General features: G+C 42.6%; 4 protein-coding genes, 1 long non-coding RNA gene and 1 pseudogene across 22 annotated transcripts; 4 read left to right on the top strand and 2 right to left on the bottom strand.

Moving 5' to 3' along the window:
* Positions 1-56,225: 56,225 nt before the first annotated feature.
* On the top strand, positions 56,226-153,301 carry LOC103349546 (uncharacterized). Of its 14 annotated transcripts, none has more exons than XR_016220493.1 (6): positions 56,226-56,359; positions 59,334-59,458; positions 66,022-66,072; positions 73,380-73,448; positions 128,701-128,746; positions 152,785-153,301. It is a non-coding gene; the product is annotated as an uncharacterized LOC103349546 (long non-coding RNA). The 14 variants fall into 14 exon arrangements; XR_016220486.1 differs by lacking the exon at positions 56,226-56,359 and adding an exon at positions 56,646-56,800; XR_517713.5 differs by lacking the exon at positions 56,226-56,359 and adding an exon at positions 56,978-57,182.
* Positions 153,302-237,355: 84,054 nt separating this feature from the next.
* ADGRV1 (adhesion G protein-coupled receptor V1) lies at positions 237,356-841,000 on the bottom strand. 2 transcript variants are annotated; one of them, XM_089313009.1, is made up of 91 exons: positions 840,065-841,000; positions 788,710-788,894; positions 786,854-787,003; positions 785,727-785,822; positions 783,856-783,960; positions 782,091-782,204; positions 774,922-775,484; positions 774,042-774,312; positions 773,382-773,711; positions 767,537-767,710; positions 765,041-765,264; positions 762,345-762,377; positions 759,969-760,095; positions 759,684-759,869; positions 758,815-758,995; positions 757,342-757,505; positions 755,790-755,913; positions 753,959-754,225; positions 749,634-749,760; positions 748,282-748,499; positions 746,434-747,177; positions 744,255-744,628; positions 739,316-739,492; positions 731,744-731,924; positions 728,676-728,878; positions 725,705-725,834; positions 722,309-722,389; positions 720,946-721,085; positions 716,372-716,981; positions 715,052-715,267; positions 712,640-712,855; positions 711,840-712,084; positions 710,148-710,329; positions 708,621-709,432; positions 706,724-706,933; positions 701,062-701,192; positions 700,384-700,483; positions 699,409-699,588; positions 698,637-698,800; positions 695,665-695,758; positions 692,755-692,833; positions 692,512-692,650; positions 689,378-689,519; positions 686,341-686,603; positions 683,678-683,853; positions 681,742-681,866; positions 680,154-680,311; positions 679,920-680,066; positions 679,514-679,621; positions 677,002-677,266; positions 676,240-676,362; positions 658,180-658,402; positions 657,688-657,892; positions 653,434-653,580; positions 651,481-651,736; positions 649,387-649,589; positions 648,333-648,509; positions 647,671-647,853; positions 645,073-645,255; positions 641,035-641,199; positions 634,815-634,932; positions 630,294-630,417; positions 629,221-629,359; positions 628,882-629,067; positions 628,422-628,654; positions 618,213-618,361; positions 615,316-615,517; positions 614,605-614,824; positions 611,857-612,096; positions 609,625-609,774; positions 607,163-607,636; positions 602,366-602,509; positions 587,644-587,818; positions 584,893-585,028; positions 582,027-583,129; positions 577,501-577,618; positions 576,176-576,347; positions 558,865-559,107; positions 558,108-558,515; positions 556,263-556,447; positions 551,960-552,209; positions 550,583-550,722; positions 548,047-548,207; positions 537,442-537,542; positions 430,382-430,498; positions 419,464-419,642; positions 336,607-336,764; positions 300,925-301,046; positions 252,008-252,199; positions 248,132-248,309; positions 237,356-237,774 (listed from the first exon to the last, which is right to left on the bottom strand). In XM_089313009.1, the coding sequence occupies exons 1-91, from the start codon at positions 840,471-840,473 to the stop codon at positions 237,656-237,658; spliced, it is 19,341 nt and encodes a 6,446-aa protein (XP_089169135.1). In that variant the 5' UTR covers positions 840,474-841,000; the 3' UTR covers positions 237,356-237,655. The 2 variants fall into 2 exon arrangements, with proteins under 2 accessions (XP_089169135.1, XP_089169134.1); XM_089313008.1 differs by lacking the exons at positions 715,052-715,267; positions 716,372-716,981; positions 720,946-721,085; ... (25 more) ...; positions 788,710-788,894; positions 840,065-841,000 and having other exon boundaries at positions 711,923-712,084; positions 712,640-712,774.
* On the top strand, positions 403,003-403,868 carry LOC149122242 (ubiquitin-conjugating enzyme E2 variant 1-like; annotated as a pseudogene).
* A 23,074-nt stretch (positions 841,001-864,074) lies between the features above and the next one.
* On the top strand, positions 864,075-877,971 carry LYSMD3 (LysM domain containing 3). The gene is made up of 3 exons (XM_008261933.5): positions 864,075-864,215; positions 868,229-868,494; positions 874,035-877,971. The coding sequence occupies exons 2-3, from the start codon at positions 868,240-868,242 to the stop codon at positions 874,698-874,700; spliced, it is 921 nt and encodes a 306-aa protein (XP_008260155.1). The 5' UTR covers positions 864,075-864,215; positions 868,229-868,239; the 3' UTR covers positions 874,701-877,971.
* A 1,534-nt stretch (positions 877,972-879,505) lies between these two features.
* On the bottom strand, positions 879,506-919,124 carry POLR3G (RNA polymerase III subunit G). 4 transcript variants are annotated; one of them, XR_016220485.1, is made up of 9 exons: positions 918,944-919,124; positions 908,551-908,736; positions 905,215-905,344; positions 898,061-898,117; positions 895,970-896,020; positions 890,541-890,623; positions 889,064-889,207; positions 880,147-881,714; positions 879,506-879,681 (listed from the first exon to the last, which is right to left on the bottom strand). XR_016220485.1 is itself a non-coding variant. In XM_008261927.5 (8 exons), the coding sequence occupies exons 2-8, from the start codon at positions 908,665-908,667 to the stop codon at positions 881,628-881,630; spliced, it is 669 nt and encodes a 222-aa protein (XP_008260149.2). In that variant the 5' UTR covers positions 908,668-908,736; positions 918,944-919,124; the 3' UTR covers positions 879,506-881,627. The 4 variants fall into 4 exon arrangements, 3 of the variants coding, with proteins under 3 accessions (XP_008260149.2, XP_008260153.2, XP_089169133.1); XM_008261927.5 differs by having other exon boundaries at positions 879,506-881,714; XM_008261931.5 differs by having other exon boundaries at positions 879,506-881,714; positions 890,541-890,620.
* Positions 919,125-919,352: 228 nt separating this feature from the next.
* Positions 919,353-938,383, top strand: MBLAC2 (metallo-beta-lactamase domain containing 2). The gene is made up of 2 exons (XM_017344591.4): positions 919,353-920,024; positions 935,125-938,383. The coding sequence occupies exons 1-2, from the start codon at positions 919,559-919,561 to the stop codon at positions 935,508-935,510; spliced, it is 852 nt and encodes a 283-aa protein (XP_017200080.2). The 5' UTR covers positions 919,353-919,558; the 3' UTR covers positions 935,511-938,383.
* The last annotated feature ends 210 nt before the right edge of the window (positions 938,384-938,593 follow it).

Below are 938,593 nucleotides of genomic sequence, written 5' to 3'. Positions count from 1 at the left end.
GCTAATTTTATTAAACAGAACGTCTCGTGATTTTTAAAACTCTATTCTGCTGCTTTATCTTATCCTATTGTGTTATATTTTATTTATACATATTTATACACATACATTGGACTTGTGGTTGTTATTATTATTGGAGAGCTAGATAAACAGACAAAGAGAGCTCTTATCTGCTGGTTCATTCTCCAAATGTCTACAGTGGGCACGACTGGGTTGGGCTGCAGTCAGGAATCAAGAATTCCATCTGGATGTCCCAGGTGGGTGGCACTACTTGAGTGATCATCTGCTGCCTCCCAGAGTCTGCATTTGCAGGAAGCTGGAGTTGGGGATCGAACCAGGGACTCTGCTGTGGGACATGGACGTCCTAACCACCATCTTAACTGCTAGGTCCAAAGTCCACTCTTCGGGGCCAGTGCTGTGGTGCCGTAGGTTAATCCTCTGCCTGCAGTGCTGGCATCCCATATGGGTGCTGGTTCTAGTCCCGGCTGCTCCTCTTCCAACCCAGCTCTCTGCTATGGCTAGGGAAAGCAGTAGAAGGTGGCCCAAATGCTTGGGCCCCTGCACCCACATGGGAGACCAGGAAGAAGCTCCTGGCTCCTGGTTTCGGATTGGCATAGCTCCAGCCATTGTGGCCATATGGGAGTGAACCAGCGATGGAAGACCTCTCTTTCTGTCTCTCCCTCTCACTGTCTGTAACTCTACCTCTCAAATAAATAAATCTTAAAAAATAAAAAAGTTCACTTTTCTACTAAATTTTAAAGTTTTTTTTTTTATTTTTCATTGTATTTGAAAGGCAGGGAGACAAGGAAGGTAAGAAAGATAGTGAGAGAGAGAGATGGAGCAGCATCATTCCCCAAATGCCCATAACAGAGCTGGGCCAGGTAAAGGCAGAAGCTTGGAACTCAGTGTGAGTCTCCCACCTTAGTGACAGGGACCCAAGCCAAGCCATCCCCTCTGCCTCCCAGAGTATGCATTAGCAGCAAGCTGGGTGGGAAGTGGAGCCACGGCTCAAACCCAGGTACTCCAATATGGGATGTGGGCATCCTCACTGCTGTACCAAACACCTGTCCCTATTGCACTTTTTAAAAATGTGAATGTCTTTCTGTCCCTCCAGAGGAAGAACCAGAAGCGAGGGTGTGCAAACGTCTCTCGCTGAAGGTAGGCCAGCAGGGACGACAGTAACTAACGGCTTGGGTGCTTACTATTTTGCAGAGTGTTTTTGTTCATTGGTGCTGCCTCAGCAGATAAGAGATTTATTTCCGCACAGTTCTGGAGGCTGGGACGACTGGGCTAAAGGTGCTGGCAGGTGCTGCTTTGTGGTGAGGGCTGCTCTGAAGCTGCAGCCTGCGGAGCAGAGGAAGGCTGTCCTCACATTGTGGAAGGCACAAGGGCAAGAGAGCCAAATGCTGTCCAGGGCCTCCTTTTTTTTTTTTTTTTTTTAAAGATTTACAGAGTTACACACACACACACACAGAGATGTCTTCCATCCGTTGGTTCACTACCCAGATGGCTGCAACAGGAAGCCAGGAGCCAGGAGCTTCTTCCCGGTCTCCCATGTGGGTGCAGGGGCCCAAGGACTTGGGGCATCTTCTACTGCTTTCCCAGGCCATAGCAGAGAGCTGGATTAGAAGTGGAGCAGCTGGGACTCGAACCGGCGCCCATATGGGATGCTGGCACTGCAGGTTGTGGCTTTCGCTGTGCCACAGTACTGGCACCTGGAGTCTCCTTTATCAGGAGGCTCTCAGGGCCTCAGTACCTCTTACAGGCCTCACCTCTTAATACTATCAGATTGCCATTAGGTTTCAACACCTGAGGTGTGTTTTTTTTTTTTTTTTCGTTTTTTTTTTTTTTGAAACTGAAGGAGAGAAATTGAGATAAGAGATTTGTATCTTCTGGCTCGTGCCTCAAATGTCTGCAACAGTTTGGGTTGGGCAAATCTGAAGCCAGGACCTTGGATTTCTTTCTTTCTTTCTTTCTTTTTTTTTTTTTAGATTTATTTTATTTATTTGAAAGACAGAGTTAGAGAGGTAGAGACAAAAAGAGAGGTCTTCCATCCGCTGGTTCACTCCCCAGATGGCCGCAACGGCCGGAGCTGCGCCAATCTGAAGCCAGGAGCCAGGTGTTTCTTCCTGGTCTCCCATGTGGGTGCAGGGGCCCAAGGACCTGGGCCACCTTCTACTGCTTTCCCAGGCCATAGCAGAGAGCTGGATTGGAAGTGGAGCAGCTGGGACTGGAACCAGCACCTATTTGGGATGCCGGTGCTTCAGGCCAGGGCGTTAACCCACTGCGCCACAGCACCGGCCCCAGGATCCTGGATTTCTTTTTTTTTTTTTTTTTTTTTTTTTTTTTTATTTATTTTATTTTGACAGGCAGAGTGGACAGTGAGAGAGAGAGACAGAGAGAAAGGTCTTCCTTTGCCGTTGGTTCACCCTCCAATGGCCGCCGCGGCCGGCGCGCTGCGGCCGGCGCAGGGCGCTGATCCGATGGCAGGAGCCAGGAGCCAGGTGCTTTTCCTGGTCTCCCATGGGGTGCAGGGCCCAAGCACCTGGGCCATCCTCCACTGCACTCCCTGGCCACAGCAGAGGGCTGGCCTGGAAGAGGGGCAACCGGGACAGAATCCGGCGCCCCGACCGGGACTAGAACCTGGTGTGCCGGCGCCGCTAGGCGGAGGATTAGCCTAGTGAGCCGCAGCGCCGGCCTAAGGATCCTGGATTTCAATCCAGGTCTCCCACATGGGTGGCAGAGACTCAAGTACTTGAACCATCTCGTGCTGCTTCCCAGGGTGCTCATTTGCAGGAACCTGGAATCCAGAGGGAGAGTGGAACTCAAATATGATGTGGGATGTGGGCATTTGAAGCAGCCTCTGGACTATTACACCAAAACCCCTCCTCCAAAACCTGTATTTTTCTCAAAGATTATTTATTTATTTGAGAAGCACAGTGAGAAAGACATGGAGAGAGAGAGGGAGAGAGAGAGAGATTGATCATCAATCTTCCATCCATTGCTTCACTTCCCAAATGCATGCAACAGTTTGGGCTGGACCAGGCTGAAGCCAGGAACCTGGGATTATTTGGGTCTCACTTGGTCCATCTTCGGCTACTTTCCCAGGTGCATTAGCAAGGGACTGTATTGAAAGCAGAGCAGGCGGGACTCAAACCACAGTCTGATATGGGATGCTAGGGTCGCAAGTGGCAGCTTAACCCTCTGAGCCACAAACTCACCCATAGCTTTCTAGTAGTGCCACAAAATAGTATCACACAATCATTGGGTGCTTCTTTGCTGGCAAAAATCTTATTTTATTTGAGGCAATCACCCCTCACAAGTGACTCCAGGGTGAATCCTGGCTTATAATGGGATCACAGCAAATCCTCTCTCCTTGCTAGCGACTGCTTAAAGAAGGACCCACAAATTGCTTTCGGCCAATGAACCATGGGCATCTGAGAAATGTGTCCTCTGCCTTGTGTGAAGGAAGGGGAAGCAACATCCTGACTGCTTGCTCTGTGTACTGCTCTGTCTCCATGTGACATGGAAACTGCAGCCTGCATTTGGCACAAGGGAGATGGGTGGAGAAGGAATCTCCAGGCTTGCTCGCAGATACAGCCTGTGTGTTTATCATCCCTACTGCAGATGGGTAGGTGAGGCCTACTGGGTATGGGAAACTTCCTGATGTCATACTTAGGGAGTTGCCTATTGTTTATCCTATTTTTAATGGACATATGTCATTTCTCCTTTTTTTAGTAAAAAATTTATTTTTATTTGACTGGCAGAGTTACAGAAAAATGTTTACAATGGCTAGGGCTGGGCCAGGCCAAGCCCAGGATACTGGAACTCCATCTGGTTGTCCCAAAAAGATGGCAGAGGCCTAAGCACTTAGATCATATTCTACTGCTTTCCCAGGCACATTAGCAGGGCGTTGGACCAGAAGTGGAGCAGCTGGGACTCAGACTGGTACCTATATAGATGCCAGTGTTGCAGGCGGTGGACCAACTCACTGCACCACAATGCTGGCCTCATGATCATTTCTTCCTTCCTTCCTTTCTTTTTTTTTTTACTTTATTGATTTGAAAGACAGAGTTACAGAGAGAGGTAGAGACAGAGAGGGAGAGGTCTTCCATCCACTGGTTCACTCTCCAGATGGCCACAACGGCCAGAGCTGCGACGATCTGAAGGCAGGAACCAGGAGCTTCTTCCAGGTCTCCCATGTGGGTGCAGGGGCCCAAGGATTTGGGCCATCTTCTACTGCTTTCCCAGGCCATAGCAGAGAGCTGGATCAGAAGAGGAGCAGCCGAGACTAGAACCAGCGCCCATAAGGGATGCCAGCACCTCAGGCCAAGGCTTTAACCCGCTGTGCCACAGTGCCAGCCCCTATGATCATTTCTTAAAATGTCCTCAAAACATGAAAACATTCCAGAAGCATTTGTCTGTCTAAAGAATTTTAAGGAGAATTAAGAGGGTGATTTACTGGGTGGATAGGCTGTGGTCCTCTTATTATGTACAACATTTACATAGCCATGCTCTGCAATATGTTGATGCTGGTCCCAGAAGATAACGATGGTGTTGAAAATTTCTGTGGCCCACTGATGTAGTAGTACAATGCATTACTTGTGTGTCCGCAGACACACAGTGTGGGTAGACACACCTGTTATACTGCAGCCATGCAAAGCACAGTACACACAGTTAAGTACAGCACATAACACTAATACAAATAAATGACTGTTGTTGGTTGATGCATTTACTATACCCTACGTTGCATTATTATAGAGTGTCGCCTCACCTCCTATTACTTGAAAGTCTATTGTGAAATGGTGTGCTATGTTCTGCCAGCAGCAGCTTCATGTATCCAGGGCTTACTGCGTGCCTTGATTGCATCATTTTCTCTTGTGCTTGATACGATCTTGTGTTGTTTTGTTTATCATGGCCCCAGGAGTAGCAGGATTTTCCACATATACAAATACCATATAGCCTAGATGTGTACTAGCCTATAGCATCTAAGTAAATACACTCTGTGATGTTTGCACAAGAATGAAATCACCTAATGACGCATTTCTCAGAACATACCCCTTATATTAAGGGAACATATGACTTTAATTTGTTCCATACTCTGCCACTTACACCTCTTATCATTGCAATTATTTTGTTCTTATTTTTGTGTATGAATTAGTTTCTCTCTATAAGGCTGTGGATTCCTTAATTATTATGATAAACATCTTTAACCAATGGTGTTATTGACTAGTCAAGATTAGAGCATTACTCTTGTCAGACTGATTTTTAGTTTTGTTTATATTTGAGAGAGAGAGAGAGAGAACACTTCTATCCTCTGATTTACTTCCCAAATGCTTGCAACTACCATGGCTTAGTCAAGGCTGAAGCTGGAATCTGGGAATGTAGCATGTGTGGCAAGAACCCCATTGCTTGACCCCATCAGTGCTGCCTCCCAGGTGACTTTAGCAGGAAACCAGAGTCCAGAACCAGACCCAGAAATCAAACTCAGGCACTCCAATATGGGGCACGAGCATTGTAACCACTGGGCTGACCACCTGCTCTGATCTGTTTTCAACATATATCTTGCCTAAAAGACTCTAAATACTATGGAATTCATGGGCCCTGCTAGGAATATAAGAGATGTTTAGGGGCAAGGTGGCCACTTTTGATACCCCTAAAAATAACACACCTCTTCAGGAGCTGTCTCTGACTCTGGGCTGACACCCTTCTTCTCTAGCATGGTAGGCACAATCTTCTCCATGGCAACCTCTCTTATTATTCCAGTGCACACAGGAATACCTAAATTAAAAGTAGTGCACAGCCATGATATTTAAAATTAACCAAGTTATTTTAAAAGCTAACAACACCATCACTTGGTTTTTTAAATAAATCAATATTTTGATTCTAAGAAACACATTCTTGTTCCACATGTTTGCATGTTTCAAATCAGGTAGCAACTTGCCATCATGTAGTTCTCACTGACTGCACACACACAAAGTTCTAGTTGTTTCTGGCGGCAAGTCGTTTTAGGGCCCTCCACATTGTGCTTGTTGTCTGAAAGCCTTTCTTGACACATCCTGATGAACTGAAGACAGTCATAGCATCCACATTGGTGAGTGGGTGTCAGCAGCCGGGGGGAAATGCCACCGCCACAGCAAAGCCGTCTTCTGAAGATGGTGCAACAGCATCCAGAGGCGTCGATAAATCTGACTCAGAAAGCACAACGAAAAACTCAGGCTCCCAGAGTCTTTAGGAACACCTCGACTAATATTCATGCTGCTTTTTTCCTGTATGAAAGAGAACAATATGGAAAAAAAAAAAATCTGTGTGCTCAACCTAAGAGAACTGTTCCAATTAGTGAGAGAGAGAGACGGAGACAGAGAAAAAAGAGTGCAGGTGCTGGTGTAGCAGTTCAGATGCCTTCTTGGCATCCAGATCAGGGTGCTTTGGTTTGAGTTACATCTGTTTTCCCTGCTAATGCACACCCTGGGAGGCAGCAGATGATGGCTCAAGCACTTGTGTTCCTGCCACCTACTTGGGAAACCCTGATAGAGTTCCAGGCTCCTGGTTCCTTCTTGATCTAGCCCTGGTTGTGGTAGATCTCAAGCAAAAGCTGAAAATATAAATAAGAATTTAAAAAAAAAAAAAGAAAAGAAGTGGCCAGCATTGTGACACAAGAGGTTGAGGTACTACGGGGACACTGGCATCCCATATTGGAGCACCGATTTGAGTCTAGAAGCTCTGTTTCCTGTACAGCTTCCTGGTAGTGTGCCTGGGAAGGCAGCAGATGCTGATCTAAGTACTTTGGCCCCTGGCACCCATGTGGGAGACCAGAACAGAGTTCCTAGTTCCTGGCTTCAGCCTAGCCCAGCCTTGGCTGACAGTTGCGGCCATTTGGGGAGCAAACCAGCAATGGAAGATCTCTCTCTCTCTCTTTCTGTCTGTTGCTCTGCCTTCCAAGTCAGTAAATAAATAAATCTTTTTTTAAAAAAAGGCATTGATTCTAAGTGATAAAAGAAGCATGTGTCAGTCTATTTGTGTTTATTTCTTTTTTAATAACACCTAAAATAATGATGCACCTTCTAGTCAATGATATCTTGAAATCTATCAAATATAATGTTATTTGTAGAAGAGAGAAGTGGACAAGAAATTCTAAATGACCACCTTTTACACATACACAGGCTAAATAACTTACACACAGGCTAAGTGACTTGCACATGCACACACCCTCATCCCCCACACTCATGTTTCCCATATGACGAGAAAATAGTCTTTCCTTAGCATTGCACTCTTTTGCTTCTTTTGGAATCTGCTGAACCAATTTCCAAGGGGCCTCCCTATCCTAGGATTCAACTGGGACAGCATTTGCCATCTAAGGAAAGTAATATATTTTTTTTAAGATTTATTTATTTATCTGAAAAGCAGAGTTGCAGAGAGGCAGAGGCAGAGAGAGAGAGAGATCTTCCATTTGCTGGTTTACTTCCTAAATGGCCCCAGTGGCTGAGCTGGGCCCATCTGAAGCCAGAAGCCTGGAGCTTCTTCTGGGCCTCCCATGTGGGTATAGGGGCCAAGCACTTTGCCAAGCCATAGCAGAGAACTGGATCAGAAGTGGAGCATCCAGGACACAAACATGCGCCCATATGGGATGCTGGCCCTGTAGGCAGTGGCTTTACCTACTACGCCACAGCACCAGCCCCTGTATGTATTTTTCCCGCCTTAAAAACACAAAGCATATGAGATGTGAAATGACAAGGCAAGGCTAGTGCTTTCCTTCAGTGTAGCCTGCTGTGAAGGGACAGAGGGGCTGTCCAGATGCTAGGCAGTGGTGCAGGCACACGCTGTCCATGCGAGAGGGACAGCTACGCTGAGCACACCTGTGCCCTGTGTCAGGACAAGTGTGCATAACCAGCACCTGGCCAGCCCTGAGAGGAGGCCACCAGGTTTGCCAGGCGGACATACAAAACATGAGGAGCACAATGTTCCCATCTCTAGATTACGAGAGCATAAAGAAGCGATGAAAATCGCCCATGTTTTTGAGATCTGTGAGTGCCTGAAGGGAGTGCTAATGCTGTAGCGCCACATTTTCCTGCTTCACCGCATGTAAACATTTCTTTATAAAATAACAATGTGTCCTGAACGCTTAGGGCTTAGGAGAGGCGGCTGTCAAGGGCTGGACTTTGGAGTCTACACTCTGAACGTGCTGTTTTACATGAAAAACAACAGATCGTTTTACCTTCCGTTACCTGGCAATAAACATTTGGAACTGAATCACAGATCATTCAGATGAGCAGGTCCGTGGAGGAAAAGGACAAAGCACAGCACCGCTTGCCCTGAGAGTCATGGGTGTCCTGGCAGGGGGCAGGACCACGACACAACTTAGGTGCTCTGAAAACATTATCAGATGCTCTTTCAATCAGACCCAAGAATGGTAAAATGTTTAAGCCGATTTAATTCTGCCTTCTTAAAAACACAAAGAGCCAGATTGTTTTTTCCCCAATGTTATCTCAAGGTGGTCAGATTTTTAGATAATAACTTATCCATTTATTTTAGATAGTGATTTTCTTGCCAGGCTCACATAATAGTGTCAAGAGAAGTCTCTAGTAGCCTTAACTCTGCATTTTTGGGGGTGTGTGAACCTGAAATATCCAGACCTCACATTCAAGAAGAAGGAGAAACAATCAGCAAAATTCTTCCCGGTTACCCTGTCTGCATTTGCACCGTGCTTGCTTCCTCCCAGGGAAATGTTATGTAAATAACCAGGAGCACATCTCAGTCATTCTGGAGATTGTGCTGGAGCTACAAGAAAACCTTGAAAAACAGCTTCTTATAAATGTTCAGGCCAAAAACTAGTGCATGTGTATTTTTTTCTTTTTGTAAAATATTGCTCTTAGAAAACCTAGTTTGAAATAGTTAAGCATAAAGTTTGACTAATGAACAAAATTCCCTTTACAATTCAGTTTCCTTTTATCCTTATTTCCCATACAAATTAAAGCTTTTATAGAATGTTTCCGAAAACATTCCTTTATTTATTGAAAAGTTGGGCATGGGCTGGGGGAGGGGAAGAGAGCACACTTTCATCTATTAATTCACTCCCAAAATGCTGGTAACAGCCAGGGCTGGGCCAGCCCAAAGCCATGAACCTGCAACTCCATCCAGGTCTCCCAGGTGAATAGTAGGGATCAAATTATCTGAGCTATCACCCGCTGCCTCCCACGGGGTGTGCATTAGCAGGAAGCTGGATAGGAAGCAGAGCAGAGTCTTGAACCCAGGGATTCTGCAATGAGTTGTGGGCGTTAACTGCTGGGCCAAACATCCACCCCAAGGCATCTCTTTTTGTTTTAATTTTCTAAGAAGTCAGTCTGGAACTTTTTAACATTTCTCTGACAATCTCAAGAAGTGTCTGTATAGACCAACTATTCTTGAGAGAGGTGATTTTTGCTCTCCCCTGCACCTCCAGGCTGTTTGTCTGGATACACATTAGGTTGCCATACTGCAGGACAGTGCAGGGCCGGAGGTGGGGGGATGCTACTGGCTGCTCATGGTTAAGAGAGATCAGGAAAGCAGCTAAAGATCTTACAGTGTGCAACACAGTCCTTACACAAAGAATCACCCTGTCCAAGATGTCAATAGTGCTGAGATTGAGAAATCTTGATACAGAAGTATCTTTGTTTTTCTTCCCTTGAAACACGCAGTGTGCCGCAAGCCCCTTGGGACATCATGTAGCACACAGGGAGAGAAAACAAGCTGACACAAGCTCTTGTGTCACGGGACCCTGCACTGGGCCTCCCTAGATTCTTGCCTGGACACATCCAGGAACTGCTTCACAGGTCACTCTATTTCTTTTCTTGTTTTCTTTAAGATTTACTTTATTTATTTGAAAAAGTTACAGAGAGAGAGAGAGACAGAGAGAGAGAGACACAAAAGAGATCTTTCATCTGTTGGTTCACTCCCCAAATGACTACAGTGGTCAAGGCTGCGCTGGGACAAAGCCAGAAGCTGGGAACTCCATCAAGGTCTCCCACATGGGTGCAGAGGTCAAGCACGTGGGCCATCTTCCACTGCTTTCCCAGGCGCATTAGAGGAGGGCTGGATCGGAAGGGGAGCAGCTGGGGCTTGAATAGGTGCCTACATGGGACGTCAGGGTTGCAGAAGGTGGCTTAAGCCGCTGTGCCACAGTGCTAGCCCCTAGGCACCCTACTTCTACTCCTGCCCCTCACCTTTATTCTTCCTGAGGCAGCCAGAGTTGAGTTTTCCCACTGCTTTAGAGCATCCGAAGGTCACTGTTTTCATCTGTTTACCATTGCTGTAACCAAATACTTGAGATTGGCAATTTATAAAGAATAGTTCTGTAGAAGTCCAAGAGCATGGCACCTGCCTCTGCGCGGCACCTGCTGAGGGCCTTCTTGCTGCATCGGCACATGATGGAGACCATCACATGACCAGACAGCAGGTGTGGAAGCTCTGTTCTCTCTTCTTCTTCCTAGAAATCCTATTCTGCCACCATGGGGGCCTCCCTCATGATCTCATCTAGTCCTAATCACCTCCCAAAGACTGCTGACCTATGACTTGGAGGATTAAATTTCCACAAGAAGGTGATGCATGGGCTAATGGAACACTACTCAGTTGGAAAAGGATTAAACCTCGTCCTTTGCGACAGCACGCATGGAACAGGAGGTCACCCTGTTAAACGACGCAGGTCAGACACAGGAACGAGCACCACACAACCTCCCTTGTGTGCGGAATACGGCCAGAGCTGATGTCCCAGAAGCACAGCGGTCGCCAGAGGTGGGGAGGCCTGAGCCGTGTGTGGAAATTGAGCTTTGGGGGACTCAGTGCGACCACAGCAGTTCCTATCTCCTGATACCTCCAGGACTCACCTCCTGTCTCCCTCTGCAGCCTCATACCAAACTGCTCTCTGCCCTCAAGTCACTTTTCTTTCTTTTCTTTATTTTTTTTTTATTTTTATTTTTTGACAGGCAGAGTTAGACAGTGAGAGAGAGAGAGAGAGAGAGAGACAGAGAGAAAGGTCTTCCTTTTTCCGTTGGTTCACCCCCCAAATGGCCGCTACGGCCGGTGCGCTGCGGCCGGCATGCTGCACCGATCTGAAGCCAGGAGCCAGGTGCTTCTCCTGGTCTCCCATGTGGTTGCAGGGCCCAAGGACCTGGGCCATCCTCCACTGCACTCCCGGGCCACAGCAGAGAGCTGGCCTGGAAGAGGGGCAACCGGGACAGAATCTGGCACCCCGACTGGGACTAGAACCCGGGGTTCCGGCGCTGCAGGCAGAGGATTAGCCCATTGAGCTGCGGCGCCGTCTCAAGTCACTTTTCTTAAAAAATATGTATTTGTTGGTTGATTTATTTGAAAGGTAGAGTGGCAGAAAAAGAGAGGGTGAGGGAGAGATCGTCCATCCATTGGTTCACCCTCCAATGCCAACATCAGCCAAGGCTGGGCCAGGCGGAGATCAGGAGCCAGGAACTCCATCCATGTCTCCCACATGGGTTGCAGGGACCCACATGCTAGAGTCATCATCTACTGCATTGTGAGGTGCATTGGCAGGAAGGTGAACTGGAAGCAGGGTAGCCATATGGGATGCAGGTGTCCCAAATGGGGGCTTAACTCACTGTACCATGATACCTGCCCCAAGTCACTTTTAGTTACTCCGTGGCCCCAACTTCTTCCACCTCAGGGCTTCCAGCTTGGCCACACCCCTCTTCATCTCTTATCTTTCCCATCTAAATGTTTGATTTATAACTTATCTCACTCCAGGAAGCCTTCCTTAACACATCTTCATTAGATGAGATCAACCTGCTTTAAACTCTCACAGTCCTGGACTTTTCCCTAAATACGCTTTGCAGTTTGTATTATACACTTGAATGAGTTTTAAATAACATCTGTCTTTTCCAGTTCACTGTAACTTTTGCAAGGGCAGGGTCACTCCCTAATCTGTTGTACCTTCATGACCCTGCATGGTACCTGGTGTGAAAGGATCCATATTTTATCTTCTAGGATGTCTAACACATGGACAGGATGATAATGCACGAATACAAATGTATTTGACATTTATCAATGCACCTCAATACATTTACATGCTATGGAAAGGGAAACAGTGGACACACAGTTTAGATGCGAAGAGTGTGAATTATTAAACCACTTTACTTAATAAAATCAGCTTGGGAATGAGGGGCAAGAGATGTGGGACCACAAAAGTGTAATCAGAAGTGACATGCTAAGGAGACACAGAAATTCTCTATGGCAGGGACTAATCATTAGGTTCTAGGAGAGACACAGTAACAATTTTGAAGTTGTTTCCATATCATGTGGCTTTGTAATCCATTTTTTAAAATTATTTGAAATACAGAGCAGTAAAGAGAGAGAGAGAGAGAGAGACTACCCAAATGTCCACACCAGCCAGGTCTCCTACATGAGCAGCAGGTGTCCAGAACTGGGTCATCATCTGCTGTCCTCTCAGGAGCTTAGCAGGAAGCTGGCTCAGAAGTGGAGCAGCTGAGACTAGAACCGGCGCTCCAAAATGCGATGCTGGCACTGGTAGAGATGGCTTTACCTACTGAACCACAACATCAGCCCTGTACCCTTACTGTTAGCATAAGCTCTGGCCAAACTTTTGCACACTTGACTTGGTGCTTTGTGAGGTGGGAGTAATCCATCTGTGCCCAATGCTGGGATCAGGATGGAAATAAACATGTCAGGGAGGGGGCAGAGCCTGAGATCTGAAGAGGAAGCAGGTGTAGCAGGTGTAGCAGGACAAGCAATAAGTGGAAGCCCTTGTGTAGGATTGCAGGGACGGAGGCTGAGCTTTCACTGCATTTATAGAAAGGACTTGAGTCAATCTTCTGTAAATGTTGAAGGTCCAGCTGCTCCCGAGCCAGTGACAGGCGCAGATTACACAACACTGTGAAATGAATCCAGGGAGAGTTCAGCTAGTTGTTATCTAAGGTTGCTTTCCAAAATTCCCCCTCTTTCTTCAACCTCATGTAATTAAAGGCTAAAGCATGAATCTGGGAATCGTTGTTTTTAGGTTTTTAATATTTGAATGTATATACATTTCCTCTGGTTTGTCCAGGTCTTTTTTCTCTTTTGTTTCTTTAGCAGTTTTCTAACAAATTGACAAAAGGAAGTCTTTCTTACCCTTTATTCTGAAGTTCCCAGAAAGGTCTACAATATCCCAACTAAAAGTTACCAAGTGACTCATTACAAAAAAAAAAAAAAAAAGGAAAACTCAACTCTAATTGGGTATGCAAAAAAGAGTTACAAATCTTTAAACCTACTCTAATCTGTGCCCTTAGCTGGTGGATGTATGCCACGTTGTGTTTTTTAGTGCGTTCATTCATTGGTTCCCTAAATTGTACAAACTGGATGAGCTGGAGAATATCATTATCCCTGTTTTGCAGAAAAGGAATTTGAAACAAAAGGAATTTGAAAGGTTAAGCAACTTGCTCAATTCAAGGTCACATAATAATACGTAGAGAGTCAGGCAATTTCCTGCAGGCTACACACTTAACCAATGCATGCAAGTCTCAGTTTGATTAAGTTGGTACTGCATATGGAACAGTGCTGGATGCAATACTAGATAACATCTTAAGAAATGCCACCTCTGTACGGCACTTGCTCAATCCAGAGAAACATCTCCAAAGTCTTTGTCTTCCATCCTGCACCCAACTTGTCAAGAGACTTCCATCATTCTGTTCTGTGTTTCAGAACCCACTCAGACTCCACCATTCCTCAGCATGCTCACCCCTCATCCCTGCCCAAGTCACTGCACTGGCCCCTGGGTTGCTGCACTGACTTCCCAGCATTATCTCTGCTTCCACCCTTGTTCCCTTACTGATCTCAGCTCGTATGAGCACCGGTTTGAGACCTGGTTGTTCCACGTCTGAGCCAGCTCCCTGCAGAAGATGGCCCAAGTACTTGGGACTCTGCCACCCACATGGGAGACTCAGATGGAATTACAGGCTCCTGGCTTCTGCCTGGCACAGCCCCCGTTGCTACCCGTTGCCATTTGGGGAGTGAATCAGTAGATGAAAGATCTCTCTCTCTGTCTCTCCCTGTCTCTCTGTCAATCTGCCTTTCAAATACAATCAACAAATCTTTTTAAAAATTGCAGTGAAATATATCATTATTGGACGCATCCAGTTTTGGCATGCAGATAGAAGTGTTTGGAATTCTGAGGATTTCACTTTTCTTCCCCATCAGTCTCCAACTTTAAAATATAAACTTAGAAGCCACAAGAGTTATCCCTTTAACTGCAGAATGTTCCATGCCAGCACCATAGCCACAGCTCTCTTTCTATTTGCCTCGTAAGCCCCAAAAGGAGAAGGAACAGTTGTGGGAAAAATTAGACATGGGAAGGTGTGGTTTACAGGAGCTCTCAGCCTTCCAGCCTGCTCAGCACCTCCTGGTCAGAGTCCTCCTCCTGGAGAGTCACTCCATCTATTCCATTTCCCCTGGGGATGATGCACAGCGGGTGGCAGGGGGAGTGGGGAGGAAGGACCCCATCAACAGGTGCTCAGCACATCCCTGAATGCATGGCCTGGACCATCTGTGCCACGGATACTGAGGCACGTGTGAAAATGCAGATACCTGGACTTTATCTATTGCCGCGGGGAGAGAATCTGGAGGGGGGCTGGGGAGTCTGCATGCGAGCTGATTCTGCGGTTGTGAAGTCCTACTGGCGTTCAGAGCCACTGTTCTCGTTTAGAATTCCCCCTGACGATGTACCCAGGTCCAGATTCACCCAATTATCACTTCTTTGTACCCAGTGCTCTGCCGAGCTGATCTTCTGAGAAAGGTGCAAGCAACAGTTTTGGATAACATCTTCATGTGCTTCCTCTCAACATTCAGTCCCTTCCTACAAACTTGTAGCCAGCGCTGGGCACTGTCCCTCTCCTCTCAGGCTCCTGGGCAGGGGATTAGTGACAAACTGTCTCCCTTTATCATCCAGGCCTGGGTGTGAGTTTGGGGGGCAAGGATGCTTCTCTTTTTACTGATTAACATTTCTTCTTTCCAAAATATCTTCTCTTTGAAGTCATATATTTGGAAATCAAAACTGTGTCTGTGTACACCATGTCCTTGTTTTATTTCAACCACTCCCAGGCCGCCTCTGCTGCTTCCCTGCTCACAGACGTGCCCCTCCTCCAGGCAGCAGTTTCCCTTTTTGCTTTGTGTTGCGACACAGCCCCAGGACCGCGCCAGAATGCTGACACCACGCTGTTTGCACCTCCAGCCACTGGAATCAAGAGCCAAAGAAACCTGCTTTGTGTATAAAGTCCATAGTTGCAGGTATTTTACTGGGGCAACACAATACAGACTAAGGAATTTCTCACTGTGATATGAGTGCCTCTAGGGCTGGGTTCCTAACTTACCTATGGATGTTCAGGACAAGTGATGTTAATTTTTGAATGAATAGATAGATGGCTGGCTGTCTGGCTGGCTGTGTAGACTAATGAGTGACTGAAGAGACTTGCCCATCATGCTCATATTTGAAGGCTTCAGGAGTAAGGGCGGGTTATGTATTTTTGTTTTGCTTTTTAGAGATTTATTTATTTATTTGAAAGGCAGAGTTACAGTGAGAGAGAAGAATAGGGAGAGAGAGAGAGAAAGAGAGAGAGAGAGGTCTTCCATTCAATGGTTCACTCCCAGTTGGTTGCAGTGGCCAGAGCTGTGCCAATCCAAAGCCAGGAGCCAGGAGCTTCTGCCAGGACTCCCACATAGGTGCAGGGGCCCAAAGACGAACCATCTTCTACTGCTTCCCCAGGCCATAGCAGAGAGCTGGATCGGAAGTAGAGCAGCCGGGACTTGAACCTGTGCCCATATGGGATGCCAGTACTGCAGGCGGCAGCTTTACCATGTGTGTTTAATTTCCATTTAGTCCATGCATTTAACCCAGATTTCTAGATTAACCTTAAAGTTAAAGCATAGCAAAAGATTTTAAAAGGTTATTGTGTTATGAAACTTAGTATTTTTAATAGAGGAGAGGACCATATATAAATGGTCCACACACATAAATGATTTCAAAAAGTAAAAAGTGGGATAAAGGGGGGAAACTCAGGATCATGTGGGCAGAGTGGGTTATAGATAAGGGGCTTCCCCGAAGCAGTGACAGCTGAAGCAAGTGACAATGTGAAGCAAGATCCACATGGCCAGGATTCAGCCCAGAAGTGGCACATCTGACCTATGCTTACACTTCATTGGCTGGCACTGGTCACATGGCCTTGACTAACTACAGGTGGGCCAGGAAATAGAGTCTCCTCTATGCCCAAGCCAGTGGAGAAGACAGATCCTGATGAAACATGATGAATAAGGGAGTAAGGGAGTGACAGGGGCTGATGCTGTGGTGTAGTAGGTAAAGCCACTGTCTGTGACACCAGCATCCCATATGGGGGTCAGTTCGAGTCCTGTTTGTTCCACTTTCAATCCAGCTCCCTGCTAATGGCTTGGGAAAAGCAGCAGAAGATGGCCCAAATGCTTTGGGCCCCTGCTACCCACATGGGAGACCCAGAAGAAGATCCTGGCTACTGGCTCCTGGCTCCCAACTTCATCCTGGCCCAATCCCAGTGGATACAGCCAACCAGGGAGTGTGGGAAGTGGACCAGAATATAGAAGACCTCCCTCTCTCTGGCTCTCCTTGTCTCTCTGTAACTCTGCCTTTCAAATAAGTAAATCAAAAAAAAAAAAAAAAAAAGAAGAGGAAAAGAAAAGGAAGTGGCAAAAGCAGTAAATTTGCTGTTTGAAAATACTGTTTTTGAATATTAATAAATTTAGTGTGAAACAAAAGTAAAAATCAAAGGGAAATTGCACCAGTCAGAGGGGGTGGCAAGTGTTTGGCAAAGCAAAGAAATAGGAAAATGACCAATGGGTGGCTGGGATACAGTGAAAGAAAACCAGTATGGTGGGACACAGAATGCTAGAGAGAACAGCGTGGTGTGGGCCATGCCATGGGTCATGGATTCCATGCTCAGTGCAGTGGACTGCCTTTGTGAGGCTTCAAGAAGGGGAGTCCAGAGGTGAGAGCTGTGGTGCAGCAGGATGAGCTGAGAGTTAGGACTCTGGTCTACACCAGAGCGTCTGGGGTCACATTCCACCTCTGCTGCTGACCCAGTGCACTGCTGATGTACATCCTGGGAGGAGCAAATGATGGCTCAGGTACTCGGATCTCTGTCCCCCACATGGGGGCCCTGGATGGAGTTCCAAGCTTCTGGTTCCTGGTTGGTCCAGCCCTGGCTGTTATGGGCATTTGGGGGCGTGAACCAATAGATGGAAGATCTACCTCTCTTTCTCCTACCACTCTCCCCCGACCCCATGCCTTTCAAGTAAATACAAATAGATAAATAAACTTTAAAAAGGAAAGGAAATCAGAGGCAAACATTTGGAGCAGCAGTGAGGACTCTGCTCGGGATCCCCTCATCCCGTATTGGAGTGCCCGGGTTCAAGTCTTGGCTCAATTCCCGATTCCAGCTTCCTGCTAACGCACACCTTGGGAGGCAGCAAGCGATGTCTTGAGTGCTTGGTCCTCTACCACCATGTGGGAGACTTTAACTGAGTTCCTGGCTCCTGTTTTTACCTTGGCCCAGCCCTGGTTGTTATGGGCATTTGGGGTGTAAACTAATGAGTGAATGGATGAGCTCTCTCTCTCTCTCTGTCTCTCTCTCTCTCTCACTCTCTGTCTCTCTCTGTCTCTCCTTGCCTTTCAAGTAAATAAAATTAACAAATTTTGAAAATGAGTTATAAAATGGGACAAAAGATGAGTCATGTCTTGGTGAGACTGGGCACCAGTAAGAGACAGCTGTCTCGTGTGTATGCTTTTGTTATTTTATCTATTGATTCGATTTTCAGTAGGAAACCCCCAGCTCCAGCTCTGTCTATACACTTCTGAAGCACGTTAGACACAGCTTTCTTATCAGTCCTGGAAACCAGATAGACAGAGCAGGGCCTAGACTGATGCAGGGATCTGATAACCTGTCTTTCACTGCTTGCTTGTGAGAGCCTGGCTGCAAGCATGGATCACTGCTACTGGGACAGATTATTACCCCGGCTGCCCGGCTGCCATGGGCAAGACCAGACTGGTCTCGAGAGCACAGCCTAAGGGAGAAACTGCTGTCTGTGTGTGTGTGTGTGTGTGCTTAAATCTAAGAGGAGGGTTTTTTTTTTTTTTCTTTTTTTTTCAGGCAGAATTAGACAGTGAGAGAGAGAGAGAGAGAGAGAGAGACAGAGAGGAAGGTCTTCCTTTTCCTTTGGTTCACCCCCCAAGTGGCTGCTACAGCCCGGTGCGCTGCGCTGATCCGAAGCCAGGAGCCGGGTGCTTCCTCCTGGTCTCCCATGTGGGTGCAGGGCCCAAGGACCTGGGCCATCCTCCACTGCACTCCCGGGCCACAGCAGAGAGCTGGACTGGAAGAGGAGCAACCAGGACAGAACCGGCGCTCCGACAGGGACTAGAACCCAGGGTGCTGGCGCCGCAGGTGGAGGATTAGCCTAGTGAGCCGCAGCGCCAGCCTATCTAAAAGGATTTATCAAGATGAAAGACAGTGGAGAGGCATGGAGCACCAATGGGGAAAAGGAAAGGAAAGCTAGGAAAAGGGGCCATCCCAATTTAGGGTTTTTGTTTTGTTTTGTTTTTCGAGAAGTGATTTTGTAACTTTGGGGGGCACAGTTTTAAATCTTCCTCTTTTTTAGATGTGGAATGCGTCTTTCCATGAGGAAGAAGCAGTTACTGTCAATGCTTAAGTGTATTTCTCCTTTTCTGTGCTGAGCAAATTGACGCTAAGCATGCTGCCACCGCTCTCTGATTTTGCACCAAGTGAATGTTTAAAGATTTAAAATAAACATGGTTCAGCTGACTGCTGGATGAGATTCATTACGCCAGGAGGAACTCAGTGGAACTGTTCAGGGCGATCTGGTTAATATCCCCAAGATTTATGCTTGCGGTAGAAATCGCACCGCTATTTACACAAAGGGTGTGGTTTGGGAGCAATGGCGAAGCCCCACTGAAGGGAGAATTTGCACAGTCAACGCCACTAATGAAAATAGCCACAGTTCAGCACTCTTTCCAGAAGTGTCAGTAGGCTCTTTTACGTGACACGTTATTTTCACATTTATATTCTTAGGCTGCCATCCCATGCCTGCATTGAGACTATTACTCTGCAAGATAATTAAACAGGATAATACCAGCCTCCTGGATAACTTTGGGCTTTTCTTTTCCTAATGTTATTTATTTAGTTGGCAGGCAGAGAGAGAGAGAGAGAGAGAGAGAGAGAGAAGCTCCTATCAGCTGATTTCACTTGCAATGCTCGCAAAGGTCAGGACCGGGTTGGGGCAGAGCTGGGAGTCAGGAAACACAGCAGGATAACTCCTAAATGGTTACGTTAGCTTTTCTTTTACAGCTTTACCAGTTAAAAGCAAAAAAAAAAATCAATAAAAATTTAAAATTTAAAAATTCATGATTTTCCTGATGGTTAGTTTCTTTGTAGCTTTTTAAGAAAGATTTATTTTATTAATTTGAAAGAGAGAGAGAGGGAGAGGCAGAGACAAAGAAAGGCCTTCCATTCTCTAATTCACTGCCCAAATGACTGCAACAAGCAGGGTTAGGCATGTCCAAAACTTCATCCAGATCTCCCATGTGAGTGGCAGGGGCTCATGCACTTGGGCCATCTTCTCTGCTTTCCCAAGCACATTAGTAGGGTGCAGGATCGGAAGTGGAGCACCCGGAACTCGAACTGGTGCTCATATGCAATGCTGGGCTTACCGGTGGCAGCTGAACCCATTGCACCACAATGCTGGCCCCTGATGGTCACATTTTAAAAAAATAATGATCCGTGAGTTATGTTTTAGCATCTGAGTAACATTGTGGAACTGCCAACAGTTGAATAAGTTCCTCTTGGTTGAGCAGCAGCTTGGGACCAAGCGTCACCCAGCAAGCACTGTCCTGCTGATGTCCTCATAAATTTCCTCACTGGAGTGATGAGGCAGCCACTGGAAGATCTCTGACACCAAGTGCTCACTGTTTTTTTTTTTTTTTTTTTTTAACTTCTGCTTTCCTCATTCAGTGCTTCTCCAACTTGTTCCAAAGCAGAACATTCTAGAATTAGTAGTGCCTGTGCCACACCATAAATATGCATCAGTTTTAATCCAAAAGAGTCTGATTTAGTGCAAAAAGACCTCTCTGTATCTACATCTGGATGCAAATATCTAGCTAGGTGTACAAATATTTGTGTCTTTATTGTATTTGTTTTTCAAGGATATTGAGTGTTGATGTTGTAAATCACATACCCTTGACCTTATATTTATAAACAAAGCATGGCTGGCTGCTGATTTCTTATCAGGCCTGTTGCCATTATTCCCCATTGGCATTTGCTCCTTGTTTACTCACTTTTGTACTCAGAAAATAGGATGCACTCTGATGTTTCAAGAAAAACTCATGGGCAAAATCCCTACAATTTAAAAAATTCCATTTTTTAGATTTTTTTTTTTAGTGAGGAAAAATTCTATGATTTGATTTTTAGCACTGATGACATTAGTTCTGCTCCAGCATAGGTGATTTTGTAGATTTGGGCACTGATTCTTCTCTTTTCCAGCTGAAAATTCCCAATGTTTAATTGCTGGCTGGAAGATAAAGTAAGAGGAGATTGATACAGCCCAAGGTTAACTGGAGGGCAGCTGTGGGCAGGTTCTTGCTCCTGTTTTAACCTTTATTTAGCTCTGCCTGTGTGCAGGCATTGACTTAAACCCAACAAGTCTGAGAAGCAGATAATATTCTTTCATTTATTAAATCTATTTTTACTGGGTGCCAGACAATAATCTGCATCCTGAGGTGTCGCTCCCCCTCTTCGTGGAGGAACGACACAGGACCCTGCGCTGTTCTTCTGTCTGCTCGGCCCTCCCCGGGTTTGCTGCTGGTTCTTCCCGGGTTGGCTACTATCCCTTCCACCTCCGTGGAAGGGCAATTCCCCCTGGCCACATTCCCCACTTCCGCAGGGGAGCGGCACACAGCCGGCCGGCTCTCTCGGGGGCTGCACGGGTGTTCCTTCAGCTAGATGTTCCCCTTAGATGTTCCTGGTGCATGTTGTCTCTCTCCTCCTTTATAGTCCTCCTCTGCCAATCCCAACTCGGCTGCCCACACGCCGAGTACGCTGCTCTCCTCCAGTCAGGAGCAAGTCCTACAGTTTATTGGTTGAACTGGAGGCAGCTGTGCAGAAGCTGTTTACTTCTCTCCCAGCGCCATATTGTGGGAGAGCAGATGCATAGAATAAGTCTTAATTCCAGTAACTCAGTCTAGTCCGGGTTGCTCCCCACACTGAGGGTAGAACATGAACAAAACAAAACCCATGCTCTGGCAGTTTCTAATTCTGACCAGGGTTAGGGTTCTGTCTCTGTGTCTTGATCTCTACCCCAGCCCCGACTGGTTCTGTGACCTTGGGCAGGTTGCAGAATGTCCCTTGCTTCAGTGTCTTTATCTGTAAATCATGGGTCCCTATCTCTGAAGGTTTATATGAAGTGATATGCCGTGACCACAGTGAGTTCCTTCTTGTAAAACTTACAACAGTGCCCACAGAAGGCAAGCATGACACAAGGGTACACACGGGAACACGGATGTTGTCAGCAAAGCAAGCATGCAGAGTGCCTTCCCTGTGTTAGATGTGGAAAAATACAAGGCACATAGAGCAAGCGGTGGTGCCGGGGGATCTGAAGAAAAGCAAGGGACTGGTGCTACGGTGTGGAAGGTAAAGATGCCAGCATCCCCTGTGGGCACCAGTTTGAATGCAGGCTTGCTCCACTTCCAATCCAGCTTTCTGCTAATGGCCTGGGAAAGGCAGTGGAGGATGGTTCAAGTGCCTCCCATGTGGGTGACCTGGATGAAGCTCCTGGCTCCTGACTTCAGCCTGGTCCAGCCCTGGCTGTTTTGGCCATCTGGGGAGTGAACCAGAGGAGAGAAGATCTATCTCTGCTTCTCTCTGTAACTCTGACTTTCAAATAAATAAATAGATAAATATATTTTTTTATTTTATTTTATTTAATGAACATAAATTTCCAAAGTACAGCTTATGGATTACAATAGCTCCCCCCCCATAACTTCCCTCCCACCCACAACACTCCCCTCTCCCGCTCCCTCTCCCTCTCCATTCACATCAAGATTAATTTTCAATTCTCTTTATATACAGAAGATCAATTTAGCATATATTAAGTAAAGATTTCAACAGTTTGCACCCACACAGAAACACAGTGTAAAATACTATTTGAGTACTAGTTATAGCATTAATTAAACACCTAAGAGTAATTGTGTATTAATTACAGAGTTCAACCAATAGTTTTAAGTAGAACATAAAAAATACTAAAAGGGTAAAGTATTAAGTTCTTTTTTTTCTTTTTTTGTTTGTTATATAGTTTTTTTATTTAATAAATGTGAATTTACAAATTGCTGTGGCTCCCCCCCCCAACCTCCCTCCCTCCCGTGGCCCTCCCCTCTCCTACTCCCTCTCCCATCCCGCCCTTCATTGAGTTTCATTTTCAATTACCTTCATATACTGAAGATCAACTTAGTATATACTAAGCAAGGATTTCAACAGGCTGCACTCACACAACCGCACAAGGTATAGGGTATTGTTCGACTAGTAGTGTTGCTTTTAAGTTTCATAGTAGAACACATGAAGGACAGAGATCCTACGTGGGGAGCATGTACCCAGTGACTCCCATTGTTGATTTAACAATTGGCACTCTTATTTATGATGTCAGCAATCACCTGAGACTCTTGCTATGAGCTGTCTAGGCTATGGAAGCCTTTAGTCAAGGCCATATCACAGTGGAGGTTCCTTCCTCCCTTCAGAGAAAGGCACCTCTCTCCTTGATGGCCTGTTCCTTCTGCTGGGGTCTTGTTCACCAGGATCTTTCATTTAGATTTTTTTTTGCCACCGTGTCATGGCTTTCCATGCCTGTGAAACTCTCATGGACCTTTTAGCCAGATCCGAATGTCCCAAGGGTTGATTTTGAGGCAGGAGTGCTGCCATTCTATGAGTCTGCTGTGTGTCCTATTTCCCCCACAGGATCATTCTCTCCCTTTTAATTTTATCCTTCATTATTTGCTTACACTGGTCTTATTTGTGAAATCTCATCGACACATACCCTATCTTTTTGATCGGTTGTGTATTTATTCTTATCACTTTACCAATTGCGCTGGCATTGGTACCTGCCTCCTTGGTAAGATTGAGTTGAAATCCCCTGGCACATTTCTAGTTCCACCATTGGAGGTAAGTCCGAGTGGGCGTGTGCCAACCTATATATCTCCTCCCTCTCTTATTCCCACTCCTATGTTTAACAGAGATCACTTTTCTGTTAATTTTAAACACCTAAGAATGATTGTGCATTGATTACAGAGTTCAACCAGTGGTCTTATGTAGAACAAACAGAGCAACAACAACAACAACAAAAATACTAAAAGGAATAAAATAGTAAGTTGTTCCTCAACAGTATAGACAAGGGCTGATCATGTCATTGTCTCTCATAGTGTCCATTTCACTTCAATGGGTATCATTTTAGATGCTCGTTTAGTTGCCATCGATCAGGGAGAACATATGATATTTGTCCCTTTTGGACTGGCTTATTTCACTCAGCATGATGTTTTCCAGCTTCCTCCATTTTGTTGTAAATGCCCGGATTTCATTGTTTTTTTACTGCTGTATAGTGTTCCATAGAGTACATATCCCATAGTTTCTTTATCCAGTCATCCGTTGATGGACATTTAGGTTGATTCCATGTCTTAGCTATTGTGAATTGAGCTGCAACAAATATTGAGGTGCAAATGGCTCTTTTTTCCTCCCCTTTAATTCCATTTGGGTAAATTCCAAGGAGTGGGATGGCTGGGTCCTGTGGTAGTGCTATATTTAGGTTTCTGAGGACTCTCCAAACTGTCTTCCATAGTGGCTTTACCAGTTTGCATTCCCACCAACAGTGGATTAGTGTCCCTTTTTCCCCACATCCTCGCCAGCATCTGTTGTTGGTTGATTTCTGTATGTGAGCCAATCTAACCGGAGTGAGGTGGTATCTCATTGTGGTTTTGATCTGCATTTCCCTGATGGCTAGGGATCCTGAGCATTTTTTCATGTGTCTGTTGGCCATTTGGATTTCCTCTTTTGAAAAATGTCTGTTAAGGTCCTTGGCCCATTTTTTTATTGGGTTGTTTGTTTTGATTTTGTGGTGTTTTTTGACCATTTTATAGATTCTAGTTGTTAATCCTTTATCTGTTGTGTAGTTTGTGAATAACATCTCCCATTCTGTTGGTTGCCTCTTCACTTTCCTGACTGTTTCCTTTGCTGTAAAGAAACTCTTCAATTTGAGGTAATCCCATTTGTTTATTTTATCTTTGATTACCCGTGCCTCTGGGGTCTTCTCCAGGAATTCTTCGCCTGTTCCAATATCTTGAAGGGTTTCCCTTATGCTCTCAATTAGTTTCATGGTGTCGTGGCGCATCTCTAGTTCTTTGATCCATGTTGAGTGGATTTTTGGATAAGGTGTAAGATAGGGGTCTTGCTCCATACTTTGACATGTGGACATCCAGTTTTCCCAGCACCATTTGTTGAAGAGGCTGTCCTTGTTCCAGGGGTTGGTTTTAGGTCCTTTGTCGAATATGAGTTGGTTATAGATGTTTGGATTGATCTCCAGTGTTTCTATTCTGTTCCATTGGTCTATCCATCTGTTTTTGTACCAGTACCAGGCTGTTTTGATTATAATTGCCCTGTAGTATGTCTTGAAGTCTGGAATTGTGATGCCTCTGGCCTTGTAAATAAATCTATTTTTTTAAAAAAAGAAAAGTAAAACTGGGCAAGGGAACATCAGAAAGTCCAGAGATGAGCTTGGGGGATCCCCTTTACTCATGTGGGTGGGAAAAGCCCCACTGTGAATGTGATGCCTGAACCGAAATCTGCCAGAAGCGAGATGCCCGCTCATGGTGCTGGGCAGAGGATGAGCCATCCAGGCACAGGGAAAAGCAGAAGCAACGATACGGGCAAAGCACACAGAAGGCAGTAAGCTGGCATGTTCCAAGAACAGCCAGGAAGTTCACGTGACAGAGAAAGGGGGAGTGGTTGGAGCTGAGGACAGAGGGGCCGGGATCATAACGAAAGAGCCTCAGGGGCTAGAACTTTCTATGTTAGTCAGATCATGACTCTGCATCAAGTTGATGGCCTCAGGAGAGAACCCCTATTAAACTGGGCCCTCTTCCTCACCTAGGTTTTCGATGTTTGGTGAAATAAAGCAACGGATTTGCATCTGTTTTCTTCTTTTCCACCCTCTGTGATATGCCCTGGCAGCAGAATAGCACCTGACACCCAGTAGGCTTTCAAAATGTAGTTGAGGAGGGAGTGAGAGGTGTTCTGTCCTAAGGTAAAGGTTTGTTTCTGGTACTGGGGTCCCACTGCCAGAGGCTGTTGTGGGTTCAGGAGCCAAGTGGACAGGCTGGTATCGAACCCTCAGCATCAAAGAAAAGTGCCACTGCTGAGTGGGTCACTGGCAGCCCGAGGAAGCTGAGGTGCTGGCTGAGCAGAGGAAGGCAGCTGCTGGCTGGGGCTGGCTGCCTCCCAACAGGGTGGGAAGCCATGCTGGGTTTTCCACCCACAGTGATCCAGCAGATGCCAGTCCATCTTCGCAGGAGCAAAGAGTGTCCAGAGACAGATTAGTGCTTAGGGGATACTCACTCCCTAGGAAAACCTCAAGAAAGGAAAACCTCTATCCTGCCAACAACCAACCATGAAGGAAAAAGAATTCTCCAGTTCCCTCCTGATGCTGCCTGGATGGCAGCCGACGATGGCCCAAGTACTCTGACCCCTGCCACCCAAGTAGGAGACCAGGATGGAGTGCTTGGCTTTGGCCCGGCCCGGCCTGTGCTGCTGCAGCCACTTGAGGAGTGTTTTAGCGGACAGAAGATTCTCTCGCTCTCAAATACATACATGCATACATGATCTTTTGGTAAGAATTCTCTGGTTGACAGTCGGAAAGGGTTTCTTGTATTATTCTCACCAGACCTGCCACACGCTTCCTGATACACACCTGTAGTTGCTCCTGGCGTTTTGGTGAAGAAAGATGTGGCCAGGGATAGGGCTGCTGGAGGAGCGGGCAGTGATAAAAGCCAGCCAGTGAGAGCCTGTTGGAATCATCCTGGTGAAAAACGATGGTGTCATGCCCCTGGCTGGTAGCCACAGTGGCGGGGAAAGACGCTCGGAGTCGGGCTTTAATTTGAAGGTGCAGCCAACAGGAGTTGCTGATGCACTGGAGCTAGGGGTTAAAAGACTCCTCGTTTTGCGTTGTGAAGCACAAAGGTGCTATTTGGAGGTCTGACAGAGACAGGATTGAATGTGGGGTTTCTTTCCCCAGAGGTATCAGGAGATTCTCCAGGAATCTGCAAGATTGTTTTTTCCTGACGGGGAGTGTGCGTCTCGGCACTGTAATTCCAAGCGCCTGCCCTGTGGTCTTCGGTGGTTTCTCCAATGATCTCTTGAGTTTTGCAAGTCTTTCCACCCAAGCGAACGACTTCAATTAAAAAAAAAAAAAAAAAGCAAAGCTGTAGATATGCTACACAGCCTTTTTAGGAGAGAAAGGGAACATTTTAAACCCAATTATGGAAGGACGGTGCAATGGCCAAGCTTTGGGTAACCAGTAGCCCACAGAGTAAACCCCCAACCGTCTGAGCATGAAGCCGCTCCTTGGATCCACTGGCCTCACAAACCGCCGCCTCCTGACTGCACAGAAAATCCAGCGTGTTTGTGCTCGGTGCTGCTCTGATAAGACGCAGCGTAAAGTAAAACCTGAATAGAGCAAAAGATAATAGACAAAGGAAACCAGATTGCTAGGATTATGAACAACTTTCATTTCTCTTTATACCCATAATGGTTTTCTGAGCTAACTAAACAGCGATTCATTTTAGAAAAGTTTCCATTCTGAGAGTGCCTCTTCATACAGGGCTTACCTGATCAGTCACAGAAAGAGTGATGTCCCCCCCGCCACCGCCACCAGCACCCCCACGAGCACACAAGCGCACAACACACACACACACACACGCCGCTTTGTTCTTCACGGCGTGTGCTGCAGCCTGAAATTAGAGAGTTTATTTCTCAATCCCATCAGTAAGACTCAAGACCTCTGAGGCAGTGTCCTGGCCGACTCTTCCGCTCTGCCAGTGCCTGGAACAGCACCAGGGATTTAAGAGGTGGTCACTAAATGAGCTTAAATGAAATAGTTGATGTTTGCTAATGGAGTTAATATACACACAGAACGGTGCCTGGCACGTAGGCAGTGATCAATAAACAATTCAGCACCTCTCTCCCATGGGGGAGGCAGGACCCATGCACTCAAGGACTCAAACCCAGGTGCTCCAAGAGTGTATGTGGATATCACAAGTGTTGTCTTAACATCTGGGCCAAATTCTCACTGCAAACTGATAAAAATTTTCTAAGGAAAAACTTTACCATTTACTAAAACCAATCATTTTACCGTGTATTAAAGCATAAGAAAATCTTCAAAAGACTCATGGCCTTGGAATCAGAAAGTCAACTTATAAGGGCTGAACAAGAGATTCTTACAAATATTTATTAACAAAAGTGTTTTTGTAGCATTATGTAACAGTGAAAAATTCAGTTTGATTAAATATGTTATGAGGACACCATAAAGTAATAAATCCTATAGCAATTAAATTGCTGTAGAAGGAGGTATGTCAAGTATTATGAAATTTAAACATAGTTAACAGAGTGGTATGTTCAGTCTAATTCCTTAAATGAGAAGAAGCTCTGGACAGTGTGTCCTACAAAATATTAACCACAGTTATTTCTGGGCTGTGAGACTGTAGGTGTTTCAGAGTTTCATCTATGTGCTTATCTACAAGTTTTCAAATGTTTACAGTAAACTAAGGAAACTAGGTGTTGTTTTGTTTCTTTAAAAATAATAATGTGAGGGACTTCCGTGCAGCCAGCAAGACTCCACTTAGGACTCACACATGCTCTGGTGAAGTGCCTGGTTCAACTCCTGGCTGTTCTGCTTCCAACCCAGCTGCCTGCTCCTGCTGACGCTCACCCTGCGAGGCAGCACCCTGCCTCTGGCCCGGCCCCGTCCTGAGGTTAAGGCCATCTGGGAACTGAACCAGCAGATGGAAGATCTTCGTCTTGTTCTGAGTCTCTCTCCCTTTCAGATAAAAATGAAAATAAGATTTTAAAATGTTTTTTAAAATAAGGTTAGAAATTGCTATAAATAATCCAAAGCGGATTTCCTAAAGGACTCAAAGCTACTGTTCGTCCTGGCTCCTGGCTTCGGATCAGCGCAGTGCTGGCCATAGCGGCTATTTGGGGAGTGAACCAATGGAAGAAAGACCTTTCTCTCTGTCTCTCTCACTGTCTATAACTCTACCTGTCAAATAAATTAAAAAAAAAAAATACTGCTTGTCTCATGGCAAAAAAAAAAAAAGTAAAATTTGCAATTGCATTAAAATCACAAAGAAGGTCTGAATCTTTCCTGTTTTCTGTTGCCCAAACATTTATCTCCAGTGGAATTAACATTTCTCTCTGGTGTCCAGAGAGATTTCTAGAATTTCCATGGTCTGCCAAAAAAATTAATATTACAAATAATAATTAGGTTACAATGAAAACTCCGGAGAGGGCAGGGGTTAAGTAAAAAAGCCACAATTCACCGTCAGCCTTGAGTGAATCTGCACACTGGAAGCAAGCGGCGAGCTCCCCTTTCCGATGGGTGTATGCTAAGCACCACTGTGTGCCCAGGACTCACCGGACTGCAGGCAGAGTGTATGACCCAGGGTGGTTGCTGTCCAGGGACTACTCTGGTGTAGATGAGGAAAACCAGGGTCAGTAGCAAGGCTGGTTACCAGCTGCGAGGACTGGGGTGGGGGTGGGGGGTGTGGACCAACAGCAAGGGGCAGTTCCTTCCTCTGAGCCTGGGGTTGTATGCAAATTGTCTGAAAGTCTATCAGCTCCACAGTTGTGTTACAGCTCTTACAGCGTTGGAAAGAATGAAGTCTTGCAGCCCTGAGCAGCTAGTCTGGTTGGCAAGTTTAAGTCCTCTGCTCCTGCACGCATGGCCTTTGACCCTTGGGCCTAAGCTATCCTTGGATCCCTACTTGACCGTCACCAGCACTTGTCAAACAGAAAATCTGGAGATATTTGCCCGTTGATGGCCAATACGAAAGTGTTGCATTGCGATGTTTTAATGGTGGTAACTTCTGCAATTGTCAGGAAATAGCTACCAGAGACGGTTTCCTCCCAGGCTTCTTTGTTTAAAGACTGATCTTGCTACGGTTTATCTGGCAGGGACAAAGAAGCCGTAGTGAGTCAGAATTAAGGGCCACAAAAAGAACCAAAGCAAGTTTCAGGCTATTACGCCGGCAATGTAGGCACGTGTCTGTCCTTGGTGGCCAGGATGTCCAGTCTGACTTAATCCTGAAGATAATCAGGAGTGCTTGACAGGGAGATAGACTAGAAATTTAAAATCGGCCTCCCAGTTTCAGAAACCGGCCTCACTGATAAGAGCTCATTCTGAGGATGGATCTCCACCTGGGGTATGAGATCATGCCTGCCAAGCAGTTCCTGTCCATCTCAGACGCGCTGCTGGGCTGGCACCGAAAGGAGCCTGTGTCACATCAGGGGCCAGCGCAGGCACCCGGGGCGACGTGATTTGTCACTTACAGAGGGAGGAGAGAGATGCTGAGTCACCCTCTCTGGGAGCTATTTAAACAGAGGCTTCCAGGAGACACACAATCAACACCACCCCGCTCAGACAGTGCCCAGACCTCTAGCAATCACATGTCTAGTGTGCATGGTCCAGGACACCCGCAGTTTTAACACCATCGCCAGCCACTACCATGGCTTCTGATTTCTGGCTCCCTTCCTTCCCAGACTGTACGTCTATGGATCCACAGAGGCAGAGCCACCAATACCTCTTTTACGTTTTCTTGTGGCAATGATGGTCTTTCTCTTTCTTTCTTTCTTTCTTCCTTCCTTCCTTCCTTCCTTCCTTCCTTCCTTCCTTCCTTCCTTCTCTTTTCTTTTCTTTTCTTTTCTTTTCTTTTCTTTTCTTTTCTTTTCTTTTCTTTTCTTTTCTTTTCTTTTCTTTTCTTTGTTTAAGATTTATTTATTTATTTTGAAAGTCCAAATAAATTAGAGAGAGGGCGAGGTAGAGAGAGAGCTTCCATCTGCAGGTTTACTCTGCAGATGGTCACTACGGCCAGCGCTGGGCCAGGCCAGAGCCAAGAGTCGGGAGCTACACTCAGTGTCCCACGTGGGTGGCAGGGGCCCAAACACTCTTCTGCTTCCACTGCTTTTCCTAGGCCATTAGCAAGGAGCTGGATCAGAAGTGGAGCAGACAGGGCATGAACTGGCATCCTGATGGGAAGCTAGCATTGCAGGAGGTGGCTTCACCCCCTGCACCACAACGCTGACTCTCTAATGACAGTCTTTCTCACTTGACTTTCTTACATTTCTTTTTCATCAGCAAGCAATGGTTGCACAGCTCCTATGGGCTGTGCATTGAGCTAAGGTAAGTGTTGGTTAAGGGGTGAGTAAGGTGAACTCCTTGTCTATAGGAGCTCACAATCTAGTGGAAGAGGTACCAGGTATTGGGACAAACAATGGGAGAAGCTATGGCTCTCAGACAGGTAAGGATCAGACAATGCTCTGAGCCCTCACTGGGGAGGGGGTGGGGGACACCAGGCCCATTGTGTGGAAACCAAAACCCTCTGTGTCTGCCATCTGGGAGAAACTGGAGCAGAGTGGGAGACATTCGAGGGACGGGGAGGTTGCATGTTTGAGAAGGGCTTTTCACGCTAGGGGTTTATTCGCGTGTCTGCCTGTCTGCCAACCCTTACCCTGTTTGACCTGGGCTTGTTCTGCTGCCCTGTCAGCTGTGAGCGCTGGCCATGGCTGTCTTCCTGCCCATCCTCTAGGGGCACCGTGTGATGTGTCAGATGAGGACTCCCTGCACATGTGGCTGCCATCCCTCAGCCACAACCGTCCTGCCCAGAAGAGCTGCCCTCGGCTGGAAAGCCTGCTTCCTGGCCAGCCTTCTCCACCACTGTGTTAAGGAACCCGACTTGCCGTTTGGGGTCACATGCACGGCAGGTGCTGTTGACGAAACTGCTAGAGGAGCTGAATGCGACTGACGTCTTTGGGAGGGATGAGACTTGGCGAGCCCATGCTGTTGTGTCCAAATGCAGTTCCTGTCTCCGGACGGAAAGTTATTGCAGATAACGAGAGAGGACAGCAACTTGTTTCAAATACCAGACACGGCTGGGAGCTGTCCGAGACACCGTGCAAAAGCTTTTAGTTCTCACAGCAATATCATCCCTATATCAGAAATCCACTTATACAATGGGTTTATAAAACCACATTTATAAAAGCCCATCCTAGAAAGGAGAATATTATGACCCAGAGAAGAGACTTATCCAAGGCCGCTCAGCTTGACAACCTTTAGCTTGGACCTGAACACAGGTCTATGCGACTTGGAATCTTGCGTTCTTAAAACCTTGGGAATATTTCGCAGAAGGGGTCATGGAATATTGAGCAAGGCAGTCAGAATTCTCGGTCAAGTCTGATTATAGCTCTCCCCAGGAGTGATACAAATACAGGAGGTGCAGCCTGCATGTCTGAAGCTTTGTTCTCAAGTATGCTACTAATCTGAACAAACTGGCATGGAGGGAAGCAGCAAGCGTGCACTAAAATCTAGTTCACTCAGTGGAAACCGGGTTCAGGACATGCACATCCCCAGCTCTGTTAATAGTGAAGGAGAACACATTGGGAAGAGCATGCCGGTTTTTATGACTTGTTGATATCTGCAGGCTTTTTCCTTAAGTGTCAAAACAATTTACAGCATTGCCAGCAGCATTCAGTACATTCAGAACAGGATCATTTCGCCCGCAGCTGGACCAGGGCCGTGCTTGGGACAGCACCGAGCACAGCCTTCCAGCAGACGGGCCAGGGAGTGAGCCAAGTTCAGTGCGTGAAGAGCTGGGCAGAGCCATTTAAAGCAGCAGGGTTTATGTAAGTGTGACCTCACTGCTCCCACTGGAAATGGGTCAGACTGCAGCCGGGACATCCAGGGGCCTTCGTGACTCCAGTGAAATCAGACTGTGGCTTTTCCTCCAAGCTCCTCTGTGCACAGGAACCCATGACACTGTTGTGCTGTCGGGATGCGTTTCAGCCGGAGTGGTCCCACCCTCTTCTTGCTTCCTTGTAGTTAACTGCTATTACATATATATTTACATGTGCATTTGTTTCTTTTTGGCGAAACATGCTAAACTAAACAGGAGACATCACACAAGACTGTCATAGAATTTCCTATAGGGAATGGGGGAAAAAGTTTGGGAACAAGAAATAGTTTTTTTTTTTTTTTTTTTGCCTCTCCCAGCTGTGATTCAGTTCTGACTCAAAAGGAAGTGTGCCACCTACTGAGTCACCGGAGCCACTTCCTGTGGCAGTTTGGTTTATTCTGAGGGGCATCAGGCCAAGCACTGCCCTGCCCTGACCCTGACTGGCTCAGCAAGAGCCAAGGCGCTCACAGCTTGAGGTGGTTTAGCCTGGGACTCTTGAGAACATCACATATTAAGTTACAAGGGCTCCGTTTCCTAGCAGGGAGTCTGTAGCAACGCAAAAAACGAACATGGTTTATTTACAAACTGAGTACATCGTGACTCAACCTGAAAATCCTTGCTTTTTCAGAAGGACTGTATTCCACATGGCCACTTGCAGGCTCTGAAGTTCCACCGGCTCTGTTTTTCCTGAGGGCAGTGTGGGCAAGCCCGGAGGGTGGCACTAACCAGAGGAGGCTTAGGGGGACCCTTTCATCAGGGAAGAAAGGCTGGCCTGCTATTTGTCCATTTTGCATCCTTGTGAGTGTGTGCTTGCTGCAGTGTGCACGGGGTCAGGCAGGGGTGGGAGAGACGGTGGCAAAGCAGGTGTGCAGCTCCTAACCTTATGGCATTTCTGCCTCCCACCCCAGATGGGAAAAATGTACTCCCCACAAAGCAGGTGCCCCTGCCTGGCGAGCCCCAGCATGTAGCCCCGGCCATGCTCCCAGGATCTCTGAGATACTTGTTTGTCGAAAAGCCACATGAGAGAAAAAGCAAGAAGAAGGAAGGAGGGGAAGGAAGCAGGAAAGGAAAGAGCTGAGAGGAGTGCAAGCAGTTGCCTTGGGGCCGGCTCTGTGGTATAGTAGGTTAAGAATCCACCTGTGGTGCCAGTATCCCATCTAGCTGCCAGTTCGAGTCAAAGCTACTCCACTTCTGATCCAGCTCCCTGCTGATGGCCTTGGAAAGCAACAGAAGATAGCCCAAGTGCTTGGGCCCCTGTACCCACGTGGGAGACCCAGAAGAAGCTCCTGGCTCCTGACCCAGCTCCGGCCTTTGAGGCCAGAGTGAAGCAGTGGATGGAAGACCTCTCTCTCTGTCTCTGCCTCTCTGTCTGTAACTCTGCCTCTCAAGTAAATAAATAAATCTTAAAAAAAAAAGTTGCCTCAACACCATTTTTTTGTTCTCCTTGTACTTGCAAATGAACATGAAAGCATCAAGGTATTTGTTTTCTTCTGTAAGATTTCCAAAAGGACTAAAGGCTTTGGCTCTTGGGTGGATTTGAAGAGTCAGCAGTGCCTCACAACACTTAGTCTCTTAACAGAGAGGTACAGCAGCAGGCGAGCTCTTCCTGACACTAGGTCAACTCTAGAAGTCCTGAGAATCACTTCTGAGAGTAAGCGGAACCGTGTTCTGATTCCTCTGGTGGGCCATGCCCAACAGGTGCTTCAAAGAACGGCTTGCAAATCCGTGTGACCTTGAACAAGTAATTGTAGATGAGTTGGAAGGATTCGATGAATGATGCCTGGCACACAGTTGGCATCTTGTAGGTAGAAGCCATCACCACCACTGCTTCTTTTATTATCATTACCATTACTACCTCTACTGCCATAGCTTAGGTCACACCTAAGGCCAGCAGCTAATGCAAGGTGTGACCCTTGGCCTCTGTTGAATGACGGAATACTGTAATTCAGGATGTCTCAGCCTTTCTAGACACGTGCTCATCTTCTGATAAACATACGAGTCTTAAGTTGATCTCCAGCTGAAAGCTCTGTAAAGAGATATTATATAGGTAACAGGCCACGTGTTTACAAAGCGCTTAACATGTGTAATTTGTGGAAGCGATATTTTCCAAACATAAAATTCAGAGGCCGGCGCCGTGGCTCACTAGGCTAATCCTCCGCCTTGTGGCGCCAGCACACCAGGTTCTAGTCCTGGTCGGGGCGCCGGATTCTGTCCTGGTTGCCCCTCTTCCAGGCCAGCTCTCTGCTGTGGCCAGCGAGTGCAGTGGAGGATGGCCCAAGTGCTTGGGCCCTGCACCCCATGGGAGACCAGGAGAGGCACCTGGCTCCTGCCATCGGATCAGCGCAGTGCGCCGGCCACGGCGGCCATTGGAGGGTGAACCAACAGCAAAAGGAAGACCTTTCTCTCTGTCTCTCTCTCTCACTGTCCACTCTGCCTGTCAAAAAAAAAAAAATTCAGTAACACTGGATGTTTTAAAAGATTAGGTATAACCCAAACATGACAAGGATCTCCTGACCTGCCCCATTCTGTATGCCTGTGACTGAAGGAGGAAAAGAAAGAGGAGGAGGAGGAACAAATGGAGGGGAAAGAGGAAGAAAAAAATCCACATCAAAATTACTGCAGTTTATTGGGGATTTAATTGACATTTTTTTTTTTTTGATAGGCAGAGTGGACAGTGAGAGAGAGAGACAGAGAGAGAAAGGTCTTCCTTTGCCGTTGGTTCACCCTCCAATGGCCGCCGCTGCAGCCGGCGCACCGCGCTGATCCGATGGCAGGAGCCAGGAGCCAGGTGCTTTTCCTGGTCTCCCATGGGGTGCAGGGCCCAAGCACCTGGGCCATCCTCCACTGCACTCCCTGGCCATAGCAGAGAGCTGGCCTGGAAGAGGGGCAACCAGGACAGAATCCGGCGCCCCGACCGGGACTAGAACCCGGTGTGCCGGCGCCGCAAGGTGGAGGATTAGCCTATTGAGCCACGGCGCCGGCTCTTAATTGACATTTTTTAAAGTACTAGTGAGATATTTATTCTGCATCTCACTGCACAAAGACAGCTACAGAGCTGGCTCAAACCTTGATCACGTTCCTGCAGATTGTCAGCACTCTTAGAAATTCCAGTATGTCCCATCACATAGATTCTTCTTCTGTTGAATGACACCTTTCTTTCCCTGTGCCCTCCAGGTTGTCCCACAGGCAGCGTCTGTTCTCACAGCAGTCAACTTGAGAACCTCGATTCTTCTCACCTGTCACATCATTTGGCTTCACAAAGGACTGAAACCTGGATCCACACTGGTGTTTTCAAAATCAAAGCGTGAAAACAGCTGTTTAGCCAAGAAGGGTGATAGCAATAACAGCAAGAAAAATTGATTCACAAAAGAGTCACAGAAACCCAACAGTACTTTAAGTCCTCACCCACAAGCACAGTTTTGTGACTGTTTTTGTTTTGTCCGTTGGTGTAGCCAAAGCTTCTAAGCCTAGCATATGGAAGTTGCTTATGTATATTAAGATGCTTGATATATATATTGAATGACTAAGTGAATGAGTTTGCGAGTCAACATTCCAAGTAAAACAAAACACCATTGGATTTCTTTTTTCTGCTTTTTTCTTTTAAATAAGCTGTGTGAGACCAACAGTCATATATATGTCGGCAGAAGAGCAAGGCAGTTTTCTGTCATTAATTTTTTATTATGTTACTTTAGGTCAAATGTCACAGAAAATTATGTTGAACTCTTGACCAATCTATCTATTTTTTTCCATTGGAATATTGGCGCAAATAAGAAACAACATCAAGGAAAAATTATTTTTTGGCAGGAACAATATCCTCTCTAAATTCTTGTGTGTTTTGTTTTGATTTTTCCTTAGTGACTGGAGGCCAGTTTCTATCCTCTGAAGCATGGATTCCAAATTTCCAATCTGGTTTTCTTGAGGACTGACTGGGCGCCAAGAATTAGGCAATGACACAACATCACCACTGACACACACACACACACACACACACACACATATGTGTACAGGCAGGCCTACACACACATGGACACATATACACACATGCAAACACACACACACACACACACACACACACCCAAGAGTCCAGGCCATAGTCGAGTGACTTGCAAGCTCCTCACTCAAATTATTTGTTTTTTCAAAATGATTTTTTCTTTTTAATTTCAACTGGATCTCTTCCCTACATCCTTAGCCAATTCTCATGAAATTTTTGTCTAAAACACTACTCAGTATATTCTGGATCCTAAACGATGTTGTAATGGAAATAATGGAACTACCTGTCCCCTGAGGATGACCATTGTCTTCCACTTCTTTGTTTCTTCTGTTTAAAACTTTCATCTTGGCATACTTTGGAGTGAAGCAATGACCAGAAATGTAATTGCTGTTAAAACAATAATTCTGTTAGCCTAATAAAAAATCTAGGAACTAAATAATTTTTGGCAGTCTGCAGGAAATCAAGGGTGGGCAATGTCAAGGGTGCCTGCGGGTGTGAAAGAACAGGTGTCCACCGCGGGAACCACGAGCAGTGGGCCTGGACCAGGTTCGGCTCTGTTGGGAGACTTGGAACAGCTCGCTTCACCTGAGCCTTTGTTTCTTCAGCTGTGGCCTAGCAATGTCCACAAGAGCTACTTATTCTGTGAACCTCCTTTCTACACTTCGCCTGTTGTTACATGAATCCATAAACACCGGAATAACCTTTTCCTGTTCCTGTCAAGTTCTCCATGACAGACACAAATATTCATTCACCTGGTAGCTTTGGCTTCTTAGATTTTGATGGTGAGACTATCTCCAAGGGGACTTTCCATCAGGAGCTGGCAACAGCATGTGAGGTCATTTGCGTTCTTGGCAGAGATAGAATGGGTAGAGAGGAAACCAGGGTGTCAAGAGCATATATTTTAGTTGGGCCTAATAACTTCCCAGATAGCAATTTTAGTTCATATTTGGTAAGTCCGTATTACATGCCACAGCCTTGTAATGAATTACCTCATTTAGTTCTTACACCTGTCCTTCATGATAGCGTATCAGGATGTTTGACTAGAAAGTACTGAAAAAACTCCAAAGGACTAGAAACAATAGAAGCAATTTTTTGGCTGGAGTCACTGAGGTTGGTCCAACAATGCGGTCTCCACATTGTCGGGGGAGCCCCAGGCTCTGTCCCGGTCCTGCCAGCCAGTGCTGGATTTCTGCTGTCATTGATACCCCCTTGTAGCATGGTCGGCAGCAGGAACGCTGCTTCCCTTCCCATAGTTAGCCAGGGGGAGAGAGCAACATCACAAACAAGGAAAAAACCGAAAAGCTTCCTTCTTCCCTGTGTAACTGCAGTCAGTGCTTATCTCAGAAGCAGTAGCCACAGGCGAGGGGGAAGAATGCTACCAAGTAATTAACCAAGGTTCCACTTCCTGGATTCAAAGGGTTAGTCTTATTCTAGGTGACTTGGATGAATTAGAATTTGCTTCTAGAACTGGAGCATTCCCTGAGTCATATTGCTGGCTATGCCATGAGAGAAAGGGATTGAACTTCAGGGAGTCAACTACAGTGTGGATTATAGAAAAATATGCAAAAAGCTTATGAGAAAATAGAATTAAAAGATCCATTTTGGGCCAGCACTTTGGTGCAATGGGTTGAGCTGCACCAGCATCCCATATGGGAGATGGCTTGTGTCCTGGCTGCTCTACTTCTGATCCAACTCCCTACTATTGTGCCTGGGAAGGCAGTGGAAGATGGTCCAAGTGTTTGGGTCCCTGCACCCACAAGGGAGACCTGGAAGAAGCTCCTGTTTCCTGGCTCCAGCCTGACACAGCTCTGGCTGTTGCAGCCATTTGGGGAGTGAACTAGCAGATGGAAAACCTCTCTCTCTCTCTAACTCTGACGTTCAGTAAATGAATAAATCTTTTTAAAAAAGATCAATGTTAGTGCAAAAACATTTTGAAATCTATGCATCGTCTTTTCATAATTTGCATTTTCCATACATTCTTTGAAGACCCCTTCTATAGATTTCAATGTTTCTTTACACCAAAATAAATGGTCTTTTAATTTCATTTTTCATGCCTGTGAAATTGACGTGCCTGTCAATTTCTGCTTTACAGATGAGAAAAAAGTGAGGTAAGGGCTGGTTTGATGGAGAAGTTAAATAACTTGTCAAGATCTCAGCTAAGCCAGGGCCCAGCTGTGTGTGCTTCTGGAAGCCCTCCAGGTGATTTTTTTTTTTTTTTTGACAGGCAGAGTGGACAGTGAGAGAGAGAGACTGAGAGAAAGGTCTTCCTTTGCCGTTGGTTCACCCTCCAATGGCCGCCGCGGCCGGCGCACCGCGCTGATCCGATGGCAGGAGCCAGGTGCTTCTCCTGGTCTCCCATGGAGTGCAGGGCCCAAGCACTTGGGCCATCCTCCACTGCACTCCCTGGCCACAGCAGAGGGCTGGCCTGGAAGAGGGGCAACCGTGACAGAATCTGGCTCCCCGACCGGGACTAGAACCCGGTGTGCCGATGCAGCAAGGTGGAGGATTAGCCTAGTGAGCCGCGGCGCCGGCCTGCAGGTGATTCTAATGCTGGCTACAGCGTGAAAAACAATGGTCTAAGACCATTGGTTCGGTACCTGGTATATGTACTTTTATTTCTTTATATTGTTCCAAAGTCAATGAGTATGCTGACTTCTATCTCCAGGAATTCACATTCAGGAGAATTAGAGAAAGGAGGATGAAATGTCTTTAACCCAGGACCATACTGATTGATAAATGCCCTAATACAAGTTGAATGTGCTTTTAAAACTGATGGAGGATTCAATTTATTTCAAGGCTTTTTAAATTAGATAATAAAGAGAAAGGGAGAAATGTTTAGAAATTATTGAATAGTACAGAGAAAATTCTAGTGGTTACTGCTATTTCTATATATAGAAAAAATTATTAAAAATGCATCAATATAAGCTAATAGAGGCCTCATATCATGCAGGAACAAAAATCTATCAGTAGATGTCAGAAGACAGGATTTGAGTCCTGATGCTACATCCTCAAAGTCCTATTTTACATATAAAGAAAGATATTTGTCACCTTTCTTGGTTCTTAAGCAGGGGAAAATCATGTGAGCCCGGGCATGTGTATGTTTAAAGATTCCACAGGGGAATATGGGCACACACAGCTTAAGTAACACTGGACCAGGGCAGCATTGTGGCTCAGTGGGTTAAGCCATCACCTGTGATGCCAGCATCCCATATTAGCACTAATTGGAGTCCAGGGTACCCCACTTCTGATCCAGCTCCCTGCTAATGTGCCTGGGAAAGCAGCAGAGAATGGCCCAAGTGTTTGGGGTCCTGCACCCATGTGGGAGACCTGGATGGAGTTCCTGCCTCCTGGCTTCCCTTCTACTGGTTCAGCTCTGGCTGTTGCCACCATCTGAGAAGTGACCAGCAGATGGAAGATTCTCTATGTCTCTTTCTCTCTCTCTCTCATCTCTCCCTCTCTTTCTCTGTACCACTGCCTTTCAAATAAATAAAATAAATCTTAAAAAAAAAAAAAAGAAAAGAAACACTGGACCAAATGGTCTCTAATCCATGACTGTAGATTAGAAAATAACCATATGTAAGCTTCACACATCAGGGCACACATCACTATTGTTAAAATCTATGAGCCTATCTCTGGGATATTTTTGTTGTTGTTTTGTTTTTGCTTTTGCTCAACATCTGTGAAAATATACCAGTATCTGAACATCTAACTCATCAAGGGGAAACATCTGCATAATGTGACAAAGTCCTTGGCAGTCTCTTCCAGACCAGGCTCCTGAGAATTGTCACCCTCCTTTTCCAGACGGATAAACAGAGACAACCCAGGATAAAGGCCTTCCTTGGCGCCACAGATTTGAGTCACTAAATGAGAACTAATGAAGCCAATCTTCTCACCAGTTCAAGAACAGAGTGTTCAAGCTCTTGCAATCAACAAGGACTTTGGGGAAGAAGATACTTGCTGAAAAGGTGCACAAGTGACTCCTATAGTGGGTTCCGTGTCTGTGGGTTCGACATGCTCAGACATTTTTTTCTTATCATTTGTCTGAAACAATAACGTATAACAATGATTGATATAAATTTTACTCTGCTTTAGGAATTGTAAGTCATCCAGAGATAATTTAAAGTATAAGGGAGAATGTGCTATGTAGATTACATGCAAATACTACACCACTTTATTTCTTTATTTTAAGGATTTATTTATTTATTTATTTCAAAGGCAGAGCGACAGAGAGAGAGATATCGATCTTCTGTTGGTTGCTTCACTCTCCAAATGGCTGCAATGTCTGGGGCTTTCCAAGAGAAAGCCAGGAGCCCGGAACTCGATCCTGGTCTCCCACATGGGTGGTAGGGAGCCAAGTACTCAGGCATTTTCTGTTGCTTTCCCAGGCACATTAGCAAGGAGCTGGATCAGAGGCACAGCTGCCAGGGCTCTGAGTGGGTCTCTGCTATTGGATGCCAGTTTTGCAAGCAGGGGCTTAACTTGCTATGTTACAATGCTGACCCCGTTATGCCATTTTGTATAATGGACTAAACACTTGTGGATTTTGGTATTTATGGGGAGGTGGAGATTCTAGACCCAACCCTCATGTATATTGAGGCACCACTGCATACGTAGGTGATGTGTACAGGCAAAGGAAAATCAACCCCTCTAACTATAAGCAGTAGAGGCAGAAGGAAAATAAAGTTATAGCCAACAAGCATCTGGGGAAAAAGTATAGCTGTTTATCAAGTGCTGTTTTTACACAGTAAAATAGAGGCAAAATTACTCTTCTTTCAGCAGTAATCTTACCCTTTGAGTAATTGATTGACTCATACATTCGTTCAATAGACATTATTGATAATCTTTGATGTGTTGAGCATTCAGCTCCATACTGGAAATACCATAATGACCAAAGCTGAAAGAAGTAATAATAGCAACAATAGCTGAATTAGCGGGTACTGATATTTTGAGTAAAATATCAAAACTCCATGTGAACTGGCATCTCTTTGGGCTCCATCCTTTGGACACAACGCAGCTGATCCAGCCTGAACTTCCCAGCTGCGGGACTGTCCACCAGAAGCTGTTGTTGAGCCTGCCTGTGGCTGGTGACGCACACTCCAGAGAGTATGGATTTGTAATTATTGTCCTAGAGAGGGCCACGAGAATGACCGCATCCTTTTTTATGGTGGTAATTTTCAGTTGCTGAAGCCAACTCTGCTAGCTCTGCTTCCTTGTTTACCGCTTACCTCAATCCTGGGAGCAATATGTCAAGTAAAAGCAATGCCATCTGCCTGTTGTTTTAGTGACCCAGCAGGGCTTCTTTGCATCATGCTTGCGGTAGAAGAAGACACAAACATGTCTGAGATCAACTTTCTCTGCTAAATCTATTCCATATTTTATTTCTAAGAGTAAATGTTTAGGTGTTTTAAAGAATATTTCCCAGGTGGACATTTGGTATTTAGGCTAAGATTCCACTAGAGACTCATGTATTGCATATCAAAGTGCTGGAGTTTGAGTCTGAGGAGGGACTGGGAGGCTGTAGGTGACTGCTCAGGTAGGTGGGTCTTTTCTACCCACATGGGAGATTTTAACTGGGTTCCCAGTTTTGGTGTTAGCCTGGCCTAGCCTCAGCTGTTGTAAGTCTTTGGGGAGTAAACTGCAGAAGGGAAGTCTCTGTCTGTCTCTTTCTCTGTGTGTGTCTCTCTGCCTTTCAAATAAATAAAATAAATAGATTAAATACTTAAAAATAAAAAAATTAAACTGATTTTTTTAAAGTGTCAATTTATTCTGATGATGTAGTCTGATATTAGGAAACTTTTTGAGACAGAAGGTGGGAGGTGGGTAGAGGCAGAGTGAGTGATGCAATGTTCCATAGTATTGTGAGATTTCACAATTTGTTTTTCAAGCTGTTTTGACTTCCAAAGAGGAAGACTATCATATGTCAACATGCACATGAACTGAAGGTTAGACTCAGGACTATAGGGTTTCAAGTACATCACGTGTATTTGAGAAATACATGACAAAAGCAAATTCCCTGCCAACAGATGTACTTGCTTCATGTGAACGCATGAGCAGGAACAATGCCTAACGAGAAAGCACTCTGTCTTCTCCAAAGCCAGCGTTGGTACAAGTGAAGAGAAACTCTCCATTTTCCTTACTCAACAGCAGCTACCGTTCTTGCAGTGGATGTGCTTATGAAATGCAAACTTCTTAGAGTTAGTACAAAGGTGCAGCAAGTTTTCAGAACCAAAAAATAAAAGATTAATTTGGAAGGATGTAAAATAACGATGATTAACTTTGTATAGTTCTAGATATAAAGTTTATACTCTATGAGTTCATGTTGTGAAATATCAGTATAATTATGCGTATAAAAACAGATTATTTAAAAAATGTATTTACCTATTCTCATTTTATTTGAGAGAGAGAGAGGAGAGACAGAGAGAGAAGGAGAGAGGAGAAACAGAGAGAGAGAGAGGAGAGACAGAGAGAGAGAGTGAGAGAGTGAAATCTTCCTTAAACTGACTCACTGTGTAGCAAAAGAACACCACCACATTAGAATTGTGACGATGGGATGATGAATTGCATGTCAGCAGCAATTTATTATATGAAGGTTTCCGCATGTGAGAGTGGATTTGGTACTAACATTGAAATCCCAGCTCCTTTAAAGCTCTTCTCTTCCCTAAGTCCCCCATTTTTAAATCAATCCTGCATCCCTTTCTTCTGTACCTTGTTAGTCTAAAACTATTATTACACTTTGCAAAGTGTGCAACTCATTACCAGGTAGTAACTCAAGCAAAGAAGAAATCTGGCTGCATTATTGGCTTGTCAGCAGGGTCTGAATCACAGGAGTTTGGTCTCTGGTGTCTCCTCCCCATCTAGCGTAGGAAACGGTGGTCCCATGAGCCAGGAATTGCCTGGCAGCATTGACATCTGGCTGTGGCTCAGGATAGGTTGCATTTTTTGGCTTTTGCTCTTGAACTGAAAGTTCAAGTGTGAAAAGCAGGACGGAGGCGTCTCCTCTGCTGGAGCCAGGACACCCCCAGTTCAGCCAGGAGTGAGTTTGAGGGTGGAGTGGCCCAGCATTCCAGGAGTGGCACATGTCACCAGGAGGTATGCCAGGGCTGTGTCCCAGCTGCAGACCTGGGCTTGCCACACACCCTTCACTTCATGAATATGCTGGATTTCTGGGCTACTGGGCAGAGACACTGTGGAGACAGAATCAAGATGTGACTTACTGAGCCTATTTGCTCAGTTCTAGGAGGCACGGATTGGCTCAGATTCTACCTGAGGCCTGTAGATGTTTTAAAAATATATTTACTTTACTTATTTGAAAGGCAGAGTGACAGAGAGAGGGGGAGAGACAGACAGAGAGAGCTCTTCCATCTACTGGTTCACTCCTCAAATGGCTATAATAGTTGGGACTGAACCAGGCCAACACCAGGAGTCATGAACTCCATCCAGGTTTCCCATGCGGGCATCAGGGGCCCAAGTCCTTAGGCTATCTTCCACTGCCTTCCTAGATGCATTAACAGGGAGTTGGATTGGAAGCAGAGCAGCTGGGACTCCCTCCTCTGCCTCCCCTCCCCTTCCCTTCCCTCCCCTCCTCTCCCTCCCCTTCCCTCCCCTCCCTTCCCTTCCCCTCCTTTCCCTTCCCCTCCCTCCCCTCTCCCTTCTCCCCTCCTCTCCCTCCCCTTCCCTCCCCTCCCCTTCCCTCCCCTCTCCTTCCTTCCCCTCCCCTCCCCTTCCTTCCCCTCTCCTCCCTCCCCTCCCCTCCCCTCCCTTCCCTTCTCTCTCTCTCTCTCTCAATATTAAAGAGATTATCATTCCCCTTTGTTTCTTTTGCTCTAGCAGAGGTTTCTGCAGGGATGGTTCCCACATCTGACTATACCAGGACACAGACACCCCTGGACCTATCCTTCTGACATAGTCATTGCCTTATAATGCCAATAAATATACAGAATAAAAAATAGATAATAAAAACAATGATGGAGCAACAGCTGTTTCGTTTAGGGGTTGCATGCTATACTGATGTACCTGGGTTCCATTCCCACTTCCGGCTCCTGACTTGAGCTTCCTGCTGATGCAAACCCTGAGAGGCAATAGGTGATGGCTCAAGATTGACTTCCTGCCAGCCACATGGGAAACCTGGATTGAGTTTCCAGCTCTGGAGTTCCGGCTCCAACTCCAGCCCAGCCCCAGGCTTTGTGTGGGCATTTGAAAAGTGAACACTCAGATGGGAGCTTTTTCTCCATCTTTCTCTTTGTTTGCTGCCTATCAAAAAAAAAAAAAAAAAAAAAAAAAAAAAGGAAAACCAAACAAAGGGGAAAAAAAAACCCTACAATGGTGGATATGAAAGGAAAAAGTAAAAGAAGCTGTATTTTCTCTGTACTTTCACATTCAACACAGATGTTTCTAACCAGATGTTTGGGGCTTTCCCCACAGAGTATACAGTTCATCTCACACCCACTGACCATCATGTAATTCCATCCCATTCTTATACTATCTGCCTGGAAATAGTATCAGACCTTATGGATTGAGGCTCAGCCTCACCAGACTGCTCCTACTTCAGACACCAATCACAAGTCAGTGTTGCAGCTTGTGTTTCTGACCCGCTGGGTATAAATCAGGGTTTCCACTGTCAGCCTAAAATAAGAACAGCTCTCCAAGTCAAACCTTCCATTTGGGAATGATAGGGGCTTGCTACTTGGCGGTCCATTGGCCTGCCCAGGGAGGCAAAGGAAAACAAGATTTTTTTTTAAAAAAAGATTCACTTATTTGAAAGGCCGAGTTACAGAGAGAGAGAGAGAGAGAGAGAGAGAGAAGACAGATCCTCTAATTGCTGGTTCACTCCCCAAATGGCTACAAGGCCAGGGCTGGGCCACACTAAAGCCAGGAGCCAGGAGCTTCATCTGGGTCTCCCACATTGGTGGCAGGGGCCCAAGCACTTGGGCCATTTTCTGAAGCTTTCCCAGGTGCATTAGGAGGGAGTTGGATTAGAAGTGGAGAGGCCAGGACTCGACCTGGCATCCATATGGGATGCTGGCACTACAGGAGGCAGCTTAACCTGCTGTGCCACAACACAGGCCCCAGTGCAAGATTTTTAAATATATACATTTATATATTTATTTATTTGAAAGGCAGAGTGACAGGGTACCAGAAGGAGAGTGGAGAGAGAGAGAGAGAGGGAGGGAGGGAGAGAGAGCGAGAGAGAGAGAGATCTTCCATTTGCTGGTTTACTCCTCAAATGCCCATAATAACTGGAGCTGGGCTAGGGTCTCCCATATGGATAACAGGGACCTAAGTAATTGGGCCATCATCCACTGCAGTTTCTGGCACATTAACAGGAAGCTGAATTGGAAGGAATCAGGACTTGAACCTGCACTCTAACATGGGATGCTAGCATCCCAAGTGGCAGTTTATTCTACTGTGCCACACATCTACCCCAAGAAGACGAGATTTTTAAAAGTAAAATGAAGAGGGGCCGGCGCTGTGGAGTAGTAAGCTAAGCTTCTGCCTGCATTGCCAGCATCCCATATGTGCATCGGTTTGAATCCCCGCTGCTCCTCATCTGATCTGGGTCTCTGCTATGGCCTGGAAAAGCAGTGGAAGATGGTCCAAGTCCTTGGGCCCCTGCACCCATGTGGGAGACCTGGAAGAAACTCCTGGTTCTTGCCTTCAGATCAGCGCAGCTCTGGCTGTTGAGGCCTTTGGGGAGTGAACTAACAGATGGAAGACCTCTTTCTGTCTCTCCCTCTCTCTGCCTGTAACTCTACCTCTCAAATAAATAAATAAAATCTTAAAGAAAAAAGCAAGGTGAGGAAAGTTACTTAAGTTGTTTTGAATTGATTATCCTTGGCTATAAGAACTAATAACAAGTGTGACATCAGTCCAGGATTGAACATGAAGGGTAGCGTCCTTTTAGGATCATTTTATGTGCAAGATCACGGATTTGACAGGATCTATTGGGACAGTCCCTGTTGTCAGGCAAATCTGCAGAAGAAACCTGCTGTCATGTCTCCCAACTCCATTTTATTAGGACTCCATTCTGATTCTGACAACTTTTATATCATAGCCGCACTCTTGGGAGTCAATAATTTGCTAGGACAGCTCACAGAATGCAGGGAAATGTTTCTGTGCACTCACAAGCTTGTTATAAAGTCTGATAAAGGATGCGGGAGAATAGACAGATGATGACGTGGATCCGGTGACATATGGGTAGGACAAGACCTGCGGGGTGTGGAGCTTCCATGCACCGCCCGCGCAGGACTTTCACCAGCTCAGCAACCTAGAAAGTCACCAAATCTTGTTGCTCAAGAGATTCTTAGCCTTTTTGAGAGGCAGAGAGCTATAGAGGGATAGACAGAGAGAGAGCTCCCACCTGCTGGTGCATTCACTAAATGCCCACAGCAGCCAGGACTGGGCCAGGCTGAAGCCGAGAATTAGAAGAAACTCAGGCCACTCCAGTGTGGGACAGGGACCTAGCTACTTGAGCTATCACTGTTGTTTCCCAAGATGTTCATCGCAGGAAGCTGGAATCTGGAGTGAAACTGGACCTTGAACCCAGGCACTCTACTATGGGACGTAGGCATCACGAGAGACATCTTAAGCACTGAGCCAAAAGCCCCATCCCAACAACATGTATAAAGCTTTTTCTCTGGTCTGTCTCCCCAGTCCCTGGAGTTTGGTAGGTTGGGCTAAAGTTCCAAACTTCCAGTGCCCAGTCACCTGGTCTTTCTGGTGACTAGCCTCAGCCTGAGGCCCCACCCCAACTCACCTCAGTAGCATAAAGTCAGGTGTTTTCAGAGGAGCTCATTTTGAATAACAAAAGACACCCCTAACACTCAAGAAATTCCAGGCATATTAGGAGTTCTGACATGGGAACTGTGGCCAAAGACCAAATATATTTCATATTATGCCACAGTGGGCAATGCCTATGAGGAAAAACATCAGAACAGCCCCAAGCTATACAAATGGAAAGCAAAGTCTGCCTCACCAGCTGCCTCCAGTCTTGGTCTCTGGGGGTGACTATTGGGAACATTCTGATGAGTGTTTTTCTTAACTTTTTCTAAACACGTGCAAAAAGTATGAATGTAGGTTTGTCTTCTATGAGTTTGGTGTTAAATTCTATGTGTATAAGAATGATATCTCCATGCTGTCTTTATATGTCAAAATGTGTGTGTAGACAGCAGATGGAGGAGGTACCAGATGTATGTTGCTTTCCTCTGAGGCTGGTCCCACACTCTGGCACTGGGTGCTCTCCTGAACTACCTAAGCTTCCTGGTGAGGCCTGCAGCACTCAGGACATGCAGCAGGGGTGTGGCCACAGAGGCAGAGACTGCCTGGTTTGCAGATACAAGGCCAGCAGCCAAGAGACAAGTACTTGAGCTTCAGGGCCTAGCATCAAGTCCAGCAGCCTATGAATTTGATGCAACTAGAGGAGAACATGACAATGAATTTGTGTTACATGATTCAGCTGAAGATTTCACGGCAAAGAAATTGGAATGAGACTTCCCAGTGGCTAGGAACTTAGGGTTCACATTTGCACTGCTATTAGCACAAGAGGCAATTAGGATGGGTGGGAAAAAAAGGTAGTCTGATGACTTGCTACCACACATGGAGTGCTTTTCACACATCTTAATTGCTCTCCTGCTAAACAATGTGTAACTGCAAAGCTTACAAGTGTGGCATCCCCCTCCACGCCAATTCCATTGCACTAGCAGACAATGTCTCCTGCATGTTGGTGGAAGATGACTAAAAGGCTCATATTTATGGGAGAAACTTGAAGTTAAGATACTGCTCTCACAGAAGACAATTATAAACATTCACAGTCACACTCATGAGTACATGTATACAGAAATTCTATGAACTATTGTTTTGAGATAAAGTCTGAAGTTTTTCTCATCTACATTTCTCTTTGTTTACCCACATCAAGCAAAAGTTCAGTGAAAAATATTGCCTCAGAAAGCAGGAAGAAACAGCCTAAAGAAGGAAATTAAGGCCTCACTAGGCGTTCTGAAGGTTCAGGTACACAGAATTGTCTTGAAAACTGACGCTGACAGGCAAAGACGGGGTTTTGTGCTGATTATTTTTAAAGTTTACCCGAGAGGTGGTGAGGGCGGGGTGGATGATTCACAGACACATGGATCTCTGCCATCCACTGGTTCACTTCCTGAACACCTGCAAAAGCCCGGCCTGGGCCAGGCTGAGATCTAGGAATTCTATCTGGGTCTTCCATGTGGGTGGCAGGAGCCCAGCCACTTGAGCCATCACCTGCTGCCTCCCGGGGTCTGCCTTAGCAGGACTATTGGAGTCAGGGTCCCGAATCGCCTATCAAACCCAGGCCCTAGGATGGTTCACACTAGGCCAAAGGCCACTCCAAGAAAGGGTTTTTCAGGGCCGAGGACCAACAGGATGAAGAACTTAGGGCACCGAGTTTCTATCATCTGCAGGAGAGTGACTGAGATGACTTGGTGTTCCCACTGCCATGAAAGGAGTTGGGATTGTCCAGTGTCAGGGAGGGAGAGCCTCCAGGGAGCCGTGTTGAGAGCCTCATGCTGCCTGGGTTCCCAAGAGGGCTGCATTGGAAATCTCAGCCTGCTGTAAGAGACTGGAGATGGTGACTGTAGGGAGTTTTGCTTTTCTTCTTGGAGCACAGTTAGGGGGGCTCTAAGTCTTTCAGAGAATTGCCCTGTCCCATGAGGCCTTGGAGCACAGCGGCTGAATGAGGGTCTGAGTGGGGAAAGCTGGGGGAGCATCACCCACACACAGGGCAGGTGGGTACCCCTCAGGGCCCCCAGTTCTCAGAAGGGGAGTGGGGGAGGCTGAGAGCGGCTGAGGCAGGAGGAGGAAGATGCAGGGTGGCTGACACTTGTGCCTACGCTGATGCACAGAGCATCGGTGGCAGAGACCATCAGGACCATGTGAGTTTGGTTCTGCTTCACCAGGGCCTGGCGGGGGTGGAGAAGGATGGACAACCCCAGGCCTCCTTCCACCTCCTGAGTCAGACACAGTGCAGCTACAGAACAAGCTACATGCCAGCAGGCCCCAGTCTGTGTCTGAGATGTTCATGCTACAATGCGTGTACACATGGCTACACACACAACTAATCCAGTGCTGTGCTCATGTCATTTTTCACAAAATCACGGGCCTGGAGGCAAACAACTTTGAGCTGGAATCTTGGCTCATCTGCTTAACAGATGGATGCTCAAAAGCTGGATGACTTTGGGCAATGTCTTGATCTAAGAATCTGCTTTTGCAAACTGAGGGCAATAGTGCCTTGTGAGATTGTTGTAAGTACTAGAGGAGATACAGAGCTTACCCTGAGACCTGGTACGTGATAAGCCCTTAATAAGTGTTATTTACATGAAGACAATCATCTTTACCCTCTTTATTATTATTATGCAATAATAATAAATCATAACTCTTACTAATACTGTCACTGTATGTTTGCTCATTCTGACCGAGAGTCTGAACTTGTGATTGACAGGGTATAATTGCCTGTAATGCACACAGCAGGGCACATCCAGGCACCAACACTGTAAATGCTTAGACTAAGGAACATTTTTGAGTAGAATTTTAAGGCTACTATTTAAAGTTCTGTGTTTTTATTTGTGTGTTTATTTATTTTTGAAAGCTTGCTCTCAGGAATGGATATATGTCTCTAGATTTGGTGTAATTTAACACAGGACAGAAATATAAATAATAATTGAGGCAGATCTGACCCCCAGTCCCATCCCTCACTTAGGTGGATGTATGGTGGGTGGTCCTCAAGTTCCTGGAGTTTTCTTTTTCTGTCAAATTCTTGGGAGGTGCAGTGTACCCAAGCCTTGGCCGAGCACTTGCTGAAGAGCATTGTTTCACGCATGGCGGTGCCAATCATGAGGTGGGTTTATTCATGCCACAGTCCTGGAATTTATTCTTCAGCATTTCTGATGTGGTAGCAACATCGGCAGCGCAGCCCCTGGGGCTGCCTTGTGATCTGGGAGTTCCCTAGACAAAGCTCCCAAGGTGCTTCTGCACTGAGCATCCCACACCTCCTCTCCGGGGGTTGCTGGGCAATCTGTGCTACCCCTCTCCTATCAACTTCTAAAGGATTTCCTGCCCCCAAGTGATAAAACGCAGTCATAGGCTGGATCTGCCATAAGAGGCATAAGGGCCCTGCCTCCTCTCTGATGGTCTCAAAGAACGCACCTAATCTTGACTCTTACTTTATCTCTAGACGTGGGATAACGATATGATGCCACGTTGTGTTAAGGGAGTGCTGTGTAAAGCTCAGGGCTGCATTGCAGGGCAGAGCCAATGTAATGCTGTGCCTGTCATTCATCAGCACTGCTTTTATTCATATAATGGATCCACTTATTGTAAAACTACAGCCATTTCCTCCATATTAATGCAAAGTGTGGATAACAGCACTTCAACAGCAGACTTCTAGATTTTATTCATAGGTCTAATTTATTTGGGTCTCTCAGTCTTTCATTCCTAGATCCTGAAAAAAAGACCTTCCATTCTCATTAGAAAGGAAGTTCTTTCCTACAAAGTATGCAGTGTTAAGTAAGGTACAGGCTTAGGCCAGACAAAAAAGGACAGATATCAGCTGAACTAGGACCTGCTCTAATTTATATAGATCTGCTACCTGATCAAATTTTATTTATTTATTTTGAAAATTAGAGTGATGGAGAGCAGAAGGGGGAGAGAGAGAGAGAGAATCTTCTGTCTACTGGTTTACTCCCCAGACCTCTGCAATGTCAGCGCTAAGCCAGGCTGAAGCCTGGAGCCACGAGCTTCTTGCAGGTCTCCTACGTGGGTGGCAAAGGCCCACCCAAGCATTGTGGCCATTTTCTGCTGCTTTTCCCAGGTGCATTAGCAGAGAGCTGGCTAGAAAGTGGAGTAGCGGGCACGTGAACCGGAGCCTATATTGGATAACAGCACTGCAGGTGGCAGCATTATCCACCGAGCCACAATGCCAGCCCCCATCAGCTTACCTTATCGAAAAGAAAAGTTGTATATAGATCAACATTTGGCAAGAGTTTGGTTTCTAACTTAAAGAACATAGTCAAAGAAATTCTAGGGTTGAGGGGCAAACTCTGTCTTTGAAGAAATGACTTTGCTGGGTGCCTGGTGGTGCTAGCAGGTGATGGTCTACTAAAGTGAGGACAACCTCCCAGAGAGCCTTCTGTGGGCAGGGAACAGTATCAAAGAGGGAATCTCCACTGTAAGGATGATGCGGACAATGATGTCATCACTGTCGTCAACCAAGATATTCCTAGATGTACTCTGGGATTTCCTGCAGCCAGACAAAACTATTAGCAGAGCTGTGCTTTCTTACAATTTTTAATAACAATAAAAGCTCCTTGGCACATTCATATGGTATTATAATCTCCAAAATTTCCTGTCTTCTTCAAAACTCATTGAGAAACACCAGTGACTTATTCTCCAGTCACATCTACAGAAGCATACATGGAATAAACCCAAATGAGGATGTAAACAACCGCTTTTCGCTTGAAAGGTAACTCAGTGACATTGAGGCCATGGGAAAGAGCCTGTTTTTTGCTGTTACCCTTAATTTCTTCGGGGCCTGGCATGGAGAAGAGACTTAGAACAAGTCCTCATCCGTTGGGCTGGATGCCAGCTTATACTTTGGTCTGGTGGTAGAAAGTCCCAGGGTAGATCCAGGAATGTTTTGGTTGGTGATGAGTGATGATGTCATCCTTCTGGGGACATCCCTCCCTTTGATATTGTTTCTTTCACTTTGGGGATCCTGCAGGGGGGGCATCATTACCTGAACAGGGCACAGCCTGCCTGGCTTCACAAGGCGCCCCTTAAGGATACTTCCTGGGGCTTATTCAGGAACAGAGCTTAGTCAAACAGTGTCCCACTGGGCCCTAGAATTTCTCTCTTGACTTTGTTCCTTGGACTAGAAAACAAACTCTTGCAGGCAGGAGTCCATGGCTGTTCCTTCCTGTAGTTCAAGAGCTGGGCTTTCAGAGGTTCTTTCTCCTAAGGACAAGTACACTCTGAGACGACCCAAACCAAAATTAGAACTCAGGGCATGAAACTGTATTTATTCCTGCACAGAAACACCGATAATGCAAAACCTGTTATTACTCCTTTCTGAGCTGATTAAGAGGGGATATATATATATATAAAAATTTGTGTAAACTGCAAAATAAACTTGCCTATTCCACAAACACAGCTGATTATATTCATTATTAATTATATTCCATATCAATAAGCTTATCAAAATAGGCTAAATCAACTAACTCCATTCTAAATATTCATCAATAACGTATTTACCTAAAGCTTATGGAGAGTTACTCGTGGAATCAATTATACCTCTGGCGATTCCTAGGTGTGAAAGCTTAGATGAAATAGTTAGCTTCTCCCAGTCACGGGACATGCATAGAGACGAGGAGAGCAGAGGGGAGGCGGAAGGGCACTGTGATTAAGATCTCGGGCTCTGCGGTTGGACAGACCTGGATTCCAATCCAACTCTGTTCCACGGCTTATGAGTGGAGTACCCTTGGGCAACTGACTTCAACTTCCTATTTGCTTCCTTATCAGTGAAAATAAGAATTACACCACCTCACATCACAAAGATGTTTTTACAAAGATTACATCAAAGAACATCTATAAAGTGTTTATTTAGTTCAGTGTCTGGCTCATAATAATGTAACAATGTTCTGTAAACTATGGTTTAAAAAAAAAAAAAAACAAAAGAAATCCTGAAAGAACTTTTGGGATCACAAAGTATAAATCCTTTCATTTTTCAAATAGAACATAGAGGCCCACACATCAGATGTCTCGTTTTATGAGTTTATGATCTGGGAAGAGTATGATCTCTTTGTGACCTAATTTCTTTTTTTTAATCAAGTGTTTGGAATATTAAGCTAGTGACAAGATTGCTCTTTACTGAGGGCTTTCTCTGTTCACAATGTGTTGTTGCATATTATGGGTGCTAGAATGGGCACATGAGACTCTCTGGTCTTTTTTTTTTTTTTTTTTTTCCGACAGGCAGAGTTAGACAGTGAGAGAGAGAGACAGATAGAAAGGTCTTCCTTTTCTGTTGGTTCACCCCTCAGCTGGCCACTACGGCTGGCGCACTGCGCTGATCTGAAGCCAGGAGCCAGGTGCTCCCTCCTGGTCTCCCATGCGGGTGCACGGCCCAAGGACTTGGGCCATCCTCCACTGCCTTCCCAGGCCACAGCAGAGAGCTGGACTGGAAGAGGAGCAACCGGGACTAGTACCTGGCGCCGCAACCGGGACTAGAACCCAGAGTACTGGCGCTGCAGGCGGAGGATTAGCCAAGTGAGCTGCAGTGCCGGCCTTGAGGTGATTTTGAAAGAAACCTCTATTGCCTGAATCAGCATCCCTTGTTGAGTAAAATGTATAGGAAACTGTTGCTTGGGTCTGAGTCCCATATTAAGCTCCAACAGACCACACCAAAATGGAGTCATTCATGCTAAATGCTACATAATCAAACTGAAAATTTAAGGAAACAGTTAAGTTCCCAAATAGATCAGTTTTTCCTGAAAATAGGAGATTCCCAGTCACTATTTGGAAAAGGCACAGCCAACCTGAGTCACTGTAGTAAGGTAGTCCCCGCTGCTTAAACTGTTACCACAGAAAAAGAAAAAAATAACTTGGAGTAACCTGGTGTTAACCAGTTCGCTTCTCTCTATTATTCTGTTTCCTCCTCGCCCTGCTATGGGCAGTGAAGCACTCCCTGTGTCTCACAGAAGGAAACATCGCCTGACTCTAGAATCCCACATAAAAACCGGTTTGATCCTTAGCTAAATCTGTCACACTTTTGTCTTCTAGCAAATTAATGGGTTGAAGTCATAAACCTCACCCTTACTCCACCTTCCTCTCTGCCCTGCACACACACAAAGAAGAGTCACAGGAACACACAGCCAAGGACAGAGACCACTGAAGGAAGTCTCCTTGCCAGCACCTTGAACTTTGACTTCCCGGTTTCCCCAGCTGCAAAAAATAAAGTTCTGTTTTTCAAACCAACCAGCTGACTATGCTACAGCACCTGAGCTAACTAAGACAAACACTTATGTTATTGTTTCAAGAGAATGTGTACTACTTACACGCTGCTTAGAGAAGATGCTGTGAGATAGGTCACCTACCTCCATCAATAGCAATGCTTATCAGACTTCCAAGCAGGAAAGAACCAAATGTCTGTGTCAGGACAATCCTGAGTCACTTTATGTCAAAGGAGTTGATCTGTACTTTAAAGGGCAAGGCTCTGTCTTCTGCCCCATGGCTGCTATGCTACCCTGTCAAGGAACTTTCGCTGTGATCAGGGGAAAAGGCTCTTACTTGGTGGTTTTGCCTCATCACATTAATAAATATATGTGTTAATTTTATTTGAAAGGCAGAGTTACAGAAAGAGTGGTAAAGAAAGATAGCAATCTTTTATTTACTGGATAACCCCAAAAGGCTGAAACATCTGGGATTGGGCCAGATGGAAGCCAAGAGCCTGGAATTCCATCTCCATTTCCCACCTGAGTAGCAGGGACCCGTACTTGGGCCATCCTCTGATGCTTTCCCAGGTGCATTAGCAAGGAGCTGGATCAGAAGTGGAGTAGCAGGGACTGTAACTGGAATTGACTTGGGATGCTGGTATCACAGATGGCGGCTTAGCTCACAACATTGGCCCCTGCTTATCACTGTTTTGGTCAACTGATGGTTGTAGGCATTCTTTTGATTTAGGTTTCCTTATGTCTTTCCGCAGTCTTCACATGTTCAAGAAACATTAAATAATACTCCAGATGCTTTAGGATCTAGTAGAATCCTAGAATCTAGGATCTGACCCCAAATCAATGAAATCACTGAACCACTGTGTTTGTGATGATTCCTAAAACGTTTTAGTTGTAAGTAGCACTTCTTTGGGACCTGATCAACAGTTCAGTCAAGTTCAATAATAATGACAATATGAAACAAGTTTTTTGTTTTGTTTTTTAAGGATTTATTTTATTGTTTTGAAAGTCAGAGTTGCATAGAGAAAGGAAGAGACAGAGAGAAAGAGATATTCTGTCCACTGGAGCACTCCCCAGACGGCCACAACAGCCAGCCCTGGGCCAGGACAAAGCCAGGAGCCTGAAACTCCATCCAGGTCTCCCATATGGTGGAAAGAGAAAAAGAGCTAGAGTGAGTGAGATAGTGATAGGGATAGATAGAAATAGAAATCAAGATCAGATGGAAATTGAGATCAAGATAGAGGGATCTCCCACCTGCTGATTCACTTTCCAAATGGGTACAACAGTCAGGGCTAGGCCAGGCCAAAGCCAGAAATGAGGCACTCCATCTGGGCGGCAGGAACTCAAGTCCTTGGACCACCCTCTGTGGCTTCCCAGGTGCATAGTAGGGAGCTGGATTAGGACTAGAGTAGCTGGGACTCAAACCAGCGCTCAGAAACGGGATGTGCCTTAGCCTTCTGCGCCAAAGCATCCAGCCTGGGCTTCACTTTTTTTTATAAGTCACCGTGTCATGTAATACTGCTTCTACCAACTGGTGAATGGTAATTATGATTCCCTTTTTACAGAGGAGATGACAGGCTTAGGGAAGCTAAGAAACTAGCCCAAGTTCACACTGCTATGGAGAATGTGGGTTTCAAACTGAAGACAGCCACTCCATGTGCCAAGGTAGCATCAGCGAGGATGAGCTAAAAATAATGAATCAGAATCAGGCGCAGTTTTTTAAACCTCAAATGATGTGTATGTTTAAATCTGCAGTTACCTTACACAAGAATAAACTGATTTTTTAAAAAGGCTAGCCATTTAGTGGATCTGTTCGAATGGCTCATGTCTATCAGAGTCCACTCTGGTTCCCACAATTCAATTTGCTCTTGGGGCTTTTACTATGCATCCCGCGCCTTTTCATCTTTTCTTATTTTAGTTCAGCTTGGTGGCTTTTTTCCTTCTTTCAAAGCTTGGGAAGTCAGGCCTTTGTGCAACCTTGGTGAGTCAGTTCAACCTCTAATTATTTCAGTCTCCTTCCCTGTAAGAGGAGCAGTCAAAATACAAGCAGACACTGGTGTTTTGCATCAACTCACACGCACTTGGTGGGGTAAGGGGGAATCCAAGCTGGCCCAGGACGCAGAACAATTGGCAGCAGCTGAGACACAACAAAGGCCAAAGCCTCAGGCTGGCTCTGTCTTGAACGCCACCCCACAAACTGACCCTTCATCAGAGCGACCCCACCAGGAGGACCAGGGCTGTCCCACTGAGGGGCTGCACTTCACGGCCCAGCACCTGCTGTTGACCGGGAGCCGTCGTGTTTTCTAAGACCAACAAAGCGTCCTCTGACAATCAGGACAAGAGGAGGTTAGCTAAGGCACCCCACACATCGGATCCTTATCAAATATGTCTCCAGCCCTCGGACAAGCGACAAAGCAGCCCATCAGAGTGGCCGTCCTGAGCCCCTCCACCCACCCGCTTCCCTGACAATTGAGCCCCCGCGATGGTAACCCGAGGCCCCCAGGCAGCGGGATGGTCGCAGGCCTGATTTTCAACACATGTTTTATTAATTCCTTCTTCCCGGGCCTCGTTAAGAAACTATAAAAAGAGCTGCGTGTCCCTCCCCTGCCAGGAAAAAACTGGGACGTGTGTGTGGGGAGGGGAGCGGCGTGAAAACCAGAGCGACGGGAATCTCAGCTTTGAGGAAACACACGCGATGAAAGCCTCCGCCCCAGCTCTGTCAACATCTGTCACTTCGCTCTCCCCGGGGCGGGGAGTCCTGGACGTCACCAGGCTGCAGGAGAGGCAGTGCGTGCCGGCGAGCGTGGGACTGCGAGGCCCGGCACGGCGGCGCGCGGGGGAGGGTCTTCCCGGAAGCCGCGGGCCGCGCTCGGGCCGCACGTAGCGCCGGGCGTGACTCAGCGCTGACTCACCGCCCTCGCGGCCCCGCGGAGTTCCCTGCCGTCAGCTGCGTGCGCAGCGCCTGTGGCCGGGGCGCGCACGCGGCCTGGCGTCCATGGCTGCCGCGTCGCGGCCGCAGGGCCGCGGCTTTTCGACAGAGCCGCGTGCTTTGGCGCGGAGTCCCGACCCAGAGCCGTGAGCGGCCTCCGCGCGCCATCTCGCTTACCCATCTCTTTCTTCTGTCAGAAGCCTGTTGCAACAGCAGCCCTGACGTCGCCGTCGCGCGGTGGTCAGCGATGACCTCCGGGGTGGGGGTGGGGGGCAGTGCTTCTGTGGAACCGAGCTCATCTCGTCCCGCGTTTTTGGCTTGAGGTTATCTCTGCACCGGGCCCCGCAATGGTGGTGACGCAGGTCACGTTGGCACTTGACGTCTCGTGTGTGCGGGCTTCCAGTGGCTTTTTGCGAAAGGGCGGAGGCCGAGACGTGCTTATCTGCACCTCAGGCGGCTCTTGGTTTCTGTCCTGGGACAGGGGTGGCGACGCTGCTAAAGCAGAGAGGAACGGGGAGAGTGGCAGGCGGGGCCTCAGCTGCAGCCCTTGACCACCTGCCTCTGACCCTTGGGCCGGCACGACTGGCGGTGGGCGAAGCCCCGGCCTGTGCCGCCAGCATCCCAAGAGGATGCCCTTCAGAGCCCTGGCTGCTCCACTTTCCATAAAGCTCCCTGCAAATGAGCCTGGGAAGGTGGCCCAAGTGCCCTGCACCCACTTAGGAGACCCGGGAAGAAGCTCCTGGCGTTGGCCAGGGCTGGTGGAGGCCATTTAGGGAGTGAACCAGTGGATGGAAGAGCTCTTTAACCCTTTCAAAAAAATTTTTTTTTAAAATAGTTTCTCAGGTCTGGGTCCATACTGTGGACTCAGACTGGCCTAGGCTGAGAGCCTAGAATTTTTATTGACCAGCCTATCAGTGTTGCTTATGCACACCTGGGATTTAAATCCACTATTGATGGAGCCCCTGAGAGTGTGGACCTTCTGTTGTAGACCTGGGAAGAATCCCTACCATCGGCAACACTCACCTCCAAAACTGATTTTGAAGTGCTGACGACAGGCAGTGATCATGTTTCTAAATTTGCCCTTATGTATGATGTTATGTTTGCTTTAACTGTGTATGAATATAGACAAATTTCTTTTTAATAAAATTGAGTACCTATAAATTCTGTTTTCAAAAATGATTTATTCTTTGTTTATTTGCAAGGCGGAGTGAGAACAAGAGAGAATCTTCCATCTACTCTTGAATGTCTACAACAACCAGAGTTGGGCCAGGCCAAACCCACAAGCTAGGAACTCCATTCCGGTCATTCACGAAGCTGTTAGGAACCCAAGTACTTGTGTCATTACCTGCTACGTCTCAGGTGTATCGGCAGGAAACTGGATTGAAAGTGTGGATTAGCCAGAACTTAACCCAGGCACTCCAGTGTGGGATGCATCCCACTCAACACCTTAACCTTGCACCACAAGGCCCAGCCTGGAGCAAATTTTCTTTGTTTCAGTGTAGTATTTCCCAAGTCTGAATCTGTATCAGAATTACCACCAGTACATTTTGAAAACACTAATTCCTAGGCCAGGCCCTAGGCCTAAAGAAATACTATCTCTGAAGGTAAAGCCCCAGAGTAGGTATTTTGCTGTGCTTTTCATAATTGGTTGATGAAGTTTGCAAAATTCCGCTGTTCCCAGTAAAAAGCACAGTAGAAAACTCCCTAACCCTGGGATGGTTGGCCTACATTGCTCCATATGGAGTTTGCTCTTCTCTGTCTGCAGTGTTTCCATTGTAGTCATTTGCAATCGCTGTTTTAAAGTATGTGTGTTCACATAAAATATCAACTCACTATTGTATTGAGAAATTCTCTTCTTAAAAAATTTTATTTTATTTGAAAGAGAGGGAGAGACAGATCTCCCATTTGCTGGTTCACTCCCAGAGATGGCTGCAATGACCAGAGCAGGGCCAGGCTGGAGCCAGGAGATTCTTCCAGGTCTCCCACAGGGATGGCAGGGGTTCAAGTACCTGAGCCATCTTCCACTACTTTTCCCAGGCCATTAATAGGGAGCTGGCTTGGAAGTGGAGCAGCCAGGACACAAACCAGAGCCCATACGGGATGCTGATATTGCAGGGGGCAGTTTTATCCATAATGCTGGCTCTAAGAAATTCACTTCTTTAGAAATCAAGTGTGAGTTCTTTGTATTCTAAATTTTTTCAGAGGATGATGGTGACTGGTGGATAATCTGGGAGCCTATTTTGAGATTTTTCTATTTTTGGATATTTTACTTGTTTCCTCATTTCATTTTCATCTTTCTCCATAAGTTTTTCTTTATCATCTTTGTTAGCATAGTGGCAAAAAACCTAGATATGATATGTGTCTGACAAAGATATCCTCTCCGTCTCGTAGCCTAGCTTCTCCTAGACTGGTCCTTGGTCCAGCAGCCTGGGCAGCACCGGCAGCTTGTATGACCTGTATTCTGAGACCTATCCATAACTGCTGAATCTGAATTTTCACCTTTGCAAAGTCCACAGGTAAGATGTGTGTATAATAAAACTTGGGAAGCATCATAATAATGGAGAGTTACATGCTGGGACTGGTGGAAGGGAGAGACAAACAGGATGTCATGCGGGAGGGAGCATGCATTAGTGTCCTAGGGGTGCTGTCGTAAAATACCGTGACCTGGGTGACTTGAAAATAGAAATCCATTCTGTTAGAGTTCTGGAGGCCAGAAGTCTGCAGTCAAGCTGTCAGCAGGGCCATGCTCCCTCTGAGATGCTGGGTAGAATATTTGCTGGCCTCTTGGCTGGGTTCCAGTGGAGGTCCTGGATCTTTGGAGGGTCTTGGCTTCTAACTGTTATTCTAGTCATTGCTGCTGGGGTTGCATGGCAGGCTGCCTCTGTCTTTGTCTCCATATCATCTTCTTATAAGAACATAGTTAAGGGGTCGGCGCCCTGGCTCACTATGCTAATCCTCTGCCTGCGGCGCCGGTACTCTGGGTTCTAGTCCTGGTTGGGACGCCAGATTCTGTCCGGTTGCCCCTCTTCCAGTCCAGCTCTCTGCTGTGGCCCTGGAAGGCAGTGGAGGATGGCCCAGGTCCTTGGGCCCTGCACCCGCATGGGAGACCAGAGGAAGCACCTGGCTCCTGGCTTTGGATCGGCGCAGCATGCCGGCCGTAGCGGCCGTTTTGGGGGTGAACTCTCTGTCTCTCTCTCACTGTCAAACTCTGCCTGTAAATAAATAAATAAATAAATAAATAAATAAAAGAACATAGTTATATAATAATCTGAAAAGACCCTATTTCTAGATCAGATCACATCCATAGTTACCGCGGGTTAGGACTTCAATAAAGCTCTTTGAGGGAACACAATTCAATCCACATATAACAGGGAGATCTGAAAATTTTAGTTTCAGTAAATGTAAATGCCTTATGTAAAAGATGATATTAAAATAAGCATCATTTAACAATAACTTGGAGGACTGACATTGTGGTGGAGAGGATTAAGCTGCGACATGTAACATCAGCATTCCATATGGGCACTGGTTTGAGTCCCAGCTGCTCCATTTCTGATCCAGCTCCCTGTTATGCGCCTGGGAAAGCAGCAGAAGGTGACCCAAGTACGTGGGCCCCTGCTACCTATGTGGGGAACCGAGTGAAGCTCCTGGCTCATGGATTTGGCCTGGCCCAGCCTCGGCTGTTGAAGCCATTTGGGGAGTGAACCAGTGGATGGAAGATTCTATCTTTCTGGCTCTTGCTCTCTCCCACCCCCACCCCCTCCATCTGGGCTTCTGGCTTTGGCCTTACCCAACCTGGAGCATTTGGAAGTGAAGAGCAGATGGGAGTTATCTGTTGACTCTGTCTTAAATAAATTATATATATAATTTATATATAATATACAAAATTCATATATATAAATTATATATCTTTATATATGTAAATATATAATTTAAATATATATAATTTACATATAACTTTATATAAAATTATATAAATATATATAATATATAAATATATAATTTATACATATATAATTTATATATATAAATATATAATTTATATATAATTTATATATAATATAAAATATATAAAATTGAATAGTATGGTTGAGACTGAGTCATCTGAATGACTGATCATCTGAATCAAAAGATACCAGCCAAGCATGTGCCTGTTTGTTGGTTGTTTTGTTTTACCACCGGGAATAACAGAGCAGCCCCAGTTGCTGTCCTCTCCTAACTCAATTGTTTTAACTCTTCTTTTGTTCTAAAACCTATTCACTGTCTTTCCACTTTTTTCTAGTTATTTTTGATGGGGCCAAGCACTAGCTTCCATTGGTTTCTATTGCTTACAATAAAAGAAGGTCAATTGCAACAAAAAATATTAATACAGCAAACACACATTGCTTGTAGCCATCCTACTAAGACAGCCTCAAATAGTAGTCTGCATTCATATTGAATAAAATATGTGCTCTTGAAGGGGCAGGCATTTGGTACTGCAGTTAAGATGCTGGAAGTGATGTCTGCATCCCACGTCAGCGTGCCTGAGTTTGAGTCCTCCATCCACTTCTGATTCTGGCTTCCTGTTAATGCACATCCTGGGAGGCAGCAGGTGATGGTTCAAGTACCTGGTCCCTGCCACCCACGTGGGAGGCTGAGTTCCTGACCTCTAGCTTCACCCTGGCCCAGCTCTGGCTGTTGTGGGCATTTGAGGAGTGAAGTAGCAGATGGAAGATCTCTCTCTCTCCACCTTTCAAATAAGTAAATATAAAAAATTTCAAAATTTTTTGTAAATGTACTCTTAAAACATATCAATTGTCATTTTGTTTCAACTGGTTTGAGCAGGTGTCATTATTGCTCTATATTTCAAACTGAGCCAGTCAAACCACCAAACATGCAAATTACCAGGAGTTATGAAGAAAGGAATCTCTCTTATGTGCCTTGTAGACACCCATGATCCAGCTCCTCACTGTGGTTTTCGTGATATTTGCAATATTAAAGAGATTAAAGAAAAGTGTTGCGAAGTTTCTTGTTAGAGCTGTTTTACCAAGGGGCTATTGGCGTAATAGAAACACAGGCCCTGTAACTCAAGGGTCATAGGATCTTCCCTCTGCAAGCAAAGAAATATTACCCACAGCTTTCATATTGCCAGCACTACATGTGTGTCTTGAGTTCTCATAAAATTTCATATGACCGAGGTTTATCAACTTCTCAAAAGTCTTAGTCCTTCCTTTCAAAAGTCTCCTTCCTTTTACAGGCACGTGCTGTTATGGTTTGAACAGCATTTGGCTCCCCAAACTTGGGAAGATATTTAAGCCCCAAAGTGTCATGTTAACGGTTGCTGGATTAGGAGGCGGGCCCAGTGGGAGGTCTTTATGTTGTATGACATGCCCTCAGAAGGAAGTTCTTGTAAGAGGGTCGTTTTGTAAGCTGAGTTTGGCCTAGCTCCTATCTCTGCTTTTGGTTCACGGTGTGATCATTCCTCTGCATACGCACACCAGGGCCAGCCCCTCACCCAGCTAGAAGCCAGACTAGCAGGGCCAACTGAACCTGAAATGTTAGCCTCCACCTGTAAGTCAAAGTAGACATTTTCCTTCCCAAGAGGCTCTTCTCAGGTGTTTTAGCTGTAGCAATAGAAGGCTGAGGACTGAGCATGCCGGCGGCTGCATGTGCTTGTAGTTTCCTGTGGCTGGAATGCAGGGGGCATATACGAAAACCAAATGCAAAAACTGTAACTTTTTAGAAATTCTAGTGAATTATGAATACCACGGTGAGGACTTGGTATACTTAGACATAATTCTTCAATGGATTTTTTTTTTTATTTATATATTTTTTTTTGACAGGCAGAGTGGACAGTGAGAGAGAGACAGAGAGAAAGGTCTTCCTTTGCCGTTGGTTCACCCTCCAATGGCCGCCGCGGCCAGCGCGCTGCGGCCGGCGCACCGTGCTGATCCGATGGCAGGAGCCAGGAGCCAGGTGCTTTTCCTGGTCTCCCATGGGGTGCAGGGCCCAAGCACCTGGGCCATCCTCCACTGCACTCCCTGGCCACAGCAGAGAGCTGGCCTGGAAGAGGGGCAACCGGGACAGAATCCGGCGCCCCGACTGGGACTAGAACCCGGTGTGCCGGCGCCGCTAGGCGGAGGATTAGCCTAGTGAGCCGCGGCGCCGGCCTCTTCAATGGATTTTGATCAAGGTAAAGGAAATGACTTAATGGAGTGCACACAAGTGTTAGAGGCTTGGAGCTACAATGTCCGTTGATTTCCTGTTCATGATAAGTGAGGATTTCTCTTTCTTATACCACTTAGGACTTTCAGTAAAATATTTAAACATCAATAGATATTTTAAATCACTGATAGACAATATAAATACATATTTTGTTAAAAGTACATATGCCTCATCTTTATCTTCAGCTTTCTTTTCTCTTTGTGCTTGTTGGATTCTGTCATCTATATGTCATTTTAGCTTTATTAACATTTACATAATTAAGTGTTCTGGAGTGTGTCTGTTAGATTAACCCTGAAAGTCAGAAAGTCTTAAAAAATATTTGTGTTATTGAGACTGTATGAGTATTCTTTAAATTTTATTTATTTGTTTGAAAGGCAGAGGGAGAGAGAGAGAGATCTCCCACCCACTGTTCACTCCTCAAATGCTCACAATAGCCAGCCAGTTTGTGTCAGGCCAAAGCCAGGAACTCAGGAACTCAGTCTTCCGTACCGGTGGCAAGGACCCAACTATTTGAACCATTACCTGCTGCCTCCCAGAGTCTGCATTAGCAGGAAGCTGAAATTGGAAGCAGAGGTGGGACTTGAACCCAGGAATTCAATATGGGCTGTGGCACCCCCAACTAGCATCTTAAGCACTAGGCCAAACACCTGTGCCAGTATTCTTCAGAGCAGAGAAAATGGTATAGTATAATTAGATGTCCTTTTTTGTAGTCTGTTGTTTTTCTTAGAGTTTCTAATTTACAAAAATTTTTGTCTTTGCATTATCTGCCATAATTTCTTCCAAAATTTTCCAATATACTCTGTGGTGATAGGAGACCTCTAGTGTCTGGTTTTTCTTGAGCCTTTTTGGACTGATTGCATTCCAGGCCTGTTGCACAGCTGTAGGAATGAGGCCTTACAGTACAAGGAGCCAGTGTTTTCTAGATCCTTTAAATTTTCTTCTTTACTTACTCCCTCTACTCTCAAGTACCTTTAAAGAGGTGATGCCTGGGAGATCAATTTACTGTTTTTTTTTTTTTTTTTTTTGCATATGTCAAATCTAAGCTGTATAAAATTCTAGGTTGAAAATCATTTTCCTTCAGAAACTTTGATAGCGGTTTTTTTTTTTTTTTTTTAACCAGCATTGGAGGTGAGAAATCAAATGAAATTACAGCTCTAATCAAGAGCAGAGAAAGACTGGGGTCCACAGTCCCTATGAAGGCATACCTTCAAAGGCCTGGGGACATCCCACCAGGTCCCGCCTCCCAGTGGTTTCATAGCACTTCCCAGTACTGCTGCCCTGGGACCAAAACGCCCTTTACAGCACACTCTTGTGTTACACTCAGCCTGCACCCAAACCATAGCAGAGTCCTAAAACAAAGGAGGTTCGGTTACAGAAGAAGGATGAATAAACAGATATGTATTTGCACTCTCAGTCTTGAAAACGGAGTTAGTCACGAACTAAATAACCACTTGTAGCCATTTATGAAGATAAAGACATGCATAGAGTATTCTAAAACCAAATGTAGCAATCAACAAACAATTTCTGGTTTTCTTTCAATCAACTATCCTAGTTTTCTAAAGGGAAAAGAACAAAATTTCCAATGCACAGTGCCTCTCATCCTTCCCCACTACTCTGAACACAGATGCAGAGACAGACAATGGCACCAACAACCCTTCTTAAGGCTTATGTCCTTACTAAAATACTGTGGTTCACAGAGTTCACTTTCTATTCTTAGAACAGTCTGATGACTCATTTTATACACTTAGAATCTAGTGAGGATTTTCAGATCTGTGATACCTGGCCTGACCATTGATGTGTTTTCCACGTTAAAGCACATGTTTTGGTGGAGAGCTGTGAAAATGCTTATCTTTTAAAATTAAGCATAATTTATGTACAGTGGATTTTTACCCTTGGCAATGCATAGCTCTATGAGTTTTAGCAGGTGTGTGTGGCCCTGTAACCACCACCACAGTCAAAACACAGAACAGTCCTTTCAGTGCTTAAAGTCTGCCTCCAGAGCACCACCCCCACACAGTACCCTTTTAAGGTCACATCCTTCCGGTATCCTCTGGTCCCTGAAAATCACTTATCTGTGTTCTCTCTGTAGTTGCCCCTTCCAGAAGCTATGCAAGAGTTATCAAGCTGTGGTGTAGTCGTTTGAATTTGGCTTCCCTCCTGTATCACAGTGCATTTGAGATCTATCCATTTTCCTGCATGCACTAGTAATTTCTTCTGTTTGCTGATAATCCACTGTATGATTATGTCACAGTTTATCCAATGTTGGCATTTAACCATTTACCATTGACTTTATTTTGTCAAGGTTAGTTTTATGTCTGTGGAATTACGTATCTACTGAGAAGGGAAAAATAAATACCCCTTATTTATTTGTAATTCTTCAGTTACTTTAGATTTACTTTACAATATATTAGGTATAACTATTAAAAATAATTTTAAAATAATTTAGAAAACAGTGTTCACCACTGTAATTGTGAGTGTACATTGAAATGAATGTTGTGCTTTAAAAGGCCTCCCCTACCTCGGAGGGTAGTATAACATGGGAGATTGTTGTTGTTGACAACAGCCATCATGTTGTGCTTAAACTTCTGAAGGTAGATGCCCCAGGAAGACCCCATTGGAGCCAAACCTTTGACATGGCTCACTTCCCATTTAAACCCCATTAATCTGTCACCCCATGGAGGCAACAGGTGCTTTAGAAAATAGCCAATAGAAAGATAATTCTTGCCCTTCAGGATCAGTGCCAATGGAAAAAAGTGACCTGAAATACAGATCTCAGGCCTGACATGATGAAAATCGAATGCCACAGCTGTTGTCTCTCGGAGCTGTCACTCAGCATGTTTTAATTTCACAGTTTTGATTTAATCTTTTCTAAATACAGCACCAGACAAATGCAGAACAAGATAACAAGAGTTCCCGGCAAAGGAGCCAGGTTGGTATTAGCACCACCACCTCTCCTCTCCTCCCCAGCCCTTTGGGGTAGGTTTTCTATGCTGATTGTATCTCCAGGATGCCATTTTTTATGTGCCCTAGGGCCAGGGCTGCTTAACTGGCTCATGAGCCCAACAAGAGTCTTTGAGTTTTGATTTCAGGGTGACTTATTTACCTTTCTCCCCATGCCAGCTGGGATGCTTCTGCCACCCATTTTAACTTGGAATAAACAGTGGAGTTGGATTTGAAAACAAAAATCAAAATTTTCAGTGATGAGTGCACTCTAAAATTCTTTTTTTTTCAGGTCTAGAATTAAAAATAGTATTTTCAGCCATGTGTTATGTTCTTTTTCTTATGAAGTCATTTTTAAGTATGTATTTTTTAAATTGAATTTTTGATTATTTGAAAGGCAAGACACACGCACACGCGTGTACACACACACACACACACATACACTGTAGAGATAGCTTTCATCAGTAGTTTAAATCCTAATGCTAGGCTAAAGCTAGGAGCCAGGAACTCAATCCAGGTCTCTCATGTGGATGGTGGGAATTCAATTACTTGAGCCATCACTGCTGCCTTGAAGGTTCTGCCTCAGCAGCAAGTTGGATCAGGGACTGGAGCTGGAAATAAAACCCAGAGACTATGACACGAGATGGGGGCATTTTAATAGTTAAGCCATTATACCTGCCCTCTAAAAAATCTGTGACGTAACTTCTATACAATGAAATGTACCTGTTTGACATGCACCACCATTTTGAAAAATGTGTATCACTGAGAAAACCACCACTTCAGGATATGGAACATCAATCTCTGGCCCCCGTAAGCCTCCCTACATCTGTTTTTGGTCAATCTTGCATTCGCCCTTCACCATAGGAAACTGTATTGCTTTTAATAAGGTTCGTTTTGCCTTTTTCAGAATTTCCTGTAAAATATGTACTCTTTTGAGGCTGGCTTTTCGGATTCATCAACATTATTGCATGTGCAAGGGCACTTCAAAAAGTTTGTAGAGAAGTGAGATTAAAAGAAGTTCATTTTTTTGAAACCCATGCAGTTTTTTTTTTTTTTTTTTTTTTTTTTTTAATAATACACATTTTCTGGGGCCAGCGCTGTGGCGTAGCGGGTTAACGCCCTGGCCTAAAGCGCCAGCATCCCATATGGGCGCCTGTTCGAGACCTGGCTGTTCCACTTCCAATCCAGCTCTCTGCTATGGCCTGGGAAAGCAGTAGAAGATGGCCCAAGTCCTTGGGCCCCTGCACCCATGGGGGAGACCTGGAAGAAGCTCCTGGTACTGGCTTCGGATCGGCATAGCTCTGGCCATTGTGGCCAATTGGGGAGTGAACGATTGGATGGAAGACCTCTCTGTCTCTCTCTGTCTCTCCTCTCTCTGAGTAACTCTGACTTTCAAATAAATACAATAAATCTTAAAAAAAATACACATTTTCTGTAAGCTTTTTGAAGTACCCTTGTGTCTGTAAGTCATTTTTCCTTAGTTTTCTCCATTTTTTATTCCATTTCCTCCCCCAGAAATCTTTAATTGAAACAATAAAAATTTCATGTATTTCATAAGTACTTCAGGAACATAGTGATTCTTCCCTCCATACCAGCCCTCCCACCCGTACTCCTATCCCCCTTCCACCTCCCTCTCCTATTTCCATTCTTACTTTTTACCAAGACCTATTTTCAGTTAATTTTAGGTTGTATTCCGTTTTATGGATATATAGTCATATGTTGCATAGTGATATTTTGGTCAGTGACAGATGACATATAACAGTGGTTCCATAAAATTATATCACCTAGTGACCTTGCAGTCATCTGTGTTATTCAGCTGTTCACCACTATGATGAAATACCTATGGCAACTAACTGAAAAGAGAAAAAGGTTATTTAGCTCATAGTTATTTAGAGGTGTGAGTACAAGATAAGGTGGTTTGGTGCCCAGCAGATGGAAATTGTATGGGTGGAGAGAGACAAATCAGGAAGCAGAGAGAGCATCTGGGCCCAACTCAGGCCCTTGGAACCAAACCTCTTGCAAGCACTACCTTCTAATGGCATGGACCCAGTGACCTACATACCTACCAGGAAGCCTACCTCTCAAACACTGTCACTGGGTTAAGTTTCCACCCTCTTGATGCCTTTAACTTAAGACTTTGGGGTTGAAATAACTGCTTGGGTTTAGGGGCCGAATCATACTCAAACCATAGCACCTGATGTTTACACAGTGACAAAATTACCTAACATCTCTCACAATGTAGATACATTGTAGTTAGGCCATGCATGACTATACCATACTCTGTTTATCCACTTACCTGTTGACAGACATTTGGATTGAGTCCACATTAAGGCCATTCTAAGTAAAGCTGATATGGATATTTGCATGTGAGTCGTTAGGTAGTAGCCATTTCTCATGAGAAGAAAGGAGGAAATGGCTGAGTTGTACGATTACATGTATATTTAGCCTTTTAAGAAACTGCCAGGGTATTTTCCAGAGTATTTCTGTTATTTTAAATGACTACCAGTAATATATGAGCATTTAAGTATTTCCATGTCTTCAACAACATTTACATTTGTCAGGTTATAAGAATAATTTTAACTATTCTAATGGGTTTATAGAGGTATATCATTGTGGTTTTAATTTACAGCCTTCTGAAGACTAAGATAATTGAATATTTTCTTATTGGCTATATGAACAGCCTTTTATGGTAGGATTTCTATTTGATGCTTTTGTCAATATGGTTTTTGATTATTACTTTAATATTACTGAGTTGTAAAAGTTTTTAAAAAGTATGTATATATTTGGAATACCAGACCTTTATCAGATAAATGTGTTACAAATATTTTCTCCCACCTTGTGGTTTTGATTTTTCTTTCTTAATGATATCTATCTTCTTGTTAAGGATTTATTTATTTATTTGCATAGCAGAGTTAGAGAGGAGAGAGAGGTTGATCTCCCATCAGCTGATTCATTTCCCAAATGGCTGCAACAGCCGCAGCTGTTCCAGCAGAAGCCAGAAGCCTGAAACTCCGTCCAAGTCTTTCATGCTGGTGGCAGGGACCTCAGTACTTGAACCATCTTCCTTCCCAAGAGCATTAGCAGAGAGCTGGATTGGAAGTGGAGCAGCCAGTACTTGAACCTGTGCTCATATGGATGTCAGTGCCACAAGCTGCAGGTTAACCTGCTGTGCCACAATGCTGGCCAGTGATGTCTTTCAAAGAGCAAAAGTTTTTAATTTTTCAGAAAGTCTAATTTGTGAGTTTCTGTCTTTTATACTATTTGCATTTTGTGCTCTAAGAAATCATTGCTATCTCAAGGTTGCAATGATTTTCTTTTTTGTTTTCTTTTGGAGGTTTCATGGCTTTAGCTCTTGGAGATTCAGGTCTGCTATCAATATTCAGTTACCTGGGGCAGGCATTTGCCCTAATAGTTAAGGCATCCACATTCCATATCAGTACTGGGGTTCCATCCCCAGCTCTGGCTTCTGGTTACAGCTTCCTGCTACTGGGAGGCAGCAGCGATGGCTCAGCTGATTGGGTTCCTGGCTTCCAGCTTCTATCTCAGCTCAGCCTTTGCTGTTGCAGACATTTGGCAAGTGAACCAGCATATGGCTGCTGTCTCTATCTCTCTGTATCAAATAAATATTTTTAATCTAGTTATATTTGTATATAGTACAGAATATGTATTGATGTCCATTTTTTTCATTTGTCCCAGCAGCATTTGGTTAAGTGACAAACATTTTTGGAAATCAATTAAAGGCATACATTTGACTTATTTTTAAAAGTGTTTTATTGATCATGTATACATTCATGTCAATAACAGACTATCTGAATCACGTTGGCCTTATACTTTAAATCAGTCAATATAAGTCTTCCAAATTTGTTTCTTTTACAAAAGTGTTTTCTAGCTCATTTGCAATGTCATATAAATCTTACTATTGACTTGTAAGTTTCTACAAAAAGTCTGCTAAGTTATTGATGAAAATTACATTAAATCAAGTTGGAGAGAATTTCCATCTTAATATTTAGACTGCCAATCTGTGCACCTGGTGTATCCCTCCATTTATTTCAGCTTTTTGCCATTAGTATTTTGAAATTTTTAGTGTACAGACATTCTATATATTTTTATGAAATTTATCCCTAAGTATTTCACGTTTTTGATGTTGTCATGTGTATAATTGTTTAATTTTATTTCTAGTGGATCTTGCTTTACAGAAATAAAATTGATTTTTAAATATTTACCTAGTATTCTATAGTTTGCTAAATTCACTTATTTTGTGGTTTATTTTGTGGATTCATAGTATTTTCTAAATGCACATTTATGCTGTTAGTTAATACAGTTTTTCTTATTTCTTTCCAGTCTTGCTTTTTATTTCTTTTTCTTGCCTTATTGCAGTGTCCCGGGCTTCCAGTACAATGCTGAATAGATGTGAAAAAAGCAAGGCTTTCAATGTCAGTGTTGATGTTGCAGCTTTGCTTTCAGATTCCCTGTTTCGGTTTTAGGATGCTCCTTCCTATACTGTTTGCTGAGAGTTTTTTCATGAATAGATGTTGAGTTTTACCAAAAACCTTTTCTGTATCTATTGAGGTGACCACATGGTTATTCTCATTTATTCTTTTTTTTTTTTTTTTTTTTTTTGACAGGCAGAGTGGACAGTGAGAGAGAGAGCGAAAGGTCTTCCTTTGCCGTTGGTTTACCCTCCAATGGCCGCTGCGGCTGATCCGATGGCAGGAGCCAGGTACTTGTCCTGGTCTCCCATGGGGTGCAGGGCCCAAGCACTTGGGCCATCCTCCACTGCACGCCCTGGCCACAGCAGAGAGCTGGCCTGGAAGAGGGGCAACCGGAACAGAATCCGGCGCCCCGACCAGGACTAGAACCCGGTGTGCCGGCGCCGCAAGGCGGAGGATTAGCCTATTGAGCCACAGTGCCGGCCTCTCATTTATTCTTATAATAAAGTGAATCATACATTGAATTTGAATTCTAAATCAACTTTGAAGTTTTAGGATTAGCGATACATAACTATGGTCATGACATACTATATATTATATGTGTTGCAGGATTGATTTAAGCTCTCCCCAACCTTTTGTCTATATTTAGGAGAGATTAAGCTACACTTTTGTTTCTCAATGCCTTTTTTCTTTTTAAGATTTTATTTATTTATTTGAAAGGCAGAGTTATAGACAGAGGGAGAGATGGAGAAAAAGACCTTCTATCCGCTGATTCACTCCCCAAATGGCCACAAGAGCCTGAGCTGGGTCAGATGAGAGCCAGGAGACTCTTCTGGGTCTCCAGTGTGGGTGCAGGGGCCCAAGCACTTGGGCCATTCTCAGTTGCTGACTCAGGCCATAGCAGAGACCTGGATGGAAATAGGAGCAGCCGGAACTCGAACCAGCATCTATATGGGATGCCAGCGCCACAGTTGCATGCTGGCCTCTCTTGATGTCTTTATCCAGCTTTTGCACTGACGTATACTGATCTTATAAAATTAGTTAAAAATTGTATAGAACTGATACTATTTATGAAGGTAATTGAAAATGAAACTCGATGAAGGGCGGGATGGGAGAGGGAGTGGAAGAGGGGAGGGTCATGGGAGGGAGGGAGGTTGGGGGTGGGGAGCCACAATAATATAAAAGTTGCACTTTGTAAATTCACATTTATTAAATAAAAAAAACTATATAACAAAAAAACCTTAATACTTTACCCTTTTAGTATTTTTTATGTTCTACTTAAAACTATTGGTTGAACTCTGTAATTAATACACAATTACTCTTAGGTGTTTAATTAATGCTATAACTAGTACTCAAGTAGTATTTTACACTTTGTGTTTCTGTGTGGGTGCAAACTGTGGAAATCTTAATATATGCTAAATTGATCTTCTGTATATAAAGAGAATTGAAAATGAATCGATGTGAATGGAAGGGGAGAGGGAGTGGGAGAGGGGAGTGTTGTGGGTGGGAGGGAAGTTATGGGGGGGGGGCTATTGTAATCCATAAGCTGTACTTTGGAAATTTATGTTCATTAAATAAAATAAAAAAGAACTGATACTATTTGTTGAACATTTTTTTAGATTGTATTTATTTGAGAGGTAGAGTTAGAGAGAGAGGGTGAGACAGAGAGAAAGGTCTTGCATCCGCTGGCTCATTCCCCAATTGGCTGCAATGGCTGGAGCTGTGCCGATCTGAAGCCAGGAGCCAGGAGCTTCTTCCCGGTCTCCCATGTGGCTGCAGGAGCCCAAGGACTTGGGCCACCTTTTACTGCTTTCCTAGGCCATAGCAGAGAGCCGGATCAGAGGAGGAGCAGCCGGGACATGAATGAGTACATGTATGGGATTCCAGCGTCACAGGTGGAGGCTTAGCCCACTAAGCCACAGCACCAGCCCACATTTATTAAACGTTTAACACAATTCATTAGTAGAGCCATTTGGGCCTGGATTCATATGTGTGTGTTAAAGATTTTAAGTATTATTTTAATTTTTCCTGTACATACTTGACTATTTAGATTTTAAATTTTCTCCTATCAGAATAAATAGTATCTTTCAAGGAATTTGCTTATTTCATCAAACTATTCAATTTATTGGCATAAAGATATGTAAATATTCCTTTATTATTTTAATGTTTGGAGTATCTATATTGCTACTGTTTCTTCCTCATATTGGTAACCAAAGTGTTATGATAGTTGCTTTAAAGAATTATGTATCTTTTAGAGCCGGCGCCGTGGCTCAATAGGCTAATCCTCCGCCTTGCGGTGCCGGCACACCGGGTTCTAGTCCCGGTCAGGGCGCCGGATTCTGTCCCGGTTGCCCCTCTTCCAGGCCAGCTCTCTGCTATGGCCAGGGAGTGCAGTGGAGGATGGCCCAGGTGCTTGGGCCCTGCACCCCATGGGAGACCAGGAAAAGCACCTGGCTCCTGGCTCCTGCCATCGGATCAGCGCCGTGCGCTGGCTGCAGCGGCGGCCATTGGAGGGTGAACCAACGGCAAAGGAAGACCTTTCTCTCTCTGTCTCTCTCTCTCACTGTCCACTCTGCCTATCAAAAAAAAAAAAAAAAAAAAAGAATTATGTATCTTTTAAATAAACTAAGTGAAGAAATGAATGTGTGTATAACATCTAGTTACCATGTCCAACATTTTTCCTTCCTTACTGTACATTACAGTTATGGTCTGTTTAGTTTCATAGTTAGGCAAGGGTATGGGTCTTACACTCAGTAATTCCACTGATTTCAGATTTATCCCCTCTCAGCCCTCCCCAAATTGCCAAATATTCCTGGCAAGTCGTGTCAGTAAACTTTCAGCTTTCTGCCTCTTGCCTTGTATTCAGGTTGGGAAGGCCCTCAGTCAAGGAGCAGCCTGCCACACATCTTGCCTGAAGTTATTCTGCCTGTGAAAGGTGAGTTTTTTCCCTTTCCTGCTCACATTTTGTTGTCTTCGCTCGGTCTTTCTGGCTTACTATGGTTTTGCAGACAAGAAAGGATTTGGGTGGAGTTTATATTCAGAAGTTGGACGCTACTCTTTTATAGTTCTCTTGCTTCCAAGATTTTCTCCTGAAATTCCAGCTACTCTGATAGCTTTGTACTCTACCTTCTGTCACCAGCAAGACTGCAGTTTTATGTCGCTGGAGTTTTGGGCATTGTAAACTTCTTGGGCAGAAAAGTCACGAATTGAATTTCTTTCCTGCCATTGTTGCAATCTTTCAAGAGTAAACTGTGTGTGGTTTGTGGTCTCTTTCCAGAGTCTTTACCCGTTGGTGTTTTATTTTGTGCAGTTTTTATCATTATAGTTTACACAATAGTTCACCTGAACAATTCATAATACCATAAAACCCGGCCCTTGGCCTTTCACCATTGGCTTTACAGTCACGTAATGAAATTGTGTCTCATCTGTGTTTTCCACAGATAGGCCATTTTCTGTATTTTTTCTTTGCAAGTGCCTCAAATGCTTTATTTAATTCCATATGCATTTATTGAGTATTTCTTTGATTTGAATACAAAGGTAAATAAAAGCATGGCCTTTAGGACTTGTCTGTAAGGAAAAATGATAAATAATGGAGCAAGAATAATAGATTGTTAGTGGTTTCATTTTACAACGAGTCACAGTCCACTGTGGACCACAGTAGATGCAGGGTAGAAATTCTTTTTTTTTTTTTTTTTTTTTTTGACAGGCAGAGTGGACAGTGAGAGAGAGAGACAGAGAGAGAAAGGTCTTCCTTTTGCCGTTGGTTCACCCTCCAATGGCCGCCGCTGCAGCCGGCGCACCGCGCTGATCCGATGGCAGGAGCCAGGATGGGGTGCAGGGCCCAAGCACCTGGGCCATCCTCCACTGCACTCCCTGGCCATAGCAGAGAGCTGGCCTGGAAGAGGGGCAACCGGGACAGAATCCGGCGCCCTGACCGGGACTAGAACCCGGTGTGCCGGCGCCGCAAGGTGGAGGATTAGCCTAGTGAGCCGCGGCGCCGGCCTTGCAGGGTAGAAATTCTCAGGGGGATCAAAGTCCTCACAAGAATCTCTCAGATTGAACTGAGTTTTGGAAAATAATTAAATGTTGCTCCACCTTTATGAAGTTTTGGATAAATTCCTTTTACTGTCAAATATCTTTCCACAAATATAGTCTGAGTTTTATGACCATTTTCAGAGTTATTGTCTTGCAGAATAAATCCTGGTGATTTCAGAGGAAATACTTTTTTTATTGAAAAATATAACATGCCAGGTATTGTGCTATTTCTTTCTGTAACTGAGTTATTTGCTATTAGCCCCAGTGTAGAGGTAAAAGTAATCTGGTTAGTGTCAAACAGTGGGTTAGTAAGTTTTCTTTACCACATATATTCTGGGCACTTACTATGCACCAGGCAGGCACTGTTTTAGGTGCTGGGTGTACAAAGAAAAAAAGAAGTCCTTGTTCATGGAGGCTTGCATTCTAATGGGAAAAACCATGTAATAAGCCAACAAACAAAGAAATGCCTCATATATTGATAGTGAACAAGAGATACAGATAATAATGAAAAAGGCACAGAGCTAACATGTTCCTGTTTTTCGGGGACAATCAGAAAAGGAGAGACTTGAATGAGGACCTGGAGGAAGCACAGGAGAGTACTATGGGAGTATCTGGGTCACAGCATTCACAAGGCAAAGAGAACAGCACTTGCAGGTGTGTTGTGTCGGTGCACTTGAGGATTATCAAAGAGGCCGGTGGGACTGCAGTGGAGGTGGAGGTGGAGAATGGTCAGAAAGGTAGGGGAGGTCCCGCTCAAGGGGCTCTGTAGGCTGACAAACATTGGAATGGATGAAATGAATGGAGGATTTTGAACATTAGACATCCTAGGTAGTACAGGGCTCTCTGGTATGGGAAATAGACTATCGAGAACAAGGTGGGAGCAGGTCAGCCCGGAGGAGCTTATTCCTAGAGCTCGGGGGAGCTTGGACCAGTGTGGTGGCAGTGAAGCTGGAGGACATGTTCTGAGGGCAGAGCTGAAACCACTCCCTGTGGATTGGAAGTGTCCTGGGAAAGAGGGGGTCAAACCCAGGTCAGTCTAATTCCAGACCCACACTTCCTTAAGGACAAAGGAAAGATCTATTTAAAGAAGAGAAGCAGAGGAAGAATGCACAGTTTGTGTGATTAAACTCTTAAGAAACTAAGTTGAAACATGGGTACTGATAAATCCAAACCATTCAAATCATCCAAAATGTCTTCAAACTACATAGCTCACGGTCTCTGCATGAAGTAAGGTCAGTGTGAAGAAAACAAGTAATAAAAGGATTTTAGGCCAATTTGTGAAATCCAGAATTCTGAAAATATAAAAATATTTCTAATTCTGGAAAATTGCTAATAAAGTAAAATGAGAATCATAGCTATCTTTTGAAATGAGATGAACTGTCAGTCCCAGTATTACATAGGTTATTAATTTAAAGTCCAGATAAATACATGGCCCCTTTGATCAAATCCAGTGAATAAGGATTAGGGTCTACTGGTTTCAGTTCTATCTATTGGATACATTCTTTCATCAATTGATGACTTGTTCAAGGTTGCCACTTTTTTTTGGCCTATTTTGTTTTTAAAACATTTATTTAATTATTTATTAGAGAGAGTGATTAATTGATTGATTTTTCTATCTACTGGTCCACTTCCCAAAAGCCAGACAGGGCTGGACCAGGCAGAAGCCAGGAGCCCAGGACCTGACATCATAGTGAACAGCTGAAATTGGAAGTGGGAGTTGGGTCTTTTTTTTTTAAAAAAAAAGATATATTTATGTATGTATCCATTCACTTGAAAGGCAAATGGAGGGAGGGAGGAATGGGAGGGAAGAGAGAGAATGCTTCCATCCACTAGGCAACTCCCCAAATGCCTGTAATATCCAGGGCTGGGCCAGACCAAAGCTAGGGGCCCAGGACTTCACTCGAGTCTCATGCCTGGGTGACAGAGACCCAAGTACTTGGGCCATCATCCACTGCCTTTACAGGCTCATTAACAGGAAGGTGGATTAGAAGTGGAGCAACTGAGATTTGAACCAGCATTTTGTGTTATAGGGTCATGTTGCAAGTGGCAGTTACTGGCCTCCAAAACCAAGTCTTGAACCCAGGCATTATGATACAAGATGTAGGCATCCCATGGCCGGCACTGTGGTGTAGTAGGTAAAGATGCCACCTGCAGTGCCAGCATCCCACATGGGTACCAGTTCAAGTCCCAGCTTCTCCACTTCTAATCCAGCTCTCTCCTATGGTCTGGGAAAGCAGTAGAAGATGGCCCAAGTGCTTGGGCCCCTACACCCGCCTGGGAGACCCAGAAGAAGCTGCTGTCTCCTGGCTTCAGATCAGTATAGCTCTAGCCATTGTGGCCATCTGGAGAGTGAACCAGCAGATGGATGTCCCCCCTCTCCCCCCCGGCTTTGCCTCTGCCTCTCTGTAACTGCCTTTCAAATAAATAAATAAATCTTTTTTAAAAAAATGATGTAGGCATCCCAAGTGGAACCATAACTGCCAGTGCCTGTCTCTGACCTATTTTAAATAAAATGATCAAATAGTGATCCTTTAATACCCATGAGAAACATCCTGAAATAAATACCAACAGGTGACTTTAAGAAGGTCCTACATAATGTTAGCAGATTTAGTAATGTCCCTGGAAGTTCAATGAAGTGCTAAGAAATTGGAAGAACCAGTTTCTAAGAAGTCTTTATGATCTGTATCAGTTACCCTGTGTTTTGAAATTTCCTTCACACTTATTTTGCAATGGCAAAAATTGTGTGTGTGTGTGTGTTGTAGGGAGTTGGGGTAGTGGTTTAAAAAATCAAAGAACATTTGCAGATACGTTTAAACAAAACTGACTTGGGAACTGTAATTATTCTTTCTGTGATGTTGAGCGTAGTACATGACAATTACATTTCCCCTGAACAAAAAAAGAACTATAAAATAGCAGGGGTTGGAGTAGCTATAGAATTTATCTGTACCAAAGCAATTGGGTTGTGTGGATTCTTTCATTTTATTGTAAATATTTTGCATATATCTAGAGTAAGCATCAGTGATTAGGCTGTAATGGTAACTTGTCAGTCTTAAACACAACAGCTGTGTGTATTTGGAAAGATTAATAACTAGATTGTTCAGTAATTGTGGGAGTATTTACTCATTTGACTAGCAAGACTCTTACTGCTTATTTTGCATGATTTAAATATATTGTTTCATAAATATTTAGGACTACATAGCTTAAAATCTTGTAAGGAATGCATTTTTCCACCAATTATTAAGGAGAATTAAAGGAGAATTATTTCTTTGCAAAACTGATTTTACCTTTGAGAGTGCCTAATGATGTATCATTATACAATTTGATGCTTATTATTTTGTACTCAGTCATGCCTGTATATATCTATACACACATGTAGTTTAGTATTAATATCTATTTTATTTATTTTTTTAAAGCTATTGAGAAGGTAGTAAGCAATTATGCTTCAGTTTTACAGACAACGGTGTAAATCCACTTATGTCGTGCATCAGGATATATCCTGGGAGAAGGAGAACCAGAACAATACTCATTAGTTTTGTATTCTGAGATCAGTGAGCCCCAAAACTTCTCTGTTTCTGGATTGCTCTTTTGACGGAATGGATTAAGCTACATCTGGATTTGCTGTAGAAGAGTCCAAAAGTACATTTGATACTAGTAAAAGTTGAGAGTGGAATAAAATGTTGGTGGAGAAGGCTACCTTTTTTTTTTTTTTTTAAAGGTAGGATTATAGACAGCGAGAGAGAGAGAGAGAAAGGTCTTCCTTCCATTGGTTCACTCCCCAAATGGCTGCTACAGCCGGCACTGCGCTGATCCAAAGCCAGGAGCCAGGTGCAGGGCCCAAGCACTTGGGCCATCCTCCACTGCCCTCCTGGGCCACAGCAGAGAGTTGGACTGGAAGAGGAGCAACCGGGACTAGAACCCGGCGCCCATATGGGATGCCAGTGCCGCAGGCGGAGGATTAACCAAGTGAGCCATGGAGCCAGCCCCAAAGGCTACCTTTTCTAATTAAAATCTAGGCTTTCAAAAGCAAGCATAGTCTGGATTCATATAATTCTGGAACAGCAGACTAAGTGGAATAAATAAAACAATAAATGATGAGCAAAACTAGATTTCTTAATGATTTTGCTCAATATTTTTGTGACAGTTTGCATATCATATTCATCCTGGTAAACTCTGGAAAGCATACTATCATAAATGAGAATTATTACTGAAGGCAGTAAATAAGTTGACATATTACCTAGGCAGCAAATTAAAATCTATTTAAAATTGGAGAAGATAATTTCATTTGGAAACTCTTGTCAATTTTTCAACCAGCCAGTACATTGAGCATCTGTTTTTCTTCAAAAGGCTTGTTTAAGGATTTTTTTATTGAAAGGCAGAGTGACAGAGACAGAGGAGACAGAGAGAAAGAGGAATGTTCCATCAATTGGTTCACTCTCCAAATTCCTGCAACAGTTGAGCCTGGGTCAGGCTAAAACCAGGAGCCGTGAACTCCATGTTGGTCTTCCACATGGATGGCAAGGGCCCAAGTACTTGGGCCATCTTCTGCTGCCTTCCCAGGTAGATCAGCAGGGAGTTGGATTGGAAGTACAGCAGCTACTTGAACCAGTGCTCAGATATGGGATACTGGTGTTGCAGGCAGTGGCCTAACTCACTGAGCTGCAACACCATCCTTGCAGTGAGTGTCTTGGCTCTTCTTGCTCTTGATTGGTTTGGAGCTGGGTGGACAGAGCAGCTTGTGATCAGAGATGGATTCATGGTTGGGTAAGGAAGGGCTTGATTCCGTGAGTTCTGTGTCTATCCTGTCTTGTTAGCAGCTTAGAATCCTCTTTCTGAACAGCTCCAGGAGAGTGCCCCTCTCTTATCCAGCAGCCCTTGCTACTTGTTCTCCTGAGCTGCCAATTTAGCAGGGGTGGGGTCAGTTTTATCTTAGCCTCTGTGCTCAAGAGAAAGGGAAGGAGTATGGGGGAAGAAAAAAGTCTTAGAAAAAGTTTTAACACATTTTACATTTGAATCTGCAACTGTAGGATAGCTCAGATTCAAACATGTCCTAGAATTGTGCAGGCTAGAAAGGACAAGAGTTCATGTATTTCATTTCTGTGATTTAATCATAGCCATAAAACCAAATATTTCAGATTTAAGATCCAAAATTCCCTGAGGTTGAGATCTACAAATGACTCCTTTGGGTTGAAGAAACACTATATTATTCAAGTTTTCAAGTTTAAAATGGTCCAGGGGATGACAGCATGAGCTGATTCAAGAATTTTGTGTTAAAGTTCAAAAGGCAGAAATTTTTATATGCATCAAAATTGAAAGAATATGAATTTTTGAAATATTTAATATTACAAATATGTTTTTTGCAGTTCATTCCATCTTGTAAATGTTAGGTTTAATGTTATTTTTGTTGAATTCTGTGACCTATGAAATCTGTTAAATGAGGCAACCGTTGACTTGATGAAATTTAGTATTTAATATTCTCTATTGTGAGTCTTCTCTGTGGGGCTTTAGCCAAACAATTTCTGTTTGGTAGAAATAACTATAATTTTGGTTTCCAAGGAGGCGAGGCCATCAGCATGTTTTCCTCTTTTTGGTAATGGATCTTTTTTAGCAAACTAAAAGTCCTTCTCTGTATTCCTTCAAATGCCTTCTTGCACTTCCACTAAGAACTAATTCAGTTCTTCCACATGATTGAATAAAAACTTCCTAACAAAATTTCAAAAAACAATGCACAGACTCATAGTTGAGACCCTCAAGATTTATTTATTTACTTGAAAGGCAAAGTTAGAGACAGAGAGACAGAGATCTTCCCTCTGCTGGTTCACTCTGCAGTGACTTCAGTGGCTGGAGCTGGGCTGATCGGAAGCCAGGAGCCAGGAGCTTCTTTGGGTCTCCCATGTGGGTGCAGGGGCCCAAGTACTCAGGCCATTTCCTCTCTTTTCCCAGGTGCATTAACAGGGAGCTGGATCAGAAGTGGAGCAGCAAGTCTCTCTTTTTTTTATTTTATTTTATTTTATTTTATTTTATTTTATTTTATTTTATTTAATGAACATAAATTTTCAAAGTACAGCTTATGGATTACAATAGCTTCCCCCCCCCCCATAACTTCCCTCCCACCCACAATACTCCCCTCTCCCACTCCCTCTCCCCTTCCATTCACATCAAGATTCATTTTCAATTCTCTTTATATACAGAAGATCAATTTAGCATATATTAAGTAAAGATTTCCACAGTGTGCACCCACACAGAAACACAAAGTGTAAAATACTATTTGAGTACTAGTTATAGCATTAATTAAACACCTAAGAGTAATTGTGTATTAATTACAGAGTTCAACCAATAGTTTTAAGTAGAACATAAAAAATACTAAAAGGGTAAAGTATTAAGTTCTTTTTTTGTTTTCTTTTTTTGTTTGTTATATAGTTTTTTTTTAATTTATTTAATAAATGTGAATTTATAAAGTGCAATTTTTGTATTGTTGCGGCTTCCCCCCCCCCCCAACCTCCCTCCCTCCCGTGGCCCTCCCCTCTCCCATTCCCTCTCCCATCCCGCCCTTCATTGAGTTTCATTTTCAATTACCTTCATATACTGAAGATCAACTTAGTATATACTAAGCAAGGATTTCAACAGGCTGCACTCACACAACCGCACAAGGTATAGGGTATTGTTCGACTAGTAGTGTTGTTTTTAAGTTTCATAGTAAAACACATTAAGGACAGAGATCCTACGTGGGGAGCATGTACCCAGTGACTCCCGTTGTTGATTTAACAATTAGCAGCCAGTCTCAAACCAGAACTCTTATGGGATGCCAGTGCCACAGGTGACAGCTTTACCTGCTATGCCACAGTGCTGGCCCCTCAGAGGTTCTTGTCACTGCCGTGTACTAGTTCTTAGTGTTATCATATTTGTATTTGGGGATTATTTTATTTCTCTTCAGTGTGGCTGTGTGTCTATCTCACCTTACAAGTAAAACTGCTCATCATGCATTTATTTACTAGTGTTCTAGGACTGTGATGACCACTTTTTGTTTATAACAGTACATAACCTGTTATGACAGTACAAAAACCCTGCTATTTGTAAATAGTGATAGTAAAAAAATTTCATTCATCCTCAAAAAAACAAAACAAAACAAAACCCTGTGAGTTTGGCACTGTAGTTATTTCCAGTAATTGGTGAGAAAACTTAAGAAGGACCTCGTAACTTGCCCAAGGCAATACTAAATGCTTACAGCCTAGCTGGTGGGAACCAAAAGTCTACTCAAGGTGACAAACTGGAAGCACTTAGTGACAACATTGGGCTCATGACAACTTGCCTCTTCATTGTGTAGAAGACCTGAAGAAGAAAAACAACAACATACAATTTGACATGTATAGCTAGACAATAGGTCTAATTTGTCAGAAATCTCTTGCCTGGCTTTAAGGGGGGTGGATCATTCATTAAGTCCAGCCACTCATGACTAGGCTTACAAAAACAAGAGAAAAGTTGGTCAGGGTTAGAGACCACTCTGAACAGTCTTCTTACAATTTTTTTTTAAAGATTTATTTATTTATTTGCAAGTCAGAGTTAAACAGAGAGAGGGGAAGAGAGAGAGAGGTCTTCCATCCGCTGGTTCACTCCACAAATGGCCTCAATGGCCAGAGCTGTGTCGATCCGAAGTCAGGAGCCAGGAGCTTCTTCCAGGTCTCCCACGCGGGTGCAGGGGCCCAATGACTTGGGCCATATTCTACTGCTTTCCCAGGCCATGGTAGAGAGCTGGATTGGAAATGGAGCAGCCGGGACTAGAACTGGTGCCCATATGGGATGCTGGCTATTCAGGCAAGGTTGTTAACCTGCTGCGCCACAGCACCGGCCCCATAATTTTGGAAACAGAAGATGTTCTTTTAATGAGTTGTCACTCTGATATAACCTTCATTGTTTAAAAAAATTTTTTTGGAAATTATTATGACATGTATTAAGCATACAAAATAGATAACATGTGGGATACTGGTGCTGCAGGCGGAGGATTAACCTACTGCACCATGGTGCCAGTCTAAGATCTGTTTTCAGTTAATGTTATCCTCATAAGATTAACCATATACTAAGTAAATGGTTCAACAAATAGTATGAAGATAAAAAAGAATTACAGTTTAGTCAAGGACTGTTCAAAATCATCACATCTCAAAGTGTCAATTTCGCTTCTATAGATAACCTCTTAGGCACTCTATTAGTTACTACAAATAAGGGAGAAATATGGTATTTGTCTTTTTGGGATTGGCTTATTTCACTAATATAATGGCTGGCTTCCAGTTGCATCCATTTTGTTGCAAACACTGGGATTTCATTTCTTTTTTACTGTTGTGTAGTATTCCATAGTGTTTGTATACCTAATTTCTTTATCCAGTCATTAGTTGATGGACATCTGGGTTGGTGCTATATCATAGGTATTATGAATTGAGATGTGATAAAAATGGTATACAAATCACTCTATCTTATGCTGGTTTCTTTGGGTAAATTCTCAAGAGTGGGATGGTTGGATTATTAGGTAGGTCTACATTTGAGGTTCCTGAGGTATCTGCATACTGTCTTCCACTGTGGAAGTATCCTGAGGTGTCTCCATACTGTCTTCCACTGGATTAGGGGACTCTTTACCCGCATCCTTGCCAACATTTGTTGTTTGTTGAGTTTTGTATGCAAGTCATTCTAATTGTGGTGAAGTGAAACCTCATTGTGGTTTTGATTTGCATTTCCCTGATGGCTAGTGATTCTGAGAATTTTTTCATGTGTTTGTTGCCCATTTGATTTCCTCTTTTGAAAAATGCCTGTTTAAGTCCTTTCCCATTTCTTAACTGGATTGTTTTGTTGTTGTTGAGTTTCTTGAGCTCCTTATAGATTATGCATATTAATCCTTTATTGTTTGCATAGTTTGCAAATATTTTCTCCCATTCTATCGGTTGCCTCTTCACTTTGTTGAGTGTTTCTTTTGCAGCACAGAAGCTTCTCAGTGTGAGGTAATCCTATTTGTCAATTTTGGCTTTGATTGTATGTGCTTCTGGGGTCTTTTCCAAGAAGTCTTTGCCTATGCCACAGTCTTGCAGGGTTTCCCCAATGTTCTCTAGTAGATGGTATCAGGTTGTAGATTTAGGTCCTCAATCCAATTTGAATGGTTTTTTGTGTAAGGTTTAAGATGGGGGTCTTGTTTCATACCTCTCTACACAGAGATCCAGTTTTCACAGGACTATTTGTTGAAGAGAATGTCCTTTCTCCAGGGATTGATTATAGATCCTTTGTTGAATATAAGTTGGTGGTAGATGTGTGGATTGATTTCTGGAGTTTCTATTCTGTTCCATTAGTGTACACATCTGTTATTTTGGCAGTACTAGACTGTTTTAGTTATAACTGCCCTGTAGAATATTTTGAGATCTGGTGTATGATGCCTCCAGCTTTGTATTTGTTGATTAAGATCACTTTAGCTATTTGGAGTCTCTTGTGTTTCCATATGAATTTTTGCATCTTTTTTTCTAGATCTGAGAAGAATGTTGATATTTTGATTGGTATCATGTTGAATCTGTAAATTGCTTTTGGTAGTATGGAAATTTTGATAATATTGATTATTCCAATCCATGAACATGGAAGATTTTTCCATTTTTTGGTTTTCTTTCTCTCTTTCTCTTTCTCTTTCTCTCTCTCTCTCTCTTTTTTCTTTCTTTTTTGTAAATTTCATCGTGAAGATCTTTGGCATCCTTGATTAAACTTATTCTAAGGTAGTTAATGTTTTTGTAGCTGTTGTGAATAGGATTGATCTTAGAAGTCCTTTCTCAGCTATGTAATTGTATGTGTATACAAAGGTTTTTTTGTGTGTTAATTTTATATTCTGCCATTTTACCAAACTCTTTTATGATTTCCAATAATCTCTTAGTGGAGTCTTTTGGATCCTCTATATATAGAATCACGTCATTGGTCATATGCTTTTCTTTTTCTTCAGTTAATGTTATACATCACATTTATTGATTTGTGAATGTTGAGCCATTCCTGCATAGCAGGATAAATCTCACTTGGTTCCAGTGACTGATCATTCTGATGTGTTGTTGGATTTGATTAGGTAGTATTTTCTTGAGTATTTTTGCAGCTATGTTCATCAGGAATATTGGTCTGTAGTTCTCTTTCTCTGCTGTATCTTTTTCTGATTTTAAGTGATACTTTCTTCTTAGGAGAGTTTGGGAGGATTCCTTCCCTTTCGTTTGTTTTGAATAGCTTGAGAAGAATTGGAATTATTTATTTAGTGTCTAGCAGAATTCATCAGTGAAGCCATTTGGTCCTGGGCTTTTCTTTGTGGAGAGGGCCTTTATAACTGATTCAATCTTTGTCATGGTTTTTGGTCTGTTCAGGAGTTCTATGTCTTCATGACTCAATGTTGGTAAATTGTATGTGTCCAGGAATCTATCCATTTCTTCTAGATTCTGATTTGTTCGCATATAGCTCTTCATAGTTATTCCTGATGATTCTTTTTATTTCTATGGTATCTGTTGTTACTTTTCATTTTTCATCTGTGATTTTATTGATTTGGGTCTTCTCCCTCTTTATTTTGGTTAGTTGGGCCAATGGTGTGTCAATTTTGTGTATTTTTTCAAATAACCATCTTTTCATTTCACCAATCTTTTGTATGTTTTTTTGGGGGTTTTAATTTTGTTTATTCTCTAATTTTAATTATTTATTTTCTCCTTCTAATTTTGGGTTTGGTTTGTTGCTGTTTTTTTAGGTCCTTGGAATGTATTGGTATTTCATTTATTTGGTGCCATTCCAATTTCTTGATGTAGGCACCAATTGCTATACACTTCCTACATGACACTGCTTTTGCTGTATCCCATAAGCTTTTATATGTTGTATTGTGGTCTTCCTTCATTTCCAGAATGTTTTTGATTTATCTTTTGATTTTTCTTTGTCCCAGTGTTCACTCAGGAGCATGTTCTTAAGTCTCCATGTGTTTGCATATGTTCTAGAGATTCTTGAGTTGTTGATTCCCAGCTTTATTGCATTACAGTCAGGTAAGATGCATGGTAGGAATTCAATTTTTTTTTTAATTTGCTGAGACTTATGGCTTTATGGCCTAGCATATGGTCTATCCTAAAGAAAGTTTCATGCCAGCATGAGAAAAATGTGTATTCTGCAACTTTGGGATGAAAAGTTCTGTATATGGCAGGCGCTGTGCTCACTTAGCTAATCCTTCACCTGTAGCGTTGGCACCCTGGGTTCTAGTCCCAGGTGGGGCACCAGATTCTGTCCCGGTTGCTCCTCTTCCATTCCAGCTCTCTCCTGTGGCCCAGGAAGGCAGTGGAGGATGGCCCAAGTGCTTGGGCCCTGCTCCCACATGGGAGACCAGGAGGAAGCACCTGGCTCCAGGCTTCAAATCGGCACAGCACTGGCTGTAGCGGCCATTTGGGGGATGAACCAACAGAAGGAAGACCTTTCTCTCTGTCTCTCTCTCTCTCACTGTCTAACTGTGCCTGTCAAAAAAATAAAATCTAAAAAAAGTAGAAAAGTTTTGTATATATCAGGTCCATTTGGTCCATAGTGTCAATTGATATTTCATTTATTTGTTTGTTTCTTTGCTGATTTTCATCTGGTTGAACTGTCTGTTGATGAAAGGGAGGGTGTTGAAGTCCCCTGTTACTATTGTATTAAAGTCTATGTCTTCCTTTAGATCTGTTAACATTTATTTTAAATAACCAAGTGCCCTGTAATTGGGTGTGTATAAATTTATTATAGTCACTTCTTCCTGTTGAATTGATCCCTTACTCATTATATAGTGCCTTTCTCTGTCTCTTTAACAGTTTTTTTTTTTTTGTTAAAGTCTATTTTCTCTGATTAGGATGGCTACATCAGCTCTTTTTTACTTTCTATTAAATATCTTATTCCATCCTTTTACTTTCAATTTTTGTGTATCTTTGTTGAAGTGTTTCTTATAGACAATAAATAGATAGGTATTATTTTTTAATCCATTCTGCCAGTTTGTATCTTTAACTGGAGAGTTTAGGCCATTTACATGCAATGTTACTATTTCTAAGTAATGACTTGGGCCTGATTTTTTTCCATAAATATTCCTATTGTTTATTTTGGATTTCCTTTGTACTTCTACTGGGAGATTTTCTGCCTTCAATTTCTTTCATAGTGGTGACAGTCTACCTTGTTTCTGTGTGTAGCACAACCTTAAGCATCTTCTGTAAAACTGGATGACTGTTGACAAATTCTTTCAGTTTGTTTGTTATGGAAGTTCTTTATTTCATCTTCATTCATAAATAAGAGCTTTACAGGGTACAGTATTCTGGGCTGACAGATTTTTTCTTTTAAGGCTCGGACTTTTTCTCTGTATTCTCTCCTAGCCTGTAGAATCTCTGATGAGAAGTCTATTGGAGATCCTTTGAAAGTAATTTGACGTTTCTCTCATGCACATTTTAGAATCTTTTCTTTGTTTTATGTTGAAAGTTTGACTACAGTGTGTTGTGGTGAAGATGTTTTCTGGTCATGTCTATTTCTCTGTCCAGATTGGGAAAGTTTTCTGTAATTATTTCACTGAATAAGCCTTCTAATCCATTCTCTGTTTCCACACCTTCAGGAAATCCTAAGACCCATATGTTTTGGTCATTGATATTATCCCTTAAATCTCCAAAAGTGTTTTCTTTTCCTTTTTTTTTTGGTCTTGCTGAAAAATTTCCAAAGATTTGTGTTCTAGCTTGGATATTCTTTCTTCTGCCTCACTAAATCTGTTGTTAAGGCTTTCCATCACATTTTTTTTATTCAATCTATTCTTCATTTCTATTATTTAATTTTGATTTCTTTTTTTTTTTAAAGATTTATTTACTTACTTGAAAGTCGGAGTTACACAGAGAGAGAAGGAGAGGCAGAGAGAGAGAAAGAGAGACAGAGAGAGAGAGAGAGGCCCTCCTTCCACTGGTTTACTCCCCAGATGGTTATAATGGCCAGAGCTGTGCCAATCCAAAGCCAGGAGCCAGGAATTCCTCCTGGGTCTCCACATGGGCACAGGGGCCCAAGGACTTGGCCCATCTTCTACTGCCTTTCTAGGCCATAGCAGAAAGTTGTATTGGAAGTGGAGCAGCTGAGACTTGAACTGGCGCCCATATGGGATGCAGGCACTGTAGGTGGCGGCCCCACCCACTATGCCACAGCACTGGCCCCTTGATTCCTCTTGAAAATAGTATTTTTTCTTTGTTTTGTTCTAGTACTATTGGTTGAAGTCTGTAATTAACACACAATTATTCTTAGATGTTTAAATTTTAACTGAAAAGTGATCCCTGTTAAATATAAGAGTGGGAATAAGAGAGGGAGGAGATGTACAATTTGGGACATGCTTAATCAGACTTGCCCCAAATGGTGGAGTTAGAAACGTGCCAGGGCATTCCAATACAATCCCATCAAGGTGGCATGTACCAATGCCATCTCACTAGTCCAAGTGATCAACTTCAGAACACAATTGATCACACTGATAGGTCTAAGAGTCAAAGGGATCACACAAACAAGACTAATGTCTTCTAATACTAACTGATAGAATCAAAAAGAGAGAGAACGATCCATTATGGGAAGCAGGATACACAGCAGACTCATAGAATGGCAGATGTCCTAAATAGCACTTTGGCCTCAGAATCAGCCCTTAAGGCATTCGGATCTGGCTGAAGAGCCCATGAGAGTATTTTAGGCATGGAAAGCCAAGACACTCTGGGAAAAAAAAAAAAAACCTAAATGAAAGATCTCTGCGAGTGAGCTCCCAGTGGAAAGAATGGGCCATCAAAGAAGGAGGTACCTTTCTCTGAAGGGAGGAGAGAACTTCCACTTTGACTATGACCCTGTCAGAATAAGATCGAAGTCGGCAAACTCAAAAGGCTTCCATAGCCTTGGCAACTCATAACTAGAGCCTAGGGAGATTACTGACGCCATAAACAAGAGTGTCAAATTGTTAAGTCAACAACAGGAGTCACTGTGTACTTACTCCTCATGTGGGATCTGTCCTTAATGTGTTGTCCAATGTGAAGTAATGCTATAACTAGTACTGAAACAGTATTTTACACTTTGTGTTTCTGTGTGGGTGCAAACTGATGAAATCTTTACTTAATACATACTGAATCAATCTTCTGTATATAAAGAGAATCAAAAATGAATCTTGATGTGAATGGAATGGGAGAGGGAGCGGGAGATGGGAGGGGTGCGAGTGGGAGGGAAATTATTGGGGGGGATGCCATTGTAATCCATAAACTGTACTTTGGAAATTTATATTTACTAAATAAAAAATAAATAAAAATAAAACAAAAATGGAGAGAACAATCCAACATGGGAAGTGAGATACGCAGCAGACTCATAGAATGGCAGATGTCCTGAACAGTGCTCTGGCCTCAGGATCAGCCCTTAACACATTCGGATCTAGCTGAAGAGCCCATGAGAGTATTTTAGGCATGGAAAGCCAAGACACACTGGCAAAAAAAAAAACAAAAAAACAAAAAAACCTAAATGAAAGATCCCTGCGAGTGAGATCCCAGTGGAAAGAACGGGCCATCAAAGAAGGAGGTACCTTTCTCTGAAGGGAGGAGAGAACTTCCACTTTGACTATGACTTTGTCTGAATAAGATCGGAGTCAGCGAACTCAAAAGGCTTCCATAGCTTTGGCAACTCATGACAAGAGCCTAGGGTGATTACTGACGCCATAAACAAAAGTGTCAATTTGTTAAGTCAACAACAGGAGTCACTGTGCGCTTACTCCTCATGTAGGATCTCTGTCCTTAATGTGTTGTACAATGTGAATTAACTAATAGTATAACTAGTACTCAAACAATACTTTACACTTTGTGTTTCTGTGTGGGTGCAAACTGTTGAAATCTTTACTTAATATATACTAAATCAATCTTCTGTATATAAAAATAATTGAAAATGAATCTTGATGTGAATGTAATAGGAGAGGGAGCGGGTGATGGGAGGGTTGTAGGTGGTAGGGAAGTTATGGAGGGGAAAAAGCCACTGTAATCCATAAGCTGTACTTTGGAAATTTATATTTGTTAAATAAAAATTAAAAAAATCTAATTTCATGGGAAAAATTTTCATTCTTGTAATGTATGGCTTTTCTTTCATGTGTAGATTTGCTTCTCTTGCTTCTGAGTAATCCTATGATTAATCTTTTGAAATTTTTTTCAGGCATTTTATCAATCTCTTCATCTTTACATTCTAATATTGAAGTGTTTTGTTCCTTTGTGGGTAGGGTCATGTTGTCTTCCTTAATGTTGTTTCTTGAGTTTCTGTGGTTTTATTTTTCAGGAATTTGTGGAGATACTTGTTGGATTTTTCCCTCTGATGGCTTTTATCTTTGAACTGTTTCTCTATGGCTTACTGTTGTGTCTGCTCTTTCAGTGAATACCCAGAGGTGTGTGCTTACTGTGGCCAAGGAGCTCTGGTCAGTGCTCCAGGGTGGGGCAAGTATCTATAGAAGGTACCACCCAAGTTGGGTGTGGTCAGCTTCTTCTTTATGAAGTGGGGTATAGTCACCTCTGTTGACTTAATCACACCCTCACCTCCTCTCTTCCAAGCTGATTAATGACTGGATGTTGGCCCTCAGTGGGAATAATATTCATCCATGCCTCCACATGGGCTGTACAAAGGATCTGTTGTCCTCAGTGTGATTCCTGATCCTGCTGCATTGACCCACCCCAGGTAATCGGTGAGCTCTGAGCATGTGGAGCCACTGACAGTGATTGACCAGATTCCCAGCCACACCCTGCCCTGTCTAATGCACTCAGTTTTATCACAGTCTCAGTACTCAGGGCTCCCATAGTCATGGGGTGCAAAGGATCCATTCTTGCCCCCCTTGCCTGTCCCATCCACAGAGAGGCTGAGGGGTTCCTGGAGTCCACTGCCTTAGGTGTTCCACCTAGGCAACTGAGCCCTGGAGCCCCAGTGCCTATGATTTGTTGAGACTTTAGGGTACCTCACAGTCATGTGGGTGTCCAGCCCCATATCAATCTCCTAGCGAGACTCGAAGTCAATGGTGAACCTGGATTTTCTTTCTGGTAACATCTCTGGATCACACGTGTTCACAACACCCACTGGCTGCGGCCCTACCCATTTCACAATCGTGCTGGGAGCATACAAGAGTCTCTGCAGGTGCTACTAGTGCTGGAATGGTTCCTTCTCCCTGCAGTTGGCTCTGCTGACAAAATGCAGACTGTTCCCCCCAGTTGCTGGGTGTGCATACAAGTCCTGCAGTAGCCGCTAACTACCTAGGTCCAAAATGGCACCCACCCTCTCATAGCAATTTGCCGGGCACTGTTGTGGTGGGGAATGGGGGAGAGAGAGACATGCCCCTTTTCTTTTTCTCTGTGTGAGCAGGTACCCTGTTCCTCTTGGGGCTCTATGTGGGGCTTAGAGACAGTGTAGTCAGCTAGGCTCTTCCTCCAGCTTTATCAGCAGTGGCACAGGAGGCTGCAGTCTGATCTCACCTTGCTTTTCAAAGCTGGTGCTTTCTCTGGCTCAGGGCTGCTGGGATCTTTGTTGTGTCCGGTCTTGTTGCTACATCTGCATCTTCCACACAGATCCATGGTGTCTCTCTTGATTCTGCAGAATCTCCACTGCAGTTTTCCCTGCAATTTTCCCCTGATAATGCACTTTTTCCACTTTTTTTTTTTTAACCTAGCCTAGAGCAAACTGCCCTGTGCCTGTTCCGCCATATTGGAGTATGACCTGGGGCCTTTTTTCTTTTTTAAGAGGAATTTCTCTAAATCATTGCGTTGAGGAACTCCTGACATCTGTGTCTATAGCGAATCATTGGAGTGCTGGAAGATTTCACAGAAGAGACTCTTTCATTTTCTGGCCCAGCAGATGCTGGGTTTCAGAGGATGGCAGAAGAATGATGGTATCCGAATACTGAATGTTTTGACGCTTCCTTGAATCCTTTTATTTGCAGTGTGATAGCCTTGCCGACAGCTGTGCCCTGAGCCCTGCAGTTGAGAAATGCTCTGTTTGGCCATTTCAGGGGATGACCCTTAGTGTTCTGCTTGGGTTGGAACATATTGCTCGCTGCATGGCACTGAGAGAATCTAACTGACTCTTAAACATTAGCTCACCTCTTTTATGTAGAACCAACTTACTCCCAATTCCAAATGTATATGATGCTACCACAGCCAAGCTGTTCATGGGTAAATCCTGAGCTGCTTCTTTTCTTTTTAACTGTCCCTATGTCCTTACAGAGTAGAAAGTAGAAAGCTGCCTGAATCTGCCAATTGCATTTGACTTTTAGACTCCTATTCAAATTTCCCATTATCTTTGTCCTTATGGTCAAAATTTTTATTTCTTTTTTTTCTTGTTCTGCAGTTTAACTGTGAGTTTAAGTATGAATTTCACATACTTTGCTTGGGGTATTCTGTGTTACTGAATATGAAAATGTGTATTTTGATCAGTTCCAAAATATTCTCATCCACATTTTCATTTGTAAAGATTTGTTTATTTGAAATGCAGGATGACACAGAGGGAGAGTCAAAGAGCAAAAGATCTTCAATATCTTTGGTTCATTCCCCAAAAGGCTACAATAAATAGCCATGTCAAAACCAGGAGCCAGGAACTCCATGCAAGTCTCCCACATGGTTGGTAGAGACTCAGGTGCTTGAACCACAATCTGATACCTTCCCAGGTGCATTAGTGGGAAGCTAGAGCAGAAGCAGAGCAGCTAGAACTTGACCTGGCACTCCGAAATGTAATGCCACTGTTGCAGGCAGCACCTTTGGCTGCAACACAATATTGGCTCTGTACCTTTTCATTTCTTTAAATTATCTTTCAGTAAAAGTTTAAGGTACATATTCCTCTGCAGAATTTTTAATAAATTTCTGCAGACTAATCATTTAGCTTGCTAATTCATTAATTTTTTTTGCCTAGAAATATTTTTAAGGTATACAAACTTTATGTGTTTCATATATAAAAATTTAGGAACATGCTGATTTTTTCTATCCTGCCCTCCCTCCCACTTGCACTCCTACCCTTCTTCCTCTTTTTTGTTTTAAGTTTTCATTTATTTATTTGAGAGGTAGAGTTATAGACAGAGAGAGGGAGAGACAGAGAGAGAGAGAGGTCTTCCATCTGCTGGTTCACTCCCCAAATGGCTGTAATGGCTGGAGCTGGGCTGATCTGAAGCCAGGAGCTGCTTCCAGGTCCCCCACACAGGGCCCAAGAACTTGGGCATCTTCCATTGCTTTCCCAGGCTATAGCAGAGAGCTGGATCAGAAGATGAGTACCCAGGGCAGGAACTGGCGCCCATATGGGATGCCAGCACTGCAGGTGGAGGTTTAGTCTAATACACCACAGTGCTGGCCCCACTATTTCTTTGGCTGTATCTATAAACTGCTTTGAAAGTATATGCAGAGCTTCTGGTTTTAATTGCTATATATTACACTTCTATAATTTCTATTTAATCATTTACAAAATAGTATCTTTAAACATGTTAAGCATACTTACTATGTCATATTTTGTACTTGTGATTTCAGAATCTTCCATTTTTGCAGATTCATTTCTCTTGTGGTGATGCCATTTTGTTTGCTTTCTGTTTTTTTCTATTGTTCATAGCGGCTGTTTTGTTATGTATTTTGAAGCTTTCTATTCTGAACACTAGTTCCTTGCAAATTTATCCAAGAATTTTTGAGATCTGGACTTAAACTATCATCTACATTTTTTTCTGTCAGTGCTGAGAACAACACCAATCTAGGACTAATTTAATGAAGTGAAAGTCATATAAACAGTATAAATTCAAGTTGAAATCTCATTTTATGTCTAGCTTGAGGTTATATTTTACCAAGGAAGACTTCTTGTGAGAACCAACTTTATCCCCAATTCCAAATTTATCAGATTCTACTATGGCCAAGTAGTTTGTGGGTTTAGGGGTATGTACTGGGTTGCTTTTTTACCTTCTGTACTTTCATTAAGTTAAGGCTAAGAGAGGCAAGCTTCTTAATAATCTCCCCTTTTCTTAATTGTCCCATTGAAGGGAACAAATTTGGTTTTTTTAGGGGATGATTTCAAATTATATTGTATTAAATATTGCTATACTTAATGGGACATCAAGTTTACCTTTTATCACTTGTATTAATCCATTAAATTTGAAGTTTCAGATCCTCCAGAATTCAATAGATCCAAGTCTACCTCAGTCCTCCCTGACTCCAGGGAGTATGGTATGCTAAGCTATCTCAGCAATTTATACAATAAAGAGTTAATCTCTGTTCATATCACAATCTATGGAATAGGAATGATTTTTCAGTGACCTTTCCTCCAAGTTGTGGCTTGGAATTCTGGGCTCCTATTTTGTAGAGCTCCACTACTTGACTTCAAGAGCATTATAGAAGTACCTACAGCAAGGATTATAAGCTCAAAGGGGATGCTTTAAAGGGCCCCACTTCTGCTCATGTCTCATTGCCAAATTCATAGGAGGCCAAGAAATACAGTCTTTCTGTGTGTTGAGGAGAAGTTTGTGAACACATCACATTATCTGTGTCAGTGAGGAACACCCTGGGAAATCTACTAGATATAAAAACATAAGTTTGTGAAATGCAATGCAATGAAAAAAAGTTAACAAGAAATCAGTGAAATAATTCATACCCACAAGTCTATTTTATTTATTTATAATCTTTTTTCAAATAATTTATTTAAGCTATATAGATTTCTTGCATTTCATATATACAGATTTAGGAACATAGTGATACCTCCCACCCTATCCAAACCCATGGCCATGCTCCCAAACTTCTTCCTCATCTTTCTCCTATTCCCACTCTTAATTTTTTACAAAGATCTATTTTCAGTTATTTTACACTCATATTATTAACACTACATTAGGTAAATAGTTCAGTGATTCAACAAATAGTATTAAAAAAATTGTTCCTAACGGTAGAGATGAGGGCTGTAAATAATCGTCAATTTTCAAAATGTCAATTTCACTCCAATATATCACATTAGGTACTGTATTAGTTACCAAATATCAGGGAAAACATATGGTATCTTTCTGTGATAAGCTTATTTTACTAAATTTAATTGTTCCCAGCTGCATCCACTTTGTTACAAATGACAGCATTTCAATTTTTTGTTACTGCTGAAGAGTATTCCATAGTGTATATATACCATAATTTTATTATCCAGGCATCAGTTGATGGACACTTGGTTGATTCCTTATCTTAGCTATGGTGAACTGAGCTGAAGTAATCATGGGGGTACAGATCACTCTTTCATATGCTGATTTCATTTTGTTTGGGTAAATTCCCAGGAGTGGGATTGGTGGGTCATATGGTAGATCTGTTTTCAGATTTCTGAGGTATCCCCTTACTGTCTTCTACAGTGTCAACATTAGTTTACATTCCCACCAATAGTGGGTTAAGGTACCATTTTCCCCACATCCTTGCCATCATGTATTGTTTGCTGATTTCTGTAAGAGAGCCATTCTAACTAGGACGAGGTGAAACCTCATTCCTCATTGTGATTTTGATTTGTATTTCCCTGATGTCTAGTGATCTGGAGCATTTTTTCATTTGTCTGTTGGACATTTGGATTTCCTCTTTGGAAAAATGCCTGTTTAAGTCCTTTGCTCATTTCTTAACTGGACTGTTTTTTTTTTGTGTGGTTGTTGAGTTTCTCGAACTCTTTATAGATTCTGGATATTAATCCTTTATCAGTTTCATAGTTTGCAAGTATTTTCTCCCATTCTGTCAGCTGTCTCTTCACTTTGTTGAGTGTTTTATTTGCAGTGCAGAAATTTTGCAATTTAATATAATCTCATTTGGCTTTGATTACCTATGTTTATAGGGTCTTTTCCAAGAAATCTTTGCTTATGCCACTGTCTTGCAGGGTTTCCCCAATGTTCTCTAGTAATTTGATGGTAAAGGTCTAAATTTAGGTCCTTGATCCATTTTGAATGGAGTTTTGTGCAAGGTGTAAGATGGGGATTTTGTTTCATACCTCTCCATGCAGAGATCCAGTTTTCATAGCAATTATCTGTTGAAGAGACTGTCCTTTCTCCAGGGATTGATTATAGCTCCTTTGTCAAAGATAAGTTGGGTTATAGATGCGTGGATTGATTTCTCGAGTTTCTATTCTGTTCCATTGGTCTACAATTCTGTTTTTGTGCCAGTACCAGGGTGTTTTGATTAAAACTGTCCTGTATTATATCTTGACATCTGGTATTGTGATGCCTATGGCTTTGTTTTTGTTGTATAAAATTTCTTTAGCTATTGGGATCTCCTGTGTTTCCATATAAATGTTAGGATTGTTTTTTCTAGATCTGTGAACAGTGTCATTGGTATTTTGATTGGGATTGCATTGAAAGTGTAAATTGCTTTTAGTAATATGCACATTTTGATTATATTAATTCTTCTAATCCATGAACCAGAAGATTTTTCCTCTTTTTTGTGTCTTCTTTTGTTCTTTCTTTAATGTTTTGTTATTTTCATCCTAGAGATCTTTGACATCCTTGGCTAAATTTATACCAAGGTATTTACATTTTTGTAGCTATTATGAATAGTGTTGATCTTAGAAGTTCTTTCTCAGTCATGCCATTGTCTAAGGATATAAAAGCTATTGATTTTTGTGTGTTAATTTTATATCACAGGGCAGCGGGTTAATGCCCTTCCCTGAAGCGCCAGCATCCCATATGGGTGGTTCTAGTCCTGGCTGCTCTTCTCCCAATACAGCTCTCTGCTATGGCCTGGGAAAGCAGTAGAAGATGGCCCAAGTCATTGGACCCCTGCACCCATGTGGGAGACCTGGAAGAATCTCCTGGCTCCTGATCGATTGGCACAGCTCCGGCCATTGCGGCCAATAGGGGAGTGAACCATTGGACAGAAGACCTCTCTATCTACCTCTCCTCTCTCTGTTTAACTCTTTTAAATAAATAAATAAATCTTTAAAAAATTGTATATCATGCAATTTTACCAAATTCTTTTATGAGTTCCAGTGGTCTCTCTCTCTCTTTTTTCTTTTTTTTTTTCTGGACAGGTAGAATTATAGACAGAGAGAGTCAGAGAGAAAGGTCTTCCCTCCGTTGGTTCACTCCCCAAATGGCCGCCACAGCTGGAGCTGTGCCGATCCGAAGCCAGGAGCCAGGTGCCCCTTCCTGGTCTCCCATGCAGGTGCAGGGGCCCAAGCACTTGGGCCATCCTCCACTGCCTTCCAGGGCCACAGCAGACAGCTGGACTGGAAGAGGAGCAACCGGGACTAGAACCTGCCACCCATATGGGATGCTGGCACCGCAGGCGGAGGATTAACCAAGTGAGCCACAGTGCCGGCCCTCCAGTGGTCTCTTAAGTGGAGTCTTTTGGTTCCCCTGTATATAGAATCATGTCCTTTGCAAATAAGTATAGTTTGATTTCCTCCTTCTCAATTTGCATCCTTTTGATTTCTTTTTCTTGCTCAATGGCTCTGGCTAAAACTTCCAGGACTATATTGAATAGCTGTGGTGAGAGGGGCATCCTTGTCTTGTTATGGATCATGGTGGGAATGCCTCCAACTTTTTTCCATTCAATAGGATGCTGGCTGTGGGTTTGTCATAAATTGTCTTGATTATGTTGAGCAATTAGCTTCCTATATTCAGTTTGCTTAGGTTTTCATCATAAAATGACATTGTGTTTTATCAAATGTTCTCTCTGCATCTGTTGAAATAATAATATGGTTTTTGTTCTTCAGTTTGTTAATGTGATGAATCACATTTATGGATTTGGAAATGTTGAACCATCTCTACATACCAGGGTAAATCTCACTTATTCCAATTGAATGATCTTTCTGATGTGTTGTTGGATTTGACTAACTAGTATTTTGCGTAAGAGTTTCTTATCTGTGTTCATCAGGGATATTGGTCTCTCTCTGTTGCTTCTTTTTTTGGTTTAGGAATTAAGATGATGCTGGCTTCATAGAAGAAGTGTGGGAGGATTGCCTCCTTTTCAGTTGTTTAAAATGGCTTGAGAAGAATTGGAATTATTTTTTCTTTTAATGTCTGGTAGAATTCAGCAGCGAAGCCATCTGATCCTGGGCTTTTCTTTGTTGGGAGGGCCTTTATTACTGATTCAATCTCCATGTTGGTTATTGGTCTGTTTAGATTTTCTGTGTCTTCATGTCTCATATTTGGTAGGTTGTGTATGTCTAGGAATCTATTTCTTTTAGTTTTCCCTATTTGTTGGGATACAGCTCTTTGTAGTAATTCTTGATGATTCTTTTTATTTCTGTGATATCTGTTGTTACATTTCCTTCTTCATGACTGATTTTGTTGATTTGGCTCTTCTCCCCCACCTCCCCTTTTTTTTGGTTGGTTGGGCTAATAGTGTATCAGTGTTTTTTAAAATTTTTTCTAAAATACAGCTCTTCATTTCACTGATCTTTCATATTTTTTGTTTCAATTTTGTCTTTTTCTTCTCTAGTTTTAATTACTTCTTTCCTCCTACTATTTTTTTTTTTCTGGGTCCTTGAGATGCACTGACAGCTCAAATTTTTGGTGACTTTCTAATTTTTTGATGTACGCACCAATTGCTATAAACTTCCTTCTTAACACTGTTTTCTCTATCCCATTAAATTTTTTATTTTATTTTATTTTTTGACAGGCAGAGTGGACAGTGAGAGAGAGAGAGAGAAAGGTCTTCCTTTGCCGTTGGTTCACCCTCCAATGGCTGCCACGGCTGGCGTGCTGCGGCCAGCGCACCACGCTGATTGGAAGGCAGGAGCCAGGTGCTTCTCCTGGTCTCCCATGGGGTGCAGGGCCCAAGCACTTGGGTCATCCTCCACTGCACTCCCTGGCCACATCAGAGAGCTGGCCTGGAAGAGGGGCAACCGGGACAGAACCTGGTGCCCCGCCAGCACTAGAACCTGGTGTGCTGGCGCTGCAGGTGGAGGATTAGCCTGTTGAGCCGCGGTGCCGGCCTATCCCATTAGTTTTGATACGTTGTATTGTCATCTTAATTCATTTTCAGAATTTTTTTTTTATTTCTGCTATGACACACTGTATATTCAGGAGCATGTTGTTCAGTTTCTCTGTGTTTGCCTATGGTCTTCAGATTCTTGAGTTGTTAATTTCTAGCTTCATTCCATGTTTTTTGAGAAGATGCATGGTATGATTTCAATTTTTTTTTTTTGAATTTGCTGAGACTTGCTTTATGGCTTATATGGTCTGTCCTAGAGAAAGTTCTATGCACTGATAAGAATGTGTATTCTGCAACTGTGGGATGAAAGGTTCTGTAGATATCAGTGAGGTCCTTTTGGTCCACAGAATAGATTAGCTCTATTGTTTCTTATTTTCTGTTTAGTTGATCTGTCTGTCTGTTGATGTCAGTGGGATGTTGAAGTCCTCCATTACTATTGTATTAGAACCTATGTCTCCCTTTAGATCAATTAATATTTCTTTAAAATAGCCAAGCACTTTGGTTTTGGGAAAATAATTGCAAACTATTCAACTGACAAGAATTAATATCCAGAATATATAACCAACAAAATTCAACAATAAAAAATCCTACTTAAAAATGAGTAAATGCTATGAATAGATCTTTCCCAAAAGAAGATATACAAGTAGTCAACAAACATATGAAAAACTTCCAAACATCATTCTTTTTTTTTTTTAAATTCAAGTGGTTACTTTTTTTTTTTTTTGGAAGATTTACTTATTTGAAAGAGTTACACAGAGAGAGGAGAGGCAGAGAGAGAGAGAGAGAGAGTGAGAGAGAGAGAAGTCTTCCATCTGATCACTCTCTCCCCAGTTGGCCGCATTGGCCGGAGCTGTGCCGATCCAAAGCCAGGAACCAGGAGCTTCTTCAGGTCTCCCACACTGGTGCAGGGGCCCTAGGACTTGGGACATCTTTTGCTGCTTTCCCAGGCCATAGCAGAGAGCTGGATCAGAAGTGGAGCAGCCAGGTCTCAAAGAGGTGCCCATATGGGATGCTGGTGCTTCAGGCCAGGGCGTTAACCTGCTGCGCCTTGGTACCAACCGCACGTCATTCAATTTTAACTAAATGCAAAACAAACCACCATAAGATACCATCTCATCCCAGGTAGAATGGCTATCATCAAAAAATAAAAACTGGGGCCGGCACCATGGCTCAGTAGGTTAATCCTCTGCCTGCAGTGCCGGCCTCCCATATGGCTGTTGGTTCTAGTCCTGGCTCCTTCTCTTCCAATCCAGCTCTGTGCTGTGGCCTGGGAAAGCAGTAGAAGATGGCACAAGTCCTTGGGCTCCTGCACCAGCGTGGGAGACCTGGAAGAAGCTCGTGGCTCCTGGCTTCAGATCCACGTAGCTCCAGCTGTTGCGGCCATTTGGGGAGTGAACCAGTGGATGGAAGACCTCTCTCTCTGTTGCTCCCTCTCTCTGTCCATAACTCTACCTTTCAAATAAATAAAATATTTAAAAAAAAAAAACAAAAACTAACATGCTGGCGTGGATTTGAAGAAAGGGGAAGAACTTTATGCACTCTTCATGGGAATGCAAATGAGTACAGCCACTTTGGAAGACCAAATGGAGGTTCCTCAAACAACTAAAATTGAACTACCATATGATCTAGCAATCAGTCTACTTGGTATATATCTAGAGGAGAGGAGATCTGTAGGTTGAATAAATGTCTGCAGTAGTATGCTTGTTGCATTTCTGTTCTTCATGGACAATATAAAGTATACACCTGTTTGTCCATCGGCAGATGAATTGATCAGGAAAATATGGTGTTTACGCAATGGAATATTGTTTGGCCATAAAAAATGAAATTTTGTCATTTGCAGCAACATGGATGAGACTGGAGGACATTATGTTAAATTAAATAAGCCAGGCACAGAAAAATAAATACCACATGTTCTCACTCATATGTAAAGCTAAAAAAAGTTGATCTCATAGTAGTCGAGAATAGGATAATGGTTACCAGAGGCTAGGAAGGGTAACAGGGAAGGATGGATAAGGAGAGGTTGGTTAATAGGTAGAAAATTACAGCAAGGAGGAGCAAAATCTAGTGTTCTGTAGTGCAGTATGATGGTAGTAGTTAGCAATCATTTACCATGTATTTCAAAATTAACCCAAAGAGAGGATTTTTGAACATTCTTTACATGAAGAAATGATAAATATTTGAGGTGATAGAAATGTTATGCGTTTGATTTTTCATTGTAGTCTGTATGGATATATTGAAATATTGTGCTGTACCCCATAAATATGAAAAGTTATTATATCAATTTAAAAATCTGAGCAAAGAAGGTTGATGTCCAGATCTTTGAATATCCCTGCCCTGAGGCTATGTTACACAGAAGACATTCTGTGAGCTACTTTGGAATCAGTATGGTGATACTTAGGAAATTATAAATAAGTAAAATGAATTTTCTGGATTTATGTACTGGGAGATGTCACCAGATTTGATTTAAGCATTAAAATTGTGACCTCTACTATTTCTCCTACACTTTCTCATGGAGCCTGTAATTAGCATAACATCTGAACATCTGGTGTTTTCTCTCCCACATTTTAATCTGTACATTTCTTATTTTTCATCCTTATACTTCCTTATTACAGTTTGCCCTCCTGATAAGCATATAATCACCAAAAGTTCAAATGTTATCTTTGCTCAAAAGTCATCCTGGAGTTCTTAAAAGAACTGATTATGTTTTCTCTGTAATTTCAGACATCTTTGCTCATGTTTCTTATTTATGTGGTTGTGTTCCTTATCATATTCCTTTAGTCCATAGAACACAGATACAATTAACATGTGAATATATTAGAAGTAAAGATTATTGTCTTGTGCACACTTTTTTAGATCCGCCTCAGACACAGAGGTTGCCCAATAGATTGTTTGACTTAGTGACAGCTCAAGCTTAACAGAGTTCTCTACCCACGTGACAAAATGATTCCATTCAGTCCAGCTGAGAAGATTAACCAACTCCTAGCTCTGTTTCTTTACTCTGTTCTGTGGTCTACCGTGTTGGGAGTTAGATCATTTTAGTTATAAGGGAAGAATACAATCCCTATACATATTAAGCTTTATCTCTAAAAAGAGATATAAAACACATATAAGTCTACAGACAGTTTAAAAATAAGTTATAATTAAATTTATTTTTTATTTTTTTATTTAGTAAATATAAATTTCCAAAGTACAGTTTATGGATTACATTGGCTTTCCCTCCCAATAATTTCCCTCCCACTCGCACCCCTCCCATTTCCCAATTCCTCTCCCATTCCATTCACATCAAGATTTATTTTCAATTATATTTATATACAGAAGATCGATTCAGTATGTATTAAATAAAGATTTCATCAGTTTGCACCCACACAGAAACACAAAGTGTAAAATACTGTTTCAGTACTAGTTATAGCATTACTTCACATTGGACAACACATTAAGGACAGATCCCACATGAGGAGTAAGTACACAGTGACTCCTGTTGTTGACTTAACAATTTGACACTCTTGTTTATGGCGTCAGTAATCTCCCTAGGCTCTAGTCATGAGTTGCCAAGGCTATGGAAGCCTTTTGAGTTCGCCAACTTTGATCTTATTCCGACAGGGTCATAGTCAAAGTGGAAGTTCTCTCCTCCCTTCAGAGAAAAAAGGTACCTCCTTCTTTGATGGCCCCATTCTTTCAACTGGGATCTCACTCGCAGAGATCTTTCATTTAGGTCTTTTTTTTTTTTTCCCCAGGGTGTCTTGGCTTTCCATGCCTAAAATACTCTCATGGGCTCTTCAGCCAGATCCGAATGCCTTAAGGGCTGATTCTGAGGCCAGAGTGCTGTTTAGGACATCTGCCATTCTATGAATCTGCTGTGTATTCTGCTTCCCATAATGGATTGTTCTCTCTCTTTTTGATTCTATCAGTTAGTATTAGCAGACATTAGTCTTGTTTGTGTGATCCCTTTGACTCTTAGACCTATCAGTGTGATCCATTGTGTTCTGAAATTGATCACTTGGACTAGTGAGATGGCATTGGTACATGCCACCTTGATGGGATTGAATTGGAATCCCCTGGCATGTTTCCAACTCCACCATTTGGGGCAAGTCCAATTGAGCATGTCCCAAATTTAAATCTCCTCCCTCTCTTATTCCCACTCTTACATATAACAGGGATCACTTTTCAGTTAAAATTTAAACACCTAAGAATAATTGTGTGTTAATTACAGAGTTCAACCAATAGTACTAGGACAAAAACTTTACTAAAATTGATAAAGTATTACATTGTACATCAACAGTCAGGACAAGAGCTGATCAAGTCACTGTTTCTCATAGTGTCCATTTCACTTCAACAGGTTTCCCCTTTGGTGCTCAGTTAGTTGTCACCTATCAGGGAGAACATATGATATTTGTCCCTTTGGGACTGGCTTAATTCACTCAGCATAATGTTTTCCAAATTCCTCCATCTTGTTGCAAATGACCGGGTTTCATTGTTTTTGACTGCTGTATAGTATTCTATAGAATACATATCCCATAATTTCTTTATCCAGTCTATTGTTGATGGGCATTTAGGTTGGTTCCAGGTCTTAGCTATTGTGAATTGAGCTGCAATAAACATTAAGGTGCAGACAGCTTTTTTGTTGCCAATTTAATTTCCTTTGGGTAAATTCCAAGGAGTGGTATGGCTGGGTCGTATGGCAGGGTTATCTTCAGGTTTCTGAGGAATCTCCAGACTGACTTCCATAGTGGCTTGACCAGTTTGCATTCCCACCAACAGTGGGTTAGTGTCCCTTTTTCCCCACATCCTCTCCAGCATCTATTGTTGGTAGATTTCTGAATGTAAGCCATTCTAACCGGGGTAAGGTGAAACCTCATTGTGCTTTTGATTTGCATTTCCCTGATGGCTAGTGATCTTGAACATTTTTTCATGTGCCTGTTGGCCATTTGGATTTCCTCTTTTGAAAAATGTCTATTGAGGTCCTTGGCCCATCTCTTAAGTGGGTTGTTTGTTTTGATGTTGTGGAGTTCCTTGATTTCTTTGTAGATTCTGGTTATTAACCCTTTATCTGTTGCATAGTTTGCAAATATTTTTTTCCCATTCTGTCGTTTGCCTCTTCACTTTCCTGACTGTATCTTTTGCAGTACAGAAACTTCTCAATTTGATGTGATCCAAATGAAAATAATTTATAATTAAATTTAAACATATGATCATGAAGCAAAAGGCAGGTAAAGATGAAGCTGATTGCAGAAAAGGAAACCAACAACATGTACACAGGCAACTGGGAGTGTCTCCAGCCTGACTGTCCTCATTCACCCTTCAACTGCATGCTGACCAAATATGCACTCCTTCTGTTTGGCAGCTATAACATTTTTAGCAGCCTCCAGGTCAAGATGTACACAGATTTAGTTTCTCTATGCTGCCAGTCGTTGACAATCCCAAAAATGGAAATCTTTGAAAATTTGGTCATGTATGAATTTAAGATCTCATCAGAAAGAATTAAAAAGCTAAATCCATTGGTTCTTTCCAGTCAATGTTTTCAACTACAGTGCTCTATCATGCAGCCTTGAAATTACATTGTGCTAAGCATGGATTTTTCCACTGAAGGAGGAAATCCTCTTTTTCAATGACCTCAAGTGACAGGGAATAGCATCATCAGTTTTGGAGCCATTCCAATGCTGTCAGTCTTAATCAACTCTCCTGTTGCCATTCTCTGGACCCTATCTCTGAATGCTTTAACTAGGATCCTAGAGTGATCACACCAGTTGTTAGCATAGTGGTAGTGGTAGTGGTATGGCATGTGCCATGTGGCCTGGGTGAGGAGGCAAGTAATGTTATGTGCACAGGTTGTCTCCACTTAATGTTCCTCAGTTATGACTAAACATCCGAACTTTGTATCTGGAGATGAAAGCAACAACAGTAAAGCTTTTACATTGGAATTCCTTTTCCACAGTGTCAAACTAGTAATTGAGGCCAGACTTCCTACTGAATTTAAATAGAAAAAATGGAGGATGGGGTGGAAATCTACTCAAAGGTATTGTGACACTAAAGAAGTAGGGAAGAATTTCTCCTAGACTTTGGAGACAATGGAAGTCCGGAGACTTGTACCCTATGCTTGGAACTTCTTTTCTCTTAGAGGCATTAAAATTACAGAAAAGGTAGCTAGAAAACTAAAAACATGTTCTGCATTTCTGATGTGTATTGAAGCCAAGGATATAATAGTTAAGTTCTTCTCAAGTGGGGGTTTAGTAAACTCTTTGCACAAAAAGTTGGAACTCCAAAGAGTTATGACCAGGAATAAGGTGAAAAAGGAGCCAACTGGCTCTCTCAAGGACTGTAACCTAGTTCCAAATTACTTTTATCTTTGAATTTGTATTAGACATTTCCAGATTGCTAGAGATCCCAAATTCCCTCAAATGCAAACTTTTTCTGGGGAAAGTTAACACTGTCCAAGCCTCAAATTATATCAACTGTTCTAAAAACATGGGGGCTGATGCACAATAGAAAATAATTGGGACTCTGAGAAGATAAAACTTCATGAACAATCAGTTAAAATAGTTAAAACAATTTCATAAGGGTACAAGAAATTGGGATCACCAAACAGTGATTTTAAAATTCATGCTTGCTCCTTTCAAAAAGAAAAAAAGACAAGATTTAACATCATAGATGGGGGCTAAAAACTTTTAAATGAAGTATTGTATATTGAAAAATGATCAAATAGAAAAGCTAGAACTAGGAAATACAGTAGTTGTATTTACAAACTTAATAGATTTTATACTAAGCACAATTCAAGACAATTTGTGATCTGCATGGTAGGACAGAAATTATGCAGAGCAAATAATGGATCATAATAAGTACAATGAAAAGGAAGATGAGAAATGAAGAGAATGCATTGAGAAAGTATAATAGACATGGGGTATCCAAGAAGCAAAGGATTATGAATCAGGCAGAAACAATATTTGAAGAAACAGTGGCTGGGAATTTTCCAAAATTGACAAAGAACTATAAGCCTAGGTTTAATCCCTAAAGATACCAAAAAAAAAAGAAATTCATGCTAAAGCTCATCTTATTCCAATAGAACTGATGGTGGTGGTGGTGGTGGTAGTGGTGGTGGTGATGATGATGATGTAAATATTAAAGCAGAGGACAAAAGGCAGATTACTTTCAGGGAACAACAATTATATTGATTTATTACTTTTTTCCACCAGAACTATTATTTTTTAATACACAGAATGTAAGATGGGATTTTGTCAAATAAAAATACAAAAATGCAAATGAGCTCCTAAGCCAGGAAAAGCCACTGGGAGTTCCAGCTTCAGAAGGACCAAAGCAGAGGCCTGATTGGATTTATTAGTTTCCAAAGAAATTATGAAATGCATTAAACACACATACACACTATATATATACACACACACACACACACACATTCTCTCTTTCTCTCATATATATATGAACCTGCTGGTTCACTTCCCAAATGCCCAGAACATTCAGGACTGTGGCAGAACAAAGCCAGGAGCACAGAAGTTCACTCAGGTCTCTCATGTGAGTCTCACATGAGCCATTATCTGTGGCATCCCAGGATGCATTAGCAGGGAGCTGGATCAGAAGCAGAATAGCTGGAATTTGAACTTGAACCAGAACTCTAATGTGGGATGTAGGCACCACAAGCTGTGGCTTAACATAAAATACCATAATGCCCACCCCAGATAATTTACATCCAATGAAAATTAACCAGAGTAAAGAGGAAACAATGACATTTGGTTTTCAATCAAAGACTGATAGAATGATCTTCAACAGATCTACAATAAATAGATCCCTTAGGTAGAAAAATAAAATCATTTTGTTTGGGTAGTCAAATATCAAGGACAATGAGAAAGGCAAATATATGGGTGTAGCTAAATGTTGCCTACATAAAATCATTTTGATCACATGTTGTGGACTTTTTAAATTGTTGAGAGGTGATTTTTCATGGGCTTAATAATTTTGCACATTTTGTCAGCAGAAGCACAAACAGTTTTGTTTCAGAATATTTTTAATGTGTGTTTGTGTAGTGAGGAGGTCTGGAAGATGGAGATAGTTTCCCTCTAAAGAAGAGACAGATGTTATATTATCAAGTAAAATAAAGGTAATGATTCCCTCTAGGACAAAGTCCAGGAACATTTGTGTGTTCAGGGTTTCTCAGTTCTGAGGTTAACCCATTTTGTGATCTGTGCTACCTGGGCCACTCCCTTTCACTTTAGGGTTAAAGATGAATTGATGTGAACATAAAGTTTATGCTTCTTTCTGTACTGTGAGAATAATGTTTCTGTTTCAGGAATGTTGCATTTCTGCTTACATCCCTGAAACTATGGCACTAACGTGTTAGTTTGCAAGTAGAGAAAATCTCAGATCTTTCATATGTTTTTTAAAAATTTTATTAATATGAGAGGGAGAGTTACAGACAGGGAGATACAGAGAGAAAGGTCTTCCATTCACTGGTTAACTCCCCAAATGGCTGCAATGGCTGGTGTTGAGCTGATCCAAAGCCAGGAGCTAGGAACTTCATCCAGATTTCCCATGTGGGTGCAAGGGCCCAAGCACTTGGGCTATCTTCTACTGCCTGCCTCGGCCAGAAGCAAAGAAATTGGATTGGAACAGGAACAGCTGGGACGTGAACTGGCACGCATATTGGATGCTGGCACCACAGAAGCTTAGCCTTCTAAGCCACAGTGCCAGCCCCATACTTCTTGACAAATATTTAATGTAGCAATAGTATGTAAGCGTGTATATTAAATTCAAGTAAAGTTTAGTAAAGAAATGAAAGTTGGCTTAACTTTTGAAATTCAACCAATGTAATTAATCACATTTGCAGAAGAAGGGAAAAATGATATAACCAGCTCAAAAGATGTAGAAATATCGTTTAGTAATTTCAACATCCATCCATATTTTAAATGCAACTTTTAGCAAATTAGAAATAGATAGGACCTTCTATATTTTGAAAAAGATAAACACCCAATAAAACATCAGTTGTATTTATATATCAGCAACAATTAGTTTTAAAATACACAGTTTATGATGATATAATAAGATGGTGCAGTAGTTAAGATGTTGTTTGGGACTTCTGCATCCTCTATCAGGTGTTCCAGATCTGCTCTTGATTCCAGCTTCCTGCTAATGCACATACGTGGAGGCAAATGGTGATGGCTTTAGTAGTTGGGTCCCTTTCACCCTTGTGGGAGACTTAAATTGAGTTCCTGGCCCCCAGGTTCAGCCTCATGCATGCCTGGCTGTTGCAAATATTTGGAGAATAAAACCAGAGATGGAGGATATTTGTCTCTGTCTCTCTGCCTGTCAAATAAAATAAAAAATAATTTTTAAAATATAAAATGCCCAGAAACAAGTAAGATGTGGATTACCCTATAAGGAGAGATGTTTTTATAGATATAAGTTAATAGATATACCATGTTCATGAAGTGGGAGACTTGATAATATAAAAATGTCATTTCCAACAAAATGACCTATAGATTTCATGAAATCCTAGACAAATTCTCAAAACAGCTTGTGTGTGTATGTGTGTATTCATATGTATGCATGTAGTTTATCAAATTATGTGTAGTCAAAGGCCACTATCAATTCTCTATTCTGTCCCAGGCCTGTACAAGGACTACAATAAGAAACTCATGAACAACATATTTGTTCAATGGAAAAAATTGTTTCTTTGTGTGATTTCATGTGTGATTTATAAGGATGAGATGGAATTTAATATATTGAATAATAATTAAGAGATTTAAAACATTGCTATTTCTAAACTTAGTTTGCCAGAATTATGGAAATAACTTTTGGACATTTAGTGTAAAATTTCAAAATACTTCATTTTCAGTTCTTCAAGAAAACACAATTTTCTTCTAAACAATAATTCAGAGTACAATAGTTAAATGCTGCTATGTTTATAATACATTTATATTAATCATATGGTGTCCAGCTGGTCACAAACTGGCTGGTAGTTCTCTCTAGGAATGTTAAAAATAACATTTCAGAAGAGGGTGTTTGGCACTGTGGTTAAGAGTTCACTTGAGATGCCTTCATAGCATATCAGAGTACCTGAATTCCAGTCCCAGCTCCATTTCCAACTCCAGCTTCCTGCTAAAGACCTGGAGGCAACTGGTGATGGTCCAAGTACTTGGTTCCTTGCTGCCCAAATGGGAGACTTGTATAGAGGTACAGGTTTCAGGCTTTGGCATGGTCCAGCCCTGGCTGTTGGGGGCATTTGGAGAATGACCCAGTAGCTGGAAGATCTTTTTTGTTTGTCTCTGTGTCTGTTTGTCTTTGTCTGACTTTCAAATAAATAAATATGTTTAAAAAATAAAATTTCATAAGAACTTTACTTCTCAACTTCTCAATGAAAATAATAATTTATTTTCAAATTAGACTACCCTTTGGGAGATTTACTCATTAGACATTTGTAATTAAAATAAATATTCAGTTTTTTCTTTGATATATAAAGTTATCACTGATAATTAACACTAAAGAAGACAGTACCTTAGCATCTGTCTTGTTTATAAACTAGATTTATATCTAAACACCTAATGTCCAATTTTGTTAATTACACCCCAACAAGCTGCCTTAAATAGTCAAACAAAAGTTTTTCACAGGTCCAATTTTGTGTGCCTTACTGTGGTTTTTAAAGTGTACTGTATTGGGGCTGGCGTTGTGGCACAGTAGGTTAATCCTCCGCCTGCAGCACCGGCATCCCATATGGGTGCCAGTTCTAGTCCCAGCTGCTCAATTTCCAATCCAGCTCTTTGCTATGGCCTGGGAAAGCAGTGGAAGATGGCTCAAGTCCTTGGGCCCCTGGACCCACTGGGAGACCTGGAAGAAGCACCTAGCTCCTGGCTTCGGATTGATGCAGCTCCAGCTATTGCAGCCATCTGGGGAGTGAACCAATGGAGGGAAGACCTTTTTCTCTGTCTCTCCCTCTCACTGTCTGTAACTCTACTTCTCAAATAAATAAAATCTTTAAAAAAATAAAAAAATAAAGTGTACTGTATCAATGATATGTGAGAACTGGTGTGAACTAACTCATGGAGGATGATTTTCCACTTCCAAATTCAGTGATGTCATCTTGATAATATGAAATCAGCCATTGCAGGAATAGTTACACCTCAGAAATAGAAAAGCGCCACAAATTGGATCTTGGGCATTGAAGAGCCTTGCTAGCACAAGTGTGGAAAAGTGAAAGGAAACTTGGATTTGATTTGAGTTATAAGAAGGCTATGGGATTTGAAGATGGAGTTTTATGTGACTTGTTTGATCTAGAATTGGAAAATATTATTCAAAATTTAATATATTTAAAAAATATTTTACTTTTTTTTTGTAAAATCAACTAGCATTGGAGAGTTTGAGAACATCCTACTAAGAATTTTAAGCTATAGAAAGTGCTGAGGAATCCAGTCTGTTTTTCAAAGGGATAGGCAATATGATGAAAGGAGTATCTAACTTAAGTATCCAGGTATTTTGTTATAGTCTCGTCCAGGTTATCCTATTATGAAACAAGAACACCCTTTAGAGCTTCCGTGAAACTTAGGATCAAGAACCAAAAGATCTTCAAATGTAGATACAGGCAGTATACTCTAGGAGGATAATGCACACACATAGGCAGAGATCAGCTTATTATATTTTCTACTTTATAGAACCAACAAAGGCCAGTTTTTACTTTACATCAAAGAAACAGACAAGCTCCCAAGATACAGTTTCACCTCAGTTGAGTTCTACAATGGAATTTTACAAAGAAAAACTCATTATAGCTTGTCTTCAATATGTAATTTGAACATAGTATTACCCTATTATAAATATTTGTAAGAAATAAACACGATGTGTATTTAGATATGTAAGATCCCCATGGGATTTAGGTGAGAAGTGGGTCTGTTCTTGTAGTTACTATTTTTTTATGAGTCGATACTCCACACCCACATCCATGCTATTTTTCTTGCATGCACTTGTCACCATACATCACACTATATATGTTTTCTGACTGTTCTTATAGCATCTCTTTCCATCCACTGGAATGTGCACATCTCTGTCCTCAGGCCTTTTTTCTGTTTAATCACTCATTTATCCCCACTGCTGTGTCCTTTCCACCCACTGGAACGTGATAGACAAATGAATATTTGCTGAGTGAGTGAATATGAGCACTGATGGAGAAATTACAGGGCTCTGCTTTGAGCTTTCATAGCAACCATTCAAAATGAGAAACAAGGAAGATGCACAAATATAGCAAAAAAGGTCCAATTCACTAGTACTTAGTTTACTTAGAACTGTTGTTAGTTAATGTATTGAAAATGTGATTCAGATATCATGCCTCAGCTTTGTATGAATAATTAAGAAAGTATCTTGTTAGCATTTGAGCTAATAAAAAATGGTAACTTTCCACCCAGTTGGGGAAGCTGCCGTTAACCTGATTTCCAAGAGCTAATTCAGTCTTCCCTAAAAGTCCATCACAGAGGACACTTTTCGACAATGAAATGAAATAGTTTTCTTTGCCTTTTTTGGAGAATCATGTTCTTATTGAGTTTCTTTATAAATATTTAGAGAAATTCTTGAGAAATATACATTCTGATGTAGATATGCTTTTATTTTGAAAGATTTTCCACATGTACTTCTTACAGTTCTTATTTCAAAATGAACTCCCCCTCCCTCAAATCATTTCAGCTCTACAATAGTAAAGGGTTAAGGGAAAATTTATAATTAATTTGCATGTATGAGTTGGATAGAAAGAATGTAACCAAACCAGATAAACTCATATTGTTTGGTTTTCTTATATATAATACTGAAATCCTTTTGAAAAGTTTTAAATTGGGCCTTTATTGTATGGAACTGGTAGTAAACAAAGCTTTTATGATATAATATTTTAAAAATTATGTGCTATAGGATTTAAATCATTGAGTTATTAACAAAACAACTCCATCTGATAGACTAAGTTCCTTGGAGAGTAATGACTTTGTCATTCATGACATCTAACATGGGACTAAACCATAATGAATTCTTAATAAATTATTATGCAATGATAGGACTAAAGGGATCACATAAACAAGAATAGTGTCTGCAAATACTAGCTGATAGAATAAAAAAGGGAGAGAACGATCCAACATGGGAAGTGAGATACACAGCAGACCCATAGAATGGCAGATGTCCTAAATAGCACTCTGGCCTCATAATCAGCCCTTAAGGCATGCAGATCCGGCTGAAAAGCCCATGAGAGTATTTCAGGCATGGAAAGCCAAGACACTCTGGGGGAAAAAAAAAAAACCTAAATGAAAGATCTCCGCTAGTGAGATCCCAGTGGAAAGAACAGGTTATCAAAGAAGGAGGTACCTTTCTCTGAAGGGAGGAGAGAACTTTCACTTTGACCATGGCCTTGTCTAAATATGATCAGAGTCAGTGAACTCAGGGGGCTTCCATAGCCTTGGCAGCTCATGACAAGAGCCTAGGGTGATTACTGATGCCATAAACAAGAGTGTCAATTTGTTAAGTCAACAACAGGAGTCACTGTGCACTTACTCCTCATGTAGGATCTTTGTCCTTAGTGTGCTGTACATTGAGATTTAATGCTATAACTAGTACTCAAACAGTATTTTTCACTTTGTTTCTGTGTGGGAGCAAACTGTTGAAATCTTTACTTAATGTATGCTGAACTGATCTTCTGTATATAAAGATAATTGAAATGAATCTTGATGTGAATGGAAGGGGAGAGGGAGTGGGAAAGGGGAGGGTTGTGGGTGGGAGGGACATTATGGGGGAGAAGCCATTGTAATCCATATTCTGTACTTTGGAAATTTATATTCATTAAATAAATGTTAAAAAAAATAAATTATTATGTAATGAACATTGCATATCTGATTTTAAGACTAAGTAACCTTGCAAAAAGCTTTGAGTTGAGAGCTAAACTGGGTAGTTTGGTCCTTAATACCCATTGTTTTGTTTTGTTTTTCTGTTGGCTTATTTGACACATAATCAAAACATTACTAAAGAGTACCTATATATTTTCTCATATTTTATAACATCTCACAAAAGCTACAATTCAGAAAAATTACTTGGTCCAAATGATTGGACTGGTCTATCCATACCTGATTTTCCTATTCCAACCCTCCTGGGTTTTCTTCCTTTTGCTCTTTCTGTGGGTAAGAACGTCAACACTGAAGTCAGAAAAGTGAACAATTGAATCACTTAATAAGCAGTTCAGTTTCAAAAGAAACAAGTCAAATGTGCTCAGTAGTCATTTGGTGGGCCTAAATCTCTCAACTTCAATTCCAGATTCCTTTTTCTGTTTTTCTGTAGACCTGGAGGCAATGTGGGTAACTCCTGGATGTTTACTTCTGATATTCCTGTTACTATGATAGGCATTTTGATTTCATGGACATTTCCTGTATGTGAGGCTTATTTGCTAGCTGTTATGTTTGGTGTATGGACACTATCTCCATCCCAGGATCTTTAGTCATTTTTATTTTTTCACGGATAGAATCCTTTCTAGAAATTTATTTACAGTAATTTCTCCATTTCTCTTCTTCATTGATCTTGTTACTCTTTGTATGCTCTATGAGCCAACAAAGGAAATAGAAATGCACAAATAGTATTTACAATACAGGAGTCCATGTGACCTTTAAGAAAAGTCCAAGCTTAATTGGCTGAAAGGTTTTCTGTGGGCAAATAATTTTTCCGAGGTCAGGATAGTTCAAAGAACACAGCAAACTTTGTGGAGCATGCCAGTGCATTTTGTAAAAGTTGTTTGTGTGTGTGCATAAAGACCCAGAGCTTGGCTGGTCATTCTGGTCTCCAGATGGTCACAGGATGCAGCCAGTAATGACCATGGAACATTCTGAAATAGATTATTAGTGTAATCAACCAACATAGTTCACTTGTTTGCTTCTAACAGAAACCATCCAGAATTTTCACTTTGTTCTCTGTCACCCATACTACCAGCCCAGGATAAGTGACTCAGTTATTTTAATGACTTCCTAACTAGTTGCCTGCTTAACAATTTTGCTTCCTCAAAGTCTATTCACACTGAAGCTGAAAAGGTCCTTCTAAACCCTAACGTGGATTTTGTCACCCCTTGTCCTTAAAATTCTCTAAGCTTCCCTTTGTAGTTAGAATAGAACACAAATATCTTTACCACTGCCTACAATGATGTGCTTGATTGGGCCCCCACATAGCCTTCCCCAGGTGCTTCTTACTCTCTTTGACCCAGTGCCCACCACCCTGAGCTTCTTGTGCTCCCCGGAGAGCCCCCCGACTCCTTCAGAGGATTTCCCACATACTTAGCCCTCTCCCTGGAGCACACTCCTCCTCCTCCATGGTTTAGTGCTACACATACTGTCCTAGATATCTCTCTGAGGGAGTTAGCAGGTAGCCAGCAGTGGTGGGTTTTACCTGACCTGGCTGGAAACAATTCATGAAAGGGATGATCTATCATGCAGATAAGTTAAACATCCATAAGCAAGTAAGATTATACAGGAGTATAATCTCAACAAGAGGGACAGAATTGATGAAAATACGGATGGCAAGAAACCATTCGGTAAAAAGCAGTGTTGACAGTAGTGAAAGATAATGTAAATATACTGAGCAGGAGGTTCTGAGAGAGATGAGCTGAGGACCAGTTGAGACTGACTTGTCTGGGACCGCACCTGGATACACGGGGAAAGATGCGGGCTGGTTTCATGAATGGTGGGGAAGGGTGCATAGATCTAGGCACGCTCCTCACACTTTCCTAGGAAAGCATCGTTGAGGAACCAAATAGCGGCACCAGCACTTTCACTGGCACCAGTACGGAAGGCAAAGGGGTGGCCAGAGAAACCGTGTCTCGGGAAATACGAAGGGCGAGACTTTCCAGACGGAAGTGCTCTGCAGTGGGAATGCAGTCGATAACTTAGTGGAGAATGAAAAGGACCTTACAGGATTCGGCAGTTGGAAAGTCTTGGATAAGTTTTGCCGGGGGTGTGTGAGAAACAGATAAAAGGGATGTAGCTGGAGATTGAGGAGAAAGTGGGATATAAGGGGAGACAGCTGGAGGACAAAGACCATTTTTCTTGTGGAGCTGCAAGAAGAGAGGACAGAGGAATGGGGTGGTCAGCAAAGAAGTGAGTGTGAGGTTGAGGAAGAGGAGAATGTGTCTTTTTCATCTCAGTTTCTGTTATTTTTCCTTTTTTTTTTCTCTAACATTTTGTCTTTGCCTGTGTTATCCTGCTGAGCTAGTTTTCTGGGCACAAAGCACTGGATAAATACCTGCTGATTGAGTGACCCAAATCCCCAAACTGGATGCTCCAGTCACAGGGTCAAATCAGGAAAATGATCTTGCCAGTTCCATCCTGTCTTCAGGGTTCCTTCACACACTCCCCACCCCCAACCCCTTTCTTGGCTGAACAGTGCACCTGGGCAACTGCTTGCCGTAGTGCTCGTGGTGGCCCCGCTATTGCAATTTGGAGTGTGGGAGGGAGAATTTACTAAAGTATAGAATTCTCCAGCTTACACTTACTTTTTCTCCAGCTGCTAATCTTAGACTGTCAACCTAAAAGATCACAGGAACTTGTAATATATTTTAATTATAGCTCATCATCTGTAACAAAAATTTTTGGGACAGGGCCAGTGGGTTAAAGCTTTAACATAAGAAGGGAAATTGTTCAAGGTAACTATATTTGAACATCTATTTTTTTATAGCCCATTAAAAATAATTGTGTGGGTGTTTCTATTAGACATATTAAGCTGAGGTCTTTCTCTTACTATACATTTCTGGCAAAGCCTTGGCTCCCCTTGACTCTACAGTATTGTATTTTTAGCACATTGTTTGACTTACAATGTTATTGATTTCTCCTAGAAAGTTTTTATTCTGTTTAACATGCAATTTTAAAACCTTTACCTGCTATTTCATGTCCAGAGATTTTCTGGAACACATATGCTCTTTTAAAACGATGTCTGAAAGACCCAAATTTCCCAGAGGAGTGAGTTTACAAGATAACGTCACATATGAGATGAGACCCTTGTCCTCATGAGGTTTATCTTCCAGTTAGTGAAAATAATAAAAATAACTAAAATTATAATTAGGTAATACGATTTTCAGTTTGAGAATAAGCATTGTGAAGAAGAAACTGAATGAAAGGCCAGAGTGATGGGGCAAAGGTAGGGGATAGGAGTTACTCTTTATTTATATTTTATTTTTTTAAATATGTATTTATTTATTTGAAAGTTGGTGTTACACAGAGAGAGAAGGAGAGGCGGGTGGGGGTCTTCTATCTGTTGGTTCACTTCCCAATTGGTTGCAATGGCCAGAGCTGCACCGATCCGAAGCCAGGAGCCAGGAGCCTCTTCTGGGTCTCCCACATGGGTGCACGGGCCCAAGGACTTGGGCCATCTTCTACTGCTTTCCTACATCATAGTAGAGAGCTGGGTCAGAAATAGAGCAGCTGGGAGTTGAACTGGTGCCCCTATGAGATGCTGGCACTGCAGGTGGCAGCTTTACCCACTACGCCACAGCACTGGCCCCCAGAGTTACTCTTTTAGACAACAACATTAAAACTGATGTTTTAGAAAAGGATTTTATGCAGAGATGAGAATGAAGTGAAGGACTGAGACATGAGAAGGCCTGGGAAGTAGATCCAGCAGAGAGGAAAGCAAGGGCACCATCTTTGAGATAGGAATGAGTAGAGTATAATGTGTTTAAGGAAATCAAGAGAGCAGTGTGCCTGGTGCCAAGTGAGTGAGAGAAGTGATGTTCATGGCCAGGTTAGGATCATGTTGGGTCCTTTAGGTAGTAGTAAGAATCCTGTACTTCATTGTAAGTGTGAAAATGGAACATTATGTTAATTATCAAAGGCTGCTGTCACAAAATATCACAGACTGGGCTAAAAAAAAAAAAAACAGAAATCCATTTTTTCACAGTTCTGGGTACTGGAGGTTCAAGTTTAGGGTGGCAATATGGTTGGTTTCTGGTGGGGACTCTTCCTGTCTTGCAGACAGCCACATTCTTGTGATGTTCGAAAATGGCCTTTTCTCAGTGCACATGCAATGAAAGAGAGCAAGCTCTTTGATTGGACTGACAGTGCCTTCTTACAGGGATGCCAGTCCTATAGGATTAACACTCCCCTCATTTTATAACCTCATTTAGCCTTACTCATTTCCTTGGACGTCCAGTCTTCAGATATATCCACACTTAGATTAGAGTTGCTGCAAATGAATTTTGGGAGACACAAATATTAGTCCCTAACATTAGTGATATGACCGGACATATATTTTTAAGATTATTTTGGCTACCGTGTGCTGAATAGACCGCCTGGGACAAAGACTGAAGCAAAGACAACTCATGATGAATTTAAGGTAATGACCCAGGTGAGAGATGACAAAGGCTCTAACAGTGGTGAAAATAGGGATGATATGTGGATCTGGGTCAAATTTTGAAAGCAAGGCTGCAAGGATTTGCTAAATGTGGTTGGAGTTGGGTCTGAGCCACAGAATGCATGGTGGTGTCATAAACTAAGAGGGAGGACTGGGAAGGAGTGAGGTCTGGTGGAAACATCAAGAGTTGCATGTTGGAAACCGGCATTGTGTCACTGGGGATAAAGCCACTACTTGCAATGTCAGCATCCTACATGGGCACGGGTTCGTGTCCTAGCTGCTCCTCTTCCAATCCAACTCCCTGGTGATGAGCCTGGGAAAAACAGCAGAAGATGGCCCAAGTGTTTGTGCCCCTGCCATCCATGTGGGAGACCCAGATAAAGCCCATGGTTCCTGGATTCAGCCTGTCCCAGCCCTGGCTGTTGCAATCATTTGGGGATTGAACCAGCAGATGGAAGATCTCTGTGTCTCTTCCTCTTTCTCTATAACTCTAACTTTCAAAGAAATAAATGAATCTTTTTTTAAAAAAGTTGTAATGGAGATATTAAGATTTATATGCCTACTAGATTGTCATGTGATCAATTGGGATAAGTGGTTGGGGGAATATTCAATTTGTGGAAGGTTGATTCACAAAAACTTTCATGAAAGCATGTATTTCAGAAAGGATGTACTTTAGAAAGTTTACTTATTCCTTAGCTAGAGGTACCTGGAATTAACTCTAGTTGAATTAGGCAGTTCAGTAGCACATTGAGTTGCCCACAGAATCATTGTGAGAGCTGAAGAACCAGAATTTGGTCTAAGTAATCAAGGAAATTTCACCCAGAACATCCCAAACCAGAATTGAGTCTGACAATAAAATTGCCAAGTGCATTTTGGGGATGATATTGTCCCCAGCATCACTTCAACTATAAACATTTCAGCTTCCATCTTGTCTGGAATGGAGCCAGCCTTCTGGTAACCTGTTAATTATATTGAATTCTTTCCTTAATGGGCAGTGCAATTATTTGAGAATAGGTGATTGTTTTAGTTCTGGTTCTCTAGGTAGAACAAATAAGAGAGAGAGACAAAGGGATGGATGGATGGATGGATATAATGGATTTGTTAGAATCGCTTGAGTATGAAGGCTAAGACATCCCACAATAAGCCTTCTGCAAGCTGGAGAATGGGGGACACTGGCAGCATGGCTCAGTCTAAGTCCAAAGGCTTACAACCATGGATACTGATGGTGTGGCACTTCATCCAAGGCTGAAGGCCTGAGAACTAGGGGGCTATGAGCGCAAATCCCAGAGCTCAAAAGATGAACAGTCTTCAGTTCTGACGTCCAAGGACAGGAGGAGGGTGACAGAGCTCCAGAGGAGAGCCTTGTTCCCATTTCCTCCACCATTCTGTTTCTTCCAGGCCCCTGGATGATTGGACAATGCTCACTACCATTGAGGGGGGATCTTCCCCACTCACCACCAGTTCAAATACCAATTTTCTCTTTAAGCACCCTCACAGATACATATGGGGAAGCTCCATTTTCTAATCAAATGCCAAGCCATCTGGGTTTCTGTTTCAACAGAAGGGATAAATTTATAACTACTGAAGTATTGAGAATAATCAGTGCTTTACCGGCTCTCTGGGCATCCATTAAGATAGTCAGGTTGTGGCCCCAAATCATTCATCACAGTGATTAGATGATTCTGTATTTGGTTTTGCGTTTTCTGCTTGTCATATTTTCTTCAGCATCACCACTCACAGAGATGCCAAATATATTCTCCATCAAGAAGTACTGCATTATGGAGAAAGCTTACTTTATGGTGATAGAAGTAAGAAAATGGACTAGTGTTCCTGGAATTTAACCATGTATCCAGTTGCAGACTGTCTGATGGAGTTTTAAAAATGGCACACCAAATATTTTGTTACGATGTCTTCCAGGGAACAATACTTGGTGACTGGGTCTATAAGATGCTGTGGTCTGAATCGGTGACAAGTTTGTGGAACTGATCCTTCTTCCATCCAATTACATTCATCTGGCAGAACTGGAGTGACACCTCTTTTGAGTTTATGAGATGGCTCACTCACAAAAACTTTGCATCATACTTTGGTCCCTTTGATCTCTGCTGATTAAGGGATCTTAGTAGTCAAGTGAAGGCTGCTTCCACAAGTCAAAATTGGGTTCATTGAATTGGAAGCTGATATTGCCACTCCTCCATTTCCTATTCTGAAACTCAGGAATGAATAGTCAAAAGGAGGATTGTGCAGTAACAGGGATGTTTGATCCTAGCTACAGTGGGAAAGCAGAACTGCACACAAAGGAGTCAAGAAGGGTGATCTTCTATGGAGCCTCTTAATACTGCATTCCAGCATCGGAAGTTAAAGGAAATTCACAGCAATGCAATACAGAAAGGATAGTCAAAGAGGCAGTTTTCTTAGCATGAAAGTCTGGGTACATCCTTGGCTGAGGACAAAGCAAACTTGAGGTTGATAGCAGAAGTGGAAAGTCATTGATCCAAATACAGCACCAAGGGGAATTGTAGAAATGACTGTAGCATCTACCCACATTTTCTTTAATGCCTATATTTATATATTTTAACAGGTTTTCCTAAATTTTCTCCCCATGTCTCTTGTTATTTAGACAGTGTGCTTGAGTAGCAGATAACTTTACATATTAGTCTATAGAATATTGAAGCAAGACCATGGCACAATTCCAGAAGAATTGGACATCTTCCAGGAAGCCTGAATCTCAATTTGTATAAAGCTTGAGCGTGTTCCCTTTATATGGGGAAGAAGAGTTACTTTAGGCTAAGCAGGAAGCATTTTATTTCTGGAACTTTAAGTATGGGGAAAAGTTCTGTAAATTGATACTCGGCTGCTGAAGGTTTGGCTTATTGTGGACATTGGTGATTCATTTTGACTACACTGCAACCAAGCCCCTTTCTATATTTGGGAAATTCTCCACTTAGGAGTCTTGGTGTGGGGTAAAGAGAGTTTAATACTGTGGAGGCTGAGTTTGTTAGACATTTAGCAGGTTCCCTTGAAGATACAACATTCTCCTGAGACAGGTTCAGAGCTGGACCAGAGTGATGCAATGAAACTATGTACAGCAGTCTTTTTCCTCGTGGCAATGAAAGCAGTTATTCCGTTAGGGAAAATATGGCCAGGACTTAATTTGAACTTTTTCTTTGGATTTTTATCCTGAAATTGGGCTGTGTAGCCCTCCCATTGAATCTATAAACTGTTCAATATCCTTTTTAATAAAGTCCATTTCTGCTTAACTGTGGCTAGAGTTGCTGGAAACTGAATTCCAACTAATATAGCATTTATTGAGGTAGTTGCCAATGTTTTATAAGGTCCTTTAAAATTTGGTTGTAAAAGTCAAACAGGGAATTTCAGGCATGTTTATATTTTAAAATATTTTCAACATTTTTTCTGAATAGTTCTAAATTTATAAAACAAAAGTTGTCAAGTAGTAATACAGAGTTCCCATATCCTTGTCACTCCAGTTCCCCAATTAACATTAGATATTAGTATCTTTGTCATTAATGGTCCATACACAGTTTCCTCTATTTTTTTTTATTTATTTGACAGGTAGAGTTACAGACAGTGAGAGAGACAGAGAGAAAGGTCTTCCTTCCATTGGTTCACTCCCCAAATGGCCGGCACTGCTGGAGCTACGCCAGTCTGAAGCCAGGAGCCAAGTGCTTCCTCCTGGTCTCCCATATGGGTGCAGAGGCCCAAGCACTTGGGCCATCCTCCACTGCCTTCCCAGGCCATAGCAGAGAGCTGGGCTGGAAGAGGAGCAACCGGGAGTAGAACCTGGCGCCCATATGGGATGCCAGCACCTCAGGTGGAGGATTAACCTAATGCGCCACAGTGCCAGTCCTGTGTTTCCTCTATTTTTTTATACGATTTTGTTTATTTGAGAGGTAGAGTTAGAAAGAGAGAGAGAGTGAAAGGTCTTCCATCTGCTAGTTCACTCCCCAAAATAGCTACAGTGTCCAGAGCTGGTCTGATCTGAAGCCAGGATTTCTTCCATGTCTCCCATGCCAGTGCAGGGGCACAAGCATTTAGGCCATCTTCCACTGCTTTTCCAGGCCATAAGGAGAGAGCTGGAGTGGAAGAAAAGCAGCTGAGACACAAACTAGTGCCCATATGGAATGCCAGCACCACGGGTGGAGGCTTAGCTCCTTTATGCCACAGTGCCAGCCCCTCCTGTGTTTTTTTTTTTCCTACAAATCCCTTTATCCACCCCTCCCCCCCAATTCTCAGCTTCAATTAATGAACATTCTGTGTTGAAGTAGAGTTTTTTTTTTTTTTTAATTTTAGCTCCTGCGTATAAGCAATATATGGTATTTGTCTTTCTGTGGCTTGCTTACTCACTTGCTTTAAGATAGATAGATAGATAGATTTATTTGAAAGTCAGAGTTGCAGAGAGAGAGAAAGCGGCAGAGAGGGGGTGGGGGAGAGATCTTTCATCCGCCAGTCCAAAGCCAGGAGCTTCTTCTGGGTCTCCCATGAGGCTGCAGGGGTCCAAGCACGTGGGCCATGTAGAGAGCTGCATTGGAAGAAGAGCAGCCAAGACTCAAAACTGGCACCTATATAGGATACTGGCACTGCAGGTGGCTGCTTTACCTGCTATGCCACAGCATCAGCCCCTGGCTTATTTCACTCAACATCATGTCCCATTCATTTTTTTGCAAATGACAGAATTTCATTCTTTTTTAAATGGCTGGATAATATTCCATTTGTGTGTGTGTGCATGCATATACATACCACAGTTTCTTCATTCATCTGGTGATGGACACATTGGTTAATTCCGTATTTTGGTGATTGTGAACAGTGTTTCTGTAAACCTAGTGGAGCAGGTATCTCTGATTCAAGGAGTTCATATATTTTGGGCATATACCTAGTAGGATTGTTGGATTATATGGCAATTCCATTTTCAGTTTAAAAAAAAAATCTCCATAATATTAAGCAAAGTACATTCATTAGCATGACTACTTCTAGGAGTTGCAGGTTGAGGATCATCAGGATGATATAAAGGAAATACAAACTATGCAGGAACACTTCATTAATTCAAATGAAATGGGAGAAAAATTTGTCCATATCACCATAAAAATGCCAATTTTAAAAGCAGTGGAATTTTGTTACTTTTTTTTTTTTTGACAGGCAGAGTGGACAGTGAGAGAGAGAGTCAGAGAGAAAGGTCTTCCTTTGCCGTTGGTTCACCCTCCAATGGCCGCCGCGGCCGGCGCACTGCAGCTGGCGCGCCGCGCTGATCCGATGGCAGGAGCCAGGTGCTTCTCCTGGTCTCCCATGGGGTGCAGGGCCCAAGCACTTGGGCCATCCTCCACTGCCCTCCCTGGCCACAGCAGAGAGCTGGCCTGGAAGAGGGGCAACCGGGACAGAATCCGGCGCCCCAACCGGGACAGAATCCTGTGTGCCGGCGCCACAAGGCGGAGGATTAGACTAGTGAGCCGCGGTGCTGGCTGGAAGTTTGTTACTTCTATCAGAGCAAGTTCTGCATCTAAATACCATCAAAGCATTTCTAGAAATGCTTGATATCTGTCAGAAATTACTAGAAGACTGCTAACCTAGACCATATTGTTTCTATTGTTGTTGGAAGGGACCTGTATTATTTAGTGTTCTTTCTGTTTCAAGCAACAAAAACTCAGGTCATATTGGTTTAAATGTAATATGGGAATGTATTGACAAACTGAGTTTTTCTGGCTTCAGCGATTGCTACAGCCCAAACTCAGTCTACCTCTCTATTGCTTAGATCAGGCTTTCTGCCATTGGTTCCATTCATGGTAAAGCCCTCCCCTACTACGGGAAAGCTGACTGCAAGAGTTCTGGGCTGACGTCATATCCTCTCATCAATATTACAAAGAAAATAATTTCTCTTTCCCAACAGTTTCTTTAAAAAGTATTAGGTCTGATTCAGATTTTTGCAACATGGGCCATGTACTGATTTTCTTAGCCACTGAATTCCTGTACCAGGGTCACATGCCCATGGCTGCTCTCTGAATGATTTCAGCTCTGCCAAACCTCATAGAAGTGGGGTGAGGTGGATCATCAAAGAACAGTGGCAAGCTATTAAAAGAAGAAAGATGCATGGGTTGCTGGTATGTGGGAAATAACAGCTATTTCACTAAAAGACCTTAATTTCCCAGCATTCCCTTGTGCATCAGAATACCTCTATGACAGTACTTACTGATCACTTCTGAGCTTCTCTTACTAGGTAGCCTGTTTTGTTGATGTGTGTTCAAGTTCTTTCTTATGTTGAATTAAAATTTACCTCCTTGCATTTTAGAAACATATCCAGCTGTGTGCTCTGTTTGGAGTTGGCTTTCCGTCCCTTCCCACTTAAAATTGATGCTTCTTCAAGTATTTGGGGTCAGATACCATGCAAATCATGTTTTCCACCTAGAATTTGTGTTTTTCCAGTCATTTCTCAAATGAAATATTTTCCAGAACCACCTTTTCTCAAGGCATTTTCTTGTCTATTTGCTTTTACTAGAGAACCATAAAATATATTTGTATAAAAGAATATCATTGAAAAATAAATAGAACCACAAAGCAGCAAGATTATACCATGGGATATACACAGTCTTTTTTTTTTTTTTTTTATTAACTGTGATTCGTCTTCCTACAAACAGTTCAGTTTGTTTCTAACACCAAACTTTTGCTTCGGAGGTAAAAAAGATGCAATAGCTGCTTTATATTTTCTCATAAATAAGTGATCATAGAATGATTTTCCTAGGCTGACTCAAATTATGCCTCTTGGGCTACTGAAATTACTAATGCTGCCTCCTTACATTTTAAAAACCTTACTTTGCTCACGCTAGAATTGAACTACTATCCACGTGAATGTGTTCATGGCTTGAAATAAATTAACGCAAGTCTTGGATTTGTGTACATCACATGCAGCAAAGCCTATAATCTGTTTGGTGTTTGGATGTCACTCAGGTGAAATATGTTGACTGAGCTGGGGAGTTTCCATGTTGGACAAGTATGTATTTTTGGCTGGTTGATGCTATGTAATAATACTTCAGACCCTTATCTATATATTCCATTTATTCTGAGTACAGAATGATATTTGTGACATTACCAATTGGGATGAGTCCCAGGGGAAGGAAGATTATAAAGCCGCAATAAATACACACAAACATCTTGTGCCGGAAGGGATTGTTTTATTAACACATTGTTACTCTTTTGATCATATCATTGCTTTTGGTTCATTTACATTTTGCATAGTTACTGAGATTTTGGTTTATGTCTGCTAGTTTACTATTTGCTTTCTATCTATGCTTTTCTGTGTTTATCTTTCCTTTCTGTTTTCTTTTAGATTGACATTCTGTGGTTTTCAATCTTCTAGTAGCTGTGATCTACATTCTTTTACTACTCTTTTGGTAGAGTCATTAAAATTGCAACATATGCATCCTTGACTTTAACATCAGTGAGCACTGCTGTCACTTCCTGGATGATACAAAGAACTTAAGGCTGCATTTAATGCTTTCTAATTTATAGTTTATGTTATGTAATAATTATTACATAAACTCACTATTGAATATGGTCAAGCCATTGCAGCGATCAATTTGGATTTGATCTAATATATATCATCTCTGATACTCTGCATTTCTTTCTGTATCTTTTAAGCTCCACCTGGCAACATTTTCCTTGAAGGGTTGGTTTGAATTAGCTGGTCCATCATTTCTGGAAGCAGAAGTCTCTGCACAATGGCTTAGCTTCATAAATCCCTTTGCTTACTTGTACTCATGGTTCTGCTGCCCTCCTACAGTTCTGACATACACACATACAGAGAAATGTACAAAGGCCAAAATATTCAAATGGAACTTTTGTCACTTTCTGAAGATGATAATTAGTCTAAGTGAAATGAAATGTGCAGTATAAAGTACAGATAATGTTTCCCAGATGCCCAAATGTTTCCTAACCACACTGATGGGTTACTCAACTTTCACATTGAAATCTTAGGGTAGAATCTAGAACTGAGCACAGTACTTCTTCCTACAATTAAGTGAGATATCTGGGTTCTTAGTCTCATTTCTGAACATGTCTTTATTCAGCATTCCAAAATATTATTTTACCTTTTCATTTTTTTTAATTTTTATTTTTATTTTTTGACAGGCAGAGTGGACAGTGAGAGAGAGAGACAGAGAGAAAGGTCTTCCTTTTGCCGTTGGTTCACCCTCCAATGGCCGCCGCGGCCAGCGCGCTGCAGCCGGCGCACCGCGCTGATCCGATGGCAGGAGCCAGGAGCCAGGAGCCAGGTGCTTTTCCTGGTCTCCCATGGGGTGCAGGGCCCAAGCACCTGGGCCATCCTCCACTGCACTCCCTGGCCACAACAGAGCTGGCCTGGAAGAGGGGCAACCGGGACAGAATCCGGCGCCCCAACCGGGACTAGAACCCGGTGTGCTGGCGCCACTAGGTGGAGGATTAGCCTAGTGAGCCGCGGCGCCGGCTACCTTTTCATTTATTATATTCATGTTTGACTGCTGTCAACCTGACAGCTAACTAAATTCCTCAGGTCTTTTTCACAAATCTTCTGACATTTGATGTATCCCACAGGTATACAGGGGCACTGGGTTATGACTACTTGAGAGAGTACATTGCGATTAACTTTGTATTCCTAGAGCTTTTAGCAGTTCTAAGTACACAATAGACATTTAATTATGTTTATTGATTAAGAGGGAAAGTACATTCAATTATTTTGCTTTAAGGTTAAACACAAAACAATTTGTTCTCTAAGAGTATTAGTATAATTGGTAGATTCATGCTTACTCATGATATGTTTCAGTGCTTTCCAGCAGCTCTTTAAATATTTTCAAAAATAGCCCTAATATTTTGTGGACAGTGTAATTGATAGTAGAAAATGGCTAATTGAGTGAAATTTAACGGCAAAAAGTCACAGAACAGAACATTTACATGCCCAGAAAACACTAGTATAGATACTATTTTTAAAAATTGGAAGAATCATATCTTCAAAAATAAGTCCTACATATAAAGATGATTTTGATAAAGTAGATAATGAATAGCATGAATTAAACCAATTGGGCCTTAGATATCTCTGGATGCCATTTAATGAATGTTGTGCCTAAGTGTAAAATAAGCAAAACATTTTGTAACTATGTAAAATACTTAGAGAAAGTAGCAATCTAGACCCACAGAATTTTAACTCAAAAAGGTGAGCGAGACAACTTAGTTCAAACCATTCCTTTGACATAGGAGAAAAGTTGGACCAAAAAGGATAAACTTCTTGCCCAGGGTCACATAGTTGTTAGCAGACACAGATAATGAACACAGGTTTTAGTTAGGAAGTACATGGTTTCTTACTTTTGGTTAATGAGTTATTGTTTTTGTTTATCTTGATAGAGCTCATCAGAAAACTTTTTAAAATCTTTTTTATTTTGTTTTTAAAGAAGAAATCTTTATCAATTGATTTCCAATAATCTTATTTTCCTGGTTAGCTACAGGAGTTTACTAAACATAAAGGGGCCATATTCCAAGCGAGGTATTTCGTTATGCTAGTTGTAGAAGAAAGGCAGATTGAGTGAGCTCTTCATAGGGTTACCAGATAATTTATCATCCAAACTGAAATATTTTTGAGAGTGAGAGGGTGCTATCAATAATTATGCTGGCAGGACAGATGTAAACCAGGACTGCTCCAGGAAAACAAGGATGTATAGTCACCCTAGACAAATGTATCCTTGTTTTGTAGTTGTTTTCTGTTAGGGAGCTGGGGGCAAGAATTCTGACAATGCAAGTTGGGGGAGGGGAACTTGTTTTTGCTGTATGAAGTATGCACCTTAAATAATAAACAAGTTTCATGATTTGGATTTAGCCCAAGCAAGTTAAGCATCTAGAAATTACACATTCAGAAATTATATGTCTACTATATCATTTGGGGGCATCAAGAGTAGTGACTATAACATGAATCAGATCTCAAATGGCTTGGAGAAAGTACAGGTTGTTTTGGACACCTCAACCTTTCTCTAGTCCCATTACTAATCATGAAAGCAATGCAAATGTTTTTGTTTTCTTTTTGACTTGAGTCACATTCCTTTGTGGGGTGATGCAAGGGTTTTTACCCAAGCATGGAATAGTAATGAGCAATTTGAAAGATTCAGTTCTAAAACTTTGCCTTTGGTCACACACAGCCAGAACTTAGGATCTGAGAACACTGGACCATTTTATGTGTAGGGTTTAATTGTACACCTGTTTACTTTTGGCATATTTTCTGAGAGGTTAAACTGGAATAACAAAGAATAGGCTATGGTCCACTTGTCCAAGAAAAAAAAGTTAAGGCACATAAAACTTGTAGTATTTTTCCTATCACACTGGGGGATACGTGCTTGGGCACCAGAGCTCTACTAACAGCTGAGGCCTCCTGACTTGTGCTTGGAGCCAGTAGTCCCCATCTTGGATGCATATTAGAATCATCTGGGAGGACTTTCAGAAATCCTGATGCTCAGGCCAAGCCTCAGATTAATTAAACTATCAACTCTGGAGAGGGAGGGTTTGGGGAAGAAATCCAGACTCTGGTGTTTCAGAACACTGTAGATAATTCTAACAAACAGGCATGGCTGAGATCTATTATTGTAGGCTCAACTTCATTCTCATCTATGGATTCATTTAAGGGTTGATTTGAGGAGTTCTAGTCTAGTATTCAGGATGTCTGAAATAGTCAAAATACAGTTACAAAGCTAGTAACTGAGTTTAAGAGTTGCAGGCTAACATAAGATAACAAGGGATAATTAGATTTAGATTTAGGTAGGCTTTTTAAACCAGGATCAAGAATTTAAATTTTTTTAACTTTTATTTAATAAATATAAATTTCCAAAGTACAGCTTTTGGATTACAGTGGCTTTTCCCCCCTATAACTTCCCTCTAACCCGCAACCCTCCCGTCTCCCACTCCCTCTCCCATCCCAAAGAATTTAAATTAACTATATTGTCTTAGACAAGCTACATATATGCCCAGAGCTTCAGCTTCCTGATCTGTTAAGTGGACCAACAGTCCTTGTTGCTAGACTGTACTGTTGCTTGTTGCTTGCCTTGTAAATGAAACTAAATGCCCTTTCCCATTTTACTGGTTTTGGAATGTTCTATTTCTAGAAGTATTGGAATCCCTATCCTGATGATTTTATATTCTAGGACTTGGCCTTTGTCTCATTCTTGTGAATCTTTCTCCATGACTATAATCTCCCTTGACACCTGTCCCATGGTTGAGATCCTGCTGCCTAATGACAGATTTCCCTTGTTTTATCTTTCCATGAACATGTGCATTTTGTTGCCATCCCTTCTGGATTCTTTGTTGCTGGACTCCTGCACATGGCTACTGGTGTGCTCCATAACACTTTTCTGGATATCACTGACACTTGTTTCCTTAAGCACGAAGATTGTTCACCAAGTTAGATTAGCCTAACTGGAGTTTTCCCTCTATTATCTCTAGTTGGTCTAACACCCAAATTTTGTGTCAACCCTAGGGAAAGTATTCAGTTTATCCATTCAACCAGAGATCATTGAGTATTTACCAAACTCAAGCCCATTGGCTCTGCATACAGAAAATTCACAGTAGAGGAAAATGGAGAACAATGTAGGTGATAAATGCAGTTGACAGAGACTTTTCCAGCCCTTGACCATCTCTGTACCTCCTTTTCTTGTCAAAGTTTATACTTCTGTATTTATTTGTTAGAACATGGGATCCTTGTTAAAGAAAAATAATTTCAATGTTGGATACTTGTATTTTGCTCATTGGTAATTAATATTGTTTTGATAATTTCTCAAGGTTCATTTCCTATTCTTTAGCATACAGCAGGCATACTCTGAAGTCTGTTTTGGGATCATTTGTTGTCTACAGAGTGAATTCTCTGCTTTTCCTCAGGAATGATTTGTGGTATCCTCTGACTCTCTACAGGTGAACCGATGTAGCTCCATCTGTCAATTCCTGTAAAGCTGCAGAGGTATGTGGGCCAACCCCTCTCAGGGGAAAAGAGAGTTTGGTGGCCATCCCAGCTATCTACATCAAGGAGCACCCAGCAAGAATATTATCCCCATAGCCTTCTTCCTGCCCCAGAGACTGTGCTTATCATTCCTGGCTCCCCTTACTGCCTTTCTAATGATCTTTCCCTGTTTTCTGTGACTGCAGCTCCTTTTTATTACCTACCAAAGGGAGGGACTAGGCTCCCACAGGCAATTGAGAAGTTGTATATGGCCCTGGGGGTGGTGGCGATGATGATGATGATGATGGTGAAGGTGATGGTGATGGTGATGAATATAATGGTGGCTTTAGCACTTTACACAATTCAGAAGTAATTTGCTGACTCCTGGACACTCTACTTCTAGTCAATTAAAGTTGTCTGATTTGCTTTGTGGTGGTCAGGGCTGGTTTAAGAAAAATTACAAAGAAGGAAAAGGCATGATTTAGTTGATCTCTCTCTAGAGTCATGCATCTGGGCTCCCTGTATTGGTTTCCTAGGGTGCCCTCTGCTGGGCCCCAACCAGGTCATCTGATTCTTCGTAATAGCCTATGATGTTTCAACTCTTGTAATGAAAACTTACCATTTTTGACCATACCACCAAAAGCCTAGTATTTGCTTTCCAGTCTGAAAACTATTCCATGTCAATGTGATTTTGCACAAATGGAAAAACCCAACACCTCTTCCCCAAGTCATCTAAGTGTACATTTCCACAGTGACTTTTTGGGGATAGTACTTCTACTTAATGTTTAACTCATAGGTGACTGATGGTGGGAATAGAGGTCAGGAGTACAGAGAAGGCTATTCTGAGAAATCAAAAGGGAAAATATTTTCCACAAGGCAGGACCTATGGCTCCCTTCAAATTACAGTGTGTGGGCAGCTGTCTACTCTAGGTATCTGTCTATATGGCCAACCCCATGGAGGTAATTTTCACCCTGCCAGCCAGAAAAGAATGAACATCATTGTTTACTTTTAAGTTTAATGAAGAATGCCTTGAGCTCTTTGGATGGTATGACTATTATCTAAATTCTAATAACAAGCAACTGTGTGCCATTGTTTTATAGATTAGTTTATCCATAAAGATGTGGATGGATGTACAATCATTGGCATGACTTCCACTGCCCTATGTACTTTCTTGTCTACCAGAATCAATTGGGCAATCCCTGTCTGTGAGCACATTTCCCAAGAACTGGCTAGAGCCAGTCTTCTTAAGAGGAACATATTATGAAACCAGCTCCAGAGGATATTTACTTTGTTGAAGATCTACTGAAAGATATACCTACTTGAAAATGAGATTGCTTTCTGTGGGATCCCACCTGGCCCCTTAAAAATCAGAGACTGTTGGGGCTCCATTAGAATTAGAAGGGGTTGGCCTGCTGGGTCTGACCTGCATTTTTGTGTAATCTTTTCTCATTGTTAAATCTGGTATCTGCATAGCTGTTGAAAGTGTGTTTTTCAAGATTAGCTGAACTGATAACCTATTATCAAGTTAACAGTGTGCCCAACATTGGGCACTTGAAAGACATAGCTCAAGTTTTTTGAAAGTTTCCCTTCTTTCTTAAAATTGATTATGAATTTTGTATTCTTCGTATACATATTTGAGTTAAGATAAAAATAAGTATTTAAGTTGCTTTCCAGTTATTACATCTCTCCTATCCAAATCTTCAGTTAAATAAATGCTCTGTTGACAAACATAATCTTTATCTTATAGTTCTTGTGCATGCACAGGGATATGTGCTTCCAAACTGGAGAAGCACAAGTGATTCAGTCAGAGAAACGTCTGTCTTAATGATACATCCATAGGTAAGGAGATCTTGAGTGAACTTTGTTGTAGATGACTATCACAGGAGAGCAGTGGCATTTGATGAAATCTGCTGTGTAGTTGTAATGAGATAGTGATGCTAGGATTATCTAGATAGAGCTAGAAACAAAGGGAAAATAAGATCAAAACATGGAGTACTCAAAATAGATGTGGAAGAGGAAGAAATGTGGATGGAGATAATGAAGATTTATTGATTTTCTATATATAAACCTATAGTAATCACGAATACAAAAAGTAAATGGTTAGCATACAAAGAGAGAAAATCTGTATATGAATTTTCGCGCCATATCATCTTTTTGTTCCTTTCCGGAATTTAAAGTGGATATCCTTTTGATCTTGAAAATATTAATTACTTTTTAATCACAGGTGTTTTATATTATATAGAATATACTTATTTCAGAAATTATTAAAAGATCATTTGAAACTCAGTAAGTTTTCCAATAGAAAGTCTTATCCCGGCGCCACGGCTCACTAGGCTAATCCTCCGCCTGTTGCGCCGGCACCCCAGGTTCTAGTCCTGGTTGGGGTGCCAGATTCTGTCCCGGTTGCTCCTCTTCCAATCCAGCTCCCTGCTGTGGCCTGGGAAGGCAGTGGAGGATGGCCTAGGTCCTTGGGCCCTGCACCTGCATGGGAGACCAGGAGGAAGTACCTGGCTCCTGGCTTTGGATCAGCGCAGCACGCTGGCCATAGCAGCCATTTTGGGGGTGAACCAAGGGAAGGAAGACCTTTAAGAAAAAAAAAGAACAAAAGAAAAAAAAAAGAAAAGAAAGTCTTCTTAACACTGAGTTTTCAAACTAGTCAAAAAGTCTATTTAACATATAAGATATCTCCTGAGTGGGATACACAGCAGACTCATAGAATGGCAGATGCCCTAAAAAGCACTCAGGCCTCAGAACCAGCCCTTAAGGCATTCGGATCTGGCTAAAAAGCCCATGAGAGTTTCAAAGGCATGGAAATACTGTGGCAAGAAAAAAAAATGACCTAAATGAAAGGTCTCTGTGAGTGAGATGCCAGTGGAAAGAATGGGCCATCAAAGAAGGAGGTACCTTTCTCTGAAGGGAGGAAAGAACTTCCACTTTGACCATGGCCTTGTTTAAATAAGATCGGAGTTTGTGAACTCAAGAGGCTTCTATGGCCTTGGCAGCTCATGACAAGAGTCTTGGGTGATGACTAACGTCATAAATAAGAGTGTCAATTGTTAAATCAACAATGGGAGTCACTGTGCACCTACTCCCCATGTAGGATCTCTGTCATTAATGTGTTGTACTATGCGAATTAACGGTAAAACTAGTACTCAAACAATATACTTTGTGTGTCTCTGTGGGTGCAGTCTGTTGCAATCTTCACTTAGTATTACCAAGTAGATCTTCTGTATATAAAGATAATTGAAAATGAATCTTGATGAAGAATGGGATGGGAGAGGGAGTGGGAGATGGGATGGTTGCAGGTGGGAGGGAGGTTATGGGGGGGAAAGCCTGTATAATCCAAAAGTTGTACTTTCAAAATTTATATTTATTAAATGAAAGTTTTTTTTTTAAAAAGGTATCTCTTGGAAGTGTTCTGGGTTAAGAGCCTAGGTGTCTGTGTTTTTTCATAAAACATACTTGGATGCAAGTGATCTGAACAACTATGAACAACACTACATATTTTAAGAAGTTTAAGACTCTTATGTTAAGGGCTAGAGACCAAGGGCACTGCTAAGAGGTTAGGACTGGTTTTCCAAGGGATGTAGAAATACATTAGGTTGCTTTTTAGCTCATAGTTCCCCTGTCTGCTCCATGGTACCTCTCCCCAATAAGAGTAGCTACCTTGGCAATGAGATAAAACTCACCAGAATCAGTGGAGCTGTAGGTAGACTGCTGACCTAAACTAGGTTAAGCAAATATTTTAACTTGACAGTTTGCAACTGGGGATAGGTACACCAGTTAACCACTGCTCATTGTTCTAAACAAAGAACTTCCCCTTAGCTACAGGAAGCCAGGCCTGTTGGGTGAGTGGACAAGCAGAGGGCAGCATGCACAGAAAAAGAGTGAACAGCACACAGAAGAAATGAGGAATCCTGGGTTTTGGGTGGGGAGAGAGAAATGGAGAAAGACAATGAGAAAAGCAGAGAGAGAATTTCCCTGGAGCTGTGAGTCTGCTGCTGCAGAGGTCAGCCCCTCCTGTGGTCTGCATGTGCTTTCTGTGAGCTGTTTTTACAGCCATCCAATAAATTCTTCTTTCTCACTCAAGCTACTTGGAATGTTGTTCCTGGGTGAGCGAACTTCCAAGAGTTTAGGAAAAGCAAAGACATAATGGATGCATCCTATTCTGTCTGCTGTCTCTGCCCTCAGTCTTTCTCCTTTCCCCTTTCTCGTTCCTCCCACTTGAGCTACCCCAACCCATCATTGGTGGGGAAATGAGAATGAGGTTTTATTTATCTTCAACTACCTGATTGTCCTCCTTTTTCCATTTTCAACTCCTTCCTCACTGCCATCCAGAGAGGAAGAGAATGCTTTCCTTTCTCATCCCTGCTGTCCTGGCCAGGACCATCTCTGCCCAAACAAAGGGGAGTGGCCAAGACCCAGAGGAGAGGAGGGAAGGACAGCCCCAGGGCCACGTGGGCACAAAGAAGAAAGTGCGTGCTTACCTTGAAATTTCACATGAGGAGTAAAATAACCCACTTGTGAGTACACTGAATGTTGAAAAGCAGCTCAGGTTGGCTTGACAGCATTTATTTGTAGCAAATAGAAAGGGTTATTACTCCCTTTGACACTTCACTGTAATGTTTCATTTGTGAAGTCTTCTCTGGTTAGATCAGCTTCAGTTGTGCTAACTGGACCTGTAAAAATGAGATACTTGGGTGAGTGGTGTGTGACTCAGCAGGTTAAGCCCCTGCTTAGGCAGCCCGCAACTTCTGAGAGTCTTGGATCAAGTCCTGCCTCTGCCTCTGCTTTGAATCCAGCTTCCTGCTAACAAGCTCAGGAAACAGTGGATGACTGCTCAAGTTCTTAAGTCTCTATCATCCATGTGAGAGACTCAGATGGAGTTCTTGGCTCCTGGCTTCAGTCTTTCCCAGCTCTGGCTCTTGAGGGCATTTTGAGAGGGAACCAGCAATGGGAGATCTGTCTTTCTCCCTTTCACAAAATTTTTAAAAGATGAAAAATATTTTAAAAATGAAATACTTAGGGTAGGTGGTTAGCCTAGAAGTTAAGACTCTGTTTAGGATACCTGCATCCCACATCAGATTACATGGGTTTCATACATTGCTCTAGCTCCTGACTCCAGTTTTATGTTAACCCACAACCTGGGAGGCAGCAGTGATGGCACAAGTGCTTGGGTTCCAGTCACCTTGTTGAGAGCCTGCATTGTGTTGGGAGAGTGGATTGAGTTTTCTGTCTCTCTGTATCAAATAAATTAATCAATAAGGTGCTTTTCACTGAATTGAAAGAATTGCAGGTGTGGAATAAAGAGCTAGATTAGTTGTTAACTTGAACGATAGTAGGCCAACCATCAGAGTCACATCTTTGTATCATTGTATCATGGAAATCTCTGCCATGTCAAGTGAGGTGAGCTAAAACTGCTCTGAGATTTGTGTTATTTTTACAAACATGTAGACTGAGCCATGCTAAATGTACCTGATCAAGGCCAGGCTGACACTGCATTTGCTTTCAAGGATCTTTGGTGGGTTTCCCTTCTTGTGTTTGTGCAAAGATGGGAGAGATGTGACTGAAGATGAATTAGCAGAAGAAAACTTCCCCCAGTCCAGCTGCTCATTTGATTAGTAAGAAGGGTTTTAATAACTCTGGCTCTAAATTTCTTATCTTCTATAGAATGTAAAATCTTTCCTTTTTATTTATTTGAAAGGCAGAGCGACAGAGATCGAGGGAGACAGAGAACATCCATTTACTAGTTTATCTCCCATAGGCCCCCAACTGTTGAGGCTGTATCAGGCTGAAGACAGGAGCCCAGAACTCAATCTGAGTCTGTTTTCTGGGTGGCAGGGACCCAAGTTCTTGAGCCATCATCTGCTGCCTCACAAGGTGTGCATTAGCAGGAAGCTGGAATTGGGGGCAGAGCTAGGACTTGAACCCAGGCACTCTAGTCAGGGATACAGGTATCCCAAGCAGCATCCTACCCACTGTGCCAGACACCTGCATCATGTGAAATCCTTTCTGCAAACAGAGCTGTACCTTAGACTTAGATGAAAGTGGAGTGTCCAGATGGGGTTGGACTTGGGGTTTGCTGATGGCACCTGAATACCTTTCCTCTAGCTCCCCTTCCTGATGCCCCTACCCACATGTGCCACCTCTAGAATCTCCCATGAAGTCTTGCTGAGATCTCTTGGAAATGCCTGCCTGGACTGACTAATCTGCATGGTCACATCAAGTTCATCAATACCATAATTCTGTAAAGTTTTTCATGAAAACTCCGCAGGAGAAACTATATCATATGCTCCAGTTAGTGTTTCTGAAGGTTCTCTGATAACTGAGACATTTGTGATCCAAGGGACAGTTGGTGTGGAAATCAGCTGTGAATTGTTGGCATCACTTTGAGTATGTGTCTGTGTGTCACGAGAAGGCCCCTTGGGTACTGCAGGTCTCTTTGTACTTTGATGGAACTTCAGGAAAAGTGAATGGATCAAAAACTGTTAAAACCTTTTTTTTTTTTTTTTGGTCAAAGCAAAGTACTCTAACTTGCTGCACAAATATGGCACTTCCAAGAGCTCAGGATCAGTCTAGTCCATTCTTGGTCCTGCTGCTGCTGTTAAGTGGGGCCTTGTACATGGTGTCCTCCATCACATCACTCCACTTCAAACAGCACAGGGTTTGGGGCAGAACTCTGCCCTGTAACAGAAAAATCTCATCTGGATAGGGAGACTCTGTTAAAGCTTTATTCAAAGTATGGAGGAATAGAGAGGCTAATGCACTTGAACCTCGTAAATCCTGTTGTAGCTTGAATTGTGTCCCTCAAAAAATCATTTGTTGGGCAGCTGGTGTTGTAGAAGAGTGGATTAAACTGCTGGCTATAGCACCAACATGCCATATCAAAGACCCGGTTCCAGTCTTTTCTTTTCCACTTCTGATATAGCACCTTGTTAATGCTCCTGGGAAAAAGCTGGGTAAGATGGCATGAGTGCTTGGACCCCTGCACCCATATGGGAGACCTGAATGGAGTTTCAGGCTTCTGGCTTCAGCTTGGCCTCACTCTAGCCATTGCAGCCATTTGGGAAGTGAACTAGTGGATGGAAGATCTTTCTTTCTCTGTCTTTCCCTTTACTCTGCCTTTCAAATAAAGAAATAAATCACTTTAAAAATTCATATGTTGCAGATAGGTGTTTGGCCTAGTGGTTACCATGCTTGTTAGGATGTCTGTTTTCCATATCGGAGTATCTGGGTTCAGGTCCTGGCTCCTGACTCCAGCTTCATGCTCAAGCAGACATTGGGAGGCGGTGGGGCTATGGTCCAATAATTGGGTCTCTGCTGCCCATGTGAGAGACCCAGATTGAGTTCCCAGCTCCTGGTTTCAGCCTCCATCCAGTCCTAGCTGTTGGGGGCATGTGGGACAATAAATTAACAGATGGACACTCTCTTTCTGTCTCTCTGCATCTCAAAAAAGAAAAACCTGTTTAAATACTAATCTATAGTAGCTCAGGACATAACCTTGTTTAGAAATAGAGTTGTTGCAGGTACAGTTAGGGTGAGGTCATTCTGGAGCAGGGTGGCCCTGGTCCAGTGTGACAGAAGTCCTCATACAAGGGTCTGGACAGATATGCATGGAGGGAAGGTACTGTGGGAACATGAAGCCAGGGTGCTGGGGGTGCTGCAGAAGCCACAGCAAGATGGCCAGCATCCTTTCAGGAGCTGGGAGAGGGACATGGAACTAGCCTCTCCCTCACAGCCCTGTGGACATCTTAGCCCTGGACTTCTGCATCCAGATCTGTGGTCCAATAACTTCTTGTTTAAGGTACCACTTTATGGTCCTTCATTACAGTAGCCCTAGCAAACAGATACAACCACCATCATTAATTTTCTAGAGGAGTGATTCTTATGTGTCAGTCAGTTGAGCAGTATTTTCTGATTTCACTTATGGTATTACGTGTTGATAGTTACTACTGATTTTACATTTTCTCTTTAAGCAAATTTTTAAAAAGTTAATTGGGTATATAAAAAAGAGAGGACTTTTCCTTTAAGTGGACTTTCAATCTAAATGCTCTCAAAAACCCAAGGATAGGCATTTGGTCTAGTGGTTAAAATACTGGTCAGGACACCTATGTCCCATATTTGGTCTAGTGGTTAAAATCCTGGCCAGGACACCTGTGTCCCATATTGGAGTATCTGGATTCATCCCTGTTGTAGCTCCTGACTCCAGCCTTCTAGTAGAGTCCTTTGGTGGTAGTGTTGACGGCTCAAGTAATTGGGTTCCTGCCACCCACGTGGGAGACATGGATTGAGTTCCCAGCCAGGAGCCTAGTCCCATCTATTGCAGGTCTTTCGTGAATAAACTATCAGATAGGAGTTCTCTTTGTGTATCTTTCTCTACCTCTCAAATTAATTGTTTAAAAAACCACAGGGGGTCAGCTCTGTGGCTTAGCGAGTAAGGCTCCCTCATGCTGTGCTGGTATCCCATGTGGTCCCGGTTCATGACCTGGCTGCTCTACTTCTGATCTAGCTTTCTACCCATGAGAGTTTCGAAGGCATGGAAAGCCAAAGCACTGTGGTAAAAAAAAAATGACCTAAATGAAATATCTCTGTGAGTGAGATGCCAGTGGAAAGAACGGGCCATCAAAGAAGGAGGTACCTTTCTCTGAAGGGAGGAAAGAACTTCCACTTTGACCATGGCCTTGTTTAAATAAGATCGGAGTTTGTGAACTCAAGAGGCTTCTATGGCCTTGGCAGCTCATGACAAGAGTCTTGGGTGATTACTAACGTCATAAATAAGAGTGTCAATTGTTAAATCAACAATGGGAGTCACTGTGCACCTACTCCCCATGTAGGATCTCTGTCATTAATGTGTTGTACTATGCGAATTAACGGTAAAACTAGTACTCAAACAATATACTTTGTGTGTCTCTGTGGGTACAGTCTGTTGCAATCTTCACTTAGTATTACCAAGTAGATCTTCTGTATATAAAGATAATTGAAAATGAATCTTGATGAAGAATGGGATGGGAGAGGGAGTGGGAGATGGGATGGTTGCAGGTGGGAGGGAGGTTATGGGGGGGAAGCCTGTATAATCCAAAAGTTGTACTTTCAAAATTTATATTTATTAAATAAAAATTGAAAAACTGTCTGCTATCCTAGGAAAATAGGAGACATTTCCAGGGTTCCAAAGAGCCTCTGTGCCATCCACTTCTTCCTATCTTCCCTGCAGTTCATTATCTTTCACTGGAAAGTCTCATGTCCCCTGCACAGCTCTTTCTTCCTCTGAAGCATTCACCTAGTTGCAGCCAGAGTGGGTTTTTAAAGCAAACCTGATGATTAATTTCCTTTCTTCAATGCCTTCTATGATCTGCCATTGCATTAGAATAATGGCCAGTGTCTCATTGTGGCTCCTGCCTGTTCCTCTCTTGCAGCACAACTCCAGCTATGCTGGCTTTCTCTCTGGTTCTCCGCAGAGATTCCCTGGCCTGACTCCACACTGCTCTGCCTGCCCCAACTTTCAGTTAATTCCACTCATCTCTCAGAACTCTGCTCAATGCCACTTTACTTAGAGCCTTTCTTGAGTCCCCCAGGCCAGTGCTGTCTCCCTTGATTATGTTCTGTCATAGCTTTCTGCACTGATTCTTCCTTGCATTTGTCACAATGCCAACTCAGCAAATAATGCAGTGTTGGCTATTTCATATGTGCTTCTCTGTCTAAGTTTAAGCTCTAGGAAGGGAGGGACTGTTTTTGCCATGTTTTCTGCCTTGATTCCTGGACCAAGCATGGTACGAGTCACAGGTAACTAAAAATATGTAGAATGAAATATGTACATGTAATTTCTTTTTTATTTTCTTAACTTTTATTTAGTAAATATAAATTTCCAAAGTACAGTTAATGGATTACAATGGCTTCCCCCCATAACTTCCCTCCCACTCCCACCCCTCCCATCTCCCACACCCTCTCCCATTCCATTCACATTAAGATTCATTTTCAATTATCTTTATATACAGAAGATCAATTTTAGTATATATTAAGTAAAAATTTCATCAGTTTGCACCCACAGAGAACATAAAGAGTAAAATACTGTTTCAGTACTAGTTATAGCATTACATCTCAATGTACAGCACACTAAGGACAAAGATCCTACATGAGGAGTAAGTGCACAGTGACTCCTGTTGTTGACTTAACAATTTGACACTCTTGTTTGTGGCGTCAGTAATCCCTCTAGGCTCTAGTCATGAGTTGCCAAGCCTAGGGAAGCCTTTTGAGTTCACCAACTCCGATCTTATTCTGACAGGGTCATAGTCAAAGTAGAAGTTCTCTCCTCCCTTCAGAGAAAGATACCTCCTTCTTTGATGGCCCCATTCTTTCCACTGGGATCTCACTTGCAGAGATCTTTCATTTAGGTTTTTTTTTTTTTTTTTTTTTTTTTGCCAGTGTGTCTTGGCTTTCCATGCCTAAAATACTCTCATGGACTCTTCAGCCGGATCCGAATGCCTTAAGGGCTGATTCTGAGGCCAGAGAGCTGTTTAGGACATCTGCCATTCTATGGGTCTGCTGTGTATCCCACTTCCCATGTTGGATCGTTCTCTCCTTAATTCTATCAGTTAGTATTAGCAGACACTAGTCTTGTTTGTGTGATCCCTTTGACTCTTAGACCCATCAGTGTGATCAGTTGTGAACTGAAGTTGATCACTTGGACTAGTGAGATGGCATTGGTACATGCCACCTTGATGGGATTGTATTGGAATCCCCTGGCATGTTTCCAACTCCACCATTTGGGGCAAGTCTGATTGAGCATGTGCCGAACTGCACATCTCCTCCCTCTCTTATTCCCACTCTTATATTTAACAGGGATCACTTTTCAGTTAAATTTAAACACCTAAGAATAATTGTGTGTTAATTTAAAGAGTTCAACCAATTGTATTAACTAGAACAATAGCTACAAAAACAATCAAATACCTTGGAATAAACTTAACCAAGGACGTTAAAGATCTCTACAATGAAGATTACAAAATCTTAAAGAAAGAAATAGAAGAGGATACCAAAAAATGGAAAAATCTTCCATGCTCATGTATTGGAAGAATCAATATCATCAAAATGTCCATTCTCCCAAAAGCAATGTATAGATTCAGTGCAATGCCAATCAAAATACCAAAGACATTCTGAGATCTGGAAAAAATGATGCTGAAATTCATATAGAGACACAGGAGACCTCAAATAGCTAAAGCAATCTTGTACAACAAATACAAACTCGGAGGCATCACAATACCATATTTCAGGACATGCTACAGGGCAGTTGTTATCAAAACAGCATGGTACTGGTACAGAAACAGATGGATAGACCAATGGAACAGAATAAAAAAACCAGAAATCAATCCAAACATCTACAGTCAAATTACGCTTGATCAAGGAACTTTTTTTTTTTTTTTTGACAGGCAGAGTGGAGAGTGAGAGAGAGAGACAGAGAGAAAGGTCTTCCTTTTGGAGTTGGTTCACCCTCCAATGGCCGCCGCAGCCGGCGCACCACGCTGATCCGAAGGCAGGAGCCAGGTGCTTCTCCTGGTCTCCAGTGGGGTCCAGGGCCCAAGCACTTGGGCCATCCTCCACTTCACTCCCAGGCCATAGCAGAGAGCTGGCCTGGGAGGGGGGCAACTGAGACAGAATCCGGTGCCCCGACCGGGACTAGAACCCAGTGTGCCAGCGCCACTAGGTGGAGGATTAGCCTATTGAGCCATGGCACCAACTTATCAAGGATCTAAAACCAATCCCTGGATCAAGGACAGTCTGTTCAATAAATGGTGCTGGGAAAACTGGATTTCCATGTGTGGAAGCATAAAGCAAGACCCCTACCTTTCACCTTACACAAAAATCCACTGAACATGGATTAAAGACTTAAATCTATGACCCAACACCATCAAATTATTAGAGAACATCAGAGAAACCCTGCAAGATATAGGTACTGGCAAAGACTTCTTTGAAAAGACCCTGGAAGCTCAGACAGTCAAAGCCAAAATTAACAATTGGGATTGCATCAAATTGAGAAGTTTCTGAACTGCAAAAGAAACAGTCAGGAAAGTGAAGAGGCTACCGACAGAATGGGAGAAAATATTTGCAAATTATGCAACAGATAAAGGGTTAATAACCAGAATCTACAAAGAGATCAAGAAATTCCACAACATCAAAACAAACAACCCACTTAAGAGATGGGCCAAGGACCTCAATAGACATTTTTCAAAAGAGGAAATCCAAATGGCCAACAGGCACATGAAAAAATGTTCAAGATCACTAGCCATCAGGGAAATGCAAATCAAAACCACAATGAGGTTTCAACTCACCCCAGTTAGAATGGCTCAGATGCAGAAATCTAACAACAACAGATGCTGGCAGGATTTGGGGAAAAAGGGACACTAACCCATTGTTGGTGGGAATGCAAACTGGTAAAGCCACTATGGAAGTTAGTCTGGAGATTCCTCAGAAACCTGAAGATAACCCTACCATTCAACCCAGCCATCCCACTCCTTGGAATTTACCCAAAGGAAATTAAATTGCCAAACAAAAAAGCTGTGTGCCCCTTATTGTTTATTGTAGCTCAATTCTCAATAGCTAAGACCTGGAATCAACCTAAATGCCCATCAACAGTAGACCGGATAAAGAAATTGTGGGATATGTACTCTATAGAATACTATACAGCAGTCAAAAACAATGAAATATGGTCATTTGCAACAAAATGGAGGAATCTGGAAAACACCAGGCTGAGTGAATTAAGCCAGTCCCAAAGGGACAAATATCGTATGTTCTCCCTGATTGGTGACAACTAACCAAGCACCAAAAAGGAAACCTGCTGAAGTGAAGTGGACACTATGAGAAACAGTGACTTGATCAGCCCTTGTCCTGACTGTTGATGTACTATTTAATACATGTAATTTCTTAAGTAGATTGTTTGTTTTGTTGTTGTTTAGTTTCTTGAGTTCTTTATGGATTCTGGATATTAATCCTTTAGCAGTTGCATAGTTTGCACATATTTTCTCCCATTCTGTTGGTTGTCTCCACATGTTGCTGAGTGTTTCTTATGCAGTACAGAAGCTTCTCAGTTTGATCTCCTCCCATTTGTTAATTTTGGCTTTGATTGCCTGTACTTCTGGGCTCTTTTCCAAGAAGTCTTTGCCTATGCCAATATCTTGGAGGGTTTACCCAATGTTCTGTAGTAATTTGATGCTATCAGGTCATATATTTAGGTCTTTGATCCATTTTGAATGGGTTTTCATGTCAGGTGTAAAGTAGGGATCTTGTTTCGTACTTGAAATGCAGAGATCCAATTTTCCCAGCATCATTTGTTGAAGAGACCTTCCTTGCTTCAGGGATTGATTTTAGCTTGTTTGTTAAAGATAAGTTGGTTGTAGATGTGTGGATTGATTTCTGGAGCTTCTATTCTGTTCCATTGGTCTACACATCTATTGTTTTGCCAGTATCAGGCCATTTTGATTATAACTACCTTGTAGTATGTCTTGAAATTTGGCATTGTAATACCTCTAGATTTGTTTTTTTATTGTATGATTTTTTTTTAGCTATCCAGGGTCTCTTGTGTTTACCTATAAATTTTAGCATTTTTTTTCTAGATTTGAGAAGAATGTTAGTGGAATTTTGGTTAGGATTGCATTGAATCTGTAAATTGCTTTTGGTAGTATGGACATTTTGATGATATTGATTCTTCCAATCCATGAACATGAAAGATTTTTTCTTTTTCTGTGTCTTCTTCTATTTCTCTCTTTAATGTTTTATGAATTTCTTCATAGAGTTCTTTGATATATTTGGATAAATTTATTCCAAGGTCTTTCATTTTCTGGTAGTTATTATGAATGGGATTGATTTTAGAAGTTCTTTCTTAGCCATGGCATTGTCTGTGTATACAAAGGCTATTTATTTTTGTGTGTTACTGTTTTTGAGTTAAGATAGTCTTTCAGTGGAGTCATTTGGTTCCCTTATATACAAAATCATGTCTTCTGCAAATAGGAATAGTTTGACTTCCTCTTTTCTAATTTGTATCCCTTTAATTTCTTTTCCTTTCCTAATGACTCTGGCTAAACTTTCAGGAATATTTTGAATAGCAGTGGTGAGTGGAAATCCTTTTCTAGTTCCAAATCTTAGTGGGAATGCTTTCAACTTTCCCAGATTCAATAGAATGCTGGCTATGGGCTTGTCATAAATTGATTTGATTGTGTTGAGGAATATTCCTTCTATACCCAAGGTGCTTAAGATTTTTTCCTTGAAAGGTTGTAATTTTATCAGATGCTTTCTCTGTATCTATTGAAATAACATGGTTTTTCTTCTTCAGTTTGTTAATGTGTTATATCACATTTATTGATTGGCAAATGTTGAACCATCCCCGCATAGCAGAGATAAATCCAATGTGGTTGAAGTGAATGATCATTTTAATTGTTGTTGAATTTGATTAGCTTGTATTTTGTTGATGATTTTTGCATCTATGTTCATCAGGGATTTTGTGCTACAGTTCTTTTTCTATGTTATTTCTTTTTCTGGTTTAGGAAGTAAGGTGATGCTGGCTTCATAGGAGTTAGGGAGTAATCCCTCCATTTGAATTGTTTTGAATAGCTTGAGAAGAATTGGAAATATTTCTTCTTTTAAAGTCTGGTAGAATTCAGCAATGAATCCATCCAGTCCTGGGCTTTTCTTTGGTGAAGTGCCTTTGCTACTGATTCAATCTCCATCCTGGTTATTGGTCTATTTAGGTTCTCTATGTCTTTATGGCTCAGCTTTGGTAGATTTTATGTGTCTAGGAATCTATCCATTTCTTCTAGATTTTCTGATTCTTTGGCAAATGGATGTTTGTAGTAACTCCTACTGTTTCTTTTTATTTCTGTGGTATCTGTTGTTGCATGTCCATTTTTGTTAATTCTATTGATTTGGGTCTTCACCCTCTTTTTTGGGTTAGTTGGGCCAGTGGTGTATCAATTTTGTTTATTTTTCCAAAACACCAGCTCTTCATTGCTTTTCATTTCCATGATCTTTTTATTTTTTTGTTTCAATTTTGTTTATTCTCTTATTTTAATTATACCTTTCTTCTTACTAATTTTGGGTTTGGTTCGTTGTTTTCCTAGGTCCTTGACGTGCATTGTTTGCTCATTTATTTGGTGCCTCTCCCATTTCCTGATGTAGGCACTGATTGTTACAAACTTTCCTCTTTTTAAAATCTTATTTAAGATATGCAAGTTTCGTGTATTTCATATATACAGATTTTTAGGAACATAGTGATTCTTCCTCTTCCTCCTCCTCTTTCTCACATGTAAACTTCCCTCTTAACGCTTCTTTGGCTGTATCCCATAAGTTTTGTTATGTTGTATTGTTATCTTCATTTGTTTTCAGAAATATTTTGATTTCTATTTTCATTTCTCTATGATCCGCTGTTCATTCAGGAACATGTTGTTCAGTCTCCATGTGCTTGGATGTGTTTTTGAGATTCTTGTTGTTAATTTCCAATTTAATTCCATTGTGGTCAGAAAAGAAGCATGTTAAGATTTTGATTTTTTAATTTGGTGAGACTTGTTTGTGGCCTAGCACATGGTCTATCCTAGAGAAAGTTCCATGCACTGATGAAAAGAACATGTATTCTGCAACAGTGGGATGAGAGGTTCTGTAGATTTCAGTTAGGTCCATGTGTTCCACAGTGTCGATTATCTCTGTTTCCTTGTTGATATTCTGTCTGGTTGATATGTCCAATGATGTCAGTGGGGTATTAAAGTCCCCCATTCCTATTGCATTGGAGTCTGTGTCTCCCTTTAGATGTTTTAAATATCCAGGCACCCTGACATTAGGTACATATAAAATTATTATGGTCACATCCTCCTGTTAAATTGATCCTTTAATCATTACATAGTGTCCTTCTTTGTCTCTTTTAACAGTCTTTTTTGTTAAAGTCTATTTTGTCTGTTATTAGAATGGCTACATTTGCTAGTTTCTGCTTTCTGTTAGCATGGAATATCTTTTTCCATACTTTCACTTTCAGTCTGTGTGTATCTTTGTTGGTGTGGTATGTTTCTTGTCAGCAGCAAATAGATGGGTATTGTTTTTAAATTTGTTCAGCCTGCCTGTATCTTTTTTAGTATATGTGCTGCCAAATGAGTTCCCACCTGTGTCTTTTAATTGGAGAGTTTAGGCCATTTACATTCAAGGTCACTATTGATAAGGAATGACTTGACCATGCTATTTTTCCATAAATATTCCAATTATTTAATTTGGGTTTCCTTTGTACTTTCATTGGAAGATTTTTTTGGCTTCACATTCTTTTATAATGATGATTCTCTCTTTTTCTGTGCATAGCTCATCCTTAAGCATCTTTTGTAAGCCTGGACAGGTGTTAACAAATTCTTTTAATTTCTATTTGTTATGTAAGGTCTTTGTTTCATCTTCATTCATAACTAAGAACTTTGCTTGGTACAGTTTTCTGGGTTGATGGTTGTTTTCTCTTAAGACTTGAACTATGTCTCTCTACTCTCTACTAGCCTATAGGGTTTCTTATGAGAAGTCTATCATTTTTTTTTTTTTTGACAGGCAGAGTGGACAGTGAGAGAGAGAGACAGAGAGAAAGGTCTTCCTTTGCCGTTGGTTCACCCTCCAATGGCCGGCGCGGCCGGCGCACCACGCTGATCTGATGGCAGGAGCCAGGTACTTCTCCTGGTCCCCAATGGGGTGCAGGGCCCAAGGACTTGGGCCATCCTCCACTGCACTCTGAGAAGTCTATCATTAAGTCTAACTGGAGATCTTCTGAATGTAATATGGTGCTTCTTGCATGCACATTTTAGAATCTTTTCTTTTGCTTTACTATTGAAATTTTGACCACAATGTGAAGATCTCATGTAATCATGTCTATAAGGAATTCTATGTGCTTTGTGTGTTGGGCATCTTTTTCTTTATTGAAATTAGGGAATTTTTCTGTAATTATTTAACTGAATAGGCCTTCTAATCCCCCCCCCCTCTCTTTTTAAAACTGGGAATTTATTTTTATAGAAAACTTTTATTTAATAAATATAAATTTCATAAATGATGATGAATTTTTTTTTTTTTTGACAGGCAGAGTGGACAGTGAGAGAGAAAGAGACAGAGAGAAAGGTCTTCCTTTGCGGTTGTTTCACCCTCCAATGTCCGCTGCGGCCGGCGCACTGCGCTGATCCGATGGCAGGAGCCAGGTACTTATCCTGGTCTCCCATGGGGTGCAGGGCCCAAGCACTTGGGCCATCCTCCACTGCACTCCCTGGCCACAGCAGAGAGCTGGCCTGGAAGAGGGGCTACCGGGACAGAATCCGGCGCCCCGACCGGGACTAGAACCTGGTGTGCTGGCACCGCACGGCGGAGGACTAGCCTAGTGAGCCGCAGCACCGGCCAAGATTCATTTTCAATTATCTTTGTATACAGAAGATCAACTAAGTAAAAATTTTAATAGTTTTCGCCCACACAGACACACAAAGTATAAAGTACTGTTTGAAGACTAGTTTTATTGTTAATTTTCATAGTACAACACATTGAGGACAGAGATCCTACATGGGGAGCAAGTGCACAGTGACTCCTGTTGTTGCTGAACCATTCTCTTTACACACCTTCAGGAAGTGCTAAGATCCATATGCTGGGTCATTTGATAGTATCTCATAAAATTGCCACTTGGTTTTTAATTTTTCTCATTGCTTCCTCTTTTTTTTCTGACCAAAATATTTCCAAGATTTGTCTTTTAGCTCAATATTCTTTCTCTTGCCTCACCAAGTCTGTTGTTAAGGGTTTCCTCTGTATTTTTTATTTGACATATTGAATTCTTCATGTCTAATATTTCATTTTGATTTCTCTTCAAAATATCAATTTCTTAGGATTTTTCTTTCTTGTCATGTATGGATTTCTTTAATTTGCTTGTCATTGCTTCTGAGTGATCATGAGATTAATCTCTTGAGTTCTGTTTCAGGCATTTCATCAATCTCTTCATCTTCACATTCCAATACAAAGTGTTGTATTCTTTTGGGCATGGGTCATGGTGTCTTTCTTATTGTTTATTGAATTTCTCCATTTATTTTTAGGCATTTTTGGAGATACTTGTTGGTATTTTCCTCTGATGGCTTTTATCTTTGAATTATACCTCTGTGCTGTTACAGTGAATACCCAGAGGTGTGTTGTTTGAGGCCAGGGAACTCTGGTAAGTGCTCTAGGGTAGGGCAAGTATCTAGGGGGTGACACTTGAGTTGGGTATAGTAGCTCTTCTCTTTAACAGAAAGAACAGTATGATCACCTCTGTTGGTGTAATCACATCCTCACCTCCTTTCTTCCAAGTTGAGCAATACCCAGGTGTTAGCACAGAGCGGGTGCAATACTCATCCCCACTGTGATATGAGCCACACAAAGGATCTGTGCAGTCTTCAGCACGAGCACAGATCTTATTGGCAGTGACCCACTCCAGGCAATCAGAGATCTCTGAACATGTAGAGTCCCTTGCATAGATTGCCCAGAGACCCAGCTACACCCGGTACCCTCTTGTACACTCACAGAGATTCCCACAATCTCAGGGCACAAGACTCCCACCATCATGGGGTGCATGTGATCCCCTCTGCCCCACCTTCCTGTCCCAAGCACAGAATGGCAGAGATGTTCCCAGAGCCAGCTTGCTGTGGGCACTCCACCTAGGCAGTTTGAGCTTAGGTGATATGTTGAGATGCTGGCAGTACCTCACAGTCCTACATGGGTGCCTGCCCCATGTCATGCCTCTCAGTCAGCATCAGTCAGTGGGGAATGTGGATTTTTCCCTCTACTAGAATCTCTGGGTCTCACACGCATGCACAAGAGCATGTGTTCCCCTAGAATTTACTGCATTTGGTAATGTCACAAATATCATACTGTACTCAGAATAACTGGAATACATAGATAAGAGTTTGAAGTATTATTGCATAGCTTTGGTTTGTTAGACCCTCGGAGTGAGGATGCTAACACGTCGAGAAGCACACCCCAAAGACTCAGAGTCCAGACCAGCTGATGCAAAAGCAAGAGGATTTATTTGGCGTCTGCGCAGACGAGCCTCCTGAACTCGGGAGTCCAGAGAGTGCCCCCAGCACAAAGCCACACAGTTTATATACCCGCAGCGACCAATCAAAAGCACTATAGAGTCCATGCACACAGCAGTCCAATCCGTGAGCTGATCATGTGAAGTGCATGCGTCTTCTGTCCAATCAGCTATGGGAGGCATGCACACAGCAGTCCAATCCGTGAGCTGATCATGTGAAGGGCATGCGTCTTCTATCCAATCAGCTACGGGATCACATGGGAGGCATGCACCTCGTCACCATTTTGTTGTTTACTTCTTTAGTAGTTCCTTTCCCTGCCAGCGCCATCTTGTTCACCCTGAGGGGGACGACGTCTCGCTCCCTTTGTTCCCCTGGTGGGAGAGCGGCGTCCTGCTTCCCACACTGTTATTTGAGTATTAGGGGGCATACAAACTGGGTTAGGTCTTAGCACAGCCAGGCACAAGTGTCACAGCTAACTAAGCATAGGGTCCCTTACTTTTATAGCTGCACCTAATTTTAGCTTTGGGGGAAAAAGTTTAGGGCTATAATTTTTAAACTTTAATTTTATTTGGGGCAAAGGTAACTTCTTGTTTTTAATGGTATTGGCTTAGGTCACTCCATCTTGGTTTGATTTTTAAGGTTCTTCAGGTTGAACGAAATTACGTCCTTGTCCAACATGGAAACTCCCCGCCTTTACTGCTGACAAGATGGCGTCTTGTCCCAGCCCGTTGCTGGATACATGCACAAGAGGTTCTGCAGCTGCTGCTCTTATCTTAAATGGCACTGCCCTTTCTCAGCTGGTTGCCAGGCACCATTGTGGGTGGGGGAGAGAAGAGTACCCTTTTCTTTTTTTTTTCTACTGGGTTAGAAAACCCTCAGGGCTGTAGGCTGGATTCATGCCATGCTCTCCCTCCAGCTGTATCACCAGTGGCACAGGCTGCTGCAATCTGATCTCACCTCATTCTACAAAGCTTGCGTTTTCTCCTGCTGTCTCAGCTGCTGGGGTTGTGTGTTGTGTCTGTGTTTGTGCTGCACATCTGCACCTTCCACACCAATCCATGGCATTCCTCTTCCTTCCATAGAATTTCTGTTGTGGTTTTCTCTCCAACTCTCCCCTGAGAATATACATTGTATACTTTTTTTCCACTATTCACCCCTAGTCTAGACCAGTATGCTCTTCCCTATTCCACCATCTTAGAATCTCAGCACTTTTATCAATCAAAGTACTTAACCTCTGAAAATACTTTAACTTCACCTCACTCTCCAAATGGCTACAACAAGTGGGGCTGGATCAGGCTGAAGCCAGGATATCAGAACTCTATCCATATTTCTCTCATGGGTACAGGGCCCCAAACACTTGGTCCATCTTCTGCTGCTTTCTCAGAGACATTAGCAGAAAGTTGGTGGAAAAGTGGAGCAGCTAGGGATTGAACCAGTGGTCATTTGGGATGCTGGCATCATTGGTGGTGGCTTAACAGGCTGTGCCACAATGCCAGCCACTCATTTTACTCTTAAACTGATCTTTTCAGTGCAGTGGGTCAGTACACATGAAATCATTTTATTGTACCTTCATTATCTTCCTTTCATGGAGGTCAGAATGATGAAGCAACTTCCCCAGTGTCACACATTTATAATGTTAGGATCAACAAGGAAACTCAAGTTTGATTCTGAAGCACCATATTAAAATTTATTTATTTGAAAGGGAAAGCAACAGTGAAGGGAGGGAGGGAGAGAGAGAGAAGAATGGGAAGAAGAATGAGGATGAGAGAGAATGAATATTAATATTCCATCTGCTGGTTCACTCCCCAGATAGCTCCAGTAGTCTTTTCTGGGTCAAGCCAAAGTCGAGGCTGGAACTCTATCCAGGTCTCCCACATGGCTGGCAAGGGTCCAAGTACTTTGGCCATCTTCTACCTTTCCAGGTGAATTAGCAGGAAGCTGGATCAGAACCAGAGCAACCGAGACTCAAACTGGGGATCGTATGGGATATGAACATCTCAAGTGCCTTAACCCGCTGAGCCACAATGCTGGCTCCCAAAAGCACCATTTTTAACCATGATGTTGTAATGCTAATATATATTACTGTTTTCCCTGTTATTCAGGATCTATAGCCATATATAATGTTATATATATATATTACAAATATTATATAATTTTATATATATTTAATCTTTAATAACCAATAGGAAAGTTGGGTGGTATAATATCTTAAGTGCTTTCATTAAACTGTGGCAAATTTATAGTGTATGATTTTTTTCTCATATATTTTATTCCATGAATAACAATCTAAACTCTTAGCCATTGCTTGGAGAACTAATTTCCAATTTGTTAGGAATCCCTTCTGGGTCTCCTCTGAGTCTTTGCTAGGTTCTCCATGGACTTCTGCTTTGTGGGTGATTGTACAGTCTCTGCAGTGTTAGCAGTTACAAGAGCTGTTACTTCTCATTCACACATTTATTCAACGGTTATGGGTCAGGTCCATGGTTTAATACAGAGATTTAAAGGCAGAGCCCCGCTCTAGCAGAGACCACATGGCTGTCTACAAAAACATTTCCCCTTCTACCTAGCTGTACCACTGTACTACTTTTACCTGTCCCTGTTGAAACAGGTGATGGCCAGTGGCTTGTGGGTAGAGGCCATGGGTGGCACCCTCAGACATGGCCCATCAAATTTCCTTCCCTTTTTTCCAGATGGACATGCACTGAACTAGCTGAGCCACAGATGGAATTTGAGACCCTGACTCATGCTTGGAGTAGAGCCACTTGATAATTAGGAACATCTGTTTTGAACTTCTTATGGGAAAGAAATAGGAGGGGATTTCAAAAAGCTTGTGGAAAACAATTTAGAGACAAGTTTATTTTGGTGAAAAACTTTTTTTTTTGAAATTCATAGATCTTTTTATGAACTTTTTGTAGACCTCCTGCAACTCTGTGTTGTAGGAAGTTATCCTTACGTGGAAGTTTTTCTCCTACAGCACATAGTATTGGTCAAATTATTACACTGTACTCAAAACTAAATAGGAAAATGGATTTTAAAAACCACTGTGTAGCACTGACAATGCACCTGGAGAAGCAACAGAAAATGACCCAAGTACTTGGGCCCCTGCTACCCACATGGGAGATCTTGTATGAAGTTTCTGGTTCCTAAGTTCAGCCTGGCCCAAATCTCACTCTTGTAGCTATTTGGGGAGTGAACCAGCAGACAGAAGATCTCTCTGCCTCTCTCAGTCTCTCTCTCTCTCTCTGACACTTTGCCTTTTAAATAAATAAATAAATAAAATCTTAAAAAAAAAAAAAACAGTGGAGACTCGCCTGCTCCACTTCCGACCCAGCTCCCTGCTGTGTCCTGGGAAGGTAGTAGAAGATGGCCAAGTCCTTGGGCCCCTGCACCTGCATGGGAAGACCCCAAGTAAGCTCTTGGCTCCTGGTTTCAGAACCACGCTGCCCGGCCGTTGCAGCCAACTGGGGAGTGAACCAACGGATGGAAGACCTCTCTCTATCTGCCTCTCCTTCTCGCTCTGTGTAACTCTGACTTTCAAATAAATAAATAAATCTTAAAAAAAAAAAGAGATGGCATTCAATTGTGAGTTAAATGTCCCCCAGGTAGAAAGAGCTATCTTAAAATCTCTGAAGACATCTTTATAAGACAGGAACTAGGAGTATTTTTACTTCTTTGTTTTGTGAATTAGTAGTGAAGAAAATAAGCCAATCACATAGGAAACAGTTCTTTGTAGACTATCTTTGGATGCATGTTGCTTCATTCCCATTACTGAACTGGTTCACTGACAAGTTTTTGCTTTTAAAATTAAAAATTTAAAGAAAATGAAATATCTGGTGCTGTGGAATGTGCTTCCCTGAAATTTATGTGTTGGAAATGTCACTCAAATCCATATGTGAAGGGAACTTGGAGGGGAGCCATTGTGAGATGATTAGGGTTAGATGAGGCTCCCGTGGCGGCATTTGTGACTTCATAAGTAGAGAAAGGGAGACTGGGGCTGGCATGGCTGCTCTCTTTCGACATGCAATATCCTCAGCCATGTGATGATAGCATGAGGCCCCCACTGGTGGCTGAGCAGATGCCAGCATTGTGCTGTTGGGTTTGCAGATTCTAGAACCATGAGCCAGATAAATGTCTATTCTTTCCAAACTAGTCAGTCTCAGATATTTTGTTAGAGCAACAGCAAATGGATTAAGACACTTGCCTTTTACCACCACTGATTTTCTGTTATTTTAGTCATCCATAAAACTATTTTTTTTCTATTTTGTCTCTACCACTGTGTGTTTAAACTAGATTGTCTGGGGTGGGTGTTACGTGCAACAGGTTCAGCCGCAACTTGAGACACCTGATCCCCTATCAGCGTCCCCGGGAACTGAGTACCACCTTTGCTTCCTACTAATGAGCTTCCTGGAAGGCAGCAGTTAAAAGCTCTTTTTGTTTTAAGTCTTTGCTAGAGTCATTTTAAAGTGGACCCATTGATCAACTGAAACTAAGTACCTTTTTGGATTGGCTTTTTAAATTTTTAGATGAATGTTTTTACATAAATGATCATTTGAGTCTGCTTTCTAAGTTTACTTATTATTTATCTTTCATTTATTTGAAATAAAAATAAAATAAATAGTGAAATAAAAAAGAGAAACAGAATGAGAGTTTCCATCCACTGGTTTACTCCAAAATGCCTGTAACAGCTGTGTCTGGCAGGAACCAAGAACATCTTCTGGGTCTCCATGCAGGTAGGCAGGACCCAAGTACTTGTGCCATACATTAGCAGAAAGCTGGAGTTGGGAGCAGAGCCAGGATTTGGACTCCGGCATTCATGGGATGTGGGTGTCCCATGCATGTCTTAGCTGCTGTGCCAAACACTTGCCCTGTTTTTATTCCTGAGACTGCTTTTATTCCTTATTTTATCTGCATATGAATCTAACAACAGCTGCCCTAGAATTCACTTGGACTTAAATGTTTAACCAGTGTATATGTTTAATCTCACCTATTTATTTCCCATTAATTTTTTTTATTTATTTTTACAGGCAGAGTTATAGAGAGAGAACGGTCTTCCTTTTCCATTGGTTCACCCCCAAAATGGCCACTGCGTCTGGCGCCCTGCGCCGATCCAAAGCCAGGAGCCAGGTGCTTCCTCCTGGTCTCCCACGCAGGTGCAGGGCCCAAGGACCTGGGCCATCCTCCACTGCACTCCCAGGCCATAGCAGAGAGCTGGACTGGAAGAGGAGCAACTGGGACAGAATCCGGCGCCCAACCAGGACTAGAACCCGGGGTGCCAGTGCTGCAGGCAGAGGATTAGCCAAGTGAGCCGTGGCGCCGGCCTACTTCCCATTTATTATCTATGTATTCTTTCTCTGCCTGTTGTCTGTGTTTTTATTTTTTTTAAGTCAAAGCAACATCTGTGTCCTACTCGGTGTGATTTGTATTGTAGAGATTTAATAAATAGCTTATGATCAATTTTATTTGCTCTGTTAAAAAGTTTACATTTACTACTAAGTTAAATTATGTTTCTGATTATTGCAATAAAGATTCGAGCTCAGGGTATCCTTCAGATTTCTATGTTTATACGATAGAAGGATTTCCTATTGCTGTTTATATTTTGCAAAAACTAGCTACCTATTCCAAAGCTTATGTTTTCCAGGAATATATTGGATTTTTATTGGAGCAATAATTAGTGCACTTCACATTTTCCAACTCGGGCAGTAATTTTTTCCTTCAGTATCTAGTTTTTTTTTTCCTCCTTTCCTGGAGTATTTTATGATAGATATATCATAAATCTCACTGTTTCAGCCTCTGCAAGTTTGCCGGCCTGTGGTGTTCAGTTCCATTCACCTTCTGTGCAGCAATCACCACCCTTCCTCTCCAGAACCTTTTCATCTTTCCCAGCTGAAATTCCGTGTCTGTTCGTCACTAACTCCCCATTAATCCCTCCCCACTCTCCCTGACAACCAGTGTTATTCTTTCCGACTCTGAATTTAACTACTCTAGCCTCCTCATCTAAGTGGAATCATGGAGTATTTGTTCTTTTGTGAGCAACTTATTTCCCTTAGTACATCTTCAAGCTTGATCCATATTGTTGCACATGTCAGATTTTTCCTCTTTTTTAAAGGCAGAATACTGTTCCATTGTATGTGTACACAACATTCTGCATGTGGGTACTTGGGTTTCTTCAAGCTTTTGATGATTATGGATTTTCCTTTCCTTTTCAAGATACATCTTTCCCCTATGTCGTAGATTTGAAAATGAACATTTATTTTGCATTGTAATATCTCCAAAAATCAGGATCTTTCAAAAACGATTAGAGAAGTAGAGAGACACAGAGAATGCTTCTTTTTCCCCCCCAGAAACCTTTTATTTAAGGTAAACAAACTTCATGAATTTTGTAACTACAACTTTAGGAACATAGTGACAGTGATTCTTCTCACTGTATCCCCACTCCCTACATTGTTCCTCTTCCCTCTCCTGTTCCCATTCTTATTTTTTTTTTACCAAGATCTATTTTCAATTAAGTTTATACATAGAAGATTAACTCTATACTAAGTAAAGAGTTCAATAAATAGTGTAAAAAAGTATTCCTCAACAGTTTTTTGATTTTTCTTTTGATTTCTTCTATGACCCACTGTACATTCAGGAGCATGTTGTTCAGTCTCCATGTGTTTGCATATGTTCTAGAGATTCCTGAGTGTTGATTTCCAGAGTAATTCCATTGCGGTCAGAGATGATGCATGGTATGATTTTGATTTTTTTGAATTTGCTGAGACTTGCTTTATGGCCTGGCCTGTGGTCTATCCTAGCAAAAGTTCCATGCACTGGTGAGAAGAATGTATATTCTGCAACCTTAGGATAGGAACTTCTATACATATTCATTAGGTCCATTTGGTCTGTAGTATCAATTAACTATTGTTTCCTTGCTGATTTTCTGTCTGGTTGATCTGTCCATTGTTGAAAGTGGGATATTGAAGACCCCATTAGTATCGTATGGAAGCCTATGTTGCCCTTTAGATCCTTTAACATTTCTTTTAAATATCCAGATGCCCTGCAATTAGGTGCATACACATTTATTATAATCACATCTTCATGTTGAATTGATACCTTAATCATTGCATAATGCCCTTCCTTATCTCTTTTAACAGTTTTCTTTTTGTTAAAGTCTATTTTGTCTGATATTAAGATGGCTACACCAGCACGTTTTTGGTTTCTGTTAGTATGGAATATCTTTTTCCATCCTTTCACTTTCAGTCTGCATGTAACTTTGTTGGTGAGATGTGGTTCTTGCAGCAGCAAACAGATGGGTCTTTTTTTAATAGAAAGCTTTTATTTAATAAACATAAATTTCACAAGTACAACTTTTGGATTATAGTGGTTCTTCCCCCATACCCACCTTGCTGCCCCCAAACCCTCCCACCTCCTATTCCCTCTCCCATCCCATTCTTCATTAAGATTCATTTTCAATTATCTTTATATACAGAAGATCAACTCTAAGTAAAGATTGCAAAAGATTGCACAGACACACAAAGTATAAAGTACTGTTTGAAAACTAGTTTTACTGTTAATTCTCATAGTACAACACATTAAGGACAGAGGTCCTACATGGGGAGCAAGTGCACAGTGACTCCTCTTGTTGATTTAACAATTGACACTCATATGATGTCAGTGATTACCCGAGGCTCTTGTCATGAGCTGCCAAGACTATGGAAGCTTCTTGAGTCCACAAACTTCGACATTATTTAGACAGGGCCATAATCAAAGTGCAGGTTCTCTACTCCCTAAGAGAAAGGTACCTCCTCCTTTGGCCCCTTCTTTCCACCGGGATCTCACTCACAGATATCTTTGATTTAGGTTATTTTTTGCCACAGTGTCTTGGCTTTCCATGCCTGTGAAACTCTCATGGGCTTTTTGGATAGATCTGAATGCCTTACGGGCTTATTCTAAGGCCAGAGTGCTGTTTAGGGCATTTGTCATTCTATGAGTCTGCTATATGGCCTGATTTCCATGTTAGATTGTTCTCTCCTTTTTTAATTCTATCAATTATTATTAGCAGATACTAGTCTTGTTTATGTGATCCCTTTGACACTTAATCATATCTTTATGATCAGTTATGAACTTAAACTGATCACTTTAACTAGTAATATGGCATTGGTACCTGCCAACTTAATGGGATTTGGAGTCCCATGGCAAGTTTTAGCTTTACCCTTTGTGGTAAGACTGAGGGAACATGTGCCAAACTGTATATCTCCTCCCTCTTTTATTCCCACTCTTATTTTTAACAGGAATCAATTTTCAATTGGATTTAAACACCAAAGAATAATTCTCTGTTAAGTAAAGTGTTCAACAAGTTGTATTAAGTAGAAAAAGAAAATACTAAAAAGAATAAAATAGTAAGCTGTTCCTCTACATGACAAGGGATGGTCAAGTCATTGCTTCTCATAATGTCAGTTTCACTTTTAAAGGTTTCATTTTAGGTGCTCGGATAACAGTCACAGATTGGGGGAACATATGATATTTGTCCCTTTGGGACTGGCTTAGTTCATTCAGTATGATGTTTTCCAGATTCCTTCATTTTATTGAAAATGACCTGGTTTCATTTTTTTTACTGCTGTTTAGTATTCCATAGAGTACATATCCCATAATTTCTTTATCCAGTCTTCCATTGACAGGCATTTAGGTAGATTCCACATCTTAGCTATTGTGAATTGAGCTGCAGTAAACATTGAGGTGCAGATATCTCTTTTATTTACCAATTAAATTTCACTTGGGTAAATTCCAAGGAGAGGAATGGCTGGGACCTATGATAGGGCTATATTCAGATTTCTGAGGTTTCTCCAAACTGTTTTCCATAGTGGCTTTCCCAGTTTACATTCCCACCAACAATGGGTTAGTGTCCCTTTTGCCCCACATCCTCGCCAGCATCTGTTGTTAGTTGATTTCTGCATGTGAGCCATTCTAACCAGGATGAGTTGAAACCTCATTGTGGTTTTGATTTGCATTTCCCTGATTGCTAGTGATCCTGAACATTTTTTTCATGTGCCTGTTCGCCCTTTGGATTTCCTCTTTTGAAAAATGTCTATTGAGGTCCTTGGCCCATCTCTTAAGTGGGTTATTTGTTTTGTTGTTGTGGAGCTTCTTGATCTGTTTGTAGATTCTGGTTATTAACCCTTTATCTGTTGCATAATTTGCAAATATTTTTCCCATTCTGTCAGTTGCCTCTTCACTTTCCTGACTGTTTCTTTTGCAGTACAGAAACTTCTCAATTTGATGCAATCCCAAATGTTAATTTTGGCTTTGACTGCCTGAGCTTCCGGGGTCTTTACCAAGAAGTCTTTGCCTGTGCCAATATCTTGAAGGGTTTCTCCAATGTTCTCTAATAATTTGATGGTGTCGTGTCGTAGATTTAGATCTTTAATTCATGTTGAGTAGATTTTTGTGTAAGGTGTAAGGTAGGGGTCTTGCTCCCAGCACCATTTATTGAATAGACTATCCTTGCTCCAGGGATTGATTTTAGATCCTTGATCAAATATAAGTTGGCTGTAGATGTTTGGATTGATTTCTGGTGTTTCAATTCTGTTCCATTGGTCTATCCATCTCTTTCTGTACCAGTACCATGCTGTTTTGATTATAATTTCCCTGTGGTATGTCTTGAAATCTGTTGTTGTGAAGCCTCCAACTCTGTTTTTTATTGTACAGGATTGCTTTAGCTATTCGAGGTTTCCTGTGCCTCCATGAGAATTTCAGCATCATTTTTTTCAGATCTGAGAGGATGTCTTTGGTATTTTGATGTTTATTACATTGAATCTGTAAATTACTTTTGGAAGGATTGACATTTTGATGATATTGAATCTTCCAATCCTTGAACATGGAAGATTTTTCCACTTTTTTGTATCTTCTTATATTTCCTTCTTTAAAGTTTTGTAATTCTTATCATAGAGAGCTTTGACATCCTTGGTTAAGTTTATTCCAAGGTATTTGATTGTTTTTGTAGCTATTGTGAATGGGATTGATCATAGAAGTTCTTTCTCAGCCATGGCATTGTCTGTGTATACAAAGGCTGTTGATTTTTGTGCATTGATTTTATATTCTGCTACTTTACCAAACTCTTCTATGAGTTCCAATAGTCTCTTAGTGGAGTTCTTTGGATTCCCTACATAAAGAACCATGTCATCTGCAAATAGAGATAGTTTGAGTTCTTCCTTCCCAATTTGTATCCCTTTGGTTTCTTATTCTTGCCTAATGGCTCTGGCTAAAACTTCCAGTACTATACTGAATAGCAATGATTGGAGTGGGCATCCCTTTCTGGTATCAGATCTCAGTGGGAATGCTTCCAACTTTTCCCCATTAAATAGATTGCTAGCCTTGGGTTTTATAAATTGCCTTTGTGGGGAGCAACTCGGACTAGACTAAGTTACTGGAATTAAGACTTATTCTATGCATCTGCTCTCCCACAATATGGCGCTGGGAGAGGAGAAAACAGCTTCTACGCAGCTGCCTCTTGCCAACTTGAGTGATGACCTCCAGGAGTTGATCCTGCTCCTGATTGGAGGAGAGCAGCATACTCGGCGTGTGGGCAGCCGAGTTGGGATTGGCGGAGGAGGACTATAAAGGAGGAGAGAGACAACATGCACCAGGAACATCTAAGGGGAACATCTGAAGGAACACCTGTGCAGCCCCCGAGAGAGCCGGCCGGCGGTGTGCCACTCCCCTGCGGAAGTGCGGAAAGTGGCCAGGGGGAACCGCCCTTCCACGGAGGTGGAAGGGACAGTAGCCAACCCGGGAAGAACCAGCAGCAAACCCGGGGAGGGCCGAGCAGACAAAAGAACAGCGCAGGGTCCTGTGTCGTTCCTCCATGAAGAGGGGGAGCAACAGCCTTGATTGTGTTGAGGAATGTTCCTTCTATAACCAAGTTGCTTAGAGTTTTCATCATGAAAGGGTGTTGTATTTTATCAAATGCTTTTTCTGCATCTATTGAAAGAATCATATTTTTTTCAGCAGTTTGTTACTGTGGTGTTTCACATTGATTCATTTATGAATGCTGAACCATCGCTGAATACCAAGGATAATTTCCACTTGGTCTGGAGGGATTATATTTCTGATGTGTTGTGGGATTCTATTGCCTAGAATTTTGTTGAGGACTTTTGTGTCTATGTTCATCAGAGAAATTGGTGTGTAATTCTTTTTATCTGCTGCATCTTTTTCAGGTTTAGGAATTAAGGTGATGCTGGCTTTATAGAAAGAATTTGGGAATATCCCCTCTCTCTCAATTTTTTTGCATAGTTTGAGAAGAATTGGAGTTCTTCTTTAAATGTCTGGTAGAATTCAGCAGTGAATCCATCCAGTCCTGGGCTTTCCTTTGTTGGGAGGGCCTTTATTACTGATTTAATTTCTGTCTTTGTTATAGGTCTGTTTAGGTTTTCTATGTATTCATGGCTCAATTTATGTAGGTTGTATGAGTCCAGTAATCTATCCGTTTCTGCTAGATTTCCCAGTTTGTTGGCATACAACTCTTTGTAGTGATTTCTGATGATTCTTTTTATATTGTGGTGTCTGTTATTACATTTCCTTTTTCATCTCTAATTTTATTGATTTTGGTCTTCTCTCTCCTCTTTTTGGTTAGTTGGGCTAATGGTATGTCAATTTTGTTTATTTTTTCAAAAAGCTAGCTCTTCGCTTTGCTTTTTTGGTATTATTTTTTGGACTCAATTTTGTTGATTTATTCTCTAATTTTAATTATTTCTTTTCTCCTAGTTTTGGGTTTGGTTTGTTGTTGTTTTTCTAGATCCTTGAGATGTATTGATAGCTCATTTATTTGGTGCCTTTCCAATTTCATGATGTAGGTGCCTATTGCTATAAACTTTCCTCTTTACACTGCTTTTTCTGTATCCCATAAGTTTTGATATGTTGTTTTATTATCTTCATTTGTTTCCAGAAAGTTTTTGATTTCTCTTTTGATTTCTTCCATGACCCACTTTTCATTCAGTAGCTTGTTGTTCAGTCTCCATGTGTTTACATATGCTCTAAAGATTCCTGAGTTGCTGATTTACAGCTTTATCCCACTATGGTCTGAGAAGATGCATGGTATGATTTCCATTTTTTTTAATATGCTGAGACTTGCTCTATGGCCTAGTATGTGGTCAATCCTAGAGAAGGTTCCATGCACTGCTGAGAAGAATGTGTAGTCTTCAAGTGTACGATGAAAAGTTCTGTAGATATCAGATCCATTTGGTATATTGTGTCGATTAAATCTGCTATTTTCTTGATTTTTTGTGGTGGATCTGTCCATTGCTGAAAGCGGAATATTGAAGTCCCCAAATACTATTGAATTGGAGTCTAAGTCTCCCTTTAAGTCCCTTTACATTTGTTTTAAATAGACAGGTGCCCTGTAGTTATTTGCATATACATTTGTAATAGTTACATCTTCCTGTTGAATTGATCTGTTAATCACTATATAGTGCCCTTCTTTGTCTCTTTTAACAGTTTTTGTGTTAATGTCTATTTTGTCTGATATTAAGATGGCTACGCCAGCTCCTTTTTAGTTTTTTGTTGGCATGGAATATCTTTTTCCAACCTTTCACTTTCAGTCTGTGTGCATCTTTGTTGGTAAGATGTGTTTCTTGTAGGCAGCAAATAGATGGGTTTTGTTTTTTAATCCATTTAGCCAGTCTATGTCTTTTAACTGGGGATTTGAGGCTATTTACATTCAATGTGAGTATTGATAAGTGATGACTTTGCCCTGCCATTTTTCCAAAAATATTCCCAATTTATACTTTGAACTTCCTTTGATCTTTTACTGAGAGATTTTCTTCCTTTACCTTCTTTTGTATTGATGACTATGTTTCTGTGTATAACACATCCTTAAGCACCTTTTGCAGGGCTGGACAAGTGATGACAAATTCTTTGAATTTCTGTTTGTTATGAAAATTCTTTATTTCATTTTAATTCACAAATGAGAGCTTTGTAGGGTATAATATTCTGAGATTACAGTTTTTTTTTTTCTCTTAGGACTTGGGCTATATCTCACCATTCTCTCCTAGCCTGCGGGGTTTCTTATGAGAAGTCTGCTGTGAGTCTATTTGGAGATCCTCTGAAAGTAATCTGATGTTTCTCTCTTACACATTTTAGAATCTTTTCTTTATGTTTCACTGTGGTGAGTTTGATTACAATGTGTCATGGTGAGGATCTTTTCTGGTCATGTCTATTGGGAGTTCTGTGTGTTTCCTATACTTGGATGTCCCTTTCTTTCTCCAAACCCGGGAAGTTTTCTGCTAGTTTTCACCTTAAGGCCTTCTAAACCTTTCTCTCTCTCTATGACTTCAGGAACTCCTAGAACCCATATGTTGGTTTTATTTTTTTATAGTATCCTGTACATTCCCAACAGTGTTTTTTAGATTTCTAATTTCTTCTTCTTGTCTTTGGTTTGACTGTATACTTTCCTGTGATCTGTCTTCTAAGTCTGATAATTCTCCCTTCTGCCTCACTTATTCTGTTTTTAAGGCTCTCCACTGCATTTTTTATTTGTTCTATTGCATTCCTCACTTCATTTTGATTTCTCTTTAAGATCTCTATTTCATGTTCTATTGAATTCTTCATATCTTTTTGATTCCTCCTTAAGATTCTAATTTCATGGGAGAAATTTTTTCTTGTCTTGCATGGATTTCAGTAGTTCATGTGTTGGCTTTCGTTTACTTCTATGTTATCAATTTTTGAGTCCCGTTTCTTGCATTTCTTCTGTCTCATTGTCTTCATAATCTAGTATTGAAGTGTTGTGTTCTTTTGGGAGCATCATGTTGTCTTCCTTATTCTTGTTCCTTGGATTGTTGTATTTGTTGTTCACGTTTGTGGAGATACTGGTTGGTTTCTTCTTTTTTTTACCCCACTATCATGGCCTTTATGGTTGTACTATGACTCTGTAGATAAAGTGGATTGTCTGCTTTCATAATCTCTAGAGGATTTTAATGAGTGTTGCCAGAGAGCTTTGTTCAGTTCTCCAGGGTTAAAGGCGTGCCTAAGGTGACACACCCAGGTTTGGTGTGGTAAATCTCATCTTTTTTTTTTTTTTTTTTTAACCAGAGTGGAAGTATATTGTGCTTAGCTGAAGTCTTGTCTTCAGTGGAGACCAGTGCCTGAGCGCTAGCCCCTGTGGGTATAATCATCCACTCTGTTCCAAGGACCACACAAAGGATCTGTGCAATCCTCAGTGTAAGCTCAGATTCCCCAATAATGTCCCTTACCAGGTAACCAGGAATCTCTGAGCTTGTGGAGTCTCCTACTGTGACTGCCCTAAGTCCCAGCCACTCCATGAGTTCTCACACACCCTCAGGTTTTTTTTTTCTCACAGTCCCAGTTCAGAAGCTTCACACAGTCACAAGCTCCTAGTCCCCTGTTACTTCTCCCCACCAGAGACAGGAGTCTCCGCCCGGCTGATTGGGTGCAGACACCAGCTTTTGCAGCTTTATGTGTGTCCAAAATGGCACCCACTTTTTGGCTTGTCAGAGTACACCTTTGTTAAGTGATTAGAGAGAGAGAAACATGGTCCCATTTTTTTTTCTCCTCTAGTTTGCTGATGCACTTTCCAGCACAGGGCTTTAAGCCTCATTCCCTCTAGGCTCTTGCTGCCACTTTTTTGCCAGTGGTTTGGGCTACTGTGATCTGATCTCACCTCACTTTCCAGCACTGGTGGGTTGGCTCTCGGCTGTTGGAGTCCTGAGCCATGGGCATGCACACCCTCCATGCAGGCCCACCATCTCCCTCTAATTTCAGTAGAGTTTCCTCTGCCGTTTTTCCCTAACCCTTCCTCGAGACTACGTTATCTCCACTTTTTAAAAAGTATCTTCTGGGCTAGAGCAGTAAGCTCCCTCTCTATTCCGCCATCTTCTGAATACCAGGTCTTGTTTTTAATCCATTCAGCCAGCCTGTACCTTTTAACTGTAGAGTTGAGGCCATTTACATTCAAGGTGTCTACTGATAAGTGACAACTTGGCCCTGCCATTTTTCCATAAATATTCCTATTGTTTACTTTGATTTCCTTTGTACTTTTACTGGGAGATTTTCTGCCTTTACTTTCTTTCATAGTGATGACCATGTTTCTGCGTGCAGCACATCCTTAAGTATCTTCTGTAAGGCTGGACGAGGATTGACAAATTCTTTCAATTTCTATTTGTTATGGAAGGCCTTTATTTCACCTTCATTCATAAATGAAAGTTTTCCAGGGTATAGTATCCTGGATTGACAGGTTTTTTTTTTTTCCTCTTAAGATTTGGACTGTATCTTGCCATTCTCTCCTAGCCTGTAGGGTTTCTGATTAGGAAAAGTCAGCTGGGAGTCTAATTGGAGATCATCTGAAAGTAAGCTGGCACATTTTAGCATCTCTTCTTTATGTTTTATTGTGGAGAGTTTGACTACAATGTGTGGTGGTGAAGATCTTTTCTGGTCATGTCTATTGGGAGTTCTTTGTGCTTCCTGTACTTGGATGTCCTTATCTCTTCAATTTAGGGAAGTTTTCTGCTAGTGTTTCACCAAAAAGGCCTTCTAATCCCTTCTGTCTTTCTACACCTTCTGGAACTCCTATGTTTGGTCTGACTATAAAATTTCTAGGGATTTGTTTTCTAACGCCTGTGTTCTTTCTGCTGCCTTACCAAGTCTGTTATTAAGGCTTTCCATTGCATTTTTTGTTTGATCTATTGAGTTCTTAATTTCCAATGTTTTGTTTTGATTTCTCTTTAAAATCTCAATTTCATGAGAAAAATTTTCTTTCATGTCATGTATGGATTTTTTTAGTTCATGGATTTGCTTCTGATTATTTCTAAATAACCCTACAATCAATTTTTAAAATCTGTTTCTGAATTTCTCATCTTAATATTCTAATATTGAAGTGTTGTGATCATTTGGGGGCATCATGTTGTCTTCTTTATTCTTGTTTCTTGAATTGCTGTGTGTATTTCTAGGCATTTATGGAGATTCTTGTTGGTTTATTTTTTTCCCCTGTGATGGCTTCTATCTTTGGACTACTTCTCTGTGGATTAGTGGAGTGTCTGTTCTTGCAGTGCATACCCAGAGGCATGTGCTTGGTATGGCCAGGGAGCTCTGTTCAGTGCTCCAGGGTGAGGGAGTGTCTAAGGTGACTCCCAATTTGGCCATGGTAAATATCCTTTTATTTTTTATTTAGTTATTTTTAATCAGAGGGGAGGTTTGTTCAGCTGTTTTGGTGTAGTCTTACACTTACCTCCTTTCCTCCAAGGAGACCAGTGCCTGGGTGCTAGCCCTGGTGGGTACAGTATTCATTCGCACTGCCACAAGAACCACACAAAGGATCCCTGCAGTCCTCAGTGTGAGTGCATATCCCACAGCAATGGCCCTTTCCAGGGAATCAGAGATCCCTGAGCATGTGGAGCCACCCAGAGTGACTGCCCAAAGACCCAGCCACATCCTGCACCCTCACACACAGCCACAGTGTTTTCACAGTCCCAGCACACAAGGCTTCCACAGTCATGAGCATGCAGCCCCATGTCAGTTCTGCCAGCTGGACTCAGATGTCCCCTTCAGCTTGTTGCTGGACACACAGACATGAGCTGGTGCAGGTGTTACATATGTGCAAAATGGCACCCGCCCACTCTCGGCTAGTTATAGGACACGGGTGCCAGGTGCTCAGGGAGAGAGAAATGTGCTCCCTTTTTTCTACCTCTAGGTTGGCAGATATACTGCCCCCCACAGGGCCCCAAGCCAGACTCACACCAGGCTCTTCCTGCAGCTTTATTGCCAGTGGCTTTGGCTGCAATCTGACCTCACTTCACTCTCCATAGCTGGTACTGAGGCTCTCGACTGCTGGGGTCCTCAGTTATGCATGTCCATACCCTCCACATAGGTCCCCAGTGTTCCTCTAATTTGCATGGAGTTTCTGCTGCCATTTTCTTCCTAAGTCTTCCCTAACATTGCACTCTCTCCACATGTTTTTGACTATCTTCCTCTAGACTAGAGCAGTAAGCTGCCTCCATATTCTGCCATCTTTGATAGTGCTTCTACCACCAGTTCACTCATCAAATGTCTGGTTGAAGCTGAAGTCTCCATTATGGGTGGCAGGGACCCAAATACTTGAACCATTACATGGCCTCCCTGAGTCTGTATTAACAAGAAACTGGAATTGGGAGCAGAGCTGGGATGTTAACCCAGATACTCTAAAATTGGACTTGGGCATCTTATGCCAAATACCCTTCCTAAAATACTATGCTATTTTCAATTGAGGCATAATTTACATACATAGTGGGTTGTAGACGTTCTGTAGTATTCTGGATACAAATCCTGTGTTGTTGTGTAACAGATATTTTCTCCAAATCTGTAACTTTTTTTAATACAATACTTCTGAATGAGCAAGGATATTTAACTTTGACTCCTAGAATCTCATTGATATAATAAAATAAGGGATATATTTCCCCCTCAAATTCTGGTCTGATGCAGATCTGATGGCCTCTACTATTGTGGAGTGACACAATTATTCTGCTTATCCAAGTAGGAAGACAGAGGAAGAACTGATGGAGGGAGTCTTAAGGGGCCACACCTGGAAGTGACAATGTAGCTCATCCTATTGGCAGAATTAGTCACATGACCCAGATCCAACCATAAGGGAGCAAGGCTGGGGGATGTGGAGAGCATGTGGATATATGTTGAGTAACTAGAGTCTGTCCTCTAATCCAAACTCATCTGTCTAAACAGTAGTTGGAAAAACCTTAGCAACTCTCTCGCTGTAGCTCCTTTAGGAGTGAGCAGCGTTAGGAAAGGCCACACTCCATCTGCTTGAGTACCCTCAGTGAAGGCACAGGAAAGGGCAGCAGTGGGCTGGCCTAGGGTACAGTCAGGGGCTCAGCCCTGTATGGGTCCCACCTGGAGTTTCATTGCATAATTCTCAGGTTTTGTAGAGCGTGTGCTGGGACTGCAAAGGCAAGGGTAGAATGCTAGATTTGGGGGTTTCTTTTTGGTTTCTCAGCTATTCCAAAGTTGGGGTCAGTTGGCCAGTGGCTCTGAGCTGCTGGTTTGGCAGCCTCCCCCTTTTGAGGTCGAAGGGGACACTTGGATTCAGCTCTGGGAATGCTATTAGAAATTAGGGTCATTCACTTACTCTGGCTACGGACACACATTTTCTTCACTGATCTGGATTGAGAAATAAGACTGGACAGATATGGGCATGCAGACAAAGATGAGATTTTTTTCCAGACTTTTTTACTGTGCAGAAGGAAAAAATAGAGACTGAAAGTTCTGCTGTCAAACAGATCCCAGGAGTAGTCTAGAATATTAAGATATCCATGCTTCATCTCCACGAGTGAGATCCCAGTGGAAAGAATGGGTCATCAAAGAAGGAGGTACCTTTCTCTGAAGGGAGGAGAGAACTTCCACTTTGACCATGGCCTTGTCTAAATATTATCAGAGTTGGTGAACTCAAGGGGCTTCCATAGCCTTGGCAGCTCATGACAAGAGCCTAGGGTGATTACTGATGCCATAAACAAGAGTGTCAATTTGTTAAGTGAACAACAGGAATCACTGTGCACTTACTCCTCATGTAGGATCTCTGTCCTTAATGTGCTGTACATTGAGATTTAATGCTATAACTAGTACTCAAACAGTATTTTTCACTTTATGTTTTTGTGTGGGAGCAAACTGTTGAAATCTTTACTTAATGTATGCTGAACTGATCTTCTGTATATAAAGAGAATTGAAAATGAATCTTGATGTGAATGGAAGGGGAGAGGGAGTGGATAAGGGGAGGGTTGCGGGTTGGAGGGATGTTATAGGGGGAAGCCAATGTAGTCCATAAGCTGTACTTTGGAAATCTATATTCATTAAATAAAAGTTAAAAAAAAAAAGATATCCATGCTTCAGGGCTGGTGTTGTGATGCAGTAGGTTAAGCTGCTGCCTGTGATGCATATGGGTACCAGTTTGAGTCCTGGCTGCTCCACTTATGATCCAGCTCCCTACTAATGCATGAGGGGAAGCAGCAGAAGATGGCTCAAGTATATGGGCTCCCGATACCCATATGGGAGACCTGTATGGATTTCCATACAGGCTTCAGCCTGGCCCAGCCCTGGGCAATGAGCCCACTGAGGAAGTGATCCAGCAGATGGAAGACTTCTCTTTCTGTGTCTCTCCCTCCCTCTCAGTAACTCTGACTTAAATGGACATAAATTAGGTAGGTAGGTAGATATAGATGTAGATATATAGATATAGATATCCATGCCTTACTGTAACTTCTTCCCCTAGGTATAGAGGCAGAATTAAACAGGGTAAGTTATTTCACTTGCAGTAGTGCTTGCTTGTGATTTTAAAATAATTCAGTATTTTAGGTTTGCTTTAGACGCACTCAGTTACCTAGTCCAGCACAGGGACAGGCAGCTGGCTCATGTCAAGGCAGTCACTGTCTGAGCAATGATATTCATTGTAGTATTACCTCCCACTTACAGCAGGTGTCTCTGGGGAGCTCCAGCCAGGACATTCTGCTTGGCCAGTGGGACACAGCCAGTTCAGGCACCTGGTACACTGGGGAACAACAGAAACACAATCGTGGTGGGGGGTGGCCACTTCATGACATGGCTGTTGCGCTATCTGTGTTGCTGTATGGGCTACCCCTTATCAGTGGGATTTTAGAGCTCACAGTGATCGAATAAATAGCAGCAGATGGAGTTTGTGTCCTTGGAGAACTGGCCAACCCTCCAACTTGTGGTCAGTTCTCCCCACACTTTTGCCGTGGCTATCTCCAGAGGCAGTGACTGTATATGATAAGGAAGCTGACAGAAGGAAAGCAAGCTGCCAGAGAGTAGAAGCTGCTGTTTTTGCCTGTACTGTTCAGGAGCTGAATTTTATTCAAAACTGTAGTCATGGGGCCGGCACCGTGGCTCACTTGGTTAATCCTCCGCCAATGGCACCGGCATCCCATATGGGCACTGGGTTCTAGTCCCAGTTGCTCCTCTTCCAGTCCAGCTCTCTGCTGTGGCCCAGGAGGGCAGTGGAGGATGGCCCAAGTGCTTGGGAGACCAGGAGGAAGCACCTGGCTCCTGGCTTCAGATTGGTGCAGCGGCCATTTGGGGTGTGAACCAATGGAAGGATGACCTTTCTCTCTGTCCCTCTCTCTCACTGTCTATAACTCTACCTGTCAAATAAAAAAAAAAAAACTGTAGTCATTTCTTTCCCATTCTAAGCAAACTCACTGTTTTTGTGCACATGGGCAATTAGAACACTGCACAGCACTCAGACCAGATGTTATAACAAGGGGGTGTTTCTGGTCATTCCCAGGTCCCATAGATATTTTTTCTTTCTAATTGTATTAGTCTATTTAGGCTGCCATAACAAAATCACGAGGGCTGAGTGGCTTAAACAGAAGGAATTTATTGTCTTGTTTTGGAGGTGTGAAGGTTGGAAATCCAAGATCAGGGTATCAGCATGGCAAAGCTCTGATGAAGACTTTTTTTCTGGTTTGTAGGAAGCTGCCCCCTGGGTGTGTCCTTCCGAGAGAAGGAGAACAGGAGAAGGGGAAAGAAGGAGGAGGGAAGGTGGGGGGAGAGGGAGAAAGTTCTCTGATGTCTCCTCTTCTAAGGGAATGAATCCCATCATGAGGCCCCATCCTCAAGATTTCCATCTAAATCTAGTTACCTCCTAAAGGTCCCCTCTGCAAGTAACATTAGATGGGGAGGGGGAGGGTTAGGGCTTTGATAGAGAGAGAGAGAGAGAGAGAGGGATCTTCCATCCACTGGTTCACTCCCCAGCTGGCTTACAATGGCCAGAGCTGTGCTGATCCAAAGCCATGGGCCTCAAGCTTCTTCTAGCAGGTGCAGGGGTCCAAGGACTTGGGCCATCTTCTGCTTTCCCAGGCCATAGCAGAGAGCTAGATCAGAAGTGGAACAGGCAGGATTCGAACCGGCACCCATATGGGAATGCCAGTACTGCAGGTGGTGGCTTTACCCTCTTTGCCACAGCGCTGGCCCCTGCGTAATTATTTTAATAGCTGTAGTGAAGATTATTGAGGTCAACCATGGGCCAGTCGCATTCTGTTGTCATTTGAAGTGAACAAGTCAACTCTGAGCTTGAGTCCACTTGAATATTAAAATTACAGATCTGTTCAGGTAACTATCCTATGTAAAATCCTCAGAAGTAAAGTCTGAACTCCTTTACCTGGCTGCCTGGCCACCAGTCCCCGGGGGTGTGACCATGCCTGCTTCTTTAGTCTCAGCCTTTGTTGCTTTCTGCTGGCCTTTCTTGGCTGCAATGGCCTTGCAGCCCTTTGCAACTTCCCTGTCTGGGAGGGATTTAATCCATGCTGATTCTGAGGAATCCCTGCTTGACATGATGCCTCCGAGATGCTGCTGGTAAAACCTCTAGCTGTGCTCACAGCACTGGGCTTTGTCAGTTTCCAATCGTGTAGGCCCTGTAAGTTCATAAGTGAAGGCTTGGGGTTTAAACTGCCATGTCTTCAAGGGCTGAGCCAAGGACAGGCACACCGTGTATATTGAGCAAATATTTATTATTGTAGCCAAAATAAGGGGAGCAGTATGCCCCACCCCCACAAATTACCCAGCAGTCTTTTAACTCTGTCTCTTTGAACAGCTCAAAATCCTCCATAGATTGATTTGCCAACTAACAGAAAAGACCAATGTTTTAACCAGAGCTTTCACTGAAATAATTAGTTTCCTATTCAAAAATAAAAATGTCTGTAAGAGTAAGAAACAATCAGGTTGGCTTGTAAGGAACTTACTTTCATTGATAATCATGTTGTCAATTGTTTTTGCGAGGCACACCTTATCCTTAACGATAAATTGCCAATTTCTTGGTGAGTGCCAGGATTTCATTATCAAAGCAAAATGCTGCCGCGCAAGGTGGTGTGAAGACTCACGTGTCCTGTGCAGTGAGTCGAGTTGTTTCTTGACAGGAGCACTTTGCCGTATTTAACTCAGGACTTGACAGAGACTTTTAAGCTCAGAGCGCTATTTTTGTTTTAACAACAACTGTTATTACTAACAACCACAAAAGGCTTGGTCTCTAAATCCAGGTGTTTTTAATCAAAATACAAAGCAGACTATTTTGAGACCAAGCCTGAAGCAGTTGGTTATTACTTATCAAATCAGGGTGAGGGTCTAAACAAAGATGAAAATCTCAGCGCAGGTCAGGGGTCAACAATGTTTACAGGATCCACAATCAGACTGCTGTTTTGTTAAGAGTACATGAAATAAGAATTTTTTTTTTATTTGAGAGGCAGAGAGACAGATGTATGCGTATACACACACACACGTTGGTGGGGGTGGTGGAGAGAGAGAGAGAGAGCGAGAGCGAGCTTCCATCTGCTGGTTCACTCCCCAAATGCTTGAATAGACAGAGCAGGCCTGATCGAAGCCAAGAACGTGGTCCAGGCCTCCCATAAGGGTGGCAGGGACCCAGCTATTTGGGTCATCGCTGCTGTCCCCCAGGGTCTGCATTAGCAGGAAGCTGGAGTTGAGAATGGGACTGGGGCTGAATACAGGAACTCCAACCTGGGGTGCTGGCAGCTTATCAAGCTTCTTAACTGCTGAGCCAAACACCTGCCCCCCTGGTTTTACATTTTAAATGGTTGAAAGGCAACCATTTTGTGATGTGTAAAAATCATACAACATAAAAAGTGCACACCACCATGCTCATTCATTTACATGTTGTCTACATTTACTTTTGCACTTTTAAGTCATTGCAAAAGACTTGCAGAGTTGTTTGCCTGTAGTCCCCAATAATATTTTCTACATTTAGGGTTTTACATCCATCCAGATACATAGCTGAAAAGTTTCACGGAACAGTACTAACACGATCATGATGTGCTTTGCTGTGTTCTGCTCTATTTCATTTACATATTTTCAGTGTTATTTATGATTCTGTCCCACTAATGATTGCAGTTCACAGTTTGAAAACATTCATTTGGACTGTTTCTCAGTCCTAGTTGCATGATGAATCTTCTAGAAAACTTTTAATACTAGACTCCCTTCCAGAACACTGAAATCAAAATCTGTGAACTCCTGGGTGTCAATCTACAAAAAACAATAAAGAACAAAGCAAACAGTCTCCAGAGCAATCTTATTGAGCAACCAACGTTGAAAACGAATCCTCTGCTCTTCACAGCCTGTTCCACAGAGCAGCATCAGCATCTCTTGGGAGGTGTTGGTGGTGCGGAATCTCAGGCCATAGTGCAAGCTGACAGTGGGATCTGCTTGTGAGCAAGACCCCTGATCATTTCTGTGCACTGCCCTGAAGGGGGAGGAAGCATTGCTTAAACCAAGGCCAAGTTTGATAGGCACTGAGGCCATAGGCACTCTTCTTTGTGGAGGGGAGGGGGGAGACGAGATTCATATCTTTGCCTCTGGTTTTTATTAGATTTGGCAAGGGATAAAACACACCCAGAGCTAAGAGCCATGTCTTTTAGGGGACAGAGGTGGTCCAGCTCTAAAACAGGAGGTCTGACTTGGGTTCCAGGAACAAACAGGGACTTGGAAGTGCCTGGCTTACCTGACATTTGAGCTGGGTCTGGGGGCATCTGTCTGTCTCTCTCCCTTTCTCTCTCTCAGTCTCTCTCCAGCTTCTCCCAGGGGACCTATCGTCACATTCCATAACTTCACCCTTTCTACCTGGGTCAGAACCAGACTGACTTCTAGGAATGCGAGGACAGGCCCTACTACTGCTGCTTGATCAGGAACTTCCTGGTTTTACAAACTGACGCCCTCTGAGGCACTGCAGCCCAGTAGATCAAAGGCAGTTCCCGGGTTTTCTCTGGTTGCTGAGTCCACGACTTCCCAGGGACACAGTGAGTCACAGTGGAGCCACAGAGGGGTGAGGTCCCCAGCAACCTACACAAACTCCCTGGCAACTGGAGCCTCGGGTGGAAAGTTTTCCCTCTGTAATTTCCTCAGGCCTCTTGCCCGGTTTAAACTGTTTGCGTTCTCACAGCATTCCCAAATGCTGGCTTCACCTTCCCCTGACCGGAGCAATCCTATATGGTGCTGTTGTCCACTGTTCCAAGGCTGCTAAGAGACCACAGCATTCCCATTAGGCTTCTGTTTTTGCTTTGCTTTGTTTTTATTATTGGTAGAGGGAGAAGACGTGTGCGTAGAGGTAGTGGTGTTAGAAGCAGGCATTGACAGACTCTTAACCTGATAACACTAGATCTAGACAAGAGTATTGGAAGACATTTCTTTGTTTTTTTTTTTTTCCTGCATATCTCCTTTTCAAACAAATAAATAAACAGTAAGAAAATGAAGACACAGCAAACTTCAGGTCTAATTTTAAATGACCATCTCTTGACCTGTCTAGAAGTTTCCACAGCTTCCCTGGGATATTATTCTCTCAGTCCCACTGGTGAGAGAATGTCCAACCCCTTGAGTGGCGATTTCCAAAGGGCTGTACCTGGACCCAGGAACTTGCTAGGAAGGCAGATGCTGGGGTAGGTGTTGTGGCACAGTGGGTTAAGTTGCCATTTGGGGTGCCTGCATCCCATAATAGAGAGCCTGGTTTGAGTTCCAGCTCCTTAGCTTCCAGTCCAGCTTCCTGCTAATGTACTTCAGTCCCTCCTACCCAGACAGAGTTCCTGGATCCTGGCTTTGGCCTGGTCCAGGCCCAGCTGTTACGGTCATCTGGGGAGTATACCAGTGAATGGGAGACATCTTTTTATCTCTCTCTCTCTCAAAAAAAAAAAAAAAATCTTAAGACATGCGTGTTCTCAGGCCCCACTCCAGACGTACTGAATCCGAAGCTCTGGGCAGGGGTCCAGCCCTCCAGGTGACTCTGAGTTGTGCTGAAATTTGAGGGCCTCTGTTCTGGTCATACCAGGTGTCCCTAATCTCAGAGATGGGCTCTCCTGCTTAGGAAGACATCTGGTTACTACCCCACAGTATCTTTGAAAAAGGAGTGGGGTCTTTGAAAGCAGGTTCTTGGCCTGAGCATAGAGAGAGACCAACATTTTATGGTCACCACAGCACTTTTCCAATCAGAGCTTTCAATGTTGCTTTAACATGACCAAGTCTCATTAATCCTTGTAATTACCTAATGGGTTGGTCCCCTCTTGTTGGAGATTATGTAATCCAATGAACATGAATCTGTCAGAAGGAAAAGAACACGGTGCTCTCATTTGCAGTTCAGTAAACTAGATAAATTAATGTCTATCTGGAGAGAATTGAAGTGTGTCCAAACAAGGTGAAGCCCGCCTGTCCAGATTTGATCAGCTGTTCCCACAATTAATGCTGAAAAATCTATGGGGCAATTCACAATACAAAGACATATAAAGGAACATTTGCCTATTGGACCATAAAATATAGTCTAGCAGGGATTTCTGACTAAAGCGAGGACTGAAAATTGCTGCCCAATTTGATGGAACAGCTCCGATTCTTGAGAGTCTGAGTCCAACACCAATGTAGGCATTTAGTAGAAATATCTTGAGATTACATTAATATCTGTAAAAAGCCAAAAAGAAACCTGCATGGTTTAATGGAAACACAGGAAAAGTAAATTCAAGGTAGAGAGAATTCATTGTTAACATTCCTGTCATTCATTTGTTCTGTCACTTGTTCAGTTATTGTCTGTACCTCTTCATACTTTGAGCTCTCTTTGCCTAAGTGATAGAAAATCATCATTAATGGTGAGTATTCTGATATATAATTATTAATCATCAAATAATCACCAAAGGAGCTGGCATTGTGGCATAGTGGGTTAAACTGCTGCCTGCAGTGCCAGCATCCCATATGGACGTTGGTTCAAGTCCCTGCTGCTCTTCTCTGATCCAGCTCCATGCTCATGTGCCTGAGAAAGCAGTGGAAGTGGCCCAAGTTCTTGGGACCTTGCACCTAGGTGGGAGAACTGGATGAAGCTTCTGACTCCTGGCTTTAACCTGGCCCAGCCCCAGCTGTTGAGGCTATTTGGGGAGTGAACCCACCTCTCTCACTCTCTCTCTCTGCCTTCCAAATAAATAAATAAATAAAACACACCAAAGGTTTGGCTGTTAAACTGTGTGATCTTGAACAACTTATGTAAGTTTTCTAGATCTCTTTATTTTTATTTCTACAACAAAATAATACTTTTTTTTATCATTCTGGGTAGTAGTCATCCTATATTTCCACCAATATAATTTCCTCTCAGTGAAGTAGAACAGAACAAGGAAAACTCGGTGAAGATTTATTTTATTTTTTTAAAAAAATATTTATTTATTTGAAAAGCAGAGTTACAGAGAGGGAGAGGCAGAGAAGGAGACAGAGAGAGAGAGAAGTCTTAAATCTACTGCTTCACTTCCCAGATGGCCACAACAGCAGGGCTGGGCCAGACCAAAGCCTGGAGCTTGGAACTTTATCTGGGTCTTCCACATGGGTGACAAGGGACCAAGCTCTTAGGTCATCCTCTGGTGCTTTCCTAGGTACATTAGCAGAGAGCTGGATCAGAAGTGGAGCACCCAGGACTCAAATGGGTATAAATATGGGATGCTGGTGTTATAGACTGCAAAGATTTATGTTAATGGTATCTGTATACCAAATTTCTTTATTTCTGTTATCCTTTAAATTCAAAAATGTCAAGAAAAAAAAGTTGTTCTCCTAAATAACAGTCTCTCTTTTTATCAGTGTTGACCAGTCACATTCATGCTACTAATCAAGCTGACAATAACAAATGTCACTATCCAACTAGTTCTTCGTTTAATATCTCACCCTTAGCTTCTTTCTCCTCTTGCCTCATCCTCGTATCTGGACAGTTGCAACTACCCTTTACAGTTCTCTTGCTTTCTGTGTATCCTTCCTGTCAATCTAGTCTCGATGGGGTAGTGGATCGTTAGACAAACTTTAGAACAATATTGCATTGGTTTGACTCTTTAGCTCCACCCTTATGGTTACATGAACTTTGGCAAGTTATTTCAACTCAAATCTGAGTATCCATAGATTTCTAAGTTTTTGTACAAAGATACACTTAGCTTTTTATTCTCTTTTTCATGAGCCTTTTGATGTTCCCTGGAGGCTCCTCCCCTGCCTTTATTTTCCTGTGTAATAGTTTTTCCAATGCCAAGATCCACAGCCAATATCCCTATAAAAATACTAACACAAATATAATAAATTTATTGAAAGGATCAGTGGCAAATGGATATCCCCAAACCAAATTTACACATGACACATAACCCCACTTTTTCCCTTCTAACCTGAATTAGGAAAGGAAGAATGAAAAAAAAAAAAAACCACACACACATTCACCTTTCACTCTCTACCAACTGAGTATTGAATAGAGACTGGGAGAAATTGACTTTGGTTAAAAAAAATTCTCCCCAGGCTGGGCACTGGACATAGCAGTTAAGGCACTGCTTGGGATACCTGCATTCCACCTGGGAGTGCCCGGGTTTGATTCCCAGCTCTACTGTCCATTCCAGCCTCCTGCTAAAGCAGGCCTGGGGACTGAAAGGCACCAGGTGATGGGTCAGGTAATTGGGTCTCTGCCACTCAAGACTCAGCATGAGTTCCTTCCTCCAGTTTCCTACATTTGGCCTGGGCCAGCCCCACTGTTGTGGCCTTTGGGGAATGAATCACAAGATAGGAGCTTACTTTTTCTACCCTTGCCCACAGACCCCACCTCTATCTCCCAAAGAAATTCAATTTTAAGGAAAAATGTGAAGTTCTTCCTTTTCACCTGCTTTTGATCAGTTATTGCATGATTTCATCTGCAGGCTCTGGAATGAGTCAGGTGTCTCAGACTTGCCTTTTAGTCACCCATCATAAGGATTATGGCTGAGTCTCCACCAACAATAGACAGGTTAGCAAGAGAAAAGTGTGTATGGTCTAATGGTAATAAATGGGGGGCACTTTCAAGACTTGTTTAGATTCTTGTCTCTTCTCTTGTAGAATTCCTTCCTCTGGGTATAGCACAAGACACCTGTCACATGAGAGTCTCCAGGGGAGAAGAGAGAAGGCAGAGAGTGACATATCTGGGTTTTATGAATGATTTGGGGGAAAGTTCTGTTTCTATGATCTGCTTGTGTGGGAAATGGGGAAAAGAGAAAGCAGGATGGTAGAAGATCAGAGAAAACGTCTTGGCTCTGAGACCCTTCCGATCTCCTTCAGTTTGAGGTACCCAGCGTGCCAAAGTGCCTGATTTGGAGTATGAGGTTCTGAGCCTCAAAACTGCATCTTTCTCTCTATTTCCACATCTGCATCTGCATATAACTTAGGCCACTGACTCATGAGGTGGGGGCTAGAGAACAAGGGAGCTTATGACCTCTGATAATGAACAGTAAATTGTTGATATATTTGGATACTGTGAGTTCTTCTGAAAGGTGAATCCTTTGTTCTACTAAAATTGGGAGCACTTGGGAGAAAAACTGACACTCCTAAAATAAACTCTAGAGTTGTTCAAAATAAAACCAAATATCTTTGATTAAATGTTGAAATAGTGGGAAGGACTGTAGACACTTTAAAATCATCTGGAGGATTCACAGAAATTTACATATGTGGAAAACATACATCTTAGCTTCATAGACATAATATACATGATATTTAAAACAGATTAGCTGAGTCTCAGAATGTGGGGCTATGTTTTAAGAAAGTGAAACAAATATATTTCTCTATGAAAAAGTCAACAATATCCTTATTACATTGATATAATACAATAAATTATGAGAAATAGAAAAAATTGCTTCAAATATTCACATGGATGGGTTGGCCACATGTCCTATATCACTCTCAGCAACCCGTGTTTCTGCATTTTATCCTGGTGTGAGTGTTTATAGCAAACCCTATTGCTCTTAAAATTGCTTTGGCTTGTACCTGATAAACAAATTCACCATGTCATAAGTCACATGAGAAATCATTTAAGAAACTAAGGTTGCTTCTCCTAAAATAGGAAAGAATCTAACTCTGCCTTAAATTATGGACCAGGAACTGAAATCATCAACAGGTAATTATTGAGTGATTGTGTATAAAGAGGACTGTCACCTGGAAGAGGTATGACTTTGTCCCTTGAGGTCCCCAGAGATCTGATAGTAAAATTAGAGAACAAAAGGATTCCTTGTGTTGACCTGAAATCTCAGCAAGATTAACTATACTCTTCTACAAAGCCAACAAAGTCCACACCCTTGGAGAAGTATCTGGAATATCTGACCTATTGAATTTAATCCCATATGTGTTTGCCGTGTTAGCATTGTGAATAAGAATTTGTCTATTTAGTATTCAAAAATCTGTGAGGCTGCTATGGTAAGCCATTGTTCCAGATGTGGAAATAAAATGATAAGCAAAATGGAATAAGAAGTAGAAAATAATAGGGGAAGGAGACATAGGGAGATGTTGGCCATGGGGTACAAAATTTCACTTCTGCAAGATGAACAAGTTCTAGAGATCCCATGTGCAGTAATATGAATACAATCAACAATATATTGTACTGTGTACTTGGGGATTACCTAAGAAGGCAGATCTTGTTTTTTCACCAAAGGGGGAAAAAGAAAGAAAATGATAGCTATGTGAGGTGGTGGAAAGGTTAATTACCTTGATTGTGACTATTTCACAATGTAATACAGCAGATCATCCAGTTGTATATGTTAAATATAAAAAATATATTGGTGGCTTAGAAGAATGATCATATATGAGGTTGCTTCAAAATTTCATGGAAAGATAAAATTAAAAGATCAATTTGGATCAGGCATTTTTTTCCCAAAGAAACATTTTATTTATGAGTACAAATTTCATAAATACAACATCAGGGATATAGTGATTCTTCTCACCATACCCACCCCCCCACCCCAATCCCACCCCACCTTCGCCTCCCTCTCCCATTCCCAGTCCCATTGTCCACTAAGAAAAAGAAATCTCTTCTGTGACAGTCAAGACAAGGGCTGTTCAACTCATTGCTTCTCAAAGTGTCAATTTCATTTCTACAGATTTCCTTTTAGGTGCTCTATTAGTTATCACAGATCAGGGAGAACATATGGTATTTGTCCCCTTGGGACTGGCTTATTTCACTAAGTATGATGTTTTCCAGATTCATCCATTTTGTTACAAATGACTGGACTTCATTTATTTTTAAGGATTTTTTTTAATTTGAAAGTCAGTTACACAGAAAGAGGAGAGGTAGGGGTAGGGGTAGGGGTAGGAGTAGGGGTAGGGGTAGGTCTTCCATCTGATGGTTCACTTTCCAGTTGGCCACAACAGCCGGAGCTGGGACAATCCAAAGTCAGGAGCCAGGAACTTCTTCTGGGTCTCCCACACGGATGCAGGGGCCCAAAGACTTGGGCCAACTTCTGCTGCTTTCCCAGGCCATAGCAAAGAGCTGGATCAGAAGTGGAGCAGCCAGGTCTCAAACCGGCGCCCATATGAGATGCCAGTGCTTCAGGCCAGGGCATTAACAGTGCCAGCCCCATGGCTTCATTTTGTTTTAACACTGTATAGTATTTTTTTCTTTCTTTTTTTTTTCACAGGCAGAGTTAGAAAGAGAGAGAGAAAGCTTTACTTAATGTATACTAAACTGATCCTCTGTAAAAAAAAAAAAAAAAGAAATTATCAACTCCCAACTTGACTCTCACTGGGATTAAACATGACAATAGATCTGATCTGATTTCATCATCATTTAAAAAAATCATCTATTATTTTTCACTTTATGTTTCTGTGTGAGAGCAAACTGTTGAAATCCTTACTTAATGTATACTAAGCTGATCTTCTGTATATTAAGATAATCGAAAATGAATCTTGATGTGAATGGAAGGGGAGAGGGAGTGGGAAAGGGGAGGGTAGTGGGTGGGAGGGACGGTATGTGGGGGAAGCCATTGTAATCCATAAATCGTACTTTGGAAATTTATATTCATTAAATAAAAGTTAAAAAAAAAGAAAGAGAGAGAGAAAGAGAGAGAGAGAAAGGTCTTCCTTCCGTTGGTTCACCTCCTAAATGGCCGCTACGGCTGGCGCCCTGTGGCCGGAGTGCTGTGCCGAGCCGAAGCCAGGAGCCAGGTGCTTCCTCTTGGTCTCTCATGCAGGTGTGGGACCCAAGCACTTGGGCCATCCTCCACTGCCTTCCCGGGCCACAGAAGAGAGCTGGACTGGAAGAGGAACAACCAGGACAGAATCTGGCGCCCCAACCAGGACTAGAACCTGGGGTGCCGGTGCTGCAGTCAGAGGATTAGCCAAATGAGCCACGGCGCCAGCCAACACTGTATAGTATTCCATAGAGAACATATCCCATAATTTTTTTATTTGGTCTTTGGTTGATAGGCATTTAGGCTGATTAGATGTCTTAGCTATTATGGATTGATCTGCAATAAACAGGGGGGTGCAGATAACTTTTATTTGATGATTTCATTTCTCTTGGGTAAATTCCTAGGAGTGGAATGGCTAGGTCATATGGTAGGTCTATTTTCAGACCTCTGAGGAATCTTCAAACTGACTTCCATAGTGGTTTTGACAGTTCACACCCACCAACAGTGGATTAGTGCACCTTTCTCCCTACATCCTAGCCAACATTTGTTGTTTGTTTATTTCTGTATGAAATCCATTCTAATTGGGATGAGATAGAACCTCATTGTAGTTTTGATATGCATTTCCCTTACAGCTAGTGATCCTGAGAATTTCTGTTTGTGTCTGTTGGCCATTTGGATTTCCTCTTTTGAAAAATGTCTAAATCCTTGGTCTATTTCTTCACTGGATTGTTTTGTTGTTGTGAAGTTTCTTGATCTCTTTATATATCCTGATTATTAATCTTTTATCAGTTGCATTGTTTGCAAATAATTTCTCCCATTCTGTCGATTGCCTCTTGACTTGGCTGAGTGTTTCTTTTGCAATACAGATGCTTCTCAATTTGATGTAATCCCATTTGTTAACTTTGGCTTTGATGAGCCTGTGCCTCTGGGGTCTTTTCCAAGAAGTCTTTGCCTATGCCAATGTCTTGCAGGGTGTCCCCAATTTTCTCTAATCATTTGATGGTATCAGGTCAATAACCAATTTGCTTAGAGTTTTCATCTTGAAAGGGTGTTATATTTTATCAAATGCATTCTCTGCATCTATTGAGCTAATCATATGGTTTTTGTTCTTCAGTTTGTTAATATGATGTATCACATTGATTGATTTGTGAATATTGAAACATCATTTCATACCAGGGATAAATCCCACTTGGTCCAGGTGAATGATCTTTCTGATGTGTTGTTGGATTCGATTGGCTAGAATTTTTTGAGGATTTTTGCGTCTGTGTTCATCAAGGAAAGTGGTATGTAGTTCTCTTTTTCTGTTGCATTTTCTCCAAGTTTAGGAATTCAGGTGATGTTGGCTTCATAGATAGAATTTGGGAGGATTCCCTCCCTTTCAATTGTTTTGAATAACTTGAGAAGAAGTGGAGTTAGTTCTTTAAATGTCTGGTAGAATTCAACATTAAGCCATCCAGTCCTGGGCTTTTCTTTGTTGGAAGAGTCTTTCTTACTGATTCAATTTCCATCTTGGTTATGGGCCTGTTTAGGTTTTCTATGTCTTCATGGCTCAGTTTAGGTAGATTGGATGTGTTCAGGAACCTATCCATATGTTCTAAGTTTCCCAGTTTGTTGGTACACAGCTCTTTGTAGTAATTTCTGATGATTCTTTTTATTTCTGTGGTGTCTGGTGTCTGTTGTTACATTTCCTTTTTCATCTCTAATTTTATTGATTTGGGTCTTCTCCTTTTTTTAGTTAGTTGGGCCAGTGGTGTGTCAATTTTATTTATTCCCTCAAAAAACCACCTCTTCATTTTATTTATATTTTGTATTGGTTTTTTGGTTACAATTTTTAAAATTTCTTCTGTAATTTTAATTATTTCTTTTTCTTCTACTAGATTTGGGTTTGGTTCCTTGAGATGCATTGAAAGCTCATTTATTTGGTGCCTTTCCAGTTTCTTGATGTAGGCACTTGTTGCTATAAACTTTCCTCTTACTGCTTTTGCTGTATCCCATAAGTTTTAATATGTTGTATTGTCTTAATTTCTTTCAATATTTTTTTAATTTCTCTTTTGATTTCTCCTATGACCCACTGTTCATTCAGGAGCATGTTGTTCAGTCTCCATGTGTTTGTATATGTTTCAGAGATTCCTGAGTTGCTGAATTCCAGGTTCATTGCATTGTGGTCTGAGAAGATGCATGATATGATTTTGATTTTTTTGAATTTGCTGAGTTGTGCTTTATGGCCTAGCATGTGGTCTATCCTAGAGAAAGTTCCATGCACTGATGAAAAGAATGTGAATTCTGCAACAGTGGGATGAAAAGTTCTGTAGATATCTGTTAGGTCCATTTGGTCTAAAGTGTCGATTAACTCTGCTTTTTCCTTGCTAATTTTCTGTCTGGTTGATCTGTCCATTGCTGAAAGTGGGGTATTGAAGTCCCCCATTACTATTGTATTTGAGTCTTGTCTCCCTTCAGATCCTTTAACGTTTCTTTTAAAAAGCCCGGTGCCCTGTAATTAGGTACATATATGTTTATAATAGTTATATCTTCCTGTTGTATTGATCCCTTAATCATTACATAGTGTAATTCTTTGTCTCTTTTAACAACTTTGTGTTAAGGTCTATTTTTTTTCCTGATATTAAAATGGCTCCACCAGCTCTTTTTCAGTTTCTGCTAGCATGGGATATCTTTTTCCATCCTTTTACCTTTGGTGTGCATGCATCTTTGTTAGTGAGATGTGTTTCTTGTTGGCAGCAAATAGATGGGTTTTATTTTTTAATCCATTCAACCAGTCTAACTGGAGAGTTAAGGCCATTTATAGTCAAGATGAGTATTGATAAGTAACGACTTTGCCCTGCCATTTTTCCATAAATATTCCTATTTTTTACTTTGGATTTCTTTTGTACTTTTACTGGGAGATTTCCTTCCTTTACCTTCTTCCATAGTGATGATCATATTTCTGTGTTTCTGCATGCAGCACATTCTTAAGCATCTTTTGCAGGGCTGGATGGCTGCTGACAAATTCTTTCAGTTTCTGTTTGTTATGGAAGATCTTTATTTCACCTTCATTCATAAATGATAGCTTTGCAGGTATAGTGTTCTGGTTTGACAGTTTATTTTTTTCTCTTGACTTGGACTGTATCTCCCCATTCTCTCATAGTCTGTAAGGTTTCTAATTAGAAGTTCGCTATGAGTCTCATTGGAGATCCTCTGTAAGTAATCTGGTGTTTCACTCATGCACATTTTAGAGTCTTTATGTTTTACTGTGGAGAGTTTGATTTACAATGTGTTGTGGTGAAGATCTTTTCTGATCATGTCTATTGGGAGTTCTATGTGCTTCCAGTACTTGGATGTCCCTTTCTTTCTCCAAATTGGAGAAATTTTCTGTTTTTATTTCACTCAAAATGTCTGCTAATCCGTCTTGTCGTTCCATGCCTTCAGGAACTCCTGGAACCCATATTTTGAGTCATTTGATAGTATTCTGTAGTTTCCCAACAGTTTTTTCTAATTTCTTCTCATGTTTGGTCTAACTGTATATTTTTCCTGTGCTTTGTCTTCTAAGTCGTATATTCTTTCTTCCCACTTTGCCAATTCTGTTGTTAAGGCTTTCCACTGTATTTTTTATTTGTTATATTGAATCCTTCATTTCCAAGATTTCATTTTGATTTTTCCGTAAGATCTTAATTTCGTGGGAGATGCATGTATGGATTTCTTTCTTTCTTTTTTTTTTTTTTTTGACATGCAGAGTGGATAGTGAGAGAGACAGAGAGAAAGGTCTTCCTTTGCCGTTGGTTCACCCTCCAATGGCCACCGCGGCCGGCGCACCACGCTGATCCGATGGCAGGAGCCAGGTGCTTTTCCTGGTCTCCCATGGGGTGCAGGGCCCAAGCACTTGGGCCATCCTCCACTGCACTCCCTGGCCACAGCAGAGAGCTGGCCTGGAAGAGGGGCAACCAGGACAGAATCCGGCGCCCCGACCGGGACTAGAACCCAGTGTGCCAGCGCCACAAGGCGGAGGATTAGCCTAGTGAGCCGTGGCGCCGGCCACATGTATGGATTTCAATAGGTCATGCATTTGCTTCTGCTTACTTCTAAGTAATTCTATAATCAGTGCTTTGAATTCCATTTCTGGCATTTTTTAGTCTCATCATCTTCACAATCTAGTACTGAAGAGTTGTGTTCTTTTGTGGATGTCATGTTGTCTTCCTTATTCTTGTTTCTTGAATTGGTGCTTTGTTATTTGTCATTTGTGGAGCTATTCATTGGTTTCTTCTTTGTTTTTTTTTGTTGTTGTTTTTTGTTTTTGTTTTTTTTTTGTTTGTTTTTTTCTGTGGCTGCTTTTGTCTTTGGACAATAACTGAGTGGATTAGTGGAGTGTCTGCTTTCAGAGAATAACTAGAAGTGTGTGGTGGGTGTGGCCAGGGAGCTCTGTTCCATGCTCCGGAGTGGAGGGTATGTCTGAGGTTACCAGGTTTGTCATGGTAAATCTCCTTTTTTTTTTCTTTTAATCAGAGGGGTATTCTTGTCTGTTGGTGTAGACTCAGCTGAGCTCCTCTCCTCAAAGGAGACCAATGCCTGGGTGCTAGCTCCAGTGAATATATTATTCGTCTGCTCTGCCACAAGACTAAACAAAGGTCCTGTGCAGTCCTCAGTGTAAGCTCAGATTCCCTAGCAATGTCCTTCACCAGGTAACCAGGAAGCCCTGATTGTGTGGAGCCTCCCACAGTGACTGCCCAAAGTCCCAGCCACTCCCCAAGTCCTCCCACGCAGCCTCAGTGTTTTCACGGCCCTTACACATGCGCTTCTTGCAGTCCTGAGCACCCACCAGATTCTGTTCTCCCCACCAGATTCAGGAGTCTGTTTAGTTCATTGCTGAGTCAAGCTGGCGCAGCTGTTATGTATGTCCAAAATGGTGCCTGCTCTATGTCAGCTTGTTACAGTGTGCCTTTGCAGGATGAGTAGGGAGAGAGAAAACATGCCCCCTTCTTTGTTTTTTCTCATCTGGTTTGGTGGGTGCACTATCCCCCATGGGGCTCCAAGCCTGATTCCCTCTAGGCTCTTTCTGCAGCTTTTTTGCCACTGGCTTGTGCTGTTGCAGTCTGGTCTCACGTCACTTTCCAATGCTGGTGGGGAGGCTTTTGGCTGCTGGGGTCCTATGTCCTCGCCCTCCACGTAGGTCAACTGTGTTCCTCCAATTTGTGTAGAGTTTCCTCTGTTCCTCTGTTTTCTCCCTAACTCTTCCCTGAAACTGCACTCTTTCCACTTTTTAAAAATTATTTTCTCCTAGTCTTTTTTTTTTTTTTTTTTTGACAGGCAGAGTGGACAGTGAAAGAGAGAGACAGAGAGAAAGGTCTTCCTTTGCCGTTGGTTCACCCTCCAATGGCCGCCGCTGCAGCCGGCGCACCGCGCTGATCCGATGGCAGGAGCCAGGAGCCAGGTGCTTTTCCTGGTCTCCCATGGGGTGCAGGGCCCAAGCACCTGGGCCATCCTCCACTGCACTCCCTGGCCATAGCAGAGAGCTGGCCTGGAAGAGGGGCAACCGGGACAGAATCCGGCGCCCCAACCGGGACTAGAACCCGGTATGCCGGCGCCGCAAGGTGGAGGATTAGCCTATTGAGCCACGGCGCCGGCTTCTCCTAGTCTTAAGCAGCAAACTCCCTCCCTACTCTTCCATCTTAATTCAATCTTCCCTCCCAGGCATTTTGCTAAGTGGTTAGGACAATGGAACGGCCTTGTGCCATATTGGAGTTACTATGTTCAAGTCCTGGCTCCTCTCCTGATTCTAGCTTCCCATCAAAGCACATCCCTGGGAGGCAGCAGTGATGGCTCAAATGACCGAATGCCTGCCATCTACTTGGGAGTCCTGAATAGTTCCTGACTCCCTTCTTCAGCCTGGTCCAGCTCCAGATGCTAGAGGTATTTGAGGAGAAAACCAGAGGATGGGGATGTTACCCCACCCCTACCCCATCTTTCTCTTATTCACAGACACACACACAAACATACACAAATCAAATAATAAATGTTTATTACATTATAAAACATTTAGAAATTGATGCATAGTTTTTTCATAATACACATTTTCCATGAACTGATTGAAGACCTGTTGCACAAGTTCATGATTCTATGACTTCACATTTTATGTTGGCTCAGATGAAATTTACTCACTGTGGTATTGGCTAGGGTCATTTATGTATTCATAATCACTGTGGAGGTTACCTGTTGGCTGACTGGTCCTGAGTAGCCTGAGTAGCCTGATTCACATGTCTGTTGGCTGGTGTTTCCTCCGCGCGGCCTCTTATCCTCTGATAAGCTAGACCATACTTCCTATACACAATGGCAAAAGTATTCAAAGAGGGAAAAGGTAGAGGCTGTGAATTCTCTAAAGGCCTCTCCTCAGTAACGGTAATGTTCCTTTTTCTGCATTCTACTGACCAAAGAAAGTCACAGGCAAGCCTAGATTCAAGGAAAGGATGGGCACCCAGTCATTAGAGGAGGCATGGTGCAGGAACACTAAATTGGTGGACATGGGATAGGCATGATGCCTGAGGCAAGGGGTGTCAGCTCCCTTAACGTAACAACCTACTGCAGTCATTTGTCTCTGCTATGGGTTGGGTGCCCCACAAGGTGCTGTCGTGGCTGGAGAGTTGGTATTCAGGGTTGCAATATTGCGAAGTACAGTGGAGCTCTTAAGTGATGGGGCCTGGTAGTAAGGCCTTGAGTCAATAAGAGCATTTCTCAGAAGGGACTGTGGGACCCTGTCACCCTCTCTACTCCTGGTTCAAGATGTAATCACTTGCTCTGGAGTATACTGCTGTCATTCTTTCCATGCCATGAAGTAACACAACCAAAAAGCAGCCCTCGTCTACTTCAGGCCCTGTGGACTTCAGACCTGCAGACCAATGAATTAAATAAAATTCTTCTGCATAGCTTAAAAAAAGTCTTAGTTCACTCAACTCATCTTACACGTGTAAAATCAGATGAATGGCGTTTTATGTGTTTACTGATTAAAACTGCCTGCTTTGCAGAAGCAGAGTTCCAACTGAAACAAACGATTTATCTTAACAAATAAATGCTGCTTCTTGGAGTTGTGGGGGCTTTCCAACATTGTTTTACATGTAATGGCAAAAATCCTGCCTGGATTTGGAAATTCCAGTGTTTGATAGGAATTACCATTTCGTTATTTTCTTTTGATAAATGACCTCCACATGACCTCTGGGAAGGCCTAGAACTGCTGGGAACAATATAGGATGGCTGAGAATATGCAGTTAAAACTCCACTGTGGGGCTGGTGCTGTGCATAGAAGATAAAGCCATCGCCTACAGTGCCGGCATCCCATATGGGCACCAGTTCAAGTCCCAGCTGCTCTACTTCCAATCCAGCTCTCTGATATGGCCTGGGAAAGCAGTGGAAGATGGCCCAAGTCCTTGGGCCCCTGCATGGGCCTAGGAGACCTGGAAGAAGCTCCTGGCTTTGGATCGGCAGAGCCTGCGGCGCTGGCATCCCGGGTTCTAATCCCGGTTGGGGCGCTGGATTCTGTTATGGTTGCTCCTCTTCCAGTCCAGTTCTCTGTTGTGGCCCGGGAAGGCAGTGGAGGATGGCCCAGGTGCTTGGGCCCTGCACCCGCATGGGAGACCAGGAGGAAGCACCTGGCTCCTAGCTTCAGATTGGCTGTAGCGACCATTTGGGGGGGTGAACCAACTGAAAAAGGAAGACCTTTCTCTCTGTGTCCTCAGAGTTGCTTGGCCCCAAGAGAATACAATGTTGACAGCTGAGTTTCAGCTAGAGCATCTGACATCTGAGAGGCAAAGTTTACTGACCTTTGCTACAGTAAGTGGGGGGAAGGAGAGGCTGGTGTTGTTACAAGGCTGATGCACAGCACTTAAGATGCCACCGAGACACCTGCCTCCTGTATCAGAGCCCCTGTGTTCGAGTCCTGGCTCCTCTCCTGATTACAGCTTCTTGCTAATGTGCACCAGGATTGAGTTCTCAGCACTTAGCTTTAGCTGGACCCAGTCCTGGTTGTTGAGGGTATTGGAGGTGGTAGACCAATGAATGGAAGATCTTTCTCTTTTTCTCTCTTTTCCTGTCTCTCTGCCTTTCAAATAAAAAAGAGTGAAAATTAAATAAGTTTAAAAACCTGAGGTATTCCTTCCTCCCTCCTTCTCAGACGTTTCTGGCAGTCGGTTGAGCCAGCCAACATCTTCTGAGGAGTGTAAGGATGCCTGAGAGGTGGGTCAGGAGTAAATCCCTGTTCTGGCTGCTCCCCCATCTCTTTGGAAAGCAATTTCAAGTTGACTTAGGTTGAACTTGTCTTAAGTACATTTATTCTTCCAAGAGTAAAATTCTTGTTCCTGAAGCTCAAAGATACAAATAAAAGGGAAAGAAAAATTAAGAAAAACAAATAGAGAAAAAAAGCTTGAAAAGCAGCAAGAACAGGGAAAGACTGAAGTGGAAACTACTGTTGGGCAAAGATCTTATGGTGGGGGATGTCAGTTTCCTGTGTTGTAACACAGGGATAATGACAGTAGATTTTAGGAAAGTGGGATTCTTTTTTTTTTGAAAAAGATTTACTTATTTATTTGAAAGGCAGAGTTACAGAGAGGCAGAGGTGGAGAGAGGATCTTCCATCCACTGGTTCACTCCCCAAATAGCTGCAATGATCAGAGCTGGGCTGATCCAAAGCCAGGAGCCGGGAGCTTCCTCCAAGTCTTCCACACAGGTGCAGGAGCCCAAAGACTTGGGCCATCTTCTGCTGCTTTCCCAGGCCATAGCAGAGAGCTGGTCAGAAGTGGAGCAGCTGGGATTCAAACTGGTGCCCATGTGGGATTCCAGTGCTGCATGTGGTGGCTTTACTCACTATGCCACAGCGTCAGCCCCAAGTTAATAGGATTCTATAAAATATATATAGGACCTGAAACTGTTGATTGAGAGTTATACTTTGTTATTTTTCTTATACTACATTATAATAAGAGACCCAAGAGGGCAATATGATTATAGGAATGATTTTATAAAGCCAAATTTGCATCATTCTACCTTTGGCCAAAGATAGCTTAAATTTGTAGATATTTTAATGAGAAACAAATGCTCCTCCTGCCCTTGTACAAACCTGTGCTTGAAGGTGATCTGGTCCTTGCCTCTGTTCACCATCCTTGGTGTCTGTGGCTCAGGTGTACAGTGATGATGTCAGTCTTGCTTCCTCCAGACCCCTTCTGTAACTCCTGTATGTGAGGCATAGATCTATTCTTATCCTTGGCTTTACTTCGCAGTAAAATCTACATGATTTATGGAACAGCTCAGGCCCTGTTGCAGTGGAAGTAACTAGAAGGTGGCCAGTGACACCTCATGGGTTATGATTTTTTTTAACTTTTATTTAATGAATATAGATTTCCAAAGTACAGCTTATGGACTACATTGGCTTCCCCCCACCCACTGATGACTCCCCTCCCACCCACAACCCTCCTCTTTCCTGCTCTCTCTCCCCTTCCATTCATATCAAGATTCATTTTCAATTTTCTATATATACAGAAGATCAGTTTAGTATACATTAAGTAAAGATTTCAATCGTTTGCACCCCCATAGAAACACAAAGTGAAATATACTGTTTGAGTACTCGTTATAGCATTAAGCCTCAGTGTACAGCACGTTAAGGACAGAGATCCTACATGAGGAGTAAGTGCACAGTGACTCCTGTTGTTGACTTTACAAATTGACACTCCTGTTTATGGCATCAGTAACCTCCCTATGCTCCAGTCATGAGTTTCCAAGGCTATGGAAGCCTTTTGAGTTCTCCAACTCTTTTCTTATTTGGACAAGGTCATAGTCAAAGTGGAAGTTCTCTCCTCCCTTCAGAGAAAGGTACCTCCTTCTTTGAAGACCTGTTCTTTCCACTGGGATCTCACTCACAGAGATCTTTCATTTAGGTGGTTTTTTTTTTTTTTTTCCCCCAGAGTGTCTTGGCTTTCCATGCCTGAAATACTCTCATGGGCTTTTCAGCCAGATCGGAATGCCTTTAAGGCTGATTCTGAGGCCAGAGTGCTGTTTAGGACATCTGCCATTCTATGAGTCTGCTGTGTATCTCGCTTCACATGTTGGATCGCTCTCCCCTTTATTTATATTATCGGTTACTATTAGCAGGCACTAGACTTGTTTATGTGATCCCTTTGACTCTTAGTCCTTTCATTATGATCAGTTGTGAACTGAAATTGATCACTTGGAATAGTGAGATGGCATTGGTACATGCCACCTTGATGGGATTGAATTGGAATCCCCTTGGTATGTTTCTAACTCTACCATTTGGGGCAAGTCAGTTTGAGCATGTCCCAAATTGTACATCTCTTCCCTCTCTTATTCCCACTCTTATATTTAACAGGGATCACATTTCAGTTAAATTTTAACACTTAAGAATAACTGTGTATTAATTACAGAATTAAACCAGTAGTATTACGTAGAACAGACAAAAAAAATACTAGGAGGGATAATGTATTAAGTTGTTCATTAACAGGGCTATGCTGATCAAGTCACCTTTTCTCATAGTGTCCATTTCACTTCAACAGGTTTCCTTTTTGGTGTTCAGTCAGTTGTCACCGATCAGGGAGAACATATGATATTTGTCCTTTGGGACTGGCTTATTTCACTCAGCATGATGTGTTCCAGATTCCTCCATTTTGTTGCAAATGACTGGATTTCATTGTTTTTTACTGCGGTATAGTATTCTAAAGAGTACATATCCCATAATTTCTTTATCCAGTCTATTGTTGATGGGCATTTAGGTTGGTTCCAGGTCTTGGCTATTGTTTATTGTGCTGCAATAAACATTAGGGTGCAGACAGCTTTTTTGTTTGCCAATTTAAATTCCTTTGGGTAAATTCCAGGGAGTGGGATGGCTGGGTCGAACGGTAGGGTTATCTTCAGGTTTCTGAGGAATCTCCAGACTGACTTCCATAGTGGCTTGACCAGTTTGCATTCCCACCAACAGTGGGTTAGTGTGCATGGGTTATGATTGATCTCAGCATAGAGTCACACCCGTGTTAAAGCTCCACAAGTGGAAAGAGAGAAACACAGGCACCCTAGCTTATGGCCCCGTCTTTACTGTGAGGCGCATGTGGAGCCAGCAACCATCTGGCTGTGAGAAGCTTGTCCCTCAGGCATTCAGACCCTCTCTTTTGCCGAATCTTCTAGGGTATCCTCTCTGATCTCTTAAATTCTTGTTCCTGCCCCAGCTGTGAGAAATTCTGTGCCCCGTTTATTTACAATCTGAGCTCAACCTAGCAACAGAAGCAGTTGCAAGTGGCATCCAGAGCACTCTGTCAGTCATCAGAAAGAGCTAGCAATTGGGAATGTACGTTTTGTATACTCAAATATCTAGAGACACAGCAGGTGTCAGGGAGTGGATAAATGTGTTGTTTTCCTGGACTTTGTTCTGGACCCCTTTGGGTACAAAATATATCACTCTTTCTATAGGCCTTACATAGGAAGGCTGCTATAATGTTAGAAGACCATTATGGAAGAGGAACACTTCATGGAAAAGACATCCAAAGTTATCTAGCTCAGTGGCTCTTGTCCTTTATTGCATTTTAGAATCTGGGGGAATTATACAAAATAATAATAACAAGATTTCTCTCCTAGAGAGTCTAATTTAATTGTACTTAGTTGGGGTTGGGCAAAATTATTTATTTTTAATTTAATCCAGGTGATCCCAATATAGTAAGGGCAGAGACTGTAACAATTTATTTGTATCTATACAATTTGATAGTGTCTACACACATAAAAGGTCAATAATATTTTTAAAGGAAAGGATAACTAAATTGGTTGATCAGCATGTAAATTAAACTATTTTCTAGCATACTGGAAATGCAAACAAGTGTTTTGAGGTATGAGTGTGATTTGCTTCCATATGTATACATCACGTTGCTGAATTTTTCTGAGTATTATATAATAAAAAATAAAAACATTAAAATTCAGTGGTATAATGACTCTAAGGTAGACTTTGAAATTTTCATTGAAAAGGTATTGTAATGGTTTTAAAAATACATCCTTAAATCCTATGATATTCCTACCTTTGAGAAATGGAGTCTAATTTCCTTTTTTTTTTTTTTTTGAAAGTAGGTTTTACTTAGTGACTTGCTTTTTTTAAAATTTTAATCGTTTAACTTATGGCAAACAATTTTGTGTAATTCATATATTTCTCCTCCTCCCTCTCTTATTTCCTCTGTAATTTTTACCATGATCTATATTCAGTTTACTTTATATTCATAATATTAACTATACACTAAGTAAATAGTTAAGGAAATAGTAAGAAGAAGAAAAAAAACACTGTTCTGCAACAATCAAGATGAGCTATAAGCAATCATCAAATCACAAAATGTCAATTTTACTCCTACACATTACATTTTTGGTACTCTATTAACACAGATGAGGGAAAACATATGGTCTTTGTCTTTTTGGAACTTGCATATTTCAGTAAATATAATGGTCTCCAATTGCATCCAAAAGACAGGATTTCATTCTTTTTTATGACTATGTAGAATTCCACACTAAATATAGATATCACAGTGTCCTTATCTGTTCATCAGTTGATGGACATCTGGGTTGATTACATATCTTAGCTATTGTAAATTGAGCTGCAGTAAACATGGTGTACAGATCACACTTTCATATGCTGATTTCATTTCCTTCAGGTATATTTCAAGTAGTAGGATTGCTGCCATTATATGGTATATCTATTTTCAGCTTTCTGAGGTACCTCCATACTTTCTTCCAAAATGGCTGTGCTAGTTTACATTCCCACCAACAGTGGATTAGGGTACCTTTTCCCCACATTCTCACTAGCATTTATTGTTTGTTGATGTCTGCATGAGAGCCATTCTAACTGGGGTGAGGTGAAACCTCATTGTGGTTTTGATTTGCATTTCCCTGAAGGCTAGTGATCCTGAGCATTTTTTCATGTGTCTGTTGGCCATTTGGACTTCCTCTTTTGAAAAATGTCTGTTCAGGTTGTTTGCCCATTTGTTAACTGGATTGTTTGTATCCTTTTCTCTTTTCAAATGAAGGTGATACTGGTCTCAGAGATGGAATTTGGGAGGATTCCCTCCCTTTGAATTGTTTTGAATAGCTTGGGAAGGATTGGAATTATCTTTATTTAAAATTCTGGTGTATTTAAGCAGTGAAGCCATCCAGTTCTGGAATTTTCTTTTTCTTTTCTTTCTTTCTTTCTTTCTTTTTTTTTAAACTTTTATTTAATGAATATAGATTTCCAAAGTACAGCTTATGGATTACAATGGCTTCCCCCCCATAACGTCCCTCCCACCCACAACCCTCCCCTTTCCCACTCCCTCTCCCCTTCCATTCACATCCAGTTCTGGGATTTTCTTTGTTGGGAGGGTCTTTACTACTGATTCAGTCTCCATCTTGGTTATTTGTTTAGGCGTTCTATGTCTTCATGACTCAGGTAGATTTTATGTTTCTGGGAATCTAACCATTTCTTCTAGATTTCCCAATTTGTTAGCATACTGCTCTTTGTAGTAATTCCTCATGATTCTTTTTATTTCTGTAGTATTTGGTCTTAGATTCTCTTTTTCAACTCTTATTCTATTGATTTGGATCTTCTTCCACTTTTTTTTGGTTATTTAGAGCTTTTGTTTATTTTTTTCTTTTTTTTTCAAAAAGCCAGCTCTTTCCTTTCACTGATCTTTGGGATTTTTTTGTTTCAATTGTTCTTTATTTCTTCTCTAATTTTAATTATTTCCTCCTAATTTTGGGATTGGTTTGTTGTTATTTTCTCAGTCCTTGAGATGCATTAATAGCTCATTTATTTGATGCCTTTTCAATTTCTTGATGTGGGCTCCAATTGCTGTAAACTTTTGTCTCAACACTTCTTTCACTGTGAGTTTTGAAGTGTTATACTGTCATCTTCATTTTTTTTTCCAAAATTTTTTGATTTCTGCTATGACCCACTGTACATTCAGAGGCATATTTTTCAGTCTCCGTGTGTTTGCATATATTTTCAAAATTTAATTTCCAGATTCATTCTGTTGTGGTCAGAAAACACGTACAGTCTTTGAATTTTTGAATTTGGCAAGACTTGCTTTATGGCCTAGCATATGATCTATCCTAGAGAAAGTTCCATACACTGATGAGAAGAATGTGTATTCTAAAACTGTGGGATGAAAGGGTCTGTAGATATCATTGAGGTCCATTTGTTCCATATGTTTAGTTCATCAGTCCATTGACCAAAATGGGTGTTGAAGTCCCCCTTTACAACTGTTATCATAGTCTATGTTTCCCTTTAGAACTATTAGCATTTGTTTTAAATAGCCAGATGCTCTGGCATTTCGAGCATATACATTTATTATAGTCACATATTCTGCTTTCATTGATCATAATCATTGCATAGTGCCCTTCTTTGTCTCTTTTAACAGTTTATGAGTTAAAACAGGTGATGAGTTTTTTTCCCCAAAGAACCCTTTATTTAAGGAATACAAACTTCATGCATTTCATAAGTACAACTTTAAGAATACAGTGATTCTTCCCACCATACCCACCCTCCCACACCCTCCTCCCTCTCCCATTCTCAGTCCCATTCTCCACTAAGAACCATTTTCAGTTAACTTTATACACAGAAGACCAGCTCAAACTAAGTAGAGTTCAAAAATTTGCAGACACACACAAACACGTGCACACAAAACTGTTCCTTAACAGTAAGACAAGGACTGTTCAAAGTCATTGCATCTTGAAGTTAATTTCACTTCTTTTTTTTTTTGAAACTTAAATAACTTTACTTTTTTTTTTAACATTTATTTAATAAATATAAATTTCAAAAGTACAGCTTTTGGATTACAGTGGCTTCCCCCCCGCCCCCATAACTTCCCTCCCACCAACAACCCTCCCATCTCCCGCTCCCTCCTCCCATTCCATTCACATCAAGACTCTTTTTCAATTATCTTTATATACAGAAGATCGATTTAGTATATATTAAGTAAGATTTCAACAGTTTGCACCCACACAGAAACACAAAAGGTAAAGTACTGTTTGAGTACTAGTTATAGCATTAATTCACATTGTACAACATAAAGGACAGAGATCCTACATGGGGAGTAAGTACACAGTGACTCCTGTTGTTGACTTAACAATTCACACTCTTGTTTATGGCGTCAGTAATCACCCTAGGCTCTTGTCATGAGTTGCCAAGGCTACAGAAGCCTTTTGAGTTTGCTGACTTTGATCTTATTTAAACAAAGTCATAGTCAAAGTGGAAGATCTCTCCTCTCTTCAGAGAAAGGTACCTCCTTCTTTGATGGCCCATTCTTTCCACTGGGATCTCACTCACAGAGATCTTTCATTTAGGTCCTTTTTTTTGCCAGAGTGTCTTGGCTTTCCATGCCTAAAATACTCTCATGAGCTCTTCAGCCAGATCCGAGTGCCTTAAGGGCTGATTCTGAGGCCAGTGCTGCTTAGGACATCTGCCATTCTATGAGTCTGCTGTGTATTCCACTTCCCACGTTGGATCGTTCTATCCTTCTTAATTGTATCAGTCAGTATTAGCAGACACTAGTCTTGTTTATGTGATCCCTTTGACTCTTACTCCTATCATTATGATCCATTGTGAACTGAAACTGATCACTTGGACTAGTGGGATGGCATTGGTACATGCCACCTTGATGGGATTGAATTGGAATCCCCTGGCACGTTTCTAACTCCACCATTTGGGGCAAGTCCGATTGAGCATGTGCCGAACTGTACATCTCCTCCCTCTCTTATTCCCACTCTTATATTTAACAGGGATCACTTTTCAGTTAAATATCAATACCTAAGATTAATTGTGTGTTAATTACAGAGTTCAACCAATAGTATTAAGTAGAACAAAAAAAATACTAAAAGGGATAAAGTATTAATTTTTTCCTTGACAGTCAGGACAAGGGCTGATCAAGTCACTGTTTCTCATAGTGTCCATTTCACTTCAACAGGTTTCCTTTTTGGTGCTCGGTTAGTTGTCACCAATCAGGGAGAACATATGATGTTTGTCCCTTTGGGACTGGCTTAGTTCATTCAGCATGATGTGTTCCAGATTCCTCCATTTTGTTGCAAATGACCGGATTTCATTGTTTTTGACTGCTGTTTAGTGTTCTATAGAGTACATATCCCATAATTTCTTTTTTTTTTTTTTTGACAGGCAGAGTGGACAGTGAGAGAGAGAGAGAGAGACAGAGAGAAAGGTCTTCCTTTGCCGTTGGTTCACCCTCCAATGGCCGCCGCGGCCAGCGCGCGGCGGCCAGCGCACCGCACTGATCCGATGGCAGGAGCCAGGAGCCAGGTGCTTTTCCTGGTCTCCCATGGGGTGCAGGGCCCAAGCACCTGGGCCATCCTCCACTGCACTCCCGGGCCACAGCAGAGGGCTGGCCTGGAAGAGGGGCAACCGGGACAGAATCCGGCGCCCCGACCGGGACTAGAACCTGGTGTGCCGGCGCCGCTAGGCGGAGGATTAGCCTAGTGAGCCGCGGCGCCGGCCTCCCATAATTTCTTTATCCAGTCTTCCGTTGACAGGCATTTAGGTAGATTCCAGGTCTTAGCTATTGTGAATTGAGCTGCAATAAATATTAAGGTGCAGACAGCTTTTTTGTTTGCCAATTTCATTTCTTTTGGGTAAATTCCAAAGAGTGGGATGGCTGGGTCCTATGGTAGAGTTATCTTCAGGTTTCTGAGGAATCTCCAGACTGACTTCCATAGTGGCTTGACCAGTTTGCATTCCCACCAACAGTGGGTTAGTGTCCCTTTTTCCCCACATCCTCTCCAGCATCTGTTGTTGGTAGATTTCTGTATGTGAGCCATTGTAACCAGGGAGAGGTGAAACCTCATTGTGGTTTTGATTTGCATTTCCCTGATGGCTAGTGATGCTGAACATTTTTTCATGTGTCTGTTGGCCATTTGGATTTCCTCTTTTGAAAAATATCTACTGAGGTCCTTGGCCCATCTCTTAAGTGGGTTGCTTGTTTTCTGGTTGTGGAGCTTCTTGATCTCTTTGTAGATTCTGGTTATCAACCCTTTATCAGTTGCATAGTTTGCAAATATTTTCTCCCATTCTGTTGGTAGCCTTTTCACTTTCCTGACTTTTTCTTTTGCAGTACAGAAACTTCTCAATTTGATGCAATCCCAATTGTTAATTTTGGCTTTGACTGCCTGTGCCTCCCGGGTCTTTTCCAGAAACTCTTTGCCTGTGCCAATATCTTGAAGGGTTTCTCTGATGTTCTCTAATAATTTGATGGTGTTGGGTCATAGATTAAAATTTTTAATCCATGTTGAATGGATTTTTGTGTAAGGTGTAAGGTAGGGGTCTTGCGTCATGCTTCTGCACGTGGAAATTCAGTTTTCCCAGCACCATTTATTGAATAGACTGTCCTTGCTCCAGGGATTGGTTTTAGATCCTTGATCAAATATAAGTTGGCTGTAGATGTTCGGATTGATTTCTGGTGTTTCTATTCTGTTCCATTGGTCTATCCATCTGTTTCTGTACCAGTACCATGCTGTTTTGATAACAACTGCCTTGTAGTATGTCCTGAAATCTGGTATTGTGATGCCTCTGGCTTTGTTTTTGTTGTACAAGATTGCTTTAGCTATTCGAGGTCTCCTGTGTTTCCATATGAATTTCAGCATCATTTTTTCCAGATCTGAGAAGAATGTCTTTGGTATTTTGATTGGTACCACATTGAATCTATAAATTACTTTTGGGAGAATGGGTATTTTGATGATATTGATTCTTTCCATTTGATGATTCATTTCCATTTTGATGATATTGATTCTCTATCCTCTTCTATTTCTTTCTTTAAGACTTTGTAATTCTCATCATAGAGATCTTTAACATCCTTGGTTAAATTTATTCCAAGGTATTTGATTGTTTTTGTGGCTATCGTGAATGGGATTGATCTTAACAGTTCTTTCTCAGCCATGTCATTGTCTATGTATACAAAGTCTGTTGATTTTTGTGCATTGATTTTATATCCTGCTCCTTTGCCAAACTCTTTGAGTTCCAATAGTCTCTTAGTGGAGTTCTTTGGATCCCCTAAATAAAGAATCATATCATCTGCAAAGAGGGGTAGTTTGAGTTTTTCCTTCCCAATGTGTATCCCTTTAATTTCTTTTTCTTGCCTAATGGCTCTGGCTAAAACTTCCAGAACTATATTGAATAGCAGTGGTGAGTGGGCATCCCTGTGGTATACCAGATCTCAGTGGAAATGCTTCCAACTTTTCCCCATTCAATAGGATGCTGGCTGTGGGTTTTTCATAGATTGCTTTGATTGTATTGAGGAATGTTCCTTCTATACCCAATGTACTTAGAGTTTTCATCATGAACGGGTGTTGTATTTTATCAAATGCTTTCTCGGCATCTATTGAGATAATCATATGGTTTTTCTTCTGCAGTTTGTTAATGTGGTATATCGCATTGATTGATTTGCAGAAATTGAACCATCCCTGTATACCAGGGATAAATCCCACTTGGTCTGGTGGATGATCTTTCTGATGTGTTGTTGCATTCTATTGGCCAGAATTTTATTGAGGACTTTTGTGTCTATGTTCATCAAGGATATTGGTCTGTAATTCTCTTTCTCTGCTGCAACTTTTTCAGGTTTAGGGATTAAGGTGATGCTGGCTTCATAGAAAGAATTTGGGAAGATTCCATCTCTTTCGATTGTTCTGAATAGTTTGAGAAGAATGGAGTTAGTTCTTCTTTAAATGTCTGGTAGAATTCAGCAGTGAATCCATCTGGACCTGGGCTTTCCTTTGTTGAGAGGGACTTTATTACACATTCAGTTTCTGTCTCAGTTATGAATCTGTTTAGGTTTTCTATGTCTTCCTGGTTCAATTTAGGTAGATTGCATGTGTCCAGGAATCTATCCATTTCTGATAGATTTCCCTGTTTGCGGGCATACAACTCTTTGTAGTAATTTCTGATGATTCTTTTTATTTCTGTGGTGTCTGTTGTTACATTTACTTTTTCATCTCTGACTCTATTGATTTGGGTCTTTTTTTTAGTTAGTTGGGCCAATGGGTGTCAATTTTGTTTATATTAAAAAAAAACAGCTCTCTGTTTGGCTGTTTTGTAATTTTTTTTTTGATTCAATTCTGTTGATTTCTTCTCTTATTTTAATTATTTCTTTTGTCCTACTAGTTTTGGGTGTGGTTTGCTGCAGTTTTTCTAGATCCTTGAGATGCATTAAAAGCTCATTTATTTGGTACCTTTCTAATTTCTTGATATAGGCACCTATTGCTATAAACTTTCCTCTTAACACTGTTTTTGCTATATCGCATCAGTTTTGATATGTTGTGTTGTTATCCTCATTTACTTCCAGAAAGTTTTTGATTTCTCTTTCGATTTCTTCTATGACCCTGTGTTCATTCAGGAGCATGTTGTTCAGTCTCCATGTGTTTGCATATGCTCTAGGGATTCCTGAGTTGCTAATTTCCAGCTTCATTCCACTGTGGTCTGTGAAGCTGGATGGTATGATTCTAATTCTTTTGAATTTGCTGACACTTTTTTTATGGCCTAGTATGTGGTTAATCCTAGAGTAGGTTCCATGTACTGCTGAAAAGAATGTAAATTCGTTAAGTGTAAGATTAAAAGTTCTGTAGATATCTGTTAGATCCATTTGGGCTATAGTGTCGATTAAATCTGCTGTTTCCTTGTTGATCTTCTCTCCTGTTGATCTGTCTGTTTCTGAAAGTGGAGTATTGAAATCCCCCAATACTATTGTATTGGAGTCTAAGTCTCCCTTTAAGTCCCTTAACAAATCTTTTAAATAAACCAGTGCCCTGTAATTAGGTGCATATACATTTATAATAGTTATATCTTCCTGTTGAATTGATCCCTTAATCATTATATAGTGCCCCTTTTTGTGTCTCTTAACAGTTTTTGTGTTAAAGTTTATTTTGTCTGAAATTAAGATGGCTATGCCAGCTCTTTTTTGGTTTCTGTTGGCATGGAATATCTTTTTCCAGCCTTTCACTTTCAGTCTGCATGCATCTTTGTTGGAGGTATGTGTTTCTTGTAAGCAGCAAATAGATGTGTTTTGTTCCTTAATCCATTCAGCCAGTCTGTGTCATTTAACAGGAAAATTGAGGCCATTAACATTCAATGTGACTATTGATAAGTAGTAATTTTGCCTTGCCATTTTCCCAAAGATATTTCTAACATATGCTTTGAACTTCCTGTGATCGTTTACTGGGAGGTTTCCTTCCTTTACCTTCTTTCATATTGATGACCGTGTTTCTGTGTGTAATACATCTTTAAGCATCTTTTGCAGGGCTGGACGAGTGGCAACAAATTCTTTTAATTTCTGTTTGCTATGAAAGGTCTTTATTCCATTTTCATTCACAAATGAGAGCTTTGTAGGTTATAATATTCTGGGCTGCCAGTTTTTCTCTTTTAGTACCTGGGCTATATCTCGCCATTCCCTCCTAGCTTGTAGGGTTTCTGATGAGAAGTCAGCTGTGAGTCTAATTGGAGATACTCTGAGAGTAATCTGACGTTTCTCTCTTGCACATTTTAGAATCTTTTCTTTATGTTTCACTGTGGTGAGTTTTATTAAAACGTGTCGTGGTGAGGATCTCTTTTGGTCATGTTTACTAGGGGTTCTATGAGCTTCCTGTACTTGGATGTCTCTGTCCTTCTCCAAACCTGGGAAGTTTTCTGCTTCTAATCCTTTCCATCTCTCCAGGCCTTCAGGAACTCCTAGAACCAGAATGTTGGGTTTTTTAATAGTATCCTGTAGATTTCCAACAATATTTTTTAGATTTATAATTTCCTCTTCTTTTCTTTGGTTTGACTGTATACTTTCCTGTGCTCTGTCTTCTAAGTCTGATATTCTCTCTTCTGCTTCACTGATTCTGTTTTTAAGGCTCTCAAATGCATTTGTAATTTTATCTATTGTATTCTTCATTTCATTTTGATTTCACTATCACAATTTCATGTTCTACTAGATTCTTCATTTCATTTTGATTCCTCCTCAAGATTTCATTTGCATGAGAGAAATTTTATGTCCTGTCCATTAAGGATTTCTGTAGTTCAAGAATTTGTTTTTGAGAACTTCTAAATGTTCTTATCATAAATTTTTTGAAATCCGCATCTTGCGTTTTTTCTATCTCATCATCTTCATAATCTTGAATTGGAGTGTCATGTTCATTTGGGGGTGTCATAATGTCTTCCTTGTTCTTGTTTCCTCAGTTTCTGCATTTGTTGCTTGGCATTGTGGAGATATTCTTTGATTTCTTCTTTTTTTTCCTCACTGTGGTGGCTTTTCTTGTTATACTATGACTCTAGATTAAGTGGACCGTCTGCTTTTGGTGGATCTTTAGAGGTTTGTGATGGGTGTGGCCAGAGAGCTCTGTTCAGTTCTTCAGGGTTAAGGGTGTGCCAAAGGTGACACACCCAGGTTTGGTGTTGTAAATCTTTCTCTCTCTTTTTTTCAGAAGGGAAGTAATTCCACACAGCTGAGCTAGTCTCCTTGAAGGCAATCAGTGAGCACTAGCCCCTGTGGGTATAATATTCGTCTGCTCTGTCCCAAGGACCACACAAAGTATCTGTGCAGTCCTCATTGTAAGCTCAGATTCCCTTGCAATCTCCCCCCGGGTTGCCAAGGTTACCGAGTTTGTGGCTTCTCCCACTGAGTACTCACATCTCAGGCACTCTGTGAGTTCTTTCACCCTCAGTTTTTTTTTTTTCAGTCTCAGTTCATAAACTCCACACATTCACTTGCTCTTAACCTTCTGTTATTTCTCCCCACCAGAGTCATGTTTTTCTGCTTGGTTGAGGGCAGGCGCAGCCCTGAGGTGGCACAGCTTTTATGTATGTCCAAAATGGTGGCTGCTCTTTGTCTTGCTCACCTTTGTAAGGTGAGTGGAGAGTGAGAATAGTGTCTGTACCAGTCCCTTTTATTTTATTATTTTTTTCTCTCCTCTAGTTAGCATGGTGAACTTTCCCCCACAGGGCTTTAAGCCTCATTCCCTCTAGGCTCTTCCTGCCACTTTCCTGCCAGTGTCTCGGGCTACTGTGGTTTTGCCTCACCTCCCTTTCCAGCGCTGGTGTGTAGATTTGGCAGCTGGGGTCCCGAGCCATGGGCACCCTTGCCCTCCATGTAGGTCCACTGTGTCCCACTAGTTCTGGAAGAGTTTCCTCTGCAGTTTTTTCTCCAACTCTTCCCTGAAACTACAGTATCTCCACTTTTATTAAACTATTTTTTCCCGGACTATCATTGTGCTCCCTCCCTATTCCACCATCTTAGTGGACCAGGTGATGAGTTTTTGAGATAAACAGGTGGATGGCTACACCTGCTCTTTTCTGCTTTCTGTTAGCATGGACTATCTTTTTCTGTCATTTCATGTTCAGTCTGTATGTATCTTTGTTGGTGAGTTGTGCCAATTGTAGGCAGCACATAGATGGCACTTGTTTTTTAATCCACTCATCCGGCCTGTATCTTTTAATTGAAGAATTTAGGCCATTTACATTCAAGGTTATTATGGATAAGTAACAATTTGGCCCTGCAATGTTTCCATAAATATTCCTATTGTTTGATTTAGATTTCCTTTGTCCTTTTACTGAGAAATTTTTCTGCCTTCACATTCTTTCATAATGATTATCTATTTTTCTGTGTGGAGCACATCCTTAAGCATATTTTGCAAGCCTTGAAGAGTGATGACAAATTTGTTCAATTTCTGTTTGTTATGGAAGGTCTTTATTTTACCTTCATTCATAAGTGAGAGCTTTGCATGTTATAATTTTCTAGGTTTATAGTTTTTTTCTCTTAAGACTTGACCCATGTCTCTCCATTCTCTCCTAGCCTGTAGGGTTTCTGATGAGAAGTCAGCTGTGAATCTAATCCTCTGAAAATAATCAAGCATTTCTCTGGTGCACTTTTTATTATCTTTTCCTTATATTTTACTGTAGAAAGTTTGACTACAATGTGTCATAGTGTAAATCTTTTCTGGTCATGCCTGTTAGGGGTTTAATGTGCTTCCTCTATGTGGATGTCCCTTTCTTTCTCCAAATTAGGGAAGTTTTCTGTAATTATTTCACTGAATAGGCCTTCTAATCCATTTTCTCTTTCCATACCTTCAGGAGCTCCTAAGACCTGTATGTTGGGTTGTTTGATAGTATTCCCTAAATTTCTAACAAGGTGTTTAATTTTTCTGATTTCTTCTTCTCTCCCTAACTCCTCCCTCCTTCCTCCTCTTCTCTCCTCCCTCTCCCTCCTCCTCCTCCTCCTCCTTCAACTGAGGTATTTCCAAGATTTGTCTTTTAGCTCAGATATTCTTTCTTCTGCCTCACCAAGTCTATTGTTACGGCTTTCCACTGTATTTTTTATTTGACACATTGGATTCTTCATTTCTAATATTGCATTTTGATTTCTCTTCAAAATCTCAATTTCATGTGAAAATTTTTCCTCTGTCATGTATGGATTTCTTTATCTCATGAATTTCCTTCTCATTGCTTCTGAGTAATCCTACTATTAATCTTTTGAATTCCTTTTGAAGCATTCCATCAATCCCTTCATCTTCACATTCTAATACTGAAGTGCTATTGTGTTCCTTTGGGGGAATCATGTTATTTTCTTTATAGTTGTTTCTTGAATTTCTGCATTCATTTTTAGGCATTTATTGAAATATTTCTATTTATTTCTATCATTATTTATATGTCTATATATACCCCCCACAAATAGCACTGTATACTTTGTGAATAATAATTTAAAGAAAGGAATTCAAGTTTTTAGAGCTTGAATAACTAATAGGATAGGCAGGTAGAAACAGTGAGAAGACAATACATGTCACAAAGTATGTCCATGGGGAATTTTCTAATGGTTACATGATATCTAGGGAAACTAATCAGAACTGTAGTATGTTAACCTGCTTTGCATCTATACTAGCAGTGGGTCTTTGAGCACTATTTGTATGAGATGATCCTGTGCTCTTGAAGTTGATTGAAGTACAGGTTGAAAATCTGATTCACACTGCAACTACCTGAGGTCATTTGTAGGAATTTAAGTGGAAGATATGTTGGTAAATGTTGTCAATCAATTGGGAAGCACAGAGATTTAACAGAGACAAAGAGACACAGGAGAGAAAATTCCACAGCTTCCATGAAATACCCTTGAAATTTTAGGATCAATTTTCAATTTTCCCTTATCACTGAAGCTGCTTTCAAGTGGACCCACCGCCCTTTTTTAAAATTTTTTGAGAGTTACAGAGGGAGGGAGTAAAAGAGAAAGAGAGGTCTTCCATCTGCTGGTTCACTCCCCAGATGGCCACAGTGGCTACAGCTGGGCTGATCAGAAGCCAGGAGCCAGGAGCTTTCTCTGGGTCTACCATTTGGATGCAGGGGCCCAAGCACTTGGGCCATCTCCCACTACTTTCCTGGGCCATAAGCAGAGAGCTGGATCAGAAGAGGAGCAACTAAGACCCAAATTGCTGCCCATATGGGATGCCAGTGCCACAGGTAGAGGCTTAGCCTACTATGCCACAGGGCCGGCCCACAAGTAGATCAGTTTTACAAACAAAAGACTCCAACTATGTCACCATTCATGATTTTATCAGCATTAAAAATGATTTGAACTTGGTCTACTGCATATTATAAGGCCCCAGTGGCAAAACATCTATTCTTTTGCACTTTAAGTGCTTTTGTTTTCCCAAATTGAATGATTTTCCCAAGAAATGCACAAGTAAAAGAATTTATAAACAACATCTGTCTAGCTAATGTTATTGGTTATTTGTGTGAAAAATTTGTCTTATTACTCACACAGAATTTTTTTTTACCCTTTGGAAAAGAATATGATTTCCTGTAAGTAAAAACTCCAGGGGAAATTTTTTATTCTGATCTAAGTTCTTCATTTTCAATTATGACACGTACTATTTCCCATCCAGACAGAAATCTCTGACCTGCTGTAAAATTTAGAATAATTTTGATTTAAAGAAGTTTCTTTAGGAACAATATGGTAATTTAAAGCAGAGGACTATCCATATGAATTTTGGGATTTTTTTCTATTTTTTAAAGATTTAATTTATTTATATGAAAGGCAGGGTGACACAGAGAAGGAAAGCCAGAGAAAGAGAGATGGAAGTCTTCCATTTATTGGTTCACTGGCCACAACAGTCAAGTCCAGGCCAGGCTGAAGCCAAGAACCCAGTACTCCATCCAGGTCTGCCACGTGGGTGGCAGGGGCCCAAGTCCTTGGGCCATTTTCTTGTACTTTGCCAGGCACATTTGAAGGGACCTAAGGGATCAGAAGTAGAATAGCCAGGACTCAAACCAGTGCTCTGATACGGATGTCAGCATCTCAAGCAGTGGCTACAGTGCCAGCCCTTGCTTCATCTAATTCTGTGAAGAATGTTATTGATATTTTGATAGGGAGTGTATTGGCATTGTATTGGTATTTTGGTAGGACTGTGATAGTCCCACAAGAGAGATGGATAATATATATTAATATCTAATATCTATTAAAATATATATCTTAATATATATTAGCTAATTAGACAAATCTAAAAATATTTGAAAAGCAGTAACATGCTCTATAAACATAATTTACTCTTTTTAATACATTATAGTTAAGTCACACAGGAATATTTTACTTAGTGTATATGATTAGTTGGATGGATATATGCCAAGATTATGAAACCCAGCAATACCTCACCCAATTGCATACACCCTGCCCCCACCCCAGCAATGATTTGGTTAATTCTGGATTCCAGAAGAAGCAGTGAAGTGTTTCCAGTGTGACTTTTTTCTTTTTCTTCCAAGGGAAGTAAATATCTGGCTTGGTGATGTCTAGTGTAAGAGATTTGTTTATCAGAATATTTTCCCTCATCTGTTGGGCCACTGACCTCAGGTCTGAAAACTGCAAGATGTTTCCTCATGCAGCTGGTCCTTCCGAGCCCTTCTCTCCCATCTCTCTGGGTCTTGCCCTGGGCTGCCTGTCCTAGCACAGGGGATTGATCACTTTTTCCCCTCAGGGAATTTAAAGGATTTTAAACACATGTCAGTGTAGCAATAATTATTGCATTGATCTTTTTTTTCTTGCAAATATGTAAGTTTTCATAACTGCTTTGAGCTCTTCTATAATTTGTCGCAGACATTCATACTGTTTTGTGTGCTCAGTGTGAGGAGCAGCCGGCGAGGATTCCATCAGCTTGTCTCCCCCTCCTTTTTTATTTCTCAGAATGATGGAAGGAATTAAAACAGCCAGGGGCAAGGATATTAGCTTTGAGAGCATTTGGTTCCTACCTGCCCTTGAGGTAGTGTTGAGCATTAGCAGGAGGTATTCTACCAAGGTGTGTTGGAGTGGTGCTGGGCCAGGGATAAAATGGTAATGATGGAGAAGGCAGGCAGAGGTGGCAGGGTAACCAGGACAGGAAGAGGAGGGTGTGCATGAAGCACATACTGCACGTGAGTTGTTCATCTGAGATGGGGGCACTCCCTGTGGATGTTCACCTACAGGAGTACCTGCTCCTTCCTGACACAGAGCCAGTACATGTCTGAGCCCTCTAGGGTCAAGTGACTGAGTGCTGGCCAATGGATTTCTAGTGCTGATCACAGGCATCCCATGAAAGCTTCCACTTCTCTCTCCCAGTCCACCTGCTAAAAATGAAGAACTCTGAAGACCAAAAGGATTGTGCCATTACAGTATGGATGGGGTTAGGATTCCTGGGTCATCGCCAGGAGAAGAGGGATGTCGGACTTTGCGCAAGCAAGGAACAACCTGATTCTAGGTTAAGCTGCCAAAAGTTGGGCTTTGTTTATTACAATAGCTGGTACTAATTATCCTGATTGTTAGGGTAATCACTTGGGCTCTCCTGTCATCTATAAGAGGATAAAGAAGGGAGTAAAGAAGCAGGAAAATATTACCAGGGAGAAGATACTGGTGGGGGCAGGGGAAGGAAAAAGCAGATAACATTAGGCATAAAAGGCCTCATGAGAGAGCAAACATTTTGTGGATGTACTGACCTAATTTTAGAACTTGAGCAGGATGCTTCTACATGTGCCTTGAATTATGTAAAAGTAAATTGACCTATTTTGACAACCATAATTAAATGATATGCCAGGGGCAGATGTTTGGTGCTATGGTTAGGATGCCACTTGGGATGCCTACCATTTGGGAGTACCTGTGTTCAAGTCCTGGCTCTGCTTCCAATTCTAAATTACTCCTAATGCACACCCTGGCAGGCCTCAGGTGATGGTTTAAATAGTGGGGTCCTTGCCACACACATGGCAGACCTGGATTGAATTCTTGGCTTTGTCACTAGAGAGAGGTCTTGGGGTTCCTGTCTTCATGCAAGAAAGAATTCAGGCGTGATTCAGAGAGCAAAGTAACAAGGCTTTATTGGGGATAGGGCATAGCACGGAAGGGACAGAGTGTGCCCAGTCACTGGGACTGGGGAAAAGCAGGGTTACATGGTTGAATGGAGACAATACGCCTGGCCGGCTGGGCGGGAGGTCCGGCAGAGAGCTGAGCACACAGTCTGTTTAGACTGGAGCTTTTAAAGGAAAAGGGGTCCAGGTTTTTCCTTCCCCTCCTCCTCCTCCTTCAGGACAATGAGTGTCAATTAGGAAATTCCTCCCCAGGTTTGTTATCAGACAGGGGTAGTCTTGCTGGGCTGCTGGGCCCAGGGGCTTCTCTAGGTGCCTCGGTTTTATTGCTCAGTGTTAGCTCTCCAGTGGGGGAAGGGCCGGGACCACCTGGAAGGTTATCAGGGTCTGGGCAGGACTTTGAAATGTACAATGCTGGGCTTCTGCAGGGGTGCTGGTTTCTTCAGGCCCTTCTCACACACACAGGCTAATTTCTAACTTCCTACCTAACAGCTCCCTTCTAGCCCAACCCCAGCAGGAGCAGCCATTTGGGGAGTGAACCAGTGGATGGGAGATCTCTGCCTTTCAAAGAAACTTTAAAAACACATCTTCACAAGCTAGAAAAAAGGATATATGGGCATCTATTTCATGCAAGTATAAATGAAGTACAATAAACCAAGTTTACTGGGGAATTTAGAAGAGTAAGATAGCAACTATCCAGTTCTGAAATCTAGGCCTGAGACCCTGAGCTTGCTGAGGGGAGGAGCTCTGTGGGAATGGGCACTGCGTATGGAGACCTTTGGATTGTGTGCAATTAGATGTGGGCATACTGGGCCTGGGAGCCCACAGAAAGTGGCAGGGTGCCTTTCCCTTTTAATACTTAAATAGTAGCTTCCAGGTCAGTCTCTGTTCAACCAAAGGAACATTTAGCTGTTAATTTTGGAATAGTTGTTGGGAATTACAGAACATTTCAAGAGTAAAAAAAAATTTACTGCAAAATGGAGTAAATCACAGCCTGAAGTAATATCCTAAGCACTCTTCCATGTATGATTCCTTTGTGATCATCAAATATATGTCGCTAACATTGTGGCACCTGATTAATATGAACACAGTCCTTTGTCCCTTCCACAAACCAAGAGTGACAGACATTATCTTTGACTTAGGAACTCTCTTGTATTTGCCCTCCTCTTAAACTCAGATTAGAGATTTTTCTGACTGAAAAGTAGGTGTGAGACAGGATAGGTGTCCTCTCTTTAGGAATGGAGGTTCCGTAGGCCCTACAGCCCCGGAGGTCCTGAAGCTTAGGGCGTACTAATTGTTGAGGTCACCTAATATCTTCTGGTGTGAAGCAGATGACAGAAATGTGTCATTTATACAAGAAACAGATTGAAATATTTCATCAGCTCAGATTGTCTCACTAGAGTTTGAGCAAGAAGAATGTAGCTTGTAACCCCACATGTGCTAACCCCACTGCTCAAATAATTTTCAACAAAGTATATGTCTTTATTCTGATTTCAGAGGTAGCATATATTCTTTATAGAAAACCTAGGAAACACAGAAAAAGCAATGGAGAAATTGAAAATTTCTGTAATTATACTATTAAGGACTCCTTATATTGAATGCATGTTTAGGTGCATTTGTGAAAATATACAATTAAGTAGTAAATGTATAAATGTCTTTAAGTATATTTTATAAATGGATATGTACACATGCCTACATTTAGTTTTACTATATATATTAACTATAAACTGTTATTTCATAAAAATATCTCACTTCAATTGTTGTTTTTAAAAGCCTCAAATATTTTCAAGTGATTTAATTAACCTTGATTCATTTCATATTTGTTTCATTCACCTTTATTTTATTCTCCAAAAAATTTGTATCACAAGAAGCATTTCCACAGAATAATCATATCATAGTACTGCTAGGTTTTTCTTTAAAACTCCTGTTTCTCACTTTTTTGAAATGTGTCAGTTGTTGGAGAGAACTGTGAGCTACAGTGCATCAACACCATCAGAACAGGCTTCAGAGCTCTTTTATTGTGTGTACAGCTATGCATACTGGTACATATGTCTGCCACCGGTGGTAACTGTAGAAGGTGTATTTTCAAATGTCTACCGGATTTAGTAAGAAATTGAATAGACCATTGTGTATGATTCTTATACAGTCCTCAAGGGTTAGTTATTGCCTGAAGTAAGTCAGGTACCTGTCCCATGATGAAAATGATAAATAATGAACCATTTCGATGGTTTCCTATTTAATTGGAAACTTGGCCACTTTCAAACTCTGTGTTTTAGAAAGGTTCCCATTAGCCACATGCGAGCATGTGATGACAGGCTGAGCTTTGTTTCTGTTGCGCCTTCAAGTAGGCAGGGTACGGACACTTCCTCCCTCTGCTTCATGTTCTACACTTTGGACTTCAACCAGAAAGTGTCTATTATTTATTCTAAAGCTGTTCCAAGAGGCACTGGGTTCTTCATGTTTTACCATGACACCCGGAACCAAGTGGTGAAAGGCCTGAAATGTGTTATATTTCTAGTTGGCATCTGTCCACTCTGAAGGTCTAAATACTCAGTAGTCATGCTTCGGAGGAGGTATGGATGTCAAGAGAAATACAAACCACTGAGGTTTAAAGGCTTGTCATCAGAGTTTCTAAATGGTTGTCACAGTTTTATTTATTATGATCTAAATCCTGTGAAGAATGATTATTTTTCAAGGAGAAGAAAATTGGTCAAATAATTTAAATGCTGCAAAATGAAAGGAATTAAAATCCCAAATGGACAACAGTATATTCTAGACATAGTATCTGAGTAAAATATAAAATCCACTGAACTTTGCCTACCAATTTCTATAGACTGGGTGAGATAGGAACATCTAACTATAGGTATAGCACCCAGAACCCGAAACATAGCAGTATGCATTCTGTGGATAGGAAATACGAGGCATTTTCTTTGTAACAGGGAAGCAGTGTCTGAGTTTACCTTTCACATGCCATGATCCTTGAAAGCAATGTCATTTTCTACAAAATGATGGGTGCCTGAAAAGGAAAGTTTCCATAATAATCATTGAGTAGTTCTCTCTCTTGATGAAGTTACCTTTCTGTAAACCAGGCCATGCGTTAATGTAGAATTGTACTACAATTTTCAAATCCCTTGGTAACATTTTTTAAAAAGCACATAACAGAGAGAGAGAGCTTTCATCTGCTGGTTTACTCCCTGAATGCCTGCAAGAGGTGGGACTGGGCCACGCCAAAGCCAGGAGCCAGGGACTTACGCCAGGTCTTCCACGTGGGTGGCAGGGGCCCAACTACTTGAGCCATCATCACTATCTCCCCAGGTTGCATTAGAAGGAATTCAGAGTTAGGAGTTGAGAGGGGGCTTGAACCCGCTTAGTTATGAGATGTGGATATCTTAAATGCTAGGCCAAATACCCACCCTCCTGGGTGACTGTTTTGTGTTCCAAAGTATTTTATAACCACTGTGTTTTTGACTCCTTGATTTAAATATCTGCATTGTTTAAGATGTACAATTTATACTCTATTCATAAGAGTATTCATGTATCAATTTATACTCTATTCATAAGGCTTAATTACTATTTTCTAATAACTTCATGGACCTGTAGCACTTCAAAAAAGTAATTTCTCAATCTGAATACAGTTCTTTTCTTAGTTACTCTTAATATTGGACACATTCTGAAAATCCATGTGTTCCTTACACTTTTCATGAGTTGTAGAGTCCAGAATTGTTCATATTTATTTGTATAAGTTTCACTGTTTCATATCCAAGAAAGTGATTTCCTTTATAGGATTTCCCAGCTCTCAGCAGGCACGAGTGTACTAGTCTGAATTTCAAAGGACACTGATTGCCACCAATTAGAATTATTATTGCCCACTAAGGATAATTGTTTGGACTTGTTAACCCCTAAAAACTACTTCAGGTTCCTGGTAGTTTTTGAGACACACACACACTCACTTACATGATTCTCCTGATGGAAAAGCATGAAGGTACATCCTTTTTCTGCCAGTGCCTGTCTTATATCAAAATAATTCACTATGTAGAGAAAAAACTTCCTGCCTTTACCATAAATTTGTATTGAGTATATTTAGCATTTGAGTATCTTTCTACATCATCTATGCTGAAAATATGTTTGCTAAAATCATCAAAGTCAGAAAATACCAGATGCAGGAACATAACTAGTATTTACTAAACTTTTCTAAAATTTCAGAGTTGGGTAAATAATCCACACTTCAACACCCAGTAGGCAGGGTTTAGGGGAGAACTGTATGTGACACAATAATCAGGTCTTTGCAGCTCAAAAGTGGAAGAGATATGTGCAGTTAGCATCTCTGGGAGCTGAGAATAATCAGTCAAGAGCTTTGGTTCCATACTGATGTTCCTACTAGGATCGGCACTCAGCAATGGGACTTCCTGCTCCTATCTTCAAGCTCAGGGTGCACAGATGCAGAGGCTGGCATGGGGGCGGGGCTGGAGCAAGAAGGAGATAGCTTCTCCTATACAGCGCCATGGATCTGTAAACTCAAGTCCTCTGGGGACAGAGAACCATGCCTCCCTTGCATACCTCAGTGGCTGGTCCAATCTCAGTGTCAACCTCTCTAGGTTAAAGAATAACTAGAACGTTTTAGAACTGCTATCAGTCTTAAGCAAACCATGGCAATCAGATAAAAACAGAAGGAGAAACAACTTTTTTCATCACTCTGCTTCTCCTCCTGCCTCCACTAATCCAGGCCTGGGCACTTGCCTTTACATATTACTTCCAGCAGCTGAATCATTACAGATGGTGACTTAGGCCTTGAGGAGAACTGGCTAAGTAAACACCACCCATCTTAATTTTTAGTATATTTTTTCCCTCTAATGAGCAGAGAGGTACACTTCATTTTTTTTTTTTGTAAACATCATCACTTCTCAAAATAAAATGCTATTATTTTACCACTTAGAGACTGTGTCTTTTTATTTGACAGATAGAGTTAGACAGAGAGAGAAAGGTCTTCCTTCCATTGGTTCACCCTGCAAATGGCCGCTACTGCTGGTGCTGCACCGATCCGAAGCCAGGAACCAGGCACTTCTTCCTGGTCTCCCATGCAGGTACAGGGGCCCAAGCACTTGGGCAATCTTCCACTGCCCTCCCGGGCCACAGCAGAGAGCTGGACTGGAAGAGGAGTAACTGGGACTAGAACCTGGTGCCCATATGGGATGCCGGTGCTGCAGGCAGAGGATTACCAAGTGAGCCACAGCGCCGGCCCCCAACACTTTATGCTAATACAGGGGTCCTCCAAAACATTCATTAAAAATGGAATTAAAATATTTTGGTGCAAAAATTTTGAAATTGCAAATACTCATAAATTAACCTTTTGTTAGGATCTTCCTGACTTAATCCTGGCCTAGTCCCAGCTGTTGGGTGCATTTGGAGAGTAAACCAGTAGATGGACATCCTCTCTTTATCTCTCTCTCTCACTCTGTTTCTTTCAAATATAAATAAATATTTAAAAATTACTTTTTTCAAACTTATTTGTCCTTTGCCAGAGAGAAGTTCTGCTTTCCACATTTCAACCTGCATCTTGGGGACTGGCAAGAAGCAATGCCTTCTGATGTGTAATCCTTTGGGTTGCCTTGAGAAGTGACAGCGTGGCTGGATATGGGGAGGTCTTGCCTCTTGTCACCAACTAGCTCCTAACTGCGTGTAGTAGAGGCACTGTCAGGAAGATGGGAGTGTGCTCCTCTGAACAATGGGCACTAACAATCTGGTGGGCCTCACTTTCTTACCTTGAGAGTACAATTAATCTTGCAACCTAGGCCCACTTGTTCTGTGATTAGAAATTATATGCTATCCAGGGCTGTGTGTTTCAGGGCAGGTTATTTCTTGAAGTATTTTGGCACAGGAATTATGGATCAACTGTGACATGACAAACAGCATTTGATTGTCACAGATGATAGGAAACAGGGTTAGTCTCCATATACTTTCTCTCCTGAAACCATGAAATTTGCTTTAGTAAAAGACATTAATCATGTCAGTGAAACTAAAGATTAATAACTGCATAGGTTTTTAAAAAATCTTTGCTAAACCCTCTTAGGTCTAATGTAGTAAGATCCTAATCAAAGTAGTTGTCTAACATAGCAAGGTGATTTGAATAGTTACATAGCTCAATGAAAGCAATTTTTCCTTTGGAATATTTTGCATATATTCACTGTATGTGCTGCCTAGTATGTGGTATAGTTTACTAAACTATCTGGAGTTTTCTAAATGCTTATACAGGTGAGTTTGTATTTATACTATATTACTGAAATTATGGAATAAAAGTTTGGGTGATGAGAAATACTGAATAATAAGAAAATCAATGGGCAATGACATTTCATGAATAAGGATACCGCTCATCTTTTCACTGGAAAGCCAAAAAGACTAGAAGAAGTCCAAGACTGTGGAAGAATTCTGTAGCCCCATTATTTAGTTTGATGTTTAAAAGGTACTCACAGACAATGTGGTCCTTTGACTTCCATTCTACTAGAGAAATGCTGGGAGACTGGGTCCAGTCATTAACAATAAGAAAAGGTCATTAGGAACATAGCAATGTCCTTCCCACTTTCCTTGCTCCCACCAGGCTGCCTAAGGGAGACCCAATCTGTGTCTACCCTGAGAAGCTCAAAACCACTTACTTACCTGATTGAGACCTACCCTCAAACAGATGGGCCCAGAGACCCTGACACAAAACTGAAGGAGAATCTCAAGTCCTGCTACACACAGGTGAAGTTGTATGGGACTTGATTTCCTTTTCCCAATCACTGCCTGATTACATTTTTACACCTCTCTGATCTGATTTGGGAGACAGGGAAAATATTAATCTTAAAACACCTTAGGGGGAGGCCAGTGTTGTGACATAACAAATTAATCCCACTTCTGATCCAGTTCCCTTCTAATGCACCTGGGAGGGCAGTGGAGAATGGCTGCAGTGCTTGGGCCCATCCCACCCACAGAACAGACCCAGTTGGAGTTCCAGGCCCTTGGATTTGGCCTGGCCCAGCCCATTTGTGGGGTCATTTGAGGAATGAACCAGTGGATGGAAGATCTCCCTCTTCTTTCTGCCTCTTCCTCTCTCTCTCCATCTCTGCCTTTTAAAAAAATAATTTTTTTAAAACAGCCTTAGGAGTTTGAAAACCCACTGAAAGCAAAATTTTTTGTTGTTTAATAATTCAATTATTTAATAAGTAGCAGTAGCAGGCACCATGCATATAGTGCTATTAGCTTAGTCCAAAGAGATGCTATAAATAAAAGTGATAAGCAAAGGCAATAACATTAAAATTTTGTTTGGTACACAGATCAGGGACAATATATATATTATTTAGAGTGCATTAAAAGTACAGATTTTCTAATAAACTTTCTTGTTAAAAGTCTGTATTCATCTTATAGTTAGTACTGTTTGCATGTTTTCTTATTTAAAGAAGTATTTAGCAATTATTATTGGTTTGTGTGCTATAGGTAAATATAGAATGAAATATTAGGTTTATTTATTTTTATTACACTATTTTTATTTAGTTTATGTAATTTACAAAGCCATGGCATTCATTAGTTTCAAATAACTTGAAAAAAAAAGGCTTTATTTGTATTAATTCAACTATAATTCTATGAAAATAAAAATATAAAGCAGATAGCATTTTCTATTTGCATTTCAAGTTGTGGTAATTGAAAACACAGTAAAGTACTGCTTATAAATGAGGCAACAGTTTTGATCTAGTGCATAATTTAAAGTAAAATTAACATGATTAAAGTTTTAAAAGAAAAAACAAGGTACTGCAAAACTACTTAAAAGTTTCAAAAAATAAATTACCTTAGAACTCCAGGACTATTACCAGAGTCAAATTTCTTATGACATGAACTTTGATGCTTCGGAATTGTAAAAACAGATTTGAATATACCAAACTTTGACTTTTTTCAAAGCCTTGTAGGAGCAAAACAGAGACAGTTTGTACCTCATGTGTATTCTTAAGGTTTTATGTATTTTCCTCTGCAGCCATTGATGATAGTTTTCACAAATCAAGTCAGTATCCCATCTCAAGAACATTGTTTCTCTTTTCTTTTTTAAAACTTTCTTTAAGGTATATAAATATCATGTATTTCTTACATACATATTCAGGAACACAGTGATACTTTCTACCCTAATCCTGCCCACCCATGCTCTAACCCTTCTTATTCCTTCTCCTATTCCCACTCTTGCTTTTTACAAAGATCTATTTTCAGTTTACTTTATACTCATAAGATTAACACTACTATAAGTAGAGAGTTAAACAAATAGTATGATAAAAGACTGTTCCTCAACAGTTGAGGCAAGGACTGTAAACAGTCATAGAATCTCGAAATGTCGATTTCATGCCTATAGATTACCTTTTGGTACTCTATTCGTTACTACAAGTCAGGGAAAACATGGTCTTTGTCTATTTGGAGCTGGCTTATTTCTTTTTTTTAATTTTTTTTTTGACAGGCAGTTAGTGAGAGAGGGAGACAGAGAGAAAAAGGTCTTCCTTCCATTGGTTCACCTCCAAAATGGCTGCTACGGCCAGTGCACTGTGCTGATCCGAAGCCAGGAGCCAGGTGCTTCCTCCTGGTCCAAGCACTTGGGCCATCCTCCATTGTACTCCTGGGCCACAGCAGAGAGCTGGACTGGAAGAGGAGCAACCGGGACTAGAACCTGGGATACCGTTGCTACAGGCAGAGGATTAGCCTAGTGAGCCACAGTGCTGGCCAGAACTGGCTTATTTCACTAAGTATAGTGTTGTTCAGGTGTATCCATTTTGTTGAATTTCTTTTTTTACTACTGTGTAGTATTCCATAGTGTATATATACCATAATTTCTTTATCCAGTCGTCAGTTAGACATCTGGGTTGATTCCATATCTTAGCTGTTGTAAACTGAGCTTTAATAAACATGGGGATATATATCACTTTTTAAAAAAAAAGATATTTATTTGAAAGAGCTAAAGAGAGAAGTAGATATTAATCCTTATCAGTTTCATAGCTTGCATATATTTTCTACCATTATGTTGGTTGCCACTTAGCACTGCTGAGTGTTTCCTTTGCAGTACAAAAGCTTTACAGCTTGATGTAATCCCATGTATCAATTTTAGCTTTGATTGCCAGTGCTTCTGGGGTCTTTTCAAAGAAGATTTTGCCTGTGCCAATGTCGTGCAGAGTTTCATCAATGTTCTTGAGTAATTTAATGGTATCAGGTTGTAGATTTAAGTCCCCTTGATCCATTTTGAGTTGATTTTTGTGTAAGGTATAAGGTAGGAATCTTATTTCATTCTTCTGTGTGTGGAGATCCAGTTTTCCCAGCACAGTTTGTTGACGAGACTGTCCTTGCTTCAGGGATTGACTTTAGCTCATTTGTCAAAGATTAGTTTGTTGTAGATGCATGGATTGATTTCTGAAGTTTTGATTCTGTTCCATTAGTCTATACGTCAATAGTATAGAAATTGGGCTTTGTGATTCCTCTGGCTTTATCTTTGTTGTATAGGATTGCTTCAGCTATTCAGGGTCCCTTGTGTTTCCAAATGAATTTTAGCATCATTTTGTCAAGATCTGTGAAGAATGTCAATGGTATTTTGATTGAGATTGCATTGCATCTGTAAATTGCTTTCAGAAGTATGGACATTTTGATAATAATTCTTCCAACCGACGAACAATGAAAAGTTTTCCATTTTTTTTGTGTCTTCTTCTTTAATGTTTTGTCATTTTCCTTGTAGAGATTTTTGAATTTCTTTGCTAAATTGATTCCAAGGTAGTTAATTTTTTGTATCTATTATGAAAGGAATTGATCTTAGAAGTTCTTTCTCAGCCATGGCAATGTCTGTGTAGACAACGGCTATTGATTTTTTGTGTGTTAAATTTTATATCCTGCCACTTTACCAAACACTTTTATAGATTCCAATAGTCTCTTAGTGGAGTCTTTTGGTTCCCCTATATATAGAATTAAGTCATCTGCAAATAGGGATAGCTTGAATTCCTCCTTTCCAATTTGTATCCCTTAGATTTCTTTTTCATGCCTAATGGCCTTTGCTAAATCTTCCCAGATTATATTGAATAGCAATGGTGAGAGTTGGCATTCTTGTCTGGTTCTGGATCTTAGTGAGAATGGCTCTAACTTTTCTGGTTTCAAGATGCTGGCTGTAGGGTGACATAGATTGCCTTTATTATGTTGAGGAATGTTCCTTCTATACCCAGTTTGCTTAAGGTTTTTCATCAGGAAAGGATGTTATATTTTATCAAATGCTTTCTTTGCATCCGTTGAGGTAATCATATGGTTTTTGTTCATTTTGTTAATGTGATGATTTGCAAGTGTTAAACCAACCCTGAACACATGGATAAATCTCATTGGTTCTGGTGAATGAACTTTCTGATGTGTGTTTGATTAGATTAGCTAGTATTTTGTGGAGGATTTTCACATCTGTGTTCATCAAGGATATTGTGCTATTCTCTTTCTCTGTTATTGTTTTCTGGTTTAGGAATTAGGGTGATGTTGGCTTCATAGAAGAAGTTTCAGAGGATCACCTCTCTTTCAGTTGTTTGGAAAACCTGAGAAGAACTGAAATTAGTTCTTCTTTAAATGTCTGGCAGAATTTAGCAATGAAGCCATCTTTTCTTTGTTGGGAGGGTCTTTATTGCTGATTCAATCTCTATCTTGGTTATCGTTCTGTTGAGGTTTTCTGTGTCTTCATGACTCAACTTTGGCAGATGATATGTATCCAGGAATCCATCCATTTCTTCCAAATGTTCTGAGTTGTTGGGATTCAGCTCTTTGTAGAAATTCCTGATGATTCATTTTATTTCTGTAGAATATATTGCTACATTTCCTTTTTCATCTCTAATTTTATTGATTTGGATTTTCTTTTTTTTAGCTTAGGTGGGCCAATGGTATATCAATTTTTTTTTTAAAAAAAAGCTGTTTATTTCACTAATCTTATTTTTTCTATTTGTTTTATTCTCAAATTTTCAATATTTGTTTCCTCTTAGTAATTTTAGGTTTGGTTTGTTATTTTTCTTGCTTCTTGAAGTGCACTGATAGCTCATTTATTTGGCTTCTTTGCAATATCTTCAGGTAGGCACCAATTGCTATAAACTTCCCTCTCAACACTGCTTTTGCTGCATCCCATAAGTTTTGATATATTGTACTGTCATCTACATTCATTTCCAGAATTTATTTTATTTCTCTTTTGATTTCTTCTAGGACCTACTGTTCATTCAGGAGCATGCTGTTCAGTCTCCAGTTGTTTGCAGATGTTCTCAAGAATCTTGAGTTATTGATTTCCAGTTTCATTCCATTGTGGTCAGAGAAGATGCATGGCATGATTTTGATTTTTTTAAATTTGCTGAGACTTGCTTTATGGGTTAGCGTATGGCCTATCCTAGAGAAAGTGCCATGCACTGTTGAGTAGGATGTGTATTCTGCAACTGTGGGGTGAAATGTTCTGTAGATATCAGTTAGGTCCATTTGATCCATAGTGCCGATTAGTTCCATTGGTTCTTTCTATCCAGTTACTCTGCCCACTGATGAAAATGGGGTGAAGTCCCTGTTACTATTATATTGGAGTCAATATCTCCCCTTCAGATCTATTAACAGTTCTTTCAAATAGCCAGGCACCCTGTCATTGGGTGCATATACATTTATTACAATCACATCTTGCTGTTCAATTGATCCCTTTATCATTACATAGGGCCATTCTTTATCTCTTGTAACAGTTTTTGTGGCTACACCTGTCCTTTTTGATTTCCATTAGTGTCGCTCCCCGTCTTCGTGGAGGAACGACACAGGACCCTGCGCTGTTCTTTTGTCTGCTCGGCCCTCCCCGGGTTTTGCTGCTGGTTCTTCCCGGGTTGGCTACCGTCCCTTCCACCTCCGTGGAAGGGGCGGTTCCCCCTAGCCACTTTCCCCACTTCCGCAGGAGAGTGGCACACCACCGGCCGGCTCTCTCGGGGGCTGCACAGGTGTTCCTTCAGATAGATGTTCCCCTTAGATGTTCCTGGTGCATATTGTCTCTCTCCTCCTTTATAGTCCTCTTCCACCAATCCCAACTCGGCTGCCCACACGCCGAGTACACTGCTCTCCTCCAATCAGGAGCAGGTCCTGCAGCTTGTCAAGTTGGTGAGAGGCAGCTGGGTAGAAGCTGTTTCCTCCTCTCCCAGCGCCATATTGTGGGAGAGCAGATGCATAGAATAAGTCTTAATTCCAGTAACTTAGTCTAGTCCGAGTTGCTCCCAGTTGCTCCCCACACATTAGCATGGACTTTTTCCATACTTTCACTTTTAATTTGTGTGTATCTTTGTTGGAGGCATGTGCTTCTTTTAGGCATTAAATAGATGGGTCTTGTTTTGTTTTATAATCTGTTCAGCCTGAATTTTTTATTGGAGAATTTAGGCCATTAGATTCAAGGTTACTATTGATAAGTAATGAGTTGGCCTTGCTGTTTTTCCATAAATATTTCTAATGTTTGCTTTGGATATCCTTTGTACTTTTTCTGAACAGATTTTCTGCCTTCACATTCATTAATAATGATGACTGTGTCTGTATTGGCTTGTGTAGCACAAATTTAAACATCATTTGTAAGGGTAGATGGGAACAAATTATTATAATTTATGTTATGGAAGTCTTTATTTCACTTTCATTCATAAATGAAAGCTTTGAAGGGTATGGTATTCTGGGTTGACTTTTTTTAAAAACTTAGGGTATGTCCCTCCATTCTCTTCTGAGAAGTCAGCTATGAATCTAATTGCAGATCCTCTGAAAGTAATATGGCATGTCTCTTGTACATATTTTAGAATCTTCTCTTTATGTTTACTGTGGAGAGTTTGATTACAGTGTGTTGTGTTAAAAACCTTTTCTAGTCATGTCTATAAGAAGTTCTGTGTGCCTTGTGTATGTAGATGTCCCTTTTTTCTCATTATGATAGTTTTCTGTAATCATTTTCACTAAATAGGACTTCTATTCCATTCTCTTTCACACCTTCAGGAACTCCTAATATCCATATGTTGGGTCATTTGATAGTAACCCATACATTTCCAACTGTATTTTTCATTTTTCTAATTTCTTCTGCTTATTTTTTTTTGGTCTGACTGAATAATTTCCAAAGATTTGTCTTCTGGCTCATATATTCTTTCTTCTGCCTCACTAAATCTATTGTTAACACTTTTCACTGTATTTTTACTCAACTTACAGAATTCTTAATTTCTAATTTCATTTTGATTTCTGTTCAAACTGTTTCATGGGAAAATTTTTCACTCATTCAATTATTGATTTCTTTGACTCTTGAATTTGCTTCTCATTGCTTCTGAGTAATCCTATCAGGAACCTTTTGGATTCTGTTTTAGGCATTTCATCAATCTCTTCAGCTTCACATCCTAATATTGAAGTGCTGTTGGGGAAGAGTCATGTTGTCTTCCTTGTTCTTGTTCCTTGAATTTCTGTGTTTTTGCCTAGGCATTTGTGGAGACAGTTGTTGTTATTTATTTATTTATTTATTTTGACAGGCAGAGTGGACAGTGAGAGAGAGAGAGACAGAGAGAAAGGTCTTCCTTTTTGCCGTTGGCTCACCCTCCAATGGCCGCTGCGGCCGGCACACCGCACTGATCCGATGGCAGGAGCCAGGTACTTATCCTGGTCTCCCATGGGGTGCAGGGCCCAAGCACTTGGGCCATCCTCCACTGTACTCCCGGGCCACAGCAGAGAGCTGGCCTGGAAGAGGGGCAACCAGGACAGAATCCAGTGCCCCGACTGGCACTAGAACCTGGTGTGCCGGCGCCGCAAGGCAGAGGATTAGCCTAGTGAGCCGCGGCACCGGCTGAGTTGTTGGTGTTTTTCCTCCGTGGCTTAGTGGAGTGTCTGCTCTTTGAGTGACTACACTGAGGTGTATGTTGCATGTGGGCTGGTGGCTCTGGCCATTGCTCCAGGGTGGAGTGAGTATCCAGGGCGACAATCAAGGTGGGTGTGGTAGATCTCTTCTTGTTAATAGAAGGGAGAGCATGATCACCTCTGTTGGTGCAATGATACCCTCACCTCCTCTCTCCATGGCGATCAATGCAGAGTGTTAGCCCACAGTGCAATACCCATCTGTACTGTTGCATATACCACATGAAGGATCTGTGCAATCCTCAGTGTCAGCACAAATCTCACTGCAGTGACCCACCCCAGGCAATCAGGGAGGTCTGAGCATCTGGAGCTGCACACATAGATTCTCCAGAGACCCAACTACACCCTGTGCCATGTTGTGCAGTCACAGGGTTCCCACAGTCTCAGCACATGGAGCTCTCACAGTCATGGGGTGCTGAGGATCCACTTTGCCCTGCTAGCCTCTCCCATCTACCACGGCTGATAACTTCGCAGAGAGTTTGATCCCAGCAGCCTGGGAAATTTTGAGAGGCTGGGAGCACCTCAGAGTCCTAAGTAGGTTCTCAGTCCCAGTCAATCCTCCTGTCATGACTGTGGGAGCCTTGTGTGCTGGGAGAGACTGAAAACACCATGGCTGCATGAGAGGGCACAGGGTATGGCATGGTCTCTGAGCAGTCACTGGGGGAGACTCTACATGCTCAGGGCTCCCTGATTGCCTGGTGAGAGTCATGGCTATGGGATCTGCATTCACAATGAGGACTGCATGGACCCTTTTTGTGGTTCTTTTATAGGTGTGGAGGAATATTGCACATACTTGGGCCAGCACCCAGGCATTGGTCTCCTTGGAGGAGAGGAGGTGAGTGTGAAACTATACCAACAGATCAGATCAAACCTCCCATCTGATTAAAAAAAAAAAAGGAGATTTAACACGCCTAATTTGGGTGCCACCTTGGACACACCCCTCACATGTGTCAGAGTATTCACTGAAAGAGCAGACACTCCACTAAGCCACAGAGGCATAGTCTAAACATAAAAGCTATCACAGGGAAAAAAATAAAACCAAAAAGATTCTCCACAAATGCCTAAAAATAAATGCAGGAATTCAAGAAACAAGAATAAGGAATACAACATGATACACCCAAAGGAACACACAATACTTTAATACTAAAGTGTGAAGAGACAGAGACTGAAGAAATGCCAGAGAGATTTCAAAAAATCGATTGTAGGAATACTTTAGAAGTAATCAGAAGCAAGTCCATGAATTAAAGAAATCCATACATGACATGACTGAAAATATTCCCATGTTTGTGATTTTAAAGAGAAATCAAAGTGAAATATTGAAAATGAAGAACTCAATAGATCAAATAAAAAATGCAGTGGAAAGCCTTAACAACAAACTCAGTGAAGCAGCCAGAAGAACAAATATCTGGAAATTTTACAGTCAGACCAAACATAAACAACTTACGAGTTCCTGAAGGTGGAAAGAGAGGGATTAGAAGACATTTTTAGTGAAATACTTACAGAAAACTTCCCTAATTTGGAGAAAGAAAGACAGGTATGTCCAAGTGCAAGAAGCACGTAAAACTCTTAGTTGGCATGACCAGAAAAGATCTTCACCACAACACATTGTAGTCAAACTCTCCACAATAAAACAAAGATTGTAAAATGTAAACAAGAGAAATGCTAGATTACTTCTAGAGAATCTGCAATTATACTCACAGTTGACTTCTCATCAGAAACCCTACAGGCCAGGCCAGAATGGCAAGATCTAGTCTAAGTCTTAAGAGGAAAAAAAATGTCAACCCAGCATACTGTACCCTGCAAAGCTTTCATTTATGAATGAAGGTGAAATAAAGACCTTCCATAACACACAGAAAATGAAAGAATTTTCACCACACATCCAGCCCTGCAAAAGATGCTTAAGGATGTGCTATACATGGAAACACAGAAACATGGTCATGGCTATGAAAGAAACTACAAAGGAAATCTAAAGTAAACAATAGGAATATTTATAGAAAAATGGCAAGGCCAATTCATTATTTATTAATAGACACCTTGAATGTAAATGGCCTCAACTCTCCAGTTAAAAGATAAAGACTGCCTGAATGGATTGAAAAACAAGCACATTTTTTTGCTTCCTATAAAAAACACACCTCCCCAACAAAGACACACACAGAATGAAAGTGAAAAGATGGAAAAAAATATCCCATGTGAACAGAAATCAAAAGCAATCAGGTTTTCCATCCTAATATCTTCAAAGTAGGTTTTAAAACAAAAACTATGTTTCTATGTGGGTGCAAACTGTTGAAATCTTTACTTAACATATGCTAAACTGATCTTCTGTATATAAAGAGAATTGAAAATGAATCTTGATGTGAATGGAAGGGGGGAGGGAGAGGGAAAGGGGAGGGTTGCGGGTGGGAGGGAAGTTATGGGGTGGGAAGCCATTGTAATCCATAAGCTGTACTTTGGAAATTTATATTCATTAAATAAAAGTTAAAAAAAAAAGACATATTACTTTACAAAGCAAAAAAAAACTGTTAAAAGAAACAAAGATGGGCATTACATAATAATTAAAGAATCAATTCAACAGGAAGATGTGACTATAATAAATGTATATGCATCCAAAGCCAGGGCACCTGGCTATTCAAAAGAAATGTTAGCGGATCTAAAGGGAGACATAGACTCAAATACAATAGTAATGGGGGACTTCAATACCCCACTTACATCAATGGAGACAACAGAGTTAAATGACACTTTGACCAAGTAGACCTAACTGATATCTACAGAACTTTCAATCCTACAGTTGCAGAACACACATCCTACTCAACAGCGCATGGAACTTTCTCTAGGATAGGCCATATGCTAATCCAGAAATCAAGTCTTAGCAAATTCAAAAAAATCAAAATCATGCCATGCATCTTCTCTGACCACAATGGAATGAAACTGGAAATCAATAACTCAAGATTATTGAGAACATCTGCAAACAACTGGAGACTGAACAGCATGCTGGGAGGGTCTTGAATGAACAGTAGGTCCTAGAAGAAATCAAAGAGAAATAAAAAAAATTCTGGAAATGAATGTAGATGACAGTACAATATATCAAAACTTATGGGATGCAGCAAAAGCAGTGTTGAGAGGGAAGTTTATAGTAATTGGTGCCTACCTGAAGATATTACAAAGAAACCAAATAAATGAGCTATCAAGGCATCTTAGGACCTAGAACAACAACAGCAAACCAGACCCAAAGTTAGTAAGAAAAAATAAATAATCAAAATTAGGGAAGAAATAAAATTGTAACCCAAAAAATACAAAATAGCAGCAAAATGAAGAGCGAAGAGCTTTTTTTGAAAAAATAAACAAAATTGACACACCATTGCCCCAACTAATCAAAAAAAGAGGATTAAAACCAAATCAATAAAATTAGAAATGAAAAAGCAAACAACTGATACTGCAAAAATAAAAATAATCACCAGAAATTACTACAAAGAGCCACTTGCCAACAAATCAGGAAACCTAGAAGATATGGATAGATTCCTGGACACATACAACCCACTTAAATTGGGCCATGCAGACAGAGAAAACCTAAACAGACCAATAACCATGACAGAATTTGAATCAATAATAAAGACCCTTCCAACAAAGAAAAGCCCAGGACCAGATGGCTTCACCGCTTAATTTTACCTGACACTTAACGAAAAACTCCAATTCTTCTCAAACTATTCAAAAAAACTGAAAGTAAGAGAATCCTCCCAAACTCCTTCTATGAAGCCAGCATCACCCTAATTCCTAAATCTAAAAAAGAAGCAACAGAGAAAGAGAACTGCAGACCAATTTCCCTGATGAACATAGATATAAAAATTCTCAAGAAAATACTAGCTAATCGAATCTAACAAAACATCACAAGGATCATTCACCTTGAGGAAGTGGGATTTATCCCTGGTATGCAGGGATGGTTCAAAATTTGCAAATCAATTTGAAATATCACAGTAATAATCTGAAGAACAAAAACCATGTGATTATCTCAATAGATACAGAAAAAGCAGTTGATAAAATTCAATACCCTTTCATGATGAAAACTTTAAGCAAACTGGGTAAAGAAGGAACATTTCTCAGCACAATCAAGACAATTTATGACAAACCCACAGCCAGTGTGCTATTGAATGGGAAAAGTTGGAAACATTCCACTAAGATCTGGAACAAGAGAAGGATACTCACTCTCACCACTCATACTTAATGTAGTCCTGGAAGTTTTAGCCAGAGCCATTAGGCAAGAAAAAGAAATGAAAGGATATAAATTGGATAGGAGGAAGTCAAGCCATCTCTGCTTGAAGATGACATGTTTATACACATACACACATACACACATATACACACATATATATGGGATCCAAATGACTCCACCCACCAAGAGGCTATTGGAACTCATAAAAGAGTTTGGTAAAATGGCAGTATATAAAATCAACACAGAAAAATAAATAGCCTTTGTATATACAAACAATGCCATGACTGAGAAAGAACTTCTAAGATCAATTCCATTCAAATAGCTGCAAAAAATTTAAATACCTTGGAATAAACTTAACCACAACATCTAAGATCTCTACAATAAGAATTATAAAACATTAAATAGAAGTATACACAAAAAAATGGAAAAACCATCCATGTTCATGGATTAGAAGAATCAAAATCATCAAAATGTCCATACTACCAAAAGCAATTTATAGATTCAATGCAATACCAATCAAAATACCAAGGACATTTTTAGATATAGAAAAAATGATGCTGAAATTCATTTGGAAACACAAGAGACCCTGAATAGTTAAAGCAACATTAATATACAAATACAAAGCCTGAGGCATCACAGTAGCAGATTTCAAGATATACTACAAAGCCGTTATAATCAAAACAGCCTGGTACTGGCACAAAAACAGATGAATAGACCAATGGAACAGAATAGAAACACCAGAAATCAACCCATGCATCTATAAACAAATCTTTGACAAAGAAGCTAAAATCAATCCCTGTAACAAGGACAGTCTCTTCAACAAATGGTGCTGGGAAAACTGCATCTGCGCATACAGAAGTATGAAGCAAGACCCCTACCAGGGAAGCCAAGTCGCGGGACCGAGCCGCAGAAGCCCCAGGGTCTGCGCGCCAGTGCTCCAAGGGGAGTGCATGCCACACAGACAACAGCGGGGAGACTTGGGACGCTCAGGGCTCCGAGTCCACACATCGGCGCTGGAAGGGGAGGTGAGCTCAATAACCCGAGACATTGGTGGGGAAACGGGGGTCAGAATCTAGAGGGGGGCCGGAAAGTGCAGCAAACTCACTACCGGAAAGAAGGAAAAAAAAAGCTTCGGGGTTTCTCTTCCCCCTAACCTTGCAAAGGTTACAAGGCTGCAAGGCTTGAAGAATTCCCAAGAGACAAAGAGCAGGCCTCCTCTCTGGATTTACATATCAATGGGGGAGAGCTAAGGAACTGAGTCACTACAATTCAGTAGCCTAGGCAACCCAGTGGGAGTCCAGAGGAGCCAAAGACTGGAAGCTAAATACCATCAATTCTGCACAGCCCTGCCCTGCGGTGTTACTTACCCCCTGAATAAATAAAATAAATAAAATAAATAAATAAATAAAAAGAGAGAGATTTACCACGCATAACCTGAGGGTGTCACCTTTGCACACCCTTAACCAGGAAGAACCAGGCAGAGCTCTCAGGCCGCACCCATCTCAAGCCTCCAAGGCTCCTCCAACGGCAGGCAGTCCATTTAACACGGACACAGTATAAAAAAAAAAAAAAGAAAAAAAAACGCACAGTGACACAAGAAGAATTAACTATGCCGAGTAACAAACACAGAAATAGAGGGAGCAAGATCAACGATGACACTATGATGCCTCCAAATAAGCAAAACACCCGAAGCTAAGAGTATGAAGATGATGAGATAGAAGAAATGCAAGATACGGATTTCAAAAAATTTATGATAAGAACATTTAGAAGTTTTCAAAAGCAAATCCTTGAACTACAGAAATCCTTAATGGACAAGATTGAAAATCTCTCTCGTGAAAACGAAATTTTAAGGAAGAGTCAAAATGAAACTCAGAAACTAGTAGAACAGGAAAGTGTAATAGTGAAGAGAAATCAAAATGAAATGAAGAGCTCAATAGATCAAATGACAAACACATTAGAAAGCCTTAAAAACAGAATGGGTGAAGCAGAAGAGAGAATATCGGACTTAGAAGATAGAGCACAGGAAAACATACAGTCAAACCAAAGAAAAGACGAGGAAATTAGAAACCTAAAAAATATTGTTGGGAATCTACAGGATACTATTAAAAAAACCAACATTCGAGTTCTAGGAGTTCCTGAAGGCATGGAGAGAGAGAAAGGATTGGAAGGCCTTTTTAGTGAGATACTAGCAGAGAACTTTCCAGGTTTGGAGAAGGACAGAGATATCCTAGTACAGGAAGCTCATAGAACCCCCAATAAACATGACCAAAAGAGATCCTCACCACGACACGTGGTAATTAAACTTACCACAGTGAAACATAAAGAAAAGATCCTAAAATGTGCAAGAGAGAAACGTCAGATTACTCTCAGAGGATTTCCAATCAGACTCACAGCTGACTTCTCATCAGAAACCCTACAAGCTAGGAGGGAATGGCGAGACATAGCACAGGTGCTAAGAGAGAAAAATTGCCAGCCCAGAATATTATATCCTGCCAAGCTCTCATTTGTGAATGAAGGTGAAATAAAGACCTTTCATAGCAAACAGAAATTGAAAGACTTTGTGGCCACTCGTCCGGCCCTGCAAAAGATACTTAAAGATGTGCTACACTCAGAAACACAGAAACACGGCCATCAATATGAAAGAAGGGAAAGGAAGAACACCTACCAGTAAAAGAGCATGGGAAGCTCAAAGCATATACTAGAAAATATTTCCGGGAAAATGGCAGGGCAAAGTCACTACGTATCAATAGTCACATTGAACATTAATGGTCTGAATTCTTCAGTTAAAAGACACCGTTTGGCTAACTGGCTCACAGAACACAACCCAACTATTTGTTGCCTACAAGAAACACATCTCTCTAACAAAGAGGCATGCAGACTGAAAGTGAAAGGTTGGAAAAAGATATTCCATGCCAACAGAAACCAAAAAAAAGCAGGTGTAGCCATATTAATATCAGACAAAATAAACTTTAATACAAAAACTGTTAAGAGAGACTAAGAGGGACACTATATAATGATTAAGGGTTCAATTCAACAGGAAGATGTAACTATTATAAATGTATATGCACCTAATTACAGGGCACTGGTCTATTTAAAAGATATGTTAAGGGACTTAAAGGGAGATTTAGATTCCAATACAATAGTACTGGGGGACTTCAATACTCCACTCTCAGAAATAGACAGATCATCCGGACAGAAGATCAACAAGGAAACAGCAGATTTAATTGACACTATTGCCCAAATGGATCTAACAGATATCTACAGAACTTTCAACCCTACATCTACAGACTTCACATTCTTCTCAGCAGCGCATGGAACCTTCTCTAGGATTGATCACATACTAGGCCATAAAGCAAGTCTCAGCAAATTTAAAAGAATTAGAATCATACCATGCAGCTTCTCAGACCACAGCGGGATGAAGCTGGAAATTAGCAACTCAGGAAACCCCAGAAAGTATGCAAACACATGGAGACTGAACAACATGCTCCTGAATGAACACTGGGTCATTCAAGAAATCAAAAGAGAAATCAAAAACTTTCTGGAAGTAAATGAAGACAACAACACAACATATCAAAACTTATGGGATACAGCAAAAGCAGTATTGAGAGGCAAATTTATAGCAATAGGTGCCTATACCAAGAAATTGGAAAGGTACCAAATAAATGAGCTTTCAGCGCACCTCAAGGACCTAGAAAAACTGCAGCAAACCAAACCCAAATCTAGTAGGAGAAGAGAAATAATTAAAACCAGAGAAGAAATTAACAGGATTGAATCCAAAAAAACATTACAAAAAATCAGCCAAGCGAGAAGCTGGTTTTTTGAAAAAATAAACAAAATTGACACCCCATTGGCCCAACTAACTAAAAAAAGAAGAGAAAAGACCCAAATCAATAAAATCAGAGATGAAAAAGGAAACGTAACAACAGACACCACAGAAATAAAAAGAATCATCAGAAATTACTACAAGGACCTGTATGCCAGCAAACAGGAAAACCTATAAGAAATGGATAGATTCCTGGACACATGCAATCTACCAAAATTGAACCATGAAGACATCGAAAACCTAAATAGACCCATAACTGAAACAGAAATTGAAACAGTAATAAAGGCCCTCCCAACAAAGAAAAGCCCAGGACCAGATGGATTCACTGCTGAATTCTACCAGACATTTAAAGAAGAACTAATCCCATTTCTTCTCAAACTATTCAGAACAATCGAAAAAGAGGGAATCCTCCCAAATTCTTTCTATGAAGCCAGCATCACCTTAATCCCTAAGCCAGAGAAAGATGCAGCACTGAAAGAAAATTACAGACCAATATCCCTGATGAACATAGACGCAAAAATCCTCAATAAAATTCTGGCCAATAGAATACAACAACACATCAGGAAAATCATCCACCCAGACCAAGTGGGATTCATCCCTGGTATGCAGGGATGGTTCAACATTTGCAAATCAATCAATGTGATTCACCATATTAACAGACTGCAGAAGAAAAACCATATGATTATCTCAATAGATGCAGAGAAAGCATTTGATAAAATTCAACACCCTTTCATGATGAAAACTCTAAGCAAATTGGGTATAGAAGGAACATTCCTCAATATAATCAAAGCAATTTATAAAAAACCCACAGCCAGCATCCTATTGAATGGGGAAAAGTTGGAAGCATTTCCACTGAAATCTGGCACCAGGCAGGGATGCCCACTCTCACCACTGCTATTTAACATAGTTCTGGAAGTTTTAGCCAGAGCCATCAGACAAGAAAAAGAAATCAAAGGAATACAAATCAAGAAGGAAGAAGTCAAACTATCCCTCTTTGCAGACGATATGATTCTGTACTTAGAGGATCCAAAGAACTCTACTAAGAGACTATTGGAACTCATAGAGGAGTTTGGCAAAGTGGCAGGATATAAAATCAATGCACAAAAATCAACAGCCTTTGTCTACACAAGCAATGCCATGACTGAGAAAGAACTGCTAAGATCAATCCCATTCACAATAGCTACAAAAACAATCAAATACCTTGGAATAAACTTAACCAAGGACGTTAAAGATCTCTACGATGAAAATTACAAAACCTTAAAGAAAGAAATAGAAGAGGATACCAAAAAATGGAAAAATCTTCCATGCTCATGGATTGGAAGAATCAACATCATCAAAATGTCCATTCTCCCAAAAGCAATTTATAGATTCAATGCAATACCAATCAAGATACCAAAGACATTCTTCGCAGATCTAGAAAAAATGATGCTGAAATTCATATGGAGGCACAAGAGACCTCGAATAGCTAAAGCAATCTTGTACAACAAAAACAAAGCCGGAGGCATCACAATACCAGACCTCAGGACATACTACAGGGCAGTTGTTATCAAAACAGCATGGTACTGGTACAGAAACAGGTGGATAGACCAATGGAACAGAATTGAAACACCAGAAATCAATCCAAACATCTACAGCCAACTTATATTTGATCAAGGATCTAAAACTAATTCCTGGAGCAAGGACAGTCTATTCAATAAATGGTGCTGGGAAAACTGGATTTCCATGTGCAGAAGCATGAAGCAAGACCCCTACCTTACACCTTACACAAAAATCCACTCAACGTGGATTAAAGACCTAAATCTACGTCCTGACACCATGAAGTTATTAGAGAACATTGGAGAAACCCTTCAAGACATTGGCACAGGCAAAGAATTTCTGGAAAAGACCCGGGAGGCACAGGCAGTCAAAGCCAAAATCAACTATTGGGATTGCATCAAATTGAGAAGTTCCTGTACTGCAAAAGAAACAGTCAGGAGAGTGAAGAGACAACCGACAGAATGGGAAAAAATATTTGCAAACTATGCAACAGATAAAGGGTTAATAACCAGAATCTACAAAGAGATCAAGAAACTCCACAAAAACAAAACCAACAACCCACTTAAGAGATGGGCCAAGGACTTCAATAGACATTTTTCAAAAGAGGAAATCCAAATGGCCAACAGGCACATGAAAAAATGTTCAAGGTCACTAGCAATCAGGGAAATGCAAATCAAAACCACAATGAGGTTTCACCTCACCCCGGTTAGAATGGCTCACATACAGAAATCTACCAACAACAGATGCTGGCGAGGATGTGGGGAAAAAGGGACACTAACCCACTGTTGGTGGGAATGCAAACTGGTCAAGCCACTATGGAAATCAGTCTGGAGATTCCTCAGAAACCTGAATATAATCCTACGGTTCGACCCAGCCATCCCACTCCTTGGAATTTACCCAAAGGAGTTTAAATTGATAAACAAAAAAGCGGTCTGCACCCTAATGTTTATTGCAGCACAATTCACAATAGCCAAGACCTGGAACCAACCTAAATGCCCATCAACGGTAGACTGGATAAAGAAATTATGGGATATGTATTCTTTAGAGTACTATACCGCAGTAAGAAACAATGAAATCCAGTCATTTGCAACAAATTGGAGGAATCTGGAACACATCATGCTGAGTGAAGTAAGCCAGCCCAAAGGGACAAATACCATATGTTCTCCCTGATCGGTGACAACTGACTGAACACCAAAAAGGAAACCTCCTGAAGTGAAATGGACACTATGAGAAATGGTGACTTGATCAGCATAGCCCTAACTGCTAATGGACAACTTAATACATTATCCCTCATAGTATTTTTTTTTGTCTGTTCTACTTAATATGACTGGTTTAATTCTGTAATTATCACACAGTTATTCTTAAGTGTTGAAAATTAACTGAAATGTGATCCCTGTTAAACATAAGAGTGGGAATAAGAGAGGGAAGAGATGTATAATTTGGGGCATGCTCGGGCTGACTTGCCCCAATTGGTAGAGTTGGAAACATACCAGGGGATTCCAATTCAATCCCATCAAGGTGGCATGTACCAATGCCATCTCACTAGTCCAAGTGATCAATTTCAGTTCACAATTGATCATAATGAAAGGACTAAGAGTCAAAGGGAGCACATAAGCAAGTCTAGTACCTGCTAACACTAACCGATAGAATAAATAAAGGGGAGAGTGATCCAACATGGGAAGTGAGATACTCAGCAGACTCATAGAATGGCGGATGTCCTAAATAGCACTCTGGCCTCAGAATCAGCCCTAAAGGCACTAGGATCTGGCTGAAAAGCCCATGAGAGTATTTCAGGCATGGAAAGCCAAGGCACTCTGGCAAAAAGATCTCTGTGAGTGAGATCCCAGTGGAAGAACAGGTCTTCAAAGAGGGAGGTGCCTTTCTCTGAAGGGAGGAGAGAACCTCCACTTTGACTATGACCGTGTCTAAACAAGATAAGAGTCGGAGAACTCAAGAGGCTTCCATAGCCTTGGAAACTCATAACTGGTGCATAGGGAGATTACTGATGCCATAAACAGGAGTGTCAATTTGTAAAGTCAACAACAAGAGTCACTGTGCACTTACTCCTCATGTAGGATCTCTGTCCTTAACGTGCTGTACATTAAGATTTAATGCTATAATGAGTACTCAAACAGTATATTTCACTTTGTGTTTCTATGGGGGTGCAAACGATTGAAATCTTTACTTAATGTACACTAAACTGATCTTCTGTAAAAAAAAAAAAAAAAAAAAGAAATTATCAATTCCCAACTTGACTCTCACTGGGATTAAACTTGACAATAGGTCTGATCTGATTTCATCATCATTTAAAAAAAATCATCTATTATTTTTCACTTTATGTTTCTGTGTGGGAGCAAACTGTTGAAATACTTACTTAAGGTATACTAAGCTGATCTTCTGTATATTAAGATAATCGAAAATGAATCTTGATGTGAATGGAAGGGGAGAGGGAGTGGGAAAGGGGAGGGTTGTGGGTGGGAGGGACGGTATGGGGGGGAAGCCATTGTAACACATGAGTCGTACTTTGGAAATTTATATTCATTAAATAAAAGATAAAAAAAAAAGACCCCTACCATACACCTTACAAAAAATCCACTCAAAATCATCAGAGACCTAAATCTATGACCCAGTACCATCAAATCATTAGAAAACATCAGGAAAACCCTGCAAGATATTGGCATAGGCAAGGAATTCTTGGAAAAGACCCCAGAAGCACAAGGAATCAAAGACAAAATTGACAAACGGGATTACATCAAATTGAGAAGTTTCTGCACTTGCAAAAGAAACCTCAGCAAAGAGGCAACCAACAGAATGGGAGGAATTAAGTGCAAACTATGCAGCTGATAAAGGATTAATATCCAGAATATATAAGGAGCTCAAAAAACCCCACAACAGAACAAACAACCCAGTTAAGAAATGGGCAAAGGATTTAAGCAGGAATTTTTCAAAGAGGAAATCCAGATGGCTAACAGACACGTAAAAAAATGCTCAGGATCACTAGCCATCAGGGAAATGAAAATCAAAACCACAATGAGGTTTCACCTCACCCCTGCTAGAATGGCTTTCATACAGAAATCAAACAACAAGGGGCCGGAACAGTGGCTCACTTGGTTAATCCTCCACCTGCAGCTCCGGCATCCCATATGGGCACCAGGTTCTAGTCCCAGTTGCTCTTCTTCCAGTCCAGCTCTCTGCTGTGGCCCGGAGGGCAGTGGAGGATGGCCCAAGTGCTTGGGCCCCTGCACCCGCATGGGAGACCAGGAAGAAGCACCTGGCTCCTGGCTTCGGATCGGCACAGCGCTGGCCGTAGCAGCCATTTGGGGAGTGAACCAACAGAAGGAAGACTACTCTCTGTCTCTCTCTCTCACTGTCTATAACTCTGTCAAATAAAAAAAAAAAAAAGAAATCAAACAACAAATGCTAGCAAGGATTTGAGTAGAAAGGTATCTTAATCCACTGTTGGTGGGAATGTAAACTGGTGCAGCCACTGTGGAATACAGTATGGAGATTCCTCAGAAATCTGAATATAGACCTACCATATGATCCAGCCATACCACTCCTGGGAATTTACCCAAGGGAAATGAAATAAACATATGAAAGTGTTATCTGTATCCACATGTTCATTGCAGCTCAATTCACAATGTGTAAGATATGGAATAAACCCCAATGTCCATCAACTGAATAAAGAAATTATGGGATATGTATAACATGCGCTACATAGTGGTAAGAAAAAAATGAAATCCTGTCATTTGCAACAAAATGTATGCAACTGGAAACCATTATACTTAGTGAAATCATCAGTCACAAAAGAACAAATACCATGTTCTCACTGATGTGTGGTAACTTATAGACTACCAAAAATGTAATCAATAGAAGTGAAATTGACACTTTTGAGTTGTGGTAACTTTGAACAGCCCTTGTCTCGACTGTGGAGGAAAAGTTTTTTTACCCCTATACCATGTGTTGAACTCTTTACTTAATATAGAGTTACTCTTATGTGTATAAAGTTAATGGAAATAGATCTTAGTAAAAAAAAAATGAGAATGAGAATAGGAGAGGGAAGAGGAAGAAGGGTAGGAGGGTAGGTAGGTTAGGAAGAATCCTTGTGTTCCTGAAGTTGTATTTATTAAATACCTTAAATAAAAGGTTTCTAGGGAAAAAGAATCTTCCCAGCCAGATCAAAGTCAGTGGGGAACATGATCTTTCCCTCTGGTAAATCCCTGGATTACATACCTGAACAAGAGCTGCTGGCCCCGCCTCTGCTGGTTTCACAGCAATGCCTTTTCCCCGCAGGCTGCAGGATACGCACAAGAGCCTCTGCAGCCATTACTGATGTCAGAGTGGCTCCTTCTCCCTCTCCACTGCCCAGGGCACACATCGGAGCTGCTGTCAAGGTGGCATTCTGTCCTGCTGGTTGCTGGGTGCACACACAAGGACCACAGCTGCTGCTTATGTCCTAGATGGCACCTGCACCCTCTCAATCAGTTAGAGTGCCCTACTGTGGGGGAGATGAGGAGAGAGAAACATGTCCCCCCCTCCCCCTTTTGCCTGGTTAGCAGGCATTCTGTCCTCAGGACTCCAGGCTGGACTCAAAGACAGTGTAGTCCTCCAGGATCCCCCTCTGGCTAGGTCACCAGTGCCACCGGCTGCTGCAGTCTGATCTCACCTTGCCCTTGAAAGCCGGCACCCTCTCCAGCTCTCGGCTCCTGGGTTCGAGCTTGTGTCCATGCTCCTTGCTGTGCGCCTGCACCCTCCACACAGATCCACGGTGTCCCTCTTCCTTCGTAGAATCTCCACCAGTTTTCTCTCCAACTCACCTCCAGTTATGCACTTCCTCTACTTTTCTTTTTCACTATTTTCTCCTACCCTGGAACAACACGCCCCCTCCCTATTCCGCCATCTTTACTCCAATATTATTTCCAAAGCAAAAGTTCTAAAACATAATGCTCTCGTTGCTTTTCTTCCAAAGACTGTCCTTTGCCTTTTACCTCCTGAGTGGTCAGTAGGAATTCCACTGGTTCCATAATTGTCACATTCCCTAATTTGCATAGGTCTCTGCATTTGCATCCAAACTAGGCAAATGTCGCTCCCCCTCTTCGCGGAGGAACGACACAAGACCCTGCGCTGTTCTTTTGTCTGCTAGGCCCTCCCCGGGTTTGCTGCTGGTTCTTCCCGGGTTGGCTGCCATCCCTCCACCTCTGTGGAGGGGCAGGCCCCCCTGCCACTTTCTCCACTTCCGGGGGGAGCGGCACACCGCCGGCCGGCTCTCTCGGGGGCTGCTCAGATGTTATCCGGATGTTCCCCTTAGATGTTCCTGGTGCATGTTGTCTCTCTCCTCCTTTATAGTCCTCTTCCACCAATCCCAACTCTGCTACCCACACGCCGAGTACGCTGCTCTCCTCCAATCAGGAGCAGGATCAGCTCCTGCAGGTTACTGGTCGAACTGGAGGCAGCTGTGTAAAAGTTGTTTACTCCTCTCCCAGTGCCATATTGTGGGAGAGCAGATGCATAGAATAAGTCTTAATTCCAGTAACTTAGTCTAGTCCGAGTTGCTCCCCACAGGCAAACTCTTTAAAATTTTTTGACATTTTAAAGTATAAATTTTTTTAAAAAAAACATTAAAACAAAAGACAGCCAAATACAAAAAAGGGAACATAAAAATACAGAAAGGGCTGGCATTGTGGCACAGTGTGTTAAACTGCTACCTGTGACAGTAGCATCCCATATGGGCATTGGTTAGAGTCCACTTCTGATCCAGCTCCCTGCTAATGTGCCTGGGAAAGCAGTGGAACATGGCCCAAGTTCTTGGGCCTCTGCCATCCATGAGGGAGACCCAGATGAAGCACCAGGTTCCTGGCTTCAGCCTAGCCCAGCCATGGCAATTGTAGCCACTTGGGGGGGAGTGAACCAGTACATGCAAGATCTCTCTTTAAGTCTGCCTTTCAATACAGAAACAGAGACATTGTCAAGAAAATATATCTTTTGATAGAGGAAAGAAAATGTGATAGAGATGGAAACTACATAATATGAGGAGAAAGTTTTGGAAATAGGTAGAAGTGATGGATGCACACACAAGGGACATTGTAAATGTAATCAGTGCCACTGAATTATATGTTTTATGTTATGTAGATATTTTACAACAATTTTAAATATGCCAGTAATATCATATGCCAAATATCACTGCATTGTACATTTAACCTGGATTTGTTTTATGGAATGTGCATTCCATCCCAATAAAACTGTCAAAGAAATGTCATGGAGAAAAACAGGGTCAGCTTGTTGAAAGAGAAAGCCCACAGGCACTGTGCTAGAGTCCCACAGCCTTCCAGTTTCCAGAGAACTGGATTTGATTTACTGCTTTCTTCAGTGCTGTACTTCCCTGGCAGGTGACTCATTTTCATCTACACTGGGAGGAAACAGTGCAGCAAACTGTTGCTGCTGTTGGCATAGGAAGCTCATTTTTCTTAGAGCTGTGGCTTATGCAAACCATGGTTTTCCCTTCCAGCATCTAAAAACTGGCAGGCAGTCCTTTTGATTTCTGATCAAGGTGGCAATTTGGACAGCAATAGAAATCCAGTAACTTGAAGTCAAGAAAGGTGCCCCCAGATGTTCATGCTTTTTTGCCAGATTTTCTCAAATTCTGACAACATGCATAAGTGAAAATCGCCAACTAACAGTGCGAGGAAGGAGGGACAGGAATCACAGCGAGAGAAGAGGGGAGCTGTTTGATAATTTATCAGAGAGACAGACAGCACTCCCACTCGCTGACTCACTCTCCAGATTCCTACAGTGGCCAGGACTGGGAACTCAACCCAGGTCACCCACATGGGTAGAAGGAGCTCAATTACTTGAGCCATCACTGTTGCCTCCTGTGTGCTGCATAAGCAGGAAGATGGAATTAGGAGCCAGAGGCAAGCATTAAATCCAGACTCTGACACTGGATGCAGGAGTCTTCACCGGAGTCCTAGCTGCCAGGCCAAATGCTTCCCTTCAACTCAGGTTTTATAAAAAATAAAGCCACCGTTAATCATCATGATAGAGTATGTGGGTGTCTTAATTGTGACTCCAAGGGAAATTTATTCACAGAATAGAATTCCCTTAGAAATTTCTTTTAACTTCTCTTGAGATAATACTGATTTTCACAACAATACTTAAGAACTCCAAAATAAAAGGTCAGAAAGCCTTCCCCAGGACAGGCTTGTCCTGTTCCTAATGATTCTGCTGGAATCAGAGTCAATGAAATCATCAGGAACACAACCATGTTTGTTCTGGGAGAGACTTTATGGTTTCTCATTCCAAGACAAAGACTGAAAACTGCAAACCAAGAGAATTTTCTCCAAAACATTCTTTGCCCTTTTTGAATGATCCTCCTCTTAGCTGTGCAAAATCGCTTGTTGGAACTATTTTTAGCTGGGGACAGAACATTCATTCTGGAAAAAATGTTCAGATTCCTAATTTTATAATGAACAGAAACACATAGTGTTGATGAGAGACTCTGCCAGTGGCAGAGCAATGGCATGAGCACTTAGGTGCAGTCACCTGCAGATAATAAACCCTACAGCTTTCAGGAATTAAAGTCTTCTCGATAAAGTGAGGTTGTGAATGCGGGAACCTCTCAGGGAAGGGAAACGGCTGGCCTGTGGGCCGTATGAGGCCTGCAAAATCATCTGTCTGGCCCTCCCAAGGCAACCACAGGCAAGACTCAAAATTCAATGTATCTACAGCAGGCTGATTTTGAAGTTGATAATTCTATATGGCCTGTGAATGATACTATCAATATCCAAATGGCCCTTTGTAGAAGAAAGGTTCCCCTCCCGAGTCCTGTATGAAAGCTGGACAGTACAGAGTGCTTGATATCATCTAGATACAGGGTTCATGTTTTTGGCCCATGCATATTTCTTCAGCAATAACAAGCCTGGGTGACACCAAGTGGATTCTACTGCTTTTATTATGACTTTCATTAAACAGTATTAGTTATGTAGGATGATTAAAAAAAAAAACTACTAACACTCTTGCAATATATACATCCTATTAACTGCCGTAAATGGACCCAGTCTTTCACCATAGTAATGAATTTTCTGGTTGCACAAAGTAAGATACAGCAGCACTTCTATGTTAACCACCAGCAGAGTTCGTAGGTTCCTCGCTCATGGCTGTGTGTAACTGAGAGGGTTTTAGCACAAAAGGCAATAGCATTGCCAAACTCTTCTTTCTGGAGGTCACCGAGGAGTCAGAGGTGGGTGTCGGCAATGGGGATCCTTCGGAGCTCCACGATCTGGGAGTCCGTCAAGGTGCCTCCCTCTTGGCTGCCTTGGCCAGATTCGTTATCACTGACACTGAGGCCAGCACCTGCAACAGAAAGAGAAGAAACAAAAATCCCAACTCGTTTATGCAGTAAAGTCTTAAGGATGAAGTTACAGTAAGTCAAAAATATTTACTTACATTGGTAAAAAAAATGAACTGTATATTTAGAGTAGGTATTATTAATGCCCAACAATTTTAGAACTGCATTTTAAATCTCCTTTGGTAGTTTTTAAAAGCAGAAATTAATTTCTAAAAACACAAATTCAGGCTCTCACTCTTTTCTGTTTTCACGTGGTGGACAAATGTCATCTAGAAAACCAGGCAGGTCATCTGTGGTTTTCAGCGATGGGCAGGATTTGTTAGAACACAGGCAACCTCCCACACACACGGAATCCTGTACGTCCGGCCATTGAGACTGAACACTTGAGTCCTACCAGTGCCCTGGAGATGCTGGCTCTGGCCGGTCAGATGTGCTCAGTGCCCAGAGTCACACAGGATCCCAAGAAGCTCACTGCTATTCACTAGAGGCAGTGCCTAGAATCTCTGTTTGAAGGAAGCTCCACTATTCACTTTTTTTTTCACAACTCAGAATAATTCAGAATACTTAAAACTATGTTAGCACAATGGTTTTGTCTTTTTATTTTTTCCTGTAACGCAGAGAGGAACGTACCAACTCTGTGTGTGTGTGTGTGTGTGTGTGTGTGTGTGTGTGAGAGAGAGAGAGAGAGAGAGACAGACAGACAGAAGTGCACATGGGGATGTGGTTACAGGGCGTGCCACTGTGAATCCCAGAGGTTACAGCACCCCGCCCCTCCTTCAACTCTGCCGGGCACCAAATTCTGCAAACAAGAACGAGAGTGAAGCCAGTCAGTGGCCTGGGCAGCTGAGACTTCCTTTTCTGTCTGAGCAGAGGGAAGGCAGTTCTGCAGACCTGACCACTATGGGAAGATGGTGTGTTAGCTTCCTGTTCAGAGATGTGGAGACAGGAGCAGGGCCCTGCCAGTGGCGTGCATGCAGTCCCACCCTCCCCTCTCTGCGTCCCTGTCTGCTAGAGGCTGCTGTTGCAACTCACTTCCTTCCTTCACTCTGGTGACACAGAACTTGGCCATGTCATCCTTGTCTGCTGACTCCTTCCAGGCCATTCTCTTTCTTGCATGTCCGTCTGCTGTCTCAGCACTGGAGGCCTCAGCCTTGTTAAAGGGCCTCCGGGCTCTGTCTGACTCTTGTCTGCCCTCTAGCCTCAGGTCTCCCAGAATTTCTGGGCTCCAGACACACAGCGGCTGGCCTCTCCCTTTGCACACATGTCCCTGCGGGCTTCCTCTGCCTGGCCTGCCCTTGCCATTCCCACCAGTCATCTGGCTGCTTCAGTCATCCTGCACATGCTGATTCGGTGTCCTCTCTGCTACCTATGGAAATGTGAAGATTCCTTTTTAAAATTTCTGCTTCCTGCACTGGGGGATTATGGACTTTGTCTTTCCAGCTCCTTTTTCCCAGGGCAGTGCCCAGTACACTGCAGATATTCAATAAATATTTGTAGCACTCGTTGGTAAACTATTGCCTGTCCTGTTCCTCTGGGCCATCCTGCATTCTGTTGACCTCTCCTTTTTAAAAACAAGTATCAGCCCCTATCCTAGTTTTGTCAATCCTGGGACCCCCTGGCTTTCAAGAAACTCTGCAATCTGGTTCTGCCTGATCAAATGGATGCATCCCAACCTTTCCCCACTAGGAGCTGTCTCAGAAAGTGACTGGTCTCTTGCCAGGTCCTGAATGCCCCTGGTTACTTCCAGCCTGGAGGGTTCTTGCCCATCCATCAAGGCTATCTCCATAGCCTCTTACAAAGAATGATTGTATTGCTCCTTCAAGACAGGGAGCTGGAGGAGGTAATATTCGAAAAGCCCTTCTACCTGACAAAATGATTTCATCCCCTTACTCTCCTGAATCACTTTTGTTTGGATGGCAGACTTTATGGTACCCCTATCTGAAATGTGTATGTTAAGTCACATAAAACATTTAACAAACACTCATAACTGTTTCCTCGAGTTCAGAACCACAATATCACCCATGACAATGTATTATTAAAGAATTAAAACAAGTCACTAAAATTTAAGTCAAGTTTCCTTGGGGTGGGTGTTTGGCGCCGCAGTTAAAGATGCTGCTTGGGAAGCCTGCATCAAACGGGAAGGCCTGGGTTCAACTCCTAGCTTTGCTTCTGCTTTCAGCTTCCTGTACACCCTGCAAGGCAGCAGGTGATGGATTAAGTACCTGGGATCCTGCTACCCATGTGGGAGACCTCGATGGAGTTCCTGGCTTCTGGTTGCACCCTAGCCCAGCCCCAGATGTCACAGGCATTTGAGGAGTGAATTAGTAGATAGAAGATCTCTTTTGTCTCTCTCTCCTCTCAAATGAATAAAAATTTTAAAAGTACAATTAATTAGATTTCTGATTTCTCTTAAAAAAAAAAAAGCCAGGCCACACTGGACCTGCATTTCTGCAAAAAAAGAAAACAAAACACATGGACTGGACCACGTGACCCTGCTGCAGTTCACCACTGATTTCACCAAGACCTCTTGAATCCTGCAGGGTCTTTACTGGGCCTCACAGGTACCTCCAGGCATGAAAAGGACAAAGGACCCCTGCTTCTCAGTCGGGGGACCTGCTTCCCACCCCCACCCCCCGTAAGGACCCCAGGGAACTCATACGACAGCGGCCACTCTACAAGCAGAGGGGTCTGAGGCCCTGAGATTTGCAGCAGCTTGATGCTTGGCTAGGGGAGGGCAGGACTTAGCAACAGAGTTGCCCACAGAGGGATCCACTGGGAGCAACAGAGAGGACCCCACGATTAGCATCAAGGGAGAGGGGAAGTGCATGATGTAATTCATGCCAATTCCCAATGATTCTAGTGATGTCTCTGCTTTAACTCCAGCACTGCCATGAGAAGGCCTCTGCTGACCTCCAGGACAAAGCCCACGGGGAGGTGCTGAGAGAAAGCGAGCTGACCTTGGTGAGCAGCCCAGGGTCCTGGAAGCAGCACAGTTCTAGACCCAGCCTCACCTGGAGTCACCACATTTGCCTGCTCTACTTGTCTTCCTGCCCAGTTTCTTTCTGGTTTTGATATAAACGCTCAACACCCAAGCACCAGTCCCTCAGTGAGGCTCAGGAAGGACCCACATTACACACAGGAAGACGTGGTAGAACTGGAGCACAAATCTGGTCTTGCAGCTCTTTGCCATGCATTAACAGATCAGAGAGGGTTCTTTGTACTAAGATTCTTCATTTGCTAAAATGCATTTTTCTGCTTACAACTGAAGCCTAAAATTCAATGAATAGAATAGTGATAATGTTGGAAGACAGAACAAGCCATCTCTCAGGAACTAAGTAGTGGTTCCTATTTCTCTAGAGTCTCCCCTTTTCCCAACATTTTCACATGCTTCACATGGGAAAAGTGCGGTTGTCAGTCTGGTTTACAGACATGGGGACTCAGGATCAGAGGTGTTCACGGGGTTGCCCACATGGCACAGCAGAAAAGTCACAGAATGAAGATGTGGACCCTCTGACCCTGGATGTGGGGCATTTTCTTCAATGTTACCCTGCCTCTCACGAGGACTGTGCTAATTGTGCTACTTCCTTGTCCTCTGAATAAATTTCAAACTCCTTGTCCCACGTCCAAGCCCTCTCCTCCCATCCTACACTCTTAATATTCATAGTGCAGTGAATACCCAGGTGTGACAAAATATAGGAAGAACATTTAAAATGGTTTTCAAGCATAACCGTACATGGAACCCCAAAAATAATCCATACCATGGACTGAATTTAAACTCTGCCAGACACTGTGATAGATGTTTTACATAGACAAACTCCAAGGCCCATAAAAACTTACAAGCTCATCATAATAATCCTTTGCTATGGTGTAAACAAGACTTGGCTCCTGAACTCACACAGACTTTTAATCCCTAAAGTCAAAAGTTAATGGTACTAAGAGGGTAGAGACTTAATCTAATTGTGATGTCTAAGAGGTGGGTCTAATGGGAGGTCCTCAGGTCACCAAAGGTGTTACCAAGGGTCTCCTCAGGTTACCAAGGGTGTTGTTCTCCTGAGAGAGTTGGGTGTAAAGACTCAGTAAGGGCCAACTTTTTGTTCTTTCTGTTCCTCCACACACACTTTGCCATTGCTACCCTTCAGCCTCTCCAGATAGCAGAACCAGCAGTGCTTGCCTGATCTTGGACTGTGAACCTCCAAAATCATGAGCCAAAATAAATCTCCCTTCTTTAAAAGTAGCTTGTCTTAGGTATTTGGTTGTAGTAACCAAAAATGGGCTAATACATCCTTATTTGTTAACTGAAGAAAGCCAGAGGCTACATCCTCTGAAGACACACAGCTAGTAGACTGCAGGACTTGGATGATTCCAGTGCTGGGCTCTCTGACCTTGTAGCCTGTTCTTCATCTATATGGGATTTCACATTGGGATAATGATATGAAGAATATAAATCTTCCATCTTTTACTGTGGAAAAAATCTTTTAAAATTCTTTTTTCCACTTTGAATTTCATCCGAGTTCAGCAGTTGTTGAAGTTTATTAAGTTACTGTGGTTTGATGTAATATTTCTGAAAGACAAATCAATGAGTTCGTTGAGGAGTATCTGGAGTCTTGATTTTGCTTCTTTTCATTTGTGCTTAAGGACTTGTCATTTCTTTTCTTCTAACTGAAAAAGAAATCATTTTTAGATTTCCAGTAGGGAAATGTTTACCATATTACCTTGCCTTTGGGTAAAACCAGGAAGCTAAGGGACTGGAGATGGTAGACAGTCATAGTCACTTACTCAGGGAGAAATCCCCTGTGGAGAAAGACCCTGTGACTATGCAAAAAATGCTGCAAGCATGACATTTACAGGAGCTTGTCAGCTTTGGAAAGCCATGAACATGCCGGTCCTCAATACACCTCGTGTTAGGTTTGCACACGAGGGGTCTTTCCTTCTATCCTACCTTCACCTCTGCTCCAGGCTGAGTCTCTGTTCCACCAAGCTCTGTACCTTCCTCTCCTCTGAAGTGGAAGCTGTCCCAGGGTGACTGTTCCTACTCTTCTAAAATCCTGGCTGGGGACACTGATGATACATTACAGTTCAAAAAAAAAAAAAAAAAAAAAAAAAAAACCTGATAGTAACAGGGAGGGACATCGCTGGTCTAGAACTGAGTGCTTTCCTTGCCTGTGGAAAGGCTGATGCATTCCAAGAACAACTGAAGGATGGGATGTCCTCCTTAAGAGTAAAATGTGATTTCTCCTAGAAAACCAAACACCTTATCAAATATAATTATAAGTGTCAAAAGAATTTTATGTTAAAAACATTTAATATGGGGAGGGGCCTGGTGCTGTGGTGCAGTGGGTTAAAGCCCTAGTCTGAAGCGCCGGCATCCCATATGGGCGCCGGTTCGAGACCTGGCTGCTCCACTTCTAATCCCGCTCTGTGCTATGGCCTGGGAAAGGGGCGGAAGATGGCCCAAGTCCTTGGGCCCCTGCACCCGCATGGGAGACCTGGAAGAAGCTCCTGGCTCCTGGCTTCGGATTGGTGCAGCTCCGGCTGTTGGAGAGTGAACCATCAGATGGAAGACCTCTCTTTCTCTGCCTCTCCTCTCTCTCTGTAACTCTGACTTTAAAATAAATGAATCTTAAAAAAATTTAATATGGTAAAAAAAATCTGATGGAAAAAGTAGTACATGACTAGCTTTGGGACCAGGACTTCTTTTTTAAATCAAACTATTTTAATATACTTGCCTTATTATTTTAAAATATGCAAAAAAGTGTGCACTAACACACTGGCCTCAAAAACAACTTCTTGCTCATTTCACAACTGAAGATGACTGATATGTGTGTAAAAGCTTGGAAAGAAGTGACGGTGTTTTCCAACTTGGACACTGGCCCCTGCGCTATCCCTCTTAGAGGTCTAGTCTTTCTCACAGTCAGTGCAATCAGAAAGAGAACATCTTAGTCAAAAACAGCATCAGGTCTCCTGCTTGCCCTTTAGGACAATGACATTTTGACATTAAATTCTCTCTATTATGCCCAGTAAAGGCATTCTATCTGCTGAGTGAATCTAGATATTTTAGTATGTGCTTGAGTGGTTTAAAATTATTCTTGATCAAAAAATGATGAGTTCTGTGAGAGGTTAAAAAGGAACAGAAAATGTTTATCAAGGACTACGGAAGGCCTATTAGGTCAGTTTCCCTTCTTTAAACCTACTGTCCATCCTCAATGGAACATCACCTGGGACATGCAAGTCTAGAGCCACTAAGACAAACCTCAGTCTTACAGATCATAAATTCCAGCCGGGGCTAGTCCTCATTCCTATTTCAGCATGATAATCTGGCCACCCTTCCTGTTCCTAGGTAGAATTTGTTCAGGGATGGCTCATACGTCCTACTCTTACAGCCCAGCTAATTACTGGTGACTTATTCACCTCTGTCTTGCTGAGTAGGTACACTGTGACACATTTTAGTGTAGGGATTAGGGGAGGTGAAGAACATTGGATAAACCTGATGAACAGATGGTACAATTGGAGGTACAAACACATCTCTTCCCACATGGTCCTATCTAGAGGATTTATTTTTTGTCACCTAGAAAACTCTTAAGGATCAAAATCTTCTATCAAAATATAAAAAACAAAGAAAAAGCATTTATATCTTCCACCTGTGTTTACAGAATACTTTGTTATGAATAGTCCTAAAGCTAAGAAAGAAGAGTTACAAATAATGGGTGGTGAATGCCAGGACTTATTTTTGTCTTAAATTTCCAGTGTACTCTAAGGTCAGTTGAAAATGGAAGGATGACAGGAGGCCTGCCAGGAAGCCTGGGATACAGGGAGAAATTGGTGATTGTTACATACAGTTCCACATGGAAAGTTCTCACATACACTGAACAAGGTGCTGCTGAGAATAAGACAATCTTAACAGTATAGGATATTTTTTTTTTAGGTAGAGGGGAAAATAGGAGTTGGCTAGCTCAGTTATTATAGATGGGAAGATGTGGCTAAGTGCTTTGGCTACTAGTAAGTATAGGAGCTGGCTGCCCCACCTCCTCACTCACTCACACATGCTCCGGTGGGTGCCTCACCTGCTCAGGCAGAGACTTCCACTTGGGATCCCTTTTCAATGTGGGACTTCAGGTTTTTCTCAGGTTGGGTGGTGTGGATATGTGAATATTTCAAAAGGTTCAGAGAAAAATGGTAAGCTTATCGTGAGGCAAAAAAATTGAAATCCATGCAGTTTCTCACCATATATATTTTTCATGGACCTTTTGAAGATCCCTCATATGCATGAATTTCAAATTATTTTGTACTTTCTCAGATCTTTAACTTCCATATACATTCTTCTGGTAAGGGCTTTTTTGTGTGTTGATAGTCATTTAACAAAACACAATGTTTTGTTATTTATGCCGATTTATTGAGCAGTAGACTAATAATAACTCTAATGATAACTCAGTATATAAGAAACTCTGGATGCTTTAAAGTTCAATGGATCATACACAAAACTAAGTTTCAATTTATGTACTTGTTTTGTTGAGAAGTATGTGTGTGTGAAGATTAAACAAATTTCAAGCATAACATATATTACAGTAGGGTGTAGTTCCATGAGGAAATGAAATGGAAATACAAATTCAGAACAGATACAAGGGAATGATGTAAAATTTCCAACTGTCAAAGGAAAAGCCTGTTTATAGATTTTTAAAATGAATAGCAGTGATATCAAATTGCTGTGTTACTGAAGATGCCTTTGGATTAGTCTAACAAGAATAATGTGAGGTTTTTTTTTACAATATCAAAATTTGTACTAAAGTGGGAATGACATTGTTTTATATTATTTATAATTATGATGAAAAACTAGAATGCTTATTGGAAGAGCCACAATTCTCAGTATTTGCTTTGGAGGGGCCCATAGTCAAGATGGCCCTGAGACAGACCACAGTGTGAAGACTCAAATGTCACACACAGAGGCCAGGGAGACCAGCAACAGCCACTGACATGAGTCTCACGAGCACTGGATAAATGAGGGCAGCCATTATGCAGCTCCACTCAAGCAGTGCTATCTAGAATTCAAGTAACTCTCTTGCTAGATTTTTCTAAAAATTCTGGGGTTTTATGGGATAGTTCTAAATTTTTAATCTTAGCTCAATAAGGTTCAAACCTTATTTGGGTCAGACAAAAGAGACTGTTGGGATGAGTGAGGCCGATGTGTCAACTGTGTTCTGCATGGGTGGAATGGCATGTGGGCTGTCCTTTACTTGACTGTATCCTATCATGGAATCTGTCCAAGGGTGGTGCCTGATTATTTTAGGGCCTTTTCAAAAAATACAGGGAACCTATGTTGGGGATTATTATTTTGGTCTTTTAAAGTCTTCATTTCCTAATGAGTTTAGGGAACTCTAAGGAATGCTAAGCTAAATCTGTAAGCAAGTGATTCCATACATTCCTGAACCAAATGCATGTAATACTTGTTACATATATAGCACTCAGTTCTAATTTAATTATGCTCCAAAAATTCATTTTATGTTTCCAATATTAGAACCTCAACAACTGACAACACTGGAGGACCAAGACACAGTCTGCGCTAAGGATTATCTGGAACGTGGGAGCTCCTTCCCGGTCTCATTGCTAATGAACACTAATGCAGCTGATCATTCTCTTCTTTCTCAAACTGCTCTGCTCTTGCTATGGTTTCTTTGTGTTTAAGTAGGGATTCCCGGGAGGACCTCCCTCCCTTCTTCTCCATTTCCCACGCCCTGCTGTGCCTCTTCCTTCCTCTTCCTTTCCTATCCCTTCCTCATCTCTTTCCCCTTCTCTCTCTCAGACCAAACCTGTTTACTTCCATAGCTTAAAGTATAATCTCTGCACTGAAGTATTTCAGATCCTTGTCTGTCCCCCTGGTCCCCTGCCCAAGATCCACACCTGAATATTTAGGAAACCCCAGGCCTAACGTTAGCCTGAGTTCATTCATTTCCCCCTTGCAAACAAACAAAAAAATCCAAATGCTCTGTGGATCATGCTTCAGCCATCCAGGTGAGAAGAGCAAGTTGTGAAACATAAAATATGAACATATGATGTTATTTTTATGAAATCTGGAGCAGTCTTTAAGATATAACATAAAATTTTTACATCCTAATGATACAGAAAAATGTCTTAGCAAAGGTGATGTACTTTATGGCAGACAACAAGCTATACTTTAGTATTTCAGCACACTCATCTGCACATGTGTGGACATCTGGAAACTGAAAGTCTATTGGAGGGGCCAGCATTGTGGTGCAGCGGGTTAATCTGCTGCTTTCAATGCTAGCATTCCCTACCACAGTAGTCAAGTCCCAGCTGCTCTGCTTCTGATCCAGCTCTCTGCTAATGTGCCTGGGAAAGCGGACAATGGCCCAAGTTCCTGGGCCCCTGCCACACATGTGGGGGACCTGCCTGGCTCCTGGTTTCAGCATGGCCCAGCCTGATCATTGAAGCCATTGGGGGAGCAAACCAGCAGATGGGAGCTTTCTCTCTCTCTCTTTCTCACTCACACACACACACCCCCCTCCGTCTCCACCTCTTTCTGTACCACTCATCCCTTGAAATAAATAAATATATCTTTAAAAAAGTTTCACTGGAATTTTTATAATGGACAGTTCAATGTTTTATGAGGAAAAAAATTCAAGTCTGCATATTAGATTTGAAAACAATGAAAATTACCTTAGGGTTATTTTTAATGTTCAAAATAGCATTTCTGACATATGAGCTGTCACTATATCTATATTTTCAATTTTTTTGTAGAAATCAGAGGGAGCAGAAAGAATGCTATCCAGGGACTACCTCACTGGAAGCACCGTGGCCTTCACCCAGGTGATGGTGTAGTTTTTACCTGCTTTAGTGCATCCCCAGCATCACGTGCTGCTGACCTGAGACCGTTAGTGCTGTATTCCCCCTCTCCTGTAAGAACTATCCACTAGGGTCACAGTCTGAGTGGGACTGAACGTACAGCAAGGCCAGTAAAGCACTGTTGGTGTGGCACTTTGAACACACATCACGCTGTCTTTGAAAGTTTCCGTCTCCAAGAGGCTCCACAGGAAGCAAGTCCAAGGCAAGTGTCCCTCAGGGAGACTCCTACTGCTGTGTCTACTGAGCTTGGGTCAGTCGTGTACTGGTGTTCTAGCAAGATTCCAGGAAAGAGACAATTACACTTAAAGAGTGCCTTTTTCTTAAAAGCAAATGAAAAATGACTTTGTAATTGTGTTATATTCAATGCCAAGAACAAAAGATGTGAGAATTAGGCTGGGATTAGGAATGGGGCATGAGCATGAGATGGGGGTACTTTTGCAGCCTTACAGGGAAAAGCTGTAAACTGTACCCATACAGGATGCCTACTTCTCATGAGTTTGTACGTACCAGTTTTTAATGCAAATATCAAATCATCAAACTCCTGAGACTCCTCGTCGGCCATCAGAGATCCCTGGCTGTAGCCTCCAGAGGACGGAAACGTGGCGCCGTTTTGTGGACTTTGCTTTAACTCAGGGCTGGCCTGACTGGCTTGTTGGAAGGATGCTCTCTCCCAGTCAGGTGGTACCTTTTTGGGTTGAAATAGGGGGAGAAAGGAAACTGTAATATAAATGCACACCCATTCACTTTAAAACCCACAGTTCATCACCCCTCTCACTTCAAAGGCCTTGTCAAAGAGTAACTGAATTGTTTTTAAATTAAGACCTTCAATTTCATCTTTGCTCGTTAGAAAACTGTGTATCCCTCTGTGCCCAATATTTCTATCCAATACTCCTTGGTTTCGCTATGCACTACTGTGTGGGGAATGAAAAATATTCTTTTAAACCCAATAAACACTTTTTTGGGTCAGAGTGTGCAAAAAAATTAATCTCTAAAATATAAGAACTAGTGAAGAACCTTCCTAATCCTTCACTTAAAGTACTGCGTAGGATTTTAAATGAAATATGTCCTGGGGTACTTCAAAAAATTCCCAGAACAGAACAACACTGAAAAGTAAGCTTATTCTGGTGTACAGTATTGTGAAATTCATGCCCTTTTATTTTCATAATGCACATTATCATGAACTTGTTGAGTTTCCTCGTATCTATAAGAACATACTAAATTGAAAAAGAAAGCTCCTTCACATTCTTCTAGCTTTTGATGTAAAAAATAGCTGTGTCCTGGAATGATTAAGTGAGTTCACTTCCCCTAGGTTACTGGTAAACAACCCTGTAATCCTTCCCTTCCTATGTTTCTGCTGCTTCTCCGCATGGCTTTTTAGCATGTCTTTGACAATCCCTCGTTGACAGCTGGATCAAGGCCAATTCTAAGCTTCTGGGGAATGCAGAGCACACTCTAAACTTTGCTGTTGTGCAACATCCCAGATGTCTGCTCCAGTGGTGGCTCAGGCCCAGGAATTGGATGGTTGCATCTGTTGCCTCCCAATACAAAGTTCTCTGAGCGATTGCACGGACACCTCATACTGAGCAAAGTGACCTGAGGGCCTTAGAATTAAGCAAGAGGAGAAAATGAAACGTTAGGAAACCTCACTAAGAAGCTAACCACCTACCCAGCACTGAATAATAAAGCCTTCTGTGTTGACACATTTTTCACAAGGGTGCTTGAAAAAGTTCAAGCAAAAATGGAAATGCAATTAAAAGATGCTTGTTTTGGCACACCATTTAAAAGGTGGTAAAAATGTGTATTGTGAAAGAGCTCTTCAAGAATTTCAGTTTTCATTTCATGTTCCATGAACGTTTTGGAGTACTGCTATATCTGTATTCTTCAATTCAGTAGTTACTGGACACACACACACTTAAAATGTGGCCAGAGTGAATGATAAACTGGAGCTTTAAAGTATTTCACTTTAGTTAGTTTAAATTTAAATAGCCACAACCAACTAATGACTGCTGTATCTGACAGCTCAAATCTAGACAAGTGCTAAATTGGGTAACCATTCAAAAATAATAAAATATTTTAAGGATTCATTTCTGAATTGTTGATCCTAAAAATATTCCTGTTTCTACTTGTAATGCTTGTGATAAAATTATTCAATTTCAAGAACTTTTAGGATAGAAAAATGATACTAGATTTCCAAACATTCAAAGGTAATAAAGGCATATCTCAATTTTTAAGTAGTTTATTTAAACTCACTCATTTTGCAGTTCAAATTGTGTACCCCTTGGGGCCGGTGCTGTGGCACAGTGGATTAAGGCCCTGGCCTGAAGCGCCGGCATCCCATATGGATGCTGGTTTTAATCCCAGCTGCTCCTCTTTTGATCCAGCCCTCTGCTGTGGCCTGGGATAGCAGTAGAATATGGCCCGAATCCTTGGGCCCCTGCACCCACGTGGGAGACCTAGAGGAAGCTCCTGGCTTTGGATCGGCTCAGCTCCAGCCGTTGCAGCCATCTGGGGAGTGAACCAGCAGATGGAAGACCTCTCTGTCTCTACCTCTCTCTGTAACTCTTTCAAATAAATAAAATAATTCTTAAAAAAATTATGTACCCCTTGACTCAAATCCCCTCATTTCTCTCACGCCAGCCTCTGGCAACCACCTTTCTACTTTTTCCCTGTTACTAGTTCATAGTAAATTTTCTATTCAAACCAAAAAAATAGAATACTTGATTTGTAGTGAGTTACCTTAATTTTAACCTGAGATGAATAAAATTAAAATTAATTTCTACATTGCCACAGAGGACAAAAGAAAATCTCTGGGGAGACATTATCTACTTATCAAGAAAATTTCATTTTCAGGGAGATTTACCTTGATTTCTTACTACTTTTTAAAAAAATTTTATTTATTTATTTATTTTTTTATTTTTGGACAGGCAGAGTGGACAGTGAGAGAGAGAGACAGAGAGAAAGGTCTTCCTTTGCCGTTGGTTCACCCTCCAATGGCTGCTGCGGACGGTGCGCTGCGGCCAGCGTACCGCGCTGATCCGATGGCAGGAGCCAGGAGCCAGGTGCTTCTCCTGGTCTCCCAGGGGGTGCAGGGCCCAAGCACCTGGGCCATCCTCCACTGCACTCCCGGGCCACAGCAGAGAGCTGGCCTGGAAGAGGGGCAACTGGGACAGAATCCGGCGCCCCGACCGGGACTAGAACCCGGTGTGCCGGCGCTGCAAGGCGGAGGATTAGCCTAGTGAGCTGTGGCGCTGGCCTCCTTACTACTTTTTTTTTGAGATGCAAACACATCCTCCCTGGCTCTTACAGCAAAGACGGCAGTTAAAGAATAGGAGCCATGCTCATCTCAGGCCCTGGAGAAATGGTTTGGGACCCAGGTTACCATCTCTTCCTGGCAAAGCGTCTTCAGCTGTGTTTTAAAACCTGAGCAGTGGCCTCCAGCTCTGGGCAGCATTCCTGCTGGGTTGGTGGCAGTGTGATTTCAGACACAGGAAATGGAAACGCTGCAGAGAGCGTGCAGAGAGCAGCGGGCGGCGGATTTCACAGAGGAGAGCCTGGCTAGTTTTCCAGTGGTGCTGCAGAAGCACTTCTGAGCCCCTGATCTGAGAGTCCCAGGTAGCGCTATGGAAGCTCTGGCATGTGTCCTTTCTGTGGAGTGTTTGTTGGGATGAAGCAGCGAGTTTGGATGGGCAAAGGAGCAGAGCTGTGAAAGTACTTTTAGGAGGAAGAGTATTTCAAAGACCATTTCTTAGGCAGACCGAGTCTTTGCTGAGTCAAATTGGGAAGATTTCTAAGAAAAAGAAGTCGGCCGGAGCCGTGGCTCACTAGGCTAATCCTCCGCCTTGCGGCGCCGGCACACGGGGTTCTAGTCCCGGTGGGGGCGCCGGATTCTTTCCGGTTGCCCCTCTTCCAGGCCAGCTCTCTGCTGTGGCCAGGGAGTGCAGTGGAGGATGGCCCAAGTGCTTGGGCCCTGCACCCACATGGGAGACCAGGAGAAGCACCTGGCTCCTGCCATCGGATCAGCGCGGTGCGCCGGTGGCAGTGTGCCGGCCGCGGCGGCCATTGGAGGGTGAACCAATGGCAAAGGAAGACCTTTCTCTCTGTCTCTCTCTCACTGTCCACTCTGCCTGTCAAAAAAAAAAAAAAAAAAAAAAAGGTATGTTGTGATGTCCTGTTAGAACAGCTCACAGGGCAGGGGAGAAATGAGTTAGATAACAACAGTGAAGAAATCAAGTACCACAGGCCAGAGGGTTCAGGAGATACAAGATTAAAAGTTGCCTCTCATCATTCATTTTGTACTCTGTATGAGATGGGGGGGGGGGGTGTCTGTGAATAAGAGTGAGAGCAGGAGAGCAAGACAGAGAGGGCAAGGAAGCAGGCAGGCACCTCCTCCAGGGCACTGATAAGGTTCTGGGTGGACTTGTTGATCTCCCCTCCAGCGGGAGGCATTCCACTCCCCGGCGTGAAGAAGGCTGTGCTGGGTCCTGGATGCCCATTCATCTCCACTGTGTAGCTGGCCTTCATAGGACAACACATTTGGTTGTGCAAAATGAAATAAACCACAAACACGTAGAGTCCCTGCAAGAGAAAGCACACCAGCATGTCAAAGGACATTCTGATAACACGGCTGCACAAGGATCACAGGTGTAAGAGGAGTGGACTTTCTACTAGAATTTCCCAGATTCTACCCAAACCTGGGAGTTACAGGATGTGTTAGGAGTCTAGCACGAGGCCCCTGTAATAGTCAAAAGCCATAAAAAAAAAGTTAGCCAGTGTCATTTAGGAAATCTGACCTCTTACCAACAAATTGTGTTTTTTTCGTGGTTAAAACGTGCTACTGTGATACTTAACCTTTCAAATATATGAAAGCAGAGTTACAGAGGTATATCTGATTAGCTGTAGATGTTTTGTTTTAGAAAACAAACCTCTTGTCTCCCAAAAAGTCACCATCCTTTCCCATCTACCTCTGTCTCATTTTTTCTCTCTCTCAGCAGAATGGCTGAAGTGCACCACTGATGCTTTGTTCACATTGCAGATTCTGGGAGGGCAGCACTGACTGCAGCTCCTGATTTCATTTCTAGGTGTCACCTCTTTCTTCCATCTGGAAACCGAATCGCCAGGTCAGGGCTCAGAGGAATTCCATGGATTATTTAACAGCCAGCACGCTTTGCTGCTCAGTACATGTTACATAACAAGACAGTGATCTTGTGCACGCCTCAAGAGCTGCTGGGCCTTTAAATTCTTCTGCAACCCGGTCAAACGCTTGATAATTACTCTGCTTCCGTCACAGATAGCCGCTCGCGTTTTGTGCTTGTATTCCGGACATTGCCTACCCTGGCTGTCCTTCATCATCTCCACAAGGGATCTACTGTGTATTTCTAATGGTGCTTCTGTAACGCTTGGTAATTTTGACCTTTATGCGTAGCCAACAAGATATGTTAAATGGTGCCTTTTGTATCTGCTCCTCCTGGTGTTTTAAGTTTTGGACTCAAACGAGAATGTTTGTAGTTACTAAAATTTTTAATCCACAAAAATAAAAGTAATTCAGTTTATTAGGGAAGAAAAGGAGATAACATGAAGGGTTCTCAGAAAATAAGAATAAGTCTCTTCATTTTGTGACTGCACTCTCCCAGGTCCCTAACATTCCCAGAAGTGTAGAAGCATTAATGTACTTGTAGGCCTGAAACGTGCATCTGCTGGTATAATCAGTAGAGTCAATGAAAAACCACCCAGTGCCCGAGACTTAGGAACAACTTTTATATAAAATGGAATTAGACGACAGTCCTCAAGTATGCCAGCATTTGATCTTTGCTGCCATTTCTGGAACAATATATATATATATATATTTTGACAGGCAGAGTGGACAGTGAGAGAGAGAGAGAGAAAGGTCTTCCTTTGCCGTTGGCTCACCCCAAATGGCCGGCGCACCGCGCTGATCCAAAGCCAGGAGCCAGGTGCTTCTCCTGGTCTCCCATGTGGGTGCAGGACCCAAGCACCTGGGCCATCCTCCACTACACTCCCAGGCTACAGCGGAGAGCTGGGCTGGAAGAGGAGCAACCGGGACAGAATCCGGCGCCCTGACCTGGACTAGAACCCGGTGTGCCGGTGCTACAGGCAGAGGATTAGCCTATTGAGCCGCAGCGCCGGCCATGGAACAATATTATAAGCCTTTCTCCCTCCTCCTCAGGTTGGTAGCTACTCTGTATAATTAAAACAATGTTTTAGAATTAGTGGTTTATCTGCTAAGAGTATTTTTAAATGGAATTGCTGTAAGTATGGTATAAAATTAAACAGAAATGGTTTATTACCCTTTGAACTAGGGTTGTTGGGTTTTTGGGAAACAACGTTAATATTGTAAATTATGTAGGGTAAGTGAGTTAGTTTCATGTGACAGTGATACTGCAAACTTTAGCAGAAAGAAATCTTCCTGAAAACACTCATGCACATCCAAAATTTTTCTTGTACAAATAACTTTTCACATGGTTATGACCTAATTACATTGGCCGCAGAGATAGACAAAACAGGAAAAAAATTAAACTGTCAGCCCTAAAAATGGAGCAAATGTTACTGATTTATTTCAGGATTGTCTAAATGTTGTGAAGTGATAGGGTAAAGCTGGATCAGGAAACAAAACCCATGCTTTAAAATTCATCTCTAAGGACCCATTTGTTAAAACAGCACATTCTCTCTCTTGTTTGTTTTTATTTCTAGTCTTCTGTGCTTCAGGAAAGGAACTGCCTAATGAAAATAACTTGCATGTGAAAATCACACTTTTTTTTCTTCAAAGTACAGAAATACACAGGCAATATTTTGCATCCTTTAGAAGTGTCCCAGGAAACACACACATGATCGAAATGGAAAGGAAAGAATGTTTAAGTGCAGATTGTGTGGCATTTGTCTGTGTCCTGCCCAGGCTGGGCAAATATAGAAATGGGGCCTTGATTATCCAAAGTACTCAGCTGCGGAGCTTTCTGACCTCAGAGTAAAAACAAGTTCCCAGTTCCAGACGCTGCTTCTGAAGTCCCAGGCCCTCTTCTGTATGTTGAGCTGCAAAACAACTTTAAGAGAGCATCTAGAATCTCAGCTATTCCATCCAGTATTTGCTGATTGCCCACTCGGTGCAGTGTTGGGTGCTGAGTTGCAAGCATAAGCATTTCTCTCCTATTCTCAAGGTGCTTAAGGGGAAAGTGATTGCCAAAATGATTCAGATGCTGCTCGGTACACTCACATCCCAAGTCCTACCCCAGCTGCCTGCTCACACGCACCCTGGGAAGCAAGTGATGGCTTAAGTACTTGGGTCTCTGCCACCCACATGTGAGACCCGGATTGAGATCCAGCTCCTGCCTCTGACTTAACCCCACCATGCTGTTGGAGACTGAACCAGCAGATGGAAGATCTCGATCTCTAGATTGCCGTCTCTTTACATTTCAAATATTCTTTTTATTTAAAAAATACAATAGTCTACAAAATAACAGGTTCTTCAGAAAAAGAACATATGAAGAGTTCCTCAAACAGATCATGGAAGTAAAAAACGTGTTGCAGGAAAAAACTATGCATGCATTTCAAGGTGTTTTTGCACCCAAATGAACTCAATTTCATTTTGCCATGAACTCTTTGAAGGATCCACCTGTGTTTCCCAGTCTTTACCACGTGAAGGCATACAAGGGAAGGGGATTCTTTCAATTATTTGCTGAATCTCCTACTACAATCATGAAAAAATGCTTCGCAAAGTTTTCAGTTGGAGCCTATCTAGATTGGCCATACCCACAACCACTGATTCTGTATTTCTTTTGGTTTGGAAACACAAACATAGTCACCAACATTCTGTGAGACACAAATGTAATCTCAGTGGTCTAGAGGAGCTAAGAAAGGCTCTTAGCCTCGTCATGGAGTAAAATAAGTACAGGAGATTTGAGTTGCAATCTCAATCACTTCTATCCGTTCCATACAAGAAGACTTAATATCACTTCACAAATTAGACTATGTTATCATGGTAGGGAGAAGTGGTTAAAACAGGAAGCTAAGTTAGGCTTCACACTCTCCCGAGACCTTCTTTTAAGTTCCCTAAGGCTTAAACTCCTCCCTACCCCTCTCCCCCAATTGCCATTACTGCCTTAGTTTCATTGAGTTCTTAAGAGATAGCAGGAGAAGGGAATGCAAACTTCATTAGAATGAAGTTTTCTTCCACTCAAAAAATACAAATGCAAGACTAGGAGAGGAGAGAAAAATTTCTATTAAGTTGCAACCTCCAAGAAAATAAAGAGACCATGCTGTATTTTTTTCATTTACAGTATGGCCTCTGGTGTGCATGGGGAACTTAGGAAATAATCTCTGTTAAATAGGGGACCATGGGTTTTCAGGTTCAGCAGTGGGAGAGAGTAGGAAGGGGTAGGGCAGGCTGGGGTCTGAGGAATGTGGAGGTTTTACACCTTGAAGTCTCACATGGCTGGCACTGATCATTCAGCAGATGGTCAGTACACATTTTGCTTCAGCTAAATCCTCTGTCTCAAGTGGTACAGGTGCCAAGATTCTGCATGGGAGAAAGACACATCCACTCCGGGCTGGGTCTCTCCTCTGCTGTGTTGGATTTTCCGCTGACGGCTTAGTGCTGAGCCTCCCGTGACTTTCCTGTGTCTCTGGCTTTCCTCACTGCAGCTGTCCCTGATGGCGGCTACTTATTTTTTAAAGGCTTGCTGGTTTTGCTCTCCCCTTGGCAGACACACTCCTGGGAAGTCTCCTGGGTCTCTTGTCTCTATCTGCTCTCGGGCAGCTGACCCACTGCTGTTTTGCTTCACTGGTGTCTCAGCAGAGAGACAATGGCTTTAACATCAGTGACGGAACCAATGCCCCGTTTCTGCATTTGTGCCCCCACCCCCAGCTGTGAGAAAGGTAACAGTTTTATCTGTAAGGCTTTAATTTTTGTTATTTTTTACATCTAAAGTATCTCCTGTTAATCATTTCATTTATAAGACTCCACAATCTAGCTCGTGCATTCAATACAAAGAGAAAGCAAACCCTGAACTCACCTTGACAGTAAAGGAGAAGTCTGTACAACAGGAATAGTCAGAAATCTGTGGGAGCAATTATTACTCCAACGCTTCATAAAATATTTGGATGGGATGGGTAACTCCCACGTATTCACTATGATGTATGTTTTGTTCTTCTACAATTCTTGGCATAGTATCAATTCAAACTAGTACTCAGTGAAAGAAGCTACTGGTTTCGCACATGTCCATGCCAAAGTTTGCGGGTAGCGAGCCTTTATTTTTCAAGTCTAGATAGATGTCTCTTCTTCATTTTGTAATTCCTAGGTTTTATCATAAACACCCAGTGTACAGACATGATACTCTTCATTTTATAAACCCAGGCTTCTATCGGCAATGTAAGAACATATATCTCTCTGTCTCTCATGGACTTGAGAAATATTTGGTCGGAGTTCTCTTTGTGATAAATACTCATGAGTCAAAGATAATTATTAGGTCACACCATCATAATATCATCTCCAGATGACATTTACAAGCCCTGTTCTTTAGCTTTTCCTTTGGAGACAATTTTACAGTGCTTCATCTAGGACCCTTAATGTTCTTCAAGTTCCTGTGAAATGTCAAAGCAGGGAGCACTCATCAGTCATGAGACCACTTATCAGGAGCCAGACTACTTCTGACAAGATAGTAGGAACAGCAAATCACGTTTCTTAAAGTTACAGGACTACAAATCCCTGATCCCATTAACCTCCTTGCTTTGAGAGTTCCTAGATTAGAACATTTTCTAAAGTACCAATCAACTTGGGTGGTAGGACTGAGTAGAGAAGACTGGAGGTGGTCAAAAAGTACAGTATAGCAGAGGTTTGGAACCTGTGAATTTTTTAAAGACTTTAATTAAGCATGGAGGAAAGCATTGAGCTGGAGTGAACTTTGAATGATATTTTTTATTTAAAATATCACATTGTATACTTAAATATTGCTATATGTAGTTTTTGTTTTTTTAGATTTTGTTTCTTTGAAAGGCAGAGAGAGAGACAGATCTTCCATTGCTGCTTCACTTCCCCAAATGACCAATAACGTTCATTTCTGGAATAAGCAAGGAATTCCATCCTGATCTCACACGGGTGGCAGAGGCCTAAGAACGTGGGTCATCTTCCACTGTCTTTGCAGTACTAGGAAGTTGAATGGGAAGTAGAATAGCCAGGACTCAAACCAGCACTTGCTTATGGGAGTCAGGTTATCACAAACAGAGGTTAAACCTGGTGCACCACAATGCTGGCTCCTACAAGTAGTTTTAAAGATAATTTTCATCAGCAGCCTTTAAATTGCCTTTTTGAAAATGAGGCCTTAAAAATTTAGTGTCTAGACATCCTTCCCAATCATCCTATGAATTAAGCTTAATTGTTCAGACAGTAATCAGTGACCAAAGAATAGTGTTGATCATGGTGAGGAAAACAGAAAATGGGATGACCCAGTGCCAATAAAACTGAGAAAAGAAGGAATCACTTAGTTGTGGAAGCTAAATTAAATTTCACACATGTTTGAGACAAAAATACGTAAGATATTTTAAGACCATATTTAAGATGAGGAGAGAAGGCAAGGTTAGAGACAGAAGTGTGGTGAATAGCTAATGTAATGTGGAAAGCTGAGACCATGTGGGTATGTGATTTTTTTTTTTTCAAAAGGAAGACATTGTACACAGCAAAAAGCAGAGTGCCCAGGATTGCACACAGCTCAAGGCCACTAAGAGGGAGGAGGAGGACCAGTGAAGTAAACAAGAAACAACTGGCCAGCCACACCCGATAAAAAGGGCAGTGACAGCCATATCAGGGAAGCCAAGAGAAGATCCTGTCCTAGAAAAAATGGTGGGGTCTACGTTATCAAAATCAGTCATCAGGAAGAAAGAGAACGAGAGTTTTGTTCACTTCAGGTGTAACTGGTATCTTTGGGAAAGGCAAAACCACAATAGAGAGATGGTGAGAGTCGATGAAATACATCCTCCACAGCCGTGTGAAGAAATACGTGCTCGACAGTAGTGTCAAGGAGAGCGCCTCTTCAGAGTAGATGACTAACCTAACTCAATACATTAGATCAGCCAGTTCGACAACGTGATGGGAGTGATTTACTCCTTCTACACCACTCACCGCCATCATTATTTTTCTTATTCAGAGCAAAAGACTGAACAGCACAGATAATCCTTTGGAAATCACACCCTGAACCAGGTGTTCCATCTGCAGAGAGATGCTGAAGGCACAATGCACATTTGTTATTCTCTGTGATGCAGGACTAATGTGGGTGTGCTTTCCTGTCTCTGACTTCAGAATCCCTTCTGGAGATGCCTGATGTGAATTCCTGACTTATTCCTGCCCCACAACTTGTGCAAGGCAGTCAGTCAGCCACAGACATTGTGTACACACACACAAATATACATATATACATTTATATAGCTTCTAGATTCTTTTATACTGCTTTTAAGTGGGAAAAGTAAGTCAACTTTGAAGAGTTTACTGATTTCATAATAATGTGGTTAATTAAATATCAAAGATGATCTAACCAGCCTTATTTTAGAAATATTCTCATATGAATCTATTCCAGAACAATGACATAATCCTTACTAAATTCTGAAGAAATGTAGAACTCCACATACTATGCGTCACGGTACTGAGACACAGCTGTAAATTATGTCCTGATGAAAAGAGAAATTTATTGATACAATTGGCAAAATGAGTAGATTCCTGGAAGTCTCACCAGCAGATAAATACTCCTTTAGTTATCAAGCTTCTGGGAATTTTTTTCATTTATAGATTTGAGATAATATTAAGAACCAGAATATATACATATATATATAAAAAAATAAAAAAATGTTGTTTTTTTTTTTCAACTATTCCTTTCTGATGATACAGAATTGTTGAACAGGGTCAAGTTATTTAGTATCTTTCTGTTGTATTTTTAAGATTTTATTTATTTGAAAGGCAGAGTGACAGAGACAGAGAGACAGAATGGGGGGTGGAGAAGAATGGGGGAGAGAGGGGAAGAGAGAAGGGGGAAAGAGAGAGAGTGAGAATGAATGAATGAATGAATCTTTCAATCCCTGGTTCACTTCTCAAATGCCTGAACAGCTGGGGTTGGGTCAGATTGAAGCCAGGAGCCTAGAACTCCTTCTAGGTCTCCCACATGGGTGCCAGGGACTCAAGCATTTAAGCTATTGTCTGCTCCTTCCCAAGGAGTAGATCAGTGGGAAGCTGGATTGGAAGCAGCAGTGGGACTTGATTCCAAGGACTCCTGCATGAATGCGTGTGCCCGAAGAAGTGGCATAGCCTACTATGTCACAACACTTGCCCCCTGCAATTTTCTTATCACTGAAACAAGGACAGAAGGATTACTCCGGTGATTTCTGCAGAATAATTGATTTATCAGCAAAACTAAAAGTCTATGTATACTTTAATTTTCAAAACAAAAATTTAAAAGCAAATTAAATTCATATAGAAATGGGGGAAAAATAAAATATAAGTCGTCAACAAAATTTTTATACCCAATCTTAAAACTCAGAAATAACCAATCTCGGACATAGACTTTCTGAAAGCTACATTTCTAGAGAAGGTTTTTTCCCTAACCATTAATTATGTAAGGACATGTTTTCATATGTAAGCACTTTTTTGGAATAAGAGCTGAAAGTTGTATCTATAGTTGGGCAATCACTGGGGTAACCTCAGATTCTAGTTTGCCTGTGACAGTCTATGTTTGCTTGGGATTCTTGGTTTAGCCTGTTGACTCAGCATTTTTATTAACATCACACTCTTTCACTCAACTGGCCATGACAGTGAATTACACAGCAAACTAGCACTTGCTCACCAAGGGCCCAGCACTGTGGAAACTATACTCTTTGATACAGTAGAGCTATCAACATTATAAAAATCCCGGTCTCAGCCGGCCTTCTTGAGTAAGGATGATCTGCAATTAAAACTCTCTGAACCATCTTTGCCCCATGCACTGAGTTAACACCTAACAGCTGAGTGTCCACCTGGTCGTGCACTGCAGGCTCAGTCCTGCCCCCCAAGGATCTCATGCTCACTCACGAGGTCTGACACTCCCAGGTGTAACAGGAGGTCCTCTGCTGTCTGACCCTCAGACCACAGCTTGATGGGGAAATCAGTCAAGAAGGTGGGTCCAGTGAAGGCCTTACCTAAATTGAGAGATGCCATTCCCAGTATTTCTTTTTTCAAGACAAAATGTTTTTTCAAAATAACAATAAATAATCTTTTTAAAAGTGTTTCATTTACTTAGAGAGAGAGACACAGGAGAGCGAGCGAGCACACTAGCTAGCTCTAAGTTCCCTCTCCAAATGTTTGCAGCTGCCAGTGAGGATGGAAGCTGGGAGCCGGGAACTCCACCAGGTCTTCTGTGTAGTTGCGTGGACCTAACTATCTGTTCCATCACTGCTCCTACCCAGCGTTTAGCATTAGCAGGAAGCTGGAATCAGGAGTAGAGCTGGGATTTGAAGCCAGGGATTCTAGTAAGGTACATGGGCAGCCTAACCTGTGTCTTAACCACTAGGCAAACACCTGCCTCTTTCATACTATTCGTCAAAGATTTTTGCATGTCCACTGTATGGGAAATTCTGTGATCGATAAAGTGCTGTAAATACTTGCTACCTGCTTCAGAGAATACCCTAGAGCTAAAAAGATAGGACAAGTGTACACAGTCAAGTCCGGTGGCATAGACTGTTTGCTGCTATGTGTGGGTCCACACCTTGGATTTCTTCCTCAACAGAAAAGTACAGTTTTATCAAGGGTGGGTCCGTTTCACATGTCACCTGCTTGGGATGAAAGTCAAAGGGAAATCAAGATTTAACTTCATATATCTAGAGATATCTCTATATCTATCGATCAATCGATCGATCTATCTAGATATTCATACATCTACTCCATAGCTTCTCAGCACTTAATTTCTCTATAAGTTACACAGGTAGCAAATGATAAAATTTCTAGTAGGATTTCTCTTAATGACCAGGATCTCAAGTCAATCAACTGTTTTCCTTTTGTAAAGAAACTGTAATTTATATAAAAGTTTCTCTTGCCAAAACAGACATAAGAATTCCTCCTCATGTGGGATCTCTGTCCTTAATGTGTTGTCCAATGTGAATTAATGCTATAACTAGTACTCAAACAGTATTTTACACTTTATGTTCTGTGTGGGTGCAAACTGATGAAATCGTTACTTAATATATACTAAATCTATCTTCTGTATATAAAGATAATTGAAAACGAATCTTGATGTGAATGGAATGGGGGAGGGAGCGGGAGATGGGAGGGGTGTGGGTGGGAGGGAAGTTGGAAGTTATGGGGGGGAAAGCCATTGTAATCCATAAACTGTACTTTGGAAAATTATATTTACTAAATAAAAGTGTTTATAATAATAAAAAATTGCAATATCGATATTGATTGCCTAAATGAATATTAATGAGACTCAAATAAAATGAAGGTAGGATGCATATTTGTAAGCTGTAGATATTTTCTAAAGAGGAGGTGATATTGTTTTTACTGCTAAAAGAATTTGTACAGTGTTAACCTCATCCTTAACCTGTTGATTTGCTTCTTTGTTCAGCACATTCCTACGCATTGAGGTGGTCTCCCACAAGGTTGCCTTCTGAGAAATAACTTGGCATTGTAAGGCTCTGCAGGATCTTGGTGGCTGAACGCTTCCTATGGCCCCAGCCCTGTCTTTCCTGGAACTAGCAGAGAATACACACCAAGGTGTCTGTCTTCTGCGAGGCACTGGTAGCTCATGTGTTTCACCAGAGGACTTGCTCTTTATTGAATCATTTCACAAGAAGGCAGGGAGTGGGAGGGAGGCGGGAAACCTTGAAGGGTTCCCCAGAGCCTTCACCTTTGCAGTAGAGAATACAATGCAATCTTGTAATCTGGCTAATAAGCTCTTCAGTGGCTTGGTCCTCATCTGTCACCACTGCCTGCGTCACGATCCACACTCCAGGCATCCTGAACCATCTGGGGCTTTCAGTTCCTCAAAACGTGCTGTGTTCTTTTTCAAGCTTATCCTGTGGTCTTGCTGTGCCCTCTGCCGCTCTTCCTCCCCTAATCCAGCGAGCCCTACTTGTTCCCTGGCAGGTTCCTCCAGGATGTGGGATGCTTCGTTGGCCACCCCCCCCTTCCCATATGGGACCAGGTAACCCAAAGTGCTGTCCCAAACCCAGCACTTTCCTCAGGCATACTTGCTGGATGAGTGAATACATGAAGTCAAAAACAGCCTATATTACCAGGAGCCTAGGACAAAGAGGGCAAAGCAGACCAACTGCCCCACGTGAAGAGCTTCTGTGTCTACGGGCTCACTCTTAAGGAAGAAATGGGTCTGGTCATATCATCAGTGCTACCTCCTCAATACATCTCCCCAGATGTTTTGGAAGCCTTAAACTTTGACGGCTGCTCCTATACCCATGACTCAGCCCCCATGGCAATATGAGTTTGAAGATGTGTAATCAGAAATTTTTATAGACTTGGGACAAAGGCCAGCTATAGTTGTAGGGGATGTGAAAAGCAATAAAGCTAAATCGTGTGTGTGTGTGTGTGTGTGTGCCCACATATACATTTAAAACTCCTGAGAGTAGATAAAAATGTTTCCACATTTTGCTACTTCATTGGCTTAAAAATAATTTTAGATCTATCAGGCATCAGCTATGTCTAAAGAGAATTTTTTTTTCTAAAATTAAGGAACTAAACCCCAAACCCTGTATTTTTTGTTTCCTTTATGTAGTTTTGCAACTCTTTCATGCAGGGAGTGGTTTATAAGTTGAATTTAAATGTCACCACTTTAATAGGGAATGAAATGATTCTAACACAGGTTGTAATTTTAGAATGAATAAAAATGTGGAATTGATAAAACACAGAAAATATCCCTACAGTTCTCTGAAAGAACAACCTTAAAATATAAGCAAATATTCTAGGTTTGTATGAAGAAATGTTTGTACAGTTAATAAAGGTAATATATTCACATTTATTTACACATCCTCAGTGAAAAAAATGGCAAATCTATGTTTTCTACCCCATAGCAAAAGAATGATTGTGATCTTTTATAGGAAGTGTCAGTAACAGCAAAGTCTGCATATAAGGAAACAGTAAGTCACCCCTGTAAGATATGTGACATGGGACAAAACAGATTTCTCTGCGCTTACCTACTTTTATTTTCTCTTTAGTTTACATACTGTCGCCTGTTTCCTACAGATTTTACACATGTGTGAAATGACGAGGCTTCAGATGTTAGTAAGTTGGGTCTCTGCATTTTCCTTTAATTATGAAGCTGATGTCAGTGGCAAAGGGAATATCTAATTTTGAAAAAAACTTTACTGAGAGGCAGACAACACTCCCATCCACTGGTTCACTTCCTAAGCACCTGCAGTGATTGGGACTGGGACTGAAAGAGGGAGCCAGAAGCCCCACATGGGTGTCAGGAACCCCATTACATGAGCCATAACATCTGTCTCTCAGGGTCTGCGTTAGCAGAAAGCTCAAATCAGGAGCCAGAGCTGGGAACTGAACCCAGGTACTCCAGTGTGGGACACAGGCATCTTAACTGCTAGCTAACTGCCTAATTCCCATTTTGTTTTTTTTTAGGGCAGTTACACTTTAGGAAAGGGAGAACTTCTTAGCACCACTGGCAGAATAATTGCCTAATTGACAGCAGGTGCATACCTTTAATATGCTGTGTGATTGTGAGACCTCTGTACAAACACCTACAAAATTAGTGGTGAATTAAAAACATACTTATTATAGTAGCAAATCAAAGTCAGAGAATCCTAGAAGTGTAAGATACAATAAGCAATATGCACAAGTAGTAGTCATTTCTACACCACTGAAATTCTACGAGCCTCACACTGTATTGGGAACTTTGCCAACATTGCCATTCAAGTATTCCAACAATTCTACAAAGCAGGTGCTACAAGCCTTCATCCTATGGACCTCTGAGAGCTTCAGTAACTTCCTCAAGCACATGGAGGCTTGGAAACCTGGGTGTGAAGTGACTGCAAGCACAGAGGTTTGTGCTGCCTTCAGGTTTGAGAAGTGAAGGAATTCAGGACAATGGCAAAATCCAGGCAGTACTAGGAGTACGCAGTGGAGGTGGCATTCACACAGGTTGGGGCATCTGCAAGTGTTGAAGCCACCAGATGGCCCAGGACACATGGAGTGACCCCTGCTCTCTCCTTCCTCAGTCCCAAACCCATTCTCCATTAAATCCATTATACCTCCAAAATATCTCTTGCAGCAGGTTATGGCTCAAGTAGTTGGGTTCCTGCCACCCACTGATGAGACTTGGGTTAACTTCCGTTTTTAGCTTTAGCCCTTGTCAGACACTGTGGGCATTTGAGGACTAAAGTAGTGGACATGATTCATATTCTCTCTCTCTCTCTCTCTGCCTCCCTCTAAAAAAATAATAAAATCCTGAGAAATTAAAAACATTTATCATTTCACCCCCTAATCACCCCACCAAGCCCCTGTGGTAGTTTTCTATAAGAGAAGATGACACTTCACTTACTTATAACCTTTTAAAGATTATCACTCACTTTCAGATAAAGGCCTACAAATGAGCATGTCTTGGCATCATCTGGATTCTATCCCCTGTTCCGTGGTCATCACAGTCATCCCTCTTCGTCCACATCCAGTTGCACATGTCTAATGCCAAGTCTTCCACCTTAAGGCCTTTGCATGTTCAGTGTCTCTTACATGGACAGGATGGCCAAGCACAATCATGCCCCAAGGGTCCCTTACATGGATAGGATGGACTACACAATCCCAGGTGCTGGCATACCCTCCAGGAATGGATAACCTATCTTGGGCCAGGTACTTCTTGTTCACCCTTCTAATCTCTCTTCCTCAGGGATTCTCCAAATTAGATACCTTTCTTCTGTTTATGCTTCCAACATGCCCTGCACTGTTCTCTCATAGAATACATCACGGTTTCTGGCAGTATTTGTGTAATTATTTTATCAGACTCTGCCTTCCACAAAATACAGCCTCTGTGACCTCATGCATTTGATGTGGGGCCATTCCTGTTTGGTTCTCCAAACCTAATGCAGTCACCTCCTTAATGAACACCTTTGAGTAAAGGAGGAGAGAAGCTACCTGTTGAAGTCTTTTCAGAAATAACCTAAAACGTGATCTGTAAATGTATCCATGATGAAAGCAACAAAAAACAACTTTATCAGAAACTCTGAAGGGTCTTCTAATTAAAGACACATTGATTTAAATGTAAATGGTTAAAGTAAGTCCAACCATTGGTTCTCTGAAGAGAAAAACACTCAGCAACCGAGTGACCAGTGATGACTGAAGCAGCCAGGGAGCATCATCAATTGGCCAGGGATGATTCTTCACTACCAGTGACCCAGATTTACTTCTTGAGGGTCTATTCTGTTTGTTTTCTTAAACTCAGAAATATAACTTTCTTTCCCCAAAGCAGAGAGAAATGAACTATCAAATGAGTTCAATTCAATTCCTTTCAGTGTTTTTTCCTTGTTTAATTTTGTAGTTGCTAAAGAATTTGGACCATCTCTGGCTCTAATTTGTGACCACCAATCCCACTCCAAAATCAGGAGGCCACAGGGATTGCGAAGAGCTCAGTGCCTATCTAGGGCATGTGCTTTCCAGTCTTGGTTCTGCTGCTCAGGAGTGCTCAAAACTCAGTCCACAAAATCAAGGTGGGCTGTGCCCCGAGTCTTTCTAGAATTAACTTTTTTTTAATATTTGAAGAGGATAGCATAGTTGTAGAATTTGTATTTTGCCTCTTCTTGGAGTTTATCATAAAGCAGGTTAAATCTGCAAATTAATTTTTTGTAAACAACTGGTCCATGTCTTGCCCAAATCCCATGGTAAATTATTTCTTCATAATACTTGAATAGTGAATCAGCTTTCTGGAACCTTGTCAAAATAGAGTTGTTTTTGAGCCTGCAAAGCTAAGGATCAACTTTAGATCTGTGATGTTCCCAAAGAATATATATATATATATATACTTGATAGAAAACAAACAACACTGTCATATCCTACCCCCCATTAGGGTAGGGGTGAAGAAAATAATGTCATTATAGAACTCCTAGGCAGAGAAGAACTCTACCATCTTTCCTAAGTGCTTTCTCCTTTTGTTTTTCTTGCTGTATCTCTCAAAATCATATGTGGTAGAGAAGAAAGAGCACTTCTATTAAGTGCCAACCATATAGAGCAAAGAAATGAATTTCAGATAGTTTTAACCAATAAGTATAACAGCAAAACCTTTCCATTTGATAAAGCACCCAGAACAGTATACAATTTCCTAATCCAAAAATGATCAATGATATTCATGTGCTACACAACAGTGACACAGACCCCACATAAGATGGTGGTCCCCTAAGATCCGTGAGCTGATGACACTGTAGCCATCTTCACTCTGTGCTGTCTGTACAGAGAGACAGTCGCCTAACGACGCAGTTCTCAGAACACATCCTGTTGTTAAGAAAAACATGACTGTATTTAAGGCCAGGCCTTTCCTATTTTAAGCTGATTATTGTTTTCCTTCATCTATACTATGAGGCTTATGGTTTTAATTACAGATATCTTGTTTTGTTTTTCCAACACTAAAGAATCCTCGCTTCATTGTTTTTATAATAATTTATCAGGAACTTACAGGGAATATTTATGAGTATTTCCCAATGAATTATCACCTTTCCAATTTGTCTAAGACTGAATAATGCTGATAATTCCAGTGCTAAGAACTGGAAATCCAGGATAGACTATTGTAGAATTAGTGTGACTATTATCAGCTTGCTCCAAGAAGAACAGAATGAGCTTCATCTTTTCATTAAATTTTCCTGTGTGTGTGTGTATGTGTGTGTATGTGTGTGTATGTGTGTGTGAGGGGGAGGGTTGATAAGGATGGTGATGGTAGAGAAGAAGCATCTGAATTCAGGATATGCCAACATAAGTCAACAAGTTGGAAAGGTACAACAAGCCTTCCATTATTCTTAGCATTCATTCAACTATTTATTCAGGCATTCAGCATTACTGAGAACAGCCATTGTTCGGGTTTGGAACCCAGAGGTAAAACACACAGCACCTGTCTTCCAACAGCTGGCAGATCAGTCAAAGACAAAAATTGTTACATAAATATTATTTCTATAACTGCCTTAATAAGAACCATAAAGTATAAAGCAGGAACTGAGAAAATGCACTTAGGGTGGTTGGGATCCAATGAGAAGACCTCTGTGAAAAGAAGTGACCTCTAAGCTGTCAGGGAACAAGTAGACAGCCAAGCAAGGAGGAGGAGGGAAGGGCAGACAAGTCCAAAGGCTTGTTTTCTTTTGCTTTGTTTTTGAGGACAAAGGAAGTGGTTCAGTATGGCTGGACCTGGGGTGTAGCCAGGGGCCAGCCAGAGAGCACAGAGGAAAGCAGGGTGAGTTCAAGTGACGTAGGAGTAAAGCTGAGGAGGGGTGAGGTTCTAGTCATTCTAAGGACAGGGAGCCTGTAGGGTTAGTGACCATGTGGTGTGGGCAGGAGGACAGAAGGAGTTCAGGAAGAAATCAGGTTTTCTACTTTTCTGAGAAGATTCTTGGAGACGTGTACTGAGATACAGGGCTCAGAGGCCAAGAGGCAGAGAAGATTTAAAGGATACAGAACAGCTCTATTCTGTGATTAAGGAATGTAAGCTCTTTGTAGTATAAATATAAAAGTATTTGGCCCTAAGGATTTGGGGCTCTAGAGAAAAATGTGGACTGGAGATTCAGATTTCAGGAATCATGAACTTGTCTGTGGTGGTCTGATTTATGACTCAGACAAAATATTGTTAGAAGATAAAGTCACTAAACCTAAACCCATTAAAATTAATATCCATCAAATCCTGATAGAGAAATGATGTAAAAATCTTAGAAAGGGCTCAGAGAAGAGCCAAAAACATTGTAAGATGTAAAGCAATATAATTTCTAATTGAATAAACTATAATTCTACTACAAAGAGAAGAGATAAGAGATGGTTTGACCATGATTTTAGAATCATCTTCAAATGCACTCGGAAATAACATAGAAGAATTTGTGGTTCCCCTTCTCAGATGACTTTGGTATAAACCTTGCCTAAAAGAACAGATCAAAATACAATTAAGGCTTTTGATCTCACTTGCAAATCAAAGGTTTATATTTACTTAATTATATTCTGAGTATTAAATATCTTTATGTTTTAGATTGATAGATAACATTTCTTACTGTACACAACATGCTTATATATAAATTTGTGTCTTATACAAACACACACACCTGCCATACATACTGTGTGGAACTGTTAAATCTAGCCTGTTAACAAATGGATTCATATATCACATAACAGTCTCCTTATATTTTTTAGAAATATATCATCACCAATTGTAGTCACCATGCTGTACAAGAGATGGCTTGAAATCTACTTCTCTTATATGATTGTAATCATGTATACCCTGACCAGTATCTCCTTACCTTTCTCACTACCACAGCCACCTTAGTCTCTGCTAACCACCATTCTACTCTCTACTTCCATGAGCTCAACTCTTTGAGATTCTACATGAGATTGTGTGTTATTTGTCTTTCTGTGCCTGACTTCTTTCACTTATCACAGTGCAGTCCAAGTTCATCCACGTTGTTGCAAATGCAGGATTTCATCCTTTTTTGGCTAAATAGTATTCCAATGTGTGTCTACAGCACCTTCTATGTACCCATTCATCATTGCATACCTACGTTGGTTCTGTACATCAGCTATTGTGAATAGTATTGTGATAAATGTAGGCGTGCAGATATTTCCTCTCCTTTGGATACATTCCCAGAAGTGGGATTGCTGAATCATATGATGCTTCCATTTTTAATTCTTTGAGCTACTTCCATACTCTTTACATGTCCACCAAGAAGGTAAAAGGGTCCCCTTTCTCTGCTGTGGGGAGCAACTGGGAGCAATTCGGACTAGACTAAGTTACTGGAATTAAGACTTATTCTATGCATCTGCTCTCCCACAATATGGCGCTGGGAGAGGAGGGAACAGCTTCTACACATCTGCCTCCAGTTCAACCAATAAACAGCAGGACCTGCTCCTGATTGGAGGAGAGCAGCGTACTCGGCGTGTGGGTAGCAGAGTTGGGATTGGCGGAAGAGGACTATAAAGGAGGAGAGAGACAACATGCACCAGGAACATCTATCTGAAGGAACACCTGTGCAGCCCCCGGTGGTGTGCCACTCCCCCGCGGAAGTGGGGAAAGTGGCTAGGGGGAACCGCCCTTCCACGGAGGTGGAAGGGACGGTAGCCAACCCGGGAAGAACCAGCAGCAAACCCGGGAAGGGCCGAGCAGACAAAAGAACAGCGCAGGGTCCTGTGTCGTTCCTCCACGAAGAGGGGGAGCAACACTCTGCATTCTCACCAACATGTCATCTTTTGCCTTTCTGATGATGGCCATTCTATCAAGGGTAAGGTGGTAGCTCATTTTGGTTGACTGGCATTTCCCTGATAATTGGTGATGGTGAGCGTTTTTTCATGTATATATTGGTCATTCACAGGTCTTCTTTTGAGAACTGTCTGTTCGTATGTTTTATTCATTTTTTAAAGATTTATTTATTTGAAAGGCAGAGTCAAAAAAAGAGATCTTCTGCTGGCGCTGTGGCACAGTGGGTTAAAGCCGCAGCCTGCAGTGCCGGCTGCTCCACCCCTGATACAGCTCCCTGCTATGGCTTGGGAGAGCAGTAGGAGATGGCTCAAGTCTTTGGGCCTCTGCACCTGCATGGGAAACCAGAAGCAGCTCCTGGTTCCTGGCTTTGGATCAGCTCAGCTCTGGCCATTGTGGTAATTTGAGAGTGAACCAGCAGAATGGAAGACTTCTCTGTCTCTCTGGCTCTACCTCTCTATAACTGTTTTTCAAATAAATAATATAATTCTTAAAAAAAAGAAAAAAGAGATCTTTCATCTTCCGGTTCACTCCCCAAATGGCCACAATGGCCAGAGCTGGGCAAGGCCAATGCTGAGAGCCAGGAGCTTTTTCTAGGCCTCCCACGTGGGTGGCAGGAGCTCAAGCAGTTGGGGCATCCTCTGCTGCTTTCCTAGTCACATTAGCAGGGAGTTGAATCAGAAATGGAATGGTCAGCCTATGGATTGGCACCCATATAGAATGCCAGCACGCAGGTAGCAGCTTAACAGACTGTGCCACAACACCAGTCCCGTCTTTTGCCCATTTTTAAATCTAGTTATCTTTTTTGCTATTGGGTCATCTGAAATTCCTTGTACGTTTTGGCTCTTAACACCTTGTCAGATGTATAGCGGCCCCTTCTGTAAGCCGTCTTCTCATCCTGTTGTCTGCTGCCTGTGCTGTGCACAAGCTTTTTATAGAAATTATTTAAGGACTTGATGTGCAGTACTTCTAGCATTCTTGGATAAGGAAAGGCTGTATGTCCCTAATTTCATCACGGCTTTCTCAATGTTGAAATGTTTCTGTTGAACTTTTTATGAGGAAACTACAAAGACTTTCACAAACAGTAACACTGTAGAATTCTAGACATCTGAAAAATATTGTGGAGAAGATTCACTGTGGTGTTTCTACATTTTAGCTTCTCACTTAATATCTTGATGACTACAATATTCATATACTTGCCAGTGCTGTTTCCTTTTTTAAATGTTTTTTCATTATATTTGAAAGGAGGAGTTACAGAGAAAGGAAGAGATAGAGATAGAAATTGATTGATTCCATCTGCTGGTTCACTCCACACATGGCTGCAATGGTTGGGGCTGGGCCACACCAAAGCCAGGAGTCTATAACTCCATGCAGGTTTCCCACATGGGTACAGGAGCCCCAAAGACTTGGACCATCCTCCACCAATTTTCCAGGCACATTAGCAGGGAGCTAGATTGGAAATAGAGCAGCCAGGACACAAACTGATGCCTACTGCAGTGCCAGCTTAACCTCCATGCCACAGTGCTGACCTCTGCACAATGATTTGCTTAACAGTTTTTCAAATCTTTCCCGTTTTTCAGTATTTTAAAAAGAAATAACATACTTGTACCAATACCATAAATGTGAATGTAGCATCACTTACAATTCTCTACTTATCATCATTGTTCTACACTTCTACCATGTCTTGGGTACCAGGTAAATAATTTGCATTAAAGAAACAGTTTTTTCATATTTAACAACGGTTCTGAAAATTGGGTGTTATTATTATAGCCATTTCACAGGTGAGGTATTATTATTATTATGGGTATTATTATTATTATAGCCATTTCACAGCTGAGGCTCAAAGTAGTCTACCAACTTCCGAAGCCCACAGAGCCAAGCTTAGCATCCAAGACAGGATGACTCACGAGCCCGTGCTCTGTTTACTGAAGTCCTAGGAAAAGGCCACTGAGGACCACTGAGATATGCTCGTATCTCAAAGTATTAATAGCAGATTTACCAAAACTACCAACACAAGGAACTCTTTCCCCATCTCTCCCGCAGAAAAAACACCCCCAAAACTATGACCAACTTCAAGGCCTTGAGTGGCTCAATTTTTTAAAATTTACTACAAAATTTCCCAACCCCAAAAGAGGCTGAGAGTGAACATACAAGGAGCAGGGGATTGAGGTTCCTCCAGAATCCGCTAAACTGGCCAGTGGAAAGCAGCAGGAAGTGTCTGATCCACACCGACTCTTCACATAGCCCTGCGTTTTCTGGGTACAACCAACGGGGACCACAGGTGCTATTTAAACAGGCCACATGCTCCCCAGTGAATATACTATACAGCTCAAATGATATCTGCCGAGTATTCAGAATTACAGCACTAGGCAACATGATTAGATTCTAAATACTGTTGTCCCAGGAAGCCAGCCTCCTAAAGATTTCAGTACTTGCCTACTTCTAGCAAGTTTAAGCACTGGAGTGAGTTCACTCCACAAAGGGTTAACAAAGATGTTGAGGTTGTGAATCAGCAGCGCCATGGCCTGTTGATTTTGAAAGCAACCAAAAGTGTATTATGAAAACAGCAAAGAATTGAAACGGGGCAGGGCGAGTCCTGGTGTGGCCTGTGAAGTCAGTTTCCTACTTTCTTACCCCGGATTCAGGCTGTCAGTAAGATCTTGCTTTTGCTTTGTCTACCATGGAACTATCTGGACTGTTTTTCCAGCTAAGGAGAGATTTTTCTAATGCATAAACTATTTAACGGGTCCCTTGGTAGTAACTCAGATCCCTAATAAGATTACTGTAATTGATCAAATACGAAGTCTCCACTGCTTCATGGGATGCCTGCAGAGTAAATTCAAGGCATCATAACAAACAGCCCCCACCGGGACGGCCCTCTCCTCTGTGACTTGAGGGAGTTTGCAAAGGTGCTGCTGGCCCAGCTTGGCACGAAGTGCAGTCAGGTGACCCCGCGTATGATCTGGTTACTGTCACTCTGGAAACAGGCAGCCCTAATCTACAGAGCAGACCCCCAGCTGTCCAGCCAAGCCGAATGCCTGCATTTGGAGTGAGAACATCAAAGCTGTTCACCTATGGGTGTGCTGCTTACTGCCCCCAAGACAGGCACATGCAGGCAAACACCAGGCACCTCTTCTGTTGCTTCCACTCTTTCTACACCTCCCCACAGAAGCAGTCCAGAAACGACAGAGCCAAGACACAGAACAAATCCTGTTTCTAGTTCAATTCTGCAAACATTGATTAAGTCATATCTTGGAATGCTTCCACCGAGAAAACTTACAAGAGGCAAAGCAACTTTTCAAAGCATAGCAAAATAAACATTTGCTCCATGACTTACTGACTTTGGCACATCTAAAATATGCACTTCCAGTAAACTTGGTGAGTTAAGGGAGGCACCGACTTCACCTTCCTGGTTGCTCAAGGCCACCAGACTGCCGGGGAGGGGGGTGCTGGACTCATTTCCACTCTCACCCTACCGCCATGGCTATTATTTGAGGCAAAGCATGTAACCTTTAGCTATTTTCGCTCCTCTAAGTGAGACAATACTGCTGGCTATCATCACAGTTCTTGGGAAAAATGCTGGACAACTGAATCTGTTCTTTTAATATAAACACTGTTTTGGTAGTACACACTGGAAAATTCACGCAGCATGTAAACAATTTGAAAATGTCAGTCTGGGATGAGGTGCTAAAACCTGTTAGTCATTTCAAGAGATTTCCTTAATTCAAGGGGATTCGTGAGAGGGGAATGGAGGCATTGGAAATCTCACATCAGAGACTTAATTCAACAGGAATTTACGGAGGACCTCGAGCCAGCCCTGCAACTAAGCTTTACGGGCAGCACAAAAGGAAGTGGGAGAGCAGGTCTTCAGGGAACTGTTTCGGGAACAGCCGCAGGGAACTGCAAGGTGCCAACACAGTGGACGCACAGAGTCCAGGGATGTACGGACTGCCTGGGAAGAGATTACTGTAAGCTAACGAGGACACCGAGGGCACATGGAAAGCAGGAGTCTAAAGAAAGGTAGGGTCTGGGAACACTTTTAGAAGGGGAAGAGAAACTTCAGACAGTGGTGGAAAGGAAAAGGAGATGAAAGCCAAGCCCCTGTGCCACCAGTGTGCAGGGCCATCCACCTGCTGGTCCCAGGCCTTGATGGTTTGGTCACTACACAAACTCCAGGGCAAAAGGCATTGCTTTGGAGAATTACTTAAGACCATGCAACTGTTCTCTGCCCTCTGCCTTTTCCCTTAAAAAATACTTAAACCAAAGCTATCCTTTTTGAGTGTTTACTGTGCTCCCAACTGTTATTTTGTTTCCTAGGACTTTAGGATAGTGCTGCATTTGGAATTTAAACTTGGGTCTGTTTCTGAATCCGTAAATCTATGCTCTAATATACTAAGACCAGTGCAACCTGGATTCTCTCTGGACATTGTGGTTTGCAGTGCACTCTCATGGATCAGGTAATCTGTTCTAACACAGAACTCTATGAGACGATGCTCCGCTTGCAGTTTGCACTGTGCCTTCTTTTTATTAATTGTTGAAAAAAGATTTCTGTATTTATTTGAAAGGCAGAGATACAGAGAGGAAGAGAGAGAGAGAAAGGAAAGGGAGGGAGAAAGAGAAGGAGAGGGAAGGAGGGAGGGAGAGAAGGAGAGAAGGGAGGGAGGTAGAGAGAACACAGAGAGGGAGAGACAGACGGAGAGAGAGGGGAGAGAAAGGAGAGGGAGGGAGGAGTGGGAGGGGAAGAGGGAGAGACAGAGAGAAAGATAAAGGAGAGGGAGAGACAGAGAGATCTTCCATCCACTGGTTCACTCCCAAAATGGCCTCAACAACCTGAGCTGGCCAGGCCAAAGCCAGGAACTTCTTCTAGGTCTCTCATATGGGTGCAGGGGTCCAAGCACTTGGGCCACCTTCTGTTCCTTTCTCAGGCACACTAGCAGAAAGCTGGTTTGGAAGTGGAGCAGCTGAGATTTGAACCAGGGCCTACATGGGATGCCAACATTGCAGGCAGAGGCTTAACCTATTCCACAATGCCAGCCACATGCCTTCTTTTAAAAAAATTATTTAACTTTGAAAAGCAGAGAGACAGGCAGATAACCAGATAGGACAGAGCTTCCACCTGCTGGCTTACTCCCTAAATGCCTGAAACAGCTAGAGCTGGGCTTGGCTGAGGCCAAGAACCAGGAACTCAATCCAGGTTCCCCATGTGGGTGGCAGGAACCCAAAATACCTGAGCTGCCATCACCTGCTGCTGTCCAAGGTGTGCATTAGCAGGCAGCTGGAACTGGAAGCAGAGCCGAGACTCAAACTGAGTATTCAGAATTACACGGGCACTTCAAGGAAGGGTATGAATGGCTGACTAGGGGCCATGGTATCACAATGTGTCATTCGCCCAAAGTGATTGGCTGTTGGTGTTAAAGCCCTGTGTTAGCATGCCCTGTCAACCCCGCCCATTGTTTAGAAGACACAAGTTTCCAGGGAACATCAAGGGCTGTGTGTCTCTATCACACTGACTGTGGGGAGGGGAGCCCAGGTGTTAAGAATGCTTGCAACAAAAGTAGAAAGAAACCAGTATGATGCCCCCTCTGGCCATGCTGCTGGCTCTGCTCTGGGCGGGCTGGCAGAGCCTGGCCTGCACCTGCACCTGCACCTGCACTCAGTGGTGCAGCCCTAGTCTTTGCGTGGCCATCTCTGGCTCCCCCTTCTCCCTTGTCCTCTCTCACTGATACGGACTGGGGAGCTCCAGGGATTTCAACCTCACTGTGGAAAGATCAGTCCATCCTACTACTGGATAGACTCAGCAAATAAGGAGGTGATGGTCCACGACGGCCCAGGCTGACCGCAATGGTCACAGATGCTCCGGTGCCCCAGTGACATCTTGGTTTTGTAAGAGCCCTTTGCCCACACGATGGGGAATTTGTCTGAGGACGCTTTCCTCAGGATGAGTCTGCTGCCAAGTGCTGTGTGACTGCAGAAAAACTCCACAAACTCAAAAACAAGAGCACACCATGGAAAATTCTGCAGTCACATATTTCACATAATTTCTCAGACCTAAGTGAATCAATCTAAATGTTTCCTTCCTGACCCCGTAATGGAAGTGCCTAAGCTGATGAACAGAGTTTTTGAGGAAAATGTTTATATTTTTGCTCTTCTCCCATCTGTCCCTTTGTTCCATGAACCTCAGGGGTCTTTGCAGGAGGTTAAAAGGTGTTTTGCTGGACTGCCACTGTGGCACAGCAGGTAAAAATCACCACACGTGGCGATGCCGGCATCCCATACGGTGCTATTTTGAGTCCAGGCTGCTCCTCTTCCGATCCAGCTCTCTGCTCTAGCCTGGGAAAGCAGTGGAAGATGGCCCAAGAGCTTGGGCCCCTGCACCCACGTGGGATACCTGGATGAAGTTCCTGGCTCCTAGCTTCAGCCATTGAGGTCATCTGGGGAGGGAACCAGCAGATGGAAGATCTCTGTCTCTCCCTCTAACTATATCTTTCAAATAAATAAATCTTAAAAAACATTTAATTAAAAAAAGGGTTACTGCATGGCTATGTAGAGTCACCGCTGGGATCCCTCAGTTCTCAGATTAGGTGTTTTTATCCTGTGTTTGCTCACCGAACACCTACTTTGGTCCATGATATTGAGCAAAGACATTTTACCTTCACTTTGATCCCGCAACTTTATACCGGCCCGAAGTTAAAATGAAACTTTACATACTCTAACAGTAACTCCATTTAACTATGAGAGGAAAACAAGACAAACATTCTTAAAGAGTAACTTAACGGTGCTTTTGGCAAAATAAACTCAAAATATCCTGAGGGGTAAATGCAACAAAAAAAATGTGAGGATAAAAGCCAAAATTACACAATAAGATTGAGTTTAAAAGGCATTCACTTTGTGTACCAGGAATATAACAGAACTTCACTGATACACACAAAATATTCAATTCAGAAAGCAAATTTCACAAGAAACATGGAAATCAAGCAACAAAATGAAAGCAACGGAAGATGGGTGCTGAACCTCTTGCTTCCTTCCAGATGGGTGCCCTGGCTGCCTTCTCCATGAACTGGGAAACCCAACCTGCCTACCTGCCTTGGAGTTTGTCATTCCTGCCAGAAACATAGGCTACTTAGGTTTATTTCTAGGCTCTGTTCCCTCCAACACCCCCTTCCTTTGGCCCCTACCAGAACACAAGCTTCTTCAGGGCAGGGATTTTTATCTGTTTTGAGACCAGACAGATCTTCTGTCCCCTTAGTGACATACCCAAAGCCCATAAAAACATTTCCCAGAATGAAGTAGATAAATAAATAAAAATTAAGTGTCTTCTGGCTTGAATGACAGTGAAGAGCATAGCTTAGGGAATGGAGGAGTGGTTGCCAGCCACTTCAGAGGCTGAGGCTTGTAAAACATGGATTGTGCTGTGCGGAAGTGCTATGTTCTGAATGCTTGTTCACCTCCCAAACTCATGGTGAAATCCTCTCCCCACTGGGCTGTATTTAGAGGTTGGGGCATCTAGGAGATGAAGACACAGGGGACCCACCCTCAGGAGGGGGACAGTGCCTTCCACAAGAGCTCAGGGGGAGCCCATTAACCCCTTTGTCTCCTGCCAGCTGAGCACACACAGGAGGCACCACCTGTGGCCTGCAGGCCCTCAACAGACACCAAACCTGCTCGTGCTGGGATCTTGGACTTCCTGGACTCCAGAACTGTGAGCAATAGTTTTCTGCAGTTTCTAAACAACCCAAAAGTGTTTTTATTGCAGGAGCAGAAATAGACCAAGGCAGGAATAACAGCAGTCATGTACTAATAATGAACATCCGTTGAGTGCTCACTACTTGTGGCCATGTTTTCAGCTCACAACCTGCGAGACAGGTATGGGTACCTTTCTCACTCTATATGGCAGAGCTGGAATTTGAGCCCTGAATGGTGGTAGAGAGCACCAGCTTGCTGGTCGCACAGCTGGGAAGGAGGATGATGAAGGAATATGGGTTCTGCCATGTTCCCCTTCTCACTAGGAGGTCCAGGAGTCCCTCTTTCAGAGGTCAACATCCTGGCCAAAGGCATAGCGACAATGAACACTGAAACCTTCAGTGGGGATTAACTGACAATGAGCCACACTCAGCCAAAGAACACAACTCAGGGCGTAGTGGGGAGGGGGTAGGAGAAGGAAAGAGACGTGGGTACCTGGAGAAGTACCAAAGATAAACTTTCCCAGATTCTGTTTTGAAAATGTTATCAGTATGTTCCACCAGTGACAATAGCCATTTCCTGGCTCATCTATTCTTGAGCTTTGCAACAGGAGGCTTAGAAGATGCAATCCAATAGAACTTTATGGATCCACACTGTTACATAATGCTATTATTATTTTCACTTTTCCTCTCGAAAAGATGAGGTAGTAATGAATTATGACTAGAGCAAGTGATATTAACAATGGCCATTAGAAAATAAGCTCCAGTAAATTTTTAATAGCATGTGAATGTGTATGTATGTTTATGTGCACCTGCTGCATGTTCATTGTCAGCTGTAAAAAAGAGCAGGTCCCTGTTGTCATTTGCTAAATGCCACCATGAAATGTATCCATTAAAATAATATTTCCAGGGCAGTGTTGTGGCGCAGCGGGGTAAGCCACTGTTTGAGATGCCAGCATCCCACATCTGAGCCCTGGTTTGAGTTCCAGCTACTCCGTCTGCACTTCCTATCCAACTTCCTACTAATGTGCCTGTGAAGTAGTACATGAAGTGCTTGGGTTCCTGCCACCCATGCCGGAGACCTGGATGGAGTTCCTGGCTTTGGAATGGCCCAGCCCTATCTCTTGTCTTTGGTGAGTGAACTAGCAGATGGAAGATCTCTCTGTGTGTATGTGTATGTCCCTCACCCTCTGTCACTCTGCCTTTCAAATAAATAAGTAAATACTAAAAAATTGTATTTCCATAGCTATATTCTGTCCCAGAACATCCAAGGGCAGGAAAGTATAAGGGAAAATTATGACATCTCCCCAGTCCAGTGTGCTGGTTTATAATCTCCATATATGGAAGGATATAGAATAACAATATAGAATAACAATAAATAACTTCTGCTAGCAAACTGCTGGTGTTCTCTCCGCTTGTTTTTCACCAAAAGGCCCAGAAAGAAGAGGAAAAACAGAAAGTCACTAACTGTATCTACTTTTTCTTGTTTCAGAGCCACCAAAACATTGTTTAGATTAATTTTATTGGTAAATAAAACACTTCTGAAGTTCAATAACAAGCTAATGGTCCAAGTTTGGGCAATTTTTCCCTCCTTTTAAACCATACTGACCTTTATAGAAGCAAAAGAACAACATCTGACATTTCGCAGAAAATAAAGAAACACAATTTAGCAATTTTTATCCAATTGCCTCACACTGCAGTGTTAAGAGTTGCTCAACTCTTTCCAGACACAAATGCCTCCCAAGCAAGTTTCGTATTCTTTTTAAAATCACAAGTAAATAAACAGAAATTTTAATTAGATGATCTTGCATCTCATACTTGGCTAATGTCATCTTCTCTTCCCTGGGAAAACAAAAAGTCATGCAGAGAAAGAAACCCAAGACACACAGCACAGTGGACAATGCAGGACTTCTGTCCCAACGCTGTGCACCCTTCTGAACGGCAGCTCGAAGCAAACCCGGCCCGCAGGCCCCGACTTTCACACCATAAGAGAAGCACCTGTGAGTGCGGGGTGCTGATCGTTCTTTGGATTTGCCCCGTGGTTTTACGTGTACCCTTGGCCTCTTCTTCCACTTGGAACAGAAAGTCTGTTGGGTCCATCCCAACCACTGACCACTGGCACCGCTTCTAATGTGGGTGAAGACGGCCAACAGCCTGGTAGGAAGGAGCACTGGAGCGTGTCGTCTTGTCTGATAACTCAGCTCCTCTAATTTTCACTTCCACGGCCTACTCACAGTGTCCCCTCTGTCTCCCAGGCAGCTCACTCCCTACTGCACAGTCTTTCTACTCCTTGTCAAGCACAGCTGAGGCGGCCCGGGCCCGACACGGGCGATGCGGTTCCTTTCCCCATCTAGCACGGGTAACTGGATTTGTGTCTGCTCTGGGGCTGTGCTTCTGAGTGAGGTGGGGCCCAGTGTTTTGCACTAGCCCAGAACAAGTCCAGGACGTCTGGCCTCTCCTGCCGCCCCTCTGGGATCAGCTATGGACTTGAGGTCACTTGAGGGGACAGATCATCCGCAGGCCACCATGGGAGCTGGGGTTTGTTCCAGGCTTTTCAGACAAGGGGTCCAAGAGCATTAAAAACAATGGATTTTTTTTTAATGTTCAGCGTAGAAAATATGTCACAGACAGGCAAAGCCGGAAAGTGCCTTTTCCCTGATCCACACGGACTATGAAGGAGTTGCCTCCCAGGGAAGCCAGAGGTCGTGCCCGGCAGTGCGCAGACTGCCTGCCAACAGGTTTAGATTGGCTCACGCAGCGTTTAGAGGTTGTCTTTAAATACGTGCCAACATTAACAAATTAAGAACTTTCACATAAAAATCTGGTTACTGGCTTCTCTAGAAAAATCAGAAGATCTGGCTTAATGCTGGATCTGCTTCCTGTCTAGCAAATACATAACGGGAGCCAAAGAGTGGCTGTCCCCGTTAGACACGGCACCCTTGCCCTTCGTTGCAGGCCTGAGACCAGCCTGCTTCCAGCCCCTGGAGACACTGTGCTTGCAACCTGTGGCGTAAGCACTCAAGAACCAAGTGAGGGCCTGGTGTAAGTGACGTGACCTTGTCTACGCCTGTTTGGCAGGGTTTGGCTCCTACTCTTCTGTTTCTGCCATTCTTCTGCTGGCCTCTGAACTCTCCTGTGGCTGTACAGCCACTTAGTACTAAGAACCACTTTCCTTTGCCAAAAGGGTCAGAGAAGCCAGGCCTGGCCAAAGTGCCTCCACCCTCTGCTGTCAGTGCGCCCGTGAGTCCCATCGCTGCTATAGCCGCAGCAGACTTATTAGTGAGGAGGAGTCATAACTCAGATAATTCAGTCAAGAGTTTGCCAATGCAAAGACAAAACGTCATGCCCATGGAGAGAGTCCTGAGGACCAAAGGAGAAGTGGCTGTGGATGCTTTTGTTTTTAATGCTGGCCTACAGCTAGGCTGCAAAGCCGACACATACAAAGCATGGTGCCCAAAGTCACATAAACAAGGACTCTGCACTGTTTCCTTTGCTCTCACCTAAAACTATGGAGATCGCATTTAGACTTTATCTTGGGGACAGCTGCCAGGTCTCTCCTTACGGAGGAGCAGGAGCTAGCTTTGGGTGACACTCAGCACCATAGCTAGGTGATAAGTTGATAGCAGGGAGGACAAAGACAATGGGGGAGGGGCACCTTTCCAAGTGCTCCCAGGCCTGCAGCTCAGTGCACAGCAGTGGTGTGCCTGCATTTCTTGTCCTTACAAAGCTCTGAAAACATAAGCAATCGCTCTTGGCTGGCTTCAGGATTCCCCTCTGCTATCTAGGATCCCACACAGCACCTGCCATTATGAACTACTACTAGGAAAAGGCACTGACATGAAATAGCACAGATCTGGATATGTTATTATTTCTTTTCACCCTGAAGTGGAAACTACACCAAGCCTTTATTTTGTTTTGTTTTTGTTTGTTTTTTTGACAGGCAGAGTGGACAGTGAGAGAGAGACAGAGAGAAAGGTCTTCCTTTTGCCATTGGTTCACCCTCCAATGACCGCTGCGGCTGGCAAGCTGTGGCCAGCACTGCGCTGATCCGAAGGCAGGAGCCAGGTGCTTCTCCTGGTCTCCCATGCAGGTGCAGGGCCCAAGCACTTGGGCCATCCTCCACTGTACTCCCGGGCCACAGCAGAGAGCTGGCCTGGAAGAGGGGCAACCAGGACAGAATCTGGCGCCCCGACCGGGACTAGAACCCGGTGTGCTGGCGCCGCAGGCGGAGGATTAGCCTAGTGAGCTGCGGCGCCGGCACCAAGCCTTTTTTTTAAAAAATCACATTGAACACTATTAGGTGGAATTTTTGGTTTTGCTTGATTTTTACTGCAGACTTGAATCCTTGTGTGCTGAAGGCTGGCTCCCTTTGAGGACAAGTCCTTCATAGTTATCACTGGGATTAATAACAGAGCTGCAAATGTGAGAGGGTGATCAAAATAGATAAAAATGAGAACAGGGTGAAATAGAAAACAGATGTTGAGAAGAAGGAGAAGAGAAATTCCAGCTGATGAAACATAGATGAAAATAGGAAAAGAAAGAACTGTATGCTATTTTATTAAGTATTTATTTTAAAGGTAGAGTGAGAGAGAAGGAAAGATGGGGGAAGGAGAGAGAAGGGGAGAGAGAAGGGGAGGGGGAGGGAGAGGGAGAGGGAGAGGGAGACAGAGATAAAATGAATCTTCCATCCACTGGTTCATTCCCTAAATGGCCACGCAACAGCCATGTCTGAGCCAGGCTGAAGCCAACAGCCAGGAACTCCATCTTGGTCTCTCACATGGGTGGCAGTTGCCCAAGCAATAGGGGCACCTTCTGCTGCCTTCCCAGGTGCATTAGCAGGGAGCTGGATTGGAAGCTGAGCAGCAGAGACTGCAGCAGACACTCCGTTGGATACTGGCTTCACAAGCAGCAGCTTAACGCTCTGTGCTCGGCCCCTTTATTTGACTTCAGATAGACACAAACAGTACAAATTCAGAGAGACCCTCACTGATACCATTCTCTGTGTTTGAAGGATGGCACAGGGTCTTTCACTTCCACTGGCCCACAATACATGCGATTCAGTGAGTTCCCAGCACTGTACAGTATGCAACGAGTGGGGAGTGCATGGAAGATTCCTAAGCCACACTGCTGATCACAATTGTTTCTTATGCATTTAAGGCGAATCCCATCTGCTGCTCTGAGCTAACTCCTTCAGAGTCAGTAGCATGGGAGGAGCAAGAGCACCCAAGACCATATTCTGTGGACACTCTCAGTGGTTGTCTTTGAATTTGCCCTTACAGACTGAACGCAAGTATTTGCAGTGGTTAAGGTAGTTACAAAAGAATGCTATTTTAAGAGATTTTTTTTCAAAGTTCCTTGATTTCTTTTAGTAAATCCTGTAATGATGTGGCACAAAGCTTTGCTCCTGTCACCTCTCTCTACCCCAGGACCCTGTCAATGCTATTTCCTCTCACTCTCCTATGTAAATTTCACTCCAGCCACACAAAAGTAACTGTGCTCTCCTTTCTTCTACCTGGAGCACCCATATTCTGTACCCTTTGCAGTCCAGAGCTGCAACTTTCCTTGGACAGATATTCTTGTGAACTCCTTCAACTATTGTTACTAAGCATAATTACAAATAACACCAGATGGAACCACCAACCTCACAACAAACAGTTTCACACACTTGGCCATGTTTCCCAAGCACAAATGGTCTCTGACTTTATGATGATGTGGAAGCAGTTCCCATTCAGGGGAAACTACACTTTGAATTTCAGCCTTTTTTCTGGGCTATAGATATGTAGTATGGTCCTCTCTCCCTTTTCTAAAATTTTTGTTTGCTTATTTTTTTCTGCCTCAAAGGCAGAGAACCAGACAAACCAAAAGTTACCACGTATCTGCTGGTTCACTCCCCAAATGCTACAATGGCCAGAACTGGGTCAGGCTGAAGCCAGGAGCCAGGAACTCCATCCAAGTCTCCCCCGTGGGTGGCAGGAACCCAATCACTTGAGTCATCATCACTGCCTCCCAGGGCCTGTATTAGCCAGAAGCTGGAAACATGAGCCAGACTTGGAGCTGAACCTAGGCATTGCTATATGGGATGCGGGAGTCTTGACTGGAAATCTTAACTGCTAAATGCTTGTCCTGACATATTTTCAATGTAGCATGTGGGTAAGCTGTTACATTAAAAAGAAAATTGAGATGCTGGAATTGTGGCATAGTGGGTTATTTGCAAAGCTGGCATCCATACCAGAATGCTGGTTCAAATGTCAGCTGTTTCGATTCCAATCCAGCTTCCTGCTAATAACAGAGGAAGTAGCAGAAGATGGGTCAAGTGCTTGGGCCCCAGTCATCCAAGTGAGATACGTCGACAGAATTCCTGTCTCTTGGCTGTGTCCTGGTTGAGCCCTGGCTATTGTAGTCATTTGGAGAGCAGACCAGTAGATGGAAGAGTTTGTTCTTTCTCTGCCTCTCCCTTTGTCACTCTGCATTTCAAAAAGCCCTAATACATATTTTAAATAAAAAACAAAAAGCAAAGTTGAGGTTCGAAACACAAAGGCACTCTCCTGTCAATCCCGTGTCTGATGCGTTGGTGTTCAGGGAGACACATGTGAGGCATCTGAGGGAGGGGAGGGAAGGGGAGGGGAAGGGAAGGGGGGGGAGGAAAGGGGAGGGAAGGGGAGGGGAAGGGAAGGGGGGAGGAAAGGGGAGGGAGGGGAAGGAAGGGAAGGAGAAGGGAGGGAAGGGAAGGGAAGGAGAAGGGAGGGAAAGGGAAGGGAGGGGAGGGGAGGAGAGGGGAGGGAAGGGGAGGGAGAGGGAGGGGAGGGAAGGAGAAGGAGAGGGAGAGGGAGGGGAGGGAGAGGGAGGGGAGGGAGTTGCTTACAGAGCAACTATGGAAGAAGAAAGGAGCGGAACCTCCCAGTGGCTCCTTGCTCGGGACCAGGGTTTGCTCTCACACACAGCCCCCTTCGTGGCCTGCTGTTCTGGATGTTTCTTTCACTCTCCAAGGCCCACTACTCCAATTTGAAAGACAACTGTAGCAGAGAACATGTGCACTTAACAAAGTCTACAAGAAGAATGGATGACAAAAGTAATGTTTTGATTTTATTTCCTCACACAGAGCACTGTTTGTTTTTGGAAAGTTTTGGCATAGAACCATCAAGTCCCAGCACTGGGTTGGAGACTTTCTGACTGTGTTCATTTTATAGTTGGAGAAAATGTAGTCTCCCAACAGGGTCAAAGTCACACCATCACAAGCAGGGAGCGACAGATCCACGCTTCCTGCTTCTCAGTTCAAAACTTTGCTCAGGGGTCATCATGACCCTGAAGTACAATCCATTCCCCACAAGAGATTCCATACACATCTGTTTATATTTGGGCAATATGTAATATAATTTTTTCCATTTTTTATGAGGTTCATAAAAGACTATTTTGGCTTCAAATGAAAAGAAATGGGAAAAGTACAGATTTTAAAAATAAAAGTGAGTCGGTGACCTGGCAAGTCAGTATCTCCAGCCTTGGTTCATCTGCCTGTACAATGAGGTCACTGATGCAAGATCACTAAGCCAGAGAGAATCCAGTAGAATGATAAAAAGGGGCTGTGGTGCTTTTATCTGAATCAAGAGTGGTCCGAGCTGTTTGTAGGGAAAGGAGCAAAAAGGCCATAAATGTGATGGGAGACAAAGCCGAATAGGAGCAGAAAACAAACCAGGTTAGGCAAGAACTGGAGGCGGCCATGTGTGAAGGAAGGAATACGAGAAGTGCAGGTACCAGGAGGGAAATCTCGGGCTCCTTCGGAATTCAGGTGATCAAGAGAAAGGAGAGGCATTTGGAAGAGAGAGAGGTCTAAGGGAAAGAGCAGGACCGCAATGAGATCTACAGCCACCAGGGGCAGCGGTGGCAGCCCGAAAGGATCACTGGGAACCTCCTCTGGCAGACAGAAGGGCAGAACCAGCCTCTCCCCCTCCAGACTAGGAGGGGAGGTAGGAGGCAGGAGCAGTGCTAGTGAGCTTCAAGCTCAGGAAGGCACGTGAGTTCACCAGTCCACGCGGATTCCCACACTGCTAGATCTCAGTCCAAAGTCGTACGCAATTCCTATTAACAGTGTGCGTTCTGTGCTTGAGAGAGACGAGCACATGACGAAATCAAGCACCAAGCACTAGCGCAATGTGGTTTTGTTTTGGTAGAGATGGCCTTTCTGTTTTTCTGACTCTACTTTTCCTAATAACAATGCGTAATTTATATGTTTTTGAGACATTAAAAAAACAAACACTGTGGACTCTGTCCAAAGAATAAAGTGAGAAATTACAGCACACTGAGAAAAGCCTACTGGTTGCAAAACACTGTGGCTTTTATCATTTGTACATGAATAACATACTGCAGTATGCACAAAGAAGATGGAACGAGGGTTTCCTAAGCACACTTTGGTAGAGCTAGGAGGACTTGGGTGATAGAGCCTGCAAGTCCCGAAAACTTGCAGCTGTGATTCAGAGACACATGTTCTTGAGCATCACAGCTCTTGCACTTGAAGATGGAGTTTGTGTGACATGCTCATCTAATACTTTTCTGATAATCTTGAAGTGACACTCAACTATAAGGACCAGGACTGAGACGGGGTTCAAGTTCTAATGCCACCAGGAAGCTGTCAATCCTCACTGTTAGGGTCATCCTGGTAATGTTGAATGATATCCAAACATGTTTTCTTGGGTCAGGGTACATTTGGAAATATTATTTTCTTGGCTATTTCCTCAAAAGATTAAAGTAGGCTTGGATTCAACAAATGTAAAAATAGAAAAAATTCTCATAAACATGAAAAGCTTTTTGCAGATTTTTCTCCCTGCAATTGCTACTACTTAGGCTTCTTACGAAGACGACAGCAAACCTTTAACTGTGATGAATGAGATTCTCTAAATGCAAGAGCAGCAAAAGGCTATTACAGAAAGTTAAGTTTCTCTAAAGTATCTCATAGGAATAAACATGACATTGAAAAGCCTCCACAGGATGGCTTCCTTCCTTACATTTGGTTCAAGCATGGACACTTCTAAGAGACTCTAAGAAATGTAAATGCATTATGAATAATATAAATGTTCTGTTGAATAAACATTACTGACACAAGTACAGACAGTCCTCAACTTAACCATTACTCAACCTGGAGTTTTTCAACTTTATGATGGCACCGATTTTCACTTTCAGTACATACAGTATCCAATAAATTACAGGAGATACTCAGTACTTTATTAAAAATAGACTTTGTGGGGTTGGGCGCTCTGGTGCTGCAGGTTAAGTCACTGCCTGCAGTGCTGGCAACCCATTTCAGAGTGGCTGGTTTAGGTCCCAGCTCCCTGCTAATGGACCTTGAAAGCTTGGCCCCTGCCAACACATGGGAGAGCTGAAAAGAGTTACAGGCTCCTGGTTTCAGCCTGGCCCAGCCCTGGAGGATGTGGGCATTTGGGAGTGAAGCAGGAGACGGAGATCTCTCTGTTTCTGTTTCTTCCTCTTTCTATCTGTGACTGTGCCTTTCAAATAAAATGAACCTTATAAAAAATAACATGAACTTTGAGTTAGATGGTTCTGCACAACTGTAGGTTAATGTAAGTGCTGTGAAAACAGTTAAGTTCAGCTAGGCTAAGCTATGATATTTGATAGGTTAGGTGCATTAAATGCAGTTTGGCCCTGATATTTTCTGCTTTCCATGGGTTTACTGGAGATGTAACCTCTTCATAAGTGGGGGAGCACTTGCATTACCATAATAAAATAACAAGGAAGCAGACTCCCTGCAGAATCAGAAACAAACTGGCCAAATTTTCCAACTGGACTGAGGAGTGCAAAAAGCAACAGCCCTGTACAACTTCCCCCCTTTCTTCTTTTTGTAGCAATTCTGCATGAAACAAGGACAACCTTAAAGTATATCATCTGTAAGTAGATAATCCTATAATTTACAACCACTGTAAAATTCATTTAGTAAGCCTCGTCCCTCCCCAGTTCCCTGCAGTACCTAAGGTTACCCTGCAGACTCTCATCCTGGTAGGATTTAAAGGGGGCAAGTACTTGAGGGTTTTTTAATGAATAAATCATGCCTGAACATTTTAAATTTGTTTATCAATCTTCATTGAACATTGCCAAGTTGAGAAAAAAATCCTTTTAAAAATTTCCTCTAGCAGACAATCAGGTCACTGAACCAGTTCTAAAAATCAGTACATTTCTAATTCTGCACCATTCCACCTGAGATTCCCCAACTCTTGCTCGTGCTGGGGATGGAGGTGGGGACTCCGGATAAAATAACAGTAAAAGATAAATCTTCAATACAGAATTCTGCAATCACATCAAGCAACAAGTGGCTGGAAAAACACACAAACAGGAGAGAAGCAAGAGAATAAAGAAGTATAAAGAGTATTAAGAAGTAAAAAGAAAGACTTCCCAAGTACCAGCCTCCTTACTGAATTTTAGGGGACCAGGCACGCTTGGGACAACCATTCCCTGCATTGAACATGGCCAGTGAATCCAGTTTCCATTCTCTTTCTGTAATTCCAACATTTCGGATGGCTTGTCCGGCCCCAGCTGGTGCAACCACACCAAGTCTTTATCTTCTTCTATGAGTCTTTATCTTCTTCCTGGAATGAACCATTAACTGGAGAATAAAGCCAGAGACTGCTGGTGCTTTCTGAGAAATGGCAACAGCACAGTTGCTCTGCTGCTATGTCACTCTCCACCGACACCTGCTGAAAAGCAGTCTGTCCCAGGGAGGTCATGGGTGAGAATGTTCCAGAGGTTTGGAGCTCCCTTGGCCTGGCCTTGTTGAACTCAATGCATGTGGCTTTCAATTATTTATTTATTCTTTATTTGAGAGGCAGAGATACAGAGAGGGAGGCAGACACAGAGACAGAAAGAGAGATCCTGCATCCACTGGTTCACTCCTCAAGTACCTTCAGTGGCTGGGGTTGGGCCAGGCTAAAGCCAGGGGCCTGGAATTCAATCTGGTCTCCCAGATGGGAGGAAGGGCCGCAACTATGTGAGCCACGGAACATACTCACTGTGGATTCCCCAGCTAATCTGGGACCTACAGGGTATTACTGCTGCTTACCAGCTCCTCCAATCAGGAGCTTCAATTTAGCCAAACAGAGAGTGCTTTTTGCAGGGATTGGACTTTTAAAAGTTATCAATATTAACGTAAATCGGCGTTTGTTGAAAGGTACTAAGTTTTACAAATGAAAGATAAATGAGCGGTGATTAATATGCTACTTGTGCTTATTTATGCATTTTAATTAATTTTCCTTTTTGACACATTTTAATTTGGCAAGCTTTAAAAAAAATTTATTTGAAAGAGTTACAAAGACAAGGAAAGACAGAAAAAGATCTTCCAGGACTCCCATGTGGGTGCAGGGGTCCAAGCACTTCGGCCATCTTCCACTGCTTTCCCAGGTGCATTAGCAGGGAGCTGGTTGGAAGTGAGGCAGCCAGGACTTGAACTGGCACTTAATCATACAGGATGCAGGCATCACAGGCAGTGGCTTAACCTGCGCCCCACAACACTGGCATCTCGGCAAACGTTTTTAATCAACAAGGATATACTGAATAGCTACTATAATCACCATCTCTGCTAAGGCACTGTGGTAGATATAAATAATAAGTCTCCAGCATTTCAGCCTTTCGTAGCCTAATAGAAGAGGCAATCATAATTTACAGAATCCTCGGCTCCTGTGTCACTGGGTATGTGACCTTGCCTAAGTCATTTACCTTCTCTAAGATCGCTTTTCCATGTGTATGATGGCAAGAACAAGTCCCTACCTTGCAAGTTTCTGCAGGATGAAGTAAGTACAATTCCACATAATGACCAGTAAAATGTTAGTGATATTGTTGTGATTTTTATCACAATATATATTGATGTAGAATGTACAATATATATTGATGTGTATATATATATATATATATTTTTTTTTTTTTGACAGGCAGAGTGGATAGTGAGAGAGAGAGAGAGAGAGAGAGAGAGAGAGAAAGGTCTTCCTTTGCTGTTGGTTCACCCTCCAATGGCCACCGCAGTTGGCACGCTGCGGCTGGCGCACCGCGCGGATCCAAAGGCAGGAGCCAGGTGCTTTTCCTGGTCTCCCATGGGGTGCAGGGCCCAAGCACTTGGGCCATCCTCCACTGCATTCCCGGGCCAGAGCAGAGAGCTGGCCTGGAAGAGGGGCAACTGGGACAGAATCCGGCGCCCCAACCGGGACTAGAACCCGGTGTGCAGGCGCCACAAGGCGGAGGATTAGCCTAGTGAGCCACGGCGCCAACCTTGATGTATATATTGATGCATGGTCTAACATATATGTACATAAACACATTCTGCATGGATTATGTTCTGGAATGATTCAATCAATGCATGTAAGAATTATGTTGTTATAATATTAGCTCAAATAATAAAGTAAGCTATGTATAATCTATTTAGTGTTTTTTGATATTGCAAATTTTCAAGATGAAAATTTTATTAGAGTTTAACAGTTTTTTTTTTTTTTTTTTTTTTTGGACAGGCAGAGTTAGAGAGAGAGACAGAGAAAGGTCTTCCTCTCCATTGGCTCATCCCCCAAATGGCTGCTACGGCCAGCACGCTGTGGCCAGCGCGCCGCGCCAACCCGAAGCCAGGAGCCAGGTGCTTCCTCCTGGTCTCCTATGCGGGTGCAGGGCCCAAGCACTTGGGCCATCCTCCACTGCCTTCCTGGGCCACAGCAGAGAGTTGGACTGGAAGAGGAGCAACCAGGACAGAATCCGGCACCCCAACCGGGACTAGAACCCGGGGTGCCAGTGCCGCAGGTGGAGGATTAGCCTAGTGAGCTGCAGTGCCGGCCAACAATCAGTTTTTACAATGAATACTCTGGTGAACTCAAATTCTTTTCTTTCTTAATTTCTGAATATGAGATTTTCTTGTAAATCTTTTCAAATGACTACCTTCCTATTCTGTACCCTTTATGCCAGTTAATTTTTTAGAATTTTGAAGGTTGATTTGCTTCCCAGGACAAATGCCACCATGCAGTGTTCTCCCCCTCTCAGCGAATGTCCTATCCTACCAATCAACATGGAAACACAAGTCTCCTGAAAAAAATCTTCAAGAAGGAAATTAATGGATGGCAATTTCATTAATTTTCTTAACTATCACATGCTGACTCAGATACAATCTACATAGGGCAGTGACCCTGTTTCTGCAATGCTTTTCTACATTGCCAGTTCATAGAATTTCCAAGACTGACACTCTGGTGTTGCCCCGAAATGTTCCACAACATTTTATATGGGATAAACAACAAGTGGTAACCAACAGACTTTATGTCTACATCAAACTTACACAGGATCAACACATAGACGATAAGGTCACTAGCTCAATGAATGTGACCTGTGACATCATCAGGCTTCCAAAGGAACTGAATCATTAGCAGTTAGCGAAGCACCGCTAACTGATTTCAGTGACATGCTAGAAAGATCGGAAGCTCAGATTATTTGTGTGAAATAACCTTAAATGCACACACAGTTATGTCATCATATTAATGTCACCAAATATTGAGTGCAGGAAATGTTAATCCAATTTTTTATGGCTGATCTGCACATACATCTTGAAAAGTAAGCCATACTCAGGCCAGCATTGTGGCGTGGTAGGTTAAGCTGCCACTTGTGGCACCGGCAGCCCATATCTAAGTGTTTGAGTCCGGGCTGCTCTGCTCCTGTTCCAGTTTCCTGCTGATGCACCTGCAAAGGCAGTGGATGGTGACCCATGTACTTGGGCACCTGTCACCCATGTGAGGGACCAGGATGAAGTTCCTGGCTCCTGGCATAAGCCTGTCCCAGAACTGGCAGCTGTGACCATTTGGGGAGATAGTCAGTGGATGGAAGATCTCTTTGTCAATCTGCCTTTGAAATAAACAAGTAAATCTTAAGAGTGAGTAATACTATCCCCAGTTCAAAGAAATTAAATGACTTTTCTATCATAAAGCTAAAAATTAGGAGGACAGAATTTGCATTCCACGCTTATTTTTGACTCACTGTTTTAGACTATTTCAAAAATTAACTTTACGGGGCTGGCACTGTGGTACAGTTGTTAAAGTTGCTGCCTGCAATGTGTCCCATATGGCCATAGCTTTGAGTCCTGGCTGCTCCACTTCCAATCCAGCTCCCTGTTAATGTGCCTGGGAAAGCAGTGGAAGGTGGCCCAAGTCCTTGTGCCCTGCCATTCAAGTGGGAGACCTGGAAGAAAAGCTCCTGGCTTCAGCCTGGCACAGCCCCGGCCACTATGGTCACTTGGGGAGTGAACCCAGCAGATGGAAGATCTGTCTCTCCTCCTCTCTAGCTCTGCCTTTCAAATAATAAACCTTCAGAAACCCTAAGTTTACAATCTCATCTATTTGGCTTCTTATTTTTCTTTCTATAAACACTGAGGCAATCATTTCTTTTTGTTCATTTATTCCTTTGTAATATTTTACATTGGTAAAACATCATGTACTTTCCCAATTATGTTCATAAACATGTATTTCTACAAGATCCTTAGAACAAAGCATAGGGCCAAAATCAGCACCAATGTTTTGGAAAATAAATATCTAAGTCTCCCAGATGCAAGGCACATGGTAGAACAGAGGGTTCCTGACATTTTTTAAAAATTTATTTGACAGATAGAGTTAGACAGTGAGAGAGAGAGAGACAGAGAGAAAGGTCTTCTTTCCATTGGTTCACCCCCCAAATGGCCGCCACAGCTGGAGCTACGCCGATCCAAAGCCAGGAGCCAGGTGCTTCCTCCTGGTCTCCCATGTGGGTGCAGGGGCCCAAGCACTTGGGCCATCCTCCACTGCCTTCCCAGTCCACAGCAGAGAGCTGGACTGGAAGAGGAGCCACTGGGATTAGAACTCTGGTGCCCATATGGGATGCTGGCGCCACAGGCAGAGGATTAACCAAATGAGCCATGGTGCTGGCCCCTGGGTTCCTGACATTTAAATTCATGCTCATTTTACTGAATCTGACAGAAGAGAATTAAATAATGTTACTAGTAAATTATGCATAGAAAAGTCCTTATAGAAATGTGCTCTCTCCAGCCCAATATTTCAGCAATACAAGAGATAACAGCAAAATTTTAGATTTTAAAAAGCCATAAATAGTAAGGCAAAGAATCTAAATGACCAGGTAAAAACCAGTCCCAAACATTACAGTTTACTCTCTCAAAATTGTTTTACACAGTGCGTATGCACCATACTTACTCAAAAGCTTGTAGGCTTGTCATTTGAAATATCAGAATTTGCTGATCTTTTCACAGGTAGAGTAGAGGTACATGGAACCCAGGAAAGCATGTTATATGGTTAAATCAACAAATATGATCCAAGAAGGTCCAGAAAGGAAATATGAAATAGAAAAAGCGTGGAGATAGAAACTGAAAGGTGGGATGGATGAAAGCAGAAGAAACAGAGGCACTTGTTTTGTAAGAATGGAGCCAGGTTTCAATAAGTACATTTGGTTGGGTCCAGCACTGTGGCAGAGTGGATTAAGCCACCACTTGTGACTCCAGGCATCCCAGATTGGAGCGCCACTTCGAGTCCTGGCTGCTCTGCTTCCCATTCAGTTCCCTGCTAACACATCTGGGAAAGCAGTGGAAAATAACCCAGGTGCTTGGGTCCCTGCCACTCACGTGGGAGACCTGGATGAAGCTTCTGGCTTTCATCTGGCCCAGCCCTAGCCATTGCAGTCATCTGGAGAGTGAACCAGTGGGTGGATGGATGGATGGATGGATGATCTCCCTCCCTCCCTCTCTCTCTCTCTCTGCCTTTAATAAATCTTTTTTTAAAAAAGTCAGTTCAAGTCCCTCATCACTCAAACTGAATTTGTGGAAAATGTTCAGATCAGATCCTGACACTTTTCAGGCAACAGTAAAAACATTGCAGTCTGAAGAACTCTGCCTGGCCAACGAATGGACAGGCTAATGAGGGGGCCAAATAAACCTCTTCATCCTCTAAGGAAGCAAGTTAGCTGCAAACAAACATGCTTCCCCACCTCCTGTGCTACTGAACACCAGACGTGGTGGCACAGCCTGATCGGGGGATTTAGATGCACCTCCTCACGCTAGCTGCTGTGATGTGTTGTTTGTGAAATTATAGAAATGCCCAGGGATATTCTGAAGAGTACATAAGGCATTCATTACTCTCCTTGGATCTTGTTTTACAAAGCAAACATAGTGATTTTCTTGGCTTCACCGATCTGGACATGGCTCTGGGACAAATCAGTGATAGAGTCCCAACCTTTCCTGGCTCCTGCATGTTTATTCCAGGGTTTCTGGGAAGAGCCTTTTCCAACTTTGGTGAATGCTTCATGTGTTGATCTCCAATGGAAACAAAGTGACACTTTCCCATTCCTGTTGGCTTTTGGGAAGCAATTGCTCAGGCAGTGTCTTGAAACAATTAGTCCTCTGCAACTGATTATTTAACAATGTGTATTTCCCAAGAGCTGTTTGCCTTCCCAAGGAAGCAGCCAGGGCTAAGTTATGTCCCCTATCTAAGCAGCCACCTGCACCGGAGCCCATTGGATGCTAACTGGGAATTCTCACAGAATAAAACTAAAGGAGGACTACTAATTTCCCTCTATCATTCCTTTGGGATGGAATCTGTACTTTTTCAAGAGCAAAACAATACACTCTATGTCTCATGATACCTCAAGGATTGTTTTCGGTTGGAATAACCTCACAAAAGATGGCTTTAGTTTTAAAACTTAAATTCAACATATATCAGCAAGAAATGCATGTAAGGCAAGGAAAGAAGGAAGAGAAAGTGAGCTAAGAAAATGAACATTATTTTGCTGTGTAAGAAAACCATTATATGTGTTCAAGGCACCCTAGTGGTCACCAACTAATAATAATAATAATAATAATAACAACAACAACACTTGATCTTAGCCAACAGGCTGAGAATAATAGTAATAGTAATAATAATAAAAAGTAGAAGCAGCTGTTCACAACTTTGAGTCCCATGTTTCCCAGCCATTTAGTGGTTTCATACGCAAGAGCTTGGAATGAAAATGGTTTCAACCAACTGGTCTTTAAATCTGAATATGACCTATATTTTTAGCTTCAAATTCTATGTTATAACTCCCTCCTCTGACACAGGGAATGGTTCAAAAACTTCCAGGGAACATCTCCAGACCAGATGCTTCTAGAAACCAGCATAAACAAATCAGTGTGGTAGCGCGGATGTGTGAGGGCTCTGGAGACCACAGACGTGTACCTGCCCTGCCCAGAGGTGTCCGAGCCCATCTACGCTCCTTTGTCTGCTCATGCATCCCAGGAAGAAAGCCTTGCAGCCTGTACTCTGGATCTGAACCTTTCCAAAGAGCAAGTTTCTAGCATCTCCAGGAAGCTCATGCCTGTTACTGCTGGCTGCTCTCCTGATCTTCCATGGGATTTCCTACATTTCAGAAAACTGTATTTCAGTGAAATCTTGACATAGTACATGCAAGAGACTTCTAGGAGAAAACCTGAAATAAATGCTGAACCAGCTGAATGTCAGAAACAGAAAATACCTTTGAGCATAATTACAGCTAGGAGTGATACGTGAAATATTTCATAATGAGTGGGGCAGAGGCAATGTAAGCCTAGTGCCTGAGGGCATCCTGGGTGCTCTCCGTCTGACCAAGCGTTAGCTTTTTACTTTTAAAAACAATTTTATGGGTCCAGCACCGTGGTGCAGTAGGTTAATCCTCTGCCTGTGGCACCAGCATCCCATATGGGCGTTGGTTCTAGTCTCGGCAGCTCCTCTTCCAGTCCAGCTCTCTGCTATGGCCTGGGAAGGCAGTGGAGGATGGCCCAAGTGCTTGGGCCCCTGCACCCACATGGGAGACCAAGAAGAGGCACCTGGCTCCTGGCTTTGGATTGGCACAGCTCCGGCCAGTGCGGCCACCTGAGGAGTGAACCAATGGACGGAAGACCTTTCTCTGTCTCTCCCTCTCACTGTCTGTAACTCTCCCTCTCAAATAAATAAATAAAAATCATAAAAAAATTTTTATTCATCTATTTTCATTTTATTTGAAAGGCAGAGAGAAAGAGACAGAGGTACAGAGATTTTTCCATCTGCTGATTTACTCCTCAAACGCCTGCAACAACAAGGGCTGTGCCAGGCTGAAGCCAGGAGCCTGGAACTCCAACTAGATCTCCCACTTGGGTGGCAAGGACCCAGCCACTTGAGGCATCACTGCTGCCTCCCAGGGTCTGCCTTAGCAGGAAGCTGGAGTTGGGAGTGGAGTTGGAACTCAGCCCTCTAATATGGCATGCAGGCATCCCATGTGGCCACTAACCATTGTGCCAAATGCCCAGCCCCAAGAGTTAGCCTCTTAACTGCTGCAAGACTGGGGAATGCTTCCAGCTTGAATGGCTGGCGCCTGGAACACATGGAGGCAGTCTGGACAGTATAAAATATTTGAACAACTCGCAGGGTCTTACCAGTGTCTGGGTATCAGCCTATGGATTATTCCATGCAAATTTGAAAATGCCATGTGCACACTCAATTCTTTTCTTTTCTTTCTTTTTTTTTTTTTAATAGAGGTAACTGGATTAATAGAACAGGAAACTTTTTAAAAAATTTAAACACAGTAATTTATTAACTTCTTGTGGCCAACGTGGAGACATTTGGTTATATGATAGATGGCAAGTATAAACCTAATAAACTGATGCCACCCTGATGAAATTTCCTGGTAGTTTCATAATGGCTCTCTGTGGGTTTGTGCAAACTTGTGTCAGTGAGGAAGACTTAGAACGCACATGGACATCTGTGCCTTTGGCCTGCCTGGCCCTGTTGCCTGCTCCCATTGTTAAGAGAATCCTTTCTTCTGGTGAGGGTTCTACTCCAGGTGAGTGCTAGGAGATCCACTTGATCCTTCCACCATTGGAGTCTGAACCTGACCCTGGCCTGGGCTTGTCTGTCACCATAGGCTTGGTTCTTGGGTGGAATGCAGCCCAAAATGTGGCAATTCAATCCCTGTTTAGGGACTTTCTTGCTGAGGAATAAGCTTTTTGTCCGCTGGGGCTGCTAAGCTGGTAGGAGATGAGTCTTGCGCTGGTATAGCCCCCATGCTTGGGAGACTCCACTCACTCAGGAGAAAGAGCCCTGTGGTGCCTGGAATTTGAGATTAATAGTCAACTAAGTGTGCAACTGCCCTTTTGCTTTTTCACGTTCCATTCCATCTCTCTTGATATGGAACACAGCACAATAAAGATGGGGATGTGTTCACCTCACGCCAAGTGCAACATGGGGAAGTTGCAAAGAAACAGTTGTCAGGAGCATGCTGACAAGCTCTCTAGGAGCTCCTGGAATCAGGAAAAATTTCCCAAGAATCAACTGCAAAGTCATTGTCTACCCTTCTGCTCACCCCTGCTACATAATAGTTTAATTATTTTTAAACAATTGTTAAGATATAAATAGAAAGGACAGACCAATAAGAAATCAAGTAGAATTTCAATTCTTGGGGAAAGAACATTTTAAGAGTTCAAGGAAGACTAATAAACAAAAATGCATATTTAGAATTATTTTTAAGTTTGCTTTTGCACCTGTGTCCACCATGTTTTATAAAATACTACATATACATTTTCTTAAATGTTCAAATATATTATAAATTTGGTAGTTCAACCTTTATCTTTCACGAAGTGATTAGTAAGTTACTGATAATAGTTCAACTGAGATTTATTTTTGTAAAATGCATCAAGTACTAAATATCCCAAAAGTAGAAATATTATCCGTAAGTGTCAGGGAACCTGTGACATATGATAGTCTTAATAAAAAATAAGGGAGTAATTGCCTCTTAGCAAAATAAAAGAGGCAAGCATTAAATACATAATACACTTTCTTGCTTACAGAAGTTGGGAAAAGCCAATAAAGAAATACAAAGACCATTTAAAAACTCAAAAACAAAAAACATTAAGTCTTCATCGAACATACCTGGAAGATCCTACTACTATATAGCCATATTCCAAAAAATGCCTAACTTGAAGACATGGACAGTCTGTAAATTAAATGAGCAACCCCAGTAAACCATGAAGAAATGATATTTTCCACGTTTCTTAATAAGCATGATTTTTAGGACTGATTCATTGAACACGTGGTATGAGGAATGTGCAAGTGTGCCAGGTACCACACAGCGTGATATAAATTGCTGCTGCTTCAGTAATGTGCCATCGACCACAGTAAGCTCCTTAAACGTGAGTTTGAAATATTTTTCACTTATGCTTGGCTTCTAAGTTCCTCTAGGAAAGAGTCCATAATTTCTTGTACGTCTCCCAGCTAAGTATCCTATAATGCTCAGCAGTCCTCATTTATTTACAAACTTCCATGAGAGCTCAATGAATGTTTCCTGTGTGTGTGGTTTCATAGGTTACAGCAACTCCCATTATAATCCCAAGGTTTACATTTATTTAATTACTGCTGACTGACTCAATTACAGATTCGAGCTGTCCAGCTTCCAGTGGATCTCACTGTTTTCTCTTTCAGTAATCCATTTCTTGATCATCTTCCAACCTAGTGTTACGTTACTCACTTTCTTCTCTCAAACTGCCGCATATCTTTTATTACTTCACCTCAAGCCGTCCGCCCATTCTCCAAAAGAAATGGCCCGGCTTCCTGCAGAGCGAGGACATCAGATCCACATGCCAACTCTCCACACTCTCCGCTCTAGAGCAGTTTTCACATTCACCAACCAGCGGCCTCTTGCTGGCCTCAGAGCAGGTCATATGTCTCCTCCAGCCTCTCACAGGCCCCGACTTTCTCTCCCCTTCCCTGTCTTTCCCACTACCTTGCCACTACACTGAGTCTCTCCTCCACTTGTCAGCTTCTCCTTTGTAAGTAAGGGAAACAAACAACAAAAAACTTCCTTTGAATCAACCAAGTTCCCTTTCTAAACTGCTGAGTCAGCATCACCAGGAGACTTGGTAGAAATGCAAATGATGCGTTCCTACCTAGACCTACTGCATCTGACACTGTGGGTATGACCCTTCCCCCACAGAATTCTGGTGCACAATACAGGTTGGGGTCCAGTGCATGGACCACCCTGCTCCTTTGTCCTTATTCTAGCTGACATCCCTGCTACCCTCGACAGGGCCAGGTCTTTCTAAAGAGTAGGCAATGACATTTTATTTCCATTCAAAATAAAAATTATTGACAAAATTAAAAACAAATCAGACCAGTGGGCAGGCATCTAGCCTAGCACTTAAGATGCCTAAGACACCTTTGTACCATAATGGAGTGCCTGGATTCAATATCCAGCTCTTGCCTCTGATTCCGGCTCCTGCAAATACACCCTATGAGGCAGCAGTGATGGCTCAGTTCGTTGAGCCCCTGCTACTTATGGGCAAGACCTGATTAAACTCCTGGATCCTAGTTTGGACTAAGGCTGGACATTATAGGTATTTGGGGAAGTGAATCAGCAGATGGGAGCTCCCTTTCTCGGTCTATGTCGGCGTGTTTCTCTGCCTGACAAACTACCCAAATCAGAACAAAGTAAGCACAACTCTGATGGTGTCCCATTGCTTAAAGGTAGAAGTGGAACCTTCTGTGCAAGGTGAACTGGCATTTGAGATGACCTGACCCTGGTTCCTTTCCCATTGCTTCTGTTCTAGTCGCCAAACCTTTCTTCTTCTCTCAAACCTTTGCTTACTCTAGACAAGGTTAATCACTTTATCTTTTTGCAGCTTTGGCTTAACATTGTATTCTCTGCTGGAAAAGCCCATCTCCAACCATACGCTCCTCATTTATTGAATGAATACTTAAGGTGTCACAAACTCAAGGGCAGGTAAGATGAACCAACTCAGTACATCAGGAGCCGCTCCAAGTCCCACATCTCCTCGAGAGGGAGCAGCATCCGTGCGAGACCTTAAATTTGCTGCCAGCCAGGTGTTGCCTTGAAAGAAAAGCTAGGCATTCAGGTTTCTGATGTGGCACTGCTCCATTTTCAAAGCTTGAAGCAAATATTGTAAAATCTAAACACCTTCCTGTGCAGAATTATGCGCCTGCTAATACACTCCATCTGCAGGCTGTAGTGTGGACCTTAATGGTAGTCAGTCCCACGAGGCCCCAGAGATGCAAGAGTGACCAGGACTGGATCTCTGACCTGATGGCTCACATTTGGGTTCAGCTCACTGCTGGCCCAGGCAGGAGTAAACTGTCCCATGCTCAGCTCTCACAACTCTGCTCACGTGGCACCTGCCGCAGCATATTCTAATGGCTGTCTATACCCTTGACTCACCAGACCCTAGAAGGACAGGGCTGACTTCTAAATCCTGATATTGGCAGCCCTTGCACACTGTTGGGTACCAACTGCTCGGTTCTAACTACAGATGGACAGAGATGTCTGCATATTAACTTGATTCCAAACCATTAAGTTCTTTTGGATTTTTTCCTTTCTCAGTTGACATTAATCTTTGATCAGGCATCATTATGTGCTCTGGCTAAAGAACTGCTCTGAAGAGCAAGCCTGAAAATGCTCTGTGTCATATTTCTGTTGTGTGCTGCAATCCCCAGTGTAGCTGTGGATGTCCACACTGACGATCTTTGCAAGGTGGTGACCAACAGAGAGATGATGTAAAGATGCTTTTGGTAAACTTGAGAAATTCTTTTAGCCCAGGATACACTGTTGGCACTTAGGAAAATAAAGAAAATCTGTTCATCTGTTACATTTGTTAATTTCAGGGAGTGACTTTTTTTCTACCTAACAAAAGCACCAAAAAGGCCAGCTTTAATTTTTGTTACCATTACACAATATCTGGTTATGCTATTGAAGCATGCTTACAAAACTAATTAAGCTGGGCATTGCTGGGCTTGGGGAATGTGAGTTCATATCTCAGTGAACCAAAATACCCAATTTTACCCAAGCATCAGACTTAAAGGGGTTGCTGAACATCACTATCTAGTTCTCTCCTCGGTGGATCTGATTTTCAAACACCGGCAGCTTCCAAATATTTGCACAAGTCATACACAGCTACCTTTGAGAGCTCCTGCTGAGAAAGTTATTTGGATGTTGTCAAGAATGGAGAGAAAATATTTCAGGTCTTCCCTATGCAGATGGTGAGCAAATTAGAATTCCAGCCATATTTCATCTGTGAAAGATTTAGCCCCCATCATCCTATTCTACAATGCTACCTGATGTGCACAGATTCACCTAAGTGTGGACACTTAACTATTTCACACTGACGCTCCATGCCTCATGTTCATTTTGGGTAATTGTGTGTCATCAGCAACCAAACTGAAAGGCTTACCTGTAGACTGTTGAAAATTACAAAGAGAACCAACATCCAGAAATGGCGGTAGGCCATGTGCAATCCTCCCCAGAGCCACGTCATAGAAATCAGGGCAAAGAGGTATAAAATCAGCGGGATTTCTAGAAATCATAAAAAAAAAAAAGAAAAAGAAAAAAGAATCAGAGAACTTTGGAAGACCATGTAGTCACACATACACCCAACATTATCTGTGGCTCCTTTCTTGTAATACTTTCTGTGCCTTGATACCCATTTTTGAGAAACAACCTTGGGAACCCCATTCTAAGGCCACATTATAGAGTCCACATTCTATCTGTTTTGCAAATGAGTACGCCTGGGGATGAGGAAGGGTGAGAACGGTTCCTCTCCTAGACTACCACCTGCTGGGCTGTTCAGGAAGTACCAGGAACCACAGCCCTGTAAATCTTTAAAGAGTGTACCATCAGAAAATGGGAGGCAGCAGTGTGCTCTAGAAATTAGCATTCCAAACAGGCATTTAAAAATAGAAAGGCTATACAAATTTTGCACATGTGCTGGAAAAACAGGAATTCATTTTTCTGACTAATGGCACCAAAAATCTATTGCTAAGTTTAGAGCAAAGATAAAATGATCCATCTACTACCATGAACACTGAGCTTACTCTATCCATTGTGTTCTTGTGTGACTGCTTCAATACTTTTCAGCTCAGACTTCTCAAAGGCCCAGAAATTCATTGCCCATTTCACTTGTCTATTTTGATTTTTCTTTGATATTTTGATTTCAGAAACAATAATCTTAGAGAAAGGCTTATAACTGGAAATGGACAAGTTACATAAGATGAAGGAAGTAAATCAGTTGTCAGCTGTCACAGATTTCACAGCACAGTTTCAAGCTGCTGAAAGACAAATTGAGGATACCACAGGATTGGACCTCTGACCTGATGGCTCACAACAGAGCCTAGAGTCCTGAGTTACCCAACAGCAAGACCCTTATGCACCATGGACAGGAACAGTTCAATACAATGGTAGAACAATTTTAAGTTGTATTTTATTTTGAAATGTTTTCAAATGTATAGAAGAGTTGCAAACGCAGTACAAAGGTTTTTTATTAAAGCGTTTGAAGGTTGTTGGCCCAATCACCCACCACCCTCTGCATACTTCAACACAGATATTCTGTAAAGACATTTTTCTGTTTTTTTTTTTTGTTGTTGTTGTTGTTTTTTTTTTTTTGGCGGGGGAAGGGGCGGGGGTGGGAAGGAAATCAGTAAGAGGAAGAAGTGAGCTCCCTTTGGCTAGTTCACTCCCTAAACACTCTTGATGGCTTCACTAGACTTGGCTGATGCTGGGAGATAGGAATCAATCTAGGCATTTCAATGTGGGCTGAAGGCATTTTAATAACTAGGTCAAATGCTTGCCCCTATAAAGACATTTTCCTACATAAACACAACAAGAAATTAATGCTGTTACATTACTACTACCCTTGGATCTCATGCAATGATTCTAATAATTTCATCTGTAGAAAATCCAGATTTGCACAGCTGATGTCCCTGTAGTCTCCTTAATCCCAGATGGTTCTTTTGTGTCCTTCATGATCCTGATCCTTTTTCATAAATGTATTTACTTTTATTTATTTGAAAGATAGAGTAACACAGACAGACATACAGATCTTTCATCCTCTGTCTCACTCCCCAAATGTTGGAACAGCTAGGACAGGAGTATGGAACTCAGTTTAGATCTCCAACAGAGGTGGCAGGGACCAAGTACTTGGGCATTACCTGCTACCTCCTGGTGTGTAACACCAGGAAGCTGGAATCAGGAACTCAGCTGGGAGTCCAAGCCATGCACTCTGATAAGGGATGCAGACTTCTCACACAGCACCATAGCCAATGTGCCGAAAGCCTGCTCCTCATCCTGACACTTGTCATGATTACCAGCCAGGTTCTCGTAGCAAGTACTTAAATTTGAATCTCTTACGATGCTAAGTCTCATGCTAAGATTTAGATTACAAACTTTGGCAGAAATCACACTAGTAGTTGTGGGTTCTTCTTGTAAATTCTCTTGAGTGGCTTAAGAGAACACCCCCTTGACCAAAGGGAGTCATTTCAGTCACTAGATTAAGGCAGTGGCTGTAGATTCCCCACTGTACAGCTGGCCTTTGCAAAGGGAGCACCTTGGTCATTGCTAAGGATCTTGCATGGCATGGCTTTGAACCTGCAGATCCTTTTTCCTTGTCAAATGTTTGATGTATCCCTTTACTTATTTTTTATAAGAGGAACTCATGGGTTGCTACTTTATTTAGAGGACTATTCTCCATTACTATCATTACTTCTTTTGATAGCAAATTGCCTTTAATCTATGCCCCTTCAAAGTGCCCTCTATGCCTTTTCTTATGTCTGTACCCCTGCAGCTAGCACTTAATTAGTGGTCCAAGATGTTTCAAACTTACCCTGGGCTATCCTGCTTTCTGGGGAGCGGTATTTATTTATCTATTAATTAATTATTTGAGAGACAGCTCCATACACTGATTCTATTTGCTTGCTTGCTTGCTTATTATTTGAGAGACAGACAGAGAACTCCTATCCACTGATTCATTCCCCCAATCCCCGCAGCATCTGGGACTGGGCTGGGCTAAAAGTAGGAGCTGGGAATGCAATTCATCTCTCCCACGTAATGTGGGCAGGAACGAATTACTTGAGGCTTCACCTGAGCGGGGTGATGCATCAGAAGGAAGTTGGGATCAGGGCCAGAGCCGGGACATGAAGCCAGGTCCCCTGATGGGCACGTGGGCATCCCAACCATTAGGCAAATCGCCTTGAGGACAGTATTTATGAAGCAGGGTCTGGGGCCCACTACGATCATCGCTGTTGCTGCCCTAAGCTCTCTCAGTAGCCAGAGCTACAGAATGTACACACGTATTCTCATTCCCCAGCCCTTCACTCTCTGGATCTAAGACCCCAGCGGATGCGGAAAACCACAGATAGTGCTGAACCTTATGCACGCCATGTTTTATCCATTCGTACACTCTACACACCCATGATAAAGTCAGTAACTTGTACTTCTCACTAAAAATCACTTTGGGGCGTCTGAATCGCTGATGTACTACCCTGTGCTTTAAGCCTAGTATTAAGTAAAATAAGGGCGACTTGAACACAAGCCCTCCGGTTCCACAGCAGTTGATTTGATGACCCAAGTGACTATTTAAGGGACTGTAATAGGTAGGTAGCACAGACAGTGTGGATATGCTGGACAAAGGGATGATTCACATCCTGGGAATGGGCAGAGCCTGATGGCACAAGATGTCATCACCCCACTCAGAACGGTGTGCAATTTAAAACTTACGAACTGTTTGTTTCAGATCAAGGTTTGTCCAGAGATTGTGGAAACCACAGGAAGTGACACTGGGATGAGTGGATCTGTATATAGTTTTTTTTTTTTTTTTTTTTACAGGCAGAGTGGACAGTGAGAGAGAGAGAGAGAGACAGAGAGAAAGGTCTTCCTTTGCCGTTGGTTCACCCTCCAATGGCCGCTTCGGCCGGAGTGCCGCGCTGATCGGAAGCTAGGAGCCAGGTGCTTCTCCTGGTCTCCCATGCGGGTGCAGGGCCCAAGCACTTGGGCCATTCGCCACTGCACTCCTGGGCCACAGCAGAGAGCTGGCCTGGAAGAGGGGCAACTACGACAGAATCCGGCACCCCAACCGGGACTAGAACCTGGTGTGCCGGCACCACAGGCGGAGGATTAGCCTATTGAGCCGTGGCACCGGCTAGAACTCCATATAGTTTTGTGTTAATCTCTACATATCGTGAAATTCATTAGATCACATCAATACTTCCAATTCTGACCCAATTGTTAATCCTAGTCCCTCCCATCATCGATCCTTTCTATATTTGTAACTACTTCTCTACTGGTAAGAAATCTATTTCTTATGATTCTCAATATATTTGTGTTTATCTATTTGGTGGACTCCTGTGTGTGTGGCCCATCTCCCACTGCCGCCATCCCTTCCCTTGTACAGTGGCTCCATTCTCCATCCTAGGTCTGATGCTTCATGCTGGCTGCACCCATCCCCATACAGGGATGCCCTCACAGCTGGGTTCTGATACTCACGCTGGGATGCCTTCCTGTGCATGTATATCTTGGAACTGTTTGATAGAGGAAAAGAAAGAATAAGAAAGCAAAGAATGAGAAAGGAAAAGAGGAAGAGGAAGAAGGAATTTGAGCATTTTTTCAAGAAAAGAACTTCCAACGGAGATTGTCCTTATCTTGCTTAGATATATCTTTCATTGAAGCACAACTTTATCCGAGTTACTACAACTGCATGGAGAGAAAATAATAAGTAAAAGTTGATATTGATGAGCAATTATTTAATCATTAATGCCTTTCAGAAGAGGAGGGCATATATTAAGATTTAATTTTTATAAAAATTCATTTTTGTTCAATGAAATTATATAATCGGAAAGAAGGCCAGAAGGCTCATTTTTACCTCTGACAAGAATAGGGAACTGGCTAAGCTGTGCTCACAAAATTTTTCAAAGATTAGGTATCAAGTCTGGCAATTGCATTCTTTGCTTCCACTGTGTAAGCACAAAATTCTATTTATGGCTCAGTGCAAAGTACAAAAGGACATGCACATTTTGCATGAACTGGGCACCAAATTTTCAAAATTTGGCCTGCACACTCCCCTAAGTGCCTAGAGCAAAGCCAGCACTGTGTGCTGACAGAGCTCAGTGCAAAAGCCAACAAAGCATACCAGGGTTGGCTAGAAACACCCATGGCCCATGCTTTTCTGGATCTCTGCAGAAAAGTGTGGTAGCTTGGCACCCCAGACCAGAAACTCGGCAAGGAAGAAAGCCAGTTGTAAATAACTCATTGCGTTTAACAGTAGACTCCAGGCTGGCTTTCCAGCCATGTGACAATGACTAAGACATGATTTCAGATGGGAGAAACGTGTTCAGAGACAATTCTGGATTTTGTGGGCCTGAAGCTTATAAAACTTGGTGGGAGGGAGGCGCTTCTTTAAAAACAAAAAATCACAAAACTGTAATTAGGGACAGGATCCCAGAAGGGGTCCATGCAAGGTGCGTTGAAACTTCCACAGTACTAGCACTCTGGCTGATCTGTCTCTGGGGAGGCACCATTCACCTCCCGGGGGGCCCCAGCAAAAGGAGCAGTGGTGTTGGGAGGGAGAGAGGGTGATGAAAGTTGGGTGGGGGGCATGATGTTGCTAAAGAGCTACCATGAATTGCATTTGATAGATGGAAAATTACTGCTTCATTTAATGAAAATTATTTTAGTTTCACAATTTCTAAGCTGTCATTTTACATTTGGTGAGCTGCTCATAACTTCTCTGTTTTCTCTAAATGTTTACTCGAGAAGGCATTTAGCACACTGGGAACAATTTATAATGCGGATTAATTAGCTAACATAAAGCAGAATTATTTCAGTGTTCTTAATAAAAAAGGAGGCTTCTAAAACGCCTTATTTGATACAGGAATAAGGGTACCTCTATAAAAACCATGTTGTCCAGAACATATAAAGAACTCCTACAGCTCAACAACATCAATAAACCTAAATAACCCAACTCAAAAATGGGCAATGAGGAACAGATGTTTAGCCCAGCAGTTAAGACACCAGTTATGCACCCACATCCCATATCAGAGTCCCTGGATTCAATATCCAGCTCTGGCTCCCAGCTCCAGCTTCCTGTCAATGCAGACTCTGAGAGGCAGTGGTCAGGCTCAAGTAGTGGGTTCCTGCCACCCATGGGGGAGACCTGGACTGAGTTACTGGCTCCCAGTTTTGGCCCATACTGGTCCTTGCCATTGTAGGCATTTGGGGGATACTTGGGTACAAGTGCATGCTCAGTCTCTCCAAAATGCAAGATAAAAAATGGGCAAAGGACTTATGCAAATGGACAAGAGGCACATAGAAAGATGTTCACCATCACTAGCTGTCAGGGATACAAAAATCAAAATCACAATGAGATAACTACTTCATAACTATTAAGATGGCTATTATTTAAAAAAAATTAAAAAAACTCACAGAAGATTGTGAGCGTTGGTGAGGATGTGGAAAAATTAGCACCTTTGCACATTACTGATGAGGATGCAGAATGGAGTAGTCCCTGTGGTGAACAAATTGGCGGCACCTTGAACAGTTGAACCCAGAATTACCATTTGAGCCAAAATTCTTCCAGGTATACATCCATAAAACTGAAATCATGGGCCCAAACAGATATCTGTAACACTAATGTTCATAACAGCATCATTCTCATTGGCCAAAAGATGGAGACAACTGGTATGTCCACCAACAGACAAATGGAAGAGCAAAATATGGCATTCACATACAATGGAATATTACCTAGTGCCACAGTCAGAAAGTGTCTCCCCCAACTTCATATGGTGAGACCTGATCACCAGGGATCGCAGTTAGGGAGTCAGGCATTGGGAGGTGGTTAGGTCATGGAGGTAGAATCCTTGGGAATGGGATTGGTGGTGTCGTATAAGAGGCCCCCAAAAGATGCCTTGCTCCTCCTGCCACATGAGGATACAGGAGGAACTGGGGCCTTCACCACACACTGAACCTCTGGCACTGTGATGCTGGACTCTGCAGCTACCAGAATTGTGGGAAATTGTTCCTCTTGTTTGTAAGCCATCCAGCCTATGGCATTGTGATGGCAGCCAAAGCAGGGTAAGAGACTCCAGCTTAAGAAAGAATGGAGGGGCAGGCGTTGTGGTGTAGCAGGCAAAGCTGCCGCCTGCAACGCCAGCATCCCACATGGGTGCCAGTTTGACTTGTGGTTGCTCCACTTCCAATCTAGCTCTCTCCTAATTAGCCTGGGAAAGCAGCAGAGCATAGCCCAGGGGCGTGGGCCCTTACACCCATGTGGGAGTCCTGGAGAAAGCTCCTGGCTTCAGTCTGGCCCAGGCCTGGCCATTGCAGCCATTTGGAGAGTGAACCAGGAATGGAAGATTTTTCTCTGTCTCTCCTCCTCTGTAACTCTGCCTTTCAAATAAATCAAGTAAATATTTTTAAAAAAGAATGGAATTCTGAAATATATTACAACATGGGTTATGTTAAATAAAATAAGTCAGACACAAAAGGACAAATACGTAATTCCACTTAGATGAGTTATGTAGAGCAGGCAAATTTATAGTTAGGACTTATTTTTTAATTCCATCTGTCCACAAACTTTTTGAAGTACCCTTGTATATGTGTGTACATAAATGCACAAATACATTTACATGTGTGTGTTTATATGTGGTCATACCATGTAAAAGCTAAAAGGAAAATATTGAGTTACTATTTAATAGACAGAGATTCTGTTTGAGATATGAAAAAGTTCTCGAAACAGCAGTGGTGAGGGTTGCACAGCATGGTGAGTGTTCTTACTGATACTGAGCTGAACACTTAAAGTGTAAAATTTTATGTTACGTGTATGTTGCTATTTTACATAGATTTATGTCCTGTATATTAAGGAAAGAGAAAGAAGCGTATGCTACATCAGGCTTGTGTCAAGATGAAGTTAAACCACAGGGAGAGAAAAAGAATAAAAGTGGGAAGTATTTAACTTAAATACTTAAATTAACAAGGACTCATTCGTGTAGAAAACAACGTGGTTTGAAATGGTTTTAGTTATTTCAGAAATCACTTGTTCAAAGGAAAAAAGTAACAAATAGATGTGTCAGTATTAAGGAAATCTGCTCTTGGAGTTAGCAGATCCTATCCACAATATCCCACACCTCTTTATTTTTAAATGGGAAACATCATTTCAGTGAATTTAATTGCCATTTTTTAAAGACAGTGTGGAGCTGCATTATCTGTTTTCTTCATAATTGCAGCCTTCAAGCTATGCACCAGTGACAACAATAAAGGCTCACGGTGGAAATCACCCGCCCCTTACATGAGGCTGAAATGTACTCTGTGTTTACAAACTTCTTAAGTACTGGCTTTAATTTTGCCTCAGTGACCTTCTGAGTCTAACAATGTGGGATGTGCTACCTAAACAAGCTCTCATCAACCAAAACAAGGCACACAACTGTGAAATAACGTGGAGCTAAGATATTTATGGCTCTGTTTCCAATAATACAAATGCATTATTTTTAAGTTAGCAAACAAAAAGGGATCAGAGGCCTTATTTCTAAACTCTAAGCCTTCACTCTGAAATTAACATGTTAAAGCAAAGACGATTCAGAATTCTGATCCACTTCTTGGTGAGAAAATATTGTGTATCTGAGCTTTTGAAGCAAGTGTTAATACAGGCTTACCCACAAGTGTCCTCAGCATACAACTTTATAGTCAACAGGAAGACAAAAAGACACCATATTTCATACAGTTGCCAGGTCACCACTAGGGAACTGTGGTTGGAACAGGTAGCAAGAAAGCTATGGACTGAGTTTACAAATTATCTGAAGCGGCACCTTATACCTCATTTGGGTACTGTGCATCCTAAGCTTTGTCCATGCGTACTATCCGTGGTTCCAATCTTATTTCCTTTTTGCTTCAGTATCCCTCCCACAGACTCCCCAAAGAGCTCTTGAAAGCCCATTTAGGTAACTGGGAACTCACTCTAAGTCTAGTGGCTCCTGTCTCCAGACAGAGTTGCAAATCTTCACTGCAACAGGTTAGACATGTGTATCCCAACACTTGCCTATGTGCCAGGGTCGTCACTGTTTTAGACAGCCTTGCTAAACTTGTTATCTCTAGCCTCACCCTCTTTCCAGCACTTCTGAGCCAACAATTTCCAAACTTGCATCTCCATGCCTCTGAGCTCCTGGCTTGCAGATACTCAGAGAATCTCAACGGCAGTTCTTCCACAGCTGAGTTGAGCAGCCTTCCTCCCATACTTCCACCACCACCAGCACCTTCCACACAGATGTATCCTGAGGTTCACCTGCCACACCAAACGTGCCAACAAGTCCTGTTTATTGCACCCTCTCAAATTTGACTTCTACAGTGCTTTCCAAGATGTTGCCTTTGTTGAGGAGTCTACTTGGAAGGCTTCCTGAGCAGAACTCTCTGTTCCAATTCAGCCTCCGCAGAGGCCAGCAACATCCTTGCAAAAATCTAAAAGGACTACAGAAAGTTCATGGAAAATGGAAATAAAAGATAATTTTATTCTGTATTAAAGTTGGAAATACATACCTATGAGAGCTCATGGAGAGGCCAGCATTGCAGTATAGATGCTTAAGCTGCTGCATGTGACACTGGCAGCCCATATGGGCACTGGTTCAAGTCCTGGCTGCCCCACTTCAATTCAGCTCCTTGCTAATGCCCCTGGGAAACTAGCAGAAGATGGCCCAAGTGCTTGGGACCCCTCACACATGTGGGAGTCCCAGATGAAGATCCTGGCTCCTGATTGGCCCAGTTCTGGCTGTTGCAGCCATTTGGGGAGTGAGCCAACAGATGGAAGTGCTCTCTCGCTCTCTCTCACTCTCTTCCCCTCCCCTCTGTTTCTTTGTAACTCTGCCTTTCAAATAAACAAATCTATTTTTTAGAAAAGTTTGTAGGAAAATGCCTTTCACAAACTGCCACTTGTAACACTGGCATCCCATATGGGTGCTAGTTTGTATCCTGGCTGCTCCACTTTCAATCTGGCTCCTTGCTAATGTGCCTAGGAAAGGAGCAGAAAATGGCCAAAATGCTTGGGTCTTGGTACTAATCTGGGAGACCCGGATGGAATTCCAGGCTCCTGATTTTAGCCTGGCCAGTCATAGCTGTTGCAGCCATCTGGGGAGTGAACCAATAGATAAAAGATATCTATCTCACTCTTCTCTTCCACCTCCTCTCTTTCTCTCAGTAACTCTTTCATATAAATAAATCAATATTTGGAAAAAAATAAGATTAAAAATCCTCCAACTGGCTCCGGTATCATCACAGGCAAACCTTACCACCTGCCCTCTGCCTACGTCTCCACTAATGCTCATTATTCTTTCCAGGCATTCTGAGCACACTGGGCCCCTCCCTCGGTCTTTTTTCCTACAGTCCCTGTTACATGTTTGTCTCCTTCAGTAGAGCCTATTAAGTGCACTGGCTTTATCTTATTTATATCTCCAGTCCTAGCCCATGCTCTGGCATAGGAAAGGCACCTAATTAATGTTTGTTCAATAGAAGAGTTGTTGATGGGACTTGTAATCCTCTGCGTCTACTGCTGCTTTTTTGTCTGAAGACTGAGACTTCTCTTTAAAGGAGCCCTGGAAATTGCGGGTCCAAAGATGAGGAGAAGGCGTCTCAGGGAAGATTACTCTGCAGCACTAAGTCCCAGGAAGACCGGTCCTTTATGATGGCCCCGAAGGACTGCCATCTTCCTAATAAGGCAGGGCTTCAGAGTTAAATGGATCTGCACCCACCTTCCAGAGCCTGGTGGGTGACCTCAGCCAAACTCCTTACCATTTCTGTGCCACAACTCTGGTAAATACAATGCATAACTGGGAAAATGTAGAAAGATAATTCATGCATCAATTTAACAAGTGTTGGGTGATGCTGATGGGATGAATGCGAGGTTCCCACTCCACTGTGCTGAGAGCTGGAAGCAAAGAGGGGCCAAAGCAGAGGCAGCCTCTGCCCGTGTCAATCTGCACTCCAGCGAGAGGAGCCACACACACAGGGCTCTTAGCACTGAGCCTGGCACTAGCTCAGCAAGCATTTCCACCCTGAGTCTCAGTCCTATTGTGGGAAGGGCACACGGCTCTCCACAGCCCGCTTGCATATTTGAAGTCTTGCAAAACTGCACAGTAAGGCAAGGGTGGGGAATGGGTAAGATCCACAAAATCATTTGGTCTGGCTCTGCCAAGTGAACTGCAGGCAGGACTTGAAATTCAACATGTCAATAGCAGGCTCATTTTTAAGTTGATAATTTTGTATGGCCCACAAGTAATGTTATAAATATCCAAATAGCCCTTGGCAGAAAAAAGATGCCCCACGCCTGCCAGTAAGGGAACTTGTTTAAGGTTTGTTTTACAGCTGCCATCTCCCTAACTTATGTGGTTGTAGAACTCATCCATTTACTGCGACATAATCTGAAGATCACACTTTGGGGAGGACGACTTTCAGCATCAGAATCAAGGTCCCAGCCTATTAAACTGTCATGGGAAATGTCCCAGCCAACCTCGTGCAAACGGACACTGTCCCCTGTGCTCCCAGCTCTCCCCTGACTCATTTCATTCCCAGACTCATGAACATCTCACTTACTATTCCTGTGATGGTTAACCCTGGACATTGGCTAAGAGGTGTCCAGGTATCTGATTAACCATGGCTGCTGGGGCCAGCATTGTGGTGCACTGGGTTAAGCTACCACCTGTGATGTGGCATCCCATACAGGTGCCGGTTCCAGTCCGGGCTGTTCCAGTTCTGATCCAGCTCCCTACTAATGTACCTGGGAAAGCAGCAGAAGGTAGCCCAAATGACTGGGCCCCTGTATCCATACTGGAGATCTGGATGGAGATCTAGGCCCCTGGTTTTGGCCTGGTCCAGTCCTGGCCATTGTGGATACTGTAGAATGAAAATAAATAAACCAATCATTGTGTGTGTGTGTGGGGGGGGCAACCATGGCTGCTGGGTGTGTCTGTGAGGGTATTCCCAGAGGAGAGCAGCACTTGAACTTGTGACCTGCGCAGAGGGCCCACCCTGCTGTGGGTTGGCAGCACAGGTCAACTGAAGACTCAAAGAACATAAAAGGTGGAAGAAGGCTGGCTCCTGCTTGTCCCTGCCTGCCTGAGCTGGGACGCTACTCTCTGCCCTCTGTGCCCTTGGTGCTCAGCCTGAAGACTGACTACCATCCGTGCCATCACCCTCAGCCCTCAGGCCCTTGACCTCCACCACCAGCCTTCCTGGGCCTCCAGTCTCTAGTGGCAGGCCATGGGCCATTCCCTCCAGTAGATTCATAATTTGAGGGTGTTTCAAAAAGTGCATGGGAGATGCACATTCTATTTTAATTGTGCTTTCCCATGAGCCTTTTGAAGACCCTCTTCACTGCGTATGGGTGTGTCTGCATGCACACATGCACACATCGTATTGGTTCGGTTTCCCTAGAGAACTGTAGTCTGATGGACCCCCCCCACTTTTTTTTTTTTAGACAGTGAGAGAGAGAGACAGAGAGAAAGGTCTTCCTTCTTTCCGCTGGTTCATCCCCCAAATAGCCGCTATGGCTGGCACGCTGCACCGATCTGAAGCACTTGGGCCATCCTCCACTGCCCTCCTGGGTCACAGCAGAGAGCTGGACTGGAAGAGAAGCAACCGGGACTAGAACCTAGTGCCGATATGGGATGCCGGTGCCTCAGGCAGAGGATTAACCAAGTGAGCTACAGTGCTGGCCCCATGACGGACACATTTGTCTCCTGCTCCATCCCGTATTATAGTGTAAGCCCACAAAACTACACTGTGCTCATCGTTGTAGGGCCTTGATAAGTCATCGGAGGGGTTGATGCTTGGTTAACATATCTCTTACAATGCCTACATCCCATCTCAGAGTGCCTGGGTTGAGTCCTGACTCCACTCCTGAACCAGCTTCCTGCTAATGTGCATTCTAGGAAGATGGCAGATGATGGCTCAAGTGCTTGGCTCTGCTACTCAAGTTGGAGACCTGGATAGAGTTTTGGTTCCTGGCTTTGGCCTGGCCCAGCCATGGATGTTGTGGGAATTTGAGAAGTGAAGCAGCAGACTTCTCTCCCTTTGAAATAAAATGAAAAAAACCTTAAAAAAAAAAAAGATGTTGCTTCAGACACCTGTATCCCATACAGGAGTGTCTAGGTGAGAGTCCTGGCTCTGCTCCTGAGTCCAGCTTTTTGCTAATGCATACCCTTGCAAGGCAGCAGATAATGACTCAAGAACTTGAGCGACCTGGGTTTGGTTCTGGGCTCCTGGCTTCAGCCTGGCCCAGCACTGGCTATTGCAGACATTTGGGGATGGGAGCTCTGTCTCCATTCATTCTCCCTCACTCCCTCTCTCTCCCTCCCCCTCTCCTCTTGTCCCCTTCAAATAAAATGAAAATAAAAATAAATAAATTAGTTGAATGAACAACTAAACCTCCCTCCCTCCTTTTCTCCCCTTCAAATAAAATGAAAATAAAAATAAATTAGTTGAATGAATTAACTAAACCCAAATTTTGGTTCAAGTCCTCATGGACTGGCTGAGAATAAGCTTTAGTTAAAGCCAGGCTCACAGCCGAACTGCATCCCCTGTAACTCCTTCCATCTCTATTTAAAGAGGAGGGGAGGTGGAAGGAGCTCTGTGGACCTCCCAGCAGGCAGAGAACAGCTTCTGGGTTGCAGAGGCTCGATAAAAAATTTAGGTCTGCAAGCTGTAGGCAAAGTTGCCTGTGAGTACCCTTCCCACAATGAGACTTCCCTGAGATTGTTTTCTAACGGGAAGGAAAAGAAAGCAAGGAAGACAACGTGAGGGGGAAGCACTTACCCCTTTCCAGAACTGACCCTGTTTATCTAAGACTGCATTGATCTCTGTCAATCCCAGGGCCGCTGGGGAGGGAAAGCAGCTCTCAACTACTGACTGTCAAGCTCTCTGACCATGAACCGCAGTAAGAAATGCATTCAATGGAATGGGCTACACAATCATAAAGGCAACTTTGAGGAAACCTGAGTTAATGTGTGACACACTTGGATCTACCCTAGTCTTCATATTCTATCCCACTCCATGCCATCCCTCCCCATCCCACTTAACATATGTTGGCAATAGAACTCATTCATTGCTGGTGGCTCAGGTCAACCTCTGCTGTAGGAGAGAATTTTGTGTAGATGGGCAGATATCTCACATGTAAAGGTAGGCACAGAAGCCTTGGGACAATGGAGGCCTCTTCCTAGCACCATGGACACGGACCTACCCTGACCCCTGCTGACACAAGTGCAGGTGAGATACTGGCTCTGCAGGTAGGGAAGGAGCCAATGCCAGCCTATGGTGCATTTCATAAGGATAAAGGGGAAGGATGTGGTCTGCCCAGGACCTGGCTGACTTAGGGCTTTCCTGGATGCTAACAGGCAGTCCGGTGTCAGTCTACTTGGAGTGATTTATTAGGGTTCCACAAAAAGGGTGAAAACCTAGAATTATGGTCTCACCCTGCAAAAGCTATGTATAATTTTCAATTTTCAGGCTATAATTTTGAATCTAAGGAGAATAATCGAGTTAGATGAGACATACCCACACGGGCCTCACAAGAACTGTTATTAGGGTAATTCTATTTGAACCACATACTTCGAAGTTGCTAGATAATATTCTACAGGGCAGGGGTGGGCAAGGATCAGCTACATCTGTGATTCTTAAGGAAAAGGTTAAATGGTCTGTTGTCTTCTGGTGAGGAGAAAATGTCTATGGGAAGGCAAATTATCATTTAGCTTCACAGCCAACACGGTGATTTTCTAGACACTGCACAAATGCTTCATAGTGAACGTTTTTAAAAGATCATAGTTCTCAAACAAACATGAAGTCAGCCATCTAACAACAGACAACTGGCTTAACCTAGTTTTGGAACTACATTACCAGTTACTCAGCCTTGAAAGAGCTCAGGACACTCATCTGCAAACATGCCCAGGCACCTAACAGCAGTTTCCAACACACTCAGCTTTTGTAATACAATGAAAGTATACAATGCATCATTAAACCTGCCTACATCTATATTTTGAATCTTGTTAGATGGCCTCATAATTTTTGGAAACTGGGTTACTTTGTATTTGGCCATGAATAGCTAGTTATATTTTATAGATAGTTTGATAGGACATCACAGAACACTCATTAAGATTTAATAGGTTCAAGTTCAACACTGAAGTCTTGAGTCAAATCTGACACAATGTCTCAGAAAAAGTAACACTACAGATAACTCTTTGTGTGCAGGAAGATATTTTTATGGGGTAGCAAATATGTCAGTTCCCACAGCTGTTTTCTGGTAGATCCTCAACCTGAATGAATGCCAGCTTACCTTGAAGCTTACTTCTATTCTTTAATATGGTTCTCTAACCATGACAATACAAATTCGTAACACAAATTTAAAATATTGATTCTTTTCACTTCTTTTGGCATGCCACTATTCTGAAAGTCTACACAAGTTTAATCCTTTGGTTCTCTGTCAATATAATTAGTTGCACCTTTTCTCTCAACAGCAATCGGATTATCAGGGCATTGTCTGGTCTTAAAAATGATGTATTTCCCAAAAGCTTTGGGTAGATGACTTACTCTCTGTTGTTAAATAACTATATTTGTGAGTTGAGAAAAGAACGTGAAACCCATGCACAGAGCTGTGTGCAGGAATTAACAGCAGTAACTGACCACAAATCAACCTAAGATCTGTATTATATAAAGGTGTGTCATCATCCATTAAACAATGGCATGGTAGCCACAGGTGCGGCAGGGATTTTTATGCATATGGGAGGGAACTAATATCTTAGAGCTCATTCTTACTAACAACCTTAGACCAAGCCCTTACAAAGAAAGAAAGGGAAACAATTGTGTTAGGAAAGAAAGGAAACTCCCAATTGAATACCATGCATATGACTCAGGGAGATGGACTCTGTCTACAACAAATAAGACCTATTTCATCAAATTTTTGTACCACTGATCAAAACAATTTGATCAAAATGATATGTACCCAATGACAGACCGTTACATTTTTTCCTATTTTTATCAATGTTCTATTCAGACTTTAATTTTTGTGAGATTTTACTTACAAGTTTGTTACTCCTTTATAGAATTCAAATCATTAATAGTTACACTGATAGTTGATATTATTTGCAAATGAAACATAGAAGTTCATTTTTGCCCTATGCACAAAACGATATATTCCCAATTTTTACAGAAAGAGGGAGAGAGAGTTACACAGATCTTCTATCTGCTGGTTCATTTCCCAAATGGTTGCAATGGCTGGGGTTAGGGCAGGCTAAAGCCAGGAGCCAGGAATTCCATTTGAGTCTCCCACTTGGGTGGCAGGGACTGAAGCTTGGGACATCTCCCACTGTTCTCCCAGGCTAGCAGGGAGCTGGATTGGAACCAGAGTAGCTGGGATTTGAACTGTCTGATATGGGTTGCTGGTGTCACAGGCAGTGGTTTAACTTGCTGTACCACATTGTCATCCCTATTTCCTCTTTTCAATTATTTGAAGAATGAGAACAGTGCACTTTCATTTAACTCTAGGTGCCATAAGTTTGACATTGACAGCTAAGAGCAGTCATATAGTTTTTTTTTTTTTTTTGATCACTGCTTTTCAATTCCCCTAAAAGGAAATACTTTGCTATTTAATTCCATCTTAAATAAGTGAGACAGATGTGCTGTATTCATTTGTTTCTGTCCTCTCATTGTTTTCTTTAAACCTGGTGGAGTTTAATCCAGTTACAAAGTTTGTGAAACACACTGTGAAAAACAAGTTTTTTCTCATGGTGGCAAAGCAGCTTTAATGTATCAAATAACCACGGATTAAGTATTTATTTGCAAACATTCTGGCACTAAGGAGAAAAAGATGGGAACAGGGAAAACACTATGCTCCGTGGTGACTAATTAAATATTAATTTAAGGGGGTGGGCCTTTGGCCTACCTGTTGAGATGCTCATTATGATGCTTGTCTCCCATATCCTAGTGCCCTGGGTTCGACGCCTGACTCTGGCTCCTGAGTCTAGGTTCCTGCTAAAGCAGACTTTTGGAGGCAGCAGGTGATGGCCCAGGCATATGGCTTTCTACCACCTGCGTGGAAGAACTGGACTGAGCTCCCAGCTGCTGGCTTCAGTCTCCCAGACATGATGGGCATTTGGAGGGTGAGCCAATGGATGGGAATGCTCGCTCTCTCTACCCCTCCCTACCTCTCAAATGAATAAATACTCACTTAGGGATCAAATACTGTTCATTTTAATTACTTATTAACTTACAACCACAATGATTTATAATCTTTACAAAACTGTAGAACAGTTTTAAATAACTCAGCAACACCTTAAATCTTTGCTATGAACCAGTTTCTACTTTTTTCTTGAAATTGACACATTCTGATAACAAATCATTATTTGCTTTCCTATGTTTTGTTAAACTAAAATAAAAGAAAAAGGTAACTTTTAAATATGAGCTGTCAGCCAGGCAAATAAAAAATGCATTAAAGTTGAAACAAATAAGATTGGGTGGGATTTATTCATTAAAAAGACAGAACAGTAGAATGGTTACAAACACAGGTCCTGGGGTGGACTGAGGGACATTTACTACCTGTGTGGACTCAGGTAAATGACTTATCTGCTCTGAGCCTCAAGTTCTCGATTTGTAGACTGAATATAATAGTAGCACCTCCCAAAGAGGTCCTGTGGATTCAGTGAGGACTTCATGGTTGAAATACAGAACAGTTTCATACCAACCTTAGCTACAGTTTGTTATTTAAGAAGTGTATTTCTGGGGTGGGTGTCTGATCTAGTAGTGAGATTACAAGATGGCAGAATAGGGATGGAGCTTACTGCTCCAGTCTAGGGGAAGATAGTTTAAAAAGAAAAAAGTGGAAAGAGTGTAATCTCGGGGTAGAGTTAGGGAGAAAGCTGAATAGAAAACTCTACGCAAATTAGAGGAACATGGTGGATCTATGAGGAGGGTGTGGATGTGCACAGTTCAGGACCCCAGCAGCTGAGAGTCTCAACACAGGCTTTGGAGAGTGAGGTGAGACCAGACTGCAGCAGCCCAAGCCACTGGCAATAGAACTGCTGAAGAGCCTGGCACATTTCTCTCTCCCCAACCACCTGGCACCGGTGTCCCCTAACTGAGAGAAGGCAGGCGCAATTTTGGACATACCAAACAGCTGTGCCAGTTTGTGTCTGCATGCCCAGTAACCAGCTGAGAGGAGATGGCCAAGTTTGGCTGGGAGACAGGGGACAGGGTGCTCATGACTGTGGGAGTCTTGTGTGTGGCACTGGGAAGACACTGTGGCTATGTGGGAGGGCTCAGGTTGTGTCTAGGTCTCTGGACAGTCTCTGTAGGTGCTCCACATGCTTGGGAATCCATGACTGACTGGTGAGAGTCATCGCTGTGGGATGCTCACATGGAGGACTGCAGGGATCCTATGTGTGGGTCTTATGGCCGGGCGGATGAATACTGCACCCACTGGGGCTAGCACCTGGGCATTGGTCTCCTTGAACAGGAGGAGGTGAGTGTGAGACTAGGCTAACAGAGCTGATCAAACCCTCACCTCTGATAAAAACAAAAGAAAAGGAGACTAACCATGCCCAACTTGGGTGTCACCTTGGACTCTCCCCTCACCCCCTCACTCTAGAGCACTGAACAGAGCTCCCTGGCCATACCCAGCACAGGCCTCTGGGTATTCACTGGAAGAGCAGATACTCCATTAATCCACAGAGAAGTAGTCCAAAGATAAAAGCCATCACAGGGAAAAAAAAAAGTATCTCTACAAATGCCTAAAAATAAATGCAGCATTCAAGAAACAAGAATAAGGAAGACAACGTAATACCCTCAAAGGAACACAACAACACTTCAACTAGAATGAGAAGATGAAGAGACTGAGCAGGAGATGGGAGGGGTGGGAGTGGGAGGGAAATTATGGGGAGGAAAGCCATTGTAATCCATAAACTGTACATTGGAAATTTATATTTACTAAATAAAAGTTAAAAAAATAAAAATAAAAAATTTTTAAAAAAAGAGACTGAAGAAATGCTGGAAATGGAATTCAAAAAATTGATCATAGGATTACTTAGAAGTAATCAGAAGCAAATCCAAGAGTTAAAGAAATCTATACATGACATGAATGAAAATTTGTCCCATGAAATTGAGATTTTTTTTTTTTTTTTGACAGGCAGAGTTAGACAGTGAGAGAGAGAGAGGCAGAGAGAAAGGTATTCCTTTTTTCCATTGGTTCACCCCCCAAGTGGCTGCTACGGCCGGTGCCTTGCAGCTGGCGTGCTGTGCTTATCCAAAGCCAGGAGCCAGGTGCTTCTCCTGGTCTCCCATGCGGGTACAGGGCCCAGTGACCTGGGCCATCATCCACTGCACTCCTGGGCCACAGCAGAGAGCTGGCCTGGGCCACAGGAGCAACTGGGACAGAATCTGGCACCCCAACCAGGACTAGGACCCAGAGTGCCGGCACCACAGGTAGAGGATTAGCCTAGTGAGCTGCGGCGCCGGCAGAAATTGAGATTTTTAAAGAGAATTCAAAGAAATATTAGAAATGAAGAATTCAATAGGTCAAAAAAATGTGGTAGAAAGCCTTAAGAACAGACTTGGTGAGGCAGAAAAGATATCCTAATTAGAAGACAAATGTCTAGAAATTTTATAATTATACCAAAAAAAAAAAAGAGAAGAAATTAGAAAACTAAAAAACAGTGTTGTAGACTTATAGGATACTATCAAAAGACTTAACATACATTCCTAGGAGTGCCTTGGAAAGAGAGAATGGATTAGAAGACCTTTTTAATGAAATAAATATAGAAAACTTCCCCAATTTGGAGAAACAAAGAACTCCTAATATACATGACCAGAAAAGATCTTCACCACGACATATTATAGTCAAAATATCTACAGTAAAACATGAAGAAAAGATTCTAAAATGTGCAAGAGCAAAATGCCAGATTACTTTCAGAGGATCTCCAGTTAGACTCACAGCTGACTTCTCATCAGAAACCTTACAGGCTAAGAGAGAATGGTGAGATGTATTTCAAGTCTTAAGAGGAAAAAACTGTCAACGCAGAATACTGTACCCTGCAAAGCTTTCATTTAGGAATGAAGGTGAAATAAAGATCTTTCATAACAAAGAGAAATTGAAAGAATTTGTTGCCACTGATCTAGTCATACAGAAGATGCTTAAGGATGTGCTACACACAGAAACATAGTCATCAGGGAGTAATAGTAATCAGGGAGTTCAATACCCCACTTTCAGCAAGGGACAGATCAGCCAGACAGAAAATCAGCAAGGAAACAAGTTAATCGATAGACCAAATGGACCTAAAGGATATCTACAGAACTTCTCATCCTATATTTGCAGAATACACATTCTTCTCAGGAGTGCAGGGAACTTTCCTAGGATGATCTAGTAGTTAAGCTACCACCTGGGTCACTAGCATGCCACACTGGAGTGCCTGGGTTCAAGTCCTGGCTCTGCTCCCAGGTCCAGCGTCCTGCTCTTGTGAACTTTGGGAGGCAGCAGGTGATGGCTCAAGTGCTTGAGACACTGCCATTCAAGTAGGAGACCTGGATTGATCTCCTGGCTCCCAGCTCTGGCCTAGTCAAGGCTTGGCTGTTATAGACATTTGGAGAGCAAACCAGTAGATGAGAATTTTCATATATCCCTCATTTTGGCTTTCTTGCAAACAAATAATAAAAGAAACATTTTTTTAACCCTAAGGATATATTATATAAAATGTGATAAAGGATAAATTATATATGGGTCTTTTCAAAGAGAGAAGAGAGTGAAAGAAAGACAGCAAGAGTGCTACCATGTATTGGTTCACTTCCCAAATATCAGGTGGTCAGGGCTGGACCACGGCCAGAGCCAGAAACTTAATCTAGGTTTCCTGCTTCAATCTAGGAACCCAATTACTTGAGCCATCACCATTGCCTTCCAGGGTCTGCATTGGTAGGAAGCAGGAGTCAGAAGCTGGAGCTGGGAACTGAACCCAGGTACTTGAATATGGGACATGAGCATCTTAGCCACTAGGCTGAATGCCCACTCAATTATGTGCACTGATATATGCTTGCCTTTTTTTTTTTTTTTTGACAGGCAGAGTGGACAGTGAGAGAGAGAGACAAAAGGTCTTCCTTTGCCGTTGGTTCACCCTCCAATGGCCACCGCAGCCGGCGCACTGCGGCCGGCGCACCGCACCTATCCGAAGGCAGGAGCCAGGTGCTTCTCCTGGTCTCCCATGGGGTGCAGGGCCCAAGCACTTGGGCCATCCTCCACTGCACTCCCGGGCCACAGCAGAGAGCTGGCCTGGAAGAGGGGCAACCAGGACAGAATCCAGTGCCCCGACTGGGACTAGAACCCTGTGTGCCAGCGCCGCAAGGCGAAGGATTAGCCTATTGAGCCGCAGCGCCGGCCTGATATATGCTTTTTTTATTTTTATTTTTATTTTTTATTTTTTATATTTTTGACAGGCAGAGTGGACAGTGAGAGAGAGAGAGAGAGAGAGAAAGGTCTTCCTTTGCCGTTGGTTCACCCTCCAATGGCCGCTGCAGCCGGCGCACCACGCCGATCCGAAGGCAGGAGCCAGGTGCTTCTTTTGGTCTCCCATGGGGTGCAGGGCCCAAGCACTCGGGCCATCCTCCACTGCACTCCCTGGCCACAGCAGAGAGCTGGACTGGAAGAGGGGCAACCGGGACAGAATCCGGCACCCCGACCGGGACTAGAACCTGGTGTGCTGGCGCCGCAAGGCGGAGGATTAGCCTAGTGAGCCACGGCGCCGGCCTGATATATGCTTTTTCATATGCGCACACACACACACACACAAGATAAGAAAAGGAAGGAGATAACTATTATAAAAGACAAACTAGGTTACAAAGAAGTTCAGGGACAGGAGTTCCTACCCATGGGTATTATCAGGGAAGCCTTTGTAAAGAAGGTATTTAGTGGGCCTTAAATAGAAGCCATCTTTGAACATGCAAATATTGAGGTTAAGGTACTGGGAATAGCACAGACAGAAGCCAAAAGGAAAATGCACAAATTAGTGTTAATCATTGGTTTTGGCTCGAGTTAGAGATCTTGAGTAGGTCATAAAGAGTCTTGAGGGCCAGGTTAAGCAACACAGAATTTTCTTACAGGAAGTGGAGAGCCACTGGAAAATGCTAAGAGGCATGGCACGATCCATACAGAGCCTCATCTCATAGAAACGTGAAGAAGCCGGATGACAGCGTGCAGGGGGGCAGCCTCATGAAGGAACTCCTGCAGGAGCCCAGGTGTGATAACTCAGGCTTGGAGCAACAGAGAGTACACAATGGCTTCTGTAATGTCAAGAGGAGACAGACACAGAAACTAGGTAAAGACAGATCTACACTCACGGCCCAGTCAGAAACCATGGGAAACTGTGCTAGAAATCCTACTTTGGTACATCTGCAGTGAGCCTCATCTCCTAGTTTTAAAAGGCATGAGTAATTTTGATGACTGGTCAGATCTGACAACCAGCAATCTGAAAGTGTATATTGGTTGCATGAAAGAAATCTCATTGGTATCTAGATTAGGAGAATAAGAAAAGATTAGAATGACAAACGAAAGGAGGGAAAAGAACTACACTGAGATCAGCCCAAGAGGGACAAAGCAGAGGCGTGAAGCCAATGGAAAATTTGTATTTCTTGAGGGTATCATGTCAGGGAGAAACCCATGTGGATGTGTCCTGGAACATTTGAAAAAGTGAGCATATGAGGGGATAAAGAAGCTGGGCTTAAATTGATAGATTTGAAAATTCTCTACCATGACATGGAAAAGGCCAGAGAAACCTCTATAGCACAAACGGTCATTTTCTGTGTCCACGGAGTCTGTGTACATGGATTCAACACATCTCAGATACAAAACACTTGAAAAATAAAACCTGCATCTGTGCTGAACATGCAGAGACTTTTTATCATTATTCCCTGAACAATATGGTACAAAAATATTTACATAGCATTTACATTATATTACATTATATTCAGTATTATAAGTAACTAGAGATGATTTAATAGGTGCTGGAAGATGTGTACTAGTTATATGCAAATCCTATGCCATTTTACCTAGGGGACTCCAGCATGCTTGGATTTTGGTATCTGATGGGGTTCTTGAAACCAATTCCCCTCGGCTACTGAGGGGTGATTGTATTTCAGGGTTATGTTGTAGGAAAAAAATGACTGACCTGGGAGTTAGCAGAAGATAAGAACAGAGTACCATGAAAACCAAGAGAGATGGACTTTTCCATGCTGTCCTTTGCAGAAGAGTGAAAGGGTAAGTACCTGGGAGAACGGACCTGTGTGTGTGGCTCCCGAAGTTACAGGTACCACAGGAAAGAGACTAAGCAAGGCACTCCCAAGGTAGGCAGGAAGTAGAAGGTGATGAGAAAAGGAAGTCTTATTAACTGCTCTTCAAGAAGTCCGTTGACGCAAAGGAGAGGGGTGGTTAGTAACTCATATAGCAACAGGATGCTGAGCAAGCTCTTTTAGGCAGCGTAAAGTGATACATGTTTTTAGATGGACAGGAAAGACCCAGAGGAGAGGCAGACATTGACGATGTCAGGCCCTTGTAGAAAAACTCAAAGAAACAAGATCCAAGACAAGGGAAAACAGAGGAAAGACTCACATGGGAGGGTTAGCTTTCCTGAAAATGAACTGTTGACCTCCTTGTCCATGATGGGAGGAAAAGTAGCAAACACTGGGAAGAACAAAGAGAAACGATGAGATGAAAATCAGACAAAGCAAGTGAGACAGCATCATGTTGTTCTTACCTCTTGTAGGGAGAGGGAGGCTGGGAGGCATTAAACACAGGACTTAAGGGCAGTGGGATCTGTTTCAAAGATTACTGAAGAATTGATTAAAGATAATCCAAGGGTTTCTGAGAAGCATTGATGACTCAGCTGAAGCTGCTCAGAATAATTTAGCATCCAGTACAGGGCATCACTAATTGGCTGATGAAAGAAAAGAACCATGTGGCACAGACTGGACCTGTGGTTGGCACAGCTGCTTGAGGAGGAAGCCAACTTGGTGAGATCAAGGCTGCCTGTGAAAGCATCTTACAAATCTCCAGTCATGGGTTCCGGTGCGGATTCTGCAAGAACAGTGACGGGTGGAGGGAAGGGAGGTCACAAGGAGGATGAACAAGTGGGAGTTGAGAGAGGAGAGAGAAGGTTGTGTTCAAGGAAGACAGTGACCCAGGAGAGCAGGGCACCAAGGAAGTGGCAACCACATAGCACGCATAGGAAGGTGGTAGGAGCAAAATGCACCGTGATGAAAGTAGGAGAAAGGATTAGGCAGGGGCATAGTGGCTTTGCAGTGCGAGAAGAAACAATTAGTTTTCACATTCTAATAGTTGACAGCTGCGATCTCTTGCAGTCATTTGCAAGGAAAATGATACTTTATGAAGCAGGCTATTTGTTATGATAAAGCAATTGCAAGAGAACTTGGCCCTGTGAAGTTCAAACTTCACCTTTGATGTGGTGTACTTGTTTTCTGAAAGATGACAATGTATCATAAAAGTGTCATTTTACCCAACTTTCTGAGTTTCACATTAGGTAAACTTAAGTATCGTCCTGCGAACCACACATATGTAAGGAAATTTAGATTAAACCACCAATTCCCTAGATTACCTGTCTCTACACTTTTTGAGAACTAGCAATCTTATTTTCCTTTATTTATGGATCTATTATTTAATGTTGTGCTAGTTAATTATCAAAGTATGATACAAACTATTATTTTGTGGACTCTATATCTTTAAAGAACTTTATAGACACATAAATTAGAAGTAACTTCAGATAATGGGAATGCAATAAGTAATAATGGGAAAAAGGCACAAACCAAGAATGCAATTCACACCTAACAACGTGCAGTGGACCAATAAAGAGCTGTGGCATATGAGGTGACTTCAGAAAGTTTGTTGGGGTGGAGGCAATGTTGTGGCATAGTGGGTAAAAGCTGCTGTCTATGATGCCAGCATCCCATTTGGGTGTTGGTTCAAGTCCTGGCTGCTCCACTTCTGATCCAGCTCCTTACTAATGTGCCTGGGAAAGCAGCAGAAGATGGCCCAAGCCCTTGGGCTCCTGTACCCATGTGAGAGACCCAGAAGAAGCTCCTGGCTCCTGGCTCAGGACTGGCCCAGCTTTTGCTGTTGCAGCCATTTGGGGAGTGAAGCAGATGATGGAAGACCTCTTCTGTCTCTCCCTCTCTTTCTTTGTGAACTCTGCCTTTCAAATAAATAAATCTTTTACAAAATAGTTTGTGGGAAAATGAAATCACATGATAAATTAATTTTGGTGTAAAAACTTTTTTGAAATCACACACAGGGTTTTCACAAAAGGTTAAGGGGAAAGTAGAGTATGTTCAATTCCATAAATGTTTCAAGATAAAACAGTCTTAAAATGACTTTTCTATTCTCTAGTCAAGTTTTACGTACATTCCTTGGCAATGGTCTAAACATAAATTCTAGAAAGACACTTGAAAAGCAGTCAGAAATTACTTTTCATTACCCAAGAGCTGAACAGAATACTTCAGTCATTCATTTTAAAAGTGCTCTTAAATCAAACATACATAATTATTTTATGTAGTGTTCAGAGAAGTAGAAAGTAATGACTCATTGGTAATCTTTTCAGGATATATAAAGAAGGATTTGAAGAGGAATAAGCACTTTCAAAAAAGTATATGCCAGGAAAATTTAAAATCAACTTGAGAAAATACACGGGAAACCCACCTACTCCAGAAATTCATAATAATTCATGATTCTCTGGATTAAACATGGCATTCCCTCTCTTCTTCTTCTGTCCCCCATGATGGACTGAGCAACTGAGAGTGCACTCAGTTGTGTCGAGTCTCCCACATGGGCTGGAGGAGCCAAGCACTTCAGCCATCAACTGCTACCTCCCGGGATGCGTTAGCAGGACACTCAATCAGAAGCAGAGTAGCCAGGACTTGAACATGGGATGCAGGTGTCCCCAGTAGCAATTAAATCCACTGTGCCATAATGCCTGCCCCTACTACTATAATTGATGCAAGTTTTGACAATGAGGTGATATGGGGTGAGGTACTATTGCCTGCATCTGTGACACCTTTTGAGATGTTGTAAGTCATCTGTGATTCTAATCATGATTCCACCATTTAACAGCTCTGCAGACATGGACGCCATTCTAAACCTGATTTCCCCGATTTTCTTGTTTGACTACAGGACTAAGAATACTTGTTTTATATAAAAAGGTAATAGTTGAATATGCAAATTTCTCAGTACAGTGTATGGCATAGGGTGAATCTTAGATGGTGATGAAGATGGTGATAATAACGATGACAATGACCATGATGTGGGCCACCAGGACCCTGGAAACTCGCACCAGCCACTCATGCAGTTCTATCCTTTAGTCTATCAACCCTCCCATACCTGTGTCCTGTCATAACCTAGGGAACCAATGTAAATTCAACTTAACAGTTTGGTATTAAAGTAACCTCTGTAGGGATCTAGATTTGCCTTCTGTATTAAGCTGAGACTGGGTAAAAAGCAGCTCACTGAGGTAAAGGGATTCAGGAAACAACAGGTCTAGATAGATCTGAGTCTGCTACAAATTATCATTACTTCTTGTTTAGCTCCATGTGTAAATCCAGGGTTTCCACAGAAATTTAAGCTTTCTCCGAACTCTATGATTTTGTTTTTTACTTTTCATGTGGATGTGCAAAGCATTAGGGAACTCCTTATTTTATTGTTCTAGGAGTTTTCATGAACAATACCCAATCCCAAATGTTGTTAAAAATAAAATTGAAGACGACAAACACTGAATGACTACATGTTGTCTTTCAGGCTCAAGGGTTTGATTGTAATCACTGATGACTGAGGCCACTGACATAAAGCTAAGCAGAGTTGGCATCCACACTGTTCCCTAACTATGTGGGAGGTGGGAGCACCCACCCCAACCACCACTACTGGCACAATGTATGAAAACTGAGCTTTGCTCATAAAGATGTCAAGTGACAGAGGCTGCTCACTGTATACCTGAGGGCTCTGGGGTTCTCCTTACGTCCCCAGGAGTTCGGTCTTTATTTTCCCTTTAGCAGTGGAACTGGGAGAAGACTGCAGACAAGCAACTCCCTGCCAAGAACATGTGAAACCTGTTCTGTCTGTCATTATGGATCCTATTACTAGGAAGATCACTGTAGCAGAAGCCCCAATTTTACTTCAAGGAGAAAAATCTGTTTCCCATTTTTATTTATAAATCACGAATGTTTCTGTAAGTAGTAGCACGTACGAGACAAGGACACATTTCTAATTTTGATATACGGGACTAACGAGCATTTTAGAATCTGGGGCGTTTTAGCTATTCATTGTACAAAATAAACAAGCATAAAACTTGTGGCTTGTAGTAATTTAGTATTTCTCACAATCCTGCAGCGTGGCCTCAGGACGGTGCTCCTCTGTGTGGTGTTATTCAGGGCATTTGCACTCCCACGTCTGGCATCAGAGCTGGGATGCCTGAAATGGCTGGAGGCAGACTGAGCGTGGCTCCCCACAGGTGTGCCCCACTTGACCAGCATGAGGGTTCTACCACCATGGTGTCCTCAGGGTAACTGGACATACAGCGTGGCTACTGGCTTCCCAGAGAAAGGAACCTGACACTGCAAGGCCTTTAAAGGACTTTTATGGGACGATATCACTTCTATTACTTCATATTGGTCTAAGCCAGCTCACGGCTCACTCAGATTTTAAGGAGGGGAAACAGACTGCACCCCTTGACACGAGAACAGCACTCAGCTAACAGAAGGGACATGACTGATGGCAGCCGCCTTTGGAGAAGACAACACACACGCATTTCATCCTCAGGAAATGCTCCCAGGTGAGAACACGGCCCTTCCAAACACCTCAGATTCCCAGTTACCTGGCTCGAGTCACCTTCCCAATTTTACTCATTTTGGAGCTTAGGTATGCAGTTTTTAAAACAAAGGGATTTGTAATCACTTACTTCCTCTTTTTATTCAAATTAATTTTCTTCTGCTCCATGAATCATTCCTCACATTAGAACTGGCTGATGAATCAGAAAAGAGTCAGTGCATTCTAACGAGTCTAAAAGAAGAGATGAGCTTATCATTGCCAGAGATCAAAACCAAACTCGAAAATTACAGGCTTTGTTTAAAACTCTGGCTGAGACACTGAAATCCGGTTCAGGGAGCAGAACCTCACTATGACTCATTCTCACTCCGCATCTACCCACCAAAGAGGGGGAGGCAGCTGGTCAAGGTCATTGGGAGTCAATGACCTTAAGAATTTGGTTCATGGCAATCAGTCAGCCAAAGGGCTGCTGGTGTCTCAAAGGTACTGATGTCTCAGACCACCCTCAGGAGAGAACAGGGTGATGGTAGCCATCTATATCACGGGGAATATTTCATTTCCTTGCCCTTTTCTTTGTTAATGGAAGGCAGAGAGAGAGACAGACAGACAGACAGACAGACATTCATCTTTCATCCATTGCTTCACGGTTCACTCCCCAAATGCTTTCCAACAGTTAGGGCCAGGCCAGGTCAAAGTCAGGAACCAGAAGCTCCAACTATGTCTCCCACAAGGGTGGCAGGAATGCGAGCTAGCGTCCACTGTTTCCCAGGTGCAGTAACAGGAAGCTGGATCAGAAGCAGAGGAGCTGGCACTCCAGCAGTACTTGGATATGAAATATGGGTACCCCAAGTGGTGACTTAATGTGCTGTCCCTTGAACTCTCTTTTTGCTCTTCCTTTTTCTTTGGATTCCACTGAGTTCATTTGAACTCTGAAATTAAGGATGTCAGAAGCAAAAAGCCAAGGGATTGACTGATTGTTAGCTAGATTATGACCAACAAATGTTGTTGTAAAGTTGCTCCTGTTGCCGGTTTTCTTTTTTTTTTTTTTTTTGAGATTTATTTATTTGAAAGAGTTAATAGAGGGAGGGAGAGACAGAGACACAGAGAGATCTTCCATCTGTTGGTTCATTCCTCAGATGGCTGTAATGGCCAGGCATGGGCCAGATCAAAGCTAGGCGGTGGGAGCTTTATCCAGGTCTCCCACATGGGTGGCAGGGGCCCAACCACTTGGGCCACCCTCGACTACTTTTTCCAGGCCAGTAGCAGGGAGCTGGATCAGAAATAGAGCAGCCAGGACATGAACCAGCACTCATAGGGAATGATGGTGTTGCACATGCTGGCTTTACCCACTACACCACAATGATGATCCTGTCAGGTGTATTTAATCCGCAAAGGGAGTGATTGGTTTGGAGAACAGTTCTATAGAACTTATAGAAGATTCTGGACTAATAAAATGATTGATGTGAGCTTGTCCATCACCCAAGTATGTCTGGAGCATGTGATAACTAATTGCATCTGTTCACCAAGCCTAATACTCCAAGGCAAAGAGATAATCATTCTGATTATTTTTTTAAAACTGGCATGGCTATAAAGAGACTATAAATTGAACTTTAAGTATCATATTCATTGCTAAAAATGTTTCAAACAAAAACCATTGACAATGTTTGACTAAAATTTGTCATAATGTATAACTAGAGATTTGAATTTTTGTAAGAAAAAGGGATCTATTTTATACTCGATTTAATTTGTTACTTGGGAACATATTTCTCACAATACTACTTAATACTATGTATTCTAAAAAATGTTTATCCAGTTAACAGATGCAGGAAAAATATAATTAAAGTGAAAACCATCAAATGTCCCTTTGGAGAAAGAGCTTCTTTTGAATGCATGGAACAATGGAGAATAAAGCCAAGTAAGCTTTAGACTAACGAGAACTACACTCCTCCTCGTGTGCTCAGTGTACGTGGAGTGGGGTGGAAAGGATGGGTGTCTCAGGAAAGGGAAGAGGCTGGGTACCCATCTGTGTATTGCCTTTCAAGGTTGGGTTTTCAGAGAACTTAGGTGCATCTGTTTGTACCATGGACCTGAGTGGGGCTTGTGCCACTTGTATTAAAGACATGGAATATTGGAAGAGAAGAGAGGCGGGGGGCTGGCTAGCAGTTGATTTACCTGTGCCCCATACTGGAGTGTCTGGCTCTGGCTCCTGACTCCAGTTTCCTGATAATGCAGACCCTCGGAGTTGGTGGTAAAGGCTCAAGTGGTTGGGTTCCTGCCACCCACGTAGGAGACCTGGATTGAATTCCTGGCCTGTGAGGGCTATTGTGGGCATTTGGGGAGCTCTATTTCTGTTGTCTGTCTCAAACAAATAAATATAAAAAAAAGTAGCAAAGAAAAGTAACTATTAAGTTTCTCAAAAAATACAGACGTGGGAACTTTCAAAATGTATTTAATATTTTGTTGATATACTAAATTTTTCAGCAAACCCCTGTTTTTAAAAGTGTAAATATTTATTTCATGTGTAGCTGCATGAAGTACTCAACTATTTCCTCTTTAAAAAAATGCCTTTACTCGATTCTCTTTTCTGGCAATCAATCTATTTCTGTACCTTGTAGGGTTGTTTTCATGTTTCCTCTTTTTTATTTTTTTAAAGACTTATTTATTTATTTATTTATTTAAAAGGCAGAATTATAGAGAGAAGGAGGGAGTGAGAAAGAGATCTTCCATCTGCTGGTTCACTCCCCAAATGGCCACAACAGCTGGGGCTGGCCAGGTCAAAGCCAGGAATCCAGAACTCCATATGGATCTCCCACAGAGGCGGCGGGGGTCCAGATACTTGGGCCGTCTTTCACTGCCCTCCCAGGTGCATTAGCAGGGAGTTGGATGGGAAGCAGAGCAGCTGGGACTTAAACAGGTGCTCATACAGAATGCCAGTGTTAGATCCTTCCTCCGCTTTGTACGTTTCCTTTGTGAATTTCTGATTCTACATTCAGAGTCTAATTCCTTCATCTCTGTCTCACCCAGAGTTTATCTCAGACATTAAAATATTTTGAAAAATCGCTAAGTATCTTTTCTGAAATTATTTCACATTCATATTGATGAGTCTGTATTTTGTTTTTGCTTTTTATGTTGAAGTGTTTCCCATGGATACATCATCTTTCACATCAGGGGTCAGTTGTCAAAGTTTTTCTGTAGAGCTCCTAAAAGCTGGAAATCTTGGGCTTTGCAGGCTACACAGTATCAGAACCACAGGTACTCAACTCTCTGTTGTGAAAGCAGTCACAGGTAACACGTTATCAAATAAGTGTGGCTGGTTCTTAAAAAGTCCAAGAAACTGTAGCAACTTTGGAAAACACTTTGGCTATTCCTCAAAAATCTAAGCATAGGATCACCACACAGCCTGCAACTCCACTCCTAGGTATACAACCAACAGAAAGGAAAACCTGTTCATTACCAAACCTTGTACGTGAATGCCGCTGGCAGCATTATGCATTACAGCCCAAATTTGAAAACAACCTAAATTTCCATCCAGCGATCAATGGATGGATGAAGCATAGTGCATCCACACAGGGGACTATTACTTGGTGGGAAAATGAACTTGATCGTCATATAACATAGATGAACTGTGATTACGTGCACACAGTGAAAGAAGCCAGTCACTGCAGACCAGAAGTTTATGATCCTATTATATGAAATGTGCAGAAGGGAACAATCTATAGATACAGAGAGTTGATTCATGGTTGCCTAGGGCTCTGAGGAGTGAAGGAGGGGGAATGACTGCCACTGGGTATGAGGTTACTTTGGGGATGATTATAGGGATAGTTACACAACTATATGAATGTACTAAAATCCATTGAATTGTACCATTTAAACAGACAGACTTTATGGTATATAAGTTACATCTGGGGGCTGGCGCTGTGGCATAGCGAGTAAAGCTGCCGCCTGCTGTGCTGGCATCCCATATGGGGACCGGTTTGAGTCCCGGCTACTCCTCTTTGATGCAGCTCTCTGCTTTTCCTGGGAAAGCAGTAGAAGATGGCCCAAGTGCTTGGGCCCCTGCACCCACACGGGAGACCTTGAAAGGGCTCCTGGCTTCTGATCAGCTCAGTTCTGGCTGTCACGGTCATTTGGGGAGCGAACCAGCAGAATGGAAGACCTCTCTCTCTGTCTCTGGCTCTACCTCTCTCTGTAACTCTGCCTTTCAAATAAATAAAAATAAATCTTTAAAAAATAAACTACACCTGCATGAAGCTGTTAAAGGAGATGAAAGGGAAAACAGACTGGAGAGAGTCCTGTAAGGCAGCCGTTCCCGATCCCAACACACTCGGTCTAAGTCATTTACGGGTCATTCTATGTTCTGGCTTAAATTCCTGTCACTGATTGCTGGCTTTCATGTCTGTCTTTGCTGGTTTTCTGTCTGGCTTAGATCTTTTAATACTGCAATTGATTTTGAGTATAAAGCATCTGTGCCTCTGCATTTTCTCCTCCCCCCTTTCTCTTTCTCTAGCTACCTTTTGTTTCAAAACGCTTTTATCATTGCAGCACTCAGGTACCCTGTGCTGTTGCTCTCAGTCCGAAAGAGAACGACTTTGATGCTGAGGGCCTTCTGTCTGCACGGTGCTGTGTGGATGTGGTAGACACAGTCTGTGAACCCTAAAGAGCTTGGTCCAGGTACTGACTGAGATGCATTCTCTGCCTTCTCTGTGGGTTCCCAGGTAATCCTTTCTCTGGAGGAACCAATACTGTATTAAGGAAATCAACCACCACACACAAAAAAAAGTCACCAACCCATTCTCAGACAAGTATTACAACGACAGGAGGAAAAGTGCTTTACAGGCAGGGGTTGGGGGGTCAGTAATGCTTATTCAGTGTGGCTCTGTAAAGAGGTGATTCCGAAGGCTTCACACAAGAAATAGGGCAGTTCTGGAGTTTTTGAAGAAGAGTGAAAGGGAAACCCGAGGAATTAACTTGTGTCTGTCGAATAGGATAATGTAGCTTAGATTTTGGGTTATGTTGGCCAGCTTTGGGAAGCTGATGAGACCCTTCTACTTCCTCACTCATCTACACATTCCCACTTAGTGAACACACGGGTTTTATCAACTAAGGATGAGGAGCTGAAGTAGAGGTTTCCTTATGTGAATGAAGATCAGGCGATTTTACGAAAAGTAATTAGAATCACACAGTAAGAATGCAAGATAAATAATAACATGAAAATGAAAAGCCAGCCAGGGCTCAGCTGTGGGGATTCTGGAAGTCCAAAGAGACTGGACTTTTCTTTTGGGCAATGTGAGAGACCTTGAACGGTATAAATGCTAAATACGGAAGAATCCACTAATGCAATGGAGAAGAAAAAGACTAGAACCACAGAGACCAAGGAAGCAGATGCTGCAAGAGTCTGTATGGAATAATGACTATTACCTGAGTTGTTGTGGGAATAGGGGAATAAGAAATATAAATATTCTTTATTTGAAAAGCTACACAACAGTCAGGCTTCCACTAATATCTCACTGCAACAGAGGGTTCCCGAGCTGAGGCACAACCATGCTGGAAGTTTTAGCACCCTGGCCAGTGCTTGAGGGCCATGTTTTCCAGATTACTGTGGTACTGTTTTGTCAACTTGATCAATGACAGATCACATTCAAGGCATAAGGGGCCATTTAGGCCTTCAAAGGATTAACCTACTATGTTGGGTACTTATGTTATCACCACTGAAAATAGGAAAACATTGGTTTGTTCTGTTTTATACATAAACCTAAACAAATCTTTTCATTTAAAGAAAGAAACCTTTCTCTACAAAGCAGAATATGCATTTTAACAAAATGAGTCCCAAGTTTAATAAAAGCATAGTTTCTATATACATTCTATGTTCCATGAAAAAGGAGGATTTCTATATTATGTAAGCATTAAATTAAAATTAATCATAACCTAGTGTAGTATTCTGCCTACACAGAGATGGCCCAGTAATGAGAGAATTGAAAAAAGATGGATAATTCTATCCTACAAACTAGCCTACAAATCAATACAAAAAAGAATAGCTTCTCTTCATATTATAATGAAATTCTTCCCTGCCTCAGTTACGTTAGAGTGATATCCTATAAATGGAAATGCATATTAAGTCCCTAGTCATACATTAGAGACTCTTATAGGGACTTTCTATATGTGCAGTCTTCAGAAAGCTCAGGGAAACACATGTTCTGAAAAAAATATGGCTGGCTTTCAAAAATTTTGCACCCAAATGAACTTGCACTAATCTGTTGTAACATATACAAACAGGAGCTGGTTTGAGGCATGAAGAAGGATAAGACATGAGCTTAAAAATGGCCTTAAAAAGAACATGAATTCTGGTAAAACTGAAGTAACAATAAACATTGAATTTATAGTAAATCTCAGGTGGAAAACAGGTGAAATCACTGACGCTTTACAAAAACCCACAGGGGCAGCACTCCAAAGAAATCAGCAGTTTGCAAGCAGATAATTCATTACAAGGAAGGATGAGAAGATACTGAAGAGGAAGTCCACCATGGCAGACCATCTACGTCATTTGCAAGAAAAAAAAAAACAAAAACAAATATTGCTCATGCCCTAACTTAAGAGAGCCAATGGTTAACAGCAAAACAATAGCCATATCATAGACATCTCAACTGGTTCAGCTAACACAATCCTGGCTGAACAATCAAAGTGGAGCAAACTTTCTGCTTGATGGAGGCCAAGACAATTACACCCAGGTCGGCTGCAGACAAAAGCAGAGCTTTCAGTGTACACTTGAAACAAGTGGGATCCAGACCTGAAGCATTTCCCTGAAGAACTGCAGTGAAAGACGGAACATGCTTTCCGAGTTAGAACTTGGAGACAAAGCACAATCAACACAGTGGCTACCAATAGGAGGAAGTGGCACAGTCACAGCAAGAGCGGATTGGTCCACAGGAAAGGTCGTGGCGACAGAGTTTTAGGATGCCCAAAGCATTCTGCTTGTTGACCATTTGGAGAACCAAAGATGATAACATCTGCTCTTTGGCAGTGTTTTAAGAAAGTTGACAAAAGTTTTAGTGGAAAAGCACCCAAGAAAGTTTCACTAGAGGGTCCCTTTCCACTACAGCAATGCTCCTGCTCATTCCTCAGGGAAGGGCAATGCTGGGAGAGCTTTGGTGGGAAATCCTTAGGCATCCCCCAACAGTCCTGACTTAGCTCACTCTGACTTAAAACTTCTGTCTCATAATCTCAAAACTTCTTTAAAGTGTTCCAATTCTCCTCTTAAAAAAATGGTTAAATGCCTAGGAGCTTCATGTCTTTAGGAACAGAGTAAATGGCTGGTACCATGCTTATAAAAGTGTGTTGAACTCAATGGAGCTTATGTTGAGAAACCACGTTTGTATTTTAAATCATTATCTTTCAATTCCATTTTTGCCTCCTATGGTTTTCTGCTTGACTTCTGAGAAACAGTTAAAATGTGCAGAGTTTGTCCAAGACTGCCATTCACTTGACTTTGGATTTAGAAAAGCTTAGAAAACAGAAACCTTCTCTCTATTGGTTCATGAGAGATCTGCTTACATGCAACTGCTAAGATTCCCTCTAACCAACCAGTCACAACACTTAAAGAGTTTTCTGTAGGGAGGTGTGTAGTTGCTGCTCCTAGTTAAGAAAATTCTCAAGAGACTCTAATTGAACAACAACCAAAAAAGAATCAGCTCATAAAAACCTGTGCTAAGTATGATTCAAAGGGAAAAAATGAGCTGTGGTAGAAGCCAATTTGAGCTGGAAAGACTTACGTTCTTCAATAACCAGACATATGCAGCCACTTCTGAGGCCGCCCGATTACAGATGTTTTTAGACATCTGTCAGCACGGTCAGAGAGCCCCATGCAACATATAGTACTCACGAGTGTGGCAAGGATTTGTTCGACTGTGAAGCAGAGAGACAAATCGATTTCACAGGTCGAATGCAGGTTGTTACTGCTTGAGTTAAAGAAAGCTTGGGAAGCAGCTCCCCAAGGTTGTGACTCATTTACTTGGAAATTAGTATAGTAAGGAAAAAACTGGAGCCAGCAATAGAACCTACAGAGCCCTGAAGAAAGGTGTCAGGAAGTCCCAAGAAGTAGGAGAAGCTGGAGAGCTGTAGTTTGATTTTGGGCTTCAGAGCAGAGAGCAGAGCTTAAGTTCACTCTCTGTTGTTTTTTTTTTTTTTTTTTTGTTTTTTTTTTTTTTTGTTTTTTTTTTTTTTTAAACATTTTCTCATCATTAACAAGTCCCCAATGTCCCAAGTGCAAACCTGCAGCGTTTGTTCTTCCTCTGAAGACATCGTCGTATGCCTTCCACTGGGGCGTCACCTGGTAGGCATGGATGAATACCACGAAAACCACCACAAGGCACATCGACGGAACAAGAGCTGCGGTGAACAGAGCCGCGTAGATGTTGGGGATGAAACATCTGAAAAGAGAGGAGAGCGCTAAATCAGACGACTTCAGTATGGACACACCAGAATTCAGTTACCACAGCACCACTGCAGAGTAGCTCCTTGTGTCTGGATATTAGCAAAAGCCAATTTTTGGTTTGCCCAATTGAAGCTGCGTTTGATTGGAAGCTATGTGATTAAATACAGCCCCATGCTTCACAATGTGGGTTCCTTAGAACATTCATTTTTGGGGAAGCTCAGAAAAATTCTATATAGGTTCAGTACAAATAAATGTGAGAAATGCATACCATGGCCATCTATAGGAGATTCAGTGTACATACATATATCATTTTAAAAGGCTAAAGAAAGTCATGGGGTCAATATATCAGGACTCTAGACTCAAACTGGCATTGAATCCCAGGATGACATGTTACAGTATGACTTACATTGCTTAACTTCTTCACAATTTCCCTTAGCTTCAAAATAAACATTCTAATAGTATCCTTTGCAAAAGTTAGCTAAGATCAATTGCAATTCTTCACATAAAGCACTTAGTAACTTCTGTTTAACTCACCATTTCTAGTGTTAAATGGTAATTGGACCCCTTTCCTTTTTCATATACATGTGGGGTACTGTGGTACTTTTTCATACATACATGTGGGAGCACATGTATGTACACACACACACACACGCACGCGGTCATGCTATACAACTTCCATTCCATGGAATACATTTTGGGAATCATTGATCTAATCATGTTCAGTTTGTGCTGCAAATTTCTTGTTGCACTGCAAGGTTGGGGGTGTCCAAGACTCCTTTCTGTCCTCCCTAAATTCAGAAGCAGCAGTTGCCAACAGGGTGAGGGCAGGTCATGCATCTTGTCAAAGGCTGGGCAGGTCTGCGTGGACCTCTGTTGGCCTCTGATGCTGCTCCTACACGTGCAAGGCAGATGACACAGAGGTGGGGAGAGACAGAGCTCTTCCATCCGCGATCCTCTCCCCCAGATGGCTGCAACAGCTGGGGTTGGGCCAGGCCAAAGCAGGAGCTGGACTGGAAACCAGAGCTCTTACATGGGATGTAGGCACCCCCATGCAGCAGCTTAATCAGCTGTGTCCCCATGAAAACCAGCATTCTGAGGGGCTCTATCCATACAAAGCCCGTACGACCTGAAAGTTTTAAGACCAGTATGAGAGACCTTCAAAAAGTTCATGGAAAATTAAGATGTTTATTTTCATGCAAAAATGTTAAAATGCATGTATACAAAGATTTTTCAAAAAGTTCATGAACATTCATATTATGAAAAGAGTTGATTTCAAATTTTTGTGCCAAAATATATTTATCTTTTTATTCCATTTTCCAGAACTTTTTGAAGAGTTGTCATATATTACAAGAAATCCTCATAGTAAGGATTGTTTCTTTTCAAATATTTCCCCCAATGTCCCCATTTAATAAATATCCATAAACCTATACTATAATATAGCCATAAATACTGGACTTTGCATAAAATTGAAGATAATCAATCACATAACCTGTTTGAAAGGAAACCTCAAAATCCAAAATATAGGTAAACAGGGGAAACATTCACCCTTTCAGTTCAGGACCACAGTATCTCCATTTTACATTTGTCATTTAAGTCCTCACCCTGATACCATTTCTAATTAACACGGCCTGCTAACGTATTCCTCCTGTAAACAAGACACATTTCAAGAGCCATTTCAAAGTACATTCTCCATCTGCAAAGGGGTGTCAGAATGATGAATTTCCTGGCTTTCTGAATTTAATTTGGATGGCACGGAGCCTGGGTCTTTCCCTGTCCAGTCATTTGTAAGCAGTCACACCTGCTACTTGCAGGATTAACTAAGACAGGCAAACATTCACAGACGAGGTAGTCCATATACCCCTGCACCAAAACAGTGTCATGGTGGTGACTCAGTCTTAGACCACCGGCTTCAAATGATCACTTATGGCGGTCATCTGCATTATGGATCCACTGACACAGAGCAGCCCATGGGGGTTGAGAGACAAGTAATCAGGAAAGAACACACACTCGGTTTAATAGCTTTATCTTCACCTTGAAAAACGCTATCACAACCCAAACAGGGGATGTAAGTTAGGGACAATTACTGACCCTCCTGCGAGTGGTTCTGGGAGTAGCAAGCCTTGGCAGAGCGCCCTGGGGTGGGTGTGACCCTCTGGCATCACACCGTCCTGTGGCACCCAATAGAGAGAATGTACCTCTGCACAGAACTTTCCTGTAAGGTTCTTCCACCTCAGAGGACAAGCTCTGAGAGCTGGCCCCTAGATCAAGGCGCCCCTCCTGGCTAACGAAGGACACAGGCAAAGCGGCTCTCTGGGAGGTTAGACACCCCAGGCAAGTCCTCGGGGGGTAACATGGAGAGAAGGGAATTCTCAGAGGTGTGGCTGCTTGCCCTCAGTACATCTCCCTGGCCATTCTCCTTCAGCCTTGATGACTTGGCCACGTTGACTCACCCTTTCAGACAAAGGGCAGGGAAATGACCCGATCCTGAAGCAGTCCTTTTTACTCCTGTCTGCAGAGCTCAGCAAGTCACGACACCTCCCAGGTACCGGGCCTTTGGGAGGCCTGTGCGTGGCCACCATGGGGCCAGATCACTGAGGAGAGGGTTTGGTCTGCAAGATGCCCGATCCCCTTGGCTGCCTCTCCTGCTGTCCTCTGCACCCAGGGCTTGGCGGGACTTACTGACGGGCCCTCTTCCTTACCCACTGCTGCGACTCCATCCCAATCTCTCCTTCCAACATAAACGACCCACCTTGTGTACTGCCGGTGAGGCACAGGGACTGTGACCACACCTGTGAAACACTAACCTTGGCAAAGGCCACAGGGCTCTAAGGGGGACCCAGCAGAGCAGGAACCAGACAGGGCCTCCTGCTCACGACACATGATTCAGACCACGAAGGTGGGTGGAATAGGGCCTGTCAGTCCACTTTCCAGGTTATACCCGAGATGCTTAACTCTTGGTTTTAAATTCTAGCTCTAAGAGCTGGTGTTTAGCCTAGCAGTTAAGGAGCCTGCATCCCACAGCAGAGTGCCTGGGTTTGACTTCTGCCTCTGGCTCCCAACTCCTGCCAGCGCACACCTTGGGGAGCAGTGGTGATGCTTGAAGTACCTGGGTTCCTGCCACTTATGTGCTAGACTTGGACTGAATTTCTGGCTTCTGGCTTTGGTCCCAGCCCAGTCCTACCTGTTGTAGCCATTTGGGGATTAAACCAGTGAGTGGAATTCTCTCTCAAATACATAACATTTTTTTTAAAAAAAAAACTCCTTTAGCTTTTCCTTTATAACAGTAGGTATTATTCTAATTTTCTGGGTGATATTATCTGTGGGGAGCAGCCCGGACTGGACTGAGTTACTGGAATTAAGACTTATTCTATGCATCTGCTCTCCCACAATATGGCGCTGGGAGAGAAGTAAACAGCTTCCGCACAGCTGCCTCCAGTTCAACTAATAAACTGTAGGACTTGCTCCTGATTGGAGGAGAGCAGCGTACTCGGCGTGTGGGCAGCTGAGTTGGGATTGGTGGAGGAGGACTATAAAGGAGGAGAGAGACGGCATGCACCAGGAACATCTATGAGGAACATCTATGGGGAACATCTAGCTGAAGGAACACCTGTGCAGCCCCCGAGAGAGCCGGCCGGCGGTGTGCCGCTCCCCTGCGGAAGTGGGGAATGCGGCCAGGGGGAACTGCCCTTCCACGGAGGTGGAAGGGATAGTAGCCAACCCGGGAAGAACCAGCAGCAAACCCGGGGAGGGCCGAGCAGACGAAAGAACAGCGCAGGGTCCTGTGTCGTTCCTCCACGAAGAGGGGGAGCGACATTATCTAAATGGGACGTCTGCTGGTGTATCATAAAACTTCCCATAGATATTTAAAAGCACTTCAGATAAATGAACTACAGCCTACCTTTGAACGAAATAAAAAAAAAGCCTCATTAATTATAATTTCCCACCAAATAAGAGCTACATTCAGGTAGTTTGAAGACCAGATCCCAAAAACCTCATGTGGAGCATCTGGAAACTGTGAGTATCATTTTAGAATAGTTTCTGAAGAAGACTGGGAACAAATCCTTGGAAAAACTGAATGTAAGAAATGAGCAGACCGAATGCTATGCACACAGCGGGGCTGAGGAGCAGTTGATGAACCTGCTAGCAGATGTCAGAAAAAGGAGATAAAGGCCATGCGGACTTGATTTCTTTTTTTTCTTCACAGGCAGAGTTAGAGAGAGAGAGAGAGAGAGAGAGAGAGAGAGAAAGGTCTTCCTTTCCGTTGGTTCACCCCCCAAATGGCCACTACGGCTGGCATGCTGCAGCCGGTGTACTGTGCCGATGCAAAGCCAGGAACCAGGTGCTTCCTCCTGGTCTCCTATGCGGGTGCAGGGCCCAAGAACCTGGGCCACCCTCCACTGCACCCCCGGGCCACAGCAGAGAGCTGGACTGGAAGAGGAGCAACCAGGACAGAATCCAGCGCCCTGACTGGGACTAGAACCTGGGGTGCCGGTGCCGCAGGCGGAGGATTAGCCTAGTGAGCCGTGGCACCAGCCTTGATTTCTTGAAAAAGGAAATCATGTTCTTTATAATTACCAGCTCACCAAGCATCAACATACTCTGGTTATCCTTCTCTCAATGGGTGTTGAATACCCTTTTGGGTTCTTGCAATCAAGTGAGTAACTTTTGCTGTTCCCTGTTTAACATTCACAGGTGAATTTTCCTACTTACTGTAACACATAGACAATACCAATTTGTTTCAAAATCTTGGGAGGACTCTGTTTTTGCCTCTATTTTTGCAGCCCACATGAAACAAACAGATGCTGGTTCACCACCTTTAGTTTTTCCTCTTCCAAGTCTACCTGTGGACTGTGCCTTCCGTCACATTCTGACTTTGTAAGACTATTACCTCCCAGTGACAGCAGCACTATATACTGAAATGTTTTCACTCACACCAACTCGATTTAAAAAATATTTATATGGGTGGCATGGGGTATTCCAGTTTCTTGAATCCTGTATGAAATCAGCTCCAAAAGGAGCCAAGCAACGGGCATCCAGCCGACACTTGAACTCCAGTTCCAGCCACAGGAGGTACTGGGGTGAATGATGGGAACTCCCTGTACGTGACATTGTGATTAGAGTCCATTTAAATTATATTCTAAGGAACAAGTTGATCCTGACAACCTGGAAGACTTGAAGAAATCCAGGCAGCTGACATCTGGGTTACATCTGGGCTACATAGGTAATGAAAAAGGACGTAGGGAATGAAAGAGGAATAAATGTTTGTTTCCAAGGCTGCCCTTGTAAGTCCTTCTCAGTTAGACAGCCATGATAGAACTATGTGCCAACATCTACCAGGGAGGTCTTCCTAATTTTTTTTTGTTTATTGATTATTTATTTGAAAGGCAGAGGTAGAGAAAGAGAGAGAGACAGACAGACAGGCAGAGGAAGAGAATCTTCCATCCTCTGGTTCACTCCCCAAATGGCCACAATGGCCAGCCAGGAGCTTCCTCTGGGTCCCCCCACCTGGTTGGAGGGGTCCAAGCAGTTGGGCCATCCTCTGCTGTTTTCCCAGGAGCATGAGAAGGGAGCTGGATTGGAAGTGGAGCAGCCAGGACTCTAACTGGCACCCATATGGGATGCCAGCATTGCAAGCAGCAGCCTGACCCTCTATGCCACAGGGCTGGCCTCCTAGTGTGTCTAAAGCCACATTTCTTGCTTCACTGAACTTTTCCTTCTCCACATGGAAACTCATAGTGATGTCCTACTTGATCCAGGTTATGTCAGTTTTATTACATAAATTTACTTAATGCATGATCTATCCAGAATCATACATTACTGGGGCTGCTATTATGGCTCTGTAGGTTAAGTTGCCACCCAGGACACCCACATCCCATATCAGAGTGCCAGTTTGAGTCCCACATACTGCTAATGGGTGTTGGGAGGCAGTGGATGATGGCTCAAGTATTGTGGTCCAAGGCTGCTGGCTTCCGCCTGGGCCAACCCTAACTGTTGTGGGCACTTGGGAACTGAAGCAGCAAATGGAAGATTTCTTTCTCTCTCTCTCTTTCACTCTGCCTAAATCTTACAAATTGAAACAAAATGGTAATCACTTATTGCTACTGGTTTCCACTACGTGTGGGACACAAAGTATACGTTCATTGGCTTTGAGTTAAAGAACTCAGATGCTATTTACTGTGTAGATACTCAGCCTATACAAATGTCATCAAAGCCAATATTTATGATTTCTGTCTTCCTTTTCTAAGTGATCCAATTCACACTCTTTCCAAAGTCTATAATCTTATTGAATACATTTTATTTACTTGTGAATCTAAGTATGTATGCATACACAGCATGTATGAGGACACTTCCAAAGCTCTGTGGAAAAATGGCATCAAAAGCTAAGTTTATTTTGGTACAAAAAATTTTGAAACCCATGCATTGTTTTTTCATAATATATACTTTCCAGTAACTTTTTGAAGTATTTTCTTTTTTTGCTTGCCTATCCAAACAGCTGGACAGATTCACAGAAAATCTTTTAGTATGCTACTTCTTTTTTAAAGGAATAAATTTACAAAGATTGCAAAACATGGGGAAATAAGAGTTTGGGTTTAATCAACTTCAAGACAGGAAAATCTATTCCTCTTTCTATCTTTTTGTTGTAAAACACACAGCAGTTTTCAGACCAAGGCAACCAACTAATTTCTAAAATATTTTCCTTTAAACAAGAGTAATATTAGAATTAAATGGTAGGTAAGCCCTAATTATGAAATGGGAAATTATGAAAATATGTAAATAGTATAAGAAAAGAGGAAGGAACAAAGTATTTTCTTAAACTGAATTAGCTGGATAATTAAGACTATTTTAAATATTACTATTGCTATTGTATAAGCAATCACTTACTGTGTGTAGGGCATGAAAATCGATCCTTAAATGCATCATCATACAGGAACCTAACAATGATATATTAGCTTTAATGCAAATATTAGGAACATTACACTTAAATTAGAAAAGGTCAAATTGTTATTAACATAAACATGCTCATTTGTTTCCTCTGCAAACTCTCTAATTCTGCAATTATTTCCACAATTTCAGGACGAGTTACTGGTAAGGATGCCTGTGTTCTCCTTGTGGGCAAGAACTGGAACATCTGCTTTGTATTTCTCCTACAGTTTTACACAATCAGACCTTTAAGAAATCTTTACTGATTTAACAAATTTTTTTTACAAACCACTTTGCAAGACACTTGCTTAAAAACAAAATAGACACACATTTTCAGACTTGGAGAAAATAACCCTAAAATTCGTATGGAATCGCAAGAGACTGCGAATAGCTAAAGCAATCCTAAACAATAGAAATAAAGCTGGAAGCATCATAATACGTGATTTCAAGAGACAATCGGCATTTATAATGAAAATTGCTTGGTACTGGAGAAAGAATAGTTATGTTGACCATTGAAACAGACCAGAGGCCCCAGAAATTAATCCCCACATCTACAACCAGCTAATCTCTGACAAACTGGCTAAAATCAGTCCCTTGAGAAAGGACAGTCTTTTCAACAAATGATATTAGGAAAATTGGATCTCTGTATGCACAAATATGAAACAAAACCTCTACTTTACAACCTACACAAAAATCAAGTCACAATGGATCAGGGATATAAATCTAAGACCTGTAACCAGCAAATTGCTAGAGGAAAACATAGTGAAACACTTCAAGACATTGGCATAGGCAAAGACTTCTTGGATAAGACTCCAGCAGCACAGGCAGTAAAGGCAAAAATAGACAAATGAGAGTACAACAAGCTAAGAAGCTTCTGCACAGCAAAGGAAGCACTCAACAAAGTAAAGAGACAACTGGTAGAATGGGATAATATATTTGCAAACTATACAGTTGATAAAGGATTAAGATCCAGAATATACAAGGAGCTCAAGGAACTCAACAAAAAAAAAGTAATGCAGGTAAGAAATGGGCTAATGATATGAACAGGTAGTATTCAAAGGATACAATATAAATGGCCAACAGACACATGAAAAGATGCTCAGGAGCATTAACCATCAGGGAAAAGCAAATAAAAACCACAATGAGGTTTCACCTCACCACAGTTATAATGACTATCATCCAAAAAAAAATGACAAATGCTGATGAGGATGTGGGAGTAAGGTACCCTAAAACACTGTTGGTGGAATGTAAATTAGTACAACCATTAGGAAGACAGTATGGAGATTCCTGATATATGAAAATAGATCTACCATGTGACTGAGCCATTCTACTTCTGGGAATTTACCCAAAGGAAATGAAATCAGCATTATGAAAGAGTTATCTATACTTTCATGTTTATAACAACTTAACTCACAATAGCTGATATGGAATCAACCCAGATGTCCATCAACCAATGAGACTGGATAAAGAACTTGTGGCATATATACACAAGGGACTACTACTCAGTCATAAAAAAGAATGAAATCCCATATTTTGCAACAGAATGGATACAACTGGAAACCATTATGCTTAATAAAATTAGCCAGTTCCCAAAAGACAAATATCATGTTTTCCATGAGTTGTGAAAACTAATATACAGAGTACAAAAAAGGTAATACCTATGAGCAAAATTGACATTTTGAGATTTAATTATTGTATATAGCCCTTGTCTATACCCCTGAGCAACAGTGGTTTTTCTGCTTACTACTTGTTGAATTCTTTATTTAGTCAAGGGTTAAGCTTGTGATTACAAAAAAAATTAAAAGCATGTCATGGTGAAAAATAAGGAGGGAATGTAGAGTGGGGAATATCATTATGTTTTTAAAACTGTATATATGAAATACATGAAATTTGTTCTCTTTTATAAGTAAAAAGTTTTAAAGGCATAGAAACTTGTATCTCATCTGTACTGAGTTCAATCAAAATCCACTGCACATTTGACTATCAGTCACATCTTGGGTATGGTGCAGGATGTCAAGGGCATAGGAAGATACCTAACGTGCACTCCCTTCTACTCCCAACAAGCAGTCTGTGTCTGCAACAAATGTACAACACTGCCCGATCCATGCTTCTACCCATGCTGTTCTTCCATGCATCATCAGGACCACCTTGGAGCTCCTTAAAGCCTCAGGCAGTCCCTCCCCACCACACAGCTCCTGAACTTGCCTTTTACCAAGACTCCCATGTGTTTCAAATGCACATTAAAATTTGAGATGCACTTTGCCAGCACTCCTCTGGGACTACAATAGTTTCATGTAATTAACAAGTCATTAGTCTTTACATTCCTTTGACAGTGAAGCCAGGGGACTATGTAACCCCACAGAGAATCACCCAGAGATTTCACAGCTTCCTGAAGAACCAGTGAGAGACACAAACTGCAGGAAGCAAAAGGGCTAGACAGGTCGTGAGCAGAGCTGTTTGGAAGCCCGGAATCTGCTCTCTGAACATTCCCCTGCAGGAAAGAAGAGCAGGGGAGAGGGCACCATAGCTTAAATAACCTGATCACCGGTAGGAAAAGTTGGGGAGCACTGGGGTGTGTGGGTATAGACAGGAGGGAAACAACCCTAGAAGGAATACAGTTTCTGGGAGTGTGGGTGCAACAGATGTAACACTGTACTTACCTGCCTGGCCTAAGGTGTCTGGGAAGGGTGATCCTGTGCCACATACCTCTGTCCCCACACTCCCCAGCCATGGATGATGTGCTCAAGAGCTGTACCTGATACAAAGACAAACCTTTCTTCTGGCTAGCCTCCGAATGCAACTTGGGGGCCTTGCTCTAGAACTGGAGCTAAGCCAGTCTGCTTATTACTCTTGAGAATATGGTATGGATATTTCTGGTGAGTTGTGGGTTAGAGCTGAGGTTAGAGGTTGGATCAAAGGACCCTACTCAGGTAGACACACAATGAATGGACAAGAGAAACAGAAGGGACAGGGTGGTTCAGATGCTCACAGCAACTGGGAGGTGACACTGTCTCTGGTCCCAGAGAGATGGAAGGTTGGCTGTGGTTTACCACATGGTAAGTCCAGGACCTCAGCGATCCCTCTGTATCCATTTCCTGCTTTTGTATCTATGGGAATGCCTGCAGCATTGTTCTAAAACCTGCACCCCTTGACTTGAAGTAACTTTAGTAGATTTTTACACTGAAGCGTCAAGGTCATGGTTGAGCCAGAGGTTGAGAATGAAGGCGTGAACACAGTGATGGTCTTCAGACAACACAGCAGGACATCAAGAGCTCATTCCACACTGTGGTAAGTGCTAACTCCACGCCTCAGAAAGAAGCCAACATGAGATGGAGCAGGCAAGGACTTGGGTATGGAATAACATAGTTGGAGGATTTCCTGCAGCTTCTGTCTCTATCCCGGTACCCTAACTCCACCCTCTTGTTTGGTAATCCAACACACCCACTTTCCCATGATGCACCTGAGTCTCTTCCAGCAAAGACAATGACACCATGACAAGTGCTGAGCCAGGAAAGCCTGGAGACGCCAGGAAAACCTTCCCAGGGACTTCATGGAACAGAACCCCACCCAAACTGCATCAAAAGGCCTACCCAATAAAGGGGTCCACTAAACTGCAGGGTTCTCTCTTTCCTCACAGAGGCAGATTCTGCCCATGGCTAGCATCTCACTTCGTGGGGCTGCCTGTATCCACATCTGAATGTGCACTCTCTCTAAATAAACCCTGCTCTCATTCTCACTCTTATGTCCTGCTTTGAATGCTTATCTCACACAGGAGCAAGAGGCAGAGAGCCAGTAAACATATTCCTACAGCATAAAGACCAGAAAATAAGAATCAGGGCATTTTAAAATACTTCAAGTCTACTTACATGCTTATATTATTTGGGAAGACTGAGGGAAGAAAACATGGCCATATCAGAGTAATATTGTTTCACCTAATTGAAAAAGAGCAGACGAAGAAAACTGAGAGGCAGACAGGCAGACACAGAGCTCCCACCTGCTGGTTCATTCCCCAGACGTCTGCAACAGCTCACACTGGGTTGAGCCGGAGACAGGAGTTGGGAACTCAACCCAGGTCTTCCACCCGGTTGGCAGGAACTCAATTACTTGAGCCACTGCCATTGCTTCCCAGGGCCTGCATTAGCAGGAAGCTGGAGTTGGGAGACATAGCCAGGAACTAAACTCAGGTACTCCAATATGGGCCTCTTCAGTAACATCATAACTATAATTAGGCCAAATGCCTGTTCCAGGGGATCTTTTAATACATTGAGTATTAAGCTGTCTAAAATTTTTAGAAAGTCAAATATATATTATATACATTAAAATACCACCTTACCTTGTTTAAATTAGCTCTTGGTGAATAAGGAGGAGTTGATCACATCTCCATCTCATTTAAAAGGTAAAATATGTTTACGGACAATTCCAAAGATGTATAACAGACTTGAAGTATTACAAGTTAGAGAGAGTTGATGAAAAACAATCTGAAAACCGTGACACTTCAAATGGCTTTCTTTTCCCATTTTCAAAGAAATCCAAGTCTGAACAGTCTGCTGTCTGAACGTGATGCTGTGAAGTTAGGCTGCTGGACAAGGTGTGCTCTCTCTGCTCTGGGCAGTTTCCTACGAATCAAGCCCCTTCAGAATTTCATCAGCATAAGGTCAGGCTGCCTTGTGACTTTCTTTTGCCTGATACCATGTTCTCTGTTTGCTCATAAAATTCTGAGTACTAGAAAATGTCCTTGTTCTGGAACCTTCTAAGTGTCCTATCGTCACATTTCACCTTTCCTCTCCAAGTCTCTAATGGATGGTCATAGAATTTCTTCTGGCTAATTGGGGTAGTAAGTAATGTATGTGAGGGAAGTAGCATTATATATCTTTATAGCATCTAGAAGGAAAGACGTACAGAGGTAACCGAGAGAGAACAAGATGAATGTTCAAAAACATACTGTGTCCAATGAATACTCTTATCTTTCTGCAATCACCCCTCCACTCATCTGACTTCATCGGCTACAGCCACGGACAGTGCACCTGCACAGCTGACCATAACAGGCAGGGAAAGCTTCAAATGAGGCTAAGGCCTCCTCACACAGCCAAGTCCCAATTTCAAGTTAACGTGAGAGAAACAAGTTGTCTTCTTTATGTTTTGCATCTGGGATTTCAAGAAAATAAAATCATTTAGTAATCGCTTAGAAGAAATTGGGGACCACCCAGCAAGTTAGTATAAACGTCATTTCCTTCTCCTAATGAAAGTGTGTAGGCTTGGAAGGATTCCTTTTGAAATACTCTTACAACATCCTTGCATATGCTTCATTTCTAGACCGTGAGAAATAACAGAAAGGAAGTGAGGAGGTCTGCGTGGAAGCAGTGTCACTGTGGATCGCTCTACTACTGATGTGGATGTTTGGGTGGGAAAAAATCCTCCTTGTAATAGTGGAAATTTCTTAAAAGGGCAAAAAGCCATTTCATGGAAGGAAAATCCAGCTTTTAATGATCAATCACACTTTATAGAACAGAGTCCATAATACATTGCCTTGAAAATTAGGTCCATGGATTGCTCTAACTTGATGTGGAAGTCGTGGATGCTCCAAGAAAAGTCTTCTAGGGCATCCTCTGCAGGGTGAACACTGAGTGCCTCCATGTGTTGTGCCTCCTACAGTCATATAAAAATCTACAGCACATTGCAACAACTCCTGTTCCTAGACGATGACGTAAAACCATGAAGAAATTGTTCACTGAAGTTAGTCACACTGTTTAAAATACACTACATGCTTCCTTGCAGCATTAGTAACATTTTAATTATAAAATTCTGGAAATAGCAGGGTAACTGAGCTATTGAGAAACCAGACAGTGTCAATCATCTGAAGGTCATTATCCTAAATGCTCCATAATATGGCTGTGTCTCAGCTTCAGGTCTCAGCTCTTTGGTGGAGCTCTTTTTGTAGGGCCCATTTCAATCCTCATATCCTGAATTATCCTTTAAACAAATATTTAAGCATGTTGGCCTTTGCTGAATAATCGGTTAGCATATCAAAAACATGTTCTTGCTCTGAGATCCCCAAAACACTTTTAATATGCTTCCACTCCAATTAGGTGGTTGGTCTGTGAAGTTTCAGTTAATCTGAATTTATTTATCATTTTTAGGAACCTGCAATGCTGCAATTAGCCGAAAACTTAAGTGTAAAGGCACAACTCCTTCCCTGAAGGCTCTCAGATCAGGAACAACTATACTAGTAAGCAGGCATTATATAATTTATATTTGTTATATAATTCACAATTACATAATGCACTGCCCACATGGGAGGAATCTATGCATCAGATCACCTTGGGGAAACCCGAGACAGATGTGATGGATTAATTTCAGAAAGGGAAAGTAAAACTGGAGGTATAGGAGAGATGAGCCAAAATTCAGTCCCTTTCTGGGGAATTCCTCATCCCGAAGGGGGCAGGGACACCTTTCTTTGTCCTTGAAGCTTTGAAATCTCGAGGTTTGGGTCACACAGAGAAGCAGCATTTTCTTTCTTTTCTTTTCTTTTTGTTGGACAGGCAGAGTGGACAGTGAGAGAGAGAGAGACAGAGAGAAAGGTCTTCCTTTGCCATTGGTTCACCCTCCAATGGCTGCCACAGCTGGCGCGCTGCAGCTGGTGCACTGTGCCGATCCGAAGGCAGGAGCCAGGTGCTTCTCCTGGTCTCCCATGGGGATGCAGGGCCCAAGCACTTGAGCCATCCTCCACTGCACTCCCGGGCCACAGCAGAGAGCTGGCCTGGTCCAAGTACTTCAGAGTTCCTGCCACCTATGTGGGAGACTGGGACAGAATCCGGCGCCCCGGATTCTAGAACCTGGTGTGCCAGTGCCTCAAGGCGGAGGATTAGCCTATTGAGCCACGGCACCAGCCTGCAACATTTTCAAAGTCCAAAGTTGGACAGTCCTTAAGTACACACTACATAGACAGGGATAGACACCCAGTGATTTCCTTTATGATATACATATAAAGTGTCTCAGAAACTTAATGATCTTGGTTTTGAGATAATAACATGGGGGAAAGGACAGGGTATGAAGAAAGTAGACTTTTATAGATCAGGATAACAATTTTACACACACACACACACACATACACACGACCCTGTTAAGCATGAAGGCTCAGGGGCCAGACTATGTGAACCAATCCTGGGTACATCTCATTGACTTTGGGACTTAGGCCAGTATCTAGCTTCTCCGTTATGTCCATTTTTCAAAAGGTGAAACAAGGATCACACAGCATCTACCTCATAGTGCAGTGAGGACCACAGGAATCAGCGCAGGTCAGGTCTTGGATGAGAGCCCACCATAAAGCAGGTACTCAAAAAGTGGGGGTTGGGGGGACTGGCAATTATGACTGCTCTTGCCGTGGATGGCTAACTAGGCCCGATTCCTCTTATGTATGTACCGGACTCAATCCGCATTCGAAGCAAAGGAGGACATCAAACAGGGAAGTGGGAACACCTACTGCCACCTTTGTGTGTCAGAGAAAGGTGCTAAAAAGCACAAATTCAACGTGAGAAAATATCTTATAATCGGGGTTGTGAGGGAGGACTTCATGGAGGAGGTGTGTCAACCCAGCTCTTCCACTCCTGAAAGCCTTCCCAGTGAGCAGTCAGGCAGGGAGGACCGTCTGCCCACCCGTGCTCCCATCACCTCTGCAGGAGGGGAGCGGGGAGAACGTTCCCCTTGCTGTAGGACTCATGTGTGTTTCTGCAAGACCAGTGCAGGAACCCGGTTCCGATATAAAAAGTCAAGGTGATTCTGGGTCACTCAAAAAGAGGCAGGTGTCCCAGAGGTCACGATCCCAGCACCGCGGGCCCGACCCGAAGTGCCAGCAGCAGCAGACTCTGCTATTACTCCCGAGTTTCTCTAGGACTTGAGGCTCATGGTTCTTACCTCCCAAACTCTGTCCCTTTTGGCTCCACTGCCTTCTCCCAGGCCTCCAAAGACAGGACAGAAGGCAGCGAGGGGGAGGAGCCAATTACCTGAAGATTTTCTAGGAGAGGGAGAGTTTCTAGCTGCTCAGACCCTGCATTTGCATGGAGCACTTGCAGGAGGAACCCCCATGCCAACGGTTAGAAAGCAAGACGCCTGGCATGTCCCGACTCCCTGAGCTGCCCACTAGCAGGATGAGAGCACTCCCCCACTTTCAAGGAACAAGATAAAAAGTTCTTCTTGAGATCTTAGAAGCAGAAGGGATACTGGAGGTCATCTCATTGACCCTCTAGCTTGATGGGTAAAGAACCAAAGATGCAGGGATGCATGAGTCTTGCACCAGCCCCTAGCTTCAGAGATAAGTCAGACACAGCAGAAAAGCAACCAAAAACGTTGCTGGGGACCCTGTTCTGCTGATCAGCTAAAATCCCTTCTTCAGGAGGTGTCTCAAGTGTTTTCTTTTACTTAGCATATGCATTCCAGGGACTAGTGGACTCCTGAAGAAATCACAAAATAAAACACTAAGCATGCACATTTCTAAGTATAGCATTCACTAGTCATGTCTTGGGCAGCTTAGATCATACTTATTTCTCCTATGAAGCAGTTTTAAAGATTTTATTTACATGAAAGGCAGAGCACTAGTCCCAAGGAATGCAGGAAAGAGAAAGAGAGAGAGAGAGAGAAAGAGAGAGAGAGAGAAAGAGAGAGAGAGAGAAAGAGAGAAAAAGAGAAAAAGAGAAAGAGAGAAAAAGAGAAAGAGAGGAGAAAAAGAGAGATCAATCTGCTGGTTCACTCCCCAAATGGCCGTAATGGCTGGATCTGGGTCAGGCTGAAGCCAGAAGCTTCTTCCAGGTCTTCCATGTGGGTACAGGGGCCCTAGCACTTGGGCCATCTTCTGCCTGACTTCTCAGGTGCATTAGCAGGGAGCTGGATCAGAAGTGGAGCAGCTAGGAATCAAACTGGCACCTATATTGGATGGCGGGGCAGCAGGCAGCAGCTTATCTCACCACACCACAGCACTGGCCCCACGCAGCAGTTTTTAATCATGCCATATACTAAACACATTTGTAAGACATGAACATTCCTGCAAAGGAATAACTTTCCTTCAGTGAGCGCTATGGCAAAGGTCCGAGGAAAGAGCACTACATGGAAGCTGAAGTTCGATCCATCACAAGCCTCGTTCCCAACGATGCCCTTTCCCCTCCAAAAAATCTTGGCTTCGGTTAGACAGTATTTTATCATAAGGAATTTATTTTTGTCAGCCGGATGTTCCTGTTATTTTCAAGTCCTGTAGTTTCAACAACAGGATTTCAGGGCCATGAAATGAAATGGGAACAGCAGTCATGTTAATTTCTGGGCATACTCCTGAATGCATGAGAAAAAACCAAACAGTCCAGAAGTTCACTTTACAACACATCTAAGGCTGCCTCCGTCTGAACCCTCTGAATCTTTTCTAATCAAAAAACAAAGTCACGACTTGATCCCTGCAAATATTTTTGGCTGAAGTTCTTCTCAGTTGTTGTCCAACTTCTCCACTGCAGGGCTGGGCCAGCTCATGTCTTCCAAAACTTCCCTGTATGATAGGATGTCAGTATGTTCTTCCTTTCTTTTTCTTTCTTAAAAGTTTCATGTGTTACAAAATTTAAACTATTTTTACAACATGCTGACAATTCAAGAGTGTGATGCCGGGCCCTTGTTGTGGCGCAGTGAGCTAAGCTGCCATCCGCAACACCAGTGTCCCATATGATGGAACGTGGGTTCCAGACTCAGCTGCCCGGCTTCCTGATCCAGCTCTGTGATAACACACCCAGGGAGGCTGCAGGGCTTGGCCTAAGTGCTTAGGCCCCTGTCACCCAAGTGGGAGACCCAGATGGAGTTCCTGGCTACTGGGTTTGGTTGGTACAGCCCTGGTTGCTGTGGCCATTTGGGGAATGAACGAGTGGATGGAAGATTTCTACCTCCCTTTCAAATAAATAAATCTTTAAAAAAGAGAGAGAATGATTTCGTGCCATGCTGGAGGATTTCAGCACTTTTAAATTATAAAATCTCTCCCAGCCCCAGAGCTGTTTTTCGTGACTCATGGGTGGAGAGGAGTCAGGAGTTATCAACTTCTCCAAATGAAACTCTTGCTTGAAGATTCCACTGCCCGCTCTCATCAAGAACAGAGTCTACTCTAATCGGGTTTGGTTTGGGTGGAAAAATACCAAAACCCATTGTATCCAGGGATGGGACATTCTGAAGTGAGGACAGGAAGAGCACGATGATTTCACAAACAGCAGAGTGTGAGTTGCTTACAGATGTGGACTGGGAAGCACACCAGCCTGGTCTGGATCCTGGACCGCCATGGGTAGTGGCGTGGCCATGGGGAGCAGAGCCAGCTCTCTGAGCCACAGCAGCCTTCTTTGTAAAATGTCAGCTTTCTCTTCCTCAAATTTTTTTGGGAGAAATAAATGAGCTAAAGTGCTTAGCACTCTGCCTGGCGTGTGATGGAGACTCTGAACAAAGGACAGTTATTATGATAACCTTTACCATGTGGATTGGCCTCATTACATTGCCGAAGCACTGTGAAGGCTACCTGTGAGCAGAAATCATACACGACACTTAAATGTATTCCTATTCTGCATCCTTTGATACCCAAGTGTTTGATTATCATTGTTTTGGCAGCAGCAAGCTTATCAGAGGTCTTAATCCACAGTCAGCATGAGCTCTAACCTGGTGTGTTGTGCCATTTGTCAGAAGAGCAAGCATTCCCTTCTGAGCACCCGCAGCAATGACTTCAATGTAGTGCTCTGGTTTAGTTGTTTGAATATGTGAAAGACATACAGTCTTTTTGAAATTTATGTTTAGCGGCAGGCATTTGGCTCAGAAGTTAAGTCACTGCTTGGGATGCTCACACCCCATACCAGAGTGCTGGGTTTGAGTCCCGGCTCCTCCATTTCTGATCCAGCTTCCTGCTGACACGCATCCCGGAGGCAGCATTGACGGCTCATGTGCTTGTGTTACTGCCGCTCACATGGGAGACTTGGATGGAGTTCTGAGCACCTGGCTTCAGCCTAGCCCAGCTCTGACTACTGCAGGAGTTTTGGGAGGGAACCAGGGGATGGAAGATCTCTCCTCTGCCTCTCTGGTTTTCTGTTTTTCAAATAAAATGAAAATAAATTTTAAAATTAAAATCTCTATTTGGTTCTGCCAGGGTAATCCAAAATCATGTATAGTAAATTCTAAACTTAGGATCACAGAAAGGTGAGAAGGGGAACTAGCAGCTGCTGTTCCGTAGGGCAATGGGACACCTGCAAGCGCATGGTCTCCTCTCCTGTGATGAAGCTGTTATTTTCACAGTGATGTCACAGCACTTGGAATTCCCAAGACTTTTTTTGTTGACAGGTAGAGTTATAGACAGTGAGAGAGAGAGACAGAGAGAAAGGTCTTCCTTCTGTTGGTTCACTCCCCAAATGGCCACCACGGCTGGCGCTCTGCTGAACCAAAGCCAGGAGCCTCCTCCTGGCCTCCCACGTGGGTGCAGGGCCCAAGCACTTGGGCCATCCTCCACTGCACTCCTGGGCCACAGCAGAGAGCTGGCCTGGAAGAAGAGCAACTGGGACTAAATCCCAGAGCCCATATGGGATGCCAGCGCCGCAGGTGGAGGATTAACCAAGTGAGCCATGGCGCCAGTCCTTTATTTTTTAATCAAGCAGCTGTGTTAAAGGTTTTGCCATGACCTGAGTGTTTCTATCTTCCCCAACAAACTCCTCCAAGGTGCTGGTATTAGGAGGTGGGCCTTGGAGGGGGAATTAGATCAAGGAGGTAGAGTCCCCAGGAGTGGAATTAGTGCCCTTATAAAGGAGCCCCCAGAGAGACCCTCACTCCTACCAGCTGAGGTTAGAACGGCATGATGCTGTGTACTAACACAGAAGGGGACCTCACTAGACACTTGGCTTCCAGTGACTTGATCTGAAATTGCTGGGCCTCCAGGCTGCGCCATGTGTTTCCGTGGTATTCTGCAACAGCAGCCAGGGCTGACTAAGGCAGGCTCCTACCACATCACTGCAGCATCTGGGCAGCGATCCGGAGCCTCCTGCTGAGTTCTCGCCTTCTTTCTCCTCTTCAACAGAGAAGTACCAGGTCCTTCTGATGCTTATTCCTGTAAAATGCCCATTTAACTGATGTTCCTACACAAAGGTTGTAAGCAGCATATGAAGTCATGTACTAGTTTGAGTGTGGGTTAAGTGTGTCCCAGAGAGATTGGCTGCTGGGTTCCCAGGGTAACAGCAATGGATTTTTACCAGGTAGAACCAGGAGGAGGTCATGAGGTCACTGGGGGTACTGTACTCAGAAGGGGAATTCTTGGGGAGCCCTGAGCAGTTCTGAGTTGTGAAGGAGCCATGACAGGGCCCCTCCCTGTAATCTGGCCTCTGGTCTTATCGCTTGATCTCTCCCATTCCTGTCTTGACACAATTACCACGGGACACAGTCAGGGCCCCAAGCCCTCACCACCACCATGCAAGTGGTTGTACCATGCCCTGGAACCGTGAGTGAAGCAAACCTTATGCAGTACTCAGCCTCAGGGATTTTGCTATGGCAACAGAAAATGGACCAATGCATATATTCAATATAAAAATGAATTAAAAATGAGAGAACATCAAGAAAATCTAAGATTGGATAGGGAGCAGTGGAGTAAAAATTACTGTTTGATAAACATTGGGATATATAGTTATCCTGGACTCTTTTAAAGCTGTTTTGAGAGTCCTGTCTCTGTCTCTCTCACATGGAATAGTTCAAGAGAGGCACGGCTTTTTCCAGTATGAGGGTGGTGTGCTTACTATGTCATATAATTGACAATGTTCTTGATCTTACATTAACAGAAAACTCAGTTCTGACTTCCACATGACTGCTACTCATTCACTTAGCATGCATTTAGTAACCCACAGCCATGTGCATGCTTTTGCTCTGCTCTGGACATAAGGTTGGGAATAAAACACCCCTCCCGACCAGAGCATAAGTGTCTTAGTGCAGCCTGCTAAGTGTGACAGCAAAACCACCTGGAGCATGGTGGGTGCGCAAAGGAAGAAGTGAGTGGCTGTGTGCAGAGAACTTAGCTGGTGAAATCACAGTTGCCAAGAACTCGGTGAGATTAGAATCGAGAATGGAAATTTGTTACCGTAAGAACCTGACATGGAAATGAATTGGACAGCCTTGGGAAAACCGTGGTCCCTTTCCTGGACAATGGCAAAGAAAGGGCAATGCTAACACATTTCTCAACTTCGTTTCCTGTTGGTTCAGGAATCATCTGTGCTCTTGAGAAGGGAAGTAGGCCTGAGATTTTCAGGAAGATAACCTAATTATGATTAATCCTTGTTCCTCTGGGACTATAAGACTTTCAAGGCCAAGCATCTGTGTGTGTTTGCCCTGATCGGGGGAAGCAGAGTCCAGAATTAGTAAATGCACAGAATGTAAATGTGGGTTCAACTGGTCCAAAGATACAAGGGCTGTGTATTTTACTAATTTTAGAAAAAAGGTCCTACATAAGAAAAAAAGACACATTATAACCTTTCCAATACAGTATATGTGAAGGATAATTCTGGATGAAAGCCCAAGAGAGTGACCACATAGGAATTTTCAAAAGAACCCCAGACAACGTAGGCATCACAGCTCTATCAGGAAGGAAGCAGTTGATAGAGCCAACATCCCTCCCCTTAAGACCCTTCAACTCGATGAAAATGACAAGACGAGAGCCCAGAGATCAAAGCTAAGAAGAGGGGCCTTGGGAAGGGGTCGCAGAGGTGAAATCATTTGCTGCCACCTAAGAAAACAACTCTGCTTTCCTTTGTTGAATCAAAACTCAGCAACCTAAGAACCCGCTTGTACTGGGTAGAAGTAGCAAACTGAAGAAGCGATATTCCTGGGGCCTCTGATGCTGTTTCCTCTGTATCTTTTCGATCTGAATTTGTTCTTTATTGATAAACAAAAAAAATTTCTTCTAATCTGTAAGTGGAGTCTGACATGGACATCTTTAACCAGACACAGACTTAAATTGCTGTCTAAAACCTAGACTCTCTCAATAGACCCGTGGTCACATGGCCATCAACAATTGATAACCCGTAAAGAAATAGGGCTAAGTTTATTTTCAATGCTATCAACAAAACAGCACAAAACACTACAATAAACTCGATAAGTGCAACTACAATGCAATTTTATAAGGTTAGATCCTAAAATGCATCTTATCAAGAAAATACAGACGTTATCACACAAGCCAAAATTAGACGTATTATTCTCTGTAACTCCCTTTCTGTGATCCTCACAAAAATCACTGCAGAGCCGCTGGTATTCATGTTTGCATTTGCTTTGATTTCCAAGTGGAATGCTGCCTCTAGCTAGCCTTGAGATTAATTTTAAGAAAAAAAAAGAAAACTTGAGTGCATTCTGTGGTTTAGGTATAATTGTTACATAAACAGTGCCGAGATACTGGGCGAGTAGGAGTCAGTCTTTTAATTGTCCTCAGCTTATGGTTTCAGAACATGTTCAGAATATTTTTCCACTTCTTATGTGAAAAAAGTTTTTAAGAATCAAATACAAGGCCAACTGCTAATGTAATCATAATGAAGTTTTTAATATTATAAAAAGCAAGCCACTTATGAAAACAAGAAAGCTGAAAATAATTTTCAGAACTCTAATATCTTTAAAACATTGATATAATCAATTTCTCCTAGTTAAAGGCTTAAGTTCAGATATTTAAAAGCCAAGTTTGGCATCTCTGGGTACCACACGGGGCCTCTCAGGGTTTGTGGTTTATTTCATGCTAGGTGTTGTGTGAAGTACTTTGTATGCAATCTTTAAATTCTCATGACAAACCATAAGACAAGCAGTATTATCTCCATTCGTTCCTTTAATGAATGTTCACTGAGCACCTATGACAGGCAAGAGACTGTTCAAGGCTCCATGGTTACAGCAGGGAGCAGCCACAGCAATAAGAAGTCTTGCCAGGTCCAGTGCTTGGCCTAGTGGTTTCGATGTCTGCATCCCATACTGCAGTGCTTGGGTTTGACACCCGCCTCTGGCTCCAGATTTCAGCTTTCTGGTAACACAAATCCTGGAGTCAGCAGGGATGGTTCAAGTAATTGGAATTCTGCCACACTACTTGGGGGACCTGGATTGCTGTCCTGGCTCCTGGCTTCTGCCTAGCCTTGCTTTAGCCATTTTGGTTGTTCGGGGAGTGAACCAGCAGTTGGAACTCTATCTGTTCATCTATCAGTCTCTGTCTCTGTCTCTGTGTGTGTCCCTCTGCCTCTCAAAAGGCGGAGGACAAGGAGCAGCAGCAGTAGGAGTCCTTGCCCTCTTAGAGCTCACATTTTAGTGAATATTACCTTTTCTTAATTCTTTTAATCTAACCTGCCTTCAGCTAAGTTATTAGAAATATTTTAAAAACAAAAATATTCCTCTTAGATCCCAGCTGGAATCCAGCAGACACCCCTGAGAGGCAGAAAATATAAGGAAGCATAAAAATCAATAAATACACACTATACCTGAGAGTGATGATGCCATGACAGAAATGAAAATAGGATAAGGCCATGATGTAGTGCTGCGAGTTGCTAACTTTATCTGAGGGGGTCACAGATGTATGGAGTCCCCCAAACTGAGATCTGAAATTTTCTATGCCCAAACAAAATGTCTCTTTGAGAATAACAGAAAAAGATACACCAAATTAACATTCTAGTGTTCTTACTGACACGCTGTTGGCCCAAACAAATTACCGCTACTGCTGATAAGGCAGGATGTCACCCAAGAAATACCTCACCCAATGGTATCTACTTCTGAGACACAAAGACTCTCGTTTTCACCATATGGGCCCTGAGTGGCATGGTTAATTGTTTTCCCCATTATTTATCAGTAGGATCTGGAGGACATCTGGAATTCTCCCTGGCAGGCCAGCACATGACTCATGGCAAAGCAGTTGTGTTGGGTAACTGATGACTCTGTGGATTTTTACGAGGTGCTTCTGAACCTCACGCACTGTATTGTTATTCTCACTTTCCCCTAAAGCACACTCCCTTCAAAATAATCAAGAGACATCGGGAATTCAAACTTTTCCATGAAGTTGCTATTTTATTTCCATTAGAATCCATTTCATTGGATTACAGTCACCATTAAATCCCAGTGTTTGACGAATCACAAGTTACCCAACAATTGCACTGAAGGGTATTTATTGTAATTATGAATACGAAGGGTGACAAGTGTCCATATATGGCCATTTACTGTGATATGTTTAAAATATTACTTTAACATTTAATTTTAGAAATATTTATTTGGAAGGCAGAGTGATAGAAATGAGGGAGGGAGAGGGAGGAGGGAGAAAGTGAGAGAGAGACGGAGAGAAAGAGAGAGAGTGGAGGATAGATCGATCTTGTTTTCTATGGTTCACTTTCCCAATAGCCACACAACCAGAGCTAGGTCACTCCGAAGCCAAGATCTCCAACCGGGTGTCCCACGTGGGTGGTAGGAACCCAAGTACCAGGGCCACCATCCACTGTGTCCCAGGAGCATTAGCAGGAAGCTGGATGGGAAGTACGGAGTAGCCAGAACTCAAACCCAGGTGCCCTGATACAGAGTACAATTCTAAAGCAGCAGCTTAACCTGCTGTGCCACAAAGCCCACCCCTGGATATGTAATTAATTTATCCCAACTGGGTACCTATTCCAGTGGGTCACCATACAGAAAGTTTAAAAATAAGAAGTTTAAAAAATGATGAAATAACTTGCTGTTATCCTAAGTGTGAGCAGCCCATTCATTCTAGACTTCATAATGTCTTCCAAAAATGAAGAAACATCCTGGATCATCAGACAAGGCATTTAAATAGGGAGTTGGCCTGACAAATCCAGAAACAAACACATGAGTTTTGAGCCACACTCAGGAAATGCTGAACATGTGGAACTACGTGAGTTGGAAGGAAATTGAGAGCCCCAAGTACTCCTCTTCCTAGAAAAGATCCAACTTCCATCTCCACTGCCATTATAAGCAAAGTGTCATCGCCATTTCCAAAAGTCATCCAGGGAGAAATAACACACACTGATCATACATTACTCATTATTATTAATTTTGAATGCCAAAGAAATCATTAATGTTTCCTTTATTTAGTATGCAACCTCAATTATTTTATAAACATTTAAAAAAACTAGAAGGGCTTTTAAAGATCAGTTTATGGTTTCCTCCAACCCATCTGCCTCCTCCATTCTTCAGGGCTTCATGAGCAATCACTACTCATTTGGTAAACAGAATTGCAGTATTACCTTGTGTTTTCAAGTGTAAGGCTTATGTGTTGTGCCAATGTCAACAATAAAAGGGGCAGAGGTTTAATATTTTATCTAGAAATTTTTAAATCTGGAAATCCTAATATTCTTTAAACTGTACTTTGCCAACAAGGATAATGATCAATTCAGTCAGTTCAGTGGTCTTCATCTAGTACTATTTTTTAAATAGAAAATTAGAATAGACTACAATTGGAAACCTATGCCAATAAGTCTAGATTTTTGCGTAACTTGGTTCTAATCCACTTAATATCACCCATCCACAGATGGTTTAATGGAACCATAGGCAATGTAACTAAAGGATGAAACTAAAACCTTCATGTGTCAAGAGTATTAATGGGAAAAAAATGAAGTTTAGAAAGGGGAAGGTTTTTCTTCATTTATGCAAATTTGTGGGTGCAAATGAAAGAGAGAGAATGAGGACACAGGAGAAAGTCACAACAGCACCATGTAGAGCTAAATATGTGCCCCTGGTGTTGAAGGGAAGGGATGAGCATTCTGGTGCTGATTCCCCCTAGAAAATCTAAAAAGAGAGAGGCTGTCTCGCTAGGCCAGTGGCAGGCCAGAGGAGGAGGGGTGGGTTGGCTAAACCTTCACATCAAAAGTCTATGGGTCAAAGCATACAAATGCTTCTAGAGCACTGCAATGGAGATGATTCTACTCCTTATCCAGTGGAACCTCACAGAAGGCAAGCAGGCCTCTGCAGAGAGAGGCTGAAGCTAATATTGAGCTCCTGGAGATTGCATAAATAATGAGCTCTCCAGAGGTCAGCGGCTAACTTCAGACAGCACCAATCAAAGTAAATAACCAGTATTTCCCTATCTCCTTCCAGGCTCTCTGTGCTCCCACGGTAAGGACGAGCTGATGGAGGGGAAGGGGGCAGGGAAGAGAAGTGGACCACAGCTCCTTCCCCGTCTGCAAGCTTGAGCCTTTGTAAGCCCTTGCTGTTGGAAGGATGGTAGTTCTGAATAAAATTAGCAACTTGGACAATCCCGCAGGACTGGATGTTTAAATAATTGAACCAAAACTGTCTTTGTGATTTATAGTAACCTCAGGACTTTCTATTTTCTAAGAGTCAGTAGACATTTCAAGAGGCTTGCCAAAATTTTATCCAGGGTTGGAAGACTTCTTATATTGAACAAACTATAAAGAGAGAGGGGTGAATAGTACCGCCTTATGATTAGATTTCAAGAATTGGAACACATTACATGCAAGAGCAAAACAGATCTCTTTGTTCCTTGGTTTTCTGTTTCCTAACTTGTTCAGGTCACAAGGAGAGTGAGGAAAAAACGATCTTGATTGAGGTAGTTATTGGTCAAAATAAATTGTCTTCTTCCTCAGATCACTGTACTCTAGAGACTATCATTTGGTTTCATGCAAGGTTCTTAAAAAAGGCTAAATGTTTTAAGTGGTTTTATTTATTTTTTAAAAGCAATCCTACTCTTTTTTAAAAAAATATTTATATGAAAGGTGAGTTAGAGAGAAAGACAAATACAGAGATCTTCTGTCTGCTGGTTCATTCCCCAGATGACTGTAACGGGAGACAGGAGCTTCATCCGGGTTTCCGATGTGGGTGCAGGGGCCCAAATACTTGGGCCATTTTCTGCTTTCCCAGGCCATAGCAGAGAGCTGGATCGGAAGTGGAGCAGCCAGTGCCCATATGGGATGCTGGCATCACAGGCAGTAGATTAAAGTGCTATGGCACAATGACTGCCCTTAGGTGATTTTATCTTAAAACCAAATTTCTGCAGAGTGTCTTATGGTCTACAAAACACTTCCTTGCCTTTGATCTATCTTTAAGACAGTCAGGGCAGATGTTGTTATTCCTTCTATAATGACCAGGGAACTGTCTGCGAAGCTATGTGTTCACAGTTATTAGATACGGAAACCAGAGCTTAAATCCAGATCTTTGAACTCCCAGATCTGCACAATTTTACCGTATCAAGGTCGCAAATTCTGACTGATTAGGTTAATGATTAGCCTTTCTGAAACGGAACTTTTCCACAGACTCCATGTGCGTTGCTTCTTTACCTCTGCTTTCCATGGATCTTTGTGGGATCCTTACAGGAGCGCTTGCTTTAAAGATTTAGCTTGGATGGACGTCTTCAATTTCTGACCAAAAGACTTCTAACTAAATATGAGTAGGAATATATAGCATTCAAAAATTTAAATATTTGCCAATTTTCCAAAATGCAGGCCTGTGTTCATTGGCAAACTTGGGTTGAGCAGTGCTGGCATCCAGTCAAGCGAGATTCACGTTTGTAAGGTATCTGGGCCATGATGTGGTACAGTGGGCTAACTGACACCTGCAATATCGCCATCCCATATCCCAGCACAGGTTCAAGTCCCAGCTGCTGCACTTCTTGTCCACACCCCTCCCTCCTTTGGGAAAGCAACAGCAAATGTCTCAAGTGCTTGGGTACTTGCCACCCATGTGGGAGACCTAGATGGAGTTCCGGGTTCCCCGTGTGTTCCTAGAGACGTCGCAGCTGTTGTAGCCATCTGAGGAGTGATCCCGTGAATGGAAACAGACTCGCGCTCCCTGTCTCTCCCACTCTTTCTCTGTCACTCTGCCTTGCCAATAAATAAAACAATTTATATGGTATCCATACACTGGCAACATATGCTCTGGGCCCTGACTTAAGCTGCCTGCTCTGGCCTTTGGGTCCTGTTAATTTGCCCATTTTACCTTGGCTCAGCCACACTTCCTGAGTGGAAGTTCTCTCCTCCTCTATAATGAAATGTTTTTCACTGTTTAATGCGCGGCCAAGGTATCACTCTCTCCTCAAGTCTTCCTCGAATCCAGGCCTCCCACAATGACCTTTCTCTTACCTGAATTTTTGTATAAATTGATCATTTACTTATAGCTTATGGCTTTGGTATCTTACTGCTTCAAACACACTACAAACTTTTCTAAAACAGACTTCCAATGCTAAACATATTGGTATACATGATAAAGGCTCAAGAAATAAGTGAGATTTGTTCTTTTATCTTCAAGATACTGCCAATCTGAATTTAAATGAAATTTCAATGGGAAAAGTCAATTTAGTTTTATTTGAAAAATGCCGAAAGAGCGACATCAAAGCAAATGTAATATTGGTGTGGTCTGGAGCTTCTCCATTGTTCTGATCTTTTCATTTTTACTTCACGTGCTTACAGAGCCTTTGGCTATTTAACCCCATGCTAGATTCCAAAGCAAGCAACAGCTTTTACAATTCACTGTTGAATGCTTCAAAATGAAAAAGGAGAAAACACTTTTAATAGTGATACTGGCCGGTGCCGTGGCTCACTTGGTTAATCTTCCACCTGCGGCACCGGCACCCCAGGTTCTAGTCCCAGTTGGTGTGCTAGATACTAGTCCCAGTTGCTCCTCTTCCAGTCCAGCTCTCTGCTGTGGCCCGGGAGGGCAGTGGAGGATGGCCCAAGTGCTTGGGCCCTGCACCTGCATGGGAGACCAGGAAGGGGCACCTGGCTCCTGGCTTCGGATCAGTGCAGTGCCGGTCGTAGTGGCCATTTGGGGAATGAACCAATGGAAGGAAGACCTTTCTGTCTGTCTCTCTGTCTATAACTCTCTCTGTCTCTCTCTCTCTCTCTCTCACTGTCTAACTCTGCCTGGCAAAAAAATAAAAAAAAAAAAAATAGTGATACTAGCAAAAGATGAGAAAGCATTTTTAACAGTACTATTAATGATTCATTGTCAAGTACTTCAAAACTGAAAACCAGAAAGTATTTTTAATAGCAGTACTAACAGAAAATGCATACTTGTTGCTACTTAACTGCCCTCTTCTCTACCAGTGGTAGAAAGTCATTACCGGCCGGCGCCGCGGCTCACTAGGCTAATCCTCCGCCTAGCGGCGCCGGCACACCGGGTTCTAGTCCCGGTTGGGGCGCCAGATTCTGTCCCGGTTGCCCCTCTTCCAGGCCAGCTCTCTGCTGTGGCCAGGGAGTGCAGTGGAGGATGGCCCAGGTGCTTGGGCCCTGCACCCCATGGGAGACCAGGAAAAGCACCTGGCTCCTGGCTCCTGCCATCGGATCAGCGCGGTGCGCCGGCCGCAGCGCACCGGCCGCGGCGGCCATTGGAGGGTGAACCAATGGCAAAAGGAAGACCTTTCTCTCTGTCTCTCTCTCTCACTGTCCACTCTGCCTGTCAAAAAAAAAAAAAAAAAAAAAAAAGAAAGTCATTACCATCTCTGAAGAATCATCTTAGATCTGCAACCAGGACACAATTCACTTTGGAGCAGTCATGATTACTTTGTGCTTCAGAGAGCTCTGACACAGAAATTTGTGCACCCATAGAAACACATTCTAATGCAAAATGTTTCATAATAATTTCTTCATTCATTCACCAAATATTTGATGCGCATCTACTATGTAGACATTATACCCTGTTCTGGACTCCAGGGACCTGGTCCTATCCACACAAAAGACCTCCCTGAAGCGCAGTGGGTTAAAGCCCTGGCCTGCAGCACCACTTCTGATCCAGCTCCCTGCTAATGTGCCTGGGAAAGCAGTAGAAGATGGCCCAAGTCTTTGGGCCCCTGCACCTGTGTAGGAGACCCAGAAGGAGCTCCTGGCTTTGGATTTACTCAGCTTTGACAGTTACACTCATCTGGGGAGTGAAGATGGAAGACCTCTGTCACTCTTTCAAATAAATAAAGATCTCACTGAAATTACATTCTTTTTGAAGAAACAGAGTTAGAAATATAAAATATAAAATAATGTAAAACATAATATTGGATGGTGCCCAAGACTATAAAAATAAATAGCAAATAAAGATAGAGACTGATAAAGATGTCAGGAAAGGCCTGTGTGAGGTGGATAGAAAGTGTGCACCATGGGAATGTCTGAAAGAACATTCCAGATGCAAGGGACAGCAAGTGCAAAAGCTTTGAGTCAGGATCACCTTCAAACACCTGCTGGTATTGCCTATGGGGTGGCTAAGTGCTCCTCTGAGTAGTCACTTAGAATCACTCCTGTAATCCCCACAACAGTCCCGAGAAGTAATTACTACTAGCACGCATTATCACCCACATTTTACAAATGAAGGGTCCATGGCACAGAGAAATTAATGACTCATTCAATCCTAGGAGGAGGCAGAACCATAGCATGAACCAAAACAGTTGGTCCATCTCAAGGAGGAGGGCCTGAGTCCCTTCTCTAACCACTAAGCGACACTGCCTCTCCAAACAAGAGCCCCTGGCTGCAAGGGCTGGGTACTGAGCAATGTCTCTTTACAGAAGTCATAGCAAGACCTCCTAGGAATCAAATAGTATTAGCAACAAGACATAAAGATATTGGCTTTTAAAAAACATTAATCAGCTTGACTTAATGTAATACTTAATAATACTATCTGGAATAGAGATTTTTCTAGAAGAAATTGAAGACGAACGGATTTGTGTTCAGGCCAAGGACGACTCTACTGTATTGCAGCCAAGAGCACACCATAGACTTACTTCTCTGACTGCATCTGAAACCGACAAGTAGAGATAGGCCTTTGCTGCCTCTTCTTGTAAGAGTTACATCTGGATTTCCCAGATGGCAAACAGGAAATTGCAGATACACAGTGAACTGTGGACAAAGCCACCATACAAGCTTAGACTGTTGCTGAGCAAACATTAATAAAAATGCCTGGGGTTACTATTGCCTCAAACTATAGTTTATTTGTTCTCTTGGGAAGGGAAAAAATCCAGAAATTAGGTTTGAAGGATCTCCATAAAGAGTTGGAGCCACACAGTGAACCCTTTCAGCACTGTGACTCACATGTAAAACTGTCATGCGGGGTGCTTTCTAGGGAGTCTCCCATTTATGGGTCCACAAGCACAAGACTGTGAGAGCCTTGACATACATAATTTTACAACTGCACAAAGAAAACAGGACAGAGATTGTTTCCTAATGTGTGGGGTATTATGTTTTAAAGACGGCTGTGTATTTGAATGCTGAAATTTTCTCAGATTAAATTATCCAGATTTAATGTTTAAAGATTGCTCTCTGCAAAGTGATTGGCTAAAATCCAGAAAATCTCTTGCTTAGGTCCAAATGGATAGCCCAGGCCCAGCTGTGAATGATATAAAACAGTCTGCTTTGTAGCTATTAAGAAATGTTATTTTTTTTTAAAAAATATATCAACTGTGCTGTGATACTTAATGTAATTCATTCTGATTTATGTTAACTCCCAACTGTAGGTCTTCCAGATTTTTTAAAAATTTAAAATAAGATTTTCTGTAGCAAAACCAAAGCTTTCCTAACGTGCAGCTTTGCTCAGCTGATTCCAGAGGAGTTCAGCCAAGGCCTGGGCAGACAGCTGACCGAATGAGCAGCTGCGTGGATTCGAGTAATTAGGTCACAGGTCAATCAGTAAAACTGACTAAAAGCATCACTCTTAAAACACTGTGGGAAACAAAACATCTGTGAAGTGGTTAAACAGCTTCCAAATTTCCTCATTCTTAAGAAGATTTCCTAAGAGAAAGCTAATTTTAGCCGCATCACCTGAATCTCCTTCAAATAAAATATGTCCTTTATATGTAACGAGAAAGGAAAACAAACACGCCTAGCATGTGTCCCATGTCATGCGTCATATTTTCTCAGCATCATGGAAAAGAAAAAGGCTGATCAACTAAGCCTCATGGTGGCAGGATGTACAGATAAACTGACCAATCACTAAGCATCACGGTGGCAGGATGTACAGATAAACTGACGAATCACTAAGCCTCATGGTGGCAGGATGTACAGATAAACTGACCAATCACTAAGCCTCACGGTGGCAGGATGTACAGATAAACTGACCAATCACTAAGCCTCACGGTGGCAGGACGTACAGATAAACTGACCAGTCACTATCAGCGGTCACAAGTACATCAAGATGTCACCTCTGGGAGCCTGCACTGTAGCCCACGTAGTAGGGTAAGCCTCCGCCTGCAGTGCCAGCATCCCATGTGGGAGCCAGTTGAGTCCTGGCGCTTCTCTTCCGATCCAGCTCTGCTATGGCCTGGGAAAGCAGTGGAAGAGGGCCCAAGTGCTTGAGCCCCTGCACCTGCATGGGAGACCAGAAGAAGCTCCTGGCTGCTGGCTCCAGATTGGCCCAGCTCTGGCCATTGCGGCCATTTGACGAGTGAACCAGCAGATGGAAAACCTCTGTATGTCTCCTTCTCTTTGTAACTTTACTTCTCAAATGAATAAAATCTTAAAAAAAAAAAAAATACCTCTCAAAAAAATAAAGTCTTAAAAAAAAAGTCACCTCTGAAAACTTCTCCTGGCTTCAAGAAACCTTTCTCTTTCAAGTACATTCCTGTCCGGTTTCTTCTAGAAAGACGGTATTTTACACTGGGGCAAGTCACTGATCATAGCTGGGCCTCAATCTTCATTATCAGTTAAATGAGGAGCTGACTAGGAAAGAAGGGAAGGCTGGGTAGATAGTGGTCCTCGAGTTTCTCTGCTGAACTCAAATTCCATCACTCAACTCCATTTTAGCCCACATTCAGTACTGAGTCTCGGACTGGCCTTGTGGCACACCAGGTTAAGCCACTGCCCGCAAAGCTGGCATCCCCAGCCAGTGCAACAGTCTGAATCCTGGCTGCTCTGCATCCGATTTGGCTCTCTGCTAATGCACCTGGGAAAGCAACAGAAGATGGCCCAAGTGCTTGGGTCTCTGCCATGCATGGGGGATACCTGGCTGGAGTTCCTGACTCCTGGCTTTGACCTGGCCCAGCTCTGAGTGTTGTGGCCATTTAGGGAGTGAACCAGCAGGTAGATTTCTTTCTCTCTCTCCCCAACTCTTTCAAACAAATAATAAAGTCTTTAAAGAACATAGAGTCCACTCATAAAGGTGCTGTGTTTACATGCTTTTTGCTTAATACAATGCATAATATCAATAAGCCCCATCTTTCTAGTTATTGCTAAAAATGAATGCTTAGTATATGATAATAGGTGGAAATGATGGGCCTTGTGACCAAAGTTACAGATAGATATAAATTATATTACTATCACATTGTCATTCTCTCTCGTTCTCCCTCTCTCTCTCTCTCACGCGCACACACACACACACAAAATTCTGCCTTATTTTCATCAAGTAGATGAAAATAAACAAACATTTTAAAAGTTCATGGAAAATACGTATTTTGAAAACACCATGCATGGGGGCCGGAGCTGTGGCATAGTGGGTAAAGCTGCCCTTGCAGTGTCAGCATCCCATATGGGTGCCAGTTCAAGTCTTGACTCCTCCACTTCTGATCCAGCTCTTTGTCACGGCCTGGGAAAGCAGTAGAAGATGGCCCAAGTCCTTGGGCCCCTGCACCCATGTGGGAGACCTGGAAGAAGCTCCTGGCTCCTGGCTTTGGACTGGCCCAACCTCAGCCACTGGGACCATTTGGGGAGTGAACCAGTAGATGGAAGACCTCTCTTCCTCTCTGTCTCTGCCTCTGTAACTCTGCTTTTCAAATAAATAGATAAATCTTTTAAAAAATGCATGAATTTTAAAATCGTTTAGTTCCTTTTTACACAAGGTTTTCAAGTACCCTGGTATATTCAGAAGGTCAGCAGGAAAAGGACAACATAAGAAAAGGACATAAGCCTCATTAGAAATGACACTGGAGACATTGATGATGCACTGTACCCTAATTTAAGTTACACAGCTTGAACTGAATCATACTGTACGGACAATCCAAGTTTCAGCTGATAGCACAATGATATTCCTTTTCTGTGAATTCAAACACAAAGAGCTGTATATTGAGGTTAGAAGTTATACTTGACATCTCAATTCCCTGCAGCTCATCTTTCATCTGCTCCAAAGCTGGTTCTTAGCGCTCTGGAGAGAATAGGTTTCCCTATGTGTATATATCTGAAACGCTGGCTGTCACTGAAATAGAAGTGAATTTATGAAATAAATCCCGAGAGGCTAGTTAATTCTTTCTAGGCACTTTGCCTCTGCAGTTGCTCATGCCAGAAATCTGAGCGTCATCCATGACTTTCTTTTACTCTAAATCAAATCAATCACCACAACCTGACAACTACACTTTATAAATGCTTGCTAAAACCATTCATTTCTCTTCATCTTCATTACCACTGTCTACAGCCAGATCACTATCACTTCTCGCCTGGCTTGGAGTAAGAAGCTCCTAACTTCATGTCTGCATTCACCCATTTCCTTGCAATCTGTTCCCTATACAACAATGCATGGGGGTTTAAAATTGCATACATAGGGGTGAGTGAGCGAGCTAGCCGTTAAGACACCCGTTAGGACATCTGTGGCCACATCCGCATCCCACAGCTGAGGGTCTGGGTTTGCTTTCCAGCCTTGCCTACTGATTCCAGCTTCCTATTAATATGTACCATAGGCGACAGCAGGATGTGCTCTATTGGTTGGGTTGCTGCCACCTACATGGCAGATCTGGATTGAGTCCCCAGCTCCTGACTTCAACTCAAACCCTACCATTGTGGGGATGGGAGTTCTCTGTGTCGCTTGAGCTCACAAATAAAAAAAAAGGCAAAAATAATAAGATCATTCTCTTTCTTACCCTTCAGTGCCTCTGCATTGGCTGATCTTGTCCCACTTACCTTAGTCTGCCCTAGGAATCCTGCTCCTCTAGCTCATCCAATATACAAGGTCTTTCATGTCTAACAATAGGTATGTGAGGTAGGATTTACTACTGTTACTATCAGTGTTGGAAGATCCAGAAGAGGAAACTGAAGATAACTTATCCAAAGTTCCACAGTGAGTGAGTGACAGAGGAAGACCTGAAACTAGGCCAGACAGAAATATGAGCTAATTTGTGAAACTGATGTCAGCTTACATGGGCTTCTCAATCTGATTAAAAATCCAAGATATTTTTAGATATTTTCTTTGTGCTGTTACGTGTCAATCTGGGTGTGTTACTTGATTTGCTGTAAGTAAACTGGGCTAGTAAAAATACCAATATAAAATAATAAGAGCTTACCAAGAATTACCATCATTACAAAATTTATTATTTAATAAAACCAAAGTCAGTAAAATCAAAACATCTCAGAAAATCAAGGTTATGTAAAAAGTTGTAAAAGTCTTATAAAATATATTTTGGGAAGGAAAAATATAGATATTTTAAAATCTCCTAGACAGAATTCTCAGGGACATAATTTGTTCAGCAAAACTCCTTAATAGGCCACTGGGAAATAAATGCATGGGTCTCAAAAGAAGAAAAGGAGGAGAAAAGGAAAATAGATTTGCTCTGTAACTGAAAACGAGACACATTTGATTGCTTTCCAGGGGCAGTGAAGAGGTAGCGGTGCGAGCCGAGGACATCAAAGGCAGAGTGCACACATGTTCTGTGACAGGCTGCGTGGAGGAAGAAGTCCCCACGCTGCAAGTGACAGGGGGGTTTCAGAAGTGCCGAAGTCAACACTCACCACCCTGTTCTGTCTGCTCCTCGGCCAGCCTCGTGTTTGCAGAATACAGCAGGACACGGAAAAGCCAAAGGAGCCCGTGTGCCACTGCTGTGTGAGTAAGAGATGGAGAGAAAACTCCTAAGGAACAAGATGCTGAGCAGAGCTGAACCGCGCGTAGACACCGGGAATTCAGAGCACACATTTCCAGGGACAGCGCAGTGAGGAATGTCCCAGGACCTTTCCCCCGCCTCTCCTGTGACGGAATCAGGCAAACTCTCAAAACCTATTCACAGAAGGGAACCTTCTGAGGACTGGGCACTCAGCAGAAGTCCTAGAAAGCATTCTTTTCTGAAACAAAACAGACTAATGTCGTCAATTATCTACCATGACCTGTCACCCTTCTTGAATCTCTCTTCAGATGTCCCCAGTACCTGGTCTGTCGCCTATCAAGGCAGATTCTTCCATGAATTCTGTGTTGTGCAGACTTTAACTTGCTTAAAAGTTCTGAAATAGTCTTGTTGGACTGAAATATAAATGTTTGTACATAGGCTGACCTTGACTGGTTTTCACAAGCCTCGGCAGATCTTGGTGAACTCCCAGCCAACCCTAGACTTGGCCTTTCAGCTCCATTTTGGAAGACTTAGAGGATAGAAAGCAATCAACGTTCCCATGCTATTAGAAGTAATCCCCTAAATATTGAATACAAACTTTAAAAATTTGCAATCTAAATTCAAGTTATCAAAAATCTAACAGTTGGTTAGGAATTTCTACACACTAAACTTTATTCCTCTTATATGAAGGAATTGAAATATTTGTGAGTCAAAATAAGAGAAAAAATTTAAAAGAACAAAAATTTCAAATAATTCAGCAATACAATCTCACAGGTATTTGAAGTATTAAAGTAAAACTATGCGCGAAATTAAGTCAAAATGTGCAAGAGTCCTCTGCTCCAAGCAAATAAACAAAAAGTGCAGGACAACAAGAAATGTAAACCTATAGTTTAACCCAAAATTTTGAACTATAAATCTTCATGTTCCAAAAATAAAGCCCCAGGAAAAGGTCAGACTGGCCAACAGAGGCTGAAGTCCTAGGCTCTCTGAGCAGTCAGCAGCAGGGAGGGCGGGGGTTGAGACTGTTTCGAGGTGGCAGGGCCCCGCGAGCCGGCTGCCAGGACTGAGTTACAGGCAGCAATCTAGGATTCATGAATGGCTGCCAAGACCATGAAAGAGGAACCAGAAAAGCTTTGCTCTGCGCCCTGGGAAAGCGGTAAGATGTTACCAGTGAGAAATCTGAACTGCAGACCTCGTCTCATGGAGATGTGGCACCCAACGTGACACTATTCACACAGAGCAGGAACATAAAGCCGAGCCAGTAAGATGAAACTGGTCTACAAATCACGTAGAAGCCCATCAGAGCTTACAGTAACATGTACAGAGGTAAAGGTCCTCTCACCGCTCAACAGGAGGTTAGCGGCATTACCTTTAACAATTCTAAGTAGATATATTTTTAAAGCCATAGCACGTAGTAAACAGAAAAGTGCAGTGCACACCGATGGAAGGGAAGAAAACGGAAGCTAAAAAACCGTGTGATTCATAGAAAACACAAAGTGAGGTTTGTCGCCAAGCATGACAAATGAAGCCGCACCATGAGGCTTCAAAATGTTTACGGAAGAGCAGGTGCCGTTCTCCTACACTTTACCATGTGGAAACCTGCATGTCTGGAAGGGGTGACTTCTCCGCCCTGTCAGTCTGGGATGGGCACAAGTTATGGTCACAGCCCTATCTCTGTTTTCAGAATGCTTTCTTCCACATGTGTTTATCCAGTTTGTCTAGAAAATGACCAGAAAATGACAACCCGTGGTGACATGGTTTGTCCAGAGGCACTCGCTCCAGTGTTGCTTCAGCCATGCCCTTGTCACTTGGCTCTCTAGGCTAATGCTGCTGCCGCCCTACACCCGATGTAGCAGGCCAGCCCGGTCAAATGCAGATCAGAGTTCAACCTGAAGTCGCAAGGCAGTGGTTTCTGGAAGAGAGGCGCTTCTCTACTCCGACTGTAATGCGAATAAGAGCCACAGTGGGGCAAAGCTGGAACAGGCTAACTTTCTCTTGGGTGTCTGCCGTAGCTAAACAGAAGTGGGGAAGCTGTTCGACTAAGCGAGCTTCAACCAGGCACATGTTCAGCTCCAACGAGACTCAAGCTGGGGCCACTCAGCCCCTTACCTGCGGCTGGCCATGACCGTAAGGCTTCCACCCAAACACAAGATTGCTCCTCTAACAGGGTGATGCTCTGCAGCTTCTCTGAGCTTATCAGTGGGCTTAGCTGTGGCCTGGTTTCCAGGCCCACAGTAAGTGTTCTTGCAATTCCAGCCTCTTACATTTTCTTTTTTAATCCAAAGAATAACATCTGTCCCCCCTAATCACCTCTCTCTGCATTCTTGAATGACATTTTACCCTTTGGAGAGAACAAGATTGAGATGTTATAGACTGTTGCCTGTGCCCTGTCTGTTCTTGAAGCAGATGTATTTGGGGATATTGGATACACGCATTTTCTCTAATACTTTTTTCCAATCAAAGCTCCCCTCCTCCCAGAAATGCTCATGGAAAATGCACTCGATCTTTTATTTCCATTTGCCTCACATTTTTGGAAACCCCTTTGCTTTAAACCCACTAGTTAATCAGGTCCCAGATGTGATTAAAACAAATTGAGGCTGGCGCGCTGCGGCCATTTCGGGGGTGAACCAATGGAAAAGGAAGACCTTTCTCTCAATCTCTCTCTCTCACTGTCCATTCTGCCTGTCAAAAATAAAAATAAAAAAAAGATAACAGAGGAAAAATGTCTAGCATTTTCACTCTTGGCCTTTGACTCAGTCTCACTGGTGACACAGTTGGCCTGGAACAGGTTGTGTTTAACATGGCTGGTCCTTGATGGTGGAGGTGTCTTAACCTGGAGGATAATCACCAGGTGATCTGGCTAGATCCAGTGTGTTAGGTAAGTCTGATCAAGTATAAATGCAAGTCAACACTGGGAGAATGAGCAAAGGGGAAGGGTGTGGACTGGGTCAACAGACATAGGGCAGAAGGACAGAATAGCAAATCAGACTTTATGGACATCAAAGCTGGCTTAAAGTCTTTTGGAAGTAGAGCCACAAGTAAATAAGCCATCAATCAAGAAGGAACCATGAAGCAGATTTTGGTAAATATAATTTTCTTGTACAAACCAGAAGTATAATCCAGGCCAGTCTTGTTTTTATGGGGTCAGACACTCTAGCAAGGTTTATAGGGATAGCTAGGCAAGAGGGAGAGAAGGATATGATGGAATTGGTTCTTACTTTCAAGGATTTGGTAGGGAAGGGGATTCTTCTCTAAACCATAACCCAGATGGCCTCCTAGGAGCTTCAGAAACAGGAATTTCTAAGATGATTTTTTTGGTAAGATTTATTTATTTTTATTTTAAAGGTAGAGTTAGACAGAGATCTTTCACCTGCTGATACACTCCCCAGATGACCACATCGGGTGGGAATGGGCCATGCCGAATTCAGGACTTTCATCAGGGTCTCCCACATGGGTGCAGGAGCCCAAGGACTTAGACCACCTTCCACTGCTTTTCCCAGGCCATTAGCAGTGAGCTGAATTGGAAGTGGAGCAGCCAGGACACAAACCAGTGCCCATGAGGGATGCCGGTGCTGCAGCCACTGGCTTAACCCATTGCGCCACAGTGCTGGCCGCATGACTATTCTTCACCCATAAATCTACCATTTCTACTTCTCTTACACGGTGCAAGAGTAAAGTTGAAATTGGGCATTCACTGGTTTCATGAATCAGAGCAAAACAAAACTGTGGACCAGAGTAGTAAGTGGGTCGCTTGTGTCTTCCTGTATACAAATCCTGCTATTTAAGAAATCCCGATTTAGAAAACAAATCCCACCAGCTACAAAGTCTGCTGACTTGGTAAAAGTTGAGAACTCACCAGGTCCTTTCAAAGTTCATCGTAAGTTTCAGTATTTACACCAACAGTACTGTCAATAAATTACACACACTATTGTACAGGACAGGAAAAAGCAATGTTCCTTGTTTATCTTTGGCGCTGTTTACTTCTAGCTCTGCTGTGGGAAAGAGAATGAAACAATGCTAAGCTTTTCCTTCATGAGATCCTGATCAGGCTGGCTGGACCAACGCATAAAGCACGGCACACTAAAGCAGAGGAGCAAAAGTAAGCTTCCCATCACTTGCTGACCCTGCAGAGGGGGGAAGCTGTTCACGGCTTCCAGCGCGGCCTCAGCATGGAGCAGAGTCATCTCATCACTAATCTCCTGTCCCCACATATTTCTATGTTCTGGGCTGGCCTTGCCATGCTCAAAAGATATATATCCACAAATCTCCACTTCTCAGCATTACAAGTTCACCAAACCAGCTAAGGCGGCATTGCAAAAAAAGGGGGGGTGGGGTGGGGGTGGGGGGATTTAAACAACAGGATTTTAATCTCCGTTTTAGGAATCCAATAACTTCCATCAATTTACGCCTGCATATTTCTCAAAATAGAGAGTTTGGGGGGAGTGGGTAATTTTGGCACAGCACGTTAACTTACCACTTGGGATGCCGTATCAGAGTGCCTGGGTTGGAGGCCTGGCTCCACTCCTACGAATCCATGTGCAACCTGGAGGCAGCATGTGATGGCTCAAGTACTTGGGTCCCTGCTACCCATGTGGGAAACCTGGATTGAGTTCTAGGCCCCTGTCTTCAGCCTGGCCCAGTCAGTGATGACTTTTGTAGGCATTTGGGGAATATATCAGCAGATGTAAGATCCCTCCCACCCCACCCCTCTCTTTCTGTAACTCTGCTTTCAAGTAAATAGATCATTTTTAAGAAGAAAGAGTTCTGAACTTTTATTAGAATACAAAAAGGTTAGCAATCACTATTAGTTAATACAAGGTAATACGTACTTGTCTCCCTCTATTCCTCAGTATCAAAAAGGTTAATCTTGGAATTTCCCCCCTTTCGGCACCTGTATTGGAATGAGGAAAGGAAATTGTACTAATAAAGAAAGAGAGCTATTCTTTCCTAATGAAATGGCATAATTTTAAGATAGTGTAATAAAGTCAAATGATCTTTGCTTTATTCCTAAGATGGTATTTTTTTTTAATGTTCTGCTCAAGTGAAACATCTCATATTCCACTAGCTGGCATCACACTATTTTGCCTTTAAACTATTTGCAAATGTTTAATCTTGTTTGTGGGGTGCAGAAGTTATACAAAGGTTAACATACCACAAAATATTGACCTTGGAGCACACTGAAATCCCGTCGAAAACACTTGCTGGCTGTGTGACTTTGCACAAGGTTTAGGTGATGACTCTTCCTCACTTCTCTCATTTCTAAAAAGGGGATAGTGATAATAAAAGTATCTACTTCACAGCTGTACTTTGCAGTAAACATGTAAGTGTTGTTATTGGAAAGCATTTTCTGGATAATTATCTCATTAATAGTATGCTTAACTCTTCGGATCTATCACTTCTGCCTTGTTGAGAATGGCAGTGGCACATGTGTTGATGCCCGTCAGCCAGGCTTTTTTATGTACAATGCTTAATTCTTAATAGTAAATCCTCATTTTCTGTACCAATCACAGAGCAATAATCAGCTCTGTTTCAACTCCCTATTTGAGTTATCAGCTGAGGTAATGAGAATAAATGCAACAGAAATGAAAATGTATGGGTGCTACAGTCACTCTTCAATGTGTTTGAGTGTTAATAACCCTGGTTCCCAGGCTGCCATTGCAAATGGAAAGCAGAGGATGCAGGATAAAATACACTGGGGGCTTTGTCTATTGCCCATGGCCATCTCTGGAGAGATCAGTGAAAACAAAACTTCTTATCTGAAAACTCACTTTTCCTCAATATCTCTTGCAACAGAAAGAAGATCCTCCATGTTCAAAAGTAATTATGTACGTTGCTTCAATTCTATGTCCTCAAAGGTTGATGATTTTTACACTAAACCCCACTTAATTTCTGGGTATTTATGCACTCTTTTTGGAGAATTTGCATTAAAGGGCTTAAGTATCTGGCTTAGGTAAAACATGACCTCAAAACTTTCCTTCCACCCATAGGCAACAGTATTGCTTCCACAATACGCCAGCTCCTGCTTTTGTGTGACATTTTGTGTAAGTTATTTTCTGCATGGGAGAGGAGGTGGGGAATGAGAGAAGACATAAATGGAAAAACAGAAGAATAGCAAGGGACCATTAAAGAGAAGGAGAACAGCGTAGAAAGGGAGTTACCCTGTAATTAATGTGTAGTAGATCTTGTGTTTTGATGCATCAAGCATGGTCACAAGGTTGCCAGCACTGGATGTCTTGCTACAGGCCATCAACTATCCTTGTCTAAGGAGAGCTTAAAAAATCTGCCATTTCTAACCAAGAAGCAGCAATGGAAATGCTGACGCCTTTTATCTTGGCACAATTCCCAGGGAAGTCAATGGGGAGACCCACTGGCAATGAACACCATTCTGTGCAGTTTGATGCTTTTCATTTGGTAGAATTTTGTTGCCAAGGCTATTGCATCAAGTTACTGAAATCTTAGTGGATGTAAATTGTCTCAACTGCCACTTAGCCTGGCAAGAAATTTAAAGGGCATGCCTTCTACTGAAAGGAAAGACTTAGCCTCTTGAGCCCATTATGCAATAAGCAGCATTCGAAACCCTACAGCAAATGCTCATTCTCTAGCTTACAGCTAGGAGATCAAACTCATTTTAGCAAAAAAGGAAGTCCCCCTTATTATGAAATTGTACACATTCAGAGGAATTTTCTAGAGATTAGGAATTTTACTTAATGTATTTTAATAATTTTGTCTAGTTCATTTTTTTTAAACATGTGTGCAACTGAGCACTGCTTTTAGCTAAATCCCAGGAGGGAAACAAATCAATGCTGATTTATAGAGGATGTAAACAAGGGTTTAATGTTTTCAAATCCTAAATGCTGGCAGAGTAAGGAGGATAGTTAACAGAGAACTACCATAGTATTTTTAATCTACTAAAATAATTCAGTAATATAAAGGTTACTCCCCTTTCCAAAAGTGGGTAACGTGTACTTCCTTTCTTTTTTTTAAAGATATATTTTATTTATTTGGAAAACAGAGTTACAGAGAGGGAGGGGGAGGGGGGGAGGGAGGGAGGGAGGGGGGGAGAGAGAGAGAGAGAGAGAGAGAGAGAGAGAGAGAGAGGTCTCCCATCCGCTGGTTCACTCCCCAAATGGCCACAACGGCTGGAGCGGTGCCAATCTGAGGCCAGGAGCCAGAAGCTTCCTCCAGGTCTCCCATGTGGGTATAGGGGCCCAAGAACTTGGGCCATCTTCTACTGCTTTCCCAAGCCATAGTAGAGAGCTGGGACAAGAACCAGCACCCATATGGGATGCCGGCGCTTCAGGCCAGGGCTTTAACCCACTGTGCCACAGCACCAGCCTCAATGTGTACTTCCTTTCTTCATTTAGGATAGGAGTGCTCAAACCTTCAATTTCATTGCTATTCTTCTCTGTCTCAAAATCATCAAACACTGGACAAGGGCGGCTATACAACGGACGCAGCAGTAAGACGAGTGAGAGAATCCATCAGCTGAGACAAGGAGATGCTACCAGCCTGACTATCCACAGAAGAGCAAGGGAACCTTATCAAGGACACACGTTACAGTATTCTCAATCACAGCAGGTTTTTACTATTTCAACTCTGTCTTCATTACCTGTAAAACTTCAACGCACAAGTTTGTTGATAAAGGGAAGTTTCTGTTCAAACATCAACTCTCCTTTAAAGTCATTCTAAGATTTTCAAGAGGGCAAAAATCATTCATTCCTATTTAAATTCTGAGACAAGTGGGGACTCAAAAATTAGAGAAATAGCCATAGGTTTTCGAATTTCCCTTTCCTAAGTCCCTGACTTCTCACTGTTCTTGTTAGCTCTTTTGTCTCTTTTAAATGTGACATCTGAAAAACAGCAACACAAAAAGCTGCAGGCTAAAACTATAACTAGTAAACCTGTTGGAACAAATTCCCCCCTCACATTAAGGAAAACGAAATGACTGTATTCATCTCCCCAAAATTGCTTGCCCACAAGTAATCAGGCTTATCTGTGACCCAGTTTTAGTTGCTCATAAGTGGGGGTGGGGTTCCACAAACCCACATAGTGGAAACACTTGAAGGATTTATGAGCCGGTAAATGGGTGTTAGCTGTTTCAAGTACATACAGGCCAAGCCAAACCCAGAGCTGTCTGTATTTAGCTATGATTACAGGGGTTACACAAATAAGAACACAAGTGTACCCAGGACTTAGAAAATTGTTCAGGAGATTTTTGTTCCATAAATCTTAAGGCACAGAGGGTACCCTAGACTGAGCCTCTCAATGAAATCTTTTAGGCAAATGTATTTTCCTGGCAGCAAAAAGCATGTTTTTCAGGAGCTATAGACAATTGCTGTAGCTCAACTGTTCAACTCTCCCTGATGGTAAATTTAGTGGCTCTTCCCACCTGAGTCCCCCAGCCCCGGCAGTTTTTTTTTTTTTTTTCATCATAATATTCACTTTCTGTGCACATTATGAAGACCCCTGATATGCATGGATTTTAAAACACTTGGCACCCAAATAAACTTAATTCCACTCTTCCAACAACTTTTCAAAGACCCTTGTATGCACCTAAGACTAGATCTAGTCTAGGACAGATAATATATTTTTTGATTATAAACTCTACTCTTAAACATTGTTTTCTTATTATTGCCTGTTACATTCTTCACTCAGTGGAGGGTTAAGCTTATGATTATAAATTACACTGAAAGTTTGTCATTATAAAACTTGAAAGAATAAGGGGAGGGGAGGTTGGGAAGCATCACTATGCTTCTAAATCTGTATATGTGAAATGCATGAAATTTGTTCACCTCATATAAATAAAAAATTGGAACAAAAGATGTGTCATCATAGCACCTGGACTGCATGGATTCACACAGTGGATAGCACCTGCTACGAGTGAACCAGCCCGATGGGCCAGGAGAAGGCCGATGATTGTGCAGTTCAAGGTGGAACTGTCTTTAGGACTGTGACTACCAAATCTCCCACTGGTCTCTCAAAGTTTTCTCACTGTGAATTGTCTCAGTTGAATGCATAATTTTAGAATCCCTGTCACTATATTCATATCCTTAATTCCCATCTTTGTTGACTGAAGAGCACAATGATGAGCAAGGTAAGCCATTTTCACAGGTAGGCATACTTTTTCAAAACAAAATTATTTTCTTTGAAAGGCAGAGGGATAGAGAGAAACAGTGATATACACATACAAAGAGACAAAGACAGATCTCCCATCTGTTAGTTAATTCCTCAAATGTCTGCAATAGCATCAGGAAATAGCATCAGGCTTCATCAGGAAGCCAAATGCTTGAACCATCACCTGCTGCCTCCCAGAGTGGGCATTAGTAGGAAGCTGGAATTCAGAGTGGAGCTGGGATTTGAACCCAGGTACTCTGATTTGGAACGTAAGTGTCCCAGGCAGTGTCTTAATTGTTATGCCAAACACCTGCCACCAGGCAACCATTTTTAGAAACTGACTTGCACTCTCTCCTACCTGGACACATGAAACCTTTTCTCACTCACACGAAGAAGCTAAGATCTGAACACCAAATGTCTTAGCTGTTCCAAATGCATATACCAATGCACTTTCTACATACATGCTACTGTTCTTTTAAAACAAAACTAGGGGGCTGGTGCTGTGGCGTAGTGGGTAAAGCCACCACCTGCAATGCTGGCATCCCATATGGGTGCCAGTTCAAGTCCCAGCTGCTCCACTTCGGATCCAGCTCTTTGCTATGGCCTGGGAAAGCAGTAGAAGATGGCCCAAATCCTTGGGCCCCTATACCCACATGGGAGACCCAGAAGAAGCTCCTGGCTCCCGGCTTTGGGTGGGTGCAGCTCTGGCCATTATGGCCATCTGGGGAGTGAACTAGTGGATGGAAGACTGACTGACTTCTCTCTTTCTCTCTCCCTCTCTGTAACTCTACCTTTCAAATAATTTTTTTTTTTTTAATTCGGTATTTTCTGACAAGCCGGAAAAAAGATGACCTGTGTCTGTGTCACATCGCATGTGATGATTTGGATGTGGGGTACCACATTACAGGAGGATCTACCAGCTGCCATTCTTTCAGGAGAGCCAATGCAATTTACCTCTATTGTGAATTTGCTTGGTACAGATTCACATGAATGTGCATGAAATGGGACAGAGCCATTTATACAAGAAAGATGGAAGATAAGCCATCTCTAACCTGCTTCTGTGTGGGCTTAATTAGGTCTTTCATGCTTTTTACGGGCAGAGAAAATTATTAGTCTCAGCTTTGATTTCCCCATCTAATATAAATAGAGTTGAGTTCATTAAATCATTTGATCTGATTCCAGCCACTCAAATTGGATTTTCTGTACTTGCAGCATCACAAAGAAATTGAGAAAAATAATGCCACCAAGGAAAGACAGTGGATCTCAGAATTCAAGTCGTATCTTACTTGCTGAGAAGTGAAATCACCAGTTTTATGCCATTTTACATTATATCCCTCCAAAAATCAGTGGTGACAGCTGTTGATATTCTTAAAATGACACCAAAATGAAATTAGATAAAATATTTTCCTTTTGCAATTCAAAGTCTCAACACTACTTAACAGAGTTAGAATAATTACTTATAGGGGTTCAAACTACTGATTTACATCTGTTTCTGATATGGAAATGTTAGCTTTAAATTTACCTTTAAATTTGAAAAAAATACATAAAAATAATTTTTAAAAAGGTAGATTTTCATTTCCATAGTAAACTGGGAATAGTAAAGCTTGAAACTATGCAGAGTTAAACGTATTTCAAATTAGGTCATACTCAATGAAATTTTTTTTAAGATTTATTTATTTGAAAGTCAGAGTTCGAGAGAAGGACAGGAAGAGGCAGAAAGAGATACAGAGGGACTTCCATTTGCTGTTTCACTCCTCAAATGGCTGCAACAGCCAGGGCTGGGTCGGGCCAAAGCCAGGAGCTTCATCCAGGTCCTCCCACGTGGTACAGTGGCCCAAGAACTTGAGCCATCCTCCACTGCTTTCCTAGGTATATTAGCAGGGAGCTGGATCGGAAGTGGAGCAGCCAGGACTTGAAACTGCGCCCATATGGGATACTGGCCCTGCAGGCAAAGGCTTTACCTGCTACGCCATAGCACCAGTCTGGAAAATATTTCTTTTATTCAAATTAAGATACAAGCTGCAAAAGAACTAACTTGTTTTGTCAATACCTCTTAAACATATCTCAGAGATTTAGATGTCAAGGCAGTGGTATTCACTGGGTGCCAAAGCCTCTATGATGACTCCTACTGGTTGATTCAGTGTCTGGGATCCCAGTGTGACAGTTTCTGTCAAGCTCCTCTGCCTTCCAACCGAGATGCCTGCACATTTCTTGGCCTCATAGCCTTACTGATGGACATGCACAATAGCAATGGGTCTTTCACACATGCTCAGCTCTGTCTCACAGTCTGCAAATGCCTGGGTGGATTCCAGGAAATGGCGTGATGGAAAGAACACAGATTCAGTCCAGAGTCAAAAACCTGACTCTGTCATTTCTTAGTTATATAACCTGGCACAAGTTACCCATGGCCCCTAATCTCTATTCTTTACCTGCAAATGTAGGATAATAAGACCTCATTTACTTGAGAATCAAGTGGAATAATAGAAATGAAAGTACCTTCTGAAATGGAAAGTCACATACAAAGGGAGGCTGTCTGGCTAGTTCTTTCTTCATGATCTGCCGATTAAATAATGCAAACCAGAGGATATGCCAGTACTCAGAAAGCCGCCTGGTTTAGAGGGCTGAGAAATGGAATTGGCCCCATGCTGGATTCCTAGTCCCACTCCTTAGGATCCAGGCCAGCTTACAAATGCATTCACCAGTAGCAGCCTGCCAAGAATGATGACTGGGACTTGCCCAGAATAATGTAAGCCAGATAACTTTACACCGATAGTAGCATCATTCGCAATCTATGGGGAAGACACCACCATCCTCCTGCCAGAACTGAAAGCCACGAGAAGCTATAGATAGAAACGTTATCATATTTCCACTAAAGCTTTCTTAAACATGAGATACTTTGATCACCAACGCCTAGACAGGCCCAATTATCTGGTGAGAATCTGAAGGTCTCAGTTACTCTGATGAGAGCAACACACAGGGAGAGCATGAGCTATCCGAGGGGGGGAGAGGGACAGAATGAAGGAAATAAATGAGGAAATGCCTGTGAGAGAAGCATCAGATTTATCTCTCTATAAATTTAAATAGCTATAGCGTGATTCTGAAGAGTAAGGTGAAGAAAAAATTGTTTATTTTTAAAGAGGATGTGCTTGGATGACAGTACTCATATTTTCACCAGCCACCAAACTGACTGACATCTATCACTAGGAATTTTATAATTAAAAACAAGGAAGCCATTTCATAATCATCAGACTCCAGTGAAAAAGGGAGGCACTAAGTGGCATCCTATCCAATTTTCCCTCCCAGAAGAGAAACAACCTAGGCAAATTAATGGCACAGCAATGCTCAAGCTATGACATCTATTACTGCAAGCCAGGGGCAAAGAAGAGCTGTCTTGATGCTGGTCTCATTTTAATCTAAAGTGTAACAATCAGTTTAAAGCAAGAAGCGATGGCTGAAAGCATTCTAGCTACCAATGGTCATCCACACAAGATCAAAGTAGACACTAATCAGTGGTGTGAGTGCCAGAGGCTCTCCACTACTTTCCTTACTATTGTTACAGTCTATCTGTGTACACAGTAGACGCTAGCTACCTGCCCAGCATTGACTCCCTCCCCTTTTGTAATAATACTTCAGAATTTCCTTTGAGAGTCATTTGACCACACAAGGATATTCCCGAAAGTTCATGGACAATGGAATTAAAAGATAAGTTTATCTCGATGCAATTTTTTTTTTAAATCCACGCACCATTTTGTCATAGTCCACATTTTCCATGAGCTTTCTGAATCCTGCTCACTGTTGACCATGCTGTTCCTTGCTCTTGCCATAGGGACAGGCACTTGACCTGGACAGCCAATGCCATCTGCTTTCATTATAAAAGATATGCATGCCAGGAAGTCAGAGAGACTCCTCCTATTCAGGACTTTTGTTGGAATTCTGAACTGGTTGAGGAGAGGATGAGAGCCTGAAGCTGCCACCCATCATGGCACCCCCTGAGGACAGCACCTTGCTGTGATGAAATGCCAGCTCAACACCTACATGTGAGAGTCAGAATGCTGTGACATCATGAACCTCTGAACTCAACACTGATTGAAGCCAATCAATCAGAGCCAATTAACTTACGTAAGCTTGGAGGGTTAAGCCAATGCCAGTTTGCACTGTGTTTCTGTGACTTGCATAAGCATGAATTCTGAATAACAATTTTGATTCACAAAATATGAAGATACTTATTGAATATGTATAAATGTGCTCTGGGTGACTGTCTTTTAAGGGAATCTCAATGTGACTATTTAAAAAATGAGCTAAAATTAACTTCTTAATTCATGTGTATGAGTGTACAATTGCATTTCCCCTTTTGCTAACTTAGAGCAAACGCAACATGCAAGACTCCTGAGTTTCTTCTTACAAGGGCAAAAGTTGCCTTTCACACCTAAGAATCCAAAGCAAACACTATTCAAGGTTAAGACATTGAGTAACATAAATCTTAGCTCTTCTATCAACACCTCTCTGGAACAGGCTCCACCAAAACCTCTAACCTACACAGCTATGAAAATCTTCCCTATCCAGTTCACGGATAGCATCTCTCTCAGGCTTAAAAGCCAGGTCTGGGACAGGATAGTTCTCTGTTCCAGAAACTCAGCTGGCTACCAGAACTTTCTGGGGCTTCTATTAACCCCAAATACTGAAGGGCAGGGAGAACTGCACTCCCGGAAGCCCACCTGGGACCTCCTGCTGGGCAGAAGGAACCTGGGGCCAGTCGGGGAAGGAGATGCTCAGAGGCGTGCACCAAAGGTTTTCCTCTCGCTTGTAAGAGCAGGTGCTTATTGGGTTTCTGCCTATCATTCTCATTTCCTAAGTGAATTCAGAGGATGCAGCATGTCCATAGAAACCTGTTAGGGCATATTACGAAGACTGAATGCAGTCCCTTCATTTTACATCACCTTCCAGTACGTCAGACATATTCTGTTCTTTTGAACAAGTAATAACTGCAGTTGCATGACTATCATCAATTTAGTTACATTGACGGATTGTGTTCCTTCTAGATCCATAGCCTTCAAACTTCAATTTCATTGGAATCCTCTAAGGACCTGTTCAACATGCAGACACCCAGAGGCTACCTCCGATCCCAAGTGTCAGAATCTCTTGAGGAGGGGCCTGGAAATCAGAATTCTCTGGCAGTATAAGTCACCGGAAAGGTACATTCTGAGACACATGCTGGAGATAAATTCACATCTAAGGGCATACACGCATTTATACTCTGTAAATCTGATTACCAATCCACATCACTAGGGCCACCTCTACGTCTCCATGTGCTCATAAAATCCTACTTATCAGGAGCCACAGTTAAAATTAATGTGTAATAATTGCTCTGACTGGTTGTTGTGTCTGCCATCACCCCTGTATTTATACTACAGGAGGGTAATGTGTTCATGACTCACTGTCGCATGGCAACACAGTATAAACAAACAGCTTCAGTTCTCCTTCAGATAGCAAAGCAAAGCAAGAGATGTTGCATGTGGACGCCCATGGATCCACTGAAGCATTTTAATTTGGAAACTTAACCATGCTTTTTTCTGGGGTGGGGTGGGGGGATTCTCAGTTTTTACTCTAATTGTTAAAACTAGAACACGTTTTGCTAATTATGGTCTACCCGCAGTCCACATGGTTTGGTTCCAATCAGCACTGCAAGAGACAAAAACACCTCCTAATAAAAAACAAAATCGTGACAAAAGTGAAAGTGTAGCAACTTCAGACAGAACAAGGGAGACACATCTGTCCATTTTGGAAGCCATGCCTGCAAGAAGTCATCTTTGAAACGTGCATTGATTCTTGCAGAAGCCTAGTGACTACTAAGAGCAATGCAACAATAGTTTCATAAATGGTTCTCCCACAGGAACATCTCAACTTATATCCTAAATTTCCCCATGATTTAGAATCATACGAGTCTTGATTAACCTTGCAGTCTTCTCTGTGCCTCTGTCCTTTCACTGGTTTCCCTGTTTCATCTGTGTACTTTTTAGTACCACCAGGATTATTAACATCAGGGGCTACTTTTATCTCCAGTGTGCTGTGTTACCCTCACACTAGGACATGTTCTAGATGCAGTTCACATGGTTGGGTTCCTAAATCATCAGTACTGCAAGAGACAGAAATGCATTTTTATGAAAAACACGTCTACAAGACCGCTTGGCACATCAGAAGGTACTTCAAAGAGCTTGTGAAAAATTGATCATTTAAAAGATAGTTTTATTTTGGTACAAAAATGTTTCCAAGGCATGCCTTTGAAGGGTCTTCAAAAAGTTTGTGGAAATGCCTATTATGAACAACTATGCTTGGATGTCAAATCTTTTTCCATCCAAATAATCATTCAATTTCATTTTTGATCTTTGTGAAAATTATTTAATAAATACTGAGTAAATGAACAAGCAAATTAATAAAAGAACTAAACAGCTTTCTTTTCTTTGGTCACATTATCTTTTGTTCTACCTTAGCTTAGTTTATCTACTCAAGCTGGAAAGGGGAGATTGACAGTACTCTCTCATTTTCACTATTTGTCACAGGATACCTAAAATTCATTGGCCTGGCTCTTACCAGGTTTATAGGGTTACAATATCTGCTTCTTCTAATGGTCTACAGGGTAGAGAATGGTTTTTATGGAATACTGGCCATATTTCCCTGCCTCCGGGGTCCAGATGTTTTGTTTTCTTTAATCAGTGATCATTTGAAGGAAATTCGGATGGAACAAGAAGTTAAGAGGCAGAGCTGGGCCACAGGTCTAGGAATTTGTCTCTGTACTTCTACTTTGTGACCTGTGTGTGCAGCTTCCAGAGGCTAGCGGGTGGGATAAGATATGGAATTTGGAAGAGGAAGAGCCCTCCAGGCTGTTAAGAATTACACACACACAGGCATTTAGAACTGCCATGGATATACAAGCACTTTACCAGGGATCCTGTCTCAGGCTGAAGCCAGCTGCTTCTCGCTTTCCATTATTACCTCATTGTCAAGCACACTACTTCATGCATACAACGTGATAAACACAGTAAGGAGAGAAAAGCTACATAAAAGATAGGGGCCATTGTGGCGCAGTGGGTTAAGCTGCCTCCTGCCACATCAACATCACATATTGTAGCACAGGGTTGAGTCCCAGATGCTCTGCTTCTGATCCAACTCCCTGATAACGTGCTTGGGAAAACAGTGGAATTTGGTTCCAGTGTTTGGGACTCTGTCATTATTATTATTATTATTTTTGGACAGGCAGAGTTAGACAGTGAGAGAGAGAAAGAGAGAAAGGTCTTCCTTCCATTGGTTCACCCCACCCCCCAAATGGCCACTATGGCCAGTACTGCACCCATCCGAAGCCAGGAGCCAGGTGCTTCTCCTGGTCTCCCATGCGGGTGCAGGGCCCAAGCACTTGGGCCATCCTCCACTGCCCTCCCGGGCCACAGCAGAGAGCTGGCCTGGAAGAGGAGCAACCGGAACAGAACCGGTGCCCCAACCTGGACTAGAACCCGGGGTGCCGGCGCCACAGGCAGAAGATTAGCTTAGAGAGCCACTGCGCTGGCCCCTGTCACTCTTGTGGGCAGCCCTGACTGAGTTCCAGGCTCCTGCTTTCGGCCTGGCTCAGACCTGGCTATTGGGGCCATTTGGGAGGTGATCCACCAGAAGGAAAATCTCTTTTTCTCTGCACTCTGTTTTTTAAATCAAGCAATCAATCTTAAAAAGAAAACGTGTGGTAAGTGCCATAATACTGTTAAATAAATGGAAAACCATTGACAAGGGAGATTCTACCTGTAATGAAAATGAAGCAAAGTTTCCAGAAGCATATGAGATTTTTCTGTGGGGGATTTATTAAACACCAATGCCATAAGCAAATGTAGAGAAAAGAAAATTAAATTGTTCAAACGGGGAATCATAGCACGTATTTCAACTAGACTGGAACAAATGGAATGTCTAATAGTCATACAACAAGTTGAAAAGGTCTCTGGAGACCTTGAAAGTTAGTCTAAGGAAAATCAAATTTTATTTAGGGATAAGTAGGAAACCCGTTACCAGGTAACTGGCAACAGATGACGGTAAACCAACCTAGGCCCTGTGTGAAGGGAAAAACGAAAGGGGGTATTGAAGTACTGTGTGTTTGAATACTACAGGCAATGGATTGAGTAGCAGTAGTGGGCATGGGAAGAAAAGAATCAAAAGGAAAGGGGAGTTTGAGTAGATGTGAAGAGGGGGGCAGGGAATGGAGTAAAGAAGTTCAGACACTTGGAGCGTTCTCAGTATGAGGGAGAGCGTGGCTCATTTCCCAGGGGACAAAGTGTTTTTCGCATAAATGGATAAATCAGCTAATTGCTACTATTCTCAGTGGAATGCAATTCCAAACTAATAAAGTGGCTTTATTAAGTGTGAAACCATTTCTGTTAGCACCGCTTTTTCCCCCCCTTGCAAAATCTAAACAGGAAAAGCCTTAGTGAATTGAAAGCATAAACATGTATTCATGCACAGATAAACTGAAATGATTGGGTTGGTGGGAGAGAAAATTAAAATTCACCATTGTCCAGTTTTATAGATGGGGGATGCTGGCTATACTAATGCCTACAAAGGGTCTACAAAGGTATCATGAACACTGTAGTGTTGTAAATGGATGGATAAAATACAGAGTGAAATGGGAGTAGCTTTATAACCACCTAAGGTGATGACAACTAAATGAGGAAATCAATAACTAGCAGGAAAGTAAACAGAGGAATGTGAAGAGGAGTTGAGTCCAGGATATTAGAAAAGAACTAGAAATGACACGTTCTCAGTTATAAAAGTGTTCCAATCTTTTCTCTTCTTTGAAAAAACAAAAAGACAATCTAGTGAAGATTTCATGATAAGCATAACAAAAACTTCAATGTTTGCTAGGTATTCCCATTGACAAAAGGTGCCATGTTTTTTGGCTTTAACCTTTGGTTAGGAGAGCAATAAAGTTTGATAAACACAATCATAATCTAGAGCAAAAAATAAAGGTGCTCCATCTCTCTTTCTCATCTCAATCCCTAGAGGAAAATATTGCCAGCAGTTTGCTGTATATGGTTCTATATTTTTCTATGCTTATTAACAGTCATAATACAAATTGGATTCAATAAAACATTCTGCCATCTCTAAGAAATCATTCATTCATCAGATAGTGCGTAAATATGTACTGCGTTGAAATTCAAAGCCAAGGGACTGGTGCTGTGGCCTAGCAGGTAAAACCACTGCCTGCAGTACTGGCCTCCCATATGGGCACAGGTTCGGGTCCTGGCTGCTACACTGCCAATCGAGCTCCCTGCTAATGTGCCTGGGAAAGCAGCAGAGGATGGCCCAAGTGCTTGGGCCCCTGCTACCCCTATGGGGGACCAGGAGGAAGCTCCAGGCTTCTGCTTTGTATTGGCCCAACTCCAGCCTTTGTGGCCATCCGGGGGGTGAACCTGCAGATGGAGGATTTCTGTCTTTCTAACTCTTTCAAATAAATAAATCTTTATAATATCTGGATCTTATTTTCAGAGAAATAATCGGAAGAGAGGAGTATATCAATGATTATAAGACAGTTTATAGCACTGTGAGATTATTTTTCTAATGACTATTAAAAAGTTTTAGAACATTTCCACAAATTCAATGAATACAGTCTAATAGAATGAATAATAGGTCCTAGGATGCAAATTTTGGTAGACTTATAAAAGACTAATAGAAAGTTTCCAATCGACAGATAAGTAAGAAGTTTCTTTGTGTTGTGTGGTGACCACCATTGAAATATTATTTCAGGGCTGCTGTTGGGGTGCAGAGGGTTAAACCATCACCAGTGACGCTGGCATCCCATATCAGAATGCCAGTTCAGACCTGGCTGCTCCAGCCACGGCTATCTGGGGAGTGAACTTGTGAATGGGATATCTTGGTCTCTCCCTCTGTCACTCTGCCTTTCAAATAAATCTTTTCCATTTTATTTTAAAAGAAAATATTCATTTCCTAGTGGTTTTAATATCTAGATATGTTTTTGGCTTAAAATCCTTCATTTTTGGCCTGACAAAGTTCCAACTGAGCAAATACCAAACTGATTTCCCTATTTCCAAATAGTTGTGGACTCAGAAAACGAGCCTCCTTAATGCTTCATAAAAATGCCTGCACAGGCAAAGGAGTGTGAATAAGCATCTCCAGAATCAGACCTTCATGGTCAAGGCTGCTGTTGTGACACAGGCTGTGTGTCCATTCAAGAATTCCCCCTTTCTGCAGAAGTTATAGATGTGTGCTCATATTTACATAACTCTTTTGATCCACCCTAAAAACTATGTTTGAAATCAAGGTTTCTCAGAAACGGTGAATGAGATTATTCATTGCCCAGGAAGCCTGTGTGTCATGTTGCATTTAGTTTTTATGCATCCCAATTAGTTGTGTTGTTCTACTAACATTGGTTTCTTAACTGAATTTTTTTAGTAACTCACATTTAGACACTATTTTTGTTTGTGACCTATCACTGGCTCATTTTGAATTGATGAATGAGATGTTGAAATTATGACAGTATTGAAAGGAAAACACTGATCTAGTCAATGTTCTTTTCTTTCTATAATGACTTACGAGGACTCAAACTAAAGCAACTGTGGTGTTTTAAAAATATAAGAAATATGTACTAATAATTCATATAACTATCCTTAACTTAATGAAACTTATTTAAAACATTTGCTCTCTGGGCTGGCGCCATGTCTCACTAGGCTAATCCTCTGCCTGTGGCGCCGGCACTCCGGGTTCTAGTCCCGGTTGGGGCGCCAGATTATGTCCCGGTTGCTCCTCTTCCAGTCCAGCTCTCTGCTGTGGCCCGGGAAGGCAGTGGAGGATGGCCCAAGTACTTGGACCCTGCACCCACATGGGAGACCAGGAGGAAGCACCTGGCTCCTGGCTTTGGATAGACACAGCACGCCGGCTGCAACAGCCATTTGGGGTGGTGAACCAACGGAAGGAAGACCTTTCTCTCTCTCTCTCTCTCACTGTCTAACTCTGCCTGTCAAAATATTTGCTCTTAATTTTTTTAATGTTTTTATTCTCTCTTCTTCATTTCAAATACCTGGAAGGCTGTGATAGAGGGTTTTGAAGCTCACACAATTTTGTGCAGTAGTCACTGCAGAATTTTATAAACATATCACATAATTTTAGTTTAATTAAATGAGTGATAAACCTCTTATCTGCCACTGAAAAATGAAAAACTCACTTAAATGGATTTTTTAAATTAAAATAATACTCAAAAGTTATAGCTTTAACAAAAGAAAATTCTCATTATTTTTCATTATTTGGTTCTAATTGTGTGTCACAGACTGATATTTATTATATGACAGGGCAAACGTTAGAGGTGTGGACATTTACAACAGGGGTGGGGAACATTTAGCTCACGGGCCATATAAGGCCTGCAAAATCATTTGGTCTGGCATTGCTAAGGCAATCACAGGTCAGATTAAAAATTCAATAAATGGTGGCAGGCTGATTTTAAAAAAAAATTTTTTTAAAGCAGGCTAGTTTTGAAGTTGATAATTTTGTATGGCCCTCAAATGATGTTTTAAATAACCAAATCACCCTTGGCAGAAAAAAATTTTCCCTCTCCTGATTTAGAAGAATAAAATTCACTCCAAAATCTCCCAGGAATATATCTTCTTTCATGTCATGGGCAGGTGTGCAGTGGGGCACACCTTTATGGGGCAAGCCACACACTTCATGGGGCAAGCCAGAACTGTGCGACTGGCCTGGTCTTGTTGCAGTTCTAACAGGACCAGGAAGCACAGAGAACTTTTGGCTGCATTGCCCTGCTGGGCTAGTGAAAAGTCTCAGAGGAAATTCCGACAGCAGTGGATGTATCTTTTGCCTTCCTCATGTCCTTGATGGAGGATGATTCTTCAGAAACTGAGAGAGGACAATCAGCATTGCTGCCTTTCACCTCGTATTTGTACAAGGGAAAAAGACACACTTGGAGGGAACTCCGGGAATGGTCAACAGCCTTCATAATGCTCTGTTCAGTTTTCTCCATGGGATGACCACACATTGAGGATTTTTATGAATTGAAGACATAAAGCTAGACACAGATGTAGCAGATCATCTAATGATAAAATATGCATCAATGTGAAGGTTAGTTTGAGTGTCCTTACCTCACTACAAATACTTCTCTCCCCTAGAATCCTATGAACATGATTTGTGATTTGTAAACACTCACAAAGCTGTGCATACGTGTGTATAAGCACACAAAAACTCAGGGCTAACTTTTCAACAATTTGGTAAACTAGCTGTTAAGCACAGCCATTATTAAAACTGAGATTACAGATATAATTATATTAAAAGCAGAGGTAACAAATACGCAAAACCTACCACTTCCTAGTTATTTTGCTACCTCATTATTATTCACACATCTACTGCATCTGTCGGGCAAGATTGCTCTAGAATGAAATGATATTGTGCATCCCTTGCACTAAGTGAATTGCCTACTGCAGATAAAAATTTGGATTTTCTTTTTCTGAAATTCTTAAATCCCTGAAGAGTTTTCAAGCAGGTTTATATTTTAGAATGAACTTTAGTGAGGATACAGGGAAAGGATTAAAATAGGGGGTAAACGATAGGATAGCTAACTTGGAGGCTATTGCAATAGAATTGGTGTAAGACCAGGAAAACCTTAACTCAGCCTGTGAAGTATGAATGGGTAGGAGAGGACAGATCTTACACATTATCAGCAGGATCAGTCGCCCTGGGACTACCAGGATGTAGACATCAGGAGAGAGTGAGTTGCCAAGGATGACTCCAACTGACCTACTTCAGCGCTCAGCGGGTAAGACTGCTGGTAGTTATGGTAGAGGGTGCAGCTAAGCACATCTCACACGACACCAGTAAGGACAGCAAACACAGTGGAATTGTGGCCTTAAAAAAGGTTTTCATACAATTTAAAAATATATATTCAAATTTCTGTTAAATTTCTTCTCTATGCTAGTATTCTGGGTTGTCTTTTTCTGTTAGAAGGCGGCAATTTTGGATTCTCAGTCCCTTAGGTGGTATTTCAGCAATCGGAAAAGCAAACTGGTCAACCCAATAGTTTGAGCACTTAGTCTAAAAGCAGCACAGAAAAACTGTGAAGTTTCAATTGAATTCTGAGGGGCCGGTGCTGTGGCCAAGTGGGTTAAAGCTTCAGCCTGCAGCACTGGCATCCCACATGGGCTTCGACTTGAGCCCCGGTGCTCCACTTTCGATCCAGCTCCCTGATAATGCACCCGGAAAAACAGTAGAAGATGGCTGAAGTATTTGGGCCCCTGCATCCACGCAGGCAACCTGCAAGAAGCTCCTTGCTCCTGGCTTTGGGCGAACTCAGTCCTAGCTGCTGCAGCTATCTGGGGAGTGAACCAGCAGATGGAAGCGTTCTCTCTCGTGCTCTTTCTCTCTCTCATTCTCTCTCTCTCTCTAACTCTGCCTTTTAGATAGATAAATCTTTACAAAAATTAAAATGAATTCCGAGAAAAAGTACAAAACAGTCATGATTAGTTAGGATTGAATGTAGTATGTCTAAGAGTAATTTAAAAAAATATGCATCTGTGTTTCAGGCTTATTAAAGTGATAAAGGATGGAGAGATCGACTTCAGAACTTCCACTCAACGTTCAGCTCTCCCAGGCCTCCCTTTCTGTTCATGGGTTCTCCACGTGCAGCGGCCCTGGTGTTGCCGCCAGGACTTCTCTGTTAACAGAAGCGCATCTCCTGTCGCTTCTATCCATGACTTTCCACGTGATTTCCTGTGGCATTATTGTTCCTTTTGGAGCCTTTGTTCAAGAAATACTATCCTATTTTTGTCCGAGTGTTTGAAAAATCTCCCTCCATTGTAGCGTGCCACCTAAGGAATTCCCCTCCCTGTTAATCAGGGGCTCTGTGAAGGAAGTGCAGTTTCTTCCTGGGACCTCATCTTCTCTGTTTCTAGAACTGAACATAATTACGTCAAACCTCACTGTTTGCTCTACCTTCTGAGAAACTGTCAAATATTCAAATACAAAACCATCAGATTCTCGATTCTCCAATTTAAGCAGAATAGAATTTCCAATGTGTGTCTGAAAGCCGCTTTGGATTTTGTGGGTAAGCCAGACACACTGGGATTAATTCCAGTTGTGCTATCTGTAATTATTCAGATACTGAGCTTCTTTACTCCTTAATTTTCATGAATAAATGAGTTACTGATGATTACATGCCATTCATTCTATTAAACAGGCCAGGATCTCTATCAAACAGAAAGCTGCACAGCTCCCAAGATTTCTTTGGAACACAGCCAGAGATCTTTTCCTTCTGCCAGGAGTTCATCCCTTCACTCAATACTAATTACACTTATACCTTGTTTTTAAAGTTGCACTCACCAAATCTACAAGAGTGGCAGGTGTAAAGGAGACTATATTAGGATACCATCTTATGGGAGCTACATTTTCAAGGAAAAATATATCACACAGGCACAGGGATAGGTAATACCCTGTATAGTGTCCTTTGGGGGCTGACATTTTTTCATGTATTCCATTTGTTTAGAGTGTGGAACAACTGAGCTATGCAGGTAATGGTAGGTAAATGCCACTTGCATCTTACAGACCTAAAGTAGATTATTATTTACTAATTCTTGTTAATTAGGCTATTATGATGTACATATACCTAAAATCAAGCTTTCTGTTTGCAAAAGGAGATTCTAACTAAAAATAGGGAGCAGAGCTCAAACTCATACCTTCCTGTATTGTATAACAATGAACTTCATGAAGACATCATTCTAGAAGAGGAAAAAATTTAATAAACAACCAAGATGGGCACCTGAGAAGAAAAACTGAATTCCCTTAAACCCAGAAAAAAATAAGATGATTCTAAACATTTATTACTGAGGCCAGAAAACAATTAAGACAATGGCTTGGAGATCTTATACGATATAAGAAGATAAGAGCTATGAAAAGAAACAAAAGATCTAGAGAAAAACTGATCCTATTAAATGAGGAAAAGCTGGAAGCATTCCCCCTAAGATCCAGAACCAAACAAGAATGCTCACTCTCACCACTGCTATTCAAAATAAACTGGGAAGTTTTAGCCAAGGCCATTAGGCATGGAAAAGAAATCGAAGGGAGGCCGGCGCCGCGGCTCACTAGGCTAATCCTCCGCCTAGCGGCGCCGGCACACCGGGTTCTAGTCCCGGTTGGGGCGCCGGATTCTGTCCCGGTTGCCCCTCTTCCAGGCCAGCTCTCTGCTGTGGCCAGGGAGTGCAGTGGAGGATGGCCCAGGTGCTTGGGCCCTGCACCCCATGGGAGACCAGGAAAAGCACCTGGCTCCTGGCTCCTGCCATCGGATCAGCGCGGTGCGCCGGCCGCAGCGCGCCGGCCGCGGCGGCCATTGGAGGGTGAACCAACGGCAAAGGAAGACCTTTCTCTCTGTCTCTTTCTCTCACTGTCCACTCTGCCTGTCAAAAAAAAATAAAAAAAAAAAAATAAAAAAATAAAAAAAAAAAAGAAATCGAAGGGATACAAATTAGAAAGGAGGAAATCAAGCTATCCCTATTTGGAGATGACATGATTCTATATACAAGGGATCCTAAAGACTCCACGAATAGACTATTGGAACTCTTTGTAAAAGAGTTCAGTAAAGTGGCAGGATATAAAATCACTACACAAAAATCACCAGCTTTTGTATACACAATGTCATGGCTGAGAAAGAACTTTTAAGAAGAGTCCCATTCACAATAGCTCCAAGAAAAATTAAATACCTGGGAATAAATTTAACCAAAGACATCAAAGTTCTCTACAATGAAAATTACAAAACACTAGAGAAAGAAAAAGACGACAACGTAAAAAATGGGAAAATCTCCCATGTTCATGGATTGGAAGAATCAAAATCATCAAAATGTCCATACTAACAGAAGCAATTTACAGATTCAGTGTGATTCCAATCAAAATACCAATGGCATTCTTCACAGATCTAGAAAAAATGATGCTAAAATTCATGTGGAAACACAAGAGACCCTGAATAGCCAAAGCAATCTTATACAACAAAAACAAAGCTGGAGGCATCATAATACGTGATTTAAAGACATACTACAGGGGCAGTTATAATCAAAGCAGCCTGGTAGTGGTACAAAAATAGACTTGAAAGCTAATGGAACAGAACAGAAACTCCTGGAATCAATCTACACCAACTCATCTTTACAAAGGAGCAAAAATCAGTCCCTGGAGGAAGGACAGTCTCTTTAACAAATGGTGCTGGGGAAACTGGATCTCCATGTGCACAAATATGAAACTAGACCCCTCCTTATACCTTACACAAAAATCCACTCAAAATGGATCAAAGACCTAAATCTATGACCTGATACCATCAAATTACTAGAGAACATTGGGGAAATTATGCAATGCATCAGCATAGGCAAAGACTTATTGGAAAAGATCCCAGAAGCACAAGCCATCAAAGTCAAAAATGACAAATGGGATCACATCAAACTGAGAAGCTTCTGTACTGCAAAAAACACTCAGCAAAGTGAAGAGGCAATCAACAAAATGGGAGAAAATAATTGCAAACTATGCAACTGACAAAGGGTTACCATCCAGAATCTGTAAAGAGCTCAAGAAATTCAAAACAAAATAAATAATCCAGTTAAGAAATGGGCAAAGGACTTGAACAGGCATTTTTCAAGAAAGGAAATTCAAATGGCCCACAGACACTTGCAAAAATACTCAGGATCACTAGCCATCAGGAAATGCAAATCAAAACCACAATGAGGTTTCATCTCACTCCAGTTAGAATGGCTCTCATACAGATATCAACAAACGACAAATGCTGGTGAGGATGTGGAGGAAAAGGTCCCCTGGTATGCTGCTGGTGGGAATATAAACTGGTGCAGCCACTGTGGGAAGACAGTGTGGAGATACCTCATAAATCTGACTATGGACCTACCATATGATCCATGCAACCCACTCCTGGGAATTTACTCAAACAAAAGAAATCAGCACACCAAAGAGTTATCTGTACCTCCATGTTCATTGCAGCACAATTCACAATAATAGCTAAGAATGGAATCAACCCAGATGTCTATCAGTTGTTGACTGGATAAAGAAAACTATGGAGTATTAGGCAACTATAATAAATAAATATCCCATCTTTTGCAACTGAATCCATTATACTAGTGAAATAAGCCAATCCCCAAAACACAGATACCGTATGTTTTCCCTGATCTAAGGTAACTGATAGAGTATCTGAAATGTAATGTATTGGAGTGAAAGACATTTTAAGATTGGATGATTATTTAGGGCCCTTGTCTCTTCCATTGAGGAACACTGTTGTTGTTGTTTTTTCTTTTTCTCTTCATACTACTTGTTGAACTCCTTTACTTGGAGTAGCGTTAACTATATGATCATTAAGTATACTGAAAATTGGTCTTTGAAAAATTAAGAATGAGAATGCAAGTGGGGGGAGGGTTTGTGCATGGGTGGGAGGGAGGGTAGGAGGGGGAAGTGTTAGCATGTTCCTAAATCTGTATAAACGAAATGTGTTAAACTTGTATGACTTAAATACACTGACTGAGGGATCTATCAGAGCACAACAAAAGCAGGGGGGAAATGCACTGGTAACTGATTCTGCTGAGGAGGCGTAAGGAGAATGCAGGGCAGAAGCCCAAGTACTGACATGGCTGATGACCCAGAGACGCTTGACAGGAGGCATGGGGAAGATCATTAAAGAAAAAAAATCTAATTATTGTTAACTGGAAGGCAAAGTATGGCACTATTAGAATACTTTGGTATCTCTGACCCCAGAAGATGTCCTCAAGCAAGAAAGAATTCTTCCTGCCTGATGCTCTTTGAAGATTTATTTATTTATTTGAAAGGCGGAGAGAGAGAGAGGGAGAGTGGGAGAGTGGGAGGGGGGGGAGGGGCGTGGAGGAGGGGGAGAGGGAGAGGGAGAAGGAGCTTGTGATCACGAAAGATCTATCCTATCTATCATCTGACTCACTCCCTGAATAGGTGCAACACCTGGGGTTGGTGGGCTTGGTCAAAGGTGGAAAACAAAAACCCCATCTGATCTCCTAGGTGAGTGGCAGAGGCCCAAGCACTTGAACCGTAAGCTACTGCCTTATTGGGTGCGTTAGCAGGAAGCTGAATCAGAAGCAGAGTGCAGGACTCAAACTGGCACTCTGATATGGGACGCAGATGTCCCAGGCTGGGGCTTAACCATCTGTACCACAATGCCTTGCCTTGCCCAAAGCTCTCTGAACTGGGACATTATTTTTTCCTGCCTTTGGAGTCAACTGAAACATAGGGTCTCCATAACTGTATGAACCAATCCCTTATAAGAAATCGCTACACACACACACACACACACACACACACACAAACTCTCTTCTCATGGTTTGTTTCTCTGAAGAACTCTAAATCACTACATTTACATAACACCAATAAAACTCACAATCAAGACTGGGTCTGCTGCTGGGAGTCAGGTACTTTTAAGAAATACTGCTGAGATTAAGTTTTCAAATTTGGGGGGGGTGATTTCAATATTGCTTAAAACATCATATTTTTAACCCAATCATTTCATTTCAAGGATTCTGTGGTATGGGAATACAACATAGCACATTAGTCTTTTTAAATATTAGAAATGGAGATGGGAAGAATAAAAATGTCTACTGCTGGGGAAAGGTAGTCAGGGTTGAGAAATTCTGTCATGAGACAGATACTGTGCACCCATTAGAAATGTGGAGGCTGCTCAAAGGCGTGTGAAACTCTACATAACATCAAGTGAAATAAGCAGGAGACAACTTTAGCATCAATTTTGCATTACAAAACAAAAATACATAAATCTAGACACAAACAAACACAGCAAGGACTAGAAGTGTTTGATAAAGTGGTGTCTCATTCATTTTTAAAATTCTCTTTTCTATGCTTTTCAGAATCTCTAAAACAAATATTGATTAATTTTCAAAGGAAGAAAAAATATTATTGTAAGAAAAAGGAATAGCTGGCAAGTCACTGCTCTGGAAAAGCTACCAGGAAGACAATCCCAACCCCAAATCCCTCAGAGCCAGGAATGGTTTTCTTAAGTGGTACCAGGTGTCCTGTCTGACCAGCTGTTCATGTTGTGGACAGTTCCTTGTTCACTGCACATGTCTACTGCAGAACTTCCTAACTGACATGTTTTCCAAATAACGCACCTATCTACTTAACAGATTTTCCCATTTTTCAGATGAGATTCTTTGAGGGACACAGCGAGAAGGACGAAAGGTAATGTTTTTCATTTTATCTCTCACAATTTTTAAGAAGAAAGATGAAACCTAACATCATGAACACCCTTTTAGTACAACTCGACCTTCTGCAGTTTTTTTAGTGATATATTTCCTAATGTGTTATTCTGCTTGATATTTTAAATGCCAAAGTTTTGAGCACTGGCATTAAAAAGTGCTCATTAGTCTTCCTGAGTCTGTCTCTGGTTAATAAATTAGGAGGGAGGCAGAATGAGGTTCTTGGGGCGATGCATGTTTTCACCACTTTGACCCCGAGTAAATCATTCTAAATGTGCTCAACATGTTCACGGTGCCATTACTGCAGTTGGAAGATTTAACTGGCACACAAAACATTTAAAATCACACTCACACACAAGCTCATTCATACATTACAATGTAAATTTCCTTGAAAAATGGACAAGAGAAAGATGAGTTAATAGACAAATAAAAATTCAAGAGAAACAAAGTTAATAGCCTTAATTTATCTCATGTTGCTTCCAAAAAAGGAAAAAAAGAAGAAATATGGAACAAATTACTGAAAAAGTAAGCAAATAAGCAGAAAAATTAATGCAGGGAGATGAACAAGCAATTCCAAGACGAAATCAAGAAGTTAAATAAATCTATGCAAAAATATTCAAACTTATGGAGTTGTATAAAAATAAATTTGAGTACACATTTACTATAATGTCTGTCACACAACAAATGAAACTATGAAAGCACAGGTAATAGCCAAATAAATGCAAATTTAAATAAATGTATGTACCTCACATTGGCAAACATTAAAAAAATATTTTGAAGTCCACAGTTGGCAAGGATGTGGAGAAACAGTCTGACATTTTTGTAGGAAAATGCTTTGACAATATCTTTTAGAGTAGTAGTAGGCATTAAATAAAATATATATTTCTACAGTTGCATATTTGAGCCATTCCAGTGCCCAAAATTTATCCTGTGGAATATATTAGAACAAGTGTACAGAAATAGCCATATAAGAATATTCTTTACAAAAGTGGCATAAAGAAAATTATAAGTAATGCAAAAGTCTACCAACAGAGAGTCGGTTACCTTAACACAATGGAATATTACAAATAAAATGGGATGGATAGCCAGTGTCCAATAAATAAAAAGCAACTTGCAAATATAATACATACAGCATCACACTTCTGTTTTGTGTGTATAAAACAATACATGTGTTTTATCCATCCAATGTACAGTATCATGTTACAGCAGCTGCAACTGACTGAGATAAGACCATGGAAGATTGCAAGCAGAGGCAATTTTTTTTGTCTCATTTATGACAAAACAGAACAATTTTCTAACCTGATAAATATTCCAGTATACTGTTTGTAATCCTAATGTGAAAGATGAGTGTAAACAAAAGATAGGAATAATTTCAGTAACAATTTCCGAATGACTGGAGTTACTAACATGGCCACCAACTTTAAAAAAAAAAAATGGGTAAGCAACTGTTTAGGAATTTTTATGATAAACAGTGTTCAACCGGGTCTGTCTGAAAGGCTGCATGAAATTGCTCTTGCAAATGAGACACACGTTCACCGGGCTCTCACTGTCCCATTCTCTGAGCCAGGCACAGCTCATGCACTTCCTCTCCATGCAGCATCTCCCTTAATCCACACTACAGGTTCTATCAGGTCTGGTTCACAGATGGGCAACTCCAGCGTCTCAGAGGGTAAGCACACTGCTCAGAGTCACAGAGCTAGAACAAGGCAGAGGCAACGATTGGTCTTTCTGCTGCACTCTTACATGGAGAATTTTACAGCTACATCTCAAGGTGTATTTGGTATAATGCGTTTACCAAAGGACACTTCTAGGTAACTGCATTTTGATACCTGTAAATTGTGCCAATTTACTGATGTCAACTGGCAAGAGGCAGTGCATAAATATTCTTTTTATTATATGATGCTATCTCCTTTATGTGGAAAGATCTTTGAGGTGGAGTTTGAATGAGTGTTGAAATGAAACATAATTTTCACCCAAATACAGGACACCGATTTATCTGATATCCCACACATACACAGTGTTCAATGAATGCTTTATGTAGTGAACAAATGAGGAAGGAAACATATGTATGAATTTCTCTGGCAATTATGACAGGTAAAATGATCCCAAATGGTCTTAACCCAGGATGGTAAATGGGCAATAGGAGATTCTCATCTTTGTCTTCAATCGCAACTCTTCCTAACTTGAAAGTTTTAAGTCTTCTACTTCAGGAGACAAAGCTATGAATACAAAGAATTCTGAAGACATTATAGGTCTTCCCTTCATTCCAACAGCTTCAAGTAGGTACCAAGGAACTTTGTTGTGCTGTTCTGACATTTGTCAAACCAGGTAATACAGGGAGGAGCACTATGTTGTAAGGAAATGATGAAGATTTTATTCCCCTGCCATGATGAATGTGAAACCTATATGATAGGTAGATTCCTAGATAAATACAGGTTAACAAAATTGTTCCTATTTGATTTAGAAAGCCACGACAGATCAATTCTCATGGAATAACTAGAAAGAGTTCACTCTACAAAAAAGGCAGCAGGCCCAGATGCTTTCACAGGGAAAACTCTATCAAACCTTCAAAGACCCCAGCCTAAGCTCTAGCAAAGGTAGTAAAAATGTCCTAAGTTCTTTACTGAAGTAAAATATTGCTATTTAAACTAAATAGGTAGGAAAACAAAAAATACAGATCATTATCAATCGTAAATAATGATTCAGTGATTACAAACGAGGAGTAGGAATTTGGCTTCACAGTTAAGATGTTGGTTAAGAAAACTGTGTTCCACATCAGAACCCCTGAGTTTGGTACCTGGCTCTAGCTACGGACCCTGGTTTCCTGCCAATACTAATAACCTTGAGAGGCAGCAGTGATGGCTCAAGTGGTTAATAAAAATATTTATATTGATATCACTGATAAAGCATCATACCTCTAACTACTCTTAAATAACTGAGGGACAGGGGTAACAGTTGGAAGTAGCAGAAGGCCTGTAAAAATTCTCTGTCCCACATATATGCAACGAGAAGGCTGGCAAAACTGTTCAGACTCAACTTTTTTGGAACTCAGTTTGCAGCATCCTGAAACATGCATTAATTTTTTAAAGGAAGAAAAAAGGAAAGGAAAGCTAAATCTTTATAAGAATGGCAAAGTTTGACCTGCACAACAGGGCCTGGGGGGGGGGTGGAGGGTGGAGGGAGAGTGGGCTAAAGGAGGGGCTGGCCCCTTTGAGCTCCAGCAACACAAGATGGCAGCCACCCCAGGCTCAGGAGTTAAAGTTCTTAGCAATTTCTGATGGTTGGAAGAGTTTGAAGAAGGCTGAAAAGGAGTAGGAAATGGAAGTGTTGGCTGGGGTCTAGAAGATGATGAAGACATGACACTTACAAGATGGCAGGGCCTCCAGGAACAATTTACAAAAACCAATACACAGTCTTTTTTTTTTTTTTTATTATTATTTGGTGGTGATGTTTCCCTGATTCTTCATGGTCCTTGTAGTGTCAGGTTGGTGTCTGCGCATTTTTTTTTTTTTTTTTGACAAGCCAAGTGGACAGTAAGAGAGAGCTACAGAGAGAAAGGTCTTCCTTTTCCGTTGGTTTACTCCCCAATGGCGGCTGCAGCCGGCGCGCTGTGGCCGGTGCACCGTGCTGATCCGAAAACAGGAGCCAGGTGCTTCTCCTGGTCTCCCATGGGGTGCAGGGCCCAAGCACTTGGGCCATCCTCCACTGCCCTCCCGGGCCATAGCAGAGAGCTGGCCTGGAAGAGGAGCAACCGGGACAGAATCCAGCACCCAGACTGGGACTAGAACCTGGTGTGCCGGCGCCGCAAGGTGGGGGATTAGCCCATTGAGCGGCAGCACCAGCCCAAATACACAGTCTTAAAATAGAATGTGGACCTAATACCCAGAAACACCCCCTTTATATGCTTTGTAACAAAAATATGAACAGGGTTAATGGTCTGACAGAGCAGTGGACCCAAGAGCTGTATCAGTGCTAGCAAAATGGCAGAAGTCATAACAGCATCGGAGTCGTGCTGCAAGAGCTGTGTGGCCTGATGATGTCTACAGAGAACAAGAAGCCCCCTTGGCCGCCCAAAGGACAGTGCTACAGCAACTAGGCAAAGAGGACGGCCACAGGCCCTGACTGCCACCTCGCCACACGATGTACACAGTCTTCCTTTCCCACAGTAGTATCCATTCTAGACTCATCTCGTAGGCCTCACAGTACTGGAAAGGAAGCTCCCATTCAAAGGCAATTTACCTAATGAGACTGTAAATGATACTATTCTGTCCATTTGAAATACAGAAGTTGTTCTAAAACAACACAAGAGCAAGGTTTGTGGAGGTAAACTTGTCCTAGTCTCATAACCTGCTCTCCAGATTCTACGGCTTTGACAAACCGCAGCCCCTTATCCTGGTCTACTCTGGCCCCACTGGGAAAGGGACTTTGAGGGAAGCAAAATGAAGAACGCTTTCAAGACTTTATACCAGGGAAAGCACCAACTCACAAGGCTCTCTTCACCTGATGAGCCTCAGAGCTCGGCCAGGGTGAAAGTCTATTCTTTGTGTAGTGGGTAAGGAGAGAGGGACTGGAATTCTGAGAGAGAGAGAGAGAGAGAGAGAGAGAGAGAGAGAGAGAGAAAGGGGCCATCCAAAAGGCTGAGGTAACTGCTCAGCAAGATAAGGCAGGGATTCCGGGTCAGGGAACAAGCTGAGTATTAGCAGAATGTGTTGCATAACAAGCAGTCATAAAAATTCAAGTAAGTGGGTATGTTAGAACAAGAAGTTCAAGACAGGAACAAATCTTTGAACAGGGATTTGAAACACGATATGGTTTGAAGAACACGCCTGGAACTGTTAAGACAACCTAGACCTTTTCCAATCCTTAGATCCTATGAGTTTAAGATCTTCTGGGGAGAGTGTGCATTCGGCCTAGTGCTGAAGACATCCACGCCCCACACTGCCGTGCCTGAGTTCACTTCCTGGCTGGGGCTCCTGACTCCAGCTTCCTCCTAACGTAGATCCTGGGCTGCAGCAGTGATGACTCAAGTAACTGAGTTTTTGCCACCCAAATGGGGGACCTGGATTGAGTTCTTGGCTCCTGGCTCCAGCTCTGGCCCAGACATGGCCACTCTGAGCATCTGGGGCGTGAACGAGAGGAAGGGAGTCGTGTATACTCAAAAAAATAATTTTAAAAAGACCTTGTGAGGACACATGCTTTCAAGATATTTTCATTTTAATGTGTAAGTAAATGAAAAATGCCAGTCTAAAATTTGATTTCATGTGTACACATATGTATGTGTACATATACTCACAGGCAATAATAGATCCTCTACTGAACAAATCCATGAAGAGATCCTGATGACACTACTCCTCCATGTACATGAGGCAACTTTCTTTAATCTTGGGGTAACAAATGAGATCCCTACATTTCAAAGCCTTTTTCATGACCTCTGTCAATGAAAGTAAAGTTCTAATGTGGTCTTAGACTTCAGATACAGAACAGTTCCTTCCATTGAGCCCCAATTTAGAATACAGATGTTTGTCCTCTACATTAATAACATTTGTTCTAATACAGCTAGCAAAATTAGATTGTTTTCAAAGGATTGGGCAATTCATAAAATGGGTAATTCAGTTTAGATGCAGGATACTCAGAACAGGTTATAATTAAGATTTGTTAAAATAAAACATGATGCTGAAGTGCTAAGAGACTTACAAACAAAAACTAACTTTAAAACTAAAGTATGAACATATACTTTTTTATTATCAAATTCTAAAGTTTTCATAGAGGAGAATTCACTTAGATCCCTGCATATAATCATTATTCAGTAAGTATGTGTTGATTTTTGTTAAATTTGAATTAGTATGAATTAGCAAGAAAGAAAAGCATTTTGGAAGTACAAAGTAACTCAGTCATTCTTATGTCCGTTTTCTTGATATTGACGCCTATCAGTGTGCTGGGTTCTTGTTTCTCAGAGGTAGACATATTGAGACTGACATGAGCAATGTCGTCACTCTGTGGCATGACTGACTCACGCTCAACCATTCCATCTTCCGACGTTCACGACACTTAGGGTCTCAGATTAACAGCATGCATCCACTTAGGGAAAATCCTCAGCCCGTATTCTCTCTGCTCCCGGCTTGGCTCTCGACGCCCACGCCCCTTTTCCTCTGTGCTTTGCATGCTATGCTCTCTCGGTTTACTTCCTCTACCACGAGAGCCAAGAAAGCCAACCAAGAAAAACGCTCAACTCCTTCCAAAGACACTCAGAATAAACTCAGTGGAGCCTGCCTCCAGGTGCTTGCAACAGAGTTCCTTCTGCACCCAAGGGAAGATTTCATTTACTTTGCCTTTATGTTAGGTAAGCACTGTTCAACCCTAGGAGGTAGGAGCCCGATTTTCATGACTGTGAGTAGGGTATGATTCCTTAGGGATCCATAGGGCCATTCAGCTCAGAGGCAAAGAAGTGAGGATAAATCTATACTAGGCTTTCTACTGTACAGAAAAAATCTACATTTTATACTTAGGGCTTTTCTCCAAGTCAGGTTGTGTGGTTAAGTCTAGATTCAAAAATCCAGCTAAAAATAAAAATGTGAACACAATGTTGACTGTTGATTACTAGAGGCTTTGAGGCATGGCATGGAGAGAGGGAGCTTGGATTAAAACATAGGGGAAGCTGGGTGTGGTTCATTAACCAGAACAACTATTTCATAATAAAAGATGCTTTCAGGGGAAGCTGGATGTGGCATATGTGAGAACTCTACTATGTACAATTTTTGTTCTGTAAATTACTATTCTACAAAAAAAGAAGTCAAACAATTAGATAGTGGTGTGAAAGGACACAAGATGAAAATGACTTAATGGAAAAGAAAAAGTAGAAGAGTTTGTTTTGTGACAAGGGATTCAATGGAAGAGGCTAGAGACATGTCTCAACACAAAGAATGTTTCCTGAATGGCCTTAGAGTTTCAGTGAGAGGAAAGGGGCCACTTCTCTTCTGAGGGGAAGCTAGGGCTGGGATTGCACAAGGTGGAAAGAATCATGAGGAGCCATCCTCCTTGAGTGGGCCATGGAAGTCCCCAAGGCCACCCCACGGATCACGAAAGGCTTCCTGCATTAGAAGCAGAGTAGCCAGGACTCAAACCAGCACTTAGGGAAGGAGTCAAACCGATTCCCCAGCTCCACCCTCAGAAACGCCTAGGGCAGGCTCAGGATGGAACTAGCTTCCCAGGGGATCACCAAAATACAAACAGAGGAATTCCATCTAGCATTAAGGGCATTAGGAGGCTGAAATGTCGATGTTTATAATGGGGCATATCTAGTAAGCTTTGTTATTTTCACCAACAATGGGAGGGGAGAAAAACAGAACAGTGCGGACTAAACCTCACAGTAACTAGGACTTACAGTGGCACTGAATTACTGTCCAAATCTCGCCTTCTGGGTCCATGGTAAAATACACAAAACATAAAATCTCATTTCACATTCTTTTTAAAATTCTGTCTTTTTAATCAAAAGTAGCTCATTTCATTGATTAAAATCATGTCTTCTGTTTACATGAGCATTTATGTCCTAGGTCAATCCTGAGTTTGAATAAAAGGAAAACATGTAAAAAAGAAAAGAAAATTTCTTTCTTATAAGATTTAACAGGTTTCATGTAGTACATTAAAATGTTGAGACGGTATTATCTGGTGAGCTCCAGGCACATTAGATACTGTTCATTATTCATGTTATTGTGTGTGTGATCATACCTTGGGAGTATGTGTGTGTATGATCATACAGAGAAAGCATATAAGTTTCTTTAAACTCTCATTTGTGTAAATTTATCTCAGGTTCTTAAGACCCGCCTGTTTTCTTGCTCTGACACTTCCATGGAGGAATAAATGAAGTCCCACATTCTTCAGAAACTTATTTAACTCTCACTATATGCCCCGTAACTAATCATAAATCTTTAGGCTGAATTTCAAGCTACATGGCTGACATACACATTTTCAATATAGTGTACTTAGCACAATCATGGGATTTATGGAAGGTTCTGAGTCTAACTAGGCAATATGTAAGAGGCAGTGTTTTTGTCTGAAAATAGATCCTTTAAAAGTTGATATTTAAGTTAATGTTTAGCGAAAAATAGGAAAAAAAGAAAATCACCCGAGACATAAAAGATACCAGGTATAGGGATAAGAGATCCCACAATGCAGTTACAAAGGGTAAGGAGTGAGGGTGGGTGGAAGAAAAGATAAGAAGCTGGTTCAGCAGGTTAGTGTCAAACCACAGATTGAGGTCATCAGCCATGACCTTGAAGGTAATGAAAATCAACTGTTGGGCTTTAATTATCAGAGTGATATGATCATGTCTATGCCTCAGAATCCAGTGACAGATTATAAAGAAGTTAGAGATGGGGGCCCAAGTCAGGAGGCAAACTAGCTGAACAGAGAAGAGAAAGGTTCAGCTGAAGAGATGGTAATGAAACAAGACATGAAGATTAAAATGAGAAAGGAATTTAGGAGTTAAAGTAGAAAATAATTTGTGATTACTGGATGTGGAATGAAATGGAAAATTGATAGAAAATAACTCAACCTCAAAGTAACCCGAAGGTATTAGTGGACTTTTTTTTTTAATAAAGAATATGGGCAAAAGCATTTCAGGAGATCAATTCTGTACATGCTCAGTTTGAGATGACTATGTGTTACTCTGGTAAGGGTGTTTATTAGATATCTGAATATAAAATATATGTTTGGAGTTCAGAAAAAGATTATAGCTTAGAGACAAAAATTTAGAAGGTTGTCATGTCAAAAGCAATAGTAAGCCAAGTTAAGAACTTATTGAAAGAGAAGTAGAGCCTGGCTTGAATCTAGACAACATCAATATCTAAACTGTTTTCACTGCTACTCACCATTATTATTGTCCATAAAGATTTAATCCTAGGTTACTAATATTATTTGGTAAAATATTTTGTTATATTTGATCAGCAGATATATGTAATATATTAAACAGATGTGCACATTATCTATAAAATCCATCTTTTTAGAAAAGATTTATTTATTTGTTAGAGAGAGATTGTTTGATTGATTGATTCATTCATTCATTCCCCATCTGCTGGTTTACTCCCTGAATGGCCACCAACAAAGCTTGGGCTGGGCCAGTCTGAAGCCAGGAGCTGGGAACTCCTTCCAGAACTCCCATGTAGGTAGAAGGGACCCAAGCACTTGGGCGATCATGAACTGCCTTTTGAGTGGATTAACAGGAAGTTGAGTAGCTTCCCGCATTAGAAGCAGAGTAGTCAGGACTCAAACCAGCACTCAAGTATGACCCAAGTGTTGGCTTAACCTGCTGTACCATGATGCCTGCCACCAAAATATGTCTTAAAATACTGAACTTTTCTAATAAATAATGTGTGATAGATTTATGTTCCTATCTAGAGAAACTAGAAAAGACAAAAATAAAATAAAAACAAAGAAATGAAACCACTGTTTGAAGGGACTGGGAAACTGTTGAGGGAGTCAGGACTTCAGATCCGAGATCTTTATAAAGAAGAGATGCTCATTGAAATGAGGTCTACATCCTGGCTACCACGATTCCCTCAAGGGCATTTGACAATTCTTGGGTAAGGAGAGACTGGGATTCTAGAAGAAGGAGTATGCCAAGAGTGAGCCAGCAGAGCACAGTGGCAATCTCAAAGGGCCAAGGACACAAAACTCAGGCTCCAGGGCTGACAGAGAAGATTACACAACCCTAGATAAAGGTGGGTGCTCAGAAGTAAGATACTTAGAGATTTTCCCCTTGAGGCATTTTCTGATTCTTAGCTTCACAGGAGAAGAGCCTAAGAAGACATGCAAAACAATTCCAGAAAGAAGTATCATTCCAGGTTCAAACAGGACAGGTCTTACTAAACAACCTGCTTCTCATTTTGGGTCCAAAGTAAGCTAAACCTTGCTAATCATGGTTACACAGAAGTAGACAAAACTGTATTACAAAACAATCCAGCCACATCAAGGAAATTTATTGATTCTCTCTGCTAGGGGGAAATTCTCTAGATTTTAAACATATAATGCCTAAATTTACAATCTCAATAAATTGATTTAATAGGACACATGACAAAGCTAAAGAAGAGATTAGTATATTGGAAAAATGTCAGTAGAAAAAGATTTAGATTTGTGGGGAGCAACTCGGACTAGACTAAGTTACTGGAATTAAGACTTATTCTATGCATCTGCTGTCCCACAATATGGCGCTGAGAAGGGAGAAACAACTTTTACGCAGCTGCCTCTCGCCAATTTGATTGACTGAGCTGCAGGAGCTGATCTTACTCCTGATTGGAGGAGAGCAGCGTACTCAGCGTGTGGGTAGCAGAGTTGGGATTGGTGGAAGAGGACTATAAAGGAGAGAGACAACATGCACCGGGAACATCTAAGAGGAACATCTATCTGAAGGAACACCTGTGCAGCCCCCGAGAGAGCCGGCCGCCGGTGTGCCGCTCCCCTGCGGAAGTGGGGAATGTGGCAGGGGGAACCGCCCTTCCACGGAGGTGGAAGGGTTGGTAGCCAACCCGGGAAGAGCCAGCAGCAAACCCGGGGAGGGCCGAGCAGACAAAAGAACAGCGCAGGGTCCTGTGTTGTTCCTCCACGAAGAGGGGGAGCGACATAATGGTGCCGTGACTCGGATAGAAAACCCAGGAGGGAAGAAGCGGGAAGAAGTGGGAAAATACCGGAGAGAGAGACTAGCAAAGAGCCTAGGGAAAAGCCGGACAGAAAAGGTGCCAGAAGAAGCTATTGAAAGCCTAGGCATAGACTCGGATACGGACTGTGGGAAAGAAGTTAGGATTTAAAGTGAAAGCAAGAAGAAACTTAGACTCAGATACGGACTGCAGGTTGAAAGCGAAAGTGAAACCTAGAAGGAACACCACGGACTGTGGGGAGAGGCCAGGAGAAATGAGAGGGGAATATTGTTGGAAGAAAAGTTAGGAAACATACCGGGTAGAGAAAAATGTTAGGGAAATTGAAGCCGCCGCGGGGCGAGGTGCCGGGAAGCCGTGGAGATAAGAGAAATAGAAGTTTAGAAGTAAAATGAGAGAAATAGGAATGCTGGCAGATAGAAGTAAAATAGGAGAAATAGGAATGCCCGGAGATAGAGAAATAAGAGAAAAATAAGGCCTCCCCACAACACGGCAATGAGAGAGCTTGGATTCGGTCTGCCTGATTAGGCGATAAGCACCAGCAGGCAGCTCGACCAGAGTATGAGCTGCAGGTCACCGAAGATAGGCACGAATCAACATCAATAAGTCTCCCCACAATACGGCAATGAGAAGGCTTGGATTCGGTTTGCTTGATTGATAGGGCTTGTAAGCACCTGCAGGCAGTTCTAGCAGACCAGAGCATGCGCTGCAGGGCACCGAACACAGGCATGCATCAGTGCCTAAAAACCTCCTCACAACATGGCGAAGAGAGGACCCGGACTCGGTTTGCCTGATTGGTAGGGCTTGTAAGAACCTGTGGGCAACTCTAGCAAGCAGAGCAGAGTGTGTGCCGCGGGGCACCGAAGACAGGCGCGTATCAACGCCAAAAATAAAAAGAAAGGGGGATCTGTGGGGAGCAACTCGGACTAGACTAAGTTACTGGAATTAAGACTTATTCTATGCATCTGCTCTCCCACAATATGGCGCTGAGAAGGGAGTAAGAACTTTTACGCAGCTGCCTCTCGCCAATTTGATTGACTGAGCTGCAGGAGCTGATCTTACTCCTGATTGGAGGAGAGCAGCGTACTCAGCGTGTGGGTAGCAGAGTTGGGATTGGTGGAAGAGGACTATAAAGGAGGAGAGAGACAACATGCACCAGGAACATCTATCTGAAGGAACACCTGTGCAGCCCCCGAGAGAGCCGGCTGGCGGTGTGCCGCTCCCCCGCAGAAGTGGGGAATGTGGCAGGGGGAACCGCCCTTCCACGGAGGTGGAAGGGATGGTAGCCAACCCGGGAAGAACCAGCAGCAAACCTGGGGAGGGCCGAGCAGACAAAAGAACAGCGCAGGGTCCTGTGTCGTTCCTCCACGAAGAGGGGGAGCGACAAGATTTTAAAATGGAGATGACAATATGTTGGAGAGTACTGAAAAACTGAGACATGTGTGAGTATAAAATTGTGACATGATAAATTGTTTAATTAGGATTTAAAAAGAAAGAATTTAGAAGTAATATTCACATATAATCACCAAGAATTTTCTAAAAGTAGTGAATGACATTAAACCACAAATTCATGAGGTACTACAAATCTTTGGCATGACAGACAAGCAAGAACTCACATCATATGGACTGAAGGAAATAAGACAAAGAAAGTAACTTGAAGACAGCCAGAGGGGAAAACATACATTAATTTCAAAGCAATACCAAGAATGACTGTCAACGTCTTTCCATTAGCTGAAAAAGTTTTCATATGTGGTTTTATTTCTTCCTTGGTTTTTTTGAAGATCGCATTCATGAACCCAGGTGTGGTTAAGGTTTTCTTTTTCAGGGAGGCTTTTAATTAAAGGAATCTATTTCTTTAACAGTGGAAGGCATTTGGCCCAGCAGTTAAGTGACTGCTTCAGACACCCACATCCCATATTGGAGTGCCTGGTTTGAGTGTCGTTCCTTCCCTTCCAATTCAGCTTCCTGCCGATAATGTGCACCCTAACAGCAGATGATGGCTCAAGTACTTGTGTTCCTGAACACCCACTTGAGTTCCAGGCTCCCAACTTAGGTCAGGCCCAGGCATTTGTGGAGTGAATAGGTGGATGGGATATCTCTGTCTCTCTGCCATTCAAATTTAATGAAAATAACTGAAAGAAATTCCCAAGAAACGAACAATGGAGGCCAACGCTGTAGTGCAGTAGGTTAAGATGTTGCTTGCAAGCAGGCATCCCATATCAGAATGCTGGTTCAAGTTTGAGTTGCTCTGCTTCCAATTCAGTTCCCTGCTAATGCACCTAGGAAAGCAGCAAAAGATGGACCAGGTACTTGGGGCTCTGCCACCCATGTGGGAGACTCCTAATGGAATTCCTAACTCCTGGCTTCAGCCTGACCTGGTCTATGCTGTGGCAGATTTGGGGAGTGAACCAACAGATAGAAGTTGGCTTTCTTTCTCTCCCTGCCACTCTGCCTTTCAAAGAAGTATTTTTTTAAATATTTATTTATTTATTTGAAAGACAAAATAGAGTAAGAGACAAAGATCTTCCATCTGCTGATGCACTTCCCAATGGCTGCAATGGCTGGAGCTCAGCCGATCTGAAGCCAGGAGCTTCTCCTAGGTCTCCCATAAGGGTGCAGGGGCCCAAGCATTTGGGCCATCTTCCACTGCTTTCACAGGCACATTAACAGGGAGCTGGATTGAAAGTGTGGCAGCTAGGACCAGAACCAGCACCCATATGGGATGCTGTCACCGCAGGGAGCAGCTTTACCTACTACACCACAGCACTGGCCTCCAAAGAAATCTTTTTCAAAAGAACAATCGAAGCCAGAAGAAAAGAAAGTTTTCTTGAAACAGAAATACACTGCCAAACAGAATTCTATACCCAGCAATAGTATCGTTTAAAAGTGAAAACAAAATAAAGACATTTCCAGGTGGTCAAAATTTAAAGAATCTCTCACAAGAAATTTTCCATTAAAAGAGAATATCGGAGAAAGGAAACATTGTGTCACTTGAAAACAGGAACATGCTGAATGAAATAAAGAATATTAAAATTAAAATGAATATTTATGGTACAAAAACATAATAGAAATGTTTTGTGGTATTTAAAATACCTATAGAACAAATGAGTGACAATTAATAAAAGGAGAAAAGATAAAGCACTTTAATTTAATTTGCTTGGGAGGTAAAAAAAAGCACTAACAGATAAGTTATAAATATAGTGAAATGAAGGAATAAAGGAAATATAAACTCAAATATGTTAGCAATGTAGTAATTTCAATACTCCAATTAAAGCTAGGATTATCAGACAGAAATAAAAAAACTCGTACAGTGGTCAACATACCCATGTCCTATACTGGAGTGTCTGGGTTTAATTCCCAGCCATGGCTTCTGACTCTGGCTTTCTACCAATGTAGACCTTTGGAGACAGCAATGAAGGCTCAGTAATTGAGTCCCCGTCACCCATGCTGGAGACCTGGAATGATTCCTCACTTCTGCCTTGGCCTATCCCTAGCTATTGCAAGCATTTGGGGAGTCAATCAGTGGATGGAAGATCTCTGTTGGCCTCTCAAATAAATAAATATTTAAAAAGCTACAATTATATGCTGTTTACATGAATCTACATCTTAGATGTACAGAAAGTTTGGAAACTCAGGGATGACAAGCACAAGGCTACTTCAAACTATGGGAAAATGAAAATAAGATAACGTGCATTTTCCATGAAGTACTTTTGTATACCACACACAAATTAGCCAGAGGAAAGTTGGAGTAGTTATCTTAATAACAGACAAAATAAACTTCAAGGCAAGAAGAATTATGAGAAATTACATTTGATTTTAGCTAAAACATCAATAAGTGACAGAATTATGATTTTAAAAAACCTTTCATAAGTCAATCCATAAGGAAAATATACCATTCTAAATTTGTACATCCTAAAAAAGACAACTTCAAAATACAAGTATAAAATGCAAAATGAAGTCAAAGATAAATTCACAAGCAAAGTAACAAACCTTCTTAAGTGGCCGATGGAACAAGTATATATAAATCAGGGAAAAACAAAAGCTCAGAACACCAGTCAATAAAATTGACCAGTCAACATGTACAGACAACTGAACTTGACAAGCACAGATGTTTTCTAATGAATACGGAACATTCACCAAATTAACCATATGCTGGACTAAAGCTGGAGTCAATAACTTTAACAAATTTAAATCATACAGAATATGTGCTCTGACCAAAGCACATTAAGCAAAATTAATTACAAAAGCTAAATTAAAAAGGCAAAAATGTTTGGAAATTAAACAATGCACTTCTAAATAACCAGTAAGCCAAAGAAATCACAATGAAACTTAGAAGATACTTTTCGCTGAATAATCATGATATACTGCATTCCAAAACCTACAAGATTTAGCAAAAGCAATGAATTCAGTCTGCTGCATTTTAGAAAAGAATAAAAAGCAATTATCTAAGTAACTATTTCAAAAAATTTTAAAAATAAACCAAAATTGGGCCAGCACTGCAGCGTAGCGGGTGGAGCTGTCACCTGCAGTGCTGGCATCCCATATGGGCACAGGTTCGAGTCCTGGCTGCTTCACTTCCTATCCAGCTCTCTGCTATGGCCTGGGAAAGCAGAGATGGCCATTGCACCCAGGTGGAAGACCTGGAAGAAGCTCTTGGCTTCGGATCAGCACAACTCTGGCCATTGTGGCTGTTTTTGGAGAGAGAACCAACGGATTGAAGATCGATCTCTCTCTCTCTGCCTCTCCTCCTCTCTTTGTGAAACTCTTTCAAATAAATAATCAAATCTTTTTATTTATTTTTTATTTGATAGGTAGAGATATAGATAGTGAGAGAGAGACAGACAGACAGAGAGAAAGGTCTTCCTTCCATTGGTTCACCCCACAAATGGCCGCTATGGCCAGTGCTACGCCGATCTGAAGCCAGGAGCCAGGTGCTTCTTCCTGGTCTCCCATGCAGGTGCAAGGGCCCAAGCACTTGGGCCATCCTCCACTGCACTCCCGAGCCACAGCAGAAAGATGGACTGGAAGAGGAGCAACCGGGACTAGAACCTGGCACCCATATGAGATGCCGGCACCACAAGCAGAGGATTAACCAAGTGAGCCATGGCGCCAGCCAATAAATAAATCAAAAAAAAAAAAAAAAACACTAGGATGGTAAAATAATAGTATTAAAAAGATAAGTTGAGAAACTGATGAAAATGCAAAGAAATGCACAGAAGAATATCAAGAAGAAAGAATAATAATATTGATGAACCCTCAGAGACTGATCAAAACAAATATTAAAAAACCAAACAGGCAGGTGAAATGGAAGAAATTTATAGAAAAAGGTAACTTGCAAAATTAAGAGAGAAAGAACAGAAAATGTGAATACCTTTATATGAGCATATTTTAATAAAAAATCTTCTGAAAATTTATTTTCATTTTATTTGAAAGACAGAATGAAAAAGACAGACTTATCCCACATGCTAGCTCACTCCCCAAGTGCATCCAACAGCAGAGTCTGGGCCAGGCTGAAGGTGGGAGCTGGGAGCCTGAAACTCAATCCAGGCCTCCCGTGTGGGTGGCAGAGAGTCAAGTACTAGTTCCATCACCTGCTGCCTCCCAGGGTGTGCACAGGCAGGAAGCTGGAGCTCGAATGCAGTACTCGGACATGGTATGCAGGTAGGCTGAGCTGCATCTTACCCGCTACATCAAGAAAATGAAACTAAAGTCAAAGCCTCCCTGCAAAGAAAATCTTAGGCCTACCTGGTTTCATGTATGTAGGCTTCTGAAATACACGGGGAGAAAAAAAGCCAAACAAGCAAACTTTTTCAGCTAATAGGAAGAGGAGTATCACTTCTTGTGGGGAGCAACCCGGACTGGACTGAGTTACTGGAATTAAGACTTATTCTATGCATCTGCTCTCCCACAATGTGGCGCTGGGAGAGGAGCGTACAGCTTCTACCCAGCTGCCTCTCACCAACTTGACAAGCTGCAAGAGCCGCTCCTGATTGGAGGAGAGCAGCGTACTCGGCATGTGGGCAGCCGAGTTAGGATTGGCGGAGGAGGACTATAAAGGAGGAGAGAGACGGCATGCACCAGGAACATCTAAGGGGAACATCTAAGAGGAACACCTGTGCAGCCCCCGAGAGAGCCGGCCGGCAGTGTGCCTCTCCCCCGCGGAAATGGGGAAAGTGGCAGGGGGAACCGCCCTTCCATGGAGGTGGAAGGGTCAGTAGCCAACCCGGGAAGAACCAGCAGCAAACCCGGGGAGGGCCGAGCAGACAAAAGAACAGCACAGGGTCCTGTGTCGTTCCTCCATGAAGAGGGGGAGCGACAACTTCTGTTTCTTTTTATAAAATCAGCATAATACTGCTAACAACATCTAACCAAAATTTAAAAAAAAAATTTTCTTGCACTAATGCATGAGAGAGAAAAGTCTTCGTGGAAAGAAAGCCTAATTTTAAACACAAAGCAAACACTGCATAAACAATGAGCTATTACTTCCCATAGCCATAAACCCCGCCTTGACCTCTAGGGAAATGGTAGGTTTCAAAATGATGATATAGCTACATAATATTTTAATAAACACAATTTGCCCATTCATTGCCTTATACAGAGATTAATATGATAGTGAAAAATGTAGAATTTTTAAAAAACTGGAGTAAATTTGCATGGGGATGATTTAGGAATACTCTAAGTGAATTAAGGACAAAAGTAATGTATAGTGCTTGGAAAGATTAGTCACTTTTGGTCTAATACTTTTATAATAGTAAAATCAGGTAGAGTGAATATATTTTATATTTCACTTTTTATAATTTAACTGGTCAGAGAATAATTTGAAAGAGCTTAAAAAGGCAAATATTTTGAGAGTGAGTTCATTTGGATAGTCTCACATACTTGTGCACTTTTTCCTTTAAAACTCCTTTTAGAAGCATCAAGAAAGTCTCTCCTCGTTAACATCATTTTCATCAGGGCCTACCTATCAAGGTTCCAAGGTTCAGTGGGTACACAGGAATGCGAACACCGCCCCAGGGAAGTCCTGTCCTGCCAGGGAACTCAGGAAACAAAGGATCAGAGGCTGCCATCAGGGCTTGCCTCCTGGTTCCTTTCTACTTAACCAAGAATGACGCAGAAATGTCTGAAATTAATCCTGCAAGCCCAAGGTTGAAATTCAAGCCAGGGGTAGTAAGAGCTACAAAGCAGTAACATCAGTCCTTTGGAGAAGATTGCAGACTTTTATAACTTAATATGGATAAAGCAAGTACCTTATAACTCTACAGTCTTTAGTATAAAGGAACCTTCTTGAACGTTAATAAAGAGAAGACACAACTACATACCGTGTGTGTGTGTGTGTGTGTGTTGCAGTCTTCAGCCCACTGTGGTATGGAGTATGTGTCTGCATTTGCTCATGTGTGAGACACAATTTCATGTCCACGTGAGAATTTGTTAAGTATATAATTGATCAGAAGCTCTAATGTGACTGACAGCAAAGGAGGCAGGGAGGTAGCTAATGAGGAGGGGCTGAGGTTGCCTGCTCCTCCCTGCAGCTCCAGCTGCACTGACACAGCCACTGGCCACCTTCTATGAAGCCCAAAAAAAAAAAAAAAAAAAAAAACAAAAAAAAAAACCTGCCTCTATTTCCTCATCTTTAACTGCCATGGGCAAAAAATAACCAACATGACACACCCAAGATTTCCAGAAGAGAGCAAGGAAATGAGAAGCACTCAGGCCCTGCCCCAAACTCTGCCCCTTTGAATACTCAAGTAAGCCCTACTCCAGACACCATGCCCTATGCTTCCAGATCCTAGCAGGAGTGGGGAACGTCTGCCCATGAGTCTTGTAAGGTGTCTGAAATCATTTGGTCTGGCACTACAAAGTCAATGGTAGGCAGAACTCAAAATCTAATGAGTCTACAGCAAGCCAGTTTTTAAGCGGATCATTTTTTATGACCTGCGAATGCTGGTCATCCAAATGGCCCATGGTAGAAAAAGCTCCCCATCCCTGCAAGCGACAGATGCAAACCTTGTGAGTGCAACTCTTTGAGTGTGCCTGCGCTGCCTTCCTAAGTGTGCACGTTCGATTTGCATAAAAATAAATCTTGCTTCTCTGTTGCCCTTTACCAGTATTTCTTCCTTTAATTTTTCCTCCTGTAGGAGACAAGAGCCTGGACCCAGCCCATCTCACCAAAGGACATCTGCTTCTATAGTACTTGAACTTCAAAGATGTTTCACATTTATTTACTAATTTTTATCTTCACAGTGACCTGTGTGTTAATTTCATACTGTCGTCTTCAAAAGATGATAAGCAGGCCTTTATTAGAATTTTATTTTGTGGCCTATCTTCATTATACCATGGAGCAAGCTTTATTATTATTTACTATTATTATTAGTGTGTTTTCCCATGTGGAGTCCATAAAAGTAGTTGAGCAGTCCTCAAAGTTATGAGACACTAGATTCTGTTGTGTGTGTGTGTATGTGTGTGTCTGTCTATGGATAAAAGGGTTAGTTTTCAAGATTACTAGAGTACTTTAGCAAGAATGTCTAAGAAGAACGGAGTTGACCTTGTCTGGTTCCCATGTACATTTGTAGACACACTGTTCACCCTGGTACATTCTCCTGGTACTAAGGATGCTATGAGCGCTGACGTCTGCCATTCCCACCTCTTCTCCCTCCACTCGACACATATCCCTTAGATAAGGAATTCATCAAAACTTTTTCACTAATTCTTTATCAGAATTGTTATGGTGGCCCAATTTCACTAGATATTATTGCTTGCCAAATCTAATAAAGTAAATTATGCTAAGGTACAAATTACTATGCACTGTTTGATGCACCAGCTCACCTGAGAAGGAGGCTTCCATCAAAGGAACTCGAGACGTGATAGCTTCTTATTAAGAGGAATAATTAGAGCAAACAGAGCTTCAGAGAGCTTGGCAGGAGAGCAAAGATCTTCCTGGCACTCCTTCCAGCCTACCTCTTAGGCAACAGCTTCCACTGACTACTAACAAAGCAGTGCAAGCCCAAGAAAGCCGAGAAGGCAGTGCGCTGCCCTGAAGGTACTCACAGGTCTCCATGAACGAGTCCGTAGATCTGCGTCATGTCCTGATGGTAGATTCCTCTCAAAACCACTATGAGGAGGATCACCACGAAGCCCGGCAGTCCCCAGCTCAGAAGGAAAAACAGCAGATGGCGCCTCTCCGTGTGCTCGTCGTTCATCACCAGCACGTACCAGAAATTCACCGACTGAGGAAGGCAACCAGAGAGAAGGGCATCGGGTTAATGGCGCAGGACACAAGCTCACCTGCTGTGGGCTGCAAGAGTGAGGCCTGCCCATAGAGGGTCACCAACTCCTTCTAGTCACAGTTTTGATTGCATTGTTAGTCGATTTGTACATTCACTCCTTCATACATTTAAGGAGGCCAGGATACTTCAAATTTCTGGAAACACAGGAAACAGTGTATTGATTGTATTTTGTTCTGATTTGATCATGGACATAATCTTGGGTGAGTACTCTATAAATGGGACTTTAAAGAAATGTATCAGAGCACAGCAATTTTAATGGATGATTGTTTGTTTTTGAAATTTTTAATCTCAAATCCTAAAAGTTACCCAACAAAATGTTTTAATATACTAGTAATTAGAATTTTCTTGCTTAAAAGTTTAATTTCTAGTTCTATTCCATTTGACAAGGCAATGTGGCCTATGTAACTTCTATGTTTTTAAAGCTTTATTTATTTTAAAGGCAGAAGGACTGTGAAAGTGAGAGAGAAAGAGAGAGACTTCTATCTCCTGGTTTACTCCCCAGGTGGTAGCACTGGCTGATCTGGGCCAAGCCAAAGCCACTCCACTGTGGTCTCCCACATGCACATGGGAGGCAGGAACCCATAGACTTGGGCTGTCTTCCTTTGCTTTCTCCAGGAACATTAGCAAGAAGCTGGTTGGGAAATGGAACAGCCAGGACTCGAACCGGTGCTCCAATGTGTGATGACAGTATCCCAGGTGGTGGGTGGTGGCTTGACCTGGTGTGTCACAAATGCTGGCTGCCTTTTTTTTTTCTTTAAGCTATAACAACAGTTTCTTTTATGGCCTAAAAGTATGATAGATTTTTGTAAAAGTTCCAAACACATGGAAAAAGGATGCATATTTTCTATAGAATAAAAATTAGTAGTTGTTGACCTTTTTCATTATATCTTGAACCTTGATTGTTTGCTTCTTGTCTTTATAAAGATTGAGAACTTAAGATTTAAAAAAAAGTAGGCTGATATCAAACCTACTTGAATGTGAACAAGTGCCAGGTGATAGGGAAACACTTAAAAATTGTCAAAAAGTATGAAAATGTATTTATTGAGCGCTCATCCTGAGGCATGAGCAGACACTATTCCAGTGAGCATGAGGACAGCTCCGGGCTCCGTGGGGTGACGATGGCTGCATGGAGTTTTAGCAAAGTACAACCAGGGGCTAGGTGGGGGCTGTTTTCCTTTCTTGGGTTATATTTCTCTCGTTTTATCCTCTGGACAAGTATCTACTGATACTTGTACAAGTATCACTATGTACGGGGTATATCAGTGAAAGAGACAGGGTAGGCATTTATGCTCTCAAAGTTCAGTTTCCAAGCAAGTGGGAGGTAAACAAGGGCAATGTTTTATCACACTTAGACCATCTACCTGGTATTTCTAAGCAAAAAAAAAAAAAAAAAAAAAAAAAAAAAAATTGAAGGGAAAAGTCGACAGGGCGGGGATGGGGGAATCAGGAATGAAGCCTGTAACTGTCAATTATTGTCCTCCAATCCAAACCCTAGTTTGTGTCCAAGCCAAATCTAGAGCTCTCATGTTTTGTCTAGCATTCTGTTTCCTGTGTCCATGAGCAATGCCAATACTGTGATTCAGTACAGTAACCACTGGACATCACATCTACAAATTTCACAGCGATTGCTATACCCTGGACTAATCTTTCTCAACTTCCTATATTGGAAAGAGTAAAAGTACAGGTGAATTATACACATATATTGATAAAACATACATATGTATCTATACATAGAAATACATATTTATACACATATATTACACCCTAGGGGGTAAACCTGCACAAGTAGCAACAGTCTCTGAGCCTCCACATCCTGGGTACCAAGGCTTATTATAAAGATTAAAAAGGGTTTTAAATGTGGAGTGCTAGGCACCGCCGCTCACTAGGCTAATCCTCCACCTGTGGCACCAGCACTCCAGGTTCTAGTCCCGGTTGGGGCGCCTGTTCTGTCCCAGTTGCTCCTCTTCCAGGCCAGCTCTCTGCTGTGGCCCGGGAGTGCAGTGGAGGATGGCCCAAGTGTTTGGGTCCTGCACCCACATGGGAGACCAGAAGGAAGCACCTGGCTCCTGGCTTCGGATGGGTGCAGCGTACCGGCCGCAGCACGCCGGCCGTAGCAGCCATTTGGGGGGTGAACCAACGGAAGGAAGACTTTTCTGTCTCTAACTCTGCCTGTCAAAAAAAAAAAAAAATGTGGAGTGCTGAGCACATGGGCTGTCACCCCCTGGGAAAGAACCCCCTTCTTCAAATCTCCTGTTAGGATGCGAGACGATGTAAAAGACAGAAGACAAAGCGCTGACACCACAAGTCAGCAGTGACACAGTAGAAAGCCCTTCCATGTGAACAAACAGGCCCGGCTCGTGGGAAGTCTTTCACACACTGTTTACCGAGGCTTCCCAACGACCAGATCAGCCCGGAGGGATTAGTGGGAGGCTGAACCAGGGAAGGATAAAAGTGTTTGGTTCCTTGGAGATTTTTGTCTCTGAATTTTATTTCCTGCCAGCACTCCCTATCTTTATGTACATCTGCTTAAATCTGTAATTATGAAGCATGTTTTGAGTTGTTGCTTATGTAAATTTGTTCTAACTCCTTTGGAAAAATTATTGGGTCCAAGAGTTTCCCTCTTCCCTCCCCCCTTCGATAATTAGCATTGGAGACATGGACTCCAATAGACTTCAATGGAGTTAAGTCAAGTGCCCGATGCCGAGGTCATCAATACTGCCTATGGAAGAATGGAAACAAGTCTCCCAGTACAAGCACTAACTGACATTATGCAGATGCTGGTGCACTTCCCTGATGCAGGGTAGCTCAGTGGTGCTGTAAGGAAGGGACAAGTGGGTCAGTGACTTCTACAGTGACTCCCCAAGATCAAGGTGGGACGATCTCGGAGCATCTGCTTCTATGCAGACAGACATGAGTTCCGTCAGTGAGACTCCCTGGGCCTCTCAGTAGCTGTCTGACCTTCACCACAGCCCAGAGGGAGCCCAAGACAAGCGTCATCGTTTGCGAGGGTTTTACGTCCAACGCTTCTGCTCCAAAGAGCTCAAGGCACAGTGTGGCTGCACTCTTGAATACTTGGTTAAGCAAAACAAGCTCCAAATGTCATGAGCTTTAGTCAATTTGGGAAAAAAAAAAAAAAAGGATTAAATTCCTTCTTAAAAGAATCCAGTTGCCGGAGACAGTACCTCCCATTGTACATCCTTGTTATAAAAAGCTGTGGAATGGAAGTAGTGTGCAATGAGACAACATTTAATTATTCTAGAAACACCATCTGGCCCCACATAAGATTGTTACACTTGACTTATTTCAAGTTCTGAGTTTTATTGTAACATAGCATGGTAGGTACATTGTGAGATCTGCATCTGGCTCAGGAGCGCCACCCCATAAGCCCTCCCACCCCCAGCACACTGGGAGCAGCAGGGCCCTAGGCTCCTTTGGCTACCACTGACTTGCTCTCAGGAGAAGCCTGCCCAAGGCTGGGCCAAGCATCTGCCACAGAGTCCATGACAGCCTGAGCCAGCCCACTGAATCCAGAGAAGACACAAACTGTAATGGGTGGTGTGGCCAAGAGGGTGGCCACAGCACACTGTAGAAGAGCGATTTCTGAGCAGATTGGGTGGACCTGCGGTCTGTTCTAGCTCACGTCCTTGGTGAGGTTAGAGAGCCCACACAGTTCATGGGTTCTATTCATTGTCCTACATGCATATTATTCCTTTCATGATTTCAAAGTTTGTTTAAATGAACATAACCACGTTTCTCTTTCTCTTTCCAAGAAAATCTGACTGAGGTTGACTACCCTAAAGCAGTGGAGTGAAAACCTGCAGGCGCTCCCACAGTTTAAACAAAACAATGACAGAGCGTTGACTGTATTCCTTTTCCCAAAATCACAGATCCTCCTTTGTAACCTAGTTTATGAGTATGAGGGTACTTCAACAGGTTTCAAGAAAACCTGAATTAAAGCATGTTTTTTTTTTCAAGAAAATTTTGAAGTCTGTGCATATTATTTTCATAATATACATTTTCCATGAACTTTTTGAAGATCCTTCAGATTACGGGACTATAGTCTGCACACTAATTTTATGTTGAAAAATACACAGCATAGGCAATTTGTGAGCCGTAGTGTCTTGCTGCACAGAGAATATAAAGACTGGATAGGCTTAATTTATTTCATTAAACTTCTAATGAAAATGGACAAGAGTTAACTGGGAGAAACTTAAAAATGCTAAATTCAATAGCTTAACAGAGGAAGAAACCAATATCTATTAATTGGATAATACACGAATACCTCATGTTAAGCTGTATTACTTAGCGAAGAAAGCTCTCTCTCCTAAGTTTAATGATGCTTTTTACACAGGACGAAACAGAGGAAGAAGTATGCTACCATAAACAGTAAGGGAAGCTGCTAGAATCTAAATGGATTCCGTTTCAGATGCAAGCCATCAACTACAATACCCAGATGGGGCAGGCAGTGTGTGCATCAGATAGAGCGACTGCTTGTGACACTCATGTCCCATATCAGAATGTTCGCTGAAGTCCTGGCTACTCCATGCTTCCGATCAAGCTTCCTGCTCCTGGATACTCGAGAAGCAGCAGATGATGGCTCAAGTGCTTGGGTCCCTGCCACACACATGGGAGTCTTGAACTGAATTCTTGGCTCCTGGCTTTGGCCTGGCTCAGCCCTGGCTGTTGCAGACATTTAGAGAATGAACCAGTGGGTGGAAGATCAGATCCCATCTCTCCCCTCCCTGTCTCTTCATCTCTCCTGTTGTTTTCTCTCCATTACTCTGCTTTTCAAAGAAAGAGACCTTTAAAAATAAAACATCCAATTAATTTAGCTCAAATACAAAAGAATAAACATACAATAACATAAACATAAATAAACATACAATAAAAACAAAGAATAAACTCAAAGATTTTAAGTCTGTAAATACATTTACTTATTGTACTGTATAGACATCTATTTTCATAGTAACATTTTCAGTGCCTATCATTTTTCAAAGGTTTACACACATAAGTCAAAGACATACCTTGTACATGTTTTTATTATCCTAGGTCATAATTATGCTTTCTTATGTTCCATAAACACAAATTCATTACCCACATTTTCATATAATGCACATCAGTATATTAATAATATGTAAAGGAGAAATGCATTTAAGTTAAAAATAGACTATTTGAAGTCTGTAAATTTTTGTGGTGAGTGGGATTAAGATTGGTATCCAGGCTGTTGTTTAATATTTAGTTCCTAATTACTTCACCAGAATCCTTGCACTGATTTATAGCATCCAGAGCAGTGAGAGATCATGGGTGCTATTAATTCCACCCATTACCATATGTTCTTAATCATTCATTTCAGATGAGACTCTCTGAAATGTTACCACATGTCCTTGCCCCAGTTCTCCTCCCTCTTTCTTAACATTAAATTGCAAGGCTTTGTGAGGACTGGAGAATTCAGTATTTCCTGGCATGTCATTTTTATCTTGATAATTGCCATTTTGTTGTCCTTAGGACTTTTGATGTCTCCCCAAATTAAATCAATGACAAAGGAAAAACAGGGCTAATTTTAGCCTCTCCCTTCCTGCTGCTGCACTCTGGCACTAAATTGCTTTTCTATCAAGGAGTAAATAACCTATGCATTTGGTGCTTTAATAACCTGGCTATACAGAGAAATTAAGGCACAAGAGTAAACGTTCATATCCAACTATGAAATGAATCCTAAACTTCGGTTACTATATTAAAAATATGTTCAAGGAAACTTCCACTTGAAATAAAATATTATATTTTGGATTAAGCTATCTCTTTAGGTACAAGATGAGCAGACTGCAAAGACAAAACAAGGTTTGGATATTTTTCTTAATTAAAACAGATCTTGTACAACGATTAAACTTGGTGACAGGAAGAAATCATAAAATTGGCCAAATAAATATGTAAGCCAAATTATGTTTCTATTTACCTATACTGCAGGCCAGTATCACAAATAATCTATTTAGGACTTATTTTCCTTGTTGGATTAACTCTCGATCTGGCAATCCAACTGGGAACATGTTTCACGTAAGCACTAAAAGTCATCATTTCTAAGAATTTATCCTATGGCTCCTCCCTGAGTAAATAAATATCCACAGTTCAAGAATGTTCAAGGAAACATTGTTTACAACAGCAAAAGATAACTGGCAAGAACAAACATTTCATGAATCAGAGGCAAGAAAATAAATTACAGAATAACCATATTTAGTGTAGAAAACTGATTATAACTATGTATTATGAATTTCGAGATAGCCAAACACTTATACATGCCCACACATATATACAAAAATATTCACTATATATAAATATATTCACTATACTTCTATATACACGCAAAGACATTCATGTGTTTGTTCATATATTTATAAATATTTGCCTATTCACAGAATATTCTGGAGGGACACACAGGAAACTATTAGCGATGTTTACTTTTTAGACTGGCACTGAGGACAGAACAGAAAATGAAGCATGTGGGGAATAGATGCATTGTTTAGTTCATACATTTCTGTAGTGTTTGATTTTGTTTTATACCATTAACATACACTAGCTCTATAATGAAAACAAATCAAAACAGAAAAAGGAAATCAAAGTAGAATTTCTAGCTACATAAAGATGCTACAAGATTCTATGTTCTCATTGTCACTCATTCTTGGAGCAGACATGAGCCACAGTCTCCAAGAACTGACTCCACTGAACAGTACTAGCACGGGGAGCAACCAGAAGGGTAACTCAAAATCCACGGCCAAAAAGGAAATCCATGCATTGTTTTAACCCTGAAGTAAAACAAGCAAGACAGTAGGACTATTTTCCCACCATATATTGGGTGACTTATTTGTCAACAAGAAGGGGAACCCAAAGGACTAGGCTCCCTCAGGCGTGGAGCTGCCATGAGCAGTGCACACGCTTTGAACATAAGATCACTGGCTACCCAGCTTGCTAAGACTGTGTAGGTCATCAGGGCCTGCCCCACTCAAGCCTTCTCTTGCCATCATCTCCAGCTGCTTCTCTTCCCTAATAAAAATGTCAATTCTATTATGAAAGTTGAATACCAATGCAGTCTTAGCCACTCTTCTTAAGTCAACCAAGAAAGTGGGTAGATATGAGTGAATTCTGCCATCTCTTCCAGACACCATTATGAGTTCCTTTCAAGTATTAATTCATTTTATCTTTTCTTAGTCTTAAAGAAAAGATACAGTTATTTGATTTTTCAGATAAGGAAATCTAGGCTCAAGAAGTTATATAACTTGATTACCAATAAAATTTTTCTATAACTATTCTACAATATTATTAGGATTAAATTGTATGATATAATAGCAAAATAACTTTTCATCTTAGTCATTTAAATGTATTCTAAGATTGAAGATATGATGCAGTTCAAAATAAATTCAGACATAGTGAGATCAATGATTAGAAGTTGTTATTTTCTACTTTAAAATTTATATGAGTGAAATCGAACATTTCATTTGGTTATTGTTTATAACCCTTGTCTTTTGCCTGCTGGACTATGGCCTTTTATTTTTATTTGTTGAACTCTATTTAGTAGAGCCATTAAGTCTTTGACTATAAAGTAAATTAAATATGTTACCTGAAAAATAAAAAAAAATGAAAAATATTTAACTTTATTGTTGTTATAAACTATATATACATACTTAGTATCCTCTTATACTGCTAAGAAATATGAAGTCGAATCATTAAAGGTTTATATTTTTCCAACTCTGTTTAACTATCAGTATTGGCTAACAGTAGTCCAATCATCTACGTAAAATTTTAAAAATGGATTCTAGTGGAAAAAAAGAAAAAAGGATTTTAGCAGTCAGTATTTTATAAATAGTAAAATGTACTTGGGTGAAGTGACAACCTCTGACCACAAAGTAACATATTAGAAGTAACCTACCTAGGACTCAGAAGTTATTGAATCTTTCCCCTGTGGTCACACCACAAACCATGGAAAATGTGTGGTGTACCATCTGAAAGACATTAAAACTTCACTGGCACTTTAAATAGTTTCCTAAACCATCAGCCATACACAAACATAATTAGTTTACTAAGTGTGCATCAGCCACACTTGAGTTAAGACCATAAGAAGAGATGTAAAATATACCACCCCACTAAATTGGGCAAAATCTCATATCCATCCTGTGCGTGCCTCCCACTGCCACCCCAAAAGCAAGAAGTTCATCTAAAAATGTTTTAAAGTTGGTGATTTCTTTCTTCGAATATTTTCCAGTGATTGGATTCATTCTACTTTTTGAAGCAGTCTCTTAAACTTTCAGTTTCATTGACTATAAAAGTTCTTAAACTGAACCAAAAGCTGCTTCCTTAAATTTTGGTTCTGCCAAATGCAGTGACATAGTCCACCCTTCCCTGGAGCAGCCCTCCTGGTGTCTGTAGGCAGCCTCTCACCTCCCTAAATTCTTTCCAGGTGAATTATCTCCAGCTGCCTCAGCATTTCATCTGCGGCTGCTTTCCCACTTTCCATCGGATGGGGACTGTTCCTGCTGGTACCTGCTCTGTGACAGTGACAGTCGTTACACTGTCCCGAGGTAGCTTGACCACTGTAAGTCAGAGCTGCCCCTGTACCACCATCAACACAACCTGGCTCTGTGATATTTTGCGCTTACAGTAGTTACCATTTTTAAGCATTTTGGTCACACATTTGATTACTACCGAGTTGATGTTAAACTAGAATTTCAATCCTCCACATTAACTCTCATCAGCTTATGTCTCTTTCACTCTAGTTTTCAATCTGTCACAGTACACTCTCTCCCTGTTGGTTCTGCCTGTGGCTTAACTCCTTGTCCTTGTAGATCTCCTTTCAGCTCAGTGTCATCTGCATATCTGATAAGCTGTTTCCTGTGTTTCCATCCCAGTCATTAATCAAAAAGTCAGAATAGGTCAGGGACATGGACAAAGACCTTCCGCACACCACTGGGACCGTAATGCAGGCAGATAAATAACATACATAGCACACATATTAAAAGGTTCAGTTTAGATCAACCCCTAAAGAATTTTGCAACCAGAAAAATCTCAAGAATAGATTTGATTTCAGCAAACATTTAAGCTTCATGGTTTAGATTTACATTTTTCTTAATTGTTCTTTGTGTATGTGCTTTGGGTGGGGGTGGGGGAGAGACTGGACACCACCACACACATTCCAAGATTAAAGCTGCTCAAGGAGACATCAATTAATGGTTCTATGAGCTAGGAGTTACTGTTTCCATTTGCAGATTTGAAACCTTAAAGAGAGTTAAGGATTTGATTAAGCTTACAGACAGTGGCAAAGCTAGAGTTTAGACCCAGGGCTCCTGTTCCTACTGGTTCTATTAATAAAACAGATCAGTTCTTTTTTTCCTTCAGCCCCCACAATCTCCATTTCACACCTGAGAAAATATGCCTTCCTTTGAGCGTGTGTGGTATTCTGTAAGAATACTGCTCTCGCTTTCTTTGGGCTTTGTCATTAGCTCAATATTGCTACACAGTCCAGTCTTACATCCCCCACGAGGAAAGAATAGCCAAGTATCCAAATGCACCTAGTATATAAAACAGTTCACACAGGTACCGACAAACACAAGATTATCTCTATCCCATGAAAGATTTGGCAACACCATTATGTAGAGAACATTATCAAGGTTTGCTTTTAGTGGAATCATCTGATCAATACAGTTGATCATGCAAACTGTCACACTAGCCATTTCGTCAAGCAAATCTACACAGCATACTAGACAGACTCTCGGATGTCAGTCAAGAGAGGAGAGTTCAGTGCTTCAAGTCCCTTAGGAGACGATGCTAAGACTCTCCTGGTCCCCCTCTAGCTTCCATCTCCAAGTGATCTCTCCCAAAGCAATGGCTCCCTTTTCCAACTCTGAGTAATTTCCTGGGGCATTTTTATACCGTAGGTCAGCTTTCTGAGTTTCAATGCTGCGCATTCCACCTGCCCCAAACCTCCCACTGGAGGTCTCTCTCACAAGCACTTCACAATCAACATGTCCCAAAATAAGCTCTCAATCTTTGCTCCGTTTTCCAGGGATTATAGGTTCAGTCCCCAGCACCACAATTCACCAAATACTTATGCCAGAAACCAGGGAAACACCCAGGGATCCATCTTCTGCATTTTTTCACAACCTTTCTACCTCCTGTAGTTCTATACTAACAGAAATAATTGTGAGAGCTGTCTCCTCCCTTTGCTTCTGCTGCTACCTCCCTAGATCACACTACATGTTTCTGTTCCCCTGGATACAGCCAGAGGTACTTCACTGGCTTCCCCATCCACTATTGCCTATCTCCAATGCACTACAGAGAGACCCTCTAACATCCACATCTCTTCATGTCCCTCTCTTGCTTAAGATCATTCTATTTCTGTCCCTAGAAAAATTTCCCACTTCTTACCGTGCCTTATAGGGTTCCCCTTGCAAGCTTCCTCTCCTGCCACTCCCTTGTTTCCAACCTGCTAGATTCCACTCATTTCTTTAAACTTATCATCCTCTCTAATGTTGTACAGATTACTGGGTTTTCCTTTCACTTATCTCCTGGAAATACAGGGACAGCTATATGGAATCACTTCTCTCACAGTATAAAGCATATCAGATACTAACAAAACTCCACCCTGACTCACTGGAAGGATGCAGGGAGCAGGGGAGGGGCCGGAACAAGGTACCAACCTGAATGAGCATCCAGCTAAACTGGCAAAGGTACAGGTAATGAGTGATAGCAGCCAGGGCCGAACAGCTCTCCTCAGCCAGCTGGGGACTTGCATATGCGGACGCCAGAAACACAATCTGCAAGAAACAGACAACTTCTATTTTTAAATCATGCTAAAACTGATGAAGAGTATTAAGAAAACAAACTGCTTTCTTATCTGGATCATTCAATGATTCAACAGGAAAAATAAGTTTATTTATTATCCAAACTGATGGACTAAGAATGGCCGATATGTGAATTTTTAAATTTCTAAGAAACAATGAATGATAGGAAACTATGTAACATATTGCTCTAGGCTCTCAAGAGGAAATTCTCAAAGTTATCCTTGTTTCTATTACTGATACACAAAACTCCCAGGAAATAATTTGTTTCAACACTTAGAAAAAGGTACTGATCACCTTCAACATGCTGTGTTTTCCGCTTGGCTGTTATACTCATTGATGTATCCCAGGCACCTGGCTCAGTTCAGGCATATGTTAGGTGCTTCAGTAAATACTGCTTGAAGGGGCTGGTGCTGTGGCACAGTAGGCTGAGGCTCTGACTGCAGTGCTGGCATCCCACAGGGGTGCCAGTTCACGTCCCTGCTGCTCCTCCTCTGATCCAGCTCTCAGCATGCAGTCTGGGAAAGCAGTGGAAGGTGGCCCAAGTGCTTGGGCCCCTGCACTGACGTGAGACCTGGAAGAAGCTCCTGGCTTCAGGTCTTCTCAGCTCCAGCAATGCTACCCACTTGTGGAGTGAAATAGAGGATCGGTGACCTCTCTGTCTCTTCCTCTCTGTAACTTCCTGTCAAATAAATAAATCTTGCCGCAGCACGCCGGCCGCGGCGGCCATTGGAGGGTGAACCAACGGCAAAGGAAGACCTTTCTCTCTCTCTCTCACTGTCCACTCTGCCTGTCAAAAAAATAAATAAATAAAATACTGGTTTAATAAACAAAAAAATGAAATCGAATGCTCTTTGTGACTTCTGTTTTATATTTTCTCCAATTACCATGTCAAGTGCTCTAATGAAGGGTATAGATAGCAAAGGAAAATTTAGAGCATTAATATTGCCCTGTATCGTCTCAAGAAATAAACTCCCCCTTAAAGGCAGGGCTCAACTTCTTGATCTTTTGGATTTTCAGAGGCTACTGTTATGACTACACTGCAGAGGTGATAATAAATGTTAAAGAAAGAATGATGGATTCTAAAAAGACAGAGGCAGTGTTGCAAGGAGAAAACTAGCTGCCTTACGCTTCAAAGTTTTCATAGTAAACACAAATGCTTATAATGCTGCCTCTATGCCCTTTAAAAATGACTAGCATGCTAAAATAAAATAAAATGTCAGAGCAATGTGACAAAACGCTGTTTTAATTCTTTGATTTATGTATTTGAAAGGCGGAGTTACAGAGAGGGAGAGGGAAAGAGTGATCTTTTGTCTGCTCATTCACTCCCCAAATGGTTGCAATGACCAGAGATGAGCTGATAGGGAGTCAGAAGCTTCTTCCAGGTCTCCCACATGGGTGCAGGGGCCCAAGGTTTGGAAAATCTGCTGCTGCTTTCCCAGGCACATTAGCAGGAAGCTGAATTGGAAGTGGAGGAGCTGGGACTTGAATCTGAGCCGATATGGGATACCGGTACTGCAGGTGGCAACTTAGCTTGCTACACCACAGTGCTGGCCCCACTGTTTTAATTGTCAAATGAAGTACACCCCTCCCAACCCTCTTCTCTCAAGAGGTATAAATTGGTTACCCTTGAAAATTCTGCCCAAGGGAGTTGCCAGGGTAGTGCAACCATGGTCCTATGAAATCTCTATTTCACCTGACTTCCTTAGTCAACTGCATAAGACACAACATGCTAAATGGGTAATGACTTACTGACTAATTAATAACTATTAATTGTATTAATGAATGTACATGACTGTCTCACACCTTGCTGAAATGACTCTTCCCTCTTGGGAATTACTTATTTGAGTACCTCCTGTCTGAACCAGATATCAACAAAAATCTTTTTTTTTTTTTGCTTTTTTATTTTTATAGCTATCTTTATTAGATGGATATGACAAGTAGTTTTTTTTTTATTTTTTTTTTAACTTTTATTTAATGAATATACATTTCCAAAGTACGAATAATGGATTACTATGGCTTCCCCCCCATACCGTCCCTCCCACCCACAACCCTCCCCTTTCCCACTCCCTCTCCCCTTCCATTCACATCAAGATTCATTTTCGATTATCTTAATATACAGAAGATCAGCTTAGTATACATTAAGTAAGGATTTCAACAGTTTGCTCCCACACAGAAACATAAAGTGAAAAATAATAGATGATTTTTTTAATGATGATGAAATCAGATCAGACCTATTGTCATGTTTAATCCCAGTGAGAGTCAAGTTGGGAGTTGATAGTTTCTTTTTTTTTTTTCTTTTTTTTTCTTTTTTTTTTTTTTTTACAGAGGATCAGTTTAGTATGCATTAAGTAAAGATTTCAACAGTTTGCACCCCCATGAAAACACAAAGTGAAATATATTATTTGAGTACTCGTTATAGCATTAAATCTCAATGCACAGCACATTAAGGACAGAGATCCTACATGAGGAGTAAGTGCACAGTGACTCCTGTTGTTGACTTTACCAATTGACACTCCTGTCTATGGCATCAGTAATCTCCCTATGCTCCAGTCATGAGTTTCCAAGGCTATGGAAGCCCTCTGAGTTCTCCGACTCTTATCTTGTTTAGACAAGGTCATAGTCAAAGTGGAGGTTCTCTCCTCCCTTCAGAGAAAGGTACCTCCTTCTTTGAAGACCTGTTCTTTCCACTGAGATCTCACTCACAGAGATCTTTTGCCAGAGTGTCTTGGCTTTCCATGCCTGAAATACTCTCATGGGCTTTTCAGCCAGATCTGAATGCCTTTAGGGCTGATTCTGAGGCCAGAGTGCTATTTAGGACATCTGCCATTCTATGAGTCTGCTGAGTATCTCACTTCCCATGTTGGATCACTCTCCCCTTTATTTATTCTATCGGTTAGTGTTAGCAGGTACTAGACTTGCTTATGTGCTCCCTTTGACTCTTAGTCCTTTCATTATGATCAATTGTGAACTGAAATTGATCACTTGGACTAGTGAGATGGCATTGGTACATGCCACCTTGATGGGATTGAATTGGAATCCCCTGGTATGTTTCTAACTCTACCATTTGGGGCAAGTCAGCTTGAGCATGTCCCAAATTGTACATCTCTTCCCTCTCTTATTCCCACACTTATATTTAACAGCAATCACTTTTCAGTTAAGTTTCAACACTTAAGAATAACTGTGTATTAATTACAGAATTAAACCAGTCATATTAAGTAGAACAGACAAAAAAACTACTAAGAGGGATAATGTATTAAGTTGTTCATTAACAGTCAGGGCTATGCTGATCAAGTCACCGTTTCCCATAGTGTCCCTTTCACTTCAACAGGTTTCCTTTTTGGTGTTCAGTCAGTTGTCACCGATCAGGGAGAACATATGGTATTTGTCCCTTTGGGACTGGCTTATTTCACTCAGCATGATGTGTTCCAGATTCCTCCATTTTGTTGCAAATGACTGGATTTCGTTGTTTCTTACTGCGGTATAGTATTCTAAAGAGTACATATCCCATAATTTCTTTATCCAGTCTACCGTTGATGGGCATTTAGGTTGGTTCCAGGTCTTAGCTATTGTGAATTGAGCTGCAATAAACATTAGGCTGCAGACCGCTTTTTTGTTTGCCAATTTAAATTCCTTTGGGTAAATTCCAAGGAGTGGGATGGCTGGGTCGAACGGTAGGGTTATCTTCAGGTTTCTGAGGAATCTCCAGACTGACTTCCATAGTGGCTTGACCAGTTTGCATTCCCACCAACAGTGGGTTAGTGTCCCTTTTTCCCCACATCCTCGCCAACATCTGTTGTTGGTAGATTTCTGTATGTGAGCCATTCTAACCGGGGTGAGGTGAAACCTCATTGTGGTTTTGATTTGCATTTCCCTGATTGCTAGTGACCTTGAACATTTTTTCATGTGCCTGTTGGCCATTTGGATTTCCTCTTTTGAAAAATGTCTATTGAGGTCCTTGGCCCATCTCTTAAGTGGGTTGTTGGTTTTGTTTTTGTGGAGTTTCTTGATCTCTTTGTAGATTCTGGTTATTAACCCTTTATCTGTTGCATAGTTTGCAAATATTTTTTCCCATTCTGTTGGTTGTCTCTTCACTCTCCTGACTGTTTCTTTTGCAGTACAGAAACTTCTCAATTTGATGCAATCCCAATAGTTGATTTTGGCTTTGACTGCCTGTGCCTCCCGGGTCTTTTCCAGAAATTCTTTGCCTGTGTCAATATCTTGAAGGGTTTCGCCAATGTTCTCTAATAACTTGATGGTGTCAGGTCGTCGATTTAGGTCTTTAATCCATGTTGAGTGGATTTTTGTGTAAGGTGTAAGGTAGGGGTCTTGCTTCACACCTTGCTGAAATGACTCTTCCCTCTTGGGAATTACTTATTTGAGTACCTCCTGTCTGAACCAGATATCAACAAAAATCTTTTTCTTTAATTAAAGCCATGGACACTGAACAAGGCACTTTTCCCTTCTGGGCCTAACTCATCCATCAATAACCACAGGAAGTTGGAAAAATATGAACTTTAGAGTTCCTTTCTGCTCCACGATTCCAGGATTATTTTTAAAATGAGAAGCATTCTTGATTCAACCATTGATCTAGCCCTAGATTTGTAATATACACCATTAATAAAAGATGAGCACCAGCATTTATAGCAGAAACTAGAAATTTGTGTTACATTATTTCCTAACAAGTGGGTACAAACTGGGGTTCCAGAGAGAACTAAAGTCAACAAATTCACCTTTCTGGAACATATCACAAAATAACTTGCATTATTAGAACATATTTTTAAAACATGGTTAGATTTTAACTACTGTTCAACTTGTGAACTGAAACATGTTATAGGTCAAAAATAAATGCCACAAATATTCACTGAACACCTTCTGTGTATTAAGCACCCAAACTATGCCTTAAAGATCTTAAAAGCAATACTTCTATATCTTATGTTCTGCATCAAGTGGCATTTATGAGTATTTCCATAAGTCTTTATAAATGAACCTACCATAAATTCCAGCTTCTCTCAGATTATGACATGTGCTGTGTTGAAGTTGGTAGTTTTGTTCTAACCAACCTAAACAGTTTGCTATGTAAAATAAGAATGTAATCCAAATTTTAATTGAAGGTTTTAAAGCATTCCATGAAACTATAAATGATATGCTAATTTAAATAGCTTCCAATATCTCTGACACTAGTAAATCAGTATGGGTTATTGTCTAAAACTATGTTTACTTTCAGAATAGTTTTAACACTCAGAATTCCATTGTTAAGGGATAACTTCATTATTTTATCACATCCTAATCTTTTCCAAATTATAAGACTCATTACAAATGTAAACCATAAACACTGTCCAACATTGTGCTCTGAATTATGAAGATTACTTCTGTGTTGAAGACGAGTCAGCAAGAGGAAGCTGAGCAGTCAGTGTACCTGGCAATAGCACAGGTGAGCTAAGAATACCTGCAGAACTAGGTGTTGTGTGGACCCGGACTACCCAAAGCCAAATTAATTTAAATCAAAATCATAAAATGAAATAAAGTAAAATAAAATCTCCTAGCATGCTCAGTCCACACATCTTTAAGCCTCTATAACCAGGAATAGGTGGAGTTTCACCAGTGTTTTTTTTACTGAAAGGCATTGAAATCACCAGGAAAATTGTTATTTTCATAGTGAGTTCTCTAAAAATGCAAGGTGAACATTGTAGCAGAAAAAAAAAGCAATCTCCGAGGTTCTCAGTCATTCATTCACTGATTAATTACGTTTGAGTATTCATTATCTTTACAGGATCCTGCCAGGCAAGAGGAAGAACAGGGAACTACAGCGTCTCAGCACCAGGCTATGTGCTTTCTCACGTGTGCACCTGTGTAATTCACACACTGATGGTGTGAAGTCATTATTCTTATTATTTCAGCCTAGTAAATGTGAATGAAATTCTGATATGGAAATCAGCACACTTAAAGGTCACAAGTTTTAAAGTTAAGTTTGGACGCAAATTCCGGCGTTCTGATTTGCAAGACCAGAGTTCCTTCTGGAATATCATTCGTTGTTTACAAAGCTGGATGAAGCACGAGTCCCATTCTGAAGTGCAGAAATGCTAGTTCACTCTTTCTGAAACAAGCTACTAAACGGCAATACAAGACAATATCGGGAGAACACACATTATCCTTATTTCCACATTGATACAACATAATACATCTTGATTGGAGAGAAAAGAAAAATAAACTTCTGAAAAAGTACATGACATATTCTATGGTTTTAATAACATAAAATTCTCTACTTCCTGTGCTTCATTAGAGATCCACAGTGTCAGCCAAGGGAGAAATGTAAATACTTTGCATTCCTACTTAAATATACAGTATGTATCTACTGCTAAATAATATCTAATAACAAACACTGGTTTTCTTCTAAACCTAAATTCTTGGTCCTCAATATATACTGCCTCTTCTGTTACTGTGAACACTTTCACTTTTCTGGCCATGAACTTTTTTTTAAAGATTTATTTATTTGAAAGATTTACACAGAGAGAGGAGAGGCATAGAGAGAGAAAGGTCTTCCATCTGATGGTCGCAACGGCCAGAACTGCACAGATCTGAAGCCAGGAGCTTCTTCAGGGTCTCCCACACAGGTGCAGAGGCCTAAGGACTTGGGCCATCTTCCACTGCTTTCCCAGGCCATAGCAGAGAGCTGGATCAGAAGTAGAGCAGCTGGGTCTCAAACCAGCACCCATATGGTTTTAACCCACTGTGCCACAGCAGTGGCCCTGAACTTATTCTTGAAAGGAACTTCCCTCTACTCCCCATCTCATCAAAAACCTGCTCAAGTTTTACAGGCTCAAACTCCGCCTGCCTGCTCTGATCATAGTAGATACCTAGAGTTTTCTATTTTGTAAGTGGGACATCACTTGTTATTGAGCATTTCTCATGACCAAATGGTGTCCTACCTATAGAAGGGTGCCTAAGGGTGAACCCAGAAATACATATGATGCAACAAAATGTGGCAAGTGTTATAACAGAGTTCAGAATAAAATATCGTGGGAAGTCAGAGTTTATTGATTGGATTTACTTAGAGCGTTCAGAGAAGAAACCCAAGTTTGTTTTCTGTTTTTTAAAGATTTGAGAGTCTCAGTTACAGAAGTAGAGGAAGAGAGAGGATTGTTCATCTGCTGCTTCACTCCCCAGAAGGCCACACAGCCAGCCCTAGACCAGGCCAGAGTCAGGAGCCAGAAGCTTCATCTGGGTCTCCCAACTTGGGCCATCTTCCATTGCTTTTCTCAGGCACATTAACAGGGAGCTACACCAGAAGTGGAGAAGCTGGAACACAAACCAGTGCCCATATGGGATGCTGGCACTGCAGGTGGCAGCTTTACCTGCTATGCTGCAATGTTGGCCCCAAAGTGCAAGTTCTACCTACTCCACCTCCTTTCTACACAGTTCTACCTTAAGACCCTTCCTAAACAAACATCCTACTGCAACTACAGTTATTTCTATTTCCTAAACACGTTTCATCCTCTCTCCTTTCTTGACTCTTATTTTAACAGGCAGAACTAGACAGTGAGAGAGAGAGAGAGAGAGACAGAGAAAGGTCTTCCTTCCGTTGGTTCACCCCCAAAATGGCTGCTATGGCCGGCGTGCTGCGCTGATCCGAAGCCAGGAGCCAGGTGCGTCCTCCTGGTCTCCCATGCAGATGCAGGGCCCAAGCACTTGGGCCATCCTACACTGCCTTCCCGTGCCACAGCAGAGAGCTGGACTGGAAGAGGAGCAGCTGGGACAGAATCCGGTGCCCCAACCAGGACTGGAACCCAGGGTGCCAGAGCCGCAGACAGAGGATTAGCCTAGTGAGCCAAGGCACTGACCAGACTCTATTCTTTTTTTATGCAGTTTGTCTTCATCTTCCTAGGCTGAAAACATGCCCACCTTTCAAGACACAGGTGGAACATCAACTCTGTGATGGATATAGGGCTATGTCCTTGAATCATATGCATTTTTTCCTCTCTGATTTTTTGTTTTTTTGACAGGCAGAGTGGACAGTGAGAGAGAGAGACAGAGAGAAAGGTCTTCCTTTGCCGTTGGTTCACCCTCAAATGGCTGCCGCGGCCAGCACACTGCGGCCGGCGCACCACACTGATCCGAAGGCAGGAGCCAGGTGCTTCTCCTGGTCTCCCATGGGGTGCAGGGCCCAAGCACTTGGGCCATCCTCCACTGCACTCCCGGGCCACAGCAGAGAGCTGGCCTGGAAGAGGGGCAACCAGAACAGAATCCGGCGCCCCGACCGGGACTAGTACCCGGTGTGCCGGTGCTGCAGGTGGAGGATTAGCCTATTGAGCCATGGTACTGGCCCCTCTTCTGAATTTTTAAAATAGGAGTTAACTAAGATAAGGATGCATTTTCCTATAAACCTCAAGTCTTTCAATCCTTCAACAGAGTTTAAGAATTTTTTTTAATGTATTTTCAAAGTAGAGACAGGGGGAGAGAGAGCAGAGAGGGGGGAGAGAGAAGGGAGAGAGGGGAAAAAGATCTTCCATCAACAGGTTCACTCCCCAAATGGCCAAGGCTGTACCAGGCTGAGGTCAGGAACCTGGAACTCCAGGGGTCCAAACACTTGATCCATTTTCTGCCTTCTCAGGTACATTATCTAGGAACTGGATCAGAAGTAGAGCAGCTGGAACTTGAACCAGCAGTCACATGGGATGTCAGTGTGGCAGGCTGCAGCTTAACCCTCTGTGCCACAACACCAGCCCCAGATAAACACAATTTTAGTGTCTTAAAAAACTATCCTTTTAGGAGGAGGACATTTTGGGCAAACACATGCATAAAGGAAAGACCACAGAAACAAAGAGAGCTGGTGGCCATCCAATGGTCAGAGAGAAGCCGTGAGTGAGTTCAGCCCTGTGGACACCCTGGACCCAGATGCTAGCCGCCAGACTCATGATGCAATCAACTGCTGTTATGGACACCATCTAGTTTGATATTTTCTTACGGCAGCCCTAGCAAACACACACAAGTATGATGTTAACCATACTTGCACAGCTTTTGTAGATGTCCTGTATCAGGTTGAAAAAATTCTCCCCTAGTCCTACTTTGCTCAGTTTTCACTGAGAATGCTTATTGAATTTCATTAAGTGCTATTTTTCTATTGAGATTATATTTTTCTATTTTAGATTGTTGAAATGGGAAATTACATTGATTTTTGAATTTTAAGTCAGCCTTGGATGACCAGGATAGCTATTACTTGTGCTATGTGTTGCCCTTCTAATTGCTTGAAACTGTTTTAAGAATGTTTGCATCTTGGGGTGGGCACTGTGGCATAGTGGATAAAGCTGCTGCCTGCAGTGCTGGCACCCCATACAGGCACCGATTCGAGTCCCAGCTGCCCCACTTCTGATCCAGCTCTCTGCTATGGCCTGGAAAAGCAGAAGATGTCCCAAGTCCTTGGGACCCTGCACCCACATGGGAGACCTGGAGGGGCCTCCTGGCTCCTGATCGGCTCAGCTCTGGCTATTGCGGCCATTTGAGTGGTAAACCAGTGGATGGAAGACCTCTCTGCCTCTCCTTCTCTGCGCAACTCTTTCAAATGAACAAATCTCAAAAAAATTTAAAAAAAGAATGTTAGTGTCTGTTGATGAGGGACAACTGGTTGGTAGCAAACCACTTCATAACCAGCATAAGAACTTGAAAACAGTATGCTTTAATATTTTTCCTCATGCCTCTTATGTTTTGGCATACATTTTACTTTTACATATGTTAACACTTAATTATATTGTATTGCTATTATATTTGTTTCAGTAGCCAGCTATCTTTTAAAGATTTATCTATTTATTTGAAAAGCAGAGCGACAGAGGGGGGGAGATCTTTTGTCCACTGGTTCATTCCCCAGGTAACCTCAATGGCTGGGGCTAGGCCAAGTTGAAATCAGACACCAGGAACTACACCTGGGTCTCCCACATGGGATGAAAGCCAAGTATCTGAGCCATCATCTTCCAGGCACATTAGCAGGAAGTTGGATCAGAACAAAGTAGCCAGGACTTGATCCAGGCACTCTGATATCAGATGTCGGCATCCCAAGGACCGGCTTAACCCAGTCAACTATTTTAAAAGTTGATTTAGGGAGTTAGTGCTTAACCTAGTGACTAAGATACCTGTATCCTACTTTGGAGTGCCTGGATTCATACATGGACTGTGGTTCCTGTCTGCAATTTCCTGTTAATGTATACCTTGGGAAGCATCAATAATTACATGAGTAATTGGCTTCCCGCCACCCATCTGGAAGACCTGGGTTGAGTTCCTAGATCTCAACTCAGCCTCCAGCTCAGCTCTGGCCATCGTGAGCATTTAGGGAGAAAACCAGAAATGGGAATTCTAGCTGTGTCTTTCTCTTTCACCTTCTTAAATTTAGATAAGAAAAAAAAATTTGTATTTATCCACTAATCTATCTTTCCTGGTACTCTATGTTTTGTGTAAATTTGTATGACCATCTGGTATCATTTTCTCTACCTCAAACATTTAACATTTCTTGCAGTGCAGGTCTGCTGGTAGTAACTCCTTTCAGCTCTTGTGTATTTGAAAATATCTTAACCTTTATTTTGAAAGATACTTTGGTTGACAAGTTTTTTCCTCTTTCAGAACTTAAACATGTTGCTACACTGGCTCCTCATTTGCATTGTTTCTGACAGGAAATCTTAAGATAATTCTTATCTTCTTCCTCTTATTATAAAATATTTTTTGCCTTTAAGATTCTCTCTCATTTGTTTTGAGCAACTTGATCATGATGTGTCTTGGTTTCTTCTTGCTGCTTGTGCTTCTGGTTGCTAGGGGCTCATCAAGCTACTTGGACCAGCAGGTGCAAGTTTATAGTTGTAAGAAATAGTTGTAAGAAATCTGGAAATTTTTATTTTATTTGAAATGGTGGTGGTTGTATTTGTGGGGAAGGTAAGACTATCTTACATTGAGTGGCTCACTGTCCAAATGCCCCAGAACAGTCAGGGCTGGACCAGAAGCTGGGAACTCCATCCAGGCCTCCCACATTGACGGCAGGGACTCAACTACTGGAGATATCACCTGCTGCTTCCCAGGTGCACATTAGCAGAAAGCTGGAATTGAAGGCAGACCCCGCGTCTGAACCTGGCACTCCAACATGCAATGCAGGCATCCCAAGCAGTGTATTAACCACTGTGCAACACTTCTACCCTTGGAAATTGTTAAATAAATGTTTTCAAACACTTTTATTTCATCCCTACTTTCTTCTACCAGTCGTTCTGGGACCTCAATTACACATATGTTAAACATTCAAATTTTTCCTCACAGTTCACTGGTGATCTGTTGATTTTGATTTATAATCTTTTTGATTTTCCTGATAGTTTAAGCTCATTAACCTGTACATATTCAAGTTCACTTACATTTTCTTCTATTCTAATTTTACAAATGTATTCATGTAAGAGGGAGAGAGGGAGGGAGAAAAGAGAGGAAGAGACACAGAGACAGTTTCCACGCACTGGACCATTTCCCAGATGTCTGCAGTGACGAGGTGGGCTGGGCTGGGCAGAGGCCAGGAGCTGGGGATTCAACCCTGGTCTTCTACATGGGTGGCAGAGACCCGATCACCGCTGCCTCCCAGGGTCCACACCACAGGAATCTGGGGTCAGACTGAACATCTGCTCCTCCTGCTATTTCCAACCTACTGTCAATTTCATTCCATATAGTTCCCATCTCACACACTGTAGTTTTCATTTATTAAAGTATGATTACGTTCATTTTAAATATCTTCATGTCTCTAACTTTTCAACATATGGGATTCAGCAGCAGTTAACTGTTTCAATTCTTCCTTGTCTGACCACTGGGTGGGTACTCAGTATCAGCTGCTGACCTGTCTCCTGCACGTGGATTCCCCTTTCCTGCCATTTCTCAGAATGTCTGGCTGAGTGTCAGTGTTGTGTTAAGATTGTCAGGCAGGACCATATTGCTCCATCGAAGGTAATACTCCTCATGACACTTCTGCATACTCTACCCACCTGCTTGTGAACCTCCAGGGTTTTCAGCTCAACAAGTCTGAATAAGCACCACTCCTGGCCCTATAGAAGCACTGAATGTCTTTGTCCAACTGGGCTGTTTCCACAAACATGGGCTGATGTGCACTCAGCTGGAATAAGCGGACCTCTCAGACGACCTCCAGAGTTCTCTGTGAGACTCTTCCCGAACTCTAGCCACTGCAGCTTCCTCAGACTCTCACCCTTTTTCCTCAATTCTGTGAGTCTTCCAGAACTCACCTGGGTTTTTTTCTTCCTACACCATGGCCCAGAGAATCTCAGAAGCCAGTGTATCAGGGAAATCTTTAAGCTCACCTTGTTAATTTCCCAAAGCTGGGGTGTAACTAGCTTCCAGTACTTGATCTCCAGGATCACATTTTCTTACTGTTTGTTTCAAGTTAGAAGGTAAAGCTGGTCTTTTGTATTCCATTTGGTCTTGAAGTAAGAATCTACTAGGGATTTAATATGCTTCGGTCCAATTATCAATCCAATTTCTTTTTTTTTGAATTTTATTTTTTTATTTTTATTTTTTTGACAGGCAGAGTGGACAGTGAGAGAGAGAGAGAGAGAAAGGTCTTCCTTTGCCGTTGGTTCACCCTCCAATGGCCGCCGCGGCCGGCGCACCGCGCTGGTCCGATGGCAGGAGCCAGGTGCTTATCCTGGTCTCCCATGGGGTGCAGGGCCCAAGCACCTGGGCCATCCTCCACTGCACTCCCTGGCCACAGCAGAGAGCTGGCCTGGAAGAGGGGCAACTGGGACAGAATCCGGCGCCCCGACCAGGACTAGAACCTGGTGTGCCGGCGCCGCAAGGCGGAGGATTAGCCTAGTGAACCGCGGCGCTGACACCAATTTTTTTTAATTAAAATACTTACCACTGCCATCTCTTCTGTTTTGAGCAAAAAACATTTAAATCTAAATTATCTACATTCTTATTATTGTGTGAATTTTTGTAGCTTACATTTTCTCAACCTCTTCACTTATTTTGACTGCAAAATCTTTCCAAGTTAGCTGATGAGAATAGTATGTTATGTATCCGTTTCAATAACAGGCAGGACAGTGTAAGTTAACAAGAATCACAAAATGCAGACCTCCAAATTATCTTTGGTACTTGTAAATCCTTTCGCTTTGCATTCTCCCTTTCAGCAGCAAATTGTGCTCAACTGTATTCTGATGCTAAAAACAAAGAGCCCTTTGCTTGCTGAGGATTCACAGGCCAACACCACATTACCAGCGGCCAGGCCATGGCATTCACAAGTGCAATGACATTTCCGCGACACTAATACATTCTGTGCTGACAGATTCCCTTTTGTTTAACCTTTTCTCAGCATTTTATCTGGGCATCTTTTAGAACTATTTGAAGAAGCATCCAAAACTATCTGAAGACCTTTACAAAAAATTAAACATAAAACATCAATGAATTTAGTGCTAATCTTTAATTCCCTATGCAACATGGAATGGAATGGAACTCTAAGGGAATAGAAAAGTAACTCTAAGTAAAAGCTACCAATTTTTCTTTTCTGCTTAACTCTGTATGCAGTGGAAGGTGGAAATTGCCTAGAGCATATTTTACTTGTAAACAATGCACTTGGAATAATGCCATGCTTTTTTTCTTGTATCTTTACTTCATTACTATTTACTCTGTGTGTGTGTGTGTGTGTGTGTGTGTGTGTGTGTGGTGCCTTTCTCAGTCCTTTATCTAACAGAATGTTCAAGTTTAAGGTATATTCTTTTTTGTTGTTGTTGTTGTTGATTGTAGTCATCTACAATTTTTTTTAACTTTTATTTAATGAATATAAATTTCCAAAGTACAGCTTATGGATTACAATGGCTTCCCCCCCATAACGTCCCTCCCACCCGCAACCCTCCCCTTTCCTTCTCCCTCTCCCCTTCCATTCACATCATATTCTATCAAATATTAAATATTAACTTTAATTATTATTGACATCTTACTTTTCATTATAGTTATTTCCACTGCTTTCACACAACCGTTTATTTTTTTCCCATAGTGGCTAGAAAACTTTAAATATTCTTGGCTAGCCCTCCTATGGTCTTCATGTCAGAGAAAGGAAACATCTACTGAGCTTACTTTCATGGCTCAGTGTCTGTCTTTCCCAGACAAATCCCAATTTCCTGTATTTTATACTTGGGCTGTTATACAAATGTGTGTCTGTAATCAAAGGGAAAGACCCTTGGATGCTAAAGATACCTTTGAACATCTTAGGTGTGCCAGGAAAGTATTTTATGCAATGCCATTTTTGGCAGCTACTAAACGGCAGAAACTCGTCTGAGCAGGTTTTTATAATTTTTTATAGTTGTCATGGTGAAAATACAGTATGAAAGCCAGTCAACATATTTATGGCTTTCAAATGCCACCTTCTGTACATGTCCTGTCCTCATGTAGCTTTGTCCCAGCTGCTGTCATTAAGCAAGGTATTTTTTCTCAACACATCAACAACTAAAATGTACAAACACACCCCATAAGGTAAGTCTAGAACTACAGTTCAGAGATATAGACAGTGGGATTGGGGGCATTCCATGACAGAATGGTCAGATTAAGGTGTGTGTTTCATTGTATGGTTTAGCATAAGTCAGTCTATTGAATGCTGTCATTTATCATTAAAAACAACACTTACAGTTTGTCTATATACATGTCGATTTTCTTCATAGGTCATTTGTGGTAGGCTGAGATACCTGCTACCCAAAGATAATTTGAAGGCCATTTTGTAAAAGTCAACAGCTGAATTTACTGAAAATAAACCTATTTTAGAACTTTCATTTAAATATTTTAAATATTTTAAATATTTTAAATATTTTAAATATTTTATCATCAATTTATTTCTTCTTTTTTAAAACTTCATTTTCTCTGAGTAACCAAGAACATTCTTATTTATCTGGCACATAATCAAGAAATACTAGGTTTTATTAGCAATGATGACACTAATCACCATCTGATGAATGGTCTTGATGTGCCAGCTGTTGTGCAAAGCGCCCCATGGACATTGCTTTGACAGACCATAACCTGTGCAAATAGAGATCACTGACCACATTTACAGGAGCAAACTGAGCCTTAATGAAAGGGAAGATATTTACCAAAGTCACAGACCCAGGACTTGAGCTAAATCCACAGACTCAAAGACTGTGCTCCTAACCACTTAGAATACTTGGACATAAGCACCGCAGATGAGGCTAGCAGAGAACCTAAAAATCACCAGGGCCACCACTGCCTGTTGTATAGGAATTCCTCTAGAAGTGTATTCAATGCTTTCATTGCAGGAAGAACAGTATGAAGGTCGGCTGAAATATCAAGATTATTTGACTATTACAAAGCCTGAGATAAATGTTGAAATGTAGTCTTAGATTCTCAATGTCACATTTATGATTTCTTTGATGATGAAGTTTAAGAATTATGTGCAGCAGCCAGTTCTGTGGCGCAGTGGGTTAACGCCCTGACCTGAAGCGCCAGCATCCCATATGGGCACCGGTTCTAGTCCCAGCTGCTCCTCTTCCGATCCAGCTCTCTGCTATAGCCTGGGAAAGCAGAAGATGGCCCAAGTCCTTGGGTCCCTGCACCCATGTGGGAGACCTGGAAGAAGCTCCTAGCTTCTGGCTTTGGATGGGTGCACATCCAGCCATTGCAGCCATCTGGGGAATGAACCAGTGGATTGAAGATCTCTCCCTGTCTCTACCTTTCTAACTCTGTCTTTCAAATAAATAAATCTTAAAAAAATTATGCGGAAACAATCAAAAATCCTGCATCTCTATCATGTATATAATCAAATCCTTCAGAGTACACTGAGGTTTGTATTCCAACACAAAGTCACACCTAAGTCATTACTCAGAAAACTCAGATTATAGATGATTTCATTGTTGTTGAATGAACGACTTGGAAGATCATTTCCACTTCATTTTGGTAGTAGATATCTGACCAGAATCTGGTGTATAAACAAGACAATCCAGGCTGCCAAATCATTCCAAAACTGTGTGATATTTATTTGAAATATGTAGTAAGAAATTTTTGTTTGGCCTTCATAAGTTATTGGTTGAAAATACTTTGATTCAACTTCTCATGGAATTCATTGGATTTAAAATAATCATGAATACAAATGGAAAGGAAATCTTCAGGTGGTATTTAAGAGAAACTGGGCAGGTGGCTCTGTCGTGCAATGGATAGCGCATTGGACTTCTAGTGACGAAAGAGAAACTGGGCAATTTTAATAAAATTGTACATAAATCTAACTATAGTGTTCATTAACTTGAAGGCCATAAACTAAACTTCCTGTGCAAACTACAAAGTTTATACTTTCTCCTCCTAAAAATATAAAAGAAATCATCATATTTTCATTGAGGGGAGGGAGGGAGAGGGGAGACAGAGTGAGAGAGAGCGAGCGAGAGCTCTTCCATCTCCTTGTTCAATTCCCAAATGGCCAAATGCCTGGGGGTGGGCCAGGCCTGAGCCAGGATCTCCACTGGGCTCTCCCACATGGTGGCAGGGCTTAAGTACTTGGGTTGTAATCTGCTGTCTTCACAGGCATATTAGTAGGAAATGGAACAGCCAGGACTTGAACTAGTGCACATATGGGCTGACAGGGCACCACAATGCAGGAGGGGAGCCATTTTATATGTTTCTTATAAATAATAATAATTAAAAAAATCTTTACATTTTCTATAGAAAATATGATCATCTGAGATTTTTCATTTCCTTTTGACATATGCCTCTTATTTTTAATTATAGGACCAAATTCACAACTATTGTATCCAATGTAACATTGACAAGAGAAGGTAACATGAAAAATCTGAGGTGGGTACTGTGGTGTAGTGGGCTAAGCCTCATATCCCATATCAGAGTGCCTGAGATGGAGTCTCATCTCTGCTTCTGATCCAGTTTCCCAATAATACTCCCAGGAGGCAGCAGACCATGATGCAAGTACTGAAATTCCTCACACCGACATGGGAGACCCAGATCAAGTTCCTGGCTCCTAGCTTTAGCCTGGCTCAGCTGTAGCAGCTACAGGCATTTGGGGGAGTGACCCAGTGGATGGAAGACAGCTCCCTTTCTCTTTCTCCACCTTTCAAATAAATGAATTAAAAGTCTTTTTTACAAACTAATTCATCATGAAATTTGTTAGAATGCTTTGACAAGCATAAAAGTATTGCAGTAGTCTATGAGAAATACAAGAGTAGTTGAATGTAAGAGCATGTTGTCTCAGAATCACCTTCTCAATCCTTCATTTACACATTCATCAGTCAATCAACAAATATTTTGTATTTACCACATGCCTGATTTCAAAATCATGTTTCTGCTACCTTAAGTCACATTCTGGTTCAGAGATATTTTGAGAAGGCCTACAAGTATGAATAAACAATGTGAGACAGACCAAGTACATGTCTCTCAGCTTTGGGGTAGCAGGCAAGATGTTCAGACAATAAAACACGCAGGTCTTTGAAACCTCCAAAAGGAGAGACATTGTTTGCAAAGGGAAAACAGCATTGTTCTGGTTTGCTTTTTTTTTTTTTTTTTGACAGGCAGAATGGACAGTGAGAGAGACAGAGAGAAAGGTCTTCCTTTGCCGTTGGTTCACCCTCCAATGGCCGCCGCGGCCAGTGCGCTGCGGCCAGTGCACCGCGCTGATCCAATGGCAGGAGCCAGGTACTTATCCTGGTCTGCCATGGGGTGCAGGGCCCAAGCACTTGGGTCATCCTCCACTGCACTCCCTGGCCACAGCAGAGAGCTGGCCTGGAAGAGGGGCAACTGCGACAGAATCCGGCGCCCCGACCGGGACTAGTACCTGGTGTGCCGGTGCCGCAGGTGGAGGATTAGCCTAGTGAGCTGCGGCGCTGGCCCTATTTGCTTTTGAGTTGCGAGAAATGTGTCTGAGTCTCTCTGGGCCTCACTACCAAATACAACCATTTACTCCTCAAGGTCTGGAGCCTGAGAAGTCCAAGATCAAAGTGCTGGCAGACCTGGCGTCTGGTGAGGGCCCATCTCCTGTTCCCAGACAGCCATCTCATGGTATCCTCACGTGGGCAACAGCAGAGAGAAAGTAGGCTCCCTGGGTCTTACCGCACAGGGGAACACAGCTCAGTCACGAGGGGTCGCCCTTCTTGATCTCATTACCTCCCCAAAAAGGGCCCCACCCCTGAGTGCCATCGCACTGGGAATTATGTTCCAACACATGAATTTTGAGGAACACAAACACTCAGTTCATCCAGAAGGAAGGAACGCAGGCATTGTGAAGCCTCGGTTAACTCTATGCTACTTCCTGTGCCACAGAAGTCACGGCAGGAAATGTCACAGTAGGCAGAGGATTACTGTGTATCACACAAATCACTTGTTGATCTACGAAAATATAAAACACACTAAACTTGACACTTCGGGCTAAGTTGAAGTTTACTAAGCATTAAAGTGATCAATGAAAACAGAACATATAAAGGCCTATAACGTAGACATTTAAATGTTTATAAGGATGTGCATATTTATGATTTCACAAAGTATGAGAAATGGGGTAGAAATGTTGAAAAGCAGTTTAGTTCTCTCACACGGACTTCTTTTACATCAGTCTTTTAGCTGCCGTTCACATGAGTGAATGTGGATGCTCTGCTCGTGTTTTTCCTGTTTTGGTCTGGTAACAGCACACCTAGAAAGAAGCAACTGCTAACTCAGAATCCTGTCTTTTCTAAATCATATTTACTTGGAAGGCAGACACACACATGTACACACAAACAGAGGGAAAAAGAGTGATCACCCACCTACTGATTCACTCTCAATACCCACACACCCAGGCCAAAGTCAGGAATCCAGCAACTCAGTCTCTCCCATGCGTGGCAGGGATTCAAGACCTTGGGCCATCACCCACTATCCAAAGGTGCTAGAAAGCTAGATGGGAAGTGGAACTAGGACACGAACGCACGGACTACGAAATAACGTGTGGACACCCCAAGCAGTGACTTAACTTCTGTGCAAATATCCACCCCAGTTCTGTCATTTCCTGTCTCTTCCAGCTACTGAGAAACACGGTGTTAGTCTCTGGCATTTCTGCATCTATGACAGGAGTTAATTCTTCTGATGCACACAGATCCGACATTAATTGAGCATATACATAACAAGTCAAGGGATTAGATAAGACCCTTTCGAAGACACTAGGTTTTTATTCCCCCTTCCTCTACCCACAGGCTTTTTATCTTTACAAATGGGATGTTAAAAAAAAAAAAAATGGGGGGGGGGACACAATGCTGTGGCTTAGAAGGGAAAGGTGCAGCCTGCAGTGCCGGCATTCTATGCAGGCGCCAGTTCGAGACCAGGCTACTCCACTTCCAATCCAGCTCCCTGCTATGGCCTGGTAAAGCAGTAGATGATGGTCCAAGTGCTTGGGCCTCTGCACCCGCATGGGAGACTGAGAAGCAGCTCCTGGCTTTGGATCAGCCGAGCTCTGGCCTTTGCAGCCATTTGAGGCGTGAACCAGCAGATGGAAGACTCCCTCTCTCGCTCTCGCTCTCTGCCTCTCTGTAACTCTTCCTTTCAAATAAATGCATAAATCTTTAAAGAAAAAAAAAAGATAGGAAAAGAAGCCCTATGTTTTACATAATATCTGGATATCCAACACATTGTTATTAAAAAGTTACATTATTATTTGTTTAAATGTGAAGGAACTTCAAAAAAGGTTGTAGAAAAATGGAATTAAAAGATGCTTATTTGGCCGGTGCTGCGGCTCACTAGGATAATCCTCCACCTGGTTCTAGTCCTGGTTGGGGCTCTTCCAGTCCAGCTCTCTGCTGTGCGGGAAGGCAGTGGAGGATGGCCCAAGTCCTTGGGCCCTGCACCCCATGGGAGACTAGGAGGAAGCACCTGGCTCCTGGTTTTGGATCATAGCGGTCATTTGGGGGGTGAACAAACAGAAAAGGAAGACCTTTCTCTCTGTCTCTCTTACTAACTCTGCCTGTCAAAAAAAAAAAAAAAAAAAAAAGATGTTTACTTGCAATGCAAAAATTTTGAAATCTGTGCATAGCTTTTTTATAATATGCATTTTCTATGAACTTTTGAAGACCCCTTATATACATGAATTGCAAAATTTTTTGTACCAATAAACATTTTAATTTTCCCTGAACTTTTGATATACTTTCATATAGAAAATACCTTTTAATTACTGTTGATTATTTTATCAAACCATCGACATTGTTAAAACTAAATGAAAATAGCATAAATATGATTCATGATTATAAAAATGAAACACATGTCCTTAGGTCTTTGAACAAAGCAGCTTTGATGTAGATTTTAAGGAATAGAAGAGGAAATATATGTCTCGTGTTACCATGTTCTCTCCAATGCTATTCTTTGTCCCATTTGCCCTTTAAGAATAATGCAAGAAAATCATAATAAATTGAAAAGCAACTGAATACATTTAGTTTCATGGTCATTTTCAATTCTTTTTTTTTTTTTTTACTTCAAGTTAAATCAAACAGTACAAACTTTTATACAACTCTTTAAACTTTTCATTTGAACTAGTTTTCTCCAACAGCCAGGCAAGCTACACAGAGAAAAACTCCCAGGGATCATAAGGTTTATTGGTAGCAAAAGAGATGCATCTGGAGGTTGAGAGCAACAGAAATGTATCTGGAAAATGACATCACGTAGTCATTTCTGGTGAGGGGTCTGCACCGTTTAGAAAAGGCAATGAAAATAATATGCACTGCAAAGCAAACTCTCAGCAAAGTGAAGAAGCAACTGACTGAATCGAAGAAAATATTTGCAAACTATGAAACTGCTAAAGGGTTAATACCCAGAATCTATAAAGAGCTCAAACTCAACAACAAAACAAACCAGTCAAGTAATGGAGGCCGGCGCCGCGGCTCACTAGGCTAATCCTCCGCCTAGCGGCGCCGGCACACCGGGTTCTAGTCCCGGTCGGGGCGCCGGATTCTGTCCCGGTTGCCCCTCTTCCAGGCCAGCCCTCTGCTGTGGCCAGGGAGTGCAGTGGAGGATGGCCCAGGTGCTTGGGCCCTGCACCCCATGGGAGACCAGGAAAAGCACCTGGCTCCTGGCTCCTGCCATCGGATCAGCGCGGTGCACCGGCCGCAGCGCACCGGCCGCGGCGGCCATTGGAGGGTGAACCAATGGCAAAAGGAAGACCTTTCTCTCTGTCTCTCTCTCTCACTGTCCACTCTGCCTGTCAAAAAAAAAAATAAATTAAAAAAAAAAAAAAAAAAAAAAAAAAACCAGTTAAGTAATGGGCCAAAGACTTCAACAGGCATTTTTCGAGAGAGGAAATTCAACTGGCCAACAGACCTGTAAAAAATGCTCAGGACCACTAGAGAAATGCAAATCAAAACCACAATGAGATCTCACCTCACCCCAGTTAGAGGGGCTTCCATACTGAAATCAACAAACAGCCAATGCTAGAGAGGGTGTATGACAAAAAGCTACCTAATACGCTGTTGTGGGAATACTAACTGGTGTAGCCACTGTGGAAGGCAATATAGCGACCTCAGAAAGCTGAATCTAGGCCTACCGTATGACCCAGCCACCCCACGCCTGGGAATCTACCCAAAAATCAGCAGATGAGTGATCTGTATCCCCATGATTATTGCAGCTCAACTGACAATAGCTAAGATATGGAATCAATCTGAATGTCCACCAACTGACGACTGGATAAAGAAATCACAGTATGTATACACTAAGGAATACTACTTGGCAGTAAAAAAAAAAAAATGAAATCCTGTAGTTTACAACAAAATGGATCAACTGGAAATCTTAATACTTAGCGAAATAAGCCAGTCCCAAAAAGACAAATATCATATGTTTTCCTTGATCTGTGGTAACTAATAGAGTATCTAAAAGGTAATCTACAGAAAAGAAATTGACATTCAGAGATTCACGGAGCATTCAGAGTCTTGTTTTTACTATTGAGGAACATTGTGGGTTTTTTTTTTTCATACTATTTGTTGAACTCTTAGTGTAGGGTTAATCTTATGAGGATAAAGTAAACTGAAAATTAAACTTTGTAAAAATTAAGAAGGGGAATAGGAGAGGGAGGAGGAAGAAGGGTGGGAACACAGGCAGGAGGGAGTGTTGGGTGGGAAGTATCACTATGTTTCTGGATCTGTATATAAGAAATATATTAAATTTGTATACCTTAAATTTTTTTAAGATGTGTGAATGACGTAGGTCATGCACATGGAAGCACCCAGCCGATGGCCATCTAGATGACCGTGGGCACATACGATCCTGCACCAGGAGCATTTTCAGTGTTTATAACCTAATTAGCTGGCCCACAGCACTAAAGAACCCAGTCACCAGTCCATCAGGAATTCGAACAGTTTAGTATAATACGAACAAACCTGAATGGTTTTCTCAGACAGTATAAGTCTTTGATGAAAGTAAAAACTAAGATTAGATATTTCATTTACATTAAAAGAGTAAGCGGATGGACCTAGATTTCCTTCTGCCACTTATGTGCTTTGGACACTTCAAAAGCAAAGCTCATTGTGTGATGGAATGAAGGAAAGGGTCATGGACGTAGAATTAGGCTGAGATATTTTATCATTTCTTGTTGATGAGATCCTTGGAAGACACTAAAGCCACAAGTGCAGGTTCCATCTCAGTGTTGTCCAGAGACCCAGATCATGAAAAGCTGCTACAGACCTTTGTTACTGGAAATCAAAGAGCCGTGAGAATCTCTTCTCAAATCCCAGTCATTTCACTCCAAAAAAACCACCAATACAGTGATACGGTGATCACGATAATGGGCTCCGAAGCCAGAATGCTTCCTTTTGACTCCATTACTTTTCAATCATATCAGTGTCAGAAAATTGCTTACCATCCCTGTACCTGTTTCTCCTCATTTGTAAAATGGAGATGACGACGACAGTATCTATCCCAAGGGGCTGTGGTGAACAATCGAAGTATTACTAAGAACAGATTTGTGGGCCACTGTCTGCCATAAGGAAGCAGGAGACATTTCTGTAAACCATACAGGAGTCTGCCCCAGTGAGTTAGCAGCCAACCGCTGAAGACTGCACTAATTTCCTACTTGGAGGTCAGTAAAATCTCATTTGATAGGATTAGAGGATTCCATGTTATCAATGAAGTAACACCTTCTTCTCTCAATTTCTGATCAGTGTTTTGTTTTTGTGTATCTGTCCTTGGAGAAGACACATCAGGATATATATGAATTATTGAGTTTTCACTATCTGAGTAAAGCAGTTAAAAAAAAATAACAGTTGTGCTAAAAACAAGGTCCTTTAAGAAAACCCAGTGCATTCTGGAAATGAGCATATGAATTCTAGAACTGTTAAATAATGGTGAATATTGTGGGCACACCGGGCAATGTTTTGGCTCAAAGAAATGGGAAAGTAGTTTTCAGCCATTTTTGGAATCTAGTATGTGGTAGTCATTCTGTGGTTTCTATAGATGTTAATTCTCATAATCCCATGAGATTATCCTCTCTCTGTCATTGCTAAGGAAACAAACTCAAAGGTCTCCCAGCTAACCAATGACAATGCTTGGGTTGGGCCTACCTCACCCCAACTTGATTCTCTTTTTGCTATTCTCTGCTGCACTTCTTAATCCTGTCTCATTAAAACGGCTAAAGCTCAGGCAAGGGATGGCACCAGGTCTTTAATGCGGAGATGGAACTGATTTGCCACATGGCTTCTAAGGGTATCTCTGTTATACAAGTGTTCTCACATACATGGTTACAGCTGACTGATGACCCCACACACACACACTAGTGATTAAAACTGTGATCTATTTAAAATAAATTGTATTAAACTGCTTTTCAATTTTATGTGAATACTAAAATTTATATTTTTGAGCTTATAAAATAGGTGACACAATTCTCAACAGAAAATCAAGGGCTCTATTTAAACAATTAATGAAAATTTTCTGCTGCAGACAATTCAGCAGCATGGAAGAAATAAAGAGGGCTAGGAATAAGAACACAAGCCAAACCAGCATAAGCAAGTCAAGACACACATACCAGTTCACTCATGAATCTAAATGGTAGACACCTGAGCAAAGACTGGGGCACTTTCCACTTGTTACAGAGAACGCTCACTTGAGTTAAGGCCCCAAAGGAAAAATTCTGATTCTCTAAAATCACAGAAACACTATTTGGAGCCAGACAAGGTCCTGCAGATGCTTAACTATACTCAGATCATATTATGTACCTTGGACATTGAAGGCCAGTCTCCCAGCTCATCCTATTTATTGACATAACGCTAACACTAAGCACCTTGGCTAAGGTCTAGTGAGAATAAGCATTTGGTACACATAGGGTACCAACTCACTTGGCAATGTTTACAGATCTATGATTTAAAGTCTGAATTGGAAAAATATCCATTTTGTTAGTAGCACCATTATAATGATTCACTTTAAAATATGTTAACAATATTAACATGAATTAATATTAGCATCACCCATAGCTCTGGCTTCTAATAAAACAAAAATAGTGAAATGGTAGTTTTTATGAGTCCATAGTGACAAGTAAAAACTCAGTCCCTAGGCTCTATTTTAGATAAACAAGGATCGTATGTTATGAAATTTAAAGCTAAATAATTAAAATCATGTTGTCTATTTACAAGGACGCACAATTATGGAAACCTTATACTTTCATCAGTAAAGCAACAGGCACAAATGTCTTTGAAACTTTGTGTCACTTTGAAAATATAGAATTCTGACAAGTCCCCAGTTCAGTGCTGGACAACCAGCATTCTCATTACCTGGACAGTCCAATTAAACTGTTTCTCACCCAGCAGTCACAGGCCATCTCTGGCTGAGGAGAGCTCCATGGGAGTCATTATGGAATAGAAGGGATTTTCTTGCTTGGGAAGGGTATAGCATCTTGACACAAAGGTGAGCAGATGTCACGTGAAGACCTGGGTCACACATCCGCTCCCCTCTCACCTATTGTTCTTATGTTTTATCCATACACCTCATGTGACGATGGTTAATTTATGTGTGATTACAAAGTGGGAATGAGGAGGTAAAGGAAGAGTGAGCTGTATTTCTGTTGATGTCAGTATATAAACATTAGTTGTTTTTCCAATTATCCATGAGGAAAAAAAACTATGCAGGCAGCAAGAACATTATTTATAAACAGATTATTTATGCTTATGTGAATTGATCACAGATACATACTGAAGTTTTCTCATTCCCTACAAGGCTTCAATCAAGATTTCTGTTCCTTTCCATCTAAAGCACACCCTCTGTCCCAGTATTCTGTATATAGCTCAGTGTCTCAAGTTATTTAAGCCATTGAAGTCCATTTTCTATTTCCTCCCGTGCAATTATTTCTAATTTTAATAATTTTTAAAATATTTGCTTTGAAAGTCAGAGCCCTAGAAAAAGACAGAAAGAGATCTTCCATGTACTGGTTCACTCCCCCGATAGCAATGACCAGTGCTGGGCCAGGCCAAAGGCAGGAGCTTCATTTGGGTCTCCCACAGGTGGCAGAACCCAACCACTTGGGCCATCTTCCACTGCTTTTCCCAGGCCAATGGCAGGAAGCTGAATTGGAAGTGGAGCAGCCAGGACACAAACTGGTGCCCACATGGGATGTCAGCATCACAGGCAGCAGTTTTAGCCACTAAGCCGCAATGCCAGCCCCTCAACCAAAATTGTTAACTAACTCTTGACGTGTCTATTGCTCTCTCCTTTGCACCATTTCTCACCTGCATTACTTCCTTTCCACAATGAACAGTGAGATAATTACCTTCCTATCACTTTATATACACCCTGATATCTTAAAGCAGAACTGTTATGATGTTCATTTTGATCCAGGAGATGTACAGCTTACAATGTGTCAAGAAACTTTGAAATCACTACTTTAACTTTTTAAAAGTAATTGAAAGGACTACTACACTTCAACAAGCACATCACCAGTTCTTCTAATGGCTAATGTTTCTGACATTGGAAACATTCAATTGTTAATATGCTGATAGAGATCATAGACCAACCATTGTACAAAGTTCATGTTTAACAATGCATTATTCTGGAAATGATTAATGAAATTTCAGTGAAGGCATCCCTCCTTTGTCAAAGAAACTCCTGAGTGTACTGTACTGAGTCATGTCCAAAGAGTCAATGGAACTTCAATATCTATGTTTTAAAATCCAGCCGATTCTGGGGGGCCAGCATTGTGGAGTAATGGATTACGCCACTGCCTACAATGCTGGCATCCCATACGGGCACTGGTTCAAGTCCCACTGCTCCACTCCCAAGGCTTCTTCTTGCTAATGTGCCTGGGAAAGCAGCGAAAGATGACTCAAGTCCTTGGGCACCTGCATCCATGTGGGGACCCGGATGAAGCTCCCAGCTTTGGCCTGACCTAGCCCCAGCCCTTTGCAGTCATGTGGGGAGTGAGCCAGCACATGGAATTGCACTCCCTTTCTCTAAATCTACCTTTCAAATAAATAAAAATTTAAAAAAATTTCAGTTGATTCTATCTGCCTTGCGGGATAGGTGTGAAGAAGTAGTCCTACCGCACTTAGCACATCTTTAACTTTTCTACTTAAGCTCTTCTAGAGCAAAGAATATCAGTGTCTGACTCCCTCCTGGGAAGCCTGCTGGGGTATCCTTGCCAAGGACTCTGTAGGAAAGGGCATTGTGGTGCAGCAGGTTACACTGCCACTTGGGAGGCTTGCACCCCATTTCAGAGGGCCTGAGGTTAAGTGCCAATCAGCTTCCAAAACAGCTTCCTGTTAAAGTGCCTGGAAGGCAACAGATGATAGTTTAAGGACTTGGGTTGCTGCCATGCACATGGGAGATCTGGATGGAGTTCCTGGCTCCCGGATTCCGTCCTGCCCAGCCCTGGAGGTTGCAGACATTTGTGGAGTAAACCAACTGATGCAAGATTTCTGTCACCCTGATAAATAAATCTTAAAAAAGACTTCTGTTTTTAAATCTTTAAAAATTTATGCGAATTTTACTTGTTGCACAATATATTTATTTAAATTGAAGTACATATGACTTTTATTATGTTGTAAAATAACATCAGAGATTGATGATGGGGGAAGAAAGGACTTACGGGTTCTCATTCATCCTGGACTAAACCTACCTCTGATAAGAACATGAACTTGTAGGCAGAGAGCCTATACACATGACCTTCCTCACCCCAATTCTCTTCCTCCCACTTCTCTTTAATACTGGTGTTCTAGTCCTACTTCTATGTGTTTTTTATATGTCCATTCATTCACCGACAGGGTGACATCTCCTAAATCTGTATCTTAGCGCCAACATCTCTCTTGAAGGTCATGCTGGCATTTAAAATAATCTACTCAATAGGTTTAACTACACAGACACTTCAACATGGTGTTGTCCAAAGCCCATTATGTTCCCCTCTACCTAAGCTCTACCTCTCCATCTCTGCTAATGAAGTGACTCTTGGAGCGTAATCACAGAGCCATACCATGATCTTCCAATGCCCTATCTGACCTTTGCCATATGCACTCTAACCTCATGCTCCACACCACCATGCCCATTACTCTCTTGACTGAAACACTTCAATTCCTTAAAGAAACTAAGCCCTTCCTTGCTTTGGGTCCTTTGCAGATTATTCCTCTTTTCTAGAATATTCTCTCTCTAGCTGGCCCTTGTGTATCTTCAGTGTCTCAGTTCCAATGTTGTATCCTTAGAGAGATTATATCTCTGATCATACTGCTGGTGTTTCTCTTTATTGTACCAGTCTACTAATTTCCCTTTTAGTTCTAGATTGTGGTAAAGACTATCATTTTTGCTTACGGTAAACTCAGCACATCGTCTAGTGTCAGAATTAGAGAGGAGCTCGGTTATTACCTGTGTGGCAAAAAATGAAGCGCCATTCATTGTCCCTTCCTCATCCAGCACCCTCCCTTGAGAGGGTTCAAATTTAATCGGTGGGTGAGTCATGGGCTGGCCACAGCCATCCCATTGAAGATGCTTACTTTTGTTTCAGTGTGTGTTAAGTCCCTGGGATCAATCATTTGCCTGCTAGCTTAAAGCTCTGGCTTGAACCACAACTCACTTGATTAGGACGACAGGAAGTCCAGTTCTAGACTTGGCCTCTTCTAGCCACTGGGGCCACAAACATCCTCCCTCCCTCCTGGAGTTATCAGTTTAGAACACTAAGGGGGGAAAAATGGGAAAATGTAAAATCTGCCTTTGGAATAGAAAGAAATCCAGTTAGTGGTGAGAAAGTAACTTGTACTGCTTTGCTTTTTACTTAGATAGGAACTGGATCTAAAAATATGTGTTGAATTGAAGACATTTGATTTTTCATTAAACTATAGCTGTGACTGTGTTGATATTAGTAGAAGGTTAAAAAAGGTTTATGAATAAGTGTCTATGCTTAGCAACAGCAATAGTCTTAAAAGTAGTAACACTGTCAGTTGTGACTATACCTATTTTTCCTTTTTCATTATAAGTGCCTAGGAGTTTGGGGATTTTAATGAGAAAAACATTTTTTCAGGTTGATGCAAAAAAATGTTTTAATCAAAAGGATTGCCTATTTTCTCAATAGAATTAAATGTTTCATTTTGTTTGTTCTTGGCAGCATAAAAAAGCCCCAAAGAGGATGCATCACAAACACTGGGTTGTTACAAATGTCAAAATTGATGACAAATTGCTAATGGTTTGTCAGTTAAATAATTTGAGATGATAAATTAACTTCCATGAAAAGTAATTGTCCTACATTTTCTTCAATTACAGAGAAATGAGTTACATTATACATCCATGAAAAAATTTATTTGAAACAAAGATCTTTCGGGGCATCAGTCACTCTTAACACAAAAGCTAAAACTGCTTGAAGTACACTCAGACTTGAGGTCCAGTTTTCCTAACACTGAGTGTATTTACTGTACACCCCAATGTAAGTGCTTACTGCCCCTACAACCATCAGAATAGCTAAACTTGGGTATCTCTTTTATAATTTTTCTCTTCAACACCGGCAAACTAAGTGCTATTTTAATGGCATGACTATTTGTTTTATTTTTCTCCAACAGAACTGAAATGAAAGATATGGCATAATCATAATTTTAGAAAATACATCTTGCACATGCAAATGCCTGCTGCTCTGATTCACAGACCAACTTGGGGTCACCAGCATTTAGAGAAAGGATAAAAATCATATACTACCAGAAATGCAGAATACTTTAATGGTCAGCAATTCCAACTCCAACATTCCACCAATGAAGAAAATTAGCCCAGAGGGGAGAAAAGATTATTTAATTCACCAAATAAATACTTTTCAATTAGCTTCTATAAATCAAAAATTAGCCTGGCAAAGGATATAGAAATGAATAAAACAGATGTGAAACATCCCCTCTTAGGATTTCTATGTTAAGAAGATAAACAATTTCATGCATAACTAAAATTACTGCAAACACAATGAGAGAGAATTAAATAGAAGACTTGCACTAAATTGCAGTTTCCCTTCAAACTTTGTATCACATAGAGACTTAGCTAAGGACTTTACTTGGAAATGGCCTTTGCAGATATCAGTAGTTAATGTGTCATTCAGGATCAGGGCCCTAAATGGCTGATGTCCTTCTAGGAAGGCCATGTGAAGAGACACAAACTCACAGGGGGAAAGCCATGTGACAGCAGCACCAGAGACTGGAACTTTGCAGCTGCAAGCGAAAGAACCTACAGACTGCCTGCAACCAGCAGAGGCCAGGAAGGATGGCTCTGGGAACCCCTTGAACTTGGACATCTCACCATCGGGTTTGTGTTCATTTGTACAGCAACCCTGGGAAACTGACCGAGGCTCCCCTGCAGGGGGAAAGTGGAGCCTCTCTGAGGAAGGGACATTAAGAATGAGAAAGTGAGGATCGCACTGTTCAGACTAGGGGAACCCTAGTTCTCCTTCTCACTAGTCTCAAACTCAGAATACACTGTTACTCCTGGGAAACTCCTAATCTTCCATAACTATTTCGTATTATTCCTTTCCATCTCTCCTTTTAGCCAGTCTTATCCCTTCCAAAGACCAACTCATGTCTTAGCCCTTTACCCAAATATACCTTGCCCATGATATTTTTTTCCAGAGGTAACTCCTCATTCTTCCTACTGAGAGCTTCCTTAAGTGAATACTGTCTGACATTTTCAGTTGTCCAGCTTGTACATTTAGCCAGAGATTTCAGGACAGGATAGTACTGAACTGCTAAGCGCTTAGAACCTACAACGCATGTGGTTCACTTTCATAAAATATTTGGCCAATGAATGGTGTCGACTCATCTCCAAGGAAAAGCTGGCTAGTAATTTTTTTTTTTTTTTTGGACAGGTAGAGTGGACAGTGAGAGAGAGAGACAGAGAGAAAGGTCTTCCTTTGCCATTGGTTCACCCTCCAATGGCCGCCACAGCTGGCGCGCTGCGGCCAGCGCGCCACGCTGATCCGATGGCAGGAGCCAGGTACTTATCCTGGTCTCCCATGGGGTGCAGGGCCCAAGCACTTGAGCCATCCTCCACTGCCTTCCTGGGCCACAGCAGAGAGCTGGTCTGGAAGAGGGGCAACCAGGACAGAATCCGGTGTGCTGGCGCCGCAAGGCGGAGGATTAGCCTAGTGAGCTGAGGTGCCGGCTGCTAGTAATTCTAATTAGTCACTTAGGAATTAGATTAGCTAGACTTCTTGTTTCATCTTTTATCTGGACAATTTCTCACATGATGGGTATCTATCAAAGAATGGAGAACAAAGAAGTGTATGGTTTTCTATTATTAGACTATGAACTATTCTAACGTAAACCATCGTAAGAAGAAAGATTGACATATTTATGGCTAAAATAAGATTATTGGGTTATCCAGGCTTTCAGTGATCACAATAACCATGGAAAACTTAAATCAATTGCATCATCACATTTTGATTTCCAAGGTCATCACCATATTATTAGTTAATCCTGGATAGCTTCTACTAAATGAAATGTCAAGGGTCAGGACTAACTTGGCCATGGTTTTTATGACTACTCTTGTTCTGGCTAACAATCTTTCCAAAAATTGCTGAATCCTTAAATTCCTAAGGATGTTTGTACAGCTGAGTGTGGGTCAGAGGTTCTCCAAGTTGTTTTGTCTCTAACTCCTCTATCTTCAGCTGGGTACTGGGTTGGCAATGACTCCTCGAGAATAAACCATCCAGTAGGTTTAAATGGCTTTGGATTATTTCCTAGTAGCAAAACCCCAAATTAATGGCACAGAATTGAGTTGAGGATGGTAAGTTTGAAACACCAGTAACAAAAGCCCTATAATCCTGTTGTTCAATTTAATTCATTTCTGAAGGCCTTCTTATGTTTATTTTTCAATAATGATTTATTTGTTTGAAAGGCAGTGTTACAAAGAGAAATCAGAGAGAAAGAGAGAGAGAGAGAAATGGAATATATCTTCAAAATGCTGGTTCACTCCCAAAATGACTGTAATGGCCCTGGATAGGCCAAGTGGAATACAAAAGCTAGGAACTCCATCCAGGTCTCCCACATGGGTGAAAAAGACTCAAATACTTGGGCCATTTTCTGCTGCTTTCCCAGGGTGCACCTGAGAGCTCGATCAGCAGTGGAGCAGCTGGGACTTGACCTTGCACTCTGATATGGAATGCTGGCATTACAAGCAACCATTTAACCTGCTGTGCCACGATGCTAGACCTGCACCCCGCAATCCAATCCCTTCTCATTTTTTAAATAGCTATTTCTATTGTAAATTTTCATCAAACTGACCATATAGCATCAATCAATTTCATTTCTTTTGCCCAAGAAAACCCTTGGTGACTTTATCCTCACAGAGTATAAGAGATGCCCTGTTGAGAATTTACAGCAAGTGCAGTCCCTTATACACACTGTACCATGCTGCGGCTCAACACAAGTTGGAGTTCACGCTGCATTTGCTTTTGAGGGTGCTATCTGCTTAGAATATTTTAAAGAAATATTTGTGCTTGGCATGATCTTATAAGGAATTGTCTGGAAGCAGGTTTTGTGTTTATTTCTTTCATAGAACATTATCCCCAACTACCAATGCCAAAGTATCAGCATTCACATTCTGTTCTAAGAGGGAGAGAGAACAGGCAAATCCCAGGCAGAAAAAAATGCAGGCAGCTCTGCGGAGGCACCGACAGCAACTTCGATGTCTCTCTTGTAGAATAGGAAGTTTGTGAGAACACGAAGCCATAACCAATGCATGCCAATGAGCACCCCTCAACGGCCTTCCCCGGGAAGCCTGGCTAATCCCTTCCCAGCCGAGAGCTCCTCCTTTCGGCTGGTCCCACCTCCTCTTTCCCTGTCATTACTAACCAGCGCCAGCTCAAACTGGCTGGCTCCAGTCCTCGCAGCATCCTTCCCCCTCTCTCTCTCTCTGGTCTTTTGTCTGAGTCAGAACAGAGCAAGGCTTTTTGCTTTCGTGCAGCTCATGCAATGAATCCACAAACTGAAAAGCACACATTCATCACTCGGTAACCTGCAAACGACCTAGTTATCAGGAAATACAGTGCTCATCTAAAGCAAATCTAACAATGTTTGGTATTTATTGCCAAATATATTTGTATTCCATCTTCTCTCCTAGTTCTGCTAGTTCAATAGCCTTTATCCTTTGGCTAATTGTGAGTCGTGCTATGTAACTGTTCTGTTTGCTGTTTATGAAGTCCTACAGAAAGATTTATGTAAAGAATCTGGAAACAATCCAGGAACAGCTCTTTCAAAAGTCCTGACTTTGTTTCCCACTGGACAGACAGGAGGACTAACAAGACAGCCTTGAGGCACCCAACAAAGGGAAGACTAGAAAGTGTCCCTGATACAGCGGGATTCTTTTAAGCAGTATGCTGGCTTTAGGACTATTGTAAGCAGTCAGTATGTCCTTCTGTCATAGTACCTGTGGGAAGGAGACAATTCCAAGAGACAACTATTTTCTTTTTGGAATAAGCAAGTGCTATTACCAAAATCCAAAGGGAATAAAAGCTATATAAAACCTACAACCATGTTATTCTGCTGAAGTAAAAATTAAGATGACTTAACCATACCTCAGAGCTGCCATCTCGTAGTAACTGCAGTCCCGTCTCCCATCGGGAGGAGTGAGATTTTTGGCTTCTGGTTTCTGTATTTTTAGGCCTCAGAAATGAGTGTGTAAGAGGATGTGCGTCGCTGTGTGGCTGAGTAAGAGTGTGAGAAGATGTGTGTCTGAGCGTGAGACTTCATGTGTATGTTTGGGAGAGTGTGTGCCTGTGTGAGTGTATGTGTGTGGGAGACTGTGAGTGTGTGTACGCTCTGTGTATGAATGTGACAGTGTATGTGTATGCAGCTGCAAGAAACCATGTATCCATGAGTATAAGACTACATGTATGCTTGTGAGAATGTGTGTGTTTCTTTTTAAAGATTTTATTTATTTATTTGACAGGTAGAGTTATAGACAGTGAGAGAGACAGAGGGAAAGGTCTTCCTTCCATTGGTTCACTTCCCAAGTGGCCACAATGGCCAGAGATGCACTGATCTGAAGCCAGGAGCCAGGAGCTTCCTCTGGGTCTCCCATGTGGGTGCAGGGGCCCAAGCACTTGGGCCATCCTCCACTGCACTCCCAGGCCACCTCAGAGAGCTGGAGAGGAAGAGGAACAGCTGGGACTAGAACCGGTGCCCATATGGGATGCTGGCGCCACAGGCAGAGGATTAACCTAGTGTGCCCCAGCACTGGCCCCTGTGTGTTTCTATGTGTGAGTTTGTAGGTCTGTGTAAGTGTGTGTATGAGTGTATGTGTGTAGCAGATTGTGTATGAGTGTAAGTGTGTGTGTATTGGGGAGAGTATGGAAGGCAGAAGAGGAGCAGAGAAGACATGAAGGCAATATGATAGCATCCATGACTTTCAAATAAGGCTTTAGAACCCCCTATAGGAGGGTACATTAAAAAGCTAGTGGGAACTGGAATTAGAAGATAAAAAAAATTGTGCCAAAATAAACTTTTGTAATCCATATAAACAAGGGGTCAAAAACAAGGTCATGAAAATGCGTAATATGAGAAAGACTTGCATGGATTTCAAAGTTATTTTTGGACCAAAATAACCTTATCTCTTCATTTCATTTACCATAAACTTTGTAAAGCACCCTTCCACGCTCACATATACTTGACAGGTCTAATGGGAGCTACCAAAACAAGCCAGCTGAGAAAACTGAACTTGGCTTAGCAGCAGGTGTCACACACTGCAAAGTGAACTTCTGCCTGCACATGTATTTTGTTTGGCTGGCATCGTGTGTCTATAATTATTATTTTATTTGAGAGACACACAGAGCAAGAGGGTGAGACAGATAAACACACACACGGGGAGAAAACAGAGAGCTCCCATCTATCATTCACTCTCCAAATGCCTGCAAAAACTGGGGCCAGCCTGGGCCAGCGCCAAGAACTCAATCTTAAGTCATTCCACAGGAGTGGAAGTACCCGGTTACTTGAGCCATCAGGACTGCCTTCCAGGCAGGAAGTTGGAATCAGGAGGTGGGGTTGGGCATTGCACCCAGGCACTCTGATGCGCGATGTCAGTATCCTGGCCATTTAACCACAAGAACTTTCCAAAGTTGATTTTTTTAAAATAATTTGACTAAATATCCCTCATCAGGGCAGGTACTCTTCACGTCCCCACTGTCCATTGCCTCGCTCCTGCCTTCATTTGTGCCCTCACAGTTCACGGTGTGCTGACCCCTGAAAACCTTCTAGATCATCACTGTCACATCTGAGCCCAAGACCAGTCTTGTGACCTCACCCCTCTACTGGCTACACCCTAATGCCTGCTTCCACGCTCTGGACATCTTCCCCTTTCTGTTTTAGGGACTCTGTCTTCTGAGCCCATTCGCTGTGGTCATGGCCACAGCAGCGTGAACAAAATGCCAGCCAATCCACATGCAGTCTGCATGTTTACAATTAAACAGAGCTCACTGCAGACACTCAGCCAGCTCACCTGTGTGTTCACCCTTTGCCAGTAACAGACAAGGGGATGGGAACTTGCTCTGTCTCTCAAATTAATAAAGACGTTTGAAAAGACAGTGCAGGTGGTAGAGCGTAGCCTTTTTACCTTCTATTCCTGCAATAACAGCAGATGTTTGGCTATTCTGCTAGTCTTCAACCAATACTACCTACAGGAGCAGATCTTTAGGAGCAAACGGGTGACACTGGCATGTTGAATGCCTAAGGAATTAAGAACAGCAAAATGTATGTCGGGAAACATGTTCTTTCTGAACTGCATGAAGAGGTGAGGTGAGAATGATGACATCTCTTGCTTCTATGGAGAATTCTAAAATGGCATCGACTTTGAAGGATAAGACAAATTTATCCAATCTTTCTTAAGCTCTCTGGGCAAAGATAATTATCTGCTTTTCATAAGGCCACACAGAAATGGAGTAAGTCAGGAGACTTTTATAAGGATCACATGAGATTAGAATGGGAACTTGTTGAAAAACCTGAATATCACTCTTCAAGTGTCAGGTGTTATTATTTTGAACTCAAGTGAACAGAAATACAATTCATCCACCTGTAGAGGACAGCGTCTAAATTTCCACTGAAAAGTTATTTGAATTCTAAATATTATTCCTAAGCGAACAGATTCTCTATATTATCATTTTTCATATTTACATCCACAGTACTACATATCCTTATTGTTTAGAACATTTCATTCACAATCGTTAAGCCACAGCCTCTCTACAAAGCAGGAAGAAACGCAAATGGCATGCAAAGGAAGCAGGGAGTCTAAACGCAATCCAGGTTTCCTGACCTTCAACTTCTTGTCCCATCTGTTAGGCCCCGGTGCTTGATTAATGGACTCAAACTAACCTAATTGTCATTGCTCAAAAATTCATTTATCACCGCAGATCAAACAAAAATGAGTAAGTCCATGAAAATGAAGTCCCTAACACTGCTTTGAAGAGTCATCCTCCCCCAGCTCACTGATTAGTAAGAGAACCTCAAATCCACATCTTGCACCTGACTGAAAACGTGTCCCTTCTTTCACTACTATGTTTTAAATGTAATTCTGTGACCTAAAGTGACCCTGTGTCTTTCTTGCACTGCCTTGCTTAAACTTTGTTTTCTTAAGCTGGAAACATTGGACAGATTTCAAAAACTAGTGCGAAGTAGATTGTCCACCTTTTTCTGGATATATTCTGGTATAAGTCCATATAGCGTCAGACTGATGGTCTTCTGTAGTCTTTCTATAGATTTACTACAGAATATAAAGAGATGCAAACTCATACACTTCATATTCTTGTTGCAGTTTTCCAGACATGTGACGAAAAGAGCAGAAGTCAATTCCTCTGCATAGACCATCTTTCCTGGATTGCAAGATAACAGAAGTAGACCTTGGAGCCACCACTGTACTTCTGTCACAGATACGTATGTGATGAAAATTCCCAGAATTATAATTTGCTTTAATGTTCCAGTGATTAATATAAACCCCAATTAATCAAAGTTATTATTAATAATAAATGGAAATACAGACCCCAAAAGGGTAGAGATTTTATATGATTTCTATGTTATCTCCTCAGCACACAGAACAGTGCCTGGCATATAGTAACAGGGGAAGAGTAACATTTGTAGACTGAAAGAGTGGGGAAGCAAGCGGGGGCTGTGGCTGAGGGAACAGAAGCAGATCAGATTAAATCACAGCAGGCTTTTGTAGAAGCATCCAGTGGGGAAATGTTTAATAGACCTGTCTTTTTAAACAGAATTTATTTATCTATTCATACTTTTATCTGAAAGTCTGAGATAGAGAAACTAGAGAAAGAGAGAGACAGAGGGAGAACAGAGAGAGAGAACAGAGATAGAACAGAGAGAGAGAACAGAGAGACCTTTCATTTGGTGGTTCACTCCCCAAATGCCCAGAACAGCCAGGGACGGGCCAGGTTGAAGCCAGGGACTTAGAACTCAATCCAGGTCTCCCATGTGTGTGGCAGGGACAACAACCTATTGTCCTCCTTGCATTAGCTGGAAGCTGGATCAAAAGCAGAGGAGCTGAGTCTTGAACCAAGTGTTCCAATATAGGATGCAGGTCCTCTAAGCAGCTTCTTAACCGCTGCACTAAACGCCCGTGAGTAAACACCTTTTAACAATTAAACATTACCAGCCTCACTGTTGTCCTTTCCTTCCAAAAAGTATACTTGTTAACATTAATGACAGTGTATCGTATCAGGAAATAAACTGTAAGATCAAAGCCAGGGTTCCAAAATCAAGGCAATCTGAACAAGAATAGCTTCAAGTTAACCAAAGAGAATTTTTCAGAGCCATAGTTACTGCAACTGGAATGAACTTAAGGAAAGAAAAAAATATTTGCTGTAGAAAGTATCGAATGGCAAATGCAATAATTTTTATTTCTTCCTTTTGCTCAACTGGGCTACATGGGACTTCTAGGTCAAAATGCACATGAGTTCACACAAAAAGGTTCACTCTAAAATCTGATAGATTTTAAAATATATATATGGTTGGAGAGGAAGATTAAAACCAAGGTGAAATTAATTCAAATATTTTTGTGAACTATAAATGGAATAGAAATTAAAATCCTATACAGGAACAAATAAAAGGCAATCAATAAAATCGATAATTTAAACATATGCATCCTTGATGAAATTTACTTCATGTAAGATTCTGACAAAAAAAATCTGCTAACACTGGCCAGAGAGTAACATAGACAAATTAGCAACGAAAAGAACAAGAGTCTGTAAAACATACACAGACAGAAATGAAAACAGGAAACATGAAATAACACAACTTTGCAACTTAAAATTATTACTGAAATTAAGATATAATAAATAGAATAACCTAGGCCCGTGTTCAGATGCAGGATGCAGATATTGAAGAACCAACCCAGAATGCAGCACAGAAAGATAACAGTTATCAATAACTGTAATAGAATATGTAGAATGTAAGATAGTACCTCCACAACAAATCCTACAAAAAGAAGAAATGATAAAGTACAGGAAGGGTAATGGCTAAGAACTTTCCAGAATTAAAGACAGGCATAAGTTATGAGGTTGAAATCTACTCTCAAAGTACGAAGCAGAATGGATAACGATAGACTATATATAAGGACAAATCTAGACTTAGATCCATAGGAGTGAAACTAGAAAGCCTTAAAATCCATCAGAGAGAGGCAAAGTACAAATTATCTATGTTATAAAGATAGGATGACAACAAACTTCACTGGCTTCCTCAGACGGCCATGAAACAGTGGAGTGGTATATTGAAGGCACTGAAGGAAACACAACAATTAACTTAGAATTTTATACCCAAGCTATCCTACAAGATTGAGAGTGAAATAAAGATACTTTTAACACCCAAAAGCTAAAGCAGGTGACACCAGCACACACACCACAACACGCATGAAGGTAGATTTTTCTGGGCAAGGAAAACTCAACAGGAAGTAATATTTAATAAGAAGAAACAGCAATACTGAAGTATGTACATCAATACCTTCATCTATTTACTGGAAAAATGGCAATACATTTTGTTGAAAAAATTCATAAACAAAAATGATAAATAAGAACTGTAGACTTTTCAAAGAAATTAACTATATGTGTTAAAATTTACAAGCCAATAATACAATCTATAATTTCCAAGTTAGCATAGAAAAATAAGAGGTTAAAGAAAACACTGAAAATTCAACAGAACACCAAATATTAAGTAGAAAAATGAAGAACAGTTAGAATAAAGGAAAATATGAAATAATATAAAAGCCCATTCAAAAACATCAATTTGCAGGGCCGATATTCTGGCACTGCAGGTGAAGCTGCTGCCTATAACACCAGTATCTCATATGAGCACCAGTTCAAGTCTCAGCTGCTCCACTTCTGATACAGCTCCCTGATAATGTGGCCTGGCAAAGCAGCCAAAGATGGTTCAAGTACGTGGGCCCCTGCCAGACATATGGAAGACCCAGTCAGAGTTCCAGGCTCCTGGCCCAGCCCTGGCCGTGGTGGCCATCTGAGCTCTGAACCAGCAAGTGGAAGATCTCTGCCTCTCCCTCTCTGTGACTCTGCCTTTCAAATAAATGAAAATTTATAAAAAGATGCATTTTCACAATATCCAATTTCTGTACTTACTATATATATATATCATAAAACGTTAAAAACAATGAACAATCATGCTAACAAAACACATGTCCTGTATTTTTTCACTGTACAAAAAATCTGAAATACAAAACTGTGGACACATGAAATTAATAATTTTTAATTTGACAAGAATTCGGACTGAACATCTAATCTGGTTGGAGACCCTCAAAACTCTTGACCAGAATAGGAACGCTTTCTCATCTAAGCAGATGCACTTAACGTTTTCACTCACTCAGCAGGTATTGCTCTGCGATATAATTGGCACCACCGTAGACCCTTACAGATGGCACAGATTAAATGTTAATCTTCCTCCAAAATTCTTCTGTTGAGGTTCCAACTCCCAGTGTGTTGATGTTTGCAGATGGAGCCTTGTGAAGTAATTCCTCAAGAGAGGATTAGTGTGCTTCTAAAAAGATGCACTGGAGAGCGCTCCCATTCTCTCTATGCTTGTGCACAGAAAGAGGCCAAGAGAAGATGTCTCAGGACAAAACCTGCCTTGTTAGCACCCTCGTCTTTGACTTCCCAGTCTCCAGAACTGTTTAAACCCCGGACACCTGTATCTGTTAAGGTAGCCGAAGCAGATGATGACAACATCACAACACAAAAATCCCCAAAGTAGTAGCGGTTCTTGTGATCTCACACAGCTGAACATCTGGAGAACAAGGCTTTCAGAAATCAGCACTTTGGGTTCAAGGTGATCAGATCTTGGGTGACAACAGAGGGAGCAGAGGATAAGTTTGGGAGACTCAGCAGTGTTGCAGAGGACCACGTATTCTCTAGCAGGAACCAGGTGCTACAGGAAGATTGCTAACAGGGAGTTGCCAGAGACATATGCAGCATCATCATGCCCCGCAGTTACCCAGGTTCTCTCTCCTCTGAATTTCCTTGTCATGTCTAAGCACCCCCACCCTCTCAAACAGCAAACGGAGCAGCTCTAGTCCGTGGAGGGAGGCAATCCATGGTAAGGCTGCCTGGTGCAGAAGACATCAGAGCAAGGGTAGCTTCCCACTCTGCACTGGAACCGAGTAGACTGGGAAGAGGAGAGACACACAGAGGAAGCAGGGATAGTCAGCAACCCTTGGGGAGAAAAATATTCAGACACCCCAAGGTAGATTTGGAGATCTGAGGTCACAGAGAACCTAGGACTACTTTTCTGGGTCTAGTTCCTGGAGTAGAGAAGACTGCTACCTTTTCTAGATAAGCCCCTGGCTGTCCCCCCCACCCCCCGCCCCATGACACAATTCCATCAGTGCCCAAGAACCTCAGCACAGCCACAGGAAGCAGAAGTGGCCCGGGATGAGCAGGTTGCTCCCCAGGAGCAGGATGGGGCTGGTTTCCCAAGACCAGCTCAGGGTTCTGGTCTCACACATCAGGGTGTGTGTGGCCTGAGATCCACACCCTGCCCCAAGTAACGGCACAGTTTCCGCAGAAGGGACCTAAGCCAAGGGCAAGACTGAGGGTAGCGTGTTTCCAGGGAGTGGGACACATGCAGGCATCTGAAGGACCGATTCAAAAGTTTGACTCGAAGCCAAAGGTGCAGGGAACCATCACAGGTGTGCACACGGGGCTGGAGGCACAGCAAGCAGGCTGACTCCCGCGCCATCCAAAGCCATGAATTTGCCTGGGAGGAGCGTATGTTTTACATACTTCTACCTAGATGTATCTGAAGATGATCTGAGTGAATCAGTTGCACAAAGCTTTGGCCAGATGGACCCAGCATGTTCTGTCATTTACTCCTCGAACAAGTTGATACACAGGTCTCGTTAGGCCCACAGAAGATGAGGAAACAGCCTTGACAACGTGAAGACGCTTCAAGTTCATGCAGAACCGTCATTGCATGCAAGGCTGCCGGTTGCAAAACTACTTGAACTAGTCTTCCTGCTTTCATCCCCGCCCCACACATTCTAGATCCAACGCAGAAGGCGGAGGGATTCCCCTGGAAGGTGAGGTCTCATCAGCCTGCACACAAAGCCGCCGGTGGTTTCCCAACTCCTTTACGAAACACCCTACGAGGCCCTCTTACTGCCTTCTACCATCGTTCATCCTCCTGGCTCAACCTAGGCTCTCTGTTCCCAGGATGCACCTCAGGGAAACCCTAGCTTTCCCCTTCATCTGAAATGTTCTCCCTCATTGCTTGCAGATCCCTGCTCTAATAACACTGCCTGCTTGGAGACACTTTGGGCAGCCTCCACACATAAGTTAGCTCTGAGTCTACCACTCTCAATCCTTTCTCATCTCTTTTGCATGCACTAAGTCCTCACCCGGTGTGGCACCCTCGCCCTGCCACCACCATCACCAAATATCAATGCCATCCATACAGAGATTCCATCTGCATGCTCACTGCTAACAAAATGCAGGATACAGCCCCACACGTAGAGGATACTCATTAAGGGACTGAATTGTTGGAACCAGTCTCAAACTCCAACACAACAAATTGGAAAAGTTATGCTTTTTAAGCAAATGAACCGATTTCAACATTCAGTGCATTTTAACTGTTCAGAGTGATGTCGTCTCTTTTTGTAGGTCTAATTCCATCCACGGGGCCCACATGTCAGAGTGCAAGAAGCAATGATGAAACTGACTTTTCTCAGGTGCTACTGAGACAACGTCCCCTTCATGGCGTTGTGTCTGCCATTTCTGTGTGTGCTTACTCATATGCATGTGAGTGTACATTTACACACACACACACAGCAATCCTGCAGTCTCTGTGTTCATCTGAAAGCCTTCCCTGACAGCAATCCCAGTTTGCTTTTTCTAATGCTGGGTTTTACTATGACTCAATAGTCTCAAGTCTCTACCATTGAGATACACTTTGGGATCTCTATGTTGCAACACATGAGAAAAAATACTGTGGAGAGAACTACTATTTTAAATGCAATTAGAGAACTTTTGGCTTATATTGATATCGAATAGATTGTTTTTCTAACCAAGTAAGCTCCTTGCTGCAAACAGGACTTAGAAAATAAGTACCAATTGAAATATTTAGAAGACATTTTTGCTTGTTTTTAATAAACAAAAGAGCCCATTTCCACTAGCAAACAGAGGCTGGGTGCAAAAAATCTTTAGCTTTGCGACAAACCCAGAAAAGCTGAAGAAACAAACACGGAAGATTTGCTGGTCAAAGTCTGGTGGTGGCTCACGGAAGCGCTTGTGAAGAGCGACCCCTGGTGGGCAAATGTACTCAGAGCAGACGGGAAGAGATGGAAAAGTACCCTTGATACGAAAATGAAATGGGATATTTGGGAAATCATACTGCTAGCGAAAAACAATTCACAGCCTTGCAAACTCATTTCCTAGCAAGTCACCACTTCCTTGAATTCTCTCACCTGCTGAAATGAATACATACGGATATATCCACGAGGAAAATAAACTCTACGGTCCTGCAAAGTTTGAGAAATCCCTTCTAGCAAGTGGAAAATTTATACCAGTGGGTGCAGGAAAAGAAAAGAAAACTAAGTAATGTCACAACCTTAAGCTAGAGCCCTTCTTAGATCTCCAGTTTCAATTTGGTGCCTCCACGGGTTGAGACCATGCAGAGCACGTGTTAAGAAGCTCATGGGAGATAGAGGTTAAAAATTAAGTTTATTCTCATGCAAGAAGTATTTGGTCTCTATGCATATTCTTTTCATAATACATACTCCCATGAACTTTTGGAAGACCACTGTTTAATTAAACTTTACAATTTCAGGTGCCCAGATTTGTAGAAGCAAAATTAACATTCATTAATTTGCAACGAGATGTCTGTCAGGAGACTGATTTCATTTCTGTCCATCAGCTAGGAAACTTGACTAATTATGCAATACTAGTGAAGCAGGGATGGACAGTTATTAAAATATTTCTCCTAAGATATTGTGCTGTCAATTTTAATTGCCTGTTTGTTGACTCAGACTCTGCTTTCCACACTTCAATTTAATCATTTATATAGAGTTTGCCTCATTAGCACAAAGTTATTTTTCTTACAATTTGTGATTTTAAAAGATTTACTGATTTCTAAGCAGAATTATTTTCCTTTGAGAAAAGAAAACATTTTACCTAATGAAATTTATCAGGTGAGGCATCAACAGGAGAACTGAACTAAGAGAAATTGGATGTACAGAAACTGTTTGAATGTACCCAGTTCCATTAAGGGAGCTAGATACAGCCTTGGGTAAGTGACTAACTTTGCGGTAACTGAAGCTTCCATCTCACCCCTCTGGTCTAAGTCTTCACCTCCCCCATCAGTGGTAGAAGTGCCGCTGCTTTGATACCTGCCACTTGGCCACTTAGCCCTTGCTTCCCAGTCCAGCCCACACCCCTCCCAGCCATCCGTTTGATCTTTTTTCCATTCACATACGACAGTTCTGTAGGAGCTGCCTGCCTTCTCTGGTGCTACCTGCTCTGTCTGGACACTCTTCCAGTAAGCATCCCAGTCCCCATCCTCTCTCCACCTATTTAAATTCAAGGCATGTGTTTAGCCTAGTGGTCAAGACACCGGTTCTGACTGCTACATTGCACACTGGAATACCTGGGTTCAATACCTGGTTCTACATCTAATTCCAAATCCCTGCTAAGGCAGACCCAGGGAGACAGCAGTGACGGCTCTAGTTGGGTCCTTGCCATCACACAGGAGATCTTGATCAAGTTCCCGGCTCCTGGCTTCATCCTGGCCCAGTTCTAACAAGTACAGGCATTTGAGGAGTGGACCAGCCTGTTTCTCTGCCTGTCAAAGAAAAGAGTCTATATATCCTTCAGTCCCTAGCTCACGTGTCATTTAGTCCAAGTCACCTTTGAAATGAACGTCTCCTATGGGATGAGTGAGGTGGCCCCTTCCTGGGCTCTCATGGCACAAGTTCATGAGTTTTATCTTAGAATTGCTCCTGTGCTAGAATGTTCTGTGTTAATGGCACCCTGTCAAAATCAGGCACTACTCATCCCTGGCTCCCCGCACAGTGTACAGCTCACAGGGGTTCTCTGCAAGTGTATGTGGTGTTGCATATTCTACACTATACAGGTTCTCACATTGCGAGAGAGATTTCACTAAAGCCCAGGTAAAACTATGCTCACTGTGCTGGAAACCACAATTCTTCTTCATTGCCATTGAACAGAGTCAGTTATAGCCGTGCACAATCAAGTTGATGAGGACAATAAAAATTACTCTGTAATCACAAGATAATTATGGCTTCTACTCAGAAATTTAGACTCATGCAAATTTAAAAATAAATCTCTAATACTTAAAAATATTAAAATTTTGGCTAACACGAACATTTGGTTCCTTTTTTATTTGATTAAAAAAAACTTAAGCACCCACACAGAAAACAGACTATTTCACTGGCATGTATCCATACACAGAATATGGAGTTATGAAAATCCACACATAAAATCCCCAGGACAAGGAGATAGCATCACCATTGGGTCATTAGGACTTTTAGAAGACCGGAGGAACGTTCCTGGGCCAATTAAGCCCATAATGAAAACATTGTTTTTAAATTGGCATCTTCCTCACTCTATCTGTGTGTTTTTATTCAGAGTTTGCCAAAAGGACCCATCACATGCTTCTGGCATCACGTCCCTGCTGTCAGACCAGCAGGCAAAGTCAACACTGGCCTGGGCGCTGCTAGTGACAGAGCCGAACCACCTGACCCTAAAGCTCCGGAAGCTGCCCCAGCAAGACATCTCACCGGCACCTGCCCCCAGAGCCATACTGTTAAGAAATGGGTTTCTTCCCCAATGATTTCCTAGACAAAGCCCATCACAGAAAAAGGAAATGGACAACAAATTAGATCCTCACAGGTCAGGCCATTCAAACCGAAGCCAGCACCTTTGGCAGAAGTTAATGTACACTTTAAATATAGATTCGTCTCTAAGTTTAGCTATTAGACAGCAGTGTGAGAAGAAAGAAATAAAGTGTGAACAGGAAAACAAACCTTCCTTAAAAATGATTTCTTGGAGATTTTGTAGTTCACAGTTATCAATATACTTTCCTTATTATTGTACAAAAAATACATAACAGGTATACTTATATATCAGTCATAACTTAAATGTATTCAATGCAGGAGAATCCATATTAGACCAAGTAATACTCAAAAGCTACTTAGAAAAGATTGGCTGCATTATAAATAGCTTTAAAAAAGAATGGTACTGATAATATCTTTTAACTTCCAAGATGTATATACTTGGGTACATATTTCAGATTTATATTCCCATATAAATTTAGATTTTATATATTTAAATCTATGTATTTCAAAAAAATCTTCAACTGATTTCATGGAAAATTCCTAATTAGTGATGCTATTTTATGATATATGTTAAAATTTAGAAGCAGTTTCTATCATTTAAAAGATACATTATCCTTTATAACAGATCATATTATGTAATTTGTTTATAAAAATATCCTCTTAGCCAATGGCTCTTTTACAGGCATAGCAAAGAACTGGGATATTTTTTAAATGCACTGAATTCACACCAATTTACAGGACACACACATGTAACGCTCACATGTTTAAAAGGACCGAGTCCCGGTGGGCACAAATGCTTCTATTTCTCATGCAGATACATGGTTTGGTTGGTTCATTGCTGAAAATATCCATATTCCAGGAGCGATTTCTTCCACAACTAAATCAGGCTATCAACATCAACATACTGGGAGCCACCGTGCAGCACCAGGGGAGGTCTTGAGGACACCAGATTGCACAAGGTGCAGTTCCTGCACGAAGAACGTACAGCTCGCGACAGACAACACGTCAGTAACCCACGACTGTCAACTTGAGAAACGCAACCTCTGAAGCCCAAGCACCTGCAGAGTCCGACCACGTGGGGATTCACTCCAAATGCATCCCAAGCCATTAGCAGAGAGCTGGATCAGAAGAGCAGCAGCCAGGACGGAACCGGCGCCCCCTCTTTCCATTTTTTTAAACTTCCCCTAATTGTCATGGTACTTACTGAAACCCCTCTTATAAACGTCATTAATAAGCAGATGCCCACCACATCCAGTTGTCATTCATTTCTCATCTTTTCTATGTTGCTTCCCACATTCTGCTTTGTGAAACTCTTGCTACCATTTTATTGTAAAAATCATATCAATGCTATCATGTAAATGATTTAAAGGTTAAAGGTGAGAATTCCTGTGCCTTCTCCCCTTTTAAGAACTCCTCAGGGGGCTGGCTCAGCTAAAGCTACCACCTACAGTGCTGGCATCCCATGTGGCAAGTGGTTTGAGACCCGGCTGCTCCTCTTCCAATCCAGCTTTCTGCTATGGCCTGGGAAATCAGTAGAAGATGGCCCAAATCCTTGGGCCCCTGCACCTGCATGGGAGACCTGGAAGAAGCTGTTGTGGCCATGTGGGGAGTGAACCAGCAGATGGATGACCTTTCTCTCTCTCTCCTCTCTCTCTCTGCCTTTACTTCTATAACTCTCCCTTTCAAAAAGAAAAAAAAAAAAAACAGAACTCACTAGAGTTCAAGTTCTCAAGTGCCCTGTGTATTCCTCCACGACTGTGCACTGCTTCCTGCCTTGCTGGAGGTGCCACGTGTCCAAATGCAAACGGTGAGTCAGAGGCCAGGCCAGACCCAGGGTTCCGCATCTCTAACAAGCTTCGCAGGGATGCCCGTGCTGCTGGACTGCACACCACCTTCTGAGGAACAGAGGCGTATGCCCGGCCAACGGGGAAAGCAGCCATGAACTCTGCTTTCGTGCAAGGTTAGCCAGGAGAGCTGCTGATAGGAGGCAACACTTGGCTAGGAAAAAGGGAGTTAGAACTAAGGTGACCACACTTCAGAAACACAGACATACAGCTGTGGCAATGCACGGCATGGTAAAGCGACAAGGAGCCAGCAAATGCATTCGCAGTATAGAACGTGTGGAGCAAGAGACAGGAAAAAGGCCATGGAAATAATCCAAGTTTGGATGATGACAGTTCCAGACACCTGTCACGCATGATGGAGTTGATCCCATCAGCATTTCAAGGGCCCCAGAGAGATACTGCACTTCTCCATTTCCCTGAAAGGAAGTAACAGAGTGTTGATATTCAGAAAGGTAACTGTGGCACTAGACGGGGAAGGAACTGGAAGAAGTAAATGCAACCAGGCAAAAGCTTCCTTGAAATACTTTTAGTGAGATGTCCAAGACTTATACTGCAGCAGTGCATTTGAAAGGGGCCAAAACGCAGCTCCCTAGGCACAGCACGGGATGTGTGCTTTGGTGGTACAGAGTGATGGCTTGGGGGCGGCAATCCACTTAGACCCGTTACAGCTGGCAGAATGTGAACAGAAGTCATCTAGTAACTTAGTCCTCAAGTAAGAATACATTTTTGACCCTGGACTTGCAAGATGCTCCCTCCTCCAGGCTGCAGGGCGACCCCAGACATGGAAGAGGTGCTGTGGTGTGAGGCATGAACCTGCCACTCGGAGTCCAGATGCGGCCTGACCTGAGGCTCTCACCGCAGACACGTGGAGGAGGGCAAACAAACAGGAGAGACCTCACTGAGGACGCACGTGTGTTATTACATGCCTTGTTCCAGCGGCACAGTCTTTGCTTTCAGCCTCCTGGCCCATAGAGTGATTTAAAGAGCTGTGAAAGGGAAAGGTGGCTAGGGAGTGCAGAAGGACGGAACTCAAGGGCACAGCCCAGAGTCGACAGCCCGTTGTCGTCACTGGAAGTTCATGAAAAGAAGTGAGTGCGGGCCTGAGGAGAAGATAATAAACTCACATTTTGCAAGATGAAGTTTATGGAGCTTACAGGATATCCTGCTGGAGTTGTTTAGTAGGTTTTTACATAAACAGCCTGGACTCATGAGAACACGGAAGCTTTGTGGCAGCCACGGGAGGCTGGGAGCACAGTCAGGTTGTGCAGTGACAAGAGAAGGCCGCCAAGACACAAGCGACCAATGCAAGCAGGAAGCTGCTCATTTGACAACATCAAATGAGAAAGACAAAATAAGAGCTAAAGAACACACTTGTACTGAGACAGCACTTTTATGAAGGTTAAAAACACACAAAGGCATGGATGTGACCTAGGAGCATGCATGCACACAGTTGAGGGATTCTCACAAAGTTCATGGAAGATGTGTACTATGACAAACTAGATGTGGATGTCAAAATATTTTCCCCACCCAAATGACCTTTTTTTTTTTTTTTTTGACAGGCAGAGTGGGCCGTGAGAGAGAGAGACAGACAGAAAGGTCTTCCTTTGCCGTTGGTTGACCCTCCAATGGCCGCCGTGGCCGGCGTGCTGCGGCTGGCGCACTGTGCTGATCCGAAGCCAGGAGCCAGGTACTTATCCTGGTCTCCCATGGGGTGCAGGGCCCAAGCACTTGGGCCATCCTCCACTGCACTCCCTGGCCACAGCAGAGAGCTGGCCTGGAAGAGGGGCAACCGGGACAGAATCCGGCGCCCCGACCAGGACTAGAACCCGGTGTGCCTGTGCCGCAAGGCGGAGGATTAGCCTAGTGAACCGTGGCGCCGGCCTCAAATAACCTTTCTTAATTCTATTTTCCACAAATTTCTGGAAGTACCTCTGCATCATAAGAACATCTTCAAAATGCATGTGAACAGTAAATACCCCATTTTAGGTCACAGTGACACATCCAGCAGAGCAGAGAGGAGCCCACAGTCATGCAGGAATATACAGGGCCCTTGAGAACTTGAACTCTGAGGGGCTCTTAAAGGGGGAGAAGGCACAGGAATTCTCACCTCTAACTCATTTACATAATAGCATGATACAATCTTGAAAATAAAATGGTAACAGTTTCTTCTTTATATTTATTTTATTTATTTGAAAAAGTTACAGAGAGAGGTAGAGACAGAGAGAGTGGTCTTCCATCCGTAGGTTCACTCCCCAAATGGACACAAAGGTCAGAGCTGTACCGATCCAAAGCCAAGCCAAGAACCAGGAGCTTCTTCCAGGTCTGCCCCAGTGGTGCAGGGGCCCAAGAACTTGAGCCATCCTCTACTGCTTTCCCAGGCCATAGCAGAGAGCTGGATTGGAAGAAGAGCAGCCAGGACTAGAACCAGTGCCCATATAGGATGCCAGCGCTTCAGGCCAGGGCTTTAATCCGTTGTGCCACAGCACCAGCCCCATGGTAACAGTTTTACAAAGCAGAATGTGGGAAGCAACACAGAAAAGATGAGAAATGAATGACAACTGGATGTGGTGGGCATCTGCTTATTAATGACGTTTATAAGAGGAGTTTCAATAATTACAGAAACACTTAGGGGAAATTTAAAAAAATGGATAGAAGGGGCTGGTGCTGTGGCATAGTAGGCTAAGCCTCCACCTGCATCCATATGGATGCCAGTTTTTGTCCCAGCTGCTCCTCTTCTGATCCAGCTCTCTGCTATGGCCTGGGAAAGCAGAACACGGCCTAAGTGCTTGGGCCCCCACACCCATGAGGGAGACCTGGAAGAAGCTCCTGGCTCCTGGCTTTGGGCCAGCCCAGCTCCAGCTGTTAAGACCATTTGAGGAATGAACCAGTGGGTAGAAGACCTTTCTTTCCATCTTTCCAACTAATTCTACCTCTCAAATAAATAATCTTTTTTTTTAAATGGAAAGAGCAAAGCTCCACATCTACATTCTAAACATTACACTATTTTTGTCAAGCTACTCACTTTCTAGGAAATTATATAATTACTTTATAATGAGGGAAAATAAATTCTATATCCAGTGGTAATTACAGGAAAACATACTCAATGAGCTTTAACTGCCCTAATTTATCTAGTAAGATATATATGCCTTGATCAGCTTAATTTTCCAAAGGAATAAACTATAAAATGATGTTCATCACTACCATGTTAAAAATAACCCTTTGGTGCCAGCACTGTGGCACAGCAGGTTAAAGCCCTGGCCTGAAGCACCAAATTCCCATATGGGTGCCGGTTCAAGTCCCAGCTGCTCCTCTTCCAATACAACTCTCTGCTATGACCTGGGAAAGCAGTAGAGGATGACCCAAGTCCTTGGGCCCCTGCACCTATGTGGGAGACCCAGAGGAGGCTCCTGGCTTCGGATCAGCTCAGCTCCAGCTGTTGCGGCCATCTGGGGAGTGAATCAGTAGATGGAAGATCTCCCTCTCTGTAACTCTGTCTTTCAAATAAATAAATCTTTTAAAAATAACCCTTAAACATGATAAATCTATATAAATTCTAGAGGACATTTTTTGTAGAATAATGAAAAATAAAAAGTGAAGGGAAAAGGTATGATTTTTACTTAAGAAGTTAACAGGATATTTTTCTTCTTTTTAAGGATTTATTTGAAAAGCATAGTTGCAGAAAGACAAGACACACAGAGATCTTTCACCTGCTGTTTCACTTCCCAAATTGCCTCAGTGGCTAAAGCTGGGCTGGGCCAAAGGCAAGAACCAGGAACTCCACCCAGATCTGCCATGTGGGTGGCAGGGGCCCAAGTACTTGAGCCATCCTCTACTGCCTTCAGTGCATTAGCAAGGAGCTAGATTGAAAGTGGAGCAGCTGGGACTCAAATCAGCACACACATGGTGGCAGCTTAAACCATTGTGCCACAGCACCAACCCCAATGAACCATTTTCAAAAGAGTATTTGCAGTGGTCTCAATGCTGTGTCCCCTGCAAAGTTACTATGTTGAAGCCCCATGCAAGGTAATGATATTTTGGGGACAGAGCCACTGGAAGGCGATTTGGTAACAGGTGTCTCCCTCATGAATGGGGTTAGTGTCCTTATTAAAGAGGCCAGAGGATACTTCCTCGCCTATTCAGCCTTGCAGGACTCAGGGTAAAGCTGTTTATATACCAGGAAAGCGAATTCTCACTGGACATCAAATCTGCTGACAATTTAATGGACTTCCCAGGCTTCAGAACTGGGAGACAGAAATGTTTTCGGTTTACAAGCTCCATAGTCTATGGTATCTCATTACAGCAGCCTGTACACTCGAAGTATTGCAAAGCATTCCTCCTCCAAAATCTATTTCCCACTCATCCTAGCACTGAAAATCTTCAGTGAAATCTCAAGCTATTGTCTGTATTTCCATTAGTGGACATGAACTCAAAGCTTCAACTCAATCTCATCAGAATCAGATACAGTAAATAACTATAGTCTATCTTAGCATGAGATTATTTTGAAGAAGAACTAATTTTCCAAACTCCAATTATTTTTCCTCTCATTTAATATAATTATACAAGACTGAAGGATACATAACATGAATTTGAAGAAACAGATTTTTATGTATATCAATTACATCTAACATCATCTCTTATCAACTTCACTTTCAAATCTGCAATTTCATCTAAATACCACTGCGCTTGTCATCAGAATAAATCGCTGTTCTAACTGGGGAAGACGCTCTCTTTGACCTACTGTTTAAGAACACAGAGATGATAAGGATGAGATAAGAGCAAAGTGCAGATCTGGGCAAAAGGGAACGACACACCTCAACAGAGGCGACAGGAAAGATGATAGAAGTAGCCAGAAAATCTTGATAAGGAGATTCAGAATTGATATGTGAGGTCGCAGGTAGTTTGCAATGCTTTATAAATAGCCAGAAAACCAGATGACGATTTTCAAAAATTTTCTAATTGACATATATCACTTGTAGGTATTTGTGGAAGACAGTGTGACAGTCTGACATCTATGTGTGTTTATAATATGTCAGAAAACAGTATGATTAGCATTTCCATCTCCTCAGTTATCATTTCTACACACTTGTAGATTTCAAATTCTCTTCTGTTTTTTTTTGAATAAATTTATTTTATATAATGAATTGTTGTAGACTAAAGTTACCACACTGGGTAGAAATTCAAAGGAAATAAAATCACAAAGAGATATCCATACTCCCAGTTTTTTGCATTATTCACAACAGTGAAGTCATGAAGTCAACCTAGATGTCCATCGATGGATGAATAAAGAAAGGGTGGTCTAGACACAGAATGGGTTATTCAGTCACAAAAAGGAAGGCAATCCTGCAATTGCAGCAACATGAACGGAACTGGGGAACGTGATGTTAAGTGAAATAAGTGAACACAGAAAGCCAAATCCTGCATGTTCTCACTCACGTGCAAGGCAAAAGTCAATCTCTCAGAAGGAGAAAGTAGCACAGTGTTCGTTGGAAGCTATGAAGGGGAGGGGACATGGCCACAGAGAGATTCAAATACTGGCACCAAAACAGTCGCCCTGGAGGAACTGGCTCCAGCACTCTGTAGCACAGCAGGGGATAACTTTAAGTAGGCAAATTACAGTAAGAGATCATTTACGGAAACATATCCCAAAGGCTAGGTATGAGACACGAGCTTTAAGCTAGCTTCGAAAGGCAAATATGAAATTGTGGGGGCCCTGCAGTCTGCTTCTGTAGTCCCTACCTGGCAGTCAGGCCTCATGGTTCAAGAGGGGAAGGCTGAGAGGAGACAGGATCAAAGTCTGTAAAACCACAAACGTGGCCAGGACAAGCAAACAGAAACCGAGGGCCAGAGGGCATCTGTGGAGACTTAAGGATCCACTCCAAAATAAATATTTTTAAAAAATAAAAAATGAGAAGCTTTTGCAGAAGCTTATGTTATGGCATAGAAAAGTATTCATGGAACAAAACTAAGCTGGGTCTACAGAAATGGATGGGGGGGAGCAATGAGGAGCAGTAATGACGTGCGGAAGTGGGTCTTGTTTCTGACAAACTGGCTTGGGATTAGTAGGTGTAGGCCAAATGTATAGGTACAGGCCCAGTGAAGGGTGTGATATGCCCATCAGAGAAAGACACACCAGGCGGAGCAGCACAGGTGTGTGCGTGAGGGCCAGAATGATTTGGTTAGTGAGCATTAGGAACATGGTGAAGACAGACATAATTACAGGGGCATTTGAGAAAGGTGCCAGTGTGTTCACAGATTCTTCTAAAAACTAGGACGTGAAGAAGTAAAGGCCTTGACTATGTAATATTAGCAGAATGGTTTAACCAATCATTGTAGAGTGAAAAACACCATGGATAGAAGCCTACCATTTACCAGGCACTTATAAAATCTTTATATGCAGATCTCAGTTAATCTCAATAAAAACCTGTACTATATTATTATTATTATATACATACATTCCAAAGAGAAGAAAATCAAGGCAGAGACATCAAGTAACTTGATGTCCAAAGTTATAAAAACAGTAACCAATGGGGCAGAATTTCAATCTCAGGTTTTCTACACCAAAAATCTGCAATCTTTCTGCTAAGCTTTGCTAGCTACCTCTCATACCAAAAGTGATTTATGGAAAGGGAGGACACAAGAGATAAAATAATTGCTAGTAAAACAGAACTGGCCTCTAGGAAATATGTGATCAAATCATTTCTCCTTACATCTGGGCTTTGCTGTAGTCTAGTAGTTGGCTTATTTTAAAAAATATATATTTTTATTTATTTGAAAGAGTTACAGAGAGAGGCAGAGACAGAGAGAGAGAGATCTTCCATTGCTGATTCACTCCAGCCAGAGCTTCGCTGATCCAAAGCCAGGAGCTTCATCCGGGTCTCCCACGTGGGTGCAGGGGCCCAAGGACTTGGGCCATCTTCCACTGCTTTCCCAGGCCATAGCAGAGAGCTGGATCATAAGAGGAGCAGCTGGGACTAGAACCGGCACCCATATGGGATGCCAGCACCTCAGGCCAGGGCATTAACCCGCTGTGCCACAGAACTGGCCACAAGGTGGCTTATTTTAAGACCACTGCGGGCTGCTTCAAAGACAGGTCTGGTCTAGACTCAGACTACTTGCTGAAAGAATTAGCAACTCCCATGGCCACCAGACTGGACCGATCCAGCACTCTGCACTGATCTTCACTTGAAGAAATGGAATGAAGTAGAGCTCCCTAAGAGTTATTATGCTAACCCACGCAGTATAATAAGCTCCTCACAAATGCTTTTACAAAAGTGATGAGGATGAAGATGAGGATGAAATGAGCAACAGGAGGAAGAAGCAGAATGGAGAGCGCAAATCAGAAGCTCAGAGATGCTCCGGACACGGAAGTGTCTGTTAGCCAGTGGCTGCTTACTGCTTGGCAGGATGCTGTCTATAACCCAGGGACACCACCACCACCACCACCACCACCACCACCACCACCACACCGGATCAGACTTTCGAAGGGGTTATGGTTTCCAGAAGCTGGTTCTTACCATGACAGAGCTTACCTCTCAATTACAGAGGAAACTTACTTCCTTAGAAGTCTGTCAGGTTCAGAGTTTTATATAAACTTTAAGAAAGTGAAGCAGGTCACACATATTGATTTTGCTTTGATTCACCCACGTCCTATCTGCTTACTTTTGAGTATTCCAAATGCTATCATATGGTTGACATAATCACAGTCATTAATTTCCATCCATTCTTGGTTGCTGCATGTGACTACACTTTGAAAGTCTTTGTTGCCGGCCCCATGGTTCACTGGGCTAATCCTCCGCCTGCAGCACCAGCACCCCGGGTTCTAGTCCTGGTTGGGGTGCCAGATTCTGTCCTGGTTGCTCCTCTTCCAGTCCAGCTCTCTGCTGTGGCCCGGGAAGGCAGTGGAGGATGGCCCAAGTGCTTGGACTCTGTACCTGCATGGGAGACCAGGAGGAAGCACCTGGCTCCTGGCTTCGGATCGGCACAGCACGCTGGCCATAGCGGCCATTTCGGGGGTGAACCAACGGAAGGAAGGAAGGAAGACCTTTCTCTGTCTTTCTCTCTCATTGTCTAACTCTGCCTGTAAAAAAAAAAAAAAAAAAAAGAAAAAAAGAAAGTCTTTGTTGACCATTTTTTTAATTAATTAATTTATTTGGCAGGTAGAGTTGTAGACAGTGAGAGAGAGAGAAAGACAGAGAGAGAGGTCTTCCTTCCATTGGTTCACTCCCCCAAATGGCTGCTACGGCTGGCACTATGCCGATCTGAAGCCAGGAGCCGGGTGCTTCTTCCTGGTCTCCCTTGTGGGTGCAGGGGCCCAAGCACTTGGGCCATGCTCCACTGCCTTCCCGGGCCATAGCAGAGAGCTGGACTGGAAGAGGAGCAACCAGGACTAGAACCCAACACCCATATGGGATGCCGGCACCACAGGTGGAGGATTAACCAAGGGAGCCACAATACTGGCCCCTTGGTAACCATTTAGAAGGCACTTGGAATCATCTACTTTGATTTGATTATAGGCCCCACACCGTGCACACTCCTACTTCAGGGAATCGCTTATGTTTCCATTTATAAATGTGGTTACAGCACCTTCACTCCTCTCATTGTTGGCATCCTGAAGATTTAAAATGCATCTAGTAAATAAGTCCCAATTCCAGGAAAGTAGTGGGGAAACAAACACTCGTTGCTGATGATTTTGATTGCCACATCCCCTGTGTGGCAACCTAGGATAGTAAGGTTTGTTCATTCCTTTGGATTTGATCTGGAAACAACCCAACAGAAATCAAATTAGACTGCAACCACCCTTTCCCATGACTTGCAAGTGGAATATTCAACATTACATGGAGGATTTAATACATTATGATACACAAATACACACATGTTCTAATGAAAAATCTGTAGATTATATAGAAGCATTGAAAATAGTTGCTATAAAATAAAGTAAAATTGGGGTAGGCATTTAACCCAGCAGTTAAGAAGCTACTTAAGATGCCTAAATCCTTATTTGAATTCCTGGATCTGATCCTGGATGCCAGTTTCTGATGGCAGCCCCCTGCCAATGCAGACCCTGGGAGGCGGCAATGATGATTCAGGCGGTTGGATTCCTGCCACCCACGTGGAGGCCTGGTTTCAGCTCCCAGCTGCAGCCCAAACCCAGCCTCCTTTGTAGCAGACATTTGGGAAGTGAACCAGCCAATGGGAGGTTTCTGTCTCTCTGCCTCTCCATTTTTTTTTTTTTTTAACAAAAGTGAGCAAAACAGAATATAAAATAACACACTGAGTACTTCAAAATTGTGGAAAAACAGAATTCCAAGCTGTTGATTTTCATGCAAAATTTTTTGAAATCCAAGTAGTATTTTAAATAAGAGACATTGTTAAGCATTTTTGAAGACCCTTCACATGCATGATGTCAAACATTTTTGGTACTAAAATAGTCACTTAATTACAGTTTCCATGACCTTTTTGGGTACTTTTCCGTGTACCCTGTAGATGTAAAGCTTTGGTTTTGCACCCAGGGTGCACAGCACATGAGATCACCAGAACTAATTCAAGAGCCAGAGTGTCCAGGCCTTCATTGAAGGCCTTCATCGACCGACCTTGAACTGTCCCCTGGTGTGTACTGGTTTGTGGAGAGATCACCGAAAATCTTCATTTCCTTCAGACTTTACTTGGTGTAATGAGTCAGTTTCAAAACATCTTCTTTTTTTAGTAAAGCAGTTACTAAAATGCCATTAGAAGTAAAAATTACGTTAAATTCACATTTGAAAAGAATGACAATGCCTTATTAATTATAATGCTGGCATTCAATTAGCCTCACTGGAATGGGATTGTAGAAGGAATCCTAGGAAAATATACTAAGGAAGGGATGTCAGCAGCACTAACTACTCAGGGAAGGCCAGTCCAGGTGTGCATCTGTGCATCCCCTCCATCTCTCTCCAAGTCTGCAAGGCCCAGCGCTGGGCCACACCCAGAGAAACCTCCTCCTGGAAATATAGGAGAGAGGCTGAGACTCCCTTGGTCTCAACTCAGTCAGAAGGTGTCCCACCAAACCGAAGAGGATCAAAGACTCTCTAGGGATTGAAAGCATGAGCAGCCGATTCTGATTGGCATGGCCGGAGGCCATGCACTAGAGTCTAGGTGCTTACACCTGTGCACCATAGTGGATGAAAAACAACCTGGCTGCTCATGTGAAGTTCCCAATCTCTGTGCTTAGTCTCAGGATGAAGCATGCCCACACGGTATCCTGTACCAGGGCAAAGCCTGTTTACCAGACACTGGACACCTCCTCCCCAGAGTGTCCCCATGGGGTTGGGGGAGGTCCTCCCCACACAGGCCGGCTCCCAACAGCCCCACTTGGCAGCACATTGTTCACACTGGCTAATTTTAGAACTTGATGTGTATTTTTATTTTATTTAGTTCCCACGCCCCCTTTTACCAGCCTCAAACTCAGTGTTAATTTTTGCACAATGCTTATGCCCTTCTAAAAAGGAGTTAGCCTTGAGACACAATGGAAAAATAAACAAGTTCAAGGACCTCACCATGCTTAGTTCATGTGGCTCTTCCCCATACCTCTGAGCAAAGGGCATGGAGATTAATAAGTAATACCAAATCAGGGAGATTAAACAGCCCCTGGATTCTTAAGTCAAAATCTATGTTCTCTCCATGAAATAAATTTCAAAATTATTTTAATCTCAAGGTCTTCTAAAGTAGACTATTAATTATTGCTAATTTTTTACTTGCTGTCTTAAATCATAAGAGCCTACAACAAATGCTAAATGAAGAGTTATCCTAAATGACATATGCACATCACTTTGTCTTCACTTTCTAAGTAATCATTCCCATAAATTAATAATCATGACTTGAAAAATTCAATGATGTCTGCAATGTTTTCTTAGTAAGACAATGGAAAAAATGTAACAATTTATTCTGGAAACATTTGCTATATTCTTTGTAACTTTCTGTAACTGTTAATATCTAAGTTAGAAAAGGAAAATGAGGAAAAGAAAAATTTGCCAGCAGCATAACCCATTCAGTTTTGAAGGGAGTATATAGACAAAGACCACAAAATAATTTTTGTTCATAAGTGTTCCATTATCTAGAGAATGTCTCTTAAAGAGATTTCAAAGGCAATTAAGACATATTCCACTGTGATCATATGACAACTATTAATTAGAAAAGGTTTTCTGAAAAACAAGTTTTTTGTTGTCGTTAATAAATAAACTTGGCTGGTAGACTGAAAGGTCTGTCTAAAGATTATTAACCACTTGACCTATAAACTTAATGAAAAAGATCCAGCAGCTGCTGGCAAAGTGAAAATCAATGAGAAATGGGGGAATCTCTCTTTTGCTGAAGGTCAGTTATTAGATAAAATAGCCGTATTTATAAAATTTTGACTTCTACAACTTCTGGTGGTACAGTTGCTGTGCAGTTAGATCACACTAAGTCTGACCTTCAAACTCTCGGCATGGAGTTCAGACCCAAGCTGTTTATCTCCACTTCACAGCTGTATGATGTCAGAGAAGTTAAACACCCCATTTTTCTTAAATTCAATCTCATCATTCAAAATCAAAGACAATGAGAATCCTTCATTCACGCATTTGTTGTGTGGCGGAAATGACACGGTCTCCACACAGGGCGAGCACAGCTGCGGACACAAAACAGCCTCAGTTCAGGTTGGGGTCACTGCTGGGCTGAAGCTGGGCCCATTAGGATACACCACATCAAACCAAGGATTCGACTTGCCATTTCCAAGTCACCATGTGAAGAAGGTCTTAGGAAATCTTTAAAATTCCCTGGTGACAAAGTGATAGCATGGTCTTTGCTTGCAAAAATGTATGATACCAAGTAAGACATGGACAATGAGCCATGAATTATAAATATTTTCAAATAAAAGGAACCCAAGCAGCTTAAAAGCACCTTTTGGTTAGCTTGGTTTTGCCTGTGGACATGCACAGGGGTCTGACTCATCATTAGATTTCTAGAAAAGAAGCTCATCCACTGTGATTCTAAGGCATCGGGAAGGCAGGTAAGAGAGGTGGGGCGTCTAACTCAGCACAACGAGGCATAGTTTCCTCCACAAATGTAAATGCAGTGCAGCCCAGGAAAGACAGGAGCCCAAGAAGTTTCTTAAATTTTCAGTTTTTAATTTTCTTACAGTCTTGTTACAATTGCAAAGGCATTTTACATTTCCATGCTACCAATCATTCTGTCTACAACTATTTTTATGCTACTCTTTGAAAAGTGAAACTTCTACCAGAACTAGATAGAATTACTAGAACTAGAATGAGATAACCAGAGGGAGAAGTATTCGGCTGACAATTGGGGTAAAAAGTCTAGACATTTAGATTTAAGCTTTGGACCAGAGTGAGATTCAGTGCGGATTCCGACTGGTAGTAGAACAGTGACTTCTGTGGGAGACGGCACTTCCTTCCATACCTGGACCGGGCTACATGCACAACGGGCTTCCACCCTGCCTCGGCAGTAACTGAGCCCTGAGAAGGCAATGCCATTCACTTCCAGTGTATAATGCACATCATTTGTCCAGGGCTCCAAGTCACCCCTGGGAAAACACAAACTCTGTCTAAACACAGCACAACCATTCGTCCACTAAGCCTTTTAACTGTCAGAAACACACGGGATGCAGGCATTCGGTCTGGTGGTTAAGACACCCATTTCAAACTTCAGAGTAACTGGGTTCTATCCCTGCCTCCAGCTCTTGCTAAGGGACAACCTGGGAAGGGTTCCTACACCTTCCACACAGGAGATATAGATTAGGGCCGTGGCCCAGCCAAGCCCTGGTCACTGCTGCCATTTAATGAATAAACCAGTGGATGGAAGCTCTCTTCATCTATCTGACACATATGTTTAGAGAAACATGCTCAGCATTGGTGCTGTGGCATGGAAGGTTAAAGCACCATATGGATGCTGGGTTGAGTCCTGACTGCTCCACTTCTAATCCAGCTCCCTGCTAATGCACCTGGCAAAGCAATGGAAGATGGCCCAAGAACTTGGGCCCCTGCACCCACACTGGAGACTCAGAAGAAGCTCCTGGCTCCAGGCTTCAGCCTGGCCTAGCCCTGGCTGTTAGAGCCATTAGGGAATGAATCAGCAGATGGAAGATCTCTCTTCTCTTTCCTTCTACCCCTGTATTTCTGCTTTTCAATAAATAAATCTTTAGAAAAAGAAATATACTGATTTTATGAACACACAGGTTAGCATTAAGAGATAGCGGCCCAGGTGTGGTCAAGTCCCAAAGCAGAACTATCTGCTTAGCAGCGAGCTGATCAGACATTTGACTTCAATAGGGTGAATTTCATACATTCCTAAAATCCCAATAGTGACTACCACTCACAGGATAGCTGTGAGGATTAAATATTTAATAAGTCAGTCACATAAGTAAATACAGAAAACTTTGAATAGTGCCTAACATACCATTAATACGCATGCCCAATAATATATGTGAATGCCGCACTGCTCCTTAGCAAATGTAGGAATACCACCTGTCCAGACTTCAGGGTGTGCTTCTGAGCGTGTTTCTCAGTTAATGCAGTCCAAGCAAATAGTTTGTCACAATCTGCGGTGTTTGTCTAGTTTTCATTTTCATGTGGTGGAATGTAGAGGAGAAAGAAAAGATGTCCCAACCCCCAGCTTTCAAGTCCCAGATTCCCACTGCAGAGTAACCTGAATGCATGTGGCCAGCACAGGTTTGAGTGGCGGACTTCACTCCGAGCAAAGGGGGTCATGGGAAATGCCTGGCGCTGTCACTGATGATGTCTCGGGTCCCCCCAAACCGCTGCTGCTGCTCTGCCTGTCCCTTCCTGCTCCCTTCCTTATAACAGGCTTGGTATCCACCCTGCAATAGGATTTCTGCCTTTGCCACTGGCTTTCGAGAAGTCGCTCAGTTCCTTACACACCAGCGGTAAGGAAGCTCTCTCTTCCACGTACTGTGGAACAGCTCCTGGTTACAAAGTGCTAGCCACGTGCCAGGGGTCTTCAGAAAGCTCACAGACAATGCATGTTGTGAAAAAAGTAGGCATGGGTTCAAAAACATTTGGACCAAATAAACATATTTTAACTCACTTTTTCCATGCATTTTTTGAAGTGCCCTCATATTGGGCACACAACTAGGAAGCTTAGATGTTTTTTCGCATTTTATGTTCATAACAAGTCCGTGACATTACATCAATGGCTCACTGCATACAGCATAGAATTGGCAGAACACAGTATTCAGGAAGAAACTGGACCAGGAAAGCTCCCATTTTAATCAACTTCCTGGGAGGACAAGGGAAAAATAACCTGTGACATTGTTTCTAATTCCAAAATTTCAGTCTTTTGGAGACGCAGGAAGACAGAAGAGTGCAAAAATTCGGGCAAGGGAGAGAGGTATAAATTGAAAATAGAATTAAAATGTTAAAGTTTAAATATTTCTTAAATATTTATTTACTTGAAAGGCAGAGTTGCAGAGAGATAAACAGAGGTAGAGAAAGATGTCTTCCATCTGCTGGTTCACTCCCCAAATAGGAATGGCCCAGGATAGGCCAGGTGGAATCCAGAAGCCAGGAATTCCATCTGGGTCTCCCATATGGGTGTCAGGGGCCAGGGAAGCAGGCGGGGCATCTTCCACTACCTGTCGCTCCCCCTCTTCGTGGAGGAACGACACAGGACCCTGCGCTGTTCTTTCGTCTGCTCGGCCCTCCCCGGGTTTGCTGCTGGTTCTTCCCGGGTTGGCTACCGTCCCTTCCACCTCCGTGGAAGGGCGGTTCCCCCTGCCACATTCCCCACTTCCGTGGGGGAGCGGCACACCGCCGGCCGGCTCTCTCGGGGGCTGCACAGGTGTTCCTTCAGATAGATGTTCCCCTTAGATGTTCCTGGTGCATGCCGTCTCTCTCCTCCCTTATAGTCCTCTTCTGCCAATCCCAACTCGGCTGCCCACACGCCGAGTACGCTGCTCTCCTCCAATCAGGAGCAGGATCAGCTCCTGGAGGTCATCACTCAAGTTGGCAAGAGGCAGCTGCGTAGAAGCTGTTTTCTCCTCTCCCAGCGCCATATTGTGGGAGAGCAGATGCATAGAATAAATCTTAATTCCAGTAACTCAGTCCAGTCCGGGTTGCTCCCCACAACTACCTTCCCAGGTGCATTAGCAAGGATCTGGATCAGAAATAGAGCAGCCAGGACTAGAACTGGCACCCATAGCATTGCAAACTGCTGAGCCATACATCAATCTCTAAAATATCTTATTGCAAATTAAAATGCAGTAGTATTAAAACCACTATTATAAATAAATAAAAAAAGTCAAGGTCAGCTTTCATGTGACTCGTTTTGTGTTTTTACGTTAACAAAAAATTACTCTAAGCTAAAATAAACCTATTTTTCCTTCCAGGTAAACTAGTACATATAAAAGTATTAGTTTTTTTTCTTCATTTCCTTGGACATATTAACAGAACAAATCCACCCGGCACCTTTTAATGAACTTGGAATAAGCAAAAGTCGGTGATCATGCAATCAGCCCATGAGGGCTGATGAGACAATGTTTGGAGCAAGAGACACACTGGTGCTTCCTGATGTTTACAGACTGTAAAACAGTTCAAAAGCTAGCTGCCTGGTTGTCAGTACATGAAAGAACGGACCCATGCTAAAAATAGAATTCTCATTATGCTGCCTACTGCCTTTTCCTGCAGGACTCATTTGAAAACAGGACCTTACTGATTTTACGATTTCTTTGGGAAGCCCATCAAATGTACTAAAGATTCTACAGCTCTTTGTTAACACTCCTTTATCAGGTTTATTTGCAGAATAGAGAGAAGACACATAAACTGGAAGTCTATTTTTTAATATTGAATAAGATAGAACCACTACTTAATGGTTCTTAATGTAAGAATCATCTCGGATTAAGTAAATGCTTACCCTTTGTTCTTTACAACAAAAATTCAAACACACATGAACAGCAGCTTCCATCTGGAGGCACTCGGTAGGCACTTTTTCCAGGCATTTGACCATTTTGTGTTACTTTGGGGGCAGCTGGAAACATGATCCGCACATATAAACTACGCCAACAGAATGATCAAGGTCCCACTGTCCACCCTTCCCAGACATAGAATTCACGGTGTCCCTCCAGAAACCTAACATCAGACTCAGTGTGTGACCAGCTGCCATACAGACTGAATCGCAATGTAAATATTCGTATTTTAATTTTTTGTACTTAAAAACAAATATAAAAGAAATGAAAAACTATTTATTTCATTTACTTGAATGACAGAGATAGAGAAACACAAAAAATACAAAGAGAGCTCCCATGTACTGGTTCACCTCCACAATGCCCAGAACAGGTGCAGCTGGGCCTAGGCTGAAGCTTCTTAGCTTCAGGTATTCAATCCAGGTCTCCCACGTCAGTGGCAGGAATCCAATCACTTGAGCCATTACCTGCTTCCTCCAGGGTCCACTTAATCATGAAGCTGAATCAGGCACTGGAGCCAAGAACAGAATCCGACACTCTGCTTTGAGATGCAGGGGTTCTACCTCTAGACTGAACATCTTCCCTTGTATTTCTTCAACAAATATTTTAAGAGAGAAACACACGGAACCAGCCATTATGGTTTCTTTCCACACCCCTATGGATCACTGTTTTCAATGTGCAAATTCTCCACTTTGAAGATGACTGGCCTAGAGAATAAAATGCAAAGTGCATTTTCTTTCTTGCAACTCCTTTCACGGCCCAGCTTTATCTCATTTTTTAGTAGGTCCACAAATATTTTGCAGGATTCCCACAAATGAATCCCTTATAGCAAGCCAGCCAGTTGTAAGATGCAACAAGAAGCTAGGTAAGAGACAGAAACTACAACATGAGAAAACTTCCAAAAGCTTATGAAAAATGGAACTAAAAGATCAATTTATTTGGTGTCAAATTTCTTGAAATGTATGCTTATAAGTGGTCCTCCAAGAGTTCACAGATAATTTTGAAAAAAAAAAAAAACACGTGTGGATTAAAATTCCATTTTTGCACAAAATAAACACCTTCTATCCAGAGAATATAAGAGTGCTCATATGTGCAAGGCATATATACTGGAAAGGCATCGATACAGTAGGTAGGTAGTCAGCCCAGCCACTCCCAGCCACGTGTGTAATGGACAACAGCAAGTCGGGAACTTCAGTGAGGCAGGAATTAAAACCTGCAGGTCACGGGAGTTCAGACACCAAAGGAGCAAAGCAAGCAGGCAGGCAGAGGAGAACCCCAAGGCATACTGGCAAGCCTTCAGGAATGGTCAGAAGGTCACGGAGCCAGCAATCAGGAGATCCACTTTAGCCAGCACAGGGGTTGCTGGAAGGACAAGGAAACAGATGTGAGGGCCAGCAACAAAGCAATGTGACACGGCAGCGATTTTCTGTCATGGCCAGGAAGTTCCTGACACGTTTCCTACTGGATCCTTTCCCAGGACTTGGCTCCTGTGCCTTGTGCAGTAAGCAGGCAAATGGGAGTGCAGGGAGAAAAGGTGGCGTGCAGAGAAGGGACCAGGGAAACACGGAAGAACAAGGCTCTCCTAGCCTGAACACCCCGTGATGCTCCCATGCAAGGCAACCTCCTCCTGAGTCCAGGCATCCTTATACTCACACTCAACTGCCCCCTTCTCCCTGGTCCTTTTCTAACCACCTCGACTCCCCACCCCACCCGGCCTCCATAGCAACTATTCTATCCCTGAATCCTGAACACAACCCCTACAGCCTTGCACTTCACCTGGTATCCCGAGTTAACTGCTCTAAAGACATTTCGAACACTGGAGAGTAATGAATTCATTCATAATCCATGTCTCTGTGGATCATGACTCCACCAGTTCTGTCCTTTCTTATGTCAAAACAATGGAAAATCTTGAGAGCAGAGGAGGGAAGAAAAAAAACCCTCAACTACTGTCTAAGGTAGGTTCTAATGCACTTACAAAGTTTATCTGATAAATGACACTATGACCCAAACAAAACATCAGTAATCCAGATACAATACTGAAAGCTACTCAAGTCAAAGAAAACACGGCTGCTTTTTATGCTTGCTAAGAACTAGTATAAAACTGTACCATTTTAAAGAAAGAAACATTGTTCAATTTTGAAAAAAAAAAACTTTGGTATATGTGATAAAACATAAGAAATTCATCTCCATCTGAAATCACGTATAATTTCATGAAGATATTTTAGAGTAATGACTTTCAAATGAATACAGAGAACATTCTAGAAATAACAAAGATTAGGAAATCTACTGTAGCACATACCCCTGCAGTCGGGAAGGGAACAGTCCCTTCTGATCTACTAGGATTTTTCCATTCATAACTTGGTTAATCTTAGACACAGAGCAAATAAATCATTCTTGGCTTCTGAAAGTCCATGGTGATACTCAAAGGAAATTAATTCCCTTTGCTAAACATGGTTTGTAAAAACACATTCTTGACATCAACTCAATGAAACTTGTAGATTAATACAAAAGGATATCAATTTTTCTTAAGGGATGTTCTATCACTTTGGAAATAAGGGGTGTGTTTGGGAGTATGGCAAAAGTATGGCATTGCCATAAGGGGTAGTTTGGTAAAGAAGACAGCACAGGAAACCAGAAAACAGAGTGCTTCTGCCTGAATACCATGTGCTGAGATGACACTACATTGTCTGTCACTTTAAATGTGGGAGCCTAAAATCAGGAAGAGAGTCTGATTACTGGCAAAAATGTGATTAAAATTCAATTCTCATCAAATGCAGCTACTACATTGAAATCAAAATGTTATCATTTAAAAAATATTTATTTAGAACCTAATTACAGAAGTAATGCCGTAATTGCCCTCTAGATGCTAAAACATCAGACAGGCACTTACATGGATGCACTTATTTCAAAACATGGAAATTAAAATTCATAGAATAAATCCAAGAATGGAAACAGAGGCATTAGTGTTGCTCCTATAAGAAGTAAATGCACCGTAGCCAGGAAAGGAGGCAACGTGTGTAACTGGGCTGCAGACAGAGTAACAGTGGAAACTCTTCTTTCCAACCAACTAAACTATGTGGAAACTGGTCTTTGGTCAACCAAAAGAGTTTGATGTAAGAGCCAGGATTTCAAAATCTGTTAGAAAGTTCACAAAACAGGTATACTCTGTAAGCGCCCAAGGTGGGTGGTGACAGAGAAGAGAACAATGAGAAGCAACCCTCCCTGAAGGTGCCCTGTCTCCTCTGAGCTTAGAAGCTAAGCAAGGTTGGGCCTGGTTAGTACTTGGATGGGAGAAGCAACCCAGTAATGGAGAATGGCTCCAAGCTGGTTTCTTAAGGGCAGAAATAACATTGATGTATTATGGGAACAGTAACAACTGAATGACAAACCAGGAGTCTTCAAGGAATCCGCTTTCACTTACAACATCCAATCCAGTAGCAAATCTCATCAGCTTTATCTCCAAAATAAAGTGAAAACTTGAAACCTCTTATCCCTACTATCACCCTCTACCCAGATACTGCAAAGGCCTCTCCACTGTTCTCTCTGCTTCCACCATCCCAGCGTCCAGGAGGCACTGCTGTCTGTCCTCCACCCAGCAGCCAATGGTTTATAATGATTTATCACACTGAGAATACAAGACAAAAAGAAATACAAGTCATTATCTGTCCCCCCTGCTTCTCTACCTAAATTAATCTCCTTCCATTCTCTGTCCTGCTTTCTCCAGTTGTTTTACTGGGTTTCCTGCTGGTTCTCAAAACAAAAATCCAAGCTGTTACTTCATACAATACTAACACTTGATCATATATAGACACTGTCTAATCATGTGTCTTCTCTGAGCTAGGAAAGTTTGCTATAAAACTGAGTTACAGAAATTCAGGTATAACAGCAGCAAAGATTTACCTGATAACACAAACAGTAAAATTTAGGTATGTTTTACTTCATCTTTAAGAAAATATGCACTTGCCACTCTATGGATAGTTAGGGGGTAGCTGCCAGCTGCAAGTACTTTCCTTCTGAACAATGAGCTACCTCCCCCCGCACTGTGTGTAGAGGAAAAATGGGAGAGACATGGTAAGAAGAGAGAAACAGGGAGATAGGTGTGTTAGAAGGGCCAAAATGTGCCAAAGGTAGCAAATCGGGTTGTGTGAGTGGATGGGAAAGCCAGAATCCAGAGGTATGAACAAAGATCCTTGAGTCAAATGGCATCCCACAAGCAGAAATGATTTACACATGTGCTCTCAGTACTATGCCCAAGAAATGTGGTTGAGCAAGAAAGATCCGGACTCTCAGACTCCCAGCATCTTTGCCTTTTTTTTTTTTTTTTAACCAATACGTGTATCATAGAATGCACTTTCCAAGGAATGGGTATGAATTCAGATAAAGCTTTCAGAGTACTCATAGACCACACAATCCTACTTAATCCATGGTATCACTGCATATTTGAAACAAAGCAGAAGATCACATCAATTGGACATCAACTATATTCCAAAGTGTGCAGATATATGTTTCTCTCACTGAAATTTATCTATACACCTACATGTGTGTATACATGTCACAGCCATACTACGATTTAAATTCTCATTTGGGAGCAAAAGACTATAAATACTTTTATAAATTACTTGCCACCTACACAGCTGAGTATGGCTGAACTGATAAATGCACAATTACAAATCGAGGTTGATGATTATGTAAAGTGGTAGGAGCAAAAGTCAAGAGGATTCACACTCATTCCTGAAGGGAGGGCTCTTAGGTGCAAAGGTCTGGAGGCAATGAAGGTGATGTGAGACTGGGATGTCGTAACACACAGGAAGGGCATCTGCACGCCCCAGCTGTTGTCCAGGTGACTACTTGATTGCATTCACTTCTCACTTCCATTGCTTTGAAGTTGGCCTCAGATACCCCCTAACCAACTCAGTTTGGTTAGGGATGCCGTGAACCTTCCGTGTTTACAAATACTTATAAAGCAACCTGCTAAAGGTCTCAGAACTGGGTCTTTATCCCGTGTAAACCACTAGAAGGTCATCTGATAAGCATGTTTTTGACAGGCCTAGAGGCCAGAGAGAAAACGACTAAGAGCAACGAATGTCTCTGATTTAGAGAGAGTAACTCCTCAGTCACTGAACAACCAGACTTCACAAACCTGAGGACAAAGGTACTGAAATCGGTAAGATTGGGGAAGACTTGCAGAGGAAGAATCCAACCCCTGCTTAAAGGAATAAATTCTACAGGATAAAACATTCTACAGGAGAAAGAAAACTCTGAAAACAAATATGCCAAAAATTTAACAGTGACTTATTCTGGGTGGTAGTCATATAGACAATGATGATTTCAATCCTTGTATATTTTTGGCATGTTTTAATGTGCTTAAAAAGAAAAATAGGCTGGTGGGTGGCAATCAATGCATTTTTCTTTAGCCACAAGTAACATTCTCCTTTTAGGAGGAGAATCTCGAACTCAAAGACCTGCAAAGTCCAGGCAGTTAATGTGAGTGCAGAATTTGTCAAGCCAGGAAGCACACTCTCCCCTGTTAAGAGGCACAAGAATGGAGCAACTCCAGAGAGATGTGAGTAGCAGTGTAGTCCAACGTTAAAATATTTTCACACTGGAAACATGAATTTGTGTTGAAATTTGATATGCAACAACATAATGCACATTAATGTTATAGATCAAAGAAATGAAAAATAGTCTATAAGCACAAGTCTATAATACAAACAATGCCTTTTAACATCTAAATGAAGGATGGGTAGAAAATTTTAAACACTTTGTTACAAAATTTATTTCACTCTTTTTTAAATATTATTTATTTGAAAGAGTTACAGAGAGAGCCAGCGCCAGCGCGAGAGGTCTTCTATCTGCTGGTTCACTCCCCAAATGGCCGCAGTAGTCAGAACTGAGCTGATCCAAAGCCAGGAGCTTCTTCCAGGTCTCCCACGCAGATGCAGGGGCCCAACGACTTGGGCCATCTTCCACTGCTTTCTTTCCCAAGTCATAGCAGAGAGCTGGATGGGAAGTGGAGCAGCCGGGACTAGAACCGGTGCCCATATGGGTTGCCAGCACTGCAGGCCATGGCTTTAATCTGCTAGGCCACAGCGCTGGTCCCTCACTCTGCTTTGTAAGTCTGTATTATATGTTAACCAAATCAACAAGACAGTGGAGTGACAATTAAAACAGGATCTAAGTGGTATAACTTCACTAAAATAGCAAATCAACTAAGTATTTTTTTTTTAAAGATTTGAAAGGCAGAGTTAGAGAGAGAGACAGAGAGATGTTCCGTCCATGGGTTCATTCTCCAGTGGCTACAACTACCAGACTGGGCTAGGCTCAAGTCAGGAACTTCTTCCCGGACTCCCATGTGGGTGCGGGGGCCCAAGGTCTTGGGCCATCCTCTGCACATTGGATCTGAAGTGTAGCAGCCAGGACTCGAACTGGCACCAATATGGGATGACAGAGCTGTAGGCCATGGCTTATCCCACCATGCCTCAGCACTGGCCCCCTGTGTTTTTATCTTACACCCACACATACGAACAATCCTCAGAACTTTCATGATGAATGAGTATTATGATAAAACTACGCATGGATTTCAAAATGTTTGCACCAAAGTAAACATCTGTTAATTTCATTTCCAAGAACTTTCGAAGTACCCTCCTATTGTGTATTCAACATGAGATTGATGGTGGGGAAAAAAAACATAAAGGCTGGATGAATCAGAGAAAGGAAAACTAAGGAATCAGGAGAAATCCACAGTCAGCATTCTCTTTTCTCAAGAGCTGGGGGCAAGGGGCTTCATCTGGGTGGACAAGAGACCCATTAGATGGGGGAGAAAGGACAGCTGCCAAACCCCATTAGGCTCAGATGGAAGAAGCTGCTCTTGTTATTGTGGGATCAGTGGAGCCGGAACACACTGGGGTGGCAGGAGTGGGGAGCGTGCAGAGGAGGAGTCTGGAGGATGAAGACAAGGGGAAGGGTGGTGTGAGGCAGAGGGGAGAAAGCCAGATCTGCTTAGAAGACTTTGCTAAGGTCAAGGCCAACAAAAAATGGTGGGCCTGAGTCAGAGCCTGGGCAGCAAGCTGGCACCCAGTACAGGAAGAGACGGACTAACACGTTTCCAGATCTTGCCAAATTTGTCCGACTTTGTTGCTTTTGGCCAGGTAGGGGATGTTTACCTGTTAAGGGTCAGATATGGTCAAGAATATACCCCCAGAGAAGGACACAGGGTGATCTGCTCCATATGCAAACTGGAGGCAAAAGAATGCCGTCCCAAAGGCCAAGGGCAAATCTGAGGCCGAGCCACGTGTCTTCATGAACAGGTGTGCAAAGCCTCGATTCATCCACCAGGCCGTTTGCTATCTATTTCTGCTAAAACCACACATCTGCCAAGTGCAATTGATCCATTTACTTGGAAAACAAGATATGATCATGAAATCATTTTGAAAAATAGTTTTAAAAACAAAGTTTTGCAGAAGGTCAGTGATTTTTCCTCTGTGGTGTGTGGCCCTTGGACTTTAGACTTGCATAAAATCACAGGCAGCCGCAGAGTCCACTTTAATCTTTAACCATAACTGATTTCCAAGAATCGGTAATACCACCCTCAGGTCTTCTAACTTCCTTCTAACCGGTTTTTAGCATTTACACTCATTCAAGCATCCTTGAAAATCAAACATGTTGAGAATGCTAACCTGCATTAAGTTGTAAAACCTGTTATTCAGAAGGATCTAACAAATCCCAATGGACACATGTGCTATGAAAGTGAGAAATGAGCCATGACTAAAGAGTGATGAAGACAATGAAGCCTTGAACCTCACCTGCTTATCAAGCTTGAAAAACTAACTTCTTGCACCAGTTTGGAACACAGGAGCTAAACTAACATATATTAGCTACTTCTGGCGATGGTGGGACCACTGAAGACGAAAAAGAAGTGATTTGCTTGCTGGGAGCTGCTGCTTGGCCTAGCGTGGTTATCAAGGGCACTGAAGACCCCTGTTCTTTTGAGAGTCGTCCATTGTTTTCTCCTCATGTGCAAAGATCTTGAGCACCACAGAGTCAAACACAACAGAAGGGGGAAAGAACTGAAATTCAGATGCACTTGACAGTGTTTTCAGGAATGAAGAAAAGCTCACTGTCCCTGAGCAAAAAAAAAAAAACTTTAAACACACTCAGAAGTAATTTTATTCTTATTCACACTTAGACCAAAGAAGATGAATTCTTAGGGACAGTTCAAAGAATTCTGTTCACCAGAAAATCTGTTTTAGGATCCTGCTGGGCTGACAAAAACAGGATCAAGGCAAAGGCATTCAAATCTGGGAAAGTTGGGTTAAGATCAGTAGGGTCTGGGTACACAGGGATTAACACCCTCTAACCTCTTCCACCTGCTACTGTGGGGCCTGGTGAGTGAAGGGAGCCAATGAATCTGCAAGTCCCTTTGCCAAGGTGTCAGGTCACATATGCACGTTCCCATCCACACGTACTATATGGTATGGCAAGAGCAAAACACTTCATTGCGATCCCTCTTTAAGCAGACAGAAGCCATAGAAAGCTTCATAGGCAGAACAATGGCCATCAAAGAAAAGGAAGCCCTGGATGCACAGGTGTAAAAGTTTGTTTGCAAGTTGATTTAGTCTTGGCATGAAAATAGAATGCAAAATGAGCACAAGTTTTTGGAGCCAACAAAAAAGACCCAGTTATGAGGGATATTAATGTTTATCAACTGCTAATATTAATTTGGCACTGTACTAAAACTTTAGTCTTTCATGGACTCCTCATATCATGAATTTAATTATTATATATATATGGATTACATACATATACACAAAGACTTCAAAAAGTTGATTTTGGTGTAAAAATTTTTGAAATGCATGCATAATTTTTTCATGATGTGCACTGCCCATGAATTTTCTCAATTACTGCTCTATCCACATCCACAATCTAGTGGTACAGATGCTCAACACTCTATTATTTCGATTTTACACCTGGCAAAAGCAGCACAAAATGAACAAGTGGAGAGCAAAGGTATAAAATCCGCAACTCCTGAACTCCATTATTAGCCCCATCAATCATGTTTATATCCTGCCTTTTCTTCTAGGGTTAATTTTTGTCTAATTCATAAAATTAAAATTTGTTCCTATTTGTGTACAAATATATACGCAAGGTGTTAAACTTTGTACAAGCTCTGTGACGTTGTTCTCAAGTCTACTTCTCTAAGTAGAATTTTTCTCTTTAATACATGTGCATAAACAACAAAGCAGTAAGGAGTCTTGATAAGAAGTAGCTATATCAGAAGCAGATACGTATGAGTAAGAGAAATTTTTAAAGATCTCAGATTTCAAAACATGCCCTGCCCCCACCTCATTCACGAGGTTCCAGCTACACTGTCCACTCTGCCGCCCAAGCCTATCAAGCTTTTTCCGGCCACTGGACCTTTGCACTGGCTGTTTTCTCTACCCAGATTGTTCTTACCCCACAGCTTTGCATTTCTTCTCCCTTGTCACCTGTACATGTCTGCTCTGACAGCATCCCTCCAATTACTCTGTTGATTTTCATTATTACGTAGTCCCATCTGCGGTATATTCACTCATCCCTTGATGTCTGTCTCACATGCTAAGGTGTTTACTCACGTCCATGTATTACCACTGTAAACACGGTGGCTTGGTCAAATTAGAAAACCTAGTGAGTGATTAAAGCTGACCTAACATTTGGATGTAAGGACCAGAGTTAGAACAAGAGACATGGCTCCTTCTAGGAGCCTTGTCTCATTACACCTTCTAGGTAAATCCAAGTTTACTTGGAAAAATAGGCAGTTTCCACAATTATTCTTAGAAACAGTTCTCCAGTGCCCTGTGCTCTTCTGTCATGCCCACACTGGGATGAATCTGTACCAGTCAAGCGTGAGGAGTCTGCTGGAAGTGGTAGAGCCCCTGTGCTGCCTTAAAGAGTCAGTGCACTTAACAGGGTTATGAAATATCGGCTAAATAGCGAGCTAGGTGGGAGCAGAAAAGCTTATTAATCCGTTCAGTATCGTCAACCAACAAACAAATACAACCCCTTGCTCCAACTCAACCACTCTCCACGAGTCACCTAGCAAAGACAAGCAATTCACCAATTCATTTTAAATGCTGCTTTGGTTTCGATATACTTGACATTATGTCAAATTACATATAGTCCCATTATTTTACAGTAATCAGTTTTAGAAGATGAAAAAGTAAGATATGGGTGTGAAAATAGTGAAATTGAATCCTGGCCCGGGGGTTTGAAGGTGGTTTGAGAATGATGGAAAATTTTGTGAAATCTTAGACTTTAGAACTTGGGGCTCTACCTCAGGAACAGAGTGTGCTATGGGTGGGCACGATGATTTTACTGCCAGATTTCTTGATGCTGTGCTCAATTTATGTTTTCATTGTTTGTATCTGCTGGCTTATTTTGAGTCACATACCCTATTACTCTGTGTGAGAACATCTATTAATACTTCGAGTCTTTATTAGAGTTAGCTCTACACTGTAATTTAGCTTTAGATGATCTTTTAACAGCATGATCAATGTCAAAGTACTTTTTTATACTAAATTCTCTATGTTCCCCAAGGTTGTTTTTAAGACAACATTAATTTTAAGGAGTATTTACACCTAAAACATTGAAATACATCAAACAGTGTGAACCACGCAATAGCAATCTTCAAAATGAGCAACTTTTTTGACACTGTGGGGCTTGGGAAAAACACTGAACTAGCTAATCTTGCCTCATTTAATGTTTATTATTAATCCATGAGTAAATAATAGATTTAGATTCTTTTATAGCATGCTAAAGGCTTACCCCCTAAAGATGGTTCTGAAAATCTAAGTGCTTAAGTAAAAATAAAAGGCAGAGAAATCACTTCTACCAGGTTTAACGAAAGTGTTCTTGAAATAATGGAGTATATTTAAAGGAAATACAACAGTTATTTTCAACTGCTGGTAGACAAGTACTAAATATGCATTTAAAATTATTACGGAGAAGCTGAAATTGAGGCAGGTTAAACCAGGGCTTGCAACACCTGCATCCCGTATCAGAGTGCCGATTCAAGTCTCTGTTGCTCCACTCCTGTCCAGCTCCCTGCTTATGTGCCTGGGAAGGCAGCGAAGATGGTCCAAGTACTCAGGTTCCTGCACCCACCGGGGACACCAGAATGGAGTGCTAGACTCCTGGTTTGGGCCTACCCTAGGCCTGGCCTTTGCAGCCATTTGAGGAGAGAACCAGCAGAAGGAAGATCTGTATCCCTGTCACCCTGCCTTTAAACTAAATTTAAAAATAAATCTTTTTAAAAATTACTGTTCCGATAATCTGTAACACTGTATGCAATCAGCCCATAAATTACAGGCAAATGAGCACTGCTACAGCAGGTTGTACGTGCATATTACAACAGAGTCAACCTTTGATGAACAGTTTGACTACTGTGGCCAAACAAAGGGTGGTGGTTTTCACCGTAAGCCCAGTGATCCCCATCCTCTGGTGCATCTTGTGCAGCTCCCTCCCACAACAGACCACGCCTGGTCTGTGTGACTGTAGATTACGGGAGAAGTCACACTATGTGGCTTCCAAGACCAGGTTAGCAAAGAAAATGGGACTTTCATTTTTGTCGCGCTCCTTCTGTCTCTTGTGGCATCCACTTTGGGGAAAGTCTGATACTAGGATGACCGGTCTTAGAAAGAGGACAGAGGGCAAAAACGTGAGGCTTCGGACAGTAGGGCCAGCAAAAAGCCAGGACGTGTGGCCAAGGAGCACGTGAGCAGGCATGGCATAAACAGAATTTCAAGCCTCAGTCAAGCATTCGGGTTCATTCAGCCCTCACTGATACAGGAAGTGCAGTCTCACGAGACAGTCAAGGTCCAAACCATTCAACTTGAGCCACCCACCCCTAGATTCCTGACCCAAAGAAATGCTGTCAGGTGATAAATGCTTGGTGGTTAAGCTGCCAGGTTTTGGTGTAACCTGTTATGCTGCACTTGATAACTAATGCACACATCTGCTGGCACACACCTGCTCTTGTGACCCCCATTTTGGCCACAGCTAAAGTCAACTGGGCAAATTTTAACTAAAGATTATGGTTAAAAGTAAGCTGCACTTTAGACGTTTCTCAAGGACATGAATGGGTACAAAAGAATCACTTAGAATTAATATGTCAGGGGCCAGTGCTGCGGCGCAGTGGGTTAAAGCCCTGGCTTGAAACACCAGCATCCCATATGGGCGCCAGTTCTAGTCCTGGCTGTTCTTCTTCCAATCCAGCTCTCTGCTATGGCCTGGGAAAGCAGTAGAAGATGGCCCAAATCCTTGGGCCCTGCACCCATGTGGGAGACCCAGAGGAGGCTCTTGGCTCCGGATCAGTGCAGCTCCGGCCATTGCGGCCAATCTGGGGAGTGAACCAGCGGATAGAAGGCCTCTCTGTCTCTACCTCTCTAACTCTTTCAAATAAAAATAAATCTTTAAAAAAAAAAGAATTAATATATCAGTGTTTTATGCACTGGGTTGGAATTAGACATTGAAGTATTAATAAATATACTTAATAAGCAAAAGTATGTGCATAAATTCTAGAGTATGGGGGCCGGCACTGTTTTGTAGCAGGTAAAGCTGCTGCTTGCAATGCCACACGGACACCAGTTCGAGTCCTGGATGCTCCCCTTTCTATACAGCTCCCTACTAATGGCTTAGGAAAAGCAGAAGATGGTCCAAGTGCTTGGACACCTGCCCTCCACATGGGAGACCCAGAAGAAGCTCCTGGCTTCAGCCTGGCCTAGCCTCAGCTGTTGTGGCCATCTGGGGGAGTGAACCAGCAGGTGGAAGATCTCTCTCTCTCTCTGTCCTTCTCTGTATCACTCTTTCAAATAAATATTTTTTTAAAATTCCAGAAAATGCGAACTTTTTTTGGTGACAGAAAGCAGATCATTGGTTGACACAGATAAGAGACTGAGGGTGAAGAATTATAAAACAAGAAGATGACATTTGAAGGTGGTATGTCCTTTAGCTTGACAGTGGTGACTGTTTCTCTAGGTTAACACCTATGTCAAAACTTAACAAATTGTACTCTCCAAACATGTATAGTTTGTGTTTTCCATTATACTTAAATAAGAGTGTTTTTAAACTTTGATTTGATTACTGCATCCACAATTTACGTTGTCCAAATTGATATGGTTTTCATATCGCCAGATCTGAATAATATTAGACCTTGTACTTTGGTATCTTGGACGTGAAAAGATCAATACTTCTATCATATGCTGTTTTATACCATTAAAAGTGTCTCATAAGCTAACATAACACTGTGTTGGTAAATTTGAATCTATGAGTACTAGAAAGTCAAACAGAAAGTCTTTTCAACACAATGAAAGTTCATTATATGAATATCCTTTCTCCAACATCTGGTATGATTACTTTGGTCAAATATAAGTTGGCTGGACATGGATTAATTTCCGGGTTCTCTATTCTGTTCCACTGATCTAAGTGGTTTTTTAATGCCAGTATTATACTGTTGTAATTACTATACCTGTGTACGAGGCTTTGAAATCAGGTATTCGGATGCCTCCAGGCTGATTTCTTTCACAGGAATTGCTTTGGCCATTCTGGGTTCTTTGTGATTTCATATGAATTTTAATATATTTTGCTTTTTGGTTTAGATTGTTTTTTCAATTCAGATCCTTACCTCTCACCATAAACAAAAATCAACCCAAGACGGACCAAAGATCTCAACGTAAGATCTTAGACTTGAAATTGCTTAAAGGAGACGTAGGGGAAACACTTCAAGACATTGGCTTAGGTGATGACTTCTTGGGTAAGACCCCCAAAGCACAGGCAACAAAAGCAAAACTAGATAAATGGGATTATATCGACTCAAAAGCTTGGCACACCACAGGAATCAATCAACAGAATGAAGAAACAGCCCAAAGAATGGGAAAATATATTTGCAAACTACTCATCTGACAAAAGATTAATACCTAGAATATATCAGCAACTCAAAAAAAAAAAAAAAAAAAAAACCAACAATCCAGTACAGAATTGAGCAAAGGACCTCAAAAGACAGTTTTCAAAAATAGATACAAAATGGCCACCAAATCTATGAAAAAAATGCTCAACATCACTAGCCCTTGAGGAAACTGAAATCAAAACCACTCCTGTAAGAATGACTAAATTCCAAAAGACAGAATAACAGACGTTGGAGAGGATATGGAGAAATGTAACTTGGTGGGAATGCCAATTAGCGCAGCCACTGTGGAAAATAGTACAGAGATTTTTTTAAAAAAATAAGACTTGCCACATGATCCAGCAATCCCACTACTGGGTATTTCCCCAAAAGACATGAACATGTTGTACCAAAGAGGTATTTGCACCACCAAGTTTATAGCAGTACTGTTTATGACAGCAAAAATAGAGAATCAACCAAGATGTCCATCATCAGATGAATGGATAAAGAAACTCTGAAATGTGTATACACATACACACAGTGGAATATTATTCAGCTATTTAAAAAGAATGAAACTCTATCATTTAAATCCAAATGATTGCAACTGGAAGACATCATGCTGAGTGAAAAAAGATACAGAAAAATATCACATGTTCTCCCTTGTATGTAGGAGCTAAAATTTTAAAAAAAGCAAAAAAATTATGAAACACCTGTGCATATGAGTTTTGCTGCAAATACAGTTTCACCAAACTTTGTTTTATATCTTTTTCAAATTGTTAAGAATGATAGACTATAGTTCTAATCATCTGTGATTATTTTAAAATTTATTGTGTATGAGTGAAATTGACATCTCTTTGTTCGAGTATTGTTTATAGTCCTTGCCTATATTCCTGCTAACCTATGTTCTTTTTACTTGAATTCTGTTTAGTGGAGCATTAGCACTTGACTAAAATGCAAATTAAAAATGTTACATTAAAATATGCAGAAAAGGTTATTTTACATTCACATGGAATCTTGTTATAGTGAGAGAAATGCATAGTTAAAACAAAAGAAGTGGGACAAATCTAAGACTAAGGAGTTCTAAAGTTCATGAAAGATCCTAGGACACTCTTACTCAACGCTAGAAAGTACAGTCAACCTTCTCAGAAAAATGCATCCATTAGCCTTTAAATGCTAATGGATAAATGTTAGCAGTAATTTCTACTCTAAATGTATAACTTCAGTACAGACTGAAGAAAAATGACCTATATGCCTATGACATATAAAATTTGTCCATGCCAGGATCTAGGTTTCTATATTAATTACCACAAATATATTAGTGATTGCACAAATTAAACATTGCATAGTTAAGAAATAATAGCAGGTAAATTTATGATATTTGCTTCTCTACCTTGCCAATAAAGTTAATCTATTTTATTGGCATTATCTAAACATCAATTTAGAGGCAAAAATGAGAGGCAAAGTACTTTCATACAATATCTAGGTAACATTTCATTGAGATACAGATGCTCAACTTAGCTGGGGTTACATTCCAATAAATCCATCATTAGTCAAAAATATCATAAATCAAAAATACATTCAATACACATAACTTGCCAGACAACATAGCACACCTACCTCAAATATGCTTAGAACAGTTACGTTAGCCTACAGTCGGGTAAAATAATCTTACGCAAAGCCTATTTTATAAGGAAATGAATATCTCCTGTGACTTACTGAATACAGTACATACAGAGTAGCAGTTGTTTACCTTGTGATTACACAGCTGACTGGCAGCTGTAGGGGTCACCGCTGCTGCCCAGCATTACAGGAGAACACAAGGGTACTTCAAAAAGATGTAGAAAATGGAATTACAGGGGCCAGCATTGGAGGGTAGCAGGTAAAGTCACCGACTGCGACACCAGTGTCCCATGTGAGTGCCGGTTCTTGTCCCGGCTGCTCCACTTCCAATGCAGCTCCCTGCTTGCTAATGGCATGGGAAAATCAGCAGAAGATGGCCCAACTTCTTGGGCCCCTGCTACTCATGTGGGAGACCTCGAAGAAGCTCCTGGCTTCAGCCTGACCCAGCCCCAGTCACTGCTGCCATCTAGGGAGTGAACCAGCAGATGGAAGATCTCTCTCTCTCCTTCTAACCCTGACTCTCAAATAAATAAAGTTTAAAAAAAAAAAAAGGAATTAAAAGATTAGGTGCAAAAAATTTGTTTCATACTATGCATTACCATGAACCCTCATATGTATGGGTTTCAAAATTTTGTACCAGTTACATTATTTTTTAATTTCACTTTTCCATGAACATTTTGAAGTACTATCATACTTAACACATCACTAGCCCAGAAAAAGATCAAAATTTAAGGTATGGTTTCCACTAAATGGGTATGTCTTCTGCAGCCTAGTAAAAAAAAAAAAAAAAAAGTAAGCCAAACAAACCACCATAAATCAGGTTTAAAACATTAAAGTTCAATATTCCATAGGATATTTTATTGTTTTATTATCACACCATACCATCCTTTATTTTTAGGAAACTCTCTAAATGCGTTTTATTCATATAAATTGGATTATTTTAATCTTACTATTTATACTTTTATAATTAAAGTCTTACTATAACTGATTTGTTGCGTTATAGTAACACACATATACTGAATTTCTTAGTATTTAAAATATTGCTATCACTTGTCACTTATCTACAGGATGATAATTTGATATAAAAGGCTAACTTGGGGCCAGCACTGTGGCGCAGTGGGTTAAAGCCTTGGCTTGCAGTGCCGGCATCCCATATGGGTGCTGGTTCACAACCTGCCTGCCACACTTCTGATCCAGCTCTCTGCTATGGCCTGGAAAAGCAGGGAAAGGTGGCCCAAGTCTATGGGCCCCTGCACCCACGTGGGAGACCCCAAAGAAGCTCCTGGCTCCTGCCCTCAGATCAACTCAGCTCTGGCCGTTGCAGTAATTTAGGGGGTGAACCAGCAGATGGGAGACCTCTCTGTTTAGCTCTACCTCTCTCTGAAACTATGCCTTTCAAATAAATAAATTTTTTAAAAAGGCTATCTTGGGATCTTATATTTCACTTTGTGTTACATGACAGAATATGACTACCCCCACATATGTGCCTATTGCTAACTATTCTTGAGATGCTAAGAAGACTAATGCAAAAAAAAAAAAATTTTTCAGAGAAAAATAAAAATATGCCTAATCAAAATGAAGTGTGAATTCTGGCTTGAAAACAAAACAAATTTCTTTTAAAAACTATGAAATAGTGAACAACCTATGAAAAAGAATATAACTTTATCCAATGAAAAATTCCCATATTTTCTTCAAGTTTTTGTGATCGAAAGAAATAAAATCTTCCATATACAGCTAAGCCCTATACTTCTATTCAGGCCTGCCTCTTCCTCCCAGAAATAAATGTTTACTCAAATCTTAATTACTTTTTGTTTTTTTGCCTTTCAAATCTTAATTTCATGTCTTTTCCCCAGCATTATCCATTCTGTTTTGAACAAAGTACATTAATTGGCAATTCCAGTTAAAAATATGCTTTGAGGCTGGCACTATGGCACAGCGGATAGAATCACCGCCTGTGCTGCCAGCATCCCATATGGGCACTGGTTTGAGTCCCACCTATTCCTCTTCCAATCCAGCTCTCTGCTATGGCCTGGGCAAACAGTACAAGATGGCCCACACGCTTGGGTTCCTGCACTCGGATGGGAGACCCAAAAGAAGCTCCTGGCTTCAGATTGGCTCAGCTCCAGCCATTGCAGCCATTTAGGAGGTGAACCAGTGGATGGAAGATCTTTCCCTTTCTATAACTATAGCTCTCAAATCTAAAACAAGCAAACAACTTAAATTTCACTGTTTATCAGGGATTTTAACTTAAAATAACGGAGATACTCTATTACTCATCAAACAAATGAAAGGAAAAGTCTGATAACAGAAAGTATTGATGAAAATGAGGAAAAACAAATTTATGTATTGCTGGTAGGAGAGTATAATATCTTTAATGAACAATAATTTCTTAATAAAACTGAAGATCTATGCCATATCCTACAAATTACCCTTCTAGATATTTACCTATGAAAAAGCTGTCACGTTTATACGGGAGGAGGAATTTAAGAGGGCCATGCTACTAAACTGATTAAGAATAGTGCCTCTCATGCAACACATACTGTCCTAAGACCTTCACAAGTTTTAGTCCTCCTCAGAACATGCCTGCATCCTAAGAAACATCCCTCCTTTTACAAGCTGCTAAATTGAGGCAGGGGGTTTAAGCTCTGCAAAAGCCACAGGACTGGTAGTTGTGGATGCACAAACCCAAGCAATCCTGCTCTGGAGTCTGTGCTGTGAACCACTAGGCTGCACGGTTTCACCATAGCATTGCATGCAAGAGCAAACTGGTCAAGGCCATCCACGGGTCTATGAACAGAGACAGGAACCAACGCACAGCACATGGTTCACCCAGGACAGGACAGCAGTCTTGCAAATGCATAAAACAGACCTGCACACAGCAGCTTATACACATTTCAGCAACATCACACAGAGGGAGAAGGCCAGGTACAAATCTTTTGTACTGCATGATCGCTAAACTTAACTTTCTGATGTGCTTCTACACTGAAAAAAGCTAATGTGATCTTAGAGTACATGAATAAAAAATATAGAATTGGGGGCCAGCGCTGTGGCGCAGTGAGTTAAGGCCCTGGCCTGAAGTGCCAGCATCCCATATGGGTGCCGGTTCAAGTCCTGGCTGCTCCACTTCTGATCCAGCTCTCCACTATGGCCTGGGAAAGCAGAAGATGGCCCAAGTCCTTGGGTCCCTGCACCCATGTGGGTGACCTGGATGAAGCTCCTGGCTCTGGATTGGCACAGCTTTGGCCATTGCAGCCAATTGGGGAGTGAACCATAGGATGGAAGACCTCTCTCTTTCAAATAAACAAATAAATCTTTAAATATATAACTATATTTTCCCCTGAAGGATCAATAGCACCTAAAAATAGCATGCCAACACTTGTAAACTACAAGACTGATCAAGCACACTGTTCTAAGGAGTGAGCAGCTGAATGGCAAAGGGTTTTGTACTTGTATGAATATGTGTGCAAAAAAGGGAAAATGGTCTCCCCATCGTCATGTTCTCCATAGGCTCCACCAAATGTGTTGGCACACACAGTGGAGCTTACCTTTTTGACTTCTGACAATTTTTCTCAAACACAACATTAATAAGGAGTATTACAACTAACTCAGCTTTATATTCACTAGATACTTACATGGTTTTCCCAAGTACACAGAAGGGTATTCAAAATTCTGCACCAAAAATGTTCACATAAAAGTAATACCTTGGAAAGCTATTTTTTATCTCCAAAAATGTGAAAAAAATGGGAAAAAAAGCCTCAGTGAATAGTTTTTATGTCATATTGTCTTCGATGATATGCCAAGCAATTTCCCTGCTACTGAAGTAGACCATCAGCAAAAAAGGACTTTAAGGATACATATTGAATGGGGACACCTTAATTCCCCCAAACAGTGGTCTGCACAAAGCAATGGCACTGAGCTCCTCCTGACTCCCCAAATGAGCGTTCTCTGGGGAATGAATGGGGAGGCCTGTCCAGGACCATGGCGCTGACGTCATTCATCTAGAATCAGCCACCAGAACAGGATTACTCTACTGAGAAGTGGTTAACATTAAAGAGAGATTTCTGGTGAGAACAGCCAAGTCTAATAGAGACAGATCTTTGAAAGACCAAGAGGTTTATCTGAACATTGACATACATGGCTAAAATGTTTTTATGGAAACTTAATGAATAAATAGAGTATATTAAATGTTAATTACTCTTAATCTAAGTTGCTGAAAAAAATGCTTTAGGTTTGGGTATGGCAAGGCCTCTGACTATCCTATTGGCATTCCAGTGGAGACCTTGCTAGGATTTCCTTCCAACACCAGACACACCTTGTTCAAAGAGAAATGATTCAGAAAAGGCCACAGCCCAATATGCAATAACCCAGCTTTTAACTTGCTAATGGTATCACAGATGTGGCCACAGCTTCCACTATGAGAAAAACAGTAGACAGAGGATCAAACATCATGGCTTCTATATTTCACCAAAATCGGTTTTATAAGAACAGTAAAAATACAGTGAAAGGACTATCAGAAAAGGCAATGAGCAGAAAGGTCACGGGGGGTTGTGAACAAGGTGCCAACATCAATACATGTTGCTCAATATTTGTACCACTCAACCAAAGTGAGCCAAGCGTAGGTGGTGAAAATGGCTAGATAAGAAAGAAGGAAACGAAGGCAACTCGTGTTCTGCCAAGCTGCAGAACAATGATAAAAACACCAAGTGATACATGAGCGCCAACATCAAATACCTTTCTCATGTGCAATGAGCAAAGGCCAGTTAGAGTCAATTCTTTCTCCCAAGTCCATAAGCACATGAATGTGGTTTAATGTATTGTCCTGATTTCTGCCAAGAAAAATAGTATTTTTAAAACTCTTTTACCATCTGTAAGATTGCTATTTCATAAGTTTACTCATTTTATTAAAATTCTATGAATATCTGCTTTTAAGTCCTAACGATACAAGTGTTAAGAGGCAGCCATCTACACAAATATTTCTCTTGAACAATGGAATTGTGTTATCATAATTGTTTGGGGGTCAGTTTTCATTGGAAGTTCACTCTTCCTTCTAGGGTGGAAAATGATTTAGTGCTACGTAGTCTCACTAGTCAACACAGTAGTTTGGCACAGGAGAATTTGACCACATAATGGCACCTTGATGCACAGATAACACAACCTCAGGAAGCAGTGAACCTTGGGCACACACATCAAGGGTTAAAGAATACTTTTTTTGGTTTTATTTGCTTTTATAACCTCCCCCGAATAGGAGTATGTAGGGAAATGCCTATTGTATCTCCACATCTAAGACCAACTCTAACTTGCTCTGTTTCCACATTTAAAAAAAAATTATCTAGTTGCTATGTCTGGAATGCCGATTTTGCTTTTAATTTGTGGTACAAAATTCCTACTGTGAATTATATAACAATTCTATGACTAAAGCATTGGCAAGCTAATATTAAAGATTTACACATATTCTATGTAAAAAGGGTGATTGAAGGATACTAAAGTGTTAGGATTATAATTTCTATATCAAATTATTTTTAAAAATCTCATCCCAGTTATATCCCCCATACAACACTCCTTGACTCCTCTTTAAACACAAACAAGTAGGGGCCAGCACAGTGGTTAGGGGGTAAAACTGCCACCTGCAGTGCCAGCATCCCTTATGGGCCCTGGATTGAGTCCTCACTGCACCTCCTCTGATCCTGGTCCATGTTAATGTGCCTGGGAGAGCAGTGGAAGATGGCCCAAGTGCTGGGGCCCCTGAACCCACATGGGAGACCCAGAAGAAGCTCCTGGCTTCAGATCAGCTCAAACGCTGTGGCCATTTGGGGAGTGAACAGTGGATAGAAGCTCACTCTGCCTTTCAAATAAATAAATTTTTAAAAAGAGACAAAAAAGTGAAAACTTAACCTTAATTCCTTTATTAAATCTGCATTCAGCGGTTACCAACAGTCAGGCACTGTGGCAGTAATGAGTGCACAGCCTGGTTCCCGCCCTCATGGGCTACACAACTTCACACAGGGAATGGAAATGAATGAATAACACGCTGGGTCTATGGAGGACAGGGCTCAGAGACTACTGTATGCTGGAGAGGCAGGAGATGGAGTGCTGAGGCAGGCCTCCCTGGATTGTCACATTTGACCTGGCTCTTGCAGCGAGACTAAGGAAGCTGTAACCTGAAAAGCCACGCATCAGTGAGAAGAGCAAGGCATGGAGAGGCCATAGTATTCACAAGGGTTCCCAGGCAGGAGACTTTTTGGGAGCCAGGGAGAGGCCAGTGTGGCTGATCAATGGGGCAGAGTGGGCGAGAGCAGACGTAGGTTGCAGACACCAAGTAGAGCTGGCACAATCGTAACGACCACACTTAGATGAACTGAAGAATTGTGGGAAGATATGAAAGGGCTCAACAGAGGATGCACATGGCATTTTTAAAAGATGACAATGGCTCATACCCAGAGAACAAATCAGCAGACGAGATGAGGGGGGCAGACCAATTAGAAGCCTTGCTCAGCAGTCACATAAGACACGATGTAGGTCAAACGATAGGAAGTGGATTTGGAAAAACGGCAAGTGCGGTCACATCATAATTTAGAGGTATGAGAGGTCTCAGGAAGTTCATGGAAAGTGTATTATGAAAAAAAATTTATGCATGGGTTTCAATTTTTTTTTTTTTTTGCATTGAAATATTTATCTGGGGCCAGCACTGTGGTGTTATAGGCTAAGCCTCCACCAATATCCCACAAGGGCGCCTATTAGTGTTCCAGCTGCTCCTCTTGTAATCCAGCTCTCTGCTTGTGGCCTGGGAAAGCAGTGGAGAATGGCCCAAGTGCTTGGGCCCCTGTACCATGTGGGAGACTTGGAAGAAGCTCCTGGCTTCGGTCTGGCTCCAACCCTGGCAGTTGTGGCCATTCAGGGCGTGAACCAGCGGATCAAAGGGTGCTCTCTCTTCCTCCCTCTAACTCTGCTTTTCAACTAAATAAATCTTTTTTAAAAATGAGATTTAAGAAAAATGAGCTGTCCAGAAACTGAGGACCATAAATTCATGCATTCAGTATCAAATATCTAAAAGATGCTAAGACAGACGTGGTAAGAACAGAATATAAAAACCTGTAACACTCTTAACCACTTCTAAGAATCTTACACATTAGGAGAAGTGAGCTGTAATCTCTGCAGTTAAATAAATGCTTTAATACTTTATGAAAACTACACCCCTAATTTTAAAAAGTTCAACTACTTAACCAGTATGCACTTCACGTAAGACCCCTTAATTTAGGCAATCTAGACTGATGCATCAAGACCAAAAGAAACAAGAATATATTCCTAAAGCACAGAACTTGGAGGAGTAGTTAGGTCCCCACATGAGACTTCTGCATCCCCTCTCAGGGCACCTGGGTTCGGGCTCCTGCTCATCTGGTTATGATTCAGCTTCCTGCTCATGCATCCCTGGAAAGTGCCAGGGGATAGCCCAAGTACTTGGGTACCAGCCATCCTTGAGAGAGAACCAGATTATTTCCAGGTTCCTGGCTTTGGCCTGGCCAAGCCCTAGCTACTGCAGGAATTTGGAGAACGAACCAATAGATGGAAGATCTCTCTCTCTCTGCATTTCAAATAAAATGAAAAATAGGCAAAAAAATTTTAATAACATAATGAGAGGCTGGTGCAGTGACATAGTATGTTAAGCCAGCATCTCACATGGGAACCAGTTTGAGTCTCAGCTGCTCCACTTCCAATCCCATTCCCTGCTAATGGACTGGGAAAGCGGTGGAAGATGGCCCAGTGCCTGGGCCCCTGCACTCACGTGGGAAACCTGGAAGAAGCTCCTAGCTTCATCCTGTCTCAACTTTGGCTACCGCAGCCATTTGGGGAGTGCACCAATAGATAGCAGACTTCTGTCTCTCTCTGTAACTCTGCCTTTCAAATAAATAAAACCTTTAAAAAATGCACTTACATTTTAGTTGCATTTTTCCAAGAGTGTTTGGAGTCAACAGAACTTACTAGTACATTAGATCAGGTTCTTAGTAGACTGGGTATACCCAGAGGAAGAAGCAAATAATACTTGGAGAACCCTGTGAATGATGACCCTCATTATGGAAATATGGAAGATTGAGAATAGAATGGGTTTCCAGGAGATATTAAATATTTCTGCCTGGAAAAGCTAAGTTTGAGATACTTGTGAGACCTCCAAGGACAAAGATCAAGTGGCCAGAAAACATAAGACCAGAGCTTTAAACAGTGGTGTGCAGTCAAGATATAAGTTTGTGACTCATGAAACAATTAAAGCTCAATGCTATGGCTAATGAGGATATCACTTAAGGAGAGACTGAAGACTAACATTTCCACAGTCTCAGGTTGCAGAAATATTTACTAGGGAGATTTTGCTTCAGTGAGTTTGGGGTGGAGACTCTGACTCTGCATTTCTATTAAACTCTCCAGGTAGGTCTCATCCCATTACCATATCATTAAACACAGCTGCAGAGATGGAAATTAAGTGATCCCATTAATGAGCTGAGAAATTTTAGAAGATAACTGGCCAGATTAAGAGAACTTTGGGAAATGGAAGCCAGAAACCAACCAGAAATGAGTAAGAATCTGATCAGAGTTTTATTGAGCAAGCTTCCAGGTAACAGCATCATGAGGACGACTCCAGAACAATAGATTAGTGCAAGTGGCCCATGCTTTTCAGCAAATGTGTGCTGAGACAACAAGCAAAATTATGGATAATATTTAAGAAGTTGAATACACTTTGATCTAAAAATATGGATATCAGCAATAGGATTATTACTGCCTTCTACATACAACTACAGTGTAACATGATTAGCTCTGGCTACATGTAGAGTGATCTCGACCAACACATTTCAACATCAGTGAGGGTGGGAATAAGCAACACCATCACCTTTTCTCCTCCCCCTATTATAGTACACAGCTAGCCTCAGGATCTTGGTGTATAGAAACTCCTTAGAATAATAGGCTAGAAAATGAGATCATGGGGCAGAGCAGCTCTATCTTTCTCCAAGCTTGTGCCCTGTCACTGACCCCTTCCCCAGCGTTCTCTAGCTCCACACTGTTATAAACTGTTTAGAACTGTCACTGCAGTCCTCCCCTTGTGTTGGACAAATCAAGCTTCAGAACTCTGCCTTCTCTCAAACCTTGTCACAATGCACCTAGGCTTTTGTAACCCTCTGACCCACAAAATTATGTGCTGAATGGTTTAGTATCTCTTACAGATTTGCATTTTAACGACAGCTTCTGTAGAGAGAAATGTTGGTGTGAAGAAGGTAAGCCAACTTGGAGCATTCCCAGATCACCTTGGAGAAGACACACTAAGCATGGACAAAGTAATTTTGATGATGGTTAAGATAATTTCCATACCCCACAGGTTGCTATCTTACGTGCACAGTACAGGTGGACTATGTAAGAAGTCTTTCAGTTAATCACCTGTGAGCAAGTCAGCCTTTTAAAAAAAGGCCACGAGATAATAAGCTGCTTCATGGACCTCATTTTGCATAACATGATAGTTCAAAGAAATCCTGAACACTAAGGACGTCTACATGGAACCCGAGATAATCCCTAGTGAGCAAAGCTGCAGCCAGTTCTCAAATGAAGGGTTGCAAAGCAAAGACCATCAGGTCATTAACATGAATGTGTGAGAGAGCACACGTAAAGAACACATAAGAGCACACATAAGAGTACACCACAGGATTAGGAGGTCTTCAGCAAACATCCAAATTCAAATTTGGGGAAATTGCAGGAGACCATACAGACCACAACTGTGGGCCAAACTTTACCCACAGGATCTCTCTGCCTTACAATAAATTCCTTCCATCTGGTGGTTCACTCCTGCAATAGCCAGAGCTGGGTCTGGCCAAAACCAGGAGCTTCTTCTGGGTCTCCCATGTGGGTGCAGGGGCTGAAAGACTTGGACCATCTTCTGCTGCTTTCCAGGCACATTAGCAGAGAGTTGGATCAGAAGAGGAGCAGCCGGGACTTGAACCAGTGCCCACATGGGATGCCAGCACTGCAGATGTAGGCTTAACCTTCCACGCCACATAGCTGGCCCCAACGTTTTTAGTTTTCACAACTAGGAGAAAGTATGCAACCAGCATTTAAGGGCAGAGGCACAGCATACTGCTAAACACCCTTCAATGTGCAGGACAGCTGTCCCACAACAAATTATCTGGCCAAAAATTCCCATTGCACTCGGACTAAGAAACCTAGGACTAGGTCTGTAAAACCTTTACAAAAAGTATTGGGCTAATGCCAGAGAGTTTAAGGTATATGACAGCAATTTAGTTCCATGTTGACATGGAAAAAAAAAAGGAAAAGGGGGATAATTGGAGCAGGATGCTAAAGACGACCCACAAGGGCAATAGATAACGAAGTCCCCTTCTCTTCCCTACCACACTCTCAGCTCATTACAACCCATCCTGCATCAACACCTGCACAAGCTGTGCCTGCTTCACTCAGGAATGTGGGGTTCAGCTCCAGGGCTCACCTCCCAGTGCCACAGTGAGGGAAAGGAGGAAGGAAGCATACCCAAACCTACAGACACCAAATGTGGGGTAAGGCGATGGCCTTCGGTGGGGAGCTAGGAAATGGGGTGCGAGAAGGTGAAATGCTGAAGGAAGAGGGAAAAAAAGAGCAGCAGGGGTGGGTGTTGTGGCACTGTGGGTTGGGCTGACACCTGGGACACCTGGATCCCATATCACAGCGCTGGTTTCAGTCCAGGCCACTGTGCTTTGGATCAAGCTTTCTGTCACTGCACCTAAGCAGCAGCCTACAGTGGCCCACGCATACGGGCACCTGCTGCTCTTGGGGAGTCCAGGATGGAGTTTCTGGCTCCTGGTATCAGCCTGGACTGGAACCATACAGGGGTGGGAACCAGTCGCTGCCTCTCACATGTCCTTCTCCCTCTCCATCAACTCTACATTTAATTAACATAAATCAATCTTTAGAAACACTAACTGGAGATAATTGTGGCTGATGAGTTTACAAATATACTCACTCAATTACATTCAAAACTTAAATTTTTAGGAGATTCAATTTTTTTCTTACTGCACAGTCATTTGAATGAAGTATTGCTACCAAAAAAAATTCTTAAATTTTAAGATCTTTAGTGATTAACAGAATAGACAACATGGCCATGGACATTTTTGTAAGAATGGGTTTCTAATTCAGCATATTTTTCAGACACTGATGTAACTTTTGAAATTTTGAAATCACAACAAAATGTATTCAGATCATTTAGTTGTCATGTAATATTTATTTTGGGGTGTTGTCTCTCATCTTTATGACCTTAATTCACATATCCCAGTCCTTTTAGAAAAACTAAAGGCACTGATTTTCTAGATATGCAATGCAAGCACAGTGGACGCATTACCATGTTTAAGCAGGTAAGTAGTGAGCACACTCAAAGGCTTGTACTCACTCAAAGGGCACGGGTGCAATTTCCCCAACCAGAGTGGTTGCTTTGTTCGGATTTGTAAGCAGGAACTTTCTCTGCGAACATTATTTAAAAGTCAATAATGAAAAAGCATGTAGATGCATATGTCACAGAAAAAACAGGCTTTGACCTGACCTGGGTCTAGGCTACATTTACAACTCCATATGTTACTAGGCAAGACACAGAGCAAATTTGTCTCCACATCTGTACAGTGAAGACTCAAAAGATAAAATACATGTACTCAGTAGACTATGCAGTAAGAGTTCCTTTCGTCCTCTCCAAGGTAAAGGAGAAAGATACACAAAGTACTGAAAAGTTTTGTGAAACTAATTTCAGAAATCAGAAAACTTGTAAGGAATTATCAGTAAAAATCTACAAATAACTTCCCGCTTGAAGGTGAGGACATTAATGTAACGGTAATCTCTTTAGACCTGTTAGGAAATCTGCAATTTCCTATCAATTATGAAATGTATAGGTTTTTCCACTGGCATAGTCCTTAGCATAAATGTTGGTTTATTTTTAAAAGTTAAAGACAACACCCCCTGCCCCGTTATACTTGATCCTTCTTTTCCAATTTCTAATCACGTTCCCGTATTTATTTTCCAAAATTTACATGCCTACTGCAGGCTGTTGTAAACTCTGAATGTTCTCCGCACACAGCACCAATCTTCGTGCTTTGCTGGCCCAAATTCACCTCTCTTGGGGCTTTCCATAGAGTAGGTTTTATGGAAAATTACAAGATTTCAAGAACCCAACAACAACTAGCTTTCCAGGACTTTTAATGAAGGTCTGCGATCAGACAAGCTTATTAAATGGTAGCACATTTAATGAGTACTTAAATGACATTAACAGCCCACTAATTAGACCCCTTTATCACACACAAAAAATGTCATACTAACAGGGTCATAATTTCCGGCAACAGTGGACACAGGTGCTCTGCCGTTAGCTATTTTTCTTTCTTCCCCCTTAACTTGATTAAGCCAGAAATAATGAGCCAATGTGAACCCTTCCTGGAACGCATCAGTTAATTTCTTTTCAAAAATGGCACAGGTGCAATCCAGCAGGTTCTTGGCAATGCACTGGGGCAGGATCTAAGAAACACAAAATATTCCATCAATTATCAACTAAGGATGAGATGCGCAATGAAGCTCTTCACTTCAGTGTTTACCCTCGCGGTCTGGTTTTGTTAAACAGCAGCCCGGAGTGTTATGCAGTTAGGAAGAAAATGATGCATCAGTGAGCAGAAAGGAACTTTCCTAACAGAGTGAAAGCGAGGACATCGCAATATGAATCATACCTGCCAGAAAGAGTGTCGAGCCCGTGGGGCAGGCATTGATCACAGATGGGCTGAACAGGAAAGGCCTTTGTTAAAATCTCCCCGTGTTCAGAGACAGCTTACTTACAAGGACAAGGGATTGCCAAGACATGAGAGTTTTAAGATTACCAATGTATCTAGACATACTAAAAATATGCTCCAGAAAACTGACATACTGGGATGGTGGCTGCGGCTGTCATGAGTGGACAAACTCTCTGGGAAGTTAGGAATCCCATACTGCTCAGTGAGGCTGAGCCTGAGAGGCGGTCCAAGACGAACCCTTGTATGCTACTCTTCAGATAGAAACCTTATAAATCTAGAAATTAAAACCCCAAGTTCTACACTAAGCTCTCATGATCTCCTGTTACCTGATCAGGGTCTGTCTTCCCAATCTTTCCCTCCAACACACGTTCAAATACGATGCACATCAAGATAGAGCCCCCTACTCTGGGTATTCTGAGAGATGTCCTGTACTCTCCAACACTTAAGGCCTATCACTGATGATGCTTCCTTTGCTCAGCATGGTTTCCCTGGCTGTGACAACCTCCCCTCCACCTCCGACCACTGACATGCTATCTGACCATTGCCTTCTGTAGCTCCAGAAAAAACAAATAGGTACTTCATATGACACACATTCATGTACACAGGAGGCATGTATGCATACATACCTCCATACACATGTATGATCATGGTTGAAAGAAATGGGGCCACAATGAGTTGCTGTGGGTTAAGCTACTCTCTACAAAGCCATAATCTCATACAAGTGCTGGTTCAAGTCCAGGCTGCTCCACTTCCAATCCACCTCCCTGCTAATGCTCTTGAGAAAGCAGTAAAAGATGGCTCAAGTACTTGAGCCCCTCACACCCAAGTGGGAAATCAGGATTAAGTTCCTGGTGCTGGCTTTGGCCTGGCCCAGCCCTGGCTATTGTGGACATTCAGGGAGTGAACCAGCAGATGGAAAATCTTACTTTCTCTATTTCTGCCTAACTCCACCTTTCAAATAAATTAATAAATATTTTTTTTAAAAAAGGAAAAATCAGATCCACATGGGCTTACATCTTAGTCCTGCTTCAACAGTTAGAGGATCTTGGGCAGATTGAATTGTATTCTGCAAGACTCAGCTGAGTTATGTATAAGATGAAGAAGATAACGCACACAGCAGTGTTTCAAGAATAAAATGAGAGGCTGGCTCTGTGGCATAGGTTAAGCCTCCGCCTGCAGCACTGGCATCCCATGTGGGCACTGGTTCGTGTCCCAGCTGCTCCTCTTCTGATCCAGCTCTCTGCTAATGACCTGGGAAAGTGGCAAAAGATGGCCCAAGTGCTTGGGCCCCTGTACCCATGTAGGAGAACCAGAAGAAGCTCCTGGTTTTGGATCGGTCCAGCTCCTGCTGTTGTGGCCATTTGGGGAGTTAACTAGGGGATGGAAAACCTCTGCCTCTCAAATAAAAAAATCAATCTTTAAAACAATAATAAGATGGAGGGCACTTAAAGTCTCTGGAATATAACAGGAGTAAAAAAATATCAGCAATACCATTACCCATCTAGAATTATATAAATGAAATGGAAAAAAAAAACTTCCTAAAATATTTAATTCAACCAAAAATTTCAGTATATGCCACTTCACCATTTGAGAAAATCAAAGGATAAATTCAAAGAATTAAGAAGAAAATTGAAATTCTGGGAAACTCAGAAAGAAATGAGAGGAAAGTCATTCTTCCTTTGATGAGGATGACCAGTGCTTCCTGTAATCAAAGTGACTTTAAATTACATATTTTGAAAGAAAACAAGGGCAGCCATTTGGGACAGCAGTTAGAACACTGCTTGGGATGCCTGCATCCCATATTACACAGCGTTTGGGTTACAGTCCTGCCTCTGCTTCGGATTCCAGCCTCCTGTTGATGGGTACCCTGGGAGGCAGGAGGCGATGCCGCGAGTACTCAGGGTCCTGCCACCCACCTGAGAGAACTAGGTTGAAGTCCTGCCTCCTGGCTTCAGTGTGGTCCAACTCCTACTGTTACAGTGTTTTGGGGGGAGTGACCTAGCAGAAGATCTGTCTCTGCCTTTCAAAAAAAAAAAAAAAAAAAAAGTAAAAAATGTTTAAAACCTAAACACAGTATCTCAACTGTTCTGTCCCATAACCTCATACCATCTCTGTTTTTGTGGATGAATACTGCCTGTCCTTTCAAATCTCCTTTTAAGTCTTTGTCTTACCTTGTTTACCAATGCACTTCTCTTGTTTTCAGAATGGGCACAGATTGCTTTTCAACTGTGCATCAGTGAGTATTCTTGCGAGTTTAAGACCCTTTCCCCTTTCAGAGCGATGGTGCTGGTGGGAGCCGGGGACTCTGTTCCTCCGTGGATAAGCATCACAGTGCGGCTGAAGTCCTCACCCAGCTTGTGCTAATGGATGCCCTCCTGCCTTCCCTCTGCATACGGACTAGAGACCTGAATCAAAGCCTCGTCTCAGGAAAGTCAGTCTGACGCCTTATCCCACAGCGCCTTCCCCAAAAGCAACTTCCACTTAAAAGCTGCAGTGGGCAAAGCCTAGAGGAAGGATTACTATTCTCATTTTGTCTTTCCATGCAAAGGGGGTTAACTAACAAACATGGTCAGAGTTCTTCCCACAGTAAATTTTGATTTGCCAGTGGGAACAGTGTAAACGTAGGACAACAAAGAGCGTACGACGACCACACCATGCTGTGCAGGCCACGTTCACGAATCCCTCGCTTGCTCTAATTTCCTATCTGTACAAGAACACTTCAGAAAAGTTCATGGAAAATGGAATTAAAAGGAAGTTTTGGTGCAATTTTAAGAAGTGCATATGAGGAGTCTTAAAAAGCTAATGAAAAAGGAGTTTTGAGGACAAACAAAACAAGACATGGATTTCAAATACTTTGGGCACCAGAACAAATCTATCTTTAATTCCATTTTCTAGGAATTTTTGGCAGCTCTTCTTAGATGGCAGTCTTCTTGGAGATGCTGTGATGGGTACATTGGGGTTTGCTAGTCATTTATTTATTTACTCTTACATGGAATCTATAAACACCTGTGAACGTAAGGGAGTTTTTGACCTTTTGAAACTGCCCCCACAGAAGCGCTAAGGCGGCAGCGCTGGAACCAGATCCTAATGAACATGTAGGACTGGAGGCTCGGTAACCTGCCGGGAATCATGAATTCACAGAAGACAGCATCCCGAAGCTCTTCCAAACCACTTCTTTCGCCCTCTAACAGCAGTTACACTGGGAGGTAAACAACCTTTTCCGCCGCCCGCTTCCTCTCCCAGGGTCTCCGCTGACGCAGACGTCAGCTGGGAGGGAGGCCTGCGAAGGTTAGGCAGAGCGCCTTCCACGTCACTTGGCAGCCACTTGTAAACTCCAAAGAGTAAACCCAGCTTCAGCGACCGACGTGAAGCCAAATTGTTTCCTCTTTTCCAGTTTCTCACAAAACGGCTGGAACTGAGCCTCCCCTCACCCTACCAGCAGCCAATTCTGACGGAAGTCTGTTCTCCCAGACTGGCTTCTATTTAGGTGCAATTGCTTATATTGTTTTCCTTGGGCCTATTAATAACTTAGAAAAGAGCAGCCCACGCTGAATTTTAAAAAACAACAAGGCAAGTATTTTCCTGTGGTATTTTCGCTGTATTTTTCTATGGTCTTGTTCCGTCTTTAAGAATATGAATTCGATAGTAAATTCACTTAGGGTAATAACATGGAAAATATACACAGGATATATTTCCTACAGTTATACTGCTGGAATTTTCAATTTCATTGTATTTTTTTTGGGTTTTCCCCCTAAGGTGTATATAAAGGGCCCATAAACAGTTGTATGGAACTAATATTTTTATGCAAATTTAAGCACATACTGCAACAGATAAAGTTATACTGACTTATGGACTTAGGCCTTGTGAGGTCTTTGGCATATAACTACAGTGGACTGTGCTTGAAGCAACACTAAAAAAAATGCACTTTATATCCGATTTCTTCACTTGAACCAATGACAGGACTCACTGGGGCTGTTGTGAGAGGTTTAGTCTTTAAGATATGAATAGCTTTTAACTTCAGTGTATAATAAATGGTTCAGTTGACAGCAGGCATTACTTTAGTGTCAACAGAAGATCAAGAATAAAATCCCCCCAAAATCCGAAACCCCACTGACTCCTTACGGAACAAGCAATAGTACAGAACTGATACTTCAGCCTTCCCAGATCTGAGCAGTAACTGCATTTCCAAGAAAAACGCTTCAGGGACACAGCACTGTACCTGCGGAGCCCTGATTTACATCTTGGGAAAGCCTCCAAGAAATTCTCATTTCCTGTTGCTTCTCCCCAGATCAGCTCTGCTCAGCTCTGGCACTCCAGGGTTGCTCCTTCTCTTCCCGCTATGCACTGGAACCTGGGTCAGCCTCATGGTCCACCCTTGGTAGCTGCACCGTCCCTGATGCCGTGCAAACCACAGAGAACACAATCCTTCCTGTACCACTAATCCCGCCAGACACAGCCCATTCCTCTGCCTTTACTAATGTCTGTATTTTAATTAGATGTAGATTTTACTTGGTAAAGGCTTCTCATCTTTCAAGAGAGCTTAAGCATTCTCATCTTTTCAGAGGTTTCCCTGTTCCTATCCTTCATCCTGAACTAATAAGTCTCTCTTCTGGTCCTGCTGCATGCTGTACAAATTGCTATCATATGCTTACATCACTGTTATTTTAATCTATTTTCCTGTTAATACCTTCCTTCATAGACTATGAATTGCTTGAGGGTCTAAAATGTATCTTAGGTCTTTATGCCTGCAGTTCCTATCATAGAGTCTGATATCTATGATTCTAAATAACTGGAGAATGAGAACAAGGAATGACTGCTAAATACTGAGACAAATTGTGTAGGCACAAAAACATCAGAAAAGAGGTTTTTTTTTTTTTTTTAAACCCACAGAATAAACAGTTTTCTGCCATGATTAAGACTCAGGAGGGAGACAGACTTCCTTGCCCTCATCTGACTTTGTTGTATCCACACAAGAGTCCGTGATAATTAACCTTCACAAAGGTTGTCCAAAGAGCAACTCCTGATCCTTAGAGTGGAAGACTGCTCAAGTGTGGAGTGTTTGTATGACACAGTTTTCAAATGAGGTCTCATGAGTATCTAGTGAGTTAACAGGAATGAATGACCATAAGCAAAGCTAAAACTCTGGCTATCTAGCCATTCTACCTTAGACTCCACAGCCTTTGCACCCATATGGAGAGAAGAACCCGTATTAGCAGTGCCTACACACCTATGTGTATATACGTGCAAATGTTTGCATTGGCCTTCTAAAATAAATATTTATAGAGTACTTCTCTAGGCAGACTCAAAGCACCAGAAAGATAAAAAAAAAAACAAAAAACAAAAAACAATGCTTTCACTTTGCATCTAAAGATTACTAACAGAGTACCTGAAAGGCAAGATACAGGAGTGAAACTGACATTTTTGAGATTCAATGACTGTTTAACAGCTCTTATTCTTGACTCTTGAGAAACAGTGGTTTTTCCTTAATATATGTTGAACTCTTTACATAGTGTAGGGTTAATCTTATGAATATAAACTAAAAGTAGACCATTGTAAAAATTGAGAGGGAAATTAGAGAGGAAGAAGGGAAGGGTAGGAGCATGAGCAGGAGGGAGGGCAGGGTAGCAAGTAACACTATGCTCCTGAATCTGTATATTTGAAATGTATATTTGTATACCTTGAATAAATTTTTCAAAAACATTTTCAAGGTACAAAATCATGCTAATTGCAAAATATTTTAATTTAAAAATATTTCTGGGAAGGTAATGGAGATTTGTGATTGTTAGATCTTATTAACCAACTTGTTTTCAAAACTCCAGGCACTGTAACGAATGCTTTCAGCTACTCATGGACTTCTGGAGTCTGGTATCAGATGCAACCAACTCAGAAACCAAGAGTGGACTCATCACAAATACAAACAGGACCTAAACCTGACAAGATTGCTCATTATGTCTAGACATAGTGTAGCAGGTTGGGGTATTTCATCTCAGCCCCAACTCCAACATACTGCCAACATGACAACCTTGCTTCTTGTAGTCTTATTGTAATGGCTCATATGAATTACACTGGAACAATAGACATTTATAGTTACTAGAGTTAGGTATTACAGTTAGTTGTTATCTATTGTGAGTATCTACACCCAACACAAAATTTCATTCCTACAGAATACAGGAAGGTCTTATACTTAAGGAAAACCTTCCCACATACTCACTTCTCTGTTCTTTAATTTTGCTGCTGCTTTTCCTTTTATTTGAAAGGCAGAGACAGACAGACAGACAGACAACAGACAGACACTAAGACTATCTTCCCCACTGGTTCATTCCCCAGGAGAGCCAGGACTGGGCCAGGCCAAAGGTGGTAGGCAAAACTCAATCCAGGTCTGCCATGAGGAAGACAGGGACCTAACTAAGCACATGAGCCATCACCTGCTACCTCCCAGGATGTGCTTTAGCAAGAAGCTGGAGTCAGAAACGGTGCAGTGGGCTTAAGCCTGTCCTCAAAATACCGGCATCCTGTATAGGAATGCCAGTTGGAGTGCCCAGCTGCTCTCCTTCCGATCTAGTTCTCTACTAATATGACCGGGAAGGCACAAGATGTCGACCTAAGCACTTGGGCACCTGACACCTACCTAGGAAACCCAGATAGAGTTTCTGGCTTTAGCCTGGTCTACACCAAGCAATTGCAGCCAATTGGATAATGAACTGAAGATCTCTAATAAATCAATCTTTAAAAAAGCAAATATCTAACTCAAGCCCAATCACTCTGATATAGAATTTAAGAAAGCCTGTTCCATTTTTATGACCATTGATATTTTAGTCTACCTTTGGGCATGGTATATGAAATACAGAACAGTCTCTTCCCTCAGGGACTAAAAGCTTAGCCAGGCTGATAAGCACTAAATATAAGACAATCTTGGTGGAGCCAGTAGCTCAAGCCCAGGGACAGAAGTTCCTGGGACTTTTACACTTGGAAATCTAAAAACCAATTTTGCAAGGGCTACCTATTGAAAAGCTTCACAAAATGAAGATTTTACGAAGCAGACATTCAGCCTAGTGGTTAACACACCGCATCCCACTTTAGAGTGCTTGGGTTCAGTTTCCTACCAGGGCTCCCGACTCCAGCATCCCACTCAAAGACCTGAGTGGGGATGATGGTGATGGTTCAGATGTCTGGGTACCTGCCATGCACATAGGAGAACTGGATTGAATTTCCGGCTCCCAGCTTCAGCCTGGCTCAACCTCAGCCATTGCAGACATCTGGGGAGTAAACTAGTGGATGGGAGTTCTGTCTTTGTCTTTCTGTGTGTCTAACTCTCAATAAAAAGAAATTTAAAAATAAAAGGAAGCAATATTTCAGAGAGTTGCAAATGAGACTGATGAGAAGGTACCAGCGTGATCAGGGGAGTAAATGTCAAATCTGTCTGCAAGGAGAACTAGCTGGCTGGACAGCCCCACGGGAACAAATGAGAAGCACCCTTGAGGGCTCTCGCATCTCCTTGAGGAGCAACCGTGGACATGGCCTTGGAGGGGACACAGCCACTTGTCATGGGATGTGAGGCTCCAGCACCATTTAGTGGCTGATGTTTCTCATGTGCAGTGCACAGGCAATAATAACACCACCTACTACCTCACAGAGTGATGGAAACATTACGTGCAGTGATGCAAATCAAGTGCTCATTGCTGAGACGTTAAAAGTCTCTATTTTTAAAATAAATCTGTATCTCACATGTCAAATAGATAGATAGAATCCACACATGCGTGTACCTATCTATCAATCAATCAATCAATGATGAAAGGCACAGGGAGAGGAGGAGAGGTCGATCTTTTATCCACTGGTTCATTCCCTAAACAGCTGCAACAGCCAGGACTGGCCCAGGCCAAAACCAGAAGCCCAGAACTCCATCCAGGTCTCCCACTTGGGAGGCGGAGGCCCAAGCACTTTGCCATCTTTCCCGGGCACATTAGCAAGGAAGCTGATAGGAAGTGGAGCAGCTGGGACGCGAACTGCTACTGGTATGGGCATCACAAGCGGCAGCTTAACCCCATATGCCACAATGCTGCCTGATGCATAGATTCTTAAAGAAGGTGTCTGTACCACCCACAACTCAACCCGAGCAATGAGGACACTTCAGTTCTCACAAAGGGAAACCTCGAAGCAGATGCCTGATCCTGTCTACTACAGCTTGTGGAGAACAGAGTGCCTCAGTGGGAGAGCCCAGGGAAGGGCTTGATGGAGCCAAGCAAAGAAGATGGCCCTTAAAAGTCACCACACCCTTGAACTGGTTTAAGAAAACCTCAAGAACAGAAAAGCAGGCGTTGGTTTTCCAGAGGGCATCGAGAGGGTCCCACTCAGAGCTGAACCCAGAGGACCTCTGCACAGTGGACAGCGGCAGTGGTCACGCCCTTTCCCCGCAGCCCTGAGCCCCCTCGCTGGGGCCTTGTGGTCATGCTTTCTAAACAAGATCTACTCTCTTGTCTTCACAACTCTGCAAGGCAGGCATTCTTTTATTTTTCCAATGCAGCTCAGAGATGTTACCCTATTTGTCCTTCTCATCCCAGCGCCAGGACACCCCCGCCCCTCCATATTTGTTACTTAAAGTCCTTTAGAGCTATAATTAAATATTCATACAAACAATTCTCCTATGATAATTTCTCCTAGTTACAGACATCAAAAGAAGTCTTTTAAAAGCCAAGGACAGTGTATGTTTCAGAGGCTGTAATAGAAGATTCCAAACTGGTATTTTCTGGTGAAATCTGGATTTGCCTCATAAATTTTCCTAGGCACAAAAGCCATGCTGCAAACATGGTAATGTCACTGTAGCCCCATCCAGAGGCTTACTCACTCTTTCTGTTGCTTTGCTATTTCAGCATTCGGGAAAGTTTGAATTTCCCAGTAATGTGACCATGATACTATTCTTGTACCTTCATTGTCCACCAACTTTCAGTTTGCTGAGAAGTTTATTTAAGCTAAATTTTCCAAGTTTGCTGAGAAAATCAGACGAATTTTATTATTAAAAGACTTTAAGAAAGACACACTTGATATAGAAAGCAAAATCTATACTCAAGCAAAAGAAAGCAAAAACAACACACTTTTTTTCCTGGAATTGGACACTGATCAATATTCAAATTGTGCTCCATTTTGAATATCAAAACCAGCTTACCTCTTCCAAAGCACATACTTGTGAATAGCACAGTATTACTATTTTGGGTTGCAGAAGGAGCTATAAGCTATTTTGCTAACCCACAAGTTACTAATCTGCTTCATGATCCACAGCAAGTTCACATGAAGTTCAATAATGACAACAGCAATGCAAGGCCATCATAGAAATTGGGATTCCAGAAATGGGAAAGGGAGGGAACTTCAAACTCAAGCTTTAATTTTGCCTAGGGAAAAAAATATGATTCAGTTACACACACTAGCAGGCACCAATATCTTTAGATATATAATATGTCAAAGCAATCAAGATGTGTAACTATAAACATGGAATAGAGAAAAATTTACGAATTCCTTTTATCTTTCCATGGGAGGTTCTCAAAATAAGAAACACTAAGAAGGAAGCAGACCCTTCTCTGAGCCAGGTTCTGTGATCGGAGCCACCAGACTTGTCCCTCTTCCTGGGCCCCCCACTGCCTTTCACAGCTGGACCAGAGACCCTAGCTCTCACTCAATTTGAGGATTCACCTTCCACTGATGATTGCTCCTTCCACTTGAAATTGTTTTTCTTCCTTTGGCTTCAAAGAAAATTTTATGCTTTAATTTCTCTCCCAGAGATCCCTCTCATTCCACGTATCTGTGTTTCACTACATGGGCTTTGGAGCCACAGACTTGGCTACGAATCATCCCTCCCTCTGGGATGTACGCTGGAGAACCAAGGAAGGTAACTGAATCTCCTCAGTATCATCTTCTCCATTTCTCAAAACAGTGACAACAGGACCCACCTTGTCTTCTTGCTTAAGAAATCAATAAGGCAAAGCCTATAAGCTACTACGTCCAATCCCTTAAAGACAAAGGCAGCCTTGACGACATTGGCCAGGTGCATTCTGTATTCACAAGTTCTCCCCAAGCCCTGTGTGGGAGAGCCAGGACTTCTGCACTTACGTAGAAAAGGTGCCAGTCAGCAGCTTGGATGTGCCAAGGAAACTCTAAAACATCCAATGCCCCATCTCTGTCCTGTTGTTAAGCTTTTCCTATTTAACTCAAATGGAACCACCAGTTTAAGTCACCATAAAGGTCTTTACCTCCTTTGGAGACAGAGTAAATGTCATTAATTCCTCATTTGTGCGGCAGCACAGCTTGGCGTTTAAGAAGTCTACTGCTGTCTTCAAACACCAGCTGTGTCACTCACCACCACAAGACCCAGGGCAAGCAACTCCACCCCATCACACAATCTCCTCATGTGTAAAACAGGAGCAACATGAGCACCTGCCTCATAACCCCCAGCTCCTATGACATCTTTAAAGTATTTTGTTAATATTTATTAAGTAAAACTTGTAATGTGCCCATTTTCTTGATTTAAGGAGAGGAACATGGGGGTGTGGCATTGTGGGTAAAGCCTCCACCTGCAGTGCCAGCTGGCATCCTCTATGGGCACTGATTCAAGTCCCAGCTGCTCCACTTCCAATCCAGCTCTCTGCTATGGCCTAGGAAAGCAGTGGAGGATGGCCCAAGTCCTTGGGCCTCTGTACCCATGTGGGAGACCCAGAAGAAGCTCCTGGCTTTGGATCGGTACAGCTCCTGCCATTGTGGCCATTTGGGGAGTGAACCAGCAGATGGAAGACCTCTCTCTCTATTCCTTTGCCTTTCAAATAAAATACATCTTTTTAAAAAAAGAGGAACATGGAACTGAAATACTCTTAACACAAAAACTGTCATTCCTTCCTTCGATTTTTCATTGCCATCACCTTTGTCCAAGCTCACATCCATTTTACCCAGACAAGAACAGAAGCTGCCCACTCTACCTTTATAAATTCCCTCTTTTTTTTAAAAAAAAAAAAAGACTTTTTTATTTCAAAGTAAATAAGAGAAGGGTCTTCCATCCACTGGTTCACTCCCCAAATGGCTGCAATGACCAGGACTGGGCCAGGCCGAAGCCAGGATCTTCCTCCAGGTCTTCCACATGGATGGCAGGAGCCCAAGCACCTGTGCCGTCTGCTGATGCTTTTTCCAGGGCATTAGCAGGACTCCCTCTACTTCTAGTCTCTCATCTACTCTAATCCAATCCTCACTTAACCCCTTATCACCAGGTTAACACTTAAATCCTCCTTTCTCCTCCAGAGTTCCTAGATTTGGTAAGTCGCAGGGTTCTCAGACAACGTGGAGCCACCTCTCCTGCAGCCCAGTTTAATTAATTTCTCTGCAGGCATCTGCAAGCCCCACCCAGGTGGGACTCCCCAGGTTCACTACGACCTCATGCCCTTATTCCTGTTCTTTTTCCTAGCCAGAATTTGCTACAATTTGTCTTCCAGTCTTATCCATCCTTCAAGAACCAGGCCACTCTGCGATCCCTCACAGGACCTTGTCAAGCGGACACTGTGTCTTCAACCTACGGGATCTTCCTCTCTGGATGCACTTGGTTCTCAACACGCAGTTGCTGTTTTAGGTTGTTATTTACATGCCTTAACATGTGGGTGTCTCGCTTGGTATTTCGCACTGTAAAATCTCAATACTGACCACGTGTAGATGAGATAGAAATGGCCCAGGTGAAGGAGGAATAAAGATATTGTCGTAATACTGATCCAAGAGAAGGGTCTACAGGTTTTTTAAATTTTAATTTCATGACTGGGTGACTGAATGACATTCACAATCATGAACATGATGTTTTGCCATACTGATGAGCATACCTAAATTATTATGTACAGAAAAGAAAAGGCTTACATATGTAATAGCATTAAAAATGGAGATGCTCACAAGCATTTTAAGGGGAAGAAAGAATTTGGGGGGAGGTAGTGGTTATATCCTCTTTCTGGTGACTTATTTTACACCTGATTCAACACTGAGAAGTTCTGCAGAGAATGAAATGGTACGGGAAATACCAAAGTAAGAGCCTCGACTGCACTCCGAATCAGACATCAGTTTGCTTGTCTGGACCTTTTTCTCAAGCACCTCCCCCCACACACAAAAAAATAGGAAAACCAGAAGAATTCAGAAGCATACGTCCCTCTTTAGAAAGGCAATGATAAATGGCCACAATTTTAAGGCAATGACATTTTAAAGTTAAAGAAATAGTGTGTTTCTAAAAAATATGTATAGTATGGGAAACAGGTGGATAGCATGGATTTATACTAAGAAGAATACAGCATCAAGAGTAATTCTTATGCCATACGTAGCTAATCTAATCTTTCACCAAGCAGGTGCAGATCACACAATGACTTTCAGGAGGCAGCAGTCTTGGGACAACAGTGTGAGGTGTTGGGAAGGGGACTGAGCCCTGTGCTGTCTAGAGGAGCTGGCACTTGGGAGGTCGCACATGGCTCCTGGCCTCTGTCATGCTCAGAGATTTTCAAAGCTGCGAGATGACATGAACCCCTAAAGCAGACTCCTTTTGCTGGACCTTTCCTGGGATGCCAGACGTCCCAAAATGAGATCCCGAAATGATGCAGAATGAGAAACTGGACAAAAAAACACTGATCACCTGGCTTTCACCTACCTCCAGTCTTCTGAAATTTAAGGTAATTCCTTTCTGTCTTAAGGAAAGTGTCTATGCAGCTAAAATGCAAACACACCCACTGGCTACTAAAACTTAAATTCAGGTATTTCAGATTCCCAGATATTCACATGGTCACCAGAGCTGAAAATGTATAGGATTTCTAGCATATGTAGTCATATTTAAAAAAATTATTTTGACAGAGTTAGAGAGAGAATCTTCCATCTCCATCTGCTGGTTCATTCCCCAGATGGCCACAACAGCCAGGGCTGGGCCAAACCAAAGCCAGGAGCTTCATCTTGGTCTCCCACATGGGCAGCAGGGGCCTAAACACTTGGGCCTTCTTCTACTTTTCCCAGGCCATCAGCAGGGGAGCTGAATCAGAAGTAGAGCAGCCAGGACACAAACTGGTGCCTATGTGACATGCCAGCATCAGAGGCTGTAGCTTTACCCACTATGCTCCGATGCCGAAATGTAGTCATGCTTGTACACACTTTTTCCTGAACAAATTTGTTTTCCAGTTTTAGAAAATGTTTAATCCATACAAACGAAACACAGAAAAACAAATGTTTTCTCCTTGCTCAGCATTATTCAGAATAAACACTATTTTATCTTATCATTTTTCTATTAGGAAACCTCTGTTCTTTTTTTAGATTTGGAGAACTGCTTTTCCTGACAGAACCCCAAGAACTGAGAAACCCTGAACTGCAAACTTGGCCTTTGTCCCAGTTGTTTACAGATGTATCATGGCACACACAGGTTGGCACTGTGATCCTAAGATTAAAGAAAAAAAAAATCCCAAAGAGAGCATTAGATTTTTTCCCCCACCAAGTTAATCCACTGCCATGAAAACTTGTTTACTGTTTTGCACACCATACTTGAAGTGAATGGTCCCACGTTTTCTTGCCATTTAATCTTCTTTTGTAGATAAGTGAGAAAAAATAACTTGGCATTGAAGAAGAATACATTCTTTTTGATAAACTACTGAAAATACAAACCTTAAGACTTCTAAATATGAAATTCTAGTGATCACATTTTTCAACATCAACAGCCACACTTCTGACAGCTTATCACAGCACAAATATACTGAGGAAGATAGTTTTCTGCCCCCATATTTAAATATAAATGATAGAAAGTACATCCAAAGTGGGGGATGGACAAGCTTGCGTAAGGGCACCTTAGTAACTAAGTATCTAGTTCAACTCTGATTAAAGAGGCTAAAGGACAAAAGTAGGAATCCACAAATGTGTATTTGTTGCAATTACTTTTCTACTTTAATCAAAGAAGCCCAATGAAAACGTCATTTTTTTTTTCAAACTAGGCTCCACATTGCTAGACTGACAGTAAGACTTGAACAACAACAGCCAATCATCTGCCGCCACCTGCTGGTGTTTTACAGTTACTGACTCTAAAAAGTGCCAGAACGGCAAACTAGATTGAAGCTGACTCATTTGACATTTAAAGCAGGAATAATCTTTAGATTCTCACATATCGTTGTCTTGTGCATATACACATTATATAATAAATCATGGACATAATGTCCTACAACTTCTAGAAATAGAGTAGAGTCAAATTTGAGCTCATTTTTCCAACTGCTTGATTCATGTACGTATTAATACCACATTGCTCCAAAAGGAAGTCAGAGCTATCACATTTAACTTGTCTCCTTCCCCAACAAAAGCCATTTTACTTAGTCCTACATCAGCAATAAAGACTGGAAAAGGAATGGTGTTGGCAGGCCTGTCTACAGTATTCACAACACCCAAGGGGAGGTCAATGCTTGAAGCTTTATTCTCTTCGGCAACAACCCACAGGCCCAGCCTGTATTTTTGAGGACTTCCTTGAAGTCAGCTAAAGTTCTAAACATGTCCACACACCATGGATGCAGGACTCTGAACGAAAGATCAGAGGCTGGGAACCTAACATCCCAGCTGGTAAGTCTCTAACTGGAGCTATAAACAGGACTTTAACATTTAGAAAATGGGGACCTTTAAAAAAACAGTGTGTTATCTAAGATCAGACTGCTAAGACAGAGTATCAAGGCAATGTAAGTGGTCCTGTCAAGTTCAGTGCAAGTCCCCTTTAGTAATAACAGTTACCTCCACCAATCATAGTGCTTTCAAAACACAATGTGGGATACTTCTGAAATCCAGCACTCCATTATTCACTGAAACACGCAGGTATGAAATTTACAGCTCATTTTTACTCAAACAGGACACAAAAAGGCAAGAGAATTCAATGTTCCAGATATTTCTCCACCAACAGCATTTTTTTTTTAAAGTTCTGTTCAGAATTCAGTAAGATGCACTTCGGCTTTCTAAAGCGCAGGGTGCAGGGTGAAAACACAGAGTGCAATTTATACAAAGTGAATTTATGCAAAAACCAGCAGCCAATCAGGAACCAGCATTGTCTGCCCGCCAAAAGAGCAGAAAACACGGATGGCTATACTTTACAAAATGATATTGAAAAGTTTCCACTATGTAGCACATTCTTACAGCCTGGATCTACAACTTCAGCCTCCTGTAGAAGCGAGCATTCTTTCCCGACTTGCCTACATCAATGTCTGTGCCATGACTTCCCTTCAACAACAAACTGTGTGAACTTTTGCTCACTTGAGTCCCAGCTCAAAGAACTTTTCTTCAATGAAGACTTCCTTGAAACTAAACAGAAAATTGAGGTCCTCATGCACATTAACAGAGCAGTCTGTCAGAAGTCTATGTTGACACATCACACCCAATTGCTGTTTTTAAATATGTTCTAGGAATCTTTGAAAAGTTCAAGGAAAATAAAAAGTTTTCCTGCACCAAAATAAACTTCCCTTTGAATTCCATTTTGCTATGAACTTTCCAAAGTGGCCTAAGTGCATGTACTTTTAGAGTCTGAGTAACTGATGGACAGAAATCACATTTAATTTTATATTTTATTTACTTTCCTTCTGAGTCTTGAACTGCATTAAGTTCTGTTTTAAATTGCATGCTAATGAGTAATTGTCTTCCACATTTTTCTTCTACCATAGACAGTTTTTCCATAAACCAATAGTCTACTCTATTAAATAAGCCAATCTATATTATCTTTATTTTTTAAAGTGTATATGCTCTTAATGCCCTCCATATAAAGGAATCTGTAACACAGCCTGCTTTGTTTGAATGGATTAATATATACATGTCAGCAATATATTAGACATGTATTAGATTACAGTTGGAGGCTTTCTGATTATTTGTCTCTAAGTGCTATTAAGGTGCTTCTCTGTAGACAGAAGCTCACAAAACACACATTTTAAACCCAGTTCAGATGTTCCCTGCACCCCTCTCCTTTCCCATCCACAGCAAAACCAAAACAAGCTCATTTCAACTAAGTTTAAGATTAAACATTACTTATGCGTTCACAGAAGACGGAACACGAACATCTTACAATCAAGCAGAAATGCCACTCCTACCTGTGTTCCCAAGCTGGCCACCATCATGTGAGTCAGAAGTTTAGCTGCAAACATGGAGTACCTGGCACAGAAGATGTGAGAAAGGACAGCCAAGCAAAGACCTGCAGAAACAACAAGTCCGTGTATGCTTTTAGACTCCCTAAACAGACAAACAATGTCACAGCCCAATTCTCCAGGTCAGCTAAGCCCAAACGTAAGGCCTGTCACCTGCCCATTCTACCTGCTCAGTTTCATCTACTCTTTTTGACATGATATGCAGAATCTCCATACTTTTGAATGAGGCTCACAGGGTAACTTTGGTTTCCAAATACCTACAGGTTCACTTCCTTGGTACAAAGAAAACACAAATCAAGTAGGTTAACAATTTTATTAAATATTTGGTTTTCTATATTTATGATAGTCAACTTTTCCTGTTTAAGGAAAAAAATTCTCATTTTCTAAGAACAAGTAGCTTGACTAAACAGATATTTACAGAGGTAAAAAGGATTTCTCAGGCATAAAATTATGAATGGCACTACCAAAACCCCAGTTTGGTAATTACCCCTTTTTATCTTCTATGAATAGTTACGTAATTATAACAGAGGCATTTATGAATTTTACAGGGAACTACTGTAAAACACCACTGGTGCCAAAAACCAGGAACACAATGTGTTCTTCCCGCCAAAATGACTTTGAACCTAAGCATCTAAATTGCTAAGTGGTATGAAGAAAATGTTTTGTCATTTATTTATTTATTTGAAAGGCAGAGAGGAAGAGACAAAGAGACATAGAGATCTTCCATCCACTGGTTCAATCGCCAAATGGCTGCCATAGGCAGGCGTGGGTCGGGATGAATCCAGGAGCCGGGAACTCCATCCAGGTCTCCCACTAGGGTGGCAGTGGTACAATAACTTGTGCCACCTTCTGCTACCTTCCCAAGTGCATTAGCAGGAAGCAGAGAAGCCAAGACCAGAACTGGCACTCAACCCACTGCACCACAACACTGACTCCCTGTTATTACCTTTACGCCTACTTGAATTCACCTATTTAGCAGGTTTCTGGGGATGGTTAGAACCTCAGCACTAATCCACAGATGTTTTATCTTGCAGCACATATAAATTCCTTGTAATGCCATATTTTAAAAATATACATTTATTTGAAATATATTTCCTGGCTTTTAAAATGTACCTGTGTTGCAAATGGTGGCCCACTTTCTTTTTCCCGAAGTCTCATCCTCAATGGCACTATTTTGTTTAGGGACTACTGAAACAGAGCGACAACTGGCTTGTAATATTCTGCCTGGCCATGTAGTTGGCATGCATAACCTCATTTCAGTACATCAACGCCTCCTTGACAAACAGGACACACTGCACTCCTGTAATACTTGGTTTTCTTCCATTAGCTTCTCTGAACCAATGGACAGACTTGTACGGTTTACCACACGTTGGCATGAATGCACTGGGCCTGGACAAAATATCCACACAGGGTTTTCTGACTCATTTTCTGCTAAGAAATGCCTCTCAGTACTCCTTTCGGGAAAAGATTTCAATTGTCTTTTCACATTTTATTAAGGTAGACTAAGCTCTCCACCAGAGGGAAGCCTTTGAATTGCTCTAGGTTTTGGGCTTAGAAATCTGGTCGAGTAGTCTGAGCAATCCTTTTTTAGGAAGGCTGCCATGAGACCATGGGACTGCTGTGCAGGGCCTGGAGCTGCCTCCAAAATCCATCCCTCAAGGTGCAGTTTCATCAGAACCTGCAGTCATACCTGGTGTTGACCCTCACGAGGGGGGACTATGTACTACGGGAGCTGATGCTCAGACTCGCTAAAATACACTTTGAGTTCCCTGGAAGGATTAGACCCAGCTTAAATTCAGGGTTTCAGCTGTGTGTGTGTGTGTGTGTGTGTGTGTGTGTGTGTAATACACTGACATAAGTGCAGGGCCTGCCAATTTTCTTCATTGTAAGCCACATGATCAGAAATGTGTGCTTTACTGTAAATTTACTGAGTTAGATAACAATGTGAAGCAAAGGGATTAGGGTTGAGCAAGAGAGAAATACAGGAGCCAACTCCTTTTCCTAGTTCATGAGAACTTAAAGTCCTTTTCCTTCACTTGCTAATCCTCCAGTATACTCCTGTTTCATGACATGAATTTAGTGCTGTTAAAGCAACCCGACTCAGAAATTCCGAGTGAAGCATATTAAGCTCCAGTTAACATGCTGGCATGCCACCTGGTGGCAATCCGGGGTTCAGAGCCAGTGGCAGGGAAACGGGCCAGATTCTATTGGCATATAATTGGTCATGGCTATCAAGGCTCATTTTTTATTTAGAGAGAATGTTGCTAACTCCCTCACGTGGGCTGTACCCTGGCCTGGGAACTCATCTGGCTTAGGGTGGTTATGGAATATCTTAAAGAAATAAATGCTTCTGGGACCAGGTTTATAAAATATTATATATTGTTTCTAAAATGCTATATGCTAATGTAGGAAAATAGCAGGCATATTTTCTGATTACCTGTATTTAGCATATATACTTCAGATTTACAAGTCAATTTTCAAAAACAAGTATTCGTTTAAATTACTTAACATAAATATGCATATCACAAAGCATATTTAAAAGGAAAAGGATATTTAATTCATTCACTCACACAAATGACTTTTTTACATATGCATATTAACATGCTTGTGTATAAAAACATACACCCAAATTCCTCTGTTGTTTGGCATAGTTTGAGAATGGGGCACATTTTTCCAAATAACTAGGGTTTCCTCTACAAGAAAAATCTTAGTACAGTTTCCCATGAAATTTTCTTTAAAAATTTATAAGTTGCATATCTATCATTCATCCATCTCTCTAGATCTGCCTCTTCCATTGACAAGTCCAAATAAAAATCAAATTTCCATTACTTCATTGCTAAATCAGCTATTAGCTTTTAGCTTGGTTTCTTGTGTTTTCCCACTCAATGCTCACTGGGCACGGCTACATTTTCCACTTGGTGCTGCTCATCCATACTGATCTCCACATTCCTGAAATTCTCTCAACACAATGTCTTTTGGCTTCTGCCACTTGTAAGCTAAGGGCAGGGAAAGAAAATATCTAAGCCTGGAAATATTTCTACTGAAGAAAAAAGTCAATATGAAGCATCTGGGAGCACACAGGCTCTGTGTATTATGGGAAAGGATTGGTTCCAAAGGGGCAAGGTTGCCAGGAGACTGGACTCCAGATCAGCAGGTGGTGAGACCTGCGCTGCTCCACACTATTTTCCCCAGTCACCAGTCTCATTGATCAAAACGGGACCGAAGTAAAAACTCAGTTTCTTGGTTCCACCAGTCACATTCCCAAAGTTGAGAACTACCTGTGCCAAACGCTTCTATCATCAAAAAGGCTCCTACTGCACAGTACTATGTTAAAAGTACCCTGAAGAAAAATGTCAAGAAAAAGTCATATTCCAAAGAATTTTTATCAGAAATGGTTAAATATAGGGTTTGGCACATGCAAGTATGAATGAGACACAGAGCCAAAACTGCCTTATTATCAGAGGACGTCAGAGCAACACTGCTCATGCATTGACTTATTCTTTTAGCCAATCACTATTTGAACTACTTCATGCCAGGGACAGCATTGGACGACACTCTAAAAGATAGACCCTCTGGCCTCTTGGTGCTTGTCTGTCTCTCTGTATCTTCTCCCAGTCGGAGACTGGTTTGTGCAAAGTCACAGAACCCATTCTGGTCAAAGAGATGAGGTGTTCAGGAAGGTTCTTCATTGATTTTACAGGATGCAAACATGCGCTTCTCCCTGGGCAAGCCTGGACATCGTTAGTATGACGCCTATGGCTGCTGCAGCCAGCTACAGAGCAGGCAGGGATGCAGCCAGGAGTAACGTGAGGGGAATCTGACAGCAGAAAGTTGGGAGGAGGCTAGGGTCCTGAGGACAACACAAAAGTGCTGAGTCAATCCAGGAATGACATCCATTTACGATGTCTCTTAATTGTCACGTTACTTACAGTCAAACTCATCCTAAACAACACCACATCCTACATATGTACATATTCAGCAGAATCCAACATTTTGGGAATGCTGATTGGGATGCTCACATCCCATATCTGGTCCAAGTGCAAGTTCCACTCTCAATGGAGCTTCCTGTTAATGTACCACTTGGAGGCAGCAGGTGATAGCCCAGGCAGTTAGGTCCTTGCCACCAATGTGAGAGACCTGGATTGAGTTCTGGGCTCCTGACTTCAGTTCAGCCCAGTTCCAGTTGTTGAGTGAATCAGGAAAGGGAAGATCTTTTTCCCCCCCCACATAATTTTTTAATAAGATTTATTTATCTGAAAGGCAGAGTTAGAGAAAGGGAGGGAGATCTTCCATCCGCTGGTTCACTCCTCAAATAGCCACAATGGCTTGAGCGAGGCCAATCCAAAGCTAGGTGCCAGAGCTTTTTCCGAGTCCCCCATGTGAGTGCAGGAGCCCAAGCACTTAGGTCTGCTGCTGCTTTTCCAGGCACACTAGCAAGGAGCAGGATCAGAAGTGGAGCAGTTGGGATTCAAACCATGCCAGCACTGCAGATGCCAGCTTAACCTGCCACGCTAGCACACAGGCCCTCACAGATATCTTTTAAACGAATTAAAGCTAACTGATTTATCTATCAACTGCAGTTATCCCTTCCAACTGCTCCATTTTTAGTTCTAAGCATTTTGTTTTCTGTTCTTGGGAATATCTCCCCGTTTGATAGTTAGAATGAAGCTGTTTTGATGTACTCTCTCCCTTAAGTCATGATGGCTATTTTAGGCAATGATTACAGCAAATGTGAATTTTGTGTTTTGGGAAGAATTTGACACAAAATTGTCAAAAATATCTCTAATTAGAAAAAAAAATGGAAAATGAATGTGTAGCATCTGGCAATATTTTTTTCTGGAAAAGCTATCAAAATTTCATATTATAAGATACGAAAAGTGCAACTTAAATATTCTTATAGGTTAGTATACAGAAGGCATAATCATCTTCAAAGTATTTTGGATCCTGTTAATAAACCTGTAAGCTGTATTAGTCAGCAATTTATAAATAATTATTCACTGCATAACTGACATTGTATTGACATTAATCATTTAGTAATCTGTAAAATGTCAATAAAAAGACCAACCCTTTAAAGGTGAGAGCTTTACTTTGACTAATATAAGGATTTCTCCACTAAAAGAGAACAAAAATAATGACACTGGAGCATGTGTTTTGCCCCTAGTAGTTAAGGTGCCAGTTGTGTTGGCCATGTCCCATAGTGAAGGCCCTGAGCTCAAGACACAGCACTGCTCCCCACTCAGGCTCCTGCTAACGCGCACAGTGCAAGTCAGAAGGTGTTGCTCAAGTGCTAGGTCCCTGACACACACATGGAAGGCCAGGATGAGGTCCCAGCTCCTGGCTTCCCAGTTGTGGGCATCTTGAGAGTCAACCAGTGGCTGGGAGCTCTCTCTCTCTCTGCCCCTCAGATAAGCAAACATGTAACTAAGTATTTTTAAGCCAATGTGAGGTCCCTGGCCCAGCACTAACCCCGGCTCAAGACCACTCCAGAGGCCAATGTTGTGGCACAGAGGGTTAAGCTGTGGCCTGGGATGCCAACATCCCATACGGGAGCTCTGGTTCAAGTCCCAGCTGCTCAGATTCTGATCTAGCTCTCTGCCAATGCACTTGAGAAAGCAGTGGAAGACAGCCTAAGCACTGGGTTCTTGCCACCCACATGACAGACCCAGATGTTGTGCCTGGCTCCTGGCTTTAGCCTCTCCCAGCCTTGGCTGTTAAAGCCACCTGGGGAATGAACCAGCAGATAGAAGATCTGTGTCTTTCAAATAAATAAAATAAAAATATAAAAAAAGACAAGCCCAAACATAAGAGACTCACCTACAAGTACACCAAACATGACCTACTTCATTCATTGATGCTAAAACTAAAATGGAATATGGTAGGTTATAGAGTATCTCATGAAGATTATGAGAATGTAGACAGGACTTCTATTCAGATTCAAAAATCAGAATAATCCAATTCAATACTCTATATCTGATAATAACATATCAAAAGAATTATGGGACGGCAGAGTAGATTTCAACATTATATTGCAAAGGGTAATGCATACCTCAAAGCAAGCCGAATTTCCTTAATAACTGTACTACAAAACTGGCATTTTCACCTAAAACTATTTTAAGTTCTATTTCTCCCAAGTCATCTTTGTGATGAGTTCCATAACATTACAAGCCAACACAGCAAATATTTTACTTTTCTTTATGGTAAAGAATGACTTTAGTTTCATTTTCTGGAATTTGATAAACTGATTTACAATTTAACATCACAGGAACTTATTTTTTTAAAACTGAAGATCGCCAAACGTTTTGACCACTCTTCCGTTCTAGTATAGTAATTCCAACTGCAAACTGCTACACACACACTATGATCTCCTCTGATTAGAAGAAGCAAAACATTAAATTTCTATCAAATTGTACGTTACTATATTTCATGAAAAGAACCAGTAAATTGTCATTAAACTCAAATGCACATTCAGTGTGGCCTGACCTAAATTATAGAATATGCATAGTAAGAAACGTAAGATCTCTTTTCTGGGGGCAGGTATTTGGTCTATCAGTTAAGAAGCTGTTTAGGATGCCCACATCCCACATCAAAGTGCCTGGGTTTGATGCCCAGCTATGGTTCCAACTCTACCTTCCTGCTAATGTAGACCTAGAGAGGCAGCAGTACCAGCTCAAGTAATTGGGCCCTGCCACCCTCGTGGGAGATCTGGGTTGTATTGTTGGCTCCTAACTTTAATCTGGCATTAGTCATTGTAGGCATTTTGAGAATGAACCAGCCAATTTGCCTCTCAGATACATTTTCTTGTTTTTAAATTCTCCTTTTGGTGCAGTGGTTTACATACCACATGGGACACCCACATCCCATCCCAAAGTCTTGGCTCCACTTCCACACCCAGCTTCCTGCTAGTGTGTACCCTGAGATACCACAGAATTCTTGGGCTCCCACCATCCATGTGAAAGACCCAAGGCCAGTCCCAGCTGTTGTGGGCATTTGGGAAGTGAACCAGTGAAGGGAAACTATATCTATTTGAAAGGCAAATACAGAAACAGATTAAGTTTATGTGTGCAACAATCTCTTTTCTCTCATCTCCAGGCTGATGACATTCATATTTTCCTGAAGCTGAAACTGGACCCAAAGACAGGGCTTTACAACTCTTCCTGGACACAATATGTAATTACACTGCAGTGCTATCGACACAGCGGTTACTGAAGGTGACCCCACGCCAAAGGCAATGAAAGCAGATATTGACATTTAGGGACTGAATACACTAACAAATCCACGAGGCTTTTCCAGAACAAGTTGCAGAAAAGATAAACTTACTAATGATTCCCTAGGAAACATGAAATAGCCCCGCTTGTTTTTGTATAAACTGAAGATAACATTCTCACTTTAGCTTTTAAGACCGTTTTGATGATCAGGATTTACAACAAGCCAGGGATTTCTGTGGGTCACAGCAGCTCTGTGAGTTAAGTATCTACGAGAACAGGTAAAATGACATCTGGCTCTGACTTCAGTGTTGTACTTTTTATACCTTTTCATTTCATAATTCTATGAAAATCCTTTGCTCTCTGCATTATATATGATATAAAATATGTTATAGTATTCGCATTAAAGTGAAATCAGATGTCCCCATCTGCATTGAGGACTATATCTATTTACAAGACCATGAAGTAAAAAAATGTCATCCTTTATGAAAGATACTATTAAGAATAAGGGGCTGAGGCATCTCATTTCAAGAGCCTCGGGTGATCGCTGATGTTGTAAGAGTGTTCACTGTTAACGACAACAGTCACTGTGCACTAACTCCCCACATAGAACCTCTGTACTCAATGAGTTGTAGTGAAAGTTAACTGTAAAACCAGTTCTCAAACAGTTTTGTGTGTGTGTGTACAACTTGTTGAAATCTTTACTTGTATAGAGCTGGTCTTCTGTGTACAAAACTGAAAATGAATCTTAATGGAGAATGGGACTGGGAAGGGGAGAAAGAGGAGGAGGAGTAGGAGGGCTGATATGATGGGGAAATAACTATATTCCTAAAGTTGTACATATGAAATTTATATTCCTTACAAAATAAATTAAAAAAAGAAAATGCAGAAGCATCTACTATTAAAAAAAAAAAAAGAATAAGGGGCTTGCACTGTGGTGCAGTGGGTTAAGGCCCCAGCCTGCATTGCCCGCATCCCATGTGGGTGCTGGTTCGAGTTCTAGTTGCTCCACTTCTGATCTAGCTCCCTGCTGGTGTGCCTGGGAAAGCAGTGGAAGATGGCGCAAGTCCTAGGGCTCCAGCACTCAGATGGGAGACCCGGAGGAAACTCCTGGCTCCTGGTTTCACTTCAGCTCAGCTCTTGCCGTTTGGCCATTTGGGAAGTGAACCAGTGGATGAAAGACCTCTCTCCATGTCTCTACCTCTCTCTAATTCTGTCTTTCAAATAAATATTTTTTTAAAAAAATCGTTAACTTTTGCTACTGAATCTAACAGAATCAGAATTAAGACAGAATAAGTAAAATGTATTAACTATATAAAATGCAATTATGTTGGAAATATTTTATCAACCAAAACAAAGAACAATCATTAGTTACTTGATCCTGTCTCCAGAAAAGCTTAACAGATAAAGACTGCACAAATAAAACACACGCATTCAATGATCATCACACTTACAACATGTCAACAGAATATTAGAGTGTCCAAGTTAGTGTAGCTACCTCCTTTAACATTGATCAATTTACAGTCATATTATGGGTAGAGAAATTGAAATTTGGAGAAACTAAATAATTCATTAAAGTATTAATTCATTCAAAACAGTTACATAGACAGGTAGAGACAGAGATCTCTCCATATGCTGGTTCACTCTCCCGATGGCTGCAATGGCCAGCACTGAGCCAGGCGGAAGCTAGGAGTTTCATGCAGGTCTCCTACACAGGTGGCAGGGGCCCAAACAATTTGGTCATCTTCTGCTGCTTTTCCCAGGCCATTAACAGGGAACTGGATGAGAAATTACAGCAGCTGGGACAGGAACTGGCACCCATATGCAATGCCAGTGCCACAGGTGCTGTAAACCCACTATGCCACAACACTGGTCCCAAGAAACTAAAGAATTTGATCCAGGTCCTACAACCAGCTAATGCCAGAACCAGTGTTTGAACCCAGGCAGTCTGGTTTAATGGTTTGTGTTTTCAGTCATTACCATCAACTCAGTTCTTTGAATAGTGCATTTGTCACAGAAATCATTATGGGATATAGAAAGTGGATCAGGGTGTGGAACAGGTAGAGGTGGAGGATAGAAATACAAGTACAGTTTAAGAAATTCTCAGACTCCCAACCATAACATTAATACAGCCAAAGAGAATAATTATATAGTTAAGTGGTAGGTAACTAGTTTGACAAACATTCATGTAATTCAAGTGACCATGACTGCAGAAATGGGGCGTTGATTTGGTATGTGAAAGATGATTTGTTTGAAAAACAGTCTGACATAGGGGAATATCAACAGAGGGAATGATAGAAAGACAGAGATCTTCCAACTGCTGGGTCATCCCCCACATGGTCTCAAAAGCCAGAGCTGAACCAAGCCAAAGCCTGGAGCCAGGAATTCTACACGGGTGGCAGGGGCCCAAGCATTTGGGACATCATGCACTGCTTTCCCCAGGCACGTTGTCAAAGGAGCTGGGCGGGAAGCCGAACAGCCGGGACTCCAACTGGTGCTCCAATATGGTATGCCAGGGTAGCAAGCAGAGGTTTAATCTGATGCACCACAACGTTGGCCCCCGATTTATGTATTTATTATTTATTTATTTATTTTTTACAGGCAGAGTGGACAGAGAGAGAGACAGAGAGAAGGTCTTCCTTTTGCCGTTGGTTCACCCTCCAATGGCCGCCACGGCCGGCTCACCGGGCTGATCCAATGGCAGGAGCCAGGTGCTTCTCCTGGTCTCCCATGGGGTGCAGGGCCCAAGCACTTGGGCCATCCTCCACTCACTCCCAGGCCACAGCAGAGAGCTTACCTGGAAGAGGGGTAACCGGGTAACAGGACTAGAACCCGGTGTGCCGGCGCCGCTAGGAGGAGGATTAGCCTAGTGAGCCGCGGTGCCGGCCTATTTATTATTTACTCTAATCACAGTAGTAAACCTGTTAGAGCTTCTAAGTTGTAGAATGCAAATCAGCCCAAGAGGCAGGTGCTTTGACCTGAATGAAAACACAAAATTCTTGGTGTGTATGTATTTCACATCACACGGACACTCTCCAGGCCAAGGGATCCCTCACAGGCAGGACACCATAAGCCTCAGCCTTTCCTACCCTGTTATCTGCCTCCCATCCGTGCTGTGTGACACACTCCTGATGAGCTGTTTACTGTGTCCCTGGTACAGATGGGTGTTCCATAAATACCCACTGCATGAATTAATAAGACAAGGAGGAAGTTTATTTTCTCTCCATGCTTAGGAATTAGAGTTTTTGAACCTTGCATATACAAAAGGATTCTGGGAAAACAGGCTTTTATTCTCACAAATCCTTATAATTATTGACTCAAAAAAAAAAAAAAAAAACCTGTCACTGACCTGAGATACATATAAATCCAGAAGAGAAAAAGGCCTCATTGTATGAAGACAGGTTGTCGGTCTGGGCGTAGACGGCGTACACAGACATGTGTGAGCAGGCACATTCCACGTAGTCGGCAGTGTTGTCCACCACTCTGCAGAACTGACTGTCGGACAACCAGCTAGGGCAGAAACACAGCAGTCACTGTGGCTCTCTCATCAATACTGAAGGTGTTGAGATGACTCTTGCAGAAAAAATAACCAGCTGAACTTAAGTGTTCTTTCCTTAGGACTTAAGCAGACCACATTTTCAAAAGAAACACTGGAGAGAACATCTGATCCGGGACATGACACAACAGGCTCCCCAAGACACCTTAAGAAGCAGTCTACATACCAAGCAAGCCTGCCCCAGCATTCCCAGTGCCAAAGCAGCAGGCCATCCCAACAGAGTGGCACCAGTTCCACCCTCAGAGCTAACCCATGCACTATTCTGTCATTCACGGGCATAAAATCTTCCTATTTTGAGTACCATAAATCACTTGCATGCTATTTTAGGAGCCCTTCCTCTTCTTTTTCATTTTTTGGAGCCACTTGTATTACACATATGTTTTCCAAGATTCTTTCAAGGGGTTTCATCTATAAAGTCTGGCTAATTTAGAACAAGAACTTGGACATGATTGTAGGACAAGCGCATCACTGCCAAGCCCTCTGAGCTTTCCAGTGACTAGTGGTTGAGTCTCTTTCTTTTTAGGGCCTCTGGATTTCTTCTCTAAGGGCATCAAACTTCCCAAACCAAACTGAAGATTTAAGGTCAAAACCTCCACTACTAATCTTAAACTGAGGACCACACAGAGTATCTCTGCACACGTATGGTAGGGTTACATTCCAATAAAGGCACACAAGTTCACAGTCCACTGAACCCACCAGCCATTATCATGGCTGGCCAGCAGAGTACACTGTAGATGCTACAGGCCACAGGCTGACTGGGAGCTGTGCTCAAGGATGTTGTCCAGCATGGAGAGAGAGGGTCGCATCACACTTCACGGTAACCCAGGAGAAGATCCAAATCCAATATGTGAAGTATGGTTTTCTATTGGCCGTCTGCTACCTTCACACCAGCATGAAGCTCAAACATCCAAGTTCAACCACTTTAAGTCAGGGGCCATTTGTATGAGGTTTAAAATCTATCTTCAGACATTAGGAATTTCAGTTGAATACTTTAATGGAAAGATTCACCAGAAGTTTGGTGTTTGGAGGACAGCTGTTGGCCCACCTGAACTACTAGGCCTGTCCAGAATTACAGTGTGCAGGGCTGAAATTCAGTAACAGAATCCGTGACTGCCACGGACCCTAGGTCCCCCACCAGCACTGTCTGACCTGGCAGTCACAGTAACTGCTCAGAGACCTCACACCTTCAGCCACAGGGATTCAGAGAGAAATCACTCTCTTCTTCCCTTTCCTATGCACGGCTTTAATCTCCAAAATACTGCATGCCATGTGTGGGCTAGAACTGCAAATCCCTGCTGATCCCCCAAGCACAGAGCCTCAGCTCCTGCGCCACAGGCCCACATGGAGCAGGCAGAGGAGGAATTTTCTTTCCCACCTGACAAATTAACCAATAACTCCAGGAAGGTTATCTGAACCGATTAGAAGTCAGGTCACATTCCGAGAATAAGGTAGTGATAAAGAAGAAAATAATGCACCACACACATCCTCAAACTGCTGAGCTGTATTCCCCATCACAGCAGTGCTGTAATACTTCCTCAGTGGCAACCTTAGAGCATGATCAGAGTATCAGAAGGTGATTAGAGTAGTAGAACAGAGTATTAGGAAATGATCAAGCATTAGAACACTATCACAGCACGAGTACAGGGTCACAGTATTAGATCCTGATTAGAGCATAGGAAGTATTAGATCATCATCAGAATATTAGACCACACCATATCATACAACAATCAGAGTACGGGAACACAGAGTACTAGATCACAGAGTATGAGACTGTGACTAGAGTATTAGAACATGAAGAACATTAGAACAATCAGAGCATTAGACCATGCCCAGAGTTACAACCAGAGTATTAGAATGTGAAAAAAAATGAGCAAACCATTAGAATGTGATCAAACTATTAGAACATGAAGAGTATGATCAGAGTATCAGACCATGACTAGAGTATTAGATCATGGTCAGAGCATTACAGCAGAGTACTACACTGTATTAGAGCACAGAGTATTAGACTGTGATCAGAAGATAACATACAATCAGAGTCCTAGACTGAGTATTAGTATTAGAACATGCTCAGAGTATTAAGGCACAGAGTACTACACTGCATTAGAACACCATCAGAGTATTAGACTGTGATCAGAAGATAACATACAGAGTCTTAGACTGAGTATTAGTATTAGAACATGCTCAGAGCATTAGGATGTCTTCCTGCAGAGATTCTTCTCCAGTCTGACACCCACCTGGGGCCACCGTCTATGCTCAGTATAGAACTTAGGCTCAGCGGCACTGGGACAGGGAAAGACCAAACTGTTCCTGTAAAATGGTTAATAAGTACCTGGCAGCAGCCTGATTCCAGAGAAGACAGAGAGACGTCTGTGGGACAATCCTGGGCTCCGCAGCGTAGATCCTATAGAGAACCTCATTGCTGTTACTCAGGAGTTGTGAACTCTGACCTTTCACACTCAACGATAATACCTATAAATGGCAAGAGGGACAGGGTTGAAGGGTGTTTTCAACTTAGTATTGTGACTGAGGCTCTGCCTCTGGATCTGATTTCCTTTCCCTGGGCACTGTAGTCACTTGCTTTCTCCCACTGTGGAGACTTAGGAATGCAGGCACCAGACTGGTCTTCCACTACCCACTTCCTGCCCCCACCTCAGCAGCTCCCCCGATGAGGGATGACCACACACCCTGACTCACTGCAGTTGCCTTCCACCAAGAGCATGGTGTATAATAGGACATTATGTTAGCGAACTCTGTACTGTTTTTTCACTTTCTATCTATTATACACATAAAAATATGAAGGGACTATTCCAACTAGATTTGAAACAAAACATTCTACAAAAGGCCCATGAAGAAGCGAGATACACAGCAGACTCATAGAATGGCAGATGTCCTAAATAGCACTCTGGCCCCAGAATCAGCCCTAAAGGCATTCGGATCCGGCTGAAAAGCCCATGAGAGTATTTCAGGCATGGAAAGCCAAGACACTCGGGGAAAAAAAAATTATGACCTAAATGAAAGATCCCAGTGGAAAGAACAGATCTTCAAAGAAGGAGGTACCTTTTCTCTGAAGGGAGGAGAGAACGTCCACTTTGACTATGACCTTGTCTTAATATAAGAGTCGGTGAACTCAAAAGGCTTCCATAGCCTTGGAAACTCATGACTGGAGCATAGGGAGAATACTGGTGCCATAAACAGGAGTGTCAATTTGTAAAGTCAACAACAGGAGTCACTGTGCACTTACTCCTCATGTAGGATCTCTGTCCTTAATGTGCTGTACATTGTGATTTAATGCTATAACAAGTACTCAAACAGTATATTTCACTTTGTGTTTCTATGTGGGTGCAAACTGTTGAAACCTTTACTTAATGTATACTAAACTGATCTTCTGTATATAAAGAGAAACGAAAATGAATCTTGATGTGAATGGAAGGGGAGAGGGAGTGGGAAAGGGGAGGGTTGCGGGTAGGAGGGACGTTATGGGGGGGAAAGCCATTGTAATCCATAAGCTGTACTTTGGAAATTTATATTCACTAAATAAAAGTTAAAAAAAAAAAAAAAAAAGGCCCATGAAGACAGAACTAGTTTCATTCGGATTCCCCATGTGTGGCTCTTAACAAAAACATCTGATCAAGCTAATGCACGTTTCTATTGTCTACTAAGGAAACATCAGTGTCCAACCACATAATTCTTTCAAATGATAAATTACCTTATTTTTCAGAGCAGGAAGGCTGTTTTCAGTTACAAACCACTGCTGGCTGCTATACTCTGTGAACTGGACTAATTTACATGTATTTTGTCCAGACATTATTTCTGTATCCGGGACGTCCAATAACCTCTCCGGAATTCGAATATAATCACCTTCCTTTCCTTCAAACTTGTGCCCATTGATTTGCTGTGGGTACCAGTGAAGAGCCAGTATTGAGAAATACGGGCAACTGTCAAGGATGGTTTTGCTTCTGCAACAGAAAAACGGAGAGTGTGCTGAACTGGCAGGTGCTCACACATGTGCGACCTCTTGCATTTGCTAAAAAGCATCACCAGGGACTCTGTTCTCCATGTACAGTACGGGCACTCCCGACGCAGGAACCGCAGACGGTACCTGTTCTCAGCTGTTTTCTGGTTAACTTCCAGGACTTTTGGCTCAAAACTTTCTGCATCTTCTTGTTTGATCCTACTTATAACCTACATCACTGTATTTTTGAAGGCTATTTTATGGTTATAGTGACACAACCTACAACTATAAAATGCACACTTCTGAGTTGCCTTTCATGGAGCAGGTTGAGGAGAGGGTGTTTCCACTAAATGGTTTTACTGAAGAACACCGTACCTTCGGAACTGTGTGGTCATATTTCATCAAGAGTCTCCCTCACTCTCTCAAACCCATGGGAAAACTGCTAATCTAACCATTCAACATGTAAGAAAAAAAGCACTGAATTGTGGCTTTTCCTTAATTTTTATTTATTTAAGAGGCATAGAGACAGAACAGAGACAGAGAAATGGAGCGCTCCAGTCTGCTAGTTTAACCTCCAAATGCCTGTAAAAGCCAGGGCTGGACCACAGCTGAAGTCAAGAACTGAAACTCAATCCAGGTCACCCACATTGGTAGCAGCAATTCAATTAATCAAGCTATTGCAACTGCCTCCCAGGGTCCATGTCAGCAGGAAGCTGGAGCTGAAAGCTGGAGTCATATGTTTAATCTAGGTATTCAATAGCAGAGCTGTCTTGACCAATATCTTAACCACTAGGCCAACTGCCCACCCTTGAAATTCTGTTTTGAAAATCTCCTAGGTATAATCAAATTCTATGCTTGGGCCGGTGCCGCGGCTCAATAGGCTAATCCTCCGCCTTGCAGCGCCGGCACACCAGGTTCTAGTCCCGGTCGGGGCGCCGGATTCTGTCCCGGTTGCCCCTCTTCCAGTCCAGCTCTCTGCTGTGGCCTGGGAGTGCAGTGGAGGATGGCCCAAGTGCTTGGGCCCTGCACCCCATGGGAGACCAGGAGAAGCACCTGGCTCCTGCCTTCAGATCAGCACAGTGCGCCAGCCTCAGCACGCTGGCCGCGGTGGTCATTGGAGGGTGAACCAATGGCAAAGGAAGACCTTTCTCTGTCTCTCTCTCTCACTGCCCACTCTGCCTGTCAAAAAAAAAAAAAAATTCTATGCTTGATGAAATTGTTTGTCTTAAAATACAGATTTCTAGATTATACTACAGGATTTAGGAAACTGGAATCCTTTTTGTAACTAGTCTCTCAAGAGGATCTCATGCAATCAGGCCTGAACCCATCACATTTGCAAACACTGAGGGGATATGAAGACAAGTGATGTCTGAAACCCTCCAGGAAAAGCTTAGAGAATCTTAGGATAAATTTTATGCATTGACTGATTAAAGTTACACAGGCCACAACAGACATAGAGTATGTACTATTAGATCTTGGATCTAAATCGTGCCTAGTTAAGATGTCTCTAACCTAGGAAACGAGGTAAAGAATTTTAAATGGGAGATTTGAGAAAGGAGAGGAAGAAGTGAGAGCTAACCTTTTCCTCTCCCTATACACCCTCTCTAAAAACTCTCCTGCATTATTTCAACTACCACATTCAAATCATTGCCTTCTCATATCTACCTTCATCCACCCACTCACCCGTGGCTCCAGGTGCCTGTTTCTAAGAATCCTGTTAAAACACTACATTTGGGGGTAGGCATTTGGTGCAGTGGTTAAGACACACTTGGGATACTGTATCCCAGATCAGAGTGCCTGGTTTGAGTGTTGATTCCAGCTTGTTCGTCGATATGTACCCTAGGAGGCAACATGTGATCATTCAAGTAGCTGGGCTCCTGCCCCAGACGTGGGAGACCTGCTTGCATTCTGGTTCCCAGCTTGAGCCTGGCCCAGCCTTGTCATCTTCAAAACATTTCTGAATTTAAATGTAACTTACCAACACTGATGACAGCTTTTACTGAAAGAAAACATATCAAGGTTTACACAAACCTCTTCAGCAGACATATCCCATTAAATAGCCAGTTTTTAAAATAACATCCTATATTTTAAATGAGAAATAAAACATTTTGAGGCCTTAATACTGCAGTGATCCAATTTACCTTATGAATATGACTTATTGCACCATGGCATCTGGAGAATAATGGTAGAAAATGGTAAAAATTAATTATGTAGTCAATGATGAACATGAGCCATGTTTCACGTTTTCATTTCTTCTCACTGGCTTCTTCCATGAAATTCTAATCAGGAAATAACCAACCTGGTAACTTTCTGAGAGGTACATTCATATGGGCACAGCAACCCTAACTCTAGGGAAGCATGAGCTACAGCACCTCCAACACTATCAGAGGTTGGCAGCACCTGCCTTTGACTGTATTCAGAGTGCATCTTGTACTCTTCAAATACAAGTGAGAAGAATTTTTCTTACTTTAAAAAAATTCTTCAAAATAGTGTCCAGCATTGTAATGCCACAGGTGAAGCTGCCAGGATCCCATATCACAGTGCTAGTTCAAGTCCTGGAAACTCTACCTTGGATCCAGGTCCCTGCTAATGCACAGAAGACATAGGGACTTTTGGGCTAGCAGTTAAGACACACACGTCACACTGGAGTGCCCGGGTTCAAGATTCCTTCTGGCTTCAGATTCCAGCTTCTTTTCTGTGCAGACTCTAAGACAGTGGTTATGCCTCAAGTGCTTGGGGCCCTGCTACCTTGTAGAAGACTCAGCCCGGTGCCTCAGCTCACTAGGCTAATCCTCCACCTTGCGGCACACCGGGTTCTAGTCCCAGTCGGGGCACCGGATTCTGTCCCGGTTGCCCCTCTTCCAGACCAGCTCTCTGCTGTGGCCAGAGAGTGCAGTGGAGGATGGCCCAGGTGCTTGGGCCCTGCACCTCATGGGAGACCAGGAGAAGTACCTGGCTCATGCCATCGGATCAGCGCGGCGCGCCGGCTGTGGCGGCCATTGGAGGGTGAACCAATGGCAAAGGAAGACCTTTCTCTCTGTCTCTCACTGTCCACTCTGCCTGTCAAAAAAAAAAAAAAAAAAAAAAAAAAAGACGACGACTCAGACTGAGTTTCCAGCTCCTACTCTAGACCAAGCCCAGTCCCTGCTATTTGCAGACATTTGGGGATTAAACCAGCAGGTGGGAGGGCTCTGTTTTTGTGTCTCTACCTCTTAAACTTAGAAAAAAAAGGAGGGGAGGTTAGATAGAAGGAATATATTGCTGATAATATCATTTTTTGATATAGGATTTTCTTCAAATAATTAATTTGCTCAATAAATGAACGCATTGAAGGACCGGCATTTCAGTACAGTGAGTTAAACCATTGCCTACAATGCCAGCATCTCATATGGGTACCTGTCTAGTCTCTACTGCTCCACTTCTGATTCAGCTTCCTGCTAACATGTCTGGGGAAGCAGTGGAAGATGGTCCGAGTGCTTGGGCCCCTGCATCCATGTAGGAGACCTGGATGGACCCAGGCTCCTGGCTTTGGCTTGGCCCAACCCTGGCCATTCTGGCCACTTGGGGAATGAACCAGTAGATAGAAAATCTGTCTCTCCCTATCTTTCAAATAAATAGTTTTTAAAAAAACCAATGCATTGATAATATAATTCTTAGTTACATCAAGTAAATGTCCATTTATGTCACATATTTATTACTAAACATTGATGAAATACAAGTGAGGAAGCTAATGTATTAAAAGATACTTTATTATTATTATTAATTTCAAAGGAAGAGATGTATGAAGAGGAGAGACAGAGATCTTCCATCTGCTGGTTCACTCCCTGGATGGGCACAATGGCCAAGGGGGCTGGGCCAGGCACCTTCTCCAGGTCTCTCACATGTGTGTAGGGGTCCAAGTACTTGGGACATCTGCTATTGCTTTCCTGGGCACACTAACAGAGAGTTGGATCAGAGTGAAGCATCCGGGACTCGAACCAGTACCCATATGGGATGCCAGCACTGCAGGTGGAGGCTTAGCCTTCTACACCACAGCACCAGCCCCAAAGATACATACTTTTCACCAGGAGAGCCACAGGTGACATCAGTCAGCAAAGAAAAGGCAAAATCCTCAGTCACTTCGGCAAAATGGACGAATCCCCTGGTATCCTTGCGCTTCGGGTTGATGAGAGAACAGAGAATCTCGTACAGAAGAGCTCGGCTTTCAACACTGAAAGCTTGAGTTCTCGCTTCAACAGTTATCTGGAAAGAATCCCAAGGAAACTGAAGTTATCCGCTGGTATATATATTATGTTCTATATTAACAATGAGGAATGCTCAAAAAGGACAAATCTATGAAGAACTTATGCGAAATTGGTATCAAAATTATATTTCAAATGTGTCCATTTGTACTTTAAGAGACGTAAATAATATTTATAAGGAAAAGTCAGTCACTATTGCTTTCTATTTAATCATTACATAAAACCAAAAATGGCTGCATGGGTCACTTAATTTTAATCACAATAACTGGTACCATGAGTTAACATTGATCCCACTTCTAGATATACCCTAAGGATTCTCTTGATCAACAGATAAGGAAATAAATGCATCAGGAATATCTGTTTATGACAGAAGGGAGATTATTTCTAATTATCTATTCTTCAGTGGACAGAAGCCACCACCTCTCAGTCTCTGTAACACCACATCAGAAAGTCCTTCTGACCAAGAGAATCAGAGCTCCTGGCACTCCTGACCCCCTGCTTGAAAGATGCAGTTATTTGTTTTGAGGGGTAAAGAGAAGGAGAGACTGCCTTTGTGATTCTCCTTTGCCAGAATGTCGAGACACATTACTTGGTTGTCTGAGCACAGGTGTGAAGTCACTGACCTAATGTTCTATCTCCTCCTCCTTTTATACCTGGCAAGTCCTTAAGATTCCCAGAGTCTCCCCTGCCCCACCCACTGACACACATTACTGTCTCGATAGTATGACGTAACCTTTACAAAGGAACCCAGGACAACCTTGAAATGATTAGTCTGTTTCGCCCACTGGATGAACTCACTGAGGAAGTAGCTCATGTTCTCTCCATTTTTTTCAGTAACTTTATAAGCCAGTTTCATTCCAAGTTTTTAGTAGAACTCAACATCTGAATTCCTAAGAGTAGCCACCCCAGCGCTATTAATAATGGAAAGTAATCCACAGGAGAAAACGACAAAAGGAATAGAGTAAAACTTTGAGAATGTAAAATCCACAAATACAGAGACCTGTTCCTAGATCCTGGTAAGCTACATCTTTCCCTCCCTCCCTCCTTCCCTCTCTCGTTGCTTTTTGAATATAAATGAAAATGAATAGGGGCTGGCACTGTGGCACAGCAGGTTAAGCTTCTGCCTGTGATGCTAGAATCCCACATGGGCACCAATTTGAGTCCCAGCTGCTCCACTTCTGATGCAGCTCCCTACTAATGCACCTGGGAAAGCAGGGGAAGATGACCCAGGTACTTGGACCTCCACCATGCACATGAAAGACCCAAATGAAGTTGGTGGCTCCTGGCTTCAGCATGGTCCAGTCCCAGTCATTGGGGCCACTTAGGAAGTAAAGCAGTAGATGGAAAATAATCCTTTCCCTATCTCTGCCCCTCCCTAACTCATTCAAATAAATAAAACAAATCTCAGGGAAAAAAATAAACTACTGAGTAGATGATTCCTCCTGCTCCAAGGTTAACATGGACAGTTCTGAACAGGTATCAGTCACAGCCTTGAACAAGTTCGGTGTCAGAGGATGAACTGTATGTTAGGTGCAGGAATTTTACTGTACCATAATTTCACAATAACTGACATTTCACCTGAATGTGATTTTTTTATTAGCAAATTTACAAACCAAACCAAAGTGTCTAAACCAAGCACTTGGCTTGCCAGCCTTTCTCACCTGTCCTAGTAAATGCATCACGGCACCGAGTTGTTCATCCGTGTTCTCCGTGGCCACTCTCAGGCTGAGGGTATGGAGCACTCTGCTGAGGATGTCGGCATCCAGGGGCTGGTGCAACTGCTCCGCAAGCCCCCACACGGCCTGTGAGTCGGCGTCAGAGACGAGAGTGACATTGGCAACCCCGTACACTTCGTCAATTCTGGCACCACCTTGTGGATCGGAAAGCACAACTTGGAATCGCTTAGGGAATGGATTTAAAGATCCTGTCTCCGGCGTCAGGATGACATCCAATACAGCGTTTCTCTGGCCAGGCTCAAAGACCAACGTGCCTTCGGTTCTCACGAAGTCCTTCCCAGACAGCGCGGGAGACAGGACCGTGCGCCCGATGGTTTCCGCACTCCTCAGCTCCTGGGAGTGAAATGACTCTATTTCAGCGACACTGGTGCACCTCAGGTATCCCGATACCCCCATCAAAAGCTTACTTCTCACACAAATGCCATTTCCCTTAACCAGATGGGAAACAACAATACATGAATTGATATGTCAGAGAGATGAACACATGTCCCACAAGGGTGAGCTGAGGAAAGATGTATACCTAAGAGTGGTGAGAATAAGACAGAGCTGCTTCAGGATGAAACTCAACACGACAAGCACAGCGTGAATTCTGGCGGCATCCTCAGAGAACAGCCAGCAGATTCTGCTTACTACAGTTCTAGGAGAAAATCTTAATGTGTATGTATAGATAGCCCATGCTTACCTGGGTGCTGAAACTGACGGACATTCTGAGTCCTGTCCCAGAGTCTCTGGCCACCTGCAGGCTGATCAAGGTGGCCTTCCTAGGAGCCACTGCCAGCCGGGAGCCCACGGAGAAGTACACGAGGCCCTGTGGCTCAGCCCTCGGAGAAACTTTTATTTGTGCAAATCTGGCACTGCTGTTTATTTGTGCTCCGGCACTTACTTCATACAGTTCCACAAAAAAGTGCATTTCAGCTTGAGGCATCTGACAATGACAAAAAGAAAAGGACTACTGCTGATATATTTCTAGTTATGGACAGTTCCAATATTAAGAAATAGATAATTCATATGTATCATTACTGAAATAAACACATGGAGAGATGTATCTTCGATAACACAATATGAAACTCATGCTAGATTACCATGGGATCTATTTTGTTTTCTTCTTTCTTAAACATACATTTATTTTCTATGGTTGAGCTTTCTACTGGAAACATGTCAGGAAACAACTTCAACATGTGAATAATAAAATGCATTGATCCAATGAAATACCACAGAGTAGCAAAAATTGACTTGTACAAGATTTTTCAACAGAGAAGGGTTTTGAGACAAGTTACACAATGAAATGTATTACGTCCTACATAAAGTGTAAAATCACACAAAGTTTACCACATGTTCTTGATGCTTAGGTAAAAATTTAAAAGCACCACTACTGCCATCTATGCTAACAGTCACTTCCATAAGGGTGTAGGGTGGAGAACAGGGCAGAGGGTACAGTAGGAGAATAACACTGGTGATAGGGAAGAAAATGTTTTCATTTTCTAAGGTATTATTCTAATAACTTTTATTTTTAAAGGGTTTTAAATAAATATGACCAAATATTGATAATAGTCAATTTTCTAAATTTCACAAATTTTTTTCAAAATCTCTCAAAATTCAGCTTAACTTTAGCCTGCCAGTTATAGTACAGTCCTTTACCATCTCAGTTCTTTCTCAACAATCTCAAACAATTTATTTTCTAAAGCCTGAATTCCATTTTACAGCATATTGTCAATCATTTATTTCAACTAGCAATTCACTCCCACACAATAGTCTAGAAATCTTGGTGGTATTGTTTGCTTCCTGAAATACCCCAAAGCTGCTAAGCTGGTGCATTTTTCAACTGTATGTGCCTAATTGGATATGATACATCATTTTTTATCTATCATCCAGGGCCTTATTCATCACTTGTTTTGTGATCATGTTAATGATGATCATTATGTCATGAAACAATACAATAAACCTCTCAGTGTTTCCAAGAATAAGTTATATATCTTAGTCACACAATACTCTAACTTGATCTTTTGTTGCCTAAAGAAATGTGTTCAGCTTCACTATGGCAACACATCATTCTTCACTTTTGATGATCAACTGTCAGAAAACACTGAAATACAGAAATAACTACTCTTCTCACTTTCAAGAAACTCAATTTGGCAAATACAATGAACTCAAGCACGAGGAAAATGTGGGTAACTATATTCAAGAGCCATTATTTCCTAACGGCCAAGTGCGATTGAGTTCACATCAGCTTCTCTAAGTATTTAAGCATATTACATTCCAAGAGACTCTTGTCTTTATTTTCCAGTAAAATATTCCTTTTCATTCTGATGATCACAACATTACTTATGACCACTTGCAGTAAAATGAATATGTTATAACCTAAGGGAAGAATCATCTAAAACTGAGCAATACAGATAGGAAGCTATACATAACTAGCCCAAAGACCAAAGGAATTTTCCAGTCTTATAAAAAATGTTCTATCCAAAGAATTTTCCTGAAGTCCATTGGGAAATGAAGGCTCTCAGATCATATCTGATCCTCTCTGGACTCCGAAACATGTCTGGAGATCACGTAGCAGCCCATTCCATGTGTAAATGCCAGCAGATTCTTTTCCTAATTAGGTCAGAAGCACTTTAGGAAGCTCTTTTGCCCCAATTGATATAAAATGACTTTTCCTGTGTGCAGAAGCAGGTTTCAGAAGCAGGAAAACAAAGGATACTCATAGTGGAACAATATCTTCCTTTAATACTTCAATATATGCAGGACCAGCATTGTGGCATAGTTAAAACCATGACCTACAATGCCGGCATCTCATAGCGGGCCAAGTTCATATTCTGGCTGCTCCACTTCTGATCCAGCTCTCTGCCAGTGGTCTGCGAAAAGCAGAAGATGGTTCAAGTGCTTGGGCACCTGCCATTCATGTGGGAGATCTGGAAGAAGCTAGTGTTTTTGGTCTGGCTCAGCCCTGGCTGTTGTCTGTCTGTCCATCTATAACTTTAGCAGATAAATTTTTTAAAAAAGGCAACAGGGGCAGCAGAGAGGAGAGGAAAAGTTGGCAGATTAAAGACAGGCATGTTTTGTGGGGCTAGGGATAAACAGTGAGGCAAAGAGTGGTGGAAGTATACTCTCTGCATAGAATTGGAGAGAAAACAGCCCGGGAAGCCCCACACTAGGAGGCAAAATGAAATGAACCCGAGTGGAGAGTGCAGACACGCAGCACAAGTTCAGCTGCAGAGAGTGGGTGTCAGCAGCAGTTTAGAGACGGAGGCGAGAACAGACTCCAGCAACCTGTGGTGATGGAGCTGGAGAGAGAGCATGGCTGGTGTCTGGATTGGAGACCTGGGGGCTTGCCAGTAGCTGATGGTTGCCCCTGGACCCAGTGTAAGAGAAAGAAGACATTTGATTCCCCTCTAAAGTCTCCAAAACAGAGCACACTGTCCAGCTGGGAGAGGATGGGTGCCATTTTAGAATTGGGCCACAGCGAAGCAACCCCTGGGGTGTACACCTAACAACTGAGGAAGGACACCTCAACAGCAGGGCCAGCAGCAGTGGTGGGTTGGCATTTGGCCAATGGCGCTGGTGTATGCTCATGAGCCAGAGAACAGTCTGTAGTCCCCACTGACTTTAAGCCCGGCTGGGAGGTGGCTGGGCAGCTACGTGGGACAGAGGGGTGCCCACCTCCACAGCCTCCCAGAGTCAAAATGCCTAGGCAGAGCAGTCTGGGGAACATCCACCTCTCTGTTGAAGGACAGACTGGCATGGCAGAGGGAAACCTCTGAACCTGGTGACTGTGGGAGCCTTATATGCTGAGACCATGGGGACTCCATGGTTACATGAGAAGTTGCAAGGTATAGCTGGGTATTGAGTTCTACCAAGCCCAATTTGGGTGTTACCCTGGAAATTCACCCCACCCTACAGTATCTACTAGGCCTCCCAGGCCACACCCAACACACCTCTTGGTACTCTCTGAAAGTGCAGACATTCCATTAAGCCACAGAAGCATAGGCAAAAGACAAAAGCCATCAGAAGAAAAAAATAAAAATCAATTCTACAAATTCCTAAAAGTGCAGAAATTCAAGCAACAAGTCACCATACTCCCCTCAAAAGAAAACAATATTTCAATATTAGAATGCGAAGATGAACACGTTAAGGAAATGCCAGAAATGGAATCCAAAAAAATTAATCATAGAATTATTCAAAAGTGATCAGAAGCAAATCCACAAACTAAAGAAAACCATATATGAATGAAAATTTTCCCATGAAATTGAGATTTTAAAGAGAAATCAAAATGAAATTTTAGAAATGAAGAATTCAGTAGATCAAATTAAAAAATGTAATGGAAAACCTCAACAGCAGACTTGGTGAGGCAGAAGAATATCCAAACTAGAAGAAAAATCTTTGAAAATTTCACAGTCAAAAGAAAAAAAAAAAAAACAAGAAGATAATAGAAAACTTAAACAGTGTTGAAATCTATGGAATACTATCAAATGACCCAACATCAGTCTTAGGAGTTTCTAAAGGAGTAGAAAGAGAATGGTCTAGAGAACCTACTTGTGAAGTAATTACAGAAATTTCCCCAATTTCAAGAGACATCCAAATAGCAGAAGCACATAGAACACCTAACAGATATGACCAGAAAACACCTTCACCATGACACATTGTAGTCAAGCTTTTCCCAGTAAAAGATGGAGATACTAAAATGTTCATGAGAGAAATGTGATGTTACTTACAGGGGATCTCCAATTAGACTCATAGATGCCTTCTTATCAGAAACCCTACAGAACAGAAGGGAATGGTGAAACATAGTCCAAGTCTTAAAAACAAACAAACAAACAAACAAAAAAAAAAAACTGTCAATTCAGAATGCTGTACCCTGCAAGCTAGCATTTATGAATGAAGGTGAAATAAAGACCTTCCATAACAGAAATTGAAAGAATTTGTCAACACTTGTCAAGCCTGACAAGAGATGCTTACAAATGTGCTACGCACAGAAACACAGAAAGATAGTCAGCATTATTAAAGAAGGTAGAAAACTCCCCAGTGAAAGTACAAAAGAAACCCAAAGTAAACAATACAAATATTTACGGGAAAATGGCACGGCCAAGTCATTACTTATCAATAGTCACCTTGAATGTAAATGCCCTCAATTCTCCAGTTAAAGTAAACAGACTGGCTGAATGGATGAAAAAAACAAAAGCCATCTATTTGCTGTTTACAAGAAACACATCTCACCAACGAAAATACAGACTGCAAGTGAAAGGATGGGAAAATACATTCCATGCTAACAAACCAAAAAAGAGCTGATGTTGCCATCCTAATATCAGACAAAAACTGAACAATAACCAAGACAAATTGAATCAGTAGTAAAGATCCATCCACCAAAGAAAAGCCCAAGATCAGATGGCATCACTGCTAAATTCTACCAGACATTTTAAGATCTAATTCCAATTCTTCTATTCAAAAGACTTGAAAAGCAGAGAATCCTCCCAAACTGTGGGGAGCAATCCGGACTAGACTAAGTTGCTCGAATTAGGACTTATTCTATGCATCTGCTCTCCCACAATATGGCGCTGGGAGAGAAGTAAACAGCTTCCGCACAGCTGCCTCCAGTTCAACCAATTAACTGTAGGACTTGCTCCTGATTGGAGAGCAGCGTACTCAGCCGAGTTGGGATTGGCGGAGGAGGACTATAAAGGAGGAGAGAGACGGCATGCACCAGAAACATCTATGGGGAACATCTAGCTGAAGGAACACCTGTGCAGCCCCCCAGAAAGCCGGCCGGCGGTGTGCCGCTCCCCTGCGGAAGTGGGGAATGCGGCCAGGGGGAACTGCCCTTCCACGGAGGTGGAAGGGATAGTAGCCAACCCGGGAAGAACCAGCAGCAAACCCGGGGAGGGCCGAGCAGATGAAAGAACAGCGCAGGGTCCTGTGTCGTTCCTCCACGAAGAGGGGGAGCGACATAATGGTGCCGTGACTCGGATAGGAAACCTGACTCGGATAGAAAACACAGGACGGATAGGAAACCTAGAACGGATAGGAAACTTAGGACGGATATGAAACTTAGGAGGGAAGAAACGGGAAGAAACGGGAAGAATTGGGAAAATACCGGAGAGAGAGACTAGCAAACAGCCTAGGGAAAAGCCGGACGAAAAGGGTGCCGGAAGAAGCTATTGAAAGCCTAGGCATAGACTCGGATACGGACTACGGGGGGAAGCTGGGAGAAATCTCTAAGGTCGAAAGCGAAAGTGAAAGCTAGAACAAACAGGCTCAGTCGCGGACTGTGGGGAGAGGCCAGGAGAAATGAGGGAGGAATATCGTTGGAGGAAAACTTAGGGAAACATACCGGGTAGAGAAAAATGTTAGGGAAATTGAAGCCGCGGGGGGCAGGCCGAGGCGGAAACGAAAGCCACTTTGGGGTTCTCAAGTTAGCCCGGGAATAGGGGGCGAAAAGTTGAAACCAGAAGCTGAGACGTAAGCCAGATTGGGATCCGTCTGATTAGCCCGGGGAGCAAAGGACGGGAAGCCAGATCGTGGGGCGGAGACGTACGCTGGGTTGAATTCGCCAGGCTAGCCCGGGGAACTTAGATTGAATCCTAGTGGCGGACACGTGAGCTACGCTGTGTTACTCGCGGAAGCCGCCGCGTGCAGAGAGAGCACGGGGCGTGAATAGATAGGGAACGCTGGCGTAGGCCGTGGTTCAGACGCGAAAGGGTTAAGCGTGGAGGCCGCGGAGCGCGCCAAGCCGAGCCGCGCAAAGCCGGGAAGTTGCGCAGATGAGAGAGGCGTGCGGGCTGAAGCGGCGCAGAGCCGGGAACCCGCCGGCGGGGCGAGGTGCCGGAAAGCTGCGGGGATAAGAGAAACAGAAGTTTTAGAAGTAAAGTGAGAGAAATAGGAATGCTGGAAGATAGAAGTAAAATGGGAGAAATAGGAATGCCCGGAGATAGAGAAATAGAGAGAAATAAGGCCTCCCCTCAACATGCCAATTAGAAGGCTTGGATTCGGTCTGCCCGATTAGTGAGGCGATGAGCACCTGGGCGGCTAGCCGCAGGTCACCGAAGATAGGCACAAACCAACACTAATAAGTCTCCCCCACAATACGGCAATGAGAAGGCTTGGATTCGGTTTGCCTGATAGGTTTTGTAAACACCTGCAGGCAGTTCTAGCAGAGCAGAGCATGCGCTGCAGGGCACCGAACACAGGCACGCATCAGCGCCTAAAAACCTCCTCACAATGGCGAAGAGAGGACCCGGATTCGGTTTTCCTGATTGATAGGACTTGTAAGAGCCTGTGGCAACTCTAGCAAGTACAGCAGAGTGTGTGCTGCGGGACACCGAAGACAGGCGCGTATCAACGCCAAAAAATAAAAAGAAAGGGGGATCTGTGGGGAGCAATCCGGACTAGACTAAGTTGCTCGAATTAGGACTTATTCTATGCATCTGCTCTCCCACAATATGGCGCTGGGAGAGAAGTAAACAGCTTCCGCACAGCTGCCTCCAGTTCAACCAATTAACTGTAGGACTTGCTCCTGATTGGAGAGCAGCGTACTCAGCCGAGTTGGGATTGGCGGAGGAGGACTATAAAGGAGGAGAGAGACGGCATGCACCAGAAACATCTATGGGGAACATCTAGCTGAAGGAACACCTGTGCAGCCCCCCAGAAAGCCGGCCGGCGGTGTGCCGCTCCCCTGCGGAAGTGGGGAATGCGGCCAGGGGGAACTGCCCTTCCACGGAGGTGGAAGGGATAGTAGCCAACCCGGGAAGAACCAGCAGCAAACCCGGGGAGGGCCGAGCAGATGAAAGAACAGCGCAGGGTCCTGTGTCGTTCCTCCACGAAGAGGGGGAGCGACACCAAACTCCTTCTATGAAGCCTGCATCACCTTAATACCTAAACCTAAACCTGAAAAAGGTACAGAGAAACACAGCTACAGACCACTCTCTCTGATGAACATAGATGGAAAAATCCACAACAAAATTCTAGCTAATCAAATCCAACAACATATCAGAGATTTTTCACCGAGACCAAGTGGGATTTACCCCCAGTATGCAGTGATGGTTCAACATTTGCAAATCACTTAATGTGATATAGCACATTAACAAACTGAAGAACAAAAATCATATGATTATCTCAACAGATGCAGGGAAAGTGTTTGATAAAATATAACATCCTTTCATGATGAAAACCTTAAGCAAATTGGATATAGGAGGAACATTCCTCAACATAATCAAGGCAATATATGATAAACCTACGGCCAGCATCCTGTTGAATGAGGGATAGCTGGAAGCATCCCCCCCCCATCCAGAACCAGACAAGGATGCCCATTCTCACTATTGCTATTTACATAGTCCTGCAAGTTTCAGCCAGAGCCATTAGGCAAGAAAAAGAAATCAAACGGATACAAATTGGAGAGGAGGAAATCAAACTATCCCTATTTGCAGATGACATGATTCTATATGTAGAATCTATATGTAGAGGATCCAAAAGACTCCACTGACAGACTACTGGAACTCATAAAAGTGCTTGCTAAAGTGGCAGGATATAATACAAAACATAGAAATCAATAGCCCTTGTATACATAATGTCATGGCTGAGAAAGAACTTCTAAGATCAATTCCATCATCAGGGAGGAGCATGAAACGTGGCAGATGCTCCAATTCCCACCACAAAGGTGGGCAATAGACTCTGCCCCAAGATGGGGCTCCCATGGCCTGCCACTGCCCAGTAACTTTTTATGATTTTTTTTTAAATTATAGGCTGTTTTGGCTTCATGATGGTTTTGGTTTTGTTTTGGCTTCTATGCTGGTCCTTTTTTTGTTTTGGCTTCAGGCTGGTCTTTAATTATTTGTTTTGCTTTACTAAGCAGCATTAAAAAAATAAGAAAACAATTTTTTAAACCCCCACATTGGGCTTGGTAGAATAATGGATCCCTGGCCAGCGTCGCGGCTCACGAGGCTAATCCTCCACATAGCGGCGCTGGCACACCAGGTTCTAGTCCCGGTCGGGGCGCCGGATTCTGTCCCGGTTGCCCCTCTTCCAGGCCAGCTCTCTGCTGTGGCCCGGGAGTGCAGTGAAGGATGGTCCAAGTGCTTGGGCCCTGCACCCCATGAGAGACCAGGAGAAGCACCTGGCTCCTGCCATCAGATCAGCACAGCGTGCCGGCCGTGGCGGCCATTGGAGGGTGAACCAACGGCAAAGGAAGACCTTTCTCTCTCTCTCTCTCTCTCTCACTGTCCACTCTGCCTGTCAAAAAAAAAAAAAAAAAGAAAAGAAAAGAATAATGGATCCCATTTGGTATACAAATAAAGACTCTAAGGTGTCAGAATTGTAACTAAATCAATACATCCAAGTCATAGGCTTAAGGAATTACAGCTAATGCAATGTATCCATGTCAAATGCTTAAGGAAAATTAGGCTCCTGAAGAGCTGTGTCTGTTTTTATCTTCTCAGGTCCTACAAAGGAACTGTAAAGTCCTTCATGAATCCCTATGGACTTACACCTTAGGGTATAGTTTTAAAAGTTGCCATGGGATCCTAAATCCCTTTGGGCTGGATGGGGAAAGTAACATCTGAAGTTTTAAAGCGATCATATATAGATAGAATGAAGTTTTAAAGTGATCATATAGGTGGAATTGTTAAAGTGATCATATTAGTAGGGCTGTTTACTGATAATAAATAGAATTATAGAGTAGTAAATGCTCCAAAATGGGAAGCAGTCCATACAGCAGACTCCTAGAATGGGAATTGCTCCAAGTAGCAGTCAGTGACCTCAGAGTCAGCCCTAAAGGCATTCTGGTCTGACTGAACAGCTCAGGAGAGCATTTCAGGAGCGGAAAGCCAGGACACTCCTGCAAAAAGTGTCCCTACATGGAGGACCTCCCTGGGTGAGACCCCAGTGGAAAGAAGTGGTCATCAAAGAAGGATGTACTTTTCTCCAAAGGGAGGAGAAAACTTCCACTTTGCTTATGGCCTTGTCCAAATACTGACGGAGTTTGTGGACTCAGAAGGCGTCCGGAGTCTAGGCAGCTGGTATCAAGAGCCTCGGGTGATCACTGAGGTCATGCCTTAGAGTGTTAATTGTTAAATTAACAACAGGAGTCACTGTGAACTTACTCCCCATGTGGGACCTCTGTCCTCAAAGAGCTACAGTATTAGCCTTAGTGGTAAAACTTGTTCCCAAAGATTCACCTTGTCCTAGCATGTTGTATTCTTATGTGTCGTAAGTTCTAGTTATGCCTAAATGTCGAACTCCACTGCCTGTATTCTTAGGTGTTTCTTTAAAGTTTATTAAATATCTCAAACGTGAATGGATCCATGTCGCTCTGTGATACTCCTATCTCGTATGTTTTAGCATAAGGTCAGGTACAGATGGTTAAAGGCCTCCGGACTGCTAATGAGGCAGTTACCTCGATGCATCTTACTGTGTTTTAAACCTTCGCCTAAGGGATAATTTCTTCTGCATCTCAGTAAAGCTGGAATCGAGGATAGTGAGAATACAGAACTTCCCAAATACAGCTGAGGTTTCTAAACTAAAGGTAGATTACCTGGGATATGTTCTAACTCCAGAAAAGTGTGTTCTTTCAGTCAAAAGGTGGAAAGCTTTTTGATATTTAAAAGGCAACTAATGATATTCCTGGGAATGGCGAGATTCTGTGGAATTTGGATTCCAAGCTTTTCTATATGCTTTAAAAAGGCCCCAATGCAGACACTGCTGGACAGGGTAGCAACAAGAGTTGCTCCGGGAACAGCGCTGTGGTGCAGTGGGTTAAAACCCTGGCCTGAAGCACAGGCATCCCATATGGGTGCCAGTTCTAGTCCCAGCTGCTCCACTTCTGATCCAGCTCTCTGTTATGGCCTGGGAAAGCAGAAGATGGCCCAAGGCCTTGGGCCCCTGCACCCATGTGGGAGACCTGGAAAAAGCTTCTGGCTCCTGGCTTTGGATCAGCATAGCTTCGGCCGTTGTGGCCATCTGGGGAGTGAACCAGCAGACGGAAGACCACTCTCTCTGTCTCTACCTCTCTTTGTAACTCTGTCTTGAAAATAAATAAAAATAAATCTTAAAAAAAAAAAGAGTTGCCCCAGGGGCCGGCGCTGTAGCATAGTAAAAAGCTGCTGCCTGCAGTGCCAGCAACCCATATGGGCACCAGTTCAAGTCCTGGCTGCTCCACTTCCAGTTCAGCTCTCCGCTATGGCCTGGGAAAGCAGTAGAAGATGGCCCCAGGCCTTGGGCCCCTGCACCCACATGGGAGACCGGGAAGAAGCTTCTGGCTCCTGGCTTTGGATGGGCATAGCTCTGGCCATTGTGGCCAACTGGGGAGTGAACCAATGGATGGAAGACCTCTCTCTCTGGCTCTCTCTGCACCTCTCCTCTCTAACTCCAACTTTCAAGTAAATAAATTTTAAAAAAAATTGCTCCAAAGAATTAAGGAGCTTCTAATAGAAGCCATAACATTGGGAATTGCTGATGACAGGATCCTATGGACTATGGATTCCAGGATCTGGATTCTAAGCCTTTGTATTTGCTTTAAAAAGCCCCCACCCCCAACACACACACACACACAGTGCTGGACAGGGAAGCTACAGAAGTTGTTCCAACAAACTCAGGAGCTTTTGATGCAAACTCCAACATTGGGAATTCCTGAGCAAGCCACTCACAGAAAGATCAGTTGCAGCTTAAATGGCAGGGACCTTCCCAGGTGCTACTGAGCACGACCACCTCAGTGAGATTAGGATTAAACCTCTACCTCTTAAGTCTTTACAAGTGAACTAAAAGACATGTCTGACTCCTTAAGTACTTCTTCAAAGCAAAAAGGATAAGTAAAGCCTTTGCCTTCCTCACATCAAGGCTTCTGTACCTTAAGGCAGACATGATGTACCTGCCTCTTGATTCTCTATGGGAACTGTTACTGACAATAAAACTCATAATGGATTCTTCTACTATAATTCTCTATGCTCAAGCTAAATGGATTTTATAATCTACATAAGGGTTGCCAATCACCACCCACTATCTAGGAGTCTGTAAAATACATTCTTTTTAAACTTTTATTAAGTAAATATAATTTTCCAAAGTACAGTTTATGGATTACAATGGCTTTTTTACTCCCATACTTCCCTCCCACCCGCACCCCTCCCATCTCCCGCTCCCTCTCCCATTCCATTCACTTCAAGATTCATTTTCAATTCTCTTTATATACAGAAGATCGATTTAGTATATATTAAGTAAAGATTTCATCAGTTTGCACCCACACAGAACATAAAGTGTAAAATACTGTTTCAGTACTAGTTGTAGCATCACTTCACATTGGACAACCCATTAAGGACAGAGAATCCCATATGAGGAGTAAGTACACAGTGACTCCTGTTGTTGACTTAACAATTTGACACTCTTGTTTATGGCGTCAGTAATCTCCCTAGGCTCTAGTCATGAGTTGCCAAGGCTATGGAAGCCACTTGAGTTCACTGACTTCGATCTTGTTTAGACAAGGTCATAGTCAAAGTGGAAGTTCTCTCCTCCCTTCAGAGAAAGGTACCTCCTTCTTTGATGGCCCATTCTTTCTACTGGGATCTCACTCGCAGAGACCTTTCATTTAGGTTGTTTTTTTTTTTTTTTAATTTTTTTTTGCCAGAGTGTCTTGGCTTTCCATGCCTAAAATACTCTCATGGGCTCTTCAGCCAGATCCAAATACCTTAATGGCTGATTCTGAGGCCAGAGTGCTGTTTAGTACATCTGCCATTCTATGAGTCTGCTGTGTATCCCACTTCCCAAAATACATTCTTTCCAACATAAGGGGCACTCCACTTACAACTGGTCTTGTTCCAGTTTTCACTTATGCTAATTAACAGACTTACATGTTTCAGATCGACTTCTGGCAATCACTGACTGTGCAGGAGACATAGACATTGGCAGTGACTGAGACTGCTCCAGCTCACAAAGCAAATTTGTTAGGTGAGATAGGCAGAGACTTCCAGACCCAGGACAGGCAGGGCCTGTATTATGCTCCTCCTAAGCAGGAAGCAGCTATAGAAGATGCCATGATTCTATACCCTTCAAGATCCCTTAGGATTAAGGGAATGGAGTCTCTGAGTGGGGAATGTTGTAGGCAGGCATATAGGATAAAATTGATCAGGTTTATATGCTCGAAGACCACGCCTTCACCTCATCCCCTGTATGACCTCATGCCCCTACCTGACCACACACACCTGTGTGCACACCTGCCAATCAGACTAATTAACCACTCCCCCTTGGAAGTAGATTAAAGGCCTGGGACATGGTGGGTCCAGCCCTTTTTCCCTGGACCCACTTGCTGCCCCTGCACCTTTGGGCACTTGGCCTTCAGGCCACCCACCCCATGCTTCCTGCCAGCATGCTCATCCACAGGCTGCCTTCCAGTGCTTGGTAAGAATCCAGATTTCTTAGACAGGGCCCTCACTCTCCTATGCATGTCTCTCACTAAATAAAAAGCTTAAAAAGTTAAAATAAAAATCAGTCACATTCACAATAGCTCCAAAAGGGAACAAATATTTTGAGATAAATTTAACCAAGGATGTCAGGATCTCAATAATGAGAATTACAAAACACTAAAGAAGCAAACAGAAGATATTTTAAAAATGGAAAAATCTTCCGTGTTCATGGATTGGAAGAATCAGCATCATCAAAATTTCCATACTACCAAAAGAAATTTACAGATTCAATGTGATTCTAATAAAAATAACAACATTCTTCACAGATTTAAAGAAAATTATGCTGAAACTCACATGGAGACACAAAGGACTCTGAATACCTAAAGCAATCTTATATGACAAAAACAAAATTGGAGGTATCACAATACCTGCTTTCAAGATATATTACAAGGTAGTTGGCCAGCGCTGCGGCTCACTAGACTAATCCTCTGCCTGCTGCGCCGGCACCCCGGGGTTCTAGTCCCAGCTGGGGCGCCGGATTCTATCCCGGTTGTTCCTCTTCCAGTCCAGCTCTCTGCTGTGACCCTGGAAAGCAGTGGAGGATGGCCCAAGTGCTTGGGCCCTGCACCTGCATGGGAGACCAGGAGGAAGCACCTGGCTCCTGGCTTCAGATTGGCGCAGTGCGCCAGCCGTGGTGACCATTTGGGGGATGAACCAACGGAAAAGGAAGACCTTTCTGTCTCTCTCTCTCACTGTCTAACTTTACCTGTCAAAAAGAAGATATTACAGGGTAGTTATAATCAAAACAGCCTAATGCTGCCACAAAAACAGACTTGTATACCAATGGAACAGAATAGAAACTCCAGAAATCAAACCATTCATCTACAGCCAACTTATCTTTGATAAAAGAGCTAAAATCATTCCATAGAGCAAGGACAGTCTCTTTAACAAATGGTGCTGGGGAAACTGGATCTCCACTTGCAGAAGTATGAAACTAGACCCTTACCTCACACAAAAACCTTCTCAAAACGGATCAAAGACCTAAATCTAGAACCTGATACCATCAAATCAGTAAAGAACATGGAGGAAACTCTACAAGACATTGGTATAGGCAAGGATTTCTTGGGAAAAAAACCAGAAGCACAGGCAATCAAAACCAAAATTGACAAAATGGGATTACTTCAAGCTGAGAAACTTCCACACTACAATACAAATACTCAGCAAAGTGAAGAGGCAACGGACAGAATGGGAGAAAATATTTGCAAACTACACAAGTGAACAAGCATTAATATCCATAATCTACATAAAGCTCAAGAAACTCAGCAAAATCAACAATCTAATAAAAAAATGAGCAAAGTACTTGAACAGGCATTTTTCAAGAGAGGACATTCAAATGGCCAGCAGATGCTTGTGAAAATTCTCAGGATCACTAGCCATCAGGGAAATGCAGATCAAAACCGCAAGGTTTCACCTCACTCCAGTTAGAGTAGCTTGCATACAGAAATCAACAAACAATAAATGTTGGCTAGGATGTGAGGAAAAAGGTACCTTGATGGTGGGAACATAAACTGGTGCAATTACTGTAGAAGACAGTAGGGAGAGATCTCAGAAATCTGAATATAGACCTACCATATAATCCAACCATCCCACTCCTGGGAATTTACTCAAACCAAAAGAAACCAGTATATGAAAGAATTATCTATACTCCCATGTCCATAGCAGCACAATTTACAATAGCTAAGATATGGAATCAACCCAGATGTCCACCAACTGTTGACTGCATTAAGAAACTATGGTATACATACATTATGGAGTACTACTCAGCTGTTAAAAAAAAAAAGAAATCCTCTCTTTTACAACAAAATGGTTGCAACTAGAAACCATAATACTTAGTGAAATAAACCCAGCACCAAAAGACAGATGATAATATGTTTTCCCCAATCCAATATAACTCATAGAATACCTGAAATGTAATGAATTGGGGTGAAATACACATTTTGAGAATTAAAAAAATAGGAGCTCGTGCAGTTGCACAGCAGGTTAAAGCCCCAGCCTACAGTGCTGGCATCCCATATGGGCACTGGTCGAGTTCCAGTTGCTCCTCTTCTTATCCCATTCTCTGCTATGGCCTGGGAAAGCAGAAGATGGTCCAAGTCCTTGGGTCCCTGCACCAGCGTAGGAGACCTGGAAGAAGCTCCTGGCTTCGGATCAGCTCAACTCTGGCCATTGCAGTCATTTGGGGAGTAAACCAGAGGAATGGAAGACCTCCCTCTATCTCTCTCTGCCTCTCCTTCTCTCTGTAACTCTAACTTTCAAATAAATAATTCTTCAAAATAATAAGTAAATAAATAGAAGCAACAGGGGGCTGGCACTGTGGTGTAGCAGGCTAAGCCTCCACCTGCAGCGCTGGCATCCTGTGTGGGCACCATTGTGTCCCAGCTGCTCCTCTGCTGATCCAGCTCTCTGCTTGTGGTCTGGGAAAGCAGTGGAGGATGGCCTGAATGCTTGAGCCCCTGCACCCGTGTGGGAGACCCAGAAGAAACTTCTGGCTCCTGGCTTTGGGTGGGCTCAGCTATGGCCATTGCAGGGAGTCAACCAGTGGTAGAAGGCCTTTCTCTGTGATTCTACCTCTCAAATAAGTGGGTAAATCTTTAAGAAATAAAAGCAATGAATGTGCTTATACACTACTTAAGCAGATTTTCTGAGTGGAGAGCCTGATTCCTAAGTTGATTGTCACCTTAAACTTTTTACTAATAGAGAACCATAAGTTATCAGGGAAAGAAAAAATGGACTAAAACTCAACAGATGGATTCTATTTGTGGCTCAGTCATTGTCTGGGTCTATTAAATTCTTCATACTTTTGAAAACTGAATGAATAAATGTGCAATGATTATATATAAGATTAAAAAACTGTTGAGGATTAAGAGACCAGATCAAGATGAGGAGATAATTAGTGGTATAATAATTCTGTTCATGCATTTGTTGTGTTACACCATCTGTAAGCCCCCCACGACTAGCGCTGGTCTAGCTATAACTCAAATCACTGAATTTCCGCAGGCTCCATTCCACATAATAGCAATGCCAGGTTCTCTCATGAAAAGCCACTTCCTCCCACGAACTGTGCTAGGAACCTCTCAATCATCAACTCATTTAATTGGCCCAGTGGTCCTACTACCACCCTTATAAGCCTGGGAGGCTCAGGAACACCAAGCAACTTGTCCATCATCACCTGGCTAATGAGTAGAAGACCTAATAGGATTTGAACCACAGTCTTCTATGATCAGAGCCCAAACTCCTAACCACTACAATGCCTTCCCAAGTACATTCAGTATAACTGAGTTACTCTTTTAATAAAATATAAAGATGGTCGTTCTTAGGACAAAAGTCTAGGGATAACTGTGCTGCTTTGCAGTACCTCCACACAATTTCTCAAAGTCCATGACAGAACATGGTTTCAGAACCTGGTTCATTTATACCACTAGGTGTCAGTTTATCAGATATAAAAGAATTTCAAGGAGATGTGCAATAGATCTGTTTCCAGTCTTCTCAGAATGCAGAAAACTCAGCACTATGACTTGAACATTATGAGAAATAAGAGGTGAGACTAAATGGACTAAATGTAAGATGTTAAAACACACATCAAAACATTAAAGTATAACTATAAATGTATTTCATTTTTATTAAGAATATGTCTTAGGGCCACCACTGTGGTGTAGTGGGTAAAGCTGCCATCTGCAGTGCCAGCATCCCATATGGGTGCTGGTTCAAGTCCTGACTGCTCTTCTTCCAATCCAGCTCTCTGCTATGGCCTGGGAAAGCAGTGGAAAATGGCCCAACTCTTGGGCCACTGCACCCATGTGGGAGACTCAGAAGCTTCTGGCTCCTGGCTTCATATAGGGCCAGCTCCAGCCATTGTGGTCATTTGGGGAGTGAACCAGCTGATGGAAGATTCTCTCTCTGCTATCGAGGGATGTTTCTCGTGATGAACAGATTGCCAGGAATAAGCTTGGGAAGGGGAAGAAACAAAAATGAAGGAAACAGGAGCCAGTGCCATAGAAGGTTCAACCTCCATCTGCAATGATGGCATCCCATATGGGCCCCGGCTCATGTCCTGGCTGCTCCACTTCCAATCCAGCTCCCTGCTAATGCATTGGGAGAGCAAGTGCTTGGACCCCTCCACCAAAGTGAGACCCAGAAGCTGCTCCTGGTTTCTTTGGATGGGCCCAACTCCAGCTGTTGCAGCTATTTAGGGAGTGATCCAGCAGGTAGAAGTGCTCTTGCACACACGCTTTTTTTTTTTCTTTCCTTCTCTCTCTCTCTCTTGCCCCCCCCCATAAATAAATAAATATTTAAAAAATAAAAAAGGAGGAAACTGACCAGCTTATTTGTAAAGCTTCATAATGTAGCCAATTCTTAGTCTAAAGTCTATTGTCCAGCAAAGACGTTTAGACCCCATGGCCAGGCAGACAGTCTAAAGTCTATTGTCCAGCCAAGACGTTTAGACCCCATGGCCAGGCAGACACAGAGAAGTCCCACAGAAACAACACGTAAGTTTCAATAATTTTGATTCTAAAGAAATACAGTTAGACACCATCGCTATTGTACCTCATTGCTGCTTACCTTCTCTGGTTTGTGTTCGATGGTGATAGAGCATTGTGTTTGGCCCATTGTACAGGTCGTGGTCCCGGAAACAGATACGAGTTCGTCCGTCAGGTTTACCCCATCCTTCTGGAGCACCACAGCTGTTCTGTTCAGCGAGACTCGCCAGGAGACCCTGACATCTTCAAAGGCCCTGTGAACAAAGCCAACCACGCAGGTGCACTCACGCAGTGTCGTCTGCTCAACAGTGCACTCGCTGTGCCTCACTGTACCTTGTCATCCAAGATCCAGCACTGAGCACTGACTCTACAACCGATCATGCTCAGAGGGACAACTGTCCTCACTGCAGATAGGAAAAGCAGGGCTCGGGTTTGCCCAGGGTCTTCTCCATGTTCAATAAAAGTTATTTCTTGAACTGCCCTATCAGAAATGTGAAAACAGAGTCCCTGCATTCAAGTAAACGCTCATTACACTTTAAATGAGTTTTTCTAAAAGAGAAATGTTACTGCTCAAAATAGCTGTTATTATGAAGGGTGAACAGTGGCTTAAATTTTCCAATATTTGGACTCAAAAATGGAAATTAAATATGCAGGTACATGTGTGCAGTGAGTACATGTATGTGATCAGCATTCAGAACATGTTAACATCCAATTTTGAGTTGCAGCATGTTGGTATTCCACATGTTCCCTATAATACAGTGGCTGTGTACAGGGTGTGGTCAGAGAGTAGTAAATATGATGAACCAATGGCCTACAACACAGGGCGTCTGTGTCATAGTTTATATTATATAATAGCATTCATGATAACCCCAGGTGATGATCATAAACCACGTGTATTAAATTGCAAATATGAGCCGGCGCCGCGGCTCACTAGGCTAATCCTCCGCCTAGCGGCGCCGGCACACCGGGTTCTAGTCCCGGTCGGGGCGCCGGATTCTGTCCCGGTTGCCCCTCTTCCAGGCCAGCCCTCTGCTGTGGCCCAGGAGTGCAGTGGAGGATGGTCCAGGTGCTTGGGCCCTGCACCCCATGGGAGACCAGGAAAAGCACCTGGCTCCTGGCTCCTGCCATCGGATCAGCGCGGTGCGCCGGCGGCAGCGCGCCGGCCGCGGCGGCAATTGGAGGGTGAACCAACGGCAAAGGAAGACCTTTCTCTCTGTCTCTCTCTCTCACTGTCCACTCTGCCTGTCCAAAAAAAAAAAAAATTGCAAATATGACAGATTAACAAGGAAAGCATCTGAAAAGGACACATTCAATTTCTTGCCTATATTCCCCCTTGTATGACTTACTAGATGCCATACACACAGGATGTTGCACCTTACACACACACACACACACACACACACGTACCTGTCAGGCTGCCTGGAGACAGTGAGATGCAATCTTTTCCCATCAGCTCCTTCCCCCAGTTTTAGTCCACTCTGAGAGTCCTCACTGAATCCTATGATGCCGTTGTGCAGATCACTCCCTGTAGAGAGAAACAGAGGGTCCTAGTATACTTAACAACAGAAAAAAATCTCCAACACTGTGAATCTTGCCAGTAAGAAAGTGAGAAATTCACGAGTGGGAGGACCAACATTTTGGAAAGATCTTCACTAAATATAGACGAAAAATGACAGCATTAGGATGGCTCGTATTTTGAGAACAGAAGGCCAGGAGAAACATCAGCTCCTACGCCTCGCCCAGCACACCCCTCTCTGACAGGACTCTGTTACAGTCAACCGCACCAGACACATCCTGCCTCTATCTATTCAAAGTCTGCAGAGTCCCACAGAACACACTCTGTATCAGGGCAGCAACTGTTTTATTTACTGCTATGTCCTCGCATCAAGAACAGTGCCCAGCAAACGGCAAGGGTTTCCCAAATTATCTGTTGAAATGAACTCCATTCTACAGATTGACCTTCCTATAACTCAGTTTACATAAAAGCCATTTATGTTACAGATACAGCAATTGGCACAAAACCAAAATAGAACCATGAAGAAACTCCTGAACTTCTGTGATGATCAGACCAACTTGAGGTGCTAAGATCCAATGCACAATTGATAACACAAAGTTGTGTAAATGGGAACTTACTTGGGGCCCTGAGGAGTTGCTTCAAAGCTTGGCCAGCACACTAGTTAGCTTCTCAGCCTAAAGAAATACCAGTTCTTGCGGCTTTCTGCTTCTCAGTGTCCCCTGTTGGCAAAGTGATCCTAGAGGCCAGCACTGTGGTGCAGTGGGTTAAAGCCTTGGCCTAAAGGGCCAGCATCCCATATGGGTGCAAGTTTGAGTCCAAGCTGCTCCACTTCTGATTCAACTCCCTTCTAATGCACCTAGGAAAGCAGTGGAGGAGGGTCCATATACTTGGTCCCTTGCACCTACATGGGAAACCCGAAAGAAACTCCTGGCTCCTGACTTTGGATTGGCTCAGCTCCAGCCATTGCAGCCATTTGGGGAGTAGATCAATGGTTAGAAGACCTTCTCTCTCTACCTAACTCTTTCAAATAAATAAAATATTTTAAAAAGTTATCCTAGAAGCAATGTCATTAAAGCAATCAGCCCCCAAACCCATTTGTGTTGATCACCCTGAACCATGATTCCTTAAGTTTCAGGGAGAGAGAACTTCAGATGTTAGAGACTAGGTCAGGTTCAGGAACCAGAAAAACCACCTCACAGCTCTGATGAGGAAGAACTAGCAGTGACCAGCCCCTGGTCTATTTTCCAGATGTGAAATGTAAGCGAATGTCAAACTCCTTTATTAGGATCACGTGTGTGATGGACAACAGTTGTCCCAGAGTCTCCTGCGTGTTTTGTCTCCGCCAGTCCGCCAATCCTCATCCTCACTGCTTACCCACTGCTGTCACTTCTCGATCTGGATCAGAACCTGATATACAATTTCTCTCATTGGCAGAGCTTGCTTTCTTGTCACACTGGGTGGAGTTCAGTCTCTCCAAGCAGTTTACAAGCTCCTCATTAACAGAACATTTGTTTTCTTTTCCAAGCAATAGCAGCTATCACGGTTCTAATCAAAACACTTGCTTTGCCACAGCTATGGTAACTTCTACCAGACCATTCCAGACTTCTCGTGAACCCATGATCAAAAACAAAACTAAATAAACTATCTCTTCCCTGATTTATTGTGCAAGTTTGTCCTGCAATGTAAATGTGAAAAAAGTTGTGAAAATTAAAGATAAAAAGAAATCAACAAAATACCTTTTGAAAATCCAGATTGGGTAAAAGCAAGGGAAGCATTTGCAGGTAGATTCACGCAACCTAGAGAGTTATAATCACGTGGATGGGCCTGGTAGTACTGTCAGGTAAAGTATATCATGTGATGCTAACAGGTAAGATGGTGAGGAGCCAACCATGTGACATGTGTGTCTGTAACAAGTGCACCATAAGGAGCTTCCAGAAGTCATTGTGAATGGTCTGCACTGGGCCAAAAGAAATGTTAAATATTATGAACTGTCTTCATCCTTTCTAATGCTTTTTGCTTTATTTTTGTCTGGGTTACTTCAGAATGAGAAATTATCCTCCAGATGAGAAATTATTTCTTGCACTTTGTCTATTTTGTTCTTGAAGTTCTCTATTTTTTTAATTTCATCGATTAAAGTTTTCACCTCCAAAATTTTTATTTATTTATTTGACAGAGTTAGTGAGAGAGAGAGAGAGACAGACAGAGAGAAAGGTCTTCCTTCCGTTGGTTCACCCTCCAAATTGCCACTATGGCTGGAGCTATGTATGCCGATCCGAAGCCAGGAGCCAGGTGCTTCCTCCTGGTCTCCCATGCGGGTGTAGGGGCCCAAGCACTTGGGCCATCCTCCACTGCCTTCCCAGGCCACAGCAGAGAGCTGGACTGGAAGAGGATTAACTGGGACTAGAACCCGGCGCCCATATGGGATGCCGGTGCCGCAGGCAGAGGATTAACCAAGTGAGCCACCACACTGGCCCCAGAATTTGTTTTCTAATGATTTCTATCTCCTTAGTGAATTTCTCATTCTTGTTATCCACTATTTTCCTCGTTTCTTTCAACTATCTGTATTCTCTTGTTGCACACATAGTTTCCTTAGGATTATTCTGAATTCCATTTCAGGCATTTCCCCTATGTCGTTCAGATCAGAATTTGTTTCTGGAGAACTATTATGTTCTTCTGGACTGACATGCTTCCTTGCTTCTTCACTGCTGAAATCTTTATTTAGTAGAGCTATCACAAATTTGACTATAATTAAGAATATATTATCTCAAAAAAGCTTAAGGAATGTTTTGACCTGAAGTCCTGGTCGCACTGAAATAACTAAATATTTATATCACAGTTGGGAGGAGGATGCCGACTACTCAACCAACTTTAATAGAAATTCGTAGATGGAATTAAGCCAATGCAAATGAAATTCAGTAAACAACTTATAAAATACAATTAGAATTTATAGTACTCAAACTGTAGGAATAGGAGTAAGTGCTATTAATTTTAACTGGTACAAATCTGTACAGTAACAAATCAGATGATGCTGAATATGAAAGGAATTGCAAAGTTATGACTGGGTTATAACCAAATGGCTAAAATAAAAACTGTAGAAGCATCAACTCCTAAAAGTAGGTAAGAACCATGAAATGGCCTTCTCATTACCCTTATTAAACTTTGACAAGCTGGTCTATTCTACTTAAAACATGTAGCATGGGACAGGCTTTGTAGTAGAACAGGTTAAGTCACTGATTAACCTGTTCATACTCCAGCTACTTCACTTCTGATCCAGCTTCCTGCTATCATATCTGTGAGGCAGCAGATGATGGCCCAAGAACTTGGGTTCTTGACACACATGTGGGAGCCCTGGCAGGATTTCCTGAATCCTAGCTTTGTCCTGGCCCAGCCATGACTGTTGCAGACATTTGGAGAGTGAACCAGTAGATAGAAAATGTCTCTTTCTCAGCCTGTCCTCTCACCTTGTCACTCTGCCTTTCAAATAAATAAGTCTTAAAAATACAAGGAATATGAATTCTGAGGTAGTCAGCAAAAAACTCAAAGATTAGAAAAAATAGTTAAAATTGGAATTTCAAGCTATTATAAAACATATGCTCAATAATACAATCATTATATCAACTGTATTGAGTCAAAGCCGAACAAAGGAAAAGAGTTCTAATCTGTTTCACAAAAATATAAAGTATTTCTGACCAATGGAATCCTTGACTTTAGGATGGATTATTCAAAGGGATTGGTTAAATTTATAATTAGGGTTTCAGAACAGGTTAAGTAATAAGGTATTTGGATGATTAAATACTTTCTGGAGGGAGAATATGGACTTGAATATTTTCCTTACATTTTTAAAATAGAGATTTGATGACTATAACTTGCTCTAAGTGACAGCTGCTGTCCGTTAAACTGTATCATGGCCCCTTAGACCATCACCATGAATTCATGTCATGGGGCTAAGCTCTAGGACACAATGTTTAGTCAATTACTATGAGTGACTCGGGAAATTCACTCTTAAGTTTAAGATACGGTGATCTTATTAGAAATTCTGCACCTCAAAAGTACTTTGTTGACCCAGCATCGTGGGATAGCAGGTTAAGTCACTGCCTGTAATGCCAGCATCCCATATGGGAGCTGGTTTGAGTCCTAGTACACCACTCCTGATCTGGCTCCCTGCTAAACATCTGGGAAAAGCACTGGAAGATGGTCCAAGTAGGTGGGCCCCTGCCATTCCTGTGGGGGATCTGGGTGAGTTACAGGCTCCTGGCTTTGACCTGGCCCAGCCCTGGCCTTCGTGGTCATTTGGGGAAAGAACTAGTGGACAGATCTTTCTCTCTGGCTCTCCATCTCTAACTGTGCCTTCCAAATACATACATAAATCTTTAGAAAACAAAAGTGCTTTGTCACCTCTATCACTCCAAATACATACCTGTGATAATGACCATGGCAACTGCTGCAAATCCAGACTCATCTTCTCCCTTCACAATCTGCGCTCCCCCTTGAGGGTCCGTGAGAAACACAAAGAAGAATTCCTGCCCCTCCGGCTCATCGTCATCCACAATTTGAACTGATACCTTACGTTCTTGCTCTCCTTCTAGAAACACAAGGACGAGAGTTTGTTCCGCAAAGTCTTGTTCTTCCACTGCCCACGTCAGGTTGGAAACTGTGTGGATATGCGAGGGCAATGCACGTGGTTCCTCCTGAGCACATCTTCCGCCGTAGGTTCTAACAGTCACGCTGACGTTACCAGAAAACCCACCAGCCCTTCGGATCACAATTTCTACGGTGTTCAACGTGCCATTTTTCATCTCCTCTTCAACATAAACAATGGGTGGTCCAAGACTAAACGTTCCCTGCATGGAAACATCAGCAGTTATGGTGGCCACATCAGGCCTCTCGGACATGGCAGGTGTACCGTGAAGGGTGACAAGCTTCTCTGGAATGGCAGGTACACCTGTTGCCCCAGTCACGGTGGTGAACGTTTCAGTTGTCTGTGGATCGGTAGTCATCTCGCTTGTGTAAGGATGTGCAGTGGAAGCCATTTCCACAGGAATGAGAGCTGTGTCTATTGCCGTGGCCACAGTTGTCATGGAGACAGGAAGATCCATTCCTGTCAGGTCATCATCATCCACGATTGTGATCACTGCCACACTGAAATCTCGATTCAGGCGTGGTCTCCAGTGAGCATCAGACTTTTGCAATCCCCTAATTTCTACTGCAGTAAGATTAACATAAAAACTTTCTTCTACCTCAAGAAGCTGGTCATTAACAATATTTACGTCAAAATCCACCTCAGTTTGGAATTGTTGAAAAAGCAGTTCCCCATTCTGAATGGGCTGAAAGTCTTCCAGCGGCTTGGCACTTCCTGCAGTAGTCTGATAGGAAACTTGAATGAGATCGCTGTGGAACCCAAACAGTCTTTGTACACGTAATCTGATGGTCTGTGCATCCTCTGACACCACGATATTTCTGGAACTGTGAGAAAACTGGAAGACTCCCATTGGTTCAACTTCTGCCATGGTGAAACTTGATCTGGAAAGAAAAACATGAGGATTGATGGAGAAACAAGAATAACACTATCGAGAGTCTTCATGTGTTTAAGATGCTGCTCTTGAGGGCACCATCTGAAATATGCCATGTTCTTTCGCTTTCCATCAAACTCTACCTATTTGTGGGTAAGTAAGAGCACAGGAGATCTAAGAACAGCAGCAGCAACTGCAAAGACAGGGCCCAGTGAGTCTGAGCTGAGTGAAGAGCCCAGGGGTCTCTGGCCTGTTTCTGCATCATCACGGAGCAGCACCCGAGAGAGTTGAAAGAAACATGACATGAGTTGAAAGAAACATCCATGGCCAAACAATTTATTCTTGGCTCTTTTCCGAAGGATTCTGGTAGTAAAGTAGTAATCATATACAAAGTTACAATCAGTGGCCTAATTTGGCCACAGACACATTTTCTTTGACTAGCACGTTATTTTTTACATGCATTTGAACGCCTTTAGAATGGACACTCCAGTTCCTATTATACTCTACTGTCAAGCAGCTATCACTAAGCACCAAAATAGCTAAGAGCTCACACAGTAGCCAGGCAGGCAGTCTGGCTTCAACTCACGGTCCTAATCATCATTAATGAGATGCTGGGTTTATTATATAATTGATGACTTGCTCTGTTCATCTATAAAATGCAACAAATCCTAGTATCTAACCTACTATGCTACATAGGCTAGGTTAAGAAGGCTAAAGAGTGTGTGTGTGTGTGTGTGTGTATATATATAGAGAGAGAGAGAGAATGTGTGTGTGTGTGTGTGTGTGTGTGTGTACCAGGGGACTTCAAAATGTTTTGGACATAATGGAATTACAGACAACTTTCTTTTGATATAAAACATTTGAAATCCATGCATATTTACATACTATGCATCTCCATGAACTTTTTTAGGGTCTCTCTCCTTACAGGTTATCTTGAACCAGTGCCTGCCCCAGAGTAAGCACCATGAAACTTTGAGCTATTGCTGTTCTTGCCAAAGGCATTTGCATTTGAGATCCAGATGTATGTTCTCTGGACAAGTGTTTTTAAATGGCTTCTGTAACCTACAGCCACATTTCACCAATGGATGCTTCCCTATATGCACACAGACACACCCACATACACACCACGTACAAGGAAACACGCTGGTTTGTACACACTTTGTCCTCATTTGACAAGGCAGCAAACTGAAGAACAGAAAGAACTCTGCCAAAGCCACACAGCCAAGAAGTGGCAGAGCTGGGACCAAATCCCTAAGTCTGGCTCTGAGATCTGCCCTCTGCTGCTTTAGTCAAGGTATGAGCAAAGTTAATGCTTTTTGCCTGTAAATATTTATCTGCAAATATTCTGGTTTCCACATAAAGAGTCATTACAGATAAATAGCAAAATTCAATAAAGTTGAATGAAACTCAATGAGCCCCCTGGTTTCAACATTAGCATACTGTGACATCTTTTACTCCTATCACTTGGGGAAATCAACCATCAGAAACAGAAGACAGCTCGTTTACAAAGAGAGGCCTTTGTCAGGGTTCTAGCTGAAGCTGCTGCACCACGTTACAGCTCCGCATGAGCTCTCTTCCAGGCAACAGTGAGTGGTGACTCCACTGAACACCAGCCTCCTGGTGGTATCACAGACACATAGGCCCCTCTGTCACCCTATGCTACAGTGGTTTTGGTTCTGATTCAAGGATTTTGATTCTTATGACTTTTTCTGTTTCGACTGAAAATTCGAGATTCTTCCTCAAAGACTTCTGTGGGTGAGCATCTGGTCTTACCGAAGTTGGGCTCCACCAGGAGCGTTGCTCCGCACGCCCGACAGGTGAACCACGAAGGCCTCTGGCCGACCCGGGCTGGGAAAGGTCCTCAGAGAGACCCCTTTCCTCTGCTCACCGTGGGCAAAAGACACACTGCCTGCAAGGACACAGGACAAGGACGGCAGGGACGGTTACCCAGTTCTGAAAAAGGAATTCAACTCTTCCAAAGTTCAACCACAGCTCACAAAAGAAAGAAAACAGTAAAAGGAAAAGAGGGAAGGAGAAATAAACTTACAGGAAGCTCCCAAGACCACACAAACCTTGTTGGTTGGAGGTGTGGAGACACAGAGAGCTTCCACCTGCTGGTTCATTCTCACGATGGCCACAGCAGGACTGGGCCGAAGCCGGGAGCCAGAACTCAATCTGAGTCTCCCCCATGAGTGAGAAGGACCCAACTACTCAGCTCATCACTACTGCCTCTGAGAAAGTGCATTTAGCAGGAAGCTGGAGTCAGGAGCTGGAGACGGGAATCACACCCAGGCCCTGTGTTGTGGGATGAGCAGTTCAACTATAAATCTAAATGCCCGTCCACACACCCTGCTTTTGAACCCTATAAACCCTACTCATTTATGTCTGTTCCTTCACTGGCTCAATTACAAAATCCAGTAGTGAAAACAGAATGATGTTAGCAAAGTTTTAATGTGGATTTATTATCAGGCTTTTGTTTGAACTCTAGCCCTAGCATATTTTTAAAGGTACATATTGAAGTCATTTGGGGTGAAATATTGTATGTATGTATTTTACTTTCAATTACTTCAACATAAAATGTTATAAATGTGAATGGAACAACCATTGAATGCAGTCAGTGATCTGGATGTTTTTTATATCTAACTTGTATAGAAACTCAAAATTAATCAAACATCTTTGAAGATACAGATCAATTTTTGGGGGAGAACTCTGGTTATTTTAATCAAGTTATTACAAAATAAATAAATTTTTTAAAGATTAATTCTGCACATAAACAGAAGTCATAGACATCCACATAAAGAACAGTATTTTTACACATAAATCTTTCCATACCAAGTTAAGTGCTTACTGACCCAAAAGAAAAAACTCTATATGGAATGGTACATATCAAAGTGGCAGAAGGGGCAGGGAGTAAAAGATAAGTTTTATGCAGAAAAATAGGCTAGAAAATAGACGAGAGGGGCGGGTGCTGTGGTGCGGTAGGTTAAGTTCCTGCTGTGCCTGAGAACGAGTCCTGCCTGAGTCTGATGCAGCTCCCTGTTAATGTGCCTGGGAGGCAACACTGATGGCCCGAGTATTTGGGGCCCTGCTACCCATGTGTGAAGCCCAGATGGAGTTCCCAGTTCCTGGCTTTTGCCTGGCACAGACCCATTTGGGACATGAACCAGCAGGTGGAAGAGTTATCTCTACCCACTGCCTCCCACCCAACCCCGTCACTCTGCATTTCAAATAAATCAATCTTACAACACACACACAATATATAATTATCTTTAGTTTAAGGAACATGCCAAAAAGAAAACAAAGAGGAGTCACTGTTTGAACCATTCGATCCGGGAACCTATCCAGGGCTAAAACCTCGAGTACCCAAGGCAGGCGTGGTGCTGTGGTCTCTCAGTCCAGCATCTGAATTCACTCTTGGATTCCCACAGGGACGGAAGCTGCAAGCATGCCACGGAGATTCCCCGTCCCCAGCTCTCAGCCCCGCCTTCCAAAGGACTTCTGTTCTCAGGCCTTCTTAACTCTGATGCTAAGATAATGACAAAATAAAATCCCTCCCACGCTTATTACGAGCTTGAGGGTCCAGTCCATGTGCAGGACTCACTTGCTGGGTGACCAGGAGGACGCTGAGAAGGAAGGAAAGGCGCCTGCAGAGAGCCCGCTCTCAAGGGTCACTACATGAACTTGGCAAGACAGTGCCACAACAGCAGAGCTCACACCGTCTGACAGTCACATCTCACTGATCTCCAAGAGCTCACGGGAAGATCTGACAAGGACTGTGGTGATCACTGCCCTGCTCTGAGCAATATTTAGGCAAACACCTGAACTGACACAACGTCTGTCAGTTGTACAGACCAAGTCAGGTTTTTAGCAGTATGGTTAACAGACTCCTAATGCATACACATGGTGCTCTGCTTCCTGAACCACTGCTCTGAGGGAAGGCACAAAGCTGTGCATTAGGGAAGTTCTGTTCCTTTTCATCAAATCAGCCTGCACAGCATAATCACATCGGCACGGGAGTGACTGCACGAAGGGTCATGCAAAGTTCACAGAAGATGCATTGTGTGAAAATACTCTCACGGGCCCGGCACCGTGGTGCAGTGCCGGCCGTTCCACTTCTGATCCAGCTCCCTGCTAACAGCCTAGGAAGGCAGTAGAAGAAGGCCCAAGTGTCTGGGCCCGGGCACCCGAGTGGCAGACTAGGATGAAACTCCTGGCTGTGGCCTGGCCCAGCCCCAGCCGTTGAAGCTATTTGGAGAATGAGCCCGCAGATGCGAATTCTAACTCTGCCTTTCAAATACATGCATACCTCAAAAAATAAGAAAAAGGAAAAAATTCTGCAGAGACTTCACAATTGTTTGCAGCAAAATAAATTTACCTTTGAATTCCATTTTTTACAACCTTTTTGAATTCCGTCATATTAGAAAACTAGCATTTTAGTGCCCAGAGAAAGGATGACACTGGAAAATTAGTGACTAGTTACCTATTTCCGCATTCTGTGAGGCCAATTTTAGAAAAACAACTCACCCAGTGTTGGGGTCATGTTGCCAATGGCAATGAATTCGGGGATCGCGACCCCAGCGGCATATCCCATGGTCCAGACAACCGAGAGGGAGCCATAAGTGCCTCTTCTTGAAACTACAACTCGGCAGGTGCCTGTTGCAATGTCTGTGAGTCGAAAAGCCGTGGATTCAAATCCAACCTGTGGAAGATAAGCATGGAGAATCTCTTTCCTCTCTAAAAGTTCCTGTTTTCTGAAGAACAAGTGAAATGTCAGCGTTTGCTTTGTTTGTCCAATGTGTTTCCTTCACTAACAATAAATTCAGTTAAAGAGAAATGCTTAAGAAATGCTATGAGATTTAAAAGTAAGTTTTAAACATTTATTTTAAAATTTTACTTCATGATTCATAATTTCTCTCAAGGAAAATGCAATTCTTTGAATGAAAAAATATCAAAGAAGATAAATGGAATTATGGTTAAATGAAAGTAAAAGACTTAACGTGGCATTTTCAACATCACTTTTTGATGGGTCTTTCAGAACCTAAAATTGAAAATTGACTTCTAACATACAATATACTTCTTCATTTATAAAAACAAGCACCGTGAATCAGATCTTCTATTAAAGTCATTAACACTTTTTTGATTCACATTGTTTTTTTGAGGATCAGAAAGTTCCAAGGGTTTTTTTTTAATTAAGCTTTTTTTTAAACCAGGTATTGAGTTAGCTCTTGTTTGAAAGGCAGCCTCCTGAGGTGCTGAGATGGCAGAATAGGGAGGGAGCTTACTGCTCTAGTCTAAGAGAAGATAGTTAAAAAAAAAATGGAGAGAGTGCAATCTCAGGGAAGAGTTAGGAAGAAAACTGAAGTGGAAACTCCACACAAGTTAGAGGAGAGCTGTGCATCTCCATGGAGAGTTTGGACATGCAGCATGAACAGGGACACAACCCAGGACCCCAGCAGCCTAGAATGAGAGAATGGACTGCATGGCTTTTTTAGTGAAATAATGAGAAAATTTTTCCAATTTGGAAAAATAAAGGGACATCCAAGTACAAGAAACATAATAGCACTCCTTATAGACATGGCCAGAAAAGATTTTCACCACGACACATTGTAGTCAAACTCTCCACAGTAAAACATAAAGAAAAGATGCTGTTTTAGAAAAAGATTTATGGGCTGGCACCGTGGCTCACTTGGTTAATCCTCCGCCTGTGGCGCTGGCATCCCATATGGGCAATGGGTTCTAGTCCCGGTTGCTCTTCTTCCAATCGAGCTCTCTGCTATGGCCTGGGAAGGCGGTGGAGGATGGCCCAAGTGCTTGGGCCCCTACACCTGCATGGGAGACCAGGAGGAAGCGCCTGGCTCCTGGCTTTGGATCGGCATAGCTCTGGTTGTAGTGGCCATTTCGGGGGTGAACCAAAGGAAGACCTTTCTCTCTAACTCTGTCAAATAAAAAATAAATAAATAAATAAAAAGATTTATTTGAAAATCGTAGTTACGTTACACAGAGATAGAAGGAGAGGCAGAGAGAAAGAGAGGGAGAGAGATAGATCTTCCACCAGTTGGCTCATTCTCCAACCGGCCACAACAGCTGGAGCTGTGCCGATCCAAAACCAGGAGCCAGGAGCTTCCTCCTGGTCTCCCACATGGGTGCAGGGGCCCAAGGACTTGGGTCACCTTCTACTACTTTTCCAGGCCACAGCAGAGAGTTGGATCAGAAGTTGAGCAGCCAGGACTCAAACCAGCACCCACATGGGATGCTGGCACTGCAGGTGGCTCTGCCCAGTACGCCACAGTGCCAGCCCCAAGAAAAAAAGATTCTAAAATGTGCATGAGAGAAATGTCAGGTTACTTTCAGAGGATCTCCAATTAGATTCACAGATGACTTCTCATCAGAAACCCTACAGCCTAGAAAAGAATGGTGAGATATAGTCCAAGTCTTAAGAGAAGTAAACTGTCAGCCCAGAATACTGTATCCTACAAAGCTGGCATTTATGAATGAAGGTGAAATAAAGACCTTCCATAACAAACAGAAATTGAAAGAATTTGTCACCACTCCTCCAGCCTTAGAAAAGATGCTTAAGGATGTGCTACACTCAGAAATATGGCATCACTATGAAAGAAGGTAAAGGCAGAAAATCTCTCCATGAAAGTACAAAGAAAATCCAATATTTATGGAAAAATAGCAAGCCCAAGTCATTATTATCAATAGAAACCTTAAATGTAAAAGGCTTCAAATATCCAATTAAAAGATATAGACTGGCTGAATGTATTAAAAATAAGACCTATCTATTTGCTGCCAGAAGAAACAAATCTCACCAACAAAGATATACACAGACTGCAAGTGAAAGGACAGAAAAAGATATTCCAAACTCAGAGATCAAAAAAGAGCTGGTGTGGCCATCTTAATATCAGACAAAATATACTTTAACACAAAAACTGTTAAAAGAGACAAAGAAGGGCACTGTGTGATGATTAATGGATCAATTCAACAGGAAATTCTGACTATTATAAATGCATATGCACCTAATTACAGGGCACATGGCTATTTAAAATAAATATTAATGGATATAAAGGGAGATGTGGACTTCAATGCAGTAGTATTGGAGGACTTTAACACCTCACTTTCAGCAATGGACAGATCAACCAATCAGAAGGAGAGAGTTAATTTACACTATAGATCAAATGGACCTAACTGACATCTACAGAACCTTTCATCACACAGTGGCAGAATACACATTATTCTCATCAGTGCATGAAATTTTCTCTAGGACAGACTACATGGATAGGTCATAAAGCAAGTCCCAGCAAATTCAAAAAAATAGAAATCATACCATGCATCTTCTCTGGCCACAATGGAATGAAGCTGGAAATCAACTCAAGAATCTCCAGAACATATGCAAACACATGAAGACTGAAAACAAGCTCCTGAATGAACAGTGGTTGATTGAAGAAATTGAAAGAGAAATAAACAAATTTCTGGAAATGAATAAAGATGACAGTACAACATATCCAAACATGGGATACAGCAAAAGCCGTGTTAAGTTAATAGCAATTGGTGCCTACATCAAGAAATTGGAAAGGTGACAATTAAATGAGTTATCCTGCATCTCAAAGACCTAGAAAGACAGCAAACCAAACCCAAAACTAGGAGACAGTTAAAATTAGAGAATAAATACAATTGAAACAAAAGAAAACAGTACAAAGTATCAGCAAAATGAAGAACGGGTTTTTGAAAAAATAAATTTGATACACCACTGGCCCAACTAACAAAAAAAAAAAAGAGACCCAAATCAATAAACTTAGAGATGAAAAAGGAAATATAACAATGGATACCATAGAAATAAAAGGAATCATCAAGAATTACTACAAAACCTGTATGCCAAAAAATTAGGAAACCTAGAAGAAATAGATTCCTGGACACATACAACCTACCAAAATTGAGCCATGAAGACACAGAAAACCTAAACAGACTGACAACCAATAAGGAAACTGAATTAGTATAAAGATCCTCCCAACAAAGAAAAGCCCAGGACCGGACAGCTTCACTGCTGAATTCTACCCTACATTTGAAGACCAATTCCAATTTTCTCAAGCTATTCTAAACAACTCAAAGGGAATGAATTCTTCCCAAACTCCTTTTATGAAGCCAGCATTATATTAATCCTTTTACTTGAGAAAGATACAACAAACAGAAATACAGACAAATTTTCTTGATGAACATAGACACAGAAATTCTCAGCAGAATACTAGCCAGTTGAATCCAACAACATATCAGAAAGATCATTCACCTGGACCAAGAAGGATTTATCCTTGGTATGCAGGAATGGTTCAACATTTGCAAATCAATGTGATACATCACATTAACAAACTGAAGAACAAAAATTATGATTATCTAAATAGATGCCAAGAAAACAATTGATAAAATACAGCATCCTGACATCGGCGCTGGAAGGGGAGCAGACCTGCGTGGAGAGCGTGGGAGCCCACAGTTCGGGACATCAGCGGCAGACTCAACACACCAGCGCTGGAACGCGAGGTGAGCCGAACCTCAATAACCCGAGACACCGGCAGGCAAGCGGAGAGAGGAGACTAGAGGGAACGACCCCCGGGGCGGGGGGGACTACACCAAGCTAACTGGAAGAGAGAGAGAGGGAAAAAAAAAAAGGTGACTGGCACGGACACGGGTTTCTCTCTCTCCGCTCACCTCTCAAGGGCGAGAAAGACAAAGAGCAGGCGCCATCTTGGACATACGTCATAAGCAGAGCGACCTCAGGTCTGCACCGGCCCTGAGCCTAGCAGTAAAACCTGACTCTGGGTGGGGCGAATTAACAGGAGATTAGGACTTAGTAAATTTATGGTGCTACTGAACTGAGACTGTGAAAAAAGAGACGGTGGGGGAGAGAACTCACGGAATTCACGTGAGCACTCTCCAGAGACGCTACAATTCCGTAACTTTGGCAACCCAGTGGGAGACTGAAGGAGAATTTGAGCCCACTCTAAGGGCCGAACAGATTCCCTGTGTGGTCCTTGGGAAAGAGCTTCTGATCTCTGGCTCCTGTGGGTATATCATTTGCCTGCTAACTACCTCCAACTTTGTTCAGCTGTGCAGAATAACTTCCCTGTTGAATCAAAAAAAAGAGAGAGAGAGAGAGAGAGAGAGAGAGAGAGAGGTTTACCACGCCTAACCTGGGAGTGTCACCTTTGGCACACCAAACAGAGCTCTCAGGCCACACCCATCTCAAGCCCTAAGGCTCCATCAAAAACAGATAGTCCACTTAATCTAGAGTCATAGTATAACAAGAAAAAGCACCACAGTGAAGAAACCAAATATCTCCAATATGACAAATAACAAACGCAAAAACCAAGGTAATAAAAACAAGGAAGTCACCATGAAGCCCTCAAATGAAAAAGACACCCCAATTCAAGATTATGAGGATGATGACATAGAAGAAATGCAAGAAGCAGATCTCAAAAAATTGATAAGAACATTAAGAAGTTCTCAAAAACAAATTCTTGAACTACAGAAATCCTTAATGGACAAGATAGAAAATCTCTCTCGTGAAAATGAAATATTAAGGAGGAATCAAAATGAAACGAAACAACTAGTACAACAGGAAACTGGGATAGTGACTGAAGTGAAGAATTCAATAGATCAAATGAAAAACACAATAGAGAGCCTTACAAACAGAATGGGAGAAGCAGAAGAGAGAATATCGGACTTAGAAGACAGAGAACAGGAAAGGATACAGTCAGACCAAAGAAAAGAAGAGGAAATTAGGAATCTAAAACATATTGTCGGGAATCTTCAGGATACTATTAAAAAACCCAACATTCGGGTTCTAGGAGTTCCTGAAGGCATGGAGAGGGAGAAAGGATTAGAAGGCCTTTTTAGTGAGATATTAGCAGAAAATTTCCCAGGTTTGGAGAAGGACAGAGAAATCCTAGTACAGGAAGCTCACAGAACCCCTAATAAACACGACCAAAAGAGACCCTCACCACGGCACGTTGTAATTAAACTCTCCACAGTGAAACATAAGAAAAGATCCTAAAATGTGCAAGAGAGAAACGTCAGATTACTCTCAGAGGATCTCCAATCAGACTCACAGCTGACTTCTCATCAGAAACTCTACAAGCTAGGAGGGAATGGCAAGATATAGCCCAGGTACTAAGAGAGAACAACTGCCAGCCCAGAATATTATATCCTGCAAAGCTATCATTTGTGAATGAAGGTGAAATAAAGACTTTTCATAACAAACAGAAATTGAAAGAATTTGTTGCCACTCGTCCAGCCCTGCAAAAGATGCTTAAAGATGTGTTACACACAGAAACAAAGAAACACGGTCATCAATATGAAAGAAGGTAAATGAAGGAAACCAAGGAAGGAAAGCTCACAGCAAAAGATCACAGGGAATTCAAAGCATATATTAGAACTTATCTTTGGCAAATGGCAGGGCAAAGTTACCACTTATCATTAGTCACATTGAACGTGAATGGCCTGAACTGTCCAGTTAAAAGACACCGATTGGCTGATTGGGTTAAGGAACAAAACCCATCTATTTGCTGCTTACAAGAAACACATCTTTCCAACAAAGATCCATACAGACTGAAAGTGAAAGGCTGGAAAAAGATATACCATGCCAACAGAAATGAAAAAAGAGCAGGCGTAGCCATCTTAATTTCAGACACCATAAACTTTACCACAAAAACCATTAAGAGAGACAAAGAGGGACACTACATAATGATTAAGGGATCAATTCAACAGGAAGATATAACAATTATCAATGTATATGCACCTAACTACAGGGCACCGGTTTATCTAAAAGATTTGTTAACGGACTTAAAGGGAGACTTAGACCCCAATACAATAGTACTGGGGGACTTCAATACTCCACTCTCAGAAATAGACAGATCAATAGGACAGAAGATCAACAAGGATACAGTAGATTTAAACGACACTATAGCCCAAATGGATCTAACAGATATATACAGAACTTTCAATCCTACAGCTAAAGATTATACATTCTTCTCAGCAGTACATGGAACCTTCTCTAGGATTGACTTGCCATAAAGCAAGTCTCAGCAAATTCAAAAGAATTAGAATCATACCATGCAGCTTCTCAGACCATAAAGGAATGAAGTTGGAAATGAACAACTCAGGAATCCCTAGAGCATACGCAAACACATGGAGATTGAACAACATGCTCCTGAATGAACAATGGGTCATAGAAGAAATCAAAAGAGAAATCAAAAACGTTCTGGAAGTAAATGAGGATAACAGCACAACATACCAAAACTTATGGGACGCAGCAAAAGCAGTGTTAAGAGGAAAGTTTATATCAATAGGTGCCTACATCAAGAAATTGGAAAGGCACCAAATAGATGAGCTTTCTATTCACCTCAAGGATCTAGAAAACCTACAGCAAACCAGACCCAAATCTAGTAGGAGAAGAGAAATAATTAAAATCAGAGAAGAAATCAACAGGATTGAATCAAGAAAAACATTACAAAAAATCAGCCAAACGAGGAGCTGGTTTTTTGAAAAAATAAACAAAATTGACACCCCATTGGCCCAACTAACTAAAAAAAGAAGAGAAAAGGCCCAAATCAATAAAATCAGAGATGAAAAAGGAAATGTAACAACAGACACCACAGAAATAAAAAGAATCATCAGAAATTACTACAAGGACTTGTATGCCAGCAAACAGGGAAACCTATCAGAAATGGATAGATTCCTGGACACATGCAACCTACCTAAATTGAACCAGGAAGACATCGAAAACCTAAACAGACCCATAACTGAGACAGAAATTGAAACAGTAATAAAGGCCCTCCCAACAAAGAAAAGCCCAGGACCAGATGGATTCACTGCTGAATTCTACCAGACATTTAAAGAAGAACTAACTCCAATTCTTCTCAAACTATTCAGAACAATCGAAGAAGAGGGAATCCTCCCAAATTCTTTCTATGAAGCCAGCATCACCTTAATTCCTAAGCCGGGAAAAGATGCAGCACTGAAAGAGAATTACAGACCAATATCCCTGATGAACATAGATGCAAAAATCCTCAATAAAATTCTCGCCAATAGAATGCAACAACACATCAGAAAGATCATCCACCCAGACCAAGTGGGATTTATCCCTGGTATGCAGGGATGGTTTAATGTGCGCAAGACAATCAATGTGATACACCACATTAACAGACTGCAGAAGAAACACCATATGATTCTCTCAATAGATGCCGAGAAAGCATTTGATAAAATACAACACCCGTTCATGATGAAAACTCTAAGCAAACTGGGTTTGGAAGGAACATTCCTCAATACAATCAAAGCAATCTATGAAAAACCCACAGCCAACATCCTATTGAATGGGGAAAAGTTGGAAGCATTTCCACTGAGATCTGGGACCAGACAGGGATGTCCACTCACACCACTGCTATTCAATATAGTTCTGGAGGTTCTAGCCAGAGCTATTAGGCAAGAAAAAGAAATTAAAGGGATACAAATTGGGAAGGAAGAAGTCAAACTATCCCTCTTTGCAGATGACATGATTCTTTATTTAGGGGACCCAAAGAACTCTACCAAGAAACTATTGGAACTCATAGAAGAGTTTGGCAAAGTAGCAGGGTATAAAATCAATGCACAAAAATCAACAGCCTTTGTATACACAGACAATGCCATGGCTGAGGAAGAACTTCTAAGATCAATCCCATTCACAATAGCTACAAAAACAATCAAATACCTTGGAATAAACTTAACCAAGGACGTTAAAGATCTCTACGATGAAAATTACAAAACCTTAAAGAAAGAAATAGAAGAGGATACCAAGAAATGGAAAAATCTGCCATGCTCATGGATTGCAAGAATCAATATCATCAAAATGTCCATTCTCCCAAAAGCAATTTATAGATTCAATGCAATACCAATCAAGATACCAAAGACCTTCTTCTCAGATCTGGAAAAATTGGTGCTGAAATTTATATGGAGGCACAAGAGACCTCGAATAGCTAAAGCAATCTTGTACAACAAAAACAAAGCCGGAGGCATCACAATACCAGATTTCAGGACATACTACAGGGCAGTTGTAATCAAAACAGCATGGTACTGGTACAGAAACAGAAGGATAGACCAATGGAACAGAATTGAAATACCAGAAATCAACCCAAACATCTACAGCCAACTTATATTTGATCAAGGATCTAAAACTAATTCCTTGAGCAAGGACAGTCTATTCAATAAATGGTGCTGGGAAAATTGGATTTCCACGTGCAGAATCATGAAGCAAGACCCCTACCTTACACCTTACACAAAAATCCACTCAACATGGATTAAAGACCTAAATCTACGACCTGACACCATCAAGTTACTAGAGAACATTGGAGAAACCCTTCAAGATATTGGCACAGGCAAAGAGTTTCTGGAAAAGACCCGGGAGGCACAGGCAGTCAAAGCCAAAATTAACTATTGGGATTGCATCAAATTGAGAAGTTTCTGTACTGCAAAAGAAACAGTCAGGAGAGTGAAGAGACAACCGTCAGAATGGGAAAAAATATTTGCAAACTATGCAACAGATAAAGGGTTAATAACCAGAATCTACAAAGAGATCAAGAAACTCCACAAAAACAAAACCAACAACCCAATTAAGAGATGGGCCAAGGACCTCAATAGACATTTTTCAAAAGAGGAAATCCAAATGGCCAACAGGCACATGAAAAAATGTTCAAGGTCATTAGCAATCAGAGAAATGCAAATCAAAACCACAATGAGGTTCCACCTCACCCCGGTTAGAATGGCTCACATTCAGAAATCTACCAACAACAGAGGCTGGCGAGGATGTGGGGAAAAAGGGACACTAACCCACTGTTGGTGGGAATGCAAACTGGTCAAGCCACTATGGAAATCAGTCTGGAGATTCCTCAGAAACCTGAAGATAACCCTACCGTTCGACCCAGCCATCCCACTCCTTGGAATTTACCCAATGGAATTTAAATTGGCAAACAAAAAAGCGGTCTGCAGCCTAATGTTTATTGCAGCACAATTCACAATAGCTAAGACCTGGAACCAACCTAAATGCCCATCAACGGTAGACTGGATAAAGAAATTATGGGATATGTACTCTTTAGAATACTATACTGCAGTAAGAAACAACGAAATCCAGTCATTTGCAACAAAATGGAGGAATCTGGAACACATCATGCTGAGTGAAATAAGCCAGTCCCAAAGGGACAAACACCATATGTTCTCCCTGATCGGTGACAACTGACTGAACACCAAAAAGGAAACTTGTTGAAGTGAAAGGGACACTATGGGAAACGGTGACTTGATCAGCATAGCCCTGACTGTTAATGAACAACTTAATACATTATCCCTCTTAGTAGTTTTTTTGTCTGTTCTACTTAATATGACTGATTTAATTCTGTAATTAATACACAGTTATTCTTAAGTGTTGAAATTTAACTGAAATGTGATCCCTGTTAAACATAAGAGTAGGAATAAGAGAGGGAAGAGATATATAATTTGGGGCATGCTCAAGCTGACTTGCCCCAAATAGTAGAGTTAGAAACATACCAGGGGACTCCAATTTAATCCCATCAAGGTGGCATGTACCAATGCCATCTCACTAGTCCAAGTGATCAATTTCAGTTCGCAATTGATCATAATGAAAGGACTAAGAGTCAAAGGGAGCACATAAGCAAGTCTAGTACCTGCTAACACTAACCGATAGAATAAATAAAGGGGAGAGTGATCCAACATGGGAAGTAAGATACTCAGCAGACTCATAGAATGGCAGATGCCCTAAATAGCACTCTGGCCTCAGAATCAGCCCTAAAGGCATTCAGATCTGGCTGAAAAGCCCATGAGAGTATTTCAGGCATGGAAAGCCAAGACACTCTGGCAAAAGATCTCTGTGAGTGAGATCTCAGTGGAAAGAACAGGTCTTCAAAGAAGGAGGTACCTTTCTCTGAAGGGAGGAGAGAACCTCCACTTTGACTATGACCTTGTCTAAACAAGATAAGAGTCGGAGAACTCAAGGGGCTTCCATAGCCTTGGAAACTCATGACTGGAGCATAGGGAGATTACTGATGCCATAGACAGGAGTGTCAATTGGTAAAGTCAACAACAGGAGTCACTGTGCACTTACTCCTCATGTAGGATCTCTGTCCTTAATGTGCTGTGCATTGAGATTTAATGCTATAACGAGTACTCAAATAATATATTTCACTTTGTGTTTCTATGGGGGTGCAAACTGTTGAAATCTTTACTTAATGCATACTAAACTGATCCTCTGTAAAAAAAAAAAAAAAAAAAAAAAAAAAGTAAAGAAAAGAAACTATCAACTCCCAACTTGACTCTCACTGGGATTAAACATGACAATAGGTCTGATCTGATTTCATCATCATTAAAAAAAATCATCTATTATTTTTCACTTTATGTTTCTGTGTGGGAGCAAACTGTTGAAATCCTTACTTAATGTATACTAAGCTGATCTTCTGTATATTAAGATAATCGAAAATGAATCTTGATGTGAATGGAAGGGGAGAGGGAGTGGGAAAGGGGAGGGTTGTGGGTGGGAGGGACGGTATGGGGGGGAAGCCATAGTAATCCATTATTCGTACTTTGGAAACGTATATTCATTAAATAAAAGTAAAAAAAAAATACAGCATCCTTTCATAATGAAAACCTTATGCAAATTGAGTATAAAAGGAATATTCCTCAATACAATTAAGGCAATTTATGGCAAACCCATGGCCAGCATCTTATTGAATGGGAAAAAGCTGGAAGCATTCCCAATAATATCCAGAACCAGACAAAAGAGCCCACTCTTACTACTGCTATTTAATATAGTCCTAGAAGTTTTAGCCAAAGCCGTTAGGCAAGAAAAAGAAATAAAAGGGATACAATTTGGGAAGGAGGAAGTCAAACTATCCCTATTTGCAGGTGGCATGATGCTATATATAGGGGATCCAAAACAATCCACTAAGAAACTATTAAAACTCATAAAGGAGTTTGGTAAAATGGCAGGATATAAAATCAACACAGAAAAATCAATAGCCTTTATATATATAGACAACTCCACAGCTGAAAAAGAGCTTCCAAGATCAATCCAATTCACAATAACTCAAAAAATTTTAAATATTCTGGAATAAATTTAACCAGGGACAAACATATCTATGATGAAAATCGTAGAACATTAAGGAAAGAAATAGACAACACAAGAAAATGGAAAAATCTTCCATGCTTATGGATTGGAAGAACCAATATTATCAAAATATCCATACTACCAAAAGCAATTTACAGATTCAATGCGATACCAATCAAAATAGAAAAAGACATTCTTCTCATAGGGAAAAAACGATGCTGAAATTCATATGGCAACAGAGAAGACCCTGAATAGCTAAAGCAATCTTATACAACAGAAACAAAGCCAGAGGCATCACAATACAAGATTTCAAGACTTACTACAGGGCAGTTATAATCAGAACAGCCTAGTACTAGCACAGAACAGATGGATAGAACAATGGAACAGAATAGAAACTCCAGAAATAAGTTGGTTGTAGATGTAGAGATTTATCTTTGACAAAGGAGCTAAAATCAATCCTGGAGCAAGGACAGTCTCTTCATCAAATGCTGTTGGGAAAACTGGATCTCCACATGCAGAAGTATGAAACAAGGCCCCTATCTCATACCTTACACAAGAAAACACACTCAAAATGAATCATAGACCTAAATCCATGATCCAGCACCAAATTATTAGAGAACATTTGGGAAACTCCACAAGACACTGGCATAGGCAAGTACTTCTTGGAAAAGACCCCACACAGGAAATCAAAGCCAAAATAGACAAAGGGGACTACATCAAATTGAGACACTTCTACACTACAAAAGAAACACTCAGTAAACTCAATAGACAACTGACAGAATGGGACATATTATTTGAGAACTATGCAACTGACAAAGGATTAATATCAAGAATCTATAAGGAGCTCAGTAAACTCAACAACAAAACAATCCAGTTAGGAAATGGGCCAAGGACTTGAACAGGCACTATTCAAAAAAGGAAATTCAAATTGTCACTGGACACACAAAAAGATGCACAGGATCAGTACCCATCAGGGAAATGCAAATCAAAACCACAATTAGCTTTCACCTCACCCCCATTAGAATGGTTTTCATACACAAAACAACCAACAACAAAGGCTGGTGAGACTATGGGAAAAAAGGTACCCTAATCCACCATTGGCGGGAATGTAAACTGGTCCAGCCACTGCAGAAGACAGTATGGAGATATTTCAGAAATCTGATTATAGACCTATCATATGACCCAGCCATCCCACTACTGAGAATTTATCCAGAGGAAATGATATCAGCATATTAAAGAGTTAGCTGTACTCCCATGTTTACTGCAGCTCAATTCACAGTAGCTAAGATATGGACTCAATCCACAAGCCTGTCAACTAAAGACTGGATAAAGAAATTATAGGAAATATACACCAGGGAATACTACGTAGTGGTAAAAAAAAATTAAATCCTGTCATTTGTAACAAAATGGACGCAACTGGAAAATATTATGTTTAGTGAAATAAGCCAGTCCCAAAAAGATTAATGGTATATTTTCTCCCTTATCTGTAACTGATAGAGTACCTAAAAGGTAATCTATTGTAGCGAAATTGACACTTTGAAATGCAATGACTTTGAACAGCCCTTGTCAACTGCTGAACAGTTTTATTTTTTTTTTCATACTATTTGTTGAACTCTGTACTTAGTGTGGGATTTATCTTACGTGTATGAAGTTAATTGAGAACAGATTTTAGTAGAGAATAAGAATGGGAATAGCAGATGGAGGAGGAAGAAGGGTGGGAATGTGGGTAGGGTGGGAAGAATCACTATTTTCTAAATTTGCATTTATGAAGTGCATGATGTCTATATGCCTTAAATAAAAGGTTTCTTTGAAAAAAAATCCTTATTAGATTTCTTATAAAAATATATTAAAAAAAAAAAAAAACATCCTCCTAAGGGTATGTGAAAACTCCAGTCAATTAGCTAGAAAGCCAGATTCACCTTGTAATTTGGACCATGAGTTTATCTTTTTAGGCCTCAGTACACATCTGGGATAACATTTGATCAACAGTGATCTATGAACACCCATTCTCCCCTCTTTAAATCACAGTGGAGCAGATGTGACCTGATGTCGTAAGATGGATTCTCCAGCCACAGAGAAGGCAGCAACCTGAACTTGACACTAGCATGGACTCTGACAGTGGGGCTTCTGCTTATCTACTGCCACTCTGCATGGGATCATCCTTGTTCCATGGCTGGATGGCTGCCAGAACTTGTCCTCCCCACAAACATGTGCACATACATCATGCAACTCGTGGAAAACAGAGGACACGCCCAAGACATGAATGTACCTTCATGGCCCTTGACCTTGACCTGTGGGATGCCATGGAGTGAGGAAATACATGGAGTAGGAGCAGGAAAACCTTGACTGCTCCCAGTGAATGGCTTGCATTGGAAGAAACCTGTTATAGCAACGACTGAGCAAAGAGAAGATGGCAAATCTTCAAAGCATTGATAATGTCTAGTCCTTCATTTCTTCTTGGACAAGAAGCAGTGAAGAAAGAAAACCATTCCTGTTGGTTATCTTTAGCACTGGTAGACTTCTCTTTGAGGAACAAAGTGATTTCATTCCCCATTGAGATGACGGTCAGGGCTAGGTGAAGGGCATCCCTAATGGCCAGAGATGGTGAAAGCTTGGGTTCCTGTCCCTTCATAAGACCCACTTGCGGGTCTATATCTGGGGCCAGGCTGCCTTCCTCACTTGCATTAAGGAGTGGGACAGAATTTATTTCTCAACATGGGCTTCAAACACACACATTGCCATTGCCACAGAAAATAGCCCTTCTGACGATGCTGACAGCCCTCAAATTGGATATAGGTGCAACTACATCACAGGATCGGACCACCAGCATTTACACCCACACAGAGCAGCCACAGGAAACCACAGCCTGATTTCTATAAACATTCTCAACGCTAATAAATAAGTCTGAAATATTAACCAGTTGTTCACCATTTTAATTAGTTATCAGAAAATACAGTAATATTAAATATTAAACATCAACAGAAGTCCTGAAAAATTTGACTTTAGGTGATGGTTATTTTAAAAATTCTATATCTTACATTCAAATTCTACAAGTTTTCTTTAAGCTGCCCTCTAGTGGCTGGCTGAGAGAACACACCCAGAGCCAACTACCTGAGAATTGGCAGCCTTCTCAGGGACAGCAAGGATCGCGGATCTGGCTTCCGGAAGAATTGTGGGCATCCCATAGAAACGGCCACCAACGAGCATCACGGTCACCAGCTGCAGGGTGAAATTGGAGCCCAGCGGCAGGAAGACCTGCAAGCAAACAGCGCCAGTGAGAAATAGCTTCCCAAGGAAAACACTGACATTTGTCCTGCGCCATTCATTAGCACCTGGCCTCAGGTTGTTTAGTAGCGTTTTCACCAACATGTGCACTTTCCTCCTTGTCATAAACCAAGCCATCTTATTCAGCGTGTAGGGTGAGGAATGGTGACATAGGGTATAAAAATGCAAATGTTCCAATGATAGCACTGGGGATGGCACCGTGGCCCAGCAGAATGGGAGCAGCCCCCTTGCAGATGGCGCCAGCCCCAAAAATCCAGCAGAGTTCAATTTCCCCTTCTTCACTAATACCTATTAAGTCTAATATTTGCTCAAAATGGATTTTGATTTCATTGTCCTGGTTATTTAAATATTTTAGGTGAGTAAAAATTACTAACAATGTATTAGATGATCAACTTCAAAAAATTTTTTTAAAGATTTGAAAGTCAGTTACAGAGGGAGAGACAGAGAGAAAGAGATCTTCCATCTGCTGGTTCACCCCAGGCTGAAGCCAGGAACTTCATTGGGGTCTCTTACAGGGCAGCAGGGGCCCAAGCACCTAAGTTATCCCTCTACTGCTTTTCTCAGGCCATTAGCAAGGAACTGGATTGGAAGTGGGGCAGCCAGGAACTAGTGCCCATATGGGGATGCTGCCATCACAGGTGGAGGCTTAATCTACAATACCACAATGCTGGCCCCCATCTTCAAAACTTTACAATCCAATGAGATGGGGAAAATCCTAAATTTACAAATCAGTGTTATACAAGAGGTTATTTTTGAAGCCCATGACACATTCCCATTGAAAAGGTTTTATTTGTTAATTGTAGCTTACAAGTTATTCCATAAACCTAGAATACTCCTAAGGATGTAGAGTTCTTACTGAATATAAAAGCATCCATTTCTATGGGTCCACTCAATCCTTTAAATGCAACAAATGGAAACACTGTCCCACGCCAGACCCGTTGGAAATGTCAGTGTGAGGGTTAACAGTGTTTCATTCATTCAAAATGATGCTCACTGAACTGAATCACAGGTCAAATGCTAAGGAAACAAATGAATCATAGTATCCTGACTTCAAGCCTAGCTCACCTCTCCTGTTACAGTGTGCCTCTCCCCCGTGTAGGTCACTGGCTGGGCAGCTAATGACTCTGTTCCTATTTGCTAAAGAAAGCAGGTGTCATGGCAGCACTCTGGCATAGCAGGTAAAGCCACCGTCTGCAGTGCCAGCATCGTATGTGAGCACGGCTGCTCCACTTCTGATCCAGCTCCCTGGTATGGCCTAGGAAATTGGTAGAAGACAACCAAGTCCTTGGACCCCTGAACCCATGTGGGAGACCCAGAAGCAGCTCCCGGCTTTGAATAAGCCATGCTCTGGCCTTTGTGGCCATTTGAGAATTAATCAGTGGATAGAAAATCTCTCTCTGCCTCTCTGTAACTCTGCTTTTTAAATAAATGAGGAAATATTTTTTAAAAATGCAGGTGTCAGCTTGAAGCACTCATTCCTCTGCTTCAGTGCCTACCCAGCTCACATGCTTGGGTGACAGGGCAGGTCCCCAGGGGTGCAAAAAAAGTGAACATTAACACTGGACCTGAGTACTTGTGGTTATGAGGAAATGCTGGTTGTCTACAGAAGGGGTTAGATTAACTTGAGAGTTTTGAAGGTTTCCAGCTACGCTTCCACTTCCCTCTTCCAGGGCCGCCTCACCAATTCTAGCTTACATATTTTACATCATTCCTGACAGTATTGGGCCATGAACAGAATCTGCAGTCCCATAACATTCGTGGACATCTCCAACTCTTTCCACATGCTTTGACAACTGGCTGTCAAGTTTTCTTCTCCACTAGACAGGCAGCAACAAGATAAGGAGAATTTAGTCTCAGTCAGCTCCACACTGGCCAAGCTTCCCACCAAGACCAGCATCTAGCAAGTGCTCAATACCTGCCCCTACCACACAGGTGGTTGACCTGGGGCCCTCTTCCTGTGCTGTGCCAATGACGATTGCTGTCAGGGTGTGCTTCATTGAAGAACCCAACTGATAACCAGGCATGGTGATGGTTTACACTCCACGCCAATGCCCTGATGTTAAACCTGCATAAGAGTCTTAGCTTTCTCAGCCTAACGGAAACTAACCTTGCTCAAAGACATGCTTGAAGCTGGTTACACACATCATGACCTTGGTGTTCTCTGTGGCACAGCTGTCTGAAGTCCTGACTTCTACACAGGAGAACTGAGCTGGGAGAACTATATGTAATCTCTTGCAAGTAATACTCCAACTTCAAAGAGCAATGTGTTATATCCACAGCGTGAGGAAAGAGAACACTGAAAAACTCCCTTTGGTTTGTGTGCCTGTCATGCCTGAAGACCTTGCCCAACCAGTTACCTTGGAAGATCAACTGATGATCTGTGTGCAGTCACACACCCCACAGCCTATACTAAGAGTGAAGGAAGCCATGCAATTTGAGGTAGGTTAATAAAAAGCAGCACAGTAAGCAAAACAGAGGAATATACATATGAATAAGACAGTAAACCTCTGTTACTCATTATAGAAAACAGAAACCAGAAAAGTCATTAAAATAGTCTCAAAGAAAATAAGTGATTCATAGATGATAATTCAAATATGGTATTAGGAAAGCAAAGCTTCTTTATAAACTATACCACTAAGCTTTCCAAGTCATATGAAATAAGGGCTATTATCCTTTATGTGTTTCATGTACCATGGGAAACAATTTGAGAGCTAAGCAGACCGAGAGTCTTGGACCATGTATTAAGTATCACATATTTTGGCTTTCCTCTATATAGTCTGAGAGAAATTTTGTACTATATACACTGCTTAGTAAACTGATGGAATCATCTTACCCTCTCTGTGGCAATTACTAGGGCCAAGTAAAACCTTAGCATAAAAAAATACAAATCTATTCATGGAAAAGTTAGAGGAATGCTCCCTAGATTACATTAGCAACTCACAACACAAATATGTTCTGAATGGAATGTAGGGGTATATGGGAAAAAGTTTCAAGTTACATAATTTAAGTGCATTGTATTTTTAAAAATTGTATCTGCTCTATAACTGAGACTTAATATGATGGCATTCTGGTTCATTGAATCTACCTCTCATCTCTTCTGGTTTGCACTCTTCAGTCTTCAGAAGTTTTGAAGACAGAAAAGGGAGTTGAGAAAAGATCAAGCAGAGTTATGATCTCCTGTCAGTTTCCCAGAGACACAGGAATGCAGGAATAACTCAAATACAGGTTCTATTAAGAGGCCTCCATTTTTCTCCATTTTTAAGCAACAAAAATAAGTGGGTGCACAAAAGCTATAAGGCTGCATAGCATCTGTGAATTAATGTAGCAGGTTTGTTGCTTAATCGCGGTGACAGGCCATTTTTCCATCGATCAAAAGTGTGTATGAAACTTACTGGAAACTCCTCCACTTGTCTCCTGTTAAAGTTTTGTGGGATTTCTTACCACTCCCCACCAACAATACTGTGGGTAGATCTGCAAGCTTCCTATCACTTTCAGGCATGTAAGAGATCAGGCTTCTGAAAATTCAAACTTCAGTTGCACATTCAGTGAAATTTCCCCTGCTTATCCCCAAGATCCACAGTGGGAGAGGGGCCATGCTCTCAAATGCTCAAATGCCACCTTGGACCCTTGCCCACCATTCTCCAGGCAGTACTACATTTGCGGGGTAGACAGGCTGCTTTGCAAGAGGAGGACAAAGCCCTGGCCCCCTGCACTGGTCCTTTCATGGCTCTCACTGGCGACCGCCATGTCTCTGTGAATGCAGCACCCAGGCCCTGCTTTCTTGAGTCAATCCCAGCATCCTTGACGCCTGGGGGACCTCACTCTTTGCCTTTCCATGACAGGTGACACACTCTCCTGATGACCTTTCCGATGCACAACGCACCCTGCACAGTTGTCAGATTTCCCCCCTCCCTGGCTATTTTCTTTCATAATCCCCAGTGCCATAATTCACTCGCATATGAACTAAATGCATTGCTCTCCCACCACAGAAAATGATAACGTATGTGCCAATTCTTGGCAGCACTGAGAAACAGCCACTCACATCGCTTTCTCTGTTCTGTCTGGGAAAGACCCTGAGGTGCCTACTTGCCACTCAGGAACTCCCATGCCTGCAGATCATTCTCATCACAGATATTGGGAGAGTGGTGAGCTACCCCTCTCCTCAGTGAAATTCAGTCAATTTCCATGCTCCAAATCTCCAAGGTGAGAGGCAGGCACAAGTCTATGTATTCACATGGCCCCTCCCGACCCCAAGAGCACACAGCAGGCACTTTCCTGACAAGCTTTTGGATGGAGCACAGGAAGCCTACACCCAGTAGCTAAGTGTAGGGATGCGGGGTGTGAGGAGTGTATGTGGCACCTTAAACAGTTCCTAGAACCTTGTAAGGACTAAATCATCATCCACCACTATCTCTACAAAAATACATTGTCTCCAAATAGGAATATTGATTCATTTATAACCTGCAAGCACAGTATCTAACAATGGCCATGCATTTCCTATGGCACTTTGTGTGGTTACATACACAGCCCTGAGTAAGACCTGACAGTGACCGTGAGGGAAGCAAGGGCTCCCTGCAAGGAGCTCTGTTGGAATGAGGAAGATATGGAAGAAAAGCCACAAACCTGATTCCTTATAGGCACGGTGTCCACTTTGTACCTGGCACCATCTTTGACCACCAGCTGCCTCTCTCTGCCATCAGCGGCAATGGGGTGTTCTTCACGATCCGACAATATCCGAAACCCCACAGCCACATCTCCGAATGTCCCGGCAAGCCGGGTTATGTTAACTTGGATGGCTCTGGCAAGGCTCTGCCCAACAAGCAGCGACTGGCGGTCCGCATACAGAGCGAACACGCCGTGTGGGTCATCGTTGGCAGAAACCGAGAACCAGGCCATGCGTTTCTCCATGTCCAGTTCTGCTCCACCTTCCACGGAAGTGAGCTGGACCACGCAGTCTTCCTGGATCTCAGGAATATCGTCTGGCAGCAGATGAACATCGAAGCTTGCTTCACCCTCGCCGTCGGCCATGGTGAAATACCCGCTTGTAGGAATGAAGTCTCCGGTCACATCAAACTCACTCTGTAGCTCCCAGTAAACCTAAAATGAAAGGAAAGTCATCCAACAAAGAAACAACTCAGTGTATTAACAAATCCTTTAAATTATGCTTTCTTCTGCTATACACAAGGAAACACTCTAGTTGGGCATCATTAAGTTCAAAGCCAACTTCCCCAAGCATATGTCTGTTTGCAAAGTATATTAACTCTTCCAGATCACTTATGTATGCAACCCACTGGGTAATACTGTAAAATCTCATTATAACAGCACAATCAGAAGAGATAGAGAAGGTAACCTTACAACACAAGTTCCACAAATACATTAGTAAATTCTACACAACACCTGAAGGCTAAAAGTCAATAATTTCAGGACTCATATCAGAATTTGTGTTTTAAATAAAAAAGGAGTACCTCTAGGTTATCAAGAGTTAGTCATTATTTTCCAAGAATTGTTGGCTTCCAAGCCATGAATTTACAATGGAAGAGGTGTTAATTAATCTTTAGTACAGGGAGAGGTAAGTGTATAGAGAAATTTCACAAAATACCATTTCCTAGCAAATTACTTGATCTGTTAGCTATATGCCCTCAAAAGTTACAAGGACATCCATAAACTTCCTATCAATGCACACATAAATGCAATCTCCTTTAAAAAAAAGTTGCTAAGTGGAAAAATTCTATTGATAAATACGCCCAGTGGAACATATTAAGCAACTTACAGAAACCACTGAGAAACTTACGTAGGAAAGGTTTCCCATCAGAGCGAACAGCACATGCAGAACAGTCCAGTCCTTCATGGTTCAGCGAGAGGAACACCTCTCTGACCAGGGAACACATTCAACTGACACACACAGGAAGAGGCTGGAGCTGGCCGCACAGCCCAAACGGGCTTCCACGAAGCCTCTCTGCTTCTGACTGAAAACTCAAACTCCAGTTTGTCAAAAATTCTAATTAGGGGACCCCAGCATTGTGGTGTAGCAGGTCAAGCCACTGCTTATGACACCAGCATCACAGATTGTAGGGCCATTTCAAATCCCAGTTTGTCCCAGCTGATCCATTTCCAATTCAGCTTCCTGCAAAAACACCTGGGAAAGCAGCAGAGTATGGCCCAAGTACTTGAGCCCCTGCCCTCCATGTGGGAGACCTGGATGGAGTTCTGGGCTCCTGGCTTCATCCTGGCCCAGCTCTGGCCATTACAGCCATTTTGGAAGCAGCAGTTGGAAGATTTCTCTCCCCCACTGCCCTTAAAATAGATAAATCATTAAAAACACCACAAACAACAAAACCCCTCTAATTAGCCACAACACATGGACTCTCTGAACTTCTCAACCAGATTTGAAAGCAAAATGGCAGTCTCCTTAAAAAATCAAGTAGGGGGCAGGGCCAGCACTGTGGCATAGTACGCTAAGCCTCCCCCTGCAGCACGCCATCCCATATGGGCACTGGTTTGAGTCCCGGCTGCTCCACTTCCTATCCAGCTCTCTGCTATGGCTTGGGAAAGCAGTGGAGGCAGGTCCAAGTGCTTGGGCCTCTGCACCTATGTGAGAGACTAGGAAGAAGCTCCTGGCTCTGGGTCAGCTCAGCTTCAGCCACTGCAGCCATTTGGGGAGTGATCCAGTGGATCGAAGACTTCTCTCTCTGCCTCTGCATCTCTGTAACTCTGCCTTTCAAATAAGTAAATGAATAAATCTTAGAAAAATCAAGCTGGGGGGCCAGCATTGTGATGTGGCAGGTAAAGCTGCTAACTGCGATGCAGACATCCCATTCGGGCCCTAGGTCAAGTCCTGGCTGCTCCACTTCCCAGCTATTTCCTGCTTAATAGCCTGGGAAAGAAGCAGAGGATGGGCCCAAGGACTTGGGCCCCTGCCACCCCCTTGAGACCCCAGGTTGAAGCTCCTGGCTCCACCCTGGCCATTGCAGCCATCTAGGGAGTGAACCAGTGTATGGAAGATCTCTCCGTATGTTCTTCTCTCTGTGCAACTCTTTCAAAATAATAAGTAAATCTTTTTTAAAAAATCCAGAGGGAAATCATACCGTAATATTTCCAAACATGCCCCTGACTCTTTCAACAAAGAAAGTAATGATAAGGGGTCCCTCCAAAGCAGGTGGCTCCTCATAGGTGTTCCTAGATAAGGATGTAGGGGCAAACTGAACAACTCCATTCGGATCACCAAACTTCTGTATCTAAAAAACAGAAAAATCAGAGTAAATAACATACAGGACGTCTACAGATGCAATTATAGTATCTAACAGGTCAACACACAGACAAGCTGAGGAAAAAGCAAAAACACCTGAATATAATCTACCGCCCGAGTTTTCAAAACCACCTTCACTACACTGACTCTTATTGAAAAGTAGAGTTTTTAAATTATTTCTCAAAGGTAGTAGGAATAAGTGTGCAGAAAATTGCAATTTGTAGAATCCAAAGAAGATAGTACTTTGATACCTGAAATTATTTTTCCATCTCATATTTGCTACATTTAACCAGGTAATCTTACCTAACTTCCTCCTATCAGCTATAATAGAACATGGCGGGGCCAAAGATGATATGATGGTTCACTTTCCGAGTCAGCTTGGCCAGGCCAGTTGTTGGTCAAACACTAGTTACATGTTGCCATGAGGAACCTGTAGAGTGACTGATGTCTCAATCAGTGACTGTGTAAACAGCAATCACCCTCATCAGTGCGTGCAGGCCTTATTCCACCTGTAGAAGGCCAACAAAGCAAAAACTGAGGTTTCCTGAAGAAAGCGTTCAGCCCCAGGACTGTAACTTGGGAATCCTTTGTGAGCTTCCGGCCTGGGACCTGCCTGCCCCACACCATTCAAACCCAACACAGCTCATTCTCTGAGCATCCTGTCTGCCAGCAGCCTGCTCCATAGATCCTGAGCTTGCCCATATTCACAGTCTGTCCCTTAAAATCACTTTCTTGTTCTCTTTCTGCCTGTGCACATACCCTACTGGTTTTGTTTCTCTGGATAACTGACAGACCCCAAACAAGAGTGTTTCCAAACTTCAAAAGAAAGCATGGGACAGGCATTTGGTATAGCCATTAGGAACCCACATTCTGCATGGGCATGACTGGGCCCAAGTCTCAACTCTGCTTCCAACTCCAGCTTCCTGCATATGGGAACCCTGGGAGACAGCAGCTGATGGCTCCAGTACTGGAGAACCGATCACCCATGGAAGTGAGCCAGGTGGAATTCCAGGATCCTGGCTTTGGCCTAGCCTACCCTGGCTGTTCCAAGCATTTGGAAAGTGAACCAGTGATAGAAGATCTTGTTTCTCTCTCTCTCTCTCTCTTTCAAATAAAATGAAAATAAAATTGTGATCCTTTACATTCTCAGTAGGCCTGGTTCCCTGCACTTTCTGTCCCAGAAGGACTGACAAGGTGGTTAGGGTCTGACCCAACACTACATCACAGTGCTCATGGAGCCAACACCATTCTCCCCTCAAGTAATCTGAGTCACAGCTGATTAATCATGTTCATGTATTCCAATGAAAAAGATACCCGATGTTTAGGAACATAGAAAAAATACTTCCCCTATGTGCCATTGACCAACTAACAAAATTTCCTGAAGCGTTGTAACTTAAGCATGCATCACCATATTAAAACATTTTAAAAGTTATGATCAGAGTTGGTGAACTCAAAAGGCTTCCATAGCCTTGACAGCTCATGACAAGAGCCTAGGGTGATTACTGACACCATAAACAAGAGTGTCAATTTGTTAAGTCAACAACAGGAGTCACTGTGCACTTACTCCTCATGTAGGATCTCTGTCCTTAATGTGCTGTACATTGTGATTTAATGCTATAACTAGTACTCAAACAGTATTTTTCACTTTGTGTTTCTATGTGGGTGCAAACTGTTGAAATCTTTACTTAATATATGCTAAACTGATCTTCTGTGTATAAAGAGAATTGAAAATGAATCTTGATGTGAATGGAAGGGGAGAGGGAGTGGGAAAGGGGAGGGTTGCGGGTGGAAGTTATGGGCGGGGAAGCCATTGTAATCTATAAGCTGTACTTTGGAAATTTATATTCATTAAATAAAAGTAAAAAAAAATTTTTTTAAGTTACTTATTATAAGGCTATGTAATGAACTAACATAAAACCCAGGAAGTTTGATCAGAATCATGATGACTTCACTTGGTTTTGTGATTCGAGTAGTCATAAAAAACAAACATGTAGAGTTTCAACAAATGCACATGATTTTCTGATAAATCCATTAAATGCAAAATTCTGTTGGAAGATCAAGTCAGACTTACTGTTAATGTGACTTCCTTAGCCCTGGAGTCTAGTTGTGCGTCTCCTTTCACAAGTTTAAGTTTAACGGCGAAAGTCTTTTCAACTTCAGTTTCTTCGTGAGGATAGATGGTCAGGGCAATGGCTCTCAATCCGCCTTCCCCTTCTCCAAAAGAGAAGACGCCGCTCACCGGGCCCGCGATGTCTCTGTTCTGTGCTGCTAGGGCTTCCTCAGAGTTGGGTCCCACCACCTCCCAGCTCACCTGAAAGACATTATTGTTTGTGGTTTTTTTAACAAGCATGATCAGTTTGAAACAGATTTATTGCTGCCTGCCCAGCATTAGAGAATGAGGCAGATGTATGCAAACTATCCTAGGATATCTGCATTTATGAATAACTTTTGCAAATAATATTTGCAAATATAATCTACATACCTATAGAATATCAGTTTTCATGGATAAAACTGCCTAGAAAAATATTTATACTAGCCATTTGTCATCACCTCAGGATATCAAAATTTATAATCAGAAAATCAAAGGTACTTCAAAAAACCTGGGAAAAATGGGATGAGAAGACAGGTTTGTGTTGGTGTAGAAGATTTCAAAAATTACAAATACAAGGAGTCTTCAAAAATTTCATGGAAATGGAACATTATGAAAAAACTACTCATGGATTTCAATTTTTATTTTATACAAATATATGCTTAAGTTTTCCCATAAATGTTGTGAAGTTCCCTTATACATACATCTGAAAAATATAAACATTTAAGGTACAGGAATACATACATTGTCCAGGTGTGGGCACAGCTCTGCCAATCAAAATCTATCTGATTAAGACAACAAAGGCATGTGAAAAGCCTGCTGGGTGTTCAGGCTTCCAAACATGCTTAAATTTCTCATGTAAAATCAGCATTAATCTTCATAAGCTGCTATGGAACAAGTTTTATGCTACAGCAAATATGTTTTTAAGTTTCTATAATTTAAAGCTGTAAACTCTTCAAGCCAGCTTTGAAGAAAGAAAACTACTTAATCTTTCTGCAGTACTGGACAGATATGATCCCTTCCTTCTTCTATGAACACTAAGATCTTTTTTGTCTTACATGACAAACACAAAACTCGTATGACACATACATGACATATGACACACATGTGATGCACTGCACAAACAGGGCACCTTTGTGGGACCTGCATGATGCTCCTAAGGTATCTGCCTTCCTAGTTTCTTCCTCCTTTGCTTTTCTACCTTTCCTGCTGGGCCTCCCTGAACTGATCCCTACATGCTGGGAGCCCTGGGAACAGATCTGAATCCTTCTCATCTACCTACACTCCTCAGTTTATGTGGTTTCAGGCACCTCCCTACACGTCAGCACCTCCCAGATCTGTGTCTGCATCCCCGGGTCCCCCACGACACACACTGGAATGCTCCTCCACCAGCCTGACTCCCTGGTAGGTCTCATGGGATCTCTTATCAGCACGGAATGAGCAGGGCTCCACGAGAACCTTGGATTTCCCCCATGCTCCTGCATCATGGGAGCAGCATGGACAGGTCTCTAACTGCTCCAACTAAAAGTTGAGGTGTTCTTCTGGATTCCTCTTTCCCTCAGGCTCCACTTCCAGCCCAGGGAATTCTTCCTCCAAAACATGCTATCTGCTTGTCCTCCTCCTCATCTCCACCACTCTTATCTGAGCCACCAGCCTCCACCAGGACACCAGTGGCTCTCTGCTTCTCTGCTTCCCCAAGGGCTTCTTCAGAGCAGGCAGAGCAAGATGCTTTCAACAATCAAGTGGCGTTATTCCTCTGCTTAAAACTCTGCAGGCAGGGCCAAAACTGTGGCACAGGAGGCTAAGCTTCTGCCTGTGGTGCCAGCATCCCATAGGGGTGCCAGTTCGTGTCCTGGCTGCTTCTCTCCTGATCCAGCTCTCTGCTTATGGCCTGGGAAAGCAGTGGAAAATGACCTAAGTAGCCTTTGTAGCCAACTGGGAAGCAAACCAGCAGATTGTAGAGCTTTCTCTCCATTTTTCCTCTGTCTGCAGCACTGCCTCTCAAAGAAACAAAATCTTAAAACACTGTGGGCACCCTAGTGGCACACAGTCGTTCACTGGGCTGAGAAGTTTCTAGGTGATCCAAAACATACAGAGCCCTCAGAGCCATCACCCTGCCTGCAGGGACCTCTGCGAACCTCAAACCACAGTTCCTGCACAGCTATGATTGCCTGGGCCCGAATGCTCACCCCTCTAACAATTCTGTGTCCCTCTCATCCTCCCAAAGAACTTCCAGCTTAAATGTCACTCTCTCTTCACTCCATCAAGACTAACCAGCAAATCACCTGCAATCTTGTCTCCCAATTGCACAGGCAGGGCACATTGGTATCAGACCATGTTTTCACTCATTTAATTGCTTTTTGTTTCACTCTGCCCACTGAAATGAAAACCACGTAAGAACAGAGATGAAGCCTGTGCAGTTCACCAGCATGTTCTCAGTCCCTAGGACAGGGTCCAGCACCAAGAAAGCACTCAACACGTACTTGCTGAATTGATGGATTGTACCAGAATCACTCAATTTCTAACGTGTTCTCAGGAGTTCCTTGGGGATAGATGTCTACCTCATTCTACTTGATGTTCTTCAGACTCAAAAACTACTTACACTTTCAAGTAATTAATAAACACATTGATTGTAATTAGCTAAACACATCTTGGCAATAAGAAAATTCAACACCATATTTAGGCTACTGAAATTTATTTTTAAAATCATTTAAAAAAAAACAACTCTACCTGAATCTCTCCCAAGAGTCCTCCAGTTCGCTCCAGCACCAAGGACAGAACCATGGTGGAATTGGGGTTAGGAATAGAAATGTTGCTTTCATTGAGAAATCTTACAACACCAAAAGGAGAGTCACTCTTGGCAATGGTGATTCTGCTCACTAGGTGGCGCCCAAGGACTGCTCCGCCAGTAGCGCCAGTGAGCAGAATTTCAATGGACTCCTCAAATTCACTGCAAGAAGGAGCAATTCTGTGAGTCTAAACATATAGAAATGCTGGTAAAACCCAAATAACTAGTCAATTTCCAAATTGGTCATACATATTGAAGGCACAGTAGTCACATGCCAAGTGGTAGGAGGAAGGTGCTCACAAATACATGGTTGATCAACGTCAATATTACAAAACCCAGGACAGTGAGGGGGCTTCTGCCCCTTTTCATTGCTTAGTGCACTGAGGAAGTGGACTGATTAGTTCAAATTCTCATTATATCTAAGACTACAGGAACAGAAGTCATCATTCTGTCTACTGGAAGTAAAGTGACATATGCAGTCACTAATGTCCCCAGGCCTCCAGTACTCCACCCCCAACACCCCCAGATGTCTGCCAATGGGCACACAAATGATCTCAAATTCCATTATCAGTGTAAACCCTTTTAAGGATCAGAACACAATATCCATGCTCTATTCCCGGGTCGGCCCACAGTATCTCCGTGTCACCACCAACCTTTCATTGTCATCAATGATGGAGACATTGATGAAACTTAAGTTCTGCCCGTGCTGAAAGGTGACTGAACTGCCATGCAGCAGGTAATCGACCCCTCCAGGGATGGCAGAGGAGCTCTGAGAGATGAAGTCAGCAGTCACCTGGCCGAACGTGCCACGCAGCCTCATCACCGGGATCGTGACCATCCCAACTTCCTCTTCCACTGTAACGGGAATCAGAGCTCACCAGCACACCAAAAACTCATCTTCGTAATATTTGGTCAGATTAAACTTGGCCATGAGGCACTTAGTTTTTGTATAGTGCATGATCACTTTTAGTGAGAATTTCACTTTTTCTTTTTTTTTGGAGGGATATAGTTTATCAGATGCAGGAAAGTTATCAGCAGTAACTTGAAGTTTAGCGCAGTAAAGGTTAGAACTTAAATACTGTTTGCTCATTAGCATAAGCATTCTTCCTCCCTGTGTAACAATGAATGACGCTGTCTTTAAATATATATTTATTTGAAAGTCAGAGCTGCAGAGAGATGGGCAGAGACAGAGATCTCCTGTCTGCTGCTGCAGTTCCCAGATGGCCACAACAGTTAGGGCTGGGCCAGGCTGCAGCCTGAACTGCATCTGGGTCTCCCATGTGGGTGGCAAGGGCCCAAACACTTAGACCATTTGCAGCTGCTTTTCTCAGGCCATTAGCAGCAAGTCGGATTGGAAGTCAAGCAGCTGCTACACAAACCAGTGCCCAGATGGGATGCCAGTGTCATAGGCAGTGGCTTTACCCACTATGCCCCAACACCAGCCACAAACCCCTACTTTAATTTTTATTTATTTGCATGCATTTCATAAATACTTTAGGAACATAATAATTCTCCCCACCATAACTGCCCTCCTACCTACACTGCTACCTCTCCTTCCTCTTCCATCTCCTGTTGCAAGTCTTTTTTTTTTACTAAGATCTATTTTCATCTAACTTTATAAACAGAAGATTAATTCTATCCTAAGTAAAGAGTTCAGCACTTTGTATGAGGGGGCAGAAAACAGAAAAGAAAAATATAACCAAAGCAAATAACAAAACCTAAAAACAGAAAAACTAACCAACGAACAACAACAAAGAACAAAAGCTATTCATCAACAGTCCAGACAAGGGCTGTTCAAAGTCATTGAATCTATTCAGTGTTTCAGTTTTTTTTTTTTTTTTTTTGAAACTTACTTATCTTTAAAGAGGAACCCAAGAATGATACATCTTTGGTGAGCACTTAGCTTTAATTTGTGTGACATAAGCATGTCCTCCACCAAATACACTAAAATGAAGTAAATATTTGAGAACAAGTTTTACTATTAACTCTCAGAACACAACTCTTAGAGGACAGAGGTACCGCATGGGAAGTTAGCACACAGTGACTCCTGTTAATTTAATAATTAACACTCGGATATATGACATCAGTGATCACCCAAGGCTCTTGACATGAGCTGCTCAGGCTATGGAATCCTTTTGTGACCACAAACTCTGTCAGTATTTAGACAAAGCCATAAGCAAAGTGGAAGTTCTCTCCTCCCTTCAGTGAAAAATACATCCTTCTTTGATGGCCCCTTCTTTCCACTGGGGTCTCACAGAGGTCCTTCATGTAGAACATTTTTGCCACACTGTCTTGGCTTTCCATGCCCGAAATGCTCTCATGAGCTTTTTAGCCAAACCAGAATGTCTTAATGCTGATTCTGAGGTCAGAATGCTACTTAAGGTGACTGTCATTCTATGTGTCTGCTGTATGGACTGCTTCCCATATTGGAGCATTCACTCCTTTTTAATTCTATTGTTATTACCAAATATTAGTCCTATATATGTTAGTCCTATATATATGATCACTTTAACATTTGATCCTATCCATATGATCTCTATTAACACTTAGAATGCTATTTATAACCACCCAGCTTAAGGCCGACCCCTGCTTTCTAAGACAAGGCTAGATGGCATGAAAACCACTGAAAATACATGAACTGACAGGAAACCATTCTGTTTGAAACATAAATAATATAGATAGATGAGGCTTATGTTATTTATATCAATGTTCAAAAGTACAGCTGTAAGTACAATTCTATTACATTTTTAGTTCCTATGAAATCTTTGCATGAATCTGAAAATGTAGCCTCCATGTTTGATTTCAACTTAGAAATTCTTCCCAAAATATATTTCTTAGGCTCTGCTAACCTCTTATGCTTTATTAAAACTTCACTTACTGGAGTTCATATTAGCTATGCCTCATCAATACTGAACATGCAGGGCTGGTGCTGTGGCATCATCAGTTAATGCTGACATCCTATAAGGATGCTGGTTCGAGTCCCAGCTGTTCCACTTCCAATTCAGCTCCCTACTAATGCACCTGAGAAAGGAGTGGAAAACGGTCCAAGTGCTTGGGCCCCTGTCCTCAAGTGGCAGACCTGGAAGGAGCTCTGGGCTCCTGGCTTCGGCCTAGCCCAGCCACAGGTGGGCTAATAATAACCCTTACACAGCCTATACCTGCAGTCCAGCAAAGTATGAATTTCAAAAGTGATTACTCACAAGAAGGACAATACTCGCTGATTTCTAATCATATAGGAAACTGTTCATATAAATTAGAAAAATTCTCAGAAAATATTTAAAACAAAAATTTTAATAACCCTAAAAGCAATTTCTTCTAGATTATCTCATTCCTGGCCATTTATCTTGGTCATACACAGAAAGGTTCAAGACTACCCAAAGGTAACTGAAAATATATTTTTAAAGTAATACATGAATAAAGGGGATATATGTGTGTACACACCCTCAATGATGAAAATTTACATATGGGAATTCAAATTACATGTTGTGCTCAGATACTATGTAACTCAAAGTGGTGCTAAACATCCTCACGAGTAAGTGAATGAACCCACCTTCAAAAGCAGTATACTTCGGGTCAAATTCAATGATGCCTTCTGCGTGATCGTTTTTCATGATTGTGACTCGAACACTGGAGACGTTTCCTATTTCTGGAGGTTGATCTATCTGAAGTCCATTATCTCGAATAGTGAAATCATACCCACTTGCAAAATCAGAAGAAATACAACGTAATCATAAATTCACAATTGTTTAGCATGAATAGAGTCTTGGCACTTATAATTAAGTACTGTAACATTGTTGTAGAGTCTATTATACGCTAGCTCTTCTGAAATTTCTGTACTACCCTTAATTGTTGGTACCTGCATGAGACCCAGGGTAAAGGAAAAATCCTAAAGTTGGGCAACATGAAGATCATACAACTGTCAAAAGATTGGGAAGGGGCTGTGGAAAAATGCACCTGTGGGCCACCAGGGAATATTGCTGCAGTACGGGGCACAGTGCCATCATAGACAGGGACCAGCTGAGCCTCAGGGTACAGCATTGGGCTGAGAGGAGGACCATAAACAGTAGTTAGTGTCACATCACTTATCAAATTTCAAGCTAAGCCACCAAGATTCAAGACAACATTTTTAAGTGGCTGGCATTGTGCCATAGAGAGTTAAGCAGCTGGTGCAATGTCAGCATCCTGTATTAGTGCTGGTGTGAGTACCAGCTGCTCCACTTCTGATCCAGCTCCCTACTAATGTACCTGGGAAAGCAGCAGAGAATAGTACAAGTACTTGGGCCCCGGCCACCCATGTGGGAGACCCGTTATGAAGCTACTGGATTTGGTCTGGCCCAGCCCTGATCATTGTGGCCTTTTGGGGAGTAAACCAATGGATGCAAGATATCTCTATTTAAAAATAAATGAATCTAGCCGGCGCCGCGGCTCACTAGGCTAATCCTCCGCCTTGCAGTGCCGGCATACCGGGTTCTAGTCCCGGTCGGGGTGCCAGATTCTGTCCCGGTTGCCCCTCTTCCAGGCCAGCTCTCTGCTGTGGCCAGGGAGTGCAGTGGAGGATGGCCCAAGTGCTTGGGCCCTGCACCCCATGGGAGACCAGGATAAATACCTGGCTCCTGCCTTCGGATCAGCGCGGTGCACCAGTCGCAGCGCGCCGGCCGCGGTAGCCATTGGAGGGTGAACCAACAGCAAAGGAAGACCTTTCTCTCTGTCTCTCTCTCACTGTCCACTCTGTCAAAAATAAATAAATAAATCTATAAAAAATAAAAAGATGGAAAATTCCTAGATCATTTAACGTGAAAGAAAACATCTTAAGTTCTGTAGAAACCAATTATAATCAATACCTCTGTTCTTTAATATGAACATTAGCTCACCTGTATAAGGACATTTATGTAAAAGACTTGGTTTAGTGTGCTGTTATTCCCATTAAATTAAGTGTTGAGGGGGAGGGGAAGAGGGGGAGAGGACAGGGGGAACAGGGGAAAGGAGAGGTCTTCCATCTCATGGTTCATTCTCCAGATGGTTGTAATAGTGGGAGCTGGGCTGATCTGAAGCCAGGAGCTTCTTCCAGGTCTCCCACAAGGGTGCAGCAGCCCAAGGACTTGGGTTATCTTCCACTGCTTTCCCAGGCCATAGCAGAGAGCTGGATCAGAAGAGCAGCAGCCGGGACATGAACCAGCACCCATATGGGATGCTGGCAATGAAGGCGGCAGCTTTACCCACCACACCATAGCGCCAGCCCCATTTGTAGGAATTTTAGCATTTGAAGAATGTGTGAGACTTCAATATGCTTTTCTCAGATGGGATGATACAGCATCTCCCCTAGTGACTGAGTGAAGTGTTTTAGTTTTTAAAAGTATTACTTATATAATACATGCAACAGTATTTCCCTGCACCAGAAAAAATGTCATTCACCCTGAGGCTCTTCAACCTTGGGGCTCAAGAAGCGTGCAGAAAAATAGTATCTTCCGGAGGAGGCAAGATGGCGGAATAGGAAGGGAGCACACTGATAGTCCGGGGAGAGACAGTTTAATAAAAGTGGAGATACTGCAGGTTCAAGGAAGAGTAGGGGAGGAAACAGCAGAAGAAACTCTTCCGGAACGCGTGATTCACAGTGGACCTGCGTGGAGAGCGTGAGAACCCACAGTTCTGGACATCAGCGGCAGACTCAACACACCAGCGCTGGAACGCGAGGTGAGCCGAACCTCAATAGCCCGAGACACCGGCAGGCAAGCAGAGAGAGGAGACTAGAGGGAACGACCCCCCCGGGGGGGGGGGAGTTCACCAGGCTAACTGGGAGAGAGAGAGAGAGAAAAAAAAAGGTGACTGGTACGGACACGGGTTTCTCTCTCTCCGCTCACCTCTCAAGGGCGAGCAAGACAAAGAGCAGGCGCCATCTTGGACATACGTCATAAGCAGAGCGACCTCAGGTCTGCACCAGCCCTGAGCCTAGCAGAAAAACCTGACTCTGGGCGGGGCGAATTAACAGGAGATTAGGACCTGAGACTGTGAAAAAAGAGACGGTGGGGGAGAGAACTCACGGAATTCACGTGAGTACTCTCCAGAGACGCTACAATTCCATAACTTTGGCAATCCAGTGGGAGTCTGAAGGAGAATTTGAGGCCACTCTGAGGGCAGAACAGATTCCCTGTGTGGTCCTTGGGAAAGAGCTTCTGATCTCTGGCTCCTGTGGGTATATCATTTGCCTGCTAACTACCTCCAACTTCGTTCAGCTGTGCGGAATTACTTCCCTTTTGAATCAAAAAAAGAAAGAGAGAGAGAGAGAGAGATCTATCACGCCTAACCTGGGAGTGTCACCTTTGGCACACCAGAGCTCTCAGGCCACACCCATCTCAAGCCTCTAAGGCTCCATCAAAAACAGACAGTCCACTTAATCTAGAGTCATAGTATAACAAGAGAAAGCACCACAGTGAAGAAACCAAATATCTCCAATATGCCAAATAACAAACGCAAAAACTGAGGTAATAAAAACAAGGAAGTCACCATGATGCCCCCAAATGAAAAAGACACCCCAATTCAAGATTATGAAGATGATGACATAGAAGAAATGCAAGAAGCAGATCTCAAAAAATTGATAAGAACATTAAGAAGTTCTCAAAAACAAATTCTTGAACTACAGAAATCCTTAATGGACAAGGTAGAAAATCTCTCTCATGAAAATGAAATATTAAGGAGGAATCAAAATGAAACAAAACAACTAGTACAACAGGAAACTGTGATAGTGACAAGAAATCATAATGAAGTGAAGAATTCAATAGATCAAATGAAAAACACAATAGAGAGCCTTACAAACAGAATGGGTGAAGCAGAAGAGAGAATATCGGACTTAGAAGACAGAGAACAGGAAAGGATACAGTCAGACCAAAGAAAAGAATTAGAAATCTAAAACATATTGTCGGGAATCTTCAGGATACTATTAAAAAACCCAACATTCGGGTTCTAGGAGTTCCTGAAGGCATGGAGAGGGAGAAAGGATTAGAAGGCCTTTTTAGTGAGATGTTAGCAGAAAATTTCCCAGGTTTGGAGAAGGACAGAGAAATCCTAGTACAGGAAGCTCACAGAACCCCTAATAAACACGACCAAAAGAGATCCTCACCACGACACATTGTAATTAAACTCTCCACAGTGAAACATAAAGAAAAGATCCTAAAATGTGCAAGAAAGAAACGTCAAATTACTCTCAGAGGATCTCCAATCAGACTCACAGCTGACTTCTCATCAGAAACCCTACAAGCTAGGAGGGAATGGCGAGATATAGCCCAGGTACTAAGAGAGAACAACTGCCAGCCCAGAATATTATATCCTGCAAAGCTATCATTTGTGAATGAAGGTGAAATAAAGACTTTTCATAGCAAACAGAAATTGAAAGAATTTGTTGCCACTCATCCAGCCCTGCAAAAGATGCTTAAAGATGTGTTACACACAGAAACAAAGAAACACGGTCATCAATATGAAAGAAGGTAAAGGAAGGAAACCTCACAGCAAAAGATCACAGGGAATTCAAAGCATATATTAGAACTTATCTTTGGCAAATGGCAGGGCAAAGTTACCACTTATCATTAGTCACATTGAACGTGAATGGCCTGAACTGTCCAGTTAAAAGACACCGATTGGCTGATTGGGTTAAGGAACAAAACCCATCGATTTGCTGCTTACAAGAAACGCATCTTTCCAACAAAGATCCATACAGACTGAAAGTGAAAGGCTGGAAAAAGATATACCATGCCAACAGAAATGAAAAAGAGCGGGCGTAGCCATCTTAATATTGGACAACATAAACTTTACCACAAAAACTGTTAAGAGTGACAAAGAGGGACACTATATAATGATTAAGGGATCAATACAACAAGAAGATATAACAATTATCAATGTATATGCACCTAACTACAGGGTACCGGTTTATCTAAAAGATTTGTTAACAGACTTAAAGGGAGACTTAGACCCCAATACAATAGTACTGGGGGACTTCAATACTCCACTCTCAGAAATAGACAGATCAACAGGACAGAAGATCAACAAGGATACAGTAGATTTAAACGACACTATAGCCAAAATGGATCTAACAGATATATACAGAACTTTCAATCCTACAGCTAAAGATTTTACATTCTTCTCAGCAGTACATGGAACCTTCTCTAGGATTGACCACATACTAGGCCATAAAGCAAGTCTCAGCAAATTCAAAAGAATTAGAATCATACCATGCAGCTTCTCAGACCATAAAGGAATGAAGTTGGAAATTAGCAACTCAGGAATCCCTAGAGCATACGCAAACACATGGAGATTGAACAACATGCTCCTGAATGAACAATGGGTCATAGAAGAAATTAAAAGAGAAATCAAAAATTTTCTGGAAGTAAATGAGGATAACAGCACAACATACCAAAACTTATGGGACGCAGCAAAAGCAGTGTTAAGAGGAAAGTTTATATCAATAGGTGCCTACATCAAGAAATTGGAAAGGCACCAAATAGATGAGCTTTCAATTCACCTCAAGGATCTAGAAAACCTACAGCATATCAGACCCAAATCTAGTAGGAGAAGAGAAATAATTAAAATCAGAGAAGAAATCAACAGGATTGAATCAAAAAAAAAAAAAAACATTACAAAATATCAGCCAAATGAGGAGCTGGTTTTTTGAAAAAATAAACAAAATTGACACCCCATTGGCCCAACTAACTAAAAAAAAGAAGAGAAAAGACCCAAATCAATAAAATCAGAGATGAAAAAGGAAATGTAACAACAGACACCACAGAAATAAAAAGAATCATCAGAAATTACTACAAGGACTTGTATGCCAGCAAACAGGGAAACCTATCAGAAATGGATAGATTCCTGGACACATGCAACCTACCTAAATTGAACCAGGAAGACATCGAAAACCTAAACAGACCCATAACTGAGACAGAAATTGAAACAGTAATAAAGGCCCTCCCAACAAAGAAAAGCCCAGGACCAGATGGATTCACCGCTGAATTCTACCAGACATTTAAAGAAGAACTGACTCCAATTCTTCTCAAACTATTCAGAACAATCGAAAAAGAGGGAGTCCTCCCAAATTCTTTCTATGAAGCCAGCATCACCTTAATTCCTAACCCGGAAAGAGATGCAGCATTGAAAGAGAATTATAGACCAATATCCCTGATGAACATAGATGCAAAAATCCTCAATAAAATTCTCGCCAATAGAATGCAACAACACATCAGAAAGATCATCCACCCAGACCAAGTGGGATTTATCCCTGGTATGCAGGGATGGTTTAATGTGCGCAAAACAATCAATGTGATACACCACATTAACAGACTGCAGAAGAAAAACCATATGATTATCTCAATAGATGCCGAGAAAGCATTTGATAAAATACAACACCTGTTCATGATGAAAACTCTAAGCAAACTGGGTTTGGAAGGAATATTCCTCGATACAATCAAAGCAATCTATGAAAAACCCACAGCCAACATCCTATTGAATGGGGAAAAGTTGGAAGCATTTCCACTGAGATCTGGTACCAGACAGGGATGCTCACTCTCACCACTGCTATTCAATATAGTTCTGGAAGTTCTAGCCAGAGCTATTAGGCAAGAAAAAGAAATTAAAGGGATACAAATTGGGAAGGAAGAACTCAAACTATCCCTCTTTGCAGATGACATGATTCTTTATTTAGGGGACCCAAAGAACTCTACTAAGAGACTATTGGAACTCATAGAAGATTTTGGCAAAGCAGCAGGGTATAAAATCAATGCACAAAAATCAACAGCCTTTGTATACACAGACAATGCCATGGCTGAGGAAGAACTTCTAAGATCAATCCCATTCACAATAGCTACAAAAACAATCAAATACCTTGGAATAAACTTAACCAAGGACGTTAAAGATCTCTACGATGAAAATTACAAAACCTTAAAGAAAGAAATAGAAGAGGATACCAAGAAATGGAAAAATCTGCCATGCTCATGGATTGCAAGAATCAATATCATCAAAATGTCCATTCTCCCAAAAGCAATTTATAGATTCAATGCAATACCAATCAAGATACCGAAGACCTTCTTCTCAGATCTGGAAAAAATGGTGCTGAAATTTATATGGAGGCACAAGAGACCTCGAATAGCTAAAGCAATCTTGTACAACAAAAACAAAGCTGGAGGCATCACAATACCAGATTTTAGGACATACTACAGGGCAGTTGTTATCAAAACAGCATGGTACTGGTACAGAAACAGATGGATAGACCAATGGAACAGAATTGAAATACCAGAAATCAACCCAAACATCTACAGCCAACTTATATTTGATCAAGGATCTAAAACCAATTCCTGGAGCAAGGACAGTCTATTCAATAAATGGTGCTGGGAAAACTGGATTTCCACGTGCAGAAGCATGAAGCAAGACCCCTACCTTACACCTTACACAAAAATCCACTCAACATGGATTAAAGACCTAAATCGACGACCTGACACCATCAAGTTATTAGAGAACATTGGAGAAACCCTTCAAGATATTGACACAGGCAAAGAATTTCTGGAAAAGATCCGGGAGGCACAGGCAGTCAAAGCCAAAATCAACTATTGGGATTGCATCAAATTGAGAAGTTTCTGTACTGCAAAAGAAACAGTCAGGAGAGTGAAGAGACAACCGACAGAATGGGAAAAAATATTTGCAAACTATGCAACAGATAAAGGGTTAATAACCAGAATCTACAAAGAGATCAAGAAACTCCACAAAAACAAAACCAACAACCCACTTAAGAGATGGGCCAAGGACCTCAATAGACATTTTTCAAAAGAGGAAATCCAAATGGCCAACAGGCACATGAAAAAATGTTCAAGGTCACTAGCAATCAGGGAAATGCAAATCAAAACCACAATGAGGTTTCACCTCACCCCGGTTAGAATGGCTCACATATAGAAATCTACCAACAACAGATGCTGGCGAGGATGTGGGGAAAAAGGGACACTAACCCACTGTTGGTGGGAATGCAAACTGGTCAAGCCACTATGGAAGTCAGTCTGGAGATTCCTCAGAAACCTGAATATAACCCTACCATTCGACCCAGCCATCCCACTCCTTGGAATTTACCCAAAGGAAATGAAATTGGCAAACAAAAAAAGCGGTCTACAGCCTAATGTTTATTGCAGCTCAATTCACAATAGCCAAGACCTGGAACCAACCTAAATGCCCATCAACGGTAGACTGGATAAAGAAATTATGGGATATGTACTCTTTAGAATACTATACCACAGTAAGAAACAACGAAATCCAGTCATTTGCAACAAAATGGAGGAATCTGGAATACATCATGCTGAGTGAAATAAGCCAGTCCCAAAGGGACAAATACCATATGTTCTCCCTGATTGGTGACAACTGACTGAACACCAAAAAGGAAACCTGTTGAAGTGAAATGGACACTATGAGAAACAGTGACTTGATCAGCATAGCCCTGACTGTTAATGAACAACTTAATACATTATCCCTCTTAGTAGTTTTTGTTGTCTGCTCTACTTAATATGACTGGTTTAATTCTGTAATTAATACACAGTTATTCTTAAGTGTTGAAATTTAACTGAAATGTGATCCCTGCTAAAGATAAGAGTGGGAATAAGAGAGGGAGGAGATGTACAATTTGGGACATGCTCAGGCTGACTTGCCCCAAATGGTAGAGTTAGAAACATACCAGGGGACTCCAATTCAATCCCATCAAGGTGGCATGTACCAATGCCATCTCACTAGTCCAAGTGATCAATTTCAGTTCACAATTGATCATAATGAAAGGACTAAGAGTCAAAGGGAGCACATAAACAAGTCTAGTACCTGCTAATACTAACCGATAGAATAAATAAAGGGGAGAGTGATCCAACATGGGAAGCGAGATACTCAGCAGACTCATAGAATGGCGGATGTCCTAAACAGCACTCTGGCCTCAGAATCAGCCCTAAAGGCATTCGGATCTGGCTGAAAAGCCCATGAGAGTATTTCAGGCATGGAAAGCCAAGACACTCTGGAGAAAAAAAAAAAAAAAAAAAAAAAACCCTAAATGAAAGATCTCTGTGAGTGAGATCCCAGTGGAAAGAACAGGTCTTCAAAGAAGGAGGTACCTTTCTCTGAAGGGAGGAGAGAACCTCCACTTTGACTATGACCTTGTCTAAACAAGATAAGAGTCGGAGAACTCAGAGGGCTTCCATAGCCTTGGGAACTCATGACTGGAGCATAGGGAGATTACTGATGCCATAGACAGGAGTGTCAATTTGTAAAGTCAACAACAGGAGTCACTGTGCACTTACTCCTCATGTAGGATCTCTGTCCTTAATGTGCTGTACATTGAGTACTCGTTATAGCATTAAGCCTCAAACACTTTATTTCACTTTGTGTTTCTATGGGGGTGCAAACTGTTGAAATCTTTACTTAATGTATACTAAACTGATCTTCTGTTAAAAAAAAAAGAAGAAGAAATTATCAATTCCCAACTTGACTCTCGCTGGGATTAAACATGACAATAGATCTGATCTGATTTCATCATCATTTAAAAAATCATCTATTATTTTTCACTTTATGTTTCTGTGTGGGAGCAAACTGTTGAAATCTTTACTTAATGTATGCTAAACTGATCTTCTGTATATAAAGATAATTGAAAATGAATCCTCATGTGAATGGAAGGGGAGAGGGAATGGGAAAGGGGAGGGTTGCGGGTGGGAGGGACGTTATGGGGGGGAAGCCATTGTAATCCATAAGCCGTACTTTGGAAATTTATATTCATTAAATAAAAGTTAAAAAAAAAAAAGAAGTGTGCAAAGGTGTTCTCCACCCTTGTCAATCAAGTGTGCCCCAACAAATCAGAGGAAGAAAGGTACTCATGAGGCAGAATTTGTGATCTGCCCAGAAAACATGGTGCACTTGCATGGCCACCTATATGACAAATTTTTTTCCCACTTTTAAAAAAAAGTGAAGATTAATCTGAAAGGCAGAATTGAGAGACAGAGAGAGAGAAAGAACGAGAAAGAATGAGAAAGAACAAAAAAAGAAAGAAAGGAAAAAAAGAAAAAGGAAGGAAGGAAACATAGAAAAAAAAAGAAAGAAGGAAAGAAAGAAAGAAGAAACATAGATATCTTCCTTAACTGATTTATTCCCTAGATGGCCAAAGCCAAGAGCCTAAACTCTGAGTCTCCCAGTTTGAGTGGCAGGGGCCCAAGCACTGGGGACATCTTCCAGTCTTCCCTGCAATAGCAGGGAGCTGGATCAGAGCCGCTGGGACTCCAACAGGCACTCATGTGGGAGGCCGACATCTCAGGGAGTGGCTTAATTCACTGTGCTGCAATGCCAGCCCTCTTTCCAATTGCTACTGGGCAAGCATCTACTTCATTAACCCAGAGATAAGACATCAGCTTTCAGGGATACCAGAGAAAGAAACCCCTAACTCCAGCCACCTCACAGGGAGAGAAACTGGGACTAGCCCCTCCTCCCACACGTGCTGAGCACCAGGCTGGGTAATGCGGGACTCTTTCTCAGCCAGTTTCCGGGCACCCACACACTATGCTTACCCTGTCTGGAATGAATTCACAACGCTGCCACCTACTGCCACCTTTCAAGGAAAGACATTATGCTGAAGAAAACTGGAAGAAAGAATTTCCCTTCTATATCCTGCTCTCATGTCGCCCAGATGTGAGAAAGAGCAGAGACAGAACTGTTTATGTGGCTCTCACTCCCCCTCTCTCCCCTCTCTTCTCCCAAAATTCTTTTTCTCCTGTACCTTCCTTGGAGCTCCACCTTCGTAATTGCCAAAGAAAATTCTTCAGGGCCCTCTGGTCGGTCATCGTCGAGGATTTCAACCTGCAGACTCTGCACCACTTCTCTGGCCTCAAACAGGAGCCCTCCTGCCGCAGGAATGAAGTCCGAGCCTGCTTCTGCAGTCCCGCTCCTGGTCTCATACCACAGTCTCACCAGGCCGAAAGAGCCAGCTGATCGGACGATGGTGGCATTCACCTAGATGAAAAGCACCGTCTTACTCTGCAGGCTTAACCTATCAGACCATGTTGTTTCCAATTGAAGGGTTTCTTGTTAAAATGGTATGCAAGTTTATAAGGTATCTAACTTATACATTAAAATAATGTTCTCCGTTTGGAGCAATTATTCATTTGTGAAAAACCGACAATTTCAAGATCGCTCATATTCAAAGAGATGACAGAAGGGCTGGGCCTTTCACACTCTACCCTCAGCATCTCCTCGGTCACTCGCAGCTGCTCCTGTGAAAAGGCAAAGCGGCCATAGGGGGCGTCACTGGCAACCATGGTGATGTTGGCTGTGCTGCTGGAGTCGCTCAGAGCCCCTCCCTCACTGACATCCGTGAGCTGAAACTCGTAGAAGCACTTTTCCTCAGGAATGTCATCATCCAAAGCCTAGCCAAGGACAAAGCAGGTCATTACCGTAGAGTCGAAAGTGTAGAGAAAAATATCTAATCATGCCAACAACAAACTCTGTCGTGTTACCTCCCCATCCCAGCCATGCACACACCCAGAGCAAGCATGCATCAGAAAGCAGCAACCCGCTACCTGTATCAGTATGACAGCTGCAGACTGTCCGTCCCGCATGGTCAGCTTTCCTGATGTTTCTGCAAATTCCCCCGAGGAAGGCGGGAATATTTTCCAAAACACTGTGACCTCCCCCCAGATCCCTGGGCCACGAACAAGGCTACGACAATAACACAGACGTACGTTCAGTTCATTCTTACGGAAGGCTCTTTTCTCTCACATTTGCTACATCACTCAACAGTAACCAGTTTTAATTTCAAGCATTTGTATTTTTAAATAAACTCATGTATCAACTATAAAGCAAAAGAAAGTCATATCATTCCAAGATGTCAACACCTTGAAGTGCTGAGTTAGTGCAAGTCTACCTTGACAAGAATACCGCCAAAAATTAAACACTAATATGGGAAACGTAAAGGGATCCAAATCAATCCTTATAGACTTCTCATTGGAGACTCAAGGTACAAAGCAGGAAAGGCCTAACAAAGTTACTTAAAAGGACAGTAAACACTTCCTACCTGGCATGCAAATGGAAACGGAGAAAGTATCACCTCTGGATAACCACCCAGAAGAACGATATTAAGTGAGATCTAGATGCTTCACTGACAGTCCCTGCTCCATTCCTCTTGAGAAAATGTGGGAAAAACAAACCTGCCTGGGCTCATACTCACTTAATCATATGCTCAGCCCTGATTCAGAACACTTAGAATCCAAATGTCTGACCCTGACGGATTTCAAAGCAATGGCTCTGTAGCTTACAACATCACAGTAGTGCTCTTACCTCATGTGCAATGACAAGACGGGGCTGGACTTAAGGACGGTGTGATCTCACTCCATGGGCTTCATCCATGGCCCACACTGCAAACCACCACCTGAGTCAGGCACCTCACGATCTGACCCTCAACACAGCTTAGGATGGACTCTTATTTTCAATTTGTGCCCAAAGACTGCTCTACTCTCCCCAGGATGTCAGCAACACAAAAAATGATAATGTCTGAGAACTACATATGTACTAGAGTATGCAATGTTTCAATCTAATTGTTTAAATAAAACTCCCTAACTCATACATACGCAAGGAAAAATCAAGCAGCGCTTACCTGATGATGGCAGTACCGTTGTATCTCGCAGAGGGTTCCCCGATGAGCACATGCCTTGATGATGCAGCTATCCCCACTTCTCCAGGCGCTCCCTTATCTCCACGGATGATTATTGAGGCACTCCCTAAGTCACGGATTACATACAGGGCTTTGTAGTAAGCATACCTATGCACTTCCTATATAGCTGGCCACAGTCAAACAGTTTCACATTTACCAACCAAGTTAATCCTCATGACCGTGATAAATCAGGCGCTGTCCTCCTCACTTTACCTTTGAGAACACTGAAGTAACTGCAAGTGTGGAAGACACTGATGCAAATAACTTGCCCAAGAGCACACTGTCATGAAAAGGGGCAGGAGAAAGTGGGCAATGATGCCACCATCACTCCGATAAAAGCAAATGCTTCTCTACTGTTGGCATTACTTCCCTTCCACAGTTAGCATTGGAGTTCACTAAAATTAGCTATGTGGACATGTCGAACAACTATTTGGCAAAAACAGGAATCCTCTGAACTCCACCACTTATAAAAGCTATGCCAAATATTTCTACTGACATAATCCTACATACAGGGAAATGAAAGACTCCACTAAGAGGCAATTAGAACTCATGAGAGTTTGATGAAGTTTCAGGATATAAAATCAACACATGAAAATCAATAGCCTTCTTATACATAGACAATGCCATGGCTGAGAAAGATCTAAGATCAGTACCATTCAAATATCTACAAAAAATTTTACGAAATTTAAATACCTTAGAATAAATTTAACTAAGGATATGAAAGATCTCTACAGTGAAGATTACAAAAACATTAAGGACATACAAGACAACACAAACAATGGAAAAATCTTCCATGTCCATTGCTTAGAAGGATTAATGTCATCAAAACGTCCATACCATCCAAAGCAATTTACAGATTCAATGAGATCCCAAATGACCACCAACATTCTTCTCAGATCTAGAAAAAACAATGCTAAATTTCATATGAAAACACAAGAGACCCTGAACAGCTAAAGCAATCTTACACAACAAAAACAAAGCCAGAGGCATCACTATACAAGGTTTTAAGACACACTACAAGGCAGTTATAATCAAAACAGTCTGGTAACAACACAAAGACATGTAGAGCAATGGAACAAAATAGAAACCTCAGAAATTAATCCACTTATGCACAATCAACTAATCTTTGGCAAACAAACTAAAATCAATCCTTGGAGAGAGGACAGTCTCAAACAGTTCTGGGAAAATTGGATCTACACATACAGAACTACGAAACAAGATCCCTACCTTTCACCTTATACAAAAATCACATCACAATGAATTTAGATCCTTAATCTATGAGCTGATACCATCAAATTACTAGAGGAAAACATTGAGGAAACTCTGGAAGACATGGACTTAGGCAAAGAATTCTTGGAAAGGACCCCAGAAGCACAGGCTATCAAAGCCAAAATAGACAAATGGGATAACAGCAGGCTAAGAAGTTTCTGCACTGCAAACGAAACACTCAACACAGTGAAGAGGCAACCAACAGAATGGGAGAAAATATCTGCAAACTATGCAACTGATAAAAGATTAAAATACAGAATCTATGAAGAATCCACAAACTCAAAAAAATAAAACAATCCAGTTAAGAAATGGCAAAGGACATGAATAGGCATTTTTCCAAGGAAGAAATTCAAATGGCCAACAGACACATGAAAAAACCTTCAGGATCATTAGCCATCAGGGAAATGCAAATGAAAACCACAATAAAGTTTTATCTCACTCCAGTTAGAAAGGCTATCATCCAATAAATAAATAAATAAATGTCGGCAACGATGTGGAAAAAAAAGGTGCCCTGATACACTGTTGGTAGGAATGTAAACTAGCACAATCATTATGGAAAACATATGGAAATTCCTCAGAAATCTAGAAACAGACCTACAATATAAGCTAACCATTCCACTCCTGGGAATTTACCCAGATGAAATGAAATCAGCATATCAGAGAGTTATCCGTCACCTACTGTATATTGCAGCTCAGTTCACAATAACCCATATGTGGAATCAACCCAAATGCCTGTAGGCTGGTTACTGAACAAAGAAATTGTGGCATACATACACTGTAAAATAGTTCTCAGCCACAAAAAAGAATGAAATCCTATCTTTGCAACAAAATGTATGCAACTGGAAACATCATGCTTCATGAAATAAGCCATTCCCCAAAAGACAAATATTGTAAGTTTTCCCTGATTTGTGGTAACTAATACATAGACTAAAAAATGCAATGTACATGAGTAAAATTGCCATTTTCAGGTGGATTATTGTTTACAACCCTTGTCTATACTCTTGAGGGACACTGGTTTTTCTACCTAATACTTGTGGAATTCCTTTCTTTAATGGAAGATTAAGCTTGTAATTATAAAATACATTGAAAGTATGCCATTGTAAAAATTAAAAGAAAAATAAGGAAGGAAGAGCGAAGGAGTGCATGGATGGGAGAGAGGTTAGGATGCGAAGTATTATGCTCTTAAATCAGTATATATGAAATACATGAAATTTGATCACCTTATATAAATTTCAAAAAATTCTACTTAAGTGGAAATAAAAACATCAAACAGATCAAGTATCCATATTATAATTTAGCAGTATCTTGAAGAAAACTGTTTCCAGAAGTACATTTTAAGGTTTTATGAAACCGTGAGCTGGATTACTGTATGTGCACAATGGAGTGGATTGATGAAATCAAGTAGTTTGTCATTCTCAAGAATCTCAGTTAGAAACACATTAAGAATATTTTTATATTGGTAAAAAATTTATCTTAATCACCCATATGCTCTTCTTCATATGTCCAGTTAGCCTACATGCTATCAACGCTGTTATTTTAACAAGATGTAGATGACTGAGCTAACTAAGAATTAGGGAACACTACGGTTTAATGAGATGATTCTCTGGCAGGTTTGTTGGAAAGGATTATAGGTAAAACTGCAGAAAGAACAACTCTTTCAAGTATGTACAATGATACTCTCTACAAGTTGATAATCTTCTTGGTCATGAAATCCACTTTCAACTGCAAACCCTTGCAGAAAATGGAATTCTTGATGGTAAAAAAAAAAAAAAAAAAAAAAAAAAAAAAAAAAAAAAAAAAAAGGATACACAACAGTAACTCAGCTTTCAAGTAAGTTTCTGGGAAAGCCATTTTAGAACCATTACTCATTCCTTTAAAAACCCAAGAAATAAATCATTGAGACCATAAGCAAATGAGAATTATGATGCCTGTTTCAGAAATATCAAAATATCTCAGGAATATTCTCACATGAAAATAGATATAATCGACTCTAATACCATAAGATGCTAAGTTGTAAAACAGTATTTTCTTACAAAGAAGTATGTAATTATTGTGAAAACGTTTCAAAAATAAAGTACTATTACTGGGGCTGATGTTGTGGTGTAGTGAGTGAGACCACCGCCTGCAGTGCCGGCATCCCAAAAGGGTGCCCGTTAGAGTCCTGGCTGCTCCACTTCTGATCCATCTCTCTGCTATGGCCTGGAAAAGCAGTGGGGGATGGCCTGAATATTTGGGCCCCTGTGCCCATGTGGGAGACATGGAGGAAGCTCCTGGACCCCGGCTTTGGATTAGCACAGCTCAGGCCATTGCGGTCATCTGGAGAGTGAACCAGCAGATGGAAGACCTCTGCCTCAGCCTCTCTGTAATTCTGCCTTTCAAATAAATAATCTTTAAGAAAAAAAAAATACTATTCCTATTTCAAGTAAACAATTTCAAACTCAAAAAATAGACTCATGACAAAAAAGTGAGATTACATCGAACATATTGCTGTGAAGCCTATTTAAACAACATGAAAGTTATCCATGTAGCTATGTGTTATTTTTTTTTTAAGCAATCCAAGGTTTTGTTTCCATATCATTTTAAATGGTTGTAGTATTCTGTTGCATTTAACCAGTTTTCTACTGTTGGACCATTAAGAAAGCTTTCACATTTTAAACACTGCTACAATGGAATTGGAGAGGCGGAGAGAGATGGAAAGAGAGAGAACAAGAGGGCAGCCTCCTACCTGCTGATTCATTCCCTGCAATGACCACGGCAACCGGGGCTGAGGCTGAAGCTAGAAACTGGGCATCAGTCCAGTTCTCCCATGAAGAAGACAGGGAGCCAAGTACTTAAGCCACCACTGCTGCCTCCCAGGGTCTCCATTAGCAGGAAACTGGAGTCAGGAGCCAGGGCTGGGAATTGAAGCCCGGTGCTCCAATGTGAGACACAGACATCTCAAAAAATAGGTTAAACGTTCACCTTAACATGTTTATTTTAAAAAAAAATACATGAAATCTTTGACCTATAACCTTACTAACATGGGATATTATAATTTTAGTTTAAAATTTCTTAGCAGATGGAAAATAGTGTATTTTAGCAAACATTTTAGAAATTATAAGAAAAGCTACCACTGTCTATGTTTTCACTGTAGAGTCTGATTGCATTTTGCTGAGAATCTCCTTTCTAATTTCCAAAAATGTGCATGTCTCTTACCTTTCACTGGAGATATTTCTACTTCATCGACTGCCGTCAGCTGAATGGTAAAACGTCTGTCCTCCTCTAATGCAGTGTCTTGAAGAGCATGCAGGATGATGGTCTTCTGGGACTCGGTCTGCACAAAATGAGAGGACAATGTGTTTCTCACGTGGGCCAAAGTCACTCTGGGTGTTCCTAGTAGCAGCATTATGTTACATTTTTAAGTGTGTTCTTCCTGTCACTTAGAACTATGAGTTGCATCCAGGAGAAATAATCTAAGCCTTATCTCTGATTGTAGGTCTCATTTAGGTTTTTAATAACAAAAATCTTTAAATTTTAACATAGTCTTTTAACTTAACTGAAAATTTTCAGCATTTTGTTCAGTCTTTTAAAGGGAGCCAAATGGTCACCCCATAATGCTCATAAAAGACAGTGAGCTCACTCAGAGAAGGAAAGTAGGGGTGACCTGAGATTGCAGGCATAGGTGCAATCAGCAGTCCTGGAGGCCTGTGTTGTTGAACATCTCTGGACATCCAAGTCAAGAATCCTTCCCTTGCCAACTTAGCAACAGCACCTTCCTACTTAACCAAGGTATCCGAAGGCAGCAATAAAGGATCCCAAGTCATAGAAAAGTCAGCTTTTCCATCCAGGAACCCGGTATTTTATATGGACATTTTGGTTTTCTTTTACCTTCACACTTAAGATTCTGCTTTTCTTGTTTTTATACAGGTAACACTTGTTTCTTGCTAACTATGTGCCCTAGTTATTTTATACTTTTTCCCACATTGTACATTGTTTCTCATTGCTGCTATACTGTAGGAAGAATGCTGATTTAATTGTGACTTTTCCCCTTGGATCACAGGTCCTCTGTTTGAAGTGAGCCTACTCCTATCCGTAGTGCTATCTTTCACTGGACAGACAATAGATGGCCTTTACATTTGTTCACTCTTTGTCTCCTCTTCCAGCCCATTTCAAGTCATTTTGTCAAAGTTCTTTCCATCCACTGCACACTCCTTAAAAGTACTTATTTATTTTATTTGAAAGATAAAGACACACACGGGGGCAGGGGGAGAGAAAGAGAGAATTCCCATCTGCTGATTCAGTCCTCAAATACCAACAATGGCCAGAGCTGAGCCAGGCCATAAACATGAGCCAGGCACTCAGTCGAGGTCTCCTTTATGAGTTACAGGGAGTATGGCAGAGGTGATGTCACCAATGTTGCATGACAAAGCCACAGCTGGAGGAGAGGGAACTCCATAAAGCAGGAAGCCCCTGACTGACTGAAGCCATCTTCTCTGGTTTTATTAAGCTTACTAGTGATACAGTCATTGGGTTTGGGTGTGGGAATCACAGGTATCAATGTAAGCAAAATTGTTGTTTCTTATAAAAAAAAAAATTCAGTTACAGAAGGTGACTGGAGAAATAAGAGGGGAATTGTGGGGAGCAACTCGGACTAGACTGTTACTGGAATTAAGACTTGTTCTATGCATCTGCTCTCCCACAATATGGCGCTGGGAGAGGAGAGAACAGCTTCTACACAGCTGCCTCCAGTTCAACCAATAAACAGCAGGACCTGCTCCTGATTGCAGGAGAGCAGCGTACTCGGCGTGTGGGTAGCAGAGTTGGGATTGGAGGAAGAGGACTATAAAGGAGGAGAGAGACAACATGCACCAGGAACATCTAAGAGGAACACCTGAGGAACATCTGAGCAGCCCCCGAGAGAGCCGGCCGGCGGTGTGCCGCTCCCCCGCGGAAGTGGGGAAAGTGGCAGGGGGCACCACCCTTCCACAGAGGTGGAAGGGTCGGTAGCCAACCTGGGAAGAACCAGCAGCAAACCCAGGAAGGGCCGAGCAGACAAAAGAACAGCGCAGGGTCCTGTGTCGTTCCTCCGCAAAGAGGGGGAGCGACAGGGAATCTCCTAAAATTTGTCTAGAGCAATATATTAGGAACACTGAAGTAGGCAGGCATATAGGTTAAAATCGATTAGGTTTGTGAGCTGGAAGACTGCGCCTTCACCACGCCCTACCCGATACCTTCACCATGCCCCTGTGTGACCTCATGCCCCTTTCCTGGTCATACCTGGGTGCCCACCAGCCAATCAGGTTAATTAACCACTCCCCTTTGGAAGTGGGTTAAAAGCCTGGGACAAGGTGTGTCCTGCCCTTCTATTCTTCCCTGGCCTCTTGCCAGGAGGGGGCTTGCTGTAGCCCTGAGCCTCCAGGGCAAGTGGCCTTCGGGCCACCCACCCTAGGCTTCCTGGCCTAGATGCTCCTCCATGTGGCTGGTTCCTGGTGCTCAGTATGAACCCAGATTTACCTCTCTCATATAAAGCTCTCACTCTCCCATGCACCTTTCGCACTAAATAAAAGCCTAAAATGTACCATGCTGCCTTGTTTATCTGTGCCGGTATTTAGAATTCTTCTCTAAACATTAGACAAGAATCCTCTCATGCTTATTAATACTGAAGATTTATTAATAAGCATATAGTGAAATAGTATGGCACCCCCAATTCCGGTAGCATATGTGGCACCCCAAAAGGCGCTTCTGGGGAACTTTAAGGGGCCACATTTTCATATAGATTTTAGGAGGTCACCCCCGATATCAACATGAGTAATTAGGAGTTTTATGAGAAGATAGAACAGAAAGAGCATGCAGGTGCTTGTTCCCACGGACCCCCCCCCCCCAACTTTGTCTCACACAGGAGTGTATGATAATACTGGTAGGTATGTAGATAACATTACAGCAAGTGGATTGTGAACAAGCACTACCATTCTTACAAAGGTTAGGACGTTATGCCCCTGCTTGGAAATGTAGAACCAAGGAACTCTTACATCAGGCAATGGAATAGGCTTCATAAAGAACAGTTGTTAGGGGTGTGATTTACCTTTAGAAAAATAGGATATAATCATTAGAACTTTCTCTATACAGTTTTAACCTTTTTTATAGTTTTAACCTTTTAAAATAAATTGATTAATCTATAAAATCTTGGAATTTCTGTCTCACACCTTTAGATAAGTTAAGCAAGTCTCATATAACTGACATAGCTCCACTATGAGTAGAGAAACATTAGTGGGAAGATTACAATGAAGCCATGAAAGGAAAATCAAACAAAACAAGATTAATAGAGAAAAGTTGTGCATAGATAATCACTTGTGATATGTTCTTTCCCAGAAGTAATAGAGGCTTAGCAGAAGGAAGGCTTAATAAAAAGTATGTGTAGGGGCCAGTGCTGTGGTGCAGCGGGTTAAAGCCCTGGTCTGAAGTGCTGGCATCCCATATGGGCACTGCTTCTAGTCCCAGCTGCTCCACTTCCGATCCAGCTCTCTGCTATGGCCTGGGATAGCAGTAGAAGATGACCCAAGTCCTTGGGCCCCTGCACCCATGTGGGAGACCCGGAGGAAGCTTCTGGCTCCTGGCCTCAGATGAGCACAGCTCAGGCCATTGTGGTGATCTGGGGAGTGAACCAGCAGGTAGAAGACCCCTCTCTGTCTCTACCTTCTCTACCTCTCTAACTCTTTCAAATAAATAAAATAAATTTTTGAAAAAGTATGTGTAAAAAGAATATAAAATAAATCTATGAGGATTGGCAAAATGATGCCTTCTGCTACTACCTAAAGCCCATCTCCTCATCTCCTTTCTTAGCTGATGCCTCCCCTCTTTCGGGACACCTTGGACCTGCCGAGGCTGGACAGCGGCAGGACTGAACTACTTGAACCATTACCTGCTGCATTCCAGGGTGTGCTTTAGCAGGAAGCTGCAACGGGGAGCAGAGCCAGGACTTGAACCCAGGCACTCTGATATAGGATGCAAGCATCCCAAGTGGTGTCTTAATCACTATGCCAAAAACTGTCCCCTATTGCTATTAACTGCAATGCATCTGCATCTTAATCTTTCCTATAATACACACTGCTGAGGTTATTCATGTTCCCATGGGTAGATTTGTTCTTTTCAGTGCTGCATGGATTCCACTGTTCACATTTATACTATCTGCAATATTTGCCTAACCATGGTTATCCACTAGCACAAATGATATTGCCAAGAACACTCACTCTTATACATAAGCCTTTCAATGTACAATAATTTCTCTAAAGTGCTCTTGATGTTATATATCATTGATTCTCATTATTTCCAGAATCTTTATTTATACATTTGTCAGCTTGCTAAATTCATTTGAAACCTTACAATCAATATCTTGGCACTTGATGTATTATTTTCTATGGGTATTTTGTTTTAATTATTCATTAGTTCTATTATTTGCTTCTTTTTTTAAAACAGATTATCTTCTGCTTTCATCTTTATTAGTTTGAGAAAAATGTTTAAAAGCAAACATGATTCTAACTGCAAAAACCAAGGAGGACAATAAATCTAGACTCTGCAGTTTCTTCTCCATCCATTTTTCCCTCTGACAGACAACACTGCTCTGTCTTGCACACATCAGCTGCGTATCGCCTGACCTCCAGTTAAGTAAGGCGCCCTTCCATGTTCTTTGGAACTTGTAGCTACCCTTGGCCTTTTGCCTAGAATCAGTTCATCAGTTCTCTTCCACCTCCTCATCCCACCTCCCAGAAAATGAGCCTGAGAGTATGACTGGTAAATAACACAGGACTCTGGATAGGCTGGGCTTATTTATAATGAAACTGTGCTCTGCTTCACTGGGTGCTGTATACGACAGGCCACAACTTATTTAGTTATTAAAGCTACTTATGAGGGAGAAGGGGACACAGGCAATCAGCAAAATCCCATTCTGGCCAGCGCCACAGCTCACTAGGCTAATCGTCCACCTTGTGGCGTTGGCACACCAGGTTTTAGTCCCAGTCAGGGCGCCGGATTCTGTCCCGGTTGCCCCTCTTCCAGGCCAGCTCTCTGCTGTGGCCCAGGAGTGCAGTGGAGGATGGCCCAAGTGCTTGGGCCCTGCACCCCATGGGAGACCAGGAGAAGCACCTGGCTCCTGCCATTGGATCAGCGCGGTGCGCCGGCCACAGTGCGCCGGCCGCGGCGGCCATTGGAGGGTGAACCAATGGCAAAGGAAGACCTTTCTCTCTGTCTCTCTCTCACTGTCCACTCTGCCTGTCAAAAAAAAAAAAAAATCCCATTCTGGAAGGTAACTAGTACTCCAGACAAGGTCTGCATGGCTGGTGTGATAAGGACATGAACACATGAAGCACCTACGAATGCTTTACAGGACGCTGGAAAGAGCACTCTCTCTCAGGGGCTGCAGACACCAAAGGCCAGCCACAGAGATCCCAGTCCTGCCATGGAGCAGAAGACCTGTCAGCTTCGCTTGTTATCCATGTGGGAAACGGGGGCACACACAGATGAGTTGAAATGTGCTTTCCATTTCTAAATTGATTTTGGTTCAGTTTTTAATCGGCCGCAATATCTCTTTTTTCTTTTTCTTTTTTTTTTTTTTTTTTTTTTTGACAGGCAGAGTGGACAGTGAGAGACAGACAGAAAGGTCTTCCTTTGCCGTTGGTTCACCCTCCAATGGCCGCAGCGCCTATCCGAAGGCAGGAGCCAGGTGCTTCTCCTGGTCTCCCATGGGGTGCAGGGCCCAAGCACTTGGGCCATCCTCCACTGCACTCCCTGGCCACAGCAGAGAGCTGGCCTGGAAGAGGAGCAACTGGGACAGAATCCGGTGCCCTGACAGGAACTAGAACCCGGTGTGCCGGCGCCGCAAGGCAGAGGATTAGCCTAGTGAGCAGCGGCGCCGGCCCGCAATATCTCTTTTTCAAACTGCATGTAAGTGCTAAAAATTCTAAGTCTGATATTATCTTTCTGCTATGATGCTAAACAACCCATATTTTGACTCAGAACAGAAGTTCTGCACAGACTAAATAGTCACAAACCACATCTAACATGGCAAATTGACCAGAATCAGTGTTTAGACATAGGCAAGGGTTACAGAAAGCGTGGAGCTAGGGATTAAACGCGGACATCTGGCTTGGTGACTGGTTTTGATCTCAGTCAGGAGAGGAAATGTTAAGGAGGGCAGTTTTGAGGGTGGGGGAGAAGATGAATCTGAATTTAAAAATATCATTTCAGATGGTGCAAGTAAAAATATCATTTCAGAAAGCCAGGGTTTTCTGTGGGCGTGGTATGGGCTTTGATTTTTTTTCTCTATAATGCATATAGATTTCAAAAAAAATTCTAGACCTATTGAATATCATATGAACTCATTAGTAATACTATGCAAAAGAAAATTGGAGGAAAAGTCTAGGAGTCCTAATGGTGAATATACCTCATTAAAATGCAGGGTTCCAGTCAAAGGGCTAAGATCTCCTTTAGCCTTCTCTTCTACAGTCCACTGAAGTCTGACAGCTCCTTTTCCTCCTGGAGACCGGACAACTGTCAATGTCACGTATGAGTCGGGGTCATCAGACAAAAAAGATTCATCAACCATCACCTGAAACAAAGAAAATCCAGTAAAAAAAAAAAAAAGACAAAGAGGAAGAGGAAGAGGAACAAACAGTATCTTCCTTTGTTTACAGTGACTGCAGTTTTTCAATTAAGAACTCTGTGCACTGCAAGTTACAGTCATGGGGCAAAAAAACCAATGTTCCAACAAAACCCATTTCTCTCTTTCCTGGACACCCTAATTACCTGTCACTCTCCAGCAATCAGGAAGAACATGTGACTGAATGCTGACCAATCGAGTACAAGCAGTGGTGCTGCTGCACCTCATGTATCCACACAGTCCTCCCCATCCTCTCTTCTACTGTTAATCCACTGGAGAGAGGAGGCCCAGGATGTGTGGGAGATCAGTACCTCCTGAGAGGTGCAGTCTGGTGCCTGGGTTGCTGGTTGGGAAAGAGGCTTACAGAAGATTCAGCTGCCTAGGAACCCCGGCATACAACTCTTGTACAAAGATGAAATAAACACTTATTGTATGAGGGAATTGTGTTCAAGGAAGGGGTTCTTGGTCATAGCAATCAGGCTCCCCCACAATATAACCTGAACTGCCCCCAGGATTATCTGCAGTCGAACAACTTTAGTGTCTTCTAGGTTCAAAGAGATTTTGTAAACTGATAAACAGAGTGAGATTCAATATGCTAGTTCACCAGTCCTTATTAAAAGACCTGGTCCATGTGAATTAAATATGCTGACTCTATAAAGAAAAGTCCAAATTGAACCCAAAGATTCTCCCAGTTAAGGAAGTACAAATTATAGCACAAGGCTTTCCAAAGCTTTTGTTTTCTCATGGGATTTTGCACTGGGAGCAACAGGATGTATTTGAAGTCCATTATTGTGTATTCAGCTAGTACGTCAGTTGTTATACCCACTTTACCTTATTTAAGCCTCACGGGAGGTCTTAGAAATCTGAGAAATCTTCAATAGTTTACAGAAAATGTATGCTATGAAAAAACCATGCATATAGTTCAAAATGTTTAGTACAAAAATAAACTTATCCTCACTCTACAAACTTTCTGAACATTATATAGATACATGTGCACATATTCTCCCCACCTAACACAGGCATACATATTTAGAGACAAGGAACCTAGAACCCAATTCAGAGCCCAGTGCTCCTTCTACTTCTCCACAGAGACCAAACATATTTCATAAGAAACTCATTATAAATAAACCACATGTGTTAAATCTATGGAATCAGAAAAGACTTAACATTTTATGTTTCTCAATTAGATTTCCATGAATTACTGCTGTCCTCAAATGTTTAGTTGTGGCACTTGATCAGCTTACTAACAGGTTTATATTAATATCTTTTCTCAGTGTTCCTCAGTTTTGAATCTAATCTCAATGCTAAGAGAACATCCACTGTGTGCACAGCATTGTACATCTTAGATACCTGAAGTGCTAAAGGTAACCTCATGTTGTCAAGAAACTTGTGGTCAGAAAGACAGGACACAAGAAAATCAGGGGGCTGGTGCTATGGAGTAGCAGGTAAAGCCGCCCACAGTGCTGGCATCCCATAAGGATGCCATTTTGAATCCTGGCTGCTCCGCTTCCAATCCAGCTCTCCGCTGTGGCCTGGGAAAGCAGTGGAAGATGGCCCAAGTCCCTGGGCCCCTGCACCCATGTGGGAGGCCCGGGGGAGGCTTCTGGCTCCCGGCTTCAAATTGGCACAGCTCCAGCCATTGTGGCCAATTGGGGAGTGAACCAGCCGATGGAGGACCTCTCTCTGTGTGTAATTTTCACTCTGACTTTCAAAAAAAAAATTCTTTTAAAAAAAAATCAGGCACGGGAGGCTGGGCAAAACACTACTGCTAATGCTACTGATAGTCCAGAACAATTGACATGTAGGTAGTGTGCAGCCTGGATGACTTTTCACACATCAACTCATCTGTGTCTCATGATAACAAGAGTTGTAAGAATTTATACTGCAGGGCTCTGTTAGACTCCAAGACACACCAGAAATTTCAATCTATTACAAGAAGATTTTATATCTTAGACCAAGAGTTCATAAACTAGATTTATAGCCCTAACATTTATGGAGACAGCTAGAGAAAGTGAATACTATTTATTTTTCCCTAACAGTAAGATAAGTTTGAAAAGACATTTTTCACTGCTCAAGTCGAAAAGTGCAATGAAGTTAAAAGCAAAGCCATTATTGTAAGATTTCAGAAATTCAAGATATGAACACTAAAGCCTGAATATCTTCTCTAAACTCGGAAGCTAAACTCATTTTCACAACAATTAAGTTGCACATTCACATGTACTAAAATATTTATTTGCATTTATGTAAAGAAAGGAAGCCTGGTTGGATGTAGAACAAAATATGAGATGCACAGCATCTCCGCATTATAAATACTTACTGTCCTTTTCATATTTCCCAGACATTTTATGCTGCTTGGGAGACATCTACTCTGTCCATCTACCACTCCTAACACTTAGGTCTGTCTCTTTCCCAGAGAACAAAATGAGATTTGCTGGCCGACAACAGAAGTCGGCTCTGTCCCTCTTAGTATTCCCATTTTATATGAATGTCATTTCAATGAAATATTGTCATTGAATATGTCATTTCAATATTTCAATGAAATATTGTGCCCTTCCTGGGTTCTGTTTTTAAGTTGTGGAGTATCTGGGGAGCCCCGCTCTGATGCAGGTCTAGTCTTGTAGACACAGAATGGTAAAGACAATGGGCATGAGAGCAACTGGTTTATTATAAAATAGGATGGGTGCTGAACTGTTACCTATAACTGATTAAACAAATACTACAGTGGCATAGGAGTTAGAAAAGTTTCTGACTATGCAGGAATTATCTAAATATGTTTGTGATAATTTACCTTGGAATTTCTTTTAAAGGTAAAACCATACAAATCCTGATACAATCATAATAAACATTATAAGAGTTCACAGTGCTTTATATTTAAGGTATAATTTATTACTAGCTACCAAAACCAGCCGCACAAACATTAATTCTCCTGACTGATCAAGCTGTTTTATTTGTGCCTTGGTGGTTGAAGCAATAATAATTGGGCTTAGAAGTAAACAACCAATGAAAACCAAAGAGGAGGAAGCACACAAGGGCTGACAATGGTGTTGTGTTCAATGTCAGCCCTGCCAGAGTAAAGAACAGTGGGTACACCTGCAACAGTTAACCCATGCTGGGGTGCAACACCCAGACCCTCTGCAGCACCCTGCCCTGGGACCAGGGTGGTGGTCTGGCAGGAGGGCAGGTGGAGGAGCTGTGGACAAAGGATCCTTCTTACTCTTCCTCACCCAGTAAGCGTGAATCTCTTCCCCTTTGTAACCACCTGGCATTAAGAGCTCATCACAGCCGGCGCCGCGGCTCACTAGGCTAATCCTCCGCCTTGCGGCGCTGGCACACCAGGTTCTAGTCCCGGTCAGGGCGCCGGATTCTGTCCCGGTTGCACCTCTTCCAGGCCAGCTCTCTGCTGTGGCCTGGGAGTGCAGTGGAGGTTGGCCCAAGTGCTTGGGCCCTGCACCCCATAGGAGACCAGGAGAAGAACCTGGCTCCTGGCTTCGGATCAGCGCGATGCGCCGGCCATGGCACGCAGGCCGTGGCGGCCGTTGCAGGGTGAACCAACGGCAAAGGAAGACCTTTCTCTCTGTCTGTCTCTCTCACTGTCCACTCTGTCTGTCAAAAAAAAAAAAAAAAGAGCTCATCACACTCTCACACTCTGATGTGGGCACAGGCAGGAGGACTTGCCTTGCCATCAACAGCCAACCTCAGAAGAGACTCCTAAGAGAAGGAGATGAAGAATGGCAAAACGAAAAATCAAAGACTTTTTTTTCACTAAAAATTACATGAAAAATTAGTTGGTGGCCAGGCACTCCCCTGATATCTTTGACTTACTGTTTTTTCTTCAAATCCAAATATTCCAAACGGAGAGTCATTTTGCGGAATAACAACAGTTAACACAAGGTCATCATCGCCAAGCCTGCCACCTCCAGTCACCTTGACTAAGGAAATACTGAAGGTCTCTGTGAGCTCAAACTCGTCATCATCTATGATGGTGAGTTCCATCATTGCAGTCACCTAGGAAGGAAGAAAGGGAGGGAAGGAGAGTTGAGGACAGAGGGCACAGTGGGAGGAGACAATGACATCACAAGTTTGACTCTCATAATTTCCTAGTTGAGATTGAGAAATAATCCACAAGAAAAAAAAAAGCCCTTTTTTGGCTATTATACTCATAAAACTTTAAAAGTCATGTGTGTTTATTTTAAAATTAGAAAATTATAAGCCTATTTTCAAAATAAAAAAATTACATATGTAATGAGATGTAGTATCATTTAAAGGTACAAAGAGAATGGATTCTTATTCTTGGGGAAAAAATGTTAAATGCCATGCAGGTTCCAACATTCATTGCACAAATATAAAATGCAGTATACTTGCATTATTATTACACGATATGAAATGGAATCATAAAACTGATCACTGCTTTCTTCAATTAAAATAAATTTCAGTGTTTTCAAATACTCTTCTCGTAATATAGGGAGTAAAAGTCAGAAACAAAATCCAAATTTGCTGTTCTTAGATATCTATGTTGAGGGCCGGGGCCGTGGCTCACTAGGCTAATTCCCCACCCGCAGCGCCAGGACCCCGGGTTCTAGTCCCGGTTGGGGTGCTGGTTCTGTCCTGGTTGCTCCTCTTCCTGTCCAGCTCTCTGCTGTGGCCCGGGAGTGCAGTGGAAGATGGCCCAAGTGCTAGGGCCCTGCACCCGCATGGGAGACCAAGAGAAGCACCTGGCTCCTGGCTTCGGAGGATTGGCACAGCGCGCCGGCCATAGCGGCCTTTTGGGGGGTGAACCAACGGAAGGAAGACCTTTCTCTCTCTCACTAACTCTGCCTGTCAAAAAAAAAAAAGTGTTGATAAACTTGTAAATAAAGTTGAGTGCAGCTTCTGATTTCACTACTGGACATAGAAATATCCCAGCTGCGTTGCTGCAATTAAAATATTTTTCTGTATCCCAGCTGGAAATCCTGGGGCTCTGACATTTTCCAGAAGCTGAAGTTTTCTACCTACACCTTAAATTTAACAATGGAGACCCGTGAAAAATCTGGATGCCACATGCAAGCGAAAACCTGCTAAAATGGGAGCCTATTAAAATGTCTGCACCCCAAACTCCACCATAAAATAAAGAAAAAATTCATATCCCACAGAGAAGGTTAAGAACCATCCTGGTTCTAAGGAGACTCGTTGAGTGATGGGACTTGGTGCAGATAACAAATAAAAGCTGCTTCAGTGAAAATCAACTTATTTCTTTCTTTAATGTAAAAATCTCATTTACGTGCATTCCTCTTTTAGCAGGAAATGTTTCAGTCCTAAATAAGTTAACAAAATTCATGATCTCCAGAACCCTATGGAGCTGGCATTGTGGTACAGCAGGTAAAGCCATGTCCTGGGACGTCGGCATTCCATACAGGCACTAGTTCCAGTCCTCACCGCTGCACTTCTGACCCAGCTCCCCCACTAACACGCCTGGGAAAGCAGCGTAAGATGGTCTTAAGTACTGGGCCCCCTGCAAGCCACGTGGGAGATCCAGGTGGAGTTCAGATGCAGCCCAGTCCAGGCTGCTGTGGCCATCTGGGGAATGGACCAGTGGATGGAAGACCTCTCTCTCACACTCCAACTTTTTTAACAAATAAATCCTTTCAAAACATTAACAGGCTGTCATGTGTAGGAAAATCTAGATCTGTATTCTTAGCATATAGCAGTATTTACTCACCCTAAGAGGCAACTAAAGTTCACCCACATTATACAAATTGGCCTAAGCAAAATCAGACTCCCCATAGATAGATACCATGACTTAAAGATACTTACATTCTCATGGCTGTTCACCTGCTTTTTCTCATTTACTGGGATTAAAAATTTTATAAAAATCTTATTTTTAAAAATAGCTAGATTATGTAACTTATAACACTTAGATAATATTCTATAATTTTTAGGAAGGTTGGCCTAAATCTAGAATATTGGTTTTATTATTTTCCCCAAGTTTTAAGTAGTGTATTCCTTTTCTGTCATTTTGGTCTTTTTTTTAACTACAAAAGAAGCTTTAAATATTAATCTTTCAGTGAAAATTCTAAATGTATACCTCTGTTTATGACTACTGAGAAATACTGAGAATGAAAGAAATGTAATATTCACAGAAACAGTCTAGTTCACCAGGCAGTTTCTTCTACATCATTAGGTAGCTCGAAATCAAAATTGTCTTTAGAACTTATGTCAAATAGAATCGGGTAAGAAAGCTCAGAAGAGGGTGAGATTCTTGCCTTTTAAGCTCTCTTCCCAGGCCAACTTACAAATTATACATGAATTAGTATTTCTCCTTGACCCAACACAGAAACACCTAGAATATACTACCTATGTTACTAATGCACATTAATTTGGGAAATGCCTGTAAAACGTCTGAAGCACAACCTGAAAATGCTAACATGTTCATGACTATTGTACCTGTCCATCTGCAAATTCAAGAATTCCATGAGGTGGCTTAAAGTCTTCCAGGCCAGCACTATCTGGTGTTGCTGTCCAGTGAACGCCGACTGCCCCAAAGCTTCCAGCCATCCGTACTACAGGAACGTGAAGAACACTCAAGGGTGGTGGCACCTCGTAGGCGGTAATAATTCCACCAACATCCTTTAGTAAAGATCGTAAGTTGAAAGGCAAGGCATAAGGGACAACTCTTCTAAGTCAACAACGTCTATTGTTTCTACTTACTTTGCTTTACTGATTTGGATTTCAAAAAGTTCATGGAAAATGCAATTAGAAAATACACTCACTTAGGTGCAAAAAACTTTGAAATCCATTCAGCATTTTTTCATGGTATGCATTTTCTGTGAACTTTTTGAAGACCTTCTCATAGCCTTCAAAGTTGGAATTAATACCTGGATGGTATGCATGACAGGTCTTCAGAACTCTTACATTTAAGTTTAATGAAAATAAATTTGCTTAATCTTTTGGTCTAGCTCAAAGAGAACTAAACATTAGTGTTTAAGACAAATTTGGTTGTTTATCCAATTATAAATATTATACAAGCAGAGCCTCATTTTATAAAATAGCAAAATCAGCAAAGACAAGCTTCCTTATTGCTCTAAGTGAATGGAAGTTCATCTCACTCTGGCCACAGGAAACTTGAAAATTCCCCTGGGGTCATCATTTTCCTCGATCACTATCTCAGCTGCTTCCAGCCCTGGCCTCTGCATTTTGGGATGTCCAGCAGAGAAGTCAGAGTGCACCAGGGTCACCTCGGTGATTGTGACAATGAACCTTTCTTCCAACTCGGGAATATCGTCCTGGGGAGACAGGGAAAGAGCATGTTTTATGTTAGGAAGATGCTTAACTTGCATTGGAAACTTGCTATTTTCAGAAAGAACTGACTTTATCTATAGGAACCAGCAACTATCACACATGAAGGCGACCCCTTGTCAGACTTGAATGTGTTCCCACTGATCACTTTAGGGTCTATGGGTTATTCAAGGTTAATGGTGATGTTTAAATGGAATGCTCAAGCTCATCAGCCAGTAAGATCATTTTTTAAAAATCTAACCCAAAATTTTAATGATAGTGTATTGCGTATGTTTTACATATGTAATCTACTCATTCCCCACAGTTTATGGGAAATTGGCCAATGCTGCACTATATTTTAAAGCTGAAGCTTCTAGAGTTGTACATTTAAATGCAACCCTATATCATACTTATTTTAAATATTTTACATTACTTTTCGATAATAAAAAAATTCAAAAGATGAAAATGATATGCATTAAAAAGCAAAGGAAATCTTCCATTCCTTATGTCTTTTCCAGACTGTCCTTCCCAGAAGGCATCATTATCTAGCACCTCTGATACCATTACTAATTAAAGTTACAATAGAATATTATGTTTATTTAGTAATGTCTGTTATATGACATATAAATATATTAGCATGTATTATTGGTAATACTAATCCCATATAATTGTCAATTTCTTCTGCATCAATATAGATACATCCACATATTTTCTCCCTTTCTCTATACATGTACATATGGTTACACATTAATAGTCAGATACAAATGAAAGTAAATCTAAGCCATCTGAAGACAAATCTTGATCCAGGTAATTGCATAATGAGATGAAATGATCCTTTCAAACCAAGCATTTCCCTATATATCACATTCAACAAGCTACACTCACCGGCAAAATAGCAACTTTGACTTGAGTTTCTTCCTCGTTTTCTCTGATTATCACCATGGTATCTTGCAGCACATAATCTTCACGCTCCATAGCTTGATTATTGATGTGCAGTAAGGAGTTGGGTTTAGTTGACAAGTGAATGGCAATGTCCCCAAACAGTCCTTGGTCTCGAACAACTTTTAACTGAAGAAGGCTGTTGTTCTCTGCGACATAAACATGTCTCAAGTAAATAAGCTTTCCTCTTGGTTGTAAGGTAGAATTTCTGCATGCTCCCTTTTAGAAAGTTAGGGAAAGAGAGGCTAAACAAAGATAATGCACACTCCCAAGAAGACTTCTGTCCTCAGGAGCTGTGCTAAAAAACAAACAAACAAAAAAAAAAAAAAACAGCCTCCCCTCCGGGCTTCTATCCCACTGCTAACCTGATTCTCCAAGGCCACCTCCTAGATGGCACATCATATTCTTCTGCTGAGACGCTTTGAATTTCACAGAAGTGCATATATGCAGGTTGAGCAGAAGTAATAATTACAAATTCTCAGAAGATGGCTCAAAAATGAAAAATTGGGGCCATGATGGTGGTATAGTGGGTTAAGCCACCGCCTGCAGTGCCAGCATCAAGTCCCAGCTTCTCCACTTCAAATCCACCTCCCTGCTAATGTGCCTAGGAAAGCAACAGCAATGACTCAAGTACTTGGGCCCCTGTACCCACATAGGGGACTTGGAAGAAGTTACTGGCTCCTATTATCAGCCTGGCCCACCCAGCAGCCATCTGGAGAGTGAATCAGATGATGGAAGACCTCTCTATCTCTGCCCCTCCCTCTCCCTAACTCTGCCTTTCAAATAAAAATCTTTTAAAAAAATAAAAATAGTCATCATTTAATGACCAATTATTAGAAAACTGTTCTTAGATTAAGACTTTAATTATTAGAAGACATGTTCTTAGAGGTGCCTATACAGGGTCAAAGTATTTCAGTGTATTTGTAGTGTATCATACATATTTATCATAATACTGTTGCTAACACTAAACATTACCACTTTCAGTTTCTTGTGTATCATTACAGATACACTCATTTTCCACTTTCTATATACAAAGGTATACATATGGTTTTATATATATATATATGTATATATAATCATAGCCATTTGAAGATGAATGTACTTCCTTTCTTAGATTTTTTATTTTCCACATAGAATAGAAGAAAAAAAAAAAAAAAACAATGGCTGTCGATCTCCCGCTCTGGTCTGGTGAGTTTTGTTGTCCCAATATGTCTAACACATACAGCACCACTCCTGGCATTCACTAGCTTCTTCAAAAATGTTCAATGAAAAAAATGAACAGATAATGTTAGTGTAATTCTTCTGTTCTCACACATATGGATTTATAAAGGCCCCAGAGAATATCTATACATCATTTTTTTGCCATCAACTACTTAAATGAGACATAACCTGAAAGCTGGATCCCCAGTTATTATCTGAAACATTTAGAACCTCCATATAGTACACTATATATACACACAGATTAAATATAGCTTTGCATTGGCGTAAGTCAAAAGACCATTACCCACAAGAATCTATTTATCCAACAGTTCATATGAATACCATGTAGACTGCATCCCTCAAAGGAGACAGTAACTGATCACTGTACCTCACAGGCTAAGATGATTCTAATCTGTGTGGGGCTGAGCACTTGCTACATTTTTGAGCCATTTTCTGAGAATTTGTAATTATTACTTCCGCTCAACCTGCATAAGCATCTGGGTTGCCCACTGCTCCCTGTAACTATATGAAAGTCTGTAAACAGGCAATCTGAGTGAGGAAAGAGAACAAAGAAAGGATGGAAAGGAAAGCAAAAATGAGAGTTGTCACCTCTACTACAATGACAATATTAATATGCTGATGTTAATGTTATGGTAGTTATGTCTTTAATGAGTGTTTCTATTGATATTTTTAATCAATTATGATAAATTTAATAAAAACCAGAAAAGATCTTTGAACTAAAAAAGCACATGAAAATAAAAATTTACATTTTCTGTAAGTATTAGGATTTAATTACCCAGTGAAACTTCTAATACCTGAGAAACGGGTAAGAGGACTTACCTTTAGGCTCTGCCACCCTCACGAAGAGGGACTCGGGATGCCAGCCCACCAGGCCATGGGGTGAGTCGCTGGGCAGTATGGTTATCACACACTTGTTTCTTTTCTGATCAATGGTGGCAAATTTTGATGGGTCCTCCATTCCTTCTGTGGTAATGCGGGTGAGTGTTACACTCACAACCTCCGACAGCTCTGGGACATCATCAGCAAGAATGGTCACCGTGATTGTACACAGTGCCTGTCCTTCAGCAAATGAAATCTACAATTTTAAAGAAAGATGATTTCATCTATTTTGGTAAAAACACCAAAAGGCTATTTTCTTTTAATATGACCACCCCTGAAATAACAAGAGATGCTAAACAAGCATAACAGGATTCTACAAGAAAATCAACCATGTTTCATATTTAAAGTTCAAAATGTTAGGAAAAAAAAGTAAATTATATAATCAAACCGTCACAGCCTACTTGTTATTACAATACAGAGTGCATAGTCTCTCTGGGACTGTAAGTGCTAGATTCCATATATAAAGATCTATATATAAAAAATAGCAGAAGGTGGCATACCGAACATTTTTCCCAGGAAGACTTTTGTCAGGATCACTATTTCCTCTGGCTAAACTCTGAATAGATGTATCACCTAACAGCGAATCAACCAAACTAGAGGTAGAGAGAAAAAGGGGGAGATGCAACCATACCATCTGTCCCTTCCTTTCCTGCCTCCTTTGTCTAAAAAGGCCAATCCAAGTTTGCCCAAAGGCATCTGAGGGCCTTGATGATGGAGCTTCCGTTTGCTCCATGAATGTCATTTCCCATCATGCACCAGCTCCTGGTCTACTGTTTTGCCAGCTATTTACAGTTATTTGGGCCAGCACAGCAGGTCGGTGCCTCTACCTTTGCTGTCACTCATCTGTTCCCCAGAGAAGGCCCTGTAGAACAGTAGCTCAAGAGCTTTATTAACAAAATCAGGGGTCAGGACACAGGCCTGTTGTCCAAATCGTTTTTCCAAACAAGTTTTACAGGAACAGAGTAAGCACACTGCCTCTCAGAGCCGCTCACTCAGTTTGCTTATATTTCAGAGCTCAGTTACATTTCAGTGCCACAGAAACAAAGGACTTGTCAGAGAGACAAGGTTCACAAAGCATAAGGTATTTACCACCCAGCCCTTTACAGAAAACATGTATTCACCCCTGAATAAAGTCAATACTTCAAAATACAGTCTGTTCCTAACGTACTATTAGGCATTTAAGTTAGAAATTATTTCAACCATGTGTATGTAAGTCTTGATTGGGGAAATATAAAACAGAACATACAGAACCTGAGAAATAGAACCTATGGTTTTAGAAGCTGGTGTACAGTAGCTATTAAATGCAATAGAGGGGCTGGCGCTGTGGCTTACGTAGTAGGCCAAGCCACAGCCTGTAGCACTGGCCTCCCAAATAGGTGCCAATTCATGTCCCGGCTGCTTCCCTTCTGATCCAGCTCTCTGCTGTGGCCTGGGAAAGCAGTGTAAGATGGCCTAAGAGACAGCAGTGGCTCAGCCCTAAACTGGGAGCAAGTCCACAGCACCAGCTCAGTTGCAACTGTCCATGCACTAACTTCCACCTCTGCACGTTCTCGCCCTGCTCACTCCCTTACAGAGCCATCTCCCTCGTAAACCTCTGTCCGCAGCTCTCAACCATGTTGCCATGCCCAGTTCGATTGGCTTTATCTTCCTGACAAGGTCAAGACACTTCTACAACATTTTGAACATCAAAAGGGATGACTTTTTACAGTTACTTGTTTTCCAGAAAGAACAGACTACGATACAACTAACCTGAAACCGTATCTCTATGGCGATTATTAGGAATCCAGTATTGACACGGTCAGACTCAAAACACTTCAACATAAGAAAGTTTGATTACATAGTAACCATAACTGAAAATTTTTCTGTAACTCTATAATTTTATAGTCTACATACCACTCCTGAGGTAGGAAATATATCACTCGTACTTCCATCCGCCTCCCATGCCACAGTTACACGTCCATATGTTCCTTTTAAGCGTTCAACATTCAAGGTCACTAGGCTATCCTGTTCCATTTCTTCCACTTGTTTGTATAATGAATTCTAAAATAGAGAAAGGTACCTTGAAATTACCAAAAGACTCCTCTTTGTGTTATTATACATTTGCAAGCTTCATAGTACTAAGCAACATGATATAGTAAGTGAAAAACAGTAGTTAAGAAAAAGCCATGTAGAGTATGTTTTTATTTTAAAATACACATGCCTAAATAAGAAAAATATCAAATTAAAAGGAAATGTTAATTTTTATAGGATTTTTTTATCTCCCGGTTTTTACATTTTTCACATTATCCTCAATGAGCATAAACTTACATCATTCTTTTACATTTGGGTTTTTTTTCAGGTTTTTTTCTAACTAAAGATTATTTTTAACTTGTTTGAGTAACAAGAAGAGAGTGAGAGAGTAGAGAGCAAGATCTTCCAATCACTGGTTCATTCCTCAAATGGCCCCAATGGTCAGAAGTGGCCCAGGCTTAAGCCAGCAGGCAAGAACTCCACCCAGGTCTCCCATGTGGGTAGCAGGGGCCCAAGCACTTGGACCATCTTCTGCTGCCCTTCCAGGAGCTGGATCAAAAGCAGAGCAATGGGTCTTGAACCTGTGCTGACATGAGATGCCAGTATTCCAAGCAGTAGCTTAATCCACTGTACCACAACACTGGCTCCTTCATCACCCTTACACTCAGAAAGCAAATGCCACTTCAATAGAATTCATATCATTTAACAAGTCTGTAGGGGCATAAGGAACAGGTGAGTGTGGACATCTCTCCCCGCAGGTCTTTGTGTAGTGACATCAGGACAACGAAGGTGCTCTTCTGTCCACTTGTAAATGTCTCTCCTTAAATCCAAGTCCTCTGAAATGTCCCTGCTTCCACTGGTGTTGCTTCATTCCCACCTCCAAGTGTTTACAACTTTTTCCTTCCAGACACATCCCTGTTACTTACATAAGAATTCCTTGCTTTCTTCTTGTCACCAATGCTTCCAAGCTTTCCTTCATTGCAAACTATTTCTACCTTTGTGTGACTACAGCACTCTTCAGACACAGTCAACAGCTGTTGCCAGCTATTTCATGAATTTTCCTCCAAATGAATACTTCAAAGACCCCCTTGTTATAATACCCCTGGCTTCACCAAAGACAATAAGGAGCAGGAATATTGAGATTTTTTATCTTTCCAGTCTTCCTCTTCTTTTTACTAAGATAATCTACAAAGAGACTACTAATTTCTTAAAGCATCGGATAGCTTCTATTTAGAATGCTAATTTGGGTACAGATGCTATCACAATTATTTTACACAGTATTTTAATACATTGTTATAGATGCTATATTGTAATAAAATCTCACTCAAGGCAATCATTCTTGGAAAAATATGCCTTAATTTCAAAATATGCATGTAATTTATTCACAAAAGACAATGCCTTTTTCAAAAACTTCCCTTCAGCTTCATGAGGGTCTAATGCCGTCAGAAAATATTCCAGCAATGCTCATTACCTCTAACCCTCATCTTGGAATTAGGCTGTCCAGAAACAAGGGATTGGATTGAGGAATTCTTCTGAATGGACTGAAGGACCTGGGATACTACCTACTGGCAAGGATCAAACGATAGTTACAGCATGTCTTGAGGAATTTAGGAACACGCTTCAGGAAGAGATCAGCCACACTCAAAATAGCTGAGGAATCAAATGCGTGCTCTACCTGCAGCATGGAGTCAAGGTTGGCAGGTGGAAAGGGGTTGGGGGGCAGAGCGCAGTGGTCTCAGCCCCAGACCCCAGCTGTCTGCATACTTTATGAGGTCTCCTGCAGGCTACCTGGGTGGTCTTTCCTCCTCTGCACAAGGGCAGATTCATGCTATAACACTCAGTGTGTCAGTCTCTTTTCTAGCACAGAGATGAAGCTGAGAGCAAAGCTTTTTTTCCCCTAACCAAAGGCTCCCATTTCCCTGAAGGCCAGATGCATTGAGGTGCAAAGGAGCTGGTGCAGGAAAGTGTTTCCAAAGTGGCCCGCCTGCTACCCCTGCACAGGCCTGTGCCCAAGCTTAGCCCCAGCTGGTGTGGGGAAGTTGAATTTCAGACAGGTTCCCACTGCTCCCAGAACTGAAAACCATCTCCCTGTGCCTAAATCATTTGTCCAGTGCGACTTACGTCGAACATCTGTTTTCCTTCTGGGACTCCACTGTCTGGGTATGTGCCAGGCAGGGGTGCCCATGTGACCAGCCTTCCATTAAAACCCTGGGCACACAGCCTGAACACAGATTCCTAGGCTGGTAACAAACACTTCCCCACATTGTGACAGCTTGCTGCTTGGGGGATTGTGTCCCTTGTCACCGCTCTGGGAGAGGTCTCCTGGGAGCTTCTCTTTGGTACCCTCTGGACATCATTAGCTCCGCCCTCAGATGATCTGTCCTGGGACATTTGCTACAATAAATGGCTACCTTGGGCATGACTAAAACGCTCTCAGTCCTGTTAGTATTCCACTCAACCTTTAAAACTTTAGGTTATCATGGGGGCTTCCTCAACACAGGTCCCTGGCCTTTAACCACTTGGGCTTCTGCCCCCTGTCCCCACCCACCACCACCTCCAATACTGACCTCAAGTCCAGTGGCTCTTTGTTGCTCCAGATGGGCCTCTGTCCTCCTGATGGGTCCCCCTCTGCTTTGAGGGCTCCTAACCCACACAGACACATCACTCATGCCCTCAGGCCCCACAGCCCAGTCCTCCATCCTTACTGCACATAGCCCCCTGATCACCCTGGTGAATGAATGAGGGAGACTGTTAGCCAGGTCAGGCCAATGAGGCATCAGGAGCTTTCTGGAGGCACTCGGGACATTTCTTCCTCACTATGATCATATAAAGAAAGCCTCGGTCCCTAACTGGACAAGAATAAGGAAGATGCAGCCCTAACTCTAACACCAGCTTCCCAAAAACCAAGAGAAGGATAAGCTTTGTGCTGGCAAAGTATGGAGATGGAAAGAACCTGAGCCCTGGTGACTCAGGAGAGCCTCAACCAGCCCCCTTGTCTGTGGACGTGCATTCAGTGTTGAAGCCAGCGTGAGCTAGGTTTCCCTTATATGTAGAATGTTTTGGAGACAGATAACAGGTATAAACCTGGTTAAGAAGGCAGAATGCCCTTTGCAAAGAGGACCAAACAGTGCAATGCGAGTGGGTGTGCTTTAGCTTGTGGGTAAAAAAATATGAAGTCTGAAGGGGAATGGCCTGGGAAGATCAGCCTGGGTCTCTTAACTCAGGGAAAAGGTGCCTGTGAAGCTCAGGTGGTTAGAACCCCCCCCCACACACACACACAGAACCAAAGGTATAATCGGACAGTACTCTATCTGTGTGCATGCAATACAACAGTGTGTGAGGGATGCTCAACAGGTTCACAGAAAAGGACTATTAAAAAAAAAAAGGTTTCAAAGCTTTTGGCTGCAAAATAAACTCCTCTTTTAATTTCATTTTCCATTAGCTTTTAGAAGGGCCTTTGTATGATGTTTAGAATCTGTTTTAGCATTGCCCTCTGTGACAAGGCCAACAATACCAACTCCTAGATCATGACCAAGTTAGTAGAGGTGGGCAGCACGGCCCAGCACATGTTAAGCCACCACCTGCAATACTGGCATCCCAGCTCACAGGCCCAGGTTGTGTCCTGGTTGCTCTACTTCCAATCCAGCTTCTGCTAATGCTTTCTGAGAAAGCAGTGGATGGCAGCACAGGACTGCAGTCCCTGCTACCCAAGTTGGAGACCTGGATGGAGCTCTGGGCTCCTGGGTTTCTCCTGGCCCAGCCCAAGTCATTGTAGCCATTCGGGGAACGAACCAGCAGATGGAAGATCTGTCTCTCCCCCTTCTCTCAGTCGCTCTGCCTTTCAAATAAATCTTTAAGTTAGTAAAATTTAAAATTCAACCCTGTAAAGTGAATATGTACAAAATAATTGATATTAGGACTATTAGGACAAGTTGACCAAAAGAGTCCAGCATATCAAATTGTAAATTCCAAGGTGCCGGTAGAATTCACATTAAAATGAGAGTAGCAAAGAAAGAAGGGGAAAGTATCGTTTCCAACTGACAATACTCAAAGTATGACTCAGTGCATGCTGATGGCAACTAACACATAAATCAAATACGTTATTTTGACTTTTGAGTTCCCTGAGTGTGTGGGTACCTGAGCGAATGCGACAACTCCATAGGCATCATCATTAGACAGAATAGTTATTTTCACGTAACCATTGATACCAATCTCTGCTCCTCCCCTGGGATTTTTAAGTTGAACTCTGAAGGATTCTTTTTCCTCTGGAACCACATCATCAAGGATATTTACTGCTATCGTAGCTTCTCTGTCACCAGGTTCAAATTTAAGTTCACCTGAACTAGCGTAAGAAACATTTATAGAGTGAGTCAAGTAAAACAAACTAAGAAATACACATAGATTACTATAAAACCCCGACAATTATTAAAGGTTTGGAAAAACCACAATTTATAGATAGCATTTTAATATGAAATATCATTAACTTGATAGCATAAACAGCCATGCTTCTGGGTTATAAATACCTCTTACATTTAGTCAATTTTTCATTCTCTAAATAAAGACTTAGAAATTAGCTGCTAAGCAAAATTACAGTGAACACACAGACACAGCACAAATTGCTGAGCCTACCTAGGAATAAAGTCAGACTGGCTGGAGACATAGGCCAGCTCGCACAGGTGTGCATGCGCAGTGCCCACAACAGCAATTAAATTCTTGCTCAAATTAAGGGACTTTACTGTGACAGAAGCTGCGTCCTGGGCCGAAGGCGCCTCCAGAGTGAAAGAGAACTGATTCAGCTCCGAATTCCAGCCGTAAAGAGCAGACACATCTTGGCCAAGGAGAAGAATGTGGACTGCAGGAGAGAGAGAATGCATCCGGAATGAGAAGGAACAGTCAGCTCACCCACTTCCTGAACAGTGCCGAAGCCAGACATTTCCAACTCTCAAAGTTCCATGTGGATTTCTGAGGTAACCATATATGATTTAATTTTGGAAATGATGTAAATAGTAAATGATCGAGCCAGCTTGGCAGTGTACTCAAACCCATTTAACAGAAGACATCACTGACGGGTAAAAACCCAAATAGACCCTGGAACTTCTTTGGATTAATCTTAGTATTTATTTATTGTATTAATCTCAATATCGACTTATATTTATGTTCTGACACTGAAAGTTTTATTTTTGCATTTTGCTTTTTAATGTCTATATGAATTAACAGTTGACATAGCTATATATAGTATACATAAAATTTCTTCCTAACAATCTTATGCTATGAGATACATGATTTTATACTTCATATGTTGCTATATAGTTCTCAAGTTTCTAATTTTAGTGCATAGATAATAAACCATAGAACTGAACTTCAACATGTCTCATCATCTCCCTACACTCGGTACTATTCAATTTTAATTAAGCAGAGACAGAATTCTTTATATTAATTACTTTCACTTGCTAAATTATTCAAGGTATTTAGTTAGGCCATGAACAAATTTATGGTGATTGGAGTTTATTGTACCAATACTTTTGCTATAAGGGACTCATGCTTACAAAGTTCAAAGCAATACAACAGATTTGTATCTACAGAAGTTGTGACGCAAAGAGGACTATGTGATATACAATACTAAACTATATTTAGGACAGGGGATAAAAGAAACCATAGAAAACCATGCACAAATGCCAGGACTTAGAGGAACACATTGCAACATAAAGATTAGGTATTAAAATGGCACAGGGAGAGCCGGCGCCGTGGCTCAATAGGCTAATCCTCCACCTTGCGGCGCCGGCACACCGGGTTCTAGTCCCGGTTGGGGCGCCGGATTCTGTCCCGGTTGCCCCTCTTCCAGGCCAGCTCTCTGCTATGGCCAGGGAGTGCAGTGGAGGATGGCCCAGGTGCTTGGGCCCTGCACCCCATGGGAGACCAGGAAAAGCACCTGGCTCCTGGCTCCTGCCAGGATCAGCGCGGTGCGCCGGCTGCAGCGGCGGCCATTGGAGGGTGAACCAACGGCAAAGGAAGACCTTTCTCTCTCTGTCTCTCTCTCTCACTGTCCACTCCGCCTGTCAAAAAAAAAAAAAAAAAAAAAAAAAAAAAAAAAAAATGGCACAGGGATCCTTGTAATAGCATGGGTCTCTTCTAAAATTCTAGTCTACATGTTATAATGGGAAACCACATACCCTTACTATTTTTTTAAAAAAATGTTATTTTTATTTAGCTAAACAGATTTCAAGTCTTTCATATATACTATTTTAAGCTCATAATGATACTTCATACCATCCTTCTCTCCCTCCTAATTTGTGCCATAATATACTTTCAATTTATACCCACATGCTTATTCTTCCACTAAATAAAGAAATCAACAAGTAGTACAAAGACCACTGTTCCATAAGGCCCTAGTGCTTATATAAAAAACTAGTGACCATGTTTATTTATAGTAATCAGTTGAAGTACTGTACCATTTAATAAAGGCTGCCTAAAAGATCAAGGAAATTATAAACACACTTCCATTTTTAGTGGTCATGTCTTATAAAGCTTTGCAAAAGCAAAAACTTTTGAAAGGAAGAACAAACTTGGAAGGCAACATTGTTCAAGCTTATCTGATCTGACACCTCAGTGAGGAACATCACGTGTCCTGAACACCTCTGATTAAGTGGCTTAGCCTTCAGAGATACACCCCTGTATACTACTTCCCAATCTGATTTGTAGGAGTAGAAACCAAAAGATACTTGACAGTCACAGCAGGAAACACAAGTTTCAAATCTTCACACAGACATTTCCTGACTTACAATGAGGTGACATCCCAGTAGACGCAGTCAATGTTGAAAATACCTGAAGTCAGTCTTAAAAATCTTTCAGGGAACTCCAAGATGGCAGAGTAGGGAGGAAACTTACTGCTCTAGTCCAGGAAAAGAGTTTAAATAAAGTGGCGAGTGCGCACTCTCAGGGAAGAGTTAGGGAGAAAACAGCAGAGGAAATGCTATGCAAATTAGAGGGACACAGTGGACCTACATGGAAGGTGTGGATGCCCACAACTCAGGACTCGAGCAGCCAAGGGTTTATGCACCAGCATTGGAAAGTGAGTTGAGACCAGACCACAACAGCCAAAGCAACTGGAGCTAAAGCTGCAGGAAGAGCCTAGAGGCAACCCAGCTTGGAGCCCTGTGGGGGATAGTGAACCTGCCAAACTAGAGAGAAAAAAAGAAAGAAAGAAACACACACAGAAAGAGAGACAGACAGAAAGACAGACAGAAAGAAAAAGAGGGATACATTTCTCTCTCCCTGATCACTTTACAACAGCATCCTGTAACAAACTGATAGGTTAGGTGCCATTTTGGACATACATAACCGCTATGCCAGCTTGTGTCTGCACCCAGTGACCAGCCAAGTGGAGACTCCTGATTCTACTGGGGAGAAGTAACACAGGGCTAGGAGCTCATGACTGTGAGAGGCTTCTGTGCCGGAACTGTAGAAAAAAAAAAAAAACCTGAGGCTGTGTGGCAGGGCTCAGGGTGTGGCTGGGACTTGGGGCAGTCCCAGTGGGAGACTCCACATGCTCAGGGCTTCTTGGTTACCTGGTAAGGGACATTGCTGGGGAAACTGAACTTACACTGAGCACTACACAGATCCTTTGTGTGGTCCTTGGGGCAGAGCAGATGAATATTTTTCCCACTGGGGCTAGTGCTCAGGCATTGGTCTCTTTTGAGGAGAGGAGCTCAGCTGAGCAGAATAAACTTACCTTCTGATCTAAAAAAAAAAAAAAAATTACCACCTCAAACCTGGGTGTGTCACCTTAGACATGCCCTTCACCCTGGAGAACTGAACAGAGCTCCCTGGCCACACCCACTACAAGCCTCTAGATATTCACTTAAAGCATATACCACTGATCTACAGAGTCACAGTACAAAGATAAAAGCTGATACAGGAAGAAAAAAAAAATGAGTATCTCCACAAATACTGAACAAATGCACCAACTCAACAAACAAGAATAAGGAAGACAACCTGATGCCCCCAAAAGGACACAACACTTCAATACTAGATTGTGAAGATGATGAGATGGAAGAAACTCAAGAAATGGATTTCAAAAAATTGACGATAAGATTACAGAGAAGTAATCAAAGAAAATGCACAAATTACTGAAATCTGTACAGGAAATGAAAGAAAATTTCTCCCATTAAACAGATCTTAAAGAGAACTCAAAAGGAAATGAAGATTTGAAAGAAAAAAAAAAGCAGTGGAAAGCCTTAACAACAGAAGGTAAAGGAAGAAAATCTCAGTAAAAGTTCAAAGGAAACTCAAAGCAAAAAATAGGAATATTTTTGTAAAAATGGCAGGGCAAAGTCATTACTTAACAATAGTCACCTTGAATGTAAATGGTCTCAACTCTGCAGTTAAAAGAAACATACTAGCTGAACGGATTAAAAAAAGAGAACCCAGTGCCAGTGCTGTGGCGTAGCAGGTAAAACTGCCGCCTGCAGGGCCAGCATCCCATATAGGCACCAGTTTGACTCCCAGCTGCTCCAGTCCCAGCTGTGGCCAGGGAAAGCAGTAGAGAATGGCCCAAGTCTTTAGGCCCCTGCACCCATGTGGGAGACCCAGAAGAAACTCCTGGCTCCAGGCTCCAGATCAGCTCCAGCCATTATAGCCATCTGGGGAGTAAACCAGCAGATGGAAGACCTCTCATTCTACCTCCCCCTCTCCGTAACTCTTTCAAATAAAGTAAACAAATCCTAAAAAAATCTATTTAATGCCTACAAGAAATCCATCTCAACAACAAAGATTCATGCACACTGAAAGTGAAAGGATGGAAAAAGATTCCATGCCAACAGAAACTAAAAAGAGTTGTGCAGCCATCCTAAAATCAGACAAAATAGACTTTAACACAAAAACTGTTAAGAGAGACAAAGAAGAGCACTAATTAATGATTAAGGGATCAATTCAACGGGATAATATAACTATTATCTCAATAGATGCAGACAAAGTGTTTGATAAAATGCAACACTTTTCATGATGAAAACTTAAGCAAATTGGGTATAGAAGAAGCATTCCTCACCACAATCAAGTCAATTTAAGACAAACCCATGGCCAGCATCCTATTGAATGGGGAAAAGTTGGAAGCATTTCCATTGAGATCTGATACCAGACAGGGATGCCCACTCTCACCATTGCTATTCAATACAGTCCTGGAAGTTTCAGCCTGAGTTGTTAGCCAAGAAAAAGAAGATACAAATTCAGAAGGATTCAGAAGGAGGAAGTCAAACTATCCCTATTTGCAGATGACATGATTCTATATACAGGGATTCTAAAACATTAAACTAAGAGACTATTCCAACTCATAGAAGAGTTTGGTAAAGTAGCAGGATGCAAAGTCAATACGCAGAAATCAACAGCCTTGGTATACACAGACAATGCCATGGCTGAGACTGAGCTTCTTAGATCAATCCCATTCACAATAGCTACAAAAAATAAAATTAAGTATCTTGGAATAAATTTAACCACAGAAATCAAAGATCTCTGATGAGAATTACAAAACATTAAAGAAATAGAGAATACAAAAATGGAAAAGCCTTCCATGTTCATGGATTGGAAGAATATAAAAATGTCCATTCTTCCAATAGTAATTTACAGATTCAATGTGATACCAATCAAAATACCAAAGACATTCTTCTCAGATCTAGAAAAAATGATGCCGAAATTCAAATGAAGGCACAGGAGACCTCGAATAGCTAAAGCAATCTTACACAACAAAAACAAAGCTGGAGACATTATAATACCAGACTTTAAGACATACTACAAGGCAGTTATAATCAAAACAGCCTAATACTGGTACAAAAAAACAGATGGACAGACCAATCTAAATAACTACAACCAACTTATATTTGACCGAGGAGCTAAAACTAATCCTTGGAGAAAGGATGGTCTCTTCAACAAATGGTGCTGGAAAAACTGGATTTCTGCATGTAGAAGCATGAAGCAAGACCCCTGCCTTACACCTTACACAAAAATCCACTACATATGCATTAAAGATCTACATCTATGACCTGACCCATCAAATTATCAGAGAACATTGGGGAAACCCTGCAAAACATTGGCACAGGCAAAGAGTTCTTGGAAAAGACTCCAGAGGCACAGATAATCAAAGCTAAAATTAACAAATGGGATTACATCAAATTGAGAATCTTCTGTGCTGCAAAAGAAACACTCAGGAAAGTGAAAAAGCAACCGACAGAATAGGAGAAATTATTTGCAAACTATACAACTGATAAAGGATTTATAGCCAGAAAATACAAAGATCAAGAAATTCCACAACACGACCGGTGCCACAGCTCACTAGGCTAATCCTTCGCCTTGCGGCACCAGCACACCGGGTTCTAGTCCCGGTCGGGGCGCCGGATTCTGTCCCGGTTGCCCCTCTTCCAGGCCAGCTCTCTGCTGTGGCCAGGGAGTGCAGTGGAGGATGGCCCAAGTCCTGGGGCCCTGCACCCCATGGGAGACCAGGATAAGTACCTGGCTCCTGGCTTCAGATTGGCACGGTGCACCGGCCTCAGCGTGCCGGCTGCGGCGGCCATTGGAGGGTGAACCAACGGCAAAAAGACCTTTCTCTCTGTCTCTCTCTCTCACTGTCCACTCTGCCTGTCAAAAAAAAAAAAAAAAAAGAAAAAAGAAAAAGAAAAAAAGAAATTCCACAACAAAACAACTCAGTGAACAAATGGGCAAAGGATTTAAACATTTTTTAGAACAGGAAATCCAAATGGCCAACAGACACATGAAAAAATGTTCAGGATCACTAGCTGTCAGGGAAATGCAAATCAAAACCACAATGAGGTTTCACCTCACCCCAGTTAGAATGGCTTTCATATATAAATCAACAAACAACAAATGCTGGTGAGGATGTTGGGGAAAAGGTACCCTAGTCCACTGTTGGTGGAAATGTAAACTGGTAAAACCACTATGAAAGTCAGTTTGGAGATACCTCAGAAATCTGAATATAGCTCTACCATATGACCCAGACATCCCACTCCTGGGAATTTACCCAAGGGAAATGAAATCAGCAAATAAAAGAGTTATCTGTACCCACATTTTATTGCAGCTCAATTCACAATAGCTAAGACATGAAATCAACCTAAATGCCCATCAACTGAAGAATGAAGAAATTATGGGATATGTACTCTATGGAATACTACACAGCAGCAAAAAAAATAAAAATAAAAATGGATGAATCTGGAAAAATCATACTTGGTGAAATAAGCCAGTCCCAAAAGGACAAATACCATATGTTCTCCCTGATCTGTGATAATAGAGCACCTAAAAGGAAATTTATAAAGTGAAATTGACACTTTGAGGAGCAATAACTTCAACAGCCCTAGTCTTGGCTGGTGAACAGTTTTTTTTTTTCATCATACTATTTGTTGAACTCTTTATTTAACCTAGTTAATTATGTGTATAAAGTCATTCAAAATAGATCAATAAAAAATAAGAGTGGGAATAAGAGAGGGAGGAGAAAGTAACTGTAAAGCTGTATACTTCTGCATACATTCCTATGGACTTGTTTCTAAGGGTACAGTTTAAAAACTTGCCAGAGGACCTCAAATCCCATTAAACTGGGTGGTAAAAATGCAAAGAAAAAGGTGATGAGATGGGGACCGGGTGAGTGTGTGTGTGTGTGTGTGTGTGCACGCGCGCGCACAGGTCTTTGATTTAAAAAGTGAGCTCTTGCTCTCATGGTCAAAAAAACCTAGAGAAGATGTCTGAAAACAAGCTGGTCATACTTGAGACTAGAGACATTGGATGGTAGCGAGCCTGAGAAATCAGCACTAGATTCGGAAGACAGTTAACAAGTAAAATCCATGGGAGTTGGTGGTAGAAGAGATGTGGGGAAAAGAGAGGATGTCAAGAATGAGTCCTAATTTCTGAAGTTAGTGGATGAGTGGTGGTCCTATAACTCTTGTGGTGATCACCTGGGAGCAGACCTAGTTTGTGAGGACAGATGATGAGTTTGATTGGGTATGTTAGATTTGAGTTTTTGGGTGTCACTGGTTGTTACTCAGTAATTGATGGCAAATACACATGGGAAGTCCCTTGGTGCCAAGAGCCATTTTTACTACAGACAGAACTGAAAGGTCTAGAAAGAGGTGAAGTAGTGTATAGAAGGTGGGCTCCAACCAACCCTGACTAAACTCTACTCTTGGAAGGGCATGTGAAGTAATACGTATGGACAAGAAGGTCAGAAAATAGAGCTGACACTTGCTAAGTGATGACTATGTCCTAGATGCTATAATGTAGTTTCTTATCTCATTTAAACCTCAAAGCTACTAAAAGGACAGTTATCCTTCCCTCCACATTCTGCCAAACTTCTTCCATGTTTTCCCAAACTTCATGAAAGTGATTAGACATGAGCATAATTTTTGGAAATCATTTGGATTACACCATTGCTCTGTCCATCCCTGTTCAATCACCTAAAAAAGAAATCCAAGACAGGTTCATCCCATCTGCTCTGTTCTCCATCTGCACCATATGGGGTCCAGATCAGCTGCTCAGCTCTAACTTCTTCCAACTCCCAAAACCCCTCCACAAAGCCCTATTGAACAGATTGGGAGGGATGGATGGATGGGTGTGTGTGTGTGTGTGTGTGTATATGTGTGTGTGTGTGTGTGTGTGTGTGTATATATATATATATATATATATATATATATATATATATATCTCCCGATCTTTTTCCTGAACCTTCCCTTCATTTCTTTGCCCTGGAACTCAGTTCTCTCCTGAGGACACTGCTTGTTGTGCAGTGCTGCGTGGCCACTTCAGCTCTTGCCAGTTAATTCTTATATTTCCAGATCTGTAAGTGGCCCAGGGGCTCTATCACTTCATCATGGGACTTCTCAATATGTACACCCACTCCTTAAGGATTTCAAAGGAAGGCAACTTGAGTTTTCATAGTTTTGCTAGCAAAAAGACAATTATATAGCCAGTGCTACTTAAAATTCTGTTCTTTGGAGCAGAGATAATTTTTTCTTTATAAACTGTTTGGTCCAGCAGTAAAAACATCTATTTGGTTTTGAGCAGTAAAAATGTATTTTCAGGGAAAACACTTTCTGCACACACATGCGGATGGTCCCCGACTTTCATTGGTTTTACTAAGAATTTTTGGATATTGCGTTGGTGTTAATTTGGATCTTGAATTTGGATCTTTTCCTGTGTTAGCAGTTTGTGGTATGGTGTTCTTATGATGCTGGTCACTGACAGTGATCCACTTGGTCACAAGAATAAATGATATGTACAGTGTATTGCAATTAACAAATTACAGGAGGTATTCAACACAAGTTTAAAATAAGCTGTGTGTTAGATGATTTTACCCAGCTGTAGGCTAATGTAAGTGTCCTGAGGTAGGCTAAGCTACCATGTTCAGTAAGTTCCATGTTTTAAATGCATTTTTGAATTTAGGTATTTTTCTCTTTCAGTTTTTGTTAAGGAATACAAATTTCTAAAGTACAACTTTAGTGCATGAGGAGTTAGTACAACTTTAGAAATTTGCAGTCCTTAACAAAAACTGAAAGAGAAAAATACCTAAATTCAAAAATGCATTTAAAACATGGAACTTACTGAACATCGTAGCTTAGCCTACCTCAAAAGTACAACTTTAAGGCCAACGCCGCAGCTCACTAAGCTAATCCTCCACCTGCAGCGCTGGCACTCCGGGTTCTAGTCCCGGTCGGGGCGCCAGTTCTGTCCCAGTTGCTCCTCTTCCAGTCCAGCTCTCTGCTGTGGCCCAGGAGGGCAGTGGAAGATGCCCAAGTGCTTGGGCCCTGCACCCACATGGGAGACTAGGAAGAAGCACCTGGCTCCTGGCTTTGAATTGGCACAGCGCACTGGCTGTAGCAGCCATTTGGGGGGTGAACCAACAGAAGGAAGACCTTTCACTCTGTCTCTAACTCTGCCTGTCAAAAAAAAAAAAGTACAACTTTAAGATTATATTTTTTCTTCCGACTAGACCCACACTCCCACCCCTTCTCCTCCTCCCTCTCCCCTTGCCATTCTCATTCTCCATTAAGATTCATTTTCAATTGACTTTGTACACAGAAGACCAAGTCTATACTAAGATTTCAACAGTTTGCGTGTAAGCACGCACGCACACACACACAAACTAGTTTTATAATTAACATATAATACAAGCTGGCGCTGCGGCTCACTAGACTAATCCTCTGCCTTGCAGCACCGGCACACCAGGTTCTAGTCCCAGTTGGGGCACCAGATTCTGTCCCGGTTACCCCTCTTCCAGACCAGCTCTCTGCTGTGGCCAGGGAAGGCAGTGGAGGATGGCCCAAGTACATGAGCCCTGCACCCCATGGAAGACCAGGAGAAGCACCTGGCTCCTGGCATCGGATCAGCGTGGTGCACCGGCTGCGGCGGCCATTGGAGGGTGAACCAACAGCAAAGGAAGACCTTTCTCTCTCTCTCACTGTCCACTCTGTCAAAAAAAAAAAAAAAAAAAAAAAAACAAAAAAAAAAAAACCATAATACAACTCATTGAGGACAGAGGTCCTACATGGGGGGTTAGCAGTGACTCCTGCTGTTAATTTAACAATTAACACTCTTATGTATGATGTCAGTGACTACCTGAGGTTCTTGACATTAGCTGCCTAGGCTATGCAATCCTTTTGAGTCCACAAACTATCAGTATTTGGACAAGGCCATAAGCAAAGTGGAAGTTCTCTCCTCCCTTTAGAGAACAGTACATCCTTCTTTGGCCACTTCTTTCCGCTGGGGTCTCACACAGATCCTTCATGTAGAACATGTTTTATCACAGTGTCTTGGTTTTCCATGCCGTAAATGCGCACATGGGCTTTTCAACCAGACCAGGAAGCCTTAAGGGCTGATTCTGAGGTTAGAGTGCTAACTTAAAGCGATTGTTATTCTAGGAGTCTGCTGTATGGACTGCTTTCCATGTTGGAACATCTTTTTAATTCTATTATTATTACAAGGCACTTGATCCTATATTTATGATAATTTCAACAATTAATCCTATCTATGTTCAATTTAACACTTAATATAATCACTTTTAACAAATAAGACGGCATTTTTACCACACAGATTAGTGGGATTTTGAGTCCCATGGCAAGTTTTTAAACTGTACCCTTAGAAGTAAGTCCTTAGGAATGTATGTGGAACTACGCAGCTTTACAAACTTCCTCCTCCCTCTATTCCCATTTATTGTTTACAGATATCTGTTTTCAACTGACTTTACAACACATATGATTAACTGTTAAATGGAGTTCAACAAATAGTATGAAAAAAATGAAAACAAAAAATCAAACTGTCCCTCAACAGTCAAGGGCAGCTCAAGTCATCCCTTCTCGAAGTGTCAATTTCACTTCTATAGATTACCTCTTAGGTGCTCTATTAGTCCTCACAGATCAGGGAGAACATTTGTGATTTGTCCCTTTGGGACTGGCTTATTTCACTAAGTATGATGCTTTGGCTTTGGTTATTTGTGCCTCTGGGGTCTTTCCCAAGAACTCTTTGCCTGTACCAGTGTCTTGGAGGATTTGATGGTATCAGGTCATAGATTTAGGTCTTTGATCCATTTTGAGTGGATTTTTGTGTAAGATGTAAGTTAGGGGTCCTGCTCCATACTTCTGCATGTGGAAATCCAGTTTTCTCAGCACCATTTGTTTTCTCAGGACCATTTGTCCTTGCTTCAGAGCTCATCACCTTCTAATAAAGGGATCCCCAATATTTAAGATAAAAACAATAGTCCTTTAAGTGTGTATCTGGTTTATCCGATTGCACTTTTGGTTATACTCCGTACTCTCACTGCCTGTGGTTGACCACACTTGCCCTTTCTTGACCCTTACCCTAAAAGCTCCTGCTCGTGGTCACAACCTGACCTCTCTGCACATGCTGTTCTATTTACCTAGAACCTACCTGTGCTCAGCTCCTTGTCTCATTAACTCCTACTCACAGTATGGTTCTCAACTAAATGATTCTTAAGGGAGTTTAGATCATGTCAAGTCCTCTCCATATTGTGTTTCTTTCATAGAAATTATTTCCATTGATTATTATATATAAAATTATTTGTATGATAATGTATAAACTGTTCTCTTCCCTACTGCATGTTAAAATTCTGCAGGGGGACTGGCATTGTGGTGTGGCTGGTGAGGCTACCACCTGCAATGCTGGTATCCCATATGGGTGCCAGTTCCTATCCCAGCTGCTCCACTTCTGATCCAGCTCTCCTTGCTCATGGTCTGGGAAAAACAGTGGAAGACGGCTCAGGTGCTTGAGCTCCTGCCACCCACATGGGAGATCTGGATGGTTTCATCCTGGCTTCAGGTTGGCCCAGCTCAAGCCATTGGAGCCATGTGGGGACAAAGCCAGGGAATTGGAAAATCTCTTTGTCTCTTCCTTTCTGTAACTTTACAAAAAATCAAAAAAAAAAACTTCTCCAGGGAAAAGACTATGTCTAATTTTCAATTAGCCCATTTTCCCTAGGGATGACTACTATGCTTCACATTCGAAAAAATAAAATTTAGTAAGTAAAAGGGAGAGAAGGGAGATGGAGAATATAAATCTGTCCTTGCACTCACTGTCACATCCATTTGTCCTCTTTTACTCATTCAGCCACCACCCAATAATCTGTCAAGTCATTAATGAGAATAAGTGAGCTTCACAGTCATGGCTTCAATATAATACTTTTAATAAAAGATTTGCTGCATAAGAAAGTCCTTGACAATTGCTTAATGCATAATATGAACTTTCACGAGATCTACAATAAGCCATTCTAAATAATTAGCTACAATCTTTTCATCTTTCTGCAATTCCAAGTCACAGAAACAAAAGAAATAAAGATCTCATAATGAGTCCCATAACAAGCCTCTGGCAGAAATTCTCACAATTTCTTCTGGAAAAGATTCCCATTATATACTTTTTAAAACTTTAAAGGGTCTTCTATAATGTTAATTAATGACCCACTCAAACATCATTAATGCAACTATTTTGAATAAATGACTTAAATAGAGCCAGTCTACTTGAAAACCTGAGGTATACAAGAAGTAGTCAAAACAAACACATGATAAAAGACATAATTTATTCAATCAATTGGTGAGTGAATAAGAAAGTTACTCAAGCTGTATTTCATAAGATAACACCACAACTTTATGATCCACCACAATGTTTACCTGAGGTTTTTTAATAAGAAGTTGAGCACAATGAGAATACAAGTGCACAAAGTGGAACTAGTGTGGAGGCCAGGAGGCAATGTACTAGCCCAGAAGGGAAGTGGCCAGTGGCTGCAAGAATGTGGTATGGACACAGAGAGAGCTCAGAGGAGGAGTAGAAAACGTGGAAAGCAAGACAAGGAGATAAATGGTCTACAATTAATGTGAGGCAAACAGTCTCCAATTCCTGGTCTGTGGCTGTGGTGGTTTAGGATGATGTTGCCTAAAGGTTACAGTGGCTGATAGAGAAAGCAGCAGTCAAGGCAACTGCGAGGAAAATTACAGACACACTCCTCTGCTTATGCCAAGTTCTCATCTTTGAGCTTTATCTACTTTGTACATCTCAGCCCTTGTGAGTTCAACCTTCTAGACATCCAAGTGTCTGAAATCTAAGCTTGTAACTCTGATTTCCTCCTGACTTCAGTCCCACATCTTCCCTCCCCATAGGTGCCCCTGCACCTTCAAGACATCTGGAAACAAGCTCCTTCCAGTTCCCACCAGAGGTGTTGCTTCTGTATCTTTTCCTAATTTCTATGCTAATCCCCTCCCACCTGCCAAGATGTGACAAGTTGGCTCCCACAGTTGACATCGACTCCTATTCAATATGCATTTCTAATCTCTCACTCCAGCTCAGAGCTTTCTTCGACTCTTGCCTGGGTAGTTGCAAGGTATTTCTTCCAAAATATTTAATACACTAAAGATGAGTGGGGTTGAAAAGCTGGGTTTTCATCATCACTTGCCTTTGAAATGCCTTCAAGGATTTCTCTGCCTTAATAGTGCTCAGAGTGTGGTCTACAGATCTGTAAGAGTCCTTGACACTCCATTTGAGGATGTGTGAGGTCAAAACTTTTTTATAATATTAAGATGCTACAGTCTACTTCTCTCTCATTCTCCCATGAATGGACAACAGGATTTTCCATACAGCAGATTGAACTCAGATACCAACACAAGATTCTACACACAGAAAGACAAATACTGCACAAGCTCACTTACATAGATTAATTATCCCTATCCAAGATGCTTGGGCACAGAGTGGTTCAGGGTTTGAAATTTTTCAGATTTTGTGAATTTTTCCATATATATGCATGTACACATACACATATAAGGGACAGAGACAAAGAGAGACAGACATCTTGGGGCTGAGACCCAGGAATAAACAAAAATCATTCTCATTTCACATATGCCTCACAAACACAGCCTGAGGCAACTTCATACAATGTTTGTAATCATTCTGTTAATAAAAGTTCCAATTTCCTACTTGTAGCACAATGTCAGTACACAAAAAGTTTTGGATTCGGGAGCATTTTGGAATTCAAATTTCATATTTTTATATTAGGGATGCTCAATGTCTAACTGGAACACAAAAAAAGCTGAATTCATAGAAACAAAGTAGAATGGTGGAGCCCTCTGAGCTCTCAGCTCCTCCACCAGCCCCACATTGACCCTCTCAGCCTGAACACTGCTGGCATCTCACATACAACCTGCGCACGCTATGCAGCTGCTGATTGTGCCACCTGGTGACCCACTGACAACAGCCAGTAAGTGACAACACCAAACACCCAGAATCCGGGGGCTCATCCTGGGCCACTCCCTTCTGTTTTACCTTCCTGTGGCCTCACACTTGACAGCTGGAAGATGCACAAAAACCCATATAGGGACTCAAGAAGTATGAAAAACAATGCAACATAATGATCTTTTGGTAGTGGGCTTCAAAGAAAGGGAGATTGAGATTGAGAAAATGCCTGATAAAGAATTCAAACGAAAAATTATCAGGATATGCAGAAGATACAATAGAGTACACACACTTAAAATTAAAGCATCAGAGTAGAAACAACCTGGACCTGTACGGAAAATGCAGCCATGCAGCAAGGTATGGCAAGACAACAAAAGACCCAGAAGTTTGGATCTAGGGAAGAAGGCACCTGCCCTGGCAAACCAGGTGAGATTGGACTGCAGGGGCCCACGTTGCCGTCCATGCAGCAGGAGGGAGAGCTTAGTGAACTGCACCTTTCTGAGTCTGGCCAGGATCCCTCAGGACAGTGGGTTGACTACTGTTCACCCAGATGGGAGCAAGAAAAAAAAATAAAAGGCAGCAGTAGCTTGTCTCTCTGTCCCCACTTCTCTCCCATACAACAACAACCTGCAGCCAGCGGTGGGAGAACTGGTTCCATTTTTGCACACAGGCAACTAGTGGCCACACCAACTTTTGTGCATCTACCTAGCAATTATTGGGGTCTCCCCCTCCACTCATTAGGTGGGTGCAATCACAGCCCTTCGAGAGCAACTGACAGAGATGGTCTCCACTGTGCCAGCTGCAGCTGCCCAGCAAGGGGAGAGGGGAGCCATCCCTATGAAAGGGGAATGCCACTTGCGGCACTCTATGTGCCCAGCACAATTATGAAGTGAGCAGGGCTGCAGCTGCCAGGTATCATGTGCACCTGTGATCCAGAGACCTTACCAGAGAGAAAAACCTGTGTACCACACTGACATGGAATCTGGTTGGGAGGACTGGACTTGATCCAGCAGGGTGGAACACACAGAGACAGCAGCCCTGAGAACACCTCAGTCCCCCTGCAGCTAGAACAGGCTTCTGGCACAGAGTGGGTCCACTTGTCCTCCTTGACCTTGAGATCCCTGGATGCAGAGACTGAGAAAACACTATGACTACGTGAGAGGAGGCAGGGTGTAGCTGGGTTCTGAGCAATCACAGAGTGCTGTGACGTACTCTCAAAGATCCTTGGTTGCCTGGAGCAGCTCATAGCAGAGGGAACGGTGCTCTCAGGAGGGACTATGAAGATCAAATGTGCAGTTTATACGGCGGTGCAGATAAGCACTGAATACACTGGGGGCTCACACCTGGGCACTCCTCAGCTTGGAGTAGAGAGAGTGGTTGCACCAGTGATGACCACTCCTCCCCACACAGTAAACCAGAGGAGAGCAACCACATCCAACTTGGGTGTTACCCAGGGTACTCACCCCATCCTAGGCACTGACCAGAATTCCCTGGCTATACCCACCACAAACCTCTTGGTAGTCACTAAAGTGTAGATATTCCACTAAGCCACAGAGGAATAGCTCAAAGATAAAAAGTCATCAGAGGAAAAAAAAAAAATTCTACAAATGCCTAAAAAGAAATTCAAGAAACAATAAGAAGACACTCTGACCTGCCCCAAATGAATACAACATTTCAATACTAGAATGTGAAGATGAATAGATTGAGGAAATGCCAGAAATGGAATATAAAAAGTTAATCATAGGATTACTCAAAAGTAATCAGAGGCAAAAACATGAGCTAAAGAAATCCATATCATATCAATGAAAATTTTGTCCATGAAATTGAGATTTTAAAGAGAAATTAAAATGAAATACTAGAAATGAAGAATTCAACAGAACAAATAATAAATGCAACAGAGTTGAGGAGGCAGAAGAAAGAATATCCGAGCTAGAAGATGAATCTTTGGAAATTTTATAGTCAATTTAAGTTAGAAAACTTAAAATCAGTGTTGGAGATATAGAGGGTACTATTAAACAACCCAACATATGGGTCTTGGGAGCACCTGAAGTAGAAATATGGAAGGGAATAAAAGACCTACTCAGTGAAATAATTAAAGAAAGCTTTCCTAACTTGGAGAAAGAAAGGAAGGTCTAAGTACAGGAAAGACATAGAACGTCTAACAGATATGACCAGAAAAGATCTTCACGATGACACATTATAAACTTTCCACAGAAAAGCATAAACGTGCTAAAATATGCACAAGACAAATGACAGATAACCTTCAGAGAATCACCAATTATACTCACAGCTGCCTTCCCATCAGAAACCATATACTATAGACAACAATGGCAAGATGTAGTACAAATCATAAGAGGGGAAAAAATTATCAACCCAGAATACTGTACTCTGCAAAACTCAGTTATGAATGAAGGTAAAATAAAGACATTCCATAACCAATAGAAAATGAAAGAATGTGTCACCATTCATCCAGCACCATTCTATGCCACACACAGAAACAAAGCCATCATCATGATAGAATGCAATGACAGAAAATCCCACAGTAAAAGTACAAAAGAAATCCAAAGTAAACGATGGGAATATTCACAGAAAAATGGCAGGGCCAAGTCATTACTTATCAGTATTCACCTTGAATGTAAATGGCCTCAACTCTCCAGTTAAAAGATATAGCTGATCTAATGGATTAAAAAAAACAAGACCCATCTATTTGCTGCCTTATAAAACACACCTCACCAACAAAGATACACGTAGACTGAAAGTGAAGGTATGGAAACAGATTTCATGCTAACAGAAAAAAAGGGCAGGTGTAGCCATCGTAATATCAGACAAAATAGGCTAACACAAAAGTGTTAAAAGAGACAAAGAAGAACACTATGTAATGATTACAGGATCAACACAATAGGAAGATGTGACTGTAATAAATGTGTATGCACCCAATTACAGGACACCTGCCTATTTAAAAAAAAAACTGTTAGCATATCTAGAGGGAGACTTAGACTCTACTACAATAGTAACAGGGGACTTTGACATCCCACTTTCATCAATGGACAGATCAACCAGACAGAAAATCAACACTAGGACCAAATGGAACTGATATCTACAGAACTTTTTATCCCACAGTTGTAGAATATACAACTCCCATTAGATCAACAGCATATTTTTCATCAGAAACTATACAGGCCAAGAGGTGATGGAATGATACCGGTCTAGGTTCTAAAAGCAAGTAATTTCCAACCAAGACTCTTACACACAGTGTAGCCCTGATTCATAAATGAAAGAGAAATAGACTTTCCAAAGCAAGCAAAAGCTGATGTAATTCATCATTGCCACAGCAGCCTTACGAAGACATCCCACATACAGAATTTAAAATAGTGATTACCAGAGGTTAAGCAAAGCAGAGGAGGGGAGTTGAACAACGGTTTCCAAAACACAGGAGGGTGAACACAACAGGTTCTGGTGTTGGCAGCGCAGTGGGGTGACTATGGCTCACAATGAAGCGTAATGCTGTATGGAAGGAACTATAGCAAGGGAACTGGAGGACTCCATACAAAGCAAAGATGAGGAAATGGATTTTGGTTGGTACTGTCAGTCTTCGCTATGCTTCTATATTAAAATATGGCACTGAACCCATTAAAAGTATGCAATTATTATGTTAAAATTTATATTTAAAATAAAATGAATTGATAGGAGAGCATTTTGAAATATGTATCTTAATATTTCATTTCTCTAGAAAAATGATCTTTAATTTCCAAGAATATGTTCACCCTATTCAGTTATTTAGGTTATTTTCAAGCACAATGCCCACTTAAAAAGTATTAATCTTCTTGAAATTCTAGGACTTCTGGAAGGAGTTTAATATCTTGATTTTTACATCCTTGGTGTTGGCCATCATGGCAGTAGCTCTCAATCAGTGAGACTAAAATCAATGTGGCTTTCCTTTTTCACGTAAGGTTTGATTAGCAAAGTCCTTACCTATTCCTGAAGCTGGGGTGAAGGAATGGATCCCATTAACAATACCGAAGTCCAGGGCCTGAAAATACCTGAAAGCAGATTGTCCTGTCTCCCAGATGAAAATATCAACTGAATTCTGATCTCCTATAATTATGGAATAAAGCAGAATAAAAGAAGGCAAAGGTTTAAAAACAGAAGACCAAATGACACATAAAACTATAATAAGAATGTTAGATCTGAAGAACAAATTTCATCAGACATCACTCCTAACAAAACACAACTAAGCAGGAAGCACTTCTGCGTTCCTTTTGCATTCCACATGAAATGAATACAGTTAGCCACTCATCTCGATCAGATGGGCAAGAAAAGATGCCAACAGAATTTTACCTGAAAGTTCCACTGTGCAGAAGAAAGCAAACTCACATGTGAAGCAGTTTTATCAGAAGTTGCTAATTATTATTAATACTATAAATTACTCATAATACCTCAAGTATCTCCGTATTTTAGTTATAAAATCTTCATAGAGCTTTCTACTTTATTATCTACCCTCCTCCAATCTTCTCTTAATTCAAAACTAACGGTTCATCCCATAAAAAATCACGGTCATAAGCCTTAATTTTTTTTTCCCCTCAAAATCCCATACTTAACATCCATCCTCAAAAACATTATATCGATCAGGTAAAAACTTACTGCAGGAACATTTTTGTAAAGAACGTACAATATAAATGTTAGCTATTTTTGATAAAAACCACGCATGTATCACAGATGCTATTATCTTCTCACCTGGAAAGGTATTTTTGGCAAAAATGAGGTAAATGTCATCTCCCAAGGACAAAGCCTCCATTTTTGTTGCCCCAAGGACCGGCACCTCTTGAAAGCTAAGAAATCCACTCCCAGACCATCTGAGTAAAAGGGCAGGTAGCTTGGAGTCAGTCTGGGAGACGGCCAGGAACACAGAGCCTCCCCTGTGGAACAAGGCCATGGCCAGCACACCTCGGACAGGGAGCTGCTGATGCAGCACGAAGCTTCCTCCATCCCACCTGAAGACCTGCAGGGAATATTCAAATAAAGAATCTGTGATCAGAAACTTCGCACCCATGAGAATTTTGCCAAAAAATCTGTTTGCTCTCCTGGATTGTTTTATTTCCTTAGGGGGATACTTTCATAAGTGAGAAGTACCCCCAACAGGTGCATGCCTGCAGCCCTTTTTCTTGGCTCTGTGTGCATTTGCACATGTGTGTGTACATGCACTCACATGCAAAGACCTCAGTACCAAATACACACCTCGATAGAGGTGAGTGACAGCAGGGAAGGAGAATGCCTTCAACAGCAGAGAATGAGACTGAAGGTAGAAAATTCAGAAACTTTCTGATGCTGCAGTAACGTCAGCAACAGTGTACAACAACATCCAAACCATCTTCATTCCCAAAGTGCAACAGAGTCAAGGTTTCAGGATGAGGGTCCTAAATCTACAAAGTAAAAAATTCAGAGTCCACCTGATTTCTTACATAAGTCGGTCAATTTCTAAAATAATTTTCTGTGTTCAGGCAAAAATTAGGAACTTGAGATGGGCTTTAGGCTGCGAGGCCTGGAAATAGTGCTTTCTCCCTCCATGGATCTTACTAACTCTTAGGAAAAGGCAAAAAGTAAATTCTCAGGAATTGAATAAATGATGACTATAAATTGAGACAAGTGCTAAAGATGACAATTAGGAAGGTGTTAGAGAATGGATATATTCTCGTCAACTCAGATCTTCACAACAAAGTTTCTAAAAAGAAAAAAATAAATTGCCATGCTGTGAACTGGAAGGAAGCTAGAAGTCCTGGGGATTGAAAAAATTTAAGATTAGGAGGTACTTTCACTAGCATGGGCAAGTAATCTACCATCCAAACAGGATCCATTGGAGAGCAAAAAAAAGGGGAGGGTGTCAATTGCTACCCAGGACCGCAGGCAGAGTCCAGCACTATCGTCTGCCAATCATAAGCATAAGATGCCACTTGGGATGCTGCATGTCATATCAGAGTGCCTGGGTTTAAGGCCAGTTCCACTCCCAATTCCAGCTTCCTGCTAATGAGCGCCCTGGGAAGTAACAGGTGATGTCTCATGTAGTTGGGTCCCTGCCACTCTCATGGGAAAGCTAAGTTCTGACTCCCGCTGTTAGCCTGGCCCAAAGCAGCTATCATGGGCTTTTGGAGAATGAACATGTCTCCGTGTGTCTAGCTTCCAAATAACAATTTAAAAACTTAAAAACCTTATGAATTCTTTCAAGATAGCTCGCTGCTGAGTGGAGAAAAGAAACACAGAGGGAGGAGGAGATGCAATCACAGATTTCTGTCTAAACTGAGCAATCCAAGAACATTTATGCTGATTACAATAATGTGATAAATGCCAGAGAACTAAAATCACTTAAGATTACGAAGGCAAGAGGCGCATCTATGTGAAAGACCTGGTTTTTGAACAAAAGACACTTTATCAGTCATTAACAGGTAGGAAGAATAAGAATGAGGTGCAAGCCCGTTTTTAAACTGAGTACAGGGAAGATAAGGAATTCCCTCATTAGCTAAAAATGAGATGACAGGCATTCACAGAAGTCCACAGAGTGACAAAAATTATCAAGTAAACATTGCCAGGATTACAAATTCTGGTTTACTAGAGACACATGGAATTTCTGGGTTAATGCTGAGTGCTCACTTTGCATTAATAATGAAATCTTAGTGATACCATCTGTCTAGTTGTGCAATTTCTCTCCATAACATTTCTAACTCAATTAAATGTTCAAGTTTATCATTACATTAAACGGGCCCAGCCCTTTAAGACAACATAATATTTGTAACTGTTTAAAAGTTAACTGGGGGCCAGGGTTGTGGCATGGTGGGTAAAGCCACTGCCTACAATGCTAGCATCCCATGTGGGCACCAGTTCATGTCCCAGCTGCCCCACTTCCAATCCAGCTCCCTGATAATACAGCTGGGAAAGCGGCAGAAAGAAGACAGAGTGCTTGGTCCCTGCCACCCATGTGAGGGACCCAGATAAAGTTCCTGGTCCTCTCTTTAGCCCAGTCCAACCCCAGCCATTGTGGCCAGGTGGGGGAGTGAACCAGTAGATTAAAGATCTCTCCTCTCTGTAACTATCTCAAGTAAGTCAATCTTTACAATCAATTGACTCATCAAGATTTCCACTCTTTTTGACTTTACCAGAAGTAAATCGTAACTTTTATACAAACCCCAACAAACCATATCTAACGACTTTTAATTATAGTATTAAAAGAGGAAAAAAGCTTTTAAAAGAATCGAACCTGAGTTAATTCAGAATCATCACTCTGACTTGCAACAATCAAATAATCTTGATTCTGCGAAGTAAAATATCTTACTTGAGAACTTTCTGCAATACTGATTGTTTGCACCTACAAAGGAGACAGAAGAACAGGAATAAAAATTTTAAAGGACTTTAACTAGGGACGACACTGAACAGTCTTTGAAGTTCACAACTGTAAAAATCATTCTCATCCCGTGTGTGTCATTTCAAGACAGACAATATCCCTCAATAGATACCTTGCTCAAATGTGCATGACCTCTGAACTTGCAAAAAGTCCTTTCTCACATCAACACAGAACATACATTATCATCCATTTGGTTCAGTCTTAGAAATCTTAATTTCTTTTAAATAAAAATTCTAAGCTATGAAAAATTGAATATTTTTACCAGCAATAATTTGAATCCTGATGTGAATGTATATACATTGTTAATCGAAGACTTTTCTTCATTTCTTCCTTCCTGAGTAATGACAATGTATGTGGAAGCACCAATACTGAAGGCCTCGCACGTTTTAGCGTTTTCTATGTTTAAATCCTAGGACGTGAGGAATAACCGTAACTCACAAGGCATCCAAACTTTACCTGCACGTTTTATGTGATCTATAAAACAAGTGACGTTTACCTCAACTGGTGTAAAAACCCCTTGCCACCGGTAAACAGTGACAGACGAGCTTCTTAACATTATACCATATACTGACTCTTCCAAATTCAGAAAACACCAGCCAGACGCTGACTCTTCCAGAAAACTTTGAAATATGGAAAGCACAGCATTCGTTCCCCCTGAGAAAAACAAATCATGATTTACTACTGTATACTCTGCTCCAAGCCTTATCTACACTACTTTACGGTTACTTGAATGGGTTGGTTACTAGAAATCAAATTCTGTCCACAGGGTGTGTGTGTGTGTGTGTGTGCGTGTGTGTGCACGCGCGCGCACGCAAGCACATGCATAAGAAAGCGACAAGGTAGAAAACTTTAGTAACTGAAAATAATTTTAAAAAACAAGTTGATTACATGCTGTCTATACCCATACAGACTTTTCCAATGTGTGTATATATATATATATATATATATATTTTTTTTTTTGGACAGGCAGAGTGGACAGTAAGAGAGAGAGACAGAGAGAAAGGTTTTCCTTTGCCATTGGTTCACCCTCCAATGGCCGCCACAGCCGGTGCACCGCGCTGATCCGATGGCAGGAGCCAGGTACTTATCCTGGTCTCCCATGGGGTGCAGGGCCCAAGCACTTGGGCCATCCTCCACTGCACTCCCGGGCCACAGCAGAGAGCTGGCCTGGAAGAGGGGCAACCGGGACAGAATCCGGCGCCCCGACCAGGACTAGAACCTGGTGTGCCAGCGCCGCAAGGTGGAGGATTAGCCTAGTGAGCCGGTCTTTCCAATGTTTATATTAAGATAAATACTAACTGTGCATTTCAAAGGGTCAGTGCTATGGTGCAATGGGTTAAGCCACCACTTGAGATGCCAGCATTTGAGTCCTGATTGCTCCACTTTCAATCCAGCATCCCACTAATGCACCTGGGAGGGCAGCAGAAGATGGTGCGAGTGCTTGAGCCCCTGCCGCCCACGTGGGAGACCTGGATGGAGCTGGTGCAACCATTTGGGGAGTGAACCAGTGCACAAAGGAAATCTGCGTGTCTGTCACTGTCACTCTGCCTTTCAAATAACACAAATATTAAAGGGGAATGTACTGAATGTTATCAACTTTAAAGATGATGAAAATATGTGTAAAAGAAATAATAGATATTCTTTAAAGAAAGATGCTGAATGTTAGGTGTTTTCAACTTACACCAGTAACTTGAAAATGTTTTTTGCCTCAAAAGCTTCCCAATCTCATACTCTTCCCACTCAATTTTTCTGTAATTAATCCCCACTCATCGTTTGATGTTAGATCAAACATAAATACTCCTTGGAAGAATTCCCTCATGTTCTGTCAGTATCTCCCCATTAAAATGTTTATTATAGTGTTTGAAGTACATATTTATTTTTACTTATTTGGTTCATTTCCATCATCCCTAAAGCGTAATCTCCACAAGCTCAATACTATGGAGGCTCATGACAGACTCAATACATATCTGAGGATGCAAGAAAATAATTCAATTTCTGTTCTCCATTTGCAATAGAGCTATAACTAAGTCTTATATATGCAATATTTGGTTACAGAACTTTTTTCGCAAAATATCAAAACATACTCATTCCAAACGCTGTTTCAGATACCGTCTCCCATTCCACACTCACGGCCAAATCAATGCCATTGGTACGTGACACATTCAAATACACCGTCCTGTTGGCTTCTTCGATGTCTATAGAGGTGGCTCTAAAAGAAAAAAATAGGATTGTGGAAAGCAGATGAAGAATGTAATTTCTATGTGTTTAAAATTTGGAACATGTTGCTAGGATCTACTTGATACACTTTTAAATTTTACAAATTCCAGGGTGAGATTCATTAATATCCAGAGGATTAGACTCCCAAGAGACAAAATATTCACTGATGAAGATTTTTCCAAAGTACAGATGAAACACTGATACTAAGATCCTAAGAACACACTGAGAGTCTGTAACCCCCCCCAAAAACAAACTGTCATTTCTAAGTTTCATCACACAGAAGTCAAAAATTCTGAAAATTCTTAGTCTATTAAGAAAGTGTGCCTGTTAACATATTTTAAGACCAAAAATAAATATTTGTCAGCTTCTAAGGGCAATCTTTTTAAAGTGATATGCTAACATGTATTTGAACAGTCATTCAACTCGAACAGTTAAGTAGTTTATATCATTTATTTTATTTATTGATTGATTTGAAAGAAATACAGAGAAAAGGAGAGAAAGAGAGGGAGAGATCTTTCATTGGCTGGTTCACTCCCCCTAACGGCTGCAATGGCCAGGGCTGGGTCAGGCTTAAGCCAGGAGCCTCTTCTGGGTCTCCCACATGGGTAAAGGGGCACAAGGACTTGGGCCATCTTCCACTAATTCCCAGACCATAGCAGAGAGCTGGATCTGAAGTAGAAAAGCCAGGACTCGACCAACACATATATGAGATGCTGGCACTGCAGGTGGAGGCTTAACCTACGCCATAGCACTGGCCCTGCTTTTTGACAGTGTGACCTTAATATAAAGTCTAATAACATCACACACAATACATCTGGGATTTGGATGCTTGCTGTTACGAGAGGTCATATGGTCTCTCATGGTCTACCTTACTGAGTCCTCTGTAAAAGTCTCTTGTGGGGCCAGCAATGTGGTGTAAAAGGTTAAGCCTCAGCTTGCAATGTATGCATCCCATATGGGCACCGGTTCAAGTCCTGGCTACTCCACTTCCAATCCAGCTCTCTGCTGAGCACCTGGGAAAGCAGTGGAAGATGGCCCAAGTGCTTGGACCCCTGGCATCCTAGTGGGAGTCCCGGAAGAAGTTCCTGGCTTTGGCCTGGCCCAGACCCAGCCATAGAGACCATTTCGGGGGAGAACCAACAGATTGAAGATCTCTGTCTCCTTCTCTGTATGTCTGCCTTTCAAATAAATTAGTAAGTCTTTAAAATAAAGCCTCTTGTAATCAGAAACCCAGAAGAAAAAAGAATTGTGTCTCTCTGTTGCTACAAATATAGTTTTGTAAAACTTTGTTTTATAACCTTGTTAAACCAATGATGACGAATGTTAAACCACTATAGTTTTATTTATCTGGTTACTTTAAAATTTGCTGTATGTGGATGAAACGGTCATTTCTCCATTCAATTACTCTTCATAGCACTGTCTATATTCCCACTAACCTAGGGTCTTTTTGCTTTTTACTGATTAAACTTATTATTCAGGGAAGTATTAAGCCTTTTTACTCTAATTTCATTTTAATATATTATCTCAAAAACAAACAAAAGAACGGGAGAAGGGAGGTGGGTGGGAAGGAGAAAAAGTTATTATGCTTTTAGAATTGCACCTACAACTCACATTCAATCTATTAATAACTAAAAATTATACTTTTAAAGTTTGAAGAGAAAATTCATGAATGTATCCCATGTACTTTTTTAAATATCTTTGCTGCAAAAAAAAATTAGAAATCCATTCCCTTCTGCATTTTCATGTGTCAATAACTATTTCCTGAGCTTTAGAAGTGATAATTTCCTTATACGTAAACTATACCTATTTTCAACTGTAGAGATACTGAATAGCCCCAAAGGAGCCTGGTTTTGCAAAACTGTTATCAGGGTTTGAACACGTTCCCCTAGTCTAGCACCTCCGGTTGGATTAAACAAGGTACAAACAAAATGCTCATCCATTTCTGGTTCCGTGTCTAATATGGCAGATATGTGTAGAACCTGAAAACAAAATCAGAAGTTACTGGAATCAGTATTTTTGCCATACATACATAGAAAAATTTATTAAACATTTTAAAACAAAATAATATGCTTTGAGAAATATCACCTATTTTTATTTAATACAGATCTCCAAATGTGATGGTTTCCAAGTTACTACTTTTGGGGTATTAACATTGTCACAGTGTCTAAAAAATAAATATTTATGGTACTGAAAACAGCACCAATTTAAAAAATTCAACCTCCTTTCATCTTTGCAAACTTTTTATCCTACCCTGGACATACACCTTCACTTGTCTCACTCTAGTGTGTTAAGTAGTAGTCATCGTCAGAGCAGGCACAAGCTGGGAACAGCCCCAATGTGCACCTACAGGAGAGCGGAAGGACAAGCCGAAGAGTTCTCAGTGCAGGACAGCTCGGCTGTGAAACAGAACCACGAGGCTTGCAGCCAGAGATCCCAGAAATTACGCCGAGACACAGAAACCAAGTGTCACTGACTACACAGAGCATGATTCTCTTTGAACAAAGCCCATGCACCAGCCTAAGGGGTCTTCAGTGACAGAAATCGGCCAAGAGCTTCCTCAAGAAGGGGCAAGCCCAAGGTACAACGGGGACAGGTCTGGGGAATGGCGATGTGAAATCTGAATGCAGGTGTATAGCGGCTTTTCCCCCCATAACCTCCCTCTCACCCGCAACTATCCCATCTCCCACTCCCTCTCCCATCCCATTCTTCATCAAGATTCATTTTCAATTATCTTTATATGACGCTATATACTTTAAAGCCTGAGTATGAGGGCTGGCGCTGTGGCATAGTTGGCTAAGCCTTCCTCTGCAGCAACCACATTCCATATGGGCGCCAGTTCAAGTCCCAGCTGCTCCTCTTCCTATGCAGCTCTCTGCTATGGCCTGGGAAAGCAATGGAAGATGACCCAAGTGCTTGGGGCCCTGCACCCATGTGGGAAACCCAAAAGAAGCTCCTAGCTTTGGACTGGCCCAGCTCCAGCCATTTGGGGAGCAAACCAGTGGATGGAGTACCTTTCTCTCTGCCTCTGCCTCTCTAACTCTACCTCTCAAATCAATAAATAAAATTTTTAAAGTCTCTGTATGGTTTATACTTCAACATTTAAGTATGTGCAACAAAAGCTGTTCTGTAGGTTTAAAAATTGTATTTGCTCTAATGTTTGTCAAAATAAATTATTTAATCACTCAGTGATTAAATTCTTTTAAGAAAAAAGTTAGAGTAATTTAGAATGTACAAGACCAGCATAGCAGGTTAAAGCTAAGCTGCGGCCGGCAATGCTGGAATTCTTCATCAGATCTCTGGTTGGGGTCCTGCTTGCTCCGCTTCCAATGCAGCTCCCTGCCAATGTGTCTGGGAAAGCAGCAGCAGGCGGTCCAAGTGCTCAAGCCCCTGCCACCCATGTGGGAGACATGAATGGAGCTCCAGGTTCCTGGATTCAGCCCAGAACTGTTGTGGCCATTTGAGAAATGAGCCAGCAAATGGGAAGATGTTTCTTTTGTGCTCTCTCTCCCCATCCCTCCCTCCACTTTTTCTGTCACTCTCCCCTTCAAATAAGTCCATCTTTTGTAAAAAGAAATTTAAGAGCAATGTCTGTGTCAGTATTTGCATATGGCTCTACTCTACGGCAGGCTTCTGCACCTGCACCCTTTATACACTGCAAACTGCCTTAGCACGGCCACATGGTTCATCTAATGTCTTCACCTCCCTACTAAGCTGGCAGGTTTTTGTTTTGTTTTGTTTTGTTTTGTTTTTTTGACAGGCAGAGTTAGAGAGAGAGACAGAGTTATAGACACAGAGAGAAAGGTCTTCCTTTTTCCGCTGGTTCACTCCCCAAATGGCTGCTACGGCTGGTGTACTGCGCCGATCCGAAGCCAGGAGCCAGGTGCTTCCTCCTGGTCTCCCATGCGGGTGCAGGGCCCAAACACTTGGACCATCCTCCACTGCCCTCCTGGGCCATAGCAGAGAGCTGGACTGGAAGAGGAGCAACCGGGACTAGTACCCGGGGTGCTGGCGCTGCAGGTGCAGGATTAGCCTAGTGAGCCACGGCACCAGCCTGTTTTGTTTTTTTTCCTTTGGAAGATCTAGGGTACTCCCCTGAGAGATCATTATTTTGTAAATACTAAGAATGGGGGCCAGCATTGTGGCACAGCAGCTTAAGGTACCTATGACACCATCACCCCATATGAAAGCCAGTTCAATTCCCAGCTGCTCCATTTTCAATCTAGATCTCTGCTCATATGCCTGGGAAAGCAGCAGCTAGCCCAGGTGTTTGGGCTCCTGCCACCCACATCAGAGACATGGAAGAATCTCCTGGCTCCTAGCTTTGGACAGGCCCAGCCTTGACCTTTGCAGCCATTTGGGGTGTGAACCAGCAGGTGAATGATGTCTCTTTAATTCTGCCTTTCAAATATTTAAAATCTTAAATACTAAAAATAACCTCCCACTGTCACTGAAGAGTCATGCCATACCTTGACTCGAACGCCCTCTTCTAAAACAACATAGCCCCTGGAAGGAGTCAGATCAGTCGACTCTGCTGAGGAGTTCACTTCCGTCACGAGGAACTGAACTGTCACCGTTCCAAACAGTCCTTGCGCAGGCTCCCGCACCACGTACAGCACTGCCACACTCTCCTGTACGTAGAGCGCCGTCGGTTCTCTCAGAAAGAAGTGCTCAGTGTTGTTGAATGACAGCACTCCAGGGCCATCGTCATTAGCAAGGACAGTAACTAAGGCTGTCAAAATAAAACATTGGAACAATCAACGAAAACGGGACAGGTTTCACTGGATATTCGGCTCTTTACCCAACATGAGCATTTCAAGACCACCTGAAAAATGAGGGAATTTTTCAAAAGCATTTAGTAAAATTCCATGTTCACTCTTTTACAATATATGAACATTCCTACAAGTCAATAAAAGCAAAACCAATGGAAAGTGAAAAAGGCATATAAAAAACAGAACTTTAAAAAACTTGGATCAAGTTCACTAACAGAAATTAAGAAAAATATATAATACAGCCATATATTTTTCATTTATTAGAATATAAAAATTTAGAGAATAGGTGGCCAGTGTCATGGCATAGTGCATTAAGCCACCACCTGCAACAGTTCAAGTCCCACCAGCTCCACTTGCCCGCCATCTCCCTGCTAACGCACCTGAGAAAGTAGCAGAAGATGGCCCAAGTGGTTGGGCCCCTGCACCCACGTGGGAGACCCAGATGGAGTTCCAGGCTCCTGGCTTTTGCCTGCCCCAGCCCCAGCCATTGCCAACATTTGAGGGGAGAACCGGGAGATGGAAGACATCTCTCACTCTGCCCTTCAAATAAAGAAATCTTAAAAAATATTTTAGATAATATGGACATTGCTGCTTAGGATGTAGAGAAACTGTTATAAGAACATATTGCAGTGCAGGTAAAAACAGAAGGCAGCTGAGGCGATTCCTTCCCACTCAACATGCTTCTGCTCTACCGACTGTCCTAATTGCCCTCAAATACTAAGATTTAGATACAAGATGTTTTGTGGAAACTGCATTAAAGTTTGGAAATAGTCTAACAGCCAATTAATGACACACTATGAAATTACACACTGGGGACAGCATTGTGGCCAGAAGGTTAAGCCACTGCCTGTGACATTGACATCTCATATAAGCACTGGTTTGAACCCTTGCTACCTCACCTCTGAACCAGCTCCCTGCTAATATGCCTGGGAAATCAGGGGAAGACGGCCTGAGTGCTTGGCTCCTGGCTTTGGCCTGGTTTGGCTTAGCCATTGTATCCATTTGGGGAGTGAACCAGCAAATCAAAGATCCTTGTCTTTCAGTTAAGTAAATCATAAACAGAGAAAGACAAAGATGAAGAACAAGAAGAAATAATTACTCTCCAAGTAGTATTCTGAGAAAGAAATTTCTATTTAATTGGATAATTACAAGCAAAAGGTAACTTTGACAAAGCCCAATAATACATTCCTGCTTCCTACTCATGGTGGAGGCAGGTGACCTTCACACTTCCAATTAGGGTTGTAGAGGACTTTGGGGAATGCTGCACACACTCTCTTCCCTGTCAGCTGGATGCAGAAGAATGGTGGTGACCTCAGCTAGGGATGTTCCGTAACATGAGCCTTGGGAGGTAGCCAACATTCCCTATAGCAAGAGACAGGGCTCAGCACACCGAGTCCTGGTGTCTAAGGGCAGAGGCAACTGCCCTATCAAACTCAATGAACACAGGGCCATCGCTGTGGCGTAGTGGGTGAAGCTGCCGCCTGCAGTGCCGGCATCCCATATATGGTGCCAGTTCTAGTCCTGGCTACTCCACTTCTGATCCAGCTCTCTGCTATAGCCTGGGAAAGTGGTGGAAGATTGCCCAAGTGCTTGGGCTCTAGCACTTGTGTGGGAGACCCAGAAGAAGCTCCTGGCTTTGGATAGGCCCAGCTCCAGCTGTTGTGGCCATTTGGGGAGTGAACAGCAGATGAAAGACCTTCCTATCTCTCCCTCTCACTGTAACTCTACCTCTCAAATAAAAATCTGAAAAAAAAAAAAACAACTCAATGATTCAGTAAATTACCTCATTTAAGTCTATTTGATTCGGGTTTTCTCTTTCTAGCCAGACAATTCTTAGGGAACACACAGTATTCATTGTACAGCTCTGCTCTACAACAATACGATTATACCTCAAACAAGCTTTTTGAATTTGAAAGAATTCTCACAGCCTCAAAAATAGATTCCTAGAGACTTAGAAATACCAATTTATTTCATCAAAATAGCAATGAAAGTAAAAACCAGTCCTTGGGTCTCTCAAGATTCCTTTATGGTTTTCACTACAAATCAAGGCTTTTCACATAAAGGCCAATAACGTAGGAATACAAAGGTTAAGTTCCTTAAAAATCCCAATACCCAATCAGTGGTTAAAACAGGTGGCTGAAGAACCAGTCAACATCCAGTCCTCCAAACGCACTTGGGCTTACCTATCACTTGAAGGAGTTTGAGTGAGATTAAGAACTCTTCCAACCCTTGAGTTCTCCTTTGTCTCTTTTTTTCACTTGTCTAGGTAGCCAGCATTACACCTAACTGGATGATTTTCAGTAATAATGCCAAACGGTTCCAAGTCAAGCATCTGTCTGAGCCATCAATACAGCCTGAATCTATGTGGAACTAGCACAACTCTTAGATGACACTGAAGCAGCTACCTTCATTGCTTCGACTGTCGCACAGGGAATTGAAGAACTCAAATCCCAAAGGACAGCTGTCGACATTTACAAATTAAATACCATCTGTAACTGGGGAAAATGACTATTACCCTCAGTACTAGTCTTTTTAATTATGTACACACATACATACATAAACACACACAGGCCAGAAGCACTGTTCCACTGACAGCGGAATTTTGAAATGCTTAAGCTTAATATTTTACTCTAAACATATGAAACCATCAAGAGTTCTAATTCCTTTAAAATGGACCCCATATTAGGAAATCAGCCTGAAAGACAGGGGCAGTATATAAGAAATTATCAGTTACCTATTGTATTCTCCCCCAGCTCTAGTCCAGGAGAAGGATTAGTTAAAATCAGCTGGAATTTTTCGTCTCCTTCTGGAATGTCATCATTAAGAATCATGATGTCAATATGTTTATACCTTTCTCCATCAGCAAAATGAAGAATCTGGTCAAAAAGGCGAAAGTAGAAACCATTATATTTAAATCCACTCAGCTTTTATATAATGTTTGGAAAGAAATGCAATAGCGTTGTGAACGTAAAGTATAAGCTATTTACAGGGATTTTTTTCTTTATATTCTGCATCCTCTATTTTTAAATTGATAAAACTATGCGTAGAAAATTAAAGTGATGAAGAAAGAGAAGGAAGTTAACATTTGGTTCAGGAATAAATGGCATGAAGAAACGAAATAAAAATTTTACAACACCAAAGGTGCTCCAATAAAGCCAAAACAATGAAATGAAGGAATTAAAGTTTTCAGGAATCATAAGAAACACTTTAGGAGGGTTATCTGATGACAAATCATTTAACGAAATAGCTTCTGTTGTCCAGTATCCAATATTGCACTAAAATAGTTAGTAAATACAGAACAATTTTAAAAACAGTATTGACAGTCAAATTTATATTATTTACCAAAACAATGACAGGAACTATCCTACCACAAGAATAATCTGCCCAGGGCCAGCGCTGTGGTGTAGTGGGTAAAGCCGCCGCCTGCAATGCTGGCTTCCCATATGGGCCCTGGTTCAAGTCCCGGCTGATTCACTTCCGATGCAGCTCTCTGCTGTGGCCTGGGAAAGCAGTGGAAGATGGCCCAAGCCCTTGGGCCCCTGAACCCACATGGGAGACCCAGAAGCAGCTCCTGGCTTCAGATCAGCACAGCTCTGGCCATTGCAGCCAACTGGGGAGTAAACTAGCAGATGGAAGACCTCTCTCTCACTCTGCCTCTGCCTCTCCTCCTCTCCCTGTGTAGCTCCAACTTTCAAATCAACCTATCAATCTTTAAAAAAATAATCTGCGCAAATGCACTGAAGGATATATAATGTTATAGATTAATGTGTTTTACAAGACTTAAATCATTGTGATTCTGAATAAATAAGGGCCATAAAATAATTCACATATTTCCACAACCAACTAATCTTTGACAAAGGAGCTAAAATCAACACCTGAAGAAAGAACAGTATCTTCAACAAACGGTACTAGGAAAATTGGATCTCCATATGAGGTATGAAGACCTCTACCTTACACCTGAGGGAGATAAACCCACAATGGATATAGAGGATCTAAACCTACAACCTGATAACATCAAGTTACTAGAGGCGAACACTGCGGAAACTCTGCAAGACACTGACATAGGAGAAGACTTCTTGGAAAACAACTCAGAGGCACAGGCAATCAAAGCCAAAATTGACAAATGGGATTACACCAAAATGAGAAGCTTCTGTACTGCAAAACCACTCAGCAAAGTCAAGAGGCAACCAACAGAATGGGAGAAGTTATGTGCAACCTATGCAACTGATAAAGGGTTAATAACCAGAATTTTTAAAGAGCTCAAGAAATTCAACAACAAAACAACCCCAGTAAGAAATGGGCAGAAGACATGGACATTTTTCAAAGAATGAAATTCAAATGGTCAACAGATACAAGAAAAAATGCTAAAGACCATCAGCCATCAGGGAAATGAAAATCAAAACCACAATGAGGTTTCCCCTCAGCTCAGTTAGAATGGCTCTCATACAGAAATCAACAAATGCTGGTGAAAATGTAGGGGAAAAGGTAACCTAACCCACTGTTGGTGAGAACGCAAACCAGTATAGCTGTTGTGGGAGACAGTATGGAGATGACTCAGAAATCTGAACATAGACTTGTCATACGACCCAGCCATCCTATTCATGGAAATTTACCCAAAGGAAATGAAATCAGCATGTGAAGAGCGATCTGTACCCTCCAGTTTATCGCAGCTCAGTTCACAATAGCTAAGACATGGAATCAAGCCAGATACCCACCAACCAATATCTGAATGAAGAAAATGTGGTATATACACACTATGGAATACTACTCAGCCATAAAAAATGAAATCCTGTCTTTCACAACAAAATGAATGCAACTAGAAACCACTATACTTAGCAAAATAAGCTAGTCCCAAAAAGACAAATATGTTTTCCCTGATCTGTGGTAACTAACAGAGTACAAACTAATGTAATATATATGAGCAAAATTACATTTTGAGAATTGACTGTTGTTCAGTCTTTATCTCTACTGTTGAACAGGGTTTTTTTTTTGTTAAGATTTTATTTATTTAAGAGGCAGAGGTACAGATAATAAAAAGCAAAGACAGAGAAAAGTCTTCCATCTGCTGGTTCACTCCCTAAATGCCTGCAATGTTCAGAGCTGAACCTACCCAAAGCCAGGAGCTTCTTCCATGTCTCCCATATGGGTTAGGGGGCCCAATCACCTGGGCCACCTTTTACTGCTTTCCCAGGCCATAGCAGAGAGCTGGATTGAACGAGGAGTAGCCAGGACTAGAACCAGTGCCCATACGAGATGCCGGCACCACAGGTGGAGATTAACCTACTGCACCACAGCATCAGCCCCATAGGAAGTTTTTTTTCCTTCTAGCTATTTGTTGAATTCCTTACTTTGAGGAAGGCTAATCTTATGATTATAAAATAAACTGTGGGCAGGCACTGTGGCGTAGCGGGTAAAGCCACCGCCTGCCCTGCCAGCATCCCATATGGGTGTCCGTTCAAGTCCCAGCGGCTTCATTTCTGATTTAGATCTCTGCTATAGCCTGGGAAAGCAGTAGAAGATGGCCCAAGTTCTTGAGCCCCTGGCACCTGCTTGAAAAACCCAGAAGAGCTCCTGGCTCCTGGCTTCAGATGGGCCCAGCAATGGCTGTTGTGGCCATCTGGGGAATGAACCAGTGAATGGAAGACTTCTTTCCTCCTCTATAACTCTCTGCCTTTCAAATAAAACTACCTTTAAAAAATAAAGTATGTCACTATAAAAATTCAAAGAATAACAAAGGGGATAGACAGGAAACACCCCTATGCTTCTAAATCTGTAGTTATGAAACACATGAAATTTGTTCACCTTAGGTAAATATTTTTAAAAAATAATAATTTGCAAAAGTCACCTGCAAAAAAATTTGAGACCCACCATTGGGGTAAAGATGTAATCCAGCCCCAGCTGTGCTTCCAAATTCTGGGCATAGGCGAACAAGGCAACACGGCCCAGGGCCGCTCTGCTCCTCTGGGCTACCAAGGTGAGACTTCCGTGGGTTTCATTTACTTCAAACCTACAACAAAGTACAGGGAACATTCCTTTTTCTCCCTTACAAGCTTCTGTTAGCAGATAAAGAATCAAACTCAGAAGAGGGCACCCACACAGCCACAGACTCACCTGTTTTGTTGCCACTCGATAATACCACGGGCACCGTCATTGGCATCAATAGTAATCTGTGCAGTCAAGCCTTCTGAATCTAAAAAATCAAAGCCCTCTTGTAAAATAAGCATAACTGATTAAAAATAACTGTGTGACATATAAAGACAGTTTGAGATTATATCATTCCTCTTTCATAGGTATTATTAACATCACTTAAAAGATTTTAAGCAAATAGAGACAATTGATATTTGGTAAGAACAGATTTTGCTATTAAGAGCCTCTGATTTGTAGAAATTTAATCAACTTAGCCTGAAATCAAGCAACTGAAATAATGGTTTTGTTTCTACTATTTTTATTAATTAAAAACACTTGGCATCTCTATTCTACAATATAGCCTTTCAGGAAGAAAGTGGGAACTCCTAGAAGTAGAAAGAACAAGAAAGGAAGAAAACTAAATGGATTGAGAGAGAGAGAGAGAGAGGACTAATAAATACAGGTGTGGAAAGGAAGCAGAGGGAGTGTGAGCGAGGGAGTGCCACAATGACAGTAGAGAAAGTTAGAGAAAGTTTGGTCAAAGAGAGTAATTTTGAAGTAAACCTCCCCTACCCTTTTTTATTTGTATTCTCTCCATCTAGTTCACTATATTCCCAGTCCCTCCTAGTCAGTCTGGAAATACTAACACTGTTACTGTTGGGCTTTTTTCTTTAAGACTTTACCTGTTGAATTTCAGAGGTGCTACTGTAGCCCAGGACACTTGATGACAGCCGCTGGGGTGGGCAAGTGTGCTGTTCTCGAGGGTAAGAAGCACATTACTGTGCAGCAGCCAATATAAAATCTGGACCTCTGCCCATCAGACCAGATGCTGAACAGCAGCGATTTCAAAACCAGAGCACAGCACTGCAGCCCAACTCCACCTACCACTTCCTAGCAATACCACTGGGGACGTGCTACTTAGCTTCTCTCAATGATACATTTTCAAATAGTGGTATAATAAAAATTGACTATTTCCTTTCATTTTTTTAAAATATTATATTTGTGAGGCAGAAATGGGAGAGAAAGAAAAAGATCCCATCCACTGGTTTATTCCTCCACTGCCCACAAAGGTCAAGGCTGGGCTGGAGCCCAAGCCAGGAACTCTAACCAGGTCTCCCCTGTGGCTGGCAGGAACCCAACTACTTGAGCCATCACTGCTGCCTCCCAAGGTCTGCATTAGCAGGAGGTCAAGTCAGGAGTCGAAGCCAGGTACCAAACCCAGGTACTCTGACGTAGGCTATGGGCGTTTTGCCCCGTGTCTTAACCACAAGGCTAAATGCCTACCCTGCAATATTTTCGAAGTTGTCACACAGACTGAGAAGTAAAGGAGGGGAGTCCATTCTGCAAAGCCTGTCACAGAGACTGATTTCTTTTTGCCCACATCTCGTAACCACGAGACAAAGGCAAGTGCAAAGAACGGGCCATCAAAGGAGGAGGTACCTTTCTCTGAAGGGAGGAGAGAACTTCCACTTTGATTATGGCCTCGTCTAAATAAGGTCAGAATTTGTGAATATAAGAGGCTTCCATAGCCTTGGCAGCTCATGACAAGAGCCTCAGGTGATTACTGACGTCATAGAGTGTCAACTGTTAAATCAACAATGGGAGTCACTGTGCACTTACTTCCTATGTAGGATCTCTGTCCTTAATGTGTTGTACTATGTGAATTAACGGTATAACTAGTATTCAAATAGTACTTTGTAATTTGTGTGTCCGTGTGGGCACAAACTGTTGAAATCTTTAGTTAGTATACACTAAGTTAATCTTCCGTATATAAAGCTAATTAAAAATGAATCTTAATGAAGAATGGGATGAGAGACAGAGTAGGAGATGGGATGGTTTGTAGGTGGGAGGGTGGTTATAGGAGGGAAAAAAACCGCTATTCAAAAGCTGTACTTTTTAAATTTATATTTATTAAATCTTTGTTTTTGTTTTTTTTTTTTTTTTAAAGAGACAAGGTGGCCAGCACCACAGCTCAATAGGCTAATCCTCTGCCTGTGGTGCCGGCACACCGGGTTCTAGTCCCGGTCGCCCCTCTTCCAGTCCAGCTCTCTGCTGTGGCCCGGGAGGGCAGTGGAGGATGGCCCAAGTGCCTGGGCCCTGCACCCACACGGGAGACCAGGAGAAGCACCTGGCTCCTGGCTTTGGATCAGCGTGGTGCGCCGGCCACAGTGTGCCAGCTGCAGCAGCCATTGGAGGGTGAACCAATGGTAAAAGGAAGACCTTTCTCTCTGTCTCTCTCTCTCTCTCACTGTCCACTCTGCCTGTCCAAAAAAAAAAAAAAGACAAGGGCAGCTCACCTTCCTGTTTCTCACCTCCATCCCACACTGCATTGCCCTTGCCAAAGCTTCAGACAAAACTTCCCAATAGTCAATGTCCAAACCACAACCGGGAATTTGTGTTTAAATATAAGAATGCATATTTTTAAAGGAATCTACAAAAATCAGTATGAAAGTTCAAGTTTTACCTTTCAGTCTGTAATGAATTAATTGAGCCTTTTCTAAAAGCATGGAAAGAAAAAGATCAAAGGTCAAAAAAGCAGAGAACACAGCAGACAGACAAAAGCTGTATACCCTAGTAGAGGCAAAACTTTGGCAAGTTCAGAGATCCAATGAAAATGGCTAATCAAATTCTAAAGGAAAATACCTTCCAAAGGACTTACTTTGAGGATTACAAATTGGTTATAAACCAGTTGTAGATTTTAAAGAGCATCACACTGTAATTCTTAATGTCTTTATCCCATCCATTGTACAAGACTGCAATGAAAGTCACTAAAACAAGTCTAAAAGCCTGTTTTATTTACACATGTAATTGAGATTAACAAGCATCACAATGTTCGCTTCTGATTAAAGTTCTTTTATTTGAAATGAATAAAAAGCAAACAAAATCCCATCATACCTAGTCTGGGAGGAAATGAAGTTAATGGGGCCATGATAAGTTCAACAGAAGTTAAATTCACCAGGAAGTATTCTTCCAGCTCCGGTATATCATCCTGCAAAAATATACTCTTTAATTCCTTTCATTACGCTGACAAAGGAATTACCCTTCATAAATGCTTTTAGAATTATCTCAAATATATACAATAACAGAGAAAATTAAAATCCACATAAAGATACTTAAAATAGAAAAAATAATCATGAAAGGATTAAACTCTGCCTGCTTGTGTAGGAAGTTACTGAATCACATGAAACCATTGAAACATTGAGACATTTTTAAGTTATATAAACCAGCTACAAACCTATCTTAAACAAAAAAGTCTAAATTACCTTAATATCCAACAATTAGACTGAGGAACTGAAAGACACCATCAAAAAATACAGGCTTCACAGTTATGGAGACCTAATACCAAATTCTACTATTTTACAAGTATTATTTAAATTCTAGGGCCTCATTTCTACATTCTTTCTAATAGTAATTATTTTGGGATGCAGTTGTAATATTGTTTGAAAATAATGTGATTGTGGCCTACATGGAATGCTTTATATATTTATTAAAAATTGCTAGTCTACACAATAGCCATAAAAACCAAATGGATGCCCAACACAAAAGGATTAGCAAAACCCACATCCAGGCACACCCCCACATACACACACACAGGTGGGTACTTCAAAAAGCTCATAGAAAACAGAACTTAAAAAGTTTACTTTAGTGCAAAACATTTTTAAATCCATGTATACGAGGTCTTTGAACGTTCATGGAAATGCATTGATTTCCAAATCGTTCCACATCAAAAGAGACGTCTTTTTACTTCAAGTTTCCACAAGCTCTCTGAAGATCCCTCATACGTGTCTACACACACATGGAGTATCAGTACATACGCACCGACCTACACTTTTGTCTTCATTGTATTTAATGGAGATATGTTCCCATGTGAAAACACTCAGTGAAGATCAGTCTCCAGATGATACTGTGTAGTACAGGGACCAACTTGAGCTACAGATGTGCAATATGAAAGAACTGTGTTCCTGCTGTGCCAACTGCCCCAAATCCCATGCCCCTGCCCCCAGGGCAGCTGACCTCTGAGTGAACAGACCCTAATACTCTAAACCTATTGCTATTCAGGCAGAATAAATGGTTGCAGAGACACAAAGAAAAGTGGGATTGAAAGTCCATGTTCCAAAACTGGACCTAGGAGTGGATTTTAGTTTATCAGTTAAGACACATCCCACAGGTGAGTGCATGGTTTGATTCCTGGCTTCTGACTCCAGCTTCCTGCCATTGCAAACCCTGGGAGGCAGTGGTAATGGCTCAAATGAATGGGTTCCAGCCACCTATGTGGGAGATGTGGGTGGAATCCCTGGCTCTCAGCTCTGGCACAGGTTGAGCTATTGCAGGCATTTGAGGAATAAACCAGTAGGTAGGAGCCCTCTGTCATACTCTTTCTTTCCTCCCTCAGTCTCTCACAAAGATTTTCAAAAAATGTTTTAACCAGCACTGTGATGTAGAGGGTAAAGCTACCACTTGCCACACCGGCATCCCACATGGGCATCAGTTTGAGTCCCAGCTGCTCCAATTCCAATCCAGTTCTCTGCTAATGCGCCTGGGAAAGCTGCAGAAGATGGCCCCTGCACCCAAGGAGGAGAGCAGATGAAGCTCCTGGCCTTGGATAGGCCCAGCTCGGGCCGCTGCAACCATTTGGGGAGTGGACAAGGAGATGGAAGATTGCCTGTCTCTGCCTCTCCTTTCAGATAAATAAATCTTTAGAAACATTTTTCTAAGCTAGACCTGGGAAGACAGGAAGGGGGACTATAAGCTTTCTACTCTAAAATTAACAGAACTAGGAAACAGAACCAGTCTTTATTACATTTGGTTTATAGATTACACATTTGAACGATGACCTACCTGCACTAAATTCACATCTGTGTTACATGTCCCATCCTGACAATACTCCCTTTCATTTTATAGCTTAACAGTTCTCAAAATATTATACCAGGTCACAGTGCCACAGAAATCAAAAAATTATTACCAACTTTAGATGGTTTATATTATAGTTTTGTAAAAGTAAAAAGCTTCTGAGAGGATAAAAACTTTTTAAAATGCTTTCTCCAAAACACATAGTAATTCCAGATTTTTTTCCCCAAATGCATTCTTATTTTCTCTCCCCAACCTCCACTTCAACACCATGTCCTACCGCCTGCCCTATGTGTTATGTTTATAAACCTCTTGGTAGCCGAAACATTAAATCCCAAGACAGCCCGAGATCTTACAATATGAAAGATCATGTGAGAAAGCAATTTCAGTCACCAGGGATTACTTTAAGCTCTGGCTGTGATCACATTTTATGCCATCAGCCTCTAGTGCGTTCCCCCACTATCTCTAATTTAATCAATCCCACCAGAGAAAGATTCTAGCCTACATGGACTTGCTGGTCCAGTGAAAAATCTGGAAGCATCAAAAAGCTGCTTTGAAATCTCTTAGGCCAATGCCATCCCAAAGGGAATTGCCTTAACAAAATTCTCTTTATCACAAGGTGTTTTTATAAAAAATATAATGAACAGTAGCCCTGCCTATCTCAACAAGGGAAGCCCCAAGGTGGTTTAAGAAAGGAAAGTCATGAGCAGCAATAAGTTGATAAGCAGTAAGTAATAAAGCACCAGCAGGGAGATCAGAACGATCAGAAATAAATTCACCAAGTTTCTGGAGATTATAGTTGTAGAGTAGACAAACCTTGTATTAAATTTTTAAGTAGAGAACTAGAATTATCAGATTATGCTAGGCTTCATAAAATCTTACGTCCTAAAACGCAAAGCTTTTAAAAGTCACTTACTAAGTGTTACTACTTCTGTTACGGATAGAATATTCCACCAAGTTCTACTTCCGTGCAGTCACTTCAGGTTTAGTAACAACAGCAGGACAGTTACGAGTTTTACCTCGAGGATAGTAATGTTGATGGCGGCTGCTGTTTCCCCTTCTTCTAAAATCAGAAAGGCAGTTACAGGGACGAAGTCAACTTCTGGCTCTGCTAGGTTTCCTTCTGTTTGGTTCTTCAGACTTAACATTCCTGGAACCGTGGCATAGGTGACATTGACAGAACCTAAATGAATCCGTTGCGAAAAGGCCTTATGATTAAACTGGTTAAATGTCTCAGTGTGAACATTTTGCCTTTCACAGAATCGCTTGCTTGACCCAATTCCCCACTGCTTCCTACACCCATCCAAGGTCTTTCCATGAGGTGGCTCAGTGATGTCCTGGTCTGAGCAAGGCACATTTCACTTCCTCTAGACTTTGAGTTTGGCAATGTGATTTCCTTTGGCCAATGGTACGAGGGGAAAAGCGGTGATGTGCTAGCTCTCAGCCTAGACCTCCAGGGCCTTTGTGGGTTCTCCATTGCTATCTTGCACCTCTACTGGTCACAGGAGAAGAACCAGACCCAAACGGAGCAATGCGAGCCCTGGCCATGCCCAGCTCTGATCAGTGGGCCGCAGCCAGGCTATGCCGCTGAGATTTCATGGTTGGTTGCTACACAGCATTTCTGAACAAGGGTCATTCCTGTCATCTTTCCAAAAATAAGCTGTGAAGTTCTCTCCTGAATTAATAAAGAGTACGCTTTTCCTGGCCCCGGTTGACTTTGGCAATGCCTCTCATCCACAATATTAAGTAGCACTTGCCTGGAAAACCCGTTCATTTTAGAGTGACACAAACCTAGAGATCCGAATTCTCTGTTGATGAAAAGCTGAATTGTTACGTTAGCCTCTTGCACTAAACGGAATCGTGATGAAAGAGCAAAATTTACAACTCCATGTGGCTCATCACTGGCTTCCACCGTCAGGGCGGCCACGTATCCTTGAGCATCAAGCAGAGCTGTTCCCGCGGCTGGTACTCCTGAAAGCGTACATCAAGAGATCTAATGGTAATGTTGGCATTGGTTTCCAAATACTGACAACCTAACCCCACACTTGAGTCATTCTCTCAAAGAAACCAGGTCAGGGCAAGCACTGTGGAGTAGTAGGCTAAGCCTGCACCGGCATCCCACGTGGGCACCAGTTCATGTCCCGGCTGCTCCTCTTCTGATCCAGCTCCCTGCTATGGCCTAGGAAAGCAATGGAAGATGGCCCAAGTTCTTGGGCCCCTGCACCGCATGGGAGACCTGAAAGAAGCTCTTGCGTTCAGATCCGCTTAGCTCCAGCCATTGGGGCATTTAGGGAGTGAACCAGTGATGGAAGACCTTTCTCCCTGCCTTTCAAGTACATAAATCTTTTTTTAAAAATGGAAATGCATCTGAGGTTGGTATTGTGGTACAGAGGGCTAAGCCACCACACGAGGATGCCAGCATTCAACATGGGTCCCAGTTCAAACCCTGGCTGCCCCACTTCCATCTCCCTGCTAACGCAGGTGGGAAAGCAGTCTAAGTTGTCCCAAGTATTTGGTGCCCTGCTACCTCTATGAGACCCTCAGATGAAGTTCCAGCCTTCTGAATTTGGCCTAGCCCAGTCCTGGTCATTGTAGCCATTTGAGGAATGAATTCAATCCAAGATCTCTCTAACTCTGCCTTTTCAAATAAAGCTTTAAAAAATAAAAAGTTGACATGCATCTAATTGTTAAACACAGAGACGGCAACTACTATTTCTTTTATAAAAAGAGACATCAGGAAAAATTTCAAATTGAATTCTGAATTACCTTGTGTCTTGACATCATACAGAATGACTTGGTATACTTCTTTCTCTTCAGGTATCTTGTCATCCAACAAATGCACAAATATAGTTTTATTCAATGACCCCTATGTCAAACAGAAAGAAACCCAGCCCTCTATTGTTATTGATCAACCTCCTACATTTATTGGCCTTATAAATTTTTCATCCAAATGTATTTCTATTTAAACAATTATGTGGCTTAAAAAAAAAAAAAAAAAAAAAAAGAAACTGCTCATTCATGTGAAAACAGAATTAAAGTAGACAGAGTAACTGTGGAAGATCTTGAATGTTCAGCTCGTAAATATCAATCTTATCAATGAACAATTAGCATTATTGAAAATTTCAGACAAAGCAGCAAGTTGGGGGAGATTTCTACAGCAGTGATGAATACACAACATGAAGCAGGAAAAGGAAGACTTGTTACAGGGATCCTGGCTCTGAGACCATTGTAGTCCTCAAGCCATAAAGTAGCAAAGCCTTGTCTTAATATTGAGGCAAAAGAAATGGAGGGAGAAAGGACACATCAAAGACTGTATAACCAGTGGTGTGGACAAGAGAAAAAGCTAACGATGACAACACAGTGCTGCTGATTTTCTATCCCATGGTCTTCAGAATATGCTGTTCGCTCTCTAAATATTAGTAAAGTTGTACCTTGTGGTATTACCTCCGGAAAGAAGAGTTCTCCAGTCAAGTTGGCAAAAGTGAACTCCAGATTTTGTCCAGTAATTCTCCAGTTAACAGAAACATTTCCCCGGCCAGGGGGTGTTCTTATCACATGGAATTGCAAAATCTCCCCTGCAAGTACAATGTACAGATTGAATGCTGAATGACAAGTGAATTTAACATTTGAACTCAACAAAACCAAGCATGCAACTAGAACAGCACCTTTTCTAAGAACATGACAAACGGGCTGTATTGAATTTTCTGGAAGCTTTATACATGCTTATTGCTTATTAACACAGGAATCTCACTTCAAATAATATTTCCATTTAATGAAACTTCTGGTAGTCTAACACGTACAAGTTACAAAAGCACACACTTAAATGGAAACACGAACTTGAACACACTCCAAAACATGCACCAGAACATCAGTGTTCTGTAAATTCAAGAAAATAGTCTTCATGGTCAAAACTTGTGGGAACACAAGTAAGTTCTTCCCTCACTTCTCAAAAGGACACAAATTCCTTACACTGATATGCAATGTGATTTTACACAATGCATGCATTAAAGTGCTTGCAAATACCTGAAAATCACATTTCTTTAGATTGTCACTTACATACACCATCAATGATTTTGTTTTATAAAAAGAAATACAAAGGACAGGTGTCAAGCCTGTACATCAAGTCTGTAACTGCAAAGCTACAGCTTATTCTTTCTGGAAAATTGAGGGCTGTTCGATATTTTCTAGTCCTGACTTTTATCCCCATAGACTACTTGACAAAATGGACAGAAATCATGATAGTCATTTATTTAGAATTGCTAATAGTGGAAAGTAAGTTTCCACAGCGCATTCTCATGGCCATGTGGTAGGCTGAAAATATGCTCGGAGCACGCGTTTTATATGATGATGAGCTCAAGTGAAAGTATGCTAACAAACCGCGTCACTAAAAATCATCATGAAAATCGGACTTGAAAAGCTATAAAAGATGATGTTTGTTGACATATCATGGAAATTCATCAATATTAGAAATCATTTTACTCAGTTACACAAGTGTCTTCTGAGTATATTAAAATCTTACAACATTCTTCAAAGCAAAATAAACATTTTTCAAATGTTTGTTAAATGATTTTTTAATTATTTCTAAAGATAAACACAAGCAAATATTTCCAGTAGAAGTTTCTTAACTGTCATGAATTTAGAGACTAATTTTAATTACTAACAAATTGAATGTCTATTAAATTCAAAAACACAAAACTTCAGTATACTAAATTGTTCTGAGTGTACAGAATATAAGAAGGCAAAAGCATCAGACTCTCAAAAAACATGTTTAAGCATTTCAATACAAAAAAATGTAGTCAGACTATGTGTTGGATTTTTTAATCATTTTTTATTTTAGATCTAGGGAAAGACAGACCAACAGATAGAGTGTCCATTCACTGATTCACTCCCTAAATGTCTACAATGACCAGGGGTGGGCAGACACCAAAGCAGGAAGCAAAAAGATGCAACGTAGGGGTCCACTTACTTGAGCAGACACTGCTGCTCTGGGGGAGGTGGGGGGCAGGAGCTGGAGTCAGAAACCAGAGCCAGGAATCGAACCCAAGCACTCTCAAGTGGCTTAATCACTAGGCTCACCCTGCTCCCTGGATACTTATCACTTCATAAGCATATAGGTACTTGTAGATAGGAATCTGATTTTCCCAAGACTGGGTGTAACTAAAAGAGCCATAATTGACAGTGTATCACTGAGTTTTAATGCTTGTATAATTCATATGAACTATAAACATTGCTGTAAAAATCTATATTCTTCCTATTGTGCACACAGAATTTTTTACAGATCAAGTATGTATTGAGAAATAAAGTTTATTATTGAAAAGCACAGAGACATCTTGGGGTGATAACGCTGTTTCAGCTACTCTGCTGTCTAGTGACACAAACATGTTCAGAGAATCCCAGTTCTCAACTTTTTGAAATCACAAAATCTGTCAGCTCAAAAAACATTGTGAGTTTGATCGAATGTTAAAAATGCAAAGAACACACAAATGGCAAGAAGATAAAATGTAGGTAGATTCCTATTGAAGGAGATCCTATAAACATAATTCAGTTGCAAGCTTGTACATAAAGACTTAGAAATATACCACTTTAAGGTAAAAATAAAAATCCTAGTCAGGAATAAAGCAAAATCTTCCTTCAGACTTACTATGTGGAAAAAATACCTGAAGTCTAATACTACTTAATAAACCTCACCTCTGAAAATTTAACAAGTTAACCTTGGAAGTAACTTGCAAGAAATTATTCCAAGAAAACAATTTGAAGCATGACAGACACACACATAAATATGGGTCAAAGTATTTCTTGAACACATCATCTTGGTAAGGTAATCGCAAATGCATCCAATCAGCCAACAAGAAGAGCATGAGAATTCTCTAAGCAATAATGCAAATGGAAGTATTGAACCTACTGCTTTAAAACAGACTCAGGAAGCAGATCTACTTAGATGCCTCCTGGGCAAAAACAAGTCGGTAGAGCAGGCTATTGTCTGTGTGAAGAGCCATGGAAGGACACCAGAGAAACTCAGAAAGGACTGCTTAGTCTCCTGTGTCTAAGGGCAAGCGGAGGCAGAGAGTCCTAGCCAGGGTTTGCTCTAGCTACCAGCTAGCAAACATTTACTAGGTGCTAAGCTCTCCTCCAGTTTCTGCCAAGGGGAACAGACTGCAGAGGGCCTGTACCTAACCAAGAGTCTGACTAGATTACTGGAAAAATCATCTTGATAGAAAATCCAGAGTCCATCAAAAGCAGGGGGCACATTTTAACCCTTAAGCAGAAGACTTATCAAGTCGTGTCTAGGCTTGCCTAGCACAGAGAAAGAACACAACTGAAAAAATGTATTTAAATAACCCTAAGATTTTTACCCACTTATTCCTCAAACTGATTCTTTTTACAATGACAAAAACCAACAAAGTGGATAAACATAATGGAAAAGATAAAAAACAAATTTTAATGTACATGTTCACATGGCATAATATACCACCAAAATTGACCACACCCTATGACTGAAGGAAAATGGTTTAAAAATGTATAGGAACATGAAAAATGTGAAGCCCATACTGTGAGTATGAGTAGTTAAAAATAAAGTTAAGTGTTTCTAATATGGATAGCCTATATATAGTTTTGAAAAGAATCACATTCATCTTTCAAATCTTTGCAAAGAAAAAGTATTCATGCTATCTCCAGAAAAAGGAAAAAGAACATAATTCCAATGAACCTAATTGTGATGCAGCTGAGGGTGTGAGTAAAACCCCTAACACAGACCTACAGAGAGCACATCCATCATTCTCAATTTCTAAATTTGTCCATTACATTTGAAATAAATATTTACCACTCTCCAATTGTTTTAGAATCAAAACACAGGAATAAGATTCCATAGAACGCCATACGTTATTAAACACTAAGGCAATCCTTCCCCATGAATCAAAAAGGCGTTCTTGAGCCAGAAGTACAGCATGGCCCACACTTTAAATCTAATCACATAAATGAACACTCCAAACACTAGGCCAAAAGCAGTATTAACACTGCTAAAAGCTCACCCAACAAGATTTTTTCCACTATTAGTTTAGTAAATATCTCTGAATCACCATGAAGTTTTCATTCATTCACTTTGGGAAACTCATCCGGAGACATATTTTCTATGCAGTTTTCATAGTAATATAAAGACAACATACACAAAATACTGAATTCCTGAGGCCCAATATGTATTTGAAAAAAAAAATTACTTTATACTCAAGAAAAAGAGTTAGGGAAAAGAAAGTAAGCGGGGCGGGGTGGGGAGGAGCCGCTCTCTTCCACCCCTGCCCCCTTTTTATAAGAAACCATAAAAAACACATTCTCCTGGGAACTGATGCAGATCCTATCTCCTTGGTCTCTCTTCCCAGCTGGCTTGCCTCACCCTGCCCTACAGAGCTTCATGCTGTACCCATAATTACGGCATTTCTTCTTCAGTCCACAAACACTACATTCACAAAGCTGACTGCAACTGGCACCATTGAAAATCCAGATTTCATCTCTAATCTGAAAGTTTGGTTCCCTCGCACGAGACCTGGCTATACCAACTGTTATTGTAACTGAAGTTACTTTAACAGTTTACCCAAAGCTCCTGTGCTGTCAGGTTCTACAACAGATAAAGTTCAAGCATGGCAAAGTCTCTGCACAGAGGTGCCCTCCCTGTGTCCTGGGCCGTGAATGCCACACAACTGGGTTTAACCTCCACTGCTCTGAGACCATGTATTTATGGTTTCCCTCAAAGTTCACGTTCCTGTGTCAAAACCCACTGTACCATTACTTCCACTTCATAGGAATGCCGCTAAAGTGAAATATGGATGAGGCGTGTCAGGCCCACAGGAACACTCCACAAATGTCGCTGCTGTTGCAGTTAGTATTAATTACTCCAGCAGTCCCTTTGTACCCGTATGATTATCAATAACCTTTTGATAGCTGATGACCAGCCTTTGGATTGGAGGAGTGGCAGCTAAGTAGTCACTGTTGCTCATTATTGCTACGACAGCATGCAGTGCTCAACTAAGAAAAGCGAAGAGTGTTGGAACACAGCTCCAACGCTTGTGTAGGTAAAGTCAGTACAGCTGCAAGCTGGGCGTGCAGTGAGGGAAAGGTAATGCACACTTTGACGTGTTCCGTTTCCAGCACGCCACAGACTGACTGTCTGATCCTGTCACATCACTCCTCCTCCCTGGGTCTCATCTCCGGTTTCTCATCTAAAAAGCGGAGGTCCATGGGCTCCTGCACCCGCATGGGAGACCAGGAAGAAGCACCTGGCTCCTGATCGGTGCAGCGCCAGCTGTAGCGGCCATTTGGGGAGTAAACCAACAGAACGAAGACCTTTCTCTCTCTCTCTCACGGTCTATAAGTCTACCTGTCAAATAAAACAAAAAAAGGAGGTCCAGACACACACATGTTCTTCATTTCTCGTCCTTTCATGCAATCTTTTAAATTCTAGATGCGAACTATGTAGTGAAACACTGGTTATAAAAAAAACCTTTCACCTCACATCCAGCTTATTCCAAAACAAAAAATATGGGTATAACATTTTAAACAAACTCAACTTATGCTAAATATGCAAAACTCTACCTAGAACATAAAACATTAATTAGGTTCAAGAAAATTATTTTTAATGCAATTTAAGATTTTCTAGTTTGGCACTTTGGTTCTGAAACAAAAACATGATATGAAATCTAGACTAAAGTAGTCACTGACTATAGACTATTTAATATCAACAGCTACCATCGAGCACACACTACGCTTGCTAGGAACTGTGCTAAGCACTTGACATTTACCTCTTACCTACCCCTCACAAAAAAACCTAGGAGGTCAATCTACTTCCTGTCATCAAGCGGAGAATGCTGGGAATGCCAGCTTTGACCAAATTCCTTGCAATGACACCAGTACAGAGCAGCAAGACAGAGTGCAGTATGAGTTGGCAACTTCCTAAATCTGATCAAACAGTTTACTACATAGACTTCTCCCAAAGATTCTCTGAAAAGATTAACACATAGAGGTCAACCAAATTGGTGGGGGTGGGGAGAACAGAATCTTTAAAAAATGACATCCATGGAAAATAGAATGAATATGCTGAATAGAACAGCAAACCCACCTTCATGACCTATGACAGATCTGGAAGCTGTCTGAAAGCTAACAATTCCTGCCACATTGTCATTGGCCAGAATGTGCACTGTAACAGTGTCGGAGCTGGGCAAGATTCTACTGCCGCCTTCGGTGTGCACCAAACTAACCACGATGCTTTCATCATCCTCCGGCTCAGAATCATCCAGAATGGTCACAGTGACCATCTTCTTGGTTTCACCTATAAAGAAATTAACGGAGTAAGAAGTAGAGTCACAAAGTTACCCATGTAGGCAATTCCGAAAGGTCCAAAATTACTTCTAATTAAAAAAAAAAAAAAACTGCTAAGAATGGGAATAGGAGAAGGAGGAGAAAGAAGGGTAGGAGTACTGGCAGGTGGGAGGGTACAGTTGGGCAGTATCACTATGTTCCTGAATCAGTATTTAGGAAATACATTAAATTTGTATACCTTAAATAAAATTAAACAATTTAACTATTTAGTGAAAATAAAAAAAATCTGTGAGTGAATTATAATAGTTCAGTACCATGAGCAATAGTAGCTCCATGATAAATTTTGTACAGTAATCTATATACTTTCACATATAAAACACTGTAGAAGTTCATTAATGTGGACATATTATGGAAAAGCATATCTGAAGGTCCGAAATGTTAAAGGGTAGAAGGATTTCAAAGAATCATGGCTTCACTTCCTGGTCTTCAAGCCACAATGACCAGGAAAGAGTTGTGAAATATCTTCTGTTCAGTAATGGCTCTTCAGTAGAGTGGACTCTCCTCAGCATTCTGGAATTACTGTGAATAACTTTAAACAAGTATCCAACTCATTATCTTTAAAGACCAGGGACACTTAGGAAATGGCAGAGCAGAAAAGGGGTGGCAAGTTCTGAGGGAAACAACCAGTTTCAAATGAGGTGAGTCTGTGGGTAACTACACAGGATGGAGTACAGTGAAGGAAGGGGTGAGTTACAGGACCAGGGGCCAAGCAGTCTACTCTGCAATTTGGAGTGGAGCCCCACAGGGTACCTCAGAACGTCCCTAATCCCTACACAGCTTCTGCTATTCGGCATAGGATGCACCTTACTTAATTCCTCTTCACTGTCTGGAAAGAGTGAAAGGGTACGAAATTAAGAAGCAGGAAGGAGACACAAGGGTAAATGCATGTTCTCGCTCCCGACGCTGTGCATTTTTGTCAGCACAGCAGTGTCAAGGTCACCTCATTATCAAGGAAACTAGAATGACAGCAAGTATATAGTTCATTGTGTGATAACATCACAATTCATGAATCACTTGTATAATGCTATTCCTTAATATAACGTTCTTTGCACTTATCAAGACCACTGGAAAATCTAAATTTTCATCTTGACTCCCACCTCCTTATATTTTCATAATGGTCTTTGAAATAGGAAGAAGTATTACCAATTACCACCCTGCGCCCTTTTCATTAGGGATATCAGATTCCACTATTTCCCAAATCATTTTCTAGGAAAAAAAACATAGAAATGCTTCCTACTATGTTAAAAATTTACTCTAAGCATCATTTTTAATAAAAGTTTGTTAAAATATCATATGTGTATCATAACTGGTTTGCCCACAAAAGTATATGCATTAAGAAGTTAAGCAGCTATAATTAAGAAGATAAATATCATCTATTAAGTCTGTTTCTTAACATATTACCTGAAAATATCTTGGTAATAAACTAAAAAAATACATGTGTTGGGTCATCTCACCCTACTTATGAATGGTCAATCATTAACAAGTTAGTTCACCTGTATTTTTTCCAGAACCATACTACATTTTCATAGTAGTAAGAATGTAGACATGAAAAATTCTTTGAAATATTATCCACGATCATAAAAGCACCATGAACCTTTACCTGCGAGAACCAAAATCCAATTAGAACCACTGCTCACCTTCTGCAAAAGTCAGAATATCTCCAGCTCCTACAAAGTCTACACCTTCAGTAGCCGTCCCGCCTACAACACGCCACTCAACGGTCACCTGACCCAAGCTGCCTCCTGTCCTGTGGATCACCAGCTCCACTGGGAGTTGGGACTGCTCCTGGACTTGCACAAATAAGCCATCTTCTGAAGCATTGGGACTAATGCTGTAGATGGCAAACACCCCAAATGCATCACCATTTAGTGCTATGACCACTGTGGATGTATTCAGCTGTCCAACAGTTGGCTGATTTTGCAAACTGGCTGTGAGGTTCATGAGGTGAACTTCCAGGAGAGAAATCAGAAAGCTCTCATCCATCTCTGGAGAATCATCGGGAAGGATGCAAACGGTGAGATTTGCAAACTCATCACCTTCCAGCATGATGGCCCATTGCCTCGTCACAGGCTCATAATCGCCTCCAGCCACGGCCTGGCCACTAAAGAGAGATGCTACCCGGGTCATGTTTTTCCTGTAGGTCCAGAAGTCTGAGCTGTTGACAACGGAGCTAACCCATGACGTTGTCCAGAAGCACTGGGGACCCTCAGCAGCACTGGAGAAGGAAAACGCTGAGCAAGCTTGCTCCTTGAGGCACAGGGTGGCGCAGGTGTCCCGGGGTTCCCGCACCACAGACACATTCACCCAAGTTCTCCCGTGCAGATCAGGCACCCCTTGAAATGGCGGTTCATAGTAGGAGAGTAAGTCGTGACCTCCTTCGACTGCAAGAGCCACTACATCAATGTCAGAAGTACAGTAGAACAACAACAGCCGGCCAAAGCGCCCTCCGCTAAAATGTGGAGTGACAATTAGAAGACAGGTTAAGCACCCAGAGCAATGTGTGGATTTCATTTACAGCAGAAGAATGCCTATTGAGGTTTACACTTCTAAAGAATGACTCAAGTACTAGTTCAAATGTACCGATGTTTTTAGATTTCTCTTTCGCCATTTTGTTTCCCCCTGTGAAGGGAAGCCTTGCTCGTTTTTCATCAAGGCTTCTTTTTGATCAAGCTATGAAAATATCATGCAAGATATGCAAATGGTACGCGTTTCAGAACTGCCAGTTAATTTTCATTACTAGATGTTACTGCAAGAAAGTGATAATGCTATCAGCACGAGTCCGTTTAGGAAACGTGGCTGCTTATCACAAAGCCCTGCAACCTCATACTCTTACATTCTGAAGGAGCTCAGTGGACAACCAACTGCAGGAAAAACAGGACCTGACAACCAACCCCTTCAGACAGCACCCAACTGTTCTTTAACCTAGAGATTGGTTTTATTTAAATTTAATAACAGATTAAATCACTTACGTCTGGGGTGAGAAAGTCCAGTGACATAGATACAATAAATGTGGCATTTTCAGATTAATAGGCACAATGCCATTAACACATGATAGTAACCTATCAAGTAAGTTATACTAGACCTAAATTATTTAACTGTGTCAGGGGCCCTTCCCCACCACCCACAATTCCCTCTGCTCCCCAGTCGCAAGCCATCTCATGTACCTTCTCCTGACAGTTATGTTAGCACAGGAACTTCTTTCCAGAGGCTCTTGAACACGATAAATGGACTGAACAAAGGCTACTGTACCATAAGGCTGATCATTGGCAGGAATAATAATATTTGCCACTCGATCTAACCCAACAGAACCTCCACCAGAGGCATCAGTTAGTTGTACTTGGATAACCTAAAAATACAGTGAAAACTTCCTTAACAGCATCCCAGTTCTGAAATTAGAATAAGAATGATGCAGGGAAAACAAATCAAACACATCCATACAAGTTCAAGAACAAAACAAAATCCAATATAAATGGCCTCAAAGAAAGTGGCCCAATTACATATGCAGACCCAGCAGGTAACAGAATAATCTATCAACAACTTTCAATGCAAGAACATGATTGTAAATAAGAAATATAGACCACTTAAATTCCTTAATATTTATATAATCATGTGAATCAGTTTTAATACCCATATTTATGTTTTGATTTCAACAATGATTTTTATATCTTAAACCTGTTATTTAAGGTAAATAGTTCACATACTTTTTAATAGATAATGTAAGAAATAAAGCATAAGAGATTATCTAAAATGGAAATTCTATGACAAAATTTAAAACCAAAATCATACACCAGATAAATTTAGAGAAGGAAAAAAACTACAACTACGTGTATTAATGAGTATCTAATACTTTGGAAGTGACAATTAGTATGTAAAAAAACATTTTTGTGGACTTCTATAAAAATGTGATATGACTGGGGGCTCAGGGGGTTAAAGCCCTGGCCTGAAGCGCCGGCATCCCATATGGGTGCCGGTTCTAGTCCTGACTGCTCCTCTTCTGATCTAGCTCTCTGCTATGGCCTGGGAAATCAGGAGAAAATGGCCCAAATCCTTGGGCCCCTGTACCCCCATGGGAGACCCAGAAGAAGCTCCTGGCTCCTGGGTTCAGATCGGTGTAGCTCTGGCCATTGTGGCCATCTGGGGAGTGAACCAGCAGATGGAAGACCTCTCTGTCTCTACCTGTCTGTAATTCTGTCTTTCAAATAAAATAAAATAAATCTTTAAAAAAAATGTGATATGATTGAAGAATAAATGCTTGTAAAAATTTTATGGAATCTGGGCTTTAATACTTGAATTTCATAATATAAAATTATCTTCAGCCAATATATGTTAGCAATGTATTAGCTTTCCTACTAAGACTATATTTCTAATTGCCATCATTTTTCCCCACTATGAAAAAAAAAAATCAATGCTAGGAAGATTTATCTAGCCTTGGTATTTCCTATGCGTTTAGTTCTCAATCATGCTTGAAGAACAATGAATGAATGAATGGAAAATCAAAATCTCAAGTTTCAATGATGCATACTTAAGCCAGAAGGGAATATGAATACAAAATAGGAGTTTGTAAGGAACAAAAACAGTAAAAATCAGGATATGTATATTTAATCATTTAACTAAAAAAATCAAAAATTACAATGTAATTGTACAAAATAGAACATTATACTAACTGGCATGTGTGCATGATCTAGACTATTCCTGCTTCTTGTCATAAGGATCACTTTCAAAATACCATACTTTGCACATTCTGGCAGAAAATATTATTTGACATTCTAAGTGACACAGCAATAGCCATGTGTTCTATTCACTATTAAGACAAGGCATGATCTACAGTGTCATTCTAAACTAGCCATTCCTCTCACCTCTTCGATCTCCGGAACGTCGTCAGCCAGGACCTCTAACAACAAGGTTTGAATGGTTTCCCCAGGGGCAAAGGTCACATTACCTGAGACAACTCGCAGGTCACCAGTAGCAAGCTGTCCATTAATGGTGGCAACCCACTGGACAGTAACATTGCCGAGTGTCCCAGAATTTCGAATTATCGGCAGGTTTACCATCACTGAGTTAAACTCAGGTTCCTCTACAATAAGTTTAGTAATCTGAAAACCTGGAGAAAAGACAGAGCTGAGTGGATTTCAAATGCAAGCTGAAACTAAGTCAAGACAGAGCTACCTGGGCACCACCCTAGAGAGGATTTTTCTTCCCCCTAAGCAATCTCTGAAGCTGAACCCCACCCCCCAAGACAGAGTAACACACTGTGATGCCAACTGGACAGCCCCGTCAAATTTACACGTTATTTTCCCCTGTGATAGAAGCAAAAGAACCATAGACTCAGAAGCTCAAAGGGGTCAGGTATGTGTCAGATGTGAGTGGAGGAGATGCAGGGACCCCTGTGGCCAACAGCACAAGCCATGCCCGGTACATGGGGTAGTTGCAATTTTGTACCCGTAACTGATGTTATATAGGAAAAAGGACTCCATGTTACCCAATTCTATGTATAAAGGAAGCCAAGATTTTTGTGTAAATTGATTTTTGAACAATTATCTAAGACTTCCAAGAAGAAACTCCATCTAGAAGCTAGACCCGACTGGAAATTCAATAGTCCATGACTTCCATAGGATCTACTCTTGAAGGTGAAAGAGACACAAACTAATCTGATTACCAAATAACCCGTAGGGGTCATCAGAGGCCTCAATAATAATGAATGCCTCTGTTGAAGCCCCTAATTTGGCTCCTCCTGTGGTTTGATTCAGCAGTTGCACGAGAAAAGATTCTTCCAGCTCAGGGTAGATGTCATTAATGATATACACTGGCACGGCTTTACTGGTTTCCCCTTCCAGCAACACCACATCTGATGAAGCTATACTATAATCTTCTCCTACAAAGACAAAAAGAAATGCCAAGAATTATTTCAAAATATGATAACAAACACCCTGTATCCTAGGGAAGTAACTATTAGGTATCAAACTTTATGAATATATTTGGAAAAACTTTGAGGGTAGTGACTCAAAATGGGAGATTTTTTATGAAAAAGTGATCAAGTTCATCCCTTCACTTTCAAAAAGATGTCTATGTAATTTGGTTATCATTATAGTTTGGATAATAGTTCAGATGTCCACCAAGGCCCAGGTTATAGAGGTCTTGGTCCATAACGTCTTAGAATGGTTAATAATGGACTAATATCAATGGTTAATGCTTTAAGAGGCAGCCAGCATTGTAGCCCAGCAGTTAAGCTGCTGCTTCCAATGCTGGAAACCCATATTGAAGTGCTTTTTTAAAGGTTTACTTGAGAGGCAGAGTTACAGAAAGTGAGAGGGAGACACAGAGAAAGGTCTTCCTTCCACTGGTTCTCTCCCCAAAAGGCCGCAACCACCAGAGCTGAACCTATCTCAAGCCAGGAGCTTCTTCCAGATCTCCCGGGCAGGTGCAGGGGCCCAAGCGATTGGTCCATCCTCCACTGCTTTCTCAAGGCCACAAGCAGAGAGCTGAATCAGAAGAGGAGCAGCAGGGACACAAACTGATGCCCATAAGGGATGACTGCGCCGCAGAAGGAACTCTGCCTTCCAAATAAATACATCTTTTATGAGACAAATTAAGGGTAGAGACTGGTTCTAATTATGACTTCTAGGAGATTGGTCCAGGGACGTCTTGAGGTCACTGAAGGAAAGTATTTCGGGTAAGGGTTGGTTATAAAGGTCGAGTTGGGCCTGCATGCACGCTCTGCTTCCTGGTTCACCATGCGATCCTCCCTCGACATCCTACCACCCATCAGCTTCGTCAGACAACAGACCAGAGCCATTCTCCAGTCTGAAACTGTGAATCTCCACAAGTGTAAGCCAGTTCCTATTTCCCTAAGTAGCTTCTCTCAGGTATTTGAAAACAACTGACATATACATAAAAATATGAATGTACAGAAAAATGGAATCCTCAAAACATTCAAGGAAAACATTACAAAATAAACTAGATTTGGATTTCAATTTTTTTTTACCACTCTAAACTTGTCTTTTAATTACATTTTTCTACAATCTTTATGAAATATTTTCAGAAATAGAGAAGCAGAAATCCATTGCCCACAAAACAGCCTTATGCCCACCAAAAATGTGCACATAAGGAACTAATTCTAACATCATTGGTAAGATAAATGACACTGCTGCATAGATGTCACTTGATGCACAATAGCAGCCATAAATGATACACTAGAATGAAGAGCTGCCCTACAAAGCTGGATCTCGAGCTGCTACTAGGCTGTTCTCAGATTGGCAGCAACTCTGTTTCTGGTCAAACAACGGGTTGGGATAGCAGCAAGCTGATAGCTAACTTCTTAGAATACTGATTAATCCCCACCACCTCTCCATATTGAGGTACCCTCTGTACAAACACACACACATCATCTGGTACTAGCTGAGTCTTGTTTATTGTCTTGTGGAGGAAAAAAAAATCACATCAAGATGATTCACCTTTAGAAGTCAGAGCTGACATCCAATTCATTCAGTCTTGTGACCACTGAATATACTGCAGAAAGATCCTAACTGAACTGTTCTTAGACAAACTCCTCTCCAACTGCTAGAAATCCACTACCAAAAGATGCCAGCCACCTCTTATTGCTCTTGCCAATGAAATCATCTTGCATATACATAAAATGGTTCATGCTGACCACTGCCTCTTCCCTATTCTTCATAAAGATAAAGGTGTCCAGAGACAAGGCTGTGGCCAAGCCCTGGAATCAGATGGCTCCTGCATCCTGCAGAAGACATTTACACAGGAATCCCTTCAAGGCATGAAATGGTGTGCAGAGAAAGCCCTGTATTCCTAGGTTCACTTTTCATCAGTTTGTGCCCATTTTGGTTATCACCGCTTTTTAATTCCTATTTCATTTTGCAAATCATTTTCACAAGTTTCATAAATTTACTATCATAAATCTATCAAAGCCTTTGATGTATGTCTTTAAACAGATGCAAGGTGTTGTTACATTGAATTGACCTTTCTAATTATCTCTCTGGGTGGCTTTGTTAATCAAGGATACATGTCCCTGTCCCACTCAGACCTGTCACCACTGATTGGATTGCTTTCTCACCAGCCGTGGCACTGAGTGGCACTGCCTTGAACTTCACAGACACATCTGCAAATGCTCCTCCTGTCCTAGTCACATTGATAATGGGTCCCACGTGGTTTTCTGCCACGCGAACAACTGGTGCTGAGAGTTGAAGGGTTCCAAATGCATCATCATTGGCAATGATCATTATGTGGGCAAGGGCTTCCACCTTAGGCCCAAGGCGTGGAGAATTTGGAACTGAAAGAAAAGATAACATCAGATTCAAAGACCCTGCCAAAAGTCACCAATAAGTCTCAGCAAGATGCCATCAGCCAAATGCGGTCCTTCTTTCAAGTTTTTTTCCCTTACCATTGAAATCTTAAAATATTCATTAATGTCTAGCATTCATCTAGACATTGGGGATACAAGAAGAATCAAATGGAAGCCTCCCCTCTTAATGTTCACATTCCAAGACTATTTTTTTTATCTTAGAATCCCTAGCAAAAGAACAGTTCCTTAGAGGAATACTTTAATATTGGAAATTTATCAAAAGGGAAAATATTTGAATTAGTCAATTTACATAATAGATAATGATGAAATTGACAGAATTATGACCTTCTAGCTAGTTCACCACCATTCCATTAAAAAATGTTTCAGTTACACAGTTGGCATACTGCACGTCATTATACTCCAATTATAACAAAACTGGCCCCCACCCCGCCCCACCCCTGGCCTGAAAAATTTGTTCTTTCCCCATCCGATCTTAGTTGAAAGAGTCACGGAGCACCTGCCTGCTGTGGTCTCAATATCTGTGTTCCCATCAAGTGCAAATATTGAAATCCTAGCTCTCAAGGTGATGGTGTTAGCATGTGGGGCCTTGGGAGGTGCTGAGGTTATGGGGTGGCACTCTCATAAATCAGATTTGTGTGCCAATGAAAACTGCCCAAGGGAGCTGGCAGGTGTTGTGGCTTAGTGGGTTAAGCCACCGCCTGCTTCCCACATGGGCAGCTGTTTGAGTCCCAGATGCTCCACTTCTACTCCACCTCCCTGCTAATTCAGCTGGGAAGGCAGCAGAAATTGGCCCATTGACTCGGGCCCCTGTACCCATGTGAGAGACCCAGATGAAGCTCCTGGCTTTGGCCTGGCCCTTCCCTAGTCATTGCAGCCATTAGGGGAGTGAACCAGCAGATGGAAGATTTCTCTTTCACTCTCTGACTCTGCTTCCAATTGCCTTTATCAACTCTTAGAAGATGTTTTCAAACTTAATGCTTATTATTCTTACAGTATCTTCTATTATACCTTAATTCTAAATATATTATTTTAATATTTTTGTCTCTAATATTAACAAAAACAAATACTTACTTGGACGAGCCTGTTCTTTCTCTATTAAAGTAGAATTGAGTAGTTTGATAAACATAGACTCCGATCTTTCTGGTTCATCATCATCCAAAATTGAGATACTTATTGTTGCCTCACTCTGATTGGCCCCAAAAAGAGCAAATCCAGAAGCCGACAGGTAGTCTCTTCCTTGAGTTGCTCTGGCTAAATTAGGTGGGAGATAAGGTGGTTTTTCCATATCATCCAGTGTTGCATAGGAGACAATGACTTTACCCATGAGCCCTTTCAACCGTATTATAGACAGGGTGATGTTCCGGGTTGCTTCCTCAACTCTCATAGGTCTATCTGCCTCAGAAAATATAAATACCCCGTAAGGATCATCACTAGCCCACACTGTTAGTGTGGCATTCGTGTGGGCACCCAAAGCACCGCTGGAGACACCGAGGATAGACACAGAGAATGTCTTGTCCAGTTCCGGCTCCTCATCCGGCAACACTTGCACTGTGATGTTTGCACTTGTCTGCCCAACGTCAAATGTGACATTGCCAGAGGTGAAAGCCAGATCACCATCAGGGTCAGAACCTATGTTCCAAAGCAGAGTCACTCGAGACAGAGCTCCGTGGGTTCTCACAACCTGTAAAATATTTCATAAGAAAATATGTCAGCTGAGGTTAAACCATTGACTTAAGTAGTTTACAACTACACACTAACAGCAACACAATAAATTTAAATTTTGTTTTCAACAAGAAGCAGGGGCCAATACAGTAGCCTCCTTGGAAGACCCTTAGAAAATGTTAGAAATAGAGAATATTTAAAAAGTGATTATTGCATGAAACTGCGAACTGATGGAAAAGTTTTTAGCTTCTAACTAAATAATTGCTGTAGCTTTTGTGAAGCTATAATACATATCAGTAATGAATAAATCAGTAGTGATCAATAATTTGTCATTTTTAACCATACTCATGAAAATTTTACATTCACTGCAAAAGCGGTATATATTTCATTGTAAGGAATAGATGAGTGACATGTTCCTGAAAAGTTAGCTGTTAAACTCATTTTTAAAGCAAATCATATTTCATTTTCAATATAATACAAAAGAATCCCCTTTGGTACAGCCATTATGGAAGACAGTATGGAGATACCTCAGAAATCTCAATATAGACCTATCATATGACCCAGCCATCCCACTCCTGGGAATTTGCCCAAAGGAAATGAAATCAGCATATGAAAGAGTTATCTGTACCCCCATTTTTATTGCAGCTCAATTCACAGTAGCCAAGATATGGAGTCAACCCAGAAGTCTGTCAACATTATAAAAAATTTATGGTATATATACACCATGAGATACTACATAGTGACAAAAAAATGAAACCCTGTCATTTTCAACAAAATGGATACAACTGGAAAACAATAAGTGAAGTAAGTCCCAAAAAGACAAACACCATACGTTCTCCATGATCTGTGTCACTCCCCGTCTTTGTGGAGGAACGACACTAAACCCTGCGCTGTTCTTTCGTCTGCTGGGCCCTCCCCGGGTTTGCTGCTGGTTCTTCCCGGGTTGGCTACTGTCCCTTCCACCTCCGTGGAAGGGCGGTTCCCCCTGGCCACTTTCCCCACTTCTGCAGGGGAGCGGCACACCGCCGGCCGGCTCTCTCGGGGGCTGCACAGGTGTTCCCCTTAGATGTTCCCCTTAGATGTTCCTGGTGCATGTCGTCTCTCTCCTCCTTTATAGTCCTCCTCCACCAGTCCTAACTCGGCTGCCCACACGCCGAGTACGCTGCTCTCCTCCAATCAGGAGCAAGTCCTACAGTTTATTGGCTGAACTGAAGGCAGCTGTGTAGAAGCTGTTTTCTCCTCTCCCAGCGCCATATTGTGGGAGAGCAGATGCATAGAATAAGTCTTAATTCCAGTAACTTAGTCTAGTCCGAGTTGCTCCCAGTTGCTCCCCACAATCTGTGGTAACAAATAGGGTACCTAAAAGATAATCTCTAGAGGTGAGATTGACACTTTGAGATGGGATGATTTTAAACAGTCCATGTCTCAACTGTTGAACAGTTTTGTTTTTTTCCATACTATTTGTTGAACTCTGTACTTAGTGCAGAGTTAATCTTACATGTATAAAGTTAACTGAAAATAGATCTTAGTATAAAATAAGAATGGGAAGAGAGGGAGGAAGAAGACGGGGAGAAGTGCAGGTGTGTGGGAGGGTAGGGTGAGAAGAATCACTATGTTCCTAACTTCGTAAATATGAAATGCATGAAGTTCGTATACCTTAAATAAAAGGTTTCAGGTTAAAAAAAAAAAAAGTCCCCCCAAAAATGTTTGACCCAAGCCATAAAATACATTCCAAAAAAAGAGAAAAACTTTCAGCAACAGAGTAAAAAGAATAAAAAGCTTAAAAATAACTTAAGAGGCAGGCATGTGGTGTAGTGCCTGATTCACATCCTGGCTTAGCCTCCAGTGTCCTGCTAGTTCATACCCTAGAAAGCAACAGCTCCTGGCTTTGGCATTGCCCATTGCTGGCTGTTGCAGGCATTTGTGAGTGGTGAATCAGAGGATGAACCATCTGTCAGTCTCCTGGTCTCTCTCCCTCTCTTCAAGTAAGCGAAAAATAAAATTTAAAATTTTAAGCTCTATTATAGCAAGTCCCAACTAAGAAAACTTTGTGTGTGAAATATTTATGTACCTCAAAGTAAAGTTAGACATAGTAATTGTGTAAAACTTAATCCTCCCTCTTAAATTTTTGAGTAATGAGCTATTCTGTCTACAGTTGCTCAATTTCTTCCACAACAGATTCATGATGAGCTGTCATAACAGGACAGAAGGCTCCGTTTGAGATATTTCTTCATTATTTGTATAAAATATGAAAAGCCTGCTTCTGCCCGACCCGCTCGAGTTACTACTGAGCTTTTCTTGATTTCTACTAGAACAAAGTCGAACACACACATACACACTTACCCCATATAGAATTGTTACTGCTGTTCACAAATGTTTTAGATTTTCTGTCTGAGAGAGACACAGTACTGGACTGCACTTGGCACACTGACATCAGACCTGCCCTTGGAGCTTGCCTTGAACATGGAAGTGTGCGTGGAACGATAGAAATCACTGCCAAAAAGCAGCTGAAGATGAACTGCTAACCTGCAGTTCCCTAAATCCACCATTCCCCCTCTTTTCAGGAAGACAAAAGCATTGTTGAGATGGAGCTCCAAGAACCCTTAGTCCCCAAAGTGAGTGGAGACCAGATCCCTTTAACGGGCCAGCACCCCAGTTTACTAGGCTAATCTTCCACCTGCGGTGCCGGCACCCCGGGGTTCTAGTCCCGGGGGTCACCAGATTCTGTCCTGGTTGCTCCTCTTCCAGTCCAGCTCTCTGCTGTGGCCCGGGAAGGCAGTGGAGGATGGCCCAGCTCCTTGGGCCCTGCACCCACATGGGAGACCAGGAGGAAGCACCTGGCTCCTGGCTTCGGATCAGCGCAACACGACTGCCGTGGCAGCCATTTGTGGGGTGAACCAACGGAAAGGGAAGACCTTTCTCTCTGTCTCTCACTGTCTAACTCTGTCAAAGAAAAAAAAATCCCTTTAACAGTTTACGTGGGACACATAACTACCATTGAAAAATAAATCTTTGTTGTATTAAGCCATTGAGATTTCAGAGATGTTTGTTAGCACAATCTAATGAATGAATAGGAAAAAAAAATTCTATGTAAGGGTACTGGTGCTATGGTGCAGCTGCTTAAAGCCCTGGCCTGCAGCACTGGCATCCCATATTGCCACCAGTTCGAGTCCAGGCTGCTCCACTTCTGATTCAGCTCCCTGCTAATGCACCTAGGAAAGCAGCTAGCTGAGGATAGCCCATGTGCTTGGGCCCCTGCATCCATATGGGAGACCCTGGCTTCAAACAGGCTCAGCTCCAGCCGTTGAAGCCATCTGGGGTGAACCAGCGGATGGAAGGCCTCTCTGTTTCTACCTAACTCTTTCAAAAAAATCTAAGTAAGATAAACACTTGTAATTGCAGTTCATTAATTTTTTTTAAAGATTTATTTATTTAATTTAAAGTTGGAGTTACACAGAGAGAGGGAGAGGCAGACAGAGAGAAAGATAGGTCTTCCATCTGTTGGTTCACTCCCCAAATGGGTGCAATAGCCAGAGCTGCACTGATCCGAAGCCAGGAGCTTCTTCCAGGTCTCCCACTTGGGTGCAGGGGCCCAGGGCCGTGGGCCATCCTCTACTGCTTTCCCAGGCCATAGTAAAGAGCTGGATCAGAAATGCAGCAGCGAGGTCTTGGACTGGTGCCCATGTGGGATGCTGGTACTGTAGGTGGCAGCTAAACCCGCCACACTACAGCACCGGCACCAGTTCATTATATTCTTTAAAGGATCAGATGTCCTCTAATAAAATGAATCCATACACAAAACTAAAATACAAATGCCAAATCACCATTCACTAATCAATTTGTTTTGTCTTTGCCAACAGGCTGATTGCTTTCCACCTACACAGGAAAAAAGCAACGCAAAATACTCATATACATTCATAAAATAATAAACAGCTTTTAACAGGACAGAAGGTGTCTAGGAATGAAGGGACTAATGTACTCACATTGAACGTAACAGTGCTATGTCCATCTTCCAGTTCAGTTCCACTAACAAAGAGAGACTCAGGGCTAAATTCAAACACGCCATGAGCATGGTCAGAGGCTGCAATTGTCACTAGAATTTGGGAAGCCACTCCTAGACTGGCTGCTTGAGCAAGTGCCAATAAATGCCAAAAAAAAAAAAAAAAATGTTAATCAGTAATTTACAAACCAAAGGAAAAGCCAAGGAACACATTTTGAAAAGAGTCTTCCATTCACTGAGAACATTCTAATTTGTTTTAGAAAGAAAGGCAGACACAAATGGTTGCCACCCATATTCATGCTTTTTATGACCTTCCTCTGGCGTTGGCACCAATGTGATACACAAGTGGTACACAAGTACTTGGAGATGAAAAAGGAAAACTCGTTTCTCCTTTGCTTCTCCATGAAAGAGAACATTCTTCCACAGAGTGTATGAGGAAGGTCTCCCACGACCTCTGCTGACCTCAACTTTTATGAACAGTGGCTTCCCTACGATTTCAGTCAATGTGATGAAAAACATCTTTGGTTCCCAATATACATTAATCCTAGGCTTATTTTCCATCATTATGTTATCCTAGATGTACTTTTCCTGAATCAAAACAGTCTGAGCCTATAACTAAAGACTCTAAGATCTAAGAAGCACATTCAATTTTTATGTTACATGAATGTCTACAGATAAGAAAGTGAACAATTCTGAGTAAGAGTAATTAAATATGGAGAGTACATGAGGCAAAGATCAAAGAATGAGACAGGTGAGAACATGAGTTCTAACACTAAAATGTAAAGCCTGACATGGTGAAAAAGTACAACAGCACTCTCCTCCAAGATGGAAATATCCTAAGTATTCTCTTCACACACTTTAAAAAACGTGGGTTAAATGCCGAGTCATGTCTGCATACGACTCTACTGCAAAAGCCATCATTTTTCACGGTTTCTCCCATTAACTGACCACCTTCTCTCCTGTCTTCCTCATATCATTTTCCTACCTATTTTGATTAAATGCTACATATAAGCCTCATGAATTTTTTTGGTATGAAAGGTATCATGTATTTAACATGAAAATACCAATGTCCCATTTCTCTTTTTAGGTAGTGAACGCTATGCAAAATATGTAACTATGGTAGGTTCCTACAGGAAGGAATGTGACTGATTTATCACTTGTTAGCTTGGGGAATAAACATGGAGAAAATAAGATGTCCTTTAGCTTCTTAGGTAACTAAAAAGGCCAATGAAAAAATACATTAAGGACTACTCATATTAAGTGTCAGTAAGGGGTTAGTATTATCTACAAAAAAAGACAAGTTAAAACTAAAATGTTTCACAAAGGACCTTGAAACAGCTGCTTACCACGTTTGCGAATAGTTGGAAGAAAGAATTCCACGTCCCCATCACCACTACCACTGCCATCAACCCTAAAGGGTTCGGCTACTTGATAAGGAGACACACAGAGACACAACCCACACAACACACATTGACACAATAAGAAAGTTGAGAGTTCTTAAATAAGCAAGAGGAAAATGAATTCACACAATGACATACATTCTTCCCTAGAAAATGTAAGTGATAAACTCATAATATCAGGTTACAAATTACCAAAACCTCAGGGAATACTTTCGGGAAACTGCAGTTGATACTTCTCCTGTATACCAATTTAACTGATTTTATTGTTAAATTTTCATTTATTTACAGTGTAAATTGTCTCCTAGCATTTTAAACATTAGCATATACTTAGGTCTTCACACCTGTGAAAGTCACCTTACGCTCACAACCACCAATACAAAATTAGGGAAATTCATCAACACATCTCTCCATCCACATATTCAACCCCCATATTTAATCCTCTCAAAGTGGATCACTGACATGGTGGACAGGGCCCTAGATAAACAGTAAAAATTCTGCATGGGCGCTGGCAGTTAGAGACACCAACAGCTAAATCTTTAGGGAGTCACTGAACCTGTTGGTTTCTTAGCTTTCTCAACTATGAAAGGTGGGGCCTTTTACAAAATGGTGTGAAAAATCAAATAAAATACTGGGAAATATGTTAAAGTAGAAACATAATCAGTCTTGTCAATCTGTAACTACTATAATAAATAGGAAGTGGTTATACCCTCAGTTCCAAGCATCTTATACCCTAAGCGCTAGCTTGCCAAATGTTTATAAAGACAGGAAGGCAGCAGTGACAGCAATGGCAAAGAGGGAGACTAAGGAAAGCAAAGCCACATTCACACATTGGGGCTTCTGCCAACGTCCTTGAATGTCAAGTTAAAGATCTGCCCTGTTCCCGTTTTACTCATCAAGAATAGGAACTCAGAGCTCCTAGAACCTGAAATCTTAGAGACTTAAGAGGCAAAATGATTTCCAATGACTACCTAACACATGGCTTTGCTTCTTATTCAGAAGTCATAATAAAGAGGTGTGAATTTCAGCAACATATGCAAGTGTATTTCAGGCAGCATGAAACATAGTTAGGCTATGGCTTCCACAACCAAACAAAATAGTATGGATTGAGTTGAGCCACAGAATGATCCACCTCCACCCACTGTTTCAAACACCAGCTCAGAAGTGTAGGCAGTGTCTTGATTCCTTCTCCTCTAATCATAGCCCTCTGGCAGGTAGAAATTAGGTTCTGACACTAGTGCTTAGTAAGAAACTGTAATATTGGTCTTCATATGCATATTCATGCCAGTTGACATGGGCAAGTTTCCACACAAAATCATAAGCACTGCTATGCTCACGGACATCTGATGTCCCTTGATGAATCAGTATGAGGCAATGGTTACTAACATTTACTTTTTTTTTTTTTTTTTTGACAGGCAGAGTGGACAATGAGAGAGAGAGAGACAGAGAGAAAGGTCTTCCTTTTGCCGTTGGTTCACCCTCCAATGGCCGCCGCGGCCGGCGCGCTGCGGCCGGCGCACCGCGCTGAGCCGATGGCAGGAGCCAGGAGCCAGGTGCTTTTCCTGGTCTCCCATGGGGTGCAGGGCCCAAGCACCTGGGCCATCCTCCACTGCACTCCCTGGCCACAGCAGAGAGCTGGCCTGGAAGAGGGGCAACCGGGACAGAATCCGGCGCCCCAACCGGGACTAGAACCCGGTGTGCCGGCGCCGCTAGGCGGAGGATTAGCCTAGTGAGCCGCGGCGCCGGCCCCCTTTTTCTTTTATCTATGTATTTTTTAGCCATTGGTGATGCAAAGGGCAACTTTTCAAATATTTCATAATTTTATTAATAAAAGTCCTGCCACGAATATAGTGCTTTGGAGATATGATGACTTGTGTGTGGAGGACACAGCTGGAGGCCAAGCTGGTTAACTGCATATGTGCACCTGCCGGACAGAGCATGCAAAACATCAACTGCTGTCTGCATTCACCAACCTGTGGCTCGGCTTACTCATTTTCCTGTTCCCAACCACTGGTTTTGTCTCCTTTGCTTTTACCTGGACTTTGCATTCTCACCTCAAAATCGTATGTTATACTAACAGACAATTTTTATTTTATTTATTTATTTATTTATTTATTTATTTATGACAGGCAGGGTGGACAGTGAGAGAGAGAGACAGAGAGAAAGATCTTCCTTTGCCATTGGTTCACCCTCCAATGGCCGCCGCGGCTGGCACACCGTACTGATCCGATGGCAGGAGCCAGGTGCTTCTCCTGGTCTCCCATGGGGTGCAGGGCCCAAGCACTTGGGCCATCCTCCACTGCACTCCCTGGCCACAGCAGAGAGCTGGCCTGGAAGAGGGGCAGCCGGGACAGAATCCTGCGCCCCAACCGGGACTAGAACCCGGTGTGCTGGCACCACAAGGCAGAGGATTAGCCTATTGAGCCGTGGCGCCGGCCACTAACAGACAATTTTGATATATCTATCTTCTCCAATCTTTCCTCTTGGAGGACTAATATTGTGGAGAGACTGTCCCGATGAATTCCCTATCAACTCTTAATTTCTTATACTTACAAAGCTAATACAGCGCATATCACATATATTCTCTGTGTGTGTCAGAAGAGGCCACATGTATTCTATAACACCTCCATAAGCATCTGATTATCAAATACCTTAATAAGTCTGCAAAGAAACAAATTATCCCTCTACATGGGATAACTATTATAGTCTCACTTCAATGCAGACAATTTTTCCCATTAAATGAGTTTTTACTTCAAACACACTCGGTATTCAGAACTTTCTAAACATCAGAACTGAGGGAATGGTTGACCTGCTTTACTGATCATCGTCTCAATTATCTAGCAGGCCTAGTTACCTGTCATATATGGATTTGGCTCTACAGAGGCACTGTGAAAATTAGAAGAGGAGGAGAACAGAGGCGATTTTAAAGGTACCCACTTTGAATAACATCTACACTGTGGTACAATTGACCTGTTTCATTTGAAAAACACATCTACTTTAGGAAAAGGCCACTGAATACAAAATGGGGGGAAAAGAGAGCTCAGTAGGTGGTATCCATATTACTCAGAATTAACTAATCCTCACAGCACAAGCATGTTAAGTTATCAGTTGAATATTAATTTATACACTTAAAATTATGGGAATTTTTTTTTCCAAGAAAGAGACTGTCAGAAATTTTCTACCATAAATATTAAGCAATTATTAACATCCAGACTATTTTCTCCAAGATCCACTAACTCATTCTTTTAAAGAAAAAAAGGTTAATTCACAGGAATGTGAATTCACAGAAATGTGAATGCTTCTTTAACAGCATACATCATCATGGTGCGTAGATTCTAGTCTTACCTCCTCCCTCCAAGTTTAACAACTCAACTTTAAAAGATTTTTCCAATTCAGGGATAGAATTATCAGTGATGTTGACAGAAATGTATTTGTATCTCTCTCCTGGTTGAAATTCTAGCGTGCCAGCAACACTCTGAAATACAAATAAAAGATCTGTCCATTAGATAATTATTCTGTTTATAAACTTGCAAAATGGAAACGTTTGCTTTGTCTCAAACTGTTAAATACTGTAACAAAAGAACATAAGAACACAATTGAGAAGACTTAAGTTAATCAAAATAGTGGAAAATTCACAATATAACCTCTACATAAATATTTTTGAACTAAATAGATAGGTTTTTATATTTCTTATATGCTTAATCATCAAAAAAGTAATCAAAGCAAATAAAATTATCCTCATGTTGGACTCCACAAATTCCTAATTCAATGACCACAGGAACTCTGACCAACTATATTTAAAACTTTTTTTTTTTTTTTTTTTTTTTGACAGGCAGAGTGGACAGTGAGAGAGAGAGACAGAGAGAAAGAACTTCCTTTGCCGTTGGTTCACCCTCCAATGGCCGCCGCGGCCGGCGCGCTGCGGCCGGCGCACCGCGCTGAGCCGATGGCAGGAGCCAGGAGCCAGGTGCTTTTCCTGGTCTCCCATGGGGTGCAGGGCCCAAGCACCTGGGCCATCCTCCACTGCACTCCCGGGCCACAGCGGAGGGCTGGCCTGGAAGAGGGGTAACTGGGACAGAATCCGGCGCCCCGACCGGGACTAGAACCCGGAGTGCCGGCGCCGCTAGGCGGAGGATTAGCCTAGTGAGCCGCGGCGCCGGCAAACTTTTGAAATTATATCATGGGGAAGCTTACATATGCAGTACATAGTAACAGCATTTTCATTCCCAGAATCTCTGCAAGCAATTATACCTATTAGTCCATTAGACATTAGTCCTTCCTTTATTAAACTCGCAGTTGCCAATCTTAACATAGTCTCCCTTCAGAAAAGTTCCCATACTCAAAGAACAGCAGTTATCCAAAAAAAGTCAAAGTTCTTTCTCTCCCATAATTTTATAGAAGCACTCCCCTCCAAGTCCTTTTTTATAGTTATTTAAAATTTTTCTAGATGTTAGCTTGTGAGATCAACATTTCATCTTGTGGAATTATGAAATGATGGATTCACTTGATCAGTATTTATCAAATCGCTGGCATATTATAGTACCACTTAAGTTGTATGAATTTTAAAACAAAATAAAGTTTTGCCTGCAGGGAGAACATTCTAGGTGGAATGTTAGGCATATAATAAAAATAATTCCACTAGATTAACTGCTATACAGGCATGCACAGAGCGCTCCAAGAGGAAGTAATTATCTTTGCCTAGAGGTTGGTAGTCAGTAGAATAATTTCACGATAGAAATGACATTCGGCTCTTTGAGGAAACCACTTTGCTTGATGTCAGCAGCATCTAACTGGCCCCTCTGGCTCCAGAACCATGTTCTTGTCCAGTGTTTCCACACCACACTCTCCTGGTTTTCTTGCTGTATTTCCAGCTCTCCCTCTTCAGTGCCAACTGCTGACTTTGACATTGTCCTTAGGATCTTTAAAAATCACTCATCAGGCTCTTTCTAGACCTTCTGTCTAGACAAGGCTAGGACATCCTCAGATTTTAACACCATATATGTGCTCCTAACCTCCAAAACTGTATCTCCTACTTCTGGTATCCAGATTTAATCCTTAGAACACTTTGAAATTTTTCTTAAGATCGTTGGCAGAATCTTAAATTCATGATCTTCATTTAAAACTGTGTCTTATCCAATCATCTTCATAGCTGTCAACTATAGAGCAAGTTGCCTACACGAGAAATTAGGTAGTCATTCTTAACACCATTTTCTACTTTATCATTCTCCCTAAACAATCCTCAAGTCTAGCTCTTTTCACTTCTAAATACTTTTGAGCTCACCTACTTATTGTCATCTACATTGTCTCAAGTCCTAGCCCAAGACACTATCACCTCTTACATTGCTCTACACTCCTTATTCAAAAGTCTGTGTCCTCTCACCCATTCTCCACAGTTCAGCCTAGTGATCTTCCAGAAACACACTAATATCTTTCAATTATTTCTCCTTTAAAATAAACAACCAAAAATGCAGCACGATTCCCAAGGCATTGAATGACCCAGTCCCTCTCGTATTTTTTGACAACATACCTAGTTCTCCACATTCCAGAAACACACCTTCCTCTAGTACCTCTGATAACCTGTGCCTTCCCAAGTAATGGCCTGTACTCATGCCATGCTACCTAGCTCAAGCAGTTCCTCATTCACTTTTGTCCTTAAACTTCCGAGTGCAGCATAAAGCCAATAAAGCCATCCTCAATAACCCCAGAGGCAGCTCTCCCAACTCCCCGCCCTTAATGCTTCCCACTGCTGTAACTCGGTGTTATCCGCGCTTTGCTATCACTCCACACAGCTGGGAAGGAGGCACCTGCACGGCAGGGATCACCTGAAACCTGGTTCAGTTCAGTGACACCTGAAACCCAGTTATCTCCTCTTCATGGGGTGGTCGCTTCTTCCATCCCTGCACACACACTTACATTCAGAGCCTAAGGGCTCTTAGTCTGGTGCTCATACAGAGAGCTGAAGTACCACAAGGAGGAATAAAGGCAGGTATCAGATGCAAGCAAATGCAAGTTTTCCAAGTGGTGACCACGACAACCAGGACTTCTGGGCAGCTCTGAAAACCCTCAGCAGTCTGCAGGGTGTAGTTTCTGGAGACTGGCGATACCCAGACTGGAAACTGAAGACCATCAGTAGGAAGATTTAAATATTTCTTCAAGCGACTACAAAGTATCAGGTTTCAATGAGCCATGGCACCTTAATTTGTGCAAATTTCAAGGACCAGAAAGGCATCATTGCTACTGTATACTCAAGTCCCTTCCCATCCTCCAGGGGAAGGACTACGCCCTGTTTTTTACCAGGGCGGTGCACGCGGCTCACCTGGTAGTCCCCAGGACTGGACGCCGTGACAGACACTGTTCTGAATCCTACAGACACCCTTCCCAGCAGTCCTTGTGCACGGACGACCAGCAGCCTGGCCTGTCCATCCTCTTCTTGCACGGTGACATGCGGCATGCTGGTGGCAGGCAGGATCCGGGCATCCTCGGGCTGAGGTGGCAGCCCTGTGGAGAACTGTAGCAAGCCTGCAGGGACACAATGGGCCATGCACATTTTCCCTTCCTGCCAATGAACTTCATAGGCAGCTGAAGCAATCTTGCACAATCATTTTTGTCACCCGCCAAAATTATCTTTTATTTTAAACATTTCACTGACTTGAAAGATAGTGAGAAAAAGAGAAGCATCTCGCACCTGCTGGTTCCTTCCCCAAATGTCTGCAACAGGCGGGGCTGGAGCAGGCCAAAGCAGGGAACCTGTAACTTACTGCAAGTCTACCACCTGGGAGGCGGAACCCAAACACCTCAACCATCACCACTGCCTGGAATCAGCACCAGAGTCCGGATTTGAACCCAGGCACTTCAACATGGGATGCCAGGCCTGCGCCGCGGCTCATTAGGCTAATCCTCCACCTTGCGGCACCGGCACCCCGGGTTCTAGTCCTGGTCGGGTCGCCGGATTCTGTCCCGGTTGCCCCTCTTCCAGGCCAGCTCTCTGCTGTGGCCAGGGAATGCAGTGGAGGGTGGCCCAAGTACTTGGGCCCCGCACCCCATGGGAGACCAGGATAAGTACCTGGCTCCTGCCATCGGATCAGTGCGGTACGCTGGCTGTGGCGGCCTCTCTCTCACTGTCCACTCTGCCTGTCAAAAAATAAAATAAATTAAAAAAATTAAAAAAAAATGGGATGCCAGTGTCCAGAGAGCCATCTTTCCTTAAAATGCTTACTTTTTCCATCTATTTCAGGAGGGGGGAGAGGGAGAGAGACAAAGATCTTCCATGTGATCATTCACTCCCAAGATGCCCACAACAGCCAAAGCTGGGCCAGATTGAAGCCAAGACCCCAGAACTCCATTTGGTTAAGTGGGTGGCAGGGGCCCAAGCACCTGAGTATCATCTGTGGACTCCCAGGAAGCATTAGCAGGGAACTAGGTCAGAAGTGGAGCAGTCAGGACTCGAACCAGAACTTGGAAATGGGACGTAGGTGTCCCAAGTGGTGGCTTAACCCACTGAGCCACAACACACACTCAAGACTGTTCTAACTGCTGTGCCAAACATCCACCCCACTGGGACAAAATTCCAAGAACTTTATATAGAAAACATTTTAATAAAGATTTGATTAACATGCTTTTGACATGAAACATGTTTATACACTTCACAAAGGTTAAAACTTAAAATAGTTGTCTCTACTCCAAGAAAACTATTTCCTACAAAAGCATCAGTAAGAGGCCAGTGCTGTGGCACAGCGGGTTAATGCCCTGGCCTGAAGCGCCAGCATCCCATATGGGCGCTGGTTCAAGACCCGGCTGCTCCACTTCCCATCCAGCTCTCTGCTATGGCCTGGGAAAGTGTCAGAAGGTGGCCCAAGTCCTTGGGCCCTGTACCCGTGTGAGAGACCTGGAAGAAACTCCTGGCTCCTGCTTCTGAGCGGCCCAGCTCCAGCCATTGCAGCCAACTGGGGAGTGAACTATTGAATGAAAGACCCCCCCCCACCCCTCCTCTAACTCTGACTTTCAAACAAATAAATAAATCTTTTTTAAAAAAAGCATCAGTAAAAGGATTATAGTTTTAAGATGTTTATTCTCAAATATTTATTCATGTGACCAGAATCTACAACTCATTCTCTAACTTATAGTGGAACAGGATTTGAAGCATTCTAAAGATTTCTAACAGTTCTTTTAGAAAAAATTCAACTTTGAAACCCAGAATTGAACAACCTCTCAGTTTTCCTAAACAGATCTTTTTATAGATTTATGTGCTTTATTCTCACACAAGAAATACTACTTTTCAGGGCTGGCATTGTGGTATAGTGGGAGTGCCGCCACCTTTTGTGCGGCATTCCTTATGGGCACCTGGCTGCTCCACTTCTGATCTAGGTCCCTGCTAATGTGCCTGGGAAAGCAGTGGAGGATGGCCCAAGTGCTTGGGCCCCAGCACCCATGTGGGAGACCAGATGAAGCTTTTGGCTTCGGTCTGGGTCTGGCCCAGTCTTGTCCACTGCAGCCATTTGAGGAGTGAACCAGCAGACCGATGATCTTCACTGTCTCTACCTTTCATTTTCTCATACTGTCTTTCAAATCAGTAAAATACATACATAAAAAAAATCACTTTCCAATACAGGAGATACAGGGAAACTATAACAGTTCCCCACTTAAGAAAATTAAAAATTTTAACTGTAAGAGAAAAATATATTAATATAAGTGCAGTGATAGCTTCACTTTTTGAGCCCTAATAAAATATGAATCAACTTCTTCAAATACTTAGGTGTGAATATTATCACCACAGGATAATTTTTAAATAAATCTTAAGGCCATAAATAGTCTTGCAAAAGCTTTCCAGTGAGTATTACTAAATTTCATATATTGATAATTTCCTGTCTTATACAACATCTCTCAAAATGGCAGCATAGAAGTTAAAGAGCTCTTGGCCAGCGCCATGTCTCAATAGGCTAATCCTCCGCCTTGCGGCACCAGTACACCGGGTTCTAGTCCCGGTCCGGGTGCCGGATTCTGTCCCGGTTGCCCCTCTTCCAGGCCAGCTCTCTGCTGTGGCCAGGGAGTGCAGTGGAGGATGGCCCAAGTACTTGGGCCCTGCACCCCATGGGAGACCAGGAGAAGCACCTGGCTCCTGCCTTCGGATCAGCGCAGTGCGCCAGCCGCAGCGCGCTGGCCGCAGCGGCCATTGGAGGGTAAACCAACGGCAAAAGGAAGACCTTTCTCTGTTTCTCACTGTTCACTCTGCCTGTCAAAAAAAAAAAAAAAAAAAAAAAAGTTAAAGAGCTCAGAAGTCTTACAGATTTTTACTTCGATCATTCATAAAAACTGCCTTAGAAAGTTCTTAACACCACCAAGCACCCCACAGGTGCGAGTACTGTTCTCGCAGAGGGTGTGGGTTACCATATGGCTGGTCACTGGCTTTCACAGTGATGTCGGTGGTTTCCTTCTCAGGATCGACACTTGCACCGCTGGTGGGAGTAGAACCAACTTTCCCATCTCCAGGAATTGTGGAAACCAGCGTCACACGAAAATACTCATTCAGCTCAGGAACATCGTCATCAAGAACATGTACATTCAGGACCTGGAAACGGTGACATCCAGAGGCATTAGGCAGTGACACCTGCAGAAATTGCCTCCAGAGGAAAACAAAACAGCCAATTCAGTTACATTCAGTTACACTGAATGACTTCCATTTGATCACCACTCATCACATCCTGTATCAAGAACTGTAGAGAGCAGCTGGTAGGTCCCAAACATCAAGACAGATCAGGAAGTGGAAAAGCTAGCTGTCCACTTTGATCAGTGTCCACTGCACGCGTGTGCTGATACTACACTGTACTCCATAAACATGCACAAGCATTAAGTGTTCAAAATACTAAGAAAAGTTTTTAAATTACATTTAAGAAAGTTACTATTTCACATGATTATTTGAATATAAATTTAAGCATTATACATGCACAAATAAAAAATGAAGTAGATCTGAGATTAATTCCCTAAACATTATATAATGGATGCTGCTATGGTCTAAATCTGTGTCCTCCCAAAATCCCTATGTTGAAATCCAATCCCCAAGATGAACGCATTAAGAGGTAGGGCCTTTGGGAGACGATGATTAGATCTTCAAAGCAGAGGCCTCATGAAAGCAATCAGTGCACTTACAACAGAGGCCTTAGGGGAGAAGGTATTCGGCACTGTGGTTAAGTCACCTCTTGGAAAGTCGGAATCCCAGATCAGAGTGCCCAGCTCTGCTTCCAATCCCAGCTTCCTGCCAATGTGCATCCTGGGAGTGGCTTAAGTAGTTGGCTCCTTGCCACCATATGGGAGATCTGTATTAAGTTCCTGGCTCCCAGCTGCAGCGTGGTCTAACCAGAGTTGTGGGGATTCGGGCAGTGAACCAGTGAATGAGATCTGTGTGTGTGTGTGTGTGTATTTCAAATACAATGAAAATAAGTGAATAAAAGGGTTTTTTTTTAGGTTGGGGGCATGGAGAGTGCTTTGTTGCTCCTTCAAAATGTAAGGACATACTGAAAAGACGTCATGTCTATAAGACAGGGAAGCACTGGATGCACAAACAAAATCCATGGAACCTTGATGTTGGACTTTCCACTCTGCAGACATATAAGCAAAAAATATCTATCATTTACAAACTATCCAGTCTAAGGTGTGCTGCTTTGGCAGTTTTAAGAACAAAGGCAAGGCCAGCGCCATGGCACTCTAGGTTAATCCTCCACCTGCGGCGCCAGCATCCTATATGGGCACTGGGTTCTAGTCCCAGTTACTCCCTTTCCAGTCTAGCTCTCTGCTGTGGCCTGAGAAAGCAGCGAGGATGGCCCAAGTGCTTGGGCCCCTGCACCTGCATGGGAGACCAGGAGGAAGCACCTGGCTCCTGGTTTCAGATCGGTGCAGCTCCGGCCGTCACAGCCACTTGGGAAGTGAACCAATGGAAGGAAGGACCCCCCCCCCCCCGTCTGTAACTCTGCCTGTCAAATAAATAAATAAAAATCTTAAAAAGTTATTAAAAAAACAAAGGCAAGTGCCAAGGAGTCCCATCTTCTGTTGAAAATTATCCTAGTCACACATTACCATCATACTGTGATAATTTATCAACATTTTTATTCCAAAGATAGTGGTATTACCAGCCTCAGAGCAAAGCTCCCTCACATAATGTGATGTGGTAGAGAAGTAAGAAAGGGCAGTGTAGACATGTCCAGAGCCTGAACAAGGCAGGCCTAACATGCCCAGGACCAGGAGTTTAGAAAGACAGTTCACAACGGACCTTGACTCCCTGGCATTAGCTATCAACTCAACATTAGAAAGGCCCATTTCACCGCGTCTCATGCCTGCTGTCCTGCACCACCAGCCTCTCCCCTGCCTGTGTGCCCCCCTCTTGCCTGAAGTCTCTGGGCTGCTTCCTTGATCTTTCTGACCCACTTTCTTTCAATGAAACCCTCACATTCCTATGTATTTCTCTCATTTTCCAAACAAATCCTGAATTTTACCATGTTGTGTCTCATATGGGCCAACGCTTAGAATTCTTATCTAAATAAATGACAAGAACCCCAAATACTGCATTTTGGTTTATATTCTTCTAGAACATAATGGCGACCACAAAGGGGCTTGTTTAATTGGTTTAAAAACCAGCAACATGCTAACAGTTTCACAGGCTTTTAAGCCCTGAAAATCTTTGTCTCTCAGCCTCTCTTCTCTCAGATTTCTCAGTTTAACAAATGTAGCCAACACGCAGTTTCGTCTCCCAGGAAACGTGCCAGAGGAGGTTTTGGTTTTATGAGAGGCAAAGTTCAGGTGGTTTCTGGTTTTCTCTCAGTGTTCGCAGTTTGTGAAGAGATTGTAAAGATGCACATTTTATGTTTTTTGCATTCCTAGTTTTGGTAGCTTCAGGCAAGCAAAAGCCAATAAAAACATTAGCAATCACTTCTTAGGAACTTCATTAACTTTAAAGCAGCATCCAGGAATAGCACATTTTTTGCAAGCACTTCAACATAATTATAATACAACTCTTTGAGGACAGAGGTCCTGCATGGGAAATAAGTGACTCTTGTTTATTTAACAATTAACACTCTTATGTATAACATCAGTGATCACCTAAGGCTCTTGGGAAAAAGTGAAATTAACTTCAAGATGCAATGACTTTGAACAGCCCTTGTCTTGACTTTTGAGGACAGTTTTTTTGTTTGTTTTTTGTTTTTTTCCATGCAAATTGTTGAACTCCTTACTTAGTATAGAGTTGGTCTTCGGTATATAAAGTTAATCAAAAATTGATCTTAGTGGAGAATGGGACAGGGAATGGGGGAGAGAGGAAGAAGAAGGGTGGGAAGGTGGGTGGGCGGGCAGGCATGGTGGAAACAACGATTATATCCCTAAAGTTGAACTTATGAAATGCATGAAGTCCGTATTCCTTAAATAAAAGGTTGTTTTTGGAGGAAAAATAAATTTAAAATGTTAGTGGTAATGGAGTTAGGAAGAAAAGGTGGGACAAAGAGGCCAGTCTGTGTTTGTCAATATTCACAAGTATCCAAGTTGTTCGTGATGTGTTTTTAAGAAAAATTTACAGATTTTGTAAGGTTAGAAACTTAAGTTTCATGGATGGACTTAATGTTACTGAATTTGGTCTGTCACAAGTTCATTGATTTTCCAATCAGGCATGCTTTTATTTCTGGTAGGAGAGAACTAATAGCACCAAAATGGCAGCCTCCATCTGAAACATGTGGTTGCCAAGATGGCGGCCCCCATGGCAACTTCACTATTATCAGAAGATGGGCAACAGACTCCATCTCCAAGATGGCAGCCCCCATGCTATATGCCTGATCAGCAGAGTGACTTTTATTATGGCTTTTTATTACTCTAGCGTTTTATTTGGGCTTTGCATTGGTTTATTATTTTAGCTATACTCTGGTTTACCCTTTTGGCTTTGCACAGGCTCCCTTATCCTTTTGGCTATGTGCCAGTCCCTTTTCGGATTCCTGATTTGTTATTTTAGCACTTTGGTTTTACACTAGTTCTCTTTAGCTTCTTGGGGTTTGGTATCCCACGTGTGGTGAGCCTCCCAAGATTTCATCTCAGACCAGATGGTTTTCTTTGGCCTTCCAGAATGGTGTTTTCCAGAACAGGCTGAGTCTTATTTCAGTATGGTGTTTTAGCTTTACAACGGGTTTAAAAAAGAAAGAGGAATAGCTGGAAGCCCCCTCAGTGGGCTGGGTAAAACAATGGACACCATTTTGTGTACCAGTAGAGACTTTAAGGTGTCAATGGATCCAAGTCACATCCTTAAGGATAATTAAGGCTTATGGAGAGCTGTAGCTGTTTATCTTCTCTGGTCTTACAACGTGACTATTCAGCTGTATAGTTCTGCATACATTTCTATGGACTCACTTGTAAGGGTGCAGTTTGATAATTTGCCATAGGATCTCAAATCCCATCTTGACCAAGATGGCAAAAGGAGGATTTTAAATGTTTATTGACAATATAGACAGGATTAAGTATTTAGTGTTCATACACATAGGAATAAGTGTTTAGTAATAATATAGATAAGATTAAAGGGAGAGACTGCTCTAACATGGGAAGTAGTACATACAGCAGACTCATAGAAAGCCAATTACTGTAACACTCAGTGGCCTCAGGATCAGCCTATAAGGCATTTTGGTCTGGATGAAAAGCCCATGAGAGAATTTCAGGCTTGGAAAGCCAGGACAATGCTGCAGAAAGTTTCCCTACATAAAGGGCCTCTGAGGGTGAGACCCCAGTGGCAAGAAGTGGTCATCAAAGATGGATGTTCTCTTCCCTGAAGAGAAAAACAAACTTCCTCTTTGCTCATGACCTTGTCTGAAAACTGATGTGGTTTGTGGACTGAAAAGACTTCCACAGCCTAGACATCTCATCTCAAGAGCCCCAGGTGATCATTCACATCATACAGAAGACTGGTAATTGTTAAATTAACAGGAGTCACCATGTACGAAAGTCCCATGCAGAACCTCTGTTCTCAAAGAGTTGTGTAATTTGAGTTAATGGTAAAACTTACTCTCAAAGATTTACTTTGTTTTCGTGTATTAAGCAGAGGATATTCTTATGTCTCGTAAGTTTTAGTTATGTCTAAGTGTCCAACTCCATTGCTTGCAAGGGATGTTACTCTTATGTGCTTCTTTAAGGTTAATTAAGTTTCTCAAATATGGTCTCTTGGATCCAAGTCTCCCTGCACTGCCTGCAATGGCACCACTTGGCTAGACAGCAGTCAGGAGACAGATCACAGAGACCTTCTCAGTCCCCACAAGCAACTTGTACCCCATTCCACAAAGACTGCAGATAAACTGAAATATCATAAACAAGGGATTGACAAAAAGAACCTTCTGCTGTACAGAAAGAACCATGGCAAAATGCAAACACGGCAGAGTGAGGAAGGAGGCAAGAAGGTGAGCGAAAGCATTTACGGAATTTTGAACCAGTCTGGGGGCAAAAGCAAGAAGGAAAAATAGATGGATTTGAGATTTCTCTGAAGACAGCAAATGCAGGCTTGATGGCATCCACAGCCTGCAGTGAGGGGCACAGATGAAGATGTATCCCGATTTCTATCAGATGGAAGAGTGACAGCCACCTGCAAACAAACTCTAAACCCAAACACAGTCTCCAAACACTGGCTGTGGGTGTAAAAGCACCTGGAGAGCTTATTTTTTTTAATTTAGCTTTTCTACAGATTTTGATTCCATAGGTCTCAGATAGAATTTGAATTTGGCTTTCAATGTTTAATTATTTTTCATTAAAGACTAATTTAGAGCATTGACTCGTGTGCAAAGGAGATATGCAGAAATGACACCTACCATTCACAGGTCACCTCTATGGAAGAGAATATCTTAAAGAATTCTCCACCTGAACACTTGCAACTATTTTAGTTTGCAAGTTTGATTAAATGTGTGTTGCAAAAGGTATAGGAATCTAATTTCTAAAGCAACAGTTACCAGGATTTCTTATTTCATAGTTAGTATATTTTCCATGAAGAATTGTGGGTTATCAAACCAGGTTTGCCTTGTCTTAACATTAAAAAGTTATGACATACCATCAGTTCTTTCATAAAAAAAACACGTTAAGTCCAAGAACAAAATGGAAAAAGGCAAAGCATCAAAATAAAATATAGTACTATAAGTTGATCATTTTGGCTTTATGCAAACTTCCTTGTTGTCTCAATTTTCCTCATCGCACCAGAGATTTCTTTTATTTTTTAATTTTGACAGACAAAGTTAGACAGTGAGAGAGAGAGACAGGGAGAGAGGTCTTCCTTCTTCTGTTGGTTCAACCCCCAAGTGGCTGTGACGGCCAGCGCACTGCGTCAATCCGAAGCCAGGAGCCAGGTGCTTCCTCCTGGTCTCCCATGCGGGTCCAGGGCCCAGGCATTTGGGCCATCCTCCACTGCCTTCCTGGGCCACAGCAGAGAGCTGGATTGGAAGAGGAGCAACAGGGACAGAATACGGCACCCCAACCAGGACTAGAACCAGGGTGCCGGCGCCATAGGCGGAGGATTAGCCTAGTGAGCCATGGCGCCGACCCTGAACCAGAGATTAAAATGTTTACCATGGCCCTATCTCTAGGTCACTGCTATAGAAATTCTGTTATAAACTATCTGTATGCTTCTTCCTCCAAATTATAAAATTTATTGCTCTTCCTTAGTTCAATTCTTTAAATCTGAATATTGTAAGCTGCCAAAGTTTATCATTCTTATCCAATTAATACTCTCAAAAATTTCCTCAAAGACCACTATCAGCAAACTGTAATTCACTATGTTTCTGATTCTCTGTAAGCTACTCACATTTCTGAAGATAATCTTAAATATTTTTGCAAGGCAGAGAGAAAAATTCCATTTATAGAAGTCTTATGAAACACCTGTTCAGAAATGCAATTATTTCAAAGTTTTTTCTTATGAAATTAGAGGTCATTTTTACTTCTGAAGAACAGGAAAACTTCCTCACTTCCCTAAATTCAATGCAAATAAAATGAGGTTATAGTTATAAGAATTTCTCAGGGGCCGGCGCTATGGTGTATCGGGTAAAAGCTGCTGCCTGAAGTGCCAGTATTCCATATGGGCACTGATTCGAGATCCAGCTGCTCCACTTCCGACCCAGCCCTCTGCTATAGCCTGGGAAAGCAGTGGAGGACGGCCCAAGTGCTTGAGTCCCTGCAACCACGTGGGAGGTAAGAAGCTCCAACCTCCTGGCTTTGGATTGGCTCAGCTCCAGCTGTGTAACCACTTAAGGAGGGAGCCAGTGGATGAAGACCTCTCTCTCTGCCTTTCAAATACATAAATCTTTAAAAAAGAAAGAGGGGCCAGCGCTGTGGCGCAGGGGATTAACGTCCTGGCCTGAAGCACCGGCATCCCCTATGGGCGCCAGCCTGAGACCCGGCTGCTCTGCTTCCGCTCCGGCTCTCTGCTGTGGACTGAGAAAGCAGTTGAAGATGGCCAAGACCTTGGGCCCCTCTACCCACAAGGGAGACCTGGAAGAAGCTCCTGGCTTCAGATCGGCGCAGCTCCGGCTGTTGCGGCCAATTGGGGAGTGAACCATCGGATGGAGGACCTCTCTCTCTGCCTCTCCTCTCTGTGTAACTCTGACTTTCAAATAAATAAATAAATCTTAAAAAAAAAAAAGACAGAATCTCATTGACTAAGAATACTATCAAGATTCTGTGGTTTCCCTTTGTCTCAAATAATAACAAAAAAGCTCACAAGCTGCAAGCTATATCACTACTTATTATATCATGATTAGGGAGTGGGTAAAACTGTAACAAGCATCACTCAAAATCCTTTAGTCTTTTTGTAAAAATGAGTTTTTAAAAGTGTTATACCATAATATAGATCTTAACTCCTGAGTATGTTAAATTGCTTAAATAGCAACAAGCTACACAGCAATCCCAAAACAAACCTTTCAGGACCAGCTTTCCAGGAGGCTTTCAAACAAAGACAGCAGGGTTTACCTCTGATCTCTGCCCAGGAAGGAACGTGACAGTTCCGCTGGCATTGGCAAAGTCATCCACCAGGTAATCCACTCTGTCAGCTTCGACCTGTGAGATGGTGTAGGACACATGCACGCGGTCCAGCGCTCCCCGCGTTCTCTCGACCACACAGGAGACAGTGGATCCCTCCTCTGCCACCTGAAGTTGAATGTAAATCACAGAGGTGAATGCCTATTGAAATCAGAGACAAACAGCAATGCACTCATGGAACGCTTCTACCTTAATTCTATGAATTTCTGCCTCTCGCAACGGGACGGAGGATTTGTCTACATTTGCTCAGATGTATTTGACTGCTAAAGCATATTTAAATCATTTTCTCCTGTTCCCATTGCAGAGAGACATAAAGCAAAAAGAATTATTTCCTATATATAGGCAATACATTCATCAATACCTGCTTTGTGTGAGCCTCTTAGAATTTATAACTTTTTTTTTTCCAAATGCATTCAAACTCCTTTCTTCTGCATTAATCTAACAAGGAAGACAAACTTGGAATTTTATAATGGTTTCAACACAAAGAGCCCAAATGGAGACAGAGCAAAGTGGTAGGGAGTGGAACAAGACATCAGGAAGCACTTTCAAGGCACAGACATCAGATACACAGTGTCTGATTGACTGTGGGAGAGATAAAGGGCACAATGGTCAGAGCCAAGCAGGTATCTTTGCATGTTCAGTATCCACAAATGCTACTGGTGATGACGACAGCAAAATCAAGTGAAGATGCCTATCTTCACATCACAGCATGATCGAAGCTGGAGACCCATGCTTCTATTCCTAACACTTTCAGGGATGTCAATTCTATAATCCTCCTGGCAAGCTTCAGTGCTTAGTGTTTTAGACTCAGCAATTTTCCTATACCTAAACAGTTTCCTTCCTAAAATTGATACATTTCCCTCCTATACAGGCTTAGACAATAATGATTTGGGGGTTTTCCTTTTTTGATTTCAGGAGTTTAACCAGATTAGGTACTGTGGCTTGTGTAGGGAAGTTCTCCCTTATTCAAAGGCCTAATTCTGCTGAAGTTCAGACATTTCCAAGGAGAGGCACAGCTTCCCAACCAGCCAGAGCTAACCCACCACCACCACAGTAGCCAGTATTGAAGACAACTACACTGGCCCAGAAAGCCAGAGAAACACACAACAACTATTTCTCATTCTACACAGATTTTTAGATTTTATTGTTTGATTATGTAGTTTAAGAGAATCTAAACATGTTTAATATGTGAACTGATATATACCCTTTCTCTTAAAAATTCTTTGATTGTTAAATGTTTTCATTTTAAAGGGGCCAGAGAGGATATCTTCAATCTGCTGATTTACCATTCAAATGTCTGCAATAAGTGGAAGCCAGGAGCAAGAAAATTAATCCAGGGAACCCCACCAAGTATTTGAGTCATCATCTGTTGCCTCCCAGATGAGTACTTAGCAGGGAGCTGGTCAAAAAGAAAGGTGACACTCAAGCAAGGCATCCCAATTGGCATCTTAACTGCTTCACCAAGTGCCAACCCTCATGTCTTGATATTAACACATGGTGAGTTAAGTGCCAGCAAAGGCTTAGTGATACCTACTATGTTCCATTCTTGGTGCTACAGGTACAATGAAAAACAAGAGTCTGACACTCAGAGTGCCTTCACTTCACTCGTGGAGAGAGAAAGTAGATAAACAGACTTATAAATAATGAAGCAAATTAAGAACAGGTCAATGCTACAAAAAATCTTGGTTGAATGGCAGACAATGACGAGTTGGGAGAAGCAACCGCGCACTTTGAGTACAGAAGTCTTCCCTGAAGAGGTGTCTTGTAGCTGAGATTTGGAGGGCTCATTAGGAAGCTTTGGGATCACAGTGCTCCAGACAGGTGAGCAAGCACTGACTCCGAGAGCAGAACTGAGCAAGGTGAGTAAGACTGAAGCACATTGAGCAATGGGGAAACGATGGAAAGGGAGGGTCGAGTCACAGCCAGAGTCGCGTCCTGAAGGGAGTCACAGGGAACCTAAGGTCACAAGGCACCACAATGGTGTCTCACAACCAGACGGAAGCCAGCTGATGGGGGCCAGTGCTGTGCTGTAACATGTAAAGCCATTGCCCGCAGTGTCGGCATCCCATATGGACACCTGTTTGAGTCCCAGTTGCTCTACTTCTGATCCAGCTCTCTATGGCTTGGGAAAGCAGTGGAAGATGGCCCAAGTGCTTGGCCCCTGCACCCACGTGGGAGATCCAGAAGAGGCTCCTCACTTCAGATTGGCCCAGCTAGGGCCATTGCAGCCATTTGGGGAGTGACTCAGCAGATGCAAAGACCTCTCTACCCCTCTCTGCCTCTCTGTAACTCCGCCTTTCAAATAAATATTTAAAAAAAAAAGTCTAATCATTAAGCAGTAATAACTGCCAAGCTAGTAACCAGGCATTTGATGAGATTCTGTCTAATTCAAGTTATTTTGTCAGGCTTCTTCTAAATCTGTTTCTAACCCTATAAAATGAAGACAGTAGTGTACAGATTGAGTACTCCTTATCCAAAATGCTCAGGACTGAAAGTGCTTCAAACTCAGGAATATTTGTATATACAAACGAATTATCTTGGGAATGGGATCCAAGTTTAAATATAAATTCATTTGTTTCAAAAATACTTATACACATGCGCTTGGAGGTAATTTTATATGATATTTATAGAACAGTTTTGTTAGTTTCAATCAGAGTGTGGTAATTTATACTTGTATTAGGTCAATATTCAAACAAGTTCAGATTTTGGGGAAAAGTATTTGGTACAGTGGCTTGGGAAGCTCACAATCATATCTCACTGCATAGCTCAAGTCCTAATTACTGGGGTTTTTTTTTTTTTGGGTTTTTTGTTTTTTGTATTTTTTTGACAGGCAGAGTGGACAGTGAGAGACAGAGAAAAAGGTCTTCCTTTATCATTGGTTCACCCTCCAATGGCCTCTGCAGCTGGTGCACTGATCCAAAGCCAAGAGCCAGGTACTTATCCTGGTCTCCCATGGGGTGCAGGGCCCAAGCACTTGGGCCATCCTCCACTGCACTCCCGGGCCACAGCAGAGAGCTGGCCTGGAAGAGGGGCAACCAGGACAGAATCTGGCACCCCGACCGGGACTAGAACCCTCTGTGCCGGCGCCACAAGTATTTGGTACAGTGGCTTGGGAAGCTCACAATCATATCTCACTGCATAGCTCAAGTCCTAATTACTGGGGTTTTTTTTTTTTTTGGGTTTTTTGTTTTTTGTATTTTTTTGACAGGCAGAGTGGACAGTGAGAGACAGAGAAAAAGGTCTTCCTTTATCATTGGTTCACCCTCCAATGGCCTCTGCAGCTGGTGCACTGATCCAAAGCCAAGAGCCAGGTACTTATCCTGGTCTCCCATGGGGTGCAGGGCCCAAGCACTTGGGCCATCCTCCACTGCACTCCCGGGCCACAGCAGAGAGCTGGCCTGGAAGAGGGGCAACCAGGACAGAATCTGGCACCCCGACCGGGACTAGAACCCTCTGTGCCGGCGCCACAGGTGGAGGATTAGCCTATTGAGCTATGGCGCCGGCCCTAATTACTGTTTTGATCCAGCTTCCCATTAATGCACACCCTGAAAGGTAGCAGGCAATAGGCTCTAGTGCTTGGATGTCTGCCCCCCATGTTGGAGACCCAGATGGAGTTCCAGGCTTCTGGCCCCACCCTGGTTAGAGTGAATTGAAGATCTGTCACTCTCAAAGAAAATGAAAATATTTAATTTTTTAAAATTTCAGGCATTGAGAATTGAGGATTTTGTATTTTCCACCTAGAAGTGATGACTGTTGTAGGTATAATACAGGTTTATCAGAAAGTTGTTTAAAATTTAATGTGAGTTCTTCAATGGCTAAACAACTCTGTAAAAGTATTATCATAGGCGAACACATTTAAGTTGTAGATTTGTAGGAAGTTCGTCCTCCCTAGTCTATGATGATACTTCAGTTCTTGCATTACAAAAACAAAAGTAATAAACCACCATTTGAAGATTTCTCACGATGGTCAGCAAACCAAAGAGCTAATGGAGAAGCACAGCACTGCAGACAGCCAGGCACCCCAGTGAGCCCTATGGCCTCGGCTCTTCTTTCAAGGGCTCCCTGTCTAAGTTTTTCTTCATTCCCATTTACATGAACGTCCTCCTCAACCTGTTAGAAGCAGCCCAGAGAGGGGCTCTCCTGTTCCTTAGCATCGTGTCACAGACACCAAGCGGTCACACACAACACCTGGGAAGTAGGTACACAAGATCTCACCTTACCGAATAGGAAACCAAGATGATTACGAGTCTTCAAGGTGTCAGGAAGAATTGATAAGGACAAAGAGTCTAATAAATTAAGCGGGCCAACATGGCTGATAAGAAAGACACTTACACCCAGAGGAACAGTGTGATAATTTACGTACGCTTCACATGTAAAAGAAAAACTCAGTAATACTTTTACAAAGCTTCCATTACAATTACTTCTAAAAGCTTTGTATACATCAAGGGACTTCAAGTTCATAGAAACAATTAAAAGGAGCTCAATTCAATGGAACAAATTTGAAATCCACACATAGTCTTTTCATAATATTTTCTGTGAGCTTTTCATAGACCCTCTATATCTTATTTCAGTCACTTACAGCAGGCAAGAATACATTACTTTTGAATTACACATTCTTTGTCATGTATTAACTTTAAAGCAAAATGGTATAGATTCAATTGTTAACTTATCACTTCCATATCACTTCCATCAGCTCCTAAAGCTGATTCAAACAACGAACTCCCAAGAGTTGAGGCACTGCTATTCCTATTTGCAACCGCTGGTTCTAACATTTCTAGAGGAGTCTTACCAGCTGAAAGAAAGCCAGTGCCAAACAAACCTACCAACAATCAATTGTTTAGCTCCAAAATTCTGCAAGCTCTCTACTCACCTCTGGTATACAAGCTCCAGTGAAACCAAAGAGGCCATTGGCATTGTCACTTTTTTGTATTATTAATCGTGCTGTACTATTTTCTTCAGAAACGCGAGCTCCTCCATATACAGAGACCAGCTTGAGAATAAATGATTCCTCTCCTTCCTCGTCATTGTCATCTCTTGCAGAAACGATGAAGGATTTGTTGGCTTCTCCCTGTCTGAACTCCAGATACCCAGAAATGGGGTGCAAATCGCTCTTTGCGGGCATGGCATGAAGCTCATAAATTTCCTTCCGAGTCAGCTTCCGCTCGTAGGCCCTCACATCCTGCATCAGACCTGTGAATCTGTCGCTGCCATTCACCCCCGCCCCGACTCTCAGTACTCCAGGACCTGAAACGCAAGGTGGGTTGAAAGGCTGCATTGCCTGCAAGCATCCCGTCCCAAACCACAAATCTGATTCAGAAGGTGAGACGACTTCATTGAAAGACATTTCTAAATGGAAGTGTGACATAATCAGTATGTAGGTAAGTAAAGGTTATCTTCAATCACTAGTTTAAAAAAATGAATCCAGATAATCCAACAAGCACTGGGACTAATGATGTCTTATACAGAAGAAACTGGCTACTATATTCAAATTATATGATAAAAGTAGCTCCCATCAGTCGGTCAGATACATACTATTTCTGTCCAGAGTGGTATCAATATATAATACCTATACACATACACACATGCATACCTAGGGATGTGTCTACAAGAGGTCTTCAAAAGGCTTTTTGGAAAACTTGAATTCAAAAATAGTATGCATTTGCCATGACCTTTTTGAACTCCCTCATATAGAGGGTGACATTTCAAAAAGTTCTTGAAATTTTGTATTATAAAAAAAAATCACACTTGGATTTCAAATATCTTTCTGCACCAAAATAAATGTAATTCTATTTTTTTCTATGAACTTTGCAAAATACCCTTGTATATATGTGTGTATATATGGATAGACATCTCATCTGACATTTTTAATTCACTCCCACATCTAAAAGCAGAATGATGCAATTCGGCCACAATTTTAAGACTTTTGTAAGAATGTCAAAGCTTGATGTATGAGAAACTCATCTTGATTAAATGAAGTTGTGAAAACTCAGAAAAATGTTTCTGTGGGGCAAACACATCTATTTCTGTATCAGTCCATTTGTTGGTTGGATGAAGAGAAGTACTCTCCCTGGAACCAACATTAAACAAGTCTTAGGGACTTTTTCATAGTAACATACAACCCAACTATGTTACCATTTCTCAACAACCACCCTTTTCAGGACCCCATCTGCTCTTATTTCATTGCATGTTCCTTCTCTATTATGTTTATGCAAGATGAGAGATGGGCCGAAAATCTGGGAAAAGGCACAAGTAATATTTCTCATCAGTAGCTTCAGAGAAAGCCGCTTCCCAGGTCAGTCTGGACGCAGGTGGCTCCCAGGTTCGTCACAGGTAGCCTGCACCTTGTCATCATGATCACTCCCAAGCCTACGACAGAGGCCACCTTCTCCCCCAGCGACAGACCCCCTCTTTCACCAGAGTCCACCATTGTGCAGGCAAACCTATGGTAATGTCCCTTTCGGTGAATTTTCTGTCACTTGTCATGATCTTACAAAACCACCCATCATGGGTGTTCCCATCTAGAAGACTAGTGCAGGATACGTAAGTGATTTTACCTCCTCCTTTTGCACTGTTTTTAATGGTCTACCAAAAGGAATGCCAACCTAAGAGTTAAAGGCTCACATTCATGTCTCGGCTCCCCCATGACTTGCCCATGAGATGCTGGTTGAGTTATTAACTGACACTGAACCGTTTCCTTAGCTATAGAATATTGAACACCTTGCTTTGCTGCTCATTTCTCTACCTGAAATATCATTCCCCAACCCTGTTTCACCCCCAAGAGGGATTGATGTTTCCCCTTCAGTGTACTGCAGAGATCGCTGGGCACATCTTTCTCCTAGGGCCAACTCCAGTGTTGCTCAAGGGTAAAGATCTCACCTCAGTCATTTCTGCAACACTCAGCAGAGAACTTACTATGGTCTCAGACACCAAGTTTTGTTTGAAGAAATTAAACCGATACAAAAACAGTTAAGATACTGGTTAGCTTTTTCAAAAATTCAAGAGTTTAGAAACTTCAAGTTCAATATCCTGGTCATGAAGATGACACTCACCATCAGTGATGGCTTCTCCCTTCAGACTCCTGATTCCTCTGGGCATTGCATTTCCATCCAGGTAGAATTCAATGATCCCATCATCCAGGATAATTAGTAGATGCAGCCAAACACTTTCTTCTAAGTATTTCATGACTGTTGTTTTTGCAATGTATGTAGCATTCGAACCCAGAGTTTTGTAATGAAGGCAAAGCGTCACATGGGACTCATTGGTTTGAATTTTTACACCATAGTAGAGGCTTCCATTACCATCATCCTTGGCTATAACAAAACCATTTGTGTTAGCATTAGGCATCACCCAAGCTGAAAATGTGAAGTTGGTGATTGTGTTATTCCTGGAGGGATGGTATTTTGGATTGACAGTCCCGTATGCACCTGCTAGTCCGCTGAAGTACAGCACATCTGTTCCGCTATGGTGACGCCGTAGGTGTGGTTGCAAAGGCACAGTGCTGGGGAAAATCCCAGCTAGCAAAAAATCTATCATTGGTGGCAAACCAGCTGGGAACTCACTGGACAGGATTTCCCAGCCTACTCGTACATCCTCAAAGATACCCTGTTGCCTCAAAATGGTGAAACTGGCCACATAAGACATGTCATCTTCCGAGAGAACATCCTCCGCCACCTCTCTCACTAAGCACGCTGGATCCAAGATGAAAACACCAAAGGGATCATCATTGAATGGAATCGCCACTGTCACTTGAAGGTTGCTTCCTGCTATTTGGCCCCCAGGACCTGGAGACCCACCTATAAGAAGAAAATTCACAACTAGTGAGAAACCAGAAATTGAAGTACTTTCTCATACAAAGCACAAAAAAATCTGATTAAATAAGTTACTATCAATGAATAATAGTGTCAGGTTACAGCTGTCAAACTTCTCAGGGCATGATGTCACATAACAATAATTCAGTATAATTTTATTACTTCTAAGTCAAGTGTGAAAAGAGGATATGAATCAGAGAAGTTTAATTTCTACACTTAAAATCTACAGCAGGAGCCAGTAATGTGGCATAGCAGGTAAAACCACTGCCTGCAACACTGGCATCCCATATGGGCATCAGTTGGTGTCCTGGTTGTTCCACTTCCAAAAGCAGCACAAGACAGCCAAGTTCTTGGGCTCCTGCACACACTTCGGTGACCCAGATGAAGCTCCTAACTCCTGGCTTCCTACGGGCCCAGCCCTGGCCATCGCAGCCATCCAAGGAGTCAAACCAGAGGATGGAAGATTGTTTCTACCTCTCTGTGGCTCTTACTTATAAATATTTTCCTAACCCTAACCCCGATTCTAACCCTAAATAACCCTACATAAAAATTAAAGTCAACGGTAACTGGAACCTTGATTGTTGAAACTACAGCACCAAGACCAAGCTTTCTTTCTTCAAGATAACATTTTTAATTTTCATTACAGTCAAAAATGATGTAATGGCTCTACAAGAGTTCAGCAGATAAAAAGTAAGACAACCATAGTCCAGGAGGAAAATAGGAAAGGGCTATAAATAGAAAGACGTTCAACTTCCCTCACACAGTAAATTTTAAAATACAGAGACCAAGCTTCAAGCTATGACTCTGTACTTCCTAATTTCCACCACTCTTTTCTTGGAGAGGTTACATTTGCTGTGGGAAAAGTCTAGTTACCGTTTTGTAGATGTGAGCTTCTACCCATAGAATTGATCCATGCTAAGGCCACAAAAATGCTGCAAGTAATAATTCCATCAAAGGTATTTTTATGCTTAAGAAATAAATCAAGATACACTCACTTCTTCACCCATTGCCTTTTCCCAGAGCTCTAATTAAGTGTAGGAGGAAATAAAAAATATTAGTGGTAAAGTAAGGTTTGGAAAAACACAGCACCTGAAATGTTCACAAGTCTGAGAATATAAAACTCATTGAACTCAGGGATTTGATCTGAAACAGCATGGAGAACTACAGGCTTTGCTTCCTCTCCATCAATGAAGTTAACTGTCCCTAACGTCTCATAGAACTCTTGTCCAGGGGGCAGAGCAGAGCCATTGTGAAACAGCTGCCAAGACACAGAAACATTGCCAAAGTGTCCTCGGGTCCTCAAAATCCTGCAAAGAAAGCATAGAAGTTCTTACTAAAAACTCCTAAGTGGTGATTTGAACACTTGTTATTGAAGAGATAACACTTTTTCTATTTATCATCTTTTAAGTCAACCAGCCAGTCCCACTAAGCAACCATGAAGAATCTCATGGGAAGAGGAGAGTGAGCTAGGACTTCAGATATTAAAGAAAAGCAGTCTTCAAAGCCCAAACTGGAAGATAATCTCTAAAACCTAACCCAAAAGTATGCCAATGGTAACTGGCCAAGGTTTTACAAAAGCAAAGTACAGGGGAGAGTAGTCACATGTGCCCCGAGAGAATAGCTCCCACAGACTTACGGGAATTCCAGTTTGCCATCCATTCATATGAACAGTTTTGAAAATTTTCTCCAGCAATTTAAAATTTTGATAGATAAATATTTCAAGGGACAACATTGTGGTGTGATAAAACCACATGGCTCAGGGCCAGTGCTGCAACGCAGTGGTTTAACGCCCTGGCCTGAAGCACCAGCATCCCATATGGGCGCTGGTTCTAGTCCCAGCTGCTCCTCTTCCGATCCAGCTCTCTGCTATGGCCTGGGAAGGCAGTAGAGGATGGCCCAAGTGCTTGGGCCCCTGCACCCATGTGGAAGACCCGGAAGAAGCTCCTGGCTCCTGATTTTGGATCGGTGCAGCTCCAGCCATTGTGGCCATCTGGGGAGTGAACCAGTGGATGGAAGACCTTTCTGTCTCTACCTCTCTAACGCTTTCAAATAAATAAATCTTAAAAAAAAAAAAAAAAAAAAAAAAAAAAAAAAAAAAAACAACACATAGGTGCCATTTTGAATCATGGCTGCTCTACTTCCCATCCAGTTCCCTGCTAAAGTGCCTGGGAAAGCAGCAGGAGATGGCCCAAGTGCTCAGGCGCCTGCACTCCTGTGGGAGACTGAAGGGAGCTCTGGGCTTCTGCCATCAGCCTGGCTCAGCCCTAGTCACTGTGGGCTTTTGGAGAATGAACTAGCAGATGGAAGCTCTCTCTCTCATCCCCACCTTGCCATAACTCTGAAGTTCAAATAAATTTTTTCAAAAACACTATTTCAAATGTTTATATGCTTACCAGTATTATTTTGTCCAGTTTTGAAATGCCTTATCCAGGTATGCTTACCAAAATGTGTTCATCTTCCCTTCTTCTACTGCTTTGTCTATGGGCTCCAGAGAAAAAATACCATTTGGGTCATCATTAGCTTCAATTATCACTGTAGCAATTCCATGCTGATACACTACTGTATCGCCTAAATATAAAATGGAAAAGTCAACACAACAGTGAGTACCTAACATCAAATTTATACTTTTAAGAATCAGTTTAATGAAGTTCAAATTTTCAATCACTATTTCTTTACTGAAGGTCACACAACTGCAAACTATTGTCCTATTTCCTAAAAATTTAAATGCATGTATAACATATAATACTAATATATGTGTATATATGCACACATACACATAGAGAAAGATGAGAAATACCTAAATATGTTTAATGTGAAACAGTTCCTATTTCGTCTTTTGGGAAAATGTTTACTGTTGTAGGAACTACTTTATTAGGAAGTACACAATGCAGATACTTTTCTTCATAATAGGAAGTGGTTTAATAACTTAATTAAAAAGTAATTCTCTAACTTCAAATTTCTGAAGGTTTTATTTCATAAAAATCAAGCATTACTCCATCACATAAAAGTACTGCTTCCACGTTCACTGCGGTCACTGGCTCAGGCATCTACCCTTAGGCTTCTGTCTTCAGGAAATAGGGTCTGATCTGATCCCAGGGAGAACTAAGTGATCTTGATCGTGTTGAACATGAGTCCTCTTTGTACTGCCCTGTTCCCATAGCATGTCGGCACTGCCACTGCCTGTACAGAAGGTCCCCGGAGTTCCCCATCCTTTTGTTTTCACCCCAGCTGCTCTCTACGTGAGCAAAATCCTCCCCTGACCACCTCCCATCACTCTCCAGAGTCCCGTCCCAGCAACAATGACAGTGCCAGGAACTTTCCTGGGATTCCCAGGTTAGCCAACTGCTTCTCCACTGCGTTCTCCCATCACTGCTCACTCTGTCAATCTTTCATAGCAATCATCACATTCCAGAAGCACAGGCATGAGTGATTTTACTGTGAACTCTTTGGGCAAATGACTGTTACTCAATTCCATGCCTTAGAAGAACAGGTGCTTAGCAGTTGCTGCCTGGAAGTTACTTATAGCCGAACTGCTACAAAGATGAGAATACCACCAATTATTAACATTATAGAAACACATATGCACCACACCAGCACATCAAAACAATTACCTAAATATAAACTGAACTCAACCTCACTTGTTAAGCCAACAGACGGCAGAAAAAAATACATTGAAAATAGACCACACATCATTGTATGGAAAATGCTTGAAAAAGAAAAATAAAGATCATAAAATCTAACCAAAGTAATTAGGAACAAAACCTAATTTTTGCAAAGCTCTATCATTTGCATTGAAACTTCATTGTGTTCCTCTGTAAAATGAGCCACCCCTCGTTGACAAGCGACGTGAGGATGGCCATATCCTTGGATATAGCAGCAGGGCCCCCGTGAGCACCCTGCAGAGTTAACCCTCGGGTGCCAACACCACCGCCAGCCCCAGGTCATGTCAGAGAGGCTGCCCTGCCAGCATTCCTGTCCTTCGTGTATTGACAACCCAAAGGAAAACAGAATTAAGAATCAAGCACAACTGGTAGGGATTTCTGTCCTCCGAACTTTCATAGTGAAAGAAAGTACATTTTCAGTTGCCACCATTTTTAGACAAACCTTAACGATAAACACAGTGGCCACATGACGTACCACACAGACCCCAGGCCAGTAAAACACCTGTGTCCCTGTCTCTTTCCTCTCTGATCTCACTGTGTCTGGCTGTCCCTCTGCCTCGCCCTCAAAATCTAGTTTCCCCAATGCCACATTTTACCAATATACTAACAGAAAGTCTCTCTGAAGAGTCCCTTCTCCATCTTCTTTGTAGGAGATTTGGGAGGTGCAGGTCCACTATTAACTCCAGTGACATTTAATTCTCAAAGCTGTTTGAGACAAAAATTTTCACCTCAATTGCACCAAGTCAGTCATCAAAACCTTATTTCTAGAGTAAATTCTACCAAGACAAATCACTCCTTCAACACCTTTGTACCTTCACACTAAAGCTTTCTGTCTTCCACTTTTCTATCACCAAAGGCACTTTGATCTGTAGCAATTCTTTTCATTTTAAATTTTACGACAACGCATGGATTCAACAAATGCTCTGGTCTACATAAGGCCTCATTATGTTTTTACAGTTGTGGAATTTCTTTGGTAGCTGTTATTTTGCAAAGTTAAATTTTCCATGACAAGATGAGAGTTTTTAAGTTGTACTTTTTGGGTTTTCTGAGTTCGGCTTCATGAAAAAATTAGCAAAGTAAAGGGAGAAAGGAAAGAAGACAGCAGAAACAAAAACTAAGACTTTAACTTCTCTTTCTCCTCCTCTTCCTAGCTGTCTCAGTGCCCAACACACTAGAGTGAGCAGGAGGCACTCACATCAGGGTGGTGAGTGGTACAACACAGAGGCCCAGGGCAAGGGAAGTAAGGTGGGCACCTCCCTGGGAGAGAAGCTTGGGATTGGGTGCAAGAGCCCGAGTAGGGTGAGAGCATCTCCCATGGCCTGGTTGGGGGTGGCCCAGGGAAGGAAGCCACAGCCCAGGGGAGGAAACCCTGGGCAGCCTCACTGTGTGAGGAGGGTAACAGGAGTAATAGAAGAGCATCAAACACGTAAGAACCTCAAGGATGAAGGGGGCTGGATTTCCGTCAGAGAAGGGAATGGCAGAGATGTGCAAAGGGAGGGAACAGCAATGCAGTCTGACACAGAACAGGAATGGAGGGTCTGGAATAAACTAGTGAGCTTCAACACACAGATATGGAACTACAAACGACCAAGTGCCGTGCGGATGCATCCATGCTGACATTCCCCATCTCTGCACACTGAGAGGCCTGCGAGGAGCAAATCTTCACTAACAGTAGGCACAGCCAGTGCTCAAATCCTGGTTGCTGCATTGCATCCTTCACTGAAGGGAAGCCGGGCTTCTCGGAGAAATGGCCGACTTCGGGGTCGTGGCAGGAACAGCAGAAAATGAGCTTGGACAGCTTGCTGTGCTTGGGAGCAAAATGCTCAAAGGATAATAGAGAGGAGTCCCAAGGACAAAGACATCACCCTCCAGCAGGTTACCCCTGGTCAAGTCCAGGACAATTTGACCAATAAATACCAGTAGTGGTAAAAAAGCCCACTACAGAAATTCCCAAGTCCATACTCATAAGCGTATTGAGGACAAAACAATTTTATGAGTAACAGGATATACCTGCCTGCAGAATGTTTATTAATTACAAAAGGAAAAAAGTTCAGTAGAAAAGCTTCAGTGAGCACCTTAATCACAGTGAAACTGAAGATCACAGTGAGAATGACCTGAGGACAGAAGCTATGGGCTACGAACCAAGGGTCACTACTGTGAAATTCCTCCCAGGGACGAAACCCAAATCCATCAATGAAGGAACAAACCCACAGTGAGGGACAGGTCAGCCTGCCATACCTCTATCACCCAGGTCACGCAAGCCAAGGTTACAACAGGGGGACACTGCAGTGATCCCAAAAGGGGTCAATCTGCATGAAGGGGCATTATTGGATCAAACTGGAGAAACAAGGCCAGATGTGATCGTCATCACTTCCTGATTGCAACTGCTGAAGCAGAAGGTCCTAGTTTGTAGGAAAAGCTCATGTCCTCAAGGCTGATGGAGCCTGATGTCTTTAACTTACTCTCAAAATGTTCAGGGTGGGCAAAGCTCTGTGTAGTCGTGAAAGAACAAATTCAAGAGACGCGGTCATCGCCCTTGCAATTCACTACAGGTGGGGTCATACACTCTCAGGTCCAGACATGCTGCTGCATTTACAGCACGGAGAAGATGCAAGCGCACCTCGTTCTCCCTTTAATTCTCCTTCATTTTGGGGACAGCTCCCAAGAATTATCAAACAGCCAGCTGGGCTCAGTCACCTACACAATTAAACTTCCCAACCAAATGTGCAAGCATCAGGCTTCCCAGGAGCCAACATCAAAGGAGACCTGCTCCATAAGTCACTGGTGACTGGGCAAGCCTGGAGCAGCCATGTTCCATTGCCCACTGACGTTAGCCATACAATTTCTATCCTTTCATGGGAGTTCTCTCTTTGTGCCTCTGTGGGGAAAATAAAGATTAAAAGTAATGCCTGAGAGCACACCAGTGTCACACTTACATTCTTCACCCCCTTCCTCAAGAAAGCAATGGAACAAGCCCTTTTGTTTATGAATATGCACTGAGAAAGTGAAGCGCTCTCTGGTGTCACTACTGGAAGGCAGAACCTCATCTCATCCTAGAGCACCAACAGAAACCCAGACCTGCTGGGGAAATGCAACCCAGTCACCTGTCGAGTTGAAGAGGACAACATAGAAGGACTCCTCAGTCTCGGGGACCCCGTCTTCATGAACAAATACAGACAAGCTCCGCTCTCTGCTGCCAGCCTCAAAAACAAGGGCTTCCCCTTTTTCCACAGGAACAAAGTCACCCTCTCTTGCCGTAGCCTTCCCATCCATGGTGGCGTACTGGACGGTGCAGGTATCATCAAGGGACCCGTTCCTGATGACGGTGAAGTTAGCACTCTCGCCTTCCCGGACCCTCGCCACACGAGGTTCTGGAATGTCCACAAAGAAGGAGGTGAGTCTCTGAGCCCATGATCAGATTTCCAGAGAATTCTACAGTTTCTCCCTACCCACCGCAGGAACCCCATCTGCAGTGTCTGCAAGAATCAGCTACATGCCCAGCTCCCACGTGAGACCCCTCTGGCCACTTTGTCAGTTAACAGCCTTCCTCTTAACTCCAACGGAATCCATTGTCTTTGCTCTCCAATTTGTCAGTCAGAAACACACTATTTGAAGTCCTCTGCCTAACTGTTGCATATACCTCACCTTGACAATTGGCCAGGATAGGTCTTATTTTTGCCGCAGGAGTTAGCAGAAGGCTTAGCATCAGACTAACTCATTAAGTCCATATTGACTTAAGGCTAAGGACATTATCAATAAAATCTAAGAGGCTCAAGGATTCCTCCAACAATGAACTGACCTACAAAGAGTTGACCAAAAAGGTTTAAGAATTAACCATCAATTAAGTTTCATCAATAAAATTAACAGTTGGGTGGCCAAAGTTCTAAACAATTGATTAAAGTGGCCAGAGAAATCTTAATTATAATGTCTTTTTTTTTTTTTTGACAGGCAGAGTGCACAGAGAGAGAGAGAGAGAGAGAGACAGAGAGAAAGGTCTTCGTTTACCATTGGTTCACCCTCCAATGGCCGCTGCGGCCGGTGTGCTGCAGCCAGTGCACCGCACTGGTCCGAAGCCAGGAGCCAGGTGCTTCTCCTGGTCTCCCATGGGGTGCAGGGCCCAAGGACTTGGGCCATCCTCCACTGCACTCCCAGGCTATAGCAGAGAGCTGGACTGGAAGAGGGGCAACCAGGACACAATCCGGCATCCCGACCGGGACTAGAACCCAGTGTGCCAGTGCCGCAGGCAGAGGATTAGCCTATTGAGCCATGGCGCTGGCCTTTTATAATGTCTATTAAATATTAGTTACTATAGTAAGGGGTTATCAACTGGGTAGTACCCAGACTTGAGCCAGCCTGAGTGTGGCCTGGAAGAGAATACATAGAACTGTTTTTTCCAGACAAAGAAAATACCTCAGAATTGGAAAGGGGCAAGTAAAGCACATAATGGTATTTTTTGATTTAGAAAATCTTTAGAAGCATTTTCCTAAAATTTCAGACTAGTATCAGATGAATCATGAAATTCCATTTAAACAACCATCAACTGTACTTTATTTAAAATGTTCAGTTAGAAATTATTTACAGGAGCCAGCACTGTAGCACAACAGGTTAAAGACCCAGCATCCCATTTGGGCACCGGTTCGAGTCTTGTCTGCCCCATTTCTGATCCAGCTCTCTGCTATGCCCTGGGAAAGCAGAAGATGGTCCAAGTGCTCAGGCCCCTGCACCTGTGTAGGAGACCCAGAAGAAGCTCCTGGCTTCCGATTGGCCCTGCTCTGACTGTTGTGATCATTTGCGGAGTGAACCAGTGGATTGAAGACTGTCTCTCCCTCTTCTCTGTAACTGTCCTTCAAGTAAATAAATTTTTAAAAAATTATTTACAAGCATGTATACCATTTGTGAAAGATGTAAACTATGCAAATAAGATAGCAATCCCACCTGCAAAATAAATGGGGTCGTCATTTCTTCTAATCCTCAGAAGTGCAACTGTTTTATTGCCCACCTTAGCTCCTCCAGTGGCATTGACTAAGATGATGGTGAACTCCTCCATTTCCTCTGGAACCTTTTGTAAATGTGACACATTTTTAAGTTGGGTAATTCATGCATATAATTACATTGCAATTTTCTAAATTTTTTTTTTCCAAAAAAATGACCCATGAGTAATACTGTTCACTTCCACTTCTGAGATAGACCCTCCCTAACGTGTTCAAGGAAGCTTCCCATCTCCCATCCCCTCAAGGGCATTTGAATGTACATGCAGCGAAATAGCTTTCACCTAATAAAATGTAATGGAAATACAATCTGCCTTAAACAGCCCATAAACAGCAAAATCACAGAACTCATATCATTTCTATGAGAAAACAGCAAACATATTTGTTGGAAGACTAGAACAGTAAAGTAGCTGAGTTTATCACGGTCCCTAACTCTCAAAGGCTTCTTACACCCTCCACTGAACTTTTAGCCCAGTGAGTCATAAAGACCTCACTCGTGTGTCTCGTCAGAGGAGAGCCCAAATAAATCCCCATGTAAGCTGGTCCTCTCCTCACCCTGAATCAGGGAAGCGCTGGGATTTTGCCTCAAGGGGGTAAGGACAGGACCTGCAGCTCCCCCTCAGTTGTCACTCACTTTCTCCTTTTACCATCACTAAGAAAACCCTCCAGTGGGAGCCCGGATCTCGTGGTCCCATGGGCATACCCGTGTCCACAGAGGTCACACTGCAAACCAAGGGCTTCACTCTCGAACACTCTGGACTCTGGGCAGGACCATGTCACTGACCACACCGAGTCCTGGGAGTTAACCACGCCTGTGTGGGAACCCCAGCAAATAGCGCCCTCTTGGCTTTTACTCAGGCATTGCTCGGCCGAGTTCTTCATGACACTTGCATCAAAGAGGTGGGGTCTTTGAAAGTTCATGGACAATGTGTATTCTCAAAAAGTTACATATGATTTCAAAATCTTTCATCCAAATAAACTTACTTTTAATGCATTTTTCTACAAACTCTTTAAAGTTCCTCTATATATTTTTAATATTTCATAAATACAGCTTTAGGATCATAGAAATTCTTCCCACTGTACCCGTACTCCCACCCAAATTCCCACCCCTCTTTGTCCTCCCTCTCCTATTCCCAGTCTTATTTTTTTTACTAAGATCTATTTTAAATCAACTTTATACACAGAAGATTTACTATTCTAGGTAACCAGTTGAACACTTTAAAAAAAACTGCTCCTCTACAGTCCAGACAAGGGCTGCTCAAAGTCACTGCATCTCAAAGTTAATTTCATTTTTTCAGCATTCTTTTTTTTTCTGAGAAACTTAATTATCTTTGAAGAAAAACCCAAGATTGATACATCTTTTGAGAGCACTTAAACATAACTATGAGATGTAAGAATATCCCCCACTTAATACACTGAAACGAAATGTTTCCTTTTATTTAACAGAAAATTACTGAGTAGCTACAAGTAATACAGAAGGTCATACATGCCCCTCATACCTCATCTGGAAGAGAGTAAACACTGATGTTTTTTGAGAATTCCTGATCTCCAAAGAAAACGGTCCCTTGCAGTGGAGACACGTCTTGTGTGAAGTCTGGACTAACAACCCACAGCACACTAACATTCCCAAAGCTGCCTCCATTTCTCATTATGCCATAAACAGCTGCAAAATACAAACATGTACAATATATATGAATAAAGACTAAACAGCCTTCAAGCAATTAAATAAATTGCTCAAACAAGTAAAAATAACACCTCTTTTTTAATAAAGCTAACTGCTTAGCACAGCCTCCGAAGTAGACACAAATATAAATTAACCCATTTCTCCCTCCATAGGTACTGACTCAACCTTTTCTATCACACTTTGGTATTTTATTTATATTTAGTTTATTAGAAAGGCAGAGATCTTTCACTGTAGGTTCACTCTCCCAAGTTCCCACAACAGACAAGTGCTTGGCCAAGCCAACGCTATGAGCCAGGAGCACAATCTGGGTCCCCCACATGGGAAGATAGGAACCAAAGTACGTAAGCCATTGCCTGCTGCCTCCCAGGGCATACACATCAGCAGGAGGCTGGAATTGGAACAGCATCAGGACTCAAACCCTGGCACTCATATATAGGACGTGGGAGTCCCAAGCTGTGTCGTAAGCACTGTGCCCAATGCCCACCCCATAGTCTGAGATTTTACAAGTCACAGAGCATAGGAAACAGGATGGTGATTTGCTAGGTACAACATCATTGCGGGCATCTCCTAAAGGCACCTGGAAGAAGCTTGACTTGCACACACAAGAGGGACTTCTACCCTTTGGACACTGCTCCAAATACACAATAGTTCTCATTTCCTGCTAGTGTAAACAGGTCCCTAGCAATAAGTCTCTGTTTTAGTTCTTGCTATTTGACTTGACCCATCTCCAAGTGTTTGAATTGCACTGCATCTGATTAGTGGAAATCAAAAGGTAAGTGAAGCCATCAGCATCATCATAATACTGTCCAAGAAATAAAAATGGCAACCCTATGTATGATTTTTAAAAAGAACCATCTCTCTGGGGCCAGTGCTGTGGCACAGCAGGTAAACCTGCTACTTGTGATGCCAGCATCCCATATAGGTACCAGTCATATTCTGGTTGCTCCATTTCCTATCCAGCTCCCTGTCATGGCCTGGGAAAGAAACAGTGGATGGCCCAAGTACATGGGCTCCTGCACCCACATGGAAGACCAGGATGAAGCTCCTCACTTCACACCAGCCCAGCCTTGGCCATTTCAGCCATTTGGGGAGTGGACTGACAGATGGAAGATCTGTCTCTAACTCTGCCTATCAAATAAATAAATCTTTAAATAAGTAAGACCCACCTCTACACTATATATAATTTGTAAGGCAGAACAGAAAACTGAAAATAGTTACTAAAGAAATAGACTAGCAAAATAATTACACAACTTTTAAGGAAACAGAATATAAAAATCAAACACATTACCGCTATAGACACTGTCTTCTTTGCTCTCACTTATTGTGACAATTGGACCATCAGAAACAAACTCTATAATCCCATGAGGGTCATCATTTTCCAGAATCGTAATGTTGACAACAGTAGCACTTCCCAGCTTGCTCTCCCGTTCACCATGACTGCTGAGGACCACCCAATAGTGTTCATCCAACTGCAATGAACATGAGTAGTAAACAAAAGACAAAGTGCACATTTTCACAGCAAACACAAATGCTATGGATACAAGCATGTTAATACATATAATCAATTCTTCAGAAACAGGTTACCCAGAGAAAAGCAGCTTTTAACATTCTCTCAATTAAAAGAGATACTGGATATAAATATACATGTCCAAAAAATGTAAGGGTTAAAACAATGATACTACTCTGCAATAGTAAACAGACTGGACCTCATCACTGATGATAGTCATTTAAGCTAACAGACGGGAATAAAGTAAGATCAGCTTACAAGCTACATATGCATTAGTGGATGAACACAAACTCTCTGGGTTTACAATATGAAACTTCTATTTCCTTGTAAACTGCAATTTTACAGCAAACCTTGATTTCAAAACTATATTACTGAATATTCAGCCAATATAGATCACATAAAATAAGGCTTAACTCAATGCTAAAAGCAGCTGAACACTGGTCAGAAACAGAGCAAGTGTTTGGGATCCTTTGTGTAGCACAAAAATCACAGCATTCTCAGTGTTTTTTTCTTTCCCCTTAAAGGTAAGTGCTTCTCATCCTTTCTTCACTCTCTTCTCTACGTCCAATTCCTGATGTTCAAAGTCTATCCATCCTATACCAGATAATACCAACCTTCCACGATGCACAGGTTAAAATGAAACTGCATACCTCTGGCACCCCATCCAGTCTCGTCAGCAAGGTGATGACCACCTCCCGCTCCCCAGGTTCAAACTCCAGCACTCCTGTGTTCCCGTAGAACTCGCTGTTGTCTCTTGGCTCCACGTGGTAGCGCAGAAACTGCTTCACCAGGGCGCCCCTGGACCGCACAATGCGGAGCTCCACAGAGTCCCCTTCCTTAAAAAACAAAACACCCACCCCAGAGGTTCAGATCCTTCCAGCTCGTGCTTCTGAAGCTGTGAGCACAGGCTACACGGCGGATTCTTTCTTACTCACTTTAACAACGTAGGGTCCTCGGGAAGCAGGAGAGAACTCAAACACTCCCCCGGGATCATCATTTTCCAAAAGGATTAGGTCACGGCTCGTATATCCCGATTTCAGCACTTGACTCTCCACGTTAATCCTAGAGAAGAGGGAAAACGGGCACTATTTTCCCCCGAGTCTTATTCTGAATTTTGCAGGATTCTAAGGCTCACTCCAGATAATGAGAAAGAAGGCAATCAGCAAAGACCCTTGAGTAAATTCAGGGTATTAGAAAGTTTTACTTACAACAGTTATGGAGGAATTTACATAATGAATTCGTTTTTTTGTTTGTTTGTTTGTTTGCTTGTTTGAGCAAAGCCAAACACTGCATATGTTCCCTAAGAACTCAACCACCTGAGTTGTCAAGGTTTATAGAAACTATCAAAATGGACAGATTTTACTCCAGCTGTAGAAAAATTTGAGACATGTAGTGGAAAATAAAAAAAGATTGTTTTAGCTTCACATAACTGAAATTCTTTAAAAATTTCATTAGATAGGCTTATACTAACTGAACAAGGATACACAAATGTGGGATAATTATGTGGAAAAGTCACTTTTTTCTAAGTAAACAGTTATTCAGTTTCAGGAACTCTTTATGGCTTTCAAATTCTTCCTATTAAACTCAATTTTAACCAAGTGTATTTTTTCATTTTGTGTGGAATAAAATGAAGGACACATGAAGGAAAAAAGGGGGCGGGGAATAGAAGGGATTCGAGATACAGGACATGTTATAATAATTCCTATATACATCTCAAAAGAACGGTCAATTTTTTTATTCTGGTTTTATGCTCAGCGTGTAATTAGAATGATCAAAGGAGCTGCGTGGCTCAGGGGATTTAAGAGCCAGAAGGCTCCTAGGAATTCTCACTCCCTCACAAAGCTCTGAGCACTTCCAAATGTCACTCCCTATCGAACTAGCAAAGTACTCCACATAAAACCTCAAAACCACAAGGAAGCCACAATTAGTGTGCAGAAGTACATTGGAGGGGCAGCTCTCCTCCTGTGTAACAGAATCTGAATCAACAGCCTTCCTTAGCTTTTAGAATCCAAGGCCAAGGACCTAGCCTGTGGGTGCCACAGAACAGACAGTCCCAACAACAGCACAGCTCTTTATTACATTGTTAAAGCAGTCTCATGGTTTTGACAGAAATTTTGCCCGTATTTCATTTACATCAATGTCTTTATTAACTAAAATATCCCATGTGCACATAAGTTGCCAAGAAAACTAGATCAGAATGCAATATAAAAGTCCATCCTGAGCTTTGAAAAAATTTCTTCTACTTTCTTAGAATCTGTTATCCTTATGTAAAATAGAGTTTCTGAAAAGTTTTGTGTACAACACTGAGCTGTAACCAACAAATTGCTTAGATGCACTCAGAAAACCAATGGAAGAATTAAAATAACTGACAGCTAAGAGGCTTAATAAACATGTTGGGGCTGGCACTCTGCAGGTCACGCCACTACCTGCAGTGCCAGCATCCATGTCAGAGCCCCAGCTTGAGCCCCAGCTGTTTCACTTCTGATCCAGCTCCCTGCTGATGCACCTGGGAAATCAGAAGATGGCCAAGTCCTTGGGCCTCAGCTACCTCCAAGGGAGACCCAGTTAGAGTTCCCAGCATCTGGCTTCAGCCTGGCTTAGCCCTGGCTGTTGTGGTCACTTACAGAGCAAACCAGCAGATGCAAGATTTTCTCTCTCTGCCTTTCAAACAAATCTTTCAAAAAACTCAAACAAATGAAAGATGTTGAGTAAGAATTTCACAATACTTGTTTCTGAGGTCATGTTAAATTACCAAAAAAATTTTCAAATCTTTAAAACATATTATGCTAATCTTTAACTTTCAAAAAAATTTTATATATTTAAAAGGCTAAGAGAGAGAACGATTTTCAATCTAGTGGCTTACTCTCTAACTGCCTACAACATCAAGGACAAGCAAGAAGCTGGAAACTCAAGTCTCCCATAGAGGTAGCAAGGACCCAAGCATTTGAGCCATCACCTGCAGCCTCTAGGATGATTAGCAGGAAACGAGATCAGAAGATTAGAACAGACAGGTTCTAAACAGCGCTGATATGACATATGGGATGCAGTTATCCCGTGAGTTGGCTTAAACACCCATCCTTCATTCTCTAATTTTTTAATCAAACATTTTACATGCATTCATAATTTAAAACTCTTAGGCTCAAAAATAACTATCAGCACTCCCCCCATGAGAAAGTGAACCTTCACACAGAACATGCACAGGCAGGTGGAGAAGCACAGTCTCTCCAGATCCAAGATCATGCACAACGGCAGCCACTTGCAAAGCAAAACGCCCCATCACCAAAAGTCAAGATCTCGTTTTGTACACTTACCCGAAGTACACGACAAACCTTTCAGTTTCTACCCTGTCAATACAGAAAGAACTGTGGGGCGGGGGGAAAGGCTATGGGGGCAGCACCTGCCAACATCTCTCGCGTTAACAGGGCTGGAAACCGAGACTGGCAGGGAGAAAACAAAGCTCACAAAAATATTGGTTCTTGGTTTTGTTTTTGTTTTTTGTGCCAACAGTAGGAACAAACACTTTATGGGAACTCTGAACACTGCGTCCTTTGCTACACACAAAGGCTACCAAGGCACCCACTTCTGCATGATGATCCTGTGGCCAGCTTCATTCGAGCCAGGCTTTTCCCCGCCTCCTCCCAGGCATCGTGCCTGCCAAGCCCCGCACACTCCTGAACCGCAGCAGCTGAGCAAATTCCATTCAGCCCTGCTTATAATCACTTGGTGGTTTTAATTAGGTTTTAAAAAAATGAAAACCTCCATCCTCAGATCTCAAGCCAGTTGCTCTTTTAAGTCGGGAAAAATCATAACTCTGCAGAGAAATCTTATCATTCATGGTCTGCATAGAAATACACTTAAGAAACCATAAGGCATCATTATATCTTTTCGCTAAGACAAATGTCACTTACATCCAAACACTTCTCAAATCCATGGTTTTCATCCTCAAATAGCCTTGAAAGCACATGTCAAGTTGTACAGTCCCTAAGCTTCACTTTTAATGTCAAATACACCACTTATAAACATGGGGTTGTATATATGAAACTTTTCTGAAATAAACTGGCATACTGAAAGTGTTTGATTTTGGGAAAATGCAGTAATAGAATATTTTAACTAGCATAGGACTGAAAGAACCAAAACTGGGCATCAGGACAACTTTTTTTGAAATGCAGAGAATTTGAATTTGACATTAAGTGAAAACTACATAGCATCACAGTAAGCGCTTATTACTTTTTGTGCAATATTGCTTTGTGACACATAATCACACTTATTAGCGTTCATTCTTTCACTTAAATTTGTTTGGCATTTGAGGACAATTTTGGTATGCAATCTCAAGTCAGAAAAACTATTCTCACATTTACTTAACAAAATCAGTCTTGGAATCTTCAGGTGTGATGTCCTCACATTCTTGTTCATGCAGTTGAGCAGATAAGCGTATACACTAGTTGCTAATTGAATTAAAACATTTCAATGCACATTTCAACTAACTTGCTCTATGGGAAAAGAACCAACAATCCCTGAAATTTTGTACCTGATAATATATTTTTTGTTGCACAATATTTTTACCAATAGGAGAGATGGGGGGGAAAAAACCAAGATTTCAGAATTGTATTTCATGTCAAATGTTTACATAATATTTTCCAATCACTATCTTGAAAGACCAAAGTCAACATGAATTTGCAGAGTTTAAATCACTCATGAAATATTCAGCTCAAGCAGAAAGTATACAACAAAGTGTCTGTGGATTGCTACAGCTTTGGTTTAGTATCATTGTTAGTTTTGTTCTCCTCTAAAACTGTCCATGGATTCAACAGGTACTCAAACCTAAAGAACCAAAAGGCATATGTGAAAAATATTTTTTCCAGTTTACATGTAACTTGGATTATTTTTTCAGATGAAACACCTTTCCTTAAGACTCAACCTAAGAGTAAATCCATAAATAATTCAGATCATGTGTGTGTGTATGCATGTATTTTACACTTACTGTTTGGCTTTTGGATTTTGTGTTATTGGTTTTTTTTGCTGTTGTTTTACTTTTTACATATGAAAGGAAGTGAACATACGGTGATTCAGAAAGTAAACAAAATGAACAATGGAAAATATGTTCTCTATACTCTGTTTTTCTCATAAAAAACTGCATCAGACTTTTAGTATTCTTAGACAAAATATCTACAAAGTAAAACACATAAGAAGCAAATCGTAAAATACAGGAGAAAGATATTACATAAAAGTTTTTATTACTTCAGTCCTGAAAACCACAGTATGAACTGTCTTGAGTACATCTGAATTTTACTATTTCTAAACATGAATTGTGCAAAGATTTCAAACCACAGTAATTTCTCTAATCTATGTCTACTTTAATATAAAGAAACCCATAGACATTAAGCTTGGTCTTGATCTTTAAAAACTGTTAACATCAATTGAACACAATAGTTATTCATTTTTAGAAAAAGATTTTCTGAATTATTTTAAAAAACTTTATAGTATGAAGATATCAGTCTCCAAAAGTACCAACTGAGAAATGCCAAGTTTTACTGCTCAAGTGCCCCTTAAATTTGTAATTTTTGATTCTCTGGAAGATTATTTATATAATGTTTGAATTCGAAGCTAAAAAGGGAATTTCATTATACAAAAGTTAATACTCTGTTTGTTCCCTCCAAAAAGCTCTAATCCGCTCCCTGTTGAGAACAAAGCCAGCAGAACTTCATTCCTTAACCTCTCAGACTCGTCGTTGTCTAATTTTTTAATATAGCAACACACTGGCTGTGCTTCAGGTTTATCCGACACCACCCTAAATTCTTCATATAGTGCTTCGTCCTTCCCAGTGAATCGCAGGGTCCAAGTACACTGAAAAACAACATTCCTTGTCTAACCAGAGCCACCAACACCTAAGAGTTTGCAGGCCATCCTAACACTCATTTTTTTAAACCTTGTAAAAGCAACAATCAGGATTGCTTAGGAGAACTAAAACATGGAAATGTTACTAAACATAAATTAAATGGGTCATTACCTGTCAAGTGAAAGTGCTACAGTTTCATTCATTTCTGGTACGTCATCACCTTTGACAGTAATGTTGATTGTTGTGTCACTTTGGCCAGATAAAAACAAAACAGAGCCACTGAGGGGACCTATATCATCTTCAGTCACCGCTTTTGAATTAAAGCCAGAAGGCTTCAAACTCCAGTACACAGTAGCCTGGCCATCCGTTCCATCCCGATGTAAGGGAATGCACACCTTATGTAAGGAAAAACAGAACAATTTCTGCTAACTCATGTGTACACAGGTTCTATAAACTCGGCAGTTAATGTATGTACGGATGAGTAGTACTTGATGAATGTTTTCTATCGAGGGAATTATTAAATGATATAAAATACAATTGAGCAAGCCTCTTTAAACATGACAATGTTAAAATGATTTTTTTCCATTTGCTAATCAAATTTTTCTACAAAATTACTCCCACTCAAAACTGTTTAACTTGATATTTGTAACATTTTAAAAGCCAACAAATCATAAAAACAGAACAATCTTGCTGATCACAGTATATCACACTCTAAACTAAAGTTAGCTTCTGTGATTAAAACTAGATACTATACTGCTTCTTGGCCTTTTGGCTAAGATCAACTATAGTAAAATTAGATGTTATGTAAAATGCACCCTACAGTCAGAGGTGGTGAAGACAGTATTTTCCCCCAAAACAATCCAGTACAATCGATGCTCCTGTCACAAATCTGTATTACACTTGGCAAATTACTTAGCCTCTCCAATCGGTTTCTTCATCTGAAATAAAGTGAGTGATCCCCTATTTTCCAAGTTTGTGGTGAGCATAACAGAGGACTTAAATAAAGCACCTGGAAGAGTGCCCATCCCTCATATCAGCTAAGTAAGACAATAGAAGAATTCTGAAAATTCTATTCAGTAGTTTTGCTCAATTGCTAAACCCTTGGTATGTAACAAAACAATCACCATAGATCACGAAGTTGTTTCCAAGTGCTGGGGCGATGTCATGGCAAAGCAGGTTAAGCTACCACCTGCAACACCAGCATCCCATATGGGTGCCGGTTCATGTCTGGCTGCTACATTTCAGATCCAGTTTACTGGTAATGGCCTGGGAAAAGCAGATGATGGCCCAAGTATGTGGGCTCCTGCCACCCATGTGGGAGACCCAGATGAAGCTCCAGGGTTTGGCCTGGCCCAGCAGCGGCCATTGCAGCCAACTGGGGAGTGAACCAGCAGATGGCAGATCACTCTTATTCCTCCTCCTCTGTAACTCTTTCAAGGTAAGTAAATCTTTTTTTAAAGATAGCTATGCTATTCTTTCTTAAAACAGATATCCTTTTTTTAGCCCTTTAGAAAATTTGGAGAAAATAATTTTTTCTAGTTAAAAGATATTTGGACCACTCATCATTCTCTACTTTGGTTAATAATGGTCCAGAACCCAAGACAATTGAGAAAACAAAGATTCTGAGTAGTCAAAAAAGTAAAGGAGCCCTGGTCCCTAAATCACTGGAGGTTGTGTGTATCCCTCCAGCTGCTATGGGCCAAAGAGAATAAAGAGCAACTCCTCCTACCCCAACTGCTGGTTCCCAAGGGATGAAGAACGCAGGTCGGAGGACCCCAAACTTCCCCTACAAGCTTACGTCCATTAAGGGAAAAACATGAGATGGTCAATGTGTAACTTTCTAAGATAATCAATAAAAGTGGTCCACTCTTAATCTGATTTTCAGTTTTTAGGCGGAAACAGAACATTTAAGGAATCTGAAAAGATCAAAACCATCTTGGGAAACAAAGCTCCCCTGCCACATATGGAACCTGATATGCAAACAAAGGAAGCTCTTGTCACCACACTCTGCCCTGAGGCTTTGAAAAAAAAATTGCCATCATGTGTGGTCTAAAAGCCAACCGCACTTAAATCCAAGTTTGAGGGACTGGGAGAGGCGCTTAGAGATAGACTATGGCTGGCAGGAATGGTGAATCTAAGGCCAGAGCTATGGTGAGATAGATAGGAGATGGGGAAAAATTCAGCCAGCATGAGAAGGGGGAGATAACCACACCTGTGAATGCCTCACACCCCTCTGTGAAGGCAAAGACCACATATATACATTCCTAAGATTCAGTGTGAGTCAGCATTCTACAACTTTACCCCCATCATCATCTCCAGCATCAAGCACAGGATGCCAGGGTGCCACCTCAGTCCCACCCGGGGCAAGGACACTGAGTAATCAGACAGCCCCTGTGATACCTGTTGGACATTGAAAAGGCTATGTTCATCTATTACTGGGTGAAATGTCATAGCACTATATAAAGTCACATCAAAACACACTGTTGAACATCAATACTAATCTTATTCTATCAAATATGGCAAGAAAAATGGGTGAAAAAAATCACATCTCATCAATGGTGGATATTTCATGATCTGTTGGCTCTATATGTAAAGCCTATAAAAGAATACAGTCTATGAAGTTCACCCTAGATTCATTAGGCACCATCAGTCAAAGAGGCCACTCACCACTTCAGCAGAATCTTCTGGTTCATGCAGAATGACTGGGAGATTGCTAATAAAGCCTATTTCTCCATTTGCAATGGCCGGAGTGACCAGTAGAGAAATGTTTCGGATTTCCCCAAATCTAGGACTTATGGGTGGAATTGGGGGGATAATATTCACCAACACCACAGTTTCCAACTGCAACAAACAAACAATAGGAATTGATAGAATGGAAAAATCTAAAAACAAAACAAAACAACAAAAAAACCATACACACCACCAACATTGTAAGGCCTTGACAGAATGAGTTAACAAAGAAAAGTCATCAATAACTAAGAAACTTCTTCATTCGCCAGGCCATTTCTATCTCCCACAGTGGCTCCTCCTACTCTTCACTCATTATCTCCCTAATGTCTTCCCAACTGTCGTAGAATTCCATGCTGTGTCCACACACCCTCACCACCGCCTCTGCCAGCTGATGTTCCTCCCAGTTCATATGCAGTCCCTTTGACGTTAAAGCCAAACACAAGCATCAGAGACATCCATATCTTCATGCTCTCTTCACTGACCACACGTCAGCCACTCCCCTCCCTTCTCTGTCAAACTTCAGAAGACCATTCAGCATCCCGTGATAACCAAGTCTTCATGTTTAAAGAAATCCAATGTATGTGTAACAAGTAATAATCCTGTAATTAAAACAGCTACTAGGGTAATTCTCTTTCAGCTACTGGAGAGAATGTCCTCTCTCCATCTCACAACTCCAAAATGTAGCCACTGTTAATAATCAGCTAAATTTCCTTCCTCTTCCATCAAGTTCTCATGATTCTACATCTTTCTGAACTCCTACTGCTGCCCTCATTAAATTAGAGCTCAATTAGAAATTTCACATTCATCATTTTGTGTATCCCAGATCCTGCTTCCCAGTGGGCCTGTAGGATTGTTGTGGGTATGTAGCTCCTCCTCAGCATTTTCCCAGTATGACACAGAGCCTAAGTGCAGTCACTGTGTGCTATTTTTAATCCATCCTTCCAACACGAACTGAGCTCACAGAAGGCCTGACATATCATGAACTTCAATGTTAAATATCCTAACTGTTCAAAATTCAACTTCTCAATGCACATGGTGTTCACTTGAGGAATGTGTGAATAGATAATTGTTACAGGACTGCAAAAGTCATGGGGATTTTAAGTTAAAATGCAAGCTTCTATTATATATGTATAAGGCTTGATCATGTTGAAATCATCCCACCAAGTAACCATCATGGAGACTGACTTGCGATTTGATTTTCCACAAGTACAGAGGATTGGGATTGATCTCCTGTATTCTTCCATCATTGATATAAACAATATCCCTTCTTAAGAGAAAAGGTAAAAGCCTTTATAAAATGTCATATTCTGCTTTGAAAATCATATACAAGATGTGAAAATTCCATACTTGGTAGAAGAAAAATGAAATCATACTGAATCATTTTAGCAAGGATGGGTATAGACTAAACCAAGAATGCAAAACATGTGATTATGTCTACTATTTTTGGAAAGTAAATATATGAAATAAAAATACGTAGTGAAAGCCACATAACTGCTGTTCTTGTAATGAAAAGGAACTACTTATATATGTGTATATGTAGATGTGTTATCTTACAAAATGGCAAAAATAAACATACAGTAAAACCTAACTATTGCAGTCATAGACAGATATAGCTAAAACTCCTTTAAGACAATGGTCCCACAAGAACATTGTGCCAAATGACACTGCAGCCATCTCGTATGTATAGGCACATTCCACAGTGTTCAAACAATGATCAAATCTCCTACTAACACATCTCTTAGAATGTATCTCCATCACTAAGGACCCATGACTGCATCTGCCTAGTATGTAAGGGAATACATTGTTTGCAGGAAAAAATGTTTCTCAAACACATTGGTCATGAATGCACTCCCATTTTCACAGAGCCAAACTGGTAACACTGCCTAAAACAAAGGAAAAAAGTATTTTTAAAGCTTTCTGAAAAGAAATGAAGCAAATCACATTTTACTTCTATTTATCAAAAAAGCTGAAAAATTAAGTCTAAATGTGGCAATTCTGAGAAATATAAAGATACAGAAGGTTATGAAATGAAGTAATCACAAAAGAAATGCTAATTTTACATTAGCATGGCTTCTTTCCTCATCTGAAGCCATTTTTGTCTGGGTTTCTGAAGCATCTGCTCAAACCATTCCATTCATTCATAAAGAATCGCTCTTTGCTTTCAGATAGTTCACAACCGGGACAGCACATTAGTAACCCTCAGCTCCCGACGGCTGCATCTCAGACTAAGGCATTTAGCTGAGCGGGCTGCTACAGAAGGAGGAGTTCAAGTCTAACAGCCTCCTTTCTTCAGCTGCATTCAACTTTCCATGCAGACTCGGATGCCTGCTATTCTTTGGCTGCTCATCCATTATGTAGCAAACTTCACAGCCTTCTGACTGCAACCAGCCCTCCAGAGCCTACAGCTGTTGTGAAACTCACAGAATTGTGTCAGTGACTAATAATGCCCTTTATTCCCCTAAACAAGCGTTAGATGAACTGTCTACACTGTGCGGCCTTTGCTTTTCAACTGAACACAGTTTGGAATTCGTGCTGCAAATTCTAATGCAGAATCAGCAAAACTCGTATCACATCCTTCTTCAAGCTTTTTCTCATTTTTCAGGTGTCATCAAAAATAAATTGCTGTGTTCACATAGGATGAGGAAGTAAACATAGCCAGGGTATTCTCTGACCTGCAAGGTCTTACTAAGAATTTCCTTCAATAGGAAGTCCCCATAACTACTTTGATCAAAGTATAGGATGTTTTCAAGAGCTGGAAGTTCAATCTAGAGACAAGACACCACTTGGGACACCTGCGTCCCTACTGAAGTGCTTCCCATTCCAGTATCCTGTTACTGTGCACCCTTGGGAATCAGTGAGTGATAACTTAAATACTCCAGTCCCTCCACCCATGAGGGAGGCCTGTATGGAGTTCCCAGCTCTTGGCTTCAGTCTGGACCAACCACAGCTGTGTAGGCAATTGGACAATGAACCAGCAATAGGACATCTCTGGCTGGCTTTCTGTTTCTCTCATTCTGCCTTTCAAATAAATAAATTTAAATAAAATTTAGAGTTTACTGATATTAGCACAAATAAGGAGGTCCCTATCCAGTCAGAATTGGTTTTGAGGCGTCATAAGAATTAGAAAGCGAGGATGGAAACAGAAAAGTTGTCTCCAACTCCAGAATATGTCTGCATCACCAGTACAAACCCTTGTCACATGCCTGACACTAGTCCTGGGTGCCAGGATGCCCAGGCCCATGAAACCAAAGCAAGTGCCACGTCTTTGCTGCCTTGCACTCGCTTTAATACTTTGTTCTCATGAGTTGTAGCCTATGCAAGATGGTAAAGACAGGAGGAACAACCGGATATGGAGATACTAGGAACAAAAAACTCTGGATTTTTTTTTAAACAAGAATGTTCTGAATCTAGAGGACACTGAACACGTAGAAAACAAATGAATGCAATGACACAAAAAACAAAACAGGGTAAGGCATCTCCATTAAGTTCTGGAACTCCATAAATTGTATCTCAACAGGCTCCTGAAAACTTACGTTTGGGAAACGCTACCCTCAGTGCACACTGGCAATAACAGCATGCAGTTCCTTATTAATGCAGTCAACTGTAAGCAGCAAACAAGCTATGACTTTTTTCTTAATGAAGCCAGAGGGTTTACTTTTTTTTTTTTTTTTTTTTTTTTAAGATTGCAGAACACATCTCTAAGCGTGTTCAGGTGGCAGCAGTCTAGTTGGTTTCACTTCCTACACACTGGGGCCTAGAGCTGTGGGATTAGTCACTTGCACTGCTCCACTTCAGCAGTCCCGAGCCTCAGCCATCGGCTGGACAGCTCACAGGCACTTTCTACAAGCCAAAGCAACAAGAAATGGCCACGAAAACGAGTCATGCTCTGGACACTCCAGAATACAGAATCAAGAGAAATTCAAGGGTCCCCCAGGAAAAGGGTCATCCTCAGACGGATGCATCCTACCGAAATATCCCCACCAACCAGGATCTTCTGGGTAGGCCTATTACAAAGAGCTGTCCCCTACATACTAGTAAGTCACACACCCCACACGGGCTATTCACCAGGCCCGTTGGCCAGGAGTCCTCACGAGATGCATCAACAGCGCAAGCATGAGCAGGCACTCGGCTAAAACAAGAGTTTCAGGTCAGAGTCCACCCAGCAAGTGCAGGGCAAGGCACGACAAATGCTGCCAGACTCAGAGCACCAAGAAGTTCCCAGAGCAGCAGTTTCTCAGAGGTAAAGTCACACCACAGGAAAGGGTTCCTTTCTCATTTCTGACCAGCAACTTGAAGCTGAAACAGCACATCTCCCAAGTTCTGAAGAAACTGCTTTAACCTAGAAATCTGTACCAAACTATGAATGTGAGTATGGAATTTCACATTTTCAGCCACCAAAAGATTCAAAAAGTTTACCTTGTAAATATCCTCTGACCACATATATGGGGGAGACTTACTCCAGTAAGACATAATTCAAGAAGGGAAAGACCAGGGATAGAGAAAACTCAAGACTCCTAGTAAAGATCAATCACAGAACAAAATCCAAACATGAAAAACTTCAATGTAGCAGGACTTAAAGACCTTAATGGAATATTATATTTGGTATATTCTTCAGTGAATAAATGTATTGAGATACAGATTTTAACTGTCAGTCCACTAATATTACCTGGTTATGTATTAAATTTGTTTACATCACCAAAATTTGATCAGCACTTTACCGCTTTCTAATTTTCAGAATAAACCAATATCAAATACAAGGAAACATAATCATAGCACCATAAGTAACAGCAGATATTTTAAATTCGGACATTAAAATAGTCGTTCTTAGTGGAAGTGAAGACATAAAAGACAAAATTTAATGGTATGATATGAAGCCTTATTTCCTCTTAATTCGAAGTTCAAAGATTGTCTACAGTTAGTAAATATTTTTGAGTATGTTATGTAGAAGTTATATACTTTTTTCACATCGCTTTTCTTACTTTTGAAATACTTCCCCTGCAATACCCATTGTGAAAAACACCTACTCTACGAATCCCATTCCTATGTCACATTTTCCCTGATCAATTCAAGAGGAAAGTGGATCTCTCCCCCACCTTTCCCTCAAGTTTGTAAATGACTCATTACAACATCCATTCCAGTCTGACTCACATTTCATGTCTAGTGGTCTAACATCACTTGGTTAAAAGCATTAACTTTAGGCCGGCGCCGTGGCTCAATAGGCTAATCCTCCGCCTTGCGGCGCCGGCACACCAGGTTCTAGTCCCGGTTGGGGCGCCGGATTCTGTCCCGGTTGCCCCTCTTCCAGGCCAGCTCTCTGCTATGGCCAGGGAGTGCAGTGGAGGATGGCCCAGGTGCTTGGGCCCTGCACCCCATGGGAGACCAGGAAAAGCACCTGGATCCTGGCTCCTGCCATCGGATCAGCGCGGTGCGCCGGCTGCAGCGGCGGCCATTGGAGGGTGAACCAACGGCAAAAGGAAGACCTTTCTCTCTCTGTCTCTCTCTCTCACTGTCCACTCTGCCTGTCAAAAATAAAAAAAAAATAATAATAATAATAAAAAAATAATAATAATAAAAAAGCATTAACTTTAATAGAACCCCTTGTCTTATTCATCATTATATACCTTCGGACCAGAGATGGTCTCTTCAGATTTCTTAAAAAGCTTTTAATAAATGATAAAATCCAAAATATAAATGAAAGCAAAGTAACAATGCCAAAATAATTGTTAGTTCGCCATTTCATGCAGCTTCACCACAACTGAAAATATTTTAATCATTCCAGTACCTGGACAAGGAAATGGGCCCCATTTTGAAGGAAGGCATCATTTCTTATTGGTAATTTGGTAGCGATTTGGGTTTTTTGTTCTGGGAACAGGAGGCTGCTTCTCCTGGAGATATTTAAGATTCCTCCTTTTGCGCGAGAGGGGTCCAAGGCTCCAGCGGGAATGTAAAGAGCAGAATAAAGCATCCTCACATCTCCTGTCGTCCCTCCCAGTCTTGCAAAACTCAAGGATAAATGTCGTTCGCCTGGGCTGCTTTCAATCTTCTGGTTCTCCATAGGAAAAAACGTTATGAGGCCATAGACATCATCGCTATCCTGAATGTAGAACAAAAGCTGCAGAGAAAGCAATAAAATATTAAAGTGCAGAATACTCACACTGAAGATGAACCACTATTTCCTGGGGTATTCTGATTTTATTCTTCCTTTATATATGTCAAAGTTATCATTTTAAGATAAAAATGAATTAAACAGATTTTAAAACACTTAATACATCATGGTTTGGCATTTTTTTTTCCATGAGTAATATTTATCTGCAGAAAAAACAGAAGCAACCATTACCCCCCACATCAGTGTTCATCCTATCATAACAAATTCTATTGGAATGACCCAGTTCTTTCTTTAATGGTACATAAATATTCACAAGAGCAAAGCAACAAGATCTACCTCAGCTGGTTCGCTCACTTCTGCGCCTCCTTGTATTGTATGAGGCAGGATTTGAAGCAGATAAGCTTCTGCCTCTTCTGGAAGATCATCATTAATGACTGTAAGAGGAATGGATGCCAACATCTGCCCTTGTGCAAAACGGAGAACTCCAGAACTTGGGATGATGTCGGCCGTCACCGGTGAGGGATCACTGCTGTTCCGTGTCAATGCCCACTTCACAGACACGTTGCCGTGGGTGCCACCGTTTCTGACCACTGTAATCTCTTCAAACCTAGAATTTATAGGAGAAATATATTGTCATAGAATTCACTATTTCCCCTTGACAGCCTTTGAGTGCTCATGAGACACGAGCAAAAGCAACATCTTACAAAGAACATGAAGTAGACATGTGCATGTGCCAAGAAATTCCTATACTATGAATCCATTTACTCCAGCCAATCACACTTAATGTAAGAAAACGGTGAATCATGGTAAGAAAATGACATTTCTTAGTCCATCATGCTCAACGTTGTCAAAATTGAATCGTGAAAAAATCATTGAAACAATTGTTGTGAGGCAGGGGCACAGTGGCTTAATCTGCCGGCTATGATGCTGGCATCCAATAGGCACCCATTTGAGTCATGGTTGCTGCAGTTCTGTTCCGCCTCCCTGCTAAAGTCCTGGAGAAAGCAGTGAAAGATTGCCCTTGCTACCCATGTGGGGGACCTGGAAGAAGCTCCTGCCTTTGGTTTGGTCTGGCCCAGCCCTGGCCACTGGGACCATCTGGGGAGTGAACAAGCAGATGGAAGCTCTGTGTGTCTCTCCTCTCTCTATAACCAATTTTCAGATAAATAAGTCTTTTTGAAAATAATTTTAGCAACAGGTTTAAAACAATTCATACCTTGATGTATCTTCATCAATAATGACAGGCCTTTCATACAAGTTACTGTTGAATGAGAGAACGCCATAGGGTTTGTCATTTGCCTTGATGGTGACTTGCACAACAGAAGGTCCTAACAGCACTGCATCCCCCTGTAAGGTATCCTTCAGTAACATAATGTGAAATGATTCTGCAATCTCCGGTATGGTGTCATCGACTATTTGGAATTCCAGGTGCGATTCATGAATAAAAGATGGGAAAACAACGGTTGTGTCTGGCTGCAGATCGATGAAGTCTAAATGCTGCTGGGCATGAGCTGTTGAATTCCCAGTTACGATCGTGTAACGGATGGAAACTTCATCATCATCAGAGCCAATCAGGTTTCCACCGTTGTCCTTCCCACGAGCCACTGGGATGAGGAGAACCTGGTCTTCCTCAGGTACCAAATAAACGCTCTGCAGGAACCTCACAGGGCTGTCATTTTTCTGAATGACGATCTCAACGGAATTCCTAGAGGTGTTGGTCTCAGCTCCTCCTTCCACACTTTTCAGTTGAATCAGAAACACTTCATCATTTTCTGGTACCTGTCAAAATAACACAAGCAGTGGCAAAACACCTGCGAAGAACCCGGAGTGTAAGAAACTAATGTTTCTACATGATCCATAGATATAATATGGCAGGAACCAACAGGCATGCTAGAGTTCCATTTACTAAATTTTCCAGATTTGGGGGCTGGCACTGTGGCGTAGTAGGTTGATCCTCTACCCACTATTCCATATAGGCACTGGTTCATGTCCTGGCTGCTTCTCTTCCAATCCAGCTCTCTAAAGGCCTGGGAAAGCTGTATAATTTCAGGCATTCCATATAGGCACCAGTTCATGTCCTGTCTTTCTCTTCCAATTCAGCTCTCTAAATGCCTGGGAAAGCAGTATAATTGGCCCAAGTCCTAGAGCCCCTGCACCCATGTGGGAGATCCAGAAGAAACCCCTGGCTTCAGATCAGCCCAGCTCCAGTCATTGAGGCCATTTTAGGAGAGAACCAACAGACAGAAGACTTTTCTGTCTCTCCTTCTGTGACTCTAACTCTCAAATTTAAAAATGTATTTCCAGACATAATAGTGTGTTGGAGAAAGAGAAAAAAATATTAACAAAGAAAATATATGGGCAGGTAATAAGGTATGAGGTCTTTCAACTTTGATCAATTTTTAGATAACTATAAAGATTACATAGTAATATGGAAATAAATTTATTAGTTTTATCACTTAGGTCACAAGCATCATTCACAGTGTAATAATATCTAAGAATCTGGCAAAGTATAATACACATCATGAAAACTGCTTACTTTCAAGCATGCAACTCACCCTTTTCCATAAATAGTCTCTAAGGAGTTAAACACGTAAGTTACTTCATTTCCTGCAATACACACCCACCTCTTTGGAGAATGAGCTGTGGGAGTCACTGCTAGACAAAATTGTGACACTGATGAAGTAAAACTTTTGTAACTACACAGAAATCCTGGGGTTAATCTCCATTTTGAGAGCCAGCATTGTGGCATAGTGAGTTAAGCCACTTCTGATCCAGCTCCCTGCTAATGCGCCTAGGAAAACAGTGGAAGATGGCCCAAGTCCTATTCAAGTGGGAGACCTGGAAGAAATGAAGCTCGTGGCTCCTGGCTTCAAACCGGCCCAGCTCCAGCTGTTGTGGCCATTTGGGGAGTGATTCAGCAAATCGAAGATCTGTCTCTCCATCTCTATCTCTGTAAATTCTGCCTTTCAAATAAATCAATGTTTTTGAAAAAAATCTTTATTTCAGCTTTTCATTTCATACAAATTGTTTTATGAAAAATACACTTTTATTTCATCAGTAGTAATATAAATGGCAAAGCTACTTATTTCAAAAAATGTTATGATTTGAGGTTTTCTATATTTGAGTGTATAATTAGTCATGTCCCCAAAACATAATTTTATAGTCTTCCTGGATCTCAAAGTAAACTGTTACGATTTGAGGTTTTCTATATTTATGAGTGTATGATTAGTCATCTCCCCAAAACATAACTTTACAGTCTCCCTGGATCTCAAAGTTTTTGTTGGCTTGCAGAGCCAGATGAACTGAGCAGACTTCTCAATGTTACCAAATGTTTCCATTTTACCCCCAGAAGAGTATTTTTAAAAGTATATTTTAAACTGACACTTAAAGTCTATATACACTTATTGACTACCATTGATGTTTTGATGCACCCACATGCTATATGATGTTCAAATCCAGGAAAACTGATCATCGCCTCAAATCCGTGTTATTTCCTGATGGTGAAAACGCTCAAGATCCTCCCTTCTAGCACCTTGTTTTTAAACACAGAATACAGTATCTATCATCTCCCAACTGTGCACTGGAAAATCAGAACTCCTTCTCCCATCTTGCTGTAACACAGTATCTGCTCTTTTGCCGCCCTTCCCCCACCCCAGTCTCCCCAGCCCCTGGTAAGCAGTACTCTACTTTCAACTTTTTATTTATTTGACAGGCAGAGTGGACAGAGAGAGAGGGAGACAGAGAGAAAGGTCTTCCTTTGCCATTGGTTCACCCTCCAATGGCCACCGCATCGTGCTGATCCGAAGCCAGGAGCCAGGTGTTTCTCCTGGTCTCCCATGGGGTGCAGGGTCCAAGCACTTGGGCCATCCTCCACTGCACTCCCGGGCCACAGCAGAGAGCTGGCCTGGAAGAGGGGCAACCAAGACAGAATCCAGCATCCCGACTGCGACTAGAACCCGGTGTGCCGGTGGCGCCACAGGCGGAGAATTAGCCTATTGAGCTGCAGCGCCGGCCACTCTACTTTCAACTTCTACACCGTCAACTCGTGAGTAAGATAGTGTGATCATGAGGCCCTTTTTCTTTTCCTGATCCTTTTTTTCATTTCTTCATTTTTAAAGCTTTTAACATGAAATACTTGTACATTTTTATGGGGCATAGTATAATATTTCAACACATACATACAACATAAATCAAACCAGGCAATTAGACTTCCCATTTCTTTCTCTTTGTGTTTGAAGCCTGCCAGCTTTTCTCGAAAGGCAGAGCGACAGAGAAAGGAGAATGGAGAGAACACGCTTCCACTCCCTGAGTCACTCCCTCAAGTGCCCCCAACGGCCAGGGACTGGCCAAGCCAAAGCCAGGAGTCTGGAACTCCAAGTCTGCCAGGAGAGCAGCAGTAACCCAAGTACTCGGTCATTACCTGCTGCCTCCCAGGGCACAAGATAACACAAAGCTGGCTCAGACAGGAGGCACAACTTCCAGGCACTGCAATATGGAACCCAGACATCCTAAGCAGTACCTTAACCTGCTACACCACACCTGCCCCTTTCTTCCAGTTCTTTATGTGGTACCTCAAACATAACTGTGCACTCATCACTTCCCTGTGGACTGTGGAACATCAGAGTTCTATTGGACTACTTGGCTTGATACCTGTTCTCTAACCTCCCTCTATTCCCCGCCCCCAACCCACACACCCACCCTTGCCAAATTCTATTAACTACTATTATCAACAGAGATTAACTTTTTAGTTCAACATGCAAGAGACAACGTAAGGCATGCGCACTTTGATTTTCTCATTTGCATGGAGTATCTTTTCTGGCCTTTCAACTTTCATTATGTTCATGTATCTTCATTGGGGAAGTCAGTTTCCTGCAGGCAGTGTTTTGTTGGGTCTTTTTTAATCCAGTTAGTCTACTTTTAATTGGGGAATTCAATATATTTACATTCAAAGTCATATTGCTAAGCAATGATTTATTCCTGCCATTTTAACCATTTCTTCTATTTATCTTAAATATTATTTGTGCTACTAGGTTTTACACTTTCACAAGTTTTTGTGATGTTGTAATATTTCTTTTGCATCTATATGCAGCATTCTCTCAGCATGTTTTGGAAGGCTGGTGTGGTGGTGATGAATTCCCTCAGCCTTTGCTTGTCTTGGGAAGTCTTTCTCCTTCATTTATGGAAGGTAACTTCTCTATGTAAAGCACCCTCAGTTAGCAGGTAGTTTCTTTCAGAAGTAGGACCATATTCCATTCTCTCCTGGCCTGCAAGCCTTCTGTTGAAAACCTTGCTGTTGATCCGAGTTCCCTTAAAATTGACCTAGTATGTCTCTTGCAAATTAAAAAAAAAATTTTTTTTTTGACAGGCAGAGAGAGAGAGAGAGAGAAAGGTCTTCCTTCCGTTGGTTCACCCACCAAATGGCTGCTATGGCTGGCATGCTGCGCCGATCTGAAGCCAGGAGCCAGATGCTTCCTCCTGGTCTCCCACGTGGGCGCAGGGCCCAAGGACCTGGGCCATCCTCCACTGCACTCCTGGGCCACAGCAGAGAGCTGGACTGGAAGAGGAGCAACCAGGACAGAATCTGGTGCCCCAACCAGGACTAAAACCCGGGGTGCCAAGTGAGCCTCTGCACCGGCCAAAATTCTCTCCTTGTATTGCACTTTTTAAACCGTCTATAATGTGTTGTGGTGTAGAACTTGTTCAGTCTATTCAGGGTCCAATGGGCTTCCTGTACTTAAATAACCATCTCTTTCCTCAGATTGGTAACGTTTTCAGCTATTATGTCATTGAGTACATTTTCTAAACATCCATTCCCCGTTGCCTTCAGAAGTCCTGACAATTAAACATCTGTTCTTTTGAAGGTGTTCCAAGTCTTCTTTTATCTTTTCATTTTTTCTGTGATGTTTTAATAGATTCATCTTTGGGGCCAGTGCTGTGGTACAGGAGCTTACGCCACAGCCTGCATCACCAGCATCCCATATGGGCACCATTTCAAGTCCAGCTGCTCTGCTTCCTGCCCACCTCCCTGCTAATGCACGCAGTGGAGAATGGCCCAAGTCGTGGGCCCCTGCACCCATGTGGGAGACCAAGAAACCGACTCCAGCCTGACCCCATCTAGCCATTGTGGGCATTTGGGGAGTGCACCAGTGGATAGAAGACCTCTGTCCCTCCTCCTCTCTGTAACTCAAATGAATAAATCTAAAAACACAAGAGGACAACACCTTCCAAAACAAGATATCTTCAAGTTCAGCTATTCTTTCTTCTGCTTAATCTAGTATGTTGAGACACTGAACTTGGACTATCTACTTCTTCATTTCCACGATTTCTATTTGATTGTCTTTCAAGATTTCTGCACCTTTGCCGATTTCTCATATCATGCCTATCTTCCTGATTTCATTCAACTGTCCATATTCATTTTTTTGAGCATCCTTCTAATCATTCTTTTGAATTCTTTGTCAAACACTTCCTCAATCTCTTTGTTTGGGTTCTGTTACTAAAGCATTGTATTCCTTTGGGGTATCATACGGCCTTGTTTTCTACTTCCTGTGTCCCTAACACTGTTATTTGTGCAACTGGCAGATTAGCTGATTTTTTAAGTTTTATTTAAGGTATACAAACTTCACGTATTTCATATACAGATTCAGAAATATAGTCCTACTGCCCCTATCATCTTTTCCCACCCACATTTCAACTCTTCTTCCACTTCTATTCCCACTCAATTTTTACAAAGATTTTCAGTTTACTTTATATTCATAAGATTGTAGCTTTCATGTGATAAGGTTTTCTCCTAAAAATGTCTTTAGGTGTCAGCTGGGTAAGTTATTTTGGCTCTACTTCAACTTGGATGCTGTAGTAGAGTCTCCCTGTATCTCCTTCCATGGACTGATCGCAGCAACAGCTGGGGCGTGGTGTGCTCCTCTCATACCCAGCAGGAGTGCGTGAGTCTTGATAGCAAATCATAGGGCAGGGTCCAGAGTTGCAGAAGTTTCAGCCCTCAGTCCATCATGGTCAGGGAACTTGTATGAGAGTCAGCATGGAGTCTGGGAAGGGTCTCTCAGGTACCAGTATTGGCAGGGGCTTCGTTAGGGTCACAGTAGCACTGGCCTGATGTTCAGCAGAGGAACACAAACACTCTCAGCACAGCCCTAGCTTTCTACACAGGGTCTTGGCATCTACCTGTCTTCCTTACCCCTAAGATACTCTTTCCATTTTATGCTGCTGAGTGTTTGGAAGGAATGGAGTGAGCAGTAGATAGCTAGGTCACCCCACGAGTCCATTGCCAGTACAGCATCAGGTAAGTCCAAGGTCCACTTTGCTATTTGCTGCCTGCTTCTGAGGTGGACTTTCAGCCTGAGGCCACTGCATCCAACTGCCAGGGATGCTGGTGAACTCGTCCATCCAGCAGACTGGGGCCATGAGTCTCCACGTGGAAAAAGGGCAGGTCCAGCAATTCTGTCCACAGGCACTGACCTGGGATAGCAAGTGTCATCACCTTTCCAGTGACTGTATCAGATCTAACACAGCCTGTGCTTGCTCTGGTGCCCTAGACCTCAGCGACTAGAGTCTTGCTCTTTGCTGTCTATCCACAGCTGGGGAAAAAGTGCTGAAGGCAGTCTCTTGGCTGCCCAGTCTGATACAGCTGGGTTACACCCGAGTCATGCAGGTACATTGCCCTGTAGTATCTTGCAGATGCACAGCACACCTGCAGGAGACTAGAGGTGAAGCAGGCTGAAACACCTGAATCTTGTGATGGCGACTTGATGCTTGAATGGCTGTTCAAATTGCTGTTTTGTGAGATCCCCAGAGCACCTTATTCAGCCACCATTTTGCTCAGCTTCTCTCATCTGGTCGTCCATGAAGTTCGTGTCCTTCTGTGCCTGGTTTATTTCAACGAATATACCGACCTCCAGTTCCATCCACGTTGTTGCAAATAACAGATTTTCATCCTCTTTAGAGCTAAATCATTTTTATTCATCAGGTTCCCAACACTTAGGTTCTTTCTATTTCTTGGCTGAACAATGCTGCAATTAACATGGCAGTACTTGGGGCCAGCACTGTAGTGCAGCAGGTTAACACCCTGGCCTGAAGCACCGGCATCCCATATGGGCACAGGTTCAAGACTGGGCTGTTCCTCTTCCGATCCAGCTCTCTGCCATGGCCTGGGAAAGCAATAGAAGACGGTCCAAGTGCTTGGGTCCTTGCACCCACATGAGAGTCTCAGGAGACGCTCCAGGCTATTTATACCTTCAATATGAGAGGCAACAATACACTAATTGAACAAAGGATTGTGTTCTTGAATAACTACAAGAACCGAACACAATGTAATACCTGACATAACAGCACGTGAGAGTCCTTGTCTCATTCAAGTATTGAACTTTATCCTACCTCATCATCAAGTACTGTGAGGGTAAGAAGGGCAGTTGCTCCCCCAGGGGGAAAGGTGACGTTTCCTTTAACTGGACTCAAGTCTTCTTCAGGGGCATTTGGGCCGCCTTCTACCTGTAAAGAAGCACACAAGATCTGTAACAAAAACTACATATCTCCATTGAGAAAGCATTGTTCTCATGTCAGCTGTCAATCAGAACCTTAAACGTATATTCCAAGAATTATATCCAACTTGTTTGGAAGACCATTCCTCTAATTGTCAAAACATAATATTTATGGAGCTTGACCACAATTACATTATACTGCATGGTTTCTAGGATATCTTTTAACTCCTAACCATTATATAAAAAACGTTTTAGTCTCAGGGAAGAGTTAGGGAGAAAATGGCAGAGGAAACTTGACATAAATTAGAGACACACTGTAGACCCACACCGAGGGTGTGGACACGCACAACTCAGGACCCCAGCAGTCAAGAGCCTCAGAACCAGCTTTGGAGAGATGAAACCAGGCTGCAACAACCCATGCCACTGGTAATAAAGCAATGGGAAGAGTCTGGCATGGGTCCACCCTAGAGCCCTGTAGGGGACAGTATACCTGCCAACTGAAAGTAAAAAATTAGGGACACGTTTCTCTCCCCCCAACCAGCTGGCACTGCCATCCTGTAACTAGCCAATAGAGGACTGGAGCTATTGTAGATATACGCTACAGCATGTTCGCACACCCAGCAACCAGCTGAGAGCAGACACCCACTTCCAGTCCAGCTTCCAGCTAATGCACCTAGGAAGGCAGTGAAGGGTGGTCCAAGTACTTAGGTCCCTGCCACCCATGTAGGAGACCCAGATGATGCTCCTGACTTCTAGTTCTGGCCTGGCCTATCTCCCAGCCCCTGTAGTCATTTAAGAAATGAACCAGTAGATAGATGATCTCTGTCACTCTTTCAAATAAATGGTTAAAAACAAGAGAAAATGACATAACGGTGGGCAATGCATGGCCACTGAGCCCCCCACCTACAGCCTATGCATTCACAATACATCCTGTGATGGCACACAACTCCCCGACAGATGGCAACTGCTTCAGCATCCAGTGACAGTACTGAGGCTGGTGAGTACAAATGGAGAAGACTGCATATTAAGTAATCTTACAGAAGCTTCAATAATCCATGGATATTCTTTCATGTCTATCCTTAAAAAGGGATATCATGAGGGTTTCATGAATTTTATAAAGTTAAAACTAACGTTCTATTTTGTGAGTTATTATCTTATATCTAGATAAAATGATATATTGAATTTTATGTAAGCACAATATATATAGGCAGCAAGAAAAATGTTAACCACGACATTTAATGGTTAATAAAAATAGTATTTTGAGGGGCTGGCACTGTGATATGGCAGGTGAGGCCACCACCTGTGACACTGGCATCTCATATAGGCCCCAGTTTGAGTCCCGGCTGCTCCCCTTCTGGTCCAGCTCCCTGCTGGTCTGGGGAAGCAGTGGAAGATGGCCCAAGACGTTGGGCCCCTGCACCCATATGGGAGACCCAGAAGAGGCTCCTGGCTCTAGACTGGTCCAGCTCTAGCCATTTTGGCCATTCGGAGACTGAACCAGTGGATGGAAGATCTCTAATGCTTTCAAGTAAATCATTTTTTTTTTTAAATATTCTTAAACTCTCATGTTTATTATACCAAGGTTATTGATGTTTAAAACACTAGCCATCTGGCAGGGACTCTGAGCACTACAATGGAAAACAATTTCAAAGTTAACTCACCTGGAAAGTCACAGTGACCATTCCATAGGTTCCTTTTTCCCTGATGAGAGTAAGGGATACAGACTCCTCTCTTCCTCTGGGTTCACGCACTGTGATGGAAGAAGGCTACGGGGGAAGAGAAAGCACAGGCAATGAGGGGGGTAGGAGGTGATAAATCCGTGACCTTAGAACTGCTAAATATGGAGTGAGCACTGGGCTGGCTAAGATGCTCTCTGGGGTGCCTGCATCCCATACTGGAGTGCTTTGGGGTTTGAGTCCCGGCTCCATTCCCAATTTCAGCCTTCTACTCACCTGTGCTCTCCAAGACAGCAGGTGATGCCTCAAGCAGATGAGTTCCTGCCACTACATGGGAGGCCTGCATGGAGCCCCTAGCTCCCAAATTTGGGCTTGGAGCAACCCCAGTCATTGCAGGCATTTAGCAAGTGAGCCAGTGGATGAGGGTGCACACACACACTCACGTTCCCCTACTCTCCTCCCTATCATTCAACTATTTTTTAAAACCTATCATTCAAACAGACATGACTAACCTCATTCATGTTTGTAAATGACAATATAGGCTGGCGCCGCGGCTCACTAGGCTAATCCTCCACCTTGCGGCGCCGGCACACCAGGTTCTAGTCCCGGTCGGGGCGCCGGATTCTGTCCCGGTTGCCCCTCTTCCAGGCCAGCCCTCTGCTGTGGCCCGGGAGTGCAGTGGAGGATGGCCCAAGTCCTTGGACCCTGCACCCCATGGGAGACCAGGAAAAGCACCTGGCTCCTGGCTCCTGCCATCGGATCAGCGCGGTGCGCCGGCCGCATCGCGCTGGCCGCGGCGGCCATTGGAGGGTGAACCAACGGCAAAGGAAGACCTTTCTCTCTGTCTCTCTCTCTCTCACTGTCCACTCTGCCTGTCAAAAAAAAAAAAATGACAATATAATGGAAGTTGCAAAATATGTACTACAGTGAGGTTAGGCAAATATCCCTTTTAATAAAGACACTTCATCTATATTTACAGCATAGCTTATTTCAAAGATAATTTAAGGTATTAAAAACATGGCATACAATACATCCAAATGTAGCAGTGATCTAGATTGGATGATAATAAAAAGCTGGAAAATATTGTATCATATCTTATAATTCGTAACATGTTTTAAAAAGACTATTTCAGGACCATTATTACAGCCTAAATCTTATTAACCAGATCCAATTGTATTATATTTTATTTTAAGAGCTGGAAACACTTTCAAGGAGAGATCTTGTGAGTTTTTCTAAAGGCAAAAATCCTCTGAACGCAGGACTGCCAGAGATGCAGCAATTTGTTGCTAAGGGACAGAAAATAAACTGCTGCGCAAAGTTGAGGTGGAAGAGAAGCACTGTACCCTCGGCAAATATTAACGAACGGGAAAACCTCTGGGGCAGTGACTGCCTACAGAATTCTGAAGCACTGTAATGTCTGCTACTCAGCTTTAAGTTTGCTGTAGGTTTTCTTGGTACTCTTTCAATGCGCTTTCTCATCTCCCAGTCACTCCAAATTTTCAGAACAGTCTGACAGTGCTTTTGGTTTTCAGTGACATTTGGGGAAATCAAGCAAAAGGCCCTTTGTTAGAGATCCAAGTTAGAGATCAGCCAAGGGATGTGATACATCCGGTGACATGATCATCCGCAGGAGGGCAGAACAAGAGATGACCATGAGATTGTTCGAGACCCTCAAATCACAGCAACCTCAGCGAAAACCAATGGATGAGCTGCAGAATTTGGGATATAAACAGGGCTACATCAAGTTTTATTTACATATTGTGACAATGTTAACAGCTACCATCACTAAATGGTCATAATCGGAACAATTAAACTGATATGTAACAACCACTAGAGCCGTCATAGTGTAGTCATACCATATTAAATGAAATAATCCCAAAGGCATTGTCATTTGATAATATTGTCACAGTAACAGTCCTTGGCCACCCAAGTTTCACATTTGATGGAGGTTTCTGGAAAAAAAAAAAAAAAAGCCCAAAAATAGAACAAGTTAAAAATTTGAGGAAACAAAGTCATCATTTTCATCATTTTAATGGAATTTGTCCTCAAGTATTCAGAATATGAATAAAAGCAGTCATTTAATGAACAGATTGAGAGAATATGTTCAAAGCTGAGATACAGAGAAGTTTCAAATCAAAATTTTCATGGATTTCAAAGCACTAATTATGAAGATTCATAACATAGGTTTGAGTAATTCAAAGTAGTCCCTGGCTGTTATAAATTATATTACTGTAACAATTAATACTATTGAGAAATAGATATTATGAAATTTTGTTCAAATGTTGAGTTTTCTAGGAAGTGCTAAAACTTATTTTATAAATGATAAAATCAAAGAAAGTATTAAGGCAATTTTTCTTACAAAAATGGATAGTTTTCAGCAATACTTCTTTTGGTATCAACAGCAGCATAATATAAAAGAATGATTTTATAAATACAAAATATAACTGTTTCAAGATCATCTTCCTGAAAATTTTAGTCCTACTGAAGCACTTTTTCTAAAAACAATTCTCAACACCCTCCAGAAAAAAATAACTACAATGGTGTTAGCCCTAATGGCCTCAACAGAGCAGATCAAGCCACAAAGCTTAATTACATCTCAGGCTATTCAAGTTCTCTTTCCCAAGTGAACTCTGACTGTACTCTAGGCATAGGCACCTCTCACTTCCATGCCTGCTCTTTCGTATCCTGTACCTTTGAACTCAGAAGTCAGGGTCGTCCTTTGTGCATCAGAGAGCAGGGAAGGTAAAGGGGAGAGAGTTTTCTAGAGCATTTGTCACGGCAAATCTTAAAGCAGCTGAATGATTCCAGAAACCAGCTCTAGAATGCTCCCAACTAGAGAGACAACTGACGAGACCGCCAAAATGATCATGAGATGATCACTTCTGGCCTCTGAAAAAGATGGCCAGTTACCTGGTTTATCTCTAGACTCACAGGTTTTTATAGAGCTTTAAGATTTGTGCAAGTCTGAGGGAGAAGGACTCACCTGCAACGTCAGATGAAAAATAAAGATCTCGTCAGGCTCTGGTAAGTCATCATCACAGACTGCTATGTACACTGTCCTGTTTGTTTCTCCAGCAGGTATGAAAGCTGCAGCGAATGTGTCAACGAAGTCGCCAGTGTCTTCTCCATAGAGCTATTAAAGGCAAAATACATCCTTCTTATTAACACAAATGGATGTTAACTGGAACAGTCAAGAGAAAACGCAAGAATCAAGTGGACAGGATGTACAGAGACATATACCACAAATATCTGATCAAAACCAACATCAGAGAAAGAAATTCTATCCTAAAGCATCTCTTTATGCTGTGAAAGGAGAGTAATTACATAGAAACATAACAACTACATAGGAAAATAATGCTGTGGGGTCTTTTATAATTGAGCTGAAGCAGGTGACAGCAGGCTAACAGGTAGAAAACTTGCAGCTAAAACTCTCACAAAGAGCCAGAAGGAGTCTAAAAAAACTAAAAAAATCACACTTCCTCCCTATCAGTTTTATAGAAATTGCTCTCCAGAACTCTCAACCTGAGGTCATGTTTATACTCACGCTCAACTCCAGTTAAGACCCAACTCCTTTAGCATTCTAAACCTGTCATTAGAAACCACTCCTTCACTTTTTATCTTATTCTGTAAATTCAGCATTGCTAAGAAGATTCCATAGCAGTAATAATTATGAAATTATAAAGGAGCCATTTCTTGTGCAAATCAAAATGAGATTCCACTCAAAGAGCTCAAAATGAATAATCTAGCAACTGGAAAACACTGGATGTGGTACAAATAAAAATGACCTGACGTGTAAATTTTGGTCAACTCCAAGTTCTTATTTATCAAAATAAACTAAGGGGACAGGTGTTGTGTTGTAGTAGGTAAAGCCACAGTCTGCAATGCCGGAATCCTAGATGGGTACCAGTTGGTGCCCCAGCTACTCCATTTCTGATCCAGCTCCCTACTAATGACCTGGGGAAGGCAGAAGATGGCCCCAGTTCTTGGGTGCTTGCCACCCACATGCAAGACCTGGCCCACTCCCAGCCATTGCAGACATCTAGGGAGTGAACCAGGATATGTAAAATCTGACTTTCAAATAGATAAAAATCATTTTCAAAAACATGCATTTGAGAAATTTAAGAACGAGGATATTTGAACGTTGTATTCATTCTTATTGTAGAAAGTGGCAGTTTTTCTCAAAAGCCACCAAGACAAATAGAAAAATGCAACAATCCAACCTGTGAAGATCATTTCAACCAAAAACTGAATATTCATAACAGAATTTGGAAACAATGAGAAGTAATTGAAAAAGTGATGTGACACTATCAAAAAGTTCAGAAAACTTATCAAAATTTTAAGAAAATCAAATATTTGAACTGAAATTCAATATATACATGTCACAATTATCAACCTATTAAATTATAATTTGTTTCATAGTTTTTCTATTTTTGCAGTCTTTCATAATGTGATAATTTAATCTATTAGTTGAATAAAAGCCTGGAACTAGAGAAAGACCTGAACTCGAGAACTCCTGGCTTTATCCTTTTTCCTCCTGGCCCACACCCAGCCATTGCACCCATCTGGGAAGTAAACCAGCAGATAGAAGACCTCTGTTCAACTCCGACTTTCAAATAAATCAATCTCAAAGTAAATAAAGTATTGTCATCAAATGTACATGGATAGGTCAGACCACTATATATACCAATCAGATAGGAAGAACAGTATTTTCTACAAGTCATTTATTACAATGAAAGTTGTATTCAACATTTTGAACTGTAAAAAAAAAAAATCATTGCCACTGAAATTAAGAAATTTTATGTGTATTTCAGTAAGAACAGAACTGCAATCATTTCTTACCGATACAATCGCAGTAACATTTGCTGGCTCTCCTACCCTTTCAATGACTAGACGAATAACAGTTGTACTTGTTTCATTAACAACAAATTCTGTTTGTCCAGCAAATCTTATTTCTGTTCCTCCAGCAACAAAGGGAAGGAGCAAAGCTGAAAGAAGATTTACTAATAAAGATGCAGAGGGCATCCCTACAGAAAAAAAAAAAAAGAAAATTATTCAAACATCTCATATTTCCATTAGTTTGGTTAGTAAACAAGTAAGATATAATTGTCAAATAAAAGCCATTAACTCAAATGTGACAATGGAAGTTAAAAATCATTATTATTACGGTTCTTGTTTTACTATTTATACCTTTTCTTTAGTTCCTATACCAATAATAAATTAGTTTATTAATAGAAAAAATATGGTTGTAAATACACTAAGAAAAATCTAAGCAGCAACATGGAAAGTTAAAGTCAATCTTTCCCCAACATGAAACGGCAAAACACCAGACAAAAAAAAAAAAATCAAACAGTTGAAGATAAAGCGTCAATAAATGGGTTTCTTAATCGGAACCTACATTTTTCCTTAAATGTATCATATTTGAGAATCTCCAGTGTTTCATTATTCAAGTAACTGATAAACCTTTCAAAAAGGTCTATTTCTAAGACTTAAATTTCTTCCACTTCCTACAACACGTCCATGTTGCTGTAAAATAAGCAGTTCAGAAAAGTGTGATTTCCTTCTTGCCCAAATCTTTGATTACTGTCTTCTGACTACAGTCTGTGTGTATGTGAGTCAGTGCTTTCGCAAGCACTACAGTGCAGGGGCCTCTTCAAAGTTCTGCTTTGTAATGTAGATAAACCACCAAAAATGCGCACAATGCAGCTCATGGATCATTAGGATTCCAATGGATCTGTGGGATCAGTCACACGAACATAACAAGTTCATGCGTTTTAAAGGAGAGTTGCATTACAACGTAGCCTATGAGCTGAATGCTTCCTATTCATCGTTACCTTAGACAAGTAAAAAATTCATGTACATGGAATTTCTACTTGGCAACACATACTTTTAGGGACCAACCAGTACTTGTGTTCTTGATGTATTTTAAGATTTAGAAACAATGTTCCATTATGTTTAAACAATGTACTTTGAGATTGCTCATGAGGTTACACATGCTTTTGACTGCAAAATCCACACGGGGCTGCAGAGTTCAGATGGAGTTCAGGAGAGGACATGGGTCAAAAGGGACAGATTCTGGAAGGCTGTCCCTTTTAAGCAACTTGCCATGAGGCTTAGGGAGTTGGGAGAAGAAATAAGACAGTTCTCCTTCCCTGGCTACAAAACTCCTTCTGGACTTACAATCCAGCAACGTTCGTGGAAGGAAAGAAAGAGAAGACGGCAGAAAGAGAAGGAAAAAGGGCAGAGCATGGGTGAGATGTTTTCCCATGCTTCCTTGGGTAGCAGCTGCTCTGATCCACAGCAGGGTCAACTCGAGAACATCTTTCCTGTGACTCAAGTCACAATGATTTCATACCGCAGTCATGGCAACTAGGGGGAAAGAAATGGGCTGGAGATGGTGAAGCAGGCACACAATACAGGGGGGTCAAGAAGGTAGCCAACAAGGCCTTGCAAAGAAAAGGATCAATTCTGGTCTGTGGTCTTGAAAGAAATCTCCGAAGTCCCTGCACAGGAGATACGCAAGCACCTCGAGCTGAGAAAAAGACGACACCTGAAGTTCAAAATCAATGAGAACGGGATTACAGCACAAGGAAGGGATGCTGAGCAACTGACAACAGCTCTCAAAGCATGTCCCGCACGAGAAGCAACTCGGACACTTGCTGAAACGCTAGTCGCCACTCTAATTCTGACCCGGCTGGGCTAGGCTGGGGCTTAGGACTCTGCATTTAACAAGCAGCCCTGCTGATCCCGATTAACTGGTCCTTAGGTTGTGCTCTGAGAAGCACCATCCTGCAATGTGGAGACAGAGTGAAGTTGTTTCCTAGGGGGACACAGAAAGACACACAACTGGCAGCTGCAAGTTAACTACTCAACTTTCCAGTGCCATCCTCCGGCTGCACACCCACCGCAGGCTTCCCCAGGTGTCTGTCTACACGTTCTGACACTGCATTTTATGATTCCATGCATGCCACAAAAAAATGTACTTTATAACTTTTCTTTAGGATGTGTCAAGACACACACAAGGAAGTCTATAGTGGATATTTAGCCCCCACATCTCTGCAAGTAAGATGGAGATGGAAGTATCACTAGCCCCATTTGAGAGCTGTGGGAACTAAGGCACCGAAGGTTAGGCAGCAGATGCAGTCAGCTAAGCAGCTATGTTAGACATAAAAATCGGGTATGAACATGGGGAGGGGTCATGAGACCCTCTTCCAGGGGTGAAACCATGGACTCTGCTCTCTGCGAGGACCCACTCAAGACCAACCACTTCTCAGTTTAACTTGTCAAGTATTCTGATAACATGGGAGCTCAAACTTTAGAAAAGTTGGGTCGGCAGTGTCTGTGCAGAGCGCCCAAAGGTGCACAGCTCCCAGATGTCAATCACAAACACTGTTATATATTAATGTTAGCCGTTGCAAAACACACCAAACACCGGAGTAAGCGAAAGGGTTTATTGGGGAACACCCAACAGACCGGAGTGAAGGGGCGGCGAAGGAAAAAGAGAGAAAGAGTATAACAGAGAGAGCCAGAGGAGAGGAGCTAGTGAGGTTAGAAGATAGAGCAGAGAGACGAGAGGAGAGGAGGAGAGGAACCAAGAGAGCATAGGAGAGAAGGGCCAAGAGGGAAGAACCAAGAGAGTGCGTGTGCAGGAACAGGCCCTTTTAAAACTTTGCCTGAGGGTGGGCAGGGAAGCAGGAGCAGCAAATCCCATCAGGATGGGGGTGGAGCCTGGCTCAGGTAGCTGGGCCATGCAGCCACCTGGCTAAAACTGTGCCAGTTTCCTAACAAACACCAATCATGAGTAATAAGGCCACATCACCAGTGTCCCTCATGACTTAGGGTTAAAAGCCTAAACCAGGAAGAAAGGGAGCCAACATGTTTTCTTGGCCTGTTCCTCACTTGGAACGCATTTCAATACCTCTTGCTTTACCATCCCTACTTTTGTCTCTCTGAACTGTAATTCATTCCTCTGTTGGCAAAAAAAAGAACCAAGGCAAGCCAGTAGCTGCTGATGATTTACAGCAGGATTGAATCCATGAGTTCACCTGCAAATTCTCTACAAATCACAACACTGCCTACAAAATACACATCTCCATCTGTAAGATAGATCATTTGTTTGCAAGCATTCAAGTATTCTAAAACACGTGTGTAATAACCAAACCATTCATAAAACTGCTTCATTATGAACCTTCTCAAAGCACATGTCTTATTATTCATTCAGGTTAACATCACATTCACTTAAATGACACTACATTTCTCCTGAATACTTTAAATATTTAGCAGCATGTTTGAATGTCAGGACCAATTCTGAGCTCAACTGATGCATTCCTACAGTTTCCCAGGCAATTGGAGCACCAAGACCTGATGTTTAAGTCACTACCTTCATTTTCAATTGGTTTACATCGCTGAATTTTGAGATTATGCAAACTGAACAAACAAGCATGATTGGAAATGCAATTATCAATGATGTCACGAAGTTGGAGGTATCTCCGGGTCTTTCATCTTTTCATGCTCGAGGAAAAGTTGAAGTTGGCATTCAGTGGAAATCACATGATGAAGAAAAGCTTTGAAAATGAAGTTCCCATTAAGAGACAGGCATAATTACAGAAATGCTGAATAATTTCTTTTTTTAGAGTGACTAGGTACAATGTCCTCTATCATACTAATAATCCAAACTTTGAAATTCTTTTCTATTAAACTAAGATCAGACATTAATAAGACATTACTGATACTACTAATATTTCAAGCCACTCTGATTAGATTCAATTAAAATTTCACATGCCCCATCAGAACATTTATGCCAAATTTCCACATAAGATGAATTCTAACACATGTCTGAAGATCATAATGTGCATGGTTCATACTCTCAGAACTATGAAAGAACAATTCAGCATGCTCACAGCCTGCTTCCTCCCCATCACAGCAAGATACTCCAACAGGGGCTGGCATCATGGCATACTAGAAAAAGCTGCCGCCTGGGGTGCTGGCATCCCATATGGGCACCAGTTCGATCCTGAGCTGCTCCACTTCTAATCCAGCTCCCTGCTGAGGTGCTTGGGAAAGCAGCCAAGAATGGCTCAAGTGCTTGGGCCCCTGCACCCACATAGGAAACCCAGAAGAGTCTCCTGGCTCCCATCTGGCCCAGCGCTTGCTGTTGCAGCCATTTGGGGAGTGAACCAGCATATGGAAGGTGTCTCTGCCTCTCCCTCTGTACCTTTCAGATAAAGTAAATCTTTAAAAGTAGACAAATTCAGATTCTTCAGATACTCTGAATATTCAATTCTTCCCATTTTCTACTATCATCTGGGTTCTCCTCCCACTTCTGCTCATCAACATAACTCAAAGGAAATGAAAACTGTTCTCGCCAATAGGTCTCTTATCTCTTGGTAGATCTCATCATCTTGAGATAGCCTGAGATTTAGGTAGCTTTCCTGCTTCTTATGAACTGAATGATGGTATTAAGTTTTGATAGAGTTCTGATAACACTCAGGCATACATGAATTCTAGCATTCATTTTTAGTCAAACATGTCACCTAATCCTGCAAATATTTTGAATAAAATCTAGGCTATAGTACAGCAGCTCTCACAGTACAGTAACAAACAGTGCTTTCAGAACAGTTTATAGTTTAATATAACATTTGAATACCGAGTGTCTACTATGCATTGCATAACACCCGTGTCAATCACTGAGCACATAGACACAGATGAGATATGGTTGGGGTTGGAGCCAGTGCTGTGGCACAGTAAGGGAAGCCTCCACCTGCAGTGCCAGCATTCCACATGGGTGCTTTTTTCTGGCCCAGCTGCTCCTCTTCTGATCTAGCTCTATGCTTGTGGCCCGGGAAAGCAGTGGAAAGATGGTCCAAATGCTTGGGGCTCTGTATATATGTGGGACACACAAAACTCCTGGCTTCAGATCAGCTCAGCTCCAGTTGTTGCAGCCAATTGGGGAGTGAACCAGCAGATGGAAGACCTTTCTCTCTCCCACCATAACTCAACCTCTCAAATCTTTAAAATGTGTGTGGTCCTTGTCTCCAACACTCACAGGGATGGACATACAAATTAGACCAGAGCCATCAAATCCAAGGTGCAATACTAGTCTGAGATGTTTGCTTTGTGTACAGTGATGAAATCCTCTACCACTGGATTTGGGATTGTGATGAGTAGGGCCGGGATTTCACACGATTTGGAAATGAAGCCAACACAGCTGAAGACAGAGCTAGGAAGCCAAAAAGAGCCACATCTTGATAATGCATCTTAAGTTTCTATATCCAGCTTTATCCTAGATTTTTTTTTTTTTTTTTTGGTTAATGAGGCAAAAAGTTGCCTTTCCTACTGCTTGATTTGGCTTGGGTTAAATTTTTCACTTCTTAATTTTTAAAGATTTGTGAGGCAGAGCCATAGAGGGAGAGAAAAAGGTCACCCATCCGCTGGTTCATTCCCCAAATGGCCTCAGTGGCTGGAGCTGGGCTGATCCAAGCCAGGAGCTTCTTCCAGGGGTGCAGGGGCCCAAGCACTTGGGCCATCTTCCATTGCTTTCCCGGGGCATTAGTAGGGAGCTGGATCAGAACAGGAGCAGCCAGGACACAAACCAGATCCCATTTGGGGTGCCAGCACCACAGGCAGAGGCTTAACCTACTATGCCCACAGCACCAGCTCCTCCTTCATTTTCACCATCAATATTTACCTATCAATCTCCACCCCAAATCACCGAGAACTCATATTAGTATATACACCAAGTGGAAGGTCACCCTTCTCCCCAACATTTAACAGTAGGAGTTTTCTCTAAGCATTTGTGAAAGGACACATTAGCTATCTCTCCTATTCTCACACAATCATTACCACCGTTTCGCCCCTCCACCTGAATAGTGGCCACAATTTTATTTAGGACACTGAGATAAACCAAGAATGTCTTCAAAATGAAGCACAGCAAGACAGCAGGGAACTTCAGTGACCAAGTCCTGAGGTGCCCTCCCGATTGCCACCAAGAAACCCAAATATTTGCTTCTTTAAAGCAGTTTGCCCTTATTCCTTTCTATTGTTTTCCAGGATGCCCCTTCTTTTCCTCTTAAAAAGACAGTGAGTGTTAACTTGTTCAACTTCGTTCCTCATTTATGCTACTTGGAATATAAACACTAAATGTCAAACAGTTATGAATTGTCATACTGAATCCTGGTTATCTAGGATAATACCTTCCATCTTGCCTCATATAAATGAGTGCCACAGGAAATGTGATTAATATGGGATAATATAAATGAATGCAAACACTATTTTAGGCCCCAATAACTGTAGAAGCTGAATAGCAAAGGAATGGAGGAAAATACATGAGAATCAGGACTCAATGGATAAAGGTCAAGGAAACCATAAGAGGGGTTGATGTGACACAACAGGTTCATCCACCACCTCCAACACCAGCACCCCTGGTGAGCACTGGTTCAAGTCTCAGCTGCTCCACTTCTGAACTAGCTCTTTGCAAATGTGCCCGGAAAAGCAGAAGACTGCCCAAGTGCTCAGGCCCCTGCCGTCAACATGAGAGACTCCAACTGAGCTCCAGGCTCTTGACTGCAGCCTGGCCCAACTCAAGCTGTTGTGGCCATTTAGGGAGTGAACCAAGCAGATGATAGGTATCTCTAATACCTAACTCTGCCTTTCAGATAAATGTATCTTGAAAAAGAAAAACATAAGACTTCAGTTGATTTTGCAGTAACCAAACTTCTCAGTTTGAAAGTTGGGAGCCAGCGCTAGGTAAAGCTACTGCCTGCAGCACTGGAGCCCCCTATGGGCATCTTCCATTGGAAGATGAACCTACCGGTTCAAGTCCCAGCTGCTCCACTTCCAATCCAGCTCTCCGCTGTGGGCTGGGAAAGCAGAAGATGGCTGCACCCACATGGGAGACCCCAAGGAAGCTCCCAGCTTTGGACTGGCTCAGCTCTAGCCATTGCAGCCATCTGGGCAGTGAACCAGCATATTGAAGACCTGTCTCTCCTTCTCTCTATATGTAACTCTACCTCTCATATAATGGTTTGAAAGAAAAAAAGCAAACTCTGAATTAAGTTTCAAAATAAACAACTGTGTACTACGAGGACCTGGACGAGACCAGCATCTTGAACACAGAAGTGAAGGGACCCATTGACCTTTCAGCATCAACTTTTGCCTTGTCAATGCTGTTGCAAGCATCTTCCCACGGTGTGGCCGCCAGGTAATTAATACTGAAAATACGATCCTAATGGAGCAAGGTTTTCAAGTTTAGAATTACTTGAATTCTATTCCCTTCACTAAAGGGCACCTACAACTATAGAATTACTCCTGTGGAACCAGAGAAGTTTCATCATTCATATCATCAATTATTTAGCCTCTAAGAATTCTTAATCTGTTATTCGTATTTGGCAAGTACCTTTCTTCCATATCAAAACAGAACGTAAATATTTGTAACTTCAAAAAAACCCTCATGTTACAAGTAGAGAAAAATTTTTAAATGGAAAAGGGAAGAGTCTCTTATGTACATTATGGTAATATTTTTCCTCATTTTTTATTTTCCATTTAAGATTTTATTCACCTTTAAATAACATGTATGCACTCAACATAATATTAAGGAGTGAAATATGAGCTGCCTCCTCAGCACCTTCCCCACCTGCCATATGCTTCCCTTATCCACAGTTTATCACCATTGTCAACTTCACGTGTATCTCTCGAGTCAGTCAACGCATATACAGACACAAACACATATGAACGCCTGCAATAGGTTTTGCTTTCTTCTGCAGACAGACTATAAGGATCCACACATCTCTGCAAGATGTTGGTTAACAGATTCCAGACATCCACACAGACATTCCTGTTGGAAATACATTTCTTGTCTCAGCTACACACCATCAACACTGTGTACTTCATCTATACAATCATGTTTCCACTGAATTTCAGTATACTATCAGTTCACTTTCCAAAGCAGCATAGACACAACTATGATAACTCTTTCCTAAACCACACATTCAAACCTACATCAATCAGAGGTGCTTGTCCCCTACACCTTGGACCACAGTCATTCTGGGATTTTCTGATTCTCTCCTGCTCAACCTCAGTTTCCTGATCATGTTTTCTTCCTTGATTTACTCATCTCTGTTTTGATGAAGAACATCCTCCAGTCACATTGTAACAACGGATGCGTAGAGTTCAATGTTTTAGGTCTTCTATGTTAGGATTATATAATCCTTCCACTTCGTTGGGTCTAGAGTTGAAGGCAAAAATTATTTTAGAATTTTGGAAGCCTTGATCCACTGTTTAAGCTTCCAGTGTTGCTGTTAAGAAAGAATCATTTCCACTCAAGTGTTGTATGTGCCCTGTTTTGTCTGCTTGTTTGTATGGTTCTCTTTTTCGAAGTTCCCAAGTAAAATTTCATAAGCATGCTATCTTGTAATTAATCTATTGTCATCCATTTGGCTAAATACTCAGTCCCCTTCAACCTGATACCTCCTTCAGACATGAAGGTTTCTTAAATTATTTCACCCTACTCTATTGTGTTTTCCCACCTAAAAATCCTATAATTCTGATACTGATACTCAGACTGGTTCTCATTCTTATATATATTTTCTAATTTCCAATTCTTTGCTTTGGATTTTATGATAATTTAATTCATTAAATTTTTTTTTTTTTTTTTGACAGAGTGGACAGTGAGAGAGAGAGAGAGACAGAGAGAAACATCTTCCTTTGCCGTTGGTTCACCCTCCAATGGCCACCGCGGCCAGCGCACCGCGCTGATCCAATGGCAGGAGCCAGGTGCTTCTCCTGGTCTCCCATGGGGTGCAGGGCCCAAGCACTTGGGCCATCCTCCACTGCACTCCTGGGCCACAGCAGAGAGCTGGCCTGGAAGAGGGGCAACCGGGACAGAATCCGGCGCCCCGACCGGGACTAGAACCCAGTGTGCCGGCGCCGCAAGGCGGAGGATTAGCCTAGTGAGCCGCGGCGCCGGCCAATTCATTAAATTTTTTAAAGGCTATATTTGTTTACCCGAAAGGCAATTAGAGAGTTAGGGAGACACGTGTGCTTCCATCTATTGGTGCACTCCCCAAATGGTCACAGCATCAAGACGGAGCCAAACTGAAGCCAGGAACTCCATCAGTGTCTCCCATATGAGTGCAGGGGCCCAAGTACTTGGCCTGTTTTCTGCTGCTTTCCCAGGCACGTTAGCAAAGAGGTGGATGAGAAATGGAGCAGCTGGACTGGATCTGATGCCCACATGGGATGCCAGCATTGCACTTGGCAGCTTCACCTGCCGTACTACAACACTGGCCATTGGTCCCATAATTAAATTTCTTAAAGGTTACACTGTGTTTTCTATTAAAGAATACTATTTTTAAAGTAAATTTCTTGTCTTTTTGTAAGAATGCTGATTTCTCTTTCTGTTCTCTTCATAGCCTCTGTCACCTGAGTTGTTTGTCCTGGAGTCTATCTTCTGGACTAGATCTCTTCAGGTACCCGGTAATACTTTGGTCATCTGTGTATGCTTAAAGGAGACCAAAATGGTGACTGACAAACTTGTTTTAAATTTTGTCAAATTGATACAAATTACAGTGTTCACGATTTTGTGACTACTTAAAATTTGCATGAGTGAAGTTGAACATTTTTTCATTTGATCACTGTCTATAGAAAAGGAAGGAAGAAGGTAACCCATCTTCTTACAGTAATGGGAAGGTAGGAGAAGTAAGGCGTAGGGAACAAGAGCAAGAGACTCTTCACCCTGCCTTGCCAAGGTCAGAGTCATCTTCCTCTTGGATTCCAACAGCACAGTCACAGACAGAAGGCTTACAAATATGAAGTACCCAGGAAGGCATATTTTGCCTAGTAGTTAAGACACCTGCATCCCACACTGAAGTTCCTGGGTTCAACTCCCAGGATTCTAGCTTATTACTACAACACATCAGTGGAGGCAGCAAGTGATGGCTGCTAACTGGGTCCCTGCCACCCATGTGGGAGACCTGGATCAAGTTACCAGCTCTGGACTTTGGCTTAGCTGAGTTATGGCCATTACAGGCATTTGGAGAACCAGCAGATGGGAGAGCTAATGATTTTTTTAAAGATTTTATTTATATGAAAAACAGTTCCAGAAAAAAGTAGAGCCAGAGAGACAGAGAGGTCTTCCATTCCACTGGTTCACTCTCCCAGTGACTGCAATGGCCAGAGATGAGCAGATCGGAAGCCAGGAGCTTCTTCCGGGTCTCCCACATAAGTGCAGGGGCCCAAGGACTGCTTTCACAGGCCATAGCAGAGAGTTGGATCGGAAGTGGAGCAGACAGGACTCGAAACAGCACCCATTTGGGATGCCAGTGCTGCAGGCTGGGGCTTTAACCAGCTGCACCACAGTGCTTGCCCCATAACTAAAATTTTTAGAATTAAAAAGCATCTAAAATTTCGATTTAAGGCCAAAAAAATAAAAATGACAGACTTTGAATTTCATATATGCACAGAACACAAACCCACTAAACATTTGAGGAAATGGACTTTGGGGCCAGTGCTGTGGCACAGTGGGGTAAAGCCCCATTCTGCAGTGCCAGCATGCTATATGGGCGCGAGTTTGTGTCCTGGCTGCTCCTGATCTAGCTCTCTGGTATGACCTGGGAAAGCAGAAGATTGTCCAAGTATTTGGGCTCCCATATGGCAGACCAGAAGCAGCTCCAACCTCCTGGCTTTGGATCAGCACAGCTCTGGCCATGGTGGCCATTTGGAGAGTGAACCAACAGATCGAAGACCTGTCTCTACCTCTTTCAAAAAATAGATCTTTAAAGAAATGGACCTTCGTTCAATCAAAAAGAGCTTACTGTACTGAACAATTTGTTGCCTTGAAAGGCAGAGTTACAGAGAAAAGGGGTGGGGAGGAGAGAGATCTTCCATTCACTGGTTTAACTCCCCAAATAGTCACAATGGCTGAGACTAGGGCCAGAAGCTACTTCTGGGTCTCCCATGTGAGTGTCAAGGGCCCAAGCACCGAACCATCTTCCATTGCTTTGCCAGTACATTAGCAGGGAGCTGGATCAGAAGCGGAGCAGCCGGGACGCCAACAAGGGCCCATATGGTGTGCCTGCACTGCAGGCAGAGGCTTGATCTACTATGTCACAGCACCATTCCCTTCTTCAGTTTCAGCATCAATATTTATCCATCAATCTCCACCTGAGTCACTGAGAACACTGGGATGCCAGTGTTGCAAGCGGTGGCTTAACCCACTGTGCCACAACGCCAGCCTCAGTGATAGTTTACTATTGATTAGTGATCCTGGACTTGAAGTTACCTGTGAAGTTTTATCTTATAAAAGGTACAAGTTTCTGTTCAATGAAACAGGTAACCCATAGGTTACATGCTTATTGCATGGTATGCCGCACTTCTAGAAGGCGGGAGCCTCCCTGTGATGGTAGACTTCCATTGCACTTCCTCTGGGGTCTTAACTACTCCAAATCATGTTAGGCACTACTTCACTCAGGAGCAGCAAGTCACGATTTGTCCACAAGCCAACAAGCTTCTGTTTGACAGGGTCTCTGTCCAAGAGCAGATGCTTGCCCCTTTACAATGTAAGGGCCTTGTGCTCACTGCATTAAGACCTTGCCAGGCCAGTGACCGTTAGATAGCACCCCTCCGTCTACAGTCAGCAAATTATTTCCTGCACCATAAAGAGGTTTCAGGGTTTAAAAACAGAGGGTTGCCAGGGCCGGTGCCGTGGCTTACTAGGTTAATCCTTCGACTGCACCGCCAGCATCCCATATGGGTGCCGGTTCTAGTTCCAGCTGCTCCTCTTCCAATCCTGCTCTCTGCTATGGCCTGGGAAAGCAGTAGATGATGGCCCAAGTCTTTGGGCCCTGCACCCGCATGGGAGACCTGGAGGAAGCACCTGGCTCCCAACTTCAGATCAGCGCAGCTCCAGCTGTTGCGCATATTTGGGGAGTGAACCAATGGAAGGAAGACCTTTCTCTGTCTCTCCCTCTCACTGTCTATAACTCTACCTCTCAAAATCTTTAAAAGAAAAAAAAAAAAAGGGTTGCCACCTATCAGTCTTCTCATACAGAGATAATTTGGTAAGTCTGCATAGACCTTAACGGCAAGTCAGAGAAGTGTTCTTGGAATTAAGACCTCACTAAAAGCAGTTCTGATTTGTTCTAGAGAAACAGAATTTCCTTTCTGCCCCCAAATGTCACTATTACCTAAAAAAAAAAAAAAACCTTGCATCTTCACGCTGATGCTCCACTTTGCACCTGCATACTGGAAACTGTCCGTTTTCACTGAAGAACCAGAGACCCACCTGCTATCCCCGAATCCTTTGCCCTCATGGCAGGAAAGTAAGACAATGGCAGGAGCCCCTCGTCATAAACAGAGCTGTCAACTCGGAATCCTGGATGCTTAGGGTCTCTAGTCCAAACAGTGATTACCAAATAAAGATCATTTTCATGATGTGAAACTGCAAGATTTTCTGATTACTTTCAAAAAAAGAAAAAGAAACACACCAGCACTGGCAAATCCAAGTCCACAATTCTTCGTGGCATCAGCCAGCTAAAGCCCAGCATCAGCACTCAGGGAGACAGAAAACTAGTTCTCCCACACCCTCTCATGGTCTCCTCAGCCAAGGTCAAAGAGACTAAAATACTCTTTATAATGGAGTGACTCAAAGGTAGAAAAGTAAGCATAGTGTCACTCAAAGGTGGAAAAGCAGGCATTAATGTGTATGTGAGTGCACATACCTCACCCTGTGGGCTGCCTCCCTGCAGGAAGAATGTTATTTTATAGGACAATAGGAAGCATTCCTAGCATTGCCTATGTGGGGACCCTACCACAGATGAAAGGAAGCCACTAGTTGGTCCCCACCAAGTGCCCCCTGGACTGTTCAGATTCCGCGGCTCCAAAGCAGGAGACAATTGTCATCTGCCCAGGGCTCTAGTCCCTGCCACCTTCTCAGCTGTTTGAGTCTGGACAAGTTATTTCTTTGGGTCTCTGGTTCCTTCAACTGGCGGCCAAAGAGCAGCTCCAGTGCAGGGGCAGTGGTGAGCCCCAGTGAGAGGGATCCACACCTGTGCCCCATGCACTGCTGGGTTCCAGGCTCTAGACTTCCCATCTGCACATGATCATAGAGATTCAGGGAAGCCACGTTGGACATTCTGGCCATCCCGTGGAAGGCCCACCTGTTCCACCACCTGCCTTCCCACCACCATCAACAGTAGCACGATTAGAGAGATCTCTCACTGCTTTCCCAGGTGCATTAGCAAGGAGCCAGACTGGAAGTGCAATGACTGGGACTCCAACCGGTGCTTATATGGGATGCCAGCATCACAGGCAGGGGCTTAACCCACTGTTCCACATCGCCAGTCCTCACACAAGTCTTTCAGCCACCTGGCTGTTGCGGCCACCATGACTATGTCTTGGTTTGTGAAGTATGTATTAATCATTTTCATAGCAACACAGAAAAACACCTAACAGTTTGACTAAAGTCAACATTTCATGCAAGTCTTTGCTTTTGCCTCATGTCCCTTTTCTGCTTCAGAATCTCTTCCAAGATGCCACATTATATCTAATCATATCTCCTTAGGCTTCTCTTAGCTGTGCCATTTCTTAGAATTCTGATGACCTTGAAAGTTTTGAAGAATACTACTCAGGTTATTTTGTAGAACGTCCTTTAGTTGGGATCTATCGGATAATACTCTCATATAGTTAGACCTGGGTGCCTATTTGGGGGATGACTAAAGAGGCTAAGTGACATCCTGTCACATCATACAAAGGAACTCACTATTAGAATGACTGACAGTGAGCTAGTAGGCTTAATTGCCTGGCTGAGGTTGTATCTGCTGGAGTCCTCAATCACAAAGTTATTCTCTCCACCTCCCTTTTCCATACCAGGTTCTTTGCAAGGCAGTCACTACAAGCAGTAGCCCTCTCTCTCCCTACTTTTAAAGATTCTATTGTGTTTTTTTTTTTTAAGGATCAACTGCACAGCCCTTGTTCCCCATACCCACTCATCCATTTATTAAAAACTGTGCCAGGTACTGAAACATACTCTAGAAGTTATATTATAAATTTCTGCATTAGAATCTAATCCAAAGACACAAGGGATACCTATGAGGAGTCTAATGGAATTAATAAGACACAGGGTCGTAGTATACATTTATGAAGATGTTCACAAATATATTAGTTGGCAATTTCTCAGAAGCATGTCTAAAGTTCTTAGTTTCTTCTGCTGATAAAATTCTTGATCCTAATATCGTGGTTGTAGCAAGGCTGGTACATGAATCTTGTCCAAGCATCCAGCAATCTCCCTGTTGATTTTTTTTTTAATTTTTATTTGACAGGTAGAATTATAGACAGTGAGAGAGAGAGAAAGAAAGGTCTTTCTTCCGTTGGTTCACTCCCCAAAAGGCCGCCACAGCTGGCACCATGTCGATTCGAGGCCAGGAGCTTCTTCCTGGTCTCCCTTGCAGGTGCAGGGCCCAAACACTTGGGCCATCCTCCACTGCCTCAGGCCACAGCAGAGAGCTGGACTGGAAAATGAGCAACCGGGACAGAATCCGGTGCCCATATGGGATGCTGGCGCCGGCCCCTGACTGCTGATTCTTACGTTTCCTAAACCAGTCTAGCATAATTCTAAGACTTCTAAGTAATATCACTTAGAAGTCATTTTCTAGCAATTAATGTTGAAACTGTTTGCTGGAAGTCTGAGTAATGGACCAGTTGTTTTGTAGCAATCCAGATGCTGCAGAAAAATCATCTGAGCCCTTAGAATGCTCTGGCACCTACCAGCTGGGTGACCTTGGGCAGTCAGTGCCTCACGAGTCTACTTGCTCATCCGTAAGATGAAGTCATGAGACTGACTTCATATAAGTAAGTTCAACAACAAAATAGCCACAGTCCATAGCTTTATTTTGTCAGTCATTGATATCTTCGACCTTTATCAATTCTCCCTCCAAATAGGTTAATTGAATTTATTATTCATAAATTTAAGAGTCTTCAATATTTCTTAGCTCCTAAAACCATGGTCTTGCCCCAAGTATTGCATCGGCAGCACCTCCAATTTTGATGAGCTCAGCTCCTGATAGTACAATATTCCAAAAAGGTGTTGCTGCACATATTCATGTAAGGATGACTTACAAAAGTTGAACTTTCTCGATTCCAAATAGGTCTGTAGTATTGTTGCTATTATCTAGTTTTGTTTCAGTTAAAGGTAGTCTTTTAATTTTTTATATAAGCTTTATAGTCATTTTTATTAACTTTGACATAAAATCAAACTGTGTAAGCTTAACAATGACATTAAGAAGTAAACAAATCCTTTGCTCTTTGGTATTGCCTACATCTGCCAGGATTAGGTAGCACCTTAAAAAGGGCTGCAATGGGAGGTAAAATATGTGATGTCCAAATGAACCAGGTAAAGCTCTAAAGCATCACTTACAGCCCAGCCTAAGTGTTAGCTTTGTTCCATTTGTGTTTACCCTGGTTTGTATTGTCATTGCTGGGAGCTATCTTCCTAACCTGGAGTACTTTTTAGATACATGATGCCTTCAATCAGTTTCAAATTTTCCACAAGGACTGTAGAAAATTCTGCTAAAATAAGAGCCTCCAAGTGAAACCAAGTATCTGAACATGCTCTGCTCTTCCCCCAACTTCTACAGTCCTCCACCACTTCAGACCTGGACTCAGAAATCCTAAGCCTGGGTCACAGATAGCCCCATCCCAAGACCTGTGCAGCCAATGATCCTGTGGTTTGAATTGTTTCTCCTTGTCTCACGTTTCTTGTCATCTCAGTAACGCACAACGTTTTGTTGACACACTAAGGAAAACTCTTGAGTTGGGGCTTCTTTGGCTTCCCAATTAGACTGGTTTATAAATAAGAATGAGTAGTCTAAAATCTAGAGTTGATGAATTTTTATAATGAAAGTTAAGATTATAAAGTCAGGTGAAAGCCTTCAAAAAGCTAAAATACCTTTCCCTGAATGAAGGAGTGTTTACTATCTGCCAGATATTTTTTAAAAACTTTGTCTTCAAGGATGAGAATTTTCCAGTTTGGAAACTATCTTGAGCATTTACTAGGGGGCCACATTGTGGCACAGTAGGCTAAGCCACTTGTGGCACTGGTTTGTGTCCCAGCTGCCTCTCTTCTGATCCAACTCATGCTTGTGGACTGGGAAAGCAGTGGAAGATGACCCAAGTGTTGGGGCCTTACACCTATGTGGGAGAATCAGAAGAAGCTCCTGGCTTTGGATTGGCTCGGCTCCAGCTATTGAGGCAATTTGGAGAGTGACGCAGCACATGGAAAACCTTTCTCCATCTCTCCCTCTCTACCTCTAAATAAGTAAGTTTTTCAAAAAGTTTGAGTAGGGGCTGGCACTGTGGTACAGCAGGTTAATGCCCTGGCCTGAAGTGCCAGTATCCCGTATGGGCACTGGTTCTAGTCCCAGCTGTTCCTCTTCCAATCCAGCTCTCTGCTATGGCCTGGGAAGGCAGTAGAGGATGGCCCAAGTGCTTGGGCCCCTGCACCTGTGTGAGAGACCCAGAGGAGGCTTCTGGCTCCAGACCAGCACAGCTCCAGCCATTACAGCCAATTGGGGAGTGAACCATCAGATGGAAGACCTCGCTCTCTCTGCCTCTCCTCTCTGTGTAAGCTGACTTTCAAATAAATCTTTAAAATAAGTTTATGAGTAGGGGCCAGTGCTATGGCATAGGATAATCTTCCACCTGTGGGGCCAGCATCCCACGTAGGTGCCAGTTTGAATCCCAGCTGCTCTACTTCCATTCCAGCTCCTTGCTAATGTCCCTGGGAAAGCAGTGAAAGATGGCCCAGGTGTTGGGCCCTGCACCTGTGTGGGAGACCCAGAAGAAGCTCTTGGCTCCAGATCAGCTCATCTCTGGCTGTTGTGGCCATTAGAGGAGTACACCAGCAGATGAAAAACCTGTCTCTTCCTCTATCTCTGCTTCTCAAAATAAATCTTTAACAAAAAGTTTGAGTGATAGGTCACCAAAATGGATATAAGCCATAGAAACATTGGGGCCAGCACTGTGGTATAGCAGGTTAATCCTCCGCCTGAAGTGCCAGAATCCCATATGGGCACCGGTTCAAGTCCAGGCTGCTCCACTTCTGACCCAGCTCTCTGCTGTGGCCTGGGAAAGCAGAGGATGGCCCTAGTCCTTGAGCCCCTGGCACCTTCTTGGGAAACCAAGAAGTTCCTGGCTTCAGATCAGCTCAGCTCCAGCCACTGCAGCCAATTGGAGAGTGAACCAGCAGATGGAAGACCACTCTGCCTCTCCTCCTCTCTAACTTTCAAATAAAATAAATCTTTATAAAAAATAAGCTATAGAAACATTGTGTAAGATCCCCCAATTTTTAGCTTTTACTCATGTATTTTTCAGGTTTAACTTAAATTCAGCTTTACAGAGAAGCCAATGCTTAATGACATACTGACTTTACCTTCCTTGTTTTCATGAACATACTTTGTAGTTGTACCCGGGCTTTTCTCAAAGCAGTCGCTCTAGTTTTTTATTACCTTAAAGTTGTTCTTTGACTTACTGCCTACACATATTGCATCATTAAAATTTTTTTTTTTGCTCTTAAAGGATACAGTGTTTGTTTTCTATCACAGGCTATTCTAAATGCAGCCCAAACGATCTTGGTGCTATGCTGGGTGCTAGGGGGATGATGCAGTTAGATTTGACTAAAATTTTCTTATGGCTGTGACGTAATAAGAACTTAATTTCTTGGAACTGTTAGTATGTAACAGGGATGAACCAGTCCCCAACACCTATGGTGCAAATGTGTCACCACCACATTGTTTCTCCTAATTATATTAAATCCTATGCAACACATCTTGCACCATGCAGGCAGATACCCAATTTCGCTTCCTGGAGCTCCCCTAACTTGCATGCTCCAAAATGTGCATTCCTGAAAGAGGCTGGGTATCTCCCAGACAACATCGTCTACTGCCACTGAGCTTGGCCCCATCTAAGGCAGTCATCCTCCCCTTGCCCAGGCCAGCTGCCTCAGCATGCGGCTCCTGGGACAGGTGTCAATGCAGCCCTTCAGAGCAAGGTCATGGCACTGCCTATCCCACTTTGTCGGCACCACCATCAGGCACGGGTTCCCAAGCACCCTACTTCAAGCTGCCATTCGTAGTCTTTACCTTCCTGCACACATGTCTGAAAGAGCATCAGGACAACCGGTAACACAGTGGGGCTTGGCCATTCATCATCCCTCAAGATCCAGAACGAACCTACTGAGCCTGTATTCTCTGCAAGGCATAGTCTAAGGCCTTAGTCTGCAACAGTAAGCAGGATTACAGTCAAGGCATTTAAGTAGAGTTTCACCTTGAAGCAAGTATTTCCTAAGAAAAGGCAAATCCTCTTTATGTCGGTTTTTACTTCCCAACTATGGTCTGGCTGCCACACATTTGTGGGACTAGTTACTGCAAAGTGAATTAGGCATCTTACTACACTAGAAATAAGAGTGGTTATCCTTTGTTTCCATTACTGCATCCAAATCCCCATCAACATTAACTCTCCACCCTACAACTTTTACAAGGGACACTTAAGGGATTCAGTATCCCTTCCCTCAAAATTCTCTTCCTCCATCTCCACAACAGACACCCATACTCCTCTATGAATAATCTACCACCTGCACATCTGACCCCATTCTTTAAGACATGACTCCACTGGCCTCTCTTCCTCCCTTGCTTCTTGCCTACAAGTAACTCCCCATCTTCAACCCTTCTTGCACTGAACTCGAAACTCGCAGTCAGCTCTATCCCTTCGGTATCATAAACCTTTCCATGTAGCAATCTCAGCTTGTCCTAGTCCCTGGAAAGAACTCCCAATCTCAGATCAACCTTTCACAAAACTCCAACCAATATTCCCAAGGTACATATGTTCTATGTAACATTAATTTCCATTTTGATCAGACTACAGAATTCTGCTGTAAAATACCTAGGAAATATGCATACAGTAACACCCTCTAGAATATTCAGAATACATAGAGCATATAGACACCTCTAAGGAGGCAAAATAAAACTTATTCATCACCTGCAAAATGTTTGATAGCCACAGAACAGCATTCCCTGCTGAAACTTATTTACATACCACAGAACTAGGTTCCTATTATAGCTACCAGGACACTTCCATCTAGCTACCCTACTGTTTTTTGTGAACTATTTTGATTATCATAGGCAATAATTCTTGTAAAATAGAGAAAACCCCAATCCAACTCATTAATGGTAAAACTCACTTTCAAATGACTGCTTTGAGTCTAACACAGAAATGCAACCAGTCCCCCAAATCTGTCTCAAACTAGAACTGTGATACCTCCCAACCCACCCTGTCTCTGCCCCCTACCTCTTCACCCATAGTGAAGATGAGCCCAGCAACTCTTATAAACTACTGATTTTACTCCTCTACTTGGAAATCTATGGATCACCCACCACACACTGGTCTTCTTAGGGAGGCTTTGTTGCACTTGTCTTCACATCCACCTCCGCTCAGACTCTTATTCCAAATCAACTTCTAAATCAAAATTTTTAATTGGAAGATGTTACACAGACTCACAAACACTTTTTTTGCATTCACATTGGTGAAATCCAAGCTCAGTCCTTACTGTCTGTGTCAGGTTGGAAAGTGGCTTAGCATCTCAGTTAAAGAAAATAAATAAAAAGATTCATTTGAGAGGCAGAATTAGATGGATGGAGCAACATCTTCCATCCAATAGTTCACTCCCCAAATTGCTGCAACTGCCCGGGCTGGACCTGTCTAAAGGTAGGAGCCTGGAGCTTCGTCCAGGTATTCCCACATGGCAACAGGGGCCCAAACACTTGGACCTTCCTCCACCATTTTCCCAAGCACATTAGCAGAGACCTGGATAGAAAGTGGAGCAGCAGGGACTTGAACCAGCACCTACACGGGTTGCCAGTTTTGCAGGCAGCTTTACCCACTCTGTCACAATGCAGCACCGTATTTGTGTTTCTAAAACTCTTATCGAAGAACATGGAGTTTAATCATGCAGATCAGAGCACTGTCTTGGGCATTAAATGAAATAATGGATGTAATACTCTGAGCACAATACCTAGCTTATAATAACTTCTCAATTGAGGTTTTTCCTTTCATTTTTATTTGTTTGAAAGGTAGAGGGAAAGCAACAAAGATCTTCCATCTCCTGGGTTCATTCCCAAAATTACAACCAGGACAGGATCAGGCCAAAATCAGGAGCCCAGAACCCTTAAGCCCTGGCTCTGCTGCATATTCCAGCTTCCTGCTGATGCACACCCTGGGAATCACCTGGTGATGGCTCAAGTAGTTGGATCACAGCTACCCACCTGGGAGACTCAGACTGAATTCCAGGCTCTTGGCTTTGGTTTGGCCCCATCCTGGCCTTTTTGGGAATTGGGGGGGGGGGGGGGTGAACCAGCAAATGGGTGATGTCTCACTATCTTTCAAATAAAAAAGAGATAGAAAGTCAGAAAGGTCTTTCATCCACTGGTTCATGCCCCAAACGGATACAATCACCAGAGCTGGGCTGCTTAGAACCCAGGAACTCCTTCCAGGTTTCCCATAAGGGTGCAGGGGCCAAGCACATGGACCATCTTCCTTTGTATTCCCAGGCCATAATCAAAGAGCTAGATCAGAAAAGGAGCAGCTGGAACCTGAACCAGTTCCCATATGGAATACCAGCACCATAAGTGGATGCTTAGCCCACTACACCACAGCATCAGCCCCAAACAAAATTTAAACATATTTATAGACATGGGAAAGCATTCAAGGATAACAAGTAGCATATGTATAATTTTATACTAGGATAGCACATTTTTAAAACACACAAAGGCCAGTTTTTCAGTGATAATATAGAAGTGAAGACATAATTGGAATGATTTTAGAAGATTCTACTTCTGATTCTGTTTGAAATATACATTAATTCCCCAAACCAGAAATAGTATGTCCTTTTAATTCTTACTACTAAATTATTTAAGAAAACAAGGAAGTCACAGTATGAAATATCAGCAAATATTTACGTCTATGGGTCACTAATATAGAAATATTTTACATTAAACTAATCCATACACATTTAGGTATACATAAATACACATGTAAAAATTAAGAGAATAGAGGCCGGCGCCGTGGCTCAATAGGCTAATCCTCCACCTTGCGGCACCGGCACACAGGGTTCTAGTCCCGGTCGGGGCGCCGGATTCTGTCCCGGTTGCCCCTCTTCCAGGCCAGTTCTCTGCTATGGCCAGGGAGTGCAGTGGAGGATGGCCCAGGTGCTTGGGCCCTGCACCCCATGGGAGACCAGGAAAAGCACCTGGATCCTGGCTCCTGCCATCGGATCAGCGCGGTGCGCCGGCTGCAGCGGCGGCCATTGGAGGGTGAACCAACGGCAAAGGAAGACCTTTCTCTCTCTGTCTCTCTCTCTGTCCACTCTGCCTGTCAAAAATAAATAAATAAATAAATAAATTAAAAAAAATTAAGAGAATAGCTGTCAATCTCTGGTGGAGCAGTTTTGAGCTATTGTGAAAAATCAAAATAACCAGGAAATAGAACTCTGACCCTTCAAACCGAGTTCACTGGGATGAGTATTCGAGTGCAACAGGTTAGGTTTCCACTTGAGACACCCACATCTGGTATCACAGTGCCAAGTTCAAGTCTTGGCTGCTCCACTTGCAATTCAGCTTCCTACCAATGTGCCTGGGAGGCAGTAGATGAAGGATCAAATACTCAAGGTTCCTGCCACCTTCATAGAAGACCTGTATGGAATCCACAGCCCAGCTATGGCTACTGCAGGCATCTGGGAGTAAACCAGCAGATAGAAGACATCTCCTGCCCATTTCATATAAATCTTAAAAAATAAAGTCATTTAACACCCCTAAATCTAACACCTAAACTGAGGGTATAAATCCCCAGGGCTTAATTACCAACTGAGAATTCCAACATTAGAATTAAATCAATACATTCTCAACCCATGAGCAAAACAGAACTTCATGATATACTCTGTACTCTGGAGTTTCAAAAATATTTAATCAAACCAAGAATTTAATAATCGAAACTTAGCATCTCAGATCATCTGCTGTACTTCTCCCAAGCTATTGTTGCTTCCTTAATCTTTCCTTTCCTATTTTCTTTCTCAGCTGCCATCCACTCCTTGAAGAGAAACCAGCCACCACCACCACGCACACGTATATTTCACACCCTTCTGTGAAATCCTTTGTACCTAAAACTTACCTTTGAAGAAAACTCACAAGTAAAAAGGAAGCCTTTAATAGAATTTATTGTGTGCAACAACTATGGTATCTTTCATCTCCCAACTTTGCCTTAGGAATTCCAGTCTCATAAATTTAAAGACGAGGAGTCTTTTTCTAAAAATGTAGTGACTCTCCTGGACTCGCTGCTTTTATTATTTTGCCTTTGATCAATAAATGTCCAGGGTACACAACACTTTGAAGTTTATCCCACCCACTCTGCCCTCACTTTCTATCATAACTGTCATTTCCTTCCAACCTAATAGCTAGGCTACACAATGGGCTTTAAAAAAAGATAACTTCATTTTTTTCTTCATTTCTTTCAATTCATGCAGGACAGCACTTTCGTTTCTTCCTTTAAGTTTAATTTGATCCTCCTTTAAACCCAAAGTCTCCTTTAAATTTTGCACAACCAGCCGAGAGTGTTGAGGTGTGAAGAAGGTAGACTAGAAGAAGTTTTACATGAACTAACTTACTTGACATTCTCCAACTTGGACTCAGTCTCCCGGTTATCAGAGTCACTGCCTAACTTGAAACATCTTCCCCTTGCCTAACTTCAGCTACCTCCTGTAACTCTTGAAACACTCGCAGTTTAGGATCTATGGAAGGACAGCAACAGAAGTGCGTGAGAGAACAGGCAGTCACTTCCTCCTCCTGGAGTCACTTTGTCACCTGTCTCCTGATGCCGATTTTCCCCCCTCTCACTAGGTACCTGCAGCCTCCTTTGTGGTATCCCTGCCTTCTGACCTATAAGAGATAGAATATTCTGGCTCCCAGGCTTGGATCTCCATGTACATTCATTCTCACTGGAGTTTCATTTACTCCCGATTTCAACACTGGCACCAAACTTTCCTAGACTCTGTTTTCTAAGTACATAATATTTATATGAATCCAAGGTTAAACCTATGTAAAAAGTCAAAATTCATCTCCATTCCTCTATTCCTTCCCTTCCCCAAAACGACTACTATTTTATGACATTTTATGTCAACAATGTTTCTTTTACAAAATAAGCACATACATTGGCAAAAGAAAAACTGAATCAACTGTCCAAATGGTGATGCAATCATACAGAAAAAATAACAGTTCTCAGGGCTTTGGAATATAACATTTGATTGATTGTCCTTTTAGAATCAACTAAGGATAAATACAGCTGCCAAGCAAGCTTTCACGTCATTCACTACTTACTTCAGCATAATCAAACTGATCCTACAACTAAGGTTTTACATGGTAGGGCCCAGCATCATGGCATAACAAGTTAAGCCACCACCTGCAACACCAGCATCCCACATAAAAGCCAGTTTGAGTCCTGGCTGCTCTACTTCTGACCTCACTCCTTGATAATGCATCTGAGAAAGTAGTGTGAGATAGTTCAAGTGCTTGTGTCCCTACCATCCACTAGAGACACTTGGATGGAATTCCAGGCTCATGACTTCAGCCTGGCCCAGTTCCAGCAGTTTTGGGCCATTTGGAGAGGAAGCCAGCAGATAGAAGTGCACTCTCTCTCTCCCATCCCTCCCTCCTTCTTTCTATAACTGCCTTTCAAATGTTTTTGAAAAATATTTCATGTTGTAGAATGAACATTTTAGAACTATATTTTGTGAGAAATACTAAAATAATATGTGAAGCCTCTATAAGGTTAAACTTAGAAATCAGCAATTCAAAATATCAGTATTAGGTCTCATGACTTTTGATTAAAGTACTTATTTCCTGGGGCCAGCACTGTGGTGCAACAGGTTAAAGCCCTGGCCTGAATCACTGTCATCCCATATGGGCACCAGTCCGAGTCCCGGCTGCTCTACTTCGGATCCAGCTCTCTGCTGGCCTGGGAAAGTAGTGGAAGATGGCCCAAGTCCTTGGGCCCCTGCACCCATGTGGGAGATCCAGAAGAAGGTCCTGGCTTGGGATCCGCACAGCTCCGGCCGTTGCAGCCAATTGGGGAGTGAACCATCGGATGGAAGACCTCTCTCTCTCTCTCTGCCTCTCCTAACTCTTTCAAATAAATAAATCTTAAAGTACTTATTTCCTGGATTTGCCCATTAAAAAGGCTTAAAAGTAATAACAAGTTAATAAGAAAAAAACAAGCATCACTGGTACCCAGGTTTCCATCTCTTAACATCATTCCCCACCACAATTAACCAGGCTCTTCAGACTCATGTTTAGCAAGGGAAATCTGCAAAATGACCTGAACATCTTATACTCAAGAAGAAGATGCTGAAGAGAAATAGGATCATGTAAAAAAGACACAGAAGAACCCCAAAGGGTTATCATACATCAAAAAGTAAACCTTCTGAGCATGGGTGGGTGCTTGATCTAGCCGTTAAGACAGCATCCCACATCAGACTGCCTGGGTTTCATTTCCGGCTCAGGGTTCTGACTCAGCTTCTTGCTAGTGCAGACACCAAGAGGCAGGTTCCTGTCACCCACATGGAAGACCAGGATTTCATTTTTAGCGTCTCAATTTGGTCCTAATCCAGGCGCAGCCTCAGATGCTGTAAGCTCTCCTTCCCTCCCATTCTGTTCATCTCACATAAATACATTTTGAGCACCTATAAGAAAAGTCTCCGCAGTTCTTTGAATATGTATGTCTCTATGTTCATGATGAGGAAAAAAAGTGTTAGTTCAATAGCCACCAGTCAAAGTAACATCAACTCCCTACTCTGAAATTAACTCTTAGAAGAATTAAACTTCTGTTCTGCCCATGCTTGGTAAATCCTTCTCAATGTAACCACATCTGCTTAGTTGTCAAGGAATAAAGTTCTTTCATGAAATTCCAGACTAAAGAGCAAAAAGGATTCACAAAGTACTTCTTTATAACCCCTAGTAAGATGATTAACCAGGAAAGGAAGCATTAATGGATGAGACAGTTACAAAAAGTTTGTAAGAAACTGAACAAAGACTGGGCTGGCTGCAAGCAGAACCCACTGCCGAGTTCCCCAACATGACCCAATGTGAAGTTCATCACACCATCCCTGTAGCATTCTCCCCACAAAAGTAGAACCTTAATCTGAGACTTTGCAGCTTACCTCCAGTTTGGAATAAAACTGAATAAAGACATGTTAAACACAGAATTCAGATCATGAACATTCTATGGGACTGTCAAGTTTCCTCAACTCAACAGAATGCTGGCATAGAGGGAGATTCGAGGAGAGCATGAGACCCTGAGATGGAATACACTCAACTTCTTCATATCCCAATTAGAAGAAACCAACTACCAAGAGACACTCTCCAGACAAGGAAATCTGAGTATCAACTTATTATCGAATGAGGCCATGGAATTTATTAGTTATATGATAGCACTGTGGTAGTATAAGAAAATATGCATCCATTTTATAGCCAGCTCTATATGGCAAAACCTCAATGCCAATTCTGCATCATAGGTATAAAAGGATTTGTCTTATTATTCCATCTTATCTCTGCATATTCAAATGCTTTCATAGTATTTAATGGCAAGATCAAAGTCCCAACCTGAACTTAGCTTTAACTCCTCTTTGCTTCAAGTAGGAGCTGTAGACTGGTAGCTTAGAGTAGGAGAATGGTAAATAGGACAAGAATGGCAATGAGCCTATCTACACAGGCACACCTTGTTACTGCAGGATGTCCCATCCTACCTCACTAAAGCATCACAGTAAGGAAAGTCACAAACTTTTGGTTGCCCAATACTTCTAAGAGTTGTATCTACTCTAAACTATAGCCTAAGTGTGCAAGAGTATTATGTCTTTTAAAAAAAAAAGCAATGTAGATACCTTAATTAGAAATTACTTTATTTCTTTAAAAAGGCTGATAATCATTTGAGCATTCAGATGTAGTTTTTTTTTTCCCCATGGTAGGGGGTTTTGCCTTGATGCTCATGGCTGATCAGGTTGTGTTGACTGAAGTTGAAGGAGGCTGTGGCAATTCAGAATAATGAATGTGGGTGAACCAGTTAAATCTTCCTTCCATAAAGGATTTTTCTTTAGCATGTGATGGGGTTCATAGCATTTTTTTATAATTTTGACAGTTTCAGACAGAGGGATAAACAGGTCTATCCATTGCTCACTCCCTAAACAGATACAACTGCCAGAGCTGAGCCAATCTGAAACCAGAAGCCTCTTTGGGGTCTGCGGGCCCAAGCACACAGGCCATCTTCTACTGCTTTCCCAGGCCAGAGAGAGCTGGATTGGAATAAGAGCAGCATGGACATGAATCAGCGCCCATATGGGATTCTGCTGCCACAACCTGAGACTTAGCCCACTATACCACAGTGCTGGCCCCTGTTTACAGCATTTTACCCTGAGAGGTTTTTTTTAAAGATTTATTTGAAAGAGTTACACAACAGGAGTCACTGTGCACTTACTCCTCATGTAGGATCTCTGTCCTTAATGTGCTGTACATTGTGATTAAATGCTATAACTAGTACTCAAACAGTATTTTTCACTTTGTGTTTCTATGTGGGTGCAAACTGTTGAAATCTTTACTTAATATATGCTAAACTGATCTTCTGTATATAAAGACAATTGAAAATGAATCTTGATGTGAATGGAAGGGGGGAGGGAGAGGGAAAGGGGAGGGTTACAGGTGGGAGGGAAGTTATTGGGGGGGGAGCCATTGTAATCCATAAGCTGTACTTTGGAAATTTATATTCATTAAATAAAAGTTTAAAAATAAAAGAAAGAAAGTTACATAGAGAGGTAAAGAGACAGGTCTTCCACCCACTGGTAAACTCCCCAGATGGCCACAACAGTTGGAGCTGTGCTGATCCGAAGCCAGGAGCCAGGAGCTTCTTCCAGGTCTCCCACACAGGTGCAAAGACCCAAGGACTTGGGCATCTTCTGCTTTCCCAGGCCATAGCACAGAGCTGGATCAGAAGAGGAACAGCTGGGACTAGAACCAGCGCTGGTATGGGATGCCGGCACTTCAGGTCAGGGTTTTAACACACAGCACTGGCCCCAAGAGTGTCTTTTCAGTATTGCATTCAATATTCTCTAACTCTGCTATTGCTTTGTCAACTAAGTTTATGTATTATTCTAAGTCTTTTGGTGTCATTTCAACAACATCCATAGCATCTTCATCAGGAATAGATTCCATCTCAAGAAACCACTTTTGGGGGCTGGCATTGTGGTATAGCAAATGAAACCATCACCTGCAATGCCAGCATCCCATATGAGTGCCGGCTCATGTCATGGCTGCCCCACTTCCAATCCATTAACACTCTGATAATGGCCTGGAAAAGGCAGCAAAAGATGGTCCAAGTGCATAGTCCCCAGCTACCCACATGGGATAAAGCTCCTGATTTCAGACTTGCCCATCTGTGACCATTGCAGCCATCTGAGGAGTGAGCCAGCAAGTGGAAGATCTTTCTTTCTGTGACTTAAAAAATAAAGAAAATTAAAAGAAAAAGAGGAACTACTTTCTTTACTCAACCATAAAACACATCTTCACTCATTAAAGTTCAATCTTGAGATTGTAGCTGCAAGGTGTCTGGCGTGTAACAAATCTTCCCAGGCTGAAGAGTCAATTAATTCACAGCTTTTATTGGGATTCCACTCCCGGGCGAGGCTCCCGGGTCCCAATAGGGCGGGGGCTGGGGAAGTCGCAGGTCAGAGATTGGGAAGGCTCCTTTTATAGATACAGGGCATGCGGGTTAAAGGTTGAGGTGGGTCTGATCCTCACTGGTTGACCTTAAGGCCCCCACCTGGACCTTGACAAGGACTTTATTCCCCAAGTACAGGTAGGGGCTCTCCATTCCCAGAAGTATAGGCCTTCCCTCCTTGCAGATCCCAAAGCTACCATCCCGACCTTTTGATGATAGGAAAGGGGGCGACGATGAGTCTCTCTGGCTAATTTCTACTGACTGGGGACATCACCTACAGGGGCCCGCTGGGGGTATCTTGGGGCTCTGTAGGGACAGGCATGTATGGATGGACAAGCATCTGGTTGACTGCCTGGTTGCTGAAGGCCTCAGTTCATTCCATTATCACCTGCTGTAAACACTTAAGCAGACACTGTAGTATACAAGTCAGGGTGAGAATAGCAACCAATGATCCTAAGAGTGGCATTAACCAGGTAATGAAAGGATTTCACAGAGGAAAGGAAATGAGGGGGGTCTCTGGACCCTTGTGAGGATTGTTTGATGGACGTGGTTTAAATCTGATCCCAGCCAAGACCGGGACAAAGGCCACTCAACTTTTGCAGGTAGAGGGGTTTGTCTGTATAGAAATTCTGAATAATCATACAACATTAAGTGGAGGAGAGGACCACCAATACACAAAGGTTGGGAGCAGAGCCACTGATGTTAAAGTAGAGGTTATTATTACAAAGGAATAAGACCCAAGTGGGCTAAACAGGGTCTAGAACAAAGGACAGAGTCATTATTATGGGACCCAAAAAAGGTGCTAAGCCACAAATAAGTTCTCCGATTTAGAAACAAATAGAAACTGACAGAAGGGGCTTGATAATAATCTGGTGGGCGTTAGGCCTGGTAAGTTAAGAGGTCCAGACCTATCTATCTTTTCACAGGGTACATCCTAAGGGAGGTGTGAACCTCCTTGAGGAAGGTACCCTGTTGACTTCCATTACCTACCTGGCCTGGGAGGAGAGCTGGCCAGGCAAAGGCCGGTGGTATCTCTAACAGGAAATTTACAGGTTTGCCTGCAATGTTGCTGACCTTACTTGGCCGTCTCCTCAGCTGCAGTGGTCACTTTGGAAGCTGGACTGAGTGAGGGGCTTTTCAGCTTGGAGCCTGCAAGATCTGTGGCTCTTACCTGAAGTCCTTCGACTCCAGAGCAGGTCCATTCCCAGTGATCCAACTCTTGGCTGGCAGAGCTGCCAGGGCTCTTCACAAGCTGACTTCTGCTGAAGCCCAGGCTTACCACATTGAAAGCCGCTGCAGTGGACTGGCCTGTTGGGTCTCCTTGATGGCACATCACTGTACAGAACAGCCATTAATAGGCCTGCCACCTATCTTTACATAGCTTCCGATGCCTAGCTTTTCCTGCTCATCTTTGTTAAAGCAGACCAGAGGATGCAAGTAAAGGGGGTGCTTAAGTCCCATCTTTGTGGCCTAAACTAGAAGTCTATAGTCACAGGCATATTGATAGTGCTTTTTCTGAGGTAGACAATGCCCATAAGGAAAGCTGTGTCCTCGCTTTAAAACTTTCTTACCCTTTGTTTGGTCTGAAAGGGAGGTCTTGCCTGTTTACTGTGCCCATGGTGAAGTAAATCTAGCTGTGGAATTATAATTTAAGCTTTTATTTTGGCTATGCTATTACAGGAAATGTTAGCCATCCCTTTTATAAGATCTAAAAATCAAATTGTGCATCTTGGAGAGTCCTTCAGAATAGAATTAGTTTCCCATTGCTGTTTCATTGAGTACCGATTGCCCGGAAACAGTCGAGCATGGTCCATAGTCAGCCTGGGGCACCAGACAGGTTCAAGGAGCAAGGGGGCCTTGAACCCAGAAAGGGGAGGCACGCACCCCAGTCCCAACAGAGTGGGGGTTGGGGAAGTCACAGGTCAGAGGTTTGGAGGGCTCCTTTTATAGATACAGGGCATGGGGGTTAAAGGTCGAGCCAGGTCTGATCCTCATTGGTTAACCTTTAGGCACCCACGGGGACCTTGACAAGGACTTTGTGGGGAGCAACTGAGACTAGGCTAAGTTACTGGAATTAAGACTTATTCTATGCATCTGCTCTCCCACAATAAGGCGCTGGGGAGGAGTAAACTTCTACGCAGCTGCCTCTCACCAACTTGACAAACTGCAAGAGCTGATCCTGCTCCTGATTGGAGGAGAGCAGCATGCTCGGCGTGTGGGTAGCAGAGCACGGATTGGTGGAGAGGACTATAAAGGAGGAGAGAGACAGCATGGTGGGGTGGGTTGGTTGGAGAGTACATTGGAGAGTTCGCAGGGAAGTTCGTTGCTTCATTCTTTCTCATTTCTCTCTACTCATTCTTGCTTCGGGAGTTCGCTGTTTGCTTATTCTTACTTTACTATAGAAAAGACTTGTAAAAAAAAAAAAGGGGGGGGGGGAACAACAAGCGTCTGGTCCAGTGCGGCTCCTCTGCGTGCGGAGGAGCAGCAGACTTTCTTTCCCAGAAGTACAGGTAGGGACTCTCCATTCCCAGAAGTATAGGCCTTCCCTCCTTGCGGATCCCAAAGCTACCAGTAGCAATTCAGTCACATCTTCAGGCACCAGTCCTAATTCCAGTTCTCTTGCTGTTTCCACCACATCTACAATTACGTCCTTCACTGAGGTCTTAAGCCCCTCAAAGCCTTTCACGAGTGTTGGAATCAACTTTCAAAGTCCCATTGATGGTGAAGCTTGGACATCTTTTATGAATCACAGATGTTCTTAATGGCATCTAGTATGGCTAATCCTTCCCTGAAAGCTTTGTTTAAAAAATATTTGGAAATCAGAATTGCATGGTATGGGGGTGGGGGGAGTCCTTCTGTCCACTGGCTTGTTCCACAAATGGCCACAACAGCCTGGCCAAAGCTAGGAGCTTCACTGAGGTCTCCCATGTGTGTGGCAGGGGCCCAGGCACTTGGGCCATCTTCTGGTGCTTTTCCCAGGCCAGTCCAGACACAAATGGGTGCTCCTATGGGATGCCGGTATTGCAGGCAGTAGCTTTACCTGCTGCACCACAACACCAGCCCCTCCAGAAGGTTTGATTCTTAGTCTAGATCCATTGAAGGAATAATGTATTTCATAAATAGGAATACTTGGAAGCCACAATTACTCCTTGATCCAAGGGCTATAGAATGGATAGTGTCTCTCAGGCAGGAAAACATTCATCTTATTGCACATCTAATCTCTTCGGTGACAAACGCACATTGTCAAGGAGCAGGGAGATCCTGAAAGGAATTTTTCTTAGCTGTAGTTCTCAGCAGAAGGCTTAAATTGGTCAGTAAACCATGCTGTAAAGCAGAACAAGTAGAGTACATGTACTACCACCCAGGGGACCCTAGGATTTTCAGAATGGTAAATGCACATTGGCTTCAACTCGGCCACCAGCTGCATCAGCTCCTAAAGAGTCAACTGTTCTTTAAAGCTTTGAGCAGGGCATTGGCTTCTCTGCTCTAGCTAAGAAACATTCTAACTGACATATTCTTCCATTAAAAGGCTGTTCACCTGACAGTGATAAATTTGTTGTTTCATGTAACCACCCACATCTATTATCTACCTAGGTCTTCTAGATAAATTGCAGGAGTTTCTATACTTGCAGTTTATAGAAAATAAGTTGTATTTCTGTATGTGATGATATTAGCTAATAGTTTACTTGTCTGAGTGTCACATGCTGTATCTATCATTTTATATGCATTAACTCATTTAATCTTCATAGCAACATCTGAAGTGTAAGGGAGACAATGTGTATATTCAGTTTCAGATGAAGAACTTTAAGTACAGGCAGGTTTCGTATTTTTATTTTTCAACTTTTATTTAATATAAAATTTCATAAGTACAACTTTTGGATTATAGCAGCTTTTCCCCCCATAACCTCCCTCCCACCAGCAACCATCCCATCTCCCACTCTTTCCCTCTCCCATCCCATTCTTCATCAAGATTCATTTTCAATTATCTTTATATACAGAAGATCAACTTGGTATGTACTAAGATTTCAACAGTTTGCACCCAAAGTATAAAGCACTGAGTACTAGTTTTACCATTATTTTTCATAGTACAACACATTAAGGACAGAGATCCTACATGGGGAGTAAGTGCACAGTAACTCCTGTTGTTGGCTTAACAATTGACACTCTTACCTATGACATCAGTAATAATCTAAGGCTCTTGTCATGGGCTGCCAAGGCTATGGAAGCCTGTTGAGTTCACCAACTCTGATCTTATTTAGACAAGGCCATAATCACAGTGGAAGTTCTCTCCTCCCTTCAGAGAAAAGTACCTCCTCCTTTGATGGCCCGTTCTTTCCACTGGGATCTCACTCAGATCTTTCATTTAGGTCTTTTTTTTTTTTTTTTTTGCCACAGTGTCTTGGCTTTCCATCAGGCAGATTACATAAACTTGACAAGATTATACCTGGTGAGGGGAGTCCCAAGATGGTGGAGTAGGAGGGAGCTTATTGCTCTAGTCCAGGAGAAGACAGTTTAAAAAGTGGAGAGTGTGAAGTCTCAGGAAGAATTCGGGAGAAAACAGCAGAGGAAACGCTACACAAATTAGAGGGACATGGTGGACCTACATAGAGGGCGTGGACACCACACAACTTGGCACTCCAGCAGCCAAGAGCCTACATACACAATCAGCGTTGGAAAGTGAGTCAAGACCACACTGTAGCAACCCAAGCCACTTGTGATAAAGCTGAATGAAGAGCCTAGAGGGAAACTGGCTTGGAGCCCCGTGGGAGATAGTGTATCTGCCAAACTAGAAAAAAGACAGGGACATTTCTCTCCACAATCACTTTACAACAGCATCCTGTAACAAGCCAACAGAGCAGACACCGTTTGACATATGTAACAGCTGTGCCAGTTCGTGTCTGTGCCCAGGAACCAGCTGAGTGGAGACTCCACACTCTGATGGAGAGAACTAACAGGGGGCTGGGATCTCATGCCTTAGGGCTGGGGGGGAGAGGGAACAAAACAAACTGAGGCTGTATGAAGAGACTCACCATGTGGCTGGGACTTTGGGCAGTCACTGTGGGAGACTCCACACACTCAGGGCTTCCTGGTCACCTGGTGAGACATTGCTAGGGAATTTGAGTTTACATTGAGGACTGCACAGATCCTTTGTGTGGTCCTTGGGGAAGAACAGATGAATATTATACCTACTGGGGCTAATGCCCAGGCACTAGTCTTGAGGAAAGGAGCTCAGCTGAGTAGAATAAACTTCCCTTCTGAGAAAAAAAAAAAAACTCACTATGCCAAACCTGACTGTGTCACCTTAGACAAGCCCTTAACTTTGGAGAACTGAACAGAGCTCCCCAGCCACTACAAGCTTCTAGATACTCACTGAAAGCAGACACTCCACTTATCTACAGAGTCATAGTACAAAGATAAAAGCCACCACAGAAAAATCACCAAGTATGTCCACAAATGCCAAATTCATCAATTCAAGAAACAATGAGGAAGACAACATGACACCCCCAAAAGAACATAATACTTTAGTACTAGATTGTGAAGATGATAGAAGAAATTCAAGAAATGGAATTCAAAAAACTGTTTGGATTACATAGAAATAATCAGAAGCAAAAGCACAGACAACTGAAACCCATAAGAAAATTTCTCCCAAGAAATTGAGATCTTAGAAAAATCAAAATGAATAGAATAACAACTCCAGTGGAAACCCTTAACAGAATTTGTGAAGCAGAACAAAGACTATCTGACTTGGAAGACAAAGCACAGGAAATTATACAAACCAAAAACAAGAGGAAATTAGAAAACAACACTGTTGGAATCTACAAGATACTATCAAAGGATCCAACATATGTGTTCTTGGAGTTCCTAAAGGCATGGAAAGATAAAGGATTAGAAGGTCTTTTTAGTGAAATAACAGAAAACTTCCCTGATTTGGAGAAAGGGACATCCAAGTACAGGAAGCACATACAACTACTAATAAACATGCCCAGAAAAGTTAACCATGATAGATTGTAATAAAAATCAAGTAACAAAGAAAAGATTCTAAGATGTACACAAGAGAAATGCCACATTATATTCAAAAGATCTCCAATAAGACTCACTGCAGACTTTTCATCAGAAACCCAATAGGCTAGGAGAGAAATGGCAAGATACAGTCCGAGTCTTAAGAGAAAAAATAACTGTCACCCTAGAATATTATACCCTGCAAAGCTCTCATCTAGGAATGAAGGTGAAATAAAGACCTTCCATAACAAATTGAAAGAATTTGTCACCACTCGTCTAGCCTTACAAAAGATGGTAAGGATGTGCTACACATAGAAACACAGAAGCATGGTCATCATTATGAAAGAAGGTAAAGGAAGAAAATCTCAGTAAAAGTTCAAAGGAACTTCAAGCAAAAAAAAATAGGAATATTTTTGGAAAAATGGCAGGGCAAAGTCATTTCTTATAAATAGTCACCTTGAATGTAAATGGCCTCAAATCTCCAGTTAAAAGAAACCAGCTGAATGGATTTAAAAAAAATACCAAACTATCTGCTGCCTACAAGAAACACAACTCACCAACAAAGATGCATGCAGACTGAAAGTGAAAGGATGGAGAAAGATCTTAAATGCCAATAGAAACCAAAAAAGAGCTGGTGTAGTCATCCTAATATCAGACAAAGTAGACTAACAAATTTTGAGACAAAGAAGGCTACTTTAATGATTAAGGGATCAATTCAATAGGAAGATGTGACTATCATAAATGTTTACGCACCTAATTACAGGGCACCTGGCTATTTAAAAGAAATGTTAAGGGATCTAAAGGGAGATAGACTCAAATGCAATAAAAATGGGGTACTTCAATACCCCACTTTCAGCAATGGACAGATAAACCAGATAGAAAATTATCAAGGAAATAGCAGAGTTAATCAATACTATAGATCAAATGGACCTAACAGATATCTACAGAACTTTTGATCCTACAGTTGCAGAATACACATTTCTCAGAGCATGGAACTTTCTTTAGGAATGACCACATACTAGGCCATAAACCAAGTCTCAAATTAAATAAAAATCATACCATGCATCTTTTTGGACCACAATGAAATGAAGCTGGAAATCAGCAACTCAGGAATGCCTAGAAAATATGAAAACACTTGGAGACTGAACAACATGTTCCTGAATGAGCAGTGGGTCATAGAAGAAATCAAAAGAGAAGTCAAAATCTGTCTGCAAAACAAATGAAGACAACAACACAACATATCAAAACTTATGGCCGGCGCCGCAGCTCACTAGGCTAATCCTCCGCCTGCAGCGCTAGCACCCCTGGTTCTAGTCCCGGTTGGAGTGCCAGATTCTGTCCCAGTTGCTCCTCTTCCAGTCCAGCTCTCTGCTGTGGACCGGGAAGGCAGTGGAGGATGGCCCAAGTGCTTGGGCCCTGCACCCACACATGGGAGACCAGGAGGAAACACCTGGCTCCTGGCTTCAGATCGGTGCAGCATGCCGGCCATAGCGGCCATTTCGGGGGGTGAACCAACGGAAGGAAGACTTTTCTGTCACTAACTCTGCCTGTCAAAAAAAAAAACTTATGGGATACAGCAAAAGCGGTGTTAAGAGTAAAGTTTATAGCAATAGTTGTCAACATCAAGAAATTGGAAAAGCACCATATAAACGAGCTATCAATGCATCTCAAGGATCTAGAAAAACAGCAAACCAAACCCAAAACTAGAAGGAGTAAAGAATTAAAGTTACTAACAAAATTGAATCCAAAAATACATAAGATCAGCGAAACAAAGACTTGTTTTTTTGAAAAAGAATTGACACACTATTGGCCCAACTAACCAAAAAGAGAGAAGACCCAAATCAATAAAATTAGAGATGAAAAAGGAAATTTAACAGACACCACAGAAATAAAAAGAATCATCAGAAATTACTACCAGGTGTTGTATGCTAACAAACTGGGAAACCTAGAAGAAATCGATACCTAGCCACACACAACTTACCTAAATTGAGCCATGAAGACACAGAAAACTTCAACAGACCCATAACCAAGATGCAAATTCTATCAGTAATAAAGACCCTCCCAACAAAGAAAAGCCCAGGACCACATGCCTTCACTGCTAAACTCTACCAGACATTTAAAGAACTAACCCCAATTCAAGTTATTCAAAACCGAAAGGGAGGGAATCCTCCTAAACTTTCTATGAAGCCAGCCTCACCTTAATTCCTAAACCTGAAAAAGATGCAGCATTGAAAGAGTTACAGACCATTTTCCCTAATGAACACAGACACAAAAACCTCAAAATTCTAGCCAACTGAATCTAACACCACATCAGAAAGATCATCCACCCAGACCAAGCAGGATTTATCCCTGGTATGCAGGGATGGTTCAACATTAGCAAATCAATCAATGTGACTCACCACATTAACAGACTGCAGAAGAAAAACCATATGATTATCTCAATAGATGCAGAGAAAACATCTGATAAAATACAACATCCTTTCATGATGAAAACTCTAAGCAAATTGGGTATAGAAGGAACATTCCTCAACATAATCAAGGCAATTTATGAAAAAAACACAGCCAGCATCCTATTGAATGACGAACAGTTGGAAGCATTTCCACTGAGATCTGGTACCAGACAGGGATGCCCACTCTCACCACTGCTATTCAATATAGTTCTCAAAGTTTTAGCCAGAGCCATTAGGCAAGAAAAAAATTAAAGACATCGAAATTGGGAAGGAAGAAGTCAGACTACCCCTCTTTGCAGATGATATGATTATTTAGGGGACCCAAAGAACTCTACTAAGAGACTATTGGAACTCATAGAAGAGTTTGGCAAAGGAGCAGGATATAAAATCAATGCACAAAAATCAACAGCCTTTGTATACACATGCAATGCCACGGCTGAGGAAGAACTTCTAAGATCAATCCCATTCACAGTAACTACCAAAAAAAATCAAATATCTTGGAATAAATTTAACCAAGGATGTCTAATATTTTGTAATTCTCATCATAGAGATCTTAAAGAAATATAAGATACAAAAACATGGACAGTATCTTCCATGTTCATGGATTGAAAGAATCAATATCAAAATGTCCGTTCTCCCAAAAGCAATTTACAGATTCAATGCAATGCCAATCAAAATACCAAAGACATTCTTCTTAAATCTAGAAAAAATGTTGAATTTCATTGGAGACACAAGAGACCTAAAATAGCTAAAGCAATCTTATACAACAAAAACAAACCCAGAGGCATCATACCACCAGATTTCAAGACATACTACAAGGCAGTTATAAACAAAACAGCCTAATACTGGAACAAACTGGGACAACCACTATGGAAGATAGTATGGAGATACCTCAGATCAGAGTAGACTTACCATATGACCCAGACATCCCACTCCTGGGAAATTACCCAAGGGAAATGAAATCAGCAAATAAGAGTTACCTGCACCTCCATGTTTATTGAAGCTCAATTCACAATAGCTAACAAATGGAATCAACCTAAATGCCATCAACTAAAGACCGGATAAGTAAATTATAGGATATGGAATACTATACAGCAGCAAAAAATGAAATCTGGTCATTTGCAACAAAATGGATGAATTTGGAAATCATACTTAGTCAAATAAGCCAATCCCAAAGGGATGAATACCATATGTTATCCCTGATCTGAGAATACAATGAAATCTGAAAGTGAAATTGAAACTTTGAGAAGGGGCAACGGGCTGCCCTTGTCTTGACTGTCCAACAGTTTTTCCTTTTTTCTTTGATACTATTTGTTGAACTCTTAACAGTTAATCATGTGTATAAAGTCAATTGAAAATAGATCTCAGTAAAAAAAAATGAGGGAGGAGGAAACTTGTAACTATAAAGCTGTATAGTTCTGCATACATTCCTAAGGACTTACTTCTAAGGGTACAGTTTACAAACTTGTCATGGTACTGCAAATCCCATTAAGCTGGATGGTAAAAATGCCATCTTATTTGTTAAAGCGATCATATTAAGTGTTGAAATGAATAGATAGGATTAAGTATTAAAGTGATCATATAAGTAGGATCAAGTGCCTGGTAACAATAAATGGAATTAAAAGGAGAGAATGTTCCAACATGGGAAGCAGTCCACACAGCAGACTCATAGAATGAAAACTGCTTTAAGTAAACTCTGACCTCATAATCAGTCCTTAAAGCTTCCTGGTCTGGCCAAAAAGCCCATGAGCATTTCAGGCATAGAAAGCCAAGACACTGTGGCAAAAAGTGTTCTACACAGAGGATCTCTGTGAGCGAGACCCCAGCACAAAGAAGGGGCCATCAGCAAAGGATGTTCTTTTCTCTAAAGGCAGGAGAGCACATCTACTTTGCTTATGGTGTTGTCCAAATACTGAAGGACTCTGTGGACTCAAAAGGCCCCCATAGCCTAGGCACAAGAGCCTTGAGTGGTCACTGAGGTCATATGTTAGAGCGTTGTTAAATTAACAGGAGTCACTGTGCACTAACTCCCCATGCAGGACCTCAATGAGTTGTATTATCAGAGTTAACTGTAAAAGTAGTTCTCAGTGTGTGCGGGTGTGCGTGTGTGTGCATGCACATGCAAATTGCTGAAATCTTCCCTTAGTGTAGAGTTGGTCTTCTGTACACAAAGTTAATTGAAAATGAATCTTAATGGAGAATGGGACTGACAAGGAGGGGTTGGGGAGGGTAGGAGGACAGCTGCATTCCTGAAGTTGTACTTAGGAATCTGTATTCCTTAAAATGAACAAAATAAACTTAGAAGATTATACCTGTGAACTACAGTCCCAAGATACAAAGACACATTGCACAGGTCCAGATCCCAGTTCCTAAGCAAAATTCAAATTAACAAAGGCTTCTCAGTAAGTGTGCAACAGTGAAGGTTGCTCTGAAAGTCCCTATGAATCTCGTTAAAGATATCAAATAAGAAGTGTGTATTTTAGTCTCCTCTGCAATCCAACTCAGTCTTACTGGCAGCATAGTCTGTTATTATCAACATTAGTGAATAAAGGAGTCCCCATACCTAATGATAACGATGTTATAAGAATGATTACATTATTATACAATTTCAAACCCAGCAACTTGCTATTTGCAAGGTAATTAGCTGCAGGCACAGATGTTTTGTGTGGCTGTTAAGATACTTTAATAGAGCATAGCCAATGAGAAAGTCCAAGTCTGGGGGCTCTATTGCTACCTACAGTCCCATCCATCTCTCATACTGAAAGATGTGTGCCTGGGGAGTATGGGCAGACGTGCAGAGCAGCTAGAGGAGTAGAAGGGGATTTCTAAATGCATAGTGCCAGTAAGCCACACAAGGATTTTAAACTATCACTTCAAGTCATTATAAAAATCTCAAGTTTTGGGGCTGGCACTGTGGTGTAGATTAATCATCCGCCTGCAGTGCCTCCATCCCATGTGGGCGCCAGTTCGTGTCCTGGCTGCTCCACTTCTGATCCAGCTCTCTGCTATGGCCTGGGTACGCACTGGAAGATGGCCCAAGCACTGGCGCTCCTGTACCCATGACAGACCAGGAAGAAGCTCCTGGCTTTGGATCAGCTCAGCTCTTGCTATTGCAGCAATTTGAGGAGTGAACCCCTCTAACTCTGCCTCTCAATCTTTATTTAAAAAACAAAGTTTTGAGATCAGTACTGTAATAAAAGTAGAAGTAAAAAGCTTGATTTGTGGCAGCTCACTAGGCTAATCCTCTGCCTTGCACACCAGGTTTTAGTCCCAGTCGGGGCACCGGATTCCGTCCCGGTTGCCCCTCTTCCAGGCCAGCTCTCTGCTGTGGCCAGGGAGTGCAGTGGAGGATGGCCCAGGTGCTTGGGCCCTGCACCCCATGGGAGACCAGGAAAAGCACCTGGCTCTTGGCTCCTGCCATCGGATCAGCGCGGTGCGCCGGCCACAGCGCGCCAGCCGCGGCGGCCATTGGAGGGTGAACCAACGGCAAAGGAAGACCTTTCTCTCTCTCGCTCTCTCTCACTGTCCACTCTGCCTGTTAAAAAAAAAAAAAAAAAAAAAAAGCTTGATTTGTTTTCCAAGTCCATGTCAAAGTGCCTCAGTAAGTGAATGACTAACCCTCTACACAGTATCACTCATGAAGTAAAACCCTGGCAGGTTAAAATAACTTTAGGGAAGGCCAGTAGTCTACAAGGTCTCAGATAACAGCTGTCCCACCAAAGCATGTGGCTGCAGTCACTAAAGGCAGGAGCAATTTTGAAGGTCCCCTGATGTTCTCTAAGGTACTTAAAAGTTATGCAAACCTGCCATACAAGTACTAAACTGCTCTACAATGATGGTCAAAGACTATTTCCAATTTACAATTTTGGTAGTAAGTATTCAAGTAGATTTGATTTAGGCTTGAAAATATTGAGATTTTCAATGTTTAATACTAAAGTCTAATATAGGATTTTTTATATTTACATATTAATATTAGGGGATTTGAGAAAAGAACATCTTAATGGAAATATTTTAGTGAAATATGATCATTGTGATTATTACTCAGACAACTTTTTGACACTGACTTCAACACCCACTTTTGTTACTAATTTTTATGGCTTATCTGTAAAGTAAAAATAGTTAACCTGCAATTGTGTGGTTAATATTACATGAATTTATATGAACATACATTGGAAAATCATAAGGCACTAACCAAATGTTAACTTTTTTAAGTTTAAAGTATTTTGCCTCCACCAAAATAAGGTACTTTATAAAAGATCATTATACTGATGCACATCTGACCCATTTAGGAAATTAAAAAGACAAGTACATGCATTTAACATCTGACGAATTCTGCATGTGAGTAAAGTAGACTTACTTTTCCGTTAAGGCCCAGTTCTTTATCTAGGTAATCTAACTGAATTGCCATCATTAAAAGATAGCATTGTAAAATGTTATGAAGTTGTCTAAGGAAGAAAAAACCACTATTCCTCACCCTGGCACCAATTTCATCTAGATGAGTTCTTGCTTACAAGAGGGAACTGGATTCAGCGGGAATACAACATGCAAGCCCATTTCTGACTTCAGCTTATCCTGGACGGGTCAATCATTGCCACTACCAGACCTCCCTTCTTAGGAAAACCTACATCCTAGAGGAAGGTGTTCAGGGCTGCAAAGGGTGATTTTCTCAGTTTGGTAACCTTGAGTTTCATAGTTACTTGGCAGAGGCTATACCAGGCATGTTTTCAGGGGAAATCTTCAAGCCATATATGATCCATTTGCCCTATAAGTTGACACCGAGTTTAACAGGCACAAAGAGGAAAAGGAATGAACACACTAAGTGCTTGTTTTATCATCTTCCCTGTTGAGTGGGGAAGAGGATAAGAGACTCTGATACACTATGCCTCCAATTTGCTCCCCTAGCCTTCCAGGTTCTCCCAATTACTTCCTTTTCCAAGGCTAATCCCAAGACGCACCACATGTTTTTTACTCTGAAGACTCCTCACCCTATTCCCAACATCCAGCCCAGCTATTGGATTCATGAGTAGCTGGGTGACATACTTTGTAGAAGATCTCAGCTTCATTTTGTTTCACAGACATCAAGCCTGCTTCCACACAGAAGTCATGCAAAACATGAAGTTCTGCTGAACCCTTTTTTAAACACCTCCCTATCCCCTTCATTTCACATCGCCTCTGCCCAGAGCAATCATCATTACACATGGATTATTACCATCTTCACAAATCTCTTCTGCCCATCCCAATCAAGTGTCCACACACTGCCAAGACAACCTTCAAAGACTATTTTTATATCTATTGTTCAAAATTGACAGTATTTCCTTAATACTTAAAAAAGGTAAAAAAAAAAAAAATTCTTGCTCTGATAATTCAAACCAGAAGACATCTGTAAAAACATCAAGACAAGGGCTTCCCAAAATCCTCTCCTCCATACAAAGAGAACACTGCAAAAAGATTGTCAGAATCCACTTGTGCAGACTTTTGAAATTAACAAGCACTTGTAGTGTTCCAGGAAGCATTTACTGAAGAAAAACACCTGGAGCTCGCATCGCAGCACAGGTTAAGCTGTCACTTGGGACCCCAACATCTCCACCCCACCTCCAACCCTGCTTCCTGCTAATGCATACCCCAAGAAGCAGTAGATGATGGTTCAAGTACTTGGGCCTCTGCTACCCATGTGGGAGCCCCAGAGTTCCTGGCTCCTACCTTCGGCCTGGTCCAGCCCCAGCTTTGTGGCCATTAGCAGAGTGTGAACCAGCAGATGGAAGATTGCTCGCTCACTCTCATACACACATCCCACCTAAGCTTCCATGGTTGCATTAAAAACCCACAGCCTACACCACATGAAAACCACAGCCTGGCAGCCACTGAGGAGAACAAGAGGGGCTGGAAATCGGAAGGCCCAAAGAGAATTCGTTTTTGTCTGCTAGTTCCTTGGAGGACCCCTCTCGCAGGGGTACTTCTATTTGACCTGACACAAAGTTCACCTAGCATAAAAAGCTTTTTCCCCTAGAGGTGCTTGTCAAAGACACTTGAAGAAATTATCTACCATAGCAGCTTCCAGAGGTGGTGGGTTACAGCTGGGGGAACTAAGCTCACCAGAAGCCTAAAAGCCAAGACTGAGCAATGCCAAGTCCATACAAGCTTTCAGGAGTTCCAATGTAATCCTGGATTCCAGAAGATGAAACACAGGATAGAGCCAGGCACCTGCTCACGAAAGACCTGAGGAGGTCCCAATTTCTCACCTCTGCCTGACTCTGGGGTGGTTTTCAGAGAGGAAGTGAGGACTACAGCACAGTGGTAAAACTCATGGCTGAGTGATGAAAGCAGGTTCCAACACAAACAGAATACAGAACTCCTCAGCAAAAACTGGGAGAATCACTTTTAAGAAAATCCCTGTCCCATCAGGGCTAATCACTAAGCTCACCAGGCAGTCTTTTTAAGAATTCAAAAGAATACAAAATTCCAAAAGTCACTAAATAAATGAAAAAACAAAAAGCAGTAAGCAGTCACAAGAACTCTGGGAAAGGTAGGAATCTGATTTCCAAAGCATCTTTTTAGATGACCAGTTTTCTACTTTTATTTATTTGAGAGGTAGAGTTACAGACAGAGGCAGAGACAGAGAGAAAGGTCTTCCTTCCATTGGTTCACTCCCCAGATGGCTGCAATGGCCATCTAAGATCAGCTAAGTTGATCTGAAGCCAGGAGCTTCCTCCCGGTCTCCCACGTGGGTGCAGGGACCTAAGGACTTGAGCCATTCTCCACTGCTTTCCCAGGCCATAGCAGAGAGCTGGATGGGAAGAGGAGCAGCCCAAACTAGAACTGGCACCCATATGAGATGCCGGCACCACAGGCGGAGGATTAACCTACTGTGCCACGGCACCGGTCCCCAGGTTTCTACTTTTAACACAAATACCACACATGTAAAGGAACAAGAAAATAAAAACAATACACATGTAAAAGTAACATGAACTACCCCTGGAAGAACATTCCAGATGTTGGACTTAGATACTTCATATCAGTTAAACTATTTTTAAAGATTAAGGGAAATCATGCCCATGTAGCACACACACACTTGTGTACAGACACATGTACACACATATATACACATATAAATGCATATATTAAAAGGATTTTCCATTAACTTGAGTATCAAACATTTTTAGAAGTTCTACAGTTTAGAAGTAAAATAACCATATTGAAAATTTATTAGAGGAACTCAATGGTTGACTTGGGCAGATGAAATAAAAAGTCAACTTTAGGGGCCGGCACCGCGGCTCACTAGGCTAATCCTCCGCCTAGCGGCACCGGCACACCGGGTTCTAGTCCCGGTTGGGGCGCCGGATTCTGTCCCGGTTGCCCCTCTTCCAGGCCAGCTCTCTGCTGTGGCCAGGGAGTGCAGTGGAGGATGGCCCAGGTGCTTGGGCCCTGCACCCCATGAGAGACCAGGAAAAGCACCTGGCTCCTGGCTCCTGCCATCGGATCAGCGCGGTGCGCTGGCTGCAGCGCGCCGGCCGCAGCGGCCATTGGAGGGTGAACCAACGGCAAAAGGAAGACCTTTCTCTCTCTCTCTCACTGTCCACTCTGCCTGTCAAAAAAAAATAAAAATAAAAATAAATTTAAAAAAAGTCAACTTTAGGAAAACTCAAGTGACCAAGACTGAACAAAAAGACAAAAGAATGAGGGCCTGGCACTGTGGCTCAGCAGGTTTAAGCCCTGGCCTACAGCTCTGACATCCTATGTGGGCATCGGTTCAAGTTCTGATCCAGATCCCTGCTAATGCACTTGGGAAGGCAGCAGAGAATGGCCCAAGTCCTTGGGCCCCTGCACCCACATGGGAGGCCTAGAAACGGCTCTTGGCTCTAGATTGGATCAGCTCTGGCCACTGTTGCCATTGGGGAGTAAACCAGCAGATGGAAGACTTCTTGCTGTAACTGCCTTTCAAATAAGATCTTTAAAAAAAAGAAAAGAAAAAGACCTTCACAGTTCTGCAGGACACCATCAAATATAAAAATGCACAAGAAGCCCCAAAAGAAAAAAAAAAAGGATTGAAATAATATTTGAAATCACTCAAGGCTTCCTAAATTTAATGGACAATATTAATCTTGAAGAACTTATATTCCAAGACTTCAAAAAAAAAAATCCACATTGACACACACAATCAAACTGTCAAAAGCAAAAGAGAACCTTGAAAGCATCAAGGGAGAAGCATGTCTCACATCAAAACATGGATTAACATCTGACTTTCTCATGAGAAACCAAGTTGGCTGCAACACAGTGGAATGGCATATTCAAAATGCAGAAAGACTGTCAGCTAAGATCGGTATATCCAGCAAAGCAATCATTCATAAATGGAGGGGACAGCATTGTGGTGCATTGGGTTAAGCCACTGTCTGCAATGCCAGCATCCAGTTCCAGTCCCAGCCTCTTCCCTCTTCTGATCCAGCTCCCCATAACGCGCTTGGGAAGGAAGCAGGAAATAGCCCAAGTTCTTGGGCCCCTGCACCCACCTGGGAAACCCAAAGGGAATTCCTGGCTCAGGTTTGGTCCAGTCCAGCTTTTGTAGCCATTCGGGGAATGAACCAGCAGATGATCTCTATGTCTCTCTTCTGTCTCTGCCTTTCAAAAAAGTAACTTTTTAAATGAAAAAGAAATTAAAAAATTCCCAGATAAACAAAACCCGAGGGAATCTGTATCCAGCAACCTTCCAAGAAATACTAAAGGAGGAGCCCACCTTGTGACTTGGCAAGCAAAGCCGACACCTGTGACAGCGACATCCCATACGTGAGCTGGCTCGTGTCCCCACAGCTCTACTTCCAATCCAGCTCTCTGCTAAAGTATCTGGGAAAGCAGCTTATGATGGCGCAAATCCTCGTGCCCAGGGACCCATGTAGGAGACCCAGAAGAAGCTCCTGGCATCAGCATGGCTTAGCCCTTCAGCAAGTCAAGCAGCAGACTGAAGATCTCCGTCTCTTCTTATGTCTTATTTGAAAGGCAGAGCTACAATTATTTAGAAGATACTAGAGGAGACCCTCAGAGAAACGAAAGGGCACGACAAAGTTACTTGCACCCACTATGCCACAGCGCCAGCCCTTTAAGGAAATCTCTACAAACAAAAAATTAGATGGGCGAAGAACTTGAGTAGGTATTTTACCAAATATAGACAAATGGAGAAAAAGTAATGTGAAAAGATGCTCAGTATCACTATTTTTAAGGGTAATGCCAGTCAAAACAACAGTGAGATACCTATTCACCCTCACCAGGATGGCTTGACTCAAAACGATAGAAAACAAACGTTGACCAGAAACTAAAACACTCAGGCATGGCAGGTAGGAGTATAAAACGGTACACACACCTCCAAACCTAAACACAAACACTCACAGTAGTCTCACAGTAGCCAAAAAAAAAAAATAGAATCCAAATATCAGTTGGTAAACATAGTCCTACAACAGAGTATTTGGCTATTTAAAAAAGGAATGAAGTTCCAATACACAGTGTAACATGGATCAGTCTTACAACATCAGGTTAAGTATAAGAAATCAGGGGGATAAAATTTATTATGTGATGACATTTATATGAGATGTCCAGAACTGGTTCATCTAGAGAGACAGAAAATAGATTAGTGGCTGCCAGTGACTGGGGGGTCTAAGAGGAGAGTGGAGTGGGCAAGGAAAGCTAATAGGGGCAGAGTTTCTTTGTGAGGTGTGAACATGCTCTGGAATCGACAGTGGTTATGGTTTCACAACTTCATAAATATATTAAGTAACTGAATTGAGGTTCTGTTGATACTTGAGTTTTATCTCAAAAGTAAATCCAACCCATTCTGCATTCCCAGCCATCATTGTTTCTCCAGACTTACCAGCTGCAGGCCAGTTAACCCAATGTGTGTCTGGGACAAGAAAGCTGGGGATTCTTCGTCTACACCTTTGACATAAGCTACTTCCAAGCTCTTCTCATTCCTTCTCTCCACTCCCTCTCCTCCGTTCTTTCAAGTTCAGGCCAAGTCTCACCTTTGACAGAGCAATTTCCAACCTCTGCAGTCCAAAGTGCCAGAGGACCTGGGAGCTGTCTTCATTTCATTCCTATTTATCAGCACTGCTTAACTGAGTTGAAGAATACACTAGTAACTACTCACAGCCACAGATACTTTCTCTTTATAATCACACACCAAAATGCAAACAAGGCAGTGCTTTCATATGTTCTCAAAAACTAGAGTTTCTCTAGTTTTGCAAGGCTTATGTATAAGTCACATCTATTACGCCTATTTCCAATTAAACTTTATTTGAAGAATGAGAACTGTTTTAGTTACATAAATGCAACTATGTAATAACAGTGTTGCATTGACATGCTCAATTGAATTACATGGATTAAAGGATATCATTCCAATTATCCTAATAAAAGGATTATCACAATATGTAGTGTTTCCTGCAGAAGAGAATATGAATACATGCAGCACATTAACATTACCCAACTAACAAAATCCATGACTAAGGAAGCTACTTTCAATAAGCTAGCAGATACAAATCCTTCACCGATTTCCACAACATGGTTCAGAGCACTTGTTCAATCGTGGCAACACTCAATCTTTTCTTACACGTATCCCCCACAGAATCCTTGCCTGCATAAAGATGGAAAAGTCAATCTAAGTAATTAGGAATGGCTGCTGCTTTGTTCATCTTGAGTCATCTTAGCTCCAAGAATGCCAGTATACACACCCTGTATTTATGGCACATACTACACATAGAAATAGACCAACAAAGCCACACAATGCCTTTTTGGACTTGTATTTCATTTGAAGCTATTCTTTCAACCTGGGCCACATTTCAGTGAGTGGTATTTATAATTACAATCATCCCCTTATTAGCTTGGTATTTCTTTGTCCTGGCCCTATGGCACCCTACAGTTGAAGGCAAGGAAAACTGTTGATTAGTTCCTTAAGATCAGCAACAATAACAATGCTGGAAAGAAAGCTACTTGGAGACGATGGCATAAGAGCCAGCACTCAACAGTTTCAGACGGAGAACAGCAAATTATAAGCGCGAGTACTTCGTTGCATGTTACCAAATTGGCTAGTTGAAATGCTAATTGCCTTTCAGCAAAACTAAAGGCAGACGGGGGACCTTGGACTTCAGAGAATAAAATGCATTACTACTCCACTTCTGCACCATTGTCTTGCTGCGAATCATTCGAAATCTATTCATAAAAGGTAGCTCTTTCCCTAACCTTTAAGATGTGGGAAATTTATTTAGCCCCTACCAGCCCCTCCATTGGGTGGCTGTGCCAAGATGTGAACAGATGGTTGGATTAAAGCCGCGTTAAGCTCCTAATAAAGTAAAGCATGAAAGAGTTCTATGCTGAAATGTATGAGAAAACACGCCTAGGGAAAAGGAGCTTGGAATACAAACTCATAAAATTACAACGATCATAATCTTTAAAGCCTAACTATTTTGAAGGCGACTACGATCAAATGCATGTGGCAAGAGCTATCATTTGTCACAGATTCCCAGTCTCCCTCTGTACTCAGTACTTGTGAATATTACTTCCAAACTCATGTACGGATAGTTACTCTAACCACCACGGTTCCCACCTTCTATCAAAGAGTGTCCATTTTAGGTTTCCAAAGTTCTGAGTGAATGAGAAGTCCCCCTATCAGCATCCAGCCCTCATCTGGAGGGACAGCTAGACTCAGGCCTGACTGCATCAAAAGGGGCCCATGACCACCTGCCCAGCAGCTGGGGGGAAGACTTGTGCTGGCACATCTTAAAGTGTATAGTGTCACAGTGCAATCAGAAAATACAGCCTCTAGGGGACTACAGCCTTTCGTAAGCCAGCTCCCCGCTTCATCCCCTCCGGCCACACCTCTATCAGAGCAACAGAAGTGGGGCCCTGTGACTTCCTGTGTGGCCTGACATCCATCCACCCTGCCATACTGGGGAACCCTCCGTACAAGCATAGATACCAGCTGTACCCCCAAACCCAACCTGTGAAGGGAGAAGATGAAGCAGGCAAGTGGGGAGAACAATTTCATCCACTTCATTCTGCACAGAAGAGGATTCTGACTTTAAGTTTATCTTTATTTCTCACCAAATGTTTACATCACATCTGACTTGCCAGAATGTGACACAGTACTGGCACTAAACATACCTTTGTCAGTGGTGTCAAATAATTCAGCTCTCAGGCCGATTCTATGAGTTAAGACAGACACCTCCACGGCCGCCCATTCACCAAAGCATCTGGACATGGGAGTTCCTGGGCACTTTGCCTTATTTCTGCATTCTCACTTCCTATGTGACTTCATCACTTTTACAATCAGAGGGGGGATAAGTTGTTTCCAAGTTAGAGGAGGAGAAACAAAGAGGGAATGCCGAATTATGTGATAGCTTTGAGGGTTTTCTCCAATAAGTCAGGAAGACACCCATGCAGATTCCCCACAGAAATACACCCTGCTTTATAACCAACTCCGACAGTCAGCCAAGGAGATCCACATCCTTTAGGACATCCGAGTCATCTGGTTGCTGTCCATAGGAAGTACAAATGGTGACGGCACAGGCCTTTCCACACGCAGACTTCACACCAGCGGCATGAAATGATTTGTCACAGGCCAATCAGGATCAAAGTCACTTATTGCATAAAGTGACCACTTTGTGAAACCTTATGTACTAGAGCCACATATGCTCCAGTCACTGTCCTCAAGGATTTTGTGTCCTAACTGGGGTAAACTTGAGATTCAGTAAGAGACGGCATGTGGTTAGGCGGCCGTGAACCAAACAGTTGACTGAGTTAACGAAGTAAGCTACTTCACAATAGACTCCAAGAAGCCGCAGGTGATTAAAATCCTAGCTCGAGAGAACAAGTGGTCTTAAGTGCTCTGAACTTCCCTAGATTGTTTCAAATATAAAAAAGCAAAGAAGTCCATGTTCCAAGTCTCCTAACTAATGACTAAGGATGTCACCTGTGTTCACGGACTACATTTCTGAACCATCACATGCCGAATTTAAGACAAAAACATTGTTTCTTTCCAGGGCATCAATCTTCCTACTGTACCTTCCTCTGTGTATTTGTTTTTTTATAAGCTTTAGTGCTGCAAGTAACTCAGGTTATTGCTTTGGGACAATGAACATAATGGGCTTTCAACTTCACCAAGACATACACCATAAGGCTACAGTTACCAAAATATAATGCTGACACACATGACTTCCCTATCTGAAAACCTCAAGACTCAGCGTTAATGTTAACTTACCTGTGCCCCATTATGGGCCCACATTCCAAAGATTACTGCCTTAAACTGAAATACCATTTTAAGATTTCAAAGACAGAAAGATCTTCCAATTGTTGGTTCATTCTCCAAATGCCTACAATAGCCGGGGCTGGACCAGGGCAAAGTCAGGAATCTGGAACTACATGCGAGTCCCTCGTATCAGTGGCAAAGGGCCCAAGGACTCCAGCCTTCATCTGCTGCCTCCAGAATGCACAGTAGAGGGAAGCTGGATTGTGAACAGTGGCAGGACAGGTTTCCAGGCACTCGGATAAGGGATACGGGCATCCCGACACACAATGCACACCTGCTTATCTTTTCATCACCACCTTCAGTATAGGGTAGGTGTTAAGAGCACTTCAGAAAACCACATCAGCTCTCACTCAGAAACCATGGCCAAGCAGCTGGAGCCGCCCATGCGTAAGTGTCATTATGTGTGAATTCAATTTACGACCTTGATATAGTCAGCTATACCAAAGGCCTTCTCAAAATTCCAGATACAGCAGGTTTTTTTTTAACAGCAGGCTTTCAATAAGAGTGCTGAATTTTTCTTCACCAAGATGAGATCCAGTCATACCTTTGAGTACTTTGATCACCTTGAAAAGACAGTCTTATTTTTTATTTCTCTTAACAGCACGCTAAAGCTCAAAAGAATGGACAGATATCCAAGGTCACCGTGTTACGGGCGGAGTCTAGAGAGTGGACTGAGGCACACAGAAGTAACGCATTTTATAACTCAGAGTAAACTGGATAACTGTCCTCACTCCCCGTCTCCGTGGCTTACACCCTTCTCAAGTGATATAGGCTTAACAGCAATTTCCTAAATTAATCCTCCTCATTTATATCATGTCTAGATCATTTTTGCAGTTTTTATTCGAACTAGATCTTTTGATATGACAGTAGGAAACAGCAACTCAATCCTTTAAGATCAATGTATCTGAGCAAGAATTCTTGAACAAAGCTTTATTGTTTACGGTGTATCTCTGAGCTTTCACTCAGTAATTACACATCCTTAAATTTTTATTGTCAGTATCTCCAAGAGGGTGCAACCGACACACACATTAGAGAGAATTTTAAAGACTGTAGATTTTGCAGAGTGTTTAGAACACTTAGAACAAAAATTACCGAAGATAAGCTGCTATAGTTCTTCCATTGATGAACACTGCCGCAGTTAATCTTAATTTTTTTTGGGGGGGGGGTCAATTTTAAGGCAGTTTAAAATATCAGAAATACTTAAGCTTTTTAAAGATACGTAGTTATTCTATAGAACTCCAGGCTAATCCCAAGCTCCTCGAGACATACTTTACCGAAACTCTTAGGCGGTGGTAATTCTGAGTATAGGAAGGCCCTTAATTCTCTCTCAACCTTCGCCTTATCACCCGTTACGCATGGCGCGCCATTCTTGACCACTTCAATCCCAGCCAGGGCTTTGACAATTGAAGCCTCGATCGCCGCTTCCAACAGGCACAAGGAGGAGAAAGAGAACTTTTTCACTCTGCTCGCTCACTTTTCACCTTCTCGGAGGTCAGGCAGCCTTGGAGCTGGCAGCGGACGGCGCTCAACGCAGAACCTCGCATCCCTGGGCATCGCGGCCGCCGCCCGCCGCCCCGGTGCGCGCCCGGCTTCCCCGCGCCGCCCTCGCCCCCGCCCAGAGCAACAGGTGCCGCAGTAGCCGGCCCACGCCGCCGCGGCGCTCCTGGCCTACCTGGCCCCGGGGACCGCGACATCCGCGCGCGCCCTGCGGTCCCCGCCAATCCGCCCCCTCGCACGCCGCGCTCGGCCTCTGGCTCCAGTGCCCACGCCGCGCCCGCGCTGCTGGTCCTTTCTCCCGCTGTCCCGTCGGGCGGAGGCTCCATCCTCCTCACCCTCCCCCTGCAGCCTCCGTCTGCTCCAATAGGACCCGCGGCTCCCGGGGCTGCGCTCACCTGACCAGCCGAGCGGGGGTGGCCGCCCACGGCAGCGCGTCCCGCTCTGCGCAGCGGGCAGCCAGGTCCCCGCTCCGGCGCCGGGAACACCCTGCCTGGGGCATCCCAAATGGACTCTTCCGGGAGCCGGGCGCCTAAGCCGACCTGCCCTGGCGCAGGAGCGCGCGAGTCCAGCCTGTGCGGACGCATCCTGGCCCCTGCGTGCCGGCCCCCTTTGGCTAAACTTTCCAGTTTCCCGCTTGGGCCTGGGGTAAACCCCCGTCTGGTCCGCGGGTCACTCCTCCCTGGTTACTCACCGTTAGCTAGTCCTAGTTTTCTCTCCGGAGAGGGTAACCATGTTATTTCTCCTAACGCTAACGCCAGGAAAATTTGAGCGTCGAGAATTGATGAAATGCTTGAAGCGAGGAATCCACCCTCACGTAAGCAAGCCAGCAACTGGGCTGAAGCGTCTTCGTATTTATACCGCAGGATGATTGCTACCTACCCTAGACAGCTGTTGCAAGGACCAGGTGGATTTGATCAAGTGTGAAGCGCCAACACCTTACAGTACGCGGTACACCTGGCGCGGGGCAAACCCTCTACTAACGTTACTGTTCTCACAGCTTCAAAGTAAAGGAGCCCGTGGCCGACCATACATCAGCAGTGTGCCTATCCCTATCCGCACCAGAGATTGTTAAAGCAAGTTCACAGATCAGCAAACACCGCCTTACCACTTTTCATAGACAAAAACCAGAAAACAAACCAGAGCTGACTGAGTGGCTTAGAGACAGACAGGGCGAGGTCCTAGCCGCCTCAGGCTAAGGGCAGCGCACAGGTGGCCTGGCTAATTAGTCCATATAGAAGTATCTAGATAGTGACGCCCACTTAGAAACTGCTATCCAAGAGTAGCTACTTAGCATTATCTCGGACTGTTACTGATTGCCTCTTCTCAAAGCTGCAACACTCAACAACAGCAAAGGTTATTCGGACAAATGCTGCCCGTGAGGGCCCTACCCAAGACAGTGAGAAGAACAGCCCAGGGGGTCAGGAGCCAGAACAACTTTCCCCCGGTACAGCTCAGCCAGGAAGGCTGGCAGGGTCTTGGCGCTGTAAATCCATGTTGCATGTTAGCCCAGTAGACAGGCTGCTCGCTAAACCTTGCAGGACAGGAGCTGAAATTTCAAGAGAACCTAAAGTCGAGCAGAGAAGCAATAATCCATGAAGCCTTAATGTCAAACAAAACAATAACATTCGAAAATGTGTTCTTTACTGGTTATTCAAAATGTCTCAGTAAAACATATACCAATCCACTTTTTTGTTTTATTAGCATGAGTAAAGTCTTTATTTGTGACTCGATATTACCTTAAGTGTTTGACACCCTGACAAAGTCTGATCTATCAATCAAATATTCCATCTTACTCCTTGGCACACCAACCTTGTATTAAACACATTCTCAACTAGACCCACTCAGCACGGGGATTCACTCTGTGTGTGCCCTCATCCTCGGCACTGGGGTAAGAGGAAATGGAAGTCTCCACGGGGAATCTAAGCAACTGCTTCACAATCACTGAGTGTTTAGGATGCTGAAAACCCTGGAAGTCGTCGTGGGAAACAGTGATGTCTCTGAATGACCCTGAACTCATTGACTGTGTCCTCCTTCTGGAGAGAAGAGGCGATTAAACAAAAAGAAGAAAATGCCGAAGGGGGGGGGGGGGGGGATGAGCATCCCGAGGAGGGCTGGAGTGGGCATGTGGGTTGACGAAGGCTTCTCCAAACAGCTGTGCTCTCCTTAAACAAAGTCGCAGGACACAGCTGGTATTCTTAGCCCACGTATTTGACAGAATAGCGTGGGTGCTATCAAATACTGAAATTATTCAACAAATACCCGTTGCACTCAGATCCAGATTTGCTTATGTGAACCCAAAGAGCCCCCTTGACTCCATCCCTCCTCCCCAGCCTCACTCTACCCTGCTTCCCCGCCACCCCCCCGCCCCCCCGGTTTTGACATATTCCCTTCGCACTAATCTTCCGTGGACTCTACCACAGAGGATCGTTCCCGCCTCAGCCTTTGCACAGCGTCGCCCTCGGGCTGGCATGTTGTTCCTGGAGCTCTTCCTGGGTTGGCTCCTTCTATCACATCCCTCACTTCATGGGGTAGCTCAGCCATGTCTTCCTGGGAGATGCCTGCCCTGATAACTTCCACAGCGATGCTCATCCATTGCCCTGTTCTGTTTTCTTCATATCATTTATCCCTAGTAAATATCTTATTTGCTGAGCTGCTTCCATCTGCCCATAATATCAACTGCATACATAAGAAAAAAAAAGTAGGAAGGGAAAGAGAAAGGGGGCATGGAGAAAGGAAAGAACGGTGTAGGTACCTCCTATAAAAGAAGGTTCTGTGAGAAACATGGTACGCTGCTTCATCGAATTTTCCCAGAGGTCATTTCTCCATAGTTCACAGTCCAATTTTAGAAAATGTAAGCCTTGGCCGGCGCCACGGCTCAATAGGCTAATCCTCCGCCTGTGGTGCCGGCACACCGGGTTCTAGGCACAACGGGTTCTAGTCCCAGTAGGAGCACCGGATTCTGTCCTGGTTGCTCCTCTTCCAGGCCAGCTCTCTGCTGTGGCTCAGGAAGGCAGTGGAGGATGGCCCAAGTGCTTGGGCCCTGCACCCCATGGGAGACCAGGAGAAGCACCTGGCTCCTGCCATCGGATCAGCGCAGTGCGCCAGTCGCAGCGCGCCGGCCACGGCGGCCATTGGAGGGTGAACCAATGGCAAAGGAAGACCTTTCTCTCTGTCTCTCTCTCTCACTGTCCACTCTGCCTGTAAAAAATTTTTAAAAAAGAAAAAAAAGAAAAGAAAATGTAAGCCTCGATCCCATGTAAAAACAAATGTCTGAATCAGAGATATTGTAAACCTCACTCAGCATTTATAGCTTATAAAGTATTTATTCTTCAAGTCATGCTTTGCTACAGGAACCAGTAAGAAAGAAAGAGGATTTCTGGGCACCAGGAGATGGGAGGTGGCAGGGGCCCTGAGAGAGAATGGTATTGATAGGAAAGTTGAAGGTTTTGAAGACCAACCCAGGCTACTTCCCAACTCTGCCCAAATGCAGCATTGATGGAACACAAGGTTTGTTCTCTACAGTAATCTTCATCATCAAGTCAACTCAAAACCAAGAGGGATTCACTTTCTGAAACCCAATAAGAAAATGTCATGAATTGTTCTTCCTACTCCAATGTAGTTGATCTTGCATACAACATACAGCTGAAAAAGGTTCTCTAAATATTTTTCTCGTCTGCTGACAAGGGTATTTCTGATATGCAAGGTTTCACATATATGAGTTGAGGTATGCATAAAGGAATATGTTCAAAGAAGCAAAACCAAGCTTAAGCCACATCTCCTTCCTCTTATCCCCCAAATACAGGTATGATATTTCTTCAAGAAGGCCCAAATATGTCTTCCAAAGGCTTCTTCTGTTTAGGCTCTGGATCCCAAACAGGAAAATAAGTAGGGATTGTCAGGAGCTTGCTACAGATCCCTGCTACTCTCTCTTACTACTCCCAGGTTCAGACCCATCTGGAATCTAACAATAAGGCAAGCAGTCACCCACCTCCAACCACTTGCACAGCAAACTTCCGTCAAGTTCTCAGCAAAGTGTAGCATTCATCATTCTTCAACCCGTAATGGAAAAGCACAGAGCTTCTTCGATCCAAGTTCTCAAAGACCCAGGCACAGAGAAACAGCTCATTAGACAGCTATGGAATCGGAGATGTGATTGGGCAAATAAGCGGAAAGAGAGCCCCTCTGTCCAACCATGAATCAGAATTTATGAGCCCAAGAAAGGAATGTCCTGTGCTAATGGGGTTACAGAGTCAATTTAGCAACTGAGAATACTTTAAAGTTGAGAATCTTCTGCATCAGGAAAAGACAAATATACTTGGGACTTTTCAGAGAATCTAGGCAAGTTCCTGGACACAGAGCTCTCCCGGCATCACCACTTGCTCGAACACTCTGCTCTGCACTTTAATTTAACTGATCTCTCCCTAAATAATGCTGAAATTACTTAATTGCCTCTAAGCTGCCTGACCTTGCTTTTCTTCTCCCTCTAATAGTGCCACAATAGTTCAGCTATAGTGCATATTTTAAATGAGTACCTAGTTATTTTGAGGCATCATTAGACACTTGCAATATGAACTTGAGCAAATTATGGCCTCCACCCTCATCCAATCCACAGCAAGGAGGAGAAAGAAGACAGAAATGGAAGTTACAACATGGCCTGTGCCAACTGAGAGAGGTGAGTGTGTGGCATGGCAGCTAAGATGTCACTTGGGTTGCCCCCATCCCATGCCAGACTGCCTGGTTCAGGCCCTGGCTCCATTTCTGATTCAGTTTCCTGTTCATGCACACCCTGGGAAGCAGCAGGGGATAACCTGGGGACTTGGGTCCTGGCCACCCTCGTGGGAGCCCAGATTGAGTTCAGGGCTCGTGGCTTCAGTCTGGTGCGGACCTGACTGTTTTGGGCATTTGGGGCGTGGACCAGCAGATGGAAGATCTCCCTTTGTCTCTTTGTCTCTCTGTCTCTGCCTTCCAAGGAAAGTGAAAATAAATATTTTAGAAATTTTAAAACACTTGCCTCACAGTGTTCAGAGAGAGTCCAGATGGTTTAGGGGAAGGAGGCACAGCTAACTTGGTTGAATCAAGATGATTCCCCTCAGTTCAGGCAGAACTCCTCTAAGCCTCCCCGCCTGTGCTCCCATGACCTGCCTGTTACCCTTTCCCCCAGAGCAGCCAGGAGCCCCTGGACCTCCACCTGGCTTGGCTGGGCTGTGACTAAGTCACCGGGAAATATACAGAATAACTGTCTTAAATCTGCCTGCCAGGGATCAGAAGACTGGTCCTACAAAGGACCAGACAGTATTTCAGACAGTAGTCTCTGGCACAGCTCTTCAACTCTGAGTACACACAGACAGCATGCAAACAGAGGAGCATGACTGTGAGCGAAGAATTGGGAGAGAGAGCAGAGGCCCCGTTAGGAAGAGAGCACTGACAGTTGGATGTCTGCTCAGGCCGGTAATCCGTTGATCCGTCCTGAGCTGACCACTAGGATGAAAGACAGCTGGGGAAGATGGCGAGTCAGATAAAGGGAGTGCAAGAGAACCCCTCATTCTCACCTTTGTACAAGGCTGTGGAGATCTCCTGTGGCTGGGATACCATGGAAGCTACCCATAGGTAAATGTTGCCAATACCCGGCCCAAGACAAAGCCTATGCAGTGGGCAAACCTCAGGAACAAGGGGCTGCGTACTTCCTGCAGGAGGTGGTTAAGGAAGCATCTACTTCCAGCAACTGTGCTGAGGGTAGGCTCACAGAACTCACCAGAAATTACCCATGAGCCTTTGAGAGAGTCAACCTATCTGGTCACACTGAGGATGGCTGGTCTGAATTACCCATAGCAGCAACCACCACCCTAGAGGGCCATTATACCGACAAGTAATTAAGCCATGAAATGTTTGTCTATTTGTTTTCCCTCCCAGATCTCAGTATCCAGAAAAGGCTTTGAAAGGAAGAGAGAAAAGAAAAGTATCCTGAAAACAGAAAATTGGAATCATTCTCTCCCCCATCCTTTATTTCTTCTCTCGCTCTCTCTCTCTCTCTCTTTCTCTTTTATGTCTACCCCACTTCAAATTTGTCTATCAGTTGTAAGGAATTTTGACTTACATATGGTTTGAGGTTGGCATTTAAACTATATTGAAGCCATAGAGGCTGTCCCAGAGATCTACTACTCATGGAGAAAGAACAACTTGACATAGGACACATAGGAAAGAGATTGAAAACTAGAATACTCGTGGGGCCAGTGCTGTGGCACAGTGGGTTAAAGCCCTCGCCTGAAGCGCTGGCATCCCATATGGGCACCAGTTCTAGTCCTGGCTTCTCCTCTTCCGATCCAGCTCTCTGCTGTGGCCTGGAATAGCAGTGGAAGATGGCCCAAGTCCTTGGGCCCCTGCACCCATGTGGGAGAACTGGAAAAAGCTCCTGGCTTCGGATCAGCACAGCTCCAGCCGTTGCGGCCATCTGGGGAGTGAACCAGCGGATGGAGGACCTCTCTCTCTCTGTCTCTACCTCTCTCTGTAACTCTGTCTTTCAAATAAATAAAATAAATCTTAAAAAAAAAAAAACTAGAATACTTGCTTATGTTTGAGCCCTACTAAACCAACATCCCTCAGTAAACCAGTTATCACAGCATTTCTAAAAATACTTCCATAGATTTCATTTCCCCAAGCTTGGAATAGGAAAAAACCTTCATAACCAAACCACAAACATGATAGGCAGCCTTAGAAAATCGCTAAGCACAACAGATTTTAAAATCTGAATACTGTAGTAAATAAACTATAGTATATTGGTTTAACTCGCTATTCTATAAATTGATTTTATACAACTTCTATTTTGTCTTACTCCTTTTATTGTTTAAAATGCACTTTGAGAATGCCCTTTTATGTTTAATTTTTATTTACTTGTTTAAATTTATCTGAAAGGAAGATACACAGCAAGAAAGAGAGGTAGATGAAGAGAAATATTCTATCCACTCATTCACTTCCCAAATGCGCCAGCATCCCACATGGGCACTGGTTTGTGTCCTGCCTGCTCTACTTCCAATCCAGCTACCTGCTAACGGCCTGGAAAAAGCAGCACATGACCCAAGTCCTTGGGCCCCTGCCACCCATGTGGGAGACCCAGATAAAGCTCCTGCCTGGTGGCTTCAACTTGCCTCAGCCCAGGTGGTTGTGGCTACTTGGGGAATGAACCAGCGGATGGACGATTTCTCTCCCCCTCCCAACCCCGTTCTTTCTCTCTGTCACTCTGCCTTTCAAATAAATACATCTTTTGATAAAAAAGAATTAAAGTCTGTGAGTCTACAGTCAAAGCCACATGAATTCCAATTTGCCAGTTAACAGAGAGGTGTGCTTTCCTCGGGGTTGGCGTCCTTAGGGCTTGCAGCCATGCCTGGCTAAGCCACTCCCTTCAGGGCTGCAGGAGTTGTATGAATGCATGTGACTGATGCCCCTGGGAATCATCCCACCAGTGAGAACCACACACAAAACCATACACTTGATGAGGGGCTTGAGATTTCTGAAAATCCAGTCGGTAGCCTGGGAAGACTGGCAGTTTATCCAGAAGGCTCCTGGATCTCACATCTTTCCTACCCTACACCCAGACTTGGACCATCACACTTCTGCAGATGTGAAGCCAAAGAAAAGTTAGATCCAGAACAGAAGACAAGTGTACACTTCCGTGAGGAAAAGAGTGGCAAATGGGTTCAGACACAGCTCCTGCTGGAGAGCCAATGAGGAGCGCATCAATCCCTGGTTACTCTGGTTGGGTGAGTTAGGGCTGCTGGATGCATCCTCTCAAAAAACCATGTCAGAGGAAGGAGGCAGAAGCCCTCCTGTCCTTCCAAATTGTGCCTGGGACAGCAGCAGAAGATGGCCCAAATGCTTGGGCCCCTGCACCAATGAGGGAGATTCACATGAAACTCCTGGCTCTTGGCTTTGGCCTCGCCCTGCCGTAACCATGGCAGCCATTTGGGGAGTGAATCAGCAGATGGAAGATCTCTCTTTCTCTCTGAAACTCTGCCTTTCAAATAAATAAATAAATATTTAAAATAACTTAGTTTCATTGTTATATGAATTGTATCATGTCCTATTGCCATGTGTCTAGATATATCTAATACTAATAAAGAACAAATACGTAATTGCTACATAGCTCCATCAAGTGAATATTAAGATCAAGTAACAGACAAGTGTGCATAATGCTTTCTATTCAAAACAAGGAGTTTTCACAAAAGTTAATGGAAAATGGGTATTATGAAAACCTATTCATGTATATCAAATTATTTTGCCCCCAAATAAGCTTATCTTTATTCTACTTTTCCATTAGTTCTTGGAAGTGCCCTCAGGGTCTCACCTCCTTATAGATATTAACATATATTTGCACATATTGTTTTCTTTTTATTATTGGCCATATGTAATATTTTATTACATCATGTAGCAAAGGGTGAACTGAATAAAGTATGACGTTCTATATAAATGTTTTAAATTTTTATCTTCCTGAGCTAAAAAGATTTTGTCCTCAAGAAGTCTGCTCCTGAAATCTATGAAATTTGTTCACCTTAAAGAAATAAAAATTTTCTTAAAAAGTCAGCTCACAAACATTTACATAGAATGCTGAGACTTTGTTTTTAAGCAAGAAACATGTCTCAGAATAGTTTTTTCTCATAACTTAAAAGGAATTTACCCATAAATCCGATACAAATGTCCATGGAATTTTTAATCCTTTCAGAACAGCTAATTAAATCTTTTCCCTCTCTAGCTGCCTCTGGTCTGGGCACGCTGTGTGTGGCACTCCCCATGGTTTGTCATTCTGCTTAGCTGTTGGTGGGAGTGGGGGGAGAAGGACCAGCACGGTTCAGTGAGCATACTGCATATCAAAATGTCACCATGGTAGCATTTGTCCACTTGTCAGAGTCCTTCTGAAATGACTCAGCCATTCATTTTGTTGAATCAATATTGAAGCTTTTGAGGTTTTTTACATGAGGTTTGGGAGGAGCCGGGGTGAACATCAAGTTCTACTTGGGCCAGGATTATGATTACTATTTACACTTTGAGGACAGACTATAAGGTCTCCAGTCTTCCTGTAATTGTCTCCTAAGCCTGCATTGACATCCTGATGGAATAGTGATAAAAAATTCCAAGTGTCAAAAAGCTTTCTGTGGGCTGTGGAAAACTTCTCAAAGGCTGGATTAAAAGTGTTAATTTCTTGCAAAGTGTGGGGATGGAGGGACAAGGGTGGAGGAGGATGATATAAATACTTTGATATCAAATCTTTGAATTTTGATAAAAAGTTGTTCAAGGTCCATTATTAAATATCCTATCTTAAAGAATAAGTAAAGAGTATAATAAACATGGGATCTGCAGGCATTTCTGTTTGATCTCTTCCATTTATGAGTGCCTTCCTCATTTAACACATATAAAATCATAACATTATTTTAAAAAGTTAAGTCTTCAAAAATTTTTTTATAATCACATTAGCTTTTAGCAGATTGGGTCACAGAATGAACCTGATTTCTCAATCCATGCACTTGCCGCAAACATTTTCCATGATCCCTGGGCTAAGTTCGGTCCGGAACTCATCGATACTGTCCAAAGATGAAATTCTGAGACATTTCTGTGACCTCTGAAGTCCCTGATCTGCTTCTGACACCAGCTGACAAGTAGGGACAGCACTAGGTCAAAGAAGCAAGTTTCTCTTCAGGATTCCTCCTGCCGAAGTCAGGCCAGGTGTGAAGTCTCCTACTTAGCTTCCTGTGACTCGGGCCAGCCCTGCATGGATCTGCAAAGGATGCTGCCATCCACAGGCGCTAACCAGGTAACCTGATGAAGCCATCTGGGCTGGGCTCTGGGAAAGCTCTCCCAGGACCCCCAGGCTCTACCAAGGACTTTTCCCATCCAAGGTCATGTTTATTTTACCAGAGGCTACAGGCAGACAAAACCCCTGCAAACAAAGCCCCCACTGTCCACTCCCACATGGATGGGAAAAGCAAGCCCATGGGAAGCGAGGGTTAACTGCTGGTTTGTTTAGCGATCAGGCAGGGACTTGCAAACTTTATAACCCTTGTGTGGGTGCCTGATCCACATAACACACACATCTCAGTCATCTCCAAAGTGTGGAGTGCTCTGCTTTTCAGATCATGGCGAAATACACAGAAGAGCCTTGATGCTTGGTCTGTAGCTTATGCAAGAGGACTTTAGAACATGCGTGGAAAACTTGACTAAACGATTATTTTGGTGCAAAAAAATTTAAAATGCATGCATACCAGGGGTCTTCCAAAAGTTGGCAAGAAATGCCTATTATGAAAACAACCATGTATGGATTTCAAAAATTTTGGGGACTGAAATAAATTTACCTCTTTGTATAACTTTCTACAAACTTTCTGAAGGACCCTTGCGTATAATTCAAGTCATCCCAGTTCTGTTGGAACTGCCTCACTTTTCAGAAGACAAAAATTCTTTTGAGTTTTTTTCTCTGTAGGCTTCTGAGAAAGTAAAAGGTAGTTGAGATTATACTTGAAAGAGTGCCATGCCGACAAATACAGTGTTAGCATTGGTTAGCGTAATCCCACATGGAACACGCCCAAGAAAACGGGGTTCTCCAATACTCTTCAGTTCTTTTCTTCTTTTTTCTTCTTTTCTCTCCTGTCAAAAGCAAGAAGTGAATTGCGTTTATTTCCTACGAGAAATGCTGAGCTAGTTAATGTCTGATAATTATAAAATTGCGGGTGGCCACTGGTTCAAAGAAAATCTTTCCCAAATAAAACCAATTATGAGCAGAGACTTTAACTGTGTCCCTTTATCCACTGCCAAAATGCAGTATCAATAGAACAGAATGTGAAAGCTGCAGCTTGGATATGAAAGGTACCGAAAGTATTCATCGTTTGGTGGAGGTTCTGCACCATATGGAAGGGAATAAAAGGAGAAGGAATTATGCAACATCAAATTGAATTATGCAACTGCAGAGCAGGAGAGGCAAATCATAACCAGACATGGATACACCTACATTTTATTTTAAAAACTTTTCATTGATATCGCCAGGCAGCCAACGCTCTCTACTGGCAGTGTGAAGTAATTGAAAACGAGGTAAAAGAAAAATTCAGACTAATCTGTATTATCATTAAAACAGAAAAGCATTTACATCAAAGAAATGACATCAGAAAAGGAGAAATGGGTTAAAAGCTTTAATATTAGGCTAAACCACATGAAACTGGTATTTCCTTATGTTTAAATGGTCAAATATTGGCAAAATGATTGAATAACACAATTTCATATGGGTCAAACTAATCGATAATTTTCTTCCTAATTTAACATGCAGATTGTTCCATTGTTTGTCCTCAACACTCAATAGCTTAAAAGACATTAATTTATTTTACTTAGTTTTATTTATTTAGTTCTAAGTGATATAACCTTTTTAGTCATCTTATAGGGAATGAGTCCACAAACATGAATCAATTAATGTTCTACCCCTACTCTCCCCCATTAAGAAAGATTTTTAAAGTTGTATTTACCAAAGTGTCCTCCTGCTCCATCTTTTGGGGCCCTCCATGGCCATCAGCAGGGGAGCCCTTCTCTGTTTGAGGTGATGAAAGGAGGAGGGGCCCCTTCCCCTTTCGCGGAAGCAGATCAGCTCTCGTCTTTTATTCCACAAAATGATAATGCAAACACAGTGCCAGAGGCAGGTACTGTGGGCATCTTGAGGGCCTGGAGAATCTGATAGCTTCATTTTAAGGAAACTGGAAGGCAGGGACAAATCCTCCCTGTGGGTAGTCATCCCAGCTCCAACGAGAAACCCTACCTCTCTAGGGTAAACACTGAAAGTCCAGTGCTGAAATCATAAGATAAATCAAAAGATTAGAAGCTAACTTATCTCAGGAACAGTGGTGAAAGGAGAGGAGCAGACAGCCGGGGAGGGAAAGGGGGTTAAATGGGACTAAGTTGAAGGAGAAACAGGAATTTGCTATAGAGTGCTACCTGAATCACCGCTAAGATATCCACCGAGTGGTGGATGCAGCACTGGGTGGTGACAACTTTCCAGGACGAAGAGGGGACAGTGCATGATGAAAAAGAGACACACAAGGGATTATAGAGAAGGGGTAGGAGGGCAGAGATAGGAGGAGGAACACCTCCACCTCTCTGACTTGCCTTGCAGCTTTTATTTCTGCCGTTATCTGCCAGCCATTCTTGCTGACACCAAGCCGAGTTATTGTGTTCCTTATAGACAGTGTTCTCCACTTGCAGTTCTAAACCAGACGGTCACGTGATAATCACCAGCCCCAATAAGGGGAACGGAATAGAATGTCTGAGCTAGCAAGCTCTTTGAACTTGTTATCTTGAGAACATCCTTAGAGGTGAAAGGACTTTGTCCCACTGCGGGTTTTCCAAGCTGCAAGGCCACAGGTCAGACTGCATTCCTCACCTGGCTGCAGTGACCTTCTGCACCTGGTCTCCGGCAGTGATGGGTGGTGGGCAGACAGGATTATCCACAGCCTAGGGATCAGCAATCAGAGCAGCCTCAATAGCCAAACATGTTTGGCCCAAGTCAGAAAACCGACTTAGCTCTGTCGTAAAGGCATCATCTGGGTGGCACTAAAAAAATTCCATGTTGTCAGTAATAATCGACTCCACCCAACAATAGCAGGAGTTTAATTTGCACCCCCACAAAAGCAACATAGCACACCATCCTGGGAAGTTTCCCAGATGAAGAATAATCCTGAATCAGCTCCTTCTGAATTAGGGTCAAAGATCAGGGACAGTCTGGCAGTTACTGAAAAACAAAAAATCATTCTTGCCCAGAGTTCAGGACAAGACTAACTTGAGAAGGATATGCTGGAAAGGGGTTCAAGGCCTATTGCATTAACACAAGTCAGGTCTGTCTCCCCATTGACTCACTCAACACGCATTGCTAACCATTCTTTTCTGCCCAGCATGCAATCTTGGGCAGTAGATCCTATGTTTCACATACATTTTCAATTATTAACAAGTTGCCTTGTTTCTCACATAGTACAAAGCAAAGTGCAATCTCTCTTTTTTTTTCTTTTTGCTTTTTTTTTTTAATTTGAAAGGCAAAGGTAGAAAAAGTCAGAGAGATCTTCAATCCTCTGGCTCACTCCTCAAAGGCCCACAACATCCAGGGCTGGGCCAGGTCAGAGCCAGGAATCCCAAACTGAATCTGGGTCTCCAGCATGGTTGACACAGACACAAGTACTTCCTCTGGGTCTCCCCAGTGGGTAGCAAGGACTCGAGCACTTGGGCCATCTTCTGCTGCTTTCCCCAGGCCATAGCAGAGAGCTGGATCGGAAGCAGAGCAGCTGGGACAGTAATTAGCACTCACATAGGATGCTGGCGCCCCAGGTGGCAAATGGCAGCTTCACCAGGTACATCACCATGCTGGTCCCAACCATTAATCACTTTTTTTTTAAAGATTTATTTATTTATTTGGAAGGCAGTAATACAGAGAGGCAGAGGCAGAGAGAGAGAGAGAGAGGTCTTCCATCCACTGGTTCACTCCCCAGATGGCCTCACCAGCCAGAGCTGCGCTGATCCGAAGCCAGGAGCTAGGAGCTTCTTCTGGGTCTCCCACGTGGGTGGAAGGGCCCAAGGAGTTCGGCCATCTTTCACAGCTTTCCCAGGCCATAGCAGAGAGCTGGTTTGGAAGTGGAGCAGCCAGGAATCGAACCGGCGGCCATATGGGATTCTGACACTGCAGGCCTGCAGCTTGTGCCGCCCCTTATCCACTTTTTGAAGGATTTTTCAAACTGTTTTCCACAGCAGCAGTGCTTTTTTTTTTTTTTTTTTAAATTCCCACCAGCAATCAATGAGGGTTCATTTTTCTTTACATCCTTGCCAACACTGATTTCCATTTTGAAAATTACAGCCAACCCAGCGGGTACAAAGTGCCATCTCATGGTTTCGATTTATCTTTCTCTAGGGACTGATGATGCCCAACAACTTTTTCCTGTATTTGTTTGCCGTTTGTGTATTTCTTTGGGAATGGGAAAATTTGCATTCAACCCCTTGGCCCATTTCTCTGACTAATTTTGTTTTTATTGCTGTGTTGAAGAGTTCTTGATATTTCTGGATACTAATCCAGATATACAATTTAAAAATATTTTCTCTCATGTCTTTTCACTTGAGTGTCCTTCATGTTCACAATTTATTTTTCTTTTGTTGTTTGTGCTTTTGTGTCATATATAAAAGTCATTGCCAAATCCAAAATCATGGAGATTTATGCCTATCTCTTCTTCTAAGAATTTTATAGTTTCTGATCTTATATTTAGGTCTTTGATCCAAGTTGAATTAATATCCATATATGCTGTAAGCAGGCACACAACTTCCTTCTTAAGTTTGTGCCTATCTAGTTGTTACACTGTCACTTGTTGAAAGGACTGCTTTTGGCTGGCGCCGCCGCTCACTAGGCTAATCCTCCACCTGTGGTGCCGGCACCCCGGGTTCTAGTTCTGGTTGGGGCGCCGGATTCTGTCCCTGTTGCTCCTCTTCCAGCCCAGCTCTCTGCTGTGGCCCAGGAAGGCAGTGGAGGATGGCCCAAGTCTTTGGGCCCTGCACCTGCATGGGAGACCAGGAGGAAGCACTTGGCTCCTGGCTTTAAATTAGCACAGCTCCGGCCATGGCGGCCATTTGGGGGGCTGAACCAATGGGAGGAAGACCTTTCTCTCTGTCTCTCTCTCTCACTGTCTAACTCTGCCTGAAAAAGAAAAAAAAAAAAAAGAAGAAGAAGAAGAAGAAGAAAGAAAAGAAAAAAGAAAAAAAGGACTGCTTTTTTCCATAGCATGGCTTTGGTAACTGTCAAAAGCCAGTTGGCCATAGATAAATGGATGTATTCCTGAGCTATCACTTCTGTAGTATTGATCTATACATCTGTCCTCATGCCATCACCACACTGTTTTGTTTATTGCAGCTTTGTAGTAAGTTTTGAAATTGGAAAGCATGAGTCTTCCAATTTTGCCCTCCTTTTTCAAGATTTTTGGATGTGAGGGCAATCTGGCTGCGATATCTGTCACTTGATCTCCAGGACTGATTCACTGAGCTGGCTGGTTAAGTGGGTGTCCCCCTCTCCCCTCATGGCTCCACACGCATCCCTCCTGAACTTGCGCACTGGATCAAAGAGGCCCTTCTCCACTAGAGGAGGCTGGTCTTTGCGCACCCCTGCTAGAACCTCCAAACAAGCTCTCTAGATTCATTTATTTATTTTACTATTCAGGATTCTTTGCCACTTGATATGAATTTTAGGATTATTTTTTCAATTCTCAAATATACTGAAGGATTTTGATAGGGATAACGTTGAATCAGTAGACATTAAGTCTTCTAACGCATCAATACGTGGTGTCTTTCCACTTAATTACACTCTTAATTTTCTTCAGCATTGTTTCGTAGTTTTCAGTGTACAAGTCTTACACCTCCTTGGGTGAATATAGTGTAAGTATGTTATTCTTTTTGAAGCTATTGAAAATGAAATGGTTTTCTTCATTTTCTTCTCATATTTTTCATTGTTAGTGCATAGACAGATATATCAGTGACTTTTTTGGTTGATCTTATATCCTGCAATTTTGCTTCTTAACTCTAATGACAGGTACATTCTTACATTTATCCTGCATCCATCTGTTCCTATGTGATGTTGTAGTCAAAGTATATGAAAAAAAAGTTGACCTCACATGGATATGCAGTTGGAATCAGAAAAAATAACTTACTAGCTTTTTATCAGACAATGTGGATACTCTTCATTGAAACTATATTAAGACTCACAAAGTACTAGTTTCTTAAAATTTAGTTGTGGGGCCGGCTCTGTAGCACAGCAGGTTAAAGCCCCCGCCTGCAGTGCCGGCATCCCATATGGCTGCCGGTTGGAGCGCTGGCTGCTCCACTTCTGATCCAGCTCCCTGCTAATGCGCCTGCAAAAGCAGCAGAGGATGACCCAAGTGCTTGGGCCCCTGCACCCATGTGGGAGACCTGCAAGATGCTCTTGGCTCCTGGCTCCTGGCTTCAGATCAGCTCAGCTCCGGCCGTTGCAGTCATTTGGAGAGTGAACCAGCAGTTGGCAGACCTCTGACTCTACCTCTTTCTCTGTAACTCTGTCTTTCAAATAAATAAAATAATCTTTAAAAAAATCTGTGCTTTAAAAAATAAAAAAAGTAGTTGTAATGCAGCATCTATAATCCTATCAGTAAATATTTTTTTTTTACTCAGTCACATTAAAATCTCTTGGCCTTACATTTTTAATGGGTTTTTCATCTGTGCATCATTTTATGAAATTATACATTAAATATTTGGAGAATATTAGTTAATTGAGTTATGCAGATTTTTCCAAGTATTAGCAAACTTCACTAATGAATATTTTTAAAATCACATTGTTAATACCACCACCATCTCATCACAGAATTCTTTTATTGTAGGAAGCTGCAGCCTCACAGTGGAAATTAAAGTTTTCCCACACCCAATTTTTGCTTAAGAATTTCGTTTTTATCAGTGGTGGCAAGCACTGTCTTGTTTTCCTTGAAGTAGTAAGTTACTTTGTTCACGTTCAAGAAAATGTCTACCAAATGTTCAGGTTGGATTGACCATAGTTTTTGCTTCGTTTGTTTTTGTTTTTGTTGCTTCCCAGAGCCAGCACTGGCAGGAAGTAGGAGTTAGAAGCCAGAGTCTGACCTGGTGTGTGTGATGGAAGCATCTCAGTCAATAGATTAAACACCTGCTTCTCAACAGTAGAGATTAAATATAACAGATACATATAATTTTTACTGATTATTCAAGGAATTTTTCATTTTAAATTTATTTTTATTTGAGATAAAATTCATTTATTTGAAATGTAGAGAGACAAAGCAAGAAGCAGAGAGAGAGAGAAAGTGCCCAGTCTCTGGTTCACTCTCCAAATGCCAATGGCTAAGACTGGCTGGACTGAAGCCAGGAGTCGGGAATCCCACATGGCCATCCCACACGGGTGGCAAGGACCCAGCCACTTGAGTCATTACCACTGTCTCCAAGGATCTGCATGAGCAGGAATCTGGCGTAAGGAGTCAGGTGTCTAACCCAGGTACCCTGAGACGGGATACAGACGTCTTCACTAACGTCTTAACCACTTAGCTAAATTCCTGCCCCAAGGAACAATTTAAAGTGAACACTATTTTTTATTTTTCATTCATTTATTTTTTAATGAGTATATAGCAGTGGTGATTACAATGACCACTAATCCAGACTACCTGATTCATGCTAAGGATTCACTATGAGTGCAAGTGACAACACAGTAAATAAGATCAGTAATGTCTCAGTAGTGTTGTCAAATCTTGAGAGCGCTATAAAGAAGTCTTAGAATCAACCTAGATATGCAGGTTTGTTCCAGATTTACAGGCAATGGACAGAATTGTAATACTGTAGTTCTAAACCATCTGGCACAGCTACTAAAAATTAGTTTTGGGGTGCTGTGGCATGGCAGGTAAAGCCGCTGCCTGCAGTGCCAGCTCCCATATGGGCACAAGTTCGAGTCCTGGCTGCACCACATCTGATCCAGCTCTCTGCTATGGCCTAGGAAAGTAGTAGAAGATGGCCCAACTCCTTGGGCCCCTGCATCGTGTGGGAGATCTGAAAGAAGCTCCTGGCTCCTGACTTCGGATTGACGCAGCTCTGGCCACCGCAGCCATTTAGCTAGGAGTGAACCAGCAGATGAAAGACTCTCTCTCTCTCTCTCTCTCTCTCTCTGCCTCTTCCTCTCTGTAACTCTGCATTTCAAATAAATAAATAAATAAATAAATATTTTATAAAAAGTTTTTCACAGACAGCCTTAATTTTATAAATGTTTGAAGACAGAGATGTAACAGACTCATCATAATCTCCTTGTTGAAATTTCTCCATGCCTTAGCAATGCGTTTGGGTGGTGTCATTACACACATACAACCAACAACAGCAGTCTCTACTTCTAGTTCTTATGAAATCAAAAGGTAAAGAGTAAAGGGCAGATACTGAGGGAAAAAGGTGAACTTGGCCCATGGAAGGATGCAGGGGAAGGAGGAAAAAAGGATTTACTCTAAATCGTATTCCTTTTCAAAGTCTATCATATGCATTGTATAAAGTGAAAGGGCTGCCATATGTATTTTACTAGAATAGATTATGAAATGGTTTGATTATGGCTTTGCCTTACAAGCATTCTTTCTCAAAGGAATGCCTCTAAATTATCTTTCACAAATCAAGAAAAACAAACAGAAATCCTTTTATTTAAAGGATTGTCGCAATAAGCTATTTTTCTTTCAATGAAATGATTGAAACAATAGGATTTAGAAATCTCTTTAAACAAAGTATTCATTACATTATATCATGCTATAGATAACCAAATCTGTAGTATGATCTTAAGAACAGGGTAATAAAAGTAAAGCTAATCAAGTTTCAATTAATACAAATTGCTTCTCCTACAAAGTAACAGATTACATTTAGAATTGAAAAATATTACAAAGGAAAATTAATGCTTTTCAAAGCAACGAAGAAATGAGTCTCTGGGATTGCTCCTTAATCAGTATGTGTGATTGCCAAACACATTCTGCATGGAGAGAAAGGAGAGTTCCACTACTTTTGCCATATCCCCCGTTGAGAAAATCCAAGTGTGAAACATTCTTTGAAGTCAGCAGGAATTCTTTGCTTCACAAAATAATTCTGAAGGGATTTAAAAGCCAGAGAGGATTAAAACTTGGGAAGAAGAGGGGGGAAATTCAGCTCAACCAGAACTGTCAATAAAAGAAAACACAGGCAGAAGGAAGAAGGGAAACTATGCAGTGTAAATCTGTCTTCCTTAGCACGAATGTACCCCAAGTGCAGAGTAGTTCATCAAAGTAAGCAAGAACTGGGGGCAACAGATTTAAAATCAAAATTGATCATTGATCATTCTCATGGACTTGGAGGCTTTGAAAAAATAGTTTTAAGTCAAGTGTTTGAAATACAAATTCATGTGATACTTGTTTTTTCTCTCTGATTCAAGCCAACCTCCCTGTTGCCTGTGTTATTCAACAGGCTCCTCTGATCTCCCCTAGCCTCCTAAGGGTCCTTTTCAAAGGTGGATGATGCTGCCTCTGCTCAAAACCCTCCAGCAGTTCCCCTGCTTGCTCAGAGTGAAAGCCCAAGTCCTGCCTGGCTCTGGCTCCCTCTGATCTCATCTCCTCTACTCCCTCTTGTACAATGCACTCCAGCCATGCTGGTTTCCTTGCTGTTCCTCCAACACAGTGGGCTCAGGTGCTCTCTCAGGGACCCAGCACTTGTGCTTGGCAAGTTCTCCTTCCATGGACCACAGGCTCACGCGCTTCCTCTCTTCAAGCTGTGTGTGTCTAGCACTTTCAATAAGGCCTCCCTTATGGGTCATGGTCACTCCGTCTTCCTTCCTGAATTTTCTTCCATTTCCTTATTAACTTCTCACACAGTGATAATTTCATTTATTTATTTTCCTTTTATCTATCTTCACCATAAGAATATACACACCATTGAGTGCAAAGATTTGGGCCTGTTTGTGCTTTGTGTATTTCCAACGTTTAAAGCAACGCTTGAAACACAGTAGCTGATTTAATGAATATTTGCCCCAAAAAATCCAGATGTCATTTCCATCTATATTTTCTCAGATAAGCTTTAAGTATGGATCCCTCACTTTGCTATGATTATTTGGGTTAGCATAAAAGCTTTGCTTTTGAAATCTTTAAAGATTTGTTTATGTATTTGAAAGAGTTACAGAGAGGGATACACACACACAGAAAGAGAGAGAGAGAGATGGAGAGAGAGAATCATCCATCTGCTGGTTCACTCTTCAGATGTTCACAACAGCCAGGGCTGGGCCAGGCCACAGCCAGGAGCCAGGAACCTCATCTGGAACCAGCATCCATATGGGACGCCAGTGTCACAAGTGGTGGTTTAACCTATCATGCCACAATATCAGATCATGCTTTAACTTCCTGCTTGGTTTATCAGATACTATTGGTGCAGCTGAGAATTGGCACAGAAGTGGCCTCTAACTAGCTGGAAAAACCTGGACTGGAATGAGAAAGTGCTGTTGCCTCTTCCATTCATTCTCCCTTTAGGCTTTCCTACCCCTGAGCTTTCCTGACTCTGAGTATCCTGCTGAGACCTCAGAGACCAAGGGGATGTCCTGTCTCTGGATTTCTATAGGTGTTCACCTTCTGCTCTCACCCAATTCTACGGACTAGGCCAGGCCTCATGTTTTCTCTTGGTGTGGTGGGCTTCACTGAATTCTGACCATTGTAGGGCTTCAAAGGGAGGCACAAATAAGAGCTGGTGCCTGTTCTGAGGGACTCACCTGCACGGATTTGCCTGTGTACACAAGTGAGTGTAAAGATCACAGGAAACAAAGAATTTCAAGTTAATGGTCTATGTAGTTATAAGCCTTGACTATTTCTTTCCACATGTACCAATTCTCTAGCTAAAGGATTAAGAAGAGTATTTGTGAGGATAGTTTTTACCTAACAAAGTGTGAATGGACAGAGGACATTGGACATGGTCATTTTCAAGTCACATTTAATATCCCCAAATTACTAGCATTTATAAGCAACTCTAGATTCCTGAAGTTTATTTGATTCTCCTTTTAACCACATTCTGGCAAAGCTATGATGATAGTAATGACTATGCTAAACAAAATGAAAAAACAATTAGGGAGGTTCTTGGGTATACACCTGTTAACAGATCACATCTGAAAAATGCAAACTTGGGGCCAGCATTGTGCCACAGCAGGTTAAGATGTTTCCATGTGAGCACCAGCACGAGTGCTGGTTGCTCCACTTCCAATCCAGCTTCCTGCTAATGCTCCTGGAAAGCAGCAGAAGATGGCTGAGTACTTAGGCCCCTGCACCCACATGGGAGACTCAAATGGAGTTCCAAGCTCCTGGCTTTGACCTGGCCCTAGCCTTGTTCATTAAAGCCTTCTGGGGAGTGAACCCACCGATGGAAGATCTAACTGTCTGTCTCTCCCTCTGTAACTCTGAATAAAACATACGGTCTGAGTTCTGCTTTATTTTTCCCAAGGCTCCTAGAGAAGAGACACAATATTTCTCCCCATACACATTGTTTGAAGATAGGAGGTTGAGGGAAGTTTTTGAAAGTTTCACCCCCATAATCCAGTTTTAAATTCACCCTTCCCGTATAGCAGTCTTTGCAGTTCTGCTTCTGAAAAGTAGAATTAGAAAGAAAAGACGATACAGGAAGGAGCAGGGAATGAAAAGCAGGACCAAGAGACACCAGACAGTGGGAAATCAAGAAGACATGGAAGAATTCACTGTTTTGTTATCCTTTGGTTTCTTTATGTCTAGGGGAACTGATCTGATTCTGGCATTCATCATCACTTGAATACAAAGTACAACAGATTCAGAACAATTAAGACACAGGTGGTAAGCTGTAAGGTAACTCTGGAAGAAACAGTTATTCAAAATGAAAATGTGTTCAGTTCTACCGGTTTTAAGAACAAAAGGGGCCAGCGCCGTGGCTCAATAGGCTAATCCTCCGTCTTGCGGCGCTGGCACACCGGGTTCTAGTCCTAGTCGGGGTGCCGGATTCTGTCCCGGTTGCCCCTCTTCCAGGCCAGCTCTCTGCTGTGACCAGGGAGTGCAGTGGAGGATGGCCCAAGTCCTTGGGAGACCAGGATAAGTACCTGGCTCCTGCCATCGGATCAGCGCGGTGCGCCGGCCACGGTGCACCAGCCACAGCACGCCGGCCGCGGCGGCCATTGGAGGGTGAACCAATGGCAAAAGGAAGACCTTTCTGTCTCTCTCTCTCACTGTCCACTCTGCCTGTCAAAAAAAAAAAAAAAAAAAAAAAGGGCTGGCGCTGTGGCTCAGGGGTTTAAAGCCATGGCCTAGCCTGCAGCACCAGTGTCCCATATGGGTGCCAATTCATGTCCCGGCTGCTCCACTTCTAGTCCACCTCCCTGCTGGTGTGCCTGGGGAAGCAGTGAAAGATGGTCTAAGTGCTTGGGCCCCTGCACCCATGTGGGAGACCCATAGGAAGCTCCTGGCTTCTGGCTCCTGGCTTTGGCCTGGGCCAGTCCTGGATGTTGTAGCCACCTGGATGGAAGATCTCTGACTCTCCTCTCTCTTTAACCCTGCCTTTCAAATAAACAAACAAATAAATCCTTAAAACACTAGGCTAATCCTCCACCTGTGGCGCTGGTACAGCAGGTTCTAGTCCCGGTCAGGGCACCAGATTCTGTCCTGGTTGCTCCTCTTCTAGTCCAGCTCTCTACTGTGGCCTGGGAGTGCAGTGGAGGATGGCCCAAGTGCTTGGGCCCTGCACCCCATCGGAGACCAGGAGAGGCACCTGGCTTCGGATCAGCGGCCATTGGGGGGTGAACCAACGGAAAAGGAAGACCGTTCTCTCTTTCTCTCTCTCTCACTGTCCACTCTGCCTGTCAAAACACACACACACACACACACACACACACACTGCCCAGCTCCCTCCACCCCCACACACCCAGTCCTTTTCCACCACTGTTAGCATTTCCTCAGGGACTCTGCCCCTCTGCACAGATAAACGAATGAGTATAGGGGTGGGGTAGGAGAGTACATGGGAATCGCCCTTTTCCCTTTAAACTCCGTTATGGAGATCTTTCCAAGTGCGTAGTCAGGCAAGCTTAATGAGCGAGCGGACTAACACTTACATAACTGCATTTCCAATTTTGATGGACACTGTCAAAAGAGACTGACAGATTGAATCAATGTCCACGCATATTATACAACCACAATCTAGATGCTAGTGACAAAACCACCTATTTCTAGAAACTACATAATCTTTCTTTTATAGCCTTTTAAGAGAAACCATGTCCATTGAGGCCCCAAATTAATAATAACAATAATAATAATAATAAAAACCTGACATCGCTGAGCAGTGGAGGACAACTTCCTCCAAGACAAACTGCAGCTTTTTGGAACTCTGCCAGAATTCATGGCTGGCCGCTTCCTTTGTGTGTGCTAATAATAAAATATAACTCAATTATTGCCTACTGTCAGAAGTTGAACTACTGGATATATTTGGTAAACAGAAACCATGACTCAAGAGTATGCAGATATCTGCTGAGAGAGTATAACAAAGCCCCTCCCCCCCAGGTAACGGTCACTCAGAAGTTTTGGAAATTCTTTGAGTCCAGCTGTCACTTGAGTTCCACGGCCTATTGACATTAACATGCGAAAAGGCACCTGTGTGCAGACAGGTCGTCACCCGCATTAACATTCATGAGGGCCGCACAGCTGAAGCCGGGCGTGCAGGAGGGAGCCCGGCCTTTGTCTCCCGGTGGGAACTCGGCTCGGGACCCAGGGCGGCAGACAGGGGAGTCGCAGGGCCGCGCGCCCAGCACGGCGCCGGCACGCCGCCTTTCTTCTCCCCCAGCCGCCTAACGCAGCTCTTTGTCGCAAGGAGATGGGAGGTCGGAATCCCCAACCTTCCGCTGCAGCGCAGGCCACACACATCCCACACCCCGAATGCAGAGCTTCGAAGGCCCCGTGAGACTCAGCCGTGCAGACAGCGGGAGAAGCCGCGCTCAGCGCCCCGCACGACGGCTCCCGGGGCCCCGCACGGAGTCCGTCACCACGGCGAGCGCAGGCGGCCGGGCGAAGTTAGGGGTGACCCCTTGGTGGACAGCTCCTGTCCCGCGGAGTCCAAGCACAACCCCAGGGGGCTCGCTCTTCTCGCCCGCACACCCAGAAGCTGCACGCCGCCCTCCCCCACGGCTGCGACACGGACCGCTGCTCCCGCGGCTGCAGCCGGCCAGCCCGAGCGCGAACGCGGGTATAAGCGCAGTGGCTATCAGCACACCCCAAAGACGACTGCGATGCAGAGCAAGAAGGCACAGCAGCGCCTCCTCCTCGCAGCCCCTGCGCAGCGTGTCCGGCACGGGCCTTAGCAAGAGCAGCGCGCACGCCGGACAAAGGGGCAGCCCCCGGGTCGCCCGGGTCGAGCGGTCGGCGCGCGGACTTAGCCGCCGCTGGCGTGGCCGGGCCTGGGAGGGGAGGAGTCGGAGGTGGAGCTGAGTCGAGCTCCGCCCCTCCGGGCGCCTGCGCGTCTCTGCGCATGCGTGCGGGTCGTGGGCCTGTGGTTGGACAGCCCCGGGTCCTGGGCTCGCCCTCGCGCCTCCGCCCGCGCCTCGTCCCACCTCCGCCCACTGGACGCGATGACGCAGCGCAGGTTTGCGGACGTGGCGGCGGCGCACGGCCGGGAGGGCGGAGACGTTGGCGGCGGCGGCGGCGGCGGGATGGTCGGACCCGGGCCACCCAGCCCCGAGGCTCGGACATGAGCGTTCCCGGGACGGCGGCGGCGGAGCTGGTGGCTGCCTCCTCGCCGCGTTCCCCCCGCTAACGGGACAGGTAAAGATGGCGGCAGGCGGTGAGGGCGCCCACGTCCGGGCGGGCGGGGTCGGGCCCGGGCCGCGTCCTGGGACCACCCCGTCTGCCCAGCCGCGAGACAGGGCAGTTCCAGACCCGGCACGCTGTCGGAGAAACTGAGGCTGGGAGGAAGGCCGCCTCTCGGGCCCGCAGGCCTCCCGCGCGGAGGCGAGCATTGCGTGGGGGCTCGTCCACGACTCGATGCTGTGACGGGAAAGCCCGAGTGTTGGAGCCCTCGCTGGGGGTCGGGAACCGAAGAGCCAGACGCGGGGAGGGCTACAAGGTTGGGCCTGGGGGACGGCGGGGCCGCAGGGACCCCGCGTGACGGAGGCTGGGACTCGGCGTCCGCGGGGCGTGGCTGTCACCCGCCCGGCAGCAGGGCGCGCTCCGGCGGTCCACGCAGGGGCCTGTGTGCCCTCGCCCTGCCGGCCTTGGCCTCGTCCCGGGTCGGCGCGGAGGCCTTCGCCCGGGTCCTGGTCTGCCTGGCTCGCACTGAGACACGGCACAGCGCAGTCCCGACCGCGAGACAGGAGGCCCAGTCTGTGTTCCTCTGCTGCCGGCACCTCTTTGTAGAAAGGAGAGCAGAAAGGTGGCGGAAGCAGGCGAAGGGCCAAGCCTTACGCACCCTTCGACACCGTATCACGGAGAGGGTCTGAGGCCATCGCCCGGTGAGTCCCAGGTCGCCGCAGTAAACCACTGTCGGCTCCAAGAACGCGCTAGCAGAGAGAAGCCGCCCGAAGAGCAGCATCAGGGTAGCTGCTTCTTTTCTTCTTCTTCTTCTTTTTTTTTTTTTTTACAGGCAGAGTGGACTGTGAGAGAGAGACAGAGAGAAAGGTCTTCCTTTGCCGTTGGTTCACCCTCCAATGGCCGGCGCACCGCGCTGATCCGAAGCCAGGAGCCAGGTGCTTCTCCTGGTCTCCCATGGGGTGCAGGGCCCAAGCACCTGGGCCATCCTCCACTGCCCTCCCTGGCCACAGCAGAGAGCTGGCCTGGAAGAGGGGCAACCGGGACAGAATCCGGCGTCCCGACCGACCGGGACTAGAACCCGGTGTGCCGGCGCCGCAAGGCGGAGGATTAGCCTAGTGAGCCACAGTGCCGGCCATCCTTAGTTTTTTGTTCGTTTGTTTGTTTTTGATCGTGGACACCTTTTGAGCACATGAAACAATAAAATAACTGTACTTATCAAGTTACTCCCAAACACACAGGGTTAGCAGTCATCCCCTATATTGAGGACCCAGGGGGATGGAAGAGACTTGGTTACATAAGTGGATATAAACCTGTTGTTGCCCTTGGGCGTAGCTGTTAGCATGGGGTCAAAGCTTCTCTACACCCAAAATGTGAGCCGCTTTGGTGGCCGTCAAGTTAGGAATCCTAGCTCTTGGTAAGAAATAATGCAGCGCTTTGGGGAACAGGTGAAACAGTTTACTTAGCTTGTAACTATTAGTTAACTATGTTAACAGAATAGAAAATCTTGAAACAGTTTTAAAACATTTAATTAAGGTCACTGTTTTAGAAATTAACATGTTAGAGTTGGTCTTTTCTGACCCCGCCTCCCCCACACTTGCTCCTCTTCCATAGCATGGAAAACATGGTTTCCTCCTCTGTACGTTCCTTCTCCATTTTTCTTTTTTCTTTATAAGTTTTATTTATTTGAAAGGCTTATAGAGAGAGAAAGAAGGAGAAGGAAAGAGGAAGAGAGAGAGATCCTCATCTACTGGGTCACTCCCAGCCAGGGCTGGGCCGTGCTGAAGCCTGGAGCCGCATCCAGGTGTCCCTCTGGGCTATCAGGGGCTCCAGGACTTGGGCTGCTGCTTTCCCAGGCACATTGTCAGGGAACTGTATCAGAAGTAGAGCAGCTGGGTCTTACACTGGTGCTCCTATGGGATGCTGGCGTCACAGGCGGTGCCACGGTGCCAGCCCCTCTACATAGGCTGACCTTTCTGTGGTTATTAAGATAATACATGTTGGAAATCTTCAGACCTCAGTCTTGGGCCTTTTTTTCTTATATACTCTCAAATCCCCCCATACACAGAGCTTCAGTTTCACCCCGTCCACATGAGTCATCAGTTGTATTTCTCACCCGCACCTTTCCTTTGTCTAGCCTGCCGTCTGTATTCATTTTTTACTGTCTCAGGAGAATGCATAATCATAGTCACGCTCCCTTGCCCCACTCTTCTGAGTCCCAAAAGAGAATGGCGCCACGCTTTATTCAGTACAGATGAGAAACCAGGGCATGGTCTGTAACTGCTTCCCTTCTTCGTGTCTGAGCCACTTTAAGCCCAAAGTATTTTATTTCCAGAATGCCCCTTTGGTACCTTTATTCATCATTCATGACAAGAACTGAAAGGAATCATGTGAATGTTTAATGTGAAACAAAAACAATGCATGTGGGCTTTTAGGGTTTTTTTTTTTTTTTAAGAAAAGGTGGCCTTTTAAAAAGTTTTACTTTTTATTTGATTGAAAGGCAGAATTATAGAGAGGAAGGAGAGAGCGAGAGAGCAAGCGAGCTTCCTTTGGCTGGTTCACTCCCCAAATGGCTGCAACGGCCAGGGCTGGGCCAAGCCAAAGCCGGGAACCCAGAGCCTCTTCTGGGTCTCACAGGTGGATACATGCACTTGGGCCACCTTCTGCTATTTTCCCAGGTGCATTAACAGGGAGCTGGATCAGAAGTAGAGCAGTCGGGACTCCAGCCAGCACTCATATGGGATGCTGGTGCCGCAGGTGGAGCCTTAACCTACTAAGCCACAACACTGGCTCCCTTGTTTTTGTTTTTAATCAGAATACTGATATATCAACTTGAGGAGGGTCCAAGTAAGAATACAAGTAAATGGAAAGCTCTCATTGATGAATCTTTTTAAGTTAGGTCAGGTCCCAGTTGGTTTTACAGGTTTTTTTTTTCTGAAGTACAGATGAACAAAATGACCTAAAAGTTATTTGTTCAGTATTTATAGACCACAGATGGAATCTGATGAGGACTGTAACATAAGTTGAGTGAAAAGTCACTAAGGGAAATCCCTAGTCAAGAGCAAAATCATGACCCATCTAGAAGGCACTTCCTGTACAAAATAAAAACACTGAAGTCAGCATGATCAAGTAGGCAGTGCTAAAGATAGTTCAGTTCCACATGCACATAAAATATAGAAGTTAGAAAGTCTGAATTCTAAAAGTATTGTTTGTTTACATGTAAAACGTGTGTGGTGTAGTAGGTTAGGCTGTGGCTTGGGACTCCAGCTTTCTAGATTGGAGTGCCTGGTTTGAGCTTTGCCTATTCTACACTTCCAAATCCAGCTTCCTGCTAAGGTGTTGGGAGGCAGTAGACGATGGCCAAGGTATTTGGGTTCCTGCCATACATTTGAGAGACCCAGATGGAGTGCCTGGCTCCTGGCTTCAGCCCATCCCAAGCCCCCCAGAATGTGGGGAGTGAACTAGGGGATGGAAGATCTCTCTGTGTCTCTGTCACTCTTTCAAATCCATAAATAAAATTTTTTTTAAAAGAAACCACACTTAAGACAAAATGTTACATCTGTACTGAACGTGGGTTTTTTTTCTCATTTTTATTCTGAACAGTACAATAACTATTTACATATCATTCACTTTGTGTTATGTATTATAAGCAATCTAGAGATGAGTGTATGTGGATGAGTATGTAGCAGTGAATGGATGTGTGTAGTTCATAAATAAACACTATGCCTTTTTATTTAAGGGACTTGGCCACGTGGGGATTTTGGTGTGGAGGTGTCCTGATACCCATCTGCTATTACAAAGGGATTCCTGTCCTGTTTATGGTGATACATGTCCTGTTAGCCTGCGTTGTCTATTCTTCCCATGTCATTGTCTTTATTCTCAACAAATAGGTTGTACATCAACAGTTAGAAAGCTCAGACTTAAATTTTAAATAACAAAAGGTACTCTTTAGAAAAAAAAAGTGTTAAGATGTGTGTAAATCAGTCAGTGGATCCAGCTGCATTCCAAATTGTCTGCCTTTTTTCTTCTAGGTTTTGACATTATGGCAGGGAGGCATCAGAGTCGTGGTTTCCCTCTTCCAGGAGTTCAGTCAAGTGGTCAAGTGCATGCGTTTGGAAACTGCACCGACAGCGACATGTTGGAGGAAGACGCTGAAGCGTATGAGCTTCGATCCAGAGGAAAAGAGAAAGTACGAAGAAGTACATCGAGAGATAGACTTGATGACATTATAGTGTTAACAAAAGATATCCAGGAAGGGGATACTTTAAATGCAATAGCCCTTCAGTACTGCTGCACGGTAAGTTTGGATCTTACATTATGCACTCCACCATAAATTATCTGTTCTTCAGCCCAGCCCAAATTGAAATAAATTCCATGTCCTTTTATCTTGTTCCTTTCATTTGTCCCTTTTTTGGTCATGTCAGTAGATGTTAACTTTTTAAAATTTAAATGCATGCGGTAATTTATTTTCAATCCATGATTGTCTTCACAATTGGAAAACACCCAAATAGGTTTTCTTCTTAATCAGGTAGTAAGAGAATATGTAAGGATTTCCTGAAATAACAAGTGTCACCACAGTAATGGTTTTCTCTAATCATATGTGTGTGTGTGTGTGTGTGTGTGTGTGTGTATACACACACATTTGGGGGTGGTAATATTTTTGTGTTTTAAAAATTGGTTTATGCTATAATGATTACTCTGGACCTTGCAGTTTTCATTTTTTAGTAAACCATAGGCATCCCTGTGATTTCACAGCCTTACAGGTCATTAGTTTAAGCTGCTGCATGCCATGCATAGTATTGTTAGCTGTTCCCCTTTTTTGGGTAGTCAGTTGTACACTATACAGTGAATATCATCACAGCTGTATCTTTAAGTGGTGGTATCTTTAAATTTCACAGATACCAATCTGTCTGTTGGAACTCATTTTTTTTTTTTTAAGATTTATTTATTTATTTGAAAGAGTTACAGAGAGAGGTAGAGACGGAGGGAGAGGTCTTCCATCCGCTGGATCACTCACTAGATGGCCGCAATGGCCAGAGTTGCACTGATCAGGAGCCAGGAGCTTCTTCCAGGTCTCCCATGGGGGTGCAGGAGCCCAAGGACTTGGGCCATCTTCTGCTGCTTTCCCAGGCCGTAGCAGAGAGCTGGATCGGAAGTGGAGCAGCCAGGACTAGAACCGGCACCCAAATGGGATGCCAGTGCTTCAGGCCAGGGCTTAACCTGCTGTGCCACAGCGCTGGGCCCTGGAACTCATTTGATATCTGTAACGTAATGTGTATCTTGGGGTCTTAGCAGGATATGTTTTCATGAAAGCAGTTAGAAGGTTGGTTTTCAGACTTTTTTTTTTCATACTCCTAATAAAATTTTGAAATGTATCTGTACATTTTTAAGGACACTTCTTGAATGACTTAAGTAATTATAAAGGATATAATTTGCAGAATGTTGTCAATATTGACACAAATAAGATTGTTTGAATACTCTTTACATGTATCCATGGGATTCTAAATGCTGTCAGGATTTTCTACCTGAAATCAATAAATTTTTCCATAATGTATTTTTATACTTGAAAAAATTATATTGATTGCCTGTCCTATTTCTCTGCAGTGGAACACATTAATAAATTTATAGAAACTACATATGTGTGTGTATATATATATATATATATATAAATATAAATTGAAGTTTTAAAGTTCTGTGGCTATGAAGTTCTATATATTTTTTCTAGATAAAATTAGTATTTATATTATAAGTTTTAATTTAAAAACTCAATAAAATGTCATACATGAAATTGATGTTTTGATGAGGTAAGGGCTAGGTAGCCCATCCCCCCACTCCAATTTGCTTATGTATGCCAACACCATTGCTGGCATTATTTTTTTTTAAGATTTATTTTATTTATTTGAAAGACAGAGTTACAGAGAGAGGTAGCGCCAGAAAGAGAGGTCTTCTATCCACTGTTCACTCACCAAATGGCTGCAAGGCCAGAGCTGAGCTGATGCTAAGCCAGGAACTTCCTCTGGGTCTTCCCACACGGTTGCAGGGGCCCAAGGACTTGGGCCATCTTCTGCTGCTTTCCCAGGTCAGAGAGCTAGATTGGAAGTGGAGCAGCCGGAACTCAAACTGGTGCCCATATGGGATGCCGGTGCTGCAGGCTGGGGCTTTAACCTGCTGCACCACAGCACCAGCCCCCTCTGTCATTATTAAATCATAAAATATCACATTTCATTTTTGATGTAAATACACATGTGAATTTATATTTTATAATAAGATCATTGCGAAATAAATTGAAAAATGTATCTTTGAAGCTTGATGATGTAATTAAGGCTTTGAAATGAGAGGTAAGGCTAAAAACATCAAAGTGGAGATCCAAGAGAAGAGTGTTGTCCAGCACCTTTATTAGGGTAAGACATTAGCTTTTCATGAACTGGATACTTCTCTTACAAGGGAAATTTGAAATACATTTGAGCAGTTGAAATAGGTGATACTTCCAGTGAGGTGCAAAGGAGGAAGTGTTTCAGACACTGGACAGTGGTGTAAAGATTTCAAGGAGGAAGTAAGGTGGACAAAAAGGGGCTTCATTTTTATTTATTTTTGTATATTTGAGAGACAGAGAAGGGGAAGCAGAGTGCTCCCATCTACTGGTTCACTCCCTAAATGCCTGCATTGGCAGGGGCTGAGCCAGGCCAAAGCCAGGAACTCAGTGCAGGTTTCTCACAAGGGTAGCTATAGTCCAGCTACTTGAACTATCACTTCTTGCTTCCCAGGGTCTGCATTGACAGGAAGGTGGAATCAGGAGCTAGAATAGGGACTCAGACTCTGGCACTCTGATATGGGACATGGGCATCTTAACTGGCATGTTAACCACTTGACCAAATGCCTGCCTCCCTCAGCAGGGTTTAGAAGGTATTTCTTAAATGAGCTGCACAGCCTGAGATGAAGAACTGTGAGACAACGGAGGAAAAGTTTGATCCACAGAATGAGAGCACTATTCTTAATAGGAGAGATGCAAAATGTTGGTAGACCCTGCCAGTCAACTGGAGGGGGTACAATAAAGAAATTATTAGTGTAATGCAATGAAGATGCTCAGGGTTTAGATAAAAGATTTGTGGGGCTGGCACTGTGGCATAGATGTTTAGACCTCTGCCTGTCATGCTGGCATTCCCTATAGGCACCTGTTCTGATCCAGCTCCCTGCTAATCCACCTGGGCCCCTCTTACCCATATGGGAGAAATGGAAAAAGTTCTGGCTCTTGGCTTCAAATTGGCCCAGCTCTGGCCATTGCAGCCTTTTGGGGAGTGAACCAGTGGATGGAAGATAATCTATCTATCCTTCTCTCTAGATCTCTACCTTTCAAATAAGTTAATGTTTAATAAAATAAAATATTTGTGGTAAGGATAGAGAAAAGCTGATAGAAAATGTGTCTGGGGAAAATCTTGGGCTATGTGAAATGGAGAACAATGAGAAGTGATTAGCTTAACATCTGAGGAGAAGGAGCACTGGCCACAGTTTTGGGAAAGTTTTAACAACAGAATTGAGAAGTTAAGGTGAGCAGTGCTTCCTTGTGATGGGAACTTAACTGGCAAAGATTAATTTCACATGTGTCATCATCTTAAAAATACATTAAGGAGCCTTAAGAGTTATTTTACTATATTCTTATTATAATGATGAGGAATAAAAAGTCCAAAGTTGAAACCCTAACAACGTGGCTCAAATCATACAGTTAGATAGTGACATAGCCAGGCTTTTAAACACTCCGGTAGTACCTTCCTGGCCACTGCTTAATCTCCTTTGTGGATTTCTGTACTCAGCTGTACTCAGCCAGAGTTGGTTTCCCTTTACCTTTTTCTCCCGGCCTTTTTCTGGTGAATCGGTCTACTCTGTGCTTCCAGTTCCCACTCTTGCTGATAATCTTCAAACCTGTATCTAGCTGGGATCCGTTTCCTGAGTTTCAGACATAATATGAGGGGTCTTCAGCAAGCTCATGAAATGCACCAGATTGGGCATGATGACAATGTGTATTATGAAACGATACATGGGTTTCAGAATTTTTGTACCAAAATAAACTTAACTATCAATTACATTTTTCCATGATCCTTTTGAAACACCATCACTTGTGTATTTGAGGTATCCCAAAGCTAATGTGTCTGAAATCTGCATCTGTGCTCCTCTCACCCTTCAAGGTCCTGTGTGTATCAGTGAACGTCACTATCATTCATTATGCTGACTAAACCAGAAATACAAGTTTCATTTCAGACTCGCTTTACCAATCAGGTGATACATGATCAGGGCTTAGCTTAAAGCACTGATGAAAATGATGAACGAGAGGTGGCGTTTGGCACAGCAGTTACGTCATGCATGTTCTGTATTGCAGCACCGGGTTCTAGCGCATACACTGCTTCCAATCCAGCTTCCTGTGAATGCACGCCCTGGAGGCAGCAAGTGGTGATTTAAATGCCTGGGTCCCTGCCACCCATGTGCAAACTCAGATTGGTTTCTTAGCCCTTGGCTTTGTCGCTGCCCATCCCTGGCTGTTGCAGGTATTTCAGGAGTGAACCACCAGATAGACCATTTCTCTTGGCATGTATATCTCTCTGCCTTTCAAAAATAAATGAATGAATTAGAAGTTGATAAATATGACTAATGACTTAAAAGTGATAGGAGAGCCTGGCATAGTAGTTGGTGATAATCTGAAAAATATTCTCTTCCTCCTCGTCACAAATAGCAAGGATATACACACAGTGGATAGGATAAACATACAGGTTGAGAACTATGTAGTATGTATTTCCATATATATATATATATATATATGGAAAGCTTACAAAAATGACTGAGAGGTTTGGGGGGAAATGGCTTTAGAAGAATACCTGTTTTGTGAATACTAAGGTGTATGTATTTTCACACATTTTACCATCTTTATAATGGGATGGTGGCATCTTAAATATATTTTGTGTAGTTTTTTCTTCATTAGGGATACGAAAACAGTGTTGTAACTTAGAGTTGATGGCATCTTAGAGTTCATAAAATGTTATTTTGGTTGGGTGAGCTAACACTGCAGTTGCCAAACTGAATAAAGAGCCTAAGGACCTGTAATCCTTCCTTAACAGATGGCTTACAAGCAGTACAACTGTAGTGTTTGTACGTGATGCACATGGGCAAGCAGCAAAGGCTCCTAGAAACCACTTTGATAGCCAGCACTGATGGGTGACATACAGGATGAGGAACACGTACATACTGATGAGTGACATACAGGAGTGACCGTGAAGTGCATTTGGCCCTGTCCTGAGACTGGTAGATGAGAAGTGGTGTAGAATTCTTATCTGGCTGGTGCCGTGGCTCAATAGGCTGCTAATCCGCCTTGCGGCGCTGGCACACCGGGTTCTAGTCCCAGTCGGGGCGCCAGATTCTGTCCCGGTTGCCCCTCTTCCAGGCCAGCTCTCTGCTGTGGCCAGGGAGTACAGTGGAGGATGGCCCAAGTGCTTGGGCCCTGCACCCCATGGGAGACCAGGAGAAGCACCTGGCTCCTGCCTTCGGATCAGCGTGGTGCGCTGGCTGCAGCGCGCCAGCCGTGGCAGCCATTGGAGGGTGAACCAATGGCAAAAGGTAGACCTTTGTCTCTCTCTCTATCCACTCTGCCTGTCAAAAAAAAAAAAAAAAAAAATCTTACCTACTAGCAAAAGTAAAATCCCTGTGAGTGTGGTAATTTAACACGAATAATTAAGCTCAACTTTTTTCCTGTCAAAAAAGTAACTGGGATGAATGAGTATTGCTACCACTAGTTTAAGTTGTAAATCCGTTGACTGTTGGATTTGTTTTTTGTTTTCTTTCTTTTTTTAACAGGTAGCAGATATCAAGAGGGTTAACAATCTCATCAGTGATCAAGACTTTTTTGCCCTTAGGTCCATCAAAATTCCAGTAAAAAAGTTCAGTTTGTTGACTGAAACCCTTTACCCTGCAAAAGGCAGGCAGGCGTCACGCCCCTCACCTGTGCACTGTGCGCCAGAGCAGGAGGACATCGTGCCGGCCAACGACTCCCTGTCTTCCACCGAGTCAGCTGGCAGCTTTTTAAAAGAAGTGGACAGAGACATTGAACAAATCGTCAAGTGTACAGACACCAAGAGAGAGAACCTCAATGAGGTGGTGTCTGCCTTGACGGCCCAACAGATACGTTTTGAACCTGACACTAAAAGCTCTCAGCGCAAGGATCCTTACTATGGAGCAGACTGGGGAATAGGGTGGTGGACAGCTGTCGTGATCATGTTGATAGTAGGTATAATAACGCCGGTCTTTTATTTGCTCTATTACGAAATTTTAGCTAAGGTGGATGTTAGTCACCATTCAACAGTGGACTCTTCACATTTGGACTCAGGAATCACACCCCCATCACAGCAGAGAGAAATGCAAAATAGACTAGCTCCAACTAAAGGACTACACTTGGGCCAACAGGATGATCACAAACTCTACAGTCAGGATTCTCAGCCACCTGCTGTTGAGCGCAAAACCTAGCAGTAGCTCCTGATGCAGTGGAAGTGCTCATGTGCATGTGGAGTGTGGGGCGTCCGTCCTGCTCAGACCACTTCAAAACCAGAATTTACGGAGGCCGAAGATGCTGTGTGTTCACCTTTCTGAAAAATGTGAGCCATGGTTGGATCATGTGTAAAGGTTCCACAGTAGCTGCAGTCGATGTTGAAAGCATGAGTTCCTCCATCTGTTCTATCATTGCTTAAAGCAGAAATGAGTTTGTGTGTGGGGAGTCCTTGACCTGGAAGATGTTATTTTTCTTACTCAAGACTAGTTATGCTTAAATTTTATTTTTTTAAGTAATTATTTTTGGTTTCAGGTTATACATTTATGAAGCAGAATGATAGCTTCAGAGTCCACAACTAAAGAATTTACTACTGTGAGCCATCAAAATACCTAGTTGCAAAAAAAGTTTGGTTCTAAAATTATTTATGAGCACAGTTAACTCAGTTTTGAAACATCTTACAGCTATGTCTAGCAGCTGTGCCATGATGACAAAATAGAAACAGAACCGGGAACCTAATGTGTGAATTCTGTAATAGAGGTGAAGAGCTGCAGTAAACACTGTTAAGCCCCAAAGTGTGTCACAGTCAGGAAATTGCCATTTAGTCCCTAGAACACTGGACTAGGTCAAGACCAGAGAGTAATTTTTATCTCCTACAGAATGCTTGCTTTCAGACACATGCTTTAACCTCTCCTCTGCTGTTCTGAAAATCATTCTATTTGCCTTTGATATTTGACAGCACTTTGTAGTTCTTTGATGAAAAGTTACACAAGTACAGGTTAACATTATTTAGGAAATAATTCTTACATACTGTGATAAATTGCTGTGTTACATGTGGTAACATGCCTTAAGTACATCTAATGCCTTATATTACTTTATGTAAGTTTTAGACTTAGGCATTATCTTAGATGATGCAGTCAAATTCATTACATAGGCTACACTCATGGATTGTCATCTTCAACATCAAGCACAAATTAATAGCGTCAGACATATCATTGCCTGCCTGAGATTCACTCACCAGAAACATGAATGAAGAGGCTTTTTGCTTTAGTAATGCCTCCAAACTCTTGTACTGATCCTGTACCTGTTTTTTAAAAAGAAAATGTCCAACTTTGACTTTTCATGAACTGCAGCATCAGAACAGAGGCCACCAGTGTGTGGGTTGGTTGCAAGGGCTTGACAGTGCCATTTTCCAGAGGTCTGCTGTGGATCAGTCACACTTGGCTGAACTAGAAGTATTTGCATAACTGACCCCATCATTTAATTCTTAAAGGTGTTTCAAAATGTAACCAAAATGATTCAGTAGAAATGGAATTTGGTGGAATCTGTGTTTCCTATTTTGTGTATAATAAAGTATATACCTTAAGAGAGATAATACCACTTCATTTTCTGGGCATTATTGTAATTTTAATTGTTTTCATTTTCTGATCAGTCATTTTAAATCTCAAGACTCTAATGTCGACAAAATGGCATGAATTTTTTTAATATGCTAAATGGAGTTTTACATACTTTGTCAAGAAAAGGATCTTTAAGAGGACAGGGAAGTCAAAAGTTTTAAAGCCCTGGTATATTTGGAAGCCTTCAAAAAGTTAATGGAAATTGCAATTATGAAAAAACTATGCATGAATTTGTTTTCCACCAAAAATTAACTCATCTTTTAATTCCATTTTCCCATGAACTTTTTGAAGTACCTTTGTATTAAAGTATCTTAGGAAAATTATCAAAAAGAGTTCAATATGGAAATTACAGCAAAGTGATTTATGTAGTAATCAACCTTTTTAGTTAAAAATTGTTTAATTAATGTGCCTTGGGCATCTTGGAAAAGAGAAATGTGAACTTTCTAACTTGTGCTCAATGGCAGCTTGGGCCAGTTTACATTATATTTATTGAGCCTGCTGAAAAGTCAAGTTTCAGGGAAGCAAATGCAGATTATTAGGGCAGTACAGGCTAAATGTCCTTTGAAGAACATTGTTTACATCAAATTGATAAGTTAGAAATTCAGTGTTCCTCTTTGCTAGCTAGACTTTGAAATTGTGATGGGGTGGTCTGATTTCTAAAGTAAGTTATTTTTAAATTAATATACTGTGTACTTCTTGATTAAAAATTTCTGTCTTGCAGGGTATCCTTTTTGAAGGAAATATATATCCTTAGGACACAATCAAGCAGTTCGTTTCTTCTGTATGTTTGAGTTATATATTTTTAAATTAATTGACTATAATTTGAATTTATATATTTCTATATATAGGTTATCTTTGTAGTTTTCCCTAAGCATTTAATAGGTTGAGAAATAACTTCTAAAAAGTATTAGTAATACATTAAATTTGTAGCTAATGCAAACTACTTTGTATAACTATGTAAACACAGTTACTGTTAGATATTGTGATTTTTCATTGTGTTGAAACCCTTATTTGAATGACTTTGAGGCCTTACATATGTGTGTGTGCAAATGTTAACAACAGTCATTGTGCGTTACTGCATTTGGTTCCTTTAAAAAGTTGAGAGGCAAGTGCAGGAAAAAAATTTGGTATTTTTAGCAGAGATTCTTAATTTCCTTTTTAAAGTCTGAGTAGACATGGTTAAGTGTGTTTTAAACAGTGGATGCCATTTAAATTCAATATTTTTTTGCCATGCACCCCTAGAAAATTAGGGGACTCGCGACTTTAGAAAGTATAAAGATAGGTTACAGCAGCTGCTGGCCACGTTAAAAGTTGGAGGACTGCAATGTTAACTGTCTTCTGGAGGATGCTTTGACTGTGGATTCCGTCTGCTTACTCCAGGACGAAAAGTTCTTTCAATGAGCCAGCACTAAATAGTTCTTTTTAAAGGTCCCTACTTCTAAAATTACCTAGTTGGAAATATGAAGGATACAGAGTTTTAGAAATATCCAGCAAGGATCCAGTCTAAGTATTACAGGGCAAAGGTCAAAACGTTTTTTGAAGTCCATGTGAATGGTGCGTTATTGGGATGAGAATCATTCATACTCTGAATTAAAACGATGTTGCTCAGGAAATCAGTATTTTTCTTCCAAGTATGTGCATATTGCACTGTTAGACCATATCTGAATGCTTTATTTAATTTTATGTATGCAAGAATATAAATCTTTCGTATAATGTATTTTATACAAATGCAAAATATAACATTGTTAGCATGTACATCTGTAAAACTGGTTTTTAAAACTTTTTGCCTCATATTTTTCATATTTTAAAAAATCTACACAATGTAATAAAGTTTATTTTATTATCCAATCTAAAATGGAAGCTGGTGAATTTAATTGAATAAAGAAAACCTCATCTCGATAGAGAGATACTGTGTAAGAAAGCAAAGGTTGGCCGGGGCCGCGGCTCACTAGGCTAATCCTCTGCCTTGCGGCGCCGGCACACTGGGTTCTAGTCCCGGTCGGGGCGCCGGATTCTGTCCCAGTTGCCCCTCTTCCAGGCCAGCTCTCTGCTGTGGCCAGGGAGTGCAGTGGAGGATGGCCCAAGTGCTTGGGCCCTGCACCCCACGGGAGACCAGGAGAAGCACCTGGCTCCTGCCATTGGATCGGCGCGGTGCACCGGCCGCGGCGGCCATTGGAGGGTGAACCAACGGCAAAGGAAGACTTTTCTCCCTGTCTCTCTCTCTCTCACTGTCCACTCTGCCTGTCCAAAAAAAATAAAAAAAAAAAGCAAAGGTCTGCCAGTTCAGACTTGCCACCCGTGACAGAAACAAAAGCCACTGGACGATCTGCAGCACGTAACTGAGATGGAATAAAACATCTCAGATGCAGATTCTTTGGGAGATTTTTCTCAGGGAAGAACTGGCGTTAGGCAGGATCTACAACTTGCTATGGGGTTGTGGATCACAGTTACATAAAGTGCTTGGTAAATAAATTTTCACTTCTTATAACACAAAAACGCTTCTACTTCAAGAATATTAATTTTACATAGAGGAATTGAGAAAGTCTTTGGAATATTTACTTATTTAATGGAAGGATCTGTGGTGTGATCTGTTTTCCTCCCACTTTAAAAAGTATCTTTTTAAATTTCTTTTTACAAAAACTGAAGTTGTTATTAGTGAAATCTAGACATTATTAAAACCACTGGGACCAGGCCGGCGCCGCGGCTCACTAGGCTAATCGCCGGCACACCGGGTTCTAGTCCCGGTCGGGGCGCCGGATTCTGTCCCGGTTGCCCCTCTTCCAGGCCAGCCCTCTGCTGTGGCCCGGGAGTGCAGTGGAGGATGGCCCAGGTGCTTGGGCCCTGCACCCCATGGGAGACCAGGAAAAGCACCTGGCTCCTGGCTCCTGCCATTGGATCAGCGCGGTGCGCTGGCCGCAGCGCGGCGGCCGCGGCGGCCATTGGAGGGTGAACCAACGGCAAAGGAAGAGCTTTCTCTCTGTCTCTCTCTCTCACTGTCCACTCTGCCTGTCAAAAAAAAAAAAAAAAAAAGTTAACATATAAAACCACTGGGACTGTACATGTGAAGTGGAGAGGGAAGAGAGGGTGAGAGGTTGCATCCGCCTTTAGTATTCTTTGGTATCCATATCAGTATGTTGGTCCAGGACACGAGTGATGATGCAAGTACTGCACTGCCTGCCAAGTCTCAGTATGCTAGCACACCTAGTCCCCTAGCTGCAGGGTTTTCTTGTTTGTGGTGGTGGGTGGTGCAAGAACACCTGATTCAGGCATCTCTGCTCAAATACATACATATAGTTACTGGGTAAGATCCGTATTAAATTAGTTTTCCCTACTAAATAATACATTTAAGTGAGTTCAAAACATCTTGATGTAAAACAAGAGGCCACAACTCTGTTTTGTAAGAATTTAATGTGTAAACAAATACAGAAAAATAAGCATCATGGCAACCGAACACTTCCGCTTGTAACAGTTTTAAAGACACTACACCAACAATACGTTTTTACACGGAAGAGGTTGTCTCTGCAAAACGATGTCTGCCTTCCTGTGGAATCACTTCACAGTCTTACTGTAAGCCAGAAAAACAAGATTCATGTTGGTAAAGCAGCCTGCAAATCATGCCTGTTCTCACCTTTCATATGCTGTAAAACTAAAAAGAGCTTCCAGAGGGGGAGTGGATGGCCCTGGCTGCCCTACTGTACACAGGACGAAAATGATGGCAAACTGAAAGCTAGGAAAAGAAACACCTTCATCTTCATTGCATTTGCCTGGTGGAAGCCGTTACCTGCAGATGGATAATAAAGCATTTAACCAGAACTGGTACTTGATTCTGGTATAAGGTGACAGGACGAAACACCTGTGTTAATGAATGTTCCCATATGACAACACCATCTCATTACTACTGAAAACCCCATGTGGGGTTTTCATTATGTACAGTAAGTAGATGGCTGCTTTAAAAATAGCCTATTTTAAACATTTTTGACAATTTTGCTTACACAAGAAGGAGTTCACATAGGATCAACACAGCACTAACCTGATAAGATGGGGGGGGGCCTCACACACCCATCTGAATCACTGAAGGAAGCACTGCCATTGGAAGTGGTCTTTGTCCTGAGAAAGTCGTGTTGCAAAATGGCACAAGGTGATACAAATTCGCTCCAGTTTTCCCCACAAATGCAAGATGGGAAAATCAGATTATCATACATCTTTGTGAAGAAAACATGCTTTTGGTTACTTCCCAAACTCTAATTGTCTCAGAGGGTGACAACCAAACTTAGAGCAATCATCTCTGCATTTGGTAGACCTTGGTTCATGGGTATGCGGTTTTTACATGACATCATTTACAAGAGAAACTAAGGCACAGAACTTGGCCAAACTCAGTTTTGAGGCTGAGTTTCACAGCACAGGTGGCTCTGCCTCTTGGGTTAGAGGGTAACAGGTGATAGCTCCCCAAAGGAGGAAAAAGAGTTTGATTGCATTTGGTGAGTAATATAAATTGTCTTTGAAATACGAGCTCCCTTGAAAATCTTTGGCATCTGTGAGTCTTTGGAGGCTGCAGTTTGGGGGTGTGCTCCCTCAAAATAGATAAAGGCTGGGGTTGGGGCTAGCTTTGAAGTCACACAAACAAGTTCATTTGAAAATGACCTGAGTTCATTCTGTGTGGTGATGGGACCCGAGAGGCCCGGGCGCGTCAGGGTTCATACACATGCATTCCGCAGCGCGACCAGTACTCCATACTTAGGTAAAGTACAAAACTAAGATGTCTCACTTTCATTCTCCATGAGCCCAACTATTCGAAGATGTTAAACTTACTACAGTGGGGTGGTTAATTTCATGTATGTACAACTTCAAAAATATTTTCCACCAAAAAAACCTTTTAATTCTCTCTCCCATAAACTTGCTCAGAGTGGCCTGTCTTCCCGTGGGGATGTTTTCAATCACAAAACTTCTAACCTCTTTGAAGTTCATACATGTTTACAGCTTAGGTGGGTTAATGTTGTCATTAATGTAGTGGTATGGAACATACCATGTACAAGTAGAAAATAAAATTATTTTCAAGTTTCTGTTGTTTTTTTTTTTAAAGTGCTCTATGTGCTGTATTAAATCAATTTGCAGATTATAGAAATCCATTATGACAAATCATATTTGTACAAAAGATCAGCAGTTAAACAAGAACGGTTTGTTCAAGTATGGATGCATCGATTAAGAGATGCAAAAACTCATTAGGCATTAACAAAAGTCAATCCATGAGAAAACCTATAGGAATGGCAGAGGTATCTAGAAGGAACGTTGGCGTGTCAGAGACTCATTTGTACACGGTAACTGCTACTACAGTAAAGTGGTTCTGAATGTTTGGGTTACGAGTATCAGTAACTGTCCAACCAAAAGATAGCAAAAGTAAAACAGGCTTTCACTCCTTATCAGAAATTAAAAAAAAAAAAAAAAAAAAAAAAAAAACCAAGTCTGAATGCTGAGAAGCCGCATCCTAAGAACATTTTCTGACGAACTTCACGGCTAGTAGGTTGCTTCATCCATGTTGTCGTCGCTGTCTACGCCAAAATCGTCTCCGTTGTCGAAGTATGAGTTAATGTAGTCATTTTCCTAGTGAGAGAACACAGGAGCAGTCCTCAGTGGGCAGTAGAAGGAACAGGCAGTAACGCTCCACTTAAAGAATACAATGCAGACTGTCCCTTAAAAGTAAGAAATGCTACATTTAGGTCCCATGGCAGGTTTAAACCAAGTCTGCTTAAAACACGCTTCAGTTCTAGGCCGGTGCCGTGGCTCACTAGGCTAATCCTACACCTGTGGCGCCGGCACCCAGGGTTCAAGGCCCGGTTGGGGCGCCAGATTCTGTCCCGGTCGCTCCTCTTCCAGTCCAGCTCTCTGCTGTGGCCAGGGAGTGCAGTGGAGGATGGCCCAAGTGCTTGGGCCCTGCACCTGCATGGGAGACCAGGAGGAAGCACCTGGCTCCTGGCTTCGGATAGGCGCAGCACAGTGGCCACAGTGTGCCGTCCGTAGCGGCCACTTTGGGGGTGAACCAACAGAAAAGGAAGACCTTTCTCTCTTTCTCTCTCTCTCTAACTCTGCATGGCCAAAAAAACCCCCCCCCACCCCCCACACACACTCACCTGTGCGGCTCAAGTCTGCCTCCTCCTATTCTAAGACACCCACCACCCAGGAGGACGAGAAGGGCTGCCCATTTCCACCCCATCAGACACTCCTCTGTGTGGGTGTCATGTTCTCAGACACTCCTCTCCATGGGATAGCACGTTCCATAAATTACAGCCCTCTGTCCAACGAGTACCACCACCCCTCCGTGGGCTAAGATGGTGCCCCTCCACGGGGTGGCCCTCCTAACACACTACCTGTGGTTCCAGATGGCTCAAACCCCTCCACACAACAGTGCATCTAACACACTACCCCTCCTTGGGATGGCTCATCTCCTAAGATGCTATCCCGGAATATCCATGGACCATGGGATGCCACATGGTTTAGTCTGTGAAACAAGTAACCACTTTCTACACACTGAATGCACAGACTCTCCAGAAACAAACTAACGGGCCAACACTGTGGTACAGCAGGTTAAGCCACTGCCTGCGAAGACAGCTTCCCGTAGGAGTGCCTGTTGGAGTCTCGACAGCTCCACTTCCTATCTGGCTTCCTGCTAAAGTGCCTGGGAAAGCAGCAGAAGGTGGCTCAAGTGCTTGGGCCCCTGCCACCCATGTGGGAGACCCGGATGCAGTTCCAGGCTCCTGGCTTCAGCCTGGCCCAGTGCCAGCCGTTGCAGCCATCTGGGAGTGAGCCTGCGGATGGAAGATCTCTCTCTCTCCTCTGTCTCTGTAACTCTGCCTTTCAAATAAATAAATCTTAAATAATAATAATAATAACAGTGTACATTAACACTCACTGGCTTATGTACGCCAGAACTGAGGATTCTGTCCACCAAGCACAAGTAAGCAGAAGCAGAGGGAATTCTGCTGCCCCGCCCCCCAAAAAGTCCTGTGACACAAAACCAGACCTGGAGGAAGCCACACTGCAGTCCCTCCACAGCCTTTCAGGTTCCTGCAGCCCCAGGGACGTTCCCACTCATGGCTGAGAAAGGGCTCATCCTCACACTAGTCAATGACTCAGCGACACCACAGCCATCAAAGTGCCTGGAGTCCACTGGGTGTTGAAGAACAGGGATTCACCAGCTATGGTGCCCTGATCAGGTGTGCATTTTGCTTGGAACAAACGAGAAACATTTTTGTGACAATCAAAATTTAACACTGGCCATGGTATTTCACAGTATCAGGAACTTATATGTCATTGTATGAAGTTCAGTGACAACACTGTGATGCTATCAAAGGGCCCTGATTTTTCTGAGTCCGTACTGAAATATTTATGGATAAAATGATGTATATGTACTCCCATACAGGAGTACCTCTGACTCCATATGGGATGCTGGCACTGCAGGTGGTGGCTTTACCCACTATGCCACAGCCCCAGCCCCAAGGGCACCAGTTTGAGACCCAGCTGCTCCTCTTCTGATCCAGCTCCCTGCTAATGGGCCTTGGAAAGCAGCAGAAGATGGCCCAAGTCCTTGGGACCCTGCACCCACATGGGAGACCCGGAAGAAGCTCCTGGCTCCTGGCTTCAGCTTGGCCTAGCCCTGGCTGTTGTGGCCATTTGGGGGGGGGGGGGGTGAAGCAGCAGATGGAAGACCTCTCTTGCTCTATCTCTTCCTCTCTGTCTCTATAACTTGGCCTTTCAAATAAATAAAATAAATCTCTGTAAAAAAAAAAAAAAGTGGAGCTGGGTCTCAAACCCAGGGACACGAATCTGGGATGTAGGCATCCCATGCTGCATCTTAACCACTGTGCCAAACGCCTGCTCCACCACGTGCTTTAGACACAGATGTCCCCTCCAGGTGGTTAACTGACGCTAGTAATCTCCACACAATACAATTAGCAGAACTCTTGAAACTGATGACTGTATACATGGTTCTTGGCTTTCCTTTGAGCCCTTATTTATTTATTCATTTTTTTGCCACTGCAATATTCACAAGAGTGAAGAAGGAAAAAATCTCTTGTTTTCTGGATTTCACACGCAGGTGTTACACAGATACTTCAGTACACGGGTCAATTCATCACAAACCATTTTAAGTGCAGAAACTGCTGAACAGAGCAGACGAGGTTGTATCCAGGGAGGTCCTGACGGAGCTCCTCTTCCCACCCCTCCCTGGCCTCCCAGGGTGTGCTTAGCTTCTCCAGTGGAGAGTTCTTTTCTGTTTTGTTGTAAATGAAATGTATATATTTGTAAACTCTACTTTGCTAATGCCCAACACAGAATTGTAAAGCTACTGTAGTACCTGTTGTCTTGTTAGCGGCTAGCTGAATCTCAACACAGACCTGGCCTTAGTCAATGTCCAGTGACTTGTTGAGAGAATTCCGGCCACTACCCGCCCAGGGCACCCTCCCTATGCCAGCTGGGACAACCAAAACTGCCCCAGGGGTACCCAAGGTCCCTTGCAGGGCAGAACCGCCCTGCCTGAGATCCTCTGGTTTGGCTCCTTCCAATGCAAGCACATGTGACAGTACTCCTCCAGGGCTCAAAACCCTCCAAGGGCTCCTCGGTGCACTCAGGATAAAGCCAGATTCCACAGCCTAGCGTTCCAGGCCCTTAGTGGTGCACGCCCTGCTCATCACCCCACCCACAGCCTCTGCTCCAGCCAGACCGGTTGTCCTGGCCCATTACCAAAAGATGCCACAAGGCTTCCTCCTCTACCCACAGGTCCCCTCTACTCCATCTTCTCATCTTCATCTGACCTGATTAACTCTGTACATCTCTTCTTTGACCTTCTTTGCTAACCCTACAACAGAATTTAATGCACTATAACAACCTGGATTATCACATCACAAGGTTATGAACTGTATTACACTGTCTCCTTTTCTTGTTCCTTTTATAAAAGATTTATTTATTATTTGACAACCAGTGAAGGACAGAGAGAGCAAGAGGAAGGGAGTTCTTCCATCTGCTGCTTCACTCCCATATGGCTTGCAATGGCCAGGCTTGTCCAGACCAAAGGCAGGAGCCTGGAACTCCATCCAGGTCTCTCTCCCATGTGGCTGGCAGAGGCCCCAGTACTTGGGCCATCTGCTGCTGCTTTCCCAGACACATTAGCAGGGAGCTGGATCACAAGCTGAGCAGCTGGGTCAGGAACCATCAGGCTGATACGGGAAGCTGACGTCACAAGCAGGGCTTAGCCCACCATGCCATAACACCAGCCCCTATACCATCTCCTTTCTCGTTTGTTTGTTTGTTTGTTTGTTTGTTTATTTTGACAGGCAGGGTGGACAGTGAGAGAGAGAGACAGAGAGAAAGGTCTTCCTTTGCCATTGGTTCACCCTCCAATGGCTGCCGCAGCTGGCGCGCTGCGCTGATCCGATGGCAGGAGCCAGGTACTTCTCCTGGTCTCCCATGGGGTGCAGGGCCCAAGCACTTGGGCCATCCTCCACTGAACTCCTGGGCCACAGCAGAGAGCTGGCCTGGAAGAGGGGCAACCGGGACAGAATCCGGCGCCCCGACCGGGACTAGAACCTGGTGTGCCGGCGCCGCAAGGCAGAGGATTAGCCTAGTGAGCCCCGGCGCCGGCCCTCCTTTCTCGTTTATTTCCTCAGTAGGCAAATGAAGAAAAGACGGTGCCTTACCTTCACAGTCCGGTCAGCCAGCCCAGTTGCAACCATATACTCAGTGCACAATTACTTGGGTGGAGTGAGAACTGAGAGTCCTAGATCTAAGTCCACAGAGGGCAACTCCCAGTCAGGACGCAACCAGTAGGATCTCAGAAAGCAACAGAAGCCCCAGGGTAGAACTCTGGGACCAGAAAGAGGAAGAGACCACAGCAAGGTACTGGAAATAGGGGTTAAATGAGAAACATCCCAGCACAAAAACGAAGTGCAGCACGCAGGTTGCTCTGTGCCTTGGGACCCAGCACAGGAGACGACTGTGCTGGCGTGCAGGTGGCATTTCCCCCGAGGGTTCACATGCTGGTGGCTTGGCCCTCCGCTTGGTGGTGCTGAGGTCTGAGACACTGGAGGGGTGGAGCTCAGCTGGAGGTCGGTGAGGGTGCTATGGTTTGGCCCTAAACTCATGCAGGAATTTAATCCCCAAAGTCTTTTGTTAATGGCACTAACAGGGCAAAAATCATAGCGTTCACAGGGTGGGACCTTTAGGAAGCGTTTAGATTGCCTTAGGTTGTTAGGGTGGAGCCCCCAGGACTGAATCTTGGTGGCTTTAGAGAGAGAGAATGGACGTAGAAGACACATGCACAGGATGGGAACAATGGCCGGCAGCAGGTTAAACTGCTGCTTGGGACTCCCACATCCTGTAGGAGAGTTCAGGTTCAAGTCCTGATCCAGCTTCCTGTAAATGCCCTGAGAAGGCAGTGGAAGATGACCCACGAGTCCTGGCCACCCACATGGGAGACCCAGAGAGTTCCTGACTCTTGGCTTCACTCTGGCCCCGCTCCAGCTATTGCAGGCACTGGGAGAATAAACCGGCAGATATAAGATCTAAGATATAAGAGATCTTACATAATAGATTTAAGAGAGTGCTCCCTCTGTCTTTCCCTCTCTCTCTCTCTCATATAAATTGACCTGCCAGAACCAGGAGCTGAAACCAACCTATTTTCTTCATAAGGCAGCCTGCCTCGGGTAGTTTTTTATAGTAAGGAAAGGCTAAGCAATGCAGAGGCACTGCCTTTGTAGGGGATTAAAGTATTCCTCTGGGGACCCTGAGTTGGTTCTCGTGAAAATAGGGTGCTACAAGAGCCCCACCCCCCACCGGCTTCCTGTCTCCCTGGGTGCCCCTTGCTTCTGCACTCCCTCCCTCCCAGCATGATGCCATCTTCCAAGAATGGGGTGGGGGGCGCCAGGCTCTCTGCACTGTGAGCTAAATAAACAAACCCCTTTTCTTTACCAATCAGCCAGCCTCGGGTATTTCATTACAGCAACGGAACACTGACTGATGCAGTGCCTGTAGCTACTTAAGTGGCTTAGTTTAAACAAAGGAAGTACTACTTTTAAGAGTGTTGCCAGAAGTGTCAAGGGCTTTACAAAGGCCAAGTAAACAAAGTCAGGGCCAAAACTGGCCAGTAGTGATCATTTGAATAGCAAGGAGGTGGCAATCAATTTGAAAAGGGCGAAATACTGGCAGGGGCTGGGGGAAGCAGGCAGGTATTAACCATGAAGAGAGTTTCCAAGAGACAAACATTGAGGACACTGTCCCACTTGCAATGGAAGATAATCTCACAATGGGAGACAAACATGTCTTCATTTGTGAATGGAGATGAGTAGAGTATGGAGAGGGTGAGGCCGATATCTTCAGCTGAAAACAAAGATTGGTGGTGGGGGTGGGGGAGATGCTGGGAGGGGTGGAAGGGGAGGGGGAGGCATCGAGGGGGTGGGGGAGATCTGGGAGGGGTGGGGGAGGCGCCAAGAGGGGTGGGGGAGGACGCCGAGAGGGGTGGGGGAGGACCCCGAGAGGGGTTGGGGAGGCACTGGGAGGGGTGGCCACGGAGGCAGAGGACGCCAGGTGAGGGCAGTTCGCGACGGCTGTGCTTTCTGATGGGGGTGCTGGCACCTGCCAAGAGTGACAGTGAAGGGAGTGAAGAGGGAGTGAGACAAGAGAAGATGCCCTAAAGTAACTGCTGGAGAGTGTGGACTCAACACGAGAAAGGGACGAGGGGCTGGCTGGTGTTTTATCTGCCGGCACCAACTTCTGTGATTGCCCAGAGATGCTCACGAGGGAAGAAAGGGCAGAGAGGGAAACCGAGGCAGGTTTGCGTTGGTCCGCAGTGTGTGCTGGGAGGATGGGAGATGGGGCAGTACCGAGAGAGAGGTTCTGCAGGGCGCGCCAGGGTGCAGCCTCCCTGTAGAAGGAAACCGAGCAAGGAGCCAGCGAAGGCGAAAGAGGGGAAGGAAAGACAGTCACTATCACGTCGGGGTAGTGGGAATCAGAAAGCAAGCAACCTGCAGAGGCAGCTGCGGGCAAGGCGGCCCGTCTCATTTTAAAACATTGGAGGGAAAAGGCGGAAGAGGAAGGGCGCCAGGGAAGACATGCCCTCCACGTACGCGATCAGACGCCTCTGTCATCGAACGGCTCAACGATGGTTCAGAAAGACCGGGATGAAAGAAGGGTCCAGAAAGGCATCTAACAGACACAGGCACAAAGGAGGGCTTCAAGTCTAGGAGGAAAGCAAACTGCTGAACAAAGGAGGTTAGCTATTTGGAAACATTTATATCACTCTAACTCTGGAAAGAATACAAAATGTAATGCAAAGTAGCTAGGAAAGACTCCACGGGCGGGTGGAGCAGCTGAAATGGAGGGGATGCACGGGTGATCGGAACAGCCAAGAGGCCACCAGCCTGGAGGGACCCTGTGAGCCCTCCACAAAGACCCCACAGGCTGGGGCCAACTCAGTTCCCCTCCTCAAAAATGCCTGTTATCTTGGTCACACTCTTGCTTATTTTGAGACACACCACATTTGCAAAAGAAGGGCATCCGAAACACACAGCACCCCGTCCTGGCACAGCCAGACGCCGGAGGAGGGGCCGTCCTTGACCTCTGACAGGTGCACCTGCACTTTGGCATGTGAGCCAGGAGGCCCTGCACGGCCAAGCCTCCGACACCTCGACGGCTGACTTGGAATTGCACCCTGACAAATCCGAATTGCACTCGTTGGGGGCAGCTTCCTTGACGTGAGGACTTCTACTGCCACGCTCCTGTTCCATCCTGCGTTCACCCTGGCATCGTCACGGTTTCAATGCATCATCGTCCCCTTGCCACCAGGGCATGAACACCAATGACCGGGCCACCCACTGCCAGCTCTAACAACACACCGTGTGTCCGAGTCCCGACCGGACAGCCTTGGAGCCTGGCAGCCCATCCCCGTCCCAAACAGCCCTCACCTCCTCCTGCTCTTCTTCGTCGTACTCCTGCTCCGCAGCTTCTTCGTCGTCCTCATCGTCGCCATCTTTGCCCTTCTCTTTGCTGCCTTCTCTCTCTTCGTTTTCCTCATCTGATTTCTCACCGTCGCCTCTCTTCTCCAGTTCCTGTGCAGGTGAGTTGCATTCAGTGAGTTGCATTCATTTCTGTGCAAACCACTGGCCTCTGACCTCCCTGCCCAGCCCACAGAGGACAGCCACCAATCACCTGGGTCCAGCCCTACCTGACTACCACGGGAGCCACGGGTGTTTCTTTGACTCTGTTCCTTCACTGGGTCTCAGGTGATGCTGGGATTATCAGCTCTAACACACAGTGCTCATTTCTATCATTTCTATCCCACGTGCTCAACTTAGAAGGAGAAAGGCATTCAGAATGTTCTTTTGCTTTCCGTCTAACATACAAGGGGCTTATTTTGGTTCAAAATCCAAACTTTTTTCATAATACACATTTTCCATGATATCTTTAAGGACCCCTTATAAAAGGAGAAAGAAATGCCTATGTTTGGCTTATAAATGAAATCATTTAAAACTAGTGTGGTCCGGCTGTCCTGGGATAAATTATCCCTGTTGCACACGGCCCATAACTTTCTCCTTTTTCTCATTATGTATGCCCCATTCTCAGGAATTTCTGCTTCTGAGTCTGTCTGGCAGGTGGGGAAGAGAGCAGAACTTGCCATGTGGTCAACCGTGGTGACTATTCCATACGGGCAATGGTTCGAGACCCAGCTGCTCCACTTCTGATCCAGCTCTCTGCTGTGGCCCCTGCACCTGAGTAGGAGACCTGGAGGAAGCTCCTGGCTCCAGATGGGCACAGCTCCAGCCACTGTGGCCAATTGGGGAGTGAACCAAGCAGATGGAGGACCTCTTTCTGCCTCTCCTTCTCTCTCTGTGTAACTCTGCCTTTCAAATAAATAAATAAATCTTTAAAAAAAAAATAAACTAAAAAAACTATATTCAAATCTGAACTCTCTGCTGTGGCCCCAGAGTGCAGTGGAGGATGGCCCAAGTGCTTGGGCCCTGAACCCCATGGGAGACCAGGACAAGTACCTGGCTCCTGGCTTCAGATCAGTGCAGTGCGCCGGCCGCAGCGGCCATTGAGGGGTGAACCAGTGGAAAAGGAAGACCTTTCTCTCTGTCTCTCTCTCTCTCACTGTCCACTCTGCCTGTCAAAAAAAAAAGGGGGGGGGGGGCAGGAAGAAGCTCCTGACTTCTGACTTCAAATCAGAAAACGCTCTGGACATTGTGGTCATTTGAGGAGCGAACCAGTGGATGGTGCACCCTTTTTCTCTGTCTCTGCCTCTCTGTAACTCTGCCTTTCAAGTAAATAAATCTTTAAAAAATTTTAAAAAGGGGGAGGTATGAAGGTCAAAGTAATATGGCAAAAGCAGGTCCAACCTTTTATGTTTTCTAGTTCATTCTCATGGGAAGACACAAACCTCACCTCAATTTTTTTCAAGACGTCTGCAGTAGAAGTGAGGGCAGTGCCTTGGCCAGTAGCTTTCTCCTTTTTGGATTTTGGGCCTGCTGAAAGTAAAATGACTGGTTAACATACATTTTGTTTTTTCCAGAAACTGTGTATTATATTTCTTAGCTTTCTCATATGCTATCTAGCATAGTGATATGTCACATCCAGTTACATAATTTTCAGAGTATCTTAATTCTTCCAAAAATGAAACAATCACACCTCATCAACTCTTCAATGAACAAATGATAACCATTGAATAGGACAGTCTTTAAGGCTACACCAAAGGCTATGTTTACCAGCACTAAAGTGACAATTAAAACAGCTATGGCCAAAATTGCTAAAATGTTATTTTAGAAGCACAAGAGCATCAACCTCCCACAAATCTGGTTTCCTGCCTTTTAACCAAAACAATCTTAACAGATTTGGAAGGCAAAAAAAAAAAAAGTGCAAGATAAATTACATTTTTCAACAATGAAAGAGATGAGAAAGAGGTTATATTCAAAGAAACTACCAACCAAATGAAGATTAAAATACATAAACAGAGCAGTCCCATCACATGAAGGTCATAGCTCATAAATGAAGTAAAATGTTTTAATGGTTTTGACACATGCATAATGTTTTTTATTCTTATCAAAAATGCTGCATTTTGAGTCCATTCTGAAACGGCAGGGAACAGAGATTTATTTCCCACAGCGATTCTGCCAGCTAGCTATGAAAGCATTATGATATGCTATGAAACTGTCCCACCATGATCAGAAGTATTATAGTTCTTAATCAAAATCAAACTAAATACCTAGGAATTACGTGGTAACAAAGCAAACTATGGCTCGGAAAGATGTAATTTTGTTGAAGATTAACATTTAACCCATGGAGGAGGAAATCTTTGGATTGTGGTGGATGACCCCTAACAGATGGAATTACAATTTACTGTGCTGTACCAAATTGCCCTGGGAAGGCATTGAGCTCAGAGCTCCTAAGCATATGTATTACTGAGGTTTGCTCAAACAGCAATAACAGTTTGACTTATTTTTTTTAAAGATATATTTATTTATTTGCAATGCAGAGTTACAGAGAGGCAGAGGCAGAGGCAGAAGCAGAGAGAGAGAGAGAGAGAGAGAGAGAGAGAGAGAGAGAGAGAGATCTTCTATCCGCTGGTTCACTCCCCAAATGGCTGCAATGGCTGGAGCTAGGCTGATCCAAAGCCAGGAGCCAGGAGATTCTTCCAGGTCTCCCATGCAGGTGCAGGGGCCCAAGGACCTGGGCCATCTTCTACTGCTTTCCCAGGCAATAGCAGAGAGCTGGATCGGAAGTGGAGCAGCCAAGACTTTAACTGGCGCCCAGATGGGATGCCGGCAATACATGTGGCGGCTTTACCAACTATGGCACAGTAGATTTAATGATGGGTAACCTTCCCTACCTGTGGTGGAATGAGAAGGCCATGCCAAGATGGCCGCTGGCAACAGAAACTACCTGGCAACAGGCTGTGATTGGATGGTTTCGGAAACCACATGACCACGGAGCCTGCCTGGCAACAGTCTGTGATTGGAAGGCTTCAGAAACTGCCTGGCAACAGTCTGTGATTGGAAGGCTTCAGAAACTGCCTGGCAACAGGGTGCGATTGATTAGGGCATAAACCACCCCTTGACCGGATTGGCTGCCTGGGCTATATAAGCAGCTGTAGCAACTGAAATAAACGAGTCTGCAGGCTGCTTGCCTCAGGCCTGTTTTCACCTGACTCCCAGGGTCTATGAGGTGACTCTGTGCCTCTTGCCCCCACCACACTCTTCCTCTCAGAAACGAATCCACAGCAATACCTCCCTCCTTGAGAGCCAAGACTTGATCACAAACTACAGCACATAATACATGGCACTGCAATGCAGGTGTTTGGGTAGCCATAAAGACACTGGAGACATCCACAACCCTTATCAGAATGCCTGGGCTCATTGTCCCCTCCACTCCTGATTTCAGCTTCCTGCTGATGTGCACCCTGGGAGGCAGCAGGTGCTGGGTGGCCCAAGTGGCTGAGTTCCTGCCAATCGTATGAGAAACTTGGATTGTGTTCCTGGCCCTGAGTTTCAGCCTGGCCCAGCCCTCACTGTTGCAGGCATTCAGAGAGTAAACCAGCAGTTGAGAGATACCTATATTTCTCACAAAAAACTTTTAAAAAATATGTAACCTCATATATAATAAGAGCTCAACAAATATCATTATACTGATGCCAAAAAAACAGCTGAGTATTAATTAATCAAATCACAAAATCTTTTTTAATAAAAGTATTTAATCGCCCTATAAGTCTATTAAATGAATATTACAGCATATGATGAAATAAATAAACTTATTAGAGATTACTACTTTCTTAGCCAAAACGGTCAACTGGGCTAGCATTGTAGCACCATCTGTGACACCTGCATCCCATATGAGTGCCAGTTCAAGTCCCAGCTGCTCCACTTCTGATCCAGCTCCTTGCTAATGTGCCGGGGAAAGCAGCAGAAGATAACCCAAGTGCTTGGGCACCTGTACCCATGTAGGAGATGCAGATGGAGTTCCAGGCTCCTGGCTGCAGCTGGCCCAGCCCTGGCCATTTTGGCCATTAGGGGAGTGAACCAGCAGGTAGATCTCTTTCTCTCACTGTCTCTGTCTCTCTAACTCTGCCTTTCAAATAATCTTAAAAAAAAAAAAAAAGGTTAGTTACAGTTGCAGACTCAAGTTCACTGTTCATTCTGTGCAAATTGTCACTTTGATTTTACCTATTACCTCATCTTTGTATGTATCAAAATTACTTAAAGGGGGCTGGCGCTGTGGGGCAGCAGGTTGATACCCTGGCCTGAGGCGCCGGCAGCATCCCATATGGGCAACGGTTCTGGTCCCGGCTGCTCCGCTTCCGATCCAGCTTTCTGCTATGGCCTGAGAAAGCAGTGGAAGAGGGCCTAGGTCCTTGGCCCCTGCCCCCACGTGGGAGATCCAGAGGAAGCTCCTGTCTCCTGGCTTCAGATTGGTGCAGTGCCGGCTGTTGTGGCCTATTGGGGAGTGAACCATCGGATGGAAGACCTCTCTCTCTCTCTCTCTCTGTCTCTCCTCTCTCTGTGTAACTCTTTCAAATGAATAAATAAATCTCTAAAAAAATTAAAGACTTTAGAGATTTATTTATTTATTTGAGACACAGAGTTAGAGAGAGAAAGAGAGGAAGACATAAAGAAAGATTTTCCATCTGTTGATTCACTCCCCAGATGACCACAATGGCCAAGACTGGGCCAGGCTGAAGCCAGGAGCTTCTTCAGGTCTCCCATGTGGACACAGGGGCAAAAGCACTAGGGCCATCTTCCACTGCCCTCCCAGGAGCACCAGCAGGCCACTTGATCCAAAGTGGAGCAGCCAGGACTCGAACCAGCAGCCACATGGGATTCCGGCATCACAAGCCACGGCTTTACCCGCTAGGCCACAGCATCGGCCCCACTTAAAGACTTCAAACATCAAAACATTAACATGGACTTTCTTCTATCCTTAGTGAAATGCATGCATACATTTGAATTTTTTGGTCTTTTTTTCCCACGTCAGCCAGGAGCTGGTTCTTTAAGAACAAACTTGGACTCTTGTTGCTGAGTTTAATGTTAATCACTGAGGGCCTTCTTACAAAAGGGACAGTGCAAGCCTCTCGGGAACAAACAAAAAATGGGAAACAAAAAACATTAGAGAAGAATGGAAAAGCAAAGTGTCACTGCTGATTGTTTTTAACAAAGGGCAACCCGGACGTACTGGAAGCTTCTGCTGATGATTAATGTTTGTACGGCACTCCAGGGATGAGCAGTCTGTGGGATGCATTTGAAAACATTCATTCTGGAAGAATGGACACCTTCTTTTCAGCTCTTTAAAATCTGCCAAAGACTTGTGAGATGCTGGACATGACCAGTGTGGTTCACGCATATGTACTTTGTTATGGAAACAACGTCTTTGCCCAATAAAAACCAAGGGAATAAAGAACAAACCGCAGATCTCAAAGTATGATATTGTGTAATCAAACTGAATATGTATACTATATGTCCGAAAAACAAAAATGCTTCCACCTTAAATTTAACACATGTAAAAACTTAATTGAACATTTCAAACACGTGCATTTTATTGCACACCAATTATACCTCAATAGAGGCAATAAAAGAGAGAGTGGGAGTTTCTTAGCGGCCAAGCCCACTGGCCTGCACCTCTCTGGCTACTTCCCTCTGCATCTTCCTTCTTCATTGCAGAAGGCGCTAAAGACTCAAGCGCACCACCCACATGCGTGTCCCAAGCTCCCTGATCCACTCGCACTGGCTTCTGCTCCTGCAAGCCTTTTGAAAAGGCCTCTGGGAGGTCATCCGTGACCAACACGGCAAAGCCTTGAGAACATCTTCTGGCCTCACCCTGCCAGCTCCCTCAGCTGTGCTGGTCACCACCTCCCCTCCTACCTGCCCCAGCTTCCAGAGCTCTCTGATCCCGGCTCACCTCCGCCTCCTTTCCACCTCCTCTCCTTGCTGCCTCGGCCCGCTGAGCTGCCCACTAACGTCTGGCATTCCTCCAACTCAGGTGCTTTCTTCTGATTATCTAACTCCTCCCTGATCACGGGTTAGGGATCACGATTTCACCATCACTTCTTTCTTGATAATGACCATCTCCAATTTGAGGCCAATTCGCCAGTATCCAAGAGCACATTCAGCCTTGTCTGTCTCCGCTGGACTTGTGATCTTTCCTCAAACCTTGCTTTCCCCAACGCCCTTCCTAATACCTGTCTTAGGAAACTCCTCCCAGCCCTATAGTCTCAACTCCAACTCCACTCCCTCAAAAACTCTTCGCAGACCTCCCAGCGAGGACAGCCTTCTACTCCACATGGCTTTTGTCCAAGCTCCATGTGGACAAGGATAACCCCACTCTGCTCACTGCTACACTCCTCTCTGTACAGCGTCTGGCGATAGCAGATACTCAACTGTTTCCTGAAGGGATTGATTACTAAACAGAAACAAAATATAACAGCCATGTTGGTATTTTTATTTAGAACATACAGTTCTATTTAACAGCTCCCCAACTTTAAAATGCTTTGGTGAGAAACTGAGAATATAGACAGTAAAATCATTACAATCTCCAACATGCCAATAATGTTTACTTATTGGGAAGCAGAAGGGTTGGAAGAGTAAGGTCTGGTTATTGGAAATCTTTCCCAGCGCTTTTGCATTCCACAATCATGGAAAGGTCAACAACTGAACAAAGCAATCAGTAACAGCAAGACCAAGCTCCAGTGAAGTCATCAAAATGCAGAAGATGCTATGTAGAAGGATGCAGCACACTGAGCGTTAACTTCAGGCCGACAATTTCTAGGGACAGAACGTAAAAGCAATCATCTTTTCCTACCTGAATTACTATTATATTTGTCAATGTACCTTTTTTGCATTTTTTCCTTGGCATCATCTCTCTTGGAAATCTTCTCCAATCTGTGTGTACAAAAGGAAAAAATATAAAAAAGTGAATTTCCTCTAGGAATCAGTGACCTTGGACAAAACTAAAGAACACAATGACAACTGCCCATAAAACGACAATATGTGAATATTTGATTGTACAAATTTAGCATGAAATAAAGCAAAAAAACGAAAACACTTTGCAGTAAATCTTTGAAAGTGTTAGAATTACAAATGTTTTTCTTAAGTATAATTTACTTATTATTATACTAGCTTGTATGCTTAAAGTTTTCTGTAATTGGTATGTATTTATTAAGTAATAAACAATGCTTTACAAAGAACATATGTGACCATAACCTTAACACATGAAAAATGAAATAATTCAAATTGACAACTTTAAAGCATATAAATACCTGTAAAAATAATTTCTTTCCAATAAATGATTTTACCTATATTAGCTAAACAATTCCTCTTAGTTTTTTCACTTCCCTTTAACATTTAAGCATGAAGTCAAACAAAACGGAAGCAAACAATGGATTAAAAAATGGATTAGTAAAAAAATCTCAGTGCCATTGTACAAAATATTTAAACCACAAGTCATTTTACCTGACTATATTTTAGTTCCTATACACTCAGAAAAAAATCATGACAAAGTAGGCAGAGAATAATTTGGGAGATGACAGACCTAAAAGAGTGTTTCCAGGGACCCCAACCTTAAGATAGAGCCCTAGAGCTTGTGAGAGCAGCAATGCTGGCAATACCAGTTACACGTTTCTCTAAGGGCAGGTGACAGAGACCGGGAAGGAAACGGAATTAAAATGAGGAGCCCTGGGTTGCAACAGCTTCCTATGGCAACTTCATTTGCAAATGAGTGAGCTGGATAAACTCTGCTGAAACCCCTTCCACCTGGTCTATATCCAAGGTAAAACTTGTTTCTTAATTTTTTCTTTTTTTAATTTTAAGAAGCTGAGAGGAAGAAAGATTGAGATCTCCCAGATGGTTCACTCCTTGAGATGCCTCTAACAGGTCAAGCAAGGAGCTGGGAAAGTAATCCAGGCCTCCCACGTGGGTGGCAGGCACCCAATCACTGGAGCCTCACTGCTGCCTCTGTAAGTCTGCATTAGGAAGCTGGAGGCCGGAGGCGGAGCCGAGAACTGAACCCAGGCACTCTGACACAGGATGTGAGCGTCCCGAGCAGCGGCTTAAATGCCACACCGGAAGCTGACTTCTCCAGGTAAAACCTCAATGTCGGAAACAGAACTTTCTAGGCACGACTGTATGGAAAGGCACCTTAACAACTAAAGATAGTCTGTGGCAGTTTAAAAGGAAGGAAGATCCGTGAGCTTCGCTTCAAATAGTCTCAACAGGAGACGTTGTGTTTTCTCCGGACGAGCCCTGAGGTCACAGAGGTGCACAGACGCGGAGCTCTGTAGCACCCTTACATTCAGCTGCGATTGGGGCTAACAGAGCTGGAAAACCCAAACAGGTGTCGTAAGTCGGATTTTTATTAAAAACGTATTTTGAGTGCTTCTCCAAATATACTTCAACTCTGCCTCCTTACAACTTAAAAATCTTTTCATCTGGGTCAGCGCCGCGGCTCAATAGGCTAATCCTCCACCTTGCAGCGCCGGCACCCGGGGTTCTAGTCCCGGTCAGGGCGCCGGATTCTGTCCCGGTTGCCCCCCTTCCACGCCAGCTCTCTGCTGTGGCCCGGGAGTGCAGTGGAGGATGGCCCAAGTGCTTGGGCCCTGCACCCCATGGGAGACCAGGAGAAGCACCTGACTCCTGGCTTCGGATCAGCACGGTGCGCTGGCCGCAGCGCGCCAGCCGTGGCGGCCATTGGAGGGTGAACCAATGGCAAAAGGAAGACCTTTCTCTCTGTCTCTCTCTCTCACTGTCCACTCTGCCTGTCAAAAAAAAAAACTTTTCATCTGGTTTCCAAAAGACTTACATTAGTAATTAACTATAGGAAAAGCAGTCAGTTTGGCTATGACGATAACAGAAAATATCTTTTATAAACATGGAGTAGGGAGACAGCCTTTGACGTTCTTTTAACATGATCTGTTTTATAATTACCTGGTATCCACTCTTCTTTGTATACCTTCATACATCTTTTACTGTACCTTTCAATGTCTAGGAAAAAAGAACAAGGAATTCATTAGAAAAACCAATACGCCTGAACTGAGCCATTCCTTCAAACAACATCATTAATTTCAGACGAGGAGTTCCCAACGTTTGTCCATAAAGTGTTCTTGGAACACTCAGCCAGGTGGCAGGAAGCACTGGGACCGACAGGCTCAGGGAGGGCACAGACGTTCCTGGAATCAGACACCTGACTCAGCAATCAAACAATTCATTATTATGAAAAAAAAATGCAAGAATTAAAAAAATGGCACCAAAATACACGTCTTTCAGTTCTATTTCTTCATGGACTTTCTGAAGTCCACTTGTCTGCACCAGAGCCCACAGTAAGGTCACAAGACTACACAGGGGTGTGTAAGTGTGTGTTTACTTTAAAAGACCTATTTATTTATTTCAAAGGCAGAGAGTGCACTTCCAGCCACTGACTCACTCCTCAAATGGCTGCAAGAGCCAGGGCTGGCCCAGGTTGGATTCAGGAGCCAGGAGCTTGTTCTGGGTCTCCCATGTGGTTGGCAGGGGCCCAAGCATTTGAGCGTCTCCCTCTGCCTCCCCAGGCCCATCAGCAGGGAGCTGGATCAGAGGCAGAACAGAGAGGACACAAACTGGTGAGGAGGCCACTTGCACAGAAGGCCAGCAAGGCCTACTCAGCATCCCCCACTGTACTCCTGTGACACCTGCAGCTGCCCATCCTTAAACCTGGTGTTCCTGGGATGTTTGTGTACCTGCGGCACTGCACACACACACACACACACACACACACACCATCATTCCATGAGGCTCCTCACTGTGCTACTTCTCACAGCCACACACACACACACACACACACACCATCATTCCATGAGGCTCCTCACTGTGCTACTTCTCACAGCCCCACACACACACACACACACACACACACACACCATCATTCCATGAGGCTCCTCACTGTGCTACTTGTTACAGCCCACTGGGGAGGAGGCCTGGGTAGAAGGCAGGAGCAGGCCAGGCTGAAGTCGCTGAGGGCTCGTCTGTCCCAGGCATAACCAGGTAGCTGCTGGGCCTCCCCACCTGCAAGTGAAAGCTATGCAGGGACCAGAGTCACAGAACTCGTCACGGCCCTCGCTTCTGATAGCTCCAGCTTGCCAAGAGGAAGTCCTGACGGGGGCCCAGCCCCTGCCCGGCAGCAGAGACCTGCAGGCAGCACTGCCTCATGGGAGTCTGAACCCACCGCTCAGCATCGCAGGTGGCCTCCAAGTTAAGCTACGGAAAGGGAAGGTAATGCAAAGACAAACACGTGGGAACCATGGACCAAATGGTTCTGGCTTTTCCTCCGCTCCAAGAAAATGCTTTCAAATAGCGCCAAGACCAAGGACTGGGAGAAAGAGACCCAGAACTGACAGCGAGTCAGACACCAGGAGGCGGTGCTCTTCTAGGTAGTCAATGGTTTTGCTGCAGGGCAATATTGAAGTCTTCTTGCCCTCACCTTTCCCAGCTGTAAAATGAGGTCAGCACAAATGCAATACCCAGCGACTGCATTACAATGACTTTTTAAAAATTTTCTCCAGAGCCGCCACCATGGCTCACTTGGTTAATCCTCAGCCTACAGCGCCGGCATCCCATATGGGCGCCAGGTTCTAGTCCCGGTTGCTCCTCTTCCAGTCCAGCTCTCTGCTGTGGCCCGGGAAGGCAGAAGAGGATGGCCCAGGTGCTTGGGCCCCTGCACCCACATGGGAGACCAGGAGGAATCACCTGGCTCCTGGCTTCAGACAGGCGTAGCTCCAGCCGTAGCGGCCACTTGGGGGGTGAACCAACAGAAGGAAGACCTTTCTCTCTGTCTCTTTCTGTCTAACTCTATCTGTCCAAAAATAAATAAATAAATAATTCTCTCCAAAACAGATTCCATAATTTGAAAAAAAGTATCCTTCAGAATACCAGGGAACAATTTTTCTCATTAATCATCTAGGTCCAATGCATGATTTTTCCATATTTCTAAATATATATATATATATTTTAAATATTTATTTATTTATCTGAATGGTAGAGTTGTAGACAGAGAGAAGGAGAGACTCCCCAAATGGCCACAATAGCTGGAGCTGAGCAAATCTGAAGCTAGGAGCTAGGAGCTTCTTCCAGGTCTCCCACATGGATACAGGGGCACAAGCACTTGCGCCATCTTCCACTGCTTTCCCAGGCCATAGCAGAGAGCTGGTTTGGAAGTGGAACAGCCGGACTCAATCCAGCACCTATGGAATGCTGGCACTGCAGGCGGTGGCTTTACCTGCTACACCACAGCGTCAGCTCCTAAATATATTTTTTAATTTTTTTTTATTTATTTGAAAGAGTTAACAGAGGGAGAGGCAGAGGGTGGGGGAGGGGGTATAAATATATATATAGAGAGAGAGAGAGAGAGAGAAAGAGAGAGAGAATCTTCCATCCACTGTTTTACTCCTCAAAAGAAGTGTGAATTATCAGTTTTCCAAGTGCTGCATTTTGCTTATACAAGTACAAGAACTCGGAGCTAGGACAAGCTGGATCCAATTAGAAATGCATTTGTAATTAGAATGAACTAGTTGACACAAGTGGGAGAAAAAAGACCAGAAGTAATGATAAGTTAGAATCAGTTAAACATTATTTGAAATCTGGAGCCAAGACGTACTAAATACAGGTATTTTAGATTTTCGTATGACAACTGATGCACAGTTAGCTGCATTCAAAAGCCATGCCCATTTTGGGTAAGTTCACCTTCAAAATCAGTCCAAAATAAACAATAAATTAGGATTTGTGAAACTAAATTTCTTAGTAAAATGTCCAAGTTTTTCTTCCTTTCTTTTTTAGAGAACAGCTTTATTGAGATGTAATCCATGTATACAGAATTAAAATGTACAATTCAGTACTTTATGGAGTTGTGCAGCCAACACTGCTGTATAATTTTTATAACCTGTTCCTTATCCTGGAAAGAAACTCCCGCCCTTTAGATGTCACTCCTTCCCCTCCCCTGCCCCAGCCCCTGGCAACCACTAACCAGCTTTCTCTGTCTCTAGGGATTAACCTGCTCTGGACGTTTCTTATAAATGGAATCACAGAATACGTGTCCTTCCGACTGGCTTCTTTGACTCAGCATAATGTCTTCAGGGTTAAGCCGTGGCATGGTCAATGCCAGTGCCCCACTCCTCTTTATGGCTGAGTAATACTCCACCATATGGATGCAGCACTCCTCTTTACCCATTCCTCAGCTGATGGACACTGGGGTCAGCTCCCTTTTGAGGAACAGAGCAGCTCTGAGTGTCCCTGCATGTGCTCTGTGGGCGTTTGTTTCCTTTTTCTATTGGATGTACACCTTGGATCATAGGTGACCCTGCATTTATGTTCTAGTACTGCCAGACTGCTCTCCAAAGTGGCTGTAATGTGTTACACTCCCATCAGCAATGTATGGGGCTCCAGTGTTTCCACATCCCTGCCAATACTTGTTACTGTCTTCTGGTTCTGGCTATGCTAGTAGAGTGAAGTAATGTCTTACTGCAGCTTTCTGTTTTTCTTTAAAAAAATTATTTTATTTGTTTGAGAAAGCATGAGAACTCCCCAACCATTGGCGCATTCCTCAACTGCCCACAACAGCCGGGGCAGGGTATGTCCAAAGCCAGGAACCAAGAACTCCATCTGGGTCTCCCACACGGGAAGCAAGGACCCAACCCCCTGAGCTATCACCTGCTGCCTCCCTGGGTGCATTTAGCAGAAAGCTGGAGTCAGGAGCGGACTTGGGACTGGAACCCACGCAATCCAGTGTGGGATGCAAGTGCCCCCGGCAGTGTTCTAACCACCAGGCCAGACACCTGTTCTCGGTGTGGCTCTGATTCCAGTTTCCCTGATAACGACCTGGTGACACTGAGCATCTGACCACGGGCTTTCAACTGGTGTGTCATCTTTAGAAAAATCCTTTGCTGCCCACTCACCACTTTTTTTGCTCTTTTAAAATTAGATTCCTACAGTGAGTTTTTTAGTATCTCGTTATTCTTCTGCAAATGCCCTAAAAGTAACTTTAAAATATTTACAAACATAAAAACAAATTGGATCCACATGATATATGAAGAAAATTGTTTCTTGGTGTTCCGAAGCATGCTCCCAATGTCCCTAACAGATTCACACAAGCACTTGGAGGATTCGACATACTTTTACATTAGACTTTTAAAACTTTTAAAACCACCACATTCAGTTACGCAAATCTATCCCCGATCGAGAGAAAAGACTACTTGTAAAAAGACTGACGGGTTGCAGCCAGCACTATGGTGTGGCTGGTTAGGCTGCTGCCTTCAGTGCTCACATCCCATATGGGTGCCAGTTCAAGTCCCAGGTGCTCCACTTCTGATCCAGCTCCTTGCTAAGGCTTCTGGGAAAGCGGTGGAAGACGGCCCAAGTCCTTGGGTCCCTGCACCCACGTGGGAGACTCAGAAGAAGACCCTGGCTCCTGGCTTCTGATCTGCCCAGCTCTAGCCATTGTGGCCATTTGGGGAGTCAACCAGCAGATGGAAGACCTCTTTCCGACTATCTCTCTCTAACTCTGCTTTGCAAATAAATAAATAATTTTTTTAAAAAAAAGACTGAAGTATACTTTGTACTGAGTATTTTAAACAGAACAAGCATTTATTTGGTCATACTGTGAGGGGTCAGACGGGTTAACAAGTAGTCAGGGTGGTCCCGGTAGAAATTCAGGGTGCAGAATGCTTCCCCCCAAAGTTACTTTTAGCAAGATTAAAAGAGCCTGCCTGATACTCCTTAGCAATTTCCAGTCTTACCATGAGAACAGCTAGGGAGAGGTGATTCCATTCTTCTGAGCTCTCAATTTACTATAAAGTAAATTAGGTATCCTACTCTTGGGACAGCTCTTTTGTTTTCTCATGAGCAACTGAGACAGGGTAAAAAGATTACAGATCAGGTCTTTTGATGGGTTTTGTCCCCGCCTTACACTGATTGACAGCTTCTTCTCCAAAACGGGGCTTAAAAGCCCCAGTAGCACCAGCCCCTGAGGGCTCTGCCCCTCATGGAGCCCTAGCAGGCCACTCTGGCCGGAGGTCTCTGACTCTAACAAATCTTGCTTTTAACTCCTTGTAAATGCTTTCTCTCTGCCTGGTCCGCTTGGAAATTCTTCCTCCATGTGAGACAAAGAACCGAGGTAACATTTTCTCCACTGCCATTTCACCCGTAACAATACTTTGTTCAGTTTATGAAATGAAAGCTTTTGCTACGAAGATTTTTTTTATTGACTTGAAAGGCAGAGTCAGAGAAAAAAATGAAAGTTTTAATTCCAATTTTTCAACTCAAAGAGGTGAAACAGACAATAATCATCAAAGTAAACACACAGTACTTTGAAGCAAACTCTCTCGCATCAAACCATTATATAACTTCAAGCGTATTGAAAATTCAATGAGCTTGTCGAAAATGCTTTTTACAATCCCAAGTACATGACTTCCTGCTTGGCGGTGAGCCACTTTTAAGTCTTTTAGAGAGAGGGAAAATGGAATGCATTTTTAATACTAATGCAATGAGATGATCCTTGATGAATTTCTCCTGTTTTAATGATGTTGTTTTGAGCAACCTAAGATGATATTGATCTCCAATTTCAATCAAGGGCAGATGCTGAAGATCAATGCAACTGCTCAGAAGGGGCTTCCCTGCCTCTAAAGCCACTTCCCACTTCCTGCTGGAGGTTGCTGTGCCTTCTCCAGCCAGAGGCCTCCTCTCTGCTCTTAGCTTCACCAGTGAGCACATTATTTTATTTTATATTTTCCATCATAGCAGATATACCCATGACTAAACAAACCTAAGGATTTTTAAAGTTTGTAACTTAAATATTAAGTAATGGGAGACATGTAGGCATTTACAATAATGACAGCAATCACAGCATTATATATATAAACAAAAAAAACCTAAATCTAATAACAGGGAATCAGTTGATTAATAATGTTATATATAGCCTGACAACAGCTAATACACAATCATTAAACTCACATTTTTCAAGAATAATGAGGATATGTGAAAATACTAATAATGTGCTACTGAATACAAAAATTAAGATATGAAGTCATATGAATCCAATTCATTAAATACATACAGAAAAAAGTATGCACGCTATTCACTAAAAGCTTACTAGTAGTCCTGTAGACACAGCCATGGGTAATTTTTACACGTGGAAATTGGAAATTTTTGTTTTTCATAATTTTCTTTTTTTTTCTGGACAGGCAGAGTGGACAGTGAGAGAGAAAGAGACAGAGAGAAAGGTCTTCCTTTTCCGTTGGTTCATCCCCCAATGGCCGCTGCGGCTGGCGCATCGCGCTGATCTGAAGCCAGGAGCCAGGTGTTTCTCCTGGTCTCCCATGCGGGTGCAGGGCCCAAGGACTTGGGCCATCCTCCACTGCACTCCCGGGCCACAGCAGAGAGCTGGCCTGGAAGAGGGGCAACCGGGACAGAATCCGGTGCCCTGACTGGGACTAGAACCTGGTGTGCCGGCACCGCAGGCGGAGGATTAGCCTATTGAGCTGCGGCGCCAGCCATCTGTTTTTCATAATTTTCACTAATCATGTATCACTTCTACTGTGAAAGATATTTTTTAAAATATCAAAAAATCTGGGAGCAGCACTGTGGCATAGCAGATAAAGCTACCTCCTGCAGTGCAGGCATCCCATACAAGAACCAGTTTGAGTCCTCGCTGCTTCACTTCCAATCCAGCTCTCTGCTATGGCCTGGGAAAGCAGTAGAAAATGGCCCAAGGTCTTGGGCCCCTGTACCCATATGGGAGACCTGGAAGAAACTCCTGGCTCCAGATTGGTGCAGCTCTGGCCATGTGGCCGGTTGGGGAGTGAACCAGCAGATAGAAGACTTCTCTCTCCCTTCTTCCCTCCCTCCCTCTCTAACTCTGCCTCTCAGATAAAATAAATAAATCTTAAAAAACCCAAAATCCTTATTTTTCTTCTGTTAAGCCCCATAAACACGGTTTTTTCAGGGTAGTTGTTAAATTCTGAATAAACTGAGTGAGCATGAAATGAGAACACATCCTGTGCTTACCCACTGGTCCATGTATTTACATTAAATTCACATGATCAGAGTCCAATACACACCTTGCTTCTCTTCGGGCGGCTCAATGAAATAAGGCATCCTTTTCATTGTTTCTCTCAGCTCCTGTTTCAAGGCCAGCATGTAATCTTCACCTTCCCCTGTTTTCAGTGGCACTGGCTTATAATCTGTATCCTATTAAGAGACAAAGAATGTTTTAATGCCCCATGTTGTTTATTTTCTAGAAAATATCAGTTTTACTGAAAAACCATGTTTTACTGGGCACTAAGCTCTACGATCAATTCACAAGGTGCTGACCTGCTCTGATCTACCTTAACCTTTCAGCCCACTTCCCATCTTGCCCTTCTTTTCGAGGTGGGAAAGAGACCAACACTCGTTCTGCTGTGTAGTCTGCTGATGAATGTGACCTCATGTTGCAAAACACAAGGCACCTGGGGCCGGCACAGGGTACAGCAGGTTAAGCCCCCCCTTTGGCCCTCTCATGCTAGGTCGGAGTGCGTGGATACACTCCCACCTCCACTTCACTTCCTGGTAATGAACCTGGGAGGCAGCAGATGATGTCCCAAATACGTGGGTTCCTGCACCCAAGAAGACCCTGACAGAGTTCCTGGCTCTTGGCTTTGACCTAGCCCAGCTCTGGTTGTTGCAGGTATTTGAAGCGTGAACCAACAGATGGAATCACACTGTCAATCTCTCTCTCTCTCTCTCTGTTTCACTTTCTCTCTGCTACTCTGCCTTACAAAGAAAATTTTAAAAATTAATTAATTAAAAAATAAAAATCAAGGCACCCAAATGAGAGCAACTGCTTTAGTTACTATCAACCTCAACTAGCAGTGGTGACTGGCAGGAGCAATAGCACAAAAATATAATGATAACAGCAGCTATCATTTAGCAAGAGATTACTCAGGCCAGGAAGAACTAAGTAGTCAACATCCATTATCAACACTATCACCAGTATTTTATCTTTTATGGTAAAGACATTGAGAGGAGAAGGAGCAGTAAGCCCATATAAAGAGTAGATACCAGAGCAGAAGTTGGAAGCTACACTTTAGTGTTTTCAAATTATACACACATATGCCCATAAAGTCCCTAAAGGATCACACAAAGGCTTTAATGATGTGACTTTTCTTTTTTAGATTGGGTATTTTTTTTTTTTAACGGGCAGAGTGGACAGTGAGAGAGAGAGACAGAGAGAAAGGTCTTCCTTTGCCATTGGTTCACCCTCCAACGGCCGCCGTGGCCAGTGCACTGCGCCTATCTGAAGGCAGGAGCCGGGCGCTTCTCCTGGTCTCCCATGGGGTGCAGGGCCCAAGGACTTGGCCATCCTCCACTGCACTCCCTGGCCACAGCAGAGAGCTGGCCTGGAAGAGGGGCAACCGGGACAGAATCCGGCACCCCGACCGGGACTAGATGTGGGGAGCAACTGGGAGCAACTCGGACTAGACTAAGTTACTGGAATTAAGACTTATTCTATGCATCTGCTCTCCCACAATATGGCGCTGGGAGAGGAGGAAACAGCTTCTACTCAGCTGCCTCCAGTTCAACCAATAAACAGCAGGACCTGCTCCTGATTGGAGGAGAGCAGCGTACTCGGCGTGTGGGTAGCAGAGTTGGGATTGGTGGAAGAGGACTATAAAGGAGGAGAGAGACAACATGCACCAGGAACATCTGAGGGAACACCTGTGCAGCCCCCGAGAGAGCCGGCCGGCGGTGTGCCGCTCCCCCGTGGAAGTGGGGAAAGTGGCAGGGGGCCCGCCCCTCCACGGAGGTGGAAGGGATGGTAGCCAACCCGGGAAGAACCAGCAGCAAACCCGGGGAGGGCCGAGCAGACAAAAGAACAGCGCAGGGTCCTGTGTCGTTCCTCCATGAAGAGGGGGAGCGACATAATGGTGCCGTGACTCGGATATGAAGCCTAGGCAGGGTTTAGTGTCGTTCCTCCACGAAGAGGGGGAGCGACAACTAGAACCCGGTGTGCCGGCGCCGCAAGGCAGAGGATTAGCCTACTGAGCCACGGCACCGGCCTTAGATTGGGTATGTGTTTTAATAACAGCCATGTTCGATTAAGTAACTCTGCCCCATAATCTAGAGGAAAAATTAATTTTAAAAGGACTGAAATGGGCCTGGCATTGTGGCACAGCATATAAACTGCCACTTAGGACACTGGAGCACAAGCCCCAGCTGCTCCACTTCTAATCCAGCTGCCTGCTAATGCACCTTGGAAAGCAGCAGATGATGGCTCAGGTGCCTGGACCTTGCCACCCAGGTAGGAGTTCCTGGCAGCTGGCTTTGGCTCAGCTACGAGCATTGCAGCCACTTGGGAGTAAACCAGCAGGTGGAAGATCTCTCTCTCTCTGTTTCTCCCTCTCTCTCTGCCACTATGTCTTTCAAACAAACAAACAAAAAAAATCCTTAAAAACAAAATATGCTGAAGTACACTCTGCAATGATTCTTTCCTAACGAGTATTCACATAACAGAATGATTACTTATCAGTCAATGTGGCTTTACATTTTTAAGGATCAGTGAAATGAAGTTGGCTATAATAGCAACTGATAGAGTCACGGTCAGAGCTGGCCCGTCTCTGCAGGGTAAGCATGTAAGCCCAAGTCACACTGAAGCAGAGGCCTAGATAAGATCAGGAAGCCATCCATGCACAGACTGGAGAACAGACGGCCCCAGACTGGGCGGCAACAGGGGCAAAGGCCTGAGGGAACCAGGAGGCAGCGCAGCTGGGAACAGAGAGGGGCAGCGGGAGCAAAAATTACGGAGATGTCAGAAAGGCATCGGTTTGGGCGCCGGTTTGAGTCCTGGCTGCTCCACTTCTGATTCAATTCCCTGCTAATGCAACTGGGAAAGCAGTGGAGAATGGCCCATGTGCTTGGGCCCCTGTGTGCGAGATCTGGAAGAAGCTCCCGGGTCCTGGCTTTGGGCTGGCCCAACCCAGGCCACTGCGGCCACATGGGGATTGAACTAGTGTATGGAAGAGAGCTCTCCCTCTCTCCCTCTCTCTCTCCCTTTCAAATTAAAAACAAAAATTCATTCTTGGTTGATATATTCTATGTGTTTTCAAGGAAAGGTGTATACAGTTTTTGTTTTCTGTTTTAAGAAAGTGGCCTGAACATCAGAAAATGTCCAGGGAAGAATGGTGGAAATATTTAAATTAAAGGTAAGTGAAATTTGGGGAATGAGCCAGTGGATGCAAGACCTCTCCTGTAACTGCATATGCAACAAAATAAATCTTAAAAAAAAAAAAAGCTGTCTTTTACTTTCCTATGCTTTCAGACATCATCATGATACCACATATTCAAGTCCTATCTAGAATTCCAATTTTCTTAGCAACAGGATAAAGCAACACATGGGACTCAGCTGTCAGCGTACTTACGGGAAACACGGGGGGTGGCTTCAGCACCACGTCAGGCAGCTTCTCACCTCTGCTGAAGCCCACAGCCTCGATGTTAAAGGTGTAGGCAGCCCGCCCTCTTCCTTTGTTCCCCGCCATCAGGATGGGCTACGCCGCCAGGAGACTGAATTCTGAAAGATACCACCAGGGATGCAGGCAGGCTGGGTCCTAAGAGAAAGAAGCCATCACTGTAAAACAAAGCATGAAACTCTGCCGCTACAGAGCACGGCTGAGAGAAAACACTGTTGGAAAACTAAAACCTGGAAAGGAGTAAATGTGTGACGATGGCGTGAAGGTTTGGCAAGGAACAGCTGCAAGTGCTAAATGAGGGGGAAGCCGACCTCGTCCGCCTTCAACTTCAGGTCTCCTGCTGAACTCCCAAATCCTCCAAATCAAGATTACACTAGGATACGAAAGTACATTGGAAATCCACTGAAAGGTCCTTAAAACACATCTTTACTCTGGTGTAGCAAAATGTAGAAATCCACGCATAGTTTTTTTCAAAATATACATTTCTCATCAACTTTTTGCAGACGCCCCTCCCCTCACGTGCACAGCTTTCAAACACTTCTGGCACCAAAACAAGCTGCTCTTTTCATTCCGTTTTTCCATGACTTTCCCCAAGCTCCAGGTAGACGTGAACCTGCAGTGCAGTAACAGGAACCTGCAGGCTGGAGAACTCTGCTCTCAATCATGGTGGTGGTGAGTAGCGTGCACGGTCTTCACATCTCTTCCCGCTGAGGACAGGCTAAGACTGAACCCAGGGAGCCCAGGGGAACGAGCTTCTGCACCTGCACGCTGCGCAGGCAGACAGACGAGCGGCTCCGGCCGCAGCCGCCCAGCTCAGGCACTTACTTGCACAACACCTCACACAGCTGCTGTGCAGTTTCTTACCAAGACACAAGGGTCCTGAACACGTTTCCACTGAAGTTTGCCACCTTCAGGGTGAAGGACTACCTGCTAAGACCACTGAGGGGCTACTTCCGCACATCTTTTTGACTATCTGCAATTTGAATACAGTTTGGTCCCAAGGCCTGGGAAATCCCAGCTTCCTTTTCGACAGGGCTGACTATTCTCATCGTCTGGGGCCATGAGAACCTTTAAAGAATCAAGCCCCAGTGTGGGACGCCTGCACCCCATACCAGAGTGCCTGGCTGCTCTGCTTCAAACCCAGCTGGGGGGCAGCAGGTGATGGCTCAAATACTCGGGTCCCTGCCACTCATGTGGGAGTCACAAAAGAAGTTCCTGGCTCTGGGCTTCAGATTGGCCCAGCCTCGGCTCTTATGGCCATTTGGGAGGTGAATCAGCATATGGAAGAACCACCCCTCACCCCCACCCCCACTCTCTCTGCTTTTCAGATAAAATGAAAAAACAAACAAAACAAACCAACCCCCCCACCAAAAAAAAAAAAAAAAACAACAAAACCCTAAAGCAGCTGTTTTCAAAAAGCACTGTCTGTAACAGCCTCACCTGGAATTTTTTTTATAAATGCAAGGAAAAACAACCTCTGGGCATGTCACCAGCAACCTGTGTTTTCAGGAACCTTCCAGGTAATTCTCACATGCGTTTAAGTCTAAATCACAGAACCAAACCCATCTAGATCTCTTGGGGTGAGACATGAGCAAGAGTAGACTGGAACACTTCCAGGTGACGGCAACACAGAGCGAGTGTCGAGAGCATCGGGGGAACCACTCCAGCGGAAGTCTTTGCTTCTCAGAAGTAGCTGGGTGAAGATACACCTGCAGAAGCACAGCTCTCATCGTGGAAGTCTGAAATTATACCAGTTAGCCTCGATGTTTAACGGAAGTCCTCTTAAAGGAGAAATGACTGTGACAGCTGTAAATCCAGGGAGCACTTGGGATGTGACAGTCCCAGCTTTCCATTCCTCTACACGGTGCAGTAGAATGAAAGGTGCGACAGGGGTGATTTTAATGCCCTCAGACACTCAGGGCTCCAGCTCCAGCCCTGGAATCCAACCAGAGAATCTAGATCTTCCAGGCATGAAACACTGCTTCCCAGGAGGATGCTGCTGGACTTGGTTAGATGGCTATGATCCTGAACACATTTTCAGATAGCATTTTACATGGCACATTCTGTAAAGTCATCCTTACATGCCTCCAGATTTGAAGGCTTCCTGATAGAACTTTAAAAGTTGATTTTACTTATTATCTATTTTTAAAAATACTTATTTTATTTTAAAGGAAGAGATATAGAGACAGAAAGAGAGAATTTTCTATCCTTTGGTTCACTCCCCAAATGGCTGCAACGGCCGGAACTGGGCCAATCTGAAGCCAGGAGCAGGAGCTTCCTCTGGGTCTTCCACATGGGTGCAGGGTCCCAAGCACTTGGGCCATCTTCTGCTGCTTTCTCAGGCCATCAGCAGCTGGGACTCAGACTAGCACCCCTATGCGATGCCGTTACTACAGGCGGAGGCTTAACCTACACCATAGCGCCAGCCCCTACTGTTACCTTTAGTGTGGTCAGTTTACGGAGGACATCTGGCTGCCTCCTGTCACTTGTACTTACTTTCACTATACTACTTACACATACTGTGGTAGAAAGAACAGCAAGACCACCCCAGGTACCCCACATTCAGCTTGTCAACCGTCACCAGATGACGCGTCTTTCTCTGTATTCCACATCCAGGGCTCAGATTATTTTAACTGTGCAGTAGGTATCTTCTCTGAAAAAGGCTTTAAAATAAACCACAGTGATAATGTCTCTAAAATGCTAATCACGAGGGCTGCTGTTGTGGTGCAGCGGGTTAAGCTATCACCTGCAACACCTGCATCCCAGTGAGTATTGGTTCAAGTCCCAGCTGCTCCACTTCCAATCCAGCTTTCTGCTAATGTGCCTGGGGAGGCAATAGAAGATGACCCAAATATGTGGGGGCCCCTGCTGCCCATGGATGAAACTCCTGGCTCCCTGCTTCAGCCTGGACAAGCCCCAGCCATTGAAGCCATTTGGGGAGTAAATCAGCAGATGGAAAGTATCTCTAACTCTGCTTTTCAATAAATCTTAAAAAAAAAAAGCCACAATTCACTATCATACACAACCAGTACTTAAATTTCTTTAGTTAGCAAGTAAATGCCTTTACAGTTAGTTCCTCTTCTTTTTTTTTTTTTGGTTGTTGTTACTATTTATCACAGAAACTAGCTCATGGTCGTGTACCCTGCTTCTTAAACTTTTTAAAGCACAAACAGGTTACCTAGGAATCTTGTTAAAATGCAGATTCTGGGGCCGGCGCTGTGGCACAGCAGGTTAAGCCATGGTAAATAGCGTTGGCATCCCACATGGGCACTGGTTCGAGTCCTGGCTACTCCACTTCCCATCCAGCTCTCTGCTAATGCACCTGGGAAAGTGGCCTGGCATAGCCCTGGCCATTGGAGCCATTTGGGGAGTGAACTAGTGTATGGAAGATCTCTCTCCTACTCACTCTGTCTCTCCTCTGGCTCTGAAGCTCTACCTTTCAAATGAATAAATACACAAATTTTTTTTTTTTTAAATGCAGTTTCTCAATCAGCTGACCTTGGGGCCTTCCCCTCAAGCTCTCAGCTTTCAGAGTAGCAGGGCTGTACAGTTTCCCACATTGTGCCTCTGAGTGCATCCCTAATGAGACAATGGCTTAATACATTCCTCTGTTCACTCTATTTCCAATCAGGGGGGACGGGAGGCTTCCCCAGAGGAGGGCTTGCTTTCCTGGAAAGAACAGTTAGAAGAGACGCTCTGCTCTTCCCCGCCGTACCACCGCAAGATGCACACAGGTCTCTTGGTGGGATCAGGCCGGCCCGCGGGTTCCAGTGTGTCTGTGTCTCCCAGTCTAAGGTGCCTGTGAGTTTTCCCTGAGGACTTCAGCAGCCACTGAGCACTGCTGCCTAGATTCATCAGCCCATCACAGACTATACAGGAGCCACACACAAACCTGATCACTCTGTCTTATTAACTGGAATTTTCCCAGGGCTCAATTTCCCTCGCCCACCTTCAAACAATGCTTGCACAGGAGAGGTATTTATTAAAATAATCAAGCTCCTGCCATCTGCGCACACCAAAGGAGAGGGAAACCATCCAAAGGGCTTTGTTGCAACTGCTGAGTCACTGAGGCATCTGCTGAGCCTGCACGGAGAGGACTCCCTCGGAAGCCAACAGGGCAGAAGGGCTCACACCTTCCCCCAGGAGCCCAGCAACACAGCCAGGGCCCCTGGGATTTGCCAATCCAGGCTAAGAACAGCTCCAGGTGAGGTGCACCAGCACTGCCTGCCCACAAGAACTGCTGGAGGACTGGCCCTCAAGCCTACAGCACCAGCCTCCGGAGGGTACGCACAGCATCCTGGGAAACCTTTTGCAAAAACTCCCCCTGACCAAGAGAGAATCTATCAGCTGGCACTGCTGGGTGGGCTGCCCGGTGAGAAGTGAGGTTCACATTCATCAAGCAATCTCTCCATGCAAACTGCTCTGATTCGCAAAGGCTCTGCCCTTGGCAGAAAACCCAGCCCTTGCTCTTGAAACACCCTTAAGAATTACGTGGCATCCTGGTCCACAGCCGCCTCTCTTCTAAGTCGGGTCACCCTGAGGCAGTTCCCTGTGCCTGGAGCAGCTGGCACGTTCGTCTTCTCCCGCGGAGCTCAGAGGTGATCCTGGGACTCCGGCCACAGCCTCACAGAAGGGCTCCAGGTGAGGCCTGAGCCTCCCGCTAAAGTCCTCTCAGTGGATTTGACCATGGCCTAATCCTTTTCTCACCCCGCCAGCCTTCTGGAACAGAAGGTTTTTACCAGCTGGTTCTAGCTCCTCTTTATCCAAATCTTTCTCTACTTCCTACGGCCCAATTCCAGGGAGGTATCAAGCATTCCTGGCCCAGGGTCAGCAGCCAGAGTCCCCGGAACAAATCAGCCATCTAATGTTTCCTTCAAAACACACCTTCCTTTCCAATTTCTCTACCACGGCCCCCAGCTTTGCCCTTTCCCATCTCACTTCTGATCAGCAGCAAACCTCGTGCCTCCCAGCCCTTTCCTGACTAATCCATTCTTCCCAATTATTAATCCCAAAACGTGGGGCCAGCGCTGTGGCGACGGGTAAAGCCGCCGCCTGCAGCGCTGGCATCCAATATTGGTGCCGGTTTGGGTCCCAGCTGCTCCACTTCCGATCCAGCTCTCTGCTGTGGCCTGGGAAAGCAGTGGAAGATGGCCCAAGCCCTGCGTGGAGAGACCCAGAAGAAGCTCCTGGCTCCTGGCTTCGGGTTGGCTCAGCTCTGGCCATTATGGCCATCTGGGGAGTGAACCAGTGGATGGAAGACTTCTCTCTGCCTCTTCTCTCTCTGTGTAACTCTGACTTTCAAATAAATAAATAAATCTTTAAAAAAAATCCCAAAACAAACCTTCGATGGTGGAGCTCTTCTCACCTTCCTTTCTGCCTGCCAATTAGGTCCAAACTTCCTGTGTAAGCGGGCCAAGCCCTTTAATGGTTGCAATCTGTAACCACTTCTGGATGACCAGGCTCTCCACTGTGACCAATTCTCTCCTGGCCCCTGCCCGGCCACCACCCGTTTCACCTTAACCACCCGTTTAAACCCCTCCATCTCCAGTCACTTCAACCCATCTTGTCCTTGGAAAGAGCCTAAAATTAAAATGGATTTTTTTTTTTTTGTTTAAATGAGAGATACAGAATGCAGCAACCTTCAACTCCAGAAGAAACACAGACGGTGTCCCTCTGGGAACAGGGAACTGGACTCCTATTGCCTGGTTTCTTCAAGTAGTAACAGCAGAGACTTTATATCCCTACAGCAACTGCTCCTCGATGAACGTGAAGCTTTCCTTGTCCCACGCATAGTGACCTGGCGAGCAAATCTACCCACAGAAGTACAGCCCAGTAAGCCTGCTATTAGAGTTGTTTTTGTTGGTCCTTTGATTCCCTTCCTGAGATAAAGCAGAGGATTTAGCTTCACCCTGGAATGCTCAAGAGAGCTTTTACAAAACACTCAGGGGCAGGTGTTTGGTGCAACAGACCACGGCATGGGAAGCCTGCAGCCCACATTAGAGTACCTGCCTCAAGTCCCTACCCCACTTGCAATCCAGCTTCCTGTTAATGGGCACCCTGGGAGGCAGCAAGTGACGGCTGAAGTACTCGGTCCCTGCCAGCAAATGGGAGACTCAGATTGAGCTCCAGGCTCCTGACTTCAGCCTGGCCCAGTCCTAGTTGTTGCAGGCAGCTGGAAAATGCAACAGTGGATGGAAGGTATCTCTCCATCTCTCTCTCTCTCAAATACAGTGAAAATTAATACATATTTTAAAAATAAAAGAATCACAGCTTTCACCCCCAGAGCAATGACACCAGAGTATCTGGAGGTAGCAGCTAGGCATCAGGACTTCTCAAAGCATCCCAGAAGATTATAAAGTGTAACCCAAACTAAGAACCACTGCAGAGGGGCTGGCGCTATGGTGTAGTAGGCTATGCCTCTGCCTGAGGCACTGGCAACCCACAGGGATGCCACTGGTTTGTGTCCCAGAGGCTCCTCTTCCAATCCATCTCTGCTTATGGCCTGGGAAAACAATATAAGATGGCCTAAGTGTGTGGGCCCCTGTATCTGTGTGGGACACCCAGAAGAAGCTCCTGGCTCCTGGCTTCAGCTCAGCTCTGGCTGTTGCGGCCACATGGGAAGTGAACCAGCAGATGGAAGACAACTTTCTCTCTGCCTCTCCCTTTGTTTCTAACTCTAGTTCTCAAATAAACAAAAAAAAAAAAAAAGAAAAGAAAAGAAAAGAAAAGAAAAACACTGCAGAGTAAAACTCCCATTTCAAAGAAGAGAAAAGTGAAGTTTTAAGAGGTTAGCTGACTATCAAAAAACACAAAGTTAGTTCCAAACAAAGGCAGGACTGGGGGCCTGTGCTGTGGCACAGTGGGTTAAGCCATTGCCTGCAATACCACTGGCATCCCATATCAGCAGTTCAAGTCCCACCTGCGCCACTCTGGATCCAGCTCCCTGCTAATGTGCCTACAAAGAGGAGAAAGATGACCCAAGTACTTCAACACCTGCTACCCCAGTGGGAGACCCGGATGAAGTTCCAGGCTCCTGGCTTCAGCCCAGCCCAGCCCTGGCTATTGCAGCCACTTGGGGAGTGAACCAGCGGATGGAAAGTTCCCTGTCTGTCTCTCCCCCTCTTTCTGTAACTCTGCCTCTCAAACAAATACATAGATATTAAAAAAAAAAAAAAAAAAAAAGCAAGACTGGGTTAAGGCCTCAAGAAACCTCTCCATTGTTCTTCTTTCTACATTAAACTCTCGGGAGTTGCACATACAGGCTAGGTGAAGAAGACCTTTTTAGGGGCTGGCACTGTGGTTTAGCGGGTAAAGCTGCTGCCTACAGCACCAACATCTCATATGGGCACTGGTTCCAGTCCTGGCTGCTCCTCTTTTGATCCAGCTCTCTGCCATGGCCTGGGAAGCAGTAGAAGATGGCCCAAGTCCTTGGACCCCTGCACCCACATGGGAGACCCAGAAGAGGCTCCTGGCTTCAGATCAGCGCAGCTCGGCTGTTATGGTCAAATGAGGAGTGAACCAGCAGATGAAAGACCTCTCTCTCTCTCTGCCTCTCCTTCTCTCTCTGTGTAACTCTGATTTTCAAATATATAAATAAATCTTTAAAAAAAATACCTTTTTAGCCTCGGGGATGTCTTATCAACAGAATGAATTTCTAAGTGCCGAACAGGCTGAATTTAAAAGTATAACACTTGCAGCACTGCCCTGTCATTGCCCATGCCCCCTGACAATGGCCACTACCCCCAGGAGGGCTGCAGACGGGTGGAGCTGAACCATCCAAGAGCTGCAATGCAGAAGTCCACTCTCACCAGGTGCAAGGCGACCTCTGGCAGAGCTGAGCTCATCTCCGAAATCCCTCCCAGGCCCATCATCCCAGCAGCATGACTCGGGCCCTCGCTCAAACTAACCAGACAGACGTAGAGACACAGGGACGGAAGCAGACGCTGATGCAGGGGGAGGCAGTGAGAGCCAGGTCACAGCTCTCTCCTGATGAAGGGCCCAGAATGTGCCCCCGTAGGAGCCTGATCGTCACCCCATCTGGAGGTCTCCTTCGATCCCCTCACCCGACAGCAGAAGCCCACCAGCTCCGTGTTCTCTCGCCCCTACTCCCCGGCCTCCAACTCTGCTTTTGCTCAGACTCTCGGCACCTCCCATGTGGACCTCCAAAGCAGAACAAATGAAATGACAAGAAATAAAATGGAACAAATACACCTCTACAGTCCACTGCCCCTTGGTAGTTCCTCTGCAGCTACCCGTCACCCTCCTCAGCCAGTGGCGCTTCCGAGGCCAGCTCTGCCCCTCAGCAAAGCATCCTCACTCTTGCACGCGGGGTTGCTCCGGCTTGCAGGGTCCCTCCTGCCACATCGGCCTGAGCACACCCTAGCATCTTCTGAGCCATACACCTGATGCTTCTCTGGGACCATTTCCACCACCCTACTGGGTGGCAAGCCACTCCCTTCTTCCTGGTTCCCAAGTACAACCCGGCTCCTGTGGTCCTTTTAATCATCATGGTGTAACTGTCAGGACTTGTTGGTCTCCCAGGGGGCGCCCCAGTGAGCCACCCATCAGGTATTTATTAAAAAGTACCCTCTGTACCTGGCCTTCATTTATGGAGTAGGAATTCAGCTGTGAACAAAGCAAGATCCCTGTTCTCATGGCGTGCATAGTCTAAGATGGGATATGGACAAAATATGATTTTATAAGAAATGTCAGGGATTGCCGGCGCCGCAGCACAATAGGCTAATCCTCCGCCTTGCGGCGCCGGCACACCGGGTTCTAGTCCCGGTCGGAGCACCGGATTCTGTCCCAGTTGCCCCTCTTCCAGTCCAGCTCTCTGCTATGGCCCGGGAGTGCAGTGGAGGATGGCCCAAGTCCTTGGGCCCTGCACCCGCATGGGAGACCAGGGGAAGCACCTGGCTCCTGGCTTCAGATCAGCGCGGTGCGCCGGCCCCAGCGGCCATTGGGGGGTGAACCAACGGAGGGAAGACCTTTCTCTCTGTCTCTCTCTGTTACTGTCCACTCTGCCTGTCAAAAAAAAAAAAAAATGTCAGGGAGTGACAGGTGATATGAAAAAAATAATAAAACAGAAAACACGGGTGCTACTGCACAACGGGTAGCTGCAAAAGTCTTCTCTTATTCAGAAATATCGGAGCACACACCGGACACAAGGGAGGGAAAAGCTGCCCGGAGGAGGAAAGGCCGTCCAGGGAGGGCCAGCTGGGGATCCAGGCACAGGGACCAGCAAGCTGAAGCTCCCTTGGAGACTCAAATGCCATCCCTAACCAAGTCCCGTGGTTCCGGGGTGAATTGCTGCTGAGCTCCTACCTAAGGGTGCTGCTGCATTTCACCCCTACAGCTTCGCCCCTGCATGGAGGAAAAGCCCCAGAGGGCACAGAGCAGGGCTGCTAAGCTCCTACCAGCACCTTCCAAGGCCAGCTGCAGCGCCACTCCCATCAGCCCCTTCCAACTGTGCAGCATTTACTTCTCCCCTCCTGGGGTGGGGTCCACAGGCCGTGCCTTCCATCACCAGCATCTGGGCCCAGATACTCCAACTTTCCTCCTCACACAGCTCAAGGACTTGGGTGTAAGGCCAGCCCCCAGCTGAGTGGTCAACCTCTATCCAGCTGCGCACTCCACGAGTGCGGGGGGAGGGGCGTGGGTCCACCAGCACCTCCAGGAGGGCTTGGGAGCACTTGCCCCCGAAAGGACCCTCGTGGGCTTTCATCCTGCTGTCTCCTGGGTCTCTCTACAATCTGTCCTGGCTAGACAGGAGATGCTCTCTCGGCGGCCAGGGGTGGAGTGGGGCCAGGGACCACTCCCAGGGCTGGCGGGGCCACACCCAGTCATTATCCTAGGTGCCCCGCCTTTTACTCAGTGGAGCCCTCTACAAACTTTCTTTGCTCTCACCCAAGAGCAGGATAACAAAAACCGGCGGCGGGGGGTGGGGGGGTGGGGGGGAGAACACGGAATTTTTAAAGAGCCGGAAAGAAGCGGCGCGGTGTCAGCAGCGCCGCCCCACCTGCGGGGTCCGAGGCACGGAACCTGGGGAGCCTGCGGCACTGCCCAGCGCCCGAGTCAGTCCCGGAGCCACCAGCTCCGGCCAACCCACCATCAGTAAGTGCATAAATCCCCCCCTTCAAACTCCCAGCGGCCAGGAAGTGCAGACCGGGCAGGAGCTGCAAACGAGGATTTTTAAAACATTCTAAGCGAGCGGGAGCGGCGGAGGCAAGGCCCCCTCCCCCGCCCCTCACTCCGGAGGCAAGGTGCCGGGTCTCCCCGACTTGTCCACGCACCCCTCCATCTCCCCTGTGCGCCCTCCCAAGCCCTCCACTGCCTCCCCGGGTACCTGCTCGCTCCAGGCTCCGGGCTTGGGCAACAACTGCAGTTGGAGTACTGACCGGCCGGCCAGGCAGGGGCTCCGGGCGCCGGACTCCAGCGCTCGGCGGCCGCCGGTTCCAAAAGCGCGCACCGCTCTCCACGCGGCCGCGGCGCCGCGCTCCCAGCGCCCCGAGCCGGGCCCGCCCCCTCGCCCCCGCTAAGCCCCACCCCCGGGGCCGGGAGCTTTTTAGCCCTTGGCAGGCGCCGTAGCCGCCGTCCAACCGGCTCGGCCCGACTCGCTCCCCGCCGTCCGGGAGCGCGCATCGCGGAGGGCCCCGGGGCTGGGTGGGCCTGGTGCTCCCCTAGCCGCGCCCCACCCGGCCTCTGCAGTCAGCCCCGCACCCCCCCACACGCACACCCCCGGGGCGGGGACGGTGTCGCCGCCGTGTCTCCGGCGTGCCGCAGTGGCCCCCGCCTGGAGGCGCCGCGGTGCCAAGCGGCTCCCGCGCTCTGCGGCGGGCAGCGCGGTCCAGCGGCGTCCGGCCGCGCCTCCCGCCGCCGGCTCTGCGCCGCCTCCGTCTCCGCCCCACGTCCCCCGCGCTCTCAGGCTGCGGAGGCCCGCGCGCCCACACGCCCGCCCAGCATGTCTGCGCTCGAGTGGTTCGCGCACAAGTCTCTGGGCGATGGCGTCTTCTGGATCCAAGAGCGCTTCTATGAGTCGGGCAACCGCGCCAACATCTGGCTGGTGCGCGGCTCCGAGCAGGACGTGGTGATCGACACGGGCCTGGGGCTGCGCAGCCTGCCCGAGTACCTGTACTCCTCCGGCCTCCTGCAGGACCGCAGCGCCAGGGAGGAGGAGGAGGCGGCGGCGGCCGGCCGGCCGCTGCTGGCCGTGGCCACCCACGTGCACTTCGACCACTCGGGCGGCCTCTACCAGTTCGACCGGGTGGCGGTGCACCACGCCGAGGCCGAGGCGCTGGCTCGCGGGGACAACTTTGAGACGGTGACCTGGCTCTCCGACAGCGAGGTGGTGCGGGCGCCCAGCCCCGGCTGGCGGGCCAGGCAGTTCCGCGTGCAGGCGGTGCAGCCCACGCTCATCCTGCAAGATGGTAATGAGCCCCCGCGGGCGGAGGGAGGGCATGGGGGTCGCAGACCCGCGCGGCCGCGGCGGGAGCGTTACGGTGTACGAGCCGGGCCCACTGCCGCCGCCCCTGCCCCTGCCCGGGCCCGGCTCCGAGCACCGCGTAGGAGCCGGCCCCACCTCCCCGGGCAGTTGCCTGCGCGTGTTGCAGGGGAGCCCCCCCATCCCCGACCCGGGGTTCCTCGCCAGGCGCTCGGGTTCCCAGGCTCTTGGTGGTGTAGACGCGTCCCGGGCAGTGCGCGTCGTGCCCGGGCGCTACCGCCGGGCTGGAAGCGGTTTCCACCTGTAGGCTCAGCGGTCAGAGCCGGGAGTCCCGGGCGCAGCCGTAGGGGCCGCGCGCGTCGCTGTTCCTGATGGTGCCGCAGGAGAGCGAGCGAGCCCCATAGCGAATGCAAGTGCAGAATGCTGGAGGCGTAGACGGGGACCGATAGCTGGTCTGGTTGACGGACAGGGAGGGGGCTTGCAGGGCCGGTGAGCCGTGGGGCGGATGCGCAGGCCTCCTCGGCCCACGCTGGCTCCCGAGAGAGGCAGGTCGGAATACGAGAGGAACACTGTAGGGCCCAGCCCTCCGCTCCCCATGCTGGCCCGTAAATGACTGAGCTGATTAAGCTTCGCGGAAGCATTGGGTGTATTCATGTCTGATTTCACTTTGTCCTCTGCACATTTGCTGTGAGGTCAGCGACCTCCCAAGGAAACAATTTGCCCGGAGCAAGGTTGTGATCAGAAAACGGGGTTTGGAGCGAGGCCCAATAAACCAAAGCACGCAGAACGCACGGCGGTCACTCAGAGTGGACTGCCACGAGTTCTTTCCCTGTCTTGAAAGCCTTTAAAATGACAGGTCCCCCTACTAGGTGGAAAGATGCTGCAGTACGGTGCCCAAACAAAATGGCAAAGAGTGAAAGGCTGTCTTGCAGAGGTCTTGATCATTTACAACCTTAAAAATGCTGCAAGATTCTATACTTCACCACACAGGCCTCCTCATCAAAGTTTTAAATCTAAAGGGTTTTCTTTTTTTTAAAGATTTTATTTATTTATTTGAGAGAGTTACACACAGAAAGAGAAAGGTCCTCCATCCATTGGTTCACTCCCCAGTTGGCTGCAACGGCAGGAGCTGTGCCAATCCAAAGCCAGGAACCAGGAGCTTTCTCTGGGTCTCCCACGTGGGTGCAGGGGCCCAAGGACTTGGGCCATCTTCCACAGCTCTCCCAGGCCATAGCAGAGAGCTGGATCAGAAGAGAGCAGCCGGGACTACAACCAGCGCCCATATGGGATGCTGGCACTGCAGGCGGTGGTGGCTTTACCCGCTACACCACAGCACCAGCCCCCAAATCTAAAGGTTTTTAAGGGACTCTTGCAGTGCCTAACAATTTGAGATGAAAGAAAAGCACCTTTATGTTGAGGATACTTTCAGTTACTGTGTTTCTGGATAAAATTGACACGTTCAGATTTTCATACAGTTCACGAGAATTTAGATCAAATTCCAGTACATAGACCAAATATTCTTGGTATTAGTATTCAGATATATTTAAATGGTCCTAAAGAATAATTGCTGTTGATTCTTTGTGAGCAGTGGGAAGAGTAAAGAATGGTGAGGACTATTGCTTTGTAGGTGGAGAATCCAGGTGGGACTGAGTACAGTGCCCGAGGTCACACAGCCCATCCTGGGAAAAGCTGCGGCCAGAACCCAGGTTCCCTGAATCCCAGTCAGTCGATGACAGAAACCTAGCAAGCTACCTGGGTGGTGTTTTGAACCTTGGAAGGTGTGAAAAGAAAGCTGAATGTTTACCAAGCACTTCAAAGGTGATAGCACTGTGTCGTCCAAATTGGTTTTCCATTAGGAGTGAGATGCCTCACCCTCTCTAAGTTCCCTCACTTCTCGGGAATCTTCATTTCCTGTCTCCTCTCAATGATGCAGCCTGCTCGCTTGCTATTAACGCAATCCAGATGCCTAGAAGGAGATATAAAATATTTATATTAAAAATCCATACACAATTGTATGTATCAGCAGCACATACCAAACAGCGTGGTCTTCATTGCTTTGGTTACAACACAAGGAGGCTGAAATCCCTACGTTTCATTTAGTGGATCAATGATCCCCTGTCACACATGAGCACAAATCTGTGCACCTGACTGCATCTCTAACCCAAAAGCTGAGTAGTAAGCAAGGAACAAGGAGAGGAGAGCCGCGTCATCATTTTCAGTGGAAAAACAAATAATATCTTCCTATGAGAAGACAGCAATAGACCCGGGGTTGATAGTGTGCAGACTTCTTGAATGGGCACATGCTGTGACCACTATTCTTCATAATGTTCACGTGACTCAAGTTCTGGCCTTTTTGTCCATATTATACACGTTTTGTCCAGGGTCAGCAGGGTACCTTCTCCAATGAGTGGTTTCAACTGGACCTTTGCCATGTAGGGAGGTTAAAAATGACAAGTCAGCCGGCCCCGCGGCTCACTAGGCTAATCCTCCGCCTAGCGTCGCCGGCACACCGGGTTCTAGTCCCAGTTGGGGCGCCGGATTCTGTCCCGGTTGCCCCTCTTCCAGGCCAGCTCTCTGCTGTGGCCAGGGAGTGCAGTGGAGGATGGCCCAGGTGCTTGGGCCCTGCACCCCATGGGAGACCAGGAAAAGCACCTGGTTCCTGCCATCGGATCAGCGCGGTGCGCCGGCCGCAGCGCGCCGGCCGCGGCGGCCATTGGAGGGTGAACCAACGGCAAAGGAAGACCTTTCTCTCTGTCTCTCTCTCTCACACTGTCCACTCTGCCTGTCAAAAAAAAAAAAAAATGACAAGTCAGATTCCAGAATGGCCGCTGATTGAACAGATGCCCCCAGGGTGGCTCCCCACAGCGCCCCACCTCTGCTCCCCTGAGGAGCTGGGCTCTGTTTGCTTTAATGGAAATCCAATGGCTGGAGAACTTACATGGGATGCTTCTGGATGCTAGGAAGCAGATGCGGTGACGGAGTGAGCCATGCCAGTGATGGGAAATCTGGAGCCAGCTGACACGGAGGTTGTAAAAGGCTCAGAAATGACCAATAGCTGCTGGGAGATAGGGGTGCACAGAGGGAAAATTCTACAGTAAGTAGAATTGGTTCGTAGCCGTTTGAGAAGCTTTTAAAACAGGTAAGGAACGTCCAGCCTGCTGGCCGAACAAGACCCACAAAATCGGTTGATCTGCCCCTGCCAAGGCAGCTGCAGGTGGGACTGGAAGTTCAATAAATCTACAGCAGGCGAATTTTGAAGTTGGTAATTTTGTATGGGCCATAGGTTATAAATATCCAAATGGCCCTTGTCCACATCCCTGCTCTAGAACCCTGTTCCCTAAGTGAATACCCCTTTCCTCGTCCAGTTTATTCTCTGGGCAAAGTGAAACAGGGGTTTCTTTATTTTTTTAAAAGATTTAATTATTTGAAGAGCAAAATAACTAAGGAAGAGAGATATTTTCCATTCGCTGGTTTATTCCCCAAATGCCTGCAAAAGCTGAGACTTGACCAGGCTGAAGTCAGAAGCCAGGAACTCCATTCAGGTCTCCCACATGGATGTCAAAAACCCAGATACTTGGGCCATCAGCTACTGGCTCCCAAGTGCATTAGCAGGGAGCAGGATCACAAGCACTGAGCAGCTAAAACGTGAACCATCGGCATCTACTATGGGATGCAGGTGTCCCAAGCAGGTGCTCACCCTCTCACCCTCTGTGCCCCAATGCCTGCCCCAATGAGGGAGTTTCATGTTTGCAGAATGTCACGCGCTGATGGGCCCAGAGGTCCAACAAGACTGTGTGTACATACATGAGGGTACTTCAAAAAGTCCATGGGAAATGGATTTGACAGTTCACATTTTTCCACAAATTCTTCGAAATGTCCTCATAACTTCTTACTAGCTGCCCAGAGGGATGAGAGCCAGGTCTTTCCCCCTCCAGGTAGGAAACTAGAAAAATCTTACCTGGGGAATACATACTCTAGAAGACTTACGGTGCCCATGGAGGAATCCCTTAGGAATTCCTGGCATGATCAGGTTGAGATCCCTAAGCCCCCTGTGTGTGCATCAGACAGCCTTTTCCTCTCTCTTAAACAGCGATTCAAGCATAATGGGAAAATTCTGTAATACGAGATCAAATGTTAAATAGCATAAAACAACCTGGGAGAGGGGTATCTTTGGGGGCATGAGATAAGCGATTGCATTCAATGTGTAGGAGAAATAAATGACAAGAATGCACTCACAAACTTAGAATTTTGCATATCAGAAATTAGTAGAAGATCTAGAAGATAGAGTTGAAAAACTTAAAAGAACGGATAAGCGAATGGAAACTAGGAGAAAAGAAATCAGTTTGGAAAAATCCAACCTTGGAATCATAGCAGCCAGAGAACAGAGGAAGTGAAATAGTGAAGGGAATCCAGGAATAAACAATCAAAGGATGAAATTGACAAATTTAAAGGGCCCACAGAGTTCCCAGCACAATGGATAGAACCATATCCAAACCAAAGCCCTGTACTGCAAAAGGTCAGAGCTTTGACATCAAGGAGGATTCTGCCATTTTCCAGAAGTTTAAACATAGGGCCATGTGTTCAGATAAGAAAAAAGAAATTCTGCCTTCAAGTGTGAGTGAAAATGACTTCCAGTCCAGAGCTGCACATTCATCCCACCGTCAAAAGCCCACAAAAGAAGTGATTTCCCACATAACATCACGTAGGAAGCTACTGGGATATGCCCTTCAAAATAAGGAAGTCTGGCTGGCGCCGTGGCTCACTTGGCTAATCCTCCGCTTGCAGTGCCGGCACCCCAGGTTCTAGTCCTGGTTGGGGCACCAGTTCTGTTCTGGTTGCTTCTCTTCCAGGCCAGCTCTCTGCTGTGGCCTGGGAAGGCAGTGGAGGATGGCCCAAGTGCTTGGGCCCTGCACCCACATGGAAGACCAGGAGGAAGCACCTGGCTCCTGGCTTTGGATCAATGCAGCGCGCTGGCCATAGTGGCCATTTGGAGGGTGAACCAACAGAAGGAAGACCTTTCTCTCTCTCTCTCTCTCTCTCTCTCTCTCTCTCTCTCTCACTGTCTAACTCTGCCTGTCAAAAAATAAATAAATAAATAAGGGAGTAAACCATGAAAGAGAAAGATAGTGAATGGAATAAAAAGGAAACCCAATGTACAGGAAGTCAGAAGAATTTCTCTGGATGCTGGGGTGGAAGACACAACCATACAGCCACAGACATGGCAGCTTCAGACTGGAGCAGGTGAAAGAAAGCGGGAGAGAAACGTACACAGGCATAGTGATGGGAGGTGGGGAGTGGGAAATAAAGAGCTGAACATCTTCCATTTTACTGTGGCCGTCAGTGGGCGACGTAAAATTATAAAAGCAAGCAGCAGGATCTGCTGAAGTCAGTAGGGTATATCTCAGATTGGCAAGTCAAGGTCCACAGTTATGATCAGTTTTTGGGGAGAAGTGTATTTGGTGGAGGTAATGACCAGAAGAAGTAAACTTGTTACAAGTGACTAGAGCAGGAGTGAGCCAAAGAAGGTTTTCTGAGATCTAAAGCCCTCCCAAAGTATTTTATGTGAAATATGTACAAGTATTTGAGTACAAACTGAAGTTAAAACAAAAGATGGATGATGCCTAGATGGGAAAGGGCATTTGAGAAGCCAGGAGAGGGGTTGTATGTCTGGAATCCAGGAGAGGCTTAGGAGACTCTGTCACCTGTGCACACGCACATAAGAGGCACTTAATCAACACCCCTGGGCCGGCGCCGCGGCTCACTAGGCTAATCCTCCGCCTTGTGGCGCCGGCACACCGGGTTCTAGTCCCAGTCAGGGCGCCGGATTCTGTCCCGGTTGCCCCTCTTCCAGGCCAGCTCTCTGCTGTGGCCCGGGAGTGCAGTGGAGGATGGCCCAAAGTGCTTGGGCCCTGCACCCCATGGGAGACCAGGAGAAGCACCTGGCTCCTGCCATCGATTCAGCGAGGTGCGCCGGCCGCAGCGCGCTGGCCGCAGCGGCCATTGGAGGGTGAACCAACGGCAAAGGAAGACCTTTCTCTCTGTCTTTCTCTTTCACTATCCACTCTGCCTGTCAAAAATTAAAAATAAATAAATAAATAAATAAATAAATAAAAAACAGAAACAGTCCACGTAATTTTAAAAAAAAAATCAACACCCCTGGTTCTTATAAGAGAGGTCTCCATGACATGCTGTATTTGAGCCAGGTCAATTCAGGGGAGGCATTAGAGAGTGGGAGAGCTAGTGATACTCAGCCACTGTGGCTCCGTCAGTTACAGGGGGAATCCGCCCCCTTTTGTTTCCAGCTAGAGTGTGTATCTGATTTTTTAACATTTTTATTTATTCATCTGAAAGGTAGACAGACAGATATCTCATCGGCTGCTTCACTTCCCAAATGCTGCAGTGACCAGGGCTGGGCTAGGCCAAGATGGAGCCTGGAACTCAACCTGGGTCTCCCAAGCGGATGACAGGGACCCAACAGCTTGAGCGATCACTGTTGCCTCCTCCTGGGGTACACATCAGTAGGAAGCTGGAATCAGGAGCAGAGCTGGGATTTGAAATCAGGCACTGAAACGTGAGATGTTATGCCAAACGCCCACCCCGCTCTCCATGTGGATGGGTGGGTAAGATGCTCAATGTTTTGCATAGATATATGCAAAGTATATAATATTTATATATTATTAATACATAATTAATACATATCATTAATACTATAAAGTGTGTAGATATACTATCTTATTAATATATATTAATATTTTATATGTTAATACATAAATGTTTATATTAATATATAATTAGATATAACCACAGGTCAGTAAGATTACCTTGCTCTCATAATTTTCTATAACTTCTTTTCAGGCCCTTTCTGCACACTGATTAAAGAACTCGGCTCCAACAGCACTATTCAACTACCCTAGCCGTAATTCCTATGCCCTACCAACCAATCACGTACAGCAAAAGGACAGTGGTTTGGGAATCCCCAGAGGCACTTTAAATCTGGACTGGTTATCTTGTACAGGAATTCCAGCCCCATTATGCCTGGAATGTGGACAGATGTGTATCTGATGCCGTCCTGATGTTGGTGCTGGGATCTAAGACCAGGTGGGAAGAGGAAGCAGCAAGTGAGGCTCTTGTCTGCCCTGCAGCAGATTTCAGCCACCCAGGACGGCTGCTGGGGCCCAGGATTACTCTCTCACGTTCTAGGAGCACCACAGGGACCAGAGTTCTTTCAGAGCCATAGGCTAGACACCATCTGTTAGAAGTCATTGACCATCACAACACTTGCTCCTGATCCTCGGTGTAGAAAAGAACCATTTGGAGAGCTTTGTTCAAATAGCATTTTTTTTCAAAGATTTATTTATTTCAAAAACAGAGAGAGGGAGAGACAGAAAGGGATCTTCCAACTGCTGAGTCCTTCATCAAATGCCATGCAACAGCTGGGACAGGGCCGGGCCAAAGCCAGGAGCCTGGAACTCCATCTGGGTCTGCCACGTGGGTGGCAGGGGCCAAGCTCTTGGGCTGTCTTCCTCTGCTCTCCCAAGCTTGTTAGCAGGGAGCTGGATCAGAAGTGAAGCAGCTGGACCCACATAGGGGACCGGGAAGAAGCTCCTGGTTGCTGGCTTCAGCCCAGCCCAGCACCAGCTGTTGCAGCCATTTGGGGGAGTGAACCAGTGGATGGAAGATTCTCTCCTTCTCTCTGACTTTCAAATAAATAGAACTTGAACCGGTGCTCATAGAACATGCAGGCATCAGCTTAACCTGCTGTGCCATAATGCTGGTCCCTAAAAGTAGCAACTTCTAACTATTTTTTTAAATTTATTTATTTATTTGTAAGTCAGAGTTACACAGAGAGAGAAAGAGAGGCATAGAGAGAGAGTGAGGTCTTCTATCCCCTAGTTCACTCCCCAACTGGCTGCAACGGCCGGAGTTGTGCCGATCAGGAGCCAGGAGCCAGGAGCTTCCTCCAGGTCTCCCACATGGGTGCAGGGGCCCAAGGACTTGGGCCATCTTTCACTGCTTTCCCAGGCCATAGCAGAGAACTGGATCAGAAGTGGAGCAGCCGGGTCTCGAGCTGGCGCCCATTTGGGATGCTAGCACTGCAGGTGGTGGCCTAACCCGCTATGCCACAGCGCCGGCCCCAGCAATTTCTAACTATTAAGAACACATTTCCTTGGGAAAACTGGTGAAACCCTTGAATGTTTTGCCCAAAGGATTCTCTGAGGGAAGAAAATATCCTATTACAGAGAGAGCATGATATTAAATTGATTTGGAACTGTGGCTGAGGTTAATTATTAAAAAAATCAAAAAGGATTTTTACTGCTAAGATTACATTTAGTGAGTCTTTAAAATCAAATTTCAACCCACTTTCCATTATTAAAATTTTAGTCCCGGTTTTAGATCCTTTTTTTTTTTTTATGTTTGGCACTAATCATGCTCAAATAACAGGATTCCTGTGCTACTCAACTTGGAAAGAATGTGAATCCCCAGTGTTGTAGATCAGAACTGAGACGTGTTAGTGGACACCAGGGGTCCGTTCCCTTGGGTGTCACCAGGTAATCACCCCAAGCAGGAGTTGCCCAGAAGAGAGCTTCATGTGCTGGTAATGAATAGACAGTGTGCAGGTGTAGTTCCCTTAAAAACTTGCCTCTCCAAAAACTTTGCCAGGGCTTTTATAGCCAAGGGTAGGGGAGTGTCCAGGATGCAGAAGAGGTGGTGTGGGAGGTCCCTCAAGTCGCGGGCATTGCCACACACGGGATGCCCCAAACCCTGACTTCCACAGCTTTCCTGCCTGGTGTTCTGGCCGCTCTGAGTTCAGTGCTGCAAGACCAGCCTTCAGGGAACATCCTCTGAGAAACCCAATCAAGGGGGTAGGCTGTTTGGATTCTCTCCCATTCCCACGTCCTCTCTTGCCTGAAGCCTGCAGCCTCCTGGTAACCAAATCCTCCCTGTGGGGTAAAAGTGGAAGATCATTCTTTTGGAACGACTTCCTACTGAATGGGGCAGGTGCTGGTGTCTCCCAGGGCAGAGGAGTGAAACCAGCCGCAGAAACCCAGCCTTCTCCCCTTGTATTCCTAGAGTAACCTGGTTCTGCTCAGGGGAGATCTGGATTCCTTCTGTGAAGGATGCTGTCCATGTCCCTCACTGTCCATGTCCCTCCTGCTTGTACTGTGCACACTGGGTGGTCCTCACTTAGCTGGTGGCCATGTCGGAGGCTGGGTTACTCACCCATGGCGGCCTCTCTCATCTTCCTGGGTCATCTTCCTGGAGCAGAATGGAGAGCAACAGCCAATAGATCTGCCTCCCTTCACATCTTTTTGTCACCCTTCTGCCACGTCTCCGTTGTTGGAAACCTCTTAAGACAATCTCTGAGCACTCAGGGGGATTGGTCTCAGGACCGAGCACTCTGAGACGTGAAGGGTGTGTGGGTGGTTAGAAGAACCTGACTTCCCAGGCTTCGGCCCCCCAAAAAATCCACTGTCTGAGACACTCTTAGCCATTGTGGGAAGGCAGAGGGATTTTCTTCTGGTTCCTTCTGTGTCTGTCTCAGCACAATCTCAGGGACCCCTCCCTGAGAAGGGGGTTTGCCTACTCCTTGCATGTCTCGCAACCACAGATTCCTATAATGGCCTAACCTCTTTAGGTCCTTTGGTATATTAAGGTCCCACACTGGTACGGATTCCTACCCAGGCCTGCACACCAGTTACCAAGTTGATTGGCAGCTGCTTGTCAGCTTCCTCCCTAGCCTTGACTCGCTGGCTAGCTCAGCTGACTTTTCCTCCGTCATGGAGGGCAGTTAATTAAGGTTTAAACATCTACCTAGGTAGGGCTTGTGAGTTGTAAAACTGCCCCTAATCAGCGGCAAGAATGCCCCGTGGTTGCCTTGAGGCCTTCCATTTAGGTCAGAGGTGGTGAATGGCACCTGCACATTTATCAGCCTCCTTCCCTGGCTTACATAGTCCTAGGCTGGTAATGCCTGCCTTTTCCATCAGAAAAGGGTGGACACGGTGTTGGCTAAGCTGACCCCATAGATCAGAGGTGGAAAACATCAGGCCCACAGGCCGCAGATGGTCTGCCCTGCCAAGGCAACTCAGTGCCTCTATGGCAGGCTGATTTGTAAGTTCATGGTTTGGCAAATCCAAACAATATAAATATCCCAATGGCCCTTGGCAGGAAAAGGGCTCCCCACCCCTGCCAGGGTAGCCATAAAGTCAAGGAAAGAGACCGTGGTGCTGTGTATATTCTTAGTGTTAGGAGTGAGGATTAAGGTTCAGGAACTCTCCCCCCTTCCTCCCTTACCCTCACAGTCTTAGCAGACCCTCTTCCTCAGGGGGACTCCCTAGCATGGGGCAAACCTTCCCTTTGGGTTTAGGAGGGGAAATATCAGGTTGAGTATTGCCCACTTCCATAGAGGGTCTGGGCATCTGTTGTGAATACATTCTCTGGTCCACTGAGAGAGTTATTCTTTTCCAGTATTTCTTTGCCCCAATTAGTCTTGTGACCACAGAGAGAAACACAGGGCCCTGTACCCCAGACTAACAGATAAACCCAGCTCAGAGATGTCTCTGGTCACCCCATTATGCTCAATCTTGCAGAGCAAAATGTGGCACTTTGATTCCTGCACCCCAGAAAAGGCTACCCGGCTCCAGCCCCTGAGAGCATACTTTGCTGTCCTGGCTTTGGCTTTGAGCAACACCTTGACGCTTAACCAGAGCAGCTATCCTGGGCAGAACGGGTCCAGGTGGCTGCTTCACCTCGTAGCTCTGAGTCAGCAACTCAGACCTGCCAAGTGCCAAACAACTGCCCGCGACCATGGACGGAACAGGTGGTTCCGGAAGAGCAGGTACGCCCTGCGGGGATTGCCTGGGTGGCGGCCTCACTCCTGGTACCCAGTTGCCCCGATGCCCACCTGGCTTCATTAATTTTGTTATGGACACAAGGAGTCCGTTCACTCTTGGTGTCACCGAGCAACCAGCCTTGAGCAGGAAATGCCGGAAGGAAGCCTTCGTTTGCTTGTTGTCAAGTAGAGGAGGCGGTGGAAGGGAGCCAACGGGTAGAGGCATGTCCAGGATGTAGAAAAGGTGGAGTGGGAGGGCCCTTCCTGCTCATACGCCGGGTGTTCAGATCTCTGACGCACACCCGTCTCTCCTAGCCTTCCTCTTCTGAGTGCAACGTAAGATCAGACTTCCTGGAGCATCCTCTGCAGACTTCCTGTGCTCCCCGCTTGCCGGACCCTACACTCTTGGTTACCATAGTACCCTGCAACTGGAGAAAATGTGTCTAAAGTATTGAGTTGACCTTTAAAATTACTGCAAAACTTCACTTCCAATTATATACCTTTGTTAGTAACTTTATTGAGATAAGATTTTTATGCCATATAATCCGCCTATTTAACATGTACAGCTCAGTGACTTTTAATACATCTGAATTTCACACCTGTCACCACAACCAATTATAGACCAATTTTATTAATCCTGAAGGAAACCCCCACACCCCAGACTCTCCAGTCCTCCGCCTCCCAGCCCAGATTTGTCATATAAATGGAACCATATAATGTATATACCTTTGTGAATGGCTTCCTTCAGGTAGCATGATTCCCAGGTTTACCATTTATTTCTATTGCCAAATAATATTCCACTTGACAAATATGTACCCCATTTTATTTACCAGTTCATCAGTTGATGTACATTTGAATTGCTTCCATTTGCTACATCCTTTTTAAAGCTTTATTACGGTCTGTTTTGCATCCCGTGACATGTACCCACTTGAGTATATAGTTTAATGAGTTTTAAGAAATTTATATATTCATGCAATCATAACCACAGCCCAGTTTGAAAACTCTTCCAGACCCTCCCCCCCAAAATTCCCTCCTGCTCCCTTCCAAATAATCCCCACTCCCATCCTTCACCCCTCTGCTATGTTTTGTGTCTCTGTAGTTTTTATTTTCTGAAAACATCTCTTGAGTACAATCATACAACATGCAGAGCCTGTTGTATCTGCCTTCTTCCATTTGGCATGTTGCCTTGGAGATTCGGCCATGTTATTGCCCCTGTTAATAATTCATCCATTTCTACTGCTGAGAAATGTTTCACTCTGTGGACATAACATTGTGCTAGTCTGTTCAGCTCTTGAAGGGGATTTGAACCTTTCCAGTTTGGAATTGCTGTGAGTAATACTGCCGAGAGACACGCACTTTCATTTCTCTTGGTAGATACCTAGGGGTAGAATTCCTCCTGGGTGCTATGGTAAACGTACGTTCGTTTTTTAAGGAAACGTGAAGTTTTTCCAAAGTACTGATACCATTTTACATTCCAAATTGCTATGTATAAGTGTCACAAAGTCTGCACATCATTGCCAACACTTTATTCTGTTTGATTTTAGCCATTCTAGTGCACTCATAATGCGATTTTGCTATGATTTAATCTGCATCTTCCTAATGACTAATAATGTTGAGCATCTTCCCAGCCCTTACTTGCTAATATCTTCTTTGTTAACAGGTGCATTAAAATCTTTTCTCCTTTTGAAAATCTGAGTTTCTGGTTTTCATCTCGTTGAGTTGAGAAGAGTTCTTTATTCTGGATACAAGACAGATGTACTCATAAACTTTGTAAATGTTTTCTCCCTATGTGTGGCTTGCCTTTTCATTTTCTTAATGGTGTGTCTTTAAGCCACAAGTATATAATTTGGACGAAACCCATTGAGTCTTTACTTAATGCTTTGCTTGTTGTCAAATCTAAAGGCTCTGTGTCTAGCCCAAGATCACAATTTTTTCCCCCACTGTTTACTAGAAACTGTCACATTTAGGTGCAGGACCTGTTTTATGTTAATTTTGGAGAATATTGTGAGATAAGGGCTGAGCGGTTCTATTTTGTGTTTTGATGGTTTTTATTGTTGTTGGTGCTGCTTCCATGGGGATATCCCCAGTCCAGTTTGTTGAAAAGACTTCCCATTTACCCATTGGATTACTCACTTGGCCCTCCTTTTTGAAACATCCATTGGCCATGTTGTATGTGTCTGCTTTTGCACTCTGTTCTCTTCGCTGATCGGGAATATTTAGCCAGAAATGCAATGTCTTGATTACCAAAGACACTTGAAAAGACTGTGTACTCAGGGATTTTGGAGCAAAGTGTTTTATATGTGTCAGGTTTGTTAAGTTGGCTGATAGGGTTGTTCAGATTTTCTTTCTTTCTTTTTTTTTTCTTTTTTTATATATTTGTTTATTTATTTTTTCCCCTAAGAGATCTTTTAGTTAAGGAATACAAACGTCATACATTTCCTAAGTACAACTTTAGGAATATAGTGATTCTTCCCACCATACCCACCCAAGTTTTCTTTCTGTATTCTTCCTGATTTTCTAAGTACTTGTTTTGAGAATTACTCAGAGAAGAATATGGAATTCTTCAGGTGTATCTGTTAGATTGCTTATTTTATTTCTGTCCATTTTGTCTCATGTTATTTTTGGTCTTTATTTTAAGAGGTATATGGGTTTATAACTTATTTTTAGCAGCTTAACCTTATATATAGTCTCATAAAATGTACTTATTTTCTCTGATAATATTCCTTATATAGAAATCTGTTTTATGTTATTATGTTAATACAACCACTATAGTTCCCTTGATGTTAATACTTATATAGTATAAACATTTCAAACTTTTTATCTTTGAACTTATAGTTTCTCTCTTGTAGATTTTTAGCTTGTAGATAAATATATCTTGATATTTAATCCAGTCTGACAATCTCTGTCATTAGAGTGTTTAATCCATTCATATTTAATGTAACTGTTGATATAGTTGGATTTAGGTCTAAAATTTTGTTATTTTAAAATCCCTCTGTTACTCCTTTATTGATTTATCCTTTTTTTTTTTAGCAATTCCTAATTTTACTGTTTCATTTCCTCTATTAACTTTTTAGCTACATTTCTTTTATGTTTTTATGTATGTGTTTGCACAGGCAAATTCAATATGAATCTTTTAATTTATCATCATTTACTTCAATTGTTACTGCTTTAATTCCAGTGAAGCATAACAAGTTTGCCCCTATTCAGCTCCATTTCCTTCCTTACCATCAATAACCATGAAGAATCTGAGCTTTTTACACCGCTTGCAAGGTAGCAAGTTAGCCCGCTGCTGTTAGTGGATTCTGACGGAAAAGGTTTCTGGGTTACAGACAAAGGACAGTTCGTTCCTTAGAGCATAGCACTAGCTAGAGCACTAGTGCCTGTACGAATTCCTCAAGTCCTGATTCTCACAGGGTGACACAACGAGGGGAAAAATATAAGGTTCACGGGAGGAAAATTCACAGGATGCTGACACCAGGGATGTTCTGAAAGTAAATGCTGCATGGTCAAATCCTGGAAAGCTTGAGAAATGAGATATCTACATCTACCTTGCGTATTTCCACTATGTGTTGGTGTATTGAAAGCTCACAGACATCTTGCAAAAAAGAAAGCTGCTTAATTTTCTTTGAAGCAAGAGTTCCCAGAATCATTTGACCCTGGGATCATCTTTTGTTTTATAAGTCATCATAGCCTGCAGAAGAGTAGTGTTCCACGTGAACACGCACTTTTACAAACACTGGGCTAGCAAACAATAGGAATGAAGTATACACAGCTTATTTTAAAGTTGTTAAGAAATACAGTATTTATGAAGTAAGGGTAGAATAGGTATCATCTTTCCTAATTTATTTGAAATTATTTACTATTGTTCTGTTCTTTATTCTTTTAAGATTTATTTATTTATTTAAAAGGCAGAGTTGCAGAGAGGGAGAGAGAGACAGAAGAGATCTTCCATTCGTTGATTCAGTCTAAATGGCCCCACAGCCGAGGCCAGGAGCCCAGAACTCCATCCAGGTCTCCCACGTCGGGTGGCGGGGGTACAAGCCTGTGGGCCATCTTCTGCTGCTTTCTCAGGCACACTAGCAGGTAGCTGGACCAGAAGTGGAGCAACCAGGCCTCCTATGGGGACCAGCGCCCATGTGGGATGCTGGCAGTGACTGAGGGTGCTACACCCACAGCACCAGCCCCTGCTCTGCTCTCCAGGTGGCTGGAGTCAAGCGTGCAGCACGTTCACCTGTAAACTCTGTTTGCATCGCAGGAGATGTGATCGACCTCGGTGACAGACAGCTCACGGTCATGCACATGCCAGGACACTCCAGGGGCAGCATCTGCCTACACGACAGAGACCGGAAGATCCTCTTCAGCGGAGACGTCGTGTACGATGGGTCGCTGATTGACTGGCTGCCCTACAGCAGGATAAGCGACTACGTCGGCACCTGTGAGCGCCTGATAGAGTTAGTGGACAGAGGCCTGGTGGAGAAGGTGCTCCCTGGGCACTTCAACACCTTCGGTGCCGAGAGGCTTTTCCGATTGGCTTCCAACTACATCTCGAAAGCTGGCCTCTGTCACAAAGTCTCTACCTTTGCCATGCGGTCTCTTGCTAGTTTAGCCCTCCGTGTAACTAATTCCAGGACCTCACCCTAGTATCCGTAGCAGTCTGCTTTGATTAACTACATCAATGAATGCAACTCATTTTGTGCTGTTTAGAATGAGCATTTCGACAAGTGCTTTTACACCATTATTGTATGTTAGAGGGGTGAAAAAAAAAAAAGGATTGAGAGTGAATAAGCCAAAAATGGAAATTTAAAAATTTTTTTCTTTCTTTAAGGGCAGAAGCCACTTACATAAACTTTATAATTTGCCAAGGCCATCACCTTGTGATATTTACTTTAGGAACGACATAGAATTCATGGGGGAAGCCAGGAGGCAGTTTGCAGCAAGGAAAGAACTGCCCTCTTCTGTTTGTCTTATTCTACTTCCTAGATGGCCTAGGAAGAAAGACGTGTGGAGCTTTATCTTCACACTCCAAACTCGGTACAGTCAGTGTTTCATTCAGAGATAAAGGTTCTTGGGTTCAAAATGCATTAGAACTCAGTGCAACAGATGAATTCTCATTTAGAATGAGAGCTAACAAGTTGCAGTGTTACGGTCCTGAATTTTTTATGCTACCTTTTATTTATTTATTCTTTATTTAATTATAGCATTCATTATATGGCGTGTAATTTAACTTTTGAGAAGTGCAATGAATCTTGTTTTATCACAAAGCTTTAAATATAAATTATAGAATGCTTCAGTCAAAAGCTAATATATATTGTTTGTTATGTAAGTAATATTTTCAATCATAAAAGTGAGATTTAAATGTCTGTAATATAACTGAAAATTGTCAGATTTCTCAAAAGGACACTGTCAGGCAAATTGGAAAATATACACATTAAAATAATTTTTATTATATCCTATTTTAATATTAACAGCTAATATAAACAACATTTTTCTTGTTATATAGCAACCTCAGTATTGTGTCACGTTTTACAGTATCAGAACAGCTTGGAGATCTACACCATCGTAAAAGGAACCATGCTTTTACTTAGTACAACATGGATAAGTACCACAGAAGGGTTTTCAAGTTAACTGCAAAGTGTGCAGTAGACATTGGCTCCGTGAATTGCCTTTTCTATCCTGATTCACAACACCTATTCCCGTTCAGTATTCTTTGTCTCGAATGAAACGAAATCTGCATTCATGAAGTCATAGGAAAGATTTGGTGCTCTCAAAAATATTTTATTAAAAAGCCTTTTTGGAATATTTCATGAAGGTTTTTTAAACAGTTTTTTCCACTGGGTTTTTTTTTTTAATTATTATTATTGACATGTCTGAAACCCAACAGAATTTTACAAATCTGATTTTTTTTTATATTAGGAAGGTTCAGCAATTTTGAGTTCTGAAGAGTTACGAAACCTTTATTCTAAAGGGTTCCCTGCAGATACCGAAGTTCTGTATTTCTTTTATTCAGTCAACAGCCTCCACTGCCACCACCACATGCATACACATGGTCCTGCATATCCACGCACAACACTGTGGAAGCTCAAAAAGTCAGAGACAACGTGACCACCGGATGATATCTCAGGCTGAAGTTAGCGCAACTTTCTACCGAGTGCAGGGGACGTGAACGGAGGGGTATGGAGTCTGGTTAGGGGACGTGTCCCAGAGGAGAGGCTTTTCTGCCAGGTTTGTTAGGTTGTCAGGGTAGGAAACAGAGAGATCCAAGAATAAACATACAGGCTGCCGTCTGAAGTAGCCTGTTCCTGCTGGCAGTATAAATTCAGTTTTCAGGAACCGCCTATCTCCCTGGCATGAGCAAGAAGGGTCTGTGACTGTGTGAGTCATCCCTCCTGACAGGTGGGCTGAACTGCCACGTGCCACCAAGTGAACCCTGACCTCGAAAGGAGGCCATGATTGGTTCAGGCATAGAGCATCATGGGAGCTACGGTCATTCAAGGCAGTAGGTCTGTTTCAACTGACAGCTCATCGAGAATATAGATTTGGTTCAGGGCACCTACAAACAATCACATATTGAGCCTTAAATATAGCCATTATTTTTATATCAGTAGCACAAAAGAAAACCAAAAGTCCTTAACCATTTACCATTTTATCATATTTTTGGACTGTTTTTTAAATCAGGGTAGGGTAGGCATTAAGTTTTATTAACAAATATTTAATCCTGCTAAGGAGTTTTCTTATGTATTGAAAGTGCAATTTTTCATAACATTGATTTTTTTTTAATTTCCCAATTTTATTTCAATTTTTCAAATTGTAATACAGCATAAGACTATGATATTTTGCTATTGTTTTAATATGCATGCATTGGGGAAAAGATGTCATTCATTGAGTGTCCATACTGTGCATTTTAAATATGCATTATTAATTTAATCCTGGTCCCAGCACCAAGAGGTAATTGACCAGCCTCATATATCACAGTTTTGGACCTGGGTGGTAATTGAATACAAGTCTGTCAGTCCCCAAACTGTGCTGTTTCCCTTATACCTGCACAATAACATAAAATTGGCAAAGCTTCTCTTTACTTTCAAAGATGCCGCATGTGCCAAGAAGAAATCAAATGATGTTAAATCATAATAAGAACATATTTTTCAAAAACTTTTGAAATATATATTTTCACCCTGACAGTGACCCTTGTAATTTATGATTTTTGGAACTGCTAGTGTGTAAGTATAATTCAAAGTTGTCAACATGTAAGACGTTTAGAAATAAGTTTTTATTTATATCATTAATAAGCAGTCTTTGGAAATGTATTTTCCTTATGTGATGTCTCCTTCTAACTGAGAAACTAACACAAAAGCCTTGTGTGTTATCCTGATGTAGTCGGATAAATGATTCTGTGTATTCGTTCTTACGTGGATAGTAATGTGAATGTGAAATGCACAAATTGTCCTTGTATAATTTTCAGATAAGTGTAAACAAACATTTGTGTAATAAATATTAAAGTGGACATTTTATTTCAATCTATAATTGGTATTTTTTATAGCATTACAAATTTCTGTTTAATTTCTTTCAAGGACATTTCCTGTATAAATTACCATTTTGAAAATCTAATGATGAATATAATGTCAAATCTGTTCCAAAGAATAGAGAACCCAGAAATAGAAAAATAACTCATATAAGTTTTTAGTGCATGATAAATATGACATTTCAAATCAATCCTGAAATAGAAA

Source organism: Oryctolagus cuniculus, chromosome 14, assembly GCF_051225735.1.
Source record: "Oryctolagus cuniculus isolate XC-2025 breed Fujian yellow rabbit chromosome 14, ASM5122573v1, whole genome shotgun sequence".
Classification (NCBI taxonomy): domain Eukaryota; kingdom Metazoa; phylum Chordata; class Mammalia; order Lagomorpha; family Leporidae; genus Oryctolagus; species Oryctolagus cuniculus.
Note: the sequence above shows the minus strand (reverse complement) of the source record. Positions and strands in the feature narration are given on the sequence as shown.

Excerpts from the sequence above, each read along its gene's own strand:
- LYSMD3 (XM_008261933.5), top strand. The coding sequence starts at position 868,240 with ATGGCAGGGAGGCATCAGAGTCGTGGTTTCCCTCTTCCAGGAGTTCAG. Across the intron at positions 868,495-874,034 it reads CCCTTCAGTACTGCTGCACG|GTAGCAGATATCAAGAGGGT; the intron begins GTAAGTTTGGAT and ends TTTTTTTAACAG.
- MBLAC2 (XM_017344591.4), top strand. The coding sequence starts at position 919,559 with ATGTCTGCGCTCGAGTGGTTCGCGCACAAGTCTCTGGGCGATGGCGTC. Across the intron at positions 920,025-935,124 it reads CACGCTCATCCTGCAAGATG|GAGATGTGATCGACCTCGGT; the intron begins GTAATGAGCCCC and ends TTTGCATCGCAG.
- ADGRV1 (XM_089313009.1), bottom strand. The coding sequence starts at position 840,473 with ATGCGTCCGCACAGGCTGGACTCGCGCGCTCCTGCGCCAGGGCAGGTC. Across the intron at positions 701,193-706,723 it reads ATCTGTCATAGGTCATGAAG|GGGAGATTTTGCAATTCCAT; the intron begins GTGGGTTTGCTG and ends TTGTACTTGCAG. Across the intron at positions 629,360-630,293 it reads AACGGTACTGCCATCATCAG|CCTTGTTCGTGGCCCAGGGA; the intron begins GTAAGCGCTGCT and ends TTATTGTCGTAG.
- POLR3G (XM_008261927.5), bottom strand. The coding sequence starts at position 908,667 with ATGGCGGGGAACAAAGGAAGAGGGCGGGCTGCCTACACCTTTAACATC. Across the intron at positions 898,118-905,214 it reads GCCGCCCGAAGAGAAGCAAG|ACATTGAAAGGTACAGTAAA; the intron begins GTGTGTATTGGA and ends CTTTTTTCCTAG. Across the intron at positions 890,624-895,969 it reads AAGGAAAAAATGCAAAAAAG|CAGGCCCAAAATCCAAAAAG; the intron begins GTACATTGACAA and ends TTTTACTTTCAG.